This window comes from Malaclemys terrapin, chromosome 2 (assembly GCF_027887155.1).
Source record: "Malaclemys terrapin pileata isolate rMalTer1 chromosome 2, rMalTer1.hap1, whole genome shotgun sequence".
Classification (NCBI taxonomy): Eukaryota; Metazoa; Chordata; order Testudines; family Emydidae; genus Malaclemys; species Malaclemys terrapin.
In genome coordinates, this window is record NC_071506.1 from 70,768,091 (window position 1) to 71,921,523 (window position 1,153,433).

The 1,153,433-nt window shown below is 41.4% G+C and overlaps 1 protein-coding gene and 1 long non-coding RNA gene across 3 annotated transcripts; both read right to left on the reverse strand.

Annotated features, from left to right (window-relative positions):
• Positions 1-174,076: 174,076 nt before the first annotated feature.
• Positions 174,077-180,226, reverse strand: LOC128832571 (uncharacterized). Its single transcript, XR_008444006.1, has 3 exons — positions 180,140-180,226; positions 175,456-175,509; positions 174,077-174,222 (listed from the first exon to the last, which is right to left on the reverse strand). It is a non-coding gene; the product is annotated as an uncharacterized LOC128832571 (long non-coding RNA).
• Positions 180,227-193,360: 13,134 nt separating this feature from the next.
• Positions 193,361-751,352, reverse strand: SNTG1 (syntrophin gamma 1). 2 transcript variants are annotated; one of them, XM_054017063.1, is made up of 19 exons: positions 750,648-751,352; positions 473,112-473,166; positions 456,607-456,741; positions 437,551-437,607; positions 429,912-429,969; positions 426,834-426,877; positions 426,685-426,726; positions 389,672-389,774; positions 388,195-388,277; positions 367,759-367,889; positions 362,717-362,846; positions 315,567-315,605; positions 272,299-272,415; positions 265,144-265,215; positions 244,063-244,215; positions 236,917-237,009; positions 216,390-216,500; positions 194,836-194,965; positions 193,361-194,738 (listed from the first exon to the last, which is right to left on the reverse strand). In XM_054017063.1, exons 2-19 carry the CDS (start codon positions 473,136-473,138, stop codon positions 194,623-194,625), a joined length of 1,641 nt encoding a protein of 546 aa, XP_053873038.1. In that variant the 5' UTR covers positions 473,139-473,166; positions 750,648-751,352; the 3' UTR covers positions 193,361-194,622. The 2 variants fall into 2 exon arrangements, with proteins under 2 accessions (XP_053873038.1, XP_053873037.1); XM_054017062.1 differs by having other exon boundaries at positions 193,361-194,965.
• Between the last annotated feature and the right edge of the window lie 402,081 nt (positions 751,353-1,153,433).

A 1,153,433-nucleotide genomic window follows, 5' to 3' on the forward strand; every position in this document is an offset into this window, starting at 1 on the left:
AAATAGCCAAGGTCAAATTTATATGTTTCAGACACATCACCTTTCTCAAGAGGATTAAATATGTAACTCACCATTATGGTCAAATTCTAACTCTTGTCAGAAATTCATACAATAATGGACATAGAGTAATATAGCTCTTCTCACTTCAATTACTTAAAAGTGAAGGCAGAATAGTTTCCTAGATTGTAACTCTGAGTTGAAAAGAAAAGAAAAGAAAAGAAAAATACAGACTAGACGATGCTATTTTTGAAAAATGGGTAATAATCAGAAGAGTTAACTCTATTAATTGTGTCTCTCTCCCTTTTCTGATCTACTGTTGTTCATAGCAAAATACATTTTCCAAAATACACAACATACAATTAACCCTTGGAATTAGTTTTACTGCCAGTATGTTAGGTTTTTCTCTCTTATTAAAAATAAAATAAATAAAAGTGGATCTCCTTTCTGAGTTGTACATCTTCTACAAGAATACCGGGTATGGACTATTTTACTAGAGTTTAGAGAGAGCAAAACATTCTCTTAGTCTCTTTTTGGCTTCCAGTGAAACAATAATGCACCAACAAACCATTTAATAGTTCTAGTGAACAATTGCAATGCTAGCATTCAGAGCTATATAGAATAATGGAAAAACACCACGTCAGTGTCATTTTAATTTTCTTGTTAGGACTTTACAAAGGGTTAAACCCTTATTGAATCATTATTTGTCCCCCTTCCTCCTGGTCTTATTTTTCATTAGATTTATAAATTTAAAGTTTGAAATAAAATTATTTAGAGCTGCCTGACAGTGTATACTAAGATATTGCATGGGGAATCTGGGATTTCCTACATAAACTACAAAGCACAGCAGTTATCTGAGCTCTGGTGACAGCAATAGCAAGAGGAGAAAAATGTGAAAATACAATGAATGTCATATTATAGCACTGTATATAGCTTCTGGTGTCTAGGTGTAAGTCTGAAATACAAATATGTAGTAGTAGATTGTAGTACCATCCACAGACCCGCCAAGGCTGTTATACCTATATGTGCCTGGACACAAAGATTCAACTGCTCCTCCTTAGCCTGGACATCAAAACTTCCCCTCTACACTGGCATATTCCAGGGCCCTGACACACAGGTTAGGCCGGAACCCCTGGTGTAATTCAGTAGACCTAACAGAATGGACAGTTATTGTACATTCCTGCTGCACATAATCCTCTTGGCTTCCTGGTCCAAAGGTGCCATTGCCTTTATATACAATACATCTACCTCATTTTAAGAGTGCTTGTTGTGCTTTTTTCTATGGGTGCCATGCCAATGTCACATTCACAGTCTTTATGCTGTTTGATATATAATGAGGCTATAGTTTTTCTATAGTTAAAAGATTATGTATTCAGGGCAGGGTGGACTTATTCTGCAACAAGCTTCCTACTACTCTTGATGTACAGTATTTGTCCTCAGTAGGCATTTTTCATAAGTCACTCAAAGACAAAACCATCTAATTCTTTATCATAGAATCATAGATTCATAGGACTGGAAGGGACCTTGAGAGGTTATCTAGTCCAGTCCCCTGAACTCATGGCAGAACTAAGTATTATCTAGACCATCCCTGACAGGTGTTTGTCTAACCTGCTCTTAAAAATCTCCAGTGATGGAGATTCCACAACCTCTCTAGACAATTTATTCCAGTGCTTAACCACCCTGCCAGTTAGGAAGTTTTTCCTAATGTCCAATCTACACCTCCTTGCTGAAATTTAAGCCCACTGCTTCTTTTCCTATCCTCAGAGGTTACGACAAACAATTTTTCTTCCTCCTCTTTTAACAACCTTTTACGTACTTGAAAACTGTTATCATGTCCCCTCTGTCTTCTCTTCTCCAGACTAAACAAATAAATTTTTTAAAATCTTCCCTCACAGGTCATGTTTTCTAGACCTTTAATCATTTTTGTTGCTCTTCTCTGGACTTTCTCCAATTTCTCCACATCTTATCTGAAATTTGGCGCTCAGAACTGGACACAATACTCCAGTTAAGGCCTAATCAGCATGAAGTACAGTGGAAAAATTACTCCTCATGTCTTGCTTACAACACTCTTGCTAATATATCCTAGAATGATGTTTGCTTTGTTTGCAACAGTGTTACATTGTTGACTCTTATTTAGCTTGTGGTCCACTATGACCCCCTGATCTCTCTCCGCAGTACTCCTTTCTAGGCTGTCATTTCCCACTTTCTATGTGTGCAGCTGATTGTTCTTTCCTAAGTGGAGTACTTTGCATTTGTCCTTATTGAATTTCATCCTATTTATTTCTGACCATTTCTCCAGTTTGTCCAGATCATTTTGAATTATAATCCTATCCTCCAAAGCACTTGCAACCCCTCTCAGCTTGGTATAATCCACAAACTTTGTAAGTGTACTCTTTTTGCCATTATCTAAATCACTGCTGAAGATATTGAACAGAACCGGACCCAGAACTGATCCCTTCAGGACCCCTCTCATTATGCCCTTTCAGCATGACTGTGAGCCACTGATAACTACTTTCTGGGAATGGTTTTCCAACCAGTTATGCACCCACCTTATAGTAGCTCCATCTAGGTTGCATTTACCCAGTTTGTTTATGAGACGGTCATGCAAGACAGTAGCAAAAACTTTATTAAAGTCAAGATATACCCTGTTTACTGCTTCCCCCTATCCACAAAGCTTGTTACCCTGTCAAAGAAAGTTGACATGATTTGTTACTGACAAATCCATGCTGACTGTCACTTATCACCTTATTGTCTTCTAGATGTTTGCAAATTGATTGCTTAATTATTTGCTCCATTATCTTTCCCATACTGAACTTAAGCTGACTGGTCTGTAATTCCCTTGGTTGTCCTTATTTCCTTTTTTATAGATTGGCACTATGTTTTTCCTTTTCCAGTCTTCTGGAATATCACCCATCTTCCATGACTTTTCAAAGATAATTGCTAATGGATCAGATATCTCCTCAGTCAGCTCCTCGAGTATTCTAGGATGTATTTCATCAGGCCCTGGTGACCTGAAGACATCTAACTCGTCTAAGTAATTTTTAACTTATTCTTTCCCTATTTTAGCCTCTAATCCTACCTAATTTTCACTGGCATTCACTATGTTAGACATCCAATCACCACCAACCTTCTTGGTGAAAACAGAAACAAAGAAGTCATTAAGCATCTCTGCTATTTCCACATTTTCTGTTATTGTTTTTCCCCCTCCTTGAGTAACGGATCAACCCTGTCCTTGGTCTTCCTCTTGCTTCTAATGTATTTGTAGAATGTTTTCCTGTTACCCTTTATGTCTCTAGCTAGATTGATCTCATTTTGTGCTTTGGCCTTTCTACATTTTGTCCCTACATATTTGTGTTTGTTATATTTATCCTTTGTAATTTGACCTAGTTTCCACTTTTTGTAGGACTCTTAAGCCAGTGTGATCTCTTGCCATACTTCCTATCTTTCCTACGCAGTGGGATAGTTTGCTCTTGCACCTGTAATAATGTCTCTTTGAAAAACAGCCAACTGTCTGTAATTGTTCTTCTTCTTAGACTTGCTTCCCATGGGATCTTACCAACCAACTCCCTGAGTTTCCTAAAGTCTGCCTTCATGAAATCCATTGTCTTTATTTTGTTGTTCTCCCTCCTACCATTCTTTATAATCATGAACTCTATCATTTCATGGTCACTTTTCCCCAAGCTGCCTTCCACTTTCAAAGTCTCAACCAGTTCCTCCTTATTTGTCAAAATCAAATCTAGAATGGCCTCTCCCTTAATATCTTTCTTCACCTTCTGAAATAAAAAATTGTCTCCAATACATTGATCCAAAGGTGAAAATCTATGTATCACATGTTTCCCACGTCCTGATTTGCTCAATGGGAGTTGACGAATTTCAACACATCACTGGAGGAGGCTCTCAACATCCCTCCAAATTGTACATCAGTTGAACTAAGTTTTCTAGCGTAAAGTAAGCTTAATTAAAACCAAGTCAACAAAAATAATTTAGCACTTTAATGTTTGTAAGCTATATGTACTTTTTAATCATAGCAATTCATTATCTACCTACATGCAGATTAATTGGCTCACCTCATCCTTAGTGCACATCACAATTGTTTAAGGGGCCGTTTTGAATGACATCACTATCAGCAGTATTGTCTCTGATTTCTGGAATTCCCATTCCTGCACTAGACCAAGCTGAATGCTCTGAATTCTAATTTTATTTTATTTTTCTTTATTACAGTTTAAAGTGTTGCAGCTCATACTTCCTTATGATTGAGAATGTTATGGTTACTAGAACATAAAAGATTATGTATTTTTATTTTATTTTATGTAAATCCTTCTGAGGTTGTGTGATTTCTCTCTGGGGTATTAAATATGCCACTCTTCTTTTCCCCATCATTGAAACCTCACCCATATTACTTTTTGATTTGTCTTTTCCCCTTTTCTGAACAAAATGAGATGTCCCCCACACCTCTAGAGCCTCCTTACAATAGACCCATTAAGTACCAGAAGATTTCCTGTCTCTTGTGTGCTGGTGGTCTCATGCTCCTCATCAGAATTGCTGAGTCACTGGCCACACCTCCCTGCTGTGACATGTTGCTAACATCCATACCAGGTCCTAGCTACCCTTAGGCTGATCTCATGAGGAGACACATCTTCTCCCTGCTTGTTTCCAGCTGGGGGATGAGGGTCAGGAAATGGCAGCCGGCATGCTACTGACAATTCATGCCAGATGCACAATACAAAGTGCAGAGGTTTTCCAGTGTAGGGCCTGATTGTGATTCCCTTACTCCTATTAAGTTATACCTTACTTCAGAAGTACTCTCATCAGGGCCGGCTCCAGGGTTTTGGCCACCCCAAGCAGCCAAACAAACAGAAAAAAAAAAGCCGCGATCGCGATCTGCGGCGGCAATTCGGCGGGAGGTCCTTCGCTCCGAGCAGGAGTGAGGGACCGTCCGCTGAATTGCCGCTTAACAGCTGGATGTGTGGCCCCTCTCCGAAGAGGCTGCCCCAAGCACCTGCTTGGTAAGATGGTGCCTGGAGCAGGCCCTGACTCTCATTGACTTCAGTTATGACCTGGACTATTCAACATGGTAAGTAAGGATTCACCCCTCCTAAAAGTGCCACCATGACATAACTACTTGGGGCTAGAGACCTATTTTCTGCCTCCAGAGCAGCATCTACTATTAACCCCCGCCCCATCCCAAGGAAATTAATCAGCTTTCTATGGGTTAAAACTGCTACAGATGGAGAAAACAGGGGCATTGGCATTTTATACTTAGCCCAAGTTAAGATCACAGTTCAAATCAGCACAATGTATCTCTTTATGATTGTTCTCGAGAAGAAAACATGCTGTGTATAGTCAGTTTTGTTTTATAAAGAGAGAATTTATATTATAGACCTCAGAATAACTGAGAAGGGAGGAGGGAGATAAGCAGTAACTTTGTACTGAAAGCTGAAAGCTCAACTGTAGGAGGGGTTTTAATATTCCTGCGGTCATTTCATTCTTTTCAATGAGATGCTTAGATGATATTGTGAAATTCTCACTACTGGTTCACAGGCAGGTATGCGATGCATCAGAGTAATATTATAATTAAGTATTTTAGATATAAAGAGAGCCCCCTATGGGTAGAGTGAGAAGCTGAAAATGAGCTATGAATTTTTAGTCCAAGAAGATACTAGTTTCTATGGCCATAATTTCATAATGAAATATTTCCCCCATTAATAAATCATGATAGCAGTAAATGGAGTGCTGCTCTTAATGAAAGGTAATTGAGAGGCATATGTCAGATTCTTTGATTGTCTTTTCTTCCTAATTGTTAAATGTATGTTGACTAAAATGCTAACTAATACCAGGTCTTCTTATCCAGCTTCCATTAATGTGATCCTTATTAGCCTGATTATTTGCAATACATTTTATGCTGAGAAACTGTGACTGTCAATCTTGTCTTAGACAGCTTTACAGTATATTGCTTGAGAAGTTTGTAACATTATACCTTAGTCTGAAAAAGATATAACTTCTGTTTAACTTTAATATCTGTATACTGTGGCTTGCACAATAAACTAAAGCAGAGTAGATGAACAGTTTTATTATACTTTAAATATTATAATAATGACTGATTTCAGAGTGGTAGCCGTGTTAGTCTGTATCAGCAAAAAGAACGAGGAGTACTTGTGGCACCTTAGAAACTAACAAATTTATTTGGACATAAGCTTTCGTGGGCTAAAACAGTAGGAAGATATATATACACAGAGTTGGGTAACAAAGATTAAATACACGATAAATGTTAGTCATCATGAAAACATTACTTGCTTGACTGGATTGGATTGCAGAATACTTTGGAAACTACCTGCAAAAGATGGTGAATTAAAATGCTTGTAATATGGCTATCAAATATTGCAGTACATTGTATTGTCTATGGTTCCTGGAAAGAAGTCTACTGACTCTTTCTGCTGATTCAGCAGAATTGTGCTGACACGCAGTTTTATTTATTGTTGTACAGCTAGTCAGAGTCAGACAACAATGATTTTTTTTCTAGCAATATTTTTAGCACCAGCATTTGCCAAACAAATGTGTATCTCCTTATACTGCTATGACAACATTTTCCTTCGTTTGAGATGTTTCTGAATGGCATATGATTTGTGATTTTTTTTTTGTTCAGTTTTAGAATTTGCAGCCCTGTTTTGGTATCTCAAATTATTTCCACAACAACACTCTTTAAAAAAAATGTACTGATTATCTGTGCAACTAACAATACTTGCTGGTACAGACTTAACATTATAAGTACAAGTCTGTAATGGCACAGATTTAACAATATTTTATATCAGACATATCATGCATACAGTCTAGGATGCTTCACTATATACATTGTAAACTTTACTGTTACAATTACAGGGTAGTCATAAACAAATGTAGTTTCTGGTAATTATAACTACAGTCCCAAGGTGACATAAAATGCTCCTGCATTTACAGAGGGCCGAAACACACTGGAAATGTTGTGTACTTACTGTGCATCAGGGCAGATGGCAGAATATCATGGTGGGGAGACTCTGTATTTTCCCAGCTGCTCCCTTTGTTGGATCTACTTACTGGAAGGATCTACTTACTGGAAGGCCAAGGGAATGCACTGGTATAATCAATGGGACCATGCATGTATTGACACATAAACTCCGTTACGGGGAGGACAGCAAAGATTAAAAAAGCTAAATATGTGTGAGTTGGCTAAGCGCAAACTAATTATTATTTATGTATTTTTATAGCCTAACATATTTGTAGGTGCTGCACAGAGAACACATGCCCTGCCCTGAGAGCTCACAATGTAAATGATAGATTTACCAGACAAATGAGGATATCCTGTAGATTAGCAATGGGAATAAGGAGGAAGGACATGGGTTACTGAAGTAAGAATACATAGTTACTCAGTTTAGGCTAGCATCCATTTTAGTTGTTTGAAGCAGTTTTGTTTTATGTGTGTGTGTATGTGTGTGTGTATGTATGTACATAAACACACACATTTAAAATTGGACTGGGACAAACACTAGAAAATTTACTGTAGGGATTTAGAACAATCCTTCTCTAACAAGGGAGTAGACTAGATGATCCTGTCAACTAGATGATCCTTCTCCATCTCTAATTTATACGGTTTTAGAAATCCAGTGTATTGACAGCAAACCTTGTATGCCTAGCAGCACATGTGAAACTCACCACATTAAGAGAAATTAATGTGAGGTAGTTATATTCAGATAACCAGCAGGTAGGAGCTCCATTCACATTCTGGAGGATCCTAATATATGTGTATGTGTGGATCTCATCGATCTGTTTTTGTCAGATATTGTCATCATATTGTCAACCTAGTTTGCCCTGTGACTGTGATTTGACCATGTATTTGTATTTATATTTACTCTTGTAGTCTATTCATGATTAGGGTGACCAGATAGCAAGTGTGAAAAATAAGGATGGGGGTGGGGGTAATAGGTGCCTATATAAGACAAAGCTCTGAATATTGGGACTGTCCCCTATAAAATTGGGACATCTGGTCACCCTAGACATGGTAGAGCCCAAAGCATTGGGAAATCTTTGGAAAAGTTGTCTACAACTATGCATCCTTATTCTCTGCTTTCATTATACCTGAGGAATGAACAAGGTGTAATTCAAGATGCTTAAATTTTCTTTTTTTCATAAAATCTGACAGCCCAATTAAAATAGTTTGGATTAAAATTCTCTGGAAGGCAGTTTTTTTCTCAATTTACAATAAAAGTGGTTTATCCTTCAATCCATAACATTAAAAAAAAAGTTTAACTGCAGCTTTGCTAAGAATTGGATTGCTCTCTATAATTCTGTTTATTTTTAGAAGTATTATCTCCAAAACAAGCTGAAGCTATTTGTTAATTTTCCAGCGTAATCTCCAGGATAAACAGAGGATTTTGTCAGATGCTGTGGACTATTTATCAGCAAGGATCAGCCTGTGTTGCAGTCACATAAATTTCATTTGATAAGGGAAACTGGCAGATGCAGCCTTATGTTAAGTATAGAATAAGATATTTCCTCTTGATGGTGGTACAGGTTGCTTGGTTTTATCTCTAAAGTGGCAAGATATTGTTGTGCTCATCGGTACAGATTAGTTGCTGACATTGCTTGACAAAAAGAAATGAGTCTAATACAACTGAAGGGCATGATACCAGGAAAAGACTAATGCTAAAATGTGTAACCTAACCCTTTAGTTGTCTTAACACTGGTTTTAGGCTTTAAAGTTAAGAGAAGCTGAGACAGATGAGTTTGTCCTTGGAAAAAATGATCTGGCCCCTTCCCTGAGTCCTCACACTGAATCTATATGTGTTGCTCTAAGCATTACTGAGCGCCTACCGTAATTCTGCTTCTGCACTAGAAGACCATGTCAGATTCAAAGCTAAAACTCTCAGTTGTGCATTGTAACTTACTCATATAGCCTATGAAAGGTTTAAAGCAATCTAATGCTAGCCTAGGACATGAACCGAAAGCATCAAGGTTTGTGGTCACATAAGTTAAGGTTTGATTTGCCAATCTTTAACCTCTGTTGCTTGATGTGGACTCTTCTGGGCTACCCAAGAGCCTGAGGGAGGAAGGCCTGAACAACTGAGTAAGAATAAGGCCCAGGTTTTCAAAAGGGACTAATGATATTGGATGCCTCCATTTTTTGGTGCCCAACTTGACACACCTTAAAAGGACATGATTTTATGAGGTGCTGAGCACTTGCCCTCTGAAAATCAGGCCCTTTTCATGTGTTTCCAATTGGGCCCCCCCAGTATCACTAATTATTTTTAAAAATAGATTTGCCTTTGTTGCTCTTCCTCTGTTTTACTTTCCTTTAGCTTCTCCATCTTCCTCCCCTGCTGCCTCCTCCACTGTCTTTTCTTTCTATCTCCTTCCCTCTTGCTTCTGTCTTGCTAATTCCCCTGGCCTCCACCCCTTTGTCTGCCTGTTCTACTTAGCTCTTACTTCTTGGCTCTTCTCCTCAATTTCATCCTCAGGGCTAGTATTTGGAGGAGAAATATTTCATCCCGGATCAGGCTGACCTAAACCCATTGATAGCTTCCTTTTAATTTAGACTTAAATACTGCTTGTGTGTATCTATGTAATTTTCCCAGAGAAAGTAGCATTGCATAAATGGGATCCAAAACTGTTAAGAATACCTGTGATGATACATTAATCCAGAAGGCTGGGTTTTGTACCTAATTTAAGGGAATTACATACTTTAATCAATGCTTTATTTGTTTCAAGTTTTACATGCTCGGCCTCTGGACAACGATGAAGCAGAATTGAAAGTCTTTATAAATGACCAGTGGGAAACTCAAGCAAAAGTAAGTGCTGCCTGTTCATTTAAAGTTTTATTACAACTTAACAATGTGAAGTGCACCACTCCTCTTCCATATTGCCATTAAAGCCATAAATCACTGCAACGCATTAAGAATGGCATAGCTGATTACTGAATGTCCCACTGAAAAAAGTTGATGGCAAGGAACCACTTCCCTACAAAGCACAGCTGGCTCTTTATTTAAGCAGCACAGTCTAACACATTTTAATTTGTCTCAGACTTTGCAGGCAGTCCCCCTAACAGCTTCTGCATACAAATTTAAAGCGGTGACCAGATAAAATATTGAATAAAAGAGAGACCCCAACTGCGATTTGGAAAGTAGTGATTTGTTTTCAAAACATATTTTATATAGTCACTTTTTTTGTTAGGTATCATATGGAATCTTCTACTATGGTGATTGATAGTGATTTGCTAGTAGGAAAGTAAGTGAAGGAAATCCTCCCCCAAACTCACTGTCTTGTTTTGCTTCTTCTAGACACTTATATTTAGAGTGTGAACAGTCTGGTGTAGCTATACCTGGAGGGGAGTGCGCAAGGAGCCTGCCTCCCCATTTGCACCATTGCAAAGAGCCTGGGCATAACCTGAGCAGGGACAGTTGGGTTTAGATGAGGCCAGAGCTGGCCTGTGGTATATCAAGGACTGTGTCCTACTTGCAGGCTACAGCACTCTGTAGGGAAGAGTGCAACCTAGCCAGTCTGTAGTCCGCCAGCCTATAGTGAGGTGTGATGAGTTGTGCCTCTCTGCATTAGGGAGCAGCCTGCTTTGCTCTCTCTGTTTTTGGGTCTTGTGTGTTATCATTCTGTGTACTAAGAAATAAAATAGTGTTATGTTTCAGCAAGAGTGTTTTATGTTTTTATCTAACTACTTAGTTTGTGTGTTGTGAAACATAGCATAGAGGTGAGGACGGAGCTGGCCCAGTGCAGAGACTGCATACCCTTCAAATGAAGTCCTAGGAGGAATTCTGACTGAGTCAGCAAGAATTCTTCGGAGGCACCTGCTGCAGTCAGTGCCACCTTACCTAATCATAGAATCATAGAATATCAGGGTTGGAAGGGACCTCAGGAGGTCATCTAGTCCAACCCTCTGCTCAAAGCAAGACCTAATCCCAACTAAATCATCCCAGCGAGGGCTTTGTCAAGCCTGACCTTAAAAACCTCAAAGGAAGGCGATTCCACCATCTCCCTAGGTAACCCATTCCAGTGCTTCACCACCTTCTTAGTGAAAAAGTTTTTCCTAATATCCAATCTAAACCTCCCCCACTGCAACTTGAGACCATTACTCCTTGTTCTGTCATCTGGTACCAGTGAGAACAGTCTAGATCCATCCTCTTTGGAACCCCTTTCAGGTAGTTGAAAGCAGCTATCAAATCCCCCCTCATTCTTCTCTTCTGCAGACTAAACAATCCCAGTTCCCTCAGCCTCTCCTCATAAGTCATGTGCTCCAGCCCCCTAATCATTTTTGTTGCCCTCCGCTGGACTCCTTCCAATTTTTCCACATCCTTCTTGTAGTGTGGGGCCCAAAACTGGACACAGTACTCCAGGTGAGGCCTCACCAATGTCGAATAGAGGGGAATGATCACATCCCTCAATCTGCTGGCAATGCCCCTACTTATGCAGCCCAAAATGCCGTTAGCCTTCTTGCTAACAAGAGCACACTGTTGACTCATATCCAGCTTCTCATCCACCGTAACCCCTAGATCCTTTTGTCTCACATGCCATGGCTCAAACTCTTTATTGTGGGTGCATCAGGCTTCAGCACTGGCAAGGCAAGAGCCAAACAGTAAGTTCTTCAGTACCCTTCATGAAGATTTGCTGTCCTTTCCCTACTTCTTGTATGCTTGATGAATCATGCGATATAACTTGCTTGTCCTTATGTTCTGTTCTGTGCTTGGTGATAAGGTAACATTGGGCTCCAATGATGAAATGCAGATTCCAACTCCAGATCACATCTCATCCAAGCCCCATTTGACAGCATCAAACTCCACCAAACTGAGCAAACTCCAGCTGCTTCACTAGAGGAAAGAGAAGAAGTTCACAGCTAAGCACAGGTCTTCCCAGGTAGGGCTCTGATGAGGCTATTGTTTTCCCTTACAACTCTTTTGTGAAGGGATACCACAGCTCCACCCTTCCTATTACCAAAAGCCTCAGGTGAATCTCAGATAAATCACAGTTTGATCAAGGGGATGCTGCATTTTTTTTGTATTTGAGGTCTACACCAATATGACCGCCAACCAATGGATTGTGGAAACATTTATTCTGGTGATCAGAATGCATTCTATCACATTGCTCCACCCTCCCATCCCAAATAGACAAGACACAAGGTCTCCTGAATACAGTCCAAATGCTGCTGTTCCTGTTTCTTATGGTTCAGCCTTAATTCCCTTATTTTATGTTTAATAGGTATATCTTCATATATAAATATATAATATATATATCCCTGTTTCATAGAACTGGAAGGGACCCTGAAAGGTCATTGAGTCCAGCCCCCTGCCTTCACTAGCAGGACCAAATACTGATGTTTTGCCCCAGATCCCTAAGTGGCCCCCTCAAGGATTGAACTCACAACATGCACCTTCCCTTTTATTCTGCAGCTTTTTATGTCTTAGTGGTAGATTCATTGATTTCTGGAGGGATTCTAATTTGAGAGCAGGACAATTTTGTCTTACCTGCATGCTAGTGGTCTAAAAGGATCCATCTGCCAATTTGTGGCTACCCTACCACTTTTCTGTAAATGTGTTAGTTCTCATCTTAGCTTTGCAAGCATCCCCAGAGTCATTGGTGCCTGTTGCTGCCAGGAAGGGGGTGTCCTTGGTCACCAAAGCAAATCTACCTGAGACTGTCCCCTTCCTTTTAAATGACTAGGATCAAACACAAATGGAGCATTAGAGGGATTCTGTTGAGAACACCAATGTACAGGCATGACAACAATGCCCTTTCCACTCAAGTAAATAGAATCACCTGATCTTATAATCAAAGTTAATCTGTTTTTATTTGCTTATGTATATATCCTCTCTTATCCTTTCTAAAAGATTAAAGAAATTCTTGACTGTGACAAATTGACATTGATACTCCATTTGCAATTATTTTCTCTCTATAATATACAGTGTCTTCCTCTGCATTTCCTTTTCCTTCCTGTCACAGTTATAATAATTATATGTATAATCCTGGATGTAGACACTTTCCTCACACAGCTATGTTGCATTCTGTACCCCATAAATGAAATATATAACAAAAAAATCAGTATGTTTTCTAAAAATTCAACTACCCTGCCAAAACAAACTTCCCAATAAAATATCCCCCAAGAACTCTATCCATAGCGGATAAATTATTGCACTTTGTAGTGTTCTTTCACATGCTATGTGCTAGTAATACATACTTGTTCCTTTTAAGTTGTCTTAAGTCAGTCAACCTTTCCAGAATACTATACCCCTTTCAGGAGTCTGATTTGTCTTGGATATTCCCAAGTTACACCTCTCTTAAAAACTACTTGTTTACAACATCAGACATAAAAATTCAAAAGTGTCACAGCACACTATTACTGAAAAGTTGCTTTCTTTCTCATTTTACCAGATAATTATAAAACAAATCAATTGGAATATGAATATTGTACTTACATTTCAGTGTATTGTATATAGAGCAGTATAAACAAGTCATTGTCAGTATGAAATTTTAGTTTGTACTGACTTTGCTAGTGCTTTTTATGCAGCCTGTTGTAAAACTAGGCAAATATCTAGATGAGTTGATGTACCCCCGGGAAGACCTCTGTGTACCCCCAGGGGTATGTGTACCCCTGGTTGAGAACCACTGTCTTAAGTAATACAGGATGAAAGTAATGATGAAAATAAGATAAAAACAGTATAGACTCTAAATTATTCACAAAAACACTAGCTATGAGACTTGAAAATATTCTTCCCGGTTCAGTACATCCAAACAAAGTGGAATTTATTGCAAGAAGATACTTAAATAAAATCATGATATTCTCTCTGATCTTCATGAATATCAACCTGCAGACAACTACCAAATAGTTGCTATTCCATTTAATGCCAGAAAGGACTTTGACAGCGTAAGGTAGGATTATCTTTTTTTAATGCCCTAGATAAATTTGGATTCAGAAACAAATTCTGTAAATGGATTAAATTCTTAGTGCCAGAAGCATGGCTTACTGGTCTAAGCATCAGGATTGAAATACCCATATTCCTTAGAACCACAGCTTTGAAGTCTTTGCTGGGATCACTCTTCACTTCTTCCTTTTAAGATATGTACATTAAGTTTCAGTCATTTTACCTTGGGGTTGGAGTTTGTGTGTGTGTGTATATGTGTGTTTTCTGAGTGAGACCTGAAAAGCTAAGGTCCTGCTACATGGGCACTGAAGATCCCCCTCACCACCAATATTAAAGATTCCCCGGGATTCTAACCATTGTCCCTAATCAATATGTCCCTTCTCCCGCTACTACCACCAGCCTGTCCTCTGCCTTCCTTCTTATAGGTGGCTGAATTTTGGCAGTGGATGAAGTGATTCTAGTGGGAGACTCTGAGAGGGGCCAAGCAAATGCAACTCTCAGTGAGCATTTAGGATCAACGCTGTCCTGTCTTTCTGTAAAGTTACCTATTAGAAGCCTCAGAAGATCTCACTGACTGGCCTTCTGCTAAATTGTTGAACTTTCCTAATTATTACGATTCCCTTGTCCATAGCGCAGGTAGCTGAAAAGCAATGCCCCAATGTTAGAAACTTGCCTTCCCTCAGCACATCTTAGGATCAGATTCATGCATTGTCGAGTGCTTTGCAGTCCAGGATGGTTAAAAATGCTGCATAAAGGCAATTGGTCTACTATTGCATTAGTACTCCACCTATTATAAAGTAAAAGTGTACAGGTTCTTGAATGAGATTCCTGGGCAGTTGTTCTCCTTTTATACTCCATCATAACTCCAGACATAAGGAATTTGTGGGAGCTGATGATGCTTAATCAAGTAACCTAACACTTCCTGGTCTACTATTTCTGTGCACAATCACTGCCGATTCCAAGTGAAAGACAGTGAAATGCTAATTGGCACCTATTAATCAATTTAAGTATTTACAAATACTGGGAAAACACATTCCTTCCAAAAAAAGAGAGAAATAGGAACCCCTTTCCCGCCAAAATGGCTGAAAATGACCTATAAAGCAAAGATATAAAGAAAATCTTTATCTCTTGCTCAAAAGATCAAAGAAATAGGAAGATATTCTGCTTATAGAAGAACTGAATAGCCGCCACTGCCAAATTAGGGATTGGTGTGTGCATTCTTTCAACTTTACTTAAAAACAAAGAGAAAATGTAATTCGACTAGGGTAGGTGGGAAGAGAGCAGTGCAGAAAGAAAGGGAATATGGGAAGGAAAGTTATGTAGCAGCGAGGCATTGCTTTTCTGGTTTATCTATGCTGTTGGTAAGGGAAGCATAATTATTTGCCCTGTTCCCCTTGGTAAAGGAGAAAATTGAGCAGAAGGTAAGAGTTCTTTTGAGCTCTCTGATGGACACTGTTCTACAGCCAAAATGCTTCTGAAATAAATGTAGTCAAACTTTACTAATTCTGGGTCACTGAGAATGAAAATGATGCTTAAAATTGTTGATTGGCTCTAGTTTTCAAGATATGCTATTGGGTCAGTATATACGATCCTTGACTTGGGAATGGCGGAGGATAAGTGAGTTATAAAGGGAAGGGATCTCAATTTAAACCAGAAATGACTAAAATACATCTTTGACTGGGTTTATGAATAAATCTATGACTGGGTTTGGACAGTACTTGCTTTTTAGGCAAAACAATGAATGATGCAATCTGAAGCTGGTATTGCGTCATACATGATATGAATTGCATCATGTTATTCCTAGAAGTCATGGATGATGCAATCATAACAAAGCTTACATCACTCTGCTGAACAAATTGCCCTATATCCGCTCTAGAAATCATAGTGTCGTGCTCTCTTATTTGTCAGTGTTTGAGTTTGCAAAGGGACACATTTCTGTTTAGCCAAAGTGAGCAGAGATGCCTCGTACTTGTGTGAACAGTGCAGATAACTTCTGCTATGTTTGTGGTGAAGTGACTTTTGCATCACAAAAGTGCAGAAAACCACTATGGTTAAGAAAGCCTATCACCTTTATTTTGGCTACAAAATTGGAGATCAGGACAAGAGGTGGGCCCCACACATATGCTGCAACACTTGTGCAACAAATCTTCGCCAGTGGTTGAACAGGAAAAGGAAATCTATGCCTTTTGCAGTGCCAATGATTTGGAGAGAGCCAACAGATCATACCAGCAATTGTTACTTCTGCATGGTGCCTCCAGTTGGGAAAGGTGTGTCAAAGAAGAAAAAGTGGACTGTGCATTATCCAAACATTCCATCAGCTATACGCCCAGTACCCCACGGAGAAGGACTGCCGGTTCCTGATGCACCAGAATCATTCTCACTTGAGTCAGACAAGGAAGGGGAAGAGGATGAAACTTCTGGTCCTGAACCATCAATGTCACAGGACCCACATTTTCTCCCATCCTCTTCCTCTGAACCACACCTCATAACACAAGGTGAACTGAATGTCCTTGTTAGGGATTTGGAACTACCCAAGAGTAAGGCAGAGCTGTTGGGCTCCAGACTACAGCAGTGGAATCTCCTGGCAGGTGATGTCAGGGTTTCCATGTTCCGTGACCGTCAAAAGGATCTTGTCCCATTCTTCTTCATGGAAGGTGATCTTGTAGCCTGCAACAACATCGATGGTGTGATGGCAGCCCTCGACATCGTTCACAATCCAAATGAGTGGAGACTGTTCATTGATTCATCGAAGACGAGTCTTAAAGCTGTTTTACTGCATAATGGCAATGTTTTGCCATCAATTCCAGTTGGTCATGCAGTCCATATGAAGGAAACCCATGACAACATGAAAAAACTTTTGAGGTGCATAAACTATGACCAACATCAGTGGCAGCTTTGTGGCGCTTTGAAGGTTGTTGCTCTCTTGCTTGGTCTGCAGACTGGATACACAAAGTACTGCTGTTTTCTCTGCGAAAGGGATAGTCGTGCAAGAGATTCCCACTACATCAAGAAAGATTGGCCACTCCAACAGTCATTGGAGCCTGGGAGGAAAAGTGTTCAGCATCCACCACCTGTTGAATCAAGGAAGATTTTGTTCCCACCCTTACACATCAAGCTGGGTCTGATGAAGTACTTTGTCAAGGCCATTGACAAAACACAAGCAGCTTTCAAGTACCTCTGTGGAAAATTTCCAAGGTTAAGTGAAGCTAAGATAAAGGAAGGTATCTTTGTTGGTCCTCAGATTTGTGAACTTCTTCGAATGATGCATTTGACCGTGCACTGCGTGGCAAGGAAAAGACGGCATGGAAAGCCTTCCAGTTAGTGGCAATAAATTTTCTCAGAAACAACAAGGCAGACAACTACAGCTTGTTGGTGGAAAACCTCCTCAAGGCATACAAAAGCCTTGGTTGCAACATGTCACTAAAGATACATTTTTTGCACTCTCATCTAGATTTTTTTCCACCGAACTGCGGAGCAGTGAGCGACGAGCACGGCGAGCGATTTCACCAGGCCATTGCAACAATGGAGAAATGCTATCAGGTCAAATGGAGCCCATCAATGCTTGTAGACTATTGCTGGACAGTGACAAGAGATGCTCCATTTAATGAATACAAGAGACAAGCCAAGAAGCGCTGAGTAGACACTGAATAGGACTAAACTATGTAGAGAATAGTTTTTTGCCTTTTGTTTCATAATACATTTTATTTATATAACCCTATTGCTGATTTTTAAAGTGTTACATAAACAGGACAGGTGAAATATTATCATGTAAAGCAACCACAAACACATGAAAAGACCTAGGTTTACAATTTATTATTAAAACTGTACTATCTACACAATATGCATAGACATAAAATGTAAAAACTTAAATATCTTAGAAACAGTAGCCAATCAGTTGTTTTAATTGTCATATTTGAATTCAGCACATCAAAATACATAATAAATAGCACATTTTATCTCTGAAGCAGATGACTTCTCAAAAATTGTAGACCAGTGTGGATGGCTCTTCAGATGGCAAGACAGAACAACATAATTCCTAAACACTCAAATGGGGCCGGATTCATCATTCCTGTGGCCCATTTACATTGGATTTGCCAGCTCCAAGCAACTGTTTTTTTTTTAAAGTGTAAAGCACGTTAAGGAGTACTACTCATGTAGGCACCAAGCACAGAGATGTGCACCCCAAGGCAGCCCCAGGACAGGGGCTGTTTGGGGGCTGGCTGTATGACTGGGACACTCATACTCTATGTACTCCCTAGCTGTGTACAGCCCATAGAGACCATGGCAGTTTGGATACAATTCAAGGCAGCCTTCAGAGCTGCCCTCAGCTTGTGTCAGTGGCCAACCCAGACCTCAGCAGCCTAAAGTCAGGGAGGTACAACCAAAAGCCACAATCTTTGTAGGAGCAAGCCTAAGTTTGGCTGCCTGTGGATTAGAGGGCCAAGATCAATGCAAGCATGACACAGCGGATTTTAAGAAATTTAATAAAAATGAACAATAAATGCTGCATAACCCATAGATGAACGTTGATGGTTCTGTATAATTATGCTACTCATGCACAAGCTAGTCTTTGTGATGTCATGCTAATTTTGCCTGCCACCAAGCACTAGTCATTTATACAGAAGATCAATGACTCATGAAAAGGTTATGTGGGTGAATTTAACCCCCAGTAACCACAGACTTGAGGAAGGCCGATGTTGGCTTACTCCTCCGTGGCAATTAGCTGACAGTAGATCATTTTGCTTGACATTATCAAGAGGTTGTTGGGGGTTTGGTTCAGTTGATTTAGCCTATTATTATTACAGTTACTATAAAAATAGATTTATTGATTGAGGAGCCTCCCCCATCATTTATGGAAGTGCTGAGAAAGTGCAACCACTGGAAGTTTCTCTCTCAAATATAATTAAACAGGTATGTGAACACTGTCAAGGAGGCTGAGAGCACAGGAAATGTTATGGATGCGGATGTTGGTTGTACAGTCAAACTGACGAAAGAGGAATGTTGAGAAAGGGAGTATGGATCTGATGTCCCCATCACTTAATGCACATTCTTATTTGGGCAACATAAGAAACTGCATTAACTTAAGGGGGAAAAGTGACAGTTTGCTTTTATGCTTCAGACAGTCACATACATCATTTGCCAGGTCTTCATCAGAAAAATGCCCGGAATGAGTCACATGACAAATGGAAATGCCTTGTGAGAGCAATTCTTAATGCTGCTGTCTGTGGACTTATCTTATGGATAAAACCGTGTGTGTTTTGAAAACCACATCCATGCTCATAATGAAATGATAGAGGTCAAATCCTGCAGTCTTAATCAGTGTAAACTTGGATTAACTTCAGTGGCTGTGTTTCCTGAGTAAGGAGAGTAGAATTATGCTCTTAGTGAAGCCTTGCTATGAAAAAAAAACCCTTCATTTTGATAAACTGTTCATACAGATCCTACTTCTATGCTGCACTTTATAGGTAAATAAGAAGACAGAATCCTAACCCCTCCCCCCCAAATCTGACAGTTGAAACCATATAAAATTGAGCAGGGACAAAGATGAGTAGAACGGCAGCAGCAACAAAAAAGTGGGAGGGGGAAGGCGTAACTATAAGTTTCTGATATGTACATTGATATTTCTACTTTACTCTTTTAATACTTTTAAAATGTGATCCTGGGTGAGAAAAGTGAATTGCCATAGAGTGGAGGTTGATAATAGGAAACCAGCCCAAGGAAATGAGTTTGACTTAGGGAAGAGAGAGTATGCCTGGCAAACAGGGGGATGGAGCACAGGAAGTAATTCTATTGTTGAAATCATAAATTGAACTTTTGCAAAACAAATGGCCAGTCCTCAATATACACACACCAAGCAGCACTCTCCTCACTGACCTGTCCCCCTCTCGCCATCCCTTCATAATTCCATGGTCCTCCTCTCTTCCCTGGTTCCAGACACTAGTGTAATATTTGTCACATCATGCTTGCCTACTACTAGATACCTTTTTCATTTGACATTATTTCTGTTGCTTCTTTCTCTTGTGTTGCGTTTTTTAAAACCAGCCGAGATACTCAAAGCAGGAATTACCAGAAGTGGCAGTTAGATCTGTCACACATTGCAGAGTAAGTGCTGGTTTAATGATACAAGATAGTTCATAATTGTCTTTCTGTCTGTCCTGTCTCAGGGGGAATCTCTCTATCACAGACCATTTTCCTTTGCTTGTCTAGCTAAAACCTTGGCTTATGCTGTGAAGGCTCAACTGTTTTCTAATGTTTTCTAAGTGGTGAATCAGCGTGCTTGCAAAAAAAAAAAAAAAAAGCCTGGCTTGAACTTTATCCACCACACACTTGCTGCAGAAGTATTACTATCCCAAACAATACAGTAATGTGAAGATTCTTATGATGCCTTCAAATGCCCCCTGATTAAAAATGTTATTGTCTGAGCCTTTGAAGAATTAAGATAGATTTACTTAATCAAAAGTAGTGCTCCGAGTAAGCAGGTCAAATCTTCACCAGGTTGACAGACTTTTTGCTGGTGACACTCATGGCACTAAGCTGTGTCTGGCAAATACGTATATTTCTGAGAATTGCAATCAACATTTGATTAAAATGCCCCCTATAAGGCCATCCCAGTGCTTGTACTCAGCTGCCACTTGCCTTCGCCTACTTAAAGAGTTTTCCTCACCACATTTTCAAGTTTCTCTTTTATTAGTCTACTCTTCATGGTAGAATATGTACTTATATAGCTTTAGTCAGAAGTTGTCCTCTGTCAGTACACATAGTTTTTTTTATTTGCCCAATCAGTCTCTCCATACACCTGCAAGTCCCCAGTAACTCTGGCAATCAATTTTTAGAAGTTCAGGCATTCTTGTTTTCAGTTTTTTGTTGAACAAAATGCCAGCAAGTGACAACCCATGCTTCACAGATGCTGTTCTGTAATTTGACTTTGCTAAATACAAATTAGGGTCTGACTCTGCAATCTTTTTCAGTAGGCATTTAATTATTTTGACACAGTTTTCCACCAACCCTATGGATTGGGAATAATGGGGGCTAGAAGTTACATGTCTAAACCCAAATTCCAATGCATACTATTTAAACTCATGCCCACTAGACTGCAGTTAGTTGTCAGACATTACTATATCACATATACCATGTCTAGCAAAAATAGAACTGACATGCACAATCACCTGTTTAGCAGTAGTATTTTCTAATAACATTTCTAGTAAGGCTATCTCAGGGAAGTTTTGCTCCTTGGGGTCATTTTTCCTGTGTCACCAACATGGACTCTTTTGCTTGACTTGGCCTGTATTTTTGCCATATATGAAATGTCCTATAACAGCTTTCTCAATATTACTGTTCATTTGAAGCCAATAGAAAATGTGTTTGTCCTTTTGTTATATTTTCTCAATTCCTAAATTGCCTGCATGTATTCTTTTGACGTAGTTTTCTGTTACGCCTTAGAGACAATCCTCCTGGAGCCTGCAAACAGAATGCCATCTAGTACTGAGGGCTCCAACTTGAGTTGCTAATAGGGAGTGGGAACATGCTGTCCTGGCCACCCTGCACTAGAAGCTTTCATCCCTTTCTGCAGGGTCTCTTCCTGAGCTGTATCTCAGGCTATCACAGTCACATTTTGTCTGAGACCAGACAGGTATTTCTTAATCAGATTGACATGTACAAATCTAGCTCTGGACTTTGCTCCACTGCACTTCTGTCAAATATTCTCTGAAGTGTCTCTGCAACCACCAAATCATTCCCAGGTTTGTATTCAATTTGCAAATCATACATTTGTAGCTGAAAAAGTCATTTGTGTGTTGTTGAGAGGACTGCTTGGCCTCTTTTAGCAATAGGTGAAACTGACCAATAACCAATTAACACTAGCCTCCCATAATTAAAGACATTAAACTTTTTACACCCATGGATTAAGGCCAAAGCCTCCATCTCTACTTGAGTATATTGATACTCAGTTTTTGTTAGCACCAGTGATGCTTAAACCACTAGTCTACAGTTTTAACCATACAGGTGTATGCTATCCTTCCCAGGGAGGGGGATAGCTCAGTGGTTTAAGCATTGGCCTGTTAAACCCAGGGTTGTGAGTTTAATCCTTCAGAGGGCCACTTAGAGATCTAGGACAAAATCAGTACTTGGTCCTGCTAGTGAAGGCAGGGGGCTGGACTTGATGACCTTTCAAGGTCCCTTCCAGTTCTAGGAGATAGGATATCTCCATTTATTTATTTAAATACTTTGGAAGCATGTGTAGACGATTTAGTTTTGTGCATACTGTCATAATGTCTCAGACCTGGGAGCTCTTTAATTAACCCCTTCAATTTATCAAACTTTTTATTAAGAGTTTCATCCCATGTCCATTGGACATCTTTGCACAATAATATCTTCAGGTTGCTGGGTCAGACAGCTAGATTAGGCACAACTTTTCCCTACATAGGTCACCATTCCAAGGAATCTTTATGCCCCTTCCTTGTTTGCTGGGACAGGCATGCGGGTCATGGCCTCATCCTTACTGTGAGCTACATGTCCACCCTGCTGTGTAACTTCTCTCCCACTTACGTTATTTCTATTACATGGAATTGAATCTTTGTTTGTTTAGCTTTTACACAGTAACTTTTGCTCTTTCCAGAGCTGCTCAAAGCCTCTGGTCATGCTCTTCTACTATTTTTTTCCAGATCAAAACATAATCTAGGTAAACCCTAATACTCTCTAAATACCATTTAAAATTTGTTGTATTTTCCTGTTGAAACATCTTGGGTGCCAAACACAACCCAAGTGACAATCTGTCTCCCAAAGAGGGTGTTAAATGTGCACAACCATGCTCTGTTTTTCTAAGAGCACCTGCCAGAACCCTTCTGATGCATCCAGCATAGAAGAATATTTGGACATCTCTTCAAAAACTTCTCCCCTAGTATATAGTGGGAAATGTTCCCTTTATACCATGTTTAATTCTTCTGGGTCTACACATAAGCAAGGTTTTGTTGTTTTTTGTACAAAGACCAATGTGTGTACCCATTTTGTTGTTCTACTACTTGCTCTCTCATTTGCAGCACAATGAGTCTATCCAGCTCCCCTTTTAGCCTCTGCCTCGGGGTGAGGGGAACTTTGCTACAGGCATGAGTTCTAGTGTGGTTGTGCTCTTTTAGCTCTACTCTGTACTCTCTTGAGAGTTTCCCTATCCCCGGGAAGATGTCCTTAAACTTATCCTCAGATGTTTTTGATCCCCTACCCGTCCGAAGGGTATAGCCCTCTTGAGGACACCAAAGGCTTTTTAACCCAGTAATGAGACTCTCTTTTCCCTAATACTGTTACACATTTTTTTTTCTGATTTGTTATTTACCTATACACTTGGGTCATGTGTGCCTTTAGTTGAGATAAACTCACTAATCTAAGCCATGAGTATCTCTTGTGGCTTTTTCTTTTAGGGCTAATAACAGTTTTTGGCAACACATTGGTTTGTGCACCAATGTCCAACTTAAAATGAATAAATGTCCCATTTGAATTCAGCTTCACCGTCCAATCATCTTCTTATGGAATGGTGTCCATTTCTCCTGTGAAAATGTTTCTCCATTGCTCCCATAAAAAATGTCTGAGTTAGAGGGACAGTCCCCAACATCACGGGCAGAGCTGATTTCCTTCATCCTCCCCATCCCTTCAGATCTGCCGGATGCCCAAGGAAAATAGTGAGGGAACATTCCAGGCACTTCCCAGAACACAGGGGCTGCATTTATGCTACGGGAAATAATCCGTATGCCTTTCACTGCCTCTTCAACTGTGCAACAGCAGACAAGTGCTGCATAATCTAGCCCTAAGAAACTAGGTGTGTTTAAAAAAATCATTGTCATAATGTATTGCGGAATGAAATTTCTTATTGATACACTTAAAGGGACATTGACCATTAATATTAATGTGCTCAGCTACAAATGTCATTCGAGAGAGACTATAATATTTAATCTTTAATGACATAAAATGTATAAGTCAGCTGTGGTCAAAACCACATACTGTAGTGAAGAAATGTAGCTTTAATTGAATCATCTTCTTTTCATGTGGGTCTGGCCATTTGCTAGTATAAAAAATAGAGGATAAGTGCTTCACCAGGCTAAAAGGTAAGAATTCTTCATGTAAAGACATTATTGTGAAATAAATAATTACATTTTTGTTTTGCAAGGGAAATATGGTTAAGATGTACATGTCTGCTTTGAAAGACTCATGTACAGATGTTTGTGATATACAATGAAGTACCACTGAAATGCTTTAGAATAGCAAACAGGAACAGGTTTATAGTTCGAGTGGTTGCAGACATGTATTCTACTCAGGTATGTGCATGCCCAGTGTGCTAAAACCAGAAAGTTTTCCACAGCAGTACCCACTGGGGCAGCACATGTGCTGCTCCTCCACATGGCCCTTCCTGAGGCCACCTGAGGGTAGTGCTACCCCAACCTATCTCTGTTCCTTCTTAGTGCTCGTGGTCTCATATGCCTACCATCCCACAGGCATATGAGGCCATGAAAGACTTGTTTTGCCTGTCTGTCCCTGATTGGCAGGGCCGGCTCTAGAATTTTTGCCACCCCGAGCAGCACAAAAAAAAAAAAAAAAAAAAAAAAAGCTGCGATCATTCTACGGTGGCAATTTGGCGGCAGGTCCTTTGCTCCCAGAGGGAGTGACGGCCCCGCCACCGAATTGCCGCCGAAAGGGCTGGACGTGCCGCCCCCCTCTTCATTGGCCGCCCCAGGAACCTGCTTGCTAGGCTGGTGCCTGGAGCCAGCCCTGCTGATTGGCCATTAGTGCAGGAGTCCACTGGACTGCTGGTAACATCTGCTGCTCCCAGGCCCTCCACTTCAGCACCGGAGCAGAGATTGCATTTTGACCAATGTTGATACCAACTAAGAGACAAACCAACAACTCTGCATTGACACTGTGTACTATACAGTTGAACTCTACATCACTACCAGGATGTCCTTTAACTCTAGCACTGGATGTGCCCTCAATTTCCATGCCTATGGCTCCAGTACTGGGACCATTTTTAGACTAGGGGATGTTCTCAGTTTATTCTTCGGAACCAGCTGTGAAATCTTTTTTGGCATTGAACCTAGATGTGAGACATTCTACGTCCTGAGAAGCATTTATGGTACCATGCACTGCACTGTCATCGGCACCAGCATTTTATTCATCTCATGGTGCTTTGGATAAATTAGAGAATCCAGTAGCCCTACCAGATTGGGAGCCTCCTGTGCCTACTGTCTATTTTGAGGGCCCTTCCAGGCCTGTATCAGAATCCTCCACTTCCTCACCTTCCCCTCTCCTAGGTGCACTAGGTCCAGGAAAGTTTTCAAACCGCCTTTGGAGGAATACCTTCAATACCGATCTTCCAGTAGAGACAGATCAGCATGGCCTGATGCTTACTGGTCACCTATGCCCTATATTCTCCTTCACTGGACTCTGTGGAATCCTTGGGTGAAGCCTAGATCCTCCAGTCACATTTTTCTCCTCACTCAAGGAGAAGGTTACTGGACCCTGCCATGACCCAGTCTCTAGAACCTCATATATTGGAGGTGCGAGCAGATGTTATCTCTCCTGACCAGTGGCTCCCACAGGATGACCCTACTGGAAGAACGAATCTTGTCTCTGGAACCTACTTTTATTTCTCTTTTTATCTTTGTCCTCCCCCATAATGACTCAATAATCCCAAGCTCCTCTGCACCAGTTCCAAAGGATTTTAAATCCTACCAAGATCTTCTTAGGAGGATAGCCTCTGCTCTTGGTATGCAAGCTGAGCTGCTGTAAGAAAATATTTGCAAGCTGTTCAGTATTCTTCAAAGGGGATAAGAAGACTAGCCCTCCCGAATAATGAAGCTTTTTTGAAGCAAGCGAAGGCCCCGTGGAATACACCAGCTTCATTTTATCCCACAGTTAAATGCATGGACTACTGTGCTCCCGCACATGGGTTTGAGTTTTTATTTGCTTCTGGTCCCAAATTCCCTGGTGGTTATGACCATCAACAAAAGATTGAAGCAAGGGAAGTTCAAAGAAGCTCCCAAAGAAAGAGAACCCAAAAGACTGGATGCATTGGATGGAAAGATTTATTCTGCCTTATCTCTCCAGATGTGTAAGGCTAACTAGCAAGTGCTGTTAACTAAGTATGACTTTCTTAATTGGAAGGCTTTGTCCAAATTCAAGGATAAACTGCCTGAATACTACAGAGAAGAGTACAAGGCTTTTATGGCAAAAGGTCATCTAGTCGCAAAAACATCACCAGTCTGTGCTGGATGTAGTGGATGGTTCTTCTAGGATTATGGCTTCCTTAGGGGCCAAAAAGAAGCTCCCCTGCAGTCTCAAGGAGGGGTATTTACTCAAGGTATTTTCTAATCCAAAGTCCAAGGGCAGTCTAAGATGCATATTGGACCTTTGGAGTCTAAACAAATATGTGAGATTTCGCATGATTTCCCTAGTATCAATCCTTCACTCTCCAGATCATAATAACTGGTTTGTTGCCCTCAGTCTCCCAGGATGCATACTTCCATGTGGCAATGCTCCCAAGTCATAGGACGTTTCTTAGATTTATGGTAGTGGGCCAACATTATCAGCAAACAGTACTTCTCTTTGGGCTGTTGTCAACCCCTCATGCATTCTCTGGAGTGGTGGATGGACTAGAACAATGTATGTGCAAGTGTTCCATTCTCCCGATCTCTCACAACTAAGACAGTTGTAACTGATGCTTCTTTGATTGGGTGGGGTATCATCTAGAGGGCTCTCTAAGCCAAGCATTTTGGAAAGAGCAGGAAGCAAAGCTTCATATCAATGTCCTTGAGCTCTGGGCAATTCACAAAGCTCACTGTGCTTTTCTCCTATTCGGTAAGGCACTTAAGAGCATGGTTAAGTCACACTGAAGTTATTTTTTGATCAGTCAGAATCTTGCACCAACAAACCATTTGAATTTTGGATTCACTAGATGATCTCTCTTTACCTCCAATGTGAATGTATAATTTTTTTAAAAGATAACTTGTTTGTGAATATTTATTTGATAAACTTAGTAGAAACTTTAAAATCTCAAAGTTCAACCTATTGTTTCTAATAACCAAAAGGTTAGAAAATCCTTGACTAATGCTATAAGGCATCCTTGTTGGGCAAGATAAAGAGATAAAACTAAAAATGTTCATACCCTATTAGATCAAGGTGATGAAGCAACTCTATCAATGTGACAGATTAAATGATGCACAGGTTATAGTCAAATGGGACTTAAGAACATTGTAAATCACATTTTTACACTATTACCAGGCTGGTTTGGACTAGTGAGTTGTGCTTGTAGGACTTCTTGTAGAATGTGAGGCAGACCTAGCTGCAGTACACACTGTAGATTAAATGTGGCCTATGGAGTTCTACGGTGCAGACATGCAGTCGGCTGCACTGTAGAACTCCATAGGCCACATTTAATCTACATGCAGTCTCTGTAACTCTCACTTGTTTTACAGATGAGAGCAGCTGCCAGCTGTTCAGTTTTGTGCAAATTAAGTACAGCATACAATCTCCTAGGAAGTTGTCAATAAACAGTTTTACGTACTTATGCTTTAAGCATGCAAATGTCATGACCATTTGTTGTGAAAGGAACATCTTGCAGGCATGAATGGACTGCACAGTAGTGGATACAAACAAATTGGACAGCATCATTGCCAGAAAGCAAGGTTAGCTCAAGTTATTACCCTGTGCTATAACACAGAGCTGACTGAAAGTGGACAGTTTCCATTTATGGAAACTCTGTGGTTTCAAATTTTGTTGGCATGAAACCAAACATTTGAACATTCTCATGAAAATTTAATTGCATTGAAATGTCCATTTTTTTTTCTGATCAGTATCTTAGTTTTTCAATTCGGGATGGGGGTATCTCTGCGTGTGTGCCCTAGGATGTGGGAGACAGAGGTTCAAGTTCCTGCTTTGTCTGATTGAATGATCTGGGATGAAAAATTCTACTCTGAATCAGGCAGAACAGGGATTTGAACCTGTCCCCTACCCCAGACCAGTGGCCTAACCAGAAAGCTATAGAGTATGAGTCTCACTGTGAAACACTTCATCCAAAACATTTCAAGCAGCTCTGTTATATTGTGTCGAATAGTACTTTTCAGTGAACAGCATTCATTTATGTGTGCAGTTGGATTGGATAATATGGCTCTAGACCTTAGTACTGGCCCAGAGAAAGCAAGCTGTAGAGACTGAATATTGCACAACTGCCTTCAGCATCTCATCAGCTAGGAAGCCCAAATAGTTAGCTGGTGTAAACTGAGTTTATGATTTTCTTGTCTATGTAATGCTGTTTAAAAGGCTACAGATGCTACAAGAAAAATCCCACATGAATACAAGATACATTTTTAGACTTGACAAGAAGAGTAAAGAGATGGATCTAGCATAGAAATTTGAAGAAAGATAATTTCTTACTGAGGGTTTTCAGCAACATTTAATGAGAGGAAAACGGGCATTAAGAAAGTGAAGAAAAGCCTGAGACATTCTAGTTTGTTCAACTTTTTGAAAACCTTGAAGCTCTGATAAAAACAAACAAACAAAACTTCCCCAATAGCATGGAATTTGAATTCATGATAAATATCCAGAATACCACATTAATCTTTACTATATTGAAAAGGAAAAGATCAAAATGAAATGAAAAGAATTAGGGATGTTATGTGATGTCTACCTATGTCTGGGTATTCCAAAACAGAAAGATAAGATAGATAAAGATCATGGCTGGGTAGAGAAACAATTCAAAATTGGATAGTAGTCGGAAGAGCAATTTACCTGTTTGCTATCAAATGAAAATTCCTGATACCTGTATGATTATACCTTAGTCATTAAGGCAAATATTTTCAAACTTGGGTTCCTAAGGTTAGGTACTTAATGCCATATTTAGGAGATTATATAAGCAGCACGGTTTTCAAAAGTACCAAGCACGCCCCACATCTCCCATTGACTTAAATAAGAGCTTTGCGGGCTCAGCACTTCTGAAATTCAGGCCACTTGCATAGACGAGTATAACATAATATGCATTTAGGTACCTAACTTCAGAATCCATTTGCAAATTTTGGCCTATACCTCTATGACTTTACTGCTTTAATTCCTAGAATCTGCAAGTCCTCTACTGCATTTTACTGCTCATTATACACATGCTCACGTAATTCTGTTGGTTTCTGCTTTCAGCACATCCTATAATGGGATACTGGCCCTTTAAGATAGTGTGAGAGTCCAAGTACTCCATTCCAGGCGTTCAGAATAATTGGAGCAGTCAATGGGAGAGAGTCCTAGGGAGCAGTTAGTGTCTGGGAGTGGAGAAGTATAGGGCCAACCCAGACTACTGTTTCATTAAGGGTATGGGGACAGGAGACTTGTTGAGTGGGCAGGATAAGGCTTCCTTCTCTCCCAGCCACCACAGACAGGTGTTTGGGGTATTAGCTCAACCTCGAAAGGATTAGAGGGGTGTTCAGGCAACTGGTTGGATGACTCAAATGAAGCCCAGTCAGGGGAAAGCTACTGGAGGGGAACCTGCTATAGGAGCTGCTTATGGAGAACCCCCAGGAGAGGAAGAATATTATTTTAAAGATTCTGGGTGGAACCTCAGAAAGAAACTGAGGCAAGGTGTGCTTTGGGATGATCCCACCTGTCTACATATCCCTGTCCTTGATGAAGAACAATACCAATGAAAGCTGTAGAAACTCCAGTCAAGATGGTGCATGTCACATTCTGTTCTGTACAAACCATTCTCTCCCTCTCTCACACAGAGGTGTGTATGTGTATGAGAGAGATCTAAGTCCACACCTTTGTCCTCTTAACCTAACAACCAGGGGTGAAATCCTGGCTCCTTTAAAACCATGGCGCCTATGCTAGATTTTAACCATGATCAGACATTCCTCTAAATGACAGAGTGGTGGCAGGAGGCAGGATCATTATGGTATCAGATGCACCCTCTCCATGTTGTAGCTTAATTGATTTGGGCTTTATGTCCTAGCCAAGGGCTTTTTGTTCATAGTCATCATGAAAAGACAGAAGAGTATACATTTTAAGTTAGAGTTTAATTTGAACTGTGCATCCACACGGGCATAAGGGTGAGTTTGAAATGGCCTTCCCCCACCTCCATCTCTCCTTTATCCCCCTAGCCAAGCTACCCAGACCTGGGGCCTGAGCATGTAGGAATAAATTGGATACAATGAATCACAGACCCAGTCAAGCTCCCCTTGCTGGACACTCACTAGGCTGCAATTTTTTGGATCCAAATATTGTACTGGATCTTATGTCCTTCTAAGCCCACTAAGTCTGAGCAGCATCCAGGGACTGCCTCTGTCTCAGCTTTCCATGAAGACTATTATTCCCATTTGGTCCTTTTCTCATCCAATCAGCCTGAGCAGTCAAATCGGCTATTTTCAGTATTTTTAGCTCCCTTCTGCTTTCCCCACCACAGAACCAGTTACTCACAAATACCATGTCTTCAATTCTCTGGACAGCTACTCACTTACAGTGTGTCCATGATGTCCTGCACAATGGTTCATAGTCTCATCTGGCCATACTCCATAACTTTATACCTTCCTTCTGTCTTCTTGAGTCATGCTTGAGCTCCGAAATATGTTACACTTGCACGTGTGCCTCTAGACTTATGGTTTAAATGAACAGAGGAAACTAACAAGATAAATAAGCAAATACAAAAGAGTAAAAAGAACACAGCGTTGGCCTGGTCACCCAAAGGGGCTTAGTTGTGAAGCTGAGTGTTGCAGCATCTCACTTTTAGGTTTCTACAAAATCACAGGAACAACACTGTGATTCACAAAGCCTGAATGAGGTGCCTTTACTCCCTGTGCAATGCATGCGGAGAGACAGGTGCCAAAGGGTGTGATGTATAAAGCCAACGCGCTAGGTGGAGGAGACGCATAAGCTAGCTAACGGGAGACACTGATGAGATAGGTACATTCCTGAGCTCCTCCCCCTCAGAAATAGGCATCTAAGTCCAGGCTGCTGGGATGCACCAATCTCTGCTAATGATCCACAAATTGGTGAAAGATAAACTCTCCTCTGCCTAAATCTCTTGCAGGACCTGATCCAATAGGCGTGCTCAGAGGCTGCCTGACTCTAAACAAACTGCCAGAAATTTTTCTGCAAAATCTTAGGTGCTGAGTGAGTTTAAGCACCTACAGGGATAGGTGGCAGCTGAGTGGGAGTTTTGTGAATGGCAGTTGTGAGTAAAAACAGCAACTACGCACCTAAGTGTTTTTGTGGGTCTGTTTTCATTTCAATAGTCCCTCTTAGTTATGCTCTATTTTTTGTCCAAGTGATTCCAGCTGTCGCTTCCATTGCAACAGGAAGGAAAATAAACAATCACAGGAAGTTAGATGCAATCATAGACAATTACAGCCACGAAGGAGACAAAAGCAGTTCAAACACTCAGATTTCACTTAAAATTGGTTGAGAAATAAACACACTTACACACAGAGAAACAAAGAAAACCTGTTGAGTTTGCCAGTCCAATATAAGAACACAGAAAAATAAGTAGAAACCAGATCAGTTTCCTTTAATATTTGGTCTCCCTCCATCACACAGGTCCTAAAACACTGCTAATTTGAAATGCAAAAAAAAATATTTAGTATTGGTTTATCCTGCACACAGTCTACTTACTGACATTAAAAATATGAAGCACCTAGATACTGGTAGCTGCCACATTTAAATGTTACTCAGTGTGATGGGATGTCTACCCCACACAGGTGTAGAAGGGGTTAATCCCAGGAATGAGCAGTGGAGATGAGTCCTCCAAGCAGCCCAGAGAACCTGCGTTGGATGCAGTCAATCAGGAAAGGGCTGCAGGGAGCAACCAATCAGGGCCCAGCAAGCTCACATAAAAGAAGCTGCTGGGCCAGAGTTCGTCAGTCATTGCCTGGAGCTTAGAGAGGGAGGAGTGGGCTCCTAGTAGGTGGATGGATGGATGGATGGATGGATGCTAGCACCAGGGACAGAACAGTTGCTAGCAGGGAATGGGAGGGAGCTCCTGGCTGGTTCCTGGGACTGATACGCTGAGACAAAGGGTGAAAAAAGATGCTGGGGCTGTGGGGAAGTAGCCCAGGAAAATGTACTGAGCAGTTGGAGGGGATGTAGCACATTACAGCATCCCTGGGTCAGGACCCAGAGTGGTGGGTGAGCCTGAGTTCCTCCATTTGCCACTGGAGGAGTGGCTTGATGAACAGACTGTGGTATACTTACTCCCTTGAAGGGGGAAAACACAGATGGTGGAGGGTTGTTGAGTCACAAAGTGGATACTGTGGTTCTGGGTCTAATGTGGGTCATCAAGAGTGATGGTGTGCAAACCACGGACAGGGATGTCAGCCTTGAGCCAATCTCTGAAGTGACCAGGAGGTCACACTTAGCAGACTCAGAAATTAGTCTTGTTTTCTACTAAAAATAGTATCTTCTGTAGAGGTCATAGACAAAACTTGAGATGGTGCTGTGCACCAGAAGTCAATAGATTTTTGATGATTAGATGTTATCTTTTTATCTCGCCCCTATTTACAATGTACAGTAACATGTAACAGTTAGTGGCAGAAATGAACGGGTGACATTTTTTTTCTTTATAGAATTCTTCCTATGAAGAAAAGAGTTGGGGAAAGAAGCCACCATTTCAGTTACCCCAAAAAGAAAAAGTATTATAGAAAATCATATAGAATTTAATAGGGGTAAAAATCGTTTAGGGTTCTCCTAATATTTAATAGGTATTTATAGAAATCACTCTGAAATTGAATAGAATAGATAATGAGATACTCTCTATAATTGTAAACTGTCCTATGACATTTAATTTAATGGAGGTCCTAGCTATAGAATTCTTGACGTTGTTTTAAAAATTCAATATATTTTCCCTTAAAGAATATCCATTTAAGAGGGAAAATGTTCTAAAAATGTAGTTTCACAGTTGCAAACGTGATGTTTTTCACCTTAAAGCAACATTAAAATAGGCTTCACACCGAAGCATAAGCAATAGTATGTATGCATTTGCAACTTGCCTGATTTATGCATCTGAAACAAGTATTTGTGCAATCTGTGGATCAGTGTGTCCTTCAGTGCCCAGTCTACATAAGAAACTAGTCTAGTATAGCCCCCAGCCACAGAGCCTGGCTCTTTAGCTCAAACTGAAGAGAGTCATGCTTTTAGCTGTGGAGGTCCCTGCTTTTGGTCGTGCTGTGTCAGCCAAGATAATGATAGTCACATTTGTACATGGCCACTTAATGTGAGAGGCATTTAAAGGTATTAGAACAGTGGTGGGCAACCTGTGGCCTGGCTGCTGCTTTCCGCAGTTCTCATTGGCTGGGAATGGTAAACTGTGGCCACTAGGAGCTGGGGGCGGCCATGCAAATGTAAACAAATGGTCTGGAGGCCCACCAGCTGATTACCCTGACAGGATGCATGTGGCCCGCAGGCCGCAGGTTACCCAGGTACCTAGTGTATGCTGATCTAGTACTATTTCAAACAGGACTAGGTTAACAGGCACTAGGTATCTTTTAGAGCTAATCAGCAGGGTCTGCATAAGGCACTTCGAGAACACTTTCGAGTGCTCTATAATTTACAGCCTCCAGTGTGCATGGCTGCACCAGGTAGACAAGTCCCAAAGAAGTCTTTCTGCAGTAGAGTAGGCTAATGATAGTAAATCGAAAGGAATGTCTAAGCAGGTGTAACAGGCTTTGGGTGGGGATGATCTGGATGAATGTGTGAATTTAGAGTCCCTCTAGGCCCAAGTCCTAATATAGCTCATAGAATGGTAACTTACAGCTTTTCTAGAAATAGGTATGTTTTAGATCTTGCAAGGGATGGTCATATAACACTTAAACATTTTTTTTTGATCATATGCCAGGATCAAGTAAAGAATGCTGATTTATCTGACCTCCCCGCTGTGATGGCTGCTCTTTAGTTAATCTGCATTCATGCCTGACTGCATATTGGATGCCGTATTTTTTACACACACAAACATTTCAAGTTATCATTAAGGGTTAACAAAATGATAGGGCAAAAAGATTTGCTGAAAATGGTCAGTAATTCTAAATCACATCAACTTTATTCACTAGAGACCAAATCCTGGAGCCCTTAAGGAGGCAAGCTCCCACTGACTTTAATGGGAATCTTGCCTTGTAGGAGATTTGGGATGGGGCCCTACTGGTTCAAGTATTTGTAGTAGTCTTTTATATATGGAGATATACCTATCTCATAGAACTGGAAGGGACCCCAAAAGGTCATCAAGTCCAGCCCCCTGCCTTCACTAGCAGGACCAAGTACTGATTTTGCCCCAGATCCCTAAGTGGCCCCCTCAAGGATTGAACTCCCAATCCTGGGTTTAGCAGGCCAATGCTCAAGCCACTGAGCTATCCCTTTTAGTTTAGGGATAGGATCTCTGTCATATGATTTAGATTTGTATTTAATTCTGCACTCCCCCGAAGTTATTGGGATTCATTGTTCTTATCCGACATGCCAAACTCACCAAAAAAAAAGGGGGGGGGGGGCTTGTTTTTGGCTTAATTGACTTGTGGGTTGTTTGTTGGCTAGTTTTTGGCTTGTAGCTTGTTGCTTCTTTTTTTTTGATCGGCTCCTGGCAAGCAGGGGCAAGGGGGTGGGGGAGAGTCAGGGGTGCACAGCAGGCCCACTATAGTCCCAGACTGCACGCTGGGGGGATCTAGTCATATAGAGTATTGGGGTTCTTAGGGGTTGGCTTGTTTTGGCCTTGTTTTGAAATGGGTTAGCTTGATTTTTGGCTTATTGTGAAAGTTGGGGTGTTTATCATGTGAAAGTTGGCAACTGTGGTTTTTATCTGTGTCCATCTCTTGTATTTGGTTTAAACTGTACCATTTAGGGTACATCTCTGTGGTAAGAAGAACAGGAGTACTTGTGGCACCTTAAAGACTAACAAATTTATTAGAGCATAAGCTTTCGTGGCTACTGCCCACTTCTCTGTGGTAAGGGTGGTGTCGATTTGTACTGCCAGACAGGAACTGTACTTCATGCTGGTCTAGGCAGATACTTGAGAGCTTCAGTTCATCAAATGGATTATTGGGGGCGGGGGGGTCTCATCATGTTCCACTCCTGGGCAGCAACTAAATCTGAGCTTAAATTTTGTGAAGCTCCTAAACACTTCAGGAATGGAAATCCTCTGCAGCTCAGCTCTAGTTTCCACTGCCATATTTTAATGTACAATTTCTACCCCATGTCATTACATATCATTTAGAATTATGCAAAACTTCAGGAACTAACTAAAACTAGAAAACATTGATGGTTTGTGGCTTTATTATGGACCCTAAATGTGGCACATTGCATCGAATTTACAAATCAGGTCTCAGTTTCTAAAAAAGTCCTATTCTCCCTGCAAGTATCAGTGAAGGATTTATTGGTTTCAAACAAAAACCACGAAATATTCAGGGGTTTTGATCCAAAACCAGAAAATCTCTGATGTTTTGAATAAATTTCAGTTTCAACTCTGATTTGTTCAAACCCGTAATCCAAAGCAAACCTCGGGTATTGCCAAATTATACTTACCGGAGTAAACAATAAAAATGGTTCACCAAGCCTTATTTATATTGAAACTTACAGGTTTTGTGTAGACTTAATAATGTTACCTTGAAAATTTGCAAGGTTACTTTAAAAGTAATTACCAGATAATTCAGACAGCATGTTTCCCTACTCTTTTATCCCCGATGCCCTTATCTCATGCAGCATCTTTAATTAGAACAAGCTAGCCATTGGGATCCTTTCCTAAAACTGCTGCTACTTCTCTTATTTTTAGAGATGTCACACAATTCAAAAGCTGATATAGTAAATACAGCCTTAAGGCTGTATGTTGCAGTGTGTGCTCTCACTCACACACATACACCCGTGGAAAAAAAATTGATACTATCTTCATTGTTCACACACAGGTTTTTTTATTTGTTTTTGTTTTTTTTTAATACAAATTAGCTTTGGGTCCAAGAGGTTTTTAGCTGCTTACATAAATGAATGTGGAAAATGTTGGAGAAATAATATGAAAGGAGTTAGATCTCCTATTCATCTCTTTATCCACAGCACAAAGAAAAGAAACTTGTTACTAATTATACCTTGACCTAGCTATATAGCTGCTGGACTAGTACTTTTTGTATTTCTCTCAGCAGTTGTCCTTGAAAATTCAACACCTCCTTCATTTGCCTTTCTCTTTAAACAAAAGTTGGACAATTGTAATCATGGGGGAAAATATAGGATGCCGTATCCTACAATTACATTAAATAAAATTTCCCTATTCCAAAAGAAAATGGGTAAAATCTATCTTTATGGGGAAGGAAAATACAAAAAGTGGCAGGCAGATGTTGGCTGCCTGCCAATGACAGATAAAGCACTCTTTCTAAAGAACCATTTTGTACAGCTTTTAAAATTTAGAGTCTTCCTGGTGCCTGCGGTGAAAATTATGTGAATGTTCATTATTTGATAAATTCAAATGGTATTTCATCATTTTAGTGGGAATAGTGGGTTATTGTTCAGTTACTAATGACCTAGAGTATTAAAACTAATAATTGTCAGAGCTTTAATCCCTTGGATTAATTTAACTGAATTCTTTTCAGAAGGCTAGCACAGTTTTTTTGTTTGTTTGTTTTTAAAGCAGGTGTTTATAGAGACAAAACAGACCAGATTGAGGGTGAGGCGGGGAATCCCAATGTCGGGGGAACATAAATACAAAAATGAATACAGCACTGATTGTAGTTTCAACTCTGATTCCCAAAGGCAGAGTTATTTTATAAAACAACTGAGAGCCCAACATAAAGAATTTTCAGGTTTAAATTATTATTATTGCAGAATTTGTTCACTGGATGATGATGATGCCATTTTTTTCAGTCACACATCAGAGACACATACATAGAAATGCCAGATTCGATAAGCTGACACTAAGCAATGCTTTTCTTAATCATCACTAAAATGATTTCTTACTGTTCAACTCTTAGAGTTAACATGATCCAAATCCCCTTTTTCAAGAATTTTAATAGGAACTTAAAGCTCTCTGTCACTTAAAGGAAAGTCTAGGGACCCATTCATCTTTGTTTGCTGTGTGCAAATCCCATTGACTTCAACAAGAGCTGTACATGTGCAACTGATGAGATGATTGTGCTCCAAGGAGAGTTATTAAATAACATACCACAATGGCCAGAAACACTGATCTAATCTCTCTGTGCTCAGCCCTTTTTAAGTAGAAGTCTTGACAATATGCTGAGTGAATTAGTGCCTCCAATCTGATTTGAATCGAAATATCTGTACATCTTGATCAGATAGAGCTGGACTGGTCAGATATTTTAAAGTCCAACAGGTAGCATAAAAGATTCTAGTTAGACGTATTTAAGTGAGGCTGGAGCAGCTATGCTCCTCCCTGACAGTATTGGTATGACAGCTGTAACAATCTGGTATTCTGAAAGTTTCCGATAAATCCTAGAAGTTTAGGTTCTTAAGCAAATCTCATCTGAACTGTGAGGGTTTGCAAAAATGTTACCTTTTTTCCAAGAAGATTGTGCTCAATGTCCATTGCCATTCCTACCAATGTACCCTATATTCAGACACAACCCCCTTCTCAACATCAGCTCCCAACCCCTTCCCCTCACCAACTTTTCTTCCTGTTTTGTTCCTATGATATGATGATGTTCCTGGAACGTGGTACCCCACACTTGTGTGGACCTCCTGTAAAGACAGTAGGACTCCACAATGGCACAGAGAGTCATCTGAGCAGAGCAGTTTGCAGAATCAAAACTGACTGACTGATCTGGAGTAACTGTACTGAAGTCTGGAATTACTGTTTTTATGGTCTTGTACCTGAGAGCAGACCTTGGATCTTGTATTCAAATTAATCAGTCCATCACAGTGTGTATCAAGTAGTTCTTGTTTTTTAACTAGCTTCACCCTCTGTTGTGACATATCTGTTTAATTCTCCCTAAGCAGAAAGTGGTTTAGACTCATAGACTTTAAGGTCAGAAGGGACCATTATGATCTTCTAGTATGACTCCTGCACAACACAGGCCACAGAATCTCACCCACCCACTTCTATAACAAACCCCTGACCTATGTCTGAGCTACTGAAGTCCTCAACTTGTGGTTTAAAGACTTCAAGGTGCACAGTTAGTCTGTATCTACAAAAACAACAAGGAGTCTGGTGGCACCTTAAAGACTAACAGATTTATTTGGGCATAAGCTTTCGTGAGTAAAAACCTCACTTCTTCGGATGCATAGAGTGCACTATGCACTAAAAATAAGAGAAGTAGCAGCAGTTTTAGGAAAGGATCCCAATGGCTAGCTTGTTCTAATTAAAGATGCTGCATGAAAGCTTATGCCCAAATAAATCTGTTAGTCTTTAAGGTGCCACCAGACTCCTTGTTGTTTTTTCAAGGTGCAGAGAATCCTCCAGCAAGTGACCCGTGCCCCACGCTTCAGAGGAAGGAGAAACCCCCCCAGGGCCTCGGCCAATCTGCCCTGGAGGAAAATTCCTTCCCGACCCCAAATATGGCGATCAGCTAAACCCTGAGCATGTGGGCAAGACTCACCAGCCAGACACCCAGGAAAGAATTCTCTGTAGTAACTCAGATCCCACCCTATCTAGTGTTACATCACAAGCCATTGGGCATATTTACCATTTTGCAATGAATGTATATTATGTTTTTTCTAGATGCACTTTTCTGTACCCCAGCATCCTTAAAACATCAGAACAAAAACCCTAGAGCTTGTGATGTATTCTGGTCTCTCTCTACACATATACACATTTAATATATATACTACTGTGCATACTTTACAGGGCATTACTCTTTCCTTCATGAGGAGATGCATTTTAAGATTCCACATAAATCAAGGATTTTCATAGTTCGCAGAGGCTACACTGTGGGTGGATCCATCAGTTTTAAGCACCAAGGTTTGCTTTCAAATAACGGAAATGAACAAGGCAGCTGAAAGCAACGAGAAGTATTGTTAGCCCATATAATTGTTTTTAAATGTCTTAATTGCATTTCTTAATGAATATTTAGGATCTAATATAAGAGGATTAATGAGGTGGTGTTGAATTGATTAAATGGCAAACATTGAGTGCTGCATTCAGCATGATTGTAAACTGTCAGCAGCCTTGGTGGTTAGCTTTTTTCCTTGCAATAATTCTACTACTGTGGATTTTTTTTAACTGACCCTTTTTATGTACTATAGACTGAAAATCTGACCTCATTCTAGGTATCTATTTTTTCAGGAGTGGTGTTTTTTGTTTTTTTTTTTTAAAAGAACATTTCAGAGAAAACCACCTCACACTGAATGCAATTAGGGGTCATTTCTGTAGCCATTCAAATAAATGGCAAAACTCTAACTGACTTCAATGATATAGGAGTCTTTAATGTTTTTAAAAAGGAAGGATTGGTGGGGGGTGTTATGAATTTAAAGTACCCTTTCCAGTATTTGTGAGTTATTTTACTTTTTCTGAATATGTATTAATAGGACATGTCAATTATATTTCTTGGCACTTTTCTAATTCCACAGCTGAACTAAAAGAACCTAGCAGTTTCACCCAGTCTGCCATTACATTAAAAAGTAAGGGTGAATCTGTGCACTGCTTCTGAGAGGTACAGCACAGAACTAAGTGGGAGGGAGGGAAACTAAGGTGGCTTAACGCACCTTTGCACACTCCCAATCCTGGACTGGTCCAGGGGCTGGAGTAGGGTTGCCAGTTTTGTTTGGATGTATTCCTGGAGGCTTCATCATATGACATAATCTTTAATTAGATATTAATCTTGAATTCCTGGAGACTCCAGGACAATCCTGGAGGGTTGGCAACCCTAGGCTGGAGTGGCCCTCAGCATCACTTAAATAGCCCTGGGGGCCTGTGTAAGTTACAGCTGCCTGTTCTTATGTTGCCATGTGAGCAGCAGCATTGAGTGCATGCGCGCTGCCCCTGGTACATTCCTATGCCAGGGTTTGTGAAGCATTTCTTAGAAGGCAGACTTATGACTGTTCTCCTTAGTCCCTGCTCAGAGGGATTCCTATCCCGCATAGACCTGGGCCTCTTTATTCTGTCATCCTTTTTACCTGGTATAAGTGGGCCAGAGTGGTGTGTAGAACTCACTCTGTGTATTGTAAAGGGGAATGAATGGTATTCCATCTTGCTAGAAACTTAACACCAAAGACCTCTTCAGGGTGCGGGTGCATGCTGAATTCATATCTATACTCTTTGCAATATTTCTCTCTCAAAAACCCTCAAGCTAGAATATAGTGCCAAATATTCACAATACAATTTGAATTTCTAATTTTGTTGCAATTTGAGGGGAAATCTATGGTTTTCATGTATTTCTTATTTAATCCATTTCTTTATAGATATTCCTATATATTTCATTCACTTGAAAATCATTTGAGGGGGGAGGGATAGCTCAGTGGTTTGAGCATTAGCCTGCTAAACCCAAGGTTGTGAGTTCAATCCTTGAGAGGGCCACTTAGGGATCTGGGGCAAAATCAGTACTTGGTCCTGCTAGTGAAGGCAGGGGGCTGGACTCAATGACTTTCAAGGTCCCTTTCAGTTCTAGGAGATGGGATAGCTCCATTAATTATTATTATTTCAAGCAGAAAATGTAAAATGTGAAATTATACTAACAGTCAAATTTAGTGGATGTGAAATTTCCAGCAAAGAAACTGCAAAATCATTTACCCCAAGGGTCACAAACTTGCACATCACTAGTTACGAATCAAGAGTGAACCTTTTTAAATTGGAGGTACCCAGTTCTTTGTCTCTTATTTACGGTGACTTAGCACTCATTTAGTGCTTTTGATGGAGTGTGCATACCCCATGCTGGAACAGGGAGACAAGGGGTTAATTCCTAGCAGGGTACCTTCCTTGCCTCCCAGAATTTGCCATACCTGTCAATTAGAGTAAGGAAGCTTTCACTGGCTTCATGGAGGCACTTATTAAAACAAATCAGGAAGCAGAAAAGACTTTTCTCTACTTCATTTTCTTAAGTATATAGAGCAGAGTAAGAGTATTGGGGCATGAATCATGGAATTAAAGAAATGTAAGGTTTGGAGGGACAACTGCTTTGGAGGAGGGGTCAAAATTCAAAATTATCTGGACAAATTGGAGAAATGGTCTGTGGTAAACAGGATTAAGTTTAATAAAGATAAATGCAAAGTATTTCACTTAGAAAGGAACAATCAGTTTCATACATACAGAATGGGAAGAGACTGTCTAGGAAGGAGTATGGAAGAAAGGGATCTAGGGGTTATAATGGACCACAAGCTAAATATGAGTCAACAGTGTGATGCTGTTGCAAAAAAAAGCAAACATGATTCTGGGATGCATTAACAGGTGTGTTGTGAGCAAGACACGAGAAGTCATTCTTCCACTTTACCTGCTCTGGTTAGGCCTCAGCTGGAGTATTGTGTCCAGTTCTGGGCACCGCATTTCAAGAAAGATGTGGAGAAATTGGAGAGGGTCCAGAGAAGAGCAACAAGAATGATTAACGGTCTAGAGAACATGACCTATGAAGGAAGGCTGAAAGAATTGGGTTTGTTTAGTTTGGAAAAGAAGACTGAGAGGAGACATGATAGCAGTCTTCAGGTATCTAAAAGGGTGTCATAAGGAGGTGGAAGAAAACTTGTTCATCTTAGCATGTAAGGATAGAACAAGAAGTAATGGGCTTAAACTGCAGCAAGGGAGGTCTAGGTTGGACATTAGGAAAAAGTTCCTAACTGTCAGGGTGGTTAAACACTGGAATAAATTGCCTAGGGAGGTTGTGGAATCTCCATCTCTGGAGATATTTAAGAGTAGGTTTGATAAATGTGTATCAGGGATGGTCTAGACAGTATTTGGTCCTGCCATGAGGGCAGGGGACTGGACTCGATGACCTCTTGAGGTCCCTTCCAGTCCTAGAATCTATGAATCTATGACATTGAGAAGTCAAGTCCAGCTCCGTGTGCTGTGGCAGGACCAAATAAACCTAGACTATGCCTGACAGGTGTTGGTCCAAACTGTTTTTAATAACCTCCAATGGTGGGGATTCCGCAACCATGCTGGGAGGCCTGTTCCAGAGCTTAACTACCCTCATAGTTCAAAAGTTTTTCCTAATATCGAACCTAAATCTCCCTTGCTGCAGATTAAACCCATTATTTCTTGTCCTACCTTTAGTAGACACAGAGAACAATTGACCACTGCCCTCTTCATAACAGCCCTTAACATATTTGAAGACTTACCATCTCCTCATCTCAGTCTTCTTTTTTGAAGAATAAACATGACCAGTTTTTAGCCTTTCCTCATAGGTCAGGTTTCCTAAACCTCTTATCACTTTTGTGGCTCTTTAGGGCTCTCTCCTAGTTATTCACTTTCCTTGAGTGTGGTGCCCAGAATGGAACACAATATTCCAGCTGGGGGCTCACCAGTGCCAAATACAGCGAGGCAACTACCTCCTGTATCTTACATACCATTCTCTTGTTAATACATCCCAGAATGATATTCGCCTTTTTCGCAGCTGCATCATACTGACTCATATGGATTTGTAATCCACTATAACCTTGAGGTCCTTTTCAGCAGTCTTACCACCTAGACAGTTATTCCCCACTTTGTTGTTGTGCATTTGATTTTTTCCTAAGTGAAGTACATTGAAATACATGACAAATAATTGCATCTTGTTGAATTCAGACCAATTCTCCAATTTGACAAGGTTGTTTTGAATTCTAATCATATCCTCAAAAATGCTTGCAAGCCCTCTCAGCTTGGTGTCATCTGCAAATTTCATACGCATAGTTTACACTCCATTATCCAAGTCTCATTAATGAAAATACTGAGTAGTACCAGACCCTGTAGGATCCCACTATATATAGCCTCCCAATTTGACAGGACCATTCATAACTACTCTGAGTACAATTTTTCAACCAGTTGTGCATCAACATTATAGTAATTGCTTATGAGAATGTCATGTGGGACTGTTCCAAAAACCTTACTAAAATCAAGATATATCACATGTGCTTATTCTCCTCTATCCACTAGGTCCATAACCTTGCCCATGAAGGAAATTAGGTTGGTTTGGCATGATATGTTCTTGACAAATCCAAGCTGGCTGTTTTTTAAAATCCTATTTTCTACTAGGTGCTTACAAATTGTTGATATAATAATTAGTTCCAGTAGCTTTCCAAATATCAAAGTTAGACTTACTGCTCTATAATTCCCTGGGTTCTCTTAGTACCTATCTTTAAAAAGGGGAACAATGTTTGCCCTTCTTCAGTCTTCTGGGCCCTCACCCAACCTCCATGAGTTCTAAAAGATGATTGTTAATGGTTCTAAGACTGCTTCAGTTAGTTCTTTAAGTATTCCAGGATGAATTTCATCAGGCCCTCCCAACTTAAATACATCTAACTTATCTAAATATTTCTTTAACCTCTTCTTTTCATGTTTGGTTTGCATTCCTTCAACCTTGTTGTTGTTATTGAATTGAAAATCTAGTCATCACTAACCTTTTTAGCGAAGACTGAAGCAAAATAAGCATTAACACCTCAGCTTTCTTTATCACTTATCTTCCCTGCTAATTAAAGGGCCTACACTTTCCTTCATCTTTCTCTTTCTCCTAATGTATTTAAGGGATTCTCTTCTTATTGCCTTTTTGTATCCCTTGCTATGTGTAATTCATTTTGGGCCTTAGCTCTTCTGATTTTGTTCCCATATGCCTGTGCTATTTTGTACTCTTAGCAATTTGTCAATGTTTCCACTTTTTGTAGGAGTCATTTTTGATTTTTCAGGTCATTAAAGAGCTCCTGTTGGAGCCATATTGGTCTCTTACTATTTTTCCTATCTTTCCTTAGGATAGGATAGTTTGCAGTTGTAGCTTTTTTTAATATTGTCTGCTTGAAAAACCACCATCTCTTCTGAATGTAATGTTGTTGTAGCTATGTTGGTCCCAGGATATTAGCAAGACGAGGTGGATGAGGTAATATGTTTTATTAGACCAACTTATGTTGGTGAGAGTGACAAGCTTTCAAGCTTACACAGAGCTCTTCTTCAGGTCTGGAAAATGTACTCAGTGTGACTGCTAAATATAAGGTGGAACAGATTGTTTAGCATAAATAGCTAACACATTTCAAGGGACCTTCCAAGATGAAGTGGCCCATTAAACCTCTACAGTCTTGGGGTTGGGGAGGCAGATTAGTGGATTATAGATTATTGTAATAAGCCATAAATCTGATGTCTTTATTCAGTCCATGATTTTTTGTGTCTAGCAAAATTATGAATTTAAGCTCCAAGACTTGTCTTTTGAATGTTTTGTACAGGTTTCCTTTTGAGAATGAGGACTGAGAGGTCAGATATTGAGTGATCCCTTTGTGAAAAGTGTTTTGTCTTTTATAATTTTTCTGCATGAGTTCATTTGAGAGTGTAATGATTGTCATTACACCCACATAGTTGTTGGGGCATTTAGTGCACTGGATGAGTTACACAATGTTGTGATAGGTATGGGTAGGACCCATGGATCTTGAAAAGTGTTTTGTGAGGGGTGTTGATAATCACAGCAGTGGAGATATGTCGACAGATTTTGCATCTGTTCTGGCAGGATCTGGTGCTGCTTTGAGTTGGTGTCCTGGTCTGTGGGGAGCTTGCTTCTGATGATGGGCTTGCCCATTAGTGAGTAGAGGGACAGATGAACTGCAGCAACCTTTCAGTAATGTCTTGGAAAGGGAGATACAGGCAGGCAGCTCACTTCCCAGGACATCATGTCAGGCCAGCAAATGGATGCCTCTGTTCCTGTCAGAAGGGAGTCCCTGTTACTTCTCCTCCTCTGGGATGCAGTGGTGCTTATAGACTCTCAGTATATAAACTTGCTTCACCATAAAACAGAGGAAGAAAAGGCTTTTTAATTTTTTTCTAAGGGAAGGGACCAGGAAGAAACTTTCTCCTTAGGCTAGGATGGAATGGAGGCCATCACAGGAAGGAGAAACCTGAGGAAATGGATTACTTCTTGTGTGCTCTTCCTGTAGAAGCTTGCAGATAAGCCTACTTAATTCCTTCTTTTGTTTTAAAGTCTGAGCCTGCCAGGGGTGTGGGAAGAGGATTGCTGTTATGGTCTGAAATAAATAGCATGAAATTCAATAAGGACAAATGCAAAGCACTCCACTTAGGAAGGAACAATCAGTTGCACACATACAAAATGGGAAATAGCTGCCAAGAAAGCAGTACTATGGAAAGAGATCTGGGGGTCATAATGATTCACAAGCTGAATATGAGTCAACAGTTTAACACTGTTGCAAAAAAAAGCAAACATTCTGGGATGTATTAGCAGGAATGTTGTAAGCAAGACATGAAAAGTAATTCTTCTGCTCTGCTCCACACTGATTAGGCCTCGGCAGGAGTATTGTGTCCAATTCTGGGAGCCACGTTTCAGGAAAGATGTGGACAAATTGGAGAGAGTCCAGAGAAGAGCAACAAAAATGATTAAAGGTCTAGAAAATGTGACCTCTGAGGGAAGACTAGAAAAAATTGACTTTGTTTAGTCTGGAGAAGAGAAGACTGAGAGGGGACATGATAACAGTTTTCAAGTACATAAAAGGTTGTTACAAGGAGGGATACATTTTTTACTTGAAGCAATGGGCTTAAATTGCAGCAAGGGTGGTTGAGGCTGGACATTAGGAAAAACTTCCTAACTGTCAGGGTGATTAAGCACTGGAATAAATTGCTCTGGGAGGTTGTGAAATCTCCATCATTGGATGTCTTTAAGAGCAGATTAGACAAACACTTGTCAGGAATGGTCTAGATAATACTTAGTCCTGCTATGAGTGCAGGGGACTGGACTAGATGACCTCTCGAGGTCCCTTCCAGTTCTATGTTTCTATGTCCCAGTTCACAGCTAAGCATCAACCTTCTCCTTGAGAAACAGGCATCTGCTTTAAAGAAAGGAATAGGGCTACAATGTTTAGATATTGTGTTTATTTCAGTGCTTGATACTACAGGCCCAGGGAAACCCAACATAATGGTAAGTCTCATGTCATCTGCATATATGCTGTTTTCTGATTTGCAGAGGTATCACAATTAATTTTGCACATGCAACTAATCAATCTGGGAACCGGGTGGGGAGAGTGCTGGTGGAGGGGGTTAGACAAGATGCAGTGGGTGCACCAGTACTTGTGAGGACATGCTCTGATCTATCATTTGAAATGTATCCTTAAATATTGTTTTGTTTCCAAAAACAGAGCTTTTGAATATATTCTAATAAGAATTTACAATTGTGAAATATATCAAACTGTGTCCCATCCCATATTTCTTATGAATGAGTCCTGGTTATAAAATTCTGTGTAACAGAGATATTGCTTGTTACTAAGTTTCTGGTCCATGCCGTTTTGAGGTGCCATGTAATAACAATCATTCCTATATGACCATAAATTAAACGTTGATTTCCCTTCAGAGTACAAATACTTAATATTACTGGTTTGCTGTTGTTGACTAGTTTCCTATGGAGGGTATATGAGAAGGGAGTGGGAAGGAAGCATGGTTTTTCTTTTAAGAGCTTTTGTTTGAGTCAGGGTGTTGTTGGAACACTTACTTGAGGGACCAAATCCTACTTTTCTTCTGCACATGAATGGTTGCATTGAAGTCCGGGGACCAAATCCTAAATTCCTTACTCAGTCCTTCTCAGGAAAACCAGGTACCTCAGGATTTGGCACAATGGAGTACTTATATAAATAAGATCAGGATTTGGCCTCAAATGTATGAATTCAGATGAGGAGGGAGTTTCTAATCCCCTAGTACTTTACTGTCTTCTGATTCTTTAGGGGCAAATACTGGCAACCTGTAACTGAAAGGCTAACACCAACGGTTTCAGGGAAGTAAAGGGGCATAAGTGGTGCATTAGCCTGCACAGGGAAGAAAAGTGGCATATCTACATTATAGGTCACAGTGCAGGGGAGACAGCAGACACCCTGGGACTGATACTGATCTTTCTGTGAAAGTGTTTGGAACACGTTGGGAATAGACGGAGCCTTAACTCTGCTCCTATGGCCCTCTAGCCAGTCAGCAAAGCAGAGCCATTTCAGAGAGTCATTGATCTGTATACTGGCATATACCAGTAGCAGATTACATAACTTGTCTTGGAATAAGAGGAGGGTGCCAGAAAAAAAACTGTCTTTCAGAGTCATAACTCATTCCTGGGTCTGTTCTGGGGAAGTGTACCAGCATGCTGTCTCTTACTCAGGGCAGATAACAACATTCTAGTTTAAAACAGTAGTTAAAAAAATAATTTGCTCAAGAGATGCAATATTTGCTCTAGTTGAGTGCTATGAACAAATAGTACTTAAATATTGTGGTGACAAGAATTATAATACATCCTATGGTTGAGACAAAAGGATAGATCGTGAGGATAAATTCTATAAATTCTTTTCCTTAGTCAGGCAGATTTATATTGACTTCAGTGGCGATCTGTCTGAAAGACTCAGTAAAAGCTAAATTAGCTCTTAAGATTTTGTCCCCAAGACTATTAACCAGAGGGATAGGTGGAGAATGAGAAAAGAAAAAAGTATAATATAAGGTCTGGTACTTCAGTATTGTCTATACAGTTGCAATCCTGCAAAGGACTGACAATGGGAACAGCCTAGGGAAACAAATGTTGTGTATAAAGATTAAATGCAAAGAGTTTGATATCGTGTATATTTATCACCATTAAGAGAATCGTGTGCCATTAAATGACATTCCTTCTAGAAAGAGAATCCTTATAACTCACATACCTTGGAATAATAATTAGGTCTACTGATTAGATTAGACTCTTCAGGAGAGAGGTACTTGAAGAATCCGTGAAATAACAAGATTCCATGACTATGCCACTTTGCTTATATCAATATTGTGGGGGAAGGTATGAAATAGAAATCCCAGTGCCATTACTGGGTTAGTAGTTATCACATCAATAGTGTGTAGGGTGTGAATACAGGGGTACATTCGGTCACAGTAGTATGAACCAAAGTGTTTCCAAAACTTGGGCTTTAAAATGGTGGTCCTCAACCTCCTTCTTGCTGTGACACCATATTTCAAATGGGGGTGAGGGGAAGGAACCCCTCATTTGTCTCTATCAGGAAAGAGGGCACCCATGATCTGCCTGGCCCTTCTCATGCCCCCCTATTGGTGGGCACATTCCCCCTGTTTGAAGACCCATGCTTTAAAGTAGTAACTACTCTACCTAGTATTTCTCATATGTAGTATAAATAAAATTAGGCAGAACAAGGTAACCACTTTTTGATTCTCATCCTCATTTTTCTTGTTTTTTACAGCAAACATAGCCATAAAATAGTAGGGAAGATAATATTTTAATTTAAGTCAAATTAAACCACATGAGCTGGAACCAATGATTAACTCTATTAACTAACCTTTTGTGGGGGTGGAAGGAAGACTATTAAGCAATAAACCATGGTGATAGGAAACAAGCACTTTAATTGCAATAATAAATTCCTTAATTAAATATTTGAGCTTTTTATATTGCACTAATGTACTGATCTCTGCACATTACATTAAAAGTAAAGCTATTTGGGAATTTTCCAACAAAACATTTTTTTAAATGTCAAAACATTGAAACTGAAATTTTCATGGAAAAGGGTCAATTTCTACGAAGGGCTCATCAGATTTAGGTAGCAGGTGTCAAGGGGGGGTAAGAGCCCCAGAATAGCCATTACCCAGTGATGGGGGAGACCCAGATACAACTCCCTGCTCTGTCTGATTCAGAGCTGAGACTTGAATGAGGATCTTCACCATTCCAGATACATGCCTGAACTATTGGCTCCTCTGGGATGGGCACTCTTCTTTTTTCCACAATTCTTTTTTTCTGAAAAGTCTTGGTTTCATCCCAATGTGAGCAAAAACAATTTCCAAAACTTCATTTTTCTTTGTCAAACAGAACTTTTTTTCTTGCCAGCCCTGATTAAAAATGTGCTGTAGAGTCTGAGTATGTAAGGCCTCTTTAAATGTCAGCAACACATACTAGTAAATCTTTTCACTTTAGGCTATTGATACTTCAGAGGTCAAATATTTGACTTTAAAATGAGTTACACAGAAACCAAAGCACAGATAAACACTCTTATAAAATAAGGACTTCCTACTGACATTGAATTGGGCCCCAAAGCTGTTTTAGCTTGTTCTTCAAATACTGAACAGCTTTACCTCTGAGCATGTAAGAACCTGCTTCCCTGGCTAAATTTTTTCTCCTGTTTTCTTCTGGTCACTTGCCCCATTACTATTCCATTACACAAGAATATTTTTGAGTGGGGCATGTCAAAAAACTTCAGGTGGAATAGTCTCCCAAGGGAAGTTAGCACTTAGGAGTCTTACTTGGATAATGCACCAGAAAATGTTCCATGGTGGAAAAATCATCACAAGGACGATCTAATTGATATTTTCCATCTCATCTCCCCATTAGGTTTCGTTTTACATTTGTTTTGTACTTTTCTGCCTAGAACCCCTTTAATTTTATGTTACTTGATGTTGGTAGAAGTTGTGATATATTTAGTAACATCTTGAATCTTAAATTTGTTATTTTAATAGTCTTTTATTGTTCCATCTCTTGGATATTGCACTATAAGCTCTGGGACAAACATTGGTTGCCTGTATGTTTTTCAGCTTAATTAGGGAAAGTCTTATTTTTGCTAATTAAATTATCGCACAGGCTTTTGAAAGTAATTCTTTCTTTAAAGCTAATTTATAGAGATAAAGTTAAAGAGATAGAGATAAAATTGGCATGTGTTGGTATTGCTTAAAGGCTAAATCACTAAGCAGTGATCATTTTAAAAGGACTCTAAAATTCCTATTTATATTTTGTCACAAAAAGTATGAGGCTTTCAAATATGCAGGAGAAATTTTTGCTACTTTGCAGAGGGATCACATAGATGGGGGTCTCCATGATAGCTCTCTGCAAGTAGGATACTATCAAATGAGTAGGTGAAGTACGGTGACAAGCTCTCACATTCTCAACTTAAAACCAAAAATGCTACATTAGAAATCATTCTCTAGGGCTGTAAAGACACCGGAGGTGAAGAATAACTCATACTCTCCTAGCACTGTGATGCTTAAAACCAAAGTGGATATCTTGGATATAAACTCTAAAGCAGAAAAGACAAAACTTGAGCATGATCTGGGGCATTGATAACCCTACTCCTATTGAAATCTCTCTATAGCAAAAGTCTCACATTCTTCAGTGGAAGCAGGATTAGGCTTAATATCATTTGCACTCTAAAATAAGGATTTGGAAAGGTCTCTTTGCTCATCTTCCAAACAAGTTTAATGTTAATCTGTCAAATGTTCATTCATGATAGACATAAAACTTAGCCTCATTTAAACAGGCTTACAGAGGGGGAAAATACTTAAATTTGCATCTGTAGATTTGGATTGAAATAGTAAGAATCCCATATAATGGAAGACTATTGTTCTAAATGGTTTATTAAAGTCAGATCCTTCCCTGGGAATCTGCATGTGGATATCATCCTGCCAGTGCAATCTTCCAACCCTTGATCCCTGGAGATTCCCATTCACTGAGGTTTCACGCAGATGAGGTTCCACAGGGTTTGGAAGTGGGGTTCAGAACAGGAAGGCACCAGCAGAGACCATGCAACTGTCTTTCATAGTCTTTCTAACTTTTTTGTGCAGTAAAATAGAGAGAAGTCCAATAGGAGTTTACGATAAGTATGGGCTCATTATAGGAACCCAGCCAAGAGAACCAGCTAATGCCAAAGCACTGCACTCTGACTAAAGAATTCACATCAATGGACAATAGAGTTCAGATAAACAATTAATGCAAAACTGAATAAAACTCATACCTTTTATAAGCTTTGTAAAAGCTTAGTTAACTTACATGTGGTTACTTCCTACTATAGCTCCTGTGGTGAAAACACCATGGAAGAATTTGTCTCTAAATATCTTCCTTCATATTTTTGATGTTAAAGGACATGGACGGAAGGCTTACAATAGTTCTTCTTTCCTCCTGCCCCATGTAGGAAGGAAAGTATCTGATTCACAATCTGCATCCCTTCATCCCCGATTAGAGCCTAGAGTGCAATAGTTCCCCTGATCTACCTTACTTTTACTAATGGTTCCATGGCTTGCAAAACAGGGAATGGGGCAGCTCTAAAGTGGATTTTTAAAGGCAATTCACAATGGAGAACAAGTAAAAATGGATGTATGAGAAAATTATGTGCATTATTTGGACCTGCACTAACCTTTTATAAGACTGATGTGTATGATACCATTATCTTTGGAAAATCATGGGAGACGGAAGAGATTCCAGAAGACTGGAAAAGGGGAAATATAGTGCCGATCTATAAAAAGGGAAATAAAAACAACCCAGAAAACTACAGACCTGTTAGTTTAACTTCTGTGCCAGGGAAGATAATGGAGCAAGTAATTAAGGAAATCATCTGCAAACACTTGGAAGGTGGTAAGGTGATAGGGAATAGCCAGCATGGATTTGTAAAGAACAAATCGTGTCAAACCAATCTGATAGTTTTCTTTGATAGGATAACGAGTCTTGTGGATAAGGGAGAAGCTGTGGATGTGGTATACCTAGACTTTAGTAAGGCATTTGATACAGTCTCGCATGATATTCTTATCAATAAACTAGGCACATACAATTTAGATGAAGCTACTATAAAGTGGGTGCATAACTGGCTGGATAACCGTACTCAGAGAGTTGTTATTAATGGTTCCCAATCCTGCTGGAAAGGCATAACAAGTGGGGTTCCGCAGGGATCTGTTTTGGGACCGGCTCTGTTCAATATCTTCATTAACGACTTAGATATTGGCATAGAAAGTACGCTTATTAAGTTTGCAGATGATACCAAATTGGGAGGGATTGCAACTGCTTTGGAGGACAGGGTCATAATTCAAAATGATCTGGACAAATTGGAGAAATGGTCTGAGGTAAATAGGATGAAATTTAAGAAAGACAAATGCAAAGTGCTCCACTTAGGAAGGAAAAATCAGTTTCACACTTACAGAATGGGCAGAGACTGTCTAGGAAGGAGTACAGCAGAAAGTGATCTAGGGGTTATAGTGGACCACAAGCTAAATATGAGTCAACAGTGTGATGCTGTTGCAAAAAAAGCAAACATGATTCTGGGATGTATTAACAGGTGTGTTGGGAGCAAGACACGAGAAGTCATTCTTCCGCTCTACTCTGCTCTGGTTAGGCCTCAACTGGAGTATGGTGTCCAGTTCTGGGCACTGCATTTCAAGAAAGATGTGGAGAAATTGGACAGGGTCCAGAGAAGCGCAACAAGAATGATTAAAGATCTTGAGAACATGACCTATGAAGGAAGGCTGAAAGAATTGGGTTTGTTTAGTTTGAAAAAGGGAAGACTGAGAGGGGACATGATAGCAGTTTTCAGGTATCTAAAAGAGTGTCATAAGGAGGAGGGAGAAAACTTGTTCTATCCTTAGAGACTAAGGTGAACAAGAAGCAATGGGCTTAAACTGCAGCAAGGGAGGTTTAGGTTGGACATTAGGAAAAAGTTCCTAACTGTCAGGGTGGTTAAACACTGGAATAAAATGCCTAGGGAGGTTGTGGAATCTCCATCTCTGGTTAGATAAATGTCTATCAGGGATGGTCTAGACAGTATTTGGTCCTGCCATGAGGGCAGGGGACTGGACTCGCTGACCTCTCAAGGTCCCTTCCAGTCCTAGAATCTATGAATCTATGAATCAAAATGCTAAAGTTATTCCTCTTTGAAATTTCAGTGGAGAGACAAGGTGGATGTGAGGTAATATCTTTTACTGGACCAACTTTGAACTTACACAGTGCTCATCTCTTTCACCAACAGAAGCTGGTCCAATAAAAATATTACCTTAACTCCCCATGTCTCTAATATCCTGGACCCAACATGGCTACAACACTGGAATTACAATATCATTCAATTGCCTTGGGAAATTTTTCATTGTCTTTCATCTTGGGTGATTCTTTGCATACGAAACACTGTAGTTGCCCTGCTAAAAATGACCTTTCTTGTCAAGACTGCAATCACACCAGGATTATTTTGAGTAAGACCCATAAGTCTAGTCTCCCTCCTGCATTCTTTATCTCATTTTAAAAAAAATATTTTCATTATCGATTTTCCTGTTAGCAATCTCTTGACTCAGCTTTATAACTGTGCCCAAAATTGTTACACAGAGGTTAACTCTGGATTGTCAAATGACCCTAGATACCAACTGAATTGCCAGGACCAGTTATACCCTGTATGCTACAAACTGTTATAAATATGTGGGCTAGGACTGTGTTTACTTGAATATGTGATGCAGGCTCATTCCACAGTGATATTCACCTTTATGCAGAGAACCAATCTGGGGTACTCTCACCCATTTAAGCCCCATGACAGGGTTGAGCAGGGGAGCTGTTAGCGAAGCAGCCATGTGGAGAGCCTCCATTCATCCAACATGCCAGATAAGAGAGGCTCTGGATAGGCTAGCATAGAAACTGGGCTGAGGCACTGGAGGATCTATAACTGCATGGCTCCATTGGCTCTGCCACACTGCCCAAGTAGTGCGGAGGGGCTGGGTATGCTCTTCCAGCCTACAGTGGCTATAGGAGGGCTGCTCTGCAGACTCTCGCATCCTGCCCACAGATTGGAAGAATAGATTTTGCTTGTAGCTCTTGTGCACTTCACTACATGCTTTTGGCTTTCCGGGGTGAAATATAGTAACTTGAAAAAAATTAAAATGAATTTGCTCAGTAAGGGAGATCTATACCACTAAGTCCCTTATTGATGCACTTTGAAATTGTTCTGGCACAGCAACATATTGGTCTACAGATTCAGCCTAATGATACATAAGATATTGCTTCATCCAATACCCACACCCTTGTCTGGACTCGTTGACAAATACAACACAGTCTCCACAGGCACTTCAGCACCTGACACTGTGTGGATGGATGAAGTTCTGAATTTGTAAAATAAATGGAATACTTAACGTTCCTCATGTGGTGGATAAAATTTGCCCCTTCCCCCCTCTTTCTTTCCCCTCCACCTCCAGAACACAGTTCCACAGCATGTAGGAGAGAGACCCCATGCGGGTTCCTCCCAAACTGTACCAACTCCCTACTGCTGGGACATACCCTTTCTGTGGCTAAGGAGTAGGGTGAGAGTGGACCAGTATTGAACAATACAATAGTTAAAAAAAATTTAATCTCATATTGACCATTTGCTCCCTGTCAGTTGCTCATCAGAAGAGAGGGTGTAGGAGTACAAGCAAAACAGTGGTTGATCAGGTTTTAATATCTGCAGTGGAACTGGCTTACCTGTGCTTTCAGACAGGTAATGAGCAAAATGCCAAATACATCCCATTTTCACCAGTTTCACTCCAAATTCTGCTGCACTCAAAATCAATGGAAATATTGCCACTGACTGCAATGGCAAGTAGTATTAGGGCCTATGTCTCCCCACTGATGTACACACTTATTCCATACGCCTATCTACAGTCCCCATCTTCTGATACACTGAAGACATTTGAACACAAGGATACTTGGAAGCATGCAGTAACACCGATTAACTGCAGATAAGATTGTTCCCCCCCCTTTTTTTTACACTTCGTTGGTTGTGAACCCCAAAAGTTTTAAACATATATTAGACTATAATATGTATTTAAAAATCAGTGACCCAATTAAAAGCCAGCTGACAATAAGAATATTTTATGCCAGCCAGATAGCTTCTTGATTACCAGTATAGAGTAGCACTTGATTTATTGTAATCAAAGGGCCAGATGCTACACTGGTGTAAATCAGCATAATTTCTGTGGAGCTATGCTAATTTGCATCAGTTGAAGCTCTGTCTCAAAAAGTTTCAGTTTATCCATATGGGAAATACTTATTTCCAAGTATAAAATACTTATTCCAAGAACACCCAGCATCAGCAGTGTGTTGTATATCTCTTGTCTTACAATAATGTTAATTCTTTATAATGGCTTAAATTTTTTCCCATTCTGTTGGTTGAGCAGTCATTTTCCACAATCATACTTAATCATCCTTGTTACATATTCCATGAGTTATTAGATTTAGACAAAGCTAATTATTGTCTAAGTTTTAAAATTCCATCTTCCTGATTATCTTTTAGTTGAGTGGGATGACAGCTTCCATTATTCTTTCTGCGAGGTAAAGAAGAGAAGGATCTTTATGCAAATAGTTATTTCAGGATGCTGTCTTCATCTTTAAATAATTTGACATTAAATCTTCAAGGTATTTACCATATTAAAAGGAAGGGGAATCTAAATTCCATTAGACTAAATGGACAGATTTTAAAGAGCTCCAGTAAGTAGAACTGATTGGAAAATTGATTTTTCCATCCCATTAAAAATTTTGACATTTAAAAAAAATCCCAAACTGGGTCTGAAAACATTTTATTTCAATTTTGAACTTTATATATTACATTTTGAAATGAAAAATCAAAACTTTCTGATCCAAAAATATCAAACCAGGATATTTTGGAAATGTTCTTTCCAATTTTTCAAACCAAATATTTGGTTTAAACAATTTTTTTGGTGGAAAAGATTTGGTTGAAACAGGATCTTCCAACTAAAAAATTTCTGACCAGCTGTATTAGTGAGCGTGAATTTTATGGTAAAATCCAGAGGCAGTCTAAACTCTACCTAAGAGAAGTAATTACAAAATATGTTAAAATCAACTGCTACCTTTTTTAATTTTTTTTTGTACAGTGTATCAACAAATGGTTTATTATCCATTTAGGATCAATTCATTTCCATTCATTCTTGTTATGTGAAGGGGTAAATAACTATTCCTTATTCAGTATCTCCACACCCAGTCATCTCATTTCTAAATTAATCAATCACAGTCCTTTAGATCTCATTGTATGGAGAGATTAAATCTCCCTAAACATTATAGTTGCCTTCTTCTGCATCTTTTCTTTTTTGAGATGAGATGACCAGAACTGTACATAGTATTCAAGGTGCAGGTGTACCATAGATTTCTATAGCCGCATGATGATATTTTCTGTTTATCTATCCCTTTCCTAATTGTTCCTGCCACTTCACATTAAGTGGATGTTTTCGGAGAACTATCCACAATTACTCCAAGATCTTTCTTCACAGGTAACAGCTAATTTAGAACCCCTCATTTTATATGTTGGGATTATTTTTTCCATTGTGCATTGTCTTGCACTTATCAAAATTGAATTTCATCTGCCATTTTGTTCCCTAGTCACCCAGTTTAGTGAGATTGCTTTGTAACTCTTTGTAGTCAGCTTTGGACTTTAGCTATCCTAATTAATTTTGTATTGTCTATAAATTTTATCACCTCACTTGTTTACGCCTTTTTCCAGATCATTTATGAATATGTTGAACAGAACAGGTCCCAGTATAGATCCTTGGAGAACCCCACTATTTATCTCTCTCAGTTCTGGAAACTGACCATTTATTCCTACCCATTGTTTCCTATCTTTTAACCAGTTACTGATCCATGAGAGGATCTTCCCCCTTATTCCAAGATTGCTTACTTTCCCTAAGACCCTTCGGTGAGGGACCTTATCAAAAGCTTACTGAAAGTCCAAATATACTATATTGACCGGATCCCCTGGTCCACATGCTAGTTGACTCCCTCAAAGAATTCTAATATATTGGCAAAAGCCATGTTGACTCTTCACCAACATACTGTGTTCATCTATGTCTAATTCTATTCCTTATTACAGTTTCAACCAATTTGCCTGGTACTGAGTTAGATTTACCATCCTGTAATTGCCAGGATTGCCTTGGGAGCCTTAAAAATTGGAGTTACATTAGCTCTTTTCCAGTCATCTGATACAGAGGCTCATTTTAAGTGATAAGTTATGTATCACAGTTAGTAGTTCTACAGTTTCATAGCTGAGTTCCTTCAGAACTCTTGAGTTAATAACATCTGGCCCGGATGTCTTATTACTGTCTTATTTATCAATTTGTTCTCACTCTGGGACAGTTCCTCAGGTTTATCATCTAAAAAGAATGTCTAAGGTGTAGGGATCTCTCCTATATTCTCTGCAGTGAAGACTGATGTGAAATTCATTTAGTTTCTCCACAAAGGCCTTGTCTTCCTTGAATGCTCCTTTAGCACCTTGATTGTCCAGTGGCCCCACTGACTGTTTGGCAGGCTTCCTGCTTCTGATGTCCTTTTTTTTTTTTTTTTTTTTTTTTGGTTTTTGTCCTTAGCTGGTTGTTCTTCAAATACTTTCTTGGCCTGTCTTCTTACACTTTTTACACTTGGCTCTTTTCTATTTTCCTCAGTAGGATTTGACTTACAGTTTTTAAAGGATGTCTTTGTCTCTAACAGCATCTTTTACTCTGCTGCTTAGCTGTGGTGTGTTTTTTATTGGTTTTTTTTTTAATTGGGGTATACATATAGTTTGAGCCTCTATTTTGGTGTTTTTAAATAGTCTGCATGCAGACTTTCAGGCATTGTATCCTTGTGACTGTTCCTGTTTTATTTCTGTTTAACTAGGTTCTTCATTTTTGAGTGGTTGCTCTTTTTGAAGTTAAATGCTACTGTGGTGGGTTGTTTTGGTGTTTCCCCTCCTCCAAGGATATTAAATTTAATTACATGATGGCTTCTATTACGGAACGGTTCAGTTGTATTTTCTTGGACCAGATCCTGTGTTCCACTTAGGGAATTGCCTCTCCCCATGTGGACAGACTCTAAGAAGGAGTAACTTATAGTTTCTAGAAACTTAATCGCTGCATCGTATCTTGAGGTGACATGTACTCAGTCACTATGAGGGTAGAAATCCCCAATTATGATTGTGGTTTTTTGCATTTGCAGCTTCGCTAATCTCCCTGAGCATTTCACAGTCACGATTATCATCCTGTCAAGTATCAGGGGGTAGCCGTCTTAGTCTGTATCTACAAAAACAACAAGGAGTCTGGTGACACCTTAAAGACTAACAGATTTATTTGGGCATAAGTTTTTGTGGGTAAAAACCTCACTTCTTCAGATGCATAGAGTGAAAGTTACAGATGCAGGCATTATATACAGACACATGGAGAGCAGGGAATTACTTCGCAAGTGGAGAACCAGTGTTGCCAGGGCCAATTCAATCAGGGTGGATGTAGTCCACTCCCAATAATAGATGAGGAGGTGTCAATTCCAGGAGAGGAAAAGCTGCTTCTGTAATGAGCAAGCCATGCCCAGTCCCTATTCGAGCCCAGATTAATGGTGTTAAATTTGCAAATGAATTTTAGTTCTGCTGTTTCTCTTTGAAGTCTGTTTCTGAAGTTTTTTTGTCACCATCCTGGTCAGGCGGTAGATAACATATTTCTCCTGCTATACCATGCTGTTCAAGCATGGAATTTCTATCCATAGAGATTCTATGGTAGTCTGATTCATTTAAGAAGGTTTTTTTTGACTCTATGCTTTCTTTCATATATAGTGTCACTCCCTCACCAGCATGACCTACTCTGTCATTCCTATACATTTTGTACCCTGGTCTTAACATGTTACATTAATTATCCTCATTCCACAAAGTTTCCTTTTGACTATTATATCAGTATTCTGATTTGGTGCCAGGCACTCTAGTTCACCCATCTTAGTATCCAGACTTCTTGCATTTGTATATAAGCACTTGTACATCTTGTCAATATTCAGTTGCTTGCTATTTAAATAGGACTTTTTGAAGTTTGACACTTCCTCACTAGCTCCTACATGTACTTTACCAACTTCTTTCATATGGAGTTCCCCCTGTAATAAATTAATCTCTAAGGAATGTCTCCACCCAAACTGTGTGCTCCTCTGCACCTGCTGGCTTTCCCCTCTTCTTTAGTTTAAAAAAATCCTTTACAACCGGTTTAATTTTACATGCCAGCAGTCTGATTCCATTTTGGTTTAGGTGGAGCCCATCCTTCCTGAATAGGTTCCTCCTTTCCCCAAAGGCTTCCCAGTTCCTAATAAACCTAAAACCCTCCTCTGTACCCTATCGTCTCAGCCACACATTGACACCCAGCAGTTTTGCCTGTGTAACTGGCCTTGCGCATAGAAATGGAAGCATTTCAGAGAATGCAACCACAGGAGGTCCTGGGCTTCTGAACTCTCTTGCAAAACTCCCATTTTCTGCTCCTGTTTGCTAGCTCCTCTGCTCTTGTGGGAGAGCTTGCTTTTTAACCCCTGTTCTCCCTGAGTAGCCCCACCCACTTGTTAAGGGATCCTTAAGTGGGGATGTATCCACCAGTGCTGGAACAGATGGGCAAACAGTATGTGGGGCAAACCCTCTTTTCAGGAACCTCTGTCCAAGGCCCATCCCTGGGTCCCAGAGAGTTCTACCTCCAGAATCAGAGACCAGTGTATAGGGTCTTTTCTGCTACTCACTCGGTTCAGTCTCTTCAGAAACTTACAAAACTATAAACTAACAAGTGTTTATTCCAAGACTAAAACTTGTGTGCAGGCTGAGAGAAAAGATGAAAGACTGTAATAGCACCATGTGCCACAACAAGGGCCTTAGTAGCTGATGTTTGCTCTGGTTATGCAATCAAATATGGGTTGATCACCTGCTGTCCATTATTTGTAGATGAGCAACCTTTCACTGCATATCTTCTCACAAAAAGCTCCATGCAACCTCTCAAAAGGGCCAGTGATATACTGTACTTCTGTAACTATGTTACTTTTTTTTCTGGTAAACAATGAGTGATATTCCAACTCCAGGATAGGAACTAGGGTGCACGTGACATGTTCTATTTTCCTAAACTTATTTAATACAACTTGAGACTCTTAATTTTGTTATTTGAGTAGATGTTGATGACATAAATATCCTTTCAAGTTATTGAATATTGTAGCTAGAGACATGGAGAAACTGTTTGTCGTACACACCATGTTATACTATGTTCCATATAAATGCATATAAGTTAAGTTGTAATGTATTGTTTTGTACTAAAGAAACACATGGTACCATGTTGCACTTAAACTCTGTCCACGCAGGCTGTTTCAGCAGCAGAAGCAGATATAAAACTAAATTCATTTTAAAGAGAATTGGAATAGACTGAGCTCTCAACAAGTAACAGCTGCTAGTGCTTTCAGATATGTCCATATGATTAATTCTTTATCTAATGCAAGTGGAGGTCAGTATATATCAGATAACTGATGTCATGTATCTATTTGCAATGGTATTTTTCATAGCATTAAATTGAATGTCTTCAACCTATGCATCTGAAATCTAGCATTTCTGTAGTGTTTTTATTTGGCCAACCTTTTAAACTAGTTATAAATCAGAATTTCACAACTGATTTAATGTTGACCAAAAAAAAAATTACGGAAATGTTGGGGATTATAGTACACACTACATGATGACAACTTGCATAACTCACAGAGCATTTGGAGTACAGGCAAGAGACTGCAGAAGATGTTGAGAGCAAAACCTGAGTTCAGCAGGTCCATTGGGTATTAATTTTCTCCTCGGCCAGCAATGAGTGCTGCAAAAGCACTCAGTGCTGGGTAAGTGAGTGCCAAGTAGTAGCACATTTAACTACACATTCAAGCTATAATAGCCATCTCCCACAATTCTGAGACATCTGGGCTGGTCCTTTCCCCACTTCAGCTCATGGAGGTGATCCAAAATAGCAGTTCTGCATGCATTGGCCATGCCCCTGCTCCTTCTTGCTGCCAGGTTCTCTGCCTTTGCGGCCATGGTCAGTTGGCCATTTTAGCTGCTCCTGTTTTTTCTTTTATTCCTCTGCTTATTTTTTGCTCTTGTTTTCACACAGTGACAAGCAGAATCTTCTTCTTCTTCTTAGCCCATTCTCCTCCTCTGGGTAAACTGCAGCGGCTTGGTGGTGAATCCACTTGAAGCTGCCGTTGTTCCCAGGCTCACAGGCGGTGATTTGTGCCCTGCCTGCACCCAACCAACTGATTCTAACTTCATTAGGGCATGGTGTTCCAAGCTGGACAGGCATGTGGGATCCTCATCCAGCTAGCTCGGGGGTAAGGCCCAGGGTACTCCAGGACTCAAAAGTAAACAGGCTTGCAGGTCTATAGGAAGCCCCCTCCCTGTCTTAAAATGGCTTCTAAATGCCCTGGGAAAAGAACCAGGACTCATAAACAGCCCCCCCCCCTCCCAGTTTGAGCTGGAGAATTCAGGCAGCAAACCCCTCTCATCTGCCCTAGGGGACTGGGGTACTTCTGAGAAAAAAATCAGACAGATCTTTCTTGGGGGGGGGGGGCAGGTTCTGCAAAAGGCAAGCCATATAAAACCTCAGAGCCACAGATGGGCTCCTTCGCCTTGAGCAAAAGGCTCCACCTTATCCTTTCTTCATCCAATTCCCTCTTTCCAATAATCCTGCAAAGCCCAAACTGATCCAGAATGAGATTTTTCATCTTCTGGACATGAATATTACAAAGTCTGCTCTCAGAAGAGAGATTCTGAGTGTTTTACTCCATCATTCTTATAGTGCACAGGGATGGTGAGGGGCTTATGTTTGAGAGGCTCAACAGGTGGATTAGAGATATTAATTTCTGGGTGGCCTCATGGCCACATTGGCCTCAGTGGTGTCTTTATCTTAAGGAGATTTCAGTTGATCAGGTGGATGCCTGTTTCCACATCCTCCTAATGCCGTGTCACTGCAGAGTGCAGAGATTCACTTGTGGCAGGAAGCATTATCAGTCCCAAATACTTCCTTTTGGACTTTCCTTAGCCTCTACGGTCTTTACTGTGGCCAACTCTATAGATTATGTAATAATTATGTTGATTACTTAAGAATTCCCTTTGAGGGTAGACAGGTTCTTGTCCCAAGATCAAGCCCAGTATTAAAAATTACTATATATAATTCACAGTTGCAACACTCACCTTATAGGAGCTCCTTTATATTTACCAAAAGTTTATTAATACATTTAGCAAAATCAAAAACATTCTAACTCAGTATGGTAAATAGACTACAAAATGTACATGTGAACACACCATCCCTTGCAGGACAACCCATTGTCTTCCTCATCACCAGTGACCATCATTCTGGCACCTCCCAAGGACTGCTACATCTCTTTCTCTCATTCTGCCCACCAGCTGGGATGTAACTTTTATAATATGTTACACCGGTGCCACTATGTCTAATGCATATTCAGTAGGGCTATTTCCCCTCTTCCTTATTTGTATTTCCTTAATCTACTAATGTTGAGGTGTACTTCTATAGGTTAGTGTATTAATACATGTAACTACAGTTTCAGCTCATGATCATACAGTCACCCCTTGCTTAAGCTGATTTGCAGTTATTTCACGTTCTTTGCAGAAGCACTTACTTGAACATGCTACCGACTACTATTGAGCAAGCTCTTCTTAGTGCCCAAAGTCTAGAGGTAACCATTAATCTTTGCCAAGGGTTACAGCCTACTTAACCACACTTATGCTAATTTATACCTCAGCTAATATCTTATATGATACAGGCCTGTAGGTTTCTTGCATTGCAGCTAAATATAATAATGGCAAGGCATGCATATAATAAAGGCAAATTTCAGAGTAGCAGCCGTGTTAGTCTGTATCCGCAAAAAGAAGAACAGGAGTACTTGTGGCACCTTAGAGACTAACAAATTTAAATTTGTTAGTCTCTAAGGTGCCACAAGTACTCCTGTTCTTCTAATAAAGGCAAAGTAGCCCTATGGGCTACATTATAAAGGTGCTGGTAGTGATCATAGTGAGGCATAGGGTGCTGGGTATTTACTTATACCCCTTCCTCGCTGACAACCTGATCAGAGTCCTGTCCCAAACTGAGGTGCAAAAAGCCATGGTTCAGGCTCCGGATCTCCTGGAGGGGCATGATTTCAACATCAGTGTAAAAAAAGAGCTCCCTGATTTCTTCAGTCAGCATCTTTCACCTGAGAATGGATGTAGACATAAGCACTCTGATAGCAAAACTCTATCCTTCATTTAAAGGTTCTACATGATCCAGCATTTTATCACCTTAATCTGAATCTTCAAGAGTCCTACTATAGCACAGTGTCTTCAGCTTCTGGACCTTCTGGTATCACGTATAGGAATCACTTCATGGGCAAGGTTGCACATCAGGAGCCTTCCAACTTTCCTCCTGAGATTGTGGAACCACTACCTGGAACACATGAAAGGCCAAATGTGAATCCCAATATAGGTACTCTAGCTCCCAAGAGTGGTGGATCATCCATGGGAACATCCACAAAGGCCTTCCCATATGCCTTCCAGAGCTTCTTGTCCTTACTACAGAAACCAGCCTGAAAGCCTGAGGTACTTACCTGGGGTTTTAAACCACTCAGGGAAACTGGAGTCTGGATGACCAGACACACAGCATAAACCTTCCTGTGATCAGAGGAATCAAGCTAGCTTTGCAAAAGTTCTTGATCTCCTTGGAGGGAAATCCATGTCTTGACTTGGTCAGACAAAATAACTACTGTTTGCATACATAAACAACAAAAGAAGGACAAGGGCCCCTAGGCTACATGCAGAAGTGATGGAAATAATGAAACAGACAGGACAGCTCTCCCTCAGAGCAATCCACATAAAAGGGGAACTGAACCAGAAGGCAGACTGGCTTAGCAGGCACAAGCTCAACAATCTGAAGTCGTGCCTGAATCAGGAGGTCTTTGGTCAGTGTTCAAGTATATTCAGTCATCCTTCAGCTGATCTGTTCATGAGTAACAAAAATATGAAGAGTCTGAGGTACCTCATGACAGAGACAAATCCTGACTCTGTAGGGCCAAATGTCTATTTGCACAGATGGCCTTGGGGCTTACTTTAAACATTCCTATCTTTTTCCCCTCCTTGGGACAGTGATTCAGAGAATGAAAAGGGAGCAAGTGAAATTCATATATATAACATCCTATAGGCCAAGGAGACCCTTGTTTTCCCTCTTGATGGACCTGACAGTGGAACCTCCACTACAGTTACCACAGAGACAAATATCATCTCCAAGGCTTGATTCTTCATCCAGATCTGGACTGGCTTCAGAATGATAGACCCAGCATTGCCAACACTTCGCTTTCAATAACTTTGATTTCAATAACCAGGCAATCTTTCAAAGTCATCAAGACTTTGCTAGCATCTTGAGTGTAAAGGCAAACTCTTCCATCTGGTTCAGGTTTGATGTCTCTGGTGCCAAGAGCATGGTGTGGGCCCCAGGAATATGGTATCTCAGCCATTTTGGACTTTCTCCAGGAAGGTGCAGACAAGGGCCTTCAGTCCAGTACCATAGTACACCAAGTTTCTGCTCTTGGCAGTGTCCTTTCTGCCAATCTGCAGGATCCCTGGAAGAGAACCCCCAGATCTCCAGATTACTCAGAACTTTCAGGCTAGCTCTCAGGGCAATATTCTTGAAATTGGTTCTACCGCTGATTTTGAAGGGTTTAATAGATCATCCCTTCGAGCCCCTGCCTTCTGTGTGTTAATAAAAAGCAGTTTTCTGGTCACTACCACATCTGCTAGAGAAGAAGTTATTTATTCTTCATTCTGTCTGAAGCCACAACATCTGACAGAAAAGAAATGGCACAGCTTTAGATGTCAGTACAGCTATGAAAATCTACATCAAGCATACTGAATAGTAGCAGGGCAGTCACCCTGCTCTGGTTCAGCAAGGGTTAAAAGCCAGCTCTTGGAGAGGGCTGGGGCTGAGTGCAAATCAGAAAAGGCTGAGAGGCAGCCAATCAGGGCCAGGCTGGGCCCTATAAAAGGACTGCAGGGCCAGAACGCAGAAAGTCTCTCTCCACCCTTGGAGAGAGAAGGACCTGGCTGCCTGGGAGCTCAGGGTACCGGGAGTACAGCAGTGGTGGGGAAAGGCAAGGGGAGCTCCAGCCTGGCAAATCCCCAGGCTGCGGGCCTTGCTAAAGGCCCAAGCAGGTACTGGGGTTTTAGAGGTGCAGCGCAGGATTAGGTGGAGCAGCTGGTCCAACCCCTCCCCCTTGCCAATGATGACTGGCCATTACACTGCAGTCTGCCCCAGTGAATGGGGGCTAGATGATGACTGGCAGTCCTCACTGAGGTGAGGTGGGGATAGAGGGTTGGGGTTCCCCTGGGAGGGAGACCCAGAGATTGGGGGTATTGCTGGGGCAGAACACTGAGGTAAAGGGGCACTGGGGTTTGGGAGGGACATGCGGCCTGAGGCAGGTGAGACATCGGCCAGCAGAGGGCGCTCCGGAGCTGGGGTTGAGCTAATTCCCAGGACAACCAGCAGGAGGCGCTGCACCCATGAGTCTTGCTTCGCTACATGAATCCACAAGGCGGTCAGGTGCCCTGTTTGTGTCCTTCTAGCCTAAACATTGATGTGAGTTTCCAAGTAATCAATCGCTAGATGGATTAGGCTCTGTATTGCTACAAGGCCTTAGAAATCCCTGCTCCAGAGGTTATCTCTCGTTGCCTCATAGGCAGAATGAGCAAGAGCTTCCGCATGAGATCTGCAGAGCAGCCACCTCATCATCCGCCAATACCGCCATCAAGCACTAGATAAGGTGGAATTCCTGACATCAGCACGGAGGCCTCTGTTGGCAGGCAAGTGCGGCAGGCAGTATCCCAAAAATGATGTTGCCTTTTTAGCAATTCTTACAGAAGGGCGGGGGGGGGGTCCACTGTTTTTTTTTGTTTTTTCCCCTTTTATGTCTTATTGCTGAATTTCTTACCTTACCCTCCCAACCTCTGCTCACTACTTCCCAAGAGTCTCAGAATTGTGGAAGACACTGGGCAGCAGAATGTAATATTAGCAGCATCTCCCACAATTCTACCTGCCCTGAATGGCCTTCTGCCGAAGGATCAGATATCTTCTTTTGTTGGATCATGGATACAGGCTGTTTGTCAGTTAAACATAGCTGTTGTGTTCCTGCTGAAGTTACTACTATCTGACTTCTGCACTGCTTTGGTATGACTCAGCTGGTAGAAGGCTCATGTGGTGCTGCAACTTTGGACTGCCTCCATGAGCTGGAGAAGAGCAACCCAGATGTCTCAGAATTTTGGAAGATGCAGTTAGCAGAAATGAGATTATCAGCAAGAAATCTTCCATTCTGGTCTATTTGCCAGATATCTCCATGTACCAAGCACTTTAGTTTATCTTTGGTAATCATTTGTAGTGGCTGTTCTATATATTTTTCATGTTTCATCAGTTTAGCAAGGTGTGCATTTTCCCCAACTGCCATGGCATGCACACTAGCTATTCTGAGATGCTCGAGCAGATATTGCATATTGTGACGAAGTCAGGCTGGACGGTTGCAGGAGGGTCTGGGAAAATAGGTATGTTAGCCCTAGACTGCTAAAGGCCCTTTTTCCTACAAGCTGGGAAGGGGTTACTTCGGGTCAATTAGGGACACCTGAGTCCAATTAAGGGCTGCCTGAAACCTGTTAAAACCTCTCTCCTGGTGAGGGGTGAGGAGAGACAAACTGTTGCAAGGCTGGCAGCAGCAGGGAGATAGCCTTCTCCAGTGTGAGAGACTGCTCTCCTCCCCATAGGGGAGACACCCAAACCCAGTGCCTGTTTAGGGGAAGGACTGACACCCCAGGGCCAGCAACAGGTCACCACCTGTCCCAGTGAGGGGAGCAGGGAAAGAGGAGCACTCCTCAGGCCTGCCCCAGGGCCTATTGGGAAGGGCCGGAGAAAGAAACCCTAAAGAGGGAAGACAGACACACTCCAGAGTGGGGCTGATTTACCCCAGGCCCTGTCCCTGCTAGAGGAGGGAGCGCTAAGTCCGGCAAGGCAGAAGGGGTGCCTTGCCATAATATATAAGGTCCACAGTAGCAACAACTATCTCAGGTCCACTAACGTGGGAAGGGCTAATTTTATTGAATCTCACTTCTGACTTACCTGCATGCTTTATTGTCATCTAAACGTTGAGTCACTAATTGGAGCACAAAATGATGCTCGGCATAGTTTTTGTAAGTGTTGTATGGCATTAGAGGATTAGTAGAGGAACATAAAACCCTTGCTAAGAGAGCAGTGAAGCAGAGAAGAATGAGCTGTTTGTTTTTAAAAAGAGGGCATACCACGCCACTGCCGTTGCATCTCCTCCAAAAAGGCATTACTGGCTTCCATTTTGACACTGGCACCTAAGTATATCAGGAAGGCACTTCGCTAATTTCAGGTGAGTGGAAGTCTGAGTTAAGAGATGCAATATGTGAGAGCTTGTAGATCTCTGCAGTTGTCAGCATGGGGACAGATAGGGAATATTTTTCATATTAAAAGCACTCACTAATTCTTTAATTTAAAAAAAAATCAATTATTTATTGACTAGAACTACTCAAGCACCAGACAGATTAAGAATAGATGCTAAGAAAAATAGACACATTTTATTTAGACATGTTTCTTCACTTAATTAGAACAGTGAGGTTTAAAGATTTCAATTGATGAATTTCTTTCAAAGTAGACATAAGGAGGCATATTATGATCTGTTACAGTACAATTATATAAATATCCACTGGTCTCACTGAGAGAAGAAATGGCACTATAGAATCAATCAGGATTGCATGAAGGTAACCGAGAATAGAATTTGACCTTCATATTATTACCTCTCTGATGTGCAAGGCCTTGTAGACTTGTTTCCCCATGGAGTAAGCAGTGTCATGGAGTCTGGATATACTCTAGATGTAAATTGTCTTGTTTTATGCCCATACACCAGGCCTGGTCAAACAGAATGCAGTGAATCATTTTCTCCTTCCAGGAATCTCAGTGCAACACCAATGTCTGTTTCTTAGCCTAAATCTATTCCAACTGGAGACCAAGGCAGAGAGCAGTGTCTCCTGTTGCTTTCACAGCTTCTTTACACAGAAAAGTACCCAACCCAGAACCACCAATAATACATAGTATGTCTTTGTAGCAGGGTGGTCACCCACTCCTACCCTGAGGGGTATAAAGACAGCTCTGGGTGAGGGCTGTGGCAGGGGAAAGCAGCTATCAGACTGATTGGAGAAGCAGCCACAGCTGGATCATGCCCCAATCAGGCCCTATATAAGAGGCTGGGAGCCAGGAGCTCAGCAGACTCCCTCTAGCTTCTGAGAGGGAGGGACCTGAGCAGACTACCTGAGTGGGGAAAGGCAGAGGAGCTGGGGAGCTCCAGCCTGGAAAGCCCCAGGCTGCAGCCTAGCAAAAGGCCAATTGGGTACTGGGATTGTAGGGGGCAGCCCATGGATAGACAGAGGCAGCAGGTCCAAAACCCCCCTTGCCTGTGATGAATGGCTGAGACACTGCAGTCTGCCCCAGTGAGCGGGGGCTCGATGGTGACTGGCAGTAGCCAAATACTGAGGCGAGGTGGGGATAGTTGGTGGGGTTTCCCCTAGGTGGGGAGACCCAGAGAAACAGTGGGGGCATTGCTAGGGGGCAGCACACAGTGAAAGGGGCACTGGGGTCTGGGAGGGACATGGGGGCCAGCGGCAGCAGGACATCGGCCTGCAGAGGGCACTCCGGAGGCTGAATGAGCTAATTCCCAAGGACAACTAGCAGCAGGAGGCGCTGCAGGGGTGAGTCCCGCATGCTTACAGTCTTCCTAAAACTGAACACCTTTTTTGTACTCTAAGAAAAAGTTCTTGGTAGACCATGTATATCAGCAGCACCTGGTGACTCCTTCCATAATAATACTAATACTTTCTGTTGAACAGGGAGGAAACAATCTTCTTACTGTTTGGTTGTTGTGTTGAATTAATCTGGGTTGAAACCAAAAGAATCAATTGGTGTGTTCTCCTTGTTGATGATTGTACTTTAGCTTATGGCTTTATCCATTAGAACATGAAAGTCCATACCTTCCCCTCATGCCCAAGGATATAATCTACAAAGTTTACGTTGTTGTAGGCAATTCATTGGCATGGTCTTGGTTGGCCTCAGTTCTTAAGATAACTCCTCTTCTCAAGAAAAGCAAACATTAGAAAGTCTTTTTTGCTTATTTAAATGAAATGATTTTAGTACTTAAAATCAATTTATGAAGGAATTATTTCTTAAATTGATAATGTGGGATAATACACTATGGACCTCAGGTGCCAGTGAAACTTACATTAGGTTTAACAGAGGTTTCAAGCAAGTGTCTGAGCCATATGTGGTCCCGCATGTGCACATAACATACTCAAAATCCATTTCAAATATGGTAAAAGAAATTCATTGTGGCTGGAGCAAACAATCATGAACTGTCACACAGCTATAAAAACAAGATTTTGTTGTTGTTGTGCTTCATAGTGAGTTAAACTTTTAATTTTAGTGCCAGTATTCTTCTGTAGTAGGAGGTAATTATTTAAAATAGCCAGTTGGACAACTTACCTGCAGTTCTTAATATCTCTTTTTGTCCTTTCAAATAATTATATTGTTGTCTAGAGCTTAAGAGATGATGGCAACAGTTAATTAACTGTAAGAACTATTACGATATAGCAATATTTTGATTAAACCTGGGTTTGGATTCTGCTAGTTTGCCTATCTGAATTCAGCATGACTTGCTTTTTTACTAAGAACCTTCATTAAGGTCACATCTGTTTCCCTTTAGTATTTCCTCAAACATGACCTGGTTGTTTATAGTGTTTTCATAGTTACAAACCTGCTCAATGGTAAATTCTTAAAATGCAATTTGCAATTATGTTCTTTGGCTCATAGTGTTCTAAAGATTAATTTTAAATTGCCAGTTTACAAGAGCCTCAGGTACTAGAGCAGGGGTCAGCAACCTTTCAGAAGTGGTGTGGCCGAGTCTTCATTTATTCATTCTAATTTAAGGTTTCGCGTGCCAGTAATACATTTTAATGTTTTTAGAAGGTCTCTTTCTATAATATATAACTAAACTATTGTTGTATGTAAAGTAAATAAGGTTTTTAAAATGTTTAAGAAGCTTCATTTAAAATTAAATTAAAACAGAGAGCCCTCCGGACTGGTGGCCAGAATCCAGGCAGTGTGAGTGCCACTGAAAATCAGCTCGTGTGCTGCCTTTGGCACGTGTACCATAGGTTGCCTACCCCGTACTAGAGAGATGTAGGGCTAAAATACCTGTTTGTATGTAAAACTCTTCCAAGCTTTCCAAGGGTTGCAGGTGATATTTAAAATGCAAAACATAAAGTAAATATTTGCTTTACATTATTGTACTAGGAGATCTAAGGATGGTACATCATTGGACTGTTTGACACAGTCAGCTCAGGTGTTTGGAGAACTGAGTTCATGTGGCAATTAAGGGTTGTTGGGAATCCATAGAGGGGCTGCTCCTTAAGGATAAGTTTCAGAATAAGATTCCAGTATTAAAACCTGTTCTCTCATGCCAGTGTTATACTGGTGAAACTATGACCACTCTCCCAAAGGAATTGGAAGAACTAGCTCCTGCAGCTCCCAGCAGGAAACTACCTGGGGAATTATTTTAGTATTTGTCTTGCAGTAGTACTGAGGAGCCCGTCAAGGACCTGTGCACTGTACAAAGGTGTAACAAATGTTCCCTGCCCCAAAGAGCTTATGCTTGCATTACTTGCACCAGCAATCTGAAGCTGTAGGGATAAGTGGATTTCCCCCAAAAATCATTCCAAATGTAAATAGCTTCAGTAATTTGGGTGTAGTGTATATTTCATACAAATATATTATACTTTAAAAATTGCCACTTTTATGCACTTGCCTAATTCTGCTGTTATGCTGGTGAAAATCTGGGGTACTGTCTTACTTCAGTGGAGTCACTTCAGTGTATTACAACATTGCTGAAAGCAGGGTAGCCCACTGATTGTGAGGGAGTGGTTTAATCACTTTTTAAAACAATATTTCAACCACAATAGCCAAACCACTTCAAGATTTATCAGTGCTAACATAAGTAGCATAATAATTGAGGTGAAAATATTGCTCTTGAACAAATTCCATATTTCCCAATCATATGCAAGTTGTGAAGCATACAATAATAGGGCAAACCAATCACTGTGGTAAATTTAAAATAGACTAGACAAACATACTTAAATATTTGTAAGTCTTCTAGTACAGCTCTTGGTACTGCAGGATTGTTCTCTACGGCATATTACTATCTTTACAATTCAAACTAGAAATCAATGTCTGACAGTATTCAAAGTAGGTCATGAGGGGTTAAATCATAATATGTATCAGAGCTCGTTAGAAAAATGTCTTTGTGCAAGAAACTTCAAAACTGTCTTTGAAACATTTCATGGTGTTTTTTATGCAAACAAAATTGAAACATTTTTTTCAATAAAATCTTCATAAAAATCCAAATCTTTGACCAAAATAAAAATTTTCACTGAAAATGAACTTTGGTCACCAAGCAAACGTGCATCAAAAAATGCTTTGATACACATTAGAGTCAAAATGTTTTCAACCAGGGATGGACCGTATTGTCATTTGGAAGTGGATGGCTTGCATGAGTTGTCTTTATAAATGTCCCTAGCCCAATACTGGTGGTGGTACAATTGATCCTGTTAGTGCTCTTTCTGAGACTATCATTGTACCTATTCCTTGACAATATGGCTAAAAACAAATGCTGTGTATGGGAGAAAATAGAATTCCCCAAGTCATGGAATACTCTAGGAAAATGACTTTCATATCAACCTATTGGGAATCATTAAGAAAGGGATAGGTAATAAGACAAAAATATCATATTGTGTCTATATAAATCCACGGTATACCCTTATCTTGAATACGGAGTGCAACGTGGTCACCCCATCTCAAAATATATATATATATATATATATATATATATATATATATATATATATATATATATATATATATATATATTGGAAAAGGCAACAAACATGATTAAGGGTATGGAACAGCTTTCAGATGAGGAAAGAGTAATAACACTGGGACTTTTCAGCTTGGAAAAGAGACAACTAAGGTGGGATATGATAGAGGTCTATAAAATCATGACTGGTGTGGAGACAGTAAATAAGGAAGTGTTGTTTAGTCATGTTCACAAGAATTGGGGGTCACCAAATGAAATTAATTGGCAGCAGGTTTAAAACAAACACAAGTATCTTTTTTTTTCCACACAACGCACAGTCAACCTGTGAAAATCTTTGCTAAAGGATGTTGTGAAGGCCAAAACTATAAAGAACTAGGTAAGTTAATGGAGGAAAGGTCCATCAGTGGCCATTAGCCAGGATAGGCAGGGATAGTATCCCTAGCCTCTGTTTGCCAGAAGCTGGGAATGGACGACAAGGGATGGATCACTTGATGATTACCTGTTCTGTTCATTTCCTCTGAAGCACTTGACATTGGCCACTGTCGGAACACAGGATACGGGGCTAGATGGTCAGACCCAGTATGGCTGTTCTTATTATTGCTAATTTACTCTTGTTGTTCAGCTACAAGTAAACCTTACCAGTCCATTTCTAGCTGGAAAATCCCCCTCCCTCGTAACCTCCCTTCCCTCCAAACTCAAAACATGCCTCCATTTCCCTGCCTTCCTTAGCCGCCAATGTCCATGCAATTTGGTCCCTGCTACATCCTATTCCTCCTATGTTAGTCCCCAACCTTAGGGGAGGGTCAGGAACCAGAAGCAGGAATAAAAGGTCATTCTAAGATCAAACACTAGGGAGAGTAGGGTAGAAAAGAGATTTTGATGAAGAGAAGCAGAACTCACTTCAGACAAGGGTCTTAAACATATCTAAACACTGTAGTCAGGCACCCTCTGTTGTGGCTAGCCCAGTGCTATTTCAGTCATTTAAAAAAAAAATCCTTAGAATTAATCTGTTCCCAGTTGTTTAAAAGCTGGTATGTAAATGATGGAGTTTTCATAGATCATTTTTACAATCCTGCCTTTGTCGTCTCCCTAATTCCCAATCCATGTTCTCTTTTTAATGTTAACAGCTGTGAATACAAGTTAACATTTCTTCCCTCTACATTATTAGCAGAATTATCAATATCCTTTCAGGAATGAATAGTCACATTATTCCAATGCTGGCAAAATACCCTGTTTAATGCATATTAGATTTTGAAGTCTCATGCAGAGAATTCTTCCCAGACCTTAGGCAATTTAGCATCTCTACATCTTTGATCTTATGTGTTTATCAATACTTCACTTTGTCACATACAATGTTCTGAGTAATGAGAGAAAAAAGCTAAAATGTTTTTCATCTCAGTTTTGTATAGAAGTTCAGTTGGAGGCAATGAAGTTGTTCCATGCTGAGTAACTAAACAATAAATCCAGAATCAAAGAATTTGAGCTCTTTTTACTTGTAGCTGATTGCATGCATTCCTTCCAAACCCAGTTAAAGCTTCTTAAATTTCCCCCAAAGTGACTGCAAAAAGATATTCAGAAGCTTAAATATTTAATAGCACACTTCTATAATAAAGTATGAAGGCACAAGTTTTTAAATGTGAACTGCTGTGAAATGGACTTGCTTTTTTTTGACAGTCCCTCCTAGTAGCAGTTATTCTTCCCTTTCTCTTGTTTTAACTCCCCACCACCGACAAAAAGCTTGGCAATTCTTTCTTCCAAGCAGTTGTAGTGAGAAGCCCTACATTCAAGAAGTAGGAGAAAACTGCCATAGAAGTGGTCCCCTAGAATCAGAGTGGAGACATTACTGGGCCCTGATGGCAAAAATCTATGCTACAAACTCAGTTAGGTTGATATAAGCACTGGACATCAGCCTTCACAGCTGTCAGGAGTGTATCAGACCTAAATGACCTTACATATAAAGAAAATATTTATATTTAAAACAGCATATCTGGCAAACAGAACTAGGACTTTCTATGCCTTTCTTTTGAATGTTGCTAGTTTTTAAATGAACAGTCTTGGTCTACTTATCTAAAACATATCAAGTTGTCAAGGCTTAACAACCCATCCTTTTTGTACAAACTTCATCAAATCTCTGGCAGGGTTCTAATGGACTCCAGGGCAGCTCTGCTACTAGGGGGGACTGTCAAAAACCAAAACCATTTTAAACTGTCAATGCAACAAAATTTCTGCAAAACACCTTAGCTTAGACCAAACAACAAAGGTAACTAGAATTTAGTTTGTGAAAAATAATTTGAATTTTCAACAGCCTTTGCCCTGGACCCATTTTTCTACCTTTTTAGTTTTGCCCCTTCACACTTGCAGGGGCTCAGGTTATAGGCTAGGCTATTTTCAAGGCTGGATTAAAGATGTGAATTGTGCTCATTTCAAGATCTTGCCAAGAACAAAGTACAAATAAATTAGCAGGGAGGAATCTAGAGGCTTTGTTAGGGATGGTAGTGTGCAAAAGCTCTTCCATTCGCAAACGTGTTGACTCTTCCACACTGAGGGTTTCTGATCTTGCTTTAACCAGTTTAGCACTGCTAACGCCATGACATCTGTGGAGTTACACATGTATTAGATTGGAATTGGATCCTTTAACTTTTGACCTTACCGATATAACTGACTTTGTAGTTGTAATCAGAGAAATCTCCTACTGCACTAGTGAAAGTTGACAATTGTGCGCTGCTGTATGTCCTTTAAATATTACATTTCTCTAAATTTTACAAAACCATCTCAGATCTGATCTGCAAAATGACACCACTGTCTGAATAATTCAGCCATTTTTATAATAAATCCCCGATTATTTGCCCTAACTACAGTTGAATAAACAATGAAAAGGATAATGTATTAGAAAAAGTGTTTTGTTCACTTGACCAGAGTAGTTTTAATCTTTCATGAAACACTTTAGATTAGCTACAGTACCATGGTGATAACTTCTGTAGAAATGTTGTTAACTTGTAAATGGAATGAGTTTTACTAATCAGATATCTCTTCAGTACTCTATGAAATCTTTGAGAAGTGGGAAGAGACTTGGTGTGGGTGTGGAGGGATTAGCTAAATGAAAATAGTGCACAAGTCAGTGTTGACAAGTTTATGACACTTAGTTAGGCTCTTAGATAAGTGTCCTAATTTTCAGAGGTAGGGAGCAGCCCCCCTTGACTTCATTGAGAGGTCTGGGCGAAGTCAAGAGTAGCGCTGGCTGCTCAGCACCTCTGACAATTAGGACATTTATTTAGGAGCTGAACTTTAGGCATTCAAGGCTGACATTGTTGATCTTCTTTCCCCAAATGGGTCACCCCATTAATCTCTTATGTGATTTTTGTAAAGATATTAATAAACATATAGACACTCCAGTTCTTCAGCGAGGTTCACGAGGCACAGGGGTACACATTTGCAGAGCTCATTGCAGGTTTGGGGGCACAGTCTATAGATATAACTTTCTTTGCAGTCGATCTAAGGTTGCTAATTATAACGAGCCTTGTTCTTATGGATAATGAATGGTTCATTTCTGGTTAAACTTAGTGATTTGGTTTTTCCTTATGAGTACCGAGCCAATACTCCAGTATAGTATTACAGGGCCCTGCGCTGCTGGTGTAGGTCAACAAAAGTTCTATTGAAGTCAATTCAGCTCCTGCATCTGACACTGGGATTCTCTTCTGGGTAGCTTTTTGGTTCCTATTAAAGGAGCTTAAACTGTTATGTAGGGGCGCTAGTAAAAGATTACTACTTAAACCCTACTGAGGTAAGGGACAGGAAATGGTACCCACTTATTTCCAAGAGACTGACTGACTGGAATCAAAACAAGTAGTGGTCCCTAGACCAGGAAATTGAGCTGGTGAAAGGCACTATGGGTCTACTTTTTACTGCTGATATTATCAGCAGCTACCATAGACTCCAGCTGGTATTGTGATTGCTTAGCACTTCTTAAAATCAGGCCCTAGCATGTATTTCAAGTTGGTTACCCAAAAATAGGTACACAGAGAATTAGAGGCTACTCTTGAAAAGTCAGGCCTATGTGACTTGCTAATTACCCATCATGCTGGTAGCAGAGGTGTGAATGAAACTTGGTATTTATACTCTACTGCATCACACTCATTCCTTTTTCACAGGTCATATTCATTTACTGAAATACTACATATAAAAATGACCACAAGTAACATCACTTCTTAGCATTTTGACAGAGCAGAACCAAATTCCATATCTTCTTTCACAAGCCTGAAGTATTAATTCTTTCCTTGGAAAGACTTGAGACACACATTCACTGAATTTTAATATCTCCATCCCAAGATAAAGACACAAATAGGCCAACATTTCACTACCTATTAGATGATAATGGGTACTGAGATTCATTTTCTATCAAGGTAGTAGTCAATAAATATTTGCGATGGACAGTGCTTTGAAGATACTCCTGTTGTACAGGAAGACTAGTGGCATTTCTAGTCAGTATAGAAAATGTTATTTTGTGTCCATTTGATGTAGAGAAGGACAACTGCTCAGTATGCATTCCAGTGGCTTAAATGCTTTAGTGGCAAGTATATGTTGAGAAGCTTCACACACTTTCGCAGAACTATCCACTGAGAACTGATTCTAATGTTAAATGAATACTATCAATAGGCAATGGAATATTGTTCTTCCTGTGCTTATTACATATCTTCATGCTGTGTGCTTTTGTGCTATCTTTTGTTACAAGGCAAATCCATCTTTTTAATTCCTCCCCCATTAGCACTTATCACTATATTTGCTAAATCTATCTTAAATAATTTTGAATATTGTCTTAAACAGAATTCTGGGATTTTTTGCTAGCTGTCAGGATTTGGGTACTTATTTTGATGTCCACTTTATAATCTTTACTATAACCCCCATTCTAAATATTAGACTTTAATTATCAAGTGTCATAAAGGCAGCTACATGATCCCAAGAAATAACCATGCAGAAAACCAAAAGTTTTCCTAATGTGATGTTACATCCTAGCTGTCGCGCATGCATACAGAACAAGAAAAGTTCCTTCATCACAAAAAAGTTCCTTAATGACTCAGAAGTGATTTTTGGAGACAATGTCTATATCCAGACATATGGATTCCGTACACTGCCATTTTTTTTAAAAAGAAAAGTACCTACTGATGCTGCCTTGGGTCTCAGTAATGAACCATAGAACCAAACAATAATGGAAACTAATGGACTTTAATACTGGAAAAGTATATACTATAGAAAGCTTGTCTAGGGTGATGGAAATGTGAGTATACTGGTACCAGCCATACACGGAAGCTGTATAGCGGATGGAGGGAGAGATACAAGACAATGATAGCTGTGGTCTATGACAAGCAGAAGATATTTTATGGGGAAAAAAATAGACTCTACAGCTCCAGCAGGGAGGCCTCCCCCCAAAAAAATAACGATCTCCCATGTAAGAGCTGTTGGCTTCACTACTATTTTGTATTAAGTGGGATATTTGAGGCACACAACGAAAGGTAACCTCTATGGTTCAGCAAAGATTCATAGATTAGAAGGCCAGAGGGACCATAGTGATCATCCAGTATCGCCTCCGGCATACCACAGACCTCCCTGAATTAATCCCTGATGGAACAAGAGTATGTCTCATAGAAACACCTCCAATCTTGATTTAGAATGCCAGAGAATCCACCACAACCCTTGGTAAGATGTTCCACTGGTTAATTATCACTGTTGCAGCTTATTTCCAGTCTGATTTTTGTCTAGCTTCAGCCTCTAGCTGTTGGGTCTTGTTACACCTTTTGTCTGCTAAATTAAAAAGCCCATTATAATTTTTTTTGTTCCCTGTGTAGGTACTTATAGACTGACCAAGTCACCATTTACCTTGCTCCTCTAATAACACACACACACACACACACACACACACACACACACACACACACACACACACACACACAAAGGCACTCCTTCAGTTTTTCACCATAAATCATGTTTTCTAATCCTTAAATCATTGTGGCTCTTTTCTGAGCCCTCTCCAATTTATCAAAATCCTTCTTCAATTGTGGGTATCAGAACTGGATACAGCATTTCAGCAGTGCTCACTCCAGGGCCGAGTACAGAGGTAATATAACTTCTTTACTCCTATGCTATATTCTTCTATTTATACAGTTAATGAGCACATTAGCCCTTTTGCCACAGTTTTGCACTGTGACCTCCTGTTCAGCTGATTATTCACCATGAACTCCAAGTTCTTTTCAGAGACACTGCTTCCCAAGATAGGATCTTCTATCCTGTAAGTATGACCTGCGTTCTTTGCTCCCAGATGTATGCATTTAAATATGTGCAAATGTATACATTGTTTACTTTTAATCACTTGGTAAAGTGGACACGATTGCTTTTTATTCGTGACCTTTCCTCTTCATTATTATCACTTCCCTGAATTTTGTATCCACTGCAAAGTTTCAGTGACTTTTGGGTTTTTTTCCCAGGACATTGTTAAACAGTGGAAGGCCAAGAAGCAGTCCCTGTGGGACCCCACTAGAATCACACCCGCTCAATGAAGATTCCCCACTTACAATTACATTTTGAGCCCTGTCAACCAGCTTTTCATCCTCTTAGTGTGCCACAAATGTTGTGTCATTCTAGCATTTTCATCAAAATGTCTGGTACAAAGTCAAATAGCTTTCAGAATCTAAGCAGGTTGAGACCTGTGATGCCTTAATATACTTAATCTATGTATATTACAATTAAGGAGTTGTACTGTGGCTGTGCAACTAAATAGTGGAATGTATATTCTCCTGTATGCTCATATGATAGCACAGGAGAATTTATTCAGAGGTGAGTTACTATAGGCAACTATCTGCTTGGGTCACCTATGCCTGTGGAGAATCTCTGACAGTTCTTGTCTGTAATTTCCGTTAATGGAAGGGGACAAGTGCAGTGACTCCAGGAAGGGTTGTCCTGCTCCTTGTCCTGGCCAGTTGCCTTAAGAAGAACCTTGGAACCACTTTTCATCTCTTGGATTCCAGGGCATACTTGGAGCATGAGATCTCAAATCTGACTCATGGCCATGGCACAAGAAGCACCACAGACAGTGAAGAAATTAGAAACAGCTCCAACCACTACTAGCAACAACATGACACTTCAGGACTTGGGTTTTGAGTAGACTGCACAGGAGAAAATAAAGGCTAACACATCCTGAGGCTATGCCTAGATTACATTTTAGGACAGCGTAACTGTTTCTCATGGGTGTGAATAAAACACACCCCGAGCAATATAAGTTATACCGACACAAGCACTGGTGTGGACAGCGGTATGTCAGCAGGAGAGCTTCTCCCATGAACATAGCTACCTGTTGCTCATGGAGGGGGCAGGGGGGACTGAGGTAGTTAAGCCAACGGGAGGGCTTTCTCCTGCTGGCTTAGAGCAGCTACATTAGAGAATTTACAGTGGTACAGCTGTGCCTCTGTAAATTCCCTAATGTAGCCATGCCCTGAATCTTGTTCAATGGGCAAAGATATGTAACTGGGTGTCAGGTCAACAGAAGTTTCCTATCTCTAAGCAGGTATTTGAATCCTACCTAAAGCTGCTGAATTTCTGCTGCTACTATAGCTAGCTTTGGTTTGTTTAAAGTCATCTAGTTTATAAGTAAGGGGGAGTAGCCAGTACTTAAAGTGGACTGAAAAAAGTCAGGGCTTTGTCTGTCTGGGACCCCACTTGATTAAAAAGTTTTTTGCGGGGTCTGTGATCCCTTCTCCCTCCCCACCCTGCATGCACACTTAAAGCACTAGCTCTCTAGAGAGGGAGCCAGGGACAGATGAGGCCCTCAAGGGAGACTATAGGGACAGCTAAGCTCACGGAAGAATCTAAATGTAAGGTTTATTTTTTACCTTTACAACAGTAGCATTTTCCAAAAAAAGTGAGAAAATCCCAAGGGATATACACAAAGCAATAATATAACTAGAAAATGCAGTAATTCAAATAATGCCTAACAAAAATGTCACACAGAACTTTTCAAACAAGCTATTGTGTAAACTAGCCCTCTCCTTATCTTCAGGCATTCATTAGTGGAGTTCTCCAGACACGCTTACAAATGAGCAATAAGTAGAGGAAGTTAAAATAACTGCAATGCATTTAAACTATCGTATAACTACTAGCACTCAGGAATGTGGACTGCAGCCACAATGACCATGTTTTTTACAAAAATTATGCATGGAAAAGACTACTTAGTTGTCTAGTCTATTCCCAGCCAAAAATGAAATTTTGTTCGGTTTGCAAGCAGAGATCAGTAATTGCAATAAAATCAAATGTCTGAAAGTCAGGAATTTCTAAAATAAGATTACACTTCCACAGAATTTCTCCCAAAATATTCTGGCTCAGGAGAGAGCATTAAGACAAAACTCATACTTTCAAATGGGGGAATAAAAAAAAGCCAGGATTCCATTACTCTGAATGGTTGTCTTGGTACAAATAAGTTGTTTCTAATGCTGCACTTCAGAATGCACATAATTGAAAACCGACTTTTCATACACATACAGAGAACAATAGACTTCTCTATTCTACTGCTGAGTACATATAGGAAACCTCTTTCAGCTTCAAAAGAGACAAGTGCTCTGCTCCTCTGTCAAGAGTCAGAAGTTCAAATGCAGAAGTGCTGTATATTTTTAATTATTTTCCTAAAAGATTTTATTTAAAACTATGAACACAATCCTTCATACAAAGGATTTCTCAGCTGATCATATGTTAAATTACAGATGCCCAAAATTGTAGGCTGTGAATTTACACTTGTATTTGCCAAAAAGAGCATCAAACAACCTTCCTGGCTAGACACTCATGAATCAGAACTAGACAGTTGGTCAATTAATCAAGTCAACAATATCCGCTTCAGCTGGTGTAAATTGGCATAGTGAGTGGAGCTATGCTGCTTTACCCTAGCTGAGGCCCTGGCCCCAATTTCTCTGACTTGTCTAGCTTAGACATCCAGTTGAACACGGACCCTTAATCTAAACTGTGGAACTATTATACCTAGCTTCCTAAAAGCTAGATACTGTTACTCAAGTTGAATAGTCCCATTGACTTCAATGTTGGAGTAATTTTCTCACTCACCCATAATATAAACAAGGGTTTCACAGTCTAGATCTAAATCAACCTTGGAATGTGACTTTTGTTGCAACTCTACAGGTAAAGTGGTCGTGGTTTGAGTGCCCTGATGAACTGATTAAGGGCTGCAGGAGCTCCCCTTCTATATTGCCCCTCTACTGAAATCATCCTATCTTTGCTCTCCAATGCTCCTGCAAAATCCATGCTTTCCTCAGCCCAACCCTACCCATTCTATATAAACACATGTGCACACACTGATGCACCTTCTACAGACTGTAAGGTTGGAAACCGAGGCACAAATCCACCCAATTTAAGCTTAATCAGTTTTTATCTTTTATTTAGATTTTGTCACACAAAATCACTGTTGCTTATAGTGTCTTATCAGACATATATAACAGATAAGCTGGAACAGATAGGGGCCCAAGTTACAGGGTAGTGGGAAGCTGTTCTCCACTGTCTTGTGGTCACCTGCCCCTGGTCTGGTATTCTCCGATCTGGGGCCTTTTTTTATTCATTTTTTTCTTTCCAAATAACATTGATTGGAGGAAAGCTAATGAATATGTAATCTAACACTACACATACCCAGTTATACATTTATCCAAACTTTTGTAATTTGTAATTTCGTTTTCCTGTGTTGCAAATCATTAACATTATATCAACAATAACTAACAAAATGTAACCCTTATTGTCTACCATTCAGCAGTTTTCTTCATATTTTAATATTATTATAGCTCAGTATACATGGATTATCCTAAATTACTCATTAACATAACCTCAACTTTTCTATGCATATAAAAAATTATGGAGGACAACCTGACCCTAATGTCAGCATAGTCTTCTCATTTCCAAACATGGGTTTTCAGGGGATTTTTAGCATCACACTTGTAAATTACTAAAAAAAAAATAAAAAAAAACCCTTATCAGTAATTTTTGCCTGTTGCATTTTGGGGCACTTTATTCACTTCAGGGCCTAGGTTTTTAATTTTTCCCCAGCAAGACATTTTAAGATCACCTCCCAAGCTAGTACCTTTAAATCTGTAGGAAAGAGGTACTGTGCCTCACAGGGAATGGGATGGATAGGGTCCAGGAAGAGCCTCTTCCTCCCTCCCCTTATCTAAATGGAAACTTATTTTTAATTTTCTCCCACTGTCAATCCTACAAGGTAAGCTCTGTTTTTGTTTGTTTTTTTTCAAGTAGAACAAATTTCTAATCTTGAATTCTACTCTTTGAATATGATTTTAATTTTCTTGTGCAATTAAGGTGGATAACTTTTTTCAAATGACAAACCTCCCTATCAATCAGAATGTACTTTAAGGTTGTCTCTGCAAGTAAAGATTTTTTTTGTTTGTTTTTAAATGGAGCCTTATCTCCACATCTATCATTTCTGAGGCAAGAAGAAAGCAGCTTTTCTTCCTATGTCCCCCAACAGGCAGATGTAAAAAGGTGTAAGTTAAAGTGGTTCAAGCTCTCCTCCTAGCTCCTTGATTTGCCAGTCAAACCAACTTGGACTTTACACTTTGCACCTTGGCAAATTGTTGTATGTAGGTGTAAGCGGATTCTGTATACAGAAAAAAGAAGAACAGGAGTACTTGTGGCACCTTAGAGACTAACAAATTTATTAGTTAGTGTTAGTCTCTAAGGTGCCACAAGTACTCCTGTTCTTCTTTTTGCAGATACAGACTAACACGGCTGCTACTCTGAAACCTGTATACAGAAACTAACTGATGCATTACCTCTGCAGCTGACACAGAGATGCTGATCCAAATTAAAGCTACCAACTTTGGGCTCTTCAGTTTAAGGGGGTTCCTTTTCACATTATCAATGTGAAGATGAGGAGCCATGCGCCAAGATTGCCCAACACAAGGTATTTGCTTAGAAATGGAAGTTTAAAAAAAAAATTAGACTGGGATGTTGATCACACTGATCGATGGTAAACCTTTGTCAATAGCTTTTTACATAGACAAATCATGCTGGTCTCTAGTGGTTTGTTTCCCAAGCCTGAAATATATCATACACAGGGGCTTTAAGAAACTTTCTGGAAATATTCATTCAGCACTGCCCTAAATGTCACCGAAATACAGATGTATTATCTTGATGGATTCTTTTAAAGGCCAGCAATATGATCTTTATGTATGAAAAGTGAAACCTCAGAAAAGCAACCTAATTTTACTGGCTCCAATAATAAGGAAATCCACTATGCCTTATGGATAGTCAATCTTCATTTAAAAAACAAAACACACTATTATCCTAATGGACTGCAGTAAATGAAATGTTAGGTTTCTCTCAGATACTCTATTGACCTACTTCTCAGGAATACTAGAATTCCGAGGAAGCTGTGCAGTATCATTTTGGTACTTAATGATCAAAAGTATTTGTGCTTTTTTGAATGAGTCATGACAGTCAATGTTTCAGTAGGAATAACTAACCTCTTAATGTAGTTTCTAGTGACTCAATTCTCAAACCCAAGTGCCTACTTAGATACTTAAGGCTGTATGTAGGCAACAAAATACCTATATTAGGGCTCAAAAGGCAAAATTGGCCACCTAAATAGGAATTCAGGAATCTCAACAAGCATTTAGATACTTTAGGCACACTAGTTTGATCATTTGGCCCATTAGCACCTGCATGCAAACATGCTTACCCCAACCCTGACCTGCTTGATTCTATCCAACTGTTATGTCTTGTCTTTTTTTTGTAAGCTCTCTGAAGCCATTTTTTTTTTTTAAATCCGTGTGGTGTCCTGTTCAATGCAACCCTGAACTGGTTAGTCTCTAGGCACTACTGCAATAAGAAGATTTCAGTAATAGCAGTACATGAAAACTAATTGTGGAAAAGGACCCTGACTGTCTGCATTAGAACCCCTCTACTCAGGCAGTTTTAAATGCCTCCGGCTACATCTACCCTTGGAGCTAGGGGCTCTCATTTGAGCTTGCTTGCTAAAAATAGTGTAGCTACAGTAGCACAGGCAGCAGTGAGTAACGGCACAGGCTTGCTGCCCCAAATACACGTGAAAGGGGTCCAGGGGGGGTTGTATTTGGGGCTGCTAGTCCGTGCCTCTGCCTATGGCCTGTATCGCGGCTACACTATTTTTAGTGAGCTAGCGTGACTGTGACTGTCTGTGCAATCTGGGAATTTTACTCCTAGCCTCAGACATCCAAAGCCTCAACAAAAGAAACTGGCTGGTTATTAATCAGCATCATTTCCCTTAGGGCACAATGCTCTTTTCAGCTATTTCCATAGTGCTGTTCTAATGCGGAAATTTGACTTCATTGTGCTCTCTCCTTTTAATTGTTGACTAGTCAGCCATGGCAATGCCTCTAGAGATTTTGACTGACAGAACTTAGTCAACTTTAGGACTTGCTGAGAATCTCTGGTACACATTCCCTTTTCTTACTCATTCTCAATGAGAGATGCCAAAATAAGTTCCTGTACCAAATGGGGCCCCAAATGGACCATTTTAAACATGAAGGACCTCTTTCTATTTTCTATTGTTATTCATTTCTATTTTTGCTCTGATTTCTGCACAGTAATGATAAATACAGCCCTTATCTATACATACTCATCTAATACGATGGTGTGTTTTGTGTGTGGTCCAACATATTGTGTTAATACAAATCAGCAAAAACACCTAAATATGGAGATGTTTTCCTTGCATCAGCAGTTTGACATATTGCTGCTGACAGCCCAATTAAATAAAATGTCATAGATGAATATCTTTACTGACAAGTGTATTGAATTAGGAGATAGCCACTTAATATTTGTCCATAATTAAATAACATTGAAAGGCAAGGGGTTTGTCCAGCTTCATTGTGAATAGTATAAGTAATGCAATCAGAATGAAAATTAACAATTTAGCCTGTGGTTAACTGAAATATGCATAATTTTAACTGTTATGCTTTCCTGGGGTATTTCTTTGCCAAATGTACACCCATAATGTTACTATTGGATTCTTTTCTGTTGATTTTTTTATAGCTGCACTTGGCTCAAAATCTTCAGCATATTCAAAAATAATTACAGGCCACTTAATTTGCTTTAACAGATATTTGAATACTGTGTATTTTTCATAGAAGCATAACCTTCCTTCTGATTTAGAGCCTCCTAATGAGTTGCCTCAGAAGGATAATGCACCAAAACTGCAGTCATTATTCAGGAAGATCTGAAATCAGTGGGAGTCTTACATGAATTATGACAGAAGGATTTGGTCTATTGTTTGTTTTTAAAGGAGAAGGTTAGTAGCCACTTGAAGTGGTTCACAAAGTGAGCTCATAAGAGGCCTTGAGAGAAGGTAATGGAAATAGTATGACAGCTACAGGCAGTTTGTCAATGAGAGAAGCTCACAAGTCAGTCAGATGGTCAGGTTGTGACCCAGGGGAGGAGAGATTCTTCACTCTCTCAGTTCTGATATCCGTGCCACCTAAAATTAGCTTTTTAATGTAGAAACTTCCTGTACTCATTCCAGTTTGTTGGGTCCTGTTAATCTAACATTGTACAGCGTTTACTTTTGGAGGGTATACCTAGAGACCATCTACAACAGTGATTTCCAAACCTTTTACTAAGGTGACCCACCAACTGCATTTTTAGTTTATTTTTTTGCTATCCAACCAGGGTCCAAATTCATGGGGGAAATACAAAATCATAGGCCAGTACCCTTCTCATCTGCTACTTCCTCCTCGCCCTGCAGAGAGGGCACTGACCACCCTCAGCAGCACCTTCTGCCCAGACACTGCAACCCTAATCCTGGCCTGGTGTGGAGGGGAGGATTGGAGAGCAAGCCTGCTCCACACTCACCACACAGCAATAACTCCTATTCTGGGGGTGCAGCTTGGTTCCTTGCTTTAGGGGTTGCAGCACTATTCAGGTTTGGACCAGCTGCCCCTTCCTCATGGCGGAGAGGTAGCTGCGACAAATATGAATGAGTGGTGGTGTGACCTGGCACAAAGGGTTGCATGAGTTTGGCCCAGCCATCTCTCCATCGTGGCATAGAATTATAAAAGTTACAGCACTTATTGGTGGTGGGTTTTTTTACCAGTACATCCCTTTTGACTCTACCTTCCCCAAACAGGTGAGTTACTAATCTAATACAGGCAATACATTTTCCATTTCTATTTGATTTTTGTTTTTATTTTGGTTAACTGCATTTCTATAAATGGGATTTGGTGTTTCAGACATTGCAATTAAAATATACCTGCTGACTTAAGTCACAAATTCTAAACAGGTGCCTATCTCTGTTTTATTTTCAACCACACAGGCTATTTTTCCCAACATGATTGTTATGTAATTGGAATCTGAGGGGATGAGGGCAGATGGAAGGAGTGGTTGTACTCTCCCAAGCTCTGACCTCAAGCTGAGCTCTACACACTGGAGATCCCCAGATAAGAGTCCACTCTCAGAAGACTGGACAAATTCAAAACGTGATTGTTTGTGCTCTGCTGTGGTTCTCAGGCTTTGCAATCTCTCAGTGGGGTTTGGGTACAACACTCAGACGGGCCTGGATTCAGAGCATAAAATAACACATTAAAAATAAACAAAATGCGCATCACTGACTTGGCATGACCCAACCAAATTGAAATCCTATAGGGAATATACTGTAATTCTTGCATTAATTTACTACTATCAAACCTGAGGCCATTCAATTTGGGATGATACCATGATTGAATGCTTCTGGGATCTACACCTCTACCCTGATATAATGCGACCCGATATAACATGAATTCTGATATAACACAGTAAAGCAGTGCTCCAGGGGGGCGGGGCTGCACACTCCGGTGGATCAAAGCACGTTCAATATAACGCGGTAAGATTTTTTGGCTCCCGTTATATCGAGGACAGCATTATATTGAGGTAGAGGTGTACCTCAAAAGTTAAAACTGCCTTTTCTGCAGCAATGTGCTGCTCTTTCAGTAACCTAACTCATTTTCTAGTGTAAAAGTTATATTAGTAGCTGTTGAATATCTCAAATGCCTCTTTAACAAAGGCTGGTTGAAAGTGACTTACGGCTGAAAAATTCTGCTGAACAGGATGCTAGGTTCCTGGGAGATCTGGAACTGGGAAGCGAAGAGCAGCCAAATGGTACAGAGAATCTTAGACCATTAACTAACCACACAGATTGAAAATTGCGTACGTGTACATAATGTCCTACTTCCTCCTATTACCGTGGCCCAGATTCTCTGCTGTGTCCATCATGGGAGTAGGCACATCAGTCCTCAGAGTATCTCTTCACAACCAAGCACCAGTCACTCCCCTTCCCAACCCTCAATATGTTCCCTGTACCAGGGACTGTAAACAAAGAAGTGTAAACACTGATTTTACACTAGCTTCAGAGTCCCTTATGCCAGAGATGTCCACAGCCAAAGTTTTACACTTAGTTTTACACTTACCTCTCTGTTAGGAGCTGCTTAAGTTAGTGAAAGCATACAGTGCATAAATCCCCACAAAACTATTATAGGTTTTTACAGAAACTGAAATGTAACATAAATAAGCCCTATGATAATAGCAATAGACTGCTCCAAGGTGTCCATGAATAGGCATGGTTCTTGTGTGGCTGACATAATTCAGCATTTAAACTTGACCCTTACTTATAGCCTACTCATGCACACATCATTATAGTGTATAGTAACCTGAATGTAGGGATAAATGAACATGCAATAGTCTATTGTCATTCTACCCAGGGCTAATGGTTCAAAACATAAAATCTTAATTTAAAACAATTTACTTGGTTATTCTATAACTAACCTATTTCAAATCTACAAATTCAATATGTAGTAACAATCATTTGAAAAAAATCCCATTGCAATTCCATTCTTAAATGACATCAGTTTCTTCTCATTCCCACTTGGAAGGAAGTGCTTAACTTGCAGGTATTAGAAGTAGTTCAAGGAAACGGGTATGTGGAAAATCTCAACATGTGGTAAATGAGTCTGAGGGAATTTTATTTTGATTATTCCTAATGGAGTTTAGAGTGAAGTTAAAGTTGGTGCAATGAACACATTCACAGCATCAAAAGAAGGCATGTTACATCCATTTAAACTTATTCTAGACTTCCTCAGTCTTATCTCTGAATTTAGCCATATGCGCCTCATCAAGATGGTAAGGGCTGTAGAAAGAGATATATCTGTCCAGCTACACATATGACCCTCATTGCTGTAGTACTTGAAAACCTCACATTCATAAATGGATTTCTATCGTTGCAGCTGCCCTTTGAGATAAAGAAAATCCTGTCCCCATTTTTGGGAAACTGAGGCAAAGGTTAGCTTAAGCTACGTGTCCAAAGTCATAGAGGAAAGCCGTGGCTAAACTAGGAATCAAATTCGGTTCTCCAATCCTAGTCCAGTGCCCTGTCCACTAATTAATAATCAATAATGCTTCGCTCTTATACAGCACTTTTCATCAATAGATCTCATAGACCATTATAAATCCTTTCTAGCCTCTCAAAATATAGTAGTCCTCAAATGTTCAAAAATGTGTTTCTCTAAGTATTTGATAGTGTTCAGCCACTTCTGAAGCTTAAGTGCCAAGTTAGCGAGGTGGAAAAAGTCATGTTTTATGTCTTCCCCGAATGTCTCCAAACATTTTAAACTGGAATATTGGAGTTTAAAAAGTCAAGCAGTCAGAATAGAAAGCATTTTTTCTTTTTTTAAGCATTACCAATCTCATTCCATTTCTGTGATCAGAATCTCATTGCACTATTAAATGGAAAATGCCTTATCTAATGAATCCCTGATATAAAACTAATTTTATTATCTGCATATCTTTGTGGCAGAAGAAAAGGGTGAATTCAAAGAACTTTCTTGTGCTTTCCTAAAAACATCAATCTTTCTCTGTGTGCCCTACTTTTCAAATCAGAACTATGATTAGTTGCAAGTAGAAATGGGGAAGTTCCCTATTTGGGGTTACCTCTTTCTCAAATCTTGTTGCATGGCATTATAGTTTTCATTTATTAAGGTAATGACCAGATGCCTGATTCTCAGAATTGTACATGCCATTGATTGCAATGTGGGTGCTCAACATCTCTGAAAATTTGGACATTGGACTCCTTTGGCATGCCAAGCAAGCCTCCTGCATCAGTGCTGTTTCTTCCTCCAGGTTGTATTATTACAATGAACTCCACTTGGGGGGACACTTGAAAAGTACCTGAAACTTTAAAATAGACCAGACTGCAGCAACTTTCCTACAGAGACATCACTATGGAGTGCATTTTGCAGAGTACTGATTCAAAGCTTCTCATCACTTTGCAAGACTTGTCTCTATGATCATATAACACATTCTGTGTTGGCTACCATTTCACTTCTGAGTACAGCTCAAGGAGTTGGTGATTATTTAGGCAGCCTTAAATGCTCTTGGATCCACTGATCTGAGAAATCACTTCTCTCTATGATCCATCTTTTGCATTATGATCCATGGGGCCCACTCCTAGATGATATCTGAGCTGGGACTTATCATTTCTGGGTGTTCTCTGTGTATTGTCCACAGACCTTTTCACAACTCACTTTCTGTCTTGTGGTTTGTCAGAGCTTGAGCTTAAGGAACTTCAGGTTTGGGTTTAAAAGCATTGGTGTTAACCCATTTCTGCCTCTATTGAAGTCAGTGTACAGTCTGCTTGGCCAGGTCTCTGTCAGATCTTGTATTCATAGTCAGAACAATGTGATGTTAATTACAGAGCGGGGGGCGGGGTTTCCTTAAAATAAGTCTGATGCTATAAAATTGTTTGGCAGCTTTATACATGTAAAGTATTCAGGTGATGGACACCAGTAGAAACTTTTAATAAATAAAAGCCTCTAATTTCGTCACCCAGGTTTCTTCTTCCTCTTTAGCAATCTTTCATCTTGGATACATCGTAGCTGTATTGCATACATGCCTTCCACTCAACTCCTTTCCTTGCCTCAGGCCACTGTGGATATAAAATATGATCCTTATATGATGTGATCCGAGCATGGGAGAACCCTAACTTTGGGTCTCCTGTTTTGGCCATGAATAACTAAATCAAGCAAGCTTACTGAAATAGGCATGTGCTGGCTTCATCTTTGTGTAGAATAAGGGATTTTACTTATTCTGCTCTAGAGGGCCATGACTGCACAGCAAGAAAAATTACCTACTTTCATTACTAAAGTAGAGATCCATTGGTGGGGCAATGTGGCAAAGTGCCACTATTCATGCTATACCTTGTGGATAAATAGTGCTATCAATCTCTCATTCATTACATTCAATTAATGTTGTTCCCCCACGACGACCACCACACACAACCAGCAAATCTTTGCTCAGGGAATTCAGAGAGACAAAACAGACAGAAATTCATCATGTCAGAAGTGAGTAACCCCTGCCAGGATTACTCAATTCTGATGAGTATGGGCTGTAGCCCATGGCATTTGTCCCTTACTTCAATGAATACCAACTCCTCTTGGATTGCAAACCAAACACAAAAATAAAAAGTCATATCAAGATCTCTAATCAGGATGGTGGGGGATAAAAGAGAATCAGCCTTTAAGAATCAGAATAATTTTTAGTCTGCAAGTAAAACTCTCATTCTGAAGAATTAAGCTTCAGAACTCCCATTATGCCTTCTCTAATTGAATGTTACGTTTGCAGGTTATGGAGAAATATGGCAGTAGAGATGACAGTTAACCAGACAGATTGATTTGTGTAACAGTTGTTCAGGGTTATATATCTTGTAAATTACTGGTTCCGTAAACTACCATAAACAAGTGCCAGATGTACAGTGCGCTGTTAGTCTTTAGATTCTTCTCTCCATACACAAATGCTGTGGTGCACTGGAAGGAAGGGAGTAGCCTTCCACTAAGGCACAGCCTCATAATATAAAAAGGAGGTGTTGTGTTGTGACATGTTTAGTTTATTAAGCCAGACAACTATGCAGACTATTCACAGATAAATGCCCACAGCCATTTCCAACCTGACACCTAACAATGTGCCTGGGATGGTATTGTCACAGTAACTGCTGTTAATAAATAGAGTAATTGCCATAGCAATATCTTTCTTGAATGGCACCCTCATATAGGTCTGTACTATTAAGATACCACAAAGAAGAATGTATTTGGTTATCATCAAAGTCTTGTCTTTTCACTGAGGAAGTGGGCATGGGTGGTATTCTTCATAAAGAACAATGAATTCATTAAGCTTTTCATAGCGGGAGGGAAAAGATACTACAGTACTTCTTGAATCCTTGCTATGTGTTTAAATCTGCCTGATGCCCTACGGAAATCTTTAAACATTTTAGTTATAGTGCATGAAACTCTGCTGACATGATGGAAGCTCTTGATCAGGTTAAAAAACAACAACAACAAAAAACTAATGAATTCCATGGCATGATTAATTTGAGTTAGAATTTCAGAACTGCATTCAAGGGCATTTGCACAATAATAGGATTATTATTTGATAAGGGCTTTTTTTGCTCCTGCTGCTTTCCTTATTTGAGTCATAATTCTTTGTATTATCTTTTCCACAGCAACTAATTGTCATGTTATGGAATTATTACTTCAGGTGAGAAAAAAGGAGATGAAATGCTAAGCTACACAGATCCCATTTGTGACTATGTATCCCATAATGCTTTATGGGAATATGACATAGCTGAAATATGTTTTATGCTACATGTGCCATGTAACATATCTCTGTAAAGGTTATGGTCTACTGAATCTATTCATCCTATTTGAACACATATATCATTTTTGTACTTGAAGTTATGAACATTGGCTGTATACTTGCTTGATTTCTAAGTAAGGCTTGTAAGGCATTTGGTCAGCTTCTTTAGAAAGGATTTGCAGAGTTAAGTGCCCAATCAAGAAGCACTTAAGGAACAATGGATCTTGGAATGCTCCAATCCACATAAGAAGTCTACTTGAGGACCTTCAAGGTAGCATTTGAACAATGGCTGCTACCTGTAGGTCTTAGTCATGTATGGACATGTGGCTTGCCCATGTGACTCCAAAACTCCATCTTGGAGCTGGACTTTGCATAGGAGAGAGGAGAGGGTCTCCACCCACAAGAGAAAGTCTATTTAAACCCATGGAAGACCTCCCCCCCCCATTTTGTCTTCAGCTGGTTAAAGAGAGAGCCTCTCCACCCCAAGGATATCTGAAAGAAACTGGAATAAAGAACAGTCACCACGGGGGGGGGGGGGGGGGAGGAGGTGGAAGGGAAAGGGGGGGAGTAATTGCTGGACCCAGACTAGCAGGAGAGTAGTCTGTAAAAGGAAGCTTACTGGAACTGGTGAGATCTTATCTGTATTCAGTTTTCTTAGACATAGACTTGCGTGTTTTATTTTATTTCCCTTGGTAATTCACTTTGTTCTGTCTGTTACTACTTGGAACCACTTAAATCCTACTTTCTGTATTTAATAAAATCACTTTTTACTTATTAATTAACTCAGAGTATGTATTAATCCCTGGGGGGGGGGGGCGGCTCAAACAGCTGTGCATATCTCTCTATCAGTGTTATAGAGGGTGAATAATTTATGAGTTTAACTTGTATAAGCTTTATTTGGGTTCAGACCCTGCTGAAAGTTGGGCATCTAAGTGTTAAAAATGAGAACACTTCTGCAAGCTGCTTTCAGTTAAGCCTACAGCTATTAGGGGACATGATTCAGACCTAGGTCTGGGTTTGCAGCAGGCTAGTGAGTCTAACTCCTAAGCTAGCTCCTTAGAAAAATAAGAATTTTAATGTTCAGAAAGTGTATGTATAAATAATTAAGTACAAGGTGAAAGCCTGTGCTCCTGTACAGGGATAATTCATAAAGTGTTTTTTTTTTTTTTTAAAGGACAAAAATGCATGAGAACTTAAAAAATGATTGAACCTGGGGATATTTGGAACAAAAAGAGCACTCAGTCATGCTTATAGCTATTTCCATTGCTTCACATTGACTCAACCAACAGTCTAGCTTCTGAGTGGTACACAGAGAGCTTAGTATATAGACATACACCTCTACCCCGATATAACGTGACCCGATATAACACAAATTCGGATATAACGCGGTAAAGCAGTGCTCCGGGTGGGCGGGGCTGCGCGCTCCGGCGGATCAAAGCAAGTTCAATATAACGCGGTTTCACCTATAACGCGGTAAGATTTTTTGGCTCCTGAGGACAGTATTATATCGGGGTAGAGGTGTATAGATTCATTGGTAAGAAAGAGAGATAATGAGCTTGAGAATCACTAGTGACTAGGGTATTTACCTTATGGGGGTATTTTCCCCCCTCTGTGGTATTTATAAAATCCTGATTTAGGGCCTGATGCAAATCCTATTGAAGTAAATGTGGGGGAGGAACCCTGCCATTGACTTCAATAGGCATTGGATCAGTTCCCAGTAAAAGCATTCTGAGCAGTGGGCAGCGTGGCCTATATAGGTAGTTTCTCTTCAGAGAGTCAAAGATTTTTCACTATGAAGAGCTTTCTATCTAATTAGTGATAATTCTGATCATGCTCAAACTGACTCAGTCACTTTTGTGATAGCAGATCCATTTAAGTTGTTGACAATGTCAAAGTTTCTCTGCTTGGATTCTAACCAGTCTCACTCAGAGACTCTAGAAAGGCTAGAGGTGACTTTGGATTGTGACCTGTGACTTGGAACCATGCTTCTCTTGGATGGCAAAATCTACTAGAGAAAATATGGAGTCCATTAATCATGACTGCATTTCTCAAAGTGAGCAATTCGGCCTGTAATCCAGGAGGCAATCCATCGTGTTGATATTCTTGCCATTTAACACCCTGTTGCTAATCTTTCTTTATGGGAATGAGGGGAAGATTATTGACTAGATTGTGGAGGTGCAGCTCTGCAGTATCTGTGGATCAGAGAGACCCTTGACTCCTTTCAATCCATTTTGGTTTTGTTCTGGGTATAGTATGGACACTTTCTGGTACTGATCCATGTTAAGTGTCCATGCTGTCTTTTTGTAAAGACCTATTGCCTAGCCACTGTCTGTCAAGCATCTGTCCTTGATAGAATTGATCAACATGGTGATGTTGATCCATCTACAATCCTAGCAGGGAAAGATGCATGAGAGGCTCAGTTCCTTTTTGGAGAGAGGACCAAAAGAGCAGTCTGAAGGGCTCTCCTATGTGATACAGGGGTCTTTTCTGTTAGCCCTTATGCTTGATGTGTATTGGGCAGCTTCATTTTTCTGCAGTGTTTGGATTGTGTTGCCACCAGTATGCTGATGACCGTAAGCTCTACATTTTGTTTCTCCAGGCTCAGATGGCGAAATGGTTTGGATTTCCCACTCTCCAGCCAAATCTGAGCCTGGGATGAACTGCTTGAGCAAAAGTCAACTTCAATTAGAGAGAAATTATGCTAGTTGACTGGTAGTCCTGTTAGAGTCTGAGCTGTTTCTGGATGTCCAGATAGCAACTGCGTCTAAAGTGATTTTTCTCTACTTCCTCCCTACCCTCTCCCCCACCATCTTTTCTTAGCAAGGAGATTGTGATCCTTCCTCTCGGATATGGACCAGTTATCCATAACTGGATTATTTCCAAAGAATTCTACCTGGAACTACTCTTGAAACCCACTCAAACATTAGCTGATGTAAGCAGGAAGCCTCATATTATGATACGTAAAGGTAGTTCACACACATGGAAGATTGCACTTCTATGCCATAGATTATTCTGACTTCCCATACCTTTTCTGGGGGTAAATAAAGTTGCTTGGCCTAGAAAGTACTTTTTGACTTTAGATTCTGGCTGCCTTAGTGACAGCTTCTTTGTTTTCTGCTAATTTTAGATCACCTAAACCTATTAAAATGGAAATTCTTAGATTTATATCTCTGGGGACCAAGAGCGGAGGGGAAAAACTCTAACGTTACCTATCCCATTTGATCTGTCATAGTGTGGTTTATAGGCCTTTAGGGAATGTGTGCAAGACTTATCTATTTTTCTCAAGCTTCTCTTAAGAAGGAGGAATGAGATTTTTTTCTGTTTATAGAGGGAGGAGTGGCTTCCTGAATACTAATTTGACATTAGTTTAAGGAATATATGTATGCTCTTAAAAAAAATACTCTGCACACAAAAACATCTTGATAGGCACATTTTATAAACTAAAAAACTAAAATATGAGCACACACAAATTCCACCAATTCAAAAGACTGTAGACGTTTCAGAGATTTATCCTCTTTTTAAAAAATCGGGGTTCCATTAGATTCAGGATAATCTGTCAAACCACTGGCAAGCATTTTAATTATGAATTATTATTTTAATTTAGAATTCTGGCAGTTGCCAGTGCTCACACTACAATGGATGAATCACAAAATCCTCTTATGATGCTACCTAGTCATCCTCTGTAATGAGTTTGGCTTGTTAAGACCAGCAGAGAGCATAAAAGTAAAATGGAACTGAGATAATATGTTGGTACTTGGGGGAAATCTAAATGCAAATTGAATATTTTGGGGCCAAATTCTGGCAAGCACTGGTAGGTTCCTGTCACAAAACTCCAGCAGCACAAGCATGAATTAGAAATCAGCAACCTTCTGCCCAAATACATGGATTCACTTTTCCACAGGCCTCCCATGAGAGGAGCGGAAAAGGGGGGCCAGGGGTCTAAACATCAGGTTGAGTGACTCGCATGTTCATACATTCTCCCTGACAATAGTACAGATATCGTTTCATTTTTTTTTAAGGCAGGCAAAAATGGGTCTTCAGGAATACCTCATTGATTTTTAAGGCCAGAAGGGACTGTTATGATCATCCAATCTGACCTTCTGCTTAATACAGGGCAAAGAACTTTGTCCAGTCATTCCTTTATCCAGTTCATATCTTGTAGTTGAGCTGCAGAATTTCCTAGAAAGACATCCAGTCTTGATTTATAGATGTCAAGTGATGGAGATTCCACCATATTCCTTGGCAAATTGTATTTACTCCCTCACTGTTAAACTCCATCGGTTAACTCTCTCACTGTTAAAAATTTTCACTTTATCTCTAGCCTAAATTTATCTGTCTTTAGATTCCAACCGTGGGATCTTGTTATGCCTTTGCTTACTAGTGTAAAGAACCCTCTACTATCAGAAAGCATCTCCCTAGGTGGGTACTTATAAACTGAGATTTAGTCACCTCTCAACCTTCTCTTTGATAAACTATATAGATTGAGGATTTTTTAGTCTCTTGCGGTAAGACATATTTTTCCAGACCTCATTTCATTCTGGTAGATCTTTTTCTGAACCTTTTTCAACATACTTCTTTGAAGTGTGGTCACCAGAACTGGACACAATATCCCAATAATGGTCTCACCAGTGCTATATACAGAGGCAATATCACATCCCTACTGCTACTCAACATTCCCAAGTTTATGCATCTAAGAACTGTATCATCCCTCTTAGGGAACATAGCTATGCAGCAAGTGGCAGCCTGCGGGAGTGAGTCTGAACCTGGGTCTATGGAATTGCGCTAGGGCACTATAAATATTTGTGCAAATGTTCAGGGTTGGGCTCGGACTATGAAGTTTATGGATGGGGTTGGGCTTTTATTAGCTATTTTTAGCGCCATAAAATGAGTCCGAGTCTGTAGACCCAGGCTCTGAGACTCGCTGCTGTAAGCTATGGGGATGTACCCTCACCCAGAGCATAGGATTGGGTGCTCAGTGTTTGCAGCCAACCTCTTTATAGCTCAGGCAGTGAGGATCAAGTTAGTGTTGCTTGCCATCTTTGTGCATTATTTAGAGGTACCCAGACCCCAAGCAACTGCGAGCACATCTTACTCTTCTTAGAAGGTACAGCTACACTCAGTCCCTTGTGAGATTATGGCAAAATGAATAGGTGTAAGAGGCTGTGGCTGGCTTAAATCTTTCATGGTAAGGAAAACGTGTTTGCAAGCAGTCTAGCAATACACCATCCTAACTGGGCCATTGGGACTATCACAATAGAAAATAAGTGTGAGTTCTTGGTCTGACACTACCCTCCCCCCAACACCCACTGTTTTTATTTTTACACAGTCGGGAGCTACTCAGAATTTGTTGACTCATAGATAGAGAAGATCAAACACTTGCAGGAATGGTCTGGATTTACTTAGTCCTGCCTCAGTGCAGGGGGCTGAACTTGATGATCTCTTGAGGTCCCTTCCAGCCCTATGTTTCTATAATTCTATGATCATATAGTAGTTCCATGTTGTTTTGGGGGAGCAGACAAAGGATAGGAATTGGGAACTAGGCAGAAACCCTTCATTGGAACCAGCTATCAGACAGCATCCAACAATGATGGCTAAGCACAATAGCTGATTCTCCTAAAAGGATCAGCATTTAACAGTGTTTATTCTTAAGCCTTCCTCATTGAGAGTTATAGTTAACACACTATGGAGATAAATGAGTTTATGCCTCTTGGTGCCATTGTTTCCAGGCTACCAGTTTACAGACTCAGGTGAGGACTACATGAAAAACTTCGGTCGACTCAGCTATGTCACTAAAGAATTATTCTTTCAACTTAGTTACTGACTCTCGGGGAGCTAGATTAGCTACAGTGATGGCAGAACCTCTCATGGTAGAGTTTGTCTACACTGAAGCGCTACAGCCACGCAGCTGCAGCATTGCAACTCTGCTGCTGTGGTTGTTTAAGTGTAGACGCGGCATTAGAAGAAGAACTCTACATCAGTTTATGTCCAAATGGTTTTATAATGGCCCAGAATTTTTTTTTAATGAAATGAATCAGAGTTTCTGGTGCACATTGTGTGTGGAAATTCTGTTACTATGGGATTATGTAAAAGATAGGGCACTGATTATGTGGAAAGTAGACTTCTGCATGGTATGCCTCACTGTATTTCTGAGGTGTGCATTAATCTTCACTACAGCATAGCCTGCCATATCTTATTGCTTAATTCTACTCAGTTTAAAAAGGAATCAGTATTCAGTGTGCACTGTTAGGCCAAGAATCTTCATTACAGTCTTAATTGTCATTGCTAAAGAGTTTTTAAGTGCCAAGAAAATGGGTGCCTCCTTAGAATTGTGCATAAAGAGTCCTGAAGGCTAGCGTTAAGAGAGGCTGAAGAACAGAACTGGCAGGCAGAATTTCATTAATGATAATTAACAGCTCCCCTATGTAGACAGCATGTTGTGTCAGTTTTTACTTACGGCTGTCAGACGGTGGCAGTATTTCAGGTACTATAAAAGAGACCAATTGGAAAAAGATCAAAGAATCAGCTGATTTGGGGTATATTATAAGATAGGGAAATACAGCTGGGTACCCTATAGTATCTCTAAGATAGATTATTTTTGTATATGGATAGCTTATATGTGGTTTCTATGAGAGATTCTCTGCACAACAGAAAGATGTTATAAAATGAAAATCTGAAGTCCCAGAAGTCTAGGAAGAGGCTCATTTTCTTTAAATATTAAAATATATTTTTAATATGAACAGTATTGTAACAAATTTCCAATATGGAGATGCCAGTGTCACTGCTGTAAACATACTTTTCTTCCTCTTCCCCTCCCCCCTCCCAGTTTTCATTTTGCACAATATGCAAATCAACAAGTATTTAACAGGATGTCTCTTTTGTAGACCTGTCAGATACTGATTACATTACACAGTTGCCCTCCCCTGGAAATGTCCAATATCACATACAAATTCTGATAATAGTGATGTGATTTTTGGTGAACAGGAATGAAACATTGATTCATGGCCTACCTCCAATTGCAAAAGATGGCTCCTGGTAATGCCAGCAGCACAATTATATGAACAGCTATGCCTTTCATTTAAAAAAAAAATCTGTTCAATGAAGAACCACACAACATTAGTTTGTGAGTCTCTGCTACTTATGACTTCAGCATTTTAGGACATTTAGTGTGGCATTTTCCCCAGCCCTGCATGAGTCTTCAAGTGAGGAAAAGAGTAAAAAGAGCTAGCTCCTTAGAAAAATAAGAATTTTCATGTTCAGAAAGTAGAAAGACTCTACAGGGCTAACATCACTGTTATCCTTAGCCTCTCCTCAAGGGATTGGGCCATACCAAATAGGATGATAAAGGTGGAAGCTTCAACCTAATACTCATAAGAACCAAGATAACAGTGAAAGCTTCTTATGACATGAAGATTTAACAATGTTTTGAGATGTTTTCAACAAGAGCCCCATTGTAAAGACATCTTTCGATTGCCCCTGTGCTGAGAACAGCTCAGCATACCGGAGGCTCTAGCCCTGTCTAGTTGCTCCAGAGGATGCACCTTGAGTGTTCTCCATGTTTCTGAGTACTGTTTGTGGTAGTTGCAACATGGCCAAAAAGCTGTGTATGGTGCTCTGTTAACCCTCTAAATGTGCTTATAGATGCTTTGATAAACATGCTTTCTCATAGCTGATTAGGATTAGTCATACAACATTCCCTCAAGAAACGCTTAACAAACCTTACGCTTAGGGTTATTCTGAATAATTGAGGAATAGCTCCCAAGTCATCATGTTCTTCCTTTTCCCACTCATCTATCCACAGTAAATGGGTCCATATTGGCTGATTTTCAACATATGCTTGACAGACCACTGGGCTGCCAGGCTGTAATGGGCAACAATCAAGTGACCATCAAAATTAGTCTAATTTCAAATTGTCAGAAAATCACATAAAATTGCAACTGAATCACTGCAATTCATCACAACTCTACTGTAAAATCAAAGAGGAAGAACTGTTTTGGGTATTACAAGATCACTAAACTGAGTATGAAACAGAGTGTTTGTTTATAGGTTAAATGTGGATGGAAGCATTTTCTAGCAATATATTCTGTTAGACTGGAAAAAATCGATTAGGTGCAAGGGGAAGCAATTAAAGTTTCCATATTTGGACACTTAAATATGGGCAATAGGCTAGAAATCATACTGAGTGGAATAGTCCTGCACTGGCAAAGGATTATATTAGGTAACAATTGTTTTCACTCCGAAGTTCGATTCCATAATTATGATACCAGGATGGGAGCTAGAGAATACTAATTTAAATTATTAGACACTCGGGGGTGGGGGGAGTCAGCATGCGGGGGGGGGGGGGGAATCTTAATTTTGGTGGTGGTGGGTTATATTGCAAATAGAGCTTGCGGAAGAACTGCTATACTATTAAAAAAAAATTACAACAGAGCTACAATTCTTAGGGCTTGAGGCTTTAAGTGCTTGTGGCTGACAGTCCGGTATATTGCAAAATACTCAACATAGTGGGAGTTGAGTTCTAGAACTGGCTGAAGTGCATCACATTAAAAGACTTGGTCACATCGTTGTAGCTCAGAAATGTCATGTGAGAAAAAGAAATAATCCCTATGCTTCCTTTGCTATTAACACAAGGAGATGTGGTGTACTAATCACCCCTAGGTTCTCCAATGCAGGAAGAAACATCTGCTGGCTAATTAAGCCACTTTGTACATAGCATGACTGAAGCTTATCTGACCCCCTTATGTCTTACTAAATCAAGGTTGAAGACCTTATAAATGTATGTTTTCTTGGAGAGCTTTCCTTTTTGAGTGAGGAGAAATTGTATACATGTTGAACTGGAAGTGCACCTTGATGGCCTGAATTTCCTATCAATTACACCAGTCTTACACTGAAGTTAATCTAATCAGTAACATTACTCTTCATTTGTACCACTGTGAGCAAGGGGAGAATTGGACCCATTGTGTGCACCGAGGTGAAAAAATAGGCTACTTTACTACAGGTTCCTGTAAAGTGACGGTCAATTTGTAATCTGACATTGCTAATCTACTTCTGTGTGCATTCAGTCAGAGTACATTCTTATAGGAAAATACCAGCTAAAATGAGTTATGATGATATCATCCATGGAAAAAAACACTGTTTTAAATGTTTGTGTGTATTCTGCAGGCACAATAAGTGTAAGGACCAAGGTGTGGGCAGTCATGCCTAATGGTTAGTGTTAGGAGCCTGGAACCTGAGCCAGAGTCTGGTGCCAGGCGGAAGGTCAGAGCTGGAGTCAATCCAAATGTCAGAACCAGGAACAGACGGGTTTCTGGGGTAATAAAAAGACCAGCAGTAAGGAAAGGCTCAGGAATCAAACAAGTAGGGAGGTTCCATAGTGGTAGCCAGCCAGGAATTCACCTAGTTGCTCAAACAACTTTCTGTTCCTCTTTCTGGTTTAAGTAGAGCATTCCAGCCAATCAGTGGGCTGGACATCTCCCCCAGTCAGGGGCTGTGTGGGTGGGGCCCTTTGCAAGCTACAGCTTCACTGTCTCCCTTCTCTAGTGGTTTAGATGAGCTGCTGAGTTATGGCCTGGGTCTGATTACTACTTGGGCATGCGTGAGCCTGGGTTCCAAGCCTGAATCCCACCCAATGTACATTTGTCATCTTTGTTTTCTACATATGCCGTCTAAAAAGCACATCGATGAGAAGGTTCGTATTTGGAGAAAGGGACAGCAAAGGTACTGCATAAAATTTTTATATACAGTTCATGTCAAATTCTATCAAACAGCTTAGTAAGAATGTTTAAACTGTGTGTGTAACAATCCTGTAAGAGTTCAGGTTTACATAATAGCATTTGTGCCCTTTGTCAGAGAAATGTATATATTAGCTTCAGAGACAACATAATGAGGCTGGAATTCTTGTCCGTGATAAAAGAGATTCTGATTGTTAGTGTGTTTATCATTAAACACATTCATAATTCATACATTTTTCTCAGATATTCTGGGAAACTAAATGCCTTCAGAAATTGGTAGCAATGTTAACTGGTGACAAAGAAGTTTGCACTGAGATTGAACAGTCTTTTGGCTGATTATACATTCCTAGTCTTTTCCTCATTATCAGACTCCTTAGTCATCCTTTGTTTTGTGCCATAACTGGTAATCAGGTATTTATATGTCTGTTGTAGAGGAGTTCAGTATATGACTTTCAATATAGTGGTGTAGCTCTATAGTTGAGTAATGCCAAAGATGGATCTTCTCTTGCATCCATTGCTTTTTTTGAGCAACTTCTTCACTGTAAGTATTCCACACTAAGTTGATCCATTGGTCTCATGATGTCTCATGATGAAAGTTATACATTTTAGCACAGCCCAGGAATTCCATAGTCTTGAACTATGGTTCATTGTTAGTTTTCTACTGTTCTTGGAATTCTAGGACATGTAAATACATATTTAATGTGTTGACAACTGATTACCTCTAGTATCTTCAAGAGAGACTACGTCTGGGAAATTTATAATGGACTACTTTACCAACAAGTGTTCATGTCTTCCCAAGTTAAATATGTCAATTCCAACTTGTCCAATGGAATTTCAAGTTGTTCATGCAGAATCATTGGCTTTTTATCCTGGAATCTCAGTACAATTTCCATACCTCCTCACCATTTCTCTGATGTTACTATTCATCTGTGGCCAGAATACAACTCCAGCTCTCCTTTTGGAATTGGGCATTCTAGGTGCCATTTGTGTATTCATTCCAATTTTTTTTTACTTCTCATCACTGTGGGAATGACAGTCTGTGTCCCCTTCAAGAGCACTCCTGAGATAACTGAAACCTCATTTTTAAAGTAGGAAGAGGCAGGTGAAGTATTGATCCCCCCCCCCCCCACACACACACACACACAATTACTTATCACTTGTATCACTGCTTGCAGCATATCATCTTTAGCTGTTCCTGTCTGTAGTTCATCCCATATGCCTGGAGATACGGTGACACCTTTATCGTGTTTACTGCTTGTTCCAGATCATCAGACTGTATATTGTCAGATGGAGCATATGCACTTGATAGTGTCTGCCATTACTAAGTGGCACTCAGGTTGGAATTTCAGGGTCATACCATACTTCTGTATTGTCAAAAGTATCCTTGATAGTAATTCTCCTTGTCCCTTTTTGTGTACTGCAATCAGTGGTTTCTGGGTTGAAGGTCTGATTGCCATACCTAGTGTCTCTTTTTCAGTATGTGCGTACATCTTCTGTGAAGCTACCATAGCTCTATATGCATGAAAGACTACCAACAAATCAGTTCCATAATACTGTAATAGTAATGCTCTCCGCTCTCCTTTTGAGGCATTTATGGAGAATTTGATGTCTTACAATGGATCAAAAAACTGCAGCACTGGCTCTGATGTCATAATGTGCTTTAAATCATTGAACTCTTTCATGTTCTATGTCTACATTGTTACCAGATCTGCCCGTTACTTTGGGGTATGCTCATTTATTTGGGTTACTCTTCTGGGGGGGGTCCTGGACAAAACAAACACACACACACACACATTAACTGAGCAAGTCTGAGCGAACCGGGTCAATCAGCACTTTCAAGCTGACCCTTTATATGTCCCTGAGCTCAATGGACTGGGTCAAGCAGCACTTTCAAGCTGCCACCCTTATGTGTCCCAGATTCAGCATGTCCCTATCCCTACTCTCACATCACAATTGTACTGGTAGTAACCTACTCAATGAGCAAACCCCACAGTATTTTGGGCGCTGCAGGGATCTTTAGCTTAGGTAAAAGAAGTGTTGCTGTAGCGTAAATGGAGGAAGCTAAAAACACAAATGCTTAAAGTTCAGCAAGAGAGAGATGCAACCAGCTTAACCATAAAAGTTATTTATTGAATAATAGTGATAACTACACAAGGAGCGCCTAAACCAACAAAACATACATTATTAAAGGTTAATACCTAAGGTAGAAAGGAAAACAGAGAGAGAAAGAAGGGGATCTCACCCACTCCATGAGGCTTGAACTAGTCAGGGTTCCCAGGTGATGGTGGTAGCTCAGGGTCCTGAGTGCTGGAGACAGGCAGAGTCCCCAGCATGATCAGTCAAGAGAAAATGGAGTCCCAGTGGAACTGATGCATAGTTTGGATCTAAGCATCAGAAAAACTTCCTTGAACACAGGTAGGGTTTTTTGTAGAGAAACAACAATGGTTCAAGGGAGAACACTAGATTTGTTTATGGGTAAACTGATGACTCAAGGGTTTTCTTTAGGCTAGACAATAGGAGCTGATCACTCTTGGCTATGGGTGGTGTTTTCTTCCAGGGAGCTCACAATGCAACTAGGCTGCTTCAGTATTTTTGGATATCAATCAAGGATTCATTACTAGAATTGGTCTGATAATTGCAAAGCTGGGTGTGGGTAGGCATACGTTCATTAATATCTGGAGCAGAGATTCCCATGATGCAGTGCTTCCCTGCTTTTTCTAGTCCCAGAGTTCAGTGCGATTCTCTGTTCTTCATTCTGTATGTTAATCCCCGTCTCATCTTTCATGCAGATGAGGCTAGGGGAGTTGTCTCTGCTCTCCATTCTGTATGCAAATGGAGATGTCTTAATCTTGGCACCCTTGTCAGGAGGGGACTAGGTGTGTCTCCCAACACCCAAGTACTTTGTTTCCCTTGTCTAAAATTATATTTGGCTGTATCCAGTTTAAGGTTATTAGCTCTTGCAATTTCCAGTATTCTCCTCAGTCATTCCTTACATACAGTGGTAGTGCTGCCCCAAATTATGTCATCACTGTACATTTCCACACCCTCTAGCATCCGGCTCATGGTGAAACACTTCTGGAGATGCACATATTCTGACAGTTTTAGGAAACAGTATCTGCCTAATGATGTGATGAAAATGCATATCTTGTAGCTCTCAGTGTCCAAGGGGATCTGCCAAAATCTTGCCTTCACATCTAATTGGTTGAAGAATTTGGCTACTGGCATCACTAACAATAGGGTTTTTTTTCTTGTGGGCAAGTGGAAATGTTCTCTGTTTATGTTTTTGTTCAGATCTCTAGGATCCACTCACAGCCAAAGTGTGCCTCCTTTTTTCTTCACAATTACTAAAGATTGAACCAAATCTGGTTCTTCTGTTCTCCAAAATATACCAATTGTTGTTTGTTGCATGTCTGAGCTAATGACCCAAGACTGTCGAAATAACAGGCTCAATTGGAATTATTTAATCTAAGATTATCAAAAAGATTAGTACAACATTATACAGAATAGAGAAACAAATAGATACATTACCACCTTTTGTTGTCAGACTAAGAGCTGGATATCTGCATCTGGAAGGGACACACTGTCCCTATTCCACCAACTACGTTTCCACTTCAGTATCGTTATATAGTGTTTCAGACAAAGGAAGCTGCATTGCCAATAATTTTCTCCCATATTTACAACTGGTTAGACTAATAATTCTTTAAGATAATATCTCTTCTTACCCCGCCATCATTCTTCCCTGTTGGTTTCCCCAACAGGAACCATCTGCTATAACAATCCTCCCTTATTAGTTTCCCAAGTCTATATCTGCTTATGTAAGCATTATATATAGATACGTTAAGGACATGGTTTCCAAGAATATCTGGAGTTGTATAGATATGAAGGCACCTAAGATGGTTAAAATATAGCAAAATAGATCAAATGCCTGAATAGGGTTACTTTTCAGTCAAGAACCAGACATACTCTTTGTTGAAAATAAAGATTCTAAAGAATAGTTTATATATATATATATATATTATATATATATAATATAAAATATACAAAAAGAACAACATATCAATATTTACTAATGGGTACTAACCTTATGATTTGCAGCTCTTCTTCTAGTCTTTTTCTTATGGCTGGTGGAACTTTTTATGTAGGATGTACCACAGGTTTTGCATTGCCTCTTAATTGTATCTTGGGAGGCAACCGTTTCCTATGAATACATCTTATGAGATTAAAGATTATTTAGATAAAATAGATGTATTCAAGTCTGCAGAGCCTTACAAAATTCACCCTAGGGTAATTAAGGAACTAGCTGAAACAATCATGGAACCATTAGCAATTATCTTTGAGAACTCATGAAGGACTGGAGAAGGGCAAATATAGCAACTTTCTTTAAAAAGGGGAACAAAGACAACCCTGAGAACTATAGACAGGGCAGCCTAACATTGGTTCCTGGAAAAATGCTGGAACAAATTTATCGAACAATCAATTTGTAAGCACCTGGAGGATAATAAGTAATGGCAATATGGATTTGTCAAAAACAAATCATGACATACCATCCTAATTTCCTTCTTTGATAGGCTTACTTGCCTACTGGATGGGGCAAGCAGAATATGTGATATATCTTTTTTTTTTTTTTTTTTTTAGTAAGGCTTTTGACAAATTCTTATATGATATTCACATAAGTAAATAAGTGAAATGTGCTCTAGATGAAATTACTACAAGGTGGGTGCATAACTGATTGAAAGATTGTACGCAAAGAATAGTTATCAATGGTTCACTATCAAACTAGCAGGATGTATGTAGTGGGGTCCCATAGAGGTTTGTCCTGGCAGAGATCGCTCTAGCTATAGGCAAGGCATCTGCAAAAGGTGGCAGGGGCAGCCAGGCAAAATCTGAGTGGTGCTGCAATCCCATGTGCCACATGACATTGCTCACACAAATTTGGCCTGGCCACTCTGTTGTCATGAAAGAGGGGCAGCTGGGCCAAACCTGAATGGCATTGCAACATCATACACTAGATCACAATGCTACTCACTCAAATTTGTCCTGGCTGCCACCTACCATGATGGTGTGGTGGCCAGGTCAAACCGGAGTGAGTAGCTCTGTGTTCTGGCACTTAGTCCCCGCCCCCTTCTACCATAACTACCAAACCATCAGAAGGCTCGCTGCACTTCTCCCAGAAAGTCTGTCACCACCTCTTCCCCCAAGTTGAAAACCTATGTTCTAAAGGACAGAAGGGGGATGATGCACTGAAGTTTTGCCTAGAGCAGCAGATTGTCTTCAGTGGCCTCTGTGTCCTGGGGTCACGTACTGTTCTATATTTTCTTTAGTAACTTGGATAATGGAGTGGAGCATATGCTTATAAAATTTGTGGATGACACCAAGCTGGGAGGAGTTGAAGGCACTTTGGAGGAGAAGGATTAGAATTCAAAACCACCTTGTCAAATTGGAGAATTGGTCTGAAATCAACATCATGAAATCCAGTAAAGACAAGTGCAAAGTACTACACTAGGGAAGAAAAATCAAATGCACAACTACAAAATGGGGAATAACTGGCTAAGCAATAAACTGATGAAAAGGATCAAGAGTTTATAGTGGATAATAAACAGAATATAAGTCAACAATATGATGCAGTTGTGAAAAAGTATAATATCATTCTGGGACATATTAACAGCAGTGTTATATGTAAGACATGTGAGGTAATAGTTCCACTCTACCCGTCACTAGTGAGGCGTCAGTTGAACTATTGTGTCCCGTTTTGGGTGCCACACTTTAAGAACATGTGCACAAATTGGAGAGAGACCAGAGGAGAGGAACAAGCATGATAAAAGGTTTTCTAAACCTGATGTAGAAGGAAAGGATAAACAAACAACCAAACAAAAACTGGGCATGTTAAGTTTTGAGAAAAGAATACTGAAGGGGGATCTGATAACAGTCTTTAATTATGTCAAGGGTTCTTACCAATTGTTCTCCATGTCCATTGAAGGTAGGAAAAGAAGCAATCAGCTTAATCTGCAACAAAGGAGATCTAGGTTAGATATTAGTAAAAACTTTCTAACTATAATGATACCTAAGTACTGGAACAGGCTTCCAATGGAAGTTGTGGAACTCCCATCATTGGCGGTTTTAAGACCAGGTTAGACAAACACCTGTCAGGGATAGTCTAGATTTACTTGGTCCTGCCTCAGTGCAGGAGGCTGGAGTAGATGACATCTCAAGGTCGATTCCAAACCTACATTTCTGTAATTCTATGATGTTGTTAATTCTTTCATAGCTGGTTCTGTGTTGTCCTTCTCTTTCTATATGGCTTACATCTTCTTAATGAGACTAAGCACCTCAGACATGAGTAGGCCCCAGAGGAGTTATTTGTTTCTGTGTACTACCACAAACCCTTATTCTGTTATTTTCTCTTTGTATTTAAATATCAATGTGCGCTCTTCCAACACTGGAGTTCCTCCATTATAGTCTTTCATAGACGTGTTTGGTTCTGCCACTCTTATGTGCTCCTTACATCTCCCACTTTCAGTTATTACCTTTACCTGTGCCCCATTTTCTATCTTGTATGTCACATAATTGCTGCCATTTGTGTACATTTTAATTAGCCAGTCTGAGTTTTCAGTCTTCATTATTGTGCTTAAGAACAGCTCTTCCCCTTTACTTGAGAAATCCCTTTCTGCCTTATGTTCCTTCTTTTTCTTCACATTTTACCATAATGGTTGGGTTTATTACAGTTGCTACATATTTGCCTGAATGCTGGGCATTTCCTATATGCCTGCTGGCTGCCACATTGTTGGCATTGTTTCTTGCTTTCCATGGTTTGTTCCATGGACAATTTAATTTCTGTGAACTTTTCCCTTGTTGGATTAGCTATAGTAAACAGCCATGTGCTCTGTGTCCTTTGCTAGGCTTTTTATGTGTGCGTTTGTTCTGTTGCTTAGCATGTACATTTTCCCCTTTCTAGTATCAGATCCATCTCCTTGAATAACTGATTGCAGACTTTTTTTCATTGTTACAACCCAGGGCAATCTGGTCTTCAATGCAAAAGTCTTTTAAGATTCCATACTCACAGGAATATTTGCAGTTTTAAGTCTGTGACAGACTCCTCTATTTTCCTCCCTTCTTTCTGTGCTCTCACAGAACATGTATCTCTCATATGAAACACATTTTCTAGGGCCACAATGATCATCAAACGTTTTCAATATTTCTGCAAAACTTTTCTGTTTCTCCCCACCACCATCAGCATAGAGCACACCATACTTTTTTGCTTGTCACTGTTAATAGCAGAGAAATGATTACTTGCCCTTGTGGTCCTCCTATACAACTCAAATTTCTGTTTGAACCTTCTTAAGGCATATTGAGCATTTCCCCTGATTCTCAGGGTTGGTGGAGAAGTTACTTGCAGTTGCACAGGCTCTGTAGAAGCTAGGTTTTCCAGCATGCTGTACCTTCCACTTGTGTGCTAACATGCTTCTCGGCTCTCTGAGCTCTGGTCAAGTGTAGTATCTTACTGATAAGCAGGCCAGTGTCAAAATAAACCTTTTGTTATGAACAGAAACTATGTAACAAAACTTCCTCAGCCTGTGACTGCTGTGTCCTGAGATTTTTTTTTTCTTTTGTTTCTCCCTCAGCAGGAAGTGTTTGTCAGGAAACCAAAGACTGAATCTATAGTGTACAGGAAGCTTGACATCTCTGCATTTCCTGGAGGACTTATGCTATAGCATGCTATCTCTTCATTTTGCTTGCATGGTGTATATCCTGATGGCATTAGCTTTTTTTTTTTTTTTTTTCCCCCAGAGCTTGTTTTTATTTATATAATGTTCACTATGTAGCGTGGTGTAGTCTAAAGATTTTGTTAGCATGAGTTTAAGATGGTTGCATTACTCCTAGACTAATAGATTCATACATTTTTAAGGCCTGAACAGTCCTTATGATCATCTAGTCTGACCTCCTGCAGTCTACAGTCCATAGAACCTCTTCCAATAATTTCTGCATCAAGGGTTACTCATTAGCAGTGAAAGTTAATGATATTGCACTTGTGTAATTGAGGGCATAATATGGAAAAAGGGTTTCTCGGTTGTAATTGAAGGTATAATTTGACCTACAGTATTTTATTAGATGCAGTGGTTGGGGTGGGGAAAGCATTACCTGATGATTGAAAAATATTGGACAATTTTCGTTTAAAATTATGGGGTTTTATAAATTTTGTAGAAAATTTTGCAATGAAATATATGGAATTGTATCCAAACTATTGAGGGTCAAGGGGACCTGAGGCACGTTGGTACATGGAAAGCTATCTTCCCACAAACTTCTGTAAACACTCTCTTATAAAAAACTATGTGCTATCGGCTTAGACACTAATGGAGGAAAAGAGTCAGATTGTCAGTGCCAAGTGTTGGTGATTGTTACCTACATTGTCTTCCAAGCAAGAATAACATGTCTATGGCCTTTCTACCAATGACAGATCTCACCAATGCATTTTAGTTGTCATTAAATATACTAAAATGTAAATAGACTAAAATGTTTAAGGTACCACATGGCGAAGTAGATGATCAACCCATATTAGTATTAAATTGGAATGTCTGCTAATGCCTGGACATTCAGTGACCATTTAGCCCAATATGCTTTAGCCTCATCTCGGACTAACTCTTTCTACTGCAAAAAATGTTAAACCCCCCTCTGGACACTGTTACAGTGTTCAGATAGGCTATGTAATGTAGTGTTCTTGCCACTTTCTCAAAATTCCTTGTTATAAGGGCATTTACCTCACCAGAGCTATATTCTAGAGTACAAATTGGATACCGGTATGAAATTTGAACTATACATATTATTAAATAAAAATAACAATCTAATAAAAAACTCTGGACTCAAGCCTAAAAAGGAAATTGTTATGACACTGGCCTTCACAGTCCTTGAATTTACAAGCAGGCTAAATCATCAATAACATTTGCTGAATGAACAATGACATACCATATCCTTTAGTGTGATGGCCTTCAGTAGAGCACATATAGGAAAACATTTTGAAATCAAGCTAAGATTCTCATTCTGTCCCATACTACAACAATGTAGAGTTAAGTAACATTTAATTTAAAATATTATGAACAAATATTTGATGCTGTCATTTAACAACCTCAGCAAAAAGGATATATTCTTCTTCTCCGTTACAATGATGCTTACTGACTTCTGATTTACACCAGAATTAGAGATCAGACCAGTTCCACATACACTACTTTCTAGTTAAAATATAAACCTTACTTGATAAAAATAATAAATACTTTTTATTTTATCTGGATGCTATCATCCGTATCTGAATATTACTTCTAGAATGTCCTCTATAAACAGAGGAATGTTGTCTAGAATTAAATACAGTTGCAAATAGCATTCTACCCATGTACACACAGACTAAATTCCTGGTGCTGCCTTTAAACTCATCCCTCCTTTCAACTTGTGGTCCTCCCTCCAAGTTCCATGCAAGTTGCTACATTACACAGTTCCCTATTGGTTGTCTATATTTTTTGTGATCAAAATATCACTGAGAGTATTTCAAATTGACTGAGGCAGTTATACTAGGTATGAGTTATTTAACTCCATAAGACATTTTTTAACACCCAAAGGATGTGATTATAATCTAGCCTGGTGGTATTCGCTGTCCCAGTTTCTGCAATTTATTCCTCTGTAAGAAGGGTCTGAAGGAGCTCTCTCCTGACATCTAGTGATGAGCTGGAGAAAAGTCTTCAGGAGCATATTGTATTTGCATAGACACACCTACTCTGCCTAGGTGCTTAGCAGATGGAGCTGCTTTGGCAAAGTGATCAATTTTTGGCTGGTTTTGAGTTACAAATCACCATATTTATTCAGAGACAATCTACCTTAAATTCTCAATTACTGAGGGACAATGTACACTCATTACCGTATTTATTTTCTGCAAGCTGCCCCTAGTATAACATCTCATGACTGATGTACCTGAGTATCTGGATACTGATATTTAAATTGCACTGTCAAATGTATTAATCGTACTTTGGGATATTGCAGATATGTGCTAAATACATTTTATGACTTTTTAAATCAAATTTGCTACTTTGGGATAATATATTAGCATTATACCGGGATGAATAGAAACTTTTTCATTAACCCTGTTTTAGATCATTTTAACATAAGCTTTAATAACATTTTTACATATTGAATGCAGGGGTAATGAAATGTTATCCATCTTGTATGAGTAAAGGACAGCAGAACTCTACTTAGCATGCCCTGGTTATGGGAGGGCGGGGAAGGTCATCCTAAACTGAAGTAGACTTGCTAAGCAGGGGATAGCAATGCCAAATTCCAGTGAAAATAAGATGGGGTGGGGACAGGTGTTTCCATCTGGTGGTGGGGTCTCTCCCCAGAGAGTCCTAGACAACTTTTGACCCTCCTCTCTCCAGTGTTTAAAGGCAGAGCCGATTAGACTCAAGTGAGAATCCTTCTGTTTGTTCAGTGATTACTAGGGCTGACATCACTGATGAGAAGGTCTAGGCTAGGGGCTAAGCCTTACACCTGCTGTGAGGACAGTTGCAATGAAAGGAAATGCAGACACTGCACTAGCTGTGAAGTTCCCACTACCCTGGTGAAATCACTAAGAACTGGGTTAAGTGATGGAAGCCCAGAATGTGACACTGCAGAAGAAAGCAGTGGCAGAGAAAAACAGCAGCAGCTGTGAGCTGGTCGCAGCAGCAGCAATAGAGACATTGCTCATTTCTCCCACCCCAGGCTGTTAGGAGAGGGTATGTGAATACATCTCTGAAATCTGGGTCTTTGCTCACCATAGACAGCCAACTGTGAGTGGAGTAGAGTGCAGTGGAGGGAGAGGGGAGTGGCATGTTAAAGAAGGGGCATTCATTCATTAGACTTTCACACCATAAGATGGGAAACTGAGGTAAAGTATACTGCCCGATGTACTGTGGGGTGGGGGTTTGCTTATGGTTACATGCTTTTGAAAGGGGTTGTGTTTTTTTTCCCCAAATTAGTGCTGGACTCCTTTTCCCCTTTTATTAAAAGTGTTCTTTTGTTATACACAGACTCAGTGGTTGCGAGAGGGAAGTATTGCCTCTGAAAGGTGCCCAGGGGTAGCATTATGTTTTCCCAAATTACTGGGTAGGGGCTTGAACTGGTTCTGTTTTTTATTGTTAAGAGGAACCCCTTAGTTATTGAATCCAGCCATTGTTGCTGCTGACTTCACTTGGCAGGGGGGGTTACCTCTCTCTTTGTTAGTCTGTCAGAGTTAACAAGAAGTAGGGCATTTTCTGGTGTCCTGAAAGATATGTGCTACTTGTAAACTTCCTGCTATAACTTAATTCTTTATCATGTAATAACTCCTTGATACGTACTGCTACCTGTCAACTCTGTGTTCTTGGGTAACCAGGGTGCAATATCCAGCCTGTTTGACTCACAAAGGACCCCCAGCCTCTGCTTGAACCAAAACCAATCAGAAGAAAGACTTACAAAGAACAATGAAAAGGCAGTGGGAGACACACCTAAACCCCTCCGGACAAGGGTGACAGGATGAAGGCAACTCCCCTAGCTTCATTTGCATTGAAGATAGGACAGGGAGACATCCCCATTAGCATACAGAATGGAGAACAGAGATTCCAAGGCAAGAACCACACTGAACTCTGGGACCAGAAAAGCAGGGGAAGCACTGCATGATGGGGGATCTCTGCTGCAGATGTTAATGAACCCATGCCTACACACACCCAACTCAGTAGTTATCAGACCAATTTTAGTAATAAATCCTTTATTGGTATCCAAAATACTGAAGCTGCCTAACTGCATTGTGAGCTCCCTGGAAGGAACGTCACCCATAGTCAGGAATGATCAGTTCCTATTGTCTAGCCTGAACAAAACAACTTTGGTGTACTCCCTTGAGCCATCAGTTTACCCATAAACAAATCTAGTGTTCTCCCTTGAGCATGGGTAGGGTTCTCTTTGTAGGGAAACAACAATGGTTCCAGTAAGTGCGCTGATGCCTGGATCCAAAATCTGCATCAGTTTCATTGGGACTTCATCTTCTCCTGACTGATTGTGCTGGGGGCTCTGCCTGACTCCAGCACTCCGGACCCTCAGCTACCACCACCTGGGAACCATGACCAGTTCAAGCTTCACAGAGTGGTGAGAACCCATCTCTCTCTGTTTTTTTTGTTTGTTTGTTTGTTTGTTTTTCTACTCTAGGTATAGCTTTCTAACCCTGACTTGTGTGATCTGGTATAGTTTTCTAAACCTGACTTTTATAATCAAATTTAAGCTAGATTTAATATTGTAACTGTTTTGTTTGTTTGGCTCCACTTGTATGGTTATTACCTAGCAATAAATAACTTTTATGGTTAAGCTGGTTGCTTCCCTCCCTCTCTCTCTCTTGTGTTTTTGGCTTCCTCATTTGCTCTGCAGCAACACTTCTCTTACCTAAGCTAAAGATCCCTATAGCGCCCAAAAATCCTGTGGGGTTTGCTCATCAAGTGGGTTACTACCAGAACAATTGTAACGTGAAAGTGGAGACAAGGATGTGCAGAACCTGTGGCATAGGAGGGTGGCAGCTTGGAAGTGCTGCTCGACCCAGCCCGCTCAGGTGTACTCTATTCCGGTGCGGTGCCTGTGCTGCTGGAAGTGCTGTTAGAACCAGCCTGCTGAGTCCGAGGGCATATAAGGGTGACCGCTTGGGAGTGCTGATTGACCCAGTCAGCTCAGATGCGCTCTGTTAATGTGTGTGTTCATCTGATTCTGGAGCTGGAGGAACTCAGTCCTGGCGAACCTAGGTCCTGCAGGATAATTCCATTGGAAGGGAACTTGCAGAAGGGAGAAGTAGAGCTCCGTATGAAAACACAAGTAACACAAGCAGTACATAGAATTACAGACCCTCCCCCCAGAAGAGTAACCCTAATAAATGAGCGTACCGCAAAGTAATGGGCAAATCTGGTAAAAATACTGAGCTTGTAAACAACACTTTAAAAAAATGTTTCTCTCTTTCTTTAACATATTCTCCTTTACTGGTCTCTCAGTATACCCTTCACTTTCTTTTGCTGGCATTGCTCATTTTGTAACTTAATCTGTTTTGGTCTTTTTTCATTCTTCTACTTGTTCTTTCTTTTCTTTCCCTTGTCAGCCTCATTTATTTTACCACACTGCTGCTTTTACTTACTTGAATTTTGTTTGATGGTTTTGCCTTTCTATACTTTAATCTCTTAGCTGCTTTTTAAAATACTCCATTTTGATTTGATCATCTGTCATTAAAATACGTTTCCTTTGGCCTTATTTTAGTGCATTGCCTTCATTCACTACTCTATTAGTGAAGCGTCTCAAAGCTGTGAAGTATCTTGAAGTATCAAGGCTTTTGAACTCCAGAGAGCACAGTAGTATTTTCACTGCCTGTTTCATAGTCATGGTGTATCTTTTGTACTCTGAATGTTATTGTACTCTTAAAAGATAAATTATACTGTGTATATCTATGTATAATCCAATGTCACCTCTTAAATAAATGGAGGTAGCAATGTAATGATTTACACCATTGCTTTTCAATAATATTCTTAACTGGTGAAAACTTATAACTCCATTGTTTATTCCAGTGGAGCTAAGGCTAACCTGATCTACACCAGCTGAGGACTGGTCCCTGAATCTAAATATGAAGTGAATGGAAACTAGAAATATGCTTAATATTGTTAAATCTCCAATATCTTTTCTAAAGATCAATGAGTCCCTCTCATTTAATAATCCTTAAAGCAGGCAAGATGATCAGTATTTGGTGAGTGGTAACATTACCAAAATGTCAGCCTTGCATAAATCAGAATAACCTGGAATCAGGCAAAATTCTCATACTTTTAACAAAATTACTGTTCCAAAAGAGGCCATCCCATAACCTCTCCCAGTTTTTGCCTCAGTCTTTATAAATTCCATAATCTTCATTATTATAGTTCTAAAATTATATTTTTGCACTCTGTCATAGGTAGTAACAGCCCAGTCTTTTCTTTCCCTTTAATGCCTTTCAGGAGAATTTTGCAATACTACTGCTATAGATTTGCTGTATTTGTTTTGAAATATTTAAATGCATGACTTTTTAGTACTTGTTTCAGAGTAGCAGCCATGTTAGTCTGTATCTGCAAAAAGAACAGGAGTACTTGTGGCACTTTAGAGACTAACAAATTTATTAGAGCATAAGCTTTCGTAGACTACAGCCCACTTCTTCGGATGCATATAGAGTGGAACATATATTGAGGAGATATATATACACACACATACAGAGAGCATGAACAGGTGGGAGTTGTCTTACCAACTCTGAGAGGCCAATTAAGTATGAGAAAAAAACTTTTGAAGTGATAATCAAGATAGCCCAGTACAGACAGTTTGATATCTTGATTATCACTTCAAAAGTTTTTTTCTCTTACTTAATTGGCCTCTCAGAGTTGGTAAGACAACTCCCACTGTTCATGCTCTCTGTATGTGTGTATATATATCGCCTCAATTTATGTTCCACTCTATATGCAGCCGAAGAAGTGGGCTGTAGTCCACGAAAGCTTATGCTCTAATAAATTTGTTAGTCTCTAAGGTGCCACAAGTACTCCTGTTCTTTTTTTAGTACTTGGTTTATTAAAATGCATTGCTTTAGGGTGTAGAAACTGTGAACTTTGTTTCTGATACATTTAGAGCATTATGTTGGAACTTTCCCTTATTTATCATTAAGCAGTATCTCTTTCTTTAAGAACAGGGAATGTCAACTTTGCATTAAGTTCCCCACCCCATCTCTTATCCATAAATATGAAATGAGAGAGAGAGAGAGACTGAATATTAAATCACCAATAAAAAGGGAAAAGGAGGGCTGAATTTGCCAGTTCCCCCACATCCACATTCATATATTTAAATTCTTCACTCAAAGGATTATACACACACACACACACACACACACACACGCATTTTAATCCTTTGAGTAAATAATTAATTTATATATAGCAGCCTTAAGGTAACTGCTGAAGATTTATCTGGTAGAGAGCTGGCATAGCTGAGCTGATACTCCACTGTGTACCTAATTTATTTATTTATTTATATTTATATATTAAATAAATACTCCACTGTGTACCTAATTTATTTATTTATTTATATTTATATATTAAATAAATACTCCACTGTTTACCTAATTTATTTATTTATATTTATATATTAAATATAAATAAATAAATAAGGTACACAGTGGAGTATCAGCTCAGCTATGCCAGCTCTCTACCAGATAAATCTTCAGCAGTTACCTTAAGGCTGCTTTAAATGCCTTTCTGCTGCTAAAGAGGTGCAAAGGGAATTTAAGAGAGGTCAAGGATATGGCCCAATAACTCCTCTAATGCCCTGTAATAAATGTAGTATTTTTCTCTCTCAATGTCTGTGTGGAAAACTAAAACAGGCTTTGTTTCTAAAATCAAGCTTTTTATTAGACTCCTTTTCACAACTTTTTTGTAAGCTCTAGGGATCCCCTTATACTAGTATATCTAAAAACTATTCTGCTGCTCTGGTGCTGGCTTCCCCATCAAGGGAATCCTTCTTGCCCCAGCACTACAGGATTGGCAGGAACTACATTGTTAACCCTTTCTCCATGAAAGGCCCTCTGTGGCAAGGAGGGAGCAAGGGAGGCACTGCCTGATCTCTGTTGGTTCCTGCTTGACTTTACACCAGTCCAGTTATGGTTGTTCAGTGACGCATCCTAAGGTAGCTTGTCTGGCATATACTACTCCAGAATAATACAGATGGAAGTTCACAATGCGTTATTCAGCTACTCAAAAGCATTTGTTGGAAAACAAAAAAGAAAGTAATGCCTTAGCTGCGGTCAAACAGATTATTTAGGAGAAAGAGAATGGGCTGAGGCTTTATTCTCAAATCACCATTTAAGAAGCATTTATTGTCTCTCACCAAAGATGTGTTTAGTTTAAATATAGTTTGTTTTAAATAAACAAAATAAAAACAAATTATTTAGAATATATTGGACACCACAAGACTACATAAGATGACAGCTCTTCCTTTGGATGAATGCTGCCACTGTGATAAAGTTGAGGGTGCACTTTTTGCACACACTGTGGGGATGACCTCCAGTTAAACATGTGTGGAAAGAAGTTGACACTAGAATTGAAATGATTTGGGGCTGTAGCAATCAAACATCCACTGAGAACTACATTTAACCATGTATTTGGGCTTCTCATCAGTCAACATTCTTAGTTTCTGAGATGATCATGAAGTGAGTGGTTTTATAGAGGTAGAAACATGAATCAAGGGTATTCTGATTCTTCTGACCTAGCAGCCACAGGGATCAACAACATGAGTTTGAAGAAATCCAGGCTCCATTTTTAATAAAATTTGACTAAGGAACACCCAATCTTCAGGGCCAGTCCCAACTTCCCTCCCTTGTCTCCAACCCATGACTCCTTCCTGCCTCCCCCCGCTTTCACACTTCCCCTCCTTGATGTCCGCCCTTACCCCACCCCACCTCATAAAGTATTGATATGATTTTCTCACTTAATACTAAGGTGGTTAAAATGTTTTTTGCATATGTATGTTAATACTGTGCTGTATGTAACACATAGCAATTTTAAGTTTTATAATTTTAATTTTTTGTATTGGGATGTTTAAATTGAGAAGTACAGTAAAAATAATAAAAACCTTAATCAAAAATATTAAGTAAGGCAGACCATAATCACAGCCTTTCTACTTCTCAAAATAATGTATGGATTATGCAAATATTGCAATGTAATATAGAGATCTAACATTTGAGGAGGTGAAAGCACAGGGTTTTTGGGTTTTTTTATGAGCATTGTAAGTTATGGTGCTAAGAGATTGAACAGCAGATCTAAAGAGACAGCTTGATGTTCCCAGGAAGATCAAAGAATTTGAGAATTTTATTGATGATCCAAGCCTAAAATCAGTCTTGTAAAACATTGATTTTAGAGGTGGACAAGCTGTTTGTTATAGATTGACAGACTGTTAGGCACTTATAGGGCACCAATCAGTGGTAACTACAATGTAGTATAGAACATAGACTATGCTACATACATAGCACACAGGAAGACATTTTCCCTTCTTTGGTCATTTCTGAAAAAATATAACTGCTAACTTCATTCTCTATTGTCACTGTTTTTAAGAACGCTTCTTTTCGGTTTGCACCACATGCACCAACAATTAATGTTTTCTTTTTTTCCTCTTTCCAAAATGCCATATGTACATGATTTGTAGAAGGGAAGAGTAGCTAAGATAAATGATCAAAGTGAAAATCAGTACATGCAAATCTGGGATAATGAAACAAGACTTAAAGCAAAATGGATCCTTAAGTCACTGAGTGGAAATTTTGGTTTAATGCACACAAACATAAATACTGGCCCAATTTTTCATTCTTTGAGCACCCACAGCTACCATTGACTTCTGCAGGAGCTTTGGGTAGACTAAGAATGCAGGATTATCTCTAATGAGATTGAGGCTAATGAGTATCTGTGAAATGAAACTTCAATGCAAGTGATTTAATAAGGAACCCTTTTCATTAGTAAATAGAGTGTTTTGCTATTTCATTGCTACTGAGAAGCTACTGCAGAATTTTTTATATATATATCCTCCAAAACTATTGCGTGTGGCCTAAAAATACACTAGGCTATACCAGAGGTGGAGATAGTACAAGTGCATGAATTTATGCAAGAAGCAGTGATTAAAAATCTTCTTGAATACAGTGTTCACTTTTTACACCATTTCATACAATAGTATATTTTTTGCACAGGAGTGTATAACATTAGGCAACTGGAATGACTCAAAGTTAGAGAGGGTTCTTGTATTTTAGAGACCTCTTATGTAATGCTTGACTAATATTGATTCTTTCCATGGCAGCCATGATGCTTGGCCAGAAAACCTCAAATAGTACTTACTGAGGTGCGGGAATAGAGGACACTTCGATCTGGATGGACCTATGCACTTACACAAATCCCAATTGAAATCAATGAAAAATCATGCACAGATCCAGTTGCAGGATCAGCACTTAATTCAGTGTCATTATTTTTAAATGATCTCAAATGTTAGCTTACATTTATCTAGTTTTATACACACGCACACAAAATCTAATTTCAAGCTTTTTAAGCATCATGTTTGAGAATTGAGAGAATAATTTCAAAAAAATCTAATTTTATACTGAATTTAAATCTCTCAGAAATGATGTAACCCAGAAGTCCTGTATTACAGTATTTGACTGAGAACAAGTTAATGAAATATAGGCAGTAGTCAGAGGTATTAGTGAGACCACTATTGGAGATGGCATCAAGTTCTTCAGAATTTCCTGTTTTAAGGAAACCATGCACGTTCCCACAAAGCATGAAAAAAAAATCTTCCACCTCCACTTAAAGGGGGTAAATGAGTAGCAGTTATATATTTTGCATCTCAGAACATAACTAACCAAACCATTATATTCATAAATATTTGTCTCTCCCTTTGTATCATTCAACGGCATGAGAAATGAAAAAAAACAGTGCTTATTTCTGCTTTGTTTGGCAGCGGAATTCATCTTAATTAGTTATGGTGCACAAGGTAGGACAATTCCAGAGATATTTTACTGTAGAAGCTGGTGGTTTTAGATCCAGATCTACTGAGCTTAACAACTGTATGCATCTGAACCTATGCAATAACAGTGCAGGAGTCTTCTTTCATCCTGTTGCAAACATTGAATAATGTACTACATCAGTCATATTTTCATCTTTGAAAAGATTCCTGTCTGAGTGCTTTGGGTGCACAACACCTTATTGACAGCTTGTCATTTGATGTGGAAAGAAAGTATCCCACGCCAGTGAAAAGGGTCTTCTTTTCACACCGCTTCTGACTGGGAACGTGAGAATTCCATGAACTGCTCTTTCTCCTTTCAGGCAGGCTGCTGCTGCCACAGGTCAGTGTATATATTCTGGCTGGCCTCCTGTCTTTACTGTTTTCTGCTGAGCTCCTTATTACATTTTGTTTTCATTTTTATATGAGCTTCCAACTGGTTTCTCATCCCATAACCCTTCATTAACCAAATCTAACAGCACAGGGCTGACTCCCCACTGTTTTGCTCCTCGTGTGTTCATTTATATAGGAGCAAATGATGAGTCCAAAGAGAATGTAAAACTTTATGAAGTCTGAATGGTAGGACATAAAATCCCTTTGCATTCAATTTGCATAGGGGTAAAGAGCTACGCCAGGTGTAAGGACATAGAGAATTGGATCCAAAAGAGTTTAAATTGTGCTTAAGTGTGTGTGTATGTGCTGATTCTGCTCGTGTGTGTGTGTGTGTATGTATGTATGTATGTGTGTATATATATATATATATAATATTAATTTAGGGCCAAATTAACCTCCCCCCCCTCATCTCTTTATCCTTCTAATGTCACAGCAGGCTCAACTTTACCTTTGAGCTTTATTTCTTTAAAGACATTAGTTGCCACTTCCAGTTTCTTTAGGTATAAATCAGACAGCAGAGAGACTGTTTGTCCATTGTTAACCAAAACAACAAAACCGGATCCAAATCTTTGGATGTGTACATTAAAGGCCTAGGTATCTAGAGTGTGTATGGGATAGAGGTAGGGGAGGGCAAGTGTATATGTGGGAAAGAGTAAGACACACATTTTTCATTTTAAGGAAAATTCATAGATTTATCATTTTGTGCACCATTTTTAGTCGCGGAGATAATATCAAAGAACTCTTTATACTCTTAAAAGCATATTAAAGGATTTTAGTTATAATGTATTCTTTAAGAAAATTTTTTACCCAAGTAGCAATGGATTCTACAGTTACCCTCACTGTGATTGCAATACATATAAATAAGGTTCACCCTGCTTTTATTACAGCACTCATCATTTGCCCTGTTATTTCATCAACAATGGCCAACATGCTTGCTTTCTCTTTATGTTCCTCTGGTGTCTAGTAAACACCAGTGTGGCTCGAGGCATCCCTGTGTCCACACTCTACACGCTACTGCAATGTTATTTGTAGAAACTATTTCTTGTAAGGCATCATTTGAAAACAAGTAACACACTGGTTAATAATATCACTGTGGCAATGCTGTATGTGGAATTATCGATACTCACTGATACTATGTTTTGAAGTCTCTGACTAAAAGTTGTGTAAACCAGGCATGTTGGGGGGAGGGGCAGTCATAAACAATTTTTTTCCGAAAGAAAGGAAAGAGCCCAACACCTCAAACCAGGTGTGGCCAAATTCAGTGGGATATTCATTTGTATCAAGAGTTGCAGGAAGATACAATTTATGTTGTAAAATTGCAACAAGAAACATCACAAGGGAAAACACCAGGTAACACTTTAATCAAGATGGATCGGGAGACAGGAGACTGAACCCCAGGGGATCGATTTGACCCTTGAAACAAAGGCAGATTTTGAGATATAAAGGACACAGAGTTTGGATTATCTGAGGAGACAAGGAAAACCAGTGCCTTGGACTCTGTGGTGAACCTGGCTAAGAGTTAGCCAGCTATTTCTGGGAAAGGAGGATTGGTACGGAAACTACCTTGAACAAAAACGGTAACTGGTTAAGTTAGGTCTTGGCTTTTGGAAAGCGTAGTTTTACTTTTCTTTTTTGTAACCATTTCCATCTTTATTCCTTAGCTTAAGTGATACCAAGGAGATGTCCTTTTGTAAATAAACTTTTTATTTGTTCTATAAACCAACTCAATGCTGTGTTTGAAGGGCAGGGTATGTGAACCCCAGTTAAGTTGATAAGCTGTTATGTACTGGCTCTATAAGAAAAGCAGCAAACTTACCATCGTCTGAATGCACGGTGGTAGGGGCTGCGCATGTGGGGAGCTCTGAGGAGCTGGGGGATGGAGCTCACTGATTGTTACCTGCTCAGCAAGGTTTGGGCTGGGAAAGTCTTGAGGGGTTTGCTGGTGAGGAAGATGGACTGGTGTGACAGGGAGCTGAGACACAGTCTAATCTCCAGCAAAGCTTTCCAGAGAGGTTACAGAGTGGCTCATAGCATTTGCACTGCTCTTTTATCAATAACATCCAATATCCTTGCTTTCTCTTTATGTTCCTCTGCTGTCTAAAGAACACCATGTTAAATGCACGTCTGCAGTGGCTTTATCCTCTGATCAAGATTCTGTAGCTTTTAATTCTTTGTTACTACTCACCAGCACATACAGTTGTCATTTTAGCCTTATTCTATCCACAGGAGAATGATGGTAGCAACAAAGGTACATCCAAGCATTCTGGGTTAGTCTGTCCTGACACTACAGTCCTGCAAAGGTTTCCTGTTTGTGTGTAGAGACATTTATCACCACATGATGCTGACACAAAAAGAATGCCCACTGAGGTACCAGGCACAGTGGTTCATGTGTCATGTTTGTTTTGAAAATGGTGGCAAACAAATGATGGTGCTATCAGTTCCTGTAGTGTGTGTGTCTGCCCAAAACAAGATCAATGTATGCCTTGCAAAATGGGGATAGAACTGTAATAGTTTTTCTTTGACATATAATACTAAATATCAAAGATTAGCAATCTAGTCTGTGTATTCCACTGTGCCATGCCAGGTTCTCTTGTCTTGTCTACTACATTTAAATCAAAAAGTCTTAATTGCTACCCCTTAGTTGAATATGTGTGCTAGTTAAAAAAGAAATCAAAGATTTACAATAGTGCTTAGTGGAAGTAAACTTTATGGAAATAAGTCCCAAACTGCAGGTGACAGAATGATTAGCTGCCCTGCTTCTGAAAGAATGATGAACTGCTTCTGTTCACTGTTGTTGAGCCAGAGTATGCAGAAAGGATATTTGCACTCCCACATACAGAATGTATAATTGAAGAGAAGGCATTCTTTTGAACTTTTTCAGTCAGGCAATGCATTTTTCATGTTTCAAAACATCTTGCTTTCAAACCAACTTCATTTTCAGCACAGTTAGCACCAGATATTTTAAACAAAATGAAACTTAAGATAAGTGTATCAAAGATCAAAGACATTTTCCCAAGTTACATGACACATTGTATCTCTTAAGAAAGCTAAGAGAAAGAAGGATGGTTTTATTTATTAGTGAACAACCTCATATGGAGTAAATTCACACAGTGGCTGAAAGACTGAAGGTCAGATCCAGATGTTCCCAAAGTTCACAGGTAGAGCTGTCTGGGAATTTTCTGACAATGATTTTTTTGTTGGGGAATTATGATGTCTCAAAACGGAAACTTTGCAAAGGAATTAATCAGTTCTGACACAATTTTCTTGCTGATATATGTGACCACTGCTGTGTATAAAGATACAGGTTTTAGCAGGAAGCTTTTGATTGTAGAAGCATAAAGAGACTAGAATTGTGTAAAACTTTATTTCATTTTTCCATTCAAATGATAAATACTTCTTATAAAGAAAATGTGTCTGTTTGTCCTTTTGGCCATTCCCAGATTGTATTCACTGGCACTCAAAGGGAGAAAATTTCCTTCAGTGAAATTGACACTGCTGAAAGTAGGAACATGGCCTAAGTTTTAAATTCTTCTTAAATTAATGAGAATTTCCTGAGAATTACTATGAATTTTATTAATATCCCTTTGTCTCATCCAAAATGTAAAATATTGATAGATATTTCAGATGTGACTATTGAGGAGAAAAATTTGATATTTTCATCCACATCTAACACAGACCCTTCACTCAAATGTCCTATTATGCTATGATTATTGTGTGAGTGAAGCAATCACATATAAAAAGGAAAGTGGGAAAGAAACAGATTTGATATGAAAGATAAAAATTACACTTTTTGTATACCAATTTCACATTCCACCCCAAAGAGAAATACAGATTTTTATTTTTATTTTATTTTATTTTTTTGTCATCCAAACAGTTTTTGCTTTGTAAGAATGAAACACTTGCATCACAGCATGGAGGAAAAGAAAAGATCAAATGATAAATACTTCTGATCAGATGAATGTAGACTTATAGCTAGGAGAATGTAGAAAAAAGCATTTTAGGGGGCCTCTCTGAAGCAAACACCTGAAGAACTTGTGGGACTGCAAACATCATGTATGTTTGTGCTCAATTTTTGTGTGTTTTTGTTTGCTGGCTTTTTAAGTAAACATAAATATAGATTGTCTTAGGTTAGCTGTAGGAGTTAGGTAGCTGCTGGCCATCTTAATTTTACCTATAGTTGAGGAACAGCAATATCAACTATGGGATAAGAACATCCTCTGGAGTCACGATCAGAAACGTGGTGAGAGCAAGGTCATTCAGAAACTACCAGCTCATCAGTCATTAATTGTAGAGCCGGCAGCACTAGTTTAAATTAACAGCAGCAGAGTTAGTAGTACTGCAGTGCTTAGTGACTGCAACTGATTGAGACTTAATTGAGTTAACAAAATTATTATGATAATGAGACTCAGTTATATATGTCCAGCAGACTAGCGTCCATTCCACACGTCAATCCAGATCAGTTCCCAACTCCTTCATCACAAACTTCATCTATGAAGGCCAGGAAAGAAAAATATTTAGGATACATATTTCTTTACTCAAAGATGTATTAGATTATAGAACATACTCAGTCTTTAATGTATCTGAAATACCTGGCACACTTGATGCCTTTTATAAAAATACATGAAATAGAAGGGACTTGAAGGCTAATGGACTTTCATTTGGAGACTTATTCCAAGTTGTTGATATCAAAGTCTCATCCTCCGTTTATAGGTGTATTCATGGAGCTCTGAGCTTTCAGAAGAATCGGTTCCATGACTTGATTTCAACTGCAGGAAATTTGAAGGAATTTAGAATGTAGTTGATTGCTTTCTTCCAGTCAAAATACACTATAAAAATGGACTTTGATTCTAACTTATCAGAATCTCAACTGTGTTTAAAAGTCCCTGCTAACCGAGATACCATTTAATAGCTTTTCCTTAATGAGGGCACAGACTCATTATTTTAGTGATTTTTTTTTTTTCTTTCTTGATGCCTAAATTGAGAACCCATTTGTAAGGGGCGTGATTTTCAGTGGTGCTCAGCAGTTCTTGCACACTGGCCCTCTTTAAAATAATTTCCAATGGAGCATCCCAAAATGGAGGCACCCAAGTCACTTATTGATACCTTAGCTTATCATATTTTTTGTATATCTTCATGTGAAAGTGACTGTAATATGTCTGCACTTAACTGAAAGATATGCAGTAAACTAAGATGAAAGTAATAACCTAATTTCTTCCTTGTCCATCAGTTTCACTATTCTAGTGTACTCTGCATACGTCTCAGAATGCTTCTACAGTACTAAATAGTCACTTTCAAATTTCATTGCTATCACTTAACACTCATATAGCCATGCTCACAATCTGACTGCCATTAAAGATGCTGAAGAGCTGTGGGGCCAGTACCCAGGAAGAACAGATGACAGAATACCAGAGGCAGTCAACTGTCACTTACATGGTAAACGGTCCTCTTGCCAGGCCTTGTCCTTGTTTTTATTTGAACTATAATTTGGGCAGAAGTATTTGTCTACCTCACCATCATGAACCATAACATTGTTTTGCGGTGTTTTTATTATGCTCCTCCCTGCCATGCTACATCAGCACTTCAAGAAGCAATGGTTTCATTTAGAAAAGCAACTGCTGGTGCTATTTTACCACCCAAAAACTGGATCCAAACCAGAAACTCTTAAATATTTTTTGCCTTCTGGCTGCTCTGTGGGGACATGGGGACAGACACAGGGATGGACAGGTAATCATTCCTAAGATTCTGACAATCAGCACTTTGTCTAATTGACTGTATTGAGTAGTAGCCACTACAGCTAGACCCATTCCCAACTAAGAGTTGGAGTCGGAGCGACTTGCATTAGTACAACCTGTCTATGCTTAATGTGCAAAATCCTGAGCCACCAATACAATTGAGAGAAACAAACTAGAACATGGTCATCACTGAACCATAACATGGAATCTCACTTGCTCCTAGTAGTGTCATGAACAATGATATGGCCAATGCTTGGTGCATTGATTCTCAAACTTTATTTTTTTCCTGGTGGTCCACAGAACTAATCTTGCAGATGGCTACGTTTCATATCTGAACTTCTGGACATGGTTTATAATTCTAGCTGATAGGAGTGCCCGTCCTCACAATGGTGGCTCTTTTTATCCCTTCCATCCTTAGACGTTTTTAATTGTTTTGCTGAATTTGGCAGGGTCTGAGAGAGAACCTAGGGAAAGAAGAGAAGGCAGAGGAAACTGAGAAATCGAAGAGGGACCATGGACTAACCTTATATACAGACCATCCTAAACATACGTTATAGCAATGTAAACATTGTGTGCATTTATTTTATAGTTTCATAAGACAGAAAATGCCAAATTGAAATCTGGTGTAATTCCCTTTAAATCAATGGAATTATACCAAGGGATGAATGTGGTTGATACTGTTTACATCATGGGTATGGTAAACTCCCTTCCACATCCGATTTAAAGCAACTGATCATAATATGGGCACTTTTCTATGTTTATTCCAGCTACCCCTATATTATAATAACAAGTGGAAATGTTTCCCATCTGCATACTGATTTTTTTTTTTAAATTAAAGAGAGAAGAGCTGGTTCTCTGACTTATTGCAGCTAACTTTTTACATGTTCATATATTCGAGAGATTTTGAGCACAAAAAGTTAATAGCATATCGCTTTATGAGCTGCTGGAGTTGTCCTATTTGTGTTACAACTAATATATTCAGTACTCTATTGATAATCACCTTGCAACCAAGTAACTGAAAACAATATATTTGCACCTGCTATTTATGCAGAGACTGACATTCGGTGTCAATGTGGAGTATATTAGAAAGGCAGACAATGTTGGCTTTAACAATAATCCATTATTCAAATAGTACCATGTACTTGGTGCAGAAAATGGAGTTTTAGTTTCATATATCATAATGAATGTGCTTAATATTTAACAAGCATGGTGGGAGAGTGAAACCCACATAAATTATTTTCTTCTGAACCTCAGGCAGCCACCATTTTTCCACTTTGATTATCCAGTGAATGCGATAGGAAAGACACATATTGTTGCCTATAGCAGCATGAGAGAAATATTAGTGTAATATTTCTTTTAATAAAAAAGATAAGCCAACCTGGTTCATCAAATACAGAGTACCATTTCTGAAGACTTATAAATAGCCTTAGTGTTTTTGTCGTCTAGGTTTTCAAAAGGGGAATGTGCCACCTTACTCTTTTCTCCGCATTCTCAAAAGGACAATCTCCATAAAATGTTTCAAAAATGACATAGCCACACTGAAAGATTCTGATGGGCTGGGACAAGATGTAACTCCTAGAGGGCTGGTTTTCTATAAAATGGGCATTTGCATTTTGTTTTATTAGGGGAGACAGAGCTTGTGGAGTGGATCTACCTTGCTGTATTCTCATGCTCCAAAAACAGATACAACAAACTTCTTGTCAAGGACTCTGGGCAGTACAGAGCAAGAAGTAGTTTCCTGTACTAAGAACTAGAACTGCCACTAAAGAGAAAAATCAAAATTCACTCTGTTTTACTCATTTATTTCCTACTTAAATCAATGGTGTTGCATGAGTGCAACTGAAGGCAGAATTTATCCTGTGTGCACAAATAACTACTTGGTCTGCACAAAAATAAAAAATGTTTCCAACTAAATAAGAGGTTAACTCGTCCTCCCCTCTGAACTTTTCATATCAACATTCTTTCCAGAGCCTTTGTAGATTCAGTGTATAGTACCTGATTATTATTTACACCACGGCCCCTTTACAGAATGCTGGTAGTATAAAAGGGCCTTAAAATTGCTGTATATGTAATTTAGACTCGGTCTTAAACTAATCCCTGCATTACATAAATACCTACCAGAGAAACGTAAAGGAGCCTTCGTGTACATGGGAATCAGGCCCATACAGTCTAAACTCCATTGATTTTTTTTTCTTCAGTTGCAAATAGAGTGCTGAATATTTCAAACTTATATAGGGCCACCACCTGAGGCAAGCTTTTACGCATTTCTTTCTTGGGCAACTTCCTGGGCATGTTGCCTGAGTAACAAATATTTAAAACTGGAACAAAACACCTCAATTTGTGACTGACATTAGCAAACCAAATCATTTCAATAAAACATCCACATCGTCATGTCTATCTTCACCCTTCACCTCTAAATTGACATTTATAAATTATACCACATAGTCCATATTTAAAAGCTCAAATGAACTGTCAAATAATCAGTCAACCAGTACTTGCAAAACCACTTTCATATCTATTAGCTAATAGACTCACTGCTTGAATCAGGTTGCAAACATGCCCCAAAGAAACAATTTACTGTAAACTAAAACCAAGCTCTTCATGTGATATGTGTACATACAAATCTGTATTACATGGGAGCCACCTGTAATGTGGATGGAATTGGGGCAAAACTAAGTGGGCAACTGGTCATGTTATTCTTACACATTATGAATTACTAAAACATGTGACTTATCTGTATCTTTGACTAGAATTGCTGTTTCATAACACTACTGTTGCCTACAGTTGATAGAATTAATAACTATCTTGCCTTTTGTTTGAAAGACTCCAAAATGTATTGCACTGGCCAAGACGCTTCAGAAGCACTGCTGCTTTTGTCTGCTGTCAATCCCTCAACATTAAGCTACAGTATTCTCTGGGCTAGCCTGATGGCTCGAATGTTGGGGGGTGGAATTGCAACAGGAATGTCGGCTGGCAAGTGACCGATCTTGACCTTAGAAAGGACTTTGAATGCAGTCCGCTGGTTGGATCATCAGTTTCCCTAATATGACCCAGATACTCACGGAGAGTGTGACAAGAACACTGATCCATTGCTCCCTTCAAAAGCACTAATTTCCAGTGATTACATTATAATATTTCTTTCCTCCTCTCAGATACATAGGGACCATGCTGCTTTCTTAATATCTGATGACAAGTTTTACTTTTGTTACAAGATAATACATTAATTTAAACTAATTATCTCTCTCCCATTAGTATTCATATCTCTTCCCCATAGACTTTCATCTTCTGGGAGTATAAACCACACAGCATCTAGTTTTAGTGGGTGTAGGTGTGGTATATTGTATCAATAGAGAAGCACTTTTATACCAGAACGCACTGAACACCAGTTTAACTGACCACAGCTGAAAAAGTCTTGAAACTACAAAAGAATTATAAAATGTCCATGGAAGAGCATCAGCCCTCTTATCACCTCTAGTCTTGTGGTTTTTTTCAGTGCTTAAAACAGTTATAATTGTCTTTCTTCACCTTGTCTACTTATCATATAATTTCAGGGATTAGCATTCAGACTCTTCTATCAATTTGGTTTTATATGCTAGCTCAATATACAAGTTGAAGGATGAGCTGAAATCTGTTTTTCTTTATTATGCCAACACAGAGGAGTCCAAAATATATTACTTGTAAAGCTGTAAGTGTCTTGTTTAATTTTAAAATATATTGGTATAAATGGCCATAATTAGAGCAGGCTCAAATGAAAACTCCAAATCCCAAACACCAACACATTCATCTGAATTGACATCTAGCTCTGAAATTTGTAATTGGCCCCTATTTTTACAGGAGGCTGTACCAAGAGCATAAACTTTGAACACCCATAAGTTTGGGATGGATATGTGGGTCTGCTATTCAAAATATGGCTCTGGATCTGAATTTTCTAGAGCAGGACATTTCTACTAATAAACATCATTTGCTGGTATTTGTAACTTTGGGTATATTAGGTTATTGTCTGAATAATCAATAGAAACCTGCAGTTGACTAGAATTATCTTCTCCCCTCAGTTGTAGGGAGATGTTGGTTGGGGGTCATATTTTTGAATGGAAATTGCAGTGAAGCTACCTAGGGCAGTGGCTTAAAAGTCAGAGTTCAGCCATTTATGGTTTGCTGCTTCAATGTATTGATTTGCAAGTCACCATAGAGTAGATAATCATCATTGGCCCCAGCAGCAGACCTTATTTTGGTTCAAAATCTCATTTGCAGTTCTAAGGTTCCATCTATCTACACTGCAACTTCTACCATGCTGGGGAATATGGCAACAGTGAGTGATAGTCCCCAATACCATAACGCCATGTCAACATAAACAGAATTAACCCACGTTATGACTGTGGTCCTGAAACCTCCATCAGCCCTGCTAAAGCCTAAGGCTGGAGCACGATTTGTAAGCACTATTTCATTCAAGACACTTTGTTGGCATGTCAAGTTCTAAACACTTCACTAAGGAGTAGGTATAATCTGTCCAAAATAAGGTTTTACATGCTCTTTGGCATATTATCCCCTTTGTCCATTTCTTGCTGTTGTCCATTTTGACAGGCAGCAGTTTACTACATAGCAGGATACTGTCTCCATTAACACACTGGTCAGACCCATTTAAATAGCAGCAATGATCCATGACCACAAAATTCCATGTTGTAACTGGGTTCCCCCATCACAGTAGGATTTATAGTGTAGCTGTAACCTACCAGTAAGTAGGTCATCAGGCCCTGGTGACTTGAAGACATTTAACTTGTCTAAGTAATTTTAACTTGTTCTTTTCCTATTTTAGCCTTTGCTCCTACCTCATTTTCACTGGCATTCACTCTATTAGATGGTCAATTGTTACTAAATGTGTTGGTGAAAACTGAAACAAAAATGTGATTTTAGCACTTCTACCATTTCCACATTTTCTGTTATTGTACCCCCTCCTCCCTTATTGAACAATGGGCCTACCCTGTCCTTGGTCTTCCTCCTGCTTATAATGTATTTTGTATAATGTTTTCTTGTTACCTTTTATGTCTCTAGCAAATTTAATCTCATTTTGTTTCTTGGCCTTTCTAATTTTGTCCCTATGTACTTGTGCTATTTGTTTGTACTCATCCTTTGTAACTTGTCCTAGTTTTTTATAGGGCTCTTTTTTGAGTTTCTGATCATTGAAGATCTCCTGTCTTGTCTTGTCTTGGTTTAATTATAACGAGCATTTTAGATTGAGGGTGGCAAACTGGGATCCAGTGGGACATACTACCCCATATGCTGTGGTTGGAGTGGATGACTCCGCAGAGACCAGGATAGTGGCCTGTTCATTCCACAGCAAGACTGGCAGGGCCCTGAGTTGCATCACAATATTTATTGGGCATTTAATGACAGCGGTGGTTTTCACAGCATCTGTAAATTCAGGCATGCTTGCAAAACATGTTCTGGGGCCCATTCTTGCCAGAGAGGTAGGGAAAGGTCACAGGGGGAAAACAGGATTGGATATGGGTCAAGTATTAACTGGAGTGGGATGGGGGACAGAACACAAGCAGAGGAGAAGGGTGGGCTGAAAGCAATGAGATGGGCAAGCGTGCTATCACCAATTAAGCCAGAGGTGTGAAGGTTTCTCCTGTGGGATTACCCCAACAAAGCAGATGGGGCATATTTGTGGGAGGGGTTTACTGTGAGATTTCAGATTCCCTTTACAGGGACTAGGACGCATGTGATGTCAACAAAATTGAAAATGGTGAGGATGGGCTATACTGTGCAGAAAAAGATTACATAGGAGTTAAATGAGGGTAGGATAGCAGGGCCATTCAAGCAATTACATGTAGAGAACTTGCAAGTTTCCCATCTGGACTTGGTCCTAAAGAAGGCTCCAGGAGAATTATCAATTAATTTATCACCTTTCATACCCATGAGGTAGCTCCATTAACAATGGAATAGACCCAGTTCTGTATTCCATTTGCTATTCCTCCATTGATGAGGTTGTGTGCATAGTTAGGTTGTGTGGCCTGGAAGTGCTCATGGCTAAGTGTGGGATCAAGCCTGCTTTTTGACTGCTGCCAGTGCATCCATTGGACGTCAACCTTCTGGGTTTTTCTTTTGAGGGACAATTTTATTCTGACAAGGCTATGCTCATGTGCTGTGCGGTACCCTGTTCCGCATTTGAAAAAATTAGTACAATGTTGCACTGGGCAGTGATGCAAGCAGCTGGTCTATGCCAAATAATGCACTATTTAGACGATTTTTTGTTTTTATGCCTGGCAGGGTTGGATGAGTTTGTTCACCTGTTGGACACATTTCAGGCCCTGGCTAAACAGATCGGAGTACCCCTAGCAGAGGAAAAAACAGAGGGCCCTTCCACTACATTGACTTACCTGGAGATTGAGCTAGACACAATGGCGGGCATATCGCAGTGCCCTCAGGATAAGCTTCAGAAGCTATTGGGTTTGTTTCGGAGAGCTATAGGAGCCAAAAAATTCACAATCTGAGAGCTGCAATCTATTATGGGGCACCGTAACTTTGCCTGCAGGGTTGTTGCCCCAGGCATTCTGTGCCCAGCAGGCATTGGCCACAACATGCGTAGCAAGGCTGCTCCATTTCATGAGCAATGAAGGAAGACTTGAAGGTGTGGGAACAGTTTTTCAGCCAATTTAATGGGGTATCTTTATGGAGAGAGGAATAGTTATTAGGGGCTGGTTTGAAAATCCATTCAGATGCTTCAGGGGTTATGGGCTTTGAGGATAATGGCATAGCAGATACCTTGTCTCATTTTTAGTCTGACAGATTGCAGGAGCTTGCACCAGGAGCCAGCAAGGAACGTGAGTGGATGCCGCTGGCGTTGTGGAGCTTTGGGGTATGATGTCGGTGGTGCAATGAGATCTTGCAATTTCAGGATCTGGAACACTGGTCGCCATATGGCCCATTACAGAGGAGCGTGTGCTGCAGTACCTGGTGTCATTGGCAACCCGGCAACTGGCGTCCTGAATGATTTTCACATGGCATATGGGGCAATGGAGTTATTTTGGTGGATGGGGTTCACCTGTCGGACTTGGGGTGAAGACGCATTGTTGGCCAATATAAAAGGGGGCAGTGGGAGATGGGAGTTCACCTGTCAGATTTGGATTCCAGCACATTTTTGACTGATGTAAAAGATGGCATTGGGAGACAGGGCCAGCTCTAGGGTTTTGGCCGCCCCAAGCAGCCAAAACAAACAAACAAAAAAGCCGTGATCGCGATATGCGGCAGCAATTCGGCGGGAGGTCCTTCGCTCCGAGCAGGAGTGAGGGACTGTCCACCGAATTGCCGTTGAATAGCTGGACCTGCCGCCCCTCTCCAGAGTGGCCGCCCCAAGCACTTGCTTGCCAAGCTGGTGCCTGGAGCCGGCCCTGTTAGGAGGTGTCTGGGAACCCAACAGGGTTTGGTGAGGAAGCAGCCAAACTAATTGCTGGTGGCCCCTTGTGGCAGATGTCTTGATAGGGAAGGTACACGCTGATCAGATAAATGGCTTGGTAAAGGACTCAAAAATGAGGTATTGGTTAAAGGAATGCAATGGGGGGCAATTTTGAGCCCCTATGAATGGTATGGGAGGGAGCCAACCCCCTTTTTCTTGTAGCCCACCTTAACCCTCCTAATACAGGGATGGGATGGATGGTTAAAGTCCCAGCAGTGAGTTGGCTTGAGGGACCCAGATGGAAAAAGTCGGGGAGCTGGCAGAAGTCCCCCAGGTAATTATAGAATAAACATGGGGTTACTTGCACTGTACACTTTTATCTGCCAGGTAGTTCCAGACATCTAATAATAAAGTTTCAGCCCGGTTAAAACCATATCAAGTGTCTCCTGTTCTTCTTTGGTATAGCCAGATAGCAAGGTGTGTTTTATAGTTGTCGCGCTGAATCAGTTAGTGAATGAAATCTCTGAAAGTCAGAAATAAAGACTTCCCTTTTTAAAAAAAAAGATTGTTTGCAATCCAAATGAATGAGCTGTGTTACGTTTTACCCATCATCTCATGTGATTGCTATCCCACTTAGTGTTAGATCTATCTTTGTGGAATTTGTTTTTGATAGCAAAGTTAATGACATCAGAAAAAAATAAATTATAAGAACTGAGATTCAGAACAAGCACCAGACGAATGGACTCTACGTTGAGACTAATGTCTGGATTAGTTGTAGTGCAGTCTGCAATAAGTATACACCAGGGCATAAACAAGCAGCAGTACCAGGGTCTAATAACATCTGTTTGAAAATATACATCCATTTATTGTCTCATTAGTTTCCTTACAGACCGAACATTTTTTATCCAGAGCCACAGGCGGCTGCCATTAACAAATGGTTGCAACCTAGTTATTTTCAAAACACAGATGACCTGCACAGAAGAGGAAAATTAGAAAAGGGAAAAATGAATAACACTGCCTTAATGGACTCCATCAAAGATCAAAGGTTTGTTTATGCACTAGCAAATGATGATTGCACATTTTACTAAAATATGAGCTTTAACCCAGATCTAGGAGAAACTCCATAGCCTGTGGCGGGAGAGGGCTGGATGGTTGTGGGGGGAGGATCCCTTCTGGCTTTGGAAATCCCCCTTGCTTATTCCCTTCCTTCATGGGCCATGGAGAGAGAACAGGAAGCTCTGCATTGCCCTCAGCATGTTCATAATAACACTTATAGCTCTACAATAAGACAATGACTATAATCAGATCTCATGCTTCAGGACTTTACATGGCCACCTGCAGAGTTCAGGAAGGATTTTGTTTTTCGCCCTTGCGCAATTGGCCAGCTGTATTCTGTGGTGGTCTTTTTTTCTGCCTTCCTTTGAAGCACTGGGACTTCTCATATATAAAGGGTTAAAGTGGACGTTGCTAACTCAGTTTTTACTGAAGGAGTTTTATTTTCAAATGAGAAGTGTTTTTCTAAAAAGTCTTTTTTTCAGTATTTTGAAAAAAACCCACCTGCTGACTTCTTTGAAATATTGTGTTTTTCATGAACTTTTATAGCTATATTTATTACAAATGTAACAACATTCTTCATTTACTGAAAATAAATGTGGGAGAAAGGATTTGGTAAATCATTTGCCAGTAACATGGTTTTCAATAAAGGATATATTGACTAACCATTCTGATAATAATTTATGTAAAGTTTTTGATCCTTTCTTTTACTGTTAATTTTTTCACACAAAATTTAAATAAAAAAATTGTGGGTCTGTGTTTTGAACCCTGCAAACTATAAACAGGTTGGAAATTTCAAAACTTTTCATGAAGTTTTCTCTTCTTTTTCAACACACTCTAATGCAGTGGTTCTCAAAGCTGGTCCGCCACTTGTTCAGGGAAAGCCCCTGGCGGGCCGGGCTGGTTTGTTTACCTGCTGCGTCCGCGGGTTCGTCTGATCGCGGCTCCCATTGGCCGCGGTTCGCCACTCCTGGACAATGGGGGCTGCGGGAAGTGGCGTGGGCTGAGGGATGTGCTGGCTGCCGCTTCCCGATGCCCCATTGGCCTGGAGCAGTGAACCATAGCCAATGAGAGCCGCGATCGGCTGAACCTGTGGATGCGGCAGGTAAACAAACCGGCCCGGCCCGCCATGGGCTTTCCCTGAACAAGCGGCGGACCAGCTTTGAGAACAACTGCACTAGAGTGTGTTGAAAAAGAGAAAACTTCATGAAAAGTTTTGAAATTTCCAACCTGTTTATAGTTTGCAGGGTTCAAAAAACAGACCCACAATTTCTTTATTTAAAATTTTATGTGAAAAAATTAACAGCACGGTGGAACAAGCGGCGGACTGGCTTTGAGAACCACTGTTTTTACTATGGCTTTCCTCATGGCAACACTCCCATTGATTTCAGAGGGAGCTTCGCCTGAATAAAAACTTCTTTAAACACTTCACAGTTTTAGTCAAACCACTAAAAGGAACAGAAAATTAAAAGTATATGAATGTCTATCCCTTTTATAAAGATGAATAGAATGAAAAATGTTTCAAGAAATCTGATTGGCTACAGTACAGGGCATTAATTGTATTAAAGCAGCTTGTACATGCTAGATGAAACTGCATCACCAGTTACAAAACCCTGTGTGGTCAATGTTCATTTCGTAACAAAAGTACAAACCAACTGCAAAGCACTCCCTAAGAATTAATGATTAGCTGGGGTTAATGGTCCTTGGTGGAGCCTTTTGGTTATAAATTCCTTCCAGCCAAACATTTGTCCCTAGGAAATGCATCTGCCTTTGCATCTCCCTCAGTATTGTTTAATTAAAAGCATTGCTAATGAAGCAATAAGAAAACCACCAAACAACAAAGCCTTCTGTCATATGGAGGAGGACAATATTAATAGCTAATTGTTGGGCAAGGTTGTTTAACAACAAATCAGTTGCATGTAAAATCACATTTATGTGTTGTGTGACAATGAAACCTATTCTGCAGCTTTCAATTATTGGTTATTGGGCTATTGGTGACTCATCCATTACATGACTATAATGTATATGTTGAAATAATGTATAGGTTACAATGACCTTGTTCTCTTCTCCACTAATACTGGTATGGGCATCATTATATGGTGCCTAGAGTTTTGTGTGTGTGTGTGTGTGTGTGTGTGTGTGCAATATTATTTAAAGCTGAAAAATAAGTAAAATAATCTTTTCATATCTTCCCTCATGTATATTGTTCTGTGACTTTGTTTTTCTTGTCTGTCTGTTTTTCAGGATAGATAATATGTTTTCCTGTATGTCTGTAAAGTACCATGCACATTTATGGAGCTATTATAATCAGTTGTTAACAATTAGTCATTTTAATAATATGAATGATTAAATTATGACTAGATCAGTTATTATTAATCATACTTAACACCTGTGCATTACTTTAGAGTAACATCAGTTTCCTCCCCTACACTAACAAATCAAGGGGACAGTAGATCCCAACACTTTTATTTGTGCAGCTTGTGGCTGTCCTGTTAATTTTTTTATTTTAACTCCTTTAATTTAAAGGGACACTCTCAGGTTAGAACTCCTACCTTAAGAAATAAATGTATACTAATGCCACCTTAGGTTGTTAATGCCACAATAATTTTAAAATTCATACAACGTTTCACTGTTGCACTGCTTATGTTTTGCGCTTTTTGGACAATGAGACTAGACTATCCTGCTTCATTTCCTTGGTCTCTTCGTTGAGATAGCCCACCTGGCCGGGGGAGGAGGGAGTTGGATGGCGGTACATGTTCTCATTTGGAACTGGACTAAGATCATCAGTGTCATTTCATAAGGTCAACCTAACAGCTATGAGTTGGAAGCAACTTTCTGTTGCTACCACTCTGGGCTGGATTTCAACTGGTGAAAAAGATAAAAAGCAGTAGATCTCAGTATCCACCCCTTGAGGCATTGAGTTCCCATTAATACATGCATTTTGGTAATGGTAGATTTCAGACTTACTTAGCAATGCTCAAATTCCTTTCTATAGCTGCACTTATTTTGTTATCCAAATGGAAAGCCAGCAGCAGACTCAGAAAATCTAAGTACTTCATGCACTGCATTAAGCCGTGTTTAAATGTATTTTGCTTTATGTCTCACCATGACCAGTGCCTTTAGCCAGCTGCGGGTAGGCGTATGCCAATGAGTACCATGTTGAGAAACAACATGTGCTTGTTGACCCAGGAATTGCCTGTTCTAAAAATCTGCTTGATGTTCACTGGATAAGCTTTAACAATGAATGGAAAACGATCGCTTTTATTTTTTGTAGTGGTGGATTATTGTGTTGTTTTAAATAAACACACCAGTTCAAACATTATGAACAAAATTACTTACCTCCGCTTAAAAGCACTTATGAGTGAGAGTGGATATTGCTTGTTGCTGACTGACAACTCTGGAGGATATATTTTTCTCCTTTGTTTATTTCTTCTGGAGAAAAGCCCATTCCTCTGTCTCTTTAGATGATTAGAACAGCCTTTTCAATGCAGCCCCATGAGCCACTTTCAGTGCAGCACTGTGCAATGAATATGATTAACCAAAGAGGTAACAAAGCATCAGAGCTTATTTCATTGGATTGATCATTTACCCAGTCATTTGATGAATTCTTGCAAAAAAAGAAAAAAAACACTCTATATCTTCACCTCTCTACAAAGGAAAAAGGACCATAAGCTGTCTAAAATCCTACCTACCACATGGGGCCACAACAGGGGTACCCCTAACTCACCCAGCAATATCGTCAATTTATCCAGCTACACACTCAACCCAGCAGAAGAGTCTGTCCTATCTCGGGGACTCTCCTTTTGCCCCAGCACCCCCACGAACATGATACAGTTCTGTGGTGATCTGGAAACCTACTTTCGCCGCCTCCGACTCAAAGAATACTTTCATGATAACACTGAACAGCGCACTGATACACAGATACCCTCCCACCAACAACACAGGAAGAAGAACTCCACATGGATTCCTCCTGAGGGTCGAAATGACAGTCTGGACCTATACATAGAATGCTTCCGCCGACGTGCACAGGCAGAAATTGTGGAAAAACGACATCGCTTGCCTCATAACCTAAGTCGTGCAGAACGCAATGCCATCCACAGCCTCAGAAACCACCCTGACATTATCATCAAAGAGGCTGATAAAGGAGGTGCTGTTGTCATCATGAACAGGTCTGACTACCAGAAGGAGGCTGCCAGACAACCCTCCAATACCCAATTCTACAGGCCGCTTTCCTCAGATCCCACTGAGGAATACACTAAGAAACTACACCATCTACTCAGGACACTCCCTACACTAACACAGGAACAAATCAACATACCCTTAGAGCCCCGACCGGGGTTATTCTATCTACTACCTAAGATCCACAAACCTGGAAATCCTGGACGCCCCATCATCTCGGGCATTGGCACTCTCACTGAAGGACTGTCTGGATATGTGGACTCCCTACTCAGACCCTACGCCACCAGCACTCCCAGCTATCTCCGTGACACCACAGATTTCCTGAGGAAACTACAATGCATTGGTGACCTCCCAGAAAACACCATCCTAGCCACCATGGATGTAGAGGCTCTCTACACAAACATCCCACATACAGATGGAATACAAGCTGTCAGGAACAGTATCCCTGATGATGACACAGCACAACTTATTGCTGAGCTCTGTGACTTTATCCTCACGCACAATTATTTCAAATTTGGTGACAATATATACCTCCAGACCAGTGGCACCGCTATGGGCACCCGCATGGCCCCACAATATGCCAACATTTTTATGGCTGACCTGGAACAACGCTTCCTCAGCTCCCGTCCACTCATGCCCCTTCTCTACCTACGCTATATTGATGACATCTTCATCATCTGGACCCATGGGAAGGAGGCCCTGGAAGAATTCCACCATGCTTTCAACAGCTTCCACCCCACCATCAACCTCAGCCTGGACCAATCTACACGGGAGGTCCACTTCCTGGACACCACCGTACAAATAAGCGATGGCCACATTAACACCACCCTATACCAAAAACCCACCGACCGCTACGCCTACCTTCATGCCTCCAGCTTCCACCCCGGTCACACCACACGATCCATCGTCTACAGCCAAGCACTGAGGTACAATCGCATCTGCTCCAACCCCTCAGACAGAGACCAACACCTACAAGATCTTCACCAAGCATTCTCAAAACTACGATACCCACACAAGGAAATAAAGAAACAAATCAACAGAGCCAGACGTGTACCCAGAAGCCTCCTGCTACAAGACAGGCCCAGAAGAGAAACCAACAGAACTCCACTGGCCATCACCTACAGTCCTCAGCTTAAACCTCTCCAACGCATCATCAGTGATCTACAACCCATCCTGGACAATGATCCCTCACTTTCACAGACCTTGGGAGGCAGGCCAGTCCTCGCCCACAGACAACCTGCCAACCTTAAGCATATTCTCACCAGCAACCACGCACCGCACCATAACAACTCTAACTCAGGAACCAACCCATGCAACAAACCTCGATGCCAACTCTGCCCACATATCTACACCAGCAACACCATCACTGGACCTAACCAGATCAGCTACAACATCACCGGCTCATTCACCTGCACGTCCACCAATGTTATATATGCCATCATATGCCAGCAATGCCCCTCTGCTATGTACATTGGCCAAACTGGACAGTCACTACGCAAGAGGATAAATGGACACAAGTCAGATATCAGGAATGGCAATATACAAAAACCTGTAGGAGAACACTTCAACCTCCCTGGCCACACAATAGCAGATGTAAAGGTTGCCATCTTACAGCAAAAAAACTTCAGGACCAGACTCCAAAGAGAAACTGCTGAGCTCCAGTTCATTTGCAAATTTGACACCATCAGATCAGGATTAAACGAAGACTGTGAATGGCTATCCAACTACAGAAACAGTTTCTCCTCCCTTGGTGTTCACACCTCAACTGCTAGCAGAGCACCTCACCCTCCCTGATTGAACTAACCTCGTTATCTCCACACTGATATATACCTGCCTCTGGAGATTTCCATCACTTGCATCTGAAGAAGTGAGGTTCTTACCCACGAAAGCTTATGCTCCCAGTACTTCTGTTAGTCTCAAAGGTGCCACAGGACCCTCTGTTGCTTTTTACAGATTCAGACTAACACGGCTACCCCTCTCATACTTGACACCATGCAAGACACTCTTTTTAAAATGTTTGCAATTTAAAGTTTCTATTAAATTATTTGTTACAGTAAGCTGTGTTTGTAGCCTTTAGACACCGCCTATAGCAAGGGATGGTACAGAAGCACCAAACCCCAGTGAGAGCACACAGTTTGAACATAAGAACATAACATAAGAACGACCATACTGGGTCAGACCAAAGGTCCATCTAGCCCAGTATCCTGTCCACCGACAGTGGCCAATGCCAGGTGCCCCAGGGGGAGTGAACCTAACAGGTAATGATCATGTGATCTCTCTCCTGCCATCCATTTCCACCCGCTGACAAACAGAGGCTAGGGACACCATTCCTTACCCATCCTGGCTAATAGCCATTAATAGACTTAACCTCCATGAATTTATCCAGTTCTCTTTTAAACGCTGTTATAGTCCTAGCCTTCACAACCTCCTCAGGCAAGGAGTTCCACAAGTTGATTGTGCACTGTGTGAAGAACTTCCTTTTATTTGTTTTAAACCTGCTGCCCATTAATTTCATTTCGTGGCCCCTACTTCTTGTATTATGGGAATAAGTAAATAACTTTTCCTTATCTACTTTCTCCACATCACTCATGATTTTATATACCTCTATCATATCCTCCCTTAGTCTCTTTTTTTCCAAGTTGAAAAGTCCTAGCCTCTTTAATCTTTCCTCATATGGGACCCATTCCAAACCCTTAATCATTTTAGTTGCCCTTCTCTGAACCTTTTCTAGTGCCAGTATATCTTTTTTGAGATGAGGAGACCACATCTGTACGCAGTATTCAAGATATGGGCGTACCATCGATTTATATAAGGGCAATAATATATTCTCCATCTTATTCTCTATCCCCTTTTCAATGATTCCTAATATCCTGTTTGCTTTTTTGACCGCCTCTGCACACTGCGTGGATGTCTTCAGAGAACAATCCACGATTACTCCAATATCTTTTTCCTGAATTGTTGTAGCTAAATTAGCCCCCATCATAGTATATGTATAGTTGGGGTTATTTTTTCAAATGTGCGTTACTTTACATTTATCCACATTACATTTCATTTGCCATTTTGTTGCCCAAAACTTAGTTTTGTGAGATCTTTTTGAAGTTCTTCACAGTCTGCTTTGGTCCTAACTATCTTGAGCAGTTTAGTATCATCTGCAAACTTTGCCACCTCACTTTTTAGCCCTTTCTCCAGATCATTTATGAATAAATTGAATAGGATAGGTTCTAGGACAGACCCTTGGGAAACACCACTAATTACCCCTCTCCATTCTGAGAATTTACCATTTATTCCTACCCTTTGTTCCCTGTCTTTTAACCAGCTCTCAATCCATGAAAGGACCTTCCCTTTTATCCCATGACAACTTAATTTATGTAAAAGCCTTTGGTGAGGGACCTTGTCAAAGGCTTTCTGGAAATCTAAGTACACTATGTCCACTGGGTCCCCCTTGTCCACATGTTTGTTGACCCCTTCAAAGAACTCTCATATATTAGTAAGACACGATTTCCCTTTACAGAAACCATGTTGACTTTTGGCCAACAATTTATGTTCTTCTAGGTGTCTGACAATTTTATTCTTTACTATTGTTTCAACTAATTTGCCTGGTAGTGATGTTAGACTTACCCGTCTGTAATTGCTGGGGTCAGCTCTAGATCCCTTTTTAAATATTGGCGTTACATTAGCTATCTTCCAGTCATTGGGTACAGAAGCTGAATTAAAGGACAGATTACAAACCATAGTTAATAGTTCTGCAACTTCACATTTGAGTTCTTTCAGAACTCTTGGGTGAATGCCATCTGGTCCCGGTGACTTGTTACTGTTAAGTTTATCAATTAATTCCAAAACCTCCTCTAATGACACTTCAGTCTGTGACAGTTCCTCAGATTTGTCACCTTCAAAAGCGGCTCAGGTTTGGGAATCTCCCTAACATCCTCAGCTGTGAAAACTGAAACAAAGAATTTGTTTAGTTTTGCCGCAATGACTTTATCGCCTTTAAGCGCTCCTTTTGTATCTCGATCATCCAGGGGCCTCACTGGTTGTTTAGCAGGCTTTCTGCTTCTGATATACTTAAAAAACATTTTATTACCTTTTGAGTTTTTGGCTAGCCGTTCTTCAAACTCCTCTTTAGCTTTTCTTATTACATTTTTACACTTAATTTGGCAGTATTTATGCTGCTTTCTATTTACCTCACTAGGATTTGACTTCCACTTTTTTAAAAGATGCCTTTTTATCTCTCACTGCTTCTTTTACATGGTTGTTAAGCTACGGTGGCTCTTTTTTAGTTATTTTACTGTGTTTCTTAATTTGGGGTAGACGTTTAAGTTGGGCCTCTATTATGGTGTCTTTAAAAAGCGCCCTTGCAGCTTGCAGGGATTTCACTTTAGTCACTGTACCTTTTAATTTCTGTTTAACTAACCCCCTCATTTTTGCATAGTTCCTCTTTTTGAAATTAAATGCCACAGTGTTGGGCTGTTGAGATGTTCTTCCCACCACAGGGATGTTAAATGTTATTATATTATGGTCACTATTTCCAAGCGGTCCTGTTATAGTTACCTTTTGGACCAGCTCCTGCGCTCCACTCAGGACTAAATCGAGAGTTACCTCTCCCCTTGTGGGTTCCCTTACTAGCTGCTCCAAGAAGCAGTCATTTAAAGTATCGAGAAATTTTGTCTCTGCATTTCGTCCTGAGGTGACATGTTCCCAGTCAATATGGGGTAATTGAAATCCCCCACTATTACTGAGTTATTAATTTTGATAGCCTCTCTAATTTCCCTTAGCATTTCATCATCACTATCACCGTCCTGGTCAGGTGGTCGATAATAGATCCCTAATGTTATATTCTTATTAGAGCATGAAATTACTATCCATAGAGATTCTATGGAACATGGGGATTCACTTAAGATTTTTACTTCATTTGATTCTACATTTTCTTTCACATATAGTGCCACTCCCCCCGCCCCCCCCCCCCCTCCCGCATGACTTGTTCTGTCCTTCCAATATATTTTGTACCCCGGAATGATTGTGTCCCACTGATTGTCCTCAGTCCACCAGGTTTCTGTGATGCCTATTATATGAATATCCTCCTTTATCACAAGGCACTCTAGTTCACCCATCTTATCATTTAGACTTCTAGCATTTGTGTACAAGCACTTTAAAAACTTGTCACTGTTTATTTGTCTGCCCTTTTCTGATGTGTCCAATATTTTATGTAAATGTTTCTCGTCTGATCTGGCCCTTACATTATCCTCTTCCATGCTCTCCTCCTGACTATAACCTAGAGAATCTCTATCAATAGACTCTCCTCTAAGAGAAGTCTCTGTCCGAGTCACATGCTCCGCTGCAGCAGTCAGCTTTCCCCCATCTCCTAGTTTAAAAACTGCTCTGCAACCTTTTTAATGTTTAGTGCTGGCAGTCTGGTTCCACTTTGGTTTAGATGGAGCCCATCTCTCCTGTATAGGCTCCCCCCATCCCAAAAGTTTCCCCAGTTCCTAATGAATGTAAACTCCTCCTCTCTACACCATCATCTCATCCACGCATTGAGACTCTGAAGCTCTGCCTGCCTACCTGGCCCTGCGCGTGGAACTGGGAGCATTTCTGAGAATGCCACCATAGAGGTCCTGGATTTCAGTCTCCTCCCTAGCAGCCTTTGCAACTTTGTTCCTTCTTCTTTAGAGAGACAAGGTCAATGAAGTAATATCTTTTATTGGACCACCTTCTGTTGTCTCAATTAATCTCAAAGAAAACATCTCCACTGCAATAAAAGACCCTGGGCTAAAAGACCACAGCTGGCCTGGATCAGCTGACTCAGGTTTGTGGAGCTAAAAACAGCCATGTAAACATTTGGGCTCAGGTTAGAACCTGGACTCTAAAATCCCAGGAGGGTTTGTGTCTAAGAGCCCGGGCTCCAGACTGAGCCTGGTCAGTTTTTTTACAAGTTTTTAGCCCTGCAGCCTGAACCCTGCGAGCCCCAGTCAACTTACCTGGGCTCCAAGACTCAGTGCTACTGGGTTTTTTTTTTTTTTATTGCAGTATAGACATACCCTGAGGGAAACACCCATCCACTGAGCACAGCCATTTCCAGTGTGTTGAACTTCCTTTTTTCTCAGTGAAATGAACTGAGATTAGTTGAGTATGCCAGCAATGCAACAGGAGTTTGGGGAATGTCTAATAAATGCTCACAAGGAAGCAGTAAACTAATTAGTCCTCTGGTACATGCTGTGCTATTTAAAGAGATGTTAAGTTTATGAACCAACATGATTAGATGCAATATCAAGCAAGACAATAAAGCATAGGAAGACGACATGTGGGTAACGTTCTATTAAACAAGGAACTGGGAGAAATGAAACTACAGAAACACAACCACAGCTATACAACTTAGTACTAGAAAGAGATCCGAGTATACAAGTTAATCTAATCATCAAAGTCTAATAGAGATCAGTTTAATGGTTACTTTGCCAATATTATTGGTGGGACAGATAGCACTGCCTATTATTAAGGATGCCCAACATGTCCAATTATAAAACACTGTTTTCAATTGCTTCTATTTTTGCCAGACTTTAACTGGTTGGGCTGAAATTTTCCATTCCAGGAATCTGTTCCATGATGAAGTTTTTTGGAACTTGCAGCCAAAATGGCTCAGCTCTGGTATTTTGGTCTCATTTTAGTTGTTGGGGTTAGTGTGCAGGTGCTTGCTGATGTTGGTGGCCTGTGATATACAAGAAGTCAGACGAGATGATCTTCTGGTCTTAAACTCGATGAGAATGAGCCTAGAGAAAAATGAAGTGTTGTTCAATGTTAAAAAAATATCTGGTGACCTCTACTTTGGAATGCTCTAGTGTCCCAGGCTTTGGAACAGAGACTTGAAACTTAGCAAAGGGGGCAGGGGTGGCCTTTGTGTTAGGGATGAGCCTTTTTGCCATCCCTCTGAATCCACCTAAATTTGGCCATATTATAAGCCTTTGAAAAATCATCGTTCGCACATTAACAGTAGAGACTTGTTAGATCTTAACAGCTAAAATCTCAGAAGAGTCTGTCCTTATGAAGCATGTTCAAGTTTCTCCCTGCTGACCAGACTGCACAAACACCTTTCCCACAGAGCAACTAAGGGTCCTGTCCTCTTATAGTGCTGACCCACATAGAAAATACCAATTTACTACTGCTAGCAGTTACTCCATTACCTCAAACCACAGAGGTCTTAGCATTGGATCTAAAGGCTCTAACCCTGCTGTTGAACCATGTGGGTGTCAATACGATGGCATATGACAGAATTTCTGTTTTTCAGTTTGCTCAGAGGCAGATTAAGATTTATTGGGGTCCTGGTCACAAAGCACTTTTGGGGCCCCTACTACTCCCCCTCACCATGGGGCCCTGCCCCCTGTTAGTCTTCTTCCCCAAGGACCTGACCAGGCCAGAAGCCTGAGCCGGGCTGTGGTAAGAGCCATGGCAACCACCCGGGAGTCCAAGTCACCGTGGGGAGCTCAAGGGCACTGGAACCTTTGTAAAAGTGGAGGGGCCAAGGCCAAAGTGGTGGAGGAATCCTCCCCATCACCTCCCCCACACACAGCCCCGCTGCCTCCCCTGCTACATTGCCCGGAGCTCCCTGCCATGGCCTCACACCCAAAGCCCACCCCACTCCTTGATTCTTGACCACAATGCACCCCAGTCACAGTGCCCCCCGTAAGGCCAAACTCCACTGCCCTCATGGATTGGCATCAGGATACACATGCCAAAATTAAAACTCCTAGGCTCAGAGTAGAGTAAGCTCTAACTGCAGGATGCTAGCATTAAGATTTACACTCCTCCTCTAGTAGCCAAGATTCATGCTCTCAGTAGATTAGGATGCACCCAACAGGGCCATATTGACAGGATTCATATTAGAGAGACAAGGTGGCTGAGGTAATATCTTTTATTAGACCAGCTTCCGTTAATGAGAACAGACAAGCTTTTGAGCTTACAGACCAGAAGAGTTCTATGTAAGCTTGGAAACTTGCGTCTGCAAGCAACAGCAGTTGCTCCAATAAAATATATTACCTCACCCACCTTGTCTTTCTTTCATATCCTGGGATCAACAGAGCTACAACACTACTGCATACAACAAGGGACGGTTCACATTAACAGCCCAGAGTGACCATCACACCTGGGCACTATTTTCAGGCTTCATATTTCTAGCATAATGTCATTAGACCAGGGCACCAGCAAAATGAGATACATATAATAGGGTGTGACTGCCAAAAATTCACAGTACACACACACTGGGATCCACACAGCAGGCTAGCCATGTCAGAATACATGCTCACTATATCGTGGGGATCAGGGCCGGCTTCAGGCACCAGTGCAGGAACCAGGTGCTTGGGGTGGCTAATGGAAAGGAGTGGCACGTCTGGGTCTTCGGTGGCAATTCAGCGGCGGGTCCCTCAGTCCCTCTCGGAGGGAAGGACCGGCCACCAAATTGCCGCCGAAGAATGATGTGTCGCAGTAGAGCTGCTGCCGAAGTGCTGCCGATCGCGATTTTTTTTTTTTTTCTTCACTGCTTGGGGCGGCAAAAAAGCTGAAGCCGGCCCTGGTGGGGATGCACACAGTCCCGAGCGTAAGGGTTCATATAAACACAAGGGTACCAGCTAACAGCTGTGCTAACAGCAGGATCTACACCGGGGGTGGGTCTGAAACTGTGGGTTGGGAGTGGGACCCAAAGTGGGTCACAACCCTGTTTTAATGGGGCCCAGGGCTGAAGCCGAAGTCTGAGCCCAACTGCCCGGGGCTGAAGCCGAAGTCCAAGGGCTTCAACCCTGGACAGTGGGGCTCAGGTTACAGTCCCCCTCCCCCCCCCGCCCAATATGGGACTGAAGCCCTTGGGCATTGATTTTGGCTGCCCTGCCTGGGGCGGTGGGGCTTGGACAGGCTCAGGCTTCAGTCCCCCCTCCTGGGGTAGCGGAGTAATTTTTGTTATCAGAAGGGGGTCGCGGTGTAATGAACTTCGAGAACGGCTGTTCTACACTACTGACCCAGTAAGAATTGCATGACAGGGCTCTAATTCACAATCCAAGAGCAATGGGATCCAGGCACCAGGTCTTTAGTACACCTCTACCCCGATATAACGCGGTAAAGCAGCACTCCGGGGGGGGGGGGGGGGGGCTGTGCACGCCGGTGGATCAAAGCAAGTTTGATATAACGCAGTTTCACCTATAACGCGCTAAGATTTTTTGCTCCCAAGGACAGTGTTATATCAGGGTAGAGGTGTACAAGGATTTGTACTCCCAGAATAGTGGGCTCAGAGGTGAAAGTAAGCTGGTACGCTGTACCGGGGTGGCCCAGCTTCCCCAGGTGGTAATTAAAGGGCCTGGGGCCCCAGGTCCTTTAAATTGCCGCCAGAGGCCCGCTGCTGGAGCCCTGGGTTACAGCAGTGGGGCTCCATGGGTTATTTAAAGGGCCCGGGGCTCCCGCTGCCTCTATGGCCCTGGGCCGTTTAAATAGCCGCTGGAGCCTCACCACCGCTCCGGCAGGCTCTGGCGGATATTTAAAGGGCCCCGGGCGGTAGATTCAGGGGAGCCCCGCGCTCTTTAAATAGCCCCAGAGCCCTGCTGCTGGAGCCCTGGGGTAGCAGCGGCAGCCAGGGGCTCCGGCAGCGGTTTAAAAGGCCTGGGGCGGTAGCAATGGCCGAGCCCCGGGCCCTTTAAACTGCTGCTGGAGCCCCCAGCTGCCGCTGCTACCCTGGCGGGAGAGGGCACTTACCGGTACAGGGCGGGCCGGGGCTGACTCTGCCCCCCATCCCCGCCCCTTCCGCCTGAGGCCCCACCCCTTCCGAGGGCCAGAGCCAGCCCCAACCCAGCCCCGTACCGGTAAGTCCTTATTTCTACTTTCACCCCTGAGTGGGCTGGAATTAGATGAGAGAAAGCCCTTTGTAATCATCCCATCTTGGCTATCTCCCTGCCACTGCAGGGCTGTGCCTTACAATAAGTTTTGTCCAGCCTCCTTTTAAAAGTCCCAAGCCTTGGTTTTCCAGCCCTTCCCTTGTGAGACTGTTTCACAGCCTAACACAGAGTTTCCTCCCTCTTAATTGCATCCTGTTACTCAGCGTACTGGTTTGTCACCTTCCTGGCAGTGTGAGAGTCGCACACACACCCCAGCCAAGGGGGATGCTCACCACCATGGTCTTGGGGGATGGTGTCTGTTTCACCAGAGAGTGGAGGGAGAAGGCTGTCATGCCCTGGGCTCTGGAGAGAGGATGTAAGTGGGGAGGAGTGCAGACATGCTTTGCTTCTTGCATGCAGTTTAAACTGGAACAGGAAAATGTCCTTGGAAGGGAGAAGGCCCAAGAGCATGGGGGGCTCTGGGTGTGTCCTCAAGAGATGGTGGATTGGGGATTGGATGTGTCCAGGAGATCCCTGTCTGTAGAGGATGTATCCTCTGGGGTGGGTGATCCCAGGCTGTAGAGCAGGTAAAGGATGTATCCCCTGGGGATACCGGGTTCTGTGGAGTGGTGCACTGTGCAGGGTGGGCAGAAGGAGAGGTGGGGCAGAGACCGCCAGATCTCGCTACACTTCAGCGCCACAGCTGCCACAATCTGTGACCAAAAGTTGCAAAATCCCGTCCCAGCTGCCGCAGGTAGAAGAGCCCGAGGAGCTGCAGCCCCAGCACCGCCCGGGGCAGATACCCGGGAACAGCCCATGGTACTGTGGAGCAAGCTGTCAGGTGGCACTGGAGGCATCACAGACTGCTGTGATGGGGCATGGATGAGCTGAGGATTTAAACACTGCCTAAAGGGCAGTGAGGGCTGAGGCGGAGCCCCAGGGGCAGTTGCGTCCCCTCTATAAGCATAGTTTGAGTGTTATATTTGGGGGAGGGGGAATGTGTGTGTGCTGAAGCCAGTTCCTCTGGCTCATTGACTTTCTCTCCCTGCCTGGAGGGGTACCTGGGCTGCTGGTGCTGTGGGGGACAACTTAACGGGAGAGGAGAGGGTGCTGCTGCAGTGACCTGAGCACGGGAGCTGTGGCCACTCGGGCACCTTGGACACCCAGTGCCTCTCTCAAAGCTGTGCTTTGAATAAACACAGTGCAATATAATACTAAATACTCCAAAAATTGGATCACAGGCATCTCCAATTGGGCACCCAAAATTAGCGGATATTTTTTATTTCAATCGGACTGTGCCTCAGTTCCAAATTTGTAAAATGGACATACCACCCATTTACCTCACAGGGTTGTGAAAATTAATTCATTAACATTTGTGAAGCACACAAATACTTTAGTGATGAGCACCATAAAGAAGTCCAAGAGGAAATTAGTAATTCTGTCTTCAGAGCAGATTTTCAATAGAGTGCAGTAAATAAGTCATGGGGCCAACCATTGAACAATGATTAGAAATATTGACTAGCTGCTCACAGAGTAAATGCCATCCATTCTGAGCTCTGAAAGAGACAAGGGCCCTGTAGAAAAAAGTAGTATATAACATAGTTATCATAATGAGTATGCACAAATGGGGTGAATTAAGGTTGCCCAGCAACCTTAATACTGGCATTCCCTCACTTTTGAGTGCTTGGCTTTGCAACCTCAATAATGTTCTTTTAATGTAGTTTTTTTGTATGGAATAAATTATTATTGTACTTATAATTTAGTTTATATTGAATGACCACTGATACTGTGCTTCCCTTTGCTGTTGACTTTATCTGAGGAAGGCTAATTGGCATCTAGATGCAATGGGACTGGCACCAAATACCTTATGTAATACAGACAGTGTATCATCACTTGAGAGATAAAAGCTGAAAGTTCTCTACATTTAATAAGGTCAGAATAGAAAATTAAAAATCTGGCTGAATGGCTGAATTAGGTTTAATTTATGGCAAAAAAAACCCCAGATAATTCTATAGACTTTACATGTCAGTTTTATTGCTGTACGCATAAGCTTAGTAGAGCGAAATCTATAATGCACAGTCATTTCTTTGTCTGTTGAATTTTGCAACTTTTCTGATAATGTCACCAAAGTTCAGCTGCACAACTAGGTACCTAATCTGTGCACCCTTGACCATTTAACTGATGGTCATAATCACAGAACTGCCCATTTGTTCTTGCTTACATGGAAGTTTTTAGATTCCAAAGCACAGCTTACTGAAAATGTTCATGGGCTTGATCTGAAGTCCTTACATCAGTACATTTCAGTAGGCTTTGGCTCAGGCCCGACGTGCATACAATTGCAATGGTTTGTGTAATTAGGGAAGCAATTGGCAGTCAGAGGCACGGGTGCATTGAAAATCTAGTACAAACAGTTTACTAATGGTGAGCACTCTCCATGGTGCTAGATCTTTTTGCAACATAAAAAACTTGGTCAGTGCCAGAAGCCACTCAGGCTAGCTGGTCAGGTTGCAAGTCTAGATATCCTTAGTGGGGACGCTTTCTCTTCAAATTGTCCACATAATTCCTGAATCCAAATAACTATCTGGAGGTTATATAGAAATAAATCGTGCCTAGATATTGTTCATGGAAACAGATGGACATCTATAAAACTCATAAACCAAAGATGATTCAGACTTTATAGTATACTTTTAAATTACCTTATTCTTTCTAAAATCCTCATCTCTTTGCATACAAAGTCTCTAAAAACAAGACATTAAATATAGCATGTTAACATCACTTGCTTCTCTCTCTGTTCCAGAGTGACTGAGTTGATGAGAATGTTATTAGCTTAATATTGATATTCAATTGTGGCTCTCTCAAAGCATATACATATTTGCCAGAGATGGCATTTTCATTAAATATTTGCTTTTTTAAATAACAGTTGATGAATTGTGTGTGGTGTTAGCATTCAGTAGCTGTAGAGTATGTAACAAAACAAAATGTAAGTGTGATAAAAATATACATTCTTTTCCCTCTCTCATTTTTACAGTTATTCAATGACAGCCATACAGTTTTTGACACTGTGTGGTTTTGGCTTGTGATTTTTTAGGCGTGTCACTATTCATTCCAATGAAGCATAATTGTATGACATCAATGACATTTTTAAAGTTAAGTGCCTCAAATGGAAAGAGTTAATTTATAAAACTAGAGTTGGGGGGGAAGAAATAGAAACAGAATTCATGAAAAACAATTGTGCATACTGTTATTATGCAGGCATTATTAGAGACTTCATAGTTAAGATTGTGTTGATTTGTTGTTAAAGGAGGATTAAAACCTCTATATTTCACAGAGGACTCTTAAACATTCCTGGGAGGAGGAGGGGGCTGTAATATTTACTAATATTTTTCAAAAGAAAAAGTTTTAAATTCTTCTTTTTTTGAAGATTTCACCTGAAATTTTCATTTTTATAGTTGTTTGAGTAAACTACCATAGTCACTACAAACTACAAACTCTACACACAGATTTTGATACTATCTTCAACATAAGGTAAAATTTTCAGAACTGATTTAGGCCTGCTCCACACTAACCCCCCACTTCGAACTAAGGTACGCAAATTCAGCTACGTTAATAACGTAGCTGAATTCGAAGTACCTTAGTTCGAACTTACCGCGGGTCCAGACGCAGCAGGCAGGCTCCCCCATCGATGCCGCGTACTCCTCTCGCCGAGCTGGAGTACTGGCGTCGACGGTGAGCACTTCCGGGATTGATCTGGGATCGATTTATCGTGTCTAGACAAGATGCAATAAATCGATTCCAGAAGATCGATTGCTTACGGCTGGACCAGGAAGTAAGTGTAGACCTGCCCTTTGGCATTTAAAATCCTGATGTCCCATTGACTTTAAGTGAGACTTAGACCGCCAAGTGCCTAAGTCACTTTTGAAAATGAGACAAGCTCTTGTGTGAAACTGTGCAAATAAAGGATTTTTCAGTTAATTGGCAATTCTGAAAAATTGAAAAAAATTTCAATTTTTTGGCAAATTTAAATGATTTGTTTTGATTTCAAACATTTTAAATATTTTTGATTAATTTTGTAAAATTAAAGGAGTTTTATAAAGAAATGGTTGTTTTAAGCCAAAAAATTGAAACACTTCTTTTTGAAAATGTTGGAACAAAATTTTTCCATTTTTTCAGTTTTTTTAGGTTTTAATTTACCAAAACAAACAAAAAAAGTGAAACCAATATGAATTTAGAAAATATTAAATATTCCTGTGGTGCCAAATCTACATTTTTCACTGGAAACAATGTTGCCCTATTCTTCTGTTATGTCACTTAAGTGTTTTTGAAAATATTAGCCACAGACATTAATCGCATAAGCACATAGTAGGCCAAAATCCATCGCTGGTATGAGCAGGTGTGACTTCATTGTCTTCAGTAGAGTTATGTCCACTTATATGAGAACCACATTTGGCCTATTGAGTTTAATATTCTTTCAGTCCATCCTTGTCAGAGAATGTGTGACAAAAATAGAAATGGAACTACTTCTATATTGGGTAGGATAGATCTGACAGAGGTGGTGACTGGTAATATAAAAAAACATTTTCTGGGACATTTATTGTCCCATAACAATTCATAGTTTAAATATCTGAAAGAGACATTTCCTTAAGACAAATCCTCAGGGAAATGTCTCTACAGCTCTGTCTGGGGAAGAAGTCTTTATTTTGGCTAGTCTGTACATACATTACTTTTGTAATTCACAAGGGAGTTAGGGAGAATTATATATGTGAATCTATGATATGATTATGCACACTGAGAAGGGAATTCTCATATAGAAAGTGTTCCTGAAATTAGGTGGGAGGAGAGTTAAATGCAGTATAAGAGAATATATTCTCCATCTTTATAGTCAAGTAACAGAATGGATAATAATAGCATGCCTCCATTTAAATACCATCTTTTCTATGTTTCTGTTTTTTCTTGCTTCCCTTTAACAGAGAGTTATTTTGCAGGCCTAAAAAAAATAGGGGCAGTGAAATCCAGATCATGGCACTTGGCTGCATATGATTTCTTGTAACGACAAAAGAGAAACATAGCTAAGGTATAAAACCACAGGTGAATATCACATGTTTTATCATCTGTACTTAATATATATTGCTCTAATCAAAACAATCATTTAAAAAAAGTTAAGGTTTCTCAAATGCATATTGGACCAAAAATAATGTCTTGAAATCACTAGTTAAGTCCTAACTTAGCTCCTTGAACTAAGATTTAACCTTCCCCACTTTTTCCTTCCCATAACACACATTCCTCCTCCCTCCACCTGCATGAAAGATACCAGAGTACCTTAAACTCCAGTCACAAAGCTATTGAATAAACAAAATGCAACCACTTACTTCTACATGGAGAGCTTCCCCAGTGTTACTGCTCTGGCTCTCCAGTGCACCAAGGCAGCGGTGCGCTGGCATTAACAAATCAAGTACCTTCCACGGCACAGAAACATGCAGTTCCTCCTCATGCCAGATTGTCCACAGAGCCTTGATTCTCCCATTCAGTGCTCCGACTGCTGGTCATTCCCATACTTTTCAGTGATAGGAAGCCTTAGAGGTTAGGAAATTTGAGGTGATATGGAGCTGATAAAGCTATGCAGGCGGAGTACTTCAAGTGTCAGGACATTAGCACAGACATCCCTGATTCCCTCCCTCACCCTCATGCTCCTGAGGGTACATAACCCTGTTGGGGAGGCTTGGGAGAGGTTAACAGAACTATCAAGTAGTATGAGGGGGTAAGCATCCATGTGGGGAAACTAGCTGTGCTGTGAACAGGAATGATAGATGTCCCCCCATCTACAGAAACTGGGAGAGGTCTTCATCTTCTCTCGTTATAGTACCAGAGTGTTGGGCCTTCTCAGGTCTGTCAGATCAGGTCTGCCCTGTGGCAAATTACAGGAGGTTCATCATAGAAAAAAGTTGCCTTCTGAGTGAAGCTCACAGTTTCTGTCCTGAGACTATTTCAGTGGCAAGTATTTCCCTCCTTCCCTCATTCCCTCCCAATCCCATGCCTCTTTTTATGATGGGAGAGGGAGATTTGCCTCTGAAGCTGCCTCCGGAACTCTACTCATGAGGCAGCTTCTCCCTCTTGTGATCTTCCTGTTTACTGGAGGGGAGACAAGATCTGACAGGCTTGTGGAGATCCACCACTTTGGGACAACAGCTTGGAAGGGTGAAGAGCAAAGAACTCCTCGACACCTTATGGGAACACGGAAGGGGAAGTATGAATGTAGGTATGTAAAAGGAGGCATAGAGAAGAGCATTATTAGGGAAATCAAATCCACAGCTCTCCCTGCTGTCTCCTTCCATCTGTGAATTTCTCTGTCTTCTCCATGTTCATCCCCGCCCCACACACACACACACACACACACACTTCTATTGCAAAATATTTCTCTTTTCCTGATCTCTTTTCAAAATCTGTCTTTCTTCATCTTAAGAAGGGCAAAACCGAGGGAAAGATGCAGGGCATGTTGGCCTCACCTACATCCCCCAGATTATTGGGTTTCTCTCCCTGCCTCACAATTACATTCTTAGCTTTGTCCCATGACTCCCCCCCGTGCCCACGTCACTTGTTCCCCAGTGCTGCTGACTTGTGCTTCTGACATTCATATCACTTGTGACATTCGGGAGCTGATGTAGCAGTGTTAAAGAACCAGCACTTCCAGGTCTCAGCTGTACAGTGGGGAATCCTGGATGCTCTGATGAATGAGTACCACTGACTTATCTCAGCAGAAACACCAGGTAATGCTTCCTGGTGTACCTTAGAGACTCCAGTCTGCTTGTGAGACAGCAGCCAACACCAGCCCCTGCATGTTAGTGTTCACCTTCACATCCCCCTTCTTTCATTGACTGCTCACAGTACCATCAGTCTATGTTACCCAGCTGAGCCCTGTTGCTCCCTATACCCTCACAAGTGTCATCACCTTGATCCCCCTCCCTCCATGCTCCCTAGATGCCCCCCCCCATACCTATGCTGTCCATGAAGCCTTCCTGTCTCCCCAGGGTCTATACTGAGTTGAGCTGGTGGACCAGAGAGGTAGGCTGGCAGCATCAGAAAATGAAGCAGCTGATGGTGCTTGACTAATTCAGTGGCTAATCTTGGCATCATTCTATTAGGTCATCCTGAAGAAAGGGATGCAAGATGCATTTAATTTTACATGGCAAAAAGCGGCCAGTATGCTAGAGAGAGAGAGAGAGAGAGAGAATGAGAGAATTTTGGAGTTTTTGAAGACATTGATGACTTTGGTTCTTTAGCTAGAAATCTGAGGAAAACAGGGAACATTTCATAAAGGAAACATTTTAAAATATTTATCTTGGAAGAGATGAAAAATATTGCATTTAAAATTAGATTGAAAATTCACTTGTACTATGATGAGTTCTTGTGCCAGATTTGGAGATTTAATCCAATGATTAAGTGTAAATCAGAAACATAGAGTTCAAATCCCAAAGCAAGCTTAATTCTGGAGTCCCTACCAATGTCTTCCTAATATTCTTACAAGTTACTAGAAGCTGCAGGTAAAAAATCTGGAAATGAGAGAGAAAAAAAATGTTATTATGGATAGCTCTTAACTGAGCTCTGCATTTAATTTAAAAGGGATGAAAAAAATGCTACACATAATACAATCAATTGAACTTTCACAGAGTTGCCTTGAAGAAGACAACAGTCTTTTAAGAAGCTGTAGTTAAACATAAATGTTTACCTCCTAAAAAAGCCCTCTTATGCTCAATACTTATCTGCATAGCTTTGCATATAATCCTTTTTTTAAAGTCTCCTTTTAACAATAAAAAGTGCCCATGGCATTTGAAATTGGAATCCATGGACAACCTTCAACTTGGCTTTAAAAAGTCTGCATATACTATGACAGTAACTTTGCTGAGATTGCTATGTTCACAATATATGCATCCGAAGAAGTGGGCTGTAGTCCACGAAAGCTTATGCTCTAATAAATTTGTTAGTCTCTAAGGTGCCACAAGTACTCCTGTTCTTCTTTTTGCGGATACAGACTAACACGGCTGTTACTCTGAAATATATACACAGAGAAGTTAGATAAACATATGAATACTCTTTCTGGAAGGTTGCAATGTAACGCTACTTTGTGGCTTAGAATGCAGAATGATAACACACAAATACCCCAAAAGAGAGGGAGACAAAGCAGGTTGTTCCCTAAAGCAGAGGCACAAACCACCTCATTTTACTCTAGTCTGCTTCTAGCCCAGTATTGCATGCTTTTCTACAGAGACCTCTAGCCTGCAAGAAGGACCAGGAAACCCCCCTGAAATGTAAAGTGACAGCTTATAATCTTAACACAGTTTTCAATACACCAGAGAGATAAAAATAGTTGTCTGGGATCAGGATAGGTGCAAGGAAGCTTTGCGCTCTAGGCGAAACTTCCATCTTGCGCCTCCCACTCCAGCCCTGCAGCAGCTCCCCGCCCCCCCTCCACCCTGAGGCGCCCCCCCCCCCGTGGCAGCTTTCCCCCCCCCGAGGAAGCCGTGTGGCAGCTCCCCAACCCAGGTCACCTCTGCTCCGTCTCCTCCCCGAGCACGCTGCCCCCACTCTAATTCTCCTCCCCCCCCAGGCTTGCGGGGCCAAACAGCTGATTGGCGCTGCAAGCCTGGGAGGCAGGAGAAGTGGAACAGCCGCTGCACTTGGAGAGGGAGTCTGAGCCGCACGTGTCAGCGTGCCACCAGCAGCCCAGCCCAGGAATGCTGTAAAAAAAAAAATTGGGGGCACCGCTTTTTGGTGCCCCCAAATCTTGGCGCCCTAGGCAACCGCCTAGTTTGCCTTAATGGTAGCACCGGCCCTGTCTGGTATGAAAGAAGGTGACTGGTTGTGATCCCAAACTATGTGGCACTGAAACTAATATGCAAAGTAATTAATATATTTATCTGACCACTAGAGGCACTGCAATGTAGCCATGTGCATCACATTTGATGACATTACATAGGCTACATTAATGTAATTACCCTAACCACTGTCAGTCAATAAGTGCTATTAAGATTTTTGCAAATGCTGATTAAGAGGTGTACGTTTATGAGACTGGCTATAAAAGATATCTCCAGAGTAAACACAAAGCAATGAGCTGTCCATGATCACCTTTTAATAACACAGACATAAAGTATAATTCCAGTTGTCTGAATTCCCTTTATCTGAAAATCCTAGCTATCTGATTCCACCGTAGCCTTATGTTACTTAATTACTCACTAGTAACTTCCCACTTAGCTTCAGAATGCCTGCTAGGACTAACCAACAACTTTTTATTTCTGTAGTGGTTCTGACCAATTACTCAAACCTAATTCCATTTCAATGGCAACAGCAGTTTAGGTCTATAACATTTTGGTGTTTTAATAAACTCATTTTTTTACCCTTTTTAAAGTACAAACTAGTAAGCAAACATCAGCATTACTCCCTTCTTTCCCTCTATTTCTATACCAGTGAATCTGCAATTCAAAATAGCAATTCCATTTATATGAGTGCCCCTTTCTCCAAAAGTTTCAGATGTCCCCCAGGCTGTTCAGATAAATGGGAGCCAACTGTTTTAATACTCCCCACACTTTCCCACTCCAATAGACCTTCTCTCCTATATCGATCACAATGTTCTGCATATATGTAAAAAAACCCACAGCTGTTTAAACGTTCGATTTATGGTACATAGATCTGAAAGACACTTTGAATAGCTCAATGCATGTAAGGTTTTTTTTTTTTTTTTTTTAACGAGCAATTTTCCTTCTTGGAATTATAAAGCTACTGGAAATGTTGGACTCCAGAGATCAGCAGCCTAAAGACAAAAGTGGTTTTATGTGTTTGACTAAAGGTGTGAGGACGGGACTAGATATTAGGGAGGGACAGATGACTTCTAATCACAGCTCTGACAGTGACTCACTCTGTTATTTTTACTATGTCACTATTCCCCGTTCTATAAAATAAGGATGTCAATATTTGTTTATAATGCAGGCAAAATAAATAGGTTGCAACATATGAAACAGGAGTATTGTACATCACTTGTTAAATTATAAAGGCCCTCAGATGGATAACATGCAACTCCAAAATTATGGCCTTAAATATATGCAAAATATTATGCGTGATTAAAGGGGAAAAATCAGTGTAAATTAATACTTAGTATTTAATACATCCAGGATAAGATCTGTAACTTCATTACCATGAGTAGTCCCACTTGCCACCATGGTTCTACTCCACGTGCATAAGTATTTCTAGGACTGGGCCCTTAAAGCTGGGCTGAAAATTAAATTTCATGTAAAAGCACTGTACAAGCATTAACTAAGTAATCCCCACACCCCTCCACCCACCATTAAGTACTGTAAATAAATAATTATTATTCATCACATTTTACAAGAAATGGAGAAGAGTGTTTAAGTGATTTGTCCAAAAACAGAATGTCAGAGGCAGGATTAACATTCAAGTATTCCTGGTTCCCAGTCCTGTGCTGGCGCCATGCCTCTCTCAAAACATTGAGCTGTCTGGAGAGAGATTAGTACTTATTTGCATTACAATAGCATCTAGCGCTCCCAGCATAGATTGGCACCCCATAGTGTTTAGGCATTTCATAAATATAGTGTGGGAGACAGTCCCTACACCAAAGAAGCAGACAAAGGGTGGAGGGGCAGGGCCGGCTCTAGGCACCAGCAAACCAAGCATTCCGGACATCTTTTTTTTTTTTTTTTTTTTTGCTTCGGGTGGCAAAAGCCTAGAGCAGGCCCTGGCAGCAGCAGTGCGTTGCGCGCAGGGGGCTCCCTGGGGCCGCTGCAGTTCGCACCGCGGGGGAGCAGTGCCCGCACCTTGTGGCTGGGCCGGGCAGGCTCCGAGCGGGGGACACTCACCCCACAGAGCACACTGAGCCACCTGCAGGTGCCACAGGGTGCCCCACCGCCAGCACCGCAGCCTGGGTTGGGCGAAGCGGCCCGAGCGGCCCAGGGAGTGCAGCAGTGTGGCCAGAAGCAGCAGCAGCAGCGGGGCCATAGAGGGCGGGGCGCTGCTACGCAGGGCCTGCATCCCACTCTCCAGGGCTTCGCTCCCTCTGGGGCTACCCTGCCCCAGCTCCTGAGCCCCCTGCCAGGACGGTCCCCCAGCTCTGCCCTCCCAGGTCCAGGCTGGTCCTGGAGGCGGGAGCCCTGGATGGAGGGACCCTGGGCTGAGGCGCGGCCCGGGAGCCCCGCTGCTTACCCCAACCCTGCCAGTGCCGGACCGGCTGGAGGTGAGAGGGGAGCAGGAGGAGTCAGTACTGGGGGGGGGAGCCCAGGGCTGGGGTGGCAGAGGGTGCGGGTGGGGTGGGGGGAGAGTCCAGCGCTGGGGCAGCAAAGGGTGTGGGTGGTGGTGGGGGAAAGCCAGAGCCCAGGGCTGGTGCGGCAGGGGGTGCGGGTGGGGGGGGCACTGGTGCGGGAGGGTGAGAGCCCAGGGCTGGGGTGGGAGGTAGACCAATTTTTTTTTGCTTGGGGCGGCAAAAATCCAAGAGCCAGCCCTGGGGACGGGAAACACAGGTACGGAGAGGGGAAGTGATTTACCTAAAGTCACACAGCTGGTAATAGCAGAGCCAGGAATGGAACATACATGTCCTGTGTCCCACTCCCGGCTACTGTCCACTAGAGCATGCTGTCTCACCAATGTTTTTTTTTTAATAGATCAAAAAAAGTCAGAAGCAAGAGGACAAGATCGTGGGTCTTCCTGGTGGTTGCTCTAACCACCATACTACAGAATCATTTTCAAATCTGAGGACTCAGTGACGAATCTGAGGAATTGTCACAGATTGAAGTGTCACTAGAGGAGGTTTGGGAATTAATTGATAAACTTAACAGTAACAAGTCACCGGGACCAGATGGCATTCACCCAAGAGTTCTGAAAGAACTCAAATGTGAAATTGCAGAACTATTAACTATGGTTTGTAATCTGTCCTTTAAATCGGCTTCTGTACCCAATGACAAGGAAGAAGGAGGATCCGGGGAACTACAGGCAGTCAGCCTCACCTCAGTCCTTGGAAGAATCATGGAGCAGGTCCTCAAGGAATCAATTCTGAAGCACTTAGAGGAAAGGAAAGTGATCAGGAACAGTCAGCATGGATTCACCAAGGGCAAGTCATGCCTGACTAACCTAATTGCCTTCTAAAAGGAGATAACTGGGTCTGTGGATGAGGGGAAAGCAGGGGATGTGTTCTTCCTTGACTTTAGCAAAGCTTTTGATACAGTCTCCCACAGTATTCTTGCCGGCAAGTTAAAGAAGTATGGGCTGGATGAATGGACTATAAGGTGGATAGAAAGCTGGCTAGATCATCGGGCTCAATGGGTAGTGATCAATGGCTCCATGTCTAGTTGGCAGCTAGTTTCAAGTGGAGTGCCCCAAGGGTCAGTCCTGGGGCCGGTTTTGTTCAATATCTTCATTAATGATCTGGAGGATGGTGTGGACTGCACTCTCAGCAAGTTTGCAGCTGACACTAAACTGGGAGGAGTGGTAGATACGCTGGAGGGTAGGGATAGGATACAGAGGGACCTAGACAAATTAGAGGATTGGGCCAAAAGAAACCTGGTGAGGTTCAACAAGGACAAGTGCAGAGTCCTGCACTTAGGACAGAAGAATCCCATGCACAGGTGACTTTTAAGTCCTTGAGTTTCTGCATTTATCTATATAATCAATAACAATTAAAGTCCCTTACCTATCCATGTTGGAATTCAAAGATGAATCTACTCGAATCTTCTCAGTGGCTCATAGTCCTAGTAAAAAAAGTTGTATTTGTGCAAACTCTCAGTTTGGGGTGGAATTTGCCTTAGCTTAGGCCTTGCTATAGTCATAATCATTAGCGGGGGTGGTAGCAGACTGAGGCCTGGTCTACACTATGGGGGTAGGTCGAATTTAGCTGCATTAGGTCGATTTTAAAATGAATGCGGCTACACAACCAACCCCGTTCCGTTGACCTAAAGAGCTCCTAAAATCGACTTCTGTACTCCTCCCCGGCGAGGGGAGTAGCACTAAAATCAACCTTGCTGGGTCGAATTTGGGGTAGTGCAGATGCAATTCGACTGTGGTGACCTCTGGGAGCTATCCCAGAGTGCTCCAATGTGACCGCTCTGGACAGCACTTTGAACTCGGATGCACTAGCCAGGTACACAGGAAAAGCCCCAGGAAATTTTCAATTTCATTTCCTGTTTGGTCAATGTGGCGAGCTCAGCAGCCCAGGTGACCATGCAGTCCCCCCAGAATCGCAAACGAGCTCCAGCATGGACCAAAAGGGAGACGCTGGATCTGATTGCTGTATGGGAAGAAGAATCCGAACTCCGATCAAAAAGAAGACATGCTAATATATATGCCAAAATCGCACAGGGCATGGTGGACAGATGCTACAACAGGCACACAGAGCAGTGCTGCGTGAAAGTTAAGGAGTTCAGGCAAGCCTACCAAAAGACCAGGGATCGACAACCTTTGGCATGCGGCTTGCCAGGGTAAGCACCTTAGCGGGTCAGGCTGGTTTGTTTATCTGCCACGTCTGTGGGTTCGGCCGATCACAGCTCCCACTGGCCACGGTTTGCTGCTCCAAGCCAATGGGGGCTGCAGGAAGCGGCGGCCAGCACATCCCTCAGCCCGCACCACTTCCCACAGCCCCCATTGGCCTAGAGCGGTGAACCGCGGCCAGTGGGAGCCGCGATCGGCTGAACCCATGGACGCAGCAGGTAAACAAACTGGCCTGGCCTGCCACGGTGCTTACCCTGGTGAGCCGCGTGCCAAAGGTTGCCTATCCCTGCAAAAGACAAAGGAGGCAAATGGTCACTCCAGGTCAGAGCCCCATGCATGCCACTTCTATGATCAGCTGCATGGCATTCTAAGGGGGAACCCTACCACTACCCCACCACTGTCCATGGACACCTGCAAGGGGGGCATCTCACGCAACAGGGAGGAGGATTATGTGGATCCGGAACAGGAGGCGGAGAATGCGCAGCAGGCAAGCGGTGAATCCGTTCTCCCCGGCAGCCAGGACCTTTTTATCACCCTGGAGCCAATACCCTCCCAAGGCAGGATCCCCGACCCTGAAGCCGGAGAAGACACCTCTGGTGAGTGCACATTTGTAACTACAGTACAGGGTTGAAAAGCAATAGTGTTTAATGTTTGATTTGCCCTGAAGAATTGGGATACATTCACGGCCAGTACAGCTACGGGAAAAGTCTCTTAACGTGTCTGGTGATGGAGCGGGAATCCTCCAGGGACATCTCCATGAAGCTGTCCTGGAGGTACTCTGGAAGCCTTTGCAGAAGGTTTCTGGGGAGGGCTGCCTTATTTTGTCCTCCACGGTAGGACACTTTATCATGCCAAGCCAGTAGCAAGTAGTCTGGAATCATTGCAGCGCAAAGCATTGCAGTGAATGGTCCTTGGTTTTGGTCACATTCAAGCAACATTCAGTCTATATCTTTCTGTGTTAGCCTCAGGAGAGTGATATCATTCATGGTCACCTGGTTGAAATAGTGGAATTTTTGTAAGGGAACAGTAAAAGGACCCTGTTCATGCTGGGCTGTTTGTGCTTGGCTAAAAGGGATCATCCTGGAGAACAGCCACATGGAGGGGTGGGGAGAGGTGTATGCTGCACATCCACCCAAAAACCACAACCCCTCCTTTTAAATGTGAAACCCAGCTGGCATTGCTTGCTATGGGAAAGGAGGGCGCTGCAGTTTGAAACCATTCCCACATGTTATGAAGGCATAAGAAGCCAACCCCACGTACCCATTAGCTTACCCTGGCTGCCAGGGAACTGAATTCTGTTGCCCAGCCGTGTGTGATGTGTCACCATATTGGCAGGCGCTCAATATAAAAGGCAAAAGGCGATCTTGTACCTAAAGCACATGTGCTGTCTGCTGTGAATTGCTTGATTCACTGTGAAAGGGTCTCCCTTTTGTTCTCAGAAATGTATTATTTTAAATTTTACTCTCCCTTTTTATCTCCCCACAGATGCAAATGTTTCTATGCTCCCCCTATCATCTCTGTCCCTGAGGTTATCACAGATTAGAAGGCGAAAAAAATGCACTTGCAATGACATGTTTTCCAAACTCATGCAGTCCTCCCACACTGATAGGGCACGGCTTAATGCATGGAGGCATTCAGTGGCAGAGGCCAGGAAAGCATTAAGTGAGTGCGATGAGCAGAGGTAGGAAGTGAGCTTGAGGCTAAGGGGGAGCAAACGGACATGATGAAGCATCTGGTGGAGCTGCAGGAAAGCCAAAAAGAGCACAGACACCCCCCCTGCATCCACTGTATAACCGCCTGCCCTCCTCCCCAAGTGCCATATCCTCCTCACCCAGATGCCCAAGAATGCAGGGAGGCTCCAGGTATCCAGCCACTCCACTCCAGAGGATGGCCCAAGCAACAGAAGGCTGTCATTCAAACATTTTTGATTTGTAGGATGGCTACAATAAGCAATGTGGCCTTGTCCTTCCCTTCTCCCCCACCCCACCCCACCCGGGCTACCTTGTCAGTTATCTCACTTTCTTTTTTTTAATTAATAAAGAAAGAATGCATGGTTTCAAAGCCAGCTGTGATCAAAGAGGGGAGGGTGCTTGGCTTACAGGGAATTAAAATCAACAAAGGGGGAGGGTTTGCATCAGGGAGAAACACACACAACTGTCACACTGTAGCCTGGCCAGTCATGAAGCTGGTTTTCAAAGCCTCTCTGATGCGCAGCGCGCCTAGCTGTGCTCTTTTAATTGCCCTGGGGTCTGGCTGCTCAAAATCGGCCACCAGGCAATTTGCCTCAACCTCCCACTCCGCCATAAACGTCTTCCCCCTTACTCTCACAGATATTATGGAGCACACAGCAAGCAGCAATAACAATGGGAATATTGGTTGCGTTGAGGTCTAACCTAGTCAGCAAACAGCACCAGCGAGCTTTTAAACATCCAAAGGCACATTCTACCTCCATTTTGCACTTGCTCAGCCTATTGTTGAATTGCTTCTTACTACCATCCAGGCTGCCTATGTACGGCTTCATGAGCCATGGGAGCAAGGGGTAGGTGGGTCCCCAAGGATAACTATTGGCATTTCAACATACCCAATGGTAATTTTCTGGTCTGGGAAGTAAGTCCTTTCTTGCAGCAGTTTGAACAGCCTGGAGTTCCTAAAGATGCAAGCGTCATGTACCTTTCCCGGCCATCCTACGTTGATGTCAGTGAAACATCCCTTGTGATCCACCAGTGCTTGCAGCACCATTGAAGAGTACCCCTTGCGGATTACATACTGGTTCGCGAGGTGGTCCGGTGCCAAGATAGGGATATGCGTTCTGTCTATCGCCCCACCACAGTTAGGGAACCCCATTGCAGCAAAGCCATCCACTATGACCTGCACGTTTCCCAGAGTCACTACCCTTGATAACAGAACGTCAGTGATTGCATTGACTACTTGGATCACAGCAGTCCCCACAGTAGATTTGCCCACTCCCAATTGATTCCTGACTGACCAGTAGCAGTCAGACATTGCAAGGTTCCACAGGGCTATCGCCACTTGCTTCTCAACTGTCAGGGCAGCTCTCATCTTGGTATTCCTGCGCTTCAGGGCAGGGGAAAGCAACTCACAAAGTTTAAGGAAAGTGGCCTTACGCATGCGAAAGTGTCACAGCCACTGTGAATCATCCCCTACCTGCAACACTATGCGGTCCCACCAGTCTGTGCTTGTTTGCTGGGCCCAGAATCAGCGTTCCACTGTATCAACCAGCCCCACTGCCACCATGATGTCCCAATTGCCACAGCCCGGGCTTTCAGGAACATCTGTGTCCATGTCCTCCTCACAATTGTCCTCGTGCTGGCGTTTCTTAGCCAGCTTCTGCACATACTGCAGGGTAATGTGTGAGGTGTTTACAATGCTCACAACAGCAGTGGTGAGCTGAGCGAGCTCCATGCTTTCCGTACTATGTTGTCTGCACAGGCAACCCAGGAAAAAAGGTGCAATACGATTGTCTGCCGTTGCTTTCACAGAGGGAGAGAGAGGGAGGGAGGGAGGGGAGATGGATGACATGTACCCAAAACCACTCGTGACAATGTTTTTGCCCCATCAGGCATTGGGAGCTTAACACAGAATTCCAATGGGCAGCAGAGACTGTGGGAACTGTGGGATAGCTACTCACAGTGCACAGCTCCGTGAGTCGATGCCAGCCACAGTATTAAGGATGTACTCTGCCGACTTAATGCGCTTAGTGGGAACATACACAATCAACTGTATAAAATTGATTTCTAAGATTGACTTCTATAAAATCGACCTAATTTCGTAATGTAGACATATCCTGCAATCTGGACACCTGCTTCTGACTTAAAGGTGAGGCCTCTATCACAAAGATAGCCACACCCTTTGATTGGTTGAAGCCCAGATCAAGCCCTTCTTAGGCTTACCAGCTGAGCTAAGAAATCTCAAACCACGGCAGCTGTGTGTCCTTACCATGTGTTTCTTTGGTGTGAAGTCACCATGAGCAAATCTGTGGTGACCCAAAAACCAGAGAGGGCAGCAAACACGCACAGGGGATAGAACAGCGCTCCAGAGGGATCTGGAGGGGCTGCAGGCTGAGAGACTAGAGTCACTCCTAATACAATAGTCCTGGATGTCAGAGGAAATAAATGGCCGACAGGGCACAGCAGTTGCCCCTCTTGCACTGAAGCCTGTTCATTTGCACTTAGTGTACACAAACAATTGGACAGTGGCATCGCTAGTCTGCCACAGTCTAACTATTTGTGTGCACCTTGCTGACACCCAGTAACAGTTCATTAGAAAGCTCTGATCTACTCTTTGAAACAGGACTAGATCAAAGCGCATTTGCGGACTATTAATGTACATCAGTGGGATGCACATAAACAGTTAGACTGTCGGAGGTTAGTTCAGGCTAGATTCACTCCCCTGTTTGCTGTAAACTAAATGTTCCTTGATCCAGACCTATTTTTTCCCCCTGTGCCCAAGCACTCGAGTCAATGTCTCTTGTACCATGGGACCTGCCTCTTGCAGTAAGGAGCTGATGCACATGCCAGAGCTGTGCTGATTCTGTGGCATAATACAGAAGTGTCACTAAATAAGCTGCACAGCTCCTGAACTGGGACAATGGGTGGGAAGGGGCATTTGTAGAAATGCTGAACTGCTGGTTGTTGGAGGAACAGGGAGGCAGCTGACATCCCACACTCAACTTTGTATGTTCTAAGAACTGTGGCGCTGGAGCAGTCCCCATTCAGGTAGAGCTCCCACACCCTCAGGAGCAGAGTTCAGTTCCCATGCAGCTGAAGAGCAGAGACTTGGGATGGTGGTGGCTTCCTCTTGCTCCCTCCCAGGCAGTGCTCCTGTCCCTCAGGCCAGTGCATGCCTCATGCAACTACCATCTGCCCACACAGTCCTGATTTCCTTCCCGCAATGCTTGGAGCATATAGTCACTCACCAGGTGGTTCTTCTCTCTTTCCTGGGCTTTGTGGAAGACCATTTTGCCCCGGCTTAGATTGTAGCACTCAGTCAGGATGTTGGAAATCTAAGTTCAATTCCCCTATCTACTTGTTGGGGGCACTTGGTATTTGAACTTGGGTCTTCTACCTCTCAGAAGAGTGCCCTACTTAGTGGGTTATGAGATATTCTGGAGCAGCTATTTCTCAATCTCTCATATATATTACATATGTAGACATTGTGTTTACCTCCTCCCAGATGAGTATCCTAACACTGGGCTATTGTCATTCACACACTATCACTAGCCCTTTCTGGAATGTCACTTGATCGGCACCCTGAAAGCAAGAGAGGTGGGGTAAAACCTAGTTGGTGACTCCTGCTGGGGCTTAAGCACCAAGTTGCTGGGGGACGTGGGAGTCAGGAATGAGGTGGCTGTCTATATGCGTAGCTGCTGAAATTAAGGCACCTCTGACTCCTACAGGCTGTAGGTGCCACCAGGGTTAGGTGGCAGCTGAACAGGCGGGTAGTGTAGACGTAGCCTTAGGTGCCTAACGTGGCATTTAGTGGCCTAACTCCTTTTGCGAATCTGGCCCTTTGTCTAAAATACTTTATGCCCATTTAAAGTTACCGGAAATAAACACACCAAAAGCAGCCCTCTATATATGGCATAACCTGTCAGCTGGAGGGAACCTCTAACCCTAACCCTGTAGGACACCAACAAGTGAGGTAGATACCATCTTGGCCCATGCCAAGGGATGGAGCCAGTGATCTCCAAAGCTAAAAGCACACATTTTCACAGCTTATGCTAAGATCCCAGACCTTAAGCTGACAGCTGTTACTGACTCACATCCTCTGTGGATTGAGTGGGGCAAAGTCTGAAATAAATAAATGTATATTTTGGTAATTCGCACCATAATTTACAGGTTATTACCATTTTTAAGTATGAAATCTGTCTCAAAAGAGGTATTTTTGTTGTGTGAGTCATATGTATCCCATTCATATAGATCGACAGTAGCTTTTGCACTCCCAAGATCTTAGTTTTGATCCTTACTGTTTGAGCTACAGGAATAATTATCAACCCCTTTACAGACCAGTAACTGGAACAGGACTTTCCCAGTGAATTACACAACTATTTGCTAGTAGGCAGCAGAATATTAGTTATCACCCCTGGCTCTGGGAGTAGAATTCTGAATATAGTGGTTAGAGATAGGGTAACCCAAATGGTTTAGGTTCTTTGTAATTGAACTTCCGGCTTCTTTTGTCCCTTCTGAGGAAGCTTCTTCCTAGGTTACACGAGAACTTGGTAAGAAAATTCTTGCTCCTGCTCTTGCTTTCTTTTTTTGTTGCCCATAGAAGTGCATGGCAGCATTCACGTTAGAACAGAATTGTCATCTACTTCAGAAGGCTCAACCTGCCACACAAACTAGCAGTTGTGACTCAAAAATAAAATGCTCTATAGACAAACACCATAGAACTGAAGAGGTGGGCATCTGAAAAGGGGGCGGGGGGGCTTACTCATGAAAGCTTATGCCCAAATAAATCTGTTAGTCTTTAAGGTGCCACTGGACTCCTTGTTGTTTTTGTGGATAAAATATAAAATAATAAAAAAAAATTAATGGAGATATCTCATCTCCTAGAACTGGAAGGGACCTTGCAAGGTCATTGAGTCCAGCCCCCTGCCTTCACTAGCAAGACCAAGTACTGATTTTGCCCCATATCCCTAAGTGGCCCTCTCAAGGATTGAACTCACAACCTTGGGTTTAGCAGGCCAATGTTCAAACCACTGAGCTAGTCCTCCCACCCCCTGCAATAGGATACAGACTAACACAGCTACCCCCTGATACTGTAGAACTGAGATTTAAATACTTAGCACATGAGGAGCCACAATGTGGCTAAACGACAGGTCCGAGAGGGTTTCAATTTCTTGCAAAAGGAGTACAAAGAAAAAGGAGCCAATCCAGTGGGGAAAAAAATCACCAAAAGGGGTGCTTTTTGAACTCTTCTTATTCTCTCTATATCGAATAGTTTTGGTTGGAGCTGAACTTCGCAGCAGCTGGTCTCTATTTCTATATTAAGCCAGCCAAATAACTGGATCATCCCACCCTTTAATAATGGGAAAGTTTGCATTGGGATCCTCACTTTGGTGCTCAGACCTATGTATCAGTAGGCTCTAGTCATGTGCATTATACTGACATTTCTCAGGTTTATAAAGATTCAGCACCCTTCAGTTTGTTGTTGCCTAAGCAGCGCATGCCAATATAGGAAAGCAGGTGCTATTTAACTGAGCATATGTGGTGACACTAATAACATCAAGTTATTGTACAGCGCATAAAGCAGCTATATTAAAGAAGCCAAAATCTTATCAGAGTCATCCTGCACATCTTTTAATCTATGGAGGAGTTCAAAAGTTTTCCATTAATAGTACAACCATGAATACCATTAAACACATTGGAATTATCAGCTTAAAAATCTAGCTAACGGAACTGCCAAAGTACCTTTCAAAGACACAGTGTGCACACTGTGGCTATTCAGGAGAGACATAGATAAATGAAGCCTATTATTATATGCTTAAAGGTGGGCTTATGGCTGACACCAGCTAAAGATGGGTCATTTCCGAGGGTATACTGCAGACAGTTTAGATTCAAGCATAACTCTTTGCCTGAGGCTCTCCCTCTAATCTGCAAGGCCCCATCAAGATTCAGTGTGGCTGAGTCCCCAGCTGCCCCAAGTTCCTATGCTATGACACCTGAGTGTGTGGTAAAGTTCCACAGCTAGGGGCTGAGAAAGGAATGAGACAAGGAGAAAAGGTAGGAACTAGTGGAGAAACGTCTATTAAGGGAGACTCAAAGCTCCCCATCTATGTTGTGAAAAAGCTGAAGATATCCAACCTTATAAAGAATCAGGCTATCACCCGTCAAGATGAATGAGCTTGTGCGCCATGCTAATGCAGCAGTGTAGCATTTCAAACTTTGTCTCTCTCAATCTGCCTGCCAGCTAACCCCACCACTTTGCTGTGGAGCAGAAGTTTTTCAGAGTACTGCCACTACCAGCAGCCATTTGAATTTCTAGCGCTTCTGCTGTCGCTGCCACCAGGGACTGCTCTTGATGACTTGCAAAGTATTGAAAATTATTGTGAAAATTATACATATTTAAAACCCATCCATCCATAAAAACCTAATTTCCCTAGGCCATTGGTTTTATTTTTATTTTTCATGTTTATGGGGTTCTCCAAGCTACCGTATTCCTTTCCCCCAAAAGCTAAACCACAAAAGACCACTTTAAAGTAACTGAAACGTACAAAAGACAAGAAATTGAGAGTGAAGGCTGAATGCCTAATATGCTTTCCTTTCATAATGCACACGGTTTTAGTTTTCAGCAGCATCATTATCTAATTTTTTAATTGTGCAACCTGCCATTGCATTCATTTGTCTCGCTGCTCCATTTCAATGCTCTGCAGAGAGGCAAGCAGCCGTGCTGGGGTTAAGGACAGAGCAGCAGCTTGGATGTTTGTGACTTGCCATTCAGATTTCAAGAAGGGTTTATACATTAAATGAACCCAGTACTGTGTGTGATGCAATTTAAGAGGTTTTTTCATCTGGGTAAACCAACTTAAAATGGCTTGTGGCAAAGCCCAGGACCATGACTCAGGAGAGCTGGGTTCTAATCCGGTTTCAGGCTTCCCATGTGCTGCAGTATACCATCAGTGGAAACACAAAGATGTTATGAATGTAAATGCATTTGTGTTTATAAATTGCCGTAGAGAACCTGGGCATAAGCAGCAATGGAATTGCAAAACACTGTGATGATTACTTTACAAAACTAAAACGTAGTTCACATGCAAAATGTATAGGGAATAAGGTTGATAATCACAATTCCCTAAAATATTTTTTGATCATGACTGGAGCTGGTGTGTTTCTGCCTGTAATAGTCTCAGTTTTTGTCGCAGAATGATGCATTTAAAATGTTTGAGCAAGGATATGGATCACAACACTGTTACTATGACTGCTTCACTGAAAAAGTTAATAGCCTTATCATTAGGTGGAGATAGTTTTCTTGCTTGAATCTCACTGCAGCATTAGACCACCATTCACTTCTGCAGCTTCAGTTGTCCTCATTAGGTGTCTCAGGGAAAACTGTTACATGGCTCCATTCATTTACCTTTCTTAACTAATGGAAGGTTACAGTACAGTTCATGGTAATGGTTTTAATTCTACTGCAAATGATGGGAGGTCATTTTATATTCAAAAATCTAAGCCTGAGTTTTGTTTAACAGCTCTGGTATATATTCTTATCTCTCTGGCCAAGTAATTACAGCACGTGCTTAGATAAAAAATACAAAGGGAGTCATGAGCAACTTAGCATCCAACATTCAATAGTAACTGCATTACTGCTGTATATCATATTCTTAGAGCGTTCTCACCCAATACTTGGAGAATTAAATCTTCAAGACCAAGTGTCATTTAGCTTCTGGTACCATAGGGGGTGTTGCAGAGTTGTACTGCCCCCCGGAAAGCTGAGGAATGGAAACACAATGCCTGCCTCAGCAGCCCAATGCAAAGCGGACTATGCAGGCTGCCCCACCTTTAGCATGGAGCAGTCTTCTCCCTCTCTTGCAGCTGACCCAGTCTGTAGTCCAGTAACAAGAAAGTCATGGCCTTGCCTCGTTCCTGTCCTCTTTGAGATGGTTTGCCTCTGAGGTGCACCGAAGGAGAATCCCTGTGTTCCCCTGAATAGAAGGACTGCAACTGCAACAGACTCTCCAAGGGAGGTTCTTTGTATGCTTCCCTTCCCCATGCAAAGGCCTGTCACAATCCCTCCAAAATGGATGCATAAAAGTGAGGGACCCTGGAGCCTTAAGCTCCAGCAATAATGATTATCATGGTAACGGTCACTATTTTATGTAAGAAACAATGAGCTTTCAAATATGTATGTCTATAAGCTTACAACACAAACACATTGAAACTTCTTTTGTAACATCTATATCAGGGGTCAGCAACCTTTCAGAAGTGGTGTGCCGAGTCTTCATTTATTCACTCTTATTTAAGGTTTTGCGTGCCAGTAATACATTTTAATGTTTTTAGAAGGTCTCTTTCTATACGTCTATAATATATAATTAAACTATTGTTGTATGTAAGTAAATAAGGTTTTTTTAAGTGTTTAAGAAGCTTCATTTAAAATTAAATTAAAATGCAGAGCCCCCCGGACCAGTGGCCAGGACCCGGGCAGTGTGAGTGCCACTGAAAATCAACTCGCATGCCGCCTTCGGCACAAGTGCCATAGGTTGCTTACCCCTGGTCTATATTATAGAAATGTCTCAGTTCTAATTAGGACTTAGATTTCTGAGTGTGATTTTGTGTTAATGCACAGGAAAAGCACTCTAAGTGACTTGAATATGTGATAGAAACAACTATGCCTAAATAAACATAATACATAAAAATAAACATATTGCCCATGATCCACAGCCGACTGACTACAAACAAAAAGTTCCCTTTGATTTTACTGGGCCTTGGATTAAGCCCATTATGGTGATCTGTAGTCCCTGAGAGGCATTGCAAACTAGTGATCAGTACTACACGTTTGTTAACAGAAGCCTTAAAATAGAATTCAACATGCATCTGGATTTAAGAGAAGCAACCCCTTTCTTATTGAAAGTTAACCGGATCAGTGTGGGAGATTGGTGAATTCTGCAAAATCCAGCTATGTAGTTTTTCCAACGAAAATATAATTGGCAGATTACATTGACTGCTGTACTGGATGTGTATTTTCAACATCACTTCAAGATGGAGGCAAAAGAGCAGAAGTACTGAAGTCTTGGACATTTCTATTAACTTGAAGCCTTCAAAATTTCCTGCTTGCTTCAGCTGTAATAAAGCATGAAGATTCAATTCTGTGATTTGGTTTTGATTATATATTGTTCCTTAGAGGTATGAGCTAGCTTGGATGACTGATAGTGTTTGGTGCCTTTGTAATATTGATGTGACATTGTACAGATCACATCAAACTATTGGTTTTCTTGCAAAACTTTAGATAAAACATGAATGATTTTGCCAGACTTGGCCACAAACTTTTGTTACTTATTATCTGCTGATATTCAGTTTAAAAACAAACAAAAGTAACTTTAAAAATAAGTTAAAGAAGTGAAGCTATCATAATGGCTCCATCAATTTTTACTCTTTTTAGCCTTATCCTGTAGCTTCAAAGTCTTCCTGAGTAAAAGCTACAGGATCTTACTCTGAAGACATTTTGCTGCTTATTTAATTTATGTGGCATATACAGTAGATGCCCTTATTAAAATTCAGCATTGACCAATCATTCCCACACTGTTAGTACAGAGATGTCCTAGTATAAATAAATAGAAAACTGTGATAATCTCAGATGCTAGAACATAGAAACTTGATGAATACTTTTTTAATGGTGACCACTCTTGCTGAATTACATGGCTTAAGAGTGCTTCATTGTTCTACTATGTAATGCATCTATGGAAATGCATCTATGGCTTAGGAAGGAACAATCAGTTTCACACATACAGAATGGGAGCAGACTGTCTAGGAAGAAGTATGGCAGAAAGGGATCTAGGGGTTATATTGGACCACAAGCTAAATATGAGTCAACAGTGTAATGCTGTTGCAAAAAAAAAGCAAACACGATTCTGGGATGCATTAACAGGTGTGTTGTGAACAAGACATGAGACATGCTCTACTCTGCGCTGGTTAGGCCTTAACTGGAGTATTGCGTCCAGTTCTGGGCACTGCATTTCAGGAAAGATGTGGAGAAATTGGAGCAGGTCCAGAGAAGAGCAACAAGAATGATTAAAGGTCTAGAGAACATGACCTATGAAGGAAGGCTGAAAGAATTGGGTTTGTTTAGTTTGGAAAAGAGAAGACTGAGAGGGGACATGATAGCAGTTTTCAGGTATCTAAAAGGGTGTCATAAGGAGGAGGCAGAAAGCTTGTTCACCTTAGCCTCTAAGGATAAAACAAGAAGCAATGGGCTTAAACTGCAGCAAGGGAGGTTTAGGTTGGAAATTAGAAAAAAATTCCTGTTAGGGTGGTTAAACACTGGAATAAATTGCCTAGGGAGATTGTGGAATCTCCATCTGTGGAGATATTTAAGAGTAGGTTAGATAAATGTCTATCAGGGATGGGCTAGGCAGTATTTGGTCCTGCCATGAGGGCAGGGGACTGGAGGTCCCTTCCACTCCTAGAATCCATGAATCTATGAGCCTATTAAATGCAATTCTACCATTCCAAAATCAACATGAAACACAATGAGCTCTTTCGTTAGTCACATGGAGCTTGGGGTCAGGCACAAAAAGGTTCTGGTCAAGCAAACCAGCTTAATGCTAAGGAACATTAGAACCTTAAGAGTGAGGAAGACTGAGCTCAAAGTAGATGAGATAATTAAGTTTAACGCCTGAGTGTTGTACATTACACTACTGTCTACTCCATGGCACTTAGGAGAAGGGTCTCTTCCCTCTTGGCAGAGAAGTGGCTTTGGACCAGTTCCACAGCTGTTACTGTAGCTTCAGTAGCTTTCACTGACCCCTGTCTTTGGCGCCTTTTAGAAGTTAAATAGGAGCCACCTAGCCCCCCGTCCTTTGCAAGGGAACACTCCATGGCTATGAAAGCAGGAGCAGGATTTGATCCTAAAAAACAAAAAACAAAAACAAAAAAAAAACACACATAGGGCATGTCTATACTTACCTCCGGAGCGATCGATCCAGCAGGGGTCGATTTATTGCGTCTAGTGAAGACGCGATAAATTGACCGCCAAGCGCTCTCCTGTCGACTCCGGTACTCCACCGGAGCGAGCAGCGTAGGTGGAGTCGACGGGGGGAGCATCAGCAGTGAAGACACTGTGAAGACAGCAGTGAAGACACTGCGGTAGATCTAAGTACGTCGACTTCAGCTACATTATTCACGTAGCTGAAGTTGCATAACTTTGATCAGCCCCGCACCCCCCAGTGTAGACCAGGCCTTAGGGTTTACTCCTGCAGTCCTGAACCATGTCCACTCCCACTCCCACTGACCTATGCAGAGGTATGGACTGCAGGAATGGGCTTTTGTACAAGACATGACTTTCCAAAACACAAAACTCAATACCAAGTGACGATTCATTATTGAAATATAATTACACTAATATCCTAAAAATGGCCCTGGACCTGCAATTGACACCATTTGGACACACCATTATGTTCAGATGGAGGCCCATGAACAACAGTGGGGCTGATGCCTATGGAGCTGTTCTGTAATAATCTGTATGTTGGCCTGACTCTGGCCTGTTTTTTGTTCAAATAAGTGCCTCTCGCTAGAGGTCTGTCTGAGATGGGTTAGGCAAGGAAGTCTCAAGACGGTCACCATCAGCGTCCACTTAAAAGTCATCAAGGGACAATACCAGACTATTAACTCTGGAGTCTGGCTCAGTCTCTTCTCAGCCTGTGGAAATGGTTTGACCAGGTGAGGGTAAAAGCCTGCCATCACCGAAAAACAAAGAACCCTTCCAGGATTTCAAAGAAGAGTCTTGGGAGATACAAGCAGGAAACCATATTGAAAAAAAAAAAAAATCATTCAGCCACAGGAACCCATGAAGTTGTCTAGAGAAACTAGGCCTTCCTAGATCACCAGTATGGCCTGCTAGGACTTTAGGTAAGAATACCTCTGTAGACCATTCTTTTGTTTTACAGTCTTTTTTTCTTCTTTTTCTAATGAGTTGTCTAAAGCAGAGGTTCTCAACCAGGAGGGACCGCGAGCAGGTTTCAGGGGGTCCACCAAGCAGGGCCGCTGTTAGACTCGCTGGGGCCCAGGGCAAAAAGCTGAAGCCTCACTGAGCAGGGCTGAAGCCTGGAGTCTTGAGCCCTGCTACCTGGGGCTGAAGCTGAAGCCTGAACAACTTAGCTTTGTGAGGCACCCCGGGGGGGTTGGGCCCCAGGCAGTTGCCCTGCTTGCTACGCTCTAACACTGGCCCTGGCTTTAATATGCAGAAAAACAGTTGTTGTGGCATTGGTGGGCCGTGGAGCTTTTACAACATACTGGGGGTGGGGGGTCTAAAGAAAAACACTTGGTTTTAAGAAAGCTGTTAGTCAGTATACCTGGTCACAACTCCCAGCAACGAGAAAACGTCTGCGCTTGAAACCCAATTGGACCTGAAAGGAGATTAAATAATTGAGATAAACAGAAGACTCCATGATTTTATCATGAGAAAGAGGCCAAAGATGTGAGCTGAGTATACTCAGGGAAACCAGAAACAGGACAAACATGCTGTAAGTGGGCTACCTCCTTTATGTCATCTGCAAGATCAGGCCTATATTTGTCATACATATGACATTTATGGCCCTGATCCTGTAGTCTTACACACCCATAACCAACACTGAAGCCTGCAAAGCCTGTAGGCTCATGGTTTATATTTGATATTCTAATATGTATTCGCTGCATTGTCAACTTGCAATGGTCAAAAATCATGAATCAACCCGTCCCACACAAAAAAATCATGACATTAAAAGAAAAGAATTCAGTTTCCTTTTGATTTTTTTTCAACTTGTGTGTGGTCATCTCAGGGTCAAAATTCAACCTTAATTACACACAAAAAATGCAGGGGATTCAACGTACCCTTATATCTCAATGGGTGTAGGGAGCTGCCATTTTATCTCTCTCTTCCCCTCTCCCTAGCTGGACAGGATGGCCAGTCATCGTGCTCTCATTCCACCTGAATGCTCCCTCACAGTTGCCTGTCCTCCACTTATCCCCTCCATTTATTTGACCTCAGATCACTCCCTTTACCTCTGCTACTTCTCCTGGGGAGAATAAGACCCTGGTACTCTAAGAAAGGCGGGGGGCGCGCAGTACAGAGCCACAAGGGCAGAGCCATGTGGGATTGCTATGTCATGATGTACCTAGGACCCTTAACTTCTTCAGTTTGGCCCAGACCCCAAGTATCCCAATACTTGTAATAAAATTTTGAGAACTGGCACCACAGTACTGGTTTTGCATGTGGGTTTAATTAAAACTTTGACAAATCTGTTTATCACTTTTGACCCAAACATGTAATAATTGGGGGGAGTATTCTTCCTCACCAATAAAGTGGCAGTGGTTTGTGACAGAATCTTTCACATGGCATCAAGGTCACAGGACAGAGGCAATCAGGCTCAAACAGCTTGCAAAGGTTTGGGAGGGGGTGGAGGGAGGGAAACTATAGACCTGTAACAGCTTGAGAGCTGCTTTTCCTCAGGAAATAACTGAGGAACTGGTTTTATTCAGGTCTTCGCTGTTGCTTCACTTCCTCCCCGACGCTCCACATGGAATTTAATTACATGGCTTTAGAAACTCCTTCAAAGCTCAGCTTTAAACCAAGTTATTTTATCAATCTCCCTGAATATTATTTATTTCTATTTTATTATCCTAATTATAAATTTAGATTAGCTGACAGCTTTGACTATATGCACATACATTCTATATTGTATGCCAAAAATGAGCCAGAAACTGTTACATTAGCTGGGAAATGTGGAGATCTGCTGAAAACACTTGTCAATGCTGAATTGTAAAACATGTTGTGAAAGAACTTTAACTCCTTTTAAGGTTCATTGCTTTTCGTTGTATTTTTATTTTTTCCATTTGACAGCTGCCACAGGCAGTGTTGCACATTCTTGTCCTAATTATGTTGTGACTATGTAGGTTTCACTTTATGGTTATTAACATTTGACCTTCATTAGAGTTACACCAGAATTAGAAATGTTGTAACTGAGAGCAGAATTTGGCCCAGAACAAGTTAAAAATACAATAGACTATAATTGTTTTCATATAAATGTTCTCAATGTAATTTATAATGGCATTCTGACAAAACCTTTTTACATCAATTCGTTGATTAAATTCTGTTAAAAGCACTGCTCATTTCCATGCCAATATTCTTCAGTAGAATATTTCAAATTTTTAATTTCAGTGGAATGATATTACTTGCTAAGCTTTATAAACATTATAATGGAGACCAAATTTGGTTGGGGCCTTTAGTTATTATGGTTAGGTGCTAATACAATACCTATAATTAATACCAACACTATCACAAACAGATTTTGTAGAGGACCAAAAATGATAGATCAAGATCATTTTTTTCTTTTGCTTGTAAAATGTGAGAAATAGCATGGGAAATTGTCCCTCTCTAACTGGAGCGCTTGAAAGACCCATGCCTGTGAGCTGATGAGCATCTTCAATCAGCGAAACATCTCACATACAGGTAGAACTGTATTTATAATTCATATTTTGTAATGAGACACCACGCATTCCGCCATCCAAACCACAGTCATTAAAAACTTAAAAAATGAGAGAAACTATGTTTTTAATACAAATGTCAAATCACCAGGGTTTTAAATTTTCCTGCTATCACGTTGTTGCTTTTTTATCTCCTTTGTAACTTATATTTTCAAATTTTTAAATGAAAAAGAAAACAAAGACACACTTGGCCGATTCTCCTCTCATGTACACCAGTGTAATTCCATTGACCTTAATGAAGTTACTCTTGATTTTCACACTAGTGTAAGTGGTGGAAAAGCAGATTCAAAGGCAATACAACACTAAATATAAATGTCTAGGGCACTTATATAACACTTCATCCACAGATCTCAAAACACTTTACAAAGAAGGTATAATTATCATTTTGCAGCTGGAGAAACAGAGAGGAGAACTGATTTGCCCAAAGTCATCACACAGCAAGACAATGAAATACTTAGGATTAAAACCTCAGTTACCCAAGTCTTAATCTGTTGTCCTGTCCACTGGACTATGTGTTGTTTTTGAGGAAATCAAATACAATCTTAAAGCATACTGCTCATACTCAGTTTAATCTTAATGTTTACATGTAATTTGATCAGCAATAGTGGAATCCAAAGACGAGTGACATTTGCTGTGGGGAGAAATGTAGAAGTGCTGTGAGATCCTAATGATAATTCAAAGGAATCTATCATACATTGTTGACCAGAGAGAGGATCTTACAGTCTTGCAGGGAATGTCTTCTGATCTACCATTCTGCCTTACAGTGAGAAATGCTGCATTAGAATTAAATCAAACTGGAAGCCTGACCTCCCTGGGGAAACTCATCTTTCCTAGGGAAGAACAAGCCAAGGGAAAAGAAGAAAAGGAATATTTTCTCCTTTTTTCCTGGATATTTCTGACCTAAGCCATGGCACCTGCACAATTCATTTTGGTACATGGAGTACTTTTCTCCCTTTAAATTAAATGTGAATTGAAATTCTGGTAAGTAACACACATACATATAGATGAAACTTTTCTTTATATTAGGAAAAACTCTGTTCTATGGTCAAAGTTAATGCAGTAACTTGCATATCTGAAGTTACATTTTTTAATGTCCCTTTTATTCTACACTAATATTGTTCTGGCTGGATCCAAAACATCCTAGTATTATGTGATACTGTTGGGGTTACTAGGCCTGCCTGAGAGTTCTTCCATGTTTAAATTCTGTCCTTCCATGTTTAACTCTGATCGACCTTAACAGCCAAGGACAGGTATTGGAATGTGTAAATAGCTAGTTAGCAATTACGACCTTGCTCATTTCAGGTACCAAACAATAATGATGAGGTTTGCATGTTTCTAGCTGAGGAAGGGGTAATAAACTAAGGGTAAACAGGACCAAATAACTGTTTAGAGAGAAGTTACTAACAAGCTAGATTTATAGCCCTAGAATGATTTAGTTGCTTAAATGTATAAACATGTCTTTGGTAGAAAGGGGAGAGGGAGTGGGGGTGGTGGTAGAGAGGGGGAGGCTTAGTTGTAAAATGTATAAAGAAGAGAGAAACTGTTTTTGCTGGTGTGCTCGATTTGAGACTTGCCTGTCTCCTTGCACCACTTTGAGATCTCAAATAAACTTTGATTGTTTCTCCACCCCGGTATGTTTATTGGCGTGAAGCACTCCGGGCACCGAACCTCACTGTTGCTATCCTCGGGCCCCTGTGCCGGCAACAATACCAGGCAAACCCATCTTGAAACACATGCATATTCACAGTGGAAGTCAAACAGGTAGGAAAGGTGCTAAGCAGAGGCGCAGGAAAATGGAGGAGGAGAACTTCCCCCCTGTGACCACAGCGCCACTTTGAACAGGCTCTGTCAGCCCAATGGTTGCAATCTATTCACATCAGCCACTTGTGCAGCCTTCCTGTGGGACAAAACACAGAAGGATCTGCATAGAGACAGAACTTCTAGTCCTGTCCCTCTCATAATCTGCTCTTGCTTACTCCTCCTTGCCAGGTTATAGGAATCTGTTATGCATCTCCAGGCAGCTCATACACTTCTAAACAACCCCCTTCATATGGTAAACTGAGCACAAATCCACCACCAGCCTCTACCATGTCCTGGGAGGTTACATGTCCTGATGGCCGATGAGTCCCCATGTGCCCGAGGCTTTGTTTCCAACACAGTCTTCGCTACCCTTGCTGGGGGCCTGCCCCATCCTGCTGCCCAAACTTGAGCCCAGGCTGGGCCTACCCCGTGCAGACCCTGCACACCTACCTGCCTGAAGCTGCTGGAGTAAATGCAAATTAGCATGCAGCAGCTGTGTAATACCATCTGAAGGTGCGGTTTCTGGACCTCCCACTCCTGGGCCCAGAGTATTTACTACCCCAATAGGCTGACTCCTGTCCCCCTCACGTGAACTCACAGTCCCTGCACCTGGCTGTGGCCCCTGCAACTGCCACCCCTTGCCAGGCTGGAAGGCCGGATACCACCTCTGCCACCCATCCCTCCCAACCTCTGTGTGGTTCAGCTCACACTCACCCCTGGGATCAGCATTACCACCATCCCTGGTGTTCGGTGGAAGAGAAATTCCTGGTTATGGGTAACCTCGTGCCCTTTGGAAGCGCTGTAATGCTGTGAAGAAAACCTCAGAAACAACTTCACTGGCCATTTGCTGCACAGCTCCGCTGCTGACTACCCCATTCGTGCACACAGCCTGCCCACCTGCATGCGTGGATGCTTCCCTTCGGTCACTTCCCTTCCTCAGTCCATGAGGCTGCCCAGGGTTATGCCTTGGGTTATTAAACGCACCACCCTGGGTATTAGCAGGCCCCGTGTTTGTGAGCCCCCCTTGCCCCTGCTGCAATCCCCTTCCAGCCCTTGGGCTCCATTGGGACTGCCCTGCAATGCAGCTGCTGCCTCTGCTTGTCCCCTTTCCAGCAAAGGTACAGGCACCTGAGCAGCAACCTGCTCACAGCCAGAAAGAATTGCAGCCTCATACATCCACTTGCAGCACGGCTAGTAAATGAAACAGTTAAATTCCCTTGCCCCCCTATCCCTCTCCCATCCCTCCCCCACTACCAATGCACATTCATTGTTTCGGACACTGACTAGTGTCACTTGCAAATTCACCCTCTCTGATTGCAGCTTCCAGCCTGCCTATGGGTGGAAGTACTTGGGGCAGGGGGATACTAGTTCCCTTTCTTTCCACTGTCCCCTTTCTGTGTAATTTGCCTCTGCCTGCTCTTCCCTGTAACAGCCCCCTGTTTTCCTGAGCTCACCCTTCTCCATGCCTCTGGAGCCATGCTGCTTCACATGCTGTCTTCCATGTGGTCCTGCAGCAAGCCATGCACCAGAGCCTCTGTGCCTGCTGCCTAGCCTGTTCCTAGTGATGAGGGGAGGGACTAGGCCCAGGCTGACCTTTTTAAACCCCTCATTCTTAGGTGGTGAGTCATCCACCACACTGACTGCTCTTCCAGCAGTTTTACTTCTCCCCTCCTCCCCCAAGTCAGAAAGCATTGCCCTCTTCTCCTGGCCAGCCAGACAAACCCCTCCCTGCTTGAAGTGCAGGGCGGTGATTTGTTTTGTCTGGATACTATGAGAAACTAAACCAGCAAAACAGGCTGTGATGTCTGCTTACTTAAAGTATGTAAATATACCATTTCCTCTAAGAGTTTTTGGATAAGCAATTCATCTCCATCATCCTAATTTTCTACCGCCACCTTAAAAATACCAAGCTTTATGCAACTTTAGGATAAGTCTATTTTCCTGATTCTTACTACACGCTTGATTTGCTATTAGCGGAAAGCAACTCTTTGTCTGATTCTTTTCCATTGTCTCATGAAAGGGGGTCAAAAGTTGATATTTTGAACCAAATAAAAGGAAAAGAAAACGGCAAAGTTCAGGTCTCCACAAGACTTTTTTGGGTGAGAAAGCCATAAAATGGCCAGAGCAGAAGTGCTTCACCATATTCCAAACCATAATGCAATTTAATACAGACAGTGGTGACATACTGGTTAAATCAGTCATTTATGCAATGAGGAGCAAAAGTGAAAATAGTTAAGATAGGGTGACTATCCGTCCGGGTTTCCCCAGACATGTCCGGGTTTTTCAGCTTTAAATGGCTGTCCGGGGGAGATTTCTAATCACGTAGAAATGTCCAGGATTTCCCCCTTCCCCTCATGCAGAGTGAAGCGCGGCTGATTGGACCCCGGCCTGATTGACAGCTGCTCGCAGCCACTAGGGCCTCTAGCAGCCAGAGTCCCTCCCCCTCCTCCCCCACAGAGCAGCGCGGCAATGTTTGAGTCTACCTGGAGCCTGCAGCTCTCCCTCTGCCTGGTGAGCGGGGGGAGCAGGGCAGGCGATGGGGGGGTGTAGAGGCTGCAGGGTGAGGAGGAGCAGGGCAGGCAGGGGCATAGAGGCTGCAGGGGCTGCGGGGTGAGTGAGGAGCAGGGAAGCACTTAGCAACCCCCAACAAGATCAGAGCGGGAGGGAGGAGGGGGAATGCAGGGTGCTCAGAGGAGGGGGCAAAGTTGGGGCAGGGACTTTGGGGAAGGGGTTGGAATGGGGGCGGAGAAGGGGCGGGATTGGGGCGGGGGCGGGACCGGGGCCCCGTGGAGTGTCCTCTTTTTTAAATGTTTGAATATGGTAACCCTAGTTAAGAATTATGAGCCTTCACTGAGGAAGGCAACAGCAATATGGAAACCCTGTGCTGAGGAGGTTACAATCTAAAGCTCCAATTCTGCAATGAGACCCTTGTGTACCCAATGCGTTCAAGGGACTCCTACACTGGGCAAAGTTGTCCAGCTGTGTGAATATCTTTGCAGGACCAGGGCCTAATGTTAAATATAACATGAGGAGAGAAGCTACCAAATACAAGGGAGGATATGAGATGAAAAAGGATAGATTTAAAGCAACAAACTCATATGGTCGTTCTATTTCGACATGTGCATGCCTTGATGGCTCAATATAGTATATATATTAAATGTGTCTGTGTAATTACTATTATTAACTTACTTCTAGTGGGCATCTTCCAGATGGGCCATGTATCTATAGGGATGTGCAATTTTCAGAAACTTCTTGAAAAGTCAGCTCAAGTATTTTCCCTGTTTGATGGAAGATGAGGGGAGGAACTTTTGGCCAATAAGTCCAGGACAGTGCAATTCCTACTAACCCTTCTTTCGCTACTCAAGATCACCCACTAGCAGTTTTCATCCTTTCAACTCTGTCCATGTAGTCACACCAGATGCACACTAATGTATCCAAGAAACAAGGAATAGCATTGGCCTCTTACTTCTTACCATTTGTGCCTTTGCCATGAGACATCCCAATGTATTATGACTCAGAAGGATAAAGAAGTTATTTTCTTGCATAGGAATACACCATGACCCTAAAGATGCCTTGTATGTAGACACTATTCTTTATCTATTTGTATGATTAATTTAAAACTGATGTTTCAAATAAAATTTATTTCTGCACACTTGCTATATTAATAGCCTCAGGAGGATTTCTCAGTTTCCCAACTGTGGATATCCTTGATATGGATATTTTTAAATTCTTTTTTAAAAAGCCTCGATTCAGCTAAAATAGCCATTAAAATACGTGGATACACAGTAGTTTGTTTTGTGCTCACGAGAAAAGAAAAGTTGTGCAATTTAAGCGTCAGGCCTTCCTTTTCACACTGAAACTGAAAAAGCTAAAAGACATGCCGAACTTTCTATTATCTATTATCCATAACACGAGGATTCTGGCTTCTTGCATTCTGAAGGGCTCACTTTGAAAAAAAAAATTGTGTCTATAAAATGAAAATGATCTTTGAAACATTGAGATTCCCCTAACCCCAGTATGAAGACTATAGCACTGCTTACATATTTAAGGATTTGCCCAGCTAGTGTTGGATGGCTATACTCCTACTGCAGCAAAAAATAGAAAACAACAAAGATTAATCATTCAAAGATCAACTTTCTGATTGTAAAGCTAGAGCACATTTTGATAATTTATTACCACTAGAGAAGCTTTCCTGTGATCCTTCTTTCCTCGCGCCTTTTCCCTTTACAGACCATTTTATTTTCTTCTACCCAGTGGTGGCTGGGGGCCAAAAAGAAATGTGGAACTGGTGCTCACACATAGATCCACCCACCTGCTTTCCAGTGGGAAAAAAGTGTTTGACTAAATAAAATTGGCCAGCGAGCTAATCAATCCGCTCTGGGGCTCTTCTCACCTCACAAAAAGAGCATGCTGTACCCACAACATCTTCTCTGCTGTGAATCTCACCACAGCGTCCCTTCTGGAAATGTCCCCATCTGCTCTACTCCCCACTTTCACCTCCCAACTAAAAAACAAACCAAACAAAAAAAAGCCGTCAGCTCTAGCTTGAGAGTGACAGGCGCCCTTGCACCTCTTTTATCCCCTTCATCAGGTCCAAGCCCTTTCCGCCCCTACACTAGGTCACCACATTACTTATACACACACACACTCACTCACTCTCTCTCTCTCTGTCTCTCTCTATGACTTAGTCATCAGACAATTTGGCTTTGTCTTACACACACCACTCAGGCACATAGAAAGCAGAGAGTGAATTTACATTTTTCAATAAGGAAATTAAATGGTTTAGCTCTCCAGCTGTATCTAATATAGGTTGCACCGTAAAGAGAAATGCTTTTGGAAAATAAAAAGTTTATAAATCACTTGCTTATTTTTCCTAAGTCAGTAGAATAGGAGTTAGTATTAAATAACTGGGGAAAAAAATTATACAATCTTGAAACACTGGGGAAATTTACAGGTGAATCAATGGGCAGATGGAATACATACTGTTTCTATTTTATTGTTCAAATAAACTAACAGTTAGCTTACACTTTATGTTACATGAAGCAAGAATAAATTATTGCATAAGCCATACAATGCCTATCAGCCACTTTTGTTGTAGAGTAAAATTACCAAAAATATAAAGGCGCACAGTCAAATTTGGTATGTTAAGATGTAGGAGCAGGATTTTATAATTGTACTATGAGAATTAATGTATGATTTGATTTCATCCTGCCAGCCACCCTTTTTGAATAGCAGAAAGGAATGGCAGACCAGAACAATCCTTATGACTGATTATAGTCAACCTTTCGTCTTAGGATAAGTTATCATGCCTACTATGGTTTCCTATATGTATTACAAATTAGGCACTCTAGTTAAATATACATTTATTTGTTTTAAGGTTTAGAATATAAGAGATAGGATCTTGTATTGTGTCTATGTTAAGGAGATTAGAGGAACCTTGAAGGCCTGGGGCCCAATATAAATTGTTTTGATTATAAGATTTAGGAAGGCTTAATTTACAACGCCTTTTCTTGCTCAACATAAAAACTGCTGTATACCTTTAACTGTAAAAGACTGTTTGTGTGAATGAGGAATGTATGCATCAGGAAAAGATAAGGTGTGAAGGCCATTATTATAGCCAGATGGTCAAGGAAGAAGGAGTGAAGAACCATCAATGCGCATCCATAATGAAGGCAGGGCAGATTGACAACCCTGAGGTGAAGGCTAGCCACCCCTAAGGACAGGACAATTGATTAAATCTAAACCAGGACAGGATGACTCTCTTGGAGGTTTATTGGAATGTTTACATCAGAAGATAACAGAGACTGACACAGCAAAATCCATAGACATCTATTCAGAAAAAAGACTATAAGAACAGGGTGCTTGGCCATGGGACTTTGTGTTCGTCTTGCCACTATTCCAGGAGCATCGGATCGCGACCGACAGAGCCCGGCTCCCCTCTGCGACCAATCTGGCTGGCCACTAGATTGATCCAGACTCTGGACTGGTAACTATAAACATCAACTGACGGGACTGTGTGCATGGTGTGTGTGTGACTGAAAAGCATATGCTAACTGCTGTATTCTCAGTAAATGTAGCGTGTTGCCTTCTCCCCTATAAAAGATCCCACGTGCTTTGTATAGCATAACATTGAAACTGATTTAGCTTGCAAGTGTTCTCATCGGAGGCCAAAATCTGTGGGGAAAAATCAAAGATGATTTTATTAAAACTTCAGCTCCTGGAAATCCTAGCCAGTAAGCCCTGTTTGCAGGGATGAAAGTAAGCTGGTATGGGCTGGTATGGTGTACCGGTACAAAATGGCCACTGGTACCGGCCCGTACGCAGCTGACGTTAAAGCACTGCCACGGCAGCACTTTAAGGACATAAGAACATAAAGTCGTGGCAGTGCTTTAACGTTGTGGCAAAAGGCGCAGCTGCCCCGGAACGAGCGATTTAAAAGAGCCCAGGGCTCCGGCTGCTGCTGCTGCTACCACAGGAGTGGTCTGAGCTCTGGGCCTTTAAATCGCCCCTTGAGCCCCAGGCAGTGCAGGCCAAGCAGCGTGGATGGGCTGGCTGGGGGATGCTGACTCCCCTCCAGCCCCGCCCCTTCATCCCAAAGCCCCGCCCCTTCCAGGGGCCCGGAGCTGGCCCCCATACTGGTAAGTGTTGAATGTTACTTTCACTCCTGCCTGTTTGTGAATTAAGCAGTGCACAAAGCCCAGCAAGGTACCTCCCCCATGCAGCTTACTGCGGGTACATCACAATGGCACAGCAGTTACATAAAGCATCCTTTTCTGTGTCCTGGCTCAGTCTTTTATAATGCGGGCTTTCATCTCAGCACTATCCACCTGGTACGCTCATCAGACTCCGTACAAGTGATCCCTTTTACCCTTCCAAACCCAAACTCCCTACGGCCCACCTACTCTAACTACATCAGGTGCCGTGAGTGCTCTAAATGAGCATGGTGCTGGCTTTCAAAGGGCTCAGTTTATAGCTGCTCACAGCACCCTGTCACAAACTGCTTATAATTATTAAGTAAACAGCTCTTAAAGAATAAAACTCAGTTTTGGGAGAGTTCATGTCAAGTCTACGTTCACTATGAAAAGTTGATCGTAATGAATGATGCAATATTTGACAAATGGTGTTAAATACATTTTCCTCTACTCTTTGGACTATATTTGCGTGTTGATGTTTCCTAACCTTTTCTTTGGTGGTGTTTTTTTAAGGCTTGCCCAGGCTATCTATTTCTGCCCCTTAAGCAGGTGTCGCTGTAGCAACTGGTGTAATAGGACACTGACTGTTGTTCTGTTACAGGTGTATTGATCTTTTGTAATCCATGTGGGGTGAATGGGACCTGGAAGGAAAAAAACAGTCTCTGACCAGCATTTGTATTCATTCCACATTTATTACTCCAAAAGTATGAGCCTCACCCACGTTCCAACCTCTTTATACCAGATAAGAGGGCTGGAGCAGTACAAGGAGCTTCTAAAAGCCCCAGATCCAGGGATGGGAAAATTCTATCAGTGAAGGAACTGAGAAAGACAGTCCCCTCCGCCCCCTCGCCCCCCAAAAAAGCATTACTGCGTGGGGGTGGGACGGAGGTGGGTGGCTCTTGTTGAGGTACGTGGCTCTTGTTGTCCCAGCCCCTGAAACAGTCCAGGATGTTCGGGGCACAAACATGGCATCTCTTAGGGCTGCAGCACAGAATCTCATCCCAAGTAGCCAAAAACTGCTGTTGGAAGGGCAGCCTGGCACTTGGGCGTGTGTGTGAAGGAGGGGTAATTTAAAACACATTTTTTATCCTCCTATCCCTCTACCGTCATTCCTCTGAGACATCCCCACTTTTTTCTCACCGTTCCCATAGAATGCATGATTATTGTTATCTTATTCCTGATAAGGTTCCTACCCTTTCCCCTTGTAACATTATGGGCCACCAGGGTTTTTGTCCATGTGTTTGTGTGCTGAAGTTGCACCCATGCACCATTTGGATTAGCATGACACAGTCAAAAAGCCTGAGCTGGCAAATCAGTGTTACTTTGGACATTCAGGGTCCACAACCAGAGTCTATGGGCTAAGCTACACTAGAAGTGCTAGATCGGCACAGCTGCACCCAAGGCCAGCTCCAGGGTTTTGGCCGCCCCAAGCAGCCAAACAAAAACAAAACAAAAAAAAGCCGCGATCGCGATCTGCAGCGGCAATTCGGCAGGAGGTCCTTCGCGCCGAGCAGGAGTGAGGGACCGTCCGCCGAATTGCTGCAGAACAGCTGGACGTGCCGCCTCTCTCTGAAGTGGCCACCCCAAGCACCTGCTTGGTAAGCTGGTGCCTGGAGCCGGCCCTGGCTGCACTGATGAGTGATGTAAGTTATATCAACATAAGCAGTAGTGTAGACCTCCCGTAAGGCGCCAATTCAGTGAGATACAAAAGCACCTTTAACTCACATGCTTAAAGTTAGGGTATTTGCTTAAATGCCTTGCTGAATACAGTATATCTTACGCATCTTTAGCTTCTATGGGTCTAATCCTGCTCTCGTTGAAGGCAGTGTTATACGTCTCCTTGATTTAAATGATGCAGAATTCTATGAATTGGATTACTAGATTATTTGGCAATCCAGTGATATAGTTAATAGCTATTAAATATGCAGCGAATCCCTGTACCACATCTGGCAGAGCGTGCATGCATGCACAAAGGCACAGACAAGCACCACCCTCCTCCAGTCTTTGCATGCCTTTAACTGTTATCAAAGTCTATGGGAATGTCTCTTATGAAAAAAAAAAAAACTGCAAAACTGGGCCAAAAATATATACATGTACATAATAAAGTAATTCAAAACCACAACACCATGGTGATTAGTCATCAACAGTAAAGAAATGATATATGATCATGTAGGAAATTGGGCATGGTAATCTGTGTTGGATGACCACTTCCATCAAGTTACCCATTCCAGTTGATAGTATTAGGCTTTCAGGAGTAGTTTATTAACCCAGCATAGTTAGATATTCTGATGGTCTCTCAGACATGCTTATAACAATACAACACACACTGACCAACTGAACACACACAAATAATTTAAAAAGTATTTATTTTCTATTTTTCTGGTATGTTCCTTTACAAAAAGAAAACCAAAAAACCCCAAACAAAACAGAGATAAAATTTTATTAGTGGTACATTAATGATCTTAAACAACTATGTGACTTATGTTTGTCACACATACATAACCACAAACAGCCACAAAAACATAATTAAAATTAAATAAATAATTTGAATGGTTTCATCTTCATTTTAAAATCTTTAATATTTAGAAAATATATAGCAATTTCTGTTACATTTGTTCAGTCATTTCTTTCCATAACAAATTAAAACTTATGAGATATACTGCAAATGTGCTAAGGGATAAGAATTATTCAAAAATAGCATTTTTGGAGGTGTGGGAAAGTGAGATCGCTAACGATAATCAATTTATTGATTGTATTTCTAGACTGTGCACCTTTTGCAATAGTCATTTCTTCAATGAATATACATATTTTACTTTAAATTTATATTCTTAGCATGTGAAGTATTTAAAAGATAATATTTTATGCCTTTATGCTTGCTTTGGTAAGTTGTGCCCAATAGATATATTTTTTCTTACTATATATTACATAAAGCAAGTTTTTCTAGAATATCTGGCTGGGATTTTTATTTGGAAGGTGTTGAAGCTGGAAGTCGTACATATTTCTCAGAAGTGACAACTGATTATATTATCTGAAGGAGAATGGTTAGATTATACATTGACCCAGTCTATTTTTATCTAGATTATGATTCAGTGAAGTTCTGTAATAATATACAGAATCCAAATAGAAAATATTTTTATTCCCTTGAGCAAAAGGTGATAGCTAACATGAGTTGAGTGGTTGCTAGCATTTGCCACCAATTACAGCACTATAATGCAGATAGCACAGTATTTTCCAATGCTCTCAATAGAAGACAACTGCCACATCTCAGGTACCACTTCTAGAAAATGGTGACTTTTTAATGGAAACTTGAACACAGAATTTAGTTGACATCATAGGCCTTGATTCAGGAATGCACTTAATAGCATGGTTAAGACAATTCCTACTCAGGAAAGCACTTATGCACATACTTAGCTTTAATTACTTTAATCTTAAAGTTAATCACATGCTTAAGCACCCTCCCAGAACAGGGATGCTTTTCTGAATCAGGACCATACTCCTTATTAAGGACAAATACTGTCCCCCCGCTCCACAGGTACAGTGAGTTCTATGTGTAGCTGAAGCAGCATAATTCTTCCGCATGACAGGGCTAGGAGCTTAGAAGGCTGCACAGGAGCTATGCATGCATGCATGGGTTCTGGGTGGGGTATGTTTGTAGCAGGGCAATGGCTGGGTAGAGCAGTATTACTCATTGCTCCTCAGGTTTTTCACCTTGTGTAAAGGGAAAGGGGCCCATATTATGCTCAAGCATTGGCTGTATTGGGATTCCACCACCACGCAGTAACTCTAAGCCAGTGAAATGTACAATATAATGTACAGTGGTCACTATTAACACATCAGCATTTTCCAAATGATTCCATGGAGTCAGCACACAGGTGCCCGAATTATTTCATATTTTAAACACAGGAAAAGTTATGGTATCATAGATACCATTGTATGGTAAGTGTTGGATGCTGCCTTTATAATGGCATCCACTGTACATTCACATGATCTTATGCCTGTTTGTCATGTTGTTGGACACAAGATACATCTTAAGGCATTGAAGGAATTAACATAACAATATGCTGTGGACGGCCAGGATATGTTGACAGTGCAATCAGGTGGTGTGAAGGCAGCATGTATAGACATACCTGAGCCAGCTTTGCTCTAGTTACACAGGAGGTAGCATGAGTAACCATAGAAGTGAAGGCAAGACAGCATGGTGGTAGCTGCTTGAGTACATTCCCAGGATTCTGGGTGGGTGGGTGGGTGGGGGTAGGCCATGCAGCCTCCCATGGTGCTTTGGCTTCACTGCTATTGTTATTCAAGCTAGCTTTGTTCTAGCTAGATCAAAGCCAGCTCGGGTATGTCTACTCATGCTGCCATTATACCATCTGATTGCAAGGCAGATATACCCTTAGTTAAGGGAGCTGACACTTTTGTTCTGATCACAGTGAAGCCAAAGGGATTTTGACATTTACTTCATTGGGAGCAGAATCAGGCATTAAGGCCCCAATCCTGCAAAGGCTCACTCACATGTTTAACTTTATGCACTGTGAGAAGTCCTATTGAAGTCAAGTTAAGCATTTGTAAGTCAGGCCCTAATTTGGTGAGAGAGTTTTTTGGCCTCTAACTCTACATGATAAGATACAGTATATTATTATTTTACAGAATGAGGTTCACCATATTCCTAAGAATTCTGGTTTGAGTAGTCCAAATTGGAAGCTAGGGGCTGGGTTATCAAAGCACTGAGCACCCATAGTTGGGGCCCTATTTTCAAAAGATCTCTTCTGAGTGCTAACTTCTTTCAAAAATCTGGTCCTATATTTGTAAATAGATTTAGGAAAGTGAAACATATAATTTCTTCACTGGTAAAGTCCAGAACAGTGTATCATCAAAATCTACAATACTTTTATAACAGAATTACATCTATACTATACCCATGAAACATACCAGGTTATGGTTAACTCTGTGAAGTTCAGTTCAATCTAAAATTTTCCATCATGATTCAAATCAAGTACTGTATTTTAACCTACAATTAACAGTTGTATATCCTATAAGATAACAGTAGACAAGGTACATTTTGAGGAAAGAAATATTTTGATCAAACTAATTCCAAGGGTTAATGCCACAGATAGTACAACTCACATATTATTCCAAGAGTTTGGTTTTTTGTTTGTTTTGGTAACAGAAAGGTTGGTATTTAATTGTAACATAGCCTTTTCCCAGAAAATGATAGATTCATTAGTTGTATACAGTTTTTATAGTTGCTTGAATGCACAGAATTATGAACATTTTAATACATCCAATGGTTTGACTGTAATATTTCCTGTGTTAATACTACTATACATACATTTTGCTGTTGGACACGTGTGCATGAAGTGATTAGTGATTAAAATGGGAGACTCATAAATATATCCAAGAGAAGTAAATATGACCCTTAAACATTTTTATAACATACTTCACATTTCTCAAGACTTTTATAGGCTGTGTAATATGTACTTTAAAATTTGCCTCCCTTGGTCCCCATGTTGACTTTCCAATTACCAGTTACCCCTTTCTAGGACGAACAACCTGGCAGGCATATCCATTGCTGAATAAATTGGGAAAAGATTTATTTCTGTGACACTAGTATGCAATGGTGGAGCGGTCATGTCAATCCCAGGACACTAGAGAGACAAGATGGGTGAGGTAATCTCTCTTTCATTGGACCAACTTCTCCCAATAAAGGATATTACCCCACTCACTTAATGTTATTAGAATGCAAGTCATTCCTGTATTTGTATACCAAGACAGAAATGCAGCCAGTGCTAATGTTATGACATCTGTTTCAGCTTTTTGAAATCAAAAATACTTGATGAATCCCGTAAGTCAGTTTAGATCTTCCAAACCAAGGAAAAATCCTGCTTTCCAATTTTCACTGCAGCATCTGTTAAATATTCTATGCTTGTTGCACTGGTGATAATGGCCGTTCTATATACAGATTATGTAACAAATCTCTAGTGTAGATTGGAAGGGGGGATTTTACCTCAAACATTTTACTGATCCTTTTCAGCCAAATTCTGCTCTCAGTTCCAGTAGTGGAGTCCTGTGAATAATGTGTACTGGTGTAAACTGAGGACAGATTTTAGGCCAATATATGTTGATTGATTTTTAGTTTTGGGACCACCAAAAATCTATTTATCTAGGTATTTATTTACACCACCACTGCAATATCTGAGAGCCATAATAATGATTTTGAAAAAGGGGGACAGATTTGGGAACACAGAGGCAGTAAAACTATTCTTAAAATAAAACTGGTCTCTTGTTTTTAAAATGGTCATTTTTGCATTATAATTTTCCCACTTGATGCTTTCTTGACAGGAAAAGAGGCCCAATTACTATGCTTAACCCCTGAGATGGTGACAGTTCCAGATTCAAAACATCTGGAGTTCATGTTATCTAAGGGCCAAATCCTGGGCCCCACTGAAGTCCATGAGAATTGTTCATAGGTTTCAACGAGGACAGAATTTGTCCTTCAATGTATTGAGTATTTATACACAAACAACAGTTTATTATTAATAATAAATTAAATTATTAAAAATCAGTTTGCCAACAGTTACTACACAAGTAGCTGAGATACAACAGTACAGTAGTTAGTATGAGAAATAACCATGCTAACTATGTAAAATGTGCTGGCAATTTTTTTAATGGGGCAATCACTGTAACTCCACTTAATGTTCCTGGGAGTCAGGCAGCTACTGTGAGTCTCATGTGCAGACTTTCAAAAAGGTGGGTTCCCTCTTATGTGGGTAAAGCCAAGTGCTGGTGATAAAAATCACGCAGAGAGAGAGAGAAGCAAGCAATCAGATATGTCCCAAAAATTCATTTTGAATTGTGCCCCTTCTGAAAAAAAAAAAAAGTTCCTCTAAATTTAAGTTTGAATATAAAATAATTATACATTACCTGGAACACTGATAGATTTAACCTGTCTGGCACATAAGGCAGATCTATAAAAAACATGTCCATAACCCTCACGTGATATGTACGTTTGTAGCTGGTAGCACGCATGGAGGATTTAGACCCTGATCCTGCAATTTCTGACACATGGATGGATCCCAGCATATGTGCAAGGGGTCTGCCCACACATTTTAAATTGAAGGGCTGGGACCTAAATGTAGAATTGTTACTTTATATTCATACTAAAGTATTTAATTTTTTTATTTTTAACAAGAAACAACAGAATAATGATTAGTATTTAAAATAATACGCACATGCTACAGCTGCAGCAGGCTGTTTTTTTATAAAATTCATGTGTGTTACTGTAGGTGTATAAATATTTGATTCTTTTGAGTTATGTGGTCATGTTTTAAAAAAACCCGCAATTTACTAGGTTTCAGCTACATCACAATAATATTCCCCAAATTTGACCATGTTCAGAGATATATCTGCTAGTTCAAAATTAAAGTCATTTGCAAAAATGGTATTCAAGTAACGTATCCTTGGATGCATGGAGAATTGTTCCAAATTTACTCCTTGAGCTTTACATTCATCATGAAATGAGGCTCTTAGAATAATATGTACAATATGTAGTCCTGGATTACGTCATATTTTAAATACACAATAGCTTTCTGTATTATGTCACTTATTCTAGCTTTGCAGTTTATTTAATTTGTTCCCATCTTAAACTAAATAAGTACATAAATAAAAAGGAATAATATCATTTAATTGGTAAGAAGAATTCAAGGTGTGGAATCATTTTTCTAGTGTTACTGCTAGTGCCTGTTTTATTAAGAGCCTGAGTGGAACAGAGTTCTTGCCTCCTTGCTTGTGATATGAAGTCAACATTACATACTGAAACAATGTGCTAGATGTACATCTGAAACAAAATTCAAAACTCAGGTTTTGTGTACAAATACTGTTCAATTACATGACCTCCTTCCCTTTAAAACAGGAGAATGAACAAAGCAACTTGTCACTAACTTGTACTTAATTTATAATTGAAATCAAATTCATATCCCACCTATTTTGACTTGAAGAGGCTCCTGTGTCTGTAAAAGTTTCTCCACTATATTTGTCTTTATGTGCTAGACCAATATGGCTATAACTTTATCATTACTATTAGAACAGAATGACAACAAAATAAACAACAATAGCATGTTTCCATATAGGAAAACAGTACGAATTTACAAGAGTGTTTAAAGTGCTTTCTTCTTTGAGGAGATACACAATTGCCCTTTCATGCTTATCTCCTTGTTGTCATAAACGATATGCCTCTTGCTTGCTGTTGTATCATTTATACTACTATGATATTGCCCTACGTTATACTCAGAGCTTTGTATGTTGTCATATAAAAACATCTGAAAACAAGTAAATGACAATTCTAGTTGTGTATTATTACAGACAGCTGAAAATTTTATTAAATACTTAAGTGCTTCACTGTGTCATTTTTTCCCTTTTGCTTCCAGTGTTGTTTAAAGCACTATATAAGTACAAATAGATCATACTAAAAGCATATCCATCCTATTCCAGGGTTTCAGCTAGGATTATTTACTGGAGTTGCAGAACAGAGATGAATGTATGATCCCATGTGACCATTTTTCTGCTGAAACTGCAGCATGGCTTGCCTCTTGGATTGGTTTCCATGTTCGCAGTTCCCCAAAGGTCTAAATTTGATGAATATTTATACATTGTTATGTACTGCTGGTAAGTGGCAGTGGTGAAATGCAAGATGTCAAGTAGTATACTTTAATTTGCCAGTACCAGAAGTTGTGGCAACAGCAGATGTGGCGGCTTGACTGCCTACATACAATGGGTCCAAACAAGCCACTTTGGCCGCGAAGAATGAGTGGATGCAGTGAAGGACTGCAAATAGATTGGAAAATTCCAACTCCTGAAAGTGAAAGCAAAGAGATTAAACGTAAGAGACAAAACAATACATCACAAAAAGTCATCCGCATTACTGAGCTTACAAAAGTGGTCTTAATTGTATGACAGAAGGTTACAAACATGGCTGGCTTTCTTTTTTATGGTGGGAAATTGAACACTGAACGTGCTCCATGTATAAAAGAATTGTGAATTGTGGCAAATATGGTTGAATTTCTGAGTTGAATACATTCAGAATTCCCACTGAAATATAAATGTCCATCTATTTCAATGTAAACAACAGGAGAAAAAGAGAACACATTGATGACTTCTTTTTTCCATGTTGCCAAGCAATATATAGGGTCCATTTACAGACCATTTATTCTGTCACTCTGGACGGTATTTCTAGAGTGCTAGAATAGATTTTTTTAAAGAATGCTGAGAATATTGTAGCATCAACAAAAATTGCCAGATCCCCCAAAGTGACTCCATCTGTCATATTTTTAAGACTGTAATTTTCTCCTGTCCCTGACATTGAGGTTTTTATCTAGAGTTTTTTGCGTAATTCAATGAAACATTTACAAGCTTGTGCAAAATGTTGAAACAGCCCGAAAGTAGGAAACCCGGCTGGGGGATTGTGCAGTGATGTAATAAATGGGTGGGTCTTCGTTAATCTTTGTAAAAATCTGAGCAGATATCTTCTGGCCATGCTCAGAAATGAATTTTTAATTGCTCCAAAGTTCTTTATCATAGAATCATAGAATCATAGAATATCAGAGTTGGAAGGGACCTCAAGAGGTCATCTAGTCCAACCCCCTGCTCAAAGCAGGACCAATTCCCAGCTAAATCATCCCAGCCAGGGCTTTGTCAAGCCGGGCCTTAAAAACCTCCAAGGAAGGAGACTCCACCACCTCCCTAGGTAATGCATTCCAGTGTTTCACCACCCTCCTAGTGAAATAGTTTTTCCTGATATCCAACCTGGACCTCCCCCACTGCAACTTGAGACCATTGCTCCTTGTTCTGTCATCTGCCACCACTGAGAACAGCCGAGCTCCATCCTCTTTGGAACCCCCCTTCAGGTAGTTGAAGGCTGCTATCAAATCCCCCCTCATTCTTCTCTTCTGGAGACTAAACAATCCCAGTTCTCTCAGCCTCTCCTCATAAGTCATGTGCTCCAGACCCCTAATCATTTTTGTTGCCCTCCGCTGGACTCTTTCCAATTTTTCTTTCTCAGCTTCCCAAACTAATTCTCAATTACAATGGCTAAGTTCATGCTAAGTTTCACACATCTGCCATCTGTGCTTTATTAAAAAAAAAAAAATCTGTTTAGAATATTTTTTGTTTTTAAACATTGGGAGAAGTGAATTTTCCCCACTCTGCCAGGGATTTTACTCCAATTTTCCAACAAAAAATATTTTCAGACAGAACCCAAGAATGGAAATTCAGAAAGCTCTGAGCATGAGAAAACAGGGTGTTGCCATAGAAGCCGCTTTGCAATATGAACCAACACTCATTATAATAAAGTAGTGTTCCATTTCTTTTTCTACCCCTCCTTCTGCAAGTACAATTAAATAATACCTAAAGCTTAAGAACAGAAACCACTACTGTACTGGAACCTATATTGATACTAGGTATTATGAGTACAAAGCACATAGTTTTCCCTTGTTTTTCTCAACAGACTAAGATTTAATTTAATTTAATATGTAATTAGATATTAAATCTAATATTATAGTCTGAGGATTTTTTAAGTCAATTCAGTAATCTTACTAGCTGAATGTTCCTATACACTTCATAATTATCATTACTGGATGTTAAATTTTCAGTGCATTAGCGTAAATATTATCAGTTAGCACAGGTATTTCGGTAATTGCAACACACTGGAAAGATTCATTGTTCATGAACCTTAAACAGGTACATGTGAGGTTCATTATGAACTTGTAAAGATTCTGCTGTTATTATTATTCATAAATATTACATTAAAAGAAAGTTATTTAGATTACAAAGTAAAGCACTTAAAAGTTAGGAAATGCCAGATTTACGTTTGTCTGGGTAACCTTAATTCTACCCCCTTATACATCCACTCTGTGCACTAAATTAGGCAAGGTTCCTGTGGAAAAATTAGTATGTGATCATGTAATAAAGGAATGTATCATAATGCATATGAGCAGTTTCAACCAATGTTTAGGATGTCCCAGTTCTTTCTGTTTTCACACCATTTGCCAGCAAATCAGAGTTTCCAAACTCCATGCAGCAAATGAGAGCAGTCAAGCAACCTTGTTAAATTCTCTGAGATATAATACACTTAAGAAAATGTGAAGACAACAATGCTTTAAAGCAGCAGCATACGAGTTGTGGAATACCCCTCCCCCCAAAATAGTTAATGATAGAGGTGTGGATAGACTCAATTCTTCTCCAGAAACTCCACTTTTCTTTTATCTCTATTCTTTAAAAAACAAAATCTTTAATTGCTATGGTTGTGAAGAAAACCTTCTAACTATTATCTGAGAGCAACAGATGCAAAGATATCTTCTTGCAAAGAGCCTGAAGCTATAGCTTTGAGGTATAAACTGCACCATTCATATCAATGGATACTAACTCAGATATAAAGAACAATAGTTTAAAAGGTAAACATTGTTACTGTTTCACTGCTCATCAAAGCATGTAAGAAAGGAGAGAAAGTATCAAGTTATGACGATCTACAACAGCATTTTCCAAAGTGCTGAGCAGGAATGAATAGCCAGGATCAGGGTGCAAAAGACATATAGGTTATGAAGGATAGGCCTTTAGAAGATGGAAGGGTTGCAAGAGGCACAATTGGTTTCATTTTCATGAAGAGGGAGGCTCAGCTTTCAGAAGTCTGGGAAACACTGGTATAACATATACTTTTATTGCTTGCAGGATAGCACAATATTCCCCTGCCTACCCCCGGGAAGTCTTCAACAACCGTGATCCAACTAATTTTGCATTTTGGGGTAATTGTAAATCCAACAATATTGCATAATACCACAGAACTAAACAATTTGTGTCAAAGTTCTTGTATATTTGTAATAATAATAATAATAATAAACTGCAATGACACAGCTGTGGATTCAATCATTTGACTAGAGGAAAGAAGTACAACTGATAACCTTGGTTTGTGCATCATAAAAAAAAATTGATTCAGATTTACGTGCAGGCATTTTAAAAAAACATTAATTGAATTTAAGTGCTGCTGAGAATTGTACTACATTACACTGTAATTTTGCTTATGGATAGATAGCAGGAAGGATGTCATGGAATACACAAAGAGCTTACCTGAATTCATGTATCCCAAAATAAATACTGCATTTTTTTTTTTACAGCATTCCTCCCCGAGCGTGCGGTCGGCGCTCCACTTCTCCCGCCTCCCAGGCTTGCAGCACCAATCAGGAGAATTAGAGTGGGGGCAGCGTGCTCGGGGAGGAGGCGGAGCAGAGGTGAGCAGCTGCCATGGGGGTGCCTCAGGGCGGGGGGGGTGGGAGCTGCCACAGGGCTCCCCTCCCCAACTCACCTCTGCTATGCCCCCTCCCCGAGCCCTGGCAAGTGAAGACACTTTCTTCCTGTTTACACAGGTTTTAGCCTCCTGAGGATACCCCACAGTGCCTAGGTGACCACTCTAGCCAGCAGCTCTGCTGCTAGGTAAACAGACATCCACCCAACCCCCTGAAAGCCCTGGGAACTTTGAAACTCCCCTTCCTATTTTCTTGGCAAGTGCTCACTTATCTGGCCAGGTGACAATGCCTGCTCCACAGAGCAAAGGATCCCCTGCTTGGAGCAATGCTGAGCTACTGGAGCATGTCCGTGTTTGGGGAGAGGAGGCAGTGCAGGGACCCAGGTTGCCCCACATGCACACACCCCCCCTTCCCACAAGACCTATCATCAAACTGGAGAGACCTGTACTGTGGGATAGCTGCCCTAGCGTGCTGCTCTCATCCCCAGTGGAAGTGCTGCTAATGTAAACACTCTGTGATGCCTGAGGAACTAAGTGAGTACACAAACTAGTGCTTTACTTTTACTGGTTCCCTATCACTGGTGAAATTTACAGAGCAAAAACTCTGCAAGTGTAGACATACCTTAAGAATCAGTGACTAATTACCAGGTAAGTGCCTTTGCAACTTTACTTGAAAGAGCACTAGATACTTATATTGATCACAGACTAACCCTGATGAGTATTGCTCAAAGAATGCCCAATAGGATATAATAATTACTATTCCTTTAAATAAAATGTAACTAGATCTGAGTTACTGTATTGACTAATTTTAATCTGCTAATAATTCACAGATTGCAACATATGAAAGCTAACAGAAGTTACCTTGCATTACTGTGGAGAGAAGGGCAGAATTACTAGGTAGAATACAATAAAACACTAACACGTGATTTCAAAAATATTAAATATGTGGAAAGGCTAGGACTTGAGGCTTGTTCTTACTTAAAAAGATATTTTGTGGTAATCCAGGAAAACCTTTTTTAGATTATAAAAGGGATTGGTAAAAGTGACAGATAATATTTTCCCAATGGGGAAGTGTTCACCCAATAGACAATGTGAACTAAAAGGAGAAAACTACAGAACCTGAGCTGAACTGTTTAACAAGAATAATGTGAAAAAATCTGCAGGGAAGGCAGCTAAAGCACAGTTCAAGAGATACCTACTGGTACTCTGGTTTCTGGGGAAGGAGAGAATTGGGGAGTATAGTAAAGAACTGGAAGGTGATGTTGAAAGCAATGAAAAATGTTCAATTATAGTGGGGACCAGATGGATTTTTCTCGTTTGTAACACTTCTTTTCATGTAAGACACTGCTGTGATTTTAGAAATACACCTCAGAACAAGTTACGATACAGAATCCTGCACAATGCACTCAAAAGATATAAGTGGTCCTACAAAGTTGATAGGCTCTAATGGATAGAAAGCAGTGACATTGGCTGATGTAGAGGCTAAGTACAGAGAAATAGCTTCTTTGAATGGAATTGAAGAGGAACAAAATGTGAGGGATCATGATCCTCAAACCCAGGCCAGGCTCAGACGACTGCTGCCTCCTAGCAGTTCCCTGAACTAGTGCAGTAGGGGGCCAGTGAAGCTCTAGCTTGCAAAGGCCCCCTGGCCACAAAGCTCCTGATTGGGGGGAAAGTCCAGCTCCACCAATTTGCTGGGATGCTCTATTAAACCAGAAAGAGGCACAGGAAGTTGCCCAAGCAACTAGATGAATCCTTGGCTGGCTGTTACTACAGACCCTGCCGACCTGCCTGACTCCTGAGCCATGCCTGTTCCTGTCCTCCTTATTCCAGACCCCAATCTGTTCCTGGTTTCTGCTTTCCTGCCTCACTCCAAGCCCCTGCTGTACCGCTGACTCTGGCTTTGACTCCTGACTTGGCACCAGACTCTATCTTTGACCTTAAGCTTGGCATCTGACTCTGACCCCAGCCCTAACCCTGACTCTGGTTCCGGGCACCTGACTAACTATTTGGCATGACTGTCCACACCCCAGTCCCTACAGAAAGGCTCTTAAAGCACTTATTGAAGATGAACTGTGGGATAGAGACATACTTTTTAGCAATCCTATTTGCAGAAATCGATCATAGCACATATCCTTAAAAGCTGAAAAAGATGTGTCACCATCAAAAGCAGAAAAATGTGCTGATGTCAACAGTAATATGAAGACTCTGTTTGCAGCAGTTACATTTTTATGAAAAAGCATTTTGTCCTGCAGTATGTGGGAGTTTCAGGGTTCCATAGCTGACGCCAAACCTGAAAAGGACCTGTACTTCTTCCCTATGTGGTGTATTGGTGATTGCAGTGACCTCAGCACTGGCAAGTACGACAGAAAGGAAGGGGAGCACAAGGATACCACTTTATCACAAAGCCTCATGTATGAGTGCTTGAGTGAAAGGCAGGCTTCCAACACACACACAACAAATGTGCACTGTATGTGTAATTTCTCTAAGTGGCTGTTAGTTTAACAATTCATTCCAAAACCCAAAGCAAATTCCTCATGCAGCTGATGTACAGCATTGGCTTCTCCATTGACTATGATGACAAAGTACTTTGCCTGGAGACCGAAATTACAAAAAAAGATTATTCACTACGGGGCACTGCATGAAGGGTTGTACATTCTCCCAGACCTTGTCAAGGGTAGGTTTATATTTTGTGCTGCTAATAACTTAGGTATCTTAGAAGATACAGCAAATGGCAAAGGTACCCTTCATGCTACTGTTATGGTCAGCTATCAGGAGCATACTAAGGGGGACCAGTCCGAACCTCAAGTGCTGTCTGGACTAGCAAAGAACCATTCCTTGAAGAAGCTTCCTGACTTCATGACTCACTCACTTTCCCAGAAAGGTCTACAAATTTTGACGCCAAGAAATCCAGTTTTTTATGTAGGCTATGCATCCCTTTGGTAAAGTATAATTTTAAAAAAGTTGATTTTTAAACATTTTAAACAAATTGTGTGTTTCTTAAACAATTTTCATATAATTGTTCTAGGTTTGTTATGTTAGGTACCATTGTTTTCATGGAGAAAGGGCTTTTGAATGATACCCAACTTGATCCATTTCTGACAAAATAGTATTATCAAAATGTCTGCCAACTGGCGGACCTGGGGGGGGAGCAGTGAGTCCCTCCTGCCAAGCCACAGAGGGTAACACCACTGGAATTATGATTTGTAGATTCTTACAAATCAAATGACACATCTCTTTTCTTAATACCTCTAACTTGCTCATGGAATTAAATTTTACTACATTATGCTCTCAGTATTACCAGGGTAGCTATCTTGCCCCTACCATCTGAGCAGCTGTGTTCCCCATTCCATACTTACTGTTTTGTCCCCAGAGTCATGATGACCTCCAGCTGTTCTTCCCTTCCTATTGACTTCCCATCCCCCTGTGGATTTCTCTGTAAATGGGCCTTCTATTGTTCTGCTTCCATAATGCTAAATTTACATTGGAGACAGGTAGATGGCTACCTTCACTCCTGTCTGGGAGAAAACCTGTTTCTCTCTTTGTCTGGTCACAGACTTTAAAGCATAATATCAATGGCTATCCATAACTCCTCATATAGTGATAATACATAACATTTCACAATGATATTAATCACCAGGGTGTCACCAGCTTTCATAAAATACCTTATTTGATACACTTTTATAACACAGTAATATCATATACAACCAGTTATTTATTCTCCAATTGCTTATTCTTTGGTGTTCAGGCCCCCTATTCTCTCCCAAGCTATCTGGACCCTGATTATCACAGTCCCTTCTTTCTAGGGCCACCTTTATGAGGACTTACAAGGAGTTCAAACAAAAATAACAGTAGCAAAACAAAGACAGCACTACAACCAAGAGTCTCATCATACAGACCTGTGGGCATAGCTCCAGCTGGGCCCCTCCCTACTAGCTCCCAGGCAGTCCTTTATGTTTCCACTGCTTCCGCTAATAGGTCAGAAGTAATTGGCCGCGGCATTAAACCGTTAGGGTCAGGCCTAGGTAGTGGCCCTTTTCCTGCCACAGAGTTTTATAATAGGGATGTTGAAAAAGAGGGCCAAACTCATCACTGGCAAGTTTGGATGCAACTCTTTTCACCACGTATGCCATTAATAATTTGGGTGATTGAAGTGGTCTTACTTGCTCATTTACAATATTGGTGTTAAAACAAAACAAAGGTAAACTAAAATTTCCTACAAGTTATATTACTCAGTCTCTGTTTTACACGCTATGCAGAAGAAGTGGTATTAATTGTAGATCATCTCCTCTGCTAACTATACTCACAAGAATAATATAATCGTAAAAATCTAGGCTTGGATAATAGTGGCAACAAAGGCAAATGACAGAATATACCCAAAAGAACCAAGATAGTCTATAGCATTGGTTCCCAAACTTTTCGGCATCACGTCCCCTTTTTAATTTTTGAGAAACCCTCATGCCCACCACCTCTCCATTACCCTCATCCAACACCCCTTTCAACAAATTCAATTCGTGATATAAAATTTAAAATAAACACAAAAACTTGGTACAACATATTTTATTAAAAATTAAAAATAAGCACAAAGAGTTTTTCTTGGCACAAAAATTTAATAAAAATGTAATTTAAAATAAGAAATAGCATAAACAAAACAAATTTAATGTGAAGGATGATGATGCATTTTCTTCACGAGTTGGGTATAAGAAGGGTAGTTAGTCTGGATCTGTAAAAAGCAACAGTCCTGTGGCACCTTATACAACTCTTAGTCTATAAGGTGCCACAGGACTCTGTTGCTTTTCACGAGTTGGGAAATCCTAGGTTTGAGGATGAAAGGGCGCAAAACAAATCATTTTTGACATCCAGTCGATTCCTTTGTTTCGTTTTTATTATGACTAAACTTGAAAAACTTTTTTCACAGAGGTACATCGACGAAAACGGAAGAATAATACATAGAGCTTCTTCTCCAACTTTTGGGTAAATTGGGAAATATTTTATGACAAAATTCCTCCAGGTTTAATTTTTCAAAAATATCTTTCACACTTGAATCGTATTTCATTTTGAGTGCTTGTTCTTGCAATACTTATGGCAATGAATCGACATCAACGTTGAACGGATTTCATGCTAATTTATGAACGGGTGCTGCCAGAAAAGTTGTCTGGAAAATAGCGAATGAATTCATCAGCAAGGCAGTCCAGATGAAACACAATTTTGTTCTTCGCATCCTCTTTACAAAGTTCTTGGAAACCTTCATTTTCAGCGAGTGATTAAAATGTTGGAAAAGACGAAAAGTTAGGCATCTGAGCTTGCATTCGAACTTTTCAAAGCTTGATTTTTTCTGTAAATGCTTTGATGGCATCATGGTGCGCTATAATGTTTGCAGCGTTGCTTCCTTGCAGCTTCAAATTGAGACTGTTCAAATATTCAAAAATGTCCACGAGGTATGCCAGTGAAAGTTGAAATGTTTGGTCCATAAATGCATGATATAACTCTTCTTTTTTCTGTTGCATGAGGAAAATTTCCACTTCGTTTTTCAGTTTGAATAATCTTGAAAGCATGTTCCCTTTGGAAAGCCATCATACCTCCATGTGAAAGAAAAGAATTTTATGATCCGCTCCCAAATTCGCGCAAAGAGCTGCAAAAAAAGTCTCGTATTTAAAGTGCTGTTCTTCACAAAATTGACAACTTTGATGGCCAAATTCTATGAGTCACGTTGGTCATCTGGAAGGGTTTTAGCAACCAGTGTTGGTCTGTGTATGATGAAGTGAGTCGTGGTTACAGCTGGATATTTTTGTTTCACCAATGTCACAAAGCCAGAGCGAGAGCCAAGCATCGCTGGAGCACTGTCTGTGCGTACACCAACCAGTTTTTCCCATGAAAGTCCATTTTCTTCAAAAAAGTCAGAAACTGTTTTCATAACATCAGAAGCCTTTGATGTGGTCATCAATTCCTTCGAAAAAAGCAGTTTTTCTTTCACAGTTCCATCATTAATGCATCGAACATAGGCGAGCAACTGACAGCATTGTGCTACATCAGTGATATTGTTGCACTGAATTGCGAAAAAAGGAGAAGCTTTCACTGCCTCCACAACTTGAAGTTTTAGATCTTTTGCCATGTCATCAATGCAACGTTTCACGGAATTGTCAGAAAGCAAAATTTCCGATATTTTTTCTTGCTTTCGGCAACAAACACAGTATCAGCTGCTTTCAACAAGCAAGGCTTTACAAAAGTTTCTCCTATTATGTGCGCTTTCTTGGCTTTAGCGATGAGCAATGACAGTTCATAAGATGCTTCTACACTTTGGATGACGCTTGAAGAAAAACTCCAGCAGTGTCCAGCTTCATGCGTTTTAAATTTTGAAGTTTAGCAGCAAAAAAACTCTTTTGGTTTGTCTTTCAAAGTGCTGTGGTTCTTTGTCAACTGTGTCACTCAATACAACTAGGTCTCAAGGCATCATTGCTGAGAACTGCGTGGCATACTATGCATTGAGAATGATAGATCCCGTTTTTTTCCATGACGGTGAAACCATATTTAATATAGTCTTCATCATACTTCCTTTTCTTAATCGCGGCCATAATATATTAATAAAAACAATCTATAAAAATAATTTTCCTGATTCGTGAATATTAATGGATGCAAGTTAATTTGAGTTATTGTGAACGTTTATTTACTACTGCTATTTTGTATGGACGCGTGATGCCCTATATATACACCCCATCACCAGTCTGGCAAGTAGCCGGGCTTGCACGGTGAGTGGTGGAGGTAACCACACTCATGATAGAACAGTCTCGAACACTCTCGTGAGCGAGCTAGGAAGTTTTAAAAAGTTCCATCGCTTTCTACATCGTTCTTCGGCCTCCCCACCAACCGAAATGGCACTCCTACATGTCGAAAGGCAATAAATAAATAAATATATATTCACATTTCCTGGTATGAAATTTGAAAACATTGCAGTTATATACTTTTATTTATAGTTGTATTTTTATTATTATAGTACTTTATATTATACCTTTATTCTTGTCTACTTATATTCATAATCAAAAACAAAGAGATAGTTAATACTTTATTGTAATTAAATAATATAGGCCTGTAATTGGACAATTTTATGAATAGTTATTATTATGTATACAGAATATGTATTATGTATTGTCTGTTGGTCTATTAATAAATAAAAAATTTATGCTGATAAATTTTTTTTTTCCTTTATGAAACTTTCACAGCCAAGCGTCCCCCTTGGAATTTCTTCATGCCCCCCCAGGGAGGCGCGCCCCCAGTTTGGGAACCGATGGTCTATAGTATACAGCTTTTTATTATCCCCACCAGTATGGCAGGCATTTCAATGGGTATATTCCCCATCTGAATGTTGAGTGATGTGAAGTTTTGTACTAACGTTATACATTTGTGCTTTTACTTTACAGTGCCCAAATGTAAGGTACATATTATTTACTCAGTATATGTTAAAAGTAAACCTCAGAAAACAATATCAGAATTGTCTCCATTGTATTAGTTCATCATTTCTTTACAGAACTGAATTAAAAGTGCGTTTTGAGGTTACTGCAGCCCAGTGACTTCATTAACGCCCAGGAAGCTCTCGCAATGAAGAACAGGAACGCTAAGGAGCCACCTGTGCATGCACACCCACAAATTTGTAACTTAGAGGGAGGAGTAAGCTCTGCCCTTGTTCCTCTTCCTCGTTTCATCTCCTGATTTTCAGGGAATGGAGAAAGTAAAGAGAATCCTGTGCTTCATAATTTCCCAAGCTGACAGCGCTATTTTGTAGCTCTTGTTCAGGAAAATCCTGTCTGGCTGCTTGGATCTGTGCAGTCTCTCCAGTTGAGTCACAGCTGGGAAATAGCCACTAGGAATCAGAGCCCCTGGAGGGTATCTGTGATTAATGTTGCCCTTGAGTGGGTTTCTCATCAGGAGACACTTAGGCTTTGCCTTGCCGCCCAGCAAGGGCAGGTGGCTTCTTCTTGGCAAGGGCTCCATGAACACTCCAGTATTTGACCTATTAATGGATTGATTATTCAGAGTAAAATTGCTAAGGACTATCAAGAAACAAACTATCAAGAAACAACTAACAAACTGACCAAGAAAAAGCTACAGTACAGAGGCACTAAACAAAAGTAAGCCATATTTGGGCAGAGTAATGTAAATGTTAAAATGAATATTAAATGATTTTTCCAGGTGAAAAGAAGTACACCTGCTAAAGCTGTACCTAAATCTATAGCACACGGTGATGTGCACCTCAAAGCATGCTATTTTGCATTTTGTTAAGTCAGGCATGAAATACACTATAAAAAACACAGTCTAGCAGCATTATAAAAATATTAGGTATCAGTGTCACTGAAGGGCTTTCCATTATCACACAGGAATATAAACTCTGGTGATGATTCAGTTTAAAAAAAAAAAGGCTGACTTTGATGAATGGGTGCTGTTCTACATCTTCTGGCAGCAAGTTGTTTTCATAGCTTTTTCTAACACTAACAGTGATAGTGCTACATAGTCCACCAAAATATAAGAGAATTGCTGGACAACACAGCAGGTTATAGTGCAAAAATTTAAAGTTATTTAGATTTCTTTAAAATGTGCCCACCCACAGCTCTGGGAGTATGTATAAAATATTAATTAATTAATTCATGCATTGGGTCAATATCCAGTAGCTAATCACTCTGAAATTCTCCTCTCTCTAGACTTCCTGGTCTAGGGGATTCTGGCTCCTGGTCTAGAGGATGATACCACACATGTACAATATGCCACAGCTCACAGAGCTGTGAGGTCACGATTCACGGCCCATGGAACAATGCCTACAATGGAGTGAAGCAAGTTTGAGGACACATTTGGGTGAGGTGAATCTCATCTTGGTGTAGTGAGGGCTTGCACACTGAGATTCATATCAAGCACTTTCACATAGATCTGTGACTAGGCTACGTTATCCTCCCAGGCTATGGCGGTGAAAAGGAATCAGGGTGAAGGGGAAAAAAATGGCCACATCCTGTTTGTGACATTAGCCAAGACTCAGAAATGGATCCTGCGTGAGAGAGAGAAACAAATGAGGCTCAGATCTATGTATAAATATGCTCTAGCAGGCTGCCTCACTCTTCATCTGCTTTCATGGAGTGAGGAGGAAGAGGATTGTCTCAGATCCACTGATTGTACAAAGATGTGGGGCAGACCTATACCTTGTCCTTGCTACCTCACTACTGCTGGGGAAGACCAGAGTGGGGAGAAATAAATGTTGTGGGTAAGGACTCCAAGGTTGTGGGCTTGCCCTCAGGCCACCTGGTCAGTACACCTGGCTGGCTAGCCAGCCACACAGGAGGAAGTAAACTGTGTCCTTTAAAGGGCAAATTACTCCCTCTACAGTGCAGCCAGGGAGCTCCAGGAGGCATTGGGTCTGTCTGAGGCATAATGCTTCCCTATGCTCCTCCTGGGTGGTGTGGATCTGAACCATCCACAATGCAGGGCTGTGCCTAACAGGCCATTTAGCCCTTAGTAAGTGATGATAGCTAGGAATATTCAACACAATCGTTAACACGTGCTGTGGAGAATTCCCATGCTCTGACTCTAATGAAGTCTGCACACAGTACATGAAATATAGGCTTATAAACATTTCTGAAAATTTAATCAACATTTCTTGAGTCTTAAACTAGTCAAATACCTTGCTCTGTAGCCCGGTAAGCAACAAAATAATGAGGGCCAGATTGTGCCACCTTTGTTCATGCTGATTTTGATGGGCCTATCGCCAGACTAAGTTATATTTTAACATGAGTAAGGGGCAGAAGAATCTGGCTCAAAATTATTAAACTGTAAGTTTAGTTTACAGTCATCACTTTACAAACACTCTGAATTGTGCTGGAGACTAGCTCTGTCAGATGATCTACATTTCTTCAAGTAAGTGCCACAGTTCAAACATGAACAAGCTGAAATTGTTCACTCTATCCCATACAAATGCCTTAGTGCCTGCCAGTGCTGAAATACTATGGGATTCTTTAATATAAACTTCATGCTATGATCTGTGTTATGCTTCGATCATTAGGAGCAAATAAATACAATAAAACTAGCAGACATTTTCTTCCATTTTGCTGTATTGAGAATGTGCAGACATGATAAAGTGAAAACATTATGAAGCAACAAGGAACTTTAATAACATATAATAATGATGATAATAAATTAGGGCTGGATTCTGTCACCCTCATCCAAATGAGTAACATCTTATGCTGTGAAAAGTCCCACTGATTTCAGTGGAGCTTATTGAAGAGAAAGGCACTATTCAGTGTAAACTCCACTTGGAGTTTCCCAGCTCCTGGAACTCTGGACTGAACCTCTAGGTGTCCTACTCTATGAACAACACAATAATGGCCACCAGAGCTCTCAAATATCCCAGTATGCTTAAAGTCAGGGGTGAGGGTAGAATTGACTTCTGCTGAAGCCAATAGCGAGACTTCTGCATTGCACAATATGGACAAGCAGTTTGCTGGGCCAATGATGAACCAGAGTGGCTCAGAACCTCAGTGGGAGGGGACAGCTTGATTATTTTTTTGCTTCAGCTTTGTGTTTGGGAGCTGAGTGAGGCAGAACAGCCCAGGGAGTCTCTGATTAACTGCCTTTCCCCACAAAGGGAGTCTTTGAACTGCTAGGCATGGGTCAGGCAGTTCCAGCCCTTCAGAGACCAGCATCCAGTGTGGCAGAGATCCAACCCACCATTGGCTACCAACCCACCATTGGCAGCTGGTTAGGAGTATGCTACTTAGGAGTATGATACAAGTTCCTAATTATTTGCTGAAAGGAAAAATACCATATAGCATTGGGTTGGTATTTCCTATTAGCTAAGAGAACAAATTCTACCTATTACTACATTATTTGAAGGAAATAATAATCAGGAAAATCCCTTTAAAATACATTAAAAACCTAATATATTTAGGGACGAATTCTGACACCCTTCACTGTTGATGATTTCACTAGGAGCTTTCACGTACCAACTGCGGACAAGATTTGGTATTGAACAGATAGGTGTAACTCATAGTATCAATAATCATGTAATATACACATTACTAAAAGAGAAGTGTAGGGAAAAAGATTAGATTTTCATTGTGAAACTGTACCTCAACATTTTTTCTTGAATTTCACAACTGTCCCAAGCAATGTATTTTTCCTAACATCATTTATCATGTCATGTAGGTATGTAGTGTGACAGACCCAGACCAGTGGGGTACAGGAATCTGGTAGAGGGCAAATATACTGGTCACTGGATGAGTAGTTTTCTGTTCCCTGAGTGACCAGAGCAGGGGCTGCACTAGAATGATCAGGAACCTGCTAGAACCAGTTAAGGCAGACAGGCTAATTAGGACACCTGGAGCCAATTAAGAAGAAGCTGCTAGAATCAATTAGGGCAGGCTAATCAGGGCACCTGGGTTTTAAAAAGGAGCTCACTTCAGTTTGTGGTATGAGTGTGAGGAGCTGGGAGCAAGAGGTGCAAGGAGCTGAGAGTGAGAGGGTGTGCTGCTGGAGGACTGAGGAGCACAAGCGTTATCAGACACCAGGAGGAAGGTCTTGTGGTGAGACTAAGGAAGGTGTTTGGAGGAGGCCATGGGGAAGTAGCCCAGGGAGTTGTAGCTGTCATGCAGCTGTTATAGGAGGCACTATAGACAGCTGCACTCCACAGGGCCCTGGGCTGGAACCCGGAGTAGAGGGCAGGCCCGGGTTCCCCCCAAACCTCCCAATTGACCTGGACTGTGGGTTCTTCCAGAGGGGAAGGTCTCTGGGCTGTTCCCCAACCCACATGGTGAATCTCTGAGGCAAGAAAATCCGCCAATAAGCGTAGGACCCACCAAGATAGAGGAGGAACTTTGTCACACTGGTGTCAGAAGTGGGATCTTGGGATGCACAGCACGGCGGAAGAAGGAGGGTGATTTAAACAAAAAACAAAAAAAGGGAGAGGGTTTATTTTTTTTTCACCACAATGGATGATGTAGTACGGGCACTGATAGAAGTTACGGTGGCCCAGCAGGAGGCTACCCGTGTCCAGGCAGCCGCCCAACAGGAGGCAGTGTAGCTGCAGCAAGAGACTAATCGCCTGCTGATGGACCAGGCTGCTCAAGATTGAGCTATGTTGCGGGAACTGGTAAACCAGGTAAAGTCCCTTACAGAGCTGAATCACAGCCATGATGGGACGCGGCTCATACGGCCCAGCCATTGACTACAGAAAATGACATGGGAGGATGATGTAGAGCCATACCTTCTGGCCTTTGAGAGGACAGCCCTACAGGAGGCCTGGCCTCGAGATCAGTGGTCTGGCATCCTTACCCCATTCCTGTGTGGGGAGGCCCAGAAGGCCTACCATGATATGCCTGTAGATGCTGCGGCGGACTACCCCCAGCTGAAAGCAGAGATCCTGGCCAGATCTGGGGTAACGACAGCAGTGCGGGCCCATCAGTATCACGGTTGGAGGTACCAGGAAGACAAAACCCCGCGGTCCCTATTGTATGACCTCATCCATCTCACTTGACAGTGGTTGCAAACGGAGTCCCGGAGTCCGGAAAAGATACTTATGGTTCTGGTCATCGACCGATACATGAGGGGACTACCACCAGACCTTCGTGCCTGAGTAAGCCAGAACGAATCCTCCACCTAGGATGAGATTGTCGCCCTAGTAGAGACGCGAAGGACAGCGAGGGAGCTGACCCGACCAATTAAGGAAGAGGTACCCCGGGTTAAACTAGCAGCACCAAGCCCTAAAGTTCGGGTGACTGGGCCACCAGGAGGGCCCAGATGGAAAAAGAGAGAGGCTGAAGGCCCATTAGAGGCCACAAAGAGTCAGAGCACTGAGGGAGAAGAGGATCATGATGTTAGACTGCCCAAACCGAGAGACCGGGGAACGCCTAGGGCTCCATACAGATGTTATGCCTGCGGAGAGTGGGGACACATAGCTGCACAGTGTCCCAATGCTAAAGAACCTATGCAGTGTAACCTGGGGAACTGGGCAGATCCATGCTCCCTAATCCACCTTGTGGGGGTCTCACTAACCCCACATATGTATACCAGACCAGTGAAACTAAATGGGGCAGGGACCACGGCACTGGTTGATTCGGGGAGTGCTATCACGCTTATCTCAGGGAAGCTCGTGAAGCGTAGTCAGCTGCTGCAGGCTAAACGTACGAGGATAATATGCGTCCATGGGACAGTTAGTTACTACCCCACCATCCCAGTAAAAATCGAGATCCAAGGGAACACTACTGAGGTAGCAGCAGGTGTAGTCCCTAAACTCCCATACCTGGTGCTCATAGGGAGGGACTTCCCAGGGTTTGGAAACTTACTCCCAGTAGGGGGATTGGAGAAAGATGGGGACCCTAAAATTGATGAGGCATCCACAGCAGACTGTCAACCCCCAATCTTCTCTGAAATATCCCCAGATTTGTTCTCCACTCCCAGACAGGGTAGAAAGACAAAAAGGGAAAGAAGGGCAGCTAAGGCCTTGGGAACCCGAATACTGACCCAAAGCCAGAGGGTCGCTCTTGTAGGTAGGTGGACCCACGCAGCTCAAAAGGAGGCCATGCAGGAGGGAGAAGCACCTGAGTCTGACCCCCACCCTAATGCTTCTGAACCAGTAGGGGCAACAGAGACTGGGCTCCTAGATCTTGGACAGATTAGCCCTGGGAGAGGAATTTTTGAATAGGACCAGGCAGAAGACCAAAGGTATGACAATATTAGGAAGGAGGTGACTGAAATAGATGGGGTCCCCGTGGAAGGAAAAACCCAGGGACCAGGACCCTACTTCATAATGAAGAAGGATCTCTTATACTGGGTTGCACCAGTACAGGGGCAGAAAGTACAGCAGATCCTAGTACCTCAAAAACACCAGAACGCTGTATTAAGTCTTGCTCAGTCATCTTTTTGGGGGGCTTTTGGGGGTAGAGAAGACCCTGGCATGAGTCCTACGACGGTTCTTCTGGCCCAGAGTACATGAAGAAGTGTGGAGGTACTATGCCTCCTGCCCAGAGTGTCAGCTGCACAGTCCCTGTCCCCACTTGAGGGCACCTTTAGTACCCCTTCCCATCATAGAGGTCCCCTTTGAGCAAATAGCCATGGACCTAGTGGGACCCCTGGAGAAGACGGCTCAGGGCCACCAATATATACTTGTTGTTTTGGACAATGCTACTCGCTACCCAGAAGCCATCCCCCTGCGGAACACAGCCTCTAAAACTATAGCCAAAGAGCTGGTGGGGATCTTTGCCCGAATGGGGCTACCGAAGGAGATATTAACTGACCAAGGAACCCCATTTATGTCTAAGCTAATGAAGGACCTCTGTACGCTGCTCCATATACATACCCTGAGAACTTCGATCTACCATCCACAGACTGATGGGTTGATAGAAAGGTTTAACCAAACCCTCAAGGCTATGATAAGGAAGGTGGTAAGTCGAGACAGGAAGGATTGGGACACCCTACCTTATGTTCGCTATCCAGGAGGTACCTCAGGCCTCAACTGGGTTTTCCCCCTTTGAGTTATTATACGGGCGTCACCCCCGTGGCATACTAGATATCGCCAAAGAGATCTGGGAAAAGGAACCCAATGAGGGGAGAAATATAATAGAGCATGTAATGCAGATGCGAGATCGTATAGCCCTATTGTACGGGAACATTTGGAGAAGGCACACGAGGCCCAGCGAACCCATTACAATCGCCAGGCAAAAGTGTGATAGTTCCAACCAGGGGATCGGGTTATGGTGTTGGTACCCACGGCCGAAAGCAAGCTTCTGGCCCAATGGCAGGGGCCCTATCAGGTGGTTGAACCCGTGGGGGAAGTAACCTACAAGGTGCGGCAGCCAGGATGCAGAAAACAAGAACAGATTTAACACATTAACCTTCTGAAACCCTGGCATGCACAAGAGGCATGCACAAAGGTCCAAAAAGACCTAACCCAGGAAAACAAGCCTTCCAAACAGGTGAGAGTGTCTCCCGATTTAACACCAGACCAGAAGAATGAGGTGTCTGAGATGATCTTCTGGAACCAAGATGTGTTCTCGACAAAACCGAGTCGAACAACTGAGACATATTACCACACAGTCACGAACCCTGGGGCCAGAGTAACAATGAGGCTCTATCGGGTGCCAGCGGCAAAAAGGGAGGAAATAAAAGCAGAAGTAAAAAAAATGCTGGAGTTGGGGATCATCGAAGAATCTCACAGTCAGTGGTCCAGCCCAATTGTGCTGGTGCCCAAACCTGATGGCACCACAAGATTTTGCAATGACTTCCGGCAACTAAACAAAGTATCCCAGTTAGATGCGTACCCCATACCTCGCATAGATGAGCTAGTGGACCATCTGGGTAATGCCTGGTACTTGACTATCCTAGACTTGACAAAGGGGTACTGGCAGATTCCCCTTGCGGAAGACGCAAAGGAAAAGACTGTGTTCTCCACACCAGAGGGTCTTTTTCAATATACTGTCCTCCCTTTTGGACTACCTGGGTCCCCAGGTACCTTCCAGCGCCTCATGGACAAGCTATTATGCCCGCATAACAGTTATGCTGCTGCCTACTTGGACGATGTGGTCATTCATACCCCAGACTGGGAAACCCACCTGGAGAAGGTGGAGGCAGTCCTCGATACCTTCAGGCGAGCTGGCCTTACAGCAAACTCTGCCAACTGCGCTGTAGGGTTTACAGAGGCCAAATATCTTGGATACATTGTGGGAAAAGGTCTGGTAAAACCCCAAGTGAACAAGTTAGAGGCCATCCAAAATTGGCCCGACCAAGCCGCAAGAAACAAGTCCAGGCATTCCTAGGTGTGGTGGGGTATTACCGACGATTTATCCCCCACTTTGCCACAAGGGCAAGCCCCCTGACAGACTTAGTGAAAGCCCATGGACCTGATCTGGTGAGATGGTCTGATGCAGCAGAGGAAGCATTCACAGACCTACGGACTGCCCTCTGCAATAACCCCGTACTGATAGCCCCTGATTTCACCAAGAAGTTTATCCTGCAGACGAATGCATCGGAAGTAGGGTTGGGGGCTGTTCTATCACAGATGGTCGGGGAGGAGGAACACCCAATTCAATACCTCAGTCGGAAACGCCTTCCAAGAGAACAAAAATATGCAGTGGTGGAGAAAGAATGCCTCGCTGTAAAATGGGCAATGGAAACATTGCGCTACTACCTGCTTGGGTGCAGATTTGTCCTCGTGACCGACCATGCCCCTCTTCAATGGATGCAGTGGAACAAGGAGAAGAACACAAGGGTGACCAGATGGTTCTTATTTCTCCAACCTTTCGAGTTCCGTGTGCAACACAGAGCAGGGAGCCGTCATGGCAATGCCAATGGCTTGTGACGTGTGCACTGTCTGGCGTCCCAAGCTGCCCAACCCCTTGGCGTTGAGCAGGGGGGAGGGATATGTGACAGACCCAGACCAGTGGGGTACAGGAGTCTGGTAGAGGGCAAATATACTAGTCACTGGATGAGTAGTTTTCTGTTCCCTGAATGACCAGAGCAGGGGCTGCATTAGAATAATCAGGAACCTGCTAGAACCAGTTAAGACAGGCAGGCTAATTAGGACACCTGGGTTTTAAAAAGGAGCTCACTTCAGTTTGTGGTGTGAGTGTGAGGAGCTGGGAGCAAGAGGAGCAAGGAGCTGAGAGTAAGAGGGTGTGCTGCTGGAGGACTGAGGAGCACAAGTGTTATCAGACACCAGGAGGAAGGTCCTGTGGTGAGAATAAGGAAGGTGTTTGGAGGAGGCCATGGGGAAGTAGCCTAGGGAGTTGCAGCTGTTACAGGAGGCACTATAGACAGCTGCAGTCCACAGGGCCCTGGGCTGGAACCCGGAGTAGAGGGCGGGCCCGGGTTCCCCCCAAACCTCCCAATGGACCTGGACTGTGGGTTCTTCCGGAGAGGAAGGTCTCTGGACTGTTCCCCAACCCACGTGGTGAATCTCTGAAGCAAGAAAATCCGCCAGTAGCGCAGGACCCAACAAGATAGAGGAGGAACTTTGTCACAGTAGGTAGATGCATAATTCCTTGATACAGTAATTTAACATTTTTATGTTTCCTTTCAGATCTCTATTATTATTCAGAGCGCTATTCTTATTTAAACTCATTTTGCCAGTTCACCTCTAGCATAGCAGGATAAAACTCCATTGGCTTTAGTGGTGCTGCACCACAGCATTGTGTCTACATAGAGACGTTCAATTAAGTGCTGTTTGGATACAATTAAGATATACATTAGGTTTGGAGAGTCCACTCAAATCACAGTTTGAATCTGAAACCTAAGGCAATTCTAACTAATAGAATTCTTGTGAGATCAGCTCATCCTACAAGTGTTAGACTATTTGGGATGGTACAAATCTTGTGATATCACTTATTCTTACAAGTCATCTACCAACCTATGCAGAAGTCTCACAGGTATTACTATTTCCATGCATTTTCTTTTAATCAAAACCAGAACTGGAAAGCAGACCCCTCTGAACTTTGGATCTGACATGGAACCAGAACTGTAATGACAAGCTTTTATATGGTGATTAGAAGCCACCCTATATCTTTCACCCCGGAGAGGGTTCAAAGGGGTTTTAGTCCATCACTACCTTTGGTCCACATGTACTTTGGAACATAATGCACTTTACTGCTGCTGCTCATGGAGAGTAGCATGAAGATACGGTAAAGATGACGAGACATGCCTTTGGGCTTTCTCTCTTTCTGTGATAAAATAAGCTGACTATCATGCACAAAACTTATATTGATTTAATTTAAATAAAAGATCAAAACCCCCTCTTAACATATTAAAATCACTAAAAAAACAATTGCACTGTGCACCTATTCACACACCTCTGCTTAGTATCTGTGTTTTCACTTATTTACCTAATTTCACTCATTACATTAATCTGAACATCCTCTCAGCATCAGTAAATTAGACTAATTCTCTCATTCCCTGTTTGTTTTATTGTCAACCAGTTTTAATGTACTTCTGGGTTTATAATGCAATGATTTTTTTTTTTTACCTTTGCTTCAATCTGCTTAGTATCCGGATTTTGGAACAAAAATTTGATTTTGCTCTTGCCATCATCTGAAGACCCTTTAAGCTGGGAAAACTTGTACCTCCAAAGCACAGCCTAAAGGAAACAAAGCATACACAGAAAGGTCAACATAGTTAATATAGAGAAGTGTATTAGAAACAGAGGATCTTCTTCCTAGGTAGTTTTTTAACCTGCCTATGATACATAATTAAACCAATGTAGTGTCATCTAGCCTGAAGTCCCTTTGATTATATGGATGTATTATACTTTGGCAGTGTCTGATTCAGATCAGTCAGACTGCATTTGTGAAATGTTCTTTGAAACCCCTTTAGCTTTATTCAACCCTACTTAACAAAGAAAGGGTCACTTAATTCACGGTGATGTCAAAAAATAAAAGCTTTTTCCCTTGAGGATAAGTCAGACTCCATCTCTTAAGTGCTAATTTGTCACGGAATTACTTTATTTTAATTGATTTATTTCCATAGATGACGGTATTCAGTCATGTATGTGAGTCTGTATTTATATGAACTAAAAATAAAGCGTGTATTTTTAAAAGTAAAAAAACAAAAAACAATGCAGATAAAAACAACCCTGTACAGTCAGCATTTACTCATGGAAAATGATTCTTTGGTCCAGCTGAGCACTTAATGCACATGCTTCAGCTTAAATAGTTAAGAGTCAATGGGTTTAATTACTTGCTGAACATTAACCATGTGTTGAAGTGCCTTGCTGAACTGGGACCAGAATGCTCAACCCCTTCCAGGATTGAGCCTTTAATGTGTTAGCAGATCCAAATATTAAAAGATGACAATATATGTCAAAGTTTCCCCACTCCACTATGAATTTTGTTATAAGGTTATTAACTAAATAGAAAAGCTGTAAATAGTATCTTCTGAAGAATATATGGGAATATTGTACCTAGAGTCTGTTGCATTTCAGTAACCAGTAATGTTACAGAGCATCACACCTATCAGCCTGGAATCAATATGCAGCCTACAGTCAATCACATATTGATGTGTAAGAAAGATGGACAAGAAATGTGTCTTGGTGAAATGTAAACGATGAGCAAAACTATTACGGAACATTAGGGATGATCACTGTGCAACTTGTACGTATGACTTCACACTACTACTGGCTGCTATCGGCTGAATTCTTTCTTGTTCCTGCACTAAAAACATCTGCATATCTACCAAATTTGTTTACATTCACAGTACTGTCTGCATTAGATTAATCTTCTGATTCTTCCTCTTTTGCCTTCATTAGCACTGTACTGTTTCCATCAGAATCTCAAACTGAATAATTTTCTTAAATAAAACGCCTCTATGCTGTAGGGGAAAATACAGAAAAGTGCTGAAAATTTTATCAGTGTTCATTTAGATCCTTTATTGTTTGCTGCCAATTGCTGCAGAAAATAAATGTTAACCTTTTGATAGCTCAGAATTTTGTGAACTTCCCCCTCCTTTTTTGGGGGGCCTTACTTCCCCTAACGATAGTATACATATCTAATGAGCAACAGCCAGCATTAAGCAAAGACTTCTGGATAAATAGGTAAGCAGTTTAATTTCAAATTGACTTTAGATTGCTAAGCAAAAATTTTACCTTGAGACTGTTAAAAATGACATTTTTAACTTTAAAAATTTGGTGTTAATGAAAGTGAAGGATCAATAGCATTGTGGTACTCAAACTTCCCAACACAGCTCTGTCAATTTACCTCATTCTCTGCCTGCATCACTCCTACTAGTTCAGTCCTTGCACTTATCTGAACAGAGAATGCTGCTGTGACGTTGTGCAGTCTATATGGTTTTATAAAAATATGATACATTGTATTAACTTAACTGGGATGTGCTTCATGCAAAAGGCCTCTTGTAAGGTATCATTACAAAGCTTATAATCTACTGAGTGTAATCATCCTATTTGTATAAATGTACCACTCTTGTAACTAAAACTAGAAATATAAAATATAACTGAGGGCCTATTGTAATTATGCAAAGTGTGGGCCATTAACGGTGGTTTGGAATCTTGATGACTCCCGTTAACCAGGACCATTGTCTACAGATGGATGTGTTTACTTGTGAGTCTTCCTGTATGTGTGTGTGTGTGCTGGCAAGTGGGTAATGAAGTCTTGCAGTGACTTGTGATCATGTTACCTGAACTATAATCCATCTTTAACCTGGTGCTTTTCCAGTGGAGGGGGGGGGGGATGTGTGGAAACCCTGAGGGACAAAGGGTTGCCGCCTCATGCAAAAGATATATAAAGGGGTGGAACAGAACAAAGGGGGGTGGGGTGGGGAGAGGAGCCATCATGAAGAGTGCCCTAGCTACCACCTGAGCTGGAACAAGAGCTGTTTCCCCGGGTACAATTGTGCCCAGGCCTGGAAGGTATCAAGTCTGAGGAAAACACTTACTAAAGCATCTCTGAGGGTGAGATTATCTGTATTCAGTTTGATTAGACATAGATCTGCGCATTTTATTTTATTTTGCTTGGTGACTTACTTTGTTCTGTCTGTTACTACTTGGAACCACTTAAATCCTACTTTCTGTATTTAATAAAATCACTTTTTACTTAACTCAGAGTATGTATTAATACTTGGGGGAGCAAACAACTGTGCATCTCTCGCTATCAGTGTTATAGAGGGTGAACAATTTGAGTTTACCCTGTACAAGCTTTATACAGGGTAAAACGGATTTATTTGGGTTTAGACCCCAGTGAGAGTTGGGCAGCTGAGTGCTAAAGACAAGTACACTTCTGTGAGCTGTTTTCAGGTAAACCTGCAGCTTTGGGGCAACTAATTCAGACCCTGGGTCTTTGTTGGAGCAGACGTGAGCGTCTGGCTCAGTAAGACAGGGTGCTGGAGTCCTGAGCTGGCAGGGAAAACAGGAGCAGAGGTAGTCTTGGCACATCGTCTGGCAGCTCCTAGGAGGTTTCTGTGATCCAACCCGTCACAGTTGGTCATTCCAAATAAAACCCTGATTCAGAAAAGTACTTAAACACACACTTGATTTAAGCACGTGGGTAGTCATACTTCAAATCGGGCATCTGCGTAAGTATGTTTCTGTACTAGGGTCCATAGCAATAAAGGGACAAAAGACTTCTAGTGGCCAGAATGTTCTCACAGCACATTAAGCCATGGGACCCTTGATCTAGCTGGATAGAGAAAGTGAGTTGCCCCATTTAACTGCAGGGATGGGGCTTGTCCAGCAGGCTGCTGGGAAGGGAGTCATTGCCCCCTTTAAGGCCTCTGCCCACCCAGAGAGGATTGCTGGATTCCAGGTAAAGACAGAAAGACGTATAGCTAGAATAGGTTGTGTGGGGGAGGGATGCTGGCCCTTTCCTCCCCAGCTGACCAGACACAGGGCGGGATTATACCCAGGACAGTCCCAGGAAAGTCCTATTTAACCCAGACTAGACCAGTAGCACCCATCCTCCCACCCGCTGGCGTAGTTAAATTACCAGCTTTTGTCATTATACAGCACAGGCATGACACTAGTTGCCTCTTTTCTTGGGGCTTTGGGAAGGAATTTTCCCTCACTGCCACATTAGGGAAGGCAAAAAGCCAACCTCGCCTTGACCAGAGTGAGTTACGGACCTGATGGGAGAAGGGAGTTAGGCTATAATGCTGCAACTCATTATGTAAGTTTGTGGCAGATGTCTAGTGCAGGTACTCTGTATGGAATGGATATGGTGATCAGATACAATTAATTGGTAAAGAATTTAAATGAGACATCCTTTAAAGGGGAGGAGAAAGAGGGTTCAGGGCTCCTACACTTGGTATGGGAGGAAGTCAACCCCACTTTTTCTAGCTCCCCTTAACCCTTATACAAGGAGGAATGTTGGGGTCTCAGCAGCAGGAGGTATGGGACCAGGATTGGAAAGGGGAAAGGCTGACAGCTGCTCCCCAGGAATATGGAAATGTATATGAAACCACCTGCACTGCACAATTTTATCTGCAGGGTACTTCCACATATTTAAGAATAAAGTTTTAGCCCATTTAAAACCACATCCAGTGCCTCCGGCATAGCCGGACAATGTGGTCACAATGAGATTTCATTTGTTCTTCTATCAGGATTTTGAATATAATTCCTAGAATTTAAAGTTAAAGAAAAAAAAAACACACTGAATAGAGGCAATCATATCTTACTCATCCTATGTAGTAAGGGATAAAATCTTCACAAATATTGCCAAAAAGGATTCACGAACACAAAGGCAATCAATCTGCTTTTGATGGCTTTTCCCACATTTTATTCAATTTTCACAGACGTTCACATGAAGCAAGTTTTGTTTGCAAAAATGTTTGTGAAAATGTGAACATTCACGTCGCTATATATTGATACATAAATACTTGTATAAATTCTAATGAGGATTCACATCAAAAGTGAGCCCCATAATCATCTTGAAAGCTTTTTTGGTTTTAGAAGTCATTTGGTAAGGAAACAAACAATTCCATGTGACTTAGGAAATCAAGTATACAGATTACTCAAACCATTGTTCATGAATGAAACATAGGCTGAAATATGTCTGCACAAGCCATTAGTCAAATTTTGAATAATAAGTAAATTTGTAAAAATTGAAGGCTGTTCACAAATAGAGGGACTAAATCTGTTGTATAAGTTATTCCCTACTCTATTGTTATTAATTATAAGTATACAATAGTAGTGACTACAAACTTCAAGCAAGTCAGGGTGTTATTTTACTAGGTACTTTATGCTCAGTTCTGGCGTGTGTGAGGGAGGTCCTTTATGTAACAAGAAATTTAAAAAAGGCTATGCCTTTGTATGAATCTACAAAAACTGTGCATAAGCGAAAGTAAGTACATGTTTTAGGAACAGTATAGCATGTTTCACTCTAACAGACTTGATTACAGAACAGTATTTAAAATACTTTTTCAAATCAACAACCCAAACATAAAATATCTTCCCACTCTGAGACGAATGTTCTGGTCACATTGAAAAAACTCTGGATGTTCAGAAAACCTGACAAAGTTAACCAGTTCTTAAAGAAATGTATATTAGGACAGACGATTCCACGGAACGAACAAATCTGATATTAGATTTAACATATTAAACAAATGCTGCAACTCCTTTTCTATGTATTATTCAAATATCTCTAGAGCTTTATCACTAATGGTATAGCATCATTTCAGACCTTTAGCCTCAATAAATACTGGAACATAATCCAAGCAACTAAACAAAGCAAGCACCTGGCAAACTAGATAGAAGACAGATCCTGAAATGGTGATACACTGTGGTAGTTTGGAAATGCTAAAAAGTGAAATCCTATAGTCAATTAAGTGGATAGGAATTTTGCCATGGATTTCAATTGGAACAGGATTTCAACCCAACACTTTAGTTAAGAAATAGTTCATTATAATTTATCATTTAGCATTTGTGTGTCTTATATTCTGTTGGTGGAAGGGACAAGATTTTGAGCTTCACAGAACTCTGCTTCAAGTCTGGAGAATGAAACCAGAGTGTTCAAGCTAAATACAAAGTGGGACAGATTGTTAAGCATAAAGGGGGTCACACATACTGTAGGAAATGACTCACAATAAATAGGCAATTAATACTGTGACGCTGACAGACCATGTGCCAGCTCATGCCAAGGTCTCAACTGAATGCTGACAAATATATAGCTGGAACTGGTCTGGCTCATGTGTGTGTTGGTATTGTTAAAATAGGTATTAGAATTATAAGACTGTGTTTAGATTTTATGAAATGCTTGTAAGTTGTTGCATGCATTAATCTCACTTATAATATCTGTATCCCTTGTTATAAGGTAATATGTAAGTGTTTGCCCTGTAAACTGTAAGACAGAAGAGAAGCATTAACGAGTGTGAAATACTAGTTTCCAAAAGAAGGCCCATCAATACCCGCTATGCTATTGTGGAACATCAGAGGACAAGAGACTATTGTTTGCTCCCTTACCCTCAAAAAGGAGCCCTGCAAGTGATTTCTTCCCAAAAGCTGAATTTGCAACTTAAGCCAAAAAGGGGGAAAGGAATAAAAAGCCATAACAAGGATAAACTGAATCTTTTATGCTGCTTGACTCTGAGGGGCCAGGATTACTAAGCATAAGCATACCCCCTTCCTCCCTCCCGCTGCTTGGCCTGGGGTAGCTGGAAAGGACATATAAAGCTTGTTTATCATAGAGGCCTCTATTACTTTTTTGAAACTTATGACTGGGACTTATTTGTGTGTGCCTATGTTTACATGCTTTAACTTTGTAAATAAATTTTATTTTGTATTTTTAGTTAATAAACCTTTAGATAGTTTATTACGCAAGTATTGTCTTTGGTGTGAGATCTAAGGTGCAATCGACCTAGGGCAAATGACTGGTCCTTTGGGACCAGGAGTAACTTGAATATTGTGATTCTTGGCATAAGGGACCATCTATCACAAAAGCAAACTTACCTGGGGGACAAGACAGCTCAGAGTACCCTAGGGGACTATCTGTGACTCCACGTTAAGGCTGTTATAATGCTTGAGGAATTTACACTTAATACTTGGTTGGTGAAATCTAAGTATGAAACTCACAACCAATTTGGGGTTTCTACCCTTCTTAACAGTCTCCTCTCAGGTTGGTACTCACTCTCTTGAGCCACTCTAGGGAAACTTGACAAACACTTCTGCAGTCATAGGACAATGGAGTAAGTAGCAGGGTATTGCAAGTTGTAATGGGCAATGAAACCAATGTCTCCATTAAGTCCATGGTTTTTAGTGTCCAGCAGAGTTATGAATTTAAGTGCTTAGTTTTGTCTTTTGAAAGTGCTGTGCTGGTTTCCTTTGAGGACAATTGGTAATTGTTTTGTGAAAAGGGTTTGTCTGAGTTATAGGGTGTTTTTGTCTTTTGTCATTTTTCAATTAGTTTATTTGAAAGCATAGTGATTGTCTGGTTTCATCCATATAGTTGTTGACGGCACATTTGATGCACTGGATAAGGCACACCACGTGTTGTGATAGGCATGTGTAGGGTCCATGGTTCTTGAAAGGTGCGTTGCAAGGGATATTGATCATCACAGCTGTGGTGGTATCTGTGCAGGTTTTGCATCTGTTGTCTTGGCAGGGTCTGGTGTCACCATAAGTTGCTGTGTCCTGGTCTGTGGGGAACTTGCTTTTGACGATGAGCTTGGCAAGGCTGGGGGATTGTGTGAAGTTCAGAAGAGGGGGTTCAGGAAGCATTTCTTTCAGGAAGCGGTCCCCCTAAGTATGGGTGGTAATTGTTTGATACCCCATATAAGTTCTACTGTGAGGTGGTAAGTGACCACTAGGAATGTGCTATGATATTTTTTTCCTTATATTGAAGCAGGTTCTCCCGGCATATTGGGGTGGTCTTATTCATGAAGCAATCTACTTTTCTGGTGGCATATCCTTATATTCTTTGTAACAGTGTTGCCTATTATTGTTATAATTCACCCACCACTTTTCACTGGTTGTATATTTGTTTAATAGGTACAGTATCAAAGCACCAAGGAAAGCTATTGCATCCAGCCTCTGTGGTATTTTGGCATGGTTTCTCATAATCACACAAATTGAGGAAAGCTACATTCCTTTTCTCATTCTAATTCTAGAAGATATGTTCTTCAACAATGCTTAGAAAATGGTCTCAGTTATATCTGAGTCATATGGCGTTTTGTTACCTATGGCAGTCATTTCACATTCTTGGACTACAAAATGTGAGTTTCTGAGGAGGTATTACATTCTTCCAATGGTACAGTTAAAACTAGTTTGTTCTGCCTGCAATATCAGAAAATAAGTAATCTGTCATGGTTTCATGACTATTAAGGCTTTTTTTTTAATCTAGAGAAATATGAATTCCCCAAAAAACTCAGAATAATCAGGTCTGTTTGTGTTTCATTTACTTAACATACTCCTAGCCAGATTATACAACATGAGTGTGTAAACTAATCAATAGCTCCTTCTCTGATGGTTTGATCCAGGCCAGGTCTCAGAAGTACTCTCTAATGATGCAAGGAAGCAAAAGCTGTGCTTCATTTGGCTGGGAGCTAGAGATCATGAGAAAATTCTAAATTGTCTAGTAGTTTCCAGAAAGGACTAACTTTATATTCATTACAGCAGTCCTCCCTCTTCTCTATCACATTAGACTTTACAAGAATCCTGAGTTGTATCTGAAAAAAAATGTGCACTAACTGAGCCTGTAAAGTAGTATTTGCACATGTAAATCACGTATAGCAATTGAATGTGCAAATGACTAATTAAGTAAGTAGCTACCTAAGCTAAGAATGCAAATACCAGTTTCCAGGGGTAAACAAATTTTTTGGAAATTAATCATAGGGGTACACACTTCAGATTTTGGCTCTATATTATGAAGTGTTCTACTGTAGATATATAAACTAAAATACACTCACAACAGCAATTGCAACACTCCCTTTCATTAATGCAACACATAATGACAATGGGCCTCATTTGGCCTCCAATTTTGTACATGGAAACAATCAAAGGTGTATATGTCAGGATTTTACAATCATTAGACAACTAATTTCCAGACTGTGCCTACAAATGCTATAGAACAGGCTTATTATTTAAGGATGCAAAATTGGACACTATATTTTTAAATATTAGTCTCTATAAATCAGTTCTATTTTGTTTTATACAATATACCCTCAAAAGACTTAGCTGTACTTTTTAATCCCATTTAGTCTCATTCAGTACTTTGAATTATTAAAGCATGCTTCTATACAGCTTTTGAAGACAAAATAAAATATAGAATTATTCTCAGTTGCAGTTAAGATTCCTTTTAAGTTAACGTTATTTGTCCACTTGGTACCATAAGTGGTACTGCTACCAACTTAAACCTAATTAGTGCTAGATACATCTGTCCTGTGGGTCCTTCCTGTCAAGGATAAAAGTAATTGGTAGCTTGGGCACCTGGGATGTGCATTAATTTGACAACACATTGCTTCTTCCCATATGAAATTGAGAGAGATTGCATTCCTGTCAAGTGACACTCTGTCCATATTGCTAGCAGTAGTCTGGAACTGACTAGGATCAAAATTTGGTTCCTACTCAATTTCACACTGCTACCAATCTCATAGGAATGCCTTACTGTAAAGAATTATGATCTGAGTCAATTTCCTTTGTCAACTGGTAGGGCTTTATAAGTACAATGGAGACTGAAGAACAAAGGGGGATAAAGGAACAGAGAGAAAAATCACTACTAATAAAATAACCAATCTTGGCAAACTAATATCCTATGCACTGTTAACAGACTACAGTCTATTTTCTTAGTGCTGAGTGATCAATTACAAGATCTTGCCTTTTGTTTATGTGCTGGACTACATGGCTACACCAACAGTGCCCAGTTCTTTGAACTAGCCACCACTATTCAACTTCAATGCTCTAGCCACATAATAAATTATCATTGTTACACAGAATTGATATTTTAAATTTCCCATCCATGAACCCAGTGAAGTACCTGTTTGGTATCTGTGCTGTTAGTAGGATTGGTGATAGGAGAACTTTAATACATACTGGATCAATTCATCTGGATATCCAGAGTGCACATTAAGTCAGTACAAATGAAAGAAATGATAGTCTTCTTTTGTATGTGTCATCATAAGTTAAGGTTAACATAGACAGAGTTTATTATTTCAGGAACAATGAAGTCTTGTACTATGTGGTTAAGTACGTGGCACGAAAAACTTAAAAGTATTTGCTATGCTACTTATTACTCATAATGTATTCTCCTCTTTTGATGAAGTAATGTGTTTTTTAAAATAACAGATGACCGTCACAATGGGTTTTGTTCACATGCATCTAATGGGCCATTATGGATCCTTTTCTTACTTTATACAATGCTGCTGGAACAATTAGCAGCATTCACAATTTATTATCATTTTCTACAGGAATGAATTCTTCTTCTGACAAATGTACGTTTTCTACTGCTATTGGAAAGAGCAGTAAATGCTCTGGAGTACAAACAGCACTTTTGCACAGGAAGATATTGCATTATATACACAAAGTACAAATGCACACATGTATATGAGTAATTGTAAATGTGTATATGCACACGTGTATGTGTATAACATTCTTTTGTGTGTGCATATAAACACACACAAATGGAGAGATACAATTCGATATATAATGCTCTGTATACACACCCACACACCCCGTTTCCACCTGTTAGCAGTCCACCAGGTCTGCAGCAACAACATGGGAAGAGAGTGGCTAGAACTTAGTTCAATTGGGGAAAGGCCCTCTCGCTCCCATGTATACCAAGGATGCCAGCCAATACAATGTAGTTTTTTTGCACAAGTGACTATGTTGGTGCAGTTTTGTATTTTTGGCAAGTTATCAAAGGGCAGTAGTCGATATAAAGAGGGGTGAGAATGGCCTATATGTTTCTCCGCCAGGGGCTGGTGGAAGGGTCTCAGCCCTATGCCAGAAGTTTGCCTATCTGGCAGCCCCAGGCCAACAGGATAGCTGGTAGCCAGCATCAAAGCTGTCCTCTAGAGTCCGGGGTAGTCAGATGAAATCAGTGACCTGCACAGCCATATAAACCCCATATTATAAAAAGGGCCAACACTGAATATATCCTGTTTGGCTAGTCAAGGGGCAGAAGTAGTTGATACGATGTAAAGACAGGTATTGATGTTCTGTGCCTACAGAAAACATGATGGATGGAGAACACAGTGAAGGATTTGAGCTTAGATTGTGAACTCTTCCACACAAGTGAAAAATGGGTGTAATGCAGTCCAGGTGGTAGTAAGAGGAGCAGATGAGGAAAATGGTGATTGAAATTTTTAGAGTAAATGACAGCTGAATGAGTCCAAGTTAAAACATGTGCTCTGTTTTTGATATCAGCATATGTACCTCAACAAGGAGACAATGAAGAGAGAGTTTCCACCAAGGCTAACAGGCACTAGCAGACACAGCAACACCAGAAGAGCTGATATTGGTATGTAGAGATCTGAATGCCCAGAGAGGCAAAAACCAAAGGGAGTATGAAATGTGCTTAGGAAATATCAGTCTAGGCACCATGAATGAAAAGGTAAAGTGTTACTAGACACAGATTCATAGAATCATTGGACTAGAAGGGACCTCGAGAGGTCATCTAGTCCAGTCCCCTATACTTATGGCAGGACTAAGTATTATCTAGACCATCCCTGACAGGTGTTTGTCCAACCTGCTCTGAAAAATCTCCAATGATAGAGACTCCACAATCTCCCTAGGCAATTTATTTCAGTGCTTAATTACCCTGACAGTTAGGAAATTTTTCCTAATGTCCAACCTACACCTCCACTGCTGCAATTTAAGCCCATTGCTTCTTGTCCTATCCTCAGAGGTTAAGAAAAACAATTTTTCTTCCTCCTCCTCCTAACAACATTTTACATACTTGAAAACTATTATTGTCTCCCCTCTCACTCTTCTCTTTTCCAGACTAAACACACATTTTTTTCAAATCTTCCCTCACAGGTCATGTTTTCTAGACCTTTAATCATTTTTGCCACTCTTCTCTGGATTCTCCAGACAAGTGTATTACCAATCAATGGATGATAGCCAATACATGGTTCCAAAAGGAAGAGTCATTTGGTCATCAGTGGTGCACACCGAAGCTAGATTGATGATATTGCTGAGGAAATTTCAGTAGTGTCAAGTTATGGACTGAAAACTGATACCTAGTGAGATGGTAGCACAAACTTCTCAACAAAGATTGTAAATAAAGCCTTGGACAAGGAGGGAAAGACACAAGATTAAAGTATGGGAAGTTAAGGGGAAATGCAGCGGAGAAATTTGCTGAAGTAGTACAGGATAAGTACCAGGAAACAGACATGACAAACGCATAGACTTGGGGATGTGAAAAGTCAGGTGTAAGCTAGAGCGGCGATGACTCTGCTGTAACTTAAGTCAGGGCATGCACTGACTCCCAGATAGCCAAAGAGTATGAGCATAAAAGGTGGTTTACAATCACCTTTGCATCCCCACCCCCAAACTATGCTGAACATAGTTCAACCACAGCTCAGGATATAGTCCAAGGAGTCTAAGGATGAAGCTTTATGTCTTAAGGATATGCTGCTCACCTTTATCATATTTAAACTTAGGAAAAGGCAAAGACACTTTACATTATTTTAAACATAATCCAAGCTGATGTACTGTAAAATTATGTCAGTAATATTGCATTGTTGAAAAGGTCTTCTGCTCTGTCTTGGAGATGGTGTTTTGGAGATTATGGGAAACATGCACTGTGTAATTCATAGAGAATAGGGTCAGTGCATTAGTCACTTAAGAATGGAAAAAATCTATTTTGTTCCCTTTTGTAACATGGGTATGAAACGGGGGGGGGGGGGGGGGGGGAGAGTGGGAAGGGGGAGATGAGCTGAACTCTGAATCCATTAATTTCTGATGGGCCATGCTTGTCATTAGGAAAATAAATCTGAAAAAAGTTAAATATAAATTATAAGTGAAACCCATCTAAATATTTAAGAAATTTTGAAGTTAATCATTTATAAATAGGGTTGCCAGGCATCTGGTTTTTGAGTGGAATGCCTGGTCGAAAAGGGATCCTGGCAGTTCTGATCAGCACTGCTGACCATGCTGCTAAAGTCTGGTTGTAGCACAGCAGGGCTAAGGCAGGCTCCTTGCCTACGCTGGCTCTGTGTGGCTCCCAGAAGCGATCGCCATGTCTGGCTCTTAGCCAGGAGGCTCTGTGCGCTGCCCCTGCCCCAAGCGCCAGTGCCAACTCCGCAACTCTCATTGGCTAGGAACCGTGGCCAGTGGGAGCTGCTGGGGAGACACCTGCGGGCTCAAACAGTACGCAGAGCCCCTGTCCCCTCCACCTAAGAGACGGACATGCTGGCTGCTTTTGGGAGTCGCCTGAGGTAAGCGCTGCCTGACCAGAGCCTCACCCCAAACCCCCTGGCCCAAGTCGGCACCCACTCCCTTACCCTAACTCCCTCCCAGAGACCCTCACCCCAACCCCCAGCTCCAGCCCTGAGCCCTCTCCCACACTCTGAGCCCCTTGGCCCCAGCCAGGAGCCCCTGCCTGCACCCCAAAGTCCTCATCCCCAGCCCCAGCCCAGAACCCGCACCCCCAGCCGGAGCCCTCACCCCCTCCCGCATCCTAACCCCATGCCCCAGCCTGGTGAAAATGAATAAGGGTAAGGGAGAGCGAGCGACAGGAGGAGGGGGGATGGAGTGAGGAGAGGCAGGGCCCTGGGGAAGGGGCATGGAAAGAGGTGGGGCAAGGATGTTCAGTTTTATGTGATTAGAAAGTTGGTGACCCTATTCAGAAAGATCCACGGTGCCAAAATGAGCTACACTGAAAGTATATAGAAGTGTATCCAGATCATTTACTGTACATCAAAAACCCAAAATGTTCAGTTGGGATTACGTTCACTGAACGGAAAACAAAAGCAAATTTAACCTATAAACTCTTAGCATGTGGTTGTACAGTGCCCAGCACAATGAAGCCCTGATCTCAACTAGGCCCTCTATATGCAGCAGAAATACCAATTAATGACAATAACTAGTGGCCATTAAAGAGATGCAGAACTTGATGTAACCTTTTGCAATTTTGCAGAAGCAAGGGAAACCTTCCACAAACACACACACTGACAGCAGCAGCTGAGGAACTGAAACTGAAAGTAAAATGTTTGCCTTACACTCTTGAACTTTGATGTATGTCTGTCCACACCGCAATTACACATTTGGGCTTAGGCTGCAACCTGAGCTCTGGGACCCTCCCACCTCCCAGGACCCAGCCCAAGTCTGAACATCTAAATGACAATTAAACAGCTCCTTAGTCCAAGCCCTGTGAGCCCGAATCAGCTGGCACAGGCCAGGTACGGGTTTTTAATTGTACACTAGACATATCCTAAGAGGCTACAGAAAGGAAAAGGAGCCTTTAGGACTTCAGTGGTCCATCTAAATTAGATGCCTAAGACTAAGAAGGCCTGTAGCAAAAGTGGAGATGTTAACTGGCTGGTAGTCTGACAGATGTTCCTGGACAGCTAAGAGGAAGGAGTCCTGCACAGGTCTTTTGAGTTCTGTTTAACTTCATTTTAATAGAAGAAAGAAAGAAAGAAAGAAAGAAAAAGAAGTTCAGTAACAGCATTCTGTGTGATATCATACATCTTAAATAATGTTAATGAAGTAGCTTAAATAAGCTTTCAAACTTTCCTCAAGGAAGGTGCAAATGACAGATATGCTGTGAGTACAGATATGAACCATCTGAATTAGCTTCACATATGCCAGTGGCACCATAAACATTTTTACACAATATGCATACTGACTATTTCAGTTGGCACTTCTTGTGAATTTGTCCACATAAACCACTAAGCAGGTGGCCTTTTCACCACTGCTATGTCATTACAGTGAACAAGTGAGCATGTGATAGAATTTAATCTTAATTAAACACTTGCTAAGATCATTAAGAAGCTATATATTGTAGGGTTCCATTACACTGTAAATCTTGAATGATAAAGAATGTCTCTTGCTCTTGAACTTTAGATCTAGAGACTGCTTTAGAAGAACAAATACTTCTTTGAGTTATAACTTTCCTATATCAAAGGGGCAAGAGAATTATATCCTTCCTTATTTATCTTTTAGGGCCATCAAAATGCTACTTGGTGGTTTACAAAACTGTTTGGGTAGTGTGACAAAGTTCCTCTTCTATCTTGGTGGGTCCTGCGCTTATTGGCGGATTTTCTTGCCTCAGAGATTCACCATGTGGGTTAGGGGAACAGCCCAGAGACCTTCTCCTCTAGAAGAACCCACAGTCCAGGTCAGTTGGGAGGTTTGGGGGGAACCTGGGTCCGCCCTCTACTCCAGGTTCCAGCCCAGGGCCCTGTGGACTGCAGCTGTCTATAGTGCCTCCTGTAACAGCTGCATGACAGCTACAACTCCCTGGGATACTTCCCCATGGCCTCCTCCAAACACCTTCCTTAGTCTCACCACAGGACCTTCCTCCTGGTGTCTGATAATGCTTGTGCCCCTCAGTCCTCCAGCAACACACCCTCTCAGCTCCTTGCACCTCTTACTCCCAGCTACTCATACTCATACCACAAACTGAAGTGAGCTCCTTTGTAAAACCCAGGTGCCCTGATTAGCCTGCTTTAATTGATTCTAGCAGCTTCTTCTTAATTGGCTCCAGGTGTCCTAATTAGCCTGCCTGCCTTAACTGGTTCTAGCAGGTTCCTGATTACTCTAGTGCAGCCCTTGCTCTGGTCACTCAGGGAACAGAAAACTACTCATCCAGTGACCAGTATATTTGCCCTCTACCAGACTCCTGTACCTCACTGGTCTGGGTCTGTCACAGTAGGTAATTAATATTTTTCTGTAGGTTGGAAGAATTTGATTTAACTAGCGAGTCTTAATGTCTGTTCATTCAAATCAACATAGCTTGTTTGTAGAACAACATAAACTGTCAAAAAGACAAACTGCTGTTGGCTCTGTTTTTCAGCTGTCAGCTAGGGAATGAATGAGAGAAAGCAGGAGAGATTTAAGAGACAGAAATGATATGATTTATATCAACACTGTTTGAATCACTTCACACTATGGATTTATTTTAAATAACACAATTTAAATAGGTTTCATATTTATGTAAGTTTTTGCACAGATTCAGAAAAATGTTTTCTAGATATTTTTATTGAAATATGACGTGATCAAGTTTAAATAGGGTTGATACAGATTAAAGTCTATATCACTGAGTTAGGGCTACAAATGAAACATTACTGCTCATTAAATGATACTAGACAATGTAGCAATCCATGGAGATTTTTTATGCTTTTTTGGCTTGGAAGTGTAAATTTACACAGAGACTTGCTTACACGTAAACACACATATAAGTATCGCTAGTGACTTTCTTCTTTGTCACATTTGTGAAATTTAGTCCATTATTTGGTCATCATACTGAATAAAATTTTGTTAATCTATAAAAAAATCAAGTAATTAAACAAAGGGAAGTGTGATAATTGGAGATGCAGGTTGTAAGGAGACAAAAAAATTAAAATGCTGCTATCTTGTTTAAATAATTTAACTGTCAACACAACTGCATAAGTGTCCTCTAATGAACTGGAGAACTAGTCATCATACTGGTCCAGACTCTCAAACCCTTACTCACACTGATGTGAAGTTATTCCATGAATAGTCCCATTGATTTCAATAGGACTATTTGCTTGACTGACTACTCACCATTGTGAGTAAGGGGTGAATAATCTGGCTTGTTAATAGAATATCAGCATTTGAAGGGAACCTAGGGAGGTCATCTAGTCCAACCCCCTGTTCAAAGCAGGACCAATCCCCAGACAGATTTTTGCCCCAGATCCCTAAATAGCCCCCTCAAGGATTGAATTTACAACCCTGGGTTTAGCAGGCCAATGCTCAAACCACTGAGCTATCTCTCCCTCCCCTGTTAGATGTAATGGAAGGATTTCACAATTTCATGGTGACTGTGGGCTCTAAAGTATTTTTCACATTTTAAAGAGGCAGATTAGTAGGGCAGAAATGAGGAGTTACAGGTTCCCTATGCACCAGAATATGAAGAGGACTTCCCAAGTGTGCTGAAAAGAAGACACCTCAGTAGAATGAAGGGAAAGGGACAACATGTGCTCTAAAAAACATTAATGTGCCTCAAATTAAAACCCAAACTTGCCATGAGAACTACTGTGTATTTGTACCAATAGATTATTAAATATGAAATCTGTAAGAGTTGACAAACTTGTTTAGAAATTGCTAATCAGACTCTTATAGAGCCAGTTTACTTCAAGAAAGATTACTGGGCATATTCATTAAGAGCAGTACAGTGAGCTAGTAAGGTGAAGTTGAAGTTCTGGGGGGGGGGGGGGGGGAGGAAAACACCTTAAACTCAGGGCTGGGTCAGCAAACTTGTAGGAATATTGAAATTCAGCAACAATTATACCTAGAGATTTGGTTGTTTTATCTACACAAGTGTAACATACATTTTTGCCCCACACAATGACTTTTTGGGGAGGCCTATTTACACCTTGTGTAACTCCAATTATATGATGGGCTTGTCATACTATATGAAGATAGGGCAGAATTTGGCCCTTTTTTCTGCAGCTAAGGTTTGACTTCACATAATTCTTGATTCTTGCCGGACATACATTATTAAGTTTTCTATGTAGATCCCACACTAATTTCCTAATCCGTACACTGTGTCATCAACGATCTTGTTTTCTGAGCTTGCTAACAAATATATACAATTTTTTTTTCTGTTGGCTGTTTCTCATCAGTTTTTATTACATATTATTTATATATATAGCACTAACAGCATGGGATTAGTTACGAAATTTTACCATTGGCAAAGTTGCAAATGGATAGGAAATTCATAAGCAAAGATATGCATTGAAATTCACCAGTTATTTATTTATATCTATCTATCTATCTATCTGTGGTCCTGAGGCATAGTACAAATCTTGATGCAAGAAGAAAATCAGTCATCTCAAATGGACTGAAACTCTCAAATGGACTCAAGTGCCTGTGATAGGTTCTCTTGTGAAAGGTTCTCATAACTCTTGTCTGACATTGAATTTAATTTCTTTTTGAAATAATCTTTTAATTAAAAATGAACAAAAGTCAAGTATTGTTTAAATTCTTAATATCCTTGTGCCAAAATAAAATAAAAATATATTGAAAAAAGTATTTTTCCTCACTGCAGTGTTCATTAATGAACATGTCTAGTGGCAGTTGGAGCAGTACAAGGAATTTTGTAAAAATCCTAATTTAAAAAAATTACAATTTACATTTTTATAGGACAGGGTTTTTTTTAATTTAGTTTCATTCACATTGCTGTCCTGAATACTAATCTCTGCTTTGCATTGTTTCCATCTGCATCCTTCCTGGCTAGCCAAAGCTCATTTGAACCCTCCAGCAAAATGAATTTTATTACTAGGCAGAGATATAATAGTTTAATTAAAACATCTTTGCAAAATTATCCTGAAAAATTATAAACACTGGCTCAAAACTCAGTCACCTGCTCTCACCATAATAATTAAAAGCTGAGCAGGCACTCAACTCATGAAATTTAGCCTCTTTTCAGCCTGGGAAATGTCTGTGAATAGATTGTGATTATTCATTATTCAAATTCACTTGACACATTTTTAATGAGATTCAACGCCATCTTTAATCCTATGGATATATTGGGAACAGTTCCCTTGGTGTATCTGAGCTTGTATCAGCTAGCTGGAGATGAGTCACACAAGCTACATGATATTCTTTGTGTTCTCTGATTGGATGAACATCTCTCTGATCAGGTGGAAGTTCTGGAACTCTAAATCTCTCAATAATTTAGGGAGAAGGCGCAGATAAATAGAATTATGGAATTTCAGAAATCTCACTCTCTCATCCACTCAGGCCTTTCTCAAGGGATTCTTCCTAGAATAATTTGGCTCCTGTAAAATGAATTTTCTGGGTGCAGAGCTTACAGCCAATATTTTCTCACTACATTCATGCAAAGACATTTTCTGTATATTTGCAGTTCTAGTTGTGAAGGGTACTGTCAGATTATTGTCTAACTCATTTAACTGCCTAGGTCACATGCCAGGGCATGGAAAATTTCTTAGGATACTGGTCTCCTTCTGGTGTTAAGCAGTGTTTCATCCAGACCCAATACACCAAGAGCACTACATTTACTAGTTGGCAATTTTCTGTCATTCTCCCCCAGCCATTGTTACAAAATGTGTGTGTGCCTGTTCATAGTTGTAGCAGCAAAGGTAGTGGCACCCTGTCTTTTGGCTGCACCTAGCAATCTTTTATGCTTTATGGTCCAGATATCGGCTTGGGCCCTAGCACTGCAGCTTTGGGACTGCATAAGCTGAAGATCTCTGAATAATAGCAGGGCTAGCAAGTGAACCTGCAGCCATATACATCCCAGCTTCAGTCAAGGTTAGAAAATCAAGCAGGTTGTGTGGCAGTTCCACCTGCCAACATCTGTCCAGGTCTACTGGCCCTTTTTCTGGGCCTATTCTTTCTACCATCTGGCTCAGGCGCACTGACAACTGCCACGCAGAGATAAGCAAATCAGTTCACCTTGGCCACACTTATAGAGAGCAGGAAGAGCCTTTCCATCACCTTCCTGCTTTGGGCCCTCACTTTTCCTTTGCTACTTCTGCCCCCATTCCCAGCCACTATGTGAGGAGTTAACCCTTTGCCTAGTGACTCTTACTTCCTAGTCTGTGCTTTCCTTTCTTCCTTTGCATGTGGCCCGATGGCGGGGGTGGGGTTGGGAGGGACACAGGTTCACATATAATTTACAGTGCCACACTTGGATATGGACATGTGCTTGGCTTTAAAATTCCCCACCAAACTGTATCCCCACATTCCTGTCAAAACACTGGTCAAAGAGGAAATGGTAAAGACAACAGAATGCTGTGGCTATTGTTGCAGGACCACTCTTTGCCTCATCCAGACTCTCCTTATTGTTGCTAGGGCTATTGTTTTGGAGCTCATTATTCCCCTCTGATTCTCTCTCTACTCCCCTCACCTACCTCCTCTCCTCACACTCCCAAACCCACAAAGCAATTACGAACAGAATGTACAAATGCTCATACAAAGCACGTTTAAAACTCATTATCTCTGAGTCTTAACATTTTTTTGTGAGGATCCATGTGAGCAAAACTCAACTGGTTTAATGTGCATGGAATTGAACACAAAAGTACATTCACTCCTTAATTCAAGCAAACAGTCAAGGAAAGATACTCCTAGTATTTTGTGCATCTCTATGAGAACTTGATCCAAAGTGCACTGAAGTCAATCCAAAGACTCCGACTGACTTCAATGGGCTTTGGATCAGGCCAATAATAATCATAATGTGAAAATTTATGATAAGGTAACAGCTTGTCTGTCAAAACAAATTAATCGCCTCAGGTGACTGAGTGAGTAGATTTTTTTTAAGGCTGTGTGGGAATATTAGAAGGCATACAGACAGTGGCTGAATCCAATGGCTGCTGTCTGCTCCTTTCTAGGTGGCTGATGTACCTGTGTTATCCTGATGGGAAAGCCAGAAGAGGTACACTTTGATCAAGATATTTGAGAGATGACCTTTTGCATTATAAAATTACAAACACTACACATGTAAATATGAAATAATAAATATTTGAAATTGCAATAATAATCATACTTTCTACTAGTGCAATGGGAGATGGGGAACGATGGGTTCTCTTTGAGGAATTCCTGTGCCACTAAGGATTCCTACAGGATGATTTCTCTTTAAAATTTGATGGAAACCAGGCAACACCAGGAGAATGACATCAACCTGAATCCATTTGGGCTCTCCTGTTAAATTATAGTATGAGGATTTGACACTTGACCAGGGTTGACACTGGCTTCTCTGTAACAACTGCATTACAGATTGCAACATCCCATATCATTCAGAAACAACCCCCCAGGATTACAATAAAGTATAAGGGATTTGACATATGATGGCCTACCAAAATACTAAAAGAACACATTTCAAGGATGGCTTAACTCTCCATCTCAAAACATAATACTTGGAAGAAGAATATTAATACCATATTGGATGCAGGTCTCAGACCTTTACCTTTGTGGCAGCATCAAAACATACAAAGCCCATGCCAAAGTCAATGGTAAGCCCCATAAGATGACTCTCCAAAACACAGGCATATGTCTTGCACTGCAAAAATCAGAAAACACAGTTACTATACTAAGTAGCACTGCACTTGTCTGTTAGTTCCAGTAAGTTCTCTTTGTTTGCTCCAATGCACACATCTCAAAATTATTGTCAGAGAAAGGATTGTGTATATGTATTAGGTCAATTTCATCCCTGATGTAGTTCAAATTAGTGGATTTACACCAGAAAGGAAATTGTGCCAATACAATAGAAAGAGCCTTTCATTTCATTTAAAAAAAAAAACACACAACAACCATAATTCAACAGTAATTGTAATGGATTACTGTAGCAACTGATAAAAAGAAAGTCTCATTTTATAGCTAGATTTTTTAAATGATTTTAGAAGATAACACAGAGTACCATCACTATACCTTCTTATATCCAGATTTAGAATAAATAACTGTGTTTGCAAAGAAATTCTGTTTGAGATACTGTTTGCTTTTTTGTTATCTGCTCAACCTCAGTGGTACAATATCGTGAAAAATAATTTATGCAATCAAAAGAGAACTTTCAGTGTCGACTAACAGACAATATGTAGCTCTAACCATAAGCTTCTATGGGAAAACCTTGACATTTTAAATGGCATTCATTCTTCGGTTTCTTTTTTTAAGAACATGACATTTTGATATACGACATAAGAAATCAATTAGTGACATTTTCTTGATCAAACTGAGCTCTCTACTTCAAAGCATGCTTTAGGTTCGTAATGGCAAGCTTGCATTGTTCAACACAAATTCTGATTTTCCTTGTCAAAGATATTTAATTATGTCAAAATCTAATGCACCAAAGTGCTTTAAAAGACCATGTTTCACACAGCTGCATCACAAGGGAAATGTTTATGGGAATTTTATTTTTCAGATTAAAGTCAGAGACAATTAAATTCCCCAATATCTTTGAGCTGAAGACCCTAAGCAAGAGCACAGATTGCAGGATTTTTCATTTTCATCCAGTTCATGGATGTTAATACAATCTGCACACTGTGTCACAGGACTGAATATTAATTATTAATATTGACATAAGTTGGTTATTGTTGTATTGTCTTTATGAAGATACTTATTTCTATGGAACTGTGACTATCAATGAATAATAAATAAATAGCATTTATTAACATTTATCTTTATCAAGAAACAACCCACCAAAAACACTATTTTATTTTTCTCATGGTGCTGGATTCAGAGCTACCCCAGGTGTGGACACCATAGGTGAGTTCCTGGCCCCACTGAAGTTAATTGGAACATCTTCTAAGACTTTTGTCCCGAAGTGTAAAAGCAGGGGAGTTGTGGTGTTCAGAGCTTCCAAAAGCAAGGCCATGTTTAGTTAGTGCCTGAATATGGATTTAAGGGTTTACTTTGAGAAACCCTGGTTTGGAAATGTTGACCTTATTGTCTCCTTAAATACAGAAACTTAGGATAGAATTTTCAAAAGTGATCAGTGTTGGCCTAACTCTGAAGACAATGGGAGTTTTATCATTTACTTCAGTAGGAACAGAGTTAGGCTGACGCTGAGTGTTTTTGAAAATCTTACCTTTAATATTTTAGTGGTTATGTGTGTCCTGGTGTATTATTGCATCTTTAAACAATTTGCACTGAAATATGTTATATAGCAGGAAACCTGACAATGACAAACACAGAGTAATTTTCATAGTACAAACACAATAAAAGTCAAGAGCTAGGGTATTTGATGGTTGTGGAAAATATGAATTGCAGATATTCATATCACATCTTTTGACATTTTTGTTACTGTAAATGCCATTGATTCACATGAACGAAGTGTTATTTCGACATTAACATTGCACCATATAAGGGGCACCCTAAATAAATAAACACACACACACACACACTCTTATTTATTTACAGCTACAAACGGGATGGCTTTACTCTTTGAAACACACTTAAATGGGCAGCCCCCTGAATACAACGACCACAAACTACATCTTCTTTGTGGAAAAGTTATTCTGCTCTAAAAAGATGAACCGTGAACACCTGCTTCTTAAATTGCAGGAAACATTTATTACTTGATATACTATTCTAGGATTTGAACACTGACTTTTTGAAAACTTTAAGATAAGTATATTTTGTGGTACTGAAATAATTGCATCTTGTTTTGTTAATATGCTAACTGATATATAGGTGCACTACTTTTCTCTCCAGGATGGAATATGGTGACAGCTGCATCAAGGCACATACCATAGCTGTTAGATAACTTGTACAAGCACATCACATAATTCAAGTTTTTCAGCTTCAAATATGCAGACCGCTAGCACCTAAACTAAAGTAACATCTCCATTAGTTGTCATTAGGGCAGATATGAAATTTTTATGCCAGCCTCTAGACAGAGTGAGAGAAATGATAGAATAGTCTAGTTCATTCCAGTAGGGAGAAGTTGTACACACACACTTCAGCCATTCAACCATGAAAAATGTGAACTGCAATTTATTTTGATGTGATCCCATTCATTAAAAAGGTTAACTAATGCTATGTTAGAAAACTCCCACTTTTATTAAAAAATCAGGGTTTCATTTTGTAGGTTTACCTTCATATTTTATTTGTTGTGTTTGCAGAAGTGAGAGGCAGTTTTCACTGCAAATGTATTGTAAAAATGCTATTATATTATAAACATTAAAACTTTTCCCCCTGGGTCAAACAAAGGGGGGAAAAAGATGATTTTAGCTTTGGCAATGTTTCATCCCACTGAGAGAAAAAATGGGTTCACATTTGTAAAATAACACATTTCACACTAGATCAGATTTATGAATTCCCAAATATTGAAAATCCCTCAGGTTTTGCACGCAAAGCAAAAATTGGTAGCTGCAGAGTTCTATTATCAACTCACTACAACATGTATAACACAACAACTGCTTTATTTACATTGCTCCAGCTAATTTAAGTAAACATGAAAACTACACTGAGGACTAAAATTTGTCCAAAAGACAATATCTCAGATTGGGAATAACAGTCTGCTCTAACCGAACTGACGTCCTATTCCAACAGCATAATCAGCAACTCCACCTACATGGAAGATCAGCCTCAATCTATCACTTCAGACTAAGGTTTCCGCTCATCATTTTTACTCCTCGAAATCCTGCAGAGGTATCTAAAACACAATTAGCAAAGTAAAAAAAAAAAAAGGGTAAAAATTATAATGGCCTTTGACCAAATGAGACTTTAAGCTCATTGGGACAGGAGCCCTCTTTTGTTCTGTGTTTGTACAGCAGCGATCACAATGTGGTCCTGATCCAGGATAACTAGGGCTCACAGGCACCGTAGTAATACAAATAATAATCATTATTATTGAATTGTTGCAGTGAGTTTGGAATATGCACTATAGGATAAAGGTAAACTAGTTAACTCTATTTATTCTGGATGTCTTCTCATATTGAATTTCTCTGCTATCTTTAATTCAGCTCCTCCTTCATGAACTTGGAGAGAATAAAATGAAGAACACTATCCAGGTGCATGGAGAATGCCGAAGTTATTACAGCTTTAAGACAAACCTTAAAGATGTACTAAAAGCTATAACAAACCTTGGAATGATTTCACATTGATTATTGGTTTCCTACACAAAAACATGCAACCTTGTAAAAAATGTATCCCACATAAACAGCCACAAAATATTTCCTCTCTCAGTCCCAGTGCATTCCCACAGTATGGAATCTTAAGCTGAGTCTATGAATAATTCAGGAGCTCAGCTCCACAAGATGACAGCCCAAAGCATTATGTTCCTCAGACCCTACGCCCTCAGTTCACACTACAGTTCCAAGGAGGTGTTTAAATTATGGAAGGCGTGATGTGCTGTGAGCTTATTGTAAGCTATTTCTGAAGCTTGGAGAACCTGAAAACACTTGGGTTATAGGTTCAATAATCAATTCAGAATTTAAAACTCAACTTTTCAAGCACAAAACTTCCATGGGGGCAAACTTTAAAATGTAATCACAAGGCAGGCTACACAATACTCATCTTCTGGAGTGAACAGCTATCATAAAAACAAGAACGATAGTAAGAAAGCACATAAAGGAAGCCCATAAAGCAAGGAATGAAACATTCAACATAAACTAGTAGGGACTTCAAGAGAGACTGTCAGCCGCATTCAGTTGATTTCAGTTAATTTGAACACTACTATAAATGCTGCAGATGTCTTGGGTTTTTCTCACACTTTAAAAAAATGCTATAAGACAACAGGGAAAAGGATTTTTTCCCCACAACTATCTATGTGACTTCTGTTTTTTCTTTAAATATCTAATTATACGCATGGATGTTCCTTATTGCTCTATAGAAAACTAATTAACTATAACATACTCTACAAAGGCACCTCTACAGTATTATAAATTGCATGACATGTTAATGGAAAACTGCTATCAACTTTATTGTTTATTTGTCTTCCTGAAACCTTAATTTTTCCTAAAGGAAGTTTGTTCTTTACTTGTATATTAGAAGCTGCAGAAGCTATGAACTTAGGTCACATTTCAACAAGGTACCTATCTGGGGCTCACGAGTAGTCCCATTGACTTTAGTGGCATTTCTCACATGCTAGAAGTGTGGCAAGTGCTTAAGTACCTTGCTGAATTGTGGTCTTAATCAGGTATATTTTTAAATAACTCTATTTGTAAAACTCTATGGACTGTATTACTTGCTGTTGTAAATTGGCATAGCTCCATTTACTTCTATGGAGCTATGTTCATTTATACCAGTAGAGAAATTGTGCCAATATATGTGTGACTATAGTAGAGTCCAGCCTACATTTGGATATTTTTAAAATGAAAAAATTAACAAAATCCTAAATTTAATTAAAATGTAAAAAATATGGATGGCTCATGTGCAGAAATATCTGCATATACCTGGGTTTGCATTCAAAGTGAATTGTATATGCAAATAAGACACTGAATGCAGTTACCCATTTGCTTGTGTATGCGACTGCATAGAGGCTTGACTTTAAATATAAATATAATTATTATTTGAAAGTGCCCATTTATAATTTTCTGATCACCCATCCATGAGACCGCATTTTTATTTGAACATAGCTCTTTCCTTGTCACCGAATGATGAGACTCATTGGCATTTTGTAGAGGCCAATCATGCCACTTCTCAACTAACACTGAAAATCTTGTATGTGTTTGATGATAAATGTGCAACAAAATTGTGGGAGGAAGGATTAAGTCACAAACTACTGAAAGAAAATTAGAGCAAACTAAATGTAATTCAGGTAATGGAATTGGCATCTTACCCATCCCCTTCTCCCCCCCCCCTTATTGGGATGTAGGAAAAAGTTCACATATAACACTAAAAGTGTACATACAAAAGATGAAACTGATTCTGTCAATTTTGGGTTTCAGTCAATTTCACAAATGATAAAATATTTTACTGTTGATAATGCAGTTTCTCACATTTGCTATAGGCAAAATGCACCCTTGGCACTTAAAAAATATTCTCAGCTCAATAAAGACAAGATATGCTGAACACAGTGGGGAAATGTGGGAATAAGACTGTTAGAAGAGGTATTATTGAGGACACTGGAGCATATTGAATACATTTGAAGTATAAAATCTAAGAAGTAGAGCCAAAAATCAGAAGTGGCACAGCAGGTACCCATATAAGAAGAGACAAAATTGAAGTAACTTGAGTGCTGATGGTTATTATAGATGTTTTGTTATATTTTCTTTTGTGGAATGCCCTGTAGTGCAGTTACAAACAGTGCCTCGGGTAATGATATGAGAAGTAAGAGGTATCATGAGTATTTCTGAATTAGGAGATTATTTTTGTTTTATTTTTTTAAAAGAGTGAAACTGCATTTACATTTTCCAGCACAGTAATGAAAGTTCAAACTATTCCTCTAAAATGTAACAGAAAGTAACATTTTTAAGTTAAAAATTGGCATTTCTGAGATTAACGGAAATAGCTATATGCATGAAAAGTGACAGCACTTCTACCAGTTTTATAAATTAACCTTTTTTCATCTCAGCTCTGATGGTTTTGAGATCAGGAGGGTGTTACCACATATAAACATTTAACATTTTGTTTAAACAATAAGTGCCAGATGTTCAAATGAGGGCACAAATGATGTATACATAGAAACTTGTCTTTGAGCACACATCAGCATGTACATATACCAAATAGGGGCGGCATCTAACACTTAGATGCCCAAATATTCTACTGATATGCAAATATGATTTTTTTTATGGGTGCAGCTGGAAGAGTAATCATGGCAACATCTTTGCAGATGTGTCCAGAGTGATGTTTTTCTGATTGCGATATCAACATTACAGCTAGGAATGGGTGAATCAGAAAGGACTTGGAACTTTTTTTTATATTTTAACACAAACTATAATGCACTATTGGTCATCTTAATTTCACAGTAAAATGCTGATTGGGCATCAAATATTATCCAGCCTGATCTAGAATCATAGCTATAGAACAGTCCACTACTAATCTCTACTCTGGTATCACATACTCCCCACTCTGGCACCTGATGATTAAAAAGAAATTGCAACAAACAAAAAATGTATGAAGAAAACAAAACAAAAGTATTAGGTTCACTTTTGCCCTCACATTAGTGCAACACCTATTAACTACAATGAGAGTTTAATCCTTGTAAGTGAGGTCAGAATTGGGTCCTTTATATCACCTGATTGGACAGCATTGTTGTACAAACAGCTGTGTTACCTCCCCACTGTTTAAAGACTCTCTCTCCTGTTTTTCTTCTGTCCCTACTTTGCTCATTGCCTTTTGTCATTATTTATTGAGTTACGTATCCATGGTAATTAAAAGCAGAAATTTGATGTGGGTAAGAATGTCCTATGAGCCTTTGATTACAAACTCCATAGGAAAGGTGACAGTGTCTTCTTGTACTTAGATTTGAGTAATATAGAGAAACAGTAGATAGACATATAATCAAAACACCAGGAACAACTAGGACACTGTATAGTTACTATAATAACAACATGCGTAATCCATTAGAAGGTTAGATGTTTCCATCTCATTTGGCTTTTTTTCTTATTAATTTCCATCCCTGACAAACACTTATTAACGTTCCAAAACACAGGCATTATGGCAGCTGTCTCACCTGAATTCGTTCAACTTCTAAAAAAGTTGCTGTTTGGAAGGCTTTTTCCCACAGGGTTAGGTCACACTCTAACTCCACAGAAAAGTAGAGGTCCTCTCCAGATTCAGATTGGACACCGAAGCAGTGTTTCCGACGATCCAACAGATCACTGTCCTGATGAAAACCTGAAGTTATATAATCTGGCATACATAATTAATATTTCTTACTGTAAATATCTATGCCTCAAATTTAACATTATAATTGGGCATTGCTAACTTTATACATACTGCATTAGTAGGTGAAAGTTCAGGAATTGCAAAGGAAGGCTTGGGCCTAAATGTTGACATCTGAAGGAATTTGAAACAAGACGTTATGTTGAGAGCTGTGCATTTTATCAACATACTGTACTAGGATTTACAGAAAACCACAAGCATAGCTTTCAACATCTTAACAAGCCATTTCTCATAAAGGGTACAATAGATTTTTTCTTTTTTAGTAATGAAGCATCTATAAAATATGTCTTCTATTTATCCACAGAAGAGGTCAAGCACAAAGTAAGATGTGACTCTTTAAACTACTCTTCCAACCCCACCAATGTACCCCACTGTACCCCACCAATGGAGCGAGAGAATACTTCAGTGTAAATAGTAATTCTGTCCTTGCCTCTCTACTGAGACCACCAGGAAAGAGTCCATATTTGTGCTAGTTTACTAAATCCAGTATTAAAAGGTATACACTGTTACAGCCAGCCAGAAGAGATTTTTGTTCATCCCAATAGCAGAATTGCTCTCTTTAGAATTGTTTGTCCATAATTTAAGATCCAGGGAGAGCAGATTACATAAACTACCAAGACAGACATTTGATATCAGACTGTAGAAAAATATAGCATTAAATAGCTGACAGGATTTATAATTGAGAAACTTGCAATGAAATCCACCATTAAAAAATTTTATATGTATTTTTTAAACAGCACTTTGAAAAACAGGAACATTGTGGGTTAAAATTCTGGCACACAGTTTACACAAACACACTTGTGAAAACAAGAAAAGAAGCACTCAGAAGGATCACAGTGCAACAAATTCATTGTCACAAATGACAGGCAACAAGGTCACCACCTAAACTGAGCACATATGGCATCAGGGATAAAAATAAATGCTTTTGGCTCTCAAGGCGAGTGGTCATATCTTAAATTGGACCAACTTCTGCTGGTAGGAGAGACAAGCTTTTGAGCTTAGACAGAGCTCTTCCTCCACCAGCTGAATTAAAGGGAAGTCTCATTAGTGTCTGTACCCACTGTACACCAGATATTAGAGAGTGACTTAGTGTGTGATTCAAAACCTACTGAAGTCACAAGGAGTCTTTCCATTTACATCAGATAGCAATAGATCAGGCCCATAAACACAGACATTTGAACTACAACCACGCAGGGAGTAGGTACTCAGATACCATGGAAATGTGATGGCAGTTGTGAACTGCATACATTCTCGGAGGCTCAGATCCTCAACTGGTGTAAATCAGCATAGCTCTTTAAAAGACAATGGAGTCATGATGACTTACATCAGCATAGGATCTGGTTCTCTGCATGTAAGAGAGCACAGTGTGAAAATACAGTGTACAAAATACAACATTCGTGCATGCACATTTACAAACTATACATAGATCTTCCACATACTAGACTATTTAGGATGTTTCAAACTTCTCATGGAATAACATTCGCCTGAATTGACATATTTATGTAGGACTTGTAAGATTGATTATCTACCCAAACTATCATGGTAATATATGGTTAGAGCCTGAGAACTGAACACAACATGTGACAAAAAGATCAATTATTACTTTGGGACAGAATCACTTTCCCGTTCCTTTGCTTTTGCACCATTCAGGAAGTGTAAAAAGTGAGAAGCCCACCAGTCAGTCCCTTTGTGGGATGTCCCCTGGCCTGGAGGGTCTCCCAAGAGGGTGTAGAGCTGACATAGCTGGCTTCCTCTACCCTCTGGTATGGGGGGTGAGGGAAGGAGATTGGCTGGAATGCTCTGCACTCTGGCTATCCTCAACTGTTGTCTGATTCTTCAGGGACCACAGCCAACAGAGACAAGTTAGAGCAGCACTCTATAGTATTCTAGCCTGCACTGGGGCTGAGGGAAAGAATCTGTTTGTTGGTCCTCAGTTTCTCTTTTTCTCCTGTACTGTGTTGCTCTAGATGACTGAGGGCAGGTCTTCACTACAGGGGAGGGTCGATTTAAGATACGCAAATTCAGCTACGTGAATAGCGTAGCTGAATTCGATGTATCGCAGCCGACTTACCCCGCTGTAGGGACAGCGGCAAAATCGACCTCTGCGGCTTCCCGTCGACGGCGCTTACTCCCACCTCTGCTGGTGGAGTAAGAGCGTCGATTCGGGGATTGATTGTTGCGTCCCAACGAGACGCATAAATCGATCCCTGAGAGATCGATTTCTACCCGCCGATTCAGGCGGGTAGTGTAGACCTAGCCTGAGGGAAGGAGGGAGGGATGTCATCCTTAGCCAGGTTCACACAGAGCCAGTTGAACTATCCTGCTGTCTCTGGGCTTTCACTGATGGGTAGGTAAGCAGGCAATGGGATCAGCCTGAACTACTTCCCTCCTTTCCCTTTGATGGAACAGTCAGACACCAGGCAAGTTGTACAACAGCTGAACCAGGGAAGGGCCAGCAGCTACTCAAGACCGTCCTAAGTTCACACTAGAACTGCTCCTGGAACTGCAGGGAAGTAGTGGGAGACTACTGGCGAGGTGACAACCCCTATGCTTCTCTCCATAGTGAAAACATTCCAATTTAAAAACTTGTAGATCACCACTTAGCAATCTCATTTTTCAATAATAATCAAATACTAATTTTCTTAACAGCTACCTCAGAGGCCAGAAGTTAGAGCCCAAGGGCCATAAGTGTCCCCCAATCCCCAGATTGGACACCCCTGGGTTAGAGGGACAAATCATAACACTTTTATACTTGGATGGTAGAAAAGAACCAAAAATAAACATTATCCCAAAATGTGCACATACTACTAACAACTTAGAAGGTACATGGAATTGAATCTATCACCATCATATTTAGAACACTGATAAATAAGGCTAAGATTTTGTCACAGTTATTTTTAGTAAAAGTCACGGACACGTCACGGGCAACAAACAAAATTTCACGGAGCCCGTGACCTGTCCGTGACTTTTACTAAAATAACCATACAAGTTGCGTGACAGAGGTGCACAGCCCGGGCTGCAGCCCCCACCGCGGGGCAGGAGCGCCTGGCCCAGGCTGTGGCCCCCACCATGGTGCAGGAGCCCACGGTCCCGGCTGCGGCCCCCGTCGCAAGCTGCAGGGCAGGAGCTGCCCTCACCAGGGGGCAGGAGCACACAGCCCCGGCTGTGGTCCCCATTGCGGGGCTATGTGGGGAGCATAGCCACAGCTTCAGCCCTGGCTTCAGCTGCAGACAGATGAAGAAATCACGACGGTCCGGTAAATTCACTGAATCCGTGACTGCTGTGATCGTCGTGACTAACTCGTAGCCTTACTAATAAATAACATATTAACTATTGAAAACACTCCTGTAACTCTTGTCCAATGACAGTAATACCGCTGCACGTTCAGTCATAACAAGTTTATTTGAAAGCGTATTAGTGTTAGATGTTTACACCACATATTGTACCAGGGCAGTAACCATGGCAGGGTGAACAGGGCAGCCACCCAGGGCACAAAGCCAGGGGAGGGAGGCTGAAAAATGGGATGGATGAAAAAAGAAATGGTAGGAGGCAGAGCCCTGCAGTGGGACCGGGATCCACGGGTCCCATTACCATACCTGCTACCCTTACTTTTGTACTGCTGCAGATGGTGGCAATACCATGCCACCCTTACTTCTACGCTGCTTCTCATGGCAGTGCTGCCTTCACAGCTGGGTGGCTGGAGAGTGGTGGTTGCTGGCGAGGCATCTAGCTCTGAGGCAGCGCTGCCGCCAACAGCAGTGCAGAAGTAAGAACGGCATGGTATGGTAATGGGACCCATGAGGTCCCAGTCCTGCTGCAGAGCTGTACCTCCTACCATTTTATTCGCCCATCCCATTTTTCCACCCCTGCTCCCCCAGCTTTGCACCCTGGGCGGCTCCCCTGCTCACCCCACCCTGGTTATGGCCCTGATGGATACAACTGTGTTGAGAATTTTAAGAAAAAACACATTTCAGAGCAGAAAAGTGGGATTTTTTAAAACTTTCATAACTGACATAACAAGCACAGATGTGCCAGGGCTATGAACTACCAAGCCTAGCAGTGCTAGGACTGAGCCCAGGCAGCCCCCTCCCCCCCAAATTAAGCACAGAATAGCATACAGAGGGACAGGAGAATAGTGCCTATCTTCACAAGGTTGGATTTAACACATCCGGGTTTCATGGCCACACTCATATAAGGCCTGGTCTACACTAGGAGGTTATGTCGAATTTAGCAGCATTAAATCAATTTAACCCTGCACCCGGTCCCCACAACGAAGCTATTTAGTTTGATATAGAGGTCTCTTAAATTCAATTTCTGTAGTCCTCCCCAATGAGGGGAGTAGCGCTAAATTCGACATGGCCATTAGGCCATTCGAATTAGGGTAGGTGTGGACGGAAATCGATGCTAATAGCTCCGGGAGCGATCCCACAGTGCACCACTCTGTTGATGCTCTGGACAGCAGTCTGAGCTCGGATGCTCTGACCAGTCACACAGGAAAAGCCTTGGGAAAATTTGAATCCCTTTTCCTGTCTGGGCAGTTTGAATCTCATTTGCTGTTTGGACATCGTGGCGAGCTCGGCAGCACTGGCAACGATGCAGAGTTCTCCAGCAGAGGTAACCATGCAATCTTAGAATAGAAAGAGGGCTCCAGCATGGACTGATCGGGAAGTCTTGGATCTGATCGCTGTGCGGGGCGATGAGTCCGTGCTTTCGGAGCTGCAATCGAAAAGACAGAATGCAAAGATCTACGAGAAGATCTCAAAAGCCATGACAAAGAGAGGATACAGCCAGGATGCAACGCAGTGCCGCGTGAAAATCAAGGAGCTGAGACAAGCGTACCAGAAGACCAAAGAGTCAAACGGATGCTCCGGATCCCAGCCCCAGACATGCCGTTTCTACGACGCACTGTATTCCATTCTAGGTGCGGCCGCCACCACTACCCCACCACTGACCATGGACTCTGAGGATGGGATATTGTTCACGGCCGCTTCCTCTGAGATGTTAGCAGACGGGGAAGATGAGGAAGGTGATGAGGAGGACGAGGCAGTCGACAACGCTTACAACACTGATTTCCCAGACAGCCAGGATCTCTTCATCACCCTCACAGAGATCCCCTACCAACCATCCCCAGGTGTTAACCCGGACCCTGAATCAGGGGAAGGATCAGTCAGTAAGTATTTTAAACATGTAAACATTTATTTTGAAGAGAACAGGAATATTAACAATGGGTTTTTCATGATTACTTTGCCCTAGGCGCTTAACGTTTTAGTCCTTGGCAGTGCAACTACTGCAAAAGAATCTAACAATGTCCGGTTTATCATGATTAGTTTGCCCTAGGCTCTCTACTTTTTAGTCCTTGCCAGTACAGCTACTGGAAAAGAAGGTCTATATGTCCGGGGATAGAGCTGAAATCCTCATGGGACATCTCCACGAAGCTCTCCTGGAGGTAATTGGAAAGCCTTTGCATGAGGTTCCTGGGGAGAGCGGCCTTATTGTGTCCTCCATGATAGGAAACTTTTCCGCGCCAGGCTATCATCAAGTACTCTGGGATCATTGCCTTGCAGAGCATGGCAGCATATGGCCCTGGTTTTTGCTGGCTTTCATGCAGCATGCGTTCTTTCTCGGTCTCAGAAATCCTCAGCAGAGTGATGTCGCTCATGGTGACCTGCTTAGAATTAGGGGAATGTTACTATTGGGACTGCTTACCTGTTCCTTTACAGAACTGTCACCGGCGGTTTACAGCCACGCGGTGGAGGCGGGAGAGGGGCAGCATACAGGGATCTTTCCTGGGGACAGCCACGAGGGGGTGGGACAGGGGCAGAGTTCATGCTTGTCAGATTGCCGGCAGCAGGAACTGGCCAACGATAGGAGCATTGCTTTGAACGTGAAAGGAGGGCACTGCTATAATTTAAGTTTTAAGCAGCCAAAAGTCTATGGCTTACCATGTCAGCCTGCTACCCGAATTCCGCTGTCCTGCCCCGCTTGTCTGATCTCCACTGCAAGATCCCAGGCACTGAATGCGAAGGCCGAAAATTCGACCTTGTCCTGAGTGCGCATGTGATAGGTTCTGTGCATGGTCTTGTTCACAGAGAAAGACTATGTTCATTGTTCACAAAAAAATATCTTTGTGAGGAATTCACTCCCTTTTTCCCATCCCACAGCTGCGACTGTCTCCCGACCTACCCTAGCATCCCCCTCCCAGAGGCTGGCGCAGATTAGGCGGAGAAAGAAAAGGACATGGGATGACATGTTCTCAGAACTTATGGGCTGCTCCCGAGCCGATGCGGCCCAGCAGACCCAGTGGAGGGAGAACATGTCGCAATACCAGCGAGCACACAGCGAACGGGAGGAGAGGTGGTGGCAGGAAGACCAGCAGGCGACTCAAACGCTGCTTGGACTAATGAGGGAGCAAACGGACACGCTCCGGTGTGGATGTTCTGCAGGACTGGAGGCAGGAGGACAGAGCCCCGCTGCAGTCTCTCTCTAACCGCCCTCCCCCGCCACAAACTCCCATACCCCCCTCACCCAAAGTCCCAAGAAGGAGGGGCGGCAGGGGCCATGAAAACTGTCACTCCACCCCTACAGACTGCTCAAGTATCAGAAGGCTGTCATTCCCAAAAATTTGATAAGTCCTTTCCTTCCTGCCTCACCCAAGCCCCTGTCCCAGTTTCATCTCCTAATTGTGTAGTTGCTAATAAAAGATACGTTTCTGTTAATTACTGTTTCCATCATGTTCTTTTAGGGGAGAGTGTGTTTGAAGGGGGGGGAAGGGGATTCGTAATTGGAGAGGACAGTCATCTTTACCAGGGTACAGACACGGGGGCAGGTTCAGCAGAAGGTCACACACACACATTGCAGTCACTAGGCACCCTGGTCAGTCTGGGAGGTGGTTTTCATGTTCGGTGTGGGGGGGGCCATGTGACTTTGTGGCGGGGGAGGGCGGTTAGAGATCTTATGCAGCAGTCCTTATCCTGGATCACAGAGCCACGCAGCAGGGGATCTGTAATCGTCCTCCCCCGCCACAAAGTCACATAACCCCCACACACAGAGTCCCGAAAAGAAGGGGTGGCAGGCTCCATTGAAATAACCAGTCCACCACTGCGGACCACTCTCGGAGCAGGAGCCTGTCATTCCTCGAGTTTAGAAGCGTTCTTTCCATCACTATGCCCGCTCCCCACCACAGTCTGCGTCCCAGTTTCAACACTTTACCGCGAAATCCGTAATAAAGAAAATGGTGTTCATTAACAAAGTTCCATTTATTTTATTTTTAAACGTGTGTTGGAAGGGGGGGAACGGGGTGAACGGGGTATGTAGCTGGAGAGGATAGTCAACAGTAAGTGGGTAAAGAAATGGGGGCAGGTTCAGCTTCTCTTTAAACAAACTTAATAGTCACAGGTTACCCTGCTCACTGAGGAACCTAGCTTTCAAAGCCTCCCGGATGCACAGCGTGTCCCGCTGGGCTCTTCTAATCGCACGCTGTCTGGCTGGGCGTAATCAGCAGCCAGGCTATTCGCCTCAACCTCCCACCCCGCCATAAAGATCTCCCCCTTGCTCTCACAAAGATTGTGGAGCACACAGCAAGCTGCAATAACAATGGGGATATTGGTTTCGCTGAGATCAGAGCGAGTCAGTAAGCTTCTCCATCTCCCCTTGAGACATCCAAAAGCACACTCCACCACCATTCTGCACTTGCTCAGACGGTAGTTGAAGAGTTCTTTTTCAGTGTCCAGGCCTGTATAGGGCTTCATGAGCCAGGGCATTAGTGGGTAGGCTGGGTCCCCGAGGATCACTATAGGCATCTCCACATCCCCAACAGTTATTTTCTGGTCTGGGAAGTAAATACCTTCCTGCAGCTGTCTAAACAGACCAGAGTTCCTGAAAACACGAGCGTCATGAACCTTGCCTGGCCATCCGACGTTGATGTTTGTAAAACGTTCCCTATGGTCCACCAGTGCTTGCAGCACCATTGAAAAGTAGCCCTTTCGGTTAATTTACTGGCTGGCCTGGTGGTCCAGTCCCAGGATAGGGATGTGAGTTCCATCCTTAGCCCCACCACAGTTTGGGAATCCCATCGTGGCAAAGCCATCTATGATGACCTGCACGTTTCCAAGGGTCACTACCTTTGACAGCAGTAGCTCAACGATTGCGTTGGCTACTTGCATCACAGCAACCCCCATGATAGATTTGCCGACACCAAAGTGGTTCGCGACTGACCGGTAGCTGTCTGGCGTTGCAAGCTTCCAGAGGGCTATGGCCACTCGCTTCTGGACAGTCAGGGCTGCTCGCATCCGGGTGTCCTTGCGCTTCAGGGTAGGGGACAGCAACTCACAAAGTTCCAGGAAAGTTCCCTTCCGCATACGAAAGTTTCGCAGCCACTGTGATTCATCCCAGACCTGCAGCACTATGCGATCCCACCAGTCCGTGCTTGTTTCCCAGGCCCAGAATCGCCGTTCCACAGCATCAACATGACCCATTGCCACCATGATGTTCACGGTGCGGGGTCCCGTGCTTTGTGAGAGGTCTGTGCCACTCTCAGACTTCATGTCCTCACCGTGCTGCCGTAGCCTCGTCGCCCGATTTCTCAGCATCTGCCTCTGGAAAAGGTGGCTGATAAGGTGTGAGGTGTTGACAACGGCCATAACTGCAGCGATGGTTGCAGCAGGCTCCAGGCTCGCAGTGCTGTGGCATCCGCGGTGTCATTCACCAGAAAAGTGCACAAACTGATTGCCCACCGGCGCTTTCAGGGAGGGAGGGCGGGAGTGACGGTTGGATGACGACAGTTACCCAAAACCACTCTCGACACATTTTTTTCCCCAGCAGGCATTGGGGGCTCGACCCAGAATTCCAATGGGCAACGGGCACTGCGGGAACTGTGGGATAGCTGCCCACAGTGCACCGCTTCCAATGTCGACGCTTGCCCCGTTAGTGTGGACTCACAAAGTCGAATTACTGTCCTTAGTGTGGATACACACGTTCGACTTTGTAATATCGATTCCACATATTCAATTTAAGTACAATCGAACTACTCTCATAGTGTAGACATACCCTAAGTCAATGAATCTATTCAGCAAGGGGCATGACAAAATGAACATGTAAATGTGCACAGTTTTCCAAAGAGTGAGCCTCATCCCGCTAACAAGACTCTGAGCTATATCTATTCCTTAGGCCATTTTCCTTCTGCTAGGCAAAAGTTATCTGGCAGCTGAGCAGCACTCCTCAATGCAGGATTGAGGTCCCTTGTAGTCCCTGCCCTTTCCATTACTTTTTCACCTGTGCATAGGTGTGCAACACTCCAAACCTGTGCCTATGTATCTAATTGTACTTTCTGTTAAATAATGGATAAGCAGGTCAATGGACTGACCAATGTGTGTGTACATTTTTTTTTTAACAAAAATGCTATGCACCTGTCCCAAAAAAGTTATTAGTTCAGGGTAGTATGCTGTCCCCCACAAAGCATGACAAAACCTCTAAAGGATGCTTCAAATATGAGATAAAAATGTCTGGAGTCTTGTACTCTGAGTTGGACTAAGACACCATCCTTATTAACTAACTTTTCATCTCATGGAAGTTGTTTTGTTGATAAGATGTTTCACTTCAGTATAACTATAATGCACTCAGACACTCGCTTAGTGATTATCATAATCTTGTTCTTTTATTATCACTTTAGTCTGCGGTGGCCTTTATTGAACTTTGTGATGACTTCATATGTGCTGTATGAGACTAATAATGATTTAATTGTAGTATTTGCCTGGGACCACAATTAAAAACAAATTCTCTGGGAAAGAACTGTCACAAGAAGGGAAAGTTGTACCAGTCTCCTGACTCTCCACTCAAAAACGGTCATTTTATCTATCCATTTATTTATTTATAACCACAAAAAGTCCAAAGAAACAGCCTTGCAGCAAAACTAACTATCAGGAAGGTCTTTGGCTCATATCCACATGCTGTGTAATCCAGCAGCCCTGCTGTCAGGAGGGGTGACTCCTATTTGCCAAGTTAATAATGATGTACCTATTAAGTAAGAGCAATAAATTTCTCCAAGGGAAACCAGCATGGTTCATTAACTTGAAAAGATCAAGTTAAAGTGGAATATTTCACAATCATCAGATAGTGGCATTATCTTCATCTCTCTCCATAAAGTCTATTTTCTCTAAAAACTCCATGCTCTCCAGCTAAACACTGCTCCTTTTGTACACACACATATATTCACCCAGTATCTGCTCCCTGTACTGATACTTTTCTCAGATTTCTGTTTGGTGAAAATAGCCTCTGATATTTATTTGCTGAGTGACATGCTGAGGTGTGTGTGTGTGTTTGTATATGCTGAGATTATATAATTTTTCTAACATTGCAAAGAAGCACTAATGGCTTATAACTTTACCAAACTTTAACTGTTTGAGCTGATATTTTGCATGAAAGGTGTCTGCTTCAGGCTGAATGTTCTTATTAAGTGTCAGCTAAAACAGTTTATTCAATTCTGAGAACAAGGTTACAAAAAACAACATTGTTTTGTCCATATTAAAGAACTTTGTACAACTGTGTTGTTGACAAGCTCTGGTGTTTCCACGCTTTGCAGCACAAACTTCAAATTCAGAGATGGTGGGTGGTAATGGTGGGACAGATGTCAGGGATGTGTCTTTTGCCATACCCATAAAAATCTGTCATAATTTGGCCAAGTTAATTGCTTTTTTCAAAATGGTAGTTCAGATGTGTTCAGTAGAGACTTGACAGCTAAATTCTCCGAAGAGCGTACACTGAGCATGCTCCATCCCCACAGGGCGACAGTTTGCTCCATCTCAGGGTTGCAGTTGTCAAGCAGAACTTTCCCTGCCATTACTCCTCCTGCCTTCTGGGGGCTGCTGTGTTGCCAGGTACTGAGAATAAGGAGAATGGTTTCTCCTGTTCTCTCAGTGCTCTCCCTGATGAGGACAAGATAACATGGAAAGAAGGATGAGGCAGCCTGTCTTGAATGCAGAGTGCTGAGGAATGGGGTGGGAGAGATGCAGGGCATGTGTTGGGGGACAGGAACAAGAGTTCAGGGTACAGGGGAGTTAGCAGGAGCCAGAAGGTTGGAGTAGGGATAGGGGCAGGAAGACAAGGGGACAAATGACTGTGTGGGTTTGTCGGGGGGGAATATAGGAAGGAGTAGAGGGAAAGGGGAGGATAGGAGCAAACTGGGGTTAAGTCAGGAACCACGGAGAAAGGAAAACATGGCAGACTAAGTAGCGGGAGCCCAGGGAAGTGACACAAGAATCCATGGGGATAGCAGCAGGAGAAGGGGCAAGAGCAGGAGTTGAGGAGGTGTGGAGAGGAGACGCTGAGGCATGCAGGAGCAGAAATGACTAATTACTAGAGTACATTGCCCTACAGAACATGAAAATTAACTAAAGTAAACAAGACTTTGGTTTCTGTTACTGGACCTATCAATTAATTCAGCCTTCCAGGGTTGGATCGTTGGCTTGACTAGATTGTCTGGCAGCACAAAAACAGACTAAAGGCAGCTGAAGTGGCTAGCTGAGAATTTTCTTTGCATTGGGGATTCTTTCAAATGTACACAACTTGTATAGCCAGCTCTTCATCCTTGCTTTTTCATCCCTCGGCCCAAGAGCTGCGGCCAGTGATTCCTCGCTGCCTGAATATTCCTTTGGCAGTATTCACAGCTAGTAATATTTTAAGTAGCCTTGAGGCTGTTTAAAGTTATTTCTTGAGACCATATTGGTCCACAACAAACTATGCTGATTGTCAAATAGTATACGAAGAATCCAGTCTTCTGATTATATCTATCTGTACTGTATTTTTGTTTGTACTGGTCCGTCATGTTATCTGAATGCACAACTGTTTCCTGTATTTCTCCTTTTTTCTCTTATCTATTTATATAATAAAAATATACTGTACAATGAGTTATTTTTACCACCAAGATTAATTATTCTGTCCTGACAAAGTTAAGGTCAGAGGCGGCTGTTCTAACTAGAAGTTTAATTTGAGTAAAGAATGCAGCATTAGAGCACTCAAGATAAAAATGAAAAGAATTGCATTTAGTGAGTCATACACACAGGGATAGTTGGGAAGTGAGAGTCTGAAATATGACATGAGCCTTCTGTCCCTTCAGGTTGGAGCTGATTAGGAATATAGTAAGGAAATAACTGTACTGATATGAATAATACCTTGCATAAACTCCAGCTGTTCACCATCCTGACACCTTGCCTGTGTGGACATACTCGTCCCCTTTTTCATTTCAGAGCTAATTTGCCATCAGACTACAACTACTGCTTCATGCCAAATAAAATAGCATTTTTACGGTAGGTCTCAAAGCATCTGTGATTTAACACCCAGGAACTAGAGAGGAGGTGATCAGACTACAGAAGGGATTTACTCATGATTGAAAGTGCAGTCTTCTATGGTGGTAAAAACTAACTTTAGGAAATAAAGGCAATTTTGACTATCCTGGATATATTATTTTAATCTAATTTGCATAACCTTCCTAAAAGATTATACCACACTAGATTAAAAAGAAAAAAAATGGTCTAAATAACAAAATGTTTAATTATGTAGTGCCTTTTATCTCAAAACCTCAAGACATATTATATTTACACAGGCTAATATTAGCTGGATACACATTGTAGGTCTGGGCTGAGAAAATGGGCCTACCTCTGTAGTGGTGCTGTGGCAACTCCTGTCTTGGTCTAAGGGTTTCTTTTGGTTAATCCTGCTGTGTGTAAAGGAAGCCAGAATTGGCTAGTAGTTGGCAGAGCACCACACACAAAAGACAGAGTCTTCTTGCTCTGCTCCCATCACTGAAAACATCCCATCCTACTGTCTTCCATTCTTTGTCTTTCTAAGATTTTGAGACACTCTAAATGCTGCATCTTTATCTTGGACAGTCACTCCTATATTGAGTCTAATAACTTGTGTTTGAGTAAACCATATTTTCCAGAAAGGCATCTGGTCTTAATCTGAAGACTTCAAGAGATGGAGAATCCAGTTAATCCCCTCACTTTAAATGTGTGTCTTATTTCTAATTGGAATCAGTCTTGCTTTTACTTCCAGCCATTGTTTCCCATTACACTTTTCACTAAACAGCCCTTTGGTACCTGATATTTTCTTCATAATGTACTTATATATCATAATCAAGACACTTCTTGATCTTCTTTTTGATAAACTAAGCAGACTGAACTCTTACATCTTTCACTCTATGGCTTTTTTTTCTTCCAGCCCTTGAATAATTTTTGGAGCCACATATATTTATATTGACTTAATATCCTTTTAATGGGGCTCAATATTACTCTTCTAGGTATTTCATGGAGATATACCTATCACATAGAACTGGAAGGGACCCCAAAAGGTCATTGAGTCCAGCCCCCTGCCTTCACTAGCAGGAACAAGTACTGATTTTGCCCCAGATCCCTAAGTGGCCCCCTCAAGGATTGAACCAATGTTCAAACCACTGAGCTATCCCTCCCCCCTTCACTGTCATAATGAACAACTCATTCTAATTTACCTGGAATTTGTTTGATAAATGACGCAGTTTGGACCTACTATACGACATCCGTATTGCATGTTAAAATCTAATATGCCAAATTGAAATCCTTTAGTATGAATAGTCTTTATAAAGTGATGCAGATTTTCAGGGTATTTAGAAGACTTAGCACAGAGTTCATATTTATTTCGATGTATACTATTGCCCTGATGAAATATGCACATCAACTTTTGAAATAATGATTTTATTCTAAAAACTTGAAATTAGAATTAATGGGCCACATATTTTAATTGAAGTCAATGGAAGCTGCATTTGATAGTCGCCTAACTTAATTAGCTCTATTTTCTACAGAGAAAAAAGAGGATTATAACAACTACATACCTCTTGGTATTATAAGGATTAGCTAGTTGAAGTTTATATAGTACTTTGAATATATTATTCAATATTCTCCTCAATATTAAGTATTGTAATAGCAGTGCATATTTTGTAGGATCAGGTAGTTCACATCCTCTACTACTTGTACCACTCTATATGTTTGTATGTGATAAGGAAGAAACTAAACTTCCCCACATGAGGAAAATCAATGTCCTGGCCTAAACGAGAAACTTGTGGTGGTAAATGTCTCTAATCACAACCAGTTTGCTAGTTCATTAGAGCTGTAGTCGGAGTTGGGAAAAATGAGGGGAGAACTAAAAATGACCTGGGACAAGTTTAGAATAGGTTCTCCCATTGTGTCATTGGTGTGCCTTGGAATTATAGAAGGGATATTTAGTGGAGAAAGTTGCCAGCATATATCAGGAGAAAAATGCTAATATAGCACTCAAAGCTAAAAAACGATGTATATACCAGTGATAGAAGTTTTTTAGCATAACACACTGAAAACATTTTTAAGGGGCAACTCATTCAAAGAGAGATGTAGCTAGGTAAGTCTGATATGATCACTGAGATGTAGAATTGCCCGCTATAAAAATATCAGTCAAATAAGTTAAAGTGAGAGGCTTTAAATGTGCATTTTCAAATACATGATTTTGGTAATTACTGGCAAATAAATAAATCCTCAGACACTGGGGAGGAAAGACTGTCAAATTACTATCCATGCTTAGGTGAAATGAATAAGTCTGGATCTTTGTCACAGCTGTCATGAAAGTCAAGACATTTGTGGATTTTCAAGAGTTATTCATTGCGTTTGACATTTTGGGACATTTGTGTGCAAGTGAGTGCGAGGATTGATTTTAGTTACAGCAAAAAAAATTCCTTAGGGGCTGCAAAGCTGCACCCTGAGCTCCATGGGTAATAGAAAACATGAGTTCAGAAACAACTGGTAGAGACACAAGGGATCAAAGCATTGGGCTCTAGCAGCTCTAATTCCCAAAGCATAAAAGTTGTCCCTTCCCTGAGATAAACTGAAAATTTCTATAATTTGGAATACAATTATAAATAAAAGTGTGAATAAAAGACAATTTGGCAACTCCAAAATACATCTGACATTTTAGCATATATTTTCCATGATTTTCTCTCAGAAATCCTACAAGACAAACCTCTATCCCTGATCGATGTACAATTTGCTACGTGCATCAAGACTCCTGTTGAAAGAGTACTTAACAATCCTCCATCTCTATTGAGCAAAGCACTAAGCATGTTCTTAACAGGAATGAACATAAGCTTGTGCTTAAAGTTAAACATGAGCAAGTGCTTTTAACGAATCATGGTGTAAAAGATTTTTGTTGTGCTTCCTCTGAAGCATAAAATAACCTGGTTCAGATTCAACCTATTTGATAAATGATTTGTTCTCCTATGACAAGTCCAGAGTGGGACACAGTTCATGAAAAAAATAAGGTTTACATATTTGTGTAAATCAGTGGTATTTATAGTTCTGCAGTAGTTCCCTTTGTGGTGTTAAAACTGCTTTATAAATATCATTTGATTAAATCTCTCAACATTGCTGTAAGATTGGTTAAATTAGGAATAGTGCCACCTATGAGAAATCTGAAGGTCAAAGATGTTAAATGGCCTGGAGAAAATAATAAAATAAGTCTGTGACAGTTAAGGAACTTTTTCCTAAAAATTGTCATGACCGTCAAAATCCATAGAATATATTTAGAAAAAATATGGTTGGTTTAAATATTTAGAGTGGCTATAAACATAATATTAACAACAATAGGGAAGGAACACAAGACAGATTAGGCAAAGACAAGGTTAAAGAACATTTAGATAAATTAGATGTATTAAAGTCAGCAGGGTCTAATGAAATTTGCCCTAGGGTACTTAAGCTGAAACAATCTCAGAAGCATTAGCTATTATTTTAAACAACTCTTTGAGAATGGGTGAAGTCCTATCATCCAATCTAATTTCCTTCTTTTATAGGGTTACCAGCCTAGTGGATAGGAGGAAGTAGTAAACATAGAATCACAGAATCATAGAATTGTAGGAGTGGAAGGGACCTTGACAGGTCACGTAGTCTACTTCCCTGCACTCATGGCAGGGATAAGTATTATCTAGACCATCCCTGACAGGTGTTTGTCTAACCTGCTCTTAAAGACCTCCAATGATGGATATTCCACAACCTTCCTAAGCAATTTATTCCAGTGCTTAACTACCCTGACAGTTAGGAAGTTTTTCCTAAAGTCCAACCTAAACTGCCCTTGCTGCAATTTAAGCCCATTGCTTCTTGTTCTATCCTCAGAGATTGAGAACAATTTCCCCTTCCTCCTTGTAATAGTCTTTTATATACTTGAAAACTGTTATGTCCCCTCTCAGTCTTCTCTTCTCCAGATTAAACAAACCCATTTTTTCAATCTTCCTTCATAGGTCATGTTTTCTAGACCTTTAATCATTTTTGTTGCTCTTCTCTGGACTTTCTCCAATCTGTTCACCTTTTTCCTGAAACGTGGTGCCCAGAACTGGAAAAAAACAAACAAACTCCAGTTGAGATCTATTCAGCATGGAGTTGAGTGGAAGAATTACTTCTCATGTCTTGCTTACAACATTCCTGCTAATACATCTCAGAATGACGTTTGCTTTTTTGGCAACAGTGTTACAATGTTGACTCATAGAAATTTGTTAGTCTCTAAGGTGCCACAAGTACTCCTGTTCTTTTTGCGGATACAGACTAACACGGCTGCTACTCTGAAACCTGCCATATTTAGTTTGTGATTCACTATGACCCACAGATCACTTTCTGCAGTGCTCCTTCCTACGTAGTTATTTTCCATTTTGTATGTGTGCAACTGACTGTTCTTTCTTAAGTGGAATACTTTGCATTTGTCCTTATTGAATTTCAACCTATTTTCTTCAGACCATTTCTCCAGTTTTTCTAGATCATTTTGAAGTTTGATCCTATCCTCCAGAGCACTTCCAACCCCTCCCAGCTTGGTATCATATGCAAACTTTGTAAGTGTACTCTCTGAGCCATTATCTCAATTACTGATGAAGATATTGAACAGATCTGGACCCAGAACTGATCCCTGTGGGACCCCATTCAATATGCCCTTCCAGTTTGACTATGAACCACTGATAACTACTCTCTGGGAATGGTTTTCCAACCAGTTATGCACCCACCCACCTTATATAAAGTAGCTCCATCTGAGTGCCACATTTTAGGAAAGATGTGAACAAATTGGAGATAGTCCGGAGGAGAGCAACAGAAATGATAAGTTTAGATAACATGACCTATGCGGAAAGGTTAAAAAACTGGGCACGTTTAGTCTTGAGAAAAGAAGAATGAGGAGGGACTTGATAACTCTTCAAATATGCTAAGGGCTGTTTAAAGAGGATGGCGGTCAATTGTTCTCCATGTTCACTGAAGGTAGGACAAGTAGTGATTGGCTTAATCCACAGCAAGGGAGATTTAGTTTAGATATTAAGAAAAACTTTCTAACTGTAAGGATAGTTAAACACTGGAATAGGTTACCAAGGGAGGTTGTGGAATCACTGTCATTGGAGGTTTTTAAGAATAGGTTAGTCAAACACCTGCCAGGGATAGTCTAGGTATACTTGGGTCCCCCCTCAACACGCAAGGGATGGATTAGATGACCTCTTGAGGTCCCTGCCAGCCCTACATTTCTATGATTCTCTATACCAATATAAGGGCATAGATGTATAGAAAGATAATTCCACTGATTATTATGTTTGATCATGACAAGCAATCTACTCTCTTTTTCCCCTTTAATAGAGCACTGGTCTATGGAGACTTCCTTCTTCTCTCAGCTTGCCTCTCATTGGAATCTTAGAATTCCTTTAGATTTTCCCTTTACGTTGTTTGTGCTGATTAACTTTCATGATCATTCCAATATGTATCTAATTAACCCTCCATTTTGCAGTTCTTTATGGATGTCAAGATGAAGGGACTTACCTCCCATATATTAAATGAATGAAGAAGCCTATTCCCCCCCCCCCCATTTCCATGTGTAAATTATGGAGTAGGTAAGATTTTTGTTTTCCATCCAAGGAAAAATAAATCTCTGTTTGTGGAAATTCCTGCGTATCATCCCATCAAATGATATGCAAAGGCTTGATTCCCTATGGAAAGGGCCACACAACTTGCTCATAAACTTGACAGATCCCCAGGTATCTATGGAAGACCAGGGTAACTTTCCTTGGCTCCTGAGAAGAATAGTTGTGTTAGAACCCCCTGGATTCAGCTGCTTCTGTAACCACAAAAAGGTGTAGTGTGGGGGAGTGGTCTGTAGTATAGGTAACAGACTGTGCGGGTGGAGGGGTTTTTTCTCCCAGGCCATCCATTTCTCTCCTTTGCAGTTTATGGAAGGGTGATGTATAGTGCTGAGAGGGCGGCTGAGTCCCTCTTCTGTCACAGAAGGAAGGAGATTTTCTCTATGTTGAAAGCTAAGCAAGACAACTTAGGCTAAAGCCTTTAAAGATTCCAGCACGAGCACTGCATTCACGCCTGACATTCCTTCCCCCTCACCCAAACTCATTCCTTAAGGAAAACAAATTCATGACAAAAGAAGTACACAATGTACTATAGAAGGGAAGGGGTTTGGACGTGAGAATAGACAATGTAACTAAGTCATATTTCTTAGCAGCATCTATTTCAGTTATATCCATGGAGTGTGTCTAGAAGCATGCACTGCTAAAAACAAGCAAGATTTATGATGCTGACAGAAATCCTGAATAACCTCCAAGCTCTACAGAGATCCTCTCTGTGCCATTGGTAATGTGAAGTTGAAACTGCATAATTTTTAATGTTTTTATATTTAGACATAACAGAGGCAAAATACATGGTACACACTGTGCAGGACTGGAAAAAAAAAGTGGGGATTAATGGAAGAGTAAGGTGATTTTACTATTTTTTCACAAATATTTCACCTAAAGAATCTACTCTGGCTCAGTTTCAGACTTCAATAGCTAGCCCAGGCTTGCAGATAACGCAGCAATAATTAAATATTAATGAAGTAATAAATATATAATGGAGATTTTCTCTCCCTCTTTTCTTCTCCACCACCCACCCACCCGTTTAATTTTAGCTCTAATTGTATTATTATGCAGTAGTTGAAAAAATCTGAGGCAATAACTGGGCAAGGCTATCAGCCTAAATTAAGTTCCCTTGGCATTGTTTCAGTGGCATAAAGAAAAGTTAAAAGTTGCCCTTAGAGAAACCCCCTCCTCTGAGGGAATCCTCTGGTGATACACAGCCAGCATGGCACATACTATACCACCTACTCCTTCCCCCTGCATATAGATGGTGTTGTGAGGCCGGCCAGGAAGTGAAAAGGGTATGGCCAGATCAGCCTGCAGTCTGTTGCTCCTTAGCCAGCCAAATGATTCCTAAGGGACTGTTCCAGTTGGCATACATTAGAGTGGGTGCAGAACTATTCTAACATGGACAGAGAGCTGTTTTAAACCCCAGCTGGCCTCAGGAGCCAGGCAAGAAGAAAGGTGACTTAACAGCACTGAATTTTCTCTACCTGGAAGCCTAGCTTCTGCCATTCAGGGGAGAAAAGGGGTAAAGAAATCTGTAGCATTTGAAAGATGTTCAAGGGTGACCTCCTAGGAAATAGAGGAAGATGGGGGGAAAGGAGAGATGGTTAATGGGGAAAAGAATGAAAAGAGTAAACAAGTGAGGGAGGGAGTGAGGTAGCAAGGAAGGGAACGGAGGAATACATTTTAAAAAATGTTAAAAGGATCTATGTAATATTTGTATTTGTTATTTTTAATTAAACTTGTATAATAAAATATTTGGATGGGACATTGTCTTGGTACTGACTTCACAAGCACTATCTGTATGAGAAAAATGACTCATGTACCCACTGCCCAGTGTTTGCCGCACCATGAGGCACTCATAATTAACTTTATTCTAAATATCTGCATTTGACACAATTCTTGATACTTCCATCAAACTATAACATTTTAATAGAGTGTAACTGTAAACTTTTTCTAACACGGTATTTACAAAGGTTACTATTAAAAAGTCAACATTTCAGATAAGTTTCCACACCATGGAAATATCACTGTTATTGTCCTATCACCGTGCTGTCAAATGATAAATGACTTCTAATAGAGGCCACGTTAAAAAGTTGAGAAATTATCAAATTCCCTTCCACATGTATCAGGGAGGAAAGAAAATAAGGGAAAGTATCATTTCAAATGTATGGAAAGAGAAAAATTTTCCTAATCTCTGTTTTGTTTTCTCAAATTTTTACATTGTATTTAATATACATGAAAATTATTACACACCTAGAGAATGTTCAATTTCCATGATGTTTAAAACACAGAATGTCAATATATAGTAAGCCTGAAACGACATTAAATATATAACATGCAATACTGTTACATGCAACATGTGATCCCCTTAAAACCTTGCCATTTGCAAAGATAACAGTTTAAACATTATATAGTTGCTCATTCTATGTGTTGAGAATACAACAAATGGAGTAAATTATGGTAAAAGCAGTAAATGACAAGTTTTTAAGAACACTAATGTATATATTTTCAGAGATCTATCCAGCCCACAAGTACATGGGTGCAACCTTCTGTGGCAATCAATGAGAGTTGCATTCATGTATCTGAGGGCAGAATAAATCCCTATTTTTGTAGTTACTCAGTTTAAATTATTTATATTACAAATGTTATATTGGTTGAGAAGCTATAAAATGCTTTGCCAATGTAAAACATATACTGGATCATGGTGAAAAAGCACTTTCCCATGTGGACGGTAACCCAGTTAAACTCAGTTTACATCCAATCCTGCAGCGCTTTGGAAAAACTTTGCTCATCCTGTACCCACTCATGTCACTAGGAGTTTTGCCATTGACTCCAAAGGGAGAAGGTTCAAACTCTTCCTGACAGCACGCTGTGCAATTTATCTAGCTATGTTGTTTTCCCCCTTGCCTTTCAGCTGCCACCTCCATAACTTTTTACATTTGCTCCTCATACCTTGAGAATTTTGTACATGATCTCATAAACTGAAAACGTTTTTTCAGCTCGTGTCCAATCCCACGTGGTGACCTTGAAAAAACAAACAAAAATACAATAAATAACGTAATTTTACTTTGTCTTAATGATATAGTTTATAGCCCATTTTGTCCTGTCCCAAAGATCTTCTTTCATTGATACACTGCATATGCACAGAAGAGACACACAACATTGCCTTAGAGAACTGTTACCATGGGCCACATTGACACATTTAGCCCTCAGGTAGCAGTGGTGAGGAGGCACACTACTCCACAAGGAGCCCAAAGAGACATTGTACCTCAGGGAAGCACTGTCCCTCCCTGAGTGTCCTGGGGTACAGTGGGGCTGTATTCAGGCAGTATCATCCTTTAGGGTGGTGCAACCAGCTTTCCTGTATGTTCAAGAGTGGGGTTGGGCCAAGCCTCCATCTTCTCCCTGCTGCCTTTGGAGTGTTGTTGGCTGCTGCAGATGCATTGAGGGAGCAGTCCCTGAGCAATCCTGACAGACCTTTGCACAGGACTTGTAAAAAAGGCATTATTTTTGCACTTCCCCTCACTGAGCAGACATGTTAAGGGCTGTTGCACACTGCCCCTATGTAGTGTTATGTTTATTATTTATATTGTGGTAAGGCCCCCAAATATACACAAGGACACTACTGCACTAAGTGGTGAAGAAACACCTAACAAAAGACAGTCCCCAAAGAGTTTACAATAGCTAACAGGGGAAGGGATAGCTCAGTGGTTTGAGCACTGGCCTGCTAAACCCAGGGTTGTGAGTTTAATCCTTGAGGGGGCCACATAGGGATCTGGGGCAAAATCAGTACTTGGTCTTGCTAGTGAAAGCAGGGGGCTGGACTCGATGACCTTTCGGGGTCCCTTCCAGTTCTATGAGATAGGTATATCTCCATATAGTATGTCTTCACTACTGGCCGGCTTGGCAGGCAGTGATTGATCCAGTGGGGATCGATTTATCGCGTCTAGTCTAGACACGATAAATCGATCCCCGAGCACTCTCCCGTCGACTCCTGTACTCCAGCTCAGCGAGAGGAGTAGGCAGAGTCAATGGGGGAGCGGCAGCAATCGACTCACCATAGTGAAGACACCGCGGTAAGTAGATCTAAGTATGTCAACTTCAGCTGCGTTATTGATGTAGCTGAAGTTGCGTAACTTAGATCAACCTGCCTCCACCCCCTCCCCCGAGTGTAGACCAGGCCTAAGAATCATATTTGTATTAGCGAGTGTCTACTCTTGCACCCCTTCAAACCTTAAGCTCTGAAAAATATTTCTGGCCCACCTAAAAGTTTATCCCAGGACATAAAATTTATTTTTACAAGTAGTAATTTTAAAACAATTGTATTACATTGAAACATTACAGATTATAATAAAGGGTCAATAAAATGAGATAAGGGCTAATTAATAGGATTTAGAAAGGACAGAAAGAGGCAGCAAAATGTATACAGTCTGGAGAAGAATCAAGAAAGATATGATCACACTCTATAAATACCTTCAAGGAAACGGAGAGAAAGGAAAGAAAGGAACTATTCATAGTTTCAGAAGACAGAGGAACAAGGAACAGTGGTCTGAAAAGTTGAGGTTATATATTAGAAAAAAAGTTCTTAACAGTAAAAGAAATTGGACAGTGGAATAGAACCCTATGAAAGTGGTTGAGACATCATTGCTATTGATATTCAAGAACAGGACAAATGAAAGAGCGAATGTATTTGGTTTCCAAGACTTGAGAATAAAAATATCCTTTAAAATATATGAGAGAACTTATCGCTTTACCTAAGTGAAACCACAGACATGCATGAGAGAGGTATGTTAGATTGTTGAGGAGCTATTGTGGGAAGGATTGGGGTAATATAGCAATCCAGGACTTTATAAAGTGTTTGCTCACTTTTTATGTTGTATCATGCACAGATTTGTTTAACTGTTTTATAATGATTCTTCAAAATAATATTAAAACACCAAGATGTTTGCTGGTATCATATAAATTTCTATTTTTCATCTGTTTTCTACATAAATGAGACCTGCTAAAGGATGACACTGTGTCTTTATGGTTAATTTGATTATGGAGTTGCATGACAAATGTGCTAATAGTACTAAATCTTGTTGAGCATATAGATTAAAATAATTGAAACTCAGACAAGAGAAGCATAAGCCCAATCACTTTATCTTACTAAAATAAAATTCAGTAATGAAAAGATCAAAAAGATTAAGTGTTATATTTGCTCTTTTAATAGAGTTCTAATTATCTGCAGTCATCTATGTTACATGGTTCACCTCCCCCCCATCCTTTCTATTACAACAAATGATAAAAAGAATATTTAGATTCAATCATATACCTCCAAATCCTGAAGTCTTTACTCAAAAAAACCCCCGCATTTCTGTGGAAGGGACTTTTGCTTGTGTAAACATTGCAGGACTTGGCCCTTATTTGTTTTCTCTAAATCTCTCTTTTATATCCTTAATTACATTTAGTAAGGAACAAGAGTGTTAGCACTGCATAGAGTATAATTAACTTCTTAACTGGGCTGTAGCCTATTAAAGTCTTGGTTTATGGGTGGCAATCAGAGAAGCCCATACAGGAACAAAAACAAAGGAAGATTTTCCTAGTACGAGTTACCATCCTGCAAACCTTTATTCATACAAATAGTCCCATACCTCACATGAGTAATCACAATAAAGTAAATGGGACTACTCATATGAATAAAAATTCTCACACTGGCATGTCCACGTGTTTTATGTTTGGTAAAATGTACGGCAAATATGTTATAAATACATGCCAGCATATGTACACAGACATGAGGACAAACCATAGTTGACAAACCATATTTGATTGAGTGCTACTACTGAGAAATAGGGAATTATGTGAAAATATATAATTACTTTGTGATTGAATCCTACTTCACTAAACAGAGGAATAAGGACAGGCGAAGCACACACTGCCCATACAGAATCTACTCAGATCCCAGCTGTGGGCATGGGGATGGCATGCATGATACTCTGCCCTCTGAGCAAGAGGTGGAGCCCTGGCTCTACCTCCTCCCAAACACTGGCCAGCACAGTTGCCTAGATGCAAGTATATTTTCTCAGGAGCAGAGGAGGTGTAGAGACACACAGCTCCCGAATTGCTAGTTCACAGCTGCAGCACACTGCGCCCGTGGCTGCGAGGCTGGAGCGGCCTACACCCCCACGCCTGTGATTAAGAAACTTATTGGCTGACCTAATCATCACCCTCGCTGCTCGCTTTCACGGGCACAAGATATGGGCTTGTTAAGTCATGTTAATGAGTATTGTATGCTCCTCCTATGTGCAAAAATTAAACCACTCATAAATGTTGTAAATAAAAAGTAAAAAAATAAAAACCCCAATAAAAAGTCCCTAAAAAACTTTTCAACTACCAAAACCTAGCGCTCTGTCTCCTTCCTTTTTCGTCGCCACAAGGAGGAACTGTGACTCAGAGGGTGCCTGAGACACAACACCATTCTACACTTGCTACCTTTTAGAACTTAAAAAAAAAAAAAAAAAAAAAAAGAAGACGAAGATGACAAACTAGTGTCATGGCTGCTTTTTTGAGTATGGTTAGGAGAAAGTGTTATTGTTCAAATGGGAAGGGGGGAAAAAAGAGCAGATCATAGAATCATAGAAGATTAGGGCTGGAAGAGACCTCAGGAGGTCATCTAGTCCAACCCCCTGCTCAAAGCAGGACCAACACCAACTAAATCATCCCAGCCAGGGCTTTGTCAAGCCGGGCCTTAAAAACCTCTAAGGATGGAGATTCCACCACCTCCCTAGGTAACCCATTCCAGTGCTTCACCACCCTCCTAGTGAAATAGTTTTTTCCTAATATCCAACCTAGACCTCTCCCACTGCAACTTGAGACTATTGCTTCTTGTTCAAATCATAGAATATCAGGATTGGAAGGGACCTCAGGAGGTCATCTAGTACACCTCCCTGCTCAAAGCAGGACCAATCCCCAAACAGATTTTTGCCCCAGATCCCTAAATGGCCTCCTCAAGGATTGAACTCACAACCGTGGGTTTAGCAGACCAATGCTCAAACCACTGAACTATGCTACCACTGAGAACAGCCTAGTTCCATCCTCTTTGGAACCCCACCTTCAGGTAGTTGAAGGCTGCTATCAAATCCCCCCTCACTCTTCTCTTCTGCAGACTAAATAACCCCAGTTCCCTCAGCCTCTCCTCGTAAGTCATGTGCCCCAACCACCTAATCATTTTCGTTGCCCTCCAGTGGACTCTCTCCAATTTGTCCACATCCCTTCTTTAGTGTGTGTGTGGGGGGAAACTGGACACAATAGTCCAGATGTGGCCTCACCAGTGCCGAATAGAGAGGAATAATCACTTCCCTCGATCTACTGGCAATGCTCCTACTAATACAGCCCAATATGCCTATAACTCACTCTGTGCAAGCACATACACTACTACTATTACACAATTTATCACAGGCCAAAAAAAAATTAAATTCTGTGAGAGCTCCTTGTAAAAATATTGGCATCACATCCCTGTTTAGAAAGCAACTTGATTCAGGGAGCTTATGCTGCAAAAAAGTATAGTCCTTTTATGACTCCCATTTAAGTAACCCATAATTAGAAGTTGAAAAATTGTTGTATTGAAACAGTTTGATACTAATCTTTGAAAATTACAAGAAAAAAAGAACACATATTGCTATATGATTGCAGACAGAACAGTGTGCACAAAAGTGTGTGGTTATAAAACATGATGTTCAAAATCCTTTTTATAACTATTGCAATCTTTTACAATAAAGCAATTTTGTCCAATACCCCAAAACGTGCATGCATTGCACTTACTGTCTGGTGAAAATGACTCATCCAAAGTTTTTATTTTTTTATTTTAAGGCACTCAGTGTCATTCTCTTTCAATGTGCACTATAGGACATACAATTTTACTTTGGTTTCCTTCCCAGCTCATGGAGAAAAGGCATTTTTTCCCCTCTGATTCTAAGGCCTGGTCCCCACTAAGTCCCTACTTCGGACTAAGGTACGCAAATTCAGCTACGTTAATAACGTAGCTGAATTCGAAGTACCTTAGTCCGAACTTACCGCGGTCCAGACGCGGCAGGAAGGCTCCCCCCGTCGATGCCGCGTACTCCTCTTGGCGAGCTGGAGTACCGGCGCCGACTGCGAGCACTTCCGGGATCGATCCGGGATCAATTTATCGCGTCTTAACCAGACGCGATAAATCGATCCCAGAACATCGATTGCGTGCCGCCGGACCCTCCGGTAAGTGAAGACAAGGCCTAAGCTCTAATTTCTCTTTGCCTGTCTTAGAACCAAGGGCCAGAGTCTGATACCCTTACTCATACTGGGTGGGATATTTTGCTGCACAGAACTTGTAGCCCAGGAGAAAGGAGGGGTAAAGTGCCTTTAATCCCTGGAAACTGTCCAAGCTACAGCAGCCGTTTGGGGCTGCCCTAAGTGCAGCACGACTGTTTGGAATCTCAGCAATATGGGGTGCTGTGTTCTCTCCTGCCTCTAGCACACCCACTATGTGTGTAGGTGTTTGGGGTGGGGAGGGAGGAGGTGCTTATGGCCATCTTCTACAAGTGCCTGTGCCAAGAGAATCCTTCCATGGCCAGATACAGAGGTTTTAGAGCCACTTTACACTATTTGAGCCTTTTACCCAGTGTGAAAGGGCCAGACTGACAATGAAACTCTCATCCAGTGATTGTCCACTCTCATGATTTCTATGTGAATTTGGCCCAGGGCTGGAGGCAGTCAGAGATGTGAGAATCTCCAGCCCGCTTGCAAATGTCAGCTTTTCCTGGGGGAGAACCCCCTCTGATTGGCTATCTTCCCCACTGCCTCACTGGAGAACAGTATAATATTTTTATTAAAAAAAAATACTTGATAAGTAGTTCCATTGAACTCAGTAGGACTACTTCTGGAATAAGGTGCTACTCAGCACCAGTAAGAACATTAGAATCTGGTCCTGAAAGAAAATTTAAAAAAAAATCAGAACTCCTTGAAAAAGTTCTCTCCAAAACTAACAAGTGAATAATTGTGCTGTCTCGGGGTCAGATTCATCCACCCTTATTCACAGTGAGTGGTAACTTTCAATCTGCTCTACAGGACATAGAAATTTATTTCTGTTTCCCTCCCAGCTCAGAGAGAGAAGACATTTTTTCCTCCAGTTCTAAGCTTTAATTTCCTCTCTGCCTCCTCTCGGAATCAAAAGCCGGTGAGCAGCCCCATTGAAATCATTGAGACTTCTTGCTCAGGTCCTCATGCATCAAAGCATCTAAGCAGAGGCAGTACAGCTAATTCCAAAAGTTCAAAAATCATGAGATTCTCTTGTGTTTTCGGTCTCTCTTTTGAATTTTTAACTCTCCTTGCCACTCCCAATGTGTGTGACAATTGATGTGCTTATCTTAAAGCACATGCTTAAATCTATTCCTACCCAATAAAGCACTTAACTGTATGTTTTACTGTAATGGGACCTCAGCATAAATGCTTTGCTGAGCAGAGGTAAAAAAAAAAAAACCTGAGCTTTGTTGAGTTAGGGCTCAAGTGAGGCACTACTCAACATGAGTAAGAGTAGTAAAAATTGGCCCTAAACATTTTGCTGGTTAAATTCAAATTAAACCAACAATATTACTCAGCCCATTTTCCCCTTCTCCTATCTCCCTCCCCTCTGCTGCTCTCACACAGTATAAAAAGTCACATTCAAGATGAAATCTGGAAACATAGATGTTCTGAAAATTAATTTCCACAGCATGCAAAAGGCTCTGGTAGTCCCCATGCCTTCAGCTGTCTGAATCTGGAAGGCTGGCTATCATTCAGCACAATCTAACCAGTTTGCTTCAGCCTGGTTGACCTTTCCATACCTAGCAGCAAACAACGTGTTTCCCTTCCAACTTTGCCAAGGGCTCCTGGTAAGTGGGCAGAAAAGTGCTAACTAGCTGCACTTCATACCTTTGATAATTATTTTACAGAACTTGAACTTTTTATTCCCCATAATTTTTCACTATTCTATAAGACATCCTGGTAGACAGCGGAAAGATCCACCTATCACTGTGTAAAATGTTTGTTTGCATTGTATCGGATAAAATTATTTTAAATACACTTTTCCCTGCTAAATATGAGAGATATACTTACTGGAGGTGCTATAAATTTGTGAAGAGAGGAACCCCTCAGAGCTAGAAACTTTGGTGTGTACATTCGGTCCTGAAGGGAGTCTTGTTCCCGTTCTTCTGTCCAGCCCATATAGACTATCTGATGGAAAAATCAATAGTGTTGATGAATTCCACATACATTACATGTTCATCATACAAATTATGCTGATGCCCTTCAAATCCTATTTAACTAAAGACCTTGAACTGGTGATTCAAAATGACATATTTGTAATTCACTTATAATTACATAATCACATAAAGAAAGCCTATTCATGGGAAACTGTCAGAACAAACTTTCATTGTACTAACAAAAGTAAAAGGCAAATATATATCTCAGAAGTTTATCATCCCTTAAAAAACTTGCTGGAGTCATTCTAAATATGCTGAAAATTCAAATTAAAGGACCTTAATGAAACTGAAGTGTAAGAAACCAAGTAACCATAAAGCTAGAGTAAATATTAAGTAGGGGTTGAAAGTTCTTATTTGTGTAATCCTGGCTGGTGATTTGTTGTCTTCTGTGGAAAGAAAGGATTCAGTATGAGAGAGAAGGCATGCTATTTGTATTTCAATTTTATAGCTTCATCCAAGGAGCTTAACATAATTTTCAGACATTACTCAAATATCATGGTATTTGGTTGATATTATTTTACAAATCTGACATACAGCTAAACTAAGGGTCAGCAAGCTTCAATGATTTACCCCAGACCACACAGCCTGTAACTGACAGAGTTGTGAATTAAAACATAGTAGCAGTATACTGCACTTATTACTATAAAAAAGATTTCCACTATAGCATGAATGAAAAAATATAAGCTAAAACACGCAAATATAAGTTATACATATTAAAACTGAAATATTGTATATACCTCATCAACTGAATGCAGCATAGAATTATTCATGTTATTAGTATACTATCTACTTTAACTATGTACTCCAGTTCAAAAGTCTTAAGTTAGAAGCAACATGCCCATCTGAAACTTGTAAAGTATAATTATAATTTTAAATAGTTGGGTTAAGAAAGGAATGCTACATAATTTATACTTTGTTTCAGGGTTTTTCTTTTTGTTGTTAGTTTTTGCTTATATAACATTCATTATTTCATCCTGCATAATATATTTGAACATTTTCTAAGAACTGTAACAACTATGAAAAACAGAGATGGACCCAATGGCCGCTCTGCCAAACAAAAAAATAGGCCAATTCCCCTTTCACCATCCCCACTAAAAAGGCAGAGAAAGGAAAAAGAAGCAACACTGGAGTAAAACTGTTATATCATGGTATAACTACAGCTATACTCACCAGATACAATTTTGTGGTTGTCTAATGACAACCTTTGAATACTGTACCTATTCAATGGGAGTTACTGGGTGGATCAACCCTTTTGAAACACAAACCTGTTATTTAGGTTCCTAACATGGATTTAGGAGCCTGCCTTGAGCACTTTTTGAAAATCTTGGCCTATATCTACACTGTATTCAGAGAGCTGGGGACTCCTTAAAATCACTATCTCCTCTTTGGAAATTGATTACTTAAATTAGAATGTAACTATGCACCAATCTATGATATGTGAGTGAGTCAAGACCAAAAGTAGAAGAACCAGAGTATTTCCAGAGTACTGGTATCCATAGCTGTGGAGAAACCATGCACATGGACTAAACACATCCATGAACACCTGATTAACTAATACATTTCTTTGGCTGATAATAAACCAACTTCCAGTGTAGAAAGTAAAATATCACAGAAAATAGACAAACAAATATCTATTTCATATAGAATGGTTAATGGAATAGACCTGTTAATTTTAGAGCAATAAGATTGTGTAATTTGTTTCTACCCTAATAAGCATGGGCTTTTCTCTGTTCAGGGTTCTGATGTATTGCAGATTGAGTACTGAGATACAAAGGGCCTGGTCTGGCCAATGCTTACGCATGAGTAATTTTATACACATTAGTCGTCAATAGGACTACCTACATAAAGCAAAATTACTAATGTGAGTAAAATGATTCACCTTCCTGTTTGCATGATTTGAGTATGACTCAACCTATGATATTTCAGGACCCTGGATGGAGAATGTTCCATCATTTTTTAAGAGCAGAAACAACATACACAAGTTTATTGCTCCAAAATTAATGGCTCTATATATTAATACCAGCTCTAGGGGTATGTCTACTCTGCAGTTAAACACCCGCGGCTGGCCTTTGTCAGCTGACTTGGGCTCATGGGGCTCAGTCTAAGGGGCTGTTTAATTGTAGTAGACATTCAAGTTCAGGCTGGAGCCCAAGCTCTTGGACCCTCCCCATCATCGGGGTCCCAGAGCCTGGACTCCAGCCCAAGCCTGAATGTCTAAACAGCAATTTCCCCTTAGCCCAAACCCCACAAGCCTGGGTCAGATGACATGGACAGTATAGACATACCCTGCAGGGTTTGTGTTTCTGCTACATTTTATTGTTGCCAGTTTTATGCCAGACGTGAGACTAAATTATCATTATGATCCCTTCTGGCCTGAAAATCCATTAACTCAATGGGTCCACTCCAATGAGCAAAATTAAGCATAAAGCCTAAACCTCTTTTGTAAGATCCCAAGGGAAAAGTTATATTGCACATATATACTCAGAGTGAGAGAGACGATCATAAGTACAATGAGGCAAGGTTTAAAGAACTATTCCACTGAAAACCCTAATTTATTTCCCTTTGTTAATGGTACTTGGGATGTCATTCACGGTGCCAGAAAAATCAGAAGTGTGCGCCTGAGATTTCTTAGGAGCCTGAGGAAGTAACTGACTTAAATGCACTACTCAAGTGAGTAAAATTATTCACACATATAAGACTTTGCAAGGTTGGGACAAGACTTAGCAAAATATTTTTGATGATGTCAGATAAATGGCAAATGATTTCTGATTTCTGGAGACTGATACAGTTGCATGGTGAAAGGAATTAAACTGAATTTAGTAGGTTCTAGCTTTTGATTTGTTTAATTGGAATTGGATACATAGTAAGATACCACTAGACAGGCAAAAGACCTGTTAAGCAAATCTATCTGAAACAAAGGAATGTGTGTTTTACTCAATTTACTTATAAGTAGTAAACGGGGTCCTTCAGACAGCAGGGAGAGGAAATGGAGTAAACAAAACAATTTTCATTTCAGCAAACATAAGTGGGGGAAGAAAGAGTGTCACCTTCCTCACTGCTTGAATAAACATTACTTGGAGGGATAACCTTCAGAAGAAAACAAAGGGACGGAAAACCCCAAGTTCTCTCTTTCACCCAAGAAGACAAATGCAGCTGTGCCTTTGGGAGAGATCCTGACCAAGGAGAGGGTCAGTCACCATCTTGCTGGAAGGCTGTGGGGAGAAAGGCCATCTTGAATAAAACCATGAACCAAAATTTGCTGGATTAAGTTTTAGACTGTTAGATGAGTGTTTTCATTTTTATTTGCTGGTAACCATTTCTAACGTTTTCTCTCATGCTTGAATTCACTTAAAATCCTATCTTCTTTTGGTAATAAACTTTTTTTATTTTTAACTGAAACTAATCCAGTGTTGTGTTTAAACTGAACTGGTTGGTAACTTCAGTTAAAGTAAAAAACCTGTTGAATATTGACTCCTTAAAGAGGCAACAAACCTTAATATTTCTCTGAACTGTCCAGGAGAGGGCTGGATGTGGCAGAACACATTTTTCTGGGAAAATATGGGACTGGGAGTGTGTTGAGGTTACCCTGCAAGTAGTAACCAAGGCTGGTGGGAGCCAGAGTAGTGCTGTAGACCAGCTACTCGGGTCAGAGCTGCTGAATCAGGGCTGTTTAGCACAGACACTCAGGTTGTGATATGCATGCTGTCAAGCTGTTTGTGAGCTGCCCAGGTTGAGAGCTAAATCAGCAATGCACTGTGAGGCATCCAAGTTTACAGGGCAAGTGGTGACACAACCACTCATTGGTAATATATTGCACCCCAGAATGCGACAACCACCTGGCCTGAAGATACTTAATATTTTTGTAGTATGGTAAGTAATTTGTGTTCAGCTGGTAGTTTCTCTTTCCCACAACTCTGATGACATTTTATAAAGTTTGTACTTCTACTATTCATCAGCCTAACAGGATAAAGTCACTCATGCTATGTGGATGTATTGATATTTTAAATTTGATTACTTCACTACTAAAGCAGCCATGAGATATTTGAGATTTTTTTCCCTTGACTCTACATCATGGGAAGAAGTTAAACTGATTTTGCAGACAATATCCTTTATTGAGGATTTATTAACAAAAAAGGGCTTTTCTCTTTCAAGCTAAAATACCACCATCAAACCTACAGAGGGACTGTTAATCAAAACACTATCAGATTGTCAGTAAGTATATTTCTAAAATCCCTTTTCTGTAATTTAAATGAATAAAACATAGCCATACAGATTCTAAAGAATAGAAAGGTTGGCCCAATATATTAGTGTTTTATTTTTTAAAATTATTTTCTACTACAATGGCCTCAAGTTCCTATGAATAAATTAGACACGTGAAACTGGAGAAAGCATAGGTGCTACACGCAGTAAGATGATTGGAAATGGATAAAGAATATCCTGTCTTTCAGGAGATAAAATCGAATCCATAGCCTTGTGATATTTTAGATTTTGATAAACATGCTAACTTTGATTCAAAGACAAAATCTAGAACAACAGTGGGAATCTCATTAATTTAAAATGGACAGTTTTTTAATTCTGGAGCTCAATGGCTCATTTATGGAGTGTGATAAATATAAATAAGAAAGAAAAACTTTTAAACACAAAAGATGACCCAAGGAATTATGTACCATGGCAGGTCCCCTTCTGATCCTGCACAAGGATCTGCAAGCATGGACTCCATCACAAAATCTTATTCAATTTAATTGGATTCCACATGGAAAGAAAGAACAATGATTCTGAGTTCCTTTGCAGAACTAGGACCTAAAGATCCTTGACTGCATACATACAAACACAGAACCCATCATATATACCAGTCATATATATGTAGAATAGAATTTAACTATGTATCCACTGAGCTGAAGGAGTATCGCTACTAATTCAGCCAAGAAAGGGAACTGAGTGGCGCATCAGACAACTTCATGTCTCAGAAGTGGTATGGATACTGCACACACACAGAAAAGGAGTGGAGGCCCTAAAGGAATAAGGCATGACCAAATGCTATGGACATTTAGACATTTGAATAGCATTTCAATCTTCAAGAAGCAGCAGCTTTGTTTGAGGACTGCCAAGCTTCTCAGTCCTGTCACATGGAAAAAAGAAACCAAGTCTTATTTCCGATAAACTTCCAGCCACAAAGCAATTTTTGCAGCTGTTGTAATTTCCAAAGGCAATAAGTGATGCAAAATGTATTAATTAAGTGCAAGTTGATTCTGCATTAAAGACTCAACATCATATTATGGCTTTTCAGGTGAAACACGGACACTTGAAAAAGTCTCTATATTTACATGATAAATTAACCAGAACCCTTCTTTCAGTCAAAAATCCATATACATCCAATTCAATATGGATTTACAGGATGCAGACTCTGTAGCTGAGCAAGACAATAATTCATAACCTGACAACATGTATTTATTAAATCCACATTTCATATCTTCCCAATATGTTGTTAAAAGTATTTACTTACGTAGCCTATAAGAGCCTTTCGGTCTGATGTGTCATTTTTCACAGAGTTTTAATGTGAATGTTTAATTTTACTTTATAAAGAATGAAAAGATATTCACTCAAGAAAATTACCACAAAATAATGCTAAATAAAGGGGAACTTTTTCACTAGTATGCTGGTGAAGCACTGGAATGGGTTATCTAGGGAGGTGGTGGAATCTCCTTCCTTAGAGGTTTTTAAGGTCAGGCTTGACAAAGCCCTGGCTGGGATGATTTAGTTGGGGATTGGTCTACATGACCTCCTGAGGTCCCTTCCAACCCTGATATTCTATGATAGATGAAAATAAAGCAATTAAAAGCTCAGGACAGAATTACTGCCACTTTCTCTGGGAGTTCTCAGACTAATATTATTTGCAGCAGCGGAGTGGGGCAACAGGACAAAGATAGAGCCAGAGGACTAATGAACATGTTATACAGCAGGCAGGATTATCCTGATGGCTTGGTGAAGAGCTCTGATAATTGTCGCCCCACTGCTACTGACATTCTTGTCCCATCTTAGTACTCCCAGAGTTTATCATGGTTTATGGTTAAACAGAAAATTCACCCAAACAAAAAAGCTGGGAAGAAGGTTTGAGTCTGGTTCAGCTGCAGTCAATGGCAAAAGCTCCATTGACTTCAATAGGGTCAGGGTTCCCCATAAGCAGGGCCGCTGTGAGCAGGTTCGGGCCCCGGTGAAAAATTTTTGGGGGGCCCCCCAGCAAGGGCAGACCGGCTAAACAGGGCTTCCCCTGCCTCTCGTCGGCCCTGCCTACAAGTGAACTGTTTTTAAAAATATCAGAAGATTCCATCGTGTCTGGATGTGAGTGAATGAAAGAGCAATAATAAATATGAATAAAAATATTTTGCTATCATGTAGACATGGAAAAACAAATGCCCAGCAGAGCTGGCCAGGGTTTTGAAGTCTAGCTCATTCAGAAAATCTGTCCCTTGAAGCAGTCTTGTCGTTTTAGCTTTGTAAATGGTTTTCTGTCTTCTTCACTAAGCAAACAAGATGCATTAAAGACAGGTTCTCTGCACCAGGAACACAGGGCCAGGTTTACCGATATATAAAAGAAAAAGACCACACATACACACATCCATCTCCATGATCCTTTCCCAGCAATTCTTATGCATTCTATTATTATTTTTTCTACTATGGAATGTGGAGTGCCAATCAAGCTAAACTATAAGGAGATTTAATTACCGCTCAAACTACTTGATCTTGAAGATCTGTTTGCTTGTAATCCAGACTGAGGCCTACCTTTTTGGGGGTGCTGATTGAGCACCACATTGGAGAAAATCAGGGAAGGATGAGATTTTTAAATGTTTTACACTCCACTCCGGTTTAAGCGGGCTTACGGCCCCAATTGCATCATTAATTTTTGTAATGACTAGTAATTAGAGCTAGTCAGGAATTTTCCCAGCAATACAGGTAAGTGCTTTGCTGAATCAATCACAAGGTGACGTCCACCCTATCTATGAGACTAAGTGAAGTGAATACAATTGCTTTATAGGGATTCTGTTAATTGCTTTGGGGCAGATTCCCATCTTTGTTGTTAAATAACTAATCATCAACTCCAAATGCCCTCTCATATGGAGTCCCTCAGGGGTTATATTGAACAACAGCAGCAATGCGTATGTAAAGTCACTAGGAGAATGGATAAGGCAGCATGACTTGGCGTCTCCCCAATATACAGATACTCACATCTACCTTACTGTCCTACATGATCATTGTTATTCCATCTCAATGCTAAAATTCTGCATTACATGGTGCATATAACACAGCTGATTGAATCTCAACATGGATATGACAAAGCTCGAAGAGGGGTAAAATACTTATTTTAATAAAAAAGAATTGCCATTTTATTCATGTGTGTGGAGGGGAATTACTTTCCCAAGGTTGTTGCTTTATTTCATTTTAGAGAATTATTCTTTCATTTCCCCTCACCCCAGAGAATTTTAGGCCTCATTCTTATATAATAGGACTGATTCTTACAGTAGCTGTGATAAGAATCCTTCACATAATAGAGACTCATACATCTATATTTTCATAGCATTAACTTCACAATTCCAAATAAATACATTGGGAATTGTGCGGCTAAGCCTCCAGAGCTCATTGCTTTGAAAACGTATATTTATTGGCGTAAATCCCTTGTTTAAGTAAGTTTTTTTTCCTTTCACCATTTATTTAGACTGCTTCATAGAAAACAGAGGCATACAACAATACACAAGGGCTTTTTGCATGTGGTGTTTGTTTGTTTTTAAGATGATGCTTCAAATAGAGCTGGCAATTTTCATCCTTCACGGCTCAACACAGGTGTATTCCTTTATCTAGTAATCCAGCAAAAGGAATGCATCAGGTTCCATAAATATTCATCATGCAAGGTTTTTTATATACCTTTTGTGATGGTCCTCATTATAGTCCTATGGAATATTTGTATCTTTGTTTAACCCCTCCCCCCCATATATTTTATCAAAAGCAATTATTTACTGGACAATTTTGTCTTCAGTCATAAGCTATATACTAGCTCAGTAACGTATTATGATTGAGATTGTTGTGTTTTCCTACCAAAGCAAAGGAGAATTCTTTCCCCCAGTCCTTGAACTAACAATGATTTAGCTTATCTCAAATCAGATAAACATTTAGGCTTCTACAGTACTCTCACTATATGACTCTTAAAACAACATGGTAAAAATGTAAATAAAGTGAACAACTTGAGCTGTATCTTTAATCTTGCATAGTGCCATTTTAAACTTAATGGGAAGTATTACAGCCTGCTTTACTGACATTAAAAATCTGATTTGACATAGGAACCACTTTGTATGGTAGCACAGACTTAGTGCACTTTAGAGTCTCTCACTCCTTTGCACTGCAATGAGGTATAGCAGATATTTATGTGTGTGGTCAATGGGATAGAACGTAGGTTCTCAACTGCGGGGAGTGCGTCAAACTTTCTAGGGAGGCATGGCTATGGATACCAGAGGTGTGGGGAAGGTAAAGGACCATACCCCTCCTCCTTTTTAAACAGGGGAATTATGCCTCCCCACACACTTTTGAGAACTTGAATTTGACAGGGGAACAATGAGGAGGGGATGGGTCCCCCCCGCCTTGGCCCCTAATGAGCTGAATGGCATCAGGGCAGAGCCCCTTCCCTGCTGGCAAGACCGAGCAGGGACCAAACCAAATCAGAGTAAGTAGCATTGCGACCTGGCGTCCGAAGTCTCGGCACTGCTGACATGTAAAGGTAAGAGGTACTGTTATAGTACCTCGACTTGCATTTTGATTTAAGCAATTTGCCTGATATCACCTGATCGAATGCATTAGCAACACTAGGTGGCAGTATCCTCGCAATTGTAAGGCGGGGTGAGGTTTGAGAAAAAAAGGGAAAAAAGCACACCAAAGCTAACATGGGGCACAATTCAAAAATGTTGTGAAACCCTGGAATACAATAAAGAAAAAGAAATATGAAAAATAACTAAGACACTAGCAATAAAAGTATTACTGACATTATGAGGGGTTATTCTTCTCCCCTCTTCCCCTCCCTGCTGTTTTTTCCTAGCCTAATCCCCATTTCAATTCCTTATGTTTTGGAACCCTCCATGAAAGAGAAGCCCCCTCATACATGAGCTGCTTACTGGTAGGTTATTTAATTTTAAATGAACTCATTATTCCCATTTCAAGGGGATCAAAGGATTAAATATATTAATGTATTTAATGTCCTTGAATTTCCTGGTAAGAATTTAATTTCCTCTTCACCCTATTATCATAGGTAGCCTGAAGATAGAATTTTTTTGGTTTTGTTTTTTTGTTTTTAACCATAAAGTAAACTTTTGAGGAAATATGATGGGGATTTAAACTAAAACTGGAAAATATGTTTCAGATATTTGCACATTAAATTATGAGGCTCTTCCCATTCTTCTCCATGTAACTGAAAAATAGACTTATAATACGGAAAAATTGAATCATAATATTTGCTCACTTGAACACAGAAGAATATAATCACAGAGGGAGTAAACAGTTTAAGCACGCAAGAATTGCTACACTGAGACCTACAGGTAGTACTACACAGAGTAACCAGCCAGAATGATATTTGCAGTTTATTACCGTATTATGTTTCACAGCTGAGCTCTGTGACACTTCTGAAGTGCACATATAGCAACTTCAGATGTAACCTTAGTTCAAAGCTCATTTTGTTTGCTAATCGAAACCCACATTTGTGAAAGGTTCACAAGCATAAACTCAGGTTGTTCCCCATACCACTCGGCCTTCTGCCATCCCCTAACAAGTCCCAATTACTTGTACTTCCCCCACTAAAATTCTGGGTGGCCCTCTTTGCACCTTCCTACTTTTCATGTCAAGTATGGTTAGCCACTCCTTTCACATCCATCAAGTAGTTGGGGTAGTGTCATCTATAAGCTGGGTGCTTAACGAGTCTCCTGGAGAGTCAAGCAGGCAGAATTTGCCTGCCTATCCGTCCCATAGTGCTCTCACTCCATCTCTATTAATCAAGGAGAGGAAGATACCTCAATCCCTCACCCTGGTTGCAGATTAGTAGGTAGAATTTATTTTCAAGAGAGTCTTTTCCCCCCTCATTTAAGATTTTGAAATGCTCACTTATTGCAACAGATTCCTGTGATGGCAAAGCCAATTTGAAGACTAATTGGATAATCGCATGCATTTGTCAAAATGACAGAATTGAAACAACAATTTTTTTCCCCCTGAGGATTATTCAGGTCAATGAACAATTTCATGTAGTTAAAATTCATTACAGTATGAATGTGTTGTTGTTAGTACAGAACAGATTAGCATTGAGGAAGCATGGCTCTCAATGGTAAGGATTCTTCCAAAGGAAGAAAAAAAAATTACTTACCATTCCTGATACACATCAGAAAACTCTAATGGAGCTTTCTTTGCAGAGCCAAATTTTGATGCACGCAACAGGCTTGGGCGCTGATTTATATTGCCACTTTTTGTAAAAGTAATAGGAGATGATAGTAAAAAAAAATAGTTTGATCTACTTATGCCTTAAGGATTATTGACTGAATCATTTTTAAATACACCAACTAGAGTGGGGCAGTTATCTTTTTCACAAAAGTGCTGAATGTGTCTTAACACAGCATGAGTCACTTCAAATTCTCAAATTCTCTCTCTCTCTCTGGTCAAAATGGAATTAGAATACAACACTTGCCTGGTTAATAATTAAAGCGCCAATTGGTGAAGTTAATATACTTTTGTTTTATCTAGAGTGATCTGGCTTCTTCGCTTCCATAAACTTCCTTTCTTCTTGTGGAGATTTTTCTTGTTTACTTGTCACATACATCTTCACAGCAGTTTAGCACACCCCTGATCAGGTTAATTAGGCTGCTAGTTTTATCATTGAAGGGATCCCATCCTTCTGCCCTCAAAAGAATTTTACAGCCAACTTGGGGACTCCAAGACATTCTTTGTCATTCTCAACAGAGTAGCTGTCAACTAACGTTTTGATAATCAGAGGATCCCATAACATTCTGGCTACAAACTTACTGTATATCATAGTGTCATCGTCCTCTCTCATTGCTGCTGCACAACTGCAGCCATGGTAAAGTATTTTCTACTGAAAAAAAATCATCTCTGTAAAATAAGGACACATTTTAAACTGACCCCATGTCCATTTCTCATCTACTGAACTAATTAATGGAGTTAAGTATGGTTGTGAGAAGGTGATAGGGTTCTTGATATTTAATGAAGAACAAGCTTTGTGATTTTCTTGTGGCCTGTCACAGGGTGACTGGCCACTGTAAATGAATCAGGTCCAGTCCCTCTGAGACAGAACAGGTGCCCACAGTTTGACCAGTTAGGATAGAACAGGGAGAATCAGAAATGGGGAGATCTGGTGACTCAAAGGAGTCAGTCAGGAAAAGGGTAGGTGAGAGCTGCCAGAGACTAGGAGACTGGAAGAGGTTCCTGGGAAAAACTGAAAGTAGGAGAGCGGCAAGAAGGGTTTGCCAACTGACCTACCCAGAGACAGGCCAGAGAGCAGCAGAGGGAATTGCCTGTTGAATTGCCTCTCTAAGCTGAAGAACTGAAGCAGAGGTCCAGAGAGGGCTGAAGGCAGGGGACCAGTGAAGAGGCTTACTTGCTGATGTCTCCACATTGGAAAAGCTGGAGTCAGAGGAATGGAGTGGGCTCATGGTCCAGGGGGAATGATGAATGCTCTTTGGGTGAGGATGGTCTCCCTGCAGCATGGCTGTGGGGGTTCTTGTTGGGAAGAACGGGGTTGTACAGCACCTGGAAGGGCTGAGGTGGCTGTCCTGGCACACACAGGGGAAAGGCCTGACAAAAAGCCAGGTATGGTGGAAGACACCAGTATGTGGACCATCAAGGTACTACAAATCTTGGAATTTTAGGGACTATACACACAGGGGATGACAAATAGTCTATTTGTGGGGACTTATATTTTATAATATTTGTGTAACCCACACACCTCCCAGGTGTGGTGCTCTGTCCCTTCTAGTGGCACCAAGACACGAGAGAGAGAGAAAAATTAGTGACTTCTCTACAGCCTTAGCTAACAGGCATATGGATTTTAGCTCATGCAGTAGAGGTTCATGCATTTAGCTCCAGAGGTCCCAGGTTCAATCTCACCCGTCAACGACCGGGGTCTGTCAGTGTTACATTTGTAGTGTTTTTGTAACATAGCAGCTCAGGTAGGGTATTATTATGGCAAAAGAGCCTGGGATAGAGTTACTGTGGACTCAGAAGGAGAGAAACAGACAGGTGTGCCAATTGTGCTGTGGCCTGATGCAGTAGTGTGCTCCACGCACAAGAGGATGCCCCCTGACAAGGCCTCAAAAAAGATATAATACACATAAAAATCTGTATCTGAGTGGCTAAAAGGTACTCCCCCTTAATTTCAGAAGTTGTTTTGATCATGTTTAGTATTACCCAACCTCAAAGCATTAACAAGACTTTCCCCCTACATGTACACACTGTAGAATTCTTATTTATATATTTAGTGAAGAGTTTGCCACATTTATCCATGACTTTGTCGCCTTCAAAATGGTTATTGTAACATGATTTATTTGCTGTATTAAAAAAAAGTAAAAATAACCATAACAACAAGCCACAAGCGTGTCTATAAGTAGATGCCTCGTCACTCCAAAGCTAACTGATCTGAGCATGCACAAGCTGAACATCCTTTCCTTGGGTCCCAATTTAGGCACTGACCCTGGACACAAAAGCACGTGGGTAACTCTACTCATGAGCAATTCCATAGAGTTCAGTGACTTCACACAAGTAAAATTCTACATGTGTTTAAATGTTTGCAGGATCAGGGCACTGATGCGATCAGCAATGCCTGAGTGTATATAATTTCATTTTCAGAACCTAATATTCAAACGTCCATACTCCGGTGAAACCAAAATAAAATTTCTCTGGAATAATACCATAAACTGCTCCTGAGGGAATACCATTGCCAAGCCAAATTTTGACTTTTAAACCTCAGGCATTTTCGCTGCAAAGCTGTTAAAGAGGTTGCCATTTTTATGATGTTTAGGAATAAGGGAAATGACCTATTAATACACACTCTGCTGTGGCATATTGTCATAGTTGGACATCCATCCTAGCAGCCTGCTCATAGACACATAAGACTCTGTACGCTCAATGATTTTTAATTTTTTTAAGACTGTAAGAGCCCAAAGTCACCATTTTTTGAGCTTTGGAATGGATAAATATAAAACAAAATTATGTAGAATTACATTGCAGTGCAGAGGCTGATTCATCTTTTGAAAGAGAAATCAATGTTTGTAAATGAAAGAGGACAAAGTAATCAAGGAATGAAATTTTACTTGCAAGCCTATCAGAGGGAAGTACAAACTGTGAATAATAAAAGAAAACATTTAAAATTATAAAACATGTACTTAGCAATGTCACTTTAAATACAACCTGTATTACTGGTACTGTTTTTGACCCAGAAATTATTTGGAAGGCCAAAGGTCAAAATGTTTTTTTACACTCTGAGCAGCTTTCGGTACCTAAATGTTCTTGGCTAAGGTTGCTGAGCCTCTTCCGAAATGCAAATGATATATAACTGGGGTGTAGTCATTGTGGGCTTGATTCATTGCTCACTGAAGTCAATGGGAAGAGTTCTATAGACCCTTCAGTAGGCATGGGATCAGGTCATACATACCACTTCTCACAGAAAACACGAAAAGGTGCCAAAGAGCAGTACTTGTCAGAAAACCACAGCTGGGAAGCGAGGGACGATAAGAACATTCAGTGGTTAGAGGAAAGAAAGCTATAAAATGAATATGATACAGGCCTACTGGACAGGAATGAATTTCTTAAAACAAACATGTTTTAAACCACACAAATATCTAAGGAAGGAAATATTATACATTATTAAATCAGGTAAAAATGAATCAAATACAGTTTGAATGAATCTATTTCATAGTTACCCAGAAGGCAGAATGGCTTCCAGAGACAATTTACCAATAAATAATTTGTTAAAACAAACGACAAATCACTATAATACAAACCACTTCTAGAATCAGGAACACAGAGCCAGATGTTTAAAGGAATGTTGGTGTTGCTCTGCTCATCTTTGCAAGGCCTAACTGACCTAGAAGTCTAAGTCTCATTTTCAAAAATTCCTGCTGAAATCAGTACATACATTTGAGGATCTGGGTCCTAAGTGCCTAAGTCACTTTTGAAAATGAGATTTAGACTTCTAAGTCAGTTAGGCATTGCAAGACTGAGTGGATTAATGCCTAATTACCTTTTAAAATCTGGGCCATAATGACACTGGACTACATCAGGGTGTAACTGATTTAACAAAGTCAGCAGTTCTCTTGCTATACAAAGTATAATGGAAATCTCATTGAGGTTAAATTTTACAGGCATCAATGCCTTCCACCAAGTGCATATAACCATCTTCCAGATAGGTTTGCTAAGAGAGAGTGACATATTGAAGAGATTAGGTCCTATTGATGAATTACTGCAGTAACAGTTTGCAGCCACAAACCCATAAACTGTAAAAAGATTAGCAGATGCAAAGATATTCTTTGCATCTCTAAATTCCCTACAGTATGCTTTCATTACACTACCATCACTGATGCCACAATAAAAATATTGCATTAGCATAAACTGGCAAAATAAAAATGTAAGAGCCAAAGCAGTCACAAATTACTGTACTAAGGTATTCAGTTTAAAAATCATTTACTCTACTTAAGCATGATTGCTAACTAGGAAATACAATGTACCTTTCTTGATCTTAAAAATTCTTAGTGCATTTCACTTAACATTATACACTAATTACAAATTGCAACCAAAGCTATTACTTCTATATCCAGGAGTTGCTGATCTGTCACAGCTTCATTATCAACACTGAGGCACTCCAAACACTTAGCCAATATTCTTTTGAGTCAAAGTACATTTCAAAGACTTGTGGGAATGAATTCTCATAAACAAGAGGAACAGAAGACATTACTGCACTGGGAAGCAGAATGTGGTGGCAGCAATTCATGGTGAGAGCTCACTAACCTCAAAACACATCGGTAGAGCCGTCTTATTCCAGTGCCAATTTTGATATAAATGAAGAAGTTGTAGCTTTTAACAAAATTTTAAAAAGTAAGTGTTATATCCTTGGGGGCAACAGGTTTAGGAAAAAAATCACTGGAGACACAAAGAGCTGTAAACCTTAAAAGCAGCCATTTATTGCCACACACTGAACTAACCAAAAGCCAGCCAAAACTGGTTGGGCTATCCTCTAATAATCTAACTCAGTTGCCATAGCAACAACAAGATTCTATTACCACGACAACCAAATACACAACGCGTTGCTCCCCCCTTAATAAGAACATCCCCTAAAAAAACCCCAAACACTAAACTAGAGAAGGAGGTAGACTGCCTCCGTTCCCGGCTAAACTCCGGGAATTATTTTGCCCCGTAACCATGGGTTTGCTGTAGCTAAAGATCCAGCCATTGAAGAGGCCTTCTGTCTCCAGGTGGATTATGGTGGACTTCTGGTGTTCTTGCACCCGAAAGTGTCTTGGGGGTGGGCCTGACAATGGGCTCAGGGTTCGTAGGACGAATGGGTGAGGATGTGGTATCAGCTTGTTCTGGGCAGAGGAGTATCTCTGCTGCCAGCATTAATGGAGGGGAAAAGTCAGGAACAGGTGATTCTTGATTCAGTGTCTCGCCAGAAGTGGTGAAGTCAGGCAACTCAACAGAAGATGTGTCCTGAGGACAGGTATAACCTGGCAGCAGCTGATCTACATGTCACCGCCAGGTGAGATCCTCTGCAGTCCAGACTGTGTAGGAAACAGGTGTTGTTTGAGCGATGACAGTAGCAGGGACCTATTTTGCTCCAAAAGTATAATTCCGAGCCAAAACCGGCTGTCCCGGGCTAAAGGTTCATTTTTTTGCTCTGGATGCATGCCTGATGACTTGATCTTGCTGCTGACATTGCACAATTTGTCAGGATTCAGAAGGTTTAAGCAGATCAAAGCAAGTGCACAGCTGTCGTCCCATCATTAGAAAGGCTGGGGATGCCTTGGTCGTAGTATGAGGTGTGTTTCTATAGGATAGTAAGAAGGTGTCCAGACACTTTTGAATGGATAATTATCCCCTTACCGATTTCAAAGCTTGTTTCATTGTCTGCGCAATCTTTCAGCTAATCCATTGGTGGATGGATGATATGGTGCGAAGTGATGTGGTGTATCCCATTTGCCTTTGTTGGTGTCACTAGGTATAGCTACCAGGTAACTCGGGGGGGATGGAAGGCCATAAGTACCGATGAAACCTCCCTGCTCTGGGTCTAAGTGAGCCATAGTAACTCCATCTTGTGAACTTTAACCTACCTATATGCTAGCAGCCTAATGCTGAAGCAGGCCGGAGCAGAAATGTAATGGTCAGCTTTTTCTAGCAGACAGCTGCAGTTTCGTTCACACTAGCAAAACTTTTAGTGATAATGCGGGGGAAAGAGGGAGGAAAAGGCCTAGTACGTAGAGCTTGCAAGGTCAAAGATAAGCATGCGAACGGGAACATTTCTAACTGTAACTGCTCGAGGAGGGAGGGGTAAAGAGGGAGTAACAGAACAAAGGCTTACACACACACAGCTTGGAATATAAAAGGAAAAACTTGCTTGTATGTGCTGCGCTTGATTTGAGACATGCTGGTCTCCTAGTGCCTTTTCGAGATCTCGAATAAACTTGGTTTGCTTCTCCACCTTGGTGTGTCTATTGGTGCGACGCACACCGGGCAACGAACCCTGTTGCCCCCCCTCGGGCCCTCTGGGCCGGCAACAGTTTTGGCACCCAACGTGGGGCTCGAGGCTGAAATTTAGCCTTGCCCAGATCCCTCCTGGCGGCCGACGGATTACGGCGACGACCGACGCCCAGCGCGCACCAGTGACTTCATCGGGGGCCGCAGCTGAGACGTGGTGTGATCGACCCCGGAGGGCACAACGCACTCGAGTAGTGGAGAAGCAGTTGGGGGCAACGGTGAGGAACCGAACCCTTGGATAAGGTAGGAACAGTCCAGTGGGGACTTTACCTCTTTTGACCTGGGGACCCCCAGTGTCTCCCTAGAGCATGGGGCAGGGACAGAGTACTCTAGGCAGGGCAAGATGTACGCCCTTAGAATGCATTCTGGTGAACTGGAAAGTGTTTGGATCGGATCCGTTGATTAGAAATAAATTAAAAAGATTCTGTACAGTAGACTGGCCTCCGTACCAGCTAGAATGCCAGGAAAGGTGGTCACCCGAAGGATCACTAAATTACAACACAATCCTTCAGTTACTTTTGTTTTGTCAGCAAACAGGTAAATGGAATGAACATCTCTATGCATATACGTTTATGATGTTAAGAAATAGGCCTGATATTTTGCACAAGTGCCATTTGACTCCAACAGGCTCGGTAGTACCTGCTGCCAATCCTCAGAACCCTCCCACAGTTGTAATGGCAGAATCGGTGTCCCCTTCAGCTCCAGCACCCCCACAGGCTCCAGAGAGTACCCCCTCGGTGGGATTGTATCCGTTGATTACTGAGAATGTGGTAGCCCGTCCAGGAACACAGGATCGTGCAGCCCAGATTGTGCCAGTGTATTCTCATGTTCCTTTTAACCCAGTGCACCTAGCTGCCTTTAAGGCAGAAGCAGGGGAATTCTCCACGAATCCAAGCAAGTTTATTTCAATCTTTGAAGGGTGTCTAGCAAGCCATAAGCCTGACTGGGATGACTGCAATATACTGATGAGAACCTTGCTGTCTGAGGTGGAGCAGAATCAAGTTATAGCTAAGGCTAAGGAGAAGGCACAGAGAAGGCATTTAAGGTTTAAAAAGGAAAGCTATTGGACACCAGAGGTTGTACCGAGTGGAATCCTCAAAAGTGGGTGTGCTCGTGCTGGTTTGTTGCTTGAAATCTCTGTATAGAAGTTATGTTACTGAAAGGGTGTATAATGGCAATGTGTATGTGTTCATTGTTGGGAAAAGGTGTATGAGTGAAGAGTGGAAGTTTTCTTTGGAGGTTAAAAGAAGCCAAGAAAGGGAGAAGGAAAAAGAACAGAACGAGTTAACTGGAAAATATAGCTAGCAAGCTCAGTCATGCTGACCCTATCCAAGGACATTGTTCACAGCAAAGACTTGGCTGACAACCAAGAAAAGGGGGGCCTGAATGTGCCCAAACAACTATGAGATCTGCAAAATACTGCAAGGCATAATGAGGACAACAGAAGGGTTAAAAAGCAACTTTCCTGGACAGTATTGGCCCAGGGATTTAAAAATTCCCCCACTCTGTTCGGCCAGGCTCTGGCCAGAGACTTAGAGGAGTGGAATAATTTGGACAGAGTCCTGCTCCTGCAATATGTAGATGACTTGCTAATTGCTGCTGTGGGTCTAATTCCTTGTCTCAAAGCTACTGTGAGTCTCCTGAACTTTGTTGGACTCCGAGGATACAGGGTAGCTCAAAGCAAGGCTCAAATTGCACTTTCAGAAGTACAGTATCTGGGATTTCACATAAGGCAGGGAGAGAGACGGTTCTCAAATGACAGAAAGGAGGCTATCTGCCAAGTTGCTATCCCTAGCAACCGCAAACAGTTCAGGGCATTTTTGGGCATGGCAGGCTTTTGCAGAATATGGACTGTGGGCTAAACCTCTGTATGAATGTGTTAAGGGAGTGGATCATGACACCTTTCGCTGGTCCCCAGAAGCGGACAGGGCATTTAAAATCTTGAAAAGGAAGTTGATGGAAGCCCCAGCCCTAGGTCTGCCAGATCTTTCTAAGCCGTTCCAACTATATGTGCATGAAAGGAAAGGGATGGCCCTGGGAGTGCTTACTCAGTTATTAGGTGCCTGGAAATGTCCTGTGGCATATTTCTCTAAGGCTACATCTACACTCCAGGGGGGAGTCGATTTAAGATACGCAAATTCAGCTACGTGAATAGCGTAGCTGAATTAGACGTATCGCAGCCGACTTACCCCGCTGTAGGAACGGCGGCAAAATCGACCTCTGCGGCTTCCCGTCGACGGTGCTTACTCCCACCTCCACTGGTGGAGTAAGAGTGTCGATTCGGGGATCGATTGTCGCATCCCGACGGGACGCGATAAATCGATCCCCGAGAGGTCGATTTCTACCGGCCGATTCAGGCGGGTAGTGTAGACCCAGCCTAAATAACTAGATCAAGTTGCAAAGGAGTGGCCAGCAAGCTTGAGGGCGATCGCAGCCACTGCCCTAGTGCTTGGGGAAGCTGGAAAACTGACACTGGGAGGAACTGTGCAAGTGTATATTCCCCATATGGTCCAAGCCCTACTGGATACTAAGGGTGGTCTTTGGCTCACACAGGCTCAGGTTGCTCGGTACCAGGCAAAACTGTTAGAGAACCCTGAAGTTACCCTACAAACCTGTCCTTCCCTTAATCCAGCTACCCTGCTACCAGAGACAGAAAAGCAGGAACATGACCGTCTGGAAATCATAGATGCACAATACTCTAGCTGCCCAGATTTAAAAGATCAACCACTCCCAAATGCTGACTTGGAATGGTATACCGATGGCAGTAGTGCTGTCGTGGATGGGCAAAGGAGGACAGATTATGCTGTTGTGACACTTCATGATACCGTGGAAGCTGAAAGTTTACCTGCTGGGACATCTGCCCAACTTGCTGAACTAGTGGCCCTGACTCGTGCACTCGAGCTGGCAAAAGACAAACGGGTTAATATCTTTACTGATTCAAAGTATGCTTTTGGGGTATTGCATGCTCACGCTGGTCTATGGAGGCAAAGAGGGATGCTAACAAGCCAAGGCTCTCCGGTTAAGCATGGGTCTCAAATTCTCCAGCTGTTAGAAGCAGTACAACTACCCTCAGCAGTAGCAGTGGTACATTGCAGGGCCCATCAAAAGGAAGATCAAGATGTAACCACGGGCAATGCCAGAGCAGACAGGGAAGCCAAGCGCGCTGCTACCCTGAAATCACCAACAGAGGAGAATGCCCAAATGCATGCCCTCATCCCATCAGTAGGTGAGCTTGCAGCTCCTCAGTACTCCCATGATGACAGAAACCTGGCTGACAGGCTCAGTCTCCAGGAAAAGGAGGGATGGCTTTATTCCACAGAGGGAAAAATCCTCCTGCTCAAGGGCCTGATTCGACCAGTATTGCAGAAACTGCATCAAACCACACACGCAGGCAGAGAGGCTCTTACCCAGCTTATAAATAAATATTTTCTAACCTCTGGACTTAAACCCCTAGCATCACAGGTACAGGCTAAATGTTTAATTTGCCAAAAGAATAACCCTCGACCAGGAGTAGCAGTGTTGCCAGCCACTCTGAAACCTACCCCAGGCCCAGGATTGGTGTGGCAAACAGACTTTACTGAGTTTCCCAGGACCCAAGTGTACAGGTACCTCCTCGTCCTGGTGGATCGATTCAGTGGATGGCCTGAAGCCTTCCCATGTCGTAACAACAATGCCAAAACGGTGGCTCTTAAGTTTGTCAAGGAGATCATTCCTCGTTTCCAGAGGATGGAATCTGATAACGGAACACACTTCACATCTCAAGTTGTTCAGAAGATATCAAGTGCCCTGCAAATCCCCTGGAAGCTCCACACACCATGGCGACCACAAGCTAGTGGAGTAGTGGAACGCACAAATCAGACACTCAAACGACACCTCTCAAAGGTCTGTCAGGAGGCCTCTCTTAGGTGACCTGATGCTTTGCCCCTTGTGTTACTCCGCATTCGTGCTTTCCCCAAGGGCGGGTTAGGACTTAGTCCCTTCGAGATTATGTTTGGAAGGGCATGGCCTCTGAACGGTACACCGGTTCTGGCAGGAGAGTGGGAAATGGGGTGGTTTTTTTGTCTCAGTACGTGTGCTCTGTGTCTGCTGTTCTTTCTTCTCTTCACAGATACACCAAGGATTCACAGCCTCTTCTGCTGGATGCCCCTGTCCACTCCTTACAACCTGGTGACTCTGTTCTCGTTCAGACCTGGAAGGACGAACCTCTCCAAGAAATGCAGAAGGGACCCCACACCGTCCTGATTGTCTCCCACATGGCAGCAAAGGTCAAAGGGCACAAGAACTGGATTCATCACTCTCGACTAAAAGCAGTACCCACTCCTGAACAATGAACTGTCCAGCCTGCAGAGAAGACTGCCAGCGACAATTTGGGACTTAAGCTGTTATTCAAAAAACAGTAAGGGTAGCTGGGAATGCCTGGTGATCTCTCTGAACAGCCATAGCGCATTCTCCGCGAAAACCCTGAGCATTGGTTCTATCTATTCACAGTAGGCTGACCTAGCCTATGGTCCTGGTCCTTTTATTTTTTGATTTGTTTGGTATCAATAATTTTTATCTTCTGGGCATTTGGGTTATTGTAATTACAATATGGGTTTAGGTTTAGGGTCTCTCACAACATTCCTTTTTGTCACAGAAGGAATCCTTCTGTTACCTACTGTTTCACCCACATCGCATGCAGGATGGGGAACCATCCCTGCAGATATGGCTACCAATACTTATAAGGCCCTAAAAATTGCCTTTGCCCGTAAGTTCAATCTCTCCCACTGTTGGATATGTGCCCAGACTCCCCACCATTTGGCTGGATTGCCCTGGAAAGTAGTTCCCCAAAATTGGTCAGACTTTTGTCAAAGGTGGATGGTTACCAGCAGCAGCACCTCTGACAATTTAAGTTTGCAATCCAACTGTACTGCGGAAGCTCCTTATGGCCTACACAATGGCTCTTGAACTTCCCACTATAGTAGTACTCTTAAGCCCCAGCCCATTCGTTTACGCTCTCCACCCACTGGTCTCATATGTTTTCAGCAAGCCAGTACAAGTAATCATACCTTGTTTGCAGGCATTAGTACATGTAGATTTTATATTGGTCCTGGTATAAGTCTCACTGTTCCTTTACTAAATGCCACCGGTTGGCAAACCGGCACTGCATTGTTTGCCCTATCCCCACAAGCCACCCTATGGGACCTACAAGGTAACAATGGAAAGGCTAGTTATGGTGAAGCATTCTGGGTTTGTGGTAATAGTGCCTATAAATGGCTTCCTCATGGTTGGCATGGTAGCTGTTACAAAGGCTATTTCGCTCCTCCCCTCCGTGTTCTAACCCAGGCTCCCTCAGGTCGCCCTAGGCACTATTGGTCCTTGAGAGCTACCATTGAACCCATCGGAGAAGGAGACAGGTTTGGGATAATATTCCTCCCTACCTTTGGGGTGGAACGGCTAACCCAAATCTACAGAAGACTGTCTAAATTTCTCACCCAGTTTGCCAATGATACCCTGGCCACAGAGAAAAGCATAAGTTCTGAGTTGTACCAGCTTCGATTGCTAGCCCTACAAAACCGCCAGGCCCTCGATTATGTATTAGCCTCACGGGGCAGGGTCTGTGCCCTTATTGGAGAAGAATGTTGTACCTATGTCCCAGAGTTTTCACAGGATATTAACAAGCATATCTTATCAGCTGAACAGGCCTTGAACTAGTGGAAGGCCCAGGAAGGGGAACCCACTATTTTTGATTCCCTTTGGGGTCGGTTACCTAGTCTAGAAGGACTAGGGGGAGGCATTGTTCGCATCTTGCTTACAGGTGTTGTGATATGTTTTGTCCTTTTCCTTTTGCTTGCTTGCTGTAAAGTGCTCATACTAAGATTTGTACCTCCCATTCCCCAGAGGTTCCTTTATACTCTCTCATTCATGATCCCAATTGCATGGAACTTAATTGCATTTTGTCTTTAGAGTATGAGAAAACTCTGTCAAAGGTTTGTTGAGTGTTCTCAAAGGAGGGATTGTTGGTGTCACTAGGCATAGCTACCAGGTAACTCGGGGGGGATGGAAGGCCATAAGTGCTGATGAAACCTCCCTGCTCTGGGTCTAAGTGAGCCACAGTAACTCCATCTTGTGAACTTTAACCTACCTATATGCTAGCAGCCTAATGCTGAAGCAGGCTGGAGCAGATATGTAATGGCCAGCTTTTTCTAGCAGACAGCTGCAGTTTCGTTCACACTAGCAAAACTTTTAGTGATAATGCGGGGGAAAAGAGGGAGGGAAAGGCCTAGTGCGTAGAGCTTGCGAGGTCAAAGATAAGCATGCGAACGGGAACTTTTCTAACTGTAACTGCTCAAGGAGGGAGGGGTAAAGAGGAAGTAACAGAACAAAGGCTTACACACACACACAGCTTGGAATATAAAAGAAAAAAAATTGCTTGTATGTGCTGCGCTTGATTTGAGACATGCTGGTCTCCTAGTGCCTTTTCGAGATCTAGAATAAACTTGGTTTGCTTCTCCACCCTGGTGTGTCTATTGGTGCGGCGCACACTGGGCAACGAACCCTGTTGCCCCCCCTTGGGCCCTCTGGGCCGGCAACACCTTCATAAAATTTTGAAACTCCTGAGAGATGAACTGCAGTCCGTTGTCGCTCAGAAGTGGTTCTGGCAGACGAAACAACTAAAGAGTCCTCGTAGTTTTTGGATAGTACTCTCTGCAGCTATGCATCCGAAGAAGTGAGGTTTTTACCCACGAAAGCTTATGCCCAAATAAATCTGTTAGTCTTTAAGGTGCCACCAGACTCCTTGTTGTTTTTGTAGATACAGACTAACATGGCTACCCCCTGATACTCTGCAGTGGTGGACTGCATTAGAGAGACTTTTGGCCATTTAGAATGGGCATCTACCACCACCAAGAACATTCTTCCTTCCAGGGGGCCAGTGAAGTCAATGTGAACATGCTGCCACGGGTTTTCAGGCCAGTCCCATGGTGTAGGGGTGCCCACTGGGGTGCATTCCTCACACCTTGACATGAAATGCAAGATCTTGCCTTATCTTCAATAGCACTGTCCAATCCAGGCCACCAAAAATAGCTTCGTGCAATTTCCTTCATGCGCACTATTCCACAGTGACCAGAATGTAGCTGTTCTAACAGATGTGATCTCACTGGTGGTGGGATAATGACACGTCTCCCCCACAACAACCAACCAGATTGGATCGATAACTCCATCCTCCTGGGCATGTAGGTAACAAGGTTGGGTGAGACCGGAGATGTTCGTCGAGATGTTCCTTGCATCACCAGGTTCATAACTTGGGACAATACTGGGTCAACTCAAGTTCCCTTCTTTACCTGAGTAGCGGTGATGGTGTATTCTCTACCTGTTCAAAGAGAAAGATTTCCTTCTGGGCAATATCTTGACATTTGACTGGCAAAGGCAGCCTTGAGAGACCATCCACATTGCTGTGCAGAGTGGACTTCCGATATTTGATTTCACAGGTGTGCGCGGAAAGCAACAATGCACAACATTACCTACAACTAGCAGCTAATGGGGGAATGCCTGAGTGGGGTCCAAAAATTGAAGTCAGGGGTCGATGGTCTGCGAGAAGAGTAAACTTCCGTCCGAACAGGTACTGATGAAACTTCCGAATTCCAAAAATGATTCCCAATGCCTCACGTTCAATTTGGGCATAGTTAGTTTCTGCTTTGCTTAGAGTGCATGAAGCAAAAGCAATAGGTCTCTCTTCTCCCAAAGGCATAATGTGTGACACGACTACTCCCACTCCATAAGGGGATGCATCACAGGCCAACTGTAGGGGTAACGATGGATCAAAGTGAGTCAGAACTTCAGAATTTAGCAATGCATCCTTAGCTTTGTTAAATGCAACGTCACAGGCTTCAGTCCACTTCTAGGCCTTGTTCTGCCCAAGGAGTTTGTGAAATGGTTTTAGCAGTGTGGCTAACTGTGAGATGAACTTTCCATAATAGTTCAATAGTCCTAGAAATGAGTGAAGCTGGCTAACATTTCAAGGAGGGGGAGCCTCCACAATAGTCTTAACTTTTGCAGGAGCCTTACGAAGACCTGTAGCATCAATGATGTGTCCCAAATATTCAACAGAGGGCTGGATGAATTCACACTTGTCTTTGCGGACTCGAAGGCCATACGCTTCCAGTCTTTGTAGGGTAGCCTCTAAATTCTTTAGGTGATCCTCCTCATTCCTTCCAGTGACCAGGATGTCGTCCAGATAGTACTGGACTCCTGGCAAGCCACACAAGATCTGTTCCATAGCCCTCTGGAACAGGGCAGGAGGAGACATTATTCTGAAGGGTAGGCGACAGTATTGATAAAGCCCCTTATGCGTCACAGTAGTCAACAGCTCTTGGAACTTTTCATCGATGTGCATCTGTAAATACGCTTGACTCAGATCAATCTTACTGAACTTTTGTTCCCCAGCCAGGCCTTTGAAGAGTCATCGATGCGGGGAAGCGGGTATTGCTCTGCACACAATACTGGGTTGACAGTGACTTTAAAATCACCGCAAATCCAGAGGGAACCATCTTTCTTCACTATTGGAACAATAGGAGTTACCCATGGGCTATGAGTAACTCATATTAGGACTCCATTTGTGACCAGGCACTCCAGGTCCACTTCAACCTTCGGCCTGATGGCATATGGCACAGTTCTGGCTTTCAGGTATTTTGGTTGACTGTCAGGTTTAAATGTTCAATGTCACAGTGATTCCTTCATACTTCCCAGATCCTCTCCAAAAACAGCAGCATGTTTCCTTAATATAGCAGGCAGACTGGTGTCTTCTTTAGTCATTTGGTGCACTTCTGCCCAGTTCAGCTGGATCTTCCTAACCCAAGACCTACCCATTAAGGCTGGGTAATTACCTCTCACCACAAACATGGGCACAGCTTCTCCCGTATATGTCTTCAGAATTGTTTTTGTTGCTTTAAGCGGAAGATGCTGTAGCTTTTCTTTATACAGACTCAGAGACCAGCAAGACAGCTGCACTGGTGTCCAGTTCCATGCATATAGGTTTGCCGTCCAACAACGGAGTTACCCAGTATTCATGTGAGCCCACTGCCAAAGACAAAACGTGGAGTGGCTCTTGTTCTTGTGATGAGGTGACTCCTTGGTCATCCTGGGTCTGCTCTAGGGTATGCAGATTTCCCTTTTTGGTCGGCCAGACCACAGGCTTCTTTTTCTTTTGTTTACAGGCACACTCAATGTGTCCCTTTTTGCCACAGTGTCGACACACCAGGTCCTTACACCAGCATTCTGATGCATGGGGACCCAGCTTACCACAGCAGTAACATTCCTGACTCCCCACACTTTTGTGGGTAGGTTCTTGTGATGCCTTATGCACCCTAGGGGATGCACCGATGGATTGTGCCTCCTTTGTTGCCAGTTCCATAGAGACCGCAATGTCAACAGCCTTCTGTAAGCTAAGCTGAGCCTCTGTCAATAGGCGCTTCTGTCATAACTATAAAGGGAAGGGTAACAGCCCTCCTGTGTACAATACTATAAAATCCCTCCTGGCCAGAGACTCCAAAATCCTTTTACCTGTAAAGGGTTAAGAGGCTCAGGTAACCTGGCTGACATCTGACCCAAAGGACCAATAAGGGGACAAGATACTTTCAAATCTTGGTGGGGGGAAGGTGTGCGTTTGTGCTCTTTGTTTTGGGGGTTGTTCGCTCTTGGGACTAAGAGGGACCAGACATCAATCCATAATCTCCAAATCTTCTGAACAAGTCTCTCATATTTCAAACTTGTAAGTAACAGCCAGGCTAGGCGTGTTAGGTTTATCTTTGTTTTCTCAACTTGTAAATGTACCTTTTGCTAGAGGGTTTACCTCTGTTTGCTGTAACTTTGAACTTAAGGCTAGAGGGGGTTCCTCTGGGCTCTTTGAATCTGATTACCCTGTAAAGTTATTTTCCATCCTGATTTTACAGAAATGATTTTTTATCTTTCTTTCTTTAATTAAAATCCTTCTTTTTAAGAACCTGATTGATTTTTCCTTGTTTTAAGATCCAAGGGGATTGGATCTTAGCCCCTACAACACTTAAGAATATTGGCACCTTCTTCTCTTCTGTAATGTCATTTGCAATAAGAAAAAGCTCAAAACGCTCAGTATATACATGCCATTACACTATAGTCTCCTCAAAAGGTTCCAGTGGCCCCGTAAGTGTAGCCACGGTTTTAGTTTCAGTTTGCACAGTCAGTGCAAACAAGCCAGTTCCACCCCCTTCCAGCAGCAAAAAGGTTTTTTTTGTACCTTAACTTCTACTTCCTTCTGTTGCTAGGGCAGCTCAGACATCCCATCCTCGTCGCCATGTTGTTATATCCTTGGGGACAACAAGTTTAGGAAGAAATCACTGGAGACACAGAAAGCTGTAAACCTTAAAAGTCGCCATTTATTGACACACACTAAACTAATCAAAAACCAGCCAAAATTGGCTGGACTATCCCCTAGTAATCTAACTCGGCTGCCATAGCAACAACAAGATTCTATTACCACGACAACCAAATACACAACAGTAGGCAAGTGCATTTGATAATAGTAAGTGAATTTGATGAAACGAGAGAAAAGAGTACAGTATTAAAAAAATCACAAAGCAGTGACTAAATGCCAGTTTGGCATTACTAATGATTACTACTATTGATATCCACTGTATAATGTATGTCACATATAAGGTGAAATAGAGGTCACAGCTTTTAATTTTTCACTTTCTGTGAAAGTGAACTATGTTGGAAGAAAGCAATCAAAAAAGGCATTATTATAACCTCATCCAAACATCTGGAGGGAAAGATATTAGAGAGACAAATATAAAAATCTAATAGCCCTGTAAAATTATACAATGTCCTGACCCATGCTTGTAACAGACAATGAATGTAACAGATAAAAAAATATCATAACTAATGAAAATATGCACTATTATAATCATAGTATACTTCATTCTTGGTCTCACACACACAATCTCTGATTACGGTAGAATATTATCAAAGATACAATTTCAGGACCCTCTACTATTACTATTTAAATGGGAGAGCTCTCAGTGTACTAGACGATTCATAGATTTCAAGGCCATTACGATCATCTAGTCTGATCTCCTCTATAACACAGGCCATAGAACATCCCCAGAATAAAAATCTAGAGTATATCTTTTAGAAAAACATCCAATTTTGATTTAAAAATGGTCAGTGCTTGGTAATTAGTTCCAATGGTCAGTTACTCTCACTATTAAAATGTATCCTTTCTTTCCTCTCTGAACTTGTCTAGCTTCAACTTCCAGCCATTGTATCATGTTATAACTTTCTCTTCTAGATTGAAGAGCCTATTATTAAATATTTGTTCCCCATGTATATACTGACAGTCTGATCAAATCACGCCTTTAACCTTCTTTTTGTTAAGTTAACTAGACTGAGATCTTTGAATTTATCTCTATAAGGCATGTTTTCTAATCCTCTAATCATTCGTGTGACTTCTCTGAACCCTCTTCAATTTATCACCATCCTCCTGAATTGCGGACACCAGAACTGGACAAAGTATTCTAATAGTGGTCGCACCAATGCCAAATACAAAGGTAGAGTGTTCTCTAATCCTACTTGAGATTCCTCTGTTTATGCATCCCAGAATTGTATTAGCTCTTTTGGCCACATCATCATATCAGGTGCTCATGTTCAGCTGTCCATCACAACTCCTGCACATCTTTTTCAGAGTCACTGCTTCCCAGGATAGAGTCCTCCTGTAAGTACTTTCTTTGTTCCTAGATGTATACATTTAGCCATATTAAAAACACCTATTGCTTGTTTGCACCCAATTTACCAAGCGATCCAGATTGCTCTGAATCAGTGACCTGTCCTCTTCATTATTTACCATTCCCTCAATTTTTGTGTCATCTACAAACTTGACCAGTGATGATTTTGTTTTATCGGTGACTGATAAAAAATGCTAAACAGCATAGGGGCAAGAACCAAACCCTGCAGGACCCCACTGGAAACACCACACAGCATCGGTCATGATTCCCCATTTACAGTTTCATTAAGATCTATTGGTTAGCTACTTTTAATCCATTTAATATGAAGCAATGCATAAAAACTGCAGGTAAAGGTATTGAATCCTCAAAATGCAGATATAGTATATGAAATCTATTGATATGAACACAGCAGCAAAATGAGGACAGACACATGCATGGAATTAAGTGGCAGGCCACAACTTTAACACAGAGGAAGGGAGCTACCCGCCCATCACCCTACTTTCCTATACCAGGCATTTAATTGGTTCCAGTGTGGAGGTTACAGGGCTCCTTACCGTATAACTCATAATGTGGAGTAGGCTCACCTCAGCCTGCCCTTCAGGACTCAGCTTCTCTGAGTCCTAGCATCTTCCCCACAATGAGGGGGACACAGGATGCGGGAGGCCTCAAGCGCCACCATGAGCCCAAGGCCCATCAGCAAAATCCCAGGACTTTTACCTCTGGGAACTGTTCATTTTATTCTTTTAACTGTGATGGAAACCAGCCAGACGTTGTAACTAATAAACACTATCATTCAAGTACCTCAGTTAGGTACTAAACACGTTTCTACACAACCCACTTTGGCTTGAAGGTGCTGCCAAGAAGGCAAAAAATACCCTGGTCCTCTGCTAATTGGCCCATGGGAGAAAAAATATCCTTCCTGACCCACAAAACAGGTGCCTAATTCTAATCAAAGAGGTGCTGGGGCACAAGCAATTAGGTGCTGGACTCAAGCAACATTTTTTTTTTTTTTTACATTCATAACTGACGTGGTGATCCCAGAGGTGCTGGAGTTATGAACTGCCAAGCCTAGAGGAGCCAGAGCTCCGCCCCGGCAAGCCCTGGTACAAATTAAGCACTGGGTGGTCAGCTACACCCACAGCATCTGTTAGGCCAGGTTCAGATGAGTAGTATGACTTGATGAAACAGAGCCAAAAGAGGCTTGGCATAGCCCCTGCGCTGGGCTAAATCCTAGGAGCTGGGGAATGCTGGCCAGTCAGCATCCTTCTCCCCCATGTGGCCAGTGGGTGCCAGAAACTCCCGGCATGGGGGGAGCTACCTATTGTCCCAGGGTGAGTGTCTCCCTCCCTTGCCACTGGGACTATCCCCCTTTCACTGCTGATCCCATCAAGTTCCCCCACATGTTGATGCAGGTGGGTGGCATTGTCCTGAGTTTGCATTCAAGCAGCTTACAATAAAGTTTGCAAATGACAGAAACACACTGAGTGCTTCTAGTTCCTGGTGCAGGAGTGCCTGGAGGTGGATTGCCACATGCTACTGGATATCACAAAACAAATAAGGTTATAAGAAAACACTGCTATTCAAGCTTATGAAATAATCAATATGTTTCAATGAATCATACTGGCTATATTTATGTTTCTTTCATACTCCTTAACCTGCCCCACACCCTATTGAAGTATTTCATAAGCCACAGGGGTTTACTATCACAGGCTGTGAAGACCTTCTTTTAGAGAATTAGTCAGGGTGAAGAGAGAAAAACTATTATGGCATATTAACAATATTGCCCCGTAGAATATTCAGCTCCCATTGCAATTAAATGGAGAAAGTATTATTAGCCATTCTTTTTAGGATTCTGAGCAGAGCATTTTCATTATATGACAATAGCTTGGAGAAATACTATGAATCCAGTTCTATAAAAATAAATTAAACATATTTGCAGACTGTACTTTCAGAAAATGAAACTAAAATGCATCTCACCAACTGTAAGGAAAGAAAGTTATTCAGTAATGTCTGCCTTACTGAGTTGTAGCAAAGAAATCATGAAACAATGTACTTAAAATATTTCTTTGGTGGTTAAAAACACTGCAAAGTCTGACTGTCATCTATCTTAAACTTATTATAGGTTATTAACCAAATATGATACAGTTTATTATATTATAAATCTATTCTTCGATGACACTTATATCACCAAACCCAGAAAGTCAGATTTCTTAAAATAATCTAGATAATTTAAGAATCACAACCAATTTATTTTAAATTGTGCAGGATGTCAACTCTTCTGTTTCAGACTTCCATTGCGGTAGATACTCTGTGATAGAGCTCTTCCTATGTACCACTTCCAGCTAAAGTATTTTAGGGATATAAGTCAATGGAATGCCAGTACCAGTCAGAGTCTCCACATATACAAGCACTGGAAGGACTGATCCCACCATTCTCTCTCTTCTCCATCATGAATGGGGAAAATGCTGAAGGCATCCTTGCATTGAACTCCTTCAAATCTCTCTGACTGTTCTCCACTGACTTTGAAGTCCCACTTTGAATTTGTTATATTTTCATTAAAAATCTCAGCTTTGCCTTGAGCATGAGACAAAAATTATCCTTAACAGCATCAGAGTCCATTGCAATCATATCTTATCAGATTTTTTTGAAAAACGTACAGGGTTTCATCATTATAACCACAATTTGGATTTCCTAGCCTGATTTTTATGAAGTAAGGATAAACTCTAAGTTCTAAACGCATGTCAGTAGGAGACAGTCTGGCAATAGAATTTAAAAATAAATGCCTCAATCTCTTGAGGACTGGGGGGGTTTGAAAATTTGGTATTCTATGTGTTGTAAAATAACATGGTCTTTATAAATCTGTGCCCAAGAATATATAAACCAAATGTTCTCCTGTGTGCTAAACATATACAACATGTTATTTATTGCTCGGTAAATGACATACCTGTCACAATCTCTATTACTAGGAGTAACTGCTTGAAAGGACAAAAAGTTTTATGTAACACATTATGAATTCTGAGTGACTTTTTAAAAAAAAATTTTTTTACATTTGTTTAGCTAGCCTATTATTTTTAATATCAGTTCCACTTGGGATATATTTACGAATTATTGCTTCTCAGCTTTTTCTTCTGAAGTTACTACATAAACCAACATTACAATAAGTATTTCTACTGCCTAACATACTACTTTAGGAATCATATACACATAGGCATAGCTTGACTGCTATATTTGGAGGGGGGTCCGGTGCGGGGGGCGGGGCAGGGGAGCCCAGCCAGCTTAGTGGGGGAGCCCCAACAGCTGCTGCTGCAGAGACATAAACCCAGGAGCTGCGGCCATTCTGGCACAGGCTGCCACAGCTGCTGCAGCTGGATTTGATGGTGTCACTTTTCAGGTACCTTTCGGTGCTGCTGCCTTCCTGCTGGGGCTAATGCTGCTGCCAAGGGGATGCTGCATGCCAGGCTCCTGCTATCCCGCACCACACAGACACACACGGCAGCATGGGCTCCACCGGGACCGCCAATCCAGCCAGCACCCCAGGCTACTGGGCGGGGAGGAGGAAGAAGTCGGGGGGTGGTGGTGGTGAGGCTGCTGCAGCACCGAGCCTCGCTCCCCTGATCCTGGCATTCCCCCAACCATAGCACCCCCATGGCCCTGTTTGGGGGGGGGGAGGCAATGCCTTCCCCCTCCCCCCCCAAAAAACCTACATTCATGCAGGGTTAAGACTGCCTTCATGCAGGGTTAAGACTGCCTGAACATTTACTTTTCCTGCCTTTGGCCTGCCTAACTGTGTAAGCTTAACAATGTGTCAGTGTCGTTTTTAACACAAACAGAGTACACAACTGTATGTGCTTTTCTTTTTGTCTACTGAGAAGTTTCTAATTTCTGTGCTATGTAAATCATACATACTCAGGAAGAGAAAAACATTGTTTAGCTAGCTAAGCTATAGTTAGGATTATACATGTAGTATTTCATTAAGAAATCAATAACTAGGACTTTAAGAGTGCATTGATATAGGGCCTTAATAGATTTTCTTCCCTGGCCTCCCATGAAAAACAACACTATTATTTGTGGCCAGCTGTATATTTGTACATTCTAGGCACCAGACTGAAGAGATTTAATTCAGATGATCAATATTTTAATATGATAAAGTAAAATGATGCCAAATATTTTATAAAAACTATTAAGAAAATGAAAAATGAAATTAATATTTTATCTCAATTAGATGATGAAGTTTAAATATGCCACAGTGTGAAAAGAATACACTAATAAAATGTCTAGTGTCTACTGAGATTCTGCTCCTGGTATTAAAATAATGGTAAGAATAATATTAACTTTTTGATAGCACTTAATCTGTGGATCTCCTTGCACTTTACCAAAGGAGGTAGGTAGCATTATTTTCATTTTACAAGTGTGGAAATTAAGGCAAAAATAGGTGAAATCACTTGCCCTAATTCACCAAGCAGCCCAATGGCAGAGCTGGGAGTAGAACCAAGGTCATCTGAGTCACAATCCAGCACCCTATCCAATGGGGTGCACTGACTCCCATCATACAAATCTCTCACGATTGTATTTCTTGTCCCATGTGGTGAAGAAAAGAGGAATATCAATAGTGGATTGTGATAGGTAAAGCTGTGCAGTGCTATATTCTTAGGCGTTAGGAAGGGGAATGACATCAGGTTTTCAAAGACACCACGATATTATAGGAGGTGCAATCAGCCTATTTGAGCACATATATGACGGGTAATGAAAAAATAAGATGCCATTGCATACATTTCCCACCCCGTACATTGTAATTAAAAATCATTTTAAAAAGTTCTTGGAGTCCCATGTGTTCCTTCAAGAGCAGATACCACTAGTTAAAGTATCTGCTTCATTGGTTCCAATTAGTTTATTTAATTGACACAATTCCCCAAGAAATAACATTTGTGTAGACTTATTGAAGATTTTCATTCTTGTCTAATAAAACTAATATTATCCTTGGGAACTTTTAGACTCTCGCTCCATGCAGTAAAGGAGCCATTACAATCAGTGGTTACAGTGGCTTTAGTTCGAACATCAGCTTCAGCTGAAAATTCGAAAGTGATCAAAAAGAACAAATCCACGTTTGATAAGTACGCACTAAGCTGAGGTTATTAAGTTGAGCTTTACAGAGAGTTGGGTGTTGTCCCCATATTTGGCTTTTCTAAATATCCCTAGACATAAGGGAGAAACCTGCCTTTTACGTTGAAGTGTTATTGTGACAAGTTCATTTTTTGGGTTAGTCACCTCTTTTTGGCACCTTGTGTGAGGCCAGAGAGGTCCAGCACATGGCCGTCACTTGGGACATCTGTTTGTAGACAAATGCTCTGCTTGCACAACATTGTTTCTTTGTGAAACAGGCCTGCTTCAGTGCCTGTTTTGATGGCAGTTAAAAAAATGAAATCCAACAATAAAATGTAAGTGACCAGAATGTAAATGTAAAACTATTAAAATCATAAATGAACATTTGTTGCTTTAACAAATGCTGCTCACGCTATGAACTGTCAGCCCAAACATCTTCCAAATATCTCTTTTTAGAAAAAATAGAAATCCTTTATTTGTCTTAGTCATTTGTAATGGGCCTGTCATTGTACTATCTATATTTCCAATGAAAGCATCCAAGTTCTTTGAAGACTTACCACCACCAATATACAACAACAGCTAAGACTTTTTTCTTTAAAAGACATATCAACAAATAACATTTGTTGGCGTTTACAAACCAACTCCAATAAGGAATGAATGTAGGGATATAAAAGAAGGTACTAACAGTGATTCCCCCAAGTGACAGTGACCCCCTCATAATTTATCCCCCACACTTTAAAATCCAACAGTTTCACCAAGTACAAAAATCTCTTGGGTCTTCTGTTAAAACTTGTAAGCTACTGTCTGTAGAAACCATTGATTATAGTTATCCTGTGAAAGATACTTTATTACTATGTAAAACTTACAAACAAGTTAATTGACTTTGTTCTTGAAGTAATTGATACAATGTAAACAAACACTATAAGCTGTTAAGTGACTCTCACTTCATTCAACGGCTCCTAGGACAGACCCCCACCCTCTGTGATTAAAGGGCCGGGAGTCTCAAATGAATTAACACACACCCCGAAAGTGGTGGAGACAGTAAATTAAAATATGGTTAAGATATGGAATGTATGTTGATGAATGCTTGATGTACATAAATGGTTAGGGAGGTGTCAGCCTAGAAACGGAGTATCCATCGGCCAAAGAATGTGTTAAGTAGGACCACCAGACAACCCCCTGAGAGTAAACTGGGATCCACCCCATCAGGGCCGGGTTTAGCCACACCGCGGGAGCCGCGCCGCGGGAGCCGGGCCGGGCCGGAGCCGCGCCGCGGGGACCGGGCCGGAGCCGTGCCGCGGGGACTGGGCCGGAGCCGGGCCGGAGCCGGGCCGGAGCCACGCCGCGGGGACCAGGCCAGGGCCGGGCTGGACCCGAGCAGTGCCGCTGGGGCCTGCGTGCTCGGCGGGAACGGGCGGCGCCTCCCCGGAGCCCTTTTCTTGCGCCCCTACCACTCCAGCTTACCTTGTGCTGCCGGCCCCCCCCCCTCTGATTCGCGGGAAGCAGGGGAGGGGGCGGAGCGTTCAGGGGAGCGGAGGAGGGGGAAGTGAGCTGGGGGCGGGGTGGAGAGCTGCAGCGCAGGGCCCTCTTGGCGCGGGGCCCAATTCAGCCGAATCGGCTGAATGGGCCTAAAGCCGGCCCTGCACCCCATCACCTGGAAGGATGAGAAACACAAACTTTGGACAGTGTGGAGCCACCAGGAATGTGCCACTTTGGGCAGGAATGTGCCATCTGCTGATTGAGTCAGCAACAGCAGGATGAAACAGTTCCCATAGACAACATAGGAATTAATTCCTATAAGAATGGACTCTCAAGACTGATGACTTTGAGTCTCTGGTTCCGCTGCCAACCTCCAGGAGCATCAGGTGCACCTGACACAGACTCGGCTCCATCCTCAAGACCAAGATACCTGGCCAGTAACTTGGCATGAGCAACTTCTAGGCTGGTAACTATAACACCTATACAGAACTTGAATGAATGATTGTGTGAATGAATCTCTCTCTCTCTCTCTCTCTCTATATGTGTGTGTGTGTGTATAAGAAATAAGTAGTCAAACAACGTTGTTTACTTTTATCTTTTGCTTTATCAGTATATTTACAATAAATGTGGCATCTTTGCCTTATCCCTCTTAATAAGATCCTGCTGGTTTTTATTCTATTGGTATAACATTTATATGATTTCAGATGGTAGTATCTGTTTGTGGCACGTACTGTTGACACTATGGAGAAGGCCACATTAGAAGTGCAGAGATTGAAAGGATGTGATCTGACCTCTCTTTCCTGTTACATAATGCTCCAGCAGTTCTCCTAGTTACCTCAATCCCTTTGCCAGTTGTATAGTAAACTGCTGTGGAATATCCTAAATCTCACTAACTGCTTCTCCAACACTCTCACCAAGTGACTCAATACAACTGCCCTCCAGCTGTCAGATATTCTACACCCTTTGACAAGGAGTCCAATTGCCTTCTCAGATATTAGCTTCTCCCAATCGGCAGGTTTAATACACTTGTAAACTATGTAGTATTCTGAGGGCTAATGTTGACAGTGCCTTTTGAATGGTTTGGTTTTCTGCTGAGGTAGAAAGAAGAGACACCTGCTCTGATTTATACTGAAACGTGAGGTGGGGAAGACAAAAGGACAAACGAGCCATACTTCTATTGGTTTAGGGATCACTGTCTTAAAGCAGTAAGTCTCAGAAGCATCTTACATTATATTATAAATTATATTTAATTCAGCGGACATCTTTTCTTCTACTTTACATCTCCTCCCTGGAGAGAAAGAAGGGTGTAAGTTTTAAATATATGTATATTTCCTTTTTTGTTCAAACGAAATATAAATACTTAAACAATATAAGACTTTCTAGGCCTTAAGTTATGGAGTTATCTATGCCTAGTTGCATGTATGGCTGACAATGCAATACAAGGCAACCATCATTGCAGAATTTACACCTTATTGTGCATTTCTGCTTAATTTAACAGCATGAGTTCAGCTTCCCTTCAGAATTTTAATAAGCACTTGACAATAGGACCTTCATTTCAGAGTCTTCCCCCTCTAAATAAACCCGATCAAAAACTTCACTGTGACAGCAGATGGTGATAGTGCAGATGTACCATAGGACTTGAAGGTTCATTAACTGTCATGAGATGTAGAGTGGCAATTCTGAGGAGCAACAGTTATGATGTATTGAAAAATATTTAGTTCAACAGACCTACAAAGTCAAAAATCCCAAATGAGGCAGAACATAAACACGGTCTCCCATGTACTGCTAGAATCATATTGAGGGTATTTTCTTTGAGTAACATCTCACTTTTTACCAGAACATCCTGTTCCATCATTTCACTTTTTAAAGTATTATAAAAGTGATATCTTTTGGGAGGTTATAATCCCACAATCAAAACATTTGTATGTTTCAGCACAGATGTCTATCACTCAAACAGATGTTAACCTGTCAACCTGCCCAAGTAATGACATTCACCTTTATGACTGGAGTAAAGGTGCCTTTATTCCTCTCTGAAGCTGGCATTTTTGGTGGCTAATGAAATGGCTAATGGAATGGCAATATAGCAGAAAGAATGGTAAAGCTCCAGCAGTTTTTGGATGGCTGGCTGAATTTTTACCAGCTATAGAAATTTGCTTCTTAAAACAGACAGAATCATTCATGTATTCAAATATGCAAATATTGGACAGTATATTATAGTGCTATTTTCATCAATATAATAAAACTCTAACAAATAGAATAATTACTTAAAGAGCAGTTATCTCATTTACTTATAAAGGTTAATCTTGGCTATTTCCTCTAAACAGAGTATCAATTATATCACTCAATAGCAGCTTCTCATGTACATATCGTTTTCTTTTTAAGTGTGTCAGCTCATTGCTAATACCATGTAATTGCAATTTGTGCTTTGCCTCTATAGCACAGAAGGGTGATGATCATAATGTACTGGTGAAAGTGCAATTGAATGTAGAAGTAAATCAATAACACAGAAAATTACTCAGCTTATTACAATATACTCCCTGATATTGAATTTACCCCTAAGGTTACTGCCAGATGTAGTAAAGTGTGTGGGGAGGGGGGCACACAAGTCTGAGGGTGCGTAAAGGAATTCCACAGCTGAGTATAACCAAATATTGTACAAACCTAACCAAATAGTATAGCTACTTCTCAGTGTGGGAGTGCAGTAAGGGGAACCCAAGGAGTCACCATCTCCTTGCACAGCACAGCCTCTGACGGCACTCTCCTGAGCCCAGACTGCAGAGGCTGCTCCCTTTGCACACCTCAAGGGTTGCACTGCACCACCACCAAAGTTGGACATACTGGGGTAAGGAAATGTGCCCCATTTTAGTATGGTACATCCTGTGTAACTCCATGTGCTCCACAGAGCATAAGGAGGGATGCTTTCCTGCTCTCAGCAAATGGGAAATTCTGCACCGAGACAAAATTTCTCCCCAGTCTTCCCTTGGAGCTGCACAGTTCTCTACCATTCACAGCACAGGGCTGTCCTTTAAAGACACAAGCATTTTATTCTTACCTGTGCTTGATCTTCTTGATCCTTGAGGAGTCAGAATATTTTTTTTTTAATTAAGAGAAAATAAATTTAAAAACTGAGATCATAAAAAAAATGCAGCAATGCAGATTAGTTCAGGTATTTCTTTGCAAACTGTCTAGTAGGTAGACATAAGATAGATTAAGACTTGATTTTATGTGCATAACACCTTTCACACTCAAAGTGATCCTCCAAAGTACTTTGCAATAGTGTAATAACTGTGCTCAGAAAGCTACTGGAATGTTCCCTTAGCTTTTCCATAAATATGATCCTCAAAAAAAGAAGGGAATACTGGTCAAGTTACTATCTTCAAAAAAAATCCTTGAATTACCAATTGGAGAGTATTTATAAATGGGCAGAAGAAGGAACACCTGTTTCATGATGAACTTGGCACTGCCTGTGTTTTAGCATCATGTAAATAATCCAGAGAAATTTTAACAAATGAGATATAAAAATGTAGTATACATTTAAAATTGGGAGAAGAAACTGCTTGATCTTAATCCAATATGGGCCCAAACTAACTTTGAATCCAACCCTTTTTAATTTTCAAGGATGATTATAGTCAAAACTGTGAATGTAAGCCCTTTCTCACTGGTATTAGAATGGATCTAGGATGGATCAAAAACTAGAAAAATTTGGATGCAACTGAAATTTCATGAGAACAGAGGATTTTGAAAGTTTCAGTCTTTAAGAGGGTGCCAGGCCTCTGAAATTTTGGGTTAAAAATTTCACTTGGCAGCACTGAATATGTTACCATTGAATCCAAACTCAGCCTCTAGTCATGATTCAGCCTTAAATCTAAACCCTTCCCCTTGCCAGGAAGGGTTGCAAAAGTTGGTAGGAAGGCCTGGTTCAGATCTCTAATCCAGGAGTTCTCTGGCAGGCTGTGAGGTAGATTTCAGATTGAGATCTGTCCATTGGCAAGCAGTTATGGATTGATTAGGATGAACAGCATAGGGGAGGGTTTGGGTACTCATGAAGTGGTAGTGTATGAGATCAGGACCTGCAAATGGATATACACTACATGTCCTTTTAGTGAAGAAAAAAAATGTATATTAGTCTTCAGTGTTGTAAGGGTCAACAAAGAAGCCAGTGTTACTTTTTTGAACTCACTCTAGCCTAATGATCTGTCTCTCTCAGGAGCTGACATTTTCAGTGCTTCATACAAGAGCTGCAAAACAGTGACGAGCTCCAAGAAAACGAAAGGTGACATCTGTGTTTCCTGTTCCACCTTGGCAGATCAAATATAGAAGTCCTTGGCTATCACCTTGAGATATTCTAACCTTACTGCCTATCTGATAATGGGCCTGATCCTCTTTCCAATGAAGTCATGGGATTTCTGCTCAATATGCATGAAACTGTAACTTAAATCTAGGTTTTTCTTCAATTACTTGTATGTATTTTAATAGATAGCATTAGATATGGAGAATGGATAGGGTTCAGAGAAAATAAAAATATCATTCAGTTCTAAGATTGTGCTTATTTTACAGTGGTATTTTCTTTACAGCCATCACTTCACTACTCGACGAAGTGGATATTCACCCATGAAAGCTTATGCTCCAATATATCTGTTAGTCTTAAAGGTGCCACAGGACTCTCTGTGACTTCACTACTGTTATATTCTCCTTCCTCAGCCTCCCCTAACTTTATTTTCCCCATTTCCGAGAACCTTTCTGACACCCATCCCCTTAAGGACACATCCTATTCCTTTGACCCTTTTCCATCATAGAATCATAGAAGTGTAGGACTGGAAGGGACCTCAGTAGGACCTCAGTAGACGGGACTAAATGATAACTAGACCATTCCTGAGAGGTGTTTTTCAACTTGTTCTTCAAAACCTCCAGTGATGGAGATTCCACAACATCTGTCACCATTTTGTTCCAGTGCTTAACTACCCTGTCAGTTATTAAGTTTTTTAACCTGAGCAGAACCCAAAGAATGAAAAAGAGAGACACAGACAGGCTGAAGGATCTGCTGAAAACATGTCTGACCTTAGAAGGTGAGGTTTGGGGGTCAGATGTGCAAGCTGGAAAGAGTGTTCCTGGTGCTGTGATAAAATAAAGTTTTTTGCTATTTGAGTCCTTCTGTGGACTTTACACATTCTTTGTAAATAAACAGAACTGCATCAAAGAATTGCACCAATTTTTCTGCCTAACTGGAACAACCTAAGAGACCTCAAACTTTTGGCTAGCTGTTCAACTCAAAAAGGGCTAATGCTATTTTAGCTAGCGCTTTTATAGAATGATACTTCAATATACATATATTTAATCACTTTCAATGACAATGAACTATTCACTCCCCCCTCCACCCACTAGTTTTTACAAAGTAAAGTTCTGGCACCAACTCAGTCTCTTTAAATGAGATTCACAGTGTATATTTAAAGAAAGTTCACATTTCTGTCCATATTTTTGCATCATGAAAAAATAAACACCTAATATATTTGCAAATTTCACTGCCAAGGGAAAATTCGGTATGAAGCTTCTATACACCCAGATAAACATAGATGAAAAAGTCAACTAATTTATGCGCATCTGAAGCATTAATAATGTCTAAAATTAATAAAGTCAGATATTTTAGTAGCTAAAATTTTAGCAAAGAAGGATATTTATTAGAAAGCAAATGCTTACATATGCAAAAACAGCAATATATTTTTGAATCTCACTCAAACAATCTTTACATAGTCAACAAAATATTTTGAATTTTACAACTCATTTTGATAGCCAAATACTCATACAAGCCATTCCTTATTTGTAATGGTAAAATATAATATTCTCCATAACTTGTTTGTCAGCAGGTTTATTTGCAATAAAAGTTAGATGAAGATGTTTAAATTAGAATAGCCGATCAATATGTGCTTAGGGCTACAGACAAGCATATACGTAATTTTACTCACCTGAGTAGACTTATTTGCTTCATTGGGACTTCATGCGTGTAAAGCTGTTCACATGTATTAGAGTAAGCAGGTTTGAGCCCTATCCTAGTTTCTCTTATTGTTTACTATATAGCATCTTATGTATTCATGGGTTTTTAATTGGACATATAAAATAAGGAAGCTATTTCCCTGAAAGTGTTTGCATACTAAACAAATAAAAATATACAAAGTTTGAGCTAATCACTATAGCTAAAATATGATATTGTTAAGAAAATCCACCAAACTAATTTCCCAGTCAGATCAATTTCAGAGTTCAAGGTTTCTTATTACATGGACACATTAATAATGTACTTTCATAAAGCAAACTAGTTAGTTCCTGTATCCCCAGAGTTATTCAACTTCAGATAGACAATAACTCATTTTACTAAAATAAATGTGGAAATGACAAAGATAGAACAAGACCGTACTTTAATTAGCAGATAAATAACGTGCTGTTAATGGAACAACAAAATGGCTTGATCCTTCTCTGAAGTTCATGTTGATGATAGCTATATATTAGAACAGGGGTCGGCAACATTCAGCACGCGGCTCGCCAGGGTAAGCACCCTAGCGGGCCAGGCCAGTTTATTTACCTGCTGACACGGCAGGTTCGGCCGATCGCAGCCCCCACTGGCCGCGGTTCGCCGTCCCAGGCCAATGGGGGCGGCGGGACGCCGCGGCCAGCACATCCCTCGGCCCGCGCCGCTTCCCGCTGCCCCCATTGGACCGGGACGGCGAACCGCGGCGAGAGGGAGCCGCGATTGGCCGAACCTGCCGCTTCAGCAGGTAAATAAACTGGCCCGGCCCGCTAGGGGGCTTACCCTGATATGCCACGTGCCGAACTTTGCCGACCCCTGTATTAGAAGATAGAAATTAGCCCTAAATCTGTGTGTGACTGGAATCTTTTCCTCAAACAGATAGACAGTATTCAATTAAGACCATACAATACTTATCTTCAGTAAAAAAACAAAAACAAACAAAAAAAACCCACAAACAAACAAAAAATTTTGTTCAAATCAAGCCAGGAAGGACATCTGATTTTGAAATCAATGATCTCTCAAAATCCTGCATCCTCATAGTTCAGTAAATTTTTTCCTCTCTATATATGAAATTCTCTAATTTGTCTACCTTCTTTCAAATTGATATTTTGGCTGTCTTCCCTGAAATTTTCTATGGTAAGTCCTGAGGGAAGAATTAATTTCAGACTCCTTTACAGATAGCATGACCAACAAGCTATTCAAGTCAAGGAAGTTATTTTTGCTTTTTAAGCCAATGAAACTCTAATGAAGAGGAAGCAAATGCCATTCTAAACATTGGTACCAGGAGGTCCAGAATAGCAGAAAGCATTGCATACTTATGCACTAGCCTGCTGAGCCATTATATCTATTATTTATATTTGTATTATTTTTTGTTGATTGGTAATTTTTTGAGCAACGAATTCATAAAAAAATCCCAATTATTAAAAACTTAACTTGCTAGTTATCTTTTGTTTACTAAGCAATTTTGTCTTTCCTTATTTTCAGATCAGTCAGCAGCAATCTTTATGCTACAGAATACTAAGTGATTTTACAGTAACTGTTCTTGAATAAGCTCAAGGTGAATTGACATCTTCAGTGAAAACAGAAGTGGTGCAAATGCATTCTCTACTTCTGTGGATGACTAACAATCTTTTAGGAAGAGTGAGAGGGAGGGAAAATTCTTTTAAAATCCAAGCCAGCTTTAATAATGAAAGTGTCACCAAAGAGGAGACTTCCTCAGAATGTCTTCATTCTCAAGACACAATATATTAGTGTATAGAATATAATAATTCCACCCCTCTTTTCATTATAAAAGTAGAAACAAACAGAGATGCATTTCGGAAACAATGGGCAAAATCCTACTTTTCTTGAACACCTCAACACCCTTTTATTTCAATGACCTAGTGTAAAGGAAGCCAATTAAGAGCTAGCATCCCTATCTTCTCTGGGGGAAGGGGGGGAACAGAGCAACAAAACAATTCCAACACAGCTGCTATGAGAATTATTAATTTTCCAAATATTTCTCTTTCTTACCTGCTGGTTTACGGGAAAATTCCTGTTGATTTTTTTTATCTATAAAAATGAATAAAAAAATTAATTAATAAATATACTAAATAAATGCAACAATGAAAGGCATTGTGGGTGACGTGTGAAGCACTTGTGAGATGTTGTCCTCCACATTAGACTGGTGTAAATCAGGAGTAACTCCACTGAAGTTAGTGGAGTGATACCAGTGTCTAACTGTTGTGAATGAAAGGAGAACTCCTTAACCCAGTATATTGGACTGAGTGAAACAATCGTCCAAGCTTATAGAAATTACAATACATGCAACTTTCTTTCTGAACTTTACAGAATCAATGGAAAACACTGCCATTAATCTCTATTTTTAGAAATACACAAACCTTAATTTTAAGTGTAACCTTTGGGTAATATTTCTGAAGCATCAAAACATCTAACAACATGAGAACAGCTCTCATGTCATTCAAGGTACATCAGTCTAATAAATAGCAAATACCTACCCATCCTAAAAACACAAGTTAAAAAGTAGAGATGAGCCCACACTAAGCCCATGGAATCATGGGAAGTTCAGAAGTCATGGCTAGCTGCTACCTCTATTTGGGTAGCACCAAAAGCCCAAAGCACAACACTTCCCAATTATGGGAGAATCTGAATATGCAACAGATGTAGCTGTTCCTGCTAAGAAGAGTAAATCCATCCGCGCGTGTGTGTGTGTGTGTGAGAACACACACACTTTCAGAACAAGCTTAAAGGGAGCAAATCTTCTAACTCTACCATCTGCATTCTTAGATGAGACCTTAGATTTGATTGCTAGAGTTTATTTTTTTCTCTCCTAAACTATCTTACTGCCAATTGTTTCTGTGTCTCAGGGGAAATGAGAAAAAATGCTATTCAAACATTAAAGGATAAACCGTATTGTCAACTAGGCATCAACGGTAAAGCCAGCCAGGTCCCCAAACCAGAACATAACATTTACACTACTCCAATGTAATGCGTGACATTTTATGGGAACATAAGATGAATCACTAGAGAATGTATTTCCTCCAAAGTTTATAATCTCATCTAAATAAACATCCACACATAAAGTTGAAAGAAGCACTTCAATGGGTAAACTTAAAAAAGAAAAAATGTACTTTTTCACAGTATCGACCCCCTCACCAGGTCATCCAGCAGATATTAAACACTCTGCAAGTCTTGAACAGCCAGCTCCCACAGCTTTGTTATCAAAGCATATTTAACACTGTCAAAAATTTGCCAGCAGCTGCTGAATTTATTTTGGGTTCACCCTAACCCCAAAATGTCACGAGTCTCAAAGCAAAGCCTCCCTACAAAAGTCTTAGTATCCTCTATCTTCTGGGTTCATCTATGTCCAGGGAAAGAGAGTTGGAAGAAGAATATTCCAGCTGTTCCAAGTTACTCAATACAATTGTTGGACACTATCTATCCTAAGGCACTTTTCTCAAGAGCAGGTATATTAAATATAGGTTATATCTACACTAACTGCAGTGAGTAGAGTGCAGACACTAGATGCCCAGTTAGCATGGATATAAACAGGAGCGTAGATGGTGAGACATGGCTTAGATGAGTAGAAGAGAGTGCCCTACACACCTGAACCCACAGGGTATATACCCTACATGGCTCCTACATGCCCAAGCAGTGCCTCCCACATCTACAATGCTATTTTTAGCAGTGTGGTGTCCTGCTGCATCCCTGATGCCAGAGACTTTCCATACCACAATGAAAGGTTCCAGAAGTGGGGAAAGTTTCTGGCAGAGGGGAGGCAGCGGAGGAAAGTTCTAGCAGGGGGAGGCAGTGACAAAAGGTGCACAGAGCGGCCAGAGCATTTTCCCACTGCCTCCCCACTACCAGAGCCTTTCACTGTGGCATGTAGCTACACGTATAGTGCCTATACTCTACATGCCACTGTAAAGGTAGGCATAGCCGTATAATGGATGATGTACAAAGATTTTGAGCCTTATGGGTTTTGTTCCTAAATTCAACATCTATAGAATACCCCCCAATAACAGTACCCATCACTACCTGTAGGTACCATTAAAGTCTTGCCATAATTAGGGCCCTACCAAATTCACGGCCATGGAAAACATGCCACGGACTGTGAAATCTGGTTTTCCCCCCGTGAAATCTGGTCTTTTGTGTGCTTTTATCCTATACTATATAGATTTCACAAGGGAGACCAGCGTTTCTCAAATGGGGGGTCCTGACCCAAAAGGGAGCTGCAGAGGGGTCACAAGATTATTTTAGGGTGGTCACGGTATTGTCATCCTCACTTTGTTGCCTTCAGAACTGGGCAGCTGGAGAACAGTGGCTGTTGGCTGAGCACCCAGCTCTGAAGGCAGCGCCCCACCAGCAGCAGCACAGAAGTAAGAGTGGCAATGTCAGACCATGCCACCCTTACTTCTGCACTGTTGCCTTCACAGCTAGAGAGTTGCAGTTGCTGACTGAGGGCCCAGCTCTGCAGGTAGCAGCACAGAAGTAAGGGTGGCAATACCATACCATGCACTTACTTCTGTGCTGCTGCTGGCAGTGGCTCTTTCTTTAGAGCTGGGCTCCCATCCAGCAGCCGTCACTCTCTAGCTGCTCATTTCTGAAGCAGCACTGCCACCAGCAGCAGCGCAGAAGTAAGGGTAGCAGTACTGCAACTCCCCCTACAATAATGCTGCGACCCCTCCCACAATTCCTTTTTGGATGCAGACCTGTAAAATTGCTGTGTAAATGGTTGGGCTCAAACTGGAGCCTGAGCTGTGGGACTCTGAGAGGTGGGCGGGTCCCAAACCCAGGCTCCAGCCCGAGCCCAAACATCTACACAGCAATGTTAGTCCCAAAGCCCAAGCCCCGCGAGCCCAAGTCAACTAACCTGGGCCTGCCAGGCCCATGCTTTTATTCTGGTGTAGATGTACCTTTAGGTGCTTAAGGCCAGGATTTTTTAAAGGATTTAGGCATTGCTCAGCTGAGCTATAGTTCAGCTTCCCTATAGACAGGGCCGGCTCTAATTTTTTTGCTGCCCCCAACCCCAGCCCTGGGCTCTCCCTCTCCCCCCCTGCCAACTGCACCCTCCTGCCACCCCAGCCCTGGGTCACTGGTAACTCGCTCCCAGGGTGGGTCATTCAGCAGGAATTTTGGATGTGCACAGAACACAGACAGGATTGGTTCCCATATGGTTACAGAACTGCAGTAAAGTGGAACAATTTTCAGCTTGTGTGATTGAAGGATAGCTGGATGCATATTATAAGACTGTCTTATATAAATGGGGAAAAGTTGAGGTGCCTTTATTATTCTTTTGTTCCATTCTTTGATTCTATGGGGAATGCACTATCATGGTCTTCTTTTTAAACAAATAAAACTAAAACTTAAAAAAAAAAATGGCTCTTGAAAGTAGCAATTCCAGTCCTAATAACCACTGGGAAGCATTTCTTGCTCAATTTATTCTACCTTTTCTACAGCAAGTTACAGTGGATCAGTATATTTGATTTGGGGGAAATGAAGTAACAGCTGCTCAAATTGAGCTTGAGCACTCCTGAATTTTGAGGGTGTTCAAATCTGGAAGGCAGGTGCTAGATTCCCTTTCTGAATATTAGCTATATCTGGAAAGGAAAAGTCAATTTCTGCTTCCATGGCTCAGAAGTGGAAATCCTCCTAAGTGCCTGGTACTGTATCTAAAGCTGCCTAGGTCCAGAGCCTCCCGTCCCTTACTTTTCATTTTAAATTCTAGTGGGATCCACGTATCTCCCTTGTTAGGCTTCAGATAGAGAGGTGTACCGTCCATTTAGTCCCCCCAATTCCTTCTTTGGGGGAGACCCGAGGGCTGGGGTGGCAGGAGGTGCGGGTGAGGGGGAAGAGCCCAGGGCTCGGGGAGCAGGGGAGTGCAGGTGGGGGCCAGAGCTGGGGCTACAGGGGGTGTGGGCGGGGGAGAGCCCAGGGCTGGGGTGGCAGGAGGTGCGGATGGGGGCCAGAGCTGGGGCGGCCGGGGATGCGGGGGTGAGGGAGAGGGAAGAGCCCAGGGCTGGGGCGGCAGGGGAGTGCAGGTGGGGGCCAGAGCTGGGGCGGCAGGGGGCGCCGGGGGGGGGGAGAGCCCAGGGCTGGGGCAGGAGGCGGTGCGGGGGGGGGGGAAGAGCCCAGGGCTGGGGCAGCAGGCGAGTGCAAGTGGGGGCCAGAGCTGGGGCAGCAGGGGGTGTGGGAGGGGGAGAGTCCAGGGCTGGGGCAATACTGGGGTGCAGGGGGAGCGCGGGGGGGGCGGGGCGGCAAAAAACCTAGAGCTGGCTCTGTTCCTACCATTCACAGCAAGCTGCAGACTTCAGTTCCATACTCCTTCCCCCACCCTTTTCTGTTGCTAGTGGCCAAGGGAATGCTGGGAAATGTTCTTTCCCTGCTCCAGGGCTGGCTCTATAGGCAGGGAGCTAACCAAGGAACTACAGCTCCCAGGGCCCCCTGCTGGTTCTCGGGTCCCATGCTGGACTCTTGCGCCTTTTGCAAATCTGCCGCCCCAAACAACTGCTTGCTTTGCTGGTGCCTAGAGCCGGCCCTGCCTATAGAGTATGTGAGGATAGTTAAGCACCTAAGAAAGGGATTTTCAGGAGCTGGTGAGCTGAGTTGGGAACTGTCTAAGCTAGCCAACTGTTGCTGATTTAGTGCACGTAGCTGACAGGACAGAGAGAGGTGCCTCCCTCTGCTCAGGATCCTCAGCCATGAACACCTTCTGTAGTTTAGGCACCTGAGTCAGGTCAGACATTTTAATTAGCCCATGTCATAGCAGCCAAAATTACATTTCTTTCTCTCTCACACTCATTCTATGTTTCCCTGTGCCCCTGGCTGTCTTGTGTGTGTGCTGTGCTGCCCTCCCTATCAGTGGCCTGCATCTGACCTTCCTCATGCAAGAACTCACCAGAGGCATGGGAACCAGGGGTGCCTGAACCAAGTCTTTGAAAATATCAGCAGAGTCTACACGGTAGACTTAGTAGTCTGTCTGTCTGCTAATGTGCCTAAACCACTTAAAAAAATCTGAACCTTAGGCTCTTAAGTTCTGAGACTTAGGCATTTTTGAAAATGTTTACAATTCACTGGAAGAAAATGTAAAAAAGATAGACAACCTACCGAAAACTTTACACTAAATTGATCCTAACTCCTTGAATGTAAAGAACACAGGAGTAAAACAAACATGGCTGAGGAATTTGTTGATCTGGAGAGATTTTCCAGAGGCACAAAGGGAATTTAGGCATCTAACATCCATTGAAAGTCAACAGGGAGTGGGTACCTAAATCCCCTTTTGTGACTTTGAAAATATTCCAGTTAAATAAGAAACAGTTTACTGCAAATGCTAACTACTTTAATTAAAGTTCCTGCATTGGTAAATGCACAGACAAGTTTAACTAGATTTTATTTTTTGAGTGTAACAAATATTTTCCAATTAAAGAAGTTTTGCTGTAATTACCAAGTTCTACATTTTCTAGACACACATTGCCTAAATTATTTTACTCTGGATAGCAACATATATTTTCATCCATTATACTTAATTGTTGTTCTTCTTACTCTTCATAATTTGATACTCTCTAATAAATGCATTGTAATATTGCAAATTATGGAGGATGTAAAGAGTGCTTACTTACTTTACAGTAACTGGAGTTTTTTGAGATTTTTTTGTCCACACACATCTTCATGCACATGAACCCAGATTCTTGTAGCCAGCTGTGTCTATTGGGGCTGCATATGCACCCTGCATATCCCCCATATCTCCTCTATGATGGTACAGCATCAGACATATCCAACAAAACATGCAGAGATGTCTTTGCCATCAATTAGCCTTCTGTAACCACTGCTTTCAATACATTTCTCGTCTCTTGGACACTGTTAATACGTTACAGAAAAGTGGTACTTAGCCAGTAAAGGTTGGTAATTGGCTATTCAAATGTGCAAACTGCAGATGAATAAACTTCCCGCCCCAGAAGATTCATCCCCTTGGGCTCCTTATCTCTGGGTGTAGATCTAGGGGGCCTGGGTAACTTAGATTTTTCATGAGTGGCTGTTATAACTGAAGATCCATGTACTAGATATCTAAAATGACTACTCCAATCTCTTAGGCAGAACTTGGTACCTGCAATCAGACCTCTTAGTTGTGGCCAAAATAGTTAGGGGTCTTTGGCTGGCTCAAGAATGCCTTAATTACTGGGTCTGGCTAGACGATTTTGGGATACCAGGAGTAAAATGTCAAATAATTTATGAGACCTCTCCTGAATGACCTCCAGAATGTCTGTTGTTCTTGTATGGAGGTGCTGGAAGGCCCTGAAATAATCTATCACGGGTGTGTTAGATGTAATAATCATGGACTTGCCATAGAATCATCACCTGACATGAGGAATAGGCTGATCCTCATATTCCTCCATGAGGTCCTCCTCGCTAAGAGGTTCTTGTTCATCAGACTGAAGAAGCTCCTGAAGGAATGATAGGAACTCCCTAGTAGGAACTGTAGGAGGAGATGACCTTATTCTGGATCTCAAAGTTGTCAGATAGGGAGCACAGGGCATAGGCTGAGGTTTCATGGAAACCATTAGGGCCAGGTCTGTGCCCCATAAGGGAAAGGCATATGGTGTCACAAAGGAGGGAACCAAGGACTGTGTGATCACTCTGGAGCATGGGATCTGTGGAAATAGGGACTTTGTCCATAGGCACTCCCAGAAATCAGTCTGGGTGAGGGGGGAAGACCTCCTAAAAGAAGGGTGCCTACTCCCATGCAGAGAAGAGAATGAAGATGAATAAAATTCTTCCAATGGAGAAGAGCCCTGACATATAGAAAGAGGAACAGCCTTAGATGTTATAGTACAAGAGGCAGGTACTGGTACGGTCGAAGTTGAGTGAAGAGATATTTTTATCTTTAGTACCTGGGGCTCCAGTAGAGCTCTAGCTGCAGTAGACAAAGGAGAGATGTCCAGCAATGGAGACTCAGGTTCAGAAGTGATCATTAGGTCTGCTGGAGATGGGTACGCAGCCACTGCATGTGAGGGCGGTGGGACTGATGATGTCAAAATACTGTGACCATGAGTCCCAGAAGTCTTGCCAGAATGCGGTACCAGCAACTGAGGTATATGGTACAGATGACAATGATATTGAGGAAGCTATGTTGATAACTGAAAGTACAGAACATGGAACCAAAGCTGAGGAACACAATTCCCCACCCTAAAATGACTACAATATCAATATGGTTTTAAAGGAGCTGATTTAGGTAAGTCAGCAAATTGACTCTCTGCCTTCTTCTTGGTTGGTACTAGGGATGGCAATCAGTACTGAGTCCCACCTAAAGATCTTTCAGGCTTTGGGCTGCAGGGCTGAGACCTGTTTGTTAGTAGCAGGCAATCTTTTAGAGTCTGCCAAGGCTCTTAGATTCTGGAATGATGTCTCTTGTAGCCGGGGCACTTTTTGAAAATGGCTTTGAAGCAGGAAGCGGCTGCTCCTGAAGGGGCACCTCAGCATCAGACAGGTGGCAGATTTTTTTCAACCAAAAACAATTTTAGATGGGCATCACAAGGCTTCTGTGTGCGATTAGTAAAACAATTGCGAATGGCTCACTTGCTAGGGATCTGAATCTCTTCCAAGCAGAACAAACCCTTTGTGTGCACATCATTAGCAGGCATAGCAGTCCCCCAGGCAGCACAGATCTTAAAGCCTGGAGACTGGCTCTCTCATTCCTCAGGACCAAGGCGAGACAAAGAAAAAACTCGTTTATTTGTTTTTTGCCACTGTGCTTAAATGAATTTATCCAAAGCTATAAAAACACTCCACTAACTCTAACAACCATCCTAACTATACAAAGCTGTGGGGAATCAGAAGGATGCCTTAGGTTCTGATTTGCTGCCACAGGCAGCAGGAATGAACTGAGTAGCAGTTGGGGCTGCTCTGTATTTTATACCCTGGTTGTAGGTGATGTGGGCTATATAGAGTGTGTGAGCAGCCCCAATAGACACTACTGGCTAAATGATTCTGGGCTCAGGACCATGAAACGCACACACCTACAGTGGGATCCATGGAGACAAATGTTAGGAGGAGGATCCTAAATCAGAACATCAGTGATGTTCCAACAAGAAGACCACATTTGAAATTCAATTCAAATGTATTTATTGGACTGCATGGCTGAATGGCCATATGTTAAACATCATGTAGGCCTTGTATCTTGACATGTGAACACCTTTGCTTAAATGAAAACTTTTGGCACAAGTTTAACTGTAGCATCACTACTGCTCCATCATAATTAAGGCTAAGATGTTGTCACAGATATTTTTAGTAAAAGTCACGAACAGGTCATGGGCAATAAACAAAAATTCACGGAAGCCCGTGACCTGTCCCTGACTTGCACTAAAAATATCCCTGACCAAACGGGGAAGCCGTTCAGCATCCACTGCTGCTGGGGCTCTGTGGTCCCCCCATCACTGCAGTGAGTGCGAGCTCTGGGGTCCTCACTGCGCAGCAGTTGAGCAGCTATGGGGGGGCTCCTCAGGGAGCTCTGGGGTCCCCTGCCACCCATGGGGGCTGGGCTGCTGCGGGGTCCCCTCGCCCCCATAGCATAGGGAAGGCTGGGAGCTCCAGCCTCGGGGCAGAAAATGTCATGGAGGTCATGGAAGTCACGGATTCTGTGAGTTCCGTGACCTCTGTGACATAATCGTAGCCTTAATCATAATAAACGTGTTTGTATTATAAGCACCACTTCATGTTGGGATGCCTGAGTTTCTATACTTGACATAAATGAAAGTACCAGCAGTTACACCTGACAGCATCCACATTATTGAACGTACAGAGGAAGTACAATATCAGAAAGCTACCATGACTGTTTCTGGAAGTGACAAACACATTATGTTTGATTTACTGCTAAAGATATTCCAGGAGGGCGGCCAATGCTATCAGTTGCAAACAAATGGGGAAAAAACAACTAGACTAACCTTGGAAAGAAGTACAGTTGGCGTCAAGACAGTATCTGGGACATATGAAATGGAATAACTGTAGTTTATATCATATTTTTGGTAGTTTATGGAGCATAGTTACTAAAGGTCTCAATCATTTTGACTGGAAAGAAGCAGGCAAAGGCAACACAGCAAAACATCACCTGACAGTATGTATAATATATTCCTTGAGTATCCAAACTTGTAATTTAAAGCGGTTTTACTACATGCCTAAGAAAAACAGTATACAATGCAAATCTGTGTAAATGATTTGCAGATGAGCTACATTCCTTTTAGCTTTTGATGAAGAAAATTATATAGACCCTTGAGTCAAGATGCAGCATACACAGCAACTTCCAACCCAACCAGCTTCACTTCATGTGTGAGGGCCTCTTATTTGAAATAGGATTCTGCTTTACATATGTTCAAATTATGTACACTAGACTGTCCCTATCTATGGATACTTTCAGGAACCTACACAGCAGCTGCAGCACCATTCTCTAGAGAAACAAGCTTCTGGAGGCAGTAACAGGTCCCTTATAAATACTTTGTTATTTTTTATTTGATTTCCAAAAGCTCAATATAGTTCCTAAAAACATAAGGAAAAATTCCCATCGAAATTTGACCTTATTTTTCAATGGCATGATATTTTACCTAGTTGGTTGTTATACTCTTCTATTAATGGAATGAAAGTCCAGGACCCATGTTCGGTGTAAAACATCTAACAGTTCTAAACTCTCATAGTAAGAACAAGATGCAGCTTGTCTGGAGGTTAGAGTAAAAGATTTGGCACTGGGAGTTTGTAGGTCTGTTCCCCAGTCTGTCGCTGATTTACTGTGTAACCTTAATCAAGTCATTTAATCACTCTGTCTCATTTCCCTCATTTGTAAAATGATTATAATAACTTACCCACCTTTGTAATGGCTCTAAAAGCTTCCAAGGATGAAAAGTGCTATGAAAATGCCAAATCTTCTTCTCATTTAATGATTATGTTAGGATTAACAAATGTCACTGATCAAATTTGTTTAAGTAGTCTTTGGAGCTGGGGCCAATATTTTTTCAAAATGTAAATATATATGCCACATTTTTACAATTACTTTTGCTACAGATTACTATTTAATCTGTTATAGTACTTTTGTTTTTAATATAAATTGGCTTATACTGTAGCAACAGAGATATTTACATAGACACATATGAGAGCTGGAGGAGTGTGTCTTGAAAATTATTTTCTATATTATACATTTTCTTCATGAGTTTGTAGCTCCAGATTAAGATGGGTGGGGGGTCATTCTGCAAAAGTCTCTTCTATATTTGAATGTCCCCCACATACAGGGTTGGTCTGATGCAGGGTTTTGGGGAGAGAAGGTGGCAATTTAAAACATCTAAGGGATTAGAATCTTATGGGTATTCCTCCTGCATTCTATTTAGAATAATTGATGCTTTCATAACTCCGTAGAATTAAATAAAAAACTAACAATTGGCTGACATTCTCTTGCTTACACCCACACACTTTATTTGCTTTCAGGGGCTTGCCTGCTATTATAGATTCCATGGTAAACTGAGTACATGCTTTGGCCAAATGTCTTTAGTAGGCTGAGTAAAATGACCTTACTTCAAATTCTTTTAAAAATGCAGTAGCAGACATTTAAGCATACAGGTATGGACTATGACATTGACCAGGTTTATATTCAGTGTGTGCAAGGAGTTTTCACTTCGGTAAATCAATTAAATTTGGAAGTTTGGCATCAAAGTTTTATAAGACAGAAGGGCAGTAGAAGGAAATACAATAAAAAAGAGAAGTATTTTACTCAATAATATAAATTATAGGCCAATGAAACACCACTTCCTGACTGAACTTGATGCTCTGTAGGAATTCGGCTGGTGATTTTTAAAATATATGCAACACTTATGTACTGGTGCCTGGGTGTAAAAGAGATTCTGCTGCTAAACTCCGATACATTTCGCAAATGTCTGTACCTGAGGCAACCAGGTTAAAGAGTTTTTCTGTAGGCATGAGTGGTAATATAAGAAATCCCATCTGGGCTCGCTGCATTTGGCATTTGAGTGAATCACAGCCATCTTTCGCCTCCCTATCCAGCCATGAGAGTGTCATTTCAGAGGAGAATTCTTCCTAACAAGGAAATCTTTGCACTACCTTAATGAGAAGACACTATGATTCCCCTTAGTTGGCTTGTTTTCTAAATAGAAAAAAGTTACTAAGCTATTAGCTTCAGATGCCTTGAATCTAGTTCCCTCTTTAAAGGTTTCGTGTCCTTTCCGGCAGCTGCACCTCTCCTCTCATCTAGCTAGCTTACCGGCTAGCCTCCTAGTGACCATGGCAGAAGGGGCATACACACCCCATGATAAGCTCCCAATTTAGGATGGATAAAGAGAAGGTATTTCAGAAAAGGAGTTCAGAGTCAGATGCTGTACCAGATGATTGCCTATAGGGATTTCAAAAAGTTGCAAACTTTAAAAAAAAAAATATGAGGAAAATATCTTTTCACTCTCCTTTTTATTCAAATACGGCAAAATTGTTTGGCTCAAACTTCTCAGAGTTCATCTTCAGGCATAGAGAAAGAATGACATTTTTCAGCTCACTAGACAAATGTTGGAAAGTTATAAGTGATTAAAAACAGGGCATTAGAATGAATGTGCTTAGGCAGCCTTACCTATAGTCGTCTCTGCAACTCTATTCTCTGAGGCCCTCATTCTGCAAAGCATTTAAACAGGTCCTTAATATTAAAAATGGAATTAATTCCCACTGACTTCAAGAGACTTATCCATGCCCTTAAGTACTTTGCCAGATAGTCATGGACATAAGTCGATAGTTAAAGTTAAGCATCTGATTAAATGTTTTGTTGCACTGTATAATATATTTTATTTCTAAGAGTAACAAAGTCCTTTGCAAATGTGGAAATGCTAATCGGAAAAATTCTAATGAAACTTGTTGTTGAAATTTGCCAATTCATTGCAATTGAAATGTTTCAGAGATGGGGAGATTTTAAAGTTCTGATGAAACCTTGTCTACCCAGCGTGTCTATCTGCCCACCCAGCTTCTCGACAGTCTAGGCTGATATGGAGCAGAGAGCCCAGAAGCCTTGGGAGTCTACCCCTCCCAATCTCACGGGTCCTTTGCATCCTGGATTCTTAGGGTTTCAAAGGTGCAAGGCGCCTGGCTCCATGACAACCTGCCAGGTGGACTGCCCCAAAGAAAGGGCTCTATACCCTTTTGTATTTTGGAATTTGGTTTTCATTCTGAATCAGAATTAAACCAAATTTCATAATATTGAAATTCTCCATGAAATGGATTTACCCTTCTATGCACAGATCTAGTGGTAAAGAGTATTATGCCCATGATGGAAACTAAAGCAACAAGGGCTATGTGACTTGGGCCAGGTCACACAGATTGTCAGTGGTAGAACAAAGAATGAAAACAAAATCTCAGCTCCGAGTCTCCTGCACTTACCACTAGACTGCTTTGTCTCCTTATTTTCCTATCACAATTTGGAGCTGAACTTTTTAGCTCAGCAATAGATAATTTTTATATTTACAAATGTTACAACGACTTCCATATCAAGCATGCTCTTACAACTAATGACCAGGTTCAACTCCTCTGGCCCTCATTAATGGCTAGGAAAAAATGTTAAGGAGGTAATTATTGGTTAGTAGCGTGCGTTTCATTTTTACTGAATTCTTTTTATATGCTTTTACTCATTGTCTCTATTGGCATATTTAATTTTTTTTTCCTTTCAAATAATTTTGTTGCATTCCACGTACATTTTACGTGAAATATGCAACTTCCACATGGTGAAGTAAATAATACTGTTGAAGTTTTGATCAGCATTAAATAGAAAAAAAACCTTTAAATTGACATTCAGATGCTCAATATAGAAATTGTCTGTTTACAGTATCTCCTATGAGAAATTTGAAAATAGCTAGAAGAAATATTTGTCCTTTATTGTGCTGCAGTACCCTTCGCCTACCACTGCCAAGTGTTTCACAAATTGTAATGAAATATACCAATTAATATAGGGCCAGATTCTGCCACTCTTACCCACATTGTTCTGTGAGCAGTCCTACTGAAATCATGTTCCTTTTACCTATGCCATCTTTACTGTATTGGTCCATTAAATGGCAGCTATTGTTCTTTAAAGTATTACTCAATGGAAGAAAGGGTAGCAGAATCTGACTATACATGAATTTACTTACTTATATAATTACTTAGACAACTATATATTTTGAAGGAATGAATGTACAATGAATCCAGTGCTCCAGAGCAATATTTTATATAATGCTTTCTTTCTCATTGTGCTAATGAAGTTTCAGTTGTTAAGCACAGAATACTATCTTATACTGAAAAAGAAAGCATACATGCATGCTGAGGAAATTACTACCATACAATACCTCTGAGAGACATCATATAATGAAGTGTCAGTAAAGATATACTGGACCACAACAATGAAAGCAGTGTAAGAATACAAGAATTATAAAATACCATGTGTGTCTAACATTGCAGGAAGAAAAATTATATGTTCTTTGAGAAATGGCCTGTCCTTTAATAAGGTAAATTATACCATAGCGCAAATTTTGATCTGGCATGTCCTAATGTTTGAGTTTTTACCTATGCAGCCTTAATATTTTTAAAAAGGTGAGTTTTTTTTTTAAATAAATGTCAAGTATCAGGGGGTAGCCGTGTTAGTCTGTATCTACAAAAACAACAAGGAGTCTGGTGGCACCTTAAAGACTAACAGATTTATTTGGGCATAAGCTTTCGTGAGTAAAAACCTCACTTCTTCGGATGCATCTGTAACTTTCACTCTATGCATCCGAAGAAGTGAGGTTTTTACTCACGAAAGCTTATGCCCAAATAAATCTGTTAGTCTTTAAGGTGCCACCAGACTCCTTGTTGTTTTTAAATAAATGTGTGTTGTATTTCCAGAACACAGGCCCCTCTTGAGCAAACCAATTGAACACCTGAGTAATCCCATCCCTATTCAGAAAAACATGTGCTCAGGTGCTTTACTGAACTGCGGCCATATGTGGGAGCTGATGGGAAGGAGAGAGCCCCATGTCTATTCAGGGGTGGGAAAGAAAATAGAGCTCAATGAGGACCAGAAGTGTGTGTGTAAAGGCAGAAGAGGAGGACACAGTGCCAGCACTTTTATTCTCCCAGTCTGATTAATGACTTATCTAGCAGCAATTAGGTATTGCACAATGCAATTAGTAAAGGATTTTCCATTTGAGCTGTTAATAACTGCATTAACAAGTAATTAAATGCAGTCATAATTCTCCTCTGGGGCTCACTCCAGTAAATACCTTCAGAGCTCACCTGACGGTCTGGGTCCCTATAGACGAGATTACATAAAATGGCCACAGAGAGAGGTTGGGAGGGAGCAGAGCAAAGGAGGACCTCCCTCATATCTTTCAGCCTAGGTGCTGAACTCAGGCTTTGTGAATCTCAGTGATTTTCTAGGTGCCTAGAGGATAGGCATGGTGATGCTCAGATTTTAAAGACTTTTAGTTGAAGTGAGAGGGATGAAATACTTTAGGATCAAAGGGTTTTCTCTTCTGTTCAAATCTCAGCGAAGACAGACTTCTTAGACTGTAAAGTTGCTGATCAGATAAAAGGACCAAATTCAGGGACGTTTTATGGATCATTAATATGATGCAAGGGCAATTTTTGCCGTAGCACTTCCCTGAGGACTTGCTAAAGCTGCAAAGCAACTTCCAAGTCACTACAATACAGAGACTCAATGGCGTTGAACCAGCAGTGTTGGAAATGTTGTTCTAGAGGTGGATTCCACCTCTGCAGTTATTAATGTAACTGGAAGTGAATCTCATTTATAAAAGCAAGGAAGAAGACAAAGGCTTATGTCTCCTTTGGGACTAGGTTTTGGCCTACAGGATCTCCAGTTTCTAAAAATGGATCCTATTTTACTGGCAGGACCTGCTACAAATCTTTAATGCTCCCCTGATGGGTCCTATAGGCTCTCCATCCAACCAGGAGGTCCATTCTCTTTTGCTGACATTAACTGCATTTTGCATTTCATGTAAAACCAACTGAAATCTGAATAGATTTTTTGGCCCATTATAATTCAAGCTGACAATGATACTTAGTTGTCAACGCTGCTGACATCGAGGTAGTTAATCACAAATTGATTATAACTAGGTACACTATTGCTTCAAACATTGTTGATTAACCTGTCAATTTATGAGGAATATTTACTAACTTTCAAAATGTAATGGCAAATGTATTCAAGATTATCCTGGTAAACAGTTTTCCAAAAATACAATTCTTACCCATTTAGGTCTCACCTAAAGGTATTGGGTATTGTCTGGGATACAAAGGAGAAGCTAAGTTTCAGAGTAACAGCCGTGTTAGTCTGTATCCGCAAAAAGAAGAACAGGAGTACTTGTGGCACCTTAGAGACTAACAAATTTATTAGAGCATAAGCTTTCGTGGACTACAGCCCACTTCTTCGGATGCATATAGAATGGAACATATAATGAGGAGATATATATACACACATACAGAGAGCATAAACAGGTGGGAGTTGTCTTACTAACTCTGAGAGGCCAATTAATTAAGAGAAAAAAAAAAAAAAAAAAAAAAAAAAAACTTTTGAAGTGATAATCAAGCTAGCCGAGTACAGACAGTGTGATAAGAAGTGTGAGAGTACTTACAAGGGGAGATAGTCAACGTTTGTAATGGCTCAGCCATTCCCAGTCCTTATTCAAACCGGAGTTAATTGTGTCTAGTTTGCATATCAATTCTAGCTCTGCAGTCTCTCTTTGGAGTCTGTTTTTGAAGTTTTTCTGTTGTAATATAGCCACCCGCAGGTCTGTCACTGAATGACCAGACAGGTTAAAGTGTTCTCCCACTGGTTTTTGAGTATTTTGATTCCTGATGTCAGATTTGTGTCCATTAATTCTTTTGCGTAGAGACTGTCCGGTTTGGCCAATGTACATGGCAGAGGGGCATTGCTGGCACATGATGGCATAGATCACATTGGTAGATGTGCAGGTGAACGAGCCCCTGATGGTATGGCTGATGTGATTAGGTCCTATGATGATGTCACTTGAATAGATATGTGGACAGAGTTGGCATCGGGGTTTGTTACAAGGATAGGTTCCTGGGTTAGTGGTTTTGTTCAGTGATGTGTGGTTGCTGGTGAGTATTTGCTTTAGGTTGGGGGGTTGTCTGTAAGCGAGGACAGGTCTGTCTCCCAAGATCTGTGAGAGTAAAGGATCATCTTTCAGGATAGGTTGTAGATCTCTGATGATGCGCTGGAGAGGTTTTAGTTGGGGGCTGAAGGTGACAGCTAGTGGTGTTCTGTTATTTTCTTTGTTGGGCCTGTCTTGTAGGAGGTGACTTCTGGGTACTCGTCTGGCTCTGTCAATCTGTTTTTTCACTTCAGCAGGTGGGTATTGTAGTTTTAAGAATGCTTGATAGAGATCTTGTAGGTGCTTGTCTCTATCCGAGGGATTGGAGCAAATGCGGTTATATCTTAGAGCTTGGCTGTAGACAATGGATCGTGTGGTGTGTCCTGGATGGAAGCTGGAGGCATGTAGGTAAGTGTAGCGGTCAGTAGGTTTCCGGTATAGGGTGGTATTTATGTGACCATCGCTTATTAGCACAGTAGTGTCCAGGAAATGGACCGCTTGTGTGGATTGATCTAGGCTGAGGTTGATGGTGGGATGGAAATTATTGAAATCATGGTGAAATTCCTCAAGACTCCAAAGAGAGACTGCAGAGCTAGAATTGATATGCAAACTAGACACAATTAACTCCGGTTTGAATAAGGACTGGGAATGGCTGAGCCATTACAAACGTTGACTATCTCCCCTTGTAAGTACTCTCACACTTCTTATCACACTGTCTGTACTCGGCTAGCTTGATTATCACTTCAAAAGTTTTTTTTTTTTTTTGTTTTTTTTTTTTCTCTTAATTAATTGGCCTCTCAGAGTTAGTAAGACAACTCCCACCTGTTTATGCTCTCTGTATGTGTGTATATATATCTCCTCATTATATGTTCCATTCTATATGCATCCGAAGAAGTGGGCTGTAGTCCACGAAAGCTTATGCTCTAATAAAGGAGAAGCTAGTGAAGAAAGCATATGATGTGATAGGACCTAGCAGGAGGATGTACTTGGTATTTTGGGAATCTGTGGGGAAGGAAGAGGAGATGAAGGGTATGACGGGAGGCGAGTACATGAGGCTGTGCAAGGGTTGGGGATGAAAGTAGCAAAATTAGGTTCACTGCACTTTATTAATGGATTGAAAATGTTCCAGTAACTGAATAATTTACCCATTGGAATGCCAAAGTACATTGCATTGATATGATAGCACAGGAAGCATTTAGTTTAGTTTGCAGCAAGGGAAAGTTCAGTTAGATATTAGGGGAAAATTCTAAATATAGGGATAGTTAAGCAAGGGAACAGGTTAGACAAACACCTGTGAGGGATGGTCTAGGTATACTTATTCTTGCCTGAGTGTGGCTGGATGGACTAGATGACCTCGAGTCTCTTCCAGCCCTACCATTCTATGATTCAGTGTCAGTTCACTGTCATAAAAGACATTTTTATTCCCTTGAAATAGAAGTAAAACTTCTATGTTTAAAACCACATAGAAAAGGCTCAAAGATTAAATAAATTTCCACAGAAAATGTTTGTCTTTACTTTTACCAAGTAAATAATTCTACATTAGTGGTGACGGACAATAGTTCAGTTCAAAATAACTCCCCAGCTCATCCACTTCCATTCTCCTTTCCGCCAGGGCTAGCCACCCTCCCCCATCCCTTATTTTATATTTGTCTACTACCGAGCATCTGCCCCCATCTCCATATATCATTCGCCCATTGATCCTCCATTTTCAGTCGTTTAACACCATCAACAATTCCTCTTTGGACCATTCTAATACCAACGTTAATGCCAATTTTGAATTCTATAATATTTCATCTCCTAATTCTTAATGCTGGTGATTAATTTCAGCATCATATTTTCACCAATATTCTGCAGCTGCCATTAAAATCATCCTCGGTCAACAATCATGTCTTAGAATCAGTTTCTTTCACAGAGAATTTTCATCACTATTGTTTAGCCATTCATTTTATTCCACAATATGCTACATGCATTTTTTTAAACTCTAATAATAGAGCAAAATTAAACTCAGAAAACCAGTCCCTTCTTTGCCATACAAAAATCCTCCCACTTACTTTGGTTGTGAAAACATATTTCTCTTATCCTTTTTTCTGTGAGCATCAGGAATGCAAACAACTCTCTGTTCAAAAGAAAACTTGAATAATTGTACAATTTAAATACCATTTTTTCCAAAATTATCCTATTCACTATTTTGATTGTATTAGCATTTTAATTTGAAGTACGAAAATGGATCCAGTTGACTTATAAACTTCCCATAAAGTGTTAGTCTTTTTAAATGTTTAGGGGACTAAACCAAAGCCTGTCAAAGTCAATGAGAATCTTTAAGTTGATTTCAGTGAACTTTGAATCAATTTCTGAAACATTCAGGTGGAACTTTCAAAAGGGCTTAAAGCTGTTCTAACTCCACTCTCACTGAAGTCAAAAGTAATACTCTCATGGAATTCAAAGGAGCTAAGCTAGGCCAAGACAGAGGACTCCTGAAAACTACACCTATAAATTTTCATATATCTATAACTCAAAAATATTTGAGCTATTTCACTCAGACTTAAAACATGCCCACACTTTTCTGGCCTCATGGAAACATGGAAAGTTGCAGGTGAAAATTATTTAGATTTATTTCCTTACTCTCTATATTGAAACTTAACTTATTGAAACTTTCCTTGCAATTTTCAGATGGCTGTAGGGAATACGTGCCCTGTACTGTTTTAGAACTTGTCTGTCAAAGAAAAGTAACTTTTATAATTTTATGGTGGTAATTTTGCTTGAGTACACATAGATTACATTTAGAATACAACCCCAAGAGCCACTTATGTTCAGCTGCTGTACAGGGAGAGACTTCTAATATCAAAGAGAAACACTACAAACTATGGTTTATCAATTATTTAAAGAAAATATGAACAAAACATTTAGTTCCACAATACAGTGGGGGGTTATGTTAGCCTAAGGACATTTCTGTGCTACTGTTTGAAGTCCATTGTTTATGATTTCAGGAAAACATACCATTAGAAAAGTACTGTTACTGTAAGAAAAAGAGGCACAAATATTTTAATAGAATGCAAATTCTGTAAAAATAAGCAAAACCTTCTGGTTTAATGAGTAACCTGTGTATTCAACATGAAAGAATTAACTGACCGGTGGAATATTATTTGTTATGTGACTGATTAAGCATTGGATTCCACTGTACACAGGCATATTCATGTCTTATATATGCAAATGTATTACACTGAAAAATAAAGAATGCTGCATCCATATTGCTCACTCTCTCCAAGAAGGGTATCCTATATCAGAATGTAAAAACTACATTAGTAGAACTAATCAGGAATTTCTTGACTCAAGATTTTATCATCAAAAATGCAGATTAATCAAAACTGAAACTTTTATGGGAAAGAGTTGATTTTGATAATTTTTTTTAACCAAAAAAATTATTGAAATTTCAATTTTTTTCTCCTGATTTAGAATGGAAAAATCTTCCAAAGTCTCCAAAATGTTCATGGGATGGGAAAACTGTTTCCTTGACCAACTCTAAGTGTTGGCATTATTTATTGGTGAAAACCAGCGAAATTCATGAGGATAGTTATCAAAAAATATCATGCACTCATATAACACCTTTCATCTATGTATCTCAAAGTACTTTACAAAAATGGTTAAGAAACTTTATCCCCATTTTAAAAATAGGAGAATTGAGGCAGACAGGTAAATTACTCCATGAAGAAGCATTATTCAGAGAGAGTAAAGGTATCAGAATCCAGCTTTAAATGATTTCCTAATACTACCCATCAAGCTACTAGCAGAGTCAGAAATAAAGCCCTACTCTGTTGTTGGTGGGTTTTTTTTTTTTTGGGGGGGGGGGGGGCTATAGACACCCACATTTGTGAAATGGCAATATCATTAGCAACAGAGTTCCTGACACCCAAGCTGCTGTTATACTAGTAAAGAATTTTACCTCTCTGCTTATCTCTTTGTATCAATTTCATCTCCATCTCTAGTACTCATCTACATACAGTGCTACAATGAAGATACTACTACGCTAATACAAAAGCTTTTACCATCAGTGTAACAAATCCATCTACCTGAGAGGCAGTAGCTATGTCAACAGGAGAAGCTCTTGATGAAAAATGGGGTTTGGCGTGAGTGTGAATGTGAGTGTTAGAATGTGAGTGAGAGAGTGTGAGAGAATGAATTGTTTTTCTTCCATGGAAAATTCTGATTTTTGCATCAAAAAAGCCAATGCCCATAAACTGAACTATTTCGATTTGAATATACTGCCATGTTTACTTCTAGGAGTTGTATGTTTCTCCTCTATAGGCTGGGCTCCCCAGCCAGACTACGGCTACATCTACACTACGGGGGGGGGGGTCGATTTAAGATACGCAAATTCAGCTACGTGAATAGCATAGCTGAATTCGACGTATCGCAGCCAACTTACCCCGCTGTAGGGACGGCGGCAAAATTGACCTCTGTGGCTTCCTGTCGACGGCGCTTACTCCCACCTCCGCTGGTGGAGTAAGAGTGTCGATTCGGGGATCGATTTATCGCGTCCCGATTTCTACCCACCGATTCAGGCGGGTAGTGTAGACCTAGCCTACATCTTCCATGATGTGACTGCCTTCCCTCATCATGGGAAGAGAGAACTGGTGCATTATGGAAGATGTAGTCCAACCAGGGAGCCCAGCCTCAAGAAGAGAATCGGAGCATGAGGCAACCACCCTACAACTCTCATCAGGCAGAATGACAGCCTTTCAGAACTGACACATTTTGGTTTTCAGCTGAAATATTTTGGTTTTGATTTTTCACTGAAAAACTGAACTTTTCAATGGAAAATTTTGACAATTTCCCCCCCTTTTTTGATCAAAATTTTCACAGGAAAAACACCCATTTTCTGATCAGTTCTAACTGTGTTTCACATGCTTTAAACTTAGGGGCTCAAGGATCCTTTCTAGAAAACTGGGAACGCAGAATGACACAGAAGTAGGAATCGTTAAGCTCTCTGACCAGGTGCTAATCATGTGCCACGTCCAGGTGCCAGTCATGCCTGTGATACTTCTTCCAGTGTTCAACCAAGGGTGTGTCTATTCCTCTCTCTGTAGTACCATCCTCTCTCTCACATTTTCCTTGTTATCTCCCACTTCTCTTTCAGGATCATAATCAACTGAACAGCAGAGAGAGAGAGAGAGAGAGAGAGAGAGAGAGAGATGAAGAGTTCTTCCCTGAGCAACTGGAGGTCAGCACTTGTGTGGAAGACAAAGCTAGTGCATGCTTCAAACATTTCTGCTGGGAAATCCCAATTTGCAAAGCATCTGCTCACTTGCAGAAACACTCACAAGGTGAGAAAAGCAACAACTACAAAGAATGGAGAAACAGGAAAAAGAAAACAACAACTGCTTTCGTTTTTGTCTTTCTCTACTTCATTATGTGGCTGATGCCACTGCTTTCAAACAAATGGAAAATACTGGATTGGCTTTGCCTAACCTGAGGATTTTCCACTAATAAAACACAGAATGAAAAGAAACTGAGAATATTATATGAGCTATAAGATACTTAATTCACAAACTCAGTGGGCCACAAACTCAGTGGCTTCAATACTCAGGTCTGGTCAAGCTATACTTGGTGGATGTACATTTCCTTTGTATTCCTATAACCCCACAAGGCTGTTGGGCTCCAGTTCAGTCTCTGGTGTAAAGTTAGAGCAGTCTCAAGGGACCATTTAGCCATCTATGGATTGCCAGAGAATAGCAGCAGGTAGTGTAGAGCAGTCGTAACTGATGGTACCAACCATGAAGTTCTCTACCCTTCGAGAATCCTCAGCTGCTTAGTTGAGAACAGCTTTATGGAGTCCTGCTTTGGTGGCATCGGCAAGAATTTGGCCATACACTAACACACAGAAATATTATACATACACATATAAACTACATTTAATAGTAGCTGAAACTGTGGTAGAACACACTCCATCCACCAAAAACCTTTAAAGAATGCAAATAAGAAGATAAGGAGAAAGACTTGTGCATTCCTTTCCACCTTCATACTGCCTACAATATGATTGATAATTCAACTCCATGAGCTTTCTGCATCCATCTACAACCTATATCAAAAACAATGTACCCCAACTTCGTCAAAACTGCACTCTAAAAAAATCCTTCACAGTAACCCATTATGCTTTTATATCTATTATGTCATCAGATCAACACACTGACTGTCATCTATTCCAAGCATTTGGGAAGTTATTTTGCCTTAGCACTGCTGAGATCACTGTTAACCTTTTGTGTCTGAGTGCAAGTTCGATGAAGTTGGGGTACACATTTCCTTTTCATATCTACTGAAGATGGAGCGACAGCCCTTTGGAACACTGGAATGTGGTATCAGTAGCTTTGTAGGCTTTACAAAGATGAAAAGGAATGCACAAGTCTTTCCCTTTCAGGTCTTATTTCCATTATTTTAAGGTTTTGGGTGAGCGGAGCATGTCCTACCACAACCTCAACAGCCACAAAATAGTTTTCATTAGCTAGTTTCATAGGGGTGTTTTTATGCAGCTTTGGTATACCTCAGTCCATAACTTCCCAGAGTCAGGGAGAAGGAGAGCTGCACCTGCCTGGTAATACTGCTCTACAGCCAAAATGCTTCTGAAATAAATGTAGTCAAACTTTACTAATTCTGGGTCACTGAGAACGAAAATGATGCTTAAAATTGTTGATTGGCTCTAGTTTTCAAGATATGCTATTGGGTCAGTATATACGACCCTTGACTTGGGAATGGCGGAGGATAAGTGAGTTATAAAGGGAAGGGATCTCAATTTAAACCAGAAAGGACTAAAATACATCTTTGACTGGATCTATGAATAAATCTATGACTGAGTTTGGACGGTACTGGCTTTTCAGGCAAAACAATGAATGATGCAATCTGAAGCTGGTATTGCGTCATACATGATATGAATTGTATCATGTTATTGCTAGAAGTCATGGATGATGCAATCATAATGAAGCTTACATCACTCTGCTGAACAAATTGCCCTATATCAGCTCTAGAAATCATACAGTGTCGTGCTCTCTTATTTGTCAGTGTTTAATTTTGCAAAGGGACATATTTCTGTTTAGCCAAAGTGAGCAGAGATGCCTTGTACTTGTGTGAACAGTGCAGATAATTTCTGCTATGTTTGTGGTGAAGTGACTTTTGCATCACAAAAGCGCAGTATAACCACTATGGTTAAGAAAGCCTATCACCTTTATTTTGGCTGCAAAATTGGAGATCAGGACAAGAGATGGGCCCCACACATATGCTGCAACACTTGTGCAACAAATCTTTGCCAGTGGTTGAACAGGAAAAGGAAATTATGCCTTTTGCAGTGCCAATGATTTGGAGAGAGCCAACAGATCATACCAGCAATTGTTACTTCTGCATGGTGCCTCCAGTTGGGAAAGGTGTGTCAAAGAAGAAAAAGTGGACTGTGCATTATCCAAACATTCCATCAGCTATATGCCCAGTACCCCACGGAGACGGACTGCCAGCTCCTGATGCACCAGAATCATTCTCACTTGAGTCAGACAAGGAAGGGGAAGAGGATGAAACTTCTGGTCCTGAACCATCAATGTCACAGGACCCACATTTTCTCCCATCCTTCTCCTCTGAACCACACCTCATAACACAAGGTGAACTGAATGACCTTGTCAGGGATTTGGAACTACCCAAGAGTAAGGCAGAGCTGTTGGGCTCCAGACTACAGCAGTGGAATCTCCTGGCAGGTGATGTTAGGGTTTCCATGTTCCGTGACCGTCAAAAGGATCTTGTTCTGTTCTTCTTCATGGAAGGTGATCTTGTAGCCTGCAACAACATTGATGGTGTGATGGCAGCCCTCAACATTGTTCACGATCCAGATGAGTGGAGACTGTTCATTGATTCATCGAAAACTAGTCTTAAAGCTGTTTTACTGCATAATGGCAATGTTTTGCCATCAATTCCAGTTGGTCATGCAGTCCATATGAAGGAAACCTATGACAACATGAAACAACTTTTGAGGTGCATAAACTATGACCAACATGAGTGGCAGCTTTGTGGCGCTTTGAAGGTTGTTGCTCTCTTGCTTGGTCTGCAGACTGGATACACAAAGTACTGCTGTTTTCTCTGCGATAGTCGTGCAAGAGATTCCCACTACATCAAGAAAGATTGGCCCCTCTGACAGTCATTGGAACCTGGGAGGAAAACTGTTCAGCATCCACCACTTGTTGAATCAAGGAAGATTTTGTTACCACCCTTACACATCAAGCTGGGTCTGATGAAGAACTTTGTCAAGGCCATTGACAAAACACAAGCAGCTTTCAAGTACCTCCAGGGAAAATTTCCAAGGTTAAGTGAAGCTAAGATAAAGGAAGGTGTCTTTGTTGGTCCTCAGATTCGTGAACTTCTTCAAGATGATGCATTTGACCATGCACTGTGTGGCAAGGAAAAGACAGCATGGAAAGCCTTCCAGTTAGTGGCAATAAATTTTCTCGGAAACAACAAGGCAGACAACTACAGGTTGTTGGTGGAAAACCTCCTCAAGGCATACAAAAGCCTTGGTTGCAACATGTCACTAAAGATACATGTTTTGCACTCTCATCTAGATTTTTTTCCACCGAACTGCGGAGCAGTGAGCGACGAGCACGGCGAGCGATTTTACCAGGACATTGCAACAATGGAGAAACGCTATCAGGCCAAATGGAGCCCGTCAATGCTTGCAGACTATTGCTGGACAGTGACAAGAGATACTCCATTTAATGAATACAAGAGACAAGCCAAGAAGCGCCGAGTAGACACTGAATAGGACTAAACTATGAACATAATAGTTGTTTGCCTTTTGTTTCATAATAAATTTTATTTATATAACCCTTTTGCTGATTTTTAAAGTGTTACAATAACAGGACAGGTGAAATATTATCATGTAAAGCAACCATAAACACATGAAAAGACCTAGGTTTACAATTTATGATTAAAACTTTACTATCTACACAATATACATAGACATAAAATGTAAAAACTTAAATATATTAGAAACTGTAGCCAATCAGTTGTTTTAATTGTCATATTTGAATTCAGCACCTCAAATACATAATAAATAGGACATTTTATCTCTGAAGCAGACGACTTCTCAAAAATTGTAGACCAGTGTAATCAGAGAGAAAAACTGCACTGCTGAAGCTGCTTCTGATGATGTTGACCCTTCTGAAGTGTGGGAGATGTAACATGCCTCAATAAACATTTTATGCTGATGCATAATTACAAGAGCAACCCTACATGTTCAACAGTGATGATGTAACCTCTAAGCTGGAGGGAACCTCCATGAAGGAGACTGTTTCATCACTCACTTCCCTAGACGCTCTGTAGCCTCTCACAATTTTTTGTAAACTAGACAGCTGCAGAAGCAGGGCGTGTGCCTGCATTGTACCAGAAGGCATGCAGTGCCCATTGCAATCCCTTTCCTCTGGGCCTGTATCCCTGATAGTATGAAAAATCTTTCTCAAGGTTCAAAAATGCCATTGTGGGACACTTTAAAATATGAGAGCTACCATGCTGGCCAAAACTGGGGGTTGAATAGATGAGCTCCAAAGTTACAAGCATAAGTCTTTGTAGGTTGTCCTAAAAAGCCAAAGTGTCAAACTGAGAGCAGTGTTTGCCCTCCTTGACTTCAGATCCCTATGTCAGATTTAAGCGCTAGCCCCTTTGAATAGCAGTCATGGGAAGGGAGGAGGGCTTGGCACACACTTTCCCAGTGTGTTACACAACTAGTTACTATTCAGCAGAGGAGTATGGCTTATAGTAGTGGCTGGAGATAGCATAACCCAAACTGGTTTAGTCACTCAGAAAGGCAGTGCAGTGGCTAAGATTGGGGTGTGTCATATGAGAGACTGTGTTCTGTGCCTTCACCTATCAGCTCTCTGATAATGAATTAAAAACAGAAGCAGGGAGAAGGGAATAGGTTTCAACAGCTGTTCCAAACTGCCTTCTCTGTTGGGTAGGGTGACCAGATCACCACACTAAAATATCGGGACACATTGGGGTGCCATCAGCCCCACCCACAGTCCACCCCCACTCCTCCCAGGCTCCGCCCCCACTCTGCCCTAGGTCCCGCCCCCTCCCTGCTCGCCCCCCCCACCACCATGCCCTTCCTCATCCCCCAGCTGCTGCTGGCTTGCTGCATCCCTCCTCAGTCCCCCACCCACCGCTCACCTCCCTGCCCGCTTGCTCGGCTGCCCGCTGCTCGCCTCTTCATCCCCCCACCGCCACTCACCCCCATGGCACCGACTTCCCCTCTGTCGGGTGGGTACTCGCCACCTACTGCCTCTTCCTGCCCCTTCACCGCCCTTGCCCCATCCCACCTCCTTCCCCCAAGTCCCCACCCCTGCCCTGCCTCTTCTCCACCTCCTCCCCTGAGCGCACTTCATCCCCGCTCCTTCCCCCTCCCTCCTGGAAAGTGCTAAGCGCTGCCAAACAGCTGTTAGGCGGCGGGAAGCACTGGGGGGGGGAGGAGCGGGGACGCAGTGTGCTGGGGGGAAAGGGGATAGAGGGGGAGAAGGAGGCGAGGAAGGGGGAGCTTGACTGCGATTTTTTTCCTGTGGGTGCTGCAGCCCCGGAGCACCCCCGGGGTCAATGCCTCCCTCCCACTCACCTCCATACCTGAATATCGGGACAAATGGCGTCCCGATCATACATTGATCAGGATGTGGGACAAAGAGTTAAATATCGGGACATCTGGTCACCCTACTGCTGCGGCTTATAAACTTAGTGAATTGCATGGGAATTCAAAGAACAGTTAGAAGAGATGAGATCTGACCTGTCAGTTGCCTCTTTCCCAGCTCAGGCAACTTTCCCCTAGGCTAGTAGGATATTTGCTAAATCTCTCAGTCTCTCTGCTCCAGACGTGAGTGACAATACTCACAGCACAGCAGATCTGTCATCAAATTAAAATCCTTTGAGTTCAGTTTGGCACACATTTTCTGTTATGGACAAAAAGTTATGAAATGCTGTGTTGACAAACACTGCCCATGCATAACCAATATTCTAGGAATTGGCACATGAGGAGTAACAATGTGGGAAAAGGCTGGGTCCCAGAGAGTGTTAGATTTCTTACACAAGGGTTACAAAGAAAAGCAGTCCAGTGAATAATCTAGTGAATAATCACCAAAGGGGATAATATTTTAATTCTTCTTTTTGTATCAATTTATTTTTCATCAAACCACCACGAAAAACTTAATTATATATGGAGATATACCTATCTCATAGAACTGGAAGGGACCCTGAAAGGTCATTGAGTAGTACTCAAAGCCTATAACCTGTGGTTTGTTTTTTGCCATTTCAGTGACATCTTTTACAAAATTAAGTTTTAAAGATGTAAAGATAAAAATTAAAAAAAACCCCAAACTTATCCTAACACCCTCAATAACTAATCTATTTAAATATTTCCAATAATAAGTGAATTATTACTGTATAACACTTGGAAATGCAGCCTCTTTCTTCAAAGTATTTCAAATACCTTTCCCTCAAGCACAGGTCTCCAGAGATAATGATATTGTAAAGAAACTAGCATATTGGGAAAAATGAAGAACTGATGTCACTATTTTGGCAATACTAGTTGTGGCTCCAGTTATTATATTTATGTTCTACTTATTTTGGGTATAGTTGCTATACAGTATTAACTATATTGAATTAATGTAAATTCACAAAATTGCAATAGTTAGATATTAAAATTGCAATAGATAGACATTAAAAATAACTAACTGCTGTTTTTCAGTCTTAGGTAAATAAGAGCCATTTTTTTTTTAATGTCAACCCTATAATATGAATCTCCAGCCTAGAATGGTCTGCTCCCATTCTAACTTCTTGCTAGTAAAGTTACCTCACAGAAGTATTAATTAAGAACTGTGGGACAAATTCAGATCTAATGTAAGGCACAGAACCTACCAACACACTCCACTAAACCTTGTGACTTTGTTCTGATCCTGGCTCTCCGATGCTCCCGACACAGACCCAGGACAGCGTGACTTCAACAGAACCATGCTGACAGGGCTAATCAAGCCAGTGGCACTCCTTGAGAACCCTCCCACTGCTGCTTAAAGGTGAAGGAGCACCAAGAGAAACAGAATACAACCACTAGCCATATCACATTTGCTTCCTGAGCTCCATGGAGCTGGTAGAAGATGATGCATGCTCCCCACAACCTTCCCCTGCCAACTTGAGGATCCCTAGGGAGTCTAATATACAGACTATGGGAATGTTGCTGTGGAAGAGGCCATGTGGGAGAGACATGCACAAAGTCCCTTCTATACACAGACCATGAATTCATTTTATCAGCCTCTATTACTCATAAAATCCAAATTTTGGTTACCCTGTTAACAGACCTTCTGAAAACCAAAATCTGGGATTTCCATTTTGGAACAGATTCCTCTAGCCTCTCTGCTATCAACCACACAGCTCAGTGGTCACCCTTTTGCAATACCTATTTGCTATTGATTGCCAAATTCAACCATTTAAATACATCTGTGATTTGTCTCTCCTTTTGTGAGAATTTAACCAACTCTTTAAACTAGGGTTACCATATTTCAGCAAGAAAAAAAGAGGACGGGAGGAGCCCCGCCCTAGCCCCGCCCCTGCCCCTCCCACTTCCCGCCCCCCCAGAACCCCCAACCCTCCCCCCGTTCCTTGTCCCCTGACTGCCCCCTCCTGGGACCCCTGCCCCTAACTGCCCCCCAGGACTCCACTCCCTATCTAAGCCTCCCTGCCTCTTGTCCCCTGACTGCCCCAACCCTTATCCACACCCCCACCCCCAGACAGACCCCTGGGACTCCCACACCCCATCCAACCACTCCCCACCCCCTGACAGCCCCCCCCCGAACTCCCAACCCATCTAAACCCCTCTGCTCCCTGTCCCCTGACTGCTCCGATCCATCTCCCCACCCCTGCCACCTGACAGCCCCCCCCAGAACTCCCAAACACCCCCCCCTGCTCCTTGTCCCCTGACTGCCCCCTCCTGGGACCCCTGCTCCTAACTGCCCTCCAGAACCCCACCCCCTACCTAAGACTCCCTGTTCCTTGTCCCCTAACTGCCCCCTCCTAAGACCCCCCCCCAACTGTCCCCCAGGACCCTACCCCCTACCTGTACCCTGACTGCCCAAAACTTTCTCCACTCCCCCCAAAAAGCCCCCCCCGTTTCTTGACTGCCACCTCCAGAACCTCCCTGCCCCTTCTCCTGCCCCCCTTACCCTGCTGCTCAGAACAGGGTGTTGGGCTCTGTGCAGCCGAGCCGGACACGTGGCTGAGCTCCCCAGCACAACAAAACCCGGTCTGGCCCTGCACAACAAAACCCGGTCTGGCCCTGCACAGTGCTGCTGGACTGGGCTGCAAGGGAGCTGCCGGCTCAGAATGCAGGGCGGATCCGGCTCCTCTACAGCTGCTCCTGAGTCCAGCCCGGGACTTCCCTGCAGCCCTCCCAGCCGCTCGCTCTGCTAATCCCGGACATTGTGAGTGCTTTACAAATTCCCCCCGGACGCTATTTTTAGCACACAAAAGGAGGACATGTCCGGGTAAATCCGGACGAATGGTAACCCTATTTAAACATACTGAGCCCTTCCAACATTTTAACTCATTCTTTGCTCATTCAAGCATATTCCACACAAAGAGATACTGTGGTACCTACAAAAACAACAAGGAGTCTGGTGGCACCTTAAAGACTAACAGATTTATTTGGGCATAAGCTTTTGTGGGTAAAAACCTTACTTCTTCGGATGCATAGAGTGAAAGTTACAGATGCAGGCATTATATACTGACACATGGAGAGCAGGGAGTTACTTCGCAAGTGGAGAATCAGTATTGACAGGGCCAATTCAATCAGGGTGGATGTAGTCCACTCCCAACTTGGGCTTTGTGGACTGTTTTTTTTTTTTATTACTGTTTTCTTCACTCACAGTTATGCTTTTTAATATCCAATCCGGACACACCAGTTTGTATTCAAAACAAGAAAGTCTATATAGAGAGAATTGGAAAGCAATTAATTATGTTACAAAGTTAGGAGGTCATGGAAGTTTCAAGCAGAAATAAGCATAAATAGAGATGATAAAATGAGTGGTTGTGTATGAAACCTTTGTTCAGTAAAACATCCCATGGGTTTGGTTTATAAAGAAAACATTTCAAGTCATAGTTTGGCAGAAAAAGAAAGATTTCTGACTTGAAAATCCCACAAGCAAAGATACGAAACCTAATGCACTCTTCAGGGGGACATATAGTGTCTGTTGTTCCTTTTCAACAAAGCAAACCAGACTACAAAGTGTAATTAAAATATTCTCTTACTATTTTAGCTTTGTTTCTGTATGCTGTAATATGCTGGTTAGCTTATTGCATTGTTTTAACTAAGTAAAAAAAAAAAGCTTATTTCTAGGTCATTGTAATATATTCATGTTCTCTCTCTCTATTTTATTGTTCTCTCTCTCTATTTTTAAACTTGGTTATTGATTAAATTCATAAATTTGATGACTTTAAAAGGTCAGCCTTGATCAACATCTATTCTCAATTATAGTTTTACTTTAAAATTTGCCAAATTTATTGCATATGATCGATCCTAAAATTGTCCATTATCTGAGCCAAATAAAAATTAACAATTACTTTGATATTAACCAAATACATCAGATTAATATGATTTCTGGATTAAACCCTGAAGTATTTATTCGGCATAGCAAAGCAACACACAGTTTGAATTCATAAAGAGAATAAAGGCAAGCAGGTTTATATAGAACACATTTTATATTTACTACACACAAACTATATTAAAAGAACATTATTAAGGTTGTAAAGTCAAGGACTCAAAAGTTAGGAAATGCCAGAATTAAAGTTGCCTGTGCAACCTCAGTTCAGCTACCTTGTGTGTATGCATTTTGAAACAGTCTTTTATTACATCCAGGGCTGACTCTAGGCACCAGCTTACCAAGCAGCTGCTTGGGGCGGCCACACCAGAGAGGGGCAGCACGTCTGGCTCTTCGGCAACAATTCGGCAGTGGGTCCCTCACTCTAGCTTGGAGCGAAGGACCTCCTGCCAAAGTGCCACAGATCGCGATTGCGGTTTTTTGTTTGTTTGTTTTTTGGGTTTTTTGGAGGGGGCGGGGGGAGGGTGGCCACTTGGGGCGGCAAAAACCCTGGAGCCGGTCCTGATTACATCATCATGACACTATTTTTTCCACAGGACCCTTGCCTCATTCAGTGTACGAGATGGACAGTGCTCAGTGAACGAGCAGCTATTCAATATTTTGTTTTCTCCTCATGGTGCAGTGTATGGCCCCAGGCCTTATTTCCTGCACACTATTCAAATCCTGCTCTGGAGACAGAATTATTAACTTCCTCATGGACTTTTCTTGGGTGTTCATCAATATAGTATCTAAGTGCTTTAAAATAATCTATACATTTTCAGAACACCTCTGTGAAAGTAGGGTCTGGTTATTATCCTGATTTTACAGAGGCAGAAAGATTAAGGACAAAAGTCTCCATTAATTTTTGTGCTTAATTTGAGACAGTAAGGACTTTTAGCAGTAAATTATATAGCACCTTATATGTTCAAAGCAGTGAGCTCTGAGTGTTGAGTGCTTCTGCAAATCGGACTCCCAGGGTCTAAAATCAGGCAACCAAAAATGAGACAATTACTGACCACCTATGTAATAACTGGTTTGAGTGATTTGCTTAGCATCACACAGGATGATCTGGAGCCAAGGCAAAGATAGAATCTAGTTTTTCAGGGCAGCATTCAACTGCCTTAACTAAGAGACCATCCTTTCCCTTCTTGCCATCCTCTGCTTCACTCACTACACACCTTCTAACTTCTGCAACAAATATGTGTAGGACCTAGTCTGCTCCAATTGTCTCCTTCATTACGCAACCCTGACTCATTCCCACCTCAGGTCCATTCTGTGCACTAAATGAGGTAGGGGTCTTGTGGAAAAAGTAGCACGTTATCATGTAATTAATGACTATCACAATTCATAAGTGCAAGGGCACAAATTAAGGTTGCACAAATTAATGTGGAGGCAAAAGACATATCTGGCTTCAAGACTAAACTTGATAAGTTTATGGAAGGGATGGTATGATGGGATAGCCTAATTTTGGCAATTAATTGATCGTTGACTATTAGCAGTAAATATGCCCAATGGCCTGTGATGGGATGTTAGATGGGGTGGGATCTGAGTTACTACAGAGAATTCTTTCCTAGGTGTCTGGCTGGTGAGTCTTGCCCACATGCTCAGGGTTTAGCTGATTGCCATATCTGGGGTCGGGAAGAAATTTTCCTCCAGGGCAGATTGGCAGAGGCCCTGGGGTTTTTTTGCCTTCCTCTGCAGCGTGGGGCACGGGTCACTTGCTGGAGGATTCTCTGCACCTTGAAGTCCTTAAACCACGATTTGAGGACTTCAATAGCTCAGACATAGGTTAGGGGTTTGTTACAGGAGTGAGTGGGTGAGATTCTGTGGCCTGTGTTGTGCAGGAGGTCAGACTAGATGATTATAATGGTCCCTTTCTGACCTTAAAGTCTATGAATCTATGAAACTTTTGAGTGCCTGATTTTGAGTCCTTGTTCCAAAGCATGGGGTTCTCAAGTACCGGGTAAGAGGTAACCAGCATTTTTTTCCTCTAGCCTTGTTCTCAGAAATGCCTGAATTGTTTTGGTTGAAATATAAATAAAAAGCCTGAGAGAGACAGATGGCATGAAAAATTTCAGCCCAAGTGATATTAGATGCTGCTGCTACCAGCCCTGCCTCTCTCTATATATGCAGTATGTTCACATATATATTCCATGTTTTATTAACCATGCCAAAAACTCAGCATGCACAACTTCCCTACATTATTATTATTTGTATTACCATAACACCTATAAACCTGAGATTACTTAACGTATGGCCCCCCCAAAAAACATTTTTGAAAATTATCCTTGAGAAGTTGTAGTTGAGCATCCTCACCTTATGGGTACCCCTTTGTCTCTGGTCATCGTGTGACATGGGGTCCTTGTCTCTGGTGCACCTACTAGGCCCTCTCCTGGACCTGCAACAGCCTTTATCAGCCTGTCTTCTTCATACTCCCCTCTGGGTGCTCTGTGGCTTGGCCCTCCAGCAAAGTCACATAAAAGTCTAATCCCTTTCCAGGGTAGCACAGGCAAGTCCAAATGAAAGTCCAAACAGATCTTCAAACTAACAGACCTTTTGCCCCTCTCAGGTTTCACTGTAATTCCCTTGTTTGCCCTACCTCAGGGCTTCCCTTGCAGGTGCCTAACCTGCTCTGGTTGTTTCTTCCTTTGTTGTATCCAGCCTGTTAAGCCCTGTCCTAGTGCTTTTCTCTGCCAGAGAGATCTGTCTCTTCTGTATGAGGGGGTAGCCATGTTAGTCTGTATCCACAAAAACAACAAGGAGTCCGGTGGCACCTGAAGAAGTGGTTTTTTACTCACAAAAGCTTATGCCCAAATAAATCTGTTAGTCTTTAAGGTGCCACCGGACTCCTTGTTGTTTCTGTCTCTTCTGCAAACTTTCCCCAACTGAGCTCCCTCAGGTTACTTATAAGGCCTAGCTCAACCTCATCCGGCAATGAGTTAATCTCTAATTGGAGTTCTTTCCTGTGACCAAAGGATCTCTGGATGTTAAATGGCTGAGGGCACAGGAATACATAGATGCCCTGGGTTCACCAAAAGAATACCATGCAAGGGCTCTAATGAAAGCCTATGTCACCTTGGTCATCATAATCATTGTTGGATGTCTGTATGTAAAATACGAAGAGTTATGTATACAGTAACTCCCCACTTAACATCCTCTCGCTTAACATTTTTTCGATGTTACGTCCCTGCTCCATTACAGAACATGCTCCATTTAAAGTTGTGCAATGCTTCGCTATAATGTAGTTTGGCCACCTGCTTTGTTCACAGCTGGCAGTCCCCCTATCAGCTCCCCTACGTCACCCCCAGCGCCTCCCGCCCACCGGTGGACCCCACGGATCAGTGCCTTCCCCCTGCAACCCCCACCTACTGCCTGCATTAATCAGCTGTCTTGCGGCATTCAGGAGGCTGGGGGAAGGAACGAGGACACGGCACATAGCCTCCCCCCTTCCTCCCCAGCCTCCTGAATTCTGCAAACCAGGGCTAGCCACGCTGAGTATGTATGCACAGGGTTCAGGCAAGTTTGTACACAGGGCAGATAAAAAATGCTGCCACTCTTTGCAGCCAATGCTACCATGACTACTTATATGCCATCTTGATGAGAGCTATGATGAGTATGTCTACACAAGCTGGGAACCACACCCCTAGCTTCCAGGGTAGAAGTAGCCATAGAGTGAAGATTCCACTAAGTACACAGGGTGTCATGGTTACAAGGCTAGTAGCACCTCTGTCTCCTTTCTCGTCTCTCTGAGTGCACCCCCCTCAGGTATTAGGCCACATAATCAATGGAACACGGTAATACCAGGGTACAAAATATATAGAAATGACAGAGTACGTCATGCTGGTGGGGGAGTGTAAAAAGGCGAAAAAAGAATGTGAAGAGCAACTAGCAAAAGACACAAAAATTAACAGCAAGGATTTTTTTTAGGATATCAGAAGCAGGGAGCCTGCCAACCAATCAGTGGGGGTCACTGGATGATCAAGGTGCTAAAAAAGCACTCAAGAACGAAAAGACTCTTGCAGAGAAGCTAAATGAATTCTTTGCATTGGTCTTTACTGAAGAGGATGTGAGGGAGAGTCTCATACCTGAGCAATTCATTTTAGGTGACAAATCTGAAGACTGCCCCAGACTGAGGTGCCAATAGAGGAGGTTTTGGAATAAATTTATAAATTAAACAGTAATATGTCACCAGGAGCAGATGGTATTCACCCAGGAGTTCTGAAAGTACTCAAATTTTAAACTGCAGAACTACTAACTTTGGTATGTAACTTATTGCTTAAATCAGCCTCTGTACCAGATAACTGGAGGATAGCTAACGTAACACAGATTTTTTTAAAATGCTCCAGAGATGACAGTGGCAACTGCAGACCAGTAAACCTATCTTCAGTACCAGGCAAAATGGTTCAAACTATAGTAAAGAATAGAATTGTCAGACACATAGATGGACATGATATGTTGCGGAAGAGTCAACATGGCTTTTGTAAAGGGAGATCATGCCTCACCAATCTATTATAATTCTTTGAGACTGTGTACAAGCATGTGGACAAGGGTGATCCGGTGGTTATAGTGCACTTGAACTTTCAGAAAGCCTTTGACAAGATCCCTAAGCAAAGATGCTTAAGCAAAGTAAGCGGTCCTGGGATAAAAGGGAAGGTCCTCTCATGGATCAGTAACTAAATAAAAAATAGGAAACAAAGAGTAGAAATAAAAGGGTCCATTTTCACAGTGCAGGGTGATAAATAGCATGGTCTCCAAGGAATCAGTGTTGTGCAACATAAATAATCTGGGAAAAGGGAGCAAACAGTGAGGTGGCAGACAACACAAAATTACTTAAGACAGTTAAGTCCAAAGCTGAATGAGAAGAGATTTAAAGGGATCTGACAAAACTGAGTGACTGGGCAACAAAATGGCAGATGAAATTCATTGTTAATAAATGCAGAATAATGCACATTGGAAAACATAATCCTAACTATACATATAAAATGATGGGGTCTAAATTAGCTGTTACTACTCAAGAAAGATCTTGGAGTCATTGTGGATAGTTCTCTGAAAACATTCACACAATATGCTGCAGCAGTCAAAAAAGTGAACAGAATGTTAGGAACCATTAAGAAAGGGATAGATAATAAGACAGAAAATATCATAATGGCACTATGTAAATCTATCATTCACCCACACCTTAAATACCACATGCAGCCCTGGTCACCCCATCTCAAAACATATTTTAAAATTGGAACATATGTAAAGAAGGGCAAAAATTAAAAATGATTAGAGGTGTGGAACAGCTTGCTGTCCTGGGCAACACAGTATGGGGAGGAGGTGAGCAGCCCTCAGTGGTGAAAGAACAGGTTAAGGACTATTTAGAAAAGCTGGACATGCACAAGTCCATGGCTCCAGACCTAATGCATCCAAGGGTGCTGAGGGAATTGGCTGAAGTGATTCCAGAGCTTTTGGCCACTATCTTTGAAAACCCGTGGCAATCGGGGGAGTTCCCAGATGATTGGAAATAGGTAAATATAGTGCCCATCTTTAAAAACGGGAAGAAGGAGAACCTGGGACATTACAGAGCGGTCAGCCTCACCTCAGTCCCTGCAAAAATCATGGAGCAGGACCTCAAGGAAACCTTTTTGAAGCACTTGGAGGAAAGGAAGATGATCAGGAACAGTCAACATGCATTCACCAAGGGCAAGTCATTCCTGACCAACCTGATTGCCTTCTATGATGAGATAACTGGCTCTGTAGATATGGGGAAAGCAGTGGATGTGATATAGCTTGACTTTAGTGAAGCTTTTGATAGGGTCTCACACAGTATTCTTGCCAGCAAATTAAAAAAGTATGGATTGGATTAATGGATTATACGATGGATAGAAAGCTGGCTAGACTGTCTGACTCAATGGGTAGTGATCACTAGCTTCATGTCTAGTTGGCAGCCGGTATCAAGCGGAGTGCCCCAAGGGTCGGTCCTGGGGCTGGTTTTGTTCAATATCTTCATTAATGATCTGGATGATGGGATAGATTGTACCCTCAGCAAGTTCGCAAATGACACTAAGATGGAGGGAGAGGTAGATAAGCTGGAGGATAGGAATAGGGTCCAGAAGAATCTAGACATATTGGAGAATTGGACCAAAAGAAATCTGATGAGGTTCAACAAGGATCAGTGCAAAGTCCTGCACTTAGGACGGAAGAATCCCATGCACTGCTAAGTCATGGGGACTGACTGGCTAAGCAGCAGTTCTGCAGAAAAGGACCTGGGGATTACAGTGGATGAGAAGCTGAATATGAGTCAGCAGTGTGCCATTGTTGTTGAGAAGACTAATGGCATATAGGGCTGCATTAGTAGGACCATTGCCAGCAGATTGAGGGAAGTGATTATTCCCCTCTATTTGGCATTGGTGAGGCCATACCTGGAGTATTGTGTCCAGTTTTGGTCCCCACACTACAGAAAGGATGTGGACAAATTGGAGAGAGTCCAGCAGAGGGCAACGAAAGTGATCAGGGGGTTGGGGCACATGACTTACGAGGAGAGGCTGAGGGAATTGGGCTTGTTTAGTCTGCAGAAGAGTGAGGGGGGATTTAATAGCAGCCTTCAACAACCTGAAGGGGGGTTCCAAAGAGGATGGAGCTCAGCTGTTCTCAGTGATGGCAGCTGACAGAACAAGGAGCAATGGTCTCATGTTGTAGTGGGGGAGGTCTAGGTTGAATATTAGGAAACACTATTTCACTAGGAGGGTGGTGAAGCACTGGAATGGGTTACCTAGGGAGGTGATGGAATCTCCATCCTTAGAGGTTTTTAAAGCCCGGCTTGACAAAGCCCTGGCTGGGATGATTTAGTTGGTGTTAGTTCTGCTTTGAGCAGGGGGTTGGACTAGGTGACTTCCTGAGGTCTCTTCCAGCCCTAATTTTCTATGATTCTATAAACAGTTTCCATATGAGGGGAGATTAAAAAGACTGGGACTGTTCAGCTTAGAAAACCGATGACTGAGAAGGGCAGGGGGTATGATAGAGGTCTATAAAATCATGAATGGTGTAGAGAAAGTGAAAGGAAAGTATTATTTATCCTTTCACATAATACAAGAACAAGGGGTCACCCAATTAAATTAATAGTCAACAGATTTAAAAGAAACAAATGGAAGTACTTCTTCACACAACTCACAGTCAACCTATGGAACCCATTGCCAGGGCATGTTGTGAAGGTCAAAAGTATAACTGAGTTCAAAAAGAATTAGATACATTCAGGGAGGATAGGTCAATCAGTAGCTATTAATCAAGATGATCAGAAATGCAACCCCATGCTCTGGGTACTCCTAAACCTCTGATTGCCAGAAACTGTGACTGGGTGACAGGGGACGGATCACTCAATAAATTGCCCTGACCCGAGAGATGCTTCCTCTTTGAAGCATCTGGCGCCAGCCATTGTCAGAAGATAGGATACTGGGCTAAATGAACCATTGGTGGACCCAGTATGGCCATTCTCCGTTTCTTATGTTCTTGCCTGTTTTGGGATGGAATTTTGCAGTTCTATTATATTAGACAATGGGTATAACACCACATCTATGCCAAGTGCTTATTACCAAGTAGGTCTGACTGAACACCTGTGTTTCTTCTCTTCAGGACCTTGTGATCAATTATCTAGATATTGGCAGCCTTCTTAAAGTAATGTATGTTTAACAGCAAATGGAACAAAGCATTACAGAGAATGACTGCATAACAACCTATATCTATATTTTGTTTACTCTAAACCTCTCAAGTTACAGGAAAAGAACAGACCCAGCTTGGATTCTTTTAGGAAGCCTAGGAACTCTTTTCCACACAGTCTCTCCCTTCACCCCCAGCCTATCCGACACCTTCAGGAAAAAAAAATCTCTTTTCTCGAAGCCCTACCATCCTTTCTTGAGCCCAACTGCCATATTGCCCAGTGGCATTTGTTACAGGGCCTAGTCATGAAGTCTTCCATTTGCCTTTTGCTGCTTTCTCCCGGGGGGGGGGGGAGGGGAGGGGAGGGAATCGATTTCAGATATGCAAATTTAGCTACGGGAATAGAGTAGCTGAATTCGACGTATCTAATCCGACTTACCCCGCTGTGAGGACGGCAGCAAATCGATCGCCACGGCTCCCCCGTTGACGGCGCTTACTCCTACCTGGGCTGGTGGAGTACGCGCATTGATTCGGGGATCGATTATCCCCAGAGATCGATTTCTACCCGCCGATCTGGGCGGGTAGTGAAGACAAGCCCTTAGGCTTAATGGCTTACAATTACAGGTCTCCTGAGTGTGGGAGTGTGCTAAAATTGTCTACACAATCTCAGAAATCCTATATATACACACACCATATTTTAGGTTTAGATACAAATTCATCACCGGGCACACCTGTATTTGTCACACAGGGCCAAGCCCTCATCTGGAGTAAGTCAGTGTAACCCTACTGAAGCCAATGGAGCTATCAGCCAGCTGAAGACCTGACCCATAATGTCTCAGATTATGTTTATCCTAGGTATAATACAGAGTTAGTTGGGTATAACAGTTCTCACATAGCTAAGCATATTCATAAAATCATAAAATTCTAAAACCCAACCTCACAAACACATATGGTGAGTAGTCCCATTGAGTTTGTGTTGGCATGGCAATCATTACAAAGGACATGTGATGAGGTTGCCTCTATGGCATCCCTTTATGGCTCATCAGGATTCCTCCCAAGGTTAATTGGCTGGCCCTGTTTTGTGTTGTGGTGGTTTTTTGTTCCTGATTTTTTCTTAAGATCCCAGAAGAGGTAGGACTGAAATGTGCCTTGGTCTCTTCAGGGCTTGTCTCCCAACACTCCATGCTTCTGTTGATCTCTCCAGGTCTGGCTCTCCTTTCTAGCAGTGGCTCCTCTGGCTAGCAAGCTGGCTCAGTGTCTGACCTACAACCAGGCTTCTTTCCCATCAAGAGAAGCAGAGCTCTGCTCTCCTTCCTGGTCAGCCCTGAACTGGGGTAGTCCACTCTTTTTAACCCCCTCTCCATGCCTGATATTTGCTGCAGGTGTTGAGGGGCAGAGCCAACTGGCTCCACAGGCTCTTCTTAACCCTCTCATTGCCAGTGTGGGGCTTATCCACCCCATCATAGGAAGTTTTTGTAAAACTGAAAATATTAGTGGGACATGCTGACATGAACAATTATTTAATTGCTCTTTATAGATTGGACCCTTTATAGATAAAATGCAGTTTATCACTTCCAGCTCTGTATTGTCTATAATTAGTTTTAGTGACTGGACAAATATCCAGCTGTTGTAAATTGGTCTAACTCCTGCGAAGTAGAATTATGTGGATATGCACCAGCTGAGAATCTGCCCATTGTGCCCATCTGACAATAATAATAAGCCACCACAGCACCTGAATTTCTAGACAGATGGTGGGTATCTATAGCCCTTGTATAGTAGATGACCAAGCAAAGAGTACTTTTAACCCCAAGAAGTGTAATGAGAGCCTACTAATGAGTCATACCCTGATGTGGCTTATTGCTATATGTCTCATTAATTTATCCTTAAAAAAAAAATCTTTTTTTTCCTTAACATTGCTAATGCAGAGGAGGATGAGACTTCCAATGTATCTATCACTAGGAGATATATTCCCTAGAGGAATAAGAGAAAAGAGGAACTAAAAGTCACTTAACTTCTGTGTAGTCAGTTTGCATACCTGAAAAAAAGAGCTATAATTTGATTTGAGAACTACAGATAAAGAATGCTACATAACAACTAAGCATTTTTGTTATTCTCTCTTCATCTAGTCCTAGAAGCCTGGATGCTATATCAGCAGCAGTTAGTGATTCAGTCACTTTCAACACTTTCTATTACAAGAAACTCATTTTGGGGTACCAAACAGTTACAACTGAAACTGTGGTGAGTGTCTAGAAGTCCCCACTCTGCTGTTGAAAGGTCCATTTGGCAGGAAAGAGCAATTTAAAATTATCACTTTTTCCCCTCTATTCACTCCCTCTCTGTAAAATCCCAGCTGCCTTTCCTCATTCCCTCCCAGGCTGGCACTAATATTTTTGTCCCTCTCCCCATTAACTCTCCCTTTAGTATTTGATATAATGAGTTTAGAGATTACAGTTTTGTTTTTCAGTGATAAGGTCCCAGCTCTACTCCCCTGGGGTTGCTGTGTGGGAAGAGGATTTAGCAACCAATCAGAATATGCGTTTGGACTATCAGTAACTGCAGACAAACTTTAATTCAACTTAGACAATCGAGGGGAAATGGCCTTAAAGCTATACTTTAAATCCCACATAGGGGCCAAAGAAAAAATATTCTGGCATTTTTCTTTTCAGCAAAATGTAGTCATAATACTACCATTTATACTTTGGCTACATACTAGCAAAGGACTATTCCTACCTCTGAGCCAGCATCATTGAAATAACTCTCACAAAACAAACAAACAAAAAGGTATTCCCTCTGCATCAGTGTAATGCAGCTGGTTTGGCAATGGAATGCATTTTTAAAAAAAGCTTACAACATTCTAGAGATAAATTATGACTCTCCTGTTTGAAGAAGTCTTTAATAAAACTCAAGCCTTTTCAGTTTATCCTCTCTAAGGATGTGTTTTGCTCTCATACTGCTTGTGGTTTGGGGCTGTAGTTATTTATGGCAGCATAAATGATAATATTTTATATCCAGTGACACTGATAGCACTGTAATAGCTGTGAGACTAATAAGTAACATTACTGTAGAGTGTTTCTTTCCTTTTAGTTCATAATAAAAATGGACATTGTGAAAAAATTATTTGAACATTTAGGGGCAAATGACAAACATACTATCTAAGAACTCAGGTAAAAATGGGGCTTCATGAGCTGCCTGAATGCCTAGAGTGACTAAACCAAAGCTTCTATTCCGAATCCAAGACCTGTCATCTTGCACTGTCACTGTGATTAGAACACATCATATCAACTGCAGTGCTCATGAAAGCAGACAACCTACTGCGAGTTCGCATTAATCCTAGACAATGTTAAAGCTAGTTTACAATGTTATGGATGCAAAAGCATAGCCACTTATATTTCATTTTCTGAAGCTGTTCCCCCCCCCCCACCCACACACCACCATTCCGAGAGAGCACACACTTCCCACATGGTAGTAATATTTGCCCAAATTAAAGGGCTTCTGGGTAAGCTGGTAAAACATACTGTAGAATTATCAAGAAATTTTTGAACTTCATGCCTTTGCTCTAAGGCGGCACATAATGTAAATCTGGATCAACCCAGTCAGAACTACATCCCAAATGGTGTAAATTACACCTTAGTCAGTATGGTGAAGTTAGTGAAGTAAGAAGTAAAGCAAATTACAGAAAATGTAAGTGAATATATAACAAGTGAAAGCAAACCGTAGGAACACATCAATGACACAGAAACACGAGTCTTCAAATGGCAGATTGATCATAACCCAGCATTTACAAGGAGTGGAAGAACAGGAGGAGGAGGAGGTGACTAAAATAATTTTGAGTGTTTTGCACGCATGAAAATTTTCAGTCAGGTCAACGTGTCTCAAGAAAACTATGAAAACAAAAATGTACATCCAATCTTTGTACTGTAAGTGTGTTCAATGTTGAGTTCTCAGATGAGGTAAATGTTTCCAGAAGGATGATAACAGGAATGGGCAAATGGTATGGGAGAGAGGGCCTTCAGGATCTTCTTCCCATTACAGACAGGGTGATGGGAAAGAGGCCGCAAGGTCTTTGTAGTCACAAGGATGTATATTGTTTGAGGGATAGCTGGACACACTTTAAACTAAATAGAGCCTGCTTTACATCAAATGAGCAGACTTTTTGTCTTGGTAGAAAATGCCAGATAACAAGTTCAGGACCATTCAGTACATAACATTTTCCCCACTTCTGGAATGGCCACACTCATCTTTAGCTTTAGCTAACAGGCTGTCAACTAGAACTGGTTGAAAACTTTTTTAGAAAGCATTTTTTCCATTGAAACTAAAATGTTTTATGGAAATGTATCTGTTTCCTGGCAAAATTTTTGTCAAGAGTTTCCCGGGTCCAGGATGGATTTCAGGGTGAGAAAGGAGGGAAGCAGAGGAGGCCAGAAGGAGGAGAAAGACCCACATAATAGCCAATAACCTATTGGTTAGGATGTTCAGCTAGGCTGTGGGAGAGCCAGGTTCAAGTCCCTGCTCTGCCTGATTCAGATACATCTGGGAGGCAGGAAAGTATTACTATATCTAGGGTTGCCAAGTGTGGTTGAACGTTGTCCTGGAGGTTTCATCACATGACAAAATCTTTAATTAAAGAGTACTTTTTAATTCCTGGAGACTCTAGGACAATCCTGGAGAGTTGGCTACCCTAACTATACCCAATTTACAAAAGAAAAATGGAGGCAAAGAGATGAGGTCATTGAGTCAGGAAAGTACTTAAACTTGTGTTTAACTTTAAGAACATGCTTAAGTCCCATTGACTTCAACAGAATTTTAAACACAGGCAAATAACTTGGCAAAGTTCACTCAGGATCTGCTGAATCCTAGTCCAGTGCCTTAACCACAAGGCCATTCTTCCTCTGCAGGGCAGTATGGCTGTGGTACAGTAATTTCACAGGTATGTAACATCTTGTAAGATTTACCTGGAAAGTGTGCAATATCACCATTTCCACACATTGAATAAACTGAGATACTGTAGTAAATCTCACAAGATCTGATACGCATTTCTGTGATACATTTACAATTACTTTTTGTTACCACTTCACCTCCTGGATGACATGTAACCAGGTTTAGCTGTCTTTCTGGAGTTAATGTTTGACAAAATATTTCATCGTAAAGTACTAGCTCCAAGGTAACAGTCATAAGCAAAACTATTACATTGTTGAAGAGTTTCAAGAAAATGATGAAAGGAGAAAGGAAAGACATGGCAGATACTATCACACTATGTAGAAATATTCCATAGAAAGAGGAATGGGCAAGAGTGACAAATGGACACAGAGGATTAACCCCCCCACACACACACCCTCCAACATACTGTTCAGCCCTATTCTAGACGGACACCTGATGTGCTGTATTTACTTATAACAAAGATTTAAAGCTTCTGTCCTTTTTTCATGTTTGCAGCACTCATATAGTTCATTGTGCCACCAAATTATTTTGAACTGAGCTGAGTTTGATAACGATCTTTGTTGAAATTCTGTCCCCACCGAAGTCATTCAAAATTTTGAAATGATTGAATTCCTCAAGAATATACTATATTGATGACTGAGTGGTGGACACAAAAGGTCCTAATAAAGAACATAACCCCTGAGTCACTCCCTAGGCTCTTCGCAACACAGTTCCCTTAAAAGCCATGGTGCTATTTGCTGCCACCTTCACACAACTACACAACTTCCCCTCCACAGGAGTAGATATTCAGCAGAAGTCAATGAGCAGAAGTTAACATTTCTTGGAGGAGAACTACTCAAACAGCGCAGGGCAACCAAGAACCAGCTCAGGAGTATAGCTGGGTAACATTTTTCAGTCAAATGGGAAATTTGACAAAAAATCCAGTTCCAGGGCAACTAAAGCTACTCATAAATTTGAGCCAAATTAGGCAGATAGTTTCAGCTGAATAAAAAAAAATGAGGAAAACAATTTCAAAAATATTGGAACAGTTTCAATTTTTAAAAGCAATCAAAATGGCATTCAAAACATGTCATTCAACCCCAATGATTTTTTCCCCATTTTTTGCTGAAAGAAAAAAACAGAATTCAACTTTGGTTCAACAACTGTTTTTTGGGGGGATTTTTTTGATTCTGCTGCTAAATGAAAATATCAATTGCTTGCTCAGCTCTAGTCCTGAAGAGGCCTGTGGCTCACACCCCACTGGCTGAGAACAGCAAAATCTCCTTGTTGGAAAGTCCCAGTGGGAACCTGGGTAAAAGAAGGAAGGATCAGCTTGCTTGTTCCTCATGCTCCTACTACTTACCCCTTTACATTCACACTCCTGCCCAGCATCCAAACCAGCAGAAGCTCTGTCAGCTTCCCATCCTCCTCCCCACCTACACAGGCCTCAGTTAGAAGAGACCATAAAGGCTGCTTGCAGGGGTTTTGGAGCCATAGATCACTGCTTCTGACATCTCCAAACTAAGCATTGTGCAAGCAGGGAAGGAGAGGGGAAAGCCTTACCCTCCCACATGCAAAGGTTTATGGAATTTGACTTGCCAAATGTTTTTTCTGCCATTTTGTGGGTCATAAATTAAAAGTTCTCCAGCTGAGTGCTACTGGCTGAGAAAAGTATTAACTTCTGCCGGACCAATATTCTGCAGCATGCTACACCGACCCACTGTTCCTTACCTGTACCCAAGCACTAACCAACAGAGCTTCAGCCATGCACAGTGACTATGGAAGAGGCTGTCAGGAGTTATTGAGGCTTTTCTGACCCCTATTACTTACATTTGCTCAGTGCTGTGCCTCAAAGTAAAGGGGTGCATACAACCCTGCATTTTCTGAACAATTTCAGAGTAAATACATTGACACAACCACTAGTAGTAAGTACAGATGTAATTCAAACCAAAAAATCAGCAGAGTAGATACATGTTTGTCTTTTCATTTATAGGAAGACCTGTAACTTTTTTGTCATTTGTGGCCCTGCATGTCAAGTTAAAGTAAAATCGGTTGTGACCTCGACTAAATGTCTTATCTTTCTCAGGCAAAAACATTGTTAATGGCAACAGTATGTGAATGTCAATAACCATTCTGTATGGAGATGAATCAGAAGCACCTCTAATCTCATCTGATCATTGTGCAGAGTAATGCAGTTATTTTCCTCATATCTGTGTCTCCAAACGGTCTTGCGTTCACTCATCACTGTATGCTGTCAACTGTAATTCTTACTGGCAATTGATATTTTTAAAGAACAGTATGACTACATTATAAATAACAGAGTCCTTATCACTTCCCATGAGTTCAGCATGGCCATGGGCAGGCTGGACTTCAAGATATACATATAGACAATTATTATGCAGAGGGATTATAAACCCTGGCAGACTCTCAATTAAAGCCATTCCATTGTGAGCCACGGTGATAAAACAACCTAAGATTTGCACAATAAAGGAATAATTATCCATTTACCTCTTATTGTATAGTGTTGCCTACATTTGTTCCTAGTGTTTTATGGAATCTACTGTGGAATTATATACTGTGCTCATTTTAAAATATTGAAATAAGACTTGTCATGTAACTACAATGTTTTAGCAAAATGAAGTTACTCTAGGCAGCTGTGATTACAGCATAATCGGAGCCACTTAAAGCGATGCCAGATGGTTGTGTGCAACATCGCACTATTATGAGAAAACAAATGCTCTATTTTAAACAGCAAAAATAGTTTATAGTATGATCTAAAGTTGGTAATGGAAAGAAAGAACATCCTCATTTGTCAGGATCCTGGTGAGACTGGCAGTTCTATGCAGCAACAACATTATAGGGATGAATAAATAGCCAGGAAATTTGGCTTGTATCGCATGGAAGCTTACAGATGGTGGATGAATTCACGTCTATCATGTTTTTTCCAATGCACTGACTTTTACATATTGCTGCCAGCTGGAACATAGTTTTGAAACTAGAATATAAATCACCTTCAATATGTTCCCAGCATTTGAAATAAAAACAAATTTTGAAGCAGGTAGGGGAAGGTAATTCAGATTGAAGGAAATCTTATGGGACCTAAATTAAAACCTAATGGGCTGAATTGTTCATCGGTGTGAGTTAAATGGCTTATACCACAGATAAGTTTAGCCCCTGTGTATTTTCCCCCCTTGAGTAAAGAAAAACATACCGTGCAAAAGTTGATACACAAATGATATCTAATCTACCAAATACCCTGCCATTTTATAAGTAAGGTAATTTGGAAAAGCTTTTGCATTAAAACGTGTCCTCACTAGAATATGAAACATCTCTCACAAAAGATTAAACCATGCATAAAATAAAGAGCATGAAGCACAAATGCATTATTCATTTTATGTGTTGATATGATGGAAGCATCCAGAGGCCTGGATCAGGATGCCTGTGTGTTAGGATGATGTGCAAACACAAAGGTAGACATGATCCCTGCTCTAATGGACTTACAAGGAAAAATGTATTTCCGTTTTTTTAAAATATATAAAAATAACATTTACTTTTTACGTGCAGACATGCATAAAGAACTCACCTGACCTTCCTATATTTCAAGCTCTGTTTCTCTAAATCTGGTAGGTACTACTAAGAAGCAAATAATCCTGATAGTGATGAAGTGGACTGTGTAGCTGGGGCGAAAATGCTTTCCCTTTCAAAGAGTTTTCAAAAAGTCTGCTTTTATGATAGATTGAGTTGACTTCCCTGAGGAAATCTCAAGCATTGTTTATGAACGGATAATTCTATGCTTAAACCTATAAGACATTTTACAATAGCTATGATCAAATATGATTTGGAAATCCACTGACCCACTTTGATCTATACTTACATTGTGCTTTGTGAGGTTGGAAATGTTAGTTGCTATTGCTTGTAGCCAGTCCATACAGTCTTCAGGAGAGAGAGACTGAATTATTCCACTGCAAACTCCATCCACAGCAATTACTTGGAATGCATTTTGCCTATAGACATGTCATAACAGATCAGGTCAGAAGAAAAAGTCATATGTTCTAACATATTATCTTAATACCACATGTAGAAAAGCTTTTCTTTCAACCACAATAGTCAACTACTGAACTCTCATCTTATTTGTTATCTCATTTTCTATATATCTGACTTTAATTAAAATGAATGTAATAACAGGTCAATCAAGATGATATTTAACTTCTATAGATGGCACAGCTACAAAGATAAGAATGATTGCATGAAAATCTTGAGCAACATTTTCAAACCTGACTATTTAAAGTTAAGTTCCTAAATCCGTATTTAGGCAGTTGATTTAAATTCTTAATATGGATTTAGGAGCCTAACTTTAGACACCCAGGTTTGAAAGTGTTGGCCCTTAGACTGAATGATTACTCAGTTCTGGGAAATTTATGATGCCTCTACATCAGTTATAGAACAATGTTTTTCCCTCAGAATTCCAGTTCATAGAGTCTCCTCCAAACACTTACCCGAATGGCTTCAGAAGCGAAATAAATGAGAATATTTGGTGCATTTTTAAAAGCAATTCAATATCTATACAACTGTATCTGGGATTATTTGGAAGTTTAAAAACTATTATATGAAGTGAAAAAATACAAATGCAAGAAATTCATTATCAAACACTGAAAGCAAGATTTCATGAAATGTCATATAATAAACATTTCATCCCTAAAAGCTTTGATTTTAAAACCATTCTTTAAATGAAGTTAGCTTAGTGTCTAATTGTTCTATGCTGGTTCCTATAGGTGACAGAGTTTTTGTTTAAAATGATCCTATTCTAAACTACTTATGAAAGGATTGGAGAATTCAAAATTGATCCACAATGATTTTTCTATATTACCTTTCTGCAATATTTGAGCACAAATGGAAGTCTATGATTTACCCATTGACATAAGTGGAAGCCATCCAAGTAACCTAATCTGGTCAGTTATATAATGAGTTGTCATGCATTACAGACTGATTTGCTGCAGTTGAATGCCCGGCAATTGCAACGCAAGAGAAAAATTTTGTATACTAAGTACTAAGGGACTTAATTTCTTCAGTAAAGAGCCTTTCTGAAATGCAGCTTATAGGAGGCTCCTGGGTCTCTGGCCGAAGAGCCACCGAAGCGGAGCCTGATTCCATCCCCCAGAACAAGAAATTGCAAAGCACATGGAGAATATGTCATCCCACAGTTGGCATTCTGTGACAACTCCATCAACTTCAGCACTAAATTCATAGTTCAAAATTAGGCATGTGTCATTCAGGTACTGTGAGAATAGCTCATCCACAATCAGTCATCTTTAAGAGGAGGATTGGGTCTCACTTAATGAAATCAGTTGCTGACATCATAAAAGATTTTGTAAAGATTCTTTCTACTTCTTAAAACTGCATTATAGTTCTGTGGAATGTGCAGCTTCTATATATCTAGCACACTGGGGTTCTCTGTTTTAGTGGGTTAGTAACCCCCATATTCGGGGTGACTGTTGCCTTCATCCACATCTAAGAACAGTGCCAGTCAAAGACATGCCTGTTTTCCGTTTAAATGCCCCCATCATAACCTCAAAGGCATGGAGTCTTTCTGAACCAACCAGGGAAAAAAAATGGATAGCAGTTCCTTGAAGGTTCTCTCCTCCTCTATTTAGGTTGGAAAAGGTGGGTGGCTGGGAAGTAGGGATTAGGCATCACCTGAGCAGGTGGACTAGCTGGTGGAGCTCAGGTAAACTACTGGCTCCTGTGCATCCAGGGGAATGTATATAAACCCTGTTCCTCCAGCCTGAGCCCCCTTCCCATGGTTGGATTGTTCTGGTCAAAGACACATCTGTTTTCCCTTTAAATACCCCTTCTGACAAAGTCAGGTCCGTTACTTCACACAAACTCAGAGACCACTTTCAGGAAAACAGACTCATTCTCTGTTTTGGGCAAAGAATGTTTTTTCAGGACTCCTGGCAATAAGACAGTCGAGTCCCTTCTTAGCAAGGATTTTTCACCTGGAAGAGTCAAAGAGAAGTTCTGACTCTCTTTTAGGCATGGAAAAAATAATCAGAAATTCCTTCTTGACAAGGAAAAAAGGTCCCTTTTCAGCAGGATATTGAGACATACACACACACACATATATACACACACACACACGCACAAAATGGTTGGTCACTTGGTTTCAGGGAAGCCAGTTGTGACCCCTTTCTTATCATCAGGGAGTAAATGCAGCTTTTCCTAAGCAAAAAGCCCCCAAAAACAGAAAAAAAAACACCCAAGCCCATGTACTGGCTGAAGCTTAATGAGCATCAGATAAAGGACTCTCCTCCAGGCCTGGGCATTTTGAGATGATACAGAATCTCCGCTTTAACCCCAGTGAAAAGCTTGAACCCCTTTGATGTTCATATATATGATCACATCGACACAAATAAATCAAACTCATGGTTTGTGATATATAGAAGAAAAAATCTGATTTGAAATACCCTTTGGTTTGCACCACATTTTTCTATTCTACGGTATAGAAAATATTTAAGAACATCGGTTCTGACTGCCAGTTGATTTCTTGCTGAATTAGTTGCCTGAGTAGAATTCAGGTTCCTGGGCTTCTGCAGCATGAAATTCATGGAAGGTTTTAAATCAATAAGCCACAAGGCATAAGTCTGGCAGCATGCAGCTTTATTTTCAGGTTAAAGTGTTAGTATGTTGCAAATATTGCTGTTTTATTAGCTTATACTTTAATCCATGTTATCAAGGATGTGTGCAAGAATTTGGGTAATCATAAATGTGAGCATGTCTATGAAACTGAATATTTCTGTACAGTAACATTTTTAAGGTGTTATAAAAAAAACAATTGAAAGCATGTCAAAGTCTTTTTGAACACTGTCCTGAATTAACCTTCAAATTACATAGAAGGTTCCTCTTCAATGTATAAAGTGGTGCATAAAGTGGTGCATTAGAAGTAGATAAGTGATGATGATTATGGTAATGTATACAATAATGATACTTAGTTAATACTTATATATCATTGTATATTTTCAAAACACAAACTAATTGAGACATAAAAAGGCATCATGTAACACAATTTGTTTAGTGAAAACAGGCTTTTAATTACTAATTACATAATATGTAATGACTCTATTTTTACTTAATACTGTTTTCAATATCCTCTCATTAATATTGCTTTCAATAGCTTCAGTGTTTTCAGTCATCATTAGGAATTTATCTGCACTCCTCTGATAACAAGATATTTTGAGACACTGTTGTATTCCAGAGTAATTTTCACTATTCAGAAGGGAAAGAATCTGCCTTACCCAACACAACTAAAAGTTTTTTTTAAACTTGTCCACCAAAACATATTTTTTTCTCATTGCCAACTGAACTTTCTTCCATGTAAGTTGTGTTGAGTTTATTGTTCAAGTTACATAGTTGATACAGGAGGATACAGGGAGACTGTGCAATTATTCTAGGATGAAACCACATAACATCCTTTTAGTTTGACCTAGACATACTCAAAGTTCTTTTCTGGAAATCATGGCCTGGATTTAAATCTCTGATGTACAGTTACTTTCTTAAAAGAAACTGCAGTACCTAAGTATGAACTCCATGAGTCTATGCATGTTAAGCATTTGAAATTAGAACCAAAAGAACAGAATATAATTGTATTTTGTCAGTGTTCAAAATTAAACTTTAAGGCCCCAAATCCAACAACTAGTTACATGCATGCTTAACTTTAACCATGTGAGTAGTCCTCACTGAAGTCAATTGCTTAGTTGAGTTTAGAGCAAAATAATGTGCAAATCTGACCAAAGTAATGACATGCCTTCCATTTCCCCAGAGAAGTTTTCTGTCCCCATTTTATTCCCATTTTGAAAATGCTCTCTCTCTCTCAACATCCATCACTACCTTGTAATGAGTAATCAGGGTATGATGTAGTCCTCATCCTTCCTATACCAAGCAGAAGAACAGTAAATTAAGCTGATGTCAGGAACAGAGTTGAGTCAACTGAAACTGTTGACAAATTCAGTTGAAATTTGGCAAATTGTTTCAGCCAAAAAAAAAAAAAAAAAAAAAAAGAAATGGGGGGAAAAATTCCAAGTCAAAACATTTTGACATTTCAAAACAACACATTTCAATTTTTCATTTTGAAATGATTTTTCATTTAAAACAAAAAATAAATAAATAAAACCACCTGAAAACAAAGGAAAATATTTTGTTTGACTCAAAACAACTCTTTTTCCCCCCAGATGTTTTGCTTTAGCCAATGAACCAAAAAATTAATTTTTTTGCTCAGTTCTAGTGAGGAATACCAGACAATCATGAAATCTATGTGGTAACTGATTTGTTACCATTGCCATCAGAGTTTTGTATTTTAATTCCTGTGATTCCTAAATGCTTAAGAACAATTTTGTCTTCAAAGGAGGCACAGGTGGCAAACTGAAGTATAGAAATATACTGGGCTAGTGTGCATGTACACAGCTCCCTCCCAGTTACTAGAGTAAAACTCATACTGACACCTATTATAAAATGTCTATGGATGTATGTTGCTGGCAGAATTGAAAGCAATGATATGTAGGTGTTCAGACCATTAAAATGTTGATGTGCTTATTAAGCTTGCTTTATAAGATTCAGGAACAAAAATCAACTAAAATGCAAAATATTTGGAAAGATTTTCAAGTACAGTATGATTATTATTTTTTCAACTTCCTTGCTGATTTCTATTAAAATTGGCTTGAGAGCTATGATCAACAGTACAATCATTATTAAACTAAACTGTGACAAGTAGTGAGAGGACTGAACCATCAAGTAGCTCTATGGCCCATGACTATGGGGAAATAGATATTTATCTTTTCAGCTGAAGTGCTGATTTACTAAGTTACCATTAAGATTATATCTATCCACAGGCAAGACAAATTTCAAGCATACATACTTATTTACCTGCACAAATCTGATCCTGGGAGGTACTGGGAAAAACGGGAATGAAGGAGCGGGATTAATCGGAGATCACACCATCTCTTCTCCCACCTAAGCCCTGGTGATGTTGGCCATGAGGAACATGATAGCGTATCCTGGAAGAAATTTCAAACACTTCTGATTTTTGGCCTTTATCATAATCATCTACCATAGAGAGAGAGACATTTTTCCTTCAAGTATTTGGTGCCATGTTTTATGTAATAAAATCTTTCCTGAAAATTCTATTTGATCAAGTTTTATATGCTGTGGAGAGATTCCATGCTTCTTTTTTTTTTTCACTTTTGATTGCAAAACAAAAACTGAAACAAGTATGGTTGGAGGAACTGCGAACAACTGCCATCCCCTCAACCAATACTCTATATAGTAAACTATGGAAATGAATATTACAAGCCTGGGGAAAACAAAAGAACAGAATCAAATGTTACTGAATCATGTTATTGCAATGAATAGCCAAGGAAGGTGTTCAAAATTCAAAGGTAAAAGACAATATTTTGAAGTGTTGAATATAAAAGTAGCTATTCAAAATGCCACAGTTGAGGCTTATCATACAGTATTTCATAAATATTTTGAAATTGCCATGCTTGGCAACCTGCAATTGCTTTAGTACCAAATTATAAAATGTCTTCGACTTCAAGGGGTCACCATATTCCTCCCATAAAGAAGAACAGGAGTACTTGTGGCACCTTAGAGACTAACAAATTTATTATTCATATTCCTCCCATGTATCACATGTTAAATTAATATGCAGCAAGCAGCATTTACATTAGATATTAGAGAATGTTCTAATTATAGGGGCAGTTAAGCTCTGTAATAGGCTTCTAAAGAAATGCATAGAATCCCCATTATTGGAGGTTTTTAAGAAGGGGTTGGACAAATACATGTCAGACATGGTCTAAGTATAAAGAACAGGAGTACTTGTGGCACCTTAGAGACTAACAAATTTATTAGAGCATAAGCTTTCGTGGGCTACAGCCCACTTCATCGATATGCATCCGAAGTGGGCTGTAGCCCACAAAAGCTTATGCTCTAATACATTTGTTAGTCTCTAAGGTGCCACAAGTACTCTTGTTCTTTTTGCGGATACAGACTAACACGGCTGCTACTCTGAAACCGGTCTAAGTATAATTAGTCCTGCCTCCAGGGGACTGGACTTGTTGACTTCTCAAGATCCCTTCCAGCCCTTTATTTTAGGATCTTATGGACATAATTAAAATGACATTAAAATAAAGCAAACAGAATATCTTCACAGATAGCAATGTCTGTGTGTGTGCATGTGCGCACATGTGTACATGTGTTTTGTATATGCTCCCTTGACCTACACAATACAACACATTTTACTAGGACACTCCAATGCAATTTTCTACAACAGTAATTTTACTGTCACATTTCAGGTTTCTACTCTCTATCCTTCAGTTGTTTCCAAAATGCTGAAGAATATCTTTGGGACATGCATTGCCTTTTTAATTAGTGCTTGTGCTGTGCCTACCACAATGGGACATAAATCCCTGATTTGAGATTTTTAGGTGCTACTGTGATATTATTACTACCACTAATAATAATAAATTAATAATAATAACAATTATATTATTATAAATGGGAGACAGAACTACTTACAGAAAACAAACAAACAAACAAACAAAAACCACAACACTCTTAAAGCTGAGAGGGCTGAAATGCAGACCCCAATGAAGTCAATGGCAGAGGGGCCAGGATTTCACCCCAGACCTGGTGAAATTTTCAGAAAGTTATGAATGAAAAAGGGATTATAATGGAAATGCATAGAAAACATTAACTACAGCAATCACCAGTCCTATAGCCATACTGTATTACATAATCACATACTATGCTGACCCTGTGCCTGAATGAGGTGTGGGGGGAGGGGGTAACAAGCCCCAATACATTCATTCACTACATATCACTGATGGAATCAGTACTCACTGTCCATTCTGTCTACCAAGAACCCAATATGCTTTAAATTATACCTATGTATAGTAATTTACTCAGTGAAAACAGCCTTTTAATTACTAATTGCATAATGTGTAATGAATCTACTTCTGCTTAATATTGTTTTCAATACCCTCTTATTAAGTACAACATTTTCGTTGTATTTAGTCTAGAGAGTTACATTCTGGTAATTATGAATGAGATATAACTCATACCAAGGCATAGGGCCACAAAATGTAATACGTGGTGCATCAATGCCCCATTCTGTGTATGTAACTCACATTGAAAAATAGAGATCTGTGTTGTGTACACATGTACAGTGCCAATAGAATGGAGGGAGTTCATTACTGAAAGAACCCCTATCATTAAACATATTCCATGCAGGCAGAAACTTGTGTTTTAAAAACTTAACCAGTTCAAAAATATTTTTAATCAGACCACAGCAGACCCATCACACTCGGTGACACAAATGATTTTTTTCATGGGGCAATTATACTTGAAAAGTGGGTTCCTAATCAATGCCTGCTAAAAGCTCAGAGAACATTCCATTAAGATTCAGGTCATTGGCTACTGACTTTGTTTCATATGCAGCAACTAAATTATTTGGATTGGGTATTGGATTGGTTAGATTTTTTGCTGGTGACTCATTCATATAGTGTGTTTTGAACTGCAACACATTTCCTAAGGTGACCACTGACTAACAGAAGTGAATCATTGAGTCTCTTTCATAAATTAAGGTTTTTTTTAAAGGTGTCTGCACAAATAGCTTCAAATGACAAACTTGTCTTTAGAAGAAAAAGCCTGTGAAATTCCATCATGAGGGATACGTGATTCGATCTTCAAAAGACAGGAAATGTACATTTAAATTGCATGAGCAACCTTGACTCTGCTCCTTTGGCCTATATACTATACAGTATATTATGTAATTACAAACTCAGATAATGAAATGTAGTATGCAGTATTTTTACACTGAAAGGTGAATCTATTAAGACCTACAGTAAATGACGCAGAACTCAGGAGTCATTCATTCATTGACTATCTTGCATATAATTGACTTCCATAACACTTTCCATAAGGCATACAAACATTAGGAGATTTATCTTGTATCTAAAGTTGTAGAAAGTTAAAATATATATTATACTAGAGAAATTTTGTGTGATCATTTATTGTAATGCATATGCACAAGGCAGCGATCTTAACTTCGTAACTTTGAAATAAGTGTATACTGTATGGGAGAGGTTACAGTGAAGTTTGGGATGAAAATTAATCTCAACCAGCAATATTCGTAATTAAATGGTTTATTTTCCACAGAAACATCATGTATTTGTCTTTCAATTGAGACAATACATTTATATCTTCTGAATCTACAGCTCATATGATCCTTGAATTAAATGTTTGCATGAAAACCACCTCCTGCCTCCTATTCTGGCACCAGAAAAATGCACCAGAAAACTGTTTTAAGCATCCAGCTGATAATTTTCCCACTCCCAGTGAGTCTGAATCCCAGGTGATATCCAAGTCTATTCCATCATCCGTCACAGCCCTCTTCCTTCATAATCTGTCTTTAAGCAGCAGCTACAAGCCAGAGAAACGTAGAGCAACCCTAAGGCTGTCGTTAATTTATCTAGGAGCCAACCATGGGATTAAAGGAGCACAAAGCTTGGCTAAAGCCAAATGGAGCACTAGTGCAGCGAGGATCTGGGATTATAACATTAAATACAATACTACTTTTACCACCAATTATTTTCCATGGTCCAATTACATTTGAAAAGTGGACTCTTGATAAAAGCCTATCAAAAGCACAGAGAACACTCCATTAAAAATTCAGTCATTGATTGTAAGTCCAGTGGGCCTGGGTTTGATCCCTCAGATGTTGACTTTGTTTCATATCCAATCATTACATTATTTGGATTGGGTCTAGTGGAGATTTTTTGTTTTATATATATGTAAACTCATACTTTTCAGCCAAAATTGTTGTATACACCTATTATTATTTCTCTATATCAAAAGGTTTTTATAAAAATGAAGCTGGTCCGGTAACCTGACTTTTCAAAGTTTCGGCACTCTGTAGCTCTTACACAGAAATCACACTCTGGAAAATTACAAGGTGCACCCACTCTGTAGAGATTTATGTATGATCTAGATAACCAGGAATCTCAAGGTTGAGGGCATTTGGGGTAAAAGTATACTGATAAACTCATCTGCAGCCAGTAGCTCTGTTCAACACACACACAGACACAAACAAAACAAGCAAAGCACATACAATCCTTTTATACAATCAAATTGCTTCATTTCAGATACTCCAGATGAGATGAATCCTTCTCTTTGTATTTCTGTCATGATCAGCATTGATGTTTTCAGTTGTAATTAGGGCATGAATAAACTGCTTAAAATAAAAATAAACAACAAAACCCACCAAAGCATATTTTGAGTTATGAAATAACTGATAACTTATAAACTCTTTCCCCCCCATCCTTTTTCTTATGAATTTTGGCTCCTTACTGGGACCAGACACAAAAATGTCAAAATGCCTCAGGAAAAGACTATTTGTGTTTCTACTATGTCCAGGAGCAGGAAGTTCTCTAATGTTCATTACTGAGACTGTGCTCAAAGTATCTCTTGCATTTATATGTTTCCAAATACCACACATTTCCTGAGATCTCCAAAGAACTATACAATTTTACAGCTCCTCAAAGCTGCAAGGCCAGAAAATACAAAACCAAGTACAGTAAAAGCTATTTTATCCGGCACTTCACCAACCGGAAAGCTCTATAAATCAGCATTTCTGATCTTCATTGAAATTCGGGTTTATAGTCTGGTTGGTGCAGGGCCAGCAGGGGGTTGGGGTGCAGGAGGTGGTGCAGAGCACAGTATCTGGGAGGGAGTTTGGGTGCGGGACGGGGTGTGGGGTGCTGGATTTGGGGGGCACTCACCTCAGGCGGCTCACCGTAAGCGGCGATGTGTCCTGGCTGCTCCTAGGCAGAGGTGTGGCGGGCGGCTCTGCGCACTGCCTCTGTCCCACTCCGAGCGCTAACTCCGCCACTCCCATTGGCTGGGAACCACAGCCAATGGGAGCTGTGGGGGCAGCACCTGCAGGTGGAGGCAGTGCACAGTGCTGCCTGCCGCACCTCCACCTAGGAGCAGCCAGGATACGTCGCCATGAGCACCCGAGGTGAGATCCCCCGAGATCCAGCACCCAACACCCCTCCCGCACCCAAACTCCCTCCCATAGCCTATGCCCCGCACCCCCTTTGCACCCCAATGCACTGCCCCTCACCCCCTCCCACACCCAAACTCCCAGAGCCCATGCCCCCGCACCCCCTCCCGTGCTCCAACCCATTGCCCCTCACCTCCTCCCACACCCGGACTCCCTCCCAGACCCCACGCCCCGCAACCCTCCCATGCCCTAGCCCCTCACCCCCACCCATGCCCAAACTCTCTCCCTGTTAGTTAACCGGCATTTTGCACTTACCTGCACCTCCCCCATTTCCCCAACATGCTGGATAAAACAGCTTTTACTCTAATACTACATATACATTACACTTTAGGGAGGGAATTATAGTACCAAAATAAGAAATTGGAAAATAGGAAAGGAAGGTACAAGGGAGGGGAGACAAAGGAGGAGGAGTTAGGTGGAATGGAGTTTGGGCATTCCTTCAGCAATCTGAAAGTCTTTTATCCAAATGAATCTAAAAACAGAGTCCAAATTTCCTCATAGATTCAAAGGCCAGAAGATACTATTTTGATTATCTAGTCTGGCTTCCTATATAGCAGAGGCCATAGAACTTCACCAAAACAATTCCTACAGTATATCTTTTAGAAAAGCATCCAATCTTGATTAATAATTTATCAGTGAATCCACCATGACTCTGGGTAAATTGTCCCAATGATTAATGTAGGCCTTTTTTCCAGTCTTAATTTGTCTAATTTCAACTTCCAGACATTGGATTATTAAATATTTGTTCCTCATGTACATATTTATAGACTGTTATAAAGTCGCAACCTTCTCTTTTTTGAGCTAAATTGATTGAGTTTCTTGAGTCTATCAATATAACGCATGTTTTCTACTCCTTTAATCCTTCTCTTCTCTAAACCCTCTCCAATTTTCAACATCCTTCTTGAATTGCGGATACCAGAATTGGACACAAGAACAGGACACAATATTCCAGCAGCAGCCATACGATTGTGAAATATAGAGGTAAAATAATTTCTCCACTGCTACTCAAGATTCCCTCCTTTATGAATCCCAGAAATGCATTCACTGTTTTGGCCACAGTGTCACACTGGGAGCTCATGTCCAAACAACTATTCACCATGACCTCCAATTTTTTTTTTTTTAGAGTCAGACTTCCCAGGATCGAGTTCCCCATCTTGTAAGTAAGGCCTACATTCTTTGTTCCTACATGTAAACATTTATATTTAGCTGTATTAAAACACATATTGTTTGCTTGAGCCCACTTAAAAAAGTGATCCAGATAGCTCTGAATCAGTGACCTATTCTCTCCATTATTTACCACTTCCCAATTTCTGTGTCATCTGCAAACTTTATCAATGATGATTTTATGTTTTCTTACAGGTCATTGACAACAATGTTAAATAACGTAGGGACAAGAAATAATCCATGTGAAACCCCACTGGAAACACACCTGCTCGCTGACTATTCCCCATTTACAATTACATTTTAAGACCTATTACTATGTCAGTTTGACAGAATCTATTTTCCATAAACCCATGCTGATTTGCATTAATTACATTAAACTTCTTTATTCTTCATTAATCAAGTCCTGTATCAACTGTTCTATTATCTAACCAGGGATCGATGTCAGGCTGACAGGCCTAAAATTACCCAGGTCATCCCTTTTAAAAATTGGCACATTAGCTTTCTTCCAATCATTGGGAACTCCCCCAGTGGTCTAAGAGTTATTGAAAATCAACATTAACTTAAAACTCGGCTGCAAGTTATCTGGACCAGCTGATTAAAAAATTTCTAACTTTAGTAGCAGCAGTTTATCACTTTCCAGAGATACAAGTGGAATGGCAAGAGTGGTAATGAGACTACATCATCTGTTTTTCCCCAAATATAGAACAGAAATATTAATTGAACACTTCTGCCTTTTCTGCATTATTATTGATGTCTACCATTTCTATCTAATAATGGACCAACACCAATGTCAGGATTCTTTTTGTTCTTAATATATTTAAAAACTCCTTCTTATTGCCCTTAACTCTGATGGTCATAGATTTTTCCTTGTGACCCTTTGCTTCCCTTATCAATTTTCTACAATTCCTAACTTCTGCTTAATATTCATTACTATTAACTTCCCCATTTTTCCATCTGTTTTATTTATATATGCCCTGCCCTTTAACCAGTATAGCCTTCTTCCTCGATTTTGGGGTTGTGGTTTTATAGCCATCTCCTAAGGTGTTCTTAAATGATTCCCAATTATCATATAATTTTTTGTGATTATATACTTCCTCTCAGATGATTTTGCTCATAATTGTTTTCAGTTTTGTGAAATTGGTCCTATTAAAGTACAATGTATATTATATATATTGCTTGCACACTATAAATGTATTCAAATCATGATCACATGAACCTAAGCAACCATTAATCTTTTAGTTCTGTGATCAGTTTCTCTTTATCTGTTGAGAAACAGACTAATAAAGAATTCCTCTATGTTGGCTGTAACACTTTTTGAGTTAGGAAATTGTCATCTATAATGGTTAAAAATTACAAGGATCTTTTAGTACTGGTAGCATGAAACCTCCTACATATGTCACTCAAATTGAAGTTCCCCCATGATCATAGATTCATAGAAGCTTTGTTTTTCATGAAGCTTTGTTTTTCTCTACAAATTATAGATAGATGTATAAGAAGTGGTCATCCTGTTCCCCTGTGCGGTTTGGTAGTCTGTAGCAGACAAAAACTTATACCCTCCTCATGTGCTTACCTATTAGAATATTGATCCAGAAGCATTAAAATAAATAAATACATAAATACATAAATTAATTAAAATAAAATAAATATATAATATAATTTTCTTCTGAATTATGAATTTTTACATAGAGTGCCACTCCCCATCCCCTTTTGCCCATTTGATCCTTCCTAAATAGGTTGCAACCATTGATTTTAATATTCCAATAGTGCAAATCATCCCATGTTTCTGTAATACCAACTAGACAGAATTAATGCTCATAAATTCTAATTCCTCGTTTGTTACCCCAGATCTTAGCAGTCATGTGCAGCCAATTAAATAATTTCTTCTCTTCATATCCTTTGGTTCTGTAATTAATTTTGTTCTCAATACAGATTTCCACCACAACTTCAAGAACCATCACTTGCTCATTAAAATCTCTCTGAAACACTCCCACACTAGCTTCAACTTCCTGGACACCACTATCAGCTTCAACAATGGAACCCTAGAGACAACTATATACAAGAATCCATGGATCACCACACCTTCCTTCAGAGATCCAGCAACTACCCCAAATACACCAAGAAATGCGTTATCTATAGCCAGGTACTCAGATACCACAGAATAGGCTCTGAGGAGAAAGTCCAGGATATGCACCTTAACACACTCAAAATTGCCTTCACTGAAAAAGGAGACTCCACCAAAGAAGTAGATCACATCCTTGAACAGGCCACCCAAATACTCTGAGAGAACCTACTTTAATACAGGTTCTCTAATTGTCAGTATTACACCAAACTGGAACCCATACAGGGTATCATCGAACAACTATAACCCATACTCAATGGGGACCCCATCCTGAAAGAAATCTTTATTGAATCCCCTCTTCTGGCCTTCAAACTACCCCCCCACACCTCTCCAACCTCATTATCAAAAGCAAGCTCCTCACAGACCAGGATACACCAACTCAAAGCAGCATCAGACCCCATCAAAACAACAGATGAAAAATCTGCAGACATATCTTCACTGCTACAATGATCAATACCCACAAAACACACTTTTCAAGATCCATGGGTCTTACGCATGCCTATTACAATATGTGGTATACTTCATCCAGTGTACTCAATGCCCCAATAACCCTGGAGTGAAACCAGCCAATCACTACACGTCTGACTGAACTCACACAAGATAATGATAAAAGACAAAAACGCCCATATTACCTGTGGGTGAACACTTTCCCCAAAGCGATCACTCTATAGCTGACCTATCAGTCCTCATCCTCAAAAGAAACCTGCACAACACTTTCAAAAGATGAACCTGAGAGCTGAAATTCATAACTTTGCTAGACACTAAAAATCATGGACTGAATAGAGACACTGGATTTATGGCTTAATACAACAATCTATAATCCACTAACAACCTCCGCCCTTTGTTCTCCCCATATCACTGGAGGGGTGTTAATGGGCCACTTCACCTTGAATGGTCCCTTGAAATATGTGTTAACTCCTGATGCTAAACAATCTGTTCCACCTTGTATTTAGCTGTGACACTCTAAACATGTTTCCCAGAACTGAAGATGAGCTCTGTCTAAGCGCAAAAGCTTGTCTTTCTCACCAACATAAATAGGTCCAATAAAAGCCACCCACTGTGTCTCTCTTGCTCTCAGCATGTCATTTTTTGCTGAGTGCTCATATCTTCCTTGTTTCCCCCCCTCCTTTTGCTATTAATTTAATACAAACTGTGGTTTGTAACCCATCATTTAAATCAGCCTCTGTATCAAATGACTGGAGGATAGCTAATGTGACACTAATTTTTAAAAATGGCTCCAGAGGTGATCCTGGCAATTACAGGCCAGTAAGCCTGTACTAGACAAACTGGTTGAAACTATAGTAAAGAACAGAATTGTCAGACACATAGATGAACATAATTTGTTGGGGAAGAGACAGCATGGTTTTTGGAAAGGGAAATCATGCCTCACCAATCTACTAGAATTCTTTGAGGGGGTCAACAGGCATGTGAACAAGGGGAATCCAGTGGATATAGTGTACTTAGATTTTCAGAAAGTGTTTGAGAAGGTCCCTCAGCAAAGGCTCTTAAGCAAAGTAAGCAGTCATGGAATAAGAGGGAAGGGCTCTCATGGATTGGTAACTGGTTAAAAGATAGGAAACAATGGGTAGGAATAAATGGTCAGTTTTCAGAATGGAGAGAGGTAAATAATGGTATCCCCCAGGAGTCTGTACTGGGACCAGCACTGTTCAACATATTCATAAATGATCTGGAAAAAGGGGTAAACAGTGTGATGGCAACATTTGTAGATAACACAAAACTACTCAAGATAGTTAAGCCTAAAGCAGACTGCGAAGAGCTACAAAGGGATCTACAAAACTGGGTGACTGGGCAACAAAATGGCATATGAAATTCAATGTTGATAAATGCAAAGTAATGCACATTGGAAAACATAATCCCACCTATACATATAAAATTATGGGGTCTAAATTAGCTGTCACAACTCAAGAAAGGGATCTTGGAGCGATTGTGGATAGTTCTCTGAAAACATCCACTCAATTTGCAGCGGCAGTCAAAAAAGCTAACGGAATGTTGGGAATCATTAAGAAAGGGATAGATAATAAGTCAGAAAATATCACATTGCCTCTAAATAAATCTATGTCACGCCCATATCTTGAATACCGCATGCAGATGTGGTCGCCCCATCTCAAAAAAGATATATTGGAATTGAAAAGGTACAGAAAAGGGCAACAAAAATTACACTGGTCTACAATTTTTGAGAAGTCGTCTGCTTCAGAGATAAAATGTGCTATTTATTATGTATTTTGAGGTGCTGAATTCAAATATGACAATTAAAACAACTGATTGGCTACTGTTTCTAAGATATTTAAGTTTTTATATTTTATGTCTATGTATATTGTGTAGATAGTAGAGTTTTAATCATAAATTGTAAAGCTAGGTCTGCCATTATGCAGTAAAACAGCTTTAAGACTCGTCTTCAATGAATCAATGAACTGTATCCACTCATCTGGATCGTGAACGATGTTGAGGGCTGCCATCACACCATCGATGTTGTTGCAGGCTACAAGATCACCTTCCATGAAGAAGAATGGGACAAGATCCTTTTGACGGTCACGGAACATGGAAACCCTAACATCACCTGCCAGGAGATTCCACTGCTGTAGTCTGGAGCCCAACAGCTCTGCCTTACTCTTGGGTAGTTCCAAATCCCTGACAAGGTCATTCAGTTCACCTTGTGTTATGAGGTGTGGTTCAGAGGAGGAGGATGGGAGAAAATGTGGGTCCTGTGACTTTGATGGTTCAGGACCAGAAGTTTCATCCTCTTTCTCGTCTGACTCAAGTGAGAATGATTCTGGTGCATCAGGAACCGGCAGTCCTTCTCCATGGGGTACTGGGCGTATAGCTGATGGAATGTTTGGATAATGAACAGTCCACTTTTTCTTCTTTGACACACCTTTCCCAACTGGAGGCACCATGCAGAAGTAACAATTGCTGGTATGATCTGTTGGCTCTCTCCAAATCATTGGCACTGCAAAAGGCATAGATTTCCTTTTCCTGTTCAACCACTGGCGAAGATTTGTTGCACAAGTGTTGCAGCATATGTGTGGGGCCCACCTCTTGTCCTGATCTCCAATTTTGCAGCCAGAATAAAGGTGATAGGCTTTCTTAACCATAGTGGTTATACTGCGCTTTTGTGATGCAAAAGTCACTTCACCACAAACATAGCAGAAGTTATCTGCACTGTTCACACAAGTACGAGACATCTCTGCTCACTTTGGCTAAACAGAAATGTGTCCCTTTGCAAAATCAAACACTGACAAATAAGAGAGCATGACACTGTATGATTTCTAGAGCTGATGTAAGGCAATTTGTTCAGCAGAGTGATGTAAGCTTTGTTATGATTGCATCATCCATGACTTCTAGGAATAACATGATGCAATTCATATCATGTATGACGCAATACCAGCTTCAGATTGCATCATTCATTGTTTTGCCTAAAAAGCAAGTACTGTCCAAACCCAGTCATAGATTTATTCATAGATCCAGTCAAAGATGTATTTTAGTCATTTCTGGTTTAAATTGAGATCCCTTCCCTTTATAACTCACCTATCCTCCGCCATTCCCAAGTCAAGGGTCGTATATACTGACCCAATAGCATATCTTGAAAACTAGAGCCAATCAACAATTTTAAGCATCATTTTCGTTCTCAGTGACACAGAATTAGTAAAGTTTGACTACATTTATTTCAGAAGCATTCTGGCTGTAGAGCTGTGTTATTAGGGGTATGGAACGGCTTCTGTATGAGGTGAGTTTAAGACCTGCCCACAAGCTAACTATATGACAATATACCAATCTTGATTTGCATGTCTTAGTATCCTGTAAAATACTTTTTTAAAAAATAAACGAATATGATTATTATTCTGTGATGCTTGCAAGTGAAGCCGAGCTTGAAAGATTTAAGTATGTGTAAATGACAGCAAACAGCATTCTACATGTTTTCATTGATGTCATTTCTCCTTCCCTTTTTTTAATTAATGAAAAGTTTCAGGCCTACCAAATCTTTTTGGAAGATGTAGGTACGTTTTAAACAAGGGTCTCGTCTACATATTTCAGCAATGAATAAGCCTGTGACATAATTAGTGCAGCACAGGGCGACAGGGGATGGATCACTTGATTATCTGCTCTGTTCACTCCCTCTGAAGCACCTGGCACTGGCCACTTGTGGAAGACAGGATGCTGGGCTAGATGGACCGGTGATCTGACCCAGCATGACCTTTCTTATATCATGATAAATAGTCCCTGGAATATCACTGTGCTTTACTGACAACTGTACTAGGCAAATAAAAAATGATTTTACATCAGCATTCATATTAAACAGTTTAACCAGGTGAGTGCTGCATTATATAGTAGGTATAAATCTATGTATACTTCTGTATGAGACGAGATTAATAAGACTTTTCAACTTGGAAAAGAGACAACTAAGGGGTTATGCTTGAGGTCTATAAAATCATGACTGGTCTGAAGAAAGTAAATAAAGAAGTGTTATTTACTCTTTCTCATAACACAAGAACTAGGGGTCACCAAATAAAATTAATGGGCATGAGGTTTAAAACAAACAAAAGGAAGTATTTTTTCATACAACGCACAGTCTGTGGAACTCTTTGCCAGAGGATGTTGTGAAAGCCAAGATGGTTCAAAAAAGAACTAGATAAATTCATGGAGGATAGGTCCATCAATGGCTATTAACCAGAATGGGCAGGGGTGGTGTCCCTAGCCTCTGTTTGCCAGAAGCTGGGAATGGGTAACAGGATGGATCACTTGACGATTACCAGCTCTGTTCATTCCCTCTGGGTCACCAGCCACTGGCCACTGTCGGAAGACAGGATACTGGGCTAGATGGACCTTTGGTTTGACTCAGTATGGTCATTCTTATGCCCTCCTGACTACTCTAACCAACCTGTCCCTGAGGAGATTGATTCCCCTTCTGATGAGGTGGAGGCCATCCAAATTATACAACCCCTATTCCCCATAGAAGGTGGACTGATTCATAGATTCTAGGACTGGAAGGGACCTCGAGAGGTCATCGAGTCCAGTCCCCTGCCCGCATGGCAGGACCAAATACTGTCTAGACCATCCCTGATAGACATTTATCTAACCTACTCTTAAATATCTCCAGAGATGGAGATTCCACAACCTCCCTAGGCAATTTATTCCAGTGTTTAACCACCCTGACAGTTAGGAACTTTTTCCTAATGTCCAACCTAGACCTCCCTTGCTGCAGTTTAAACCCACTGCTTCTTGTTCTATCCTTAGAGGCTAAGGTGAACAAGTTTTCTCCCTCCTCTTTATGATACTCTTTTAAATACCTGAAAACTGCTATCATGTCCCTACTCAGTCTTCTCTTTTCCAAAGTAAACAAACCCAATTCTTTCAGCCTTCCTTCATAGGTCATGTTCTCAAGACATTTAATCATTCTTGTTGCTCTTCTCTGGACCCTTTCCAATTTCTCCACATCTTTTTTGAAATGCGGTGCCCAGAACAGGACACAATACTCCATCTGAGGCCTAACCAGAGCAGAGGAGAGCGGAAGAATGACTTCTCGTGTCTTGCTCACAACACACCTGTTAATACATTCCAGAATCACGTTTGCTTTTTTTGCAACAGCATCACACTGTTGACTCATATTTAGCTTGTGGTCCACTATAACCCCTAGATCCCTTTCTGCCGTACTCCTTCGTAGACAGTCTCTTCCCATTCTGTATGTGTGAAACTGATTTTTTCTTCCTAAGTGGAGCACTTTGCATTTGTCTTTGTTAAACTTCATCCTGTTTAACTCAGACCATGTCTCCAATTTGTCCAGATCATTTTGAATTATGACCCTGTCCTCCAAAGCAGTTGCAATCCCTCCCAGTTTGGTATCATCCGCAAACTTAATAAGCGTACTTTCTATGCCACTATCTAAGTCGTTGATGTTCCCTGCTTAGCTCAGCTCCACCCCTCACCACCAGGAGGCACTTAACCACTCAGAGACTTCAAACAGCTGGACTCCAAGAGTTAAATTGCATATAATGGATCTCTATGCAATAAATTATTCCTTCTTTAGCTGCTAACTCAGAGAGGTTTGAATAGAACTGGTCTATTCTGGGCATAAGTCTTCTCTTCCATTTTTATAAAATCATGTGCTTGGTGATCATTGCAGACCTCAAGAACCAAAGTGTTTGTTGCAGAATTAAGCCAAGTTTAGCAGGTAAATATCCCAGGATATAATTTTCAGCAGAGGTTTGGCTGTTGAAGTCAGGAGCATTTTAACTTTTGTCCTTTTCCACAGCTACCTGACTGCTGTACAGTCCATAGCATGAGAATCAGGGTTTCATTTCTTTATTATAGTGCCAACAAACTTCTGCTGTGTACCGGCGGCCACTTCTTACTGGTACACCATACCAGCCCATATCGGCCCACTTTCACCTCTGGTGTTAGCATAGAGGCAAAGCCCTCATAATTGAGTAACTGGGAAATCCATATGATGCTCTTTTACAAATTACAGGTTTGTTTCCAATTTGCAAATCTGGGTTGTCCCACACTGGGACTGTCAATTAACTGCAGTTAACTCGTGCAATTAACTAAAACAATTAATTGGGATTTAAAAAATTAATGCAATTAATCACAGTTTTAATCATACCGTTAAACAATAATAGAATACCAACTGAAATTTAAATATTTTTGGATTTTTTTCTACATTTTCAAATATATTGATTTCAGTTATAACACAGAATACATAGTTTCCAGTGCTCACTTTATATTATTTTCATTACAAATACTTGCACTGTACAATGATAAACGAAAGAAATGGTATTTTTCAGTTCACCTCATACAAGTACTGTAGAGCAATCTCTTTATTATGAAAGTGCAACTTACAAATGTAGATTTTTTTGGTTACATAATTGCACTAAAAAAAACCCCAAGTGTAAAACTTTAGAGCCTACATGTCCACTCAGTCCTACTTCTCATTCAGCCAATCGCTAAGACAAACAAGTTTGTTTACATTTACGGGAGATAATGCTGCCCACTTCTTATTTACAATGTCATCTGAAAGTGAGAAAATGCATTTGCATGGAACTTTTATAGCCAGCGTTGCAAGGTTTATGTGCCATATAAGCTAAACATTTGTAAGCTCCTTCCATGCTTTGGCCACCATTGCAGAAGACATGCTTCCATGCCGATGACACTCGTTAAAAAAATGTGTTAATTACATTTGTGACTGAACTCCTTAGGAGAGAACTGTATGTCTACTCTCTCTGTTTTACTCGCATTTTGCCATATATTTCATGTTATAGCAGTCTCGAATGATGACCCAGCACATGTTGTTCATTTTAAGAGCACTTTCACTGAAGAATTGACGCAAAGAAGATACCTATATGAGATTTCTAAAGATAGCTCCAGCACTCAACCCAAGGTTTAAGAATCTGAAGTGCCTTCCAAAATTTGAGAGGGACCAGGTGTGGAACATGCTTTCAAAAGTCTTAAAAGAGCAACACTGCGATGTGGAAACTATAGATCCCGAACCATCAAAAAAGAAAATCAACCTTCTGCTGGTGGCATCTGACTCAGATGATGAAAATGAACATACATCACTATGCACTACTTTGGACCATTATCAAGCAGAACCCGTCATCAGCATAGACACATGTCCTCTGGAATGGTGATCAAAGCAGGAAGAGACATATAAATCATTAGCACATCTTGCGACACCTGCTACAACAGTGCCATTCGAATTAGTTCTCACTTTCAGGTGACATTGTAAACAAGAAGCGGGCAGCATTATCTCCCGCAAATGTAAACAAGCTGGTTTGTCTGAGCAACTGGCTGAACAAGATGTAGGACTGAGTGGATCTGTAGGCTCTAAAATTTTACATTGTTTTATTTTTAGTGCAGTTATTTTTTTTACATAATTTTACAATTGTAAGTTCAAGTTTCATGATAAAGAGATTGCACTACCGTACTTGTATTAGGTGACTTGAAATACTATTTCTTTTGTTTATCATTTTTGTGGTGCAAATATTTGTAATAAAAAGTAAATATAAGGTGAGCACTGTACACTTTGAATTTTGTGTTGTAATTGAAATCAACATATTTGAAAATGTAGAAAATATCCAAAAATGTTTAAATAAATTGTATTCTGTTATTGTTTAACTACACGTTTAATCATAATTTTTTAATTGCATGATTAATTGCAATTAATCTTTGTTAATTATTTGAGAGCCCTACACTATATAGATACTTTTGTATGATGGTGAGGATGAAAATGGTACTTTTTAGCTGGGCTAGCCCAGACCCTTCATACAACTGACACTATAGGTACCTTATTTTTGTCCATTGCACAAAAAAAGGAGCCAAGGAGACACGCAGTGGAAATCATATGTACTAATGCACATTCAATTTCCACCCAGTTGAGAAAAAGGGTGCTAGAATGTATAAGTTATGTATCTTTTTGTATTTGTCATTTTTTAAAATTTAAAAACATCAATAAAAAAAAATAAGCACAAAAAAAAAATCTCTTTCCCAGTTTCATAGGTAGAAGTGAGTGGGACGAAGATGTAATATCTAAGGTGGTTCTCTGAACCACTGGGTTTTTGACATTCACCCTTCATTAGTTGTGATGTACCATCAAATGGCATTCCATTCAACACATGTGAAGAAAGCTCATTTAAACCATATTTTAAAAACAAACATATTATATAAAGTTTTATTATTTTACTCTCCAAAATAATTTCACAGTTGGACGCAACACAAATATTCTATGAAAACTTCTGGTTGAAATTAGACTGCAGTTATTTTGGTACCATGCAACCAAAGTTTCATCCTAGACATGATTAGGTTTAATTATTTATTGTTAATAATGTTTGTTGAAAATGTAACCCTTCCCCCATTCATTTTTTATTGATAAATATTTATCAAATTTAAAAATGGGCAAAATTGGGCAAAAATGTTCACCTTTATGTTGTGCAGTAATGATTCAGTTAGAATATTCATGATTTGTGGTCTGTCACAAGGAATTTTTTCTGCTCCCTGATTACGCAGCTGTAAGATTTTACATGGGAGAATAACAGATAATGAATGGTGAATAGCAAATACCTCCTAGTATACATTTCTGAATTAATATAAATCCAAAACATTTCACAAGTATTTTCACAAATTATTAAACATTTTTATGAACTGGAAGTTATCCAAAAACTTGCAAATCACATAATGGAATCCACTCAAATAGCAGTGGAGCAAAGTTACCAACATTTACTTATGAATGTATTTTTTAATATTCTTTGACCAGCACTAAGACCTGATCCTGAAGTCTGATCCATGGAGGCAGCCTTTTTTGTCAGTGCAGAGACCCAGTGAAGTCAGAGTCCAGCTGATTGTGGCTCTAGGATGGAGTACTCTTAAGCACTTATCTTTCCACGTCAAACTGTGATATTTTATTGCATATGTAGTGGTTTATAACATTACTGGTAATATCCTGTATGAGTTATAATGGATAATTCCAGGTGGAAGTTCTTGCTGATCATAAGAAGCCCACCTAGGAGTTGTTTGATACATATCAAAAAGAGTATTACATGTCAAATACCACCTTCCAGGACTCTATAAAGTGACCATCACTTTGTTTTTTCCTGCATTTAAAAAAAAATCTTATATTCATGTGTTAAAGTCTTTTCCTACATTGTGAAGAAAGTGTACCATACTCTCCAGAGGTATTTCTGAATATTAATCTGAATATTTATCTGTAGATTTTCATCTTAAAATGACAGTTTGCCATTATACTATCACTTTCGATTAGAATTTGTGATGCTAATTAATGAAATTTAAACTACACCCCTTTTAAGAAACAGGCAAAATAGTACACTTAAATATTCCACTTTATGAAAGAAAATCTTCATTTGATTGTACCAGAAAATGAGTTTTTAGAAGTGACAACGAAAGCATGGTTTGAGTTCAATTGAAGGTTTGGGAGAAGGTCCAGAAGAGTTCTTATTTTATTTGAGTAAGTTTACCTAGCTCTAATTATTAATGTCACCAAATGTAAGCTCAGTTGACTTGGCTACAAAGTCAGTGCACAGCAAGCTAGGGTGTGAATGTACAGGGCTGTAGCCTGTTGCTCACTGACAGGCCATGTGGACTCTGGTACTGTACACTAATCATTCTCTAGTATGCCTTGATGTACTTCAGGTTGAAATAGCAGTATGTCAGACTGCACTATAGAACTTTTAGTGTGCAGTAGCAGGGTCCATAGCATGTGCGTCAGGCTAGAGTGCTGTACATTCACACCTTGGCTTTCTGAGCACTCAATCTCATCACAGAATTATTAAGTACACACATAGGGCCAGACACTCAGCTAGTATAAATTGTCATAGCTTCATTGACCTCAAATTGAGAATTTGCCTCATTATCACCACTGTTCCCGTCCATGTCCCATTTTCTGCACTGGTGAGTCACAAAGAGGTTTCTGTAGAAGGGAGAAGATTTTACTTAACTGCTTTCTGTAATCAGTGGTTTCTCCTTGGCTCAGCAGCTCTCTTCCACACCCCACTTAGCTCAGTGTAAGGGGCCAAGAGACAGATATCTATGTTTCAGGCTTAACAAGAGAGATGAGATGGGGAAATGTTATTTTGGGCGACGTTTCTTTTATGTGGAATAAGGTGGTTGGTTTGCTTTCTTGGGGAGGGGTGCAGAATTCAGTAGTATTTTTAATTATTTTCAAGGTATAGGCTCTATTTTGATGTGTTAAAATATAAATACAAAGTAAATACTGAAAATGTTCTCTCTTATACATGCTGTGTATGTTTTGTGGGATTACTTTTAGAGCTTGGAAACTGTTTGCCCACTCCTTGGGAATTTGAAAACATGATTGTGGGGAGGGGAATCTGGGGGAAAAAATGGATTGTGTCAATGAAACATTTCATTTCAATAATTTCAAAAAGTTTAATTTCAATTTTTATTTTTTCCTATAAATTTTGAAATGAAAAATCATTTTGACCCTCAATCAGAATGTTTATGTTTCAACAATGTCAAAATGGGATGTGTTGACAGTTTCAAACTTTTTTCAATTTTTTTTTTCAAAACCAGGAAAATTGTCACAATGAACCTTTTCCTTCGAAAAGCTTCAATAGTGACAAATCAGCATTTTCCGGTGAAAACCATTTAATTGACAAATTCCCAACCAGCTGTAATTATTTAATAGTTCAGCAGCATCCGGAGTGACTTTGAAAGTTTTCTTACCCTTACTTTTTAAGACGCATTTGAAATGCAAGGAGCACAAATGAATTGATTATACAAATATGCCATAAGAATGCTCTCTAATTTAAAAATATCTGTTTTCTCACTAGTAGCTGATTAAGGCAGCAATGGAACAGCTGCCAGATCCACTTCACTAAATATACAACACTGACATTCAATTATATTCTGTATGTGTCTCATGTTAATCATACCATGCTGCATGTTGTTTCTTTGGCAGTTACTCTTCAAAAAGAGGCAGAAAAAATTAAAAATGGTTCCTAGCTCACCAGTTAATACATTCAGACAAGTTTAACTGAAAATCAATAGAGGATGCCTCAGAATAGGAGGAGTCAAAAATGTTACAGGTATATTCAAAACTAAAGAGAAACTCTTATTCACCAACTAAATCCAGTGTTATTTAGGTGACCCCCATCTTTGTAGATATTTTTCCATGCCTCGTCTGGGATGTCATCCATCACCTCATTGATGACAAGTATCAGAGGGGTAGCCGTGTTAGTCTGAATCTGTAAAAAGCAACAGAGGGTCCTGTGGCACCTTTAAGACTAACAAAAGTATTGGAGCATAAGCTTTCGTGGGTGAATACCTGCTTCATCAGACGCAAGACGTCTGATGAAGCGGGCATTCACCCACAAAAGCTTATGCTCCAATACTTTTGTTAGTCTTAAAGGTGCCATAGGACCCTCTGTTGCTCATTGATGAGTTAGCACTGAAAAGTAAAATAATCTCTTACCGTATTGTTGGGATGGTAGTTGAGATGCAAACCACTGTCACAGAGGGGAGATGATGTGCCACTGCTTTGGTCACTAGGGACACCTAATAAAAATATTCATGCATATAACATTGTCCCATATTACATGACGTTAGATATCATAGTCAAACAGTTACATTTTTGTCCTAAGCACTGTCATGGGTACAACTAAGCTATTCACAGACAACAGTTTGTTTGTTTCTCTTTTTATTCGTGAAATATCCACAGACTGATTTTTGTGTGTTTGTTATTCAAAATTAGCCAATGAATAACTGACATGAACAATAGTCAACCTATGGATTTTTCACAAAGTATTACTGTGAGCATTAGCTATTTATAATTCACACTCTGATTAGCCCAGTAGTAAGGAAGTGGATTAGGATATGAGGGTTCAAGTCCCCACTCTGTTTCACTGTACATTCCAGCCAGTGCCCTCTAATACGCAGGCAAGAGAGTTCTTCCTGGACCTGAGAAACCTTCCTGCAAAACAATCACTGAAACAGAAATGTATCACAGAACATTTTTGTTTTGACAAGACAACTTTTTCCAATGGAAAAAAGTTTCAAAAATATTTTGATCAGTTCTACTTGTGAACAAAAACATTGCCTGTTCAAAGTTTGTGAGAAATAAGGAATTGGTCAATGAATTCATGCAAATAAAGTGAAATATTTTAGAATAGATTTCATACATCCATACACACACACACACACAAAATAGGTTTCAGACCTAAAAATATTTTTGTTCTCATAATTAAAAACTAAACATTATCTTCACACTTTCAGGAAAAAAATGAAGTTGAAAGAAAGCAGAGGTGAATAAAGACATAGTCACACATATACACAGGCATAGATACACTGTAGCTATATACAGTGGTATACCAACAATTATAATTTATTATAATTAGAAGCAGGCAGCTGCTTCCATACATATCTTTCAAATTCCCATTGGGGTTAGTCAACTAAAATTCTGCTGCACTAAAACAAAATACTATTCAGTTCAGAGGGTATTCATCTCCAATTAAAGGTATATCTCCACTAAAGCCCCTGAATGAAATTTAAATTGAGAAGATAAGACCTTAAAATGTAAATGTGCAATCTCAGTTTCACATTTAGAATACATAAGCCATTCCAATTTCAATGGCATTGTATGTTTGAAAAAAGGATCTTTAAATACTCTGGGCCCAAACCTTAGCTTGTGTAAACTGGTGTAGCCCTATTGATTTCAGTAATGCTATGCTGATTCACACCAGTTGAGAGTATGGCCTGAAGCAAAGATAGCATTAGCTTGCAATGAATGTCAACACAGCACCTGGTGATATTAAAAGTTCATATTCAGGCCACAAAACTGACTGAAATAGCTCCTGCCAATCACTGAAAGTGCACAGGAAATTTGGAAACTAACAACAGAGGTTCACATGAACAATGAATGGATTTTCTTTTAGCTAATCACAAATGCTTACACGCACAATCTTCATTCAGAGGCAATTTGAGAAAAGCAGGTGCTCTTTTCAGAAAGGACACTGTTAGGGTCACTTCTTCTCCTGCATTCCGAAGAACCTGAACCTGAAGATTCAATATAGAAGGCATAAATACATTTTTTAAAAAAGACAGTAACAGCTGTAAACAAAACCCAAGTTCTCTCTCACAGCTCATATTTGCTCTCTGACTTACTACATGACATATAAAAAAAGAACCAAAACCATGACACCTACCACAGTCTATTCTCCGGTGTCCTTAAACAAATTTGTTTTTATCAAGTGCTACTTTGTAAATCTTTCCCATCAATGCACAGAGATTTTATTTGTCTAGCTTCCATGAGCTCCTCATAAATCTACAGGATTGTGTGTAAATCCCATCCTGTAGCCCTGGGTATACACAGGGCCGGTGCTACCATTAAGGCAAACTAGGCGGTTGCCGAGGGAGCCAATATTTGGAGGTGCCAAAAAGCGGTGCCCCCAATTTTTTTTTTACAGCGTTCCTCCCCGAGCTCGCGGTCGCCGCTCCAATTCTCCCGCCTGCCAGGCTTGCAGTGCCAATCAGCTGTTTGGCGCCGCAAGCCTGGGAGGAGAATTAGAGCCGGAGCAGCGTGCTCGGGGAGGAGGCGGAGCAGAGGTGAGCTAGGGTGGGGAGGTGCCACACAGCTCCCTGGGCCGGGTGGGTGGGGAGCTGCCGCAGGGCTCCCCACCGCAGCTCACCTCTGCTACACCCCCTCCCCAAGCACGCCGTCACTGCTCCATTCTCCCGCCTCCCAGGCTTGCGGCGCCAATCAGCTGTTTGGCGCCACAAGCCTGGGAGGGGAGGAGAATTAGAGCAGGGGCAGCGTGCTCGGGGAGGAGGCGGAGCAGAGGTGAGCTGGGGTGGGGAGCTGCCGCACAGCTCCCCGGGGGGGGGGGGAGCTACCGCAGGGGTGGCGCCTCAGGGCGGGGGGTGGCGGGGAGCTGCCGCAGGACTTGGGGGCGCGGGGGAAGTGCAAGGTGGAAGTTTCGCCTAGGACGCGAAACTTCCTTGCACCGGCCCTGGCTATATAGAAGCAATGATCGTAGGATCACAACATATTAGATGCAGTATCTAAAACTGACTTTGTGACTGTGTTGTGCTGTTATTGTGGACATTTTGTAAATGAAAAAAGATTATACAAACACATACACGAGAATGAGTTTGTCACCCCATTACACTGTCAATTCATGAACTATGCATTAACCAACAGAATATTTCTGAGTTCTGACATGTTTCCCATCTTGGGACTAGCTAGCCAATTTCCTCACTAATGGGATGGAAACGGCAGCCTGTAACCATTGGAGAGAGCCCTTGGGTCAAGACTTCCAGGCAGATCTAGTTGTGAACGTCCCCTAGGCCTCCCTCTATGGAAATCCTCCTCCTCCCCTCTCTGAACAAAAGACTTATCTTCCTTCTGTCTGTAGTAGTGGGCAACTCAGAGCAGTCACAACCAGGAGTGTAAACTTCCAGGCATTGACTTCAGAATTTGCTTCCTGCTGAAGAGGTGGCCAATGCATGATAAGGGTTACTGCCCTCTGAAAGAGTGGGCCTTATTCCATCATTCAGCTGGTGTCCATTGTGAGGAGAGAAGGGGAAACAGAGAAGGGGCTGCATACCAGCATAAAAGAACAGGAAGACAAGCATGGGAGGAGTGAACTCCTGAAACTCACCTTAAAATGCTCATTTAAGAGGTAAAAAGCCACATTTCTAGTGTAACATGAATTGTCTATAGGGTCAATACAGATTATAGATTTTAAGAACAGAAGGGACCATTGGATCATCACATCTGACTTCCAGTATAACACTGACCAAAGAATTTCACTCAGTTACACATACATTGAGCTCAACAACTTATGAGTGACTAAAGCATATCAACCCCATTTGAATGGAAGACAAGAAGAAATGGAGAATCCATCCCTTCCCTTGGTAGTTTGTTCCAGTGGTTAATCATCCTCATGGTTATGCCTCATTTCTAATTTGAATTTGTCTGGTTTTTAACTTCCAGGCAGTATAAAAAAAAATCCTCAAAATCTGGCCACCCTTTCTAGCTTACTCAGAGAAGGAGGGTTCCCCTACCAGCAAGCCATAATCTATAGCCTGGTCCTTTGAAAATTAACCCGATCTCGAATCTGTAATATATGATGTGTTGTTAATAGTTCATTGTAACTTTGCCATAATACAATATTAAAGCATAAAAAAACCTATCCTCACTAGTAGGGCTGGTTGAAAATTTCCTTGCAGATCTAGCTTTCAACAAAACAACTGGCATTTTGACTAAACAAAATTTGTTGTGAAAAGTGTTTGCTTTCTGTAGAAAATTTTGATTTTTTGTCAAAAACTAAACACTGGACTACTGGAAAGCTGAAATATTTTGATTCACATATGCTGCCACTGGGTTCAAGGGATATGTAGTTTGGTTGCCTCATGTCCTCATTCTCCTTTATGTTTCAAGCTCCTTAGCCAGACTTCATCTCCCATAATTCACGTGGCCAGGAGATTTCCATGATACCCTTCCTTCTGTCTCCAAGAGGAGAGACCATGGTGCTTCATGGGAAATGTAGTTTAACCAAGAATCTCAACCTATAGAGGAGAACAAAACAGAACTATAAGCACATGAGGCACTGAAGCGATTTATTTTCAATTTCAGCTGAAAAAAATTGGTTTTTGATTTTTCAATAAAAAGTCAACATTTTCTGTGGAGCTTTATTTTATTTTATTAATTGATTGATTCTACTCATTAGTAAAATACCAGGATAGTTCAACACTAGCGCAGGAAATGAATTTTTTGCCATACTGTTCTAAAAGAGATGGGCCAAGTTCAAAAGTAATTTGACTGAGTGGGTGTTACATATAGTGATGAGTGCATAACTGATTTTTCTGTTTGTTGGCAGTTCTGAACAAAAATTAAACAATTGGGTCAGTTTGAACCAAATCTATTTTTTTTAAAAATTTAAGAAGTTAATTTTGTGTCTGTGACAGGACAGGGATTCAAACTGGATCTCCCAGATCTCATGTGAGTTCCCTAACCAGTGGGTTAAAAGTGACAAGGAGCGAGCAGCAGGAGCACTGGTACCACCATCTCCTCCAGCTGTTTTCTGAATGGCCAAAATTTTTCATGTCAAATTCATGGCTAATTCTGGGACAACCAAAACTGCATTTTTCACAGATTAAACTATTCATCAAACAAAAATTCATGCAAAAAATTTCACCTAGCTCTAGGCTTCACAGAACATTACTTCCCTGAAAATAGCGGACACTTGAACATAAAGATTAAGGGGTTATTATTAGAAAGGATTGTACAGTAGAACCTCAGAGTTATGAACACCTTGGGAATTGAGGTTGTTTATAACTCTGAAATGTTTGTAACTTTGAACAGAATGTTATGGTTGTTCTTTCAGAAGTTTACAGCTGAACTTTGGCTAAACACAGCTTTGAAACTTTAGTATGCAAAAGAAAAATGCTGCTTTCAACCATCTGAATTTAAATGAAAAAGCACAGAAACAGTTTCCTTACCTTGTCAAATCTTGTTTTTAAACTTTCCCTTTATTTTTAGTAGTTTACGTTTAACACAGTACTGTACTTCATGTATTTGCTTTATTTTTTGGTCTCTGCTGCTGCCTGATTGTGTACTTCAGGTTCCAAATGAGGTGTGTGGTTGATTGGTCAGTTCATAACTCTGAGGTTCTACTGAATTGAGTAGTTTAGAACTAAAAGGTAGTTTAGGTCTAAGTATTAAAACACTGCACAAATGCCTAGGCATTTACCAATAGGAGCTGAATTCCCACAACAGCTAGTTTATGAGAGACAAGAGCACATTATCTAAGGGGAAAATGCATATTATTTTTTCCTCTTTTAACTCCCTAAATGTCTATCCCTAGCGCCATGAAGTTCTGAGTTAAGTATGATGTCATACTATTGTGGGTGCTGGGCCATCTCATCGGAGCAAGAAGGGATGACTATAACAGGATTCAAAAAAGAACTAGATAAATTCATGGAGGATAGGTTCATCAATGGTTATTAGTCAGGATGGGCAGGGGTGGTTTCCCTAGCCTCTGTTTGCCAGAAGCTGGGAATGTGCGACAGGGGATAGATCATTCATGATTACCTGTACTGTTCATTCCCTCTGAAGCACCTGGCATTGGCCAATGATGGAGGACAGGACACTGGGCTGGATGGACCATTGGTCTGATGCGGGAATGGGAGAGCTGCAATGTAAAGTAGCTGGTTACAGCTCCCCAGTTCTCTGTTTCATGCATCTCCAGCCATGGCTGTTCTAACCTAGGCTCAGTTGTGCCCAAGCAACCATCTGCCAGCTCAGAACTCATTGGTGCTCCTGTCAATTCTATTTAGTCCATGATTCTGTGGCTAGCAAAGTAATGAATTTAAGCTCCTCCTCCTTTTAACATCAAATGAGTTAAAATATGGCAAATAGTATACATTATTATTTCCACAAATTTTTTACAAAAGACCCGATACTAAAGTGGGTAGCAACCAGTTTCCAGAAAATGAAACAGCAGATTTGGATAAATTGGATCTCTCCTCAAAACATTTGGATCATGTATCTAAGTATCTAAAGTATTGGGAATTTACCAGAAATTAACCTGAACCCTTGGTGGGCCATCCATCTTTAGTATATTCTATGGCGAGACAAAAAGGTTCTTATGAGAACCAGTTCAAATGTCAGTCCTTTGTTCTTATGATGAGCTTGAACATTTAAAAGTTATATTAATGTAAGTATGCATTTGAAAAAAGGAGTGTTTGTACAGATGAAAAAATAAGCTACTGGATTAAGCCCAGATATTTTTTATTCAATCTTCCCGGAGAAGTGGTTGCATGTGGTAAATTTCTTTCCACTAGGGTTTTCATCACTTCTCATTATATGAACACAGTGAAGGAGAATCCAGCAGTCAGTGATGAAGTCATTGATAAGGATTTTATCTACTCTCCCATCCAACCATCATAATGAAGAAAATGGGGACTATTTGAATTACTTTCAATGGATTTGTCAGTTATATCTATTGAAGTGATAAGTTAGGAAGTGTTTCAAAAAGAACAGGTGTACTTGTGGCACCTTATAGACTAACAAATCTTGGGAAACAGACCTGTCCTCGCTTTCAGACAACCCCCCAACCTGAAGCAAATACTCACCAGCAACCACACACCACTGAACAAAACCACTGACCTAGGAACCTATCCTTGCAACAAAGCCCGATGCCAACTCTGTCCACATATCTATTCAAGTGACATCATCATAGGACCTAATCACATCAGCCATACCATCAGGGACTTATTCACCTGCACATCTACCAATGTGATATATGCCATCATATGCCAGCAATGCCCCTCTGCCATGTACATTGGCCAGACCGGACAGTCTCTACGCAAAAGAATCAATGAACATAAATCTGACATCAGGAATGATAACATTCAAAAACCAGTAAGAGAACACTTTAACCTGTCTGGTCACTCAATAACAGACCCGAGGATGGCAATTTTGCAACAGAAAAGCTTCAAAAACAGACTCCAACGAGAAACTGCTGAACTTGAATTGATATGCAAACTAGATACAATCAACTTAGGCTTGAATAGAGACTGGGAATGGCTGAGCCATTACAAACATTGAATATATCTCCCCATGTAAGTATTCTCACACTTCTTATCAAACTGTCTGTACTGGGCTATCTTGATTATTAACTTCAAAATTTTTTTCTCTTACTTAATTTCTCTCAGAGTTGGTAAGACAACTCCCACCTTTTCATGCTTTCTGTATGTGTATATATATATCTCCTCAATATATGTTCCATTCTATGCATCCAAAGAAGTGGGCTGTAGCCTATGAAAGCTTATGCTCAAATAAATGTGTTAATCTCTAAGGTGCCACAAGTACTCCTGTTCTTTTTGCAGATACAGACTAACACGGCCGCTACTCGGAAGTGTTTCAAGTTTGCTTTGAAATGTAAGATAAGAGGATATCTTTTGCACAGTAATAGTATATTAACTGATTTCTCAGGCCATCTTAGAACACTCTGGCATTATCACAGTAACAAACTCTTCTGAAGCATTGTCAGTAGCTATAGTGCATTAATTGTAGCATGGTAATGAGTGCTGAGCACAGTACTAGGGGTTGTATGCTGCTTTGTGCAATAAGGTACAGATCAACTGGGAAGCTGCAGACACTTACAAGGGGTGAGTTTGGCCCTCAGCGTTGGGAGTTCAGGGTTTTCTTATTGGTTTTGCAACAGCTACAACCTGGAACAAATACTTTAACCTATTTGTGCCTGGGTTTCCACACATGTAAAATGGTGATCATAATTACCCACCTCAGAAGAGTATTGTAAAGTGTTTATTAATATTTGAAAAGTTATTTGAAATCCTTGGGTGAAACGTGCAATACATGTGAAAATAATTTAAATTAAGTGCTATAAAATATTGTTTCAATATGGAATGCATTTCAAATAAATATAGAGTTGTGATTGCTTAAAAGCCTGAAAAATGAAATCTGAATATGGCAATATTAAGTTAACACTGGAATAAAAATGGCATTAAAATGGTAATGAACATTTTGCTTCATATAGGAAGAAAGAGGTGGGAAAAGGGAGATGAATGGATTTTTTAAGATTTTTACATACTATAAATTGTATTTCCTGGTCTTCACATTTTTTTAGTAAATATTTACTAGACTACTACCTGCTGGCCATTAGTTTCTTTCTCTTCCAATGGTAATTGCTTTACTTTTCAAAATAAAATCATAAAGGGAAAACCAAACTAGTTTTTAAACCTATGATTGTGTAGTAGACAATAGCTTACAATGCAGCTGACTTTATTATGCTATTGCTTAAAAACAATAGGTGGACCTCATCGTCCGTGGGATATGGCATATCCAGGGCTTTATCCCAGGCCATACAACTGGTTTGTTATGTGACGCTGGGCAAGTCACTCAACCTGTCTGGTCACCAGTAAAATGTGTATATTACTACCTACCTTAGTTCTGAGAGATCTACTGCTTAATAATATTCTCTCATTGTATTAGAGAGAGACAAGGGGGGTGAGGTAATATTTTGTATTGGACCAACTTCTGTTAGTGAGAGAGATGAGCTTTCAAGCTAACATACCGCTCTTCAGGTGACCTTCCCCTTCCCCTTTGTGTTAGCTCTAAAGCTTGTCTCTCTCACCAGCAGAAGTTGGCCCAATACAAGATATTACCTGACTTACCTTCTCTCTCTAATATCCTGGGACCAACATAGCTACAACAACACTGCATCTCCCTATATAAGTCTTTTAAAATGTACGACTAAACCATAACTCTAAATGGAAGTTTAAAACACTTAAAAGGGTAGAGGTATGTGGTTAAATTTTCTAGTAGCCTGCTAAATTCTATACTTCTCCTCCTCCACTCCTTCATATCAACAGTCTATTGATCTTTCTTAGTAAAACTACTCCAACCGTTGACAGAATGCTCATTTTGTGTGTCTTGTTAAAGCACAACCAGCAGTTTAATTGATGAAGGGCTATCTAGTCCATAATGAATTACCTTCATTTAAAACAGAAAGTGGTTATTTTAAGAAATACCACTCCTGTAATAACTGTACAGCTGAACTACCAAAGAAGCCAAGTTTATATATAAATATTTCACATAATTCGTTGGGCCAAATTCAGATCACCTTAATTCGCATGTGTCAGTTGGAAAAGAGGTTTCCAAGTGGGCTGCACTAGTTGTGTCCTACCACACCATTTCTCATCCCACCTGTGCAGTAACCAGAAATGTGGTTCTAGGGCAAAGTCTATTGTCCTGTGTATGATCAGGCCACTGTAGTAAATACACTCTTTGATTTGGTCATGCTAACACCAATTCAGATTACTTAGAATAACTTGTATAGCATAGTGGGCTCTGCATGGGGGTTTAACCAGGTTAAGGTACAGCTCACACAAGAAATGCACTATTTTTGTTAGTGTTAGTCACAGTTCATCTACCATAACACAGAGTATGCCTGAATTTGGCCCATTCTCTATAACATAAGACTAAGGCAGCAAGGTTTGGTCTTTTGTTTATTTTTAAAGCCACACAAAACCTGTTCAAGAAAAATAAATTACTTCTTTCAACAATGTCACCTAGAAAATGTTGTTAACCCAGTTTAGGATTCTATATTTTTATCAGTACACAATGTTGTTATGCATCCTAACCAAACTAAAAGAAGCTGTCAGTTTGCAGCACACAACAGGTCAGACTGATGCACCAACGTATGGTTGACGCAGGAATGGGAGAGCTGCACTGTAAAGGAGCTGGTTACAGCTCCCCAATTCTCTGTCTCATGCATCTCCATCCATGGCTGTTCTAACCTAGGCTCAGTTGTGCCCAAGCAACCATCTGCCAGCTCAGAACTCATTGGTGCTCCTGTCAATTCTATTCAGTCCATGATTCTGTGGCTAGCAAAGTAATGAATTTAAGTTCCTCCTCTTTTTAACATCAAATGAGTTAAAATATGGCAAATAGTATGCATTATTATTTCCACAATTTTTTTTACAACAAGACCCGATACTAAAGTGAGTAGCAAGATGACAACCTGTTTCCAGAAAATGAAACAGCAGATTTGGATAAATTGGGTCTCTCCTCAAAACATTTGGCTCATGTAGCTAAGTATCTAAAGTATTAGGCATTTACCAGAAATTAATCTGAACTCTTGGTGGATCATCCATCTTTAGTATATTTTATGGAGAGACAAAAAGGTTCTTATAAGAACCAGTTCAAATGTCAGTCCTTTGGCTAACATAAACGTGACCATTTATAATACAGTTTTATTAGAATTAATATGGTTTGACATAAAGCTTAAGACAAGGCCAATATAATAATTGAAAGTAGCAGACTAATATTGCATCTGTGTTCAGAACCTTAAGCACATGATAATGTTACACAAACAAGCAACTATAATCTGAAAAGTGATGATAACTTAGTGATTTCTGGCCCTGTACGCATTTCTTTTGCAGCCTTTTTCAGAGCTCTAGGGTGGACATTGACTGCCTGTGGAGTTTATCTGTTTGGGTTTTATTTTTTTAATCTCCTGTTCTGGCATTATTCCCATTTCCTTTTATCCTCAGGCAACTGCAGAAGTGTCCTCAGATTCATTTCTCTTTCTCTGACAACTTCATTGGGAGCAGAAGCAGGTCCACTAAGTCACTGAGATCACCCAAGGGGTGCAATCATCAAACTGAGTACCCCAATACAATATGAGAACACAGAGCAGGATGTTGAAGGCATGTCTGTGATGGAATACACCCATGTAGTCACACACTACGGCAGTAATCTTTATACAAGGAATGCCTTGCAAGGTATGATTTAAAAACTCAATTTGTTGCTCAGTATTGTCTTGATAAAATATGAGTGGCAACAGTGTAAAATATGCAGTTATAAGATTTCCCCATATGATGTTATTAACGCATGTTCCATACCCCACAACTCTGTCCAGGCAGAAGGCAGGTCTGTCTTGAATGAAGGAGTATGTGTTTGCCTTAATTTGAATTTAAGCAGTAAATAGAATAATCAAGCAGGAAGGGAAAACAAAGGAAGCTGAAACAGAAAAAAATAAACAAACAGTAGGGAACATCCTTCCACACAGACTCTTTGCCTCCTAATTCCCAGCTGGAAATGTGTTTCAAGAGGGGCATTGAAACTATAAAAATAAGGGGCAAATACCCCAAGACACCCATCTCTCTCTTCCTGTCTCTGGCATTGCACCTAAGACAACAAAGTAAAACAGCCATTGGACTTTGGGGTGGGGAGTCCTCACCTGAAGAGTTTGGAAAGTGACCCTTCTAGAAGTATGTGGTGAGAAATTTTGCTTTACTCTAATATAGTTTGTTAAATTAGACAATAGTAAACATTTTATATTCATTTTCTCGTAACCATTTCTGACTTTTATGCCTCATCACTTAAATCTATTTATTTGTAGTTAATAAACTTGTTTCAATTTTTCCTCTAATCCAGTGTGTTTAAGTTAAGTGTCTGGGTAACTCCATTTAAGGTAATAAACTGGCATATTATCCCCTTAAAAGAATAACAGACTTAATATATTTGTCCTGTCCAGGAGAGGGCTGGGCAGCACAGAACATACATTTCTGCAGTATAAATAGCCAGAGCGTAACCCAAGTGTGGCTGGTGGGCTGCAGTTACACACAGACACTCAGGGTGTGGCTTGCATGCTGGAAGGTTGTTTGCGATCACCCCACATGGGAGCTACTTCAGCAAGGCATAGTAAAGCATCCAAAGTTGAAGAGCAAGGGTGACAGCCCCCCCATTGGCCTGAATTGTGCACCAGTATGTCACAATGCCTCAAGCAGCTTACACAACAGCCTGTATGATGAAGACCCATCTCAATAAACCCACCAGAACAGAATCAAAATGTAGTAGATACACAAACTCAAAACCCCTCAATTGGTGTAATGTAAATAACTTCCCTGGAACTGTGAAGGACCTATATTGATCTGTTGGGGTACCGTTAGAGGGTTATTCCAAGTCACTAGAGATTGCCTCCCCCCACTTCAGTGGGTGGGAAACTTATTGGAGCCAACAACAACTGGCACGGTCCTAGTTAAACAGGGGAGGAGCACACACTGAGGGAATGCAGGGATGTCCCACTCCTTCAGCATCTCTAGCCAGTCACTGACAAGCTTGGAGAGGAAGGGAGATAATTGAACCCTCTTCCTCACTTTTTATTAATGTAAACCTTAACCTGGGCCACTTGGAGCCTCTTTTTGCTGAGTTCCAGGGTTATAGAGATGCTCTTTCCTCTCATACCCTGGAATGGCTCAGTCTGACCTTCTGGATGCATTAAATGTCATTGCCTCTGAGCTGTGTGAGCATTCCTTTGTGCAGCTTTGCCGGAGAACATGGGCCTTGGATCACTGCTCCATGGGTGTGAGAGTCTCAGTTTCCATGATTTGAAGCAGATGAGGCCCACAGGCAATGCTCCACTGTGGATGAAGAGTTGCAGGAGGAGGGTAGTGGGAGGACATACCCTTCATCCCAGATGGAAGAGCAGAGTAGGATGGGGAGATCTCGATGGACAGGAACCCAGATCCCAGCTGGGACTATTCACTTTGCAGCTGTTGGTGAGTCAGATGGGCACATCCCCTTCTCCCTTATACAAGAAGCACATGGGTAGGACTCAGAATTTGAGTCTGGGGACAGTAAGACTACAGCCTAATTGAGGTTGAATTGGAGGATGGAGAGTGTGTCCCTGGGCCCGTTCCCCTTAGCCTGCTACTAGTCCAGTGTAGGCTCCATGGTCCCAAGGATGAGGTTCACCCATGACCAATAGGAGGGGAAGGGATGTGAAGAATGCCTCGTTCCATTATGCCAGGTGTAGCTACTCAGACCCTTCCACCCTTGGCTGTGATGACTAACATCCCCTGCCCAACAAGGGATGTGGGGTAAATTGGCTAAATCATTGACCCTGGTTTCACAAAGACTAGTCAGCCTGCCAGAAAAAGTCCCCCCCATCCCCAGTCAGATAGACAACACTATCACAGTCTTGGGGTGGAGCCCGTGTCTCAGCAGGCCATGGAGTAATCAGGGTAGGAGACACACTAATATCCAGTTACCAGCATACCCCCTGGGGCCACATACATTGTACCTGTCTCTGATGACATACAAGAAGGAGACATGGGAGCCAATGCTCCGAGATATTTTGTGAGGACTGATCGACCTCTTGGGGTGCATTTAGCAAAAGAGGTAGAAAATAAAAGATATGGAAAGGGGAATTTATGGATTTATTCACCCTACTTTTTTGTGAGGTTCAGGCAGAGGACACTTTAAAGGGAAAAGAAAGATGATGACAAACCCTGCAGACCTAAGGTAGCTCTGATCCTTGGTAACTGGGCTGTGACATTTTGCATATGTGCAAGCATAATTTGTGAGAGAAACCTGGAGAGAAGTGTTAGCTTGTTCAAGCATGAGGATTTAATAGCAAATGCTCATGTTTCATACAGGGGTGTAACCTGGTTAAGATATGATAAAGAATTTAGACAGAAGGTGGAAGAGGAGCCAGAATTGCCATGGAATTAGAAGACCAGGACCTCTGGCTGGAGTATATTGCTCCTTATCATTGTGTCCAGCTGGCTTCTACAGACAGTGGGTTGTCAGTGCCCATACTACAGGCGCTAAGATAGTTTCTTTTGCATTTAATGGTGGGAAGTGTTTTTTTCAACACCACTGTAGTAAGTGTGGGGGTCAGCATGGTGCCCTCCTTTTCTATAGAGGCAAGGGAAAGGCCCCATAAGGGGGCGGTAAGAAAGGAAGTCAAGAAGGGTCCAGTACTTCAGCAGAGCCAGTGGGGGGATGTAGCACTTATGGGAAAAGGCCTCCTTTCTCCAGTTAAATCACGAGCATTATAGACTATTCTAAAAGGATAGACATAACTTATTTATTAAATGGATTTTCAGCTGATTTCCAAATTCCATAGGAAGGAGCAAGGTGTCACATTTGGGCTGAGGATTTCAGATCTGTTAAAGGATTTGAGCCTGTAGTGCAGGATAATATTTGAGCAGAGGTTGCAGTGAAGAAAGTAGAAGGACCATTCTCAAGCCTTCCAAAATGCCAGACATTTCTATTTCTTCTTTAAATGAGATAACAGAAAAGGCCAAGGGAGAACATAGGATTATCCATCACTTATCTTATGCTGGTGCTGCTCTGTAAAGGATTATCAATCTGCAATTAAGTTCAGTTTGATATTCCTCGTTTGATGCCACCATAGCCATGGTTAGAGTGTGGGGCTCCGGTGCTTTTAGCAAAATGTGAGATCAAGTCTGCACTCAGGTTACTTCCTGTGCACTCCAGAGACTTTAACTTGCTGGGCTTTGAGGACCATTACTATTTCAATAAGGCCATGCCTATGGAGTGCTCAGTGTCTTTTGCAGCTTTTGAGAAGTTCATATTGGAGTGGGTGACTGAGAGAACCCTGCATAATGCATTACACTGTCTTGATGACTTCCTATTTGCAGGAAAATTAAGGTCAGGTGATTGTGCCTACCTAGTGAGGGCTTGCCATGATTTGGCTGAGCATCTGGGGATCCCCCTCACAACTGAAAAAGCTGAAGGCCATACATAAAGGCTAACATACTTGGGAATTGAACTGGACACAGTTCACTGTATCTCTTGGCTACCTGAAGAGGAGTTAGTTACTGTTAGGAGACTGCTAAGGGCAATGAAAGGTACCAAAAAGGTTACAGGTGATCAGGGAGCACTTAAACTGTGTGTGAGAGGTGGATGAGCCTGGTAGGGCATTTTGTGTCTGGTTGCAGCCACCTCTGGAGTGAAAGATAATCATCATTTTGTCAGAGTGACCAGGGAGATGAAGGAAGATTTAAAGGTATGGGAGAAATTTCATGAGCAGTTTAATAGGGTTGTTTGGCATTCAGACCTGATGCTTCAGGTGCAATCTGATGCCTCAGGAGGTAGATTTCGGGGTGTAGTATCAAGGGCAGTGGTGTGCTCAAAGGCGGCCACAGAATGGGGTGGTTCAGGGCATTATGAAGGATATTATGTTCTTGAATTTGTTTTCCCAATATTAGTGGCAGTCACTATTTGGGGGGAGACATTCATGAATAGAAGTTTTGTTTCTGGTGTGACAACCAATCTGTTGTTCAGATAGTGAATGGGCAGCCAGCTAAGTCTACTTAATTACCCAGTTTGTACTTGCAAATCCAAGCAGCTTCTATTAAGGTCACATTTAAAGAAAGCATGAACCTCCGTGCATATCAGGTCATGTGCATTAGTTGATGGATAATAAATGACTGCAGGTTTGCTTATAAGGTATCATCACAGTAATGGCACGTTGGCCAGAGATGAATGAGTGAGTTCATGCAGTGAAAGGAGGACAGTTTATTAATATTTAACCATGACTGAATGCAAATATAATTTACAACAGAAGTCCACAAAGAAATATGCAACCACTTTGTAGGTACACCCATTCCAAAAGATAATTAAAAATTCCAGCAAATGAAGCTGGGTATATATTATATATGCTAGTTTTTTTCTAAAGAAGCAACTATTTCTAAACTCACCAATGAACAACCTGCAAAACTTAGTGAAGTACTTATTGAGATAAATCTTTCAGACAGCTCAACCCTTTCAATTAAGTAATATTATACACCTCAATCAGCATTACAAAGTGCAGTAATATTTCAAATCATGATAGCAATAGACCTATGATTACTGATTAGTTGCATGTTTATGCTCTCAACATTAATTTAGAGATGTGTCAGCAAAAAAGAAAGAACAATGCACGCGAATGAGAATAAAAGTTTCGTAAAACAGAACATGAAAAAATGTTGTGACAGCATTTTCATGCTCCTATCTTACTAATGCTTGACACCATTAATAAATGTCATCCCAAAGAACATTGCTGTAATTAGTCAACACGTTCCCAGATCATGTACTCTAGCTCCTAGCTCTGAGTTGCCAAATACTGTATTCCCTGATCTCCATAGTATTTCAAACCATACACAGGCCATCAGCTCCATACGGAGATTATGAAAACCAAGGAGTTTAAAAGTTATGTATTTAGATTCTGGTCTGCAAGAAACTCCATACCAAAGGGCATCTATCCAAAGCACCCTTGGCATACATTTGAACCATATGTTTAAATGCAATAAGAACCTGGGAGTTACAAAACAAAAGTCACCCAAAACAGCAGCACTTCTCCTTCCTCCTTCCCCAGTACACACCATTTAATCATGTACCTTAACAACTCTTTAAACCCCTCGCCACACTTTCCCAGCAGACATAAATCCCACTCTCAATGGTCTTAGCTCTTCACCAATGCCCAGTCATACTCACATGTTTTGCACCTTGCCCAGAAGGTCAAAAACTTCAGGTGATTTTGGATGACCTTGGTGAGGGCCAGAGGGGGAGGTAGAAACCATTTCAAAAGAAAGAGGTCCTTACAGAGAACAGTTTGTCAGCAGCCCCTTTCTTTTATAATAAGAGGGATGGGATTCAAATGAGCTTCTGCTGTTGGAAGCAGTTTGACATCGGGAAAGAGGCAGGACTTGAGACATTTAAAGTTTTATAGGTCATAACCAACACCTTATACTCCCCTCAGAAACAGTCAGGCAGCCAGCACAGATCACAGAGCCCTGGTAATGTATCCTGCCACTGCGAGATCCTGTTTAATAAACCTGCTACTACATACTGCAAGGGTTTGTTTCCAGATCTATTTAAAGTGAAGTCACACGTAGGCCGTACTGCAGTAATCCAGACTTGAAGTGACTAGGCATGAACAGTAGTAGCAAGGTCCTCATCTAAAAGAAATGGATGTAATCGCTTGGCCAGCTGCAGACAGAAAAATACTCTTGGCTGTTGATGCAAAATTATGATCTTATAATAGATGAGGATTCAACACAGTGTCCAGATTCTGCACAGGAATAACAAAGGGTGGGAAAACACCCTCAGCAAAAGGGGCTGGGGAGCATCAGCCTTACCATAGTTTTAGCTGCTTCCAACAACTATCTAGACTGGCGTTTCAGCCTGCTAATTCTAATCCATGTTTCAGTCTCTCCCAAACATTGGGCTAGAGTAGCTATTCATTTTTTCATGAATGTGCTAAACTATCTGCTAAATTTACCAAATATTTTCTGGCCAGATGTGGACTTTCCTTCTCTTGGTACATGCATGCAGCACAGTTCCAAGGCCAGAATTTGAGCCATGGGTTAAAAACAAAACCAGGTTCACTATTCACAACAAAGAAGTTATTCACTGAATTTAGCTTTTCTATGTCTGTTCATTCTTGGTCCATCAAGAGAACACAATTTACAAATTTATTTTCTGTTCAGAATTATTCAAAGGTTTTATGTGAATATATTTCAGCCTCTGGAATGCTCACCGGCTCTTCGCTTCATGTATGGCAATGGGTATTTGATATTAACGATTAAAAATGTGTACCATTTTGATTGGACACTCAAATCTGTTCCATGACTGGATAGGCAAAGCTCTTCTAATCAGATTTCTTGTGTGAATACTTGAAATTATGAATTGAAAATTTATTTACTGTGAATTTCTGCAATATTATTTAATATTTACAGTTTTGGTGACTGTTCCCGCTGAATCAAATTAATTTAAAAAATCCTGAATACACACACATATATACAGTGAGCATCAAGCTTGACAGCCAGCTAGTTACCAACATGTAATCAAATCTACTGTATAATACTGTATGGTGTGCTGTGTAGGACAAGGATAATATACAGTGCTGAGACTAATATATTTCAATTAATAATCTTATTTTATACATTCTGGAGAAAGGCTAACTGTCAGAAGAATTAAATACTTATTAGACATGTAAGACTACACATTTCTCTGTTCAAAAGAGATGTGCACATATTCGTAAATGGGAATTCTATCAGATCGCTCCTATGACAAATATAGGTGTCACCAGTGGAAAAACACAAACAATTCTTTGCCCATTTTCATGGAGTTTCATAAGACTTTGATGATGAGAATTTCCAGTGCCCGAAATTTTATGAAAAATTAAGAAATGAAGAAGAATGTACCCAGTTACTAGATCTATGCCAGATATGAACCAGAATTTTAGAATAGCATCTAATTTATTTTACCCTCTCCTGATCCATATCTGTTTCCAGTATTACCTCCTGCACTGCTTAGTGAATGTGTGGTGGTGCCACAGTAGAACCCTAAGAACATTTAATGTGTCCTAATTATTTTGCTGATTAACTAAGGACAATCACAGAAGAAATAAACTCTTGTCTCTTCCAGACAGACTCTTTTCAAAGGATTGTAAAACACTAAACATTAGGGTGAAACTCAAACTTGTGTAGAAATCCTGCACAAGGACTTTGTGCTTCTGAAGTCCCCCTGTAGCCCTCATTTGAGCAATGACATAACCCTTGATCTGGCCCTCTGCATAGGTGAGCGTTACCCAATAAGCCTCACAGTACCCCTGTGAGATGCTGTAGCTAAGTATATATCCACAGGCTCTTGTGTTTAGAAATAATAATGCTAGTAGATCTTTATACATCATTGTAAAAACAGGAAACACATACAGAGAAGTTAACCAATTGCCACATGTCACACAGCAAGACTGACAGAACAAAGAATGCCACTCAGATCGTCTGCCTTCCAAGCCTGATTCTCCACATTAACAATTAGACTGAACTTCCTCTCAGGAGACATACACAGACAACATTCATAACTGGTAACTTGCTAGTCATTCAATTCTAAAATTGATACTAAGAAGAATCCAGCAGGTGACTCAAAAAATATTGAGAATGTTTAAGAAAATCAGATAATAAGGTCCTTGGTGTGGTTGAAACTCAGTTGTAAATTATTTTTCTCACCATAATTTTTCCCAAATTAGCATAAAAATATAAAATTCTGAAATCCACTGGTTCACAATGTTTTAATTTAGCTTTCCAAAGCTAGATTACAGGTGTCAGAGATTGTTAAAAGAACTACCATCGTTGTCTTAAAAAATTCAACTAGTCAGTCTCAACAGCTATCAACGTTGTTTAAATCAAATAATATAAATTCTAGCCTTACTTAAATTAGTAATTATAATAGATACAGTTTCTACCAATAGTCTATACTTAAACATCATTAAAGTACTGTCCCAGGAGAGGTGAAAAGTATGTGGTGATAATACCAACGTTCTGCAACTGACATGGGGTTCAATAGGCCTTATATGGGGCCAAGATAAAATGTAGAATATCATGGTTTCTGGACATCCAAATCCAGATATAAAAATTCTATAGAAATGTGAGGTTTTCCTCCATTTAGGACTAAGAACTATGGTGAGACCACATCACTTCCAATTCAAATACTGATCAGGTGACAAATCTGAGGAACTGTCCCTGGTTGAGGTATCAATAGAGGAAGTTTTGGAACAAATAAATACATAATATATAGTCACCAGTACCAGGTGGTATTCACCCAAGAGTTCTAAACGAACTCAAATATGAAATTGCAGAATTACTAACTGTGGTATATAACCTATCACTTAAATCAACTTCTATACCAGATGACAAGAGGATAGCTAAATGTCACACCATTTTTAAAAAAAAAGCTCCAGAGGGCATCCTGGCAGCTATAGGCCGGTAAGCCTAACTTCAGTACCAGGCAAATTGGTTGAAATTATAGTGAACAACAGATTTATCAGACGCATAGGTGAACACGATTTGCTGCGGAAGAGTCAGTGTGGTTTATATAAAGGGAAATCATGCCTCACCAGTCTACTAGAATCCTTTGAGGGGGGTCAACAAACACGTGGGCAAGGATGATCCAATAGATATAATGTACTTGGACTTTCAGAAAGCCTTTGACAAGGTCCCTGACCAAAGGCTATTAAGCAAAGTAAGCAATCATGGGATAAGAATGAAGATCCTCTCCTGGTTCAGTAACTGGTTAAAATATAGGAAACAATGGGTAGGAATAAATGGTCAGTTTTCAGAATGGAAAGAGGTAAATAACAATGCCCCCCCCAGGAGTTTGTACTGGGATCAGTACTGTTCAACATATTCATGAATAATCTGGAAAATGTGGTAAACAATGAGGTAGGAAAGTATGAAGATGATACAAAATTACTCAAGACTGAGAATATATTATTGCCCTTATATAAATCGATGGTACGTCCACATCTTGAATACTGCATATAGATGTGGTCTCCTCATCTAAAAAAAGATATACTGGCACTAGAAAAGGTTCAGAAAAGGGCAACTAAAATTATTAGGAGTTTGGAACGGGTCCCATATGAGGAGAGATTAAAGAGGTTAGGACTCTTCAGCTCGGAAAAGAGGAGACTAAGGGGGGATATGATAGAGGTATATAAAATCATGAATGATGTGGAGAAAGTGGATAAGGAAAAGTTATTTACTTATTCCCATAATACAAGAACTAGGGGTCACCAAATGAAATTAATAGGCAGCAGGTTGTAAACAAATACAAGGAAGTTCTTCTTCACGCAGCGCACAGTCAACTTGTGGAACTCCTTACCTGAGGAGGTTGTGAAAGCTAGGACTATAACAGCGTTTAAAAGAGAACTGGATAAATTCATGGAGGTTAAGTCCATTAATGGCTATTAACCAGGATGGGTAAGCAATGGTGTCCCTAGCCTCTGTTTGTCAGAGGATAGAGATGGATGGCAGGAGAGAGATCACTTCATCATTGCCTGTTGGTCCACTCCCTCTGGGCACCTGGCATTGGCCACTGTCGGTAGACAGGATACTGGGCTAGATGGACCTTTGGTCTGACCCAGTACGGCTGTTCTTATGTAAGATAGTTAAGTCCAAAACAGACTACAAAGGGTTACAGAGTGATCTCACCAAACCGGATTACTGGGCTACAAAATGGCAGATGAAATGCAATGTTGATAAGTGCAAAGTAATGCACATTGGAAAATATAATCCAAACTATACATACAAAATGATGGGATCTAAATTAGCTGTTACCACTCAAGAAAGAGATCTTGGAGTCAACATGAACAGTTCTCTGAACACATCTGATGAATGTGCAGCAGCAGCAGCCAAAAAAGCTAACAGAATATTGGAACCATTAGGAAAAGGATAGATAATAAACAGAAAATATCATATTGCCTCTATATAAATCCATGGTACTTCCACACCTTGAATGCTGCATGCAGTTCTAGTCATCCCATCTCAAACAGATATATTAGAAATGCACTTCTCTGTACATTTTCCAACAAAAAATATTAATGGTATGAAACAGCTTCCATATGAGGAGATATTAAAAAGACCAGGACTACTAAGCTTCAAAAAGAGGCAACTAAGGTGGGAGGAGGAGATATAATAGAAGTCTAAAAAATCATGAATGGTGTGCAGAAAGTGAATAGGGAACTGTTATTTATCCCTTCACATAACACACGAACCAGGGGTCACCCAATGAAATTAATAGGCAGCAGGTTTAAAATAAACAAAGGAAGGACTTCTTCACACAACACAAAGTCAACCTGTGGAACTCGTTGCCAGGGGCTGCTATGAAGGCCCAAACTATGACTGGATTCAAAAAGAATTAGATGTTAGCCAAGATGGTCAGGGATGAAACCCGTTGATCTGGGTGTCCCTAAGCCTCTGACTGCCAGATGCTGGGACTGGAAAACAGGGAATGGGTCACTTGATAATTGCGCTTTTCAGTTCATTATCTTTGAAGCATCTGGTATTGGCCATGGTCAGAAGACAGGATACTTGGTTAAATGGACCATTGGTCTGACCCACTATGGTCATTCTTATGTTCAAAGCTTCTTTGGAAAATGTGTACTATACTTACCACTGAATGGCAGCAGAGAAAAAACATTTACTGAAATTGAAAAAAACTCGAGGAGATATTCTTTGAGTTCCACTGGTTTTCTTACAAGTTTTGCACAATCTCCAATACAACCATCAACCTTTTGCACAGCACCAGAAAAGTGCTTAACAAGATGGCATAGGTGAATATAATTTAGTTTACACAGATATAGAAAAGGCAGTTACATGTTTCCTAATGTATCCCACCAGATATTATGCTGGTAGATACTAAAGCCTTTAAACTGAACTAAACTAAAACAGAAGCTTATATAGAGAGCTGTACTCCAAAGTCAGGAAAGCTTGGTTATAAATAAAGTGAAAATTCATGAATTTTACCAGCATTATGATAATGTAGGTACACAACTGTCTATCTTCCACTAGCCCGCAAAGAGAGATTTCTTATTTTAGGCACAATTTCTGGGACCATTCATAAGCAATTCTATGACTCCGTCCATCCATCTGAGGTATCAGCAGCAGCATACACGGCTAACGAGGAAGTGCTGAAAGTTGTACACTTTTCTCAAACAGACATTGCTGAGAAAATTCAAAGAAGCTGAAATATCTGGAGAAAGTTTAGATCACTTTTCTGGGCCTTGCACATGTCGTCTTCTCAGCAGACAATGATAGCTAAATAACAAAACATACTTAAGGATTCTCACTTCAAAACATCCACCACTTATTCTACTATTTTAATTCAGGAGTTCTCTACTTTTTCTAATCTGGACCATATTTTCATAAACAGATTGCCTGTGACACCTACCCTCACATACGCAACTGCATAACATCCGTATGGCAACTACAACTGCTTATATAGAATAGTAATATTAGAAAAGATATTCATGTATTTTAGCTACCTTTTAATGCAGTTTAGCCCCTGGAAACAATTAGAAGAAAGTAGCACCACATAACTTGCCAGCTTTTTGTAGACCACTGGCAACTGCTCAGCAGATTGCCAATGGTCCACAGACCACAGTTTGAGAACCTATCTTCGTTCAATCGTACACATTTTCTTGACAGTGAATGCAGGTGACAACATTTGTTGGGAAGGTCAACAAAACTTGCACTCATTTAGGCCACTTACTGAAAACTTGAGACACTTTCCTGAATCCAGCAAAAGGTCCAAAATCCAATGAATTTAGGATATATGTACATACATACCAAAAGAAACTTTCCTATTGCATGATTAAATATGTTCTTGATTACAAAAATTGTAACCAAAAGCAAAATACAGTATGCTGATCTTGAAACCCTCTAGCTGCCACTAAAATAGTCAATATTGAAAGTATCATTAGGCTCAGTTATCTCACTCAGCAAGCTATTGAAGCATTAAGTGAAGAAAATGAGTGAAAGCTAAATAATGAGTTAGGCCTTAGCCATACCCTGAACTCACTTGGTCATATGACCAAGTGATGAAAAGTTGGCAGTGACTGAGAAAATTAACAGAGACCATACTAATTACATTGTTGGAATCTTTTACGAAGAGCAGAGTCTGAAAAGTACTTGGATTGGGGAAAATGTGATGGCATGCCTCTTCAAAAGCCATAGTAGCTCTTAACTTTTGTTTTTTCAACTCTCAGTCAGGAAATATGGGGAGTTGATCATAGAGACATAAGTGGTTAAGCCAGAGAAAGGGTATCATACAAGACTCAGAAGTAAGAAAAGACTAAACCCATAAGTAAGGCTAGTTAAGAAAGTTATAGTACTGCTGCTCATCATGTACATATTCCAGCTAACTCTCCACAGAATCTCCATAGTAGTAGTACCATATATGGCTGTAGGATTTGTGTAGCACCAAACTAATGTCATGATAGAAATGGGTAGTGACTAGAGCTGATTGAAAATTTTACCATCAGAACCCTTTTCACACAGAAATGTGTGTTTTCAATTAAATGACAAACTGAAAAAATACAATTTTATTCTGAATACCAATCATTTTTCGGGTTTTGGCTAAAAGTTTTTAAGTTTTCAACAAAAAGTCGAAATTTTCCATGGGGAAAAATAAACCATTTTCTAATAGTGACTAAGGATAACCAGCAGTCATTGAACTAGAACTAACATTTCTAAAAGCGCAAGTGCTCCAGATAACATGCGGGACAGCTCTAATGAGGAAATAATTCAATTCAACTTTGCATTTGATTAATAATTTGCAATAATAAATAATAACTAAATTAGAGATGATTAAATTCTAGTTTATTCATTATGGGCTTGATCCTGCCAGGTCTAAGCTCTCTAATCCTGACTTAAGCACCCATTTAATTTAAAACTGAGTAGTTCCATGCTTCAGATTAGGTGCACCTTTACGTGCTTTGCTGGATCGGGGTAGTGCTCAGCACTTTTGGGACTGGAGTTCTATTTGAAATTATACAACAAATCTGTTCAGTGAATAATTTTTGTTCTGCACATGGTTTCTGAAGAGGTCGTAAGGAATATTCAAAATGTGCATGTATTGGTTTGTTACATGAACCACATGGCATTATTTCTGTTCCTAACAGAAGCTCTGAATTAGGAACCTAACGTGCTCCTAAGTGCGGTTTGAATAGGAAGGGACTTCAGAACATGCTTGAGGGCTTTCTTGAAATTTGGTCTGAATGATTTGTGGAACTAAGCCAAGGCCCTGATGCTAAAAAAGATCCATGAAGACATAAGGGTCTGCCCATGCTAAACTCCCATTGTAGGACTGGGGGTCACATACAGAGCATATTGAATATTAAAATGTAAATCCTCCAATGTGAAAATTGCTTTTGGGAAATACAAACTCAACATTCACTTTTCATGAGCGTTTGCACTAATTAAGTCTGAGCACATACATATTCATGGAAAGTGAATATAAGATTAAAGAGGTTGAAATCAAAATCCGTTTTCAAATTTGAATCAAAATGTACAGAGAAGTCTTTTACTATTGCTCAGCTCTAAATGTTATTAGAAGTTCACCTTACATAAAAGCACAATCTTTTGACAATCTTGTGTTTGAAGTAATGCTTTAGATCAATACTTGGAGCTACCGTCACTTATTTAGGCTGCCCAAGCTCTAATCTCTGTTGAGAAAGGTATTTTAGTATTGCAGTAGATGTGGTCAAATGACAAAAGAATTATACTGTCACCTGAAAGCCATGTAAAAGCTCTTTCCTGCTACTCTGTATGATGACAACCTTTCAGGCATAGATGAATAATTGTACTGCATCTATTTGAAGTAGATTGCAAATACGTAAAAAGAACAAAATGTCCAAAGCACTAAAAGGTCCCAATTCAGCAAAGTACATCATATGCATAACATTAAGCACATACTTAACTTCTTTGCTGAATCAAGCCCTATTATAGTTAGCATCCTATAATGTGAAAACAGTATTAATAATAAACTATATGGGCTAACAAGTTTTGGATCATTTTCATTCAAATCCATACTTTAGGGCTTATATGCATAGAGGAGTTGAGTGCACTCAGATATTCAATACTTGCAAAGAATCATAGGCACTTTTGGAAATGGCAGAGATTTTACATTTGAGGATTAATAAACAACTCCATAAAAGTGCAAATGTTAGGTTTGTAGTTCAGCCTATGAAAATATGAATTTCAGATTTAATCTTTCTGTAGTTTATGGTCTTCAGGATTTTCATAGTTTAGCATAAAGCTGATCTAAAATTGTGTTTGCTATAATTCATATTTAACTTTATCCCTTTGCAGCTCTTATTTTATTTCATTTTCATTTTTCTAATTAGACAATAACCCCAAAGAAATCTACTCTTGCCAACAGTTATTTACCATTTGGGGTTATAATTTATTACAAATCACAATTTATAGACAGCAATACTTGAGAGGTATTTTTCCCATTTTAAGAAAAAACCTGTAACACTAACAACAAATTAAAACCAGAAATGATATTTAAAGTGCTGCTGTATGGATGCTGGGAAGGTGTGTTGAAATTTTCAACAAATGAATCCACAAATTAGAAATCTGACCATTACAAAAGCCAGACTTTTCTAACCCAAGTAATTCTGGGATCCCAGATCACTTTGTATTGACACACCTTGTGAGATCTGACAAGCTAAGCAAGGTCAGGCTGAGATACTACATGATAGGAGAGCTCTAAGGAATACCTAGATTTTAGGCAATTGCTGGTGGCAATTCAAGAAACAGACTTTTCCTTCTTAGTCACTATTGAACTATTGCATGGCTCCAAGATGAACTATATTATTGAAGGCGCCACATTTTGGATGAGATGCAAACCCAAGATTTGACAGCTGTGTCATTAATGTCCTTAGTATTTGTAAAAGTAAGATTTTACCACATCCTGGGCAAATTCGAAAGCCCCTCCTCATACCCTCCTCCCCCATTTTATTTGGAAAAGGTATGATCTCCCTGTCCTAAATCTTTTATGATGTTTCTGTGGACTGTTAAATCATTGATCTATTTTACCTCAGAGATGCCTGCATTCAATGACGGATAGAGTGAGGCCTGCATGTATTCTGTAAAATTTTTGGATGCTTGAGGAAGAAAGGTACTGTGCACATGTTTTATTCTATAATAACTCTCTCTCTCTATCTCTCTCTCTCATATAGTGCCAATGCAGAAGTAATATAATAGGACTTGTAATATTTTCAGTGATTTGATCAAGCAAAATTTTATATTAGATTTTTATTTATGTAAATATTTGTACAAGAACTTGAGTAGGTAAGAGAGATGTGGTAATGGTAATTTTTACTCAACGTGTCTATAGAAGCTTGCAGTATACTAACGCACTATGTTGAGATTAATTATGGAAAAAGGGGTTAAATTCAGAACAACATATTGCAATGATTCCAAAAGTGTGCATAGTGTTTTCCAACACACACCAACATGCTGTTATTTATGGAAATTGTCATTTAGGTATTTGCTTTCTGGTGTCTACATGATGAGGACTGTTGTTGTCTTCTGTATCAATGTCTTTGTTGACTCAGCTGGGGCATATAAAGTAATATAGGACTTCAGTTTACTAAACAACATGTTTCGTTGTCTTGCGGGTAGTGTTTTTTCATTGAAATCTTCTCTATCTAGCCTATTTCCATAGGGTTTTAGTCTCAGATATTTATCAGCGAAAAACAGTAACAATATGAAAAGGCAATGGTCACAGCAACTGCTGCAGGACTCTGTACCAGAAGTTTTACAAAATCTGCATCATTAGTAAATATTAAATGAGAGGAGCATCCTGTTTCTACTACCATTTCATCTACTATCCATGAATCTTCTACTACTGTGTCCAGTTCCACTGGGCCCTTCCTTGCAAAACAAACACCTCGTGGAGAACAGCAAGTGCTAGCTTTTAAACTTGTATAAAGAAACACAAGTGCTATCAGGGTTAGACTGGAAGAAGGGTACACACCTGGAAAATAGGTACTAAGAGACCAGTGTTGACATACTGATACCAATACACCAGTACCATACTATACCATACTAGTGGTTGAGAAGTATGGGGTGGGCCTTCTGGAAACCTCCATGTATCTGTCTGGAACAGTCCAACACTGGATACTATTGAAAAATACATAGGGTCCATTCTCCTTTCCTCTTCCTCCTCCACCGAACAAACTGTCAAAAGACAAAGACCCATTGTAGAGAAAAAAAAGACCTAAAGAACTTTCAGGTGTAAGACAAGCACTGAGCACTCCCTCCCTGTGCCCTTCTGAATTAATTGTGGCCAGAACAATTGCCCATTTACTAACAATCACCATGCAGAAGTATAATACACCACACCGTTTCCCCTTTTCTTGATTAGAGGAACAATAGTCATTGTATCTCAGATACTGCTGTGTGGTGAGTATTTGTAAATGTTGACTTTTTGCTAGTGAGCAGTGCACATGTAAATTGCTTCACGTAGACATGGTTTCCAAGGGATCATTAAAAGATTTTTCCCCTTCCCACACTTGTTTTGATTTCAATCTGCAAAATATTTTTATACTTTGATTTGTTCTTCTTTCTGTTCACTGGAGGTGGTGCCAAATGGTGATAATGCTTGTTTGTGTGCGTGTGTCCAGTTCCAATGGGTTATTATGGTGTATTTATTTCAAGTTAACAAGACGGAGGTGGCTGTGTACTTTGATCTATAACCCACACATTTGCAGTGTTAGGGTAACTGAGGTTTGGTGCTCTTTATGCATATTCTTATTTTTACTTGTATGGCACTATGGTTATGCATTGCACTTTACAAAGCAAATAAAGACGGAGTCTCTAGCCCAAAGTCAAATCAAATACAGCTCTGTATTTACAAAGTGATATCTTGCAAAAATGTTTTGGAAAAACTACTCATGTTGATTTCTTAGGGGAACAAAAGGAAACTGTTGAGTAAAATAGTACATCAATGTAAACCAGGTCACAAGCAAAGTGGCCTACACTTGTAGTGTAGATAAAGAAGGCTACACTACAAAAACAACCAACCAATCAGTGATCAGTCTGCTCAAGAGAAGTTCAGAAATAAAGTTGAACAGTAATAAAGTAATGAAGTTGTAAATCAAAATGGGGGCAGAAGGGCAATGACAAAACTTACTGAATAATACAGTATGCTACCTGTTCACATCAGGCTTCACTCTAGCTCCTGCTCTCTGATCCTCACTTTTCTGAGCATTAAATGCAAACAATCATTTTAATCCTTGAAGATATTTTCCAAGCTAATCAATGAAGAAACAATTTTATTAGTAATGTATGTCTCATTGCTCCTGTTTCACTCAATCCAATTCATGGTAAGAGGTTTCTTATAGTAGAGGTTGTTAACTGGACTGCCAAGTAGTGAAATAGATGGATTCTCAGTTACATAACTCTTGTGTAACTACAAATATTTTGAGGGGGAATAAAATAAATATAAATTATGAAAACATGTAATGCTGATTGATTCTGTAGAGTGAAAATACATTAATGAGAGCAGTGAATGAATATCAGACTTTATCTGAGATTGGCACAAGATGTGTTAAAATTACAATTTACACACCACAGGTGGATTTGGGTTTAAAAAAAAAGAGTCAAAGACACACACGCAAGATTACAGCTTCAGAATGAATGATCCCAGTATGAATGATTGTCTAAAAACTATTTATACAACATAGAATAATATGGCAAATTATTTACAACAGTTTGTTTGTATCCTTGCCAGTCTATGTAAATTAATTTCTGATAATTACTGAAACATTTAACAGCTTATGATTAATTTCAAATACCATGCATTAAATACATTGTAAATATATTGGTCATGCCAATAAGTTGAGGTGGTTGCAACGTAGAAAAGAAGACCTGGGGGCGGGAAGGAGTTATTTGGCTACTTATGAATACATATCTTTTGGAGTATAACTTAGAAATACTTTTATTTCCAATTATAAATTTATGGATTATTAATGTTCTGATTACAGAATACCACTATACAAGAGGTCTTAGAATTCTTGTCTAATTTTATCAAATCGGGGATAAGGGTAATATATCATTACGTGATATAAACTGTGCAATATAGCATAGCGATCAACACCATAATAGTGAAAGACTGTTACTCTGCACTTGAAAAGTGTTGCCATCATCATGGTCATATAACACTTGAATAATAATAGGTGATTTACAGAGACTTTTTCCATTAGATGGTCTCAAAACACTTTACAAACAATACTGAATGAATCCTCACAACAGTCCCATAAGGTCAGTATTATCTCCACTTTGCAGATAATGAAACGAAAACAGACAGGAAATAGGATATGGCTAAGGCCAAACACTCAACAAGTCAAAGCTGGAAATGGAATCCAGGTCTCTGAACTCCCAGTCCCGTGCCTTAACCACTACATGACAATTGTTCTCCAAATAACGGTTGTGGAAAGCGGTTACCGAGACAGAGGAAGAATTACATTTTGTTTATTTAAACAGCACAAACTAACTCACTGTTTTTAAAAACAAAACATTTGATAAGAACTTTCAACCTATGGGCTTAGTTTCAAAACCTGTATTTGCTACTTTGTAACCAACAACACACAAAATAAGAATGATTCTAACAATAGACAACAATTGTCTTGCAACCTTGGAACCACTACAGGCTATGAAGTCACGTGGGACTCTCTTTTTAATTGATACAGTACTTGGCACAATGGCAGCAGAAGCTAGTGTGTCTGAACATGGTCTTGTCTAGATTTGCATTAGATGTACAAGCACATTGAATTTTCCTACCACCTTCCAAATCTCTCCCTTGAATAATAATAGTTTGCACTTTTATCCAGTCTCAGATCTTTACAGACTTTAATTATGGATCATAATACCTCCATGAGGTAAGGAAATTTTACTGCCTTTTTTATGTGGAAAACAAAGAGGGGTTGAATGACTAGTCCAAGGTAACACAGTGAGAGAGTCAAGTGGCAGTCAGGATTAGGACTCCAGAGGCTTGAATCCTAGGTCCTTGCCCTAACTGCCTACGTTATGGTCTCCTTTGATTCAAGACATCTAGATGTCTTGTGAAGCAGTGATGTATATAGAGTGACAATTTTAAATGATTAACATAGCAATATTTTGATCTTCACATACATTACAAGCTAGGTTCAAGATGCATGTCATGGATCCCATATGTGCCATTTGTGCTAGTGGTGTAACGGCACTGACTGCACTCCAGTCCTGAACAACAGAGAAAGGATAATAGCAAACATTATAACACATGCTATAGGACTGGCAGTGGTGAGGGGGGAAAAGGGGCCAATGTCTAAGAAGATTTATTTTTGCATACTGGTCAAATTGGTTTAGAAGGATTTGCTAACTGCATTTTTAACAAAGATAAAAAAAGAGGATGAGGGCCAAGTGTAAAAATAAATGCACATACACACCCTATTCACATGACTACAGATCAATGTTCAAATGTGTAATTGTGCATGCAAAGTATCCATGTGTACAGATTTGCATTCATGTGGGGTTTTTTTTTGTTTGTTTGTTTTGTTTTTTTGGCAAGTGATGTTGACCATCTCTTTTTACATGTATGGTCAGATTTTTTAATTATCATTGAAATGTCTCCAGCAATCATTCCTGTAATGACTACGCACTAAAATAGCACATCAAATTGTAGTACTAATTACTGCATATCATCGCCTGCCCCCCTAGCAGTTACATAGAACCCTCTTTATTCTGGATAGGAATTGAACTTTTCCTTCCCAACACATAACGTTAATACCAAAAAGAAAAAGAAAAAGGAGAAATTCTCTCTTATATGGTATATTTTATTATTATTTTTCTGCCTTTTTGGCATATTAAGCAGAGATTTCATCTCACAATAAAAAGCTTCAGAAAATACAAAAAGCAACTCCTAAACAAAATAGTTTTATGTAGCTGTCACTTATCCTTAAGCACATCTGGTGCATTCAGCATTTGCACATTCTCTTTTATGTGTACTGTTCTGATCAAATCTGGCATGAATGATGATCACTTTAATGTTGACATAAAAAGTCTTTGTCTGGGGTCAACTAAGGGTATGAAGCAATTTCCCACTCCCGAACTTCTGCATAAATGCCAATCTTATGGTACTGTACTACATGGACTCACAGAATGACACTAGAGCTGACCGAAAACATCAGATAGAAAATTGAAATTATGATATAATTAGATTATTTGGGGGATTCAGAATGATATGGGCAAATAAAAAAAAATCATGTAGACAGTTGTGTAACTTATTTTAGGGCTTGTTGATATGGGGAGTTAGTGTGCGGCAAGCCAGGTTGTGAATCTACAGTGCACAGCATGCTGTGCACTAATGTCCTATATGATCACTGTTACAAGCAGCTCAGGACCTTCACTAGCAATGTCCACATGGCGAGTTTGTGCACGGCAAATTAGTGTGCTGTAGAGTCACACCCTGGCTTGCTGTGCACTAGCTCGCGGTGTAGACAAGCCCCTAGAATATACTAATAACTTACAGTTCCGATATATTTTAGATTCTGGCATGTCCAAATTCCACCTTGAATTTTGGGTAAGAGGGGAAATGAAAAATTGTATCTACACAAAATTCTGCTCACTTGCTTACCTCAAAATGAGACTTTGAAGGATGTTTGTTGTATTTCAATACAAGCCAGTTCCAGCTGTAATTTCCAATAGTGAATAAATACATGAGGAGGAACAATAAGCCATTTGTCTCTCCGAGGGAAAAAAAACTCTCCTAAATTATCACCAAATCCCTAGAGGAGATAAACACCTGGAAACTCCTATTAACTTCTATGAGAATTGCCAGATGCTCAGCATCAAACAGGATTTGACTCTTAGAAAGTCAAAGCAAAGCACACACAATCCAATATAAAGTAAGCTCATTGGGGCAGGAACCATCTTTTTGTTCTATGTTTGTACAGCACCTAGCACAATGGGGTCCTGATCCACAACTGGGGCTCATTGGCACTATGCTAATACAAATATAAAAAGTACATCAAAAGTATCAAAGGAAAGAAATGGGTTTGTTTGAAAGCAAAATAATGGCTATTTATGGAAACAAATGGATAGTCTTAATCCATTTCCAGCATAGCCACATCACAGAAACCACCATTGCTGTTGGCACTAATTGATATCCTTTATTTATAGTGTCACAGAGGACAAGGATTAAGGGTCCAATCTTCTTGTTGCCGAAGTCAAGAAGAGTCTTGCTGTGGACTTCAGCGACCCATATGGCCCATCTAGATTCCTCCTTCCACATGAAACGGGCTCAGTTAGTCCCATGCCACTGCAATCCCAACCTACCTCCTGCAAAACAGATCCAGCAGAGGACTCTCTGCAAGGTATGGGGTGTAGCTGGCACTAACCACTTCAGGACTGTATGTCACTACTTCCTGATGGTTCCGGGGAGGAGTGCAGGACAGAACCCCCTCTTCCCAAATCTGTCTTGATTAGTGGGGATTGGGTGAGTAGGCCAGGCTAGAGTCATGCTAGGATGGCTGTTTACAGCACTGGCTGCCAATGCTACATTTGCAGTACTCTCAAAGGAAAACTGTCTGCAGCTATCTTGGATGGGGGATCCAGAACTCCATTCATGGCTCCCAACCGTGGTCGCTGCTGCCCCAGTGGTGTGATATGGAGCCCTTAAAAGGACAAGCACATGCACCAGCACTGTTCCAGCTGGTAGTGTGTTGGAGGAAAGAGACATCCAGAGAGGAGCTACCCCTAAAATTTAGGCACCTGTGATCCTAACAGCCCCTTTATGCAAGCTGGCAAAGGGCACACCCAAGACATTATTGTCAGAATATTTAGCCAAACAGTGTCTTATAAGATATTGTATAAAAACTGGTGATCTATTCGTCATCAATATCATTGTGTGATGTGTATGAAGAGTTATGTATGAGTACTTATAATATGTTCTTAAAATGCATGGTGGAGGCATTTGATGAACAAGTTTGTCATAGACAAAGAAAATTTGTTCTGTCTGCTTGTCTGTGTATCCATTGTAAATTGAGTAAAGTGATGCCACAGACAATGGAAGTTCATTTGCATCTGAGGTCTGGGCTACACTAGAAAATTAGGACAGTTTAACTATGTCGGTCGAGGTGTGGAAAAATCCACACTCCTGAGCAGTATAGTTAAGCTAACCTAAATCCCCATGTAAACAGTGCTAGGTCGATACAAATTCTTCTGTCAACCTAGTTACCACTTCTTGGGGAGGTGGATTAATTACACAAATGGGTGAATCCCTCCTGTCGGTGTAGGTGGTGTCTACACTGAAGCGCCACAATGGCACAGCTGCAGCAGACCTGTCTACAGTGTTTTAAGTGTAGACAAGCTCTCAGTCCACAGGAAAAGTTAATTGAGAGGAGAGTGAGGAAGACAGGAGGGCATCTACTTCCTGGAGCATGAGCACCAGGGGAGAAAAAAATATGATCTGGGGATACACTTCAAACATATATATTTCAAAGGTTTACTGGACTATAATAAGGAGGGAAGAGAACCCCTGAGTTATCCATCATGTAGGGCACAAATGTGACCCGCAGTCTTGGAATCTATGAAAGGGTGGATCCCTCAACTATGTGGGTTGAGGATGTGGAGAACTGACTGTAGATGAGAAATTACCCAATACAAGGATTGTAATCTGTTACATTTTAGACACTAGAAAGTGTGTTTTATTTAGTTTTTATTCATCACCATTTCTGTTTCTCTTATCTCTGCTCAGTATCGCTTAAATCTCTGTTCTTTATTCAAAAACTCATGCTTAGTTTTACTGTAAACTGTCTCAGTGCTATGTATCAAGGTAAATAATGTATCCTCAGCTGGGGTAACAGGCTAGTGCATGTGTACTATCTCTTTGGAGACAGTGGACTTAATTTCTGTGAGGGTCCAGTGAGAGGGACTGGACCATTACAGGGAACTATGGACCCGGGGTTCACTGAACACTCACTGGCAGAGTGTTGAGGAGTTTGCAGGTGAGCTGGACATACTGGCATGGGAAGGAGCTGACACACAGTTTAAGCTCCAGCAAAGCTTTCTCTTGCTGAGGCATAGAGGTTACACAGTGACTGCCAGTTCTTGGCACCCTGAGAGAGGGTCACAGCACCCTAGGTGGTTGCCAATGTTGATGACCCCTAATTTCAGCCCTGAAAGGGTCCAGACTTAGCAAATTGATATAGGAGTGGATGGGAAAAGGATGGGAAAAGGAGTAGTCAGGAAGTCAGGGGTAGAAAGATCACTATGATCTTAGAAAACTCTTACAATGCACCAGGTGCTACTGCAGGTGTGGAGGCAAACTGAAGAGATGATGTAGGGGATCTCTGTGAGGGGTTCTGCATACAGATTTACTTCCCATAAGTCTCCTCCCATGCTGATATGGACCAATGCTAGCAGGAGCAGACTCCTAAGGCGTATTCATCACAGTGCAGAGGACATGCCAAAGATTCCACGCACCACTTAAACCAAAAGGTCTTTGGCTAAAGTCGTATATACTTAACCTCCACAATGGGATATATTTTACCCTCAAAGATCATTAAGACTGAACCATCCTCTCACACCTATCTTAGGCATCAATATTCATCACCACCCCACCTGAAACCCTCACAGCACCCCCGGGAGGTAAAAAAAGTGCTATTATCTTCATTTAACAGGTGGGAAGCTGAAGGCACACAGAAACTTAGGCCCAGATTTTTTAAAGTATTTAAACTTACAATGCCTAACTAATTTAGGAGCCCAAATCTCATTTTTAACAGAGATTTAGTCAGTTAGGCGTTGCAAGGCCAAGTTCTACAACATCTAAACTCCTTCCAAAATCTGGACCTAAGTGACTTGCTCAAGATCCCACAGGAAGTGTGTGGCAAAGCAGGGAATTGAACCCAGGTCTACCAAGTCATAGGCTTGTAGTCTAACCACTGGACAGTCCTACCTCTCCCCTCTATTGTTGATCCCTCCAGGCTTGGGCTATGGCATATTGGTGGGGCAGCATGAACTTTGCACCACTTCATGCTGCACCAGTTCTGTTGCTCAATAGAAGACCTGCATCTGCAAGGCTCTGAGATCAGATAAATTTATTAAGAAAGTATGAATAGATTTGTACCAACTATATAAGGCAGCACTCACTTGTTTAAACTGTTTAATAAGAATGTTCATGTAAAATCATTGTTTATTTGCCTAGTACAGTTGCCAGTAAAGCAGAGTGACATTCCGGGGATAATTTATCATTGATGTAACACAATATAAGAACATAACATAAGAATGACCATGCTGGGTTAGACCACAGGTCCATCTAGCCCAGTATCCTGTCTTCAAAAATTGGCCAATGCCAGGTGCTTCAGAGGGAATGAACAGAGCAGTTAATCATCAAGTGAATCATCCCGTCACCTTGTGCTGCACTAATTATGTCACAGGCTTATTCACTGCTGAAATATGTAGATGAGACCCTTGTTTAAAACATATCAGCATCCTGCAAAAAGATTTGGTGAGCCTGAAACTTTTCATGAATAAAAAAAGGGAAGGAGAAATGACATGAATGAAAACATACAGAATGTTGTTTGCTGTCATTTACACATATTTGAATCTTTCAAGTTTGGCTTCACTTGGAAGCATCACAGCATAATCATCATATTGGTTTAGTTTTAAAAATGTATTTTACAGGATACTAAGACATAGAAATCAAGATTGCCATATTGTCATACAGTTAGCTTGTGGCCGCGTCTTACACTGCTGCACAGGCAGTTAGAGAGCAGCAAGGCCTCAGTTCCACCTAACTTGTACAGTGTAGGCCTACTCAGATCACCTCTATTGCTGTGACTGGGGGCACAACAGTGGTTAAGCTTCCATTACTACTTTTCCTCATGAGCAAGTGGGTAAAGAGTGGGTGGAGCAACGGCTCCACTCCCTCTATTCCCCAGCCAGCAGAGCTGGTAGGATACAAGTGGGGAACATTGTGCACCCTGCAAAGAGCTGTAGTACCTCCTTCCCCATTTCAAAAGAGGAATGCAGGAGCAATTTTGCCTCCAAGCTGCATCTAAGACAAAATGGCTCCTTTGGCAGTGCAGCTTATACACTGTGTGTTGCTCAGGGCTATCCCTAAATGCACCATGTAGCATGCAATGCGTGCCAGTACAGTAATAATAAAAACCGACTTCGAACACTGAAAAAGGTCTCCACAGCTAACTACCAGCTAGTGGTTACATTTTGTTTCTGACATAATACTATTTCAGAACACTAAAGCCCCAGAGACAACCATATTAGATTCATTTGATAAACTCTAGGAAGCTATGAACTCAGGTTCCCTCCCCCTCCCCCCGAAACACACTAATATCTATCACACTGCTCCTGCATAGTCTAGGCTGTCAATGGGCACAGAGTCTGGGGATCTTCTTTATTTAAACATTATCTTACGGTTCTTAAGCTAGGTTTAATTACAGTCTGTTGCTATGGATATGATTATTTGCATGGAAGACTATTTCATGGTTCTTTCATTTGTATATGCTATCAAAGTAGTAAAAAGTTTGAAAACAGACATACAAAATAATCTCTTAACACCACTGGAAATGCTCAGATGTCAGTTATTTGTTTACAAGTTATATTTACACACTTTCCAGGAAAGAAATACTGTGAAGGCCAAACATATAGGTTTACTTAAAAAAAAAAAAAAAAAAAAAGATAAAGATCAATCTGGGATAGTGTAGTTAGGTTAACAGGCGCCAACATAGCTTAACTTTCATTTTATATCCTACCTACATACCATTAGCTGTTTCTTAAACTGCAGCTCACCCTGGATCACAGTCTCAGAACAGAAATGACTGGCAGCACATCACCACAGTTTTGAATGTTTCTTTGTTTGTGGATGTGTGAGTGTTCTCACCTTTACTAGTTCCTTGTTTTCCATTCCTGAATTTCCAATAATTCTTTTAAATCCCATTGAGGGATTTACCACATTCATTTAAATGAGGATTACAGAAAAGCGTATGAAAAGATGAAAATCTGATCACTATTGGAAGGCCGAAGATTGAAAATATAGTATATAAGGGTCTATGTACACAAAGGCTGTTAGGATTAAGCCTTTCGTAGGGCAAGCGTCGTACTGAAGGATAGTGAATCATTTCCATCCCAAACCCAAGCACAAATCCAAAAATGAATGTGCACTCTGACAAGTGCCATTAGTAGAATGGTTTAATCTTTCACACTGCACTAATCTGTTTCATCAGAACTTTATCTCAATTTGTCTGTTACCATGCTGTCTGCATTTCAATGGCAAATCTTCAACAGCCTAACATACAACACAACGTAATAGTTTTCAAACGTAACATGCTGTTAAGTGAGTACAGATCTTCTTTGCAGAGGTGCTGGAATAATTTGTACACTGGGGGTGCTGAGAGCCATTGAACCAAACTGTAAACCCTGTATATGAGGGAAACGACTTCAAGCCTGGGGGTGCGGGAGCATCCCCAGCACTCCTAGTTCCAGCACTTATGCTTCTTTGTATTTGTGAGAGAGACTAAACTTCTGTACATATCCTTATTACAACAACATTGTAAAACTTTGCTATAAATTCCCTGCATCTAAATTTGATTTAGGGATACACTTTTATAATCTTTTCTCATTCCTGGTTATTTATCTCCCTTCTACAATACATTCTAGAAGTCACCATTCTAAAAGGACTTAGAGGAGCCAAACTCCTTACATTATACGTGAAAGTGGAGGTCAAAGGGGACTGGTAAATAGCTTAGGAGCCAGAATATAGGGGACTTTATAAGGCAATCTTGATATGAGAGAGGACATACAGATCTCTCAAATACACACTATGCCTGCCTTTTCTCTTTAATGTCCTGCTTTCCCACAAAGCTGTTGGTTTAATAGAAGGACAGCTTCTTTGAAAGCTGATATCCATAGGAGGGAAAGACAGAAGAATGATCTTCCTTGGAGTATTTCCCACCAATCTGGAGTGATTGACAAAGGTTTTCAAACTAAAACGAAAAGCTAAAAAGCAACAGTACTTCTGAGGATTAATAGAGATGGCCAGACAGAGCAAGACTGGAATAAGTTCATCCAAACATCCAACGAAGTACCCAACTCTACTCTAGGATTTGATTACTGATTTGAGGGCAGTAAAGAAAATCTATGGAGAAGAAATTGTATTAAAGGCAGGCCATTTGGCAACCTAGGAGGCATAGTCATATCTGTGTAGAAAGAGTAATGATGAACAACGCAATGATGGTGCACCGAATGTCAATGTACATAAAAACTCCAATGATTAAGAAAATGAATACAAGCTCACCACTTCTTCATGCCTGCATTTTCTTACATTAATTCCATTAATCTGTTAAGGGGAAAGAAAGATAAGATTGACTCTGTACATCATAAATATAGATTATAATTTACTTTTCTGGAAAAAATATCTAAATAAACATTAACAGTTTTACATACCTGTAGAATTGCGTCTCCTATAAAGAGCAAACCTGAGAGTTCAGCTGTAAACAACAGAGAGCATATTTTGTCATTTAGATATTTTGCCCAATACAGCATATTGAATAGACACACATACACACACACACACTTTATCAATTTATCCAGTGTATATGCCCAGCTTGGGTCAGCTCTGAAAATGTAAAACGAATAATGAAAATTAAAAAAAAACCTAAAATATATCAATACATGGTTTTGATTCAGATTTTTTCTGCACCAATATTTCTAACTATAAATACCAATGTATTGATTTTACCAAAAAGTGGAGGGGGGGAGGGAGAGAAAGATCGTCTACACAACCTTATCAGGAGATTCCCAGAAGACCATCTCTTGGTCTCCAACCTCCCTTATAGCCTGAGTTCAGCAGATGTTTAAGTGTTTTGCTGAATCTGGATAAACTGTTGCATTGGTCCCTCAATGACCGAGAAAAGATGGACTTTGCAATGCAGAAAATTAACATATCCAAGCTCCGAGGAACCATGAAGGGCAAGACCAATCCTGAATCGAGAAGCACTTATAGGAATCACTCTCAAACACTTTACTTTCCCTTTGCGTATAATCGAGCAAACTCCAGGTCTTGCATTTCTGCAAATATCAGCTGCATCTGTATATTGGAAGAGGAGGGCCTTCAGTTAATGGGGACTCAAATCACTTAATGCTTTTTACAGTAAAAACAAGCACTGCAAATGACATCTAGAAACTTATCATAAACCAATGCCTCTGGGTTCCAAGTAGGTCATAGCAGGATTTTCTTGATCACAGTTCCCTCTATGATGCCCAGTTTAACGTGCATGTAGAGTGTATTACTACTTGTAGTCTGGACTTGAGGTGGCAAATGCAAGAATAATGGTAGCCAGGTCACACTAGAAAGAAATGTCTTACTCTTTTAGCCATACAAAGATGAAAACATCTTTTCAGTTACATCTTTACACTTGTACACACTGTTCTAGACAAAGGGTTGTCTGCCTAATCCCAATATAATGTTTTAGTAGTTTGTACTCAGGGCAGTCAGAGACTGCTTCATTCCTTCCATAATTATTACTGTTTTTTAAACCTTAGCTCCTGAATAAACAAACCCACACAAAGAGAAAGAACAAAATCACCAAATACGTGTATTCTTAATTCTAATGCCACAGAGTATGAACTAAGTATGTACTAGAATGCACAGGATTATTAAAAAAAAAAAAAATCCCAAACCAGAGTTGGACTGTAAGCACATTATATATTAGAAATACATTTTATAGATATTTTATTTTCCCTGTATTTAATAATTAACCCAAACCACTTACTAGTCCATACCTTTAGAAGGAAGGAATAACAATACAATGTCATCTGTGTGTATGGAACGTTATAGAGAAATAAAAGAAAATCCCTACCTAGAAGATTTTGCAACCCAAGGGTTGATCCTGCAAACATGTATGTACAGAAGTATTTTTACTCACATGAATAGTGCCACTGCTGTCAACATTATTCATATAAATAATGATACTCCACTGCATGTTTGAAGAATTGATCACCAGATTAGACATAGCATGGAAAGGCTTAAAACAAGTCACCAAGAGCAAGATCCTGGCTTCATTGAAGATAACAGCTAAACTCTCATTGATTTAAATGGAACACGGAGTTTCCCCTCAATTTTTCTGCTTTAGGGTCTGAGCCTACTGTTTCTCATACAAGGGATCAACCCTAATTTTCAGTATCTCAGATGTTTAATTCTACCAAATAGAATCACCTTTTCTTCAAAGAAAATGAGCATAAGAGACATGGGTTTCAGGTGGATGAAATAGGTTTTCCTCCACCCTAGTACCCCAACTCAGCCCCACATCACTCATTCAGGGCAGAGCACCCCCAAGTGGACACCTTGGTAAGAACAGATATTCCCTAGGGAAGATACCCTGGAGATTAGCTAGTTTCCTAAGGCTTAAAAGATATTCAAGTTCCCACACCACTAACACTGTATATGTTTAAGCTTATATTGCAAATGCAGTTCAAGAAACAGTAGTTGAAAAAGAACAGGAAATGTCTTCCTCTTTAGAATACTTGGTTAAACTTAAATCCAGAGTACTGCATTTTCCCTGTTGTGGTTGATGACGTTTTAACACATAGGTATAGGTAACCTAACACCATATTATTATTTATACTCCTCCCCCGACCACACACACACACAAATGTATATAAGATACAAACAAACACATATATATATATATATATATATATATACACACACACAAAGATATATGATCAATGACTTGATCATATATCTTTGACCACATCATCTGCCCTCCACCAACTAATCTGTCTCCGTGGGACTCACTCCACCACTCCAACTGCTTTGCACCACTGCCACTTTATGAAAAAAAAAAAACAGTGTGGCAGAGAACATTGTTTCTTTTTCCCTCCAAAAATGGAATTTAATCACAAAATTACACCTCTCCAAGATCTAGGGTGGCCAACATCAAGTCCTGAACCAGTGACAGCTTTCCTATGCATAATCTGTGTCAGCCCCGCATGGTGGCACCTATGGTGCCTGACAGTTTTGCAGGGGACAGAATTAAGGTTCTGCCCTTTTCCACCCCTGCCTGTCCACTCCCAAGCCAACCAGCACAGGGAGACAAACAACAGTTCTGTTTAGGCTGTTTCCCGAACCCCATGCCACTGCCCACAATGTGGGTATCTGTTTCAGAGGAATGAGGGATGCATAAAGAACCACAATCTGGGTCAAGATCTTTTAGCAAAATAAAATAAAGATCATTTTCATATCAGGAGAAATGGCAGAAGTATGAATTTTTTGCATGTTTTCATACTGAAAAGCTATCTTCACTCATAAAAATTGGCCCCCGTTCTGCACTTTACTGGGAAATTTTAATTTAGTGAAAGTTCATTATGTCACACATATACAAATGGCACATCAAAGCAGAGTTATGAACAATTTGCCGTATCATATCTCAAAACAATCAACAAACCCCAAAGAATTAAGATTCCACTGCTTTAAGTAATGAGTTGAAGTCCATAAAACTGCACCTGTTATTAGGCACCTACCTCTTTGTTCTTTGGAAATTTTGGAAATGACCACTGGAATATTATGTTCTGCTCCACCCTAGAATTAGAAAACAATCATATCTCACTGAAATTATTTTCATTCATAAATATGTTTATAACCCCAAATGCATCTTGTGCATTTTCCAGAGATTAACTTTTATTTCCAGACACAAATAAAATGTACTGCCTCTGTGTAATAGCTTTCTTTCTGTTTTTCTAATAGGATGGCAATCAATTACTTATTGCCTTACAGAAAATCAGTTGAGCAGGTTGTTAACTGAATGATAGACCATAGTCTATAAAGGTAAAATAAAAATCACTGCAGGTTTCTCCTAATTTTCTACAATTTAGTATATCAAATCCATGTTATACAAAGGGGAAATGGGCATAATGCTGTAATGGCAACCATGCTGTGATCATTTTTATTTTCATGCCGGCAAAAAACAGACAAACAAAAGGCAAAAAAGCAAGAGGTTTGGACACCAGATTTTGTTTTTTTTATGTCTGTTACTGCATACAAAAAGTAAGCCAGCAGTAGAATAAGTACAAAGAACAAAAAAGGGGGTTCTATGTAATGGAGCAGCAGGTATTCACTAAAAAAAACAAACTGGACCACCTAACATAAAGGAGCATTCAGCTTTACTGTTTCGCTCAGTGTTCCCTGTTGGGTTTGCAGATCTGTATGGTGCTATGACTAACATTAAAAGTAAAGGTAAAATAAAAAAAGAGAGAGCAAAGGAACGAAGAGTAGGCAAGTGTAGGCAGAGATTAAATTTGGGGGTGTCAAACCCCAAAACTGCAGGCCTTACCCTGGCCAATTTTGGAAGTTTTCTACAAAGGTCAAAGCTAATCCTAACTTTCTTGCTCTTTTCTTTGTGGAGGTCACCCTGAAAATGTAAATCTGATTAATACCGATAGCAACTCAAATCACTAAAACAGCTTGTCATGGTCATTTTTACCGAAAGCCTTTGTCATCACATTGCCCCCAACAACACCAAGGCTTAACTTTGGGATCCATGAGGACCATTTCATTGGGTCCCTCAAGATTGAGGATCTCCCCAAACTAATCCACAGCTATAGGACACAGAATTGCCATCTGGGCGACTCTTGACGGCCTAGGGATTCTACGTATCCCTTCCAGGCAATAGCCAAATGCCTGTAGCTGAGTGGTCTCCTCTACTGAGCAGTTACTTTGATCTCATATGTGAATAACATGGTCTAGTGGCCTAAGCATGGAAATGAGAACCAGGTGTTGCATTCTAAGTCCACTGGCCCTTCCTCGTGGTTACCCAACCTATTTGGGGCAATATCCCTTGAACACTTTTTACTGTGTCCCTCTCCTCTTCCAAGCCCTCATGGGTCTTGCTGACTTCCACCTCCAAGAATAGCCAGATGGTCTCTCTTCATATCTGTAGCTGCCAGGTAAGAGACGCTATCATTTCCATTCTCAAAAATGTAAATGTGTCCTTGTGACAATGATGGGAAGTGGCCTGAAATTCTCTTGGAGCAGTAGGAGAGGGTTAAGGCTTCTGGCAGTGGTTGAGAACACAAATATTTCTTCAGGATTTGACTGTAAGCTATGGAACCCATAGACACCCCCTAGCAACTGGATGCAAGGAGGGAAGCCCCATACTTTCTACTGCCAGTGAATGGGGGAAGCTCCTACAGGTATGCACAATGCATAAACTGCTGTAGATGTGAGCTGATTGTTCAGTAAGTAGATAGAGAACCTAACCCCCCCCTTGATTTCACATATGTTCAGGGATTCAGTTGAACTGTTCAAAACTGTTAAATAAATGTACACATTTATGTATTAAATATCCTTTGAGGTATTTTCATCCATCATCATCATCATCAAAATTAATAGAGCTTTCTTTGGCTAAGAAAACCCAGCTCAAGTCAGCTAACTTTACAAGTCTCACCTTCCATTCAAATGCCGCCACTTACACGTACACATAATTCTCTCCACAACCTCTAAACAAAATTCACTCACTACCAATGCCTTTGCAACCCCACCCCCCATTAGTCCTCCTTTACACGACTACACAGAAAATCAGTCCTGCCCTTCCGCCCAGTGCATCTTAGGGCTCAGGCACAGTGCTTAGGACTTTGGTCTTCCTTCACCACAAACATTTCATCAGTTCCCCCTTCACAGCAGCCTGACCTGCCTGCCTGCCTCAAGCACTGGTCCACGGGGAGGAGGGAAGCCAGCCAACCCTGGGCTATATCCTATAGCTTGTTTGTTTAACACTATATAAATAGGTGCTTAAAGGAGCATAAAGCAATACTGCACAGGTAAAATAATATTACTCCTTTTGGCCTGAGCACCAAGCCAAACATGTTAGGCCTTGTAAGTTGTTCCAACTGGAAGGAGAAATTGGTGATGGAGTTAGGAATTTCTTTGATGCAATTCTGAGTTATTTATTTACAAAGAATTTACGAAGTACTGTTTCCCTGAACACAGGAGGAATCAAACAACAGGAGATGGTTTCCTTGCTCATTCTTACAAGCCTCTTTCAGCCTGTACCTGACCCAAAACCTCTCTCGGCTTCTCCCAGAGCCACACTCAATGCTTGTCTACGTTGTGTCTGTAGATTCCTTCTCTATCTGTTACTGTGTGCTTCTCTGCTGTCTCTCCACATACACACCTATTCAAATACCTCCAGACTGCTATTATTCTATGTTTCTATGATTTTAAATGAAGGCAGCAGTTACACCCACTTGCTTCAACAAATTTTATCCCAACCTTTAACAATTAACACTCTCTCTGTGTCCTAGTCATGCCACAGGCACCAGAGGACGCCAGCCTAAATGTTAGCCAAAGGAGCTACAGCCCCATAGTATGAGAGACAAGAATCTCAAGGGAGACAGGGGAAATGGCCAGCCTCTCAGATATAATATTATGCATCAGATTATACAGTAAGTGATTTTGAAAATCTGCACATGTTCCATGTGGCATCTTGCTAGACACTGCTGCAATACTGACCCTGATTCTCCCCAAAACTCCCCTAGTGGATCAACACACACATATAGGTTTAAATTCTACTTTTAAGTAACAACCCATGGAAGCTACTGGGGTTATTATGCCCGGGGCATAAAGCCTCAAAGCAGTGGGGAGCATGGCTGTTAATATGCTCTTTGACAAGGTTCAGCACACACTTCTCTCCCTCCTCTGTGGACCATGAGGCTGGATCCTCTGCCTGGAACAAAGCTCTGCTAGCTTTGTGAAATCTAGGGCCACTGGCCTGGAGCCAGGCACAATCGAACCCACAAAATCATGGTAATGACTGGTCTCTAGTCTGTTGTGATGTGCATTTTCTTCCCCAAACACCTCCCTAAGTTAACAGATTCATACTCAGCTGGCTTCTTATGCAGAATATTTGGTAAAAAGGAATAAAACAAGGGAGGAAAGAATATTGTACAGGTCTCTGAGAGCCAGGAGTAATATTATAACTGTAAAGCTGAATGTCCTTAATGAACTATTAATTTTATTGCCTCCTTCACTGATAATGCTACACTCTGTCAGATTATTGAGAAACACAATGTTCTTTCAAAAGTCATACACCTAGAAACATATCTCTTGGAATCTGTGCAATTTAATCTTGTCAGTAAGATATGAAAACATGACTGAAGTACTACAGTTCATTTATCAATCTCTAAATCTCACTCTGGGCTCATCCTTTATCACAATGATTTATTAATGCGTGTTCAGAAGGAGACTTAGAAGTTTGAGAAAATAAATCCATCTGAACTACTGACTGAAGTTTGTTGCACATAATTGACCTCAGACTACATAAGGAGCCCAATTCTATTCCAAGTGAAGTCAATTCAAGTTTTGCTATTGACTTCACTGACACCATGATCAGGTCCAAGGCCTAAGGAGAAATTGGGTCTGCATTCCTGCAAAGAAACACATCAGCTTTCCTTTAGTCGCATATAAAACAATTGATCTCAAAGTGCTGTTGAAACTACAGAAGTAGACAATATAAATATGAAAAATATCTTCATTCTTATGCTCTTACACTGGAAGTACTTAGTCATTCATGCAGTCCTCCGCTAAGCTAAACTAATTCTCCCTCTATTGCGATTGTTGATGGAGCCGCATCAGTGGTAATGCAATGGGGGAGTTTTCCCCCAGACTACTAACCAACAGCTAGGCAAGGAATGCTGCATTCCAAGGGGATTATAACCTATCCTCCTTCTGCTCATAAGAAAAAGGTCTGTCTGGAGGCCAGGAAAATAGTGATAGACTTAAGAAGTTCCATTTAGTTTATCCAAGAGAAGCTTCAAAGATGACTTGGTCATGCTCAACCATTACTGATATGGAGAAAAGATTTTTCATAGTATATATAGCCAGGGCCATCCCTAGCCATACTCAAAGTACGCAGCTGCATAGGGCACCAGGAAATCTGGGGCACCACATTTCCTGGTGCCCTGCGCAGCTGCGTGCTGCTCCAGCCCCAGCTCCGCTTCTTCACCATGGCCCCCACCCCTGCTCCGCCCCTCCCCCAAAGCCTCCGCCCCCACCCTGCCTCTTCCCCGCCCCAGCCAAGGGAGCAGAGCAGAGCGGGCTGGGGCCAGGGGGGTGGTTGCCCCACTGCCCTCCAGCCTCCCACCCACAGAGGCCTGGGGCCAGCCCTTTCCCCCCCCCGCAGAGGCTTGTGGGGCACCAAAATGGCTAGGGACGGCCCTGTATATAGCTCTTTAATTTGGCAGCAAAAGGTATAATGAAATCCAGTAGTTGGGAGTTGAAGCTAGACAATTTCAGATTAGAAATAAGGTGCAAATTCTTTACCATTAAGGTCATTATTCTTGAAACAACTTACCTAGGGATGTGGTGGATTCTCCATCACTTGAAGTTTTAAATTTAAGACTAGCCATTGTTCTAAAAGATATTCTATACTTCAAACAGAAGTTATGGGCTTGATGCAGAAATTACTAACTGATATTCTATGGGCTGTGTTATAACCCATAAACGAGAATCATACTTGTCCCTATTGGCCTTAAAATATTCAAATCTCTGAATCACTGGTGTTAGAAGGATCTTTATGTTGTACCACAGATGAAGGGAAACAGGAATGGTCAGTAGCTCTCCAAGGCTCAAGGATAGGTCTGAAAATCACATGATAGAACATGATCTCATAAGATTTCCAAAGTTTCTTCCTTTTAGTTGAGTCTGAATAGAAGATTTTTGGATATGTTGTCAATATTTCTATTTGTATTTCAGGAAGTGCTAAAGCATGCGTTTAAAAAAAAAAGAGCTAAGAATCCCACCTGCTCTCATCTGTTGTCTAATAAAAGTGTGGGAGTCATGGAAAAACACTATTGTCCACCAACAGGAAGGAGAATAACTAGATAGATAGCAACCTTTGTATGGAATACCAATATTCCAGATCAAGTTGAGAAACATTTTGGTATAGTCTTGGAGGTATTTTATTCATTATCAAACATAGATAAAATATATATTATATCGGTATATGTGCATATAACATTTGACTGTATCCCTATCCCAACCCTCTCAACATCCCTTGTCTTCTTAGACTAAGACTCTTATGACGTTCTGTCATAGTTTGTAAACTACATTATATAATAGGGCCCCAGTTCATAGATTTTAAAGTCAGAAGGGACCATTATGGTCACTTAGTCTGATATCCTGCATAATACAGACCATAGACTTCCTGAATCAAGGCCATCTCTTGTGGTTGAGCTAAAGCTTTTTTAAACACAAAGCAATGCAATATTTATCTAAAGACTTCAAGTGAAGAAGAATCCTCTGTATTCCTTTGTAAATTGTTCCAGTGGTTAATTACCCTATCTTAAAAATGCGGGTCCTATTTCTAGTCTGAAATTATGGACCTTCAGCTTGCAGCTGTTAGAATCAATTCTGATTGACATTCTCTGTGTGATACAAATAAAACATAATAAATTAACTAATCTGAAAAAATATTTTCTTTTATTTTAAATGCATGATTCAGCAACTTCACTACAATTTGTTCCAACTCCCTTAGCATATGATTGTTGTTTATGATTTGTATTGTACTAGCACTTTAGGCCTTAATCAGGGTCTTAAGACACACTGGGGCTAAGCACTTTACAAACACAACAAAAATATGGTCTCTGCCCAAAAGAGCTTACAAGCTTAGCGATCCAAACTTTCCAGATTTTCTAAAGTAGAACTTTTTTACTTAGTAGTATATAATGGTCGCATACCCTCCAGGAAAACTCCTTGAAAGCAATGCACATATTTCAGTGGAGATAACGTACTTCCCAAGGATACTTTCACTTATGTTTAGTAATGTTATTTTATGTGTTAATATTTGCCTGTTACTTAAATAATAAGATCCATCCTCAAATTTTATATTCCTACATGTGACTTTATAGTAGTGTATACTAAAAACAACTTAAGACAACTTAAAAACAACAACCCTGTTTTCGTGAGTTTTCATGAAAGGTTTATCTTCCAAATCTCAAAAATCCTGATTTCTAGGCCCATGTGCTGTTTTTTTTCCTTATACTAGCTACACAATTTCACTCATCTCTATTAGTAACCTGACAATGACATGTAGTACTTTATGATTATTGAATAAACAACAACCCATAACAACATGTCAGGAGAACAATTAGCTTGCCACTGACTTAGTTCATAAGCAGTTTGGGGCCCAAAATAGCAATTAGTTTTCCATGAAGGGCAGTCCTTCTGGGTCAATAAGATAAAAGCAAAGCATCAAGACATGGTTTAAGAACTAATTTCTATTCAGCAATTTTCTTATCAATGACAATACGAGGGAAGTGCCCATTCATCTCTTTCTCTGGATGCAATGTCAGCCCTAAGAGACATGCACAACATAAGTTTATACTCTTAATTTCATATGCATAAGTTAAGGCTCTTTTGCATTCCTATATAGTATATTTGATTTTCTCCACTGCTATCTTAAAGCTGAAGAGAGCTGTGTTTAGAAGAAAGATAAAATTAATACCATGTTACCTACACTGTGATTCAAGGTTGAAGTAAGGTATTCAAAATGCTTAACTCTTTTCCTCTTTTTTAAGAAAGAGCCCACATTGGCCTTTAATGTCCCTTAAATCTTCCTAAGGCATGGAGAAAATAAAGTTGCTAGCTAAAATTGCTGCTGTTGTCTCATCTACAGCAAAATAACCAATATGAAGAAACAATAACACTTCCAGTCCTATTAATGAGTAAAAGTGAATTAATGTGATATTATTTGATTAGATTATTTGAATTGATGAACTCATTAGCTTTTCCATGTGCCTCCCACTGTAATTTAGCATTCATTAACAAGCACTTGAATTAGAGTATTTTTGAACAAAAGAACAGTCTGGTGCAGTTGCATACCCTTTTTCATTTTCATGTAAAATCTTATTAGAGAGACCCCCCCCACCATCTTGAATCTTAAGGGGATGTGCCCTCCATCCATTTCATTCCACCAGGTAATGTTTCTGCTGATGGCTTATTGTGACAGTAAATAAATATTTTAACTAACCCTTTTAGAATTTGTTTGTGCTGTTGTTTCATGTACTCTGAAATACAATTTGCCTTCATTAAAATAAATTAACTAGAAGACAAAAACATGTTTTGTGTAACCTGTGGAAAAATAAACAAAAAAAAAATGCATACTACCTTTATACTTAATCCAAATCCTCCTACAGTTTGTCTTCTAATTGTTACCGTTCTTTCCTGAAAAAGTTAAATCAAGTTCAGTTAGTTTTAATATTTCCTGCCACAATATTGACATTAACTCTTTAATGAATAGTTTACATCCCCCACATCATCTAGTCTTGTCATAATAAACCTGTCAATTCCAGAGTGAGAAAAATCCCAAGAAACTCATGCTGCAGGTGAAACAAGAAGATCTGGAGAAAAAGTAGAGTTCGTGTCCCAATCTAAAACTCATTTGTTCGTTTTTTATGATACTGTTGAATGAACAGCAATGACTGAATTAATCTTGCCTGAGTAACAGGTGAATCAATATTTAAAAGATAATATCAACATTTTCCCTGCATTATGCTTTCTTAAAACTCAATGTATAGAGCTGATAGACTGCAGACTTATACAACAGTCTTGCTTATGTATATTTACAAAAAGACAAGTATGAAATATTTTGTAGGCTCTTCTGCCCATTTTCATTCTGGGATAACATTTAATATTAGCTACTTTACATAATTTTGACAATTATATTTCACTTGTACACATATATCATTCACAGAGATGCATATATATATATATGTACACACAAATTTTGATGCCTTTACATCTATGGGTGTATAAAATTCACAGCTGAAAAGCCACATCTAATTATAAATACACATATGGATATATATACACTCACACACACAGAGGTGTGTGTGTGTGTCTCTATTTGATATAAATATAGTATAAAATTAAGACAGGTACACTGCAAACTGAATAGGTCTCCTAGTATCACTGCTTTCTGCCTAATCTATAGAACAAATAATCTGGCACTAGCCTAAACGAAGGGCCAAACTACGGGCTGGTTTCTGTGTCCATGCAAGGGTGTAAAGAGCCATAAGGCAACCCTTCATGATGCGAGAGGGGAAGCAGGCCCTACAGAGCCACAGCTTTTCCTCCTTCCCCACAGGTGGGCAGATGAGGACAGGGAATGATGTGTGAGGTAAGGTCAACACACTGAAATCGTTGAGAATTTGGACTTACTGAATTCGGGGGAGAGGGGAAAAACATATGCTTTGTACATTCTCTATTTGTGATCAAAGTGAATGATGTAATAGAAAGAACAGTCATGGGCTAATCCATTGTACTGGATGGGGAGATAGAAGGGATGGATTGAACCCTGCATTTTAATACTTTACATATAGCCAGAAGAACAGCTCTGTGTAAACTCAAAACTTGTCCCTCTCACCAACAGAAGTTGGTCCAACAAAAAGATATTACCTCACCCACCTTGTCTTTCTAATACTTAACACAGCAAGTTCTCATTTCCAACTTAACATTGGCTAATCATAAAATCATAGAATCATAGAAGATTAGGGTTGGAAGAGACCTCAGGAGGTCTTGCTCAAAGCAGGACCAACCCCAACTAAATCATCCTAGCTAGGGCTTTGTCAGCTCTGGGTAAAGGCTATTTAATTTTGTTTACACTTTTTTAATGTCCTGGTGATATATGCTGGATTGCAAGCCTGAAGACTGTACTCCTGTATTTAGTCACAAACAGGTACAGCATAAACACACTTGCCTACCCTGCTCTGTCAGTGAGACTTTCTCCTGGTTATGTAGGACATCTAGGAATGAAGGAATAATTCACTATCCAAACCCATTAATTCTTTGGCCTCTCAACCCGATTTGCCTTCTTGGGTGTCAATTAATTCTCACTATGATGTAATTTTTATGGTGCCAATACAAATACACTAGGAACTGGGCTGAGACCACATACTTACTTCATTTAGGCCAGCAAACTGCTCTAATAAAAAGCCTTTGGACACCAAGATATTATAGTGATAGCTAATAAGGATAACATAGAAATAAAAACTAAGCTGGGCCAGAACTCCTCATCTTTAACATTTCCCTTTGTGTAATCTGTTGAGCATTACTGCTCATCCAATGAGATTACCCATGTGTATGTCAGGTTGTATCAACTGTGGCATCTCTGTTGTCCCCCTCTTCCTTTCCTATCTGTCACCAAAGAGTCATCAGATGTTGAAGAACAAGTCTGTTTCTAGTTTTTTGTAATGATGCAGTTATCACATGCACAGAGACATGATTGAAAATCTCTTCTAAATGTTTTTATATAAAAGTGTACAAAGCCTAAAATAATCATTATTTAATAAATTATGTTACAAAATAAATATATATTAAAAATAAATCCACACCACTTGGTTCCACTCCTCAACGTTAAAATAAAAACTCTAGCCCATAAAACTGCCATTCATAAATGGAAATGGAAAATAAGAGATCATTTGCTTATAATAAATGGAGGATGGAGTACATACAACTGAGGAAATCAACAAATCTACCTCAGAAAACTGCTAATTTATAACGTTGACCCATCAGAACTCTTTTCTGTTTTAGGAAGTTTGTTCTTAGTAAACTAGTGGCCTAAGGTAAATGGTGGCTCTATGCAGAATAATTTCTTAAGAGGCAGTATTTTGTATTATTTTAAATGGACTCTACTACACCTTTAAGAAGCCTAATAGAATAACTGTTCTCCAAAATATTTTTGATACACTTTGTACACCTTCCTAGCTTTAAAATCAATAAAAGCTCTTTCTGGCTTCCTCATTATATAAGCTTGTGCAGGGTTATTAAAGCCACAAAAACACCCAAACCAAACCAAACCAAAATAGGAAAAACAAAACAGTATTTGGGGACTTGTTTGACCTCAAACAGGCATCTGATAGGAAACTGGACATATTTTCTACCGAAGCCAGTCCTTAATGTTTAACAGGAGGAGAACACCTTTTTTTCCAACACAGACAGACAAAATTCTGTAAAAATAAATAAATGGAAGGGAAAGAAAAATTTATATAAAAAACAAATTTAAGGTTAGAGGCAGGCAAATGTCAAAAGATTTCAAGCTGAGATTTGGTTTGACCAAGAATCTGAATATTTGAATGTTTTTTTTATCAGAAACCTATCCAAACCTCTTCAGCCTGCAAAACTGGGATGGATATATTTTGCAAATGCTTCCCACAACCCTCCAGAGCTTTAAAGGTGTGTGTAGACCAGCAGGGGAAAGAAAAATTCTGGACCCTTTAAGGATTGTAAATCCCCACCCCTCCTTGTGTCTGATGGGTTGGAGAGAAAATGCAGCATAAGCTTATTGAATCCACTGCACCCAAAGGAGGCTAAAATGCCTTTCCCCCCACCAAAGTGCACTATTCTGCACTGAAATAGTGCAGGGGCCAGGTGTAGTGTGAGGATCAGGGGGCTGATGGCATGCTCCACCAGGTAGTAGTATGGATTACAAAGGAAGGATGACCTGTACTGGATGAGTAATTGGTGGATAGTTCCCAGATAAGCTACTTAATAAAATTACAGCCTAGTTAAGCCATATTCCCAGTGTCTTGTGTTTTTTCCAGTATTGTCTAGGACAAAAGGCTATATTATACCAATCAGACCAAGTGACTTGGCCTATCTCTGAAACTGACTGTTACAGATTTAGGACCAATGGACTAGAACACTAAACTTTGGGAAAAGGACTAAACTCATTTAAGTTGTTAAGAACCCAATTCATGCGGGATTCTTGAATAAACTTTTGTTTCAGGAACTGGGCTTGGACTGTTCAGAGAGACAAGATGGGTGAGATAATATCTTTTATTGGTCCAATAAATAATAAAATATTGGACCAATAAAAGATATTACCTCACCCACTTTCTCTCTAATATCCTGGGACCAACGCAGCTTCAACGACACTTCAGAAACTTGGACTGCTATGGCAGATATGTTTTGAGTGCAATTAAGGTTGACTTGTTTGCAAACTGAAAATTATTTAAATCAGGAGAATTAATGGAAAATTTTGGAAGGACTGATGTGAACAGCTAGTAGTTTTTCATGGACTGAGTAGTATAAAACCCAGAGTAACCCAAAAGAGGCTGTTTTTTTTGCATTTGTTTTGATTTCTTTGTTTTGTGTAATTCTGTTTAGTTTTCTTTCTGGTTCTAACTTGCAATTTGTCCTGCACTGTAAGGCTTCCAAAATAGAAGGTTATCATAATGTGTGGTTACTGAGCTACTATAGGGTTACCATATGTCTGTATTTCCCTGGACATATCTGGCTTTTTAGTTGTTAATTGCTGTCCGGGAGGATTTTTTAAATATATAAAACATCCGGAAAATACGGACGTATGATAACCCTACCCACTGCCCCCTCTCTTGGGGTGTCAGATCGCTCAGCCTGCGGATTGCAACCCCCCCGTGCTGCTGCAACCCTGCGCCCCACGGCTAGGAGTGGTGGCGTCTCTGCAGCCAGCTGCTGGTGCGGGGGACCCACGGCCGCTTCTCCCTCCTCCGAGCATCCCCCGTGGCTCTGGCAGAGCCTCAGTCTCCCCTCTCTGTCCCGGCCGTGCAAGGAGCCCCCCCCCGCCAGCGGTCTGTGAAGCTGGGGCTGCCTCCCCCACAGCGGAGCTGCTGCCCGGGGGTGGGTCCCGGCGCAGGGGAAGGTTTCTTGGCGCGCGGCGGCTCCCAGGAGCCCGAGCTCCCCAGAGCCCGAGTTCCCCAACCCGGGAAGGGCCTGTGCTGCAGCGCCTCCTGCAGCCTGAGCTGCCGCAGCCTCGCTGGGTCCGGCTGGGAGCGGGGTGGAGGCTCCCCTGAGGGAGGTGAAGGGTGGGGGACTCTGAGGTGGGGGGAATTCTGAGGGTAGGGGGCTATGAGAGGGGGTGGGGAGCTCTGAGATAGGGGCTGTGGAGAGTGGGGGGCTGTGGACGGGGTGGGCTATGGGAGGAGGTGGGGAAATGAAGGGTAGGGGTTATGGAGGGAGGTGAATGGGAGGATTGAGGTGGGGGTGCTATGGAAGGTGGGGGGCGCTATGGGAGGGGGTCGGGAGCTCTAGGGCGGGGGATATGGAGAGTGGGGGGGCTGCGGAGGGCAGGCTCTCAGGAGAGGGGGCACTGAGGCAGGAGAAGGCTGAGGATGGGCCCTGTGGAGAGCGGGTGAGCCCTGGGGGGTCCGGCAGGCGGGTGGAAGGCGGCTCTGGGGTGAGGCCTGGGGGTTCCGGCGAGTGGGCGGGAGGCGGCTCTGGGGCAGGGTTACCATACATCCGGATTTTCCCGGACATGTCTGGCTTTTTGGTCCTCAAATTCCCATCCGGGAGGAATTTCCAAAAAGCCAGACATGTCCGGGAAAATAGGGAGGCATGGTAATGGGACCGCCTCCTCCCCGGGCTCCAACTTTCCCGGCTCCCGCCGCTCTCCACCACAGCGGGGGCCGAAGCAACTTCCCCAGTGCAGCAGCAGCCAGGGGGCGGGAGGGAGGAGGGGGAATGCGGGGTGCTCAGGGGAGGGGGCGGAGGCTTTGGGGAAGGGGCGGAGTTGGGGCGGGGCCAGCCCAGGGGTGGAGTTGGGGTGGGGCCAGGGCCCCGTGGAGTGTCCTCTTTTTGCAGTATTGAAATATGGATACCCTAAGCTACTAAAGCCTTAAGTTACATATGAATTTAAGAGTATAGACTTATTTTGTGCATGTCTCTCAGGGCTGACATTAGGGCTGACAAGACAGGAGTAGCTTCTTAGAAGTAATTCTAGTCCTAAGGGAGAAAGCAAAAGTATCAAAGGAGTATGTAGGCCCACAGTAAAATGTAAGTAAGTGCAGAAAGAGGAAACTGTAGTAGAAATTCAGCCCCACCCCCCAATTAAATCAATGCTATTTACAAGTAATTTAGAGTGAATGCATATAATGGCCTACACTGTGTGCTACATGCAGTAATTGCTGGGCACAACAGAGTCAAGAGGCTGCAAAGGAGTGGCTTCTGGCTTCCCTATTCTCCGGCAGGTTCTACATCTGGAGGCTGTTCTATATTATACCCACTGCCTGCCTCTCTCAGATAGCTATCATTTAGTGAAGAACAGCCAGAATGCAGTATCCAAGGTAACAAGAGAAATTTGTGAGCAAGATAAAGACTGCAGAAAACACGAGAAAGGAGCTCATGTTTATCCATAAGTCAGAGACACCTATACTAGAAACATATAATGCTGAAGCAAGAAGCATTATATTTTTTAGTTACTCAGATTAATGTGTCAAGGAAGTTTCACAGGTCTAGGAAAACGTATGAGAGCTAAGTCTGATATTTGAACAATATTCTTTGTAAACTTGTAGTACTGAGTTTACACATGAAAAGGAGACTCCGTCACAACAAGCATAAGAGATTCACATGTTGTTTAAATGTCCACCTGTAAAGCAATGTCCTAGCAACCTAAGATTTCCAAAAGTAATTAGTGATTTGGGGTACCCAGATTGAGACACTTTAATGCAGCCTGATGTTCAGAAAGTACTGACCACCAACCCTCTAAAAACTTAGTTCCCTTTAAGGTGTCTCATGACAGGCACCCAAAAATTGAGGCACCAGCACCAAATTACCAGTCACTTTTGAAAATATTGTCCACATAGCTTATTGAAACTGAATTATTATTTTATTATAGTAGTATTTAAGGGCTCTAATTATGACCAGGGAACCAGAGTGCTAGGTATTGTACAAACAAGAATGCCTACAGTCTAGGTTTATGAAAAGATGCAACACATGAATAAAAGAGACAAGCCAGAATGGGAAGTGAAATGAGCACACAAGGTAAACATAAAAAGATTATATTTTGCATGGCAGAGCGTCTCAGTTGGCCACTTACTTACAGATGTTAAACAAATTGAATATTGGGTAACTGAAGTGTGGAATATTGAAACATTGAAATTAAATATATATATATACTAATGATCACATTTACCATTAGTTAATAAAATAAAAATTATTAAAGCTTCTCTTGTTCTCTAATGTTAATAATTATGTATGTACTTTGATATAAGAGAATTCACATGCATCTGTAACTAATGTGGGGAACAAACTCTGGGAGAAGAATTAAGACAGCAATTAGTTGGTTTTCAATAGTAACTGCGGTATTAATTAGTAACATTTTCTGGGTATTAAACTCCTGAAAGGGTGAGCCAGTAAATCTAGTATGTTCTGTTAATTTTCCTATAAGGTACTGTTTGAAATTCACTTGGACAAGAACCACAATATTCCAGAGCTCTTTATATAACTGATGCTCCAATTCTCCCTGCTACATCTTTCATGTTAAGACACAAAAAGTGATGCTTTCAAATTGGGACTCTGGTGATTATGGTGGAAATGTTATTCTCCCTATATGATTGAGGCTTTTTTCAATACACACCCTTAAGTTTTATTTCCCTTACGTTTACTATGAACACGAGGGCTAGCTTCATAGTGAATGGTTATAGATGTGGAAGGGTGGTGAATAAGAGTACATGGAAGAGAAGGAAAAAACAAGTATGTGAGAAAAGGATAATGGATTAGAAGAAAAAAAATGGGTTCACGGCAATGATACAGAAAAAGATAACTAAAAAGAAGAAAAAGTATACCATACATACTGTAAGAATACAACAAAACAAATATAATGGACCTTTTGGCAACAGCGGCAGAGACAAAGCTGCATTGACATTTGAAGTTAAAATCCTCTGTGTTCATACTTCAGTGGATTTATTGCCTATCATTACTAGCACTACAATTTTACCCAAGAACTGAATGTTCATGTTGTTTATTTAGTGAAATATTTACTAGATGCTTCAAAAGGAACATTTTTAATGTTCTCATTTTGAATTTTTGTCCTGTTTTTGCTTGCATGTATTTGGATTCCTCGACATGAAGAACCACTGTCCCCATAAACTCTAAACTTCACAATTATTCTGAGAACATCTTGGGCACAAGCCACTTGTGACATTTTAAAATTAAATACATAATTATACCATGGAATTATGACCATGGCCAAGAGTAGTGCTCCGATCTGCCAACTACTTCCATTTTGGATGCTGCCAGTTTGCCTCATCATTTCTGCTCAACTCACACACCATGGAGGCAGGCTAAGTGGCAAGTGTATGAGAGTGGACTATGGGGGACAGATGGCCCCCATTATGCCAGTGGAGACTTGGGCATAGTGGAGCTCGCAGCTCCTCCACACTTACACTGAGTAAGGAGAGTGATTGGCCTAGACTACTATGTGCTGTATAATTAATGCAAATTGGCCAGAGTGGACCTGATCATTCAGCCCTCGCTTGTTCTCACATCAAAAAATAATTGCTATTACTACAGCATAGGCCCTTCGCTAGAATTGCTCATCTCAGTTTCTCAGAGTTCCTTTAAAAAGGCACGCATCACTCCAGTGCTGTCAATCCACTTTCACAAACAGTACACGTGCTTAGTATTTTAAAAACAAAACAAACAGACACCAAATCACTCTGCCCCTGAATACCTGATGCTCACTGAGAAAGCTCTTCATGCACTATATTAATTAATGATGCTTTGGCTTTTGAGGAGTTTTGTGTTGCTTTTTGTCATTAGGCTTTCTGATAAAAGAAAAGACCCAATTTCTATGAGAACAGGCAGGCTATTTTGATCTTTCAAATTTGGCCTAGCAAATGGCAGTTCCAATACATTGTTATAATGAGTCACATTTTTCAATACATGCAGAAAAATAGAGGGGATTGGATTGTCTCTAGATAATAGTTGTTTAGATCAATCAGTTCTGTGTCATTCGTTAAAAGCTGTCCAAGCTGTAAGTAAACCAAAGTTACCACAATCCAATGGCTTTTTGGTGGCTTTTGTGAAAAGAGTTGGTAGTCTCAGTCCTCTTCCTAGAAGACCGATACCCACATTACAAAAATCACCAGCACAATTGGCATCTTTGTTGCCAGTTTCAGTAGAAAAACCAAAGATGAACTACCTTTTCATTCAGGGTTAAGGAAGCTTTCACTGGCTGTATTATTCTTCAGAACTAAGGTAATATTAAGAAAAAAATATGTTCAAAAATTGAACAAATTTGCTTCACTTGTGTTTACCCATCTTTAATATTTACTTTTTACCATTCTTATAATTGAATTTGACTTAAATTTGAATATCTGTTGCCCGACCTTTAGATTATGTATTAATTATATTGATTATTTAAGAATCCTCAGTTATCACTTTGAGGGTTGACATATTCTTGCCCCATGATCAGGTCCAGTATTATTCAAATTATTATATAATTGGGAACTCCCGATGTGCACAGTTGCAACTCTCACACTATAGGAACTATTTTATATTTACAAATATAGTTTATTAATACATTTAGCACAGTCACAAACACCCCAATTCAGTAAGGTAAATAGAGATCTACAGAATATACATCTGCACATCCATATAATCACACCATCTCCTGTAGAACAACCTGAAGCCATTATCTTCCTCAGCACCATCACCTTTCCCTTCATCACCAGTGCCCATCATTCTGGCACCTCCCCAGGGCTACATCTCTCTCTCCTACTGCCCCCAGGCTGAGATGCCACTTTTATAATACATTACGCTGATGCCACTTTGTTCGATGCATATTCAATAGGGAATTTTCCCCCTTTTTCCTTATTTGTATTTCCTTGCCTTACTAATGTTGGAGTGTCTTTTTCCTATAGGTTAGTATATCAGTGATCTCAGCTTATTATCATATATGTCCATTTATTACCATGGCTATTTTGTGGTTAGGTATCACATTTGTTATTTCCGTCCTAACTGGTTATTTCGGTTCTTTCCAAGTTCCAAGTTGTGGGGTATCTGTTAAGTTTAAAACAGAACTTAGGAAGGGCCCAATGACAACCTGCTTTAATACTTCCTCTATGTTAAAGGTTGCAGCCATATATGGACCTTATGCTTTAGCTCATCACCATCTATCCAGGTGAAAGGTCCCAAACAAATGTTTGCTAACTTTGCCTTACTTCAACATATGGGATGGGGCCAGCAGGTCCCTGGTGTTACAGCCAAAATATATTCTAATATAAACCTATTATAATAAAACAAATAATCAAACCCATAAGAAAATAATAAACTTATAAGAAAAGATATATAGGCAGGCAAGCTGACTAGTCATAGATGTATCTCACGTACCTGTTATGTACATCAATTCATTGCCAGGACTCATGTAGCTGTGGTCAGAAGTTCACCTTAAACACTATTTTCAGCTCCCCAAATACTTGGGTTTTTCTGTTGGGCCGTTTATCTGTGCAAAGTTTATCTGTGCAAAGTTCATAGGCCTCAAGCCTTATGCTAACTTGCTGAAGCTAACTTCTTACAGGATACAGGCCTGTAGGTTTCTTGCATTACTGCTGAATATGCAAAACAGAATATAATGCAAAGACAAAGTAGCCCACTGGGCTACACACAGGGGCGGCTCCAGGCACCAGCACTCCAAGCGCTTGGCTGGGGTGGCAAGCCGCAGGGGGCAGCCTGCCGGTCGCCATGAAGGCGGTAGTCAGGCTGCCTTCAGTGGCATGCCTGCGGGAGGTCTGCCGGTCCCGCGGTTTTGGCGGCAATTCGGCAGCGGGTACGCCGAAGGCACAGGACTGGCGGACCTCCGCTGAATCCGCGTTACCAGCGGACCTCCTGCAGGTGCGTCGCCGAAAGCCTGCTGACTGCCGTGCTTGGGGTGGCAAAATACATAGAGCCACCCCTGGCTACGTACATATGGAAAGCTACTTTTTAAGCTTCCACACTCAAATTCTCATGGAAAACAAATTAAAATTCACTTTTAGCTAGTGTCCAAAACTAAAATGTATACTTGAGGAAAGGGGAATAGTACCATATGATTTATCCTATTAGTCACAACTAAGCAACATTCTGAATTTTCAATTTAAAGTAACAAATAGCATAAATTATTTTTAAACAAATATCTTCAACAAAGAGTGATGTTTGTGGAGACTCTACAAACAAAAAGAATTAAAATTATTCAAGTAAATTATCTGTAATTTGTTCATCTCAATTCTAAAAAATCATGCAGCCCTTGTCTATGTAGCTATCAATCCACTTGTTTTCACAAGTGCCAAAGTGAAAATAAGAAAAAAAATATAGATTTGTGATGGTATTTGCTTATTCTGACGAGAAAAAGTAGTATGGTCTTATGACTGATGCTTATGACTGGGAATCAGGAGATCTGGTTGACAGTAACTGCAACAACCTTCCTTTCTGACAACATGGTAAAAAGCTATTCTTTGGTACCTCAGATTTTTCATCTATTCAATGGAGCAAATACTCCCTTTAAATCTGTTTGTAAAGCTCAAACTGAAATGATGGATGGGCAGTGCTATAATACTCCAAGGTATTGTTGTTCTGTACATTTCCAAAAGTGTGTCTTAATACCAGAATTAGTCATTAACATTCAACATATTAACTAACTACACATTGTTCCTATGAATCTAGCCAAAAGATCCTTAATCACAGAATGCTGCAAAAATGCACCTACAGGTATTTAATTATAGCTTACTATGCAACAACACAGAATCAGATCAGTCAAACTGAATCAGTCACCTGTTCCTTATCATTGTGGAAATAATTTGAATTCTGGTGGGATTTGAACAGATGCCCTTTGGATTTTAAAGCAGTAACTCTGCCACTAAATCTAAGAAAATCAACAGCCATCAGTTATACTTGCTGTGATAATTTAACAATTAGAATAAGTCCAAGAAGTACAATTTCAGACTACCCTAGGACTTTTCAGTGCACCCCTGAACTTCAGAAAAGCACTACAGAATACCAGTAATCAATGTCTTGTGTTGAGGAATTATAGCAATACTTTGTCAGCCTGAACACACTATTTTCGTAGCAGACTTACAGAAAAAGAGGAAATGCTTTGAAACGTCCATGGTTTTAGAGTACTCGGTTTTCATATTGTTGATTTTCTGGACTGGCATGGGGATCCACTTCAGCAAAAAACTCTTTCAGGGCAAGAATTAATAACTCAACAACATCTATTACAGAAACAACAAAAATGATGCTACAGAACTTGGTGACTCCTCATCTTGGTGAATTAGTGTTTTTCATAAAGTACTGTTGTTGTAGGATGCCACCATCAAGCACACCTTCTTGTGGCCCAGGAAACGTGTTGTCCTCTACTCCCTCTTGGTTCTCTCAATCATTTATTCAGACCCGAGCACTTCAAACAGATACTCCTTTTGTGGGGCATATAATTTGTTAACTCTTTTAGAGTACAAAATTTAGCCCCTCTTTAGCCCCTGAAGTCCAAGCCTTTATGGGCTGTGTATAAGGGTTCAGGTAGGATTCCACCCTGACTTTCAGGAGTCCCCAGCCCTTCTCCAGGAGCTGGGTTGTACTTCAGGCCAGATACAGACCTCAGCTAGCTTCTCCCCATGCTGGCTCAGTTTCCCACATATATTTTGCCCTCCTTCTCAGGACTCGTCATAGTTGACTGGGAGAGAGTGGAGCCTTGCCCCACCCTGTGCTAATCCTGGGCCCTAAAGGGACAGTAATAGGGTTTCTCCCTCAAACACTAAATATTTTCCAGGACTACTTCCTCTTTACCAGTATCTGCCTCTGTCATTTCCTAGGCCTTTGCACACATCAGAACTCCCCAAACTTTAAAGGACCATGCCATGAAATAAGGGTTGGCTAGCTCCTGGGCTTTACCATCCTTAATGAGAACAGACCACCCCTGTTTTATAGTTCTTTAATTTGAATTTCAGATGTGCTACTGAAGTGTTGGGATGTTATGAATTTTCAGCTGCTTAACTTAACAATTTTGGTCTTGGAATTCTAAAATTCATAAAACCTAAATCCTACTTCTATGGATGAGCCTAATGCACAGCCATGATTTATAACAAATACCAACGGTTTCAAGGGGTTTTACATTTTTTATTTTCCCCCTTGACCCTCAATTTATCTACTCTCAGTACAGGCATCTTATAGAATCATAGAAATGTAGAACTGGAAGGGATCTTGATAGGTTATTATAGTGGTTCCTCACTCTCAAGTTGGGAGGGAAACCACTCCGCCTCACTGCATCAGGCAACAGTAATTGGACTCGGGCCCTGTTGGCTGGGGCCAAGCAACAAGCAGTCTATAGCTTGCAGCCTCCTGACTGGGGCAAACAACATTTAACAGTCTGGAGTTCTGGCCTCCGGGAAGGGCAGATCAATAAGCCGTCTTTAGCCTAGAGCCTGCTGGCTAAGGCAGGCAGCAATCAACAGTCTAAAGCCCACAGCCTTCTGGGTGGGGTAAACAACAATCAAGGCACAGGTATTTAGGCCTACAGTGAGTGTGTTGCCAATCTCCAGAGGTGGGGAAGTGGAAAAGGGGATGGGGGAACCTGGGCCCACCCTACGCCACTGGGTCCCAGCCTAGGATTTTGTTAGCGGCAGGGGGTCCCCACTGAGTCGGTGGGGAAACCGAAATCTGCTGCCTGGTTTCCCAGCAGCACAAGTCTGGTTCCCCTGGGTTGCTTCCTACCCCACTTAGTTGGCGTTGCTCTGTCAAGCTGGGGCTCTGTCTCACCATGTTGCAGCTGGTCGGCTGCCACTTCTGGGGGTTGTCTCTTCACTCAGTAGGGCACTAGTGTGCTCAGCTGCTGGTCCAGAGTCCCACAGAAGGCTCAGATCCCTACAAGAGACATCTGCCTCCTCCCCTGGTCAACCTCAACTGAGCTGCAGGGCATCCCTTTATACTTCAGTACTTCTGGCAAGGGGGTGGGGTGCGGAGAGTTTGGCTCCATGCACCAAGGGGAGGGTAGTGGTCCCTCAGTCTCAAAGTTCAAAGAGAGACCACTCTGCCTCACTACAGTGATCTAGTCCAGTCCCCCGCAATGAGGGATATTAGAAGTATTATCTAGACCACCCCTGAGAGGTCTAACCTGTTCTTGAAAACCTCCAATGTTGGAGATTGCACAACTTCCTTAGGTAATTTCTTTCAGTGCTTAATTACCGTTATAGTTAGGAAGTTATTTCTAATGTCCAACCTAAATCTCTTTTGCTGCAGTTTAAGCTCATTACTTCTTGTCCTATACTCAGTGGTTAAGGAGAACAATTTATCTTAGAGCAGACTATCCATCTGCCTGGCTGAATAGATTGGACTTAAGGGCTGATCTTAAGAGACCTTAGTCTTTTACCACCTGTGCAATATTTTGTCCCTCCCCCCACCGCCTTTTTTTTTTTTGAACAGCAAGTAGACAGTCTCTTGCAAGTTTGATAGAATGACAATGAACTTAATCTGCCAACAAAGAATATTGGGGTGGGGGAGTGCGGGAAGTTTCCTCTATTTCGGTCATTTATGACTCTTATGCTTATATAAATTGTATCTGACACAACTGAGAATTTGTTTGTTTTATATTGTTTAGTTTTGATTTGTTTGTTTGTTTTTAATAAAAAGGAGTAATTATTCTAATCCTAATTATCTTACTCAGCCAGTATCTTCAGCAGTCATGGAAGTTTCTACCAATTGCAAGTACTTCTCTTTATTTTTAAGATTGCAATACTATTCCACAGCATAAATTGACGTTCTGTGATAGTCCAGTACTGTGAAAAGCATTTTTTTTTTTGCTGTCTGTATCTTACCTAATACTCATCAATCTTAATTTTATATTTTTCTCACCATAGATAACCATGAGTACCACTAGCAAAAACTATTGGCTAGGATTGTCAGTTGAATTAGTGATTTCTATAAAAAGCAACAGAGGGTCCCGTGGCACCTTCAAGACTAACAGAAGTATTGGGAGCATAAGCTTTCGTGGGTAAGAACCTCGCTTCTTCAGATGCAAGATTTGCATCTGAAGAAGTGAGGTTCTTACCCACAAAAGCTTATGCTGCCAATACTTCTGTTAGTCTTGAAGGTGCCACGGGACCCTCTGTTGCTTTTTACAGATTCAGACTAACATGGCTACCCCTCTGATACAGTGATTTCTATGTCACTATTCCTGGAGGACCAAGTTCAGGAAATCACTTAAACACCTGCTGAAGTTTGTTTCTATTCAGGAAGGCATGTACACATATTCTTCACTTAAAAGTTAAGAATGTGCTTACACTGACTTCCTAAATAAGAAAGTTGTTGAGATGGGCCTAAAGGAAGGTATTATTCCATTTGTCAGGGTAGCATAATCTGATCCTAACATGCATTTTAAAATTAGTTTTAAATATGTACTTATAAAGGATTGCTACTATGTCTACTGGTTTGTAAAGTTTAATTGTATTATTGTTCTTTTTCACTTACAATACATATTTTATAAATGATTCAGTATTGGAAACAGATCAGAACACATCCATTTATAGAACCTATGTTTTTTAAAAAAGGGCTTAGATCATTCATTTACATGTCATTGTAGTTAATATAACACCCTAACACTCATCAAGAACTAAACAAACAAACAAACAAACAAAATCTAACAAGGAAAAGAAGAGGAGCCCCATGGTACCAGTTTAATCAGCTTAGACAACTAGAGCACATGATTCAAGATGATTTAAATGGCCTATGACAAAAGGATAGTTAACAGTCTGTGAAACGTCTATCATCCTTAGTTAGAATGAACCTATTGATTTAGTACCTTGTCTTAATCCCAGACGAAATCAGGGTAAAGGGCTCAAAAGTGTCTAGCCCCACAGTGGCACTGCCAAGAGAATAGAAAATCCTCATCACCACATTGATATAAAGCACATGCATATTGAAATAAACTATGCAATTAATCTGGGGCAGGATAATCAATTAAGCAAATCATTTGCTAACTTTTACAATAATCTTCTGAAAAGACAGAAGACAACAACTGTAAGGGAAAGCCTTCATGTTTAATGAAAAATATTAAATATGCATGCCATGAAGTTATTTAAAATGCCAAGTTCAGCATACGTAATAGATGTCACAGCATATTAATGAAAGTCATTTTGGAAGTGATAAAATCTTTTAATAAATACACCCAGAACTGTCCTGGTGAAGTGGCAGTGCTGCAGTGTGGTGCTATTAAGGGAACAACCAAGGCCTGAGTTTGAATTTATGCTCCCTTCTGCCTGGGTTCACAAAGGCTCAATGTGCTGCTGAGGGTAGTCTATGAAATGGAAGGTGCAGCCACAGATTGTATCCAGCACTCCATGGTTGATGAAAGTGACAGCCACACTCCCCATATAGTACACAAACCAACATCAGCAAACAGTGATGTACACACTTCATTCATACAGGACTGAACAGCCAAAAACTGAAATCACACTCTGCATGCAAATAACCAAGACATTTATAGAGAGAGTGTGTCCATATCCTTTCAGTGCATATAGGGAAGCCTATTTATTTACTAGTATTGAGATCTTTAAAGAAGTGAAGGTGATTTAGCCACCCCTGTTCCCATTAATCTGTTCACCATATGCCTCTCAGTAGTTCAACCACAGACTTTTTTGTCTCAGAGGGTGGGTAGAGAGAGAAGAGTAATTTACTTTGGGGAGAGATCCAGGAGAGTTATTTTAGTACTGATGACATTTTGTTGGCTGATTTTTAGTGTGTGCCTTTTATATTGTTATTGTCACAGGGTGTCATGGTTCAGGAAGGTGGGCTCCAATCCAGACCAATTAGGGATTGTGTCACTGCCTACACTGTAACCACAGGTGCCTCACAATGTTTGGTTGTTGTAGCTCCAAATATGGGCCACTTACAACCAGCCTATCAGCATGCAGGTCAAACCTTGAATGTCTTCTTGTCTGAAAAGCCTTTTCTAATTTTGACAAAATGTTTGTGCTGTGTACGGATGCATCAGACACTGGTTTAGGGGCAGTACTAATGCACTCAGGGGAGAACAAGAAGAAATGCCCCATTGTTTCCTGAAGGAAGAAACTGATACCCACTGAGCTGAATTATTCTTTCATAGTGAAAGAATGTTATGTCATTGTGTGGGCGGTCAAGCAGTTACAGCCCTATCTTTTTAACAGAAAACTCAGGGTACTAACAGACCATTCCCCAGTAGTCAGGTTACACAAAACTAAAGGCTCCAATTCTAAGCTACTATGGTGGAGCATCATACTCTAAGAATAGGATATGGAAATTGTACATGTAAAAGGGAAAATAAAATATATTTTAGCAGATTCCCTGTCTGGGAAGGAGGGCTCTAATCTACTGTCTCCAGGTCAGCCAGTGGCTAACCTTCCTGCAGCTTTGTAATGGAGGAGGTATGACTGAAAGCACCCTACACAAGGCAGAAAATATCTTATTGCCTCTATATCAATCTATGGCACACCCACATCTTGAATACTGTGTGCAGATCTGGTTGCCACATCTCAAAAAATAGATATTGGAATTGGAAAAGGTACAGGAAAGGGCAACAAAAATTTTAGGGGTATGGAACAGCTTCCATATGAGGAGAGATTAATAAGACTGGAAAAGACAGCTGCACCTTTGGGAGAGAGATCGTGACCAAGGAGAGGGTCAGTCACCATCTTGCTGGAAGGCTGTGGGGAGAAAGGCCATCTTGAACAAAGCCTTAAACCAAAACTTGCTAGATTAAGTTTTAGACTATTAGATGAATGTTTTCATTTTATTTGCTGCTACCATTTCTAACCTTCTCTATTATAGTTGAATTCATGTAAAATCCTATCTTCTTTTGGTAATAAACTGACTTAGATTAAAAATAAAACAAATCTAGTGCTGTGTTTAAACTGAACTGTTTGGTAACTCCAGTTTATGTAATAAACTGTTGAATGTCTTCTCCTTAAAGGGACAATGAGCCTTAATGTCTGAACTGTCCAGGAGAGGCCTACTTATTGCGGAACACAGATTTTGGGGAAAACTGGGGGCTGGGAGTGTGTTGAGGTCACCCTGCAAGTAGTAACCAAGGCTGGTGGAAACCAGAGTGGAGCGATGGACTGTAGATAGGCTGCTAGAGTCAGAACAGCTAAACCAGGGCTATCTAGCACACAGATACTCAGGGTGTGACCTGCATGCTGGTAGGTGGATTGGGAGCAGCCCAGGTTGGAAGCCACAACAGCAAAGCACTGTAAGGCACATAAGGTTACGGGGCAGGTGGTGCTGGTCTGGATCGCACCCCAGAATGTGACAGTTATTACAATTTTATTTAGAGATACTATAAAATATAGGAGCACAACAGCAATGATTATTAATTAATTAATACATACAGCAGTCCTAGAAAATTGACAGATACAGACACTGTAGTTCTCTCTCACAAGATGTTACATGAAATCTTGTGATAGCTTCACTTAGCGGAATGGGAGAAGAAAGCATTTATAATTGTTGGGAGTAAACCTAAAAAAACTCTTAATATATAATTATAGTCTGTATGGAAAAGTCAATAGAAATGAATAGTAACTGGGTTTCATGAGTTTTGGAACCATCTTCTAAAATGTAATAAAAATATATATCCCAGGTATAGAAGTCTGTCAGAGAATAATATCCTTTCTTTAGGTTTTTGAACTAACAAATTCTATAGGTCTCTAAAGTAATTTCTATAGCATATCATTAAACTATAGAACCACATTGTTTCATGCCTATTAAACTCAATTGCCCTTTAAATTAGAGTACTTCTGTACTTTTAAATGAGACTACTTCTGGCATTTCTATCCCCTAACAACAAACTGAGGAAACTAAAACTATGGTAACACATCATACATGGATGACTCAAAGATTACAGTATTGAACAGGAGTTAATGACTCCTAAAATAATACACTGCTCTAGTTGAACTCAAAGTGATAGCCACTGCATGGACACTGAACCTAAATAAAGTCCAGAGTCATGGTAATATATTATGCAACCAATAGCAGCAAAGGGCATCATTCATAGATCCTGATCCATCAAAGTACCTAGCAACATGCATAATTTTTAGAATGTGATTAGTCCATTGACTTTAAAGCAGCTACTCACATATGTAATTGCTCTCAACGATCTGGATTGTGTAGCACCACATGGAAAAAACATTAGCCATATCATTTATATGTTATCCAGTGGTCCCAAAATATGACGGTCTCAGCATTCAAACAATACCCCATGCCTGAGTAGTGAAAGGCACACCTTACAGCTACCTATGGCAGCTTCTTCCTAGACCAGTACTGGTAAATATTAACTCAAGATATCACATTTGCATACTCTTAGACATAGCTCCATCAAAGAGAAGACCAAGTTGGGTGAATTATAAAATATATACACTGTTATTTCATTTATAAAATAATCCTTAATGGAAGGAATAAAAGACTACTTACACCAGAATAGAAAGGCTCACCAGACACACAGATCACATCCTGCTCCTGGATCATCAAAATATCTTTGGCTAAGTGCAGTCGCACTTTGAAAGGCTCCTGATTACCATCCTGCAGCAAACAAATCCCTGTCTTTGTCTTCAAAGGAAGGAACAGAGAGAAAAGTTTGCTTAGTTTCCAAATGTTATCAGCAACACCCATATTATAAAGCAGATTAAATGATATTTCTTAGATGGATTATTAGTAATGAGTCACCATAGCTTAACTCAATATTTCCAACAGTTAACACAAAGAGTATATGTGATTATCACAATTACTTGTAACAGTTGGCTTTTTTAACTTTTTTAAATGCTGTGAGCTTGACCTTGCTCATGAGTTAAGAAAACTTTTGTCATTAGCTTCAATGAGAGCATATACTTTGGTGTCAGATAATTAACTGCTGGATACCTAATCCATCTGCTCATGAGATAAGAATAGACATCCACTAGTATATCCAACCAAAGGAAGGAAACTGAGTTTAACATCTTCAGAATAATCATTCATAAATAAAAAAGAATAATTCACAAAAGCCAATATTTTACTGTCATGTACAATACCTAATTTGTACAAAGGGTACATCCATTATGCCTTTGCAGAGTGGATAAAATTCATTTACAATAACAAAAATAATATTTGAGCACTACATGTTTGCTGATGAAGTTTGAAAGAAAATCAACCCCCAACTGAACTGGTGGAAATGACTGGCTAAGTGCCTGGAACCAGAGTTTGAAGTGCTAGACCAGTTTTTGATATTGTTGTATCTTCTTCTGTTCATTTCAATTTATTCAACTAGTTCAATTCAACAATTAGTTCATTCAAAGTTGAGAAATTGATTGGGAATTGAAAAAGCAGGAAAGCGTATTTTCCTCTTCCAATTTAGGAATACAAATGAAGTGTGAGATGATGAGTTCTACTAGTTCTAAAATCTTGAAGGACATGGTGAGGAGAAACAATCGTCTCAGCTCCAACTACAGAATACTTCCTTTGTTTAATAAATCAATTCGTTTGAAAATGCAAAACGTTTTGATAAACTTGCTTTTTTCCCTTGTGTATCCACATGCTTAAAGTAGTTTTATATAATGTATACAATTTTAAAATACTGTTTTGTGCATTTTTAATTGAATTCCAATTTCTATCCAAATGCATCTTGACAGAAAACAGAAGTAAATTCATCATCATCATCATGTGAATAAATGTATTATTCACCGTTTTCAAAGAAAAAATAAAAATTATGCAGCTGAAAAATGTACATTAAGATAAATAATTGCTTAAATCAGTGTATAGATATAATGTATCCTTGGATTATCAAAAAGAAGTACCAACTTTAGTGTAAAGGCTATAGTAAATGGCAAATCAACATGTCTCAGTGGTTACCAACCAATTAGAAGAATCAACCTTTCTTTTGCAAAATAACTAACAAATACAAATGCAAAACAAGATTAAATCAAATATTTAAATCAAGGTTTCCTGATTGCTGATTTAAATCATGATTAAAATCAATGATTTAAATCAATCCACCCTGTGCTTTTGTCATACTTTTCAAACAAGGTAGACTGCAGTTAGACAAGGAAAAACTGATCATAGAACCTAGCTTTGTCTGGTATTCTGCTCCATGCTATGGCTTTTACTTTTTATGTTTTAAAAAACACTTACAAATCAGAAAATCTGTAGGGCTGTTCAACTTCCGTCAACATGCTTTTAACCTAATGTACAGTGGCATTGTGGACTTGTCTCTTATACCACTTTTACCTGTAGACTATACGTGAAAGGTCTGGGAAGTCAAGTGGCTGAAGGAGTGTTTGCATACAGTACTTATTAATCTTTATGTCAGAGTCTGTGTTGAAAATTCACAGCAAAAATCTCTCTGTACAAGACTTCATGCAATGCCCACAGCCAGAATGACAGGAACCCAGGGCTTTTGTGTGCATAGTGTTTTTTGGTGTGAGGAAATTCTTCATAAGCTGATATTAAAAGGACACTATCAAGATCATTTTACAAAGTTAAAAACAAAACAAAAAAAATCTATAAAAATCCTCTGGGAGGCAGAAAAATATTATTGTTTTCTATTACTTTTCTCTTTTTTTCCCATCTAGCAAATATGTTTGCACAACTCCAGCAACTAGCAAGAGCCAGATATCTCAGGATGTGGTTATCAGTTCCTGCTTAAAATCAATCAGTAGGGGTGGGGCATGGGTGTATGAGAAAGAAAGTGTTACAGAATGAAATTGTCCTTATTCTAGGGTGTAACTAAGTAACTCTTCACTCGCTACCAGAGCCCTCCCTCTACAATGACGTAGGATAGCATCAAATGGTGAACTTGGGTCTTTATGAAGATTCAGAGTTCAGCTCACTTCTGCAACAAGTTCTCTCCCAAAATCAGAAGAATTCTGGGATTTCTAGTCCAGAAACCATGAGAATTGTACGCTGCTAAAAAAACATGCCAGGTGAAATCCTAGCCCCATTAACATCAATGGTAAAATGCCCACTGATTTCAAAAGGTGCAGGATTCCACCTCTTTGGTATAAAAAGGTTTCTTTTCCTCAGTCTGGGGAGGGGCGAAAGTCAGGGAAATGTTAGGGCTCACTGTGAGACGCTATGCCAAGGATATGGCTAAATTGAGATGCTGGTTGAATCTGATGAGGGGAACTGTAGCTGCTTCTTCACAGTCAAGGAGTACTAATGGGTTTTAAGGAGGTGCTCCCAATAATAAATTGATGAAACCTTACTTCAAGAATGTACAGAAGGTACATGTGTATATAGAGTTGAGTGGAGAGGACAGGGAGAAGAGAGATGAATTTTGTTGCTCTACATACTGCAAGGCTCAGAAGGGATTCTGAGATGCAGATGCAGAGTGGTCTCTATGCTGCTCCACACTGACATGTACTCCGTTCTGTTACTGCTGCAGCACAAAGGACACAATCATGGATTTCCTGTGGACACCAGCAATCAAACCTGTCCAACTTGCCCCCTTACACTGGGGGACACTTAAATGTGGCTTCAACCCCCACATAGAGTTGCCAACCCTCCAGGACTGGAGTCTCCAGGAATTAAAGATTAATTTTTAATTAATGATGTCATGTGATAAACTTCCAGGAATACAGTACGTCCAACCAAAATTGGCAAACCTACCCCCACGTGGGGTATCACATCCATAGTGAGCCACACCAAGCACAATCACAACAAGGCATATAACACTGCTCTACAGCCAAAATGCTTCTGAAATAAATGTAGTCAAACTTTACTAATTCTGGGTCACTGAGAACAAAAATGATGCTTAAAATTGTTGATTGGCTCTAGTTTTCAAGATATGCTATTGGGTCAGTATATACGACCCTTGACTTGGGAATGGCGGAGGATAAGTGAGTTATAAAGGGAAGGGATCTCAATTTAAACCAGAAATGACTAAAATACATCTTTGACTGGATCTATGAATAAATCTATGACTGGGTTTGGACAGTACTTGCTTTTTAGGCAAAACAATGAATGATGCAATCTGAAGCTGGTATTGCGTCATACATGATATGAATTGCATCATGTTATTCCTAAAAGTCATGGCTGATGCAATCATAACAAAGCTTACATCACTCTGCTGAACAAATTGCCCTATATCAGCTCTAGAAATCATCCAGTGTCATGCTCTCTTATTTGTCAGTATTTGATTTGCAAAGGGACACATTTCTGTTATGCCAAAGTGAGCAGAGATGCCTCGTACTTGTGTGAACAGTGCAGATAACTTCTGCTATGTTTGTGGTGAAGTGACTTTTGCATCACAAAAGCGCATTATAACCACTATGGTTAAGAAAGTCTATCACCTTTATTTTGGCTGCAAAATTGGAGATCAGGACAAGAGGTGGGCCCACACATATGCTGCAACACTTGTGCAACAAACCTTCGCCAGTGGTTGAACAGGAAAAGGAAATCTATGCCTTTTGCAGTGCCAATGATTTGGAGAGAGCCAACAGATCATACCAGCAATTGTTACTTCTGCATGGTGCCTCCAGTTGGGAATACAAGAGACAAGCCAAGAAGCACTGAGTAGACACCGAATACGACTAAACTATGTACAGAATAGTTTTTTGCCTTTTGTTTCATAATAAATTTTATTTATATAACCCTTTTGCTGATTTTTAAAGTGTTACATAAACAGGACAGGTGAACTATCATGTAAAGCAACCATAAACACATGAAAAGGTTTACAATTTATGATTAAAACTCTACTATCTACACAATATACATAGACATAAAATGTAAAAACTTAAATATTTTAGAAACAGTAGCCAATCAGTTGTTTTAATTGTCATATTTGAATTCAGCACATCAAATTACATAATAAATAGCACATTTTATCTCTGAAGCAGACGACGTCTCAGAAATTGTAGACCAGTGTAATCAGTCAAAAACTGGCTAAACAGCAGCCTGGCTCAGGTGGAAGGGAGCCCCTAACTATTGTGCAGTGCATCATGTCAAGTACTGATGGGCGAGGCAGAACAGCAGCAGCACACCTATAATTGACCATGTTAGATCTGATTTTGTCACAACTCCTCCAGCATATTGAGGAAGACCAAAATAGATACATTCACACCAAGTTCCTATTATCAAACATACAGAGATGCTGGTGCTTGACCTCACCTTCTCTTATCAAGAGGACAAGGACTCCTGGAACAGATGGCTGCTGTTATTTGAGAATGGCAGCTAGGAAGCCATTGAATGTTTGAAGGATGGGGATAAAGGACAAAGCTTTTCATTTTCTTCTTTCGCTTTCTATTTTTGTTGGGAAGGGGGTGATCAATTATTTTCATTTTTTGAATCATTCCACATGATTGGAATGATTCTTTCAAAGGCTTATTGGTTACTTCAAAGGCTTTCATGATTTTTTCTATAGTATTATTGAATAGGCTATAGACATTTTTGGTTTACTGAAAGCTGTTTTGTTAAATGAAAAAGAGTAATCTTTTCAATATCTTTTTAAATAAAACTATGCATTAAAACATGAGAATTTTTGAAAAGATATAAAAACACTTGTAATGTCAACATTTCATAAAAAAATTGCATTTTAGGAAAAAAGTCGGTTTAAAAACTTTGACCAGCTGTACTCAAATCTGGCGACCAAGTAAGTTAAAATGACCTCTAACCCCCACCAAATATACAGTATTATTATTTGAGCTTGTAACAGCATTAGTTTTGTACACGTGATACTCCTGAGGGCATGCTACATCAAAAAATTAAAAATTCTGCTCACAGTATTTTAAAATTCTGCAAAAATCTGCACATTTTATTTGTCAATAAATAAATGCAGAGGCTCCAGCATGGCAGTGGGGAGCACAGGTCACTGGCTCCATGAAGATGGGAGATCACCCTGCAGCCTCCCCCCCGCCCCTCAACCCCGGGACATGGATTCAGCGGTGAGGCTGCACCCGACCCTGAAACAGCACAAGGCCTGGGCCTGCCCCAGAAACACCGTGGGGCCCTGCCTCTCTGCACCAGGCGCACCAGGTGTAGGGCAGACAGGTTCAACCAGGCAGGATCCAAGTGTGGAGGGGCTCAGTGTGGAGTGATCCAGGTGTGGGGTGAGAGGATTCTGTGTGGGACAATCTGGGTGCAGGCACCTCAGTGGAAGGTCTAGGTCTGGGGGGATCTGGATGCACAGAGGGTCGTTGGGGGGTTCCAGGTTCAGGGGCAACGAGACTCTGCAGAGGCTTCCAGGTGAAGGTGGCTGGGGCTCAGCATAGGGGTCTGCGTGCTGGGAGAGTGGGGCTTGGTGGAGTGGAGGTCTGAGTGAAACTAGTTGGGGGTCAATAGTGTGGGGGTCTGGATGTGGGGGCTCACGGTGGTGCAGGAGGTGGGGCATCAGGGTGAGGATTTGAGCTCAGTGAGGGGAGTCTAGGTACAGGGGGGGCAGAGGCAGGGGGCTGGGTGCATGGGTGGCGGCCAGGGGCAGGGGTTGAGGTTCGGTGGGGTTTGGTTATGGAGTGCTAGGGGGGTTCTGGATGTACCGGGTGAGGCTTAGCCGGGGTGTCTGGGTGTGGGAGGTCCAGATGCAGGGGGGTTGAGTGAATGGGGGAGCAGCTCCCCATACAGTGACCCCTCCCCCCACAGCAGAGGAGCAATGGGAGGAGGAAGCAGGGGAGGACGCTGAGCTTCCTGCAGCTGGGGGAGGTTTCTTGGGGTGGATCTGACACAGCCTCAGCCACTCCTTGCAGGGGAAGAGGAAGTCCCATCCTCTCCTGCCTCCAGCCCAGCCGGGACTAGCAGCTGATCCCGGCTCGGGTAGGAGCCACTGGCTGGGGTGTCCCCAACCCCGCAGTGATTTACCTCTCTGCCAGCTGCTCTGGGTGCCTGAAACAATGCACCTGCACTGCTAGGAAATGGTGTATGACTGCTCTTGCAACTTCCATTTGCTTCTCTGTTAGAAATTCATTTTTCTGCAGGGAAGCAAAGAAATCTGCAGGGACAAGAATTATGTGCATGCACAGTGGCGCAGAATTCCCCCAGGAGTAAAGTGCCAAGAGGAAAAATTAAAGATCGGCATTTTGTAAGTGCTCAACATCAAGAACTCCTAGTGAAATTAATGGGAGCTTCACCTTGAGAGCCCTTCAGAGAGCAGATTCACTATGTGGTTGTGCTAACATTTACTTCTCTTTTTTTTTAAATGGAAGAGACAGAATGGATTAAATGGAATGGCTAAACGTGGCCTAATACATATATAAGGGGAGATTTTTCAAAGACAACAAGGCAGTTAGGTGCCCACAACTTCCACTAAGTAACTCTTTCCTGCAGAATACGATAGTGTCTATACTGAAGGGATAATTAAATCTCTTCAATTATTCTCCCTATGACTTACTTCCTCGTTGGAAGAAAATTCTTCCTGATGTGTATGTCACAGGCAGATCCCTTTGTTGCTTCCTGTCAGGGGATCTCTCATAGCAGCAGGAAGTGGCACTGAATGCTCAACACAAAAGGTTAGGAATAACTACTGTCGGCCAAGGAAGGCCAGTCAGTACCTACAGCCCCTAAATTACCTGCACACATCAGCGGGAGCTGTGGACAAGCACCCACAGCCTGTAGGAGATCTATGGCTGGCAATGGGGTAAATTCTTCCTCTAATACATTGTTTTTAGAAGTTGTGCTTTACTTGACTGCACATTTCTGACTTGGTCAATTACCTTATAAAAATCACCAGATAAAATTTCTGCACAAAACAGAGGGGCTTCTTAAGTGGCACATAACCATAGCAGACACAATTAGGCATTGCAATAAAATTAAAAGTCAATAGCTAGATGCATTTGGGCAGAGTTTATTCAGTCCGAACAAGGAAGCCCACTGCGGGAATAGCAAAACATTTTGGTCCTTTGAAAGACTGATCACACATGCTCACAGCTCTAATTTACATGGAACACTCTAAAATGTAATGAAGCACAAGCAGCTATTGTTTTGCTGCATGAAAGCTGTTTTGCAATACAGCTCCAAATTAAATCCTCTATTACACTGTCTCCCTTCCTCTCCTACCTGTGAGCAGCGTTAATAGATATATAAAAGGGAAAGACCAGAGCACTGAAAGATGGCAGATTCTCAGAGAGGCAACTAAGGATTTAATTAGTAATGAGCAAATAAATTCAAGCCAAGCCCTTGAGAACACAAAAACGTCATTTATTGTTTCCTCACTGTTTTTCATTTTTGTCCACCCCTGCACTAGAAATGGAAGCAGCAAGACCGTACAAGAATAAGAACTATTTGGGAAATTTTTAGCAGGGGTTCAGATAATTTGGATATGATTTGAACAAACATTTGAACTCCTACATATTTATTCAGTCTCTGAACCAATGGAGGATAACCCAGATACTTGATTTAAGGTAGAATTAGAATGGGGGGGAAAAAATCAATACTTTCCCCCCCAGTATGATCCTGGTGGAATCCTAGCAGTTGGACTGCATGGCCTAACTGTTCTCTATCTCCTGGCCAGTACAGAATTGTTCCATCCATATTCGAGGCATTTTTAAATTCTAATTTTAAAAACCCACTAAAAGATGTTCTACTGCTTCCCTTGCCAGACATCTATATTCCAAGCTATTTAATTGTCAGAAACCATTTCCCAATATTCAACCTAAATTAACACTTCCCATTATTCCTAGTTACACATGTACCCGGGGAGGGAACAGTGAGTGGCTGGATGTACGTGTCTGTGAAGTGCCTGGGATAGACTGGCTGAATGCATGTGGAGAAAACAGTGAATGACAACTGACTGGGTTTGTGTAGAGGAGGGGTACTGAATGGTTCATGTGTATGGTGGGCCAATGAATAGCCGGGTGCATGGGCAAACAAATCTGTAGTTGTGCCCTGAGCAATAAATGCAGTGCCTTTGCTTTGCACACCATCACCTCCTTAATCTGATTACAAATCCATTAACTCACCATGGAGGAATACTGATGCTGCAGTGGCTTAGAGCCTACATAGGGCTTGTAAACTACTCACCCTCCCTCAGTTGGTTTAATGGGAAAGAGGAGGCAAAGCTGGGATACTTCTCTACTTCTCCAAAATCAACTGTGTTTGGTTTCTGACTGTTAAAGACAGGCACAGTTAGAAAAGCCCTCCAGGTGCTCTAAAGGCACAGGGGGCACAGCTACGCACAGAGCATTATCAGCACCAAGAGAGTGCAAAGAAGAGCTTTCAACCATTTTTGCACACCACACCTGATTTCTAACGTGCATTTTAACCATATGCAAAGATCTGGCCCTAGTCTCTTTTAAAGAATATTTATTATAAATACTCAAAGATAACATTTTGGTGTAACATTTTAGGCCTTCAAAGTGTTTAAAAAATAATTTGAGGAAATGAAGAGCAACAGTTAAAATAAAATATTCACACTAGATAGAGCAAGTGATCACTGAAAGCATGGTCTGCCATGAAACAAGTACAAAGATCTTTACTGTTTGAGAGATGATTTAGACACGATTATTGGGTTCACAACCTATTTTGAACAGGCATTCAAGTGTTTTCCCCCCTTAATCTGGCATATGCTAGGAAGATGTCATTCTTTTTGCAAGCGGGTTTTTTTGTTTGTTTGTTTTTGTTCTGTATTTTTCCCTATCATCGATGTTGAACAAGAAGCACAGTGATTGATTTTTTTACACGTGTTGACCGTGGGAGATTTATTCAGTGTGCCGAGCCACTGTTTTTTATCTGTGACATCAATATAAGTTTCTCTTATTTTCTCTATTTCTTCATCTAAAGAGAAGAAACTAGGTTTTTTTCTCTTCCTATTTCACAAAAGTAATGCTCTAATGTCTCTCCAGCAGCCACAAAACAGACAACTCCATAAAGTAGTGAATGAGGAAAAAAAAAAAAAAAAAAAAAAAAAAGAGAACGAGAACTTGCCAGCCAACCCCAAAAATATTTCGCCAGCCATCCCCCAAAGAGAAAGGAAGCTGGTGTGTTTCTGCTTTTGTCTGTGACAAAATGTTTCTTACATATACTAGTAGAATAGACTTCTGTAACCCCCATGAAATACAATTTTCAATAGTCAGAAGCTGGGACCAGTAGGGGGGATGGAGATTTTGTATGGCAAGAAGATTGCAGGAACCAATCCAAAAAACTGAATAGTTTGCATCTGACAAATATTTACACTTCTGCGCATTTGCAGATGTGCCCATTATATAATGTAAAGTGTAATTATGAGATAGAAAATTAACTCAGAAGTATGAGGAGGTAGTAGGAATGGGGTACAGGAGGAAGGCTCAGTGCCATCACTAGATGCCAATGACACATGAAGGATATTTTTCAAATGGTCCAGCTACTTATGCTGCTGGGATGCTGTCAGTCAGCCTAAGTGGAAAGCGCTTTAGTTTCAAGAAAGATTTGGAATTCATCCCTGAGGCTCATGAATGTGCTCAGTTTGTCAGTGCTCAGTTTGTAAAAGATCTGCTAAAAGCCTGCTCTGTTAATCATCCTTGCGTGTACCAGAATTTTCAAATCACAAAGGATAAAAAGTTTTTTTTTCCCTAATACGCCTCTTCTACACTGCAACCTAAAACTACCTCGGGAAAACATTAGATTTCTGGCTTACTCTTCTCCTTCTTTGCTCATTCTCCACTTGCAACCTAATGTTCAGACCTATAAAAGCCCTGGCATTTCCTGAACCTTTGTTTACTCCAGGAACTGTTTACAATGTATACATTTTGCACATTTATTTCAGTCAGATAAACTCTATATTGAAATGAGGCATATGGTGGGGAACTATTTTTTCATATTAAGGGTAGAGGATCTGCTTACTAATAATAAGTAAATTGATAATAAACTCATAGGACGTTCTCACTGAACTAAGGCCCTTCCTTAGATAAAAACTCTTCCTGTCTTGGCAATCTAGCCCAGATGAGTGTGATCTTTGAAGTCTGTTTAAGACTTTCAGATTGGATTATTTCATCACAGGGGCGATCAAGAGACTAAAGATGGCTAATGAGAGATCATTGAAGCTTACTGTGTGTATATTTGTTATATATGAATTTAGCTAATGCTGCATCAATGGGATTCTGCTTCCACATATCACCTTCACAGGTCAATCACCAGACACTGACCTTTTCCTTCTAGAAAAACTTCCTCTAGTGGCTCTACTCAATGTGTTTCTTCACAGAAGAGTCATCCTTCAGGAACTAAGACCCCTCTCACTCCTACTGTGGTAGTAACAATGGGGGATCCTCCTGAGTTTGGTCTGGATTGTAGTCTCATTTCTTGACATCCCAGATGGAAAGAGCTCCCATACTCTGCATGTTTCTCAGACAATTGGTTCCTCCACTCCTTCCATGCTGGGACACCAGTGCTAAAAACCTCAGCAGAAGCTGATGTCAGTTCGACCCTCAAACCCCCTCCCTAACAGGCAGACCGGGAAGTATAAGAGACCTGCACTTCAGGTCTGCAGCTCTCAAAGATGGCTCCATCTCCTTCATCTGCTTGGTCAAGCAGAGAAGCAGCAGCTGGCTCACACCATATAATAAGACTGTCCACCAAGGTAAGAACCATCTCCCAGAGGGACAGGAGCATTAATTACTCAATATGATTGATCTCTGATAACACTGGTCTACAATTTTTGAGAAGTCGTCTGCTTCAGAGATAAAATGTGCTATTTATTATGTATTTTGAGGTGCTGAATTCAAATATGACAATTAAAACAACTGATTGGCTACTGTTTCTAAGATATTTAATGTTTTACATTTTATGTCTATGTATATTGTGTAGATAGTAGAGTTTTAATCATAAATTGTAAACCTAGGTCTTTTCATGTGTTTATGGTTGCTTTACATGATAATATTTCACCTGTCCTGTTTATGTATCACTTTAAAAATCAGCAAAAGGGTTATATAAATAAAACAAAAGGCAAAAAACTATTATGTACATAGTTTAGTCCTATTCAGTGTCTACTTGACGCTTCTTGGCTTGTCTCTTGTATTCATTAAATGGAGCATCTCTTGTCACTGTCCAGCAATAGTCTGCAACCATTGACGGGTTCCATTTGTCCTGATAGCGTTTCTCCATTGTTGCAATGTCCTGGTGAAATCGCTCGCCGTGCTCGTCGCTCACTGCTCTGCAGTTCGGTGGAAGAAAATCTAGATGAGAATGCAAAAAACGTATCTTTAGTGACATGTTGCAACCAAGGCTTCTGTATGCCTTGAGGAGGTTTTCCACCAACAACCTGTAGTTGTCTGCCTTGTTGTTTCCGAGAAAATTTATTGCCACTAACTGGAAGGCTTTCCAGGCCGTCTTTTCCTTGCCACGCAGTGCATGGTCAAATGCATCATCTTGAAGAAGTTCACGAATTTGAGGACCAACAAAGACACCTTCCTTTAGCTTAGCTTCACTTAACCTTGGAAATTTTCCACAGAGGTACTTGAAAGCTGCTTGTGTTTTGTCAATGGCCTTGACAAAGTTCTTCATCAGACCCAGCTTGATGTGTAAGGGTGGTAACAAAATCTTCCTTGATTCAACAAGTGGTGGATGCTGAACAGTTTTCCTCCCAGGCTCCAATGCTGTCGGAGTGGCCAATCTTTCTTGATGTAGTGGGAATCTCTTGCACGACTATCGCAGAGAAAACAGCAGTACTTTGTGTATCCAGTCTGCAGACCAAGCAAGAGAGCAACAACCTTCAAAGCACCACAAAGCTACCACTCATGTTGGTCATAGTTTATGCACCTCAAAAGTTGTTTCATGTTGTCATAGGTTTCCTTCATATGGACTGCATGACCAACTGGAATTGATGGCAAAACATTGCCATTATGCAGTAAAACAGCTTTAAGACTAGTTTTCGATGAATCAATGAACAGTCTCCACTCATCTGGATCGTGAACAATGTTGAGGGCTGCCATCACACCATCAATGTTGTTGCAGGCTACAAGATCACCTTCCATGAAGAAGAACAGAACAAGATCCTTTTGACGGTCACGGAACATGGAAACCCTAACATCACCTGCCAGGAGATTCCACTGCTGTAGTCTGGAGCCCAACAGTTCTGCCTTACTCTTGGGTAGTTCCAAATCCCTGACAAGGTCATTCAGTTCACCTTGTGTAATGAGGTGTGGTTCAGAGGAGGAGGATGGGAGAAAATGTGGGTCCTGTGACATTGATGGTTCAGGACCAGAAGTTTCATCCTCTTCCTCGTCAGACTCAAGTGAGAATGATTCTGGTGCATCAGGAACCAGCAGTCCTTCTCTGTGGGGTACTGGGCATATAGCTGATGGAATGTTTGGATAATGCACAGTCCACTTTTTCTTCTTTGACACACCTTTCCCAACTGGAGGCACCATGCAGAAGTAACAATTGCTGGTATGATCTGTTGGCTCTCTCCAAATCATTGGCACTGCAAAAGGCATAGATTTCCTTTTCCTGTTCAATCACTGGCGAAGATTTGTTGCACAAGTGTTGCAGCATATGTGTAGGGCCCACCTCTTGTCCTGATCTCCAATTTTGCAGCCAAAATAAAGGTGATACGCTCTCTTAACCATAGTGGTTATAATGCGCTTTTGTGATGCAAAAGTCACTTCACCACAAACATAGCAGAAGTTATCTGCACTGTTCACACAAGTACGAGGCATCTCTGCTCACTTTGGCTAAACAGAAATGTGTCCGTTTGCAAAATCAAACACTGATAAATAAGAGAGCACGACACTGTATGATTTCTAGAGCTGATATAGGGCAATTTGTTCAGCAGAGTGATGTAAGCTTCATTATGATTGCATCATCCATGACTTCTAGGAATAACATGATGCAATTCATATCATGTATGATGCAATACCAGCTTCAGATTGCATCATTCATTGTTTTGCCTAAAAAGCAAGTACTGTCCAAACCCAGTCATAGGTTTATTCATAGATCCAGTCAAAGATGTATTTTAGTCATTTCTGGTTTAAATTGAGATCCCTTCCCTTTATAACTCACTTATCCTCTGCCATTCCCAAGTCAAGGGTCGTATATACTGACCCAATAGCTTATCTTGAAAACTAGAGCCAATCAACAATTTTAAGCATCATTTTTGTTCTCAGTGACCCAGAATTAGTAAAGTTTGACTACATTTATTTCAGAAGCATTTTGGCTGTAGAGCAGTGTAATGTGTGTTTTAATGGACACTTTCTATTTGAAGTGCTTAACGAGTTATTTTAGTCTAAGTGCTATGGAAGAATCTAAACTGAAGAGCCTCAGCAAGTGCAGCCACAAGAGGGAAATGTTATCATCAGTTGACTCTTCCCTCTACCTTATGAGAGTGAAATTATCTCAGAAGTCCTTGTGTTGACCTTTGAGATAAAATAAACATATTCATAACTAGATACAAAACTGTTTGCAGTGTTGCTGTAACTGTGTTGGTCCCAGGATATTAGAGAGACAAGGTGGGTGAGGTAATATCTTTTATTGGACCAACTTATTTCTGTTGGTGAGAGAGACAAGCTTTTGAGCTTACACAGAGCTCTGCTTCAGGTCTGAGAAAGATTGTCAGAATGTCACAGCTGAACACCATGTGAAACAGGCTGTTTAGCTTAAGGAGTTAACATGTTGAAAGAGACCATTTAAGGTGAAGTGGAGAGTTAACATATCTGCAGTTGTAGGACAAAGGAGGGTTAGTGGGTTATAGATTGTTGTAATGAGCCATAAATCCAGTGTCTTTAGTGTCTAAAAATGTTATGAATTTAAGCTCAGAGGTTTATCTTTTGAAGGTGTTGTGCAAGTTTCCTTTGAGGATGAGGACTGAGAGGTCAGATATGAAGTGATCGTTTTCTGAAAAGTGTTCACCCAGGGTTGATGTGGTGTCTCTTTAGCTACAGTTAGCGGAAGAGGAATAAAAAGTTCAACTATGGCTCTGCAAGAGTGAATTGTCTCATGAGAGTTCTGGTCCTTCCAGTCTGTCATGTGTGTGAGAAGGAGAAAAATGCCAAACATTTAAAGCTACTGATAATTTTAGTTTGGATTGACGGGTTGGCAATATTTTAGATTAATCATTTTATCCATTTTATTTTTGCTAACAATAGAGGCTAATTTCCAAATGAGAGTCTCTTTACTTGATGTCAAGCATGACTGAAATGAAGTGAATTCATATGAAACACCTGCTGTCCTATAATTTTAATTACAAAATATGTATCCCATGAACAGAGCCTAAATGTGTACCTTTTGTTTAATACATCCTGAAAACACCAACTAATCAGAGCCTCATATTTTCAGGTGTACAATCCAGGAGTTTTCAACATTATGATGGATTGTGATCATAACCATTGTTTCCAGTTATCACCTCCTATTGTTTGTTCTTTTCAGTCTGTAGACTGCAGTTTTTCCTTCTGTGATTTTTGCTATAATAATGTATTTACAAAGCTATACAGGTTGATGAAACTGGTGCCACTCCTAATAATGAAACACAGAGGCTCATGAATCGCTAAAGTTGAGAGAATGTATATTCAAAGGAAAAACTGGATATCTGCACAAACATTTGCCAATTTATTTCTGGAAAAACTTCTGCCATTTTGCAAGAAAAAAAATGGTGTTAAGTATAAAAAGTAACACATTTTTGTTCCTGGAAAATTGTAAATTTTGGAGGATTGAGATTATTTTGGTTTTCATTGAATTTTTTGAAAATGTGTGTATTTTGTATCAAAACCACCATTTCATTTTGGCACAAAATGTCTTTTAGTACTGGGGGAGGAATTAAGAAAAAGTTTTCAATTTTTTTTTTAGTTGACCAAAACCAAAACACTCCCAACCCCCCTATGGATTCTCCTCTGATTTTGATAGCATGTTATGTTGTCAGCATATTCCTGTTTCTCCAGTTATACCAATCCTCACAGGCTTCAAGCAATACTCATCTAGGACCTGATCCTGCCACAAGGTCAATGCAGGCAGACCCTGTATATGTATGGAACCCAAATGAGGTCTACAGGAGTGTTTCCACACAAAACTCACTGCTGGATCAGGGGCTTTAATTATAGAATCATAGAAATGTAGAGCTGGAAGCAGTGGCGTATTATCGCCTAGACCAACAAGGTGGCAAATTTGCAGAGGTGACAAATTTATAATAGCAGCATTTTTGTAACCGCAGCGTCACTGACGCCATTTAGTAAACATACTCGCGAGAATCGTAAACATTAATAATATGACCGGAAGGAAGAAATTAAGTGGTTCTCAGTTAAAAAAAAAAATGCTATACAAAAGAAAGAAAGGGAAAATGAAATGATACAACAAAGGAATTTATTTTGTGCACTTTTGCTATTTCTGAGACAGGAAAAATAGTTGAAAGTAGTAGTGAAGTAAAAAGTGAAAATACTGGTGTTGATATTGAAAATATTGATGTTTAATAAGTTCATATGGGGCCAAAGGCAGCAATTATTTCAGGGCCTAGGGGCGGCAAAATCATTAATCCACCACTGGCTCGAAGGGACCCGTGTCAAGACAGGACCATGTAAATCTAGACCATCCCTGACAGTTATTATCTAACCTGGTCTTAAAAACCTCCAGTACAGGGACTCCGCAACATGCCTTGGAAGCCTATTCCAGTACTTAATTATCCTTATAGTTGGAATAGCGTAATATAGTATAGTATAATCTAAAGTATAATTAGATGTTTTTTTCCTAATATCTAACCTAAATCTTCCTTATGGCAGACTGCTTACTTCTTGGTCTACCTTCAGTAGATATGGAGAACAGCTGATCATACCATTCTCTTTATAATAGCCTTTAACACATTTGAAGGCTATCATCAGGTTCCAACTCAGTCTTATTTTCTCAACACTCGTAATTACCTCTTTAGAACACTGATAAGTAAACAGGCACATAATCCACTAGAAAAGCACGCTGCCAGCATATAGGGATTATCTAGTCATGTTTACGGATTCAATTACATCTGATGTTCCAATTCCTTGCACTTCAGAAATAAAAGATTGAGAACAGAAGACCAAAAAGTATATTAATGTTCATATTACTTCTTTGAAAATAAAACATTCTGATCCTACCTCTTCACAGGAGGTCCTGAAATCCATGTGCTATGGCACAGCAAGTGATATTTGTCTAAAATAGACAGAAAGATTTCATTAGAACTCAGTACTAACAGACTAGAACAAACAGATTGCAAAACATAAAAGGTAGCTATCTAAATTAAGCGGGAAGACACTGCATTCCTCTGTGTGAGCTTTGTTTATAGTCATTGCTTAAGAGCAGGAATGATTAAGTCAGCAGGAGGGTAAGGATGCATACGGAGCTGGCAGAAATTGTCCCCGGCTTTTATGAAGTCCACCAACTGATTTTATTAAGTGTGATTAAGGGAGAGCTGATGTTCCTATCAACCTCTCCATTGCACTAGCAATCCAAATGTACTCTTCTGTATTACTGACCTTTTGCTTGAAATGTTGTCCCCACCTCCACTTATTTTTTAAAGTAAGAATACTTGAAAAGAAATCTTTCAGAAAGAAATAATTAAGTTTTGCTTTTCAAAAGGTTCCCTGCCGTAAAAAGTTGATTTTTTTCCCCTTCCTAATTAAAAATCTTTATGCATGAATACTTTTTTTTCCCATTGGACTCACAAAATTGTATTAACTTCAATTCTCAGAGCAGGGAATTTAGTGAAACATGAATGTTACAGAAATCAGGAATATGTAAAATGTCACCACATACTCAAATTGTTGGTATGATGGGTCTGCACCCACAATACAATACACACCTGGCATGCATTTAGCTATTCTTACTTTATTTCTGAGATAATGTTTATGGAATAAGTTGTCATTAGAGGATAATAGTGTCCTGCTGCAATATAAATATTGATGCAAAAGAAAGAGGCATTTATAGAAAATATTTCCTAGGCAAAATAGACATTTATTTTCAAGTCTAGAAACACTATTATTCTGAGTGATTCATGCAATTCAATCATTTAAGAATTTTTTTTATTATTTTTATTACAGTAGTGCTAGAAGCCCCAACCAAGACTGTGGCTTCTTTGTGCTAGGCTTTGTCAGACACATAGAGGCTTGACAAACTTCAATTTATATTTATAGTTTTAATGGATAATATGAATGTTTATTTTTAAGCTTTTTTATTTATCCATTTAAATTTTCACAGTTGTGCATAATTATGGGTTTAAGCTTTTTCATTTTTTAATCAATTTAAGTTTTCAGTGGGAATCAGACAATAATTATTTAATGACAGTAGACACTGAGGTTCAAAAAGTTAAAGCTTTATAACAACGGTTATAACACAAATAATCAATATCACATGTCAAAATATACATACTAAACATTCTTCAATCAAATTCTAATAAGTTTTCAAGCATTTTTTTTTTTTTTTTTTTTTTTTACTTTGTCTAGCTATAAATTTCAATTTTTAGTGTTGGAAATATCATTTCATTGATTTGTGCAATGAAGTCGTTTACTGACTTTTACCAACAACATTCTAATCCTTCCAAGCCTAAACATATAATAAAATATAGTTGCTGCCCCAAATGGTGTACAGTCTAAGACCACTATAATGCATGTTTGTCTTTCCCCACTGTGTGTGTGGTCCCCTTAATTCACGATGTACAAAGTTAAGCACATGCATAAGTCTGAACAGGTTGGGGGCCTAATCATCAGAGAAGGGAATCCCTAACAGAAAGGGGCTGAGTTGTGTGGGAACATGAGGCAGGGTTGGTGTGCAAGAGGGGGTATGGGCTCTGGGGACAAATGTATAATATGGAAGCAGCATATTTATATATAATAAATTAGAGGAGAGAACATGAGATGTGAATAATGATTCACCAGCAAGCCACCACATTTGTAGAGTAGAGTTATATTTATTTATTTATATTTATAACCTAGCAATTCCAGGACTATTGGATGTTCAGCCACTAGTGAATGCATTACTTGTAAACATGCTAACAACCACAATTTTGAACTATGTGAAGTTAGCCAAAAAGGATTTTGCTCATATATAATATATTAATACCCAACTATTATTGACCAGATGTTCAGTTGTGTTGCTTCTCAGGAAAAGTAAAACTAATCTAAAAAAAGTAAAAAAGGAGAAAGGAAAAATGGTAAGATTTATCCACCATTCAAGGAACACTGTTGAGATATTATCATGCTGCTTCTAGTAGACAGCCCAGTCAAATCCCCACATGGAATCCTGCATTCTCTCCAGCTGTTAATATGTACAAGTTTCTACTCCCCAAAGTAAAGGGTAGAAGATGTGATGTCTGTTGGAAGTAAATACATGCAGGTATAGGGCTAATGTTCTCTATTTATGGTGCTCAGTATGTTTTGTGATCTCGCAGCTTGTGCTCTAAATTAATTTCCAGCATTATTAGGCTTCTCAGGTTATGATGCAGTGGACTGAAAGAGACACATCATTATTCCCTCCTCATCTTTTTTATAAGCTCACCAAGAGCTAATAGACCTACATTTATAGTTTTGTTCTCACAGTGCTCAGTTAAAAGCAATATAAAAGCACCGTTGCTATTATAATCCCCCCCCCCCCCCCCCCCCCCGAAAGACAAAAGTTTTGCCGACGCAAGTGGCAGTGTGAACGCGGCTTTGTCAGCAGGAGCGCTCTCCTACTGACAAAACGCCACTCGTGGGGCTGGAAGTATTTTGTTGGCAAAATGCCGACAAAGTACCAACAAACAGCGTTTACACACGCTGACTTTTAGCAACCCACCTCACCTTAGAAAAGTGTTTTGAAACTGAATCTTGCTTGTTAAGGCTTGTGCTCCAGGACCTATAGGCTTGTGTCCCTTTACAATGCTTTTCATACTCAGGTCCTATGATTGTCAGTGCATGAGCTATGGAAGTATTTAGAGCTACTTGTGCCCATCTCAAAGGTGAAGGGTGAAAGGGTCAAGATTTGGTCCATAGGGAAGATTTGAACATTTTCTTCATACCAGTACATGGGATATAACTCCTTGTTTTTAATTTTGAGCCCCGTAACTAACATGCATTCAAGAAACATAACAGTCATTATGAATAAAGCTAGCTGTCTTCACCATAGAACACACAAGTCAGAACAACACAAAAATGAAGTCAAATTCTAGAAAGCTTCTCTATTAAGGACAGCACTGGCCATTAAGATTGTGCTTAAGTGCTGCCTTGAACAGGGATAGACATAACACATGCTTAAGTACTTTCCTGAATCGGAGCTATAGACAACATTATACATCCTAGTTTGAGACTAGGAATCTCTCTAACAAATCACATAAATTGACTAAAGAGCTCTTGACATCAGAAAAGGTAAACATTTATTGGGGAATAAGTTGTCTGTACTAAATACATGCACGCCATGATGAACTAGCACATTTGCTATGTACTTATTTTTGAATATTTCATTTTTTAAATAGTGGCTTAAGGGAACATCTGAGCTTCCAAATGTACAAACAAAACAACCAGGGAAAGTAAGAATGGGGAACTGTAGAGGAGATATATAAATAAACAGAGACTTTGAAAAGTTAGTAAATTTTTCTCTCTCCTGTCTAGTTGTTTAAATACTTCTGAGTTACCAGACTTGTTGAGACCATCTGCTGATGTATGCAAACAACATAAAACATGACAGATACTGGACTGAATTTGGTGCTCCCTCAGGGGCATGAACAAGGGAGGAGCAAGCAGGGGAATGGGGCCTCTCAATAATTATTGGCGGGACAGAACTCCTCTGGCCCCAGGGGTGCAGTAGTGGGGGAGTGGAACCAGAAGAGCTCCTCTCAGCACGAGGGAGGGGGAGGAGGGAAGAGCAAGCTCTTGCTGGGGTTCGAGGGGGGCACAGAACATATCCCCCAAAAAGGTGTAAAAGTTAAATTGCTGCTTACACCCCTACACCCATTGGCAGAACAAGCATTTATTAAATACTGCAAAAAACATTTACTGAACTGCCTTATTTAAGCATTCTTGTTCTAAAGGGAAATCATGACTAAAAACATAATAGTATAGTTGAAGGTTATGGTAGCCCTTGTAGACAAAGCAAATCTGCTTCATTTAAGATAATGCACTGAGTAGCTGAGCTATTCTGATCTTCCTTCAATAAATCAGGTCGTATTTCAGTGTTGCAGAAGATATAATTTCACAACGTAGCTTAATGATAGGGTATTTTCATACAATTTAGTAAACTGATAGGTGACAAAAGATTGTCATGCATTTTCAGTAGCAATCCCCTCATCCTATTTTTTAATTGTTGGGGAGTGAAAACAAAACAAAAACACCTTTTTTGAGCTCTGCAAACTTTCTTTCTCACCAGTAATTAAAAAACTACTCTAAGGAGGGAAAAAATACCCTTCAAACGTTACATATAATTGGTACTTCTTGAAGAATAAACCCTCTTTTAGATTCTTTTTCCTGCCGAAACCTAAGTTATATGATACTGGGGGAGACTGGGGGGAGTTTCTGAGCATTCCTAACTGAAATTGTAATGAAGTTCTCTCCACGGTGTCCAATTTGCTCTAACAGCACAAGGGATTGGTGCTAGAATAATTTGCAGGAGCATGCTTGCATCACAGTCCTCCCAAAGAACCAGGTTAAGGCCATGGTTTTCAAATCTGGCAGCCTAATATGAAATTGCCAAATCCATATTTACATATCTAAACATTTTTCAACAAGGTCTCGTTATTACAGGAACCATACCTTTTAAGTTTTTTTAAATATGTAACCTTTAAGTTTAATTACCAAAGCCATTTACTATCATTAAGACCACTGTAAACACAATCTATTGCTCTGACTTACTTCAAGATTTAGACCCCTGTCCCACAAAGAGTTGCATACACAGATCACTGCACCCACACACAGCCCGAAATACCTGAGGCTTGTTTCCATTTAGTGTGATTTAGTTTGCAGCAAGCCAGGATGTAAATCTGCAGCACACTCGCCAGCCACGCACTGACCGACCATGTGAATCCTGCTATCATGCACGAGAAGTTCCATGATGCACTTGAACATACTAGTGTGCTACAGAACTGTTAACACACGGCAGCAGGATCCACACAGGCATCCACATCGGGCTAAGCCACTGTAGATTTATACCCAGATTTGTCATGCATTAAATAGCCATAGAGACAAGCCCTCAAAGTTTGAGGCTATCAAGTTTTATGTACTTTAAGGTCTCTGGTTTTAGTGCTGGAATTTAGATGAACTCTGCAAACTCACCAATGCTGTGAGCTCTTCTTCTAGTGATGAAAAAAGTACTGTAATCACCTGATAAAGCTTTTTGATGAAATGTCCAGCTCGGAGAGAAGCTCATGCTTCAAAAGAACCAAAGTTGGTAATTAGTCGCTAACAAGCTTTTCAAGTGTTTAATTCATTTTAAATTGGCTAAAACAAGAAGAACATTTACTTGTCATAATTTATTATTTTAATTGCAATTAATTGTTCTTAATCAGCAGGCCCAATTAAAAATTCACTGTACAAACATTAAGTTTGTCAAGTAAGAATCAAGGAGGCACAAGGCCATATTAAAAGACTGAATACACGTTGCAGTAGCTATTATGCTGGGCTTCTGGTTAGGAGTGGTTATTCAGCATATACAAATTGATTTATTCTGGACTTCAGAATTTCTCTGGCTTGTCAAATTTGGGTAAAATGCAGCGGCGGCTCCAGGCACCAGCGCTCCAAGCGCGTGCCTGGGGTGGCAAGCCACGGGAGGCGGCCTGCCGGTCCCTGCAAGGGCAGCAGTCAGGTTGCCTTAGGCGGCATGACTGCAAGAGGTCCACCAGTCCCACGGATTCGGCGGCAGGTACACCGAATCCACAGGTCCGGGGACCTCCCGCAGGCAAGCCACTGAAGGCAGCCTGCCTGCCGTGCCTGGGGCGGCAAAAAAGCTAGAGCTGCCCCTGGTAAAATCAAACCAATAAGTAGTAATAATTAAAACCCTTTTCAAAGATTTTTTAAAAAAATCTGGATTTGAGAACAATCTGGAACAGCAAAGTTCACTAGTAATGAATCTATAAGACATGATGAGGCAATTTTATGCAGGCAAGTTTGTTTTATGATCATGGCAAAGGATAGGGGCCAGCCTGGCCGGGAGATCTCTGGGGCATAGAAGTCTGTTCTAACTCCTCTCTGACCTTGGACAATTCACTCAGTGCAAATTTTTATTATATAATTAAATTCTGTCAAATTAAGATAATCCTGCCCCCCAAAAGACACTATCACACATATATTCCAAACTCTCTCTCACAGGCAGTTTAAAAATTAGAGTGACTTGAGAGAGTGGACAATGGTAGGGCATATATGGCATGTTACTTAGGGAGGCTGCCCTGGAATGCGGGAAGTAGAAGTAGCCTGTATCTGGAAACCAAAAGCAGTGGGGTGGATGCAGACTGGAGAGCATGAGGTGGGGGCAGAATGCTGTCTGAGAAGTGGGAGGGCGGAGAGTGTGGGGCTGGCCAATAAAATAACCGAGTAGGCCAGCAAGGTGGAAAGGAGGAAAGGCCTCACCCAAACCAACTGAAAACTTGTTCAACTAGGCATTGATTTAATGAAAGGGTTGTAGAGCTCTTTGAGTGCGACCCCCCCTCCAACCCCATTTACATTAGTTGGGGCCCCGCTGGCATGTGCTGATTCAGCCACCTGCTACATCCGCCCCTCCTCTGTCCTTCACTCAGACCTCCTGTCCTCCCGGGCATACAAGGGAGTCCTTGGAAAACAGCTTGTGACCGACTTCCTCAGTTCCTATGCCAGGAGAATCTTCCTCTCCATCCCTACCCACAAAACATACACATACACAGATGGATCCAAGCTGTTAGACCCCCTTCATGCCACTCTCTCCCTTACATCTGGTGTAAGAGGGTGGGGTGAGGGTAAAAATCTCACCCTGGAGTGTTTTGGTTTCCCTAAATATCTCTAGGGATTTGGGAGAATAAAATAGTATTTGTAAAGCACTTTTAGTTTTTCATATGTAAGGCTCTTGGGAGTTGCTTAAGTAGATCTTACAAATATAGGAGCCTTTGCCTCTTTCTTTCCCAAATACAGATCTTTCTCTTTAAAACTGCACTGGACTAAGGTCCAAAAGAGGAAATTATATTGTTTGTTGACAGATTTACTGACTGTATGTCTGGTTCAACCTGAGGAGAAACAGGAGCTAGAAAGAGGAGAATCCAGCTTTCTAATGAAACACATAGCACATGCATTTAAACCTCGAACCTCTAGAGTACTACACTTCTGAATTTCAGGAGGATGGATGGAAAAGCTGTTTTAGAAAATCTTAGAGGTTTTCTAAACATTTTCTATCCTTTCATGGAGAAGACAGTAAGATTGATGGAAAGTAAGGCAGACTGGCTTCCAGTTGGAGGGATGAGAAAAGTAGTACCAATAAAAAATTAAATACACACTAAAATATTTCTAAGATATATATTTCACAGAATAAACTAACATACATGGAACACGGAGGGGGGGGGTTTAATACCTTTATTGGAACTGTTTGAGCTAACTTCTAACTCACTAAGAGTCTGATCCTGCTCTCATACAATTCAACCACAAAAATCCCATTCATTTCTATGGTGACTTTAGGGTTCAATCCTGCATTATCTTCAACTCATATTGATAAAACATTTATACTATACCACACCATTATGCATGTCTTTTATATAGATACTGAACCAGATTCTCAGCTGGTGTAAGTTAGGGCCTGTTTACATGAACACTTAGTTCAGGGCAAGCTGGGGTGTAAACCTGCCTGACACTAGCCTGCCACACACTAGGTGTCTGTGTCCCTGCTGACAGGCAGTAACAGGTCCTTGGTGTATTTTGATTTACTCCCACTTCCACTGGAATGTGTATAATATTATATATAAATAAAGGATGTTTCTGCAGCCTAACATCTCCCAGTGCTATACATGGGCTGCTCTCCTATTTGCAATTTCTGGAGAGAGCCAGCATGAGTTGTGCTGCAGCTTTGAACTATGCTCCTTCTCCCGCTTGCTGACAGATCTTCCTGAGTAGAAGCAAACAGTGGTGTTTGCTTAGGTCCCATCTCATTTATTTTGTCCATGGCGGGGGGGGGGGAGGGGGGCAGTTCTGCTCATTCCCATAGATGACAAATGAAAATGTTCACAAGTTAAACACGGATTATTACTAAATGTATTCAATAAATCATAATATGACTCAGTTCAGAAAATGTTAACCTGGCCAAAAGATCACTGCATTTGTGAATAAAATTTGGTGAGGCAAAGGCTCTTGACATATGCATTTTTTTCCAAATATTACTATCATTTGGTTGCAGTACTTGATTGCTTGTCAATAGATTTCTAAACACATCTCATTTGGAAACATGTAGCAGACTGTGGAAGAGACTGCTGGGTAGCTACACTAAGGCTTTTGTAATTTCTGAAATATTAACTTGCCATCTCAAAAGGAATCAAAGTTTATGCAGGGAGTTTTCCCCCCTATATTTTTCACAGAACTTTTGGGGATGGCTACCAGTTCTCATCTCACTTCATCTTTACCAAGTCTCCTTCACATTCAAGCAGTAGGTTACCGATTGTCATGACAGTACTTCTAACTCTTCAGAATAGCTTTGTGATAGGGTGTGTAAACACCGCACTGGGACACAAGAGGTTAAGGGGCAGGTCTGGGCCCAGATGATCCTCTCCCGCAGCACCAGCAAAGCATACTTCAGCTGGAGAATGGCTCTCATTTAAGCTCTGACACCTCAGATGGAGGCCAGACAGAGGAGTAGGAGGAGGAGACGACCTGTCTTGGGAGCTCCTGAGTAAGGGAGGATACAGCAGGAGTCCTGTTGCAGGGAAAGGTCTGCAAATGGCAGCTACCCCAGGCCCTTCACTCTAACTTCTGGTAGATCTTTTGCGAGGTTTTTGACCATGCCTTGGATTGGGAAAAGAACTGGTAGGAAATGGCCCAGGGAGGCAGCCCCAAAGCCATCCAGGGTGTTTGCTAGTGCTGCCTCTTTTAGGGCCCAGGGCTGGAGGCTGGTGGAGAGGGAGACCCAGGCTCCCCTACCAACCACACTTTCTTGAAGGGGGAACAAACTCCTTCCTGCCACCTTCAAGATAAGAGTGGGGAGGAACATAGACATAATACCTGAGTCAAAGGTGTGCTACCCACAGGGGCCAAGAGGTGAGCTGAAGACCTTTTTTTCGGGGGATATTAGAATACATATATATTTTGTTAGACTCTGTTATCATGTAAGGGGGTGAACTCAACTGGTGACCTGGCTGGAGGATCAAGTTGCTACGTACTGGATAGAGGACCATTACAGCAACAGAGTGATTGCTGGCAAGGGAGAAAGCTCGGAACCAGTGACCTAATTACTACGCACCACCACTGGTTAGCCCTACCCCATCACAAGCTTGTAAGTTGACTTGTTATCCATTTAAGATTTTGATAACTGATGGCTGAAGAATGAATAGTTGTACAGGAATCCAAAACCTGTAGATGAAAGGAAATCCAGCTTTAGATATGTTACATCTTAACTTCCTTGTCCAAACTCTTTTATCCAAACTCCACAAACACAAAACTTTGAACAAATACCAGCATCTGTAGATATCTAATGCTTACAGCAGATCGTATATCAGAAACTTGCAAAACAATTCTAACTATTCAAGGAAAGAAAGGTTTCCCAACATCTATCTGTGGGACCTGTAAGATTATCTGTGGTCACAGAGCTAGGCCTCTCACCTCTACTCTAGGGTCATTTTTTTTTCTTCGAAGAAAGGAAATTTCTTGCTATTACAATTGCAAAGAAAACCTTGAAAATGTGACCCAGATGTAACCGATGCAGTAATTGTTGGAGCGGTGTTGGTTCCCAGACATGAGATACAAGGTGGGTGAGGTAATATCTTTCACTGTAGCAACTTCTGCTTGTGCAAGATAAGCTTTCAAACTCCAAAGCTCTTATGTCTGCCTGGACAGCCTGCAGCGGTTTGACTTGTCCTAATTGATTCTCACTCAGATGTCAATGACAATTTCAATGTCAACATTGTAAACTACTGTACTCCTCAAAGAATGTAAGAAAGGAGAAGAAGTATCTTATGAAGATCTCCACAATCTACTCTGAGTGACTGCCATTATCATTGATTTAATTTTTCAGCTACCAAAAGTTTGGGAAATACATGGAATGCACTGGATAAGAAAATATTGACTGACTTACTTTCATAGGTTTGTTACAACTTAACACTTGTGAGCTTCAGTAGCAAGTTGAATTTTTGGTATACTTTCAATGTTGGTTTAAGTTCATATTGTTTGAGATGAGGACTTTGCACAACTGATTTGCCTACAACTCAGACAACAGTCTGTTGACCTGTGCAAGGCAATAGTCTATGTTTTGAGACTTTGAGAAACTGCATCCTTGTCATTCAATTTATAGAACATCTGCTAGGCCACCACGTCACATTGTGCTCCTGTTTCAGACTTGAATTTAACATCCCTGTCGTTTACTTCCAACATGTCCTTCCAGCTCTCCCTGATGCCATTGCTGTCAGTTACACTGAAAGCATGCAGCCAGCCCTTTGCCTGGGCTACACAGACATCAATAGTTCCAAAAATAGTCTTGTCCTTTGTTCTGCTGCATGATCTTTCTGAAGCTGAGCTTACTGCCTTAATCACTCCTTTTGTGACAGGTTTGCCAAATCCAAGTCATTAATACTTCTCATAAATGTGCCCTGTACACATTCACAAAACACACATTCTGCTCCTTTATCTGAGGTTTGTTTTGACATTTGGAATTTGAGTTTAATTGGGGTGGGGGGAAGAAGGGGCTCTGTGCCAGTTACCTGAATGTTTCATGTTTCCTGCCTTACCCTATACTGTTATCATTTGAGGGACATTCACTTTACTTGTTCTAATTCAATATGTCACTGGCTTTCTGTAGGAAGTGTGCTCTCCTTACAGAGATAGCTACATTAAAAATGTGACAACTACTCCTTTCAAGCAACAGAAATTCCCATAGTATCCAAAAACTTCACTTCAATGACCTGTTTGTTTACATCAGTCATAGCAGAGGCAATTAATTTTTATAGTTCAAGTAATCTTGTGACAAGAACCCCCATTGAAAATGTGGCATCATCACAGTTTCATGGCTGATGAAGCAAATTCAGCTAAAGGAAAGAATTAGAAGCCCTTGGGAGAAGCAGTAGCTTTCCTACAGTGTTCTTGCAAACTGCATTTTATGTCTAAGAAAGTAAACTGTATGCAACAAAAACGCATTAAATGAAAGTTAAGGTTTTTCAGTACCCCATAATATGCACATGCCAAGCTGCCAGGTAGAAAATGCCCTGATGATCTTTGACCAATGATATTGTCATTTACTCTCTGTCAGTGCCTCCACTCCATACCACCATCCCGCCCCAAGACTTTCTTGCGGTGCCTACATCTGATGTTGCACTCCCTTTCCCACATCTCAATCCATTGTTCTACAGTTTCTCTCCTCCCTAGACCAGATGGGTGTGTAGAAATGATAAAGTTAGTATCTTTAGTGTTGCTCAAAATAATTCCCCTTCCGTTCACTAAAGCCATGTGTATGCACATAAATATTTTTTAAAAATCCCAGGAGAAAATATGGTTTCCAATAGGCAATATTCAAAACATTTTTTTAAAATAAATATTTTGGCTTTCCATTTTACATTCAATTGATTTTTTCTTCTTCTTGTTTATTTTCCATTTTACTCTGCCTCCTTCTTCCCTCCCCACTGGGAAAATCAGTGAAATCCACAGGCAGAGTATATCTCTAATTTGCCTCTAGTGCTGCTGATCCACGTTGGGGATATCAACCTATTCCCGCTATCAGTTACTCTATTAGCTCAAGTGACAGAACTGGGGAAAAGGGAAAGGAAAGGAAAGGTCAGAAAGTGTGTGCGTGTGTGTGGGGGAGAGAACCTTATTTTTTCCAATTTGTTTTTCCTCACTTTCTCGCACTTACTGTTTTCAAATTGTTTCCTGTTTTCATTTCAATTCATTTTGAATCTTCCCACAGGAAACCAAATTTTAGACAAAAATTTCAAACAGGCTTTTTAAAAATTTTTTCAGGGGGGAAAAAAATCAGTTTTCTGACTTAATATACAGAGGCATATTATAAATAAAGAGCCTGATAAAGTGAGAGGGAAGTTTGTGGAAATTTTATAAGCCAGACGACTACATACTTATCAAGTTTGTATCTTCTTATTTATTGTAACACCTTGATATTAAACACATTTTAAAAAAAGAACAGGAGTACTTGTGGCACCTTAGAGACTAACGCATTTATTTGAGCATAAGCTTTTGTGGGCTACAGCCCACTTCTTCGGATGCATAGAATGGAACATACATTGAGGAGGTATATATACACATACAGAGAGCATGAAAAGGTGGGAGTTGTCTTACCAACTCTGAGAGGCCAATTAAGTAAGAGAAAAAAACTTTTGAAGTGATAATCAAGATAGCCCAGTACAGACAGTTTGATAAGTAGTGTGAGAATACTTACATGGGGAGCTAGATTCAATGTTTGTAATGGCTCAGCCATTCCCAGTCTCTATTCAAGCCTAAGTTGATTGTATCTAGTTGCATATCAATTCAAGCTCTCTCCTCAGGCCCTATGCTACCAGCACTCCCAGCTATCTTCGAGATACCACTGACTTCCTGAGGAAACTACAATTCCTCGGTGATCTTCCAGAAAACACCATCCTGGCCACTATGGATGTAGAAGCCCTCTACACCAATATTCCACACAACGATGGACTACAAGCTATCAGGAACTGTATCCCCGATAATGTCACAGCTTACCTAATGGCTGAAATTTGTGACTTTGTCCTCACCCACAACTATTTCACATTTGGGGACAATATATACTGTCAAGTCAGCGGCACTGCTATGGGTACCCGCATGGCCCCACAGTATGCCAACATTTTTATGGCTGACTTAGAACAACACTTCCTTAGCTCTCGTCCCCTACTCTACTTGAGCTACATTGATGACATCTTCATCATCTGGACCCATGGAAAAGAAGCCCTTGAGGAATTCCACCATGATTTCAATAATTTCCATCCGACCATCAACCTCAGCCTAGATTAATCTACACAAGTGGTCCATTTCCTGGACACTACTGTGCTAATAAGTGATGGTCACATAAATACCACCCTATACTGGAAACCTACTGACCGCTATACTTACCTACATGCCTCCAGCTTCCATCCAGGACTCACCACACGATCCATTGTCTACAACCAAGCTCTACGATACAACCACACTTACTCCAATCCCTCAGACAGAGACAAGCACCTACAAGATTCTTAAAACTACAATACCCACCTGTTGAAGTGAAAAAAAAAAAAACAGATTGACAGAGCCAGACGAGTATCCAGAAATCACCTCCTACAAGACAGGCCCAACAAAGAAAATAACAGAACACCACTAGCTGTCACCTTCAGCCCTCAACTAAAACCTCTCCAGCGCATCATCAAAGATCTACAACCTATCCTGAAAGATGATGCCTCACTCTCACAGATCTTGGGAGACAGACCTGTCCTCGCTTACAAACAACCAACCCCCCAACCTGAAGAAAATACTCACCAGCAACTACACATCACTGAACAAAAACAAAGCCCAATGCCAAATCTGTCCACATATCTATTCAAGTGACATCATCATAGGACCTAATCACATCAGCCATGCCATCAGGGGCTCGTTCACCTGCACATCTACCAGTGTGATATATGCCAGCAATGCCCCTCTGCCATTTACATTGGCCAAACCGGACAGTCTCTACGCAAAAGAATTAATGGACACAAATCTGACATCAGGAATTATAACATTCAAAAACCAGTAAGAGAACACTTTAACCTGTCTAGTCACTCAATGACAGACCTGCAGGTGGCAATTTTGCAACAGAAAAGCTTCAAAAACAGTCTCCAATGAGAAACTGCTGAGCTTGAATTGATATGCAAACTAGATACAATCAACTTAGGCTTGAATAGAGACTGGGAATGGCTGAGCCATTACAAACATTGACTCTATCTCCCCAGGTAAGTATTCTCACACTTCTAACCAAACTGTCTGTACTGGGCTATCTTGATTATCACTTCAAATGTTTTTTTCCCTCTTACTTAATTGGCCTCTCAGAGTTGGTAAGACAACTCCCACCTTTTCTTGCTCTCTGTACGTGTATATATAATCTCCTCAATACATGTTCCATTCTATGCATCCGAAGAAGTGGGCTGTAGCCCATGAAAGCTTATGCTCAAATACATTTGTTAGTCTCTAAGGTGCCACAAGTACTCCTGTTCTTTTTGCGGATACAGACTAACACGGCTGCTACTCTGAAACCTGTCACATTCTAAACGTCTCTCTCTGTCTACATTGCCTACTGTCTCCTTTTCTGTTCCTTCACTCTTTTTTGTGTGTGTTTGTTTTCATTTCTTTCTGTGGTGTCTCTTTTTCAGTATGTTTCCTCTTATTATAATTTGACCTACTTTTTCCTCCTCTGCCTTCTTACTTCTCTATTTTTGTTTTGTTCTCTTCCTCCTTCCTACACATTAGTTCACTTTCTCTCTCTCGTTCCTTATGCTCATTATCTCCCACTCTTTCCCCTTGTCCAACACCTTCAAAAGACAAGCCTGGTTACCAAAGTTATGAATTTAAATTGACACTAAAAATTATGGCCTTAAAGACACTAGAGTTATGAATAATTACAACTATCTAACCCACTAATCCCCCCCGCTTTTTTTTTTTGTCCTATGACTACAGTGTGTAAATGGGCCACTTCACCTTGAATGGTCCTCTGGAATATGTGCTAATTACTTACAACAATCTATCAGTTCAATCTTGTATTTAGCTGTGACACTCTCAGTAGCTTTCCCAGATCTAAAGAGCAGCTTGGCTTAGCTCAAAAGCTAGTCTCTCTCGCCAACAGAAGTTGGTCCAATAAGACATGTCACCTCACTCACCTTGTCTCTCTAATTCCCTGGGACCAACAGGGCTACAACGCTGCATAGTTTCTCTTTAGACTCAGTCATTCAAACACTCGTTAGCCTTTATCTCCACTTAAACTGTCTACACTATAACTTACTTCAGTATAACCTATGTTTTTCAGGAGTGTGAATAATCCACACCCCAAGTGACATAAGGTATACCAACCTAAGCACCAGTGTAGACAACACTATGTTGACGGGAGATCTTCTCGTACCAAAATAGCTACCGCCTCTCACGGAGGCAGGAGTTATTAAGCCAAACAGGAAAGCTCTCTTCCGTTGGCTTAATGAGCATCTTCACCAGAAAGGCTACAGCAGCGCAGCTGAGGTGATGCAGCTACACTGCTGTAAATGATGTAGTGTAGATTCAGACTTACTAACAATAGACTTTGGTATCAGTCCCAGAGGAACTTCTTTCCCATTTCAAAGGCTTGGGGAAGGTACACAACATGTGGGTGGAATTTACACCTCCTCATTCCTGCCCCCTGCAGGCATGTGGAGGGCAGCAAGAGACTCTAAACTGCTCTTCTTAAGTAGCATGTATAATGAATTTGTAAACATTTTCCTTCAGCGATTTTTGTCACTCTTTCTATCAAAGATGTAACTCTATAATATGTAAACAGATATCTATCAAAGGCCTGAAAAGACTGAACTCTAGCTGAATTACAGGCAGGGGAAAGAAATACTTTATAGCATATGGCCTTCTCTACATGCATTACATGTGTCACACACAGGAGCTGTGAGGGAATGGAGCACGCTCATTTGCTTTGTGGGATGGCATGTGCACAGTCTGGTCAACACTAGGAGCTGAGAGAGGCTCATGAAGGATTGAATCTTTGGAAATTTTGGTAGTTAAGCTCTACTAAGTCTCGATGGAGCATGTGCGAAATGTGATTTTTCCAAGGCTTATAACTTGGCCCACTTTGGGATGATTTTTGCAGGAAGAGTAAAAGGTACATCCCTCTCACAGGGTATGTCCACACTGCAATTAGACACCCGCAGCTGGCCTGGGCCAGCTGGCTCAGGCTAAGGGGCTGTTTAATTGTAATGTAGACATTTGGGTTCGGACTGGAGCCTGGGCTCCAGGACCCTATGATGTGAGAGGGTCCTAGAGCCCAGGCTCCAGCCCTAGACTGACTGTCTACACAACAATTAAACAGTCCCTTAGCCCAAGCCCTGTGAGCCAGAGTCAGCAGGCATAGGCTAATTGCAGATGTCTACTTGCAGTGTAGACATACCTATAGAGATCAATCTCCTGTCAATTTTTAAGTCCCTGCTCCAAAGCATGGGGATGCTAGAGCTTTTCAAAAGAAAAATAGACAACATTTTTAAATGGGCAAAACACCATAATAAAAAAAAAAATCAGACCAAATGGTTAAAGTTTGGCAAAAGTTATAAGCAGCTGAGTATACAGTCTTGTGGGGGAAGTGTTGGGCAACCTTAATACCTACCAGGCCTGCCTATAACATTTACATAGTATCATAGATGAGCACAGAAGTCTACAAACAGATACAGGCAAGTTCCCACTGCTTTTCAGATTGCAGTCTAAATTAGATCAAGAACACAAGAGCATGTCAAAACAATACTGGATAACAGGACTCTAGTGAGGCAATAAAAGAAATAAGATGAGGAGGGGTTTTGCTGCAGGAAGTTTTATTCCTCAGAGAATAGATCATTTGATTATTTTATGTTTTTTGCTGGTCCCCCCTCTTCCTTTTGTTTAATATTTATATTATTTTAAGCTCTACATTTTCCTTGTGTGATCTGCATATTTGACGTTCTCTATGTATTTTGACAGTGTGTCACCACAAAAGCTACTTCCTAGTAAATAAAGTCGACTGCATGATATCATAACAGGCCTCTCAAAATTTCCTAGTTTATAGAGTTTATAAATAAATACAAGTGTTCTGTTACAACCAAGTAAGAAATCAAATGCAAGATCTATTTATGCTGATTACACTTTCAGCTTACACATGTCTTTGTTTTAAAAGTCTTCCAAATATCTTGGGTAAGAAAAATTTGGCAAGCAGTACGTCCATTATGTGGCTTTCTCCAGATTCTGAATAATTTCCCTGTGCAGTGTTAGGGTAGTTATGTTGGTCCCAGGATATATTAGAGAGACAAGGTGGGTGAGGTAATATCTTTTATTGTCCCAACTTCTGTTGGTAAGAGACAAGCTTTTGAGCTTTACACAGAGCTCTTCTTCAGGTCAGAAGAACAGAAGAGGCAGATGGGTATGTGGAGATACGAGTCTGCCAGTTCCACTGAGATTGTCAGACCCCCTTGACAGAGCATGGCACTAGAATAATAGAATATCAGGGTTGGAAGGGACCTCAGGATGTCATCTAGTCCAACCCCCTGCTCAAAGCAGGACCAATCCCCAGACAGATTTTTGCCCCAGATCCCTAAGTAGCCCCTCAAGGATTGAACTCACAACCCTGGGTTTAGCAGGCCAATGCTCAAACCACTGAGAAAAGAACAGGAGTACTTGTGGCACCTTAGAGACTAACAAATTTATTAGAGCATAAGCTTTCGTGGACTACAGCCTACTTCTTCGGATGCATATAGAGTGGAAAACCACTGAGGTATCCCTAGGGCCTCCAGCCAGAATTTTGTTTTCTTCATTCACTTGTTGAGCCTTTTATGATCCAGAATGGCTCTGACTTCCCCCATGCACTTCCAATCATGAAGATGACTACAACCCTGAGAACTTTTCTTTGGAAGAAGTCCTATGGCTCCTTCATTCTGGATCAGTTTGCTCTTAGTGGGATCAGTGGAGACAGGGGACTAGATGAAAGAGGTTTGTGGTAGGGCCTGTAGCTGAGAGAATTAGGGTCGGTTGCCTGGGAGCCTCTGCCATGTGTGAGAAAGCTGTCTCTCATATAGGCCTCCTTTTTGGTTTTACCCAGTGCTTGTGTGACTGTTCTGCCATGCCTGATGCCTGATGAGGGGCAGAGGAGCCTGGCAGGGAGGCACTGCAGTGGAAGCTCCAGGTAGCTTTAACCACCGTGTTGCTCAGACCAGGACGAGGAGACAGACACTCTTTGCTAATATTGTAATCAATTCTGGGGGGAATAGCTAATATGCAAATAGATTTAATATACAGGAAAAAGATGACTAAAATGTTTATATTTACTAACAACGTCATCACATTTTGCACTGGTTACAATGGAGTTACTCCTGAGTCTCCCTCCAGGGAGAGGAAAAATGTGAGGGAGGGAGCTGCCTTTCCCCACTGCCAGAATCTTTCCCTATGCTGGGGAAAGGATCTGGCAGAGCGGAGTGAGACACTGCTAAAAATAGCAGTGTAGATGGGGAGGCACTGCTTGGGAGCCATGTAGGGTAGGCACCCTAAGGTTCTGGCATATCTTTTCTCTGCTCGCCTAAGCAGTGCCTCACTCTGTACACTGCTATGTATACCCATGCTAAGGGGGCATGCAGTATATGTACTCTACATGCCACCATAACCTAAGACTTTCTGGTCTGGTCATATTGGAATTAGATTTTTCCTAGTGCTGTTAGGATCAAAACCATCAAAATTTCATCTTTGAAGAATGCCAACATCTGAATTCTTGAAACTTGTGTACTCAGGAGTAACCCAGATAAATAAATCATGTAAAATCCCAAACACACACTGGTTATCATGATTACTCTAGAGATTCTCAGGGAGGAAACATTTACACTTACAGAGTTGTGTTCTACAGCATGCCTTTTGAATAAAAAAAACATCTGACAAACATTCATAAATAACACCGTAATTGCTTTAGCTCTGGCTCAATTGATCCATGTTTGATGGAGACTCAAAAGGAACTCTAGTTCAAAATGTGACATTTTTAAGGCGGTTAATAAAAAAGGTAGTATATCTAGATACTCTACACTGATGTTTTTTCTCTCGTTTTTTTTGTATTTAATTTTTATGACTTCCCTCCCTCCCCTTTCAGTAAGGATGCTAAAGAATAAGCAACAGAAACTGAAGGCTAAGATTTAGTCATGGGTATTTTTTAGTAAAAGTCAAGGACAATAAACAAAAATTCACGGCCCGTGACCAGTCGATGACTTTTGCAATAACTACCCCTGACTAAAACTTAGCAGTGCTGGGGCCCCAGGGCACCGTTGCTCTGGGGGGCCCCAGGGGCAGACAGCTGGCCCCTGCTCTGGTGGCGGGGGCTGACTGCCTCCCACCACCCGCTGCTCCGAGGCCCCCGGGGACCACTTCTCTGATGGCTTCGGGGCAGCCCTCAGGCAGCCGACCGCCCCAGGGCATGCTGCTTGGGTGGCCCTGGGGTCAGCCACACCAAGTCATGGAGGTCCAGAAAGTCACAAAATCTGTGACTTGTGACAGATTCGCAGCCTTAGGGATAATTGATGGAAGACTGATACCAGGGTTCAAAATATATAGGAATGAGAATAGGTTGTGCTGATGGGGGAGTAGCACTATATGTGAAAGAAAACAGTAAAATATAATAAAAATCTGAAATAAATTCAAATTGCACCATAGAAGCCCTATGGATAGAAATCCCATGATGGAACAGAGTAGACCAGTAGAATATACTACCAAGCACCTAACCAGGATGGTAACAGTGACTGTGAAATGCTCAAGGAAATTAGAGAGGCTACAAAGGCAAAAAATGAAATAATGGGGGATTTCAGTTATCTCCATGTTGCCTGGGTATCTGTCACCTAAGAAAGGGATACAGAGATCTACACCATTAATGGATCCTTCTTGGAGAAGCTTTTCCTGGAACCCATAAGAGAGAAGCAAGTGTTTATATAACCTTAAATTGAGCACAGGATCTGGTCCAAGAGGTGAATATAGCTAAACTGCTCATTAATAACGAACATAATATAATTACATTTAACATCCTGGTGGGGGGGAAATGCCAAAGAAACCCATCACAGACGCATTAACTTCAAAATGGGGAACTACACAAAAAATGATAAAGCTAGTTAGACGGAAAAGCACAGTCATAAAAGGAGCAGTCACAAGGATGAATTGCCTGAAACTGCATGGAGATTATTTAAAAATACCATAATATAGGCTCAAACTAAATGTATACCCCCAATAAAACACACAGTAAGTAAATAAACACAGTAAAGACTATAAGAAGATCAAAAAATGCCACCCTGCCTAAACAGAAGAGGAAAAAGAGGAAAAAGGACATTCTTTAAAAGTTGGAAGTCAAATCCTAGTGAGGAAAATAGAAAGGAGCATAAATTCTGGCAAGTCAAGTGTAAAAGTATAATAAGGCAGGCCAAGAAAGTATTTAAGAAGCAACTAGCTAAAGAAACAAGAACTAACAGCAATTTTTTTTGAAGTACATCAGAAGCAGGAAGCCTGCCAAACAGCCCGTGGGGCCTCTAGATGATTGAGGTGCTAAAGGAGCATTCAAGGAAGGTAAGGACATTGCAGAGAAGCTAAATAAATTTTTGCATAGGTCTTCACTACAGAAGATGTGAGGGTGATTCCCATATGTTGGCCATTCTTTTTAGGTGACAAATCTGAAAACGGTTGCAAATTGAGGTTTTGGAATAAATTGATAAATTAAACAGTACTAAGTCTCTAGGACAATGTGGTATTCACCCAAGAGTTCCGAAATAACTGAAATATGAAATTTCAGAACTACTAACTGTGATATGTAACCTATCACTTAAATCAGCCTCTGTACCAGATGATTGCAAAGTACCTAATGTGACACCAATTTTTAAAAGAGGCAATTATAGGCTGGTAAACCTAATTTCAATACTAGGCAAATTGGCTGAAAACTGCAGTAAAGAACAGAATTTTCAAACACCGATGAACATGATATGTTGTGGAAGAAGCAACATGGCGTTTGTAAAGTGAAATCATGCCTCACCAATCTATTAGAATACTTTAAGGTATGGGGTCAAACATGTGGACAAAGGTGATCCAGTGGATATAGCGTACTTAGACTTTCAAAAAGCCTTTGACAAGGTCCCACACCAAAGGCTCTTAAGCAAAGTAAGCAGTCACAGGATAAGAGGGAAAGTCCTCATGGATCTGTAGCTAGTTAAAAGATAGGAAACAAGGAATAAATGGTCAGTTTTCCCAGTAGAGACACATAAATAGAGGGGTCCCCCAAGGATCTTTACTGACACCAGTGATGGTCAACATATTCCCTAAGTGATCTGGAAAAAGGGGTAAACAGTGAGGTGGCAAAATTTGCAGACAATACAAAAATCAAGATAGTTAAGTCCAAAGCTGACTGCAAAGAGTTACAAAAGGATCTCACTAAATTGGGTGATAGGTGGTAAAATGGCAGATGAAATTCAATATTGATAAATGCAATGTAATGCACATTGGAAAACATAACCCCAATTACATATACAAAATGATGAAGTCTAAGCTGCAGGAAAGACAACTTGGAGTCGTTGTGGATAGTTCTCTGAAAACATCTGTTCAAAGTGCAGCGGCACTCAAAAAAACTAACAGAATGTTAGGAACCATTAGGAAAGGGATAGACAATAAGACAGACAATATCATAATGCCACTATATAAATCCATGGTATGCACACACCTTGAATGCTGCATGCAGTTCCAGTTGCCCTATCTTAAAAAAAAAAAAAAAAAAAAGATACATTAGAATCGGAAAAGGTGCAGAGAAGGGCAACAAAGATAATTAGAGGTATGTCACAGCTTCTATATCACAAGAGCATAAAAGGACTGGAACTATTCAGCTCGGAAAAGAGATCAATCAGAGGGAATATGATAGAGGTCTGTAAAATCTTGAATGGTGAGGAGAAAGTGAATAAAGAAATGTTATTTATCCCCTTTATAACACACAAGAGCTAGGGGTCACCCTATGAAACTAATAGGCAGCAGGTTTAAAACAAACAAAAGGAAGCACAGCCTGTGAAATTTGTTGCCAGGTGATGTTGCAAAGGCCAAAATTTAAACTTTATTTTAAAAAAAGAATTAGGTAAGTTCATGGAGGATAGATCCGTCAATAGTTATTAGCCAAGATGGTCAGGGATGAAACTACATACTCCTGGTGGTTTGTAAAGAACAAATAATGTCAAACCAATCTGATAGCTTTCTTTGATAGGATAACGAGTCTTGTGGATAAGGGAGAAGCGGTGGATGTTGTATACCTAGATTTTAGTAAGGCATTTGATATGGTCTCACATGATATTCTTATTGATAAACTAGGGAAATACAAATTAGATGGAGCTACTTTAAGGTGGGTGCATAACTGGCTGGATAACCATACTCAGAGTAGTTATTAATGGTTCTCAATCCTCCTGGAAAGGTATAACAAGAGGGGTTCCACAGGGGTCTGTTTTGGGACCGGCTCTGTTCAATATCTTCATCAACGACTTAGATATTGGCAGATAGGGTCATAATTTAAAATGATCTGGACAAATTGGAGAAATGGTCTGAGGTAAACAGGATGAAGTTTAACAAACAAATGCAAAGTGCTCCACTTAGGAAGGAACAATCAGTTTCACACATACCGAATGGGAAGAGACTGTCTAGGAAGGAATACAGCAGAAGTTATAGTGGACCACAAGCTAAATATGAGTCAGTGTGATGCTGTTGCCAAAAAAGCAGCAAATATGATTCTGGGATACATTAACAGGTGCATTGTGAGCAAGACACAAGAAGTCATTCTTCCACTCTACTCTATACTGGTTAGGCCTCAACTGAGTATTGTGTCCAGTTCTGGGCACCGCATTGCAAGAAAGATGTGGAGAAATTGGAGAGGGTCCAGAGAAGAGCAACAAGAATGATTAAAAGTCTAGAGAACATGTAGAGGGAATGAACGGATTAGGGCAATGTCAAATGATCATCCCCTGTTGTCCAGTCTCGACTTCTGGAAGTCAGCGGTTTAGGGATTCATAGATTCTAGGACTGGAAGGGACCTCGAGAGGTCATCGAGTTCAGTCCCTTGCACTCATGGCAGTAATAAGTATTATCTGGACCATTCCTGACAGGTGTTTGTCTAACCCTGCTCTTAAAAAACTCCAGAGATGGAGATTCCACTACCTCCCTAGGCAGTTTATCCAGTGTTTAACCAACCTGACAGTTAGGAACTTTTTCCTAATGTCCAACCTAAACCTCCCTTGCTGCAGTTTAAGCCCATTGCTTCTTGTTCTATCCTCAGAGGCTAAGATGAACAAGTTTTCTCCCTCCTCCTTATGACACCCTTTTAGATAACTGAAAACTGCTAACATGTCCCCTCTCAGTCTTCTCTTTTCCAAACTAAACAAACCCAATTCTTTCAGCCTTCCTTCATAGGTCATGTTCTCTAGACCTTTAATTATTCTTACAGATGTATTGGAGCATGAGCTTACGTGCGTGAATACCCACTTCGTCGGAGTGAGTATTCACCCACGTAAGCTCATGCTCCAATACGTCTGTTAGTCTATAAGGTGCCACAAGACTCTTTGCTGCTTTTACAGATCCAGACTAACCTGGCTATCCCTCTGATACTTAATTATTCTTGTTGCTCTTCTCTGGACCCTCTCCAATTTCTCCACATCTTTCTTGAAATGAGGTGCCCAGAACTGGACACAATACTTCAGTTGAGGCCTAACCAGCGCAGAGTAGAGCGGAAGAATGACTTCTCGTGTCTTGCTCACAACACACCTGTTAATGCTTCCCAGAATCATGTTTGCTTTTTTTGCAGCAGCATCACACTGTTGACTCATATTTAGCTTGTGGTCCACTATAACCCCTAGATCCCTTTCTCCTCTCCGCATGGACTTCTTTTCTCAACAGAAACCCCTCCTCCAAAAGACTAGCTTCTTACATAAATCCATTCAATTATAATCACTAATACTTGGACCATAGCCATGTTAAACCTCAAGTCTCTTTGCGGCATGCACCTGAACTATTTCCTATGTTAAATGTAGACTGGAAAATCTTTGGGGCAATAACCATTCTTTTTCTTTGGGTTGCCAGCACTGTCTGAACCTGTCAGCAACTAATATCAATAAATAACAATTAATAAATAAAAACAAAACACCTGCTTCTCTTGCTATCTTCCAACCTTCTACATTTTTGTCTTTATCTCCTCCGTGATCAATTTCTCTTGAATTCATCTCTCCGTCATTCCTTCTAAATCCATTTTGCCTCTGTTACTTTTCTATAGTAATTCTCCGTCCGTTCAGACCAGTGTCTGCTGAAGTTTTCATAAGCTCCAGATTCCTATGACCTCGCTCTACTTTATCTCAAAAAAGCTCAGTGGTGCTGCTAAACTAGGTTTTAAACATCCTTTCCTAGATCATACCATGACCACACAGTCTTTGGTCATCAATAGAACCCCAAAAGCTGGAATTGAATGATTATCCTCCAAGATTAGTACCCAGAACTGCAGTTTTCCTCTTTTAGTGCTAAATCCTTCATTTCTGAATTCAGAGTCACATTCCCCAAGTATGGGAAGATTGCAGATCATGCCCTTTAATCTATTATGCGCTAATTATGCCTTATTTTGTCTATGATGCCTTATTTTGGAAAACAAAGTTAACCTGTACACGCCACTATAGTTAGAGGATGATTCCTTAATGTCTGGAATTTTTTTTTTGTCGTCAATTTCATTGATACTCTTAGAGCAATTTAATCTTGATTTGACCAGACATCAGCAGGCAGATAATTGGAAAACACCTAACCCAAAAGTCACAATGTCCTTGCTCCTGAATACGGAAAAACAAAAAAGCTAATGCTTGGTGTGATTCACAGCACTGTCTCAAGTCATTAAAAGGACTAGTTTCCCTAATATAGAACCATCTGATGGATGGGCTGTGTTCAGGAGGGTACCTATTGCACATAAACCTTAACTTAAACTTTAACTTAACTGTGACATCATCAATTAAATAAAAATGCAGTTTGAATTTAGGCTCTGGGCCAAATTCTTCACTTTCTACTCCACAGTAGCCTTTATTTAAAAAGAATACATAATTAACTTGGTTACAGAGCTGCAAATTCTCATTCACTGACAATGTGTTCCCCACAACTTTGAATGTGTATGTTGGGGGAGGGTTTCATGTGGGCTTTGTCTGACCAGGAGGAAGAAAAGGAGGCCATGCCTCTTTTAAGGGTCCCCCCTCATTTGGGTTAAGGGGATGTGGGGCACACGAACCAGGGACGGACCAGAAGTGTCTCAAGTGGGCCAGTAGTCCATGGGCATGTGGTGGAGGGAGGATATTTATATTCTGAACCCATCAGGCAGAGATTATTGTGTTTTAAACAGTGCTGCATGTCTGAAGTTGCTCTTGGTGTGCCCTCCCCCTCACACTACTAAGCACAGTAATCCCATGGTAGAAGCCTTCAGAGGTTCTATTCTAAAATATGGAACAAAGTATCTTAAAACACTACTTTCAGATTAAAGCTATGCAGCCCATTAAATTCTGAAAAAAGGAAATGGTAGAACTAGGTCAAGTCCATTCACTTGAAGCAGGTTTTGCATTCTATTGAGAAGAACCTAATCACAAAAATAAACATATTAGATTGTTAGAGTGCCACACTTTTCTACTATTCTGTACTAAGACTGAAAACAGTGTAGGGACCAAAGTGGTGTTCCCTGATCCTCAGGCACAAAGGATGTCAATAGCATATGGTTGGAGTATACTCACTGTGCTTTTATCATAGTGACCCAGGTTGAAATTAAATGCTGCAAGCCCAGGGACAGAAGCTGGCATATTCTGTTAACAGTATGGCTGGCATATGAATTCAACTAAGTACAGTCAGTTCTAATTAATGAAAAGCATAGGCTTCTTGCCTAGACATACACTGCAGAGAATTTATAAGAACTCTCTTGGTAGTGATGCCAGTTAGTGGGACTGTTATGTAGGGAAAGAGGTAATTTATGTATGTTGGCTCACAAACTGATGTACTATTTTGTTAATTAATACAGTTTCTGCAGGGGTTCAATGATTGAGAATTTCTAACCACAGACAAGTTGCTATAGAAAATTGCATTCCTTCCCCTTGCCACATTTTTCCCCTCCTAAAACCACTCAAATCAATAAAATGTGAAATCCTACATTAATGCAAGAGTAGGCTAACAAATTCAAACAAAAAGAGTCAAGAAAGAGCTGCAAATACTAACTCAATGTTACTTTGTCATATTGTATATACTGCACAGTATAGTGTTCTAATAGTTAAAGCAGATGTTTAAACCACTACGCATATACAATGGGGCTAAGTTAATGTTGGTTTTGGAACTTCAGTGTGTGTGTGATGGCTGCCATACCATGGACCTCCACAGCTAAAGGATAAGCTGCCACAGCTTAAGTTGGAGTTCCATAAAGAGAGCTATACCAACTCATATCCTGAACGGATCAGCACAGAGCGGAACTTGTAACCCTCTGGTGACCGTGTTACATTTGCATATATAAATATAACCAAAAGTGAAAAGATATATCAATTCTATAACTAATAGGTAGGGCCCTACCAAATTTGTGGTCCATTTTGGTCAATTTCACAGTCAAAGGATTTAAAAAATTATGAATTGCATAGTTTCAGATATTTAAATCTGAAATTTCACAGTGGGAGTCTGACACAAAAGGAGATTGTGGAGGGAGTCTCAAGATTAATGTAAGGGGGGGGGGGGTCATGCTCTTGCCACCCTTACTTCTGCACTGCTGCTGGTAGCAACACTGCCTTCAGAGTTGGGCTCTCGGCCAGCAGCTGCCACTCTCCAACCATCCAGCTCTGAAGGCAGAAACGCAGAAGAAAGGGTGGTGTGGAATGGTATTGCCACCCTCACTTCTGCATGCCTGCCTTTTATTTTCTTTGGTAATCATCCCTGACCTTTTCTGCCTACCACTTATAATCACTTACAATTTCTCTTTCTGTAGTTAATAAATATTATATTTTACCTAAAACAGTGTGTTTTTATTGAAGTGTGTGGGACATCTCAGCTCAGTTTACAAAGGCTAGCGTGTGTCCTCTCCACATCGGGGGAGGGGCAGACTGGGTAATGAACTTTCACTAGTCAGGTTTCTGCTAGGGCAAGATGGTACAGTTCTGGGGTGCCAGGCTGGGGGCTTGGGAGATTTGCTGGTGCTTTTCTCCATGTGATTCGTGAGTGGCTCTGGGCGCATTCATGCAATCTAGCTGGGTATGGGGCACCACATGCTGTTGTACTGAGTGATAACAGCAGCTGGAGAGGGAGGGGGTTGCTGCTTGCTACTAGCAAAGCATTGCAAGAGACAGCCCAGGCTGGAGAGTTAAGAGGGCACAGTTCCAGGTTGTACTGTGAATTTGGTGGGGCCCTACTAATAGGCACAAGTGGCCAACTGCCATTAAAGATTGATCATAAGCTATGAACCTGAAGATGCAGCAGGCCCCAGTTAACAAGAGGTCATCAAAAGTAAGCACTACAGACCCAACGCCACATTCAGCTCTCTTGCACCTCCGTAATGCTCACTAATTCAACTGGGTTGTAAAAGTAACTGAGGACAGAATGTATCTCTAATAATAAATGGAAAACATGAGCATTTGTAAACTGTGCATTTCTAAGAAAAAACATAAGACAAGGACTATGAGATTTGGGGGAATGTTTTACACAATTTAGAAGATTCTTAGCCCTTATACAACTCAGGCAAGTTATATTGATCTTTTGGTTTAAGGCTGGAGATTGATTTAAAATAGCAAGAATCATTGAACATTTTTCCCTCCCTCTCCCCACACAATTCATGGGGGGGGGGGGGGAGAAGTTTCAAAAGGTCCTGGAGTTCAGGCCGAGAGATAGGAGAAGACAGACAGCACACTTCAATAGCTGCATGCATCTGCCAAGTTTATTTTTTTTCCCCCTGAATTCTTTTTTATGTTGTCAGTATGAAATTTTTGATTGCTCCTAACTTTGGTACATTAAAACCAACTCTTTTCAAACCAGACACTAATCTTCAATGACTACTATGATGTGCCAAGTTTCATCATTCAGATTTCAGAAGGGCTCTTTTGATTCAAGACAATTCAAAAGAATGTGTTTTGTTTTTAAATGGGAACATGTAATTTCCTCCTTACCCCATAAATTAAAAATCAATCATAGGATTTTGCTCAAACTTGCCAACTAATTTAATCTTCATGAATAACCCAGGGGGTGAATGTTTCAAAGTTACAAGTACATGAAAGTGAGGTTAAAAGGGGAACTGTTCTGCATAATTAATTTATATAATTTGCTATGAATATGTTTGCTACAATAATCAGGAGATTGTGATTCTAGCTGAAGTTTATCGGGAACAACAAAGTTAAACTGTCACATTCTTACATGGAAATTGTAGCATAGCTTAAGTTCATTTAGGAAACCTCCAATACAGACTCTAGATAGGAAAAAAAATGGATTAAGTCTCTGAAATGGCCTTTCCAGTTAAGATAAAGAATATTTCCTTTTCAGGCATTACAATGAGAATGTTCATATGGAATTTTGACTGAAAATTTAGTATGGCAAAACACTCACCAAATGTCAAACCATTCAGTGGGTTTCAGTCTTGCACACAGAACCAAATACTTTTATAAACTTCTGGGCTGAATTCTGGTCTCATTCACAGCAAAGTCAAGGCCAACTCCGTTGGACAAAATGGTGTTACCCCAGATTTACAGTAGCATAGCTGAAAGCAGAAATTGGCTGAGTATATAAAGTGTAGCTAGAGTTTAAACATATTTTTGCTAGTCATTGATGTGACAAAGTGGGATGTCTATCAAATTATCATTTCCATTTTGCATTGTAACTTCCATCTTGGGTTGCAGCGATCTTCACTTCATTGTGTAATCTCCATTTTGGATTAGAATATCCATTTTCTAAAAGGCACTTGGCATCTGGTTGAATGACTATGACTGAAACCATCATAATTTGAGAGCCACTAACTACTTCGTGTCTCAAGTACCAGATCATTATCATGGGAAAATGGACCCTACATAGAAGATTGACCAGAGAGAAGGGGGAGAGCTAGAATTTCATAGCTGGAGCATGTGGAGAAAAAAGGACAGACTGTATGTAAGGAGAGCTTCTGTGACCAAGGGGGCCATCGACGTGCCAAAAGACTAGGCTAGAGAGACTGAACCAACTGTCTGAGCCTAAAATGCTAGCCAGACAGACTCATAGAAAGGGTGAAATTGGACTAAGGAGAAGGGGGGGAGGAGGGGTAAGTGAACACAGCACTGTTATTTTGAAAAGATTTGCAACTCTATGGTAGTGCTCTCTTAAGAGTACAAGTGACTTTGGTTAAGAAATTCCTTTGCTTACCTGTCACATTGTCCCTGAAGGGGTTAATTGAGAAGCTCTGAGCATCCACAGTGAGATGGCATTCTAAAGGAACGTGTATGATCAACTAGGGTCTTGGAAGGGCTGAGTAATGATTTTAGGGTCCCAGGTGGCTGGGTTGATGTGCTCTTTGTCCTAAGAAAGGGTGGCAGACAAAGGGTCTGTCCCTGGGAGTGTTCTTTAGAGACCCAGAGCTACAAACTGTCATGTGGATCTACGCAGACCCAGAAGTTGGGTCCACTGATCAGACAGGTTGTCTAACCAGAGAGATGGGACTGGGCAACGTTGTGACAACTGAATGCTAAAAGACATTGTAAGGACAGTTAATCCTTACAATGCCAGCATAATTCTGAGGTCCAGAGTCAGGCACCCTTACACACTGAGTAGTCATTTACTTCTTGAGTAGTCCCATCATTGGGCTACTTGAAGAGCAAGGGACTACTCAGTGGCCCAAATTGTGCAGCTGGCTGCTTGTGGGCAGACCTGATTGAAGTCACAGATCTAAACAGAACAACTAATAGAATTATTTTCTCTTTTCACTTCAGATAAAAAGAGAATCCATTGGAAAGATTAATTAAAGCTATCATATTATAAATTAAAATTATTTTGATGCTATAAACTCTTTGGAGTTTGGACTGTCATGTACTATTTGTTTGTCCAGTACCCAAAACCAATGGAGCCTCATAATATAACTGTTAAATACATATATATTTTTAAAATAAAAGTACAACCACAATAATTTACAACCGCACAGTCTTTTTCCTCCCGAGTACTTCAAATTCCACTGGAATACATTCACATCTGAGGTGAGAAACGACACCCATTTGGATCACAGTGCTATGCAACAGTTTAGGATAGGAAGTTAATATCTTATTCAAATAGGTTAAAAATAGCTGAAAATCATTACAAAAAGTGATTGGAGGAAAAGTTGTTTGATAAGGAGGCTTTTAACACATGAAATAAACACATGTAAGTATGTTTAGTAACATCTATAAAAGAAACAGATTTTTTTGGTCCATGCTCCAATAGATAAAAAATTCTAATCAAAGAAATGCCTATGATTTACAAAATTATATTTATTGTCTGGACAAGTTAGGCTTATAATAAAAGCCATAAAAACAAGCCTTAATTCTAGTATTAAAATATTACAGTTCCAATTCAAAGAAATCTAGAATATTTTGGTACTGTAATTTAAAACATAGGAAAAAACTTTCAGTCACATGGGCAGCATTACTCTGGATTTACATCTGAGAGGAGACTCTGTCCTCTAAGGCTATGTCTACACTATGAACTGGGATGCAGTTCCCCTGCTTGTGTACGCTGCTAGCTGTCATTAAAATAGGTCAAGTATGAATATCAGTGTGGACACATGGATAGTGGCAGTAGAGGCACAATACCCACCAGTTTAGTATGTGTACATGAACAGGGGAACTCAGACCTCTGGCTTGTAGCATAGATATAGCTTAAGTACTAAACACAATTAATAGTACTATATTATGTGTTTTCAGAGCACTATTTAATTTTAAATATTTTAACATTTATTTTATCAGGCTTAATTACCAAATTTTACTTTGAACATGAATGAATTAAGGATATTTTATGTTGCATGTGTTGTATTAGTATTTTAGTAAAATATGAATAATAGCAGTTTACAATTTCATAATATTGTATCTATTTTATTAAATGACTTAAAGAAAAATCTGAAGACAAAATCAGATGCCATTCTTGTTTAGTTACCCCAGATTTACACTTGGCTCAAGTGTTATGAATTCAGCAAATTTTGGGAGGAAATCAAAACATTTTTAGTGCAGATGGTAGTATCTTCTATGGTTGGATTTTTATGGATGAAATCTTGGCTCCACTGATGTCAATGGGAAATTTGCTAAGTTAGTTTTTACATGGCAATGACAGGACAGAAGATTCTAGGTTAGTTCCTCAGTTGGTGTAAACTTTCATAGCTCCATTGTCATAGCTCTGTGGAAGTCAATGGAGCTATGAAAATTTACACCAACTGAGGAACTAACCTAGAATCTTCTGTCCTGTCATTGACATGTAAAATGATGGCATGATCTTCAGGCCAAATCCATATAATCTTACTCAAATCAACTGAGGACATCACTGGGACTATTGTGATACGCAAAGCCACCTGAATTTGTCCAGTAGTGAGAATTTGAAAGTTTATTGGGCAATATGGTTTGCCTTTCTACACAGTATACCCTATACTCTCATTCATAAGCCAAATTTTTTTTAGTAAAAAAGGGAAGCACCAGAGAAGGGGGTTGGCTTATGAAAGGGTATAGAGAGGGAGAAGTGGAACACAGCCCTCCCCCCAACAGAGGGAGCAAAGAGAGGCAACAGAGCCAGAAGGGAAGAGGCGGGACCAGAGTCTCTCCACTTCTGGCCACACTGCTCTCCCCACAGCCTCTGAAGCAGCTGCAGCTCCAGGGCTGGCAGGCTGCAGCCGTGCTGCTCGGCCCCGCCCCCTAGAGCAGGCTGCGGCCACGCTGCCCAACCCACCGGAGCATGCTGCGGCCATGCCACCCGGCCCAGCCCACTGGAACATGCTCTGGCCGTGTCGCCCGGTCTGGCCTGCCGGAGCAGGCTGCGGCCGCGCTGCCCAGCCTGCCGGAGCAGCTCCAGCCAGGCCAGAGGCATCCTCCCCCAGAAAAGGTGGGAAGGGATGAGATGGGAGAGTGTGGCAGTCCCGGGCTAGGGGTGGGATCATGTGGGGGGTGGTCACAGGGGTTACTCTCCTGACTCCCAGCTTCTCCCCGCCAAAAATTTCCCCACCAGTTGCAGTCCCGGCCCGTCAGGGTAAGCAGCTGGTGCACCGGGACACTTTGTTTACTTAGGTTTACCTCCGTGCCTGCGGACGCTTGAGGTAAACAAACCATCTCGGCCCCCCAGCGGCTTATCCTGATGGCCCAGGAGCCAAAGTCTGCTGACCCCTGAATTATAGGGTCGGCTTATGAATGGGTTATAATTTTTTTCCATTTTTACTTATCCATGTTGGGGGGAGCGGGGGGGGGGTTTGGCTTATAAACGAACCGGCTTATGATAGAGTATATATGGTAATAAATAAATAAATAAATAAATAATAATGAAGGTTTTGTTTAATGTTTTGGCTTATAACATTGGCAATGATCATGAAGGCTTTTTTATTTGCCTGGGCAGTTATTTGAAATGTTTGATTTGGAGACATTTTCAATTTTAAAGTGCTTATTTTCAATTTGAAACTTCACTCAAATAAGCAAGTTTAATCTTGTTAAAACTGAATAATTTTATGTCACTTTTTATTAGATGAAATGCTACTGTAATTAATGACTATAAATGAAGAATTGTTGACTGAACATCTAAAGAGATCATCCTACTCCAAAGAGCATGTAACATTTAATACTGGTTGTAAAAGTCCCCTTATTGCAACTAATGATTAATACCAAGCTTAATGAAAAGGTTATAGTTTCTGTGTGTTTACAGCATTGTCAATTCTGGCATTTGCTTCTTTTTGGAAAGTAGTTTCATGTTTAGTTTTGAGAGGCACGGAGTCAAATTCAATCTTACTTATGATAGTTTAATCCATTTATTTCAATGGATTTCCTCCTGATTTACACCAGTGAAATTGAATCAGAATTGAACCAATGTGTCCCAGAGATTAAAAACTAGTGGGGAGGGGGCTGACATCTAAACTCTCATTCCATCTCTGTCACTAACTTGTTCAGCGACCTTGAGCAATTCACTTTAATTGCTGCCTCAATTCACATACTTAAAAAGGGCTTAAGTAATGTTTGTAGAAGGTTTTCAAATAGGCATTCTGTAATCAAGTGGAAAACTCCACCTCCAGAACTCCCAAGACCTTTTCAGAAGAAAGCCTCATTTTCACCAATCCCATCAGGACTAGCCATGGGCAAACCAATTTGATAAACAAGGAAAAGCAGTATTTTTTACTAGTCTCAAACCAAATCAAAACTGAAATTGAGATTTGAAACAGTTTGGGTAGTCTTTATCATTTGTTTTTCCAAGCATTTGTACTGCCTGGTTCTTACTGAGACCAGAAGCAGGTGTATAAAGTGTTCTCGTTCTCTCTCTCTCTCTCTGACACAAACATGCACTCCTTGTCTATCTTGACCACAAGAACAAAAAACTCCTCCTAGATGTTTCTCCAACTCAGTTTAGCTGACCCAACCAATTAGAATAGTTTGAATAAGATTCTGATAAGCATTTGGGTGCTTTTTTGAACTAAACATTTGAGATTTTCCTCATCTTTTACAAGGGATAGAATCTCTCCCTTTCAGTGATAACCATGGGTCGGGCATTAAAGAGAATCCACTTAAATAATAACAGAGTGGAGACATGGAATGTGAGCTTGCCCCATTAGCAGAGATCCACTAGGCTGCAGTAGTTGTAGGTAGGAAAAAAATCATTTTCCCTCAAATAGCAAACCAAGAAGCAACAAACTTGTCATCCCAAGACAGCAATGGACTGGAGTCAGTTTCTGAACAACCTTTTCCTTCAATCTAGCCCATTTCTAGGCTGTCCCTTTCCTGAAGGGTCTTGCATATTCACCAAATTTTCAAACAGTTTGAACACAGCTGAGAAGGGGAAAAGATCTCATACAAGTAGTCTATAGATTCTTCTTTATCAAGTCTTTCTACCTATTGAATTGGTTCAATGGTCTGCAACCTACCCTTCAGGAAAAAACCTTCAGATCCTCATTGGCAGGCAGGTTGGAGTTCTCAGCGCTCTGGAATGCTATTCTTTCTAGGCTTACAGACAGGTCCTCCTTCCCTCCCTCCGAGAAGCCAGCTCTCTGGAAGTGCACTCTTCCTTTTATTTTCTGCTTACCTCCAGATTAGAAGGGTCCTCCTTTCAGTTTGGCATTTCTGGCATGTGTTACTGGAAGCATCACCAACTTCAGACCCGACCTGCAAGGCAGAATATTATCCCCTCTCTGCTCCTGTCCAGTTTGTAGTCTGTACACCCCTTCACAATGTGGCAGTAAGCAGGGAACCTAAGGCAAGATTTGGTGGCTGATCATCCACACCAGGCCAGCCTTTTTTCAGAATTGGCCATGCAGTTAGAAAATGTGGCCTGCTCATGTTTGCTCTGAGAATCCATAAAAAGTTTCTAATGGACAAGCCCTTAGTGCTCTCTCTTCTTTAAGGTTCAAACCTCTGGAAAATAGTGCAAATATTATAATTCAATTTTAATCTGTATAAAATAGCAATGTCAGAGATAAGTCATCCAGTAAAACAGCCTAGATCTTTTACTTCATACAAATGTTATTAATATCAGCAGAAGTCATGAGGTTTTCCATTAATAAAGAAGCTAGTATAGTAGTCTGTGTTATTTATTGGAATATGGCTTGGAATTTAATTTCCTGTCTTTTTTTAAATGCTGCATACATCAGATGAAAGCAACTGAAGGACTGGGTGACAACTTCAGCATACTCACTCTCCAAGTCAGCTATGTAGCAGTCTATATTGTCATTCTAAAAGCTTTGAACAAAAATCAAAGGAATTCTTCCTTTTTTCTTGTGTCCCAGTATGTTTCAGTTTTTATACAAGGTCATTTTATCGTTGGGTATGCTGCATGGTGGCAATATCATTACTGTGCAAAGGATGATGTTACAGTCTCTCTAGACATCAGAGAGACAACGATAGAAATGCAACAAGACATAAGACTGTTCCTGTCTTGAAGAGCTTGGAAGCTAAGGTATTGATCATACCATTTGTGATATGTTGGTGGAATGTCGTGACTGCATGGGGTTCTGTTGAAGTCAAAGGGGCTCTATATGGGCACAGAAACGTCATAGTAACAAAGGACCCAAGTGCCCTCCAGTCAGTTGGAACTAATGGTAGTTAAGAGCATGTAGAACATAGAGGGTTTAGCACCTGGGAGGAACAAGCCCAAACTCATAAATGAGAATATTGGTTATGGCTGAGTGTTTGTAATGAACTGTGTTGAACTCAAGAGCTTGTGCACACTAATAAGTGTATAGATTTTTTATTTCATAGAATCATAAAAATGTAGGACTGGAAGAGACCTCAAGTAGTCAGCAAGTTCAGCCCCCTGCACTGAGGCAGGACCAAGTAAACTGATATCATCCCTGACAGGTGTTTGTTTAACCTGTTCTTAAAAATCTCTACAACCTCCATTGGAAACCTGTTCCAGAACTTAATGACCCTTATAGTTAGATTAAATATTAGAAAAAAAATTCTAATTTGCTGCAGACTAAGCTCATTACGTCTTGTGTTACCTTCAGTGGACATGGAGAACAATTGAGCAGTCCTGCTTATAACAGCCCTTAACATATTTGAAGACTTATCAGGATATCAAATCAAAGTCTTCTTTTCTCAAGTCTAAATGTGCCTAGTTTTTTAACCTTTCTTCATAGGTCAGGTTTTCTAAACTTGTTAACATTATTACTGCTCTGTTCTCGACTCTCCCCAGTTTGTCCACATCTTTCCTAAAGTATGGTGCCCAAAACGGGACACTACCCCAGAGGCCTCACCAGTGCTGAATAGAGTGGGACAATAACCTCCCATGTCTTGCATTGACACCCATGTTAATACTCATAGACTCATAGACTCATAGACTTTAAGGTCAGAAGGGACCATTATGATCATCTAGTCTGACCCCCTGCATGTGATCCATTACAACCTCCAGATCCTTCCAAACAATATTACCACCTAGCCAGTTGTTCCCCATTTTGTAGTTTTGCATTTGATTTTTCCTCCTTAAGTGATTTTTCCTCCTTTGCACTTCCCACTAATGAATTTCATCTTGCTGAATTCAGACCAAATCTCCAATTTTTCAAGGTAATTTTGACTTGTAATCCTGTCCCCCAGAGTGCTCACAACCCCTCCCAACTTGGTGTCATCTGCAAAATTTATAAGTATACTCTCCATTCTATTATCCAAGACATTAATGAAAATATTCAATAGTACTGGACCAAGCATTGACACCTGGGAGACCCCACTATATACACGCCATCTCTGTTTGACAGCTAATCATTGATAAAGTACTTTTGAGTAGAGTCTTTCAACAAGATGTTCTCCCACTTCTATGCAGTTTCATCTAGACCATACTTCCCTAGTTTGCTTTTGAGAATGTCATGTTGAACTGTCAAAAGCAGTGGTGGGAAACCTGCGGCCCGTCTGGGTAATCCACTGATGAGCCACGAGATAGTATTTACATTGACTGTCTGCAAGCAGGCCGCCCACAGCTCCAAGTGGCCACAGTTCGCCGTTCCTGGCCAATGGGAGCTGCGGGAAGCAGCAGCCAGCACGTCCCTGTGGCCCACGTCACTTCTCGCAGCTCCCATTAGCTGGGAACAGCGAACCATGGCCACTGGGAGCTGCGGGCGGTCGTATCTGTGGACGGTCAATGTAAACACTGTCTCGCAGCCCAGCAGCGGATTACCCTAATGGGCCATGTGTGGCCCGCGGGCCGCAGGTTGCCCACCACTGATTAAAAGCCTTACTAAAAATCAAGATACGTCATGAACTGCTTCTTTATCTGCTAGGCTATTAACCCTGCCAAAGAAGGAAATTAGGTTAGTTTAAATGAACACAAGCAATTTGTAGAAGTACAGTTAGCACTTCATGTGCAAACCACACTTGATGAGAAAGCTTTCTGTGCAAAGTGGAATTGAAAAGGTTCCTTAACAGAGTAGCCAAGTGCTACAGGTTGCAGCTTCCAAAAACCATAGCTGGAGAAATATATTTAAAATCACAACTTTAGTCATGAAGAAGCTGCACTTTCTAGTGTTACACTATTCTCAATAATGCTCTCACTGGCATCTAAACATTGCAGACTTTATACCTCTAACAGAAGAGACGGAGTCAGGAAAAAATGTTGAGGTTCCAAGAGAAATGTTATTTTTATTTTTAATGCTACTGAAATAGCACATTGATCATTTGGGCAAAGCCATTGATCAAACTGTCCATTCAACTATGGAGGAAAATTAAAAGATAGAAAGGCAGAACTGCAGGGTCACATTGTGTGGATGAGATTGTGGTGTAGGGAGGAGGAGTTTAGATTTATTAGGACCTGGGGAATGTTTGGGGAAAGGGGGAGCCTATATAGGAAGGACTGGCTCCACCTAAACCAAAATGGAACCGGATTGCTGGCACGTAAAATTCAAAAGGTCGTAGAGCAATTTTTAAGAAAAGAGCTGTGGGAAAGCCGACAGGTACGGAGGAGCACATGGTTCAGACAGACATTCCTTAGGGAACAATCTATTGGTGGAGATTCTCTATATTCAATAAGGAGGAGAGGATCGAAGATGATAAAATATGGTTAGGATCTGATGAGAAAGTCAAATGAAAAGGAGTTCCATTCAGTTACATCACATAATGGCAAACAACTAAAAAGTGACAATTTTTAAGTGCTCCTATACAAATGCTAGAAGTTTAAATACTAAGATGGGTGAACATGAGTGCCTCGTATTAAATGAGAATATTGATATAAGCAGCATCACAGAAACTTGGTGGAATGAGGATTATCAATGGGACATAGTAATACCAAGGTACAAAATATACTGGAAGAACAGAATAGATCATACTGGTGGGGGAGTGGCACTATATGTGAAAGAACACAGTCAAATGAAGTAAAAATCTTAAATGAACCAAACTGTACCACAGAAGCTTTATATAGTAATTCCGTGCTTGAATAATAAGAATGTAGCAGTAAGGATATACTACCGACCACCTGACCAGGATGGTTATAGTGACTGAATTGCTCAGGGAGATTAGAGAGGCTATTCAAAAAGACAACCCAATAATAACGGGGTATTTCAACTATCCCTATATTGACTGGGTACGTCACCTCAGGAAGGTATGCAGAGATAAAGTTTGACACCTTAAATGACTGCTTCTTGGAGAAGCTAGTCCTGGAACCCACAAGAGGAGAGGCAATTCTTGATTTAGTCCTAAATTGATCACAGCATATGGTCCAAGGGGTGAATATAGCTGAACCACTTGGTAATAGGGGCCATAACATAATAAAATGTAACATTCCTGTGTGGGGTGGAGGGGAGAGACATAAAAGCAGCCCACCATGGTAGCACTGAATTTCAGAAAGGGAAACTACACAAAAATGAGGACGTTAAACAGAAATTAAAACGTACAGTGCCAAGAGTGAAATTCGTGCAAGCTGCATGGAAACTTTTTAAAGACACTATAATAGAGGCTCAACTTAAATGTATACCCCAAATTTAAAAACAGAGGACCAAAACTGTGCCACTGGGACTAAACAAAGTAAAAGAAGCAGTTAGAGGCATAAAAAAAGGCAACCTTTAAAAAAGTGGAAGTTAAATCCTACTGAGGAAAATAAAAAGGAGTATAAACTTTGGCTAGTGAAATGTAAAAATATAATTAGGAAAGCCAAAAAAGCATTTGAAGAACAGCTAGCCAAAGACTCAAAAAGTAACAGAATTTTAAATATATATATGTAATTAAAGCAGGAAGCCTGCTAAACAACCATTGGGGCCACTGGATGATCAAGATGCTAAAAGAGCCCTCAAGAAAGATAAGGCCATTGGGGAGAAACTAAATTAATTCTTTGCATCGATCTTCACAGTTGAGGATGTGAGGCAGATTCCCCAACTTGAGCCATTCTTTTTAGGTGACAAATCTGAGGAACTGTCCCAGATTGCATTGTCATTAGAGGTGGTTTTGGAACAAATTGATAAACAGTAATAAGTCACCAGGACCAGATGGTATTCACCCAAGAGTTCTGAAGGAACTCGAATGTTAAATTATACTGTAGTCTGTAACCTAGCATTTAAATCAATTTCTGTACCAAATCACTAGAGGACAACTAATGTGATGCCAATTTTTTTAAAAGGCTCCAGAGGTGATCCCGATAATTATAGTCCGGTAAGCCTAATTTCGGTACCTGGCAAATTGGTTGAAACTATAGTAAAGAACATAATTGTCAGATACATAGATTAACAATTTGTTGGGGGAAGAGTCAACATGTATTTTGTAAAAGGAAATCATACCTCACCAATCTACTAGAATTCTTTGAGGGGTCAACAAGCATGTGGACAAGAGGGATCAAGTGGATTTAGTGTACTTAGATTTTCAGAAAGTCTTAGACAAGGTCCCTCACCAAAGGCTCTTAAGTAAAATAAGACATCATGGAATAAGAGGGAAGGTCCTCTCATGCATCAGTAACTGTTTAAAAGATAGGAAACAAAGTAGGAATAAATGGTCAGTTTTCAGAATGGAGAGGGGTAAATAGTGGCATCCCCCCAGGAGTCTGTACTGGGACCAGTACTGTTCAACATATTTATAAATGATCTGGAAAAGGGAGTAAACAGTGAGGTGGCAAAATGAGTAGATGATACAAAACTACTCAAGATTGCAGTCTGCTTTGGACTTAACTAAGAGCTACAAAGGGATCTCACAAAAGTCGGTGATTGGGCAACAAAGTGGCAGATGAAATTCAATGTTGATAAATGCTAAGTAATGCACATTGGAAAATATAATCTCTACCATACATATAAAATGATGGGGTCTAGATTAGCTATTACCACTCAAGAAATATCTTGGAGTCATTGTGGATAGTTCTCTGAAAACATCCACTCAATGTGCAGCGGCAGTCAAAAAAGTGAACAATGTTGGGAATCATTAGGAAAGGGATAAATAGTAAAACAGAAAATATCATATTGCCTCTATATAAACCCATGATATGCCCACATGTTTAATACGGGGTGCAGATCTGGTCACCCTATCTCAAAAATATATATATTGGAATAAATTGGAAAAGGCACAGAAAAAGGCAACAAAAAAGATTAGGGTGTGGGACAGCTTCCATATAAGGAGAGATTAATAAGACTGGGACTTTTCAGCTTGGGAAAGAGATGACTAAGGGGAATATGATAGAGGTCTATAAAATCATGACTCATGTGGAGAAAGTAAATAAGGAAATGTTATTTATTACTTCTCATATCACAAAAAACTAGGGGTCACCAAATGACATTAATAGGCAGCAGGTTTAAAACCAAAAAAAAAAGTATTTCTTCACATAATGCACAGTCAACCTGTGGAACTGTTTGCCAGAAGATGTTGTGAAGACCAAGACTAACTGGGTTCAAAAAAGAATTATACACTAGGTTAGGACAAAGTAACCATACTTCACAGGAAGACAGCTGTTCCATCTGCACAGTACTGTACTGCTGGCATTTTTTTTTTTTGACATTGTAATCATTTAGTACACTGTAAGCCTCAAATATCTCTGACATTAATGATAGCTACTTCATAGTTCCTCTTTTTTCGAGAGATGGGAATACAGTAGAACCTCAGAGTTACGAAGACCTCGGGAATGGAGGTTGTTCGTAACTCTGAAATATTTGTATTTCTGAACAAAACATTATGGTTGTTTTCAAAAGTTTACAACTGAGCATTGACTTAATACAGCTTTGAAACTTAACTATGCAGAAGAAAAATGGTGCTTTCCCTTTTTCTGATGGTGTACTTCCGTTTCCAAATGAGGTGCATGGTTGACTAGTGAGTTCGTAACTCGGGGGTTCATAACTCTGAGGTTCTACTGTACAATCTATTGTAATGAGCCTCAATATGAATTGCTAGTAGAGTTTTAAATTCAGAAACAGAAGGCTGAATTAGTTGGCCAGTCAAGAGGACTCAAACAAATTCTTAATGGTAGATAGCTTGAAACTTTCATGTAATATCCAACTTCGTGTTGTGAGTCACAAGACCTCGAGTACAAGTCAGATGTTAAAGCAAAAACATACTTAATACAGAGCTTAAAAATCAGGTATCATATAGAGCTACAAGCTGGTAAGTTTGCATTATTGCAAGATGGGGTAAGGAAAGAACCACACAAGTTTGGAGACATGACAAATCCATTGGCTGCATGCATGCTAGACACCAGCTAAAAATCTTGCAGACATAGACTTAGAAGGTTTCAGCTCCAAAGAGCAAACATTGGACCAGTTGAGCTAAATAACACTGTTTGATGTAGCAGTATTACTATATCATCTTTAAACCAGCTAACTTTGCATCCAGAAGAGGTCAGTGGTACATAAATACAGTAGAGGAGTCAAATAGCTAACCTAAGTAGGAGAAGATTAAATAAATTGAAATCTCAGAAAGATATCTTTGAATAGACTTGGTATTTCAGAAAGCATCTTTAAACAGGCCCAAACAGAAATTATTGAAGCTGCGCTAACACCAGCAGAAAACAGCAAAGATACCTGATGGTTTCAAGATTCTCCCCCACCCCTAATACCATAGTGGTGGCTCAATATTGTTTTATTAATGTATGCTTGAAGAATTCTGTAGTGTGTGTGGTATTTGATTGTGAAGCAAGTGTTAACTGCACATCTTACAAATATAGTAACTCCCCACTTTACGTTGTAGTTATGTTCCTGAAAAATGCAACTTTTGCAAAAAAAAAAAATGAAATGTTAAACGAATCCAATTTTCCCATAAGACGTTAAAGAAACAGCAGCTCAAAAACAAATTTGTAGAGAGAAAAGCAGAGGAGTCAGAAAGAAGTACTGGAGCAACAGACATAAGAAAAACAAACATGCTTAAAATTTCATGCCCATTTAACAGAGATTAACAAAGCTGTCATAGCATCAGGAAATTTATACTGCCTCAACATTATACATTTAATGAACCAGATACATTTTTAAATCTGCTGATTGTTCCTTCAGGTCAGCCTTAATCATTTACAGTTTCACAGCAAGGAAACAGAGCAAGAAAGAACTTCAAACATAGAACCTGTACTTTTTGTCTTTGGTTTAAAACATAATTTTGGCAATTTAATTATTTAAGTGGAGAAAGTATACTTGATGGAATATGGATAACCATTATAAAGTGCACAGACATAGCACAGTTTGAGTCACAACCATAGTCTAGGCTTTGTCATGTGCACTTCTCAGTAAGATCTCATACTCATTACTTTTGAGTTGGATACATCTATAGAAGTAGATTATTGCTAGATAAAAATGTTTCGCTATCTTTTTTCATTGTTTTATGCCATGCCCAGGTTACACTACATGAAGTCATGTTTCATTATATTACACAGAACATAATCTGAGATGTAGCAGTGAAACCTAACACTAACAGAAATGAGAAGACTTGATGCACACTGGCTTATTTTTACCATTCCGGCTGCATAAAGCACCCATAACCCCAATTTAATCAGCTAGTAAAAAAGATAACTGATTTGCATCATAGGAGCTGGATTATGTGGGTGAATCTGGCCCTATATTAGCTTTTAATGTACTGCTTACTGTGAATATAAGCATAAGAACAGCCATACTGGATCAAACCAAAGGTCTATCTAGACCAGTAGCGTGTCTTCTGACAGTGGCCAATGCCAGGTGCCCCAGAGGGAATGAACAGAACAGGTAATCCTCAACTGATCCATTCCCCGTCACTCCTTTCTAGCTTCTGCCAAACAGAAGCTAGGGACACCATCCAGGCCCATCCTGGCTAATGGCTATTGATGGACCTATCCTCCATGAATGTATCTAGTTCTTTTTTGAACCCTGTTATAATCTTGGCCTTCACAACATCTTTTGGCAAAGACTTCCACAGGTTGAGCAGTATCATATGGAGTAGTTGAAGGTTCATTACCAAGATTCCTATTTACCTTGTTTTATTAATTATTTAGTTGAAAGTTGACACAGATCAACTTTTCCAACACTCCCAAAATGAGAGGTGTAGAAAACTCACGAAAGAACCAAACTGCCATACCACTTTAGAATAATAGAACCGTGGGTTGCATGCAATGAGATGTGATTGAAAAGAGACAAATAGCATCAATAAAAATTAAGGGGAAACTAGCTGAAAAGTAGCAAGCCCAAGAAAGAAAGAGGACTGATAAAGAACAAAATCGTGTATTGTGCCACTGTTGTAAAAATGAAGCAAAGCAAATTAAATAAAATGTAATGAAACCCTGTTCTGTTCTTGGACACGGATATAGGTGATTGCATATAAGATAGGGAGTGCTACTTTACAAATCCCTTGGGCAACCATGTTTTAAATACTGAGTGCAGTCCAGCTTATGAAGGATATACTGTAGCAAAACTGGTTGGTTTTTTGTTTTTTTTGGGGGGGGAGTGGGAAGACGGTTGAGCACTTGCAGAATGTTTCCTAAGCTACTTACTACTATACTCCCTGGTCTGTGCAGCTAAGATGACAGCATTGGAGAGCTCGAAATGGAAGAGATCCAGACTTAAATTAATTCCTGTTCATATGATCTGCTCTATGATTTCAAGTTGGCAGTGTCTCTTAAGGAACAAGTAAAAGACTATTCATTTTAAACTACTGACAAAACACTAGAAATGCATGAACCAGCTGTGGCAGCTTCATTTAAAGTTCTCTCTTGTTTAAAAAAAAAAATCAAGGAAAAAAGCAGTATGAAATAAACAATAATGGCTGATTTGGAAGTTGAAGCATGTAATTAAGGTTCTATTGCTCCACTTGTAAACAAAGTGGGATACCTACCAAAAGAGCTGGAAAAAATGCCATCTGTGTTAGTAATAACTCAATCACTTCTATAGAAAAACTTTGCAAAGACATAAACCAAGTTATGCCAGACTTTAAAATGTAAGATCCATGTGTTTTGTTCAATGGCATTACAAAATGTACATTTAGCAGCTGGTAATTCAAAAATCATGTTTTTCCATGACATGTTCAGTGGCATTATTCATTTGAATATACAATGGAATTAAAGTGCAGGTAACTCTGCTATTAGCATAACATATGTGCTAATTAAGGGTAAAATTCCCTTTGAACTAGGTTTCAGGGTAGCAGCCGTGTTAGTCTGTATCCTCAAAAAGAACAGGAGTACTTGTGGCACCTTAGAGACTAACAAATTTATTAGAGCATAAGCTTTCGTGGGCTACAACCCACTTCTTCGGATGCATATAGAGTGAAACATATATTGAGGAGAAATATATACACACATACAGAGAGCATGAACAGGTGGGAGTTGTCTTACCAATTCTGAGAGGCCAATTAAGTAAGAGGGAAAAAAAAACTTTTGAAGTGATAATCAAGCTAGCCCAGTACAGACAGTTTGATAAGAAGTGTGAGAATACTTACAAGGGGAGATAGATTCAATGTTTGTAATGGCTCAGCCATTCCCAGTCCTTATTTAATCCTGAGTTGATTGTGTCTAGTTTGCATATCAATTCCAGCTCAGCAGTCTCTCGTTGGAGTCGGTTTTTGAAGTTTTTCTGTTTTAAGATAGCCACCCGCAGATCTGTCATAGAATGACCAGACAGGTTAAAGTGTTCTCCCACTGGTTTTGGAGTATGATGATTCCTGATGTCAGATTTGTGTCCATTAATTCTTTTGCGTAGAGACTGTCTGGTTTGGCCAATGTACATGGCAGAGGGGCATTGCTGGCACATGATGGCATATATCACATTGGTAGATGTGCAGGTGAACGAGCCCCTGATGGTATGGCTGAGGTGATTAGGCCCTATGATGATGTCACTTGAATAGATATGTGGACAGAGTTGACATCGGGCTTTGTTACAGGGATAGGTTCCTGGGTCAGTGTTTTTGTTCAGTGATGTGTGGTTACTGGTGAGTATTTGCTTTAGGTTGGGGGGTTGTCTGTAAGCGAGGACAGGTCTGTCTCCCAAGATCTGTGAGAGTGAGAGATCATCTTTCAGATAGGTTGTAGATCTCTGATGATGCGCTGGAGAGGTTTTAGTTGGGGGCTGAAGGTGACAGCTAGTGGTGTTCTGTTATTTTCTTTGTTGGCCTTGTCTTGTAGCAGGCGACTTCTGGGTACTCGTCTGGCTCTGTCAATCTGTTTTTTCACTTCAGCAGGTGGGTATTGTAGTTTTAAGAATGCTTGATAGAGATCTTGTAGGTGCTTGTCTCTATCTGAGGGATTAGAGCAAATGCAGTTATATCTTAGAGCTTGGCTGTAGACAATGGACCGTGTGGTGTGTCCTGGATGGAAGCTGGAGGCATGTAGGTAAGTGTAGCTGTCAGTAGGTTTCCGGTATAGGGTGGTATGTATGTGACCATCGCTTATTAGCACAGTAGTGTCCAGGAAATGGACCGCTTGTGTGGATTGATCTAGGCTGAGGTTGATGGTAGGATGGAAATTATTGAAATCATGGTGGAATTCCTCAAGGGCTTCTTTTCCATGGGTCCAGATGATGAAGATGTCATCAATGTAGCGCAAGTAGAGTAGGGGTGTTAGGGGACGAGAGCTAAGGAAGCGTTGTTCTAAGTCAGCCATAAAAATGTTGGCATACTGTGGGGCCATGCGGGTACCCATAGCAGTGCCGCTGACTTGAAGGTATATATTGTCCCCAAATGTGAAATAGTTGTGGGTGAGGACAAAGTCACAGAGTTCAGCCACCAGGTTAGCTGTGACATTATCGGGGATACAGTTCCTGATAGCTTGTAGTCCATCTTTGTGTGGAATGTTGGTGTAGAGGGCTTCTACGTCCATAGTGGCCAGGATGGTGTTTTCTGGAAGATCACCAATGGATTATAGTTTCCTCAGGAAGTCAGTGGTGTCTCGAAGATAGCTAGGAGTGCTGGTAGCGTAGGGTCTGAGGAGAGAGTCTACATAACCAGACAAGCCTGATGTTAGGGTGCCAATGCCTGAGATGATGGGGCGTCCAGGATTTCCAGGTTTATGGATCTTGGGTAGCAAATAGAATGTCCCTGGTCGGGGTTCTAGGCATGTGTCTGTACAGATTTGTTCCTGTGCTTTGTCAGGGAGTTTTTTTAGCAGATGGTGTAGTTTCTTTAGGTAATCCTTAGTGGGATCAGAGGATAGTGGCCTGTAGAATGTGGTGTTAGAGAGCTGTCTAGCAGCCTCTTGGTCATATTCCAATTTATTCATGATGACGACAGCACCTCCTTTGTCAGCCTTTTTGATAATGATGTCAGGGTTGTTTCTGAGGCTGTAGATGGCGTTGTGTTCAGCATGGCTGAGGTTATGGGGCAAGTGATGTTGCTTTTCCACAATTTCAGCCTTTGCACGTTGACGGAAGCAATCTATGTAGAAATCCAGTCTGTTGTTTCGACCGTCCGGAGGAGTCCACACAGAATACTTTTTTTTTTTTGTAGTGCTGGTAGGGGGGATTCTGTGGGTTAGTATGCTGTTCAGAGGTATGTTGGAAATATTCTCTGAGTCGGAGACTTACTTAATTGGCCTCTCAGAGTTGGTAAGACAACTCCCACCTATTCATGCTCTCTGTATGTGTGTATATATTTCTCCTCAATATACGTTCCACTCTATATGCATCCGAAGAAGTGGGTTGTAGCCCACGAAAGCTTATGCTCTAATAAATTCGTTAGTCTCTAAGGTGCCACAAGTACTCCTGTTCCCTTTGAACTAGGGCTTTAGTGGGGCAGAGATATGGTGGCTGTCTGCACAAGACAGGTGATATCACCTGAGGCAATTCCTAATGTGACTCAGTAAATTCCGTTATTGAAGCCACTGATGTGTTTGTATGCTGGCAACCAATCACTGCTTAGCAAGGAAGTTACTGAGGGGAAACAAATATACATCAGGTGAGAAATTAAGAGAGCCATGCTTAATGAGTTTTGTTTTTTTTAGCTTGAGTCTTTGTTTCATTGCTAGTGATGAAGCAGCAGATTTTTGCTTACTTTATACAAATCTCAATTCAGTTCAAAACCTGATTTCTCTAGGATGTCCCAAAAGTTTTAAGAAGTCAAGTAGAAACAGCAGCCCAAACTAGCCCCTCCCCCCCCAAAAAAACAACCTAAAATCTGGAAATCCCTAATTATGATCATTTTGTAAAGCTGTTTAACCTTTAAAGCTGGCATCTCAGATTATTTCCAGGCATTCCATCTTCTAAAATTGCACCAGACATGAATAAAGGTCAGGACAAATTATATACTTGTTCCATTTAAACATTAAGTTTTTTGTGAATGGCAGAGGGAAAGTGAGGCGGGAGAAAGAATTATAAACTTTCAGCCAAATGGTTACAGCTTTATTTTAAGTAAAAGGTTTAATATCTCCTGAAGACAAACTTTCATCTTAGCTGGGGAAAGATTTTGCTTTGTTTTTGGTTTGGTTTTGTTTTTTTCCTTCCTTTCTTTTTTTGGGGGGTGGGGGGGTGGGGGGGAGCAGTGGAAAGCAACAGCTATTCTAAGCAGTAACGTATCCACCCATTTTTCAATACTCAAATGCTAAGCATCACCACATTTCTTTGGCCTAGCAAACCTGGAGTATTTCAAGGCTATAGCCATTTGAAGTCCTGATCATTGCACAAGGCAGCCTCCAGGCTCAGATAAGAAACAGACGCCCATGCAATCCACAACTCTGAAAAGGGAGAGAGAAGGTGGGTGTAAGGCAGTGCTAGCCCACTGGGGGCCCTAATCAGGATATATTTGCCCTCCCCAACACATAATAAAAAGCATATAGGGGGCCTCCCTTGAACTACTCGGGGCCTTAAGCAATTGCTTAGTCTGCTTAGGCCTATTGCTGGCTTTAAGTGGAATTCAGAGCAGAATGTGATCCCCGTGTGATCCCCAAGCTTCCCATTAATATGATACTTTTACCACTGAAATTTGACCACCATAAAAGCCGGGGTGTATAACAAGTGCCCACTTACGGTTATCAATGCTTGTGACAGCGATCTGCTATGACAACTTTTCTTCCAAACAAAGACTGAAAAAGCTGTTATCAGTAGCCCATTGATTTCATATGAGGTAACAGCTTGCAAGATTAAAACTATTGATCTACAAACAGATCTGTGGCCTCCTGAGGGAGACCGAAACCCTTGAGAGGGTAGCTAGGTACCTTAACAGACTGACAATAAGATGGAAACTTGAGTTTTGATTGATGGAGTATATGTACAAAGCACTGCATTGTCTACCTGAAATGAACTACAGGAAAGGTACAATCTGAGCACAGGTAGTGTAAGCTTCCTTACACTCTACTACCAACATACCTGACGTACAAGCTGAATGGATCACTCGCTGGTGGTGAGAAGTTGGTTCACTCTTCATGCTTTTTGAATTCTTGCCTTCTTTGCTGAGAGAGTGCCACAAAGAATGCCAATTTATGCATACTGTATAGTGGTTGTTTTTATGACATGGACACCAGTCGAGTAAGAACTGGAGTGAGTCCACCATTTTATTATGCATATGCCACAGAAAGGTCATTAGATGGTAGGAGTGTTGGATAGCTACCAAAAGAAGCTGATAGAATTGTGACTTGAAAATGAGACTCCATTTACTAATAAGAAGCTCAGCTCTGAATCCAAAGCCCATTTCTTCTTAATTAATCCAAATCCTTTTAGGATGAGCTTTCCAGGTGAGCCAACCAGTTATTTTACTGTTAGAATAAGTGCGTGTTGTATTTTCTTACTTTCTCATTCAGTAGAAACTAACTGCTGCCTAGAATTGCCACGAGTGAATGTAACATATTTCTAACTTTATGTTCTATTCTGACTGCTCCGTCGGAGCAGGCCTGGCTGTCTCATCAGGACAGAAGTAGCAATAAAAAGAATGCTCAAGCCTTTCCTGAGCATTCAAATGCTATGAAAGCAGTAACAGATCTCTGACTAAGTAGGGTGAAAACTATTTGTGTACAGTAAAAAATAATGAGCTCTCTGTGTGTTAAGCTTGTCATGGTCACAGATGCAGGGTCTACAAGCTAAGGAAGAAACTGGATTAATATCAGTATTCTAGCCAGATTTCCACAACATCAAGTCTTTGTCATGCAACTTTAGAAATAAAATGACAGGCTTAAAGATTTCAGTATTTAAATTTTTAATAATTGGAATCATCGGTATTGAGGTCCAACACCACTGCAAGTCATGTTCACTGATAAGCTCATCATAACATCCTCACAGAACATATTCAAGAAATATGTTTAAGCAACTATTAAAGCATAAAGCTCCTTTCCCTCTCCTTCATGGAAAAATAGAAATCCTGGCTATTTTTCTTGAGTCAAACACATCTTACTCAGAAGAGCCAGGAAAATATGGCCTCACCTAGCAAGTGTGCACATGCTGGTGTGGAGAAAAAATGTTGTAGACCAAGAAATGGTTAGGAAAGAGATTAAAAGTGTTGGCATGATTGGTGAAGCAGAGGCATCGCAGAAGTAGACCGTTTACTACATCATGACAAACTTCAATAGAAAATAAGAATGTAGATAGACGTTTGCAAGGGAGTCCCCAACACAAACTGCTTGAATTCACAGGGCACAGAAGGGATGAACAGGAACTTCTCTGAAAGCAAAGCTTTACACGTCTTTTTGTTTCAAGTTATTCTTATTCAGTTTCACTCCCGGTGCTTACAGACAGAGGGAGCTTTGTTACCTCCCCAAGATTCCTTTATTAGGACTTTGAATGAGCAAGATAACTCATCTGATGTTTACCATGAGCCCACATAGTGAAATTTGAATCTGACCTGGCCGAATACTTTTACAATGCAGACATGATCAGTGAAGCACAAAGTTACAGTTTATCTATCCCTAATGATGAGTCTCACTACTTTGATTTAAGTAGCACCTCAGGAGTATGAGACAGAGCAATGTCAAGACTGCCAAGTATCTCATCTGGGGTGACAGCCACACATCTGCCTCTGCTATTGCTCTATCACTCATAAGTAGGGCTGCAGGGAGTGAGAAAAGTGGCTTCTAAAGTTCCTTCTTGTGAATAGAATATTAGGGGCTGTCTGGGCTGCTGAGCAGGTAGACAATTCCTCTTCCCTTCCCACTGCTGTCCACTGGGCCTCTCTCGCACAGTGAGACTGAATAGGGAAGAGAAAGAAGTCTGCTGCATATACAATATGCAAAAAAACCCTAAGTTATTATGAAACCAAATATGCCCAAATCTTCAAACATATCCAACTTGTGATTTTTATTATTATATAGAGTAGCTACCTTTTATATTTACATGACTCCAGGGTGAAAGTAAGTGAAACACGGGAGCTCTGGGCGGCACAGGCCAGGTGGCCTGAAAGGGCTGGTTGGGGGATGCTGACCCCCAGCCCCGCCCTTTCCACCTGAAGGCCCCCTCCCTGCCCCCGGCCCATACCGGTCAGCGGCCTAACTTACTTTCACCCCTGCATGACTCCCCGCTTCAGTTGTGCTTCATTAATAAAATGTGAAGACTAAATTCCCTTCTCAGTTATGCTGGTCTAAAACTAGAGTAACACCAGTGTGGGAGAGGAAAAAAATGAATCTCTCATATCATTCAACAACAGCAACCCGAGACACAAAGTAACAGCATTAACAGATTTGGGTCCAATCTTGCAAGGTTCAGTGTTGAAGATGGCGCTCCACACCTTGGAAGATCAGGCCCTTGTGAGAGAGTCCTCCATTCAATTTTTCCCAGCTGGGAAACAAAGTATATATTAGGATGTTGAACACTGCCTTTTTTTAATGGGAAAAAAGCCATTGCCACGTCAAAACCAGTGGTTAATTTTCATACCAATTCCAATTTTAGAAGATTTTTGGTAAGGAAAGTATGGAACATTTATACTTAGTTTATTGGGAATTAATTATTACAATGGATAGAGTGGACCACAGCTACAGTACAAGAGCTCCAATTTGCTCTGTGCTGCAGAATACTGTTAGGAGAATTCAAAATTGTGGTGGAGGAAAATAATGACATGAGGAGAATATATAGGTTTCAGCAAAAAGGAAGGGGAAATTGGGTTAAATAAACTTGTGGACAGAGAGAATATATAGTTATGTAGTCAAATTTAAGACTAGAGTAAGATAAAAAGCATGAGAAGAACTAAGAGGGAAATACATGGGATTTTCAGCACCATGAGGGCTTGATGCAAACAAGTAGGAAATGTTAAGGGGTTTCAATACTGAAAGATATAGACCATTTAGAAGAATCAGGAAGAACAAGATAGGAGAAGAATATCTATCTATCTATACTCAATCTTTTTTATATACTGGAAAACCAGACTGAAAACAGTTGAGGTGGTTGAACTTGGAAGAAATCCATTGATGTACAATCATTTCGGCTTGAAAAATAAATCAAGAAAGTAATTTGATATTAGAAATTTATTATAGAATGTTCTGAAGGACTGAAATAATGGGTAAATAACCAAAATAAAATCTGTTATAAAAAGAATACTTAAAATCTATTTGGATCTAAACCAGATAGAATGTAAAGTCAAGACTGTAAAAAAAAAGATGGTAGAAGCCTCCTTAAATGATGTATTAATAAAGGGAATAGAAAGGGAAAACCTTGACTTGGGTAGGGATGGTGTCCCTAGCCTCTGTTTGCCAGAAGCTGGGAATGAGCAACGGGGATGGATCACTTGATAATTACCTGTTCTGTACATTCCCTCTGGAGCACCTGGCATTGGCCACTATTGGAAGACAGGATACTGGCCTAAATGGACCTTTGGTCTGACCTGGTAGGGCCATTTCGTATGTTCTTATATAATTATTTTTTAATTAAAACAATTTGGGGCAGAGAAGGAGATTTACAAAATCAATTACCATAAACTAATTACATTTGAAAACAGAAGTAAATGGAGGTTTAACAAAAAGTGAAAGACAAAGATGTTAAACTACATCCTAATAAATTCTGGAAAGATGCATAAAGGATCCATGAAATGGAAAGAAACAAGGGAGGGATGGGACACCGAGGAGACCTTGGAAAAGTTTAAAAATAAATTAATGTCTGTCTGATGTTTACACAGATAAACTAGCAACCAAATCTTGGTATAATGGGCAAGGTTGATTGCCAAAGAAACACCAGTACTAATTAAAAGTATGTAGTAGCCTTACAATAACTTTAGGTGGAAAGGGGGCACAGGAGAGATTAGAAAAATCAAATTAAGTCTTAAAAAGCATTAAGTAAAGATGAAGAATGAAGACTGTCCAAGAGATAACATGAGTAATATAAACATCAGAAGTATATTTTCTAAACACAAAGCAAAAGGATATTGAAGAGAGCTATAACAGAACACAAGTATTTATTGACAAAAGGGACACATCAGCTAAATAAATCAATGTAATTTAGTTGGTTATGGATCTAGAAAAAAAGTGTGTGAAGAATACAAATATGTGAAGCTTCACTGAGAGTGTTTGGGGGAGAAAAGTTATAGAATGTAAGCCTGTTACAATGAATCCTCTGTTACATGAATAATCTTTGCTCACACAAATAATTCCAGTGTTCCATTTGTGCACATAAGGATTTGTAGTATCATGATTTATGGCAACATTCTTGCTTTGGTACTAGTATGTTTGCAGTAGTCACAGGCTATGTCTATGGGGAACCAAATAGGCTAGGGGGCCAGAATGATCTAACATTGGGCCTATGATGTCAATCAGCAAGCTAGGCTGGGCAACTTGTCAGTGAATTATTTTCCTTCCTTTGATCCCTATTCTGCTCCAATTTAAGTCAATGGCAGTTTAATGGAACAAGCACTGGGCTTTTTATGTCTAAATATCTTAGCAGCAGCAGCATGAAGGGAATGACAAAATTACTTGATGACAAACAAGGCCAAATGAGCGGGAAGCAAAAAAAAAACACCATTCCAGAGGCAGATAAGTTGCTTCCTACAATGTAAGATAGCGAGATGTATAATATATTAACTCTAATATGGGTACCATTCTTAAAAATAGAATAAATATTCAGCAGCCATGTACTATAAAAGTACTGAGCTGAAGAAGGATCTGGAAATGCTTGTGAATGAAAATATCGGCAGTAGGTGGAACTTAAGTCAAAGAATTCTGTGCTGTAGAAATAGAAGTACTGAATGTACTTCAAGTCAAGGAAAAATATTCTAACACTTTAACAGGGACTAGTGAGGTCACATCTGAAAAAGCATTTTTTTTTTATGTGTACAGGAGATAACAGCTAGAATAACAGAGTTGCTGAAAATAGAGAAAAATTCAGTGTGTTCTCTACAGGAAGAAGAGAACTTAACATGAACATAATGAAGAGAGGATTGCTACAACACGGTGTGAGTTGTGATAAATACAAGAACAGAGCAGGACTTCGGATTAAGAAAGGGCAAATACTTAAGAAGTGTAGATAGGATTCCATCAGACTGAAGTGAATGGAAATGATAAATAGTGCTGGGTAAATTTAAAGAACTAATCTTAGTCTCTGATAATTCAGATCTACACCTTTTAAGTAACCCTCTCCTTCAATAGTCTACTCCTGTCAAACCACACATTTGATGCGAAAGGGTGCTGGTGAAAGTTGATCTGTGGGAGTCAGACAATCAGCCCATTCCTTTCCTCTTTAAGTAAATCCTAGATGGGCCACCCATTCCCATCTTCCAGGTGGCAGGGTTAGGAGGGGAAGGCCTTCTTCATTTTTCTAGAGAAGGCAACAACAAATGGGAGATGGGATGCAGCAACTTCTGAGCTGGGTCTTAGCTACCCTTTTCTTCTGGGTAGAGAAAGGGAGGAGGGATTCCAAATCTCCCTAGGCCTGCCATAAAGGGGAGCTAAGCATTAAGAGTGCACTAAGGTCTATGTTATTTTCAGTTCATCAGCCGTACTGGTTTCCCCGTCCATTCTATAGTAACAACCCTAGGAATGATTACCATAAAACTAAACAAATTACAAAATTCAAGCTGATTAATGACGGAAACTTACAAGCACAAGAAAACCATATGCTCTCAATACTGTAAAGCTCCAAAGAAAGGAGATAGTCAGGCCAAGTGAAAAAAATGCATAGATGGTGCAAATAAAATGATGGGGACAGGGAAAATTAAAAGCTTTTACCAAATGAAGTTGAAGCAGCTGACCAATTTTAAATCATGTTCACATATATTAATAAAGTTTGCTTCTAACAAAGTATGAGATTCCAAGTTAATCATCAATCTACAAAAACTCTGTGGGGGTGACTCCCATGAAGCCTTTGGGGGTCCAGATGGGCACAGCTGTCCACCTGCACACAGCAGCATGTAGGATTTGGTTTATAGTTAGCAAATGTGCCAATGGCAGTGGATGTGGAAGCAGACTTCACAGAAGGATCAGAAGATCTTCAACATCAGTAGCAGCAGCATCAAAAGGCCAGGTGGGGGAAAAGCAATCTACTTCCCATTTCTCCTTTTATTTACACATCATATGCACATGAGTGTTCCTACAGCTCTTGTGGATTAGCTAGCAGTGGGATGAATCATGTGGAAAGGACTGAAGTGCACCCGACAAACAAGCCAGTTGGCTCAAAGAAGGGATAGAATAGGGTCACATCTCTCTGGCTCCACCTTCCCCTTCATTTCCTTCACCTCTGCCAGCTCTATGTGAAGCCCACGACCATCAGCCAGGAGGGATCCTTGACTAGCTTTCAGAGGAAGCTGGACTAGCTTGCGTGATTGCTCCAACACCCAGCTTGATTAATGTAATCTAGAAGGTTGACAATCGTATTTTTAAGATTTGGGCACTTTTTTGGCAACACTTTCAAATTCTTTGTTGTTTTTGACACGTTTGTGCAGTAATCAACATTTTTTGAAATTTAAATAAAAACATTTCAACCAGCTTTGTTGCCTAACTGGATGGGAATTTAGTGAAAGCCAAAATAAAAAGGTTATTCAGGTCCATACTTGAAAACAGTGACTGATAAACCTCAGTAGTGCAGCCATTCTGCAATGCAGGCAATAAATTAATGAAATGTAGGTAACATTAATATAATGTAGATATAATTTTAAAAATACAAAATAGAGCTGATGCACTTTTCTATCAGTATTCTGTATATTCATCTGAACGCAAAAAGTGTTGGAAGAGGTCCTTTTGCACTGAAATTACGATACAAAAAAGTACTGCACACTATGCAAAAGAGAAAGTTATTTGGAAAGCAACTCACCAAACTTATTCATTAATATCCACAAGGAGCTCCACTGTCAGTGACCTAGATATGCAAAGCTATCAACAAATGTTCAACTCTATTCTTTTCTCTTGCATAAAAATATGTATATCTAGAAGGTTAATATGTACATACAGCCAATCAGAAGAAAAGTATCAGCTTTCCTGCAGTGTCAGTGGCCTTTTTCTGTTGATAGATGTTTATGAAAGTACCCAATTAGCCAGTGTAGGCAAAGTTAAATGACCCTTGACTACACTGGATGAATTACAAAGGGAAAAAAAAAAAAATCAAAATCCACAGTCAAGATCATTTAGAAAAAAAAAACAACACATGGGCATCAAACATGAAAGAAAGTAGGGGAAAAATAATAGTAAAGGAATTTGAGACCTCTTCCACATCCAAGTTTATATATAAATACATTTTGTTTCCATATAGGTATAATTGAAATTATAGACTATATCCCAAACTAGTGGCAGAAGGTTCCACTTATAATTTTATTTGGCAGTCATGTCTGCATAAATATTGATTCTCTTAGCTATAAATTGTACAGTTGGCCTTTAAAAATTTGTTCTGTACAAACATATGTCTTATTCTCACCCCACCCACCTCACACCCTCACCTAGTGATGCTAATTGAAGCTCTATGATCCAAGCCATATGTCTATATGCTGTGCCTCAGATTTGGGGGCGCGGGGCTTAAAGTATATGATTTACCATGTTATGTAGTTGCCTCTGGCACTTAGTCAACAGTTATCAAGAAGGGAAAATGCCTTGGCTTTAGTTCAATTGGAATTTAAGAGCTTTTCTTTCTGAGCCTCTAAGCAAAGATGGCAGCAAAGTAATGTCAACATTTAGAAAGACAATACACAAATAGATTTTAAAAAGTCACTAAATGTGTGAGACCAGGTAGAAATCTTCTATTACTTCACTGAAGATTGTGTTACACCATGGATGTATCTGGCTCAAGGTGCCATTTTATTTATAAACTATCTTTTAAGAAAAAGATAGGCATGTCTGTTCAGACTCATAACAGCACCAAGTATGTGACTCCTATTTCACAGGAGATTTAAGATTGGATAAACTCACAAATAGCCCATATTCCTCTGGAGTAGGTTTTCAAAATGTTTCACAGACTGCTTCAGAATATTAACTTGCTAGAGATGACTTAAATCTGCTATAGAAGATTTCTAGTCCTGGAGGTTATTTAAACCACCCCTCCCACCCCATCACCTGCCTTTTATGTATGAAAAGGCCTTTCTTTTGTTTCAAAGTTGGCAGAAAGAAACCTAACTGTAATTTATGAGGGAAGGACCCTGCAGCAAGCAGATGCCATATATCCAGACTGACTCAAGAAACTGAGAATCTTCCTCAGATGTATGGACTGATCCTGCCAATTTAGGCAAGAACTTCACATTAAGAATGCAAATTCTCCCGTTGACTTTAATGGAATCACATTTAAAATGAAGTACATGTTTAAGTGTTTCCAAACTGGGATCTTAGTTTGTTGCTTCTTTGCTTCCCCATTCTAAATCTATAGTGCTAATCAGCACAGTGGGACACTATGTCCTCTCCGAGATTCATTACCTTTTTATCACCAATGATTTATGTAGTACAGTAAGTATACCCAGCACTTCATAAGTCATAGAATACAACACTACTTCTGCTATGTTTCACCTTCTTGATCTGAAAAATAAAACAAATATCTAAATATGCTAAATGAGTTAAGAGTATGGGGAAAAAACAGCCTGGAACACTTTTCCTTTTTTAAAACACTGGCATTTTTAAAATGTTAACAAAGTGTTTGTGAAATTGCTAGAAGAGGAGAAGGCCACAGGCAGGCAATAAATAGCATATTGCAATATATCTAGAAACAAAGGATAATGCAAACCAAACAAGAGAGAGAAGAGGACATACTATTACCCTGGTCTTGGAAATATTGTGACGATAGCTAAAAATATGGTCCATGTGTTCAGATTCAAATGACACACACTCCCCCCACACAATACCAGGCAGGTATACACAGATGTACAGTCCTTATCCTGGAAATTTTCATGAATAAAAAGTTGTTTAAGGGCACAGTAGATGCTCTTTCTTAGAATCCAGTAGAGAAAACTAGGTGCTTCAACCCCCCTATTAATAGAGAATTAGAAGGTTGTGGTAGTGATTCTACAGGACTGATTCCCACTTTCACCCCTGAGGGGTATGAAGTAAAATAGTGTAAATGAGAATAGGCTTTAAGTCAGATTCTGTTAAAATCCCCTCTTTACCTCTTCTAACTTTACAATGTTAAAACCAAAGTATACTCCTTTTATCCTGAAATTTCTCACTCATACATTTCTATCAACCTCCTTTACTTGGTACCTAGATACCAAGCACTATATATCCAACAGAGAGGAAAATTAGAACTAAAATCCAATATGCTCCTTGAATTATACAATATAATTTTGGGGAAAATAGTTGTTTTTTCCACTTTTCCATGCATTTTTCTCATTACTTTTTGTCCCTTCATAACAAAACCAGTATTCTCTGTAACTGTTCAAAATATGCCTGCCTAGCTAGTCTCATCGATAGGATCAGTTTTATTAATATTTTCTTACATTCTGAAGGTTGAATGTTATGCTGTCTCCCAAATCAGTGTGAAGCCCTATAATGGTTGCAAACTTTACATTACCTAAGCTTCTACTTTTCAAAAAAAGTACAGTATCTGGTCCCCTTCCTTGCAGCATGGATGATTCTTGCACTACTAGGTAGTGAGGAGGAGATTTGGGGAAATGTGAATCCTAAAGATGGAAGGTGAGGCTGATACCTCAAGTCCACTGATTTTGAAGCACACAGCTTCCTACTCATAGCAACTTCATCTAAACCAGGTCTCCTCCTTAGGGACAATTTCTTCAGTATTTCTGCTCCGGCATTCAATCTCATCCACAACTGCAGAAGACATGCAATGTTATAATCTACAACACCACGTAGATAGTGTGGGGAGGGGGCAGGGGGCAGATGGCAGAATCTTTACACACTGATCCCAGAGGCAGGATATGTGGTAACATCTGGCCTCATATTGATGGTGCTTCTTTGACCAGGAAGGCAGGGAAAGTTATGGGCTAAAGAAACAAAGATGGAAAATCCATAGCATTTATAACTTCTGTGAGCACCATGTTAATATTGCTTCCCTACCAACCATGCAAGACAAGGGTTTCAGGTTTAGAGTGCCCTGCTACATGTCCACGAGAATAACTGGGAGATGGCATCCAGCAGCCCTTCACCCAGCCCAGTATATAGCTCTAACTTCCTTTAAAGATGGAGGGAGAGCACATTTACCTTGTTTTACTCTTTAGACAAGATCTGCTATAATTTATAATTATTAAATAAAATAGTCAGAATAAATTAATATAAACTATGAAACCATTTTCCCATCCCAAAGTGAAAACATTTCCAGGGAGGAGTAACTGTCCAAGACCGCCTACAGGGGCAGGAGTCAGAGGTGCCACTTGCATGTTCACCACATTTGGCTGTGTTAAGGGTCAAGACCCACTGAGACCCTTGGTTCCCGAACAAGCCTCTTTCAAACACTGAACTTTGAGCCATATGAATACTATGCCAATGAAGATTTTACAGCCTGACCTGAGGGCAATGGAAGTCTTTCCCAAAGGATAATGCAAATACAAGCTATAGTACATAACAAAGATACAAAACAACACAGGAAGCCAATTATTTTTGGCCAGCATTTCAAAGTAAAGCAATGCCAAGTTATATTTCAGACCAATGAAGAAACTCATGGTAGACTGATTATTAATTTAAAAGATTCAGAAAGTCTGGAAAAATCGATGACTGGATACATGCACTGTGAATCTTTAAGGTGCCTAGGCTTTTATATAAATCTAAATGAAATCTATTTAATCATGTACTGCCACCGTATTTTCAGCACTAGTTCAATAGTGAAGCTCTTATCTCTCTGGACCATATCACGGTGTTCAATAAAATTCCCCTTTGTGCTACAGAATCTATGTATAAAACCACTACCATTCTCTAATCCTACTGCAGAACATTATTTGTTACCACATGACTTATTACTTTTGTACTAAATCATGATTCTTTTTGTTAGAGGTTGTCAGAGACCAATATAAAAAAGTCACATTGCTGAAATAGAACAAAACTAGGATATTAGGAAAGTAGAAACATGTTTTTGATTGAATCCTGTCACTACAATCAGTGGTATACAGTTGGATAGAATCTAGAAAATACATTAGTATTAAATTGAACCTTTGAAAAGTAGCAATTTCATTCATAAATCCATGGAACAATTTTTTAAATTGAAGTGCACCTTTTTTAAAAATTTCTGTAAATTGGCTTATTCTAATTGCCACATCCAAATTATAGTCTCTGGGAGTCAGACACACATGCACTGTATGACGGGCATAGTTTGAAATCCAGAAATGAGTACACTTTCGTACTCAAAATTTAAGAGTTACCGATAGTTTTTTAGAAAGGTATGATGCTGTGAATGTTCACTGCACAGCGTAGATGGAGTATAATTTGTAGGCAGGCACAATATCCAGGGCTGGAAGTGGATATAGACCTCGTTCATTATGTCAAAGGTGAACTTTCAGCCTGCAGCACACAGAGGAATAATAAAAGAATGCTCAATCAAAATTAAGTGTAATTGGCCAGCACACTGACTTCCATTTCTCTTGGCTATTATTGAAGATATTAAAACAAAAGTAAAGGTTTCCCCATGCAGTTAAGCTTCTATTTCTCCAACTTGAAGTGATATCGTGCTTTGGTAGTTATTTCATCATAATATATTACCAAGCAAAGAACAATTCATCCAGTAGCATTACATCACTGCAGGTTCAAAGAGGAACAAAAGAAAGCCCTCCCACACCGTCTGATCATCAGAAGACTTGGTTAAAAACAATAATGAAAAATAAATCTCATGTTAAGAACTGAGTACGTCTGACTATTTCCAAATAAAGTTCATTTAAGTTTTCAGAGATCCAGCACAACAATTTGCGTGCATGCTTTACATACTCATTTTCAGCGCACCTTATTCTCTGACAAGTCCACTGATTTCAGTGGGTCTACTCGTGGAGTTGGTTTTACTCAAAAGAACAAGGCTACTAGAATCTGATCCATGGTAGTACACAACGCCTGGCAGGAAGTATTTCTCTTACTTATATAAGCTGCTTCTGAGAAGAAAAGCAGAATGAAATTGCTAAAGCAAAAAAGCACAGGAAACAGTGATGCCCAGACAAATGATGTATAGTGTATGGGAATTTTAAAAAGGAAATCTAGAAGAGGGATAGGAGGCTTGGAGCAGAGGTTCAAATATGGTCTTTGGAACTCTTGCTAGTGGGTTTGTGGAGACAGGAGTGTTAGGCTGGTCATTAGGGATTAATGTGGCTAACTTCCATCGAGGTCACAGCTGTCAGTCACCTCCAGACAATGTGTAAGGTGGCTAATGCAGTACTGCCTGCTGCTACTGGGAGAATCCTGATTGGCTTGGAGCAGATTATGCATTACATCTGGCTGCCACTGAAGGACTCCTTTATACATGGAGCCCATTGACTGTAGCAAGCATTGGGAAGAGAAATGGAGTTGGGAATATAGTCTTTGTGGAGCTACCAGAGATCTGAAAAACATATATATGTCTGCTTGATGCCCCTGTGCTATAAGAACTTCATGAGCTGCAGACTGCAGGGAGCATGGGCAAAACAGCAGAGGAAGGAAACAGAAGCAAATAAAGGCCTCTGGGACTAATCCACAATATGGAATCTCTATATATGTTCCCTGCTGCCTCCACTCCTCCTTCTTTAAGATCAGTGGCAAATAACTGAGGGGGAGAGGGGCACAAATGGGATTATGATATGGAGCGGGGGTGGGCAGGGTGTCTGTGCCTGGTGGTGAGGATGCGTGTTGGACGAAAAAGGAAGGATTTTGAGCCTGGAGATGCATTTTCTGAGTCTAGAGGGTTGTATGTGTTGGAGGGATAGTATTCTGATTATAGTGGGAAAGGCTTTACAGGTGAAGGGAGTGGTTCTGAGCTGTGGATGTGTTAGGTAAAAAGTAAAGAGGTGGAGTTGAAATATGTTGGGAAGAAAAGTTTGGCGGGAGATGGGGTGGGAGGGCTTGAAGAGGTTCTGAATCAGGAAGGGGACAGGTTGAGGGTAGGGAGAACTGAGTCAAATAGTGGTAATGTTTGGGATGGGGGGATGATCAGGTAGAACTACACTGGTGGGAGAGAACAATAAGGGATCACAGAGCAATAGTATTAATCCTTTCTTCCATTGTAGTGGGTCCCAGGCTTGGGAGAGGAATAATGGGTAGATGCAAGAAGAGAGTCCTTTCTTCTGGCTTTCTCACAAGCCTGCTTTATCCCCCAACCATAATATCCTAGTTTTGCTGGTTTGAAATACAGTCCACCTGAAGAGGAGAATAGAAAGATGTACTAAAGGGCACCCTTCACTTCACCTGCAGCCAGACCATTTCTTCTGGCAACCAGTCACCACTGTGTGGAGAACGTGCTGGTCTCAAAATTGCTGGCTCCTTGTTTTCAACCACTCTCCTAAATAAAGTACAGTAAAAATTACACAGTGTATTTTCCTATTGCTTTTCCGTGTAAACAACTGTTGTAGCTGCCACAGGGATGTTATGAAATAGTGAATTGGAGGGAAAGGAGTACATGGGATTACATACACACACACACACGCACTTTTCATTTTAAATGAAAGGCACACTTCATTGGCCTTGCCTTTGCTACTACAAATGTTTTAGCAGAGAGTACACATGATTTATTAAAAACACAGTTTTCCTTTTCAGAAGAGATTTTTTTTAAAAATGGACCACATGCCACAGATGTTAATTTCACTCACTCATAGGCCCCTGAAAGGGGCTCAGATATCCCTTCTGATGAAATTAGAAAAGGAACCCAAACGGAATAGAAACAAGGAGAATACAGGAATAGTTCAATGAGACTATCTCTGTATTGAGATCAAATTTTTGACCAACTCTACAGAAGTGTCAGATTGGCCCAATCCTGCTCTCAGTGAAGCCAATATTGAACTTTTCACTATTGAAATCAGAAGGAGCAAAATTTGCCTACAATAGTTTGTTCCTCCCGAGAGAACTAGAAGGGATTGCAAAGAAAGAAGAGGCATACTTTTCTGAGAGATTGATCGTGAAGACTAAGTCTCTTTAAACTAGATATTGCTCGGTGGCCATTAGTGTCCCAATAATCAGGATAGGAAGTTTCAATTAAGAAAAATGTCTTTGATCTCAGGCACATAGATACAAATGTGGGGGGGGGGGGAAAGAGTTGAAATAGTGGGTTAAAATGACAGCCACAAACTTGTATGTTGCTACTGAGCTCAAACCTGGTAAAGTTTGGGATGCCTATTAATATATGAATAAAATTATGCAGTTTTTGTGTGTGTAATTATGTCTGGCAATGACACTTCCTATCGAGATAACATTCTGAGGAGATGCATTTCTCTGTGTGTGGCTTGCAGTTCAGATCATGATCAAAAATGCAATGTTTTGAAAACAAAATGGGCTTCTAAAAAGGAAAATAAGGATAAGTTTAACATTATAAACAGGCCCCTGATTATCAATTTATGGCATTTGACAAAAACATTATATACTGTCCACAGGCAAGGAGAGTTAAGTTGGAAAATGTTGGCCACCCTCCAATATGTAATTTTAATTTACAAGCTGAAATTCAGCTAGGGTAGTGACTCAGTTTATCTGTAACCCTAAAGTCTGACCAAACTAAACTATAGCTGTTTTGGGTGTATTTAGCCATCATTAATTAAAAGCAAAATGCCACATAAATAAAAATAATTGCCAGGGCTCTTATAGGGAAGGCCAAAGTGCTGCAGTTGCAGCTTTGCTAATTAAAATACATTAAAATAAATTAAACCATAAAAATAAAAGTGAATAATAACCTTGGTTCTAATTACCCCAATGTATAAATTGTATTATTTACTAAAAATGATCTGCTAATAAAAATAAATGATTTAGTAAAGCTAAAAATAACCCAGTAAAATTACTATAAATTATGTGTTTTATAAACAATTAGTTATAAACAATTAAGTAAAAGTAAATGCCTTGAAGCAGTCAGAGAGCTTTTCTTTGGGCAAGGAGCTGACATCTAAACTCCCCATCAGCTGGATGGAAGAAAGGCCCCTGGAAACCTGGCTGATGTTCACTCAAAACCATCTCAGACTTTGGGTAATTATGTTTGGAGTGTTCTGAATCTATAGCATACAAAAAAAAAATTGGGCTCAAAATTGCTGTTTATTTTCATTCCCATAAGGGGATATGTGGTTCTGCATGAAGCAACCCTGTTTAAAGCAACAGCCTTCCCAAAAAGTACCCTACAGGAAGGTGAGGGCCAAAGGGGGGGGGGGGGAAATAGTGTTTTGCAAGGGTGCCCATGGCCTGGAAGATTGACCATATTTGTCATGCACTCAAGATGTGGGATGGGATGCCTGAAAGCAATTGTGTGTGTGCGCGAGATACACACACATTCTCTTGTTAGTCCATCGATCTGATGATGACAAATCTGTGCAAATCATCAGTTGTTGGTCTTATGGTGTGCCCTCTGATGGCTATACAAGCCAATTCTAGAGGTGCACATTTTGTTGCAGATGGTGCATGGGAAGTTCACGGTCAGTGGATTGTGCCCTGCTGATGCTCTATGATGTCGTTCGAGTGCCTCTTGTAGATGCCGGCAGCAGTCTTCCTCAAAGGCAATGCAGGTATTTCTGACTGTTGCACGCCACTGTGTTCTGTCGCTGGCGGTGTCCTCAAGGTCCTTAGGTTGATACTGCTGTACTGCAGATTGGCTTTGATGGTGTCCTTGTAATGTTTCTGTGGACGACCTATATGCCGGATGCCCTGGGAGAGCTCACCATACAGAAGCTGGCGGGGATCCATGTGGCTGACATGACCAGTCCAACGTAGCTGTGACTTTATGATCATCATTTCGATGCTTGTCATCTGGGCTCTCTCAAGGACCTCGAGATTGGGCACTTTGTCTTGCCAGCGGATCTTCATGATGTTATGGAGGCAGCGCATGTGAAATGCTTCGAGCTGCTTGATGTGATGCCTATATATTGTCCATGTTTCAGACCCGTACAAAAAAGATGAAAGAAGAGCTCTGTACACAAGCAGTTTTGTTGACATCCGGTTGTCATGGTGATTTAAAACTTTGACATGCAGACAGCCAAGTGCCTAGCTTGCTTTGGATATTCATGCATTGATCTCATTATCCAGTGATCCATCACTGTATATGACACTACCCAGGTATTTAAAGTTCTCCACTACTTTCAGCTGAGTGCCGTCGATGGAGATACTCGGGACAGAAGCATTTGATCCAAGTGCAGGTTGATGGAGAACTTCTGTCTTTCCGAGGCTGATAGTTAGTCCGAAAAGTTGCGAGGCCTCAGCAAACTTGTTGACAATGTGCTGAAGATCATTTTCAGTGTGAGCCATGAGGGCACAGTCGTCAGCAAAGAGTGCCTCAAGAAGAAGTTTCTGCACTGACTTAGTCTTTGCATTCAGGCGATGGAGATCAAAAAGTGAACCATCGTGCCAGTATTTCAAGTATATACCTCGGTCCAGATCTTTCACTGCATGGTTAAGGACACATGCAAAGAACAGGTTAAATAGGACAGGAGCGAGAACACATCCTTGTTTCACGCCGTTGGTGATGTTAAAGGGGGCTGATGTGGCTTCATCAGACAATACTTCGCCTGTCATGAAAATCTGGACATATAATCTGGACAAATTTTCACACACACACACACACACACACACACACACACACACACACACACACACACACACACGTTAGCACTCAGACCAGGGGCAAAAAGCCCAGTTGTGCTCCCAATGAGTAAACTACCTTGGGGTGACTCTGGGACAGGAGGGACGTTCCCCTGACCAACAGAGAGTGGAACTGATTCTTAAACTCCCAACTCCCACAAATGTATCAGCTCTTAAATACTTTCTAAGAATGGCTAATTTCTTCCAAAATTTGATTGAGGGTTTTTCAGAAAAGGCAGCCCCACTGCATGGATCGTTAAAGGAGGGAGCAGAGTGGGACTGGGGCTCTCAACAGCAGGAAGCCACGGTCCAGTTAACAAGCTGTAGCTCAAGCTCCAGCCCTAGCATTTCCCTGGGTGGAACAGCTGTTTGTGCTGCAACTGACAACTAGTAAGAGGGGGATGGGAGCTGTACTACATCAAAACCATGGTACAGGGCTCTGCCCTGTGGTGTATGCCTACTAACCTTCCATTGAGGTAAAGCGGGGATTCACCCCCTTTAAAAGGAGATTTTTGGCAGCAGTTTGGGCTTTGCAGCATTGGTAGGGTGACCATATTTCCCAAAGGGAAAATGGGACAATGCATGGGGCTAGCTCAAGCCCCCCATTTCCCCATTGGGCTGGCCCGAGCTGTTCGTCCGAGCCCCAGCCAAAATTAACAATGGTTATGTGTCCAGCCCCAGCAAGCCCTAAGCAAATCAGGGCTGATGAATTTGCTGAGCCCCATGTGGGTGCTCAAAGCACAGTTAAAAATTAAAATTAAAAACAAAACAAAAAAAAAACACACCTCTCCAAAAAATAAAGGGGGGAGGAGTTACTCAGACCCATTTGGTAGTAATTAGTAAGTAAAGTTAGTAATTTTAGCTTAAATGTCTAGCAGTATCTCCCGCTATATAGGGAGAGGGAAAAGTTTGTTTCGATTTGTGTTTTAAATTGTTAACTGTATGAATGCTGAAAGACCTTGGAAACTGTGCACCCCGTGTGGTGCTTTTGCTGGCATTTGGATTGCAGACCTGCTCGTTTAGTGGTGTTAATCCAGAACCTGTTGTGTTCAAGGCATGGGGAAACTTCCCTTAAATAACAGCAAAATGTAAAGTAAACGATACCCCAAACATCACTGATCCCAACATCCCAGGAAAACAAATTGCTTTTTCAGGCCCCTTGAATGAATATAATTCCACTGCAGTAAAATTGAAAGGCTTCAATTTGGACAATGTAAATATTAGCGTAAATATTAGCGTGGAAATGAGTGAAAACTGGCCATGTGTTATGGTTTGGGTTGCAAGTGGTCTACTCTGGTGAGTAGAGAATCCCTACCATTTTGGTGGCAATACCACCATCTTCATATATACATAAGGGCTAGTGGGGAGGGGGGCATAAATTTGTTAATTGGGCCAAACTGGATGATATCCAGGTAGTCTCTGCATTCTCTGAGTAAAAACTGACAAGCTGTTATTTAATTGTAGTAAGCCCAAAGTAATTTATGGACTGACATCTCCAAGCGGACAACACCAGGGAAAAAGCCAATTCATTTTAGGCTGAAACAATCCCATTTACCCCCAAACATTGGGCAATAAAGTCGGGGTGAGGAGAGGTTACAAATAATACCACCAGAAGGACAATGGGAGGTTATTTTGCCCTGCACTTCAGATGTCTTAGGTCCTCAAAAAAAGGTACAACAAAAATAAAAATATATAAATAAAACAATTAATGCCTTAATAAAATTAACATGTAGTCCAATATAACAAAGTGGCTCCTTCAAAAATCCACAAAATTATAGGCATAAAAATATAAATGTTAAAGCCCCCTGTAACCAATTTAGTTTGGGCATATGTAGTTCAAACCACTATATAAAAACAATTGGTAATTCAACCATCCCACACCCTAAAAAAAAAAAAAAGTAATTATAAATCTCACTTTACCAAACATTTTGGTCCTAAAATCCCACTGCAGAAAGTTTGTCCAACAATTATATAAGAACTATGAAGATTTATTTAATTTTTTTTAATGTCCCCAAGTCCCACAAAATTCAAATTTATTGTATTTGTAATTATTTATTAATAAGAATTTATTTGTGCTAATTGCTTTATTATAGATATGTAGCAATTAGCACAAAAATAAGAACAGGAGTACTTGTGGCACCTTAGAGACTAACAAATAAGCTTATGCTCTAATAAATTTGTTAGTCTCTAAGGTGCCACAAGTACTCCTGTTCTTTTTACGGATACAGACTAACACGGCTGCTATTCTGAAACCACAAAAATAAAAGTTCTTAATATAAATAAAAATAATTGCAAACACAATAAATACAGAATGACACCACATAAAAGAAACTGGCAATACCCCTTAAGGCAGTGGTGGGCAATCTGGGGCCCAGGTAAGCAGATTGTGGGCTGCAAGACATTTTGCAGACGCAGGCATCGCCCCCAACAGCTCCCAGTGGCTGCAGTTCTCTGTTCCCGGCCACTGGGAGCTGCGGGCGACGGTTCCTGCAGATGGTCAACATCAGCAAAATGTCTCGCAGCCCACAAACAGATTACCCTAATGGGTCGCATGCAACCTGCAGGCTGCACGTTGCCCACCACTGCCTTAAGGTCTCCTGAAATCAGTTAAGCTCCATACAAGACAAAGTGGCACAAGTCTTGAAAAAATGGAAGCAATCCAAGAAAAGGATCACTTCTGCAAGTTAACAGGGTAAAAATATAATTCAAAATAAAATTAGCAAAACACCACCCTTAAAATTAAAAGTATTTAAAAATATTCCACCAAGGTAAATTTTACCTATAATCAAAAATGTAACAAAAAATTACTGCATTTGTTTTGCTAATGTCACAGGCAAATATAAAATGGGTTCTGTCCACTGTGACCCTAGGCTTTGATATTTACCAAACAGTAATAAAACCCATAAACCACAAAGTATGGACCATAAAAAGGCTCAGTGGTAATAAATATATAAATAACTAAAAGCCTGCTTTAAAACATTCAAAAATTAAATATAAATATACCAAAAATAGTTTGGAGTCACAAAATATATATTTTAAAGTAACCAAAAAAAAATTGCCTTTAATCCTTTTGCAAATAAATCTGTTTATGTGAACAACAACTGTGTAGGTCTTAAAAGTTGGTGGCCGGTGCTCATAATTTTGTGCACAATATAACCCATAATCCCTCCCAAAATAGTGTTTTTGCGATATTGTAGCTATTAAATGTAATTTTAAATTTTAAATACCTAAATTATAATACAAATAAATTAAGAATAAAATACACCTCATACTCTTATAAAATGCCTGTACCCATTAAAATAAATTTAATTGTTGTAAAAATATTTAATCACCCCCAGTTATGGAATTATTTATATGCAGGAAGCAGACAGGATCATGGCCACTGTCCATTACTCTACCAATAAATTTAAACAAGTAATTAAAAGGGTTAGCAGAAATTCAAAACACAAATGGTGGGAGACATTGTTGGGATAGTCCCCCACAGCAACAGGAATCTTTAATTTAGTCTTACATCCAATTTTAGTGATTCTGATGTTTCATGTGGCATTAGTCCTAGCACTGGCATGCTGGATAAGGAGAAAGATCAATTGGTTGAAAAAAACAGTATTTCTGCAGACCCTGAGTACTCCCCCAAAACAAGTACATGAAGTCTGGTCTCTAATGGCAAAATCAGGGGTAAAAAGAGTGACAGTAAGAAAATTATTGCTCGGTCTTAGTTGAAACCCTTGAGCCTATGCTAGGGCCTTTCACTAGCAACCAATTAAACTCATTGTGTATGAATGAAGGTTCTAATAGTAAAAACAAACAAACACACACATTATGACCTTCACAAGGAGGGGAGTGTAACCCCAAAATTTGACCAAACTAATCCACAGCCGTTTTGGGTGTACTTAGAGCCACCATTAATTAAAAGCAAAACATCACATAGCTGTCATAAATAATTGTCAGGGCTCTCATACGCAAGGCAAAATTGCTGAAATTACAGCTTTGCAAATAAAAATAAAAAAAAATTAACAAACCATGAAATAAAAAAGTAAATAGCAAACTTATTTCTAAATACCCTTAACAAATTTTATTGTTGTAATAACTAAAAATACTAACAATATTTTGCTAATAAAATAAGCAGTTTATTGAAGCTAAAAATAAATAACCCACTAAAAATACTATAAATTATATATTTTATAAAAAACTAACTAACTATAAAAAATTAAATAAAAATATATACCTTAAAGCAGTCCAAAAAAGCTTTTCTTCAGGCAAGAAACTATTTCCTAATCTCCACATCAGCTAATAGAAAAAGAGCCCCGGAAGCCCAGCTGGTGATCGCTCAAAACCATCTCAGACTTTGGGTAACTATATTTGGAGTGCTCTAATCTTATCGCATATATGTGTATGTGCTTAAAACCTAATAGAAATGTTGTTTTAGGTAAATGATTGATACAAAACAGAATGCTTTTATCAGACAAAAAAAGCTGTGTCCCCATTAATTTATTCCTAACACTGCCTTAAAAAAAAAAAAAAAAAAAAAAAGTTAAATTACCACAGCCCTGAGTTCTAAAAGCCTGGATAACACACCTAGGACTAGGGAAGGGTGAAATAATCCTTAAGACAGAACCAAAATTTAACCAAACTTGGAATTTTAAAAAATTAGCATCTCAAACACTTCCATACTTTCTGGATCTTGTTAGATGCTTTAAGTTGCAAATCATCATAAGAAACCTTCTCATAGTTTTCCTTTACTCAGCTTTACAGACTAAAGAGGTCCAAATAGTTCAGACAAACATGCAGACTTTTGGAATTTACCTGAATGGAAATTCCAAGCCATTTGAGGTTTGCCTGTCACTACTGTAGATACATCTGTTTAAACATTTTCTCAACTGGTATTGAAATGCAATGCTGAAAAATGATAGCAAAGAATGATTGATGACTATACCGAGTTCCTAGTAAGTAGCAGGAAGAGGATGTGGTTCATTTGGTATTTTGTTATAAATTGAACTACAGGAATCCTTTCCACTTAAAGACTGGGATGAGAGGTAGTTAATCTGGAGTGAAACAAGTCTAAGATGAATGTAACTTAACAAAACTTGCATTTTGAAGAACTAATGGTGATTAAATTAAAGGTGATTAAATTGTTTCCATGAATTAACATAAAAAGTCTAAGGAAGTTAGTATTCTAAACAAATGAATATTTCTGTGGCGACCCAAACATTTAGATGCAGTATTGAATGTCAGACAGATTTTTGAGGAACAAAAAAGCTAGATGCCCAACTTGTGGTCCTTTGGGGGTGGGGGGGGGGAGAGAGGAAATCAGCCTGACTGGGAAACTGATGCCACTGATTTTCCTCTCTAGAATGAGTACAAAAAACTAAACAGCAAAAACATCAAGAAGAAAATTGGATGTTTAGAATCTTGTTTTAATAATCAAAGGCTTGACTAGTAATGAAGGCAAAACAATTGGTTTGCTCACAATACTTTTAAAAATGCTGGTATAAATTGGAAGAGTTGTAGTTTTAAGCTTATGCACTAAATCCGTTTGAACCCACACAGATGCAGTTTTGCATACTTATTTACCCACATAAAGACGTTAACAAACCATATTTTGATACTTCAATGTGCACCAAATAGTACCTTAGTCCATGAGTAGTCCATAGACATGGAGAGAAAGTTTGATCTTAGATTCATTCTTGCTTAACAAAAAGTTGTCTGTAACAAATGACCTCAAGGGTTTGATATCATTAATCCGGAAGGTAACTTGAAATAGTTAACATTCAGCAGGCAGGTAGCTTTTGAGGGGTAAGGGTAGACACTGAACCCACTTTTTAGAACCTCAGAGTTACAAACACCTCGGGAATGGAGGTTGTTCATGACTGAGCAAAGTGTTATGGTTCTTTCAAAAGTTTACAATTGAACATTGACTTAATACAGCTTTGAAACTTTACTATGCACAGGAAAAATGCTACTTTTAACCATCTTAATTTAAATGAAACAAGCACAGAAACAATTTCCTTAACTTGTTAATTTTTAAAAAAATTCCCTTTTATTTAGTATTTTACATTTAACACAGAACTATACTGTATTTGCTTCCCTCCCCCCGCTTCCTGATTCCATACTTCCAGTTCCAAATGAGGTGTGTGGTAGACCAGTCAGTTTGTAACCCTGGTGTGAGTAACTCTGAGGTCCTACTGTACTTCAAAGCATATATTTTAGATTACATGAAAAACTGTGATCCCGTGTAAAGCACATAGGTGATTGAAGAAGAGACCTCATATCCTTATCCCTTTTCAGAGACAGCTTAAATCTTGCTAACATTGTTTTATGAAGGAGATAGAAATTATCATCAGTACTTCCACAATTCTTTATCAAACCCCTCCTCCTGTACAAAAAAGCTTGAGTTTTTTTTTTTTTATGTTCATTATGTCTAAACTCAGGGCATATGAATAAAGATCAAAGCAATGAATGCCCGGGCATCATTTATCATCCAGACTTAATATATCCAAATAAATACCATGAGAACATTAGCTATCATAAGTCATAACCTGTGAATATTAAGTAAAGGTAATAAAAAGACTGCAAAACACAATGTTAAGGTCATTTGCCACAACCTGTAGATTTTCTTTTCTTTATACAAACATTAATAAAATGTTGAAGACAGTACTGGCTTATAATATATATATCCTGAGCTTTGACAAAAGCCTTTCAAAATTTAACTTCTCCAAAGATTAAAGTCTATTTCTGAGCATCTAGTTTAATCCATTTTAGGCATATCATTAAGCCCCCCCCGAATCATCATACCCAACGGTCATAAAACTTAAGAAAAGAGAAATATTATTAAACGCCATCATTGTAGATTATAAACTCTTTGGGAATGTGTTTTCTTGAACATATGGAAGCATGCTGAGCACATTTTTGGCACTAACAATCTAAACAGCAATAACTACCATTTTAAATCCCACCAGGCAGGGGTACTGGAATAATTTCATAGTGGAGGCTGTGATGGTCCACGTCCCTAAGGTTGCGAGCGGCGTGGACTATCTGCCACCGTCCGTCAAATAGCCCTTCAGTCCAGGGCAGTATGGCCTAGCGGCCAGAGTCTATGACGTCCCCTTTTCCTCAAGGAGACGCAGCTTGACAGCAGGAGTCTGTAACACAGCCCTCGCTTACCAGGCAGTAGGGTCTATCGGCCAGAGTCCAGGAAGCAACCCTCAGGTGGAGGGTTGCACGGCCTAGCAGCCAGAGTCCAGGAAGCAACCCTCGGGTGGAGGGTAGCGCAGCCTAGCGGCCAGGACTTGGGCTGTAACAGCCCCAGTAGGGGGGCCCCGACCCAGGGCCCTAACCGTAGCGTAGGGCTTTTCTACCAACTCAGCGGGGGGTTCCAACCGAAACATGCTGAGTTTCCCCAGGGGGTTGGGGGGTGGAAAGGTACCACTCTGTCACCCTCCCGGGGTCCCTTCCTTGCAGGCTCTCCATTGGGGTCTCCCAGGTGTCATCGGGTCCTTGGTACTCAGCAGATTCGGTCATCCCCTGGGTCTCCTCCAACCACCGGGGGGTCGGTGGGCTGTGGATGGCGTCTCCTCCCAGCACAGTCAACGGCTGTGGCTGGTCTGCCACAGGAGCTTCCCCGGCAAGTCCTTCTCCTACGGGCTCCAGCCCAGAATGGGCTGGTCTCCCTCCCTTTATACTCCTATAGCACTTGGAGCATGCCCAGTCCGCCCCGGGAGGCGGGACTTCCGCTGTCAGTCCCTGGGACTTAACTCCTTCCGGGTTAAGGCGGGGTAGTCTGGCCCCGTCACACAGGCCCTGGGGCTTAACTCCTTCTGGACTAAGGCGGGGTAGCCTGGCCCTGCCACAGAGGCACTGAAAGCCACTGAACAAAGCCTTGAGGCATTTGGTTGGTATTCTTACTTCAAGTCAGGGGGTGCTATTGCATCCCCAGCATCCTTGCCAGTGGGGCACCCTTCATCTGTCTGATAGTAAATCCAAATAAAATACTTAGAATTAAATGTAAGTGTCCAAATGTAGATCATCAATGAAAAGTTTCTAGAATCATTTTAAAAATTCTGTCAACTTTTCCCCACCACCAACTCTAGGTTTACTGTGCCTTTCAGATGAGACTGCAAGGTGATAAATAGGCAGTAAAGATCCCATGACTTAAAAAACAAAACCCAAGATGTGATTAGCCCCAGTCTCCACTACCTGATATTATGCAGTGCTGTATGTAACATCCTCCACCTCGGTTGTAGGTTCTGCTCAATGGTGAAGTGATTTTTATTCAGAACTGAAGTTTGCAGACCACTGTTAGGACCCTTTAAGTTGAGAGATACTATATTGGTCTCTTTTAGGTACTTATATGCCCCCCCTCAACCCATTCTTACCTAAGTGCCTGACAAGCATGTTATGCATTTATCCCTTACAACACCCCTGAGAGGTACTATTATCCCTATTTTATAGATAGGGTTCAGAGATCAAGTGACTTGCAAGATACAGTCTTGAACTGAGGCTTCCCAAGTGCTAAACTAGTGCCCTAACCACTGGGCCATCAGTACCAGTGACAGAGCAACTGGAACTAATACCATGCAGGACCAAACCTCAGATGATGTGAAGCCAATGGAGTTGTCGATTTATACCAGCTGAGGATCTGACCTAATCTATTCCATCTTGCAGAACACTACTGACAAGGGCTGCATGAACATTTGAAATGAAAAATAATTTTGATGAGCCTGGGTTTGAACTCAGTTTGAAGCACATCTTGGCAAACAATTCAGTTTGAATCCACCCTCTTGCTCAGCAGATGTGACTGGTCCATTGTCAAAATCTCAAAACTGAATTTGTAGGGTCTGCACAACCCTATATTTGAGCATCTGAGAATTAAATCCACCTGCTCTATTCTTGGACTTGTCTGCAGATAGTTATTTTATAAAATTAAAACACAAATTACTGACATGATGACTGCACACATTTGAGAAGAACTGTAGTACAAAGTGTTTGTTTTGGATGATTCATCCAGAGTGGGAGAATCATTCAGTTTAAATAAAAAAAGGAATAGCTCATATTTGCAAAAGAAAAATAGTAGAGGGATTAAGAAAACAGCTCAACACACTGTGTAATTAGTGAGCTCAACGGCATTGTAGAGGGGACTCAGGCTCTCTATAATTAGATTATAGTCCAATTATAGTTGGATTTTCAACAGTCCACATGCTATCTACCACTTCCCCCCGCCCCCCCAAAAAAAGAAGTGTAAGAAATTCTCCTCAAAATTTCACGTGATATTGCATCCCAGGGTAGAATTTTTTTTTCCAAAATGTCACGGAAGTGTCCAACAAGGAGTTTTTAAGCTAGGAGGACTAGCTCCTCAGCTGATGCAAACAAGGCATATCTCCATTAATGGGTCTATGGCAAAATACACTAGCCTACAAACTGGCCCAATGTGTTTTCAAAGTTTCCCCCTCCTTCACTTCTAAAGATTTTTCTAGCTTCATTAGCACCTTATATGTTCAAAATGGCTTGAGCTATAAATTCCAGAACAGTTTTGTTCCCATGACAGGGAGAAATGTTACTAGTAAATTAGGTGACAGATTAGGTGTGGAATACAAAGTTATGAAGAGCTGTTTTTTGCCTGCAAACCAAAATACATTTATACAATACACTGACCTGATGCCAAACTGTGACACAGCAGCTGATGGATTGAGTCATTGGAATGGGTCGTGGGAAGAAAGGAGACTGTGTGGGAGGGTGCAGGCATGAGTCCAGTATGGAAGATAGATTCTCATACTCATAATGGAGGCATTCTGGATTGGCAAGAAAAAGGAATGCTTGGAAAGGGGAAGAAAGGAGGTTGGTGGAGTATGGAGGAATGGCAGGGAAGGATTTAGGAAACATTGGGGCTGGGGAGCACTGTTTTCAAGGTTTATGTGGCATATTTTATGTACATAAAATATTTACATATAAACTTGGACTGGAAAACAGTGCTCCCCAGAACAGCAGACTAAAAGTGGGTGTAGAAGAGGCTTAGGAAACATGGTGAGATACAGGAAAGGTGCGGGGCATTAGGATGGCATGAGAGAAGTCAGAACATACAGCACTACGGTTATGCAAAAACTAGAAGCATGGGTTTTCAAAAGGGTTGGCCAACTGACTTCAGTGGGAAAAGAGTTAGACCAATGCTGAGAGCTTTTGGAAATCCCATCAGACATGTAAACTGAGACTGGAGAGCATGGCTCCATGACAGTCTTACATCCCTGGACTCCCTCCTGGCACTTTCCCCTGTATGCCTGGATCCAAACTACCATCGTGATGTTTGAAAAGGCTAACATTGAATCCCTTTTAAAATGGAGGGTATTCGTTCTCTCCATCTCCACTCACCCGCTCCAATAAAATCTATGTTAGTTTAAGGTTAAGTGTAGGAAGTGAAGAAAGGGAAAGCTAGTGTTATATAGAGTTATATACAACCTTAACACCCAGCTCTTCACTCACACACACCTCCCCTCTACCAATTAAACAGTTTCTTGCTGACCACTAGCATACCAATTTTAAAACTATTGCTGTAGCTTTGTTAGTGTTATACATGCCTTGTTCTATGTGCCATCTAGAGAAGTGATTACTACTCTATATAACATATGGAGAATTGAAAATATGATTTACACAGAGCATTGCTTGTATAAGTGGGTTTATATACACATTTGCGCTGTATTACTAACTGTAATGGTTTGTTACAACAACAACTGATGTTCTCACATAAGGGACAGTTATTACCTTGCATAAGATTTAGGATTTTTCATAAGCGAGCTTTGTGTCTAATGAGATTTATCTTAAAAGGATTGCATGGAATTATTTTGCTCAGGGGAAAAAAGATTGCTGTGTGTGCATGATGTTTAGTCTGGAATTGTTACAGTAGCTTTGCTTTTTGGATGGTTTGTTATACTAACATCCAAGCTTTGTACAATATTTGTATGAACAAAAGCAGGGCATGAGAGTTTTTTATGCATTCGATGAATCAGAATTGTGGGATGAATACACAAGTGTAGACATAATAGCTGTTTGTGTAGTGGTCAGTGATAGTGTTTTTACTGATGGATGTGTGTGCGGGAATAGTGATAGGAAACCTTTAAGTGTGAAGAACACCTGAAATTCTCCACACTATCCAGAGTTCTTGAGTCTGCAGCATTGGACTGGAAATGAGATAAGAATAGTTTCTTCTGTGAGATTTAATATTTCCCGGTAAAATGGAATTACATATGAGAACAGGCCTATCTTGTTTTATTTAGGCATTTCTTCTTCTAATCCTCAAAAGAACAAGGAAATGTATAAATATAAGGAAAAACTTTCCTGTTTCCCAGTCCTCCAAAACAAAGAAACCCAAATAATAAGATTCATTTTCAGTTTTAGCCAAAAGGTTAAGTATGTTCTTATTTTACCGTTGGTGTTCCATCCAGTGCTAGAACAGTTGCCCATATTAAGCTAATATAGCCTTTCAAAGCTATTTGTTTACTTTTTAAAAATCTTATTTCCTTACAATAATAGTAATCTATTTTTCGCATTGGCATGTTTTCTTTGTATTAATCTATCCTGTCACAGAGGGAATTCAAAACATGAAACATTATGCCCAATCAGGGTCTTCACAATAAGGTCTTGTGATTGTGACTTTTTCCTGACCTTACTAAGTCTTTTGTACAGTTTAAAAAAAAAAAAAAGTGTTCTTGAAGAACAGACGTTTTCTCTGGGGCAGAGACGTCTGGGCTTTTAATTACAGACCACACAGCAAAAATGGTATTGTGTCCCAGAGGCTGAAGCACCATTTTGGTTTCAGACATCCATCTTTTATTTAACTTTCACTCCTGACACAGGCTGCAGCTTCTGTCAGAAGGAATTTTGTTTTGGATTTTAGCTTTTTATGTATTGCAACAGAAGGCTTTGACACATTCAAGTGTGGTCCCTTCCTTAACTCACCCACTCTATTAAGAGTTCAGACTACCCTGATTAACTGACTCAGGAAATAAGCTAGTTGGGAGGTGTGGAGATAAACTAATAACACTAAGTTTTCCATGAATTAGCTGCTTTCTCCCTGACTAATTACCCTTTCCACAGAATCTTATGGCTGGGGAGATAGGCAACAGCTTGGACACTTCAAATAGAATTGCCATGCAGGTTCTGACCAGTGATCCACCTTGTCCAATATTCTGTCTCTGATAGCAACTAATACAAGATGCTTCAGAGGAAGATGCAACTTCCCCTCCCGCAAGCAAAAAATCCCCTAACTGCCTAACTGTAGGGGTTAAGAAGAAATCCCCCTTATCTATGCTACTTATAATGTCCCCTACCCACATTACCACAGTGTCTTAGACTCATACTTTAATGTATTTATTCTCATGCTACCAAGGAAGTATTATCCCTATTTTACAGATTGAGAAGGGAGGCACACTGATACTAAGCGACTTACCTCAAGTCACACTGGAAATATGAACCTAGGTGTCCCAAATTAGCACCCTAACCACTAGACCTTCCTCTTACCCTGAATCATCAGTATTTATATTCCTTCCAAAACTCTAATTATAATAAACTCTGGATACTCATTATCCATATAAAGGTCTAATCCTTTTCGGAATCCTACTCAGCTCTTGGCCTCAGTAATATGTACACTATACTCACCGTCACTAAGGATGGTAGGAGGGTGAAGCCATGCTTTTCTTTCATTGCTTTTCCTAGAGGCTGAACAAGTCTTACTTATTGATCCCTGCCCTACGCAACCTTAGAGTGAGAGGTACTCACACTTGGCCTTCACACTGAACCTTCTCCAATGAAACAATAATATTATATGGCATATTTCTTACTAAGGTTGGGAGATACGTTGATGTAGCATGTATTGTCACCATTCTTATAATCAATACTTACTCTCATTCACTCAGTTTACAGAGAATTTAAAACCTGAAGAACTCTGTGTAGCTTGAAAGCTTGTCTCTTTCACTAACAGAAGTTAGTTCAATAAAAGATATTACCTCACCCACCTTGTCTCAGATAATTCAAGAGGTCCACAACAAAATACATTATAAATAACATACACACTGAAAATCCCCTAACCTATAATGCCTGGGAGCCTGGGTAGGCCCTTAACACTTTTTGAGGTCAGCAACACATGCTAGAGGGGAAGACGCTGTGCTCCTTTCTGAGATGTCCAGAGTGCACTCCATTCAGCTATCCTGACAGTTCAGTACAACTCAGGTCCCAACTTATGGCCAACACTGTTCAGTTCCATCTCCAACCAATCATAGCTAAAAGTACTAAGCAAAGAATTTGACTTTAGTGCTTATGCTGTTGAATACCAGCTCTACTTAGACATTTGGTGTGCTTTATTTCAGTCATGCGAAACTCTGAAACAAAAACATTTAGGGCCTTATTCAAAATCCACTGAAGTCAATGGAAAGACCCCATTAACTTTAACTAAGGGCTTTGTATCATGCCCTTAGATAGCAAATTAACCTTCTTAAAGGCCATCTCTCAGCATGATCTCTTGTTGCAGTTTAATACCTTTTTTCTTGTTTGTTACAAATGAGTTGAAACTGCATATTGGTAATGTAATTACCTCTGATCAATGTATCAAATGGAGATGGTAAAAAACCCAATGATACAGTAGATGCTAAAACATGAAGCAACTGAATACAAAACATTTTACAGTACGTGATCTAGACTGTAAATGAAGACAAAATGTTAATATATAAAATAATGCATTTTTAAATGGCATTCAGTGGCAGTACCTGATGTTGGTATTTTAGTTTCAAGCAGAAGTATTGACAAGTCTATTGGAAAAAAACTGAAATGTCATTTAACATCATAGGAAAAAAATGCAAAGATAGAAAATCTGTAGCATGCTTGCTAGACCGCTATGAACATTTAGAGCATACTGATGTGTTCATCATCTGGAACTCAGTATTCATTGGCAATATAAATAAAACTTGCATTTGGTTTTCATACCCGTCTAATGTATTTACATAGCGGTTCATCAATTAAATGGTGAGAAGTTTTTATGTAATATGATTACAGTATGACACATGGTATCATCTAACCTACCATGAAAGAATAACACAGGGGAAACAGAAACTAGCACAATTTTTTCCCCTAAGTTCACACACACACACACACTTACACTTATTCCCTGGGAGACATCCTCAAGAAATCTGGCAAGGGAAGGAGGAGGATCCAGGGAACTACAAGTCAGTCAGCCTCACTTCAGTCCCTGAAAAAATCATGGATCAGGTCCTCAAGAAAACCATTTTGATGCACTTGGAGGAGAGGAAAGTGATCAGGAACAGTCAGCATGGATTCACCAAGGGCAAGTCATGCCTGACTAACCTAATTGCCTTCTATGATGAGATAACTGGCTTTGTGGATCAGGGGAAAGCAGTGGACGCGTTATTCCTTGACTTTAGCAAAGCTTTTGATACGGACTCCCACAGTATTCTTGACGGCAAGTTAAAGAAGTAGGGGCTGGGTGAATGGACTATAAAGTGGACAGAAAGCTGGCTAGATCATCAGGCTCAACGGGTAGTGATCAATGGCTCCATGTCTAGTTGGCAGCCGGTATCAAGCAGAGTGCCCCAAGGGTCAGTCCTGGGCCGGTTTTGTTCAATATCTTCATCAATGATCTGGAGGATGGTGTGGATTGCAACCTCAGCAAGTTTGCAGATGATACTAAACTGGGAGGGAATGGTAGTTAGGCTTGAGGGTAAGGAAAGGATATAGAGGGACCTAGACAAATTAGAGGATTGGGCCAAAAGAAATCTGATGGGGTTCAACAAGGACAAGTGCAGAGTCCTGCACTTAGGACGGAAGAATCCCATGCACTGCTACAGACGGGGGACCAAGTGGCTAGGCAGCAATTCTGCAGAAAAGAACCTAGGGGTTACAGTGTATGAGAAGCTGGATATGAGTCAACAGTGTGCCCTTGTTGCCAATAATTATTATACAGTATATTGGGCTGTATAAGTAGGGGCATTGCCAGCAGATTGAGGGACATGATCATTCCCCTCTATTTGGCATTGGCGAGGCCTCATCTGGAGTACTGTGTCCAGTTTGGGCCCCACACTATAAGAAGGCTGTGGACAAATTGGAAAGAATCCAGCGGAGGGCAACAAAAATGATTAGGTGGCTGGAGCACATGCCTTATGAGGAGAGGCTGAGGGAACTGGGATTATTTAGTCTGCAGAAGAGAAGAATGAGGGGGGATTTGATAGCTGCTTTTAACTACCTAAAAGGGGGGTTCCAAAGAGGATGGATCTAGGCTGTTCTCAGTGATAGCAGATGACAGAACAAGGAGTGATGGTCTCAAGTTGCAGTGGGGGAGGTTTAGGATGGATATTAGGAAAAACTTTCACTAGGAGGGTGGTGAAGCACTGGAATGTGTTACCTAGGGAGTTGGTGGAATCTCCATCCTTAGAGGTTTTAAGGCCAGGCTTGACAAAGCCCTGGCTGGGATGATTTAGTTGGGGATTGGTCCTGCTTTGAGCACGGGGGTGGACTAGATGACCTCTTGAGGTCTCTTCCAACTCTGATATTCTATGATTCTCCCTGGGCTGCCCCACTCCCATGAATCAGGCAGTAGGGGAGCCATGGTCCAGAAATCAGGGAGCCTGGCTCTCTGGGCTTCCTGGCTACCCATCAGTATACTAGGCAGAAGTTTGTTTTGAATCTATCAAAATAAAATGTTATAATTAAAAAAAAAATCTGGATTTCTGTTTCATGGAGAATTTTGGAATATCTTTCATTCCAAATTAGAACAAAAATTTTTAAAATTCAAAATCCTCCAAGAAACAGTTATTGTTCTCAGCCCAGCTCTACCACTACTCTCTCCTGGCTCTGCAGCTCAGTCTCTGTCCAGCCAGTCCCAGTTCTCCCTGGCACATTAAGTCCTTGACAGCCAGATCTGTTTTCTCTCCTCTTTCCCTGCACAGTGGTTCCTAATCCCAATCTCTTTATTCAGACAGTCTCACTCGCCCCACTCCTGTCACCCTTTATCAACTGGCATCTAGTCCTTGTGCCAGCACCGACCCCCTCATTTCCCTCACCAACTCCAGGGCCCAATCAGTGCCTCCTCCCTATCACCCAGTCCTAATCTCCTTGCCCAGCAAGTCCCAGCCTCCCATCCCCAGCTCCAGCAATAACCTTTCTTCCCCCACCATCAGACTTTGACCAGTCAGGCCGGGTGCCAGTGGGGGGAGGGGAAGTCATTACAACAGAGACAGGATCCCAGATTTCAGCTCTGATGATCAACTGTAGCCCATCCCAAAGCAGTTGGGTGCAGCTATTACTGGGAACATAATGGTCAATACCAATCACCCATGGTTCATCTAGTCCAGTATCCTGTCTTCTAACAGTGGACAATGCCAGATGACTCAAAGGATGAATGGAACAGGGCAATCATGAAGTGATCCATTCCCTGTCATCCAGTCCCAGCACCTAGCAGTCAGAGGCAGGGATACCTAGAGCATAGAGTTGCATCTCTGATCATAGTGGCTGATAGACATCGATGGACCTATCCTCCATTAATTTATCTAATTATTTTTTGAACCCAGATATAGTTGTGGCCTTCACGGCATCCTCTGGCAATAAGTTCCACAGGTTGATGAAGAAGAAGTAGTGAAGAAGTACTTCTTTTGTTTTAAACCTTCTGCCTGTTGATTTCATTGGGTGACTCGGTTCATGTGTTATGCTAAAGGTAAATATGCTTAGTTTGCTTAAGAGCTTTTGGTGAGGGACCTTGCCAAATTTCAAGTCTCTGCTTCAAAGCATAGGGGTCCTAAAGCTGTGCAAAGAAAAGGTCACTAGAATCTTTTTGAGATTGGCAAAACAATGATATTTTTCCTAGCCTTGTTCTCAGAAATGGCTGAATGATTTTGGAGGAAAATTCAGAAAAAAGTTGAGCATAATGCTGATACCCAGCATGGAAAACTGAACAGTTAAAGTTTGGCAAAGATATATGCAACCAAACCCAGGGTCTTATAATGGGAAGTGTCAGCTAACCTTAAGTGGCAAAACTAATTCACGAGTGTACATATAAAAACATCACATGGCCTACTAATGAAATATACAGATTCTTTAAGTGAACTGTAAAGACTCAAAACCAGATGGTAAATAATAAAGAAACACTCAGCAAATATAAAATTGTATAAAATATATATGTACAAATGACTAAATTTTGGTTCTTTCTTTAACAGAACTAAGTATTGTTATTGCTTTTTCAGGATGCACACTGATTTTCACCTTTAAGTGCATTTAATAGAGTTAATAAATCTAGTTCTTAAAAGCAAAACAAACATTAAGAGTGGAGGATTACCAACTCTATAAATAAGCTCCAGTTTTGCATCTATGTCATTATATGAAATAGGAAAAATATGCTAACTGCCAGAGCTTTGGAATGAACTCATGCAGAACAATGAAATTATACAAATTAACAGACAATCTGATTATACATGATTAACCTCTGATTAATTACGTTAATTTAGGCACCAGGATTAATTTTTTTGGTGAAAACCATAACAAGCAGAAAGTCACACAAGGTGTTTTCAATAAAAGTCTCTGAATTTGCCAACATTCTCTTTAACTCAGGCCAGTCCTTTTCCATTCTTACATAGCTCTTACCTCTGCTGGAATTCTTAGTCATGCTTTAAATTCATTCTTATCTTTTTTTGCTGCCATTAACTTTGTTATGGGAGACCTGAATCCTGATTTCCTAATCTTGGGGTCTAGAACATGGACAGTAGGCCACCCAAACATTCCAGAAAAAATGGGACCGTACCATATTCTCAACTACTCTGCATTAAGAGAGGTTTGATACATGTCAGGGTACTATTAAATGTGCTGAATCATGTAATTGAGGATAGCACAGTACCATTTAAGCATCCTACTATAGAAATGGAAAATGAAAATAGAACTGCATCCCAACTCATTTTACAGATCCTGAAGTATTGGTTTTATAGTGTGTCTTGTTTCCAGATTGGGTCCTATATTTTGGTCATGGCTGTTGAGCAGTATGTATATCACATTGGTAAACACCTATCCATGCCAGAATCCAATTCAAAGTTGTAGTCCTAGCAATCTAAAAACTTTAGGACTTATTTTATCCTACATCTCTAATCTCACTTATTCACTCCACTTCTCCAGTCTTTACCTCTGCCTTTTCCTTGTCATTCTTCACAGTTGAAGACTGTTAGCTCTTGTGCCGCTCCTCTATTGTTCCCCCTCAGAGAGTCATCTCTTCTCTGCCTATCTATCCAGAGACCTTCTGTTTTACTAAGCTTCTATTAAGGCTTTCAGTGAAGCATTATAAAGTTCTGTCTGGGTGCACACTAGAAACAAATTATAGAATATTGCTGGATGCCAAACCATCAGCTTATTGCTTTTTCAGCATCAAATTAGAACTTCTATAGACAATTTTGAATACTGTAGTTTAATAGGGTCATTCAATTCTTAAAACACAGTGTGGTACAAAATATTGAAGGAACAATTTTTTTTTTAGGATTCACTCTCACCATAATTAATTGAACTTCCATTACTATTCATGGGAATTATGGTATATGATCATAGCACTGTTTCTTTCTATATTAAGGAACCTGCTTATATGCCAACTAGGCAAAATTTCAAACAAAACAAAAACATTCATAAACATAATACTTTCATGTGAATATGCTTTGTATTCACAACTCCATACACAGTTTCTTTTCAACTATTAATATGAATGTACATTTGCTTGCCGAATGTGTGCATCAAGAAAATGTGAATACCTATGCAATTTTATATTTGCATGAGTATCTCCCCAGAAGAGTTTGAACAGTCATCATGAAAGCTCTTTGAGTTTGGATGTCATCCAACCAGGGAAAAGAAGCATGAATGTGCGACTTAGGTAAAGCATTGTATCACATTAGTAGTCAAACACATATAGTGTATATTAGAAATAACAATTTCAGTTAACAACTTACACCCAATTCATGGACAAATAACTCCACATAAAATATGCACATAGTTTCCATGCCTACAGTGTTGAAAATCAAAACCAGTTTTCAAATAGTTTAACAGAAAAAGGGGCTCCAGTCAATTTGTCAAAAAGAGTTTGCTGTCAATACTTCACTCAGTTCTAGTAGTAGACCATATAGGATAGGTCTTCACTGAAGAGTTAACTTAAGTTACTCCTTTCAAGGTTGACTAGCTCGATTGAGAGTGGCCACATTGTGAAAAAACTCTTAATCTACTGTTTCCACTTTGGTGCTAAACTCACTAGTAGGTGGCCATATGTCTTCTGGGAAGACCTCCCATAGCCTAGCTGCGCTATATGTTCTTTCCCAGAGAGTTGTGGGATAATTCATTTGTCCTTTGAGGGCAAGGGAATCATGGGAAGGCATTGGAGGGCTAGTGGCACTGGAGTGGAACTACTCTGCATCAACACTACAAAACATTCATGGTAACAGCTGGAGATTTGTGCTCATTCAAGTTTTATATACCCTCTCGGGCCAACCAATTTAAGTTAAGGGTGTTTCTGTGTTTTCAGAACTCAAGTTGGGGGCCACAAATGAGTTACAGTTAGAATTAATTTTTCCATAAAGACAAGCCCATAAAAATGAAATGGATCATTCCATCTGTACCTCTAGTTCCAACCTCAACTCTCTGGTCGATGGTTGTAAAGACAATTAAGGAATCTGAAAACTTAGGGCCAAATACTCATCTGGTATAAATTTGTGTCGCTTTAGTAGATGAGGATTGTTCTTGGAGGGAGAATGCTGGGGGTCCGGCTCAAGGACCAAACCAACTGTGATGGAGAATTAGTGTTACTGAATGACTTTGTAGATTGTAACAGTGGGCTCTGAATCAGGTCATGTATTTAGGTGCATAAATACGGTTTTAGGTGCCTTGCTTTAGAAATAAACATTTGGAAATTTTGGCCCAGCTTGAAAATTTTTGCTGATATGCTTTGTAAAATGCAGGAGATTTTAATTTTCTGGTCCTGTACGATTGGTTCCAGTCAGACCCACATTTTACACTCTTCTGTTCATTACTGTATTCAAGTTAACCTCAGCACAGCAACATAATAAACCTATTTAGTAATGTAAAATATTTGCTTTTATTCACTTTGTGAATTTGCTGTGGCAGATTTGTTTTCTGCTCAGAAATATGAGAATGAGGGCATCTTGTGGTGTTGCAAAAATCCTATATCTTGTTCTTTCAGTGCTGGGTGGTTGTTTTTTTTCCAGACTGGTGTTTGCCCCTCCAAGAAGTTACTCTGTCCTTCAGACTTCCCCACTCTAATTTTCAGGATCATATTTTTCCTCTCAACTGTACTGACTTCTTCCATAATATTGTTGTTTTATTGTTGACAGGCTTTGGTTTCCTCCTCTAAGGGCTTTTAAAAGTAGAGTAAGCGTGAGTTCTACAACAATCTTACCCTGGGAGGCATTTTCTTCTAACTGTTTGTACTGCCATTGCTTTGCCTTGCTCCTGCCCAACCAATGAAATGAGTCTCTGCTGCCACCTTTTTCGGAGAATTGTTAGTTGTGTTTCATTCTTTCATTTGGTTGGTTATTTCTTACGCATTTGGTGTTTTGTTGCCCTTATTCTCAAAGGATTTTCCTACTAATGCTCAGGTGCTTGCTGTGCCTAGTCCACTCAGCTCAGGTGCTACTATAAACCCCAAAGATGTGGGTTTCAAAGGAAGGAGGAATCTTAGCATATAGAAAGTGGGACTGCTCCAGGCCTAAAGATCAGATTGAAAGGAATTTGATTATTGGGGGGGAAATCAAGCAAAGGAAGCATTAATGAAATAAGGCACAACACAAAGCATGGAACCCCCACCTTAGAGGAGTGTAGAAAGAAACTAGGGTTGAGATGTGAGTAGGGAGCTTTTCTGCTTAAATAGCAGAAAAACTGTTTAATGAAACATCCACCATGCTAAAACAACAAAGAGTCTGGTGGCACCTTAAAGACTAACAGATTTATTTGGGCATAAGCTTTCGTGAGTAAAAACCTCACTTCTTCGGATGCATCGCCATCCACCATGCTGTTAGACTGATTCCTTAATTTAGTTTCTACTGATTTTATTGATTTAACGACAATGATACTATAGAAATACTCTGTGTACTTGTATTACTGTGCTTTATTCTGCGGTTTGCTGTATTGTCTAGCACTGCCTGTGTAGAGCACATGGGAGGAATCAATTATTAAACCAAAGTAACATCCTGTTTTCAGAAGACCTCAGTTATTCCTTACCTTAATACAGCTGACATTTACTAGGCTTTGGCATCAAGCAGATGCACACACCCTTTCTTTCTCTTTCCCCTGTAGGCCTATAGAATGGTGCAACATTATTATTTCAACATTTCCCATTATTTCATTGACATATATGGCCAATTTAAGGCCCTGGCAGTCAGTTACTGAATGCCTTTGCAGTTCTAAAGAACCTTCACACATGCACACTGTCTTAGATAGGGAAGTAGCATCTGACACTGACCCCTGGGCAAGTAAAGGATTTGGCTGGAAAATGCGAACCAATTCCTCCAGTACATAGAACCAGCAGCTCTTCTAAGATATTTTACATTCCTTCTGTCATGCTGGAGTTATGTCCCTGAATTTTTAATACAATAGCAAATAAATAATTGAAATAAGTAAAATTAAATGTCTGTACCAACATAGTTTTAATACTAAAGGGACAGCCTACTATTTTTGTTACCCCTGTTCTCCTTTCCTCATCTATTCTGCACTGCCTATTTATCACATCTTGTCTAAAATGTTAGGTCCCAATCTTGCCAATAATACTACCTAGCTCTTTTCATCAATAAATCTCAAAGGTGGTCAGTACTTGAGTACATGCATAACTGAGAAATTATCTGCCTAAATGCATCCGCTTGCAGGATCAGTACCTTAGTTTAAACATATGAATTTTTTTTTTAAAGTCTGCCTCAAATCTAGATAAGATCTTGATCCTGCAAAGTAGATAAGATCCACCTTCAGCACCTATGTAATCAAACTGTTTTTAACAGTAGATTAAAGTAGCTATTGACCGTTGTGATAAGTGCAGGGCTGGCTCCAGGAACCAACCCAGCAAGCAGGTGCTTGTGGGGGCCAAGGGGAAGGGGCGGCACATCGGGCTGTTTGGCAGCGGGTCCCTCTGGGAGGGAAGCACCTGCTGCCAAATTCCGGCTGAAGAAGAAAGCAGTGAGGTGGAGCTGCCGCCAGAGTGCCACCGATCGCAATCTCAGCTTTCCCCCCCCCCCCCTCCACCACTTGGGGCAGCAAAAACCCTGGAGCCGGTCCTGGATAAGTGATATATACATATACACATATACACATACATATACACATATACACATACATATATATATATATATATATATATATATATATATATACACACACACACATACACATACAATAAATAATTAAACTAGGGCTGTCAAGCGATTAAAAAAATGTAATCACCATTAATCACACGATTAAAAAATTAATCACGATTAATTGCGCTGTTAAACAATAGAATACGATTTATTAAAATATTTGGATGTTTTCTACATTTTCAAATATATTGATTTCAGTTACAACCCAGAATACAAAGTGTACAGTGCTCACTTTATTTTGATTACATATATTTAAACTGTAAAAAAAAAAAAAAAAGGAAATAGTATTTTTCAATTCACCTCATACAAGTACTGAAGTGCAATCTCTATCATGAAAGTTGAACTTACAAATGAAGACTGATCTACAAAAGTAACTGTACTGAAAAACAAAACAATGTAAAATTTTAGAGTCTACAAATCCAGTCAGTCCTACTTCTTGTTTAGCCAATTGCTCAGACAAACAAGTTTGTTTATATTTACAGGAGATAATGCTGCCTGCTTCTTGTTTATGTCACCTAAAAGTGAGAACAGAGGTTCGCATGGCACTGTTGTAGCCAGCAGTGCAAGATATTTACGTGCCAGATGCACTAAAGATTCATATGTCCCTTCATGTTTCAACCACCATTCCAGAGAACGTATCCATGCTGATGGCTGTTGCTGATCGATAATGATCCGAAGCAGTATGTACCGATGCATGTTCATTTTCATCATCTGAGTCAGATTCCACCAGCAGACAGTTGATTTTCTTTTTTGGTGGTTCAGGTTCTGTAGTTTCCACATCAGAGTGTTGAGCTTTTAAGATTTCTGAAAGCATGCTCCAAACCTCGTCCCCCTCAGATTTTGGAAGGTACTTGCGATTCTTAAATCTTGGGTTGAGTGCTGCAGCTATCTTTAGAAATCTCTCATTGGTACCTTTTGTGTTTTGTCAAATCAGCAGTGAGGGTGTTCTTAAAACGAACAACAACATGTGCTGGGTCATCATCCGAGACTGCTATAACATGAAATATAAGGCAGAACATGGGTAAAACAGAGCAGGAGACATACAATTCTCTCCCAAGGAGTTCAGTCACAAATTCAATTAACACATTTTTTAACAAGCATCATCATCATGGAAGCATGTCCTCTGGAATTGTGGCTGAAGCATGAAGGGACATACAAATGTTTGGCATATCTAGCATGTAAATACCTTGCAAGGCCGGCTAGAAAAGTGCCATATGAATGCCTGTTCTCACTTTCAGGTGACACTGTAAATAAGAAGTGGGAAACATTATCTCCAGTAAATATAAACTTTTTTGTCTTAGCGATTGGCTGAACAAGAAGTAGGACTGAGTGTACTTGTAAGCTCTAAAGTTTTACTTTGTTGTTTTTTTCAATACAGTTATTTTTGTATATAATTCTACATTTGTAAGTTCAACTTTCATGATAAAGAAACTGCACTACAGTACTTGTATGAGGAGAACTGAAAAATACTAATTCTTTTATCATTTTTACAGTGCAAACATTTCTAATAAAAATAATATACAGTGAGCATTGTACACTTCGTATTCTGTGTTGTAACTGAAGTCAATATATTTGAAAATATTGAAAAACATCCAAATATATTTAATAAATGTCAATTAGCATTCTATTGTTTAGCAGTACAATTCAAGCTGCAATTTATCACAATTAATTTTTTTGAGTTACTCATGTGAGTTAACTGCGATTATTCAACAGTCCTAAATTAAATATAATTAAGTGAATCAAACTTGGACCTAAGAAAACAGTTTTAATACTCAATAGTAGTTGAGGGAAATTAGGAACTCCAGGATGTGCTCATCATCTTGGAGGACCGAGCCTTGAAAGCAATCCACTCACTCACCACAACAGATCAAAATCAGGAGCTCCAGCTTGTAAACTCTGCAGGAGTTTGAAAGCAGAAATTCTGACTGCAAAGGTCCTAAGACCAGGTCACTTATCTGGACACTATAACCAGCAGTTACAAGAACTGAATTACATAGGGGCTATGCATTAACAAATGTAGAGTTTAGTCAGTAAGCTGTCTAAACATTACCAGCATTTTACAAGTAGCACGGTGTGCTTTCACACTTTTATTTGTAATATCAAATATTTTATGCATTGACTGCTCTGAAGTTTCTAGTCTTTATCAAACGGTACCCATTTGCCTTTGGACATACACAATGCTGCAGCATTTCCATCAGATGTTTTAGAAGGACATCAGATTTGGCACAAAGGCACCACACATTTTGCTTTTAAGGCTACTATGCTTTTTGAATCCAGTTTATGACTTAGTATCCATTAAGAAACAATCATCTTATTTAGCTCCTAATACAAATGACGTGCTTTAATATGGCATTAGAGGACTCACAATGTCACATCCTTCTATATAAAATTGTCAAATTCAAACCATGCAGTCAGAGGAATATTCATTGTAAAGCCTGACTGAATGAGAAATCCTTGCAGCATGATTTGTAACTCACCAAACTTTTGTTCTGATGAAGAGAAGGGAGTTCAAAGGCAGGGGGATGGAACTGATAATGCTCTGCTTCCCCAGGCTGTGCTGTCCAAGACAGCATGGTGAACCTCAGCTGCCACAGTGGACCCAGGGAGAAAAGTAATCTCTTAGAAACTGGATTACACAGACCTTGTGGGATTTTTTTTTTAAATGACTACAAGCAATTTGTATATTGAACTGCATACCCTCTTGAGAGCATGGCACGTGTATTTTGTATTCACTTTAGCCCACCCCACTCAGGAGTGCAACTTGAACTGCTGTGTCTCCTGACCTCTCCAGCCTGGGACACCTTTTACATTGCTTGCTAGCGAACAGCAAACCTGATCAGGCTCTGTTCACTCACAGCCACCAGCATGCAAAGTCACTCCCAGCTGAATACATAAATGTTATACCCAGCTTTTCATGAATAGATACTTGGTGACACCTGCAAATCCCTCAGTCCCAGCCTTGCCCCACAGAAATGTGCAAATTGTACTGTTCAGCAGCCCACTGGATGGCACAAGCTCATAAATAATCTGTCATTGGGACAATTGGTAATGAATATACTAGCCTGGTTGACCTGAGTAGAGATTTCCGAAACACTTCAATCAAAACACACTGGTTGAGATAAAACAGTCAAAGAAGTTTATTAACTAGAGAAAGATAGATTTTAAGTGATTATAAGTGATGAGGAATAAAAGTCAAAATTGGTTACAAAAGAAATAAAAGGATAAACATGCAAGCTAACTCCTCAATTTTACCAAGTCAAGTGACCTTGAAAACAAAAAAGGGTTTTTTCCCCCCTCATCCAAAACCTTACAGCAGTACGTACTAGCTGAAAAGGCTTCCAGGTAGAACCCCTGGTTCTAAAAGCTTCCTTTGTTCTTTCAAGCATTGTAGCTACTGTGAGCAAAGATTGGGGGGGGGGGGAGCTAATTTGTGTGTTGTGAGTTCTCCATTCTTCCTGGCTCCTGGTAGCGGGGAGCCAGGAAGTCAGGGAGGCAGTACTGAAGCGGAGAGCGTCCCGGCAGTACCGAGGTAGAGGGGGCCTCCCAGAAGTACCGGGAAGTATCTGGGCAACAGCTGTGCTGGGAGTGGGGAGTCTGGGGCAGCCAGGCTCTGAGCGGAATGGGTGCATCCTGGCTGGGACCTGGGATAACAAGTAAAATTTTTTTCAGTCTGTCCTGCTGGCAAATGGTTGCTTTAGCAGTTAACAGTTTCCCAACACCTGTGGTTAGTCCTTTGTTGTGTCTGAGGAGCTAGTCTGTTGGCATTCCCCAGAATTACAATATATTTAAGTAATGAACATAGTAAAATCTCTTAGCTTTACACACATTTTAACAAGACAATGACGTTCAGCAGATTACGAGTTTTCAAATGAAACCTCATGAGGGATACTTTGTAGAGAATATATCAGCCATATAAAAATGGTGAACATGGGGTACAGGATGTGATATGGGGTACAATGTGTCAGTAGGATACTATATTCTGTGCCAGATGGGTTACTGTAGTAGCTCCAGAAACTAACATGGAGGTGACAAAAGCATGGTCACAGTGCAGTGTATGCATCTGGTTGTTGCATTATGGTCAGTCTGAAATGGAAAAAAGGAACTAGAGACCACCTCTGCCAACTGCATATCATGAAACCATAGTAGGACCCTGATACTCTGAACCTTTCCAGAAAAAGACAGCACAACACCCTCAACTGAAGGGCCAGGTACAATCTTCCTCCAGAGAATCTTATACCCCAGTGCATTTCTTCAGTCTTCTCTGGATGAATTCTTATCCAATATGTTCCTAGCCATGGCCAAAGCTCCTTTAGGCACTGAGGCAGCAGAGGAGCTAGAGGTAGGACTGAGATGCAAAGTTTAGAACCTAGATTTATAATTTGCTGTAAAGCTTTGAAGATATCCATATCTGAAGCTTTCAACTAGTGTCTCTAACCGAAGAATACATATTCAATTAAAGTTAAAGCTGTATGCCATCTTCAGACTAGTTACAGCCCATGCCTCCCAACCTCTCACAAGAATTACATGTATTTAACAATACAGGGGACAAAATTCAACCCAGAAATACCTAATATTTGAAAACCTTCAGGGACTCTATTGCTCAGTGCAGAGCAAGCAGAAAATGTTTAAGTGGAGCAGGTAGCAGCACCTATATTTAACGTTGCTCACCACCTTCCAGTTGAGACCCTGTTTTCAGTTGTGTAAACTGTTCTGGCTGAAATCTGCCATGCCAGTTGTCTGCCTCCAGGTGATTATTTTGTAAAGTTGCCCCTACAATGGTTCAGCCATTTCCGAGAACAGGTAAAGAACACTATGTTGCTTTGTCCGTGTTAATATTTTTTAATAAGAATTTAATTGAGAAGCTCTAGCCCCTCAAAGCTTTGGAACAGGGCCCTGAAATTAAGCAAGGAGGTGCTTTTGTGTCAGGGATTAGTCTTTTGCCATCCACATGAAGATTTGACCAAAGCTGACCAAGTTATGAGCCTCTGAAAAAAATATCAGTTGGCACATATTTAGTAGAGACTTGTTAGAATTTGGCATCTAAATTCTCAAAAGGTTCCATCTGCACAGAGCACGCTCCATCATCTCCCAGCCCCTACATGCTCCTGGGGTTGAGCAGGACTTTTCCGGAAATTGCTCCTTTCAGTCGCAGGGGGCTATTCTGGTGCCATTTCTACTGTACTCAGTTTCTTTTCCCTCTCTTCTTCCTCTCTCCCCCTCCACCCCACATTCAGGTGCTTAAGTAGCTTAGAGGAGAAAGAGGAGGCAACCTGATTGGAATGCAGACAGGTGAAGAATAAACAGAGTAAGATGGAATATAGGAGATTGGTGGGGGGGGGAGATAGGAGTCTAGGGAAGGGAGGTTAGAAAAAGGAGCACATGGAGGGGGGAAGAGAGCCGCAACAGAGAGGGAGGAGAAGATAGGAGCTGACCTGAGAAAAATGGGCAGGGGGCAAAGACAGGAAGGGGTAGAAGAATAGAAGAGGAGGGGAAAGGACAGGAGTTGGAGAGTGGAATGACCGAGACAGAATGGGACAGGGAAAGTAGGGGTGGGAGCAGAATAATCTAACATTCCTCTACAGACCTGAAATTGAACCTAGGATTCCAGGGTCTTGGTATTTCTATGCTGGCCACCAAATAGCTGTAAAACCCAATAGGCAAAGTGTGTCTCTACTTCTCTTTCAGCTGGTCCACACAGAAGATAAATTTCTATTGCTACCAGTTACTCTGCTAGCTCAAGCAACAGAGGACTGTACTGTGGATCCAGACATCCACAACATGGAACCATGTTGCTCCCCACCTTGGGTCATCAGCAGAGTTGGGATGTCTGGTTTTTCAGTTTGCATTTAAAAACCTCGGAAGTTACATCCCAGAATAAAATAATTTTAAAAAGAATGCTAACGTTGTACACAAAACAATCACAAGTTAGAATAAATCAGTATTAAGGTTGCCCGTGCAATTTTAATTAATCTCCGTTGTGTGTAGGCATTATGATACAGTCTGTAATTACATGATCACGCTATTTTTTTTCCACGGGACCTCTGCCTGATTCAGTCCACAAGACAGTCTGTGCTCTGGGGACCAACCAGAGTTGTGAAGTGAATGAGTCTGTTGTCTGTAGGGCCTCTCCTCCGTTGCAGCAGTTGGGATGGTCTTGTGCTAAAGGCAATTCAGCGCTATGCTAGAGAATTGGATTCCATCCCTGCCTCTGTCATAGAATTCCCAAAGGATGCTGGACAAATCACTTAAACTAACCTTTTCACCTGTGGCTACTATGTGGCCCTCATACTGATTGCCCAAGTTGAGACACCTGGGGTCTGATTTACAGAAGTGCTGAGCACTTACAATTGCAACTGAAGTCGATGGGAGTTCTGCTCTGAACATGTGAAATGCTATACAATACTCTTGGGAAAAGTCAGGCCATAGCCTTCTCAAACGGAGCCTCCAAAATTAGGTGACATTTGACAATTTTGGCCTTAATCTCTCTATGCCACAGTTCTGCCTGTGTAAAATAAGGATAATAAATAACACCCCTCACCTCACAGGTGTGTTGTGAAGATAAACCCATTAATGCTTGAGAAGCACTCGGATATTATGATGACAGCAGTATAGAAAAGCCCAGAAAGAAATTAATATTGTATTCAGTGCAAGGTTTCAGTGATGTGCAGTAAATAAGGCATTGGGGAGCGGGAGCGGGGAGCACAGTGAATGGTGAGGAGAAAGGGAAGCATTTAAATAGCCACACATTCCGTGAGCACTTTCTGTCCTATTGCATTGGAGGCAGGGGTCCTGTGGAACAAATAGTATGTGATCATGTAATTAAAGACTATCATAATGCACATGCACAAAAGTACCAAATTAAGACTGTAAAGGCAACCCAAATGCTGGCATTTCTTAATTCTTCAGAGCTTGACTTTGCAATCTTCCCATTCTTTTAACACAGCTTTGGGGATGAAATATTTGTTAATAATTGTCCATTATTAGTATATGTCTCTGTAATATGGTCTATACAATTACATAATTTTGAGGGATAAAGTATAATATGTTAAACTGTTCTCTAATAAACAAAGGAAATTTGCCCTTGGAAAGGACAACATAGATGTTTATGGAATTATGCATGTATTCAGAAAGTAATTGCTTAATGTCCAGAAATCACTCTCTCAAAAGTTAAGGGAAAATATCTTCAATCTGCAAGATAAGTGCATAAATATTGATATCAATGGGGATGCTGCATCAATAGTGCTTCTGTTTACAGTTGATGTAACTAGGATGACAAGATTTTTGTTCTTACAGGTTTTAAACTGCTCATTTGGAGACCATTTCCAGAACAAAATGCTTCCAACTTCTAGCACTTTCATTTTATTTCATTCACAAAGTTCCTTTCTGGTTCAAATGCAAGATTACTGATTTCAGTGCCCAGTTGTGTATCCCTGCTATTTTTTTCATAATTAAAGCAATTTTCAGGACGTGTATCAACCACTAAGCAACTCATGCAGAGCCCCAGATTTTTGCTGTGCATCATCATGTGTACTTTTGTGTAATTTCAGAAGTCCTTGATTATGCTTCACAGTATAGTCAATCAGAAGGGGTTCTAAAAAGATTTTCATTTCAATTATGCATGCCTCATTATCATGCTTTCAGCAAACTGGAAAGTACATTACAAGGTGAGAGCCAACATGATGAGATAGAAAACAAAAAGGATAAGTATTTTATAAGGATTCATAAATTTGTGGGAAATAATATTAATTTGTGATCATATTAATAATTAATATAGCACTGTAAACGTATATGGCATTTTAGAAACATTGCCTGCAAGCTCTTCAAAATGTCCTGCACTAGAGACAGGCAAGACAAGACCTGGAACAAGAGTTCAGTGAGGTATATGTAGAGACAGAGTTTGCCAGGGGAACAAGTTAGGAAGAATTCCTAGAAGTAGTGGTTTCCAAGTAGCTTTAAAGAGGGTTTGGAGAAAGAAGTATTAACATAGCAGACAGGAAATGGGAAGCTATTGTAAACATGGGGAGCAGCCCGAATGGGCTACAAGACTAGGAAGAGGTGACAACGGGAGCTAAAAAGACACAGACAAGAGAATTAGGAGGAATATAGGGAGTGAGGGGGAGGCAATGAAAGCAAAGCTAGATGGGGGGAGGCATGGTTATATAGGATCTGGAAGGGGAGGGATGAGGAGTTTGGCTTTGAATGTAAGGGAAAGGAAGTCAGTTTACAGGATTCGGTGGGTGGAATGACATGGTTGGAGCACTTCCAGAAGCAGAATTTAGCGCAGTGTTTGGGATGGACTGGGGTGGAAAGAGTTGAAAGGTAACTGGGCCTGGAAGGAGAATTAGACTAAATATGGGGAAGGCACAACAACTTCAGACTGGTCAGGTGTTTTTAACTGGGCAATGTAGATCACTGGGAAAGTGTTTTTTTAAACCATGGAGACAGAATAGGAAGGATTTTGGTGATATCTAAGAGCATTTATCAGGAGACTGAATAAGAGGTGATATGAGACAAAGGTCATAGTGAACTTGCAAAGTAAGGTGACAAGAGATACTGGAGTTTTCATTCATGATAGGGATGAAAGGTAGAGAAGGATTAGAAGAAAAGAAAAAAAAAAAACTTTGATTCTGAAGAAACTAAGTTTGAGAAGGTGGCAGGATCTCCACAGCAAGATGGCTTTGGGGGAGAATTTGGGCCTGGGGAAGAAGGTCAGAGTGGAGAGACCAATTTTGGAGTAATTCACAAAGAGACAGTAGTGGAAGCCATGGGAATGAATGAGGTTCTGAAAAGCAAAATTGGCAGGAAGGAGAGGAGGGTATTCAAGGACAGAATTGAGAGACCCCAACAGAAAGAGAAACAAGGGAGGAGACGCTGGAGGACTCGTCAGTGAGGCAAGAGAAGAACTGGAGAGTGGTGTGCTGTGTAACCTCTGAAAGGAGAAAAAAAGTGGGTGAGGAGAGGGAATAAGCTGTGTCAAAGGCAGCAGAGTCATCAAAAGAGATGAAAATAGAAGAGTGTTTCTAACTAGGAGGGGTGATGTCCCTAGGGAAGGTGTTTTCAGTGGAGGGAGGTGTGCAGAAGACACACTGGAGAAGATCAAGGAGAGAGTTTGTGATACAGTCTAATCATTGAATTACACTGCTCTACAGCCAAAATGCTTCTGAAATAAATGTAGTCAAACTTTACTAATTCTGGGTCACTGAGAATAAAAATGATGCTTAAAATTGTTGATTGGCTCTAGTTTTCAAGATATGCTATTGGGTCAGTTTATACGACCCTTGACTTGGGAATGGCGGAGGATAAGTGAGTTGTAAAGGGAAGGGATCTCAATTTAAACCAGAAATGACTAAAATACATCTTTGACTGGATCTATGAATAAATCTATGACTGAGTTTGGACAGTACTGGCTTTTTAGGCAAAACAATGAATGATGCAATCTGAAGCTGGTATTGCGCCATACATGATATGAATTGCATCATGTTATTCCTAGAAGTCATGGATGATGCAATCATAATGAAGCTTACAATCACTCTGCTGAACAAATTGCCCTATATCAGCCCTAGAAATCATACAGTGTCGTGCTCTCTTATTTGTCAGTGTTTGATTTTGCAAAGGGACACATTTCTGTTTAGCCAAAGTGAGCAGAGATGCCTCGTACTTGTGTGAACAGTGCAGATAACTTCTGCTATGTTTGTGGTGAAGTGACTTTTGCATCACAAAAGCGCAGTATAACCACTATGGTTAAGAAAGCCTATCACCTTTATTTTGGCTGCAAAATTGGAAATCAGGACAAGAGGTGGGCCCCACACATATGCTGCAACACTTGTGCAACAAATCTCCGCCAGTGGCTGAACAAGAAAAGGAAATTATGCCTTTTGCAGTGCCAATGATTTGGAGAGAGCCAACAGATCATACAGCAATTGTTACTTCTGCATGGTGCCTCCAGTTGGGAAAGTGTAGTCAAAGAAGAAAAAGTGGACTGTGCATTAACCAAACATTCCATCAGCTACACGTCCAGTACCCCATGCAGGAGGACTGCCGGTTCCTGATGCACCAGAATCATTCTCACTTAAGTCAGACGAGGAAGAGGAAGAGGATGAAACTTCTGGTCCTGAAACATCAATGTCACAGGACCCACATTTTCTCCCATCCTCCGCTTTTGAACCACACCTCATAAAACAAGGTGAACTGAATGACCTTGTCAGGGATTTGGAACTACCCAAGAGTAAGGCAGAGCTGTTGGGCTCCAGACTACAGCATTGTGAGTGCTTTACAAATTCCCCCCGGACGCTATTTTTAGCACAAAAAGGAGGACATGTCCGGGTAAATCCGGACGAATGGTAACCCTATCTAATCATAATGTAAAGTGCTCATCCTGCACTTGATGGCCCACTGAAGGCAAATGAGGCATTGTGTAGTATCAAAGGACAGAGGCCCTGTTGATTGCATTCTTAACTCCCTCCAGGAAGGAGACCCCTAGGCATGAACTCATCCCATCAGTTTGCACTCTGGGGTGGAGGGCTTTAGGAGTTTACATTTGTTACTGGTTTGGTGAAATCTAATCATAGAACATACCACAAGTCTGCCATGTCTGCCCTGAGGCTGCTACTCATGGTCATGTGCCACACCAGACAGTGTGATAATTAGTATAGATGTGTGATAAGATATTAGGATTTTATTTTAATACAGCAGCCAAAGCACTACCAAAATTTTGGGAACAATAATTAAACTTTAATCTAATGCAGTATAATATATGCTAGAGTTAAGTATTGCAGACTCTAAAAAGAATATGTATTTAGAAGACACAAGTAGCAGATAATCACACACTGAAATTTAAATTTGGTAGCGACATATTGCAAGCTCTTCTGCAGCTTTAATTATTTATCTATGGCTTGCTGTATTCTCCCACTGAATAAATTATTGGCATTCAAGTAGCTAAGGAGAGTAGAGGCCATTTAAAACTGTGGCAATGTGAGATTTATCTCATGAAGTTTATAATCTATTAATTATTCTAAAGAGAGGCTGGATTTCAAAGATCTAAAGAAGCTATGAGTGCTGTTGAAAATTAGCACATTTAGATCAGACCTGTCTTTCTAAAGAGGATTATGCACTGTGAATACTGCTGCTGCAGTGTAAAGAGCTACTTGTGCTGCTAGAAGAGGACACGCAGATTGTAGAAGCAAGTGGGATGTTTGGTGAGCTTATTTGCATATCAATAGTAAAATGTACTTCCATCTCACAGCTATTTTAAGCAATGCTGATGTTACAACTAAGAACAAATATAAAGGTGTGTACACGGAGTTCTTTTCTACACTGTACTTCCAATCAGGTGGCTAAATTCACTCTACCTTGAATATACATACAAAATTACAATTTTACAGAAGTATTTATCAAAAATGGTACAGGATGCGTGTCAGGCAAGGTGGAGCTATTCTGGCTTCTGCAGCTTGTATTTGGGCACAGAGACATGATTAAAAATACACTATAATATGTGCCAGTGTAAAGGATTTACTTCTGTTTACAGTGGCCAGAGTTTGGCCCAAAAATTGCACTGAAATTGTGAGGACTTCTTGCATAGCTTCAAATATTTTATACCTTGGGACCATCTCAAGTCAAATATTGCAATCACTAGATTTTCTTCAGTTTCTTTATCCACATTTCTTTTGCTACACTTCCTTTTTTTAGGATTAGTGTTAAAAGCCTTTTATTTTCTTGTTAGGTCCAAAACACATTTAGTATTACAACAGTTTTAGTACTTCCTCCAGAAATGTGCAACTTTTATTAACTTGGGTAACTCAAGATAACAACGGATTCATCTTTGTATATTGTCCCTTCTAAATATCATTAGGAATTTTCAGACTTTCATTATTATCCTGTCCTCAAGATTTTAGCATGATACTTGTCACAGGCAGTCCTGGTAGAACTCCCCCTGGCTGGACACTCACTAGGCTGCTGAAGTTGGGCCTCATACACTAGGCCCATGTGCTCTTAAACTTCTCTGCACCTTAGTAGTAGGCTGTAATACTATCTCTTCTTTAGCACTTCCTGGGCACTAACACTGTCCATCATCCCTTTACAGAAATGGGGCCCTCACAGTCCAGCTGTCATTGGCCCCTTGGACCAATCCTAACCGCCACAACTCCACAGCAGCTTAAGCACAGCCCTTCCCAGATCTCCAGCCTTGTGGCCACACTGGTTTATGCCCCTCTGCCAGCCATGTGCATTGGGCAAACCAGGCAGTCTCTACACAAAAGAATAAATGGACACAAATCAGACATCAAGAACTGTAACATTCAAAATCAGTAGGCGAATACTTAAGTCTGGTGTTGAGTGTCCAGGGAGATTGAAAAGTGGCAATTCTTCAACAAAAAAACCTTCAAAAACAGACTTTAAATGAGAAATTGCAGAACTGGAATTAATTTAGAAACTGGACACATCAAATTGGGCCTGAATAAAGACTGGGAGTGGCGGGGTCACTATAAAAAGTAATTTTCCCTCTGTTGATATTCACCCCTTCTTGTCAACTGTTGAGAATAGCCAGTTCCACCTTGATTGAATTGGCCTCATTAGCACTGACCCCTCACTTGGTAAGGCAACTCCCATCTTTTCATGTGCTGTAATATATATACTGCTTACTGTATTTTTCACTCTATGCATCTGATGAAGTGGGTTTTAGCCCATGAAAGTTTATGCCCAAATAAATGTGTTAGTCTCTAAGGTGCCACAAGGACTCCTCATTGTTTTTGCTGATATAGACTAACACAGCTACCACTCTGAAACACTGGATTTATAGATACTTCTTCGAGGACACATCATAATGAAGCAAAGAGACACTCAGACTCTAAGGATTCCCTCAAAAAAAAACCAAAACCAAAACAAAAAAAACACACACACAAGAACTTTTGCTTTAGAGAGCATAACACATAAACAATTCTATACAAAATAATACACATACCTATATGCAATGCTCTGCCTTAGTTTCCTCACCACTCTTGAGTGATATTTGGGTTTAGATTAAAATCCTCCAAGGAATCTAGAATCCTTCTTCCGCCCCTACTCTCCAATATATAGCTTCTCCTACAAATCATGGGCTCTCTCTGGTTTCTTCTTCCTATCTTTCTCTAAAATTGCCAATGTAAGATCTTTTCTTTTATAACCTCCAGATCCTTTTGTCAGGTGATTCCCTGATTATCCTCATCAAGTGATCAAAATCCCCTACCAGGTGATCCATTGCTTATTACCACTGAAGTCAATGGAAGTTTTGCCCTGGACTTAGGTGGGGGCAGGATATCATCCCCAGTCACTTAACTGAGGGCTTCTTAAAGACAGAAGAATGGAAAAATCCTAAGCAACTATATAGACTGGAGAGACAAATTTAATATGAGTTCTTAAAGTGCTGTAAAATCTTTTGAGAAGGTACATATTATAGCATGATAAGATATTTTATTTTAATTAGAAATTGTAAAATGTTGAGTTAGTTATAAATTGCATTTGTTACCTTTTTATGTTTTATTTTCATTAGCATCTTGTAATCTTATATACATTTTCTTCCTGCTTAATTGACTTGATGGGAAGCATGATATCCTTTTAGTTTATTGGGTTGAATGCTGGAGGAGTACAAGAAATTCATAAGTGCAATTGTTTTCCTGAAGCTGTAAGTCTGAAAAGGGCACCTTTCTGCTGAAATGTTAGCTTCACTCATCTGTGTGTTGTGGAGTTTTGTTTGTTTTTGTCTTTTAACCTACCCCTTTCCCCCCGCCCCTTTTTCATTTAGTTTCTGTTAAATTATTGGAGGGGTTACTCTCTTACCAAGCTTTGGCCATAATCCTGCAAGATGCTTGGTGTAGAAAGACCCTTCTGTCCTACATGGAATCCTATTTGTGAAACTGCATTTATTTGTAACATTTATTTGTACTTTTGTTTAATCAAAAGTACTTGTTATTTTGTTTTCAGAAAAAAAGTTATTTCTTTTGCACATATGAGCATATCACTGATTTGTGTTTGAGTGAAACATTACGGTATATTACTGTCATGATCCGTTTAATGACTTTTGGTAGGTCTGATTTATACCAGTTTTATGTGGAAAGGTTTGGTTATTAAGCCAAAAATTAAATGCTCCTTGAACTCATTAGGCCTGTAAAAAGCAGACTAGTAATCTCCTGGCAAAAGGCTTGCTAAAGTATTTTCAGTCAAGTCATGTATATACTTAGACAGAATATTTAAAAATGTAGAATGTATTCTTTTAAAAAGGCAGAACTATTTTGAACTTTAAAGATATTTAAGTTCAAGTTTTTTTGTTTTTTTGTTTTTTTTTTGAGGGGGAAGGTTCAGATCAGCAATTATTTTAGTGGAATCAGTTAATTCACCCCTAATGCTTCTCTATTGTTTTGGAATTTAAGGGCAAAATCCTGAACTGCTTAGCCTGTCAAAACTTCCACTGAATGGCCAATAGAATTTTTGCTTGATTAAGACCAACAGACCTAAACAAAAGACAAATCCTAAACCTTTCTTTAGATGTATCATTCCCTCCTTCTGTGGGATGAACTCCCATTCGTAATTATTGCTGAAGACAGGCTGTAATGTTGGGTTTAATATCTTGTTTGTTTTGTTCTTCCTCAGCTATCGCTTTTACTACCATTCAAATCTGTACTTTCTCCCGCCAATATTTCACCCAGCATACAATTTGTGGATTCTTTTGAAGCACTCATCAAAATATATAAAAGAGACACTGTCTACCTTTAGACCCGCACATATTTTCCCCAATTTAAAAAAGTTTTATTTAGAAAGTGTAGTAGGGTTGTTGGGTTTTTTTTTGCATGAAAATAAAAAGCCCTCCTTTATAATGTTAAACATACCTCTACAATGTTGTGAACTCAAGCCAACCACATTATCTTAGCACGAGAAATGGAAGTCAAAATGGCTTATAAAACAAATGGTAAAAACAAAGTTAGATTTTTAAAGTTTCCAGCTTCAGTATCTAAGATGTTAAATCCTTACTGATACTGTATGTGCGTGAATAAATTATTTGAGTTTTATGTCCGTTGTTACCTTGGGTACCTTTTAATGGTAACCAAAATTCCATCAGTCTAGCTAAGCTTGTTGGTTAATCAGCTCCAGAGCATGTCCTACACTATTAATCTTTATCCCCAATTCAATGATGTTGATCATAAATGCCCAATTTCCTGCCCTGAACCTTTGAGATAACTGAACATTTTCTGTCTGTATACAAATTACAGATTCACCTGGCACTAGCAGAGAAAAGCATTGTTGTACATTTCATATCTATCAGACACCAAGTAGAATTTCTGGATATCTTCTTCAAAATATTAGCTCTTTTTGCCTCAATGTCATTTGTACACATATCTACAGCTCAAACCAGCTTCTATCTGCATTTTGAATCATCTTACTTAACTTTTTAAAGTCATTTGGTTTGTGTTTTGCTTCAGAAAACTGCCAGTTTACACTTAATAGAGGTCCATACCTCAGTTCAGATTCCCCATATAATGACCTCAATATTCTCCTCTATCACATGGCCAGTAGAAAAGAGCAAATGGGGGTAAGTGCATGCAGCCCAGCCAAGAGACAGCACAGAGGGCAATCACAATACCTAGCTCTTATATAGCACTTTTCATCAGTAGATCAGGAGGTCAGTATCACTATCCAGATATTACAGGAATAGTGGGGCTCCAGGGGAAACTGGCAGAGAGAGATAAAGTAAGTTGCTCAGGGCCAGCCAACAGGCAGAGTTGGAAATAGAATCTATGTCTCCTGAGTTCCAGCCCAGTACTCGGTCATCCCAGTCTCTACCATCCAGAATCACCTCCATACTGTAATTCCACACACTTTGTGGTGACTACAGAAAAGAGTGTGGCTGTTGAGAAGGGAGCCTAATTAAAGAGAAGCTGCTGCTCCATATGATATGTTCCAATCTGAAGTTGTTTTGTTATGTAGCCTATTACAACCTCACTTAACAATGAACGAGTTACCAATGACATATACTATTTGACCTGTAAAACCTGGTCAAAGAAAAGGGCTTCGGGTGACAGTGGATTGGCAGCTGAGACAGCTTTTGTACCAGCACTGAATGGGAGATCTCAAAGATTTGTATAGCACTTGATGCTACCCACAGATGACTGGGATCCACATGGGCTGTGGATTATATAGGAATATTATTCAAGGCTATTAAATTCGTTTAATAAATACTTTATCTGTTTTAGAAGTAAATTTTTAAATGTGGATGCCTCTACATTTGTCAGTACTAAACCCAAATATTCCTAATAGGAAGTGCTCAGTAAGAGGCACTGCCCAAACTGGAGGGAAAAAAATATAATATCTTAAAGATGCTCCTCCCAGTATGCGGCTCTGCGTGGATACCAGGAATGTGACTGGGTCATTAAAAATTCTCTGGTCACTACCCATTCTTTTGAGCCTGTTTTTTTTTTTTCTTCTTTTTAAAGGTTAGTGTTTTAATGTAGGGAAAACACGACCCTTTTTTCATCCCCCTCACCCAACTTCGCTCCCCCTCCTCCCCCCCCCCCCATTCTTGATTTCTCTTTCCCTGTGTTTGAAAATAGATTACTATTTCCTAGTCTGCTCTGCTGGCACCACTGATTTTTTTTCTCTCTCTTGATTGACAAGGTAGGAAGGATGGTGTGGCCTCCAGGCCACCAAATACTGGAGTTAGGAGGCAGTTTATATAGCCTTTCTGCAAATGTCAGGGTTGGTCCAGGTTTCGTGATAACTTACTGCTCTCACAAGAGCAAAGCTATTAAGATTGCAGCAACTGTGAAACCACAGGAGTCCCCAGTAGCTTTTTTTACTCTCTGCTTCTTCATCCTAACAGCATTGTCTCTTTAGGGCTCCAGGAAAAGAGCTGAAAGGTATTCCCTACTACTGTCCTTATTCAGTAACTAGTACTTTAGCTTTGGTCTTTGGTTAAATCCCACATGTAATTCTTAAATGGGGCTACCTTTCCTTTAACACTAGGTGCATTTGAAAAGCTGTAAGAGAAGATATTCTGTTCTATTTGATGTTTATTGTTCCTCTTTTGCTCCATTTATAGAACATTTCTGGAATATGTCTAGCTCTTCTAATAATTCTGACAGTCTTCTCAGTTACCATATTTGTTGTATTTTTATTAGGGCTGTCAATTAACCTCAATTAACTCACGCGATTAACTCAAAAATTAATTGTGTTAAAAAAAATTAATTGTGATTAATCACACTTAACAATAGAATACGAATTGAAATTTATTACATATTTTTGGATGGCTTTTCTATATTTTCAATATTGATTTCAGTTACAACACAGAATACAAAGTGCACAATGCTCACTTTATATTATTTTTGATTACAAATATATGCACTATAAAAATGATAAACAAAGAAATGGTATTTTTCAATTCACCTCATACAAGTACTGAAGAGCAATCTCTTTACCATGAAAGTAATTTAAAAATGGAGATTTTGGGGGATTACATAACTGCACTCAAAAACAAAACAGTGTAAAATTTTAGAGCCTACAAGGCTACTCAGTCCTACTTCTTATTCTGCCAATCGCTAAGACAAACAAATTTGTTTTCATTGATTAGAGATATTGCCGCCTGCTTCTTATTTACGTCACCTGAAAGTGAGAACAGGAGATCGTATGGCACTTTTGTAGCTGGCATTGGAAAGTATTTACATGCCACATATGCGAAACATTCCTATACCATTCCAGAGGACATGCTCCCTTGCTGATGATGCGTGTTAAAAAAATAATGCATCAACTAAATTTGTGACTGTACTCCTTGGGGGGAGAACTGTATGTCTCCTGCTCTGTTTTACCCGCATTCTGTATATATTTTATGCTATAGCAGTCTCGGATGATGACCCAGCACATGTTCATTTTAAGAACACTTTCACAACAGATTTGACAAAATGCAAAGAAGGTACCGATCTGAGATTTCTAAAAATAGCTACATCACTCAACCCAAGGTTTAAGAATCTGACGTGCCATCTGAAATCTGAGAGGGACGAGGTGTGGAGCATGCTTTCAGAAATTGTAAAAACCAACACTCCAATGTGGAAACTACAGAACCCGAACCACCAAAAAAGAAAATCAACCTTCTGCTGGTGGCATCAGATTCAGATGATGAAAATGAACATGGGTCAGTCCTCCTCAGGGCCACCTGGAGGGGGGGGGGGGCAAGTGGGGCAATTTGCCCCAGGGGCCCCCACAAGAAGGGCTGAGGCTCCCCCCCCGCCATCCCCCCGGCACCTTAGTACGTTCGTCCAGGAGCGTCCCTGGACAGCGCTGCAGCCACGTGCCTCCGGCAGGGCCTGAGCTCCTCCCTGCTCAGAGCTGCGTGATAAGAGGGCGGGGCTGCGAGCTCTGGGCCAAGCGGCGGGAGCTCCGGTCCCGCTGAAGCTTACAGCCCTACCCCCTTACCATGCGGTGCTGAGCGGGGAGGAGCTCAGGCCCTGCTGGAGGTACGCGGCTGTAGCACTGTTCAGGGACACTCCTCGACGCGTGCGCTAAGGTTGCGGGAGAGGGGGTAAGCGGCCGGGGCCGGAGGGGGGTTGGATATGGGGCAGGGAGTCCCGGGCAGGGAGTCCCGGGGACTGAAGAGTCCTTTTACCTCTGTACTATAGTTATACTGTTGAGGTGTGCACCAATGTAGCTAATGCCCAGTCAGTGTTTCCATCACAGTCAAGGTTTCAATGAGGGTGTTAATAGAATTTCTCTGGCTTAAAATTTGGTATGAAAAGATATAGGGACTAAATAGCCATGGAGGTTGCTGGACTTGCCTTTTCATCTCCTGAGATCCAGGACTAGCTGGTGCGCAGGAGTGCATTCTTGGGGGATTATTAATGTTGCAACAGAACCTAGAGACCTCAGGTAAGATCAGGGCCCCATGATGCTAGGCACTGTACAGACACCCTGCCCCACAACACTTCTTATCTGAATGGACAAGACCAACAAAGAAAGATTTATTTCCATTTTAGAGATGGGGAACTGAGACCTGGGCTATAAAATGACTTGCCTCAGATGAGCCAGAAAGTCTGTGACAGCCACAATTGAGCACCCATCGCGCAAACTCCAAACCAGCTCCTTAACCCCAAAACCATGCTTTCTTTCTGGGGGCTCTCTGTTAATATTCCAAATCTAAAATGAAGCTGAGGTGCTTTTCCCTGCCTCTGCAGACATTTACTCTCTCTCTCTCTGCATGTGATAAAGCATCACTGCCAGAGATGACTCAACCCTGGGGCTCATAAAATACTTCTCAAGATCAAATACTTTGCTTGTGGAATGGAGCAGATTGGACCAAGCATTTGGAGTTTAAACACAGCAACCCCCCCAGTCCTAGGACCTAAAGCTGGTCAGAAATATTCCGGTGAAGTGTTTCTTTGAAGTTTAGCATTTGTTGAAATACCAGTGTTTTGTGAAGTTGGTTTGGTTTCAGTTAAACCTGCCTGGTTTTCTGCCAGGTCACCTGCTTGGCTCCTAACAACCCACCTGCCAGACTGGCTCAGAAGCCAGGACTCCATCCTCCCTATTGAAATCCTCTGCAAAATAGAATTTCCTTCTCCACACAGCTCAACAAGGGACCGGGGGAGGCGGGGGGGGGGGAGTTGGATAAGGGGCAGGGAGTCCTGGGGACAGTTGGGGGCAGAGGTTCTGGTGGGGGGGGGCGGTCAGGGGACAGGGAATGGGGGGTTGGATCGTGGGCATTTGGGGGTCTGTCAGGACTCGGCGGGGGGGTAAATGGGGTCGGAGCAGTCAAGGGACAGGGAGATGGGAGGGTTGGTGAGGGGGTCTCGGGGGGCGTCAGGGGCAGGATGGGTTGGGATTCTGGGGGGGCAATCGGGGGGCAGGAAGTGGATTGGGGTCGGATGGGGGCAGGGCCAGGCTGTTTGGGGAGGCACAGCCTTCCCTATCCTAAAGCTCATTCAGCAGTTTGAGGCTTGCAGACAGCTATTTAACACCAAGAGCCAAGCTGTTATCTTTTCCCTTTTCCCTACATTTAATTTCAGTGCCATAGGGAGATTCATGTCAGGGGCAGCTTCATTTAAAATTAGCCACTTTAGATTACCAGTGATAGAGCCATGGGGGAGGGATCACATGAGAAGAGCAATCTCTACACCACTTATCTCCTTCCCAACCCTACCAAGGGAGACCTGCCCCCCCCCGCGCTGCATTCCCAGAGGCTCCAGAGGGGTTAATTCAGTGATTCTCAAACTTTTGTATTGATGATCCCTTTCACATAGCAAACCTCTGAGTGCAACCCCCCTCCTTATAAATTAAAAACATTTTTTAATATATTTAACACCATTATAAATGCTGGAGGCAAAGCAGGGTTTGAGGTAGAGGCTGACAGCTTGCGACCCCCAGTAATAACCTCATGATCCCCTGAGGAGTCCCGACCCCCAGTTTGAGAACCCCTGGGTTAATTTACTTTTAGCACCCTGTGACCATTCACAGGCATGTGCTATTTTGAGCATTTCAGTTTTCACAACATAGGCTCATCCCAGATTCTGGAACAAGCTCAAATGCTCAGTTCGTGGGGCATGTACATAAGCTATACTAAAGACAAACCCACAGTAACCGTCTCCAGTTTGTGAGGGACCCCATGGAGCCAGTCTCTAGGAAACAGATAAATTCATGGAGGTTAAGTCCATTAATGGCTATTAGCCAGGATGGGTAAGGAATGGTGTCCCTAGCCTCTGTTTGTCAGAGGGTGGAGATGGATGGCAGAAGAGAGATCACTTGATCATTACCTGTTAGGTTCACTCCCTCTGGGATACTTGGCATTGGCCATTGTCGGTAGACAGGATACTGGGCTGGATGGACCTTTATAGCCGTTCTTATGTACTAACCTAAATGAACCCAAAGTTATGGAGACAGATATGAGTCAAGGAAGCCAGCAGAGTATCAGAAACCAGGAAAAATCTGATTGAATGGGCTCAGGCGTTTGGTCACAAGCTGAGGTGATTCAAAAGTTTTGGATTTTTTTTAAGCAGAATTTTTTTATTGTTCTTTAAACAATCAAACACAGCAAGCAGCAAATATTTGGCCACACACTTCTGAAACCCCAAGTCATGTTCAGGTTTTGGCAGACTAATTTTAGCTTTTCAATTAAAAAACCACAACAAATTTTGAAGGAATTTGCATTGTCCGTAATTTTTTTCTGCTTTTTAAAAACCCCTAATTTTCGATCCAAAAAAAGTTGACGGAAAATATTTGTCCAACCTTTTTAATGAGCTTTCGTGCCTTTTAGCACTAGCTGATGCTGAGAACCAGTGATACCTTGTAAAGGTGACTTGAAAAGAAGTTCTCAAAACTGGGTTTGTGCTGAGATACGGAAGGTTTTAAAATGTTTATTTTTCCCAGGGCCCCACAGGGACCCGCATGAGAATACAGTATTCTATAGTATTGCAACTTTTTTTTATGGAATGGGTCCCCAAAATTGCTTTGCCCCAGACCCCCTGAATCCTCTGGGCAGTCCCCCTGATCCATTGCTTTGGATCGTTATCAAGCAGAACCCATCATCAGCATGGAAGCATGGAATTATTTTCCCCATCTTCAGAGATTTTCTCTTTTTGCAAACAGATTTACTAGTTTATCTTTCAATCTTAAGGTATTAAGCTTCCTATGGCTGTTCATTAATTGTGCCATATCTTTCAATTTGTTCATTTCAAGCCAAGCTGTCTGCTGCAATCCTCAGATTATGCACATCTTGTCCTATAGAGTTCTCTGATAGTACATGGAAAACTACATTCTTCCCAGAGAAAACTTCAAATGCAAACTTGGCAAATATATAAGTATAAAAGAACAACAAATTATACCACATTAACACGTGTATCTAACGTGGAAGAAAAAATGCACAAGTGTATGCTGGATAATTGGAGAAAAATTAAGGGATCATATAATGAAATACTTTTGCAAAACCTCCACACGGGACAGAGTTAATGTCTTCAAGTAACCTCAATTTTGCCATTTCTTGATTTATGGAGCTAAACTACACATGCATATTCTTCTGTTCATTTAGAGATTATATATTCCTCTGGAGATGAGTGGTGGTGGTGAAACATCAGATCCATTATTTTTTCCCTTCCCATCATTGTCCAAAACCAATCAATATCCTGCCTTCTTTCTCCTCCTACCTACTAAGAAAGGTCTGTTGACTGTTTCCTACCTATTCCTCTCAATCACCTACATACTCAGTATTAATAACAATGCATACATTTTTAACGCTAACTTTTCATTAGACATGGTCCTAAGTGGCCTCCCAGAAGCTGTCATAACCACCACAGACAACCCATCAGCTTCAAGGGAATATCTGGGTCCCTAGGTAAAATCCAGGATGTGGGATTTATTATTCACTTCCTAGAACTTAGGACAAGGCTTGCATATCATTTAAGTTGTTTATTGGGAAGCAGCTGACAAAGGAAGAGTTTTATTATTTTGCTGTGAAACTGGTCATACAGAAATGGAAAAGGCAAAATTTTGCCCTTGGGAAGAACATGACTGAGTGCTCTGCTTTAGAACTACTTAACATTCCTTTTTACTTATTTGGAATTTAGAACCGGGGGATTTCCAGGGGAGAGGAGTTCTTGAAATTGTGTTAGTTCGTTTTGGTTAAATAACCGCAGAGCTCCTGATGTGGTGGCAGCTCTATTCTCTTCCCCCTCTGCCCCGCCTCCTCCCATGTTAGCTTGAGGATGGCTCTTCATTTAATTTGTAGCTCCTTCTCTGTATAGAAAGTTCTTGCTCTTGTGGAAGTTCAGCAAATGAGGGTAATGCAGAAGGATACAGAAAAGATTTATCCCCCTTTCTTTCTCTTTATGTAAAGAGCAGCAGGTGGCTAACTTTTCCAATTCTCCTTCTTAGCGGAAAGGAAACATTTGTTCTTTCCCTATTTAAAGGATTAAATGTTCTCTGAGGGATGCTGGGGGTGGCTCAGCTAACACTACTGTGGTGTTTAGATGCTGCATGTGGTTATTAGAACTAGGAGCACTGGCTGTTGGGAGTCTGAAAGGACAGGAAACAGGAAGGAGGGGGGAGGAGTTGAGGAGGCTGGGAGAGTTACAGAGTGTGCAGCTACAGCTTGGAAAAGAGACTTCCACTGTAAATAAAGTTCTGTTGAAGTTGTTAATACTTTTCTTGGTGGATACAACAACTACAAGAACCCTATATTACTTATGGGGGAAGGGAGTTTCCATTTAGTTTTTCCTTCTTCTCTGGCTCAAAGAGGTAGAAGTTCTTATTGCAGAGAAGGGCAAGTGATAGGGTTGTATTTAGGTTGGTTGGTTTGTTTGTTTTTCTTAGTTTGAGCAAGGAAGAAGCTGAATCTGTTAACTACTTCCTGATAGTTATGGTGGTTATTGGGTTCTGACCAGCCTAGATATGGATAATTTAAGGAGGCAGAGGTGAGTAAGATTCATTTAGCATGAACTGAGGCAGCCTGGGTACTATTTGTTACTTGAATGGCTTCTGTCACAGAAGCCTGTAGTTTTCTTTGGGATAGAAAAAAGTCTGAGCTGGGATATATATAGTCCATGTTAACTTTGTTTTTTCCCTGATAATAAACGTGTGCATGCACTCTGGCTGTTATCCACTAGCTCACAGTCACCACATTTTGGAAGCCTATCCCTTCACTTGGGCTACAAAAATAAGTGAGATTCCCACAGATTCATGACACCCTTTTGTGTGCAAATACTATAGGATGCAAAACTTGGTACCTTCAAATATTGCTGTTCCTGAGCTGAACACTTGGTTTCTACTCTGTTGTTAAATTAAAAGCTGAAAGGATGTGTATAGCAGAATGATAAACCTCTGAAATAACTTCAGTGGCATGAATAATTAATAGGGCTGCTACGTTCCCAAATTCCTATACATTCAATCATATTCCAACATTCTTATTATAATCGTACAAATATTTGGCTTCTTTTTATGATAGAAAAGGTTTAGATGGTCTGTTTTTTCTTTCTACAAATAATGTGTCCTTTCCCATTCCTACTTTTATCAGGTAATTATGAAGTCTAGAGGAGCCATAACTTTTTGTCTTCTCTCGGATTCTCTGCCCACTTCTCAGTTGGGCTGAGCTGATCCAAGTCCTGTTTGTCCTTATTAAAAGCATGGGATACTCCTCAATATATATTTATTCAGTATTCTGTAATTCTACTATGCAAGTAAGTCTCTTGATTTGAACAGACTTAAGTGACTAACCATATAGTCCCTTGAAATTACTGTAAAGGCTTCTAGTTCTTGCACAAAATAAAAAGCTTTTAAAAAAGTGATCATGCTTGCATCCAGTTCTGTTTAATGCATTAAAAATTAAAATTGGTAGTCAATTAAAATCTTGCTTTATTTTTCTCTTTGCAGAGCTTATCCGAATTTGCTCCAAGCCCTCAGACAAAGACAAACACCTACAATATCTTTATCAAGCATTCTTAAAACTACAATACCCACCTGGGGAAGTGAGGAAACAGATTGACAGAGCGAGACAGGTTCCCAGAAGTCACCGACTACAGGACAGGCCCAACAAGGAAAATAACAGAACACCACTGGCCATCACGCAGTCCCCAGCTAAAACCTCTCCAGCGCATTATCAACAATCTACAATCTATCCTGGAAAACGATCCCTCACTCTCACAGACCTTGGGAGACAGGCCAGTCCTCGCTTACAGACAACCCCCAAACCTGAAGCAAATACTCACCAGCAACTACACACCACAGAAACACCAACCCAGAAACCAATCCCTGTAGTAAACCTCTGTCCTCATTTTCTACTCTGGCGACACCATCAGAGGACACAACCACATCAGCCACACCATCAAGGGCTCATTCACCTGCAAAGTCTACTAATGTTATATATGCCATCATGTGCCAGCAATCCCTTCTGCCATGTACATTGGACAAACCGAACAGTCCCTACATAAAAGAATAAATGGACACAAATCGGACATCAGGAATGGTAACATACAAAAGCCAGTAGGTTAACACTTCAATCTTCCTGGTCATTCTATAACCGATTTAAAATTCACTATTCTTGAACAAAAAAACCTTCAGAAACAGACTTCAAAGAGAAACAGCAGAGCTAAAATTCATTTGCAAATTCAACACCATTAATCTGGTCTTGAATAGGGACTGGGCGTGGCTGGCTCATTACAGAAGAAACTTTGCCTCTCCTGGAATTGACACCTTCTCATCTATTATTGGGAGTGGACTACATCCACTCTGATTGAATTGGCCCTGTCAACACTGGTTCTCCACTTGCGAGGTACTCCCTTCTCTTCATGTGTCATTATATAATGCCTGCATCTGTAACTTTCACTCCATGCATCTGAAGAAGTAAGGTTTTTTTACCCACAAAAGCTTATGCCTAAATAAATCTGTTAGCCTTTAAGGTGCCACCAGACTTCTTGTTGTTTTTGTGGATGAAGACTAACATGGCTACCCCGATACTTAAAAATGGAGGTCTGTTTGATTGAAGGAAGTCCATGAATACAGCAATATATTGAGCACTTTCACTGAAATCTTGGCCTCACAGAAATCAAGGGGAGTCTTAACAATTGATTTCAATACAGCCACCCTGTACATCTTGGAAGGCTGGATAGTACAATGGTATCTCTAAGTTATTAATTCAAATCTGATTTAAATCAGAAATGACTAGCAGTTACCAAAAGATGGTTACGTTTGGGGTCCTGTGTGAAACAAGTTAGTGATCCCAGTAATGTACCCAGAGGACAGTTCTACACACAATAAAAATCACCATGACATCTGACACAGTTGTTTTAGTTCTAAGCAGAACAGGCAAGGAATGAATAGTCAGGGAAAGTAAACTCCCTTCCCATTGGTAAGCAAGGCAGTCATCCCAAATGTATGGCAGTTAAAATTATATAGCACTCCTTCAACCTCAGGTACTAGTACACACAGTTATGTTCCAAACAACAAATATATATCATTTACAGGCGATGACATCCAGTGTTATATTCCTTTATTGTTCCAATCATATGATGATACATCTTTATCATCCCATTTTTATTCTGCCTGTTAATCTATTTCTGACTTCCAACCTTCTAAATTTCTGGGCAGCTTTCACAAAAACTGTTTTATAAAAAGAACCTCCCACAAAACATGTTTTCTTCTGTCTTTCCATATGTTGTGTTTGCCCCTCAAGATTATTCCTGTCTAACACCCAAGACAGACACACTTCAGTCACGGACCTATCCCCAAGTAAGTGTCATAATTGGAGAACTCTTTTTCTGAACTCTCCAGACTAGAAATGTCTGCCCTATGTCAGTGAAAAAGTGGGAATGCCTCCTTTGCAGCTGTATAGTTTAAATCATTTGTTTGTAACTCTGACAGGCCATAAGAAATCAGATCCTAAGTGTGAATTTTAATTTATAAAAAAAAACCAATAGATTGCCTTTAGAGGCTTATTTAATACTATTTTTTCTGAGATTCCAAAGCCTGCACATTTGGACTCATGGCAATTAAGGCAACTGATTTATCCCACAAATAAAAAATAACTTGTGCACATAAGTCTACTTGGTGAGACTTATGGTGAGGCTGTAATTAAAAGTAGCCTCAAAGTGCTAATGAAACTAATATGGTGTATGTAGTGAGCTTCTTTATCTGTTGGGAATGAGAATTCCTTGTGGAGAGGCAGTGTCTGATGTATCGCACCACGTGCATGTTAAAGCAGGTTTCTTATACAACCTTTCAAAGCAAGGAAGTGACCAAGTTAAGTTACCTTAACTGGATTTTTTTAAAGTTTTTTTTATTGGTGGGAGTATTTCCTAACTATTTAATTAACTCCTCAGAGTACTGTGTAAAATATACATAGTGTTAATATTGAAGGTAAACTGACCCTTGATTGTGTAGATCTCCTCATGACACCTCGAGGCATTGTCCAATATCATCAATAAGTGACTGGCTAAATCTTATCAAGTTGCTATAAAAGAGGTAACTGTTGTTACCCTCTTAACCTAAGAATCCAGACTCTTCATATAGTGAAGAGTCTGCTAGTGAAATACAAGTAACTGTAGCTAGAATGAAATAGGTCCTCTGAAGGAAGTCCGAGAGAAAACCCAGTAGACCTGTGTTATATTGCAAACTCTAAAGGTACCATGAATATCTGCATAGAACTCTAGGCCCTGAAGACCTTAATGGGCATATTTGGTCTCTGGAATACTTGCTGCTCCCAATGAAGATGCTGAGTGTTTTATTATCCTAGTCCACTCTGCTTTAGAATTCCTGAATCAATTGCACTACAGTGAGTATATTTCAGGGCAGTAGCAGGGTTTGCCCAGTAAGGTTTGAAATGGCTCTTCAATCTGTCAAAAGCAGCTATAGGACTATATTTTATTTCTTCACATATTATTCATAACCCCTCAGCCCCAATAATATTAAAATGATAAAAGAGTCAAATCCAATTTTATAACAGCGGTTCATTAGCATTTTTTAAATGCCACATAATCAGCAAACCTGTCATAAAATTCAACACCCTGTACTGTGTAAGCACCCAGTCATGATTACCTTAATCTCATGCAAGGACATGTCTCTTTGTCACAGAAACTCAAGGTAAGTACACTGAGCTATCTCTAAAATATATATAACTAGGCTGGTAAAGAGAAAGGAAGAACATGTAGTTTGCCATGAATTATCCAGTGAATATGCAAGTGAGTCAGATTACATTGTATGTAACTGAATCAAAAAGAAGAAAACACAGCTGAAAATCACAGCCATATTATTTGTTTAGATAGATGAGTAGTTAGACATACACTACAGAAAGCTTCCAATAATCATAACTACAAAACAGACTATATCCAACAATGGTTTTGTTATTGGATTCATAGCAAGGAAAGTAGATTTTCATCATCATCCTATATCAAAGACATGAGTGTTCTAGATGCTTTAATGAAGATTAACAAAAAATGTGAAGAGTAAATACAAATCTTTCCATAATTTTTTATTTTAATGCTAAAATGATTGTAGTCAGAGAATGCTAAGAGATACGCTCAGCTGATTCAAGTTCATAAAACATTGACTCCTATGGAATACAAAACCAATTCTTTCTCATGCTATTTTTTTTCTCATGGTTTAGCTGTAGTACTTTGAAGTATTATTGCCTCTATCCTATCCATGTCTTCTGTTATCCTGGAATGGTAAAATAAACATGTGACAAGCTTTTTAAAAAAAGATAAGCTAATGTCTTTACCTAAAGAAAAAGTTTTAAACTACATTAAATAATAATCTCTAGCAATCTATCACTTAGCTGAATGAGAAGGAAAGACTACAAGGCTTGTGACAATTTTAAGAGGGGAAATGGTATCTTTCAGCTTTGCCAAGGAAAAGTTCATTTTTCCCAGCCAAAAGTATAGCAAGATACTTTCTCAGTCTCTCTGGAAGAAGGTCAATAAAACCAAAAAGCTTGTATTGTGACATATCACACATAAGATAAGAAAATAAGGAATACAAGAAATATTCACAGGTATTTTTATAGCACCATATTGCTAGTTACTGAAATAAGCATCTGACTGTACCGTTCTAGTATTGTTTCAGCATCATTTACAAATTATAGCTTTTTATTCCTTTTCTTGCATTCTAGACTAGATTTTCCTTCAGTCATCTCACTCTCTCACAAACACACACACACACACACACACACACACGTGTGTGTATGTGGCTGCCTCCTCAGTTATTCTACCACTATGCTAATAGCTTCCTCTCTCAGGTAGTCCTCTCACTTCTGTGACAATGGAAGTGCCTCTTCCATTAAATTGAACTGGACCTGCGCTGCCATTCTTTGGGCAAATTAAGCAATACGTTTCTGCCTACCCATTTTTTTTTTTGTTACCAAAATACACAAAAATGGACCAATAAAATTCATAGTAAAAATAAATTCTCTTTACCTTGAGCTTCAAAATTTATTAAGGAACACGTGTATGCTAGGCCAATTGTCATATGTAAGAACATGAGCCAAAGCTCACAGAAGTCAATGGAAAGACCCTTCATGTATTAGAAACACATAAGGGGATTAGCAATTTATAGAAAAGAAAGTTATTACTTATTCATCAAATGTAATGGGCTCATACAGGAACGGGAATGTCTGACTAAATTGCTATTGCAATGGCCTCATATGCTTGCTGACTGATTTGTAAAGTCTCCATACAGCCCCAAGAAATGATTTCCAGGAATGAAAAATGTCTGATTTTTGTGTGTGCAATGTCCTTTTAAAAAAAAATCTTAAACATCCAAACATGATGGCATAACACAATGGTAACAATCATTTCTTGTACTCTAGAGCTCTATATATCTTTCATATGTGTGTTGTCTGTTATGACAGAGTGAAGTGCTAGAAGTGCCTCAAACTCTGTCTCAGATATTTCTTGTTCAGTAAAGGCATGACATTTCTTATGTTTAAAAGGTAAACTTTGGCTGGTGAAGTTTGGCTGTGTCATTTTCAAGTGACCTGAGGACTCCTGCAGAGGCGACATGATTAGTATTTGATGTGTTTAATGCAAGCTACACCTTGTATTGGATTTGCTGAACTGCATTCAAAAGGTCAGACAATTGTTGCATCCTCTTATACCATGACAACACCACCATGTATATTAATGGCACTGAGGAGGAAAGTGATGCACTGACCAGAACCACTAAGAGATATAGGATCTGTACTGAAACTATATAAAAACAAGAGCAAAAAAAGGCATAAGCCTGTGCATAGATGTTGATGTTTAATTTTCTATTTTCTCTGAACTACAATCTGGTTAGACATATGAGCCTGTGTGAGCCTTCTATGCTTGGCTCTTAAGAAAATGAACAACACAATTTCATGCTTCTCAATAATTCAAGACAAATGTTCGCACTAGTTATTTTTTTTTTGTTTGGTTTCTACATCCATAAAGAAGAATGAAAAAAAAAATCAAACAAAAAGAATCAGGGCAAAATGAACACAGCATACAGCTAAAGCAATAACACAATCAAATTAAAAGTGTGAAAAAAATAAGATGCTGAAAAACATTTTGGGTAACATTCTTGTACTATATGGTGTAGATTCCTTGGATCTCAAATGTGAAGGTTTCTTTTTACTCATCATGGATGGTAAATTTTGTCTACTATTTACTAATGTACATAATACTTAAGACCATTTATAACATTTTACAGTATTCAGCTATTTGACTTGGGTTTATTTGTCAAGCACGCATATTTTCAAGATGATGAAAATAATCTACACGAAGGTTTTCCAGGGCTTCTAACTCACTTTGTCAATTTAAAAGAATACAATTAGCTTAGTTTAATCCAGCAGATTCTGTCTGATAAGCAAACCATTCAGAGTGTCATAGTACACAAGATGCACTAGGCACTTTCTAAACCCAGGAGAAAGTAGTCCTTAATCCAAAAAGTTTACATTATAAAAAAGACAGATGAAAGAATAGGACAAAGGGTTTATTAACAGCATTTTAACAATAGTTATTACCAATACAAACAGAGTGATGGTTTATTTTATTTTTTGTTTAAATTAAACACGTTAAATCAGCATTCTTCCTCCACAATTCAGTTTTCTTGTCTTCCCCCACAGCAATTCCTTGTTTTGGTCTGTATCATTACACACATCCCTCATTTCCCTCTGCTTCACTAAAGATTATGCTGGGAAGGAGTTCAACCAACTATAGCCTCAAACTGCCCTCCCCATCCCCCACAAATTATACACATTATAAAGAGATAGAGGCCATAATCCTTTTTCCCTTCTTTTCTCCCATGGCAGATCAACAAGGGTTACTGTAGCAAGAGAGACTTTGTTTATATCAGGTGAAGAAATATACCTCAGATATCAGCTTACATACTTCATCAAGGCCTTTACTAAAGCAAAGGGTGCAAAACAACTATGACCTAAATGCTTGCCTGTGGAAATTGAGGTGTTACATAAGGAAAGGGGGAGAAAAAAAAAACCACAATAGCAACAATTTCATAAAAACAGAATGGAATCATGTTTGAATTATGCTGTATTGCCAGATTCGTTTAAAAAATTAATAAGTCTCGAGTTGTTTGTAAAGTCACTTGTGTGTTGTTTCTTCAGCACTTCCATTGAACTAATTTAAATATCTGCTTATTTTCTAGCTTTGTGAAGAGAAAGAACATTATATTTAAATTGCAGCTCCTGCACCTTAATCATCCTGCAAGAGTCCATCTTCTTTTCAGTATGACAGTTTCAGATAGATAGCTGATTGCTTGAATTTCTAAGCCTTCCCTGCCTACATGCTTACCTAAAATTCCATCTTTTCATTAACACTGTTACGAGTAGGGCAAAATTCTTTCTACCTGCTGAGAAAATGCATACAGTACACAGCAGTAAGCAGAACTGACACAGGGAATTTGATATCAAGATTTCATAGTAAGTAGAAGTTTTTATGCCATTAATTCCTCTTGTGCCCTGAGTCATAATCTAGGATTCTCACAGTAAATGCAAAAAAGACATTTATAAATGGCAAACAGCCTAAGTAGTTTATTGCTTCCTGATTTATAGTATCCAATTTTTCCTTATGCCATTTAATATAATCAAGGAACCTTCAGGAAGCACATGAACTAACCTCAATTTTTTTCCAGCCATGAGTAATAAAAGAATTGCATCATCCTGGGTTTTGCTCCTCTGTTTTGCCTCACCACTATTTTCTTTTTCCAAGGATCTCATACTACTAACACTTACTTATGTGCATGCTTAGTTTTTAGCATGTGGACAATCCCATGCAGGTCAATGGAATTACAGGCATGCCTGTAAATTAAGTACATATGTAAACAGTTACAGGATTAGGGCCTCAGTCTCTTCTTTCCTTCTCAAACAGGAGTGGAGATTGAAAATACTGAAGCAAAGTACCAATAGATGATCCAGTGCTGAGTATGTGATGCAAACAAACAATCTAGTGATATTGTGGTAAGGGCTATGGAAGAGTGGAACTATTTTGTGGCCGTCTGCCCTTGAAAAGGTCAGAGCAGTTCTTACTCTAAGAGCGGTGGGGGGGAGGGGAGAGCCAACAGGTGCAGAGAAGTACACTGTTTGGACAGACATCCCATAGGGGAGATTTTACTAAAAAGAGGATACTCTATATTCTGGTAAAAAGGGGGGATAGAAGTCGATGATAAAGTACAGATAGGAACTGAAGAGAAATAGTCTAATGAAAAAGTCCCATTCAGTTACATCACATGGAGGCAGACAACTAAATATTGACAAATGTTATAAGTGCTTGTATAAAAATGCTACAAGTCTAAATACTAAAATGGGTGAACTTGGGTGCCTGGCATTAAATGAAGCTATTGATACAACAGGTATCACAGAAACTTGGTGGACTGATGATGATCAATGGGACACAGTAACACTAAGGTAAAAAATGTATCGGATTGACACTAGGTCACATTGTCAGAGGAGTGGTATTATGTGAAAAAAGTCAAATATAGTAAAAATCTTCAAGTGAATAAAACTGTACTGTAGACTCTCTAGGGATAGAAGTTCCATGCTTGAATAATAAGAGTATAGCAGTAGGAATATGCTGCTGACCACCTGACTAGGATAGTGATGGTGACTGTGAAATGATCAAGGGGTTTTGAGAGGCTACTAAAACAGAAAACCCAGCAGTAACAGGGGATTTCAGCTATCCACATATTGATTGGGTATGGGTCACCTCAGGAAGGAATGTGGAGATAGACACCACTGACTGCTTCTTGGAGCAGCTAGTTCTGGAACCCACAAAAGGAGAGGCAATTCTAGATTTAGTCCTAAATGAAGCACAGGATCTGGTCCAAGAGGTGAATATAGTTGAACCACTCAGTAATAGCGACCATAATGTAATTACATTTAACACCCTGGTGTGTGGGGTGGGTGGGAGGGGAGATACCAAAGAAATCCACCAGAGTAGCTTTTACTTCAAAAAAGGGAAACTACACAAAAATGAGGAAACAAGTTAAATGGAAAATAAAAGGAACAGTCACAAGCGTAAAAAGCATGGAAACTAAATGTATACCCCAAATAAAAAAAATAGTGAGAGGACAAAAAAAATAAAAAATAAAAAAAAGACAGCATGGCTAAACAGCAGAGTAAAAGAGGCATTCAGAGGCAAAAAGGCATCCTTTAAAAATTGGAAGTCAAATCCTTCTGAGGAAAATAGCCATTAGCATAAACTCTGGCAAGTCAAGTGTGAGAGTATAATTAGACAGGGCAAAAAAGAAATTGAAGAGCAACTAGCAAAAGACACAAAAACTAACAGCAAAAATATATTTTAAATATTTTAGGAGAAGAAAGCCTGCCAAACAATCAGTGGGGTCAGTGGATGATCAAGCTACTAAAGGAGCACTCAAGGAAGACAAGGCTATTGCAGAGAAGCTAAAGGAATTCTTTGCTTCGGTCTTCACTGCAGAAAATGTGAGGGAGATTCCCACATCTGAGCCTTTCTTTTTTGTGATGAATCTGAGGAATTGTCCCAGAGTGAGTGACAATAGTGGTGGTTTTGGAACAAACTGATAAAATAAATAGTAATAAGTCATAAGAACCAGATGGTATTCACCAGAACTTTTGAAGGAACTCAAATATGAAATTGCAGAACTACTAACTTAAATCAGCCTCTGTACCAGATGACTGGACAACAGCTAATGTAAACCAATTTTTTTAAAAAAGGTTCCAGAGGCAATATTAGCGATTACAGGCCAGGAAGCCTAACTTCAGTACAAGGCAAATTATTTGAAACTATAGTAAAGAACAGAATTATCAGACATATAGATGAACATGATTCAACATAACTTTTGTAAAGGGAATCTACTGTCTTTAAGAAAGCCTTTGACAAGTTCTCACACCAAAGGCTCTTAAGCAAAGTCAGCAGTTATAGGAGGAAAGAGAAGGTCCTCTCATGGATCAATAACTGATTAAAAGTCAGGAAACAAAGTGGAGGAATAAAATTATCAGTTTTCACAATGGAGAGAGGTAGGGGGTCCCCCAATGATCTGTACAAAGACTTGTTCTGTTCAACCTATTCATAAATGATCTGGAAAAGGGGAGGAATAGTGAAGTGGCAAAATTTGCAGATGATACAAAATTACTCAAGATTGCACTCAATTTTGGACTTAACTAAGAGTTACAAAACGATCTCACTAAGCTAGGCGACTGAGCAGAGAATGGCAGATGAAATTCAATGTTGGTAAATGCTAACTAGTGAACATGGGGGTAAAATAATCCCAACTATTCATACAAAATGATGGGATCTAAATTGGATGATACTTCTCAGGAAAGATCTTGGAGTCACTGTGGACAGTTCTATGAAAACTTCTGCTCAGTCTGCAGCAGCAGTCAAAAAAGCTAACCATGTTAGGAATCATTAGGAAATGGATAAGTAAAACATAAAATATCATAATACCACTAAATGCATCTATAGTACATGTGAATACTGCATGTAGTTCTGGTCTCCCCATCAAAAAGATAAATTAGAATTGGAAAAAAGTCCATAGAATGGCAACAAAAATGATTAGGGGCATGCAACAACTTCCTTAGGAGGAGAGAGTGAAAAGACTAGGACTATTCAGCTTGGAAAAAGAGATGACTAAGGGGGTCTATATGATAGAGATGTATAAAAGCATTAATGCTGTGGAGAAAGTAAGTGTTATTTACCCTTTCACATAACACAAGAACCAGAGTGACCTGATGAAATTAATCGGCAGCAGGTTTTAAACAAACAAATGGAAGTACTTTGCACAATGCACAGTCAACCTGTTGCCTGGAGATGTTGTAAAGGCCAAAACTATAATGGGGTTTTAAAAAGAATTAGATAAGTTCCTGTAAGATAGGTCCAATCAATCACTATTAGCCAAGATGGTCAGGGATGCAACCCCATGCTCTGGGTGTCCCTAAACCTCTGACTGCCAAAAGCTGGGACTGGATGACAGGGGATAGATCACTCAAAATTGCTCTATTCTGTTCATTCCCTGTGAAGCATCTGGTAGACCAGGTGCCAGCTAATGATAAGGCCATCACTGAACACTGGCAAACACAGCTGGAATCCAGTCTGGTTCACCTGTATGTTAGTGTAACCCACACACCTTCTGGGTGTGGTGCTCTGTCCCATCTAGTGGCACCGAGACCACTTAGAGAGAGAGATAAAATGAGTCTGCTCTACAGCCTTAGCTGATGGCCAATTGGCTTTTAGCTCATACTGTAGAGGCTCATGCACTAAGCGCCAGAGATCCCAGGTTCAGTCCCACCCACCAGCGATCAGGGTCTGTTGGCGTTACATTAGCATAATTAAATTAAGTGTTAAGTTGATAAGAATCTGTTTAGACTTGATTAAATGCTTGTAGGATGCTGCATGTATTGATCTCACTTGTAGAATCTGTAGCCCAGGGTATAAAGTTATATTGCATGTTTGCATTGTAAATCTCTGTAATTGTGTAACTCAAACTGGAAAGAAGCATTAATTAATACAAAGTGCTAGTCCTGCACACGAGAAAGGCCATGGAAACAAAGGATAAAGACTGTGTTGATTGCCCCTACGCCCACATGCACACCTCCATGGAGAGGAGACAGGCACGAATACTTGTTCCATCAGTTTGAACTCTGGGGGAAGGGAAGAAAAATGCCTGCCCAAAAGGAACTGTATCACTATGCTGCTTGGAATTTGGAGATGGCAATATTTCTAAGCTTAAAAAAGAGATCCCCAAGCTGCTTAGCCTAGGTTACCCCTAAGCTTGCATATTACAGCAGTTTCTATTACCTTTTGGAACTTCAAACACATAAATGAGTTGGTCTATGTTTACCTGCTTTTACCTTGTAAATAACTCCTTTGTCTTAGTTAATAAATCTTTAGTTAGTATTACAGAATTGGCTAAAAGTGTTATCTTTGGTTTCAGATCTGAGATACTACTGACCCGGGGCAAGTGACTGGTTAATTGGGACTGGGAGTGACCTGGATATTGTTGTGATTTTTGGTGTAAGGGACCATCCATCACAAAGGCAAGCTTGCCTAGGTGGCAAGATAGTCCCCTTGGGCGCTCGAGTCTGTCTGTGACTCCTTGTTAAGGTTGTTATAATGCTTGAGGAGTTCACACTTGATACTTGGTTGGTGAAATCCAAGTTTAGACCACACAACTACTTCAGGATTTGTGCCTTGGTTTGTAACAGTCTGCCTTAGGGTTGGCACTCACTGTCATGAGTCACACTAGACACCTTGACAGAGAGGACTCTTCATCTGAGGTAAAAATGAATTTAAAAATGTTTTAGAGCTAGCTGAATTTTAAGTAGCTAAATCGCATCACAATACATGAAACTGGAAAATGGCACTTGGCTCACCCAGTCCTGGCAAGTTTCCCTTTCAAACCATTGAGTCTGAGTAACTATAAAAAGAGCAACCTTGCATCGAAGCACTTAAAAAAAACACACAACTAATTGGATTCTCAAACATTGAATTCTTAAAAGCATATTTTAAGGCTTCATCTCCTAGATAAGTAAAGGGGAATGGAAGGGAATCAAAGCTGTTTTTTCCCTCTTCTGAAGGACCATTTGGGATTAAAAGAAAAAGTATTTCCTCTGTAAATCGTTTTCTCTGCTGCAGTTGTGTCCAGCTTACTGTGCTGACAATACTCAACTACTGAGTGAAAGGCAGCGTGGTGTCATGATTGAGCATCATATCTGATCCATTAAGACATGGAAAAGAAATCTAATGCTGTAGATAATGAATGTTAATGGTAGTGAGCAGGAAGGGCTAATGGGTTTTAAATCACCCAACAGTGTACAAGACAACTCAGTATGTGTTTTCAAATGTTACTGTTGAACTGATGTAGAATACAGTTTTGTCAGCATTGTGGAATTCATAAGCTTAGCAATACATATTTTAAGTTGCATTCACAATTGTTTGCTAATGTCCTTCCAAATTAGGGTGACCAGATGTCCCGATTTTATAGGAGTACTTGTGGCACCTTAGAGACTAACACATTTATTAGAGCATAAGCTTTCGTGGACTACAGCCCACTTCTTCAGATGCATATAGAATGGAACATATAATGAGGAGATATATATACACACATACAGAGAGCATAAACAGGTGGGAGTTGTCTTACCAACTCTGAGAGGCCAATTAATTAAGAGAAAAAAAAAAAACTTTTGAAGTGATAATCAAGCTAGCCGAGTACAGACAGTTTGATAAGAAGTGTGAGAGTACTTACAAGGGGAGATAGAGTCAACGTTTGTAATGGCTCAGCCATTCCCAGTCCTTATTCAAACCGGAGTTGATTGTGTCTAGTTTGCATATCAATTCTAGCTCTGCAGTCTCTCTTTGGAGTCTGTTTTTGAAGTTTTTCTGTTGTAATATAGCCACCCGCAGGTCTGTCACTGAATGACCAGACAGGTTAAAGTGTTCTCCCACTGGTTTTTGAGTATTTTGATTCCTGATGTCAGATTTGTGTCCATTAATTCTTTTGCGTAGAGACTGTCCGGTTTGGCCAATGTACATGGCAGAGGGGCATTGCTGGCACATGATGGCATATATCACATTGGTAGATGTGCAGGTGAACGAGCCCCTGATGGTATGGCTGATGTGATTAGGTCCTATGATGATGTCACTTGAATAGATATGTGGACAGAGTTGGCATCGGGGTTTGTTACAAGGATAGGTTCCTGGGTTAGTGGTTTTGTTCAGTGATGTGTGGTTGCTGGTGAGTATTTGCTTTAGGTTGGGGGGTTGTCTGTAAGCAAGGACAGGTCTGTCTCCCAAGATCTGTGAGAGTAAAGGATCATCTTTCAGGATAGGTTGTAGATCTCTGATGATGCGCTGGAGAGGTTTTAGTTGGGGGCTGAAGGTGACAGCTAGTGGTGTTCTGTTATTTTCTTTGTTGGGCCTGTCTTGTAGGAGGTGACTTCTGGGTACTCGTCTGGCTCTGTCAATCTGTTTTTTCACTTCAGCAGGTGGGTATTGTAGTTTTAAGAATGCTTGATAGAGATCTTGTAAGTGCTTGTCTCTATCCGAGGGATTGGAGCAAATGCGGTTATATCTTAGAGCTTGGCTGTAGACAATGGATCGTGTGGTGTGTCCTGGATGGAAGCTGGAGGCATGTAGGTAAGTGTAGCGGTCAGTAGGTTTCCGGTATAGGGTGGTATTGATGTGACCATCGCTTATTAGCACAGTAGTGTCCAGGAAATGGACCGCTTGTGTGGATTGATCTAGGCTGAGGTTGATGGTGGGATGGAAATTATTAAAATCATGGTGAAATTCCTCAAGGGCTTCTTTTCCATGGGTCCAGATGATGAAGATGTCATCAATGTAGCGCAAGTAGAGTAGGGGCGTTAGGGGACGAGAGCTAAGGAAGCGTTGTTCTAAGTCAGCCATAAAAATGTTGGCATATTGTGGGGCCATATTGTGGGGCTGGGAATGGCTGAGCAATTACAAACGTTGACTCTATCTCCCCTTGTAAGTACTCTCACACTTCTTATCAAACTGTCTGTACTCGGCTAGCTTGATTATCACTTCAAAAGTTTTTTTTTTTTCTCTTAATTAATTGGCCTCTCAGAGTTGGTAAGACAACTCCCACCTGTTTATGCTCTCTGTATGTGTGTATATATATCTCCTCATTATATGTTCCATTCTATATGCATCCAAAGAAGTGGGCTGTAGTCCACGAAAGCTTATGCTCTAATAAATTTGTTAGTCTCTAAGGTGCCACAAGTACTCCTGTTCTTCTTTTTGCGGATACAGACTAACACGGCTGTTACTCTGAAACTTGTCGATTTTATAGGGACAGTCCCGATATTTGGGGCTTTTTCTTATATAGGCTTCTATTACATCTCAACCCCCTGTCCCGATTTTTCACACTTGCTGTCTGGTCAGTCTATTCCAAATATAAATGTGGACCCATTGTGCACCTACATTTATTGCATACCACCTGTATTCTTGCAAGAGCTTATTATTAGTGGCACAGGCTGACCTGCTGCTTATGTATATGTGATCCTATTCATTCTACAAAAGTGTTAAATGGAAATTCCAAGAGATCCTTCACTTTAGGTGGGACATAAGTGGAGAGGACTCAGAAGTAGCAGATCTGGTGTGGGAGGCACAAAAACCTCCATGACAGTGTCTGTCACATTCCCTGACATAAAGAAGAACAGGAGTACTTGTGGCACCTTAGAGACTATTTTTGTCTTGTAAATGGCTTGTCTAGTTTTTGTAAAGTCTATCCATGAGGAAGTTTGTGTGGAAGGTTGGTTTCTTATGAGAGTATCCAGTTCTGAGAGCTGTTCTTCTTTTTGCGGATACAGACTAACACGGCTGTTACTCTGAAACTTGTCATTCCCTGACATGTGGAAGAATCTCCCCAGGTACTACTTGTTTGGGCTCTGTGGGAAGAGGAAGACCAGACTGGGGGATTGTCACTCTGTAATGTTGTTCCCAGGGGGCAACACAACTTTTACGATTTTTTTTTTAAATGGTTAGTCTATTGGAAGATAATATAACTTGCTTAATTTAAACAATCATCAAGTTTCCTATATTTGCTAGATTATTTTTAAATCAGCCTGGGAAAGGGTATACCAACCCCACAGTGAGCCAGAGTTAATGGGCTGTTTTTGTGCCCTGTCTTGCTACCCCTGCACTCATCATCAGGTAATTAAGGAGCAGTTAAAAAGGAAAGACAACAACAGCTCAATTGTTCACTGATAAGGAAGGAGAACAGAACTTTAATCCTTTGTCCCCCTCCCTCTCTCCTTCCTAAGGCGACTAGATGTCCTGATTTTATAGGGACAGTCCTGATTTTTGGGTCTTTTTCTTATATAGGCTCCTATTATCTTCCCCCCCTCCCCCCGTCCCGATTTTTCACACTTGCTGTCTGGTCACCCTACTCCTTCCTTCCTTCCTTCCCTGGAAGAGACAGCCTAGGATTTCTGCAGTGACTGAACTGACAGAGCCCTGGTGGAGGAAGCTGGGCCTGACACAGGACTAGTGGGTTTCTTTTAGACTATTTTTCTGTCCTTGATAATAAAAAGACTACTGGCCCTGGGCTCGGCTGTGTGGCAGAGGCTGGAGGGGCATACTAAGACTGTTGCAGGGAACCCCTACCCAGGAGAGGTGCAAGGAAACTCCCTCAAACTTTAGACTTTTTGCACTGCACCTGAGTCTGCCCAGTAGTTTTTTCTTGGATCCTGAAGAGCATATGGTCACACAGCCATGCCTTATAAATACAACATTAAAGGGATGTTAACTGCATGTATATTATGCAGTTTTTATTTATTTACAAAGTGTTATTCTATTAACTCGAGTTCCTTGCCTTTCAAGCTCTCACTGCTTCTGAATCTCAACACTGTGAAAGTTACTCCTAAAGTTAAGAGAAGATCATCTGTGCAAGAGAAATTAACATAACTGGATACCAAAACTTGGATAGTTACCAAACCTTTTGTCCCTAACACTGTTCTGCTACTAATTGTTATGCAAGAATATGTAGACACCTCTAGCTGTGCACTCAAAGGGACCAGAGTAAAGCTGATCACTACAGAGGGACCTTGACTGCATAACTTGCTACCTTTGGCAATTCATCAGTGGCTAAGTATTAGTTTTCAGAGGGTGGGTACCAGTTCAGTATAGCATTAAAGCACATTCCTAGCTCCATCCCTAATCAAAGTAACTTCAGTATAAGTCTATGTTTAACTTTAAGCATGTAAAAAGTGTCTAAGTTTAAGTACCCACATAAATACCTCAAAAAAGGGATGGAGTTCTGAATCAAGATCTTAGTGCAAGATTCAACTTTCATGCCAATACTTTGCTGAATGGGGTTGATCAGATACATGGGGAGGGGGAATCCTGGGCTCATTGACGTCAATAGATAGTTTTGCCACTGGGTGAAAACCTAGCTCCATTCTATTAACTGTCTTTTCTGATCTGAGAGTTGTACTGTCTCATCTCCCAGAGGGCATGGGGATAGACATGCACATATATGAGTAAAATAAGATCTTGATCCTTAGTCACAGGTTTTATTTGTTTCCACGAGGATGCTCCACTTCTTATTTGAATACCAGTATTTTTCAGATTTAATGGGAATTATGAAACATCATCTGCCTCTATCACTGACCTACCCTAGATACATGGTCAGTAAGTCCAAGATTAAGGCAGATGTCTAAAACTATTTCTGTATTTTTTCTACCCTAGTTTGTATTTCAATCATACAAAAGAGCTTTATGAACTAGTGTTTCTGTAAACAGGAAAAACAACCCACCACTTTTTTTTTTCTTTTTTTTTTTTTAAACACTGGTGCAAACAGAGGCAACTTCACTGAATTAAGTAAGATGTTAGGAAAACTTCAGTTTACTTTACATCTATTGTGCAGAGCTCCTATTTAAACACGAAGCTTATCAAAACTGATAAGAAACAACAATTCATTTACAGTGATTAAATGGTTTCTGGCCACCGAAGTGCAAAGCAGTATCATCAGGCAACCCTGTTCCATTTAAACTTTTTTCCCCCTCACAAGAACTCTACTGCTTTGTTCTTTCTCCCTATCATGTTCCACATTCATTTGAACTACACTACCCAGCTCCTGGGAGACTACTTGGTCTCTTTGTAGTAAAGTGTACAGGATTAATAAGATGAGACTTCACTAAGTAAAAAATGAGCTCCTGTGAGGACCGGTCTACACACAAACTTGCACCATATAACTACCTCAGTCTCCTAAAACTGATGGAGTTTTTGAATGGTAGTTCAGTAATATTCTACATGTGAACACCTTTTTGGAATAAAAGTGGCTAAGGTCAATTTAACTAAGCTTGGTAACAAATGAAATAACTAAATTGATTTTAATTTGTACCTTTTTCTTGTCTTTGGCTCAACTTTGGAGTAGGGTGACCAGACAGCAAAGGTGAAAAATCGGGGTGGGGGGTAATAGGAGCCTATATAAGAAAAAGACCCAAAAATCGGGACTGTCCCTATAAAATCGGGACATCTGGTCACCCTAACTTTGGAGAGAGGGGATGGCCAACAATCAGAGAAACCAGGCACAAGAGTTCAACAGGTCAGTCAAGGACCTACCAGGCATGGAAATAGGCGCTCCTGTGAGGATCCAACCATTAGAAAGACACCAGAAGGAGCAGACTAAAAGTGTTCTGAGGGGTGCAGTGGCACCCAGGTCATACAAGATGACTATGCCTGAAGGACAAAGAGATACTTATAAGCCGGCAGACAACCCCCAGATAGTCTACCGAGGTAATCACAGAACAGAGACACAGAGAACCATCTGGAGGCCCACCCCACAAGGAAGGGAGAAGACTCCACATGGCTATAGTTTACTAGACTTGGAGACACAGAGAGAGATCACTCCCAGTATGGCTTCTTGTGGAGGAGACCAGACTATGTAAGCAACGGTGTCTGTGGTAAATATGAGACTCCAACTTAGCTATGTGCTAGCAATCTCTTGCCAAAGGGGCAGGGTGGATGGGGGCCTGGACATTGTTTTTTAATGTTTATATTAATATTTGTAAAATAGGGAAGATGTATCAAGATCAGTGGAACTGGAGTCAGAGGGCTAATGTTGCCTGCATGGATTGTTGCAGATGGGGCACCAGTGGTGCAGGAAATGTGGGGAGTTAGGCTGGAAGCAACACAGCCACATGGACAGAGCAGTGCACAGGGTCTAATGAAGTTCCACTTGTTCAACCTAAACTTCATTCATTTGCTGAATGAACCATGCAGCAGCTTTAGAAGTCTTCAGTCGTATTTTAATATCCTGTTACGGAAGAGAGGTCTGGCACTGAGAGCGATTGCTCATTGACTGGGTTTAATGTGGATGGAGTTAAGGAAACAATTTTCCTGGGAGCTCTGGAAGCCTGAGTGCAGCCTAGAGTCCTGACACATCTTGTTTAGCCTGGACAAAGGCTTGTTCCAACTCAGGAGGGTTTCAGTTTAGCTGGCAGCTATAAAGTTCTGAAGATGCTACAGGAGTTTCTGTAACTTAAGATAACAGTTTCTATGGGCCCTAAAATTAAGTACATATTTTCCTTTTATTTTAAAACTCAGCCGTTTACTGCCTATAACTCCATCACCATAGCTGAATCTAACCTATATTTCACAACAGCCTCCCTAGTTAAATGTTAGAATATAAAGTATTTGTACAGGATGTTCCAGTGTAAATTATCTGGTTTTGAGTTTTGCATGGGCTCAGCTGAACCAGCTGCTATTCAGCTAGGTGCTAATTTTGGACCAGGAGTCAGAAAGCAAGGAGATGGTGCTATTTATTTATTATTTTTTACTCAAAAGCATGCTGGGCATTTCCCATGTACTTGCTTCTGCACAGGTTGTCTCAGCAGCTCTTCCAAGAGCTCCATCGCGAGAGGGGAGATGGGGTTTGTTATTAGAGGACAGGACTGGAACTTGGGAGTAGAGCTGGATGTTAATTTTTCATTCAAAACATGTTGTCAATGAAAAACAGCTTCATCAAAATGGAAATTTCCATGGGATGTGCCATTTCCTACCACTCTTTTGGCTTTTCACCAAAAAGCTGATAAGTTGAGCTTTCAATGACTGACAATTTTCAGCTCAAAATCCCAAACTAACACTTTGGGCATAATGTTCATTTTTCATGTTCTGAAAATCAGCTTTCAGGTTTTAAAAAACCCAACTTCAATAAAATTTAGACTAAAGTAAAAAAAACAAACAACAAAAAAAACCCTCTTCAAGGTTTTTTATGGGGACAAAACATCTCCTGAGCAGCTCTATTCAGGAGATCTTGAGTCAGATCGTGGCTCTGGCACAGATTTCCTGTGTGGCCCTGGGCAAATCACTTAATCTATTAGTCTCAATCCCCCTGAGTGAGGAATAAAGAAGATGGGAAGGCCATTAAGTGGCCCGTAGGAGGAGAGGAGAGAGGAACCATGTAAATATAAAAACAATTGCAGAGATGTTCAGGTTAGGAACATGCAAGTCTAGCATCCTTTAAAATACAGTGGAGTGAGTAGTCTCTGGTTGTAGTATGAGACTTAGAACCATAGGATGGGAAGGGACCCCAAGTGGTCACGTAGTCCACCCCCACCCCGCTCAGAGGCAGGATTATGCATATGTAGATCATTCTTGTCAAATGAGTCACACAGCTCATAAATATCCTTGTTTTAAAAAACTGTAAAATGTAAGGTGAAAACTAAGTAGATGAACTTTTTCTTTTTATTTGCAGCACTTAAGCTACAACTATAGGACAATTTCAAAAAGCATTTGTTTACTTTTAAATGACTGACTAATACTTTGTATACCAGCTCTGTTTAAAACACTTACCATATTTATGTATATAGGGAGGCACTATTTGTATACTTTTCTTTTGTCACTCAGGACTCAAATATGAGATGCTGCATCTGATGATATCCCAGTGTGCCTAATTAAACAGATTGTGGTTTTGCATATACCTGAGTTAATCCACCGAAATTAATGGAGCACACTGTTCTGCTGTCTGGAATGGCTCATGACCATGAGTGCCTCCCTCACTGCAGAGTGTCAAAAGCAGGGCAGACACCACAAACTGGTGGTATGTTCTATAATTAGAATTCACCAAACCAGAAAACAAATGGATCACTGTATCAGTCTTAGCATAGAATCACAGACAGTCCTTTTCGGTTCCCCAGTTTCTCTGGCCACCCAGGCAAGCTGGACTTAGTGAAAAATGGTTACTTACAAACAAAAACAAAATATTCAAGTTGCTTCCAGAACCAAGAGACCAGTCACTTACCCCAGTTCAATTAGTATCTTAGCTCATGCCAAAGACTAGGCCTATAATCAATTTTGTAATAAACCTTTTGTTAGTTTATTAACTAGGGTAAAGAAATAAGAGTTATTTACAGGTTAAAGCAACAAGCATATAACACAAATGAGTTTCAGTCAAAATCCTAAGAGTGACAGAGTTGTAGTGGTCAATTTAAAATGTCTTTTTTCACGGATAACTCTTTTTTCAGGGCCAAGCAACATGGGAATCTCTATGCTTATGTTTAGGAATCCTTATCCCTCAGAGACAGCATAAAAGAGATTCAGTTTCTCCTTGTCTGGGATTTATCATCCCCTCCTCTCTAGAGTCCAAAACCGATGGATGAGTTCATGTGTAGGTCTCTCTAGTGGCGTTGGAACAATTTTTGTAGTGGGAGCACAGTACTGAGAGCCATTGAACAAAACTGTTAAACCCGATATATAACAGAAAGCACTTCAAGCCAGGGGGTGCTGCCACACCCCCAGAATCCATAGGTCCAGCACCCTTGGGTCTCTCCTTCCTGGAGGGAGTTAGGAATGCAGTCAATAAAGTCTCTGTCCCTTGATGCTATACAACACTTCAGTTGCTTTCAATGGGCCATTCTTGGTATGCAGGGTGTGCACTTTACCTTAATAAATACTTCTTTTCCTGTTTGTTGAGTTACACAATTACAGGGGTTTACAATGTAAACAGTCAACTTCATTCCATGGGCTATAGAGATAAGTGAGATCAATACATGCAGCATCCTGCAACCAAAAAGCCTAATCACTAAACACATTCTTCTCAACATACCATCTAATATCTATGTTGATGATGCTAACACACAGGTAGACAAGACTGGTTACCAGCTATGCATTTGTAAGTGTTATGTGAGGCCTCAACATGAGCGGGCACCTGATCTGCCAACACCACACCCACCAGTTTAAAAACAGCTGACAGATGGAAATCCTACCAATAATTTCTGAATAGGAGCTGCACTGGTGAAAATAACCAGAAGCTGAAGATATTGCTTATGTTGGTCCCTGTTTGGCTACTGAAATAACAGTGCAGATGAGCAGGTGACTGGAAACCTTTCAGTTACAGGTTGATTTTATAAAACACCAGCTCTAATACGCTAAAGACATCGATTATAGAACATTTTTACTATTTCTGCCTGCTGCCTATTTCACAGCATGCTACAAGCGGACACTGGAAACCCCTGCCAGAGAATTCTGTTTCTAGCAGTCTTAATCCAATGCTTTCAGCAACACCTGATCCAGAAGTAGATAGAGGAGACTTAACTGTGGGAGGCAGAAATGTAGTTGAGGAGGTAGAGATTCCTGTACCTTTCAAAAAAATCACTACCAAGTTAGCCAGTCTATTTCCTTTTTTGTTACAGCTGTAGAGAGTTTGTGTTCATGCATGCAAAATATGAGCGGGCCGAAACATGAGACTTTTGAAATGTCCCTTTTTATGGACAAAAAAGTGAAATGATGCAGATTACATATAAAAACAATTAGAGTTGGTTAAATTTTCAAACACCTTGCAATAAATGGACAGTTTTTTTTGAAAAACAAACAAAAACCCTTGACAAGTTTTCCCATTTTTCAACAGCATATGTATACATTATATAAAATTGTTTTGAAACATCTTTAATTTTTTTTGTGTGGGAGACTTTAAATTGAAAATGTTTCATAACAATTTTATATAATCTCCCCCACATACGGTAAATAGAAAATGTTTCAAAACAATTATTTTGTTTCAGAGTTTTGTTTTATATCATGCCACATCATGCTGGGTGAATTTTTGGCTCTACTGAAGTCACTCAGTGGCAAAATTCCCATTAACTTGAATGGAGCCAGCATCTCTCACTGTGTTAAACATAACATGCAGCAAACAAAGACAAAAGCAACCCTGATGTGTTTGACAGTGAAGTACACTGCAGTCACTTTTCAGTATTGTATGTCACAGTGGGTAAATCATTTAGCTTTGCTGTATCTCAGTTTTGTCGTCTGTAAAAGGGAGTTAAGTAACTTAAAATTCCTTTCAAATACGTAAGTCAATGAAGTATATTCTTCATTATCCATTAGTCTTGTATATGTTCACTTGTCATATACTTGTAAATATTGAAGCAGCTGAGAGTCTACAGTATACCTAAGAGACAAACGGGAACTGTTAATGCTTACAAAGTGGCAAGACAGGGGTGCTTGTTGAATGTTATAGGTGGTTTATAAATAGTTTGAGAGCTTTCTCAAACAATACAAGCGCTGCAGTGGCATAGCTGCAGCTGTGCCTCTCTAGCACTGTAGAGTAGATACTAACTGCAGTGAAGGAAGGGGATTTTCTGTCAAGGCAGTACATCTACCCACTTGAGTGGCAGTGACTAGGCAGATGGAAGAATTCTTCCATTGGCCTAGTGATGTCTCTACTGGGGCTTAGGTCTGTTTAGCTGCATCTCTCAGGTGTAAGAAGTGACAAAGAGTCCTGTGGCACCTTATAGACTAACAGACGTATTGGAGCATAACCTTTTGTGGGTGAATACCCACTCCGTCAGACGAAGTGGGTATTTACCCACGAAAACTAATCCCCCACGAAAGCCTTCCCCCCAAACCCAGTCGGGTTCCCAGACATCTCCTAATGTGCATCTTTTATATCAGTTAAAAACAAGACAGCACCTAAGTCAGACAGGTGAATCCCAGCTTCCCGAAACAACTCTACTGCCCCATATACTATGCCAGGATGTGAAATTACTGCTCCTCCTATAGTCCCAAGGAATTTAGCTACCTCCCTGTTCACATACTTCCTTACCCTGTCCACCTTGGGGGGGCTCATGGCTCCCTGCCAAACCCTGCACTGAAGCATGTTCTGACCAAACAATGTTAACTCCTGGTAAAAGATCAAGGATGAGCCCCGAGTCCCTCTTTGCTGTGAGCATTAGTTCCACCCCTTTAAGCATTCCCAAATCGTTTCCCCCAAGATGCACCACAATTATATCTGGAGGCCGCTGACAGGCCCACACAGCAGCGGTATTAGCTGATCACATAACATGCCCCTCCTGGCATGCCAATTGAGTATCGCCTCATCACCGAAGCTCAGCTGAGAACTCTCGGGCAACCTGGATGCATGCCTATGCACCCAAAAGACAATACAGTGCCCGCAGATCCATACCACCATCTGCATGGCCAGTTGTCCCACATCGGCAATGAAATTACAACAAATTAATGCTAACTTACTGCATTACATACATTCAATACGCATCCGAATGCCAACGCCCGATTGCCTGAATTGCCTCTGCTCCCTTACCTAGCTGTGCTGCTGCTGTTGCCACCCCGATTCTGAATGAGTGGGAACCAAATTCATGGGCTGGCAGCCCCAATCTCATCAGCCCGCACCTCAACACAGTAACAAATTGATATGCTGTGAGGGGACTCCTGTTGCCATGCATAAAAAGGGGCCCTTTCCCCTTTGGCCATATCACCCTGTAGGCCTTCAAAGTCTGAACTGGGCAGACCCCAGTCTCACCACCCTGCCGGAGGATCATAGATTCACCCTGGCCGACTTGATCCGACTTTGACCTTCGCAAGGTAATATCACTGAATGCTCATGCCATTGTATATCAAGCAGTTGCAAAACCCTTCCCATAGAGTCCCTACCAGACCCAGGTACTAGCTCACTGATCCTGAAAGCACCAAAAAATGCTGTCAAGAATGCTGCCCTGAACAAGGCCACCTCCTGTCCACTATGACATATGGTGCCAAGGACATGCCCAAGATCGCTGAGTACATGAATCGTGATGGGATGACGGGAAGCCACCCTGAGGCCACCAGTACATGACCACCCAGCCAAAAACCTTTGAACTGAAAAACCACTGCAAGAATCAGGATAACCATTTAGCCTACTGAAGAATCTAATGGCAGAAAGGGGATTCGAGATTGTGGAAGATGCTCGTTGACAGGTTGCCAACGACCGCATGTACCCCAGCATGGTCCTCTGTAATGGGCCATATTGTTGACCAGCCTTCCTGATCCTGAAATTGTATGAAATAGTTAAAACTTCTCTTATAGCTCTGCCATGTGCATGGAGCAACTGATCACTGCACCATACTGACAACCATTCTGGGCCAAGCTTCCAGAGCATTAGTGGCATCTGCCTGGGTTCCCGGCTGGCTCCTGGTGCCAACTCCAGAAATCTGTGGACCTAAAAATGAGACAAGGTGCCTGCTATGCCATTGTCAACCTCAGAGAGGTTATGAAACAATGTAATTCCCTGGAGCCTTGTGGAAAAACCCAGAAGTTGTCCACAGGCAATTGGCTGGATGGCCCTGCCACTGTACCCTGAATACAGCAAACAGGGGAGTTTCAGGCAGAGAGCTGCCCCTTTTAAACTCTGCATTCCCAGGGTATGAGTTGGTGACCACGCTGACCCTTTTGCAGCAGTTTTCATCTCTCCCCCCCCCCCCCACTGGCCACAAAGTACTGTTCCCCTTATTCGGCCAGCCAGCCAAACACCCCCTGCTTAAAGGTGCAGAGCGGTCATTGTCCCTTCAACCACTCATTTAGAGAATAAGGATTTTTAATCTAGATTTGATATTTTAGCCAACTGGCACAAATATTCCAAATGTAAGTAAACATGCCTTACAAATCTGGACAACAACATTTTGCCCCTTATGGTGCTGAAATAAGTGGCAATTAAAGTAGCTAACACAATCTTTTCCCAACTCACCAATATAATTCAATTTAAATGTTCTGTGAGATACTTCATTTCTACTTAATCTTGGTCCTTGAAACCTGGACTTAACTTTACCTTTGCTTTTGCTTGATCTTAAATAAAATTTCAGGTAAAAAAAGAGTCTTAGTTTGTAGTAGTTACATGACTACAAAACTATTATTACATGAAACACTGGGAAGATTTTAAAAATACATATTACAATGTCCTTGTGTTGAACTATATCTAATGTAAACAGATTCTAGAGTATCAGAACACCATGAACAAGATATGCACACACTCTCCTGCATTTTATCATGACCATTCATGATCATAGGCTTTCAAAAAATTCTTACAGTGCAAATGAACAATTATGATCTAAATCAAACTACGTAACCATACAAAAGTGACTGGTCTGAAGACTGAATAGGGAAAGGGGAGATCCTGCAAGTCAGAGCTGATTCTATAACTACAACTGATCAGTTTAGAAAGCAAAAGTATTCTTTTAATTGGTTTTTATTTGCTTAAAATGAGGATAACTCGGAATGCAAGACAGTTGTGTGGTATGACCATTTTGGGAGACATTCAAGTTGTACAATGTGGTAACTATCATTCCTTTCTATATACTGCAACTTTACATTTTGAAGGGCTCTGCTGTCTATAGAAGCAGGGAGTCATTTTGTGTTCACTTAAATGCAGGCTGCCAGCAAAGAAGAACGCACTTTGCATCTGATTCACCATTGTCTTGTTCAGTGTTTAAAAAACAAATGAACAGCAGCAAAAAACCCCTACCCTTGTGCTGCGCTTGTTCTTTATACCTGCTTTGCACAGATATAAATTACTGAAGAGGCAGGCAGTGGAGAATCTTTTTTATTTTGTCAGATTATCAGCTCTTTTTATTTTGTTCTCCGATATGTTGGGTTTTGCTTTGGTTCTGAAAAGGAGGTCATTTTTATTGAAGGTAGCTAGTTGCTTTGTGTGTATGGGAAAACAGAACAAATAGACTCATCCTTACTATTAGGGTTACCATATTTAAAAAATAAAAAAAGAGGACACTCCACGGGCCCTAGCCCTGCCCCTTTCTCACCCCAGCCCCGCCCCAACTCTGCCCCTTCCCCAAAGTCTCCACCCTAACTCCCCCTCCTCCCTCCCAGCCATGCGAAAAGGGCTGCCCGAGCGCTACCAGCTTTACGGTTTGCCGGGCAGCCTCCAGACCCTGCGCCCCCGGCCGGTGCTTCCCCAGCGCAGCTGGAGCCTGGGAGGGGAAGCGCCCAGCCGGGGGCACAGGGTCTGGAGGCTGCCCGGCAAACTATGAAGCCGGTAGCACTCGGGCTTCGGGCAGCCCCCATGCCTCTGGACCCTGCGCCCCCGGCCGGGCACTTCTCCTCCCCGGCTCCAGCTGCTCTGCTCCTCCCCGGACTCAGACTTCAGCTCTGTTTAAGAGTCAAGCTGCCCGAGCCAGCACTACCGGCTTCAGGCAGCCTCCATGCCGCCAGACCCCAGCCGCTGGCTGGGCACTTCTCCTCCCCGGCTCCAGCTGCTCTGCTCCGGCGGCGCAGGGTCCGGAGGCTGCCCGAAGCCGGTAGCGCTGGCTCGGGCAGCTTGGCTCTTAAACAGAGCCGAAGTCTGAGTCCGGGGAGGAGCAGCGCAGCCGCGGGAGAGGAAGTGCCCGGCCGGTATTTTTCCCGGACATGTTCGGCTTTTTGGCAATTCCCCCTGGACGGGGGTTTGATTGCCAAAAAGCCGGACATGTCTGGGAAAAACTGGACGTATGGTAACCCTATTACTATGACTGTTCATTTATACATTTTTTGATTGTATTTAAGCTATTACTGCTGGATTTGCTCACACATGGTGTGACACCCTAGCACCCCAATATTCACCAGTATATAATTAGGATATGTTTTGTACAAATTATGCCTTGTGAGGTACCATTCTAAAAGTCCTGATCTGCTAGACATTAATATCTTATTGGATTGTATGTGCTATTGTTGTTTGGGAAGTTAGGCTATGTATGTGTTACTGAAACATGTTGTGCGGTTGAAAACACCCACAAGCAGCCATCCAGGCTGTAAAAAGGCCAAACAATGTTAATGGCTTATTGAGGAAATGCACACAAGCACATGGATTACCTCAGGAAATGTGTAGACACCTCTCAGAGATAGTACTAGACAATGGGAACTGTTTGACCCAGGTCAGGAGCAAAAGCGCTTTCCAGCAACTGGGAAGAAGATATAAAGGGGGGAAATGACATAATGCGGGTACCTCATTCTCCCTACAATAATACACCTGGAACACCTGAGGAATAAAGACTGAACAGGGTGGGAATCGATAGTCCCAGACTAAAGGTTTGCTAGCCTGTATGAAAATCTGGGAAACCCAGGCTGCAAAGCCAAGAATCTGCTAACCTTAGATCACTCAGAGTGAGAATGTGCTAATTCATATCCTACCTATCTAGTATGTTATGCTCAGTTTGCAGTTTTGTTTATTTACTAGGTCATCTGCTTTGATCCATTTGCTATCACTTATAATCACTTAAAATCTATTTTATATTTTAATCCAAACCAGTGTGCATTTGACTAAGGTGTCTGGGGAAAATCTCAGCTTGGTTACTACAAGTGTGCATGGTCCTTTTCGCATTGAGGGAGATGCAGACCGGTTGTTAAACCCATATACTGGCCAGATTTGACCAGGACAGGACAATACTGCTCTGGGGTCCTAGGCTGGGAAACTGGTGGTTAGGCAGCCTGCGTGTAACTGCACCTGGGTGTGTCCCTAGCTGTGTGAATGCTGGTGAAAGTGCTGGCTGGGAGGGCTTTGCAACTTGTCAGCAGCACAGTCTGAGAGGGATCCCAGGCTGGGTGCGTCAGAGGGCACAATGGTACCCCAGTTCCAGGTGGCACTCTGAGAGGGATCCCAGGCTGGGTGCGTCAGAGGGCACAATGGTACCCCAGTTCCAGGTGGCACTCTGAGAGGGATCCCAGGCTGGGTGCGTCAGAGGGCACAATGGTACCCCAGTTCCAGGTGGCACTCTGAGAGGAACCGGTCACCCATGGCTAAAGAGCTAGCTAGATAAGCATGTACACATGTGAACTGGACATCTGCATGGGCACAATCAGTACACCTAGAAACTGATTGAAAAAAAAAATCTGATAAAAAGCCCACAATTGGCTAATTTGCATGAATACATGCCTAGCAGTTTGCACAAATATAAGTTAATATTGGCACATTAAACACTGGTTTGAAATCATGACCAAGAAAGACTGTTTGAACATGGGTCTTTCAGAGATGTCATAGTTCCTTTAAAAAAAGAAAAAAAAAAAAAAGAAAAAAAGATAAATGACCAAAGTCGGTATTTATGTTCATCATGGGTTCTAAATAGCAATATATAACAGAATCAATTAACAATAATGCAACAGAAAAATAAATAGCAGGTCAGGACTAGAGCCATGGCAGACTTAGGTAAAACATTACTGACCAAATGATACTGCTGGAGTGAGGTAGATTCTTGGCTAGTGTAAGTCAACCTAGCTCCAGCCAAGGATCTTGTCCAGAAAGCGTTTAGATCACAGGTGAAGTGTGGGCCCCATGTCTAGTAAAGATAGTGGAATACAAATAGAACATGTACACGATAATAATACAAATGCTTTGTTCAGCTTCATTAATATCCTAACATATGCAAAAATCCTGTGTGATTTAACAGAGTATATTGTCTCCACTTCCCTAAATACAGTGGTTTCAAATAAGAGAGGTGTGGGATTATATGTTGTTGATTTACAAAAGAAAGTTTCTTGCAACACAATCACAATGGAAACACACATTGTTAGTATTATGTCTACAGAATCATAGAATATCAGGGTTGGAAGGGACCTCAGGAGATCATCTAGGCCAATCCCCTGCTCAAAGCAGGACCAATGCCCAGACAGATTTTTGCCCCAGAACCCTAAATGGCTCCCTTGAGGATTGAACTCACAACCATGGGTTTAGCAGGCCAATGCTCAAACCACTGAGCTATCCCTCCCTGCATCATGAAAGAGCCAGGATCATCATTTGCATGCAATACCTACAAAATACAAACTAAACCGTTCACAATACTACTTTCTTCCTAGAACCCCAATAGATAGGCTAGTTAATAACACTTTCTAAAAGTTACAGTGAGGCCAAGATTTTTCCAATTCAAAATGTAGATTTCTAATTCCATATTTAGGCATCTAAATAAGTGATTGTGTTTTCAAAAATGCTGAGTACTCAGCAGTTCCCATTGGCATCATACTTTATCTCCGAGACATGTAAGGCTGCAGCCATTGTAGCAAAAATAACTGATTTAATTTACAAGCTATCAGGCATTTCACCAATATTTAATATGTATGTCATAAAACAAAAAATTGCACCTGACTAGTCACAAGAGGAATCAAGCAGGATATATATACACACACACACACACACACACACACACAACAGCTGTAGATAGAAAATATAATTTGTTGCTATCAGGAGGTGAATTATTTCTCACAACTGCAATAATGTCTTGCTTTGCACACGTAATCTTAAAAGAGCTTTCTGTTAGTCTTTATTTATCTTCTTATTTGAAGGTTTCTCATTGTAACAGTGAAGAATGTAGACTCGATAAAATCAAGGCGTGTGCGCATCTGAGGAAGAGAGTAATTTAAATTGTATCGGAATATGTGAGAAATAAACCCAGGTATTAGAAGGGCTATGACCCTATTAAACCTAGGCAATGCCACAACACAATAAGGCAACATTCTAAAAACTGTATAGTTACATCTCATGGTTTAATCTGAATCACAATTGAAACAACCTTAGAATACACGGTGTGGGATGGATCCTGGGGACCAGCTCCTTTGGAGCCACAACAGCTCAAGAGTGGGAGTCAAAGCCACCTTTGTAGCTTTCTGATCTTTGGGTGTTAGGTATCAATTCTAAGGAATGATTTAGAGCAACCAGCAGCAGTAGGCCCCACTGGCCTGTTCTGCCAGCTAGGGTTTGCTAGATTAACATAGTGCTCCAGCCATGCCCCCTACACACATCCTCTATGCTGGGTGGAGTAGAGTAGGCTATGCCAGCTCTGTGTCACCTGGGGATTCAGCATACCTAGGGTATCTCCAGCTGGCCACTTAAATGGACTTTCTGCTACTTCGAACCTCTGAACAGTCTAGAATAAATGTGAGTCCAGGCTCTGGCCATTTGTGCCTAACTAAACCATCTTCAGTCTGTAAACAGAATTTTTTTTGGACTAAAAGTAGAGATTCAGAACATTGAAAAATATTTGCTGAAGTGCTGTTTAGAATGATATTATGGTATTGTTCAATAAATGACTCATCTGTCAGTGCTTCCTCTTGTATCTAATTCTCAAGTTTCTAGTCCAGCCAATAACTTGCTCTGACCAAAGTGACAGATTCAATTATTCTAGCTGAAGAATGAAGGAAACAATCTTCAAATGTGAGCAGAAAGTTAAGGTTGCATTTCTTACATGTAAGTGTCATAAAAAACATCTGGGACCAGTTTTCAGACTCTGTCTATGATGTATGGCAAAGAGGTAGTTTGTGTGTAATATTACCAGGATAGTACTCCACAACATCCTCACCCACACTTTGCATCAATCAGGAGGCTGAAAAATGCTTTTTGGTATGCACACATACAATCTCTCTGTCTTCTCTTAACAGACAGAATTGGAAACAGAAAACTAATGATTCCGAGCAGATAATTTGCTATGTTCACAGTGAATGTGTCTGTCACTGGGAAGAAGATAATCTATCAAGTTTGTCTTTAAATGAATAATATTTTAAAATATTAAATCATTTCCAGCTCTTTTAGGAAATAAACTTGTTGATCAAGTTGCTTCATCATTGTAGCATGGACAGCATTGTACGAACTATATACTTTGAAGACAGAGAGCCTGATTCTGATGTATACTAAGCCCCCCTGATACCACTCTGGTAGTATAAAGGGGACTTAGTATAAATGAGAATCGGGGATTTTTTGCTTCTGTTCATAACAATTAAGATTCTTAAATAATTCTTTCCTGAAAAAATGCTCCATGGGAGCTCCATGGCTAAGGAACTGCACCTGTGTCTGGAGTTTGCTGTATGATACCCTCTCTCTACCAAGATCATGGAGACCAAAAGCACAAAACTGATGGGAAAATGTTAAGCATGCATTATTTTCTACTTAACCAAAACTTTACATCTTTGATCCAGCTAGGAGCCTGGGAGCCCCTCAATACCAACTGGCAGAGGAAACACCAAACAATAACTCACATCAGGCCTGACACACCCACAACCCCAACACACCATTGTGACAATCTGTATGTAAAAGGTTTCATGTAAGGTATCAAATGCACACTGGTAACATGCTGGTTCCCGAAATCATTGTGTGATATATGTACAGGGTATCTACAAAGAGCTATAGATGTGTGCTGGAAATATATTCTTAAAATGTGTTTGGCAGGCAGCAAGTAAGCCCAGCCTCCGCAGACAAAGAAATGTATATTTCCTTATCTGACCAGGCTGACCACAGGCAGAAGACAATGCATGTACATTTAGACATAAGTAGGTGGTCTACCAAATTCACAGCCCTGAAAATCACGTCACAGACCGTGACATCTGGTCCCCAGCCACCCAGCTCTGAAGGCAGCAGCAGCGGAGAAGTACAGATGGCATGGTGCAGTATTGCAACCCTTAGTCCTGCGCTGCTGCTGGCAACAATGCTGCTTTCAGAGCTGGGTGCCTGGTAGCAGCCACCCATCTCCCGCTGCCCAGCTTCAGGCAGTGCCACTGCCAGCAACAGCGCAGAAGTAAGGGTGGCAATACTGGGACCCTCTACAATAGGCTTGTGATTTCCTTTTGTGTCAGGACCCTCACTTTGAGAAATGCTGCGGAGAAATCACATTTTTTGTGAGTTGGTCTCGGAATCAATAGCAAATTTCGTGGATTTGTATGTAGACCCCTACATATAAGGAAAACAAAACATCAAGCTAAGCAGCAGGGGAGAAGACCATTTAATGATCATGGGGGGGGGGATTTGCATTCCAGGGAGCTTTCCCGTATCTTGAGACAGGCAATGCTATTTGGGGAATATAAAGACAGGCAAAGAGCCAATCTGGTTATTCATCACTTAAGAAACGTAGGGTTCAGTGCCTTCTCAGCCTATGAAAGCTGGATAAGAGTAGCTGGAAACTGACTATAGGTGAGAAACCTGCTTAGACAAAGATCACGAATTGCTGAAACTAAGTTTTAATCACTAGAAAGCAAGCTTTTGTTTGTTTACTTGTAATCATAACTTGTTTCTTTTATTCTTATTTATCAATTAAATCTCTGTTTCTTGTTAATCAACTATTCTTGTTTTATTACAAAACCCTCTCAGTGCTGTATATTACAGTGAAGTGCAAGTCTTCAGATAATCTAACAGGCTGGTGGGTGTTCTGTCTCTTTGGAGGGAGCAAGCTTCATAGCTTGTGTGAGTGTCCAAAGAGAGGGACTGGACACTGCAGAAAGACATTTCTGGGGAATTGGGGTTCACTGGTTGTTACCTATTAGACTAGGGTTACCATATTTCAGCAAGCAAAAAAGAGGACGGGAGGAGCCCCGCCCTAGCCCCGCCCCTGCCCCTCCCACTTCCCGCCCCCCCAGAACCCCCAACCCTCCCCCCGTTCCTTGTCCCCTGACTGCCCCCTCCTGGGACCCCTGCCCCTAACTGCCCCCCAGGACTCCACTCCCTATCTAAGCCTCCCTGCCTCTTGTCCCCTGACTGCCCCAACCCTTATCCACACCCCCACCCCCAGACAGACCCCTGGGACTCCCACGCCCCATCCAACCACTCCCCACCCCCTGACAGCCCCCCCCCAGAACTCCCAACCTATCTAAACCCCTCTGCTCCCTGTCCCCTGACTGCTCCGATCCCTCTCCGCACTCCTGCCCCCTGACAGCCCCCCCGAGAACTCCCAACCCATCTAAACCCCTCTGCTCCCTGTCCCCTGACTGCTCCGATCCCTCTCCCCACTCCTGCCCCCTGACAGCCCCCCCCAGAACTCCCAGCTCCCCACCCCCCCGCTCCTTGTCCCCTGACTGCCCCCTCCTGGGACCCCTGCTCCTAACTGCCCTCCAGAACCCCACCCCCTACCTAAGACTCCCTGTTCCTTGTGCCCTAACTGCCCCCTCCTAAGACCCCCCCCCCAACTGCCCCCCAGGACCCTACCCCCTACCTGTACCCTGACTGCCCAAAACTTTCTCCACTCCCCCCAAAAAGCCCCCCCCCGTTTCTTGACTGCCCCCTCCAGAACCTCCCTGTCCCTTCTCCTGCCCCCCCTTACCCTGCTGCTCAGAACAGGGTGTTGGGCTCTGTGCCAGCCGAGCCGGACACATGGCTGCGCTCCCCAGCACAACAAAACCCAGTCCCTGGCCCTGCACAGTGCTGCTGGACCGGGCTGCAGGGGAGAGCTGCCGGCTCAGAATGCAGGGCGGATCCGGCTCCTCTACAGCTGCTCCAGAGTCCAGCCCGGGACTTTCCTGCAGCCCTCCCAGCTGCTCGCTCTGCTCTGCCGGGGGAGGGGGGGAATCCCGGACATTTTGAGTGTTTTACAAATTCCCCCTGGACGCTATTTTTAGAACAAAAAGGAGGACATGTCCGGGTAAATCCGGACGAATGGTAACCCTATATTAGACAAGATTGGGGCTGGCAGAGTCCTGAAGAGTCTGCTGGCAAGGCAGATGAGCTAGTGAATCACACAGCTGACACATAGTTTAGCAACAGCAAAACTCTCAGTTGCTGAGACTAAGAGGGGTAACACAGAGGCTCAGAGCTCTGGGTGTCCCCAAGCAGGCTGTGCACACTGACACCTTCCCTATTTTCAGAAAGATTTCTTCTCAGACCTACATGCAAACAAAGCTTATTCCAAACCAAGATTTAGACTGGACTCACCCTCAAACTACATAGTTACTACTGACATCGCCACAATAAGAACTAGCTCTCTCTCACTAACATAATCCAAGATATTATTTTGCTTTGCCTGGCTGTAAAATAAAGAGAAAAGGACACCTGTTCAAATAAAATAAATGGCACCAGGAAGGCTCCAGGAATTGAGAAGCTTTAAGGAACAGAAGGGCCAAAGCTTTGATCTCTCTCATACAGTACCCTGAAATCCCTAAACCAGGTTCATTGTAGAGTTGCTGCCACAAGTCACGGCCAATTTAAAAAAAACTGTCAATGGAGGCAGATGTACTGTGTACTAGAAGGAAATAGCAATAACATCAAACTTTAAAGAATTAGCTTTTAATGCTCTATTATATTTTAATTAAGAAATATATGTAATTTCTTGGGGGGAACAGGGGGGATCAAAAGCTCAATTTACTTCTGCTGGTGGTTAACAAAAACCCATTACTTTGAAGGGACTGATAACAGTTGAGATGACAAACACTTGTATGTTGAGACTTGCCATCATGTTTATCATTCAAGCTTGTCAACAGCAGGAAATTGCAATTCTCACAAATAGGTATTCCCTGCTGAAAATTTAGAATTAGATGTTCTCTGAAGTGTGCAAAACATTTCCTTGTCGGGGTTAGTTTTGGGACACTACCATGTGTTATGAGTTTTTTTGATATGGTCATTCCATGATGGAATACACAATGATACAAGATCAATAGGGCCGATCTAGTTCATTTTGTTTAATCTAATTTTGAAAATTAAACTGAAATGTTTCCTTTGATTTTTAAGGTTTGACACACACAATGAGTCAACTCCAAAATATCTGAAAATCTTCTTAAAGGTGGATGATAGCACCAGTAACCACCAGCTTTGTGGTATAAAATCCATGGGGGGAAAGCCAAATGCAGAATTTAAAGTTGTGGGAAAGAGTAAGAGTCCTAAGTGTGGGTGATATATATATATAGATATAGATAGATATAGATATATATTCTCTCTTCTCAGTGCAATGTTTTGCTTTCAAAGTAGCTGATATAGCCAGAATGCCTGAAAAACCCACTCACCAGGACAAACAAAGATTTTACCCAGGCAAATAGCAGACTGGGACCAGGACTGGCTCCTTCCCTGGAGGGGAGGGTGAGAGGTGAGTAGAGAAGCATCTGAACTCCCCATCCTTCAAAGAATGAGAATAGCATGGAGAATACAGCTAAGATATTATTAACTTCGCAGGGGGAGTGAGGGAACGTGGCATCAAAGGTGTTGCTTTTGCTGGAGGACTGTGAAGAACCAGGGAAGCAGAGTCCCAAATATCACTTTTAAAAGAAAGGAAGGGGAAGTGAAGAAGCTGGAATCCCAGCTGCTTTCTCTAGAGTGGAAAAAAAACCCAATCTGAGGCACAATGCTCTTCCTAGGGCTTCACAGCTCCACCACACTACTTATGGGTCTTTGATTTAAAAGCCAGTCTGGCCCTAAGTGTTTACTGGATGGAGAAGAGCTTGTTTTTTTAAAAACATCAGTCGGAACATATAAAGTAACTACATAAGATTCACTAATTATGTATTTATGCAAGACTCAGTCTTGATAACAGTGTAATTTTGAATGCATGAGGCAGTAAGTGATTTTATATGACCAATCCACTAAAATATGTTAAATTGTAAATAAAACATCTTCAGAGAGAACTACTTAAGGCCAAATCTTCAAAGGCTACAGTACAGAAGACAGACACAAGTTCACTCAGCAGATCTCACAGAAGGTTCACAAAAGTGCTGTCAAACATCAGACACTAAGCAAAGGAGAGAAAAAAAAAGTTACCTTATCTCTGAATGGCTTCACAAGGTGCCACTTGCAGTCTGGGCCTAAGACTTGAACACTGTGAATGTTTAGCAACAACTCCTCTCATCCTAAATACTGTCCATAAATATTTTTCACATCTAAGTCAATAATTATTACTATTAATATTTCAGACAAAAGTATCTAGGAATTATTTTTTTAACATGGCAAAAATGTATGCCATTTCATCATACATAGGCATAGAGTAATGGCCAGTATGCGCTGGCCTAGTTCAGCTCTGTACAAAAAGCTCTATGCAACAATACCAGTGATAGGTACCATGGTTCTTAAATCAATGACCAACATTCAACAGTATATTGCTTGTATCGGTGGAAAGTAGGACATTCAAAGCACTCAGACACAAGGGAGGACATTTTAAGAAAAGAAAAACAAAAATATTTTTATAACTGGATAATTCACCAAGAGTGAACCCCCTCCCTCCCGCTCCCTCCCCTTCCCCCACGCAATTGCTGGACAGCAGATTTTCTTGACAAATTCTAGTGCCATCACATGGATCTGCTACAACCACTAGCAATTATGCGTTAACAGAATTGAATACTAGCACCATAAACTATGGCTGTTCATGTACTTATTTTGCAAAGCATGCCACCGTAAAGCTAGACACCCCTGTAGTCACACCATGCAATACTGTAATGGCTTTGTAAAAAAATATTCCATGTGAGGTATTATTTGAAAGCTAACACCACACTGGTCAATAATATCATTGTAAAATATATGTAACAATGCTATGTGATATTTTGGATTCTCCCTAATATTATGCTTTAACGTTTGTCACAAAAAGGAGTTTAGACCAGGTGTGTCAGGGGGGTTGATAAACAGATTTTTCTCCAGACACAGGAAAGAAGCCAACACCTCAAACCAGGTATGGCCCAAATTCAGTGGGTTATTCATTTGTATTGATCATTGCAGCAGGAAGAGATAATCTGCACACCAGCAACCATCAGTGCAGGAGGAACAGGAATCAGCACACGCAGCTGTGTTTTTATCTGTTAAAGGAGCAACAGACCTTATTACTCCTCTGGATGTTCCAGGAAAGGGTTGGACCTTTCAGGACAGATGGTTTTGGAGAAATTCAGGAATGGGGGGAGCGGGCATTGGAGTCACTTTGCTAATAGTAACCAAGGCGGGTTGCCACCAGGGTGTGGCTCTAGTGTAACAAGCAGGCTGCTGGAGTCAGAGTTGCTGAACCAGGGCTGCTGAATGTGACTGGGAGTGTCTGGACTGGGAGCTACACCAGCAGTGCATTATAACCTTGAGTGTCTTATAAGACAAGTGGTGATAAAACCTCTCAGTGGTCTGGTTCGAACCCCAAGTTTGACAGCCACCTTCTGAGTACAGCTATTAGTTAGCATTTCAAAGGGAGTGTCAGTTTTGCAGCACTTTTCAAACCTCTATTTATCAAAGTTTTCAGAATTTCATTGATGGTGATGGATGACCAAAAAAAGTAATGATAGACTAGAATTATTTGAAACTGCCTCTGCACCTGGTTAGTGAAGGATAATTTACCCCTCTCTTTACAGCAAGACTTTCAACAGCCTGATGAAAAAGCTATGATGAAGTTTCCTCTTCACAGCTTTTAAGGTTCAACTAGCCTGGCTGCAAGCATCTGACACTAAAGGACGCGGTATTTGTAATTTGTTTGCAGATTTTTGGCCCTTCTATTAATAAAAAGCCTAAAGCGCTTGTGGAGTGTAATTTGCTCTGAAATGCAGCTATTAGGAAACAAAGATATCTGAAACCTTCCTTTTGGGTCAGCAACATTTTTCAAAAAATTATGACACTGCAGCTGGGATTTTTAGAGTAGCCCACAGGGAGCAGGTGTAACGCTGGTTGGAAATATTTCAACTAAACAGCTTTTCTGTGAACAATGTGTCGGGGACTCGAACCCAGACGGCACGGTTCGTTGTCTGACCGCAGAGAGACAGGCAACACCAGCAAGGTCCAAACACAAGCTCTTTATTGAAGAGTGCACACAACAATAGAGAGCGGCCCATCTCCAGAGAGAACCAGCCATGATTACAATAACTAGACTGTTCCGTCGCGTCATAGTTAAAGCAACCCAATCCCTCCCTTTACTAGTTAAAAGCTTCTAATATTCATGCATATCTATGTTCTTTGACAGTACAAACAGTTCATGATGCCTCAGCAGCTTCTTATCAGCTTTTTCGTCATGCACCAGAAACTAGGAGAAAGGAGGGAGTTAAGAACAGAAACAGGGAGTGGAGACTGCAAGTCTCCATATGTCCAAACAAACCATTCCTAGTACATTTGGTACAAGAATGCGGCCCCCCCTTTATCTCATTCTTTGAAGCCCAAGCAAGCATGTCCTCATGTTTCACAGAGAGACAGGAATGGCCCAGCAACTACAGTTAGCCTAACTTTGGCTAAGCTGGCCAAACAACCTGTTCTATACTCCATTTTCCTTGAACCTAACAAATGCCAATTAATTGAAACCAAACATTACGTGGTAAAGTGTCAGTTTCAATTAACCTTTTATAGGGACGGCTTCTCAAGTCTAAGACAGAACTTCTGGTCAAAACCACAGAGAGACTGACCCCAGAATAATCAACAGCTTGGTGCTTAGGGCATTCACTTGTGACGTGAGAGCTAGGTTCACACCCTTGGTCTGAGTCAGGCAGAGCAAGGACTTGAACCTGGGTCTCACACAGCCCATGAGAGTGCCCTAATCTTTAGGCTATTGGCTTCTGAGGTGGGCCTCACTTTCATTTTTCATGAACAATTTTGAAAGGTCTCAGTTTCATTCTGATGCGGAATTTGATTTTTTTTCCCTGAAATTTTCATGGGATGGGAAAACCATTTCTCACCCAGCTCTAATTGTGTGCACAGATCCCATTGAAATTCAGTCATAGCTGGGTGCCTAATTTGTTTAGACTCACGTAAAAATCCCAGCATGCAGATAGATCTCTGTTCTTGAGTCATTAACTGTGTTGTTGTTTTTTTTTTTAAGGTTAGTTCTCTGTTATTTCACCTCCTGGAGTGTGTCTCTCACCAAGGGTGATGAATGTCATGCTGGCGGCTCTGGGATACGAGTTAAAAAAACCCAAAACACTCAGCTGGCAATTTTGCAGCCTCTCAGGAAGTAACTTCATAATACAGCAGGATCTGGTAACCTACAGGTGCATCCAGGAATTTCACAGGATCAATCTCTTAACATTGTAAGTGGTATTGTGATTTAACTTTACATTTCTCTTTAATGTTGAATGCATTACCCTAGACCCAGACTTCTGGATCTAACCAAGATTTTTGTGATATAGTAAAATATATCTGAGGGACTGTAAAAGGGTTCACTCACTGCAGGAGCACCTCCTGTGGCCAGGCCTGGCATAGTAGCTATCTCCTCATATGGTGTCCCCTGTCAATGGTTGCACCATCACCACAGGTGTCTCCCTTCCCACAACTCGGCCCTCCATCCACGGTTAGTCCACCTTTTCTGGGGTAACAGACTCCAACCAAGATATAGTCCAATGACCTTACAGCAGGTCTTCCATCTGTCCCTGGGCTCTGTGGTCTTTACACTCCTTACCGCCGATGCTTTCATCCCACCTTCCCCAGTGGATGGTAGGAGAACCCAAGCCTTTCCTAGGCTCCAACCAGAGATACCATAGCTAGCAGTCAAAATCTACTCTCTCAGACTCCTTGTTGCCTCCCCGGAGTACTTCCTACCTCTTCTATTCTCCAGAGAATGGCTGCAGATTCTTCCCCTACAGCCCCCTTTCTTCTACTTCTTCTTCTTGCATTTAATGACATAACAGACTCACATTCTGAGGCCATAGCCATCAGGTGCTGGATTTCATGAAATATAGTTCGTTTCTCTCTCTCTCTATATATATATATATAGTAAATTGTAATGTTGCTTTTTGTGTTGCCCCATTTTCCTGATGGTCTTATGAGGTATTTTCGTGTAAACTTTGTAATTTTTAGGTGCCTGAGTTTGTCATACAAAATCTCCCTATCAATGTTACACTCTTTAGACTCTCAGAAGATGTGGTCAACTTTCTTTGACCTTGCATGTCTCACACAGCCCAGCTTTGTATTTATTATTTAAGGAGAAGTTACTGAACACTGTGGCTTAAACAGTAAGTATGTGTAGTAGAGCTATCTCACTCTCTCTCAGGTTCTTGCAGTAGGTCAGCATTTTCGATTCTAGGACATATTTCATGAAAACTTTCCTGCCTTATTTCCTTTGTCCATAGTTCCTGCCACTCCTCTTAGTTCATTTTTAATTAGGTTTTTAAACATCTGTTCACTTAGAGGGACCTCTATGTCAATTTTTTGTTGTTACAGCATTTTTGCTACTTTATCTGCCACCTCATTTCCTGCTGTCCCAACATGCACTAGAATCCATGCTATTTCAATGTTTACTCGTGTGTATCTCGGATAGTGAATCTGACAAGATGACAATGGAGATAGGGATAATGTTGGTGTTATATTGGATACTGAATATGAGACCTACTAGTTTGACAGTCGTAACAGCAACAAAATTTGATTGTCTAATTGATTTCTTTAGTCCAGGCATTAGGACGCAGAATGCTCGCCCTGCTCTCCCAGTTTTCTCATCATTCGACCCATCCATAAATATTTGGCAATGCTTGCCCCATTTACCATATACATAGCAATTTGCTATATTTCAGTATTTAGCTCTCCTTCCCCTTTTCATCTCATTATATAGTTCCACATTTATATTATGGACTTATGGACAATATGCATTTTCCACCTATAATACATTTTCCCTTGGCTATATATGCTAATTTATTTTCTCTTTGTTCCTTTGTCTATATTTTAATCTTATTAACATTAGGCATTTTTGATTTCCCCACTCCATGCTGTCCACTAATTTCCCTGTTAGTGTTTCTGTCTTCACTGTTTCCTATGACTTTTGCCCAGATGGTTAAAACCAATAATTTAATTCTTAATGCTACAGGCATTTCACTAGCTGCTATCTGCATTACACACAAAGGAGTCATGATGAAGGCACCACATGCAATGTGTAACGCCTGGGCTAGAATTGAGTCTAACTTCTTTAGGCTTGTTTTTGATGCTGAACTAAATGCTTGGCATCTGTACTCAATGGATTGATCTTATTAATGCTCTATAAAATATTACCACTGCTTTCTTATCCATGTCCCAGGTGGTTCCAGAAATACTTCCAAGTAGATACATTTTACCTTTACATTTATCTACACTATTTTCTATGTGATCCTTCCATGTTAGCTAGCTATCAAATGTCACACCCAGGAATTTGTAGCTTTTAATTATATCTATTTGCTGTTCACATAGACAGTTTACAATCTTTTTAAATTTTCTTTTTAATGACTATCATTCCTTTAGTTTTGAGAATTGAAAATTTAAAGCCCTATGTTTCCCCATTCCACACTTTTCCTAACTGCTTTGTTAATTCACTTCTCAGCTATTTTCTGGTTCCTGTTTTTAGCCCATATGGCACAGTCATCTGCAAATGAAGAAATGCCTATTTCTGCATTCATCCTTTTTGGGAGATCATTTATCATTATATTGAATAAGGTAGGGCAGATGACACTCCTCTGTGGAGTACCATTTGTGTATATGTTACAGTAAGCTCTCCCTATTCTGACCTACATAGTTCTTTTACATGACAAATCCTTTATCCACCTATACAGTCTTCCTCTTACGCCCATGGATGCTATGGCTTCAATAAGCATTCTTTCCATAATGTGTCAGATGCATTTTCAATATCAAGGAAAGCTACTCTCATATATCCTTTTTTTCATTTTCTGTGTGTGTTTCGGTCTCTACTATATGCTCAACTGTACTCCTTCCCCTCCTGAACTCACTTTGCAGATTGTCCATAAGTCCATTTCTCTCTAGATAGTTAATCTTTAAGTCACCATTCTTTCTATGACTGTACCCACACATGATGTAAGGGCAACTGTCCTGTATGCATCAGGTGATCTTCACAGCTTACCTGATTTCCACACTGGGACTACAACTGTATGTTTTCACTGTATTGGTCACTCATCTTTTCTCCATACACTGTTGTAAGGGTTGGCAGTATTTTCAGAGCCTCCTTTCTGCTACAAACTTTCTGGTTTTATAATCACCACCCAGCCTCTCCCCAGGTGGACTTCATCAATTAAGCCTGGCTTTCTTTCACTCACAGCTGCTGCCAGGTGTGATAGCTGGCCTGTCAGGCCCACATTAACCTCTCCAGGGCCTCTGTGAGGTACACACACAACACAAGGACACAGTTACCTTCTTTTTTTTATAACTAACCAGATCTTGTACTGAAAGTAGCACAGCTCTGTCTGGGACTATGAAACCAAAAATAAATTAGTCCTCCCTCTCTCTTTCTACATACATCAAGCAGGCTCTTCACCTTACATTTTATTTTCTTTACCAAGTGAATTCATTGTCTTTTTAATATGAGATATAGCAGACTATTGTGACTGCTTCTGTTGTTGGTATCTTTAGATTGGTGGTAGTTATAGATGAAGATATATTCACTCAGTGGCCTTTCTCTTCTCCTACACAATTCTGATCTGAGTCATATTTTCTCCCTTCCTCATGCATTCCACACTTTCAGTCAATCCAACAACTTTCATTTGTTCTTTTTTTTTTTCTGTGAAATATAAATAGACCAAACAGATTCAGGTAAGTTTCCCTGGGATCCCCAAAGGTAGCTGAAAGTATTTAAAAATCACACTAAACCCTTGAGCTTTTTGAGGTTCTCCCATCATTAAAAATTCATATGAATCCTCCCAAAAACAGACAGACAGATATTTCTTTCATCTTTATTAAACCTGAGCAAGTTTAAATTAATCTGGGTGCACTGCAATCCACTAACGTGTCTCAGTTAGATATGAAAAGCATCAAAAAATAATTAAGTTATTTCCTCAAGCACTAGCATCATTCTACAGCTGGTTTGGTTAATTCCACTCTGAAATTGGAAGGAATGTGTCCTCTTTCTGTTTAAACTAAAAAGGCAGTACTCAGAACACAATAAGATATCAACCACAGTCCATGCTGTAGTGCTCTCTAATGAGTCATGTCATGTCTTTTCCAATGGCTTGTTAATTTTTTTAAAATACATCATTAAATTGGTATCTTGTGACTAATTTCATGTGATTTTTTTAAGCAGGCTGGAGGCTGAGGCCTGAAGTTCTAAGATCAGTGATAATTTGGGAAGTGGATAGGTTAAGATAAATTACTGATATTCTATGTCTACCTGTTGGTGTGAAAACATCTACATCGCCAGGAAAAGAGACCTATTCTTACAGCACAGCAAAATGTCTCTCTAACCCAAGCCTAGCATTCAGTTTCACTATTCAGCGACTATCAAAACAAAACAACAACAAAAACAATTTTAAGAGTGACAATAGTTATGTTCTTTATAAATCTCTGACCAGAAGCTATGGTTAAGTTTAATGGAGGAGTATGTTGGGTACCAAAAGCACCTCTAACACTATCCTCCTGTTCTAGTTATCTCTGCTCTGAAGTACCAGCCTTCCAAAGAAAGGTCACCCTTCAAAAGACACTACCATTTTCTACCGCTAGATAGTGACTTTGGAGGCAAACAATAGTGAAGGATAATTCAGTGACAGCCCCATGTATGTACTTGAGGGCATAATCAGAATCTAAATCAGGGGTCGGCAACCTTTCAGAAGTGGTGTGCCGAGTCTTCATTTATTCACTCTAATTTAAGGTTTCACGTGCCAGTCATACGTTTGAACGTTTTTAGAAAGTCTCTTTCTATAAGTCTATAATATATAACTAAACTATTGTGGTATGTAAAGTAAATAAGGTTTTTAAAATGTTTAAGAAACTTCATTTAAAATTAAATTAAAATGCAGAGCCCCCCGGACCGGTGGCCAGGACCTGGGCAGTGTGAGTGCCACTGAAAATTAGCTCGCGTGCCGCCTTCGTCACACGTGCCATAGATTGCCTACCCCGATCTAAATGAATAACCTTGGGTTGTGTTCTTCCAGTCAAGCAAAGCTAAATGTTTTTTATCCTACTATACGTGTGAGTGCAATGGTGGCAGAGACGGTTCTCCACCAACCTCACTGCTGTCTTTGCTTATGTTCTTTAGAGCATTGATATATCATTAGGAAGTCAAGGGGAAGTATGCCTGCACACACAGGAAACAGATTTGGTCAGTGAGAAGATGCCATTTACATACACTTTTTCATTGTCTGTAGGCGCCTAATAATCCTGAAAAATGTTTTAGAGTTAACGGTTTTACTGGCATGTATTATCTACCGTTTGGTAGAGTATGACACTAAATGGGAAGTTTGCCTGGAAAAGGATTAGGTAAAAGCTGATTAAGGAATTCAGCATTTGGCCCATCTATATGGCTTTGCATTACTTTGCTTTAAAAAAAATTCAGAATGAGTTGACGTTTCTCTCTCTCCTTCATTCAAACCAAACATAAGTGGCAATTTTAATGTTCTGTTTGGCAACCAAATGAAAAATCAGTTATTCACTCAGCTTTGCTAAAGAGCTGCATTATTCTCTACACAGGCCACATAGGCCTAGGGAGGAAACAAGCCTGGATTTTTTCCCATTTGGGTAAGGATTTATACTGGAAGGATTTCAAGATATGGATGATCTCTAGAAAAATTGCAGCTCTTCAGATAGTATTTTACATTTTCTAAAAATATGAATGTGAGATTACAGATTTCTGAGAAACAGATTAGTTAAGAACAGTAAAACACTTAATGCTAAATAGTCCCAAAATACAGCCAAAATTCCTTTTAAGTCACGAATATCCCTCACTGGAAGTGACTTGTTATTTATGGAGTTGCAGGTCTGCATTGCCAAAACATAAGGGTAAGGCATGTCTGAGCCCCTTAATTAGAATAGGACGTTACTCCCTAATGAATTGATTTGTCCTTTTGGTGAAGTCAGGATTTTGATTTTTTTTTTTAATATCAAATGTTGGTATAGTGCACTGTTTATTGGTAAGCTTTTGTTGTATGAATTATCAGGATCTTTACTCTTTCTTTGAATAACACTGGTGCTAAGTAATTGGGAAAAGGGTAGGAACAGTGTGAAGCAGTGGGTTAATATTTATGATGCCAAGTTAATGTTGACTGCAGCAGGGTTTTTTTTAGCAACAATGATTACAAGCCTTCAGCTCTCAGCCACATTTAGTAAAAAATCATTACCTTGGCAACAAACAGAAAGAGAAGAAGAAAAATCCATCTACTTGAATAATCCACTCACTGGTTTAAGTCTATAGTATAATGAGTTATAGCTTCACATAGGGGCTACTCGGACATTATTACACCTAATTTTATCTGATTAATTGTAATAAACTGTAAATGAGGTTTATAGTTAAATTAGATATTTTGCAATCCACAGCTGGCATTGCAAGTTGTTACTTCAATGTCAACACTCAATAGTAGCAACAAGTATGAAAAAATATATAGATGTTGTAGCTTGAAAATGCAAACATTATAATATATATTCATAAGACTCAAGCCTACACTTCCAAAGCCATTATAAACTACATTAACAGGATACTGTCTTCCAGCTGACTTTCTCAAGCATTGTAAATATTGTAATCTCAAGACAAGCATTTATGAAAATATTTACTGCCTCCTAATAGACTTTCAAAGGCCAAAGCATTTACCATATGAGCTGTATAAGTTGGAAATAAGTTGTTCTTTTAGATGTTCCCCCTGACTCAGTGGTGGTATTTCTATATCCCAATGAGTCCTTGAAGATCTCCCTCATTTTTCACTTCTTTAATTCCCCTGCACTTTGAGGATTCTTATAAGAACTCCATAAAGAAATGGATGGATGGAACTCCCATCATCTGAAACTCCCATTGTACTCAATGAAGTGGGTGGTTCGCAAATTACAGTTATTTTTATTTTATTGTCTAAATACAGATGTAGGTGCCTAACTTTAATTAATCTGTTAGTCTTTAAGGTGCCACCAGACTCCTTGTTGTTTTTGTAGATACAGACTAACACGGCTACCCCCTGATACTTAACTTTAATTAGCGAAGTTTGTAAATTTTGGACTTGATCCTTGGACAATGCAATGCAGTGCACTGTTCTATAGTGATTCGTCTAGCCAATGAAAAAGTATTATTTATTGGTTGTAGAAATAATCTCATCCATTACTTGATGGCTCCCTAGAATACTCTTTATATGACCCAGAAAAGGAATGTACTAGATGAAAGAACCCTTGTTTGAAATTCTATAGCCTGTGTTCTGCCAGAGGTCAAACTGTATGATCATAATGATTCCTCTGATTCTTACAGTCTATGAACGTATACTACCTCATCATTGTTCCATGTCACTGAAAACTTAAGGGAATTGGAGACTAAGGTAAGAAATAAAACCTGGATGTGGCATTAGTGAAACCTACCAAGTAGCCCCAAGGTTTCAGCATTTAAAAATAAAATTGAATTATGAGGAAAAAATAGCCTTTACTATTTCTGTGTCCATTATCGGTAATCCTCCATCACATAGCTAATACATTGGACCTAATTAGAAATGCTAATGTGCAACATAATCCAATACAATTCATCTCCATTTATTTGTAGCACAACATAAATGTTATGGCTCTTTCTAGTCTGGTGATCAGTTTGTTATGATAATTTCATACAAGTTGAGAGCCACATATTATGTATACAAGCAACATTATAAAATTCTTAAAATGCAATTTGCCTTTCTTGAAGAGTAAAACAAAAGATAGTTTATTTATGGCTCTGAGTGTCTGGAAATATAACATGGAACAATAAGCAGAAAGTCAAAATTATTTGTCTATAAACTGCAATACATATTTATACAATAGGAAAAAAGAATTTAAGAAAAAACAAAAATGAAACAATTATGTTAAAAAATGCTGAGGGCCAAATGCACAAAACATCTACTGGCCTCTAATGGAAGAGAAAAATAGATTAATATATAATAACTAATATCTAATTTACTCTAAAGATCACATTTCTATATTTAATATATTTGATATATTTTGCAAATATAAATGGCATGAATTTTATTGACCACTGAAGTGAAAAATGGATGTCACTGGGTAGAGAAAAGGTATGCTACAGTATGGGGAGCCACATTGTAAGCTTCCCTGTGTAGATCTGCTAATGAAACTCAGTTTTGACATGCAATATACCCTGCTACTCCAATCCTGAAAACATCCCAGGCCAGAAAAGGTTGCTAACCATTTTACATTTTATACAGGGTGGGTTTCCAGACAAAGTCAATCTTCTTGAAGATGGATTAGTTTCAAATTAATTTCACTTTCTGATCTGTGACATTATTGCTAAGCCTCAAAAATAAAAGGGTAGAAAGTCAGTTCCCCCCATGCCACCATTTCAAAACGATGGTTTCAAGTTCAACTATGTAAGGTATTTTGAGGTTCCATGTAACAAAGGTAGTGGTGATTCCAAAGAGACATGGGTATATATTATATACCCATATATATATAAAGGGAATTTATAAAACTATTCAAAAATGCAGCCATTAATATTTCTCCAGAAGTCAGCAAAGTATTGACCTATTTAAGGTCCGTTTATGCTCTAGCTTGAGATAATTCTAATGAAAAAAACAGGTCATCTTACAAACCTTCGCTACGTAACTTACATAGATGTAGTGCAAATGACCAACCTTCCTTTTTTTTTTTCTTCTTTTCCTGACACTTTGTTCTCATTTAATTTCTCTATAAAAACCATGGCAACACTTACCATAGATACACTAGGTGGCCAATTAGGGAGGTACATATGTTTGGGGTGGAGGGACAGGTTTCTGGCCAACCCCTCTCCTAAAGCAGCAGTTCCTACCTGCACCCTACATCACATGGATTTTCACAAAGCTGAAGTTTTGCTTTTGATTTTTCAGTGGGAACAGCCCATGGAGACATTGAAGAGGGATGAGCAAAGAACAAGTGATCTTGAAGGTGAAATTGAGAGGGAGGGACATGTAACAGGAGCAAACAGGCAGCAAGTAGACAGAGGGGAACTGAGGATCTGCAAGGAAAATAAAGAAGAGCGTGTAGAATGAAGACAGAAGCAAGTGAGCTGTTTCTTGTGGGGGAGGGGAAAGAGGAGGGTACAGAGAAAGGAGGAGGTAAAGTAATGGGGAAGAGACCCCCAAGGGAGGAAAAAGTTAGTGAGTGGGGCTGGAGGTTTCTATATCCCTAATTGTTACCCAAGGAGTCAAAAATGTGGGAGGAACAGAAAACTCTTCAGCTCTAAAATGGTAGGGAGGGCCCCCTACAGCAGGTGTACTCTGGAGGAGAGGAACCTTATGGATGCGTCTATAACTCTCCCCCATGATGTTTTTCTCCAACATTGCAGGACCACTCAAGTTACTTCTCCTTTTCCAGAATTGTTGAAGCACCACAATGTGACCACTGATTTCTAAAAGGATAAACACAGCTAACAAACTCAATCTTGTTAAAATAATGCAATTTTGATCATAATTCTCCACTCTACATGATTTTCAGGAAAGTCTAGCTTTTAAGAGAAAATGCTCCTCCTTTCAAAAAAGGCAAAACATCTTTGCATCTTCTCATTCCATCTAGGCCAGATACTCAAATTAATATGTGAATTTAAAAATCTGTTTCAAATACCAGAGTCTAAAACAATAATTTTTGAGACTCTAGTTCTGTACCACTATTCCTTTCTTAGCCTCATAAGATTCCATTTGACCCAGCTTCAGAGGGGTTTTTCGAATCTACTTTTACCTTCTGTTCAATGAAGGTGAAACTTACCGTATTCATACCGATTTACTGCATTAACATAGATTTATATTAAAAACAGCATGTTCTGCAGAGAGATCTGGCATTTGTTACATTGAATATCTTTCTGCCATATACTTTTAGTACTTCAGCTTACAAAAAGGCGGTCTCAAAAATATATTCCCTAGTAATGTGACTGCATAAGTGGTAACAAATGACCTATATGGCCTTTCATTTATTAATGTTCAAGTAGGTGTTTCCATTAGTATCTTGGAGATCCTTCTTTTGTCATTAGAATATGAAAGTGTCTGGATTCTTTCTGAGGGAGGTAAAATGTTAAATTTCAGAAGCTTCAGAAGCTTTGCCTAAAAAAGCTCACAAAACCAGTATTCATGAAAAGCCAAATTGTACTGTGATGCCCTAAATATCTCTCTCTAATGAAAGGCCTGTGCCTTAAATTTAAAATTCCTATGCTATCTACCCACATTTGAGGAACCAGCAGTCCTCTTTTACATGAACCCAAACGAGATACAACAACAAACAATAATAAATACTACTACTACTACTACTACTAATAAAGAATTATAAAACATATATTTTGTTTTTTCATGTTGAAATAAACCCTCATTTTAAAATATAAAATACAATAAAAATATCAAAAATATAAATAGAATGAAAACATACAAATAATTATAAAATTATAAAAAATATAAAATTATAAAAAATGAAATCCAAATCAAAACATTTTGATTGACACAAAACTATTTCCCTCTCCCCCCAGAAATTTTGTTTCTGAGGAAATTTCAAAATTGCAACTTTTTGTTCAAATTCAGGATTTTTTTAAAAAAACACCAGAATTTCCTGAGGAATGGACATTTCAAGTTTCAACCAACTCTAGAGACGAGTTATAAACTAGATGAAGCAGCTATTAAGCATACTCCAGATGCTAACCAATTTCAATATTTCAGTCCTCGCTCTAGCTAACGGATTGAAAGTAACAATGTGAATATCTCTTCAGTTAGTGTAGGTCAATCCCAGCTACCCAAACCTTGTATCAGACATTACAGACTTCTAGGCAACTGTTAGCTAAGAGGAAAACATGGCATATACCACTTACTAGGTTTAAAAAGAGATTCCAAATTCCTAGTATATCACAGAAAAACCCCAAGTCAGCAAGGGAAGTAAAGGAATGGTGAAACTAAGGGCTGGTCTACACTAGGGGAGGGATCGATCTAAGATACGCAACTTCAGCTACGCTATTCATGTAGCTGAAGTCTAAGTATCTTAGTTCGACTTACCTGGCCGTCCTCACAGTGGCAAGTCGACCGCCGTGGCTCCGCCGTTGACTCCGCTTACTCCTCCTACTGAGGCAGAGTACTGGCGTCAATTCGGGGATCGATTTATCATGTCTAGACGAGACGTGATAAATCAATCCCCGATAGATCGATTACTACCCGCCGATCCGGCAGGTAGTGTAGATGTGGCCTATGCAGCAAATTTGACTAAGGGACAGCCTTAGTCACTGTAGCCCATAGAGCTAGCTTTAGCATTTTATTTTACTTTGCAGTAATGCAAGGAACCTACAGAATCCTCTAAGACATCAGCTTAAGCAGTTAGCATTAGGCTTGAGGCCTCTGAACTCTGGCATAGATAAATGGCCCAACCATCACGCTGAATTTTGGGGAACTGGGAATAGCATGCTTAAGGGCGAAGTTTGTATATAATAAAACCAAATAACCACAGGAACATTGAACTCGTACTAGGCATGGATAACAAAGGACAATGATTCTGTGACAATAAAGACATTTATAATTATGAAAATAATTATTCTAATGCCACCTTCCCACGTGCCATTGGGTAACTCACTTAGCCCCTCTGTGCCTCTGTAAAATAGGGATAATAGTATGTCAGTTCCTCATTGGAGTGTCATGGGGGGAAGTACATGTTTTGATTGTGAGGTGTTCAGGTATTACAGTGATGAGGACCATATAAGTATCTACGATAGATAATCAAACATGAAAAAATTTCAAGAACTAAGTTTTTGTTTTTTATTAATATCCCAACTACTGTAATACATCCTGAAAAAATGCCTCTTTTATGTTATGAGAAGTCATAACCAGAAGAATAAGTCCACATGATATCAGTGCAGCATTTTACAGTCTTAAAAGAGCAATAAATTGTAAAAAAACAACTGCAAAATCTCACACTTAGTTCTTCCTACTGTAGATTTTTCAAGACAGAATATTTAGTTATTTGTCCAAACAAAATATCAAAAAAGCAAACTTCTTTTCTTGTACATGTCTAAGAAGACATAAGCTTGCAACCTCTTTTTATCTTTTTTATTGAAGAATAGCAAAAAAAAAATGTATATTTTCTCACTGCTCATGCAGCTGTTTGATAACAAGTTTGTCAAGATGAAAAATGAAATGTGGCTCCTGCACTTTTTAAGTCTACAATTTGTACTTTGACGATAAGACTTATAAAAATGCAATATTTGTTATATATTTTCATGTATCGGCCACCACTAAGAAAATGAATCTTTGGATAATGAAATTCAAAATATGTGGATTAAAAGCAGACTCTCTGTATGTGTAATTGATATATTACTTGTTCATTTAGCTTGAAATGCAATCTTTATGTTTCAAGATTTGTCTTTTTCATATGCTTGATTAAAAAAAAACCATCAAAGAGAGACCTCTGGATTCTTACCCCTTATAAAGGACTTCAGTAACAAATATAATGCTCATGAACCCTTCAGCATAGTAAGAACTTTAATACATGCACAGGACTGAGTGAGATCATTAATTTATGTTGCACATAATTATATGAACTTCAATTATACTGTATATAATTATTATGAAGAAAAGACGTCCTCTTATTTTACCTGGGAAGCCTTTATCAATGGATCATTTTAAAAGATATTATTTACTAGTAATTTCATAATCAAATCCAAATGAAAGGTTCTTCTGCCCTATTTAAATAAAAAGATAAAGGGACACTACTAATGGCAGTAGAAGGGGCTGGAGAGAGAACTCTAGACTAGATAGCAACTATACATAAAGAGGAACCTTGCAGTTTGAACTACATCTGAAGATCAAGGACATGCAGCAAAATCAGAACTTCCAACTTTGTGTAAAGGTAAAAAGTCATAATTTGCTTCCAGTGAAGTGTAGTGAAGTGAATTTTCAATTGAGTCTGCAGGACGGAATGGCTCAGGGGATTGGTAGCAGCATATGAAGCTTTTCATCACTAGAATGTTCATGAAAATCCCACTCAGGTTCAGTAGAGACAAAAAGCCATTATTCTCTGCTGGTTCTTTCTTGAGCTACAAGAAATGAGCTGTGATGATGGTCCAGTGTCTAGAGCACAAGCATGCACCTCAAAATCACCACAACCACCACTATTAACACTGTTCTTGGCAGGCTCTTTAAATGCCAATGATTGTTCAGGCAGAGAAAGAGAGGTGTGTTATCCTGGAGAGCAAGTCAGAAAAGCAAAATATTTCCCAAGAAAGATTTCATAGAAAAAATTCCCATGAATTTTTTTTCATTTTCCACATGAAATTATGAAATGAAGCAAAATGTTTCAGTTTCCAAAAACTGAAACAAAATAACATGTTAAATAATTTGAACCAAAATAATGTATTTCAAAAGTTTAGCGAAGGAATTTTTTTTTTTGTCAGAACTGAAATTTTCCACATGAACATTTTTGACCAGTTGTACTCTCTTCTCACACAGAGAGGAGTATCCTTTTAGGCTAGAGCTGAGATGCATTAGCAGGTAACTTGAATGCGAGCTGCCAGTGCAGTACCTCTTTTATGGAGAAAGCAGAGGGGTAATTGGAAGGCCAGAAGGAACCATTGTGATTATCTTGTCTGACCACCTTTATAACAGGCAATAGAACTTCCACAGAATAATTCCTAGAGTAGATCTTTTAGAAAAACATCCAATCTTGATTTAAAAATTGTCAGTGATAAAGAATCTGCCACAACGTCTGGTAAATTTTTCCAGGGGTTAATTACCCTCACTGTTAAAAATTTTGAGTTTTCTTAGTTGTCACTCCATGAACTTCCACAACTTCCCATTGGCTGGGAATGGCAAACTGTGGCCACTGGGAGCTGTTGGCTGCCTGCGGACGGTCGATATAAACACGGTCTCACAGCCCGCCAGCAGATTACCCTGACGGGCCTCATGCAGCCTGGAGGCCGCAGGATGCCCACCACTGGATTAGAGCATGGGTCTTTAACATTGCAGCAGATTGTCCTAACCACTGGACTATAGGATATTCTATTGTCATTTTTTCTCAACCTTTTCTGTTGAAGCTATTCCACTGTATATAAATACTTAAATAGTCATTGGAGCAGGGATTTTAACGTGGGTTTCCCACACCCTAGGTGAGTAACCTAACTATTAAGCAATAGATTCTCTTAGTCTCTCTTTCCCTTTCCAAATGACTATTCATTGTCATCATGAATGACTATGAATTGCCCCTGGGAATGACAAAAGAATTGAGGTACCTGGGCAAACCAGGTATGGAAGCTTACACAACACTTCCTAGTGCTATATCAGGATATGCCTACCGTTGTCTGTCCCTCATTTGCATGACCATTAAATCATCCATTTTTGTTAAATGATAAAATCGGGGGGGGGAGGGGGAATTCTCAGAGGTGAAATATTATAGATGTAATTCATCTCAAGACAATTTCAGATTTTTGTTATGTTTTGCCAAATGTTTTTCTTATGTTTTGCTAAATTTTAACAGTACACATCTCACACATTTCATAATAATTCAATTAACTTCATTCAGCTATTGTATTGCTCAAGGCCAATGCTAAATTAAATTCAGTGAAGAATTGTAAAGCTGACAGCCAAAATAAAAATACACATATCCCATCTACAGAACCAATACAATAAAATGTTTGAAAAACAAACTTGGATATTCTGCTTCTTGTATTAACATGACAAACATGGTAATGCCTCAAAGATGAATAGCCTTCAGGAGAGCAGAGGGGCAAACAAACAAATTGCTATACAAAGCTATACAATTGACCGATTGAGAGAAGGCAGATACACCTTGTGACTCAGCAAGGCATGCGAGAACATGCCTATGGACAGAACTCTAAGGTTTTTTCATACCATGTGCTGGATAGCTTGTCTTTGAACAAAGAAAGAGAGGCCACAGGGCAAGAGACTATAAAAGGCTACTGCAGCTCCTCCATCTTGTCTTCAATCCTGCTTCTTACTTCTGGAGGAACCTTGTTACAAACTGAAGCTCTGAAAGAAGGACCGAATGACCCATCCCAGCTGTGGATGTACTCCAGAGACTTGATTTGAACCTGCAGTTTATTCCATCACTGCTACAAGCCTGAACTAAGAACTTTGCCATTACTGTTTGTAATTGATTCAATTTAACCAATTTTAGCTCTCATCTATATTTTTTTCTTTTTATGAATAAACCTTTTGATTTTAGATTCTAAAGGATTGGCAACACCGTGATTTGTGGGTAAGATCTGACTTGTATATTGACATGGGTCTGGGGCTTGATCCTTTGGGATCGGGAGAACCTTTTTTCTTTTACTGGGGTATTGGTTTTCATAACCATTCATCCCCATAGTGAGTGGTATTGGTGGTGACACTGGGAAACTGGAGCATCTAAGGGAATTGCTTGTATGAATTCTGGTTAGCCAGTGGGGTAAAACCGAAGTCCTCTCTGTTTGGCTGGTTTGGTGTGCAAAGGACCCCAGCCCTGGGCTGTAACTGCCCTCTTTTAAGCAATTTGTCAGCAATTGATACTCTCAGTTGTGTCCCACCAGAGGCAGCATTGTTACAGAAGGTTAAAAAAAAAACAACCCACCCCCCCGAAAATCTACTCCAAGCAGCACCCTCATAACCAAGGAAGGGAGAAGAGCAGAGTAGAAGACTTCATGAAGTTACTAGGGACCATGTTTTCCAAATACAATTGAAATGGGGGGTGCCCATGCACTGTGGTGATGGGTGTCAATGTTAAATCCTTTGACAGACAGAAGATTAAGAAGAGAATGATACAACCCTGACTAAAACTGGATACAACCCGCCCCCCCTCCTCAACATATTTGAAAGCAGAGGAGCCAAAACACAGTGAAAAATAATGACTAATAAAAACAATGGAAATAGCTAACTAACAGAGATTAGAAAACAGGCCAGTGTAACTGTGGATAGTCATTTTAATTTCATTAAGTGGCACAGAGTTGGTGGCAGTTCAACCACAACAACAAAAACAAAGTTTTTCCATCAGGACTTCCTCAATATCTTGCTCTTGAGGTTTCAGAGTATGTTGTTTAGAAATAAGATTTTTTTTTAATAACTGGAAAATAAATCCAATTTGGGTTACTACCTCAAGCTTTTCTCAAGGGACTTGAGCTTTAGTGAAATTTCTCAGGCCTTTTCCAGAATCTCAGGCCTTTCAGACCTGTAATTGTCAAAATGATACTGAATAGAAGAGAGGGTTGGTCCCAACTAGGCAGTCTGTAAAGAACACAGTTCTTGAGCTCTTGACATTTGCCCTTTTCCCTGTTCACCATCTAAGGCTATGTCTACATTTACAAGCTTACAACGGCACAGCTGTACCAATACAGCTGTGCTGCTGAAAGAATGCTCATGTAGCCATGTTATGCCGACTGGAGAGAGCTCTCCCATTGACATAATAAATCCAGGTCAATGAGCACCAGTAGCTATGTTAGCAAGAGAGTGTCTGCGCTGAAACAGTGCTGTGCATATAAGCGCTTATGATGGCAAACCTTATGTTTCTCAGGGGTGTGTTTTTTTCACACACCCGAGTGACAAAGTTTTGCAGATATAAGTGTTGTGTAAACATGGCCTAAGACCTTAATTGGGTTTGCAGTTACCAACCCTGCCCTCTTACTATCTTGAACACTGGTGTGGGATCTGAACAAGGAGTTATCCTCTCAGATACCCCATGGAGACATTAATAGGATAGGAGAATGTCACATTTGAAGAACCAGCAGTCCTCTTTTACAAGAACCCAAAACAGGTATAACAACAAACAATAATAAATAAAATAATAATAATACATAATAAAGAATAATAAAGAATTATAAAAACATATAGTTTGTTTTTTCATGTTGGAATAAACCCTCATTTTAATATATAAAATACAATAAATATGTCAAATAAAATGAAAACATAAAAAATAATTAAAAAATGTAATCCAAATCAAAACATTTTGATTGATCCAAAACAGTTTTCCACACAGAAATTTTGTTTCTGAGGAAATTTCAAAATTGCAACTTTTTCTTGCAATTCAGATTTTTTTTTAGACATCAGAATTTCCTGAGGAATGGACATTTCAAGTTTCAACCAGCTCTAGAGACAAGTTATAAAGTAGATGGAGCAGATATTAAGCAGACTCAAGATGCTGACCAATTTCAATATTTCAGTTCTGGGTCTAGCTAATGGATTGACAGTTAACAGAATGTTTATATCCCTTCAGTTAGTGTATGTCATTGACAGCTACTCAAACCCTATGTCAGACATTACAGACTTTTAGGCAACTGTTAGCTAAGAGGAAAACATGGAATATAGCACTTACTAGGTTTAAAAAGAGATTCCAAATTCCTAGTATATCATAGAACAATCTCAGGTCAGCAAGGGAAGTAAAGCAATGATGAAACTAAGCAGCAAACTTATCACAGAGCTTCTAACAGCCCCTTACAGGTGCACGTTGGACTGTTAGGCTACTCTGCCTTGTGCTGTGGCCCCAGGACCTGTACCAAGCTTTCCTCAACCACATCTGAGGATCTGGGTCATTAACTAACTGACAATCACAGGGCATAAATGAGTTAAGCAAACCAGTAGCTCATCCTGAACTAGAAATCAGAGCTAGTGGGGATATAAAAAGGATATAAAAGGAGCTTAAATCCTAACAAAAATGTTGATTATATTGGTAGCTTACTAATGGAAAGTCCTTCAATACAACGGTATTGAACAAAAGAATCATTGCAGCTGAGTGGTAGATAAACTTCAGTTAAACATTCAGACTCATTATAACCTGCCATGCCTGCCCTTCATCACAGACCCATGCAGCTTCTACCTGTGCCTGACTCACACTGCAGTTTCAAAATACCACTGCAAAATTTTAGGAATTGGCAATTTACACGACCTGAGGACATTGTCCCTAACAGTTTCTTGTTTCTTTTTGCTGTGTTTTTATGCATCCACAGTGAATGTTCCCCATGGAAACAATGACACTGGTAATCAGTGATCAAACAGCCTCTTTAAAGCAAAGTATTATTTACTTAGATGATTTATACATTTAAGAGAAAACAGATTTTAAAACAATAAACAGACTGCACACTTGTCTAGCTTACCAGGTGTTTTACCATCTTCCACGTGAAGACCCTAATAAGTCTAACTTCCTATAGACTCCTCTGAAGAGCCTGCCTCTGTGTCAGCTTGTCCATTTCAGAGCTCAGTGATTACTCCCTAGACACTCCTTGGTAATAGAAAAGCCTCCTCCTCACCTCAGAGGACTTTTAACTGTTCAGAATTTTTTGCTCTCTGAGCACCCAGACTGGCAAAAGGAAGGATTGCATCTTCACAGGAGACTGGACATAGACTCAAACTCAATAGCTTCCTCCCATTATCCTTCAAGTGTGAGCCATGTTGTTCTTACCAGGGGAGCCATTGTGTTGCTTTCCTGCATAATGACCAGTGAATTCAAGCATTCTAGACATATAATAAATATTTCACTACCCCCGTATAAATTATACAGTCTCTCTCAATAACTAGATTATATATCAGTATTCTTAGGTTGTTACAAAGCATCTCCATATACATCACAATACAGTATTAAGATTTAAGAATCAAATATAATGAAGCTAGACCTTTGTGATTCATTTGGGTCTTACCTGAGGACAATTGTTCCTTGGCTGGTACTTCGGAAATGCCAGATGCAGCATTAGAGGTGTCCTTATAATTCTACCATGCATGATCTTGGTGCTACTCTTTGTATACATGACCCTGTCCTTGTTTCTTTAGTTAGGTGCTGGTTGTACTCTTTCTGGCTGTCCCATCTGAGATTCAGGAAGTTATGTCATAGTAGTATTTGGCTTGCTGTCACTGCTAATCAATTCTATTACCTATTCCACTCCTGCTGTCATGGAAAGTATGTTTGTGTTAGGCAATAGAGCCCATGTGCAGCTTTACATGAGACACTCTTTTGGACTGCTGCTCATGCCTTTTGGTGGTGTACACCTCCAATTCAGTATTGCTGTCCAGGAGTCTCTATTTTGGGTGAGATGTACATCTTCCACTCAGATTTTAAGGCCAGAAGGGACCATTCATGATCATCTAGTCCGACCTCCTGCACATTGCAGGCCACAGAACCTCACCCACCCATTCCTGCAATAGACCCATAAGCTCGGGGTGTGTTACTGAAGTCCTCAAATCCTGATGTAGACTTCAAGTTACAGAGAATCCACTATTTACATTAGTTTAAACCTGGAAGTGGCCCAGACTGCATGACCCAGACGGCATGCCCACTCAGGGTCCCTGCCAATCTGACCCCAGATATGGCAGTCAGTTGGACCCTGAGCATTTCAGCAAAACCCAACTGCCAGCACTTCTGATGTTTTCAAATGAAGTTGTTCTTTGCCTGTTTACTGCTCTGGCATCTACCAACAGCTTAATTTCCAACTCTGACTGACTGACTTAACAGCAGTGAAGAGGCTCCAATGATAGCTAAGCAGTGCATGACCACCTAGTGCTCATCCCTCAGAATGCAAGACTTTGGAGAGGACCGATTTTTGATAATTCAAGGGAAAGTAGTTTGATGCAATAAAATTAATTTCCTTACCTGTAATTTTATCTTGTCCATGTGAGTAGCGCTGATCTGAAATTAATCAAGCTGAATCCTTACTGGAACTTTCTATGGCTCATATTGTGCCACCATACAAAGCAGCTGGAGGTTTCCCAGGAAGGGGTTTTTGTCCTTTTTTCTCTCCCTTTCCAGCCTAGCAATGATTCTGGTAAGAAGAATACTTAAATGGAATTCAGAATAACTATGAAATTACCCCAACTTTAGCACTTTTCAGCATTGCTGTGGTTGAAGTGGGGTCCTGTGTTCATATCAGAGGGATCTGTATTCTTATTCCTACTCAGCTCAATGCACATACAGCTTCTCCTCTGCTCACAAGCAGTATCTGTCTGTGGAGACTTGAGGTTCAGTTACAGCAGGTTCCTCTTTACAGATACTCATAGCTAGTTTCTCTCCTACTTCTTCTTCCAGAAAACGATAAAAAAAAAGTCCAAAAGACACAAGGGTTCGGTCAATCAGAGGAAGGTTATATCTAATACGTTAGAACCCTAGATTGCTTCAGAGACAGCTGGTGAGACTACTCAAACCTTCCTTGGATAGAGCTGAATAACCATCATCCTGCTTGCCAGATGCTAACATATGTACATGGGTCAGGGCTTGGGCTGGCCTCCAACTCAGTTGGTTGTACTCCCATAGTTTGTGGAGTGCTGAAGGCCCACTGGCTGGCCTCACTGCCTAGCACTCAAGGGAACAATCTGTCTCATTTATGCATGATCTGTAACCACAGAGGAAACATTTTCATTTCGCCCTCTCCCTCCTCAGCTCATTCAGGCAGGGGCAGCCAGGATTTTTCCCAGTGTAAAAGATCAGTTTTGAGGGGAGGCTTGCTTCTTAGCTACACTAAAAATCTATGGCATTAGAAAGAAAACAGGCTCCCTCCACTCAGAAGTGTATGGCAAATAATAAATTAATTGTCTTCTACAACGGGGCAAGAAGGTAGCATAACTGCATTTCAATAATTCTGAGTACACAGAATCAGTGAGCTCTAACCTGATGTGGGGACCAGAAATTCAGGAGAAGCAAAGTTGGATTTTACAATAATGGCTAAAATGAGTCCTCTTTTATGAGAAAACTAAACTATGTATATTTCTTACTGATTTTTTTTTTTATGTTAATATTGATTCTAGGGATTTTAGCCTAGACTAACCTTTAAAACCCTTGCAACATTTATGTCACTGGAAACCAAACAATTAGATAATTATTTTAATTGCAGCATCTTTTAGACATTATCCCTAATAATGTGATAGCCAGCTGTTTTTGTAATCTTTTTCTCTCAGTAGAAATTGAATTGGTTACAAACAGCTGTTCTTAGATAGATGTCGCACAATGTGTACATTCTGAGACCTGTACAGAAACTACAGAATTGTCATTCATGGATACTAAATTTTAGCTCATACAGTAATGTTGAACCATCCAGGAACAGCATTAGTTGTATTCAAATTTATGTAGAAGAGTATTTTAAATATAAAATATCACACCTGATAGCTGATAGAGGTATAACAAGATCCAATGGCTGGAAGCTGGAGCTAGATGAGTTAAAACTGAAAATAAGGTTGCATATTTTAACTATGAGAGTGCGATAGGGTGCTGTTAGCAGCTATAAATAGAGCCCCTTTTGGGAGGCAGCACCCTGGTCACTTAGGGTATGTCTACACTGCAACTGAAGAGCTGCGGCTGGCCCATGCCAGCTGACTCAGGCTAAGGGGATGTTTTATTGTAGTGCGAATGTTCGGGCTTGGGCTAGAGCCCGAGCTCTGGGATTCTTGCAGGGTCCTAGAGGCTGGGCTCCAGTCCAAGCCTGGAGTCTACACTGCAATTAATCAGCCCCTTAGCCTGAACCCCATGAGTCCAAGTCAAATGACATGGGCCACCCATGGCTGTCTAATTGCAGTGTAGACATATCCTTAGAACATGCAGGGAAACTCGGTACTTAGGGTTAGAGGGAGTTAGGTAACCTGAGTTTGGAAGTTTAGTGGGGATCACTTGCACCTCTAGGGAGCCTAATGAGCTAATGAGGTAATTAGCTCAGCAGATAGATAGCTGAGAGAAGAAAGCTACATATTTAAAATAATGAGATTATTCTGTGTTTTCTTAAATTGTGTTTTATGTAAATAAAGCTTATGAATGTGGAAAGAACTCGAGTAGTAGCATAATATAAAAAGTACAGAATCTTTCCAATTATTTAGCTCATGCTGTAGTTAGGATGTCACTTTTATGTTGAATCATAAAAGGAAAGAAAGTTTTATAATAGGCTTGTTCTGATATATGGCCAGTATGACATGACGGAGTTTAGGTTGGTAGAGTCCTTCATACAAAATGTACTGAAATGGGAAGTTATTTTATAAAGCAAAATTTAACCCCATGAGATTCCCACTGGCAGCGCTGTATAAAGCTCAGCAATTATGATTCTCAATGGTTTCTTTGGGTTTAATTTATCTTGGTTCATAAAGGCTAAATTTAACTGCATTTTGGCATTCAAACCTCAAAGCAAAATTCAGTCAAAATTGTTGAATTTCTCCTGACTTTGCCTTAGAACCATATACAAGTTTATTATAGTAGCAAGTTTGCAAACCTTTGCTGAGTTTGACTTTGTAACAGACTATATGACATTCCTTGTTTTGTAACTAAAGTTTTACCCTGCTACTATTTTTAGCCAAGAGTTTGCGGGGTTGGGAAAGTTTTAGAACCCAAAGTAGAACTCATGGGCAGTTAATAACGAGTGTAACATATATACCAATTTTAGTGTTTACCCATTCTCTGAATGGGAAAGTACTGACCTAGAACATGGAAGACCTACATAAAACCCGTATCTGCAGCTCCTTTCAAGACCTGACTACTTTATCCACTAGTTGCTATTAGTCTAACAGAAATTGGGGATGGGGTCAAAGTCCAAGGTTTTGTGTTGCTCCAGATCAGCTCTCATAGTCATTGATTCTGGGTTGCATGATCCTGACAAGGATCAAATGTATAGTGTCAAATTTATCCACTGAAGACCTACACCTCTACCTCGATATAACGCAACCCAATCTAACATGAATTCAGATATAAGGCGGTAAAGCAGTGCTCCGGAGGGGGGAGGGGGCAGGGCTGCGCACTCTGGTGGATCAAAGCAAGTTCGATATAATGCAGTTTCACCTATAACGCGGTAAGATTTTTTGGCTCCCGAGAACAGCATTATATCGAGGTAGAGGTGTACCAAGAGCCATCTGTGTCCAGAAGCTGGAGTCTAATCAAGTACTCCCTGTGTACCTAGCCTTCACATAGAGCAGTGAAGAGCCCAGAGGAAGAGGAGCACGTATTTATATTAGGGTCTGCACTACAGACTACACAGTGAAGGCCAGGAATCTGGTGGAAAATTATGCTGCATCTGTTCAAAACTTAACATGTTTAAGGGTAAGTTTCAAGTTCACTTTGACAGCCTTAAATGCATACGAAAGTAGTCTCAGATTTATTTATGTTTTGGCACAGTTCCCCAGCCTTAGAAATTACAACAAAGTGTAACAGGATAAAAGGAACTGTCAAATATAAATAGTTCAATTTTTCATAAACAAGTACAGTAGATTTTCTAGATGAATACTCACAAGGGAACTAGTGACAGGGTATTTCTTTAAAATGAAGTAATATCCCCAACATATACATTCTAGGAAAGCGCTGCTTATTGGTCTAAGGAAACCTGAAGTGAGTCAACTTAATACAAAATACATATTTTTACCTGGACCCAAAGCATATAACATTGTTGTGAGTCAACCTTTCCTAATAGGGTACTTTCTATCTCTGAAGTTGCGGAGCAAAATGTGCTTCAGGGACTAGTATAAGTATCACTGGGTGTTCTCACTGGGGACTGAATCTGGGACTTTCAGTGCCAGAAGAATGTACTATTATCTGAGCTAAAGGAGTCACTCCATTAGTTGCCAGCATAGTAAACTCACATCATCTATTGCCCACCCATAGTCCGACCCAGTCCGACCATTCTTATGAGGTATTCATAGCACACACTGAACAGCGAATTACATACTTCCGCTGGTGAGAGTAAGGCTGTCCTGAGTGTCTGAGGTCCACAGCCATTCAAATCCCAGGTAAGCCAATATTTGTAATAGCTGACATGATGGGTTGTCACTAGAGCTGGTAGAAATTTTTCCAATGGAACAGTTTTCTGTCTGTAAATGCTGATTCAACCAAATGAAAATTTTGCATGGGAATGTATTGATTTTGTCAATATTTGCAATGGGAAATTAGCAAAACAGTTTTGATAAGGTTGAAACGTTTTACTTTTACTTAATCATTTTGACTATTACATATTTATGTTACAAATTATGATACAATATAAAAGATGAAATGAAAAATCTCAATAAGACAAACAAAATATTTCAGAATATTTCATTTTGTGAAAAATTCTGAGATTTCAAAACTAAAATTTGAAACCTTGGTGTTTCCCATAGTATGGAAATTCCACTTTTCTGCCAGCTCTACTCATCACTACAGATAGAACCTTGGACCTACAGCGCTAAAAGCATGATCTTCTATCATGTTAGCTAAAGAGGTAGCAACTTTAGCACCTAAACGTAATATACTCATTCTCTATAGATTCGCGGTGGCTCAGCCACTAGAAAAAGATGTATAACTTACACCGAACACTGGGTTACATTAGCAGATTGTGTGTGATTTTGTACTGAATATTCAGTGTGAATTGCCCCTCCACAATAAATACATCATGTAAAGCTCATATGATGAGTTGTTATTTTAAATGGCTGCTGTCTGGAGGCAAAACTGATTCTTATGTATTTGTGAATAGAATAGGGTTACCATTCGTCCGGATTCCCCCGGACATGTCCGGCTTTTTAAGCTAAAAATAGCATCCGGGGGGAATTTGTAAATGTCTGGACTTCCCCCCCATGCAGAGCAAGCGCGGCTAACAGTGCTGCCGGCCGGTGTCACTTACTTGGGGCTCCCACACTCAGCCAGAGAGGGCTCCTCCTCCTCCCTCTCTCCCTCCCTCCCTGCATCGCAGATCGGCTCCGGCAGTCTGGCGAGACATTAGGTGAAGAAAGGCCGACAACAAGGGGGTGGGAGAAGGGGCAGGGAGGTTCTGGAGGGGGCAGTCAAGAGACGGGGGGGGTCGGGAGTTCGGGGGGGGCTTTCTGGGGGAGGGTGGATAAGGTTTTGGGCAGTCAGGGTACAGGTAGGGGGTAGGGTCCGGGGGGGCAATTGGAGGGGGGGGTCTTAGGAGGGGGCAGTTAGGGGACAAGGAACAGGGAGGCTTAGGTAGGGGCTGGGGTTCTCAAGGGCAGTTAGGAGCAGGGGTCGCAGGAGGGGGCAGTCAGGGGACAAGGGGGGGGTTGGGAGTTCTGGGGGGGGCTGTCAGGGGGCAGGAGTGGGGAGAGGGATCGGAGCAGTCAGGGGATAGGGAGCAGAGGGGTTTAGATGGGTCGGGAGTTCTGGGGGGGGGCTGCAGGAGGTGGGGAGTGGTTGGATGGGGCGTGGGAGTCCCAGGGGTCTGTCTGGGCGTGGGGGTGTGGATAAGGGTTGGGGCAGTCAGGGTACAGGTAGGGGGTAGAGTCCTAGGGGGCCAGTTAGGTGGGGGGAGGGTCTCAGGAGGGGGCAGTCAGGGGACAAGAGGCAGGGAGGCTTAGGTAGGAGGGTGGAGTCCTGGGGGGCAGTTAGGGGCAGGGGTCCCAGGAGGGGGCAGTCAGGGGACAAGGAGTGGGGGAGGGTTGGGGGTTCTGAGGGGGGGAAGTGGGAGGGGGAGGGGCAGGGGCGGGGCTAGGGCAGGACGGGGCGGGGCTAGGGCAGGACAGGGGCAGGGCTCCTCCCGTCCTCTTTTTTGCTTGCTGGATTATGGTAACCCTAGAATAGAAGATTTAACAAATTGCGAACCACATGTACCTGGTAAAAGGGCATTGCAAGCTTTTTTACTCACCCTAGATTAAACATGAATTACTTCTTGGAAATAGCCCAAATATAAATTTTCTATGAGTAGAGTCTTCAGTTGTGTACAATGCATAATTTAGGAAAACATTTTGAAGGCAATATATAGCATCAATAATATGATTAATGGATTAAAGACAGATATACTTACTGGTTACTATAGTGCCAAATATGTAATAAGCACTTTAGGGATGGAAACAGTTGCAGAGTGATAAAAACATTGGTAACCTCATTCATAAGAAATTACAGGTCCAAAGGTTGGCTTCTGTGTATTACATATGCAGTGTAAGACAACTGTTTGCTTACCTTTATATCTATGGGTAGCCTCTAACCAAAGAATAATACTGACGGCATTAGTATCATTGGCTTAGATTATTTGTCCAGGGGCAGACTGGACCATTGAAGGTATACTGCTCCCAATGATGTCAACAGAAGCTTTGCATGTGCATTTACAAGCTGTATTTCCCCCCAGAATATTTCATAGGGCAAATCTTGCATGACTTATTCATGTAATCAGTTGCATTAACATGTATGTAATATACTTAAAGTAGTCTGTCTATTGGATAGAGACTACCTATCACCAAGGGATAAACAAATATTTTCTCTATATGTTTGGGACTATATTTTATAAGCTGTGTTGACCACCTGGCATCTATGCCTAAAGTACCTTGCAAATATTTGGTGGGGAGGATTTGACATATAAAACACGGTAGCACAGTGGGACTGTTTTGCAAACAAGCTGAGCAGCATTTGTCCCTCTATACAGAACAAATTTTCCACAGCTACTTTTAGGTGTATCCTTTCTATAAACATATCTGTAGGGGAAAAGGTTGTTTTCTCTCTTTATTCTACATAGCTTAGTGCACAGTACAGGTATGGACTCAAAGGCCATGATTCTTAGTGGAAGCAAAGAAGTGCACAATATGTACTAGAAGGTGGTCGAGGGAGGGGTGCAGAGGTAGCTTTAAGCCACCTTTTCAGTCCTCTGATCCTGGACTGTCTGTACACCAGACTGCTCTGTCTTGTTCAGAGTAATCCCAGCCACACCCAACTCCCTCCAGCTCTATACTGTCACAGGGAGGTGGAGTGGTGTAAGAGCCATTACAATGGCTGTGGAGTACTGGAGGATCCTCTACGCTGAGGTGCTCCTCCAATAGACAAGTGCAAAGTGGTCCTAATGAAACTGAGGATTTGGGCCTAAATACTGAAAGGTTGTCATCCTACTAAGTGGTGTATTCTTCTCTCAGCAGGACCAGATTAACACATAGGCAAACTAGGCAAGTGCCTAGGGAACAAATTTGGGGGGAGGCAATTTTTTTAAACCAATGTGGATTTGTGTATGAACTGAAAGAACTTCACTCGCTTGAGTGAGTGGCATTGTAACCTAGCACACAGGGTCACAATGCCACTCACATTTAGCCCAGCCACCCCTCTCTCATGTTGTAGAATTCCACATAATTCCCCAGGAAAGAAGACAGCACTTGGTAAAGAAAATGTTTCTTTCTGCAACAGGGAGACAGTGCATGTTTGCCTAGGGCCCAGTGATGGGTCAATCCAGCCCAGTCTCTCAGTACTTCATGAGAGTAGTTACCAGAAATGTTAATGAGAATTATGGCATTAAGACAAGACCCCTGAAGCTGCTCTCTGAGACACACATTTTCAGTTGGCAAAGAAGTTTTATAGCAGTCTCCAAATAGTCATGAAGCAAAGGTGTGATGAGCAAAGAACTGCTGACAGTGTGAATAATATTGGGTCAGTACATCTCTGGTTAATATTTTCAGCTGAGGCCATTGAGTCAGCACACATTCACACTTGGAGGCCAAAGATGGGCATGGCATGATTGGTTAGTATAAACCAATCTTGTAACCAGGGGAAAGGTGAGCTACCTATAATACAGAAGAAGAAAAAGAGGCATTGCAACATACATAGACTGCACAGAAAAAAATTCTGCACACAAAATGAAATAAAAAAAGTCTGACCATTTGGAACAGGGCAAAAAAATTCACTTTTCACGGATGCAGTTAAGTATCACACTTGTTTGTCATTATGTAAAGGACATTTTCAGCAAACAGTTTTTCCCTTTTGTGAAACTGGAACTACATGAGAGCAAATATGGGTAGTAAAAATGAAGGGATACATTTGACTTTGACATATCCTTGTCAGTTGCCTTATTTAAAAATAACCACTGAATTGGCAGTGCAAATGCTCTAACATTCCCAACAGAGAGGACAGGAAAGGGTGAAGATGTAAAGAAAAGCCTTAAAAAAATGGAACTGCAGGGCTGTTGACATGATTTTTGGAAGCTTTCAAAGTCAGTCTTTCAGGAGTGATGTGATATGGTTTGATGGTCCTGCATCCTCAGAGATACCAAGGTATTTGGAGGTAGGAACAAATACTAAGCTACCATGCATTTCAGTTCTAATCACTCTGTCTTTTGCTCTGCGTCACCTTTATTTAAATTCAGGGCCACAGACAGAATCCCAGAAGTAGGATTAATATCCCTAGTGAGAAAAAAGCATTTTAAGTTGATAGTTCTTATACTAATTGATGGTTTTGCTCACAAAGTTAACTATCATAAAACCAGATTTAATGCATTGCTCGGAAATGATAGCTACAGAAGCATCTGTTTTTATTCAGTGTTTGTTTAGAGTTTGTTAATAAATGTACTCTTGGCATAATGTGATAAATGTAGCAGAGAAAATGAATCGGGGCAGATATGAAATTGCAGAATTGGAGTTATTGTATGTTCTAAAAAGCAAAACAACAACAACAAAATAAGATAGGAGTTTTAGTCTATGAGTGTTACTGAAAAATAAAGCAGAAGTGAGCCCGTTGCATCCAAAGTTTTGTTTGCATATGTTAGAGCAAGCAGTATTTCTCTGAATGAACTCTAAAAGTTGTTTGAGTGGAATAATACAAAAAGCATGAAGATTTCACGCTGCCTCTCTCCTAGGTGACTAGATTCAATAGTAGTCACTTGACAAGTTTTCTATGAATACAGAATTTGTTTGTTTTTTCTTTTATTTAGTGGATTTAGTTAATCTTCTGTTTATTGAGACATGACAATTATGCTTCCTCTCCCCCCTCCAGAAAGCACCTCCTGTGACAAATCTCTGTTTGTCTCAACAAAAGATGTAATAATAATTTAATGTTTCTCCATACTGGAATACAGAACACCTAGTAAGTATGGTGGAGAGAGCTAAACAGATCTTAGCCAAACCTCAGAAAATGAATATGTGCAAGGTAGAGGATCATCCACCTCAGTAAAAACAGTGGATTCACACCAAGGGAAGTATGATAATAAAGATACAAAGCAAGCATACTTATCTTCATAAAGACTAACTGTACTGTTTTACAGTTAAAGTGGTATAGAAATCAGAGACTAGCCAGAGAATAAAGATGATTTTCTTTGAAATTTCTGTAAACCCAGGAGGGCTCAGTCTGAGGACAGACTGTGAGGTGTATACCATTCACATTGTTAATATAGTTGAGTAAAGGGGACAAGGAAAGAGCAGACATTTCCCAAAGGATATTTCATCCACTATAGAATAGGCAGAAATATTTAGCCAAAAGGTGTATCTGTAGTTACATGATTAACTGAAATACTTTTCAGAGTAGCAGCCGTGTTAGTCTGTATCCGCAAAAAGAAGAACAGGAGTACTTGTGGCACCTTAGAGACTAACAAATTTATTAGAGCATAAGCTTTCGTGGACTACAGCCCACTTCTTCGGATGCATAAGCTTTCGTGGACTACAGCCCACTTCTTCGGATGCATAGGCATCCGAAGAAGTGGGCTGTAGTCCACGAAAGCTTATGCTCTAATAAATTTGTTAGTCTCTAAGGTGCCACAAGTACTCCTGTTCTTCTTTTTTTGAAATACTTTTAAAATCTTCAAAAATCCCAATTCACTAACACTGGAATTCATCCCTATACAGAGAACCGAAGGTGGCCCCTCTACACAGGAAGCATTTCGCCCTAAAGGAACACAACACTTTTGAAGATTTAAAGAACTTAATTATGATCCCAAGAACTGAGTCATACATGGCCAAAATGTGATTTGAAAGGCTTGTCAAGCCTATAATCTATGGTCTCAAGTTTTTGTGCTGCTTGTATATGTTTCATGGACTAGCTTAACCCTAAAGCTGTCAGGAAGCTGCATTCCTAACACTGATTTAGAGTTTTGAGATGTCATCATAGGTAGCCAGGGATATAGAGAAAAATAATAGCCTTAAACCAGGTTATAGTAAGCAGCTGTAACATAAAAGACTGATTCATAAAACAATTTTGCAATATTCCACTAGACACATGTATGCTTATGAGGGCTGTCCAGAAGTTTTTTGTATTTATTTTTAAACAGTCCAGTTCAGTTCAGTCCAGTCCAACTCATGGCAATCAGGGGAGGTCCCGGATGACTGGAAAAAGGCTAATGTAGTGCCCATCTTTAAAAAAAGGAAAAAGGAGGATCTGGGGAACTACAGTCCAGTCAGCCTCACCTCAGTCCCTGGAAAAATCATGGAGCAGGTCCTCAAGGAATCAATTCTGAAACACTTAGAGGAGAGGAAAGTGATCAGGAACAGTCAGCATGGATTCACCAAGGGGAAGTCATGCCTGACTAACTTAATTGCCTTCTGTGATGAGATAACTGGCTCTGTGGATGAGGGGAAAGAAGTGGATGTGTTATTCCTTGACCTTAGCAAAGCTTTTGATACAGTCTCCCACAGTATCCTTGACAGCAAGTTAAAGAAGTATGGGCTGGATGAATGGACTATAACGTGGATAGAAAGCTGGCTAGATCGTCAGGCTCAACAGGTAGTGATCAATGGCTCCATGTCTAGTTGGCAGCTGGTATCAAGCGGAGTGCCCCAAGGGTCGGTCCTGGGGCCGGTTTTGTTCAGTATCTTCATTAATGATCTGGAGGATGGCGTAGACTGCACCATCAGCACATTTGCAGATGACACTAAACTGGGAGGAGTGGTAGATACGCTGGAGGGTAGGGATAGGATACAGAAGGATCTACACAAATTAGAGGATTGGGCCAAAAAATACCTGATGAGGTTCAACAAGGACAAGTGCAGAGTCCTGCACTTAGGACGAAAGAATCCCATGCACTGCTACAGACTAGGGACCGAATGGCTAGGCAGCAGTTCTGCAGAAAAGGATCTAAGGGTTACAGTGGACAAGAAGCTGGATATGAGTCAACAGTGTGCCCTTGTTGCCAAGAAAGCTAACGGCATTTTGGGCTGTATAAGTAGGGGCATTGCCAGCAGATCGAGGGACGTGATTGTTCCCCTGTATTCGACATTGGAGTACTGTATCCAGTTTTGGGCCCCACACTATAAGAAGGATGTGGAAAAACTGGAAAGAGTCCAGCGGAGGGCAACAAAAATGATTAGGGGGCTAGAGCACAGGACTTATGAGGAGCGGCTGAGAGAACTGGGATTGTTTAGTCTGCAGAAGAGAAGAATGAGGTGCGATTTGATAACTGCTTTCAACTACCTGAAAGGGGGTTCCAAACAGGATGGATCTAGACTGTGGTACCAGATGACAGAACAAGGAGTAATGGTCTCAAGTTGCAGTGGGGGAGGTCCAGGTTGGATATTAGGAAAACCTTTTTCACTAGGAGGGTGGTGAAGCACTGGAATGGGTTACCTAGAGAAGTGGTAGAATCTCTTTTCTTAGAGGTTTTTAAGGTCAGGCTTGACAAAGCCCTGGCTGGGATGATTTAGTTGGGAACTGGTCCTGCTGTGAGCAGGGGGTTGGATTAGATGACCTCCTGAGATCCCTTCCAAGCCTGATATTCAATGATTGTATTATTTTAAATTAATCATAAAGGGCAATGGAAGTATAGCTGATATATACATAATGTACATTTCAAAACTGAAATAGTAATGTCCATTTCTATCAATGTTAGACTATTAGTTTTCCTACCAGAAGAGTATGACCCTCAGAAAAGTGACTCAGGACACTAAATTACTTATGTCAAACTTAGTGATAATGAGGTTTTAGTGGGATTTTATTCCATAAAATTTCATTAGTAGCTTAGTTCATATTGATCTGCAATTAGATGATGTGCTGTCATATTGTATAACCTTATTCAGGGCTTGGTAAACTGAGGAATTTCCATTTTCAGCAGGCTTTTATATATATATATACACACACACACACATATATATAAATAGATTTTATTTATAGATTCTCTATATATATAAAGAAAAAATCTATTTTCAAAAGCATGGACCCAGAGTCTATTTAACTAAACCATCTCAACATCTGGGAAGGTGGAGTAGGAGAATGGGGAAATGGTCAGATAAAAATTCTATTTTTTCCCAGCCCTCTAATATAGAAAACAGGTTGTGTTCCATTTTTGTAAACATTTTCAGTCAGGTTTTGATTTTGCAAAGCCAAAAGTAGGAAAGTTTAATTATGGCTTCCATTTTATCTGAACCAAAGTTCCCATCACTTATTTTGATTAGTAAAGCTTTGTAAATCTTTTTTAAAAGTTGCACAGAATAACTAGCATTGAATATCACATTAAGGTTAATTTATTACTCTGCAAAACACTGGAAAAAGTTTACTTTCAACCTTCTGTAGTTATGTTCTCATGTACATAGGGTAAAAGCCTGAATAAAGATACCTTGTGCAGGGGAAGTATGTGTGCTAGGAGACCAATGCATGGTACAAAGAGAGGCTACGAAACTTCTAGCTTCAAGTAGACTCTAGCTTGTCCCTTGGTGGATGTCCAGGTAACTGGTGGCTCCTTGAGGCTCTGCCCTGATTGCTCTTTGTCCTGAACTATGTGAATAGCTTGTTCTTAGCTGTGGTTACTGCTTGTCCTGTTCTGGGAGGCAGAACTGGCCTCTCCCTACCCATCAAGTCTCTATGGTCAAGAAGAGCACTGCTCAGTATCACTCTACCCAGAGCTCCAAGTTGCTGGCCATTGGAGGATTGCAGGATGTGATAAGGTAGAAAGGCACTTCAGAAGTCCCAGTGCATAAGGGGTTAACCCATACTCCTGCCAGTCCTGTAAAACATCTACTTCCCTTGAAAAATGTTGATTGATCATTGGAAAACTGAAAACCAGAGAATATTTCTGGTAATCTTCTGCTTTTTGGGTAGTTTTTGATTAAATTTTATTTGCTTTCAGTTGCTACCAATGGGGGAAAAAAACAGTTCTTGTGCTTTCAGCTTTCCAATTAAAAGTCAAAATTTTCCTTGGAAAAATAGCCCATTTTCTGACCAGTTCTGGCAGTGGGCAAGTGGCTGTGGGGGCAGCTACCTGGGGTGCAGGGAAATGGGAGGGTGTCTACTTTCCCCTTTCAACTGGTTAAGAAGTTGGAAAGGTCTCTGGCAATTGGGACCCACTGTGATGGGTGGTTATTTTGGTTTGGAATCTTTTGCATGTGAATCGATAAAAGTAAGCCCTGAAGAAAAGAGATTGAAATTTTGCTGCTTGTTAGAGTATTATTCGTCTTTCTCAGGTGGTGGTTCTGCCTATAAAGGATTATTTACTAGATTACATAACTATGGTATTTCTCCTGGTTGGGTCTCCCTTGTGGCATTCGGTGGTCTGCTTTTCATTTGGGGTCTGAATTCTAACTGATCAGTATTGAATTGTATAACATAAACCTCTGCATAAGAACTGGTTCCAAGCGGCTCATGCCAGAGTCTCTTAAAGGTACAATTCCCCACATTTTCCTTCCCAAGTCAAACGTAACAATAACAGCCAACAATCAACATTAACATAATGCACAATTTCAAAAACATATAACCATCTATTAACTAAACCAAGTAGCAATGTTCAATTAGCCTTTGAGGTACCCTGATCTGTTGTGTGGTCCTATGGGTCTCCCCACATCTATGGTTCATCGTCCTGGAGAGCCCCTAAACCACAGAGAGCCCACATAGAGTTTACTAGAGTAGAAAAAAATTATCACAAAGAAACAGTTTAAAAGCAGCTCATAAAGGAAAGCTTCTGGCCACTAAGAACTCCCAGTACAGAAAAGCCAGGATAAGAATCCAGTAATTTCCACCCCCAAAATGGCTGGCAGTGATCTTGTGGCTGAATATGCCAGACAACTTCACAGGGATTGAATGTGCATCCTGGATTCAACATCAGAAAACTGAGGCCAACAGCAGATCCCTGCAAGACAATTATTTCTGGTTTGTTGAAAGGGAAGATCTGCAAAAGGCTACATCATGGAAAACAATCGTATAGCAACATGAAACACTTCTTTGGCAGGGCAGTGTAACCAAGTGAGCAGAGCACCAGACTGGGACTCAGAAGTCCTGGTTTCTGTTCCCAGTTCTACCGCTGGTCTTTTGCATGATTGGGCAAATCACGTCATGCCTCAGTTTCTCTATTTGTAAACTAGGGACAATGATATTGACCTCCTTTTTTAAAGCACTTTGAGATCTACTGATGAAAAGCCCTATATAAAAGCTTGGCCTTATATTATTATTGTCCCTCAGACCCTAAGGTTTGTTACCCCAGGTAAATGGTGAGCCTTGGAACCAGTTAAGCAAGAATATGTGAAGAGATGCCTACAGTAATTAGAAGTGGCCAAAGGATAGCCCTAAATGGCTGCTATTTGTTAAAAAAATTATTTGCTCTCCATAGGTGAGTCTGCATGGCACCATGTGTTTCTTTAACTGATTTAGCTTAGGAAGATAATTTTTATCACACCGCTCTCCACTGAAGAGTGTCATCATAAAAAGATGAGAAGGGACAAGTATGTTAGTCATCTTCTCCCACTCCATCTCAGAATGGGGAATGGACTTGCTTCAAATGATACTGTTCTAACACATCTTCCCTCTTTGCCAGTTATACTCAGACTGAATGCTTTTTGTCACTTCTATAACTTGCCTCCCTGCATGGGGAGATTTTAAATATCTTAAACCTTGTTACATTCTAAGCCAAAATGTCAAGACAGAAGAAAGAAAATAGCCTCAACTTAGAAAAATGCAGGCTAATACATCTAAAGAATGATCATGCAGAACACATTCAATGGGAGGAAAAATAGTTTATCAAATTAGACAGGCTTTTAAAGTGCAACCTGGCACCAATTGGGGCTGCTTACACAGTCATCACATGACATATCTAGGGATAATAACATTCTATTACATCACCACAATAATGGGCACCAGAACACCAGCGAGAGGGTGATATATTGGAAGGAATTTAGAGAAAAGTAATAGAATGGAATTAAAGGTGTCAAAGGGTTGACTTCCAGTTTTCCAAGAGCCATAGTTACATCAGATAGAATGAATAAATAATAGTGCAGGGACCTAAATCCTTGTTGCTTCAGGGCATAAGCCAACCTCTAATTGACAAGAGTAAGATAAAAATTCCACTTATGGGCAGGTTATGCCATAATTGTCCACTACAGAGTTTCTCGGAGAAGTGTGGGGGGGGACCTCCCTGCATATGGGTGGCAGAGGGATAGGAGGGGGAACAAAGGGAGGTACTGTGACTCAAGGAGAAAAGGAGCAGCTGGCTCAAGGCTGAGAAGGAGGATTCCAGGGGTTCTCACCTGCTCCCAGGCCCATTCCAGCCCCTGTAGTTCCCACTCTCTGCTCCCCAGCCTGATCCTGGGCATTGTGTCAGATACTCCAGCCCTTCTGGGTTCCGCTCTCACCTCCTTTCCACACCTCTCCCCCCAGCCCCCTCATGTGCTTGAATTTACACAGGAGCAGAACCTCCACAATATTTCCATTATGGAACCATTAGCCTCCCCACCACCACCCCAGGTTCCACCACTCCTGGAGTTTCTTGCACTTTCCTCTTGAATATCTGTGACAGCCAGAAATGGGATATTGGTCTAGATCAGGGGTCGGCAATGTTTGGCACGCGGCTCGCCAGGGTAAGCACCCTGGCAGGCCGGGCCAATTTATTTACCTGCTGACGCGGCAGGTTCGGCGGATTACGGCTCCCACTGGCCACGGTTCGCCGTCCCGGGCCAATGGGGGTGTCGGGAAGCGGTGTAGGCGAGGGATGTGCTGGCCGCGGCTTCCCTCCGCCCCCATTGGCCCAGGACGGCAAACCGTGCTTACCCTGGCGAGCCGCGTGCCAAACGTTGCCTACCCCTGGTCTAGATGGATCAGTGATATTTATGTTCTTTCATCTAAAGTGGTCTGTGTGTTCAGTGACCATTTCACTATGGATCTGATCATACACTGGGAAATGCATGCACGGGCCCAAGCTCTACACAGCCATAACGGTCTTCACTTGTTTATCCCTTTGACCTATTACCGTCTATTAAATTGCAGTTTCAACCTTTGGTTTATGATGCCTTGATGTCATGAGTAAATGCACTGCATGCTTTATGTTTCATTTCTGCAGGTTGTATCAATTATATATGGTTCAGCTCAGCAGGCTGCCGAACTGTGCTACAAAAGGAAGTGGATTCCTTCAAAAATTCTGTGTGGTTCTAACTATGGCAGTGCCCACTGATTAAGTTACATGATAAAGTGTATGGGTTTTCTTTGCAATTCAGACCAACACCTACGTTTGGGAGCAACACCTTCTGTACATGGACACACTGGGACTTCATTCCCAGAAGTGCTGGAAACAATAAAGGGTGGATACTTGGCTGGCTCAAAAAAACATAATTCAAACTGGCATAGCTCCATTCATCTAGTCCTGTTCCTGTGAACCACTTATTCTAGTAGTCTGTCTCTGACAATGAATGAGCCCCTACTGATTTAGACCAGCTGAGATTCTGGCCCTGATTCTTTAACCTGCACTATTGTGACTAAAGATATTTATGTTTACTATTGCTTTTTGGTGAGCTGTGATGGAGAGAACAGCTATTGGGAAGCAGGTCTAAAAATCTAAGCTAGTGGGGGAAATTCTGCTAGTTTGCCCCATGATTTGGAGATGCAGCCCATGACTTAACATCCTTCATATTCTGGGTATGTGTGTAAAATGATTAACTGTGTGGTACTGGAGTTTGTGTAAGCATGAATTATTACTTTTATTTCCAAAAGTAATGCTTGTTAGAGGTAATATTTCTGGGAAACATGTTCTGGCTGGATATACAGATAAAGGGGGATGCATGTGCACATAAACTTTGTAAGACAGAGGTAGTGAGTATCTTAATAACGATGTATCTCTGGTTCAAAATATCACCTTTGGCTCATATTAAAATTCCATACTGTTATAAGCCTATCTGGGTTATTTTCTATAATGGATCTCAGTCATTCCTTCATTCCTTTTCTATGTTTATAAGCCTCAGGTAAAATGAATGAGGCCACTGTCCATTATACCCAGCAAGAACCTGTTACACACTTTGGACAGCAGTCATACCCTGCTATTTGCAATATAATAAATAACTGTCAAAAATGTTCAATTGTAAAAACATTGCGGGCAATTTAGCAAACTCCATAAAATAAATATGCTGCTGTGCAACCAAAGTGTCACACAAACAAAATTGGAAAAGCAACCTGGAGTGAAGTTACCAACACTGAAATGAATGAGAGTTATGTAATAATTGACCACCCGCTGTGTAAACTAGGAAGCTTCATGATAATCACATCTACTTGTTTTATTGAAACCAACCTGATCTTATTGATTTTTGCATGACTACATAAACAGAACTCCCACTTGATAACTGTAGGGGGTTTAAGGTAAGGTTAATACCACTATTTTGGTTGCATAATTTTTTAGCCCTCCAGGCAAAAGACAAAAAGAAAAATTGGACTAAAGTCATTTTATTTAGTATTTTATTATGGCAGCTACTAGAGGCTCTACTCAGCATCAAGACCCCTGGGCAGGCACTATGCAAACAAATAGCAAAAAATAGTTCCTGCTCCAACAAGCTTACAATCTGTTTAGGACCTCACATTGGAAAAAAGTCTGATTTTATAAAAATACACTGGTGGAAAGTGCCAACCCTGAGTGTATAAAGTTAGGCTCCATAATAGAAACAGACAGATTTGCAGATGCTCACCACCCACCATTGCCATTATATTCTATGGGAGTTGTAGGTATTCCGCATCTCTGAAAATCTGGCCACTTCTATTTAGGTGCCAAGGAAGGATTAGGTGCGCAACAAAAGTCTGAACATTTTGGCCAGAGAATTCAACCCAGCATTTTGATATATGAGTATGCAATGACATCTATTTTATGAAGTCAGAAATTGCAAACGCTTACACATGAGTAGTAAAGAGCATGATCCAAAACCCACTGAGCTCAGTGTTGGTCCGGCATGAGCTGATTGTATGATCATATGAGTAGTATAACTCCTCTGTGTGGGACAGCCTATTGGATTGTAGGACTGATTCTGAAGACACCATTTTGAGGAGCACTTTTTGTTTGTTTCTTTGTTTGTTAAAAGCAGCACTCAGCACTCATCTATTGTACAATACGCCCAGTACAATAATGAGAAGTGAGTTAAAGGCCAGAAATATTTTGCAAACTACTGACAAATAGGTCATCCCATAACTAAGAACATAAGAATGGCCATATTAGGTCAGACCAATGGTCCATCTAGCCCAGTATCCTGTCTCTGACAGTGACTACTGCCAGATGCTTCAGAGGAAATTAACAGAACAGGGCAATTATCAAGTGATCCATCCCCTGTCATCAAGTCCCAGCTTCTAGCTGTCAGAATGTTGGAAACACCCAGAGCACGGGATTGCATCCCTGACCATCTTGGCTAAGAGCCATTGATGGACCTATCCTCTCTGAATTTATCTAATTCTTTTTTGAATCCAGGCATACTTTTGGTCTTCACAATATTCTTTGGCAATGAGTTCCACAGGCTTGGTTAATTTTCCTTCAAATTCTTTTTTGGCCTGCCTAATTATACTTTTACACTTGACTTGCCAGAATTTATGCTCCTTTCTATTTTTCTCTCTAGGATTTGACTTCCAATTTTTAAAGATGTCTTTTTGTCTCTAATCACCTCTTTTACTCTGTTTACTATAGTGGCATTTTTTTGGTCCTCTTAGTATTTGTAATGGCTATCACACATTTCAAAGGTATGAAAAAAGGTATGTACAACAGAAATTCTTACACTTATACCTAAGAATGAAAGAATGTTTATATTCAAGAACAGAGGAGGTTAAAATACATTCAGCAGCTGCAACCAATGATGTAACCGGCGTTCAGATAATACTGTGAAATACAGATACATAAATAGGGAATCGGAGAAAAAAGGAGAGTGGGATGACTAGAGAAGGGAAAGCAATGAATTTTATTTCACAAAGAAAATCACAGATCTCTATACTTTTTGTTTCATCTCTCTAAAATTCCTCCTCTAGCCACCATCACTAAAGTTAATAAAATTCATTTTATCATTAACCCAATTTTGTTCAATGACTAAACTTTTAATTTTTGGTTAGAAACTGAAGTATTACACTATTTGCCTGAAATATGGGGTGCTGGGAAAAGCCGGGGAAGAGAAGGAGCATACCGAGAGAGAATTATGCAGGTGGAAAGTGACTGAGGAGGGAAAAGAGAGGGCGTTTCAGAAGTGTGGATGAGACCAGACAAACTTTTTTAATACTATCAGAGCTACACCTTGCAGCAAAGGCAGCTGCTAATTTTCCTACTAAAGGTAGAGCCAGAAAAGATCCTGGGGTTTTGATGAAGGATAGGTGGCTAAGACACAACTAAGACTTACACTATGCTTGTAGATGTGGGGAAGCAAACATAGGAATTGGCAGAAGTTATTTATTCTCTAGTGACAAGGGGGGTCACAGACAGTGCAATTGCCTATAGCCTTATATGTTCTAAGGGTGGAAAACTCAGTTCAGCTGGAATCCTGAAGTGACAGCCAAAGGTACTGCAACCTGCAATATAATACAATGCAAAGACTACAGTGTCTGCAGTTGTGCTGTTTGACTGGATAATACTGGTGGGGGGTTAACACGTTAAATTACCAACCAGCTGCTCTGCTTATCTCTATTAAATATTTTTATTGAATTTATGGTAAATTCATTGTACCACGTCACACTGTCAGACTGACTGCTGCGCCCAGGAGACATCATCAGATTACTATTTAAAAATGGGTCTGCTAATACAGAATTTGGGAATGATTACAAAAAAAAAATGCCTTGCTAACCTGAATCCTTAAGTGAATGCAGAACAAAACCAAAAATCACATAGCAAACCAGGACTTTAGTATCATGTGCAAAATTCTACGGCAGAAAGGACAAGTCATTTCATGTTCTCAGTATGAAAAAACAGAAATATTTGGGCAGAAAAGGTCAGAAACTGAGAGATGAGATTCAGGTCATGAGTAAGGTAATTCTGAGATATTGCTAACCTGAGAGTAGAAGTGGGATGTCAATGAAGTGGAGGGGTGAAATGTTTGTGGGAAGGAATAAAAAGCAATACAGAGAGCAACAGGAGAAACCACAAGGTGCCAATAATTTCAAAAAGATGGTTTATTTTACTTATAAAAAATGTTTGTACTGAAAACACTTTCCTTGTTCATGACTTGCCATTTGTCAGAATCCTTACTAGGGAAGTCATGACCAAGGGTCAGAGCAGAGTCAAACCTGAGGATCAGAGTACCAGAGGAGTTCATAGTCAAGTTCCAGACTGGGGTCAATATGGCATCAGAGTTCCAGTCAGGTTTCAGGATCCAGAAGAAGGCATGGTCATGGCAGCTACAGGAGAGCCACATTGTTGCCTGAATAGTTCCTGGAACACCCTTGAGGTGCCTGCCAAACCCCTTGAGGTGGGACTTCACGTGAGCTGTGCCCTCAGTGAATCGTGAGTAGTGATGCACAAGCTGGATATAATGTTGCTGGGTGGCAGTATGGAGATATCTGCTGCCTGGCAGGCCTAGGTTCAAGACACTATTACTAGGTGCTAATTAATAGACCAGTCTTTTGTAAAGCTGAAATACTGAATGTTATATTTAAGAGTGAGGAGTACTTGTGGCACCTTAGAGACTAACAAATTTATTTGAGCATAAGCTTTCGTGGGCTAAAGCCCACTTCATCAGATGCATGCAGTGGAAAATACAGTAGGAAGATATATATATATACACACACACACACACAGAGAACATGAAAAAATGGGTGTTGCCATATCAACTCTAATGAGACTAATCGATTAAGGTGGGCTATCATCAGCAGGAGAAAAAAAACTTTTATAGTGATAATCAGGATGGCCCATTTCAAACAGTTGGCAAGAAGGTGTGAGTAACAGTAGGGCGGAAATTAGCATGGGAAAATAGTTTAGTTTGTGTAATGACTCATCCACTCCCAGTCTTTATTCAAGCCTAATTTAATGATGTCCAGTTTGCAAATTAATTCCAGTTAAGAGCGTTTACTTACACATTATGTTCATTTTACAAGAGTCCCTAAGCACAGTTGCCAACTTGCACGTGGTAAATAAGCACCCCCGACTTTCACAATGCCAAAAATTAAGCTAATCCCATTTCAAAACGAGGCCAAAACAAGCCAATCCCTAAGAACCTCAACACTCTATGTGACTAGATCCCCCCAGCGTGCAGTCTGGGACTGTGGTGGGCCCGCTGTGCATCCCTGACTCTCTCCCCACATTCCCCCTGCTTGCCCCTTGCCCCCGCTTGCCCCCACCCCAGCCAGGAGCTGATCAAAAAAAAAAAAAAAAAAAAAAAAGAAGCAACAAGCTACAAGCCAAAAACTAGCCAACAAGCAACTCACAAACCAATTAAGCCAAAACCAAGCCCAATTTCTGTGTTTTTTTCGCAGGTTTGGCATGTCTGTCCCTAAGTCCCTCCATGACAGCAAACAGCTCTGTCTCTCAGCACCATAGCACATCTCCCTCTCTGTTTAAGATCCTCATCACCGTAGTATCTGAGATTCTCAGAATCCTTAATGTATATATCCTCACAACACCCTTGTGAGATGGGAATACTACTATTATCCCCATCTGTACAGAAAGGAAACTGAGCCTCAGGCCTTGTCTACACTGGCAGCAGTGTGTAGGGGGTGTGTAGCTACACACCTCTGTGAAAAGCAGGCTGCATCCACACTGCAGTGTGTAACCACATTTGGCAGTAAAAGGATCTGGCAGAGTCTTTCTCCACTGCTGGAGTCTTTCACTGCGGTAGGGAAAGACTCCGGCAGCAGAAACACAGTGAAGCACACTATATTGCTAAAAATAGCAGTGTAGGCATGAGAGGTGCTGTTTGGGCATGTAGAGAGACTGGTAAGGTACATACCTTAAGGTTCTGGTTTGTCTTTACTCACCTAAACAGCACCTCACTGTCTACACTGCTATGTACAGCCATATATGTATTCTACATGCTGCAGTAAATATAGACATAGCTACAGATAGACTAAGTAACTCTATCTAGTAATTCTGGGACAGAGCAGGGAACCGAGCCCGGGTCTCTAAGACCTAAACTAGTGAACATAAGAACATAAGAACGGCCGTACCGGGTCAGACCAAAGGTCCATCTAGCTCAGTATCCTGTCTACTGACAGTGACCAATTCCAGGTGCCCCAGAGAGAGTAAACCTAACAGGCAATGATCAAGTGATCTCTCTCCTGCCATCAAGCTCCATCCTCTGACAAACAGAGGCTAGGGACACCATTACTTACCAATCCTGGCTAATAGCCATTAATGGACTTAACCTCCATGAATTTATCCAGTTCTCTTTTAAACGCTGTTATAGTCCTAGCCTTCACAACCTCCTCAGCCAAGGAGTTCCACAAGTTGACTGTGCGCTGTGTGAAGAAGAACTTCCTTTTATTTGTCTTAAACCTGCTGCCCATTAATTTCATTTGGTGGCCCCTAGTTCTTGTATTATGGGAATAAGTAAATAACTTTTCCTTATCCACTTTTTCCACATCACTCATGATTTTATATACCTCTATCATATCCCCCCTTAGTCTCCTCTTTTCCAAGCTGAAGAGTCCTAGCCTCTTTAAATCTCTCCTCATATGGGACCCGTTCCAAACCTCTAATCATTTTAGTTGCCCTTTCCTGAAACTTTTCTAGTGCCAGTATATCTTTTTTGAGATGAGGAGACCACATCTGTACACAGTATTCAAGATGTGGGCGTACCATTGATTTATATAAGGGCAATAATATATTCTCAGTCTTATTCTCTATCCCCTTTTTAATGATTCCTAACATCACGTTTGCTTTTTTGACCGCCTCTGCACACTGCGTGGACATCTTCAGAGAACTATCCACAATGACTCCAAGATCTTTTTCCTGACTTGTTGTAGCTAAATTAGCCCATATCATATTGTATGTATAGTTGGGGTTATTTTTTCCAATGTGCATTACTTTACATTTATCCACGTTAAATTTCATTTACCATTTTGTTGCCCAATCACTTAGTTTTGTGAGATCTTTTTTAGGTTCTTCACAGTCTGCTTTGGTCTTAACTATCTTGAGCAGTTTAGTATCATCTGCAAACTTTGCCACCTCACTGTTTACCCCTTTCTCCAGATCATTTATGAATAAGTTGAATAGGATTGGTCCAAGGATTGACCCTTGGGGAACACCACTAGTTACCCCTCTCCATTCTGAGAATTTACCATTAATTCCTACCCTTTGTTCCCTGTCTTTTAACCAGTTCTCAATCCATGAAAGGACCTTCCCTTTTATCCCATGACAGCTTAATTTACGTAAGAGCCTTTGGTGAGGGACTTTGTCAAAGGCTTTCTGGAAATCTAAGTACACTATGTCCACTGGATCCCCCTTGTCCACATGTTTGTTAAGCCCTTCAAAGAACTCTAATAGATTAGTCAGACACAATTTCCCTTTACAGAAACCATGTTGACTATTGCTCAACAGTTTATGTTTTTCTATGTGTCTGACAATTTCATTCTTAACTATTGTTTTGACTAATTTGCCCGGTACCGATGTTAGACTTACTCGTTTGTAATTGCTGGGATCACCTTTAGAGCCCTTTTTAAATATTGGTGTTACATTAGCTATCTTCCAGTCATTGGGTACAGAAGCCGATTTAAAGGACCGGTTACAAACCTTAGTTAATAGTTCCGTAACTTCACATTTGAGTTCTTTCAAAACTCTTGGGTGAATGCCATCTGGTCCCGGTGACTTGTTAATGTTGAGTTTATCAATTAATTCCAAAACCTCCTCTAGTGACATTTTAATCTGTGACAGTTCCTCAGATTTGTCACCTACAAAAGCTGGCTCAGGTTTGGGAATCTCCCTAACATCCTCAGCCGTGAAGACTGAAGCAAAGAATCCATTTAGTTTCTCCACAATGACTTTATCGTCTTTAAGCGCTCCTTTTGTATCTCAATCATTAAGGGGCCCCACTGGTTGTTTAGCAGGCTTCCTGCTTCTGATGTACTTAAAAAACATGTTGTTATTACTATTATTATGCCCTGACTATTGGCTCATCCTTCCTTTCTATCCTTCAAAATCAATAGCTCCTTCAGAAAGCACTACAGAGAATTAACTCATTGAACTTTCTTCTTAAAGTATGACCATGTTCAAGGTAAAATATTTAATTCGGTAACCCCTCTCCGTGTCTTATCACCAGACATGTTCTGCACCAAAACAACAAAAACACTACGTAAGGTGATGTTTGGATTTTCTATTATGAAGTATTTTTTAAATATTTGGGAGAAAGAAAGTTAGGGATGCTCTGTTTCACCCTTTTGAAAGCATTGTGGGAGGGATGGACTTGTGCTTAAGGCACTAGCCTGGACTACAAGAGTGCTGGGTTCAATATGTAGCTCTGCCACAGATTTCCTGTATGACACTGGGTAAGTCACTTATAAGCTAGATTTTTAAAATCAGCTTGCATTTTGGCACTAAAATAAGTCTTATGTTGTGTGCTAAATTCTTTGTAATGCTCACGATAGAGTGTTTCCAGTGGGAGCTACTGAGGGCTAAGGACATTTGAAAATCTGACCCTTGATCTCTCTGTGCACTTCTGCCTCACTATCTTATTTTCTCCCACCTGTTGTCTCTCTTCCCTGTTTAGACTACAAGCTTTGTGGGTGAGGGACCATACCTCAGGACCAGAGCCACCAAGCAGCTAGCAGTATCCCTGACAAGGCAGTGATGTTGAGCAGACTGTGAATTAAGGAAACTAGGAACCTGCCTTAGGGTAACCTGGTTAAATCTTTGCTTGTGGATTGGCTGGAGCCTTAGGACTCTGAGGTAATTACCTCAGATGACTCATCATTTTTGTACAGTGTCTAGCACGAGGCCCTGATCTCAGTGCAATTGTAATACAAATAATGAATAAACTGCAATACACTGAACATATATTTTTTACTTTTTAAATATTTTAAATAATTTATCCCAGGATTTAAATAAAATATCTATATTAGGACAAAACTTGCAGTGAACATTTTCCCCATATTAAACATTCCCATAGTACTTTGTGTACTTCTCTTAATAGGTTGCTCTAAGTAGCAGAATACCACCAATTCCAGTAGCTGGAGTTTACATAAAGAGACCCTGATACATGCAGGCGAGAGAGAGAAGCTAAATACAAAATATCCTGCCAGTCATTCTGCATTTATTTAGTGTATTTCTTGATATGAACAGGAAGTATGACAGGGGGTTACTTATTTGTGGCAGACATCTAAGAAAGCTCAGCAGGACTGCCACACAAAAGCACTTTGGAAGAGACAATAATATTTCTCTCTCACCTTTCCTCAGTGGGATATCAAATGTAGCAGTTGCTGGGAGGGAAATGCCATATTTTTAGCATGCCTGCCAGCATTGTCAAGCAGCTGGTAGGTGGGTGGCCCACAATTTCCTCAGTGCCATTTCATTACAGTTAATATTCCTTACTGTTATTGTACCCCATTCATCTTCTCGGCTTTTCTTTTTATTTCTGGCTTCTCTAAGTTTTTAAAATTTTAAGTTTGGCATTTAGTTGACTTTGAAAGCACACTAAGCTTGGTGACAAAGTCCGAGGAAAATGTATTTTCCAGCAAATAGGTTCCCTAGATCCTCCTCTGAAAAAAGATTTTGCTCTCAAAAGTACCTGGGCCTCTCTCATTTGAGTTCAAAAGTTCCCTATGTTCCACACAAGTGTGGTGCCGTCTCACTTGAATTATTGAAAATTATATCAGCAATTAAAAAATTCCTAAAACTGGGGGTTACAGAAAAAATGTTTATGCTAAGGAAATCCCACAGCATTTTTTAATAATTTTGGGCAACCAGAATTTTGTATCTGTGTCACCTTATATTAGCATTAGTAGATGTCCATTCTATTTCCTTTGAGATGCTAGGGATACTCCCTCAGTGGGGAAGTCCCAGTGGGTGCACAGCAGTGGAGTAGGCTCCTATGTCTTCCTTCAGACACCTGTGCAGTGTGTGTTCTAGGAATTTGGTTGTGTGTGTGGGGGGGGGGGACAGCCTTTCAGCAGGGATAAGGACTGTCATTCTGGCTTTCCCCAGCTGGTAAATGGTCTCTATGGGCCAGGATGGAGCAGAAAATCAAAGAGCCATAACCAACTTACTGACAGCCCTTTGCCCCAACACAGTGTCAGCAGAAGCAAAACACAGCAAAGAATCTGTCTCTTCCTTCTAATATAGTATCTGATAAGGTCTCATTCCAACATGGAGCAAATTTTGACCAATTATATTACTCCTTTGAAAGGTGGGGTCTGCAGCAGAAATCTTAATAGTACCATAAGAACTCTAAACACAGGATAGGGAGAAGAGATGGTTTAATGCACATGTGTATAACCACATTCCCCTATTTTTCCATTTTGGAGGAAAGTGGGTATATAGTCAAGTACCACTAACCACTAACATTATTAGCAAAAACAACAAGGAGCCCTTGTGGCACCTTAGAGAATAACACATTTATTTGGGCATATGCTTTCATGGGCTAGAGCCCACTTCATCAGATGCATGGAGTGGAAAATACAGTAGCAGGTGTATATACACAGTACATGAAAAGATGGGAGTTGCCTTACCAAGTGGAGGGATCAGTGCTAACGAGACAATTCAATTAACCGTAGTATAACAAGGGAGGAAAAATCACTTTTGTACGTGATAATGAGGGTGACAAGAAGGTGTGAGTAACAGTAGGGGGAAATTAGTATGGGGAAATTAGTTTTTGTAGTGACCCATCCACTCCCAGTCTTTATTCAGGCCTAATTTGATGGTGTCCAGTTTGCAAATTAATTCCAGTTCTGCAGTTTCTCATTGCAGTCTTTTTTGAAGTTTTTTTGTTGAGGAATTGCCACTTAAGTCTGTTATTGAGTGATCAGGGAGATTGAGGTGTTCTTCTACTGTTTTTTTAATGTTATAATTCCTGATGTCAGATTTGTGTCCATTTATTCTTTTGCTTAGAGACTGTCCGGTTTCACCAATGTACATGGCAGAGGGGCATTGCTGGAACATGAGAGAGAAAAAGGATGTGTGCAATTCACTGTTGAAATATATTATTGAGACTATGAGTATAGCAGGTTTCCAAAAAGTATTCAACATTTATATGGATAATAGGAATGTTCACAGTTCCATTAGACACAATAGAAAACAACATACAAACCTTTATGTTTCAGTACATAAGCCAGTTTCTAGCTGCCTGGAGTTAAGAAACTTCCCCCCGGGGGCAAGTTATATCATAACTGGTCTATTAGCGGGTTTCTCACACCTTTGACTGAAACATTTGGTAGCGAACACTATCAGAGACAGCATATTGGGATAGACTGACCCAGGATTTGAGCCAATATGGTATTTGCTATGCATAATATTTTCTCTTTTGCACAAAGAAACCTCTTTGCTTTGCTCCAAAGAAGCCTATATAGCCCATAGCTACACAAAGTGAAAAGCAAGTCTTACACTCAGTTTCCTTTTACATACAGACACCAAGCATATATCAAAAATCTAAACTGCAGGTGCTTGAAATACTCCGTTTACAATAGTAGGAATAGGATTTGCAGCCCATATCACTACATTTCAATATACTTTAACAAATCTTATCTCTACAGATATTACACCTCTATGAAAAGAAATCAGATGCTGTTGTCTGTTATCAACATCTGCAGCTCGGGGGGGGGGGCGGGGGGGGGGGAACAAAACCAGAAAAAGGTATCATGCAGGCCTCTTTAAAAACCAATCACAGAGGAAACGGATTTACAAGTGCAGCTAAAGAATTACCTACTAATTATCACAAGGAAAAAGGAATATGAAAAGAAAAAGTAATTTTAAAGATCAAATGGAATTTAATATAAAATGTATTATCTCAAAATGAATGTAATTTACATATTTAAATAGCATTATCCAAAAATGCATTAATAAACATTAGAAAGTTACGATGGTAGCAAATAAATTCTTTAGAGATGTGGCAAGCTGTTCAAATTATATGTGGATACAAACAATGTGGACCTCTTGATAATTATAATATGCATCTTAAAAGCTACAGGGGTACTGTACTAAATGCATTTCTTCTGTTTTTTCCTATTATAACAGATGGTCATTTAACTTTGATACATAGAGCACTACATTATTTTCATGTACAGTCTATGTAGGTATTCTAAACTGCTAAAATGCAGCTCTGTTATGTCTTTACATTGTATGTGCACATTTGGTAGCTACTTTTGTATCTTGGGTTTATGGACCTGTATATTTATCTACATACATAGTAGAAGAGTGCAAGAAACAATTCTTCAAATACATATACCATATAGTCCCTTCTTCTTTTTGACATGTAATGAATTTTAATGTGGCCTCTCATTCACAGGTAACATTAGTAAATCCACATCAAACATTTCATCTACATCTTTCTGTTTCTCTGTAAAATAGTCCTGTTACTGACAAAGTGAAAGTACCCTTTGCATGTATACTTTTATTTACTTGTTTTTTTTAATGTAATCTCACACTGAGAGGTATGGGACTTAGAATCATAGACTTATTCTATAGACCAGGGGTAGGCAACCTATGGCACGCATGCCAAAGGCGGCACACGAGCTGATTTTCAGTGGCACTCACACTGCCTGCATCCTGGCCACCGGTCCAGGGGGCTCTGCATTTTAATTTAATTTTACATGAAGCTTCTTAAACATTTTAAAAACCTTATTTACTTTACATACAACAATAGTTTAGTTATATATTATAAACTTATAGAAAGAGACCTTCTACAAAACGTTAAAATGTATTCCTGGCATGCAAAATCTTAAATTAGAGTGAATAAATGAAGACTCGGCACACCACTTCTGAAAGATTGCCGACCCCTGCTATAGACTAAGGTAGTTACATGGGAGCCATATATTCAAACTTGTCTACCAAGGTTCAATTCCTAACTGCCCACATAGGTATTGCAATGTGAGTTTGGAGACCTAGAGTTTAACAAATTATTTATCGTCAGGAATTTCTTCTCTCTGTTAAGTGGAAAAGAATATAACATACAGAGGATCTTATTCATGGTATCTCTTATTCATGTTTTCTTTGTATAAAAATACATAGAGCTAGGTTCTGGTCTGGACTGAGCGACTCTGCAGGAACATAAGGGAGGATGAGATCTTCCACACACCCTGATGCAGCCTCTACAGACCTTGTTATAGAGGTAAGTTGGGTGTTGTCTGCTCATTCTTCCCTTGTTTAAACCGATAGGGGGGAAATGTGTGAGCCTTAGTTCCATCTCTATAACTCATGGGTCAATGGAAGGAGTGCACCAATCTGCTACTGGTATAGACCTGTAGCAAAATACTACCCTCTGGGAGCAAGCTTCAGCACTGTTCATGAAGCAGTGCAGCTACACAGGACAGACTGGAAAACCATAATCTTGCCTTAGCACTTTTCAAAGGGTTAAAATTACAATGTAATTGCATACTACGGTATTACTAATGCACCTGTATTGTAAAAATAAATGGACTAGGCTCAACATTTACAACTAAGAGTTCCTAAACCCAAACATCTAAATCCATATTTAGGCACCTAAATAAAATTGTGGTCTTATTTTCAGAGGTGTTGCGCAACTGCTACTTCCAATGACTTCAGTTAAAATTTTGAATTCTAAAATCTTCAGAAAATCGAGTCACTTTTATTTCGGTTCCTAAATTGGTACACCCAAGTTTGAAAATGTTGGCCTAAATACTGAATGAAGATGTAACTGCAAGAAATTCACGCATATAGCTAATATCCCACTTAGGATTTTCTGGTAAATATTTGCATGAAAGTGTGAACACAGAGTATTAATGAATGTCTATTTGGAATCTCTCCATGACTGGACAAGAACTAAATTAGATCATATAAGACACAGACTCTTCTCTAAGAGGTTTATAATATAAAAATTAGCTAGATCGTTTTAATTATGACTTAGGCCTGGTCTACACTAGGCGTTTATGTCGAAGTTAGCGCCGTTACATCGAATTAACCCTGCACCCGTCCACACCGCGAAGGTATTTAGTTCGACATAGAGGTCTCTTTAATTCGACTTCTGTACTCCTCCCCGACGAGGGGAGTAGCGCTAAATTCGACATGGCCATGTCGAATTAGGCTAGGTGTGGATGGAAATCGACGCTAATAGCTCCGGGAGCTATCCCACAGTGCACCACTCTGTTGACGCTCTGGACAGCAGTACGAGCTCGGATGCTCTGAACTGCCACACAGGAAAAGCCCCGGGAAAATTTGAATTTGAATTCCTTTTCCTGTCTGGCCAGTTTGAATCTCATTTCCTGTCTGGACATCATGGCGAGCTCAGCAGCACTGGCAACGATGCAGAGCTCTCCAGCAGTGATGGCCGTGCAATCTCAGAATAGAAAGAGGGCCCCAGCATGGACTGATCGGGAAGTCTTGGATCTCATCGCTGTGTGGGGCGATGAGTCCGTGCTTTCCGAGCTGCGATCCAAAAGACGGAATGCAAAGATCTACGAGAAGATCTCTAAAGACATGGCAGAGAGAGGATACAGCCGGGATGTAACGCAGTGCCGCGTGAAAATCAAGGAGCTGAGACAAGGCTACCAGAAGACCAAAGAGGCAAACGGACGCTCCGGATCCCATCCCCAGACATCCCGTTTCTACGAGGCACTGCATTCCATCCTCGGTGCGGCCGCCACCACTACCCCACCAGTGACCGTGGACTCTGAGGATGGGATAGTGTCCACGGCTGGATCCTCGGACATGTTAGCGGACGGGGAAGATGAGGAAGGAGATGAGGAGGACGAGGCAGTCGACAGCGCTCACAACGCTGATTTCCCCGACAGCCAGGATCTCTTCATCACCCTTACAGAGATCCCCTACCAACCCTCCCCAGCCGTTACCCCGGACACAGAATCTGGGGAAGGATCAGCCAGTAAGTGTTGTAAAAATCTAAACATTTATTTGTAACAGAACAGGAATATTAACAATTTAAAAAATGGGTTTCTCATGATTAGTTTGATTAGCTTAACGGTTCAGTCATGGGCAGTGCAACTATTGAAAAAAAATCTAGCAATGTCCGGTTTTGCATGATTGTCCTGCCCAAGCCGCTCTACTGGTTAGTCACTGCTACAGCAGCTACAGTAAAATGCGGTCTATATGTCCGGGGATGGAGCAGAAATCCTCCTGTGACATCTCGAGGAAGCTCTCCTGGAGGTAATTGGAAATCCGCTGCATTAGGTTCTTGGGGAGAGCGGCCTTATTGGGTCCTCCGTAGTAGGACACGTTGCCACGCCACGAGACTATCAAGTACTCTGGAATCATTGCTCTGCACAGCATGGCGGCATACGGCCCTGGTCTTTGCAGGCTTTCCCGGAGCATTCTCTCTTTCTCGCTGTCAGAGATCCTCATGAGGGTGATGTCGCTCATGATGACCTGCTTTGAATGAGGTAGGGGAATGTTAGTGTTGGGACTGCTTTGCCGTTCCTTTACAGAACTGTAACCGCTGGTTTGCAGCCACGCGGTGGAGGCGGGAGAGGGGCAGCCGAAAGGGATCGTTCCCGGGGACAGCCGCGAGGGTGTGGGACAGGAGCAGACTTCCTGCTTGCCGAATTGCTGGCAGCAGGGACCGACATTGATTTCAATGTGAAATGAGGCCATTGCTAATATTAAAGTTTTAAGCTGCCACAAGTCTACGGCTTACCATGTCTGCCTGCAACAGAAATTCCGTTCTCCTGAGAGGCTTCTCAAATGTGCTGTAGAAGACCCCAGGCACTGAATGCGAAGGCCGAGAATTCGACCTTGTGCTGAGTGCGCATGTGATAGGTGCTGTGCATGGTCTTGTTAACAGAGAAAGACTATGTTCTTTGTTCACAACTACATTTATCTTTCTGAGGAATTCACTCCCTTTTTCCCATTCCCACAGCCCCATCTGCGACTGTCTCACAACCTAGCCTGTCATCACCCTCCCAGAGGCTAGCGCGGATTAGGCATAAGAAGAAGAGGACACGGGAGGACATGTTCTCGGAGCTTATAGCCTGCTCCAGAGCCCAGGCAGCACAGCAGACCCAGTGGCGGGAGAACTTGACCCGAATGCACCAAGCCAACATGGATCGGGAGGAGAGGTGGCGTCAGGAAGACCAGCAGGCGACTCAAACCCTGCTTGGACTAATGAGGGAGCAAACGGACACGCTCCGGCGCCTTGTGGATGTTCTGCAGGAACGGAGGCAGGAGGACAGAGCCCCGCTGCAGTCCATCTCTAACCGCCCTCCCCCGCCACCAAGTCCCATACTCCCCTCACCCAAAGTGCACAGAAGGAGAGGCGGCAGAGTCCCTGCTAACTCTCACTCCACCCCTGCAGAGAGCTCGAGCAGCAGAAGGCTCTCATTCCCCAAAATTTGACAAGTTCTTTCCTTCCCGCCTGACACAAGCCCCCGTCCAAGTTTCACTTTCCCAGTTCCATGTTTGGTTGATAATAAAAAATACGTTTCTGTTAACTACTGTTTCCATCATGTTCTTTTGGAGGAGGGGGGGATAGGGGGTTGGTAATTCGACAGGACAGTCACCTTTGGCAGGGTATATAGTCGGGGGCAGGCACAGCAGCAGGGCACATACATAGTGCAGTGATGCAGTGACTAGTTACCCTGGTTAGTCTGGGAGGTTGTTTTCATGTTATGTGGTGGGGGGTGGGTTGCTCTGTGACTTTGTGGCAGGGGAGGGCAGTTACAGATCTTAAGCGGCGGTCCTTAGGCAGGATCACAGAGCCACACAGCAGGGGATCTGTAACCGTCCTCCCCCTGCCACAAAGTCACATAGACCCCCCCATACACACAGTCCCTATCAGGAGGGGTGACAGGCTCCGTTGAAACAACCATCCCACCGCAGCGGAGCCTGTCAATCCTTGAGTTTAGAAGCTTCATTCGTGCCACTACAGTACACCCGCTCCGCACCACAGTCTGCGTCCCAGTTTTAAAAAATTCCCGCGAATACAGTATTAAAGAAAACGGTGTGCTTTAACAAAGTAGAACTATTTTTATTTTGAAACGTGTGTTGGAAGTGGGGTGAAGGGGGTATGTAACTGGATAGGATAGTCAACATTAACTGGGCAAAGAAACGGGGGCAGGTTTAGCTTCTCAATACACAAACTTTAAAGTCACAGGTTACCCTGCTCACTCAGGAACTTTGCTTTCAAAGCCTTCCGGATGCACAGCGCTTCCCGCTGGTCTCTTCTAATCGCCCGGCTGTCTGGCTGTGAGTAATCAGCAGCCAGGCTATTTTCCTCAACCTCCCACCCCGCCATAAAGGTCTCCCCCTTGCTCTCACAGAGATTGTGGAGCACACAGCAAGCTGCAATAACAATGGGGATATTGGTTTCGCTGAGATCACAGCGAGTCAGTAAGCTTCTCCATCTCCCCTTGAGACGGCCAAAAGCACACTCCACCACCATTCTGCACTTGCTCAGCCGGTAGTTGAAGAGTTCTTTTTCAGTGTCCAGGGCGCCAGTATAGGGCTTCATGAGCCAGGGCATTAGCGGGTAGGCTGGGTCCCCGAGGATGACTATAGGCATCTCCACATCCCCAAGAGTTATTTTGTGGTCCGGGAAGTAAATACCTTGCTGCAGCCGTCTAAACAGACCAGAGTTCCTGAAAACACGAGCGTCATGAACCTTGCCCGGCCATCCCACGTAGATGTTGGTAAAACGTCCCCTGTGGTCCACCAGTGCTTGCAGCACCATGGAAAAGTAGCCCTTTCTGTTAATGTACTGGCTGGCCTGGTGTTCCGGTGCCAGGATAGGGATGTGAGTTCCATCTATGGCCCCACCGCAGTTTGGGAATCCCATCGCTGCGAAGCCATCTATGATCGCCTCCATGTTTCCCAGGGTGACTACCTTTGGCAGCAGTACATCAACGATTGCCTTGGCTACTTGCATCACAACAACCCCCACGGTAGATTTGCCCACCCCAAACTGGTTCGCGACTGACCGGTAGCTGTCTGGCGTTGCAAGCTTCCACAGGGCTATGGCCACTCGCTTCTGGACAGTCAGGGCTGCTCGCATCCGGGTGTCATTGCGCTTCAGGGCAGGGGACAGCAACTCACAAAGTTCCAGGAAAGTTCCCTTCCGCATGCGAAAGTTTCGCAGCCACTGGGATTCATCCCAGACCTGCAGCACTATGCGGTCCCACCACTCAGTGCTTGTTTCCCGTGCCCAGAATCTCCTTTCGACGGCATCAACATGACCCATTGCCACCGTGATGTTCTCGGCGCTGGGTCCCCTGCTTTCTGAGAGGTCTGTGCTACTCTCAGACTTCAGGCCATCACCGCGTTGATGTAGCCTCCTCGCCTGACTTTTCTGCATCTGCCTCAGGGAAAGGTGTATGATAAGTTGTGAGGCGTTGAGAGCGGCCACAACTGCAGTGATGGTTGCAGCAGGCTCCATGCTCGCAGTGCTGTGGCGTCCGCGCTGTCACTGACTAGAAAAGTGCGCGAACTGATTTCCCGCCGGCGCTTTCAGGGAGGGAGGGCGGGAGTGATGGACGGATGACGACAGTTACCCAAAAGCACCCTGGACACATTTTTTTTACCCAGAAGGCATTTGCGGCTCCACCCAGAATTCCAATGGGCAGCGGGGACTCCGGGAACTGTGGGATAGCTGACCACAGTGCACCACTTCCAATGTCGACGCTTTCCCCGTTAGTGTGGACTCACAAAGTCGAATTACTGTCCTTAGTGTGGACACACACGTTCGACTTTGCAATATCGATTCCAAAAATTCGATTTAAGTAAAATCGAACTACTCTCGTAGTGTAGACAAGGCCTTAGGCTCTGACTTTGTCATGGAAATTTTTAGGAAATTTCATGGCAGAGGTGCAGGAAAAAACAGAATCACAGAAAGGTCACCAACCTTCCTGGCAGAGTGGTATGGCTTTGCTTTTATGTACGTTAGCCATAAGCATCTCATTTCAATGCATTCCATAGGAAAATTAAGGTGGGTGAGGTAATATCTTTTATTGGAGCAGCTTCTTCTAGTGAGAGACAAGCTTTCAAGTTTACACAGAGCTCTTCTTAAGGTCTGCAAGCAGTGTTCCCTCTAATTTTTCCCACACATGTGCAGAATGAATTTTGTTATGTATAACATAAAACATAACGGAATTTATGTGGTGCGGGTGGGGCCAAGGGGTTCGGAGTGTGGGAGGGGGCTCGGGGCTGGGGCAGAGAGTTGGGTGCAGGGATGTGAGGGCTCTGGCTGGGGGTGAGGGCTCTGAGGTGGGGCTGGGGATGAGAAGCTCAGGGCTGGGGCAGAGGGTTGGGGTGCATAGGGTGAGGGCTCTAGCTGGGGGCGCGGGCTCTGGGGTGGGGCTGGTGATGAGGGGTTTGGAGTACAGGAGGGTGCTCCAGGGCTACAGCGGGGCGAGAGGACTTCCCCCAGCTCTCTCTCCCCAAAGGCAGCACCTGGGCTGGGGGAGAGGCGCCTCTCCCTGCCATGGCAGCTCCGGGGCTGGGGCCGTGGGATAGGTGCCCCTCCCGTGGCTGCAGCAGGTCCAAGCCAGGACTGAGTTGGGGCCAGGGGAGGGGAAGGGCGTCCTGGCTGCAGCAGGTCTGAGCCAGGGTTGGGTTCGGGGCGCCCCTCCCCTGGCCGCAGCAGATCCGGGGCTGAGTTGGGGCTGGGGCTGGGGTGCCCCCATAGGCACCGACTCCATGGGTGCTCCAGGGCTGGAGCACCCACAGATAAAAATGAGCAGGTGCTGTTCAGCAGCACCCACCAGCAGCCAAGCTCCCCCCACCACCCAGCACCTCTCACCTGCCGGCGGCCCCACTGACCAACTCCTCCCCTTCCCTTCCAGCGCCTCCTGCCACTGTGAACAGCTGTTTCGCAGTGTGTAGGAAGATCCAGGAGGGAGGGAGAGGAGGCGAGGAAGAAGTGGGACGGGGGTGGATCGGGGACGGGAAGAGGCGGGGCAGGGACTTGGGGAAGGGGGTGGAGTGGGGGTGGGGCCCAGCACTGAGGGGGGGGTCAAGCATCCAGTGGCTAGAGGGGAAGTTGGTGCCTATGGGTGCCCCTCCCCTGGCTGGGGCAGGTCCCAGATGGGCGGGTTCCCTAAGTGCCTGCATGGCACTAAATAGGCGGTTGTGCAGCTTATAGGGAACTTAGTCTACGAGATAAGAAAAATTAGCCCAATAAAAGATACACCTCTACCCCGATATAACGCGACCCGATATAACACACATTCAGATATAACGCAGTAAAGCAGTGCTCGGGTGGTGGGGGGGGCGGGGCTGCGCACTCGGGCAGATCAAAGCAAGTTCGATATAATGCGGTTTCACCTATAACGCGGTAAGATTTTTTGGCTCCCGAAGACAGTGTTATATCGGACTAGAGGTGTATTAACTCACCATCTTGTCTCTCTAATATCCCTGGACCAACAGGACTACAACAACACTGCATTCCACAGGAAAAGACATTTCCTGTGCTTGGTTCTCAGGGGCTGAAATAACGTCAGTGAAATCTTGTAAATAGTTGTGGGAGGGATGGGAAGGTGGTTTTGGAATGCAAATGCACCCTGCACTCACCTCACAGTGATGGCTCCTGTTTTGTATGAACTCCCGCAAAGTGAAACCACCATAGTTTATAAGATCTTATGCCAGAGGCAAAATTCAGCCCATAGAACCCCAGCAATAGCTCAGTCAGAATTCTCTGGTACTTGATCATGTTCCATGTTTTCTTTTTCCCGAACAGGTTTCCCAATGATCATTTACTGCTACACATACGTTATTACCAATTACCAAATCCCTATGTCAGAGTCAGACTATTTCTCCAGTGCTCTTCACTTCCTGGGCTGTGCGTAATCCACTAAGTAATCACTTACTAAGAATTGTTTCAACAATTCTTTCACTATCCATTTTTTGTAAGTTATGCTCCTCTAATAGTTGCTATTGTGTTTGTCAAACTGTGCATGCCTTTGTTTTCCAATCTTATTTCTCTGTGGTAAGTATGCATTAGTATGTTTCTTCATCTTGTTTTAGAACAAACAACAATCTTGAATAATTTATTTTTCTCTGTAACAAAAGACAACCTTTCCTTATCACTGACTATTTTGTACACTATAATACCTCTTTGAGAGCTATGGGGCTAGATTCTCAGCCAGAAGTCAATATAGCTGAACTGATTCACAGCAGGTAAGGAACTGGCCCACAACCTGTTAGGTCCATTTGACTGCTCCATTTATAATCCAATATTCATATCTCAAATGCAGCACACTTTTTATATATCTACTAAAATCAAGTACTATTGCGCTGCATGCATAAATGATCCTTAATTTTACATAAAACTTACACCTGGGTGAAATAATGATAATGTATATTTTCACTGGTCAAAAGTTGCCTTTTATGGAGTCCTAGACATAGAATAATTTTTTTACAAACTCTGAAATTTTCCAACATTTTGTTATTAATACATATTTTAGTTGTTAGAATAATTTTGCAAAGTGAATTACAAAGTTTTGCAATTTTATTTTTGCATTGTGCTGGTTTTGGTAGTTGTTGCTGGTCAGAAACATCACATGACATTGGTTGGGGTTCCCTGATTGGCTAACCTATTCTGCATAGTTAGGAGTTAGCAGAAGCCATTTTAGTTTATTTTCTCAGGCACTGGCTATAACTTTGTGCTTAATCTCTTTCAGCAGGAGAAAGCAATTTGTTGCTGCAATGGTAGGATAATCAATACAAATTCTATTTGAAACGCAGAGGCCAGTAGAAACAAAAATAAGATAGTACAGTCAGGGCCGGCTCCAGGGTTTTGGCCGCCCCAAGCAGCCAAACAAACAAACAAACAAACAAAACAAAAAAGCTGCGATCGCAATCGCGATCTGCAGCAGCAATTCGGTGGGAGGTCCTTCGCTCCGAGCAGGAGTGAGGGACCGTCCGCCGAATTGCCGCCGAACAGCTGGACGTGCCGCCCCCCTCCGAAGTGGCCGCCCCAAGCACCTGCTTGGTAGCTGGTGCCTGGAGCTGGCCCTGAGTACAGTCAATAACATTTAAATGCAACTATGAAATTAAGAACCTGCTTAGGTGCTTTGCTGAATAGTGATGGGATAGTTTGTGTGTTTAAGGCTAAGCATATGCTTAAATACTCATTTGAATAAGGGCCTAAATGACTAAAGTAATAACCCAATACACTGTCTTATCACTACTAAAAACTTGCTTTAATGTAGAATATTTTAGAATTATTTGGGTAAGAGGATACTGATTATATAGCTAAAAGGAATTCTTATGTCATAATGCTTTTCCAACCCATTAAGTGACTCATTTATTCATGAAACCCACTCATCACCATGGAACAACTTTAAAGTATTCCTGCACACCCACACTCCAATAACTAGGGTAAAATCTAGGTTAAAGACAGGTTATTGACTAAAGCTGTCTAAAAACTAGGAAAATAATTGCAAAGTTGTTTCCGTTTTACAGAATTCAAAATAGACCCATTTAACATTTTACAATAGTGCCAACAGACTAGCAGAGAGATTGTAAGGAAAGGTTACTAATGTGGGAGTGACTATGCAAATATCTGCTTCATGTTAGTATGGGAGTGACTATATGTTAATGTCTGTGCAAAGTCTCCAACCATACCTAGTGAAAACTGTGCATTTCCTGAAGCCTGAGAAGATTCAGAGTGATTTGAATGTTTGTCCAGGTTATAAAAAAGTCTTAATTTTAGACTGACAAATTTAACTCCAGTAGTACAATCATTCCACTAATTACACCTCTATAAATTCTTATATGGCGTTCAATGGTCTAATATCTGAATACCTCACAAACAATACTGAATTTATCCTCGCTGCACCCCTGTTTGGTAGGGAAGCACTATTATCCTTATGTTAGAGAATGGGAAAAGGCAAGCATGTAATTTGGATGAATTTCACTGGGAGATACAACTATGCAACTGACAGGACAGTCAGACCCCTGGGTGCTTATTAAACATAAAAGATCAAAGAAAGCACTGAAATAAAAACAGAGCATGCCAAATGGTCTTTTGTAAGGCGTGCCTTCCAAAGTAAGCAGTATTTCTCTGGCGCACCAGTGACCAGCAGGTTTAGTGGCAAGTTAGACCAGTTTTTGCTAAGTATTTTTCTCTTGATTCCTAGAAAAAATTATGTTAAGATGAAGTTAAGTACCTATCAGTATAACATAAAGGTAAAAAATATTACACGGAGATATTCTAGTTATCCAAATGCCATGTACAAATCTAGGAAATTCAGAGTAAAGGTTATGTTTAAAAGAAATCCAACATGTTAAGGAATGGAAATTAACAATTAAGGCACCCAAACAATTTTAATTCTGTCCTGTCACCATAAAATGTCAACATAATTACAATTAAGGGATTTTAGCATTTGTGGTCCCAGATTAAATTAAACTGAGTTTTAAAATGTACATTTTTCATATGTTGCCCTTCAGATTGTTGTACTCCTCCCTGCCTCCCTCAGTTTCCCTAGCAGTGCTGCTTCAGTGTGCAGTGGAGCGGAGGCAGTCATGCCATGGGGAGGCTTTTAAGCACTGATTCCCAAGCTAGCGTGCAGCAATGGAAACTTTAAAGAGCAGCGACAAACAGTTGGGCTAAGTAACCTACCAATGAAAACTTTTGACATGTGTATAGTTCCCATCATACCACTGAGTCATTACAACCCACAGAACTGTTACATGCAACTTAACTGTAGAGGAAGGGTGGTGTCACAAGGTGATCTGGGCATGAAAGGGGATAAGGTCCCAACCTCTGCCCTGTGCAACGGTGTCACATTCTGGGATGCAGTCCACACCAGTAAGAAGTGGGGTTGTGTCACTGCTTGCTCTGTAATCCAGGGTGCCTTAAATTGCTGTAATGCCTTTCTCTGGACACTCCTAGCCAGCATACAAGCCTGAACTGACTATCTCTGTGTTAAGCAGCTCTGACACAGCAATTCTGATTCCAGCAGCCTGCTTCTTACACCCCAGTCATCCCCCAATCCCAAAATTTCCCCAAAAGGTGTGTTCTGCAATGTCCAGCCCCCACCCGGACCATTCAGACAAATATTAAAGTTTGTTTGTTCCTTTAAAGACATAATACCCAGCAGCTTGCCACATGAACTGATGTTAACACTGACTTAAAATCAAAACAGCACTGGCTTGGTTTAGATTAAAAGTAAAACAAATCTGTTAAGAAAAGGAGATATGATTTTAAGTGAGTTCAGGTATCAAGAATACAGTTAGAAATGGTTACAGGCAAATAAAAGTGAAAAATGTTTTCTAGAGGCTAAGACAAAACAAGCTACACCCTTTGTTCTACATAGTTTTCTTACCACACTACCTTCCAGCAAAATGGCTGACCAAGCCATCTGGGCACCGCATTTCAAGAAAGATGTGGAGAAATTGGAAAGGGTCCAGAGAAGAGCAACAAGAATGATTAAAGGTCTTGAGAACATGACCTGTGAAGGAAGGCTGAAAGAATTGGGTTTGTTTAGTTTGGAAAAGAGAAGACTGAGGGGACATGATAGCAGTTTTCAGGTATCTAAAAGGATGTCATAAGGAGGAGGGAGAAAACTTGTTCACTTAGCCTCTAAGGATAGAACAAAAAGCAATGGGCTTAAAACTGCAGCAAGGGAGGTCTAGGTTGAACATTAGGAAAAAGTTCCTAACTGTCAGGGTGGTTAAACACTGGAATAAATTGCCTAGGGAGGTTGTGGAATCTCCGTCTGTGGAGATATTTAAGAGTAAGTTAGATAAATGTCTATCAGGGATGGTCTAGGCAGTATTTGGTCCTGCCATGCGGGCAGGGGACTGGACTCGATGACCTCTCGAGGTCCCTTCCAGTCCTAGAATCTATGAATCTATGAAAACCCCTTTACTCATCTCCCACAAAGTCCAAAGTGGTTAGGTGAAAGATAACATGGAGTTCTTTGCCCCTCTCTTTTATAGCCCTGTGCACCTTTGAAATGGATTCTTCTGAAGGTTATTCCCCAAAGCAAAGAACACTCTAGCTGTGAGGAAAGTGACAAGGGTTCTGGTGGCGAAGGAAGCTCCACGCTGGTTTCTTCCCCCACTGGTGTTTCCTAAAATGCAAATTGGTCTGTTTCCCGCAATCTCCTCACCCTGCTGTGATGCTGAGTGGTCTTGTTTGTCTTCTGTGTAAATTGCATTCCCATTGTCTCTTAATGTACCTTGGAAACACTTTCAAGGTGGTAGAACCACATTCCTTTGTCTGGGGTGAGGTAACTTTAGCCCTGCCTGGCAGACATACCTTGATAACATAATTTCCAATATGTTTGTAATGTTGAATTTGTTCTCCATCCATACACCACACAATAATATTAATGATCAGGATATTATTGGTTTTCTATGGATATCTTACATGACATCTTCTAGATACAGGTTATGACATTGGGGAGTTGGGGTACAGTGGTCAGGCCAGCTGAAACTCACTACCAAATATGAGTGAGCCCCTCGCCCTCTTGTACTGGGATACTGTTAGGGCATAAGACAGCAATCCAGAAATATGCCTCCCATAAGGTGGGATGCACAGTCACAGAGTGAAAGAGACCAGTGAAAGAGTCGGAAGGCTCTTCTGCAGTAAAGTCAGTTTGGTGGCCAGCAGGAAGCTTGCCAGGATTCTGGTGATCCCCTGCAGGGAGCAGAAAGTGCTGGGAGGTGCTCCGTGGTGGACCCAAGAACAAGAGTCTTGGAAAGCCAGGATGTCCTCACCCAATACAAGGACCAAAAGGAGCGGCTGAACACCCAAAAGGACTAAATTACTTTGTGGGGTTCAGAGAAAAGCCAGTGGTTGCAGAGACAGGAAAGGAACCTGCAGTCTTGTTCTGCTGAATACAATACAATACTCTTTGCACTATCATCATTCCTGAACCAAAAAAAAATAAAATAAAATAAAAAAATTCCTTGGGCTTTATACTGTTAAAAGAAGTAGAAAAAGCCCAAAATGATGTAACCTGAATTTAAAAATGGAGTGTGATTCAGCATGTCAAACTGACAGGAAGATTGTTTCATAGTGCTTGTGTGCACTTCCCTAAAGATCAAGGCTCCATGGACTTAAATTGGCATGTTTGATGACTCATATGAAGGAAGCACCAGGAAAACAGAATGCTAAATAGAACAATTAAAAGCAATGAACTGCTTATAACTAAATAGGGAGTGTATTAGGGGAATATATTTTAAAACGCAAATATCACCATGTATAGTTTGAAAATGAAAAGAATCATGAATCTACGTAACCTCAGGCATCCTCTCTGGGCTCCTGGGACTTGCTTCCCCTCAGTGGGATCGGATTACACCAATGAACTGTGTTTGGCTCCTCAGGCTTGGATATCCCAAGGTGAAGCTTGTATGACTTGATGGACTCTGCTAGGCTCCTTGTCCTTGGTTCTCTGACTTAAAGGGGGGAAAGTGATAGTGCCTCTCCTAAGCCCACTCCCTTGTGGTGCCAAAATGAGCCCTCTCTCCCAATAGATTGTGCAGATCTTTGTAATATAACCACTCCTCTCCTTTTACATGTACTTTGATTAGTTTGAAACAGTCAACAATATTGACCTTTAAAGTATTATTTGTTGGGGGGAAGGAGGATACCTGTGTTAGTACCCACTGAGGTGAAGGCGGCAGGTCACACCTTTCACAGCTATTATTTTAGGTTCTGCAAATGCAGGCAGATGTCACTGCAGTTAGATTTGAAAACATGAACTGAGTATATCTCAGCAATCATAACAGAGTCTTTTTTAAAAAATGAAAGCTTAAATTCTGGAAAACAAAAAGACAGCATGAGACAGGTGTCAGTATACTATACTCACTCAAGCTGAGCCCTGAAACCAACAATATTAAGTAATTATCTTTATTAATGCCCTGATTCTACTAAAGTATCAGAGGGGTAGCCGTGTTAGTCTGAATCTGTAAAAAGCAACAGAGGGTCCTGTGGCACCTTTGAGACTAACAGAAGTATTGGAGCATAAGCTTTCGTGGGTAAGAACCTCACTTCTTGCATCTGAAGAAGTGAGGTTCTTACCCACGAAAGCTTATGCTCCAATACTTCTGTTAGTCTCAAAAGTGCCACAGGACCCTCTGTTGCTGATTCTACTAGGTAGCAATTGAATCAGTGGGAGTATTCACATGCTTAAAGCTAAGCACATGCTTAAGTACCAAACAATCAGGACTTAATTAAGGGCTTGTCTACACTTGAAAAGCTACAACGGCGCATGCACTGCTGTAGCACTTCAATCTAGACCAGCTTAAATATGCCTCTCAGAGGTGTGGACTTTTCACACCCCTAAGCAATGAAGATGGGTCGACCTAACTTTGTAGCATAGAAGAGGCCCAGTCAGGCTTCTCCTCTAAGGTATAAGAGGGGTATATATTACTTGAGAAGATTTTCAGTGTAATCTTTTTGAATGACAGATAAAGGGGCACTAAATTCATTGATTACACTATGAAAATTCTTTTAATCTAACACTGCCTGAAGCTGCCCATCATTTTACTCATTAGAAGATGGACTACTCATAGAGATCAAAGCACTGGTTCCCAATCCATATTCTGCTGTTTTTCTTTCATTCCCTTGTGCTTGCTGATTAGAATGTTCTAAGCAACAACAATGACTCATAGGTTCCAAGGCCAGAAGGGACCATTATGATCATGTAGTCTGGCCTCCCATTGGACATGGATCATAAAACTACTCCAAAATAATTCCTAAAGCATATCTTTTTTAGAAAAATATCCAATCTTGAATTAAAAATGGTCAGTGATGGAGAACCCAATGCTGAGGTTAGTCAAACCTTCATTGTGTATGAGGATAAAAGGTGCCCAAACTGTGATCTGTGGAGCCATTTGAGGTTCACAGACAGGCAGTAATGTCATCCTGTGCTGTCTCCTCCCCCTTATTTCCAGCAGCTAAATTGCATTATTTTCACCCTATCATCCACCCACCCACACTAAAACACATTAAATACTTTCCCATGCAATCAATTGCTCTATTTCCTACAGGAACAGATTTGCAAATGGGGGGGACAGGTGGTCCACAAGACAGTCTGCATCAAAGTGTTGTCAACAGTATGAAACATCTGAGAACCTCTGTGTTTTAGCATGCAAAACTGAATGAGAGTTGGCAGTATTAAAGGATACATTATATATCAGATTCTTGTAAATGGATAGTGCTTTTCAGTGATTCATTCTCAAATGAAGACATGTAAAAGAACTGGACACTCATGGACTTTGCCAGATTAACATCTTTTCATTAACAGAGCGGGAGATTGAGAATGGATTTGTTTAGGAAATCCAATCTGCTCAAACTCTTCATATGTTCAAAGCACTCAGAAATAGTGTGTGCGCCAACACAATCTTTCTGCTATTAGTACTGTTACTTTTTTAACATCCTCATTTTGTATTATCAGATGTCTCTAAAGATACTGTGTCATCTAGACTGGAGGCAGAACATGAAAGGGAAATGAAGCAAATAGCACGTCCTTCAGCACTTTATTTATGAGAACATCCTTTCAGCAAACTGTAGCTCTAGGAGATGAAAATATTTCATTCTGCCCTTGAGTTAGGGTGCAAGAAATATGGCCAAATGTCTGCATCTAGTACATGCAGTTCCAAAAAGTTAGGCCTTCTGTCTTTAAAACTGTTTCAAACATTTAATTTCCTCCTGTAACTAGGTTAGAATTATTACTATTACTGGTGGAGAGAGAATGGGATTTGGAGATCGGGTAGCATTTACAGGAAAGATATAGTCCACAGTTCATCCTGAACACATTGCTAGTAGTAAAGTGATCCTTCATAAGGCTATTAACAATAAAGTTCAAGCAGTAAGGACATTAGAACCTCAGAGTTACGAACACATCTGGAATGAAGGTTGTTCATAGCTCTGAAATGTTCGTAACTCTGAACAAAATGTTATGGTTCTTTCAAAAGTTTACAACTGAATGTGGACTTAATACAGCTTTGAAACTTTACTATGTAGAAGAAAAATGCTGCTTTCCCTTTATTTTAAGTAGTTTACATTTAACATAGTACTGTACTGTATTTGCTTCTCCTTTTTTGCCTCTGCTGTTGCCTGATTGTGTACTTCCAGTTCCAAATGAGGTGGGTGGTTGACTGGTCAGTTCGTAACTCTGTGGTTCTACTGTCCAGCCTACCAAGTATTACTGCACTGATGATGTTAACACAGTTGTCCTGACCAAATGCAGGAGCTGATCATTCAAACTTGAGAAAAATCATAGTTGTTGCTGTTGCAGAAGGCTGATGCAGGTGTGACTCACCCAAATGTTGATTGCTCTGCATGTTTCCTGCTGAAATGCCATTTGGAAATTGACAGACTGGAACAATGCCTGATGCATTTTGATTGATATGATTTAGTCCAGTATTTGATCACTTGTCCCGTTAACATACATTTGTACTCTTCTCCCCAAGATCTCTGTACTTCCTTTCAATCTGCCTCACATTTCCAGGTGGAGCCGCTGGGCTGCCGGTTGTGCTAAGCATTGCTGATCTGCACCATATAATGTAAACCTACTAAAAGCATGGTGGTTTGACCACTGGCGGCCTTGTGTGCAGTAGTACTTCCTCCAGTCTAATCATCAAAAGAAATGTACTGATGGTAGGGAAATAGAAAGAAAAAATACCTATTGTGGACACTGTGTATTAATCAATGCCTTATAGTATTAGAATTGCTAGTAAGCATGAGGAAAGGTTGAAGATATATGGGGGGGGGGGGGAACATATGAGTCAGCCTCACCTCAGTCCCTGGAAAAATCATGGAGCAGGTCCTCAAGGAATCAATTATGAAACACTTAGAGGAGATGAAAGTGATCAGGAACAGTCAGCATGGATTCACCATGGGGAAGTCTTGCCTGACTAATCTAATTGCCTTCTATGATGAGATAACTGGCTCTGTGGATGAGGGGAAAGCAGTGGATGTGTTATTCCTTGACTTTAGCAGAGCTTTTGATACGGTCTCCCACAGTATTCTTGCCACCAAGTTAAAGAAGTATGGGCTGGATGAATGGACTGTAAGGTGGATAGAAAGCTGGCTAGATCGTCGGGCTCAATGGGTAGTGATCAATGGCTCCATGTCTAGTTGGCAGCCGGTTTCAAGCGGAGTGCCCCAAGGGTCAGTCCTGGGGCTGGTTTTTTTTAATATCTTTATTAATGATCTGGAGGATGGTGTGGACTGCACTCTCAGCAAGTTTGCAGATGACACTAAACTAGGAGGCGTGGTAGATACACTAGAGGGTAGGGATCAGATACAGAGGGACCTACACAAATTAGAGGATTGGGCCAAAAAAAACCTGATGAGGTTCAACAAGGACAAGTGCAGAGTCCTGCACTTAGGACGGAAGAATCCCATGCACTGCTACAGACTAGGGACCGAATGGCTAGGTAGCAGTTCTGCAGAAAAGGACCTAGGGGGTCACAGTGGGCGAGAAGCTGGATATGAGTCAACAGTGTGCTCTTGTTGCCAAGAAGGTTAACGGCATTTTGGGCTGTATAAGTAGGGTCATTGCCAGCAGGTCGAGGAACGTGATCGTTCCCCTTTATTCGACATTGGTGAGGCCTCATCTGGAATACTGTGTCCAGTTTTGGGCCCCACACTACAAGAAGGATGTGGAAAAACTGGAAAGAGTCCAGCGGAGGGCAACAAAAATGATTAGGGGTCTGGAGCACATGACTTATGAGGAGAGGCTGAGAGAACTGGGATTGTTTAGTCTCCAGAAGAGAAGAATGAGGCGGGATTTGATAGCAGCCTTCAAATATCTGAGGGGGGGGTCCAAAGAGGATGGAGCTCGGCTGTTCTCAGTTGTGGCAGATGACAGAACAAGGAGCAATGGTCTCAAGTTGCAGTGGGGGAGGTCCAGGTTGGATATTAGGAAACACTATTTCACTAGGAGGGTGGTGAAGCACTGGAATGTGTTACCTAGGGAGGATGTGGAGTCTCCTTCCTTGGAGGTTTTTAAGGCCCGGCTTGACAAAGCCCTCGCTGGGATGATTTAGTTGGGAATTGGTCCTGCTTTGAGCAGGGGGTTGGACTAGATGACCTCTTGAGGTCCCTTCCAACACTGATATGCTATGATTCTATGATTTCTTCATCCTTCCCTGTGAGCCTTGTCATCTCGTTCCCCCATTATTATTTTTTGAGTTGTTTGTCATTGTTGCTAATCTGTCCCCTGTAATGTCATTTCACCAACAGTATTTACCTTTATTTCAGCCTAGCACAAAATGTTTGAACATGGAATCACAGTACTCCTTATACAGGAGGCATTTATTATAAAACCACAACTACAAATTACAAGGTAATAGGCTTCCACGTGAACTGCGCTCCAACTTTCTCTATGTTGTTTACCAGAGACCACACCCCGCCTGGTACTCTATACAGCTCACAAATTCATCTAGTGGGTTAATAATATATTGCAAGTAAACATAGAACTACAGTAACCAGTGTATTGAAAGAAAAGTTGCCAAACTGTGATTTCTTTTTCACTGTGACTAAGGGTTATCATAACTGGGTGAAGACAACAGAACCAATGTGTATCATTTCTTAAGCAGTGACAATGTATGGCAGTTTATCTCATTTCCTGCCATGAGTATTTCTTCTTTTTAGGGCCTTGTAGTCTCCTCATATGTACCAGTGGTATTTTCACATACCGATGTCTGTTACTGCTTCCTTCATTATATTCACTAAACAAACCTTTACTTGCCCGTTCCTGCTTTGCCAGTGAGCCACTATCACTTCTTCACTTTGCATTAGATTCATTAGACACACACGGCAATTAGATAGACAGATGTAACACATTCGAAGTCTTTAAGTTCTTTTTATCAGAACATCAGGTCTTGAGCTTTTCCAGATTTGTTTGCTTGTTTCCACTTGACTCCATAAAAATGCATCCTAGAAATAATGCTGCTTGTCAAATAGTTAGAGAAGAAGTGAAATGACTGCCAAACATACCAAGAAGTTATATTGTATAAAACGACAAAGTGGATTCTCAGATGTGGAGAGAACTTTCAATTGGTTACCCCTCCAGGTTAGGTTTTGGCAGAGTTGTACTCCTCCTTCTGACCACTATCATACTATACATATTCACTGCAACTCCTCCACCTCCTCCTCCTCAGAGGAGAAGTAATCAGATTATCTAAGAGTGAGGGTAATTATCCACTGAAACAATTTAGCAAGGGTCATGGTGGATTTTCCCTCCCTGCCAATTTTTCAATCAAGTTTGGATGTTATCTCTAAAAGATATGTTCTAGTTCAACCAGGAATTATTTAAGGGAAGTTCTATGGCCCATGTTCTACAGAAGATGATACTAGATGATTCCAGGAGCTTCTGGCCTTAGAATCTACAAACCACTAACAGTGAGAGGTAGTGTATAAATAACAGCCCAACCAGCAGATAGAAGGGTACTTACACAACACGTAGACCCACATTTATTTTCAAAATGGACTAAAGTTGCATACACAACATATGTGTATAACTTGCTCTTATTACACTGGTTATTGTAATGATATGTTTACTGGCAGGGTATTATTAACCCATTAGATGAATATGAGTGCTGTATAGAGTACTGAGCAAAGTATGGTCTCTGGTAAACAGAGAAAGCTGGAACGCTAGTTGTGCAAGTGCAGGCACAAACAAGTAATTGTGCATGCATGCAAAATATTAGGTGGTGTGCGCAAAATTAGTAATTGTGCATGTTTCAGAGTGGTAGCCATGTTAGTCTGTATCAGCAAAAAGAATGAGGAGTACTTGTGGCACCTTAGAGACTAACAAATTTATTTATTTTGAATGAGTAACTATCCATTTGCCTATTGTAACAGGTGTGTGGCCATCTAATGACATTCCCGTTCTCCTGATACACCACCATACCAACCTATGACTTCACAGATATAAGCAAGGATAGAATTTTGGATCCTTCTGCCCAAGAATCACTGGCTTCTTCCAGAGATTAAGATAGCTATAGCAGTATTAGGTCTTATGACACACTCTTGTGGAGGAATCCCATTCTAGCATTGGAAGGCAGTGGTACACGCAAACTACTCACTACATTACAAGGCCAGTTCATTTATTTTCCTGGAGCAACTCAGGCAGTAATGTTCAAAAATGGGCCATGTTGTTAACAGTATAAAAGTTTGGGACAGTTTTAAAGGTTCCATTTTTTACTAAATGAGATCCTTTTTATCTGATTAAACATGCAAAATGTTCCTAGGAGGGTTCTTCAGCCTAAGTAACCTTTAATGCAAAAATTTTACTACATAATATTGAAGGTATCATAATTCTAACTTGAGTGGGAATTCCTTAAGTGACAAAATCTTCCTTAAATCAGTGGTGTTGAGATTATACTTTGAAGAAGATATGATCAATGGATATTTCTCTATTTATTGACTAAATAGACAGATATACACGCTTTGCTGATTAAGTTGCAGAAAGTGGTGAATAATTTTCTGATTCTGAACATCAGTAAGGTAAGGCAAAGGAAATCATAGATAGATCCCCAACTACAGGTTGAATTGTCAGTCAAATGTATATTCTCACTAAAAAAGCTGCAAGAAAAATAATTCACTCCATGAGCAGGATTAATTTTTTAAGTTCTCTTTTCATATATTCAAAAGTATTTTTATTTGTCTCAAAACGTTTGCACTCTTCCATAGTAAGAAAAGTAATTATTGCAGGCCAAAATAAAAAATATTTTTACTACAAAAATTATTGAAATGACAAGAAGGAGCAAATTTCCCCTAACCTGCTCCCCAGATTAAAAGAAATTTATACAGATCAGTTTTTAAATCATATTTATCTGGCTGTTCTATGATTGAACTGGGCATAAAGAAAACAAGATCTAGTTTTAGCCTGCACCAACATGGGTTTATCATCATAATCTCTGTCTTTTGGAAAAGATAAGAACTTCATACAGCTTTCTTACAAGGGGTCCTATTCACATGCCATCAGATCTCATGAGATAATCTGGTTATAAACTGATTGTTTTTACAGAATATCTCCTTCATATCATAATCTCATCAATACCCTCATGAGTATTCCATCATCATTGAATCTAAATGTAGTTGTATTCCAGCTACATGCTGAATAATGTAAATACCCTTCTGTAATCTTGTTCTCCGATGGATGCTACTTGCCTTCTGTTGTAGTCAAAACATCTCCCAGAAGACTTCTCAGGCTGCCTACTTTACAACAGACTTTTAATGTTTTGCTGGCAGTGAAGCATTGCATTCTAAAGCTCCTTAAATAGGGAGGAAACATTAATTTTATTACATGTCTTTATTTTCCAATGCATATTTAAAATAGCATTTTGTTTCTTTGAAGTGTAAAATACCTCCACCACAGCTGTATGCCAACGCACTAACACTAAGATTTCAAAGCAATGTCTATCTTATCTTTTAATAATCCTGCTATTTGTAGAAGGGAAATGGGGGAGGGGGGAGAGTTATGTATACTGCAGTCAGTCCCTAATTATTCAACAGCATATTTGTTAACACTTTAGAATCAAACCTCTACAGGATCTGAATCTTTTAAATGGAAATAATACAGTAGTGTACACTGGCACACAGAAAAAAACAAAGATGCCAGTTCAAGACTAGATTGTTTCTGGCCTTCATCTGAATTCATGGGGAGAAAAGTTGTATGGTCCCCTCATAGATCCCCTCACAGATCTTTTAAGGACTAGGTCGAACTGCAGTCTCCATACTCAGGAGTGCAGGAACTGTTTCCTCTTTACTTCCCCAGGGGCTCTGCAAAGTGGGTGGGGAGGAAGGGGAAGTATGAACATAGCTCAGCCTTTCCCCTTCCAGGCCAGTCTGGTACGTAAGGGGAGTAAGTGGCATCCCATGATAGGGTATAGCATCAAGCACACTTCCCCAGAGCACCAGGGAGGAAGTCTTCCTGGGTTCCCACAGGGGTGATACAGCTTTGCTCTGCCTCCAGCGGGGACCCCTGACTGGTAAAGCTGATGATGGTTATTTGTATTGCGAAAGTTCTCAGAGCTCATCCCAACACAGAGGAAGAAAGTCCCTGCTATGAAAGAGCTCCCCACTGGGCTTTTTGATATTCACTTTTATGTCTTAAGGTTGTTTTAAAAGTTCTCATAGTCCGAAGCACCAAAATGGTTATAAAATTATATTATGCTAAAACCAACTTTTTTGTGGCTTTAGAGAAACAGCAAGAGAGCAGGAAGCTGCATGAAATGAACTGAATACAGACCAAGCAAAACATCATTTAAATGGGTGAGGGCTCTTTCCTGTTGCCACTGGAGCAGAAGTTCATTTTGCTGGTGCCTCCTCTGGAAGCAGGATCAGGTCCTTGGTGAGTCATTATTCTATGGAATCTAGCTACAAGAGAGGAAACTAAGGATGGCTAGGAAGAATGAGCCTTTGATAACCATGGTTGGAGCTCCAGGTCTGTGGCTCAGTGGGCACACAGCTCCTAAATGTTAAACTGGTTTAGCATGGTTCTGATCACAGTGGCCTATGACTCCAATGGTGAGGATATCCAGGGATCATTTTACAGAGGATGGGGGAAGAGGGGCATAATTCTCAGATTCAAAGGTCAAGGACCATAGGTTAAACTAAGATCTGGGAAGGTTAAAATATGTTTAAGAAAATACCAATTACAATAATTATACCAGTTGCCCAATGCGCACCAGAAATGTAAGTATTTGTCTTGGTTTCTGAGAAGTCAAGAGGTATCTGGACTTCTGGAATGTGTTCATTCTTTGTTGGGAGTGAAATGAGCAAACACAACCCTAATGAGAACCTCTCCCAGACTTTCTTTTTTTTTTACAATATGCTCACAGCTCTTATGGATGCTTTAAACGAGGCGATTAAACAGTATAATCAGCAGCAAACCTTACAAAGAAACAGCAGTACTTTCAGAGCTCTGGCAAGTTCTCTCTCAGCTTCCAACCAGAATCCTCCCACACACAAACCTTTTAAAACAGCTGGAAACATGTCCGCAACAGATGAACAAGATGTGTTAGCCAAGAAGAAACCAGAAGGAAAAATAAATCACTGAAATCAGTGATAATAAGGCAAAGTCTGTCTGAAAATGACTCACTATCCGACAAAGAATTGAAGCTGACATTAAAATCAATTCATGACTGTGGAGGTATTCTTCACTTTATATAGGGATTGAATTTTTATTTCTTGAACTGAATTTTACCATCCAATATACCACTCAGCTTTGATCCAGTGTACTGGTTTCCATTATTGAACTGAAGTGTCAGCTTCAGTCATTCTCCCTAAATCAAGATGTTTCCAAATGGATATAGCATTGATATTTTTTCTGAGTAACTGAGTTCTGGACTAAATCTAAGTTAGTGAAATATTTCCTTTTTAGAAACATATAGAGAAAACATTTTATTACAGACAGTTGCTCAGTTTTTTTGTTGTTCTTTTTTTAAAAAGCAGTTTCTTAAATTTATTTATAAACACACAAAACTATAAAAATATTTTAAACTAAACAAAACTAGGAAAATAATAAAGACAATATAGGTGATATATATTAATTTTAATTAACAATACCAATCTATGTTTGTTTGCAGTGTTTTTCTAGCCATGTTTGTTCGCAGTGTTTTTCTAGCCATGTTTGTTCCAGGATATTAGAGAGACAAGATAGGTAAAGTAATATCTTTTATTGCACCAGCTTCTGTTGGTGATAGAGACAAGCTTTCGAGCTATACAGAGTTCTTCTTCAGATCAGGGAAAGGTAGTCAGAAGGTCACAGCTAAATATAAGGTAGAAAAGATTGTTTAGCATAAGTAGTTAACACATGTTCTAAAGGACCATTCAAGGTGAAGTTGCCTGTTAGCACCTCTGCAGTCATAGGACAAAAAAAGGGTCAGTTAGTGGGTTACAGATTGTTGTAATAAGCCATAAATCCAGTGTCTTTATTAAGACAATAAATAATACCTCAACAACACACCTTTCAGGATCCATGTGTCCTACACATGCCTATCACAATATGTGGGGTACCTCATCCAGTGCACTAAATGCCCCAACAATCGCTACACTCTCGACTGAACTCTCACAGAAAAATGATAAAAGACAGAAACGCCACATCACCTTTTCACAAAATGATCTGACCTCTCAGTCCTTGTCCTCAAAGGAAACCTGAACAACACCTCCAAATGATGAGCCTGGGAGCTTAAATGTATAACTTTGCTAGATGCTAAGAATCATGGTCTCGATAAAGACACTTATTGCAAAAGCTTGAGCTTATGGCTCAAAAGCCTGTCTCTTTCACCAACAAATGTTGGTCCAATAAAAGATATTGCCTCACCCACCTTGCCTGTGTAATACCAATCTATAATATCTTGCACTTATACTTTTCAATTCATATTAGGATCTCAAGATATTTTGCAGACATTAATTAAGTCTCACCAGCAGTAATGAAGTGTAACTATTCCCCAGTTGAGAGAACTGAAGCAGAGAGTCTAAAGATATTAAGCCAAATGGCAAATCAGTGACAGAGTCAAGAATAGAACCCAGGATCCCTTGCTGCCCATCCTGTAGTGTAGCTACTAGACAACACTTCCAATCCTATTCCTTCAACTGTACATTACATTACATTGCCAGTACATTATAATCGTTTTACCTTTTGTAGCAAACTTAACTTTACTATCGGGTTATGTAGAGTTTTTGGATCTTTGTTACAGTAGTTCAAATTGAATGATGTAGAAAGGACACTAAATATTTTCAATGAAAAATGAATGCCAAACTACTGCCAAATATGTCCTTTGACCCCCTTAACCTTTGCAGTTGAACACCAAAAGTATGTGTGATATAGCATTAAAGCAACACATGACACGGATAAGTTAATAGGTGGTGCTTTGACATGGAACTACATACAAGAAAGATTCAAACAGAAATAAACGAGAGAAATGAGCATGAAAACAAGCATTTGGGGGTAAATTCTGTGTTTCTCAACCTAACAGCCATATAAGGAACAAAATGCAAGGCAAAGGGCCTTACATTTGAGAGCCCACACAGGGGGAAGCCTACATCTCTGCATCCTGTGGACCAGAGTTCTATGCCAACATTCTAACCAGGAATGCAGAGGTGGTGGGAAGAATCAAGATAAACTGGTTGACATTGTGTATGTGTGTAAATGGAAGGGGGACATGACATGGGATCCACAGGTAGCATGGAACCATTGATCCAAATATCTCTCGGCCTGATTCTCACTCTTTAAGACCAGGGTTTTTTTGCTGATAAAGGCTGTGACAGATATGGTACTTTCCTGCAATATCCATGGGCGACTTTACTGAATTAAATTTAAGTAGCTTTGGGTTCCATTGTACTAAATGAATGGTTTTTGTATTATTGTGGGCCTCGATTCTACGCAATTTCTTGATGGGGAACATGTGACAGATATCAGACCTGGGGTTCACAGGACTATATTGAATATTAGGCCTGACAAAGACTTTTGGAACACAAGTGCTAAGTGAATGCAAATTCCCCACCTCCAGTTATGCAAAGCCCCGGCCTTTTTAAAGCTACACCCTGAGGAGTGGCCATTCTCTTCAGATCACTTGCCACATGAGGCCAAGATCAAAGACCCAAGCTATATAAAGGTTGTAAAAATGGCTATTCTTGTTCTGAATCAAAGACAGTTATTAACTTGTAACCACAGGGAAAGCCCAGATGTGGGTAATGAAGGTGTGATGCATACCCTAGCCCAAAGCTGGAGTTGGGGTGACTTCTGGTAAGCTTTTCAGTATTTGTGTAGGTTCTTTTATTGCTTTTTAATATGTTTTCTCTATAAAGCTTTCACCTTAAGATTAAATGTGCTTGCCTAGAAAGTGCTGCAGGGTAATTTATAATTGAGGGCCATTACACTATTCATAGCCTCTGGAGAGAAAGCAAAGTGCAGATCCTGGCCTGTTTAGGCAGTCTGGCTTACTGGAAATATCACAGTGTAAGCAGAGGACTGTGCAGCCCAGACAAAAGCTGATAAGGAGGGAGAGAGATGTGGGTCTCTATCCAAGAGCAGTGATGGCTGAGGAGCTGAGAGCCTAGAGAGGTTGCCCTCAAGGGACAATGGAAAGGGAATACAGGTGAAGTAGCCCTGAACTGTGACAAAGGCAATTGAGTTAACAAAGTGTAAAGCTGGTGTACCAGAGCAGAGTATCAGACCAGCATGTTATCAGAGGAATAGGGGGTTAGTTCTTCTGCAGATTACACTATCCTGGTGGAGAGTTCAAATCTCATTCTAACAGGAAGCCAAAAGCCATCACCTTTCCATAGTTCAGAAAGTTTAGAAAGGTCTCCTTCAGGAGACCTTTCTAAACCTTGCATTTTGCCTTTCCTTCGTAACATATAGTATTGCTTTTATGCTACCTGTACTGTAAAAAGAGGTTCTTGCTGTTGACTTTCCTCTTAGTTGACTGAAAGAACAGGAGTACTTGTGGCACCTTAGAGACTAACAAATTTATTTGAGCATAAGCTTTCGTGGGCTACATCCCACTTCTTCGGATGCATAGAATGGAACATATATTGAGGAGATATATATACACATTGAGAGGCCAATTAAGTAAGAGAAAAAAAACTTTTGAAGTGATAATCAGTTGACTGAAGTCCTTCCCAGTACTATTCCAACTTTTATTATTATTATTCCATACAAATAACTAAATTAAAATCATTATTTTGATTGCAAAGTCAAACACTGGAAAGCTAGGAAATGCCAAATATGCAGTTACCTGTGCAACCTTAATTCTGCCTCTCTTGTGAATTCAACCCATGCACTGACTGAGTCTATAGGGTGAAAAAGTAACTAAAGATCATAATACATACCCAGAAGGGTACCAAATTAAGGTTGCATGGGCAAACATAACACTGGCATTTTCTAACTTGTAAGTGTTTGACTCTGCACCCTAAATAATATTTATAAGATATTTTTATATGTAATTGTCTAGGTTTTTTTTGTTTTGTTTTATAAAAGAACATACTAGGTACAATTGTAAGAACTTATTCATGCAGTGCCACCTATTCCCTGGGAGAAGAAATAGAACAATGTGGTCACATGCTGGGACCAAAGGGGACAGATTCACAACCTGGCTCCATCCCTGCTATAGCTGCTCCGCCATCTCCCAAGCATTCCCAGTATGCGGCAGCAGCATTGGCCAGGTTTTTGAGAATGTTCATTGATTTTGGCAGGATACCAAAGTTTTCCTGAAGGGAAATGCTGATTTTTAACACTTTGCAGCTCAGCTAAATCTGAATTTAATAGAACAAAGAAAAGACACTTATCTAGCCCAGTGGTCCCCAAATATTTTATGTTGCACCCCCCCTTTACTTCATCCATGCCCACCCCCCCGGGAGCTGTGGTCGGGAGCTGGGGCCGCGAGCAGGGCCATGGTCGGAGATGGGGCCTGAGCTGAGGTTGGGAGCACAGCTGCAGCCGGGAGCTGGGGCTGCGGTAAGCTGGGAGCAGAGTGGGGTTGGATGGCACTTCCTCCCTGTCCCCTGTGTGGGCTGGTCCGGGTCCCCCTGTGCCCCGTCAAATGTTCTTTGCCCCCCCACCCCCAGGGAGCTGCATCCCCAGTTTGGGGACCACTGATCTAGCCCCAGGGCTTTCTCCCCAGGGAATATCAAAGACCTGCTGCAAACAATGGGAGCACAGGTGCCAACTCCATGAGTGCTCCAGGGCTGGAGCACCCATGGAAAAAAAATAGTGGGTGCTCAACACCCACCAGCAGCCCCACAGATCAGCTCCTCCTTCTCCCGCCCGTCAGTGGGCCCCACTGATCAGCTCCTCTACATCCCTTCCAGTGCCTCCCACCCACCATGATCAACTGTTCAGCAGCATGCAGGAGGTGCTGGGGGGGAAAAGGGGTGGAGCGAGGGCAGGGCGCACTTGGGGGTGGGGTGGAGCAGGAATGGGAAGAGGTGGGGTGGGGGCTGAGCAGGGTCTGGAAGAGGCTGGACACGGTGGGGGTTTGGGGGAAGGGGTGGAGTGAGGGCAGGATCTGGGGCAGAGCAGGATCAAAAACCCCTCGGGAACTGGGGATGTCAGCACCTCTGAATGAAAGGTGTTAATTTTACTTTTAAAAAAAGCCACAAGAGTCCTTTTTGTTAGTTATCCTAAATATAGGGGTCACCTCCAGCTCTCCTGTAATTATTTATTTAAAAATACCTCAGAAACAGTGGGGATATTTGACCTTTGGCAAAAAATGTTTTTAGAGTTGGCTTAGCTATCAGCTATGGAATTCTTTTTCTGAGTAAAATTCATCCCCCTGCAGAGGGCCAACCCAACACCTATGCACCACTTAATCCCTCCGCTGGTCTTCTACACAGGGGTGAATTTCACCCACTGAACAATTTAGCATAATAAATACAGTAACTAATTTTCAGATGTTGTAAACAGTTAAACTGCATTTCCTACTTCCATCAAAGGCCTTCTGAATCTAATTCCTTTATATAAAATTAATTTGATGTTACACAGTAATAAAAGATTCCTCTGAGTGGGTTATTTTGTTTCAATTTTAGTCCCTCATCTGCTTTCATAAAATGTTCATATAAATTCTTATCTCTACATGTTGAGATTGAAGCAGATCCCATTGGCATCTTAAGCTATACTTGAGTTTTCATAGTACATTAAACTCTGCTCCAGTTCCTAACTTTGTTTCTGTTTATAAGTGTTCGTTTTTCCCTATATTAAACATACTGATTTCATTTATGTGCACTTTAAACTATATTTAATATGCATTAAATCTGCTTCAGGAATCTGCACATATTACAAGGCTTAGTATACAAAAGGATTCTACTATTTAATAAGTAATCTTTGGTAACAAGAACACATAGTTCATATTTTGGTAGACTGTGTGTATGTTCAGCACATTTATTTTTTGGTTCTTTTGCCCTAAGTTACATTTCTAGTCAATTTCCCACTATCAGCCATTCTCAGATACTTTCTAAAAATATTTAAGATCAGCATAAAAGAGCACTTTCCTCCCACCCTAAAGAATTGGCTAGGATCCAGCAAAATGAGGACAGATTAGTAAAAATGTCCCTCTGTTGAAAAAAGGATTAAAACAGGATGCTACTGCTTTTAGTCAAGTTAATATATAATGAGCAGTATTTTTAGATTTAGAATATCAAAATATGTATCTGGGCAGTTTCACTCATTTTTTAAAAGTGAAAGTGTACATCTGAATTATCCTAATTTCTCAAAAAATAATGCACAAGGAGTTGACAAATGCCAAGTCCAGTCCAGCTATTGAGAGAAAGTTCAATATTTTCTGCATTATACCAAACCAAATAAAATTATATCTGTGTGTGTTACATTACGAGAAAAACTCGGTTAAAAGAACACTGAGGCTGCAAAGTCAAGCACTTGAAAGTTAGGAAATGCCAGAATTAAAACGTTATTGTCACCACAGGTTCTCTCATTCTGTGCAGACGATGAACTTTGCTCAGGGAATGAGACAGCTGTTCAATATTTCTTTTTACGCTAGCCAATTCAGTGTGTGATCACAATATCTTATTCAATGCACACCATCCAAACCGTACACTGAATTCAGAATTATTAATTTCCTCATGAATTTTGTATGGTATCTAAGTAGCTGAGAAACATTGATTAGTACATGTTCACAACTCCTCTGTAAGACAAGGAAGTGTTGTTATCCCCATTTTACATATGAGAAACTCAGGCACATAAAGTTTGAAGGCCAAAATGTGCCAATATATCTAGAGAGACTCATAGAGTCATAGATTTTAAGGTCAGAAGGGACCATTGTAATCATCTGGTCTGACCTTCTTTACATTGCAGGCCATAGAAACTCACCTGCCCACTCCTGAAATAGACCCATAACTTCTGGCTGAGTTACTGAAGTCCTCAAGTCATGATTTAAAGACTTCAAGTTACAGAGAATCCACCATTTATATTAGTTTAAACCTGCAAGTGACCCATGCCCCATACTGCAGAGGAAGGCAAAAAAAACCCCACAGTCTCTGCTAATCTGACCCAGCAGAAAATTCCTTCCCGATCCCAAATATGGTGATCAGTTAGACCATGAGCATGTGGGCAAGACCCACCAGCCAGATATTTGAAAAAGAATTCTCTGTAGTAAACGCAGAACTCTCCCCATCTAGTGTTCCATCACCAGCCAATGGAGATATTTGCTGCAAGCAGTTGCAGATCAGCTAAATCTCATTGTCGGCAGTCTCATCATACCATCCCCTCCATATATTTATCAAGGTCAGTCTTGAAGCCAGTTAGGTTTCCCCCCCCCATTTCACCCCTTGGAAGGCTGTTCCAGAGCTTCACTTCTCTGATGATTAGACAACTTTGTCTAATTTCAAACAAACTTGTTGATGGACAGTTTGTATCCATTTGTTCTTTTGTCCACATTGGTGCTTAACTTAAATAACTCCTCTCCCTCCCTGATATTTATCCCTCTGATGTATCTACCGAGAGCAACCCTATCTCCTCTCAACCTTCTTTTGGTTAGACTAAACAAGCCAAGCAATTTGAGTCTTCTCTCATAAGGTCGGTTTTCCATTCCTTGGATCATCCCAGATGCCCTTCTCTGTACCTTGTCCAGTTTGAATAATCTTTCTTAAACATGAGAGACCAGCGTTACATACAGTATTCCATCTGAGGTCTCACTAGTGCCTTGTATAATGGTCCTAACACTACCTGTCTCTACCAGAAATACCTGGGCCTGATGCATTAGGACTGCATCCGAAGAAGTGGGCTGTAGTCCACGAAAGCTTATGCTCTAATAAATTTGTTAGTCTCTAAGGTGCCACAAGTACTCCTGTTGTTCTTTTTAGGACTACATTAGTCTTTTTCACAGCTTCATCACATTGGCAGCTCATAGTCAGCCTGTGATCAACCAATACACCCAGGTCTTTCTCGGTCACTTCCTCTGATAAATCCCCAGCATACAGCAAAAATTCTTGTTAGTTCTTAAATGCATGACCTTGCACTTTGCACTATTACATTTCATCCCATTTCTACTACTCCAGTTTACAAGGTCATGGAGATCATCTTGTATGATATTACAGTTCTCTTCCATATTTGCAATACCTCCCAACTTTGTCTCATCAGCAAATTTTATTAGCACACTACTACTGTTTGGGCCATGATCAGTAATAAAAATGTTAAATAATATTGGTCCCAAGACCGATCCCTGAGGAACTCCACTAGTAAGCTTCCTCCAGACTGACATTTCCCCTTTAACCAGTTTCTTACCCACTTTTCAAGTCTCATATTAATCCCCATCTTCTCCAATTTAACTAATAATTTCCCATGTGGAACTGTATCAAATGCCTTATTGAAATCCAAATAGATTAGATCTACTTCATTTCCTTTGTCTAAAAAATCAGTTATCTTCTCAAAGAAGGAGATTAGGTTGGTGTGGCATGATCTTCCTTTTATAAAACCATGCTATATTTTATCCCAATTACCATTCACCTCTATGTCCTTAACTGCTTTCTCTTTCAAAACTTGTTCCAAGACCTTGCATACAATTGAGGTCAAACTAACAGGCCTGTAATTTCACAGATTGCTTTTTTCCCTTGCTTAAAAATCGGAACTATATTAGCAATTATCCAGTCATATGGTATGATCCAAGTTTATAGTTTCATTAAAAATCCTTGCTATTGGGCTTGCAATTTCATGTGCCAGTTCCTTTAATATTCTTGGATGGAGATTATCCGGGACTCTTGATTTAGTCCCATTAAGCTGTTTGAGTTGAGTTACATTTTAGATGTGGTAATTTCTAACTCCATATCCTCATTCCCATTAGCCCCACTGCCACTACCTCTAATCTCTTCATTAGTCTTATTAAAAACTGAGGCAAAGTATTTATTTAGGTGTTAGGCCATGCCTTGATTATCTTTAATCTCCACCCCATCCTCAGTGCTTACCAGTCCCACTTCCTTCCTTCTTATTTTAATGGCTATAGAACCTTTTACAATTGGTTTTAATTCCCTTTGCAAGGTCCAGCTCTGCTTGGCTTTTGGCAGTTCTCACTTTATCCCTACACTTTCTGACCTCCAAGAGGTAGCTTTCCTTGCTGATCCACCCCCTCCTCCATTCCTTGTAGGTTTTCTGCTTTCTCCTAATCATCTGTTTGGAGTGCTTGCTCAAAAGCTTGTCTCTCTCACCAACAGAAGTTGGCCCAATAAAAGATATTACCTCACCCACCTTGTCTCTCTAATATCCTGGACCAACATGGCTATAACAACATTGCAAACACTAACATATCTACTAATTTTGGGGGTCTTAGTGATAAGGATATTCACTGAGAAAATTCAGAGAGCTTGATTTGTTTGGAGTTGCTGAGCAATCATAATATCTATTGATTTCTGTTGCAGTTTTGAGAGCTCAACACTTCTGAATGCCAGGTATCTCAGACTAAACTCGGAAAATGAAGAACTTGGAGTTAATGGTCACTTCCTAAAAACTTTAGTTTAAGTGACTTTATCAGCATCACATACAAAGTGGAACATAGTCACAGATAGAGCCAAGTTCTCCTGGATGATACACAACTGCAGCAAGCACAAGACCATCCATTCTCTGTCTGTGGTTCACAGCCTCTTTGATTACAAAGCAGCAAAATCAGATGTAACACAACAGCCTCGTTCACTGGAGAATCCTGATTTATTCACTCATCACCATCCATCCTGTGCACTGAAAAAGACAGGGGTCTTTTGGAAAAGAATAGTATGCAATCATGTAATAAGATTGTATCATAATTAGGGTTACCATATTTCAGCGAGCAAAAAAGAGGACGGGAGAAGCCCCGCCCTAGCCCCGCCCCTGCCCCTCCCACTTCCCGCCCCCCCGACCTCCCAACCCTCCCCCCGTTCCTTGTCCCCTGACTACCCCCTCCTGGGATCCCTGCCCCTAACTGCCCCCCAGGACTATCTAAGCCTCCCTGCCTCTTGTCCCCTGACTGCCCCAACCTTTATCCACACCCCCACCCCCAGACAGACCCCTGGGACTCCCACGCCCCATCCAACCACTCCCCACCCCCTGACAGCCCCCCCCCGAACTCCCAACCCATCTAAACCCCTCTGCTCCCTGTCCCCTGACTGCTCCGATCCCTCTCCGCACTCCTGCCCCCTGACAGCTCCCCCCCAGAACTCCCAACCCATCTAAACCCCTCTGCTCCCTGTCCCCTGACTGCTCCGATCCCTCTCCGCACTCCTGCCCCCTGACAGCCCCCCCCAGAACTCCCAACCCATCTAAACCCCTCTGCTCCCTGTCCCCTGACTGCTCCGATCCCTCTCCCCACTCCTGCCCCCTGACAGCTCCCCCCCAGAACTCCCAGCCCCCTACCCCCCCGCTCCTTGTCCCCTGACTGCCCCCTCCTGGGACCCCTGCTCCTAAATTCCCTCCAGAACCCCACCCCCTACCTAAGACTCCCTGTTCCTTGTCCCCTAACTGCCCCCTCCTAAGACCCCCCCCCAACTGCCCACCAGGACCCTACCCCCTACCTGTACCCTGACTGCCCAAAACTTTCTCCACTCCCCCAAAAAGCCCCCCCCCCGTTTCTTGACTGCCCCCTCCAGAACCTCCCTGCCCCTTCTCCTGCCCCCCTTACCCTGCTGCTCAGAACAGGGTGTTGGGCTCTGTGCGAGCCGGACACGTGGCTGCGCTCCCCAGCACAACAAAACCCGGTCCCTGGCCCTGCACAACAAAACCCAGTCCCTGGCCCGGACCGGGTTGCAGGGGAGAGCTGTCCTTGTATCAGCACAAAGTGCTCTCGCTCCCGTTTTGCTACGCTGCATGGCAGTAACCGCTCCCAGTTGCAAAAGGGGAGGGCTGCACTTTGTGCTGAGACACTTGCTGGAATGCAGGGCGGAGCTCCTCTCCAGCTGCTCCGGAGTCCAGCCCGGGACTTTCCTGCAGCCCTCCCAGCCGCTCCGGGGGAGGGGGGAAATCCCGGACATTGTGAGTGCTTTACAAATTCCCCCCGGACGCTATTTTTAGCACAAAAAGGAGGACATGTCCGGGTAAATCCGGACGAATGGTAACCCTAATCATAATGCATACCACAAGGTGGCTAAATTAAGATTGCATGGGTATTTTCTAATATTTGAGTGCTTGTCTTTACAACCTAATAACATCTTTTTTTACCCTTTCTTAAATAATTAGCATCAGGTACAATGAGATAAAGATGTCACCACTCTTGCAGCTATTTTCTTAGGGACTTGTGAACACAGGTCTTATGTAAAGCATCAAGAAAACAAAAAGAAAAGAAGGTCCTATACAGCGCTCATTCCAGCCAAATGACAGTACAAGGACACTGTGGGGAAAAAATCCATCTCTTTCTTGCCAACTATAACATTCTAGACTTCTTTGCATGATACAGGCAGGGGGAAATAGGGAGGCCCTCACCAATGGAGATTTGTTTTGGTAGAAGCTGTTCTTTGGATATTTTTTTTTTCTTACAAAAATTGTTGGCCCCAACCTATTCCAACCTCACATGTAACTGAAGTACTGTGAATTATGTCTCCATTAGTTAAAGCAATGCAGTCGTGACATGCAATGTGAAAAATACAGAGTGACAACTCCCATTGACTTCAGTAGGACCAGGATTCCAACCACAATGTAGCTGTGAGGGTTCCATTAAAGGAAATCTTTGGCCAGCCTAGAGGGCAAAAAATTATTGCTTAGTCATTCCTAATTTCTTTTTATCAATTTGCTGCTTGTTTTTCATAAATAACTTTTGGTTATGTATGAAATATGCAACACCTGGCTCTTCTAAAGAAAATTCCGGCAGCTGTTAGGAGGCATCCTGAGATTTTGCATATAACGTGTGTTTCCATTTGATTTATAAATAGGTTTTAGAGAGCTTAGTGTGAACAGGACAGGATTCTTTTAAAAACAACTGCTCTAATTGCTTTTGAAAGGGGTTCCAGGACAGCAAGATAGTTAATAAAAGAATATTCTCTCTCTCTCTCTGTCCCCCCATCTTGGTTGCTGTCTGGTGTATGCCCAAGTTATTCATTTGTTCCCAAGGAGCAGAGTTGAGGAAATGAATTGAAAGGAGCTAATGTGTGCACAATAAATCACATCCCACACTTTTCCCATCAGATCTTATTAACATCAGAAATGAAGATATAATTATTTCAGTGTTTATTGTCAGTGTACAGAGGCCTTCAATGTGTATAAAAATGCCAGAGGAACCACAAGTATGCCATGTTGTTGTTTAGACCTCTTTTCCCACTGCAAATTAATAGTTATTTTCTTGCTGAACACAAATGATTAATGTGCCTGGAGAACCTGTCTCTTATGATTATTGGAATGCCATCTTGCAAGACACTTGGGTGCCAGAATCACTAAGCTTTGCTTCATGGACCTCTCATCTAATGAACTTCTGAGTAACTATTTATATAAAAAGCTGTTTTGGTGTATGCTACATAAACATGTATATTGGCACAAAAACAGGAGACATTAATTCTTGGGTTTATAAACTCTGAGTACTGGATATGAATTTTATGATGAAACTCAGTAACCTCAGTTCCAAATCTTCAGGCCAATACATTAATTTTCCCAATAGGAAAATCTTGGAATTTGGGCATAGAATAGGTAAAATACCAAAAATGGATGGCGATTTGTTACTTTATTAATTTTATTTCAAATATTTTCTTGTAACTTAGAGTGCAGTTTTTGACCCTTAATTGCTTAAAGAAGGAAAGCTTTACAAGTCACTTTCCTCATGATGCCATTAGGATGTCTTACAAAAGTATTTTGTTAGCAGTTGCTGTGCCTTATTCAGTGAAAGTGCCATCATTTATGCAGCTATTGCATAGTTAAATATGGTTTCCTATAATTTATTCAGGTGTGCATTGTTATGTTCATGGTGAACACAGGGTTAGATTTTTAAAAAATGCTCTTTCTGGAAGTTTGCAATGCAATACTACTTATTTCTTAGAATTTAGAATGATAATTCACAGCAACCCAAAAACAGAGAGAGACAAACCAGGCTGCTCCCTATAACAACTCACCCCACCTTACTCTGGCTCCAGACTGACTGACTGACTGTTGCTTAGGGTTACCATATTTTAATTTTTAAAAAGAAGGACACTGCATGGGGCCCCGGCCCCACCCCAACTCCGCCCCTTTCCCGCCCCCAGCCCCGCCCCAACTCTGCCCCCTCCCCTCAATGCTCCGCCCCCTGCTCCTCCCCCTCCCCTGCTTCCCGGGAATCAAATGTTCGCGGGAAGCCTGAAACGGGGAGGCAGCAGGTAAGCTGGGGCTGGGGCGGGGCGGGGTGCGGTGCGATGCGATGCGGCCCAGTCCAGCCCCCCTGGCCGAGCGGCTCCCTCTGGCGGCCAACCGGCCCAGGCCAAGATGCTCCGGCCCCGGCATCTCCCACCCGGCTCGGTTCGGGCCCTGGGGCGCCGGCCCCCAGCCAAGTGCCCGCGCCCCCAGCCCACAGCCAAGTGCCCTCGCCCCCAGCCCCGGCCCTGGCCCCCGGCCCAGCACCGCACCGGCCCCCGGCCGAGCAGCGCCGCCCCCGGCCCCTGCCGAGCACCGCCAGCCCCGGCCCGGCCCCACACCACTGGCCCCAGCACCAGCGGCCCTGGCCGAGCACCGCTGGGCTCTCCCTCCCTATTTTCCCGGACATGTCCGGCTTTTGGGGATTTCCCCCCGGAAGGGGATTTGAGGCCCAAAAAGCTGGACATGTCCGGGAAAATCCGGACGTATGGTAACCCTACTGTTGCTAGACCCATATCATGCACTTCCCGACAGACCCTCTAGCCTGCAAGAAGGACCAAGAAAACCACCTGAAATTGAAAGAGACGGCCTACAATTTTTTTTATTTTCAATATACCACATGCATGATGCTAAGACTCCAATCCTATGAGCTCTGTGTGGATGGGCCCTGAGAGCCCAAACAGAGCCCCACTGAAATCCATGGGACTCTGCTCTGATATATGCATTTACCTGTACAGAGCTCACTGCAGAATCAACAGTGACAGGAGCAGTTCTTAATTTCATGGCACGCAGGGATGACAAAGCGTTATGGGAAGTGCAAGGTTTAACACAATAAAAGATCATGACCTATAGAATCATTGAAATATAGGGTTGGAGCTCTAGTTACATACACATCTTAATGGCATGTACACATTTTAATCATGGTATAGGTTAGGTAGTTTTTAGATCAATAGCAGTAGTTTTGTTTTTGTCTTTCTTCAGTTATAATATTGATTATTTGAGCAAAATCCAGCAAGCAGACCTGTGTAGTTCAGCATCGGAAGGGTAATCAAGGGGGAGAATGGAGCTGCCTGGAGCACAAGATCAGAAGGTGGCTCCTGTATTGGGGGCAGCATGAGACAAGGTGCTTAGCAGAGGATTGGTGGGTGGATAGAAAGAAGGAAAGGTAGCTGGGCTGCAGAATTCTTATTTGCTTGGAAAAGGATTTTAGTACACACAGATAAAAAAGGAGAGGAAAAAGCCAAGGAAAAAGAGTGGGGCTAGAAGCTGTTACCGTTGAAAAGCAAACCGCTTGAGCAGCCTGAGGTAGATAGGTGGGACAAATAATTTCAAGTCTTTATCTCATTCCTTATCTTAACTGGGGGTTTCTCTACACAGTGCAGGCAAAACTCATTATAGGTGTGCGATCAGTAAAGTGATCTAATGCATTGCAATCTAACTGCTCCATATAAATCTTGCTGGCATGCTCCCAAAGGTACCTAGTTTGCATTAACATAGTCCTGTTTCTACGTTAATCATAGACTCATGGGACTGGAACAGATTTCGAGAGGTCATCTAGTCCAGTCCCCTGCACTCAGGGCAGGATTAAGTATTATCTATTCTAGACCATCCCTGACAGGTGTTTGTATAACCTGCTTTTAAAAATCTCCAATGATGAAGATTCCACAATCTCCCTAGACAATTTATTCCAGTGCTTAACTACCCTGGCAGTTAGGAAGTTTTTCCTAATGTCCAACCTAAACCACCCTTGCTGCAATTTAAGCCTATTGCTTCTTGTCCTATTCTCAGAGAATAAGGAGAATATTTTTTCTCCCTCCTCCTTGTAACAACCTTTTATGTACTTGAAAACTGTTATCATGTCCCCCCCCACCCCCAGTCTTTTCTTCTCCAGACTAAACAAACCCAATGTTTTCAATCTTCCCTCATAGGTCATGTTTGTCATGTTTTCTAGACCTTTAATCATTTTTGTTGCTCTTTGCTGAACTTTCTCCAATTTGTCCAAATCCTTCCTGAAATGTAGCACCCAGAACTGGACCCAATTCTCCAGTTGAGGTCTAATCAGCACAGAGTAGAGTAGAAGAATTACTTCTCATGTCTTGCTTACAGTCCTCTTCCTAATACATCCCAGAATGCAAACTAGGTAATGCTTAGAGCCTGCCAGCAGGCTCTAACACAGGGTAGTTATAGTGCTGCACATTAGTGCACTTTACAAATGACACCTCTCTGGCACGTTGCTGTTGCTGTGCCATGTAGACAAGCTCGGTGTTTAAACTTCCACATGCTGTGGAGTTATAAACTGTGACCAAGACTCAAACCCAGGTCTTCTGGGCCTTGTTGTAACTGTGATAAAAATATGTTTGTTTGTTTTTATTCTAAAGTATTATCAACTATGTTTTAACTAAGGGGTTGTAGCGCCAACCTAATCTTACCTTTCCTTGATTTAGACACATATAACACATTATAAAATCCTAGGGTAGACAGGGCAAGTTGTATTTTAACTCTTGTTAGCTGCCCAAGGTGAATCATTGATGCCCGTTTAGAATGCATTCCCTTTGCACAGGTGTAAATGACTACACACGATGTGAGGCAATTGGGATTCAGGCACGGTGTGTTTATGTAATATTGTGGACTAATGCTGTGTGACCTGATTAAACAAGCAGCTCTAAAGTTTGATCTGTTCTAACCAGATAAGCCTTGACCTTCCAACATCTGGACAGAACTCTAAACCTTTCGAATGTTGGCATTTTTAAGGCTGTCAAACAAAGACACCTTTTTTTAAATAGATTTTTATTTTTTTTAATGTTAGCTAAGCTCTTTTAACCTGAACATTTTAAAACTCTAGTGCAAATATGTAAGTTACTTTTTAACATGAGTTAGCTGGCTGAGGTGAACGCTCGTGTTTCACCACCACTGCAAAGCGAATGCATTCTGAATGGTAGCATTTACACCCACATAAGAACATAAGAACGGCCGTACTGGGTCAGACCAAAGGTCCACCTAGCCCAGTATCCTGTCTACCGACACTGGCCAATGCCAGGTGCCCCAGAGGGAGTGAACCTAACAGGTAATGATCAAGTGATCTCTCTCCTGCCATCCATCTCCACCCTCTGACAAACAGAGTCTAGGGACACCATTCCTTACCCATCGTGGCTAATAGCCATTAATGGACTTAACCTCCATGAATTTATCCAGTTCTCTTTTAAACACTGCTTTGCACTCAGGTACATATGAACACAAAAAGTGCAAGGAGGTGGAGAATCAGGCCTTCTCTACAAAATGAAGTTTAACTAAAATCTGTTTTAAAAGTGAGTTAGTCAAATTGGTGTAAATCCCTGTGTAGACATTCTTACATTTTTTTAACACTGGTTATAACACTTTAGCACATGCCTGTAAATTTATTGATTCAAGCTAAACTGCTCTAAGATAGGATTAAACCAATAAAAGAACATGCAGCACAGTTTTGCACCAGTTTAACCAAATCAGTTTTAAAATACACCTTTAAAGTGGTGCAAATTTGTGTGCAGAGCAGGTCTCATGCCTCCTTGTCTTTAACTTTGCCACAAATGGCACTAAAAGAGCTGATTCCTGGTTCACATGAAGATACCCACAGACCTAATAATGATATAACAGCAGAAATCAATGCGTAGACAAAACTTGCGAACAAATTATGTCTGAATGACTCATTAAAGTAACAGTGGCAAAAACTACTTGAGATGGATTACATTCCAGTTGTAAAAAGACAAGAATTGGTGACCATGAGTAGGATCTAAACAATGCTAAGGTTGTGTTACCAGAACAGCAACCTGTTCATGCAAACTTGCAGATCTGCAAGAGAGATGTGCCAATAAATAAGCTGTACTTCTATTATTAACTAAGCAGAGAGGGAAAAAGAGCCTTTCGCCACATGTATAGAAATCTAAGACATCCATAGCTTAATTACTGTCTATTTCTCTCTCAAAACCATGTTATCAAACAATGTTACTTTAGGATAAAACAGAACCAAGCTCAAAACTTCCACTGCCACTGAAAGGATGAAGCATTTAAAATGGACTTTGTAGCTCTCTAATCAACAGGGTAAAATAATACTGAAAAATTGCTGTCACAACAGGGACTTTAATGTTTTTGTGAAAACTATTTTTCAAGATAAGTTTCCAGCAAGGTTTAGCAACAGCTTACTTTACGCTGAATAGACTGTGTTTTAACTGTTTTATAACATATTCAGAATGTAAGGTCTTCTAAGATTTTGTCTCACATGATCTGACTAGGATTAGAATCTGCTGTCACTTACACCTGTGTAAATCTGGAGTAACTCTGCTGAAGTAAATGGAGTTAGTTCAGATTTCCACTGCTGTGACTGAGATCAGTTTCTGGCCCTGGGTATGTTAGGGGAGTAAAATAAACATTTTGTAAGATTGTCATAAATTTCCAAGATGAATGGACAACAGAATCACACTTTCATTGCACGTTCCCTGCTCGGTAAATTACTTGGGTGAAAAAGATGTCATAGCGCTACACAGAAATATTTATTTATTTATTTTACTAGAGCTGACAAGAGCTTTTCAGATGACCACTTATGGAATTCTGAGAGAACTGAGAGAATAAGATTGGAGAAAAAAAAAAAAAAAAGGAAAGTGAGGTGTTCATTGTTAGTTACAGAGCACATTAACTTACTATAGAAAGAGGCAAAGGTAAACTCTCTGACTTACCCTGTGTGCAAACCTACTGAAGTTAATAAACTGAAGACGGTATACATGAGAATTTAGCCCTTATACTTGGCCAGATCTTCCCCTTCACCTCCTTTACAGGAAAGAAAGCTAGACAGTTTAGAGAGGAGGGAAGAATAGAAATGTGTCCCTAACTGTCCACAATTCATAGTAGCTTCCTGGGGTTTGGATTCTATAGGGTTTGGAGAGCTTAAGCAGCACTGACTCCTACACCATCCCTTACACAGCTGCTGCTGCACAACTGCAGGGATCTCAATCACTGCCATCATACCTAGCAGCACAATGTTGCTAGGAAGAAGGACTGACTGAAGAAGCAATACACAGGGGTCATCCCTTCCTTTGGCTGCTTCCATGCATCTGTGAGTTGAAGGGTCATGCCTCCTCCCCACATTACCTCCCACAAAACACCTCTCACTTTAGAGGGCAAATATGGCAGGAAGCTGTACAAGGTTCCCCACACTGTGTTTTTGAAATGCACTCGCTACTCTGCAAATGCAATCCACTAGTCAGTGAGTGTTCTCTGCCTGACCCACAGAGGCTGGGAATCTGTTCCGAGCTCTGTAGTTGCTTCCTACTTCTAGTTCTGGAGGATGCACTTTCAGTGTGTGTGCCAGTGTGCCAGCCAAGAGGACAGCCGCCACCACACAGCCATGAGAGGCCATTCCAAACATGTACCAATAATGCCTTTATACAACACCATCGTGTATTTTGCGTATACCACATGTTTGATATAGAAACATTTTTTTAAAATGTTGTAGAGTGTGTTAAAATATTTATTGGAAGCATTTTTCATTCCTTCTACCTTAAAGCCAGACAATCATACTGCCATCAGTCCAGATTAGAGCTGATGGGTAATCTGTAAGAATCGATTCAACAGACACTGCCTTTTAGCTGTAACAGGGTTATTTTCAGAAATGTTTTCCCTTTTCAAAATTATATGCCCAGTAATAATTGTCTGACAATAATTACAAATATTTGGTACAGCCCCCACTGTACATCAGACTAGTGTGATTTGGAGATTTAAAAAAAAGTCTACATTTGACAGAAAGGAAACATTTTCTCTTTTCAGGGAGGAGAGACAGTATTGTCTAATGGCTAAGGCTGGGACTCTGAGACCTAGGATCAATTCTTGGCACTGCCACTGATCTGCAGTGAAACTTCAATTAAGTCACTTCATCCTGTGCCTCACTTTCCTATTCCACCCTTTATATCTGTCGTGTCTCTTTAGACTATAAACTCTTCAGGACAAGGACTGTGTTTGTACATGTCAGTTGCTCCCCCTCCCCCCAAATGTCAGCTGGGGACTCTAGGTGCTCTCATAATAGAAATAATAACTATCAATAATTTTGGCTTTTTCACCCTTTTAATGACAGCTGTCTGAAGTTCCTGCAAAGTATGGACTATTTGAATATATCCTGCAGGGGATGGGCTATTTGGAAAAATGCAGAAGAGTTGGTAAAGGTGCATAATAAATAGAATTTATCATATGGTTTTAACACCATGCGTAATATATGCTATACATACAGAGAACACAAACACAGTAGAAGATGGCACAAACAATAGAAAAAAAAGACAAATCCCAAGAACTCCCTTATCACTCATGACCACTGCCCGTGAAGCCAGGGTTCTGGAGGCAGAAATGCGACCAAGTTTCATTGAAAAAAAGTACTAACAAATATATGTAAATTGTCTTTCCAATGTCAGTTTGTAAGTCTCATGCCTTTTACTATGATTAATATTTACTCTGATGCCACTGTATTGTCTCCATATTTAAGTATTGTTAGCAAAACTGTACCCAAATGCTGTATGCCATGAGGTGAAATGTAGATGGGAAAAAGTGCAATTACAGCAAATAAGAGGAACTGAAGTCTCATACAGGGAGATCTTGCAATAAAAAACAGGAATACAATAAAAAAGTACAGTAAAAAACAGGAGTCAAGGTTTACAGGGACCCTGTGGAGTAACTGATACATAAAGACCTATGAGAACATAAGGTCTATGAGAACACCATTTTGACCTAACAGTGGTAAGTAACCTTGCCTCAGCAATGTGGTCCAACTGAAGTATTAACAAAGCACGTTCTTTCTAGACTCACCAATCATGAAATAAAAAGAAATCCATCTCTGTAATGACAAGCATGTGAATGAGCTTACCGAAGCTGTAAAAAGAAAAAAAGCATTTTCTGGCTGACAACATTTTTCAGCAAGCCAAAAGAAATCCTAGCTAACGTCCAAACAATAATTGGAAGCTCATAAGAAGTAAGCAGCAAAGACAGGAACTAAGATAAAGGGACATTGTCAAGGTTGCGAAGCAGCACATTTGATCTACAATTTTAACATCAATTCTTATTGATCACCGAATGTTTTTGTTTTGTTCTTTTAAATACCTGTCTTGTTAAATCTAAATTAGTATCGGGTGACTGGTTCTGTTCTCCATCTCTGGTACCGCAAGGTCAAATGAATAGTGACATCTGTTTAATGTTCTTGGGCTGTCACTCGGCAATGCAGTTTTACTAGTAAAAATACACTTTGAAATGTTATCATTCTATAAAACACAGAAGGATCTTCTTTTAACCATGACATTTTTATAATAATTGCCAATGCTCAGAACAAATAACTAGAGGAAGGTGGAAAGATGAGTTGCAGAGAAATAGAGGAAGAAAGGAAAGGAGATAAAACAAATTAAGAGAAAGGAAAAAAAAATTAAAAAGTGAGGGCTCACAATTTTAAAAAAAATATGAAAAACAGAAATCAGGATAAAGCAGGATAAGGAAAGAATGCAAGAAAAGGAGTGATGAGTTAAATAATAAAGAGAACACATAAATACAAATCTAGCAAATTAAGTTACCACCATCACAGGAGAGAAAAGATTGCAACACAGACTAATAAAAATATTTTTAAGCATTAATAAAGTAGCATTATATTGTTTTTTGGCAGATTTTGTCTACTACACTGCTAAATATTCCAGTACCTCAAAATTTAATCACAATTAATTGAGGTCTCAGGCAGGGTTCAAATTCAGGAAGTAAAGATCATGAGTGAAGACCAGTTTGAGGTCTACCACTGCCAATCTGGAGAGCCTCAAAAAAATTCAGTTTGGCTAGAAGATGACCACATAGCTTTTCTGGACTTCTTGGGTCAGCAGTATTGGTGCTGGAAATTTCATGCAAATAAAAGCTAAAGTATAGAAATACCACTAGATCTGCTGGAGCCAAGAGATGCAAAGGTTCAATCAAAGTCAATATGTTAACCATGGGGCCAACAAGGATTACATTGATCTGCCAGAAGAAAATCAACACGAGTAAAATGGGGTTTGACTTTTTGGGGTTTGTGTGCATTCACATTGTTCTGAACAGGGCCGGCTCCAGGCACCAGCCCAGCAAGCAGGTGCTTGGGGCGGCCAATGGAGAGGGGCAGCATGTCCGGCTCTTCGGCAGCAATTCAGTGGCAGGTCCCTCACTCCCTCTCGGAGCAAAGGACCAGCCGCCAAATTGCCGCCAAAGACTGAAGCGGCAGCGGTAAAGCAGATCGCGATCGCTTTTTTTTTTTTTTTTTTTCCCCTTTTTTTCTTTTTGCTGCTTGGGATGGCAAAAATCCTGGAGCCGGCCCTGGTTCTGAAGCACATTTTGCTAGTTACTAAAATGCATGAGTGTGAAAGTATGTCTGCACTGCAGCTGGGAGCATGCCCAGGTACACAGACTCACACTAGCTTGGCTTTCAAATCCACATGACCCCAGGTTCCAAGCTTGGGTAGCTAGCCCCAGCCTCCGCTGTGCTGCAACATCCACACTGCTATCTACCCAGCCTGGAGGCTCACTGCTTAAGTGACTGAGTGACTGCACAAGGGAGCAAAGCAGTAGAGAATCAGGCCCAAAATTCTTCCTTGCCTGTGAAATGTCAGCTCCCCATTTCACAGTCAATTATTGTTCAGTAACCACCAGGTACAGCTACACTGTCAAAGACAAGATCTCAGTTTAAGATGAATACTAATAAATTCCTCCAGTAGAGAAAAAAATGTGCAGGAGTTAACGGCATTACAGCTTTTGATTAACCTTGGACCTCACTCTCTTTTACATCTGATCAATGTCATTATTACTTAACTAGAAATTTGCCCTTTGCTGGTTTTCGGCCCTAGGCCAGGTATCATTGAATGTATCTATTTCTGCCAAAAAGATAATTATCTACACTCAAGCACTGGATTCCAAACATTCATTATCCTCTGAGGTAAATAATATGTTTACTTAGTATTTTTTGTTGTTTGTTTAAGAAATCATTTCATTATAACTGAAGGGGGGAAAAGAACAGGGCAAAACTTCAAATACAGCTAATGCAATTATAATTAGATTTGATCCTAGTAATAGGTGTTACATGAATTTGTTCTAACCACCTGTTCATATAACAACATAATAGATTACCAGTGCTGGGAATGATGTCACAGACCAGCATATGTTCCCCTAAATGGCATTCATGGGTTCTAAGCAATGTATTTTACTGAGAAACTAAGGGTTTACTTCATTCCACTCTATTCCTTTCACTACTATTGTTTGTGGAGTGACTTAAACTTAGCAGCTGGACCTTATTTCCCAAGCTTCAGGTGCTGGAGGCAGTGGTGGCATTCTGGGTCTTCTTTTGAACACAGACTGGCTAACCTAATGAGGAGGGCTTTAAACTAGGTTCGACGGGGACAGGTGAGCAAAGCCCACAGGTAAGTGGGGAACATGGAGACCTGGGAGATGGGTCGGAAATGAGAGGGAGTGTGGGCTATATTGGCAGAGAGAAAGGAGGGTCAGGATAAAACTGGGAGGCAAGATCAAACCAGTATCTTAGATGCCTATATACAAATGCGAGAAGTATGGGTAATAAGCAGGCAGAACTGGAAGTGCTAATAAATAAATACAACTATGACATTGTTGGCATCACTGAAACTTGGTGGAATAATACACATGATTGGAATGTTGGTGTGGATGGGTACAGCTTGCTCAGGAAGGATAGACAGGGGGAAAAGGGAGGAGGTGTTGCCTTATATATTAAAAATGTACACACTTGGACTGAGGTAGAGATGGACATAGGAGACGGAAGTGTTGAGAGTCTCTGGGTTAAGCTAAAAGGGGTAAAAAACAAGGGTGATGTCATGCTAGGAGTCTACTACAAGCCACCTAACCAGGTGGAAGAGGTGAATGAGGCTTCTTTTAAACAACTAACAAAATCATCCAAAGCCCAAGATTTGGTGGTGATGGGGGACTTCAACTATCCAAATATATATTGGGAAAATAACACAGCGGGGCACAGACTATCCAACAAATTCTTGGACTGCATTGCAGACAACTTTTGATTTCAGAAGGTTGAAAAAGCTACTGGGGGGAAGCTGTTCTAGACTTGATTTTAACAAATAGGGAGGAACTAGTTGAGAATTTGAAAGTAGAAGGCAGCTTGGGTGAAAGTGATCATGAAATCATAGAGTTTGCAATTCTAAGGAAGGGTAGAAGGGAGAACAGCAAAATAGAGACAATGGATTTCAGGAAGGCGGATTTTGGTAAGCTCAGAGAGCTGATAGGTAAGGTCCCATGGGAATCAAGACTGTGGGGAAAAACAACTGAGGAGAGTTGGCAGTTTTTCAAAGGGACACTATTAAGGGCCCAAAAGCAAGCTATTCCGCTGGTTAGGAAAGATAGAAAACGTGGTAAAAGACCACCTTGGCTTAACCACGAGATCTTGCATGATCTAAAAAATAAAAAGGAGTCATATAAAAAATGGAAACTAGGACAGATTACAAAGGATGAATATAGGCAAACAACACAGGAATGCAGGGGCAAGATTAGAAAGGCAAAGGCACAAAATGAGCTCAAACTAGCTACGGGAATAAAGGGAAACAAGAAGACTTTTTATCAATACATTAGAAGCAAGAGGAAGACCAAAGACAGGGTAGGCCCACTGCTCAGTGAAGAGGGAGAAACAGTAACAGGAAACTTGGAAATGGCAGAGATGCTTAATGACTTCTTTGTTTCGGTCTTCACCGAGAAGCCTGAAGGAATGCCTAACATAGTGAATGCTAATGGGAAGGGGGTAGATTTAGCAGATAAAACAGAAAAAGAACAAGTTAAAAACCACTTAGAAAAGTTAGATGCCTGCAAGTCACCAGGGCCTGATGAAATGCACCCTAGAATACTCAAAGAGCTAATAGAGGAGGTATCTGAGCCTGTAGCTATTATCTTTGCAAAATCATGGGAGATGGGAGAGATTCCAGAAGACTGGAAAAGGGCAAATATAGTGCCCATCTATAAAAAGGGAAATAAAAACAACCCCGGAAACTACAGACCAGTTCGTTTAACTTCTGTGCAGGGGAAGATAATGGAGCAAGTAATAAAGGAAATCATCTGCAAACACTTGGAAGGTGGTAAGGTGATAGGGAATAGCCAGCATGGATTTGTAAAGAACAAATCGTGTCAAACCAATCTGATAGCTTTCTTTGATAGGATAACGAGTCTTGTGGATAAGGGAGAAGCTGTGGATGTGGTATACCTAGACTTTAGTAAGGCATTTGATACGGTCTCGCATGATATTCTTATCGATAAACTAGGCAAATACAATTTAGATGGGGCTATTATAAGGTGGGTGCATAACTGGCTGGATAACCGTACTCAGAGAGTTGTTATTAATGGTTCCCAATCCTGCTGGAAAGGCATAACAAGCGGGGTTCCGCAGGGGTCTGTTTTGGGACCGGTTCTATTCAATATCTTCATTAACGACTTAGATATTGGCATAGAAAGTAGGCTTATTAAGTTTGCGGATGATACCAAACTGGGAGGGATTGCAACTGCTTTGGAGGACAGGGTCATAATTCAAAATGATCTGGACAAATTGGAGAAATGGTCTGAGTTAAACAGGATGAAGTTTAACAAAGACAAATGCAAAGTGCTCCACTTAGGCAGAAAAAAATAAGTTTCACACATACAGAATGGGAAGAGACTGTCTAGGAAGGAGTATGGCAGAAAGGGATCTAGGGGTTATAGTGGACCACAAGCTAAATATGAGTCAACAGTGTGATGCTATTGCAAAAAAAGCAAACATGATTCTGGGATGTATTAACAGGTGTGCTGTGAGCAAGACACGAGAAGTCATTCTTCTGGTCTCCTCTGCTCTGGTTAGGCCTCAGCTGGAGTATTGTGTCCAGTTCTGGGCACCGCATTTCAAGAAAGATGTGGAGAAATTGGAGAGGGTCCAGAGAAGAGCAACAAGAATGATTAAAGGTCTTGAGAACATGACCTATGAAGGAAGGCTGAAAGAATTGGGTTTGTTTAGTTTGGAAAAGAGAAGACTGAGAGGGGACATGATAGCAGTTTTCAGGTAAAAGGGTGTCATAAGGAGGAGGGAGAAAACTTGTTCACCTTAGCCTCTAAGGATAGAACAAGAAGCAATGGGCTTAAACTGCAGCAAGGGAGGTTTAGGTTGAACATTAGGAAAAAGTTCCTAACTGTCAGGGTGGTTAAACACTGGAATAAATTGCCTAGGGAGGTTGTGGAATCTCCATCTCTGGAGATATTTAAGAGTAGGTTAGATAAATGTCTATCAGGGATGGTCTAGACAGTATTTGGTCCTGCCATGCGGGCAGGGGACTGGACTCAATGACCTCTCAAGGTCCCTTCCAGTCCTAGAATCTAAGAATCTATGAATCTATAAACAAAATAACATCCTTTGCCACTAAATAAAAGTGCCTATTTGTTCATTTTGTCCTGACAAGTTGCTGACATTGTCACCTGAAAAAAGCCAACTGCCTGTTTTCCCCAGCTGAACGCAAAGCATAGTGAGTGGCTAGCAAAGGGGGAGAGGATGGAAAACATGAGAAAGGAAACTATTAGGTCACCTTATGTAAGACCTTACCACAGGAGTGTGACACTTACTGGACATGGATGGACGGTGTGTATTTTTATACAATAACCGCATTCCTAAAACAGTATGCTCCTATTTCTTATTTAGATTGATGTGCTTATGAGATTTGCTCAAGACTAGTCCTCTTATTTGTAGAGCATTAACCTTTTACTTTGGAGTCTGCACTCATTTAATGTGTAAGTAATTGCATGAGGACTAATTCTTTATTCATATTTACCCTTTCAAGTCTTATTTTCTGCTCCCTGCCAGCAGTCTCTCTTCATATTGTAGGCCTGGCTTGACATGAGCAACTGGATATGGGTAAGACCTAATTTCTTGGGAGACAAGATTAGGGAAGTAAACGGATCTGTAGGCTGGAAACAGTGTCTCTACTAGCTAAAATAAGGAGCCTGAGCTGGTGTGCTGAGGCGATGGCATGTCCTTTGGTCAGATGGAACGTCGTACAGCATTTGCTCAGTCTGGCTAGGCCATCAGTCTGCTCCTATAGCCTGTCTCTCTATGATAGCCCTACTATGGGCTATGAAGTGTGTTAAGCTTAGTCCCACTGGGGTGTGCAGGCTGGCCCTTGTACTCGCATGATCTGGAAACCACTTCAGTTCTTAACTCTCAGAGGGGCTGGAAGGGGTACCCAGGCCCACCCACTCTATTGGGTTCCAGATCAGGGCCTTTTAACCTAGGGTTACCATACGTCCGGATTTTCCCGGACATGTCCGGCTTTTGGGGGCTCAAATCCCCGTCCGGGGGGAAATCCCCAAAAGCCGGGCATGTCCGGGAAAATCAGGAGGGCTCTTTGGCCGGGGCCGCGGGGCCGGGGGCATGGTGCCGAGCCCGGCCGGGCGCGCGGTGCCGGGCCGGGGTCGCAGTGCCGGTCCGGGGTGGGCGCGGGGCCGGGCGGGGAGCCGGGAGGTCCGGGGGGGCCGCGGGGCCGCGAGGGCCGGGGGGTCCGCGGGGTCTGCGGGGCTGCGAGCCGGGGCGTCCGCTGGGCCGCGGGGTCCGCTGGGCCGGCGGGTCCGCTGGGCCGCGAGCCGGGGGGGTCCGCTGGGCCGGGAGGTCCGCGAGCCGGGGGGTCCGCGGGGTCCGCTGGGCCGGCGGGTCCGCTGGGCCGCGAGCCGGGGGGGTCCGCTGGGCCGCGGGGCCGGGGGGGTCCGCTGGGCCGCGGGGTCCGCTGGGCCGGGAGGTCCGCGGGGCCGCGAGCTGGAGGGGCCGCGGGGCCACGAGCCGGAGGGGCCGTGGGGTCCGCTGGGCTGGGGGGGCCGCTGGGCTGCGGGCCGGGGGGTCCGCTGGGCCGCGGGGCCGCGAGCCGGAGGGGTCCGCGGGGCCGCGGGCCGGGGGGGCCGCTGGGCTGCGAGCCGGGGGGTCCGGGGGGCCGCGAGCCGGGGGGTCCGGGGGGCCGGCAGTGCTGGGCGGGCCAGGGGTGGTGGGCCGAGGCCGGCACCCCAGGGCCCGAGCCGACCCAGGCTGGAGCCGCCGGGGGGCCAGCCTGGGCCGCGCCTCCTCCCCCCACACCGCCCCTTACCTGCTACAGGCTTCCCGCGACTCAAATGTTCGCGGGAAGCAGGGGAGGGGGCGGAGACTTTGGGAGGGGGCGGAGTTGGGGCGGGGGCGTGGGCGGGGCTGGGGGCGGGGCCGGGGTCCCTGGGGGTGTCCTCCATTTGGAGGCACAAAATATGGTAACCCTATTTAACCAGGGAGGCAGAATCAGACCTCAGCAGCCACTCCTGCTATGCTCTGGAGTTCCTTTCTACCTCCCTTGGTTCTGTAGGCTTCTCCAAGCTGTAGATTTGGTCCCCCTTCTCTGGATGTTGTCTCTGGGCAGCTTCTCAGCAGCCTGCTGGTAAGAGTTTCCTTCTCCAGCCTGCTTGCTCCTCTGGCAGCTACTCTGCCCCCCCTGCTTATCAGCTCTTTTATTCTCCCAGCTACTGTGAGGCTCCAATCAGTATGGGCCTGCAGTTCCTGCATTAACCTCTTTTGCGAGGCCAGCATGGGGTATATACAACCCATGACAAGGCAGAACACCCAGGGAACCATTTTCAATGGACAAGATAAGCCTGGAAGGTAAACTGAAGTAAAGAGTAAGTCAGGCATGCTGCACTGGGATTGGTTCCTACAAAGTGACCAAGACAAACCCAAAACATGTAATACAACATGCTGTAAATGCAGTACATAAATGTTTATAAAGAAAGAGGTTTGCTGTGTAACTTTGGATGTGTGGTATGCCCTATACCCACCCCCTATGCTTGAGTCAGCGTATCTTTGCTGTATGCCCCATAAAGGATCCTCAGTGACAAGATTGGAGTTGGACTGAATTCTTGGGGAACCAAATGGAAGAGGCCCAATACATATAACATCTGAGTTATCAAAGAAGAACTAAATATCTTTTCACCACCTTTTATATTTCTGCAATGTGGTTTCTCCCAGATTCCATTTTGCTCCCAATGTTGATCTGTGCAATACTGTGCATGTGTCAAAAGTTGTGGAGCAGGGACTGAAAAAGTCTTTATTTTTCTATCACAAGCATTTGTGTGTGCAAGTGTTTTTAATAATTCCCAACTTTGATTCAGGGTAAAATGTCCTTTTCCTTATGAGTCCATAACATGGAGTAACTAGAGCTTGGTGAAATTTTTCAGAGACTTTTTTTTTTCCACTGAAAAATGCAGATTCAGGTTGATTGAATCATTTTGTGAGTGTGTGTTGATTTCTACAAATTGTTTCAGTCACAACAAAAAACATTTCCTAAAATGTCAAAATGAACCATTTTTCAACAGACTCAAAATGAAATGTCGATTTCTTGGGCTACAGTCGCAAGGGGATTTAGGCACCATTCACAAACCCACTGTAGGCACCCTCCTCCCCCTTAAATGCAACAGCCCAGTGGTTAGGACAGGTTCCAATCCCAACTCTTGAACAATGACTTGAACCCAGGTCTCCTTTGCACAGGTGAGTGCTCTACTCTGCAGGCTATAGGTCAGTGGGGGGCAACCTGCCGCCCACGGGCCACACATAGCCAGTCAGGGTAATCCTCTGGCGGGCTGTGAAACAGTTTGTTTACATTAACCGTCCACAGGCATGGCCGCCCGCAGCTCCCAGTGTGGGCGGTTTGCCATTCCCGGCCAATGGGAGCCAGAGAAAGTGGCAGCCAGCACGTCCCTGTGGCTCACGCCGATTCCTGCAGCTCCCAGTGGCCAGGAACAGTGAACCGCGGCCTCTGGGAGCTGCGGGAGGCCGTGCCTGCGACATTCAATGTAAACACTGTCTCGTAGCCCGCCAGCGGATTAGCCTGATGGGCTGCATGTGGCCCGTGGGCCACAGGTTGCCCACCACTGCTGTAGTTTATTCAGGGCTGGGTGTCTCTCAGTCTCTCCAGTTGAAGCTGCTCCACTTTGTATAAAATAATAATTGAATAGTCATTGGGCAACAGAAAAACAGTAGTGAAAATGACTATGTAGCTTAGGGGTTGAGAGCAGGGGAACAAAGCAGAAGAGCCTCAACATTAGAGACAGAGAGAGATCAACACCAGAATAGCTAATAGAGGATCTTGAACCCATATTCTCCCAGGTGAGTGCCCTAATCACCACAACCTTGGGTGGAAGGAGAACACCACCATTCCCTCCTCCACTGTTGTGAATTTAGCCCTTCAATTCCTTTGCTTTTATTCAAAATAACAAAAAAGAAACTTCAGTCTATGCAAAATATTTTTTCTGACTTCTGAGTAACTGAACATTCTGAAAAAATTTGGTTTTGGTTTCACCCAAACCATTTTTTTTTTTTTGAAAAGTCAGCAAACTGAAAGCACTCAGTTATTTGCCCAGCTCTAGTAGTAACATGTTGCCAGAAGCATAATTCTGATGTTTACCATTCTGACCATTCTGTAGCAAACACTCCCCAGTTCAAAGGGGAAATTTTTCACCTGCAGAGAATATACAGCCTTCCATTTGCACAGAAACCAGCAGAATATGTGAAGTCAACCCACAAAATATGCCAGTTTTCCATGGCTTAAAAATTCAAGTAACTTTTGAATAAAATGTTTAAATTTCAAACGCACTACATAAATATTTGAGGACTCCAGACCAATACAATAATGTCAGGAACTCTTTTTTTCCAGAAATACAGGAGTAGTGAAATATAATCCTAGCGTGTTGGGTATCAACAAAACAGTGAAGCTCAGAGGGGGACATTTTATATTTCCAATGAGCAAGGCAAAAAACATCTCACTATATAATCCTGTACATCACTGGCATGACAATTAAACAGTACGAAATGGTGTGGCCACTGTTTATGAATATGAGATCTGTTAACAGTTTTACAAAGACTGGAAATCTGGCATGGAAGAGGGACATACCGTATATACTCGATCACAAGCCGGTTCCTTTATAAGCCGACCCCCGACCCCTAAAATGGATAAGTAAAAATGGAAAATTTTTATAACCCGTTCATAAGCCGACCCTATAATACAGGGGTCAGCAAACTTTGGCTCCTGGGCCATCAGGATAAGTCGCTGGTGGGCTGAGATGGTTTGTTTACCTTGAGCATCCACGGGCACGGAGGTAAACCTAAGTAAACAAAGTATCCCAGAGCGCCAGCTGCTTACCCTGGCAGGCCAGGACAGCAACTGGTGGGGAATTTTTTTTTGGGGGGGGGGAGAAGCTGGGAGTCAGGGGAGTAACCCTTGTAACCACCCCCCACATGACCCCACCCCTCGCCTGGGACCCCCACACTCTCCCCATCTCATCCCTTCCCACCTTTCCTGGGGAGGGCCAGGGGAGGATGTCTCTGGCCTGGCTGGAGCTACTCCGGCAGGCTGGGCAGCATGGCCACAGCCTGCTCCGCCAGGCCAGACCAGGTGGCACGGCCGCAGTGTGCTCCAGTGGGCTGGGCCGGGGTGGCCACAGCCTGCTCTAGGGGCGGGGCCGAGTGGCACAGCTGCAGCCTGCCAGCCCCAGAGCTGCAGCTGCTTTGGAGGCTGGGGGGAGAGCAGCGTGGCCAGAAGCGGAGAGACTCTGGCCTCGCCTCTTCCCTTCTGGCTCTGCTGGCTGTACTGCCTCTCCTTGCTCCCTCTGTTGGGGGGAGGGGCTGTGTCCCACCTCTCTGTCTCTATACCCGTTCATAAGCTGACCCCCTTCTTTGGTGCTTCCCTTTTTTACTAAAAAAAAAAAATCAGCTTATGAACAAGTATATATAGACTCATAGACTCATAGACATTAAGGTCAGAAGGGACCATTATGATCATCTGGTCTGACCCCCTGCATGCTGCAGGCCGCAAGACCCTTCCCTGGACTCTACCGTTGAAGTCCCCAATCCTGTGTTTTAGTGACTTCAATCGGCTGAGACCCTCCTGCTAGTGATCCCTGCCCCATGCTGCGGAGGAAGGCGAAAAACCTCCAGAGGCTCAGCCAATCTACCCTGGAGGAAAATTCCTTCCCGACCCCAAATATGGCGATCAGTAATACCCCGAGCATATAGGCAAGAGTCTCTAGCCTGACCCTTGTTGGCCATTATGCTGTTCATGTACCATTGCTTGGTTTTCCTTGGCTACTATGTTTTATCATTAAACCATTCCCTCCATAAACTCATCCAACTTAATCTTAAAACCAGACAGGTCCGTCGCCCCCACCGTTTCCCTCGGAAGGCCGTTCCAATATTTCACCCCTCTGATGGTCAGAAACCTTCGTCTAATTTCAAGCCTAAACTTCCCCCCGGCCAGTTTGTATCCATTCGTTCTCGTGTCCACATTAGTACTAAACTGGAATAATTCCTCTCCCTCCCTTGTATTAACCCCTCTGATATATTTAAACATAGCAATCATATCCCCCCTCAGCCTTCGCTTTGTCAGACTAAACAACCCAAGCTCCTCTAATCTCTTTTCATACGACAGGTTTTCCATTCCTCTGATCATCTTAGTCGCCCTTCTCTGCACCCGTTCCAGTTTGAGTTCATCTTTTTTAAACATGGGAGACCAGAACTGCACACAGTACTCCAAATGAGGTCTCACCAGCGCCTTATACAACGGAAGCAGGACCTCCCTATCTCTACTAGATATACCTCGCCTAATACATCCCAAGACCGCATTGGCTTTTTTCACCGCCACGTCACATTGCCGACTCATAGTCATCCTGCGGTCCACAAGGACCCCTAGGTCCTTCTCCTCTTCCGTTACTTCTAACCAATGCGTACCCATCTTGTAACTAAAATTGTTATTATTCGTCCCCAAGTGCATCACCTTACACTTTTTACTATTAAATTTCATCCTATTTCTGATACTCCAATTCACAAGCTCATTCAAGTCTCCCTGCAGAGTATCCCTATCCTCCTCCGAGTTTGCAACTCCTCCCACCTTCGTATCATCCGCAAACTTTATCAGCCCACTCTTGCAATCGGTCCCGAGGTCAGTTATAAATAGATTAAATAAGATGGGTCCCAAAACCGAACCTTGAGGCACTCCACTAGTAACCTCCCTCCAACCCGACAATTCACCCTTTAATACGACCCGCTGCATTCTCCCCATTAACCAATTCCCTATCCACCTCTGGATTTTCATATCGATCCCCATGTTTTTCATTTTAACCAATAGTTCCTCATGGGGTACTGTATCAAACGCTTTACTGAAATCCAGGTATATTAGGTCCACCGCATTTCCCTTATCTAATAAGTCCGTTACTTTCTCAAAGAAGGAGATCAGATTCGTTTGGCACGATCTGCCCTTCGTAAAACCATGCTGTAATTTATCGCATTTGCCATTAACTTCAAGGTCCTCAACTAGTTTCTCTTTCAGAATCTTCTCCAGCACCTTGCACACTACTGATGTTAAACTAACAGGCCTATAGTTACCCGGGTCACTTTTTTTCCCTTTCTTGAAAATAGGAACCACATTGGCTATTCTCCAGTCTAACGGGACTACCCCCGAGTTTACAGATTCATTAAATATAGTCGCTAATGGGCCTGCTATTTCCCGCGCCAATTCCTTCAATATTCTCGGATGAAGATCGTCCGGTCCACCCGACTTAGTCCCATTAAGGCGTTCTAGTTTTGTTTCTACCTCGGATGCGGTAATCCCCCATCCCGTATGCCCCTCTGTAACGGTGCTAGTATCCCTAATACCTTCATTGGCCTCATTAAACACCGATGCAAAATATTCATTGAGATATTGCGCCATGCCTAGATTATCTTTAATCTCCTCTCCGGCTATAGTCTTCAGCGGTCCCACTTCTTCTTTCTTTGCTTTCTTCCTATTTATATGGCTGTAAAACCTCTTACTATTACTTTTAATTCCCCTCGCTAAGTCCAACTCTTCCTGGCCTTTGGCCTTTCTCACTCTATCTCTACATTCTCTGACTTCGCTAAGGTAAGTTTCCTTACTGATCCCTCCCCTCTTCCACTCTTTGTACGCTTTCTGTTTTTTCTAATCACCCCTTTCAGCCGGTCGCTCATCCAGCTCGGTCTAAGTCTCTTGCTTAGTAATCTTTTTCCCTTTTTGGGGATACAGGCCTCTGACAGCTCTTGCATCTTTAACTTAAAGTAATCCCAGGCTTCTTCTGCCTTTAGGTCCCTTAATACGTTTGCCCAATCCACTTCCCTTACCAGTCCCCTTAATTTGTTAAAATTGGCCTTTTTAAAATTATAAACCCTAGTCTTTGACTTAATTCTGGTACTCTTTCCATTTAGTTTAAAGCGAATTAGCTCATGATCACTGGAGCCCAAGTTGTCCCCCACTACCACTTCCTCAACAAGGTCCTCACTACTTACCAGAATCAAATCTAAAATGGCCTCCCCCCTCGTCGGCTCAGCTACCACTTGATAAAGGAATTGATCTGCAAGCACATCTAGGAACATCTGAGCCCTATTATTGCTACTAGCGTTTGTTCCCCAGTCTATATCCGGGAAGTTAAAGTCCCCCATAATTACACAGTTTCTATTAGTATTTACCTCCCTTAATACATTAAACAATTCCTTATCCATATCCTGGGTCGATCCCGGCGGTCTATAGCACACCCCAAGCACTATCCCCGGAGAGGCTCTAGTAGTACTTTTACCCAGCTTGAGTATCGCCCAGACGGACTCTGTATTATCTATTCCATCCACTATTATTTCTTTACAGCTTATTTCACTATTGACATACAATGCCACCCCCCCACCTTTACCTTTATCCCGGTCTTTCCTAAACAGCGCATACCCCTCCATACCTGCGTTCCAGTCGTGACTGCCATTCCACCACGTTTCAGTTATTCCTACGATATCCGGTTTCAATTCTCGGACCAAGAGCTCCAATTCCTCCATTTTATTACCTAGGCTTCTCGCATTGGTGTACAAACAGCCTAATGTATGTCGTTTAGCCTGTCTCCCATTACTAGCACTGTATGTTGCGGGCCTCTTTGTGTTCGTCCCCCCTGTCCCTCCTATGTCCAATCTCATCTCCCCGGCTATGTCTCCTCTTATTGCACTCAGCTTTCCAATACCGGAAACTGGCGTGGAGATTAACTGTGCATCTCCCAACCATCTCCCCAAACTTCCTAGTTTAAAGCTCTTTTGATAAGATGAGCCAGCCTCCCTCCCAGAAGTCTATTTCCTTCCCTACTCAGGTGAAGCCCATCCCGCGAGAACAGGTGTCTGTCCCCGAAAGCCTCCCAGTGGCCATACATCCCAAAGCCCTCCTTATAGCACCACTCCCTTAGCCAACTATTTATCCTCAAAATCCTATCAGCCCTTTGCTGCCCTTCCCTCGGAACAGGCAGAATCCCACTAAAGATAACCTGAGCCTCTATCTCCTTGAGAGTCTTCCCCAGCCTGGCATAATCTCCCTTGACTCTCTCTAACGAGAACCTAGCCGTGTCATTCGTTCCTACATGAAGGATTATCAAGGGGTTCTTACCTGCTCCTTTTAGGATCCTTTTCAACCGCAGGTCCACATCGCGTATCTTTGCACCCGGTAGACAGCACACCCTTCTGTTCTCCGGGTCCGCCCTGGTCACAGGCCTGTCCAGTCTCCTCAGTAAAGAGTCTCCAATTACATACACCTGCCGTCGCCTGGCAACAGTGCGATCTAGTAATCTAGTCTCCGATCCCTCTAGTCCTGACCTGTGTCTGCTCCTATCTTCCCTTATGCTCCCCCTTATGCCTTCCTGTATCCTCTGGTGGCCCATAATTGGTGCTGTCTCCATCAACTCCTCCCCCCTCTCTCTCGGACTAGCAGCTCTTCTCTTCTTCCTCACCCTCCCACCTTCAGTCACCACCTGCTGCCCCTCTACCTCGTTCTCCAAACACTCAAACCTATTCCTGAGTTCTATTCCCCCCTCACTGGCCCTCCTTTTCCTTGGCTTACTTCTCACAGTCACATGCTTCCACTTCCCTGGATCGCCTCCTTCCATTCCCCTCTCGCTGTCATCTACTACTGCCTCCTCCTGCACCCTAGAGCCTTCCCCTTCAGCCCCGCCTTGCCCATCCTCCATCAGCTGCTCAAACCCCCGCCTAAACTCCACCAGGGTCACTACCTGCATCTCCAGCCCCTTAATCTTTTCCTCCAGTAGCACTATAAGGCGACACTTCATACACACATACCTTTGTTCCGGGTCTCCTGCTAGGACTATATACATACCACAGCTTCCACATGCGGCCATCTGCATTCTGTCTGCTGCTGCTGCTTGGCTCATGGCTGCTGCGGTCTCTGCCCACAGCACCTGGGGACACGGAGCACACGGCGCACCCCGCCCTCCTGCCTCCCCCGTTACCTCCCTCTCAAACTCCCCTGTTAGCCGCCCTGTTGGCTGCCGCTGCTCGCAGCTGTACCGCTGCCTGGCTGGGCGGCTGCTTTTATGGGCCCCTTGATCAGCCAAGCCCCGCCCCCTGCTCAGGGCTCGGCGTCCGTCCCAGCACCCAGCCCCTGCCGGCCCCTACAAACAAACAAACACACAAGAACACCCAAGAACACCCAGGACAGATGCAAATACAGATGCAAATACAGGTACCTTCTCCTCCAATGAGAACTCCCTCTCAAACTCCCCTGTTAGCCGCCCTGTTGGCTGCCGCTGCTCGCAGCTGTACCGCTGCCTGGCTGGGCGGCCGCTTTTATGGGCCCCTTGATCAGCCAAGCCCCGCCCCCTGCTCAGGGCTCGGCGTCCGTCCCAGCACCCAGCCCCTGCCGGCCCCTACAAACAAACAAACACACAAGAACACCCAAGAACACCCAGGACAGATGCAAATACAGATGCAAATACAGGTACCTTCTCCTCCAATGAGAACTCCCTCTCAAACTCCCCTGTTAGCCGCCCTGTTGGCTGCCGCTGCTCGCAGCTGTACCGCTGCCTGGCTGGGCGGCCGCTTTTATATGGTATGTCAACTACAGGGAAGCAAAAAGTATAAATGATATGAAATGTTTAGTTACATATAGGAGTTCTGGACTATTATTGCTTTGCATTTGAATGAGGTTTGAAGACTCCTTAGTGTCTCTAGATATTGTGTTGGACAGCTCCGGTGTAAATGTTCTAAGCTCTAAATTATTTTAATCTCTTTGATGGGATAATGACAAACTGAGAAGCCCAGAATTTTGTCGCAAAAACTTTTTCACCCTTTCATGCAACCAGAGGGTTGGTTTTTTTGAAAAACATCTGGTGCCATTGATTATAGCTTTTCTTAGCCCATTTATTGAATAGGGGAAATAATTGCCTCTGTCTCAGCAACATTTTTTAAAGAACATCCATCCAAATTGATGGAATACTATAGTATATCCATTATGCCATGCTGTACTCATGAAGTATATTCTCCGGTTGTACCACACACTTCACATTGATCACAACTAGATCTAAAGGCTAACTGGGAGCACAGGCATTTAAAAAGCCAGCTCCTAAGTGATAAGAGGAGCTAGTGAACAGGAGCAGCAGAGGTTTGCAATGGAGTTTAGAGAGGGATTGTGAGAGGCAGATAACTCTAAGGCCTTGGCTACACTTGTGAGTTACAGCGCAATAAAGCAGCCCCGGGCGCCCTAGCTCACTCCTAGGGTTACCATTCGTCCGGATTTACCCGGACATGTCCTCCTTTTTGTGCTAAAAATAGCGTCCGGGGGGAATTTGTAAATCACTCAAAATGTCCGGGATTTCCCCCCTCCCCAGCAGAGCAGAGCGAGCGGCTGGGAGGGCTGCAGGAAAGTCACGGGCTGGACTCCGGAGCAGCTGTAGAGGAGCTCCTCCCCCCCTCCCTCCCTGCATTCTGAGCTGGCAGCTCCTCCTCCCCTGCAGCCCAGTGTCCCGGTCCGGCAGCACTGTGCAGGGCCAGGGACCGGGTTGTGTGTTGTGCTGCGGAGCGCAGCCACGTGTCCGGCTCGCACAGAGCCCAACACCCTGTTCTGAGCAGCAGGGTAAGGGGACCAGGGGGCAGGAGAAGGGGCAGGGAGGTTCTGGAGGGGGCAGTCAAGAAACGGGGGGGGATCGGGAGTTCAGGGGGGGGCTTTTTGGGGGGAGTGGAGAAAGTTTTGGGCAGTCAGGGTACAGGTAGGGGGTAGGGTCCTGGGGGGCAGTTGGGGGGGTCTTAGGAGGGGGCAGTTAGGGGACAAGGAACAGGGAGTCTTAGGAGGGGGTGGGGTTCTGGAGGGCAGTTAGGAGCAGGGGTCCCAGGAGGGGGCAGTCAGGGGACAAGGAGCGGGGGGGTGGGGGGCTGGGAGTTCTGGGGGGGAGCTGTCAGGGGGCAGGAGTGGGGAGAGGGATCGGAGCAGTCAGGGGACAGGGAGCAGAGGGGTTTAGATGGGTTGGGAGTTCTGGGGGGGGGCTGTCAGGGGGTGGGGAGTGGTTGGATGGGGCGTGGGAGTCCCAGGGGTCTGTCTGGGGCTGGGGGTGTGGATAAGGGTTGGGGCAGTCAGGGGACAAGAGGCAGGGAGGCTTAGATAGGGGGTGGAGTCCTGGGGGGCAGTTAGGGGCAGGGGTCCCAGGAGGGGGCAGTCAGGGGACAAGGAACGGGGGGAGGGTTGAGGGTTCTGGGGGGCCGGGAAGTGGAAGGGGCAGGGGCGGGGCTAGGGTGGGGCTCCTCCCGTCCTCTTTTTTGCTTGCTGAAATATGGTAACCCTACCCCATCCACACTGGCAAGGCACATAGAGTGCTCTGACTCCACAGCTACAGCGCTGCTGGTACTCCACCTCAGCAAGTGGAATAACGTTTGCTGCGCCCCCGCTGGAGCGCCGCGGCACCAGTGTGAACGAGATGTTGCTTTACTGCGCACTGATCGGTCTCCGGAAACGTCCCATAATCCCCTTAAGTCAAGTGGCCGCTCTTGTCATTGTTGTGAAATCGGCTGCAGGATTGCGGAAATGCCCTTTCAAAGCTCCGTTTCAGAGAAGCCGGCTGCTTATCAGCTCTGAGAAAAAGCAAATATTTACTCTTTGCTTTGAGTGAGTGAGAGAGAGGTGGCAGGAGGGGGGTTTGAACTTACAAGACAGTATGCTGACACACTCTCAGCACCCCAAAAACCCACTCTTTCTCCCCCTACATACATACAACACACTCCCTGTCACACTCCACCACCCTCCCCCATTTGAAAGTCACTTGCATGCTGGGATAGCTGCCCATAATGCACCGATCCCAATGCCACCGCAAGTGCTGTAAATGTGGCCACGCCAGTGTGCTTGAAGCTGTCAGTGTGGACAGACTGCAGCACTTTCCCTACTGCGCTCTATGAAGGTGGGTTTAACTCAGAGCGCTCTACATCTGCAAGTGTAGCCATGCCCTAATAAACATACCCCCCCACACACACACACACAAAAATCTCAAAGAACAAACTAATTAACTAATAAACACCCTGCAAAGGTAAAAAACAATTCATGCAGATGTCCAGCAGCAGAGTTGGGGCTATCCAGTGTATTGCAAATAAGTTTGAATGAAAAAAGATGGATCAATTAAGAGTTCACACTTTTCTAAAAATGTCAAGAAGTTTTGCAGAAAATTGGAAAACATTTAAATAAGAATCTGATTTATTTCTGAGGGCATCGGAATATACTCATAAGGAAGATGAGCATAAGATTGCCTTTTTTCCCCAATATTGCAGACACTGAAGCAATTTCATTATATAGTTTATTTGGACTTATGGTTAGATGAGCTATCTGTCAGATTGCCTTAAAAAAACTTTTGAGGAATACCGTTTACCAAAAAGAAATAAAACATTTGAAAGAGTTCAGTTACACTCAAGAAATAAAATGGAGGAAGAGACTTTTTTTAACAGATCTAAGGTAAGAAATTAGACATGTAATTTACAGAATCTGATTCACTGATAGAATATTAAATTGTGATGAGTAAGTGTAGCCAACCATTCGAACCACCAGATGTAAATCCAGAAAAAGCAGTGAGAATTTACCAAATTGCTGAACTTAATCAACAACTGCACATTTTAGAAAGAAAACAAACTGACATGAATATAGACTAATATAGAATAATAAGAAACTGACATGAATATAGACTAATATAGAATAATAAGAAAAGGTAAAAAAACAAGTCTATGGAAGGAAACAGAGTGAAAGTATTAAAGTTAAAACATATGAGCATATGAAAGAATGTTCTAGAAGTGGAAGGAGGCACCAGCCTAGACAATGTCCAGTATATGGTCAAACCTGTCATATGTTCATGAAACAGAACCATTTTGCAAAAATCTATAAATAGAGAAGTCTGCAAAAACATAGGAATATGCATTTAATTCAAACGTCTCAGAGAAGTTACTGAATAAGGAATACAGAGCTGACATTACAAATGAAGAAAATTTGTTTCTGACTATTTTGAAACAGAGTCACTCTGAACTACAAGGGGGATTGGACAGTTACAAACAAAATAAAATGTACCATTAGTAGATACTGTAATAGATACAGGAGCACAAGTGAATTTCTTCTAAGATTAAAAAAATGTCTAAAAGTAAAACCTCTAGCAAGAAAACAAATACATATCAACTTTCAATCTTATAGTGGTGAAAAATGTCTTGTTATTGGTATTTGTGAATTACAGGTCATAGTTAAAGATAATTTAGAAAACATAAGATTTGTAGTGGTTAAGGGATAGGTATTTCTATTTTAGGTTTAGAAACATGTTTAGCACTAAATCTAATTGATGGAATGCAGACTATCAAGGATTATGAAACGCTGGAAACAGAACATAAATTTACAGAGAGTTATTCACTTGCATTAGTAAATAGGATACAATGTATAGAATATAGTTAAATGAAACAAAGAAACCAGTTATACATGCGACTAGAAAGATATCCTTGGCGTTAAGAGGTATGGTACAAAAGGAATTGGAAAAGTTGATTAATTTCGGTATAATGAAAAGAGTGGAAGAGCTGACTGAGTGGATGAATTCATTAGTAATAGGAGAAAAGAAAGATGGATCCTTATATATATGTTTAGATCTAAAAGATTAAAATAGGTATATTAAAAGGGAACATTTTAAAATACATATCAGGGAAGAAATATTTTGACAAATGTCAGGAGCAAAATAATTTTCTTCTTTAGCTGCATCAAATGGATTTTGACAAATACCATTTGAGCAAAAATGTCAGTTGTTATGCCCATTTAACACACCGTTTGGATGTTACTGTTTTAAAAGATTATCTTTTGGATTATGTTTGGCTCCAGAGGTATTTCACAGAGCATTACAAAAGATACCTGTAGTTGAAAATAGAGATGGCACATAAGTATACATAGATGATATAATAATATGGGAAATAACTATAAAAGAGCATGATATCAGAGTAACTAAAACAGAAGCAGGATTGAAACTAAATCAAAAATAAATATAAAATTACATTGTAAGAATTAACCTTTCAAGGAGAAAAACTGACCCATCAGGGATTACAGATAGATCCACAATGAATACAAGCAGTTGATAATATTGCTTACCCAAAAGATGAGTCAATGCAGAAATTTTGGGGTATGGTTAATTTTGTAGGCAAATACATAGCTAACTTAGCAGAAAAAAACACCAACACATTTAAGGGATTTACTCTGTAAAAATAATCAATCAATGGACATGGGACTGTCAACATCAACAAGAATTTAAGCAGGTTAAGCAACTAATAAAAACAGCTCCAGTATTAAAATTATTTGATAGTAACAGATTTACAAAATTGTTTTCAGATGCATCCAAACAAGGTCTAGGAGCAGTTCTACACAAAAGTATGGTGATCTAGGGAAACCAGTTGCTTATGCATCTAGAGCTATATTAAAAATGGAATGTCAGTATGTTCAAATAGAAAGAGGCTTTGGCATTGGTTTTTCCATGCCAAAAAAAAAAAAAAAATAATCACATTTATATATGTTAGATCTGTACTGGCAGAAACAGATCTTTAATTAATTAATAAACCATTAATTAATATTTCAAAAAGGAGCATGACAGACATCACCTCAGTTGGTTTTAGGTTAGACTAAGAAATTGACTTGAGTTAAGATGCTCCTCATATATGTTAACTATGTATCTAATAAAGACTGTTGTTAAGTTACTAGCAATGTATTATTATTAAGACTAGTGGATTACTTGAATATAAAAACACACACCACGTTTTTCCCTGGAGTATATTTTTATGGCCAAGTGATAAACCGGTAACAGGAGGTTGCAATAGAAACATTGACTAAAGTTTAATGAGAGCATCATAAATTTAATGCTAAAATTAAATCCATGCATTAAAAAGCCATAAGGACCTACAGGTCTGGAGTTACAAATATGTTTTGACTTTCCTTGAAGAAAAACCTGGCTCAGAAGCAAGAGTTCAACATAATGGGGATTTAAGAAGAAACATATTCTCCATATAAAATGTAGGTGCAATGAGTGACAGGAATAAAGGTCACATCAAGCCAAACTTTTTATTAATGGGTTGATGCTCCTCTCTGTACAGTTGCAGGATTATTATTATTATTTGTATTGCAGTAGCACCTAGTACCCCAATCTAGGATCAAGAACCCAATGTGCTTGGCCCTATACGCACATATACCAAAAAAGACAGTCCCTGCTCCAAAGAATTTATAAACTTTTGTCTGGTTCCAGAATGTTATGGGATTGCACTATCAGTGTTATAATGCTGTTATGCAGAAAGGTTAATGATAGCCATCATGTTGGTCTTTGAGCTACAGACAATTACAGACTCATTCCAACTGATAGTCTGTAAGAAAGATGGTCAAAATACCTAAGTGGAAGAAACAATTAAATGCCCCTTTATATAGTGATAGCTGGAAACGATAGGAAGCCAAACCCATGGACTGCATAGCATGACCAATCAGAAGCTAAGCCATGTGGGTTGAAGGGTTTTTAGGGACTCATTGCAAATGCAGGAGCTAGGGCAGGGGTCGGCAACGTTCGGCACGCGGCTCGCCAGGGTAAGCACCCTGGCGGGCCGGGCCAGTTTTATTTACCTGCTGACGCGGCAGGTTCGGCCGATCGCGGCCCCCACTGGCTGCGGTTCGCTGTCCCGGGCCAATGGGTATGGTGAGAAGCCACGGCCAGCACATCGCTCGCCCGCACCGCTTCTCGCCGCCCCCATTGGCCCAGGACAGTGAACCGCAGCCAGTGGGCGCCGCAATCAGCCGAACCTGCCGTGTCAGCAGGTAAATAAAACTGGCCCGGCCCGCTAGGGTGTTTACCCTGGCGAGCCGCGTGCCGAACATTGCCAACCCCTGAACTAGGGGATTGAGTGAGACTGAACAGCAGAAAGGGAGAGAAGAAATGGTGAAAGTAGCCCTGAGAGAAAGCCAAAATAACTTTTTAGATACCGTACTCTCTGGAAACACAAACTTGTACTTCTGAGCATGGAAGCTGCTGGCTGTTGTTTGTTTCTACTGTGTTCAGGAAAACAGGACTTTGTGTACTTACTTTGTAAATAAACAGGATTGCACCAAAGACATATCTGACTATCAATTTCTCTTTGTAACAGAAACAATCCAGCAAGGCCCTGAATACTGGCAACCTGCTCAGGGCAAAAGGTGCAACAGTATAAAATAACTTTTCTGAGGAAAGTGTGAAAAAGAAACAATTGCCCTGTTTAAAGATTACTGTTTGAGCTCTAGTTAGAAGAAGTCAATGGGCTCTTACTTTCCAGACTAATGAAAACTGGGTTTACTGCAGAAGAAGAGCCTGTTAGTCTTGGTGAAAGGCAGAAAGTTGCATAAATGACTGAGTGAAACGGGTCATATGTGAAGCCTGCTATGATCTGAAAAAGCGCTGGAGGCTTAAGTAGGATTTTTGATTGAGGAAATAAGATAGTATTGTTACCACCAATCACAATTCCTTAACCAATCTTCCTTCCACCTACAAACACATTACTATAAGTAGGCTTGAAAGGATTCGATTTTGAACAGTAAATACCAATTTCTCTATACACACACAAACTGACAAAAATATTTCTATCAAAAACAATTGAAATGTATAGATAGGGAAAGAAAGAAACTGCTGCTTGAGAAATCAGAATTTGATTTAACTACATCTATAATGCATATTTTGACATTTTATGTTGACAAGTTGTGTTTTAATCATTTGAAAGCTTTAACTTTTTGAATCTAAATGTTTACTGTCATTAATTGTCTGACCCCACCATCCAATAATTTCCCAAAACTGTGACTATTTAATGATAAAACAAAAATGCTTAAAACTAAAGTTTAAAATGATAAAATAAATTTAAATGATTTAAAAACATTGATATCTATTGAAATTATAAAAACTGAAAATTTTGCCAAGCCTAACTTTAAGCCACACAACTCATAACTTCATTAACAGTTTCATGATATTTGGCAATTTTCTTAAAGCCTCAACTCCAGGAGACTTGCACATACATGAGAATCTCAGCTTTCCGTTTTTAAAAAATATTATTATATTAAAAGTTACTCATTATTTTTGAGTGTTTGGGCTTGGAAATACTGTGAATGTCAGATAGTACCATTATTATAGGACCAGAATGCTAGACCAGAAGACTATCTCTCTGTTGCAGGGCTTATGTTCATCTGACTTTGACTCTAGTTCAGGGGTCAGCAACGTTCAGCACGCGGCTCGCCAAGGTAAGCACCCTGGCGGGCTGGGCCAGTTTAATTTACCTGCTGACGCAGCAGGTTCGGCCGATCGCAGTCCCCACTGGCTGCGGTTCGCCGTCCCGGGCCAATGGGGGCAGCGAGAAGCCGCGGCCAGCACATCGCTTGCCTGCGCCGCTTCTCGCCGCCCCCATTGGCCCGGGACGGCGAACCGCGGCCAGTGGGGGCCGCGATCGGCCGAACCTGCCATGTCAGCAGGTAAATAAAACTGGCCCGGCCCGCCAGGGTGCTTACCCTGGCGAATCGCGTGCCAAACATTGCCGACCCCTGTCCTAGTCCATGCTCTGAGAAGTGAAGATAGGGATGCCTCTAATTACCTATCATAATTTATGCATTTTTATTAAGTTGTTTTTAGAGTTGTTTTTATTAAGTTGTTTTCATTCAAGCTCTTCAACTGGAAAGAACGCTACCGCCGTAATTTTTCTAGGAATATTAGAATTGCATAGCAGAAGTCATAGCTCCACCTACTTTTCTGAGCAATGTAGAGAATATGCTATAAAGACTGGTGTGCATATCAGGCCTCATTTATCCCTGTGCTGAAGCTTAGCTTGGGATAGAAACAGAGAGGTAGATGTGTGGAGGAAGGGGTGGAGCAGGGTGGTTTTATACAACCTTTGCATCTCCACTAACCTGGCTGCCCTAACTTATACCTAGCTCCCTACGCTCCCTACACAGCCAGTAAGAAGCAGCATCACTGCAGGATTCCCCACAGCAGGGATATTTGGGGGCATGGCTGGAACGCTTTGGCGATACGCCAACCGAGGAAGTCCCGTATGTCAGTAAAATCCCCTGAAGACTGGATCCACCAGCCCTATGGTATCTTTATAGCAGTGGAGTCAGTATAAGCAACCCCAGTACAAAGATGACCTGGACCCAATTGAAAACTGAAAAGACACTTATTTCCATGCCCAATAGATGCCTATGTACAATTGAGAGGGGGGAAAAAAGAAAAGACAACCAAACTCTGTGCTACTAGTATATGAACAAATGGAAAAAAACAAAGAAAAGTCATCTAAGAAAGTTGCTATCTCTTCCATTTATTTTCCTATGTAAACCTGTAAATAGTGAATATGGATCCAACAAGAACTCTCAAATTTTGAGGCTTAATTTTTTTTTAAAAGCTAATAGGGAGCCAGCTGTGAAGTTCACGATTTCCAAAATCACTGTTTCTGTAGGTATGGTATATTATTTAGACAACTCAGTTAGAAATGTTGTAGCAAACCTGTTTCAGTATATACACCACTGTCAAGTTCTCTCAGTCCCATTGGGTACCTGAAGAGATTTCATAAGAAAGGTACAATCTGACCAAATACGCTGTATTGTAATCCTGCATTTGGATGAGCTCGTATAACTATAGCTCACTGCATTCATTAAAAAAGATGCTGGCAGCTCTGGTCATTTAATATTTGAGAAAGGTTTATAATATCTCAGAAAGCTGAAAACCAAAATGTATCTCCATTTGATATACAGTTTCCTCGAACAAGTTTACTGGAACTGAATTAATATTAAACTAACAATATTCACAAGTCAAAATCCTCCCTCTTCATAACAACATATACTCCATATTCCCCACCAAAAACAGTCCTAATGGTTCTTTAACAGCATGTTCCTACCCTTCAAATAGTACTCCATCCACCTTCCCCAGAAATTCAACAATTCACTCTTCCTTTCCACCATACTCACACACCCTCCCTATGTCACAGGTTAAAGAACACAAAAGCAAATTCATTCTACTCTCCCTCTCCTCCCACACAGACTACTTAAATGGTTCAAACCGATCCCCCATTGGCAGTTACAGGGTTGGAGTCCTGTGACCATTACCGAACCATGAAGAATTTATTGTGTAGCTGCATGTTTCCAGGTAATCCTAGTTAGCTGGGAAGCTATTATTTGATAGTAGACAGAGCAAATGAAAGAACAGACCGATATCACAGCAGCATTCATCCCTTATCACTTTGTGTCATTAGAACACCTTATACACGCTTTCTATTTGATAATTGAAATTCAGGCATTAAGCATAAACATATGTTGGTTTAACAAAGTAATCTATATTTTATAACACTTTTTAACAGCTTGTCATCTGTTAGATGTTCGTTACTAATGCATTTTATAACATGCTTTATAATAAGCCATTAAAGGCTGTAGCTGCATCTAGTAATCATGTCCCAAATATAAAGAAAGCTTTTAGAAATGGGCTCTTTGTTTAAAATGTTATCAGTTGAGTCTAGAGGCTCTTGGTAGGGATTCATAATTCTTTTTCTCCTTTTGATAATGTGACATATTACCTATAGGATGCACAGTTGAGGTGGAGCTCTGCAGTTGCTAAGGTGGCAAGGGAGTGGAGATGTGCGAAGTATGTGCTAGTCACAGGAGCATTTCTGCGGGCACAATATGGGCAGTTGTATCCCATTGCAGGACTCACACAACTGCTACTCTGCAATGGCACCAACGTGCACTCCTCTACTGCACAGCTGCTGATGGGAGTATGTGCACTATCCAGTTGAGGGCCTTGCCATGTTTCCTAGCCATCAGGCCTTGCCCCCATTGGGATCACAGTGCATCAGTAGGTTTGGGAATATTTGCCAAGCATGCATTCAATATGGCGTTACAATCCTTTGCTGCTGTTGCTCAAAGGGAGACTTGCTATGACATCTTCTCCACTGTGGTGCAAAGTTGCAGTAGAGGGCAGGATTTGTACCACCCCTGAAAGAAACCTTACATCCATCAAAAAGCATTCTGGTGTGGATCTAGAGTAGTGTATTCGGCCCTTAGAGGAGCAGTTTGTTAAAGAGATAGCATCACTGGTGAAATTAGCCTCAGAAGGGTCTGTTCAGTTTGGGTATTCATTTTATTAATTTCTGTAGCCTACCAAAATTTCTCTTGTACTCCTTTTTCTGATAGATAAATTAAACAAAATTATTGTCTTTTGGACTTTGTAAATGTAAAGCTAATTTAGGGTCCAATCCTGAAAATACTTACTAGTAGGTGTAACACTTAGAACCATAAGGAAACTCATTAGATTTCATGGCAGGGCACTACCTCCAGTAGTAAGTGCATACAGGATTTGCCCCCTTGTTCCCCAATTCAGGAAAGCATCCCTATTTAGGAAAGCACTTAAGCATGTGCTTAAGTCTCACTGAAGTCAAAGGAACTTAAGCATGTGCTTAATTGCTTTTGTGAATTGTCTTGTTTCTTAGAATTGAATTTTATAGTCATCAGGCTGAAATATCAAAGCTGGTGAATTTGAATGAAAGCTATATGAATTGTAAAGTACTGCTGCAGAACATTTTAAGCTACTGAATCATAAAATTGGGCCATTTGGTGTATCTAACACATATATTTGTGTTCACGTATACATGCAATAATTTTAAAATATTTTTTTAAATCACTGAATAATTTATTGCCCAGCTCTAGTATAGTACTATGACATATTATAGGCCATGACACAGTAAACCTGCATTATGTGACAATGCAGAATACTTTGTGAAGACAGATCTTTCACTAAAAGGTCCCTGTGTTGATCCCATTCTTAACCAGCCACCAATTCCCTATAGCTCATTTTAATGGGATTTTCCTTTAGAGTAATATTTTGTTGTATTCATCATGAAAATGCTGGGTCCATGAGTAAGGAGGACCACTTGAAGGCCTGATTCATAGGCACTGGATTAGGGCCAGCTGCCATATTTGCCTTTGTGACTAATGGTACTTGTCCATGAGCCATGTACATTTAACTGTAAACCACCTACTACGAACTACTGAAACCTTTGTATTTTTTTCAAGTTGAGATTAAGCTGCACAACATGCTTGAAAGCTGGAAGTAATTTGTGTTCTTTATGTATAGGTAAGGAAGGTGCTTTTTCCAACAATTATGATTTTACCACTTAAAGGACAAATTGACTGCTAGTGTTAAGTGGCCAAAACTCCATTTAAATCAAGGTAGTATGGGCACTTTGGGCTGATCCAATATTCATTGAAGTCAATGGAAGTCAACAGAAAGACAAGCCAGCATGCATTTCATTAATAGTTCATCCAAGATAGACTGCTGTTCATTTCATGGGCACTGAAATATGCTAGTGGTAGACTTGCCCCAAACCATTCACTCTCATTTAATTCCTTCCTATTTTCCAATAGCCTTTCTGCTTCCCACGAGCCTATAGATGTTCCTAAATCAATTGCCATTGCTATGGCTACATAATGTGATTGACATACCATAAACAAAAAATAATTACAAATGTCAATCAGACTGAGGAGAAATATTAAGTATGGTTTCAAAGGAAATCAATAATGGACTTAGTATTATTTAATATCTATATTCACACTCTAGGCAGAGTGTTATATATTAATCATATTAGCAATGGTAGACATTACAGAATCAGATAGGAGAAAGATATCAATGGGATGATTTATTAATATAAATTCAGACAACAAATGAAGGGAGAGATATAACACTAAGCAGAAATACAAAACGGGAGACTGTATCTTGGAAAAGAGTAATGCAGAGAAGAATTTGGTGATGTTAGTGAGCAGCAAATTAGATATAAAGATCACAACACAATGTCACTGGAAAAAATTAAACAGCTATAGTAGGAGGTATGTGAAAGAGCATGATGTTTAGGAACAGGGAGATAAATGGAATACCAGATTTATAGTACTAAGAGCTGGGCTTTATGCTATTCAAAAACAAAAACAAAAAATAAGACAATAATAAATGAGTTAGGCTCCAAAAATGTGAGAAGGATTAGAGAGATATTATGATAATCTAAAAAAAATGTGGTATTTAAGGCTTGGAAAAAATACAACAAACAGGGAATATGATCACTGGTTATGAGGAGATGAAAAACACCATAAGATGGGAAGGGATTATTTAATGTGGCTGTGACAGGGTGCCGAGTAAGGAGTGCTTAATCAGCCCCCTGCAACTCCAGGCCCAATTGAGGGGAATGGATTGGGGCTGGCTGAACTGCCCTGTGCCTGCCTGGCAAGGAGAAATAGCTGCCAGCCTAATTAGCCAGGGGATATAAAGGTAGGGAGGAAGGAAGCTAGAGGAGGAGATAGAAAGAGAAAGGCCAGATACAGAGAGGGCCTCGGCCAGGGCCTCTAGTCTGTTGCTGGCCAGGTCTGTTTCTGGCAAAGTTTGGCTGTGAAAAACCTGTACATAGATAGTAAGGTGGCGGTGGTGGGAAACAGCTGTAAATAAAGAGCACCGGTGTTTGCATCAACCTGAGGCATCCCTGACTGATTTGCGAGGGAAGCAGGGGCAGAAACCAGAGGGGCCCAGCTTACGCCTCGCTACTGTGGCAAAGGGGGAAATTTATTCCATAAGGATTAGTGGCCCAAAATTAATGCAAGAGAAGATTTAATTTAACCATTAGGAGAAAAAACTAACCATTGCACTAATGCGGTAACTTGCCAATGGAAGTAGCTGAAGCCGCATCACTACAGATGTTTAAGAACACACTAGCTAAAAGATTAAAAACATTGGTGTAGAAAGCAATCCTCTATTTGTGGAGAGGGATGAACTCTATAACCCAATAAGGTCCTTTCCAACCCTAGTGATTTGATGGGCAATGAGAGGTGATAATGATTTACATAAGGTTGTGACTTTCATACAACTTGTCTACAAATGTCTGGCAGGGTTCAAATAAGCTTTCCCCACTGGGATCATTTCGTGAATGTCACAATATTTAATAAAACTTTGCTTCTGCTGAAAAGGTAGGGGAATATTTATTTTCACAGCTATAACCAACACTGTTCCTTAGTTTGCCAGCAGGAGTATGGATACAGATTGTCTCCTCTATGGCAGATGAACATGTCACATTCAAAGTACATCAGCACTTTGGTTCCTAAAGAGCCACATGATTCAAGTGTGCTTTTAAATCCATTTCTCAATGGTGCAAAGTCCAAAGGTAGCTTTGAAGAGAGTATGTCTCTTTAGAAGAATCTATGTGTGTGCATACATATACATGCACCCTCTTCCCACCCCCCATGCACACACATTGACCCAGTGTTCTCAAAGTCATTCCATACAAGAACAATAAAACAGACTCCATAGTGTTTTGACTAGAGAGACTCCAAAATGTACTTAAGATTTACGGGATTTTACAGGGACACATCCTGCCACTGATTTTTACAAAGAAATACCTTTAGATTTCAATGGAGATTTTACTGCATGGCTTGATGTAAGTTTTAATACTAAACAACAACTGATCTGCATTATAGTAAAACACTGTGAAGATTTATATTGAAATCCAATAGCCAGCTACCACAGTGCTGTTCAGAAGTCTACTCATGTAAATACAGCTCTAACATAAAACTAGGAGTGGGCACAGGAAGACAGCTGTATGTGATGAAAACCGAGTCTATAGCCCCTCTGCACTGGAGAATTGATATTTCCCCATCCTCTTTCACCTGAAGAACATTTGATTAACTTAGATCAGCTTTCTAAAGCTGTTCCTGGAGAATGCTATCTTTCTTTTACTACACAAAATCATATGAAGATCTGGCAGTGAATTATCTTATGGGCATAATTTTAATTGTGTTACTTCTTTAGGTTCAAAAAGAAGCCAAAGAAAATCAATGCCCATTTGTGTTGCTGAAGCTTAACCATATGATTCATTATTAACAGCTGCTACAAAAGTCCATCAAAATATTGTGAGACTTGCATGATTTTTGCTAAGGTATGTAATGCTGGTGCACACAACTTTTTGGTGCTAATTACTTCGGGAAGAAGAAAATGAACAAAAACTGATTATGTATTTTAAGTTGAAGGCCACAATGGCAATGTTTTATTGAAAAACAAAACGTTGTAACAATTTTACAATAAACGTATGAATCTTAAACATCCCACAGGACTCAATATTATTCTAACTGAAATCACTGCAGGTTTTGTAATTGACTTCAATAGACACAGGACAAGACCCTCCAAAAGAAGGAAAAAAACGTGAGTCAAGGGATTACTACTATCTTGCCTGGACTCTGTCATCTGAACAGAATCACTTTGATTGTGGAAAGGAAAATGATGCAAACATTATAAAGTCATGTAGCTCCTGGTTATAGATAGCCATGCATTATTAAATAAGTTTAATATAACAGCTGAAGGAAAAAATGATTAAGGGAACAGTCTCTCTATTTTTTTAAGAAAACAATAACTTTTCCCTGACATGGTCTTTACATACAATTCAATGTAAGTCAATTAAATTTTATCAACAATGTGACAGGAAATTTCCTTACAAATGGGAGGAATTTGTATCAGCTACGAAATGAAGACAGTTTAGTTAATCCAAACTGTCCATTACTTGAAACAAAACATCTTGATGGTGACTGAGCAAAAACCAATCAACAGGTCTGTCAGAGGACCAATATTCTTCTTCCCACGCCCCCTCAGAGCACTCCCAAAATTATCAGGGTCCATTAGCTTCTAAAAGTGCACCATCAAAACAAGCACTTCAACTCAAACCACACGGCTACAATTTTCAGTTCCTCACCTCTAATCCTGACCCAAACATTAAATCAAGAATGTCACTAGCAATATAAACTGAGCCAACAATCCATGGTCATTAGATCAACCATGAAATCTTGAGCTATCAAGGCAGATGTTAAAAATCATCAAGCAGTATCAGCCCCACTGCCCATATAGTACTATCCCAGTGAGGAACGTCAACATAGTAAAATGGTCTGCTGCAGCCGAAGGCGCTTGTGCGGATCTGAGGACGGCCCTCTGCACAGACCCCGTACTAGTAGCCCCAGACTGGGGGAAGGAGATTATCCTACAAACAGACGCCTCTGAAGTAGGGCTGGGAGCGGTGCTTTCCCAAATGGTCGGAGATGATGAACATCCCGTCCTCTTCCTCGGTAGGAAGCTCCTACCTAGGGAACGGAAATACGCCATGGTGGAGAAGGAATGCCTGGCTGTGAAATGGGCCATAGAAAGCCTCCGCTACTATCTACTTGGATGGAGGTTTACCCTTGTCACGGACCATGCCCCTTTGCAGTGGATGCACCAAAGCAAGGACAAAAACGCGAGAGTAACAAGATGTTTCCTGTCGCTTCAACCCTTCCACTTCACAGTACAACATAGGTCTGGAACCCAACATGGCAATGCAGATGGCCTGTCAAGAGTGCACTGTTTTCCGACCCAAGTAGCCCAACCCCGTAGTGTTGAGCGGGGGGGGGGGGGGGGGGGGGGATATGTGGCAAACCCAGGACAAACAGCTACTAAGGGTGGGGGAGGGGGTAGTAATCAGACCCAGGGGGTTAAAAAGGCCTCTCCCAAGCCACTGAGGAGAGAGAACCATGGGGAAATAAGGTTCAGCTAGGCAAGGGGTTACCAGGGAACTAATTAGGTTCAGCTGGCTCCCACTGCTTGGGACCTTTTTAAACCCTTCCCGGCGTGGAAGGGAGGGGGGAGAGAGTAAGAGAAGCTGCCAGTAAGCTAGGAGCAGCAAGGCTCTGAATCCTTCCTGCAAGGAAGGCCGCACTCTGTCCCCAGAAGGGAAGATAAACAAGCACAAGGGACTGACTGAGGGAAGGAATAGCCAGACTCTGTGCTACCTACAAGGATTTGCTTTGCCCAAGCCTGTGTCTCCAAGGCTAAAAAGGACTGAGCCTGCTGAGGAGGAGAAAGTACTTTGCCACAAAACATATAATCTTTTGTTTATCAAAACATGAGCAGAAAAGAGTGACAGAGTTTATGAGTTGGATAACTATATGAAGCTTTCTTGCTTGGCAATATGTTCAACTTCACTTATAGTTTATATCTATCCATGAAAGTAGTGTCTAATGAGCAAATAGTATTGCTGAACAAGCATAATGACGTTAGGAAGGACTTGTAATGTTTGTTTGTGCTTCAGGCTTCCTGAATCAAATCACCATCTTCTACATTAAAGAGACTTGTGTTATCCAAGAAGTATTAAAATAAAAATGTTAACTTTAAAGCTGAGCATAATATGCATTACATTTTGGAAACCTGTAATTTAAAAGACATAAAGTAAGCTAGGCTACTGTACCAGTGTAATAAAACTTGTGGGAAAGTGTATGACTTTCATTCAGTACTTTAGACTTCATAGTTAAACATTATAAATGTTTATTACATATACATGGAAAGATGTTCAAGTGACTATCAAGCTAATCAAGGAGCAAAGGTAAAGGAGGTTTTTGATCAATTCCTTAATACATTTCTTTTATGTGGTTACTACTCTAGTTACACTCTTGAATAGTTCAACTCCTAATATTAACCTTCCCCTTCATTTTCAGTTTTGTTGAAAAAAATAACTGAATAATTTTCTCTGTCATACTAAGTGAACATTTGTTTTAAGTCATGCAGTAGAATAATTCTTCTGAGTAGTATAGCTGAACAAGTGAAGGGATAAACAGTAACAGTTTCTTTAATTCAGTGAAGAGGACATCTCATTAGATTATCTCATAGCAATCATACAACATACTGCAAAAGCCAAATGACCCATCATTCAATTATGTTTTTTTCTTCTTCCCCAGGCAAATAGAGATTAAGTGAAGTCAATGACTTCACTTTATGGCATTAAGTTAAATTGCATGAATTAAAGGAAGAGAAACAAAGCACTGTGTACCTTGCATCTAACGTGGCAGAGCTGACGTGATTTCTGGAAAATCATTCATTTATATAATCAGCCATTAACCTTCATTTATGTTCACTGTGGAAGGGACCACAGTAATATACCCTAAACGAATTCCAGCTCAATGCACGCTTCAGTGTTTCACAATTTCTCTGGCACACGCTTAGTGAAAGCCTGCCACTCTGCAACAGAGGAGGGAATTACTACTGTAAACCCATAGGTATACTTCACTAGAAATATATTGGATTCACACACACAGAGTGGAATCTGACTATTTCAATTAAAAGAAAGGCTAGCTAGTTATAGTAGCTAACAATAGTTCTAGTAGTCTTATTGCACACTTCATAGTATCTTCGGCATGTCAGAGATCTAAATCATATAACGCTCTTCTGAAAGTGTATTCAAACAGCTGACATTCATCTCAGATTATTTATCCCAGACATGCTGCACGTAAATTATCCACCAACATGGGAAAGGCTTATTTCATCCTTTTGCTATAAACTGGTGGGTTTAGTCACATGTTCAGTGTATAACCACCTTTTTATCCTCTATGTTAATGTTCCTCATATTTGAAAAATATAGGTAGCTCCATATAAAATGATCTCTCTTCTAAACCCTCAGAGTTGACAAGTGCTGACAAATCAAAGTGCATTAACCTAGAAAGGTTTGGGATTTTTTGTATCTGTCTCCATTTACTGAAGACTTCTGATCAGAAAATGAGACAAAAAAACACAAAAATCAAGAATTATTTCATACCCATTTACTTTTCTATAGAAGCAAATCCCTCCATGTTACTTGCAGCTGGTACATAGTATTATTTATGTTGTAATAGTGAAGAAAGTTCATTCCTCTAAGTAAATACACCACCACCCTTCTTCCTACTTACCTATCCCCACTACCACTACTAAAATTCACATGTTCATGGGAACTGATCATGCTCTAAGCAAAATGTCAGTGCTTGGCTGTAAATCTGTGTAAATGCTTTTTCTCTGTAAAACCTTCATGTTAACGCAGGATGTTCATCAAGGTCACTGTAAAAGATTGTGGTTTTCAGTCTCGTAGAGAAGATGCTAAGAAAATCAATAAACACAAACATAATTGAACACTCTTTGAAGTTTGCTGTTTGCCAATTCCGTGTGGAATCACATCTTTAGCTCCTGAATTTCAGAGATGGATGGGAGGTAGATATGGTGAGGCAGATTGGCTAGCTTATCCGCTAGCTATGCCGAAAGGTGAACAGGATATCTGGCATTTTGCAGTGTGGCAGATTAGTTCTGAGTAAAACTATCTTCAACTGAATTTTTAGGAAGAGATTACAGCCTCCTGGGCCTGCTCCCTCCTAAGTGGAGTTTTGCCCTGGTCTTCCATGGGAGCAGGACTGGCCACCTTGCCTACTACACCTTTTCTGTATGCCCTGTTAAACCGAAACCATGCCGGACTCAACTTTTGTTTTGTGACAAATGTCAGTTATGAGAAGAAGGTCAATAAATGTACATACATTAAAAAAAAAGCCAAAAAAACAAAACCCACACAGAGAAGGAGCATCAGAGAAAAACAAAATTACCAAATGATATGGGTAAAAGTAAAAAGGTATGCAAATCAAATTCAATCACTGTCTTGCATTGTATAAATGCCTGAGACACACACAGGGCTGTCCTACAAGAGCTGTTGCTAAAATGCACTCTGTTAAGAGACTCTCAATATTTAGTTACACATGAACACAGAGAAAAAAAGAATATGTTAATAATATATAAGGCATCATTTCCATTTGCTGTAGCTGCACAAGTGGTCGCCACGCTTTTTCTTTAAGATTGTTCTTGCGAAGCTAAGGCATATAGGTGCCATAAAAGGGATGTTTACAATGCACTTCAACAGAGTTGGACCAATGCTGGGTTGCAATAAAGCCCCTCTCACTATCACAAACCTCTCAAATAAAGAGACCTCGAGATCTAAAACTGCAGAGGACTCCACTGCCCGTCCTCCCGCCAGACAAGGAGTTTCAAACCAACAGCTGCAAAGGGATAAAGGTAATACCTTTACAGACAACGGCAATCAGGACTGTAACCAGTGACTTACTTGCCAATATGCTAGCGTTAGGCGATCTGCTCTCAGTTGCAGAAACGTTGCAGAGCTTGTACTCTTCGGATCTCCTCTCAGAGCTCTGTCCAAAGTATTTCCAAACCACTCGGGAACATCTCCGCGGTTATTTGGCTTAATACAGAAAATCTCTCACCTGGCCCCCGATCTCAGTGCCCATGATTTAAATCAAAGTTACACTCTTATTTGTGTTTAAAAAAAAATTAAATCGTATTGAAGTCGCTGATGAGATCTCAAACTCCGGAGCGGAATGACGCCACCGTCCCTGTTTGCAGTTGCATGGAGGGGGGTTACTTTCCGTCCACCCAAAACAATAAAATAAATAAATCAGAGGGGAGGAGGGGGAGCGAGAGATTAGGGAGCGCCGCCCTTTTAGCAGCAGAGAGAGGCAAGCCGGTGTATAGGCACCTGCAGCAGCGCTGTGTCCCAGTGCCGGTTGAATCCAGAGGCGCTGTCCATCCCTGCTGGTGTTGAGCTGACACACCGACAGACCCTGCCAGCCCCCAGAGCTGCCCACCTCCCTTCCACCCCACCAGCTTGCTTCCTGCTTGTCTCGCCTCAGTCGCTTCCTCCTTTCGTCGGCTCCCGCTAGGATTCGCCGCGCGGGGTTTAGCTGGGTTTTATCTGTAGTGCATTCTTCCCGGGTGGAGCTCGGGAGAAAATCCAGCGACTCTCAGGTCCCTGGGCAAGTCCTCCTTTGCTAATCAGACCCTATCAGAGAGAGAGAGAGAGAGAGAGGCGGACTCAATGCGTGTAGCAGGAAACTTCCACCGCGCCTTTGCAAAGTCCAGCGTGTGATTTAGGAGCGAGGAAGCAGGGCTCTGCCCGGAACCTGTGCGGGTATCACATGGGCGCAGCACCCTGAATGGAGGAGTGCGGCTTGAGGACAGGAATCGCGGTCCTACATTCAGACCCGGCTCGGAGAGGCGGCTTCTCAGTTCCCTGAGAGCCCCCGAAAGGAAATCACACGTGATTAGGAGAAGTTGATGCTGCTGGGGAGAGCGCTTGAAAGGGGAAAAAAAGGCAAAGCTGGGTCCCTAGAGGGAGAAAGTGGATCCTGCAAAATCCGGTCAGTTTGGGGCCCCAGAAGCTCACGTTACACTGCCCAATCGGAGTCAAAATCCAGTCATTCCTATTATTTCAAAACAACCCTGGTCCTCACCTATCCCAGGGCAACAGCGCCACAAGAAGTCGCAACCTCCACCTGGTGCTAAGAGATGAGCCAATCTGCGGGCTCTATCCTCCTAAAATCCCATTGTACACATAAAGAACAAGTACAAACTTTGCCACCGGAATAGAGAATAAATGTGGCTTCTCTATTGTACTACCCCCTTCTGACCTACCCTACTTAAATCTATATCAGGGACATCAATGCTTCCCACATCAACCATAAAACCTGGGAACTGAATATGAACAGGTCCTGGTTTTGCCCTGGAACCTCCACATTATATTGTCTAAACACAGAATTCATTTAGCGTCTCATGTTGTTCCTTAAAAATCCACACGGATGTGCCCAAAAGCCAAAATACCACACAAATGTAGATCCCACATCTGGAGCTTGCCAAAGTTTCACCATGCACTTAGAACTTGTACCCTGAAAACAGAGCAAAAGGTGTTGCTTCTACTATTTCATCAAAATATTTTAATTTTGGCACCTGTATCTTGCTATAAATGGCTAATTTAGGCTTGTATACGCCGTTTTACCATCTCCACTCTTACTATACGTCATGAAATGCAGTATTTCCCCATTGTATAGCTTGTCATGTATTTATTCCTTGGCAGATGGAAAGTATAATACATCAAGTTCTATATTCAGCAAAAGTTACGTAGGGCTTTTTTAACAGATTCATTTAAAGTTACAGAGACCTTTTTAATATTAAAGGGAAACGTTATAGTCCTCACCCAGCTCCTTGTCAATTAAATCACATAATTCAGAAACCCTTGACTATTTTCTAATTTGGACTCTGGTACTTTGATTTTGTTCTCGTTCCACCTGCTAAGGAAATAACGCCCTGATTACTACATTTGACAGTAAATAGATAAACAGCGATCCATATTTCATAATTTGCATGGCTGATCATTTATGGAACATCGCAGATCTGAGGTTTGTCTCCAGCTTTTATCATTAACATTTAAAATACATATTCCTAACTTGTTGCAGTTTCACTGATTAAATTTATTTACAGCTTTCTATATAATTGTGAGGTATGGATGGGGGGGATAGGGGGCAGTGTTGGTGCATCATGATACATTTGGACCTGGATTCTATAGATTAAGGGAGCTGCACATGTGCTAAAATTTAGGTAGTAAAACTAGGGGGGTTGCAACCAGAAGTAAACTGGTGCCAAATTAGAGTTTGTGCAGCTCTATACCAGGACTTGTTGGGGATAGGGAGGGGACACTTGTTTTAGGAAGTGCAGGGAGGATCTTGGTAGAATAGTAGAATCAAGCTTGTACTGTATTTTAGGGTTCGTGGCCAAAATTTGGCAAGATCCAGATCCAGGTTTTTAATGTAGGGGTGCATTGTGGTGCATTGGCTTCTCGGATCTTTCCGTGCAACAAGAGCAACTAAACGTGTTCCTTGTGTGTAATTTACACGTTGGAGGGCCAAAACATGGCATGATCTGGCAGGATCCCATGTGTCCTATCTGGGTATTTGCTGCTCTGTTACGTCAGGTTGCGGCCCTGTCGAGACTGTTGTTGGTAGAGGCAGAGTGCCTACACTTGGCTCTATACTTACGGGGTAGAAGTGCTGGGCGCACATTTGCTGGATCTAACAAGATCCAAGTGGTGGATCCGGGATTTTGCAGGGCTGTTGTGCCGGGATGCCTCAGAGTGCGTGGCCGGGTGTGAAGTAGGAGAAATTATGCAGAGGAAATTGAGGGTCAGGAGCCAAAAATGGTAGGATCTGGCAGAATCCTGCCTTTCCCAAGAGCCCCTTTAACGGCTCAGTAAAAGTGAGAATAAATCAATGACACACCGTTCACTTCCCAGGCTACCTGCCTTTTCCTCTCCTAGTTTGTGGATGTAGGAGGCTGCATTTCTAGAGAGACAAGATGAATCGAGGTGCACGGACCCTTGGGGAGTGGGGGGCAAAGGAAGGGGAAATGGAGCAGAAGCACACACATTCATAGACAAAGCAATGGTCTTAGTGATAACTGAAGCCGGGTCCGTGCTGGAAAAGGCTTGAGACGCTTGTAATATGTTGCATCTTTTAAGGACGCTGCTCTCGGGACCCCTGTGTATTGCCGATTGCTCGCCTCTCCTGCCCTAGCTCAGAGCTAGGAAATCTCTCCGTTGCCGGGCTCACCAAGGAGGGGCAGAGAGAGAGATCTTACCGTCGGGGTGCTGGTGAACATGCCTCGCACGGCGGGACGTGGTTGTAGCAGGGATTAGCTAATTGTGCTCTGCCAGGCTGCTCGGGGAAGGAGGCAGCAGAACTAACAAGCGCTCACACGCAGGCTGGCACAGCGGCGGCGTACCCGGCTCAAGGGAATACATTGGGCTCAGTAAAGTCTCTACACCACGTCCAGCCCCGCGTTCCCCGGCCGCAGACACGCGCGCCGCTTCGCTCTTTCGGCAGGATTGGTGCGGAGCGGCCGCGCAGGCCCAGGGGCGGGCCCGGAGGCTGGGTTACGAACCCGCGCAGTGATAGGCTGCCGCTCGCCCCAGCTCGCGGAGTTCAAGCGCACTTTCCCGCTGGGTGCCCATTAGAGGGAGGGGGAAGCGGATCCTCCCCGCTCTCTCTTTCTCAGCTTCAGTGAAAAGGCGTCTCGTTAGAAGCCACCTACCCAAACGTCGGGCCCGGAGCCGCCCGCCTGTGCCGTGTCTGCACGTTTGTCCTGCTCAGCCCCTTTGCTCCCTGCTGCTAGGGCGCTGTGGGAGCCGTGCTGCGTTCCCGCTGAGGGGGATTCCGCGAGACTCCGCAGCGTAGGGAAGAGAAATTTAAACGAGGAGGAAGCAGATCAAGCACCATATTTACAGGCACTGGGCATTGCAAACGTACTTAATCCTGCCCTGGTTCTGTCTGGCGGTAATCCCTTGATTTCCCCTCTGTAGGTTTTAGGCTGGCAGATAAGAGGTCCACGTGCAGCCTTTCACTAGGTGGAACCCACTCGCTGGAGGACCGGGCCATGCTTAGATGACTCATTTCAACCCACTGACGCTATGTGGAGCTACACAGGAAAATATCACCTCTTAAAGTGGCAACAGTGTAGAGCAGTAGGTGAAATTAATGGACACTCCTCTGGGTTTGGGGCGACAGTCTTAAGGGGTTTGGGGAGTTAAGAGTTTATTGAGAAGTTCAGGCACTTCGCGTGCACCCCATTTTTTTAGAGGCAAATCCACACAGTTAAGGAAGTGGAGGCTATTTGAGAACATATTAAAAATGAATTGCTAGTTCAGCGTTTCTCAAATGCAGCACCTGGCTTTTCTTGGGGCCACAGCCTCTTGGGCAGTGAAGGGGGCGAGGGGCAAAGCAGCAGCCCCTCCCCCAGGGCCATCAACAGGGGTTGGGCCCTGTCACCCTTGGAGCTGACCAGTGTGAGTTCCCCACTTTCCCCAGGACAGTGGGGCTCAGGCTTCAGCCCTAGGGTGGTGGGAGGCAGGCTCTTGCTGTGCCCGGGCCGGCTCCGACTGGGGTCTCAGGCTCTGGGCTTTGGCTGAGTAGTGGTGGGCTCCGTCTCCCTCATTGCCCTGGCCCCAGCTGCCTCCCTACCCACCTCCCCATCCCAAGCTGAAGTTGTCTCCTGGCTTGTGAAACATGACATTTGTATGTTTGTTAATATCACTTTTCACTGCCTCCCAGCTAATTAACACATCTGCTGCTGTGAAAAATATTAAGAAATGTACAAATATCACTTTCCACGAAAGCAGACTGATTAGTTAGTGAGTCTACCAAAAAAAAAAAAAATTAAAAGGCAAAAGGAACAGCAACAAAAACATGCAACAACATGCAAAGCATCTTATTTGTGTTTTTCTGTTTAGACCCAGTAAAGAAGTAGAGACAACTGCATGTTATTTTTATTATTCAGTTTGTGAAAAACCCCTACATACATAAATTATTATGATTGGGACATGTATAATGTGCACATTTGTTTTTCATAAAGTTAAGTATTTTAGGAAAAATTGTCATAGCAGCCACCAGCAACAGGTGGTGGCCACACTCTGAGGCCACCAAAAAATATGTTACAAGAACCCCTATGCTAGTTGATGTTTTACTGAACTTTTCCCCACATGCTATTACTTAGACTGTTCTTGACACAGTATTATTTCATTTCTACTTTTTATTGTTGAAAGATCTCCAGCTGTAAATTGGGAGCTGATGCAAACAGAAGTGCTATTGTTCATATTATTTATTACTTTTATAAATATTAACTGAAATAATGTGCAGCGAGCCATCAAGCAACATTAAAGAAGGCATCTTTATGCAGATTAAATGCAAAGCTAATAGTTACTCTAGAAAGAGTAAATAAGTGGTGAGTTGATAAATGCATAAGAACATGCAGTTTGATAGGCTTTATGCCTAGTTGAACACATTTGTATTTCAGACCTGGAGATAAAGTCCCTTTTTAATAGTGAAATATTAACTGAGCAATTTGTATCTGCAAGCCAAATAGATATCTGTCCCACTGTTCATCCACTGAAAAATGTTGAATGATTTAAATGGTCAGTTCTGGTCATGTTTTTTTTTTTTTTTTTTTTTAACTCCACACAAGTACGGGAAAAGTAATCAATTATATCTGCTACTATCCAAGTCTAAATATATGTATCTTTGAATTGAGGCTTAAATAGATCTGCTGAGATTGCAACACTGCAACTATAACTCAAATATGCTAAACCAATATATGGAAAAAGACCCATGAGTTTGAAAATGAATGCCCTTCCTCAAACAAATCATTTTCATAGTGTTTTCAGTAAGGACATGATGGTGTGAAGGCCTTACAGAAATGCTGTTGAATTGAGGGTATTTGTTTGTCTGTTTAATGCAATTACTTTTCAATGCCACATCTGATCAATTCCAAGTTTTCAGGGAATGCTCTAGCCATCAATGGCCAGAAAGATATTGATTTGTAAGAAAAATGGAAAACCAAAATGTGAAGTCCCTGCCAGTTCTTTAGCACAGCTATAGGTTCAAGTATTCCTGCAATGGTCTACCCAGATCAAATAACTGGTTCATGGACACCCATTATTGCCTCCAGCATAAAAATACTCCTATCTAATCTCTGCCTATCCTCCCAATACAGTTTAACATGTGGACACCCTTGATGACTTATCTCCTAGACAGAAAGAATAATGGTGGTGGGAAGAACTGGGCCAGAGGAAAAAGGGGTCATGCACATGACCCCTGGTTGGGTGTGGTTGTGTGGAGAATAGGGCATCCTGAAATGCTATGAGGGGAATGGGGCATAGGGAGCCACCGGCAAAGGTTGGGAGACCCCAGAATTGAGGGTGGAAGGGGAATGGATGTGCAGGCAAAGACCCTGCCATGGTGAGAGGGGTAATGGGGGACACACAGAACCCCTGGCAGGGGAAATTGGGGGTTGTTGCAGGGAGTCCCTAAAACAGAGGGGCATGGGAGGATGGCATGCAAGGATCTTATGAGGGAGAATGGAGAGATGCAAGAAGCCCCTGGTATGCACAATAAGCTTGGCCTATACAAGCTATGAAGCATACAACCCCATAATTTAATTTTAAATGCACAATTTCTAAACTAAGTAGATTTATCTTGGAGGGTGGATCAGAATCTATGAAACGAGGAATGTTTGGTTCTAGACTGTCCCAATAAAAAGTGGGTGGGACAGGGATTCTGTTGTAGAGAGATATTCCAGCAAGGACTGTCCTCTGTTTGAGCTTTTGAAGCCATCTCTCTGAACATTTCACAAACTTTGATATAAACAAATCAATGTTTTTATTCCCAGCTGCTGCAAGAAGATCTAAAAATCTTTCATGAGGATTCCAATAGCGATGGTCACTCTTTTCTTTCATGTGAAGATGACCAGGCTAACAGTTAAAGAAAAAGAAAGTTAGTTATGCTTTCAGCAATAGTAAGTGCAGCAGGATAAAAATCACATTACAGGTAAGATCAGAATGTTGTCAAGCATGTATACCACTATTTAAAGTCAGATTAGATAAACTGGAATATTTTCTATGTAAAAACAGATCATGCCCATTAACTAGTGACACCATGTAAAAGATAAATCACTGTTAGTTTAGCTGGTAATGCAGTTTCTACAGCTGCAAGAGGAGCTCTGAGGAGGAGAATTAAAAATATAGGAAACAAAATAAAGAGGAAGAAAATTCAACATTAGCTCACAGCCTCTGCTGAGAACTCATGTCACCTCAAGAATCAATGCTAAGATACACTTTATAAAATTATATAGACCGCCTTTCCATAGTCATGTATTCCTATTTTTTTTCTGACCCCATTACCAGAGGATACATTCTGCATTCTAGCTAAACAGCTGTTCATCTCAAATGTGGGATGTGATTTTGACATCCCACTGTTTGGCATTTGTGCACAAATCTATCTAATAGTCCAGTGTGAGACTAAGCAGGATATTCTTCAGGGTAAGGGTCATTAACCAGAAAGTGGGGGGGGGGGGGGAAGGGGAGAGAATAAAGATAACTTTTTCTCATATGCATTATCTGCAGTGTTGGACATTCAAGATGGACAAATTAGGAAGAAATTACAAAATCCATTCAGGAATCAAGAGGACTCCACTGTAGGAAGTGAAAGCAATAGCCCTGACCCAAAGCCCATGGAAAACAATGGGGGAGTCTCTTCATTGACTTCAAAAGGGCCTCACATCAGGCCCATTTAGAGAAGCACATATGTCAGAGTCTTTTTTAATGGGTGTCCCCTATTCTTTCTTTGACGGTGACTTCACAGATTGAAGCCCTTGTATCCATTTAAAACAGCCAGTGGCATCATATGTACTCCAATCTGAGGGGGAGGGGTGAGAGAAAAAAAAAGCTTGCTTTCAGCATGACAGACTATAGCTGAAGTCAGTCAGGGGATATGTTCATTGACAAATAACTTCTCTTTTAGCAATAAAACATCTTAATTGTATCTTAGAATACATATGTTTTTAAATTCGTAGAAAATGTCAGTCTGTCTTACTTGGTTAAATATAAGTAAGTAATCAATGAGAGAGGGCGGTCACTATTGACAAGAAGATCTCCATAAGCAAAAGATTCAAGATGCAAAGTGAAATGAAACCTATAGCACTGATTTATTTCCCCCATCATCTGTATCAGAAAATATGAAATTTTGTTTAGCTTTGACAAAAAATTATGATAAATGTTATTTTAGTAAGCAGGATGCCAATGTATCTCCCTAAACAACAATATATATATATATATATATATATATATATATAACTGTTTGATATAGGGTGTGTGTATATCTATATCAAACAGTTTACCATTTTGACAGTGGGTCTGAAGTCCTAGGTATTGTTTATCCTGAATGTAGGAAGGGCAGATAATATCCCCAAATTCGGAACTATGACACTATTCCAAGGTTCCACCTAGAATGTCTTCCATAGAAAAGAGAAATGTCTAGACCAAAAAGGGTTAAGAACCCCAGTAGGCTGGGTAAAGCAGCTAGAAAATGTGGCAAAGAGTTTATTTTTCACTTTTATAAAATGTGTGTGTCATTTGTCACCAAGGCTTGCAATCTGGAGTTCTGGTTAGGTAATTAACATTGGTCAAAATAGCCTCTTGGAATCTGTTTGGCCAGGAGGTCGCAACCATTTTTTTCAGTGACAGACCTTGCAACCCTGATTCATGTCTATTACTTTGAGATTACACTACTGAAATGTGCTCTACATGGAACTCCATCTTAAATCCATTTGGAAACTCACATGGGTACAGAACCAAACATAGATCTAATTTTGTGTGAACCTGAGTTGATGAATTTTGCATGATTATGAGAACACCATGTAAAAATCATTATTTTTTACATAAAGGCAGGTGGAACTCATCAGTTCTGACTGAATTTCACTTGGAGATTTTGTACTTGTTCAAAACTAAAATTCAGAGTTAAATTTGGATTGTGCAACCCCATGCAGATTGAAATTTAAGGAAAGAGTTACATGAACAACTAAGAAAGCAACATTGTCAAGTTCTCAATCTGGAGCCCTACTTCCTGGTTCCAAATGAAATATGCACTCAGTGCCTTCTAGCACACTGCCTTAATTGACTGTTATTGCTACCTTTCTATATTTCCTTTATGCCAATCCATAGTTGTCTTGAATCTGATTAATTCAATTCATAACAAACAATTATCTAGTTTCAGGGGGAAAAATCTGCTTTTTTATAATTAAGACAGAGATACATTTTTAATCATCAAAAATAAGAGCAAGTGAACAATTCACACTGTATAAATAGTGGAACAATAAGAAAATTATCAGCCACAATTTTTCTAAATTATCCTTACTATCTAATTATTTTCATAATCACTATTTCTTCACCATAAGAAAATGAAATTGCCTTCTGGGGATTTAAAAATATCCTAAGCACTAAATATTTCAAAATTTCCTTATGACTTTGGTTAACATGTAATTGATGAAGGCATTTGTCATTTTAAATAACTAACTTGTAAGAGTAAATAGGCTGTGTAATCTAGTCTACACAAAGGAACTAAAAAAAAAAATTGTGAAGACAGTAATCTTAATTCAATCTGCATCAACTTTTAATGTGATAGTTAGAAGATGTGATCATGGAATTTAAATATAGAATGTCATCTGCAAATAGTGTAATGGACTACACATATTGTGAAACACATGTGGCTATAACTGTAGCTTGCAAAATGATTAGCAGGCGCCTGGCATTACAGATCTAAGTGTAGACCTTTGGTGTACACTTTACAAATACAGAATTGCTTCAATTGGTTTGCGTGGATGTAAGGAAGGACACAATTTCACCAAAGGGTTGAAAGCATCCACCACCCTGTGAACTCCTACACATATACATATTTAAATAGGACAGCAATGGATGCTGTAGTCAATCCTAAAATGGATATTACAGCCTAGTCTGGGCAACATCTCAGCTCATCAGTTCTCCAACATGAGGGAAATATGCGTCTGACTAGTGTGCCATCTGAACAGAGTGGCTGGAACAGGGGGTGAGAATATGAGCCATGATGTCTGCATGCTCTACTGATGTATTTTTTTTTAAGAATGTGTTCTTTGTCTCAGAAGTACTGGAGCAGGTAAATGTATATGTTCACGTTTTACTTTAGCATAAATCAGCACTGCTGCACTGAAGTCAATTGAGCTATGTAGATTTATACCAGATAATAAACTGGCCCAAAATATTATCTCCCCCCCCCCCCCCCCCCGTAACTGGTGGCATAATATTCAGATGGACTCCCAGCACAAATGCAAAATATCCGTCCCCCTTATACACCTCTGAATTGCCTCATGCTCATTTTCTCACCCACTGGAAAGGTCTCCTAATTAACTCATGCTACCCTATGTTTTTACTCTCACCCCACAAAACCAACAAGGAGCTCTGCCCCTTATTTCATCTCTCACCTAGTCCCTGATGACTTTTCCTCTCTCTACAACACTGCCTTCCTTCCACCCTGTTTTTTCACCACTTAGACTGTTGGCTGATAAAAGAGCTATTGTCTGCTACTCCTCCTGGAAGTATAGATATCCTCCCATGGGTGCCGCTCCTATGGCCAGGGGCCAAAAGGGAGGTGGAAGGATAACAGCTGAACATTGAGCAAGAGAACACCTTCAATAAACTGGCCATGAGGACAGGGGTGGAACAGTTTTTCCAGCTGGTCTTCTGCTCCTCCCCCACAATGTAAGCTGCTACTTCTCTATAGTTATCTAGTTACTTATATGGCCACTATCACTGCAGCATCCGAGCACCCCATAGTAGTGTTTCCCCACCTTTTTCTTCAGACAGCCCTTGGAGCCTGCTCTTCCCTGTGTGGCAGCAGCTGTTCCAACAGACTCAAGAGCCTTCTCATGAGACTGCTGGTGTAGGATCCTCTTGGAGTTGCAGTTTCCTGGACTGTATACATGGAAATATTCTCCACTTCAGTGTAACTGACTGGAATCGTTATGGGGTAGTTGAGATTCAGTAGTAGGGCTTACTTCAGATAGTAACACATTTCTGCTGGGAAGTTTTTTGGGGGGTGCTGTGTGTGTATATAACAGAAGATCATCACATTACAAAAACATGAAATATCTGAGCTGAAGCTCTAGCTCTGATACCACATTTCCCAAGAGCTACAGACTCCAGGGCAAACAAAACCCGTGTGCAACTCCAACCTGGGTTGCTTAAAGTTATTAAAAAAAAAAAACACACACACACACACAAAAAAAAAACAACCACCACCACCACCCACAGCAATTTATTCAGAAAACATGAAATTCATAATTTAGCAGTAAAAACAAGACTCACATAAATATGTGCTCATTTTGTGGAAGTGAAAATGCATCGGCATGGTATTTTTGAAGTGCTTTTTTTTTTTTTGAGTTGTAGTCTGTGGCATCATAATTTCAGAATGATGTTTGTATTATGCCATCTATTTATATCACAATAATAATCTGAGTGCCTCTCAAGCACTCACACAACCCAAACTCGCAGGAAGAGCAGAGAAATTAAGTGGCTTTTCCAAAGTTACAAAGGGATCTGTCTGTTTTAGGTACTTATAGTGACACATATGGCAGTTTCCTGTAATATCTTTGGGCAATCTTATTTAATTAAATTTAAATATCTATTTAAATTTGAAGTCCACTGTATTATAAATGCAAAGTTTATGTATTATTGTGGATTGTATATAACTTCTCTGTGGGGGGAGGACATGGCCAATGTTATGTGCCTCAGATGACTATTTTAAACAACCGGTGAGACAAGAATGAATTTTCAAGGCAAACAAGAGAAGGAGATTTCCCAGGAAATCTCTATGGGGTGTTCCGTGCAAGTGTACCTCCTCTGGTTATGCAAAAACTCAGCCTTTTGAAGCTTCACCTTCATGAGGTGACCTTAGTCTGCTGATTACCTGTTACATGAGGACAAGATCAAAAGCCAAAACCGTACTAAGGAAAGAATGAACGATTCCAGGCAGTGCTTGAGCTGAGCTAACAGCTGTTATGAATTTATGACCACAGAAAACCCCGTTGGTGGTCTTTGAAGGACTGATCATCGTTTTTGGAGTGGGGGTTGGTCTCTGGTAAGTTTAATAGCATGTATTTAGGGTCCTTTATTGTATTTAAAAATACACTAAGAATAAACATGCTTACTTAGGAAGGGCTGTTTGGTAGCTTATAGGTGTTATGACAGTGTTCACAGCCTCTGAGGAGAAAGCAAAGAAGGCCTGTGTAGACAGTCTGATTTACTGTGGAATTCACAGCGTAGGCAGGGAACCATACAGCTAGAAATACTAGCATAGGCATGGGAAGTAGAGGTGTGGGGGGTGCTGCAGCACCCCCAGGTTTTGCGCCTGGCATTCCAGCCACCAGCCCCCTGCCGCCCAGGGTCTCAGCTGCCAGCCCTGGGGGCTCCGCTGCTGGCCCCAGGCAGGGCCAGCTCCAGGCACCAGCCCACCAAGCTTGTGCTTGGGGCGGCACCTGGAGGGGGGCAGCGCGGTGCTCCGGCTCCGGCCGCCGGGGAGAGCGGAGCCCCGACTGGGCTCTCCGGCCTCCCCCAGGCACTCTGGCCGCCGGGGAGAGCTGAGCCCTGGCCGGCACTCCGCCCTCCCCCCGGCGCTCTGGCTGCCACTCCGCCCTCCCCCCGGCGCTCTGGCCACGGGGGAGAGCGGAGCCGTGGCGGGCTCTCCACCTTCCTCCCGGTGCTCTGGCCGCCGGGGAGAGCGGAGCCGCGGCCGGGCTCGCCGCCCTCCTCCCGGTGCTCTGGCCGGTTGGGGAGAGCGGCCTGCGGCCAGGCTTGGTGTCCTCCCCGCCACTTGAGGGTGGGGGGGGCGGCGGGAGGCTTTTTTGCCTGGGGCGGCAAAAAAGCCAGAGCCTGCCCTGGCCCCAGGGTCCCGCCCAGCCACCAGCCCTGCATGCGGTTCACAGCCATCTTACTCCTGTCCGCATCCCCTCCTCCTGGAGTCACGGCCCTGCTCCCAGCCCCAGGGGGCACTGAGGGGCACAGACAGAGCTAAGAGGGGTGCAGCTCAGCACCCCCATTCCAAAAACTGTTCCAGCGCCACTGCCTGTGAGGTAGGGAAGTATTATCCCCACTACACAGATGGAGAACTGCAGCACAGAGAAGCTATGTGACTTGCCTAAGGTGACACAGGAAGTCTGTAGCAGAACCAAGAATTGAACTTTGAGTCCCAATCAAGTCCATTAACAATATTTAAGGATACGATTCTGTCAGAGTCTGTGACTTTAACAGACCTCTGTGACTTCTTCGGCTGACTCAGCCCACTGCAGTGGCAGGGCTGGAGCAGCTGTCAATCTGCACCTAGGAGCAGTGGCAGGGCCAGAGCAGCAGCCAGCGGTCAGCCCCCAGGACTGTTGGAGCAGGAGGAGCAGCCTCTGGGGCAGGGGCTGGCGCTCAGACCCGGACGCAGGAGCAGCAGCTCCTAGGGCCAGAGCAGGAGCAGGCACCATGGCCAGGCTGAGTCGGCCCCCGGGGCCGAAGCAGGAGCCGGTGGTCAGCCGCTGGCAGGGCTCCAACTGGTAGCTCCCCCCAGGGTATTTTTAGTAAAAGTCGCAGGCTTCCATGAATTTTTGTTTATTGCCTGCAACCTTTCCAGGACTTTTTGTCATGATTATTTTTGGTAAAATCTTAACCTTAACAATACTATCCCCCTTCTTACATTATCCTCCCTCTTTTTGGAAGTACAGCCAGTAAAAGGGGCATTTCTGAGCATGATGTAACAGCACTTACTACACAGAACGAGCATTGATACCATTTTAAAAATATCAATTTAACAAATTGGAGTGTTCTCTTGAGGTATTGTCTTGACATTTCAAGTAATATGCAAGACATCTGGAAAGGCATACAGGCATCAGTAGATATTTCTGTGGGAAAAAATCCCACTGAAAGGTTTACTGAATCTATCCTCACAACTGTATGATGCACTTAAAAGTCCATTTTCTCTAAAAATAACGTGTTCCATGCTATATTGTAGGTGGCTAGTGAGCTGACTTCAGACATTCCACTTTGTGTTGAACTTGAATGGTAAATCTTTGCACCTTTTCACTCTGTGACTAAGGGTTATGCATTAACTAATAAAGAGGCTTTTTTCTTGATACAAATAGCATATACCTATTTAGTGAAAAGAAACTTATTTATCCGCTTTTGTAGACTTTTTATTTTAGTAGACTGCACATATCACAGTGAGAGGTTGACTGGGGCAGCAATTTAACTATTATTTAAATAAAATTGAATTAGAAGGTTTTTATTGCTTTTTAGAAGCATACATTTATTAATTTATGCTCTGTATTATGATAAATGACTCCTAGGCATACTTTGAACCTACTTCTTCCTTTGGTAATGAATCTCATTTTTCTTTGTAGTTGTGGCTTAGAACAGACAAAACATACACACACCAACTCTTCAGACATTTAACAGAATTTGCTCCTGATTGATTGAATAGCTGTGTCAATAAAAAGTTCATGCATGTTTTGTTTCCTAAGGTTAATTAGCTTTGGGCTCAGGGTGGGTGCACACACACACACACCCATCCTTTCACAGCGGGTGTGATTTTGAGAAGTCTAGGTACAAATGAGTAAACAAATATCATAACATTATGGACACAGTTTGTAGCGACTGCATAGTTAGAGTTGCATTATAAAATGGAATTAAAATAGACCATGAATTCTTGTCTTTCTTTAAAAGTAAGTGTCCAATTGCTGTGAAATTTCCCCTCAGTTTTTATGCCTGCTCTGTTGCACCACTGTCTAGCAAAACATGGATCTGCTGAGGCCTGCCTCAGTTTCCCCTTCAGTGGGGCAGCAATGGATTCATTTTAACAGCTGAGGCAAGGAGAAGCCAAACAAACATTCTAATTAACATAAGCATATCTCCCTTTAAATAAGCCCTCTGAAAGGGGCACCTGAACAACAGTTTAAAGGCTCTTACCTGTGAGCCCAGGATTGAGCTACTCAAAAAAAGTCTCAAACAAAAAGTCTCTAAGAGATAGGCAGGCTAGCTATCACCATCCTTGCCAGGTATGCATCTTCTAGTCTCCATACTACACTTTCCCTTGCCTCCTCTTCCAGTTTTAAACAGGTCAGCCCTCAGGAGAGGGGGGGACAGGGAACCTCATTAATTATATGCAGGTGATTCTGATTGCCGTTCCTGGCCAGCCTTTCAAAGGTAGTACACTCCCATCGCAATTTTCCATGCAGATTTGATTGGTTTCTCTTCATAATTATTTTAGTAAGAACGCTTTGAATTTTCAGTCTGGTTTATTTTTTTCCATGGCAGGCCTACTTTTCATTGGTAATGAATGGCTCTTAACATCACCCTTGTCCATCTACATAAAACTTGTTAGAGATCTGGATCCAAAGAGATCTATATAACAGGTAATTTTTTTAAAGTGGAATTTAAGGTGATGTTCAGCTGTAATTCACACTCTAACTAGAGCTGGGTAGGGATCAGATTTTTAATTTTTCAGGAAAGTTTCTGATTTCCAATTGTTTTCCATTCTAAAACAGAATGCAAAACAAAAATTTTTGATGTGTCCCCGGAAACAATGAGATTCATTGTTCAGGTCATTCTGATATCATAGTATATAAAAAATTTAAATTGAAAATTGAAATGGAGTCACTGTTTTGATTTTCTGTTTCAAAGTATGTTCCAAAAATGTCAAAACATTTTTTTCAATTTTTTTCTTTCAAAACCTGTTTTGTCAAAAATGACATGCTTCTGCAAAAAGCTTTGTTTCAATGAATCAGCATTTTCTAATGGAAAAATACTCCATCCAAAAATGTCTTACCAGCTCTAATTAGAGCTGAAAGTTTATGCATTGAGTACGTAAGATGGATGTAGTGATGGGGGCGGGGAGGAGGCTAAGCCCAACCAGGAGTGATGGGTGTGCATGAAACCTTCTCTATCAGGAGCTACACTTTTCTGTCAAACTGTGCCCTATACCAAAGAAGGGCTCATCCTTGCTGACACAAGGATTCAAGCCCAGCTACTGATGGATAAAACATTTTCCATCAGCACCTGCACTTCTACTTCCCAAAAGTGCCTGGATCAGTTCCCTGAGCCTCCCCCTACTGAGAACAAAGGCCATTCTCCTGAAGCCACCAGAGGAATAGAAATATACTTCTCCTAGTAGAAAACCTTCATTTGATAAAACGACCATTATGGATTGGCTCCAGGAAAGATATTAAACCCACAAATCTCAAAGTCAAATAGCATCCACTATAGCATATAATCTGTGGTTCCTTCTTGCTCGTACAGAGATGTCCATCTGTCCTCTATATATCTAATATTTTAGAGTCTAAGGCTTGGTCTACACTAAACCCCCAAATCGAACTAAGGTACGCAACTTCAGCTACGTGAATAACGTAGCTGAAGTCGACATACCTTAGTTCGAACTTACCGCCGTCCAGACCTGGCAGGCAGGCTCCCCCGTCGACTCCGCGTACTCCTCACGGCGAGCAGGATTACCGGAGTCGACGGGGAGCACTTCTGAGTTCGATTTATCGCGTCCAGACTAGACGCGATAAATCGAACCCAGAAGTTCGATTGCCTGCCGCCGAACCAGCGCGGTAAGTATAGACAAGCCCTTAAACAGTCCCAGTAGTCTTCACTTGTGTCTTCCCCAGAGCACCAAAGACCCTTCAGGACCGCATGGGACAAGAACTTGGGAAAGACTCCATCAGAGTCCACTGAAAACTACTCCACAAATATGGAGTTCCCACCTGACTCTGAGACATTTTAGATGTACAGTGGGGCTTCTTAGGGGGCTGGCCTGTAGGGAAACACTTCTGGACTCCCCACCCCCCACCAAACTCAGCTTTACTCCCCATGGATCCACCCCTCTAGATAGTTTTATTCTGCTCTGGGTAGAATCCTGGAACCTGGGGAAACTGAGTACCTGGCTAAGCCTCCTTAACGTAGCTAGCTCTTAGCAGCTGGGTTTCAACAGGCCCCAATAGTCTTTTCACTCCTCTGTGAGAGCTGACAGACAGACAGACAGTCAGTTTGGGCTGCTCCCAGGCCATAGGCTTCCCTGCACACTGTTCTCAGTTAGTAGCTGCTCAGATGCTCTTCTCATTCTCCTGGTTTCCTCTCTAAGTACTGCAGGAGCAAGAATCCTACCTATTCCCTTTTGTCCGTGGCTTGGCAGAGGTGCGGGCAGCTCAGTTCCAAATCTTGACCCTCCGCAGTGGCTGCCTCTTCTGCGCTGCTGCTGCTGCTTGTGTGGGAGCATATTTAATCCGGCTCCCACTCTCCACATCTCCAGCCTTCCACTTTTAAAATGTCGTCTTTTATCCTCATTTACTACCATTGTTATTTTCTAATGTAAATAGAAGGAAATAACAGCCGTAACTTAGAGAGCTCTGCCACCTACTTATTAGTCAATTTGCTTTTTTTAAATGGCAGACAGTTTGGGTAACAGGGAGTTGCACACACATGTAGAATAGAAGTCATTAAAATCAGTATTTAGGGCTCCATGGTAAAAGTGGTATCTCCTATTATAGATACAGAAAGATACCACAGTTGTCACAGAAACCTGGAACAGTGAAAACTGAGTTTCTAAATGGCACTCACTCTGTGTGTGTATTATTTACATATTCATAATACAGTAGAACCTCAGAGTTATGAACACCAGAGTTACAAATTGACCAGTCAACAACACACTTCATTTGGAACCAGAAGTACAGTCAGGCAGCAGCAGAGACCAACCTCCCCACACACCTCCCACGCCCCGCCCAAACAGTACAGTACTGTTTTAAATGTAAACTACTAAAAAAATAAAGGGAAAGCAGAAATTTTCTTCTGTATAGTAAGCTGTATAAAGTCAATGTTCAGTTGTAAACTTTTGAAATAACAACCATAACATTTTGTTCGGAGTTCTGGAACATTTCAGAGTTACGAATAACCTCCATTCCTGACGTATTTGTAACTCTGAGGTTCTACTGTATATAAAAACATTACTTATAATGTATATGGCATACATTCTTTTCTATAAGGGAAGGCACCCATCTGAAGAAGAGTGTGAGCAGGAGGAGGCCCCCACTTAGCTGTTAGAGTTTATGACAGCAGTCCCGTCTCCTGGTAGGGGAACCCAGGGCCCTAACTCCACCAGGTTCAGACCTAGAGGCCCTCTTGGCACCATAAAGAAGGTGTCTCTTCCTACTGCTCTTTCCTCCTCGGTGCATGACATGGCTCACGGTTCTCCCTTGCAATCTAACCCACAGGACTGTACAGGCTCAGGAGTCCCAGATTCATGCTGCATTTCTCCTCCTGAGGTTACTCTCCTGGTGTTACCCCTCTGTGGCCGCGAATGCATATCTGTCTATCTCTGCCTGCCACCCTGCTGTGCTGAAGAAATTCCTATTTAATCCCCTCCTTCAAGTGGAGCTTGTCCAGCAGGCTTCCCAAGCCTAGAGTTTTTCCTGAATTCCTCTCTTTCCAGTGTGGGGTTTATCCACCTCATCACACACACCCCTTACATTCGGTGTTGAGGTGCCCAAGTCCAAGCCTCACAGTCCACCATCCTGGGAAAAGAAATCTGTGTTCTGGTATTTGTTTCCCTGCCTGCGGTCCACCTAGAAGGCATAGGGTTGTAAGGCCAAATACTACTTCATTAGCCAGGGGTTGGTATCTTTCATGGTACCTAGCCAGCAGAGGCATACGTGGTCAATTATCAAATGGAAAGGATTTCCCACTTTGTATTGCCCACTTTGCTGCCAAGGCCTCTTCCTCTATAGTTGAGCAGGCCTTCCATGGAGAAACAATCGCTAGCGGATACAGAGTATCGGATGCTCTCCCCCATTAAAGTCTTGGAACAGTCTGGACCCTAGCCCTATGTCTGAAGCATCTGTGTGGAGTATGAGCTGTCATGTGAGATCAAGGTAGAAGAGGACTGGTTCTTTGCTCAGATAGTCTTTCAAGGTCCTGATGGCTTTGTCACAGACCTTGGACCAGGCAACCTTCTTGGGGCTAGTGTTCTTCGCTCCAGGGCAGGTCTACAGTACAAATTTGCATTGGCACAGCTGCACTGATGCAACTGCACTGCTGTAGTGCTTCTGGTGAAGATGCTCTAAGCCGACAAGAGAAAGCTTAATAACTCCACCTCTGTGAGAGGCGGTAGCTATGTTGGCGGGGAAAGCATTTACATGGGGGTTATGGTTGGTATAACTATGTCGCTCTGGGGTGTGGATTTTTGAGCGACATAGTTATACCGAAGTAAGTGTGTAGTGTAGACCTGGCCTAATTCTGTGAAAGGTGTTATAGCAAAGCTGGGTATGAATCGTCATAGTAGCCTGCCAGACCCAAACATCATCTAACTTGTTTCTTCATTGACAGGATAGGGAAATCAGTCAAGGTCTGGACCTTCCCAATTAGAGGCCTAAGTTTGTCTCTTTTGATGGTATATCCAAGTTATGTTGCCTCATGAAACCCCAACCAGCACTTAGCCAGGTTCACCGTGTGGTTGGTTTCTTCAAGGGCCCATAGGACCACCAAGATATACTTGCAATGTTTCTCTCAATTATAACTGTAAACAACCATATAGGCTGTCACATACTGGTCGTGTGGTTGCAGGCCCATGTTCATCAGCCATTGCAGGCAGCTGCAACCCCATGAAGGCCGAAGGGCATGGTCTTGAACTGGTTCAGGTCGAAAGGTGCTGCAAAGGCTGCTTTTTTCCTTGAGATCCCTTTGTTAAGGAAATCTGCTAGTAACCCTCAGTCAGATCTAAGGTTGAGATATACCTTGCATCATCTAATCACTCCAACAACTCAGCCTCTCATGATATAGGATACACATCAAACATAGATATTGCATTCATTTTCCTAAAGTTGATTTAAATCTGAGACATCCTATCCACCATGAGCACTAAGACAATAGGGCTCTGCCACCTGCTCTGATGTTGAACCTCAGTGAGGTAGAGATAGAACCCTATACCTCACTGAGGTTCAACATCACCTGCAGCTCCTGATATACAACATCCCACATCTTTCTGAGTAGGGGATGTAGGCTCTTCTGGACCTTCCATCCAGGCTCCATCATGATGTGGTGACAAATCAGCCTGTTTGTCTGGGCCGTGATGAGAACATGGAAGGGAAAGACCTGACCACGTGCAACATCTGAGTCCATTGAGATGGCTGGAAACCTTCTCCAAAGGAAATAGTGTCTGGGTCCTTGGGTAACAGAGCCTGGGGTCCCAGCTCTGGATTGATGGGGGAAGGATGTTATGAATAAGCTCTTACAGTTTCACCAGGCCACCAGAAGGTTTATGTGGTGAATCTGGATCTCGTCTTCTTTCCCAGTTGCTATATCTCATAATCTATTGCTCTTATCCGGTGTACTATCTCAAAAGGCCCTTGCCTACCAGCCATTAACTTTGACTCTGAGTTGGCAATAACAGCAATAACCTGTCACCCCGTTGGAATTTACATGGGTTGGTGTCCCTCTTATAGGCTTGCTCTTGACAGTCTGGGGCCTTTCAGAGATTTTCCTTTGCAAAATCCCTTAGTGTCTTCAGCTTCTTTTGTAGCTGTAGAACATACTCTATTACCCCAGTACCTCTGGGCTCTTGCTTCTCTCAGGTTTCCTGAACTAGATCTATGATTCCCCAGCGTAGTTTCCTATATAGCAACTCAAAGGATGAGAACCCCTTTGAGGTCTGGGGAATCTCATGCATTGCAAATAGGAGAGGTGTTAACAAGCAATCTCTGTGGTGAGGGTCTTCAGACACAAACTTTCTCAGGGTCCCATTGAATTGTTTGACTAGCCCATCCATTTGGAGTGGTAAGCAGTTGTTCTCAGAGTTTCAATATTCAGTAGTTCACATGAGTTCTTCATCATGAAGTTAATCTTCATGTCTGTTATTATTTCCTTGGGGCTCCCCACCCTTGCAAAGACCTTCATGAGTTCCGTTGCTCAGGTCACCATGTTGGTTGAGCAAAGAGAAGCAGCCTCGGGGTACTGCATTGAATAAGCCACAATTACCAGTATGTGTTTGTTTCCTTTTATGCTCTTCTCTAGCAGTCCTATCAAATCCATGTTGATTCTCTCAAAGGGGTAGTCTATTACTGGCATTGTTATCAGGGGGTCCCTTGTAGTGCTCTTGGTTCTTGCCAACTGACTTTCCAGGCAGGACATGCATTATTCCCTCCCCCATTTGCAAATGCCCAGCCAACAGAACTGGCGGTAATCCTCTCAAGGGTTTTCTCCCTTCCCAGATGTCCAGCACATGGTACCAAGTGCAGAAGTCAAAATAACTCCCTCCAAAAGGGGCAGGATACAGGAGTTGGTCCCAAACTTTGCCAAGCAGTAAAGTCGTTCCTCTCTCAACTCAAAGTGTGGCCTTGTGCTATCTCTCAGTCAATTACTTCCTGTTGAAAGCTGTTTTCTATTTGTATGCCCAGCACAAGGTGGAATCTCCCTTTTGTTCCACCAAGAAGACCCTGTTTGGTGGTCTTGAGCTCACTGGTCCCTTCAAGGCCCTTCTGCATGTTGTGAAGTCTCCACTGTCAGAGGACAGCCTGCAGCAGAGCCAGTCTCCTAGCAACCCAATGAGAGCAGCTGGCTCTAATAGAAGCTGTCTGATTGACTGTGCCAGGCTGCAGAAATCTGCAGGCTGATACTTAGTCTCAGTAGCAGCAGTTGTCCAGTTGCTCAACGCATTCTTGGCCTGCAGCTGCACTTGGTCCTGTCCCTGCTTCCACTGTCTCTAGCCTTGCTCATGCCTCAGACTATATTTGCACCTGCTCTAGCCCCCAGTTCCTTTGTAACCTCTGACACCTGGCTCAGACCCTTAGTTCCACCTTCTGACTGTAACTTCAGCCTTTGTTTTAGGCTTTGGTTTCTGACTCCCAGCTCCAACCCTCTGCTACACCTTCTGACTGCAACTGAAGTTAACCCTTCGGTTTAGGCGTCGGTCTCTGATGCCCAACTATGTCCCTTGACTTTGCTCTTGGACCAGCTCCCATCTAGATTCTAATCTAAGAGGTAGGCCAGACTCTTGCCTCAACCACTAGGCCAGATGGCCTATGACTTGGTTGCCGACACCTCCCCTGGGTCTTTTCTCACTCGTGTGTCAGCCAGCTCCACGGACCCAGCCTCTTTCCTGGCCATGGAGGCATGGTCATCCCCTACAGGCAAGTCCTTCTCTTGCATCTGCAAGACTTCACCAAAGAACTTTCAGTCACAGTCTTGGGCCACTGGGTAGGCAAAAGAGCTTACCACTCCACATGTAGAGTCTCAGTGTGGTTCCCCGCTGTCAGCAGTATCCTTCATGAAGTATGGGCACATGTCTCCATGCATTGGCCACGGTTGGAAGACAGGATACTGGGCTAGATGGACCACTGGTCTGACCCATTATGGGCATTCTTATTTATGCGCTTCAAGAAGATTGTGTCAGGTGTCAGTTGGTGTCTCATGGCCCTCAACCAGCTTTTCCTTTAGGAAGTTCTGGCTGCATCCTGAATCTATTTATCCCATCATTTTGTACCTATAGGCCCTCACTGGGACTATCTTCTTAGCTGGTCCCTGTTTGCAGGCTCTAAGAGTGGCTGTCCAGGCTTGTCATAAAGGGGCAGTTGCATCAAAAATGACTGTGCTCTCCACACTTGATGCAACTGCCTGCCAGTGAGACACCATCTGCCCCCCTCTCCATTAAAGGTATCACAGACAGAGAAGCCTTGGCTTCCATGCTCCCTGGCTTCCTAGGCTTCTATGTCCTGGGAGGTCCTTGCTCAGCCTCCTAGTCTTTGCCATAGAAGGGACACAGGCCTCGCACCATCCGACAGTCTCCTGTAGCCTGTTCCCTCCGCCACACTCGGCCTTCCACATTCAGAATGGCCTAGTCTCAGAGGCCTCATTTTTGGGGGTTTGAGAGGGTGCCCCTTCAAGGCCAGGCAGTTTTCTGTAGGACACATCACTTCTAACAGAATGCCTGTTCAATGTCTCAACCCATTCTTATCCCCCAGCTGGGAGAACCTAGACAAATTGCTCAAGTACAATATCCTCTGCCACCTGCACTCCAGTTCACCTGTCTGGGGTTAGTCAGCACCAGCAATAATCCTTGAGGTGTTGGTACACTACTGGAGGGCAGGTCCCCAGCAGATATCTTTCTCTCCAGAAGTACAGGTGGTACATCTCTGGGGATATATCAAAGTAATCTAAAATGACCATCTTTACCTTATGGTAGTCTCAGGCATCCTTGTGGTCTATCACCCTGTAGGCTGCCTGATTGGCCATACATTATGGGGCCAAGAGCATGACCCAATGATCTGGTGTCCAGGCTCCACAGTAGCCATATGATCAAATGTCACCAAAAAGGCTTCATCCTCTGGGCCCATCTTCATCAGCTTGACTGCTATCCTGGGGGTTATAAGAGTATTGCCATCTGCTGGACCAGTTGTTGTTGCTGTTCTTGATGTTGGGTGGTCAGCTCTTGAATGAACTGCTGCTGCTGTTGAGCTGCTTATTGCTTGTGTTGTGTGGTGAACTATTGCAGTAATTGACTCTGCTGTTGCTGTAGCTGGGTTGCCTGTTGTTGTTGGCTCTCCACCCTCCACTTCATCAGCTTCTCCACATATATGCTGCTTCCTATCCACCCCTTCCCCACACACTTCTCTGTGCGCCTTTCTTACATACTTCAGCAGGACTCATCTGTCGTGCTTGCATTCTCCACCAGTTGAGAGTAGGGGGATGAGGGCCCCAGCTAGTGGTAAGAGTCTGTGGCGGCAATTCTGCCTAGTGGTAAGAGTCTGTGGCTACAGCCCCACCTAGCAGTAGGGGGTGGAGGAACCCAGGCCCTCCCATTCCACAGGAATCTGACCCAGCAGCTCTCTTTGGTGCCATAAGGAAGGCATCCACTACCTGAGGTCCAGCTTACATAGTCTTCTAGATCTCTTCCTACCACTCTGCCCCTCCTCAGGGCATATTGTAGCTGAGGGCCTCTACAGGTTTGAAAGTCCCAGCTTCATGCAGCACTCCTCCTCCTGCAGATACTTTCCTGGTGTAACCTCTCCAGAGCAGTGAGTGCCGGTCTGTCTCTCTCCACCCTGATGTGCTTAAGCTCCTCCTCCTACTAGAACATGCCCAGTAGGCCTGTTGAGGCAGGTCTTCCAGGGGCCGAGTTGTTCCTGCACCCTTGTATTTCCAGTATGGGGTTTATCCACCCCATCTCAAAGAAGAATTGTAAAAATGTTCAAATTATCATGGCATCAAGGTCAGATCTGACACATCATTTTAAATCTATGGACAATCATCATTCAAATCAAATTGAAGGGTATGGCATAGCAGTCTAGGTGGAGTTTGAATCAGACCCCTTAAATGTTCAGAATTAGAGAACACCAGGTTATGATGCAGGGGCCTGATCCAACAAAAGTTGTTGGAAATATGGCTTTCATGGCCACTTTGTTAAGAACAATGCTACATGGAGAATCATGCAGGGCCTCACCTTGTATTAGTGCAGAGTTCCATTAACTTCACTAAAGGATCAAGACTTCTGAAACGTAATAGCCCGCTAATTCAATAAAGGAAATAAAAACCATTTTAAATCTTTTCACACATGAAGTTACCTTCAAACATCAAATGATTGAGAAAAGGGAACTGAAATATACAAAAAGACCTTTGAATGTGATATGCAGCTTAACATACTGAAATCACTTAGGGGTGATTTATGTTGTATCATGACTGAAGTGAGAATGACTCCTTTTCAATTAATCTGAACATTTACTTTGGATGTTCACAGCATAGTATTACTAAAATATAGCTTATGCTTCACAGAAACCAAGTCTACTGAAGGAACACGCCTACCCACTGCATCCCACTCCGTGGCAAACTCCTGACTACCTTCTACAGCTATTGGTTCCTTAAATCAGCCCTAAGAAAGACAATGTTTTCACCATTAGAAATAAATTACTTTTACAGAAAAGCAAACCAGGTTCATTAAAGAACTCATTTGATGAAGCAATACTGAAAGAAAGATAAATAGGAGCCTAGAAAATCACAGGAATAACAATGGGATCCGCAACGCCTGAGTTAAGCATCTAGGCGCTCTATAAAATGAATGTGGAGAGACAGGCACCACAAAAGCCAGTGCTGCTTAAGATAACCAATGGGAGATGCCAACCAAGGGGGTGTTTGCTAAGCCCTGCCCCTCTCACCTAAATCCAGGCTGCACAGGGATGTCTGTCTGCTTGCAATCTACAAGCCAGGTTCAATTCTCCCTTCTGCTTACGGGGGAGATAGACTTATGAATAGGGGTCTCCCACCTCTCAGGAGAGCTCTCTAAACATTAAGTAATGGCATAGTGTTATGTGGAGCTCCCTCAAACTCTCCTGTTGAAACTGTTCCAGTGTGGATAAATAATTAGTCATTAGAGCAGGGGCACTAGCCCCTGGGTCTCCTACATTCAAGATTGGTGCTCTAACCTTTAGGTTATAGAGTAATTCTCATGCTTGTTCTCTGTCTCTGGCCCAACAACATGAAAATTTATTTATTTCCAGTGGAACCGATGCAGCTAGGGAACTTTTACTCTGAAAATTAAGGTGCTGGTTGAATTTAAGTGCCTACATGGTTAGGTGGCAGCCACGCAGGAGTTTTGAGATTGCAGTGGAGCCTAAGTATGGTACTTAGGCACCAAAGTACATTTGCGGATGTAGGCCAAGGGATTGATCCAGCCGCCTCTCTCTCCAGGAGAGCCAGGGCTTGCTTTCTTGGCTCCTGCTGTGAAATTGACAAGATGTAAGGGTTGCAGTGTTGAGACAGAGACTGTGTTGCTCTAACTACACCAACATAAGCCTTATGTCGCTTGTGGAGGTGGAGTTATGATGTCGGGCACTTAGGCTTGGTCTACACTACAAAGTTAGGTTGACATGAGCCGCTTTAGGTCTACACTACGGAGTCCCTTCTGTTGATCTAGGTGGCCTGTGAAGTCAACTTCTGTACCCAGGGCTGGCTCCAGGGTTTTGGCCGCCCCAAGCAGCCAAAACAAAACAAAACAAAACAAAAAAAAGCAGCGATCGCGATCTGCGGCGGCAATTCGGCGGGAGGTCCTTCGCTCCCAGGCGGAGTGAGGGACCATCCACCGAATTGCCACTGAATACCTGGACGTGCCGCCCCTCTCCGGAGCGGCCGCCCCAAGCACCTACTTGACAAGCTGGTGCCTGGAGCCGGCCCTGTCTGTACCCAACCTACACAAGAGGCGTTGCACTTGATTCGACATCCATGGGCTGACATAGGGATAGTGTAGACACTGTGTTGTGTAATTTGAATGAATTGGCCTCAAGGAGGTGTCCCACAGTGCTCTGCTCTGACCACTCTGGAGAGCACTTTCAACTCCACTGCATATCAGCCATGTACACAGGAAACAGCCGCTCCCCTGTTAAAGGCCCAAGAACTTTTGAATTTTAATTTCCTGTTTGCGGGCTTGAGTCTCCATGATCAGCTGTGCTGACAAGCTCTCCATGCTGGTCAAATGCGCTCCAGCATGGAGTACACTGGAGGTGGTGGATTTTATTGCTGTGTCGGGAGACGCTCCAGAGCAGGCAGAGCTCCAATCCAGAAGAAGCAGTGCTGACATCTATGCCAAGATCACATGGGGGGATCCCATTCTCCGCAACAGCCAAGAACTGTTTTTAATCCTGGAGCCCATCCCTTCACAGGACCAGTTGGCGGCGGAGCATGATGCTGGGGAAGGCACCTCTGGTGAGTACACATTTCCAATCAAACTGTAGGGCTTACATGCTATTATTTTTAATGTTGAATCTGAATGAAAGAGTAGGTGTAGTGGGTATTGGTGGCCACTCCAGCTATGCAGAAGCCGCTCTCCAAAAAAGCCTGTTTATGTGCCTGGGCAGGAGCGGCGCCAGGGTTTTTGCCGCCCTAGGCGGCAGCGCTCCTCCTCAGAGCATTCAGTGGTGGGGGTCCTTCTGTTCTGCGTCTTTGGGGCGCTTCGGCAGCGGGTCCCGGAGCGAGTGAAGGACCTACCGCTGAAATGCCCTGAAGATGCGGAAGGACCCCCCTGCCGCTGAATTGCTGCCAAGGACAGCAAAATGCCGGCCCCCAAATCCTGTTGCCCTAGACGACCGCCTAGGGTAGCCTAGTGGAAGCGCTGGCCCTGTGCCTGGGGATGGACTGGGAGTCCTCCATGGAGATCTCTAGGAACCTTTCATGGAGGTACTCTGCAATCCTTTGCAGAAGGCTTCTGGGAAGGGCTGCCTTATTTCGTCCACCACGGTAGGACAGTTTCCTGTGCCGCTCCACTGTTATCTCTGCTGGCATCATTGCGGCACACAGCATAGCAGCATAAGGACCAGGTCTGTACCCAGATGCTTGCAGCATCTGCTCCCTTTCTGCCTTTGTTACCCTCAGGAGAGTGATTTCGCATATGGTCACCTATGGGAAATGGGGGACATTTTCAATGCTAGCCCTTAAACTGCAAACAATTCAACAAAGTAATCAACCCCCTATTTGGTGAAATCTGGGTCACACAACCACGCTTTCCCAAGCGTGCCGTGGTTGTGGTTGGAAGGGATCACCTAGTACTGCAACCAGCATTTAAAAAAAGGGGGGCGGCTTCTTGTTTGTCTTCCTTTCCCCCCCATCCCGGTGCTGCTTTTGTAAAAATCAAACTATTTTTGGGTCTTTACACTGGTGCCTGTCCTCAAGCACCATCCAGTTGTGAGGGAAAGGTGGCTTTTCTCAAGTTCCAACCTGTGATCCCAAGGATGTCGTCACAAAAGCAGCAGCACAAGACCTCTTGCCCATACCTCGAGGCCTTACTCACCATGGCTGGAGCAGCAAACCAACTCTTGCAGTAGCCAGCGGTTGTGATTACGTTGTGGATTCCAGGGAAGTGCACTGAGCGGTGTGATTTTTTTTATAAAAAGATTTAACCTTGCACCAGAAACATTGTATGCACTGTCAATGCTACCCTTGTGCTTTGTATTCTTTGCAGCTGAAAGCTTATCCGTCGGCATATTCTCCACACTGGGACAGAGACTTTCCCAGTTCAGAAGTCAGAAAAAGAAGACTTGGGAGGACATGTTCAATGAGCTAATGCGCGTCTTCGAGAGCGACAAGATGGAGCTCAGCACATGGAGGATTACACTGTCCGAGAACCTGGATATGAACAGGGAGAACAGGAGAGCATGCAGGGAACAAGAACGTGCCAGGCAGGAAGAGATGCTGAGGGTTATGAGGTTATGGGGTTATGTCTGGCTGAGGTTCAAGAAAGGCAGTTGGATGCTAGAGTCCTCTGCAGCCTATGCTGAACCTGCTGTCATCATCGCCCAGTTCTACATCCTCCTCCCCCAAATGTCTGATGAGGTGGAGGGCGGGGGAGGGGAGAGTTTGGGATCCCTTGCACTCAACACCAGGGTACAAGGACCAGAAGGTGCCCATTCCCACACCTTTGATTGTTATTGCAGTGCAACTGTAGGCAAGCTGTCCTTGTTCCACCCCCACCCCAGCCCACCCCAGTTTTATCAGTCCTTTTGCCCCAGGTTATCTTATTTTTCTTTGCTGTCTCTGTGTGTTTGTGTGCATAATAAAACTTAACAGATTGAAGAAAAAAGGCTCTTTATTCATTCAGCACACTGAGGTTAGCAGGGGTGTAGTTTACAGGGGAGAGTTTGGTAAGGAACAACACAGATAAGTGTCACATTACTCTGGCTCATTGCTGAAACTGGTTTTCAAAGCCTCACAGAGACACAGATCCCCTTGATGTGCTCTTCTTATTGCCCTGGTGTCTGGCTGCTCAAAATTGGCTGCCAGGTGATCTGCCTCACCCTCCCACACCCCACCAGAAACTTTTCTTCCTTTGTTTCACAGATATTATGGAGCACACAGCTGGCAGCAATAACAATGAGGATACTTATTTCACTGACGTCTAACCTAGTAAGCAAACAATGTCAGCAACCTTTTAAACATCCAAAGGCACATTCTGCACTTGCTCAGCCTATGGTTGAACCCGTCCTCACTGCTGTCCAGGCTGCCTATGTACGGCTCCATGAGCCATGGGAGCAAGGGGTAGGCTGGGTCTCCCAGGATCATGATTGGCATTTCAACATCACCAATGGTTATTCTGCAGTCTGGAAAGAAAGTCCCTGCTTGCAGCTTTCGGACCAGACCAGAATTCCTAAAGATGCGTGTGACATGCACCTTTCCCGCCCATCCCACATTGATTCAGTGAAACGGCCTCTGTGATCCACCAGCGCTTGGAACACCGTGAGAATTACCCCTTTCAGTTTATGTACTCTTTGGCAAGGTGGTCTGGTGCCAAGATAAGGATTTGCATTTCATCTATAGCCCCACTGCAGTTAGGGAACCCAATTGCAGCAAAACCATCCACTATGTCCTGCATGTTGCCCAGAGTTACTACCATTAGCAGAAGTCTGTTGATTGCCCTGCAAACTTGGATCACAACAGATCCTCTGGCAGATTTACCCATTCCGAATTGATTCCCCACTGACATGTAGCAGTCTGGTGTTGTAAGCTTCCACAGAGTTATCACCACTGTTAGAGCAGCTCTCATTTTAGTATTGTTGTGCTTCAGGGCTGGGGAAAGCTCTTCATACAGTTCCTGGAAAGTGCCTTACACATTCGAATGTTCTGCAGCCACTGCTCATCATCTCATAGCTGCATAACAATGTGGTCCCACCAGTAGGTGCTTGTTTCCCGGGCCCCAGAAGCAGCGCTCAGCGGTGTCAAGATGATGCGTGACTTTCGCCAGTAACTGCAAATTGCTCCGCTCCATGGCTTCCAGCAGGACTGCTTGTGTGGCATCACATTATTCTATGTGGTGGCTCCTGTTTCGGCTGCGAAATACTGCAGGATAGGGAATGAGGTGTTTGTAATGCTCACAACAACAGTGTACAGCTGAGCAGGGTCGATGCTTATCATGCTATGGCATCTGCACAGGTAACCCAGGCTTATGAAAAAAGGCGCAAAAAAGGCTTGGTTTGTTTCAGGGAGGGAGGAAGGAGAGAGTGAGGTAAGTGCATCATGGGAGGCTAACGCCATGTTCCCATAACCACCCATGCAAACATGATGATCCCATAAGGCATTGCAAGCCCAACCCAAAATTCCACTCGGCTATATGCACTTTGAGATAGCTACTCACAGTGCAGTGCTCCGTGCGTCGATACAAGCACTGCTAGTGAGGATGCACTCCACCGACATAATGAGCATAGTGGGGACATGAAAGATCCACTTTCTTAAATCAGAGGCTTGATGTTGACTTACATAAAATTCACATAACTTTGTAGTGTAGACATGGCCTTACATCGGTGGGAGGAAGGCCGTAATGTAGACACTGACATAATTAGGTCAACATAAATCAGCTTATGTCGACCTAACTGTATAGTGTAAACCAGCCCTTAGAATCAGTGAGATAGATCAGACTGCTGAATTGATAGTGGTATATTCTGAAAAGGTATTATTGCTAAAATTATTTTTCTACCAATGAGCCTTGCTATATTCTATCAGTGAACACCAGGAAAAAAAGAATGCAAAGGGAAAGTAAGTGACAAATGAGAAATATATTTCACAGAAAGCTCTGTTTACAGGCGGGTACTAGGAAGAAATGATCTGTCAGGAGCTCCAACACCCACATCCCAACTCCTACATTTTTTGTTATGATTTGTCAAAAATCTACTAAAATAATAATAATAAAAAAAATTCCAACTAGAATCTAATCAGTTGGTTTTCTCTTATTGTTGGGGATTCCTTGTGAATAGAAGCAGTACTACTTTTCCTTCATAGTGGAAGCATACTGGATATGCTGCAGTCAGGTTAGTAATCAGTACAGTTATTAATACTATAAAGATATTAATACCACAGAGTTGTCAATAGTTCTATTTCTGTGACTTTATTCCCCTGCCAAATGAAAGTCTTCTGTAATATACTGGGCAAACTCATTCACTTCCATGCCTGTAAACACTGAAAATATCTAACATTTTTATAACACCTTTCATTTTCAAGAATTTTAAAAGCAGTTTACATGTATTTTTATTTCTGTATATATACACACACACAAACACAAAGGGATAAACACCTAAAAAGTTGAAATTTAATAACTTCAATATCATGGTGCTATCAGAGATATTGCAGTAGTTCCCTATACTTAAAATTGGATGTCTGTAACTGATAGCTCACATAAGAGTATGGCAAATGTTGACATTTTCATGGTGACTAATGTGTATTTATCTACTGTATATAACTAGCCATATACAGAGAGGGAATGTGGTCTAAAGCAGGAAACGGGTCTATTTCAGAATTTGTCACCAATGGTGAGATGATAAACAAGAAAATGAACTTTGTGATTCAATTTCATCATCTGTAAAACTGCGACAATCCCCATGTTGTAATATGCTTTCAGATCCTTAAATACGGATACAATGTATTATAAATGCAGAGTACTGTGAAACACACATTATTTTATATATTGTAGAATCTTGATGATATTTTTTTATCTTCCCTCAATCTGCTTGGTTAAAATGTACCTTGTTGCCAAAATTAAATGTTTCTGCCATTGTTCTTCCCAGAAGGAAATCATTCTACCTTTGTCACCAATGATGTCTAACCAGAGGAAAAAGTAGCCAAGATTTTGGCTGGGCCTTCCAACATGTTTCCATGGGGAAATGATCTATTTTAATATGAAGCCTCTGTAGATAAGGATTTTGCTTATTAAAAATCCAAAGGGATAACGAGACAAATATTTACTGTTTCCAAAAGTAATAGTAGTAAAAAAACTATAATGCCAAGGGGAAAATTATTCTTTTGATTATGCATAAGCCCTCAGCTTTCAGGAAATATGTACTATCTCCGGAAGTATTTTTTTTCTTGGACAATGTTTACACTGCTACTACCCTCAGATATGGACAAGATTTGTTTCTTATATATATTAAATGTAAAAATCTATATGCCATGTTAAGGTAGCACAATTAAACAAAAAGTGTCAGTAATTGCAAAATCATGCTTCCTACAGCAACCTGGTTCATATATAATATTGTATGCTATTAATGTAGCAAGATACATAGGAACAGAAAATACTCCATACTGGATTATATGCATAATGTGGCTAAATTAACATGGAGTGACAAAATAGAACTGGAGTAACACATTGATGACTTTTGCTTTTCCTGGCTTTGGGAGTGTAATTTCACAACATGACTGTTGCATTAGAGACTTTTTGGTATTTAAATTTCCCTGTTTTTTCTTTCAAGAAAGCAAAGGGCTGAAAGTCTCCACAGAGAAGCTATAAGAATTTAAGGTAGCAACTGCACGTAGGGCTTGATCCGAAGTGCACTGAAGTCAGTGGTTGCTGGATCAAACTCAGAACCCACCTTAAATACTCTAATATGTTCCTGAAGTGGTAGAAGGAAAAGCACTAACAATGATCTTTGATAAGTGTACATCTATGAAAAATTAGCATTGCCAGCAACAAGCAATCAAAGTATATTAGTCACGCCTTCCAAATTAATGAGATTGGCTTAAAAACATGAGATTTTAAGTATATAATACATTTTGGGTTCTATTAGTTTACCTTCTGTTTTTTGAACATTTAGGGTATTCTTGTGTCAAGTTTTATCTTCAACACTGAGGCTAGAAACTCACTCCAGGAACTGAAGCTTTAAGAAAGTCTTGTGATGAACTCACAAGAGCTGTCAATCCTGGAAGTCATACACACGAACGTTGCTTCACCATGTAAGTGCAAACATTAAGACAACATTTTCTATTGCAGGTAGAGATGCCATTTTAAAGGCTTTTTTTATTAGAACTGTGAGAGAATGGGTATTTCCATCCATGGTATATTTTGCATTTCCATTAAACATTTTGTTTCGCACTAGAACAAAAATCAAATTTCTACAGGATGGACATTGTCAAAAACATCTATTTTGGAAGGATAAAAATGGATTAAAAAAAATTCAGTTTAAGATGGGTCCTCTGCAGCCCATCTAGCGGGCTCCCAGGCAACCTGGGAGACAGGCAACTTGGCCTGGCAGGAAACCAGGCAGGCAGGTTCCATTTACATTTTTGATGGACTTAGCATACTCCCATGGAACATTTTGATTCCATTGAATCAGACTTTTCCAACAGAAAACTCCAACAAGCTCTATTATTTATATGACTATTACTGTACAACGAAATCTATTCAAACTTGGCTATGGATGTATTCTTGTATGAGAATCATTACCATATCAAATTTCAAAGTTCAGTTGTGTGCAAAAAGAGTATGGCATTTTTTTATTAAAGTTGAGAAAAGCATTTTACCTTCATAAGGAGTTATTGGGCTCTGCAAGTCAAGTGATTTTTTTCAGACTTTCCACACAAAAAAAGAAAAAGAAAGTAGTCACTTTTAGCCAGAGAAAGCACCAAAAATTTAGAATGGAGCTTCCAAACAGTGCAGGGATCCAGCCACAGAGGGTCAATGGTAGGGTTGAGGCCATAGTGTTTACAAACAACTGCCAAATATTTACTCCATTATGTATTGATAATTTGTTCGCTATATTGTAACTGATGTAAGTACAGTTATCTCAAGCTATTGCAAAGTTGATTTATTTTGTCTTTGTTTAATAAATAAAAGAAAGAAAGAAAAGTAATTGATAAACCCAGAGAAGATTTTATTCTGAATAACAGATATATTAGCATTTACTAATAGCAAAACATGGTGCTGGATTATGTTTAATGATCAAAAAATGATTTCTAATGATCCTTCTGTTTCAGATTTGGTCTCTTAACACTTCAAAACCAAATAAATATAAGTAAATACATTAAAAACTCTCCAGTGACAACTCAGCTTAGTGGACCAAAGTTTAAACTGGTTTTCTCATAGGACTGCACGAGTGCCAAATATGTATTATTTTAATAAGGGAAGGTTTTTGTAACAACCTGCAGGCCCAAAGTACCTATAAACAGAGCTGCCAATGATCATAGACATCATGCCTAAATTATATACCAATAGACTGTGCCTACTATGGGGGACTACTAATTTTTAGAGAGACTTCTGTTTTAGTGGTGTAACCCATGAAAAACAAAATATATAATCTCCAAATATACAGTACAGCTTTGGAAATTTTGTTATCCCAACTGATGTGCTCGAAATTAGAGATGGGGCTGAGCCACCAGATTTAGTTCTGGATCCAGATTCCAACCTCCACACATATGCACACAGTTTGTGAGTATTCTGCTTCAGGGGGTTGATTTGAGCCCATTGCCTCTAGGAAAAAGATGTTCAGTGGCATTAACACTATGAACAATATGTTTTGTGTAACAGAGTGCCAATAGTTAGAATATGCCAGAAAACAGAATGTGTTGGTGGCTGATGATAACCTAGGGATCAATGTGCATTATAGCCAGTCTGACATCTTTTAACTAAGTAACCTTAAGATGAGGAGCCTAGATTTTCCATAGGGATTGTACCTCCAGTGAGCACCCAATAGGGAGAAGATTGCAGAGGACAAAACCAGTTGTAAGTTTCTAAGGTGAGAGAGGGACACAGGTAGGGTGACCAGACATCCCGATAAAATCGGGACTGTCCCGATTTTTAGGTGTTTGTCCCACGTCCCAACCAATGTTTGGTCGGGACGCAATTTGTCCTGATATTTCACACTCCTGTTTTTTGTTTGTTTGTTTTGTTTTGTTTTGTTCTGCCGGCGGGACTCCGCTTTTTTTTCCCCCCTCCCCCACTGCCAGCGGGACTCTGTGACTCCTTTTTTTTTTTTGCTCCGCTGGCGGGGCGCCCCCCCCCCACGTGGCCTGATATTTTCTTCATCCCATCTGGTCACCCTAGACACAGGATGCCATCCAGTCCAAGAAGTGGGCAGCACTGACTGGGAAAGAACTGTTGTCAGAGCAGCCGTGTATGTGCCTTCTTGTATTGTCTCAAGCCTATGGAACTCTAGCAAGAATAAAAGGCCACAATCCTGCAAACATTTACACAAGCTTGACTTTAAGTGGTTGCACTGAAGTCAACTCGACTGCTCACACACTTAAAGCTAAGCTCATGTGTAACCCACACACCTCCTGGGTGTGGTGTTCTGTTCCATCTAGTGGCACAGAGAGCACGTAGAGAGATATTAATGAGTCTGCTCTACAGCCTTGGCTAACAGCCATATGGCTTTTAGCTCCTGCAGCAGAGGCTCATGCATTTAGCTCCAAAGATTCATAGATTCATAGATTATAGGACTGGAAGGGACCTCAAGAGGTCATCGAGTCCAGTCCCCTGCCCGCATGGCAGGACCAAATACTGTCTAGACCATCCCTGATAGACATTTATCTAACCTACTCTTAAATATCTCCAGAGACGGAGATTCCACAACCTCCCTAGGCAATTTGTTCCAGTGTTTAACCACCCTGACAGTTAGGAACTTTTTCCTAATGTCCAACCTAGACCTCCCTTGGTTCGATCCCACCCGTCGACGACCGGGGTCTGTTGGTGTTACGCATGCATATTTGCAGCTAAAATTGCTTCCTCCTTCTGCCAGCAGAAACATAAATAGAAAATGGATAATCTTCTGTAGGTTGAATCCCCATGGGGTTCCTCACTGTCAAAGTGAGATATAATTGAGATATAATTGATGAAGTTAGTGACTCTGGCCCTGAATTGTTCATTTGGATTTCTGGCAAGTGATGAAACAAGAAGTACTGATAATGAATTGTTAAATATAAAACAGGCTCTGGCATGGAAAATAATTCCTCCAACCAATCTATCTTGGGGGACTTGTTTTCAAATTTCCACTCATATCCATAGCCAGAATATCACAATGGAATTAGATATCAAGATAAATGAGAAGTGAATTTGAAAGCTGGAGGAGAGAAAGGACACACAGACAAAACCCATCCATTACTAACATAGGAGATATTGTGTCTCAAAAGCTGTGTTGTGGCTGGGTAATTAAGAATTACTTGGCAATAATGGCAGACTATTTTCAACAGTGTGCATGCTAGCTTTGAAAACAAACATCATCGCACCAGACTGAGGCCATGTCTATACTGTGGGTGCTACAGCATCATAGTTATGCCACCATAGCTTTGACGCTGTAACCCCACAGTGGGGATGAAGTCTGGTGATGGAGGGATTTTTCCTTTTCTGAAGGAACTCCACCTCCCTAGTAACAGTAACTAGAGGTCAATGGAAGCATTCCTTTCATCAACCTAGCTGTGTCTACACTGGGAGCTAGGACAGTATAGCTATGGTGCTGAGGGATGCAGATTTTTCACACTCCTGAGCACCATCGCTACATCAACCAATGTTTTAAGTGTAGAAACTCGATCACTTTCTGAACTTGTTTTCTCTGCAAGTTATGGAGCTGTGTTTCCCTAGAATCTAAAATAAGTATTTCAAACATGATAGTTAATGCCTGAAGTTGTCCCCTCATCCTTTTCTCTGGGCTCTACCAAAAGGCAGAAAACATACAAACAGCATAAAAAACAATATTTAACAATGTTATTATGCTTTTAATCCATAGACTCAAAGCACTTTACAGAAGTGGGTAATATTATCCCCCAATTGGATGAGCAGAAACTGAGGGACAGTGAGTGTATGGTCACATACCAGTATAAAGTCATTAACTGAAGTGTATGAAATAAAGGATTATTAGCAAGCACAGTCCTGTGATTGTATGGAAAAAGGAAAATACTACAACCAACAGCTGTGGACATATTCAATAGCCTATGAAAGAGAAAGAGAATTTTACTCAATCTGTCACATAAAGCTCTAAAGGAACTTCCATACATATTTGTTTAACTCTAGTAACTTGTCTGTTATTCCCAGAAACCAGCAATCATGATTAGAAAAAGTATAATAGAGTAGCTAGCTATACCTGTCTGAACTTTATACTCTGATGATAATACACATTTAGTGTGAAGTTGATGGCTGCAATTGTGGAATTCACATTGGAGGAAGCAGGTGCTCTAATCTCACTTTTGCTTATGAAGCCATCTGTATTGATGAGTGTATAAATTCATTAAAATTCCTGTTGAATGAGAGTGGCTTGAGCGGCTGTTGGGTTTCACAAATGATTGGTTGCAAAAGACAACAGTATCCAAATGTGGCTTGGATTACAGTATGTTCTCTCCATTATTCAGAAATTTTGCAAATTTTGCAAATAGATATAACCTGTCCAGATGGGTCCTTATGCAAGATACAGTGGTTGCTATTAGAAAGTCAGTATTTTCTAGATGTTAGGATGCAGTGACATATGAAATACCATAGATTTTCCCTTTATCTAGAATGGGAAATAACTGTGGTAATGTAGCCACCACTGTGCAACAACCCTTGATAAATGACAACATTATAGTGGCAATCACTATACAGCAGCCATTAAAATGTCACATTTGCCTGCTGTTACCACAGACAGTCTCCTATTGTAAGTGTAAGGAAATTCTATGGTAATCTTAGATGTAGCTATACGGTAAGTGTTGGCAAATTAGGTTGCATTGTGACCATTGTGTGTCATATTCCTTGTCACTTTATGCTAACCATGTAAACAGCTTGGGTTTACCCCAGCATTCCCAGTAAAATACTAATTAAAGAAATAGTGCTGTACTATGCAAATTTTGAAAATCAAGGGCTATTCCTAAAACCATTTAGGATGCTTGTCACAGCTCCACTTGTCTCTCTACAGCTCCATTTGGCATTAGAGTCAAAGCAGGATTTTGAATGTCTGTTGGCAAAAGTCAGGCAGATAAAAGTATGGATTTGATCTATTGCAGTGTTTAGGTGTTTAGATAAAAGCATTTAGATACAAAGATAATAGATTTTCTTGAAATAGTCTTAACTAGTCAGACAGATTTATTAGAAAAGTTGGATCCTGCAGGCAAGCAAATATGCAAGAGATTGAGTCATAGATCTTAACTCTAGCTGTATGGAAACCAAGAGAGCAACAAGCAAAGATTGTGTGTATGTAGAGAGAGGAAAGGGGATAAAGAGCAAATGAAGAATGTTAGATGAAGGGGGAAAAAATCTATACATTACCATGCTGTATATATCAAGCATTTGTATCAAGAAGCTGAGACTTCCTGGATGAGGGTATGATGCAAGGTAATATTCTGTTGGCAATGTCAGGGACAGAAAAGCAACATTCATGAACAGTCAATGCCACATAGCAGTTGTCCACACAAGCAGGAAGCATCAATGCACAGTGACAGATTTTGATAGAATAGATAACACAGAGTCCGTCTGGGCGATACTCAAGCTGGGTAAAAGTACTACTAGAGCCTCTCCGGGGATAGTGCTTGGGGTGTGCTATAGACCGCCGGGATCGACCCAGGATATGGATAAGGAATTGTTTAATGTATTAAGGGAGGTAAATACTAATAGAAACTGTGTAATTATGGGGGACTTTAACTTCCCGGATATAGATTGGGGAACAAACGCTAGTAGCAATAATAGGGCTCAGATGTTCCTAGATGTGCTTGCGGATCAATTCCTTTATCAAGTGGTAGCTGAGCCGACGAGGGGGGAGGCCATTTTAGATTTGATTCTGGTAAGTAGTGAGGACCTTGTTGAGGAAGTGGTAGTGGGGGACAACTTGGGCTCCAGTGATCATGAGCTAATTCGCTTTAAACTAAATGGAAAGAGTGCCAGAATTAAGTAAAAGACTAGGGTTTATAATTTTAAAAAGGCCAATTTTAACAAATTAAGGGGACTGGTAAGGGAAGTGGATTGGGTAAACGTATTAAGGGACCTAAAGGCAGAAGAAGCCTGGGATTACTTTAAGTTAAAGATGCAAGAGCTGTCAGAGGCCTGTATCCCCAAAAAGGGAAAAAGATTACTAAGCAAGAGACTTAGACCGAGCTGGATGAGCGACCGGCTGAAAGGGGCGATTAGGAAAAAACAGAAAGCGTACAAAGAGTGGAAGAGGGGAGGGATCAGTAAGGAAACTTACCTTAGCGAAGTCAGAGAATGTAGAGATAGAGTGAGAAAGGCCAAAGGCCGGGAAGAGTTGGACTTAGCGAGGGGAATTAAAAGTAATAGTAAGAGGTTTTACAGCCATATAAATAGGAAGAAAGCAAAGAAAGAAGAAGTGGGACCGCTGAAGACTATAGCCGGAGAGGAGATTAAAGATAATCTAGGCATGGCGCAATATCTCAATGAATATTTTGCATCGGTGTTTAATGAGGCCAATGAAGGTATTAGGGATACTAGCACCGTTACAGAGGGGCATACGGGATGGGGGATTACCGCATCCGAGGTAGAAACAAAACTAGAACGCCTTAATGGGACTAAGTCGGGTGGACCGGACGATCTTCATCCGAGAATATTGAAGGAATTGGCGCGGGAAATAGCAGGCCCATTAGCAACTATATTTAATGAATCTGTAAACTCGGGGGTAGTCCCGTTAGACTGGAGAATAGCCAATGTGGTTCCTATTTTCAAGAAAGGGAAAAAAAGTGACCCGGGTAACTATAGGCCTGTTAGTTTAACATCAGTAGTGTGCAAGGTGCTGGAGAAGATTCTGAAAGAGAAACTAGTTGAGGACCTTGAAGTTAATGGCAAATGCGATAAATTACAGCATGGTTTTACGAAGGGCAGATCGTGCCAAACGAATCTGATCTCCTTCTTTGAGAAAGTAACGGACTTATTAGATAAGGGAAATGCGGTGGACCTAATATACCTGGATTTCAGTAAAGCGTTTGATACAGTACCCCATGAGGAACTATTGGTTAAAATGAAAAACATGGGGATCGATATGAAAATCCAGAGGTGGATAGGGAATTGGTTAATGGGGAGAATGCAGCGGGTCGTATTAAAGGGTGAATTGTCGGGTTGGAGGGAGGTTACTAGTGGAGTGCCTCAAGGTTCGGTTTTGGGACCCATCTTATTTAATCTATTTATAACTGACCTCGGGACCGATTGCAAGAGTGGGCTGATAAAGTTTGCGGATGATACGAAGGTGGGAGGAGTTGCAAACTCGGAGGAGGATAGGGATACTCTGCAGGGAGACTTGAATGAGCTTGTGAATTGGAGTATCAGAAATAGGATGAAATTTAATAGTAAAAAGTGTAAGGTGATGCACTTGGGGACGAATAATAACAATTTTAGTTACAAGATGGGTACGCATTGGTTAGAAGTAACGGAAGAGGAGAAGGACCTAGGGGTCCTTGTGGACCGCAGGATGACTATGAGTCGGCAATGTGACGTGGCGGTGAAAAAAGTCAATGCGGTCTTGGGATGTATTAGGCGAGGTATATCTAGTAGAGATAGGGAGGTCCTGCTTCCGTTGTATAAGGCGCTGGTGAGACCTCATTTGGAGTACTGTGTGCAGTTCTGGTCTCCAATGTTTAAAAAAGATGAACTCAAACTGGAACGGGTGCAGAGAAGGGCGACTAAGATGATCAGAGGAATGGAAAACCTGTCGTATGAAAAGAGATTAGAGGAGCTTGGGTTGTTTAGTCTGACAAAGCGAAGGCTGAGGGGGGATATGATTGCTATCTTTAAATATATCAGAGGGGTTAATACAAGGGAGGGAGAGGAATTATTCCAGTTTAGTACTAATGTGGACACGAGAACGAATGGATACAAACTGGCCGGGGGGAAGTTTAGGCTTGAAATTAGACGAAGGTTTCTGACCATCAGAGGGGTGAAATATTGGAACGGCCTTCCGAGGGAAACGGTGGGGGCGACGGACCTGTCTGGTTTTAAGATTAAGTTGGATAAGTTTATGGAGGGAATGGTTTAATGATAAAACATAGTAGCCAAGGAAAACCAAGCAATGGTACATGAACAGCATAATGGCCAACAAGGGTCAGGCTAGAGACTCTTGCCTATATGCTCGGGGTATTACTGATCGCCATATTTGGGGTCGGGAAGGAATTTTCCTCCAGGGTAGATTGGCTGAGCCTCTGGAGGTTTTTCGCCTTCCTCCGCAGCATGGGGCAGGGATCACTAGCAGGAGGGTCTCAGCCGATTGAAGTCACTAAAACACAGGATTGGGGACTTCAACGGTAGAGTCCAGGGAAGGGTCTTGCGGCCTGCAGCATGCAGGGGGTCAGACCAGATGATCATAATGGTCCCTTCTGACCTTAATGTCTATGAGTCTATGAGTCTATGAGTCTATGATAGAATGCCACTTGTTCTGTTTCCCTGTGATCCTACACAAGTCAAGAGGGATTTTTTTGCGGCCTCTCTAAGCCAAATGAATTAGGAATTCTTCTTCTGTTTATTTCTTAAAGTATAAACAACACAACTTTGTGAAAAGAATCACATTGTTCAACATCACTGTGATAGAAGTCACAGAGATGTAGGTAAGCAATGCACCGTATCTTAAAATGGGCCACTCTTCTCTGAATCAATGGGATTACTTATCTATCTACTTAAGATACTTAGATGGCTCCCATCACTATAGTGTGTGAGTATATCACCATCTTTAATATACTTATCCACAACACCCCTATGTGGTAGGGAAATGCTATTATCCCCATTTTGCACATGGGGGGGAATTGAGGCAAGGAGAGACTAAGGGGCAGATATTTAAAGGTATTTAGGCACCTAAAGATGCAAGCCTAATAAGCTTAGCAAAAACACCTCTCTGCATCTCTAGACACCTAAATACCTTTTAAAATTGGCCCTCAGTTATTTGTCCAGCATCACATAGGGTATCTGTGGTGGAGTAGGGAAACAAACCTTGGTCTCCCAAATCCCAGGTATGTGCTTGAAGTTAGATATGTGCCTAAATACTTTACTGAATGAGAACACCCAGTTCACCCCTTTCCCCTGTCCTACACATTTCTTGTTTACTGAGCATTTCATAAGATTTATTTAAAATATAAAAAGCATTTAAAATTAAATACTCTGCTGAATTGGGGTCACTGCTAGAATTTTATATAGAAGCATGATGTCTCTGCGGCCTCTTCCCTTAATTTTATATCAATCTCTTTCTTTCTCACTACCGCTTGTTGAGGGTCCTTTTCCATTTATTTCCCCTCTTTATGTCCCCCACCTGTCTTTTCTTCCCCTTTGTATTTTTCTTCTCCCTTGGTGCTTTTATTTCAATCCTCATCTCTAGGTTAGGCTTTGGCTGTTTGGCCAACTTTCCTCCTTTTCTGTCCCCCTCCCCATCACACTGGTAAGTGGCCCTACTCTGAACTAATTATCTGTTACACAGAGCCTTAGAAGAGAAAGTTTGAGTCAGAAGCTGGGGGAAGAACAGTCCAGGTAAAAATAAACATTTAAATAGTCAACATAAATAGCTGTGATATATTATATGGCCCAGATACAAAACCCATTGAAATCAATGGGAGTCTCTCCACTGTCTTCATTGGGTTTTGGATTAGGCCCTTAAAGCTGTGGTGGAGTACTTTAAAATACAGTTGTTTCTCTTCCTCTAACACTTATATTTAATATAGCAAAGTCATCTTACCTCGACTTTAGATAACATTCTGCAAAATGCCAGCTTGCCTAATAAAATCAGTAAGGAGTGGACCGTACTTGAAATGCCCTCCCAGCCTATATGCAGAACTAGCTGCATGTGAGAAGGTTCCAGCACGTTGTATGAGTGTATTTCTCAGCCTTCTATTTCCATTGGCAACCTTAGTGGAGGCCATAATTTTGTATCACTCTTTAAACATACACCTCTACCCCGATATAACGCTGTCCTCGGGAGCCAAAAAATCTTACTGCGTTATAGGTGAAACCGCGTTATATTGAACTTGCTTTTATCTGCCGGAGTGTGCATACCCCCCCCCCAAGCACTGTTTTGCCACGTTATATCCGAATTCATGTTATATCAGGTCGCGTTATATCGGGGTAGAGGTGTATTTTAAAAATAAACACACAGATGTGATAGGATGCTATCAGACCTACATTTTCCAAGAGGACTAGTAATTGCGACACACTTGCCTTTCAAGCTTACAGAAAGTTTCCTTTCAGAAAGCAAATGTATAATCATTGAAATATTTTCCCCATATGTTGATATTTTTAAACTCTCTCTAATTAGGAGCACCAATACCGGAAAAATGACAGGTTTTTAGATGTTCTATGCAGCATGTAAGCAGAGATTTTCAAAGGCACTAGGGGCAGTTGCGTACTCAACTCCCTCTGAAAGCCAATGGGTGCCTAATTTGCCCTTCGTGTCTCTAAAAATCTCCCCTATAACTCTGTATTTCTGAACAGAAGAAAATCTCTGCCACATTTAATCTCTGCTTACATGTGTGTAACATGGGAGCCAAAATAAAATCAAAACACCCTCTGCAGTATCTTTCAGAGAGAATTAAGAGTCTCAGATCATGCTGTTGCTGAATGATTATCTGAATGATAAATGTCTTAGAATCCAGAACAACCCCTCCACACCCCCAAAAAACAGATGAAACTTGTTTTAAATGTTTTAAAACTAAGTTTTCTTTGATTTAGAATCCACATAACAAGATTTTAATCTATATCAGCAACTGATTGTGAAACAATGTAAAACTAAAGCAATTGGGCTTGATCATCTGTGTGCAACCTAGACCACAGAGGAATCCCTCTCCCAGTCTCCCCACTGCTCTGGGTTCTATACCTGTTACAGCATGAGCACCCCAACGTACCAGCAGAACTATGCCATGCTGATGCACATTGGAAGGATGGGGCAGAGTGAAGGCTCTGCCCCCTCCTGCGCACCTGCATGAGGGAGGAAGCACAGTGGGGCAAGTGAGTAAAGGGGTACCTTCTACCTCCTCTGTTCCTTTACATTAGATGTGGAGGATGGGACACAGTACGGCCCTTTGTTGGACAGTCTCTGTAAAAGCTTTGTAAACTTGAATATTATTTGGAATACTAATGGTAAATTACAGAACTCTGTTTGATCCTCTAGGCCAGAGGTCCTCAAACTGGCATGGAATGTATTCAGGAGGTCGTGAAATGCTTTATAAAAAAAAAACTTACTGCACACATTTTACCCACAGCACTGAATAGGGGTCTACTTAAATCATAGAGAAATCACATATTTTTTGCTGGTTGGTCAGGGCATACAGAGCAAATTTTGCAGATGTGTTCATCCAGTTGTATATTCCATGCCACCCTTTCTTCTGTGCTGCTGGTGGTGGTGACACTGCTTTCAGGAACCACCGCTCTCCCTCCACCCAGCTCTGAAGGCAGCACCGCACCGCCGCCAGCAGCAGCGCAGGAGGGAGGGTGGAATGGAATGGTATTGCCACCCTTACTTCTCTGCTACTGCTGGTGTCAGCACTGCCTTCAGAGCTGGGCATCTGGCCAACAGCTGGATGAAAGGGCATCCACTTTTCAGGCAACTAATTCTGAAGGCAGTGTCACCAGCAGCAGCAGCGAATTAAGGATGACAATACCATACCGTGCCATTCTTACTTCTCTGCTGCTACTCGCAGTGACAGTGCTGCCTTCACAGCTGGGCAGCCAGAGATCATCAGAGATTTTTTTTTTTAAATCAGTATATGTACGTGTGGTGGGAGGAGGGGCACATAAACTACTACAGACACAAAGAACGGGGGGTGCGATCAAATAAGTCTGAGAACTACTGCTCTAGGTACTTAGTATATCAAATACAAAATAAAAAGGTTGTTTTCTTTTCCTATGTGTTCCTTGGGAGAAAGTCTGCCTCTCAAAGGTTACAGATTCCAAGCATCATTACAGTGTACTGCACAGAGGTACTCTTCACTCCAGCATGAGGAATTCTGCAGTGGACTTAATGACCAAATCTGTATAAAAGTGCATGACTGCATTTTAGGCCCCCATTCAGCAATGTACTTAAGCTTATGCCTAACTTTAAGTACATCTCAGTCTCATCAATTCCAGCAGGTCAATTCACAAGCTAAAAAGGTCATCATGTATCTTATTCAATCTAGGTCTTATTAAACAAGCGAGCAAAAAAAAAGGACAATAAGAAATTTTGCGGACATAATTTTGTGTATTTTTTTTCACAAGACCATGTATGAAATTTTCACTAGATGTTATTTTAGGCCCAATCCTGCATTGTGTAGCAAATGGTTAGACTGCTGAACCTGCTAAGCCCACTGAGTCAATGGGCTCTATGTGGGTGCTGCAGTCCACCCCATATACTACACAGTGTGGGATTGACATTCAACTTTCTTAAAGTCAATGGTTTCTAAAGAATAGTATTGATTCCCACTTACATTCCATGTCTCTTATACTTTTCCTTAGTCATTATCCCCACCCCCACCCTTTCTTTTACGTACGTAGGCCCAAATTTTCGAGGGTGGCTTCAGATTTTGGCTGCCTCCGTTTTTGGATGCATAATTGACAATAGCTCTGATTTTCCTAAGCACTGAGCAGCTACAACTCCAGTTGAAGTTAGTCAGAGCTGTGGGTTCTCTGCACTTCTGAATGTTTGTTCTTACACCCTTAAGTAAGGTATCCAAAAACTGAGGCAGCCAAAATCAGAGGCTAGATTGGACAATGTGGGCCTTAACCTTGAAATGATTTCTATGAAATAAATTTAAAAGTTGAGTCAAACTCCACCAAGTGCATCAGCAATTCCCTTTACCCATAAATTACTGAAAGCTTCAGGTGAATCAAGGTAATTGAAAGCTTCAGGTGAATCAAATGCTTTCAATGAAGGCATAGGCAACTTTTCAAAGCGTGCTTGATATATTTCAATTGTACTAACTGACTACGGCAACATCTAAGGCATCAATAAAAATTCAAGACTACAAGACATTAGTGACACGGCTGAATTCACTGAATGACAGCTTGAAATGAGCAACACAGGTGAAACTTCAAAATGCAACAGACTTCCAACATTCTTGTGTGTCCACTTCAAAGAAAATTCTTTTTATGATTCAGTATGTAAATATATCTTATGGTGTTTCCAGATCTGAATCAAAGACAGGGTACCTTCTTTTACCCTTGGGAGAAGATACCACAGCATGTTCAAAATCTCTAAAAGGAAACTATGCTATACTACATCTTCTAGACTACAATGGATACATTAGGTGTGTCCAGAAAGTTTCCTTATACTCAAAAGTCCCTCGCAGTCCTGCTGGGTAGACAGGACTGATTCTCTACTCCATTACAACAGTTTTACAGCAGTGTAATTCCACTGAAATGAACTGTTAAAATTAAGAATGAAATAGTAATTTATTTTAAACACATCAATTTCCTCTTACACATGCAGGAAAAAGGGGAGGCTACAGTCTTTCTGTTTACCCCTTTTTGGAGAATGAGGTATTCTAGAATGTATGGAAGAGATGGACAAATAACTGATTTTCAGTTTGCTGGCAGTTCTGAAAATTTTTTAAAACATTGTTTAGGGTCAAATCAAATCCAAGTATTAAAAAAACTTTCAGTTAATGGAAAATATCTGTTTGGAGTTGAATAAAACATGTTTCATTTCACCTAAAAGGGATTTTTTTCAGGCTAGATTCACAAAATGGTCAGAGGAAGGTGATTTGGTGGTGGTGTCAACCTTCCCTTTCAGACCCATGGTGAGGGCACTCATCTAGGCTATAGGTAAGCCAGAGTTCAATTCCACCCTTGCCTGATATGGAGAAGTGATCTAACTACCAGGTTGTAAAGTCATTCTCACGTCTCTCTCTGGCCAAATGACTATTCATTCTCATTCATAGTGGGGCAATTCATAACAACCATAGATAGTGATTGGACCAGAGAAAAAAGTGAGAACGACTCTATAGCCCGGTAGTTAGGGCACTCACATAGGATATGGAAAACCCAAGGTCGAGTCTCTGCTTCACTGGCTATTTAATTACTTATAACAAAGTGAAAAAACTCCAGCAGAAGAGACAGAGGCCCACACCACAATAGCCCAGTGGTTGGGGCACACTCCTGCAGTGTGGCAGATTAAGTTCAAATCCATTCTCCACATCAGGGAGAGGAAGAACTGAACTTGGGTCTGCCGTATCTCAAGTCACTGCGCTAACCGTGTTAAAAGGAGGGCATTACCAAAATCCCTCTTCCCACCCCCCAAAAAACTGCTAAAACTATTTGGTAAATTGGTGTCAAATTTGCATATAGTTTTTGGTTAACCAAAATTGCATTTTTCAGTGAATAAACTATTTTTTCCCAAACTATTTCATCCAGCTTGACTCTGTGGCCAGTATTTTGAAACTTGATGTTGTGGAGATGGACGTCTGGATCTCACGCCAATATCACAAGAGCAAATAAGATAAAGAGGGAAGATGGGGCAAAATGGGCTTTGTGACTTGCAGCACAATACAAAGTAGGGGAAGGATGTTGTTTGTGGACAGTATATAGCAAGTTAGACTTCCAACAACGGTGGTCCTTTGGCTATGGTGGGAAGTTGAGATGGTCTAAGTCCCTTTTGTCTAATTAAATCATTGAAGGGAAGTTCTGGAAGTTACGTGGTTATATAGTTTAGCTGGCTTGAAAAGTGATGAAGTAGAGGAGAATCAAAATATTAGAGTTTTCTTAATGATCCTTTTATGGTGGTAATTACGTTGGGTCCATTACTTCACAGCAAAGTTTGCATTTGTATAAAAGCATTTTGTTTTCCGTGCAGTCTGTTTTTGTACTGCTTTCAATTTGAGGACAAATGTGGGTGGATTTAAAACAATAAATAAAGATCTCCACTAGCTATTCAGTCAGTGATGCTTGATGGAAAACTTTGACAAGCATATTCATCTCCAATGTATTTTTTTAAGAGCTGTCCTCCTAGCTTTCAGCTACTACCAGATTTTCAGACATGCAATTCTATTCATTAAGATAAATGCATTTTTAAATGACTGAATGTTCTACACTGGCTAAATGTTCTACACTGACTTATGAATGATGACATATATTTACCAGAGGAATTTTCATATCTCTAAGACATCCTTGGTGTGTGTGCTATAATGCCCATTAAGCAGTCAGCCCTAAGATGCAAAGGCCACTGGAGTCATTGGCTGTCTTTCCATGTACTTGAGTGGGCTTTGGATCAGACTCTCAGGAACTAATATGAAAGTTGTTGTTTATACCATAATTAAAATGAATTTTTCTTCTGACTATAATAAAAGTATATATTTTTGCCCAACACCACTATGATTCAGGAAAACATCTCTATTCAGGACAACATTTTAATATTTAAGTCCCAAATATTTAAATACTGTCGTGAATAGGGATGTTCTCCTGAACCAGGACCCTAAAATCAGTGTACTGAGTCAAAAACACCTAGGCTAATCCTATGGTTGACTTAAAAATACAGTCATTCATGTGGACACTGAAGCCTCACAGTACAATAAGCCTCAACAGCGATTCCAACACCAGCACAGACAATTCAGTCTACCCAGCCAGGGAATGCAAGCTGTACTAGGGTATTCAATATACATTTTTTTAGTCATATCTTGAGATTCACACACAAGATGGACATACTGATACCAGTCAACTCTGTGTTCTTGGGGAACCAGGGCGCAGTATCCAGCCTGTCTGACTCATGAAGGACACCCTATCCCCAGCCTCTGCTTGAACCAAAACCGATCAATGAAAAGGCGGTGGGAGACTCACCTAAACCCCTCCTGACAAAAGTAGGATTAAGGCAACTCGCCTAGCCTCATTTGCATCAAAGATGGGACAGGGAGGCATCTCCATTAGCATACAAAATGGAGAACAGAGATTCCAAGGCAAGAACCACACAGAACTCTGGGATCAGAAAAGCAGGGAAGCACTGCATCATGGGGGATCTCTGCTCTAGATCTTAGTGTACCTCCACCTGCACACACCCAGCTCAGCAGTTATCAGACCAATTCTAGTAATGAATTCTTGATTGATCTCCAAAATACTGAAGCAGCCTAATTCCATCCTGGAAGGAACACCACCCATAGCTAGGAGTGATCAGCTCCTATTGTCTAACCTAAAGAAAACCCTTGAGTCATCAGTTTACCCATAAACAAATCTAGTGTTCCCCCTTGAACCATTGTTATTTCCCTACAAAAACCCATACCCACGCTCAAGTAAGTGTTCTGATGCATGGATCCAAACTCTGCATCAGTTCCACTGGGACTCCATCTTCTACTGATCGTGCTGGGACTCTGCCTGTCTCCAGCACTCAGGACCCTGAGCTACCACCATCACAGGAGTTTGGCATTGATTTTGATCCTCCAGCCAAACAATTAACAGTTTCTCAACCTGAGCAATGAGCCCAACATGCTGCTTAGTTATCACAGTTGACTGCATAGGAGCCAAGCCCTTGACATGTTCCTGAATTCTAACCTTGTCTTTCAGGATTGTCACGATAGTCAGGGACGGCTTTAAGCCGATTCGGCCGATTCCCCAGAATGGGGCCCCGCGCCTAAGAGGGCCCCGCAACGTCCAGGGCTGCCAGCGGAGCAGGAAAAGAAAAAAAAAGAAAAAAATCCGCGTCCTGCTTCTCCCCCATCCCTCCAGTGCTTGCGCCGCCATACAGCTGATCAGCGCAAGCCTGGGAGGGAGGGAGGGAAGGGTGAGGAGGAGGAATGTGACGTGCTGGGGAAGAGGCGGGGCCAGGGCAGGCAGGGCCGGCTCCAGGCACCAGCTTCTCAAGCAGGTGCTTGGGGCGGCCGCTCCAGAGAGGGGCGGCAGGTCCAGGTATTCGGCGGCAATTCGGCGGACAGTTCCTCACTCCGCCTGGGAGTGAAGGACCTCCCGCCGAATTGCCACCGCAGATTGTGATCGCGGCTTTTTTTAGATGGCGATCGGGGCTTTTTTTTCTTTTTTTGGCTGCTTGGGGCGGCCAAAACCCTGGAGCCGGCTCTGAGGGCGGGGATTTGGGGAGGGATCCAATGGGGCAGTGAGAGGGCGGGGATTTTGGAGGGATCCAATGGGGCAGGGAGGGGGCGGAGTTGGGGTGGGGGGAGGGGGCGAGACAATTCGCATCCCAGTGTGGGGCCCCACACATGCTAAAGCCAGCCCTGACAATAGTCATTCGGGGGATATTCAAAGCTCTGCTGATTTCAGTTGTTGTCTCCCCTTTTCTGGATCTCTTAATTACATCCATTTTTGTTTCCATAATAATTGTTCTGTGTTTCTTAGAAGAAAAAACATCACCTGCACCACAATTAGAACCACAAACCTAAATTTTTTTTTTAATGGCAGAAAAGCGCAAACCCGGGGCACCCGCTGGCCTCCAGCTGGAGCTCAGCTCCCGCTGGCTTGGGGGAGACGGTGGAGCATGAGCAGAATCAGGGCCTGGGTTAGAAGAGGCTTAACCTCCACTGGCCTGTTATACCCGCCTCCTGTGCTGTTTGAGCCTGTTATTTGACAATCTCAAATTGTTATTAAATTCAAACATGCAACATTAAGCTGAATCTTGTCTTGTAAAAAATCATATAAGACGGATCTCTGACCTGTGCATTCAGTTCTCCCATTCTCCGAGTGGAGATGATGGCCACTAAGAAAGTCCCTTTCACTAAATGATGTATAAATGAGCACCAAATGCAAATCCGAAGTTGGCACTGGATCCCTGATAGGCAGAAACAATTTATCTAGGCCTTTCAGGAACCTGACTGCGATAGGGTGAGTGACAACCATCTTTCCATCATTCTGAAGGCGACATGATGAGGTGGCGGTCATATGCACTCTAATGGAGCTGAGGGCTAGACCTGACTCTTTAAGATACAAGAGGTAGTCTAGGGTTGAGTGACTCTGAGTAAGTAACACATTATGTGAGGCTGCCCAGATGGATGAACATTTTCACTTACTCAGATTAAGCAGCCTTTGGGAAGGTTAAGGAGGACATCCTGAACTGCCACTGAGCAGAGAGTCTCCTGTGCTTTTACAACTGACAAACTATGCCAGGAGGTGCAGCACCTGAGGATTTAGGTGTAGTACCTGGCCATGATGCTGTGTGATGAGATCTCTGGCTATCGGTAGAGGGCTGTTAAATTCTTTATATTTTGTATAGTTTATTTTTGAGAGTTTTATATTATTTTGTTTTAACTATTTTATCTGCATGGAGGGAGTGGGTTGGGACCTTCCCCCAAGGTGCGTTGGAAGCCCTGGGGTGGGAGGGTGCAAAGTCAGCCAATCCTGAATTCACTTCACAGCGGCAACTCCCATCTAGTGGGGCTGGGCCCACCAGCTCCCCAGTCTAGGTCTGACCTGGCACAAAGGGTCATAGCGCCATTCAGGTTTGGACTGGCAGCCTGTGATGGGGTACACCTAGCCTTTGAGATGCCATACAGGAGGCCCCATGGTCCTACAACTCTCTGCCCTAGAAACCAACAAGTGTCAGGAAAGGAGCAGTGAAGGTGGGTCCTCTAGGCCTGCCTAGAGAGGCCTCAAGGAAGCAGCCAATCACAGCCCAGCAGGCTCAGATAAAAGAAACTGAAGGCCTTGTTCAGGTTCAAAAGGTCTAGAATGGGTCAGAGACCTCCTCTGGCTTTGGGTATCATGAAGGGTTGGTAATAAAATCCCCTGCCTTGATGAAGAGGAGGCACCTCTTCTACAACTGTCAAAGAACATAGAGTCTGCACTTCTTGTCTTAGCACAGACTTGTGAGGGTGTCCCTGAAGAGGGACTGGGCAGGAGGGTGGGAAGGGGATAGAGAGAAAATTCAGAGTATATCTCAATCCCACCATGCTTAGCACCTACTTGTCTGAGGTGACGGACTGCCATTCTTGTAGGAAATAGGATAGTCTGTTCCAGAAATGTGTGAGGTAGAGGAAGGCCAGTGAGATCCTGGTTGAATTATATGCTGGGGACATAAAGGGACAAATGGATCACTTTGAGGCCTGGGGATGTCTACATAAACAGTCCAAGGAAACAGAAGGGAAAGGTCTCCTCTGCAATCTTTGTTTCCTCTTATACCGGTCAGTCTGATGGAGGGGGTGATGTGCTGCTTAGGCTGATATTGGGGACAATATTTTTGTCCTCTGTAGCCAGAATATAGAAGCCCAAGGACTTTAGGACTGCTCTCAAGTCCTTTAGGGTGTGAAAAGCCTCATCAGTTTTAGAAGAACACAATTTACATCTTTCAAAGGGGACTGCAACCAGGAGGAATGGCGCATAGTAACAGCCATCACCTCTGCCTGCCTGCAAAGTTTGCTGCATCCGCGGATGCTTTCACAGCCACATGAGAGACCAGCAGACTCTCAGCAACAAGAGAGAACAATTGTACTCTAGAACCTCCCGGAAGTTGGTTTGTAAACTGAGACATTGCCTCCCAGTTAAATAGTTGTATTTTGGCAACAATGCCTGGTGATTTACAGCTCCACACTGCCACACGCTGTGGAATAAAGCTGTCTACCAAAAAGGCCAAGCTTCTTGCCATCTTTTTCCCTATGGAAGCATTAGCCTTGTAATGACAACCCCTTTCATTCACCATGGTCACTACTAATGAGCTCAGCACAGGGGGAAATAAAACTGCTGAAACGGAACCTCATTTGTACATTCTGTTTGTTTGACCACAGGTGTGATGGAAAAGGGTGTTTTCCCCACAGTGTTTTAGTGGTCTCCATAATGGAATTGGTTATAGGCAGAGCCAACTTTCCTGCTGGGGTGGGATGTAGAATGCCAATCATCTGACCTGCAATTTGATCAAAGTCAAATTCAGACACTGAGTTCATAATTGCTCTAAAAATATCTGTATTGTTAGTCCATTTAATATTGTACATGCAGTCAAAATTTGACTAACATTGGCTATGGAGTACTCATCGTTTGTATATGAAAGCTTATCAAGTGCTTTTAAAAATAGCATTCGGAATAAATCCTTGACAAATGTCTTTCTTTCTTTCTTGTTGTACACATCACTTAAATTCCCATAATTTTCTTAGATTATTACATATGCCATCTGTGATCTATTCTACTTCTACATAATTCATGTGCTGTTCTCTAATGTAAGGGTTTGAGTAAGAAAAGAATACCAGAAGGGCAAATACGACAGGGACTAAAGCCCATGTTTTTTCTACAGATTTTCCCCATTCCCTGTTAAATATGGGGTGTCCTTCCTTAAGAAAGGGGGAACGTAACTTCTTTACAAAGAGGACACAGAGACAGATGCATGAGATATGCTGGTGACAAGAGAAAAGAACTCAGTGCTCAGCTTGATACTAAAGCCTATTGGAGTGAATTGAAAGACTCCCAGTATCTTCAGTGTAACTGAGATCAACCTCACTGTGAGGCAAAAACATGAAAGTTGATGGATTTCTCTCCTCCGTAATGATCATCAAGGGGCGGCTCAGCAAAGCTTCAGGTGAACAGTTAAAATTGTCTTCAGAAATCTACATTGGTGGTGAACTATTGATCTCCTTTCCTGGTGAAACAACGGACACTCAGAAAATGTATGTACAGTCAGAAAGAGAGCACCTACAGTATGTACAGAGTTGGCACGATTGGTGGAAGGTATGGCTTGTGACTCAGGGTTGTACGAAATTTGACACTGCCTTTGAAACTAGGTGAACCTATTCTCCACCAAACTTTGCATACTCAGAAATAGCATGACCTATTAGACATACAGTACCTTGCACTGGTAGCCAGGAGTTTAAATAGAATGATCTTCCTCTGAAAATGGCTAGCATAAAGGCCAAAGAGTTAACATTGACCAGCTGAATACAGTAAGTCAATTTTAGACCTGGTTTAAAAAAAACAAAAACAAAAGGATGTGAGGGCATTATTCTACATTGACCAGCTCCAGCGATTTTATAAAATGCTAACTGCTCAAATGGGTCAGTACAAAAATGAAGTCAAAGAGACCTAAGACCTAATCCAAAGCTCATGAAGTCAGTTGAAAGACTTCAATGAGCTTTGCACGAAGCCTTAACTGAGATTCTATAGGACCCGCACAGACCACCTTGCTATAGGTGACATTCTGCCATCCTTCCTTAGGTTGAGCAGTACTTTTACACTCCATTGAAGTTCACAGGACTACTCGTGAAAAACTACTACTCTACTCAGTCTCAGGAAGGGTGGCAGAATCTGCACACGCCCCACCAACCTGCTTGTTAGGCAAGAACTGTGTGTTTGCTTCCTCCTGCATTCACTGACTCAAAGTCCTCCTGATATCCTTTGCAGGGTACAAAGAATTTTCTTACACCTTCTCATTCCCCCGAATGGGCTTGTAGTCCAAGTCTGTGAGGCCTTGTAGCCATAGGCATGGGGTCTCGGATCAATACATTTCCCAGTAGTCACTCTATTGTTGGCATCCGTCAAGCTCAGAAAATAGTTCTAATTAAAAAAAAAATAAAGGATAAAAGGAGAGAAGGTTTTAAGGAAAAGATAAGAACAATGGTAACTAAAGCTGAAAAGTGGGAAAAGGAAGAACTGCAGTAGGGTGGGAGTAAAGGAGGGAGACATCCCATGTTACTTCATGGACTTGTGTATACTTGCAGTGGCGTGTAGGGTACGTATAGCTACATGGCATAGTGAAAGGCAGGCTGTATCCAGGCTCACTGCAGCTACTCGGGATAGTGGCAGGCTGTGGCAGGGGGAGGCAGCAGGGCATAGCTCTAGCAATGGGAAGGCAGCAGAATTCTACATTGGTAAAAATAGCAGTGTAGATGTGAAAGTGATTGCTTCGGCATGTACAGAGCCACGTAGGGGATATACCCTAGGTTCTGACATCTCTCTATCCTACTCGCCTGAGTAGTGCCTCGCTGTCTACACTGTTATTTATATGCATGCTAGTTGGATGTGTAGTAAGTGTAGGCCTATCCCATACATTCAGTCACAGACATACCTAGTGGGCAGAAGATAGATATATTCTCATTTTAAAAATTCAGCTTCAAAAATGTTCCTTTCATCTTCTGGACTCACCACAGTAATTAGCATCTTTTATGTTGAAGCCTTGGTTCTAAAACTTACAGCATGCATTTCACCAAAGAGGAACTCAAGTGCAGCAATAAGAAAGATATGATACTACATGTTACAAGGGCTTTGAAAGTGTTAAAGCTTTATTTATCTAGCATAAATGATTTATAAGTGCCACTTCTGGAGCTTGTGATGTCAGGAACAGCCCCTGAAGATCCATTCCATATCTGTGAAAACAATCCAGTCAGGGCCTGATCTGATTCCTGTTGACATCAATGGACTTTCAATCAGGCCCTAAATAAATACCAAACATATTAATAATGATTTGTCATTTATTATACCATTGCAAGGAATGTAGTGTCTCTTATTGCATAATCATTAATTAAATCTGTTTTGATCACACCTTAACATAAAGGGATACCTTGGTATCTTTGAGACTTTCTTAATTATCCTATTTTCAAGTAGGCGAAGGAATTTTTCGTATTGTTTTTTGAATTGGTAACATTTAGTCTAGCCTTCATCTGAAGAGGAAAGCTTTCTATCAATTTTTAACTACAAACTTTAAAACTAGAGTATCAATGGGAGATTATGGATTTTCAAGGGAATTTTAGAAGACCTATGTTATGTAACACTAAACTAAAGGAAATGTAAAGAAATAAAATAAGAAACAACTGAAAATTATGTGATGGTTTCTTGATGTCTTGTGGAGGAATCTAAGAATTGTCATTTACACATGCTATAAAACTGCCAGGGCTAGTCCTGATGGGTCCTAAACCTGTCAAAAAATCAGGATGAATATTTTCTCTGCAGTACCTCACCCCAGTGTAATTGTGGTGCAGAAGATGGATTCTGAGGGGAAGAAGATAAAAAATTTAGCAGATCTCTTTTTTAGTGACAATGTTTTGAAGTGGTTCATGATATTTGGAATATCCAAAATAGTCCTGGGAGGGATGGATTAATGAGCAACTTGCAAGTGAGGCAATGTAAGGTGCGTGGTGAATGCAGAATAATCTCACTACATGTTGTCAGCACTCAAAACCTTCAGCAGCAAAAGTGCAGACCCTTACTACAGAAGCAAAATAAATAAATCCTTTTAGCTGGCAGCAGTAGTAGGCTTTAAGCCATATGTGAACTAGTCACTAGAGGGGAATGTGCACACTTAGGCAAACTGTTATAAATTTAATTTGTCATATGGCACTTTAGTTTATCACATTAGTATTAGTATCTCTCTCTCACACACAAAGGTGGTGGTGGTATGTGTATTTATTTTTAAAAGAAACAAATAAAGGATTATTTGCAGCTGCTCCAAAGCTTGAAATGTCAGAAATAGTCTTGGGGCAGAAGGAATATGAAGTAGTTAACAATTCAAATAAACACTAGAGAGGATATCCTGGCCCCCAGTGACGTCAATGCCAAATTCTCAATGACTTCAGCAGGCTATGATTTCACCCAAATGTTTTGTGGTAGAAGTGGTAGGTTATGAAGCCCAATTTTATTTCTTAAAGTCCTATCTAAGCTAGGAAGATATCCATTACAATGTTTTTCAGTAACTATCACAGAACGAGCATCTTAGCAAGGTGAGTCAATTAAAGACTTTATGAATGAAGATTTTATACCCAAATTCAAATGAACTTCCTATTACATTGCACCTCAGCCATAGACAAGATGGGTGAACCATCTGCCAAAATCCCAGATGTTTTCTGTTGCTTCAGCTCTACCAGAGAAGTGTTGTCACTTTATGTCTTACCATACCTTTGTGGAAGTCCAACACTGAATTATGTTGGATGAACCTGTTGTGGATGCTCTGAACATTTGTGCCATTATTTGATCCCAAAAAGCAAACATAGATGCATATAAAGTTTTCTAGGGCTCTTCTATTTTTTGAGTCATTTAGAGGCTTGCAGATAAAACTAAGTAACTGCAAAAATTAAATGGTAAAAGAAAATGGAGTGGTCACAAGAGCGGGACTTGGCATTAGCACATTAATTTTACTCCGTTGTTGGCTCACTCTTGTTTCAAATCCCTTGTCATATTAAATACAGATGCAAGTGCTTACTGGGAGCACTTTTGGGTAAAGAATGAGACCTGGAAATGATGGTGGCATATTACAACTAAAATCTGAATTCTGCCAGGAGAAATTATTGCACCATTTTTGGGTAATAATTAAAGCTATTGAACATTTTTTACAATTATTTGCATGGAGATAACTGTGCTCAGAATATATCATACATCCGAACAATGGCTCTTTAGATTCAAAAATGCCAATGGACAATTGTCCAGGTAGTTTAAAAAATGAGGTGAACGAGATTTAAAAATCACACACCACCCTGGAAAAAAGCAAAATAATGTTCATACTTTGTCAGTTGTCCTTGTCGGGGAGACATTGCAATAAGCAAACTAATAAAGATTTGATTGTGCAGAGGAAGGGTGTGTGTTAATGGAGCAATAGCCTCTATGCAGATGTCCTTTCATACCTCTCAACATTCAAACTTGCTAATGAGAAATACAGCAATCAAAACGTGTGATAAATGACCATAATGAGGAACACTACTATTGTATGGTGTGTCACACCATGACTGAGCGATTATAATGATTTTAATTATAAAACTTGTTTTTAAGGATATTTGATCACTATGTGAATTAAATAAATCATTTTTAAATTAAAAAAACTGGAAGAAAGTTCTATCGTGTTTAAATCATCAGGTCCCTCCACGTAGCTTGTCAACAAGTGTTTGAAACCTGGATCTTCTGTTCTCCAGCACAAAGCACTGCTTGAGCTAAAGGAATAACTGTCATCATCTCCATAGTCGAGTCACACTTTGCCAGTGAGTTACACAACTATTTGCTAGATAGAAATAAAATGCTGGGGATTAGGAATCCTGGATTCTATTCCTGGCTTTGGGAAGGGAAGTGGTAGGTGAGCTGAATTCTGGAATTCAGAACTGGAATTCATAGTCTCTTGGCTTCTAGCCTAGTGCCCCGTTCTCTAGGTTAAAAGGCATTTTGTAGAGTCTCTCTCTCTCCCCACTCCCATCTGGAGCCTAATTCAGCTGAAATGGGTACATCATAATATCTAATCCACCAAAGCTTTGTGAGCAAGATTTGCTTTCTCAAGGTTTGCAAAGGAAGGATGGGAATCCAATATTATAAAATTCTAGTTAACTAGAGCAATTATAAACAAAAGTATCCATGGATATTTATGAGAATGAAATGTGTTGATTCACTTATTTAATCAAGACTTGAATCCCTTCTTACACACTTATTTGTGAACAATGAGGTGAGTATGGCTCTTCTCCTTCAATAATGTTAATGGAAACTAAAATTACAATAAATACAAGCTGGTTTTACTTCTAAGAACATTCACACTTGACATGATCTCATGGCCATTTAATAGTTGCACATCTGATGCAGTCTGTTATGAATGTAACAGAACTAACAGCAATGCAAACAATAATGCAAACAGAAAAGGAGATGCCTTCTGTTTATAATGCTTAGGTCACACAATGAAGAAATGGAGACATATTTCTGGAACAGCGAGTAGTCAGAGTACATTTTATGCTAACATTTGTTTGCAAAAACTACTGAACAAGTGCAACTAGTAAACAAACTTTACAGATAATTTACAAACAGAAGAGAGGGCTAAAATTGTTGTAAAAATGACTCAGTGTCTTGTTTCTGAGATGTGCCAGGCATTCTTGTTTGTTCAAAAATGATAAATAATAAGTAATAGTAGCAAAAAGAACTGAAAGAGCCAAAGCATCTGAGGAAAATAGGTTATCAGAGAAATAACTGGATATATTATGCCTTGGAAATAATGGGGAATATTTCAGATTTACATAATGATTAGACCATTTTTCAACCTGTGCTGTTGAAGACTAGCCTGATGCCAAAAAAAAAAAAGGGGGGGGGGGTTGCTAAACAGTAATATCAAAAGCAAGGCAAAGCTAATCTTTCCACGTCCTTTCTCTTCTGTGATTAAATGCGATTTAATTTTATGTGGCTATTAATCCACATAAAATTAGTGGAATAGTTTTTGTAGCTTTATGAAGAACAATCAACCACAACTAAGAGAACTTGAAACAAATAATCGTATGACCTCTTGGTGCCAGCCCTGCTGGTGATACCAGAGAAAATCCCTGGACTCCCTCAGACTCCATTTTCTGTCTCTGGCTTCCCTCTTGAATAAGCAGGAGTCACTTCACTAACTCAGCTGCAGGTCACTTACCATTGGATATTGTAGGTCGCATGACCAGAGCTGAGAGATTCCTGGGCTGAGCATGTCCCGTACAAAAAGTAGGGTGAAAAAAATTCAGTTAATTGGCAGAGAGCCAAGGATTTCTAAGATGGCATCTTGGCAAAAAGCAGAGTAGGGCAAGGTCATAACTCTGATGTAAACAACAGCAGTGAGCATGTGCAGAATGAAAAAATGCTTGACAATGAGCATGTGCTGTACAAAATTAGGTGAAAGGGTGTTGGCAGGAAGCCAAGGAGATAACAGTCAAACAGCTCCAGTCTGGGCTAGTGTGGGGCTGCTTTTTCTGTCAGTAGCAAACATGCCCAGACAAAGACCTGACAGCTAGGACAGTATAAAAGGCAGACAATCAGCAGGCAGAGGTCAGTTAGGTGCCAGCGAAAAGAGCTGCTGGAAAGGAGTTAGAAGAGTGGCTGCTGGAGAAAAGAAAAGAACAGATGCAAAGCTGCAACAGTAGCAGAGCAAGAGAAGCTGCTGAGAGTGAGTGGACCAACAGGCAACAATCGCTAAGTAGCTATAGCAGTAGCAGCAATCAGCAGCTACAGTAAACAACACAGCAGAATCAACAGTGTAAGCTTGTTAGTTTTTTTAAGACTATAGTTTAGCATATAGTATAGTATTAGGATGCGTATGCTTGAAATGTGTGTGTCTGTGTGTGTTAATTTAAATTTACCTATGTAAAATGTATACTTTAGTTTAAGAACTGCTGTCAGTAATTCATTGCAGACTGGCCATCTGTAGCAAACTGCTTCCACTTGGAATCATTTCAATTGGATGCTATTGTAGTTCAGATGCTCTTTAACTTGCAATGAGGAATTTGAGTCTAATTTCTATGGTTAGATTCCATTGTAGCAGGGATTATTAGTTACATTAATAAATGATACTTTGTTTTGGAAAGAATACTGCCTGTGTCATTCACTTTATTGGAAGGTAATATCCGTGTCCTTGAAATGTTTTCTTGACTACTTCCTGAGGTGTGGTTCTCCAGGGAGCAGATTAAGAGGGCAATAGGCAGGTTATTCTAGGGGTGCCCCAAAGCCTAAATTTCAGGGTAACACTGGGAATGCATAGGGTTTTATAGGGGTCCCCAGCTATAGTCATGGTTCACCGAAGGAGGGCATGTGAGATCTCTTCCGAGAACTAGTAGCCCACTGGTCATCATAATCATGGGGAAATCTATGTGCACATAATATTTAAGGAGTTATGTATCTGTATGGAAAATTATGTTCTTAAAATCTTAAAGTTAAGGCAGGTCCCCAGGAGGTGATGTGTTTCAGATATGTTCCTTTCAGGCAAGAAGTAACAGATGTTTATTTTCTGTCTGGTCATGTATGAATTGTTGGTCTCATGGTGTAGGCCTACTTGCATAATGAGCCACAGACAAGAGAAAAGATTGTGAAATCTGCAAGAAAGGAAATTCACAGGCTAACACAAACAGCAGAGGGTGTCCTGTTTATGACTAAAGACAATGAATTGTTAGGGTATATCTGTGGGGTACAGCGAAACACAGAATCCTTCAGCAAGAAAGCAAGCTAACAGTGTTTGTCTTATAAAAGGAGGATCACCGTCAGCCTGCCTGTAAAACACTGTAAGGATTTTGGAAGAATAATATTCTACAAGAGATGGGAAAGTCTTGTTAATTATGTCTAGTGTGACAGATTTAGGAAGGGGGCTACAAGGGTATAACACTAGGCTCTAGAATGCTTCTTATTATTTTGTTTTATATGTAACCATTTGTTTCCAATACTTTTACTTGGTATTATTTGAGTCTCTATGCTTTCTATAATAAATGTATAATAAATAAATACTTGTCTTCACTGTAAACATATCTAAGTGCTCTGTGTTAAGCGGAGTGGGGAATCTGAGGTGGAACAGGTAAGCTGGGATGTACTGTTTCTTTAAAAGCAGCAAATCTGAGAATACTGCCAATGTCCAGTGGACCAGGGGCTAGGCACTCCATGGAAATGCTCGGGAGATTCAAGAGTTGGAGTATCCCTATTGCTAACCTAGAGAGAGACATTGGGGCCTGTGAAGCCTAGAATGGTGGCTCGTGTTGCCCATGGCCAGTGGACTTGGGGAGCTGACCCCCCAGCAGGTACAGCCAAGCTCCCTCATGCCAAGGGCAGGTGGCCGCAAGGTGCCTCACAAGCCTGGATGTCCCCGGAAGCATCCTAACAGGACATTAAGTTTCAAGAATATTAAATCTGAGCTATCAACAAAAAGCTGAGCATTTTCCAGTAAGTGATGTAAAATAAAGTTTGGATAAAGTTTACAGATCTGATTACATTTTAAACTCTAGAATACTGAATAAAATCTTTTGTCCATATAAAAGAAAGTAATTCAGAAAAGGGAGCAATCTAGGCTTGACACAGTAAGATTGGGAGTGCATTGCTTTTTACTGTAGCTTATTTCAAAATATGACCCCAGGTCAACAATGACCTGAGGAAATCATAGATTTTTATTAACTTTGGCAAAGAAATAATAAGGTTCAAGGCAAGAACCGCATTGTGCACTTTCCAAGCAGCATTATGTTCTGTATTGCTTATTTTAATATATTGGAATCATGGGCCCAGATCCTGAGCTGTGTCTTAGCTACACAGACAATTCTATGCACCCCATCTCCTGCCACCCCCTCCCCAATCCAGAGACTAGCCACCAGGTCAGTCATGGGGAAGGAGTAGAGCAACCTCAGGTCAGCTTCCACAACCTTAAAGGCCGTTCTGGCAGTTGTAGTTAGCTAGGATTATCATACGTCCGGATTTTCCCGGACATGTCCGACTTTTTGGTTCTCAAATCCCCGTCCGGGAGGAAATTCCAAAAAGCGGGGCATGTCTGGGAAAATAGGGAGGGGTCGTGGGGCTTGGGTCTGGCCTGGAGCCACTGGGGCTGGGACCGGAGCCACTGGGGCCGGGCCCGGAGCCGCTGGGACCGGGGCTGGGGGTGCTTGGCTGCCAGCTAGCGCTGCTTGGCCGGGGCCGGAGCCACTCGGTCAGGGCCGGGGCCCCGGGGCCCGAGCCGAGCTGGAGATGCTAGGGCCGGAGTCGCCGGGGCAGGCCGGAGCTGCTCGGCCGGGGCCAGCGCGCTTGGCCTGAGCTGGAGATGCCGGGGCCAGAGCCTCTTGGCCGGGGGGGCCAGACTGGGCCGCACCTCCTCGCGCCCGCCCCTGCCCCCGCCCCAGCCCCAGCCCCAGCTTACCTGCTGGCTGCCTGCCTGTTTCAGGCTTCCTGCGAACATTTGATTCGCGGGAAGCAGGGGAGGGGGAGGAGCAGGGGGGCGGGGCATTCAGGGGAAGGGGCAGAGTTGGGGCGGGGCTGGGGCCCCGTGGAGTGTCCTCTTTTTGGAATATTAAAATATGGTAACCCTAAGTTAGTTTAGCCACCCAGCCAGGACCCGGTTCTTCCAGACATGTCCCTTCAGCAGGGACCAGGAAAGGGGCAGTATATGAGCTACTATGGGGATTGTACAATACCTAAAGATTCCTGAATTTAGAGGGAATCCTAATGGAGCAGGTCTGCTGGCTTGCTGGCTGCTCTGTGCTACTCAAGGGGAGCAAAGTAGCCCACAGAAGAGGCCAGGATCTGGCTCACGGAATTTTTTCTGGCTGGGGCTTGGGGTTCCTTTCTACTCCCCACTCTTGCCCTAAGTACAAGAAGCCAGTAGCTCAGTCCCCCAGAACACCTGGATCCCCTGCGAACTATACAGAGCTTGGGAACCTGCCAGTCACTGGGTCCACCCAAGAAAACGACCTACCATGCCCCCGTGGTACTGGGAGAGGGTTGCGTGGCAACAGATAGCAGCTTTCCCCAATTAAGCCAGCTTCACTGCTGCAGCAGAGCAGAGAAAAAGGACCATGCTGGAGGCCAGCATCTAGCCTCAAATATGTAACAAAGATTTTTATTTTTAAAGAAAGTTTATTTCTGATTCAGTGACGTTTTGGACTATACCGCAAATTTCATGAGAAACCCCAGCTTAACAGTGTAAGAGATTCCTTTTATTTATTTATTTTTGTGTTGCTTTTAAAACAAGGGAATATTTCAAGCTTTCGCTTTCTGCAGAAAGTTAGATTCTGGCACAAGTGAACCATAAGCCTCCTCAGAGGTCAGGTCTCATCCCTTTTGTCCGCATAGAGCAGAAACACATTATTTTGCTAGTCTTCTGTCATTGCAGAAGTCTATGAAGCATGTAATAGATGAAAAGCCAGGAGAAGAATAGGACCTATTCAAACATGTCTAACTAGAAGATGTTCATGTACATTTTCATAATTTTGACTGATGTTCAGAGTGGCTAAAATGATCAGACTTTTTGAATGACATCCAACTTTCTCATGCATAAAAGTTGGGTGTTGCCAAAGGCTTCCAGAGGTGAGCAAAGGGCCAGGATTTTATTGCAGATACAATTTTGCAGATCTTATATTATTAGATTTATGTTTGCATCATTGTTCTCTTAGATCACTTTGATCTGTTTGAACTTTAGATATATCCAAACTATAAGGTTTTGAAGGCCATTCTCATCAAGTTGTGAAGCTAGAGGAGTGATTTTTTTTTTCAATGCAAGAATATCTATTGGAATACAAAATTGCCATATTTAATACAAAATATTTACTTCTCCCAGCTCCTTCCTCCTTCTTTGACTACAACAGTTCTCCTTGGACCCAAACCTGTCACTGCTGTCAGTTACCTCTCAAAGTACTTCTTTTCCTACCCTTCTCATACCTGATCCAAACGTTGTTGCTCGCTCGGATCGTTGGACCTTTACAGCCAGGGCCGGCTCCAGGGTTTTGGCTGCCCCAAGCAGCCAAAAAAAAAAAAGCCGCGATCGCGATCTGTGGCGGCAATTCGGTGGGAGGTCCTTCACTCCGAGGGACCATCCGCCGAATTGCTGCTGAATAGCTGGACCTGCCGCCCCTCTCCAGAGTGGCCGCCCCAAGCACCTGCTTGCCAGGCTGGTGCCTGGAGCCGGCCCTGTTTACAGCCATGCCAAATCTATACTGAGGTTTCAGCAGATTACTGGAGAGATAGGATCAGCATCATCTTAAGAAGAAAATGTTTCTGGGATATATTGTTATACTATGTGTCATGTAATAAGACCATAAAGAGAAATGTAAAAGGTTCAATACTGTGCGTTACAGAGTATTGAAACCAGCAGGAGTTGGGGCCTTAGCATTTCACATTTTTTTTTTCCATTAACTTCAGCCCCAGCAGGTTTGGACCCTGAATTTGCAAGGGAAATATAAAGGATTCTATTCTGACACAGCATACTGCTACTACCCACCACTCCATATAGGCTATGTCTACACTACGAGCCTGGGATATGATTCCTAGCTCATATTCACACATTCTCTCATTGTGTAGCCGTGGTAGCAGCAATGGCACAAGATTTGTACTCGCCATGTCACCACTGCTCATGCTACCATGGCTACACTACTATTTATACTCACACTAGCTCAATGTGAAATTGTGCAAGTAACTGTACACGAGTGGAGACTCACACCTAGCTAATAGTGTAGCCTTAGCCATAGAAGTTTTGATCCTCAAAGTACTGTACAAACCTCTGCTCATTTTCTCAACCCCCATGGGCCATCACAAAGTAAGTATTAATCTCATTTTACAGATGGGGAATGAAAGAAGCAGATGTTAAATGATTTATCAAAGATCACACTGCAGGATGAGTGGCAGAGAGAGGATTAGAATTTATGGAGTTTCTGATTTAGCTGTCCTGTGCTCATTCCCTTACACCATACTGCCTCATATAAATACTCTTTCTGAAAACAGTCATATCAATACCCTCAAATCCAACCTTCAATTCTAAGAATGTCATAATTCACAAAGACTAAGACATTAATGCCTCAATGGCACGAGTATTTGCCGGCTTCCTTTAACTGATATTTTAAATTAACATACAAATTCATTTAGCTGTGGTTAAGTTAATAAAAATGTACATCTTGGCACCCATTCCTGAGAACACAACATTTTCTCTTAAACAGGAAGAACTACTGTATGTTATCTGGCAGTGATCAAATTTGGAACCCATAAAACTTTTGATTTTCACTTATGAATGTTATTAATGTGCAGCTGTTCATGGACTGAGCTGCCCATAATAACTTACACAGATTCTGAATTGGGGTATCATTTGGAGAATGCTAGTTAAAACTGTAGTCACTTTATACTTTCTCCTGTATGAACTACCTGAGAATCCTTTCATATATATATATATATATATAAAAAGAGAGCCTGTTGTCATGCTTTCCTCACAAAAGAACATGCATTTAGGATTCACAGTGCCTGAGGCTTACAATGGATATCCAGAAAAAGGGCAGCAGCTCAGCTCTGGACATACACTCTGTGCTCTGACTACAAATGGATGACTGAAATAAAAATACACTGTGGACTTCAAGGTTGCAGGAAAGTTGTTGGCATCAAAGACATTAAAACCTCCTTGACTTTACAGGCCTTACTCAATGGTTTTAAAGCTTATGAATATCAGGGCATTTTATCCTAGAGCACATGTGTTGGCTTAAAGGTATTTAGTAATAGAAATGCATCAGAGTAGGGTAGCATGTAGACAGCCCTTTTCTGACCATTTATTGTGGCACGTATTTAATCATGGACAAGAATCTACTTTTACTAATGATTAAAGGGATTAATATTGTGTGATCATGGTATAGTATAGGAAGCAACTGAATTGAAGCCTCCAGCATTGTTTAGGAAGCAAATGGTTAGTTTCATAGTACAGTAGATAACTAACTCAGCCTGTGCTAAATCACTGTTTTGTTACATACATAGAACTGGTTAAACTATTTGTGGCTATGATTCTTTAAAATTACTGTCACCCTTTTTCATTAGTAAACTGGTCCTGATTTTCTTTGAATATATTCCTTATTTGTGCTCACTGAATACTTTGGGCAAAACACCTATGGCTCGCAATCTGACTCATGTAGAAAAAAAAATGAATGGCAAAACCTAAGTCTTATTGCTATTAAGACTCTAAAAACATGTTAAAAAGGGACATGATTAAGCCAGTCACATTTTATTTTCAGCTGCAGCCCACTCTTTAAATAGTTGTGTTTGAGAAAGAATGCTCAGCAGCCAACAGTGTATTACTATTACCTCTTATGAGCCTGTCTCCAGGTTTCCTGGTGACTCACAACGTAGCCAGGTGACAAAATAATGATGGCTTCCAGGAAAAAACAACAACCCACATTTCCTGTTCTTTCTACTTTTAAGCCTGATTAGAAAAACTAACAGCAAGAATCTACACAACATTTTTAGCACGGATACCAGGCCTCTTTAGTTTCAATTTTGAAATCTTCCTCTGCATCAGTTTAAGGAAAAAATGGTCAGTTAGTATGTCTATTACTTCTTCCAAAGACTGTATTGTTCCTTCATGCATTCAAAGCTTGCTGCCCTACATGCTCTTTAGTGCAAAGACTGCTTGGGTCCACACAGACTTTAGGGCATGTCAGAGTCATCACATGAAGGTCCTGTGTCTCTGCAGTGCCTCCTGGCTTTCCCTGTTCCTTTGCTTTGAGGGACAACTCTACCAGCGACTTCCCCTAGAACACCCTTGCCGTCAGCGTATTCATGTTGCTGTGAGAATAAAGAAGTCAGAAGTGGATTACTAAGGAAATCCCCTCTTGGGTTGGTGGGAGGAGAATGCCACAAAGAGAACCTGTTACATTGCCATGTACCATCTCCACCCATAGAGCCCACCCCCACAGAGGCATTCCATGGAATTGGAGGACAATGACACAGAGGCAATTTTGCCCATTGGTTTTTGTATTTACATTCTTGATTGCTTTTAAAACAATACCTTCCTATTTAGTAGTGTTTGCATTTAAATAGACCTGATGTTCATGCCCTATGGATGTGAATGTGGCAGGAAAAGTGAGGGGGGCAGTGGGTAGAGCTCATCCCTGCACTGCTTCTCTTGGTAGTCTACAACCCATTTTCTGCAAGCCTGGGTTTACAGAGAAGCAGCACATGAGTTTAAATTGGGATAGCTGTATATTTGCAATGGAAAACTATATTCGCTAATTCATCCTAACACATCTAGTCCTGGTTTCCCCTTTCTCTTGCATCAGTTTTATACCATTTTTATTCTATTGTGCTGGAATTATCCTCTTTACACAGATCTTGACTCATTCCACCCCTTCCCACATTTGCCTTTCTTCAAATATTCAGCTTCTCTTCCCCCAGCTCCAGCTATCAGTAATCAGCACTTCTGGAAGTCAGGCACTGGATGAATCAAGCCAGCCATCCAAAAACTTAGACATTCTTTCCCCCTACCCCATGAGAAATCTCTTCTGAAAACTGTGGCCATCACCTCCTTTTTATCCTGAAATACTGGTAGTGTCCAAGTAATTTTCCATCCTTTGAAATTCATGAATTTCAAAATCTATTTCTGGAAACAACTGATGCAAACTTTTGAGTTTCTCCGCAGTCTGCATGGACTTGACAAGGCTATTTTTTTCTGCTATGAAATTGGGCACATACTTGTTGTTCATTACATGATAGGCAAACTGTTGATTATATGCCTGCATATGCTTAATGTTTAATACCGATTTCTGAGGCAAGGAGCATCCCCTCCTGTGGAGAAAGTATTGAAAAGTAGCCTTCAATGTACAGAGGCATGGGGTGAGGGACTCAACAAGACCAGTTCCTCATGAAATTTCTCTCCCAAACATTGTGAGTGGTAAGTAAGCCAGGGAGCTGACCTGAGGAACTAGAAGACCCCTCCCGCACCCAAGATCTGTGCTCTGGACCACACTATGGGCTTTTGGTCCAATTGATACTCATGGTAATGGCTACTCCGTTATGTCTCCCTGAAAGTGTAGGGGTTCCCCCAACATGGAGGAGATCCATAAAAAAGGAGATACTAAGAAAAGGTAATGCCACTCCAGAGAGGGTAAGTTATGTGGAACTAGTGGGGGAGACAACACATCCTGCACTTGCTGCCAATCCCACAGACTGCCACCTGCAAGGGATGCAGGAATCAGAGGGAGTGGACGGTATCATTGCGAGAAGGTGTCTGATCTGGACCCCCATCCTCTTCAGAGCAGGGGAGATCATATGCAAGCATAATCTGGACACAGATTTGTAGTTAGGAAGAAATTTTCCTGCAAGGCCTATGGCAGGAAACATGGGGAGCTGTCATCTACCTCTAGAAGATTTGGAAGAAGTGGGTACATCATATCAATTTCTATTTCTCTGATTGGTATTTGTGATCCTGGTCTTTGTATTTGATGTTTTTAATGTGCACATCTGTGCATTAAAACAGAGGATTTTGTGGAAGTTTCTTTCCTTTCTTATTCTCCTTTTGCATTCAGGATTTTATGACACATTTGATGAGGTATCAGCATTCTGAATTGCCAGTTTTCCAGCAATGAAGTGCCTCAGTTTCTCTTAGCCAACTGCTGCTTCCATGTGGCATTAATATTACAAGCAGGAGAAATGAGTTAAGACATTTATGTTGTGAATCAATATATCATCCTGGATGTTCTTCATGTTCTTAAGTGTTCCTTCTGTTCTTACTAGGTGTCTGTTACTCCATCCCATTTCAGTGTAAGCATGGGAAGAATGATCTGAGACTGTTCATACCTCTCTTTCTGTGAGACAAGGAATAACCACTTCTGCTGATGTGGAGCATCACCCAGCACTACTCTTACAAAAATTGTATTACCATCATGATGTGATTCTTTGTGAATCTACAGACTCAAGTAACAATCATTTACAACAAAGAGTCACAACCGTGGCTAATGCTGTAGGACAACTGGCTCATGAATTTTGAATAATTAAAAGTAAACCCTTCACTTGATATCTAAGGGTTAGGTTAGTATGCAAATTATTTTAGTAAGGGGAGAAAGCCCAATGAATTTGTACAATTGTCCAGTAGAGGGAGATATCTTAATGTGCAGGTCTGCAACTAACAATCAAAAGGAGAACATATTGGACCACTACTCCCTAATTCTTAGAAATGGTCTTTTTGGAGCCAGGGCCAGCTCTGGCTTTTTGGCCGCCCCAAGCAAAAAAAAAAAAAAAAAACCTGTGGCGCGGCTGGAGCCCTGGGTGTGCAGGGGGACTCCCTGCGCTGCAGATGTGCCCCAGGGATGGGGAGGGGGGAGAGAAAGAAGGGGGACGGCCAGGGCTTCAGCGGGGCGCTGCCCCTGCTGGGAGGGCTCCACACCGCTCCTGTCGGCTGGGAGGGAAGGACGCGGGCTGCCCTGCTGGGCTTGCTGCAGGGCGCTCCACTCCTCTGTGCCGCCACCCCCTACAGGGCGGCCGGAGCGCGGAAAAAAAAGAAAAGCGGCCGTGCTGCCCTAGGATTGGGCGGAATGCCGCCTACTACAAGCTGCCGCCCCTGGTGCCTGGAGCCGGCCCTGTTTGGAGCTATGTGGTCAGTACAATTTGTCTGAAACGTGGACAATGTCCACAACATTTTGGGCAAACCTAAAGAGAGTTGGGGGTTGCTAAGGAAAAAGTGTAAGGACCCATGATGTCAAGGTGTGAGGAAGGATATGCTGAATATCAGTGCTGTAAAGTAAGATCATCTGTTAATCATGCAAATGCTGTAGCTATGTTAGAGCATCTGTATACGTTAACCCTAAAACAAAGTTATATATTTTATGTTTGTGTGATAGAAATAATCTGCATTCGTTGCCCTACCTGGAGAACTCTGTAGCAATAGTGCAGTTATTCTAATTCTAGTCCTATGATAGATTAACTGAACGATCAGACAATTGGGGAATTCACATTAGCAAAATTATGTAAACAAAAGACACAAAGCACTTTCACAAATAATGTATTGCAATAATCATCCATCTCATTAGATACAGGTGTTTGTAGTACAAATGACTCACCCCCCTGCAGGTCCAGTGCATGCAAAATATAAACTCTTCATGTTCATCTCAGCACAAAGTTTGAAACAATTAGTGCAAACTGTTCAGAATGAATATTGTGCTCTGTGCTAGTGTTATTAATTAGACAGCTACCAGGAATGAAATTAAATCAGTCTATGTGTCAGGAAAGAAGAAATGTTGTTTATTCTTTGAGTGATTGCATATGTATATTCCACTCTCGGTGTCTGTGTGCTCAGTGTATGACCATCAGAAACTTTTTCTGTTAGTGATACCCACTGGGCAGCTTAAGCTGCCCGTTACCATGTGCCACCGCACGCAGATATAAAGGCAGAGCTGTCCCAGCCCCTCTCACTTCCTTCTGACCACCCGCTATTGTTGTTATTTTATACCAGAGCAGTTCTTCTCTCAGCCTTTGTGTAATGTAGTGTACACACACACACACACACACACACACACACACACACTCTAGTTCTTAGGATAGTTAGTAAGTTGTTTTTTTAAAAACAGAACTAAAGAAAAGTTTTTGGTCTTGTTCCTCCCTTTGGGGTTTTTCTACCAAGGTATGCCCTGGTCACCACTGCCAGTGATTCAACCTCTGGTACCACAGTTACCCACTTGCCATCCCAAGGCTTACAGTATCTCTGTACTCACCCACCAACGGGCTCATTACTTGTGACAGCAGCTAATGGGAGAGAGCATAGAATCATAGAACTGGAAGGGACCTCAAGAGGTCATCTAGTAGTCCCCTGCACTCGTGGCAGGACTAAGTATTATCTAGACCATCCCTGACAGGTGTTTGTCTAACCTGCTCTTAAAAATCTCCAATGATGGCGATTCCACAACCTCTCTAGGCTATTTATTCCAGTGCTTAACCACCCTGACAGTTAGGAAGTTTTTCCTAATGTCCTACATGCTGCAATTTAAACCCATTGCTTCTTGTCCTATCCTCAGAGGTTAAGGAGAACATTTTTTCTTCCTCCTCCTTGTAACAACCTTTCACATACTTGAAAACTGTTATCATGTCCCCTCTCAGTCTTCTCTTTTCCAAACTAAACAAACCCAATTTTTTCAATCTTCCCTCATAGGTCATGTTTTCTAGACCTTTAATAATTTTGTCACTCTTCTCTGGATTCTCTCCAATTTGTCCACATCCTTCCTGAAATGTGGCACCCAGATCTGGACACAATACTCCAGTTGAGGCCTAAACAGCACGGAGTAGAGTGGAAGAATTACTTCTTGTGTCTTGCTTACAACACTCCTGCTCCCTTCGGCTATTCCCATCTGCCACAATGTAAGTTACAGCAGCCTAATGCTTTTTTCAGCCTTCGTGTTTATACCATTCTGATGTAGGCACTTATGTCCCCATTAGCCATTGCTTCATCTGGTTATACATAGCACTTATAATATTCTCCTATGTAATCTCCTCTAGCCACTAATCATTTTTGTTGTTCTGTGCTCAACACTACACAATTTGTCTATATCTTTTCAATACTGTTTAATCAGCTCAGGGCTCTTCAGTATTCTCTCATAAAAATGGAAGGTGTATATTAACAGCGGGGTTTTAAAAATCTATTATAAATCAGATGCTATACAGAATAACGAGCAACAGCATGAGCAACAGAACATCATGACACATTGTGGCATGTTTCTAAAGATGCATGGTTTTCTGATTACAGATCCAATGTTAATGCTTAGCGATGATATCTACCTAATGCCAGATAAAGCCAACAAACCAGAAAGAGACGTTATTGTGCCTATAAAATGTCTATAAGGTGCCTATAGAATCTGTGAGCAAATAAGCAGAGACCAGGATAGTTCACTGCCTACCTAAATTATATTTGGAGTATTTCTCACATTCCTAGTGGTGCTCTGATATTCCTCACCGTTGCAACACCTGATACGGGAATGTTTGATATTACAGTCTGTTTCCCGCTAGACAGATAAGACCTCAGCCAGCATAAATAATGCCCATGACTGCCCTGCAGTGACAGTTTATTTGATAGAATGGTGTGATTCACAGTATCGAAAGCCTTTAAAAAAAATCTATAGCCATTGTGCTACATTTCTCACATTTATCAAATTCAACAAAAGTTTTGTTAGTCAAATTGATCTATGTTGTCTGGGGACCATGGTTTTGGCCTGAAGTGAAACTGATTTGTGAGAAAACATCACTTGTAAAGATGTACTGTTCGAGCTGTATTTTCCTATGCTGTTCAAAATGAGATTGGTAGGATTGATACAGCTCTAGGAATTCTGGCCCAAAATTCTCTGTCTAGAACATGGAACACCTATTTCTGTGTTACTTCTGTGCCAGTTTTTGGCATAAGACTAAGAACATTTTGAGTGAATCATAATTTAGGAAGCTATTGGTATTTCTAGGCACTGGTAGTAATAATATGCAACTGTCTGCAGTTCCAAGCATGCAGGATTCAGTATTGGCTGTAAAATTCAAGAACCTCTCTTTTTGTGTCTGCCGCATTGGGAATACAAATAACTGGAAGTGGAATTTTGCACCTGCAATTTTATGGGTTCTGATAACGTAATTTAGATATCTAACTTATTGCACCAACAAATTAGGTATACAGAAACACAACTGACCGTACACCCAGAAATTGTTTGTATACACAGGACTGAGGTGATTTTTGAAGATTTGACCATTTGTGTTCATTTTTTTTAAAGAATATACAAATCCCTTCTCTATCTCATCCAACATAAGCTAATTTTCTTTGGGTTGTCTACACTTATAAATCTGTGGTGCTTGCACACTACCTACACTGACAGGAGGGCTTCTCCCATCAGCATAGGTATTCCATCTCTGCAGGAGACAGTAGCTAAGCTGACGGAAAAATTCTTCCATCAGGGGTTAGGTTGGAATAGCTACATCTCTCAGGGGTATGGATTTTTCACACCTGAGAGACATAAATATAGCAATATAAATTCCTACTATAGATGAGGCCTCTGCTTGCAAGCCCTTTCACAGCCTATCCCCACCCTATCTATCACCTCTCATTCACTATCAAGATGTCGACCACTGCCTTTGGTCAGCCCATGATGCAGCTTTTGTTGCCCACGTTAAATTTGCAAACAAGCACCTTCATTCTTTCTCCCATGCTACCCACTAACACTTCTGAGGAGCTCCCCATGAAAGTCCCCAAAACTACCTCATTATCCTTCAACATCCCCCTTAAGGATCTCTTCTCCCTGATGCCTACAAAAAATTAGACAACAGTTAGGCTGCTGGTGTGCCGAGGCTATGCTGATCAATATTATTTCATTTTTTCCTTGTACTCCTCCATCTGTCTATGTTTTATCATCTGTTGTCTCTTATCTTATAGGTAGAGTGTAAGTTCTTTGGGACACAGACCATCTTTTTGTTCAACAGCTGGTGTCTTGGCCCATGCCCAGGGCCCCTAGCTACTACAGTGATACAAACAACAGTTCCATTGCATAATCAGGCTTCTCCCCCAAAAACTCAAGCATGTTCACTGCCCAGCTATGAACTAACTCCATCAAAAGAGAGAGAAGGCTGAATCCAAGGTTGTCAAGAAAGAAACTGTAACACATCGAACTATATTATCTGAGAAGTATGACACGATTGTGTAATTAAAGACGGTACAGCAATGCCTACACAGAACAGAATCAGTAAAGGTTATATATGCAGCTTTAAATGTGAATTTTCCTTCTTTTTGAGTATTTATCCTTGCAACCTTTACCTTCTCTTAACATAGGATGGGGGTTTTCTTTGTTTGTTTTTGTTTTTTCAAGTGGAAAGCAGGTCGGGGTGAGGGGAGAAGAGGATCATCACTTCCCAGGAATTTGAATCACTGCAGATTTGAAATTATTTGATATCACGTGTCAATTCCAAGACCTGGAACTACATGGCCGGATGTCATAATGAGGTTCTGGAGCCCAGACTGGGGATTCTTCCTACAAAGTGGGCTGCAACTCCCACTAACACTTTTTCATCTTATGGAGTCCTGGCCTCAGCTCCTGCACTCTCCAATTACACTTGTCAGTGCGTAGTTGGGTTTCCACACGTGTTTGACATACGGCTTTCCATAGCTGCACGTTTCATGAACGTAGCAAGAAGAAAACAACAATAAAATCCGCAATAATATATTTTTTTTAAGAACAATGCACCATGTCTGACTCAGAGTGCAATTTTCAAGCAGTTCTAACTTGGCCAAATCCAAACTAATGTTCATCTGAATACACAGAGGCATTTCTTTGAAAAAAGGGTCATTTTTATGCCCAAATTGAACTTTTTACCCAAAATTAACTTTTTTGTTGAGGAGCTGTTCAAAAAAGGTTGTAAGACTTACTTTATAATAGGAAGTGTATATCATATTCACTGTCTTCATACTCAGAATTGCCAACCCATTTATTTTCAAAAACAAAATCACCTTCAGGCAGATACCCAAAGCCTGACAAACGTCAGTCCCAATGGCAAATATTTCAGAAAGGCATGAGCAATTGAAACCAGAGGGCTAGAGGGAAAGTGCTCATGAAATCTGAATGGCACTGGTTACTATTCCTTCTTTCATATAGCAAACTATTCTACTCCAGTTGTGAATAGCAGGAAAAGCCTCTCTTCACCTGAGCAAGAGGACCAGCTAGGGAGGGACAGGTGTGCTGATCATCTTGGACTTAACAGGGCCAAAGGACTGTCACAGACCCCTTTTAAAGAACATCCATATTACCTCCCAAAAAATATCTGGGAAGCTCTTAAAAATTACTTTAAAAAGTTAAAATTGAAACACGATCTAAAAGACAGTCCCCTCCACTTCTTTCAGTTTCAGTGATTTTCTGCCATCCTGTTTATTTATTGACACATGCTGTCAGAGGATAATTGAATTAGAATGAATGTAGCACCTGACTATAAAATACTGCTATCTATCAATATGTTTGGAGCAGAAAGAGATTTTTTTTTTCTGGTCTTTCTACCGGGAGGATTTTTCAGCAAGCAATTCCATGGCCCACTGCTATTTATATCATAGTAGTGCCCAGGGGACTCAATCAGAACCAGGGTAAGGATTGCAAGATCTGGGTAACATTTAGGCTTATTTGAAAAAAACCCACCTATTTTAATATTGAAATATATGTTGTGTTTTGTGTATGTATAACAGGATTTTCACCAGCTAAAATCCAGTTTGAAACTTCTCAACTGATGAAAAAAAGAAAAAAAAAAGAACCACCAGTCACAAGTCACATACTACAAATAAAAAATAAAATTCCTAAGAACAGGTATTACAAATATAAAAACTTGACTGATTACACTGGTCTACAATTTTTGAGAAGTCGTCTGCTTCAGAGATAAAATGTGCTATTTATTATGTATTTTGATGTGCTGAATTCAAATATGACAATCAAAACAACTGATTAGCTACTGTTTCTAAGATATTTAAGTTTTTACATTTTATGACTATGTATATTGTGTAGATAGTAGAGTTTTAATCATAAATTGTAAACCTAGGTCTTTTCATGTGTTTATGGTTGCTTTACATGATAAAATTCTACCCGTCCTGTTTATGTAAAACTTTTGCTGATTTTTAAAGGGTTATATAAATAAAATTTATTATGAAACAAAAGGCAAAAAACTATTATGTACATAGTTTAGTCCTATTCAGTGTCTACTCAGCGCTTCTTGGCTTGTCTCTTGTATTCATTAAATGGAGCATATCTTGTCACTGTCCAGCAATAGTCTGCAAGCATAGATGGACTCCATTTGCCCTGATAGCCTTTTTCCATTGTTACAATGTCCTGGTGAAATCGCTCGCCGTGCTCGTCGCTCACTGCTCTGCAGTTCGGTGGAAAAAAAAATCTAGATGAGAGTGCAAAAAATGTATCTTTAGTGACATGTTGCAACCAAGACTTTAGTATGCCTTGAGTAGGTTTTCCACCAACAATCTGTAGTTGTCTGCCTTGTTGTTTCCGAGAAAATTTATTGCCACTAACTGGAAGGCTTTCCATGCCGTTGTTTCCTTGCCATGCAGTGCACGGTCAAATTCATCATCTCGAAGAAGTTCACGAATCTGAGGACCAACAAAGATACCTTCCTTTATCTTAGTTTCACTTAACCTTGGAAATTTTCCACGGAGGTACTTGAAAGCTGCTTGTGTTTTGTCAATGGCCTTGACAAAGTTCTTCATCAGACCCAGCTTGATGTGTAAGGGTGGGAACAAAATCTTCCTTGATTCAACAAGTGGTGGATGCTGAACACTTTTCTCCCAGGCTCTAATGACTGTCGGAGGGGCCAATCTTTCTTGATATAGTGGGAATCTCTTGCACGACTATCCCATTCGCAGAGAAAACAGCAGTACTTTGTATATCCAGTCTGCAGACCAAGGAAGAGAGCAACAACCTTCAAATCGCCACAAAGCTGCCACTGATGTTGGTCATAGTTTATGCACCTCAAAAGTTGTTTCATGTTGTCATAGGTTTCCTTCATATGGACTGCATGACCAATTGAAATGGATGGCAAAATATTGCCAATATGCAGTAAAACAGCTTTAAGACTCGTCTTCGATGAATCAATGAACAATCTCCACTCATCTGGATCATGAACGATGTTGAGGGCTGCCATCACACCATCGATGTTGTTGCCAGCTACAAGATCACCTTCCATGAAGAAGAATGGGACAAGATCCTTTTGACGGTCACGGAACATGGAAACCCTAACATCACCTGCCAGGAGAGTCCACTGCTGTAGTCTGGAGCCCAACAGCTCTGCCTTACTCTTGGGTAGTTCCAAATCCCTGACAAGGTCATTCAGTTCATCTTGTGTTATGAGGTGTGGTTCAGAGGAGGAGGATGGGAGAAAATGTGGGTCCTGTGACATTGATGGTTCAGGACCAGAAGTTTCATCCTCTTCTGACTCAAGTGAGAATGATTCTGGTGCATCAGAAACCGGCAGTCCTTCTCTGTGGGGTACTGGGCGTATAGCTGATGGAATGTTTGGATAATGCACAGTCCACTTTTTCTTCTTTGACACACCTTTCCCAACTGGAGGCACCATGCAGAAGTAACAATTGCTGGTATGATCTGTTGGCTCTCTCCAAATCATTGGCACTGCAAAAGGCATAGATTTCCTTTTCCTGTTCAACCACTGGCGAAGATTTGTTGCACAAGTGTTGCAGCATATGTGTGGGGCCCATCTCTTGTCCTGATCTCCAATTTTGCAGCCAAAATAAAGGTGATAGGCTTTCTTAACCATAGTAGTTATACTGCGCTTTTGTGATGCAAAAGTCACTTCACCACAAACACAGCAGAAGTTATCTGCACTGTTCACACAAGTACGAGGCATCTCTGCTCACTTTGGCTAAACAGAAATGTGTCCCTTTGCAAAATCAAACACTGACAAATAAGAAAGCATGACACTGTATGATTTCTAGAGCTGATATAGGGCAATTTGTTCAGCAGAGTGATGTAAGCTTCGTTATGATTGCATCAGCCACGACTTCTAGGAATAACATGATGCAATTCACATCATGTATGACGCAATACCAGCTTCAGATTGCATCATTCATTGTTTTGCCTAAAAAGCAAGTACTGTCCAAACCCAGTCATTGATTTATTCATAGATCCAGTCAAAGACGTATTTTAGTCATTTCTGGTTTAAATTGAGATCCCTTCCTTTATAACTCACTTATCCTCCGCCATTCCCAAGTCAAGGGTTGTATATACTGACCCAATAGCATATCTTGAAAACTAGAGCCAATCAACATTTTTAAGCATCATTTTCGTTCTCAGTGACCCAGAATTAGTAAAGTTTGACTACATTTATTTCAGAAGCATTTTGGCTGTAGAGCAGTGTTATTTATATCACAGGCATTACATGAATCCTAACAGGACAGCCCTTCCCACTAGGACTTGTAGGAGCTCATCAAAAAAGGTGTTTAAAAAAAAACTAGTATTTTGAACATTGAGTAATCGACTACATAGCCAGGGAACTGAGAAACCATATTTCCTGTTCTGCAGCTACGTGGTGACTTCTGCCGAATATCATTCTACATTGGTGTCACAGACGTTTCTGAATCTGCAGCAGATTTCTCTTACCACAGAAATTGACACATTACAGATTTCCTGAGGACCTGATTAGGTTTAATATTCCCTCTAGCAAATGTATTCTATAATAAAATAGAAGGGTCAGCAAAAGTAGATCATTTTGAAAGAAGCAAAGGGAGGTGGAGGGCAAGCCTCTTTTGCTTTACCTCTGCATGACATTTTAAATAGGTTAAAAAAAAATGCCTGAAAGGTCTGCATCACTATTTGGCCAAGAAAGGAAGCAAAGTTCAGTATGGCAAAGAGGTCAACCTACAGAATGCAGTTTAATTTCACTGACAAGATTTTAGTGACAAACTATATCCCCAAGGTTGTTTTTTCCCTTAGACTTTCATAACTCATCACCCTTCTTGATCCATTCCACTTCTGAAAAGGTTTGCATGCTGGAGGGGATATCAACAACTGACCTTGGCTTACTATGTTTTTGAACCATTGTTAGCCTGGTACTACATCACTAGACATTTCATTTTATATTCCTATTTCTAGATTATGTAGAGAGTGTTTCAGAAACAAACACTACCATTGATGTCATGGAGGCAAATTGATATAAAAAGGAAGTCACATCGACCAACCAATTCACAGAATGATTCAAATGGCAAGTGCTTTTACAGTTCCTCTGCTCCATGCTTTGATCTGCTTGGCTGCACTTTAGAGCCACACTTTCAGATAACAGTCATCTAATCCAAATATAGTGTTTTCCTGTGAAGTACTGTGCTATTACATTGCTTAATATGTACTGAATCAGTACCATGATAGGGTCTAATGCGATATCTAAAGAAAAAACACCTCCATTGCTGATGCAATGCCCACTAGCCCCTGTAGGGGAACATGGTTTCAGAGTGGTAGCTGTGTTAGTCTGTATCAGCAAAAAGATGTCCAAATAAATTTGTTAGTCTCTAACGTGCCACAAGTACTCCTCGTTCTTTTCGTATGGAACATGAATTTTATGGGATTAGAATATTGGAGTAGGTTTAATATGATTTGCCAGAAGATGCTGTTTGGAAGCCCATACAGTTTGTTACAAGTAGAAAAGTGTAGAAAGAATATTAAATAGGGCAGGCGACCAGCTTGTCTTAACAGTGAAATCCTTGCTGATCTTAAACACAAAAAAGAAGCTTACAAGAAGTGGAAGATTGGACAAATGACCAGGGAGGAGTATAAAAATATTGCTCATGCATGCAGGAGTGAAATTGGAAGGCCAAATCACACTTGGAGTTGCAGCTAGCAAGGGATGTTAAGAGTAACAAGAAGGGTTTCTTCGGGTATGTAGCAACAAGGTGGTGGTCAAGGAAGGTGTGGGCCCCTTACTGAATGAGGGAGGCAACCTAGTGACAGAGGATGTGGAAAAAGCTAACGTACTCAATGCTTTTTTTGCCTCTGTCTTCATGAACAAGGTCAGCTCCCAGACTGCTGCACTGGGCAGCACAGCATGGGGAGGAGATGACCAGCCCTCTGTGGAGAAAGAAGTGGTTCAGGACTATTTAGAAAAGCTGGACGAGCACAAGTGCATGGGGCCTGATGCACTGCATCCAAGGGTGCTAAAAGGAGTTGGCGAATATGATTGCAGAGCCATTGGCCATTATCTTTGAAAACTCATGGCGATCAGGGGAGGTCCTGGATGACTGGAGAAAGGCTAATGTAGTGCCCATCTTTAAAAAAAGGGAAGGAGGAGGATCCAGGGAACTACAGGTCAGTCAGCCTCACCTCAGTCCCTGGAAAAATCATGGAACAGGTCCTCAAGGAATCAATTCTGAAACACTTAGAGGAGATGAAAGTGATCAGGAACAGTGAGCATGGATTCACCAAGGGCAAGTCATGCCTGACTAACCTGGCTCTGTGGATGAGGGGAAAGCAGTGGACGTGTTATTCCTTGACTTTAGCAAAGCTTTTGATACGGTCTCCCACAGTATTCTTAACGGCAAGTTAAAGTAGTATAGGCTGGATGAATGGACAATAAGGTGGATAGAAAGCTGGCTAGATCGTCGAGCTCAATGGATAGTGATCAGTGGCTCCATGTCTAGTTGGCAGCCACTATCAAGCAGAGTGCCCCAAGGGTCAGTCCTGGGGCTGGTTTTGTTCAATATCTTCATTAATGATCTGGAGGATGGCATGGACTGCAACTTCAGCAAGTTTGCAGATGACACTAAACTGGGAGGAGTGGTAGATACGCTTGAGGGTAGGGATAGGATATAGAGGGACCTAGACAAATTAGAGGATTGGGCCAAAAGAAATCTGTTGAGGTTCAACAAGGACAAGTGCAGAGTCCTGCACTTAGGACGGAAGAATCCCATGCACTGCTATAGACTAGGGACCAAGTGGCTAGGCAGCAGTTCTGCAGAAAAGGACCTAGGGGTTACAGTGGACGAGAAGCTGGATATGAGTCAACAGTGTGCCCTTGTTGCAAGAAGGCTAATGGCATTTTGGGCTGTATAAGTAGGGGCATTGCCAGCAGATCGAGGGATGTGATCGTTCCCCTCTATTCGACATTGGTGAGGCCTCATCTAGAGTACTGTGTCCAATTTTGGGCCCTACACTACAAGAAGGATGTGGAAAAATTGGAAAGAGTCCAGCGGAGGGCAACAAAAATGATTAGGGGGCTGGAGCACATCAGTTATGAGGAGAGGCTGAGGGAACTGGGATTGTTTAGTCTGCAGAAGAGAAGAATGAGGGGGGGGGTTGATACCTGCTTTCAACTACTTGAAAGGTGGTTCCAAAGAGGATGGATCTAGACTGTTCTCAGTGATAGCAGATGGCAGAACAAGGAATAATGGTCTTAAGTTGCAGTGGGGGAGGTTTAGGTTGGATATTAGGAAAACCTTTTTCACTAGGAGGGTGGTGAAGCACTGGAATTGGTTACCTAGGGAGGTGGTGGAATCTCCTTCCTTAGACGTTTTTTTAAGGTCAGCCTTGACAAAGCCCAGTCCTGCTTTGAGCAGGGGGTTGGACTGGATGACCTCCTGAGGTCCCTTCCAACCCTGATATCTATGAATCTATGATACAAACTGTACAGCTTACCTGTGTGCAACTAATTAAACAAACCAGAATTAACGTGAAACAAGAGAATATTTCTTTAGAAATGTATATCTGTGCTCATCCCTGAAGCAGCACCTTAAGTTTAATAGATTTTTTAAAACTAAATGACAACTTTACTAAACCACTACTTGTTGCAGATCCAGATCTAACTATACATCTTCATTACAGAATTAACGTCATCTCTTACCTGGGTTTTCCCCCTAATCTTGGATGCATTAACAGGGGAATCTCAAGCAGGAGTAGAAAGCTTATTTTATCTCCATATTTGGCACTAGTGTGACTGCTGCTCAAACACTGTGTCCATTTCTGGTGCCTGCAATTCAAGAAGGATGTTGACAAACTGGAGAGGATTCAGACAAGAGCCACAAGAATGATTAAATTATTAGAAAACATGCTTTATATTGATACACTCAAAAGAGCTCAATCTATTTAACAAAGAGAAGGACTTTATTACAGCCTGTAAATACCTACATGGGCAACAAATCATAGAAATGTTGGGCTGGATGGGTCCTCAATAAGTCATCAAGTTCATCCCCACTGAGGCAGGACCAAATAAAACTGGACAGGTTTTGGTCCAAACTGGTCCTAACAACTTCCTAAAATGAGGATTCCACAACCTTCCTTGGAAACCTATCCCAGAGGTTTCTTAATATCGAACCTCAATCTCCCCTGCTGCAGATTAAGCCCATTACTTCTTCTCTTACCATCAGGGGACATGGAGAATGTTTGATCACAGTACTCTTTATAACAGCAGATAACATATTCGAAGACTGTTATCAGGTCCATTTTCAGTATTCTTTTCTCAAAACTAAACATGGTCAGGTTTTTTTTTAACCTTTCCTCATAGGTCAGGTTTTCTAAACCTTTTATCATTTTTGTTGCTGTCCTCTGGACTCTCTAATTTATCCACATCTTTCCTAAAAAGTGTAACACCCAGAAATGGACACCATACTCCAGCTAAGGACTCACTAGTGAAGAATAAAGCAGGACAATTAGCTCCTGAATCTTACATATGGGATTCCTGTTAAAACACACCAGAATTATATTTGCCTTATTTACAATTGCATGATTGTGTTGACTCATATTCAATTTGTGATCCACTATAACCCCTAGATCCATTATAGAAGAACTACCACTTAGCTAGTTATTCCTCATTTTGTAGTTGTGCATTTGATTTTTCCTTCCTAAGTGAAGCATTTTGCACTTGTCTTTACTGAATTTCATCTTGTTGATTTTAGACCAAGTCTCCAAACTGTTCCCGATCCGTCCCAGTTTGTTGTCATCCACAAGTTTTATAAGCATACTCTCCATGACATTATCCAAATTATTAATGGAAATATTGACTATTACTGGACCCAGGACTGACCCCTGTAGTGCCCTGCTAGATACATACATTTTTTTTATGGTATCACTACCAATATTGGATCCTGACATAGCAATATTTAATATATTGGTTACTGTCCATTCAGTAGGTTTTCTGGAAAATGGCATCTACAGGAAACAACTGGATCTACCACAACTATTGGTGTTCTGCACCGCAACACAACCCTGGAGGGAACCTCACCTAGCTTGTTGTTCCACTAAGTGATATTGATATGTGTGCCAGTGAGATGTTTTTGACATTGCAACTCCAGTATGTGGTCACAGTGGTTTCAGCCCATTATAATGAGACAGAGAAACTAGCTATTCCTATCCCCGTTCCTGCTGAAGCTTACCAGATGGTGACAACCAGCAGTAATGGTAACGTATAACATAGATCAGGGGTCAGCAACCTTTCAGAAGTGCTGTGCCGAGTCTTCATTTATTCAATCTAATTTAAGGTTTCATGTGCCAGTAATACATTTTAATGTTTTTAGAAGGTCTCTTTCTATAAGTCTATAATATATAACTAAACTATTGTTGTATGTAAAGTAAATAAGGTTTTTTTAATGTTTAAGAAGCTTCATTTAAAATTAAATTAAAATGCAGAGCCCCCCAGACCGGTGGCCAGGACCCGGGCAGTGTGAGTGCCACTGAAAATCAGCTCGCGTGCTGCCTTTGGCACACGTGCCATAGGTTGCCTACACCTGACATAGATGGACTGTACTGTGTAGTAACTAATTTAAAAAAATGTATATATGGAGGCCTCACTTGTAATGTCACTACTCAAAATTTCTGTTTCACTCCTCAAGTATGTAGCACTGTGGGACACACTATAATAATGCCTATCCCATTTTTTCAAAATGAATCTATCATTCAGAATGCACCCCCAAACCAGGATGAAGTTGAAACTTATCTGCCAGTTTTTGTTGTGCATATTAATCACTTTCAATTTTGAAACATTACTAGACAATGACGACTCACATTATTCAGATTAGCAATGACATGCACAAGACATAACAAGCCTCAAATGACTTTATCCATGATGAAAATCTTGAAATACTAATTTCCCATACTTGGATAAAAGTTTTATTTAGGGCTTTGCTTGTGTTACAAGGTGTATTAATTTTAGCTGTGTTAATTATGTCTTGCTGCTTACACAGTTTATTAAAACACTTTAATCACATATAAAGGCACTCACCACTCCTTGATATGTTAATTTGGGAAAGGTGTTGCCTTGACTATATCAATCAGCAAGGCGACAAGCGGGACTTGCTGACTAATACATGCTCGTTAGCGTATAAACATATTGTATTAATAATATGTATTATCCACACCATTAGTATGCATAAAGCACCAATAATATTAATAATATTGTAACAGTGATATAGCCTAAACTGACCTATACAATAATCCCTGTTTCTTATGCTAAGGATCCCATAACACCTTGCATTTGCTGAAGCAGCATTTGGGACAAGATAGGAAACCTGTCAAAATCAAGAATACATTTGTTCTATGTCTTACTACAAGTTAGGGAAGTATCTTTATGGATCAATACCTGGAATGCCAGTATCCAATACAAAGATAAGGAAGGAACAGAATAGCAAATTAAGGAATTGGAACAAATTGATGGATTGGATTTTAGCAATGTATAACTTATAAAGTCATATAAATAATACCCGCTGAAATGAGTAACTTGGAGAGCACACCTTCTGCATAAGGTTAATACAACATTACTGCATGGGACAGCTCCCTGGAGACTGGTATTGTATAGAACCTTTTTCCTGTTCCATATTAATAAACCTGACTGACACTGGTTATTTGGTCTAGAGTATATTTCATAATGAAATAATGAACCAAAGTGTGGTCAAACAATTGACTATACAATTTATCAACATAGTTCGACAGTGAACCATTGATAACTACTCTTTGAATATGCTCTTTCAACCAGTAGTGCACCCACCTTATAATAATTTAATCTAGTCCACATTTCTCCAGTTTGCTTATGAGAATGTCATGTGGACCTGTGTCAAAAGCCTTAATAAAAATCAAGGTATATCACATCTGTTGCTTCCCACCTATCCACTAGGCCTATATTTCTGTCAAAGAGCCAATAGTGGGCTCTTCAATCTAGAGGAGAAAAGTATAACACGATCCAACGGCTGGAAGTTGAAGCTAGACAAATTCAGACTGGAAATATTGTGTACATTTTTAATAGTGAAGGGAAGTAATCATTAGAACAATTTACCAAGAGTCATAGAGGATTCTCCATCACTGGTAATTTTTAAATCAAGATTGGATGTTTTTCCAAAAGATATGCTCAAGTAATAATTTTGTGGAAATTCTATGGCCCATGTTATACTGGAGGTCAGACCAGATTGTCACAATGGTCTTTTCTGGCTTTGGAATCTATGAGTTATTTCTACAAAGTGAGATTAAGAGAGACCCACCTCAGAATAGTGCATAGCCTGGTGGTCAGTCTCTCTCTCACCAGAAATTCCATCCTGGACCTAAGAAGCCTTCCCAACAGAAGTTTTGTCAAAACAAACTCTTCTCCAAGAAAAGTTTCAGTTTTGATAAATATGCATTTTCTGATTTTAAAAAGTGTTTTGGCAAAAAATTCCCAAACTGCTGTAATTCTGGTGTATGTACAGATTCATATATGCAATTGCACATGCTTATGGACTTTGGGCTTGATGTATCTATCTATCTATCTATCTATATAGGCTCATTGTGTTTGTGACTATGATACGAGATCTCGATCCTCCAATTGATAGTGCACAGGAAGATTGCTACACCTGCCTAGAGACCCACTGAAACCAGCTGGGCTTGGTAGCGGTGTAGTAGTCAGCCTACAGACTACCAATTGCAGGATCAGGGTCCAGGTTATTTTACAAAACTATCCTTAAAGTAATAGAAATTTTATTTTAACAGGCAAAAAAAAAGAAGAGTTTATTTTTCTAAGCTGCTCATTATTTTGGGGCTCTGAAGCAAAGATTCTAACACTTCACTATGCCTCCCATAAATACCGATAGGACCATTTGCTTTATAGTACAGCTACACAATTTGAGTGTACTATTAAACACAAGCTTTACAAACAGTACAGATGAACAACTGCATTTGCATCTCTGGCCTCAGTTTTTTTTCAGCTTGGTTCAAAATGTGCAAGCAAGATTCCCATATGCAATAGGGTTGTCACCATTCAGGGTAACTGCACCTGCCTTTCTCCTCTATGGTCCAGAGGCTAGAAACTTATACCCTAGGGCAATTACGCTGTTTCTAACACAACCTTTTCTAAGCAGGAGCATTTATTCCTAAGGTGAAAGCATTACAGAGAAAATATGTTAAAGCAATAAAAGAACCTACCTGCATGCTAATAATCTTACCAGAGATCACCCAACTCCAACAATGGGGGTTTTCTGTGGTCACAAGCTCATAACAGCTGTTAGCTCAGAATAAGCACACCTCTGAATAAATCAAGCCCTTCCAACACTTCATAGGAAGGACTGGGGCTCCCTTGGAGGGAAGTTACTATCTGTTTCCTGGATCAGTCAGTTTACACTCAGGCTATTTATCCAAAAGTTCTTTCCTTATCTGTTGGTCCTCTAGAGAATCATCTGAACCAGTACAACATCAGTGAATTTGCTTAAGAACACCACACAGTTCTTAGTTTCTGGTGGGCTGTGGTCCCCCTCCCCCATAGAATTGCATATAATCCCTGGCCCACAATAAGGAACTCAGAACAGTGTGGTGATCTTAGGCAAATTCATTCGTATTGTAACACTGCTCGAGAGGTTCCACCATCTGGAGAGGCTCCCATGTACTGATTCAGACTGGATTCTCTAGAGGACCAACAGACAAAGAAAAGAATTTTGGATAAATATCATGAGGAAATACACCAGAATATCCTGTAAACCAGGGCTAGGGTCATCTCTTTTAAGATTATTACCATGCGTGTAGCTTCTTTTATTGTTTTAAAATATTTACTCTGTAATGCTTTCGCCTTATGAATAAATGCACCTAAGGAATGAATGTAACCCAGTGTTGGGTCTCTCCTATAGCAGGAGAATGCCCTAAGTTCAAATCCCTTCTCCACACCAGGCAGAGGGGAAATTAAACTAGCATCTCCTACACCCCAGGACAGTACCCTAACCGCAGGACTAAAGATTATATAAACAGGTCCTCCTCACCCACCTGCCTTCCCGATGCTTTGTGGCTCTAGTCCTTTGCTCTCCTAAAAGTGCCTAAACTGAAAACAAAAAACATATTCGGTCAGGTAGGGGAAGAAAAACAAAAAAAAACTTAAATGTTTTGGTACTGCCAAAACAAGAGTTTTTCAGTTCAGTCAAAACCATTCAGCAAACTCTACAGGAATAGTTTTGGGTCAACCAAAACTGCATTTTCAGCAAATAGTTTATTCACCGAACAAATTTAACCTAACTCTACTTTTCACAAAGGAAATACAGGAATTGCCATACTGGGTCAAACCCAAGACCCATCTAAACCAGTTTCCTGTCTCTCTCAGTGGCCAACACCAGGTGCTTCAGAAGAAGGTTTAAGAACCCTGCAGTAGGCAGGTGTGGGTTAATTTGCTCCCTGCTTGGGTCTCATCTTGATCTCTAATAGTTAGACATTGGCTTAAACCCTGACAACATTTTGGTTGTCATTAGTTATGTTAACTCTGGAGATCCATATAAATATCCAATCTCTGTTCAAATCTTGTTAAGATGTTGGCCTCAATAACCTCCCATAGTAAGTTTAAATCTCATGTTGAGTGAAAAGGGGTATTTAAAAAAAATATCAATAAATATACCAAAAAGTAAAACAATATGAAATAAAGAAAAACTGGGATACACTAGAATCATTTCTGTATTGTGGTTAAGCTTTCCATGACATCTTATTTATGGGGCTCTCTTTGTGTGTCTGTCTTGCTTTGTTTCCCTCTTGTGTTTTTTTTCCTTTTAAGGTGCCTCAGTGATTTAGTGCAGTGAACTAAGAATACCCACCTGAAGCCCATTAAAATTATTATTTTTTTTTTTACGGTAGCTGAACTTGCCACAGTGATTTGCACGAGTCTTTCTTCCCCTTACAGCCTACTGGTCTTTTTTGTTAACTCCAACACTATACATGTTGAAAGGCAAAATGTAGTCTAGATGCACACAAGCAGCCACTATTTTCTCAACTGGCCACAAAAAGCAAACATACCATGATGAAATCTAAACATACGTTGTCCTTTTTGTTCCCTTTTTGCTGCCTAAAAAAGTTAAAAAAAAAAGAGTTATTATAATATGTTTGATAGAAAAGCAGCAGTGAGGAGAGGGTTCTTACATTTCCTCTTGATGCCTGCAAAGTTAGTGGTCATACTTGGTTTTCATAGAAAGTTGTTTTACAATCACATATCAGTCACTGAAGAGATTCTGACTCTCATGCTTATCAATCTAACTCTTGGCATAGAAAGATCAAATGTCCTTGAGGAGTGCAGTCAATGCAGAAGGTCCCAGACTGAGAGGTGATCATCGGCATTGCCCTGGATAATCCACTCAGAATGTTGATAAACAGGACTAAGACCCAGTCTTTAAGCAATCCAGTATTCAGCTGGAAGCTAGTGCTGTGATCACAGCACAATAGTAATATGCTCAGCAATCTATATTGCTTAGAAAGTCAGTGAGAGCAGGTTACACCATGTAGAGCTTTTATAGCGTCCATGGTACAGTGCACTGCAGTGATCAAAGCTGGATGCTATGGTCTCTCAGTGGCCTACTATAAGTTTGTTAGGATGATCTATAGTTTCCTGGACAGCCATAGGTAGGAGAAGGTGCATTTTTGCAGCTGTTGCCATAAGTGTATAGAGGATAAAAGAGGCTTCATTCTCTTTTACAAGGAGGAGTGAGAATGGAAACAGAAGCCTTTTATGGAGGGTGATAATATATTTTTGGCTAGCTCTAAGTATTTTTCCTCTTCCTACCTGCATCACCCTGGTCTTCTCTGGGTGCTCCAGCCAAGCGGCACTTCACCCAGGTGCTGATGTCTTGCAAGGCATTGGGAGATCTGGCAAATGGTATTAAGCACATGTACGGCTAAGTGTGTGTGTGTGTGTGTGTGTGTGGGTGCGCGCGCATGCACATGTGTGCATGTACAGCTGTCATTTAAGTCTAGGGTACCTTTCAATCTCCCCCAGTGGTTTGACATACAATTTTAACAGAGTGAGGTAAGAAAGTGGGGGCTTATAGAACTACAGAAGAGAGCTCTGGAGAGAGAGAGAGGGGGAGTGCCATTTCTTTTCACTATTATCTAGAAAATAAGATCTCTCTCAGATGCTGACACTTGTCACTTCATGGTTTCCAAGGGGAACCAGCAGCAGTTCATAACTGATGGCATCAAATGCTGTGCAAGGATCCAGTAATATAAAATGTCTGGCATGAGTTTTTCTAAGGTTTTGAAGAAACGCTCCCCAGACTGTGGCACCATCAAATACAGACCTGAAACCCAGCCTATGGACTACAGCCTGAAACCAATCCCTGCCTAATTCTTGTCTAAATCCAAATTCAAATGCCAGCTCTGCAGAACATAGCTTAAATAGAAAGTGCCTTTCTCTAATCAATGCAAGCAATCTCATATTTACACCAGCACCAACATCACATAAAATGGTCCTTTAGGTGTTTCACTGTTGACACCTTTTCTACAAGTAGGAGGCAGAACATGCAGCCATCTACATAGAAACAACAACAGAGTATGCTGATTAGCACATTGTCAAGAAGTCTTCAACTGTGCAAAGTGGCAGTGCTCTCTTCTGGTAATTACAAAACAAATCTGCTTCTTGGAAGCAGTGTAATATTTCCCCAATAGATGCATACATTTCCTGGTTCCCATCTTCAAATTACAGCATTTGCCTGAGATTAAAGGAGGTAAATATGCACTTCAGTTGCTAGTAAATTAAAAACATCTCTGATTGGCCCTACAAGAAAAGAGCAATGTTCAGACATGGTTATTCTGAGCAAATCATCAAGTTTTCAGAACCGTATATTTAAAGATCCCTCATACCCTTCCTCACCCAGTCTATCTTTGGTAAAAAGTGAGATGAGAACATAAAAAAGCTTGTTCTCTCTGCCAGGGGCGGCTCTATGTTTTTTGATGCCCCAAGCACGGCAGTCAGGCGGCCTTCAGCGGCACGCCTGCGGGTAGTCCGCGGTCACGGGGATTCGGCGGCGTACCTGCGGGTGATCTGCCGGTCCCGCGGCTTCAGCATACCCGCTGTCGAATTGCTGCCGAAGCTGCAGACTGGCAGACCTCCCTCAGGCACACCACCGAAGGCTGCCTGACTGCCACCCTCACAGTGACCGGCAGGCCGCCCCCCGCGGCTTGCCGCCCCAGGCATGCGCTTGCTGCGCTGGTGCCTGGCGCCGCCCCTGCTCTCTGCCCAGCCACTGCTAGCTTCTTTACCTTCCTTTGTTCCTTCGTCTCTTCTCTCAGTTTGATCCTTGTGCTAATACATCTGGATCAGCTATATATAACAGTCTACCCACCTCATTCCATCTTACTGGTTGCCCATCCCTATTTTAAAACACAGCTCAAAACCCACATCTTCATTGCTCTTGTGATCCAGGTAGAACAGCTGCCCACAGCTAGCAAGCTATTAACCAGTTTCCCTCAGTGTATATGGGTAATTTACCAACTGTATCCAGGTCCCAGTTGCAGAGTCCTTCCCACAGAGCAGAAATCCTCTGTGAGGTAAAATGCTAATAACTGTTTTTTGCACAAAAAGCTGTATTAATTTGTTCTGAGTCCCAAAACAAATCAGAGTCCTTTCGCAGAGACCCTCAATCCATCCAGGCAGCTTATTCACCACACAACAAACAAAAGAGGGCATACATCACTTGGGCTTGTAATGTTCACTCCATTGCCTGGAGCCCTCTGGAAATGAAGCCCTTAGGAGACTGTCTTTATAATTTCCCTTACTGGTAATCCGGTACAGCTGTCCTGCCTCCTCTCCACTGAGCAACTTAAGAAACACGTGATATCCTAATATCTCACTTCGCAAGCAAAAAGATTAATTCCTTTTAATTAAAAAAACTGGGGTGTCATGACCACAGCTGAGCACTTTGTTGCCAGGAATCACTCAGTAGGGCCTGCCAGCAGAGAAACTTCCTTCACCAGGAGTCCTATCCCTCTGGGTTAAGGAAGGACCAGAAAAATCTCCTTCTCCCATCTGCCACTGGTAGATAAGGAAGTTACAAGGCTTTCTCTCTCCCAATTACTGCTCCACCTGCCATAAGAGAGGATTCTCTCCCTGGTCACACAAAAAGAAGAGAAGTCATTTCACTTTCTTCCCTTGAACCCTACAGAGGACCCTCCCTGGGGCCCGACATCTATAAGTGGGAAGGATGTGACCATGGACACCCTCGAGTATTGCTAACTCCAACCATAATAAATAAAATATAAATAAATAAATGAAATAAAGTGAAAATCAGGAGACTGTCTTAAAATCATGAGATTTTAAAATGTAAAATTTTGAAGGTCTTTTTTATTTACCTTCTAGTGTCATAGCCTTTGGGTTTCACATTTTCAAGTTTTGTAAGCAATCACGAGAGAGAGAAAAAAACTTTCATTTATTAAAAATGAGAGCTGAAATTCTCAAATAATCACATGCTTCCAAGAGCTGGGATTTTATGAAAGCCCCAGATATCACAAGACTCATAATAAAAATCACAAGAGTTGGCATGAAAGCTATATTAACTTTCCTATTGAGCTGCTTTTTGCTGTGGGACAAATCTTAAACTGCTGCTGAAATCTCCCTTTATGTTAAATTCAGGAGACAAAAATAGCTGATATAATCTACTTCCACTGTTAAGGACAGATTTTGCCACCCTTACTCACTTTGCATAATACCTTAATTCCAGGTATAGCACCATTGATTTCAACAGGGCTACTTGCAGAGTAAAGTACGGCTCAGTGAGAGTAAGTATAGCAGAATATGACCTTTTTGCTGTGGCAAAACTGGTGAAAGACTCTTGAAACAAAAGCAATTTATTCTTCTAAATTTGCTACTGGTGCAATTTTATTTCAACAGTTCTAAAAGTTTCTAAACCAAAGTTAGAAAGCTTTTTGTCATGGATTTAATTATTTATGCAGGGAGAGATTTTCAAAGGCACAAACGGCAACTAAGCGGCTAACTCCAGTTTGTGGCTTTCATCAGTGTCACATATCACAACTTTACTTTCATATGAAATTCAAACCCTTCCTCCTTTATTAAACTATCAAAGCACTGCCACCCTGGGAGAAGCTCTCTTCTCTTCAAAAAATCTGCAAAGCCACTGCATTGTCTTCTTTCCAATTAATCCTCAAAACTCACCCATGTAGTAATGCATACAAAACACCTGATCAATGGTTATGAAATGGACGTGTTGTGAGTGCTGCTAACTGTACCAAATAGTTCTTTGGTTCCTGACTGCTTGTTCTCCCCACTTTGCTTAGCCTCACCTTTTGAGTTCCTGTTTACCTAATAAAGTGCAGATCCTCAAATTTATTTGGGCTCCTAACATCCATTGATTTCAATTGAAATTAAGAGACTAGATACCATTGAGGATCTGGGCCTAAGCTCTCTTTGGGGCAGGGAGTGTATTATATGTAGGGCCTTACCACTTTGATTAATTTCACAGCCAGAGGGTTTTTAAATTTGTCAGTTTCATGTTTTCAGCTATTTAAATCTGAAATTTCATGTAACCATGGCATTCCCAGCCCAAAAGGTACCCAAAAGTGGCACTCCCAGGATCCAGCAGCAAGGGGGAGATCAGATTTTGTAGAGATGCATAGCTCCCGAATCGCCAGTCCACAGGCGCGGCAAACTGCTCCCATGGCTACGAGGCAGGAGTGACCTTCAATCCAGCGTTTGTGTTTGGGAAACTTATTTGGCTGATTTGATTGTACCCTCGCAGCTGGTGTTCACGCGCTCAAGAGATGGGTTCGTTATCTTATGTGCATGTATACTGCCTGGCTCTTCTATGCGCAAGAATGTAACCACTAAGAAGAGTTGTAAACAAAGTAAGGAGAGAAATAAAAACCCCAGGAAAAGTTTTCCTGGAAGGCTTTTTGCAAGAGGCTTGTAAAGCTCTCTAGCTACCACAGACCTGGCGTTCTGTTTCCTTTCCTGCGTCGTCACCACAGCTGGTGACCCCGACGTGATACCCCTCTACTCACCGGCTGGATACGCCGAGCGCGCCCGCGGCTGTTTGCCGCCCCTTATTCGTGAGTATGGGGGGGAAACTTTCCAGTGCCCAGAAGGAGCACGCAAGAGAGTTACAAGAGATTATACGACAGCGATCATGTGTCGCTGTCCCGGTCGCTCATATTGAGGACCTCCTAAGGGAAATAGATCGCCAGTGCCCCTGGTATCCAGACTGCGGGTCATTGCAGCTTTTTGATTGGATACAGATTGGGATCACCTTGTATAGTAAACCCCGTGCCCCAGTTCAGTGCCTGCTGCTCTGGCAGCGTTGTAAGGAGGCACTGGAGGGGATCGGCCCCAACAGCCCCAAGCCGGTCCCCCTTTTGCCCCCAGGTGATGGGCCACCCCCCTCCTGCCCACAGCTGACCCTCCCTGCGCCGCCGCCCGTGGCGGCGCCCCCCTGCCTACCGGTCGGGCAGGGGGGCGCTGTCGCCGCGGCGGTGCGGCAAGCGCGTGAGGCCGGTCTCTTGACCGATGAGGAATCCAAGTGTGGGTTCGAGGCGTTTCCCGTCTCTTGGCGGGATAATGGAAATGGGGGGCAGATAGTGGACTGGGAGGCTCTCCCCTACTCAGTTCTGCGCGAGCTCCGCAAGGCAGTTCGTGAGACCGGGGTGCGGTCCACTTTCACCCTGGGGATCTTGGAAGGTGTGTCAAACGGTTACTTCTTGCTCCCCCAAGATTGGAAAGACATGTGTCGCATGGTGCTGTCTCCCGCGCAATACGTTGTGTGGGATAGCGAGTACCAGCGAGAGGCGCTTGCAGCAGCAGCGCAAGGTGGGGGGGCTTATCTTGCTGAGCAGTTATATGGCACAGGGCAGTTTTCGAGCATCCCCGAGCAGGCGGCGGGCACGCCCCGGGTAGCTTTTCCCATCATTGGCCAGTGTGTCCGTCGCGCGTTCCGCAGGGTCCCCGCTGCAGGCGAGTCCTCTAAGTCCTTTGCGGTTACTCGGCAGGGTGCCACCGAACCATTCCACCAGTTTATTGACCGCCTCCAAGAGGCAGTCCAGAGGCAGATTGATAACCCGCAAGCCCAGACTGAACTAATGATAAAATTGGCTTACGAAAATGCCAATGCAGACTGCCGCCGTGCCATGCAGGCAGTGGTCGGGCGCCCCGGGTATACCCTGGCAGAATTGCTGCAGGCGTGTGCTGACGTAGGCACTCAGACCCATCAGATGGCCCTGCTGGCAGCTGCCCTGCACAAGGGGCAGAAGCCTCAGGGGAACTGCTTTAACTGCCAGAAGCCCGGACATTTTTGGCGGGAGTGTCGGGCCCCTGCGGGGGGCATGTGTAAAAACAAACCCAAGCCCCGGACAGACCAGAGGCCCCGCACGCTGTGTCCGAAATGCAAAAAGGGCTACCATTGGGCTGCGCAGTGTCGCTTGGCCGGGGGTGACAGCCGGGTCTTGGCTGCTAACCGAGACAACCCCCCGGGAAACTAGTAGGCGGGCCTGCGACCAGCCCGAGACCCAAGGCCGCGCCCCTCTCCGTGCACGACGCCCCCGCCGCCACAAGGGGCAGTGCGGGGATTGACCTTGTTAATCAGGAAAATATGGATATCACTCTCCCCGGGGAGGTCCTCCTCATGCCGTCCCAGATTCAGGGCCCGCTGCCGGAGGGCATGGTGGGCCTTGTCCTACCCCGCTCGTCCGCCAGCAAGCAGGGCCTGTTTGTGGTGCCTGGGGTGGTGGATTCGGACTATGGTGGAATTATCCATGTTCAACTGTGGAGTCATCTCCCGAAACGGCTGTTTCAGGGAGATGCCTGGGCGCAACTCATACTTGTGCCCTACTCCCTTCCGGCAGGGGGAAGAAACGTTCCCCGAACCGGAGGCTTCGGGTCCACCGACCAGCGCACTATTCACCCACAAGTGGCAGCAGTTGTTAAAGACATTGGAGCACCCCAACCCAAACGCATTTACTGCCTCAACGATCAGCCGTTCGAGGGTGTTATCGACTCTGGGGCAGACATTACCGTCATTGCCGCTGCGCAGTGGCCCGCCCATTGGCCCACAGAGCAGGCTCCGGCAGTTTGGGGTGTGGGCGGGGCACAGGACTCACAACGAAGTGCCCGATGGTTGGAGGTTAGGGCGCCCCAAGGCATCCGCCGCACCCGTATCCGGCCTATCATTCTCCCCGTCCACCTCAACCTGTGGGGCCGTGATTTATTGACACAGTTCACTGCCACCATCCATATCAATGATTAGGCATACGGCCCTCCCCCTCCGTTGGCTCACTGACGAACCCGTATGGGTTGCGCAGTGGCCGCTTCCTTTAGAAAAGCTGGAGGCCCTCCAGCACTTGGTTAATGACCAGCTGAAGGCAGGACGTTTGGAGGAGTCCACTAGCCCCTTTAATACCCCCGTGTTTGTGATTAAAAAGAAATCTGGCAAGTGGCGCCTCCTGCAGGACCTTCGCGCCATTAACAAAATTATACAGCCTATGGGTCCCCTGCAGTGTGGTACCCCTAATCCCAACCTTATTCCCTGTGATTACCGGTTATTTGTAATAGATTTAAAGGATTGTTTTTTTACCATCCCCTTGCACCCTGAGGACCGGGTGCACTTTGCCTTCACTGTTCCGGTTTTGAATCACTCCCAGCCCACTCCACGCTATCAGTGGAATGTGCTCCCTCAAGGCATGTTGAATAGCCCCACCTTGTGTCAGCATTTTGTTGCGCAGGCCCTACGGCCCTTCCGCGCAGCACACCCAGATGCCTTAATTTACCACTACATGGATGACATCCTGGTGGCTCACCCCGTCCTCCCTGATGACTGGCTGGACGAACTGCGCCACCAGCTTGCGGCGTGTGGCCTGGTTGTGGCACCGGACAAGATCCAGCGTCAGCCACCCTTTTTGTATCTTGGTCACCGCATGCTCCAGTCATATGCCCGTCCAGTTTGTCCCGAGTTGGTATTGCCCAACCCTCTTACGTTTGTACAGCTTCAACAGTTATTGGGGTCCCTTAATTGGATTCGTCCTTTTTGCCCTCTGACTATCTCCATGCTGTCCCCTCTTTTTTCTGGCCTTCGGCAGGGCCGTCTCCCCGGAGATATCATTCCCGTTTCCCAGGAACAGCGCCAAGCGGTCACCCTCATTAACCAGACCCTGGCCCAGGTGTGGGTCGACCGCCGAGAAAGGGAACAGCCCCTTTTTGCCATTTTGCTTCCCACACTCTCACAACCGACAGCTGTCCTCGCCCAGGAGGGGGCGGCAGCGCGTCTTCATTTAATTGAATGGATTTATTTGACCCACTCCCCTCCGCATACTATTCAGACACTCCCTCAACAGGCCGCAGAGCTGATTTTTAAAGTGCGAGAACGGTCCCGTACCCTCTTGGGTTGGGACCCCGTTGCCATTATTGTCCCCATCCCGGCTAAAGACTGGGAACGCACTGTCTCTTGCAGTGCCACCCTCCAATTGTCTCTTGCTGACTATGTTGGGGAAGTTAAATATCACATTCCCCCTGACCCCCGTCTTTCATTCCTACAACAACGTTGCCTTCACCTCCGGCCGTCCTTGTCAACCGTCCCCATTAAGGATGCACTTACCCTTTTTACGGACGGCGGCCCAACACGAGGTGCGGTCAGCTGGCAGGTGCAAGGCACTTGGCAAGTCCGCTTTACCCTGCCTCAGCGCTCCCCACAGCGCGCAGAGTTGGCTGCTGTCATCCTGGCCTGCCGATGCTTCCAGGATGACCCTTTTAATTTGATTACTGACAGTCTTTATGTTACTAATGTTCTTAAGTCTCTTCCAGGTTCCTATGTGTCGCCCTCCTGTGATGACAATTTGTTGGCCCTTTTTCTTACCCTGCAACAGCTCCTTTCCTCCCGCTCTAGCCCACTGTTTGTGGCACACATTCGCAGTCACACCACACTACCGGGCCTATTAACAGAAGGCAACACGGTGGCCGACCAGGCGGTCAAATCGGTGGCCTCAATTTTTTCCTCCCCAATCGAAAGCCACGCCTTTTTTCATCAATCCGCCAAGGCCCTTGCCAAGCAGTTCACTCTCCCATTGTATCAGGCGCAGGCCATTGTTCGCCAGTGTGACCTTTGCGCTTCTCTCTCCAATAGCCCGGAGATAGGGGTTAACCCTCGTGGAACCTCGGCCAACCAGCTCTGGCAAATGGATGTTACACATTTCCCTCCCTTTGCCCCCTGGCAGTATCTTCACGTGTGTGTAGATACCTTTTCCCATTATGTGTGGGTCACCCCTCAGAAGGGTGAGGCCTCTCGTCATGTTATTAATCACATGATTCGCGCTATGGCAATCATGGGTCACCCATCCCATCTTAAGACCGACAACGGCCCCGCCTACTGTAGCTCGGCCTTTGCCTCCTTCTGTACCACGTGGGACATTGTCCACACGTTTGGTATCCCGTATAACCCCACAGGCCAGGCCATTGTGGAACGAGCCAATCGTGCGCTCAAACAAGCCCTGGTCCGCCAAAAACAGAAAGGGGGGATTCCCGTAGGCCTTCCTCCCCGCCAGGAATGGCTGGCTGCAGTGCTTTTTACCCTGAATCATTTGAATTTGACTGACAACTACTCTGCAGCAGAATGTCATTTTCGCAGCTACCAGGCCTTGCCCCGCCCCTTTGTTAAATATCGCAAGGCCCCAGACCCTCAGTGGCATGGCCCAGTGCCCCTTATAACGTGGGGACGAGGGCATGCTGCCGTTTCTCTTCCTACAGGTCCGTTGTGGGTCCCGGCGCGTAACGTCCGCCCGTGGCACGGCGATGGCCTGGCACCAGGGACTATCGAACCCCATTCCACAGTTCAACCTACATCTGCAGGATCCCGAGCGTCCTCGCCAGCGCCCCCCGCGGGGGCCCCCGCAGCGCATAACCTGGGGACAGGTTAAAGCCCTTTCATTGCAGGCCGAGCAGCTGCGAGTGCAGCAGCAGCTAGAACCTACCGCAGAAAATTACCTTGTGACATTGTTAGCTTGCCTTAATGCTAATTCACTCCTTATTTTGTGTGTATTGGGGAGTTCCCTGTTGGCCCCTAGCTGCCAAGGCGAACCCCAGATGGAGCAGCGGCTGCAGTTTAACACCTGGGTCCACCTGGCAGAAGTATTAAATCAATCTGATTTCTGCCTAGCCGTTGCCCCGGAAATGCAAGGTCTGTTAAGTACCTGCCTTGTTCCTGTCTGTAAACCACCCAGCAACATCTGGGGTGTGAGACAGTGAAAGAAATGTGCTGTTTTAAGCTTGCTGATAATAGTTTTGTATGCAATAGCAAATTGATATGCTGAAATGCTATGCTTAAGTCATCCGCCAAGACGTTTTTCTTCCTTGGTAGGATTATATTTAGTTATAGCCACCCTTAGAGTGGATGAAGACCCTTTTATAGTATGGGGTCCTAGTTTTGATGTTTGACGTTTTACTTTGCTGCTTTGTTTAATGTATACCCAATCTAGTGGCATTGTGTATGCTACCCTGCGAGAGTGTTTTGTTTAAACACCGCATTTATAAAATAAAACAGGGGGAGATGTAGAGATGCATAGCTCCCGAATCGCCAGTCCACAGGCGCGGCAAACTGCTCCCATGGCTACGAGGCAGGAGTGACCTTCAATCCAGCGTTTGTGTTTGGGAAACTTATTTGGCTGATTTGATTGTACCCTCGCAGCTGGTGTTCACGCGCTCAAGAGATGGGTTCGTTATCTTATGTGCATGTATACTGCCTGGCTCTTCTATGCGCAAGAATGTAACCACTAAGAAGAGTTGTAAACAAAGTAAGGAGAGAAATAAAAACCCCAGGAAAAGTTTTCCTGGAAGGCTTTTTGCAAGAGGCTTGTAAAGCTCTCTAGCTACCACAGACCTGGCGTTCTGTTTCCTTTCCTGCGTCGTCACCACAAGATTTCATGGGGAAGGGCTTATTTCATGGTCCATGACACATTTTTCACGGCTGTGAAATTGAAAGGGCCCTAACTATATATATGTACAACAACACAGTAAGCTTTTGGGCTCCACTACTTGGTTTGGGCTGCTATGTGCTAACACAATGCAAATAATAAAGAATCATTAACAAGCTTTTAATTGACAATTATTTCCTTTCTTGACTTGTCAGGCAAACTTGCTACACAGAAGACTATTTGGAAATGTATCCCACATTGGACCTTCCATACACCTGAACTATTAACTGACTTGTAATCTTGAGAATGACCCAATTAAAGGAGCATTTGTCTTATGCCAGAAGATTTTCCTTTGGTATATCAACACTGTATATAAAGTCTTATTCTGCTGCTAAGCTAAGAAGTTACTTTCCTCAGAGATTTACTACAGCTGAGTCTTCCCTAATATTTCATATGTTTCAAACAAACATAGAAAGAAGCTGTTAATGCAGCCTGAATATAAGCAGCATTCTAATTTCCATTATAAACACCCTCATTTCCTTCACCCTCTCATGTTCTCACCCACCTGTTTTTTCTCCAGATCAGTTCATTGTTAATATGCCTCAGAGGAAAGAACCTTACACACAAATATGCTTCACCTTAGGAGATCAAAGCTGTTTTAAAGCTAATCTTTTTCCAAGTGTCTTTTAATTTTGGTGGCATCAAACTCATTGAAACCATTTCTTATTTATACTAATAAAAACAAGTAAAAAAAAAAAAGCTTAAAATTCAGTTCACTTAAGGTAAAAGTGGCATAATAATGACTGACAGCAATTTGTGACATCAAAAAGCGTGCATTTTATAAAATGGGAAAGTAGAACTGATTAATAGTGCCATTCACATCCATCTTATGCTGTCTTGCTTTGTGCTGTCAATATAAAATTAATTATGAGACAGATTCACTCTTATGTAAATTGATCAGTAACCTACTCCATGAATAGTCCTATTGAACTCAGCGGGGAATACTCAGGAAGGTTCTACTCAATCTGAGTAGGAATGGCAAAATCTGGCCCTCTGAAATGGAAGCATTAATTATTCCCTCTTTTTCTAAGTATGTCAGATACTATAGAATTGTCTAGTTGTCTTGTACATGATGAAAAATAGCCAAGCATGATATGATATAACCTTCCCTTATCAAGTGCTATGTGGTATACCATGCACTTCATTTTGGAACTCAAAGAGAACTAGCAAGATGTGCAAATAGAAGCATAATCACTGTACTTCCCTTTTTAATTCAATTTTGTAGCCTTTATGGGCTCAGCATTTAGGGATGAACATAGCTTACAATCTTCACCTTACAGGAAGAATTGGCTAAATTAATTTCCTTTCCCATTTCCATTAAAACTGTTGTCATGAAAACAAATTAATTCTGTGCCATTTTCAGTCTGCCTCATTCTCTCTTTCACAAGAAAGGGACCTGAGAATTGTATTGCCCTGCAGAATCACTGAAAGAGCAGTTTGCTGGACAATCTTAACCTTTTAAATAGTCTATTTTTGTTTCCTGTCCACTCAAATCTGTGTCATACATTGTGGAGGCTATGCAGATGACACTCAGCTCTACATCTCTATTTCATTCAGACAGAGTGGTATATCAGCTCACCCAGTGCCTAGCTGAAACTAAGACTTGACTGAAAGCTAGCTGGCTGAGTTAAGATGGAGGCAAAGGTTCTAGAATGGGAAATAACATCAGAAGAAATTGGAGAGGCAATAATCATCTCCTTTAATTGACATTGTTTGGCTAAATTTTGTAGCTCAGGTTTGATTGTGGGAGGCCTTGTCAAATCTTGGGGTGGAATCCTGGCTCCATTGAAGTTAATTCCAAAACTCCCATTGGCATCAGGATGTAATTCAAGATGTTACTTTTAACCAATAAAACAATAAATGGTTTTTAAACCCTTATTACCGGTGGACCAAATTTGATGATAAATCCTGGTCACACGCCACCTGAGGCACATTGCGCATATGCTGAGAAGATGACTCAGACCCTGCTTCTCTCCCCATGCAACAATCTACAGCTGAGATAAAGGTCATTGGTTTAAATAGGAGACAACAACTTTCTTCTCCTCCCACCTTCCCCCAAATCCCAGGCTTAGATGGTAGATGGCTGCCAGCTGGGCTCTCTCAATGAGAGGGATAAAGGGAAGACACTTAATTCTAGAGTGTGACCACTAGAATACAGATGTGCTGACCTTTGGAGCACATTGTGAAGGCTTTTCTTTGGAGGCTGGGGAAAGGGCAGAATGGCAGGAGTGGATGAGAAAATAAAATGTGATAGGCTGACTCTCCATTGCCACATCAGCCGCTCTTTATGCCTCCTTGGTTTCAAAAAGGGGGTGGAAATCATACTATAGTGTATACAAATCTATCATAACAAACCCAAACACTGTAACTCTAAATATGTTCAATACAATTAAAACTGTACACTTCTTTTTTACTTGCATAATGATGCTTACTCTGCAGGTTTGTAGATTTTTAAAGTCACGAGGGACCACTGTGATCTTCTAGTCTGACCTCCTGCATAATTCAGGACATAGAATTTCAACAGAAGCTATAGAAGCCTATTTATCAGGGGCTAAATCCTACAGTCCATACTTAGGGCCTAATTCTGCTCTCATTTACTCCAGTGTATCTCATAAGTAATACCATTGAAGACAATGGAGCTACATTAGTGTAAAGTAAGAAGAAGAGATTCAGACCCTCAATCCTTACTCAGGAAAAATTCCCCATTTATTTCAATAGTAATTTTGCCTGGATAAATGTTGATTAAGGTCTGTAGGATTTGGCCTCGAACTAGGGTGACCATATTTCCCTAAAGTGAAAATGGGATGCATGGGGCTGGCCCGAGCTGCCAGTTCTCACCACTGCTTCCCCACAAATGTTCCTCTGCTCCCCCAGGTGAGCCAACTAATAGACATGGGGGCAGGGAGAAAAGAAATGGGTATGGGCTGGGGTCTGGGCAGCAAAGCAGGGTGAGAGTGTGCAAGTACTTTTGGGCTCGGAGGCAGAAGGTGAAGATATTGGATTACGATACAGCTAGTGATATGATGCCCCTTTGGGGGCTGGGATAGCAGAGGGCCAGAAAGGAGGCTCCATTTAGCGGGAGAGGCCAAGGAGTAAGGTTGCCAGGTGTCCAGTTTTCAACCGAACACCCGGTCAAAAAGGGACCCTCTCCCCACTCCTCCCCAGCCCGCTGAAAATGAGCAAGCGAGTGAGGGTTGAGGGGATGGAGTGAGTATGGCGGGGCTTCAGAAAAAGGGTGGGGCAAGGGTGTTCGGTCAGAAAGTTGGCAACCCTACGAAGGAGAGCAGCCCTGAAAAAATTGGGGGAGGATGGGATGTGGCAGAAGTGGGTGACTGAAAGTGGACAGGGGAGGGAAAGAGGCCAATTGGGGTGGAGGGGGCTGGAGATGGCTCCAGCGACCAGCCCCGAAAGACAGGGGTTGGGGTCTCTGGCAACTGCTCAGGGGCAGTGGGGCCATGCCATGCTTGGTGCCCTGGCCCAAGCAGATGCTGAAAGTCCCAGTCAGGCACTTACAAGCTAGGTTGCCTACAAGTCAGCCGGGCCATGTAGCCATGACACCATCTCCACAGAAATGGTAGAGTTTGAATTAGAGGCCCAACAGTTCTGCCCTCTGATTGGTTTGTAGAGTGAACACGTGACACCCCATCACACCCTGATTGGAGGTGCAGGGCATAGCGAAGACACATTGTCCAGGCTTCTGCATAGCCTCCCGATGGGGGGCGAGGCACAGGCCTTGGGCTGCCCATGGGTGTGTGTGTGTGGGGACATCCCCCCAAAAATCACAGCTTGCCCCCCTAAAGTCCCTCTGTGCCCCCCCTACAGGGGCACACCTCACTTTTTTGGTATTTGATTTGTTTTTTTGATGATCAGCCAGCAAGAACAAATAGGAAAAACGCTCAGTTTTGCCAAAGAAGTTGGTATGTCCAAGATAAGGCTTAAAAAAAACACTGCCCTGGCCAAAACAGGACATATGGTCACCCTATCTCTAACTTGTACCAAATTTTCAGCATCACTGTGACTTTAAGGTAGGATCTTTTCCCTAGAAAACTCCTAATTCAGAAACAACTTTTACATTCTCCCCTGAAGGGAAAATAATTCTTCCTTCAAAAAGCAAAAAAAACAAGGAGGGTTTTGCTTAGCCAAACATGAATTCGTCCTGCTTTTTGATTTAATGATGCAAGGATCCTTATATAATTCACATTTTTCTGACCTGAGAAATTAGGCATCTTGATGGTGATGGCAACTGATATATTTGACATTAAAGAAAAATCATGATATTAAATATCAGATAGGCTTGGTCACTCACCACTCTGAGTTTTGTAACAGAAATCAAATTCACTCGTGCTTATCTAAGTTTTAGAAGCTTACATCTTAATTAGACATGCTTTAGCCTCAAATAAATTAATGTATTATTTTTATATATCCTGTTGCTATAGAAACCAAAATGTTCAATAACTGAACATATACTTTAAGTGTATATGTATATGTGCACACATGCATGCAAAAGGACTTTATTTTTCATCTACATATCCACTATCAAAGAGAGACTGGATTAGAAGTTTACTTATATTTGTGGGTAACCATAAGCAAAAATTGAAAGGGAAGTGAAGGGACATAGGAAAAAAATCTATTGCCAGCAGAGATAAGGGCACATTTTCTAGGCATGTTCTATGGATAAGTTTTCTAAGTATATTAGGAGCAAAAAGAATCCTAACAATTAATCCATTACCAAATGGAAATGGTAGAATTATCAATAATAATGCAGAAAAGTCAGAAGCGTTCAATCAATATTTCTGTTCTGTATTTGGGAGGAAAAAAGATGAAGTAGTCATATCATATGATTCTACTCTTTTGACTGCAACAGTATCTGAGGGGCATGTTAATCAGCAGCTACTAAAGATAGACAGTCTAATTCAGCAGGTCTGGAAATTTTGCATCCAAGAGTTTTAAAAGAGCTAGCTGAGGAGCTCTTTGATTTTCAATAAGTCTTGGAACACTGGGGAAGTTCCAAAAGACTGGAATAAAGCTAACATGTCAGTCTTTTAAAAAGAGAAATGGATGACCCAGGTAATTATAGGCCTGTCAGTCTGACATTGCTCCTGGAAAAAATAATAAAATGGGACTTAAAGAATTAAGGAGGGTAATATAATTAGTGCCAATCAGCATGGATTTATAGAAAACAGAAGCTGTCAAACTATCTTTTTTTTAAATGAAATTACAAGTTTGGTTGATAAAGGTAACAGTGTTGATGTAATATACTTAGACATCTGTAAGGCATTTGATTTGGTACCCCTGACATTTTGATTAAAATCTAGGAAAGTATAAAGTGAACAGGGACACAGTAAGTAGATTAAGAGCTAGGTCTCAAAATGTGATTGTAAATGGAGAATCATCATCAAGCAGCTGTGTTTCTAGTTGGGTCCCAGAGTGATTGATTCTTGGTCCTCTGCTAGTTAACATTTTTATCAATGACTTAGAAGAAAACCTAAAGATTTGCAGATGATACAAAATTTGGGAGAGTGGTAAATAAGGAAGAAGACAGGTCATTGATGCAAAGCAACCTGGATTGCTTGGTAAGCTGGACACAAGCAAACAATATGTGTTTTAATACAGCTACATGTAAATGTATACCCCTAGACAAAAACTGTAGGCCATATTTACAGGAAGGGGGACTCTGCCCTGGGAAGCAGTGACTCTGAAAAAGATTTTGGGGTTGTGGTGGATAATCAGCTGATGTGTTTTTCATGGCTGTGAATTTGGTAGGATCCTACTTATAGTGATGGACTCAAAGAGCTTAATCTATTTAGTTTAGCAAAGAGAAGGTCAAGGGGTGATGATTACTGTCTATAAGTACCTACATGGAAGACAGGTATTTGATAATGAGCTCTTCAATCTAGCAGAGAATGGTATAACATGTCCAATGGCTAGAAAGTTGCAGCTAGAAATTTTCAGACTGGAAATAAGGCCTATCTTTTTAACATAGGAACAATTTACCAATGGTCATGGTGAATTCTCCATCACTTGCAATCCTTAAATCAAAGTTGGATGTTTTTCTGAAAGATCTGCTCTAGAAATTATTTTGGTGAAGTTCTACAGCCTGTATTATACAGGAGGTCAGACTAGATGATCACAATGGTGCTTTCTGGTCTTGGAATCTATGACTATGAACTTAAGTTACTTAATACTTAAGTATTATTCCTAAAGTGGTAAAAATATTTAACTAGAAACATAAAAGATTATAGCCAATACAGCTATACACTCAAATCTTAGGTTTTGTTACCAGAAAGGAATTCAAAGTTCTCACCTTGAAACTAACAGAGAAGGACCATAAGTTACTTTGGTCTCAATAGTTCCCTGTTTCTCAGAATGCTAAGACATTTGGGGCATAAAAATCTAATGTCAAAATCTGGGAACCTTGATTTAGATTTCTAAGTGAATGTACTTCCTTCCATCTATCTAACATGTATTTAAATTGACACCCTAATATCTGGCTTAATTTAGCAATACGGATTTATTTCCAAAATGAATTTAGGAGGCTCTAATATTTATGGCCTCATATTCCCAAGTAACATCCCTTTTATTGCCTATTCATAGCCAATAAGGACCTTGTTTAACACAAGACAAGTACAGCTGCCTTTTGTGAATTTCAAAAGATGGATTAACATATTTGTCTTAATATTGAACATAATAATTGGAGACCTTTATGAGGTTACATCGTACGTCTAATTAGGTTGCTATATTAGCTCCGGTATCATAGTTTCAGAGTAAGAGTTTAAGCAAAGTGGCGGTGATGGAGTGGATTTACCTCAGACACTGAAATATGATGAGGTGTCAAGAGGATCTGCTCCCATACTATATTTCTTCTTTGAACATAACTGATCCAATTCCTGGTTATAGAGGTATCTGTAACTCAGGAACGAGGAAAAAGACAATAGACAATTTCTGTAATAGCCAAGGTTCATGGAAACGTGGTTTTACTCTTTAGGTTAGCTCAGGGCCAGTTTTCAAGCTACGTATGCCTTTATACCATTACTTTATAAATTCTGAGTAAAAAAATAACAACATTGCATATTTAGGATCCTTTAGGCCTCACAATAAGCACTAATGGTTGTATCAAAAGAACATCATTTTCCAAGCATGTGTGATTTCATATCAGACACTAGACAGATCAAAAGAAAAATATGACTCAAATCGTGTAGTCAAGCCAGGACTGCTCTAGCTACAGGCAAATTAGGGTCGCAACACCACTCACTGAAATTTGGCCAAGCTGCCTCTCTGCCATGACAGAGGGGAGGCTGGGACAAACCTTTTCTGACTTCAACATTAAACAGCAGCTACTGCTTTCTTTTCAGTATACCTTTCTGAATAGATAAGATTCATTCATCCACCATCTCTTGATTTCCTGTTTTCTCATATTTCATCTCCTTCTCTTCGGTTTCTTTGTGAAGAGTTAACTTGTACATTATGTTCTGAGATTACTTTTTCTCATAGATTCATATACTTTTAAACTTCAGTCAGGTCACTAGCTGGGCTCTGTCACTTCTTGTACTTTGAGAAAAAGCCCAGATTTCTCAGTTTTCCTTTGAATCTACTGTCAATCTATGCTCAGGATAGCTCTAGGAAATAGCTTGTATTTATTTCAAATGTCAAAAGTGTCTGGTGACAGGGAAAGTTTCAAAGGTTTATAGATATAGGTGTCTCTGTACTCTGCACACTATTTTCTGAAACACTGTAACAGACTAGTGTCTGAACAAAATAAAACCAAATATCCTCTGGTAAAGGTGAGGAGGAGTATTCTGAGTGAAATAATATCAGCTCTGAAAACTATAGACAAGGCTGTTGACAGCAAATTCATTTGGGGCTTAAAAGTATGTTGTTTCTGCCATTGAGAAATTAAAGCACTTGTTTACTTTGAATCAGAGATCGCTCAATACAATCCTCTGCCCTAGGCAAAACTTCAGGGTTTCATTCCCCCCTTCTGCACCCTAGAATAGAGGCTCTCAACCAGGCTTGGGGTGTTGCAAGCCCCACATCTCCTGTAACCACTGAACCATTACAAGTCAGAAAAGGACAATAAGTTAGAATGAGTCTGATTCTCTATCTGGTCACACCAGTTTTACTTTGGGTTAGTTACTTAGGCATAGATTTTCAAAGGCACCTACATCCCAGACAGTCAATGGGATATTGGCGCCTAACTCCCTTTTCACTGGTTTTCCATGGCTGTTTGTAAACCAGAATTTATCCCTGTATGCCACGTATAGTGTTTACTTTGCATGATTTTTGTCGTACTGAGTAATACAGATAGTTGATATCTTAGATCTTTGTAGTGTAATTGGCTCAGTTTCCAAATACCAATCTTTCATCTTCCTTTTATTAATTTCAAAAAGCCATTCTTGCCCAGAGCTTTTGTTCTGAGATCAGGTCTCTAATTTGGCCTTTCTTGTTGTAGCACAATGGACAGCTAATGACGCCAATGTTTGCAAACCTTTCTATTATCAACCTTGCTTTTAGGTGGATATCAGTTAGCCATAGAATTCACTCCAGGATAAAACTTAGCAGACAGAGTTTCAGCCTCAGGGCAATTTTAAATTTTGTTTTAACAAAGGCTAAAACAAATTAATTTGTTAATTTGTAACCAGTTCAGTGGTATACCTTTAAAGCTGCATTCTGTAGGTGATGTGCTAAAATTATATACCTAGTACTTCAACCGGACTGGCAAGAAAGATAATTGGACTACAGGACCAGTGCTTTGAATGAGCCCAACACAGCACTAAGCCAGGGAGAAGTCAAGTTCTTCCCATATTTACACCCATGCAAGTCTGTTGATTTGAATGGACATCCCCGGTGTAAATGAGGGCAGAATTCGGCAGCAAAAGCCTGTGCGGGACAGGGAGGTGAAGATCAAGGAATCCAATGGATGGGGGAAGGAACAGGGAGGAAGAATTTATCTAGAAGAAAGTTTGAGGGTTATGGGAGAGGTAAATCAAGGAGTTGTGGAGATGCTGCTATTTTTAGGGCGTCTTGGAGTTTTAGTGATATCAGGCCAATTTACTCCCGTGTATTGACCAATATTCTGCTCCTCTCAACATTCTTCTTTAGACTGTAAGCTCTATATAGAAGGAACTGTCTTACTGAGTGTGTACATTGGCTAGCACAACGAGACCCAGATCCTTCATTGGGGTTGTTAAGTACTATCACAGTTTAAATAATAAAACAACAACATACTTGACATATTAAATAGCAGCAAAGTATTAGGCATCTGATTCCAGATAATCTTTAATACATGCATTTTGTAAGTGTTAATAAGATATGATGGGTTCTGAACTGATGGTAGCAGTGCACTTTTCAAGCATGTAATTGTTTCTCACCAGCTGTCCAAACATGGCTAAAAAGTTTATAGGCTGATGCTCATCACCATAGTATCTATCTCTTGAACATTAACAGATTTTTCCTCATGAAACTCCAGAGGTTGCAGAAGTATTATTATCCCCCATCTTAAACACCAGTTATTGAAAGACAGAGAAATTAAAAAAGTCTTTTTGTTAAGTGGCCAATAATTTTGGTTGCCACCATTTTTAGATGCCTAAATTGCTTTCCATCTAATAACTGAGGCACCCCAAATAGTGTTACTTTTGAAAATTTTGGCCTAAGCAGGGTCAGGAAGAGACCCTAACTTTGCCATAAGAACAGTCATACCAATGGTCCATCTAGCTCAGTATCCTTTTCTCATAGCGGCCAGTCGCAGATGCTTCAGAAGGATGAACAGAACAGGGCAATTTCGAGTCACATTCCACTGCCTTAACCACAAAGACATCACAACAAGCAAATGGGATATCCTAAATTGTTGGCTCTGAATAGGTACACAGATACAATAGCACCAAAGCACACAGCTGGAAACTATTCTGATTTTTGTTTTGGATGTAGAGGGTGTATACTGAAAGCAACAGGCCCAGGAGAACTCCTGACACTGAGTTTCCAAATGACTTCTGAGATATAATGAATTCTGTCAACCCTCACTGACCTCAGAGGCTGAAGGCAACCTAATTGCATTGGACCCTAGGTTTGGCCATTTATATTCTTTTAACAATACATATTGGTTAACTGAGGTGCAACAATTTTTGTTGAATTGCATCCAATTCAATTTCAGATGGGATGTAAGCCTGACACCTTCCATTCACTTCTAAATTCAGTTAAAAATTACTGGAAGAAGGTATTACTTTTAATTATTTAACCCAGCATGGCTTTCCCCATTAGGCTGTGCAAAGTACCTCAGTCTGTCACACTCACTACTCGATACAAGTGCAGGTACATTCATATATAACAGAACTATTGCCAGCTACTTCGCCTGGCATTTTTCCTCTAAAAATGCTCATTCAAAGCATGTTCATCCTGTGGTGTAATATGCATAGATATTAATGCAAACAGCATCTATGAATTTGTATACCCTGTTCACACTGGCTCTTCTGTGTTCTGTGTTCCCTGCATTTCTTAATTGCTAATAGACACCGCCTTCTCAGTCTATTTTTAATTTCCACTTAGCATACTGAAATCAATGTAGCATGCAGGCAAATAAATTGTCACATTAAGAAAAAAACCTATGTACTCCTAATGAATATTAGTCATGCTACCTCTTAAACATTGTTTTGTAAATAGATGTAATGTTTAGTGAAAAATTCAGAGATACCAATTTTATAGCTAATGAACCGAAAACTCATTCAGTTTTTAACACACTTCTATTTTTATATTCTTACCAATTATACTGTTATTGTTATGCTAAGATAGTGACTTTTCTATATGAATGAGCCATTAAGAGACCATAAATATTCATCTGTAATTGCGGAAGTGCATCTGAGCAGCCTGGTAATCAGAGTTGACACGACTTTCTGAAAACAGTGCAGAATGTCTGTTTTTCATCAGATGAGAGCAATAGCCACATTATAACAAAAAACAGACACTTTGTTGGCAGTTAATAACAGAGTTTTATAAATTGCATAGGGCTAGATTGTGACTTGGACTGCATGCATGTGTAGGAGTGTAAGCAGAATTTGGCTCACGTTAATAGTCCTGTCAGCAGTTGTTTAACAAAACAATCATGAAAAGCCTAGACAGAATGTAGAATATCTATAGGTATAGAAGGAGGTGATTGTGAAAATGGGACCTATACATTTGTCTTCTCCTGGGCACATATATTCTGCCAATTTTGTACATCTCTCCCTTTAACTCTGCTCTTTGTCTTTCCTGTATCTTGGCTTTGGAAGTATTTTCTTCAGCTGTGGGTGCCTCTTCTAAGGTTTGCAAAAATATGGATAAGGGTTGCCTTCATTCTTCAGGTGGGTGTTGCTAAACCCTGACATTATGTAAGTGGCAGATTTTCATTTTCTAGAGAACATGATAGCCACTAGTAGATTATGTACTGAAAAAAAGAGAGCCAATTGTAAGTTATAAAATGCTGTCAGCTTATCTGATTGCATGTGTGTGATTGATTTTGATTCCTCACTTCTAGAATCAGAAGGCCAAGTTCAGAAGTAATGTGCAAGTAATGTAAGATACTCTTACTGTAAGAGGGGCTAACATACACCATGTTGAACCCCTGGAACCTATTTACATACATTCTATCTATGTGTAAGGAGTCCAAGTTGTTGTTACTGAAGCACCAGAAATATGGTAGGAGTTATTTTATCTTACACTTTTTTCTGCCTCCTCTGCACATAAGTCATATTAACGTGGACTCCCTTACATCCATTTGACCAATGTTTATCTCCTATGGTGAATTTCAAAGTGGAAATCTAATAGTTACTTGGGGAGCAAGCTGTAAATAGCATTGCTCCCCCGGGTCTTCCTTCAATGCCACTCCTGTTCTAGCACACCTCTTCCAAACTCATAGCAACCCAACTAAATGCCTTCTTGGAGGGGAGCCATGTCGGAGAACCAGGACTTCTCACTTGTGCTGCTCTTTGGACTGAGCTGTTACTTCAATTCCTCCTGCAAAACAGAGGGGAGCAGGGGGTCTATTTTATTTTGTCAGTTTGATTTCTCTCCCCCCCCATACTCTTTTTTGTCATGTACTGAGACTTTTACTATTGGTTTGCATTTTCAAGGAAACTAATTCATCTTATTATTAATCATTTATTTATGTGGTACATAAAAAGTGCTAAGCACTTTACAGAATCTAGAAGAGAGACAGACCATGACCCAAAGGATTTTCAATCTAAGGCCCCAGTCCTGCAATGAGCCTGGCATGGATGGGCAACCATTCCTATATGGAACTATTTCCAGGATCAGAACTCAATTTTACAGAGAACGTTTGCAGTGATAACACACAGGGTGAAGGGAAACCAAGGGCTACAATTAACACCATGTTGATCACTGCAGATCTGCGTCTGGTGAAAGGGTGTAATGAATGTGTCTTATTTTATCTGGTGGTGAATTTTGAATAATTTTATATATATATACACACACACACACAGGATCTCTCCTGATACAATATGGGAATGAAGCCCTTTTTTGCCATTTGCCTATTTATGTTGTTACGAGAGGCCTGGACTTGACTTGACTCACAGCTATCTTGTGTATGGACTTAGTAACCAGCAGCCATCTTGTATGCTCACCCACCATAAGCTGGAAACAAAACTATAGAGACAGGGGAAGTCAGCCTTGGCATAGGCAGACAGATAGGAAAGTATCAGCTGCAGCATTACTAATAGGGATAGATATATATTCACAAAGTCATGAGAATGGACAAACTAACCTTGAGTTTCTGCTAATAAAGTATGAGGTTTTGCTGTTGCAAGTGTATCCCACTAAGGAAGCACAAAGATAAGTGGACCTTGAGAAGTTTTTACTAACTTTGAAAAATATAAAAGCTAATGATTAGGCGGTTTTAGGCATGTGAACCCCTGTATAGTGAAAATGATTGGTTAGTGTTTTATTTTTATTTATTTTGTATAGCTATGTTTTAAATACAAACATAGATTAACATAGATGGTTAAGGCATAGATAAGAGAAATTCTCATTTTAACTATATAACGAGGGTCAGAAAACAAGCTCGTTGGAACTTAACTCTGGGATATAGGTCAAGACCAAAGCTGTGAGGACTTTTTAACCCCTGCATGACCAGACTGTGCAGAAGCCAGAGCCCAGATGACACGACTCTGACTGGCCATCGGAAGACATACATTTGTTGTATTGGGAGTGGTGAGCATAAGATGCTTGGCATGTGTATTCTGTTGCTTTGTTGCTAACTGTTAATAAATGTCTAAGGATATTCACTGTGTGAAGGCTCTTTCACTGGGAAAAGGCCTCACAGACCCGTAGACCTCTGAACCCCCCAGGAATTGGTGTTAGCCCTGAGCCCATGGAGGGATAGAGCCCTGAACCCACAGAAGGGTATAGTTGGGTCCATTATGCCCTGTTTACCCACAAGGATGGGTAGAAGTGGGAGCCCTATATTACACCCCGAGTATGCACAACGGAGGGTAGAGTCATAAATTGTGCAGGTAACAATGTGTCTGTTATAATGACTTGTCATGGTAAATTATATGGAAAACACACACAGGCTGGTCATGGAAAAGGAAGCTAAAGTCATGCATTCACAATACAACATATCAAATGCCAATGGCCACATTGCCAAGAAGTTCCTTCATCTGCAACAAAAATAACATTTGATAATTTAAAGCCACTTTACAACCACTATCCTCATGCCAGCCATTTCAGCCCCACAGCAGCAGGAGTGCAGGAGGGTCATTGCTGTCTGTATATTCGTCAGAGCTGCTATCTTGCTTCAGCCACTCTCAGAGCAGCAGGAGCAACTGCACTTTGCAGACTCCTCACTGTGTGACAAACCACTAGCCCTAATTATGAGAATTCCTGCTTTCTTGGCTTCCCATGCGGTCCAGCTTTTATCTTGGCAGCTCTCAGTGCAATGCAGTGTCCCCAGCTTGCTATCAAATCCACCTACTCAGACACATATAAAATGTCAAATATTACTGATACTTGTAAAAAAAAATGGCAATCTCAGAATTTATGACTCCAGTGACAGATGTAATAAAAATGCAGCCTAAATTTTTGGCATAACACTTCTCCATGCACTCCCACCAGGGCCGGCTCCAGGCACCAGGCAACCAAGCACGTGCTTGGGGCGGCACCTGGTAAGGGTCAGCCAATCTTGGGGTGGCGGGGGGCAGCGCGGCGCTTGGCGGGGGGAGGGGGTTCCAGCGGCGCAGCGCTCGGCGGAGGGTGTCTGGCGGTGCGGCGCTCCACAGGGAGGGATTCGGCAGCGCGGCGCTTGGCAGGGGGTGTTTGGCAGTGCATTGCTCCACGGGGGGCGGGGGGTGTTCGGCGGCGCAGCGCTCAGCGGGGGTGTTTGGTGGTGCTCACACGGGGGGCTTCAGCAGTGCAGCACTCCACGGGGGGTGGAGGTGTTTGGTGGTGCGGCGCTCGGTGGGGGGTTTGGCGGCGCGGCGCTCCATGGGGGGCAGGGGTGTTCGGCAGCTCAGTGGGGGGGCGGGGGCTGTTCGGCGGCGCGGTGCTCGGCGGGGGCTGTTTGGCGGCGCAGGGCTCAGCAGGGGGGGGGTGTTCAGCAGCGCTCCGCTCGGCAGGAGATGTTCGGCGGCGCTCTGCATGGGGGGGGTTCAGCAGCGTGGTGGGGGGCGTGAGGGTTTCGGCAGCGTGGCGGGGGGCGGCGGTTGTTTGGCGGCACAGCGCTCGGCAGGGGGGGTTTTGGCGGTGTGGCACTTGGTGGGGGGGAGTGTTACGGCAGGGCGGCGCTTTTTTTTGCTGCTTGGGGCAGCAAAAAAGTTAGAGCCAGCCCTGACTCCCACAGGCAGCTCTGCGTGTTAGGGGTTAGAGATTTGATCTGTTAGGGCTGGCCAGAAAATGATAATTTGGGATCATAAAAAAATTTGAGGTTTCAAAATTTGTTTAATTACTCACCAGAATGAAAACTAGATCATTAAAAAAAAAGTTGTGAAAAACATACCTGCATGTGCATGCCACATGAATATCCATTAGCCCAGTGGTCAGGACACATACCGAGGCTGTAGGAGACCCAGGTTTCAAGTCCTTGCTCTGAATCAGGTAGAGCAAGGGCTTGAAGCTACTTCTCTCATATCCCAGGTGAGTGTGGCCTAATCAGTGAGCTATTGGCTATTCTGTTCTGTCTTTCTCTCTCAGTTGTTTTGACTAGAATTCCACCCTGGAGCTGTGAAATCTTCCAATGAAAGTTTAATCAAAACAGATGTGTTTCCACAAGATGTTTTAGTACCGACACAGGGCTATTTTTGATGAAAAACATTTTGTTGAATCTTAATGTAGTAGATACATAACCTATATGTTTTCTTCAATTAATCTCTGAGCAACTCTGTATGCCAGCACAGAGTAAGGTAAGCCTTTGTAGTGCTGAGGAAACGTATACAGGACAGAAGCAGTGCCCAGCAAAGCAGTGTTGCCATCAACAATGATGAAATGTTCTCCAACTCCACAACTTTTTACTGTTCTGTTATTAGCCACTCAATATGACCAAAGAGAACCCAGAAAACAGACTGCATAAAAGAAAACCCCCTATCTAGGAGATCAAAATTTACACCTTAAAGTTTGTTTAGTATTTTAGTCAACCATCAAGAGGCCTCTCTTCTCAGTCCATGTGCTTCTGTTCAGGGGTGGAGTGGAGTATTACCCTCCTCTTCTTTTAGGACTGTCATAACTACAAAGGGAAGGGTAATAGCTGTCCTGTGTACAGTATTATAAAACCCCTCCTGGCCAGAGACTCCAAAATCCTTTTCCCTGTAAAGGGTTAAGAAGCTCAGGTAACCTGGCTGGCATCTGACCTAAAGGACCAATAAGGGGACAAGATACTTTCAAATCTTGGGGGGGGGAAGGCTTTTGTTTGTGTTCTTTGTTTGGGAGTGTGTTCGTTCTCGGGACTGAGAGGGACCAGACATCAATCCAGGTTCTCCACATCTTTCTAAACAAGTCTCTCCTATTTCAAACTTGTAAGTAAATAGCCAGGCAAGGCGTGTTAGTTTTCCTTTGTTTTTCTCAACTTGTAAATGTACCTTTTACTAGAGTGTTTATCTTTGTTTGCTGTACTTTGAACCTGAGACTAGAGGGGAGTCCTCTGAGCTCTTTAAGTTTGATTACCCTGTAAGGTTAATTTCCATACTGATTTTACAGAGATGATTTTTACCTTTTTCTTTAATTAAAAGCCTTCTTTTTAAGAACCTGATTGATTTTTCCTTGTTTTAAGATCCAAGGGGTTTGGATCTTGATTCACCAGGAGTTGGTGGGAGGAAGGAGGGGGGATGGTTAATTTCTTCCTGTTGTAGATCCCAGGGGGGTTGGAACTGATTCACCAGGAGTTGGTGGGAGGAAGGAGGGGAATGGTTAATTTCCCCTTGTTTTAAGATCCAAGGGGTTTGGATCTTGATTCACCAGGAGTTGGTGGGAGGAAGGAGGGGGGATGGTTAATTTCTTCCTGTTGTAGATCCCAGGGGGGTTGGAACTGATTCACCAGGAGTTGGTGGGAGGAAGGAGGGGAATGGTTAATTTCCCCTTGTTTTAAGATCCAAGGGGTTTGGATCTGTTTTCACCAGGGATTTGGTGAAGGTTTTTTCAAGGTTTCCCAGAAATGGAATCCATTGAAATGGTGGCAGCCGAACCAGAGCTAAGCTGGTAGTTAAGCTTAGAAGTTTTCATGCAGGCCCCTACATTTGTACCCTAAAGTTCAAAGTGGGGATCCAGCCTTGACAAGGACTATTATCCTAGGCCCTACAATAACACCAACAGAAAATGCAAAGAGGGGTTCTCATCTTCTATTTACGTATATGGGTCTCATCACTGAGCTAACTAAGCATGTAACAATCACTTAGTTTTGATCTTCGCTACACTCCTATAAGGTAGGGAATTATTCTTCCCATTTTACAGAAGGGATACAGAGGGCACACAGGATATATTACATAGGGCCATGGACCTGCCCAGCCTCCCTCTAGCTGAAAAGCTGCCTCCTAGATGAAGGGGAGTGGCTGCTTCACCATGTAAAAGGTGCACTTTGCGGAGCATGGGCATGCATTGTGTATGAGTGAGGCAAAATGTTTCTGGGAGCTCCCAGTAAGGAGGTACATCTGCATCCTACTCCAACATGGAGCTGAGGCCACAAATCAGGCCCAATGCTGCTGTCCTTATTTAGGGTAATGTAGGTGCAACAATTGTGCTCATAAAGATCTGTACACACAAAACTCCACATTGGCACATGACGATCAGTGAGAGGACAAAATGTAAGAGTTTGTTTGGTACTTCGTAGAATATAGCTGAACTACTTATCAGGGCTGAATAGTCAGTCTAGGGTCTGATTTGAAGCCTACTGAAGTCAATGGCAAGATTTCCTCTCCCTTTAGTGAAGTTTGAATTATATGCCTAAAGTACAAATACACACGCATGTAGATTCAACCACAGGTCATACATATCTGCTTGAACTTGCATTTGAAAATCTGATGAAAATATCCACAACTGTTTGCATTTTCCCACAAGGTTGCTGATAAGATAGACAATCTTATTTATTCAGTTCACAGAATCATAGAACCACAGGCTTAGAAGGGACTGCAAGGGTCATCTAGTCTACCCCTCTGCCAAGATGCAGGATTTGTTGTGTCTAACCCAGTAGTTCTCAAAGTCGGTCCGCCGTTTGTTCAGAAAAAGCCCCTGGCGGGCCGGGCCAGTTTGTTTACCTGCCGCGTCCACCAGTTCAGCCGATCGTGGCTCCCATTGGCTGCGGTTCGCCGCTCCAGGCCAGTGGGGGCTGCAGGAAGTGGCCCGGGCCGCTGTTCACTTCAATTTGGCATAAAGTTATTATAAATTTTTAAAAAATGGAGGGAAATCTAAGTATTTAATGAGTGTAAAAGTTCCTTCATAAAATCAATTTCCATAATTCCAACAATTAATTTTTGGAAAGAAAGAGAAAGGTTCATTCATATTTTGGGCAGTTTATGAAGTCATATAGAGGCAAAGTATGTCTTCAGTCTCAAAACACGGACCTTGTAAGAACAGCAAAGGTAGTTGAATACTATTTGTTGCATATATTATTAGAAGAAAAATTGTAACTGTTTTTTGTTGAATAATCTTTTGACATATACTTTTGGCACCATTTAACCATCTTAATAGCTAGTTGAGTACTACACATCAAATACATTATTCAGAAAATAATGGTAAATTTGTCATCTTCTTTTAAGTAAAGACTGAACCAATTAAAAAAAACGATCAACAAATTAATTTTGCAACAACAGGCTTTTCCCAAATAAAATGTCATACTTAACATACATTTAATATTTCTGGCATGTTCTTTCCAGCAGTGTGGAAAACTCCACTGGTGAGCTAAGGGCATGGACTATCATTCACAAGTAACTAGATAACAAATATGCAAAAAACAGAATACTGTAGACCATACTTTCTAGCAGCTTTTGTTGACATGGATGAGTAAGAAAACTTTTAAAAGCTCAGGTATTGGCCAGTTTTTTTGTTTGTTTACTTATTACGAGGTTATAGGCACAGACCATTGTTACTCAAATTTTATAGTAAGATTTGAGTCAGCACTTCAGTTTTATTGAAGAAAAAGGAACACCAGCCAGCAGCATTCTATACAACTAATTTCAGAATACTAATTCCACTAAAATAACTAAGACCCAACATTATAGAAACTCTTGTGTTTTGTATCCAAACAGTGATTCATTGTCTACAATGTCTAGGAAGGAGATGGTTTTCTTGAGGTTGGCCTTCCTAGAGGTTATAGCTTGCAGCATATCCTGAGGCAAAAGCAATTAAAGATAGTATAGATCCTCAAGTGGGAGAACCAATTTAGTTCCATATTTCTGCTTCTAGATGTGGTGTTATAACTGCTATTATGAATAGCGCTGAAGCAGTTCCACCTCACACTCTTGCCTACAGGAAGATGTCATGTTGGGACTGAGACTGTATGTGTGCTTGGCAAAAGGAGGGGGGAATGAGAAGGAAAGAAAAATATGCACAGTGAAAAATACAAACTTGGGTCCTGGTCCTGCAAATATTTATGCACATATTTAACTTTGCACACTCTGGGTAGTCCTACTCAGTGTTACTGATTTGATTTTATCTGAAGGTGATGAAGGCTACTGGAAGCAGAACCAGTAAGGTTCTGCTGCAGAGTTTAGGAAGATTTGTAGCATAAGTGTGTGTACATGGGCCTATGCAGAATGGTGCCCAGATCCACAGGGGCTTCCTGCACAACAACTTGGGGGCAGATTAAGGGGAAGGACCACAGAATTTGCTGCTATATGGATCTTTCAATACTACCTGTCCTCAGAAAGCCCATGTCAGGACCAGGTAGGTTATTCACACTAAGTCTTTCATCACTGCCTTTCTGATTCTGACATTGCCAGTCTTGTCCTAATGTCTCCTACCATTCTGGGCTGTCCATACTCTAAAGTTGAGGCACAGGCCAACTCTACCACAGAGTGCAGGAACATTGCTCAGGTATGATGTGGGGACTCGCGCAAAATTCACCAGTGCAGAAGTCCCTCTTCTCTGTTCCCTATTCCCAGTGGAATTGGCATCAGGGACAACAATAGGACTCACTTCAACTCTGCTCAGAACCCTTGTGTGTGTTTTTTCTATGGATGTTCTAGCAAAATACTTTATTGGCAAGAACATTTTCTGAAAATACCAAATTTTAAGTGAAAGAGAAAATATTCACCAAAATCTCAATTTTATATTTGGGTTCCTTGAGCATTCAGACCAGACATCTGAATCTAGCAGTTAGAGTCATCTAGTCAAGGGATAGAGTCAGACCATGTCATTTAAGTGACCTATCACAATTTAAATTTTGAACATCAAATACAATACATTGCTCATGAATGATCTGCAGAGGGAATACAATGATCTTTTTCTCCCCTCTTGTTAATATAAGTTTGGACTTTTTAAACTTAAGAACAAAGACAGATGAATTGTTCATCTCAGCTGACCCTAGTTGGTCAACATAGTGATATGTCACCTTCCTGATCACTGTGCTAATTACCTCCCTGGCTGCTCTCCACATGCAGCTCCATTTCAATATATCTAGTTTGAAAAACATTTTGTGACCCTTCATGATGAAAAGAACTATATCAATGTAAAATATAATTTCACTGGAAGACAACTAAAATCCACTAAAGATAGAATTACTCATCTTGTAGTTAGTTATAAAATTGCTCATTCACTGAATTCTTTAAATTCAAAATACCAAACAATAAGAAACAAAGTGAACTCAATGGAGTTTAAGACCCCAGTTCAGCAAAGCATTTTAAGTATGTGCTTAAGTCCCACTGAAGTCAAGAGGAAGACAATGGGATATAAATATGCTTAAAATTAAGTACATACCAAGTGCTTTGCTAGGGCATTGTCTTTAGTTTAATGTCTGTCTATATTAAGACGCCAAATTATACTCTAAGCACATCTGTGTAAATGTGGAGCCACTCCATTACCTTTAGTGGCATGACTCCAAAGTTACAACAACATACTGAGAGTTAAGGCCCAATTCTTCTATCTGGCAACTTGATTAAAGTGAATAAGCAAGTAATTAGTTAAGAAGTTAAAAAGAAAAATATTTGGAACTGTGGAAGTTCTTGGAATAATATCCCCTCAAACCAGCAAGAATTTATGCTAAATGTATGACTTGTCTTATAACTAATCTTCTAATTTTTAGCATAGTTTAAACTGTTATAGCCAAGATCTTAAAATCTGAAGCTGGATGCTTACAATAGAAATGCTGAGAAAGCTGATCTATAATGATACAATTCACTCAATAAAAATTACCCACCGTCCGATCAACCTGCATGTATAATGTGCTTTACAAAAACTAGATGGCCAGATTTTATTTCGTTTCATTTTTTGCAGGGGTTTTTGTGTGTGTGTGTTTTAAGAAATGAGAATTAAGTCCTTGTGAAGAACAAACAGATTGACAGTCCTGGAAACTTAAGTTCCATTTCTATGCTACAGTTCATTCAATTATTGGCTTCTGTGTGGAAGTGAGAAGGATGCTAATTCATGTTAGTTTGACCCTATTTTGTAGGTGTGCTGTCAACACCAGACCCCTAAGGGTACATCTATATAGAAAAAATAGCCCACAGCAGTGAGTCTCAGAAGCCAGGTCAACCATCTCAGGCTTGTGCTACTGGGCTAAAAATACAGGCTGTAACAACATAACACTTTGCACCCAAAGCTTGTTACATTGGTAAAGCCTAACAGAGGCTTCTGGTGACTTAATTAATAGTCACTACCATCCTGGTCTGTGTTTCTATTAGTGACCATAGGTACAGTGCTCAGTTACCAATGAGATAAGTTGCTAAACAGGGCTTGATCCTACAGATGCTCAGCATTCTTACCCTGGTCCAACCAAGCATATAAGCATATGCTTAACTTTAAGTACGTGAGCAGGTCCATTTAAAATCACAGGTCCATCCAGATTCTAAAAAGGTATTTAGGCACCTAGTTGCCCTTTTATCCAAACACAAATCAGTCTGACTTGGGTCAGGAAGCACACAGGACCAAGGGCCTAGAACCCTACTGGGGATGAGTCAGAGCCCAAGTTCCTTGTTTGCACATTTTGCACCGTGGATGCAAGTCAAGCTGCAGACCTGAGTCAGAAGGTCTGTGTAATGCAGTAAGGGCACTTTAGCATAGTTGTGAGACTCAAATCCATGTTTACAATGCAGTGTGGACAAGCATGGGTTTCCACAAGCCCAGGTCCAACTGTGGAGTGTACTATAAACTCATGCACAATTTACTAGTGCAGAAGTCCCTCTTCTCTGTTCCCTATTCCCAGTAGAACTGGCATCATGGACAACAATAGAACTCACTTCAACTCTGTTCAGGACGTGTGTGTGTGTGTGTGTGTGTGTTCTATGAATGTTCTAGCAAAACACTTTATTGGCAAGAACATTTGCAGAAAATACCCAATTTTAAGTGAATCAGAAAATATGCACCAAAAGTTACATTTTACATTTGGGTTACTTGAGCTTTCAGATCAAACACCTGAATCTGGCAGTTAAAGTAATCTAGTCAAGGAAAAGAGTCATACCATGGCACTTAAGTGATCAATCACAGCTTGAATTTTGAACATCAAATACCACACATTGCTCATGAATGATCTGCAAAGTACCCTAAGAGATAGAAAGACCTGTGGGTATACGACTTTATATCATATACAGATCTCACAAATTACGTGGTCTCTATAGCGCAAGATTTAATAGAAACAAATCATAGGGCTCGTAGTGAATAGACTTGGTGAAATTTTTTTGCTGGGTTCTTACACCTTCTTCTGAAGCATCTGGTTCTGACTACTTTTGGAAACTAGATGGGCCGCTGCTTTAATACTCAGTGGCAGTTCCTATGTTGATATTTTCCTGGCCAAAAACTGGGTTTTATCAAAAATATTTTGAATGTATTTTATTTTTTTCTAGGGAAAATTTTGAATTGAAGTGAAATACTCATTCTATTTCAAGCTGATATTTTAATTTTTTTGTTTTTTGGAAACTGAATAATTTTCAAAATTCTGAATGTTTGTTTTTCCCCTTTGCCCTATTCTGCCCACACACACCTTTTTGTCACTGAATGTAACAGAATTAATGTTGTCTAAAGGTTTTCCCACCACTTTTTTCTTTTCTTCCTGTACTCTTTTTTTTACCACTCTGTAACCTTTAAAAAGTTAGAGAAGTTTTGAAAAGTTACAGAATAGCAATGGTGGGGGGAGGAAAAGCAAAAGCAAAAAATAAAATATTGGAAAAGAATCTAGACATTACTCATTTGGTTACATTTACTGGCAAAAACTAAACAAAGCAGGGCTAGAGGGAAAAATAAATTTTGAATATCTGATTTTTTTTTCAGAAAATTATTTAACAAAACTATTTGGAAAAAAATGAAAAATTGTTCCATTTGACATTGTTTGAAATGGAGGTAACTTCCAAATTAGAAAAGATTCAAAAATGGAAAAGCAATCTCTAGTAGCTGTGTGCTATGGTCTTCCTATACAGGGGCCTGATGGATATTGAAACTGAATCCGAGTAAATCAGAATATATCTGCTGATAACTTCAATTTATAGCAGGGATTGGCAACCTTTGGCAGGCCACGGGGCTTACCTGGTGGACTGCATGCCAAAGGTTGCTGAGCCCTACTTTATAGCCTTAGAAACTTTTGCAAAAAGTTCTGAGTTTTTGAAATTTGTTTTCTGGTTTCCACATTGGAATAAAACAAAACCTTTTGATTTTTTTTCCCCATGAAGATGCAGAAGAGCGGCTGAGTTAGAGACCCACCCCAGAATAACCATTAGCCTGGGTTTTAAGGCAGTGGTTCTCAAATGGGGGCTGCAGGAAGTGGCATGGGCCGAGGGATGTGCTGGCCGCCCTTCCTGCAGCTCCCATTGGCCTGGAGCGATGAACTGAGGCCAGTGGGAGCCGCGATCGGCCGAACTTGCGGACGCAGCAGGTAAACAAACCGGCCCGGCCCGCCAGGGGTTTTCCCTGAACAAGCAGCAGACCGGCTTTGAGAACCACTGCTTTAAGGCATTCACTGGGGATGTGGGAGACAGGTTTAAAACCCTTTTTTCTTTGATTTGGAGCAGGGATTTGAACCTGGGTCCCCAGGTGAGTGCCCTAACCACCAGGCTACTGGTTATGCTAGCATGAGTCTGAATTTTCATTACATTTTCATATACACAGCATTTTTCAATGGAAAAAAAAGTCACTTTTTCCAACCTGCTCTAATTATAATGTATCATATATACAAAAGCATTATAGTGTAGAATATTACATATTTTTAATATTAAAGCTAAAAGTGAGTCAAAATGATAGTCAAATGAAATATTTTGGCATTAGTGAAAAGAAACAGGAATGTCAATGATTCATTTTTACATTTTTCTGTTGAAAAAAAACTGATATTTCAAAATATTTCATTTTTGACAAAATTGTGTTTTCAAGCAGAAAACTCTTCTGAGTAAAGGTTTTTGACCTGCTCTAATGCTAGAAATTCAACTACTAATATAATTTTGCACAGTTACTAAAAATAGACCTTTCCTGGGGTCCTTAATCAGTTTTTAGTCTGGGTAAAAGTATCTTCGATTAGAGTTTTGCCTAAGAACTAGGTAAAACCAGAGGAGATTTCAGGATTTGACCTCTGATTTCAGACTAGCTTCACAGGTGTGAGAGTATTCAAAGGAATATTAAAAAATTATCAAAACTATAATCATTTAGGACAGCAGCCCGATCATGTCTATTGTTCCAATAAGCTTTCAACCACATGAAATCCTAACTTCCAGATATTATTATCTATCATGTATGACTTACAAACAAAAGCAAAATGCAAAAGCTATTTTAGAGGTTTGGAAACCTGCCAACTTCAATTAATTTAATATATATTTTAAAATAACATGGCATGATTCCAACTGCTACATAACAGCCTAATCTGCTGCAATCAATAATGTCAAATGCTGCATTCAAGAATAGATGCATAAGTGCTAACAAAATACAGAAGATGAATCATCTGTCATCCACAAAATACTGGTATAGTGTCGCACTGTGATCAAAATTCTGGTTGAAATGTGACATTTTAAGCCACATCTTGTCTGAAAACACAACCATGAAACTCTAAATATTTGATAAAAGCAACTTCTCAAACAGTTCTCTGATTAAACCCTCTGGATCCAGGGAAGACTTTTCTTTTGAGAATCATTTTACTGTTAGGGCCTGATACCAAGACCATTGAAGTCAGTGGAAGCCTTTCTAGTGACTTCAGTGGGCTTTGGATCAGTCCCTAAATGCCAATTTCCCTGTGCTGAAGAAACAAATGAATAGTGGAGGCGTAGTACCAACTTTCATCAGAATAAATCAAAACCCTTTATAAATAAACTAATTAAGAAATGTGTGTGGGTTCCAGTCCCCAAGACACTGAAGCACCTCACATAAACAAATGAAAACAGAGTCAACAGAATATAACAGCCCCTATTAAAACAAACAAACAAAATTAAGAACCTGGCCAAGCAAATATGTCTTACACTATTCAATGAATTTTCTACAGTTCTGGCTTTGTTTGACCACAAGAGCTTCTTACTTATTCAGCGTTACTGGTAGAGAACATACTACATAGGAATCACTTTATCTGTGCATCAGTGAAACGCTGCTACCTCTGGGGTGGAACGCTAAGGAAAAGGATAAATAGGCTAACATATCTAAGCAATTTACACATTAACCTTAAATTATCTAGCATATAAACAACAGATTCAGCAATAATAAAATAAGAATGTTGAATGAACTCAGTTTTTCATTAGTACCCTCTGAGTTGTCTGAGAGCAAGGTAACTTACATGGAAAAATTAAGTAATTTGCTCTAGAAAAGAGGATATATCACCGGCTCCATGACCCATCTTGTTCAATTACACAAATTCCTTGTGCTAGACTACATGTACCCCCTACACAATCACACACCAACAGAGAAGTGAGACAGAAGCTCTCCCACCTGTTGTATGCTTGTACATGGACTGAACAGCACTCCCTGAACTCTGTGGGCAGTGGGTCACTGTTAATTCCCCCTGTGGAATAGGGCTCCAAAATGGGGGGCAAAGAGGACTGGAGTAGATTTAACTTCTCCCAGGCACAAGCAGGAACACAGGGCCCTGAAACAGGAAAGCACTTAAGCTTATGTTTATGTCCATCCCTAATCAAGAAATCCCTTCAGCACATGCATAAGTCCCTTTAACATCACTGGGACTTATCTATATATTGACGTATTTTCCTAGAAAGGGATTGTGATGGGTTCCCCTGGATGCAACCTGGATACTTGGGTACCACTGAGTCCTCTGACTGGGCTCCCTCTTACACTGTGATGCTGTGATAAGCTGCAAACCTCTCCAGGTCCTGCATTTACACAGCCATCCACAGGCAGGGACACACCCAGCTGAGTTACATGAAAGATTCTCCCAGCCCTCATGAACTAACACTAGAGAGGCTCCAGCCAATTCCCCCAGCTCCCCAGCCCAGGAACCCTAGAGCTGTACCATCTTGCCCTGGTCAGAAGTCTGACCAGTGTAAGTTTATTACCCAGTCCACCACTTCTACAAAGGATAGTGGGTGTGCACCAGCTTTTGTACACCGAACAGATTCCCCAAGCACTTCAAGCAATACACCATTTTAGATAAAATATAAAACAGATTTGTTAACTACAGAAAGATAGATTTTAAGTAGTAAGCATACAGATCAAAGCTGATTACCTAAGAAATAAAAGTAAAACTGGAATCTGAGTTCTATAAACTAGACAGATTTGAATCAAGCAGTCTCTCATCCTGATGGTATTGTTCCTTAATACACAGGCTGGGATTCTCCTTTCTAGCCTGGGACCACCTTTCCAGTTCAGTTCTTTTCCTCCAGATGGGTTTACAGGAAAAGGCTCCAACTTCCCTAGTTCCCGGGGGGGGGGGGGGGGGGAGATGTGTGTGTGCTCCACCCTGCTCCACCCCAGGTCCTGCCCCCACTTATCCCCCTACCCCCACAGCACCTTCTGCACATCGCTGGGAGGGAGGAGGAGAAGCTGATCCACGGGGCTGCTGGTGGGTGCTGAACACCCACATTTTTTTTTCCTGGGAGTGCTCCAGTCCTGGAGAATCCACGGAGTCGGCACCTATGTTTCCAGGTGTTGAGTTGTGGGGGGAAATGAGACCAAATGATGATGTCACTTCCCCTCTTTTATAGTTCCTTCCAGCTTGCTGGAAACATCTATGCTTGTGACCAGTCTCCATTGCCTACATGCTCCCTCTCAGAAGCCTTCACTGTATACAAATTCTGTGATAGTCCTTAGTAGAATGGATTCCCCTTAATGGGCCATCAACACTGTCTGGTTTCTCCATGTTGTACCTGAAAGGCTGGTTGTGGGTGTTTCCAACTTTACAATGTATTTCAGTAACACACACATAGCAAAACTTCATAACTTCCCATACAATGATAGCGTATACAATCCAACAGGATATTAATATTAATTAAAGACATTTAAAATCATACCTTACATGGCATACTTTGTACAAAACACATCATAATTACATCACCATGGTGAATATGGGGGTGCCAGGGTGTTGCTTTGGGGTACAGAGTGTCATAGGAATGCTTTCCTGAAAATCGATATGTGGGTGACAGACTGAACTTACACTTTTTCAGCACAGGTCTGCATGATCCTCTGTGCAGAACTGGGTCTTAAATATCAGTGTTGCAACTAATACTGTTACCAGATGAATTCTTTTCAACAGTACTCTCCTGTTACGCTCTAGCTGGGTGAAACAGAAGGGTAGTAACCAACTCTGAAAATATGCAGAACTCTTTTATCCTAAGGCAATTAAAGCAAACTAGAGATCTTGGGCAGTCTATTAAAAACCATGTGATATCTTCTTAATTGATAATGTATCTTTTATTCAGAGTTTTTCTGCTTCAGTTATAATAATCAGCTATCATGGGACTTGCATGCTCTGAGACGATCTGAATATCAAGGAGACAAGAGAGAGAAATCTAGTTAGAGGAGGACAGCCTAATTAAGTGAATTGGGGGATGGGGCATTGAATTTTAGCTCAACACCTCATTTTTGAAAAGGAGCCAAACAGCAAAGTTTTCATTGTGGTTAACCAGAATAACAGAGTCCAAAATCTTATAATCAGCAGGGAAACTAAAGAAAGGCAATGAAGAATGAGCTGTCAGAATTCAGATAATGGCAGAGTAGAAAGGGTGCAATTTTTTAGAAGAAGTAAACTGAAATTAATCAGACAAACTAAAGAAATCTTTGGGCCTATTTCATACCATTTGTACGTCAGTTTGGGTATCTAATTTTCTCCACTTGTTTGGGATTATGGGGATGAGCTGTATTGCAGTTAATGGGGATTACAATGGAACCTCAGAGGCCGGATTGTGTCACGAGCTGTCCCAGCTCAACACACCTATTTGCTGAAAAATGCAGTTTGGTAGACCCAAAACTATTTGCAAATTTGACACAGATTTGTCTGGTAGTTTGTGCCAAACCGTTTTTTCTGGCTGGATTCACAGAAGGATTTAGGCACTATTCACAAAACAGCCAGAGAAGGAAGTGCCTCGGTTGTATATTTCATCCCAGTGCTTACAGCACTCATCTAGGATTGGGGGAGCTTCAGATTCAAATTCCTCCTCTGCCTGATATGGAGAAGGGACTTGAATTTGATTCTTCTACAATGCAGTACAGTGCCCTAACCACTAGCATATAGGGCGATAGATCTCTCTCAATCTTTCCTCTTGAAGCTCTTAAAACTATACATAAAGTAATTAGTCATTGAAGCAGGGACTTGTTTCTCCCAACTCCAAGATAAGTCCCCCTATAGAGCTATTCTCACTTGCTTATTCTCTTGCCCAATTACTATTCACATATTTTGTACAAAGTGGAATAGCTTCAGCAGGAGAGACTGAGACGCATCCCAACCCAGACTACTTAATATAGCTTAGTGCAGTGGTTCTCAAACTTTTTTTTTCCACGGACCACTGGAAAATTGCTGAGGGTCTTGGCAGACCACTTAATGATCTTTCCAAGTGTTGTTTGTACCATTAGCTAAACTATTGTAAAGCGCTTTGGATAAAAGCGCTATATATAAAAAATAAAATAATTAATGTTTTTTGTTCTACAAAAAAAAGCACACAACTCATATTTTAATATCAGTAGTCTTACCTTTCTAATGTGATGGATGACCCCTCTCTTCCCCGCTGCAGCAACCCCCGAGCTGGGGCTGGGAAGGTGGGGAGGTCTCTCCCCCACACAGCAGCCACAGACCTGAGGCTGGGAAGGAGGGCCATCTCTCCCTGGCAGCCACAGCCCTGGAGCTGGGGAAAGTCGCCTCTTTCTCTGGCCACCGCAGCCCTGCACATCCCAAATTCCCCCCACTTCCTCTTCTCACCCCACTGCCCCCTCCCACTTACTGCCTATTCTCCCCAAGGGCATCACCTCACCTTACATGTGCATCTTCTCCAGGGTCCAAGCACCTAATTAGTGGAGCCACCCCTGCGAGACTCCACTAATTAGGTGAATGGCCCTTCATTCTCTTGTGTGTGGCCGCCCAGGCATGCACCTTAGAGGGAACTATCTGCAGACCACCTGAATGGAGCTTGCAGACCACTGGTGGACCGCAGACCACAGGTTGAGAACCTCTGGCCTAGTGGCTAAGGCACTCACCTGAAAGGCAGGAAATCCAAAGTCCCTATTCCACATCAAGTAGAGGAGGGAATTGAGACCATATCTCTCACATCACAGGAGGGTGCTCCAACCACTGGGATAAAGCTTATAAGAGCAGTGGAAACACCAGGCATTTTGTGAATCTAGCCCTTTATTCTTTTTGCTTTTTATTTAAGAAATGCCCAGAAACTAAATATTTTGTTCAACTTTTTCTAATTCACTGAAATTTTTCAGAATTTTGCGTTTTGACAGGACCCCAAACTTCTCTTCAATTTTTTGTTATTTGTCCATCTGTAGTCTGGAGCTCCAGACTCTGAACTTTAAAAAAAAACGGGGCTGGAAGATGAGCTCTTGGTAGAGGCTCTGGTGGCACCTTCACAGCCCCAGGGTCTGCAGTAAGATTAATGTCTGTTCCATAACTGATTATTGGACCTTCTGTATTCTTGCACCTGACACTGTAGGGGCCCACTCGACACCAGCAGAACGGAGAAGCATCAAAGCCTCCCAAGTCCTAGATGAGGCTGGGACAGTGTGGAAAGAGCTAATGGAGAGAAAGGGGGCCCATTGAGTCTAAGGGAATGGTGGGCTAATTTATATTTTAAATAGGAACTAGTAATAGGTAACGGGCAGTTTCAGACAATCTGTATAGAAGGGGAAAATACAAAACAAATGATCAAATATTAGGTACTTTTGGTCATTTTTTCTAAGAATTTAACAGAGTACTGGAAGTCCTGGGTAAGAAGGAAATTCTTCAAGGAGAATTTTTTTTAAAAAGTGAATCAGGGATTTTGGAACTTATGACATTGACTTTCACTGGGACTTGGGTTCCTAACTCCCTTAAGTAGACTTGAAAATCTCCCACTAAAATTATAATTTAAAAAAATGATTAGAAAATTTAGAGCCATCAGGTTGTGCATATGGCTAGCCCTATGTTACCAAGCCAGCTCTATAACTGTGAATCACATCCTCTCTCCTATTGTTTGTCATGCTCTCTTGTCTGGTCTTTACTTAGGTTGTAAGCAATTTGGGGTAAGGAATGCATCTTCCTATGTATTCGTATAGCGGGGCCCTGATCCTGACTGAGGTCTTATGATGACAGCACTCTACAGACTGGACTTTTCAAAGCAGCGTAAAGAGAACTAGGTATCCAACTTTAAATGAATTTCAATTCCTTTTGGGATTTGCAAATCCCAGACATAAATAAAAATATAACAAATACATCTCAATTTGCCACTGGTTATCCATTATTCTTCTGTTTTAAAAGTTTCAATCATCCAGATAGGGTGTAAAAAAATACTCTGTGACCAATTATACATCACAAACAACAATGTGAACAGTGAATCCTCAATGTAAAACAGTTTGCAAACATCCCAGAGGCTGCAAGTTGTCTATATAAACTACTCAGGGAATATTTATGAATATATTCACAGACATCAAGATCAGCTTACTAACAACCTGCAAACAGGAAAAAAAGGCTTCTTCATTCATCAGTATTCACTGGAAATCAATTATCTTTCACCAACTCTGATAAGACATAAAATATTGATGTACAATACCAAAATCTTGAAGATTGACAGAAAGAGAATATTACTAATCAAGCGAAAAGATTTTATAAATACAAAATATTTCTCCTAATATAATCTGTAAATATGAACTAAAAACCTGCAACTTCCTCCACAGGACAAAAGGAAATATAAGAGGTCAGATTCTTGGTTTGTGTAAATACTTGTAGTGCCACTGAACTCAATAGCATGATGATAATTTACACTAGTTTAAGATCTGACCCTAGGTCTGCAGACCCTGAAAAACCCATTTGTGACGTTTGCATTGCACAGATTTCCATGCAACAGAATGCAAAGGCAGGTTGTTTATTTATGATCCATATTAAGATATTAATACACTCTTTATAGCATTCTTTGCTAGGCTCTTCTAGTGAGAGCCTGAAGGCAGCAAGAAAATCAAAACCATCTGAGATAAGTGTAGGATTTAATGGAGGAGATTATAAAGAGTTGTGTTGTCCATCAAAATAGATGAGTGAAGATAAGTATTCAAAGGAAGCATAGTCAGTACTGACAGCATTCAGTTCCAGAGGCAGATTATCAGGTAAATAACAGCATCGCAGACTGCATGCTTGAATAATATACACTTTATAAAAGAGAAAATCGCAGATGCAAGTGAATCTGTTGATAAAACAGGATTTGGCTAAGCTCAAAGGCTCTAATTTTCCTATAAATAAAATAAAAAATAAATTTAAAAAAGGAGGCTTTTTTCTCAAAAAGGGAAGAATGTAAATTAGATGATATCTAAGTAATGAAGATATCCAGCTCTTAAAAGTTAAAACTGTTTCTAATTATATAAACTCTAGAATTTAACATCTTTTGGATTTATTGGTTTCTTCAGCTCTCTAGCTGCATTATGATTTTTAATGTCGCAGAAAAAAAAAAAAAGATGAGTCAGAGGGAAGAGAGTTCCCTTAAGCCAACATTTTTGAAATGGTTATGATTTGTATTTTTGATAGTGCCTTTATTAAAAGACAAAACAGCAAGATAAAAATGCCAATTCAAAAGAGGTTAAAATCAGAGACCCTAATCCTAGAATGCATCTGGCCACTTTGCACCAACCTACTGGTGCAAAACAGCCCTCAGTGAATCCAGAGAGATCTCTCTTCCTGAGGGCCACCACAGCATGGTTCCAAAATCACCCTGATACCAAGGTTCCAGCATAAAGGTGTATCTGGGATTTTTCTGTGGTTGGCCATCCCCAGTTGTTGTAATGGCCATTTGAGGTGGTTATATGCAGTATTGCTGTAGCCCTGTTGGTCCCAGGATATTAGAGACACAAGGTATTGGACCAATTTCTGTTGGTGAAAGAGACAAGCTTACACAGAGCTCTTCATCAGGTCTGGGAAACATACTCAGAGTGTCACAGCTAAGTACAAGGGGGAACAGTATAAGTAGCTAAACATTTCAAGGGACCACTCAAGATGAAGTAGACCATTAACATGAAAACCGACAATCACTACATTCCGGAATGTAGCACAGGAAATGATAAAAGACAAAAACATCATGTCACCTGTGGGTGAACACTTTTTGCAAAGCGATCGCTCTATATCTGACCTATCAGTCCTCAGCCTCAGAGGAACCCTGTACAACATTTTCAAAAGATAAGCCTGGGAACTTAAATTCATAACTGCTAGACGCTAAAAATCATGGCTGAATAGAGATACTGGATTTATGGCTTGTTACAACAATTTATAATCCACTAATACCCCCCCCGCTGCTTCCCCACTCCACACCCCTGCCTTTCTTCCCCTCCCCCCCCCCCGAGGGAAGAGTGCCCCCTACTGAATCATCAACTTTTGTAAAGGGACCACTCATTGCACAATAAACACATCATCCTTACAGTACTGCAGGCTGGGAACATGCTGCTTCCTTCACCTACATAACAGAGTGTCTCTGTGGGGGAAAATACTCCCTGATTGAACAGGAAATAAGGGAGAGCTAACTGATAATATTTTGAGTAACCCAGTTAACCCCTTGATGACCACTTTACTACACCAAATCTATGTGCAGCAGCACCTAAGAACAATCCCTTGCAGGGTACTAAGTCACACCCTGCTTAGCTCCCTGCAGTGAGATCTGACTAGATCGCAGACTGAGGTACTATTATTATTCATCTCACCTTCCCAATTATTCTGTGTCTGTTATTCTTTCTGGATTTCCCGACCCCCCACAAGAGCTCCACAATCTGTCTAAATTTCTTTGATCATTTTTTCAGGCATATAAGGATTCTCAGAGAAGTCCAATTTTTTGATAAGTTTATCTACCTCCAAATAGCTCGAATAATGACACTGAAGAACTGCCAGGAGGAAAGCTGTAATGATGTCATAGCAGCAGTTGACATTGATTGGGACAATTCAAAGTCCTGCCTGGAGATACTACTTGTCAAATGAGCAATTAAACAAAATGGCAGCTCTCTCCGTTTGAATACAACCATTAGCAAGTTAAATTTCTGAGGTGTATTCACAAGTATCCATCAGTCTTTAGCCTCTTTTTTTCCTGCAAATGCCAAGAAAGACATCGGAAATAAACAGTAAAATAAGACTGTATATTAAAGATATTTGGTGACACTGGGAATTCACAGTCTGCTAAAAGACAAAGTGTGCCAATTCTGCAAGGCTTCTCCAGTGTAACAATCTTTGTCATGTGATAACTGACTTCAGGCATCAGCAGCTAGCATCTTGAGGTTATTAACAGCTTTGTGAGTTGCACTCCTGATAACTTATAGCTTCGTTCTTCCTGAGACACAGGAATGCATGTGAATCCCAAGTATTCTGATTCAGGTCCCACACAGTTCTTGCCACAGGCCTATTCTTTTTGCCTTTAACTCTAACCCTAAATCAGTGACCAACTGACATTACTATTGACATGTCATCCATTTTTCAGATTTATGAGCTATTGTACAGTTACAGAAAAAACCTGCTTTAAGCTTTCTTCCACTAGAGGAGAAGAATCTTCCAGAACAATACTATCCTTGAAACTGAATTTTGTTACATGGACAGATGACTGACACCCACGGAATTTTGCACTAAGCCTACTTTAATCCTATGTAGATCATAGAAGATTAGAGTTGGAAGAGACCTAAGGAGGACATCTAGTGCAACCCCTTGCTCAAAACAGGACCAACTCCAACTAAATCATCCTAGCCAGAGCTTTGTCAAGTCGGGCCTTAAAAACCTCTAAGGATGGAGATTCTTAAGGATGGTAACCCATTCCACTTCTTCACCACCCTCCTAGTGAAATAGTTTTTCCTAATATCCAACCTAGACCTCCCCCACTGCAACTTGAGACTGTTGCTCCTTGTTCTGTCATCTGCCACCACTGAGAACAGCCAGGCTCCTCTTTGAAACCCCTCTTCAGGTAGTTGAAGGCTGCTATCAAATCCCCCCTCACTCTTCTCTTTTGCAGACTAAATAAGCCCAGTTCCCTCAGCCTCTCCTCATAACTCATGTGCCCCAGCCATCTGTAGCTGCCATTGGCTTCTCATAACTAACCATGTAGCATAGTGGTATTGCGAGGGGACAACACGTAGAGCTGCTGTGAAAATTAGTAATGCTCCATCAATCACAACTGAAACTCAGACCTTGGAACTTTGAGTTTATAAGACAAATAGAAAATTGTTCCTCCCAAGACACTGACATTTTTACCATTTTTAATACCACATTAGTATATTTTATGCCTATTGCCTTGAATATACTGTCAGTCTTCATTGTTATCTATTGCCTGACTTCAATGCATGCAAACATGAAGTCAATCACTTGGCCATCCCATATCATCGGTCACCCAATCAGTGACAATTAAAGCAGTGATGCACATATCCATACAAGTTCACTACCTCTGTAGTGTGAAATAAGTGATCTAATAACTCTGCTGAATTTCTAACTATTAAAGCAAACTCAGCTTGCCTTGCTCTAACAAGTATTCTAGTGTAGAACACAGTCCTATTTGTAGGTTCAGGATTTAATTTTGGACATTAAAACCAAAATATCCATTTGAGCAATGCTGCATATGAAGCTTAAATATACAAATTGGTAAATAATTGAAAGTGAGAAATCAATTACAGAATTCCAGATCAAAATACTCCTGATCCCTTTGAATTCACTTGCTTTTGTTCTCTCTCCCCCCTTTCATCATCATCATCATTATCACTATTATTATTAGCACCAGAGAAACGGATCCACTCAATCCATTGAAGCCACATCAAAACACAACATTTCCCTGCTGTTCCAATTTCCAGCATTCTCTGTTGCAGTTATGGCTCTAACAGCATCAGATTCTGTGTCTAGAATCTTACTAATTGCAGAACCCTCCAATTCTCCCTCACTCCCAAAACACATGTTCTGTAAATCCTGTGCATGTAAATGAAGGGACCTTTGTTGCTTTCAACTAGCTGAAAGCCTGGGGAAATACATGAATAGGGTTTTCACAGTTTTTGGATTTGCAAAACTTTGAAGAAATCAAAATAAATTTTAACAAAATAAAGAAAAAAAAACAAAAAAGGCTAGGAAGAAATAGTGTGAAATTTCAAGGAGCTACCACTGCCCTCGGAGACACAAAGTTTAGAGCAACAATCGCAGGGCTGAGACCATAGATCTCTTGTCCCAAGTGCTGTTCCCTAGTCTTTCACTGACTAGCATTAATACTACCATGCTCATAGATACTAAACCTGCAAGGTGCTGAGTGTACAACTCTCTCACTGAGCTCACTGGGAGTTGAGGTTGTTCAGCACCTCACAGGATCAGGCAAATACATATCACTTTGAAAATATTTAGTTAGGCCTCACATCACCTATTTTCATTTTTCTCCCTGGAGGGAAATCTGCTGAGATGCTCTCAACATCTACTTCCAAGCTGTCACTTAACTGCCATTTGAAAAATTCCATCAGAGGACTTTGCAAGTCTAAACAACCGTCAAACACTTCCATGCTCTTTTAAGATTACCTTGAACACCAGCCTTTGCAATAAAGGGAAGTTAAAGAACTAGGAGTCCTTTTTTGTTAATACTGAGAAAGAACCCTCTGTGACATTAAATTTTTCAGACTAACAAAAATATATTCAAGTAATTGCAGCTGGGTAGTGATAATTCAAACTTCAGAAGATTCTGGATAATTACCAACCTTCAAAAATGAGTTATCTTATAAAGTTACCAGGTGTTGGTGTTGGCAACCAATTTTATCTCCTGTATGTGACTGTTACGAGGTCAGTCAAATATTGCAGTTAACGTACAGGCCTGGTTTAAAATGTACTAGACTATACAACATTTTGATTCATCTGCTAAATGTCCACTCCGAATATACTTATACACACAGACACACATGTGTGCATATAAAGACACACACATGTGTGTGTAGTGCTGGTGGGATTAGTTAATGAGGTGAATGTCTAAAATTAAAAACATAGCAGACCTTCAGAGATGTGTGAGAGCATAGATATATATGCTCTCAACACTTTCCCGTTTAAGGTCTGCTAATGTTTTTAATTCTAGACATTCAAATCATTGACTAATCCCGCAGGCAACACACATATGCATGCACTCACCTCCCTAACTGCACTAATTTGTTCAAATGTGCCAGATAATCTCAATCAGTTTCCCTTGCTCTCTCTCATGGAATTAAAAACTACAACATACTAATGTTTTTCTTATGGGAGCAATCTGCATAGTTTATATGATTAAAAAAAACCCACTATGGGACTGATTCTCCTTTCAGTTACACTGGTCTGGTGTAAAGTGGTTATAACTCTTGAAGACAATGGAAATACACCAGTGTAGAATGGGTGTTAGTGACAGTAGAATGAAAATCCATTCTGTTTATTTTTTTAGATCAGGCACTAATAGGTGCATATATCAAAGAAACTGTTAATAGTAGCTCTATAAAGAAACCAACATGTTCATTCCCTTAGTTCTTTCTCTGCTTCCTTCCAGAGCTCCCTATTTCCTTATCATGCATTTTTATTTTGCTTCATATAACTTATTTTGCAAGGGAAATGGTTAAAAAAGCAAAAATATTGCAATCAATCAATCATGTCCTTGCCTCAAAACATTTCAGCTCCCAGTGTTCCCCACTGTACATGACAGCCTTTTATTTTAAAGCAACTTTCAGTAGCTCACTGGCAAAACAAGGAATGTCCCAAAGACATTAAGGTACTTTTTCCCAACTGAATAACAAAGTAAATATTTGCATAACATAAGAACAGAATGTTGACATGAGTTAAGACTGTTTTCTTCACGATCAGTCTTTTCTTTTTAAATACTGTGTGTGTGTGCACATATTAAGACTAGACCATTTCCCTCTGTTCTTATGCCTACAGGGATTGTATACCACATAACAAAAATAGTTTTAAATACAATAATAGTAATAACAATTGAACACACTGGCAATCTCTTATCTAGAAAAAGCAAAAGCCCATATAAGCATCCAAGCCACTCATCACTGTGGCAGTGAAGTGCTTACAGACACAGGTATATAATATAGGAACATGCCATGATATATACAATGCTTTAAACTTTTGGGCACACTTCAAACTCCAGATCAGATTCCTCCTTGAGATTCACAATGCAGTCATATGGATTTCAAAATTATGGGATTGTGTGTGTGAAACTGAGGGCATCAGTATATCATTGTGATACATTTATTTTTACTATCATGCATAGTGAACTCATATTAACTAAACATAGCTGGCTTTACATTTTTAAAAGATATTCCTCAGATGAAACCTCTCAAAGTGCAGTTCTATTCTGAAAATTGACTGAAAATGGCATCTTCTTACTCAATAAAATTGCTCTTGGAAGGTACTGAGAAATAGATCTGCTTATTTCAGTGACTAAAGTAAGTTTTACTATCAGGCTGAAACGAGGGCAAGTATACGGTGCAAAGTTGAAGGATGGTTATAATACACACTTGATTCAAGACTTAGTGCAGTCTCCAAACTATTATTATTGCAGTTTGCGGTTCTATAGGGCCAAAAATTTGTCAGGCACTTTACAAAAAAAGCATAAAAACATTTTATGTCTAAAAATCAATAAAAAAAATCCCCATGGAACTAACAAAATTAACACTTAACTTTCCTGGTCTCTTTCACTGCATTCTGTTATGGGGCTTATTCCTTTACCCTCTCACTTCCCTGGTCCTTCTCGCATGAACAGAGAACAACAATACCCGAAGTCCAAAGGCGCAAACAATTCTATGTTTATTGGGGTGAACCTCCAGCAAGCATGATTCCAGTTTCCTTCCCCAGTGTCCCCCTTCCCAGCTCTGACACCACAGAGCCATCCCTGTTCCCATTCCCTGTTCCCATTCCCCTCTTAGCAAAACATGATTCCAATTTCTCCACCCCATTCCCTGTTCCCATTCCCCCCCTTAGCAAAACATGATTCCAATTTCACCACCCCCATTCCCTGATTGACTGAAGACTATATAGTAAAACTTGAGTATACACACACATACACACACACACACACACATGATTATAGAATACCCCAATTTGATAATTACCCCTTAGGATTACCCCTCTGGAGTTTGGAACGGTATTCAGGTGACTCAACCAGCAGAGTTCTGGTGGCTGGTCTTCTGTCTGTGGCTGAATATCTTCATGATGTGTTCATGAAGCGAACTGCTTGACCCAAACCCACAGTTTCCCTCAAAGACATGTCAATCAAGAAAAATTTACATAGCTAAGCAAACAGAATCAGTTAATGGGCAAAAGGCGGGTGTTACAAAAGTATCATTAAAAAAAAAATTGTTAAGAGAGCAGTTTCCAAGCAGTTCATCTAGCAGTCGTATTTCCCCATGACAGCAGTCCTAAAATATATCCAGACTTCCTGTTTTTCACAGACGCTTCCCCCAACATATTCAGAGAGGGCGAAGAGTCAAACTCACTCCATGTGATAGCTGCCCCCGCCCACCTCGATTGCCTTAGTTACGCTAAATTCCTACAAAGGCCTACTACATAGATAAATGCAACAAGCAGCCGATTGATAGTCCATCCCAATAATTGCCAGTGGCTAAGACACCTGGCTGGTTGCTGAAATGCCCCTCTACAGTGACAGTCATCAGGATTCTTAGATACAAAGGCTGTTAGAGAGTTGAATTGAAAAGATCTTGCTGCTAAGGCTTTAGCGAAGCTGCATTCCCTGGGCTTGAGTCTCTTGTAAGTTAAAGTGGATTTACAACTCTCATTTTAATGGAATTGTGTCTGACTGACACTGGCGTAACCCAGAGGAGAATTGGGCCCCCTATTAAATAGTCATTTCCAGAAACATTAGGCTGACGCACTGACACTTCTATTATAAATGTGGGAGTAGAAGAATGAAGACCATGTCTTGGATTTGCTCTTCTTTCACAGTTCACATACATTCATTGCTTTATTCTCAAGTCAGAGTAGATTGGTTGATATAAGACTCTCTTGTAGTATGCCAAATAGTCCATAAATAAATGAACTTTGTTATGCTCTCGCTTTACTCCCATTTTATGTGCTTCAATGACTACAGAGCCTACCCGTACCTTGGACCAGATTCTGCTATTACATGAGTGTACTGAAGGCAAGAGAGATGCTCCTGCTATCTAGACACATATGCGAAAGCAGAATATTGCTCCTTGTTTAGATTCACATACATCCCAACAGAGTTGCCATGTAAATGGAACAAGGAGCATATATGCCCGCAAATTTCCAGAAACAGGCAAACCTCCACCTGCCTGCATCTGTTCCCCTGCTGTTCAGTCTGGAGTTGACTAGCAACAAATTGAAATTGAGAGATATAAGGACTGTAGTCAATTTCATCCTGTTTGTAATCTCTCTCACACACTGAATGGAGCAGAAAGTCAGGGAAATATAAAGCAGGAATGCCAAAGACTGGAGCCAATAGAGATAGAATTTAAAGTGGGGAGCAAAAAGGAAAAGACACAGCATTTTTGTGGGGAAGTAGGTTCATGGCAGCCCTCTGACCAAGCATTACTTTACCCAGCTTATTTCCTGCAGAAAATGCTTTTTAATACTGGAAATATAATTCAGTTGCAGCTGGGTCACTGATATTGATGTACCTGCAGATAGCTGAAATGTAATGGACTTCTGATCCTTAGTTAACAGGACTATCCGTATCTGTAAGAGCACTGTTGGAACTGGGACTTGGGATAAGCAATACTCATGGTTTGTTTGTTTATGTCCCCCTATTTTTGTTTATTGCATCCACAAGGTTAGAGGGCCCAGTGCACAACTGAGTCTTTTCCCCTAGGGCAGTGGTTCTCAAACTAGGGCCGCCGCTTGTTCAGGGAAAGCTCCTGGCAGGCTGGGCCGGTTTGTTTACCTGCCGCATCCACAGGTTTGGCCGATTGCAGCTCCCACCAGCTGTGCTTCGCCGCTCCAGGCCAATGGGGGCTGCAGGAAGCGGCGCGGGCTTTCCCTGAACAAGCAGCAGACCTAGTTTGAGAACCACTGCCCTAGAGCAAACTGGGTCTCTACTCCCCACACACCCTACAGAATTAGTATTAACCAAACAACACTTCATTTAGTGCACACTCTAAATGGACGCCTGTGGTGTTTATACTATGGTGGTACATACAGGCCCCAACCACAGTCAAGATCCCATTTGCTAAGTACTCTACATAAATATAGTAACAGACTAACCTCTTCAAGACAGGGACAATCTAAATGGACAAGACTGAGAAAAGTAGTTTTATCCCCAGTTTCTGATGCAGAACAGAGGGTCAGAAAAATTAAGGCCCAGATTCACCACATACATAGGTGCCTAAGTCCCAGTTTTATGCTCCACTGTAATTCACAGGCCTGCCATGAACCCTGTAGGCACCTAAATTCACTTGGCACCTAACTTTTCAGGATAAGGTCCCCTTGGCCTCTGAATTTCTGTCTCTGGGCACGTGTACTGCTGCCTCCCTCTAAGTGAGCGCATGCCTGTCTCCTAAGCCAAGCCCCAGAGAAATTCATGAGCCAGGAAAGATAGGGATTCATTTACCTATCTTGCATGCAAGTCCCAGTTGGGTAAATGGCCTCTGAACACACCTACTGGATCCAGTCCAATTCAAAACTCTGTCCAGAAGAGGCTGAGGTGCCCCTGCTATAATTTTTAGCCCAGTGGTTAGTGCACTCACTTGGGCTGTGGGAGACCCAGGTTCAATTCCCCCCTTGGGCAGAGGGAGAAGAAGGGATTTGAACAGGTATCCACCACCTCAGGAGAATGCTGAGCTATAGGATAGTCTGATGTGGGTCTCTCACAGTCTCTTCCTGTTAAAGTTGTTCCACTGTGTATAAAAAGTGATTAAAGGAGGGGGACTGGACCTTTAATCTCTCACCTCACAAATGAGTGTCCTAACCACCATACTACAACATCATATTCCCTCTCACAGATAATTACAGTTTAAATCCATCCATCCCAATTTGTGTGGAGTTAGTCATCTGCTTAAGTCATTCTTACAACAAACACCTTTGGTTACTTCTACACTCCAAAAAAAAGACCCATCACAGCGAGTCTCAGAGCCCAGGTCAACTGACTCACGCTTGTGCTATTGGGCTAAAAATAGTGTAAATGTTCCGGCTTGGGTTGGAAGCCCAGGATCTGAAAAATCAGCAAGGGAGGAGGGTCTTGGAGTCCAGGCTCCAGCCCAAACATCTACACTGCTAGTTTTAGCCCATAGTGTAAGCCCCACAAGCCCCCACAAGGTTGACCCAGGCTCTGAGATTGCTGCTGCATGTTTTTTTCCCCCACCAGGTAGATATACCCCTAGGAGCCTAAGAGCTTGTCTGCACAGTGTGGTAATACCCATTATGGGGTATGATTTCTAAAGCACACTAATGTGTTGCACTTTAATTGTTCCATGTAGACCGTGGTGGCATGCACTAAAGATTGCCTAGTGTGCTTTAATGTAGTGCTTTAGATATTATACCCCCACAGCATGCTTTACTTCACCATGTAGACAAGACCTAAGTCACCTGACCCCAGGAGAAGGATTCTGGGCTAGGTATTGCTACCAGAGAATGGCGCCTTCTGTGGGAAGGAGAGGACTTAGCAAACACCCCTGTCATCAGCCTCTCCCATTGGCTATCTTAGGTGGCTCCCCACCTAGCCTGCTGGGTTTTGTGAGCAGCAATCTAAGGCACACCTGTCACCCCATTCATTGTAGGGAGCCTAGGCATGTAACTCAGGCTTTGCAATTTTCTAGATACCTAAAAGTTGGGTTTTTGATGCTTTGCATCACAATGCTTCAGTTCCATTGTGAAGCCCCATAAGGGACTTGCTTAAAGTCAAGCACAGTCTGTGGCAGAGCCAAGAATTTCATTCAGAATTCCTGAACTCCCATCAAGTGTCTTAAACACAGGACCATTATTTTTCTCTACTGCTAAAACCCCTTCAAAAACACTAGGCTTGCATGATCAGGAGCCCTACCCAGAATATAGTCTTTTCATTGGAATTTATCTACCTCCCCTCTACTACTTTTTTCCATATACTCTCTGTAGTTGCCTCTCACTTTGACTGCTTCACTTTTAAGCTTTTTATTATTTATTTATTATTATTATTATTATTATTATTATGGTATTTTTCCTCTTTGCAGTCTCTAGGCAACTTTCCCTCCTCCCCTCACATTTCCCCTGAGTGAACAAACAATACAATTGGAGTTAAACTTTAGAATCTATATTGGGTTGGAAGTTAGACAAACCATTGTCTCTCTCCCCTGTTTGGAATAAAGACAATAGGCACTCTTCTCTGGTCACCTGTACTTACACCTGGTTAAGAATGTACTATGTTTAAATAAACACTTTGTTTTTTCTAAAAACTGAATCCTTTGCCTCAGCTTGAGTGGAACGCACTGATACAGAAATTCAACCCAAAGGATTTATCACAGGGTGTTTCTAATTTAGATCCAAATGCCTGGTGAATGTTTGATGGTGCTTGAATAATACGGCTTGGGGAGCAAGCCCCGATATAGAAAAGTTAATCAAAATGCATGCACATATGAGAACATTCCCATACTAGGTTTTATAAGAGTTCCATCAGCATGCTTCGCATGCTGTGACTGCACCTGCTGTTTGATTGAATATATTAACCCTATGGAGGTTACACCTGTATGGCATGTTAAATGGAAACAATTACATTATGGCAAAAGGGAAAAACAACAACTTTATGCATGCTGTCTTCTCACTCACTTTCTTCCTTCCTAAACTCTTATAGGTGAAAAGCAAGAATATGACTGGAGAAGAAGCAAAGCTGGTGAGTGTTTGTAATGGGATTGCAAACAACAGATACTGGGTAACAATTTCAGATGTCCCTCAGTCCCACTGAGCTCATTGAAAGTCAATGGGACTTAGGCATCTCAGGTCTGGTCTATACTACCCGCCTGAATCGGCGGGTAGAAATCGACCTCTCGGGGATCGATTTATCACGTCCCGTCGGGACGCGACAATCGATCCCCAAATCGGCGCTCTAACTCCACCAGCGGAGGTGGTAGTAAGCGCCACCGACAAAAAGCGGCAGAAGTCGATTTTGCCGCCGTCCTCACAACGGGGTAAGTCGGCTGCAATACGTCGAATTCAGCTACGCTATTCACGTAGCTGAATTTGCGTATCTTAAATCGACTCCCCGCTGTAGTGTAGATGTACCCTAAGTCATTTTGAGGATCTGGGCCTAAGTGGCTAAGTTCCCTTGACTTTCAATGGCAATTAGAGGCTTGACAACATTTGTTTTTTTATAATTTTGACATATTGATTCTTCAGCATCTTTTCTATTTTTATTTATTTAAATTTCTCACAGCTGCAAGAAATTATGTGGGGGGTGGGTCAGACAGTAATTAATTACAGTAGATTTTGAGATTCAAAAAGTTAAAACTTTATAACCATTAAAAATACATTGTCAGCAACAAAATATAGAAAGTAAACATCATAAACATCCTTAAATCAAACTCCAATATATGTTCCTTATTTTGCCTATTTATAAATTTAAATAATTTCTATGGAAATATTTTTTCATAGGTGTGTATACTGTGAAATTGACGTTTATGGACATTTACCGATAAAAGTCTAATCCTTCCTTGCCTGCCTATAGATGTTTGAGGATCTGACCTAAGGCACATTTTTAAATTGTATTTTTTAAAGCTACAGGCAATGGTCTGTCCTGACATGGGAAGGGGACCTGTAGTCTATGTCCTGATTTGTGGCTGGTAATTAGCAGAGGGGAGGAGTCCCTTTTTATTTCTTCCAGAGTAGGGGAAAAAAAGGTGCTGCTTGTTAAGAGCTGCACAATGGGAGCTATTAAATGCACAACAATTCTGATCATTCATGGGTTCTGTATGACATTCCCTATTAAATGACTAATTACATATTCAGAGATCTCTCTCTTCTAGGGCACTCATAACATTGCTTCTTAAAGTCAGGGCCTCAAAGTCCTCAAATCCAAGAAGTTCGAATGCCCTGGTCCCTGACAGAGGGTTCACTCTGCCACCTATTCAGAGTGGGGGAGGGTGGAGTTCCTATGCTGGGTGCTTCTCACTAGTGGAGGAAGGTTACTGACCAAGCGAAGTGAGCCCTGGAAGGGAAGAAAGAGAATGGGAGACCCTGGCATGGGGGAGGGGAATGACTCGCAGAGCTCCTGGCATGAGGGAAGTGGTATGGAGGTTTTGGAGAGTCTCTGAAGTAGACTCCGAAGAAGTGGGTTGTAGCCCACGAAAGCTTATGCTCTAATAAATTTGTTAGTCTCTAAGGTGCCACAAGTACTCCTGTTCTTTTTGAGGATACAGACTAACACGGCTGCTACCCTGAAATCTGAAGTAGACGAGGATGGGAGGGTGGGACAGAGGGAGTTTCTGGGGGAGAATGGAGGGATGGAAGGAGGCCCTTGTGTGTGAGGGAGGGAGGTTGTTCTAAATGATGGCATCTTTCCTCTTGTGCTGCTTCCGTTAGAAGTAACAAGGACAGAAATGAAACGGCAAAGCTTGAATAGGGCCTTTCAAGCTTTCCTCAGGCTTAAGGGGCTGTTTCCCGCCTCCTCCCAGTTCCCTAGTGGGAACGGAGCAGTGTCTTTCTTTTCACCAACAGCAGTAGCATAAAAGTCATGAGAAAAAGCATTGCTTCACTGTTATGAACACTGGAAATACCCGACGATAACAATTACTCTCAGCTCTAATGAGCCACTGTATGTCTAATCAGAATAGAATCATCATAAACACATTTTAAAAAATAGCATAATGGGGTAGGAGAAGAATAATTCTAGTACCTGCTAAAGTTAACACTTTTCAACATGCACGGCTTCATTCTCCCAAGGAAGAGCTGCTGTGTGGAAACTAATGAGTGTACTTCAAAGGAGCTCCACACTCCTTCTCTGCACTAAAAATGTAATGGTAGAGCTGGCAATGGAAATATTTGAGATTAACTGCCATGTAAATGGGTTCCTGATGCAAACTGTAGGCACAGTCAACTCTACACACTCTGAACAAAATATACGTACCTCAAATGCAACAGGATTAAATGAGTAAAACAGAATTAGTCATTTTAAAAGAGCCTAACTCAGGAGATGGGCCAAAGCCAAAAATCATAGATCTAAATTCCCCCTCATTCCGACTTTGGGCTGGAATTGAACTTTGTCTCTAAACCCAAATGTTGTAGCTAGTGACATCTCTCCTGCAAACCACCTTTTATATCTTCCCGCTTTTCAGTTTTTGCACAGAGGAAAGTGAATCTTTGTTCTTGCATTTTACACTGTTTTTTCCTCCTAAGCATGACTTAGATTCTATAATTTAGCATCCTTCAAACTTACTTTGTCTCATTTAAAATGCAGAAACCCAACAATATATCCTGATAAGTGGAGAATGAAAGCAAAAGAAAAACACACTCATGCAAAGTATTCTTTAAGGGTCTGAAATGTCCCTCCTGTTGAGTATCTAAACATCAGAGGACTGAAGGCAATAAGAATCAAAAAGGTAGTATGTGCTATTGAATACTAAATCTTTTCAGACTGATGCAAAGTTATTGAGCACAACTGCTTATTTGAAAGTGATGCTATGGGGAAAATTCAGAGGTTATTTTTAAGCTAGGGTATGCAATTCTGCAGATGTATATTTCAATAATTGCCCCCTTTGGGAGGCGTTGTGCCCATGGGGGAGTTTGGAAGGAGCAGGCCTTGAAGAGAATGCTGATATGTTTGGCCCTTCTAAAGCTTTGCAAGGCAATGCGATGGCCCCATAGACTGTCCCTCTCCACCTCCTCCTCACCCTGCATGCTCATGTGAAAGACACACAACATGACCCAGAACGAGACAGGAATCAGCTGGGAGTTAACTTCAGGAGAGTTACACCAGATTTAAGCAAGTGTAACTGGCATTGTGATCTGGGCTCAAGTCTCCAAGAGAACTATTACCTTTGGTTAGATTTCGTAGGCAGATCTTTTCACATCTTGATAGGTGCCTGGAGGTAAGATTCATATGGTAACCTTGTTCAAAATCTGATTTACTACAACCTAATATTCCTTTGATTCTAAATAATCTATACCCCTAGAGAATGAATACGTCCCACTTAACTGCCAGAATCCTGTAAATTTTTTTATTAATAAAGCTTTGAGAATCATGATTTCCAAACATTTCCCCCCATTTAGAGGGACTTTAAAAAACTGAAAGTCCTTTAATAGTTACATTTTAGATACAAATTATTTCCTATTTTGCCCACTAGGCAAAAAATGATTTTTTGACTGTGTTTCAGAGTTGGAAATTAAGAGTCTAAGCTTTCAACCCCTTAGTCACTCCGTAATCCTTACTCACATGAGTTGTCCAGTTAATCATCAAGGGACTACTCCAGAAAAAGGATTACTCACATCAGTAGAAATTGAAAGGATCAGGCCCGAACATCATAGTGTAACTGTGTGTACCACTGTTAACATCTCTGCCCAGTTCTGAGACAAGGGTTGGTTTGTTAATTTATAGCCCCTCCATTTTTTGTGCAACAGAATGCTGTCCAGATGTCCAAAGTTAGGCAGTTAGAAGTCACTCCATACATTTTGCACAGCTATCTTAAATGTACAAAGTGGCTGTGGTTGTATGTAATACCTGGTTTCTGTGGTTTTGCATATGTGCTGTATACCTAACTTCAAAATTTGGCCCTACAGAGATGGGCTTTTTATAGTCTGCATATTCTTCTTTTAAAATAACAAAATTAACAAAAATAATTAGAGAAAAAATATGGAATAACTTATGATTTTGTAAGAAATATGAGTCCTGTAAAATTTACTACCCTTTATAGAAATTGAACAAGATTCTATAGAAATTATTCAAATCCAGTAGATTCTAAAGAAAAGAATTCAATTCTCTGCTAGAGTATTTTAAAAGCATCTCATACATGGTGCATAATTATTTATTACATTCTATGTGATTTTTATTAAATCCTTGTTTTGGTCACTTATGACTAAGGTGTTTCTATTTATTGTAGGGGGAGAGGAGTGGATCTTGAGAAGAATTCTTGTGCCCAGTTTAGGATTATACATTTATTGAATTCTTTGCTGTGCAAAATCCAGATACCTCTTTATTGTGTTAGATCATTTAAGTGTCCTTTAGAGGAAACAGTAATTTCCAAGGAGCTTAAAACTATGAGGATTCCTGAAGGTGGCTGTGCACAACCCTTGCAGAAATCTTCAGACAGATATTGACATGGAAATCTTTAAATATTTTCATACCAGGCCTCCGCATCAGAGCGAGTCAGCAGGGTGTGCATTAGCTACTGAAGCTGCAAAGCTCTCCTTCATCTCAGAGCAGCAGCACAGCAAAATTACAGCAGGAGTTAGAATTATAATAAAAGATTCACTAAGAAAAGAAGAAACAAAAGATGTATTAAAGCTGAGAAAGAATCTAGCCATTAGGCAAATGTTGTGACAAAATTTCTGTACACAGAAAGTAACTGAATTATGGAACAAGTTTTTAAAGGCATTTGAGGACACATCTGTGCACATGGAGGGAATCTGAGCATACGACAAGTTTAGGATTTAACCAGGCAATGGACTAATCTATTTGATTTAACCTTGGGACGGGGGGAAAAGCAGCAGAGACAAAAATAAAAATAATGATTAGAATCATTTGTTTAAATTCAGATTAGAGTAGTAATTTGATATTCTTTACTCAGGCAAGTTTCCCCATTGACTTTGAAGATGGGTAAATTAAGGCTATTAAAAAAAAAAATCTAGCCTGACGTTGGCCCAGTCCTGTTGCTCATCAAGCTCTGATGTTGGCTCTCTGTTCTCAACTCCTAATAGCGAGCAATTTCAACAGCACCTATATGAAAAAGGTGCCTTTTTATTCAAGAGTCAGCAGCCACAAAAAAAAAAAAAAGGGGGGGGGTGTTAGGTAATTGGCCTAAGACCAAGAAATCTCTTTTGTGCTGATCTCCCCATCACAAGTCAGACTTCAATGTGGAGTTCAGGTGTTTAAAGGGAACCTCCAGATGGCGTAGGCCACCTTAGCAGTTCCTATTCCATTCCCCAATGCCGGGAGGACTCCTGGGGGGAGAGCAATGGTGTGGCCCAGCCATCTCAATGAGCCTGAGCTCCCAGAAAGGTCCTAGAGGGACATTAGAACCCTGCATAGTTTACAGCCACCCTGACGCTGATCTAAACATGCCTAACTATGAAGTTAGGATAAGCCTTAGAATCAAGGGTATAAATGATTCCTTTGTGCCCCTCACTCTCCTTGGGCACATCTGAACTTCTGGTCTAATCATTCCAAATTTATCTTAAGTTAAAAATAGGGTTGTTTGAGTTAGAAACAGAGAAATCACCATAGATCAAGTGATGTGGTATAAATACTGTCTAGTGTAAGGCCTGGGTAGCAGCCTTGCTAGATAGGGAACATCTTGAAGTTACTATATCTTTAGGTAAGAATACACATTTCTTGATGTCTGCTCCTGTCCTGCTACTGATAGGGGGCCTATCATAGTGTCTCAACCACATCTCTGGTCCCCATATCTACAGTGTCTGAGGCCCTTACAATCTTCAATGTATTTATCCTCCCTCACAGGATGTTGCGAAGTGCTATTACCCCACATTTTACAGAAGCACAGAGAGGCTAGGTAACTTGCCTTGAGCCCCAAAGGACGCTTGTAGTAAAGTGAGGAACTGAATGCAGGTCTCCCAGAGTCCAGGATAACACCCTACCCGCTGGACCATGCCATTGGAGCCCTCCTGCCAAAAGGGAGCATTAACTGGACTCAGGTTAGCTGTGCAACGCCAAACCCCTAAAATATAATGTAAATCATATCACCTGGGCTTCTGATACACATTCATTTTCTACCAGCTGAGGACAGACTACAGTCCTTAATCCTTGGGATTCACAAATGCACTGCAGTCATCTAAAATATTCACCACCAAACATAACCTCATGTCTCAGTGTCAAAATAGTTACAAATTAGTTATTACTGGTACTGCACATACATTTCTACCAGAAAACCTTCACTGAGCAAGGAGCTTTCCTAGCTCACCTCAAAATTCACAGAGAAGCTGCCCATCAAACCTCCATTACAGGAACCACATCAATGTGCTTTATGGCTTAGGTGACATTGCTTGTCTGCTGTTTAGAGGTGGCTTGACTTGGCAATTATCGCTATATGTACCCTGAAAGACATTTTGCAATGCTCCCCAGCACATATAGAGGTGGAGCTGCGTGCTTGGGTGCTGACAATCACAACATGAGCACACATTAACGTTACTTTTGTAGCGTATATTTGTATTTCTTTGGCTTTCCAAAGTAGGTTATCTGAAATATTGCCCAGGAATGCAGAGGGAAAGAATGTGAAATACTGCCAACCCCTTTGACCTAAAGCAATTGGGCAATATTCAGTATCTTGCAGGATGTTTCCATTAGAAAGAGAAATTGATGATGGCACCAGCTATTTCTTTGCAAATAAACAGAAATACCTGCATCAAAGAATGTACCCAAACTTCTTGGAAACAGAACACAGTAGGAATCAAACAGGAGGTAGCTTTATTGCTCACAGTTCCAAGCCTCTTTCCAGCCAGCACTCTGCCAGAAGAGCAGTCCCTCTTGGCTTTCTCACAGGGTCACTCTGCAAGTGCTTCTCTCACTGTATCCTTGGCTTCCTGCTGCTTCTCTATTTTTCTGGGTTTTGCTGCACACAGAGACACTGCTCCACCAAGCAATACCTAGCAAATACTCTATATTTGCATTCACCCTGAGTGAAACCCCTTCACCCACAACTTAGCTCCTGATTGGTTTTGTATGTGACCTGTGATTTGAACAATGGCTCCTATGATTTCAGCCTTTTTTTTTTTTTTAAAGCTTAATTGCTTCTTACATTTATCCTGACTGAATGACATCTGTCAGACCTACAAGCTTCAACATTTTATCCACTCTCCATCATAACAATATCAGAGATCTAAATTTAGGCCAGGAATACTTTATAAGAAGCTAGTGCAATGATCAGATCTTCACTGTTAAAACTTTGTCAGCAATTATTTGGGTTTTCTACTTATATGATTACGCTTTCTCCTTATAAAAGCAGAAATAAGGTATACGGAGCACCCAGTATGTTTCTCAACAAATGAAATGTAAATTGCATATAAGATGACAAATGACTGAAACAGAAGGATGTGTGTGGAAAATAAACTTGTTTTACGAGAATGATGTCTTGTCTCACACTTCCTGTAATAAATGTTGATTTCTCATAAATAGTACCTTGGTTTTATACTTTGTTTTATTTTACAAGAAAATATAACATGTATACAAAAAGAAAAAAGCTGCAGAGACCTATATGAAAAAACAGAACAAAATAAAAAGTTAATGTGCCTAGACATGTCAGGTGCAGTAAGAAAAGTAGTTTACAAAGGTTTGAAAGGTCATTTGTAATGTATCAATTCAGATGAAACTTATGGGAATGACAGAATTTTTATCTAACAGTATATTGCAATGTAGTAATACTGGCAGAATTGAGCCACTGCCTAATCTATGACTTAATAGGCACTACATATTAAAGGAGAGCCTCTGTGCAACATGACAAAATAGTAAGTAATCCAGGAACCATTAATAATCAGAATGGCAATTATATCTAAGACTCAGTGTTAGCCTGAGCAGCAATATTCCATTTTAATTTTGAACCTGATATGTGCTGGCTAACCTAATGGTGTTATTTATACAGTAATTTAGCATTGTTATTTGTTGAATAATGTTATTGAGTGTCTGCTATACATTATATACATATTCAGCAAATTCTTCCTCATTCCAATTAAATAGGACCTATAAAATATCTGTGAAAAAGCCATAAGCCTTCTGTGTCTTGAAATCTAGTGTTAAATCTACTGTACTTTAATCAAGCATTTAAGTTATGTCTGTTTAATGAACTATCGCCAAAATGAAAAAAAAAAAAAAGATTAAGTTTTGTCTTCTCAACATCATTATTATTTCAATGAAGGCACATCCATCTCAGACAGTAACAGTCTTTTTCACACAAGCAGAACTGTATTTCAAGAGTAGAAGCCACAAACTTAATGGATGCACTAATTCCCTTGCTGTTTAATTAGTCACTGTTTGGAATAGTAGTAAGTCAAAGTGTACTACAAAACTTTCAGTGCGGGGCCAGTTAGTGCCTGGCATGCTAGAGAGCTGTAATGCTTCCCATGCACTAACTCTCTGTATAGACATGGCCTTCCTTCGGAATAAATGTAAGAAACAATCAAGCTTCTTTATGGAACCAGATAGCTGAATCAGAGAACCACCTCCCAAAACACAAGTTAATGACAAGGCTTGCGTAGAAGCTGAACCGTGTGGGCCAAGGATTTTCTGTGGTGATGAAAAGCGACGGAAGGGGCTAAGGTATTGATTAATTGAATCGTCCGTGTATGTGTGAGACAAAGAAGTGGCAGAAGCACACAGAAGATCAGAGAAAAAGAGCAAAAAAGACCAGACCTAGTGTGACCCTGAGGGGAAAAAAAAACGTTTTTCGGTTAAGTGTTGGCTCAGAGAGGTTTCCAACTGAACAAGAAAACGGTCTTCTGTTTGGTTTCTCCTGCATTCAGGGAAACAGGACTTTTTAAGTATTTATAAATAAACAGGATTATATCAAAGAAATACCTATCATCAATTTCTCTTCCTAATGGAATCAACCTGTAAACACTGGAGTACAAAATGCTTGAATACAAAGATAATTGTTTTAAGACCAGGATTCAGCAGTTCTAGATCTGATCCTATAGTGGAAGAAGCAAAAAGGGAGATTTATCAAGAGTCACACGAGGCTAAGAATTTAGATTGGCTAGAGCAGAAAATAATGGAAGACACAAGAATATAAACATAATCTAAACCAGAATTTTTCCAAAGGCAAGACAGAGATTTTCACTTTTCTGTGAACTAAAACCTTGTAGCTCTTATAACATTTAGATCCCCCCCTCACCATGAACTTCTACTTGAGAATTGTGGTAAATATGTACCTTATAAATAGATGAGAAAATATATACTGAAAGTTTATTTTAAGAAGGAAAAATATAGATATTTGAAACAAATGCATTTTTTTTAAATCAATATTTTTTCCTGAAATTAAAGTTTCCATAGAAAAAGAGATTGTGGGACCAGATTCTCCTCTCTTCTCTAACTCTAGATTTATGCTGATGTAACTGAATAGAAATTGGTCCATCTTTATAGCCAAGGAACAAGAACTATTGCTAGGGTCAATGTGGTATTATTAAAAGCCCTGTAACAGTCGTGTAAAAAAAATCTACCCCTATAGACACTGAGTCAGCATTAGATGGGAAAATTTATCAAGAATAACCAAAATTAATTATGCTACTGATAAACTTGGACTTGAAAAAAAATAGGTCTTATTCACATATGAACAAAATGCTCTCCCTCATCCCATTCCCCCAAATGGGGTCAAGATGTTGGGATGCATTAATGAGAATTGGGGGTAACATTTTTGGAAAGGGAACACTGAAGTCAAGACATAAAAGCATGTGTGCTGTTGCTAATCTACTTTTGTGCACCCACTTACAAAGCACCTCGTGTGAACTAGCTGCATCCATAATCATTGCACAGTGTTCATTCTGAAACTGTAGGATTGTGCATTACCACCATGGCAATGCTGCTCCTTCCCCTCCACTCCATTGTTTCACCTGTTAATTGTTTTCACTGCCTCCCTCTCCAGCAGGACATGAGACTGCTCGCTGGGTAGCGAATGGGAGCACAGCAGAACCTCAGTCGTCTTTGCCGAGTCCTTTTGGCAAGTGAAGGGGAGAAACATGGTTTTCCTGGTGCTCTTCCCCACCTCCACCACCAGGGACCATGCAGGATGTCTAAGATCTAGACACCCTCCTCATTGTCTAGTCATGGGAAATATGTTACCTTTTGGGTGCTTAGGAAGAAAATCCAATAAGCATTCCAGGGCATTCATATTGACATAATAGGCATGGAGGCTACTGCATGGGCATGGGATAAGTAATAGGTGGTACAGCCTGGCCCTCCTCCCCACATAGCCTCTTGTGGATTTATACTGCCCATGAACCCATTAACCATGTCCTACATATGCTCCCTTTCCTCTCTGTGAGGTAGTGAAGAGAGTCATCATAGAAACCAGTACAAGCTCTCCCCAGCTTGGTTCTCCTACTAGCCTTAAGCATCTAATTTTTGTGGTATCTGGATCTCGTGCAGGTGCACAAAACCACTCAGAATTTTGTCCAGAAACAATATACTAGGGAGGGGCGGACACAAATTCCTAAATTCCAGTCATACATGCTGCTCTAAATTCCGCCTTGGTATAACTCCAATTATGTCTATGGGAATAAGCAAGTTGTCTTACAAATTGTCCAAACCAGCTTCAGTTCTTGAAGGTCTGAAAAATGATTCAGCCAACAGATGCAGAAAAGTGGAGAATAGACTTGGCATAGCATATACGTCTTTTAGCATTTGTGCTCAGTAGACGAAGAGCTCTCTCAACCTCACTGGAGAAAGGGGCTAGTAGGGACTCAGCAAAAGGTAGGGCTGAGAGGGGAGTAGGGCAGTGTAGGAGCAAGAGAAAGCATGTAAGACAAACATTTATTAGGGTTTTTATCCTGCACAAAGGCAGCAGTATTCTGCATAGGCACTGCCCAATGAAGGATCAAGGCCCAGCCTGTGAAAAAAATGGAAAGGAGGGACCAAAACCAAAGGAAACAGACAGAAAGGAGGGGGAAATTCATGCATGTATGAAAAAAAGGAAGCAAGAAAAATGTTGTATAAGTGACATTCATAAAGCTTTTAGATTCGTGGATTTTGAAATTTCTTCATCAATACTGGGCCAATTCTACTTTATTTTACACTAGTGCAACCCCACTAGCATCAATGATACTGCATCAGTGTAACATCAGAACTTAGCCAAGTATTTCCTATATTTTAAAGTACATTATTTCTCTGGAAAATATTCACCAATAGTCACTTAGTGGACTAAGTGGATGAATTTGGTTCTATAACTTTAAGGTGGGAAAGCATGTAGATAAATGATGGCAGAATGCTATTGCCTCAGGGGCTTGAATCAAGTTGCTGCTTTCTGTTACTGTTGGTTACAAGTATATTATGCTAAAGGGCATAAAATTAATGGGGCATATATTTGAAAAAAAGTGTAATTTCTTCTTTCTTTGAACTGACAATTTGAAGAATTCTACATGGCCATTTTTAAAAGTGAAAAAGCTCCCTCCCACTCCATTACAAAAATCCTGTTAAACCATAAAGAAATCTCAAATGGGTATTTCCAACAAATCAATTTAACCATTAAGAATATACATATGGACATGCTCCTTTCCAAAATATTAATTCAGAACAGGACAAAATCATCACCATTTTAAAAGTCAGCGATCTGTCCAGAGAAATACAGGCTAACTATTAGTGGGATTTTAGTTGTCTCTTAAAGATCACACAGAATGTCTACCTGAGGCATATTTCTGGCCATAAAAAGAAGGCATCCTTAGGTCCAGATATTTTACCATTTTGAAGATAAAAGCTTAAGACAAAGGGTCCAATTCTAGTTGCACATTAATACAAATCAAGGGTGACTTTAGGGTAATTCCCCTTCAAGGGGATCAGAAATAAATCCCCAAATTATTAGAGGATCTATGTGCACAGCCAGCACCAACAGAACTTTTACCAAATGTGACCTTTGATTTTTTACAGACTATAGTGCTTCTCACTTGTCAGAAAGCTTAATTTAACCAGTGAAAATAGTCTCTCTGATCACTGTTACTTCAGCTAAGCAGGTCAGCATCCTGTCAGCTATCTCATGTAACCTTCCCTTGTTACAATTCCAGTCTATCAAGGTAATTTCAAGGATAGTCCCAAATTACTTCTCCCCCAAGGTAGCATTAGGTTGACATTTAAAACACAAGCTCAACCTTCTCAAATTTTGCCTTTCCTCTTATGAGCAGATGGTGCAATAAATAGAGAGATATTCCATTATTTTTAAAACTTAGAAGATGATAAATGTGTTAGAAAAAGGCTGACATTTAAAAGTTCTTTTAAAGTTATTTCCATGATAATGCAAATATGGTTTCTTATTACCCCCTTTAATTGTTTTTGAAAATATCACCATCAAATACATAGCTTATTGCTTCCCTAGTCTTTTAATACAAAACAGGACAGACCTTCAGTCCCCTTTGCACCCAGTAGACAGCTGTCCTAAGAAGACAGCTGTGGATTCCCTTGAGATATGGGACTCCTTGGCTGCCATAGATATATGTGTCTCTAAGCAACCCCATCAGCCCTCCACAACAATGTAGCAGGCATATTGAGGGCTAAAGGGGGTACGGTTGAAGCAACTTGGACTGGCAGAATAGCTCCTACTGCCCCATTGCAGCCCATGTATGTTAGAATAGCCCTTGAACTGCTCTAATTTACTCCAAGAGCCAAACTACATGCCCCCTTTGAACTGGGGAGAGCATATTGGTGACTAAGTAATCTTTGTGTCTTTCTCATTTGGGTCCAGTACAGTTGGATTCAAGGATAGGACCCATATTCTCAAATCATTTGTAATAACACACACACACACACACAGAGCAAGAAGAGACAGAAATACATGCTCATGGTTCAATGGAAGTTACCTAAGGTTTAAAAAACAAAACATTGTAGCCACATACTTAGATTGAATGAATTGATAGTTCTATGGTAAGTTACGGGGAATCTGGCTACAGTTCACAGATAAATAGGGTAGCAATCACCCTTCGATTTGGAGGCTCTAGGAATACATGAAGCATAAGGAAGGTAACCACAAATACAGTTAGAAGTAAAAAATATTGTTTGTATTATGTGTTACACGTATTCAAAACCTGAGAGGGAGTCTATGCTTTGGCCAATGCCATATCCATACTCACATACCCAAAGATTTCATAGATTTGGGTGGATCTCTCAACAGGTGGTCATCAATAGAGGGGTGGTTCCTCCTGGAGCCTTCCCAATGAGGTATTCCCATTCTAGCCCAATCAGAGAACCTCTTATCTTATTGCTCTGACCACACCTAATATGCCTTATGCATTTGCATGAGGGTTCTAACCCTCCTTTTCCTTATCAGTACTTCCACACCCCATAATTATGAGGTACTCCCTTTTCATAGGTTGGTCTCTTAGTTCCCCTTTTTCTTATTAGTATCTTATTAACATCTGCATCAACCTGTTTCCACGGTACCCTGTTGTCAGAACAGAACTATCTATGATGTTATAATCAGGTGTCTTGTGGTCTGGACACGGACATTACAATATATTTCTGGAACACCACCTATTGGCACATTCTTTTCAGTAATCTTGTGATTCTGCTCACATATGGTTATTTTTAGGTCATCCATTTATGTCAAGTTTCCTTAAGCCTAGCGTGGCTAAGCTGAAATCTTACAGGCATTAGCCTATAGGCCTTGCATTACAACCTTGCTTTATTTGTATATTTAACACACATTCATCAGTCCTAAACACTAGTCAATCTTACACTTCTATAATCCTATCTTACTTCTATTGATACCTAAAACTTAGATCTATTTCTCACACATTACACATGAAATAACGTGTTGACCATAACTAATCGATAACAATGATAAATGAATGTCAAAATGAACTAATTGGCTACACATTTTATGTATCTCACATGGTAGTTCTTTCCATATCTCTCTGATGAAAAGGAGCTCTCAATTTTTACAGTACAACGCTGCTCAGTGTCACTTCATTAAATCTGTTCAAAGGTCTTTGAAGATGATGAATTTCTCGTTTATGAAAGGTTTGCTATAGCTATACCAGCAGGTCAATCAATTTCTTTTTAAATGCCTTAAAACAGAACTTTCTTCACTTGAGCAACCGTCCAATAAAAAAGGCCTTAGCAGAAAATATTTAGTGACCTCTAATATCTTCCATCATTTTATCTTTATCCAAAATTGTTCTATGAAAGGAAAGGAAACTCCCAGAAATTCTGAGTTAAAGTTTGAGTTTATATACAAGGCCAGATACAGATCTCAATAATGCTGGATTTACACCAGTTTAGTGGAATTCAGAATCTGGTTCTCATCTCCAGCACAGGAATGTTTACTGGAAAAGATATTTTAGATTTCCAGGGGATGGGGGAGGAGGTGTATGCTGTGTTGTATGTCCTTTTGATTAAATATTATATCTCAATAATTATATTAAACACAGAATCAGAAATACATCAGTCCATCCTCTTTGGTCATTTGGAACCCCAAATCCCTCTCTTTTTTAATCTATGTGTATGATGTCTGACTTAATTATTAGACTTTGTTTTGATTTGCTTCCATACCTGCCTTAAAACTATTGGGCACTTTCCTGAATGACTGAAATTCATGGAATAGACAAACGTTTGGTGCTATATAAGTAGCAATCGCTATATTATGTAGTAATGTTATTATTAATATAGCACTTAGAAGCTCTAATTGTGGACTAGGCCCCATTATGATAGGTGCTGTACAAACAGAACAAAAAGGTCCAAGTATAAAATGAGAGCCAACAGAGGGACATGGATACACACAAGTACACATACACTTGGATGGCAAAGCTGCTAAATCAACACATTACCAAGGTCCAGATCCTCAGACAGTGTAACTTGTGTCACTCCTCTGACCTTCAGAGATTTCAAAGCCAGAAAGGACCATTATGATCAATTAGTCTGACTTCCTTTATAACACAGGCCATAAAGCTTCCCCAAAATAAACATATCCTAAAGCATATCTTTTAGAAAAAATCCAATCTTGATTTAAAAGTTGCCTATGAGGGAGCATCCACCACAAACCTTGGCAAATTGTTCCAATAGTTAGTGACCCTCACTGTTAAAAATTTACACCTTATTTCTAGTCTGAATTTATCAAGCTTTTGCTTCTAGCCACTGGATCATGTCATACCTTAGAGCAGGGGTCGGCAACCTTTGGCATGCGGCTTGCCAGGGTAAGCACCCTGGTGGGCTGGCTGCAGTTTGCCGCTCCAGGCCAATGGGGGCTGCAGGAAGCGGCGTGGGCCGAGGAATGTGCTGGCTGCATCTTCCCACCACCCCCACTGGCCTGGAGTGGCAAACTGCGGCCAGTGGGAGCCGCAATCAGCCGAACCTGCGGAGGTGGCAGGTAAAGAAACTGGCCCGGCCTGCCAGGCTGCTTACCCTGGTGAGCCGTGTGCCAGAGGTTGCTGTCCCCTGCCTGAGAGCCTATTATCAAGTATTTGTTCACCATGTAGGTACTTATAAACTGGTCAAGTCACCTGCTTTTTATCAAGCTAAATAGCTTGAGCTCCTTGAATCTATCACTATAAGACATGTTTCCTTATCCTTTAATTATTCTCATGGCCTTTTCTAAATCCTCTCCCATTATCAACATCCTTCTTGAACTGTAAGCACCAGAACTGTACACATTATTCCAATAGCAGTCACACCAGTGTCAAATTGAAGTAAAAGTATAGTATAGAAGTAAAATAACCTCACTGCTCCCACTCCAGATTCCCCTGTTTACGTATCCAAAGATCACATTAGCCCTTCTTACCAGAGACTCACCCTGGAGCTCATGTTCAACTGATTATCCACCATGACCCTCTAATATTTTTAAGAGGTACTGCTTCCCAGGATAGAGTCCCCATCCTGCAAGTATGGCCTACATTTTGTTCCTAGACATCAATGAAATTTCTCTTGTGTTTGTTATTTATGAAAAAAAGTATTCTGAAACTTTGGAAATTTGTTGTTTGAGGGAAGGATGGATATGAATGAACAGCTGTAATGGCACATTATATGAAAACTGAGCAAGTAATGGGACACTGGAAACATCCTGCCATCAGTCTGCATACAACTCCCCCTACACATCAATGGCAGAGCCACACATGAAACCAAAGCAATTTGTGCAGAATATGTTCACATCACACTACAAATTAATGCAATTTTTTCCCCTTTAGTCTTTCTGGAGGTTTTCTGAACAAACTTTCTTTACGAAATGGCTGGCAGTGGAAAATGTACTTTGATACAATGCAGAGAAGCATTCCATATGGCTAAGGCAAAAAAAAGTTTTGCATTTTTCTGTCATTATCATCTAAAAATAACATTTTTTCTAAAAACCAAAACAATACACAACATTCAAATTATCATATTATGTTTCCTTAGATACAAGATTGAAATTAGATTAAAAACCTAATCAGCCTGATTATAAAGGAGAAGAGTGCTGTAAAATCTCTCAAAGTTGTGGTTACCAGGAAAAATAAATAAATAATCCATGTTAATTAAACATATTTTAAACCCTTGCATTTGAAAGAAAGATTACAACATATTTTATATTGATGTTCTCAGTGAATATTCTTCCTTGGAGAATTACTACTGTATTAATATTTATGATATGCATATTGGTTGTTTCAACCGGTTACAATTTGTTCTTATACAAAATACTCCAGAAATGCTACATATGCGCCACAATTCCAGTAGTGATATTAAAACAGATTTAAGAGGTAGTTCAAATCTTAATGGCTTCAGAGTATCCTTTGATTTTTATAAAAGAAGCCCATGGAAAGAGCTAGCTGTTGGTTTCATTACAAGTAGATCAGAATGAAATTAGGGAATTTCATCTATGGGCCAAGTTACATAACACAGGAGCAAAGCCCAAATAAAAAGGCTTTGTTCTGAATGCCAATCCAGTCAAGAGCCACTGTTGGGATATATATATATAGACTCCATGCATCTGAAGGAGTGAGTTTTTTACCCACAAAAGCTTATGCCCAAATAAATCTGTTAGTCTTTATGGTGCCATTGGACTCCTCATTGTTTTTGTGGATACAGACTAACATGGCTACCCCTCTGAGCTGCGACAACCTGGATCCGGGTGTAATGGTTTTAAAAACATATGTATTGAAGCCCATATAGCAGCCCTACAAACTTCAGTAATGCCGTAGAGGTTGCCTGTGATGTTCTTAAATGAGCTATCATCCTTTAGGAGAAGGGATGACTGCAGCATCACAACAAGTGGCAACCCTACCCAGATGAGTGACAAAACAACCCCACTAACAGAAAGTCTAATCTGGGATATTTTGTCTTGCACCCAGACAATACAGTTCAGTACCTTAAGCCATACAGTATCAAGCTGTTCTTAGGTTTTGGTGGGCCTGCTTTGTTTTCTAGACACAAGTGAGGAACCCAATGCAAATGACCTACAAGTAATTTGAGAAAATATGCAGCATTCTCATTAATATTTATTGATGTTTATCTAGACTAGGTTAGCTCTCATGCTGTCAGTTGGCCAGCAAAGATACCACTGAACACATTATGTGTCTCCATGGTGTTCTGCCCTTAGCCAAATCTGGTGCGTTACAGGCTAGAATGCCTACGATGGACAGGTGTCCATATACACTGTCCAGCCATTATGTTTTAGGTCTTCCAGGGGGAGTGTCTTTTCCATCTTGCTTTCTTTACATCAAAGATGAAGATTATTCTCACAGCCAAGATGGGAGGCATTCAGAGCAGAGGAACATGCCACTTTAGAAAGCATTGGGCAATGATTTGAGAGTGCAAGACCCATTTAGGAAAAAACGGATCCTTCATTCATCTTGAATTTGTATCATTGCTGAATGGTGTCCAGATTTTCTTCAATCTTGACAGTTAAGGGCCCTGTTTCAGTCCTATAGGTCAGAATACTGACCACCAAAGCATTATATATCCTCAGCTTAGTCTCTTTTCTCATCAGGATATTTGGTTTGTAAAAAAGGTTCTTGATGAGGGTCCCCATTTACTGATGATGCTTTTGCAATGTAGATTTTTAAGTTCTCTCTTGATACCACCCATGTTATTGACAGAGCTGAGGTGGGTGAAATCACCAACAATCTCGACTGGGTGGTCACCCACTAAGATGCTAACGCTTGCAGTATGCTCAAAATCACCAACTGGAAGAATTTTAGTTTTATCCCCAATTAATTTTCAGGATGACTTTTGCCATTGAGATTTCCAGGGATTTAAGTGCTGCAACTATCTCCTCCATTGATCTGACAACTAGCATTATGTCATCAGCAAAACTGGCATCGATGAGGTTTTATCAGCAAGACCTATGCCAAACTACATTTACGCAGTGCCTGGTCAAGCACATGGTGTATGAAGGCACTGAAGGGTTCTCATGTTGCAACATATCCTTGTTGAAGGCCCCGCCTAATTTGGAAGAAGGCATTTTCCCTATTTACAAGAACACAGTTTGAGAAGTTATCCTATAGAAGACAGAATATTTGTCAGGTAGACCCACAAATTTCAAAATCAGCCAACGTGATTCCCTGTCAGAATCAAATGTGGACTTGATATCCACAAATCCAATCTGAATGGGGCACTTGAATTCATGTGCCTTCTCAATAAGCTGGCACACCATGAAGATTTGCTCTGTCATGGAATGGCTGGGAATGAGGCTAGCTTGTGGTCTTCTCTTACTCTTTAAGATATCAGTGGCTCAGGTCAACTAGACAGAAACAAAAATTGTCCCCAGGCTGGATAGAAGAGTAATGCCACGATAGTTACAATCTCTTTTGCTGCCTTTATATTTTCAAAGTGTCAGTGGGATGGAACTGATTCTGTTCTCCAGATGATAGTGAACAGGTTAGTCGCCCCAATGTCAGGAAATTGAATAACGCATAACGGGGAAGTTATTTCTGCTGACTAATGCTGGCATGTGGGTCCTATTATCTTCAACCCAGAACATAAGAGAATGGGATGCAGAGAGAGCAGTTCTGCATGAAAACATCCAGCCAAGCACAGGAGAAAGTTTGGCAGAGGTTTGTCTTTTGCTGTTGTTTAAACTAACTATAAATTCATCTCCCAGGATAAGTTTGTACAGATCTGTTATGTGTATACCCTGACTGCAGCACTGTGGGAACTCCAAACGCTAACAAGTTTTGACATTTGTGCCCCAGCCATATTCAGAACATCCCTCCCTATTTCTCTGCTTCTCTCTTTTACCTGTTTTTAATAACATTTTGTTCTTCTGTTCTTCCTTTAAAACATAAGCTTCCGGGATTACTTCCTGCTCTTTTTTAATGTCTTTCAAATTAGAGAAGCCATGGAGACTATAAACTGGAAGTTATGTAACCAAACAAGAAAAATAGTCCTCAGGATATTGCTCCTCCCCCCATACCAGCCTCCTCCCCAAAAGTCTTCCTTAGATAGGGTTCAGAGAGAGAGAGATGGCTGATATGAACTTTAGGTTATTTCCTATGGATATGAATAGCACAGAGTTTGAATCATGAGTAGAAGAAACATTTCAATAGCATTGGCATTCAATATCTATCATCTGTGAAGAACACCCATGGGTCTAGCAGAAAGCTTATTGCAAATTCTATTTCAAAAATTCCATATATGAAATGGTGTGCAGATTCGATGAAACTGACTATGTTGCTTACATTAGATTTACCCATAATTGTGTGTCTGAAAGATTAACCAGAAAAAGAAAAAAGTTGATTATTAAAATATTTAAAATGTAACATTTGAAATTTGCTGGTTTAATACAGTTTTGTTTTTTATTTTAATTTTTAAATCAAAAATTTTAGGAGGGCAGATGTCAATACGCAGGGAGAAGAAACGTGTGAGAAGTGTATGGAAGGAGATCGAAGTCAGCCACCATCAGCAGCACCACTTCTCCTTTCGCAGGAGAGGGATGGAACCAGATGGTCCAGCAATTGGTATTAGGTGGCCTTGCCTGGAGTGGGGTGGCAAAATGAGGACATACATCATTCTGCCTCTAATATTCCTCCTATCGAATGAAGGACTCTACATATCCACAAACCCCGAACTAAAGCACAAAACTAACTACCTCAGCTCTCTCTAATTTGGGGGGCCATATTATCTTACATATTGATTTGGAAAGCCACTCCAATCTGTATCAGACATGTAGAATATCTGGCAGCCTCCTTAAAAAAAATTTACAGCCAGATCTTCAGATATGTGCATTCAACCTACAATATGAGTGTTTACAATCCTTGGTCTGCACACATATGTATGTATACACTTTCAATAGAGCACAAATGAACAAAGCACTAATGTCTGGGAGCATAAGAATCCTGGCAGCAATTGAGTTTTATATCAGTTTACTTGATTTCTGTTACACTTGATTTCCCTTCACTATCAGCCCTAAAGTTTAGTTTAATATGGCAATGCTTTATAATTGATACATAACAGCCTGCTCTTTTGCCATGAAGCAACTATAAACAGCAACAATGCATCCAATCGCTTTCATCTTTCAGCTAAAAATATGCTTTTGAATTAGTACGATATCTGCTGCATGAATTTTACTCCTTTTCATGTTCTGATGAACAATACAGACAGTAAAAATTGTTATTTTAAGTGTTAAATTATCCTGATTTTCCATGCCAGCGTATCAAATACATTTTTTCCTTTTGTTACAGCCCTTCTCATTTTCCATTATGAAACTCAAACAGACATTTGTAAGTTAACAGAGATATATCAAATAGAAACAGAAGTTTCTAAACAGATTCAAGTTATATTATCGACCTCCATTCAAACTAATAGATCACTCAGTGTAATCCTTCCATGTGTCAAACACTCTAGTCCTATTCCAACAAGCATATAAGTGCATGCATAACGTTAAGATTGTGTTTGGCTGCACAGATGTTTCGTATGCTTAAAGTTAGATTCTATCATTAAATGCTTTGCTGGCTAGAGAGCAAAAGCACTTATTAATTTCCAAGTACATTATCACACGAGCTATGGGTCATGTCAACAGGAAAACCTAGATACACTTTAATACAAACATTAAATATCAATTCACTCCTTATAACAAAAATATTGTATTTTGGGGCGCTACAGGGATCTTTAGCTTAGGTAAGAGAAGTGTTGCTGCAGAGTAAATGAGGAAGCCAAAAACACAAAAGAGTAAAGTTCAGAGAGAGAGAGGGAGGGAAGCAACCAGCTTAACCATAAAAGTTATTTATTGAATAATAGTGATAACCACACAAGGAGGGTCTAAACAACATAACAGTTACATTATAAAAGATTACAAAAGTAATATATAGAAATCTATACCTGATCAAACACGTCAGGGTTAAAAAGTTATACCTGAGGTAGAAAAGAAAAGAGAGCGAGAGAAAGAGAGAGAGAGAGCTGGGGTCTCACCACTCCATGAAGCTTAAACTGGTCGGGGTTCCCAGGTGATAGTGGTAGCTCAGGGTCCTGAGTGCTGGAGACAGGCAGAGGCCCCAGCATGATCAGTCAGAGAAGATGAAGTCCCAGTGGAACTGATGCAGAGTTTGGATCAGGCATCAGAACACTTACTTGAGCGTGGGTAAGGGTTTTTTGTAGGGAAATAACAATGGCTCAAGGGAGAACACTAGATTTATTTATGGGTAAACTGATGACTCAAGGGTTTTCTTTAGACTAGACAATAGGAACTGATCATTCCTGGCTACGGGTGGTGTTCCTTCAAGGGAGCTCACAATGCAATTAGGCAGCTTCAGTATTTTGGATATCAATCAAGGATTCACTACTAGAATTGGTCTGAAAACTGCTGAGCTAGGTGTGTGCAGGCGGAGGTTCATTGACATCTGGAGCAGAGATCCCCCATGATGCAATGCTTCTCTGCTTTTCTGGTCCCAGAGTTCAGTGTGGTTCTTGCCTTGGAATCTCTATTCTGTATGCTAATGAAGATGCCTCCCTGTCCTATCTTCGATGCAGATGTCAGGCGGGGCTTAGGTGTGTCTCCCACCACCTTTTCATTGCTTTCTGTAAGTCTTTTCTCTGATCAGTTTTGGTTTAAGCAGAGGCTTGGGGGGGGGGGGGATGTCCTTCATACCCTCAGTCATCCTCTCCTCTGGCCTCCAACCACCTTCAGTGGCTGCTAGGGGAACTCAGGCCCTTCCACTAACCAAATTCCAGCACAGGGACCATATAACCAGCAGCCAAGGTTGATTTCTTGTGCTGTCTCTCCAAGTCTCTCCTCGCCTCTTGCCAAATTCCCATACTCAGGAAAGGACCCCAGGACCAATTCTCCCTGTAAGCTTTCTCCTCACAACTGGTCTACTTGAAGAGAGTGGCTACAAAATTACTTCCTGTCTTCCCTTCAGCTCCTTCCTATTCCAGGTGTTCCTTCCTGCCTTTAAACTAGACATCTACCTCTTCTCCCATCTTTAATCTAGGCTGGCACACACTCAGGGTGCAGCCAGGAAGCCTATTTGTCCTCTCAGGGCCACATTAATAGCTTAATTGACTTTGTGGGTGTGATGGGGTATACAAGCCCCACACTGAAGAGCAAAGGGTGAAAGAACAGCTCTGGGCCCAGGCGGCCTCACCCAGACACACCTGCAAAGCCTGCGCACATTGGAGGCAGGGTTTTAAAAAGGGGAGCAGAGTTGTTCATAGTGAGGCAGTAGAAGGCTACTCTGAGGGGAAAGTACTGTACAGGAGCTCGTTGCCTGGGACCTGACCACACGGACCTGTGCCAACCCACAAAAGAGAAACAAGTGAAAAAGTGTGTGGGTCAGAGATTTGATTGGAGTAATATACTCTGGTAAGTTGAAGGAAACTGGGCTAGGAAGTGGTCAAAAGGGGGGCAGCAGCTTAGAACCCTGAGGTGTTGGGTGTAGCTGCCCAACATTGGGCCCTGGACTGGAACCTGGTGGAAAGGGTGGGCCTCGGCTCCCCTACTCACTTTGAGAGGACAATACAACAGCAAGAGCCTTAACCTAGGGTGAGAGGCCAGCTGTGGCTATTTGAGGACCCAGCCTTGAAAACCCATCTATGAAAGGGGAGGACTGGAAACTCTTGAGGCCGGGGCACTGAAAGACAGGTTTGGCGTCATGAGGAGATGACCTTCCAACCCTGCTTGACCACTGGTTTATTTTTCTAATATATTTGGTCTAAAATCTTCACAAGAGTATAGCATACAAAGGATAATGGAAAACCAAGCTACTCTCGCTGAATCCATGTTACATATTAGAAAACCTAATCACAGTTTTCAGAGAAGCTAAATTTAGGGAAGGTTGCTAACAAAACAAAAAGTCAGTTTAATAGATGTGTAACAAAAACCTTAATCATTCTACTTTCTCTACAAAACATATTATAAAAATGATAGTGGCTGCTCTTAAAGATTGAGGGTATGTCTGGGGAGGAGGCAAGTAGCGAAAGATCTGTGTGGCGGGGAGGGGGAAGGTTGTTGCATTTTATAGCATCACTTATTTTGGAAAAAGCTTAAGGATATACGTATGCTGTAGCTGGGAGAGAGCTTCCCAGCCCAGGTAGACAGACAGGTGCTAGCTCTCTGAGTTAGCACACAAAAACAGCAATGTAGCTGGGGTTAGCACAGCAGCCCAGGCCAGCTGCCAGAGCACAGGGTCTGGGTATGTTTGTACTCAAATGATTAGCCCGAGCTGCTTCCTGTGCCACCTGAGCTACCCTGCGGTTTTTAGTGCACTAGTTCAAACACAGCTGGAGCATGTCTGTCTACTGATGCTGGGAAGCACACTCCCAGATGCAGTGTACACACACACGCACACACGAACCTGAGAACTTTACTCCTCTATCAAATTAAAGGCTGACCGACTACTGTCTATTTTTAGTTGGTACATTAATAATGTCCAGCAAACTTTATTTTGTACAGTGAAGTTATATAAAAACAAATTAAGTCAACGCTTCACCATTAAACAAAAAAGTGACTAATTTTTTAAATTAATTTATCTGTCCAAAGATTAATCATATTAAATTATAGCTGCCAAAACTAAGTAAATAAGTTTAGTGAAAATTATATTTTATACAGAACTGTAAATATATTTCCCTAACATGTATATGCCCAAGTTTGTTTATAACTTGTCATAATTTCAATAGAATATGTTTATGCTAAGAAACAGGCACAGAACATGAATGTTAACTCTGGACTTATATGATCGAAGGTGAGACAAAATTTACAGACTAAGAGCAACCAAAACTTCAAACAATTCTTTACTCCAGCTGTAATTTAGTATACTGACAGCGCTTTTCAGCTATAAATCTCATAGCACTTTCCCATGGGGATGGGGTAATGTTGTTATCCACTTTTTAGAATGGTGAAACTGAAGCACAGAAAAGCTAATTCAAGGTTGCACAGATATCCTGAATCCTAAACCCACTGAATTCAACTGAAGTTTTGCCTTGCACTTGTGTGCAGGCTGGATTTCAGCCCTAATCCTTAATCCTGTCCACTAGGTTAAATTGCCTCCGATAGCAATTTGGCTCCAAAATGGCCTGTATCTCGCACAATGCACCACAGTGGCTCAGCAAGAGTAGAAACTGTGCTGCATCATGGAAGATTGATGTAGTCCAGCCCAGAAGCCTGACCCTGAGGGGAAAAAAGGGGGCATGCAGCACCTCAAGTGCAAGTCCCATGAGTTACTACAGCAGCTGGGAAGTATTCTCCCAGCTACAGCGTACACATATCCTTAAACTTTTTTCAAAATAACCAGTGCTATAAAACATAACACCCCCCCCACACACAGGCCTTTAGCTATAATGTCAAACTGACCTGAAAGCGTGTTTTGTTTCTAATGAACCCAACGTGAGATATTTCACTTTGATTTTCCCTGAGGGAAAGATTTAGAGCTTTTCTGCTAAAAACTGAATTTTTCTCTTGAAGATTTTGAAGGGTTATTTTTTTGGGGGAGGAGGGGCAGGGAGAGGGTGATAAGGAGAAATGAAAAGAATGGGGAAGGGAAGGAAGTGAGATAAAATTCCCCAATCAGCACCACCCAAGAATAAGTGGGAGGAGACACTCCCATGGAACCACATGAAACCTCTGTCCCCAGATGAAAGAACTCTGGGGACCAATATCTGGAGACAGCACAGTGTCCAGCAGTGACTGATGGATCTGTTGAGACCTCAGTGTATTTCTCTGGTTATTTACAAATACAAGGGAATACTTGTTGCAATCTAACCCTTAAAAAGGTAAGGGTTCAGGGCACTGTTCAACCAAGTTTAGCATTTGAAGGCAAATTGTGACCTCAGCTTGGGTTACACAGCTACCAAGTTCTTGGGTGGGGTAAAGAAACAAAATGGGTATTATTTGGCTTTTTGCCACCTTCAGATGGGGCATCCCCTGCAGTCACCTGCCTCTGTAATTGCAGGCACATCACTTGTAGCAAATAAGAAGAATGATAATCACGCATCAGGCCTACCTTCCCTCCAGGAGGCTCTGACAGGCAGCCATTTCTTAAGCAGCCAGGCCTCCTGGACAGATAAGAACTGAAGATCTTTGACCCCTTCCCAGTCATTCCCTCACTAACCTGTACTCTCCCTTTTAACCTTTCCCTCTAAGCTTGACACCCACTGCAGGTGTAGCAGGGCTGGGCTGATTGAGCCCACAATAGATCATTAATCCTTTCCTGGGCAGAATGGGGTTTGCATGCGTTATCACAGGGTTCACAGAAGTAAGAGATGGAACCAATAGTAGATCACCAAGTTTGCACCCACTTTCCTCAGGGCATGTTGTAGTGCCCAGAAAGGGGATGTATATCAGGTACTAAACTGACTAGTATGCTATGCTAGTTCCTTTTGCATGCATGTATTCCTAAGACTCATTGGCACATTTTAATTACAGCAGATTCCTTCCCCCGCCCCCCCACAATGGGTCTATAACTACTGTAGGAACATGGTGGATCCAGAATTTACTGAAACACCAAGCATTGCTGCGGTACTAACTCCAAGTGAGAAACTGTACAAATAGTAAGAAGCATCTTGAGTTTAAAAATGCTCCATTGAAATTGATGGTTTTGTTTTTCAATCAATTTGGATTTGGGGGTGGGGGGTTAGTCTTCCAAAAACCTTAAATATACATTTGTGTTAAATTTGGTGCTGGGGGAAAAAAAATCAGTAGAGGCAGGAGTAGGATGGCGGCCAGGGAGTGGAGTTGCATAGGGGAACATGTCTTGTGTACCCAACCTCTCTCCTCCCCCACACATATACTCCACTCCACTACTGAGTGTTAGAGGGAACTAACAAGACCATTCTCATTCTAGCAAGGGAGGAGAAGCTGGTGGCAGGGTCTCCCATTTCCCTGGAGGGGAAGAATTGCTAGAGGATGTGGGCTCTCCACCTTTCAGCACTGGGACGGATTGGAGGTTGGAGAACGTGAGAGAGAGATTGGGTACTCACAACTTTGCTAATTCTTTTCTTATCAAGAGTTGGCGCTGCTCCTCTTCCAGAGGGGAGGAACAGAACACCCAGAAATTCCCCAGCACTAGGTCCTCTTTCTGGTCCAAATTAAGATTTAACCAGGATGAATCCTCACTTCCCCAGGAGCTCCTCTGACTCCATGAAAAAAAAAATAGTAGAGTGTAGCTGAACCTGTATACTTGTGTCAAAGTACAGATTTAAGGGTTTATTTTAAATTAAAACATTTTAAAGTTACTATTCTGATGTCAATAAGAGGGTCACTCACTTGTCCTCAGAGATGGATTTTTTTAACTTGCCAGCAAGTTAAAAAAGTATGGATTAGATGAATGGATTGAAAGCTGGCTAGATCGTTGGGCTCAACGGGTAGTGAACAACGGCTGGATGTCTAGTTGGCAGCCAGTATCAAGCGGAGTACCCCAGGGGTTGGTCCTGGGGCCGGTTTTGTTCAACATCTTCATTAATGACCTGGATGATGGGATGGATTGCACCCTCAGCACGTCCGTGGCTTACACTAAGATGGGTGGCGAGGTATATAAACTGGAGGGTACGGATAGGATCCAGAGTGATATAGACAAATTGGAGGATTGGGCCAAAAGAAATCTGATGGAAGTTCAACAAGGATAAATGCCGAGTCCTGCACCTAGGATGGAAGAATCCCATGCATTGCTACAGCCCAGGGACCGACTGGCTAAACTGCAGTTCTGCAGAAAAGGACCTGAGGATTACAGTGGATGAGAAGCTGGATATGAGTCAACAGTGTGCCCTTGGTGCCAAGAAGGCTAACTATTGGGTTGCATTAGTAGGAGCATTGCCAACAGATCATGGGAAGTGATTATTCCCCTCTATTTGGCACTGGTGAGGCCACATCTGGAGCATTGCATCCAGTTTTGCCCCCCCCCCCAACCCCACTACAGAAAGGATGTGGACAAATTGGAGAGAGAGCAGGGGAGGGCAACAAAAACGATTAGGGGCTGGAGCACATGACTTATGAGGAGAGGCTGAGGGAACTGGGCTTATTTAGTCTGCAGAAGAGAAGAATAAGGGGGGTTTGATAGCAGCCTTCAACAACTTGAAGGGGGTTTTCAAAGAGGAGGGAGCTAGGCTGTTCTCAGTGGTGGCAGATGACAGACCAAGATGCAATGGTCTCAAGTTGCAGTGGGTGAGGTCTAGGTTGGATATTAAGAAAAACTGTTTCACTAGGAGGGTGGTGAAGCACTGTAATGTGTTTCCTAGGGAGATGGTATAATCTCCATCCTTAGAGGTTTTTAAGGCCCAGCTTGACAAAGCCCTGGCTGGGATGATTTAGTTGGGGTTGGTCCTGCTTTGAGCAGGGGATTGGATTAGATGACCTCCTGAGGTCTCTTCCAACTCAGAATCATAGAAGATTAATGTCTTACGCTCTCTGACTAAAACATATATGGTTAAAAAGTTTTCATTTGGTGTGTTTACGGAGTTCTGTACAGCAGGACAGACCAAACTTAGATTTAAAGAGGAGTGTCCTTCTAAACTTCCTAAAGCCTAGACAACATATGGAATTGCCCTCTTCTCTCCAGCCTTCATAATTATAAGTTAAAGTAAGGGATGGACCATTAAATTGATGTTCAGCTCTCAGGTGAGGTTACCCATCTATGGTACTTAAAGGACCCCCATTTCCATAGTATCTGAGTGCCTCGCATCCTTTACTGTATTTATTCTCACAATCCCCCTGTGAGGTAGGAAAGTGCCAATATCCCCATTTTACAGATGGGGAACTGAGGCACAGAAAATATAAAAGATTTTCCAATAGTCACACAGGAAGTCTGTGGTAGAGCTGGGACTTGAACCCACATATCCCAGGTCCTATGCTAGTGCCCTAATTATTGGATCACCTTTCCTCTCATCTGGATTGCACCCAGGATAGTCTATATGTGTGCATTGCACTAGGTAGTTGTCAGGTAGACAGTCTTGGTCTCTACCCATCCCACCTCCTGATTTTGTCTTCAGCAGCTATTATTTAGCTGTAATAATATGCTTTAAATCTCTGCAGTGTAAAAACACAGCACACACACAAATATATATATAGTTTTGTGGCAGCCTTTAAACTTGCTCTCATGGTACACTGAAGCATCTTATAAAACACTGACAGCACTGAGGGCAGATGATAGTTTATGAAAGATGAGATGTCAGGGCACAGTATAATTTTTCTTAGACATAAATTCAAAGATTGTAAGTCACTTTTACTTCTTCCTTTGTTTTTCCTTAGAAGGCACTCAACTCCTTGAACAGACGCTAGATCATCCCAACCATGCTGCAATTTGGGTGTCACAATAGCTAGGCTATGAATTTGAAGTATAATGGGAGCAGTCTACAAAGACTCCCGTTTGGGCTAATAAAGAGTGCAGGGGGAAAAAAGTCATTAGAAACAAGTGACAGTGTACAGTATATGCATCAACTATATGTTGGTAGCCAAGAAATAGATCCATAAAGAAAGATTTAATGGATTATTTCACAGATGTTAACAATTTGCACATGGTAAATTTAGCAAACTGATTGAAACATCACAATTACTGTTGTATGCCCATCTAATTGGCAAAAATCTTGTTTATCTTCTCCTGGCAATTTATATTGCTTTTATATATCTTATTACAGTAATAAAATATGTGTTCAAATATGTCTTCAAAAGGACATTGTCAAGAAAATACATTTTAAAAAATATGTTACTAAAATCTCAACATACTTAAACTGAAAAAAAGTTAATTTCTACCATAATTAGTCTTTGACTAAACGGTATACTTTCTGTAAGCCATGCCTACCAGTCTGGCTAATAAATAGACTGATTTACAGTTAACTTTTGTTTATGATCACTTTCATTTTGTAGGTCTCCTATACTAGCTCAGTACTACTGTAGTTGGGGTTACCATGCTACAGAGGAATGTAATCTCTCCTTAAACTCTGTTCCCCCTCCGCTCTCCAAAATGCTGTTTACATGGAATTTTTTAAGTCAACTGGTCCTGCAAGCCAGGAGGCAGTTTTACCACCCTGGAAATGGAAATCATGCCCCAAGCTACAGTCCTTAAAGGCCTTTTCCTCTGGATTTCCTTTATGATGTGCCAAACAATTTTGAAAAACAAAACAGCAAATCAACTGGAGACAGACTAGGCAACTGTTTTCTCCGAAGTCCCCCATCCAGTGAGAAAGGCATATCATCCCCCTTTAACCCAGGCTTTTATTTTAAAAACAAATATGGGGTTTAAACCCTGTTGTCCCTCTTTTTGTGTGTCACAGAATGTAAGGGAGCTTATGAAACTTGGTGGGGGGTTTTTGGTTGGCCTTGTCCCCATACCAGAAGAAAGGGGAAAAGCCAAAGAGAAGTTGGGATCCTGGACTGACAGGTTCCTGGGCAATCAGAAGAGCTCTAACCCTAAGGCCAACAAGGAGATGCTAGCACTTCAAATCAGCCAGATTGACTGGGTGGGTAGGCCAGTGAGGGAGTCAAGAACCCAGAGCCCGTGCTCCATGTAAGCTGAGGCTCCATGGGCAATGTGAAGAACAAGAAAGAGAGTGCAGCAGCCAAGCAACCAAAGCAGAAGCCAGAGCCAGAGAAGCACTGGAGTCATAGTGATGGAGTGAATCTCCTGCTCTTGCAGAGGGTCATGTGCACCGATCTAGGGAGGGATGGGTCCCTTTCCCAAAGCAGCTCCGGAGGGCATTAAGAGCCAGACACAGAGGGGAACATCAACCATCAAGAGTGCCAGAACCAAAAGGTAGAGAATGGGTTCCATTGCATAAAGTCCCAGCCCATCCTGGGTAGGGCTGCAGCAGCAGTATCACTGCAGCACATCCAGGTCCAGGAAGACACAACCAATGTATGAGTGTGGTGTAAACTGTGAAGTTTATTGCACTTTAGAGACTGGTGCATTGAACCTCATCCAAGCCATTTCTTCAAAATGCTTACCCTGTAAAGTGTTCTTTAATCCCCTCCAAAAACAGTTTTGGTGTAAATACATTTTATATATTTAAGTGAACTGGAGTCATTACAGGTTGAAAGGGTAACAAGTAAATTAAGAATATCCTGGAATAGGGGGAGCCTTGTCTCTTCCCAGAGTTGCCCATGGAGAGATTGAGGTAAACACCCAGGAACCTCTGAGCTCATTCCTCCCTGTGTGATGTGAGTCCTGTTCACTCAGGGCCGTGAGGGAAAGGCAAAATGGGCAGGTCAGCAGGAGTACTCTGTACATAGTAAAATTCCTGCACTACAGTGGGACAAATCCCTGACTTGCAAGTACTTTGAGGATTGCCCACTCACCTAAAGTACTAGGGGAAATTCTATTTACACAATACTGCATAGTGTGTGTGTGAGAGAGTTATATTGTGTCTTTGCAAATGAGGTTTTGTATATAGTGGCAGTGGATGGGGTAGGCAGAGAGAGAACACAAGGCACCTTCCCTCTAGGCAGCATATATTTTTAGAGATGATGCACATGTTTTCTCTATTCTGTACTATAAACTAAGAATAAGTATTTGTAATAATATAAGTGGTTTATCAGTATAGGGCATTACATAGAAGCCCTGAATGGACTACTACTTGTCAACTTTTGTATTAAAGCACAGGACTAGAAATCTGTGACACTTCAGCATTGCAAAATGTTTCCAATACAGTGGTTACTAATGAGATGCCTCTAGCTCTCTCAATTTAAAAAAAAACAAACAAACTCAAAAAACCAAAAACCTCTTTTGGATGAAAAAGAATACAAATGAAGATCTGTGAATTTTTATTTCTTAAAAGTCTGGCAACTGATTTGCTGTCTCCTACCTCTTCCATCTTCTGTGCACAGTAGAAGGCTACTAATAAAGCAATACTCCATCTGCTTATCTGCCTCCATCTGTTGTCTCTTGTATTAGACTTCAATTATAAGCTCCTTAGGGCAGAGACAGTCTTTTTGTAAAATCGCTAGCACCATAGGGGCCTGGTCCTTGATTAGGGCTCCTATGCACAATGGGAATACAAATAAATAATAAAGAGAAAATGCTAGGGAAAAAAAAGATTTGAGCTGCCACGATACCCTCGGCCACCACCAAAACACCCACTGCTACCCACATAACTGGACTTGATCCATTGTGTATCTTAAAAAATAAAATATGGTGAGTTAAGGTTTAATTCCAAAACTAATTAGTCAGGTTTTGATTAGTCTGTCATCAGCACCATTTCCACAGCAATGGCAGTAGTACCTCTACTGCCCTAGTACCCACAGATATGAGGTGAAAGAGAGAAGCAACTTCTACAATTACTCTTCTCTCATCTCAATTTAAGCCAAGCAAATGGTCTCTGGTGCATACAGCACTTGGACTGGTAGCTACTCATAGATAGCTTTACAAGGAAGGAACACAGAAATGTTTGATTGTTATCATTCTGATATCAGTAACTCAGAGGGATCTCCCACTGTTTTTAGAAAGCACAAGGGTGATCCTGTGACACTTCCTCAGGACCGTGAGTCACTGTGTTATCCCCCTGCCTCAGCAATATAGAAACTTGTTGGTGCTAGGCTGGGTATCAGCTCCCTCACACCACCACTCTGCTAGCCACCCAAACAATCTCCTGAAGGCTTTACCAGCTCTTAACTTTCCTCAGATGGTTAACCCTGGGCATGCTCCACTCCCCATGTTCCACTATAGTTCCCCCGTATAGAGTCCAGCCCACCATCGGACAATCACGGAAATTGCCAGGTAACCTTTCTCTGAAGAAACAGTGAACATATACTTGATTGGTGCAACTCATGACCAAGCCCTTCATAATATTACAGCACTGGAATTTATAAATTGTGAAAATCATAAAATGTAACCATCAATAAGAAACTTAGAGAGTAAGTAAGGCAAGTAAGGGGGGGGGGAGGGAGTTACCCATATAAAACAAACCATAAAATGTAATCCTAGGTCTACACTTAAAGTAGATTTTCTCCCAAGGATTCAATCTTTGACAGAACTGCTGGTTTTCAGTCATAACCAGGATCCAAACTTTGGCCTTCAAGGGGTTTCCTCTTTGAATGGATAAAATAATATTTTACTTGTCCTGCAGTTACAGTACAGTAAACCTTTGAATTGCCCTCTGGTTTGCTCTCCGATGTGATGGTCCCCATGTTGCCTTGGAATGCAAATGTAGCTCCTGTTGGGTTTGACTTACAATGCTTAATTTACACCAAAGACAAGGATAGGTGAATAGACATGTATTGCCTGCCAGCATTACTGTTTGTTAACTCTGCCTTATTAGATAGTTTAAAGCAAATTTTTAGTAAGCGTTAAATTTTCAGAGGTGCTTCAAGTTGGGTACCACTGAAAGTCTGGTTCCCCCCCCCCCTTTTTTTTTTTGGTTAGGCAAAGGATTATTGGTTACACCATTTTAAAAGGTTTGGGTCTTGATAGCAAAGAGATGATCTAGTTAAGCTGAGACACTGCTGGAAGGAACACAGAAGTAGTCAGAAGCCTTGCTCTTGTTGTAAGCTCTATGCTCACTTTGTATTTTGTTAGACTTCTCTTTTCACATAACTTCTTTTAAGTTAGATCCCTTCCCTACTTCTTCGATGAGTTAGTCACTCACTTCTCTAGGAGATGTTGGGATTAGTAGGATTTGAACATAGAAGGCTTCTAGTTCCAAGCATTTGCTGTAGCTGTCAAATTAGAGTCAACTGATCACTTATAAAAGAGTTCACTTTGAACCAAAACATTTTTCTATGTCCGTTTATATGATACCTTACAGTAAAATACAGCTGTCATTTGCACTTAGGGTACACTACTGTAGTCTGCCCATTGGACTTAGGGTGATCAAAAAAAATCAGGTCACTTAAGGCTATCTAAATATGGAATTAAGTACTTAATTTTAACTATTCAAGCTGGGAAGTATAGTTATAGCTTTCAAAAAAAATCAAAGATTTGAAATGTGTATATTTAAAAATATTAACACCACCATAAACTATGTGGCATGGGAAATTCAGTAATGTTTCCTATTTCTTCAAATCAGTTTTGTACTGTATAATACCAGAGTTACAATTACAATTTTAAATCAGTCCTGACAGTCTTATCCTGAACAGGAAGTAGATATGGACATTTCCTATTCATGAGAAAAAATGGTGTGCAGAAAATAACAATATTATGATTGCCATGATAAATGCTTAGGAAGTATGAGTACGATTGAATTCAATTGAAGGGTGGTTTAAGATTTAAAGAATAAAAAAAAACCTGTAAATGTATTTCCAAGTTGGATTTCTTAGTATTTTCTCCCACCCCCCACCCACCATCATGTACTGAGTTTATTGTGGTATCAAAAATAAAGATATCCTTTCATTTCATCCCGTTCAATGAAATGCTTTTGGAATGAATTTGGAAGTTTTAAATAGTGACAAGGGTTATTTAACTTACTATACATTGACAGAAGAGCAATACTACATGATAAGCTGACAGTGTTGATAATATAACAAATTCTTTAATACAAAAGAGTGGAACAGTGCAACCAGAAAAACTCAAATGTGATTTTTATTGGACACCATTGGACAAAAATCACAGGCATGAAGGTTCTGTTGCAAGAAAAATTATGTAAGTTAATTCATTTTAAAAACACTGGGAGAGGCCATAGTAATCTATGTTAGACAGGAACAAATCCTGACCATTGGTTACAAAGCTGTAAGGGGCACTCTCTTTCTCTCTACTGCCATATACTGCAGCAGGACATTGACCTAAAATATCCTGAAGGCTTGAGAAGATGATGGTAGTGCCAGAAGAAGTCAGTTCCCTGTATTTGGAAGGCATCATGCTTAGGGATTAAGCTGGAAACTTTTGTAAATCACCTTTTCATATTGACCCTCTCTTTCCTGAACTTTAGACCCATAAAGGTTACTTCTGGAAGTTCCATAGAGCTGCCATAGGAAGTGAAAGACATGACTGGCAGAGTTTGTCATCTTTTGTTGATTGTCCGGAAAGGTGGATGGGAAATGGGAAGTGTTCTTCAGCCTGGATGGGACCTAAGTCACCAAGTGGGACCAAAGACAAAGACTTCACACCTAGCCAGAACAGGAATTTATAGATCATATTTTTTTTGGAGGTGGGGGAAACATAAGACTTCTAGAATAGTGAGGTTTTCTGCAACTTACTTAGACAGGTCATAGGATAGTGTCTGAGTGGGGCTGGGCCATGTGACTCCCATTGAGCCATGTGCTGCAGACCTGTGCCATGACATGGGCACATGACCTGAGCCACGTGCTGCAGGCCTGTTATTTGCTCAGATTAAAATGGTGCTTTAGCATCGTGACAGAATGTAATGGTGTATATGATTTGAGATAGTTCTCCATAGATACAGCACTTACCATATAGCATTACATTTCTGAAAATCTAACAGATTGCTTAGCAGGCAAAAGGGCAATGTTATCACCCATAAACTGTGTAATTTGTTTGCCAACCCCCCAGCAGAATAGTTGTGTATCTGCAAAATTAAGTTAGTGGTTCTCTTTATTGGTGTCTCTTTCTTCTCTTAGATAAGAAGTATGTTGCTTAACCACATCTATAATTATTATTGATCTGTGGATGTGAGTTGCAGCTGCTGCCGGTACATCCCTGGAAATACAGACGGTGCTGCAAAAGATGACCGGAATCCATTGACTAAGGTTACAAAGATGTTCGAGAGGGTAGAGAACTCAACCTCTACGGGGTTCTGCAGATTGGTGCCAGTGTCGACACAGAGGGAGCCCTTTGACTTTAAAGTGACCAGAATAAAATGACCAATTCTTAGTAGTTAATTAGATCTATAGTAAAAATCATTTCACCCATCACTGGCATGCAGCCACATCTGGGATGGAACACAGCATGCTACACACTATAAGGGAAGGAAGTAAAGATGAATACTACGTCAAACTGAGGCTGCGGGAGAGTGTTTGGTAGGCCCCCTATAGCTTCCTAAATTTGAACTTGGTCAGAACAGTTGGATTAACATCCTCCACCCCCAACAATTGCAATGTGTGGATTTATCTTCAATGATCACAAGTGGTAGGGGGTACAAACAAGAGAAAAAATAAGCATGAATATCAGTAATAGCCTGGATATCATCTGAAGAGAGGAATTCCTGACAACAATGTCCCTTGCCTTTATGCTGGGACATTGATTCCAGGATTGGTATTATTAGCAGGTTTCCCATCTAAGCACTGGTCAGGTATAATGCTGCTTAGCTCGTAGGATGTGGTAAGATCATGTCCCAAGGTGGAACTGTATGGCTCTTAGGAATCTGATTTTAGAAGCTTTTTTTTAAAAAAAGATAGTAGTTTTATATAATAGATATATATTGCATGAGTACAAGATACTCTGTTAACCTATAACTTGACTCTAATTTATAAATTAAATAAGATTACAGACAACCACAATAAACTTAATGGACTTAAAATGGTCTATGGCTCAAATTAAGTGATGTGATACTAGCTATGAAAATGAAAGTAAATGACCGTTCTACAACAGTTTCATTGTTATAAATGGTTTATGAAGTCATTACTTTAAAGTAAAGCCCTTGGAATGTTATTAATACCAACAATAAACTCCAACTCAGGTATTTTTGGTGTCAGCTAGTCTGACAGAAGAATTCATTATAGAGCAGTGATATCCTGTTTATTGTTAAGATTGATGTTAGCTAGTTTTCAAGATTACAGCCACCTCCTTCCTTGAAAAGATACTTGTTCCCGCCCCTAAGATTTCACATAACATTTTATCACCCAATGCTTCTCTCAAGAGACTGTAGATACCCACCCCAAAGATAATGCTACTATACATAGCATTAAGATTTGGGCTCACCATCTACACCCCTTTTGAGGAGGGAGGAACAGACTGAACCATCAGGGTCAGAAGCAATTCTTCCAAGAGGGAGTGAGAGCCAGCAGAATGGTTGGTCTTCCATGGGGATGAAGCTGTTATTTTTTAGCTCTTCCCCAGGGTTGGAAGGCCTCACCCTGTCTCTACCATCCAATAATAAGATTAGAGAAAGACTGTTATACACCACACTGTTTCCTTTTGAGATTGCTGCTGGTTTGTCAGGGAGGAAGTCTTGGCTGCAGGAGGTATGGAAGTGGGCTCCAGGGCTAAGAGCAGAGATAGGAGAAGGCAGGCAAAGTGAATACATGTCTATGACCAAAGTGAAAATAATATTTTGGAAAAAAACAAAGATAGTCTTTGCTCACATTTAAAGCCTGATCCTCCACCCACTGAGGACAGTGGCAAAACTCTCATTCAAGTTAATAATGCAGGATCAGATGCATATTGCTTACAGTACATAATACAGTGTCATGTTAAATAAGTGAAATGGAAATAAAAATGAGAGCTACTGTATGTACAGTGGAGTGCAGCTCGAGAGGCATCTGAAATCTGAAGGAATGCCTAATATAGTGAAGTTCAGGGGGGTTTAGCATAGCACCTAGATACATTGGTGAATGGATTATTTAGAACGAAATCTCTGCCCAAAGTTCAATTAGCACAATACTTTTAGATTGGAGGGTTCATGGACTTATAACTGCCTCTTTTTGTGTACTGGAGAAGGATGGTTTTGTAGTTAAATCATTGTCCTAGGCTTCAAGGGATATGGATTCAAATCTTGTTTCAGCCATACATTTCCTATGTGACCTTGGGCAAGTCATTAACTTGTGTGTTAAATCTGGACCCAGCAGAGAAAGAGATACAGACACAGAGGAGCTCATTTAAGCACATCTAGCTGCTGGGGAAGCTTTTATTGTTCTCTCTGGACAACTAAAACCCACACGAAAGTGAGGCTTTGCAAGGGGGGTAGGCGAACTTCAAACATTAAAGGACCTCACATTCCAACACCCTATCTTAACACACATCTTACCCCCCGCACACACACACTCCTAAAACTTGCAGGTGGACTACTGTATACTCAAGTTGCAAGGGATTATTCTGACCAGAAATAGCAACTCAATAACTAAATTTCTAAGTTCAGCTGCACAACTGGTTTTCACACTCTCCTGGGATAATGTGGTGATAGTGGCATTGAAGTGTCTTCAACAACAGGAACAGTCTGTGGTAAGGAATCAAAATATACAAATCATAACTTTGATGATTTGTTGGGAGTAACGGAGAGTTTGATAGGAGGAACAGAAAGTCTTACGGTAACATCCTGAAACTCTGGTGCTTATCAAGGCTTCAACTGGTCCATAGGTGTGTCCATAATACTATTGGCTAGTTTTGCACAGGATCTGTTTAGTTTGTGGTATTTTACAAGTCCTCCAGGTATGCATTTCATTTCACAATGAAATCCACACTAAGTCTCCTACTTGAAAAGAACAATGACAAGTCTCACAATCCATTTGTATAGCTTGAGATTTGGCTACAAATGAGGCAATATCAGGATGTAGCAAGTCCCAACAGGTATGTAAAGATTGCTTCAGGGAAAGAGTTGCAAGTGATTCCTGTTTAGTAACATATGGTGCATGCCTATGGAGGAGAAACAAGAAGTTGTCCAATTTCTGCAGATGATTCAAAATAGACTTGTTAATTTTTAAGGCATGCCTCGGTATCTGTACAAATCATTCAGCTGGTCTGTTTGTAGCAGGATGCTATGGAGCAGAATGTATATGCTGAATTCCATTTGAAATTAGAAATCTCCAAAATTCTTTAAAACAGAATTGAGGTCCATTGTCACACAAAATGTAACAGTAAACCAGAATGAAGATGTCCAATGGTCTCGGTCGCTGTAGTAGAAGTCATTCTGAACACTGGCCATTTTGAGTGGCCATTGACTGAGCAAAAACATGAATGCACGCTCATGGAGGCTGAGGTTATGACCAAGTGTGTAGATGAGCTGAGTTAGGATCATGCTGAATTGACTGACAAGTAGAACAGCACCTCACCTTCTCTCAGTATCTTTGTTGATTCCCTGACCACCAGACTTGACTGCAGACAATAGCTTTCATCCATGCAATGCCAAAATGACCTTAGTGGAGAGCTGCTGAAACCTGAGATTGAAGTGATTTTTGGAATGATCACTCACATTCCCCATAACATGCAACCTTGATTCACAGCTAATTCACATGATGTGACAAGAATTGTGTAAACTGGGGATTCTCATGATCCAACATTGTACTTTGTAGTACCATTCCCTTCACAAGGGAAAGCACATCATCCTTAGCAGTTTCTTTGTTGATGTCTGTGCTAGCTATGGGCAACCTATCCATCAAACTGAGATAGAACACTTCACCCAAAAGCTACTTTGGGTTGATGAGAGCTTGGGCATGGCAGGCATGACAGCCCATCAGCATTGTCAAGCTGAGTCCATTTACAGAATTGAATAGTATAGGAATGAGCTGAAATACCAATGTCCATTGTTGCACTGGAGCAGCAGCTAAATGACAGAATTCCATGTTTTGGTTCAAAAATGGAAAATAATGGGGGATGATCCATGAGCAAAGTAAAATGTCTACCATACAGATTGGAATTCAGAAGTTTCATACCTAAGATAATGCTGAGAGCTTCTTGTTCTATTTGCATATAGTTCCTCTCAGGATTTGTGAGCGTTCATGAAGGCAATTAATTTCTCCCTACCATTAGGAAAAGCATGGGAAAGAACTACACCCACTCCATATGTTGAAGCATCACAAGCCAACTGCAATGGTAGGAAAGCATCAAAATGCATCAGAACGTCAACTGATGTCAACAATTTCTTTGCTTCCTTAAGTGCGCACACCCACACACACTTTAGTCCATTTCCATTCTCTGGGAGAGGTATTTGAAGAACTACCTTCTCTTTCTTTGGAGTTTTCCTTAACTCCTGGTATCAATTACATGTCCAAGGTATTCAAATCAACATTTGAGAACCATCACATTTGTCTTTACATACATTTGTAATGTTTGGAAGACCATGGACAGACAGCACCCAAAATTCAATTATCTTCTTGATCCTTTCCTTTAACAAGGATGTCATCCAAATGCATTGTTCAATGTTCAGTCCCTTCATTGATCTCATCCATGGCTTTCTGGAACAGAGCAGGTGGCAATGGGATACCAAAAGGTAACCTATTGTAACAAAAATAATCTTTTTACATATTGATTGATCTGGCATCTCACAAATCTGAATCACCATTTGTAGGTATGCATTGAGACAATCCAGTTGACTGAAACACTGTCCCCCATTCAGAATAGCAAACAAGTCTCAATATGAGGTAATGGATACTCGTCTGCACGTAAAAAGTGGATTCAATGTCACTTTGAAATCTCCAGTAGTTCAGATGAAGCCATCCTTCTCGATCACTTGTACAATGGGTATAGCCCACTCACTATGTGAAACCAATGTCATGACTCAAATGTTCACTAAATGGTCCAAAATAGCATCTACCAGAGGCTTTAAAGCATAATACACAACTCTGGGCTTGAAATATTTTGGCTGGCTGTCAGACTTAACAGTATGCTTCACTGTTATGTTGCTCATCTTCTCAAACTCCCTTTTCAAAAACTTTGGAGTGTTTGTCCAGTATTTCTGGAAGATTTCAAGGTGCTTTTGTGATTGCCTTGATCTCAGTCCAATTTACTTCGGCCTTCTCAAGCCATGATCTGCCAAACTTTCCTTCAAATCACATACAAGGGTAAAAAAAAAACACAACAACCCTGTTTGTCCATGTAGAACTTTCACATTGAGTATCCCTTTTTGGACTAACTGTTCTCCAGTCTCAGTCTTCAAAACCCATAGAGGTTTCTTCCAGAGAAATGTGTGCCAGAGTCTGGTGATAGATAGTTGCATAAAATCCATGAAACAGCAGCTCCAGTATCAAGCTCCATTCTTGTAGGAACTCCTTTGATCAAGAGTGTAACCCCGATGCGTTTTCTGACTCCAGCTTCTGGTAACAAGTGTACTGCTAGGTCAATCAGTATAATTAGAACTTGTCTTTTTCCACATTCTGAAGTCCGAACTTCTGTCCTCTTTGTGTTAACTGGTCACTGAACTGTGCAATAGGTCACAGTGATACGTCCTTTCTTCTGGTACTTCCTGAAAATAACCTGGCTTGCCCCGCAGTCCTTTTCAGAGTTTGTAGTTTGTGCACAACAACCACACGGCAATTCCTTACTGTCCCATGGTCCTCTGTCTTGCCAATACAGGAGGTGAACTTCTCAACTTACACTAAGAGACTTCTCCTCTGTGGTCTCCATTGCAACTGCTACCTCAACACACAACCTTCTTGATTATAAGCACTGATTCCATCAGGTAACTTCTTCCAGATCTGGTCATTTTATTATCCAGAGACAAATTGGTCACACAGGGCATTACTCTGTGTTCGTCCAAATTGACAATGCTCTGACAGCTTCCTAGGGCAGCAATGAACTGTGCTACTGACTCCACTTCCTTGATGTTGCTGATAGATAATAGCAGAGTGATATTGATCCTATGGGATATGAGAAAAATGTTCCTGTATTGCTGTAGTAATAGCAGCATACATGGCAGTTCTGGGCACAGCTGCAGACAATAGGCTACACAGCAATCTGTGTACCTTCAGACCTGTGACTGTCAGCAAGGTTGAAACTCATTGTCCATCTGGAATGGTATTGAAGGTTACAAGTTGCTCAAACATTCAAGGTACAGCCCCTACGACTTGCCGTTGTCATCAAATTTACCAACATTGCCCACAAAAGTTGTCATTTCTCAGCTCTCCTGTTGGACTTCATGCCCTCCAGGACCCATTTTCTGCCACAGGGATTTTTTTTTAAAATGTGCACTATCTGCACTCCATCTGCCTCTTCTGGCTGTGCACCAACACTGCCGCTTTCTGTGGCTGTACTTGGGCTCCCTCTGCTGGCTGTAGGCCTTTGGTGCAGGATAAGCAGTTTGCCTGCCTACTTGCACAAGTTCAACCAAGATGACTGGTTGCTTTCCCCTCACTGCTTTGTTTGCAGTAGCCTATTCCTTCATTCTGTTTTTAATTACCAATTTCCCCTCTCTAGCTAAGTAGTTCATGCAGTCCCAGCAGCAAAAGCAGCAGTCTGTCACCTTGTGCCTCTAGATTACATTTTTTTTTAAATCGTATTTTGCTTAATTTTTCTTCTTCTTGTTGTTCAGGCAATGAGCTCACTGCACATGCATAAGTTAGGGTTGCCAAACCTCCAGGATTGTCCTTGAGTCTTCAGGAATTAAAGATTAATCTTCAAATTAAAGACCTCCAGGAATACGGCCACCCACAATTGGCAACCCTAGCATAAATCCTTTGTTGCTAAATGTTATATCTGGACACAGTAGAGGAAGATACACAAACACAAGGAGCTCATTTAAGTTTCCACAGCAGTATTGGTGAACCGGGAAGTGGGCGGGCTCACCCGCCTACTACTAAAGGCCCCTCCCCCAGCCTAGCGGGAGGGACCACTGGACCCAGAAACCAAATGATTGCTTGGGACAACTAATAAAAAAACAGGGAGCGAGGTGATGGTCAAAGGTTCAAAATCAGGGAACCGGATGGGGACACCGAGCAGAGAACCCCGGACAGCGCCCACTGCTCCTCAAAGGTGGCAAGGGAGCCAGCAGACACTGCCCAGTGAAACTCTGCCCGGAGACGTGAGACTAGGGAAGTACGGAAGTAGGCCCCACAGTCGCAGAGCACCCCCTCGTCCAACATCCTCTCCCTGGTATTATAGATGGTGAGTTTGGCCAGGGCCAGGAAGAGGTTGACGAGGAGGTCTCGCGACTTTGTGGGGCCACGGATAGGGTGTGCATAAATGAACAGATGTGGGGAAAAGTGCAGCCAGAACCTCAACAAGAGGTTCTGGAGGAGCCGGAACAGGGGCTGCAACCTGGCGCACTCGAGGTAAGCGTGCGCCAGGGTCTCCCGCTCGCCGCAGAATGGGCAGGCCTCGGGAATAGGGGTGAACCGTGCCAGGTACACGCCCATGCTCACGGCTCCGTGAAGGAGCCGCCAACCAATGTCCCCGGCGGGCCTTGGGACTAAGGTGGAATAAAGGCTGGCCCACCGGGGCTCCTCACCCTCCACAGGTAGCAGATGGTCCCGCCATTTGGTGTTGGGGCGGGACACGAGGGTGAGGAGATGCAACGTGTGGAGCACGAGCGTGTATAGGTGGTCCCTGGACGCGGTTCGAAACCGGACCGGCTGCAGAGCGTGCAGCCGGCTCGGATTATGGGAGTGGGGGAGCCAAGGGGGCTCGCGGAACAGGGGCTTGATAAAAAGTTCCGGAGGGCCCGGGGTGAGGGGTGGGCGGGGAGCGCCCTCTCGCAGGGCCCGCCACAGGAAGCCGAGAGCAGGGGGCGACAAAGCAGCGCCCACCTCCCGGAGTACACGCAAAGGGTTGCGAGGGTGGAGAGCCCCATGCGCCGGCCAAGCACGCGGGGATCCACCCAGTCCCCCCTGGTGTAGTCCAGGAGGTCTCCGACCCTGGTGGTTTCCGCCAGGACCAACCTCCGGCTCACCGAGGGAGACTCCGCCACCTGCACACGAAGATCGGGAAGTTTCCACAGCAGCTAGCTGACTGTTCTGACTGCAAAACTGAAACCAACATGAAAATCATGGGTGGCGGGTATAATAGGCAAGGGGAGGCTGTGCTAGGGTTACCAAGCCTCCAGGATTGGCTTGGAGTCTCCCAGAATCGGCATCGATCTTCCAGTGACTATTGAAAGTAATCTGGGAGATTTTAATAGGATATTTTAAGAAAATAATATTACGTCATATTGGGGAAAAAAATCTCCCAGAATAGTTTCAGTCAAAGTTGGCAACCCTAGGCTGTACCTCCTCTATCACAGCCACCCCTGTGCCATGGTGCCCCTGTGCCTGCTTCTTCCCCTTCCTCCTCTGACTCTTCCCTGAGGCTCTCACCACCTGCTGCTGCCTGGTGAGTCTTCCTCCTCTCTTCTCCTCTCCTCCACTCTACCCCCTCCCTTCAGAGGTCCCTGCAGCTGGCCACATTTCTCCTCCTCACCCCCTCTTCCTGCGGGGCTAGGATGTGTGTGTGAAGAAGTGAGCAAAGGGGATCCCTGAGAAACTTTAACAGTTTCAATGATCTGCTACTAGGGCTCTGGAAGGCTTTTTCACTTCTGTAAAGGGGCCATTACAGTGGTAATGAAATCATTTAACAGGCATTTGCCAATGCCCAGGAACCCTTTGGCCACATTCAGCTGGCTTTTCTATGGTAGGAATAAGTGTTATTTGGGTTATAAACAATTTCCAAACAACCAGTCAGTAATTCCCATGCTATGCGAGTTATTCTCTGTACCCAGCAGAAGTATTTTTGACTAGCCTCACTGAAAGAGGAGCTTACATAGCCAGTGAGTTTATTTCTTGATCTAGTGGTTTTATTCAAACCCAGGTTAAGTGAACAAGTCTGGCAGGGAATTCTGTGTAAGAAAGGTTATTAAATCACTGCCTTCATGCAGGCTGTCAATGACAAACACTTTTGAAAAAGGAGAGATTAGGCTTCAGTTTGGCACAGGTAGTCTGAAAAGCCACATTTCTCTCTGTACAGAGTACACCAAACTCCATGCCATAAATCCATCTGGCAATTGATATATAGCTGTTCAGTTCCCATAGGGCAGTGTTTCCCAAACTTGGGACGCCGCTTGTGTAGGGAAAGCCCCTGGCAGCCGGGCCGGTTTGTTTACCTGCTGTGTCCGCAGGTCCAGCCGATCGCGGCTCCCACTGGCCGCAGTTCACTGCTCCAGGCCAATGGGAGCTGCTGGAAGCGGTGGCCAGCACATCCCTCGGCCCACACTGCTTCCAGCAGCTCCCAGTGGCCTGGAGCAGTGAACCACGGCCAGTAGGAGCCACGATCGGCCAGACCTGCGGACGTGGCAGGTAAACAAACCGGCCCGGCCCGCCAGGGCTTTCCCTACACAAGCGGCGTCCCAAGTTTGGGAAACACTGCCATAGGGGAATGTTATTAGTGCTTTAAGGTGAAAAAGGGGGGAGGGTCTTGGGGAGAGGGGGGCAGCGGCAGGGTGAGGATGCGAGCAGCGAGCCAGCAGCATGGCAGGCGGGGAGTGTGGAGGTGAGAAAAGGGGGGGAAACTTGCAGGGGGGTAAAGAGGTGAGCACCGAGTCAAAAGCAGATGGGAGAGGGGGCGGGGCCTGAGGGGTGGAGTGTGGGCGGGCCCGTGGGCAGAAGAGGCGGGGCAAGGAGCTAGCCTACCCCAGGAGGAATTTCACCCACCATCTATGATGAAAATGAAGCTTTGCACGTGTGGTGTGTGTGTGTGGGGGGGGGGGGTTGCACTCAAGGGACAGCATAGGAGAAAGCATAAAGGTGATTGTTTGAAAATTTAACAAATGGATGATTGAGGCTGGAAACATGGGTGGATTGGAGGCTGGAGTCAACATCTTGATAGTGAATGAGATGATAGGTAGGATGGGGACAAGACCTCAATGGCCTTGGAAGTGAAGACAAATAGTTATATCGGATGTGCTAGAGAAAGGGAGCTAGTGGAGAAGTGCAAAGAAATAATTTTCTATCTTCCTTTCTTTAGAAGAATTGAGGATTTAGTTCCAAAATAAGTTACACTGAGAGTAAACTAAATCCACAATATGATCTAGGGTAAGAGTATCTGAGTGAAATAGGACTCAAACTTTTTTTTTTTTAAATGGGACTTGGGCACCAGCATAAAACCCTAAATTACTGGGGCCTTATTGTAGCCTTCCAACTCATTTAGCTATGACCATACTATCCATACATTTATCAGAAAAAAATCAGAGGAGACAGAGCTGGTTGTGATACTTATGATTAAGGTTACCTAAGGGTACCAAACTAACTGGATACAGTCCCTTCCGGAACTTGGAATTTACTGCAGGATTCCTGAGTATTTACATTCCTCCAGGGTCTTGTCTAGCAAATAGCTGCAAAACCCCTAGCATAGTGTGCATCTTCTCCTTCTCTAGTGAATAGAATTCAACTGCCTTCTACTGCTGCCTGTTATTCCTTCAGTCCTCCAGCTCTTGAGTTGTTTTGTGGATCTAACACTCCCAGACTTTGAGATGACAAAGAGAAGGGTTATTATGGTTCCACATAAGATAATTTGTTTTCCTAGTTATTTTTTTTTTTTAAAGTGGCCATAGAAAAGCCAAAGCCATCTCTTTTAAAGGAATGTTCAGGTTGCAGAGACAAGCACTCAAGAAGTTAGCCTCAGTTCTGGCACTTCCTGTCTGTGCAACCTTAATTCAGCATCCTTGAGCTTATGCTTTATGATAATCTCTAATTATATGACCATATCCAATTTTTTCCCCACAGGACCCCTGCCTCAGTCAGTGCACAGGACAGACTGTGTTCTGTGAAGTAGACTTGCTTGTAGGAGCTCAGCCTCATTTGTTGAGGAAGTTGAAAGGTGTGTGGTCAATGAACTAGGGAGATGGTAGTCTCATGGTTAAGGCAGCTAAAGGGTTCTCTGAAGAACTGGATTATATGCCTGGGATGGCATATAATACAATACTGTATTCAGGGAAACTAGACTTTGTGCACCTACTTTCTAATTAAACAGGATCGCAGCAAAGAAATACTCGACTATCATCTGTTGTCAGTTAAGTGTGTCTATGCTCTCTCCAGATACTGTCCCACCCCTGCACAGATAGTTGGTTCAGCAGACCTCAATAATATTATCCAGAAAGGACCACCACCGGCAAGGTTCAGTGAGAATAACACTCTGCCAGGTTTATTGCCCTCAAGACATGGTACTAGCACCCTGACTCCATGGTTACAGGTACACTAATATGAGTGTCCAGTGGCAAGGAATGTGGCTCAGTCAGCAGAGGGAATTACTGCTGTCCCCAGGGCCACACAAAGGCTTAAGGCAAGGCACCCCAATATTTATAGACTGAGACAAACAACTCTCATACCATCTTACATGTTTCATGACATCTGCATGTTACCTCCCTTTGCATCATGCTCCAGGTGTCTTGGGCACAAATCCTTATTCATTACTTCTAGCAGACCCTCTTATCTGGTGTTAGGCCAGGATGTCCCTGGGCTAATCTTCTGGGGTGTCTTCTCACACCTACCCAGTAACTGTTGCTTCTTAGGAGTGCCTGTGTTTTAGCCACACTACCAATACTTTTGCCAAGATCATATAGTGAACTTGTAAACATCTGCTTTAATACATGGCTAAACTTTGGGTCACAGCTTCTGGTTCGGGCCTCAGATCTTGCACCAGGCCCAGTGCTCCAGGCTCTCTCTTTCTCCTACATCATCAATTTCTCCTCTTAATGGAAAGAGCTCACAAGACCCCAAATATTGACTGACTTCTTGGGTTAAGAAGTAACACTATACATAATTGACCAAGTTGTGACCTAATGGCCATCCTTATATTTGAAGTATGTAAAACACCATGGAAAGGAATTAAAGATATGCAAATATAAATAGGAAAAACCTAAAAAGGAAGGAATGCTGAATGTCATGAAAAGCTCCCTGACATAAAGAGACATTTGATTGTGGAGTAGCTTCCAACAAGGGCTGTATAGCATAATAGAAGTCACAGTAGTGAGGATGTTTCAGACTAGACTGTACCAGGAACTAGAAAATAAAGTAGGAAGGAATCTAGCAGTGCCAGGGATTGACTGAATGGCCTATGAGTACAGCTGGCTGGAAAAATTCTAAAACATGTTTTCAGGGTTTTGCAATTGGTCAACAATGAAGCATGTGACAGAAATGGTTCTGTTTTGATGAAGTTCCCCCGGAAGCTACCTGGGTTATGGGGAGTCTGGGCTTCCAGTTCCAGGATAACACACCAGGTGGTTGCCCTGGGGCTTCACCCCTTTTTGTGGACCATTTTGAAGTTTTTGGTTTTCCTTCTGAATTGGAATGAAACAAAAATTTCAAAATAGTGAAACTCTGTGAAATGAAATACCTTCCTCTGGCCAGCTCTGGGAGGTTTTCCCATTGCTAGCTTCTGATTAGCGAGTTACACATATTAAATATTGGACTTTCCTGTACTCTGTCTGTTAGCTTAGCAAAAACTGTTGAAAGTTCTACTAATGTCTTTCTGAAAACTCTAAAGGCAATGCCTCCCCTACCATTTGTGGTGAATACAAGTAAAGCAGACTTAAGAGTCAGAAACAATAAAGCAACAGCAGCAATAAACTGAAACTTCAGCTGATTTAGAAGGTTAGAAAAAGCCCTGGCAGAGACACACAAGAGAGCAGAAGGTAGGTGATATGGTCAGTATTTCATAATAAAATGTATTACAAGTTTCAGCAACTTCCACATAACCCTACCACCACCACCACCACATGTAATCTCTGTGTTTCATTTTGTCCCCTTAGTGTATTTTTTTATTGACCTCCCTGGGTGAAATCCTCGCTCCACTAAAGCCATTGGCAAGACTGACTTTCTGGGGTGCGAGAGGGATTTATTTCTGTAGAAGAGGTGAAGACTTTCACCGCGCTGTAGCAGCAAGGATGTTACTGTGCCGCCAGCTGGTGTGCTGTGCATTCACAACCTGGCTTGCCATGCAGTAACATGCTATATAGACAAGTCCTAAGAAATCAAAATGATCATTATATAAACCTCTCTCCAAGTTTTGCCTTTCTGTGGAAATCTGGCATGCTTACAATCAGTCAGAGAGATTTCCCCCTCCACCTCCACCCCAAAAGTTTAAGACAGTTAAGCTATTTCCAAGCATCAGATGCAAGTTCGTCCTTCTGGCATACTGTCTCCTGATGCAGGATGATGGAGACATGCAAGATAGCTTTGGTGCTTCACGTAGGAGTTTCTACTGCCATCAGGAAAAACCCTTCTTATTAAATTGGAAAAGTTGTGTGTACAGGTGTGTGTGTGGGGTGGGGGGGGAATGGGACAGTCTGTCAATTCAAGGGCAGTTTAGTCTTTGGGCCCTCAGGCACAGGGCTTCTTCTCTGGGATTGCTTGCTTCAAACTCCTGGTCTGAGAGGCCACTTTAAAATTGAAAGGGGCAAGTTACAGAGAAAGGTTCATAGTTTGTTGTTAAAATATAATGTAGGGACAGATTCTTTCCTGTGCCACAGCTGTGCTCGGCCCAGGAGATTGAGTGGGGAAAAAGTCAGAGAGCTGGTGCTGGTTCTGCCTCCCTGATTCTGAGGCCTGGCCTGGCCTCAGCACCATGTAGAACTACTACTGGCCATCTCTGAGGATCCTATGCCAGTAGCATAATATAACTACCTCTACATCAGTGGAGGATTGGCAAAACAAAGTGCCACCAAGCCCCTATGCCAGAAGGGGAGGGCAGGGGCAGTTAGCAGCAGGCTTGTGCCTACCAGCAGCCTAGATGCATCAACAGGGAGTTCCCTTTATTCCAGGGGACTTCTCTGTTAGCAGTTAGTAACTAGATCACAACCACTTCATGCCATCCAGGTGGTACAGTTGAGTTGTAACGGGGCTAGAGTTTGCACCCAACCTTTAAATAATAGGCCAGATTCTCATATGGTTTAGTTTGGTGTAGATTGGAGCAGATTTACGCTCTCATCCAGTATTTCTGGATGATCTATAGAGCTGCCTCCTACAGTTTGTGGAGGAATTGAAGAAACAGAGCACTTTAAAAGCTTTGTGCAGCCTTCTTCGAAAGCCTGATCCTATATCAGTGTTTCCTGAGGCAGACTACCTTTTATTCCTGCATATTTTCTTCACTTAATATTTAGGTCACAGTATTTTGTCCATCAATAGATTGTGATTAGAATTATATGAGACTTACAGCTGTTTGCCATGAGTTCCTATCTGGGACTCTGATGATGATGTGTGGAGGTTAATTACCTAAAGTTCAACTGACACATCCCACTAGGAAGAAAAGTCATTTTATAAAATACAAGAGAAAGTCTTCTTAATGATAGGACATTTTATAGAGCACAGAAAATTGAGATAATAAATTGCAATAGAGTTCTCTCAGTGACCAGCTAACACCTACTTGAATAAAGCTTTTTTTTTTTTTTTTTTTTTTTAAAACAGAGACAAGAGAGAAATTGCATTAGCCTACCATTCAAGCACTTCATGAGAACATAATTTTGACTGAGTTCAGGGGTATAGCTATAAATTTAGAATCTTTAAAACTCACAGATTAGTTGATCTGTTTCCTCTCTCAGCCCATCCCTGGTATCCATCCAATCTACCAGAGGAAAGACACCACAACTCTGTGTATGCACAATTAGCTATCCAAATCTACAGTAACAGCATGTTACTCAGAGTCCTGATTCAGAAACAAAAGAGTCTGCCCCCCTCCTTCAAGACTCTAGAGTTACACTCTATGCTATATAGCAGTAGTCAGCAACCTTTCAGAAGTGGTGTGCCAAGTATTCATTTATTCACTCCAATTTAAGGTTTCACATGCCAGTAATACATTTTAAAGTTTTTAGAAGATCTCTTTCTATAAGTCTATAATATATAAATAAACTATTGTTGTATGTAAAGTAAATTAGGTTTTTAAAATGTTTAAGAAGCTTCATTTAAAATTAAATTAAAATGCAGAGCCCCCTGGACTGGTGTCCAGGACCCAGGCAGTGTGAGTATGAAAATCAGATCGTGTGCCGCCTTTGGCACATGTGCCATATGTTGCCTACCCCTGCTATATAGCATATGCCTGCCTACAGCCAGGCTTAAGTGAAAAGAGCTTTTTTATTGTCTTTTCAGTAGCCTGCTTATCCCAGGAAGATCAAGTTAGATGTGGAATTTGTTTCTCAGTGTGGTGCAGCATTCCCCCCCCCCATTTTGGAGTTTCACTGACTGAGGCCCTGTGACCATTTAAGAACTTGTGAGCCAATACAACCAGGACTCTAAAGAACTGTAAGTTTAAGATTATGACTAGAGGGAGTTCTATTTTGTCTCACCATTTGGACATGAACAGCAATGTGATCTCCAGAACAGGATTGGTGGCAAGCAGAATTAGAATTTTAAGAACCTCATAAGTTCAGATGTCTGCATTAAGAGGTAAATACCATCTGATAGTTATTACTTGAAGTTGTATGCAAAAAAAAAAAATATTCATGTTTATCCAACTAGTCTCTTGTGCTGGCTCTCAATCATTTGATAATTTCAGACATGTCATAAGTGCTTATTAATATCAAAGGGCTCAGGGCCTACAACACCAAGGTAACTGGTTGCAAGAGTTTAAATTAACATGAATCAGAAAGGGACATATTCTCAACCTCAGCTCCAGTGGAGCTACAGCAATTTGAACAACCAAGCAGCTAGCTTATTTACACTTTCTACTGCCCATGCTACAGCCTAAACTATCTTACTCCAAATAATGCCATATTCACTAAAATTTAGTCTGGTTTCTCTGAGCACAGTAGGAAGGTTCCTTATTCTTTTTCAGGGTAATACAGATTTTTAGCATGGCTCTTAAAGTTGAATGTGGGATGCCTCACATGCCCATAGATTAGTGTTCTGAAATATCTAATTTACATAGATTTGACTCCCAGAAGCAATTCTCTGGTCAAACTTAAAACAGTCTGAGCTGCAAGGGACCGAGGCTATTTTGTGCCACTTCATTGACACCTCCATCTCATCTCTAAGGGCTGGTCCACACTAACCCCCCACTTCGAACTAAGATATGCAACTTCAGCTACGTGAATAACGTAGCTGAAGTCGAAGTATCTTAGTTCGAACTTACATGCCACATGCGGCAGGCAGGCTCCCCTATTGACTCCGCGTACTCCTTTCGCGGAGCAGGAGTACCGGCGTCGACGGCAAGCACTTCCGGGATCGATCCATCGCGTCTAGACAAGACGCGATAAATCGATCCCAGAAGATAGATTGCTTACCGCCGGACCCGGCGGTAAGTATAGACGTACCCTAAGCAGCATTATTGGGCTCCAAAGAAATTACCCAGCCCTCCTTAGTTGAACAATAAGAAGTCACTATGATGCATGAGCTTAGAGGGATGTTTTACATTGGGAACAAAATACAAGGGGAAGTCTTTGAGGAACTTTTGGGACAGGAAACAGAACAAGTGTAAATGGTTCCTACTTGTGTTACATTTTAATTCCTTCAGTGTTGGGAAGATATACAATGTATCAAATGAATGGCTATTTGTAGTATGTTCTTATGACTGTTGTTTACATCATGATGAAGTTACTATGGATCCATCTTAAGAAGGTCTGACCCTAAGCTTCCATGGATATGGATCTCAAAGCATTAGTTACTTTTAGGTATTGTTGCCTGACTACCAGGAGGGAAAAAGCCAAGCAAAATTGCTGTGAGAGCTGTTAAGAAATATTTTCAAAGGGACTATTGCTGTCATAATTCACTCTGTACTGTTTCATACAGAAGAGCCTCACAAGATACTGGCAGCTGAACTTGGATTCTCTGTTCTTTGCAGTAATTATACAGCAGCTGAGAAAGCCAATTACGCTGTAGGGGTGGGAGAGAGGTGTCTAAGCACTTTAAGAAAAAGTGCACTTGATGAAATACACAAGAGAAAGCAGCAATTGGCGGCCATCAGTAGATTTAGGGTTTTGATTAAATGTGGCTAAGAAACTAAAATTTTGTATGTTTATCTAAACTTCTCATGGCTGCAAAACTGGGCTGAAATCTTGCAAGACCAAATTTCTGCACCAGGTGTCAGAACTAATAGAAGATTTGAGGTCAGGCCTCTCCCAGGCATTAAAGCCCCTTTACAGAGCCGTGGAGAGACAAACAGTAGTGGAAGTAGCCTCCAGAGGTTACCTCCCATCACAGCAGTGGTGTAGGTAGTGACACCCCTAGACCAGCCACCTCACAGCCCCAGGCGTAGTGGCATTCAGGAAGAGTAGAGGGCAGCGAAAGAGGGAGCAGGCCGAATGTTCTGTTCTGCTATTCTGACTTGCGGAGCAGCACGGTGACAGCTGTGAGGAAGTTTCTTTAATTAAAGCAGCCCTGGGGCTTCTCATTGATCCTGGGAACTGCATCAAACTCTGCAGCAGTCTAGAATCCAGAAGAAGACAGGATAACTTAAAGCCAACTGTGTGCTCCTTCATCTCCTGCTTCATCGCCTGAGACGTGAAGTACAGAACGTGGCCTTTAATTTCCTTTAGCCTATATTCTGTAGAACAGGGGTCGGCAACCTTTCAGAAGTGGTGTGCCAAGTCTTCATTTATTCACTCTAATTTAAGGTTTTGCGTGCCAGTAATACATTTTAATGTTTTTAGAAGGTCTCTTTCTATATGTCTATAATATATAACTAAACTATTGTTGTATGTAAAGTAAATAAGGTTTTAAAAATGTTTAAGAAGCTTCATTTAAAATTAAATTAAAATGCAGAGTCCCCCAGGCCGGTTGCCAGGACCCGGGCAGTGTGAATGCCACTGAAAATCAGCTCGTGTGCTGCCTTCGGCACACGTGCCATAGGTTGCCTACCCCTGCTGTAGAACATCTCTTCACAATTGCCTTCCTGAGGGTTGTTCAGATCTTTGGATGTCCTATCTCATTCTACATGGGAAGCATGAATTGCCAGTTTGTGGACTGCAGTGTTACACACTAAAATGTCATGGCTCACATTTATGAGAGCCAATAGCCATCTAGTATACAAGGTAAATAATACCTGTTTACTTGCAAGGCAGTGCTTCTCATATGCTTGCTATATATAAACACTATCTGGTAAGTGGGTTAACTCCCCACCCCACCCCAAAAAAGCATAAGGTAAAATAAAACAGTGATATGATTCCACAGACAAGCACAGAGAGCCAATAAAATATTATTTCCTATGCTTCCTTGCAAACTACATGCAATCTTCAGTTATGGCATATTGTGAAACAGCTCACTAAAAACAAAGTAGTCAAAATCAAATTGGCCTGATTTTAGAAAACTAAACTGGGGGTTAAAACGTTGAATTTCCAGTCAAAACCATGTGTTACGACTACTACTATGGGGAATGACCTCTAAAAAAGTACCTCAGTGCCCCATTTATACACAATATGAATAAGATTAATACCACTTAACAACCCACAGCTTGATACTGGAATTTAGATGTGAAGTCAAAAGAGAAGTTACTGTCTTCAATCTGTAGCTTCAATGAAAGCGGTATGAAGAATTTATTGCTGAAGGGAAAAAATTGTTAAATAATGCAACAATGCACAGAAAGATTTAAGAAGTGACAGACTTTGTTTTTATTACAGGCAATTCAGACAAATGCCTTCAAGTGAAAAAGATTGAAGCTTCTCCCCCTCCACTGAACTAGTACTCTCACCTACAGTACCCAAGGGATGTAATCTTGCCTCAAAATGCACATAACTCCCATTAACTTTAATGGGAGTTATATGCATGCATCAAAGGTAGAATAGATTTCCCAGCTCTTATGTCTACCCATTCTCATTAGAGAGTCTTTAAAAACCAACTAGAGGATAAACTTTGCTAGTTTCATAGTTTGTCCTCTGTCCTTCAACAGGTTTGGCAAGTGGAAAGATACTGGAGTACTGAGAGGAGAGGAAATAGATTAAATAAAACCAGAGGCCAAAAAGGGCTTATAACTCACATTTGTGAGTTTGAGATGAGAGAAAGCAGTGCTATATATATTATAATCAAGTCAATCTGAAAGTAATTAAGAATGAATAAAATTGTATAATATAGGTTTCTATCAGTTTGGTATCTTGTGCAGTTAACAGGATATTTTTGATGACAACCAAGAAGAGACAAGAGTGAAATCCAGACTTCAGGGGGACCAGAATTCCACCCAAGAAACTGAAAAGCTTCGACTGATATTGAGCTGTTTGTTGATTTGTCACAAGCCCCAAATCTGCAGATACTTATGAACATGCTTAACTTTAAAATATGAAAGTAGTACTAGGGATTTAGCTATTATGTGATGCACCCCACCCCACCCCCAATTATAATATTCTGCCCATTTGCCATCCCAGGGCCTGATTGGACTCCCACTTATTTCAAGAAGTGTAGGATCCAGCCTGGGAGGAGGGAGGACTGTAATTTTTTTAAAGTTAATACCTCCCCAGTACCCCAAAAAAACAATTTTCTCTCTTGGAGGAGAATTGTAGGTCTCCTGCTCCGTGGTTTTACCCACATTCTGCCATATATTTTGTGTTATGGTAGTCTCGGATGATGACATGTTGTTTGATTTAAGAACACTTTCACTGCAGATCTGACAAAACACAAAGAAGGTACCAACATGAGATTTCTAAAGATAGCTAAAGCACTCGACCCAAGCTTTAAGAATCTGAAGTGCCTTCCAAAATCGGAGAGGGACGGGGAGTGAAACATGCTGTCAGAAGTCTTAAAAGAACAACATTCTGATGTGGAAACTACAGAACCCAAACCACCAAAAAAGAAAATCAACCTTCTGCTGGTGGCATCTGACTCAGATGACAAAAATGAACATGCATCAGCCCACACTGCTTTGGATAGTTATTGAGCATAACCTGTCATCAGTATGGACCCATGTCATCTGGAATGGTGGTTGAAGCATCAAGGAACATGTGAATCTTTAGCACATCTGGCATGTAATTATCTTGAGACGCTAGCTACAACAGTGTCATGCAAACACCTGTTGTCACTTTCAGGTGACACTTTAAACCAGAAGTGGGCAGCATTATCTCCTGCAAATGTAAGCAAACTTGTTTATCTGAGTAATTGGCTGAACAAGAAGTTGGACTGAGTGAACTTGTAGGCTGTAAAGTTTTAAATTTGTTTTGTTATGAAGTGCAGTTATTTTTTGTACATAATTCTACATTTGTGAGTTCAACTTTCATGATAAAGAGATTGTATTACAGTACTTGTTTGAGATGAATTGAAAAATACTATTTCTTTTGTTTTTTACAGTGCAAATATGTGTAATAAAATATAAAGTGAGCACTGTGCACTTTATATTCTGTGTTGTAATTGAAATCAATATTTGAAAATGTAGAAAAAAATCCAAAAATATTTAAATAAATGGTATTCTATTATTGTTTAACAGCACGATTAATTGCACAATTAATTTTTTCATCATGTGATTAATCAAGACTTTTTAATTGCTTGACAGCCCTATCCTTTAACTATTTGAGTTTACAATCTGCTCATTTAATACTCTCTCACCACAAAAAACCCCAACATTAATTGAAAAGATATTTTGCACCTATTTTTCCAGGTCCATGACTTCATGACGTGCAGAGTAATGGATAACCAAAAGCATAAGCGTTTAGAATCACTCAGTGCATTTGTTGACTGGCATGTTTAGTGCCTTTTATTGTGTAAGAACAAGGATTATTCAAATCTGGTTGGCGCAAGGCTACTTGTGAAGTAAGATGCTATTTATTGCACACAAAGTTGGCACAGCCTGGATACTTTTGCTTTGTCAGAGTTTATTCCTATTTGTGATGCTGTGTATACGAAAGGTGACCATTTTGTACATAGTATGTCATGTAAGTTATCAATGCAAAAGTTATGACAGTATGATTATCCTGTTTATATGCATGAATCATCTTTGTATCTAAAGATATGAATATTGGCTATTTATTTGTATCTTAAACATGTATTGTATTCCTGGGTGACATTCCCCAGATTTTCATCAGGACTAGACAGCTATGTGCTTATGGTTCATAAAGGACACTCCACTCTCAGAATGGGCAATTGAAGAATTTCATCCCATCCAGTAGGCCTTTCCTGGGGTGCCTCACACAGCAAGGAGCCAGTTGCGATCCCCTGTGATTCAACAAAACATGTAGAGACATATGATATGCTCATAGAGTCATAGAAAATTAAGGTTGGAAGAGACCTCAGGAGGTCATCTAGTCCAACTCCCTACTCAAAGCAGGACCAACCCCAACTAAATTATCCCAGACAGGGCTTTGTCAAGCCGGGCCTTAAAAACCTCCAAGGATGGAGATTCCACCACCTCCCTAGGTAACCCATTGCAGTGCTTCACCACCCTCCTAGTGAAATAGTGTTTCCTAATATCCAACCTAGACCTCCCCCACATCTGCCACCACTGATAACAGCCTAGCTCCATCCTCTTTGGAACCCCCTTTAAGGTAGCTGAAGGCTGCTATCAAATCCCCCCTCACTCTTCTCTTCTGCAGACTAAATAAGCCCAGTTCCCTCAGCCTCAGTTCGTAAGTCATGTGCCCCAGCCCCCTAATCATTTTCGTTGCCCTCCCCTGCTCTCTTTCCAATTTGTCCACATCCTTTCTGTAGTGCGGGGCCCAAAACTGGATGCAATACTCCAAATGTAGCCTCATCAGTGCCAAATAGAGGGGAATAATCACTTCCCTCAATCTGCTGGCAACGTTCCTACTAATGCAGCCCAGTATGCATTAGCCTTCTTGGCAACAAGTGCACACTGCTGACTCATATCCAGCTTCTCATCCACTGTAATTCCCAGGTCCTTTTCTGCAGAACTGCTGCTTAGCCAGTCGGTCCCCAGCCTGTAGCAGTGCATAGGATTCTTCCATCCTAAGTGCAGCACTCTGTACTTGTCCTTGCTGAACCTCATCAGATTTCTTTTGCCCAATCCTCCAATTTGTCTAGGTCACTCTGGACCCTATCTACCTCTCCCCACAGCTTAGTGTCATCCGCAAACTGCTGAGGGTGCAATCCATCCCATCATCCAGATCGTTAATGAAGAGGTTGAACAAAACTGGCCCAGGACTGACCCCTGCGGCACTCCGTTTGATACCAGCTGCCAACTAGACATCAAGCCATTGATCACTTCCCTTTGAGCCTGACAGTCTAGCCAGATTTCTATCCACCATATAGTCCATTCATCCAATCCATACTTTTGTAGCTTGCTGGCAAGAATACTGTGGGAGAATGTATCAAAAGCTTTGCTAAAGTCAAGAAATATCATGTCCACCGCTTTCCCTTTATCCACAGAGCCAGTTATCTCATTATAGAAGGCCCTTATATATAACTTGCCCTTGTTGAATACATGTGACACTGGACTCCATCTTGGCCAGTATCTTTCCATACACAGGGGCTGTGGTCTGTGTTTGGGACAGAAAGTTTCCATGCACATGGAAAAGACTATGAAAGAGACAGGAGACAACTCCATTTTGCCTCTTTTCTGCTCTAATTCTCTGGACTGTGGATTTACAACTAAAAGGAGCATTGTGAATTATGGACTGAGGACCTTCCAGTCTTTTGGAAGTTACCAGAGGGACTTTTGCAAGTATGTAATCTATTAATAAATCTTTAGTTAGTTTACTAAGGGTTGGTGACAGTGTGATATTTGGGTAATGCATATTGACCTGGAGTAAGTATCTGATCCTTTGGGATTAGAAAAAAAAAAAAAAACCGCACATAGGGTGAATTCAATTTTTAATCACCCCCTCACTATAACAGAACTCTTTGTCTAGATGGGAACCGAGGGCTGGATGGCCTACAAGGGATTGTGTTTGGCTTCTTGATAACCAGTGTGTTACTGCAGAAGCACATGTTACTGGCTTGGTGAATCTAATTATAGGAGCAAACCACCAGTTTTGGGTGGATTGTCTATCTTAATTCTTGCTGTTGCCCTAAAGTGTGGCATTCTGAGTGTGAGCCATCCTAGGTATCTCATCACACTATTAAAAAACAAAGTTGATCCCTGCCAGTATTGTTTAAGGATTTGATAAAAGCTTTCTACAATTTAAACATTTTTCCATGAAGTTTTCTTCAGTTTCAATCCACCTGTGTCTCTCTAGAATTTCATCTTTTGAAAATTTTCATTGAGACATATTAAGCTGCACATATCACATGATTTTACAATTAAAGCAATTTGGCTAAAAAGGCTGCTCTGCACCCTCAAGAACAGGCCCATTTTGATCCAGATTTTCTAGAGAAACAAGATCAGATTCAAACCTACAGAGAAGCAGAAAAAAAGATGCATTTCTGGCTTTTGGGCGCTGTGGCAAAAAATTAACACTGTTGTTTTGTACCCTCCCCCAACCCATGTCTTTTTAATACTACACTGTAGAACCAGTGACTACTCCACATTGCCATTTATTGAATTATTTGATTAATTAAAATATGGTCAGAGTAGCAAAGTTGACAGTCATCTCTGAAGATCTCAGCGCTATTTTTTCCCTGCAGCTTTTTGGTACATATTAACTAACAAGGGAAAAGGAGTTGTGCTGTTTTTACAGCACCAGGTTCATATACAGTAGCTCAACAATTGATATGATGAGCCTGATTAGAAACAGACCCTAAGAGCGTGAGTGTTAATTCTTCAGCTACATGGCAGAAAGGGAAGCCAGAACACATACTTTCCTCATGCCTCTCCCATATGGAGAGCATCACCACCTCAACAGGATTTATGATTTCAGCTAACCAATGGATTGATTGCTTGCATAACACACTTGGAAAGCCAGTCTCATTGAAAAGCTACCAGCATTCAACATATGTTACAATAACACAGATGTTCTTCAGGGCTGACAAAGATTTAAGAGACTGAAAAATCTCTCATTGAAATTTTCTACAGCATTAAAATTTGAGAGCGGATGAGCTAGATCTAAGACCACTGAAGTGATGCAGGCTTCACTGCTATTTCTCACAGCTCCTGGAAGTGTAAAGAACAGTAACTGACTCTTCCCTAACTCAGGTTAGGCCCAGTGTGCTATATTTCCCGGAGGGGGTTTGTTATTCAGATGCCCATTTTTAATTTTACCTTAAGTAGTATCTGTAGAGTTGTGTCCCATTCAAGTTGTTTTTTTAATGCCACAAGAACTGAAGTATCCATTTTTGTATTAGATAGAATTTTGTCCTGCTGCTGTCAGAAAGAGCCCCTGACACACACACACTGATCAGCTGGGGCTCATAAAGCTAGAAGAAATACACCCCTTCTCTTCCATATACCAAGGGTATTGGGGTTAGGGTTAAGATACTTGGACATGTATTTTATGGAGTTATGTCATGTCTTTAATAAATTGAAGACTAGATGATTCTAAAAATCAATTTGCATCCAAAAGCAAACACAATTTTTTTTATTAAATACATACAATAGAATGTAAACCCAGGATCTTCTTTTATAAAGAAATGCTAGAGTTTGTGTATAAATGTTTGCTCTCATGTATCTATCAGATCAGAAAGAGTTATAGAGATCGCTGCTGAACAATAGAATCTCCTACAGAGACCTAAATGAAGTTAATATTAAGCTCTTATGTGGAATGTATTTTTCCCCTTCCCCACAGGGTGGTTTAAACCTCCTCCCTTTTCTCTCTCAGGTGCTTGGTATCACCAATATTTAGAACAGCCTCACCCCAGGCCTCAAATGATATGGATCTGTCCCTCTGCCTTGCCAACCATATTCACAAAGGGCATAGGTGGTGTGGCGTCAGGATATGCTTCTACAGGCACAACATTCTGAAGAATTGGAGCAGGTTGCACAGCTCGGACTGAGGGACAGTGAAAAAAATTGGCAGCATGTGACCTCCAGAAGAAGAAAGAGGAACGTCCATGTACCAGCAATGGAGATATAGGTGAGCAATCGTTTTCATGTTCTCTCCACAGGTACTAATGCGGAGAGTGGAGTAGAGGATACATCTGAGGTAAGGGAGCAGAAGGAGACTCCACCGATTGGAAGGCATGAGATGCACTGTCCTAGGGATGGGGGTTCCACGACCACTGCTCCCAAGAGAAGGAGTAGGGTGGTGGTGGTCGGGGAGTCCCTCCTCAGGGGGACTGAGTCATCTATCTGCCGCCCTGACTGAGAAAACCGAGAGGTCTGCTGCTTGCCAGGATTCACGATGTGACGGAGAGACTGCCGAGACTCATCAAGCCCTTGGATCGCTACCCCTTCCTGCTTGTCCATGTGGGCACCAATGATACTGCCAAGAATGACCTTGAGCAGATCACTGCAGACTACGTGGCTCTGGGAAAAAGGATAAAGGAGTTTGAGGCGCAAGTGGTGTTCTTGTCCATCCTCCCTGTGCAGGGAAAAGGCCTGGGTAGAGACCATCTAATTATGGAAGTCAACAAATGGCTATGCAGGTGGTGTCGGAGAGAAGGCTTTGGATTTTTAGACCATGGGATGATGTTCCAAGAAGGAGGAATGCTAGGCAGAGACGGGCTCCACCTAACAAAGAGAGGGAAGAACATTTTCACAAGCAGGCTGGCTAACCTAGTGAGGAGGGCTTTAAACTAGGTTCACTGGGGGAAGGAGACCAAAGCCCTGAGGTAAATGGGGAAATGGGATACCGGGAGGAAGCACGAGCAGGAAAGTGCAAGAAGGGAGGACTTCTGTCTCAGACTGAGAAAGCAGGACAATCAGCGAGTTATCTTAAGTGCCTATACACAAATGCAAGAAGCTCCGGTATGAAACTGCAGAAAAAACTGAGAGTCTCTGGATTAAGTTTAGAAGTGTGAGCAACAAGGGTGATGTCGGGGTGGGAGTCGGCTATAGACCACCAGACCAGGGGGATGAGGTGGACGAGGCTTTCTTCCGGCAACTAGCAGCAGTTACTAGATCGCAGGCCCTGGTTCTCATGGGAGACTTTAAATCACCCTGATATCTTCTGGGAGAGCAATACAGCGGTGCACAGACAATCCAGGAAGTTTTTGGAAAGTGTAGGGGACAATTTCCTGGTGCAAGTACTGGAGGAACCAACTAGGGGCAGAGCTCTTCTAGACCTGCTGCTCACAAATGGGGGAGAATTAATAGAGGAAGCAAAAGTGGGTGGGAACCTGGGAGGCAGTGACCATGAGATGGTCAAGTTCAGGATCCTGACACAAGGAAGAAAGAAGAGCAGCAAAATATGGACCCTGGACCTCAGAAAAGCAGACTTTGACTCCCTCAGGGAATTGATGGGCAGGATCCCCTGGGAGAATAATATGAGGGGGAAAGGAGTCCAGGAGAGCTGGCTGTATTTTAAAGAATCCTTATTGAGGTTGCAAGAAAAAACCATCCCGATGTGTAGAAGGAACAGTAAATATGGCAGGCGACCAGCTTGGCTAAACGGTGAAATCCTTGCTGATCTTAAAAGCAAAAAAAGAAGCTTACAAGAAGTGGAAGATTGGACAAATGACCAGGGAGGAGTATAAAAATATTTCTCAGGCATGCAGGAGTGAAATCAGGAAGGCTAAATCACACTTGGAGTTGCAGCTAGCAAGAGATGTTAAGAGTAATAAGAAGGGTGTCTTCAGGTATGCTAGCAACAAGAAGAAAGTCAAGGAAAGTGTGGGCCCCTTACTGAATGAGGGAGGCAACCTAGTGACAGAGGATGTGGAAAAAGCGAACGTACTCAATGATTTTTTTGCCTCTGTCTTCATGAACAAGGTCAGCTCCCAGACTGCTGCACTGGGCAGCACAGTATGGGGAGAAGGTGACCAGCTCTCTGTGGAGAAAGAAGTGGTTCATAACTATTTAGAAAAACTGGACGAGCACAAGTCTATGGGGCCGGATGCACTGCATCCGAGGGTGCTAAAGGAGTTGGCGGATGTGATTGCAGAGCCATTGACCATTATCTTTGAAGACTCATGGCGATCGGGGGAGGTCCCGGATGACTGGAAAAAGGCTAATGTAGTGCCCATCTTTAAAAAAAGGGAAGAAGGAGGATCCGGGGAACGACAGACCAGTCAGCCTCACCTCAGTCCCTGGAAAAATCATGGAACAGGTCCTCAAGGAATCAATTCTGAAGCACTTAGAGGAGAGGAAAGTGATCAGAAACAGTCAGCATGGATTCACCAAGGGCAAGTCATGCCTGACTAACCTAATTGCCTTCTATAAGGAGATAACTGGGTCTGTGGATGAGGGAAAAGCAGTGGCTGTGTTATTCTTTGACTTTATCAAAGCTTTTGATACGGTCTCCCATAGTATTCTTGACGGCAAGTTAAAGTAGTATAGGCTGGATGAATGGACTATAAGGTGGATAGAAAGCTGGCTAGATTGTTAGGCTCAATTGGTAGTGATCAACGGCTCTATGTCTAGTTGGCAGCAGGTTTCAAGTGGAGTGCAACCAAGGGTCGGTCCTGGGGCCGGTTTTGTTCAATATCTTCATTAATGATCTGGAGGATGGTGTGGACTGCACTCTCAGCAAGTTTGCAGATGACACTAAACTGGGATGAGTGGTAGATACGCTGGAGGGTAGGGATAGGATACAGAGGGACCTAGACAAATTAGAGGATTGGGCCAAAAGAAACCTGATGAGGTTCAAGAAGGACAAGTGCAGAGTCCTGCACTTAAGACGGAAGAATCCCATTCACTGTTACAGACTAGGGACCGAGTGGCTAGGCAGCAGTTCTGCAGAAAAGGACCTAGGGGTTACAGTGGATGAGAAGCTGGATGAGTCAACAGTGTGCCCTTGTTGCCAAGAAGGCTAACGGCATTTTGGGCTGTATAAGTAGGGGCATTGCCAGCAGATCGAGGGACGTGATCGTTCCCCTCTATTCGACATTTGTGAGGCCTCACCTGGAGTACTGTGTCCAGTTTTGGGCCCCATACTACAAGAAGAATGTGGAAAAATTGGAAAGAGTCCAGCGGAAGGCAACAAAAATGATTAGGGGGCTGGAGCACATGAGTTATGAGGAGAGGCTGAGGGAACTGGCATTGTTTAGTCTGCAGAAGAGAAGAATTGTGGGGGGATTTGATAGCTGCTTTCAACTACCTGAAAGGGGGTTCCAAAGAGGATGGATCTAGACTGTTCTCAGTGGTACCAAATGACAGAAGGAGGAGTAATGGTCTCAAGTTGCAGTAGGGGAGGTTTAGGTAGGATATTAGGAAAAACTTTTTCACTAGTTGGGTGGTGAAGCACTGGAATGTGTTACCAAGGGAGGAGGTGGAATCTCCTTCCTTAGAGGTTTTTAAGGTCAGGCTTGACAAAGCCGTGGCTGGGATGATTTAGTTGGGATTAGGTCCTGCTTTGAGCAGGAGGTTGGACTAGATGACCTCCTGAGGTCCCTTCCAACCCTGATATTCTAGGATTCTATGCTGTGCATTGCAATAGCAAATATTTAGGAGTCTATAGGGAGTAAGGGGGAAGAGGCACACAAATAAACCAACCACACATTACTGTAAGTCAAGAAGCCAGACTTCACAGAATCCAAGGCCAGAAGGAACCATTGCACTCATCTAGTCTGGCCTTCCATATGACACAGAATTTCACTGTAATAACTCCAAGAGAAAAAAAAATACAATCTTGATTTAAAGATTGCCACTGATGTAGAATCCACCATGACTCTTGATAAGTTGTTCCAAGTGTTAATTACTCCCACTGTTAAAAATGTATACCTCATTTCTAGTCTGAATGGGTCTAGGTTCAACTTTCAGACATTGGATTTTGTTATACCTTTCCCTGAAGAGCCCCTTATTAAATATTATTCCCAATTAGGTACTTTTAGACTAAATAGGGTGACCAGACATCCCAATAAAATCGAGACTGTCCCGATTTTTAGGCGTTTGTCCTGCGTCCCGACCGAAGTTTGGTCGGGACGCAATTTGTCCCGATATTTCACACTCCTGTTTTTTGTTTGTTTTGTTCCGCTGACGGGACTCTGCTCCCCCCCGCCGGCGAGACTCAGGGACTCTGGTATTTTTCCCCTCTCTCTCTGCCGGCAGGACTCCGGGACTCTGTTTTTGTTTTTTCCTTTGCTCCGCCAGCAGGAACCCCCTCCCCCCCCATGTGTCCCGATATTTTCTTCATCCCATCTGGTCACCCTAAGACTAAACCTTTGGTTTTTTTAAGCTAAATAGACTCAAGAAGCTCAATCTATCATTATAAGGCATGTTTTCTAATCCTTTAATCATTCTTATGGCTCTTCTCAGGTGACTGGGATGTGGCAGTCATGCTTAATACTTAGACCAGGATTCAGTAGCAATGAATTGAAGCCCAGGGTCATATCAGGTTACCTGGACGGAGGCAAGGAAAGGCTGAGCTGGCTCAGGTCAGAGGCAAGAGAAGGACTGGAACAAGGCATAAATAAGACAGGTTCAGGAACTATCACAGCAACAGGTGAATATTTTGTGGCCAGTGAATTGCTGCTGTTGTGTATAAGAGCAAGCCGGATCACTTCTTTAGCCAAATCAGGCAGAGCATTCCATCAGGCTGTCTAGTTGATGCAACTCAGCTGTACTTATTAGGTTGTCAGACTGAGGAGGTGCAGCTGCAGGGCCTTTTGCTTGACTGACCTTCTCTCAACCCTCTCCAATTTATCAACAGGCTTCTTAAATTGTGGACACCAGAACTGAACACAGTATTTCAGTAGCAGTTATACCAGTGCCTAGAACAGAGGTAAAATAACCTCTCTATTCCTGATGAACCCTACATTTTCTTTTGAAGGGGGTCCAGTAAGGCAGTGGGGGATTTATGGGAGTGATGTGAGACTGACTCAGTGTCCCTTTATGAATATTTGTCAAGAGTTAACACAAGATAATTAGTCAAGCACTGCTTTTTGTTTGTTGCAGGTCCAGGGCTGTTGAATAAATAGGAATTAGTCTTCAATTAGACATAAATTTTAATTGGATATTGGAAACTAGTGAATGTTGAGTTAGATGAATAGATAAGGGTTTCCAAGGGAATCAATGGATAGAAGAAAGTTGTTTAATGTGAAGTATTACAAAATTACAGCTGGTTCAGCTGATTATGGGATGTAATGCACAAGGCAGTATTGCTAAGATTACTTCCAGAGGACAGGCTGTAAGAGTTGAAAACTACACTGGATGATTCCTGCAGAGTGAGCCAGGGACAGGAGAGATGCAGGGAGACTTCCCCTACTCCTTGTGCTACCTTCTCCTTGTTTCCTCACCATTACTGCTCCCTTTTAACATGGCAGGCAGCACTTAGCTACCCAAGGAGGATTCTTGGTTCTTACAGCGAGTTGATGCTCCTCAAAACAGAGGCAACTTGTAATTCATAAGGAACAATAGAAACAACTTCCTGTTCTTGGGCAGTGATAGTTTAAATAATTAGTGTTATACTTGTACCACTGCTCCCCATTGGATGAGGTTAGAACCTGCTCGAGCAGGTGGCAGTCTTCTAATCTTTGAAGAGTTTGCACCCTGGTGCTCTGTAGATACACAAATAGTTGGGAGAGCATGACAGGCCTGCACAGCAAAGGAATGCAAATACAAGCCCTGCTATGCTCTCTCTACAACTCTGAGGGCACAAGGCACCCAGAGGGACCAGGCAGAAGGGTGCAGCCTTCAATATATCAGGCAGCAAAACTTGCTGGGTGCCATGTGGGGGAGGGCGGGGAGGCTACACATCATGAAGAGGCGTAGCAGCAGGCATCCTCCTCCTGTAGTGACACAAAGCTGTTCCTTGCAGCACGAGCAAACCCATGTTAATAGAATGATTTAGGCCCAGATCCACAATGGTAATTAGGCACCTAAGTCCCAGTTTTAGGCTCCATTGCAATCCACAAATCCTGCACTTAGTTGGGCCTTTCCTGTAGGCACCTATTAAAGATCCCTAACTGTTTGCCTCCCCGCATGTGCACTGCTGCCTCACTCAAAGCACCCAGGTACCTAACTCCTGCCTAAGCCCCAATGCAATCCATGAACTGTGGACAATAGGCAGAGGAGCACTTACATTATCTGTGGGGCCCCAGTCTGGTAGGCATGCTCAGAGGTTGTCTGCTATGTCAGATCCTATTCAGAATCTGACAGCTAGAGGAGGAGATACTGGGCTGCAAGCTATCTCTCAACTGTGAGAGACCCACATTCAAGTCCCACACCTTTCTTCTCTTCAGGAAGAGTGGGGAGACCCTTGTTCATATTGTCCCAGGAATGTGCTCTAACTGCTGAGTTACAGGATATTTTCATGTGGGTCTCCCTCAGTCTGTTGAAGCTGTTCCAATGTGGAGTAATATTAGAGTAATTACAGCAGGTGTGGTGGGTGCCCTAACCACTAGGCTATAGAGTCACTCTCTCCTCTGAGGATTAAGTAGTTATACACAGTGGGGAAAAGTTTAACAGGAGGAAATGAGGATGCCCTGCATCAGAATGCCATAGCTCAGTGGTCAGGGCACTCAACGTTGTGGGAGACCGCTGTTCAAATCCTGTCACACTCAGGCAGAGGTGGGGAATTGAACTCGTGTCTCCCACAGCCTAAGTTCGTATCCAGCTTCCAGCACCAATTCCTCTTGCTATTTTGCATGGAGTTAGGAAGGCACATAGTTTGTTCTACAACAAACAGTTTAGATGCTTAAGCCACCTGACTCCAGGGAGGGGTTCCAGTTATGGACTACTAGCAGAGATGTGCCTCCCTGCAGCCTGGACTTCAGGTGTTGTACCCTAAGCCCTGCTCACTCATTGACAGATCCCTGCCTAGCCAGCTGGCTTTTGTTAATTGTACTCTAAGGTGTCTACCTCTCCAATTCAGTGGGTTTTGTGGATTACAGTGTTACAGGAAGTTTTAGGTGCCTAAAAGTTGGGTGTTGCGACACTCAGCATCGCAATTTCTTTTTGTCCCTTTGTGGATGCAGGCCTTATGAATCCTGCACTTTCAGAATCAATTTTATTTGAAGTATTTTAATTTTACAATGTTAAATTATATCATGAAGATAAAAATCTAGCATTTATTGCCTAATTAGATCATGCACAATTAGTTTGTGATGATATATGAATCAGCAATGCCTTTAACAAGCTATTCCCCCTTCTACAAGATTCTACTAGGAGTCTTATAAGCTAAAAGGAACCAAAAATATATTGGAGTGTGTTGCTCTTGCTACACCAAATGCTTCTTATGAGCATGTTTACTAGTCAGGAAACTAAGATTAGAGGTTGTCTCCATCACAAGAGCAAGATAAACTGATGAATTTGAGTTTAAGATCTACAAGAAAGCTCCCTATAGGACAGGCAAAATAAATGGAAAATGAAACACCTAATGAGGCACAAGGATAAGCTTCTCCGACTGTTTGAGAAACCACAAGTCAATGTGATCATGTTTGTGTGTTGGTGATATATATAAAACTTGGTACTATTTTAATAGTTGCCATGTCTGGCATTTAAACTTTACTAGAATTCAGTTAAGAACAGCAGTTTATTGTAACGAGTCAGCATTCCCTTCTCTTACCTCAAAGAGAAGAATTAAAGTTGTTTCTAATCCAAGAAATATATCTAATCAAATGCATAATTGCTGGCTTAATGACTAGGTTTAGTGGTGGGGGCAGGGAGACAAAGTTCATTCTCGCGCTCTCTCTCTCTCCCTCCCCGCCCCGCCCCCCCCCCCCCAATCCTGGAAGCCTAGACTATGAAAAGTTCAGCTCATACTTTCCAAAGCAGGTATCAAAAATTTGGATCCCAAACCATATTTACACACCCAAATAAGTGGCCTGATTCTGAAAAGGGCAGAACCTCAATGGGAACTGCTGGGTGCTCACCACACTTGACGATCAGGACATTTCATTTAGATGAATAAACAGGAGTAAAGCTCTTTCAAAAATGTGGCCTTTAGGAGCCTCACATTAGGCTCTGATCTTTGGGAATATTTACCCTCCTCTGAGGAAACCACTACCATGCTTATTTAAGATTGTTGTTCTATAACAAAAGTGATATTATTCTTTCAATCCAATTATCTTGATAGATTAAATACAATACTTCAATCACGGTCAGTACAGATGTACAGTTGCCCCCAACAGAATTTGGGAGATAATTTTAGCTTATGTAGAAATTCATGGATTCAGTGTTTTCCAAAGATGCTAAATAAGGACTTAGAAATCAAATCACTAAATGTAAACTGTAGCTGAGTTTTATCACCAAGTAATGTTTCCTTGTTTGAAAAGCTATATCTTTAAATAGCCATTACACTAATACTGACTTTTATAGTTTTCAAGAATTTTGTGGATGATTTACATTCATGACACTGTGTAGACTAAAACAATAGGCCAGATTCTGATCTCATTTACATCAGCTTAATCAGGAGTAGCTTTCCATATTAATAGTCTATAGCACATCACTAATCAATGAATTGTAAATTGTAGTTCATTTTTATATATATGTGGGATTCCTTTGCTCATATAAGCGTCCCAGGACTTATAGGATTTTAAGGCCACAGTTCTCTGGACAGCTAGAATTACAATGGAAGGGTTGCCTGCAGTAGACTACAACATTCTCTCTTTTCACACATTTAGATAGGAGAAAGAAACAAATTATAGAGGACAGTGAGGGAGCAGCTTGATCCAAGCACACATTTAAATCAGATTTGCTGCAGCTCATCTCAGGTTATTTCTACAATTACAGAAAAAAAGCTATATTAAATGATCATTAAGGGGAATAACTCATTTGTCCCTCTTGTAATTAAATACTGCATCAAGGTGTATACTTATATGATCACACACTACTTTTTCCACAGGCTCCCTACCACTTTCAGTGCACTGGGTGGACAGCACAGTGCTCAGTTAATAAACTGCTATTCTAATTCTGTCAACCCCATGCCCCCCATTGTTCAACTTGTGGTCAGAGGCCTTATTTACTGCACACTATTCAAACTTGTCTCTGGAAGCAGATCAGTGATTTCCTTATGGATTTTTCTATGTCACTCATCACTATAGCAAAGGCATCGGCAACCTTTGGCCTGCGGCCCACCAGGGTAAGCCCCCTGGTGGGCCGGGCCGGTTTGTTTACCTACCGCATCTGCAGGTTTGGCCGACCGCGGCTCCCACTGGCCGAGGTTTGCCGCTCCAGGCCAATGGGGGCTGCAGGAAGCTGCCACCAGGACATCCCTTGGCCCACGCCACTTCCTGCAGCCCCCCCATTGGCCTGGAGCAGCGAACCACGGCCAGTGGGAGCCGCGATCGGCCGAACCTGCGGACGCGGCAGGTAAACAAACCAGTCTGGCCCACCAGGGGGCTTACCCTGGCGGGCCACGTGCCAAAGGTTGCTGATCCCTGCATAGTATCTGAGTGCTTCAGACACCCTGTGACATGAAGGAGTGGTATTCCCATTTCATAGACAAGGCACAAAGAGTAAGGTCAGTATTCAATAGTTTTGGGTGCCCAATTTGAGATTTTCATGACCCGTTCTTCAGAATACGTACTATTATATAGCACTTCCTATGTTCAAAGCAGCCTCTATTGACTTCAGCTGCAGTAATGAGTGCTCAGCACTTCTGAAAAATCAGACCCATAGATCTAAAACCAGGCATCCAGAAAGAGAGGAACACACAACTTGTGGCCACCTGTGAAAAGTTTTGGTATAAGAAACTTGCCTATCATCACACAAGTTTTCTGTGGCAGAGGGAGCGATGAATCCAGTTATCCAGAGCAGTATCCAACTGCCTTAACCAATACACTATACTCTCTCTCCTCCCACCCCCACCTTATCATCCCACATCCAACTCTTTCCCCTGCCTCCATGTTGTAGTTAGGCGGCTTCCTTCTCTTCCAATCCGCCTGGGAACCAGCAAAGGCTGACCTGATTGCCCATGAGAGAGTGGCCTTGTTCCCAGATCTTGTGCCCAGCATCACCGCACTTGCAAGAGAGTCCTGCTCAACCACTGCTTCCCTGGATTGGAGCACACTCAGTACAGAGGGAATCTTCAGAGATTTTAGCTACCAAACTCTAACAACTCTGAGCGTGTGCACTTAAAAAAATAAGAGGGTCTTAACTATTTGGCCAAGTGTTTAGTCTTTCACAAGAACAGGTAAGGCACATTTCTGGTATTAGGACAACCCCTGCTGCCAAATGTCAAGTCCCTGATCTAGACAATGGAGCTGTACAGCTTCTCAGCGAAATGGCTGGCCAAGACAACATTCTCCCCCACCACTCCCCATGTAGTTCTCAGAAACATCTGAGACTAGTTTTGTTGAGATTTCCCAAGAAGATTCCACTGGACATTTCAGCCTGAATGGTTTTAAGGTTAGTATTATAATAATTATAATATTAAAAGCAACTGAAAACAGCATCTTATAGAAGATGTGTTGGGCAACACTAAGTAGAGGCAGTGGCTCTATTTAGTAAGTGCCTATATAGAAAATATGAGGGGACATTTTTTATTAGGAAGCCCTCCCCCAAGAGTCACCTTCCTTCAAGCACCATTCTTAGAGGTTTGAGGAGGAACAGAAAGGGATCTGCATTACAGACCTGTTTCCCAGATACCTTGCACAATCACTTACACTTCCCCAAAGGGTGTAAAACACTGCCAAATTACACTAGTAGCTCTTTTCACCCCTACATATGGGTATAAGTGACTGTACAGAACAGGAGAGAATTAGACTTCCTCTATGATTCAGTACATCGTAATGGAGTCCAGGTTCCCCCCTCAGAAGAAAGATACCAGAATCCCTCTGTTAATAAAGATATATAGTCCCACTTCCTGAGGTACTAGGTTTTATTTAGGCTGTTAAAAGAACAAGCCAAAAAACATAAGGGTTACCACTGACTTTTTACCTCAGCTCTCAGGTGCAGTGGTTCTTCAACAAACAATAACAGCAGTAAGTTAAGGTACAGCAGACTCACACATCACAGCTTTTTTTAAAAAAAATTGCTATGGGCTCTCTGAGTTGCCCACCTACTCAATGTCAGGACGTAAAATAGCTCCTCCATGACAGGCTAACAAGGCCCACCTGCCAAACAAATCCAGTTGTTTAACTCCTGCTGACCCTAGATAAAATGCTGATGTAGAGGTTGGCAAAGCAAGATTTCTTTCACAGGGCCATTGTGGGGTGGGGGTCCAGAAGCATCCCTCCCCTGAACTCCAAAAGATCAGTATACCTATTCACACACATTTTTAATAAAAAGGAAGAAAAGTCTGACTTTGGTTCTCAGGTTTGTTTGGTAGAAAAAATTTACTCTTCATCTTACCTCCTCAATCTAAGCAAAGGGGTTGAAAATGTACTGCAGGCTTTACAGAGGGCCGTGGTACCAGGCCCATCTATTTAGTCCATCATTTAATCACAAAATAGGCATTGTAGGTTCAATCCTCTAACCCCATCCAGCTTTTTCACTTCCTCAGCAGTGTAAAGGATCAGCAAGTTGCCCTACAGGCACACCTGAGGATTCCCTTTGCAGAAGATGATACAGTACAGGGGAGTGCATGGTAGACTGAATGACATTCCTCTTGATCCTCCACCAGCACAGTGATCTCATGGGTGTAATTTAGAACAGCCACAATTACTTTGGGGACTGTTTCAGCCCCTGATGGCTCAGTTGCATACTCTAAGGACTGAGCTCTGTGCTCATAAGTTAAAAATATTCAAGTGTGCAGATGTGCATTAGTTAGCCCAATCACACTTGCAGTTGGACAATTTGACTATAAAACTCAGTCTTACCTTTATGGAAATTTAGCTAGTAATGTTCATCTAATTTGATGTCAGACATGAATGGTTAGGGCACTCAATTTTCATTCTTTTAGAAAAAGGATTATTTCTTAAGCACTATTCTATGTGTTCATGCATATATGTGTGTGTGAAACTTATATCAGCCTAAACCTCCTTTGTTTTGGTAGCAGTCCAAACTTACACTATCAAAAAAACTAGAGTCACTCCAAACATTTGCTTAATGGATGCCTCAAGAGATTCAATTTATACCTCGCTTCCTAACTGCAGCTGTCTCATGCAGTTAACTGGCAGGAAAGCTTACTTTGTTTAACTCATGTTTAGACACTGATACATTCATTATATCCACCTTGGTTTCTGCCTATTTCTTTATTGAACTCAGGTGCTGCACATGACCTTGGCGGTGACCTTTTTTTTTAGTGTGTGTATAGAAAACTGTTTCTGACACAACCTAGGGTTCATGGAATAAAAATCCTTTCAGAGGGTATTGTGTCTCAAGTGGACCTTCCAAGGTTTTAGTCTACCATGCAGTGTTGATATGGAATAAGTCTGCTTAATCCACGGCATGTGCAGTTAATATGTGTACTTATGGTTAGGCAAATGGTATGTTTCTTTCCTGTGTTCCCTCTCTCTGTTTGTTGTATCCCCCTCAGTATTGCAATCCCTCAATTGTCTCCTCTCCTCCCCTCTTCTATGGCTATAGCACTTCCCCTGGACCTGGATTCCATTTTGTGCTAGGAAGAAAAGCTCCTCCTCTTAGACTTAGGGTAGGACTGTATTTTGAGCCTTGCTGTGGGCATCATTCTAAACATCTTTTGGGATTGGAAGTATTTTTTCCCCCTCACTGCCAATTGGCCTAGGGGCTATCAAGGTTTTTTTAAACCTTCCCCACAGCAGCCCAGGGACTTGGTGGGTAGGTTTGGTTGTAAAATTCATTTAGCAGCAAATGTGGCAGGTGCCCAGCGCAGGCATTCATTTGACAGGGGATTCAGTTCTCTGATAAACCAGAATTGGAAGGGGATTAGAAGGCACCTACCAAAGAAGGGAAGAGGAAAGGGGTCCTAATGGAAGGAAGGAAACAGCCTCTTCTTCCCCAACTAGTACAAGGGGAGGACAATGGGGTCCCAGAAATGGTAGTGGGATGAGTTGTTGAGTGCCCCCCATCAGGGGGAACAGATTACAGAGGAAAGATGACTTGCACTGGGATGAGTTATTGCCAGATAGTTCCCACCACATTCCTGATGTCTTGTCTTTCTTTCTGCCATGGCCAGAACAATGCACCATTCTCCCCTGCCATGGAGTCTATAGACAACCCTCTTTGGGGACATAGATCTGAATATGGGGAAGGAAAGGATAGAGCCCAGGAAGTATTTGCATCATGCTCTCTGCCAATCCCATAAATCCCTGCATGCAAAGGATCCCTTTTATGAGAGTTTTCATTGAATGAATTTTAAAACCAAACCTATCTACCAAGTCCCTGGGCTGCTGTAGGGAAGATTTAAAAAAAAAAAAAAAAAACCACCCTATAGCTAATTTTTGAGGCTCGGAGGTGAGGGGCGTGATGTCAGAAGTCTGGGACAAAGTAGCAGGATGCCTAACAAAACCTATTTGGTGGGTGGGAAAATCCTACTTTCCCCTCCCCCTCTCCCTCCCCACCATCCCCAGGAACTGAACAAGCTGGTGAAAAATTCAGTAAGTGAATATTGTTGAGCTTTCTTATCCTTCTTCTCCATGGTCTTCTCTAAGGGCTTTTCCACACAAAGGGGGGATCTAACCCAGCATTAGAGGTCATGTTCAGAAAATCATTTATATTTTTTTCTGGCAATAAAAGCTTTAATGGGTCATTAATGGTGACCTTCTTACCAGAGGTTTGTTATTTGATTTAGTTACAATTGCAGATAAATCATGGAAGGTAGAGATGGAAGAGGGAACCTAGACCCATAATCCAGCCAATTCAGTATACGGTGCCCAGTTAGAGGAAATAATAGATATTAATTTAGAAGCCACTATGCAGTACTTGTCACTTATCTGTTAAATGTAACACCAATATTTAAATTCAAGTGTGTTTTCCTTTGTGATCCAAAACAGTCATAGACAAGGGAAGCTTGGTCCTGTTCCCTGAACTCACGTAAACTCATGTCAATTAAGACTGTATTTTGGAGATCTGCATCTGTGCTGCGTCAGAAACAAGGAAAGTTGTTTCTCAGATGCTTCTGCAGCGGATGGGAATCATTTCGAGCACCCATTTCTGTTCAAAGCTGCAACACAAACTTTGTTGCATATTGTTCGGGGCAAGGTCAGGGTGAGAAAAAGTGGGGAGGAGTGTTAAAGGAGAGCAGCACACAGAAATAGACTGCACAGCTGCAGCCACAGCTTGGACAAGCCTGGTGTGTGGCCCTGGGAGATGCACGCAAAGAGGTTTTAGGTTGGGTGCTACGTAAAAGAGCTTTGGAGCTCTGAGCAAGGAAACCAGCTTCTGTTGTTTGGTTCCTCCTGTGTTCAGGGAAACAGGGCTTTGTAGGTTCTTTGCCAGTAAACAAGATTATATCAAAGATTCTTACCTCCACCATCAGTCTCTCCTCCTAATTGGAACAACCTGCAAGATCTCCAATTTTGGCTTAGCTACTCTGGTAAAAAAAAAGAGGCAACAGAATCATGACTGATATTTTACCGATAGTTGGAATAGTTGACTACAGTTTGCGAGTGGATCACCAGCACAGGTTTTATCATAAGTTAGGGGTGTTTTTTTCTTCCTTACAGTCTCACTCAACAGCTGGGCTTTGGTTGAGTTTTCATTTGTCAGTTAAACAACATTTTCAACTACAGCCTCTCTCTCACTCTCTCTAGGTATATGTGAATATTTGAGTTATCAATAAAACTGTTTTTATAGGTTAGTAGTTTTCCCTATGGATTTGTTTTATATGTGTATAACTTAACAACATAACATTTCATGAAGCACAGTCTCCCTTTTTGTAAATCTTTTCCCCCCAAAATCCCCTATCAGGGGAGACTCCTGCAGATGTGAAAGTAAGCCAGTACGCCCATGCCAAACTGGACTGGCTTCCGCAGCGGTGATTTAAAGGACCCGGGGCTCCAGCTGCTGCGGGGAGCCCCGAGCCCTTTAAATCCCCGCTAGAACTCCGGCAGCCGGGCTCGGGGGCCCAGTTCTCCTGCCACTGCCGTCAGCCGGAACTGTGGTGGTGATTTAAAGGGCCTGAAGATCCCCGCAGCAGCCAGAGCCTGGGGTCCTTTAATTCACCCCTGAGCCCCGGGGTTCCCAGCAACCTCTGCAGCTGGTAGCTCTGGGGTGATTTAAAGGCCCTGGGGCTCCTAGCCACAGCCAGAGCCCCAGGGCCTTTAAATCTTGAAAGGCCCCGCCTCTTCCGGTTGAGGTCACACCTCCGCTCAGGACTCCAGCGTACCGGTAAGTCCTTTAAGTTACTTTCACCCCTGGAGTCCTGATAGAATCTCAGAAGTTGTCATCGCTCAGGTACCTCAGGAAGTTGGTCATTGTATTAAGCAGCATTAATCTGTGGAAAAACCAGCGCTTTTTCACCTTCAGGGAAGCCTTCTAGTCACTGAATAGCTAAAAGAGTGGCAGTCTTCTGTTATGCCAGTAGCAGCTTTCTCTGTGTGATGATGTCCTTAGATAGAGAGGTGAATGTTTCTGTCCCCTCTTGGTCAGGAAAGTTATTCCCAGATGGAGGGGGGTGAACTGGATTGATTTTTGCTTTCTGATAGCACAAAAGCATTTTTATTGAGCCCTACAAAAGCTATTTATAAATGATGACATCCCTAAGGAGAGATTTTGGAGTGGATGTTTTTTGTCTCCTTCTCCACAAACAGATTTCTTCTTCGTTGTCTGATATTTCAGTCTCCAGATTGTTTTTCTAAATTATCATCTAGAAAAGATGCCACCTTTTCAGGGATGGGGATCCAGAAGCAGAAGCAAAAGCTCACTAAGGATTACTAAAACATCCATTAGCTTAAACTGATTGCTGGTTTGTTTGGTTTTGTTTGTTTGTTTTGCTGCAAATTGTTATCTGATAGTGGTTGATTAATTAAAAGTAAAATCTCTCATAACTGATTTTAAACAGAAAGATATACAGAACACGGTATGGTGCATTTTTAAACCATAAAGATAACTTTGAAGAAAAATGGAACTGCTGTTTAAACTTTCAAAAGCAATAACCATTTTCAGTTATAAATCCGAGTTACTCCTTATTCTACCTCTAAACAGCAGGCCATTTATTTGAAAAGATGAGCAGAGCTTTTAGGAATAAATGATACTATAGGTAAGATGTATTTCATATTATTCTATTTCTTTTGTGGCACAGTTGAGTGTCTTAATGTTCCCAGTCTGAGTTTACTTATGATTATTTGAGTGTACATACAGTTGAAGGTCCCCTGGTGTTTCCATTATAAAGCCTTTTGTTTTGTTTTAGAGTAGATACATACTTGTGTCCTTCCTGACCTTCTGGCTTTCTAGCAGACAAGAAATCAAAGATTAGTTCAACCAATAACTGATGACTACTGATCCCTACACAATCAGCTGCCCATGCAGTACAGTGTAATGGAATTTTATTAATAGCTAAAATAATTTAAGTTTTCACTTTCACCAAATTAACCCTTATTTTACATATTCTAAATTCTCTAAAACTAACAGAAGTCTCCCATGGTCCCTCTTTGACTATCAAGTAAACCACTGTAAAGGCAATCATATTAGGCACAGAAAGAAAGAGAGTGTCAGATAATTATAGATTTTTAAAATGAGGTGCATGGAAGACCGATACATTTATTGACTAACATTATTAACCGTATTGAGAGAGTCATCACCAGGCAATACAGCTACATGCAGTCTTTTTCGTAGTGTGCGTGCAAGTTTTGACTCTTGGGAAGACATGCTAACTTGTTAGTTTTGCATTATGCAGGGCTGTGTTTAGAGGCAGCATTGGGAGAGAGGGATCTGTGCAAGCAGGAAGATAGTTATCTCTCTGTCTTAGACATTGCTTAGAGTCAATTCTTGAGAAAGAGGAGTTGCGCCCAGGGAGCTGAGCAGTGGTGTTGGATTATTATTACTGGAAAAAGAGATTGTCCTGCATGGTGTTTGACCATCTTATTTCAAGTTTGGTGTATATTTGTAAATAAAGCAAGTCACCAGTAAAAATATACCCAGACTCTACACCACTGATTTCTCCTCTCCTGGAATTCTAACCTCCAACGCCCTGGACACCTGCTACTACTCAACAGAAGAGTAACACTATTGTCACAACAGAACACTAGTGCTAGAAGAAGGGGCACAATGAAATACATATAAGTAAGTGAACAAGGACACTTGGAATGGGTTGGAAAGGGCAAGCACAATAATTTATTTTAAAAATCCAATATTTGAGGAAAAATACAGGAATAATAAAATTACCTAAAATTGGGTATTATTTCCTTATTGTATCCCCATTCTTAGTCTACAGGTTTGTAGATACCTCCACATGGTAGCCTATACATTCACACAGCCAGCTTGACCTGATTTTCACATTGGGTTAAGACAACTGAATTTTTTTGTGCTGGGTACAACACTGAGCTTTTCCATCTATTCACTAATAGGATTTAGGACTTTGGTTTCTAATCCCTGCAAAGATTGATCCAAGACTGAGTCTTAGCCAAGACAGTCTTTCCATTCTCTCCAAGAGTTTCTAGAATCAGCATGCCAAGTTTCCTTGGTAATCGCATACTGTCAGTACAATGTTCTCAGTATGACATCTGTTGATTCAACTTCCCAATGACATTGGAATTTCTTCAGAGAATGTTTAAAAAAAAAAAAAAAAACAAATCTACTCTCCTTGAATATTTTAGCCCTGGGAAAAAATGTGTTTGGGAGAGGATTTTACCAGGGATCATTTAAATCACTGGCACAGCACAGGATGACATTCTTTAGATTTCAGAGGTATAGAAGTGTAGATCCTGTGACACAGGCCTGTCCCATCATGTATTTCTGCAATAGCACTAGGAGAGCCAGTGTAGAGACCCTTTTTGTATCATACTCAGAGGGTGCCTTCATGAACTGTACAGGCATTTTAAATGACAGCTGATGAAATCTTACACACCTTACCGTCTTGTATTCTATACATTCCACATACATTACAGAATAAAACCCACTAAGAATATTGTAGAGATTTAAAAAAAAAAAGTTATTGGGACAATCTCTCTGTAATAGGTCCTAGCCGGGGCTCGACCCTTCCGGGCAGGAGGGGAGCCACACCGACTCACTACTGTGGGAACAAGCAGTCAGTTAGTCCCGAAACTCCGGCTCTTTGGTGCAGAGTCGGAGCAACCACAGTTAAAGCTCAGGCCCTTGTTTGCAGGGAGCTGAGCGAGCGAATAGTTCAAAGCCCAGGCCCTGGATCAGGGCGGGGCAAACACAGGTAAGCTCAGGCCCTTGTTGCAGGGGCTGAGCGGGCAGATAGTTCAGAGCCCAGACCCTGGATCAGGGCGGGGCAAACACAGTTAGGCTCAGGCCCTTGTTTGCAGGGGCTGAGCGAGCAAATAGTTCAAAGCCCAGGCCCTGGATCAGGGCGGGGCAAACACAGTTAGCTCAGGCCCTTGTTGGCAGGGGCTGAGCAGATAAACAGTTCAGGTAAGGCACGCCTAGGCTTCCGTAGCCGAGCGTTGGGTGAGGGGGAAGCCTGCCACCCGTGCGGAGGGTGGCAGGGGGGAACGCAGGCCCACCCACTCCACTGCGTTCCAGCCCGGGGCCCTAACAGCGGTTGCTGCCGCTGCTGGTCAGTGGGGTATCCAGACCGCAACACACTGACATAGGCTCACACTCGGTTACAGCCGGACCGGGGTCGGCTACCCCCGGGCTGCTTCCATGATCCCCCTCAAAGCCTACCTCGTTCGTCGCGCCGGGATCGGGCCAGTCCATCTGCATGGGCTCCTCTCTGCCCGGGCTCGGCGGCAAGTCCGGTAGCTCTGCCGGGAAGTCCGGCCAATGGTCCTCAGGCGGCTCCTCTGGATAGCAGCAGGGGCGAAGGGGTTCGGGTCCAGTCTCACCCTCAGGGTTAGTGGGGTGCAGTTCCCAGGGATTCTCCCAATGGCGGGCGTGGACGGGCTCCGGCGGCTCCTCCTCGTAGCGGGCCCGGGGTAGCTCAGGCCAGCTGGGGTCCAGGCCTCGGTCTTCGACGGTCTCCTGGCCGGGAGCTGCCGGCCGCACGTCTGCTCCCTGTGGTGGCTGGCCGCCGACTGAGCTCTGGCGGCCGGCCTTTATACTTCCTGTCCCGCCCCTTGACTTCCGGGGGGCGGGAACAGGCGGTGGTGGTCCCACCCACTCTGGTGCCTGCACGTGGGCTCCCTCTTCCGGGCAGGAGGGGAGCCACACCGACTCACTACACTCTCATATTTTTAAATCCGTAAAGACAAAGTCAAATAATTACTAGCAGTTCAACTCCAGAGAGCTTAGCGGGAGCTGTAAAAATCTCTAAAACTGGCCTAAAATTTGTATTTCATACCTAAAAATGCCATGAATTTAAAGTTCAATAGCTTGGACTAGAACCATTGAGAAACTCCCTTTTCCAATTGTATAAAGTTCTACAGGGTTACGAGACACGGGCTTTAAAGCTGTGACATTTACGCATACAGAAATTCTTCTCAGTTGTACACTGAATATTTTCTGGTCTGGACCATAGGTGAAGTTGTCATTGTGGGAAAAAATTCAGTATTTGTGGGGAAAATGAATAGAAAGAAAATGGCCTATGGCTACTCAAAGGGGTTTAAAGTCCCAGGGAAATGTCATAGGGCTTATAGGGCAGATGAAGAGGTCAAAGGTTCAACACACATCAATTTATCACATGAATATCATCTCTGCATTTGTGGTGTGGGTGTGTATTCAGCTTGTGTAATGGAAGAATTGCAGTCCCTGCTCTACTCTGAGCACAAGGACAGCTCCCTCGCTCTTCTCCTGGGGGGTGGGGGGGACAGTATTCTAAAGGCGACACAAAAGTTGAGTGAGACATGGGGTGTATGCTGGATTCAAACAGAGGAGCATGTCAGTGTGCATGAGATGCATTGCTCTTCCACAAGGCCAGTCTGCCTCCCAGTTCTCTCTCTGGAGCAATAGGACTCTGCACTGGATCTCTCTCTCTTACACACACAACTATTTATATCTGCCCTTCTTTTAGTTCTATATGGTCATATACAGAATTGTATAATAATTAGTTTTTCTCCAAGAGAATAAATACAAATGCAGTGTTAAAGAACTCCATTGCATTCAGTTGAATTCTGCACAAAAAGAAAGAAGTTGCTGTCCACATGCTTCCTGCACTGTGAGATTTGTCAGTGTGATTAGTCTTGCACATTTTGATAGCACTATCACATTTATACAGTCCGAGGTTTTTCTGTTTCTCTGCTAATAGGGATGAGGAAGCCAGGACACTGACAGTTTTGTGATTGTTTCAAACGGGGATCTGGAGTTAAGGGGTTGGGGGCTCTTAGGCCTACATTGTAACTAACCCCAATAGAGCCACACCAGGAAGTAAGAGGGGTAAAACCCCAATTCCAGCCTTGTACAGGCATATAAAGGTCACACAAAATTTGTCTTTGGATCCCATGCTGGTGTAGGGGCTGAAATCTGATGCTCCCCCGAGGGAGTGAATGATCCGAGACAGATAGGGAATGGGTATAGTTTGTGGTTTTGGAAGGCTGTAATTCATTTGTCTCCAACAATAATTTCGTATCTTAGTAATACTGGTTAGATCATATGAAGTTGATGCCTAGCTGTGGTACCTAGTCACCTATACTTTCTATAACCAAACAGATTTTAGCATCCTGACTTTATTGCACTCTTTATAATGATACATTTACTGTAAAGTATAAGATGGGAACACTCCATAGAGTATTTGGACAAGTCACCTTTATATTCAGTAATATGCAAAAATGGTTCTCTACATAGATGGTATATTTTCCTTCAGTCACATTCTGCTCTGGTAAAATATTAACATCCCCAGAATTTAAAGAATATTGTCAGGTTTTAGAAAAACTAACCAGTACATTTCAGAGGCTAAGAAACAATCAATGTTAACAGGAAGGTATCATCCAGAAGATTTTTAACAAGGGCTTTTCACACTGTATATAATGTTCATGCACATGCTGCTCCTTCAAACATAAGGTGTCCAGAGTGGCAGAAAAGAGTCCTGTCAGGAGGTGTGACGAGTGGCATTTCTTAAGCGGTGATGGGGAAGATTAGTCTTCACTCTTAAATTAGCATACATAAATAAATGTCAGTATCTGAACAATACGCTAAAAGCCTGCCTGAATTATTACACGGCGTATTTTGTACCCAAAGGTGGCCAGTCTGCTGCTTTTATGATAGCCACAGAATTTTATTTTGGAGAGTAAACTATCAAAGATTTGCCTGATGGGATGTTTTAGAAAGAAAGAGCAAATAAAATGCATGATCTTATCCTTTATGTGCAATTCCAGATCCCATTCACTTGATTTATCTGGAATGTTTATTAACTTTTAAAAAATAAAATCAAACAAACAGTTCTTGTGCTTCTATCTCAGCAAACATTTTAAGGGGTCCTCTTCATCTAGAAAATAATAATCTGGCCACTGAGTGATTGCTCAGTCGTTCAAAAATTCCACCATTTGTTATATTAATAATGAGCTACTATTAACTGTACTCCTCAGCAACAATTACATACACTGGCACTTATTATATTGGAGAAAATAACAGCTCTATCCTATACTGCAAGTGCCTGCTACCAATGACTAAATCCGTAATAATAGCAATCTCTGCACGGCCATTATCATTGCTGTCTGCAGTCAGTTCCATTAGCTTTGCTGTGGAAAGCCTGTCCGATTTCGCCCAGGTGCCATGCATTTGATAGTGACATTAGTATTGTCACTTTTGTGGTTCTGATCAATCAAAAGCCTTTGACATACTATAATTAGTATTTGAGCTAGTTTGATAGACACTGCCTGTACTTAAACACAAGCCACTATCTATTTACTTGTTTCTTTGTTTGCAGGGCAACAAGCCAAATTTCTAGTACATCAAATTTTATCAGACAAAATGCCTTATGCTCCCTTGCTGAACCTGTATGATTGCATTCATTCTTCCCCCTTTTTTTTTTTTGCTTAGACACATACTGAATGCTCTAACTGACTTAGGTCATCCTCTGTCCTTTTATTTCACATGTCAAAAACCGTCAGTTTCCTTTGTGTAGAAGACAAAAGCAGCACCTCACGTTAGTCAAGCCTGCTTTGCTGCAGAAATCTGTCTGACCCATTATTGTCTGACTTGTTCAGGAAGCTTTTAGCTAACCCTGGGGTTGGATAGATTTTCTGTATAGTTCAGGTACTCTCCACTTCACTCATGATGCAGCTTTCACAGTTTCCCTCAGTTCAGTTGCTGTAGCGGAGTACATCAAAGAAAAATGAAGAACAAGCTTCAGATTTTCAGCCACCTGATTCTTTCGTGCTGGCCATACAAGGGCTGGTCTCCATGCTAAAGTGCACAACTTCATCAGTTCACCCCACTACTCTGGGATGTCAACCTCCCTGGACATGCCTCACAACCTCAGACAAGCTTTTGGAAGAATGTATAAACACATGAAAAACAGTCTTCTCTAGTTCACTGCTCTAAATAAGTCCTGAGGTAAGAGGGTTCCCATAGTCCTTGAAGCAGAAAAAAAAAAAAATCAGCATAGAATCTCCTTCTGCCTGTTCAACAAGGAAGTGTAGTGGGGGGAGTGGCTGAATACATTTACAGTAAACTCAAAGCTTTCATATCTCCACTTAATAATGTGGTTTTGGGTGCCCATAGTTGTGTGCCCATGGTTTTAAAGGGTGGAGACTTGTGAAGCTGACCAAGAATAGTGCAGCCCACCCCCTGAGGTGTGGCTGAAGCTGCTCTCTGGTGCTTGCTACTTAGAGCAGCTTCTCCCTTCTCACATGGGTTTGGTCTGGGTTCTTTTTAGTGATGGCTCGTGTCTCCACCCAAGAAAACACCTCACTGTGCTTGAGACACACAGGTGCTGCCCCTTTGGAAAATGAATACTGATTTCTCTACTGGCAAGGAGTATAGAATACAACACAAGAAACAAAATACATCAACATGAAATCCTGGCAAAGAAATTGTTGTTTCGGGGTGAGTCATAGGACAAAGGGAGACCTTATTGGAAGCAGGAAAATCTGGTCTGGGGAAGGAAGCAATTAAGGTTAACTAATAAGTACTAAAAGATCAAGAAAGTTCCCATCTCCCAAGATTCTCAACTCTTCCCAACTCCCAGCTCCCTCCCTGGCACCACCCCAGACAGCTAGAACACAGGATAGTCTGGAGAGGAGTACTTCAGCAGTGTGAACATTAGCTGGCTTAAACAAAAAAAGGCCTCCCTTTACAGTGTCTTCACCCCAGGTTGGGTTCTCTCCTGGCTTCCTAGTCTGGAATCCTGGGGAGGCCTCAGTTGGCTTTAAGTAGCCCGCACCAGGTCAAATCTTTGCAACTCAGGACATTGGTCTCTGCAGGCCCTGGAACTGCCTGACCAATGCACCAGATGCCATAGTGTTCAAGACTGTTCTGCTTCTCATTCAGCTCCCAAATTCAAAGCTCAACACTGAAACTAAAACTAATCTCTGTGGTTCTAACTCACTCTGTCTCCTCCTATTGAGAGGCTGAGCAGCCCTGGCTCATCATTGGCCCAGCAATCTGCTTGTCCCAATCATCCCATGCAGAAGCCTCCTTATTCTCCTCAGCAGGAGTTTCTATTCTGTTCGGTCCCCACCCCAATCCAACCCCCTTGACTTTTTTTTCCCCCCTCTGGTGTTCAGCCAAAAACCTTATTGCTGTAATTACAGCTGCTGTTTCTACTTGCTCTGAGTTGATATGGAAACATTCCCAGACAAGATGGCAGTATAGAGGCTTGAGTGATTGCAAACAAGTAGTTGCTATTTTAGCACACTATAGGGAATGCAGGATGTTGATAACGATGCTCCACGGCTGTTTTGAAGCTGGTGTGCAAAGCTTCATTAAGGTCAGACATGCCTGCACGTACACACGTCCCCTACCCTTGGTTAGAAGCTGAAAGCTCCTGCCAATCAATAGTGAGTTCTATCAGGGCTGCAAAACTGGCAGCCATGTTGAGCACTGATCAGATCCAGCCCAGCCCTGCAGGGAGAAGATAGAACTTGCACGGGGAATCTGTGGGCTGGATCTCAGTACATTTTCCTGTAATTTTATATAAATCAGTGGGGTTGAGACTAGGAAAACACCATAAAGGAGGAATCAGGCTGGAGGCCAAATGTCTTCATGAGTTATTTCATCATTGAACCAAAGATGCCATCTGTGCCTAACAGCTACAGTAATTGTCAGCTTTTTCTTATTTAAAGTTGTGTATGTGCTCAATATTGTGGATGCTGAAACAATTGGTTATGTTGTACAACCAAATGGTTTATTTAATTATCAATATAATACCGAGGGTGAACCTATGTGAAAGCAGATGATCTCTGATTGTCAGATGTCCAAAGTCCTATACTTATTATGAGGTTTATATATATATATATATATATATATATATATATATATATATATATTAGGGTTTAGGCCCTGTATTATATTCTTTTTCATTTTAAAGGAAAATATTAAATCTCTTGTTCGTGATGTTAGTTAGTCTAGGTAGGGTGCACTGCAACTGCTGTGCTGGAACAGTTTGTTTTTGGAGTGTTATTCAGTAAAAATAAACTGGAAACTGCTGTGTGTGTGTGTGAGAGAGAGAGAGAGAAACACACAGACAGACACCATCTCATGGTAAAGACTGGTACTGGATTCCTATAGGAAATCAAGCTGTAGTCTCTCTGAATGATATGAACTCATGGACTGTGCAAATAGTTTAGGTCAGATAGAAGAATTCTGTGCTACAGAATTGGTAAGTAAATTGACTTCCTCCCCTCAATGTAGGTTACACGACCATGCTGGGAAATGGTGTCAAAAGACTCTAGTAGTCCTTATTGTTGTACTCCATAGGGTAGGACTCCTAAAGACTCGGTTCCAGGAGCTTGCAAATTCCAAGTGGGAGGGGGTGAACTGTGAGGGGAGTTTCAAATAGGGAACATGCAGAAACTCACCAGCTTTACAGAAAAAGAGCAGAAATTTCCATAAGCTCTCTGGTGGACCTTCTCCCACCTCCACTGCACAATGAAGAGGAGAATCAATGATAGTGGAAAGGGGTTGTGAGCCAGGGAGTTATGTGGATGGAAAAGGCAGCTGTTCCAACATCCACCAGACTGCATGGCCACTCAGCTACTTCAGCCCAAGAGCTCTGTTCCACTTACCTAGAATTGGTCACAAGTAGACAGGAGTGGGGAGTCTGAACAGCTATTCTCTGTCATATTTCTCTAGTGCACTGTAAATCCCAAGTATGAAAAGTTTCATAAAAAACATGTTACTGCTGTGCAGGTAACACCACTCCTATGGTTTTCACACACATGGAAGGGATCCGGTCAGGTGACTAGTGGAAGCCCAGTCAGTGACATGAGAGGAGGCAAAGCACTGCTCCCCTAGACATCTAAAAGAGCTGGGGATGGACAGGGAGTATGGGGATGTGACTAGGCCAATTTCCATAGGAAATGATCCCATTCCCACAGATCTTGGCCTTCTATGAGAAAGATGGCTCTGTCAATGGTGGTTCTGCTCCACGCTTGTTTCGCAATGGGGTTGATGTGGCAGAGCAATCACCAAAGAAAAGCAGCACAAATGTAGGGAATCATTGGTCCCCTTTCTGTTCCTTTATTGGGAGGTTTGTGCCCTTTGTCCCTAGCTAGTCTGCAGTTTGAGGATTATCTTCCTAAAGTGTGCCAGGTCTGCTGATGTCCAAAAGACCATATTAATGTCTAAAAGACTGTTAACCATTGTTTGCCAACATACTTCTTTATTATCTTTACATTTCCAAGTCCTTTGGTGCTGTGGAAGCTGCCTCTTTATTAGATAATCTGTCATCTTCAAAACCTTCATTTCATAATCTCCAAAAAAAGGTATTCATTTGTCTTAAAGTCTAGTCATAAGCAGATGAGAAACTGTAAGAAAGTGACATGGGTGTTCCATATTTATTCTCCACAAATGACTAATCCTAAATGTGCTCTCTTTAGAAGTCAAAAATATTTTTAACCACCTCCATTGCAAACTCATTCTGAACTCTGAAAGTCAAGCTGAGAAAAAACATTTTCTCTCATCTTCACTATTAACAAAAAGGTGCTGGTAATTGTGCTGATCATGCAAGAAGCAGAATCTTTTGCTGTTTCATATAATGGCTTTGCAAAGTTGCTGGCTGCAGTATAAATTTATTAATAAATTAAGATGACTTGGGGAAAAAAACGTGAAAAATACACACAGGGAGTAGATATGTGGTATCACAATGTGAAGTCTTAAAATACCTTTACAACTGTAATATTACTTTAAAGGCTTTAGAGTTCTTCTCATCACCATTCATTTTTGGATAGACAATTTTAAGCAGGGTTTATTCACACCTTTGTACATGTCCTCCAGATACTTCTGGTGGCAATCTCCAGCATTAATCACATGAGCCCCAGTCTTGCAGTCAGAGTTTTGCCTGAGTAAGCACTGCAGGATCTAAGACTTTAGAGCCATGTTTTTGGGTGCTTATCACTGGTTGGTGCTCTCAAATACAAAGTCTACTGTTTGGAAAATTGTTCCATAAGCTCTGATTCTAAAGTTCCCTCTATTGTGGAAACTGCACTCCCATCTACCTCTTCTGTATTCTTTTAATGGATTTGCAAATGTAACAAATCTCACTCATTTTCTGAGACCTGAAATTTCTTTCTATAATCCTCAGGGGTCAGTTCAAGGCAGTTTAAAATTTACCATGATCCAGGCAATCCTCATTAGACATCTGTGCATGTATACCTCTGTTGTAAATATCTTATTGCTCAGTACGAGAGTTTCAATCTCAATATATCCAGTTCAGCCCCCCCACCCCACCCCCATTTTGCATTCACCTCCTTTTGAAGGTCTTCAGTAAACATCTCAACTGTGTCATTATATCAGGGAACAATTTATCTAGATTGTACATTAGATGTCAGTTTATACCTCTACCAACCAAACTATTTGGATGCTGGCTATGCAATCTGTTTCCAGTTGATGCTGGTAATGTTTCTTGTGGTTCTGGTGATGCCCCCATGGTGCACCCACTATTTCTTTCCCTTGGCAAGTCGCTTTCCTTCTCCAGCTCTAGTCTCTTTCCCCACTCCTGACTCCAGTAATCCTCAGATCACCCCACTACTCTGAATTCCCTCCTGCTTTTTCTCCAATCACTGAGGACACTTCATTCATCCATATTATCCTCCACTGTGCTCCCCAGGTCACCAACTTCCTGCTTGCTTGCTCTTAGTATATTTTCCGGCAATATGAGGGCAATCCTCCATCAGTCTCCAAAGCTGACTATTTCCTGGAAACAGCTGTGCCTTTTTGAGGCTTTCCCATGCTCTGCTGTAGCTGATAACCCCATTCATTCCTCAGTGCCCACTGTGTTCCTACTGAACAATCCCACACTTTGCTCCCAGGAAGATGATGAAGATCCCTTCTGCCCTCTTTCTGCACCAGGCCTGATAATTCTCAATCAATCAGGAGGCAGCTGAAGTGAATGTTGCTTAACACGGTGTTAAATGTGTGTCCAATGCCTGAAATCCTGCAAAAGCTTTGTTTCTTGTTTTTAAGCATTGTGTATTTAGACAACTATATTTAAAGCTAAAAATAAGATCCTAGCTGGGATTCAAGAAGTAAAAAAAAAAAATCCAGAAATAGACTACTATATATAGGGCTTTTAGAAAGCATAATCTTCCATTGAGGATGGTTGTCCTATAGCACTCATGTAAACTCGTGAACTTATTCATACACATATTTAGCAGTCAAAATACCACAAAAGGGTTTACTCCTTAACAATAAAGCTTGCAAGCCTTTAACTACATATCAAGCCACACACCGAATATCTGAAACCGTGAATTGGGTGCATAAAGAAAATGGAAAGAAATACCAGGAGTGAGTAATTAACAGTGTGTTCGATGAACCTCATATAGTAAAGTTAAACTTCCCTGGTAGGAAGAACCATCAGGACTTTGTAGTCAAGACAAGATATACCATTTACTGTGTTCATTATGTTGTTATTCTAAGATAGCCAAAGTAAGTATGTATATTGGTAAGTGGTCTTAATTTTAGAGATTTCTATGGTTGCCTCATTGACTTTTCAGAATCTGTCATAAGTCAAGGTTTTAAAATCACATATGAAAGATCCATCATTAGACTTTGGATATGAAAAAAATTCATACGAGCCACTAAATATTTCATCAGCAGCTTCCCATTGAGGGTTAGGAGAAGTTTACTCATAATTTTTAAGGGATGGTCCTTTTATTGTTGCTTCTTTCCACGTCTGTATTTCAAAAGCCCATCATCCATTCAAGGTTTGCCATTCATGCATTTCTGTTTCCAACAAAAACATTACTTGAAGCCTTTATCATTTATATCAAGTTCCTGGGATTATAACCATTTCCACTCAGCTGTGGAGTGATTACTGTCAGGAATCTCAGTTGGACCAATTGCACGCTGCTAATGTAAATGAGTGATTTCTCTTATGAAAAATACTTCAGATTTCTTTTCAGATGCAGTTTCAAAACAATAATTAGAAGTTTTTCTAATGCGAAATACTGAGCTTTTTTTATTGCACTAAATATTTAAACCACCCCAATATGCTTAATTAGGTGCTGACTCCTGAGAGTTGTCCCCTTCTAATTAAACATGACCAGAAATAGTACAACGTTTAGCTAGCCGATTATTGTTTTCAGGGTTTTAAATATGGTGTCTGATAAAATGTGCAAACTTTCCTCTCAAGCTACAAGACTGCAATAGAGGGATAGCTCAGTGGTTTGAGCATTGGCCTCTTAAACCTAGGGTTGTGAGTTCAATCCTTGAGAGGGCTATTTAAGGAACTGGGGTAAAAATCTCTCTGGGGATTGGTCCCCCTTTGAGCAGGGGGTTGGACTAGATGACCTCCTGACATCCCTTCTAACCCTGATATTCTATATGTGCTGCTAGCTTTAATCCATTGAGTTTTGCTATTTACAACTGCTGTATATAGTGTTAAAATGAACTATGCCAATATATGTGTCCTCTCTTTAGTGATTCTAAAAGTATTACATTGTTCTGAGCTTGGCTCTGACTTGTTGATTCCAATACCCTTGCTACAATACAATTCCTTTATCTTGTTCCTCTCACATCCAGTCAGAAAGCTGATGCAAAGATAATTTTACCAGCCCGTTGCTTTGACCTTGTCACTGTCATGTTCTGGGGTGCAATCCAAACCAGCGAGTGGTTGTTACCACCTGCCCTGTAACCCTAAATGCCTGAAATAGCTTGCTGCTGTGGCTCACAATCAGGACATTAGCAGCCAGCATACAAGCATGCAGGCTGCTTGCTTGTATGCTGAGAGAGAGAGAGAGAGAGAGAGACACACACACACACACGGCCCTGGGGTTTTCATCTTCCTTTGTAGCATGGGGCATGGGTCACTTGGCTGGTTTCACATAGAATACATGGTGGATTCTCTATAACTTGAAGTCTTTAAATCATGAATTGAGGACTTCAGTAACTCAAACAGAGGTTATGGGTCTGTTACAGGGGGAGTTGGGTGAGGTTCTGTTATCTACAATGTGCAGGAGCCAGAAGAGATGATCACAATGATCCCTTTTGGCCTTAAAGTCTATGAATCTAGGAGCAATTTTGACTCCAGTAGCCTAACTACAGCACAATGGCCCCACCCCGGCTTCCACCAGCCTGTGTTATACTTGCAGGGTGACTCCAACATACTCCCAGTCCCAAAAACTTTCCCAAGGCCATGTGGCCTGAAGTGTCCAGCCCTCTCCTAGCCCACTCAGAGAAATAATAAAGGTTTATTTACTTCTTTAAAGAGACAAAAGCACATTACCACTTAGTAACTTCACTGGAATAAATAAACCTTTCCCCTCAAACACAGCTTTGAGTTTATTTATAGTAAAAATAAGACATGATGTCAAGTAAAAGAAATAAAAGTGGAGATGGTTACAAGAAAGTAGAAGTGAAAACACGCATATGTAATTAAAAAAATTAATCTAGCAAAGCAAGGCTTTGTTCAAGACGGCTTCTGTCACAAATCATTCATCTTTCCAACTATGGTTGGAACTATGGCTTTCCCTCAGTCAGACCTTACACAGAAATACAGGGTGCTGGCTTACCTTGTCTTCTTAGGTGAAATATCTTAGCCTAAGCAGGTTGCTTACCTATATATAAAATTCAGTTCCCAGAAACTTTGGCCTCATACCCCCTTGGTTTACCAGACCTGTTTACCAACTCTCCCGGACATGTCAAGTTTAAACACATTTAGTCATAATTCCAACATCTATTCATAGCTCTTAATACATACATCACCCAAGAATATTAATGATCAGTGAGTTATTAATTTTCCAATGACATATTACATTTTAGATACAGATTATAACCATGAGATGGGGTACACTGAATTGGTCAGGCCAGCTGAAACCTGATACCAGTGAGCCACGTTCCCTCTGGCACTGGGATGCTCTTAGGGTCACAGATAACCCTCTCTTTGCATTCCGCTACTTGCTCCCTTTTCTCTATCCAATCAAGCAGCAGCTACAAGTCTTCTCTTTCAAGGCTCTTCATGGCCTATAGTCACCCTACCTAACATCTGATTCACTTTCAAGAGGTAGACGTCTCCCTCCAATTGGCCAATGATGCCAGCCTGAATCACCCATTTGTTACATTTCCATGCCTTTTCCCATGTTCCCTATCACACTTGGGAGGAACCCCCCATAAACATCTGCAAAACACACATATTATTCGCCTTCAAAATTCTCTTTAAAACTCTCATTTTCCAGTATGCCTACAAAAAGATATTGACAATGGCTAGGTTACTGGTGTGCTGAGACCACTGCCTGTTATGCTGACTAATATTGTCTCATTTCATTGTACTCCCTTGTCTGGCTATATCCCTATGTTGTCTCTTGTCCTATAGTTAGATTGTAAGCTCTTCGGGGCAGGGACTGTCTTTTTGTTCTGTGTTCATACAGCTTCTAACACAATGGGGTCCTGGTCCATGACTAGAGTACCTAGGTGCTATGGTAATACAAATAATAAACATTCAAGATACTTAATTCTCAAGAAAAGGGGTGAAATGAATGCAGAGAACAAGCCCCTTAGCATCACTGTTCTCTATTTTTCAATATTTTTACCAACGAGTACTATATCAACAATCAAATAGATAAAACAAACTGTGCAAAATGCTGCTGAGTGAAGTGCTCCTGGGGTAAAATGTGTGTTTGCTGAGGAAAATAATGGGATTTTTTTGTCCACATCCTCTCTCCCACCCTTTCAGTTTTCAATGCATTTCAGTAGTAAATAGAAGCTTGAATAATGAATGCAAGAGAGCATCGGGGCTTCAGAAATATGTTTAACGTTCAAAGTCTCTAAGCCCTGATCTACACTTGGGGGGAAGGGCAGTAATTGATCTAAGGTATGCAACTTCAGCTATGTGAATAACGTAGCTGAAGTTGACATACTTAGATCTACTCACCGTGGTGTCTTCCCTGCGGTGAGTCGACTGCTGACACTCCCCCATTGACTCCACAAACGCTTCTCAGCCTGATGGAGTACAGGAGTCGATGGGAGAGCACTCAGGGGTCGATTTATCGCATCTATTCTAGAAGTGATAAATCGACACCCACTGGATCGATAGCTGCCCGCCGATCCGGCGGCTAGTATAGACATACCCTTAGTAAGCATTAAACCTCATAAAAGCTTTTTTCTAGTATATGTTTTTAGTCTAATATGTTGATGTTGTTGTTTCTGGATCTATCATTGTGCTAGCAAGTAGAGAAGAAACCTCTCTGTAGGGTTAGACTTTTTTCAAAGTGAGAGAAAATATGGTATAAAGCTTTTCAAATCCTGAGTGAACTAAGTAAAGAATAGCAAGAGTTTGGGGGGGGGGGGAAGAGAGATGAGGTCCACACTTCTGTTCTTGGTGTGAAAATGTAGTGAAAAACATTTCCCCAAGGTATTATATGATGATTAGCATTTTATTGATTTAAACCCTTGTCATTTTTATCCTAGAGATTATTAAAAAAAAAAAAAGTAAAAGTGCAATCCTCAATTTGAAAAGAGAAAATGTCATGTCAACAAGAGTATGGCTGTGAGATAGTATGCTGACACAGACAAGCTCTGAGTTTGCAAACCCACAGAATGTCTATAAGCAGTTAATGAAGTCATAATGTTGTTATGATTACACTGATTGAGCATTACTCCTGAGGGAATTCTGCACCAAAAAAAGTAAAAATTCTGTACACAATATTTTAAAATTTTGCAAAATTCTGCATCTTTTATATGTCAATAAATACATGTAGAGGCTCCAACATGGCAGTGGGGAGCACAGGCCTGTGGCTGCATGGAGGTGGGAGATCACCTTGCAGTCCCGTCCCCACCCCCAGGACATGGACTCAGCAGTGATGCTGCACCTGACCCTGACCCAGAGAAAGGGCCAGGCCTGCCCCAGAAACACTCTAGGGCCCTGCCCCTCCATGCCAGGTGCATCAAGATAGTAAGCAAACAGGACAGAGTATTGTATGCATGCCGAGTCCTGGCCCCCAATCCAGGTGTGGGTCAGGCAGGCTCAGCCCAGCAGGATCCAAGTGTGGAGGGGTTTAGTGTGTGTAGGGGGAAAGTGTGTATGTGGGATCTGGATGCAAGGGGGCTCATTAGGGGGTTCAGGGTGCAGGAAGAATGGGACTCTACAGGGGGTCCAGGTGAAGTGGTTGTGGCTCAGCAGGAGGGTCTGAGTGGGGGGAGGGGATAGGGTTAAGTGGGAGGGCTGGTGCTGGGGGGAGTGGGGAGTTAGAGTGTGGGAGGCTCAGCAAGGGGTGGTCTGGGTGCAGGAGTAGGAGTCTGAATGCAGGGGAGAGGGTCTCAGTGGGGACGTCCAAGTGATGGGAGTGAGGTTTGGTTGGGTAGAGATCTGTGTGCATCTGGTTGGGCTCAGTGGGATGAGAGTCCAGGTGTGGAGGGTTCATCAGGGTGGTCAAGGTGCAGGAGTGGTTGGGCTCATTAGGGTGGGGGTTTGAGTGCAGGGGGCTCAGCAGGGTGGGGATCTGGATGCAGTGAGTGGGGTTCGGCAGGGGTCTGGATGCAGGGGGTGGGGTTCAGCAGGGGGTTCTGGGTGTGAAGGGGCCAGATGACAAAGGGGCTAGACTTTGAGGCTGCAGCCGGCCACTGGAACAGGGAGTGAGACCAGGGGGTGAGACCAGAGCAGTGGGCACTGCTGGAGGGCAGTGTCCTGAAGAGGATGTCGCTGATCGAGGAGCAACATGGTCCAGCCACCAACAGGGGAGCAGACAACAGATGGGACACCACCAGCAAAAGTGCCCTGCAGAGAACAGAGCTAAGTCCCAGACGTGCCAGCGGGAGGCACTGTGGTGGTGAATCCCAATGCCATCACAGCTAGATAGAGTGTTACATTTGTGCATCACAAATTTAATACACCCCTTCGGAGTTTCCAGATCATTCTGTGTTCCATTCTTGTGACTGATGGCCTTTTCTGTTTCGATGAAGCTCACACAAACAGACTGGAGATGTGGCAGTGGCTTGGACATTTGAGTGCTGATCTAGTGGTCAAAGGAGGGGTGGTCAGGCATAGTGGTTTAAGCCAGGGGTCAGAGCCTGAAATCAGAAGCCAGGGATCAAACAACCAGGTACAGTGCAACAGCCAGTCATGAAGTCTCCCAGTTGCTAGGACAACTTCCTTTGCCTCCTTCTGGCTTAAGTAGTATGGTCTGGCCAATTGGTAGGGCCAGTCATTGTCCCCCAGTCAGTCCCCCATATGGACAGTACTTCTGGGTGGGGTCAGTTCTGTTACTCCCTCACTTCCAGTAGTTCTGGGTTAGCTGTCTAGTGGTGGCCAGGGTCTGAGGGCTGCCTCGGAAAACATGGGCCTTTGCACTTGGCAAAGAAATAGCTTTCAGTCTTTCTCCTACCATAGATCAATCCCTACAGTACAGAGATAGCAGATTCAGGAAACTTAAACAGGTAGTAAAAACACCAAAACATAGTTCATATTAGTACCAAGCACCAAAAATATAACATACATCATTGCCCAAAAATGAGAAACTTCTAACTTAGTTTCCTTATTGCCTCAGTATTGACGTCAGTGCCCTTCAAAGCCACACAGTCATCTTCTCTCACTTCTATTTTAAATATAGAAAGCTTGATCCTGGAGCACTATGCAAGCAAAAATGTCACTGATTAATTTTCACTGGTAATTTTCCCTGAATTAGGACTGACAGATTAGTTCCTAACAACTCTGAACAGATTTAAATGTAGGGTTCAATTATACCCCTGCTTATAGTAGCTCACCAGGGAAAGAGGGCAACCGAGCAGAGGAATCTGGCCACAAAGGAGCTGGACAGATTGGCTCAAGGTAGTGGGAGTGAAGAGAGAAAGTAAATGGGTGCAGCATGGCACGCTACGCTGCTACTTTTTAAAGAAGCACCAAAAGGAACTTTCTAGAGCTTGCTGCAAACTGCAGCAGATGGGGGCACACAAGAGGGTCTAAGTCTGACCAGCAGGCCATGCCCACTGGGAGATACAAAGCAGTAAATTGGGTGTTACTCAGACTTCCAACCTAGCACAATCTGGATGCACTAGTGCTGTTGTCTAGTACAGGGCTGGGGAGGAGGAGACACAGTCTGTCTTCTTCCTCCACTAGCACAACTAGTGGGCAGATTTTCCCCACAAGCTCATTGTGTTGAATTTCAGAACACTAATCACCATAGCAGCTAAATCACTATCCACACTGGAAAAAAAATAAACCTATAAAGAGCTAAAAAACAAGTTTTTCTTCTTTGTTAGGAATAAACTCAAGTAGAACCAAAAACCAATAAAACTCAAACAGTTCCAAGTAAGAGATGATACAAGACACTTAGTTGGTGTAACATGCTCTGGCTCTCAGTATACTTGGGGCCTGGTAGATTGTAAAAGGGAGCAAGTTCCACAGGCTGGTGCCCTCATAGGATAAATCCCCATCACAGGTCCTGGGCTATTTTAACCACAGGAACACACAAGAGCCTCCTCACTGATTTTAACCGCCATGAGGGCAAGACACACTCCCAGGCACAGTAACTGTGTCCTAAATCATTCAGAGTTTTAAAGACCCCCTCAGCCCCTTGAATTACCAGGAAATTAACAGAGAGCCAGTGCAAAGATCTGAGCACAAGTGTTATAAATTCACAGCAGCATGTCCCACTCAGGAGATGGGCAGTTGAATGCTGAAGCCTCCAGCTGGCTTCAAGGGATTTCCTACAGAGATGTGGATGACCATTGCAACATGCACATTACAAGGAAATGATCACAGCCTCCTGGCTAGCTAGAGATTATGAACTCACAGTAGTCTACAGATCCAGGAGCTACAATGGGCCCCAAAAGACTTGAAAGTTGTGAAACATTGTGTCAAAATGTTTGCCACTATTCACCTCACCCATTGCATAATGTTGTGTAGGCTAATAAAGCAGGATTATCACATTTCCTTTTTTGGCTTTTGTTTCAAGGTCTAAGTGAAAAACCTCTTTGTACCTACCGGCAGTATAGCAGGTCTTATAACTACCCACAGTGTAGCACCAGCATATCACAAATCTTACTATGGCAGTTCATCTTTGCTAACAAGATATATGTATGTCTAGTTGTTCTTCAACTAGCAAGCAATAAATTTCAGAGATGTGAATATGCAAAGACCCTGCTTTCTAAAAGCTGCATGTTCTATTCTGTTGTCTCTTGATTTAAAACTTCTTTCAAGACAAAAAAAAATTTATTTTTTCTATATAACAAGAGATGGAACATTTGTGATATAGATACCAGTAATGATGGTACCTATGTTCTTTATGTAACAAACACTAAGGTTACATTAGTGGATGTGAATGTGTAGGCATGTGTGGCCCTCCCTCGTCATCAATCTCCAAGGGAGCTCACGCCTCTTGGCTGTCATGCCCCAAGAATAAGCTTTATACAAGGGGAAAGTTAACAATTTCAGGGCTAAATCCCTCCACTGGGGTCAAGCAGTGAGTGGTCCAGGAGCCTAAGCCCTCAGACAGGGCAGGGCACCAACAGTCTAAAGCCCAACCCTCAGGCAGGGTAGAGCCAGGTATAATCTGGGAACCCAGGCCCTCAGACAGGGCAGGGTACCGAGCACAGTCTAGGGCCCCAACCCTCAGGCAGGAACACCCAGTCAAAAAGGGACCCTCCCCAGCCCAGTGCAAATGAGCAAGCAAGTGAGGGTAGGGCAGAGGGAGCAACAGAGGGAGGGGATGGAGTGAACAGAGTGGGGCCTTGGAAAAGGGGCAGGGCTAGAGTGTTCAGTTTTGTGAGATTAGAAATTTGGCAACCCCAGGGCAGAGCAGTGAATAATCTGGGGATCATGACCCTGAAGCAGGGCAGGGTACCACCAGTCTAGGGCTCCAGCTCTCAGGTAGGGGTGAGCACCCAACATAGCTAAGAGGTTCAGGCAAGGGGCAAGCAGCCAATGCAGTCTAGGAAGCTCAGGCGGATGGTAGACTCCCACAGGGCTCCTGGCTGAAGGTGGGGTAGCTGCCATCCCAGGGGGTGGGGAAACACAGGCCCACCCAACTCCACTGCATCCCAGCCCAGAGCCATAACAGTGACAGAGTGGTCTGCCACTGGATCAGTGGGGATCCAGCCACAACACGCTGAACCAGACTCAGGCAGCAAAATCCAGCCAGACTGTAGTCAGCTGTCCCTGGGCCATTTCCTCCCCTTCCCTCAGGATGTACCTGGATCTCTGGGGTGTCCTCCATCTCCCCTGGGTACACTGCAAGCAGTAATCCCAGCCACTCCTCAGCATCAGGTGTGTCTGGTAGCTCAGGCAGTTCTGATGAGTCCTCAGCAGGCTCAGGCCAAGAGCAGCAGGGTAGAAACATCTGTGTTCCTCAGTGACTCCCCTCTAAATGAGACTAAGGGCCTGCCTTTTATACTTCCTGTTCCTGTCCCGCCCCTCTGCTTCTGGCATGGTGGGCGTGGTTTTCCTGGTTCCGCCCACCAGGAGGCATCTGGCCCTCCCTTGCTCTCAATCTCCAAGGGAGGCCACACCTCTCTGCTACAGTGGACCTGAGTCCATCTAGACTAGCATCTGACTCTGGCAAATAACCAATACTTGATTCCGTACAGGAAATTAAGAAAAGAATGTCTTAGCTAATTGTACAATCTTGCAGATGGGAGAAAGATATCTTGATGACCATAGGCATGCACTTTATTCCCTGAGGCATGATGAGTTTTAATTGACCATATCATTAGCTTACTGTAGTGAGGGTACTTACATATGTTATTTATAGAGATACAATTATCATTAAAATCCAGACACTGGCTAGAAAACAAGAATTCCACTTCACAAAAAATAATTGAGGTTTTGAAATTGTTTTTGTTCTGTATCACAACAAAACCACAATCTTTTGAATTTTTGGTGGCAAAATGAGAGTGAGACAGGCATCCTCAAATAGCCCGTTGCCCAATGGGTAGGGCAAAGTAGGTAAGGGCCCTGTGTCTCCTACATTCCAGATGAGTGCCCTAACTACCAAGGTAGAGTCAGTTTCCCTCTTTCTAGTCCTAAGAATATCTAATTATTTATACCAAGAGGAAAAACTTTTAGCCTGGTGGTTAAGATACTTTCATGTGAGACACAGGGTCAGGTCCCTGCTCTGAATCAGGCAGAGTACGAATTTGAAGTGGGGACATCCATATCCCAGGCCAGTGCCTAATCTATTCTGGGGTGGTTTTTTTCTCCAAAAATCTCATCCTGGACCTGAGAAACATTCCCAATGAGAGTGTCATTGAAACCAATATATGTTTTTACAAAAAGTTTCAGTTTCCACAAAAAAAGAGTTTTGTCCTAAAATTCCAGTTCTAGCCTGAATCTCTTCTTTCTTAGACTGGTGTAAATCAGGAGTAACTCCACTGAAGCAATGGACTCTTGGTGTTGTCAGCATGCTATACATGAGAGGAGAATCAGGCCCTAAATTTTTCAAATCGAGGTGCAGTTATAGCTATCAGTATTGTAGTCTGGACTGACCTATCCATGGCGAAAGGATGCTTTGCATATGGCTGTACCCCTTGCACTGTGCTAAAGCAGCCCTTAGACTTCTCAAACTTGTGCCAGACTCTAATGGGCACAGAGAGTTGCAAATGTACCGGACATAGAGGCAGCCTAGCCACGACCCCTTTCCTGTAGCCACAACACTTCCTTACACATGAGCAGCAGTATGTTTCTGAAGTATCGGAGTCCCATTGGCTCTATATCACTGCAGGATCACCCATACGCTGGGATGGACTGGCCTGATGTTTCTGCCAAATCGGGTAGACTATATGCTATTTGCTACTGTCCTGGCTTAAAAAAAAAAACAGGCCTTCCGTAAATATGAAAATCAAATTTTGCAAAGAAGTTAACCAGGATCTATATCACTAATTTCTACTCCAAAATGGGAAACTGATTTATAAGCCCCTGATAATTTACAGAAGTTCAGCAGAGGCAACGCTGTTGTCATCTATGAGATAGGGTTTTCAAGGAGAGAAATTGTGAGCTGTCATTGCCCTGTTCAAGTGAGATGGAACAAATCACTGAGTCACTGGAATAAATCAAAATGGACCAGATGGAATTAAAGTAGGATCTACAATGAAATCAGGAATTGTCTCAGAAGGACTTAAACAATATCCGGAGGTTTCTCAGAAAGGACTGAGAGATTGCCTGATGGCACAGATCAGATCTAGGCAGCTAAACAATGCAAACTTTGCTGATCAGCAGCTTCCACATCTATCTGTCAACTTTGTAGCTCAGCTATAAAATGCTCCACCCAGATTGGCAAAACATTTTAAAGAGGTGACCAGCAACCTGACTATCATGGAGCAAAAAGCATTCCAACAAATGGACCAGAATCAGAAAGATCTGCCGAACTTGGCACTTGCTAGCACAGTAGAGCATGAGACAAAATTGGTTTTGTTTCACCCCCAAAAAAGATGATTTCCTTTCCCAAAAATATCATTAACCTCTGAAAAGCTCCAGAAAGATTTAAGTAATTAATTTCACATAAGGAATATGAATATGTCAATAATAAATTAATATATCATACAGAAAAATGAACAGGTCAATCATAAATTAAATTCTTGATGTTAGGGAGTAAGTCTGTTCTTAAATGACTCTGGGTAAAATTTTCAAAAGCAGCTAAGTGACTCAGGAGTCTTAGAGTAAAATTTTCAAAAATGACTTGATGCACTTAGAAGTTCACATCACTTAGGTGCTTTGGAAAAGGTTACCTTAGATTTAGATGTGTGTAACTGAAAAAGATGGCTGGTCGAGAGAATCACTCCTGCCACTGTTGGTCTAAAATCACCCCCTTCTAGCTTGCTAAAAATAAAGCCACTTCCAGTCAAGAAGTGATCCCTCTCTTGTTTGAAGTTGTGACTAGCCGGAAAAATCGATAAAAGTTTCTGAAAAGGGTGACAGCTCCTGACACAAGAGTAGAGGGGTGATGGCAACAGCAAGACTCTGTCATTACATTTATGACTCTTCTGCCTGCACTCACAGAGATGATCAAAGAGGTGAAGTATATCGAGTGGAGACTCATTCCTTCAGACAAGGAGTGGCACAAAGGATTAAGAACGATTGCCTTCGGAATAAAACACAATGAAATCCCTCCAGACCAGAACAGAGGAAGTCAAGCAGCATATAGAGGATTATCATCATGAGGATAGAGGTATAACAAATCCAGGCACTTTCCTTTCTCCTCTGAGGGAAAAAGAACTCATCCTGCAATAGGATGACCTTAGGCAGCTGGTCACACTGGAGCAAGAGCTGAGAGTAAATATTCATCCTAGTGTCAGCTCCCTGACAACTGGGAGGGTTAAAAGCACCCAGCATAATGAGAGCTGATCCATAATGAAGGCTCTTGGTGGAAATCACTGAGGGCTTGTCTTCACTACCGGGAAGATCTACGCTGCTGCAATCAATGCAGTGGGTGTCGATTTAACAGGTCTAGTGAAGGCCTGCTAAATCGACAGCAGAGCGCTCTCTGGTCGACTCTGGTACTCCAGCTCCCTGAGTAACGTAAGTTGACCACAGTGCAGTGAAGACACCAGGGTAAGTCAACCTAAGCTACGTCAACTCTAGCTACATTATTCACGGAGCTGGAGTAGTGTAACTTAAGTTGACTTACCCCAGTTGTGAAGACAAGTCCTGAGTTTCAAACTGCTTGTGTAACACCATGCCTTACAAGTCGCAAAAGCAAATAAAGGGGAGAAATTGAGAAGAAGAGAGCTATAGAGACAGACACACTGGATCTGATTTTCCTCCCACTAACCCATCTTTCAAGTAGCAAGAGAAGAGAGCGATATTGAGTGTCAAAAAGTGCCCAGTTGGGCACACTTCAAATAGATAATTGGACAGAGTAAAAGTATAACTCTAAATGTTAGGAAACTGAATAACCTAGTGTAAAGGAAAACATTCAATAATCTGAAAGTGCTATATTTTCTATTGCCTTCATACCAAAATTGCACATCACCACAGAAATCACAGGAAAAAACCCACCATTAAAAGTTGTTATACTCCTCTCATGCTGACTCAAGAATAGTATATATTCTTATTCACAGAACTATAACCTTCCAAACAACCAGGTTTCAGTCAGATCTTTTAGACAGAGTATCAGGAGAAAATCAGCATGGACAGCTCTTCCTACTAAACATATATTATATTGAATGTACCAATAAGTGATTGCTTCTGGAACAACAGGCCTGGTCTAATGCCAATCTTTCTACAGATTTCAATGAGTTCTGAATCCAGCTCTAAATCCTGAATAAACTTATCTTCAAATTCAACCCTGGAAAAGGACTGCTAAGAAGTATATGCATATCTCCAAAAGAGAGATGGTGATTATGAACCATTACTTAGTTAAGTTTGTGTTTTAGCTTTTGGAGATGGTATTTAAAAAACACCGTAAAATTAGACAGTAGTCCTTAATATTACCAGTCTGCTTTAGGGAAACTGTGGCTACAAAACACTGTTGGCTTAAGTTCTTTATTTTCTTAGAGCCCACAAACTTTTGTAAAGTCTATGATAAAGAAAGCTATTTTAATATTATAGCTATGTAATAAAACAGTTCTTCCTCATTGGGGGCTGAAATACATAGTGAATAAAAATCCTGCTTTTTTAAAAATGAGAAGTGTAAATTCCTCACTGCCCAATGCAACTTTAATCTCGTTTGGGGGTGGGACTTTAATTCTGTGACATACTCCCCTGTAGACAGATTATTCAATGGGTAGTCAGAAGGCAGAGGCTCAAAAACGTTTAACATAATGAAAGAACTAGACCTGACAGGCATTTGATGAGAAACCAGAGCCAGAAGCAGGGAGCTTACCTATTTCTCTATTTTATACCAGGGATTGGCTTCTTTCTCATCTTTAAAGCACTTCAACTAGAAATTCAAGAACATAAAATCGCCCATCATTATTCTGTTACTCCAAGCAGTGCCTAGCTCGTTCGCAATGTAGTGCTTTAACAGTTGGCTTCCAGGAGATACACATTGCAGTATTTTATAGAGATGAAAATAAAATATTACCTGCAAAATAGGAACAATGGAGAGATGGAGGGGTCATACTTATGACATTGCCTATGTTTTTAGAGGTATTGCTGATTATAGCAGTATTTCCCATTTGAAGACAAGGGATATTTTTCAGACTGGTGAACCTTTCAAAAAAGAAGACACACTTTAAATGTCCTGCCTCTAAGGCAGGAGTTTGTAGGATACTCTAAAAGTAGCACTCAAGGGAAAAATAACTGAGTTATCTGAAAGAGAAAGAAAAAGCAATGTACAAAAGAAAGTTGGAGCTCTCAAGAGGATAATTGTAAAGATGGACAGATAAAACAAAGAGGTCATCAGAAGAGGTACTAAAATCAATACTTTAGCATTCATTTAAATAAAATAATGAATTAAAAGCTATAATCAACAGCGCAGAACGTCTTTCCAAATTTTCTATCCCATGCAGAACAGAAACCAGGTACACAGAAGCACTGCATCTTTTGTTGACTATTAGAGAACCCTCTATAATGAATCCTAATCTCACCACCAAAATCAAAGGAAATTGCCTAAACACTAGGCATCAGTTCCCCAATAATCACTGAAAACAGAGGCACTAGAGGACATCAAATCTCTTTAGAACACACATAGCTTCATGATCTGATGGGTATGGATCCTGGGTGATATCCTGTTTCCATTGAAGCCAATGGTCATTTCTGGGACTTCACTCCATATTTCTGAAAAACTTCGCTGGAACGTACATAACCCTATAGGCAGCACTCTCATTTCTAACTATGGATTAATTCTTTGCACATAGGGAAAAGCAATCATGATCTCGCCAATTTGAAGACACAAATTTAACTCCGTGTCCCTTTTAGATAATAAATAATATGGTGTTAATAGTAGAGCTGATAAATTTTCTGATAGGAATGTTTTTCCATTGGAAAATGTTTCACTGAAACATAGCTTGCCGTGGGAAAATGTTCATTTTGTTGGCTGTTCATGTAGGGAAAAAATGATAAGGTCAAAGTATTCCACTCTGACTTTTTTTGGAATAGAACATTTCAATTTGTTTGGAAATGAATTTTTGTTTCAAAATTTATTTTTATTTTATATTATTAAACATGTAAAAATATGCAAATGTTAAAATTGAAATATTTTATCAAAATGAAGTATTAATACCTCTGAGGTATTAATGACAACTAAAATCAATGCTTTTTTAAAATTGGTTTTTAGTTCAGTGTTCTATACCCTGATCTTTTCTAAACCATGGGTTTTTCTGCGGCACTAATTATGAATCCAGTGTAAACTCTGAGTAAGACACTGTATGAAGCAGCACATGGCTCATGCATTTTATAACTAGGAGACACCTCTACCCTGATATAACGTGACCCGATATAACACGAATTTGGATATAACGCGGTAAAGCAGCGCTCCGGGGGGGTGGGGCTGTGTACTCCGGTGGATCAAAGCGAGTTCGATATAACGCGGTTTCACCTATAATGCGGTAAGATTTTCTTGGCTTCCGAGAACAGCATTATATCAGGGTAGAGGTGTATTTCAAATGACATAATTTGGGGAGCCAGCGTATGTCAGTCCTTTACGCACTGCAGGATTTTTTACTTGAACTGGCTAAGCAGGATAAAATAGTTGCTCATTTTATTTGCACAGTGTTATATATTCGCTTGGTTTTTAACTTTGATACTAGAAGTACTAAAATACTGATTATCTCTAGAGCTTTCAATGTTTTCTGAACAGGGCTGGCCTTATCACGAGGCGAACTGAGGCAGCTGCCTCAGGTGCCAGACTGTGGGGGAGCACCACTAGGATCCAGAGTGTAGAAAATTGTGTCTGCTGCTGGTGCATATGTATTCTCTCTGCTCTAGATACACAGAGATGGTGGAGTGCTGTGCTGGAGGAAGGAGAGCACAAGAGACATAACAAGCAGGCAGAAGAAAAGGTGAGAGGGAATAACAAAACGCAGCAGGAGCTGCAGGGAGAGAGAGGAGGGGGAGCCTCTTATGTACCTCTCTAGCACCCCCAGGAGCCTGGACTGATTAACACCAGCTTCTCAGGGAGCTTCCTGTTTCCTGCTGCTTCCCTGAACCCACTTGAGGAGAACAGGCAGTCAAATGAAGTAGTAGGAGCCAGTTAGGCCCTTAAGATGCTGATATCTTCCCTCACTCAGGTCCTACTACCAGCCTGCTTATTTGTCCCCTTCAATTGAGTGTTGAGAGTCACTGTAGCTGGCACAGAACAGCAGTCATGAGTGAAAGAAGAAAACGCCCCTCTAGGGCAGCATTCAGAAAAAGAAAGAAAGCAAAGGAAACTTTTCTATCTAAGCAGGAAGGAGCTCTCCTGAGATACATAGACACAAATGTTCACGGTGAGCCTTCCGACCCCAGTGAGGATGTGAGTGGTGAGGAGATGCCTGATCTTCCAGTTAGTCAGAGTGCAGGTGACTTGGCAGCTACTGCAGCATCCATATCTCCATCTCAAATGGATGTAATCATGCACATTCCTGAAGAAAAGTGTAGATCAGAGAAGAGTGTGATGGCGGCGCAAGAAACAGCTGCTGCTGAGTTTAGTTCCTTAAGTCTAGATGATCCAGGACTTTGGACCCACTTGAGCAGTAGCCTGAGGGACTTCCTTGTGCTGCATGGGCCACAGCAAGTGAAAAACTTCATGTTCCCCAAAGACCATGAAAATAGAAGTTTCCATCCAACACATTACTGGCATGAAATCCCCAATGGTGACAAAGTGGAGAGGCCATGACTTCTGTACTCAAAAACCCAGAATGCTGCATACTGTTTTTGTTGCAAACTCTTCCAGTCTAATGTTCTAGCCACATTGGGTTGTACAGGAATAAAGGACTGGAAAAATCTGGTTAGAAATCTGGCATGCCATGACAAGGCAGCAAATCACCAAAGAGCATTCTTTGAGCATTGGTGGAAAGAGCTTGAGATGAGACACAAGTTAAAGGCCACGCAGATGATCAGTATCAAGAGAAGATTGCATCGGAGTCTCTTTACTGGCAAAATGTTCTGAAAAGGCTCATTTCCATTGTGAGAATGCTTGCTACCCAAAATCTAGCACTGTGTGGCACTTTAGATCAACTGTATGTGCCAAACAATGGAAACTTCCTTAAAATTGTGGATCTAATAGCTGACTTTGATGCTGTGCTCCAGGAGCATCTAAGAAGAGTCACCACCCAAAAAATGTACACACACCACTAAAAACAATTGGAAAAACAATTCAAAATGAGATCATACAGTTACTGGCAACAAAAGTCAGAAGATTGTGGCAGATCTGAAGTCAGCAAGATATTACTCTATTTTTCTGGACTGCACACCTGACATCAGCCATGCGGAACAAATGACTTTAATGGTGCATTTTGTAACAACAACAGAACCTAGTGAAAATGTCCCTGCAGTGTTGACTGTCAGAGAACATTTTCCTGAATTTATTGACATTGATGATACTACAGGAGCTGGCATAACAAATGTGCTTCTTAAAAAGCTGGAAGATATGGGAATTGCGATCACTGACATGAGAGGTCAAGGCTACCATAATGATGCCAACATGAGAGGAAAGAACAGAGGAGTGCGGACACGGATCTGAGAGTTAAACCCTCAAGCTTTTTTTTCCCCCCATGCAGTTCTCATTCATTGAACTTGGTGGTCAGTGATGCAGCATCAGCTTCTAGTGAGGCTGCTGAATTTTTTTAATGTAATTCAAAGCATCTATGTATTTTTCTCTGCATCAACTCATCTATAGCAAATTTTGAAGCAACATCTGGGAACATCCTCTCTGACACTGAAACCACTGAGTGCCACATGATGGGAAAGTCGAATGGAGACGATAAAGCCTATCAAACACCAAATTGGGAAGATAGATGATGCCATAGTTGCCATTATGGAAGATAATGTTATGACAGGAACTGTTCATGGGAGAACAGTGGCAGAGGGAAATGGAATCACCAGAAACATACATAACTTCAAATTTCTGTATGGCTTAGTGTTGTGGCATGACATACTGTTTGAAATAAATGTTATAAGCAAGAGACTCCAAGGTGTTGACCTTGATATATCTGGAGCAATGGAACAACTGAACAAAGCAAAGTCATACCTACAGTCTTACTGGTCAGATGAGGGATTTCAAAACGTTCTGAAGAGTGCACAGAAGTTGGCAGAGGAACTTCACACTGAAGCTATTTTCCCACCCATTCAAGAATACAAGAGTCACTGAAGGTGAAGAAGACATTTTGATTACAAGGCACAGGATGATCCCATAAGAGACCCCAAACAAAAATTCAAAGTTGAATTCTTTAACCAGGTGCTAGATTGTGCAATACAGTCAGTTGAAGAACGTTTCATGCAGCTTAAGGAACACAGCAGTATATTTGGGATGCTGTATGATATTCCAAAACTCCTCACTATACCTGAAGAAGACCTACACCAGCAATGCAGGGCACTAGAGACAGTGTTGACACATGATGACATGTGCGACATTAATGCAAGTAATTTAGGCGATGAACCAAAAGCCCGTTCAAGATACATTTCAGCAGAATCAACTCCAAACGCTGTTCTGGAATATATGTGCACAAATAAGATGACCACCCTTTTTCCAAATGCTTTTGTTGCTCTGCGCATACTTCTAACACTTCCTTTAACAGTTGCCAGTGGAGAATGCAGCTTCTCCAAGCTGAAGTTAATAAAAACACATCTACGTTCCACAATGATACCGGAGAGGCTGGTCAGCCTTGCAACCATCTCAATAGAGCATGAGCTGACCCAGACTGTTGGACCTTCAGCAGGAAGCAGTTCAAATCTTTGCAACCAAGAAAGCATGGAAAGCCCCACTTTGATTATTCAAACAGATAAAAATGCTAGTGTTTACCATGCAGACAAGAAAAGTTACATTTGCTGTTCAGGCATTTGAAAGTTAAGTGTTTAGTAAAAATTTTTGAACAAGGCAATTTAAGTTTAGTTCTCCTTTATTGGGGTAGGTAGCAGAGCAGTACTATGAGAGCATTAGAACAGGAAGAAGGCAGAATCGAGACCTTTCAAAGTTTTGGCCCAAGCAAGGGGGCATGGAGGCGTCATTTGAGTTCCCTGCCTCAGGTGCCAAAATGTTGTGGGCTGGCCCTGCTTCTGTATCCAAAGTCCTTTGCCTCCTTGTGGCAATTTGTCTGTTATGATATAAATCCATGTTTTTCTTGCTCTTTCTTTAAAAAATCCCTCGCTTTTTCATGTCTTCAGATTTATTTTCTCTCTCTCATAATCCATGTAGGTTATATACTCTCAGTCCCATAGGCATCAGTGTAGCTGTTCTGCTATGCATGGTTTTTCCTTACATGGAACTGTAAGTGCACCTCACAGTTTCCAAGATGATGTTCTACTGCTTCACCATGACTGGTGCAGACACTTCCCCTGCTGTGTTCATTGAGTAATGCTTAGCCTTTACAGTTAATCTTATAGACTTTGATCTCAAATTGCAACTGCAAAAGTTTGAGTTTCCAGATCTATTCAAAGCTTTCTCCTTCTCATTTTTCGCATCATGTAGCCTATTCTTTTGTGTGTGAATGCTTTCCTCTGCTTTCATGTAATTCCAATTATCTGAACTTCCTTCACATGTTAAATTCTGCAGGAGATCTTTCCCATTAAATGGAGATAATTTGGTTTCTATAGAAGATGTAGCAATAGCAGTCCTGGAAATGAATTCCACAGAACAATTACGAGGCTGGCCAGCAGCATTGTAAGCTTTCCTACCTGGACATGGCAATGTCAGGCATGACTTTGAGGAATGACTATGTAATCCTGATTTAGAGAGATCTTTTTAGGGATGACAAGATAGTTATGCCTCTGCGTCCATTCTATCTTTGTCTCACTGCTGACACTGCTAGCAAGGAAGCCAATTAGTGCCATGGTGGATTTTGTGTTGTGGACACTTCTCCACTAAGAATACAAATGATTCAACCAATTTTTATACATGGACCTCATCTTGCAGATGCTATATTTCACAGACTGTCATGACCTGCAGTATTGTACCATATTCTAACATTAAAGATATTTAATGTAATAATCCTGGTTGGGCTATGATAAGAACATTGCATTATTATGTATTTATAACTCTCCTATTTTCCCCTCATTCCTTTGTTCCTGCAAATCTATTAGTCTGATTCACCTTCCCCAGCCCCTATTTCTGAATAATTAATGCGACCTCTAGAGGTTTATCACATCCCCCCTCTTCTTATTGAAGACTGTGCATTTAAGTAGCAAATTCCATTGCTGCGGTTTTTTTCTGTTTTGAAAATTTGCACTGTGATAGAAGCACTATTTTTCCCTGTGATTACTAGGTTGTTGTTTTTATTATGGTACAAGGGAAAAGGCCAGTAACTAATGAGGAGAAAAATTAAGTTACTTTGGAATATTATATCTTCCGATAATACAGTTGGCCTAAAACACCAACTTGTATGATTTTCTCTCTTCATTGCAGAACCACCTCAATTTATAAACTACATTTACTTACCTTCCCATGCTTTCCTTCAGGTAGAATTAAAATCACCAAGTCTAACATGGGACAGCTGACAAGCTGCCACTTAGCCCTCCCATCATGGGAAGGATCAACCTCTCGTTGAAGCCTCAGAAGTCCCACCTCCATCAGATACAAAGTAGCAGTTGCTAGCACCAATCATTTCTTTCCCATTGATAATTCCGTACAAAGGGCCATTTGAAATGACAGAGACACCTGTGAGTTCTGAAAGCTCCAACGGGCAAGTACAGTTTTACAAGCTGCAAAAGAGGAGAGAAACATCAGTACAGTTATCCCTGGTAGACAAGCCACTAGTGTTACTTGCCAAAGATATTTGCTTTTCAAAGGGAGACCAGATAGATCACAGAGTAAAATGTTAATTGAGGAAACTCTTTGTAGCCTTAGCAGCAGCCATACAAGCATCAGTCACTGCTACACTTTTGTGGAAGCAGCCTTTACCTGTTCTAAAGACTTCCAGTCAACTAAGAACAAAAAGGTAATATCAATGTTAAGGAAGATTTTGCTTGCTGCAGTCTTTATGTTAGATACATGCCTTGACACCATCAAGTTCCCTGTAAGAGCCATTGCTTCAAATGTAGTGTAGACAATTTCAACTACCAGCACTAACATAAAAAGCAGAGCAATTACACTAAGCAATTGCTCATCAGCCAGTTCATGGGAGGTAATACCATGGAGAGTTTTTCTTTTCCCCTCAAACAATGGTGAGGCAGTGTTATCATCTAATAAAATAAATTATAGCCTCCAGCTCCCGTCAGTCAAATTCAAATAGGGAAGGGAGAAGAGGATCTTTTTTTTCCCGACGGCAATGGAGGGGAAATATAGCAAAATGGATAACAGAAGTGATCAACATGAGGTACATCCTGAACTTAGTACAAACACTTCTCCACATGTGTGTTTATATCTCCCTGAAGAGGATCCAAGCAAGCGGGAAACCAAACACAAACTCACAAAATAAGCGTGTCCCCCTCTATAAGTTTGTCAGAGAAGGAATAGTTCTAACAACAGTTCATAAGGCCTTTACCTCAGAACCTTGTTTCAGAGCTCCCAAAAGTAAAGTCCACAGCAAAAGTCTTAGGGCCCAATCAAGCTAGTCCCATGAACAAGAGATGTGATGAGATGAGGGCCTTCCCTCCCCCAAATAACAGCCTGCATGGCTTTTAGTGCCCTGTTTCTTACTCAGATTCCTGTTCCTCTTTAAATAGTTTAGACCCAGGTTGGGGCAGTAGGCATCCTGGATTACACCCAAACTCTTTTGGTTGGTTGTAGGCTCCAGTCTGTCCCTTAAAGGGGTAGTACACACTTTCACAATCCCATATCATCCTGCTAGTGAAATGAGAAGCAATACAGAATGTAATCTTAGCGTATGTGTGACATGCCTCAGGTGGCACGTGACCAGGTCTACTGGTTGGATCATTAGCTTCCCTGGCTTGAGCCCAGGGAAGCGTTCCAAAAGGTCAACAGTTTACGGCTATCTACTCAAGGAATAGCAAGGGTTGTGTAGTTCTGTATGTCTGACAGCTTAACTGGTTGATGATATGAGCTAAGGTGAGGAGGAGGAGAATGTTAGCCTCTTATATTACCAATTCAAAAGGAAAATCCTATGATTCAGTGTATGGTTCTTCTGGGAATTACAGCACAAGACTGTGAGTTAAGAGATCTGGATTCTAGTTCAGGGTCAGCATGACATTGTGCAAGTCCCTGGGGGGATGATGTGTGATTCCCCGCACAGGTAGACAGACTTACACTAACTCAAAATAACGAGAGTGGGCATTGTAGCACAGGTGGCAGCCCCAGCTTGGGCAGCCCCAGGGGGTCGGGTGGGCTTGCACTTGGGCAGCTAACCTGAGGCACTGGCAGTGCCGCAAGATCCACCCTGTTATTTTTAGCATGCTAGATCAGGCTGAGCTAGAATCACATCTCCTAGCTTCAGTGCGGGACCCAGGGGCGGTGCTGGCAGCCAGTGGCGTGGGGCTGGCAACGGAGCCCTGTGTAAAACCTGGGAGTGCTGCAGCACACACACCCCCGCACCCCTAGTTCCCAGGCCTGTGAGTGGCATGGGATAAACTCCCTGAGTAGAACCGCTCCCAGGACCCTAGGTACATACTCAGGAGACTAACTCACGTTGCTGCCATGGCTAAGTTGCTAGTGTTACTCGCGCTAGCTTTGATTTAGCGGGTATGTCTACACATGCTGCAATCATACCACCTGATTGCAGTGTAGACATACCTTAAGATGACAAAGGAAGAGCTATTATCCCGATTTTAGAGCAGCAGAATGCACAGAGGTTATGTCACTTGCCAAAAGTCAGAGAGAGCCTGTGACAGATCCACAAATTGAATCAAGATCTGAGCCCAGTCCTGTGCCTGGACCACAACCTCCTTCCTCTCTTCTTTACAGAGAAGAGAAATTAAAAGGCAAGGGAGAATTTCCCCTTTTTATTCACATGCATCTTTCTCATGTGTATCCAACATTTCATCACCTTATGTTATTAAAGCAGATTTTGGTGAGGCGGGGGTAGGGAGGTTGTCCCTGGATGTGCCTCTGGAAGATGACACAGTGAAAACCCTGAAAAGATTATTTGTGCAGATGCAAATCCTCTGAAGTGCTACACAATGGAAAGTCACTCAAAACTACAACATCCTGTTTGTATGCCAGAAAATTAAAAGGCAAGTTGTCCCTTCATATGCCAGTATGATACTTCCAAGCTCTTACTGAAGTTGAAAAAGTAAACATCAATGCAAAGACTGAAGATGTTTACTGCAAATTGGCATCTTTTTGGCCCAAGCTCTTTTCTTCTGTAGGCATATTTAATAAATTTTCTCGTTATGCAAGCTCTCTGTATGATTATATTAACAAAAAATCTTTTCAAAGACTTTTAATACTTGTTTATCACAGGCTTCTTTCTTTGCAAATATCTGCCAACCATTTTATAGCTTCTTTCTTCAACTTTTTTCTTCTCAGAAGGCTGCCTCTGCAGCTTTGAAAACAAACAAACGTGCACACAATCTTCTCTTTGTCACTAGCAAGCATTCTCCTGAGTTTCCTATAACACTTTTTTCTACCACTCTAGTAAAATCCACATTTCCTTCTCTCTCTTCTTAATAGAGTCTATTTTCTGCTTTCCCAAGGCATAAACCCTCCAACAAACTCAAGGCAGATCCGGGCGACTTTTGATTTGCTGCAATAACAGGAGTGGTGACACGATTTGAATATTTACAGCAACATTATAAAGCAAATCGAATGAATTTGCCATGCATAATAGGTACTAGCATGGGTAAAGAGGTGCAGAAGAACTTTTCTGAACTGCGGGACAAGCTTTTACCTCAATGAAAGGTTGTCAGTCTTTTGAGCTTTTGATAGTCTAATGAAATAGTTGTCCTTCCCGAAAGAACTATTGGTGAAGAGGGTCTTCAGGAAAGAAAATTGTGACCATTTTGAGTTTTGGTAGTTCGGTTATTTTTAACCAAAATTTGACTATATTGAGGAATATTAACATGTGATTGAATTTACTTGTGCAATATGTCCTTGTCAAATTTTATGCTAAAATACAATGGGCTCCTTCAGCAGACAGCAAGGACAGATTATCTCCATCACAAGGATGGAATTATTATTCCAAAATGGTGTATCATGTCATTCACTGAGTTTCTCCTAAACTGCGGACTCCAAATCAGACCATGATTTTTTTTATGCCATAAAATAAAATGTTTGCAACTCATTTGTTTCAGACTTTACTATTTAAACATAATCAAAAATAGTTGTAATTTCAAACATCCACTCTTAGTCATCTGAAATTGTCGCTTGTTCTTTTGTCAGCACCGCAGGGGGGGCATGGTATCATATGGAATTATTAAAGGCTCATTGGTTTGTGTTTAGAAGGAGCATCTAGTATCTCTCTCCATGTGTATTTTGTCAATATAGTTTTCTTCTTACTCATCTCTCCAGATATTTTGAGTAGAAGATGTTTTCGCTAATGCAGTCTCTGACCTAGAATGAAGTCTCCATATACTGAGTATGCAATATGTCTTGTGGAGAAAAAGTACCCTACTAATTTCTGCAAAAGATTGCCAAATGCTATCACTCACATCACCATAGGGCTAAATATAGCCCTTGGCTCTTCCAAATAGCAAATCTGCATAGAGCTTCCCACACATCCTGTGGAACAAAACCCTTCTACCTATGCTGTAGAGTCTCTGTAAATGATTATCTGCATCCCTTGCAGTGGGGTAGAATTCATAACTCTTCCCTCTGCCTGTGAAGAGATGATGAGGAGGAGGCACATTGTTTATGCATGCAGAATCTTCCCATCTCCTCACAGGAAAGATTTCCTCCACATTGTCAATCAGAAAGACTAAATGAATGACAAACCAAGACAGTGATCTCTGGGCTAACAGTGCCAGAAGAGGACTGTCAACTGGGAGGGTGAAGTTTGAACCCCTTCAGGGTAAACAAAAAAGAAAAAAGAAAAACACACTATGGGAATGAGGAAAGAGGGTGAGAACATTTTTCCTTCTTCCCTTACGATTCACTCAAATCCAGCTCTCCCCATGAAGTTATCAATCATGATCCCTTTCTGTCCCATCCTCCTTGGTTCTACTCCATGGGATTTATTGCAGTCTCATTTTCGGAAACAATAAGACCAAAACCTGAAGCGGGATAACTGGAAGGAACCTTATTTGCATAAATGCTCTGTCCTACTGAGAAGTTCGGTGGGTCACAGTCAGAGAGTTCCATCCCTATTCCACCCAATGCTTGATACACTCTCCAGGATAGGCCACTCTCGTGTAGTGCTGGCTTTATGCCCTGTATCCTTGGACTAAAATTTTGCTATAAAACTGTAAGAGAACGAAAGGTTTTGAGTGCTATTGAAATTTGCTTACCTATAACACAGTGTGATCTCATGCATAACTCAATGAAATGGAAACCAATGAAACATACTTTCCTCATCAGATCTGCCACGCAATATTTATTTAGATGGCATAATCCAGCCTGAATATTTCATACAAATAAAAATGTCTTCGCTGTAATACAGTACTTTGCACTGGCAATGACCTGTGCACCCCTTTCCTCAACTTTCCCTGCACTGTTCAGTGTATCTCTCTGGAAAATAACTGTACAATTCTTGTAGTACTGGAGATTGAAATGTGATCAATGTTGCCAACAAATTATCAGAAAAATAATGTGGGTTATTACATCATTTTCATTTAGATTTTACTCATGAATTTGCTTTAGATAGATGCAAAGCTATTTTGTCAGCTCCAGGTCTGTGGGACCTTCTGAATTCTCAGCATGAACTCAAAAATAAGAAATAAAACAGTATTATATTAGTAAATTGCTTTTTCCCCTCAGGCTTTTCTCTTTCAAAACAGAATCTATTTAACCCTAGCTTGCATGCAAAAGCAATTTTTTAACTACAAGCTGACATAGCTTTTGTCTCAATCCTAGTCTAATAACAAATGATTCAATATTGTGCTTTTAATGTTTTATACAACCTTGTAAATGTAACATCCTAAATCTCTATAATCAATGCATTCGCTTTCAGATAATGTAGTATCTCCATTTACATCTTCAATTATAAACTGTAAAATAATGGATGTTAATGTACCTGTCAGCAATTCAAAATAGTTCTCAGATATGCTGATGAACAGCATTTCGACAGCAGCTCAAATACTTTCATCTGTTTTTGCTCAAATTTACTGAAACTTTGAGCGTATGTGCTGAGTCTGACCTCTTTCATTTTTTCCTGTTTTCTTTATATTAGTGTCTTTTCAATTTCTCAGTTGCTTTTTGAAGCTCTACTTTTTCCAAGTTTTTAATCAGAAGAGAAGTCTGCACTCAGTTCAGTTCTCTTCTTTAACCCTCTCTTCTAAAAATTTGTATTTTTGCCATCAGTCTCATTCAACTGTAATTATACTCATTTTAGAACTGGGAAGGAAACAGTTTTTATGTCCTATGAAAATTGTGAGAAAAAAATTCCATTCCTAACACCAGATTCCTTCCCCAGGGCAATTCACATACCCAGAGTTAGGCTCCTGCATTCATGTTGGCCTCTGGTCTGTGATATCTAGGTGTTCCACCATGCAGGTCCAGTTGCAAGATGGTCAGCACTAAGTAGATATAAACCATTGTAAAAGGGATGGGACCCAGTACTCCGCTCAGCAGGTTTTGTGCTGTTCCAGAAACCTCAGGTTAAACAATAACAAGGGTTATTCATATCCCATTCTATGTATTGTCTGTTAAACAATACATAGAATGGGATATGAATAACCCTTTCATAGCTAGAGCTATGCAAAACTAATGACTCTGTAGGCAGGGAGCTATATGCAGCTTTAACAAGCTCTGCACATATATAATTAGCTGATGTGAATGTGACATGGGGAAATTATATTTTAAGTTCACTGCAAATGTAACGTACTTTGTCAGTGTTATATGCCCCGCTCTGTGCCAAATCCATAGAGGATGAGTCTGTTATAGCCCCCAGCTACAGACTTGGATCCTTACTTCACGCAGAAGAGACTTGTGCTTTCAGCTCTCGCACTTCCTAGTTCAATTTCCATTTCTGGCTAAGATGGTGGCACTCACATAACTGGGGACTTGCCTCGGATTTGAATTGCTGTGGTAAATTTCCTCTGTCCAGATTAAATATGCAACCAGTACTTAATTTGTAATTTGAAAGAGGCACCGGAGCTCAAGCCATTTTTTTACATTCATTACTGATGCAGCGAGCTCAGAGGTGCTGCGACTTTGAACAACCAAGCCTAGATGTGCCAGAGCTCAGTCCTGGAACAAATTAAGCACTGTCTGCAACCAACTGGCCAGGGTCTGTTACATGTCCCTGTCTGTGCCTGATCCACAGAGGCTGACAGTCCATGACAGGTCTGAGTTCAGAGTTTGGCTCTTTTCTTAAGCTATAGAAAAGGCTCATGGCTTTTTCTCTCTGGCAGTCCCTTGTTGAATCCCCAGGGTGTCAGCCAAGATGATGGCCATAACATAGTGAGCCAGTAAGTCCTGTTTTCAGTGGGTAATTAAGAAACCATATTTATGTGGCACACTGAACCTAAATTATGTGGCAGGGTCCTCCCTCCCACCAATGAAATCAATAATGGAATGCATTTTGTATTATCATGGCAAATGTTGTAACTGTTTTGTGATGCCACCAATGGAGATAGAAAGGGATTGCCTGACTAACTTTTATGCATGACCTATACTAATACCTAAAAAGAGACTTCCACGTGTAAAAGGAGTGTTTTGATAGATAGGAATAACTGCACAGATAGACCCCATGCAGAGGGAGATTTTCAGTTTTGTGGTTAGGGATGTTGGAGCTGGTAGTAATGGGAGATTTGGAGGAGGCTAAAATTATATATAGGGGTAAGAGAAAAATATGAAAAAAATGTACCTGGCCAAATATAACTCTAACCTAATTTATTCCAACCCCAGGAAGTCAGAGAGCCTAGGGAATGAGGGGTTCTGCAGTGCAGCAGATGCCTGTGCTTTCCCCAATGCATTACTTTCTTCCAGGAAAGCATAAGGGCTCCTAAACAAACCATATTCCTCCTAAACAAATTAATTCTGACTGACTTTTTTTTTTTTTGGATGGTTTATTGAATCTTTGTTTCCTGTAACCATAAAACCCCATAAAAATAGAAAAGCAATAACATGATTTTACTTTGCCTTGTAATTTGATAAATCATGTGTACTTGTCTTCATTATCTGAAAAGTTGGCATTGTATTTTTGTCTTTTTAGTACAAGTTGGATATAGTTATCACATTTCACTGAAAAAAAATAATCTTGTGTTAAAATATCATCTGTACTAAAGGTAAGATCCACTCTTCCTTGGATAGTTTTAACACAGCTTGTCAGTATTTGAAGGTAAAGTAGTTTTGTTGCTGTTTTTGTGCTGGGAAGTGAATAATTTTGTCTGGTTGTGCATTTGGGAGGATCAATAAAAACTGAGTTGATGATGAAGGAATCTTTCCTTTAATGTTTTCACTTATTAACATGCTACCCCCAAGTTACACTGCTCTACAGCCAAAATGCTTCTGAAATAAATGTAGTCAAACTTTACTAATTCTGGGTCACTGAGAATGAAAATGATGCTTAAAATTGTTGATTGGCTCTAGTTTTCAAGGTATGCTGTTGGGTCTGTATATACGACCCTTGACTTGGGAATGGCGGAGGATAAGTGAGTTATAAAGGGAAGGGATCTCAATTTAAACCAGAAATGACTAAAATACATCTTTGACTGGATCTATGAATAAATCTATGACTGGGTTTGGACAGTACTTACTTTTTAGGCAAAACAATGAATGATGCAATCTGAAGCTGGTATTGCGTCATACATGATATGAATTGCATCATGTTATTCCTAGAAGTCTTGGATGATGCAATCATAACGAAGCTTACATCACTCTGCTGAACAAATTGCCCTATATTAGCTCTAGAAATCATACAGTGTCATGCTCTCTTATTTGTCAGTGTTTGATTTTGCACAGGGACACATTTCTGTTTAGCCAAAGTGAGCAGAGATGCCTCGTACTTGTGTGAACAGTGCAGATAACTTCTGCTATGTTTGTGGTGAAGTGACTTTTGCATCACAAAAGCACAGTATAACCACTATGGTTAAGAAAGCCTATCACCTTTATTTTGGCTGCAAAATTGGAGATCAGGACAAGAGGTGGGCCCCACACATATGCTGCAACACTTGTGCAACAAATCTTTGCCAGTGGTAACAGGAAAAGGAAATCTATGCCTTTTGCAGTGCCAATGATTTGGAGAGAGCCAACAGATCATACCAGCAATTGTTACTTTTGCATGGTGCCTCCAGTTGGGAAAGGTGTGTCAAAGAAGAAAAAGTGGACTGTGCATTATCCAAACATTCCATCAGCTATACGCCCAGTACCCCATGGAGAAGGACTGCCGGTTCCTGATGCACCAGAATCATTCTCACTTGAGTCAGATGAGGAAGAGGAAGAGGATGAAACTTCTGGTCCTGAACCATCAATGTCACAGGACCCACATTTTCTCCCATCCTCCTCCTCTGAACCACACCTCATAACACAAGGTGAACTGAATGACCTTGTCAGGGATTTGGAACTACCCAAGAGTAAGGCAGAGCTGTTGGGCTCCAGACTACAGCAGTGGAATCTCCTGGCAGGTGATGTTAGGGTTTCCATGTTCCGTGACCATCAAAAGGATCTTATCCCATTCTTCTTCATGGAAGGTGATCTTGTAGCCTGCAACAACATCCATGGTGTAATGGCAGCCCTCAACATCATTCACGATCCAGATGAGTGGAGACTGTTCATTGATTCATCGAAGACGAATCTTAAAGCTGTTTTACTGCATAATGGCAATGTTTTGCCATCAATTCCAGTTCGTCATGCAATCCATATGAAGGAAACCTATGACAACATGAAACAACTTTTGAGGTGCATAAACTATGACCAACATCAGTGGCAGCTTTGTGGCGCTTTGAAGGTTGTTGCTCTCTTGCTTGGTCTGCAGACTGGATACACAAAGTACTGCTGTTTTCTCTGCGAACGGGATAGTCGTGCAAGAGATTCCCACTACATCAAGACAGATTGGCCACTCCGACAGTCAGTGGAGCCTGGGAGGAAAAGTGTTCAGCATCCACCACTTGTTGAATCAAGGAAGATTTTGTTACCACCCTTACACATCAAGCTGGGTCTGATGAAGAACTTTGTCAAGGCCATTGACAAAACACAAGCAGCTTTCAAGTACCTCTATGGAAAATTTCCAAGGTTAAGTGAAGCTAAGATAAAGGAAGGTGTCTTTGTTGGTCCTCAGATTCGTGAACTTCTTCGAGATGATGCATTTGACCATGCACTGCGTGGCAAGGAAAAGACGGCATGGAAAGCCTTCCAGTTAGTGGCAATAAATTTTCTCGGAAACAACAAGGCAGACAACTACAGGTTGTTGGTGGAAAACCTCCTCAAGGCATACAAAAGCCTTGGTTGCAACATGTCACTAAAGATACATTTTTTGCACTCTCATCTAGATTTTTTTCCACCAAACTGCGGAGCAGTGAGCGACGAGCACGGCGAGCGATTTCACCAGAACATTTCAACAATGGAGAAACTCTATCAGGGCAAATGGAGCCCATCAATGCTTGCAGACTGTTGCTGGACAGTGACAAGATATGCTCCATTTAATGAATACAAAAGACAAGCCAAGAAGAGCCAAGTAGACAATGAATAGGATTAAACTATGTTTTATAATAGTTTTTTTGCCTATTGTTTCATAATAAATTTTATTTATATAACCCTTTTGCTGATTTTTAAAGTGTTACATAAATAGGACAGGTGAAATATTATCATGTAAAGCAACCATAAACACATGAAAAGACCTAGGTTTACAATTTATGATTAAAACTCTACTATCTGCACAATATACATAGACATAAAATGTAAAAACTTAATTATCTTAGAAACAGTAGCCAATCAGTTGTTTTAATTGTCATATTTGAATTCAGCACCTCAAAATACATAATAAATAGCACATTTTATCTCTGAAGCAGACGAATTCTGAAAAATTGTAGACCAGTGTTATTTGTCATTGGGTAACTACAAACATTCTATTGCTAATCCCCTATTTTAAGTAGTCCCACTGAAGATTAGTACTAAATCTGGTTGAAAATTTTCCACTGAAACTGTTTTTCAATAGAAAATTGGATTTTCTACTACTGAAAAGTTTCACAAAAAGTGTCTACTTTTCATATGCAATTTTGCCTTTTCAACTAATAACCAGATACTCTAAAATTCTCAGTCCCAAACCAGAAGTTTCAATTTGGAAATACTGCTGTGGAGCCTCATGTCCTGACTCTCCTCTGTGGGCTAGGGTCCCCAGCTGGATTACATTTACCGTGATGCACCATAGTCACATGACTCCCATGAAGCACTGCAACATCTCAGCAAGAGGGGAAACTGTGGTGCATCATGGGAGATGTAGGTCAGCAAGAGCACTCTGCCCATAAAGGAGACTGGGGGCATGAGGCAACCAAACTACAACTCCCATGAGGCACTATGGCAGAGTTTGTGAATCAAAATGTTCACTTTTCAGGTGAAAGGGTTTTGATTTTTGCCAATTTTTTTCTGAAGATGAAAATCCAAAATCCTTTCTGGCCAGCTCTAATAATCTCAACAGAGAATACCTTCCTAAATAAGCCTGTGCTTGAATGATGGAGGAATAAAGTGTTAATAAAGAAAACAGTTCTGTTTTAAACCTCAGTGGAAAAGCTTTTTCTCTCACTGACAAAGACCAGGATGTAGGTGTCATGCCTCATGGTTAGAGCAGGAATCAGTGGTCAGGAATAGGAGCCCAGGATCAGAGTTGGAGTCAGAAGTTAGGAATCACAGGCCATATCTACACTTACTGAGGATCCACACAGCTGCGATCAATGCAGTGGGGGTCAATTTAGTGGGTCTAGTGAAGACCCGCTAAATTGACTGTAGAGCGCTCTCCAGTCGACTTTGGTACTCCACTGGAACAAGAGTAGTAAGGTAATTTGATGAAAGAATGTCTCCCATCGACGCAGGCCTGTGAAGACTTTGCAGTAAGTCGACCTAAGCTACGTCAACTCCAGCTACATTATTCACACAACTGGAGTAGCGTAACATAGGTCGATTTACCCCAGTAGTGTAGACAAGGCCTGTGCCACAGGTCAGAGCTAGGTAACCTGAAGTGAGACAAGGCAGGAGCAGGGCTGGAACAAAGTTGGGAATAAGAAGGCACATGAGCTACCGCAGCTGTGGGAAAATTCTTTGAGCAACCATGAAACTGTTGCTGGGATTATGCGTTAGTCTGATGATTCTTCCCACCAATCAGGCAGCCTGCCACAGGTCAGTTGCGCTCATTAGATTGCCTGTAAACTGGCTCTGCTGCAGGACCCAATTCCTGACATTTCTCCCCACCCCCTAGAGGGTGCCTCATGGCCCAGTTTCTCCAGGTACTTCTAGCAGAATTCACAATAGGTTTGGGGTACGGATGTTCTCTACTGCTTCTTAAGACTGCACATCTGGATTGTAAGCTTCCCAGTCCACCAGGTATTGGAGCCTTCCCATAACTTGCTGAGAGTTGAGGATTTTGTGCACCACATAATCCTGTCCATAGACTGTTTTAGGATCTTGCTGTTCGCTTTAGAATTGAGATGTGGAAGATGGGTGGGGGGAATCTTCAAGCTCTCACACATCTGTAACTTGAAGGCCACTGGGTTTACCTCTTCTATAATCTTGAAGGGGAGCAGGTATTGGTAGTCTAGTTTGGTGGATGCGGGTTCAATGTGAGAGTCTAGACAAAGATTCACATCTTGTCTCTTATGGCCAAATTAGGAGCAGCCTCCTAGTCTTGGTCTGTGTGGTATTTATAGGCTACTTTGATGGACTTCAAGTGTTCCTTGAGCTGCCACTGCACCCAGTGTGAGTGAGAGGCTAAATTGTTTGCAGCCTGTACTGGGGAATTTACAGGTAAGTCTGGGTGGAAGGGGGGGTGAAAGCCATAGTTTGCAAAGAATAAGCTATGTTGGCCTGAGGCATGCAGTGCATTGTTATATGTGAATTCAGCATACCACAGTAGTGGGAGTCAGTTGTCCAGTGGTACCTCAGAAAACAAAGAAACTGCTCCAATATTTGGTTGATTCTGTTTGCCCATTAGTCTGTGGGTAATAGGCAGACAAGGCAAGGGACTCAATGCCAAGGAGTCTAAGAAATTCCCACTAGAATCAGGAGATTATAATTCCTGTTGGTAACCCATGGTAGTGGAAGACATTTTACAGAAAGAGCAGAACCATCTCCAGCGTGGTATGGGAGGAAGTGCCATATTTGTTATGAGAATGACGGCAACCGGGATTATCGAACATCGCTGGGAGCATGGCAGTTCTACAGTCAAGTCCATTGATATACTGGACCAAAGCTGTGGAGATGTGGGCAAGGCTGAAGGAGACCTAGGAGTTTTGATTATGGGCTCTTGGTATGGGTGCAGAGGCTGCAGGACTTTATATAATCCTTAATGTAAACTCGAAAGCCTGCCCACCAGAAGCACCTCAAAACCAGATTCCAGGTCTTGAATTTGCTAAAATGACCTGTAAATGGTGAATCATGGCATAATTTCATCCTGAAGCCTAGGCTGTCCCTCTTGAACATAAATACAACCCTTCTGATGGAGGAGGCCATTCTGTAAATTGTAATTTGGAGTCAGATTGGGGACCCACATTGTGCAAAGTCTGGCGGATCAGGATTGTGAACGGGTTGTTGGGGGGATCAAGAAGCAGATGGAGAATCAATCATCCCGTTCACAAAGTTGGACACCTCAACCATGATGGCAGAGTGCTCTTCACCAGATTCAAGGAATTTGTCTTTGTGGTATAGACATTCCACCTTCCCTTTTCTTATCCGGGGCAATAGGTTACCACAAAGTCAAAGAGAGAGAAGAGGAGGGTCTAGTAGGTCTGGTATTGGTTAAGGTGTCTATTTACTTCAGGTTTTGTGATCTGTCAGGATTTGGAATCGGGTTCCTTCTAGGAGGTGGCAACACTCTTCAAAAGTCACCTTGATAGCCAGTAACTCCTTATCCCAAATGTTGTCATTTTTTTTTCTGACAGGGTTAGTTTTCAGAGAATAAAAAGCTCAGGGATGGAGTTGGTTGTGGGGCCCACATATTGAGATAAATCTGCATGTACAGCAAAATTCAGGGCATTGGCCTCAATCATACATGGAATCCGGGTGAATCAGGATGGGTGCTGAGCTGTGTTCCCTCTAAACTGCATGGTTGGGCGGGCACCAAGGACTGATTCAAGTGCCATACACTTGATTAGCAGAGCCATGCACATCTAGCACCGTGTGTTCAGGTGCCTCTCTTCGCCACTGCTTTGCAGATATGTTGCTCCTGCAGCTCCTCCTGGGACCATCCTGCTGGCTGTGCAGAGCACGCGGGGGGGGGGATGATCATGTCAGGGTATCCCCCTCCCTTGTACCCCCTTCTCTTGTACCCCATCTCCACAGAACAGGGGAGAGGGCACAGGGCTCAGCAGGGCCGGCTCTGGCTTTTTTGCTGCCCCAGGCAAAAAAGCCGCCGGCCACCCCCTCCTCCCCCCCGCAGATGGGGGGGGAGGGCGGCCGGAGCCCTGGGAGGAGGGCGGTGAGCCCCGGCCAGGGCTCCGCTCTCCCCCCGGCGGCCAGAGCACAGGGGGCAGGGCGGCGAGAGGGCGGCGAGCCCCAGCCAGGGCTCGCCGCTCTCTCCCCCGGCGGCCGGGGGGGAGGGTGCCGGGGGGGGGAGGGCGGCCAGAGCGCCGGGGAGAGGGCGGCGAGCCCGGCCGTGGCCCCGCTCTCCCCGGGGGCTGGAGCGCCGCGCCGCCCCCCTCCAGGTGCCGCCCCAAGCACAAGCTTGGTGGGCTGGTGCCTGGAGCCGGCCCTGGGGCTCAGAGCAGGTCAGAAGGAGCCTTCTGGGTGGTGAGTGAGTGCCTTAAAGAGACAGTGCACGGTCTCTGAGACTTCCCCAGCAGCCCATACACACACACACACACACACACACACACACACAGTCTTTCACATTCACCTCCCAACACATACTTATATTGTTGTTGTTACTTCTTGGTACTTACTGCAATGCACATATATTCTCTGTAATTTTATTCTTTCAAAGAATGTTATTTTTGTTTTTTGTCTGATCTATGCATTTCACAATTTTTATTTCTCTTACACATAAATTTGAGCAGTGAGTTCTAAAATGCCTAACCTGTCCTGGGTAACTTTTTAAAGTTTTATATCATATCCAGGTTTTTTTGTTTCTATTGATGGCAACATCTGCACATTACCTCAGTGCACATTACAAAATTTATTCTGCACATGGATGGAAAAAATTAGAGAGAACGTTGGGCTGAGATGAATGCCCTCTTCAGTCAATCAAAGGCTGACTGAGCCTCTGAGGACCATGTGAACTGGGCCCCCTTTTGAAGGAGCACCACTATAGGTGCAATTAGGCTAGAGAATAGTTTCATAAATTACCTGTAGAAATTGGCAAACCCCAGGAATCTCCGCACCTCACATGCATCCTCAGAGCAGCCAGTAAGATATTGACACCACCTGATGCAGGTCAAATGGTGAGTTCCTTGACAAGACAACATAGCCCAAGAATTCCACTGTGTCCTTATCAAACTCACATTTTTTGATTCTTGCATACAGGTGGCTTCGGCAGTCTCTCTCCAAGAAATGTACATTTGATGAGAGTGGAGAGCTTTAGTTTCAGAGAAAATGAGGATGTCATCCAGGTAAATGATAAATTGTTTCAGAGTATCCCTAAAGATGTAATTTATAAAATTCTGGAAGGTTTCTGGGACCTTGCACAACCCAAATTGCATAACCAAATACTCAAAGTGGCCATATCTGGCACAGCAGGCAGTCTTCCACTTATCTCCTTCCCAGATCCTTACTAGGTTATAAGCTCCACAGAGGTCCAACTTTGAAAACCTTGGCAGAGTAGAGTCTTTCAAACAGCTCATTAATAAGCAGTAAAGTGTACCAGTTTTGGATCGTCATCTTGTTCAGATCTCAGTAGCGCACACAAGGCCAGAAGGAGCCATCCTTTTTGCAATTAAGAATGGTGCTTCCTGCTGGAAATGTGAAGAGGCAAAGGAACCCCTTCCACAGGTAGCTCTGGAGTGCCTATAGTTTGGAAGCAAATGCACCCAAAGGGAACCTCTGTTCCCGGATGGAAGTCGATGGAGCAGTCATAACTGTGATGGAATGGTAGGGTGTAAGCTTTCTTTTTGTCAAAGATGTAGGCATAGTGTTGATATTTAACAGGAATCCCTGGAGCCATTGGAGACTGCGGTGGTTGACAAGGTAGATTTGTATCCTGTCTTTGTGTTTCTGAATTCTTTGGATGACCGAGTAAACCGCAAAGGATTGCTGGTCCCAGGTCAGTGCTAGGGAAACAGGATTGTCAGCAAAACAGGCACTCAAAACATACCAAGTCTGACTGCCAGCAGGTGGGTAATAGGCAATGAATAGTGGGATACCAAGAACTACTGTTTAATGTCAAGTATCAGGGGGTAGCTGTGTTAGTCTGTATCTACAAAAACAACAAGGTGTCTGGTGGCACCTTGAAGACTAACAGATTTATTTGGGCATAAGCTTTCGTGGGTAAAAACCTCACTTCTTCAGATGCATAGAGTGAAAGTTACAGATGCAGGCATTATATACTGACACATGGAGAGCAGGGAATTACTTCGCAAGTGGAGAACCAGTGTTGCCAGGGCCAATTCAATCAGGGTGGATGTAGTCCACTCCCAATAATAGATGAGGAGGTGTCAATTCCAGGAGAGGAAAAGCTGCTTCTGTAATGAGCAAGCCACTCCCAGTCCCTATTCAAGCCCAGATTAATGGTGTTAAATTTGCAAATGAATTTTAGTTCTGCTGTTTCTCTTTGAAGTCTGTTTCTGAAGTTTTTTTGTTCAATGATAGTGACTTTTAAATCAGTAATAGAATGACCAGGGAGATTGAAGTGTTCACTTACTGGCTTATGTATGTTACCATTCCTGATGTCCGATTTGTGTCCATTTATTCTTTTGCGGAGGGACTGTCCAGTTTGGCCAAGGTACATGGCAGAGGGGCATTGCTGGCACATGATGGCATATATAACATTAGTGGATGTGCAGGTGAATGAGCCCTTGATGGTGTGGCTGATGTGGTTGGGTCCTCTGATGGTGTCGCCAGAGTAGATATGGGGACAGAGTAGGCAACAAGGTTTGCTACAGGGATTGGTTCCTGGGTTGGTGTTTCTGTGGTGTGGTGTGTAGTTGCTGGTGAGTATTTGCTTCAGGTTGTGGGGTTGTCTGTAAGCGAGGACTGGCCTGCCTCCCAAGGTCTGTGAGAGTGAGGGATCATTTTCCAGGATAGGTTGTAGATTGTGGATAATGCGCTGGAGAGGTTTTAGCTGGGAGCTGTATGTGATGGCCAGTGGTGTTCTGTTATTGTCCCTGTTGGGCCTGTCTTGTAGTAGGTGATTTCTGGGTACCCGTCTTGCTCTTTCAATCTGTTTCCTCACTTCCCCAGGTGGGAATTGTAGTTTTACGAATGCTTGATAAAGATCTTGTAGGTGTTTGTCTCTGTCTGAGGGGTTGGAGCAAATTCGGTTGTATCTTAGGGCTTGGCTGTAGACAATGGATCGTGTGATGTGTCTTGGATGGAAGCTGGAGGCATGTAGGTACGTATAGCGGTCAGTAGGTTTCCGGTATAGGGTGGTGTTTATGTGACCATCGCTTATTTTTCACGGTAGTGTCCAGGAAGTGGATCTCTTGTGTGGACTGGTCCAGGCTGAGGTTGATGGTGGGGTGGAAATTGTTGAAGTCGAGGTGGAATTCTTCAAAGGCCTCCTTTCCGTGGGTCCATATGATGAAGATGTCATCAATGTAGCGCAAGTAGAGGAGGGGCACTAGGGGACGAGATCTGAGGAAGCGTTGTTCTAAGTCAGCCATAAAAATGTTGGCATACTGTGGGGCCATGCGGGTACCCATAGCAGTGCCACTGACTTGAAGGTCTAAGTTGTCCCCAAATCTGAAGTAGTTGTGGGTGAGGACAAAGTCACAAAGCTCAGCCACCAGGCGTGCTGTGGCCTCATCAGGGATACTATTCCTGACAGCTTGTAGTCCATCCTCATGTGGAATATTGATGTAAAGTGCTTCTACATCCATGGTGGCCAGGATTAATGGAATGCACAAATTAGCCCAAACGGGAGGATTTCTTGGTGGCCTTGAACGCTAATTTCATCTATGGGAGCTATCTGGTGAGTGACCAGTCCCAAGAAAATGAGTGACCCATCTATGTACTCCAGTAACTTGTGGAAGTTCTTACACTTGGTGGGGTTCTTGTGTGCTTGGGCAAAGTCCAGATAAATGAGATTGCCTCGGGTACTCAAGCCCACCAACCTAGAGGCACTGGTGTCAGGATTCACAGGGTGCCTGAGAGAGGTGGGGAGTTGGATTCTGTTGGATGCTGACTGCCAGTACCTTGGTGATGACCAGATGAGTATTGGTGTGGGCTGCTGGGGAGATGAGAATGGCACCAGCCGAGCCTTAACCCCCCCTGTGAGGGGCTGTGAGTCTCCAACCCCAGTTCACAGGGCTTTAGGGAGCAAATGTGTTCCAACCCGCCACCAATATATTCTACATATAGATTTTCTAAATGCCACGTGATCACTAATTCTTTCCTAATATTAATTTTCCTTGTAAGCACTTGCTGTAGTAGTCAGAGCAGTGCTATATGATCAGAAATGAGAGGTAAGATGGTTGGTACATTAATGTACGGCAGAAGAAATGGTCTATAAGCCAATCCATTAATAAGTGGTCCACACTATGAAAATGTTTGTGCACCTTTCATTTACCCTCTATCCTTGCCCTTCCTCCCTTGCCTTTGCTCCAAAACATTACTGGTGAATCCTTATACTTGCAGAACCACTATAATTAATATCCAAACTCCAGCTTCCCTCAGCATCTCAGGCATAATTTATATTTAAATAAAATGTCATTTATATTCCACTAGCAGATGCAAACATTTTGCATGAAGCATAAGGGAACATTTCTAAATGAAAATAATTAGATAATAGTTCTATTTCAAGTAAAACTGTGAATGTATTTTCATGATGGACTTTATAAATTTGGTGGACTTTGGAGCTGAGTAAACTAAGGTATGATAGGCTCATGAAGGGAGCTGTGATTCAGTGCATTATTCATAGAAGGAAAATTCAAAGGAATTATTCTGAACATTGAATGTAAAAGAATGGAATTCTATTTTCAGCTTCATGTACGGCTAAATGTTAAGGCTTAGTTGGCTGAATGGATATGTGGGGATTATTTGTACACAGAGTCCTTATTCATGTTATGCCTTTCCACTTGCTAACAACACTGAATTTATTCTATGCTTCTTAACAACAAGATTGTTTCTGCCCTTTTGTCACCACTATAGGAAAAGGCAGAATGAAGTGTCATGTGTTTAAAAACCTGGTGTAAGACATTTTGATTTAGAAGGCAGTTTCAGAAATGTATAACAGATAGAGAGCTGTGTTTGTTTTAAGTAGAGGGATATCCTCCTTATATTGAGCTGTATCTGCTGGTCCTACTTAGTTTTCATACAAAGTCCTGCACATTTTAATGCAGTATTACCAGCCCCATGTATTCAAAAATCAAAGGCCTGACCTCCCAAAATCATGAGATTATTAATAATTAGTTTAGGGTTCTTTATTTGCTTTTTTGTGAGCCTTTAGATTTCATGTTTAAAGTTTTCTCTGTAATCATGAAGATGAGAAACTACCAAAAAAAAAAAAAAAAAAAAAGAAGTTGAGATTCTCATGGAACCACCTGACAACAGGAGCTTTAAGAATAAACTATAAATATTGCAAGACTCGCAATAAAACAAGACTGGGCAACAATATTAATGAGAGTGTTTCCCTGAATAAAACCAAAGTAAAAACTCAGCATTTTCTGCTTACTATTGAATTAAATGCACAAGAATATACAAATAATGGTCTGTGGTGCTTACTAAGAAAAGGGAATATCAATATAGGGTATTATAATGGCCTAATGTTAGAGCTGATCAAAAATTCTGTCAAAAACTGTTTTGAATATAAAATTGGTTTCGATTAAACAATTTTTCCATGAAAAAAATCTCAGCTTACCATGGAAAAATTTGACATTTCCCTCAAAAAACTGCATACCTGAAAACCAAAGAGATTTTGGTTTTCAATGTTTTTGAAAACCCAAAACATTTAATCAGAAATATTGTCATAGTGCCCCAAGGGAGATGTGGTTCAGGAGCCTCAGACTTCCATTCCCTTTAATGGTGTGGTGTCATAGAGTGTTCCTCTGAGAATCGTTTCATGCCTTAATCACAGACCACCACCACTCCAGGTCTCCTTTCACAACCACCACCTTAGGTGCTGGAACCACAGGTGTTGGGGAGTTGCTGAATCCCCTGGCTTGAACTGGTTTCCATCATATACAGGATTTATGATTTGGTTCAATAGCTCTCAGCATCCCCACTATGCAAATTGTTCTAGCACTCCCGACGACCACCAGGCTTTAGTATATTCTTTCAGCAGCCCACAGCCTGTAGCAGTAGTGGGAAACCTGCGGCGGGCCACCTTAGTGTGTTTACCTTTGCATGGCCTCCCACAACTCCCAGTGGCTGCGGTTTGCCATTCCTTGTCAATGGGAGCTGCGGGAAGCGGCGCGGGCCACAGGGACGTGCTGGCTGCCGCTTCCCACAGCTCCCATTGGCTGGGAATGGCGAACCATGGCCATGGGGAGCTGCGGGCAGCCGTGCAAATGTAAACACACAGTTTGGTGGCCTGCCAGCAGATTACCCTCATGGGCCACAGATTGCCCGCCACTGGTCTATAGTGTTATTTACATGTATTTAGCTTCCCCACTTGCCTCTGGTGAAGGGAACAGTACTAATAGCAGCCTGTCCTGCCAAACTCTACCTTCCTTCAGGCTGCCTGCTCTCCCACAACACTTTCTTCCTGTCTGCTTATATAATCCAGCTGTTGGGCTTGCTTCCCCCTCAATTAGCCCCTCAGTTGTAGTTCTACTCAGTTAATTGACACCCTCAGTCAACTGCCTATCTTTCAACCAGAGCTCAACTAGTGTAAGCAGGTGGGGATTTAAGTGAGAGCACTGAGTTAGCTCCTGAGTCAGCACATAGTGTTACAAGCTGGTTCCCCAGATAGACTACGTCTCTTATGAAGCTCCATGGTGTCTCAATAAGAGCAAAGAATTTGGTGCATCATGAGTGATGGAGTCCATCCAGGTTTCCCAGCTCACAGAGGAGAATGGCACATGAGCCACAAACCCCATGAAGTACTCTAGGGGCATTCCTGAAACAATTTGTGTGTCTTGCTTTTGGATTTCAACTTTTCACCAAAAAGTCAAAATTTTCTGCAGAAAAAAAAAGTGCCATTTTCTAAACAGCTCTCCCTTTTTCATTCTATGCCAAGTCACACATAGTACTCTCTCATAGCATAACATCCACGTTCATGGATATCCACTGATGTTGTAATAGGCCATTAGGAGGTAAAGTACTGGTGGTGCCTCTAGAAACGTGCAATATCCATCTTTAGTGGATGACATTAAAGCAGTTCACTTAGCTGAGTTAAAGAAAAAATAATTAAGGGTCTAGACCCTGATCTCAGTCACATCAAAAGTAACCACGCTGAAGGCAATGGAGTTACACTGATGTAAAAGCCTTGCTCTAACATGGCTATGCAGGAGAGTTGAAGGGAGTAAAGACTCAAGTCTTCAATGCAGCTGGATTAGGGCCACAGGAATTGCGGCCTAGGGTTCCCTGCAGTATCAAGTAAGCAGGGAGGGGATGGAGCCATGGTTCTGCACCTTCCTGCTGGCTGGGCTTGAGGTGGGAAGCAAGCAGCAGCCTTTACAGACCTGCAGTAAGTTACCTCTTCCTCACTGGAGCAAGTGGGGATCAGGAAGGAAGTATGGCTGAGTCACAATCCCTTCCAGGAGTTCCTCCGAGCGCAGTGCAGCTGCCAGCACATGTTGCACACTGCTATGGGCTGACCCTAAATGCTCGATCTAAGTCTTAGATATGGAGGTGACTCAGTCCATCCAATGGGATTCTGTACTGGTGCAGGTCCCTATGCTAGTTTGGGGCCTTAACATTAAGTTATTTCCTACAACATGCAAGAAGCACATGGGGGGGGGGGGGGGGGAAATCAGGTTTTAAAGAGAGAAAGGGATTTAGAAATGTTCTGGATATCAGCCCCTATTTTCACTTTTTAAAAATGTCATTCCAAATACATCCGATCCTGCAGTCCTGACACAGGCAAAAGTCCTGTTGTGCCATGCATGGCACAGGAAAAACAAAGATATAGCAGTGGGAGACAGAAGGTAAAGGCTGTTGAGCTGTAGCCAACCAGCAAAGAGGGAAAATGAGTTTGACATTTTTATTTCTTTCTGATGCGTAAGGAATGCCTGAGTGATGACCTTTTTTTGGTGGGGGAAGGGAGAGAGTTAACTTATTTTTGCATTAGAAATTCAGATTCTTAACCCAGTTTTCCCTACCAAAGAAAAACAAAACAAAACAAAAACCACACACAACTAGGGAAGTAGAAGGAATATGAACTCAACCATTCAAAACTTGAAACAATTGAGGAGGAAAGGATTAGTAGTCAGACTATTTAAAAAGCACTGTATTTTGTTATATTTTGCTAAAATTATTTAATTTGAATACCTTGCAGGTAGTGGGGAGGAAAGGATCTCTGTTGAAGAATCAACTTCTAACCTTTCAACTACAGTTTAAGAAAACACCCATTTCTGTTCTCTATTTCCCAAAGGGTTGTGTAGTAAAAACAAGGGAGACAACATTTATCATTCCATTTATCATTTTTGAAGTAAAAAATCCAAGCTAAATATAAACAAACAAACCTTTCCCCTCTCCATTACCTTTCTGACCATTTGTATACATCTCCAAACACCAAAAGAAGTCACATAGCCACATCCTTTTCTTTTGCAATCCACCTGTAAGCATATTTTAGCTACTGCTGAATCTGAAGAATCAGTGTTCAAAACAAGTGTTACAAATCCTATTTATTTCACATGAAAAATCAATACATGCAGCAAAAATGCCTGCTTTCACCTTCTGCGGCCTTTGTTCTATGTATAACATTATTTCAGTACATTCTGCTACTTCATTACATAAAAGAATTGAAAGAAAAACACCCTGACAAGCAGGGATGAAGGACTTCTAGACATTGGGGTGCAGATTCTCCTTTGACATCTAGCTCTGGTGGCAAGAAATAGTCATTAACCTGGCAGATCTGGGCACTTGATGGTACAAGTGGAATCCTGATTGGCAAAGCTGCCATAGTGGATCATTCTATATCATCCTTTTCCCATCTACCGAGGCAAAGGAGTAAAGCTAAGGGATTCTATTCCCCATTGCCAGAATAATTCCTTGAAGCCTTGAGAAGCTTTATGTAAAATTAGAGCAGCCTTCGAGGTGTCCTAATTTATGCAGGGGTCAAGCTGGCCCCTGACCTGTCCCAGGCTGTAAGCCACCTTTGCCCCTTCCCATCTATGGCCCTGAACTGAGTATAGACTATAGAATCTGGCCCGAGGGCTTGATTCTCCTCTTCCTTGTATCCTGTGTACTCATTTATACTTCTGCAAAGTGGATGCAAAATGCTATTCTTCTGATTTGGTAGCATTTTATATATATTCTGCACAAGGGTTAAAAGCCATGAAGACTCGGCCAAGATAAACCTGCTAGTAATTATTATGCAGTCCACAGTTGCAACCAACATCTACTGAAATACATACTATGACATGACTCTCCATTTTCATAGGATTTTTTTTTCTTTGCTCACTATCCTGCAGCTAGTCGTTTCCATTTACAAGTGTAAATGTGATAAATCAGAGCACTTTGAAACTGAGCTACTAGGTGCAGTTTTGTTAGCAAGAGGAAATAGCATCTCTCTGAACAAACAGTTTTAGATATTCTAAATATGCTCCAGCTTCAGAGGGCAGCCATTTCTGTATTATCATTTCCTTACATCATTCTAAGTGCGCTATCTTCTCTGACTCCTGTGACTAAAAAACACTTAAAACTACCTTAGGTTCTTCAGTAGACCAATATTGGCTTCATAAATTCCAGCCTTGGGGCAGAAAAGCACCTAAGTACATGTGTAATTCCATACTCATTCAGGACTGCATTTAAGCGCATGCTTAAATCCAATTTAGTTGGATTGGCTCAAATGCTATCCTGAGTAGGGGTGCTTTCCCGAATGAGAGCCTCTATCATCAGGATTGAGAGAAGACAATTCTAACTCATCATACACAAGTCAGAAGGATATATAGCTAGGATTTTTGGAGAGGTAATATAAAAAAAAAAAAACGGCAATGTGAATAGCCAGGTTTTTGGTGGACAATTTATGTACTGCTATTTAATATTTTATACGTGTTAGAAGATCTGTTCAGAGCATGCTGGATTTTTAATGCTTGCATTTGCATTGTGGTTGTCTCCATCTTTCTGAAACAATTCAAAATTACACAAAACTATTTATTATAATTTAATATGCAGTTCTCCCTTTACCTTAATTTACTCCACTCGTGAAACTCATCTGTGACAGGAGTTATAGTCCTGTTAAATGCAAGTTTGCACTGGTTAAATCTTCCCAACACACAAAATGTATGCTTTAATCTAAGAAAACAATCATATCAGACTTTGATTTTTACCATTATAAATGCTAATACTGAACAAGCTTTTCTCTTTTAAAAATAGCATGCTGCAAAGGCATTACACCAACATGGCTTTCCTATGCAGTTCTTGTTATGGAAGTGGGATGCCAAGAGGTACGATATAACCCCCTACCTCTTATTCTACTTAGTGCTGCCCCGCTGTTTTCCACAAATGAGGTGTAAATTTTAAGTATGAATCAGGCTAGCAGCAAGAGCAGTCTCATGGGCCCCAAAGGAATAACCCATGTGTGATCAACAAATATAGTCTATAAATCACCATAGCAGGAATGCTAGAAAAAGAGATATTGATGAATAACACTTGGCATACAGTATTCCATTGCAGAGCATTGAGCACTATTTATTTATACTATGAAACATATAACCTACAGTCATTCCAAAGATCCTCTACCCTCTTCACTTTGCATGTGGTTTATGGTCCATCACTCCCTGTATCCCACATATACCTCCTGAAAAAAGGGATTATAATATAATTCTGAGCATTTAATAGCTCTGTACAGAAACTAGGGGCCCTGCATGTGAGCACAAAGCAAGATAGAGAAGAGAACACAATGGGTTTTTGGTGAGGTGGAATGATGTATATTTTGCTACTTTTATTTATTGGCATGTCAAATTACTTTATTTTTCTGGGGTGAAGTGTTATGCTGCTGAGTGTTTTGTGTATTTCTAGGTGGATTGTGGCTATAATTAATCGTCAAGATGTCTGAGCTTCTGTACTGATTAGATTTAAAATATATAATACTAAACAGATAAATAAAGAAACTTCTGCCCTCCTTTGACACCTCTGCATAATCTGGGCGCAATCACAATCCATGTAGTTTTTGGTGTAAGGACTACACAAGTCTGATTCTGCTGACCTGTTTATCTACAGCAGTGGTTTCAACCAGGTGTATGCAGAGGTCTTTCAAGGGGTACATCAACTTATCTAGATATTTACCTAGTTTTACAACAGGCTACATAAAAAGCACTAGCAAAGTAAGTACAAACTAAAATTTCATACAGACAAAAAGAAAAAAGTAAGGAATTTTTCAGTAATAATGTTCTGTGACACTTTTGTATTTTTAGGTCTGATTTTTGTAATCAAGTAGTTATTAAGTGAGGTGAAACTTGGGGTATGCAAGACATATCAGACTCCTGAAGGGGGTACAGTAGTCTGAAAAGGTTGAGAACCACTGATCTACAGTACCAACTACGTGGTGAATTTCTCCTACTGTTTTGGTTTTCTATTCTCTGGTGATTGCTTGTTATGGCTACTGATTTGTTAGCCCTCTGCTCACTTTGAAGTGTTACCTGCTGTATTGCTGATTTAATATTTTATTTACATATGTTACATATGTTTGTGTATTGAAGCGTGGAAGCAAGTTTCCATTTGGGGCAGGGTCTATAAAGTAGTTTTTGCAACCTGAAGACTTTGTGATCCATAGACAAAAAGCTTTGTTAATATTAAAGGTTTTAAAATTATTCCCTACTTAAAACATCAGTGAAAAGAATGTCAAATGTCTGGAAACTCTCAATTACATGTAATTAATGACTATTAATTTTCATTAGCTTAGTTACTATGTACATTAGATAACTAGATTTTAACTCTGCCCTACTGTATTGTAATGGAATATAGAATATGGAAGCTTTGTGGATATTACAGTCTTAGAATTCAACCAGTGTTATCTCCTCAGTAGCAATTTCTCCATATGTTCTTGCATTTGAACTGTTCTCTCATGTACTTTTATTGCCTGAAATAGACTGACAACTCTCCAAAGCAGGGAGCTTGTCTTTCTAGATGTTTTGTAATCTATTTGTAATACTACCACTGTTAAATTAAGGACCACAATCAACATGCTATTGATTTTTCAGCAGAACTCCTCACTGACACCACAGTATGTTCCATGAATTCATCATCTGTCCTAGAGTTTTCTGTAGAGCCCATTGCCACTGTATATAGGCCCTTCCCAAATAAATTCAAAATGAATGAATTAGTTGTTGTTGGTGAAATTCACCTTCATGCAGAAGGCTAGCACCAGGTCTATGACCACACAAAACCAGCTTAAGCAATTAAGACTCTTGATTAGTTTGACCTCCTCTAGAAGATCATTTCATGGTCAAAATCCCACAACTGAGAATATATTATAATAATAATAATTAGTGGAGCTATCCCATCTCCTAGAACTGGAAGGGACCTTGAAAGGTCATTGAGTCCAGCCCCCTGCCTTCACTAGCAGGACCAAGTACTGATTTTGCCCTAAATCCCCAAGTGGCCCCTCAAGGATTGAACTCACAACCCTGGGTTTAACAGACCAATGCTCAAACCACTGAGCTATCCCTCCCCCCCAACTCCTCCAACTCCTATGTGCTTCAGCCTGAGATTTAGATTTTACATTATTCAAGGGAAGTAAAACAGTCTATTCGAGTCATGGATCTTGACATGGTCATTGATACAACTGGTTTTGAGCAGATGATGCCTTTGAAGATCAGGACAAAGGCACTAAACTGACAACAGAAGAAGTCTGGAGCACAAGGGTGATGTGTTCAGTGGCCTGTCCCAGGCAGATACATTCTGCACAAGGTAGAGTTTCTGCAGTAATTCTACTAGTCAGATCCTTATTAGGTCTCATGTGACAATTGGGCCTATAAATTTACCCCAATTGTGAGCTCAACTACAAAAAGTGAGTTAAAGTTTATAAAATGTCACAATAACTTATATCAACAAATGTTGGTGAGAAAAAGCACAAAAGGGAGACAAAGTCTGAATTAGTGCAAACAAAAAGGCCTATTGATATTACTGTGTTCAAATAATGTCTGGTAAACAAGAAAAGCATGGGACTGGAAATCAATGGACCTACATTGGTACAACAGAAATTAGGCATAATTGATTAATAAAATAATGATAGGATGGGCTAGTCCACCCATAACTCCCTTTTAGGGTTCTTCAAAAGGAAAGATTTTTGGAGAAAACTAGTGCAAGAAGCAGCTGTCTGACAACTGATGGCTGGAGACAGATGAACAAGAAAGGAGCAAACCTTACCATCATGGCTGCCACACCCATCATCTTCTGGGACCACAGGATCTATTATACCACTGTTAGACCTTTGTCTTCCTGATCTTGGAGATATCCAGACCAGACCAGAGAGAGGACCCAGATAATATTGTCACCCCCCCACCTGTTTTGGCTAAGTTCTGAACACACACCCCATCTTGTTTTCCTTTTTCCTCCCCCACTTATTTCTTCTTCCTATTCCTCTTCTTTTGCCTTTGGTCTAATATGAGTTTGGCTTAGCTGGCTGAGACTGTATATTTTGTAGCATTGCTGTGAGCCTGTGACCAGAAAGAGGCCACTAAAAGCAATGGCTGATAAAGTCTGATCCTGCTACAAGTTTGTCATGTTTCAGAGTGGCTAATAAGACTATGTGACATGCCTGTGTTTTTCCAGCAGTAAAGCTACAAGTGAGAGTCAACACCAGAGACCGAGTGCATTTTCTATCTTCGCTCTTCTTTTCTCTCAACTTTGTGTGTTACTCTTCTAGGAAAAAGGATTGAACTGCAACAGGTTTATTTTATACTTTATATTTCAAATGCTCTAAAAGTTTCTCCTTTTTCCTGTATCTTCAATAAAAGCTTTAAAAGGATGGTGTTTGCCATGGTACTAAGCAGAGTGAAGTCTCTGTATGTCAAACCTCATTTAAAAATGTTTAATACTGGGCAGTGGCAGGGTCATGTTAACACCTCTGACTATTTGGGCCCATATATTTCATCAAAATTAATACAACAGGCCCAATGTACCAACTTCCTGGGGCTTACCTTTATTACCAAGATAGACAAAACAAAAACAAAATAAAGCTAGTCTTAAACTAGCTGCTGGGTTTGGCTATCACTAGAATTTTTATTGAAGGAGGTGCTTAGTTCTTGCTGCTTTAGAGATAATCCCATCCCTTAGTATATTTTGGGATTGAAGAATGCTAGAACCCGTCTGACTGGACATCTGAATAAATAAGCAAAATTAACTCTGCAGTATTCCAACACCTGACAAATTGAGTTCTCCTAAAATGACCCTCCCTTACTTAGATCCTATCATCTTCTGGTAATGTAGTAATGTTTTTATTGGCTTAGCTAAGTACTATTTTACATGCTAAAAAACTCTTAACAAAAAACATTGACAGGCAAGACTAAGATGCTGCATTTCCATAAACTTGTGTAGCTTTCTCCAAATCTTTGACAGGGGAAAAAAAAAGTTTACCAGTAGTTGGAATGGACATGCTTTCGCCTTTCCTCCACGGTGGAGTAAAAGGAAGGGTTAGATTTAAAAAATTGTTTCAGCACAATTTAGTACATAAAAACAATTCCCTCATTTTGCCCTCAGAGACTTCTAATACCCTGATTATTTTGCACTAAGGAAAATGATAGAATTACATTTATAATTTACAACATAGAATTTATCTGTTTAAGTGTAATTTATAGGATTAACTCTTTTAGGAGGGTTGATTTGTTCAAATGACAAATTCATAGATTCTAAACTCAGAAGGAACCATTGTAATCTAATCTGACCTCCTGTATAACAAAGGCCATAGAACTTCCCCGAAATAATTACTAGAGCATAGCTTTTAGAACACATCCAATCCTGATTTAAAAATTGTCAGTGATGGAGAATTTGTCATGACCCTTGGTAAATTGTTCCAATGGTTAATTACTCTTACTGTTAATTACTCTCACTTATTTCCAGTGTAGATTTGTCTAGCTTCAACTTCTAGTCACTGGATCATATTATACCTTTCTCTGTTAGATTGAAGAGCCCATTATTAAATATTTGTTACCTATATAGATAATTACAGACTGTAACAGAGTGACCGCTTACTGTTCTCTTTGTTAAACTAAATATAGTGATAGGCTCATGGAGCTCAGTCTAAGGCATGTTTTCTAATCATTTACTCATTCTCCTGACTGTCCTCTGAGCCCTCTCCAATTTATCAACATCCTTCTTTAATTGTGAGCACCAGAACTGGACATAATATTCCAGGAGCAGTTGCACCAGTGCCAAATACAGAGATAAAAATAGTCTTTCCATTCCTACTCAAGATTAATTTTGCATCCCAGGATTGCATTAGCTCCACCATGACCCCCAAATCTTTTTCAGTCATTGCTTCCCAGGATAGAGTCCCCCATCCTACAAGTATGGCCTACATTCTTTGTTCCTAGATATATACATTTAGCCCTATTAAAATACATATTGTTACTTGCATCTAGCTTACTGAGAGCTCTAGATCACTCTGAATCAGTGACCTGTTCTCTTCATTATTTACCACTCCCCCAATGTTTGGGTCATCTGCTAACTTTATCACTGATTATTTTATGTTGTCTTACAGCTCATAGGTAAAAATGTCAAATAGCGTATAGTGCCAAGAACTGAGCCCTTGGGGAACCCACTGGAAACAGACCCACTTTAATAATGATTCCCTGTTTACAGTTACGTTTTGAGACCTATCAATTGGCACACATTAAATGGATTAAAAACTGGCAAAGTTAATTTTATATAGGGTTACTATATTCAAACATTTATAAAAAGAGGACACTCCATGGGGCCCCAGTCCCACCCCCGGCCCTGCCCCCCAACTCCACCCCTGGTCCCGCCCCAACCCTGCCCCTTCTCCAACCCCTTCCCCAAAGTCCCTGCCCCAACTCTGCCCCCTCCTCTGAGCACCCCACATTCTCCCTCCTCCCTCCCGCTCTGATCTTGGTTGGGGGTTGCTAAGTGCTTCCCTGCTCCCCACTCGCCCTGCAGTCCCTGCACCCCCCTGCCCTGCAGCCTCTGTGACCCCTGCTCCCCACTCGCCCTGCAGTCCCTGCACCCCCCCACCTGCCCTGCACCCCCCTGCCCCTGCAGCCTCTATGCCCCTGCCTGCCCTCTTCCTCCTTGCCCTGCAGCCTCTGCACCCCCATCCCTGCAGCCTCTGAACCCCCTGCTCCCCACTCACCCTGCACCCCCTGCCTGCCCTGCCCCCGTAGCCTCTATGCCCCTGCCTGCCCTGATCCTCCTCACCCTGCAGCCTCTGCTCCCCCACTCACCTGGCAGAGGGAGAGCTGCGGGCTCCACATGGACTCAAACACTGTTCTGTGCTGCTCTGTGGGGAAGGAGGGAGCGGGAGGGACTCTGGCTGCTAGAGGCCCCACTGGCTGTGAGCGGCTTTCAATCAGGTCCCGCCATCCAATCAGCCGAGCCGTACTCTGCATGAGGGGAAGGGGGAAATCCCGGACATTTCTACTTGATTAGCAATCCCCCCCCGGACGGCCATTTAACGCTGAAAAAGCCCGACATGTCCAGGGAAACCCGGACGGATGGTAACCCTATTTTATATCATTCTAGATTTGTAATCAAAATGTTTTGCAGTATCAAGTCAAATGCTTTACAGAAGTCTAAGTATACCACATCAACACTATTAACTTTATCACCCAAACTAGTAATCTTATCAGAAAAAGATATCAATTTAGTTTGACAGGATTTATTTTCCACAAGCCAGTGTTGAGTTGCATTGATCACCATATTCTTTATTAACTGAGTTCTGTATCAGCCACTCTATTATCTTGCCCATATTTTGTAAAGGTATTTATGTAAAAATATTTTAATTTGTAAAGATTGCTATAGATTTTTTCTGGGAAACAATAATTGTGTTTTTATTTATTGTGCCTGAAAAGCAAGGGTCTGAAAGTGATGTGTAGAAGTTCATATTGTAACATTTTTCTTTTCATTTATTTATTCAATATAATTTTAACTTTTATAGCAACCTCCACAGTAGTATGTCAAAGCACTTTTTACATGTTAATTAAGTTTGAGCTCTTCCCCTTATGTGCTAGAGGGGCCCATGTTTGAGATGAGAGAGACCTGTTACTTAAGCACAACTATTTTCATCTATAACAGTTGCTTCATGCTGCTTTGTTTATGGGTGAAGTTTGCACCTGAAAAATGTGTGCCCCTATTTCTGGGCTTACAAAATGAATTGCAGGAGTAAATCTGAGAATGTGCACTTCTAACTACAGTAGTACCTCAGTTTTATGAGCACCGAACTGATGAATGACCAGTTATACAAACCATTTTTCTCCAGAAAAAAAAAAAAAAAGAAACCTGAAAGAGTTGTCAGTGACTAACAAATCGGCATTCCTTCGCATTCCACTGGAAATTTCTTGCAAGACAAGAAGAAAGCAATGAAGTGCATACTTCTGCATCTTATGCAATCTACCAACTGTAATTGAGATGTTCAATTTTATGAACACCTCAATCGCGAATTAGTTTGGAAAATACAGATTCTACTACATCTGATTTGGGCCCACAATTTAACTGTAGGCATGAAAATGCATGTTCAAATTGCACTTCCCTTTCTGCAAAAAAAGTGCTTTTCAATGTGTAAGAGCCCACTAGGTCTTCAGAGGGAGGAATCTTAGATAAAGAGGGTCACTACTGCAACAGCAGCATCAAACAGTGTGGGAATGTAGAAATCACACACATGCAATTTGCTTCCACAAAGTGGAATAGTTTAGAAAGTTGGACTCTCTCTCTCCAGATTCTTGGCAACAAGCTTGCCTTTTGTTGACAGCGGTGTGTGTGTGTGTGTGTGTGTGCGCGCGCGCGTGCACACACACCCATGCAGTGTGGCAGGCTCTTGGCAACCCCACTCCACATGAAAGCCTGGCTGCAAGCACGTTTGCAGCCAGGGTTGGAAGCAGAATTGCCAAGTTCTTCAACAACTTCCCACTGGTCCAGCTCACACAGAGGGGTTTAGTCTCAAGCAGTTTTTAAACAAAAAGGGAGAGCTCATCAGGGAGAGTGGCAGGGGAAGGTCTGCGGCTGGGGCTGTTTCCAATGTCAGTCACCCTGCTGAGAAGTGAAAGAGTTTGCTCTGCTAGAGGAACAGGCTAGAGGAGCAAGAAACTTTGCCAGCAACTCTGATGACACCACCTTGCAGCTGCCTCTGCTAGACCATAGCATCGGCAAATTCCATGCAACAGGAACAGCTCCAGAGCAGATCCACAACAGGAGCAGTCAGGTTCAGCTGCTGCTAGTCCTGTGTGGCATGAGCCCTGTGCTGGCGTTGCTGGTGCTTCTGCAGAGGGGTTGCTCAGCAACGCATCCCCATGGTCTGGAGGAAGAGATATGCAGGTCTCCACTCAGAGGTGACAGCTGGGAGTCTGAAACCTTAAGTGGCCTTGAAGGAGTCTAAGGGTCTGTCTACACTATGAAATTAGGTCAAATTTATAGAAGTTGATTTTTAGGAAGCGATTTTATACAGTCGATTGTGTGTGTCCCCACTAAGTGCATTAAGTCGGTGGAGTGCATCCACAGTACCGAGGCTAGCGTTGACTTTCAGAGCGTTGCACTGTGGGTAGCTATCCCACAGTTCCTGCAGTCTCCGCTGCCCATTGGACTTCTGGGTTGAGATCCCAATGCCTGATGGGGCAAAAACATTGTCACGGGCGGTTTTGGGTACATGTCATCAGTCGCCCCTCCCTCCATGAAAGCAAAGGCAGACAATTGTTTCACGCCTTTTTTCGGTGCAGACACCATACTGCTTTCAGGAGACAGTGCAGTAGGATTGCTAACCATAATCATCCAACCACTGCTTCTACTGCAACTCTGCTCTCCTGGTGCCATGAATCGACCTCACGGGTCCTCTCATCATGCTTTATAAATATCTATTCTCATGGCATCCTGTCGTCATCCATCACTTCTGCTGCAACTCTGCTCTCCTGCTCGTGACTCGATAGTGAATTTCTCCATGTTGTCTCTCATGGGCTCCCAGGAATGTGTGTGGTGCTAACCATCATCCTCCACTGTTTCCGCTGCAACTCTGCTCTCCTGGTGCCATGAATCCACCTCTCAGGTCCTCTTGTCATTCAGTATAACTATCTATTCTCATGGCATCCATTGTCATCCACCGCTTCTGCTGCAAGTCTTCTATCCTGCAGATGCCATACCATGACAAGCATGGAGCCTGCTCAGCTCACCGCTGCTGTTGTGTGAGGTGTTTACAATGCTCACATTATCCTGCAGTATGTGCAGAACCAGAACCTGCAAAAGCAAGTGAGGAGGCAACGACGAGGTGGCGTGATCACGATAGCGATGAGGACATGGACACAGACTTCTCTCAAAGCACGGACCCTGGCAATTTGGACATCATGGTGGTAATGGGGCAGGTTCATGTCGTGGAACACCAATTCTGGGCCCAGGAAAGGAGTTCCATGAAAGTGTCCTTACATATGCGAAAGTTTTCCAGCCACTGAGAACCATCCCAGACCCGCAACACTATGCGGTCCCACCAGTCTGTGCTTGTTTCCTGGGCCCAGAATTGGCGTTCCACTGCACTTCAAAACGTATTGAATGACAGCCTTCTGTTGCTTGGGCAGTCCTCTGGGGTGGAGTGGTTGGGTTCCCAGAGCCCCCACACACACACGTTCTTGGGCATCTGGGTGAGGAGGCTATGGGACTTGGGGAGGAGGGTGGGCGGTTACACAGGGGCAGCAGCAGCGGTCTGTGCTCCTGCTGCCTTTCCTGCAGCTCCACCAGACGCCTGAGCATATCAGTTTGATCCCCCAGTAGCCTCAGCATTGCATCCTGCCTCCGCTCATCTTGCTGCCGCCACCTCTCTTCTCGTTCGTCCCTCCTGTCCTCGTGTTCGTTTTCTGCTTTCCTGGACTCTGACATTGCTTCCATGCATTTTACTGAACTCTTTCAGTGTGGGAGGTCTGCATGAGCTCAGAGAACATTTCATCGAGAGTGTGGTTTTTTTCGCCTTCTTATCTGCGCTAGCCTCTGGGACAGAGATGATAGGGGTAGCATTGAAATATTTGCAAGTGTGGGAGGAAAAAAGGGAGAGTAGTATTTAAAAAGACATTTTAGAGGACAGTGTGTAGACTTTCATCGTGAACCATGCTGTTAACATTACATAGCACATGTGCTTTCGGTACAAGGTCACATTTTGCCTATTATATCGAGGGCCTGCCAGTCTGGAGTGAGAGAGCACACACACAGGGCTGGGAAACAGAATTTGGCTTGCAGGCAACCATGGTAAGCCACAGTCTTTCAGCTTCTTCAACCTTCATAACATGTGGGAATGGTTTCAAACAGCAACGCCCTCCTTTCCCATACCAAGCAGCTGTGGGTTGGCCATTTAAAAGGAGGGGCTGTACTGGCCTCGAATGCATCCCAAGTTTTCAGGGCAAATTAATCATTAAACATGCTTGCTTTTAAATCATGTATTATATTTACAAAGGTACACTCACCAGAGGTGCCTTCTCTGGATTCATGGTCTGTGAGCCCACCTTGGGAGGGTATTGGCTCCAGGGTGATAAACAGTTCCTGGTTTCTCTGCTTGCATGCTGTGTGCTATCCTCATCCCCCAAATCCTCATCCCTCTTGCATGAGACTCCCCCTTGCAGGTGTCCACGGATGGGTGGGGGAGGGTAGTGGTAGGGCCCCCCCCTAGAATTGCATGCAGCTCATCATAGAAGCAGCATGTCTGGGGCTCTGATCCGGAGCGGCCGTTTGCCTCTTTGGTAGGCTTGCCTGAGCTCCTTAATTTGCATGTGACACTGCTGCAGGTCCCTGTTGTAGCCTCTGTCCATCATGCCTGTGGGAATTTTTTCAAATATTTTGGCATTGTGTCTTTTTGGAACAGGGTTCTGATAGCATGGATTCATCTCCCCATACAGCAAGCAGATCCAGTACCTCCCATTCGGTCCATGCTGGAGCTCTTTTGTGATTCTGGGACTGCATGGTCACCTGTGCTGATCAGCTTGCCACGCTGGTCAAACAGGAAATGAAATGCAAAAGTTCCCAGGGCTTTTCCTGTCTACCTGGCCAGTGCATCTGAGTTGAGAGTGCTGTCCAGAGCAGTAACAGTGGAGCACTCTGGGATAGCTCCTGGAGGCCGTTGTGGAAGCAGAGAAAGGCCTGCCAGTCTGGAGTGAGAGAGCACACACACAGGGCTGGGAAACTTGGGATGCATTCGAGGCCAGTACAGCCCCTCCTTTTAAATGGCCAACCCACAGCTGCTTGGTATGGGAAAGGAGGGCGCTGCTGTTTGAAACCATTCCCACATGTTATGAAGGTTGAAGAAGCTGAAAGACTGTGGCTTACCATGGTTGCCTGCAAGCCAAATTCTGTTTCCCAGCCCTGTGTGTGTGCTCTCTCACTCCAGACTGGCAGGCCCTCTCTGCTTCCACACCAATATCATCGAATTGTGTCCATACTACCCCAAATTCGACCCGGCGATGTCAATTTCAGCGCTAATCCCCTTGTTGGGGAGGAGTACAAAAAAAAAAAAAATCGATTTTAAGAGCCCTTTAGGTCAACAAAAATGGCTTTGTTGTGTGGACGGGTGCAGGGTTCAATCGATCCAACGCTGTTAAATTTGACCTAAACTCGTAGTGTAGACCAGGGCTAAGAGCAGGAAGGGTCAAAGGTGCAGTTAAACCTGAAACTGTGGCAGGTGTATGTACATATTACCTAGATTCCTATATATTAAGCTGTAAAGATGGGAATGGGATTAACCAAAAGCCAAGGCTCAAAGAAATTGGTCCTTCTCAGATATCCTTAGGAAGAGACTTTGCTTCCTTGAGATCTGACCACCTTATCACTCTTTCTGAAAGACAATCTCATCTAGGATAGTTGGTAATATTCATTTGTGCTAGGCAGCCCTTCAATATGCTTCCTGGAATAAATGCATTAATGATGCCACTTCCACCCCCTGAATCTTTTACATGCTGAAAATGAGCACAAAACAAAGTCTTTAAGCCCCTAGCACAGTTAGTTTTAGGGACAGCTGTCAGTCAGATGGGGTGTTGTGTGGCTTCTGGCACCCTCTCAGTGTCTGAGGCTAGCAGCAGTAGCAAAAAAGTACATTTTCCTGTAGGACAGAATTGTGAAAACTTCAGGGGGAAATGGGGTGAAAATTAGGAGACTAAGGGCAGGGTGAGGGATTCAGGAAAACTGCCTTCCCTTAAATTAGTCTCCTACCCTTTCTAAAACTCCCTATGAAATCCAGGGACTGCATTTTCTATTTTTATGAACATGGCAGAAAGATTTTTCAGAATAGATCCAACTTTTATTTAGCATTAAAAGTTATCTTTTCAACTTATTTCTCATTGATTCTAGTATCAATTTATACTAACTGCTGATGATAGGACAGAGACCTTGTTATCCTAATACAAACAGTGTAACCTGGTTAATCTGCCCACTTTGATGTAGGCTGGCTGGCGTAACCTGTTCTACTGCTTGTAAAAAAGATTTTATGACACTGTCACACGATTACAAAAAAAGTAAATTGCATGGTGATAAAAACCTGGGTAGCACACAATGTTTCAGTGCAGTAGAGCCATCTTTTATATTCTGTAATTGTAAACATCTGTATAAATCTCACTTAATAAGCACCTCCTGAAATATTGGAAGATGGTAATAATATGGGCAAGAACCTTACTCCTAATAACATTGTTAATGATTGTTAACACTCTGGCAAAAAAGGAAAAAGACACATGAATTTATTTTACCTTAGGAAGTCCATGTTTTAATTCATGCTAAATGAGGGTATTTGAGAGTACAGCAGAATGCCTTTGAAATATGATGGCATTTACCTACTGAAATCTTAGTTCAGTTGTAAGGATTTGACCCTATTCTACACTTCAACTGTAAGCTCTTTGGGGGCAGGGACTATCTTTTTGTTCTGTGTTTGTACAGCACCTAGCACAGTGAGGTCTGTTTCTAGGGATCCTAGGCACTATGATAATACAAGTAATTAATAATAGTTCTATGAGTCAGTTCAGTTTCTTACACTTTACCATCACTGTGGTATTGAGTGCTTTCCAGAATAATGAAATTATACTGATAGCTATACACTAAAATCCACAAACTGTAGTTCCTAGCCATTCCCACTGGAAGAGCAGAGGGTTGATATCAACAGGAATGTTTGCCTCAATAAGGGTTCTGGTCTCTAAACCTCTGTCTCTGATGTTGGTATTGCAAGAAGAGAATTAATGTGCCAAAGCAGCAGAGTGGCAAGCCAAAAACAAGGGCAAAAAGAATCACATGGCGGGTAAGGTAAGAGAAACTGTAGCCTGACATAAGGAAGCCCTTTTAAATAGACATATTTTAAGCATGAGCAAATTTCCTCATGGGGAAATATTGTGTAGCCTTTAAAAGTGAATTTTGCAATGTTGTATTACACCATTGTGGATTCAACTCTGGATGCTACAATTTCAAACTCAGAGCGAAAGTCACCTCTGCCACTTGTTTCAGATTTAGAGCAAGTAGGAACACATGAAGACTATGGGAAGATACACATACATCCAGTTACAAATCTAGTCTGCCTTATAAGTTTTATTACAGTCACAAGCAACGTTATAATTAGCCAAGCATATATAAATCCTACAAATACCCATGCACAAGGTACAAATATGGTCATACTCTTAAGCCTATGGCCTAGTACTGCTAAGCTAAAAATCTTACAGGCTTCTGCCTGTAGGCCTTGCATTTAGCCCTGCTTTGCTTAGATACCTAATGGACTCATCACTTCTAAATACTTGTCATTCTTATACTTGATGAAATGAATGATAACCTGAACTAATTGGCTACAACTGTTTCTAGCAACAAACAGCTATTAGTAAAAATTGTACCCGGGAAAAAATATTCATTCATTTGACTCAGTTGTGACATGTAAATATCAGTTTTGTTGAGGTAAAGTGGCAGGATTCAGCTATCAAAACCAAAAAAAAAAAAAAAAAAAACACTTTCCTTTTAAGGGGATTAGTCTTCACATGTGCAAATTTCTTTCCTATATGCCAGAGGGGCAAATTATGAGGTTAGTTTAAGTAAATCTAGAGTGAGTTCAAGTTAGTGTAACTTACAAGTTCTTCTGACCCCACCAGCCTTTTAGATTCCTTTGACTGACCAAACGACCGACTTAGACATCCCCCACACCCCGAACATCTGGTTTTAAATCCCTGCTCCTTTAAATAACACCTCTGAATCTAGTCAAAACTTAAACTAATTTAGACTACTTTAAACTCCAAGACACTGAGGGATTCAGAAGAGGGATATAGCAAGAAAAGCTACTAATAGGAAGATCTAAGGTGGTTTAAGTTAAACTAACCCATCCCTATGGCCATTTAGAACATACATCTTGTCTTTGATTTTTCTCTACTTTAAACTACAAATTGGACCAGTGGGTGAAATCCTGGCCCTACTGAAGTCAATGGCAAAACTCCCATTAACTTCAGTGGAGAGAGAATTTCATTTTGTTTATTATGAAAGGAAGATCACAAGGTCTTTCAATCCAACCATTATCTCACTAGCTACTAAACCCCAAAGTTTGAAGAGTGTTTGCTTGAGCAAAACACCCAATGCCGCATACAAAGGGTTGCACGTGTGCAAATCCCTATCTGACGTGTATTAATTTGGGGTCTGGGCTCACACCATTGAAGTCAATAGGATTTTTGCCACTAACGTCAAAGGGATTCAAATCATTTATGTTTTGCATTTTCAAATAATGGCCACACAAACTTTGTAATGTGGGCCTAAACTCTCCAATGCTTGTTGTTTTATTTACACACCATGTCTGAGGGAAGGGTATCTGATATCTTACTATTTTCTCTCTCATTTTGAACACTCCAGTTATGTCTGGATTCAGTTGTCCGTTTTCCAGAAAATGCAATTCCAAAATAGCTAGCCTTGACACACAAATTAAGGTGACCAGACAGCAAGTGTGAAAAATCAGGACGGGGGTGGGAGGTAATAGGAGTCTATATAAGAAAGACTCCAAAAAGTTGGGACTGTCCCTATAAAATCAGGACATCTGGTCACCCTACACACAATTAACTGTCAACGCCCCATCACTGAATTCCTTGTCCTTGCAAAGATCTTTCCTAATGTAATGTATTGAGAACTGTATTGGACTTGCAAGTTATCATTTTTTTCCTTGTCCTGCTTGCAGGCTAGGGGCTTTGTACTGATGTGTGTGATCAAAGTCAGACTAGAAAGAGCCAGCCTAGAAAATGGTGGGTAAGTTTTGCCTCTCTGCCTTAAGGAGCAGCCTGCTTTGTCTCTGTTTGGGGTTCAGGTGTATTATCATTTGAATTCTAAGCAATCAAGTAGTGTCGTTAAAACATAAAACTAATTTTGCTGGAAGGTTAGATCCAATTTCTCTGCATATGTGCTGTGACTATAACACCTAACTCTTGCAGGTCTTCTCTTTTTTTAAATAGAGTGCTCAAAACTGGTCATGTTAGTCTAAATGAGGTTATGTACAGGTCGATTGCAGAGTGCCAGAATATTTTTCTGCTAGTGTTTTATGCCCTTGCTTACATAACCTACTTATGTTTGACTTCCTGATCACAGCTATGTATGAAAGCCACATGATTCTCTGTGCTAGAACTGTTCCTAAATCCTTGTCCTAATAAACAAATGCTAAAAATGAAAAGAAAAGAGTTAATCTAACTTTTTAAAACCCAAATAAAGTTTCATTTTGAGCTTGGAGCAGGATTATTATTATTAATTATTTATATTATCATAGTTCTCAAGAGGCCCAGTCATGGACCAGCACTCTACTGTAATCAAATTCATTTGCTGTGTTCCCTATTGTTTATAAAACTGATGGAATAATCCATAGCAAAGAATAGGATACATTTAGCCTCTTGGTTTTCAAACTATATATTAGCATTTTCCAGCTTTCCCTTGGATTGGTTCATTATTCAAAATTGGCAAAATAATCTGTGAATAATTCTTTATTTGTATATTATTCATCAGCAGTTAAACCGTGAGTATTCAATATCCCAAATTCAGAATTTGAGTTGTTTCAGATTTGGTTGAACATGAGAGAGACATGAGATTGCTGCTGTTCCCTGACTGGGTGAACATGGTTAGAATCACTTTTCCTAATGAAAAAAACTTGGATCTGAATATTCAGAATTTACCTACTCGGACTATTCTGTAATAGCTTAAAATTAATTTTTTTCCACAAACATTGCTACCGCTAACCTCATTCACCAGAATATTTACAAAAAGTTAACAGAAAAGAGGTGTGAACACAGATGACATGAACTTGTTTTTATTTGAGCAAATATTCACAAAAAACAGTCATTTGCCCCAGTCTAGCTATGAAACCAAAATTAAAATTAAAGTGACTAAGGATATGTCTACAATTAAAATACTAGTGCAGCACAGCTGCAGTGGTTCAGCTGTGCTGCTGTAGTGCTTTGAGTGTAGACACTACCTATGCCAATGGCATAGGTAATCCATCTCCCCGGGAGGCATTAGTAAGGTCAAAGGAAAAATTCTTCCATCTACCTAGCACTGTCTAGAGCAGGAGCTAGGTTGGTATAGCTACCATATATGGTAGTTCTCTCAGATATGTATTTGTCACACCCCTGAGGGATATAGCTATACCGATGTAAATTCCTAGAGGAGATCAGCTCTAAGTATCTTAGGAATTGGGAATTAGATTCCTTAAACACTTATTTTCTAAAGTGCCTTTTACTCTGAGAGTAAAGTCCTGTTGTCTTTACTGAAGCAAGTCTCCCACTGATTTCAAGGGGAGTTGAAACATTATGCAGTTTGTAAAGGAGTCACTCTACCATATAAGCCATTATCAAATCTACCGGCAGCTTGAGCAAGTTTTATCTTTATTAGGGCAAACTGTGAACTCTTGACACTTTTTTTAGTCCGTCCTTACTCCAGCACTGCTCTTTACTTCAATAAGAGTTTTGTTTAAGTAAGGAATCAAGTAAAATAAAGTGAGCAAGGACTTCAGGATTTTTACCATTAATTGATCATTCTACTCAGCATACACCTCTGTTCTTTACAGAGCAGTTAGTTCAGTGATTGATAGGCTTAATCTTTAAGAATTCCTAAACAAAGGAAGACTAAGTGTACTTTATGAGATGGTTCCCACATCATCTGCTAGTCTGCTTTAAATGAAGTGACAGTAGAGAAGAGTTTGATAGAAACTAGATAGCAGCTGGCCCTGGGATAAAATGACGACATGACATTTAAGCAAGTTGTGTGGGAGTTTAGGGGCAGGGGTTGTTTGTTCTATTTCTATCCCTAGAAATAAGTAACAAGAGTTTCAAGCCCCAAATGCTACTAGAGTGACACTAAAACTATTTGGAACTATAACTTGTATCAAGCTGAATGTCACAAAGGTGATCACTTAAGCTGATCATATAAGAGAAAAATTGGAGTATCCACTCTGAATAGAAATGTAATGTCCTCCATAGATTAACTCCACTTTATCTTACTGAGCATTTAACACCCTTCCTGCTTGCTCTGCTCATCTAGCACTGAGCAGCGCTGTCCCTCTAAACAGTCATGCCACTGCTGGAGCAATAGCCTACACCTCTGTGCCTCCCATCACCTGAGAGCACCTTCTTGAAATTCTCAATCAGTTTGAACTTAAACAGCTGGGTACACTCTTGATCTAGTGCTTGGGATGGGAATGGAGTTGGGAAAATGCTGAAATTATTCATTTGTCATGGAGCAATCATTGCCTGCTTTGATTTCGGAGTGGGGCTCAACTCTCCTGTCGGTACAAAGGCCCTGTATTGATGGTCCCCACTCAGAAACCCTATGGAACCAGAGTGGTTCTGGAGTGTTTTGTGGGAGAAGACGGTCCATGTGGGCTGCAACAGACTTCTCTATCAGTGGGTTGTAACTATTAAAAACACTTATCCTCAACCTTTGAGGGAGTTTCCCCTAGGCATCTTCTTCATGGTTTTGGCCTCACAGGTCACTATGGTTTACAGACAACTGAAGTGAGAGGGAAAACTAGAGCACGTGGTGGGGCTTGAATTGGATTGAGTGAGAAAAAGATTTGAAGTCCTGTCCAATTACTGTGAGGGAGGCAAGGAAATGGCCACCATAGTTCCTGCAGAATCTCCATCAGCAGATTTGTTTCAGATGCTGAACAGCTGGGTAAGACCCGGCTGATTCAAGTACCTCCCATTGCAAGGGACTTGCTCTTAATTTGCAGAGTAAACCTCAAGTGTTTTAGGCCTTGATTCTGCAGTGTGCAGCATGGCTTCAATAAGGCTCTGTGGAGACACAACAGCCTGCCTGTTAGATACAAATTGCAGGATTGGGTGGGGGGTGACCCAATTCTGAGTTTCAGAGGTAAACAGTAGCAGCAGGAAGAAAGAAATTGAGAAGCACGAGAAAGAATAAAATGCAATGATTTCCATGGCTCTATGCAGGTGCTGCTGCCAGCGCACACGATACCTTGCAAGATTGAGAACTTGGAACACAGTGCATGTGAACAATTGCATACCAACAACCCTGGATTGCATCATGCAGAGGTGCTTGCTATTATAAGTACTGTATTTGCCTAACCCATGTAAATTACCCTCAAAATGTTATGCTTACCCTATAGAGGGAAGCCCATAGTAGGAATGAGTGTTTCAATATATAGCTTTTTTTCCCTTCCTGAACAGCTAAAGAAAAGCATTAGAAACAAAAGATTGCTGCTTTATTTTTCCTTTCCTCTTCTTCAAAGAGAATAAGACAAAAGGTAATAAAGCTTCATTTACTATCACAATTTCTCTTATAGGAATTTGGGGAAGAGACTTCAATACTGATTAGGGTTACCATATCTCATAAATAAAAAAAGAGGACCCTCCACCGGCCATGGCCCCGCCCATTTCCCCACCCCTAGCCCCGCCCCAACCCCACCCTAACTCCGCCCCCTCCTCCCTCCCACTCCCAGCCAGGGGGAAAGGGCTGCCCCAGTGCTACCAGCATCACGGTTTCCCGGGCAGCCCCCAGACCCTGCGCCCCCAGCCGGCGCTTCCCCAGCGCAGCTGGTGCCCGGGAGGGGAAGCGCCCAGCCGGGGGCGCAGGGTCTGGAGGCTGCCCAGCAAACCGTGAAGCCGGTAGCGCTCGGGCTTTGGGCAGCCCCCATGCCTCCGGACCCTGTGCCCCCAGCCAGGCACTTCCCCTCCGGGGCTCCGGCGGCTCTGCGTAACTTACACTGTATAAGTTACACAGAGCCGAAGAGGAGCAGAGCCCCCGCAGCTGGAGGCTCTGCTCCTCTTAGGCTCTGTTTAAGAGCCGGGCTGCCCCAGCGCTACCGGCTTTGGGCAGCCCCCGTGCCTCCGGACCCTGCGCCGCCGGAGCCCGGGAGGGGAAGTGCCCGGCTGGGGGCGCAGGGTCCGGAGGCAAGGGGGCTGCCCGAAGCCGGTAGCTCTCGGGCCGCCCGGTTCTTAAACAGAGCCTCCAGCGGCTGGGGCTCTGTGTAACTGACACAGTGTCAGTTACACAGAGCCCCGGGGGCTGGAGGCTTTTCTCCTCTTTGGCTCTGTGTAACTGACACTGGGTCAGTTACACAGAGCCCCGGGGGCTGGAGGCTCCAGCCGCCCCCGCTCTGTTTAAGAGCTGGGCTGCCCAAGCGCTACCGGCTTCGGGCAGCCCCGTGCCTCCAGACCCTGCGCCCCCAGCCGGGCACTTCCCCTCCCGGGCTCCAGCGGCGCAGGGTCCGGAGGCACGGGGCTGCCCGAAGCCGGTAGCGCTCGGGCAGCCCGGCTCTTAAATAGAGACGCGGGGACTGGAGCCTCCAGCCGCCGGGGCTGTGTGTAACTGACACAGTGTCAGTTACACAGAGCCGGGCTGCCCGAGAGCTACCGGCTTCGGGCAGCCCCGTGCCTGGAGACCCTGCGCCGCCGGAGCCCGGGAGGGGAAGTACCCGGCTGGGGGCGCAGGGTCTCCAGGCACGGGGCTGCCCGAAGCCGGTAGCACTCGGGCAGCCCGGCTCTTAAACAGAGCCTCCAGCGGCTGGGGCTCTGTGTAACTGACACTGTGTCAGTTACACACAGCCCCGGCGGCTGGAGGCTCCAGTCCCCGCGGCTCTATTTAAGAGCCGGGCTGCCGGAGCGCTACCGGCTTCGGGCAGCCCCGTGCCTCCGGACCCTGCGCCCCCAGCCGGGCACTTCCCCTCCCGGGCTCCAGCGGCGCAGGGTCTCCAGGCACGGGGCTGCCTGAAGCCGGTAGCGTTCAGGCAGCCGGGCTCTTAAACAGAGCCGCCATTTTCCCGGACATGTTCCGCTTTTTGGCAATTCCCCCCGGACGGGGGTTTGACTGCCGAAAAGCCGGACATGTCCGGGAAAAAGAGGACGTATGGTAACCCTAATACTGATGCAAAAAAATAAAATGATTGTAACTTATTTTTTAAGTTGTTACAAACTTGTTTGCATCTTTACTGAACATTAAGATAGAGCTGCAAGAAGGTTATAGCCAGGATGCTTAGAGATATAACAGTTCATCTTTAGCTAATTATGCTACAAAGTGTTAAAACTAATCAAAGACATTCTAGAAGATTCTGCTTCTACCTCTCAAGGTCAAGCAAACATCAAGCAGTCAAACCATGTAAACACTTTTAGGGAGAAATCTGATTGTGAAAGGAAGGCAGTGTAGTGTTATCAGAGTAATAAAGCTAAGTAACGTGGGCTCTGCTGACACCCCACTGCCACCCCAGCAACAAAACCTGCTTATACTCTTAAAAGCTTTAGAGAAAAGCATGTGTAACTGGAGATGTTTTAAACTTTTAGTTTTTTCCTTAAATGTACTGGCAAACTCCTCTGTGAAATACATACTTGCAAATCTGTTAGCTAAATTCAGAGCTCAATGTCATGCTGTGTAAATGGTAAAGTGCTTTATGGACCACCAGGTAATCTTGCTAAACTACTGCAAGAAGCCATTTAAGTATAAAATATTTATATTAATGCGTAATCAATTACTGGCTGTGCACAAGCAAATCCTCACCCAGTGCATGAAGAAAGAAAAAAAATCATTGTTCCAAAATTGTCAGAGTTAACAACTTAGGCTAAAGAATTTGTATGAGTTAGATAATTTTAGAGGACTGTTTTGAGAACTAAACACTCATATAAAGAACAGGAGTGTTCAGACTTTTTTAAAATATAATTTATTTTCCTGTCAAACGCTAATAACAATTGCAGAAAATGGACTGAATATAAATAAAAAAGTTAAAACTAACTTTAAAAGGTATCTGAATCTTTCCTGCCAAATGAAGAACAAAGACAATTAAAAAAAAATGTTGAATATTCATTAAACAGACTGCATATTCAGGAGCTGAAAGTGTCACCTCAACCAACCTCAAAGGCATGGAGCCAATGAAAGGGTGACAGCAACCTAATGACAGTTAGGGTGACCAGATATACCGATTTTATAGGGACAGTCCTGATTTTTGGGTCTCTCTCTTATATAGGTTCCTATTACTCTCCACCCCCGTCCCGATTTTTCACATTTGCTGTCTGGTCACACTAATGACAGTTGACTCTAAATGGGCATAAAAGGGCTGATTTTCTTATAATTTCATCAAAATAAGCGTATAAAAGACTGAAAGGAGTACCCTCCACAAACTCTCCCTCCCACCCACAACTCATCCTGTCCATCTCTACAAACAAGCTGCCACAGACAGGTAAGAAAAAAAAAAAAAACAGATAAGACCCAAGAAGACACCAATCCAAGCAAACCTCCCCAAAACTTCAACGTGGATTGGTCAGCTGAAGATAAGACACTGCCAAGGGATAAGCATTAAAAATCTCTTGTAATGATATTACTGGAATATTGAAATGCTTTTGTAACTTAATTTCCAGTTTTTCCTGTTAATCACCAAATGGTTAGATCATGTAATCCTGGAGAGGAGACACAGGCTATACATTGGTAAACAGAAATAGAATTTAATTTGATTTAGGATTCTTAACTGTCTTGTCTTAAGACAGGTCCTCAAATGGCTTCTTCTAAATAACTAATTTAAATATCTTCTTCAATTTCATAGGATTTAGTTGACTGTTTATTTTTGCCAACTATGAACTCTTCAGGTTATTACAGTATTAATAACTTGGCAGGCTTCACTAGCACTTACTTAAAATTGTTTATATATGGCAAAATAATGTAACCTACTAAAACTGAATTTACAATCGTTTTATGACAGAATAGACTTTGATCTTAATTTTAAAAGGGAAATGTGACCCATCAAAGGCGGATTCACTCTCAAGGATATAATCTCTGTTCAAAGCTCTCCACAGAAATGCATGCAAAAGACATTGTGACAGAAGTAACCAGTTTATCATTTTACTCTGTTATTTGTGGGTTTATTTTATTGTTTAAATAAGAAACAAATAATCATTGTGATTATTTTGCCTTTTTCTTGAGTATAGAGTCTCCTAAGGTCTGTAGAAAAACCCTTGTGACTAAATGATGGGAGTCATGCTTCTGAATTGGCAGGAAGAGAAACAATTAGTAAGAGTTAGCCTACAATTGGTTTCTCTAAACTAAATGTTTTTAGTAATTGTGACAAAGTTCCTCCTCTATCTTGGTGGGTCCTGTGCTTATTGGCGGATTTTTTCTTGCCTCAGAGATTCACCATGTGGATTGGGGAACAGCCAAGAGAACTTCCCCTCTGGGAGAACCCACAGTTCAGGTCAATTGGAAGGTTTGGGGGGAACCCATGCCACCCTCTACTCCAGGTTCCAGTCTGTCTATAGTGCCTCCTGTAACAGCTGCATGACAGCTACAACTCCCTGGGCTACTTCCCCATGGCCTCCTCCAAACACCTTTCTTATTCTCACCACAGGACCTTCCTCCTGGTGTCTGATGCTTGTGCTCCTCAGTCCTCCAGCAGCATACCCTCTCACTCTCAGCTCCTTGCGCCTCTTGCTCCCAGCTCCTCACACTCACACCACAAACTGAAGTGAGCTCCTTTTTAAAACCCAGGTGCCCTGATTAGCCTGGCTTAATTGATTCTAGCAGCTTCTTCTTAATTGGCTCCAGGTGTCCTAATTAGCCTGCCTGCCTTAACGGGTTCTAGCAGGTTCCCGATTACTCTAGTGCATCCCCTGCTTTGGTCACTCAGGGAACAGAGAACCTGCTTAATCTGAGGCTAATAGATCCCTCCCATAGATCACTCTCCTGTATCCAGCGTGGAGCGTATCCGGCATGGAGCGTATTGGCGCATGCCTTCCTGCGCCCCTTCCAAGGGCTCCGATATGACTGGCAGCTCCTTTGTCTCCAGCCGAGTGGTCTTCCGCAAGGCCTCTCCGGGCTGCCGGTCTTCTACCAGGACCTCCTCCGGACCAGGAAACTGTTTTCAGTGACCAGGTCTGTGTCGGCCACCATGGGGGCAGATCTCCTCGCGGAGCCCCTGCTACACAACCCCCAGCTTTGTGTGCAGGTGGCGGAGTCCCCCATGGTGTGCCAGAGGTTGGTCCTGGCAGAAGTCACCAAAGTCTGAGACCTTCTGGACTACAACTGGGGAGACTGGCTGGATCCCCTGATGCTCGCTCAGCCCATGGGGCTCTCCAGACCTCGTACTCCCCGGTGCGTACTTCAGGAGGTGAGGGCTGCTTTGCCGCCCGCTGCTCGGGACTATCTCGACCAGGTCCTGCGAGAGGGCATGCCCTGCCCACCCTCCACTCCGACCCCTCCAGATTTTTTCATCGGGCCCCTGCCCCATGGACCCAGCCGGCCCCCTCCTCGTCTGTTTGCCATGAGCCGGCTGCACCATCTGCAGCAGGTTCTGTTCCGGACCGCGCCAAGGAAACATCTATACACGCTCGTGCTCCATATTCTTCATGTCCTCACCCTCACGTCCCGCCCCGATACGAAGTGGCAGGACCTTCTGCCACCTCTGGAGGGTGAGGAGCCCCGGTGGGCCAGCCTTTATTCTGCTCTGATCCTGAAGCCCACTGGGGATATCAGTTGGCGGCTCCTTCACGGAGCCATGACCATGGGCGTGTACTTGGCACGGTTTACTCCATCCCAGACACCTGCCCCTTTTGCGGCGTGAGAGAGACCCTGGCGCATGTTTACCTGGAATGCACCAGGCTGCAGCCCCTATTCTGGCTTCTCACGGATATTTTGTTAATATTTTGGTTGCACTTTTCTCCTCACCTTTTTATTTATGCACTCCCTATCCATCGCCCCACAAAGTCACAGGACCTCCTGGTCAACCTCCTTCTGGCCCTAGCAAAACTGGCCATTTATAAAACCAGAGTGAGGAGGTTGGCCGATGGAGTCTCCTGTGACTGTGGGGCCTATTTCAGGTCCTCCGTTCTTTCACGTATCTGGGCAGAATTCCTCTGGGCAGTGTCCGCTGGCTCCCTTGACGCCTTCGAGGAGCAGTGGGTGCTGTCAGGGGTTCTCTGCTGGGTGTCCCTGTCTGGTTCGCTTTGTTTGACCCTTTGACCTCATTCCTGTCCCTGTTCTTTTATTAGTTGTCCCCTGTAATTTTTTGGTCTCCAGGTCCTGTGGACCCCCCCCCCAGGCTGGGGGGGATCCTTTAGCAGTGGGCGGGCTTTGCAGCGGGCTTTAGCAGTGGGCTCCACTTCCTGGATCCCCATAGGATCACTCTCCTGTAGCCCTCTGGCCTAGAGGGAGGGAGGTAGCCCTCTGGCCTAGAGGGAGGGAGGTAGGGGGCTGCTCCTCCTGCTACTAGGCCCTGGGCTCTCCCTACAACTGCAGCTACTGCTGCTGCTCTGGCTACTCCCCTGGCTGGGCCAGACCTCCCTCCCCTTCTCGGATACCCTTTTGGACTAATCTCTTCCCCCCTGCAGCAAGCCCCCAGCTTTGCCCCTGCTGCCTTCCCATTTGCCCCTTGCTGCCTTTTGCCCCCTCCCTTGCCCCAGCCCCTCACTAACTCCCGTTTGTTTGCCTGCCCCGCCTTTTCCCTCTGCAGCCTTTCTCTGTTTGACCCACCCCAGCCTCTGAAGCTAGCCCTGTGGTTCCCCTGCCCCACTCCCAGCCTGGTTGTTCCCTTCCCCCTGCAGCCCCCTTGCCCCAATTCCCTCCCCTTGTGCACCCATGTCCCCTCCCATGCGCTTGTGCCCTTCCCCATTTTAGTTTGAACCTGTCTCACTGCAGCTCCCAATTCTGTTATGTCCCCCTTCCTTGGTGCGACTAGAGGAGCCGGAAACCCTCCCCAAGTCGGTGACTGACCCCTAGTCCTTGATAGCCCCCCCATCCAGGCCACCTCCTTTTTTGGTGCCCTCCTCCCCTGCCTGCAGCCTAGCAGGGAGGAGTGGTTGACCTGCTTCCCCTCTCCCTGCCCCCCTCCAGTGTTTATCCTCCCCCCGTCTTCATTATGGCAGGGGACGAGGCGAGTGGGATCCCTCGGGCAGACCCTGCTGCCCCTCCTCCACGCGCCCCACCATTGTCCCCCCTAGCCTCTACCTCAACTGCCGAGCCACCTGCTACCGCCCCTGCTGGAGGGTAACGAGGTGACCTCCGCTGCTGCCACGTCCCCCGCCCCCTCCGACTCTGGGGGAGCCCCCCCAGCCTTCAGGAAGGGCCAGGGCACAAAGAAAGGTAAAGGCCCTGCCAAAAAGGGCGAGCCCTCCATGGCGGGGGCTGCCCCCACTGCCGCGGCCCCGCCGCCGGCTGCGGTGTCCCTCCCCACTGTTCCCTCCACCAGCTCTGTGGGTTCCCTCCCCTGGCCCCTACGGCATACGCCCAGGTGGCGGCGACCCCCCTGCCTGCCGCTGCATCATCATCTCAACCGACCACTGCCTCTGCTACCATCTATAGCAGCCGGGGCCCCTTCCCCACCTTGACCAGGAAGCACGGCGTCCGTTGCCTCCTGGTACCCGCCTTGTCCCATGTGGAGACCTACGTGCGGGCGTTGGCGAGGGTAGTAGGGCCCCCCATGGCCATTGTGGCGGCCTCCAAGATGTACGGAAAGGTAGCTTTCTTCCTACTATCGGAGGCCACCGCCCAGGAGGCGGTGGAGAAGGGCCTGGTGGGGGGGGGGCGTGTTCGTCCCCCTGGAGCCGCTAGAAGACCTGGGCGCCCGACTGGTCCTGACTTCTGTCCCTCCTTTCCTTCCTAATGCCGCCCTCTCTGCCCTGGGGAGGCCGATCTCTGTGGTCAGCCCTCTCCCATTGGGCTGCAAAGACCCCGCCCTCCATGTCCTTTCGTTCCGCCAGCAGGTACAGTTACAACTGCTGCCGGCGGCATGTGATGGAGAGGCTCGAGGGGTCCTTCTTGGTCCCCTACCAGGGGGCCTGCTACCGGGTGCATTATTCGATGGGGGAGGCCCGGTGCTACCTCTGTCAGCAGATGAGGCATGTCCGAAGGGGCATCCGGGACCCCCGAGCCCTGGCAGGGCTCCGGCCCCATCATCTCCAGCGCCTCTGGCTGCCCGGAGTCCGAAGCCGCCCCTCCTCCTTTCCGGCCCACCAACGCTCCCGCTCAGGCCCAAGGGGTATCTCCCCCAGTGTGCCCAGACGAGCGGGAGGGCCCCGCCTCTGCTGCCTGCAATCTGGCGGGGCCTGTAGAGGAGGGTGAGGTAGGGATACCGCTGGCATAGCAGAGAGCCCGCCCCAAGGGAATTTTTCCCTCCTACATGCTGCCCCACCTTTACCTCCCGATTCCCTGAGCTATCGCCCTTGCTCCCTGACCCGACCCCTGTTAGCCAGCCCCCAGATGATACCATGGAGGGCTGGTCCTTTGCATGGGGGAAGCGGGGCAAGAGGAAGGCTCGAGCTCCGCTCCTCCCATCTGATGATGAAGCCCCCCCCGGAAGGCCAGGAAAGAGAGCACTGTTGCCGAGCCTTCTGCTTTGCCCCTGGGTGGATTTTGTTCACCATTGCCAGCTGGGGAAGACGTGGCAGCACTATTTCAGATCCTCCGTTCCTTCACGTATCCGGCCAGAGTTCCTCTGGATGGCGTCCACTGGCTCCCTTGATGCCTTCGAGGAGCTGTGGGCGCTGTCCGGGGTTCTCTGCTCAGAGTCCCCGTCTGGTTTCCTTCATTTGACCCTTTGACCTCACTCCTGTCCCTGTTCTTTTATTAGTTGTCCCCTGTAATTTTTTAGTCTCCAGGTCCTGTGGACCCCCCCACCCTTAGGCTGGGGGGGATCCTTTAGCTCTTCCTGGATCCCAATAAGACAGACTCCTGTACCCCACTGGTCTGGGTCTGTCACATAATTTAAAAAGGAAATTACTTGGCATCCAAAAATGCCAAAGTCCCCCCTATCAACCCCACAGGAACATTTATGTTTTTCTAAACAGGGTTGTGTTAACAGGAATAGATGGAAAAGGAAATGGGAAGAATGATGAGAAAATTTGTCTTTAGTCATAAAAATATCCAACTATAACAGGAGGCTGGCTGTTTCAGGGTAGTCAGACCAAGCCTCATCTGGGACCGAACAGCTATCCTCCCAGATGATCCTGATCAGCTATGGATCAGACAGCCCTAATCAGAAGGGACATTTGGGATATCTTCACAGAAGGATCTGCCACCCCTTCCAGGCTCAACTCTTGGCTGGGGCTCTGGACTGCTGGTCCTCAAATCCCTCTCTTCCCCACTGACCCTTCTGCAAGATCTCCAGAAGGTAAACTGCTGTGCCTCAAGCACTGTCAGTTCACCTCCACTTCCACTGGGCCTCTACGAGTTGCACAGAGACTGCCTGGGTCTGCTTTTGCTATTTAGCAACCTCCAGAAATGGGAACTGGAATTCTTACAATCCCTCCAAACCCCGATTTGGGGCGGTGGAGATTGCATAGCCAAGAAAGGCTTCAGTGCGTTTTGGCTCCATCATCCTTTCTTAATCAGAGGGAGCACAAAGATCCTAGACAACTCCCAATTGTGGTTTTGATACCATCCCAGTTGGCTCCCTTCTGCGGGAGACTAGATCTGGGATCTTGAGCAGCTGGTATCTCTTGGAGATCCTGCAGAAGGATCAGTGGCCACCAATGCTGAGAAGGGTATTTGAAGACCACAAGGCAAGAGACCCAGCTGAAAGAGCTCAGCCCAAGAGCGGCACAAGACCCTTTCGTAGGTCTCTCATGACCCCTTGCCAGCTTGGTCTAATAACTGACCAGAGCCATTGATCCCTAGCTGATCCCGATCAGCTAGGAGCATAGCTGATCTGTCACAGGCTGGGCCCAACCCTCCTTAAAGAGCTAGCCAGACCACATGTCAGGAGTCAGGTCTAGTTGGAGTCCAAATGCCAAAGCCCAAGGTTAAGACAGAGTCAGAGCTGGGGCTTGGAGCTAAAGGTCAGAACCAGATTACTGGAAGCCAGATGGCAGAAGCAGAAGCAAGGCTGGAACAGGATTGGATTGGAACAGGACCAGATGCAGGGCAGGGTCAAAGGTGGAGCAAGGCAGGAGCAGGGCTTGGAGTGAAGCAGAGACTCTACAGGTGTTTACTTTGAACAGCCACTGATCCTCTGTTGCTGCTGGGTTTAAGACCAAGCCACCTGAACTACCTTAGCCAACCAAATCATTCTGCTGTGGCCCATCTGTACTCACTGGCTGCCTGACAACTAGGCAGGTACAGCTGCAGGCCCTCAGTCCTGACACTGCAAAACAAAAATTTGTAGAACAGATGCTAGGAACAAAATGAATTGGCAAATATATCCAATATATAAGCATCTTATTCTGAGCAGTAAAGTTAATCCTTCAAATCTTTATTCCCTACATACTTTTTTTAGCTGCCTATGAATGATAGGCAGATGAAGGAGAGGCTGAGAGAACTGGGATTGTTTAGTCTCCAGAAGAGAAGAATGAGGGGGGATTTGATAGCAGCCTTCAACTACCTGAAGGGGGGTTCCAAAGAGGATGGAGCTCGGCTATTCTCAGTGGTGGCAGATGACAGAACAAGGAGCAATGGTCTCAAGTTGCAGTGGGGGAGGTCCAGGTTGGATATCAGGAAAAACTATTTCACTAGGAGGGTGGTGAAACACTGGAATGCGTTACCTAGGGAGGTGGTGGAGTCTCCTTCCTTGGAGGTTTTTAAGGCCCGGCTTGACAAAGCCCTGGCTGGGATGATTTAGCTGGGAATTGGTCCTGCTTTGAGCAGGGGGTTGGACTAGATGACCTCTTGAGGTCCCTTCCAACTCTGATATTCTATGATTCTATGATTCTATGATGAAAAAGGTATTGGTCTAAACTAATCCCTTATGAAACTCCATTGATTTCAGTGGGCCTACCTCAGATGTATTTGGCTCAGAGTTGAACTGAATATACAAGCTTGGTTTCTTAAATTCAGCAAGCTGTTCTGGCCATCAATCACAGAACTATACTGTATTTGCATCTTTAAGTAGCATTACAGTGTATTTCCAGTTATCAGTACTCAGATCATGATAAATTGTGTAAATTCTTAAAAATATAGCTATATTCTTTTAAGGAGACTAGAGTCAGCTATAGTTTAGGAATGTGGAGCAGAAGTCACTATTTAAACAATGGAATGTATACTGGAACAGTTAAATCAGTTTGGCTTTCAATATGTTTGGCTGGGGCAGGATGGCAAGACAACCAGCCTCAGAATAAGGAGTCCTGATTTCTCCTCTAATCTCAGAGAAGAAGTGATGAAAGGGGGTAGGGGACACAAGATGCATAAGAAGAAGAAGTTTTAAGACAGGTTTGCTAAACTGGATCAGACCATTGGTCCATTATGCTCTAATTTGGATTGTATAGTTCTCAGAAGCTAAATCAGGATACAACACAATTTTTATAAGAAAGATATTTTAAAGCTAAACTGGTTATTTCCTTGTAAAGTTAATGTGATTTATGTCAAGAAAAAAAATTAGAGGAACAGTACTTAGATACCTAAGCTTATTGATAATTACAACAAAACCCTAGGACTATGTTCAGCACCACCTGAAAGTGTTTCTGATGTGCTGGCAGGGAAGCCAGGGTGTCTGGATCCTTAACAGCATGGATCCCAGGAAACCAATGATCTGTCTGTCCAGAAGACAGCTCCAGTTAAAGAAAGACTTCAGGATACATTGTCCAGATAAAGGCCTTAAGTCTGCTAGAAGAGGCCGCAATCTGAAGAGAGTTCTTAGCCAATACAAGCATTTAACATCTTCTGGAGGGACAGAAGCCATTGGTGGGTATTCTTCCACACAGATGGACAGGAGTAAGTAATAAAATAAATAAATATAAAAAAAATCAGGGCTTCTAGGAGGTAGGCTAGCTGAATTAGGGGAAGGAGGCTGTAATGTGGTGCACTCAGCCCTTGTGAATGCCCCTGTCTCAGTGCACATGCCTGCACTCTCTTGGTTTGTGGTGCATCTTCAGCGACTCAGTCCTCCAGTCGAGAGTCACAGTTTGTATAGGAGATAAAAATAAAAAAATCCAACCCCCTTCCAGGATATAAGTCTAACAGGGGGCTTATTGCAGGACCCTCTGTACAGTCATTCAATCTGCAGTAGGGTGACCAGACAGCAAGTGTGAAAAATCAGGACAGGGGTTGGGGGGGGGGGGTAATAGGAGCCTATATAAGAAAAAGCCCCCAAAATCAGGACTGTCCCTATAAAATTAGGACATCTGGTCACCCTAATCTGCAGACTTATCTCTGGGCTTGCTCCTCAATCAGTCCAGCAGGGCCTCTCACAGTATCCTGCTTCAAACCATCTCTCAGCCCCTTCTGGGCTCTTTTAATTTGTCCCTGCTCTTCAAGCAGTCCTGGCTCTGGTGTGGGGTCATGTGCCCCAGGGCTCCCTTGCTAGAGACTCTTGACCTCTCTGGCCCCAACTCTTCAGCTAAGCCACTAAAGGAGTTCAGTTCCCCTTCTGGTGTGTATCAAAGTCCAGGCCACTTTCCCAATGGCTAGTAGGGGGGACCCAGACCCTCCCTCTACACCAGGTCCCAGCCTAGGGACCTAAATATAGCAGCCATCTACCATGTCTCTTTAAATAAAATGTGTCACTGCTACAATTCCCTGGGCCACTTCCCCACAGCTGCACACCATCTTCACTCTTACCTCTGGGCCTTGTCCTAACAGAGTTCCAGCAATCATCTCAGGGCACCTTCTTGCTCTCCCCAGCTTCTGGCAGTACTGCCCTGTCCAAGGTCCTCCAGCTCCCTCAGCCAGCTAGGCACACCATCCACTTTCCTCCAACTCTAGCAAGGAACTGAACTTACTCTGGTCCTGCAGCGCTTCTTATACTGACCTGCTGAGCCCTGATTGGATGTGTCCCACACAGCCATTCTAGGCAGCTTGGAGGATCCTCTTCACTGTCCTTTTCTGGGGTGGGGTGAGGCAGGGCCATGTCACCTCCAGCAGGGTGCCTCAGAGGGTCTGGTATCACAGAGTCATGCAGTGCAGCAGGGACTTCATTTGTACAGTTCAGCTGATAACACCAATATTCATGCCATTTAGTAGATCTATTTGATTCTGCTGAGAGAAAAAAACTTTAAATTATTTGGTTTGAATAGAACACAAGCAGTGAAAACTGTTAATACAAATACAATAAAACTTCTCTACAGTGCCATCTAGTGACAGATACCTATATATTTTGATCAAGCTTCCAAAGACTTCACTAGAACTCTGTGACAGTGGCTGTCCATGCGTAGCCACGTTTGACAGCTTGGATGGTTCTCAGATCCTGGCTAGAAAGAAGAGTTATTTCTGCTGACTCAGCAGACCAGACAAGTCATATTAGCTCCAACTTAGAGGATATACAAAAGCTTTTGAGATTCTTTCTGAAGAAAAGGAATTAGGTTAAGGACAGCAGGGCCTGAAGGGTGAAACTCTAGGAACAGCATACCTCTGAAGAAAGCTTAAACTGAGGTTTTATATTTTGTTGTCAGTCAAGTTAACAATAAAAGCAAACCTCTGGGTAAGCCTGACCTTTAACTCAATGTTTGTACTGTTTCAACGGTAGTGTGGGGATGCTGCCTGCTCAGTCAAAGGCTGCCCACAACCTTGCAAAATATCAGCGCAGAACCATGGCTAAAACAAGAGAGTTCTGGATTCAGCAGGCTGTAATATGATGTGATAAATCCATATGTTGGCTGGCTGATAGATGGTCAAGATATTCATTAGAAGATGCTGTGAAAGTGATACTGACCCTATCAATGACCTGGAAGAAAATAAATCTGGCACTGGTAGGGAGATGAATAAATTAACAAATTCAAGATTTTAAGGCCAGAAGGGACCATTATGATCTAGTCAGCCCTTCTGTATAACACAGGGATTGGATAGAGCTTCATCCAGTAATTCTGTCAGCAAGCACAGTAACTTGTGGTTGAGCTAGAGCATATCTTGATTTTAAAGACTTCAAGTGATAGAGAATCTACTACATTCCTTGAATTATTTAATGTGCTTCTACAATATCTGATTTCTATGCTTTTATTAAAATCTAGTGAAATGTTCAGCCTGGAAAGTGCCATTTCACGAGTATCTTTGGAGGAAGAAAGCAGAACCACCACAGTCACAGGCATTTTGGAGGCTGAGAAATGAACGAGGGATTCAACTACACAACTGTATAGAGCAGAAAAAAAAAATTATATATATATATATGTATTCTCTTTAGTATTCACTTTAGTATTTCTCAATAGCAACTAAAGCAAACCATAAAATATGAAAAGAAATGTCTTCAAGGGTCCTACAAATAGAAGTGGAATAATAAATAGACAAGAGAATATTAATAAAACATGTAATGATATAAAAAGTTACAGGTTGCCATTTACTAGGCTAGAGAATTTCTAGCTTATAGAAACATTAAAAGGAGGGAGAATTAGGCTGAAAAGGACTAACTGAAAAGATAAGTTGCTTGAGCATCAAGCTGGAATAAAAAAGCATTCTATGAGATTACTGTGGAAATAAAGAACGGAGTGTCATCATTTGTTAGGCTACAAAGTTACTGTAACTGTCAAACTGCTTATTTTTATTTCAGATTTCACCCTGCCTTCCAGATGCAAAATCATACACTTCATTCATCAGAAATACTTAGACACTTGACTGCTGCCAAAGATTCTAGACATAGGTAGAAAGCACCCTCTGTGCTCTTGAATGTATTTCAATTGAGTTAATAGAATGCCCGAAGCACAGTGTTTGTAAGTGGAGTACATTAAAAAGAGAGAAACAAGGGAAGAGCCTATTGTTATTTTAGTAATGTCCTCTTCATTCTTGCTCTCTTTTCTCAGGGACTCTTTACTGGCTCCTGAGAACTATAAAGGAAAAGTCTTTTAGGCTTCTTTAAAAGTTGATGATACTCTTTCTTTTCCAAGAGTGATGAAATAGTCATTTGGAGCAGACTGTTGTGAGGCAGCAGAAAATAGAGTAATAAGAATGGTGCAGATCCTTAAACTCCAGTGTCTATAAGGGAATTGCCACCAGCAGGGGGAATGGAGTGATTGAGACTGGGGCTGTGGGCAGCTACAATGAGAAAAAATGTGAGTGTAAGACCAGGGGGAAGCCGGAGACAAGGAAAGTGGGATTTTTAAAACTGACTGTGGGTAAGAGCATCACAAAACTCAAATGTTACTTGGTTTATTTTTGTTTATAATGAATTACAATTTTGTCATGTTTATTATCTCAATTTATAATCATCTGCAAATAGTTTAAAGAAAATTAATATACTTCTGTGCAAAAAATGGGTAATTAATATTAATGACAGCACTCAATTAATAAAATGTTTTTTTTTCACTCAATAGTTACTTTATTTAAACTTAAAATATTGGGCCATGTAGTGGTAACTGGGCCTTCAAATTTACCCTAACTGTGAATTCAACTGTTAAAAGTGAGTGAAAGTTCACAAAATCTAACAACCTATAACGATAGATGTTGATGGGAAGTTCAAAAAAGAGAGAAAGATTGCCTACTGATATAATTCAAAGACTATGTTAAACAAGAACATTGTGAGATCAGAAATCAGTGAACTAAAATTGGTATGTTGGAAACTGGGCCTAACTGATGAACAAAATAATGAATGGATGGGTTATCCACCCATCATGCCCTTTAGGGGGTTCTTTAAAAAAAAGACGTGGGAAGGAAAACGGCTAGTGCCACAGTGGCTGAGTGAAAGGCAAGAGAAGGGGAAAGAGCAAGTTTCAGCATCCTGTCTGCCACCCCCAGTGTCTCCTGGGATCCTGGACCTTCTTCATCCTAATCCTGAGAGATGCCCTGATATTATCTATCTTTAATAAAAGGCTAAAAGATTTTTAATGGTATGTTTGCCATGGTACTAAGCAGGCTGAGGTCTCTGTATTCCAAACCTTCTTTAAAACTGCTTAATGTTGGACAGTTTCTTAGTCATATTAACATGTTTGACTCTTTGACCCTTATATTCCATCTAAATTAATACAACAGCGACTCTCTTCTGGAGAAAGTGGGGAGGTAAATCTCATGTCTTTTGACTGGTTAGTGAGCTCCCCATACCTCATTGTAGTAACATGTCTGCACAGCATAAGCAGAACACACATGTACAAAATGCTCATTTGTGAGTGGGCACTATTATCAGTCTATATTTACTTCTGTGCTCTACCATTTCGAGTTATCATTTTTTTCCATCATAAGTAGCCAAAGTAAGGAAAAATCCTGGAAGTGCTCACATTTTTGAAACAGGGAATCTGAGAATATGGGGCAGCAGTGAAAAAGTCAAAATACTTGCTAGTCCAATACAAAACAAATTAAACACAGAAGGACTAGATCAAACTACCAAGATCTGCGTGTGAGGAGGGGCTCCTCCATGCAAAAATCACCCCCTTCCAAATGAAAGAAAGTGGCCAGCTTTAAGGCAGCATTTGATCTTTGCTTGGATTCTGCAGGGTCCTCTTCATGAGTCCAGGGAGCCACATGGGGAGAGAAGACAGGATGAGAAGGAATAAGTAAGGTTGCAGAGGGCATATCATTCCAACATTGGCCCTGAAGAAATTCCACCCCAAGGATAATACAGTCCCCAAGCTGTATTATCTTTCTGATGCCCTCTCTGTAACTGAGATTCCCCCATGTATACACACATGCCCCTCCACCACAGTACACAATGTTAATTGTTAAATGTTAGACCAGAAGCCCTCTCAGCCTATCTCCGGGAATGGAAGTGAGGGTGGAAGATATCAGGAACACAGAGCCTGCATAGATGTATGAGACATATCCTTGTCTCCTGCTGTTGCTGTGTGGGAAAACATAGAGATCCCAGGGGATCCACACCAATGGGGCAATTGGGGAGATACCTCCAGGAGGAGAAATTTGCAGAGTTATCCTTCCCCTTTGCTGCCATCTGTGAGTTGCTTCACAAGAGGGCAATCAAGTTAAAGGTTAATATTGGCACCTTGTGGGATTGGATGATGAAAACAAACACTGTGAGTTAGAAAACAAGTCATTCATAGAGAGATAGAGAGAGAAAGAGATGCCAGTAATGGATATAGCTGGATACAAAACTGTAAGGACTAAAAGATCGTAGAAAGGAGAATGAAGATCAAGACCAAATCAATTGAACCTCATTAAAAAGTGATAAAGAAGAGAAGTGAGGAAAGACATAAGCTTCCATCTTAAGTTGATATAAAAGTATTGACTGAAATGCCAAAGGAAATTACAGTATCTGGAATCATAGGTGTTGTAGAAGACTTGAAAAGTCCGAATCTATGAACCCTGAAGTTAACGGACTCCCTTGACCAGAACAAGGTCTATTTCAGTAGCTGAGAAATATGGGGCACTGGAGGTCATAAGAGAATAGAAGAATGCAAATCAAATATGAGATATAATGGCTGAAACAGTAAAGTGGACTGAAAGTCAGATGCCTGAGTCTAAAATGTGAATGAAGAATTAAATGCAGATTCTTGAGTAGCAAAGGGCATAGTTTTTACTGGGAAATTCAGAAAAACTGGAATTTTGTGATGATGAAGCAGCAGCAAGGGTTGAGAAAATATAGTTCCACTTGATGAAAATGAAAGAATTTAGTTCAATTCATGCTTTGTAGAGAGCAGAGCTGGTTGAATAACTGACTAAAAATTTTAGCTTTTTTTTCCAAATAAAGTTTCCATTATTTAACTATCTCCAGGGGTGAAAGTAACTTACAGGACTTACTGGTACACCGGAGTCCTGAGCGGGGGTTGGTGGCCTCAACTGGAAGAGGTAGGGCCTTTCAAGATTTAAAGGCCCTGGGGCTCCAGCTGTGGTTACCAGCTGCAGAGGTGGCTGGGAGCCGCGGGGCTCAGGGGCAAATTAAAGGGCCTGAGGCTCCAGCTGCCGCGGAGCTCTGGGCCCTTTAAATCACCGCAGGAGCCTGGCTGCCGGAACTCTGGCGGGGATTTAAAGGGCCCGGGGCTCCCCGCAGTGGCAGGAGAACTGGGCCCTTTAAATCACCGCTGCGGAAGCCGGTCCAGTCCGTCACGGTGTACTGGTCCTTGCCGGTACGCCATACCGTACCATACCGGCTTACATTCACCTCTGACTATCTCTAAGAGAAAGTGGGCAGAAGGGAAAGATCATTCAGACCCAGACGCAGTCTTCTAAAAATATTCAAGTTTTGCCTGTAGTAAGAAAATTGCCTTCTGAAAACAGGTGTCTGCAACAGGTGCAGTGGAACTGCCATTGGATGTAACTTTCCTGCAAAAGTAGTCTTAGACGAACCATAGTCAGCACCGGTTTCTAAACTGTGATTAAAACCTGCTCAGAAATTGCCCATACCTCATATTTCCTGTATCCTAAAATTTAATCCTTAATCAAAAGTCTGCTTGTATTTTTTTTGTTCAATTAACTGTGTTGAAGAATATTTTAGGAGAAACCAAACCTATTTTATAGCTAAAAGAATCAGGGACTTATAGTACCTAGCTATTATTGAATTTTGTATAAAATAGTTCCTCTAGTTGGTTGTTCAGAAGAAGATCCTCTCTGCTGACTGAACGGCTTCTTTAGTAGTTACAAAGAGCAGAAATTGTAGCAATGATGTCAGAAATAATCTCAACAGTTCCATAGTTATTGCTGCATGTAGATAAACATTTGCCAGTCACACCTCACTTCTTAATTCCAGTAGCTTATTCTGGGGTTCTCTTTAGGGGAAAGAAGGAGGTAAAAGGAACCTTGTTAGAGTGCAATGCTACAAAAAGAGAAGTTTTAGAATGCTTAGGCACAAAACATTATGAATTGTTATTAGCAGTATATGGTAGCACCTAGAAGCCCAAGCCCCATTGTGTGATATACAAACATAAACAGATAGTCATTAAAGAGCTTAAAAACTAAATAGACTAGCCTTGGGTGATGAATTTATTCCAATAAATACATACAAATAATAAATTAAAACTTGAATAATAATAATTCCTACAATAAAATGAACAAAAAATGGCATAATTTCAATCTAAGTAAAATATGTAATAGCAGCACAGGAACTGAGCAGGCGTGTGATTGGATACCCTGCCTAGAACACCCTCCTTGCACAGGCCATGGCATGAAATGTGTGCCTGCATCAGTTCCCCTCCTTCAGAGACCCCAGTAATTTCATATCAAGCTCTTTTGCCTCAGTAATATGCCTCCTTGGAGCTGTGTATGTTGTCCTTTAAATCCCAGGACATCTAATCCCTCAATGCACCACATACCACACTCCTGTGTCTTCCACCATACCTGCACTCTTCATTGTTCCTTTCCTGTCCCTCTACCAGGACAGCCACCCCAGCTCTTCCAGCTGTGTAGCAACCCTGCTCTTCCCAGTGACAACCAACTCCCTTCCCAGCCTCCTTGAAGTACCCCTCACACCCTCCCCCTTGGGCCGGCCCTCTCACTATTCTCCTGGGTCCTGGTATCTGCCATGGAAATGTCAGTAAGTAAGCCCCTTCGCCGCTTTCCTGCCTTTAGCCCTGTGGCCCTGGCTTGGGGAAGTCACCCGGGAACCTCCTCTTGCTGTCTGCCTTAAGCCTTCACCTGGATCATCCTTCAGTTCCTTCTGGGACCTTCCCCAGTCTCTGGGAGCATTCACCTGCCTTTTCGGCATTAATGAGAGGGCAGAGCCTGTGATGCCCAGATTTCAGGAGAAGAAAGGGAATTGTTTTTAATTCCCCTTTGCTTCTGATATATTATCTCTAGTAGGAAGGGATTACTGGAGGTATGCCCAGTGGAAGTAGTGGCAGTGAGCAGGGATTTTAGCTTTCTCCCAGCTGACATTTTCTCTTGGGATAATGAAGTGGATGAAGTCTGGTGAAAGGAGACCTAGAGTTCAATGGTAGTATCAAAAACATTGCTTTCAAAGGAGTGGCCTAAAATAGCAGAGGAACTGAAGAGGTGTAATACACATTTTGTCAGCACCAACGGAAAACACCAGCAGCATGAGACGGTAACTTAATACATTCTGTGCTTAAGTCTATGAAGTTTTGGTATTTTTGTAATGGATTAGGTTAAGTAGACATCTCAGATTCCCAACCTTTTTCATAGGTCAGTGTAGTTTGGGCATTAGGTGCGGGACATTGCAGGATGGTTATACCTTGCTGATGATGCTAAAGGAACATGCTGGTTAATAATCCTGATTGATCTGAGCTGGTGGAGTGATATTGCTTTGAAGTGGCAAGTAATTCAGTGCCAAACTGACAATTTATGTATATCTGCAACCAAGTAAGTTACAATTTGTTCAAACAACCAAATTGTTGCAACTCCAAAAGCTTTAACAATTTCAAAAGGAGTAAACTGAAGAGAGAAGGAATTGACCAATTTGTTGGTCAGAGGTGGGTTGGCTGCGTTCTTCCATTTAACTTCATTTTAAAGGATTATTAAAAATACAATTTTATATTCATAATCTTTCAGAACAGTATACATTTCGTGTAAGATTTCAGTCAAAAACAATCTTCAGTTTGTGGTATAATATCATAGTTGGTGCTTTTCTGTAAAAAAAACAAAAATAAATATTTTCTTGTAAAGAAAAAGAATTAAAGTAAAATAATCCAAATCTAAATTACCACCACAGGCTGATTATAATTAAATAAATTTAGAGATTGAGGCACATTTCTCCATACTAGCTAGAGAGTGATCAATTTCAGTTTTGTAAAGAATCTCTTGATTTTATTTATAAGATTCCATTTTAACATCTATAAAGGATAATAGGTGTTTGTAGGATGGCATGGGAGAAAAAATTCTATTAGTAAATATGGCTCTAAGGTCTGAGTGTCCATATGCTTAAAAATGAGAGACCTTTTTCCTCTAGGGCCATAAAACAATATTGTCAATGCCTCATTATTCCTACTACATTGTCGCAATATTTTTCAATTATGTGAATATTTTATTTATAATATATTTTTATTTTTATGTATGCATTTATGTTAATGGCTTGCTTTATTATCTGCATGGGGAAACAGGCTCTTGAAGTTAGAGTAACAGTTTAAAGTGCAGTACTCATGAGGAACTGTCTAATAACCCATCCAAGTATGGTATGTCATGCTTATTAACCAGCATTATTACTGAATTTCCTGTTATAGAAATCTAGTACAGGGAGAGAAAATTTAGGCATTCTTCTATCCAAGTGGTCCAGTGATTATAAATGCTTAAGGATGAATGCCCTATCAGATAAAGCACAAGATGGGGTATTAGTTGGTGTCTGTTTCAGACCATCAAATCACACTAGGGAACAGGATGACCAGGTCCTATCTATAAGTGCAGGAAAAGGGGAAATAAAAACCTGTTTTATCATGCGGGACTTCAATCTGAGTTTGAGGTCTCATGGTGCCAGAATTAAAACATCCTTGGAATTTCTAAACATTATAGATGACAAATTCCTAATTCAAAAGGTGTTGCATCCAACAACCGGAAATTCTATATTAGACCTCATCTTGACAGATAAAGAGGAATTGATCACAGAACTCAAAATTAATGATACCTTACATACAAATGATCATGACTTGATCACATTATAACATGCAAATAGAATAAAGTACACACCAGTTTATATATATATATATATACTTAGTGCTTTAACAGGAAAACAATTGAGGCAAATCAGTGAGGAGGAAGAATTTAATCAGAAAGAGGTAAATGATAATTGAGAATTATTTAAGAAAATTTTAGTAGATGCCCAAAAAGCCACAATTGAGAAAGAAGTTTAAAAAAACTGACCTGGTATAGATGGGAAGTGAAGGCAGGTATAAATATATAACACAAATGGAAGAAAGGGGAATTTGATAGAAATGCATATAAGTCAGAAGTTGGGAATTGTAGAAAATTGATAAGGGAAGCAAAAGGACACAAGGAGAAATTTAAGGCCAACAGAGTTAAGGACAATAAGAAGGAGCTTTTAAAGTATATTAGGATCAAAAGGAATCCTAACAATGGTATTAGTACATTACTAGGTGGAAATGGTAGAATTATTAGTAATAATGCAGAAAAGGCAGAGGTGTTCAATTAATATTTGTTCTGTATTTGGGAAAAACAGATGTTATAGTCATATCCTGTCAGAACAGTGGAATGGAAAGAGAGTACTTGATGACTACCCATTCTGTTCATTCTCTCTGAAGCACGTGGCATTGGCTACTAATAGAAGACAGGATACTGGGCTAGATGGATCTTTGGTTTGACCCTGTTTGGCCATTCTTATGTTATCTCAGGAGGATGTTAAACAGAAGCTACAAAAGTTAGACATTCTCAAATGAACAGTGAGGGATAACTTGCATCCAAGAGTTTTCAAAGAGCTGGCTGAGGAACTTGTTGGACTGTTAATGTTGATTTTCAATAAGTCTTGTAACAGTGGGGAAGTTCCAAAAGATTGGAGGAAAGCTGCTGTTGTGCAAATATTTAAAAAGGATAAATGGAATGAATTGGGAAATTATAGGCCTGTCAGTCTGATGTTGATCCAGGCAAGATAATAGAGGAGATGATACAAGACTTGTTTAATAAAGAATTGATGGAGAGTAATATAATTAATGTCAGTTAATATAGATTTATGGGAAATATATCCTGCCAAATAAACTTGTTATTTTTTTATGATATTACAAGTTTGGTTGATAATAGTAATAGTGTTAAGGTAATATATTTAGATTTCTGTAAGGCATTTGACTTGGTACTACGTGACATTTTAACTAAAAAATGAGAAAGATATAAAATTAACATGGCACACAATCAATGGATTAAAATCTGACTAACTGTTAGGTCTCAAAATGTAATTGTAAATGTGGAATCATCATTAAGCTGGTGTATTTCTATTTGGATCCTGCAAGGATTAGTTCTTGGCCCTATGCTACTTAACGCTTTTATCAATGACCTGTAAGAAAACATATCAGTGATAAAGTTTGCAGCTACCACAAACATTGGGGGAGTGGTAAATAAGGAAGAGGACAAGTCACTGATTCAGAGGAATCTGAATCTCTTGATAAACTGCGTGCAAACAAACAAATTGTGTTTTAATACATCTTATTGTAAATGTATAAATACAAAGGCTCAGTCCAACTCCACTGACGCCAATGGAAAATCTCAATGGTAGTTGGATCTGGTAGTAAATAAAATAATAATCACTGTATTTAATCATCCTGATTGTTTCTTCAACAAAACATGCAATATTATTCATCTATAGTAAATCATTTACAGTCTGAAAGCCCAATAAATAAGCCTAAAATCTAATATAATCTAATGAATGATATTGCAGAGCTGTTTTCCACTTGACAAATATGTCTCCTCTTGACACTAATGGGATTAACATACTTATGCCCAGGGAGGAATAGACCATTGTGTGGATATTTTAAACAGTGCATTATTTTCTTTCCTGAAAAATGTTTTATTAATTTTCATATTCAATCTATATAATTTTTCTATAGTCAAAAGCAAACACTTCTAATAGACTTAACGGAGATATTCTTGTACATACACTGAAAATGCTGCAGTTTATAGTAATAGATTGTCTTACTTTTGCATAAAGGAGAAATTCATAAAGATTAGTGGCTTGGCCAATAGATATAAATTTATATTATAGACAGGTAAAAGCAGGCAAAGTGTAATATCAGTCATCTTGCTTTAACAGACATTCCCTTCCATAGTAACTATCATTATGTAATTTCCAATGGCAATAACATTTATTTGTTGCCATTTTCAAGTGTGTTTAAAACAAAAATAAAATAAATAAATATTTGTACACAGTGAACCTTTCAATGTTATTTTCAAAAGCAGATTTTACCCTAACTGACCAGGCTCTTCAAACTTATTCTTTTTTTTTTTTTAATCTTCCTGGGTTTTAAATCCAGGAGACTGTATTAGTCACTAAGTATTAATGATTATACTTGCCAGTGGGTTGACATCAAATCAAATCTGCTTTTTTATACTTCCTTAATAGAAATGGGAATAATCAGCATCAAAACATATATGCCAAGGGGAATTGAAAAGAAACAAATAAAAATGTCTCAGCTTTCTTGATTTGGTCTTCATATTTCTATCGTAGCTCACACGTTAATTTTCTTAAAGCTTCTTAATTCTATATTTAATTTGCATGCAAATTAAAATGTTTCACACCCCAATACATTTACTTCTATAATTTCCCATTCCCTTTTTGCTTTCCTTGTCTGTACAGATTTTCTTTCTAATGAGATTATTTTAACAACTTTCATGAAGCAGTTTGTTTTAATTTGCCTCTTTTGTAATTAATTATGTAGATTTTAAATAGGTATCTATCTCTTTGCAATAAAGTCCTTTTGTTGGTTGTTCAGCTGACGTTATTAAAATGGTATAGTTCCGTAAATTGATTAGCTCAAAGTTTGAGAGAATTTGAAGCTATATTTTTTAAAGGAATGTGAGTTAGAAACATCAAGTTTAAAATATATTCAGATATTTTCCTTCATGCTTATAGGATTGAAGTGGCCACACTTCACCAGCCCTAGATCTTGCCTTTACCCAGATAATTTTCAGTTAATGGAAAATAGGCACTTATCAGCAATCCTCTCTTCTCTCTCATGGTATTGCTTTCCACTCCGCAGCTTGGCTGTAGAAACATGCATACATCTAAAATAGCACTGTGCATGTGCCAAGAATCAAGGAATGAGAATACAATGTGAATTAGGATAATTATACTGATCATGTATTTTAGCAAATACCCTGATGAGCAGGCCTATGGAGGACAGTGAGAAGTGCACTGGAAACTAGGATGATCAAACATAAGAACTTGACTAGGCAAGGAGAATTGAATTCCCTACTGGCCAGGCATCATATAAAAAATTCCCATTCTATTACTCAGATTCATGGACACTGAACAAATTAGAAAACTGAGGTATGCTGGAGAATATTACCATAACATGAACAATATTCAGAAAGATTCATTTCAGATGGTTACTGAAGAACCTCAGTGAGGGAAGTGACCATTTTCTATTTTCCAACTTCTAGGTAAAAATCAGGTCTGATTAACGTAAGCAATGGAGCCATTAGATTTTCAATAACCACTATCATGAAGGAATTTTAATGTGCAGTGAAGAGACTAGAAAGCTGAAAAGTGCTGACAACCTGAACAATTGTGACACCAGTGTATAGAGCTAGAAAAAAGAACCAAAACTTACATCATCTCATAGACCCTGACCCTAAAGTCTATGAGATGATGTATAAAATGGAATAATTTTGTCCTCTTTATAGTCAGACTCTTTTAGACCTTTTCACATCCACTCTACCAATGTTTAAGAAGATTTTCTTGGTATAACTAACTTACATCTTCTAAATATAAAATAAAAAAATATATGGAAATATGCCTATCTCATAGAACTGGAAGGGACCCTGAAAGGTCATAGAGTCTAGACCCCTGTCTTCACTAGCAGGACTAAGTACTGATTTTGCCCCAGATCCCTCTAAGTGGCCCCCACAAGGATTGAATGCACAACCCTGGGTTTAACAGACCAATGCTCAAACCACTGAGCTATCCCTCCCCCTCCCCCCAGCCTTTTCTCCTATTAGTACATTCTCTTGGCTCATTTGCATGCAAATTCAATTTTGCATGCGAGAAAGAGAGAGGGAGAGACCCCATATATATTTCCTTCCACTGAAGTCATTGTGAGCACAAAGAAATGTACGTTGCATCAAGTTACAAAGTTAACTATCTTGATTTAAAATCCAAGTCACAGGTAGTTTTTATCTTGTTGTAGCTAGCTGGGGTTAACACTACTCCCCTGAGGTTTACCTCAACTAGCTACATCAAGGTAAGACCTATCTGTGTTTGTCTCCACTAGGATTTACAGAAAGATAGCTAACTCAAGTTAGCTATTTCAATATAAACACACACCTAATTTTCCCACAGTGAAGCCATAACCTGGACGTCTGAATTTTACCATAGATTCTAATGGGGTCTTTCCACCTATTAGTACATTCATATACTGTGTAACTTCCATTGGTAGAATAATATCTGACACTACAGAGTAGGGAAAATATGAAGTCTATCAGAATTCAAAAGTGATTAGCTATAGATACAAACCAGAAGAGAGTGCTAAAGCCTCCCATTTCTTGTATGATGACCCATAGTATTTACGTCTGCACCTCTATCAAGCAGAATAAGGGAAAATTTTAGAGGGAAGAAATAGGTCATTAAACACGTGAAGAGAGTAACCTCTTTACTGCAAAAGGATCAATGGTCATAATAAAAGACAATAAAAAGCCAGAGTACTGGGAAAGGTGGTCAGAGAGGTAAGAGTATTAGCCAGAATTTGCTAAGGAAATCCAAGCTTTAGACAGGATTGTGGAGAGGCAGAGAGGCAAAAAATAGCTTTTTTAAAAGAAGATAAATGATAGCAGCAGTTTTCAGGGCATCAGGGAAAGGAGCTAGTGTAGACAGAGTAACTGATGCTGGCAATGATATAAAAGGACCAAAGATAGGGAGTCAGGAAGCCATCATTAGATTAGAAAGTGGTTGCGTGAAGAGATGTCTGTCTTCATACTAGAGATGATGATTGGTGATGGCTCTGATGAAGGAAAGAAATAGAAAGAGATGTTGGTTGCTGGTCTATAAAGAGAAAAATTAGTCATCTACTCTGAGTAATAATGTAGTTCTATATCCTTTTTAATATAAAAAGGAGGCACCTGGCAAACTCCTCAGGGTGCTGGGTGGAGAAAGAGATGATGGGGAAATTGGGGTGTCACAACCCTTCACAGACATCTCTTCCTGAAGATTAGGACTTTATTTTTGTCATAAAATTTTCCAGGAAAAGCCTTAATGTAATCACAGTGAAAAGGGAAAGTCGTGGAACTATAGTTTTGATAACAGCTACGGTTAGTTGCATAATTTTGTAACCCAAAAAGCCTATATTTTCCCATTATAGTGCTAATAGATAAAACTTTGCTGTGGATAGAGTTGAATATAATAGGACACCAGTGCAGTTAATATATCAGTATTCTGACCTTGTTAAAATGAACCTAATGCTGTAGTTTTAATATTTGAAGTATTTAAACTTTGTATACCTTGGGGAAAGGGCAGCATCCCTACAGGAGCTGAAATTTCCACTGCTCTGGATCTTTGTGACAGAAGAACTTTGAGCTCTTAATTGCTTTGGGGAAATTTAGATCCATATTTGAGCTTTTTGGTTCAAACCCATCTCCTTCAGACAGGCACTACAGAAGCATTTACCATGGAAGGAATTAAGTGAGAAGAGAAATATCTGCACAGCAGTGCTGTGGGTCAGGAGAATGGAGAGGCTTATAAAAGCCACCAAGCTGAATTTCATGGAACAGTGATTACTAATGGTGTTGTCAGAGACAGTTAAAAGAGAACTTGAGACGACAAGGGTGAGACTCCTTCTGTATGTGGGAGGCTGTACAATAATAAGTGTATTCAATGTTGCTCAGAGGGTTGGGAGTTGAAGTCTCCAATGACAGAGAGTAGAAAGGATATAGCCAATTGTGGTGGTGAAGTCTGATACATTTTAAAGGAAAGACTTACATAAACTACAAACAGCCAAAAGATTAAGTTTTCAATTTGAATTGAATTTGGTTTGACAGCAGGTGTTTTGAACAAATAATTATTATTTGTCTGTTTTTCAAAGGAAAATATATCTGCATATTCACTGTCACCTGTAGTCTGGTTATAGAACAGTGATGTTAAGAACATCATTATTTTTGTGAGTATTATGTATGCTTCATTTTGATTGTTATGCTATTTGCATTAATTCCCGCAGGAGCATCCTACACATCCACAGGAAGGCAGATAGTGGCTTTAGATAATCTAATCATCAGTACTTACCTGACAATACAGGTGTCAACACCACTGAAATTTTGCCTCTGACCAATCTGAGCTCAACTCCCCTTGCTTGGGATGGGAAAGGGGACTATCAGGCAAGACATCTGAAAAAAAAAACCTCTAGAGCTGATAAAAACCTGAGTTCAGGAGGGAGAGTGGGTTTTCAGGAAATTGCTCTTGGACAGCAGACTGATGTAGAGGGAGACGTTCTATGAGATTTGTCTTAAGCAACTGAGTTTGACAGAACTTTAGGTAAGTCATATGCATGTAGGCCTTTTTTATTTAAACCCTTTCTCTGATTGCCATGTTTCTATGGATAAATAAATAATACTTGCTTTTGCAGAAGCTGAGTCACTGCATTTACCAAATTGTCCCAGCTCTTGAAAACAAGAGTGTCTTGCAGGACCACACCCAGCTGCATCTGGTGAGGAATCACTGTTAGCAAACAGGGGTGCTGTAGCCCAGGGATCCAGTCTAAGTGGGAGAAGTGCAGATTCCACCATGAGAGGTGTGAAGGTGTAATGCCTGCCCCATGAAAGAAATGGGACTGGGATCAAAGGTCCAGCTAATTCTGTAACCATGACACATTGCATGGTTTTAATAGGTCAGTGTTCTGATTAGAGATGGGCCTGAGTAACAAAAATTAAGATCCATATTGCAAAACACCTTCTCCCTCCCTCCGACACCGTCCTCCTCCAGATTCTTTGGATGTGGGGTTTTGGTGAAGCCCATTTTAGAGATAAGGGCAACTAGGAAATCTGGGACCAGATTATAGCTTGGGTTCCAGCCCTTCCCTCCAGAATGTGAGGCTGTTTGGAGTGGATGGTTTGGTTCAGGCCCCTCTCTAACTTTGATACTGTAATCAAATGAAAGTTTAAACAGCAATGGACACAGATATGGCATATTCATTTTAATGAAACATGAAGAAGAAACTTCAAGTTTGAAACAATCATTCCTGAATATGTATGTTTGTTTTTCAGCCAACCCTGAACCTTCTTCAGTCTCCTAAGATATTTCACTCCACCACACATTTTGGAAATAACAACACCCAAACAAACATATGTCTATAGTTGTTTACCATTTACGAAAAACTCTCTGTGTACATTACAGGGAAAAAATCGGTTCTATGTTAATCATTTCTAGTTTGATTATTAGGTTCAACTTTACAATAAACTGTTCCTCATTTACTATATTTTGCTATTTTCATGGATTCTGAATGACTCTTTCCTGAAATTTAAAGAATTCATTCATGTGTAAACCATAGTAACCCTCTGAAAAGTATACAGAACACCTACCTTTCCACTATGTACTTTCTTCTAGACTGAAAAGAGTGCACTCTGAAGTTTGTTTCCTATAAATGATATACAGGTCACATAACAGGAGATCATTATTTACCTAATAATATGAGTAAAGAACTTTCAAAGCTCCTTTATGTATTGATAATTCCAACCCAGATAAATCATATTCTCTTTGATGTGCCAATTCACATCTAATGCCAGCAGGGAAATTAATATCTATGAATTAGAAACAATCACTATTTTTGTCCCTGTGTTAATATTACATCTTCAGGTTAGAATTAAATTTTCCATAATTGAATATTGGTGTAATATAACCATTTCCTTCACTTTGTCTGTTCTCTCCACTCAGCCAGAATGTTATAATCATAGGTTTCAGAGTAGCAGCCGTGTTAGTCTGTATCCGCAAAAAGAACAGGAGTACTTGTGGCACCTTAGATGCATATGCATCCGAAGAAGTGGGCTGTAGTCCACGAAAGCTTATGCTCTAATAAATTTGTTAGTCTCTAAGGTGCCACAAGTACTCCTGTTCTTGTTATAATCATAGATAGACTACAGAATGATTACTCATTTAAAAATCTTTGTACATCAAGGTTTGTAGGGTTCCCCCCCCTCCCCACTGGTAACATCTGTTGTTATAATTTCATTTACATAAGTAAATATCAGCCCCCTGAGAAGATCAGTAATGAAATCCTGGCTCCATTGGAGTCGGAGCAAAACTCACATTGATTTCAATTTGGCCAGGATTTACCCCAGATTTCTACTCTGAAAAGAGATATTTGACTTTAAATATAAAATAGGGGACTAGAGCTATGGAAAGGGGAGACACCTCTGAACACACATCTAGGTCATTGTCACAAATGAGCTACAAGAAGTTACACTAGTGGAGGATCTGGCCTCTTGTGTGAGAGAGGAAATTAAGATGGGGAAAGTGAGCATTGGCAAAAACAAAGGATGGAGTGGGCATTGCTCCTTCAACATTTTAGGGAAGTGGTGATGAAGAAAATAGTGTGCCAGAGTCTCTGCTCTGCTTGACTTTTCCATCTCACTACTCAAGGTCATAACTTGACCTTGTAGTAGGGGAGGAAGTATTTTGACATCACGATTTTCCAAGCTACACAAATGTTTCAAAAAAAAATTTTTTTTTCAACCAACCAAAGTGCATTACTAAATAGAAATCACATGCAGAGCTCTTCTTAGGCAAACTCACTGTGAGACGCTACAGTGCCCTAAACTACCTTTCATTTACGTAACAGTTTTCATCCCTGAGGAACCTAGAGTGCTTTAAAAGCTTCCTCCACAATCCCACTCTTTCTAAATAAGTTACTATAGACATAGGTATACGCGTATATAAAACAGAGTAGTTCATCCACTCACCACTGAAATGCAAACACATCTGGGATAAAACAATGAAGTCCTTAAACAGAACACAATAACACAATACTATAGATTAGAAGAGGAAGCAAATATATAATTGAAATTTATTTTAGACAGGCATAATATGATTACTCAAAGAGAAGTTTCTCCAGGGCAGTAGGGCCAGCCTTCCTGCAATTTTGAAAAAACTGTTATGTGACTTTAATAACCATAGCAGCTAGAATCTCTATTTTGCACAATATCTGTTAGATAATACTTCCAGCAGAGCCAGACATCGCCTAACACTATGTTGGGGGATTTGGTTGCATACTGATTCCAACAGTGTTTCCCCACCACCACCACCACCACCACCAATTTGTTGTATGAATTATAATTATTCTCTAAAGAAGGGGGTTTCACCTATTGCACATTAACTCCACATTTTTCTTTTCCAAAACAAATGCTTGTTTCTTCAATTAAGTTCCCATGTGGAATCATATCAAAAACTTTGATCACATCTAGCTGACTTAGGAAAAAATCATCTCAGTGTAACTTTGTGAAGACAAAGGTTATACCAGTGATTGCTCTAGTCCAGTGATTTATGTTTAATAAATCCCCCTTTTCCTACTGGTCTTGTAATTACATTTAAAAAAAGAATATCAGAGATGAGTTCTCCAGGAATAATTTTAAATAAACCCTTGTTACCTAAATATTGCTCAATGTTGTTCTGTACAAACCACTTACATAGTTTGTCTATTATTTGCACAAGTATTTTATATGACATTTAACAGTTTTACATTTATGCATATGCTTCCATTTTAAAACGAAGTAGCAGTTCATGGGTTTCATTTTTACAGCACACTTATAACAAATGTACATTAGAATTTCTGGACCAAAAGACTGGCCCACGGAAGGACAATTAATATAGAATGTACTATGCAGCAAAATGTCTTGTCTCACTTTGCAAACATATGGTGATGAGGTTCAACAGTAGAACAACAAACACCATAGGAGCATGTAGCATGAGATTTAACAGCATGTGGTTATGGACTGTCAAAGGGAGATTCTCCACAGTGATACTTTAGTTATGTATCACTTTTAGTATCCCTTTCTAAAACTGGAGATTTGCTTAGGACACGCTAAAGGATCCAAGATAGTGAAATTCAGCAGAGGAGCTTGCAATAGAGGTGACAGCAGGATTATATTTTGCTTTGTTTTTTCATTAAATATTATTACAAAAAACAAATTATAATACAAAGATGAGGAGATATAGCATATATAAAATAAGAAAAAGGCATGTCTAGATATAGAAAAAATCCCTCAAACATTCCAGGGAGAATAAGCAAACCCTCTGAAATAAGTTGAACATTAGAACCGGTCAAATATCAGAATTTCCATGCCATAGGAAATTCCAATTTTTGACATTTGTTTTTGTCCTCAATTGGGAAGACAGTCAGAATATTAATTTTTTGTGAAAAACAATGTAGATCTCAAAAAATGCGTTATGGTCATGGGACTCCCATGATGCACTGCAGTTCAGCCAGAGGGGGGCTGCAGTGCATCATAGGAAATTTAGTCCCACCAAGGAACCCAGCCCATAGAGAAGAATGGATGCATGATGCACCCAAACAACAATGCCTGTGTGAGGCAAAGCAGCAGCTCAGGCAAACAGATGAATGTTGAGATTACTCACAACTAAGAGTTTCATTTAGTATCACAAGTCATAATTCAGACATCTTTTGATTTTCAGTCAAAAAAGTTATCAGCAAAATTGAAATTTTCCTGTGGAAAATGTCTGTTTTACAGCAACTGCATTGTCCATCAAAAAACATTTGATATAAAATTCCTGACCATCTCTAATGAATGCCTAAATACCCAAAATAGAAACAAAGGACTGCATACCTTATAATTATTGAACAAAAACAATACATTAAGCTGAGAAAAAGAGGTATCATCAGAAGTAGGGAGTGAGATGGGTGATTTTAAATCTCACCCCTAACTGGTATTACTGTATCTTCAAAAGTTTTTAGCATAGACCTGACCTCAAATTAAGTTCTTTAGGTGAGGACTATCTGTTTGTTATGATTATGCAGTGCCTAGTACAATGGATATTGGTGTTGGTCCTGCTTTGAGCAGGGGATTAGACTAGACGACCTCCTGAGGTCTCTTCCAACCCTAATGTTCTATGATTCTATGATATCTGCTCCCTGACTAGGATTTCTACCCACTACCACACTACCAATACTATATAATAAATGTTAAAGGGTCGATGTATTGTTTTATCGAGCTGGTCATTTAACAGAGCTGGTCAAAAAGCTTTTAAAATGGGAAAATGCAGCTTTGTTGAAAGCAAAACTGCTTATGAGAGTCAGTTTCAATGAGTTTTCCCATTTGAAAAAAATTTGAAAAGAAATTTTGAAATCACCATAACATTAGTTCTGACATTTTTGGAATGAAAAAGTTTTGCTGTTTTGAACCAACAACAACAAAAATTCAAAAAAGGAAAAACAGGATGCTCTAGTGATTTCAAAACAACTTTTAATTTCAAAAAAAGTTAATTCAAGGTAAAAAAGTAAACAAAAAGGTGTTGAAAACAAATTGAAATGTTTCAAAGTTATTGAAACAATATTTTTTGTTGACCCAACATGAAAATTTTGTTCACATTTTTGTTTGTGAAAGTTTAAGATTTTGACTTTTCATCTTCATTTGGGACAGGAAAGAGGTTTGAAATCTCAATGATTCTCATGGGATTTGAAAACTGTTTCCCACCCAGCTGTACTGTTTAGTGTAATAAAAAGGCCTTACATATTTTTGAATGTCACTTTGCTAGGCAAGGAAAATACATGTTTCCCGAGGATGAAATTCAGCTTAATTTTGAGGACTTAAGTGGTGCATTGGCCTTGTGCTGGCCCCCTGCACAGCTGTTAATTACAACTTCTGCATAGAAAAGGTGGAATTTGTGTGCTTTGTGTGCTTTGGGCATTTTCCTACTTTACTTTTGGCCTTAAGCCGATGAACAGGAAGCAGGTATTTACATTTAGTTGCTTTAAATCAGCACTTTGGTAAATTAGGGGAAAAAATGCTAAGTATTGAAGAGCTGAACTCCCTCCCCTTCCAAAATATCATTTGTTACACAAGAAGGTTTAATACCTTGGTCTTATGTGCTCTGGGGAAGGAACAATGTAATGCCTAATCCCCCGCCCCCCTGCTACCTACTGGAATCCTCAATCCTCAGTTAAGTGCCCAGGCTCCCCATACAATGCATAGGGAGAGTTTGGCTTAAGAAAGGGATCCTCAGAAGCCAGCAAGCTTAATGGGGAGCCAGGTAAGTTAGCCAGGGGTGAAATGTAGGCCTTGGCTACACTTGCGAGTTGCAGCGCTGTAAAGCTGCCCCCAGTGCTGTAACTCACTCCCTGTCCGCACTGGCAAGGCATTTGCAGCGCTGTATCTCCGTGGTTGCAGCGCTGCATGTATTCCACCTCCCCGAGAGGAATAGTGAGTATTGCGCTGCCGCTGCAGCGCTGCGGCGCCAGTGTGGCTGCCAAATGCACTGTGAATGGCCTCCAGAATTATTCAGCAGTATCCCACAATGCCTGTTCTAGCCACTCTGGTCATCAGTTCAAACTCTACTGCCCTGGCCTCAGGTAACCAACCATGTGACCCACCCTTTACATTCCCCGGGAATTTTAAAAATCCCCTTCCTGTTTGCTCAGCCCGGCGTGGCATGGAGTGCTATCAGTGAATCTTTCCAGGTGACCTTGCCGCCATGCGCCAAGCAAGCCCCAGCATGGAGCAATGGAGAGTTGCTGGACCTCATCAGTGTTTGGGGGGAGGAAGCTGTACAGTCCCAGCTGTGCTCCAGCCGTAGAAATTACGACCTTCAGGAAGGTATCAAAGGACATGATGGAAAGGGGCCATGACCGGGATGCCCTGCAGTGCAGGATTAAAGTGAAGGAGCTGCGGAGTGCCTACCGCAAAGCCCACGATGGTATAAGCAATGCTGCCTCTGTTAAATGTTGCATTTTGCCTATACAGCTGCATCAACCTTGAGACCTCAGCCGTCCCTCTTATCGCCTGCTCAAAGACTGCAAAGACTCAGGAAGGGACCGCGAAAAAGCAAAGAAGACATGCTGCAAGAAGTGATGTGGCAATCTATTAAAGAGAATGAGAAAGCACAGAACTGGAGGGAGAGAGAAAGTAGGATCTGCCAGGAAAACGCAGCGCACCGACGGCAAAGCACGGAGCACCGGCAGCAAAGCATGGATTGGCTCATAAGCATCCTGGAGCGCCAAGCAGACGCTATCCAGGAGCTCGTAGCCATGCAGAAAGAGGAGCAGTACCACAAACGCCACCCCCCCCTACAGCCCTTGTCCCAAAACTCTTTCCATTGTGCCCCACTGTCACCTCCAACCCACTTTTCCCAACTTCCGTGTTCTTCACGCCACCCGCTGCTTCCAACACCAGTATCTTCACCACCCAGCCCTGAAAACCACGACCCTTACCCTCCGCACTCAACCCCCATCACCATGCAGTATAGTATCCTGAAGTGCAGCACTCACTGCACAACACACCAGACAGGACATACGCAAATCTGTGATTGTACCGTTCCCCACTCCACCCCCTTGTTTCTTTTCAATAAATAATTTTTTTTCTTTTCAATAAATGGATTTTTTGGCTTTGAAAACATTCTTTATTATTGCATAAAGTAAAAGACTCCTTAGCACAGGAAATAAACAAGCACTGAAAGTCTGCTTAGCAAACACTGATTCCTAAAGATTGGAACTACTGCACTTCACTCCAATGCAGGGCACCAGATATCACTGCTGGTTTTCAGCCTTGAATTGCTCCCTCAAGGCATCCCTAATCCTTGCAGCCCCGCGCTGGGCCCCTGTAATAGCCCTGCTCTCTGGCTGTGCAAATTCAGCCTCCAGGTGTTGAACCTCAGAGGTCCATGCCTGAGTGAAGCTTTCACCCTTCCCTTCACAAATATTATGGAGGGCACAGCACGCGGCTATAAACCGTGGGGATGCTGTTTTCGGCCAAGTCCAGCTTCCCATACAGAGATCACCAGCGGGCCTTTAAACGGCCAAAGGCACACTCCACAGTCATTCGGCACCAGCTCAGCCTGTAGTTGAACCGTTCCTTGCTGCTGTCAAGGCTCCCTGTGTAGGGTTTCATGAGCCACGGCATTAACGGGTAAGTGGGATCTCCAAGGATCACAATGGGCATTTCAACTGCCCCTACCGTGATCTTCCGCTCTGGGAAAAAAGTCCCGGCCTGAATCTTCCTGAACAGCCAAGTGTTCCGAAAGATGCGTGCGTCATGCACCTTTCCGGCCAGCCTGCGTTAATGTCAATGAAACGCCCACGGTGATCCACAAGCGCCTGGAGAACCAGAGAAATGCCCCTTCCGATTAACGTACTCGGATCCTAGGTGGGGTGGTGCCAGAATAGGAACGTGCATCCCATCTATCGCCCCTCCACAGTTAGGGAACCCCATTTGTGCAAAGCCATCCACTATTTCCTGCATGTTACCCAGAGTCACGGTTCTTCTGAGTAGGATGCGATTAATGGCCTTGCAAACTTGCATCAACACGATTCCAACGGTCGACTTTCCCACTCCAAACTGGTTTGCGACTGACCGCTAGCTGTCTGGAGTTGCCAGCTTCCAGATTGCAATAGCCACCCGCTTCTCCACCGGCAGGGCAGCTCTCAATCGCGTGTCCTTGCGCCGCAGGGTGGGGGCAAGCTCCTCACACAGTCCCATGAAAGTGGCTTTTCTCATCCGAAAGTTCTGCAGCCACTGCTCGTCATCCCAGACTTCCATGCCGATGTGATCCCACCACTCGGTGCTTGTTTCCCGAGCCCAAAAGCGGAATTCCACGGTGCTGAGCATGTCCGTGAATGCCACAAGCAATTTCGTGTCATATGCGTTACACGGTTCGATAGCATTGTCGGACTCCTCACCCTCACTCTCACTGTCACTTTGGATCTTAAGGAATAGTTCAACAGCCAAACGTCGAACTGGCGATGAGACTCTTCAGCATACGCCTCAGCAGTTCGGGCTCCATTTCCCGCAGACAGATCGCGCTGCACAGAAACCGTTGAAAGATGGCACCAAAGGTGGACGGAAACAAAGGGATTTCTGGGATGTGAAGCGATGCATCACGGAGCATTGTGACAGGACCCAGAATGACCTGCGCCTATGCCCCCCCTTCCCACAACCCACAGCACCAGTATGGGAAGAGGTGCTTTGTGGGATAGCTGCCCATAATGCACCACTCCCAATAGCGCTGCAATTGCGGCAAATGTGGCCACGACAGTGCGCTGGGCAGCTGTCAGTGTGGACAGACTGCAGCACTTTCCCTACTCAGCTGCACGAAGTCAGGTTTAACTCACAGCACTGTACATCTGCAGGTGTAGCCAAGGCTGTAGAGAAAAAGGAGTGAGGCTTAGGCCTAGAACCTCAGAGGTATTTATGCATGTAACTCCAACTGATCTGTGTCTCTCAGTGCCTGATGATGGGCCAGTGGGAGGCACTTCTTTTCTCTCAGGAGTCTTACTGTGAAACCTTTCCTGGAGTTAGGTGCCTAAGCCAGGTCAGGCCATGCCCTACAGATGAAACACAGACCTTACTTGTGAAAACCAGAGAGAGACACCCACCCCACTACTGACTTGTGCAGAGCCCAATCTCTGGCTGACTTGTGCAGAGCCCAATCTCATAGGCATGCTCTGAGAATACCTATGAGACCATGCCCCTCTGGGGAGATTAGGCAGAGGAATGCCTCGTTTGAGAATCAGAGTGTCAGTTTGACGGAGGATTCCAAGCAACTTGAAAGCTGGGGGCAGCATCAGGATTTAGGTGCTTTGGGCATCGCTAAATCCAGCCCTTCACTCAGGCTTCTAATCGAACCTTGTCCCTTTCTTTGGGCTTAGACCACTTCACCAGTGGCCAGTGGGGGAACCCAGGCCACCCACTACTCCAGGTCCAAATAACAGCCACATACTGCTTCCTTTAATTGGTTGCTGCTACCTTCCCTGGGCCTCTTCCCACCTGGTCCCTTCACCTTTGCCAATTACCCTGGGGCTAGAGCTCTCAAGTCCTCTCACTTCTAGGCTTAGCAAATGCAGCCTGTCAAGTTCCTTTGGCCAGAGTGGCCTATCTTACACCTCTAGTCCCAGACAGTAACTGAGCTGCTCAGTCCCTGCAGCTCCTCTTATCTGTGCCGGCTGGGCTCTGATTGACTGTTTCCATGATGCCTCTCTAGGCAGGCCTGAAGGACCCACCTTTGCGGTTCCTTCCTAGGGCAGGGTGTAGTAGGACCTCGGGGCCTCAAGCAGGGGGTCTCAAAGGGCCAGGTTCACCCCATCACACTCCTACAACATACTCATGAAATTAAGCTTTAGAGATCTGTTCCTCACAGAAATAATTTTTCCTCCACAGTCACTGAATCCCTTCATCAATTGTCTGACATTTGAATCAACTTCAGAATGTCAACAAGGTTATAATTCAAGGGCTTCAAATCTTGTTTTGGCTTATTTCGTTGGTGCTGTCAGCCACCCTTTCTGAATACACAAGCAAACTGTGCGAGTACTGGGGCTCTGTTTTTCAGCCAATTAGAAAGTGAAGTGCAAAAGGGATGAGCCTAGACATTAAAATATTTATTAAAATTACAAAGACTGACAGCTGAATTCATTACAAAATGGTATTTAAATGCTAACAAACACTGGTTTTGTATGCAGAAAAATGTATTCACTTCAACCAAATAAACTTTCCAGTTTTATGGTTGAGCAATGAGACTTCTCAGTTATAAAGCTACAGAATACAAAAGGGCAGGGAGCCAAGCACAAATAGTACATTCTTAATTTAACATGTAAAATATTCATATTTAATATTTCAAACCTCAAAACTTTAAAAATGTGTCAAAAAGAATTATGCTTAATTCACTGTACCCATAGGGCAGAAGTACCTTCGGTGCCAAATGATTTTAGCATCCCATTTATTCTGCAGTTATACAAGAGGCTGGGAATCATGACAATGCTTTCATTACAGAAGAAGAATAGCAAAGGAATCACAATAAAAAATTTGGAATTAAAACTATGGACTAGACTACCTCCTGCAAGAAGATTAGTGAGAAATAGTATGCTTCTATCTTTCTTTTCAGCTTCCTCCTACCCCTTGTTCTGTCCTTCTCCATCTCTTTTGACAACTACACAATCCTCTCAATTGCCCAGGTTTGGCAACATAACCAACTTCCCCCTTCCTCTACAAGCCTAGACTCTCACCATATTCTCTCAGTCCTTCGTATACAATATTTTTAAAATGTGACATTTCATCCCCAATCCTATTTCTAGAACACCAGTTACAACACCCTTGGTGACATGTCACCTAGATTACTGCAGCCTCTTCCTTTGCTCCTAGGGTGACCAGAAAGCAAGTGTGGAAAAAATGGGACCAGGGGAGGGGATAATAGGCACCTATATAAGATAAAGCCCTGAATATCGGTACTGCCCCTGTAAAATCGAGACATCTCACCTCAGACTCCCATACCCAATTTTCTGTTGCTAAAGTGATTGCTGCCTCTTGCCACTCTAATCAAGCAACGTCCCTCTTTGAAACCCTTCATTGGCTTCCCTTTGCCTAAGAGTCACACATCAAGGTGTTGCGCAACTCCCCTCTTGCTTACATGCTAGAGCTCACATTTTGCTTTTCTCCAAATCTCTCCTGCCCATCACCTTTATATCCTTTGCCCATTAAGTTCCTTGGAATGTGCCCTTGCAACAGTTTTCATCTCATACACTAAATAACCTCCTCTTGTCCTCCTACCCCTTTTCAAAACACTTATTGAAGGCCAGCCTTCTGATGATTGGGCAATCATCTGAAGTGGAGTGGCTGGGTGGCTGGAGGCCCCCCCACTGCATTCTTGGGCGTCTGGGAGAGGAGGCTATGGACAGGGCTGGCTCCAGGCACCAGCCCACCAAGCTTGTGCTTGGGGCGGCACCTGGAGGGGGCGGCGCGGTGTGGTGCTCCAGCTCTGGGGAGAGCGGGGCCACGGCCGGGCTCGCCGCCTTCCCCCCGGTGCTCTGGGGTGGGAGGGGCGTGGCTGGAGGCTTTTTTGCCTGGGGCGGCAAAAAAGCCAGAGCCGGCCCTGGCTATGGAACTTGGGGAGGAGGGCTGTTGGTTGCACAGGAGCTGTAGCGGCGGTCTCTGCTCCTGCTGCCTTTTCTGCAGCTCAACCATACGCTTGAGTATATCAGTTTGATGCTCCAGCAGCTGGAGCATCGACTCTTGCCGTCTGTCAGCAAGCTGATGCCACCTATCCTCTTCAGCCCGCCACTTGCTCTCTTCAGCCCGCGATTCAGCCCGCCACTTCTCCTCTCGTTCATACTGTGCTTTTTGGCACTCTGACATTGACTGCCTCCGCGCATTCTGCTGTGCTCTGTCAGCGTGGGAGGACATCTGGAGCTCCGAGAACATATCATCCCAAGTCTGTCGTTTTCTCCTTATAATCTTCACTAGCCTCTGCGAAGGAGAAACATTTGCAGCTGGTGAAGGAGAAGGGAGAGGTGGTTAAAAAAGACACATTTTAGAGAACAATGGGTACACTCTTTCACATTAAATTTTGCTGTTCACATTACACAGCACATGTGCTTTCGTTACAAGGTCGCATTTTTCCTCTTATATTGAGGGCCTGCCAGTTTGGTGTGAGAAATCACTCACGCAGTGCCAGGCAACAGAATTCGGCTTGCAGGCAGCCATGGTAAGCCACAGTCTTTCAGCATTTTTAACCTTCATAACATGTGGGAATGGTTTCAAACATCAGCGCCCTCATTTCCCATACCAAGCACCCGTTGCGTTGACCATTTAAAATGGGTTTGCAATGTAAAAGGAGGGGCTGCGGTTTCCGGGTTGACATGCAGCACAAACCCAACTAACCACCCTCCCCCCCCCACGCAATTCTCTGGGATGATCACTTCACCCCTCCCCCAACCGCGTGGCTAACAACGGGGAATATTTCTGTTCAGCCGAGCTGGAACGGGCACCTCTGAATGTCCCCTTAATAAAATCAGCCCATTTCAACCAGAGGACTGTAAATGATATCACTCTCCTGAGGATAACAAAGAGAGATAAGGAATGGATGTTGTCTGCATGCCAGCAAACACCAGGACCATACGCTGCCATGCTTTGTTATGCAATGATTCCAGACTACGTGCTACTGGCCTGGGTGGTAAAGTGTCCTACCATGGCAGATGGGATAAGGCAGCCCTCCCCAGAAACCTTTTGCAAAGGCTTTGGGAGTACATCAAGGAGAGCTTTCTGGAGATGTCCCTGGAGGATTTCCGCTCCATCCCCATACACATTCACAGACTTCTCCAGTAGCTGTACTGGCCGCGATTGCTAGGGCAAATTAATCATTAATCATTAAACACGCTTGCTTTTAAACCATGTGTAATATTTACAAAGGTACACTCACTAGAGGTCCCTTGTGTGCCATCAGGGTCTGGAAGCATGTCTTGGGTGAGTTCGGGGGTTAGTGGTTCCAGGTCCAGGGTGATAAACATATCCTGGCTGTTGGGGAAATCGGTTTCTCCACTTCCTTGAGGTGAGCTATCTTCCTCGTGCCCCAAACCCGCTTCCCTGTTGCGTGCTTCTCCATTGATGGAGTTAAAGCACACGGTTGGGGTAGTGGTGACTGCACCCACTAGCATGGCATGCAGCTCCGCATAGAAGCGGCATGTCCGCGGTTCTGCCCCGGACCTTCTGTTTGCCTCTCTGGCTTTGTGGTAGGCTTGCCTTAGCGCCTTAATTTTCATGTGGCACTGCTATGTGTCCCTGTTATGGACTCTGTCCTTCATGGCCTTTGAGACATTTTCTAATATTTTGCCATTTCGTTTACTGAAACAGAGTTCAGCTAGCACTGATTCGTCTCCCCATATGGCGAGCAGATCCCGTACCTCCCGTTCGGTCCATGCTGGAGCTCTTTTGCAATCCTGGGACTCCATCATGGTCACCTGTGCTGATGAGCTCTGTGTGGTCACCTATGCTCTCCACACTGGGCAAACAGGAAATGAAATTCAAAAGTTCGGGGAGCTTTTCCTGTCTACCTGGTCAGTGCATCTGAGTTGAGAGTGCTGTCCAGAATGGTCACAATGAAGCACTCTGGGATAGCTCCTGGAGGCCAATACCATCGAATTCCGTCCACACTACCCCAAATCCAACCCAGAAAGACCAATTTCAGCGCTAATCCCCTCGTCGGAGGTGGAGTAAAGAAACCGGTTTAAAGGGCCCTTTAAGTCAGAAAAAAGGGCTTCGTCGTGTGGACGTGTCCAGGCTTAATTTGATTTAACACTGCTAAATTCGACCTAAACTTGTAGTGTAGACCAGGCCCTAGTGACAGAACAAAAGGCAGCATTGCTTCCCCTCTAAGGCGCCTGTGATATTAATGGAGTATTTGCATCGGGACTCAACAGAGAACACTGTCAGGGGTCACGCAGGAGTAAAGGAAATAGATCTCAAGTTGTTTTCCCCTTTATATAAAAGAAGGATCAGAAGGGGCAGAGAACTGTCTCTGCAGAGAATATGGGAGCAGCTGACTTACAATAAGAGCAACTTCTCTTCCCCTGCCCCCCCCCCCCCCGCCCCCCGGCTATGATTATATAGCAGGAGTATGGTGAGCATTTTCCCCTCTCCTTTCACTATGATTATATGGCAGATGCAGCCTTCCAACTTCCTGCTTTGATTATACATGAGGAATGGCAGCAACTATAGAAATCATTGTTTTGCTGGTTTTGTTAGCCTGAAGTTATTAAGCTATTTGTTTAACATCATTTTTGCATAGCTTGCAGTAGTAAGTAACTGAAGTTGCATTTACTTTAAAAGTTTACCACCAAGATAACATTATTTTCTAGGGTTTTTTAAACGAGAACGGGAACAAGGGTCAGATAACTATCATACAAACACCACCCTAGTTAGGGTGCCAGATGCCCGGTTTTTGACCAAAGTCCGGTCAAAAAGGGGGCCGGGCATTGTTCGGTAAGATGTCCGACCTGACACCAAAAGTCTGGTTAGTGCAGGGTGGGAGGAGGTGCCAGGTCATTAACCTGCACCAGTCCCTGTTCAGTCAGGAGCACCTCCTACCTGCATGGAGGCTACAGCAGCTCCTGTCCCAGCCCTAGAGCAGAGAGAGCTCAGCTGGGGGCTGAGGGCAGGGGTGGAGGCGATCCAGCAAGCAACAGGGGGAGGAAGGGAGAGGACTTGAGTGATGGAGGTGGGCCCTTGAGGAGAAGGGGGCAGGGCCTTGGGAGTCCAGTTACCAGCAATTAGAAAGGTGGCAACCCTAACCCTAGTGCACTAGTTGCATTTGTTAGATTATGAAGATATCTGTAGCTGAGCAGGGAAAAGGACTTTTAAAAACAATAATTCTGCTTTCAGTATTGAAAACTAATTCTGGGGAGGTGAATGAGTCCTTTGCTTCTGCAGGAGCCCAGGGTTTCCTTTTCTTTGCCTAGCTAATCTGTTTTCTTTTTGGCTACTGCTTAGTACATTATTTTCTCTCTTTCCTTTACTGACAGAATATCATTCAAAAACAGTTGAAAGGGAAAACATCCGAATAACCTGATTCAAAGACAGTGATGTCAGGAGAAAGACTCCCCTTAACTTCAATAGGCTTTGGATCATCTCTCAAATGTTATGGCTTAAGTTTATAAAAGGTTGGTTCCTGCCCTATTTCTGGCTCTACTGAATGTCCATGACAATATCCCTAAATGGAAAAAAAAAGTGTAAAAAATTGCAGGCAAGTTTGCACAAAATTATGAGAAGATCATAGAAAGTTTGAACTTTATTGGCGTGAAATCATGGGTATTTAATTAGATCAATATTCATTAGATTTTGTCTTTGGCAATTTTTTTCGGTGCATAATTACATCACTCCTTCAAGATCTGGACTTCCTTCCAATAAGCTTCTGGGTGGATCTCAAGTTGTTGCTTTTAATTTATGCAGTTCTAAACTGTTTGGTACCTGGCTATTTGAGAGATTAGGACTCTCCCTATGAGTTAAATCCATACGTAAGAGGCACTTGAGAGGGAGTTGCTGGGAGGGTATTCTGGTTTTCGGAATCCAGGTCCTCACCTTATTCCACCAGAGACCAGATTTATTAAAGCTTCCAAGCAGACTCCAAAGATTATCGTTGTTCTGTCTTCTTTGTTCTTTCTTCTGTCTTATTGGAATTGGAAAAGGTTCAAAAAAGGGCAACAAAAATTATTAGGGGTATGGAATGGCTTCCATATGAGGAGCCATTAATAAAGCTGGGACTTTTCAGCTTGGAAAAGAGACAACTAATGGGGGGTGTGGGTATGATTGAGGTCTATAAAATCATGAATGGTGTGGAGAAAGTAAATAAGGAAATGTTATGTACCCCTTCTCATAACACAAGAACTAAGGGTCACCATATCAAATTAATAGGCAGCAAGTTTAAAACAAACAAAAGCAAGTATTTTTTCACACAATGCACAGTTGACCTGTGGAACTCCTTGCCAGAGGATGTTGTGAAAGCCAAGACTATAACAGGGTTCAAAAAAGAACTAGATAATTTCATGGAGGATAGGTCCATCAATGGCTATTAGCCAGTATGGGCAGGGATGGTGTCCCTAGCCTCTATTTGCCAGAAGCTGGGAATGGGCAACAGAGGATGGATCACTTGATGATTACCTGTTCTGTTAATTCCCTCTGTGGTATCTGGCAGTGGCCACTGTTGAAAGACAGGATACTAGGCTAGATGGACCTTTGGTCTGACCCAGAGTATGGCCATTCTTATGTTCTCAGTCTGTTGAGGGAGGTGGAGGCTGACATGGACACATTTATAAGCAGTCTTATTTTAAAAAAAAAAGCATGTTTTTTTTTAGATGGGCCCCCAGAGCACTATAGGACAGGCACCTATAGTTGCATTTTAGAAATTTGAATAAATAAATAATTTGTGACACTTTCCTAAATTGAAATCCAGACATTTCACACAGCTCTGTCATTAACCACAGGTTAATCGTGTTAGTCAGATTAATCCACAGGTGAGAAAAGAGTTTTTACAGAACTTTTTTAAAGCTTTCCCCCTTATGAATAATCAAGTTTTTTGTCAGCTGTGGAAAAATGTGATATTTTCCTCAAACCTTTTAGAGATTACAGAGCTAATAAATCCCACAGTCACCCTTCTAGTATAATAATGAACATTCCACTTCCAATTGCTTGCATCACTCATGGACTCTGTGATAATCCTGAATGCTTTCAAATAAGTATTTCTTAAGCAAAATCTCTCCCTCCCCTAGAAAGTAATTGCCATCAATGTGTTAAATCCATTAATTTAAGTGCTTTGTGCTAATATGCAGCTACTTACACAGCAGTAGCACCCATAGCATCCTCTCATCACCATTAGTCAGTTGATCACCTATCCTTTTCACCTTTAAAACTGCAGTTATGGTAATTCAGTCCTCACCAGATAAATGGTTGATAATCAGAGCCTTGGGAAGCTAGTGTCAGATTTTTAGAGACCTGCAGGTATATCCAATCTAATGTACTCAGCAATGGCTGAGGACATTAGTTATACTGCTAGAAATATTTCAAACTGACTCATGTTACTGCATTGAGGAGAAGAAAGTAAAACTGAATATAAAGACATAGCTCTATTTTCTTGCCATCAAAGTACCCTACAAAAGAGTTTCTGAAATTATGAAGAACATAACATTTGATTAGATATTACTTAACTTGCTATAAAAGAGGAGACAAGCATGATTTGCCTTAAATAACCACTTGATCATTCGGCATTATCTTTCAGAACTTCTTACCCATTTCTCCAAGATTTTCAGTGCTGTATAATTCTGTAATTAGATAAGTGGATTTCACTGCATTTATAATCCTAAAAGTGTTTAATTTTTATTAAAAATTGATTCAGTAAGTACTGTATAAGCCAAATAGAAAATAAACACATTGTCTCCTTTCTCTATGCATAGGGCTTCCACTGTTGCCAGTGGAAGTATGTGTGTGTAAAGATAGTGGGTAGACTATAGCTCTATATTTCTTAATAGTGTTTAGTGGGAAGGGATGGGGGAATGTGGATGTTTGTGGTGATGTGTGCCTTTACATGTTGGACAGAATACTTTATGTTAACTTGAATAGTAAATATGATAAGTAAATATTTGAACTGCCATTATCGTACTAGAGAGAATGAGATATTGTTATGTTTTGCATAGACAGAGCCTCCACCAGTAGATGGCGCTATATCTTCATTTTAGTGTTCAGTTTTTTTCTTGTATGTTACATTGTTGATCTGACCTGAGGGGTTAGCAGGAAGTTCAGTCCTGCCTCTGTGTACTGGAGTTGATACTTGTAGTGCCCCAATAAATCTCTATTATTGTGTAAGTGAGTATTACAACTGGTGGCAGCAGCTCCAAGATGGCAAAAAGCACTTTTGCCTGAGAAGAAATTTACTGGCCATGCAGACAGTGAGATTATTCAATGGGCTGATGGGCCCTGTGCCCAGAGGCCCCAGCCAATTGTGGGGGCTGTAAAAATGGGTACTCTGCCCCCAGCAGAAATCCACCATGGAGCGGCAGAAGCCTGCAGCCCCTGCAGAAGCACTGGGCTGGGCAGGGTCGGGGAAGCCCCCAACCCTGGTCCCCGCCAGAACTGCTGGGTGGCATGGGGGAAGCTCCCAGTCCCCGACCCCGGGTCCCCAGCAGAAGCACCAGGTGGGTCGGAGCATGGTGGGGAAGCCCCGGTCCCTGACCCCGGGCCTTGGCAGAAGTGCCGGGCAGGTGGGGCTGGGAGAAGCCCCAGCACCCTGATCCCAGTCCCCCACCGAAGAGCTGGGTGGGACACGGGAAGCCCCCGGAACCTGACCCTACGCCCTGCTCCCTTGTGGAAGCACCGGGCGGGGCGGGACAATCCCCCTGTCCCCGACTCTGGTCCCCAGCAGAAGCGCCGGGCAGGGCAGGCCGGGAGAAGCCCCAGCATCCTGACCCTTATCTCCCACAAAATTGCATGTGGTGGCGGGGGAAGTCCCAGTGCCCGGACCCCTGCTGTGGCCCCGGGACTGGAGGAGCACTCGCTCCCTGCCACGGCTCAGGACTGGGGGAGCTCTCACTCCCCGCTGTGGCCTCAGAAACAATATGGCAATGGTTTCCTCTATGAGTCATCAAAGCATATAAGAACATGTGATATGCTCATGTGACCCTGAACTTCATCTTGGGCCAGTAATTTTCTATGCAGCTGGACTGTGGGCTTTGTTTGGGACAGCAAAATTACATGTATATAGCAGGGGATATAGAATCATAGAACATCAGGGTTGGAAGGGACCTCAGGAGGTCATCTAGTCCAACCCCCTGCTCAAAGCAGGACCAATCCCCAGACAGATTTTTGCCTTTGACCCCTAGATCGCCCTCTCAAGGATTGAACACACAACCCTGGGTTTAGCAGGCCAATATAAAAGGACCCCTGGATATATCCATTTTATCTTCATTTCCTGCTTCATTTCTCTGGACTGGATTTCTAACAAAGACTGATGACTCCTAATCTGTTTGGGTAATTCCAGAGAGGCTTTAGCCTGGATGGTGAACCAAGGCCTGGAATGCCTAAGGAGGCTGCATTTTTGGCTTTTTGTTAGCCAGTGTGGTGAGACAGAATTTTAGTTTGGTTACTGGTCTGGTATAATCTAATGACAGAATAACTACCAGTTTGGGGTGAGTGTGCCCTATTTGTCAGCAGTCTGTCCTAAATTTGGCATCCTCTGCAGTGATCCACTGAGGCACAGTGACAAGAGGCATAGCACTTAGAAATGATTTTGGATGGTGATGCCAAAGCATTTTACCAGCAGCTTCCCAGTGTCAATCGTGGGTCTTATAGACCATTATGCAAACACTTACATGATCACTCTGAGGGGAGATTGGCCTTTTTGAAATACCAGAAGGAATGCCAAGTAAGACGTAGGCAGGAAGGGGAATTCCTGCATGGTTATTTGTGTACATTAAGGCAGGTGTTTGATAGGGCTCTCCCTGGACCACTCAGTCTGAGAGATGGCTCAACTGAAGAAGAACCCACTGTGCCGAATCTGGAATTGGCAATGCAGAGAGGGGCATGTGCCCAGCAGCAAGCCATGAGAGAATCCTATGTAAAAAGTCCATTTATAAATGGTTTAGCAGGGGATCTTCAGATCTTCTGCTGGTGAAGAATAATGAATAAACTTATGGACAAGATTATAGGCAGAATTCAAAATGTGGAAGCAGAAACTGGGTTTTTTAAAGTTATCAGCTGTTAATTCCCAGCCTTAGGCTGATTTCTCTATACCAGATGCAGCATTTTGAGAAATGATTGCTAGTGAAGTAGCTAAAAAATTGAAGGAGGCCCAAGTGCAAGCTATTTGCAGGTATCCCATGAGTCAGAAGAGAGAGACTAGTTCCTGACTGGGTCCCAGGCTGGATCACTCCTCCAGGTGGCCCGGAGGCAAAGTCAATTGGAGATGAATTGCCCAAGCAGAGGGAAGACACCAGGGAAACTAGAAGTTGCTGATGCAGTTGGACTTCCAGGCAGCACCTGTTAGAAAGACCTGTGTGCAGAGCTGCCTAGATAACTGTTACTATGTGCCTGGAGACATCAACGGCTGGAAGACCATAATGCTGTTGAGCTGAGGATCTGAAATAAGTCTGATCCATGGTGAACACTCTGTGCTGAAAAGGAAGAAAAATTGTATGACAGGAGTTAAATTGGTGGCTATTAATCATCAACCACAGCAGAAATCCACCTCCCTCTGAACTTGGGGTTTTTGCCGACTAAATGGACTGTTGCTGTGATGAGCAGCATTTCTAGTGTTGTTGTCTAGGGTGTGGATTTCACGGAAGGGCATCATGAGAACTTCTGGGGTGTTAACAGAACACACTTTTCCCTAGATAATATCCAGAAATCTCTGCTTGCTGTAGGTAGGAGGAAATGTGGACCCTGGGGAACAATTCTTAGGGCCTAGAGATGCCTCTACCATCCTTACAGGGTGACAGAGTGAAACTGCTCCCTGTGGTGGCTCAGAGTAAACTTGTGGTGAAGCCAGGTCATTATGCAGTAAAATCCCTCAGGATAAAAGGCTGCTGCATTGAACCTGTAGGAGTGTTTAAAGATATCAAGATCCAGTCAGGATTGTTGTTTAGCACCAACAAGCTGGGCCAAAGGCACGGTTCTGGGTAAAAGCAATTAATGGGACTGGCCAGGAAGTGTAGCTAGTTAAAAAAAAATCAGAATATGAGGACAGTGTCCAATGTAGTTGTTGTCCCAAAGCCTCTCTCGGGGCAGTGATCAAGAGCTGTGAAGCAGCTCAGTCAGTAAAAGAGCTAGGGCTTGACTTGACAGAAGCAGCCATAGAAGGCAATGAAAGGAAGCAATTAGAACAGCTCCTATTATGATATGCTAGTGTCTTCTTCAGGCTGCAATAATGAAAAGTCTGGGAGATATATGATCAGGTGCATATCAGTTTGTGCTTAGGCCAAGAAGTGTTCCTGTGAGGAAGCCTCCTTGTCAGAATCCCCATCGTATCAGGTCACAGTGAAAGAAGCTGAATCACATGCTGGAGGATGGCCTGACTAAGCAACTATCATCACCTTTGGCATCCCCAATTGTAAGTGTGAAAAATCCCAACAGAAACTTGAGGATATACATTGATTACAGGAGACTTAACTCACAGATAGTTCAAGATAGCCACCCACTTTCTCACATGGCAGACACACTGGATAAAATGTCAAGAGAAAAATATTTTATTGGTTTTGATTTGGTATGTAAATGCCGTCAGATTAAGGTGACAATGGAGGATCAAGAAAAAAAATGTCCTGGTGACTTTCAATGGACTGTTTCAATTCCACAGAATGCCTTTCAGATTCACGGATGCACCAGGTAAGTTTCAGAGGGTAGTAAATGATCTAACCCAAGTTTTGAGAACTGAAGACGTCCTCATGTATTTAGATTATTTCATTTGTTTCCAAAAAAGAAGGGAGGAACATCTGGTAGGAGTGGAAAGGATACTAAAGTTTTTTAAAGGAGTCAGGGTTTAAACTTGCTGGAAACAAATTGTAAGTTTGTGAGGAGTTGCATCACCTTCCTAGGACATATAGTCATCAAGAATGGGTTGGAGTCCCATCCACAGAAACTGAATGTTATAAAGGGTTGGAAGATTCCTACAGTCCTGGAGGAGGTACAATAGTTTGTAAGCCTCTGCAGGAGATTTGTTAAAAAATTTGCAGAGCGGGTACTGCCATTATACCAGCTAACTAAGAGCAACTTTGGATGGAGGAACACCAAAAGCATTTGAGTCATTGAAGGAAGGATTTCTAAGCCATGCTTTTTTTTTTTTTTTTTTTTTGGAAAGCAAAACGTGGTTGCAGATGATCTCAGCCTGATAAGGGCACTGAGAATAGACTCAGCATGGTCTTTTGAGGACATCTGGCAAGAACAATCTAAAGACCCTGAGTTATGTTCAGTGTATCAACAGACCCAGACGGGTGAGGTTCAATGCAATTCAGAATGATTATCCAGTGATCCAGCTACCAACTTGCTGCTGTATGAAGGTAACAGGATTGTCTTGCCAGCAACTTACAGAGAATGGAACATGAAAATGAAGTGGCAGGCCATCTGGGGTATGAAAAGACATTGAGCTGGGTATCCGACAGATTTTTTTTAAGCTCCGCATGGCTACAGATGCTAAAAACTGGGCAATTTCCTGTCTTACCAGTCAAGAGAGAAAAGCGCTAGCAAGAAGAGGGAGAACTCCTTTAGGGGAGTGCCCCAACATAGTCAGTCCCGGCAGGTCATACAGATTGTTTTCTGAAAATATCTGCTTAGTGTGCAGTGGCATTCAAAAAAGCTAAAACAGAATGTTAAGATCCATTAGGAAAGGGGTAGATAATAAGACAGAAAATTTCATTATGCCTCTATATAAATCCATGGTATGCCTGAATACTGCATGCAGTTCTGGTTGCCCCCATCCAAAATATATATATTAGAATTATAAAAATGTACAGAAAAGGGCAACCAAAATGATTAGAGGAGTGGATCAACTTCCATATGAGGAGAGATTAAAAAGACTGGGATTGTCTAGCTTGAGAAAGAGATGACTAAGAGTGGATATGATAGAGGTCTATAAAATCATGAATGGGGTGGAGAAAGTGAATAAGGAAGTGTTATTTACTCCTTAGCATAACACAAGAAACAGGGATCACCCAATGAAATCAATAGGAAGTAGGTTTAAAACAAACATAAGGAAGTACTTCTTCACACAGTCAGCCTGTGGATCTCCTGGCCAGGGAATGTGCTAAAGGCCAAAAGTATAAATGGGTTCAAAAAAGAATTAGATAAGTTTCTGGAGGATAGGTCCATCAATGGTTATTAGCCAAGATGGTCAAGGTCACAAGCCCATGCTCTGAATGTCCCCAAACCTCTGACTGTTAGGAGCTGGGACTGGACAACAGGAAATCAATCACTCGATAATTATCCTGTTTTGTTCATTCCCTCGGAAGCATCTGTCACTGGCCACCGTCGGAAGACAGGGATACTTGGTTAGAGGGACCATTGGTCTGACCCAGTATGGTCATTATAATTGACTTGAAAGGCCTGCTGTCAGAAACACCAAATGGAAACCAGTGTTTGATGGTAGTGTCTGACACTGTCTCAAAGTATGTGGTGGTGCAGTCACTAAAGGCTAGAAGGATGGAGACAATTATGGATGCGCTGATGGAACACATAGTGTTTGCAGTACAGTCCATCAAGCTGCACATGCAGTGATCAAAGGAAAAAAATGATTCATGGTTATCACACGAGGTTTGCTGACAACTCCTGATAACCAAGGTGAGGACCACTGTTGCTCACTCTGAGACTAATGGAGGAGTGCAGTTGGCTCTACGCTTAAAGCCTTAGTCAGTAAAAACCAACAAGATTGGGATATGAAGACACCTTGTTATCTTTGCAAATATCAGCCATCACTCAGGTATCTATTACTTTCCATATGAGATTATTTTTGTATTCCACACACCCATGCTTCCCTGCGAATTGATGGTCAGGCAGGAAGAAATGGCAAGGCCCTCAGTATCCACGCAGGAGGGTAATGTGTCAGTCTGATATCAGTGACCTGAGGACAGCATTTTTGAATGTGGAGGACAGATGAGCTGGAAAAAAGCATGCCAGCCATAAGATGCCATGAAAAAGAAAACATATGTGCCCATCCAGGAAGGAGAGATGTAGCTATGCAACTAGAAAAAGCAGCTTAGGAAAATCCCAAACGTGCTCCTTTTTTTTGGAGTGGATCTTACACACTGATTAAAAAAAACATATCCTTGCTAATACAAAAAGCAAGAACTCATCCCTTTGTAGTGCATCGAGAATTAATGCACAGATCTATTGAAAGAAGGGGGAGGGCAAACAGTGAGGACGCTCAACAGCTATCCCAGAGGGATGCAGAAGGGGATTTGGAGGTACTCCAGCAGGTTCATGAGGCTCATAATGGGAGACCAGCTGTGGAGGAGGAATTACTGGGGTAGTCTCAGGATTTCAACACAGTGCTGTCTTCAACAGTCTGTCCACAACAGATAAGCCTGTTTTAGAGGACATGAACCCTGCGTTTGCTGATAATGTAAATCCAACTACAAGTAAAATGTCCATGGCTGAAAATAGGACTCAAGTGGGCAGACAAACATGAAAATCTGAATGGATTGCAAACTACCTGGATTTCTAGAAGTTGCTGTTTAAATTCTTATTTAACTGGAAGGGGGCAGGAAGGGGGTAGGGGAGTTGTAATGTTTAGTGTAGACAGCACCGCTGGCTGTAGATGGTGCTCTATCCTTTTGTTAGTGTTAAGTTGTGGTCTTTTATGTTGTTTTGTTGATCTAACTTGGGGAGTTAGCATGAAGTTCAGTCCCAACTGTGTGTACTTGCAGTGTCCCCATAAAGCTTTATGATTCTATAAACAAGTATTACAATGTATCTCTAGCATTCTGTTTGCACATTAATGTAGTCATCATGGTTGAAATGCTTCTATTCCAGACCCGTACTTATGCAAATTAAAGAGTGGCTGGAAGAGAAATATTTTCACTTGCCCCTACCACCTGAACAAATCCATAAATGAGGTGGTTGGTACCTAAAACTAAAGATGGGCCTAACGTCCGTCTGATCCTGGAAAAGATTTGGCCTCCACTTTGGAACATTGTCAAGACATATTACAAGATGCCTTGTAGATGGCCTTGTTGACAATGTCCACCTTTTAGCTTCTGAAAGGAAATTGTCTTTCTAATCAACCCATGTAAGTTAACACCTTACCCATCACGGAGTGGACCTCCACTTGCACTGCACAATTTGCCGGGCTGCACTAATAGTAGTTTGCCTTCCTGTGATATATCAGATACTAGCAACAGAGACCTAGAAACTCTCTTTGTATTAAAGGGCCATTGGTCAAAACCAGTATATTCTCATAATTTAGCCTTTAAAGTGTTCTCATTTCCCAGGCCAGACTCAATTTTCTACTGGGCCCAGGTGGTTGTCATCAACTGTACCATTCACAAAATGAGATGACCTGTTTGAATTGAATGACAGTCTGGATAGCTTGTAACATATACCGTGGTGATGACCATGAGGGCAGCTTATATTTCAAGTAGCTGTATGCGTCATCACTGATACTAAATGAGTGTGCTGTGATAAATATCAAAAAGCAGTCCTTCCCTTAGTTTTCTATTCTCACTCTTGTCTATGGGTACATCTATAACACATGCTTTTTTCAGGAGCGGGTAGAATACATAGCCATATAGCCTCCCTAGCATGGGTATAAATAACAGTGTAGCTGGTGAGGCACAGCGTAGGCAAGTACAGTGAGACATGCCTGAAGCGTGTGTGCATGTATTCAAGTACATACTCTCTACTTGCCCAAGACTGCCTCCCCATTTACACTATTTTTTGCAGTGTAGTGTCCTACTGCCTCCCCTTTGCTGGAGCTTTTCCCCTCTGCAGTAGGGTTACCATATTTTGTGCCTCCAAAAGGAGGACACTCCACGGGGCCCTGGCCCCGCCCCCAGCCCCGCCCCCTCCCCCGCCCCAACTCCGCCCCCTCCCCAAAGTCTCCGCCCCCTCCCCTGCTTCCCGCGAACATTTAATTCGCGGGAAGCCTGGGCAGGTAAGGGGGGTGTGGGGAGGAGGAGGTGCGGCCCAGGCTGGCCCCCCGGCGGCTCCAGCCTGGGTCGGCTGCGGCCCTGGGGTGCCGGCCCCGGCCCCCGGCCGACCACCCCCGGCCCGCCCAGCACTGCCAGCCGGCCCCTGGCGGCCCAGCACACCCCCCCGGCTCCCGGCCCCGGCGGTCCAGCGCACCCCCCGGCTCCCGGCCCCGGCGGCCCAGCGCACCCCCCGGCTCCCGGCCCCGACGGCCCAGCGCACCCCCCGGCTCCCGGCCCCGGAGGCCCAGCGCACCCCCCGGCTCCCGGCCCCGGCGGCCCAGCGCACCCCCCGGCTCCCGGCCCCGGCGGCTCAGCGCACCCCCCGGCTCCCGGCCCCGGCGGCCCAGCGCACCCCCCCGGCGGCCCGGCTCCCGGCCCCGCGCACCCCCCCGGCGGCCCGGCTCCCGGCCCGACCCCCCGGCTCCCGGCCCCGCGGCCCAGCGCACCCCCCCGGCGGCCCGGCTCCCGGCCCGACCCCCCGGCTCCCGGCCCCGCGGCCCAACGCACCCCCCCCCCCCGGCGGCCCGGCTCCCGGCCCGACCCCCCGGCTCCCGGCCCCGCGGCCCAGCGCACCCCCCCGGCGGCCCGGCTCCCGGCCCGACCCCCCGGCTCCCGGCCCCGCGGCCCAACGCGCACCCCCCCCCCCCGGCGGCCCGGCTCCCGGCCCGACCCCCCGGATCCCGGCCCCGCGGCCCAGCGCACCCCCCCGGCGGCCCGGCTCCCGGCCCGACCCCCCGGCTCCCGGCCCCGCGGCCCAACGCACCCCCCCCCCGGCGGCCCGGCTCCCGGCCCGACCCCCCGGCTCCCGGCCCCGCAGCCCAACGCACCCCCCCGGCGGCCCGGCTCCCGGCCCCGCGGCCCAACGCCCCCCCTGGCGGCCCGGCTCCCGGCCCGACCTCCCGGCCCCGCTGCCCCGCGCACCCCCCCGGCGGCCCGGCTCCCGGCCCCGCGCACCCCCCCGGCGGCCCGGCTCCCGGCCCGACCCCCCGGCTCCCGGCCCCGCGGCCCAGCGCACCCCCCCGGCGGCCCAGCTCCCGGCCCGACCCCCCGGCCCCGCGCACCCCCTCGGCGGCCCGACCCCGCGGCCCCGGCCCGGCTCCCGGCCCGGCACCGCGCGCCCGGCCCCGCGACCCCGGCCCAGCCCTCCCTCCCGATTTTCCCGGACATGCCCGGCTTTTGGGGGATTTCCCCCCGGACGGGGATTTGAGCCCCCAAAAGCCGGACATGTCCGGGAAAATCCGGACGTATGGTAACCCTACTCTGCAGGAAAGACTCCCCTAGTCGGGAAAGGCTCTGGCATGGGGGGTCCGGGGGGGGGAGGGGGATGGGGAGGGAGAGGCTTGGGAAGCTCCCCCACTGTGGAGCCTTTTCCCGCCACAGAGAAAGGCTCTGGCAGTGGGGGGACAACAAGGAAAGGCTCCAGCACTGAGGAAAGGCTCTGGTAAGGGGTTGCTGCTGAAACCTTTCCCCACTGCCTCACCTCTGCCAGAGCCTTTCACTGACACACACAGCTACACATTGTCATGTGAATACACCCTGCTTGTCATTGTGGTGCGTAGCTACAGGTACACTACATATCACTGGGTGGTGTGTGGTATAGACATAGCCTATATGATAGCTATAGTTCCAGATAATATAGTGTTGGTGCCGTGATTACTGCAGCTCTTGCTGTTGCTGTAGAAGAGGGAGCACTGTTTGAGGATGTCATGGCCATCTGATTCATGACAAAATGGGTATTAGTAATGCCATGGGTCCCTGAAACATATCACAAAAATAAGCTTTTGCCAATTTAGGTCTCATTCTGTCCGGCCTATGTTTATACTCTTCTTCATACTGCATGTTCTGATGCTGCCACACACACAGGCATAAGGCAGCTACTATGCCCTGTGGTCAACTTTCTGAATCCCTAGTCCCTCCCCCCTTTTCTATTCTAGTCCTGACTGGCATTCAGTCTCTTCATTTTTCTCCTCAGCAAAATAATTATAAAAAATACAAATCAGTAAGATTGTACAACTTGCAGCCAACACTGCTAATCACTAAGTTCTTTGCAGCTCACATAGAATTTGATTTGATAAATGACTTGTAACATGTATGTGAGAGTGGCAGCAGCTATTCATTGTTTTCTCCAAATCCTTAGTCCTTGGGCAAGATGTTTTCTGGCACAATTTACCAGGCCTTGGAACTCAGCTATCAGAACAATGGGAGAGGGTGTGAAAGAAAACTGCTTTAATTTAATCTGACCTTCCATCACAAGAGAGCCTGGCACTCAGCCTTGGCAGTTCTTAGCAAATTCCAACACTAAATCAGTCCTGCTTATAACATTTAAATAACTGAACAACAAAGAATAGCCCAGCTGCTTTCAGGCTTCAGTTTTGTCACAAGGCCCATTCAAGGAGACATGTTTGAAACAGAAGTTTCCGTTTCTCTGGCTGAGCTTTCAAGATGGCCATGTGGATTTCTCAGCTCCCACAGAAATGGACACATGTTCAGCCCCCTTCTCAATTAGCTGTACCGTACTGTCACTTTGACTATATCCCGACCCTCATTGCCAGCCTAATGGCATTATTATCACAGTCCAACAGCCTTATTACTAACAACATAGGAATGGACATCACCCATCTTCTGATGTGAAATAAACACAGTTTTTAAAATAGAAATTGTGCAAAATAACTTTTGGAACACTTTGCAAGCTACAAAAGCTGGAAAAAATGTGCTATGGTCTGAGAAATAACTCTTTCATTTTTACCCACCTCTGCACTCCCTGTTTCTGATCAAACCTGAAAAAGGAATGACCAGAAATCTCACTAAGATCGACTTCTACAATCAGTAGCTCCAATAGGTCATATTAAAGAGCCCACTTATGAGTGATTAACAAAGCATATGAATAAGTCTAAGGAAAGAAGAGTCTGCCACCATTATGGAGTCACTGCTGTTAGTGCGTGCAGGATGTAATTCCTGCTCAGCCTCAGAGAGGAGCTTATGGCCATATACAGCTGTCCTCAGAGAAGAGTTTTTTCTTCAAAAGATTAAAAAAAGAAAAAGTAAGAAAAATTAGTACTTCTGGTCAAAATGGTAGCAATTTTGCAAAATCTCTTTATATGAATTTTGCTTAACAGGTTTCCGAAAGGAATGTTTTATTAAGAAATGTAATTGAAAATTCTCAGTTTCAAGAGTGTTTACTTCTATTTTTCCATTGTTACTCTTCTCAACTGCCCCCCAACCCAACCAGTCTTGAATCCAAAAGGGGCAGATTCCCTGATTACTTCTGAATAGCTCCCCATTCAAGAAAAAAGGGGTAATCCCATACTAGTTACAGTCGTTGGGGGGAAGGACTCAGGAAAACCATTTCTCAGAAAGTTTGGAAATTGCTAAATCATTTTCATTCTGAGGGGTTACAAACAGACCCATTTTCCTTTTTGTGTGAAATTTCACCATTTTGAATGCATATTATTGAAATGTTATCAATATTTGTTTTGAAATCACATTTGAAATATTTATTTTACTGAAGATTGTGGCATTGATATTGAAAAATATTAATACGTGTCATGGAAAATGTTGCAAACAGTTTCGTTGTTGAAAAAGCCTATTTTTACCACAACCAAAATTTTCCTGGATAAAAATGTTGACTAGCTTTAATAAGCTTTTGTGGCAGAGTGCCAAAGGAACAGGAAATACTCAATTAGGACTTCTTGCAGACTGAATATATTCCTTTGTAGGGTAAAAAATAAAAAAAAACTAGATTGTATTATTTCAATTAATTTGTTTTACTTCCTTCAGTATTAGAAATGCTTCCTCACCTTTTTCCTCTCAGCCTCTTAAAAAGACATTCTAAAGAAGTGTATCTAGAACAGGAGTGGGCAAACTACGGCCTGTGGGCCGGATCCAGCCCACCAACCATTTTAAGCCGGCCCTCGAGCTCCCTCTGCGGCACAGGGTCTGGGGCTTGTCTCGCTCCGGTACTCCAGTTGGAGAGCAGGGTCGGGGGCTCCTTCACGCAGCTCCTGGAAGCAGCCATATGGCCCTACTCCAGCTCCTACGTGCTCCAATTGTCCCGCTCCAATGTCACCCTCCTGCACTCCAATGGGAGCTGCGGGGTGGCGCCTGTGGACAGGGCAGCTTGCAGAGCAGCCTAGCCATGCCTCTGTGTAGGAGCCAGAGCGGGGACATGCTGCTGCTTCTGGGAGCTGCTTGAGGTAAGCACCGCCCGGAGCCTGCACTCCCCATGCCCCTACCTCATGCCCCAGCCCCGATCCCCCTCCCACCCTCCAAATCCCTCAATCCCAGCCCGGAGCACCCTCCTGCACCCCAAACCCTCATCCCCAGTCCCATCCCAGAGCCTGCACTCCCAGCTAGGGCCTGCACTCCTTGCCGCACCCCAGCCCTTTGCCCCAGCTCTGATCCTCCTCCTGCCCTCTGAACCTCTCGGTCCCACTGCAGAGCACCCTCATACACCCCAAACTCTTCATCCCCAGTCCTATCCCAGAGCCTGTACCCCCAACCAGAACCCTCACCTCCTCCCACATCCCACTCCCCTGCTCCAGCCTGAAGCCCCCACCTGCACCCTGAACTCCTCATTTCTTGCCCCACCCCAGAGCCCACACCCCCAACCAGAGCCCTCACCCCCTCACACACCCCAACCTCAATTTTGTGAGCATTCATGGCCCACCAAACAATTTCTATTCCCAGATATATATAAATATATTTATGCTATTGTTGTCCATTTAGATTAACTTGATGAAGACATTTCTCTCAGTTGTTTCTCGTCCCTAACAATTCAGAAGGCTTCAGAACAATCTTAAATCTCAGCTCTCAGAAGTTGCTTTTGAAAATGGAATCTCTTCAGTCTATAAGTAGGAGCAGTTGCTATCATGGGCATTATTTCTGGCAACCATAGATCCGTAAGACAAATCACCATTTCCTTATTTCTGTAGCTTGTTAGAAATACCAACAATACAAGATCAGCAAGCAGTGTTTTCAGTGTGTAGCCCTTCCTTTCCACTCTCTACACAGTCGTGTAAGTTTTCTCAAAGATTCTGGTGGTAGGAACATCCATCATCCACCGGGAAAAAGTGTTAGATTATGCCATATTTGGACAACTGATTGGTAAAAGCTTAAAATATTAAGGCCCAGACTGTGGTTCCCTTCCTTCTTCCCTCATTGGGGTTCATTGTAAATCTTCAAAAGTGTGTGCTTTACAATCATCTCAGGGTACAGTAGATGGAGTTTGCTTCAATGCTCTGACCTCTTAAAATTTTAATCAGAAAAATCTTCAGAACATTTTTTAACTGGTGACTGGGGTGGCATTTTAAGCCGAATGACTTCCTGATTTGATTTAGTGCCTTGATCCTCTCTGCAGAGAAGATCCTTACTTAACTCTCTATTTTCACAATTTGACAAATACATTCACTTTTTGGAGAAGTTCTCCAATAGGGCTGGCCAGAAAACAAGAATTCTCCTTTTGCCAAGAAATTGAGGTTTTAATGTTTGTTATTGTTTTGCAAAAGAATGAAACCTAGACCTTTCAGATTTTTTCAGGAGGAGAGAGCTCCATCCCAGAATAGCCAATAGCTTGGTGGTTAGGGAACTTACCTGGGATGGGGAAGATCCAGGTTCCAGTCTGTATAGGTTTTTATATTACACCCCACATCACTAGTTCCTCCAGGAAGCACTCAAGCTATTTTAGATTCCAGTCCCTGCTCCAAATCAGGCAGAATAGGAACTTGAACCTGGATCTCCCACATCAAAAATTCTGAACCTGAGAAACCTTCTATGAAAACCTGGCAGCAATACATTTCTGCGCTTTTGACGAATCGGCATTTTACAACAAAGAAAATTGTCAACGAATTCCCAGCCAGTTCTTCTCTTCATGGCACAAGGACACCATGGCCTGCTGAATCATATCTGCTCAGCTTCAGACAGTTCAATCAGATACCAAATGGACTACTGAAATGACAGATGTAAGATTATTCAAATGGAACACCCGCATGAACCAGATATCTTTGAAGAGCCAGTGGTCAAGAAATGAGAAACACCTTCATATCAATAGACTGATAATAAACATTTCATTTGGTACTTCTGCATTTCAAGCCTCAGATATTATAATATCTAGTTCTAATTCATTCAGTCAAAGCTACAGTGGTAGCTTATCCCCTAAATTAAGAATTAAGAGTAGGAGCCTGTCATAACTATAAAGGGAAGGGTAACAGCTGTCCTGTGTACAGTACTATAAAATCCCTCCTGGCCAGAGACTCCAAAATCCTTTTCCCTGTAAAGGGTTAAAAAGCTCAGGTAACCTGGCTGGCATCTGACCTAAAGGACCAATAAGGGGACAAGATACTTTCAAATCTTGGGGGGGTGAAGGCTCTTGTTTATGTTCTTTGTTGGGGAGTGTGTTCGTTCTCGGGACTGAGAGGGACCAGACATCAATCCAGGTTCTCCACATCTTTCTAAACAAGTCTCTCCTATTTCAAACTTGTAAGTAAATAGCCAGGCAAGGCGTGTTAGTTTTCCTTTGTTTTCTCAACTTGTAAATGTACCTTTTACTAGAGTGTTTATCTTTGTTTGCTGTACTTTGAACCTAAGACTAGAGTGGAGTCCTCTGAGCTCTTTAAGTTTGATTACCCTGTAAGGTTAATTTCCATACTGATTTTACAGAGATGATTTTTACCTTTTTCTTTAATTAAAAGTCTTCTTTTTAAGAACCTGATTGATTTTTCCTTTTTTTTAAGATCCAAGGGGTTTGGATCTTGATTCACCAGGAGTTGGTGAGAGGAAGGAGGGGAATGGTTAATTTCTCCTTGTTTTAGATTCAAGGGGGTTGGATCTGTATTCACCAGGAGTTGGTGGAAGGAAGGAGGGGGGATGGTTAATTTCTCCTTGTTTTAGATCCCAGGGGGGTTGGAACTGTATTCACCAGGAGTTGGTGGGAGGAAGGAGGGGAAATGGTTAATTTCTCCTTGTTTTAGATCCCAGGGGGGTTGGAACTGTACTCACCAGGGAGTTGGTGAAAGGTTTCTCAGGCTTCCCAGGGAGGGAAATGGTGGCAGCAGAACTAAGGAGGATGCCAAATTTAGGACAGACTGCTGACAAATAGGGCACACTCACCCCAAACTAAGCTGGTAGTTAAGCTTAGAAGTTTTCATGCAGGCCCCTACATTTGTACCCTAAAGTTCAAAGTGGGGATCCAGCCTTGACAGAGCCCTTCTTACAGAGCTGCTATTGTAATATCTCGGCACTTCTATGTTGATGTTTGTGTTAATCATGTCCTGGTTTCTGTGTGCACAGGCAGCAATTAATCCTTGTGGTGGGTAATTGATTTCTTCTAAAGTATCTATCTGTCAAATGTCTGTGTAGTGAGGAAAGCCCATTATTATGAATTACTGGACTTAGTTCTCAGAGAAAAACATTTTCCGGGTAGGGAAAAATTCCCTTTTCTTGACAGATCTCCAGCCTAATTTTGCAGCTCCAAGAAGTTCATATTCTTTTGATAAGCAGACATACTTTTGGGTGTCATTCTAACCAAACTTCTGTAGCTAGGTGAATTTTACTCATCAATACTTAAAAGAACCTCGCTTCACTAGATTGGAGGGAAAAAGCAAAGTTTGTATTGAAACTATTGGAAAGTACTTTAACAGGGCCATAGTCAATGAAACCTGTCAGGCTTCCTAACCAAAAGAGCTTAATGGAATGTACATGTACATGCTGCATAGCTTCCAAGAATATTCAAAAGCATCTCTTTCTACATTAAACCACACTAAATGGCAATGAAGGAAAGAAAAAAATAAAAGGCATTTATAGAATTTATATACTGGTAGTTTTCAAGGGATGCATTTCATCTTTGAAACTTAATTACTTACCAGAGACTGCTTGCATCTTTGTTCAACTTCACTGCTCACTTACATGACAAGTCTAATAACTTTCTAAATTAACTGAATAGGACAATAATATGGAAATGGGATACTCAAAGACTGAGATCAATCTCACTCCTGATGGAGAGAAATGTTAACCACACAGTCAGTAAAATGCATAATTAGGACTTACAAAGGCTACATTTTCTTAAAAATTAATTGATTTTAGAATTAATGTGTTGTAGGCTAAAGATGTTATAAACCTTGAAAGGAGTTTCTCATTAACATAGAGCCAATAGTGTCTGCAGGAATCATGATTCTTATTTAGAATGCATTTGGGTAGATATGCAAGAGCATTTATTCCCTAAAATGTGTGCAATACAACTACATCTACTTAGCTTTGTTACCGCCACTTACATATTACATGCATATCATATTGCTTGAACAATAAAGAGATCATATACACAAGATATATATTTTTTATTAAAGCTAATGTTAAAAAATATATATAATACATAGGTTGGGAAAAGTGTGTCTGTAGATCTGGGTATAGTGTTTAGATTATCCACAAATACAAAGTTTGTTTTTAAAGTCATATGATAAATAGAGTACATAATGAGCAATAACCCAAATTTAGGTGAATAGATTTAACAATACAGTTTAGATATTAGAATCTGAATACTCGGCTACATCACTCATGAAAAGTTTTATAGAGATTTGGTTGTGGAAAGCAAAATATATCAATGAGTGGAGCTTGTCCCTCAGTAATTGAGGCTGTCAATTTAGAAACTACAATCCATGAGGAAAGTATTTTTTACTTTCCTGACTGCGCTTCTCATCGGTCCTCCAGCTCATCCCTCCTGGTATTGCTGATGTCCAGTGATGTGTTCTATGTAGATGTCTCTCGACCACCTGATGGCATCCAACACCATGAGTTGCAGCATCAGCCAAGCGTAGCGTTGACCAATTCTGCATTCTCTCAGCACTCGCTCATTACTGGGATCCATGCATGTAAAAATGGGAGAATTTCTACTCAGTCCTTTTTCAGACAATCTTCCATGTAAGTCTATAGGTTTTCCTGAGTAAAGAGTGGGTAAAAATATAAAGAAGGAACTAAGGATTTCTCCCTAAGTGAATAATCGAAAATAGTGCAAAGGGGTTGTGAAAAGGACAGTTTAATATAAAATTTATTATAGGCTTCTTAGTGAAAGTATTCTTTTCCATTCTAATATTAATGTAGAGATACAGTAGCTTTCCATCAATTCTTATAAAAAATTACCAGTGGATTTCTTGGAAATGTAGTATACACAATATTTCTAAAACCATTGTATTCAAGGTTTTGGTTTGGGTTTTGAGTGAAGATGGAAATTGGTTCTCTTATATGAAGTGGCTCACCCAGACCAACTCATAAATCACGGTACAGTATTGTACTATTTTTGCTGTTGCTTCTTTCACAAGAATTTGTTTCAAGTGAAATTATAAATCTGTTTGGATAGATGTATAAATAGCTCAAACTTTCAAAGCCTACAATTCACTATTCTGTGTGGACTCAAGACACTGTAAATGGGATGCTTATTTTTATATGCAATCTTTTAGTGAGAACTATTTTGTTTTTGAAGGGACAGTTTCTGCTATGGGCACATAATTACTGGATTTTCAGTCAAACATGCTGAGTTAGAGAAATAGACCAATGGTAAAAGCGGTAAATAAATCTAATACAAACCATTCGGTTTCAGTTCCTTTTAAAGATACTTGACTACAAATGGAATAATCCAAAATGTAACTTCGGTTAATGATGCACAGATTTAGCTCAGCCATACACACCAAAGTCCCACCATAGTTGTTAAAACAAGGAGAACAGAATTGGAAGACTTACACAGCTGGCCCGGTCTGCTGGAGAACAACAGTTCTTTAAGTGACTTTTCATTACATAATAGACTGTTTAAACAAGCGAAAGAACATCAAAGAATATAGAGGAACTTTATACAGATTACATGAACATTAAAATGGACATTTTGGCAGCTAGCAGAATTTTGATTGAGAACCTGCAACTTGAGCAAACAACTGCAAAGTTGGCCAAGGGAAGTACCACAAAAGGGCCCAAGCTACTTATGGCGGTAAGCCACTGACTGGAACAAACCAATCCATGGTTCAAGACATGTCCCGAGATGGTTGTACAAACAGCTATGGCCTAACTTGTCTTATACAAGCTGGTGTGACAAGATGTATTGCACAGGGATTGGTAAATTCTGGCCCCAGCTGCAAGAACTCAAAAGGTGATGTCTCATTTCCTGATTGGATGGTGTAAAAGGACATGTATCATTTTGGTTGGATATTTTGAATCTTTGGCATAAGTATGGGTCACCATCCAATTTCAGCATACCACCACCTCCAAGAAAAGAAACCAAGCAGATCAAGCTGGACCACCCTGCAGAAATAGGATAAAATGACTTGTCTCCAGCACATCATTTCCTGAAAGCTGAAGACACCTGGACAGGAGAAGACTGAGGTCCTGGGCCAGCCACCTGAGAGTCTTCATGGTGACATTTAGTACCTGTCTTGGATGGGCACATTTGACTGTCTATTTTCCAGCAAATCAAGTTGCCCACTAGCGCACCAGGAAAAAGACTATAGTCATGTCTGTCCTTTGCTCCACCTGTGTTTCTAGTGTCAACTCATTTTGTGAAGTATAACTAAGCTGAAAGCTGATGGCTGACTACTGTAGATCCATTGGGAAGGAAACCTTGGTGAATGGGCATGTAAGTAATTGACCAAGTTGTCTTGTGATCTATCTTTGTATTGTTTTTCCTATTTTAGCAACACTGGAGTTGATAACCAATTGTCACAAATCTAAATAAAGTCATCTTCCCAACACAGTGCTTGAGTATAAATGTTATTTTCTACTGTGATTTGTCACTGAAAACCCAAATGACTATATTGGCCAGTATTCTAGTTTGTTAGCCAAATCATAGTCCAATAATATTACTTGTCTTCTAATATCCTATACTGTTAGTTACTTTTGTTAAGGATATTTAATAAAGCTCTCTAAAACTAAAATTAAACGCGAGTCCTTTTCTTTAGTTAAGCAATCTAAATTAAAAGATCCCTAAGAAATGCTGTTTAACTAAGGTTTGTTTTATACCCCCATCTTTCTTACACACCGCCTCTGTGGTTGCTACTCCAGCCTTTGGGCTGAAGTAGCTTTAGCAAATTTTGTGCCTATTGCACTCGGGTCCAAAGGAGAGGAGAATGGCAGTGGGCATAAGCAATGGTAGATCCACCTGCCTCCCTCATTGTACCAGAGAGCTACTCTGGGCAGCTTCACAGTATTCCCTTGAAGAGCTGATTCATCACATCCAGATGGCTTCCATAAGCAAGCCTCCTTTGGAAACCCATATACAAAGATAAAGAAGGATATTTTCCAGAGCAGTACACTCCAGAGGATGGAAATGCAAACTGTTCTCTCCTTGGGTCAATCCTTCAAGAAGCACAATTGTATTTGCTGGCAGAGGAGTGCAAATTATACACCCTTCCCACTGGAGATAAATCAAGCCCAAAAAGTGAAAATAAAAAGAGACCTTTATAGTTACCATGATAACATGCTGCAGGAAACCAGGGAGATACACACATGCCCTGCTAAGTTTTGCTCATTACTTGCACCAACATTAGTGGAAAAGCTTTTGTTATTGGTTATTGGCTCAAGCGGGACTCCTGACCACGGATTCAGTTAGAAGTTAAAGGCTTAAAAGAGAAAAATTTCCAAACATGACTTCCCAAGGGAGGGCAGAGGATAACTAATGAAAATGTGAATCTTCAAACCACACTGGCAAAGCCTATTTATGTTAGCCTGACTGGGACAGATAGTTTGTCAATACATGAATTATTTAACATTTGTATGTAGGGCTGAACACGTGAATTGTGCTTTACGCATAGAATGCAGACATGCTGGAGCTTCCAGTCGAGGTCATCATGGGTTCCCATCATGGAGGTTGTGACCCTCAGGGCAGTGTTGCAAACACATCTGGTGGGAGGGGCTGCACCCACGTTCCATTTCTGTACTGCTAAATGGGAGGTTGTTCCTGAAAGTTTATCTAGACTCTGTTGTAACAGGGAGCATGGGAAAGGTTGGGAACCACTGGTTTAGGTTAGGTATGATATGGCTTGACACACACATACATAAAAAGATATCCAGAAAGGGGAAGGAAAACAAAAAAAAGTTTGAAGTTGCTATGTTTACACAGCAATTCTTTATATAATCAGCAACTACTCAGAAGTTTGGCACAGAAGAGAGAATCCTTGTTGAAGATATTATAGAGGAAAGGTGGGTTTTGAGGAGATTAGTTGGTGGAGGAGGAAGCTGTATGGTGCATATGAAAAGGGAAGATATTTCAGGGATGATGGGCAGCACAGACGAGGGTGTGGAGACATTTGTGGAAAAGGGAATCAGGGAAAGTGAAGAGGACTCACAGGGCAAACTAACCTCATGTAACAACATTTTTGTCTGAAAAGAGTTCCATCTTACAGTCTCCTGACAATTAAAGCTTGTGAGAAAAGTCATACCATGTGAGGCCCATGCCATGTTGGACTGTGCAGTGTGGGCCAAATTCGAGCCTGAATAAGCTGGCACAGAACCAGTTATTTTGTCCACTGACTCTATGGCATACAGGACAACACTAGGGAGAATATATTCTAACAGGCAAGAGGGGTGATGGATTATTATTTGCATTAAGCCTGTTACCAAAAGTCATTATCATGTGCTGGCTGTTCATTTTCCTACATGAAATGCATTGGTGATCTCAAGCCACACCTTAGAGTGCAGGTGCAGTATCACAAAACATGCCACTATAATTGGCATCACTCGACTGTCTCACTGAACTATCTTTAGAGGTTCCTTATAGGTGGTCCCTTTTGATAGTGTTAAAGCCCATTAACAGGCCAGTGATGGGAAGCCTACATCACCCTTGCTCATGATCTCTTTTTTTGTTGACACAGAACTTCATTTACCAGGGCTTTCATTCTAGTATATTTCAGAAGCATTACATTTGTTTTAATGAAAGACAGAAAAGTAATTTTGTGAAAGGAAAAGATAGAAATAAGTCTCTAAACCATAGGTGAAATCACGATCCCAAATTGCAGTGTTGTAGAGACAGAATAAAAAGTCTACTCTTTACACCATTAAAGCAAGTCATAAATGGCCAAGAAATTGATAAGAGTGTAGATAAATGTAAAGTGATGATAGGCAACGTACAGCATGTACAAAATGAAAGAACGGTTGAGGGAAGACTATGAATGGAAAGAGCCTCATTTTAACTTGAAGGTTGAGATTCCCTTGTGCAAATTTTATTCGACAAAACTTCTTTAATGGGATGAAAGGTACAATGCATTTTCTATCACTCTTCACTCTCCTGAGATCCCAGAATGTGAACCTGAAGTCAATTTGCGGCAAACTGCTCACTAGAGATTGATACTCTTGCAAATGAGGTCCTCCAAGATCTATTATTTGAAAAGCCCACAAACTCACTGCCATTCATCTGTTAGACTCAGGAGGAAAGCAAGTTTGAAAGCTGCTAAGAACCATTTGCCAAGCCATTAATCCTCCAGAATTCAAATTGCTTCTGGATAGGATCTAATACAGTTATTCCATGGAATAAACTTGTGTTGTTTAAGATATATTTAACAAACCTCTCTGTAGCTGAGTCACTATTTACCAGACTCCTCCTTGTGGCCAGAGGTGTTTCTGCAGGACCCTCCCCTCTGCTTCTCCTTTTCAGGATCCCCTGGGAGCACCATATAGTTGTTCTCAGGGCTATCACGATCTCTCCACAAAACTGGGTCAGTAGCCCAAAGTAATTCAAAATAGTGCTTAGTGTCCAAACACAAAGTTCATCATAATAACCCCATAGTTCATGCCCATCTCCAATGCTCCTGTCATCCATAGAGACCTTAGTCTGCTCAGCAGAAGCCTTGCCGTCTGGATCACACACTCTCTCTGCTCTGCGAGGGAAGGCAGCATATCTAATACATTTCTTCTGAAAGTTTCTCCCAAGTGGCTGGGAGAGAGGGGCGCTCTGCCCTACCCTATACTACAGGGCTTCTGATCTCTGGCCCTTAAAGCAATTATCTTCAGATCTTTCCATCCCACTGCTAACTCCTTTCTTCTGGTTTCAGCCAATTTCTGAACCTGTGCTCACAGCAGAATCCCTGAAACAGGATCTTCTGTCATCCCCCCCCTTAATAGGCCAGTACACCCCATTACAGTCACATTTTTAAAGTTACAATAAATAAAGCTTGTGGCCTGATTTTCAGAGGTGCAGAGTACTTGCAGATTGTATTAGCTTCAATGGCTATTGTGTGCACTTGTTGCTTCTAAAAATCAGACTGTTTAAATGACCTTTACGCAGATAAAAGAGATGGAAAGGTCCCTCCTACATCTGTATAAAAAGCATGGTGCCCACCTCTTGCAAGTGCTCCCTTCTGGTCAAGTACATCTACAGTCTTTATGCTCTAATAAATTTGTTAGTCTCTAAGGTGCCACAAGTACTCCTAGTCTTTAAACAGTTCCAGACCTGATATCCAGCCATACCTCCTAGAGGCAATGGTTTTGCCCTCTCTGGGCCCTTCTGGCCCCAGCTGGGCCACTAAGCAGTTCAGATCCCTGCTATTGCCCACTACTCTGAGTCCCACCCCAGGGATACTCAGAATAGCAGTCACGCACCACTATGTCCCTTTAACAAAACTGCTTTCAGTTCCCATGGCCACTTTCCCACATCCCCAGCCTTCATAAAATCTTCACTCTTACTTCAGGGCTCTTTTAAGTTCAGGCCCAGAAGCTAGCCACCCGCTGGTCCTTGTTCCCCAGGTCCCTGCCACCACTCAGCTGTCAATGGTGCTTCAATTCCCTTTGGCCAGCCAAAAGCACCATCTGCACTCCTCTGGCCCCCAACAAGGAACTGTGGTCTGCACTGCAGCTCCTTTTATATTAGCCTGCAACTCTCTGACTGGTTAGCCCCTTGCAGCCTCCCCTTGATTGGCTGCTTTCTTGCACAGTCTCTCTGGGACATTTGGAAGACTTAGTTTCTCTGCTCCTTTTTCCTGGGATGGTTGTGGCAGGACCCTGAGAACCCCAGCAGGGAGCCTCTGGGCCTAGTCCATCCCATCACAATCCCCTTTGGTCTGCACTTAAAGAGTGCTTTAATAGCACAGGAGAATTCCCCTCAGATTGGATGCATTCAGAGTAGTGCTGCTAAAAAAAACCCAACAACAACAAACATCTGTTATCCTCACTGGGGCATCAGGGGATCTTGTGTCACAGTATATAAATGGAGATATCCCATCTCCTAGAACTGGAAGGGACCTTGAAAGGTCATCGAGTCCAGCCCCCTGCCTTCACTAGCAGGACCAAGTACTGATTTTGCCCCAGATCCCTAAGTGGCCCCCTCAAGGATTGAACTCACAACCCTGGGTTTAGCAGGCCAATGCATGCTTGCACATTAAATTATCCTTCCCATTCTTATTATGTAACACTTATATAGCTTTGATCTTTCAGATCAACAGTCATATCTTATGTCCAGAGCAACACAGGTTGATTTGAAATGAACAAATCAATCAACTCTTTCTATAAATGCATGTGTGTGTTATTAGGAGAGTGAGAAATCTTCAGATGTTGTGTCCTGCTTTGGAACATCATCATAATCTCCTGAATCTCAATAATTTTTCTTCCTTCTAAGCAGATCAATCAAAGAGTCAGCAATCTTCATCACAGTAATGCTGGGCACTTACACAGTATTTTCCATTCCCAAAGCACTTTACAGAAATTAGTTAATCAAGCATAATTTTAAGATGGCAACATACCAGTTTTATTCATCTTCATGCTGCTTTTGCTCCTGCAGCTACATTCATTTTCTACCAAACTTTTAGACCGAGCAAATTTTAAAGTGTTGACTATAATTGTTGAATATAAACTGCTCTCAGAAGCATTTTGAAACATGAAAATATCAAAAGAGCTCAGTCTCTAAGAAATGTCATCCACCCCATTTGAGGTGCCCCCACCAGCCAATGCTCACTTTGTGTTTTCCACCTGGATTCCCCTCAAGAGAGGGTTCAGGATTTTTGAGGAAAGGACTGTTGTTCCAAACAACTGGAAGGTTATAGTTAGCAGGGAATAATGGCACTGTCTCTGTGCTTTCTACAGTGAAATTTTGCTTAGCTTCTTTAAAATCATTCCTTTAGGTCTGTGTTGCAGGATTAAGAACAAGGGGAAAAAACTCTTTTGGTCTCTCATAGATTAATTTGTGTTTGCCGTTAGGCCCTGCCAGTAAGTCATTCACAGTCTGGTGCATCTGAGAATGAAACAATAATGGTCCTCGAGTTTTTCACATCCTGCCTCCTTTTGGAATTCGATAGTTCTTCCCTACACAAAGCATATTGCCTTTAATATTTATATTCAATAGGGTGAGCAAAAGGTGTTGTATAAATATCACCCTCTAGGCAACTCATTTCCAGGCAGGATTTAGATTATCAGAACACTGCAGGAGTGTATTGGACTTTTTAGCAGCTCTCAATGTTTTTCCACAGCAAAATACTTCTTATCAACAGTTTGGAGCAGTGCCCTTCAAATGTAGAGCCAGAGCTACTACCTTTATATCATCTTGTTGGTTTACATTCTCTCAGCTAGATTATTATTGTAGACATCTCTTCCATCTCCTGTTCCAAGGAAAGTTGTAAACTGTCTTACCTCACCAGTAATTGTTCAGATATGTTTCAAATACTTTCCCCTTAGGCTAGGCTAGATTTTCCATTAGTGCAGTGTTCTCTGGGGGATTATAGTCTGAGGCAGTTTAAAGTGCCTGTCACAGAGGGACCTGAAGTAGGCATTTGCCAGCTCCACTGTAGAACAGTGGGCTGAGGTGGATAGGCCTTCAGCCTCCCCAAAGATAATTCCCCCTGGATGGTGATACAGCAGCCTGTCTGCTGGCCAAAACACTTCACAACACAAGGTCTGGAGCAAGGAACTCATTCCCAAAAGAGATGAGAATGACCATTAGACTGATGGTATTTCTATTCTTTGAGCTACGGGTGTGATTCCCAGCTCGAGATATACCCGCTGTAGCTCTCATTGCTCTAACGCACTAAATTTATAGAATCATAGGAATGTAGGGCTGGAAAGGATGTTGAGAAATCATCAAGTCCAGCCACGGATGCTGGGGCAGGACCAAATAAACCTGGACCATCCTTGACTGGTGTTTGTCCATCCTGCTCTTAAAAACCTCAGTGATGGGGACTCCACAGTATTCCTTGGAAGACTATTCCAGTGTTTAATGACTCTTACAGTTGGAAAGTTTCTCCCCTAATATCTAACCTAAATCTCCCTTACTGTAGATTAAGCCCATTATTTCTTGCCCTACCTTCAATGGATATGGAAACCAATTGATCAACATTCTCTTTGTAATAGTCTTTAACATATTTGAAAACTTTTATTAGGTTCCCCCCTTACTCTTCTTTTCTCAAGACTAAATATGCCCAGTTTTTTTAAACTTTCCTCATAGGTCAGGTTTTCTAAACTTTTTATCATGTATGTTGCTCTCCTTTGGACTCTCTCCAATTTGTCCATCTTTTCTAAAGTGTGGGACCCAGAACTGGACACTATACTCCATCTGAGGACCCATCAGGACTGAGTAGAGTGGGACCATTACCTCCTGTGTCTTACATACAATAGTCCTATAATAAACCCCAACATTATATTAGCCTCCTTTGGAACTGCATCACATTGTTGGCTTATGTTCAATATATGATCCACTATAACCCCCAGACCCTTTTCAGCATTACTTCAACTGAGCCAGTAATTCCCCATTTTGTATTTGTGCATTTGATTTTCCTTCTTAAGTGTAGTACTTCACATTTATCTTCATTAAATCTCATTTTGTTGATGTCAGACCAATTCTCTAATTTGCTAATGTCATTTTGAATTTTAATCCTGTCCTCCAAAATGTTTGCAATCCCTCCCACCTTGGTGTCATCCACAAATTTTAGAAGTATTTACTCCACACCATTATCCAAGTCATTAATGAAAATATTGAACAGTACCAGACCCAGGACTGACTACTGTGGAACCCCACTAGATACATCCTTCCAGTTTAACCGTGAACCATTGATACCTACTCTTTGAGTACAGTCTTTAACCAGTTTTGCACCCACTTCATAGTAATTTCATCTAGATCACATTTCCCTAGTTTGCTTGTGAGAATGTCATGTGGGACTGTCAAAAGCCTTTCTAAAATCAAGATATATCATGTCTACCTCTTCCCTTCTGTGCACTAGGCCAATAACACTTTCAAAGAAGGAAATTAGGTTGTAGCCATTATGGTGTGAGCAGTTACCACCCCAAATACGTATCTACTGTCTCTGAAAAGCACACTACACTTGTAGGACTAAATGTAATAGTTAGGAGAGGGTTGTTTGTGTGCATGAGAGAGATTGAAATTTCTGCAACTCAAGCCTTTGTCTAGACTGGTAGGAAAAAAGAGTAGTGGCTTCTTTAAAGATAGCCCCTCCTTTGGGGATTGGGAGGAGGCTGGCCAGGAAGTGGGGGGAAGGGATCACTTGAGCTGGTGGGCCTGTCAGTAGGGCTTAGGTAAATGTGCGTGTTTGAGGGGAGGGTATACAAATCCTGTCCATCCCTGCAGCCCCCTCTCATTCCTGGATTAGCAGCTCTCACTACCCCACCCCTAGGATTAGCATAAGACTATGTTTTTAGCTTGCTGTGGGGGATTAGGAAGGAATTTTTCCCTCACTGCCAGCCTGGTTCGAGTACATGGGTTTTTTTAACTTTCTCCACAGCAGCTCACAGACCCATCAGGATAGTCCAGTAGGTTAGAATCCAGTTGTCACAATTTAGCAGGTGGCAGGAGTCCAGTTCCGGTACTCATTCCTGAGATCAGACATGGTGGGGGACTTGTAATGTATATTGAACAGTTAGTTACACTGTCAGAAATGCAAACAGCAATACAAGGAGCAGGGCCGGCTCCAGGCACCAACCCACCAAGCATGTAGTGGGGAGAGCGGGACCCCGGTCAGGCTCGCTGCCCTCCCCCTGGCGCTCCGGCCGGTCGGGGAGAGCGGAGAGCCGCGGCCAGGCTCGCCACCCTCCCCCCGGTGCTCCAGCTGGTCGGGGAGAGCGGAGAGCCACGGCGGGCTTGCCGCCCTCCCCCCAGCGCTCTGGCTGCTGGGGAGAGTGGAGAGCCCCGGCCGGGCTCGCTGCCCTCCCCCCAGCGCTCTGGCCGGTCGGGAAGAGTGGAGAGCCACGGTGGACTTGCCGCCCTCCCCCCGGCGCTTCGGCCGGTCGGGGATTGCAGGCCCGCGGCTGGGCTCGGCGCCCTCCCCTGCCGCGCTGGGGGTGTGTGTGGCTTTTTTGCCTAGGGCAGCAAAAGAGCCAGAGCCGGCCCTGCAAGGAGAAACTAAAATACAGCTGGCAACTGAGAGGCTGACGAATGAATGTGACTGGTGCCCGCAACTTTATTCTCACACATGAGCAATGAGGCAAATTAGCAGAGTATCCATGTTAAAGCCTGTGCAGATACTGCCTATGCTGTTCCATGGATACAGGATTTCAGTTTCTAAGACTGTCAGTCTGGCACCTTTCACACTCATTGACCTCACACAAAAAATTTTAAAGATTAAAGTAAAGAAGGCATTTTATTTCTAATCTAAAGTAGCACAGATGATGTTTTCATTGATTGCCAGGACCAGAAAAGAACCACCCCAGAGCATTAAATCAAGATATGTAGCTTCTTATACCCTTATGATATTCAATTACATACATGACATATACCCATGGGTAAAACCTGCTGAAGGAAAAACAGAATCTCTGCTCTAAAGGGTTTATGGTCTAATAGGATAACTCTGCCATGGTCAGCAGTGCCCAAATTACCATAGGCCCAGTATACTCATAACAGCTCAAATATTTGTTCTACATTTTCAAGAAGAGTACACCTGTATCCCGAGATAACGCAACCCGATATAACATGAATTTGGATATAACGCGGTAAAGCAGCGCTCCGGGGAGACGGGGCTGCGCACTCTGGCAGATCAAAGTAAGTTCGATATAACACGGTTTCACCTATAACGCGGTAAGATTTTTTGGCTCCCGAGGACAGCATAGAGGTGTACGGGGTAGAGGTGTAAATGAAGAAAGTGATCTTTCTGGATGGCTATATTGTTCCTGATAGAGAACAGCCCCTTCAGCCTTGAGATGCTTTTTTATTAGTGTCAAAGACATGAAGTAGTTCTCCAGTCTTCATGAAATAATAAATGATTGTTTAGAGCTAAAAAATGCACATGCCTGGAGAGTGGAAAGCCCTGTAAGCTATTATCATACATAGGGTGTCCCATCTGCAGATAGTTATTTATCCATTAGATACACACCCAACAGATCTACATGTTATAGGAGTCTGGATAGTTTGCCATCTGCACATGAAGAATACATTGTTACTCTTTTATTCAGCTAGAGCCCTTGATTAATCCTTACTGAGTTGATCTTTTGAGCACATCTGCCCCCTCAAGTATTATTGCAGTTGCTGCATCTATCAATTTTTCCCTCAATTCAAACATAAAGTTTGACTTTCAGCTTCACATATATTGTCTCTTGGCAAATCACAATGGTGTATCTTGACTTTAAAAAGAAATACTACTACAGTAACAAGGATAATATTTTCAGTGAACAATGTATTCAATAAATGTAGCCCCTTTACCTGTTAATGGATTACCTACAAACAGGATTCAATTATGGTATTGTTTATTTGCTTGATAGTTTATGTGCATGTATTTTCCCTTCTGGATTACTCATTCAATTCACAGTGCCTATTTCCTCTCCTTTATGTAATTTGTCATCTGAGTTACATGTATTTCTGCTCTGACTGACTCAAAGGCACACAATGAGCTCTGAAGATGGCTGTGCTAACATTTCTGGCATGAATACCCCTGCAACTACAAACTCACCAGGTTATTCATGATTCCTGTGGGTTGTAATACTTTGGCCTCATTTCGATTGTTGGGTTTAGTGTGTGGGTACTGGTTGGTGGTTGTGGCCTGTGACATACAGAAGGCCAGACTAGATGATCTAGTGGTCACTTCTGGCCTTAAACTCTATGACACCTTTTCTTTCTCCAAACAAAATGTGCTCACAGGATGAGTATAAATTAAATAAAAAACACAAATTAATTCCATGAACATTTGCTAATGCTTTGGTGGAGTATTTGTCCAGCTCTAGTTATTAACTGAGGTCCATCTCATCACATAGACATAATGTCTCCTAGCACCACTGCTTGAGTAGTGCATCCACTCTCTAGTTCAGCTCTGCCTCATTAAAGACATGAGCCCCACAACTATACCTTAGCAGACAGTTGGTTCTTTACTGAAAGCTGGAAACCTATAGATGTGAAATTTAGGTCAGATCTCCAATATATCTTGATACAGACAGATTGGAAAGGGAAATTTTCAGAGCACATGCGGTGACAATGGGAAACTGAAAGGGAACTGTAGGGAACCCAAAACTGCTTATAAATGCTTTCTGAGAATGCATTGTTGACTTATATTCAATTTGTGGTCCAGTATAGTCTGCAGGTCCGTTTAAATTCAGGTCTATCCTGAGTGGTACATTGTAAATCTTTCTATATACAAGTCAAATCTTAGCTGATTAACAAATCAAATAACATTTAACTAAGCAACATAACCCAATACAATGCATATAAATATATTTTCACCCTTTGAGAAAATCATCCAGTTTAAATACCTTTAAAAATAATTTATCAAGTTCCTCTGGGGAAGAATATTTATAATGGCTTTATTGTTGGTTTTATCAGAGCCATCATCCCTTTATTTAAATTATATTCAGGATTTCTAAACATTCCACCTATTCAACACTGCAGAGATGCAGTTAATATCCCAAATCCTATTTATGAGTTGATGGGTAGAGGGAATAGTTAATTTCCATTATCTTGAAAGCCAGGATAATAGAGAGTGAGTCACTGATTCACTGTGGATTTTAGGGGGGAAAGCCAAACATTGATTATTTAGGATTTTTTCTAAACATTCTCTTAAAGTTTTTGATGAGAGTAGAATTAACAGATAAGTAATTTCTTTCATTTGGATTTGTACTTTTTCCAAAAATCTTCTCTAGGTGTCCTATGACAGAAGCCAATGGTCCTGAAATTCCACATTCTTTCCAATGTAAATTCACATAGTCCATGGAAAGCATTTGCATATGAGACCCCTCCCCCCAACACACACACACCCCATAATCCACTGACTCTGTTGGACCGTGGATTATCTGTGGCAATGTTAGCTTTTTGTTTTCTGTGAGGCCACTGCTGATAAGTACAATATAAGTGTACTGACTTACAGTCTCAGAAGTAATTCTTTGCAGGATTGGGGCCTATTTCATTTAAGCTTAAAGAAAGAAGGTGGTTATATACTGCTTTCTGTCTTTTGAAGTGTCTCTTATCTACACCCATCCCCTCTCCCCCAAAAATGGAACTTGATGAATATTACAAAATTAAATTTACAAGAAGGAAACGTGGTGTATTTTAACTAGCCTTTATAATGAAGCAACTACTTTAAAAATAAACCTCTCTCAGCCATTGTTGCCAAACCAAATTTTCTGATACCTGAAAAACAATTTTTCAGTCAGTGGCCAAGTGAAAAATAAATCATTTCAGGTTGACCCAAAATAAAAAAAAATTACATATTTTGGTAAACTAAAAAATCATTTTGTTTAGACCCAAAATGAAACATTTTGTTTTGTTTGAATTTTTTTTTACTTTTAAGCAAACAAACAAAAACTGAAGTAAAATTCAAAATAAAATGTCATTTTTAATAAAAAAATCAAAACATTTCATTTTGAAAACCTTGAAAAAAAAGTTTCAATTTTTGGGGAATTTTTGTTCTAACTGAAAGACTTTGGCAAATTCATCACAAATTTGCAAAAGATTTCAGTCAACCTGCAAATGCTTTTTTCAGTGGAAGAAAAATTCTGTCAAAAAAATGTCTCCCAACTTTGCTGCTGATGCTGCTTCTGATCAAGCTATTGTTCTATACCTTCTTCATATGTTTTATAGAAAAATAAGCTTCTTTTGTCATTGTGAATTTCCAACCTTAGTATATTGAAGTAAAATATATGATGTCTTTTAAGAGCTCACAATTTTATTGTCAGAAATCCAGGTAACAGACCAAAGCTCTCTGTGGAAATACAATAAACTTAGGAATTTATTAAATTTCCCTCTGGATAGGTATGCAGGAGTTTTTGGTGCCTTTGCTCTATTAATGAAAAAAGAATGTTTCACTGTTATTATAGAATCTGATAACTACATACAATGAATCAAAGGGAATATTTCAAAGGGAGAATGTCAGTGCTCCGAAGCCTTGAAGAATATGTATACTTCTGACAACAGAGTAGCATCAACCTGAAATTCAGATTTTTCTAGTGGGGTGCTGTGGTATGATCAACCAACCAACCACCATTACCATTAGTAAAAACAAATAGAATTCTGTTTACCAGTGTGAAAATTCCAGAGACAGAGTTTATTGGCAGGAATGTTTATGACAACAGCACATTTAACCTGAATAATAGAAAATATTCACAGAGGAAGGATCTGTCCTCCCCTGCATTGGAAGTCTCTCTTAGCATAGGTGTGAGAACCCCAGTGCAATTTCTGAATGACTAATCAGTTCAATCCAGGATTCCACTTCTGGGAAGGAGGCAGGGTAGAATAACTGATGTATAGCTGTTAAAGTAGATTTATCAGTTTGAATAGGCATATCAGTGATGTGTACAGAGGGTATGTATGCTTGTTTTGAGTGTCACTGGGCACATCAGCAACAATATAAATCAGTAATATCTGTTCCATCATATTATTAATCTTTGCTTGAATCTATATGTACATACATACACAAAATGTAAGTAACTTGGCTAGACAGATATTTTAGTCTTTTAACTGGTACCATATTATGTTCAAGGGGTTTCTATATTGTTCTAGATAGCTTGGGGTTTAAAAACACAGATATACAGTGCTTCCTTTTAACTTATCTATTCTGCTAACAGATATACCCTTAAGCGAGCTTCCCTGTTAGATTTATCACTGAACAGAATACATATTTAAGAATAAAATCATTTGAGATCCTTTGAGTCCTGTGGTATGAGCCTAATATAATTTATTCTGGAACACACAGCCCTTTCAAGTTTATGAAATATTGAATAAAAATGCAAAACTGAGTGGACTACTTAGATGGCATTATTATTCAGAAGGAAAATGCACTCAGCATATCTAAGGGCTTTGAGGCATTGTTGTGGTGAGAAAACCGCCAGCAAGGAGCTGACACCAATGGAAGGATTTTCATTGCTCTTGAAGAATAGAAGCAGTAGCAAATATGCAGTGCGCCAGAGCTCAACTGTACTTCACAGTTTGTTGATATCTTTCCTAGATAATAATATGTGCGCCTCCAAAATCTTAGTATTCATCAACAATCACTTCAGTTTATTAGGGTAATGCATATTTTGGCTATTTGAAAAAATAATACCTCTTGATACTGTAAATTACAATTCAGCATCCATCGACCTCAAAGAATGTTTTGTATCCAGATGTATTGCAGCATTGAATCTACAATTAAGGAGTGCTTTTCTGTTTCCATTATAAATCCTATTTTCAGGGTTGATCACATTGAACTGTGAATTAAGTTCACAGCATTGAGGAGTATTTTACTGTTCACAGCACTCATAAGTCTTGATTTTTCTCCTGCACTAGAGCTCTGCTTGGCCCTGGAAAAGTTTTGTGTGTGTGAAATGTCAGGAAACGAGTTATAGCTCCCTAATTTTCAGGGACTTACACAATTTAGAGCAGCAGCTAGGCTACTCTAAGTTGTGCCACTGTCATAAGGTACATAATAGACCCTACACCAGTAGATGACTGGCATAGCCTGGGAGGAGGGCTGGGAGGTGAAACATAAGCATAGGGCCTACCTGTGGAATATTTGTGTTATTGGGGAGTTTCCTTTCCACAGAGGAATTCTCTGCTGGGAATCTGTGGCCATATTACAAAAATTTTGGATAGCATGAGCAATGCAAATGGGCCATAATGCAGTAGAGAATCTGGCCGCCTTCCTCTCCACCGACTGATGCTAAAGTTGGTGGAAGACAGGCATTCCAAGATCACTCTGGAATTCATTTCACCCATTGGTATGACAGACACCAAGTAAATTGATCTTTAGGAACACTGCAAGACCTATCTGTTTATTCCAGATTTCAACTGAGTTCATGGTCTGAAGCATACATGTGTTTCTGCTGAGATTCTGTTGTGGTCTGGGGTGCTTGCTTTGAGTTGATGTTGTTCAGTTATGGTTTAATTGCTCTGTGTGTGTGTGTGTGTGTGTGTGTGTGTGTGTGTGTGTGTGTGTGTGTGAATATATGGTGCATCTGCGTTTAGCAGTGGTGATAGATGTGATAAATTAGAACATAATTTATTGTAGACACACTGTACATTGCCTTCTCGAGGTTGGCAAATATTGTAAGTATTCACAAATATTTCATTCAAGTTTTAAAAAAAACAACCATGAATTTAGGACAACAGTATTCATAGCCCCTTTTATTCACTTTTTGCAAGGATATTAATGGAAAAAGGAATATATTGTAACTACTTATGGGAATATGTGATGGAAATATTCATATGGTCATTTTGAAAGCTCTTTTTGAGTTTGGGAATAATTCAGTCAGGAAGCTGAAACGATAACGGATAACTTTGGTGACCAATCACACAGTCACGAAGAGTGGATTACAATGATAAATATATGTTGCAACTAGTGCTCTTGTTACATAAACTACTTCTCAAGTCTTTTTCACTAACAAGGAAACCTAGAAAAAAAAGTGAATGGATAGTGGCAAAGAGTAAAAGGCATTATGTTGGTTGAACAGAGTATTTGCTTGAAATAGTTCTCACAGCTTTAGTACCTTGGAATTTGATTGAAAAAGTGGATCTTATTATTCTTATGTAAAGCTAGCGGGAAATTGTCCAAGGAAACATTTTTTCTGTTGGAAAATGCCTGTTTGTCAAATGAAAATGATCCATGGGAACTTGTCAATTTTGACAAAACTTCCAGTGGAAGTTTTCCACTCAGGTTTCCTGCCAGCTCAGCTGCCTTTTCCCCAACTCCAGGGCTCCCAGGGCTTCCGAGTTCCTAACTTCTGAGCTCCCCGGCAGTTTGCTTGGCAGGTTGCTGCAGCACATCAGCTCTCAAGCTTCTGGCTTTTCAGCAGCTAACCTGACAGGCTGCTGCAGAGCCAGAGTTCCCAGGAAGCATATTTCATTTTGGAAACACCAAAACATTCCTACTGCAGGAACATTTCAGTTTTTCACTTCTGCAAATAATAATAATTAATAATAAAGAGATTTTGGTGTTTCACTGAAAATCAATGGCAGTTAGCACCTAACCTGCTTAGATACTTTTGTAAATCTCACTATGTACCCATCTGCATATTGAGGCCTCTACATATCGTTGTAAATCTGGCCCTGTATCTCTCAATATTATACTACTTCTTTGGCCTTGCTTTTATCTCATTCAGAACTTTGAGTCTATTTATTTGCTAGATTTTCTAGAAAGAGACAAATAAATTCTATAATATTAAGCTATTTGGCTAGATACTACCAGATCCCCCTATCCCACACCTCCTATGAAGTCTGAAATAAGGAGCCTCTCTCATGTGCACCAACCTCAATCACTGTGCTGCTTCACTGCATTTTTTACTATCCAGCTAAATTAACTTTGCATGCATGGGGTGGTCCTACTGAACTAGAATCTTTTAAAAGCCTAGGAAGAAAACTGGAAAATGTACTGTGCATTAAGAGAAAATATATTTTAGTAGGCCATAATTTGGTTAAATAAAAAAACATATTAGCAGAACAGTCAGTACATCTGTAACTTTACTGTGGTTGCAGCTGCTACTGTCTGTGTTATATGTATACATGCTACTGTGTGTGTTATATGCAAGTTACATAGAGATAAATATTAAAATAAAATTTTAAAATGCAAAAAATTTAAATAATGGGCAGATTTAACTCTCCAGAATTAAAGTATTGTTTAAACTATTTGAGTGAGCCTCACATATTTTATATTCCCCACTTCACTTAATAATCAAAATATATTCAAACGTACTGAGTATCCTTGCTGAACGGGATCATCTTTTAAGTGGCACTGGCTGAGAGTGCCTCATTGTCATGATGTACCATACCTAATGCATCAGAGTACTGACATTCCAGTGATGTACAGAAACTGTGGAATGGGGTTTTGAGGATGTATTAGTATAGAGATCTACTCCAGTGTTCTTCATCACACAATCGATCCAAAATATATTTGGGAGATTCAGCAGGTTGTAATGTTTAAGATATTCAGCAAATCTAATGTATGCACCTATTTTTCATCTATTTCATCTATAGTTTGTTCAGATACCACGTAGCTTTCCCTGGATCTGGTCGCTGCTGAAGATGCACAGCATCAACTGAGTTCAAAATTACAGTTGAACATGGGACTGTAGACATTATTATGGGAAACCAAAACTTTGAGAAAGGGAGAGAGTGAGCGAGAGCCTGAAATGAAAAGTGTGATGGAAGTGCAATGGATTTACAAATACAAAGCCTCACAGCACCCATCTTAGATAAGGTATTTATTCGCATTTCAGAGAATCATACCCATTATTCCAGGCCACACAAACCATTGTTCAGAACTGGGAACAGAATTCCTGACTCCCGGCCTTCTGACCTAACAACTAGACAGATGGTTCTCAGTCTGGGGTCTGCTGGTCACATGGTGCTGGGGTATGCTTCTTTACAGCCACTCCTACAGGCATCCTTGCAAACCCAGCTATAGAAACAGCTTTAAAGAAAGAGCTGCAACCCTAGCAGCCTCCACTAGGGATTACTGCAACCATTAGAGGAGAAGCAATAAAAAGCCCCTATAAGAAAAGCTGCCAAAAAATCATCAATAAGGCCAGAACCAGGAGCTTCCACAGGTCCCAGATATGCAACCCTTACATGCATCAGTGAGTACTTGCTTGTACACGTAGTTCCATTGACTTCAATGTTAACATCATGAATAAATGCTTATCCGGTGTAAGGATTGCACAAATGGACCCTCAATGAGGCACTTCAAAGAAGAATAGGAAAGACAGGAGGAGATCCTGGGTAGGGGACATTGGAACCAACAGAACAAAAAAGCAAGGACCGAGCTGGCCAAAAAACTCGGGATTTCTGCTTTGTGGGAAATTGTGATATTTTGAAATTAAGTTTCATTTCAAATTGGAGCCGCAGACCTTGGAACCCAGGCTCCCCAGCAACCTGTCAAGAACTCTGGCTGTGATTTGACAAAATCTCATCACACTTGTGATGATTCTGTGAAATTATCTCAGATTTGATGAATCAGCATTCTTCAACCAAACTCTATTTTGTCAGAAAATTGCTGACCAATCAAAATAAGCAAGGTACACTGAATGAAGAGAACAAAGAGCATGATATATTTTTAGAAAGAGAACTAATTTCATTTTAAAAGTTTACTATCTGTATCTTTCCGTATTCATGAGATCAAAGATGTGCTTGGATTTTAACGTTAACTGTACTTCTAGAAATTCAGTATGTATTATACTTGGCACAGGGATGGAGTGAGATTGTGACTGGGGGAAAGTAGTCCATGACATGATCTCACTTAGGAAGTGGTGCACAGAATGGAAAAACCTCAATTAGAATATGGTCAATTACATGGTGAAATCACAGCACTTTGCAATGGCAGACAAAATGTCACCATTCAGTGAGAAGCTGAAGGAAGGGATATGTTATAAAAGCAAAATAAAATCACTTTTTGATGTTTGTATGTTACTTTGATAAAATTGCTGATGTGAGATAATCTATAGTAGGCTAAGCACAAATTACATTTGGGACCATATTTCAAAACTGCAATTTGAATATAAAAGCAGAACAAAAATAATAATTACAAAGTAACCTAGAAATAGCCCGCAAATGTATTTAATCCTCAGGACATGTTTAGTTTTATTTTTTAATGTATTTATTGAGCATCTTTTCACCTAGACAGATCATTCATGAGTACGACTGTACACTTTCCTGGATTTCTGCAGTGTATAGAACTTGGGAACTTTTACAGCAAATTTCAAAAGTATTCAGAATTTGCTATTGGTTATATCTGAGCTACACTTGAATGCCTCACAATTTAACTTGTACTATTGTTTTCTTTCTTCAGGACATATTCATGATCTATGAAGAGGGGGGAAAAAGCCATAACAGGGCAACAAGTACCTCCTCCTGTCTTCTGATTAGTGATCAGCTGGTTTGGAAGAATGGAATGGCTAGAAGACGTTATTGATCATGTAAGGAATCACCGGGCTTGATTCTGCTACTCATAGTCATGTCAAGTAGAACCTTACCATTCAAGTAGACAGTCCCAGTCATTTCAGGGGGATTATGTAATGAGATACCACTCAGCATGATTACGGGTTACCATTTTGGTTCTAAAGTCATTCAGGGCTCTATTCTGAGCATGGGGGGATATGATAGAGGTATATAAAATCCTGAGTGGTGTGGAGAAAGTAAATAAGGAAAAGTTATTTATTTGTTCCCATAATATAAGAACTAGGGGCCACCAAATGAAATTAATGGGCAGCAGGTTTAAAACAAATAAAAGGAAGTTCTTCTTCACACAGCACACAGTCAACCTGTGGAACTCCTTGCCTGAGGAGGTTGTGAAGGCTAGGACTATAACAGGGTTTAAAAGAGAACTAGATAAATTCATGGAGGTTAAGTCCATTAATGGCTATTAGCCAGGATGGGTAAGGAATGTGTCCCTAGCCTCTGTTTGTCAGAGGGTGGAGATGGATGGCAGGAGAGAGATTACTTGATCATTATCTGTTAGGTTCACTCCCTCTGAGGCACCCGGCATTGGCCACTGTCAGTAGACAGGAAACTGGGCTGTATGGACTTTTGGTCTGACTCAGTATGGCTGTTCTTATGTTCTTCCTTAAATGACCATATAGTTGGATGGGATTAGGAGGAACTAAGAAACCTCCCTCTCCTGTTTGACCATTCAAAAGGACAGTCTCATTTTGACTTGAGGGAATGCTGGGGAGTGCTACTTAAATATTCTCTGCATGTGCACTTTATTGCAAGGAGAATTAGGGAGAGTCATGTCTCTGCCTCCTACGTGCCATGTAGTAGAAACAATAGAGTATGCTTAAAACGGTGTCACACATTGATCTCTGAGACAGCTGTCAAAAAAAATTTGAACCGAAAATTTGCGTTCAGATGTTTTGATTTTTTTGTGCAAAATTTCACGATGAAGTAAACATTTTCATTTTGTTTTCATTTTAGTCCAAGTGTTTAATTCTGGTTTTCAAAAACAAAATGAAGTTCAAAATAAATGTCCAACATGTATGTTTGTTTTGAAATTTTCCATTGGAAAAAATTCCAAACAATGTGTTAAAAATGGCATTTTCCTTCAAAAAATGCAATGGGGGGGGGCAGGAAAATTTTAGCTAGCTAAAATCCCAGTGCTGCTCTAACATAGGCTGCTGCCAAAGCCATTCTCGATTCCTGAAGGACTGAAAACAGAACTGCAAACCCTTTCTGGCTCAGCAAGTACAATATGCACTTCACTAAGAAGACGGCTCATCAGCTGCATTTCTATGCACGCTTTTCTTCATTAAATATATTTGTTCAAACACTTCCTTTTAAAGCATTTACTAAATTGATATTCTAGTGTGTGCTCTCTTTTTTTTTTCTCCAGATGTCTGAGAGGAGGGGAGGGAGGAGTGAGCTATAAACACTGTCAGAATGAAGGAGAAAAGGTAGCAAATCGAAAAGCATATTATTGGTTCGATTGCTCCCCTGCCACCACTCTGCATCTCTTCCTGCTGATTCTGTCAAGACCTGAATACATTAGGTCTCATTATAACAAAGTTAAAGCCAAAGATTCAAGATGCTTAAAAAACAGACTGCTACATTTAGAAGCATCATCCAGTGTGTGTGTGGCTGTGTCAGGAGGCGCGCTCTGGCAGAAAGAGCAAGTTATTGCTGTTGACAAAGGGCACCACCCAGCCTGGTCACCTGAGCAATTCCTAAGCAGAAGTGGGTATATATGGTGGAAGGGTGCAAACTTTGTTAGTACAAAGTTCTAATGAATTCAGAGTAATTAGAATCCAATTTTGACTTTAATCACATTGAGGAGAGATGCTAGAGGATTAAGTTATTTGGAAAGCTAGAAGAAAAGAGGAACTAATCTGAAGAGGGATTTCACAAGGCACTAATGTTTCCCCATCTCTGGTACGAAGAACAAAATGTATCTCAGCCTACCTGACTTATTTCCAGTTAAGGGAGACACAGAAAATCAACCAAACAAAGAACAAACCAATATAAAAGGAGGAGATTCTGTTCTGTGCCTCTGAAAAGTTCAACACAGAACTCCCAGTGCAGGGGAAGCGAGGGCTAATGTGACTTGAAGCCAAATTTGCACTCCCTGACCCTGGGCTGCCTCAGAAGCTGAAGAGCCCCCTGGGCAGCCCCTCCAAAGTGCCCTATGGCCAATCCCACAGGACTGCCTGGAATGTCTGCATCAGTCCTGACCCCAGTTTTGCCCCCTACTGTTCACGTGAATTTATGGGGCTAGTTTATTACAGATCGCCAATGATCTGACCAGAAGATATTTAGGTTCTTGTCCCAATTCAGGCTACAGAAATAGGGGAAACAGAGAGTTCTACATCGTGGACAGACTCTCGGGGTATGTAGCAAGGACACATACTGAGGACAATACCAAAATTTCAATATCTTTATTAAAATGAATGAAAGGATAATCAAAGATATAAAACACAGAGTCACAAAGAAGTAATACAATTTTATGGTCCCTGGTAGTCACATTTCTATTCTAAAAGACTATTTAAGCTAGCATACTCACACCCTTCCCTGGAGACCTGGTTGGTAGAGATGAGGTTTGAGTGTTGAATAGCTAAGCTATATTGCCGAAGCTGAGCTGATAGCTTAGCAGGAGATAGAAAGAGCGACCCCTCTACATGGTGGTTTGCCCATTTATAGGGTCCTGGCAATGCCCTGACTATTCATATCAGTGCCCAACCTACCATGCCCAAATCTTATTTCCTCACCTAGATAAATCTTTGGGTACACTTATTCTATAGGCTAACATATTATGACATACATTCATACGTTTTAATATCGATTATCTCATCTCTGAAACTGTTACCTTTGGCCCAAATCATGACTTCCATGTTCTGCGGTGTACCCTGTGGTCACCAGTCTCTTCCAGACTCATGGTAAACACATTCAGTTCCCTAAACCCTAAGAAAATAATAGTATAATGAATCAAACCAATGAAAAAACACATTATGCAATGTAGCAAACTAGTCGCATGGGCTACACTATGCCTCGACTTATGAGGATCTTCTTGGAGGACGTAATTGTCTTCTATAGTGTCTGTGCTGGAGGAATCCTCCTCTGGTTAGATACAGGGCTTCCACAACCCCTTTATGCCACTCTGCCATTTTTACACAGCGTAAAGAGGATGGGGTAGGAGTAAGGATCTTACTCAAAGTCACCATGGGACAGGAGAGTATGTACAGAGTACCTCACTCTGTAACATTCTGCAACTGAATTGAAATGGCAGCTGCCCCTTCAGCTGACAGGGAATCCTGTACACAATACAGGGAAAACAGTGAGGTACCATCTCCTTTCAGCTACTTATACCCCATGAGGAACTGCAAGATATAAGGCTGAAAGGTGGCATTAGGAAAATTGATAGATTAAAAAAAATAGAAATGAAGAAGGAACTGAAATCATAGTGTCATTGAAGTTAGATACGGAAAAAACTCTTTTTGGTTAGCTAGACCATCTACCCTACATTGTTGCCATCTTGCATTGCAAATTCATGTCTAATTTGCTTTCCATGATCAGTACTAAATTTCTTACAACATTGCCATTTGCCAAATTCAACACCTGCGCTTCATAATAGTTTAGACTCAAACCCCAAAGCTGAAGGGTTTGTGCATGTCCAGTTCCTCCCAAACTGAACTGTAGCATTCACATAGTTGATGTCTAGTTTGACTTGCTCATCTTTCAATGGCAGAAATTACACAACGAGTTTCTTTAGTAGGACTATGGGGAATCCTTTCAAGAGTATCTTAAATTACCAGTTTTTACTTCAATGGGAGATGATTCAGGACCCAAAGTAGTGGCATACATGATGGGACTGATCCTTTTCCTATCAAAGTCAAAAGCTAAACCCTTAATTACTTCCATGGGAGGAGGATGGGCCCCATAAAGCATATTGCTCTGGCTTTCAATAAAGCATAAAGTCCATTAGGCAATGTTGAAGTAAATGCACAGACTGAGCCAATTTGCCTGATCATCTTAGCTCTAGTGCAGAGATACTCAGCTCTCAGTGATTCAAAAGCCAAATTAGCAATCCACATTACCTAAGTGCTACAGTAGTGTGAATTCATTGTTTCATTTACCATAGTACTATATATTTTTATTTAAGCAGTATGATGGGGAAATATTTAGTTTATATATCTAGACATAGACTATCAGGGTTGGAAGAGAGCTCATCTAGGTCATCTAGTCCAACCCCCTGCTCAAAGCAGGACCAATCCCGAGACAGGTTTTTACCCCAGATCCCTAAAAGGCCCCCTCAAGGATTCAACTCACAACCTTTGGTTTAGCAGGCCAATGCTCAAACCACTGAGCTATCCCTGCCCCCCATATTAATCACACAGCAAAATGACTGACCAAGTATTATTATTTTATCAACTACAATTGGTTAATAACATGGTAAAAGCATCCTGATTGGTTAATAATTAAATCACACCATGTTTTAATATCATGTACTGAAAAGAACCACAGGAGACACATTAAAGAACCACTTGTGGCTCGTGAGCCTCAGTCTGAGTATCACTGCTTTAGTGTCTAATCACTCACGTACTTCCCTCCTCCAAACACTTTTGCTTAGGTTCTGCAGCCTATCTAAAAGAAAACATTTAAAACTTCTGAAAATGCTCCCCAAAAAAGTTCCGTACAAATCAATTTATTGCCTACTTCTTAACAAATTAGGAAATTGCAATATTTTATGTGAGGTCTAAAGAATGGGATTATAATTACAATCCAAAGGATCTACAATACCTTGCTGTGTTTGTTTAATTTTTGGTCTTTTTAAATTGAAATAAAGATGCAGAGGTAAGATACTATTCCATTTTCAGTCCTGCGGCTCATACTCAATCACAGCCCTGGAAATTTAAAAGCCCATGTTTATTCAGGTTTTAGGGCCAGCAGAACGTGGAACGTTATTTATAATCACAAGTGCCCAGATTGTTAACTTTCTTTTAAAATAAAAAGTTTACCTTTTGGTCTAAAACAACAGCTCAGTAAAATACATTTTTAGTCGCTATTTTTAGGAGACATTAAAATCTTGGAATGCTTCTCTCTGTTCACTTTAACTCAAGCCCACACTTCCCCAAGAGACAAATCTTTCCATTTGCAATTTTTTTGTTGTATATTTTGGCAGGGAAGATGGAAGGTGATTGTTGCACATTAATATATGCCATAAAGAAGAAGTTTATAGTAGACTGTGACAGGACAGGAGCCTAAGTAGAACACCATTATGTCAGGATTATCCTGATGAACACTGTAAAGAGGGAATATGTAGAGAGAGATGTACAATGCACCATGCTGCACAACACATTACACAATGGGTAGTTGTGCCAAAAAATGAGGGAGCGGGAGTGTCAAAGACCATGACCCAAAGACTATACAGACTAAAAGCATGAGGGAGTGAAATACAGAACAGAATACACAACGTTGTGTGTGAGTGTCATAGCTGGAATATTTCATGGAACGGATAAACTTAAAACTTTTTTTTTGGAAGGTGTAGTTAGAGGGTGCTTGTCTAATATACATTGCGAGGCTACTCTGTGCATAAGGGGTAGCAAGAAGGCATATGCAAAGGCAGGACAGGGCAAAAAAGTCAGGGTTTTGCCATATTATCTATATGAAAAAGTATATTTCTTACTCATTAGTTATAAGAATTAATTAAAAGAGAAGGAATTGCACAAAACAGAAAACATGGTGATTATTTTATTCTTTATTTTATTTTACATTGATTCTGTTACCTATTTACAGAATTACTACATGATTCGTAGGCCATAAGTGACCATCATAATCATCTAGTCTGATCTCTTCCATAACATAGGCCATAGACTTTTACCCAGCAGTTTCGACAGTGGAGTAAATTATTCTTCCCTACTACATAAGCAAATACTATTGAAACCAAACTTCATGACTGCAAAAATAATCTTAAAAGATGAAAACATGAGTTGCTTTTGGTATAACAATATTACTAATGAGAGAATTGGAAATGTGCTTTCAGTGATGCCTGCCATTATCTGGCAAAAACATTTCACTGGTAATTATATTTTAAATTCCCCATTATATGTTTTATCATTTACATGCACTGTATTTCATCATGTAATCTGCAGAAATAGGAATTAATGGAAGATGTGGGGCTAAATCCCCTGCACTGCTTTGAAAATTGGAACTTCAATGACTTCTAAAGCACCGTCTGTAGGCTAGAAACAAGAAAATAGGAAATCACACAGCTGTTATGAGGACAGGAGAGGAGATGGTAGCTTCCTTGCAGGACCAAAATAACAACGCATGCAACAGGTTAGTTTCTTGCACTTTCATCATAATAAAGATGAAATACTGACAGTCAGGATCTGAAGTTTTATACTGACAGTCAGGATCTGAAGTTTTACGTGGATACAATGATACAGTATGTGATCATTAAGATTTTGGTAGGAATTGTCTACTTCTGGTTTTTAACAGGCTATATTTCAGCCCATAACAATAATGATCAGGATTGACACTATGGGACACTTATGCTCAAATACATTTGTTAGTCTCTAAGGTGCCACAAGTACTCCTGTTCTTTTTATGGATACAGACTAACACGGCTGCTACTCTGAAAACTATGGGACAGGTTTTCAACAAAACCAACACCTCTCAGCTGAGGAGTTTGTACTGTTGGAAGCCTGTCTTATAACGTAAATGAAATGGCAAGATTTTTGGAGCGATCAGTTGAGGTTAGAGCTTCAAAAATGCTCAGTTCCTGTTTGGGCACCAAATTAAACTGGCCAGATTTTTCAATACTGCTCAGCTTGCTGGGTGCTTCTGAGATCTGGCTATAATACAGATATAAATATTAACAGTAAATTCCCAGGGCTAGCGTGGTGTTCAGCTCATATCCATGCTCACCCTTCGTAGGGCAATGGCTCTGGTTGGTAAATTGCTAATTAGCATTTTTACTCACTCCAATGCAAGTGTTTTGAGCCAAGCACTAGTTACACTTGATTCCTAGGACACTAATTATTCCACAGACTTCATCAAGCTGCCTCATGTGTAAAGCTCACATTTTTTCAAAATATTAGCCTGTATTTGTTCTCTCCAAATAGTTTTGAAACATTCCCTACCCTATGCTTCTTCACACTCTCCAGTTTATCCCTTTACCTCAGAGACTTGCAACTGCAGGTCTCATTCCATACCCCCCATTAAATTCCCTCATTCACCCTGTTTCACTCCAATCTAGTCACAGCTATTTCTTTCCATTCAGTTGTTTGAACTACATACTTTTATGTTATGCTTACAGTTTAAATGGGGAAACCTCCTCTTCCAAGTTATTCTCCTCAGTTATGTTAACTGGTAGCAGCTTTCTCTCACATGGTCCCCAGTGGAGGAGTGGGGCCTCAGCTGTCAGGACCATAAAGGGGCTGAAGCACGGAAAGCCCAGTTTTAGAAATCACTGAGATCCTCAAAACCTGTTTGGCTGCCACTAAACCCTGTAGGCACCTAAACTCTCTCAGTGCCTATGCTTTTGCTGTAAAAATTCCCAAGTCATCTAAGTTTCTGGCACTGAGTATGTGCATTGCTGTCTCAGGCAGGTACCCATACTTATTGTATGTCTAAGTCTGATCACAGGCCACAAATGAAGGGTAAGATAGGCAGAGGGATGACTACCTTCTGCCCCAAGGCCCGATCTGAGTACACCTAACTCAACACAAAAGGAGAGGAGAGAAGAGTTGTCCTCCCTTATAATCTTTAGCCCAATGGTTCAGGTATTCATCCAGGACAACGGAGACCTCACTTTGCTTCTCCTCGTCTGCCTGATGAAGAGAAAGGATTTGAACAGGGATACTCCACCTCTTAGGTGAGTGCCCTAGTCACTGGACCATGGGATATTCTGATGTGGGTTTCTTTCTCATTCTATTTTGTTGAATCCATTCCACTTTAATTAAATTGTTAAATATTAATTAGGCCAGAGACGGAACCTAAGTTCTCTTGTGGATCTGGGTCCAGGTGACGAACCTCAAAACATAAGCAGAGAATAATTGTGACCTCAACTGAATAACCCCCATCTAGGGTGGAAAGGAGAGTGGATCATGTAGCATGAGTACTATTGGATTTGGAGGTCTGAAGCTCTGGGACTATCGGGTTATTTGGTTCTCAGTCATAATAGGCATAATATTGAAAGGTGTTTTATCTCGGTATGGGGAATATTACACAGTTAAAAACCATGACTTCTTAAATCTCTATATTTTTAAATAATACTCTTTTACCCCAGAGTGTAGTTGTGTGTTTCTTGAATGTCTTCAGGGTAAGGCTCTTTGCTGCTATTAGGATACCTGTAGAGATTAGGCAAATTTTCATTATATTTACTATTATGTGTTATACAAAAATATAGCCAGTTTCATTTAATGCATGTCAGTGCATTGTGACATAAAAGTGCATTAATATTACAACACATTCAATTATTCATAACAGGAGAATGAGAGGTTCTTTAAAATCCAAATGTGTTTTACCTGGAAACAGCAGAGATGAAGGTTTGTTCTTTGAAACAGTTCCAAAGTAGCTCTATTACAGCAGAAAAAGTACTTATTGGCAGCAACTGGAAGCTCAGATTTGCAATGACTCTTCTGTATGCCATCCTGTTTTCCCCTTAGGAGAAGAATTAAAAGTTGTTCTGGGGGGCGGGAAAAAACAATCAAGATTTTCTAACAAGTTCTGTGCTGGTCTGAAAGTAGAACACTGTGCTTTATAGTCTTGTCACACAGGGTAATAACAAACTCGTACCACTGATATTTTGCGAGTTCAATGCCTCAAGAAAAGCAACTGGAGTAATGCCAGAGTATTTTTTTTCCTGTTGGTGCTGCTGATGGAGGAAGGTAGCACAGTATTTTGATTGTGTGTGAATCTCACGCTGAGGAGAAGTATCCCCTTGACAACCTTGGAGACTAAAACCCAGTATTTAACCACAGAACAGGTGGAGCATTCGCAGTGAGGTTACAAGGTTACCCATATTATTTTCTTAAATTTTTACCTGAAAACATGAGGCAACAGTTCACTTTTCACGGTCCAGTTTGCCCTATTTAATTCATTAAAGTGTGTCTGTCGTTTTTGGCCACTGCTAACCAAACCAAAACCACCAAATTGTGACACTAAACTGCCATGCCATGGCAACTTTTGGTCAGCAACAACCTAAAATGGCATTGACATGGCAACATACAGATAAAGACTCTATTGCTCACTACCCATACATGACATATCTATCATTATTATTTGTATTACAATAGCACTGAGGGCAACAATCAAGGTTCAGGACCCTCCAAATGTAGGTGTTGTACAGACAAGTTTCTTCTGTAAAGAACTCACAATCTAAGTTATGATAAAATGCAATATGTGGATGAAACAAACAGGACCTGAGGAGGGAATGAGGAAGCACTAAAGTAGGCAAATTATTGTACAATATGGTGAAGTCTTAGTTCACCTGTTGTCTAGGCCTTTTCAGCTGGAAGCGTTTTATATGTGTCATGGCAGAGATGAATCTTTAAGGAGGAATTTAAAGAAAGGTAAAATAGTGACTTTGTGGGAGGAGAGTCTATGAGACTTTGTGTTGGGTCTATGCATGGGCATAAATGGTACCGCTGAAGAGAGAAAATCTCATGAGTGTATTTTTAATTAAAATTAAATATTTGTAACATTTATATATGACGCTTTTACCACTTTGTAGCTGCCAACATGATAGGTCAGTATTAAAGTATTAAGAAAAAGTAAAAAAAAAAATTCCTCCCAGAAAGTGATTGTCCTGTACACTACATATTAGAAAATCATGCATTACAGAAACCACACTTTGCTTCAGTTTAAGAAGCCCAAAAGAGCTCATCACAGGAACAGTTTATCTATCTAAATACCTCTGTGTCTAGCTGGCTCTTGAACACAGCTAAATTAGGAACCTGGTAATTCCTTTGAGATGAGAACCCTGGAACTCATTCAGCAAACAGCAGTGGCAATGGTGGTGTCATGCATCATTTTTTTTTCCTATGGAAGCGATTAATCAGATTAGCTAACTATTGCTACGAAACATGGCAATTACTATTAGTGATAGATATGGCAATTTCCTGCAACATCCTGGACAAACTTTATTGAATTAAGTATCTTAGCAGTTCATTATATTAAAAATGCAAATGTGTGTAACATCTCTAAGGAGAAGACCTGAATAATGTAAAATACTGAAAAGTATTATGCGCGCCAAAGGACTATTTGAAACAAATATGAGTTTTTTAAAGATAAGTGAGTTTCCCAGGAAGACTATAGGGGGAGGTGTATGCAATTATAAACTCCCTTAGTATGCAGGAACTCAGCCTTCAAAGATTTGATCATCTGTTACAGGAGGAAAGATGAAAGGGGCCTTAACTGAATTAAAGAAAGACTCTCAGATTCCTGGGTGTGGCTGTTCTGAGCCAAAGCAGTAATGAACTTGTGACCACAGGAAAACCCCTTGCTAGGGTTTGTAGGACTGTTCACTGGCCAGAGCACTTGTTGAAGATAGGATCATTTCTGGTAAGATTATACGTGTTCTTTTATTGTTTTAAATATGTTGTCTCTGTAATGCTTTTACCTTAAATAAAAGTACTTGCTTAGAAAGAGCTGTGTGCTAAGTTATAATTATGACAATTACATGGTTTATAGCCTTTGAAGACTAAGTAGAAGCAGAACAGGCCTGCTTATGTGATGGCTGGGGACCCGGAAGCCCTTTATAAGAGTAGGTGCCCTTGCTGGACCACAAGGGGGAAGTTGCCTTGAACTGTGACACTGCTCATCTTAAGTTATTACATATTTTAAGAACAATATCCAATCATATGTCACTAAGGCTGTGGTCTGGCTTTTCCAGTTTGTGGCAAAACTGTAAACCGTGGCATAAACGACTTTGTTTGACATCCTGTAGCAAATGAAATGATAAAGTATGGATTTTTCAAAAGTGTTGGTACAAAATTGAATCAAAAGACAACCAACAAATATTTAGGCTACACAGCACATAAAGGTCAGCACATAAATTAGATTGAAAAAAGAGACAGTATTAATAGAAATAAAGGGAAGTGGTAATGTGTAACCCCATTTTACGCATTTTCAGTTAGATATTGTAAACTACTCTCCAGAAGAATCATTTCAGCAAGCACATGTTCAACTGAATGTCTTATTCAAGAAAAATGTTATACTGTAATCAGTATAGCTATCATACATACGGCATGTTGGGTGTGTTGAATAGAACTGGGCACTTTAGAACTAGATGCCTCATTTTTTAAAATCCTTGTAGCATGAAGGTTGTTTCCTTTAACTTCCATTATAAAAGACATGTAAATTTATGGATACCCTACTGGGACTGCCTAATTAAAAGCTCTCAAGGTCCTGAGTGATCTCAACTCCCATTAACTTATGGTATGATGATTCAGTAGAAGTTGAGGGTATTCATACTCTAGCAGAAGGCCCTCAGCACATGGAATGAACAAGCCTTTGATTATGGTGCACCAGTAGTGAATCCATAAATTTGCAAAGCTTTTTTTGTGGAAGTTATATGAAACAACTGTTACACTATATAAGGATAAAAATGATGACGCACCTGAATCCTGATTCCATAAATTATTTAAGAATGTACTTTACTTTAAACGTCTGTGTAGTTCCCATTGAAGCCCTAGTTCCCAAGTCCATTTATCACACACATACAGTTATTTAATGTAATTATAATAATTTTTAAGCCACACACCTTTTCCTTTATTATTCACACATAATGACTTTGCCATGGTATTTATTATACTTATATTAGAATGAATACCACATTATGGTATACTGTGATATATAGCACAATATGTTACAGTATGGTAAACATTTAATATTAAAGACAACTACTGTGATTGTTTTTAAAGTACAATATACGTGAATCTGACCCATGGGAGAAATATACATTTGATTTCTAGCCTTTGTGTCTGTGAATGACCTAGCACAGGGAAATTTCTGGCACAAAATGTGCTTGGAAATAGGGTATTAAACATATATTGAAGAAACAAGTTTCAAATTCATATTGGTGAGTATTTGCACTGGAAACCTGATTCTAAGGCCTGGTCTACACTACGACTTTAATTCGGATTTATCAGCTTTAATTCAAATTTACCCTGTAACCGTCCACACAACGACGCTATTTATTTCGATGTAAAGGACCCTTTAAATCGATTTCTGTACTCCACCCCGACGAGCGGAGTAGCGCCAAAATCGAGTTTAACATTTCGAATTAGGGATAGTGTGGCCGCAATTCGATGGTATTGGCCTCCGGGAGCTATCCCACAGTGCATCATTGTGACTGCTCTGGACAGCAATCTAAACTCGGATGCACTGGCCAGGTAGACAGGAAAAGCCCCGCGAACATTTGAATTTCATTTCCTGTTTGCCCAGCGTGGAGAGCACAGGTGACCACAGATAGCTCATCAGCACAGGTAACCATGCAGGCTGATAATCGAAAAAGAGCACCAGCATGGACCGTGAGGGAGGTACTGGATCTGATCGCTGTATGGGGAGAGGATTCAGTGCTTGCAGAACTTCGTTCTAAAAGACGAAATGCAAAAACTTTTGAAAAAATCTCCAAGGGCATGATGGAGAGAGGCCACAATAGGGACTCTGAGCAGTGCCGCGTGAAAGTCAAGGAGCTCAGACAAGCCTATCAAAAAACAAAGGAGGCAAACGGTCGCTCCGGGTCAGGGCCGCGGACATGCCGCTTCTACGCCGAGCTGCATGCAATTCTAGGGGGGGCTGCCACCACTACCCCACCTATGATCGTGGATTCTGGGTCGGGGATAGTCTCATCAGCGACGCCTGAGGATTCTGCCGATGGGGGAGAGGAGGAGGAGGAGGAGGAGGATGAGCTTGCAGAGAGCACACAGCACCTCCATTCTCCCCAACAGCCAGGATCTTTTTATCACCCTGACTGAAGTACCCTCCCAAGCCTCCCAAGCCAGTACCCAAGACTCTGACCCCATGGAAGGGACCTCAGGTGAGTTTACCTTTTAAAATATAAAACTTGTTTTAAAAGCAAACGGTTTTTAATGATTACTTTGCCTGACTTTGCATTCGCGGTCAGTTCAGCTACTGGAAAAGTCTGTTAACGTGTCTGGGGATGGAGCGGAAATCCTCCAGGGACATCTCCATGAAGCTCTCCTGGAGGTACTCCGAAAGCCTTGCCAGAAGGTTTCTGGGCAGTGCATCCTTATTCCCTCCTCCATGGTAGGACACTTGACCACGCCATGCTTGCAGCAAGTAATCTGGTATCATTGCCTGACAAAGCCTGGCAGCGTATGGTCCCGGTGTTTGCTGGTATTCAAGCAACATCCGTTCTTTATCTTGTTGTGTAATCCTCAGGAGAGTGATATCACTCCTGGTAACCTGGTTGAAATACGGGAACTTAATTAAGGGGACAGAGGTGGCCGTTCCTACTGGGCTGTTTGCCTGTGGCGGAAAATAAATCCTTCCCTGCAGTTAGCCAAGCGCAGATGGGAAATTGGGCCTGAGTTTTTCGCGTTTGGCTGGCAGGGATCTTCCCTGTTACCAGCCATGCGGTGGGGGGAGGGGTACCGTGATCATCCCAGAGAATTCATGGCGGGAGGGGGGCGGCGGCGGGGGGGGGGTTAGTTTGGTGCCTGCAGGGATCTTCCCTGATACCAGCCACGCGGTGGGGGGGAGGGGTACAGCGATCATCCCAGAGAATTCATGGCGAGAGGGGGGGGTGGTTAGTTTGTTTTCTGGTGCTGCTGAATGTTAACAGAAAAAACACAGCACTCTACAAGCTATGCTTGGTATGTGGGAAAGGAGGGCGCAGAAGCTGTAAGACAATGGCTTACCATGGCCGCATGCAAGCCGAATTCTGTTGCCCAGACCTGTGATCTCTAGCAGCAAAGCCACAGGCACTCAGCATAAGAGGCAAAATGCGACCTTGCACAGAAATCACATGTGCTATGTAATGTGAATAGTGTTGGTCACCGTGAAAGAGTATAAGCATTGTTCTGCAAAATGTAGCTTTTTAAACAATTCTCTCTTTTTTCCCCTCCCTACAGCAGCTGCAAATTCCTCAAGCCTCTCTCCTCCATCCCGAAGGTTATCACAGATAAGGCGTCGTAAGAAGTGAACGCGAGACGAGATGTTTTCTGAAATTATGGAATCCAGCCGCAGTGACAGAGCTCATCTGAATGAGTGGAAGGAAACAGTTTCAAAGTATAGGAAAGAAGCCAGTGAACGTGAGGACAGGAGGGACCAACGTGAGGACATGAGGGACCAACGTGAGGACAGGAGGGACCAACGTGAGGAGAGGAGGGACCAACGTGAGGAGAGGAGAGACGCTCGAGATGAGAGGTGGCAGCAGGAAGACCAGAGGAGGCAGGATGCAACGCTGGGGCTTCTGCGTGAGCAAACAGACATGCTCCGGCGTCTGGTGGAGCTTCAGGAACGGCTGCTGGAAAACAGACTGCCGCTACAGCCCCTGTACCCCCCTCCCCCCTCCCCATGTTCCATATCCTCCTCACCCAGACGTGTAAGAACGCGGGGGGGGAGGCTCCGTACACCTTCCCATTCCACCCCAGTAGACAGCCCAAGCAAAAGGCTGTCATTTTTTTAACCTTTTCTTTGTGGCTTTTTCCTTCCCAGCAATCCTCCTCCCAAATACCACCCGGGTTCCTTCCCTCTTTTTCTAATCTATTAATAAAGAATAAATGATTTTTAAATGATAGTGACTTTATTTGGTTTGAAAGAAAGCTGGGGGAAGGGGGAGGGTGGGTTCCTTACAGAAAATCAGTCAATAAAGGGGGCGGGTTTTCATGAAGGAGAAACAAACAGATATTTCACACTGTAGCCTGGCCAGTCATGAAACTGGTTTTTAAAGCTTCTCTGATGCACAGCGCTTCCTGGTGTGCTCTTCTAATCGCCCTGGTGTCTGGCTGCGCGTAATCAGCAGCCAGGCGATTTGCCTCAGCCTCCCACCCCGCCATAAAGGTCTCCCCCTTACTTTCACAGAGATTGTGGAGCATACAGCAAGCAGAAATAACAATGGGGAGATTTCTTTGGCTGAGGTCAGAGCGAGTCAATAATGATCGCCAGCGACCTTTTAAATGGCCAAATGCACATTCTACCACCATTCTGCACTTGCTGAGCCTGTAGTTAAACAGCTCCTGACTCCTGTCCAGGCTGCCTGTGTACGGCTTCATAAGCCATGGCATTAAGGGGTAGGCTGGGTCCCCAAGAATAACTATTGGCATTTCAACATCCCCAACGGTTATTTTCTGGTCCGGAAAGTAAGTCCCTTGCTGCAGCCCTTTAAACAGAGTAGTGTTCCTGAAGACGCGAGCGTCATGAACCCTTCCCGCCCAGCCCACGTTGATGTTGGTGAAACGTCCCTTGTGATCCACAAGTGCTTGCAGCACCATTGAAAAGTACCCCTTGCGGTTTATGTACTCGGTGGCTTGGTGCTCCGGTGCCAAGATAGGGATATGGGTTCCGTCTATCGCCCCACCACAGTTAGGGAATCCCATTGCAGCAAAGCCATCCACTATAGCCTGCACATTTCCCAGAGTCACTAACTTTCGTAGCAGCACCTGAGTGATTGCTTTGGCTACTTGCATCACAGCAGCCCCCACAGTAGATTTGCCCACTCCAAATTGATTCCCGACTGACCGGTAGCTGTCTGGCGTTGCAAGCTTCCACAGGGCTATCGCCACGCGCTTCTCAACTGTGAGGGCTGCTCTCATCTTGGTATTCTGGCGTTTCAGGGCAGGGGACAGCAAGTCACAAAGTTCCATGAAAATGCCCTTACGCATGCGAAAGTTCCGCAGCCACTGGGAATTGTCCCAGACCTGCAACACTATGCGGTCCCACCAGTCTGTGCTTGTTTCCCTTGCCCAGAATCGGCGTTCCATGGATAGAATCTGCCCCATTAACAACATGATCTCCAAAGCACCGGGGCCCGCGGTTTCACAGAATTCTGTATCCGTGTCCGTGTCCATGTCAATGTCCTCATCATGCTTGTCGCTGTGCTGCCGCCGCCGCTGCCTCCTCGCCTCGTTTTTCTGGTCCTGGCTGAGCATAAAATCCACGAGAACGCGCGAGGTGTTTACAATATTCATGACTGCTGTCTTGAGCTCAGCGGGCTCCATGCTTGCCGTGGTATGGAGTCTGCAGTGTTCACCCACCCAGGAAAAAAGGCGCGAAAATGGTTGTCTGCCGTCCGTTGCTTTCATGCAGGGAGGGAGGGAGGGAGGAGGTGAGGCTGTACCCAGAACCACCTGCGACGATGTTTTTGGTCCCATCATGCACTGGGATCTTAACCCACAATCCCAATGGGCGCGGGAGACTGCGGGAACTATGGGATAGCTATGGGATAGCTACCCACAGTGCAACGGTGCAGAAATCGACGCTAGCCCCGGTACTTGGACGCACACCACCGAATTAATGTGCTTAGTGTGGCCGCATTCATTTCGACTTTATACAACCTGTTTTTCAAATCCGAATTATATAAATTCGGATTAATCCCGTAGTGTAGACATACCCTAAGAATTACACACTGCTAATCAGGTAACAAAAACACCCTATGTGACCTATATGACCAATGAAATAGCTCAAATTCTGAACTGTCAATATTCAATTGTTAATTTGTGAGCCATCTATCACCTTAATTAAATTTGCACAATACAGTTACCAGATCACTTTGAAGATGAAAAAAAAAAAAAACAGGGTAGAAATCATGATCTGTTGTGGTGAAGTCATGAACAGACAAAAGAGGTATAACAAATACAGTTTTTGCTGAAAAAATTTCTCCCAGCAATAGTTGTGCTCTCTCAGAAATTTAGGGTAAAAGGACCTCAAAACAAAACTGAGTAGTTCTGTAATTATAAAATATAGGAGTTGACTCTCTTAATTATCCAAGAGTCAACAATTTAAATATATTTAAAACATTTTAATAGTTCCAGTTTTATTAAATTAACCCAGTTTTTAAGATACATATGAGGGATTCTCTACCTGGGTATTATGCCCATCCTGCCATTTCAGTATTGCTAATAGGTGTCCTGTCTAGATCTGAGCTAAATGGGATGGGCACTCAGGTAGGAACTGGTATACACAAGAGGACCATGGTAGAAAAAAAATAAGAATGATTGGTTCTCCTATACATTATAAGTGCCGAAAATGGAAGTAGGTTGATCTATATCATTGGAAAAATATAATTCTTTTGTTCAGCATCTTGATGTCCTTGCCCTTTACTCAATCTTCTCATACAGCAGTGAAGAGCATCCATTTTCCCATTTGTAAAATGCAGTTAATGATACTTATCTCCCTTGAAATCTACAGCTAGAAAGTAGTTTACTATAGATACTATTATTACTCCTATACAGGTATGGCCCTTTTTTTCCCAGTTTAAACTGATTTTTACCCCCCAAAAATCCCAGGTTTTACAAAAAGGTTTTTTTTTTCTTTCTGATTTTCACCCTACTTTTGTATCATTCAAATATATAAAAAATAACTTGTTTTATTAGGAAAATACAATACATTGGATGAGATATATGTATTTGATATTACATTAATCTGTGTTTATATGCAAAGCTGCCTGTTGATGTAAGGCTATGTATTAGTCTAGAAGATACACACAACAAACAAACAGGCACACAAGCTCTGAAATGCATGTGCATCTGAATGTGCTGATGAATCTCATGCCTACCACGTACACATTTCAAGCTATTAGCAGATAACGGTTTAAAGATTTGACACACTAAAATGGGAAGAAAATGAAAATCTGTATCAGAATACATTTCAGAATACAAGGAAGTTTTCGAAAGATTTAAAAAAACAAAAACAGGAGAAAAGGATGAAGTTGTGTGTATGCGCTGCAAATGGTGTGGCCCAATTGTTAATTGTAAATATTTATAGGATAATAGTTCTAAATCTACAACAGTAAACTATTTATTCAAATGAAAAGTTTTATTTGGGAATTAGAGATATATTGTTTTCTTAAACTCAGAGGTGGCATTGTGTTTTGAGTTCTGTGTTAGTTCTGCAGCAAACTACATTGAATTCTGTTCTTCAAAGCATTAATCTACCGAATATTCCACCCCACCCCCACCGCCCTGGTCCTTCTGCCCACCAAAATAGACCCTGATATTTACCCAGAAAATTATTAATATTTTCACCTGTTTTTGTTGTAGTAATAAACACCAATAAATTCCCAGGAAAAATAAAAATAAATAAAAACAGAAAACAAAGGTCTCCATGTTCAGGTTATACCATATTTTCATCCATTTTCTCCTGCATCTTCAGCAAAAAACAACTACATAATAATATTGTTACTTTGCACCTACGCAGAACTCTACCCATATAGATCTCACAGTGATTTTCAAAGATGGGTAATCATTAGTATTTCTGGTTTTTTGCAGATGGGATAACCAAGAGGTTTAAGTGACTTATCCAAGGTCAGTGGCTAAATCAGGAGGAGCATCCATTGTCTCCTGATTCCAAGCTTTGTACTCTATCTACAAGATATAGTATGGGCAAAGAGGGCTATAAAATAAATAGATTGGAGGCTACTTACTGTACTTTCAACATCAGCATGAAATCTAAGCTATCGAGTGATTTATTGGCTAAATCTCAAGGTTCTCAAACTTCAAGAGAGTTTGGAGGGTTCTTGTTTCTTTGTTTTCTCTACACTGAACTTTTTTGCTTCACTTTCTAGTTGCAAAATAACTTTTTATTTGGAGGGAGTTATTGTCAGGATGCGCTTGAATGAGATCAGAAAAAAATATACAGGATGGAAAAATCATAGCCAGATGATATCAAAAAAGATATACTTTCCCACAAAATGAAAAAGCAGACACTGAAAATGGTAGAGATCATTGGGAATGTATATTGGCCAAGTTGATTCATGGATAGGCATATCAGAAGATGAATGACACATTGAGGTTAATAGTAACTGGAAATCCGAAAGAAATCATCATCATATTTGGAGAAGGTCATGGTGATTATGGGAAATAAGTCAAACTAAGCCATGCAGATATAGAAGGGAAGATCTTAAAATAAAATTCTATACAAGGAGTTATTAAGTCTCCACATAGAAAATAATGATAGCTAGAGACAGACAAAGCAAGAAAAGCACTGAAAATCAGGAAAGCTGTGACATTGATAGGTAATAACAGTATAAGAGGAAAGATCCTATAAATAGTAACTGCAGTTAAAAAAGACATGATGAGTAAGCCTTCATGCCACTTCAGGGTCTCCGTTTAAATAAGAGTCCTACTGTCAGCAAGTAAGTCCAGTAGTTCATTCTCTGCCGAGTTATAAATAACCGAAGAAGACAACTGAATAGATGATATCTAATCTTAGTTGTGGACTATTCTCAGTTTAGTAGAATTTGTGATTTCCATGGATACCAGAGTGCAGAGTTAATGCCAAGCATCTGTCCTGGGCTGGCTTTAACTCAAGTGAAAATATAACAAGTAGCTATGCGTTGCTATCCAAGATTAGAAAGATAAACTGTATCAAAGTTTGGAATCAATATAAAAAAATTGAGAAATTCAAGTACACTGCGATAGAAATAAGAAATTCCAAGGTTAGTATGAAAAGCACACACTTTAAATAAAATAATATTCTGTGAAAGTATTGTGCCAGGACTGAGACTCTGACAGTAAGCTCTTCCTAGTTTACAATTATTTCCCGGTAGGCCACAAACAGGTATTTTTGATCTCTTAGATCAGTGTTTCCCAAACTTGGGACGCCGCTTGTTCAGGGAAAGTCCATGGCGGGCTGGGCCAGTTTGTTTAGCTGCCGCGTCCGCAGGTCTGGCCGATCGCGGCTCCCACTGGCCACGGGTCAGCACTCTGGGCCAATGGGAGCTGCTGGAAGCAGCGCGGGCTGATGGACGTACTGGCTGCCACTTCCAGCAGCTCCCATTGGCCTGGAGCAGCGAACAGCGGCCAGTGGGAGCCGCGATTGGCCAGACCTGCAGAAGCAACAGGTAAACAAACTGGCCCGGCCCACCAGGGGCTTTCCCTAAACAAGCAGCGTCCCAAGTTTGGGAACACTGTCTTAGATGATCACTGGGGGAAACCTAAGGGGTGAAGTCCTGACCTCATTGAAGTCATGTTGCCACTGACTTCAATACCAATTCCAAACCTGATCATAAATAATGTCTCTGGACACAGAGACCAATAATTTATAACCTGCACAAACAGGTAACTGAATGGATGAAATAGATATTCATAATGAGTCCCTTAAAATTTCAACATTCACCACCCCAAGTACTAGCAATAACCAGCTCTTCCTATGCTGAGATGACTACCATACACACTGTGGTGTGGAAATGGTAACTTTCACCTCTCGGTCAATTTTAATAAGTAGCCCAGCTCCAATTCTGACAGTAAAGGTTTGGTGTGATTTCTAAAGGGTTCAGAAAAGTCCTTTGCAGCCCTTTAGTTATTTGACTTTAATATTGAAAAAAAGAAAAATAAATAACTGTGGATAATCCTTCTTGGAAAAGGTTTAAAATCTGTCCATTCAACATTTTGGTTAATTGTTGCCTTGAACACTGAGATCAGTCTGTTTTAAAAGATGGCAGTTATAGATCCTGGTAGATATAACCTTTTAAGATTTGCTGATTCTGAAACTGCAGGGGAAGTGAATTACAGAAATTGCAATTGCAGACCAGGGCAATACTAAGCACTCTGTTATGGCTCACCACATTATGAAATATAGTGAACGTTATAAGACAGGTATGTGAGAAAGTGGAGCTTTGGAGCAACAGAACAGGAACAGCTTTAAAATTATAAATGAATTCCCACGCTTAAAGATTCTAGCCAGATCCTTAGCTTGTTGTAAGTTAGCACAGCTTCACTGAAACCAGTGCAGTTATGTCAAGTTACACTAGCTGGGGATCTGGTCCCTCTGTTTTAGCATCATTAGATATGGCTGTCACTATGTTGTCTTTTGTTGGTTTTGTTTGTAAGAAGCTTGCGCTTGTATGGATAGGTGAAATGCTTCCAAGAAAAATAACTCCTCACCCCAGATCTTCACCAGGGTATAGAACTGAACTCAAACTGGAGATTCTGAAGCAGTCAGATGCTTTTCCCTTCATTTTTCCATTTTCTTACACTTTGGCTTTTCTCATTCTACTCTCACACAAAACCTGAATTCCCATGAGAAAAGCTGGTCTTATGGTATTTCCAGCTGGATAGGAAGCATAAGTGCCAGATCTCTCATTAGAAAGACTCTTCTTTGTTTTTAACTTTTTTTATTGTAAATATTACAAGGCTGTGCCTGTGCAAAAATGCTTTCCTTTTGTCTTCAATAACATACCCAAATCTAGAAAAGGATGGGACTGCATTTATATAATAATGGATAATGGGTAGAAAACCATATGGTAGAATAAGTCTGTGTTATTTATTTTGAGATAATTGACTGTGGCTTCCCATTTCCTTTCAGACCGGTCCTTCTGCAGTTCTTCCTGAAACTCGCTCCATTACAGGGTCACTCTGATCAAATTGAGCCATACAGCCCTATGTTGTTACGTGTTCTTCAGTAACAGGGCCAGGTTCTTGGATTGGCAAACCAGTATCTCTATCACCTGGGGAGTAAGTAACCAGTAATCCTCCCACAGCCTGCCAGGTAAGTAACAGAAGACTAGACAGAATGATGTACTTTGAATGCAAAACTGGGGTTTATTGAAGGAATGTTAACAATATAAGGGAGGGGATGGAAAAGCAGATAAACAGTAAAACAACTTTGTGGTTGCCCCAAAATGGGCCTATTTTATTGGTATATGGCTTAGGCACCACCAAGACCTCATATAGTCCAATGACATACCAGGTTCCAGAATCATTAGACAAAACAGTAACATTAACATTTCCATAACAATTAATAGGAAAAACATGTTCATTAGAAGCAAATGTACAAAACTTATACCTAGTAACGTCTTTGGGAATAGAACATGGGTTTGTGCAACTAGTACAAGATAAAGTGAAAAAGTAAGGATTAGATGGAGTGTACACGTGAAGCTTGGTTTGTGTTATATTAAAGTGCTGGATTATATTAAAGTGCTAAAGTCAGTGCAATTGTAAACTTTCTAGGTTTTATCATTGATGGTACTTGCCCTTGGAGATACACATTTTGTTGGACCCCAATCTTCAAAGTCCCTTGAGCACCCTACAAGAAACCAATCATCAAAGAGCCAGGTAAACTGTCCTTGATGCTTCTGAATGAAACCTATTTGACTTCCTCTCTCTATAATGGGGTCATGGGTACGATTGTTATTTTCTGTGAATGCTACAAGAGATGCATTTCCTTTTTTTTCCCATGCTATATTACAGTACCCATGCAACACATATGCATCCACTGAAATTACTCATTTTAGCATTGAATCAGGCACCTGTAGCTGGTAGTCAGGCTTCACTGGGTCTGTTATCCCCAGACCTGGGTCATCATATGCAGAATCAGGTAGACACTATCTTGGAAAATGAAGTCCATTAGCCACAACATGTTACAACCAACTACATTATTACAAACACAACACTATAAAACTCAGTAAATTCAATGTAAGACAAGACATAAACATGAATAGGCATAAGTATAGGGAAAACTTCCCTACAGTGTGGTCATGCTGGGTTCATCCATACCATTATGCAACAGTGTAAACAACAGTAACAGTTTATATCCAACAGAGGGTCCTGTGGCACCTTCTTCAGATGCAAGTAATGGAAATCTCCAGAGGCAGGTATATATCAGTGTGGAGATAACGAGGTTAGTTCAATCAGGGAGGGTGAGGTGCTCTGCTAGCAGTTGAGGTGTGAACACCAAGGGAGGAGAAACTGTTTCTGTAGTTGGATAGCCATTCACAGTCTTTGTTTAATCCTGATCTGATGGTGTCAAATTTGCAGATGAACTGAAGCTCGGCAGTTTCTCTTTGGAGTCTGGTCCTGAAGTTTTTTTGCTGTAAGATGGCTACCTGAACATCTGCTATTGTGTGGCCAGGGAGGTTGAAGTGTTCTCCTACAGGTTTTTGTATATTGCCATTCCTGATATCTGACTTGTGTCCATTTATCCTCTTGCGTAGTGACTGTCCAGTTTGGCCAATGTACATAGCAGAGGGGCATTGCTGGCATATGATGGCACATATAACATTGGTGGACGTGCAGGTGAATGAGCCGGTGATGTTGTAGCTGATCTGGTTAGGTCCAGTGATGGTGTTGCTTATATGGTGTTGCTTATAGTTTATATCCAGCAGTTTTGCACACTCATCAAAATTCCAGTCATTAAAATGAAATTTGGCTAAACATCCAATTCTAAGACAATAATGTTCAATCACCATGTTTAATGTTCATGTTTCATTGCTTTAAATCTACTAAACTGCTTTTCTTCAAACTTGGCTTGTTTTATAGATCTCATTGAGACTTAAAAGCAAATAATGTCTACAAGATTTATTTGCTGCAATGGTCGCTGACTGTATAAGTCTTTATAAGAAAGTCCCATTTCTATTATATACTATATTAATTGATAAATTTAGAATGATTTTATCATATTTTAAAGTATGTACAGAAGGAGATGATGTTGAAGATGACTGTTTAAGAATTTCAGATGTTTCTTTCCCAACTCTTGCATGTGTTTGGGTTCTCATTTTTAATGTAGCATTAATGCTGGTATTTTTACAGAGTGGATATGGTTATAAAACTATAGTTTGGTCGCGTCATATTTTGCTCTAATATGCCATGCAAACACTTTGCAGTCAATCAGACTGAATAAAGTGTAAGTGAAGTCAGAATGTGGCCCTAAATCAATTTATTACAGAAACTTAAAATCAGCAACGAGGATTGTACCCAAAACAATCAGATTAGCATAGCAACACGTAAATAGACGACACTGATGCCTATTTACCACAGAAGTCTTTTCTGTGCTTGTTAAAAGAAATTAATCATAAACTTGAATGAGTTTGAGTACTTATCACAGCCTTAGATAATAATTTCTGACAGTTAATCAAATGTAAGAACTTTATTCAGTAGGTAAAGTAAGGAAAATAAGCCTTGGTATAAACACATCAGACTATGAGCGAATCAGGTGAGGTCATGCCAAACAAGATTTGTGGAGTTAATGAGGAAGTAGTTTTGGAGCAAATCCTCTTCTTTATCATTCTGAATATCCTGCTTATTGTGTATATTGTTATTGTACTGCTGGCTACCTTAAGGGAAAGGCCTGAAGGATATAATTGCTTGAGGAATTATTGTCATTACACATTTACTGAGTCATTCTTAGCTGTGACCAAAGGAAGAAAATATTTTTATTAAACATTATTGTTGTGTTATTATTAATTATTAATATTATTATTGTTATTATATTATTTTATTAATGTTATTATTTTCCTGGAGTCATCCAGACCAAGGAATAAGAGAAAGCCTAACTATACCCAGTGAGGTCAATTGGAACAGGATTTGCCCCACCATGTAAACTTTATTTATTTATTTTAAGATATAGGTTGACAAAGCAGTACTTTTGAATTCAGATAAGCTGTGAGTCAAGATCCAGAGAAAAAAAAACTAATTGTAGATCCAAAGGCATTACAATTTGTGCTATATTCAGTTTGAATATGATATTTCATGCACTAACTTGTGTATTGATTAAGACACAAGACACTAGAACACAATTGTCTCAGGATACAGTTTGTCTCAGTTTGATAACTTCTCCATATTATCATTGTTCAAATGATGATTTTGAAATGTATTCTGATTATTTGCATTCTATTGTGTCTGTTATATTTGACATTGATTCTCTTAATATCCATATTTCTACAACTCTCCCTACTTTAGATAAGCTACATCAAGGTGATTTTAATTATGTTCAGTTTGGCCCTACAGTTATTATATCACCTCCCACATCCCTCTCCATCTCTTTTTTTTTTTAATTGGATCCCCCAGTTTGCACTTATCTGTTCTAATTTTAAGGAATTTAATTTGATATTACATTGTACAGTGGCTTAATGAGGGAAGAGAGCTTTATGAATAAAATTATTACTTATAGTAGTACAAAATGTATTGAGGACTGGTTTTATACATATAGACATCACAATGTTGGCATTAATGGTGTAAAGTACATAAGCAGAAAAGGTTAAATGGTTGTCACTATTAGCTATTAGAAAACAATAGATCTTTTTTTATCACTCTATGTTGTTCAGGCATACAGTAGGCCACATTTTACAAAGTAATTCTATCAGAAAAAACTACATGCATCCTACAGGCCTGATCTTGAGGGGTGCTGTAACAACCTCTTGAAAGGTTCTGGACAACTTTAGCCCCAGTGACTCACTGGGAGATGTGGATGTTAAGTGTTTCTGAAGAATAGGCCAAAGAATTGTGAAAAGTCAATGGGAGTGGAGGGATTTAGGGATCTTGGAATTTCATAAGATAATGCCTTGACAATGCCAATCAAGAAATATGGACCAGGTTTTGCTCTTTAAATTGGGAACCATTGTCAATAAAATTACACCAGTGTAAAACTGGTGCAAGTGAGAAATCAGGCCCATACACATGCATGCTGTGGCTAATTGCTGTATCTGAGATGGGTCTAAGCCTATGCCTTTTTGGGGGAGGGCGGATTGTTTGGGTTTTTGTTGTTAATTTGATTTTACTGGTTTGATTAAGTTAACTTCTTAAAAATGCATAATTTCCAGGGCTCTAATTTTTATAGTTATTTACTTAGTTTAGCCATAGATCCCCTACTGAAGAATATTCAGTTGGGCACACTGTATTGATTTCCATTAAAAATGTATTACTAATCCCTCACAAAAAACACCCCCTTCACTGACTGCACTGTAGAAAGTGACCTGCTTTCTGTGCTTTAAAAAGCAACTATGAATATTATTGTAGTGCAAACAACCATTGTATCATAAAGTGCTAGAGATGTGGCCAGTGATTCTAAAGTACTGCGATTTAGGCAGAAGTCAGTGTTCAGGGATTTAGGGGAAGTACGGTCATATTTTCCAATGCTCTTGTTTCCATTCACTTGACAAATTCAGAGAACACTATGACCAATTTCCTATAACAACCAACATGAGTGTTACTAAGTTAGGAAGTATGGAGCAAATATACATAGGGGACCCCGCAATTCCGAGAGCTATTATAGAGACCCATACAACTAGTAGAAAACCATTTTCTTGTAGTTATCTTATTGGAGCTTGGCAAACATGAAATGCTCATCATATTGAGGCATCAGGGAAAGAGAGAACAGACTATAAAATAACAATGTTTGACTATTTTGAGTATTTTGGATATTGACTTTACTGTGTGTTCAGATCTTCCATTGATGTCAACAAGATTTTTAAATGTGGAACAATTGGAGGACCTGGGTTTGTTTAGTATCCTCCCAGGGCCAAAATGGGTCATTTCATATGTGTTTTTTCCAGGTGTCTTTGTGTGACTATATATTCATTTCCACACTGAACTTCCTATTTATAAACCAAAACTTTGATATGGTCACCAGAAATTCAAACACATTGCCCCAGGAGATCATTGAGGCCAACAGCTTAGTGGAATTCATAAAAGGACAGGATGTTTATATGGATATCAAGCATATCTTAAATTGTAATAGCAAAGATTAAAAATAAAAACCCTCAGGCTTCAGAGCATAAGAAAACCTCTATGGAGGTTAGGAAGAAACTTTTTCTGGGATCCAATTATCCCATAAGCTCCTGCTTCAGAGTTTCTCCTGCCTTCTTCTAAGGCAGCTGGTACTCATAGATTTTAAGGTCAGAAGGGACCATTATGATCATCTAGTCTGACCTCCCCGCATGATGCAGGCCACAAAAGCTGACCCACCCACTCCTGGAATAATTCTCTCCCTTGACTCAGCTGTTGAAGTCCCCAAATCATGATTTAAAGACTTCAAGTCGCAGAGAATCCTCCAGCAAGCGACCCCTGCCCAGCAAGCGACCCCTGCCCCATGCTGCGGAGGAAGGCGAAAAACCTCCAGGGCCGCTGCCAATCTACCCTGGAGGAAAATTCCTTCCCGACCCCAAATATGGTGATCAGCTGAACTCTGAGCATGCAGGCAAGATTCTCCAGCCAGACCCTCCGGAAAAAGTTCTCTGTAGTAAGATGGCCCGTTATTGACCTATTGACTAAAATCACGTTATCCCATCAAACCATCCCCTCCATAAACTTATCAAGCTTAATCTTAAAGCCAGAGAGGTCTTTCGCCCCCACTGTTTCCCTCGGAAGGGTGTTCCAGAATTTCACCTCTCTGATGGTTAGAAACCTTAGTCTAAATTCAAGCCTAAACTTCCCGAAGGCCAGTTTATATCCATTTGTTCTCTTGTCCACATTAGTACTGAGCTGAAATAATTCCTCTCCCTCTCTGGTATTTATCCCTCTGATATATTTAAAGAGAGCAATCATATCCCCCCTCAGCCTTCTTTTGGTTAAGGTATACAAACCGAGCTCCTCGAGTCTCCTTTCATACGACAGGTTTTCCATTCCTCGGATCATCCTAGTGGCCCTTCTCTGTACCCGTTCCAGTTTGAATTCATCCTTTTTAAACATGGGAGACCAGAACTGCACACAGTACTCCAAATGAGGTCTCACCAGTGCCTTGTATAATGGAACCAGCACCTCCTTATCCCTACTAGAAATACCTCGCCTAATGCATCCCAAGACCGCATTAGGTTTTTTCACGGCCACGTCACATTGCCAACTCATAGTCATCCTGCGATCAACCAGGACTCCGAGGTCCTTCTCCTCTTCTGTTACTTCCAACCGATGCATCCCCAGCTTATAACTAAAATTCTTGTTAATCATCCCTAAATGCATAACCTTACACTTCTCACTATTACATTTCATCCTATTACTATTACTCCAGTTTGCAAGGTCATCCAAATCTCCCTGCAGGATATCCTGATCCTTCTCCGAATTGGCAATACCTCCCAACTTTGTGTCATCTGCAAACTTTATCAGCACACTCCTACATTCGGTTCCGAGGTCAGTAATAAATAGATTAAATAAAAGATAGGACAGTGGACTAGATGGACCACTGCTCTGATCCAGCAAGGCAACTCCTATGTACAAAGTTATTTCAAGTATTTAGATGTCAGTACACGACAGTTAGGGAGTACTTAAAGATCATGGCAAACACCACACTACTGCTCCACCATGACCAAGAACACCCCACCCCCCATCACCGACTAAAATAAAGAAAACTCTTCTGGTCTCGGACCACAGCCCTCCTTGCAGAAGGTAAGGATGTTTGCAGAAGGTGGTCTGAAGCCTGAGTGACTGCCGACTTTCCAAACAAAAATTTAATCAACAACCCAACTGTGCAAGTGCCAGGCTTCTCCTCCCCACAGTGCATATGGACAGCTGTACACCA

What these genes read in the sequence shown, in the direction of transcription:
- SNTG1 (XM_054017063.1), bottom strand. Translation starts at nt 473,138, where the DNA reads ATGGATTTCAGGACCTCCTGTGAAGAG. An exon ending in AATTTCCAAAGAACAAAGAG is followed by an intron (nt 426,878 to 429,911) that starts GTAGGTGCCTAA and finishes TGTTGTTTACAG; the next exon opens with CTGAACTCTCAGGTTTGCTC. An exon ending in GTTTTGATGCTGCCACAAAG is followed by an intron (nt 216,501 to 236,916) that starts GTAAAGGTCTGA and finishes TGTTTCCTTTAG; the next exon opens with GCTGTGCTTTGGAGGTACAA.